Below are 1,128,611 nucleotides of genomic sequence, written 5' to 3'. Positions count from 1 at the left end.
TCCTCGCTGTGTAGAATGCATGTAGTCAAAGGGACATACATGGTATTCTACCACAGTGGCTTGAATAAGACAGTTTAGATACACATCACTGGGAAATCAGGAGAACAGGGCAAGGGGAACCAGAAGACCTCTTGAATACACTCTTTCACCAATCTCTTTGAAAAATATTTTGACTTTTGGAGGAGTAGGTTCTTATGATAAATTAGTTGGTTTAAAGCTCTAAGTATTAAGCTCAACTGAGACTGTCTTAAACATATATTCTGTATAAGGTATCAACCTATGAATCATGGAGGATATAAAAAGAAATAAGACAGTGGGTTAAGGCATAGCTGTAAAAGTGTAATGAACCCATTCAGGTAGAAAATAATAAATAATAATAAATAATAAAAAGTGTTAGTAGTAGTACAATATGACAGGGATCTAAATGGTAGGTGGAATGGTTGAGATGGACACAACTTTAAGTAATGAAACACAGAGTAAGGAAGTCATCCAAAAATTTTCTGATTGTGTCTTGAAGAAAGGATCACACTAGCATCCTCATATCTCTAACAGTTGCTAATCCCCCTTTCAGAAAAAAAGGAAAAGAGGACAGCGTATTGCTTTGTTTTCTTTATGTTACTTTTTACAGTTGCCCCTTTCGTGGTTGGTGAAATGCGTTTTTCGTTTCTATAAAGCTTCCTTCAAAAATAAATTTGTTTAAGTAGGAAGATGTTTGTGAAATAAAAAACACATTATAACAGAAGTAGGAGAGATTTTAAAGGGATATGGGAAACGTCACGAAGGTGGTAAGAGAAAAAGAGTGATGGCTGGAAACCAGCTATTGGAATCCCCAGGAAGAACTGAACATGATGATACTAATGACTGCTGTATTTATGGAACAGCCACTATATTCCACGCACATCTCTGGCCCTTCATATGCCTTGTCTCTAAACACTGAAAAATGAGGAGCTCAGGGAAGATTACATGGAAAAGAGAAAAATGAGGATGGCAACAGGGAAGAATGCTTGCATTGGGCTTTGTAGTTTGGGCTAGGGTGAGAATATGGTGGAAATGAATTGGAATATGACTCATTATTTGTTTGATAGTTGATAGCAACATATTGATCACTTGCTACCTATACTTGCTGTTGGGGATGACACTGCAAAAGACAGACATGGTTCTAATTGTCATGGTTGTGATACAGGTTGTGAAGGAAGTAACAGGTGCAGAGGGACAAGGGGTAGCAAGAGAAAAGCCGAGACTTGGAGGATGAGAAGACCTTTGACTGGAAAGAAGAGAGTGGCCAAGGACCAGGGGTGGGAAAGATCTTGGAATGTGTGAGGATCTGAAAGGAGACAGGTGTACCTGAGCGTAGGGGCAAGGTTGATAGGGACCAGGTGAGTAGACCCTTAGAACCATAAGTGCAATGGAAAAATAAAGAAGTCTCAAGCAGGAGTGTGACAATCTGATTTACGATTCCAGTCTATTGACAGAGATACGTAACAATTACATAGTATGCTCTAAACGTTAATTCCACGTAAAGTACACCTGATACCCGTGAAGTGCTATCATGTTGTTTCCCAGCAGTAATGCTACAAGAGAAGGGTCACTTCTGTGTTTTATTAATAGTGGTAATAGCTGCAAGCTCCTGGCCCAGCTAGATTTCTGTATCACCTCAAATTGAACTCTTCTCAAAATAGATTATACTCGAGGCTTTTGGGGTGAGCAGTTGCAAATTTAGTTGAGCACTGCTGCTCTATTTTTATCCTTAGGTCAAATCTTTCTTTCTCATAAATAAACTTCATACCCAGAGAGAACATCAACCACTCTGTATTTCAGGTGAGTGGCTTTGCCGATAAACACATGCCATTAATTGTGGGGTTATTTACAAAAGTCCCTGAATGGACAGGGGCTCTGTTAAAATGAGGCCTGAAGGACTATTTTAAGTTGGGGTATTTGTTATTTTTTATATTGAGACCTTAGTCCATTCATGCTTTCATTGAGCAAGTTGCCAAAGGCTCGCTAGCATGGTGGTCCCTGTTCTAGTGGATGGATTCAGAAATTGCCTCTCTAAAATGAGCTCACTGTAAATAGTGTAAACCAGGAAAGCAGCCACATGGTTTCCCAAGAGCAAAAACATTCTGAATTGTTTTTAGGAGAGTTGACTTAAAAAAAAAATCTCTGAACAAAAGTAATGTTTGGTGCCAGTTGGGTTTGCATAACTGCCCAAGAGCCACAGCCCCCAAATCCACTGCCCATTATTCCTTGTGGTGGTTGGGAAGAGGGTGACTATGGTAAAGTCCAGATGATTCCTCTGGTTTGTACTTCTCTCACTTCAACTGTCTCTCACTCTGTCTTTGCTGAGTCAGGGCCGGGCTGCCTTGTGGGTGGGAAGTGGTAAAGGCAAGGGGAACTCTCTCATGGCTTTGAGCAAAAGGACTGTATGGGACAGTGAGGGACCAGGTTTAGATGTTTGAGTTTGTAAGCTGGGGTAAATAGAGCACTGCTGGAGGCCCAACCGAGAGTGGCAGGAGTCTCTGTTTGGGCTGCATTTCTAGGAAGCACATGTCCCTGACCCCTCTTGGCAGGGATGTTCAGTTTGGGCTGGAATGCAAAAATGGAAATGATGCCCTGCCCTCTGAAGTTTTGCACTCTGGCTATTGGGAGCAGGCAAGACTCCAGTACTTGTGTGACACTGGGCGCTGTGCCCTCTAATTCCTTCAGGTGGCTGCTTCCCCGCCTTTAGGGAGTTCCTCCCACAAAGTCTCAAGTGCTATTCAGTGTTCAATTGAGTGCTTGAGTGCTGGAGACCCTCTGCAGTATTCTGGGAAGGGAAAAGCGCCAGCATTTCAGGCTGGAGACAAGAGTACAGGCCCATCAGGCCACAGTTAAATGCTGGAGATTTGTCGGGGCACCTGGGTATTGCAGTAGGTTCAGCGTCTGATTCTTGACTTCAGCTCAGGTCATGATCTCAGGGTTGTGAGGTCGAGTCCTGAGTTGGGGTTCTGCACTGAATGGGGGGTCTGCTTATGATTCTCTCTCCTCTCTCTCTGCCCTTTCCCTGGTTGCACTCTCTCAATAAATTAAAAAAAAAAATTTTTTTTAAAGCTGAAGATTTGCAGTTGCATGGTGTTGGGCAACATAAACTCTAAATTTTTTCATCTTATGTAAAACAGTGATAATAATACTTACTTCTCAGACTTGGTGTAAAAATTATGGCAGGAAATCTCACTGAATTATAATTTGGTAAAAATTTTCCCTTATTTTTATCTCCATTTCCCACCAAGGAGGACATACTCTTTTAAAGTATTTTCTTGGCTTTGAGTCTTTTTGCAAAGTAGGGGTGGGAAGTCGAAGCAATCTGAAATGAATGGATTTCCTGTCTTTTGTGAAACAGAAATCCACTGAAGAGGTAAAAAGAAATAGGCTTTAGAGTGCTGAGAGAGAGAGAGAGAGAGAGAGAGAGAGTGGCTTTTCCTTGGATTCAGAATTGGAGAGAAGTCTGTGGATCTGAGCATGTGGTTACACTCCAAGGTGTGCTATGTGATCCTTTTGGGGAGGTGGGACCTAGGCCCTGGGGGTCCTGTCCAGAGCCTGGAAACAGGAGATTAGCAAACCTCAAGGGACCTACACACACACATGCACAGCAAAGACATGCATGCCAATGAAACTTCTCACATCATTTTTTCATTTACTAGATTCTAGTATGACCCTGGGTGAGGGGATGTTGGGAACTTCAGGAAAGTTTGAATGAAAACATCATGTGAGCCATGTAAGCTGGATGTGCACATTAGAAAGGAAACTTATTTTAGGGAAATAAAGTTTTATTTCTTGTGCAGTGAGAAATATACCAGCTACCTTTGGAAAATGCTTAGCACCATGCTTGCTACACGCCAGGTGTTCAATAAATATTAGTTGAGTAAAATCAAGCTAAGAAGAAAGAAAAAGATATGGGAAGAGTAGCCTGAGAGGAAGGAAACAGTGGGTTTTATGAAACCCTGGGATAAAGACACTTGCAAAACGGAGGAAGTGGTCAGCGACATCAAATGCCAGAGAGAAGTTAGACGGGAATTTGAAAGCATCCACTGAATTTTGCAATAAGGTGGTCATCTCTGACCTTCCTGGAAGCAGATTCAATGAAGTGGACTGAAAAACAGCCAAATCGCACTGGGGTGAGGAGAGAATGGGAGAGCATAATGGAGGCAGTGAGTAGCGACTACTCTTTGAAAAAACAAGAAATAAGATAAATAGACAATAAGGCAGGCTGGGGTTAGGATGGAGGGACAATTTGATTCTATTTAGGATGGGAAAGAACTTTAATAGGCTGTTGAAAAGATTTGATAATCTTGGAAAGGCACTAATGGGTAAAGCAGTTGAGTTGCAAACAAATCTGAAATCGAAAGCAATTGATAGACTCAGCTGTAATAGATTTGCCTTCAAATTAAGGAATAATAAAATTACCTCTTTGGGTAAGTGTTAGTATAGGACACATTATGTACATCCCGCTTTGCGAAATGGTAGCCTGAAGGCTGGATACAAACCACAGATTGCTTTGTTGTGCCCATGTGACACTTAAAAAAATGAGTTAGATGCCAAATGTGAACATCAACAAATTTCACATAAAAATCCAGCTTTTTGACTTCTCTTAAAATGTTAAGAGTTTTTTCATTAGTCCCTGTAAGCTATTGTTTCTGTCAACAATAGGTGGAAGCCTATTTGGCTGTCCTCGGGGCAATGGTTCTCTAGAACAGGGGTTGGCAAATATTTTCCATAAAAGGCTTTGCCATACAATCTCTGATTACTCATTTCTGCCATGGGAGTGCAAAAGGAACATGGGCACTACATAAACGAAAGACCTGTGCTTTGTTCCACTAAACTTTATTGTGGACACTGAAATTTCAATTTCATTTAATTTTCATGCATCAAGAAATACTGTTCTTTGGGTTTTTTTTCCTAACCACTAAAAATTGTAACTGTTCTCAGTTTTTTGGCCAGGTAGAAACAGGTGGCTGACTGGATTTGGCCCTTATACCATGATTCCTAACTGCTGCTTTGACTCACCACCCATCCTTTTGTTCTTTCCACTCTAGGTGGAGGACAAGTTCCATTTTTTATTGTGCATTTGTTTTTCTCCAACTTGCCCTATCATATTAATTTACTTTGCTTGTCTTTAGGCATTTGCCTTTGACCCCCATGTAGGGTGACCAGATGCCTTGGATTGAAAGACTGTCAAGCGGATCCCTGGGTGGCTCAGCGGTTTGGCACCTGCCTTCGGCCCGGGGCATGATCCTGGGATCCTGGAGCCCAGGAATTGAGTCCCGCATCAGGCTTCCTGCGTGGAGCCTGCTTCTCCTCTGTCTGTGTCTCTGGCTTTCTCTCTATCTGTGTCTCTTGGAATAGATAAATAAAAAAAAATCTAAAAAAAAAAAAAAAAAAAAACTGTCAATACTAAAACCAGGAAAGTCTTGGGCAAACCATGAGAACCTGGTTTACATTATTTTACATTTCTATTAGTACTTTGCCTCTGAAAAGGCATTGCGTTTTAAAATAACTCATTTAACAATCTTCAGTAATCTTTCATCTTTTTCCTTCCGTAGGGCTTTGTTTGCCATCTTGGTAGTAACTTCGACCAGACCAGTGTTGTACTTTAATCTCCTTATCTCCTCCACCTCCGAAGTAGCAGATCTTGTCTCATTCAGTATACTCAGAGCACTTTGGGTAGTGCCTCACATGGGTTTGGTGATCATCAAGTGAGAGATGAGTGACTGATGAACCTTATTCTCTCTTTACCCTCTGAGACAGTTAATGTCATTATAGGTGAAAAACTGGGCTGAGATGAAAATCTAATGGTAACCTAGAGGCCCACATCTTACTCATGACTTCTGGCTTCCCAAAAGGAGAATTGAGTTTCTTCTCTGGGTTGGTGATGTCTACTCTGGGCCATGAAAACACCCCAGCCAGAAACCTGAAGTATTTTTGTCCTGTTCCCCCACTTTGCTGAAATTTAATTGCCCACTTGGTCAAAGGACCAAAAACTTTTTGCTTTCCTTTACCTTTGAGACAAAATAAATTCAAGGGACACTTAGCAGTGAGCTGGGCACCATAGCTCTTTTATGTGATTTTAAATTAAATAGGTTCTTTTATATATCTTCCCTCCCTGACTACGGGCGAGACATTTTGTCCTTCAGGGATTTTCTCTGAATAATCTCTAAAGTGAAAACTCTGGGTCGGATTTTATGATTCTTAACTCTCAAGTACAATCTCCAGCTTAGATTGGCCTGTTTGAGAATATTGACTCATCCACTTATTAGCAATGAGAACTTGCAAGTCACTTAACTTCACCAAACCTCACTTTCCTACCTGTAAAATGGGCCTAATAAAGCACCTACCTCAAGGGATCATTATGAGAATTCTATTAGATAATCGAGATAAAGCTGGCATGAAGATTAGCAATGTTCATTGCAAATACACACACATGCAAAAACAATTCAAACTGTCTCACATGGGTTTGGTGATCATCGAGTGAGAGATGAGTGACATAAGTCAGACTATTTAATCGACCCTTGTTTTGTTGATCTTCTTTGAAGCTATCAGAATGTAGAGATTATCACAAAGACTCAGTAAACTATGAGGGACCTTTGCAGTGCTTTTGGATGCTGGGGTCCCCCCTCCCCCTTAGGGGGCAGTACCCCAATATCCTTCTAAGATACCACCTTCGTTTATCACTCTCTGAGTTCATGCAATTTGAGTGATATGGATCCACTCCAGCTGTATGGGAATGCTACTCAGATCTGACCAGTTTTGATTTGTTTCTTTCCTGGGCACAGTGAGTGGTTCTGAATGGCATGTGACCTAATCAGGAACAATGTGACACAGTGAGACTGGCTGGAACATTCAGAAAGGAGATTCTCTTTCTCACTAGACTTGAACCCAGAAGGATGTAAAGCTGGACCAGGATATTCTTTCTTCCTGGAGGAAAGACCACTCCAGATATGGTATACTATAGTGGATACAGAGAGACGTACAGAGAAACGACCTGGGTCCTCTGTCCAAGCCAAGCATGTTAGGTAGACATTACTACTAACTTTTAAGTAACATGAGCCAACATATGTCTTTACTTCAGCTAGTTTGGGCTTGAATTTGATACATAATTGAAAGAGTTCTGTCTCACGGAGGAGCTAGTGATTTTGTCCTTCTCCAGCTTAAGGGATATGAATCAATCCAAGACTCAGAAAATGATTTTCACGACACAGCCCCTTTGCACCTCCTCATCATTAACTGCTTCATCTCAAAGCTCCTGCTTCAATTTCTTTTTGCCACATTACCACCTCCATTAGTTCATCTCCTCTGTGTCTTGCCTGGTCACAATCATACCCTCCTACTAGCTCCCTCTCAGTGCCTGGCTCCCTCATCTATGCCTACTGGTCTTTGACTGACTCAAACCTGGCGACCCACACCCTTGAAGTGCCGCAGTGAACAAATATGTAACCACTACTAATATCTAGCAACTGGTCCCATCGTATTCCTTCTGAGATTTCTCAGTTATAGGGATAACCTTGAGTGTCCAGATCCTGCATGAGGCTGGCGAGAGACCTACTTCATTTCTTTTTTTACAAAACCCACAGACCAGCTCATTCAGCTGAATTAGATGAGAGTAGCCCCAGAGGCATCCACTGTGAAGCTTGCGGATTCCTCACTTGTAGAGGCTGGAGAAGAAGGGGAGGCAAAGGAGAGCCAGAGTGTGGTGTGATCATAGTATAATTTTCCTCCCTCTGGGAGCAGTTCAAGCATATTCTACCAATGTCAGGGAACCAATGACTCATCAAATAGTCGAGTGTTGGTTTTGGAAAAGGGAGAGGAAGTCACTGCTTTGGAGCTCAGTGATGGATTTGCACTAAGGTGAGATCTCATCGCACCAGTGGGACTGAAATATTGGCAGTAATCCCTTGCTCTTTTCTGAGCCCGGGAGAGGTGCCATGTCCCCCAGATCCAGGAGCAGGGTGACGTACTTGCAGTCAGAAAATATTGAACATAAGCTTTCCAAAGGTAACACCTCCCGTGCCTCCAAGGACCGAGTTGCTGTCTGCGAAGTGAAGCTCTGATTCCCATAAGACAAGAAAAGGACCAGCCTTGCCTTCTGTCCTGCCACACTAGCAGAGGTGAAAGTGGGGAGAACATCTGTCACTTGGTTAATCTGGGCAAATGCGAGCTACAGATGAAAAGCAGCTGTAACAGAGAATCTTGCTAGACATTTCTATGGTTGGCCCATTTCTCTACTCCATTTGCTGAGTTTGGGAAGTGAGAAAGCACAATTATTGATTTGGAAACATGAGCGAGGGACATAAACCCAAGAAAGGGAAAAACAACAATGGATGGGGGCTATTCAGCAAACCCCACAGTTCCGTATGTGACACTTGCTTCAGAGGAACTCATGCTACTTGCATGTTACAGGTCACACGTGTAGTTGATGTAACTGATGTGTTGAAGTGGAGATAACTCATGGGGCAGGGGTGAGTCACCTTCTATGACTCCCCCCCCCCTTTTTTAATGGTCTTGACCAAAGACCATCACTTCCCGACCTTCTACATTCTTCAGAAAGTCTATACCTCTCCTGTTCAGTCTTTTCTTTTTTGAAATGATGAGGTGTGTGTAGATGCTTGTGTATGTTTGGTGGTGGGGATGGGGGTTAGGAGTGAAGTCTCATGGTCACAGGGCCTGTTCCATCTCTTCCTAGTAAGTCCTGGGAGAAGTAGGGAAAGGGAGGGAGACAAGAGTCTGGCCCCAGCTGTTGGCAGGCAGTGGCGGCCACTCCCTTTAGAATGTGGCTTACAAGTGGTAATTGGATCCTCCGCTTTTGGCCTTCATTGCAACTCTGGGATTCTGGGAAAAGGGCTACTCAGTAGCCTGTAACACCTACGTGTAAAAAGAGAGCTTCAGTGGCAGTCCTCAGACTTGTTCTTCTCCCCTTCCTACTCTCTTGAGCACCTGCTATTGTCTCACATCGATAAAGCAAAATTCTAACCTTATTTTCTGCTTTTCTTTTTTTTTTTAACATTTTATTTATTTATTCATGAGAGACAGAGAGGCAGAGACACAGGCAGAGGGAGAAGTAGGCTCCCTGCGGGGAGCCCGATGTGGGACTCGATCCGGGGACCCCAAGATCATGCCCTGAGCCCAAGGCAGCGCTAAATCACTGCACCACCCGGGCTGCCCTATTTTCTGCTTTTCCAGGCCAATGTCTGAGCAATGTGGTGATGTGGGGGGGAAGCCCCATGACAGGGACATAGTGGAGGCACAACATTCATGATCAATCCTCATATGGGCCCTCCATCTGGCCCATCAGCTCTCTTAACGTCTTTCTACAAAGACCGCCATCACTCCATCCCAATATTTGACCATGTTTCATGCCCCTTTGCTCTGAGCTTTTGATTTCTTCTCTTACTTTCAGTGGCAGTTGAAACCATCAGACTGGAATTTCTTTAAACTCAGACTAGCAAATGTGAGCCCAATAGCAGAGCCCATCTTTACTTCCAGTTACATTATTGGGGTGCCCTCCTCCTGGTCAACCCCCCCCTTGTGCTTTAGGTTCTGCATTCCTCTGTCTTCACAGAGACCTTACATTATTAATGATCCCCTGCAATGGGATCTTTTCATAAGTAGTTAAACATGCTTAACTCTCTTCAACCTGCAAAACAAATAAAATTAAATTAAAATTCCTTTTATATTATACATGTCTTCTCTTACAGCTTCTTCTTACTATTTTTCTTCCAATAGTCTAATCCTTTCCAATTTTCAGAGCCAAACTTCTCAGAAAAAAATCTGTCTATACTTGGGGCCTCCATTTCCTCTGTACCCTGTACCTGGCTTCTGTTCTCTCATTCCTCTGTCATAGGTCACTAAATCCACTAATAATCTTCATGCTACTTAATCCAGTGGCCACGTTTTAATTCAGTTTCTTGATCTCTCAGCAGTATTTCATACTACGGCCTGTCTCCTTCACTATCACTGCAAAGTGCCACACTTTCTTGGACTGCTTCCTCCAGCCTTTGGATGAGTCTTCTTTCTCTTTGCAGCATGTTGCTTTTTTTTTTTTTTTTAAGATTTTTATTTATTTGTTGGAGGGGAGAGAAAATGGGCTGGGGTAGGGGAGGGGCAGAGGGAGAGGGAAAAGCAGATCAGACTCCTCACTGAGCAGGGAGCCTTATGTGAGGCTCAATCCCAGGACCCTGGGATCATGACCTATGCTGAAGGCAAAGGCTTAACCAACTGCCATCCAGGGGCCCCTATATCCACATTTCTATTCAGTATCACTACCTGCATGTTTCAAGGCCACCTTAGACTAATGATAACCAAGACAATGTACAAACTTTCTCTAAATTGACTTTTTTATAGTGTTTGCTATTTCAAAGAATAGCAGAATTGTGAGTCCATTTTGCCATTATCTTTGATTGGCGCCACCATCACTAGAACTATCAATTTTACCCCCCCTTTCTTTTCCCTTCTGGCATTTTGTCTGCCTTCATCCTATGCTTGTTTAACCCTGGCTGCTTCCCAGGGACACAGTGAAACTTCCTATTTGGTCTCCCTGCATGTGTTGTGATCCTTTCCTAACCCACAATTCGTGCAACACAGGAGCCATCTTTCCAAATGCAAATCTAATTATGGGTACCAATCTTCTTCCTCTTCTCTGTGTCAACTATCTACTTAAAAGTCTTTGATATTTCATTGCTCCTTGCCAAGAAACCAAGATCCTTTATATGACCCAACAGAGACTTTTTTTTATACTGGTCTCTACCACCTTCTCCAGCTTCATCACCCACCATTTCCTTCCTCATTTTGTGTGTTTCTGTCACACAAGCCCTTCTTGTGTTTCTTGATTAGACTGGGTTCCACCTGGACACAGGTCTTTTGCACATGCTATTCCCCATTCCTGGAATAAATTTCCTTTCCTCTTCTGCCTAGTTCAGTTGCATTCACTCTTAAGCTCACAAGATAAACCTTATGTCCTCAAGCGTTTCATGACCTCACAATATAGATCAGATTCTTTTCTTTTGTGGTAATATAGTATCACAGCATTCATCTTTGCTTGGGATGGCGCATTCATTTGAATTTCATACCTGTCTGTCTGATTAGATCATAATGGAGAGTAGTGATTTGCTTAGCATTGTATCCACAGTATCCAGCACACTATCTCATACTTGTTAAGCACACAACAAATATTTGTAGAATGAGTGAATCAAAAGTCCTGTTAGGCCCCATTGTCTTCATTGTGAGGCCTACAGAACAAGTGATAGAGTTGTGTGATAACATGGGTGTATCTGGCTCTAGAACCCAAGAAATACCTGGTATATATTAGCTTGTGCAGTTACTATAGGCACTTATTCACAGTGCCCTGTGTGTGTCCATATGTTTATTGTTGCTATTGTTTTAAAATAGGGAACTGGAATACCAAATAACTTTTTAAAGGCTCGGGGATCCCTGGGTGGCACAGCGGTTTGGCACCTGCCTTTGGCCCAGGGCGCGATTCTGGAGACCCCGGATCGAATCCCACATCGGGCTCTCGGTGCATGGAGCCTGCTTCTCCCTCTGCCTATGTCTCTGCCTCTCTCTCTCTCTCTGTGACTATCATAAATAAATAAAAATTTAAAAAAATAAAAAAAAAACTTTTTAAAGGCTCAATCATCTCAATTATCCCATGAGCTGTCATTAGGAGAAAAATCTAGATGATGTAGAACTTTTTGGTAAACGGGAACCGTGAAATTTTGCCATAGCTTAAGGTAGCTTAGATGTAGGTTGACCATAGGTCCTGATTTGCTCTTGTTGTCTGGGTGTAATTATTAATAGTGTAATTGTTCATTATGCCCTCTTTAACTCTGAAAAGTATTCCACATTGAACCACATATGATTTAGGCTGTTTTATGCTGTTTATAGGCAAGGCTTTAGGGCCAATATAGAGTTTTAGAGTTAGGAGCCTTAGATATTAGTTCTAGCTCTGCCTTTAGATTTGATGGTGGCAAGTTGCCTTAGTATATTTGAAAGACTAGGTTCTTATTAGCCTGTGTTTGATGATATTTGTGGGATCTTCAAGCTAAATTATTAAAGGTAGGTTGGGTTTTCAACATTGGTAGAAGGGTCCACTAAGCTTAAAGGACATATGAGCAAGGCCATAGAGACATCAAACATGCATACATAATTTAGGATCACAGGGAATTTGGTAGAAGAGGGCAAAAATAGATTGGAGAATATAAACTAAACCATATGTTTTTACAGTCTAATTAGGAGGGAATATTTAATGAATGAAATAAAATGGTTGAAACACACACTTTAGATAATTCTGTAGGACAGGCATGGATCTGAGACATGTAAGAATAGTACATGAGAAACTTGCTAGAAACAGATACAGTAAACTGTGATGGAGGACCAAAGTTGGTCATTAACAGGAGTAAAGAAAAGGAACTTGGGAAGCAGAACCACCATGAGGTAGAAATGAATGTTTGATAACTGGGGAATGATTGGAATGGGGAATGATTGATTCAGCAAATATTTTTAATATCTATTTTGTGCCAGATATTATGTGGAGTCTTGTGGTACAAAGACAAAAAAACCCCTTGATTACTGATTTCAAGGAAATATGTAAATTAACAATTGTTAGGAATACAACATAAATATTGGAATGGGCCAATGTTCAAAGAGCAGTTAAATCATAAAGGAGAAACTTTAAAGTCTTCCTGGGTGAATGAGAATAAGCATCATAGAGGAGGTATTTGACCTGAGACTGAAACAATGAGCACAGGAGGTGGTTGGGCTGAAAGCAGATCAATGTCAAGGCTTCTGTCTTAATCATCTTTGACTCCTAGAACCCATCTGGTGTCTAGAAAATGCTGGAACCTAGCAGGAGGTGACTACAAAGGGAGGTAGAAGGTGATGAAGCAATGAAGGAGAGGAAGGAAATGGTGACAATTCAGAGGTTGGACTTAAAGATTGCTTTGGTATCTTCCACATCCTGAATGATGCTGTGCTAGCTCGAAAGAGCTGGATCTGCCTTTGAAGTTAGCTAGCCTGCAATTAGGGGAGCTTAGCCATCAGGGGACTCTGACTCAATAAGCAGAATTGCAAATTTCTATTCTAATTACATTCAGAAACTTTAAAAGATTTGATTATATTTTGGTCTAAGGGACAGGCCACAGATTTAAAGGAATCAGAAGTCTTGATATTTTCTGGAATCTTTCTGCTCATCTTTAATTGAAAGGATATTTACTTTTAAACTCAGTTTTCAGGTCAATCCAATTATGCTTCTCCGTAGCACATGCTCTCATTTCACCTTGGCAGATTGGTTTCATTAGAAATAATCCATGGTGGGGGTAATGTTAACATAATATTGCTTCTAAACTAGGCACAGTTTGATGAAAGATTTGGATGTACTTGGTGGGTTGCCGTTCCAATTTCAGACGTTTTGCTGGCATTCCCTGAAAGTCTGCCAAAAGCAGGGGATGACAGCTAAATGGGCTTTTCATACTCTGAGTGTGGCAGTGGAGGTTTAGCCTTGTGACTCTCTCTAAAAGCCTTGGGGAACTGATGATCAAGAGGCCCCAAACTCCTCTGAGAAATGTTATTTCAAATGAGTACTTGCCAATTCCAAATTCACCATTTAAAATTTGAAGATGAATTAGGTCATCTCTCACATTTATACATTGTTTAATCCAATTTGCAATGTAATGTCACATGCATTATCCCATTTGATCTTCATAGTAACGCTGGGTTTTAGTCAAGAATGGCCTTGCTTTTTCCATTTTATGGGTTTTACAGATGAGGACTAGGTTTAAAGGGAGTAACTTGTTTGTTCATATTTGCACAGATAATTAAATGTTTATGAGGTCTGGGAATCAACTTGGTCTACTCATTCCCAGTCTAGTGCTTATTATACTTAACCATGAGGATTTACCTGGTAAAACTTTAAAATACACTTATTGAACAAATGACAATTCAGTCTTTGCAGTAGATAATGTCGATATGACAGATTTAGGCAGGCAGGCATAATAAGGATAGAAACGGCATGAAAGATAATCATTTCATTCTTCAAAGTTTGAACTTTGGTGTATCTTCCTGTCAACACAATGGTGGCCTTACCGGTCCAAATGTGCATCACCTTATCATACATATACCAAGAGCCTCCTCCCAAGACAGAGAGGGCACTATGAAGAATAAGAAGTGACCGTGAGGGAAATCTTTTATGGATACAAGTTTCATTTAACAAAGATGATATGCCTTACCATCTTAATGGTATAGATGAAATGCTTTCTTTAATTTTTTTGATATTCAAATTAATTGCATCTTGATAAATGGGGAATGATTGGAGTGGGGAATGGTTTATTCAGCAAATATTTTTAATATCTATTTTGTGCCAGATATTATGTGGGGTCTTATCTAAAGTTGCTTTAGCAGAATAGCATTGCTGGTTTAGATTCCTGTACCTTCCACAGTGATTTTTTAAGAGAGAACAATTTGACTCCCCCACCCATTGTTATCTGCTGCTAAAGAATTTATAATTGTTGTAGTTCTTTGGTTTATTCCCATGGGAAGACGTTATTTTCACAGTACTCATAATAGCTGTTGGATTAGGAAGCACTTCAACATTGGCAAAAATCAGGGCTCTTCCTATGAACAGTAGACCTTGGCTTTGAACCTAAATGTTAAGTCCAGGGTCCATCTTTCTTCACTGTGAGCCCGCTCTTGAAGGCTTTGGTGGACTTAGGTCAACATCATTGTAATCTATCAAAGAGGGTTTAACGTTGAACATTGGAATGGAAGTTGATGAAGCCTCCATCACTTATGTATCTGAAAGTTCCTTAACCTTTGTCAAAGAGTATCAGGAGGGGAAGGGTTTTGGTAAATACCCCCAAATGATTCCATTTAATAATGTCTACTCACCTTATCTTTACACATCTTAGAGACGCATTTTAAATTATTCTTCCAGGAATCAAGGAGTCAAGAAGATATGTCCTCAAATCTTTTACATAGCAAAAACTAAGAACAGATTAATGATTGCCCGCCAAGGCAGCTTGATATAACAGTGTCCCAGACTATTGAAAAAGTTGAAGGCCTTAGTGCAACACAAATATTTGAGTAAACCTCTATTTGGGAAAAGACATTTGTCATGACATTTAAATATGAATTGATCTAAAGAAGAAATCTAAACAATTAGACAAGAATAATGAGTTTATGAACTTCTGATTTATAAATACCTATTCAAGCTACATTTCACTCTATTGTCAGAGAAAAGAACAGAATGAATTGTCCTATGTCAGAATGCCTTAAAAGGAGAAAAATGGACAAAAATGAGGTGACAGGAAAGGCAATGGAACTCTGAGTCCAAGAAAGATACCAGGCTTTATCCGTGGCTGATGTGAAAATGTTGGAGCCAACGGACTAGAGAAAGAAGTGTCATAAAGTTACAGATTATTGGGACAGCTGCAGTGGAGTTGATTGAGTAGCCAATGGCAGAGGGGTTCAAGTCCATTGGCTCTGGTGCCATCTATGATGACAGTAGTCTATGACAGTGACATCAGTGGTAGTGGTGATGGTGTTCTGATCACTTTGTCTCATTTTATTTTCTTTGGAACATCATTTTCCAGCTTTCCTGTCAATTCTGTGAGCTACCAATTTTCTTCCAGTATATTACTATTTTTGCTTAAGTTATTCAGTGTTACCTTCTGTCATTTATAAACAAGAACACTGACCAGTGCAGATGTTGGTACCAGGAGTATATGCAGGTATATCTCAGGAAAGCATGAGAGATATGGGGCAATCTGAATCATTCAGAATTAAGAGCAGTGGAAGTTCAGTTCGAATTCAGGGATGATAATCTAGAAGCTCAAGCACACAGTTGGGAATCTGCTAATTAAATTACCATCCCTGGTAATCTGGAATGAAATGTAACATTAAAGGCAGGAATTTTGGTAGACTGAGTAGTTTAATGCCCTAGAATGGAATAAAGACCCACAGGAATTTGAGAACCATTAGTAGGGGTGTGTATTATTTGGGATCTCAGCAGGAAAGAGATGGTACACTCAAGTGGCATTTTTGAGGAGAGTTTAACAGAGGGCTTATTTACAATATTGTGGGCAGGGCTAAGAAAAATCAACAAGTGTTTTAGGGATTTGAACTACAAGATCCTTACTGCCCCCTATGCCTGAAAGAGCAAGGTGCAATTACTAGAACCTAGAGAAAACTATAGTTGCAGCTGTACCTGTAAGGTTTTTCAATAGAACTATGGACTTTGGTAGAAGAATTCAGCAGCACTAGCATGGCTTGGCAGTTTGGAGGTCAGGAAATAAACTGGCCTCTATCTTCATCTGATTTTCCCCCTCATGCATTCCATAGACCAGACCCAACCTGAAACAGTAAAGTTAAGGTCACCTGGTTGATCCAGTATATGATCACTTTTCTGGGGAAAAGAGCAAGGATGGGAAAAAAAATGAAGTGTTGATCAGGATGAGCAAATGGGGACTAAACATCACAGGGCAACTAATTCTAATGACACTAGATAGCTTTGAAGAGATTGACCAATTCCAATTCCTATATTCTTGGCTCAAGAAAAAAGCCTGAAAAAAAAGTATTTTCTATGACTATGAATAAATAATATCTTATCTTTTGGAGGGTTAAGACTGAGATGATCAAACATTTCATTCCATGGTTTGACAAATTACAATCAATTCAATTCAAAGTTTCATTGAACTTCTCCTAAAACTGGGACAATGAAATAGGGGTCTAGATTAGTATGGAAATATGTGGGAGAATTTGGTATGATTGAAGTGAGTCTCATGTTCATTTGAAATAGCACCTCCCTTTTCAAGCTTGCTGGAAGGTTTTGTGACTAACTCCTTAATTCTTCCAAGGGAAAGCCAATTCTCCCTTTGCGCACTCTCCACTAACCTCATTGACTTTCTGCCTGTAAAGTTTATTCCTAGAACACCTTGGATAGAAAAGTAAACTTAAAAAATTAAATCTGAGAGGAGAAATCTTTTACTGCAGAAGTATTACAAGAATTTACTAATTTATGTAGACAAAAATCTAAGATATATGTGTAGGAATGTATTCTGAGGGTGTTGGATTAAAGACAGAAGAAGTTCACTTTATTTCAGGCTGAATTTATTGATATTGGTCTATTTTCTGGTTATTGTAGGCTCATTGTACAAAACTGAATATCTGGCAGTGGTTCTAATTATTCACTTTGTTGACTGAAATTGGGGTCTACATGAAAAAGATGTCAATTTCATTGTAGAGATGGAATTCAAAGACTGTCAGAGATAGGAAGGTTGAAATGGATTAACTAAATAACCCACCCACTCATTGCTTACCCATGGTCTTCCAAAAGGCCCGCATTGTAGCTTGACTCTTTGGTTTGTCTACTCAGCTTCCTTCCTCAACTTTTCCATAGGTGTTGACCTAAGGGCTCTCCTAAATAAAGATCCTGAAAACTAAATGCTGTCTCAGACCCTACTTCCCATAGAACCCAATCGGTAGCACTAGTGATAGCCTCATCTCAGCTATAAAATGAGAAATGTAACATGAAACCATATTTCTTTCCTGCGTGTGTGTGTGTATGTGTGTGTGTGTTTTCGTTTTTCTGCTCTCTCACTCTAGCCCATCTTTATATGTATGAACATGTCATGTATTGTCGGGGGCTGGTTTTAAGTTTAGTCAAAATGGCAGACTATCAGGAAGGAGAATGGGCATCATGCTCAAATCCTGAACCTGGAGCTGATGACAGTGGTAGATGAGACCACATTTTGCCTCCCATTAGGAGGTAGTGAGAGTTTGGTTATCTTTTAGTTGCCATTGTGTTAGAAGCAATATTTTTGGAAATGTTGAGAAGGGCAGAAGGATCTGGAAAGATGTTAGGCAAAGCAGAGAACTGTGATGAACATTAGTCATTTGGGCTGCCTGGAATCTACGAATGTCATTCGTATTTTAGGGAAAGTCCTGAGACAGGTGGAGGGATTCTCTCTACAGAACTAAAATGGGTGGACCATCCTCTCCTTAGCTTTGTCACCTAGTAGTTGGGCAGTGACCTGTGACCCATGTGTAGCCAACGAGATTCTCTAGCACCAAACTTTAAATGTTGAGGGAACAATGCAAATAGCATAATCAGTAAAAATAGTTTCTGCAGACTGTGGCATACTCTCAAGTCCAGTGTCATTATGGCAAGGATTTGGTGGCTAAGGAACATTCTACCTAGAAGGGTGGCATTCTAGGTAGACTTTCTCTAGGCAGGACCTTGGCTACGTTTCCTTTGGTTCCCAGTTGTCTCATTTTCTGGTCAGTTCTGTAAGATATTCAATGCCTGTGCAGTCAATTCCCTTTCTTCTTGAGTTAGGCGGACTCTGTTTCTGTAATTTGCATTCCAAGCTCTAAGTAGTCATAGAAATACCCCAGGACACTCATGAGCGCTAGGAGTACAGATATCTATTGGGGTGAAGTAGTTGAGGCACTTGAACTTCAAGGCAGAGCAGTGCAAGGTAGCTGGAGATAGAGGGGAATGAGGACTCCTGCAGTACGGGGACCCTCCTATGAAAACACTCCCTGTTCTTTGACCTAGGAAGCCTGGGGCTCTGCAGTGAACGAAAAGACTCAGTGATAGGCCAGCAAATATAAGTCACAGGGGCCTACTCTTCTGTGGCCCTGACTCTATTCCTTGTAGTCTTTATTCTCTGTTTTCCATATTTATTTACATTTCATGTTGGCAGGAGTACATCTCGGATACGCCCGCTCCCTAAAAATGAACAAAACTTGATTTCATTTACAATGATTACCAGTGAATTGAGGAGCCATTATATTATAGACTAGAACTGGTCACTAAGTGAGGTGCCCGGGGACATCTTTCCAGCTCTGTCACAGCTATAAAACTTGCAGACACAAAGAAATGTGTTGGATCCTCCGATCAGGAACTTGAGAGCCATGGACTTTCTCCTCATCAGAGCAATCCCCTAATTCATTCACTTAGCTGCATTCTCAAATTCATAAGTCGGATTTATGAAAACCATAGCAATGGCAAGAAAAGAGGTTGCTTGGCAAACTCCAGCAGGCTGCCAAGGCAACCACAAACTGTTACACATTTCTTCTGAACTCTGATGACATCCTCACTGCAACGGGTAAGTGATACATCTCCTTTTGTATAAATGGCAGATGATGTTAGAGAGTGGCGGTATTTGGAGGTGGGACCTTTGAGAGGTAACTGAATCATAAGGGTGAAGCCCTCATGGATTAGATTAGTGCCCTCTTAAAAAGAGGCATGAGAGAGCTCTCTCTCTTTCTCTCTCTCTTTCTCTCTCCACCATATGAGACACAGCCAGGGGACGGCCATCTGTAAATCAAGGAAGGGCCCTCACCAGGAGTCAAACTAGCCAACACCTCCATCTTGGACTTTCTAATCTCTAGAACTCTGAGAAAGAAATAATTTTTGATGAAACTACCCTGTCTATGCTATTCTGCTATAGCAGCCTGAGTAGACTAAGCCTGAGATAGCTTCTGACTAAAAAGGCTGCTGCTCTTGCTAAGGTGGGAAGCCATTCATTAAAGGAATGAGGTTCTAGTAATGGTTTGGCTCTTGTATACAACTCAGCTACCCGGGACTGAGGAAGCATGCAGTCTTAGGAGAGTTATAGACAGAACGGGCATCATTTGACTTGTCACAATTCCCTGAGCCCCTGCTATATGCCAGCTACCGTGCTCGGTGCGCCACATACATTTTCTCATTTCATTCTCTCAGCCATGCTCTGTTGTAGGGTTAACTGTGCTCATTTTCCAGATGAGCCTCAGAGAAGATAAAGTCACTGGTCAATCGAAGTCTCTTTTTCTGTGTGACAGGGTAAGTCAGAACCCGGTGTCGTCTGATTCTGAAGCTCAGGCTGTTTTTACTAGAGATGGAGCAAAATATCCATGAAACGTCTGCCCACAAGATAGGGGTGTTTGTCTGCTCAGAACTCATCCCTGCCCTTTTGAGGTTAACAACAACCAGCATTTTTTTTTTTTTTTTACCACATGTCCCTGGGTACCACTCTCAGATTCAGAACCCCAGGCTGCCCTGAAATTTGATCCTACCCAGTGTGGGATCTTTCATATTCTTCTGTTCTTTGGCCTCACGGTTTACATAAAGCACAACATCAATCCAGTTTACCCTGGATTGAGTTCTAAAAGAAAGCACATTACTTTACATGCATGGGGAAAGAAAGGAAGATAAGGGAGTTAGGTTTGAAACAAACTTTGCTTGTGAGAGTGCTTTGTTTTGTCACAAGGGCCTTTGTCACGTGTACTTTAAAAGAACCCAAGCAACCAAACCACTGAGATGAAGAGTGGTTATAAAGACATACGGTTTGAATCACCCCTGTTCCATAGAGTCACAGAAATAAGAGCTGAAAATGACCTGCTTGGCCATCTTGCCCTTCCGGAGCCAGTACACGGTGGCTCCCTGTAGATGAGGCTGCCTTAGTTCCATGGGGTTAGATGAGCCAAGTGTTGGGGGACTCCTCATTTCCCTCCTCCATGAGTCGGCCACCGAACAGTTCTTACTGCTTGGAAACTTTCCCAACCCCAAGCCAAAGTTTTCCTTTGCTCCATTGCATTTAATTATCCCTCCTTTATGCTGCTGGGCCTCTGACTCATTCTTTTGTCTCTAGCAGTTTCCACTCTTCCCAAAGGCCCCTAGTTTTGGGGACTGTCCCCAGTGCCCTGGCTGTTTTGAATGTTCATCAGTGCTTCACCTTCTCCAAGCTAGGGAACCTCCAGAATGAAGCCCTGAGACTGGCACACAAGAAGGCTTGGGAAGCAGTGGTGAGCCTGAGTTTTCCCCAGGTCTTTTCTTCATAACTAGTATTTCTTAAAACTTGTTATTAATATATCCTAAATGACAGAGGGGAGTGAACACATATCTCAGAAGGACCTACAGGTAGTCTGGGTTCCTTGACTTCATCTATTTTGTCTTAAATATTTTATTTATTTATTTGAGAGAGAGCACAAGTGAGGGGAAGAGCAGAGGGAAAGGGAGAAGCAGGCTCCCGTTTGAGCAGGGAGTCTGATGCGGGGCTCAATCCCAGGACCCAGAGATCATGACCTGAGCCAAAGGCAGATGCTTCACTGGTTGAGCCACATGGGTGCCCTTTAAATGTTTGTATCTTGAATGTACTGTGTTTATTTTAGTGAGAAAATATTTTAAACATTAACCAATTAAAATACCCAGCCGTACACTATCCCCCAACCTGCAACCCCAGCCATGCAAAATCCTCAAGTAAAATTGTCATTGTAGGAATGTGCTTTATGCTAAGTCTGTGACCTCAAAAAATCTTAAACATTATAAGAACGTAAATTCCAGTGTGAGAGCATGACTCTAAGAAGTACAAAGTGCTGTCAAAGTCAAGTGAGGAGGAAGGATCTGGAATAAAGGAAGGGATGAGAGAACGTTTAACTGATAGGAAACGATCATGGTCTGTTTTCAGGTAGAGTTTGCATCCTGAACCTGTGAGAGTCAGGACAGTTATTTACCATTTATGACGTTCAGCTCATGCATTGGGAAAAATGAGGATCACAGGCTTCTTTGTGAGATTTTAAAGAGAGAGTAGTTGCAAAAACACTTAGCACAGGTTTGGCATCATTGGCAGTAGAGAAATGATACTGGCTTTTTATTTGGGGGATGGCCCTGGAGGAGAGAGAGATAAAGAGAAAAAAGCTTTTCAAGTTTCTTTCTGGGTCATTTATCTTCCTAGTGGTGTGCTCTCCAGCCCCACTCATTTGCTGGAACAGAAAATTTTCAACTCAAAGACTTGGCCCCCACGTGGTCTTGGTCTTGGGAAAATCAGGCCGTATTTTAAGGGTCCTTCCCTTACTATTGAAAAGAACTTGGAATGAGTGTTGCTGCCATTGTTGTGCTGAGGGGCGGGCCATGGGATGTACCCACTCTCTGAGGTTCAATTCTCCTCTCCACTCTCCGCCTTCTGCTTGGGCCTTGGCCTTTCTTTCCTGAGCGCAGGCCCCTTACTTTGCTGAGAGTCCTCTGTCAGCACCACCATCTATCCAGCTGGGACTGGCATCTGCATAAGTCTCATTAACTCCTTCTCACCAAGAGATGATCTACTGCGTAGTGTTTCTGCCTCTGTTTTGTTTTATCAGCCTGTTATCTGTCTCCCTTTCATATGTTGGTAGGCCCTGACATCTGCGTGCCTCACTTACCGCTTCTCACAAATGGGGGAGCCAAGGTGATAGGTCTTTGTTCTTTGCATATTTTTAAAAAATCAGTTCAGTATCTGTATCTGATCCCCTTCTGATTTTGATGATACTCCTCATAAGTTGAAGTGGGAAGCAGGACCTCCCCTTCTGCTAAGGACCTGAGAGGCCAGATGTTTTCCCATCGTCAGCCCTGGCAGATAATATATGGGCACCTGCCTACACTTGGTTGAACTGATGCTTCTGTGTGGGTCTCTGAATTTGGAGCCAGTGATTCAGAGTAGCAGGGAACAGGTGAGAATTTATTACAGAAGCAGAAGTGGTGGCCCTCATTGTGTGTGGACATCCGAGATGGCACCCAATCCAGGCTACTTCTATGGCAGAAACGTGGTTCGGAGTTTAGACACTTACCCTCTCTTTGCTATTCCTGCCCATTTTTTGAGCTTGTTTCTTGGGGTGTCCCATTAATTTTCTCAATTAATTCATGCCCTTCCATAAATCCTTTTATGCTTTAAGTAACCAGGGACCATTTCGGTCCTTTGCATCCAAGAACCCTGACCCAACAAAATCTTTTAATCCAGGCTGGCCAACCACAGTCATAATGCTGCCATCTGCTGGACCAGTTGTTTCCCTTTTGTACCTCAGGAGAGACCATGTCTTTTAGGAAGCAGAAACTGTACTCTTCGTGGGGTGAGCACTGTGATGTGTCCCCCAGTCCTCCATCAATGGAGGACTTCTTTCCCCAGATGCTGGGAATGCTGTTGGTAGATGACCTTCAGCTGTCAGCCCCCGTAGTGACTGCCTCATCAGTAGAGAGCCACCTTGCCAAGTCCACATCCTGGGATGGTTCCCATGCGAGAACTGATGGATGTGGCCATCTCAACCCTGCTGAGGACAAATCAGAAGGGCCATTCTAACTCCAGGGCTCCCTGTGAGGTTTGCTGAGGCTGTCACTGGCTGTGCATTGCAGCTCAACCCCTCTACTCTATCCAACCCTGCTTCTTCCAACCTTCTCCCTTTATCAGGTGTTAATCTTTATAAACTCCTTAAAAAGCCTCTTACATGCAGATCCCATCCCAGAGTCTGCTTCCTGGGAAACACTGTCTTTCAATAATTGAAGAACTGGGATAGGTTAGAGTAAGTCAAGAATATATTTGCTGAAAAATGGAGTGATTCCTTTTATAAACAGAGAGGCTCCCCTTCTCTTCCTTAAGATGGATCGCCACTTCTGTTCTGGATCCCATCTCTTCTCACCAACTCTTGCTTCTCTGTAGACCTCACTTTACTCTCTTCCTCAAATCTCTTACATATCCGCAATCCTTAAATATGGGAGTACCTCAGGGTTTCATCCCTGGACATCTTTTCTAGATGGTATCAACCACCAGCGTGAGTTGTCAGCTTCAAAGTCAATTGACAAGTCTGTTTTTTATGTCCCCAACATCTACAACGGTGCTTGGCACTTATTAGTCACTCAATAAATACTCCTATTATTGACTGCAAGTTCATATCCTTTACATTTCTCTTTTGGGGAAAAGAAAGCTAACCTAGTAGCAGCATGGAAAAATTTTGAAGAAAAGAAGGTTTATGTTAAGCTTCCGAGGTGACCTGGGTTTTCTTTGCTTTTTTATTTTTTTTAAGACTTAATTTAATTTTTTTTTTTTTTTTTTTTTTTTACTTATTTGAGAGAGAGAGAGAGAATCTGTAAGCAGAGGGAGAGGCAGAAGGGAAAGGAGAGGAAGAGAGAAAGAACCTCAAGCAAACTCTATACTGAGCACAGAGCCCAACGCAGGGCTAGATCTCACAATCCTGAGATCATGACCTGAAACCAAGAAGAGTTGGCCGCTTAACCAACTGAGCCACCTAAGCACCTTTTCTTTTTTTTTTTTTCTTTCTTGGTATAGTCTCACATTTCTTTTCTTTGAGCCTTTCTTTGGTCATCTTATCACCCTCTAACTTTTATTGTTTATTCACATTACAGTGCTCATAATCAGTGTGACTAAAGTGCTATTCTCAAAGGGAAAATACTGTTTTAGCAGATACCAGTAATAGAAATTAGAAAGGTACTGGATAATAATCATAGTTATCCTTAAGTTAATTGTGCTTATTTTGTTTGGTTTTGCAAAGGAGAATGACCTCCACTCTCTCATTTGATGTCTACAATGCTATGAGGTCATTCTTACGCTTTCCATTTCATAGTTGATGAAATTGACACTCAGAGAACAAAACTTTTCTAACCCAAATTACACAACCAGCAAATGGAGGATCAGGAATCAAATTCTTGTGTTTCATTCCAAATTGCATGCTCTATTTTTTATATTATGTCATTGAAGCAAAAACCTAGAATTGCAGGCACATTTGGGGTGCCAGGTAGGGGAAGACTGGTCAGGTTCTAGCATATTCCATGGCTCAGTAAAATCTGTCTTGTTTACCAAATCTGAAACCTAGTTCCTTTATGTGATGCCTCGTGGAAGACTAAGGCTTCTCAGCCCTACTATCTAGCTGTATACAGGCTTTTCTGAAAAAAAAAAAAAAAAAAAAAATCCTGGATGAAATAGAAGTCTACCTTCATGTGGAGGATACACCCAGTTCATAGGATTTAGGGACATTTGTCATGGACATCAAAGTATTAATTAAGGTAGAAAAAACAAAACTAAATAATAGAGCGTAGGTGTGTCATCTGTACTGATACAAATTTGACAATTTTACTCAACTTCCATGGGAGCAAAAGCACGATAATGAAGCTATTTCTTTAAAATTGGAGGAGAGAAGAGTATGTCCTTCTTGGGAGAAGAACCAGGTTGCACCCTGATGGTGATCTGGCCCCAGGCTCAAAACGATTTATGTCTCCCCAGGGCCTGGTCTTACCCACAGAGCTCTTGGTTCCAGAATACCAGCTGTGACTATGCTATACTTTTCATTTGGAAACAAATCTTCCTTTCCAGTTTTCCAAGCCTTTCTGTCTAACCATGTTCTTGGCAAACTATTTGATCGCAGCTCAGAGATTTTAACCTGCCTGAAAAATACTGTGGATGGATTTTCCAGGAATGCTAACCTAGACTTGAAAACAATGTTTGATCTTAAGTAATAGTTTCTTTTTTCTCTTTACTCACTGTCATGCACAAAATATACCTCAATAGGCTGCTGACTCTGTGTGTGCGTGTGTGTGTGTGTGTGTATGTGTTTGGGCCCTGGAAAAGCAATTTCAACTTACTGATGAAGGAGAGAAGTGCCTGAAAGGATTTGCCCTGGTCTGATTGTTCACATATGGGATAGGCAAATTCATTATTGATAATGTGGAAGAGTTGGCAAAAGATGAGGCGAGAAAATGTCAGTATAGGCTCCTTGTGAGGAGGTCTAGGTACTACTTCTTAAACATCCGTACCCCCTGCTCTCTGTTACTCATCTGAAAGTCACCCTTACCCAGATTTTTAACCATTTCAGTGGAGATTTCTATTACTCTTTCCACTTCCTTACTGTTTAAAAAAATTTATTTGACAGAGAGAGAGAGAGAGAGAATGCCTGCATGTGCGCAGGCCAATGAGAACTGCAGGGGGAGGGCAGAGGTAGAGCGGGTCTTAAGCAGACTCCTCACGGAGCACGGAGCCTAGCGGGGCTCAATCTCACCACCCTGAGATCATGACCTGAGCCAAAACCAAGAGTCGGACTCTTAACTGACTGCACCACCCAGACACCCCCTACTTTTTTATAGCCAATTCTTCTTGAGTGCTCATCACCTGTTAGGCATTGTGTTAAGTGATTTAGGGAGGTCACTGCCAAAGCCGTACAACCCCAGGAGATGGGTATTCATTGTCATCTCTACCTACAAATGATGATGTGAAGTATGCGTGGGTTAAAAAACGTGTCCAACATCCCAGAACTAGAAAGAAGCAAAGGCTGTATTTAAACCCAGGAGTGTCTGACTCCAGAGACTCCATTCATCTCATTAAACCAAACTGTCTCCACCTAGAAGCTGCCGAAGGTGCTTGCATGCCGAGAAGTTGCCAAACCGTCTCCAGGTTCCAGCCTCCCCGGCGTGGCCTCCAAGCCTTCTGGGAGAGCTTGGTAGGTGTCTGTGTGCTTTTCAGACCAAACGTGGGGTGAAACTTAGTAACCTGGGAAGCCAAAGAGAAGATGAGTTTAACAAACACAGACTTTCCCTCCCACAGAACGGTGTTGCTGGCCGAGGGCTGTGATGTTTATTAGCAGTGGAGACAAGGACCTGCCCTGCTGAGGAGTTTTATGACATACCAAGAACTCTGTCTGTGGCCTTTCCTACTTCTGAGAAAAACAAATGCCAGGAAACAGGATTTGAGTGAGTAAAATATAAAATTGGTGTAGAGCACATCCCGGCTGGTGTAATGCCCTCTGAGGATATCAGCCCTAAGAAAAACCATCACAATCTTTATGGTTCAGGTTTTGGTTCTTTTTCACTTCCTTCTTCAGTTCTGGTTTTGTTTCTTCATTGCTTCCCCTGCGCGGGACACGTCCTTTAAGATGCTTTAGAGAGACACCTGGGTGGCTCAGCTGTTAGGGCATCTGCCTTCGGCCCAGGGCATGATCCTGGGATCCCGGGATCGAGTCCCACATCGGGCTCCCTGCATGGGGCCTGCTTCTTTCTCTGCCTGTGTCTCTGCCTCTGTGTGTGTGTGTGTGTGTGTGTGTGTGTGTGTGTGTGTCTCTCATGGATAAATGAATAAAATCTTAAAAAAAAAAGATGCTTTAGAAAATGCCAGATTCTCTAACATTATGGGGGGAATTACAACTTTGATGTTTTTAAAAGATAAGGCCCATATAGATGGTATGTATTGGGGGGACGGGGGGGTTGCTTTTTAGGATGTTTTCAGTTGCACACAGCAGGAAAAGAAACCCAAGTTGTTGTCATCATAAAGAAAATGTATTAATTTAAGTGACTGTAAAGTTCAGTGTTAGTGTGGACTTCAGGCTGGGTTTGATCCAGTGGCTCAATGATGGAACCAAGGCATTAGTTTCTTTTTATTGTTCTGCTTTGCCTTCCAAGGGCTTAACATCATTATAAAGTTGTCTTATGGTTTAAACTGGTTGCTGGCAGCAATGCAAGCCAAATGTCTTCTTGTTTACATCTGGGAAAGAAAGAGGGAATCTCCTCTCCACTATCTACCCGAAGTCCTTTGCTTAACTATGATTAAGTTACACATGAGTACATCCACAAACCAGCCATGGTTGCCACGTGAACTGGAAGAGGTTGGCTCCACCAGCTCCAGGAATGAGTCCAGACTGACTTAAGTAGTGAATATAATCTCATCTCCCTTCCTGTGGCAATTGGTTCAGAACTGGATGTGTAGCTGGTGCCTAAACCATGTGGGAAATGGTATTCTTTGGCAATAGTGAGTGTTTCTTAGTAAATGGGGGCAAGTCCAATGGATGCTAAGCATGCAGCTCCACTGTCTACTTTAGGAGGCAGGAGCAAAATATAGTCAACCAGTCAGCACTATTTAATTTTTTGGTCATTGACAGAAATTCTTACATATAAGAAAATTGGTTACACTATTTTAAACAACCTTAATCCTATTTGCATGCTGATTCTGCCTCTACTTAACTAAATAGATTATAAATTCTTAGTTCACCGTCCATGCAGAATTGAGGCAGATAATATAAGCTAATAGAGTCACTATTTTTGGCCAAAAAAGGGTTCAGGAACAGCTCTAGCTTTGGAGTTGTCTTGTTTTTCCTTAAAATTTTTCTCATTAAACTTCTCTATAAAATTATATGTACACATAAAACGACAAGAAAATGTTCACACCACATTCACTGCATTCATAAATGCAAAATTACATAAAGCAAATGTTAAACTTTTATCCGAGAGATAATTAATATTAACACTTTAATATGTGAGGACAGCTTACAGTGGTTGAGCATCTGCCTTCGGATCAGGGTGTGATCTTGGGGTCCTGGGATCGAGTCCTGCATCAGGCTTCCTAGAGGGAGCCTGCTTCTCCCTCTGCCTATGTCTCTGCCTCTCTCTGTGTGTGTCTCTCATGAATAAATAAAATCTTTAAAAAATCTTTAATATGCATTTTCCATGTTTGTTTCCCACAAAGAGCATAGACACATGTATAGACTTGTTTTGGCTGTGTTTTTTAATAAAAAATGAAATTATATCATGCATATTACAAATATCTTTTCTCACTAAACAATACATAACTGATATATTTCCATATCAATAGCTGTAGATATAACTTATTTTTTCAGTAGATTCATATTTGGAATATGTACTACAAAATTTATCCAACTATTATGTTATGCTGTTCTATTATTCATGGACATTCAAGTTATTTGCATTTATTTGCTACAGGAAGCAATGTGATTTCACTTCTTTTAACTCAGAGTGTAAATTATATTTCAATAAAGCTGTTATAAAGTTTATGTGTGTGTGTGTTTTCTTTTTTTTTTTTTTTTTTTTTTTTTTTTAATTTTTATTTATTTATGATAGTCACAGAGAGAGAAAGAGAGAGAGGCAGAGACATAGGCAGAGGGAGAAGCAGGCTCCATGCACCGGGAGCCTGATGTGGGATTCGATCCCGGGTCTCCAGGATCGCGCCCTGGGCCAAAGGCAGGCGCCAAACCGCTGCGCCACCCAGGGATCCCTGTGTGTGTGTTTTCTATCAATGAATCTATCCTCAGAGCTTGATCCTGTGCTTGACCCATGGTATCAATTAAATAAATGTTTGTTCACTTAATTTCCCTTTGTAACATGGATTTAAAACATTAAGCAAAGCAAAGTGGGTGGCTCATAAGAAGCACAGTTCAAGGCATTTATATATCTTCAGATTCTTTTATATTAAAGATTTAATTTATTTATTTGAGAGAGAAAGAGAAAGAAAGAACAGGGGGAACTGGAGGGGCAGAGGGACAAGCCTCCTTACTGAGCATGGAGCCCAATGCAGGGCTTGATTCCAGGACCCTGGTATCATGACCTGAGCTGAAGGCAGATGTTTGACCAACTGAACCACCCAGGCACCTCACACATCTTCAAATTCTTTTTTTTTTTTTTAAGATTTTATTTATTTATGAGACACACACACACACACACACACACACACACACACACAGAGGGTGGAGGGTAGAGACACAGGCAGAGGGAGAAGCAGGCTCCATGCAGGGAGCCGGACATGGGACTCGATCCCAGGTCTCCAGGATCAGGCCCTGGGCTGAAGGTGGCGCTAAACTGCTGAGCCACCCGGGCTGCCCACATCTTCAAATTCTTAACACCACTTTTATCAGTCAAGTTTTGGCAGGAAACAGATTTAAACAAAGTAATTGAGGTGTTAAATGAATGGACTAATTATGAGGGTAAGGGTTGGGAAACCAGTTTCAGAAGAGTGAGGTAGCCCAGAGCTAGCAGGAACTCTTACCTGACCTCTGAGCCTGAAGGTGAAGGAGTGGGAGCCAATACTGGAATCCGGAGAAGGGGCTACACCTGGAAGAGAAGGCTGACTGAACAGTGAAGTGGCTTCAGCAGAGGAATCTGGCCCCTACCTACCCATGGCCTGCTGGGAAAGAGTTCTAGGGGGATAACTATCCCAACCTCGTTCTTTGTCCTTTCATCCTCTGCTGCTGCTTCCCATTGGCCCATACTAACTGGAGAGAAAGGACACTCAAAGATGCTGTTGACAAAGTCAGCCTTTCCGGCCCCTGAGCAAGATTTGATGCAACAGTATAGAGCATAAAGCATGTAGTACCATATGGTGTACCTCTTAGAGTTCAGGAGTTGAGTGAAAAATGTAAATGTTACTTTCAGGTATAATTTTATACACACAGGACTAGAGTAATTTGCAATGCTGTTTTCCAGCAAAGACACCACTTCTTTTTTTAACTCTTTATTTTTACCATCAACATTTGCAATAAGAACAAATAAAAAAATTACAAACTCATCGGTATGGAGTCATATCTCTGCTTCACAGTGACTTGCAAAGGGAGGATTGGTAGATCTGCTTCTGAAATTCCTTTCTCATGAGCATCATTATACCCAGATGGACTAGAAAACAAGTTATCCCAGAAAAGAACTCCATCCTAGCTTGGTGGGACTGATGATGAGTGACATTGTATGATTCGATTATTATCTCAGCAAGCACACTCTGTGACAGAATTTGTACCAGATTCCAGGAAGAATACGAAGAGGAATTAGACACAGTCCTCAAGGAGCTCATTATCTCCTGGAAGAGAGAGGCAGGTAAGTAGATGTTTGCAGAGTACCGCGTAAATTGAGTGCTGGAGCCATGAATGGTCAGTAGAGTATAAGGATTATGTGCTTGTGTTTGAAATATGGTCCATCACCTACCATGTCTGTGACCTTTAGCAAGTCACTTTACATCATATGTATAAGAATAAAAACTGTGGCAGATTACAGTTTCTCAAAACGGCACAACAATAATTCCCATCCTACATGCAACATGACCTTGCTATCTTAGCCCTCCAACAAAGGGTAGAATTAAGTTTTCTTCCCTTTGAATCTGAGGGTGTTTGGGGACTGCTTTGACCAACAGAATAAGGTAGGAGTAACACTGCCAGTTCTGACCCACATTCATCTGGTCTGGCAAATTTTATGTCTAGCGTTTTGGAACACGGTGTGATTGCAGTCAATGACGAACACGGAGTTCATGTTAACCACCTGGCTAACCTCAGTAGAGTCCAAATCTATAAAACACTAAGGTTGGATAAGGTTGATAATAGAATGCAAAAATATAGGCGTGTAAGACAGAAGGAGTTAGGGGTTTGATGGTTAGAGATAGTTGCTCTGCCACAACACCTCCCAGAGCAGCAAACAAAGGTGCTACCTTCTAAATACTTAGTGGAAAATGCAAAGTAAGTCTACATTATGTTCAGACTTTAAGATAGATGTGCAATAAAGGTGGTTGCAATTTTCAATGGATTTGTTGTTCCTATTGCTAATTGACATTCTCACTATTTGTTACTTTGGAAAACTCAATCTCCCTGGGCTTTAGTTTTGTACCGATAAAATTGGAATAATGTTAGAAGCTATCTCACAGGTTGATTGTGAAAATTAATGAAACATTGTATGTTGTGGCTTAGCAGAATGCTTACCTGACAGAAATCAGTCAACACAGCTTTGCCAATTGCTATAGACTGAATATTTGTGTCTCCTCAATATTCAAATGTTGAAACCTAATCCCCAGTGTATTCGTAGTGGGGCCTTTGGGAGGTGATTAAGTTATGAGGATGGAGCTCTTATGAATGGGATTAATATCCTTATAAAAGAGACCACAGAGAGCTTCCTAGGTCCTTCTACCCTGTGAGGACACAGTAAGAGGGATATCTATGAACTGGGAAGCAGTTTCCCACCAGATCCTGAATATGCCAGGGCCCTGATGTTGGACTTCCCAGATTCCAGAATTGTTGTTTATAAGCCACTGAGTCCATGATATTTTGTTATGACAGCATGAATGGATTCAGGTACCAATTGAGGGTGTTAATATAATTACTGTTGATAGACATTAAATTAGTTGTCCAGGGGAGGTCAGGCTAATTTTGTAAACTTCCAGTTTAAAGGATTTCAGCATCAAAATATTCATTCAAGATAGTTCCCACTTATTTTTGGGACTATGGCACTCCCACCTCTTTAATGCAGGAGGTTTTAGTTACCTCCGAGATGTGAGTTAGGAAAAAATTGGCTCCTAAAGGATATTTTTATCTTTGCCTACTCAGAGGTCTGCCAATGACTGAGTTGAGTCCTAGAGAGGTGATTCATTCTGGAATTCTTTAGAAGGTCAGTTCAGCTACCCCAACCACTTAAATAATCTAGGATAATTTACCTAAATTCTGAACTTCAGTTTACTTATTTGTAGAATGAGGGTATAATAGGTTTAGGAAGGTTACACAAGACTACCTATGCAAAGCACCTAGTATACTGCCTGCCAGAAGGTGGTCCAAGCATATTAGTTTCTGTTCTCCTTGTTCTCATTCCCAACACTGTGAGTATTCACTGTAAACAGCTCACAACTGCCTGCCCTCTTCCCAGGCAAGGAAAGCCCCCCAGACCAGAAGGGTACATTCCACTGGAGCCAATGACTGAAGGATATAAGAGTACAAAAGGTTGACCTTAGCCTAAATGTGGGATTACTCTGAGATGCAATTTATGTTCCAGGGGACCACCATGGTTAAGCCAAGACTAGACCTTATCTCAATATTCTTTCTTCTTTCCTTGCTTCCTTCCTTTCCTTGCTTTCCGTGATTCCTTATAAATCACATTTATTGGCCACCCCAATTCCTGCTTCTAGAGATCCAAACCTTAGATACTTAATGAAGGGCCCAAGATAAAATAATTATCTTTAAAATCTTTTGACAGCAATTCCTGCAGAAACTACCTAAATGTCTTTTTCTATCTTGAGTCAACTCAGAATTCCTCCATTCTGCTATGGCCCCAGGGAACTTGCTTGATTACCAGGGACCTTTCACCTAAAGGAAGTCGGTTTAAAGGACTGACCTCTGCAGGTTTGACACCTCTGTGACCCTCTGTGAATGCCATTTTACTTCTACCCTCCTATAGTTTGTCAGGAAACTGGAGGTTATCTGGAACCCAGGAAGAATGTGTAAGATTTCGCGATGTGGATGAGCCTGTTTTTGAAATTGGTAGGCTTCTAGAAGCAAGTATTTTCAGACTAAACTCGCTGTTACATTTGCATAGATTTTCCTTTCTTTTTTTCTTTGGTTTCTCATAAAGTAACTTCTTGAGTCTGGTAACTTGAAGAGGAATGAAGAATTTTGTGAGAAAACATTGGATTTAAAAACCGTTCCATGTGGTACAAAATATGTCTTAGACATTCAGTAGGAAAAAGTGTGGACTTAATCATAATAGTATGATTTGGAAAGTTTCTATCAAGAGAAAACTGGGGATCCTGAGGCATAACCTTAAATGTTGATGTGCAAAGATTGTTCTTACAAGGGAACTTCAGAGGAGAGAATAGGTTGACTAAAAGAGGGTTGATGGTGGTGGGGAAATGGCATAGGATGGAGGGGTATAGAAAAAGGCTGAAGTAATCACTATGGACATTTAATAAGGAATTAGCTATTGATGGGTACAAATGTTATCAATAATCAGGCAACATCTAGTACAGCTCTGGTGGTAGGAATTTAGTAGAGCCAAATTCATTCATTCCATCATGTATGTGTTCAATACAATTAAGTGCCTTCTATGTACTGGGTACACAAAGACCAATAAGACTTCTCCATAGTTTCTGCACTCAAAAGCTAGCTATAAGAACTGAGCCTAGCTTATTCCACTTACCATAAAGTCCTCAATGTTCATCCATGTTATTGCATATGGCAGGACATCCTTCTTTTTTATGGCTGAATAACTGCCCCCTCCATTTTCTTTATCCATTCATCCATCAATGGATTTAGCTTCTTTCAAATTACATGAGGTATCTAAAAATAGTCAAACTCATAGAAGCACAAAGAAGAATGGTGGTTGCCAGGGGTTGGAGGCAGAGGAAATGGAGAGTTTTTGTTCAATGAACAAAAGTTTCAGTAATGCAAGATGAACAAGTTCTAGAGATCTGCTGTACATCGTTGTGCTTATGGATAACAATACTGTACTATACACTTAAAGATTTAAGAGGGTAGATCTCATATTTTGTGTTCTTACCACAATTTTCTTAAAAAAAAAAAAAAAGAATGAAGCCCAGGAGCATCTTGATTTTGAATTTAACAGGAAAGAGAAATGAAAATTTGAGGGAATAAGGATTTTAAGGTTCTAGAGAGAGGCCAGGTCGGGAGACCAGGGAAGCCACAAAAACGGTTAAAATATGGGAAAAGAGGAAGATGCAAGTGCCTATTGTCACACTGAGCACATAGCAGAAAGAGCTGTCAAGATGGGACAGTAGGGACAGAGAGGGCAATTTCACAGTTTGCGATCCTTAAAATGGATAATTAAAGTTTAGGAAGCCCCTCCTTTTGGGCATATATATTTTCTCCAGTCTTTTCTTTTTCTATCTCATACATCCAAAATTCTGTATGAGTTCACCAATTTTTCTCCCTCCCCTGCCCAGTGAGAGATTGTTTTATCCTGGTCAATCTGATTCTTTTTTAAAGGCATACTTATGAAAATAAGAAGAGACAGAGACAGGATGGGAGGAGTGGAAGGAAATGGAAAACAGAAATTCTTTGGGTTCTCCTTTATGTGGAGAATTTGAAGGATACGACAGGCAGAGAGTGAAACTCAAAAGCAAATTATCAGGGAAACTAGGCCAACCTGCATATTAAAGAGCTAAGAGAGACATGGGAAGGAGAAAAAAAATCTGGCAAAATGGCAGAAAGAGGGAGAGAGAAAGAGGGAGGGAGAGTCCCCCTTTTGCAATAGTTATAGGATGGAGAATAAAAAAGGGGAAACGTGACTTAAAAAAAATTTTGCCTTGCATTGTTGACTAAATTTTCTGTAAGAGATGGATTCACTGAATTATATTAGCAATAGTTTTCATAACCGAACTGTTGCTTTGATTACTGAATTTAGTTGAGACTGGATCATATTGAGATTTATTCAAAATGCAGAAAATCTATCATTGAATATAACTTCAAATCGACCCAGTGGGGATCAAATATTAATTATAATCATCTCCCAATTTGCATGTGCAAACTAGCAGTAACTTCTATTAATGGATTTGCCCATGTCACAATATTAGTAAGTGATAGACTCAAGGATTAAACTCAGATTTGTTGGATCCGTAGGCTCTGAGTTTTCCACCATTTAAAAATGGAATGACTCAAAAAGAGAATTTATTTCAAGGAATAATAGCCTTGTATATGTGTGACTACAATGGAGTAGCACGTAGTCACCAAAATTAGAAGAAATGGACAAATGTCAAGCCTGCAGATGTGTAGATGGTGATATTTTGGCAGATAGTGGGGCAACAAAGAAATCATAAGTCAGATTTACAGAGCATTTATTCAAATCTCATCTCACTATCACCACATACTCAATAAATATTTATCCCTTAATGAAAATGAGTTAAAATCCTGGGGTCGATAGATACCCACGAGGAAGAGAATGGTTCATGAAGATGGCATAGGCTTACCAATGAGGGGATTGTTAAGCAGTGGTAGGGCAGTAGCAGAATGATCTTCCCCTCTATGAAATAAATGGGGTAGAAGATAGGTCAAAGAGAGAAGCCATATATATATGTTTTTTTTTTTTTGACAGTACACATCTTGAGATAATTTCTCTGAATCATCCCTTTTTTAAAAAGATTTTATTTATTTATTAATGAGAGAGAGAGAGAGAGAGAGAGAGAGGAAGAGACATAGGCAGAGGGAGAAGCAGGCTCCCTCAGGGAGCCTGATGTGGGGCTCAATCCCAGGACCCCAGGATCACAACCTGAGCCAAAGACAGATGTTCAACCACTGAGCCACCCAGTTGCCCCTTCTCTGAATCTTCCAAACTTTCTGTAATGATGTTATATTCTTTTTTGACTTTTATTTTTTTATTTTTATTTCTTTAGAGAGAGAGACAGAGACAGAGAGAGTTTTAAGCAGGCTCCATGCTCAGTGGTGCAGCCCAACACCAGGCTTGAGTTCACAACCCTGAGGTCATGACCTGAGCCACTTAATGGATTGAGACATCCAGGTGCATGTATTTTTTGACTTTTAAAAACTATCTTTAAGATGAAAGCTATCACATGAGTTCCAGAAGCCAAGTCTTAATTCTGTTATTTCTTAAGTGTGTGACCTTTGACAAGTTACCTAACTATTGGCAGTTTGGGTTTCTTGATCTATAAAATAAAACTTATAATAGTACATCCTATTAAGATCAGTATGTGGTATTTATTATCTCATTTACATAAACTATGTGTATAAGACTTTGTAAATGTAAACTAAAAAACATTCTACAAATGCTAGTTTTACTAATAATGAGAGAACTTTTGTGTTCATATAATATTGTAAATAGTTTTCCTATTTCATAATTCTCGCACTTAGTCTGTCTAATGCACAAAATTCTACCAAACTGATGTATCATAAGTAATTTAGGTTGTGAAATTCAGTGATGACTTAGGGCACCAAGGAAGTGTTGCCATCAGGTATGAACATAGTTCTCTCTGACCTCAAAACTATGCCATTAATACAATATTGCCTAAAAAGGGAAATGACTGTGCTGTAGTTACCCAAAAGCTCTATCTCTGAAGCATAAGGAACACAAAGGAGGAAAGGTAACTCTGCAAGGATAGAGCATAAATCTAAAACTGCCAATGTCCTCAGCTAGGAAAGAAAGAAAGTGTTTGTGTGTGTTGGGTGTGAGAAAGGATAAAAAGTATAAAAATAAGTTTTGCCTGGCCCAGCTGACCGAGGGACAAGGGACAAAGAGCAGACCTCATTTTGGAATCAAGGCTTCAGTACATTTGCAGCTCAAGGTTGAGCGAGCCACCCCTTAGACAAATAAGGGGATGCTGGCTTATTCACACCAGGGCTGCTGGAGAGAGCCATGCGCTCACCTGGGTTGTACGGTCGGTGATGTGGAACACCTTTGAAATAACATTTGTTCCCTTTCAACTGTTATATACTGTTATTCTTAGGAGTTGGTTTTTTTTTTTTCCTCCCAAAATGCCACAGCCTTGAGTCTTACTCCTCAATCATAAAGACTAACTTGGAAGTGGAATAACACAGATTGCTATTACAGATTCAATATGAAGCAATTGTAAAAAAAAAAAAAAAAAAAAAAAAAAAACTTCAGCTCTTTGAGGAAACTGATCTTCGAACTTGGTCTGTTCTCCAAAAAGAAAGAAAAACGTCATTTCCTCGGGAAAGTTGGATTTATTTTCCTTCTCCAGATTGTGTGTAGAAGCTGTGAGCCAACCTTTCACTCACCAAACACCCAATGTTACTGGAGTGGGATGCCCAGAGCTGCAGTAGCGGGAATGTGTTAGCTTGCTCTCTTTCTTCCTTACCATCCTCCAACATGTCCCCAGCTCCACACTCTTGCCTACTGGGCCAGCCTGTATGGAGGCCGAGGTCCAGCCATCTTGGTCACTTCCATGGGACAGTGGTTCAAGCGATCAGCAACATTGATTTAGTTAGTGCCCATTGAATGCAGAGTGCTCTGTTGGGCTTACCATGGCATGCGGGAGTAAACCAAAGAAGATCCTTAAGGTGTACTAAGGATAGAAAAATAAATAAAATACCAACCCTGTTCTTTTTTTTTTTTTTAACCATCCCTGATCTTAGGGAGCATACAGTCTGTTCAGGAGATTATGTAGCCGAATGCCTACACAGAGACCAGGCAGGTAAGGTCAGTGAGGGAAGAAAGTCATGTGGGGACTCTGGGATTTTGGAGAACAATTCCTCTATGTAAAGGGGCAATCACAGCTCAACCCCAGAAAATTATTGCTATTCAGAAGGTTGGAACAGTGTGGTCTGCTGTTTTAAGAAATACTAAAAATCCAATTTCTACAAAAAATTATGGAAAATCTCCAGATTTTTAATGTTGTCAACTAATCTAAAGTGTTATTTTAAAGTATTGTTTGGGTAAAAATAAAAAATATATATGGGTTGGATACAGTGTGTAGGAGATCATTTTGTGACTGCCAACGGGAGACAGATAAGAAGGATAGTGATTCTTTGCTATCCTGCCTACTGCTGTCTTGCAGTGTTTTTTTTTTTTAAGATTTTATTTATTTATTTATTTATTTATTTATTTATTTATTTATTTATTTTTTATTTTTTATTTATTTATTTATGAAAGACACACAGAGAAAGAGAGAGGCAGAGAGACACAGGCAGAGGGAGAAGCGGGCTCCCTGCCTGGAGTGGGACTTGATCCTGGGACTCAGGGATCACGCCCTGGGCTGAAGGTGGGCACTAAACTGCTGAGCCACCCAGGGATCCCATTTGCAGTGTTTTTGTTTTTGTTTTTGTTTTTCCATCTTGCAGTGTTTTCAATAAACTTTTATCTCTTAAAAAAAAGAAGAAGAAGAAGAAGAAGAAGAAGAAGAAGAAGAAGAAGAAGAAGAAGAAGAAGAAGAAGAAGGTGATCCTATACCAGTTTGATGGCGTTAGGATAGGGAAGTTTCAGATGCTATGCGAGCAGAGGCAGGCACTAATCCTGATACAGGAAGTCAAGACAGGCCTTCCAGAGGAGATGGCGTGAGTGTGAACTGTGTCTGCAGAGTCCTGGCTGGTTAGAAGGAAGTGTAGTGGGTTGAGTTCTTGGCTAAGGAGACTGCACGTCCAAAGGCAGGGACATGCACAAGGCGGGATCTGCTTAGGCATCTGGATGTGAGTTCCAGGAAACGAAGGCTGCATACAAGTTAGGGAGTTCTGACGAATGAAGCTTGAGAACTAAGCTGGTGCCAGATCACAAAGGGCTTTGAACATCCTGCTAAGGATTTTGCACTTTATTCCGCAGAGTTAGGGTTTTTTGAGCAAGTTTAAGCAGAGGATTAGCATAATCAGATTTGTGGTTTAGAAAGACTATGCTGATGGAAAAAAGGCAAAAGTGGGTAAGTTCCGTGTTTCTTCAGAGGCTCTTTCAGTGATTTGAGTGAGACATAATGAATCATACCAGTGAAAACAAAATATAGAAGAGAGACTCAAATGATATTTTAGCAGGTAGCCTCAGTGGGGCTTGAGGAGAAAGGAAACGAGAGTGAGGAGATCCCAAAGAATCTTGGGTTTGTCTTGGGGGACTGAACTGATGGTGCTGAAAGAAGGGAGGAGGTACAAAAGAGGTAGATTTATGTTTGAAGCTCAGGGGTTCAGTTTCAGACAGGCTGAGTTTTGAGGTGGACAGGCAGAGATTCGCAACGGCAGGGTGTTCTGGAGGACCTGGCTGGAGGAGTGAGCTCCAGGTGGGAGGTATAGATTTTGATTAATCCAGGCAGTGGAGGGAGGACGTGAGATCACTCAGAGTACTTGGTGAACGCAGAAGCTGGGGATGGTAGGTCAAAGTGGAGGCAGGTAAAAGAAGTAGCCATCGAAGTAGTGGGGAGACCTGGAGAGGAGCTCTGCTAACCCACCACAGAGAGACGTAAGGAGGAAGCTCCACGTGGAGCCAAATGCTGTTGAAAGGCTAACATGTGGAGGATGATAAATATTTGTCTATTGGATTTAGCCTCAGGATGGTCATAGTTGATCTTGGCCCTGGCAACTTTGGGGATGGTGGGGGAAGAAGCTGGCTGAACATTGAGGAAAGTGAATGGAGGTGAGGAAGTGGAACAGGGCGTCCTGAATGCCCTTTAAAAGGTAGTTTGGCAATAAATTGGATGAGAGATAAAGGCTGATAATGGAAGGACTGACTATGCGTGGTAAAGGGAGGGATGTTTAAATTTGGAAGAGGCTTAGAAATGCTGATGTGCTGGTGTGCTGACAAAATGCTAATTGGGATGAGGGGGCTCAACTACTGAAAAGAGGAGGAAGACTGACACAGTGAGTGGCACAAGACAGGTGACCCCGTGGCCCTGGAACTTGTTTTATCCACTGTCTCTTGTCCTTCTGTGTTCCTACACACCCCTACCCCGGGCCTTGGTCATCTTGTTTTGTGCTTTTCTTTCAGCTCCTGCTTCTTGCCCACTTTGTTCTTTTTCTTTTTTTTTTTTTTTTAAGATTTTATTTATTTTATTCATGAGAGACACACACACACAGAGACAGAGAGAGGCAGAGACACAGGCAGAGGGAGAAGCAGGCTCCATGCAGGGAGCCCGACGTGGTACTCGATCCCAGGTTTCCAGGATCACACCCTGGGTCAAAGGCAGTGCTAAACTGCTGAGCCACCCCGGCTGCTCCCCACTTTGTTCTTATGACATATTTGCTAGCATCTTTAGACAACTTCTCTGGTTGTGGGGAATCTAGGAGTGGCTTCTCAAGGACCAGGGGCGGCCAGACACCACTCTTACATTTCCATACACAGGGCTGCTACTTAGGAAATATGAACAAATAGAATCTATACAAAGTTGATTTTGGGGGTACCCAGGGGGTGCTCCGTCAGCTAAATGTCCGACTCTTGATTTCGGCTCAGGTCATGGGCTCAGGGTGGTGGATCAAGCCCCCTGTCAGGCTCTGTGCTGGGGATGAGCCTGCCTAAGACTCTTTTTCTCTTTCCCGCTGCCCCTCCCCCACTCACACTCTCTCTCTTAAAAAAAAAGTTGATTTTCTTTTCCTTTAACATAAGAATACTAATAAATAGGCCACAGGGATGAAAAATACAGCAGAGGGAATATAGTCAACAATATTGTAATAATGTACAATGACTGATGGCTATTACACTTAGTGTGGTGAGTGCTGTGTAATGCATGGAATTGTTGAATCACTATATTGTACACCTGAAACTAATGTAACATTGTATGTCAACTATATTTCAATAAAAATTAAAAAAAAATACTAAGAATTTTCTATTTTTCCCAGAAGTAAAAAGTCAATACATGCAGTGGGTGGTCTGGTCTTAGGCCACTGATAACCTGGCAAGGGTAGAGGTAAATGTGTGCCTTGGCTACTATTATCATTTTAATTAAATTGAAAATTGAAGAGTAAATTTTGTGTCCCACTTTCTAAGTGATCAGTGTTCTCTAAAGGAAGAAGAAAGCAGAGAAGCTCATGATTTGGTCAGGTATTGAGAACTAAATCAACAATATCCATCATGACTTTTTATAGCTGGTGTTCACATAGCTCAGAAACTCTTTTTAGGTTGACTTTATGCTAAAAATGTCAAGTGCTGCAAATGCCAAAACCCCTGTCATTTTCCACCCCCAACATCTACCTCCAGCCTAACTCAGGCTGGATACTGAAATCTTAATGAAACTTATCAAAGTGTGGCCCCGAAAGCCCAGGCAAAATGAAGAAGGCATCCATGCCAAGAAGTAGTATTGTAGCCTAATTGGGTGGAGGAATGTATCCATGCAAGGGCCAGAGTAAGAAGGACATCCCAAGGTGGAGTGACCTATGGGGACTCAGGGTGAGAGTGGCACCCACTTGGATGAGGGCAGCCTAGTGTGGGAAGTCAGAATCCAAATGGGATGAGGAGAATGTCTGCATGGGAGTATATCCTGGTAGGGAATGTCAATGCCTCAGTGGATAGGAGGTCCTCTATCTGAGGGAGGGGTTGCTGAGAAGATGGAAGATTTATGATGTAAAATGGGGTTAATTATGTCAATAAATATACTAAAGATAATGGGAGCAACACTTCTCTCTATCAGAAAAAGGAGTTACAAATATGGAAAGGAATAATACCCAAATTAACTTGATGGTGTCGAACTGGACTTGGAAGTAAAATTGTGAACTCATGGTATTCAATATATAGGTATATAGAAATACAATGGTTGTATGTGTGTTTATATGTGTGTGTGTGTCCCTTCCCCATTTCTGTTCACTGAGAGGTCCTGGGAATAGGGACATCCCTATAGCAGGATGCATACCTAGCACTCATATCTTGGCTTCTAAATTTTGTTCTCCACTAAAAAGAAGCAGGGCTCTGCAGAGGAATGGCTGATTCGAAGTCTGGGGCCGGGAAAATGCAACATGAGCCTAGAACATCTTCTGTAAGAAAGCAAGGGAATGGTGAAACAGGGATGGAGACTCATGAAAGAAAGGAACAGCCAGTCTGAAGTGCTTCCTGCCAGGAACACTGGGATGGTACTAATGAGTGGTAAGGTATATATTTGCCTAAATAGGTGGTGATGGATAAATTCAAGTAAAATAAGAAACTAGATTATATATATATGAATAAATTGAATGTATGCTGAGGGATGGGACATTTACATACTTTTTAAACCACTTTCCCCCAAAACATTTATTAGTTTCAAAGTAAAAGAATTACTTAACAACAGGAAAGCCTGAGGACACCATTCCAAATAAGGGATAAAGAGAACCTCCTCTCTAGGAGGACAAACAGAAATCATGTGCCCCTTGATTACCTGCAATGAAAAAATCTCATCACATCTGTGATATCTCTGCTTAAGGTGGGTAACCTGTAATTATGAGGATTCAATATTAGACCCAAATTGAGGGGTAGGTATTGTACAAAGTAACTTGCCTATAATCTTCAAAAGAAACAAGTTCATGAAAGCCAAGAAAAAAAGCAGAGAAGTTGAGGCCCAGGAAAAAGCAGAGAAATTTAAAATTGAAGGAATCTCAAGAGACTCAATCACTAATGCAATAAGTAATTTTTTCCAATAGAGACAATCTTATTGGAGCAGTTGGTAAAGGTTAAGAGAGGCCAGAAGAGTAGATGGTAGGACGGTATCAGTGTTAACTCTTGATTTTGATGGTTGCACTGTGGTCATGTAGATGTTCTTATTTGTAGGAAATGCATCCTTGGGATATTGGAGCATCATACTTGCAACTGAATCTTGAATGGATCATTAAAAAAGTCCTTAGTACTGTATTTGCCATTTTTCTGTAAGTTTATGATTATTTCAAAATGAAAACTTAGATATACATACGTATCATATATATGTGCATGTGTGTGTATATATACATATATATGACTTTTAATTTTTTAGAGCAGTTTTAAGTTCACAGTAAAATTGAGGAGAAGGTACAGAGATATATCCCTTACACCCGCTGCCCCACATACGCACAATGTCCCCTAATATACTCCCTACCAGAGCATTACGTTTGATAGAGCAGATGAACGTGGTACCATACGTTCCCTAGGTTTGGACAAATGTGTAATGATATATATCTGCCATTATGGTGTCATGCAGAGTACTTTTGCTGCCCTAAAAATCCTCTGTGTTCTGGGATGTTCATCTCTCTTCTCACTCCAACCTCTGGCAACACTAATTTGTGTTACTGTCTCCTTAGTTTTGTCTTTTCCAGAATGTCATATAGTTGGAATCATACAGTATTTAGCCTTTTCAAATTGGATTCCCTCACTTAGTATTATGCATTTAAGTTTCCTTCATGTCTTTTCATGGCATGATAGCCCATTTCTTTTTCTTTTCTTTTCTTTTTTTTTTTTCTTTTTAAGATTTTAGTTATTTATGTTAGGAAGAGAGCATAGGTGGAGGCGAGGGACAGAGGGAGAGGGAGGATCTCAAGCAGACTACCCACTGAGCTGTCGCAGGGCTCCATCTCATGACTCTGAGATCATGACCTGAGTCGAAATCAAGGATTGGAAGCTTAACTGACCAAGCCACCCAGTTGCCCCTGTCAAATAATAGTGCTGAATAATAGTCCCTTGTTTGGATATATCACATCCATTCACTTTATTCTTTCACAAACTGAAGGACATTTTGGTTGCTTCCGAGTTTTGGCAATTACGAATATAACTGTCATAAACATCCATGTGCAGGGGTTTTTGTGTGTGTATCAGTTAGAGATTATAGATCAAGTCCATTTAAATCCAATCACTGGATTAGGAGGCATGAGAACCCTAGCCTTTTTCTTAGATTCATTGTACTCAATAGACTTCTAGGCCGGGCTACTAACATAATGTGGGTTTACTTTAGGACATAATATGCTCATTTTTTTTTTTCAGATAAGGAAACTAAATCCCAAATGGCTTTAAATAATGTGTTTTCCAGGCTTCCGGCCCCTCTGACACCTAAACCCAGGATCCTTTCTGCACGTCAGATTCATCTCTTTCCCTTTCTGCATCTATAATGCTAATGGTCCAAGTAAAAGCTCTTAAAGCCAACTTTTTCCATGTCTTCTCTTCATATTTTTTTTTTCTCAGCTAGATTTTTCCCTGTCAGTAGCTTACTGGATTTGGCAGCTCCCCTGGGGATACTTGTTTGAGTTTGGAGGTGTGGATGATGGCGACACCAGGGTGTGGTTGGATTAACTCTTTGAATGTACTGCCCAGGCTTATTTCAGGTCAGTTTCAGAGACTCTTTGGATAACACAGCAGTATTTGGCCTCGGGTTCTTCCAAACAAAGACAGGAAATGGCACAAACTTCAAAGTTAGCTCTTGCATGGTGCCAGTGCCACGAGTACTGATCATTTATTTGAGCTTCAATGGTTGTAAATTAATCTCAAATATACATGGAGGCCAAAACTAGTTGGAGATGTGGGAACAGACTGCTTTTACCCTTGCTTCCTGAAAATTTAGAACATTTTCCGTTCTCAGTGTTTAGAAGCTCAGGGTCAATTTGAAGGTTATAGTTATTTTCAAACCTTTAAACAGACCTAAGCTTATTCTTGGGTCTTTTCCTAGCTCAAGGTAATGTTATTTTGTTTATGTCCCATATATTTTATCATTATTTCTTTTTTATTCATTTTCCATTCTATAATCTTTTTTAGAAGCAACTTTATTAAAGTGTGATTTACATAAATAAATGCACCTTTAAAGATACAGTCTGATGAGATTTTACAAATGTAAACACCCATATAAACATCACTCCAGTTAAGATACGGATATTTTCACTAGCGCAGAAAGTTCCCTCTCATCCTTTTGTAGTCATTTTCACTCAGTATAGGGGTACTCACTGATAAGATTTCTATCACCATTACTTTTGCCCGTTCTTGAAGTTCATATAAATAGAGTCACACAGTATGTCCTCTTAGGTCTTGCTTTCTTTGCTTAGCATAATTTTTTGGAGATTCATCCATGTTTTGCATCTATCAATTCATTATTACTCTTTTCTATTGTTAATATAACATTTAATTGTAAATTTTTTTTAAGATTTATTTGTTTATTTTAGAAACAGAGTGTGCACAAGAGAGAGAAAGAGAAGGCAAGTGAGTAAGGGGTGGGGGGGGCAGAAATAGAAGGAGAGGTAGAGAGTTTCAAGTAGACTCCCCATGAGCATGGAACCCCGTGCAGAGCTGGATCTCAGGACCCTGAGGTCATGATGTGAGCCAAAATCAAGAGTCAGATGCCCAGCTGACTGAGCCACCCCGGGACTCCACATTTAATTTTAAGTTTATGTAATTTGTTCTTCAAAATTTTTATTTTGAAATAATCCAAACTTACAGAAAAGTGGCAATAAGATCACAAAGAATTCCTATATATCCTATTAACATGAAGGAAATACATGTGTTTCTACTAACCCATCTATGCACTTACATCTAATATTAATTTTTGTATCTATCTATCTGAATATGCCTAATACAGGAAGATAAATGGATCCTAATATAAAAACACACATCAGAACAAACATGAGGTCACACTGCTGTCTCTGATGCCAACCCAGCGGCATTTGAACAGTGAGAAACCTGGTCCTCATCACTTACAAACTTCTCACTAAATTATTCATTCCTAGCATGCATGTAAACCATTTTGGAATAATTATCCATATTCCCGTGAAAAACAAATTCTTCAACCAGAGTACAATGTTTGCATGCAGTTTTTGTCTTTAATCTTAGAGCATATAGTCAAAACACTTTTTTTTTTACACTTTTTTTTTTTTTTAAACAGATGTGTCATCTCAGCCCAAAACACTTTTTTACATTTCTTCCCCTTCTACTCCAGTTGGGTGATGTCCTTTATTTGTCAGTTAGACTTACTTGTTGCACTTTGCATTTCCTCTTGGTTTCTCTTCACTATCCTACTTGAGTATTTATATCTTGCATATGGTAAAATTCACTCTTCCTAAGATAGTTTTGTGAGTTTCTAAAAACACATAAAATCATGTATCTACTACTAAACTCATGCAGAACAGTTCCATTATTTCTTAGTAGTTTCCCATTGAATAAATAGTTCATTTTTTTTAGCGGCATGTATAAAGCTTCTATGGACATGTGTGTGCAGGTTTTCATGTGAACGTGTTTTCACATCTCTGGGATAAATGAGCAGGAGTGCAATTACTAGGTTGTGTGATTGTTACATGTTTAATATTTAAGACAAAGTTTCAAATGATTTTCCAGATTGTCCCATTTTATACTTCCACCCAGCAATGTCTGAGTGATCCAGTTTCTCCACATCTCCAGTATTTGGTGTTGTCGCTACTTTTTATGAGTCATTCTGAAAGGAGTATAGCAATATCTCACTGTGGTTTTTAATTTACATTTCTCTTATAGCTAATGTTGAACTTCTGCTTCTTTTCCAATTGTTTGGTATGCTCTGTTTGGGAAAATCTTTTCATGTCTTTTCATGTCTTTTGTCTAATTTCTAATTGAATTGCTTGTTTTTTAATGTTGAGTTTTTAGTGTTTCTTTATATATCCTAGATAATACTTCTTGATCAGATATGTGGTTTGCTAATATTTTATCTGACACTATAGTTTGTCTTTTCATGCTCTTGTCAGTATCTTTTGCACAGCAAATGTTTTTAATTTGGAAAAAATCCAGTTTATCAGTTTTTCCTTTTATGGGTCATGCTTTTAGCGTCAAGTCCAGCTTTTGATATTAGAGATTTTCTCATATGGATTTCTAAAAGTTTCATAGTTTTACATTTACATCTAAGGTTGTGATCCATTTTGTGTTATTTTTTTTAAGGTGTGAGGTTTAGGCCAAGATTTACCTTTTTGTCTGTTAATGTTCACTTGGCCCAGCATGACTGTTAAAAAGGCTATCTTTCCTCCATTGAATTGCTTTTGCACTTCTGTAAGAAATTAGTTCTATATACCTACTCCTCTGCTGGTATCACACAGTCTTGATTATTGGAGCTAGATAGTAAATAATATTCTTGGTTTTCAAAATTGTTTCAGCTATTCTATTTCCTTTGCCTTCCTATATAACTTTTTTAGTAATCCTGCTTATGTCTACAAAAAAAATCTTGCTCAGATTTTGATAGGAATTACATTAATACTTTACATCAATTTGGTGATAATTGACATCTGTACTACATTGAATCTATCAATTCATGAACATGATATGTTTCTCCATTTTATTTCATGGTTTTCAGGATACAGATCCAGTCATGTTTTGTTGGATTCACACCAAGCTTTAGTTTATTTAAACAGTTTATATCTAGCTATTTTATATTCTGGGCCTGATAGTTCCGTGCTCCAAAGTCTTAGGGGATCTAACTTATTTGTTGTTGCTGGTAGCTTTCAATCATGGTGGCTTATCTTCTGTTTTTGGTGACCTTTGATTATCATCTCATATATAAGCCCCTTTGAATTTGTGGGAATTAAGGATGCTACCCTCCAGAGATGATTTATATTTGCTTCTGCTTGACTGTAAAAGTTGGTTCCCACTTAGGATCTTCCATGATCATTGGTAAGTGTAAAGCCAATGGCTTATCTTCATCCTTGGAACCCTCCATCTTTCCAAAGCTAGTTTTCAGATTTACATTGAAAATATATCCTTAAGGCAACCTTAGGTTTTGTCTTTACTTACTTTATCCTCAACTAGTTTGAAGCTGTTCTACATTTCTCTTTTATTATTCTTTAAAAGCAATCTTGGAAATTTCCTTTTTTTCATTCATTTTGAAAGCATATTTTTATGCAGAATTGATTGTTCTTTAAAAAAAATATGTTTTAAATACTAGAAATTCATGCCTTTCCTTTTAAATTTCTAAATTAGCTTTCCCTTCCCCTAAGCTTGGCTAATTCTAATGGATTCAACACAGTTATTTGCTGCCTTCTTTGCATATATATTCTATGACATTACTTACCTCTTTAAAATGCTAGAAGCTATTTATCTTTTATCTTTTTTACTAAAAGTAGATATGTAGTGGCTCTTTTTTTTGTACCTTTACACTCCAGTACAGTGTCTTGCCCCTAATAAATGTTAGTTGAATTTTTTTCTACCTCCCATATTTTCCATTAAAGTAGCTGGAGATTTGAAAATGTTTGTTTAATGAAGAGTTTGTTAAAGTTAGAGAAAAACGGGGAGTTGAATTTTCTTCTTTGGAAACATTCCAAATATGACTGTGGAAAGATTTCTGAGTGCTATGAAGAATGGAGGTAAGGGTTAGGAAGTTTACTTGCTGATTTTCTTTGAAAAACCATAAATAGCTAAATAAATTGGGACATAAAAGAACTTTTCATTATCAAATTGATTTATGCCCTGAAGTATATCACTTGAAATTGTACAAAGTATATGTAACTATAATGCTCCCTGGTGGCCATTTTCTGCCAGAGCAAAGAAAAGAATTGTAGTGTTCAACAAATAGATGTATTGGATATTCTGAAATGTAAAGACTATAATATTTTCTTTTATGTTTCAAATTTTTATTTAAGTTCCAGTTAGTTAACAGATAGATAATATTTTTAAGTCAATACTGTCTATGCAGAAATCTAAAAAAAGTTAAGAAATGATAACTATCCCTTTTTAAAATCAATTTTACATACTAAACCCTATCTTTCCCTATCAACATATGGACATTTGCTCTTTGACAGTCAGCAAGTTGAATTATTTATGACCTCTGCTTCTAAAAAGATCAGAATATTGTGAGGATATAAGCATATAAATAAAAACTATTACGGAGATAAATTCAATAATATGGGTTTGCACAAAATCCAAATAGGGGAAAGGGATTAGAGTGAGGACGGTCTAAGGAGGAAATTGATCTATGATTTATTCTTTGAAGGGTAGGTATGCCTGTAATAAATAGAGCAGTAGGAGAAGGGCATGGTACAAAAATTTGGAGAGACAAAAAAATACCACCTTCTCAGGCACTTTCTGGTAGTGGCTGGCACATGGGCCATGTGTGGGGCTCTGGCAGAAAATAGTGGAAGGAGATGAGGACAGGAGTCAAATAATGCAAAAATGTGTATCATATGAAGGAATTTGGGGTTATATCTTAGAAATGGAAGATCACTGATAGATTTTAATCAGGACAGTGATTAGATTTTGGTTTTAATGAAAGATCTCTGGTACTAGTGTGGAGGAAGGACTGGAGGGGCATTAGTAGTACAAATCTGTTGTAATACTCCGGTACGGAAGTTATAAGGTGCAGTTTCCAGAATGTTGCAGTAATGATTGAAGACAGAAGAAAAAGTCCAGAGAGATTTTGTTATACACTTGGACAGACTTGGTGACCAAATGAATATAAGAGATGGAAAGAATGGTGAAAGATGTTACCCATCTGCATGGATAAAATACAATTAACCCAGAAAAAAATATAAAGAGAGAAGTAGACTGGGGCAGAGATCAATGATAATAGAGACAGTGAATTTATTTGGGAGTAGGTTCAGTATGAAACATCTACAACACATGTTGAGTGAGTTTTTACTAGGTATTTGGAAATACCAGTCTGGACCTCAGGAGAGAGAGGTCTTGAGTGGTGTTACATGTGAGTGAATGAATCCCCCTTTGAGTGTGGTTGATTTAGTGATCACATCTAATGAATGGAAAAGAATGCAATTGATAGTTTGTGTCTTCAGAGACTTTTATAAAAGATACTGTGTATTCCTTTTTTTAAAAAAAATAATTTATTTATTCATGAGAGACACAGAGAGAGAGAGAGAGGCAGAGACACAGGCAGAGGGAGAAGCAGGCTCCATGCAGGGAGCCCGATGTGGGACCCGATCCTGGGTCTCCAGGATCACGCCCTGGGCCAAAGGCAGGTGCCAAACTGCTGAGCCACGCAGGGATCCCCTGATACTGTGGATTCCTGCTTGCTTTCTTCCTTGGATCACTTACTCTGGGAGAAGCCAGTTGCCATGTTATGAGGACACTCACCTCTAAAGAAATTCACATGGTAAAAGAAGTAAATTCTCTGGCCATCAGATACCAAGGAACTGAGGCCTTCTGTCAATAACCACAGTGAGATTGGAAGAGGATCTTTCAGTCCCAATCAAACCTTCAGATGGCTGCAGCCCTGTCCAAAATCTGGACTGCAGACTTATGAAATACCCTGACAGTAAGCTGCTTCTGAATCTCTGATCCACAGAAACTCTGCAATAGTAAAAATATGCATGATTTTTAAGTCACTAGATTTGGGTATAATTTGTTATGCCTCATTAGATTGACTAACACATAAGGCCACATGCAGGTACAAGCAGGACAGTATCCCTGGCTGGGTAGCTGCATCTCTGCTACAACTCTATTATTATAAAAGAGGAGAAGATTTCAATAGATAGCAAGTTGAATTGTCTTCTCCACTCTATGGTAATTCATTTGGATTTTATTTGAAATATAATGGACAGAGGAGTGGACTATTCACATGCTTTGTTATGAAAACAACAAAGCAGGGTTAGAGAAGAAATGAGAAGATGAATCAGAAACCTTTTGAAGTAGTTCAGGCAAGAGTTACTTCTGCTATGAACCGGGGTGGAAGCGATGGAAAAACAGGTGACAACTCAAATTGTATTTCAGAAGTAGTAATGATGAGAGGACTAAGGAAAGGATTAAAGTTTTTCCATCATTCTCAAAGTGTCCAGGCAAAGAGAAGAGGCCAAAGTATGAACCCAAACAAGACGAAGACCTTCTGAAGCCAGTGTATGAAATGACTGGAGAAGACACTGAGCCAGAATAACTCTCAAATATACCTATGGACCTTTGATCTGGTTCATGAGTGTGCATGTTGAGTGTGTTTAAGATGGCCCAGTGCAGAAGATATAATGTAGATTTTCATCCCCAGAACTATCTATCTGGAACCTAGGTGAATATGAAAGCTGCTATATTTTGATCATAGTTCCAACATTACATGTATTATCGCATATAATTCTCATAACAAACCTGTGAGAGGAGTCTCATTTTGCAGAACAATAAACTGAGGCTCATAGAGAATAAGAGACTTGACCAAGCTTATAAATCTTGTCTGCCAGAGTAGGATTTGAACACAGGAATGTCTGACACCAAAGTCTTCACTCTTAACCACTAAGTCCACTTCCCACCTCTGTTCAGAACCCAGACCTCTCTTTTTTATTTATGATAGTCACAGAGAGAGAGAGAGAGAGAGAGAGAGAGAGAGAGGCAGAGACATAGGCAGAGGGAGAAGCAGGCTCCATGCACCGGGAACTCGATGTGGGATTCGATCCCGGGTCTCCAGGATGGCGCCCTGGGCCAAAGCCAGGCGCCAAACCGCTGCGCCACCCAGGGATCCCCTCTCTGACATTTCCAACCTGACTAGCTTGGGAACTTCCAGAGACAGCCCCCTTGGATATTATATTCATAGTCTCAAGATGGTTGTTGACAATGACAATGGAAAACCTATCTCAAGCAAGATCATGGACAAGTATTGATTCAAGGAAATCAGACCCAGGTAGAAAGAATATCGAGGATTTTCAAATGGTATCAGTAGCTAACTGACTGAATGTGAGGATATACAAACATTTATTTCAGAGGATTCTCAAAATGCTTGAGGGAAGAACCTGATGTGTGTGTGTGTGTGTGTATGTGTGTGAAAGATTCTGCAGATGTAGTTCAAGGTCAAGAACAGAAACTTTGATTATGGACGTAAAGGTCACTTCATTTTTATCTGCAGACAAGAAGGATCCGGTGACTTTGAGTTACAGCCGTGCTTGATTCAGAGAGTAATTTGTGGAAAACTGATAAGCCATCGATTTGAATAAACCTGAGTAGACTTGAATATAGAAGCTTAGAGTTAGAAGGACTCTTGGAGGTCATATACTTCAGCCCTCTGGCTTAAATATGAACACTTGTCTTGGTAGGAAAGGCAATCATTTCCCTTATATCGACCTCAGAATGATAAAAAAATATATATATATTCCATGTTTTCTTAAAAATGTAGCCTTCTTACAGAATGAAAATATTTTATGAACATTTCTCACAAATATCTCTGACATTAACTGGAATTCGGGATTAAAAACCAGGTTACAGACCATGGCCTAATATTTTGGGAGCATAATAACAATGATAACAATGTATCATAACTACTATCATAACATAATTTCCTAATTTGATTATGAATTAATCATAATACTATTTTCCATATCTTCTGAATTTGAAACATCACCAAATTCTGTTGCTTTATAATAGTAACGAGGATAATAGTAATTGTAATTGTCACTATAAAGCAACAAAATTAGGCAATCTTTCAAATTCAAAATGCCTTATGAAAAGAATGGTATTTGATATTTGTGCATACAACTATCTCATTCCCTGATGAGGGAGATGTGATGATCTGCATTTTGTGTATGAGAATACAGAGGCCCAAAGAGTTTAAGGGACTTGTTCAAATTTAACATAGGTAATAAATGGAGGAGCTAGGACCTGAATGTATGGCCTATTAAGCTTATCTCTAACATTCATTCACCTCCATCGAGTACTACTTCAGTCCATTTTCTTGGGAAATCAGGGGTTTCCCATATGTAGTTCATGGATTGCCTTGAACTTGGTCGACCACCACCCCCCTCCCCGATGCAATAGATGGTGCCTTATTGAATCCAGTCTTAGTTCTGTCCACATGTCCTGCAGTAGGACCATAGCCCACCACCCCATGTCCACTTCCTTCTTCTTATTTCCCCCTCCTCAACTTCTCCAGTGTGGGAAATTTTAGGCAATGAGAGAAGTTCAACAAATTCTTACTGCTCTATCTATCCATTTGCCTTAATCAGTGCTTTACTTTCTCTGCCTTGCCTTCTGTTAATAGGGATAAAATATCTACATACATATCTAAGGCAGTTCTTCTGCTTGTGTCTTAGATGTCATAGCTCTAGTAATTCTCTTCCCTCCAACCTCTGATTCAGGCCATTTTGTCCCCTCGTTTTCTAGTTCTTTCCCATCAGCACACAAAATTTCCCTAATGCCTTCCATATTAAAACCAAACCGAACCAAAACAACCTTTTTACCCAATGTTGTTTTTTTTACTTCATTTTATTGCAAGTTCCCTGAAATGTTACCTGCAATCACTACCCCTGATTTATCTCCACACTTTCTCTATTGAACCCAATCCATTCAGGCAATCAGTCCATCACACCCATGAAACAGCTCTTGTCAATATTTCCATGACTACAGTGACTCACATCTCAGTTTGTACAGATAGTCCTTGCCTCTGCCTGTTCTCTAGGAATAATTTTTCAGTCTCAAAATATCTTGATTTAGATGATAAATCGTATGTTCACCTTATTTGTGACCTCCACATTGATAAATCCAGCTAAACACGGCACTTCTCAGTGCTCATTATACTTAAACTTAGAGCATATCATACATCTTATCATCTTATCACATCCTTCTTCCTTCACTGCTTTCCAGGATCTCACATGGTTCTTTTCTTGTCTTTCTAGTAGCTTCTTCTTGCTGTTCTTAACTGATTCCTCCTCCTCTCCCCAGCTAGTGAGAATTGCAGTGCCCTAGTGATCTATCCTTTGAACTCTCTTCTTCTCCACTTATCTATATGTATACTCTTGTTAACCTCATCTGATCTCTTGGCTTTAAACACAATTTATGTACTAACTATACCTATATTTCAATCTTTACCCTAAAAATTTCCCTTGAGCTTCAGACTCATAAATCTACCTATCTATTTAACTGATAGCATCCCAATCATAGCACTTCCAGAAGTGAACTTTTGACATACTCCTACACAAAAAATTGCTCTTACCCCAATCTTCCCCATCATAAGTACCAACTACAGTTTGCAGGAAGAGAACACCTTGATCTAATCTTGAGCCTCATTTTCTTCCATGTCTCACATCCAATATGTCATCAGATCCTGTTCTAACAGCAAACCCTATACTTCTCCCATCCTCCATACTTCTGCATGAAACTCTTACCCAGATTACTACAGTACCCTCATAATAGGCCTTTGCTTCCGTAGGTTATTCTCTCAACAGAACAGTCAGAACAATCCTTTCCAAAAATAAGTCATATCGTATGTCACTCTTCTGTTCAAAATTCTTTATAACCCAGTCAGTTATAAAGCCCATATTCCATGCAATGTACCTGCTATTCTCTTCCTCCTTCACCCCTCTGATGTTACTGCCTCCTTTACTCCTCATTCCCACTCTGCCCCGGGAAGAAGGGCAACCTTATGTTCTCTCCTGCCTCAGGGACTTCACACTGCTGTTTCCCCTGTTTGGATTCCCTTCACGCAGTTATGCCTGTGAATGTCTCCTTTGCCTCCTCAGTGAAGCTTTTCCTTACCACCCTTTTTCCGATGACAATTCCTTTCCTTCCTGTATGAATTTCCCAGGGCTACTGTACCAAAATAGCACAAGCTGTGTGGCTTAAAACAATAGAAATGTATTCTTTCATAGTTATGGAGGTGAGGTATCTGAAATGAGGTTGTCACGAGGGCCTTGCTCCCTCAGAGACTCTGAGTGGAATCCTTTCCTGCCTCTTCCCAGCTCTGGTGGTGGTAGGCAATCCTAAGTATTCCTTGGCTTACTGAGGCATTGCTCTAGTATTGCCTCTGTTATCACTGAAAGGTTTTCACAGTGTGTCTCTGTCTTCCCATGGCATTTTCTCTCCTTATAAGGACACGTGTCATATTGGATTGGGGCCCACCCTAATGACCTCATTTTAACTTGCTTACATTTGTGATGACCCTATCTCCAAATAAGATCATATTCACCGGTACCAGGATCTCAGGATATGTTTATGAGGGACACAATTCATCCTCTAACACTTCCTCAGCAGAATATTTCTTACCTGATCCCCCTTTGAAATTTTCTGCACATCACCTCCCTTACAAGACATTTTATTTTATAGATTATATTACTGACTGTAAATATAAGCTCCACAGTGACCAGGATTTTTGGCTGTCTCGTATCTTGCTGTTACCCTGATGTTTAGAACAGAGACAGGAACATAGTACACATACAACAAATGGTACCAATGCTATTGACTAAATGTTGATGTTGCTTCTTTTTGCAGTGATTCTTTCAAATTCTTGAAATTTAGGGGGAATGGAGGAGGCAGTTGCTTGTGCAGACTGAGAGAGGATAAAAATATCTTCCTTTGCAGGGGTTGATGAACTATTACCTTTGGGCCAAATGTTGTCTTCTGCCTGCTTTTGTAAATAAAATTATATTGTGATACAGATATGCTTATTTGTTTATATGTTGTCTAAGGCTGCTTTTGTGCTACACCGCAGAGTTGAGTAATTGCAATGGAGAGACTGAATTACCCACAAAACCTAAAATATTTACTGTTTCATCCTTTATAGAAAAAGTAAGTGTTCCAACCTCTGTTCTTCCACTGTTTCTGCAGGTTTAACTGTGGGGATTGTTGATCATTAAAAAAGAGTCAGCTTTAAGATTAATAAACATCTCTCAAGTGAAAATAAAGTGAATTGGAAGATGATTTTCCGCAGCTCAGTTAATTTAGACCACTGGGTGTCTCCCTTCCCTAAACTTTACAAGAAAATGTTGAACCAGACATCAGCCAACTGGGACTGTGACATACCAGACAAATATTGACAGTTGCTAAGGCAACTGGGATAAAGTATTGGCCAAAGGATAATATAGGCGCCAATTGTGCGTGCCATGTTTCTCACATAGGGGAGAGACAGAGAGAAAATGAATGAAAAATATATTTCAAGATCCCTCTTTGACTGGGGCTTAAGAACAACTCACAGCTGATGTTTATCTTAACTCCTTTTTTCAGTTTTTCTGGAAATTAACACTTTGGGGACTTGGGGGGGGTACTTAAGTCAGCTAGCATATGTCACAAGGGGGAAATCTGTTTGGGTATCACTTCCCTTTTCCAGTTATCCCTGGAATTTACTGTTCTACATTGTGTTCTCATGGCCAACTGTAAGGCCACATGTATTTTTTGGCTTGCTTGCTCTTTTCACAGAAGTGGATTCTGCAACACCTACTTTTGGAGATTTCTTATTAGTTGACATTGAAATAATTAGCCTGCCTTTTTCTTTGCCTCCTGTACCATGGTCTGAGAAGTTTGAAACCTGTGGTTTAATTTGAGCTTTTGTCATTGATTAAACTTAAGCATTTGTCATTATGCTAGTGCAAGGCTTCCTAACAGTGGTATTATTGACATTTTTGAATGGATAACTCCTTGTTGTTTGGGCTGCCTTGTGCATTGCAGGGTGCTGAGAAGCATTCTTGGCCTCTATCCACTAAATGCCAGTAGCAGCCCCCCAGTTATTAGAATCAAAAATGTCTTCAGATATTACCAAACATCCCCTGGGGAGCAAAATTATACTCAATTGAAAATGTTGTGCTAGTCAATGCTTAACCATATATTTTTTTCAGATTATTCTTAAAGCATCCTCGGGTAGAGCTGGAGTTTTAAAACAATAATGGGAGAAATTTTGGAGATTCTAGATTGTTCAAATTTCAAAAGACTTCAGTTTTTTACAGTTTGGAAATTCAGAAATTAAAACATTGATGATAAGTCCAGAGAGAGAACTAAACAGGAACTGCTTTCATTCAGTGAGAAACAAGATCTCCTATAGGAAATTTTGAGGTCTCTTTCTGTATGGAATATTTAGAAGTAGTGCTATTGGGATCTTTGGTTCAGTGAGAAGTCATTCAGGATGGTCTCTGAATATATGCCCCTGTTTTGCTTTCCCCAAAGCCTTTCAAATGACTGAGTTTGGCTGGCTGACTTTGGAGCAGCTGGGACTGATAATGACATGGCATCTAGGAAACTTGTACATCTGATATTTGTCTTCTGGAAAACCATCTGCCTGTCCACAGCCCCTGTGAATTGCCCAGGCTTTGAGTCCCTCCTTGACGGCTGAGTAATCCCATTTCCCCACTGGACAGGAGGGGCTGGCTGAGGTCATTATGACGATTCATTAGCAGCATGTTGGGCTGTAACTCTCAAAGGAGCTTGAAATATTGATTTTATGCATGTCATGCTAAAGATTGAGCAGTTGTAATCCTACTTTGTATATTACTTTTTGCAGATTTAAAACAAGATGGCTTTGCCACCAATGTAGCTGACATGCTCTAATTAATCTTTGTGGAAAGAGTTTGACATGTTTAAATGAGCTCATCCAAAGAGCATCAGTTATCCTTCTCTGATATTGAGGATAAATTGGAATGAAGCATGATTTGGGAAGAATAGAAATCTCACCCTTATTTCTTTATTTTTCTTGGCTAGATCTGTCATCTGCAAAATGGGTTATGATTTATAGTCTATAAGAGTAGTATTGTATAACATATTTTGCTGTGCTTTGCAATACAGAGAAATAGGCATACTCCCAGTATATGATCATGGGGTGACATCCATTTAATGAAGATTGTCTTCTCCAAGTTCTCTAATGGATACTGTTTAAGAGCTTTCTAGAAGAGGCCATAAGCCACAAAACCAGCAGGATTCTTTACTATTCTTTTGGAAAAGTTAGGCAATTAAAAGCTTACATCATTTGTGGGAAACATGACTGATGGTTCAAATGAACTTATTATAAGTTATTTCTTTTGAGCTTACAGTTTGCATATTTTTCTCTAAAATGCTAGCATCGTTGACTAAAATGTGAGAGCACTAGAACTCTAAGGGATCTTTTTTTTTTTTTTAAATTTTATTTTATTTTTTATTTATTTATGATAGTCACACAGAGAGAGAGAGAGAGAGAGAGTCAGAGACACAGGCAGAGGGAGAAGCAGGCTCCATGCACCGGGAGCCCGACGTGGGATTCGATCCCGGGTCTCCAGGATCGCGCCCTGGGCCAAAGGCAGGCGCTAAACCGCTGCGCCACCCAGGGATCCCAACTCTAAGGGATCTTAACAAGTAAAATGGGCAGAAAAATCAGTACCTCAGTGAGTAGTTATGAGAATTGAATGAGATAATGTGTGTAAGAATAATTTGGAATGAAAACCAATCTAATTAAAGTTGGAACTATCTCATTAGGATGGAGGAGCATATATCAGACCTAAGAATCCAAGGCTCCTCCTTCAATAATTCCAGGGTCAGGGCAGCCCTGGTGGCTCAGCAGGTTAGTGCCGCCTTCAGCCCAGGGCTTGATCCTGGAGACCCGGGATTGAGTCCCTGCATGGAGCCTGCTTCTGCCTCTGCCTGTGTCTCTGCCCCGCCCCCCACCATGTCTCTCATGCATAAATAAATAAAATCTTAAAAAAAAAATAATTCCACGGTCATTGTTTCCACAAAGGGTGAGGTCAAAGTCATGCTGAGAGGAAATATATCAGTTTTCATGTATCACAATAGATAGGTTTTTTTTTTTTTTTTTTCCTTTTTGGTTTGGGCTTGTTTTATTTTTGAAGAAAAACCAATCCTTGTCCTGAGATACTCTCCCTTCTTAGGTCAACTCCTGAGGATTTCAGCTGAATCTCTTGAGGACAAAAGGTGAAACTCAGAACATTCATTTTTTGCCTCATTCACATGACTCTGATCCAGCTCTACCCTCATAAGTCAAACAAGTTGAATTGAGTAGAACTTCCATTAGCCTCAGGCTAATTCCTCAGGCACTTGAGTTTGTAAAAGTTAAGTAGCCCTAAAGGGACTTTATTAGGGAGAGGTGGAGTTATCTGAGAGAGTATATTGAGCTTTGGAGTAGAGTGCTTGAGAGAATGTTATGTGAAAAAGTAAGGAATATTAAGGAAATAAAAAGAATTCATTTGGAGCACACTTTCAAAGATTTCCTTTGCTAGTGAGGCACAAAGGAATGCTGAAGTTGGAAAAAGCTAACCTCTCCTTTATTACCCCATACTTTTCTTTAAAGATCAACTCTACCTATTCCATTATACGTTTCCATCATAGCCTAGTAAATATTTGGTATAAGGAAGAAAGGTAAGGTGGATTTCAGAGAAGAGAAGTTATTAGTTTCCCAGCCATCTTTGTGGACACTTGTGGTAATATAATTGGAAGAGCACATTTCCCCTATTTTATCCCTCACCCTACTATAGATTACCAAATGAAGCTGCTGAAAGTATTGGCATGATGGCAGCAGGTCCGAGGCCCAGAGTCTGGTAATAACAGCAGGAAAGTTCCTTCCAGTCTGGAGAGAAAACTGAATTCTTTGAGTACCCTACATGGGTTAGCAATGAGTATCTTCTGCAATAGAAGAATACTCTGCTGTATTTGAGTTTCATATGTGCTCAGTAAATGCTAGGTTAATTAATTTTCATATAACGATATACCATGTCTTCATGGAATTAAGTTTGGATTCCAAACATCAAAATCATAGGGCATTTTGCATACCACCTTCATGAGAATAACCTTACCTACACTGATTGCTTAGTAAATATTGTCTTGTTAAATTGAATCAAGATAGAGAGGTATTATTTGTGATACATCATCTTCTTACCACCATAAAGAATATTTGTAACAAGAGTTACACTCTAAAACATTTTATATGATCTTCTCCAAAGCATAGAAACATACCCAAAACCAGGGTAATTGTCTTGTCTGCTAGTGGTCATTGATTCTTTTAGCTAAATGACTCACATTGCTAGGCCATTTTTGCATATGGCCAAAAATTTTAAAGCTGAGTTATAATATTTCCTTCTCTGTTTGCAGCACAGTTAAGGTACTTAAACTTTATAGGGAAAATGTCTACAAGATGACAAACATTGACTTTTCCTTCTTATTGCTCCATTAATCATCCAGAGGATTGGGACTAGAATGCCAAATGGGCTTTTTCAAATATCAAGCATCTGGATGATAAAAAATTTGAATTTATATTCAAATGTCTTGGAGTTGTATAGACAGTTAATGACCCCTAATAATAGCTTCCTCCAAATGGGAATTTAGAATTTACATATTACTTTTACACACATTTTCCAATATGGCCTTAATCCTGATAAAAATTGGGTATCTGGTGGCAAAGAAGGACCTTTCATAAACAATGGTGTTAGATTTTTTTGTTATTCAGGGAAAGACAAAGGGAATCAACAATATCACTTAAAACTGTGCTGGTTTTAAGTCTAACAGTTTAAGTAAACTATCCAATTCCTATGCCTTGCCTTGATGGACAGGTTCAGGGATAGCAGGCCAATGTTGCTGGCTATGCTCAAAGAGATGGAAAGGACAAATTTAAGGAGACCATGATTAGAGGACATACATTAGAAATTGGGCCATGTTAAGGCTAGGGACGTGAATCAACAGGAATAGTGAAAATAAGGCATATAACTAAAAGGAGGGTTGTTGCAAACCAGGAAGGGGAGCATGGGGCAGTAGGTGTGGGTAGATGTGAATCTTGGACAGATTCCTGAGATCATCACTAATGGAACTTTCCAGAATTTTAGCATCAATTTTACAAAGGTAAACTTTTTATTTAAGAGGTCAGTGAATTGTAGTCATAAAGCTCTAGTTCTATCTTTTTGCTTATCTATTTGCGCATCAATTAATACCTTTTTCCAGTCACCTAATCTCTCTGTCCAATGATCCTTCCATCCTCTCATCAATTTGTTCTTTTATTTTTTATCCAACATTTATTGAATACCCATCTTGTATAGAATTATGCTTGATATTTCATAGAGGAGTGAAAAGAGTTAAACATAGCCCATAAGGTGCTATCTATGACCCATAATAATGGCTATGATAATTTCAGATTGAGCATGAGGCTGTGCAATGGACTATTATGGATGGGTAAAAGCTTTTTCTTAGTTGTGCTTATGTAGAGATTTATCCTGTGTTTGCTTTCTACCTCTTAAATTTAGGAATGATCCCCAAACATGGTTTCCTAAACTTAATAAAGCAATTTGATGTTTTTTTTTTAAAGATTTTATTTATTTACTTATTCATGAGAGACACAGAGAGAAAGAGAGAGGCAGAGACACAGGCAGAGGGAGAAGCAGGCTCCATGCAGGGAGCCCGATGTGGGACTCCATCTCCAGGATCACTCCCTGGATGCCCCCAGTTTGATGGTTTAGCCTAAAAAGAGGTCATCAGTGGGCACACACAGCAAACGTTACAACTCACTGTCATCCCAGTGGGCCAATGGACTAGGGAGTGCTTGCATTTTCCAAAAATCTTTTGAAGAAAACAAGAAACTGGTTAGTTGGAGAGAGAGAGAAGAGAACACAAACACAATAGCTTGGAAACAAAGCTGCATCCTTTTACCATTTGTCTAGGTGGTTCCTCAGAAGTTGTGATGTATCAATTCTCCCTTAACACCAAATCGTGTAACCACCAAGGGAATCTGCAGTAGCAAATAACACCTAAGTTGGCTTTTTATTCTATAAAAGTCACAAATCATGAGTAGTTTAAAATTTGACCAAGTGCCTATAATAACTCTATATTACCAGTAAAAGCACATTTGCCTTTGGGTTTACGGCCCATGTACAACATGCTACATACACCTTGCTAGCCAGGGTGGGATAAAGGCTTATAGCAAAAATCAGGGATCTTGGCTGTTACTGCATATTTCAGGGTGAGACTGCAGAGTTCAGGGAACACTCAAGTCAAATAATATTTGACCCTTCATCAGAATACAATTAAATATCTTCCCTGGACATTTTCAGTTATTCACTCATTGAAGAAGAGAAAGGCATAAAACCACAAGAGTAGTGGAAAAATCAGTGAAAATAATGGTGTGCAGCTTGTGAAATTTGAGGGCCTTGTAAATCCACAGTTAACTTATATAGGATTGAAGAAATGTATAAATCAATACAAAGTCTTGAGAGAAAAAGATGCCCACTAAAAGGCAAGGCTTTTAGAAAATAGTACTTGTACTATTGTTCTAAGTTCGAGAAATCTGTATTGCATTAAACCTCCCGGTGTGTTATGAAGTTCAGCTCTTTTGTTAAAGAATCTGTCTGTGAAAAAAAAAAAAAAAAAAAAAGAATCTGTCTGTGTCCAACATTGTCAGAATTATCTGTGATGACCAATCTAATATGACAAGAGGTTTTTGGTGACACTTCAGATGATCCCAAGCTTCAGTTAAATAAAAGCATTAACTAATTAATGCATTTTTTCTTGGATATATAGTATAGGTTGTTTTAAAAATGTCACTAAAGGCCTACCGAATGGACGAATTGCTTTTAATATATAGAATGAGATTTAACTAGTGAGTAACTTGGGTTACAAACAAATTGTTTGAATGAAATGATCCATTTCTTTTGTTTTGTTTTTGTTTTTAAAGATATTTATTTATTTATCCATGAGAGGCACAGAGAGAGGCAGAGGGAGAAGCCGGCTCCACGCAGGTAGCCTGATGTGGGACTCGATCCCAGGACCCCAGGATCATGACCTGAGCCAAAGGTAGACACTCAACCACTGAGCTACTCAGGCATCCCTGAAATGATTCATTTCAAAAGATGATCTAATTCAATGATTCTGTCTACAAAGCTTTGTATTTATAGATGCACCTTGATCCTTTATTTGAGCAGCCTGACAAAGCAAGTGGTCCTGTAAAAAAAACCAAATCAAATTCATTGATTGGTTGGTATGTTTTTTTTTAACAGCTATTTATGAAATAAAAGGTTTTTTTTTTAAAAAAATGAAGTATAATTAATATGCAATGTTATATTAGCTTCAGATGTACACGTATTGATTCAACAGTTCTTACATTACTCAGTGCTCATCATAAGTATAGTCACCATACAACATTATTACAATATTATTGACTGTATTCCCTATGTTGTACTTTACATCTCCATGACATTTATTTTATTACTGGTAGTTTGTACTTCTTACTCCCTTTTATTTATTTCATCCATCCTCCCACCCACCTTCCCTCTGGCAACCATGAGTTTGTTCTCTGTATTTAACAGAGAGAACAGTTTATTTGCCCTATTTTTCAGATTTCACATATAAGTGAAATCATATGGTATCTGTCTCTCTCTGTCTGACTTATTTCATTTAGCATAATCTCCCCTAGGCCCATCCATGTTGTTGCAAGTGGCAAGATCTCATTATCCTTTATGGCTGAGTAATACTCCGTTGTATATATACTTATCACATCTTCTTTATCCATTCATCTGTCAGTGGGCACTTGGGTTGCATCTGTATCTTGGCTATCATAAATAATGCTGCAATAAACATAGGACTGCATATATCTTTTTGGATTAGTATTTTTGTTTTCTTTGGGTAAATAACCAGTAGTAGAATTACTAGATTATTTGGTAATTCTATTTTTTAATTTTTTTGAGGAACCTCTGTGCTGTTTTCCACAATGGTTGCATCAGTGTGCGTCACGAACAGTGCCCAAGGTTTCCTTTTTCTCTACTACCTGGACAATACTTGTTATCTCTTGTCTTTTTGATTCTAGTCATTCAAACACATGCAAAGTAATATCTCACTTTGGTTTTGATTTGCTTTTCTCTTATGACTAGTGATGTTGAGAATCTTTTCATGTATCTTTTGGGCATCTTTGTCTTTTTTAGAAAAAAATGTTATTCGGGTTTTCTATTCATTTTTTTAAATTGGATAATTTGTGGTTTTTTTTGGTGTTGAGCTGTATAATTCTTTATATGTTTTGGATATTAACCTTTTATCAAATATATCATTTGTAAATATCTTTTCTCATTCAGTAGATTGCCTTTTCATTTTGTCTATGGTTTCCTTCACTGTGCAGAAGCTTTTCATTTTGGTGGCGTCTCGGTAGTTCATTTTTGCTTTTGTTTCCTTTGCCTGAGGAGACATATCTAGAAAAGTGTTGCTAAGGCTAATATCAAAGAGATTACTATTTCTGTTTTCTTCTAGGAGTTTTGGGTCTCCCAATTACATCTTTAAATCATCTTAAATTTATTTTTGTGTATAGTATAAGAAAGTGGTCCAGTTTTGTTCTTTTGCATGTAGTTTCCCGGTTTTTCTAACACCATTTATTAAAAAGATTGTCTTTTCCCTATTGTATATTCTTGTCTTCTCTGTTGTACATTAATTATCCTTGTAAGTGTTGCTTTGTTTCTGGGCTTTCTATTCTGTTCCATTGATCTATGTGTCTATTTTTGTGCTAGTACCGTATTGCTTTGATTATACATATCTTTGGAGTATATCTTAAAATCTGGGATTGTGATGCCTCCTGTTTTGTTCTTCTTGCTCAAGATTACTTGGGCTATAAGGTTGGTAGGGTGTAGTTTTAATAGCTGGTTCTTTGTTGGCTTTTTCATATCTCTACCACTTTGAGGGATATTGTATACATACAGTTTTAATTAATATTTGCATTGCTTATTCCATTATCACAGTGCCTAGAGAGACCAGAATAAATCTGAAGGCTATCGTGGTTATTTTCTAATCCAGAAACCTAAAGTGCTTTTACTGCAATGAGTTCAGCCTTCAGAATGCTCATGATAATAAAAGAGAAAAGAAAGAGAAAGGGCATTTCAAGCTTTGGGGGTAAGTCATGCTGCAGGCAGTCTGGCCTCCACAGTCAGGTGCCTCTGGGTTTGAGTCCTTACCTGTCTCATCTATAAAATAGGAAAATAGTACTAATCTTGTAACATTGTTACAAAGAAATATTAGGTTGTAAAGATGAAATTTATAAGTGCACGGCACGTAGTAGGTACTCTATAAGTCAATATGGACGGGACCACAGAAGCTGGTGAATTCAATATCCTTGTTTTATGGGCACAGAAGTCCACAAGCTATTCAAGTAGAACATGGTTTTTTCCAAGTTCGGTGTTTCCCAATATGTTCTGCTACTATGTTTTTGTCTCAGCTGAAGAGGCATGTTGTAAGGGAGGATTGAAAAGAAATTGGGAAAAACTTAGTGGATACCATTTTGTGATGGGCCTTGAATGATAGATAAGATTTCAAAAGATGAAGCTAATGGAAGGAGGACTTCTGGACTCCTGGACTTTCATTCCAGGTAGATGATATATAGCAACAAGAAGAGTCTGGACACAATAAAAGTTGAGCCCTTCTGCCAAAGGGGAAAAAGGTCAGATGATCCCTCTGAACAAGCCCCTGGACCTAGGCTTGGAGGATAGACATTTCTCTTAATGAATGAAGGCTTAGAGGGAAACCCTATCTGAAACCCTATCTCTCTGTGTCTGAAATCTTCCAAGTATGTGCTTAGGCACAAGAGACTCTCTTTTCCCATGGTTGCTGCAGAGGGACCTCTGTAAGTAGCTGATGTTCAGATGAGAAACTGGCTTCTAAATAGGCTTCAGATGAGGAACTGGTTTACATAAGAACAGGGGTCTGAACTGCTTTACACTCAGTTTTGGGATATTACTTTTTCTGGATCCTTTCTGGAATTTAGGGGGCCCCCAATATGGGATTGAGCTCTATGGAGCCCACTGTCATGAAAATAGTCAAAATGGCAAGCAGAAGAGGGAAGGCTAGAAAGACTTGATAATTTAATATAAAAAACTGAGGTCTGAGGAAAAACTAACACAATCCCCCAGACTATAAGCTTCCTGAGGACAAATATGTATTTGCCTTGTTTTCTGCTTTATTCCCAGTTCCAAAACATTACCTGGAATGTTATAGATAATCAATCCATATTTGTTGAATTGGTTAATAACTTAATTTATTGACTAATAAAATAAGAAACTCTTGCCTTCATCTCAGTGGTTGGTGAAAAGTTCAGGACCACATTCATGACAGTTCTTGATCTCAAAATTGTTACCCAAATTCAATGTGTTTTTTTCGTTTTTTGTTTTTTGTTTTTGTTTTTTGTTTTTTTTTTGGCAAAGACTGCATATGCTACCCCATGCCTCCTGTCAGGGAAGTTCCTTAGGTGGTGACCAGTATCCAAAGCACAAATTCTCAGAGCTTAGTAATAGGTCTTCATCCATTTGACCCTTTTGAACATGTTCTACCTACTTCCTCAACTGGACTATACGTAACCCTCAGAATGTAGACAATAACACAGAGGGATTAAATGTATAAATTCTGGATTCTGAATATGGGGGTTCAGATCTAGGCTTTTCCACATAACATATTGATGATCCTATGTAATATATTTATCTCCCCAAAGCTTTGTTTTCTTCAGCTGTGATTTTGAGATATAACAATACCCAACTCTTGGGATTCTTAAAGGACTAAAGTAAGTGTGGTAATCTATGTAAAGCACTTTGCATATTGCCTGGTACTTAATAATCTTGTAAATATTATTTCTCTTTTTCCTTTACTTTGTCTCTCTTAAAAAATCTTCTTTTTAAATTATATATAGTAAAATCAACATTTAAAATATTTATGAAAGTAAGATAAATCTTACAATTGATGATATGTCTTAGGTGAATTGACATAATTTTATGTCTTTTTGATACATAAATTAATAGTATATCTTACAATTGGTGGCTTCTAAAATGAGATAAAATTTGAAATTATTGTAACTGCTATTTTGACTATGTGAAGTATGCAAGGAGATATGAAACTTCAGTGTAGACGTTGTGCATCATTCTGGAGCATCAATTTTACTTGAAGATATATGGATATATTAAAGAGAAGTCAAGATTTACCTGAATTTTTAATTGAAAAATGTGGCATGCCACAGAAACTTTGGCCTGAAATGCTGGATTTCTGCTATAGGTGTTCATTATGCTTAGCTGCTTAGCGTAATGTGATGGAAAAATGTGAGAAGCACAGTGAGAAGCAGTGGTAAGAAAATCAGCCAAGGTCTCTGCCCTCATGGATCTTAGGGTCTAGTGGAGGAGGGACTTGAAAACTAATAACAGAGGGGGGGTATTTTAGCTGCTGTGTTAGTAAAATTATTACAAGCAGCAGTTGAGCACAAGAGAGGGCGTGGTCAGTTCTGTTGGTGGAAAAAGGGTGCCAGTCAAGAAGCCTTCTCAGAGAAGGTAAACTTAAAGTAGATTCTTGAACAAGGATATGGAATTTGGGCACATGAGAGGGCCCATCCAACAGGATCCTTGTAGTCTTTGTCCTTTCTTCTGGGAGCTGAGATGCTCTGCAAAGTATCAGGGAAATTTTTCACTGTTGAAATTTAGAAATTTTTAGAGGAACTAGAACTTGCATTTACTGGCATCTCCTCTGCCATGGTCCTCCAAGGATCTTGTGGGTGGCCTTGCTTCAGCAAGACAAATCTGGGTTCGTTTGGAGCATAGTGACCCTTACTTAACCCACACAAAGAGCTCTGTAACCTCTTCCAGACTTCTGAACCTCTGCTACAAGCAAACCTGCTTCTCAGATTTTGCTCATAAAATATAAGTCCAAGCAACATCCTCTTCTTGGATTATAAAACATTTGTTTCCAGGCTTTTTCCAGTAGAACCAGTGGTCAGTTCATTCTGTGAAATGCTGCATTTGAATGGAACTGTATATTCTTTTGTAAAGCTCCCTGGGCTGAAATTCAGACCTTAATTTTCTTGTCCTAATGAGAGACACACATCCTTTAGGAAGAATGGTACAACATTGACATCCTTACCCTTTGCACCTCCTGATTATCCCCCAGAACAGCTGGCTTAATGTAACAGTAATTCGCAGTCCTCAGCTGGATGGCTGCAGAGAATTCGTCATTATTCAGAGTTCAGCAAGTGCCAGTAGTGTTATTGAAGTGGTAATTGAATTTGGTGAACCCTCTGTGGTCCAGACAGCATAGCACTGCCGGCAAGAACCATGCAGTGTGGTTAAGATGAACACATTTCCAACAATAATGAATCTTCAAACTAAGCTCGATAGCACACAGCCAAAAGGACATACTGTTTTGATAATTTGATTTATGATATTGAGCATTTTGGATTGAAACCCATGCAGAAGCATGACAATGTGTACCTACAGGAAGATCCTGGAAGAAAAATCCAGTACAGCTTAGAAATCTCTGTCGAAAGTTCTATTGATAATCTCATCAAGCACAGATATGTATGTGACAAATTATTTCCTTGTGTCAAGATGTCCTTACCACATTCTTGAACTGAATCCTTGTGTGGTGGAAGAAAAATTCCCAAATAATTTTCAATGAAGTGTGCCTTATCGCTAAGCAGCAATTAAGTGCTTTCAAAATTTCACATTCACAGAATGATCCCAACAATCTCACTACTTTGCAATGCTGTTTCTAAAAGAGAACATTTATAGTTTGGGAAAATAGCACAAAAATGAAAACTGTTGGAATTGTTTTGGTTGCTGAAAATATACTTGGCCTCATGGCTGTGGCGCTGAAGAAAGGAAAGAGCTTTGGCTCTGAGCTCAGGCAGATCCTGAGTTTGAACCCCAGCTCCTTCATTTACTGTGTCCTTAATAGGCAATTAGCTTCCTTTATAGTCTGCATCTTTCCCTATAAAAATGAGGTCAGTAATGTCTACTTCTGAACATGACAAAGAATAAGGGGCAGAGCTTGGCTGTACTGGATACTTATTGTTAAAATAGCTGTCATTTGCTGGCCTACTATGTGTCTGGCACAGTCAAGTGCTTATGAACACATATTCTCTTACAACAAGGTGGGGTTGATACTTGGGGTGACCAATTTGGCCCAGTTTGCCTGGGACTGTCTGATCTTACAACTAAAAGTCCTGAGTCCCAGAAATTCTCTGTCTGGGACAAATGAGGATGGTTGGTCACTCTATTAATATTATGGCCTCCTGCTACAGGTGTGGAAACTGAGGCTCAGAGAGTATGTACAAATTGCTCAATATCCCACCGCTGGGAAAGAGTAGGCCTGGTATTCAGACCCAAGCTTGAATAACCTCAAACCTGCACTCTTTCTGCAGCCCTCAACCCTGCTCAGTAAATGTTGCTCTCTTTGCCATTTCCTAGAACATTCTGGATTTAACAGATATTTATAGATCAGATTGCATTTTTTTCAAAAGTCTTCAGTTATCTTTAATAAGTCTTTAGGACTGCATGCATGTGCGTGTTTGTGTGGGTCTGAGAGTAGGGGATTGCTCTCCAAGTGGCAGTGATAATGAAAATGATAGTTTAAAATCCCAATATTTATTTCAAAGACTGTTCTATCTGTTGTCCATTCATTCATTTTGTCCATTCATTCATTTATTCATCCACTCATTCAACAGGTATATAGTGAAGTCTTACTGTGTGCCAGATACTGGGGCAGATACAAAGAAGACTAAGATGCAGGCCTCCAGATGCTCAATGTAATGGAACTTAAGGGATGGGTTGTAAAATGCTATGACACTATGAGGCAAGCCCTCCATCATTCCCATCTCCCCTCACACACTCAAGCCATGCAGATCATCTCTAATGAAGCTCCAAGTTCATTCCTGACACTAGGTTTTTTTTTTTTTTTTTTTTTTTGCATTAGCTGTTAACTTCTGCTCAGAAGATTCTTTCTCCTAATCTTGGTCATTCAGATCTAGGATGAAATGTGATTTCTTCAGAAAAAGCTTCATAGACCACTTCCAGCTAAATTGACCATAAAGAAATTCTCTATTAGCTCGTCCTGTTTTGATGACCTTCGTTGGGTTTATTTATCACTATTTGATATTCATCTTCGTTGATCGTTTGCTTGCTTTTTGCCTGCTCTTGCCAACAGAGAGAGTGTAAATTCCAGGAAGGAGAGGTAACTTATTTTATTGTTTGTTTTATTAATGGCTGTTTTCCCAGAACTTAAAACAATGCTAGGCACCCAGAATTAGTCAGTAAGTGATTTTTGAATGAACAAAATGAATGAATTAGCAAGTGTTTTGGATGCTGGAAGTGGTAGTCAACTCAACATGAATGCAGAGGTATGAGGGGAACTTTGCTTGAAGGGATATCTGAATTTACCCTAATTCTTTTATCCTCCCGCTTTTAAAGGTAGTATGTTCTTATGTTCTCAGTTAAAAAAAGGAAAAATGTAAAGAAATCACAAACAAAAAAGGCCCATCATAGCATAACACTGTAATACTTTATTGTATATTGTCTCCTGGCTCTCTTTACATTTGTGTTCACAAATACTTTTGAACAAAAACAAATCACTTTTTTCACAGTTCTATACTTTTTGTAAGAGGTAAGTATTTTCTTACATTATCATTTTATAGATAGCTTTATTATTCATCAGAATGATGAAGTATTGGGATTTATCTAGTCAAGTATATCATTGACCTTTGGAGTTGCCTTTTTGCCATTGTGGACAATATTGGACTCAACAGCCTTGCAGATAGGTTATTTTTGCATGGATTCACCTGATAGTTTAAAATAGAAACAAAAGGACTTTGGTTTGACTTCTAGATTTACCCATTTCTTTTAAGCATTTGTTTGAAATTTTTTAAGTTTCCTCATCTGTAAAATGGGGAGGAGTGCTTACATCACAGGGCAATTGGGCAAATTAAATTTTGTTAATGAAGGTAATGTGATCAGCACAAAGTGTGCAATAAATATTAGCTATCCTTGATAATTTCCTTTGATTAAACTCTAGAAATCAAATGGGCTTTCCTATTTATCTTAAGGGACAAATAGAAACTTGCTAAATGTATGGATCAGGTAGGAGACGTGAAGTCGAGAATAAGATTTATTTTTTTTATAAATTATGGAAGAACTATAGACCCACTTCATCAGCCAGAAACTTTAACATAAAGGTTATATTAACTTTGACCCTCACACTGTCCAGATAGCAGCCCTGTTCACAGCCCTGTTCATATTGCCCCTGTAAATATGCTCTTCTGGACACATGGTAAGAGTAGGTTGGTCAAGATAACGCTGGTGGTTTAAGCTGGATAATTGGGAGGATGGAGAGCACTTTGACTAGAGAATGAAGCTAGAGAGGTAAATTTTGCCTGGCCCAAGTTCAGTTTTTAATACATAGATGTGTCTAGCAGATTGTCCAGAAAAACATATCAGGGCTAGAGATGTTGGCTTCAGTAAACTATCTGATAGTGGAAACTATCTGAGACCTTGGCAATAGAGATCATCTAAATCAAAAAGAATTGCCTTTTAAACCATTTGTTTAAAAATTTTGAAGTTTCCTCCTCTGTGAAATGGAAAGGAGTGCTTACTTCATAGGACAATTGGACAAATTTTGTTTCCCTTCTGATAAGAAATTGGAAGCTCCTCCAAAAATATCTGCTTTGTTTTCAATAGATGCTGTCACTTGGTGTCTGATTTAATTTGTAAATTTGAATTTTATTTATATTTTCTTTTTTATGTGAAAGTATGATTAACATAAAGCATTATATTAGTTTCAGGGGTACAGTGAGACCGTTTTCTATACATTACTCAGTGCTCATCATGAGAAGTGTACTCTTACTCCCTTCTCTCTATTTCACCTACTCCCTACTCACCTCCCTGCTGAAAACCACCAGTTTGCTCTCTGTATTTAAGAGTCTGGTTTCTTTTGTTTGTCTCTTTTTTTGTTTGTTTTGTTTCTTAAATTACACATATGAGTGAAACCATAAGGCATTTGTCTTTCTCTCTCTGACTTATTCCACTTAGCATTATACCCTCTAGATCCATCCATTATTCATATTTTCAACAAGCAACTCATAAGCACATAAGTAATAGCAGAGTCACACATTGATAAAATCATGTTTATTTAGTGATGTCTGACAAATAGAGAAAGTAAAAAGAATATTTAAAAAATGTATAACTTATATATAAATACTTTAAAAGAGAAAAGCTGAACACATGTGGTGACATTAAAAGAATGTATACATTTAAGTTTGCAGCCTTATAGCCTGACACATTAGATACACATATGAATACACATGTATCTTGTTCATGAGTTTGCATAATTAGGGCCCAAGGATAAGTTTTGGGCATGTCTACAATAATTCTGAACTCCCATAAAATTTGTGGTATTTTACCACCACAGTCATGTTGATTTTGTTCTTATTTTCCAAATCTAAGACCAGCACATTTGAAAGTAATCAAAGGTTGTAATCAGGTGCTTTGAGCCCCAGTTTACTCATCAGAAAGATGAAGAAAATCTCTGCTGATGTGTTCTGCTTCTTCTGAATGAAAAAGCATAAGCCCCAACAGCCTCCAGCATATAGAAATGTATGAGGGCTGACAGGCCTGGTCCTCTCTGTATTAGGGGGAGTTTTCTGTTTAGCTTCTTTCTTTGGAAAGGAGTCAACTTGTCTGCAATGGAGCAAGTTTATCACACCAGTCCACTTAGCTAACAAACATTCCATTCCTGTAGATACAGTCTGTTTCCTAGTGTGCAATGAAACAGAAGACTAATAGTCTCTGGATTTCAAACTGAAGAGCTACACATTTCCTCAGATCTTGAACCTGGAAGTTCAGAGTTGAGCCACTCAAAAAGAGAGTTCAACAGAGATCCCTTAAATCAAACTTCACTGTATGGCAAAATATTCTCATGACATGTTCAGTATGATATTGAATTTCACTGTGACATTCATGACAGTGACATTTTCTTGATATTGCACTAGTGTATAACAAAATAAGATGAGTGTAATGTGATAGAATACACAGTAAAACATGTATCTGATTTCTTAAATTTATACAAATTTTCATTTGTAGTCAATACCACAGAAAAGTAAGTCATCCCTAAGTACTATCCTGAGCTTACCTTGATTTCAAGTTTACAGTTAATCATATCTTTCATTTAAAAAAAAAAAGACAGATATAACTGACCTTAAATGACCACAGAAAATACATAGGACTCAGGGGTAAAATAATAATTCTTCTTAATTTTCTTATATTCATTTGATGGTGGGTAGCTATAGTTTGCCTCCATGGGTATGCTTCTCAAGGAATACATGTTACATTTCCCCTCTGCTGGTGTTTGGCTTTAACTCTTGGAGGAAGGCCTCACGGTTATGAGGACAGTTGCTGTGACAGGTGCAGGTCCCAATGACCATCACTGGTTTCTTGATGATCTGACCTGGGGAACACTGGAACTCCACCTGGATGGTTTTGGTGTTGTGGGGAGTGCAGCATCGGCCATCACTACAGACCCCACAGAACCTGGGCTTATAAGTGTGCAGGCTAGTGCAGTTCTTGAACTGCAGGTGGATGGCTTTGAGTGACTTTGTGGTACGAAGACACTTTTTTCCTTTCTGAGAAAGAAGAAAAGGAGAGATCATGGAATGGCTACCACTCCTCCAAGGGTAATTATATTTATATAATATAAATATTATTTATATTATATAAATATAATATATATATTTATATATATATAAAGCTATATTTTTCAAGGCACTGGGACAGGTTTTGGTGTTGTTTTAGCCAATGTATCCTTAGGCATTATAAAGAGAAAGGGAATATACCTGGCAGCATTGCATACCTACTAATGCTTCACATACTTTTCAGACATTAATTCACTTAACATTCTTAGCAATATTTGCTCCTACAAGGATCGATTATTTATGTAAGGAACAACTGTGCAAGTTTCACAGATTAGTAAATGGGAGTCTCAAAGGCCCAAAGTCACCAGAAACACCTAATTATTGAATGTCTGACACAAGCTCATGCCTTCTATTATACCATAACCTCGGGAATGAAAGTGGGATTTAAGATTATTTTCCAATGAATGCATATAAGTAGAGAATTTATTCAATATGCCATTAGTAATAGTTGATGAGGGACCCTCATATTGATAATTCAGCACAGCATTGACTCTGTTTATTTCCCACTTAGATTTCTTTACCCACAGGGATCCCTGGGTGGCTCAGCGGTTTGGGGCCTGCCTTCAGCCAGGGGCGTGATCCTGGAGTCTCAGGATTGAGTCCTGCATCGGACTTCCTGCGTGGAGCCTGCTTCTCCCTCTGCCTGTGTCTCTGCCTCTCCCTCTCTCTCTCTGTGTGTCTCTCATGAATAAATAAATACAATCTTTAAAAAATTAATTAATTAAAAACAAGATTTCTTGACCCACTAATTTGCCATAAGTCTCCTGCTTTTCACTTTCCTAGGCACAGCCCACAGCTGTGGAGTCATGAGCCTTGGGATTCTCTTAAATCAGTGGCTCTCAAACTTTACTATACATCAGAATCCTCTAGAAGGTTTGCTAAAACACAGATTGTTGGGCCTTACACTCAGAGTTTCTGATTCAGTAGGCCTGATTTGGGCCCCAATAATGTGCATTTCTAACAAGTTCTTAGATGACAATGCTGGTTTGGGGAGCCACACTTTGAGAAGCACTGGCTGACATTTAAGCAACTCTTCATGTTAGGAAGCTATGATTATTATGCTAGTATCTCCCTAGATGCCAAATAAATTTTGGAATCTTTATGAAATGTATGTAAGTAACAAATATAATATCTCCCCTTATAAAACTGGGTGCAAGTTACACAAAAGAATGTAAGAATTTTGTCAAAAGAAACAATAGAAAAAGCAAAATTTTAGAGGCATGGCATGAAAAAGCCTTATTTAATAAAGAAGTAAATGTGTTCTTAACAATATTAAGGGCCTCTTGTTTCTTCCTTTTTCATATTTAATGTGTAACCTATATTCTTGCCAATGTCCACAAAAAGGCACAAGGTCAGCAACATCTGCATGTGAGTGTGTGTGTGTGTGTGTATGAGAGAGAGAGAGAGAGAGAGAGAGAGAGAGAGAGAAAGAGAGACTAAGGGAAGTAGAGAGATGGGAACAGAGATATCTAGAGAGAGAAGGAGAGAGAGGGAGAGAGAGAGAGAGAGGCAGAGAGGTGGCTTTGTGGGTGAACCTACATAACTGTACTACATGTATGATATAATTCCCCTAAGAGTGGGGAGGTGCACCTTCTAGCACATAATTTTAGGGATAAGATGTTTCTATGTATTCTTTCAAAATTGGTGGAAGAAACATAATTAGGATGGATCCCCAAAAGTCATATAGCTATATAGCCATACAACTAATATGATTGCTGGAGACGTATTTTAGCAATAAATAGAAACGCTGCCTAATGTTAATAGAGTAATCTCTGCCCAGCCACTTTGTAAATTCATTCTGTTTAATCCTCATGACAACTTTGAGGTAGGTACTGTCAATAGCCTCATTATATGGGAGAAGAAATTGAGGCTTAGAGGCTAAGAAAAGTCATCCAGATCCCACAGCTCGTTCATGTGTAAGCCAGGATTTAGGTTGTCGGGCTCTATCTAGAGTCACACCCTTAAGCATTAGGTGATATTGCCTCAGTGTAGAGATATGTATATTTTTCATCATTAGACACTATTTTGGCCTTGGGTTTGTACAAATTTCCATATAATGGTTCAATTTGGTTGGGTATTGCATTTATCTGATCTAGGGCTCCAGTAACAAGGCCTCTGATGTCATCAGGAACCAATCAGAGCTTCTGATCCGCATGCCTTATAGTCAGTGTTAACACACTGAGTTGATACACTTCCAGCAAAAAGGGAAAGAAATGTGCTATTTTATTTGGCACATATCGACTTATGCTGGCAAATGTACTATTCCCACTAGACTTTTTAAAATACTGAAAATAATTCCCAGACATCCATTCATTTATTTATCAACAATTGTTTATCAAGCACACAATATGGACCAGGTAGGATGTTGGGCACTGAGGGTTGAGCGAGCAAGCCTAAGGGTGAAAAAAAAAAAAATGGGGTCAGAAATGAACTCTCTGAAATCAACTCTGCTTGGTAACTGAGCAGCCAGTTTTTTTCCAGGAATGGAATGGGATTTGCCAGACCATCTCGACTAGGGACACTATTAGAGTTGCTGGCTCCTCCCTCTACCTGTGGACCTGCCGTGAGTTGCTTGGGATAATTCAAAACATGAAAGAGAAAAAAAGAAGGTGAGTCCACTCACTGCAGGAACTTGTCTGCCTTTTCTCTGGGATTCACTCCCAGCTAGAGCTGATGTCTGAGTCAACTAGTGTCACCGTGTCACAATGACTTTCCAGAGCCCAGACGTCCATGAGGCAAAGCTACCTCCTCAAGGATGGGAGGCTGTCTCTAGGCTCCTACCTTATCTGCTGGTTGCTGGTGTTCTTGTTCACAGGGCCGCACCATGCAGAGCCGAGTCTGCTTCACCATTTCACACTGTGGATTTCTGTTGGTGACCCGGGTGGAAAAACCCATGCCACAGCTCTTGGAACATGCGCTCCACTCTGTGGTCTGTTCGATGCAGTTGATGCCGGAGTCAGAGACTGCAACTCCTAGCGTGGCTTCTGTCCTGTAGGCTATGGGGCAGACAAACAAAAGCAGCCACGTTGCATAAAACACGAGGACTGCCAAATGATCCTTTCAACCATCATTGGAAAGAGGGCCTCATTCAATTCTGTACCCACTAAACTCAGGTGCTCCTGCGGCGCCTGGGTTGCTCAGTGGTTGAGTGTCTGCCTTTGACTCAGGACGTGATCCCAGGGTCCTGGGATAGAGTCCTGCCTCAGGCTCCCTGCAGGAAGCCTGCTTCTCCCTCTACCTGTGTCTCTGCCTCTCTCTGTGTGTCTCTCATGAATAAATGAATAAAATCTTTAAAAATAAAAAATAAACAAACTCTGGTGCTCTCAGGGGCCAGAACTGGACCTCGGTATTTATAAACTCTAAAGAGGTGGCACAATGCTGGCACACTGTAGGCCTTCCATAAATTCTTTGTGGAATGGCTGTCCACCTTGTCCTGAAGAAGCTTGGGAGACCCTATCTTTAAGAAGTCCAGCAGTTTGAAGAACGTAGAACAGTATAATAGCATCAACAACCATTCCATAAGCTATAAAACGTGATTTTATACAGAGAAAGGATCATGATGAAATTTTAGTTGGATGAGCAATTAGAACCTACGGACTCAAAAGAGTGAGGAAGGCAATACTTTGCTCAAGGGAGGTGAAACTGGTTGTTTGGATTATTGGGATATAGACACTTGGACTTTGATTACACAAAGTTCTGTCTCAATGTTTAATATGTATGGCTTGGGGCACTTCTGTTCTACATGGCAGTTTTCCTATCTGTAAGGCATAGCTGATAATTTCTGACCTCAGGAAAGCTGTAAAGCTCTGCTTACTGCCAGCATAAATAATCTGGCTGGTTCATGGCTTCTAAAATATTCTCTACTGGCTCTTGAATTTTTTTTTTCAAAAAGCTATTTCCTTTATAAGATAAAACAAAAAGGAAAGCAAAACAAAGATCCTTGGCCCTTTCTACAGCATCAATCGGGAAGGTGGCATTTCTCTGTGACACCTGTAGCATTCTCTAGGGAGGCTGATCTTGAAAGCACATGGGCAATACACAGAATCTGGAAAAGAATGATTTCTTTTTACTTTTACCTCTGTGACGTTAATAAGGGTCAGGTGGGATGGACTAAAATATAAACAGTAGTCCTGCAATAGGACTAAGTCAGTTCCCTTGCTCAAAAGAACCACTGAATGCAGCAGGTTCTCTTTAGGAGAAACTGTGCATACTTCAATAACTTGGCTAGGATTCACACATGTGATGCGTTTGATCTCAGTGGGCAATCTGGAATCCACAACTGAATGGCCAGGAACGGAGGCCAGTTTCTCATCGCAAATCCGACACAGCACACATGCCTTGTGCCTGCATTTAACCTGTGCAGTGATCACTTTCAGGTATCCTGAGTCTCTTACCTGGAAGGGCAAGGCCTCCCAACTCTCCCTTCTCATTTGAGTCACAGATCCACTTTTCGCAGCACTCCCCGGGCACTTCAACTTTTCTTGGAGCTGGGCAATCAGGCTGGGGCAGGAGCAGGTCCTCTCCACAGCGAGGCACACAGCCAATCTGCCCATCTCTGCAGGCGCACTGGTATTTGCAGCTTGGCTGGAAGGTCTCCCCGCTTTGGTAAATGACCCCATCAAACACACAGTTGTCTCCTTCTACCGCTAGAGCATTGGGGAAGCAAGGCAGAGAGGGAAGGGGCAGAGAGCAAAATCAGGGATGGAGTGTGGTGGAGAAGCTACGCAAGCTACATGCAAACCCCAGATCCTCCTTTTTCCCGTTGAAGTGATCTGTTTCTTCTCTATCTCTGGCAGAGAGCGGTCCTCACGGAGGCCTCTGAGAGCAAGAAGAAAGCGTGAAGGCCATCTGCTCCTGCCACTTATTTTACAGATGAGGAGGAGGTGCATGACCAAGAAGTGACACTCCCCAGGTGCCACAGCTGTTGTTCCCAATGATAAAGTCATTTTTCTAGAACCTCTTTCGATCCTCCTACTCCAGCAGCTTAGAATTAAAAAGAAAAAAGTGCACTGCATATTCACCAAGTAGGTCAAATCTGGAAGGGGTGCTTGGCATTCCAGCACAACAATCACCACTAACTTAGAGAAGACAGGGGCGGCCTCCAACTAACGGGGCATCACGTGGAAACATGATCTCCATCCATTACCTTTCACCAGCCTGAATGGGCTGGTTTCCTGCATTTTCTTTTATTCACAGCCCAGACTGGGGTTACACAGTCGTCCCAGGAGAGCAGGGTTGCTTTAGCTCAAATAGGACCATGACAGGTGTGCAAACAAACCTGCTGGGCGGCAGGTGGGGGAACTGTGAGCTTGGGAGTAAGCCCAAGGTTCCATCGCCCCCGCGAGCATCCCCTTGGAAATGTCCAAAGGAAATGATTTCACTGGCCCTAAAGTCGGCTCTGCTCCCCAGCTATCCGGACTCCACTCTCAGGAGGCGAGGGATGAAGGCGTCTCACCTTTGCCGGCCGCTTTCCTCTCCGGGCTCCCAAAGCCACGAGCGCCCCTCACCTCCACCCGCCCAGACCTTGCCCGCGCACAGCACCACCTGCGGCACCCTCGCCGCTGTTACCATTTGCACCTCGCCCTCTGGGAAGGGGGAAGGAGAGGGGCCGAGGGGCAGGCGGCGCGGGGGCCGGGGTTACCCATGCAGATGCCGCCTCCCGCGCTGGGGTCCGCTCTGCGGTCGCAGAAGAGGCCGCGGCTCTCCTCGCAGGGCTGCAGCGGGGAGCAGCTCTCGCCGCGCTGGCGGGCGCACACCAGGCAGCAGGAGCAGTCGTCCAGCACGGCTCGCACCCCGGGGGCGCAGGCCGGCGGCGTCGGGGCGCACCGGGCCGGACACTGGGTGGGACAGCGCTGGGCGGCGGCGACCTGGCGCGGGCGGGACAGGAAGGGGGAAGCTCTCAGCGGCGACCGTGGGAGGCGCGATCGCGCGCTGCCCCGCAGGGCCGAGCCGCTCACCTGTCCCAGGACCTGGAGCAGCAGGAAGGCCAGGCCAAAGCACCGCCTGGGCACCCCGCGCACGCTCTGCATGGTCAGGCTTTGCCCTCGCGCTTGCAGCGAACAAGCCCCCTGCAGGTCGGGCGCGCGCCTCTGGTCCCCGGCGGCCCCCGCGGAGCTCTTATAGCGCGCTCGCCGGACGCGCTCCAGCCGGTTGGCTGCGGGGCAGGCGGGGGCGGGGGGCGCGCTGGGTGGGGAATGGAACGAACCCCGGGGTTGCCATGGCAATTGGCCGTGGGTGCCGCTCTCCTTAGGGCGCGGCCCGGGGCCTGCGTGCGCCTGTGTGTGGCGACTGGCTCTTCCCGGAGCGCCGGGAGGGGCAGGGTGGAGTCGCGCGGCGGGGACCCAGGGGCGCCCGAGCGCGTGGGAAGGAAACGCCCGTTTGCTCCTGGAAGCCGCTTCGCCTTCCCCCGGGACCGGACCCCGGGGCGCCCCACCCGCTGCGCGCGGGGCTGCGGGCGCGGGGCTGTCCTCGGGGGGCGCCTGCAGGTTGGGGCCATCTGCGGGGGCCTGGCGAGAGGCCCGGGGGCTTAGTCAGAAGGGAAGCACGTGCAAGTTTGTCACCGTTTAGGGCACTCTTTGGATGTGTGTGTGTGTGTGGGGGGGGGCTAGGGGGGAGGGGAGCAGAGAGAAGAAGGAACGTGGAGGGGAAAAGCAAGAAAAGAGCAGGCAAAAGCAAAAAGCAAAGCGTCCCAGCGCCACGATGGGGGATGCCGTTGGCCAAATGGCAACGTTGCTTTGATTCTAATCACTCCAACTCCCTACTGGTTCTTAAAACAAACAAACTAAACAAAAACCGAAGCGATTCCTTGGGCTTGGAAGAAATAAAGTGAAAACATTATACAATGAAAATGTAAGAGCCTGAGTTAAATATGAGCTTTCTTCCTGATAGAAAAAAAAAAAAAGTCTTGAAACACCTGTTGTACCATGTCTAACGTCACGCAGCACATGTCAGAATCCAAGAGCCTCTGAGAGTTGGTGAGGCAGGTTCAGCTCAGCCACTGTCCAAAGGTCAGTGAGTTAGGTAAGAAGCGGGGAGGTATTTGCTTTCCTTGGCTGACCCCTTCCAGCAAATCTCTCTCTCAGGTGGCATCCGTGTTTTAAAAATTGCAGTGAAGCGCTTGTCATCTCTCATGAGAATGAGAGCAGTTTTGCTGCTCCAAAGGTGATATTGCTTGAGGGATTAAAAGAAAATTTCTCCCCTACTTCAACTTTGCTGCTGCCTCTGGGGTAACTAGGCCCAGCTCCTCCGAGGATAGCCACGTTGGAAAGACACTTTATAAGAAAAATTATACAGTCTTGTGATGTAACGCTAGACTTGAAAAAGAAACAAATTCTCTCTACATCATCCGTCTCTGACACGAAGGAAAGCAAAGACAGCTTGCGTAAGGGGCCAGGCCTGCCCTTGCAATGCCTGTTCCCCATGGTGAAGTCATCCCCAGCCCCTTCAGGAGAGTTCTCTGAGCAACTTGAGAGTGCTATTAGGTAGTTCCAAGCCTGCAATCATTCTGCTTCCTTTGAGGTAAACCAGACTCAGCAGGACTCCAAGCTTGACAAGAAATTGAACAGTTAATCTGTGCCATGCGTAGGACACTCACGTATCCTTCAAGTTGACAAGCTCCATGGATCATCTGGCCTAGTGCATCTGGCCCACTCAGGTGCACATCAGAATCAACCAAGGTGTATTTTTTTTTTTAAGTGCAGATTCTTAGACTCACTCTTGACCTACTGAGTTGGATTCTCTGGTGAGGGCTCTTGGTAGACAGCTTTTCACTGTATTTTGGAAAGGGAGCTGACTTTGGGAAACCTATAGATATGGAACAACTAGAAGCATAGCTAATGGGGAAGCAAGAATATTGGCCGGGTTTTCAAAGTATGGATAGCCAGAATAAGGAGAAATCGGCAGCATTGAGGCTCAGCTGACTCTTCTTGGAAAGGGGGAAGATGAGAGGAAAAATGTGAATTCAAGATAAGGATGAAAATGTCAGGAAGTCACGGCTAATGTGAGCCTCTTGGTTGCAACCCATAGAAACCAAACTGGAACTAGCTTCAGCAAGACGACTTCCGGAGGGAAGCTGCGGTATTTCACATATAACTGCTGGGAAAGGTGCTACTAGGCCTCAGAGGCCACTAGGATCAGGGCCTTGGAGCTATCAAGACTCCATCTCTCCATCTGTTCTCACTGCTCTTCTGGGTGTCAGCTTTACTCTGTCCCACCACAGACCAGCTTCTCCATATAAGGGAAGTATCAACCTAAAAGTCTCCCTAGCCTCTTACATTGCAACCTTATCACTGCAGAAGGAATGTCCCTCTCTCTTGGCTCAGTTTGGAAAGTTCCAGGAGAGGAGTTGGATGAGCTCACCCTGGGTTAATTGAAGGAGACAAGAAAGATGAGGAATGGGGATTAGCTAACACCACACAGTTGGAATGGGGTGAAGAATAGTTCCCTAGGAAAGAAGGGATTATTCTTTGAGAAGAAAACAAGCATGACAGGCAAAACAGTACATATCCACTCTACCATCTGCTATAAATGCTCCTGGATAAGGAGCTCCATACTAAAACAATTGGAAATTGAAAATGAATTCATCTGATAAGTATCAGGTCATGCTTTGCTGCCTCCAGGACATCTGTCAAGTCCTCCATGCTGGGATAGATTTTGTCCTCTCTGTTGGCCTGGCACCTGTGCTTTTCGTTCCATCTCTGAACTCATTGAGTAACAGTGACGTTACTGTTTCTGTGCTTGTCTCCATCTCTTACCCAGGAGCCCTTGAGAACAGGGGGTACTTCATAGTTTCCATAACACTCCCAGGAATGGGCAAGCAGCCAGTTGTTCTTGGACCTTTTGAGATCCTGCCAACCCTGCTTTAAGCTTTGTCCCTTGTTACTGCTATGCTAAGTTTAGGTAAGAAAGAACTGGGGGTGTTATTCCTTAGCAACTATCTGCCATCATTACTGCTTCTGACATACACTTTCTCTCAGTTTTTCTTGGCACTATGAGTCTAAAGGATGGCATACAGGCTGGTGACTTCCTCCTGTCTGAAATAAATCCTGTGTCAATGGACATCTCTTAGGAAGTCAGGGGACATTATTACCTTATAAGCACTTCATGGGTTGCTCGTCTTGGCTACCAACCAAGAGGGCAGCTCCACTTGGTTATGAGGGGCAAGTATATTGGTGGATTCACTTCTCCATTCCATTCCATTCCATTCCATTCCATTCCATTCCATTCCATTCCATTCCATTCCATTTCTCTCCTCCTTTTCCTTCACCCCAGACATGACACTGGAGACTCCTTGTTCCTTCTCTATTTCAGATAGGCTGTTAATTGATTTTTACATTTGCGTTTTCAAGATTTTGTTTATTTTGAGGGAGCGAGAGAGTGAGAAAGAGCAGAAAGAGTGCAGTGGGAGAGAGGGAAGCTCAAGGAGTCTCCATGCTGAGTGTGGAGCCCCATGTCAGGCTCGATCTCCCAACCCTGAGATCATAACCTGAGTCAAAATCAAGAGTTGGACACTTAACCAACTGAGTCACCCAGGTGCCCCAATTTATATTCTTATTACTTGTCAGTACTCCTACCCAGAATACATATAGAGAACTCCTTACAACTTTATGAAGGTAAAATTTTATATAAGTTTCCACGTTGGGATGCCTGGGTGGCTCAGCGGTTGAACATCTGCCTTTGGCTCAGGGTGTGATCCTGGAGTCCTGGGATCAAGTCCCGCATCGGGCTCCCTGCATGGGGCCTGCTTCTCCCTCTGCCTGTGTCTCTGCCTCTTTCTCTCTGTGTCTTTCATGAATAAATAAATAATCTTTGAAAAACAAAGTTTCCATTGTTGTTTTATTTTTTTTAGTTTAAAAAAAGATTTTAAAAATATATTGGCACTAGTTTCTGTAGCAAGCGAGAGAAATATAAAGCACAGAACCCCATATTAAAAATGAAACAAAGAAAAGGCAGTGACCATGATGCTATCACCTCCAGGACAACTGTCTCCCTCTTCTCTCCTCAGTGATCACATTCTCCATAAACCCGTAGACACTGATTGTATCTTCATTCAGTCATTATTTAGCGAAGCCACACGTACTCTGGGAATGTGCCCCATATATCAACCTCACAGCTCTTGAATGATTTAGTTTCTTTTTTTCTGAATTTTCTTCATAGGTCCCTTTCCTGGGGCCCCAGGGACTTGGTGGAACACAAGATAATTCCCATTATATGTTAGGCTGGCCAGCTTTACAAGGTGTAGGCTTCTATGGTTAATTTTCATTACATCCTCTTGTTTCTCTGACAGATCTCTCGAGTTCTTGTTTTCCTGGAAATGATGAGGGACAGAGAAAAAGCAGTGACAGGAAATGAAATATTAAATATATAATGTTTGGGGTTATCCTCTTTGGAAACATCTTCCTATTGCCCACATTTAAAAAATTTATTTTGTAGTGCATTTCTTACACAAAAGAAAAATCCAGAAGATTAAGTAAAAAAGAAATTCAAGCTAGAAATTGGCTAGAAATGTGAAAAGTTAATTTCTTCCACTACTAAATGACCTCCTAATAGGAAAATGGGCTCTTTGAAGCTGAAATTTTTTAAAAAGTGTTTGAGCCAGGGGGCACCTGGGTGGTCCAGTCAGTTAGGCATCCAACTCTTAGTGTCAGCTCGGGTCTTGATCTCAGGGTTGTCAGTTCAAGGCCTGCGTTGGGCTCCATGCTGGATGTGGAGCCTACTTAAAAAAATAAAATAAAAAAGGTTTTGAACTGGAATGGAGTTTGTCAAGTTTATGTACATGTCACACTCCCAGCCTCCAGGCACCAACATTACCCCACCTGCACTAAGGAAAGTGGCTATGAGCAAGTCTTTCTATGTGATTTCTTTATGGCTTATAACCGCCAGGTAAAGTATAACCAGTTCTGCGCCATGAACCAGAATCCTCTAGAGCAGAAATTTGTGTCAGAGACAAAGGCACATGCCTGTGGACTGGACATAAGGTTGGCCAATAACCTCTCAGGAGTGCTCCACATTGGATGACAATGGACTCAACTCATAAATGCTGGTGGCCAAGTGAGCACAGAGAAGGGAAATAATATCACTTAAATATAGGCAAAGTCCTGAATAACTTTAAATGATTGTTCCTGGAGAAAGAAAATATTCTTTTTTTGGGCAAGTCCCTATTCCCAAATGATATCTCAGAGCCCAAAAAAGCTTGTACAGCCTCTCCTACCCAATTTATGAATTCTCAGAAAAAAATAAGGTAGACTTTTAGGAGATGTGGGGCCACAGAACTGTGTTATGCTTGACAATGTGAATGTTCATATGTCTAATTCATTAAGTGATAATAATTTATACTTCATGGCATGAATAAAAAATGAATAAGATGTTTTATGTTTTCAAGGATTTTATAACCTAGGAGGAAAATGAAGTAAAAAAAATAAAAACTGTCACCTAAGGCAGAATGTGATCATTTCTGTCCATGAATATAGGCAAAGTAACATGGGAGCATAAAGGGAAATGAATTTAATTGCTGTGAGAACATGGAGTAATGGAGGTTGGGGAACGAGTGTTGGGAAAACTAATCATTCCATGTTCATTGTTTGTCTTTTCGCTAAGCCACATTGCCCTGAAGACTAACATTGAGTTGGATAGTGCATGGGTGGGAATTTGAAAGCTGGAAGTGTGGTGAGTTGAACAGAGAGACCATGGAAGAAAAGTACAAGAAAAATTCAGAACTTGTTCAGGAAATGAAGAGTGGATTAATTTATCTGGAACAGAGCAAGGTAATGGGAAATAAGGTTGGAAAAGTAGACCACAGCCACCAACCCTTGGAAGAATATAAATGCCAAGCCGTAGAGTTTAGGGTTGTTCTTTTTTTTTTTTTTTTTTTTTTTTTTTAAGTCTATCTATCTATCTTCTATCTATTAGCAAGGAGCTGCATAATCAGGGCCTATTTGGAATGTTTTCTTCAAAAATTTATGCTTAATTACAGAAGTAGGTGACTGGGCATAAGTAATGCAGTTATAGTGTTTTTGCAACAGTGCAGGGAGAGATAACGAGGATTGGAACTAGCAGACTGGCCCTGGGCATGGAAAGGCAAGGTTGGAGATAAAAGATGATTTGCTTTCCATGAAGCTCTGGGTGAGTGTGGATGGCTGGGGTAGTGATTATATAAGTATGATTCCAGGTTTGACCCTAGATGACTAAGTAGCTGAGATAGCATTTTGGTGGAAGCCAAATAGCTTCTGTAATAAAATATCTCTCCATCTGACTACCAGGGCTCGAATTCTTAGATCTTAGATGATTTACCGGGCTAGTCTGTGCCTCAGTTTCTTTTTCTGTTTGTAAGATAGAAATGATAATAATTATTTTTTCTTCCTAGGATTGTTGATAGTATAAGTAAGGTGAGAGATAGAAAGCCCTGCAGCCCTTCTCAATGGGGTTCTGTGAAAGAATTAAGCTCTAATACCATGAGGCTTCCCTTTCAATGAATTAACTTCTTTCCTGCATGTTGAATAGTGTTAGCAGGTAACACACACTATGGGGAACCACACAGGGCATCTTAGAAAGATATTATGCCTGGGTTAGGTGATCTTGAGGATAATTCAAGGAACTCGAGTTTTGTTCTGGACTGGCTGCTGATGGGAAGTAGAAGCAAGTTCATGATTGGTCGTCTTAATAATCTTTATTGCAAAGGCAGGATGAACAAAGCACTGATAGAATTATTTTGGAGGAAGAAATGACAGTGGCTCAGGTTAGCTGGGTCAGGGGAAGCTTGGCCATTTTTGGAGTCTCATAGTGTCTTTAATTTCTGTCACATATGATATAGAGTGGTCTTCTCTTTTAAAAAAATATTTTATTTATTTATTCATGAGAGACACAGAAAGAGACAGAGAGAGAGAGAGGCAGAGACACAGGAGGGAGAAGCAGGCTCCATGCAGGGAGCCCGACGTGGGACTCAATCTGGGATTCCAGGATCACGTCCTGAGCCAAAGTCAGACGCTTAAACGCTGAGTGACCCAGGCATCCCTAGAGTGGTTTTTTCATGGAAAGTCCTCATCAAATGTTCATAATTCACAGCAGAGGAAACTCACAACCTAGTTGGTAGCAATAGTTATAAATAGTCCGGGCTTCTCTCCCTCTCTCTCTGTCTCTCTCTCTCTTTCTTACTGCTTCTTGTGAATAGCTTTGACTTTTCTCTGAGATGAGTAGAAGTAGAATTATCAAAGCAAAGGTTTGTATAATTTATGGTTTTGGATACAAATTTCCAATTCACTTTCTAGAAGTGTTATCAGTGTACTCTTCTGCTAGCAGTATATGATAGTGGGAAAGATGTTGGACAGTTTCCAGAAAGCCAATCCCTTGAGTGGTTGGGGTAATTTGTTAGAATGACCCAAACCTTTGGGGCATCTGGATGGCTCAGTCGGTTAAGTGTCTGACTCTTAATTCTGGCTCAGGAAATGATCTCAGGGTTGTGAGATCAAGCTTCCTGATGGGCTCTCTGATCAGAATGGAATCTGCTTAAGGTTCTCTTTCCCTCTGCCTCTGCCTCTCCCTGCTGGTTGTGTGCACTCTCTTTTTCTCTCTCTCTCAAAATAAATAAATAAATAAATAAACAAATAAATAAATAAATAAATAAATAAAATCTTAAAAAAAATTTACCCACATTTAGTGCTTTTAGTGGTTCTTCCTATCTGGTTCTCTTTCATTAGGTTTTACTGCTGAATTTGCTGGTCGCATAAGAAGGAGTCATTCCTTCCCACTATTCTTCCCTTCTTCCTTCTGTTGAAGGACTCTGCTTTTTCCTGTTGATTGAAATCAATAATACCAGTCAACACTGGGAACCACTTTTTTCTTGTTACCTAATCCTGGCCATTTTGCTGTCCTTATGTCCCTAGTCAGGAATTGCTATAGCTCATTCCTTCAAGTCATGTTTCCTTCAGGTTAAATGGACAACAAGATGTCACTAATCAAAATTCTCTTTTCCATTGTCTTTCTGGACTTTCCAGTGTCATGCTAAACACTGCTAGTCTTCTTTCAGAAGAATCTCCTCTTGCTGGTGCTAGCTTATGTGTGCTAGGTCACTTGTAAATCAACTAGAACAATGGCTCTCAAGTATTTCTCACCATGACACTCAATAAGAAATATTGAAAATTTATATCATCATGAATAAAAATGTATAAATGCATGTTCACATATATACATACCAGTTTATATAAATCATTTCATACCCGTAGCTGTAATTAGAACAAAAATATCACAAAACAAATATGTCTTTACTACATGGCCCATGTTTGAATATTTGTTATTCTAGTCTCTTCTATTTAAAGAAAAAGCATGTTATGATAGTCTAAATTCATATTTTAACTTCTTAATGATAGAAGAGTGTCTCCTTGGTTAGAGAAGGTGAAGAGTAACATAATAAATCTGTTCCTGGGACGCCTGGGTGGCTCAGCAGTTGAGCGTCTGCCTTCAGCTCAGGGTGTGATCCCAGAGTTCCAGAATCAAGTCCCACATCAGGCTCCCTGAATGGAGCCTGCTTCTCCCTCTGCCTATGTCTCTGCCTCGCTCTCTGTGTTTCTCATGAATAAATAAATAATATCTTAAAAAAATAAATCTGTTCCTGCATTTCTATTTTCTCCATCTTAGAATTTCTTCCTTTTTCTTGGACCAAGAAATTTCAGTTTGATTGATACAGCTCAGCCTTGATTCCAGTATTCATTACTCATCCCCAGCTACCTAAGCTAGAATATGGAATTCAGAATCTCTGGTAAATTCAATCATAACTGTAAATTCAGTGTGCTCTAGAATGATGCTTCCTTCCTCCTTTATTGGATATTATCAGCATCCATTTTCATGAATACAATCCCATATTTTGCCCAAAGCTTGGAGATTATTTTATTCTTTTTTGGCACTTAAATGTTTTAACTTTAATTTAGTATATGTAGCATTATTAAATTACAAATGTGTGTATATATATATATATATCAGATGATAGTCAAAACTTTAATTCTCTGTATCAAGGGGCAGTTTACTTCAGTGATAATATTTAAAATATATGACTATGACATAAAATAATGGATTCATTCTCAAATGGAAGGGAAATGCCATTTTAAATGCTATTCCACATTATTACTCCAGTAGACAATGACAAGTGTAATTATCAAGAGATTGTGTTTACCTTGAAAATTTCCATCTTGCATGCCACCAGAAGAAGAGTTAAATGTATACTAGTCTTCTTCCTACCCATTGCAAGAATATCCTGAGAAGAACGCTTACAGATTTTTTTTCAATGTCGTGATTTTAACTACTGTAAACCATAGCATGCTTTGTTTGAAATTGGTCACCCATTTGGCAAGTATTTTATTAACTGCAAATCTATACCTCCTTCTGGATTCTGAGGAGTGGGAAGTTAGGGCCAAAGGAGAACTGGACCACGTTGGCAAGGTTAGAGTTTCAGGGAAAGAGGAGGCCTACCTTTAAGGAAGAGAGAAAACATCTTTATTAGACAAGGAAGGAGGAGTTCCTTCAGTTGTTAAGCTATTCTTAGAGGGAGCTGTAGCCTCTAAGCTCACAGGTCTTCCCATTTCAATTCCACTTATCAGCATCCAGCATTTTCCTTATCTTTAGGATACTGCCAAGGCTTTGACATTGACTCCATTGACATTTCTCCACTGTGAAAAAATTGGGTTTGTCTTTGTTTATTTCAGTCTTGCAACTAAAAGAGAAGATATTCTTTTAGCTTTGACTATAGGTTGCCCCTTCATCCTCTGCTCTCCTGTCAGTACCACACAAAATGGGAATTTTTTCCTAAACTGGATAGCAAGTTCAGTATTAGAATAGCTAAATACCAATTGTCCATATACTATGAATAATTTTCTAGCCTGTCCTGTACCTTTAAATTTAAATTTCATGATTTTTGATGTACAGAGTTTTATAAATTTAAGTCAACAAATTCATAGATATTCCCTTTGTGATTCATTCAAGTAGTTATTATTTTTTTTAATTTCCATCTTTCAACTGAAAATCTTACGGTTTTTTAAAGTTAATTTTTATGAAAATTTTGCTTAGTCTAAAAATGTTGGTCAGTACCATATAATTGTAAAGAACAGTAGTCTTCCGCCCTATCCATATATTAATATTCATTCTTAATAGTCAAACATTCAAAAATCTCTTGGCTGTATTTATCTTTAATATTTGTCAGATTTTATAACATGTGTCTTCCCATATTATACCTCCATATTAGCTTATACTACTTTTTTTTTTTTTTTTGCTTTTTCAAATTTTCATATTACCCACTAACTTTCTTCTTCTTTTTTGCTTTCTTTTTTGGAAGATGAGGATTTAGCTTTCTTACATCACAACCACATCATATTCTGATTTTTCCTTCTTCCCCTTAGATTCACTCTTTCTTCATTTTTCCAGTTGTCAAAATTTCTTTAATAATTTTTTTAAAAACCTGCTGTTTTAAAAAATATTTTTTATTTTTTAAAAAAAATACTGTTTACTTTATCTGACTATTGTAATGAGTCACAGATGACAATGTACTATAGTTATGTTTCCTAGTTGTACTAAGACCTCCTTATATTTGGGAACTCCTTTCACTACATTGCTGTGCTGAATCTTCCATTTTTTCAATCCCAGGTATCGCCTTACACTTTATATAATAACTTATATTTAGGTATAGTTGTATAAAATGTTAAGCAGTGGAATGAAATGATCTACAAATACAGTAATCCCTTTGTCTGTAGGAGATATGTTTCCAGACCCCCAGTGGATTCCTGAAACTGCTAACAGTTCTGAACCCTATATATACTGTGTTTTTCCTATACATACACACCTATGATGAAATTTAGCCTATAAATTAGGCATAGTAATAGATTAACAACAACTAATAATAGAATAGAACAATTGTAACAATATGCTATAAAAAAAAGTTATGTTGGGATTCCTGGGTGGCTCAGCAGTTGGGCATCAGCGTTTGGCTCAGGGTATGATCCTGGGGTCTGAGATGGAGTTGTGCATCAGGCTCCTTGTGGGGAGCCTGCTTCTCACTCTGCCTGTGTCTCTGCCTCTCTCTGTGTGTCTCTCATAAATAAAAAAATAAATATATATTTTAAAGTTATGTAAATGTGGTTTATCTCTCACTCTCAAAATATGTTACTGTACTGCACTCACCCTTCTTATGATGATGATATGGGCTGATAAAAATGCCTGTGTAATGAGATGAAGTGAGATGAATGATGTAAGCATTGTGACATAGAATTAGGCTACAATTGACTTTCTGATCCTACATCAGAAGGAGAGTCATCTGCTTCATGGCACTTGACCATGGGTATCCTAAGCCATGGAAAGTGAAACTGCAGATAAGCAGGAGACACAATTGTTATCCAACTCAAGAGTTGACTGAGTGAAATAATAGGGCATGTGGGGAAACGAGTTAGAAGACCATCCCAAGTTGTCCAGCTAAGAGATGATGGATAGCTTGGACCAGAGTCTGGCAGAGTAGATGGGAAGAAGAGAAAACATTTCAAACAATTACAAAGTAAATGCTTTGGATTTATGATTTTTAACAGAAGTGACAGAAACCAACCAAAACTAGAAGAATAAGCCTAATTATAAGATTATGCAGATGCCTCCAAGGAACTGGAGTATACAGCTGAGACTTAGAAAGTGCCTGGAACCAAGACATGGAAAGTCTTAGGAAATTCATGTAGTAACTTGTTTTTATCTCTCATTTCTGTTTCTAAATTTTTACTGCCTTCTCTATCTACGCACACTGGCTTAATCTACTCCATGTATATAGGGTAGAAGATGGCCATAGCACATCGCCCACATTTCTACACCTCCTCTATTCAAAAGAAAGCATGTAGAACTATATTTTTAATTTTTTAGTTTCAATTTTAATTCTTCAAAAGTGTGAACCAGGCTGTCCACTTTGAATCTTTTTAAGTGGATTCAGGGAGAAGTTTTATGATAAAAAATAAAAATCTGAGCACTCAACATATTGAAATGGGGTTAAAGTTAGGGTTAAAAATCTAATGATTTTTGGAGTGTCTGAGTGACTCAGTCAGTTGAGCCTCTGACTCTTGGTTTTTACTTGGGTCGTGATCTCAAGGTTGTGGAGTTGGGTCCCTTTCATTGGGCTCCATGCTCAGTATAGAGTCTGTTTGAGATTCTCTCCCTTTCCCTCTCCCTCTCTCTCTGCCCCTCTCTCCCATGTGCTCTACCTCTCTCTCTCTCTCTCTCTCTTTACAATAAGTAAATAAATAAAATTGTTACAAAAAATCTAATGATTTTTATTTTCTCATAAAGAGATGGATGTGGTAATTGTTGGGAGTAAGGAAGGTGGTAGGGTCAAAGATTTGGGAAGACTAGTTAAGGTTTGAAATTACAATTGCAGAAAGAGAGAGATTGAATAGAGAGACGTAGTATGACCCTAGGTAGCATTGAGAGCCCAGTTGGGATGAACAAACTTCAATTTATGGTGGCACTAATCTGCAAATTAACAGAGGCACAAGGAGTTTAGGTATTAGATAATGACAGTGATGGGCCATGCACATTAAGGATAAGGAGATATGTGAAGAGAGAAGACTTATGGGTAGAGATAAAATAGGAAGAACAGCATGTACAAGGGCCCTGAGTCAGGAGAGATTTGGTGGGTTTGAGGCACCATGAGAAATCTAGATTGGACACATCTTTTGAAGGCTGGAGTCACAAGTTGATTTTCGTTTTCATCACTCAAATGACTGACTTCAGTGACCAATCCAGTATCTATTTGTAGTAGGTGCTCAATAAATATTTCTTGAATGAAGCTAGTCTTATCTTTATCCAGCAATTTTCCTTCAAACTTTCTGTCCTCTAGATGGCACCCTTCCATAATTTACAGAAGTAATTCAGGCTTTCATCTATTTTTATATTGGAAAAATTACTTAAATATTTTGGGTCTCAATTTCCTCATCTGTAAAATATAGAATAATAATAACTCCCACTTTATAGGTAGTTGTGAAGTTTTGTTGGAGTAAAACACGTAAAGTACTTACCTTTTGATTTGATAGACAATACTCATTACCTAATGTAGTTATTAATTTTTTTATTAATAATCTAGCCTGTGAGATTATTTGTGTTCATGTCATTGTCTTTGTTTAAAAATCTTTCCATTTTTACTGGACATTTTTGTATGTTGAAGGACACTGAACACCCTTTCCCATCTTAACTGTATCCTGAGTTTTCCTTTGAGATACTAGTCCCTCCAAATTCTGAGTCCAAGTGTTGGTTTTGCTTGTTTGTTTTTGTTTTTGAGCCCACATATTTTGAGTGAGATGCCTACTCCTGGTTAGAGGGTAGCAGCCCTGGAGGCTTAATGTCAATACCTGTATTCTGTATTTCATTCCCCTGATCATAGGGAACCTGGGAGTCTAACCAGATCCAATAAAATGTGTAATAATTTGGGACTTTTGTCTATCCTTTGTGGAAACTTCGAGAAGAGAGCATCACTTGTCCCCACAATAAAAAAAGATGAGGTCACGAGGTCTGTATTTATGCTACTAGAAGTATGGCTGAGAGCGTCCTCAAGGAGAGCCTGAGGGTCAAGCAAAGAACAGAACAGAGATAAGGTTAAGAGTGAAGTTCTAGATGATATTTTTTTTTGAGCCCCTGGATTCAATCCTGCCTGAAACTAGTTGTATTTCTTATCTTTTGCAATATGTGAGCTAATGCATTTAGTTTATTGTTTAAACTAGTTTAAGTTGTGATCTTGTTACTTGCAACATATACATAATTTTTATTGAAAATGCAATCTGCCCACTTTCTATCAAATATATACTGACAGAAATAGAATATTCTTCTAATAATCTTTATCTAAAAATTCCTTTAGTATAATAATCAATGGATGTTATGTCATTAAATAGCCCATATCTTAATTTTTTTCCAGTATAAATCAAACTCTAAGACAATATGGTCTTTCAAAAATTAGTGATTCTTTTAATAATTATGCTGTGGTTCTCAGGGCCTATCGCTGAGTAAAGATATTCCTACACACAGATTAGTTTTTATTTTATGGCTTATTTCACCTTTTAGTGTAAAACAAGAACATTACTGAAATTTTTTATTGTCCACTTATTATAAAGCTGAGTTCAATTTTTTGCTACTTAAATCCATTATTTAATTTCTACATTTCCATTATATCCAAATTTTGAGAGACCATGGTTTTTATTACTCACAGAGGGAACATTTGAAGAGGAAGGAATTTTGGAATCAGACCGAACTGGGTTCCAATCTCAGCTCTGCTACTTGCTAGCTCAGTGAGCTTGGACTAGTTATTTAACTCTGAGCCTCAACTGTTTGTTTGGATTTCAAATTGAGAGTGATAACAGAAACTTTCAGAGAGAAAGATGTACTGAGTAATACTGAGATAGCACATGTAAAACTCCTAATGTACATTACAATACCTAAAGGCTCATAACAAGTATTATTTCTCTTTTCCTAATTAGTGCATTTAGCTTTGTCTCCCAAAATTTTAGTGAGATGTCATGCCAAGCAGATACATTGTTCTATGACTTAAAAGCATTAAATGTTTTTTCTTTATTTACCAGTTTCTAAGTGCTCAGTGAGGAAACTAATATGTATTTAGATTAGATCTTGTTGATTGCTAATTTGATGTCAGGTTTATAAATTACTTGAAGTAGTGTATCTATGGATGATGATAGGAATACCCATATTTCTTTGCACAGTATACATTGAGAATTATGGGAAGCTTAGAAAGCCATTAAATCCCTCTCTTATCATAATGTCCATACATCAGTTTTTGTGTGTATTGTCTCAGTTCCACTGGAGAATTTTGGCTTCATGTTTTTTCATTTATTTTTCAACTTTATATTATTTTGTGCTGCTAGCTGTGTAGCTCATAATAAGGAAATTGGAAAAATATGTGTGCAATCATGCTACAAACTATGACCCATCCATTTAATATGAACTGGGAGAGAAGTAGCTCCCCCTTTGTTTTATTTGTATTATTGAAACATTCTCAACATTTGGATTTCAAGTCCAAAGGAAGAGTTTTGTTCTTCATAGTGTTTTTTTGTATAAATGTCCTGAATGGTGTTCATGTGAAATAAATTTTGTTTTCCCCCTGGACCTCAGTACTAACTCTGACAATCAGAAATCATTTTAAAATCTCCCAATTACATACCCTGCCCAATGGCCTAATGGCCATGACCTTTTCATGCCAATTGGATCCTTCCTCACTTCCCAGCTGGAGACTGAGCTGGAGTAGCTAAGGAACCTTCTTAAACAGAGGGATAAACATATCCAAGTTTAAATTTGTCTGAATACTAGTATAATTACACGAATGACTTAGCTATCCTTTTTTATTGTTCAAGTTGAATTCAGGAGGGAGAAATAAGCTCCTGAAAGTTAATGAAGACAGAAGTCAGAGAACAAGAAAGTATTGCCAGAGATGTCTCTTTATATGCAATGATACTTAAAATTTATGATCAAGATGCAAGATGGTATGATGGTTAGAAGCAAGGGCTCTGGTGCTGCTGGGTGTGAACTCAAATCTGTGACTTACTAAGAGCGCAATGTTGGGAAGGGAGCCTGCCTGTGTGCTTCTATGAAATAGAGGTAAAAAACCAGACCTCCCTCATGGATTCTCGGGAGAAGAGGTAAATTAAATAAATATCCTAGAACAGTACCTGGCATATTGTAAATACTCAAAAAAAATGTTACTTTTGGTTATTATTCTGTTTCTGGATATTTAATTTAACAATACAGAAATTTCATATAAATAAGTAAATACTGACTAAATAAAAATAAACGTAATTTTAGGATTCCAGTTCAATCATGTGGACATCAGTGAGAGCATATTTTATATTAATTTACATTAATTGCAATGATGACCATTGACTCTTAGGTAAATTTTACAGAAATCTTCAGAAATTTCTTCATATGCACAAAAAGAGCACTTTACAAATAGACCCTAAAGTAAAGGAAAAAACGGGATGAAAGCATTCTGACTTCCAAGCAGTGTTTCTGTTATTCTTCTGGAAAAGGAATCCTTATTCTTTTTTTGACCTATTCCAGTTCTCTCCTTACCTCCTTTTTAACCAAAATTATTGAAAAAATCCTTTCTACTTGAGGTTGCAATTTATTACCTGCAGTTTTCTCCTGGCCCCAACTAACCTCACTTTGCTGTTCCTCTGCAGCTGTCTTTTCAAAAACCATTGGAAAACCTGGAACTTCTAAAACTCAACAATCCTTTTCAGTCTTTATTGATGGATGCTTCAAAGCATCAGACCATGTTTGCTTTTCTTTCCTTCTTGAAACTCTTCTTTTCCCTTAGCTTTTTAATACCTATTTCCCTCCTCCATCTCTGTGCCCTTCTTAATCTTCTCAGATACCTATTTTTGCAGCAACTTTGTCAATTATTATATTCCTCAGGATCTGCATCACAGACATCTCACTGTTAGACTCTCCTTGGTTGATTTGATCCAAGCCAATTGATTCCTGGTGCCATCCAAATTGTCCCAATTTATATTTCTCAATTTCTGTTTCATTTGTTTATATTTCTGTCTCTTAGATACTGTGGTGCCCCATAAATATCTCAAGGTCATTGTGACCTCAACTAAAACTAAGTGTTTTTTTCTTCCCAGTCCAAAGTTGCTTCTACATTAATCCTTATTTGGTTGAATGATTCTACTACCAACATACTCATCTAAGTTAGAAACCTTGAAAGCACAATAGATTGTTCCCTTCACATTTTCCAATATTTCCCATTGGTTCCCAAGGCAAATTGAATTTACCTTAGAAATCACTTGACCTATCCTTTTCTTTATATCTACAGTCTTACTACTTATAGTTCTCCTCGTCTTATGCTTACATTATTACAATGCCTACACTGAAGGGCAAGCAAGGAAAGGCCATAAAGTTAACTGAAGAACATTGAATTCTCAGAGAAAAAGAAAACTAGATAAGTAGAAACTTTAGTGTAAAGTGAGGAAAAAGTGAGGTTAGTTGGCACTTGATTGAGAAATTTTGCAATAAGATGAAATCTTGAGTTGCTACCACTGAAATGTGTTCTTCCAAAGGTCAGATAATACTTTAGGGGTGATAGAGGTGTTTGAAGACTACGAAAGGATTGTCTACCCTGACGATTAGTCATGCCAGTCAGTTTAATTAATTTTAAGTGTTTGTCTGTTGTGTAATAAAAATTTGACAAGCACAGATACAGAGCTAAACCTTTCACCTCACCCTCAAATTATCCTTCTTTCCTTCTTTCTGTTTTCCCTCTCTTGGTAGGTGATACCCATAGATGGGCATTTTCCCACTCTAGAAATTTCAAGCATTTCCCTGCTCCCTCAGCCCAGAATACTCACCTTGATTCCCTACTTCCCACATCTTAGTTCAAAGCTCACCATTCATTTTCTTGAAAGGTGTAGTTAATACTGAATCTTTAGTACTCTACTGGATTATTTTGAAATAAATATTTGTTGATTCGCATTTCAAAATCCTAGACATTGTCATCTATGATGTGGACTATCCCAATAATCTAACTTGACTTTCTAACATTTTTTTCCCCCAGTTTAACTTATCTTCCATGTTGCTAGCACAGTTATCTGCCTAAAAACTGAAGTCAAATGAGTCCTTTCTTCTTCTGGCTTTCAATGGCCTCAAGCACAAGCTAAATGCTTTCTACTTGCCAGCTGAGACTTTTTACCAGTTGACTCCATTTTCCCCCCTATAGTCACATTCCTACCACTTCCCTTCCTGTATCCTATGCTCCTGTTACTTTTTGTGGTTCTTCAAATTAAGCTAAGCCTCCCTCCTTGTGTTTTCGCACATGTTGTTACTTTTGCAAAAAACTCATCTCCCTCTGTGAACACACAGCATATTTCTTTTCTGCTCACAGATCACCCAGGCAGGTAGCCTTTCCTCCACCATCCTCACCACCTTCACAACTCTCCATTATATCTTTTGGTATTTTTAACAGCTGTTTCTTATCTATTTACCCCAGACTTGGTAAGCACCTAGAAGGCATGGATTTTGATTTAGATGCCTCAGAATTCTCAGAGCTTCTCAGAGTTAGCAGTCTCTCATGTTTTGTCATCCTCTCTAATTTTTCCACTCGTTTTCTCTCCTTTCCCTATAATCCCTTTCACTATTTTTTATATCCCTATATGACTGAAACCATATAATGATTGTCCTTCTCTGATTGACTTACTTCACTCAGCATAATACACTCCAGTTTCATCCATGTCGAAGCAAATGGTAGGTATTCGTGGAAGGGGAGGCGGGCAGGGGAATGGGGTGACTGGGTGACAGGCACTGAGGGGGGCACCTGACAGGATGAGCACTGGGTGTTATAGGGTATGTTGGCAAATCAAACTCCAATAAAAAGTATATATATATATATATATATATATATATATATATATATACTTTTCTCAGAGCTTCTTATGCAGTAAAGATTTTTTAAATGAATAATCAAATTCTAGGATGACATTCTATTTTTAGTTATGTACATATTTTACATAGTTATGTACATCATGTGCATGAACATTTTCAACTCTTGTCATAATCTGTGATCAGAGATATTTTTATGTATGTTCTACAGAAAAAATAGAGAATCATTGTAATCATACAAGATTCCAATTGAAGTATTCAGCGGTCTTGTTAGTTAGACACTTCAGGCTCTTGAAAGAAAGGGAAAGAGGGAGGGAGATAAAGAAAGAAAGAAAGAAAGAAAGAAAGAAAGAAAGAAAGAAAGAAGAAAGAAAGAAAGAGAAAGGAATGAAGGAAGGGAGGAGGAGAAGAAAGGAAGAAAAGAAAGAGAGAGAGGGAAAGAAAGAGAGAAAGTTGATTAACTACAAATGCTAGAAAAATGATAGACTAGCATGGGCCTAAATGTGACTTGTCCTCAGTAAATGAGACCTTTTATCATGAAATTTCTGAGTTTTATCTCCCTGACAGTCATTTTGCAGTGACCCACTTTTTTTTTTTTTTTTTTTAGTGACCCACTTTTTCATCCATATCTTCAACTTCCTCCAACCAATCAGCATGATTAATTCATTACTAAGAACACGTCTTGGGTTTCCACTCTATTTTTTTTACTCTACTGTTTCCTTTGTCAGAATGCCTTTAACACTTTATTCCTTCTCTCCTCTCAAGATCCTACCTAGTACTCAAGAGATTTCAAGATGTCACTTTCCTCCAGGAAGATTTTTCTGATTCTTAGGCTGAATGAAAACTTTTTCAATACTTTGTACCCTTTTAATGGCACTTACCACAACCTGCTCTATACTATGATTATTTGTGTACTTGGTTCATTTTACCTATTAGAGTTTAAGCTTCTTAAAGTCAAGAAAATTCTCTTATATTTATCCTTCACTCAAGCAATGTTTGGTACAGTTTTGGCATTCAGTTAGTATTTGCAGTATAAAATTGAAATGAGTTATGGGCCTGAATTTTGCCATTGATAAGTTTCTTGGGGCCTGAACTATCCAGTACATACATGTGTATGTCTTAATCTCTGCTGAATTGTATGGAATGTCCCTGTCTATTTATTTCCACTACTAGAAGTCTCTATTTTCAGGGCCATTCACAACCAATTGTTATAACAACAATAAGAATAACCATAGAGATCTTTAAAGTAGTCATCTCTAGACTTCTTTTTTTTTTAAGATTTTATTTATTTATTCATGAGAGACACACAGAGAGAGAGAGGCAGAGACAGAGGTAGAGAGAGAATCAGGCTCCATGCAGGGAGTCTGATGTGGGACTCAATCCCGGGACCATATGACCACACCTTGAGCCGAAGGCAAATGCTCAACCGCTGAGCCACCCAGGTGTCCCCATCTCTAGACTTCTTACCCCCCAAAAAGCAACATGTTAAGGAGGGAATAAGATGTATTGTCAGGAGCACAGGCTTTGGATCTAGAATGATTTAGATCTGAATCCTGGCTCTTCCACTTATAAGTAGTGTGACCTGAGTAAGCTTATTAACCCATCTATCCCCCCCCCCCCACTTTGAGTATCTATAAAACAAGTATTGTAATAGTACTTAACTCATGGTTTGTGTGAGAATGGAATAAGTTAATATTGTAAAGTGCTTAGAAAAGTATTTGGCACGTGATAAGTGCTCATTTGCTTTTAGTTTTTACTGTATTATTACTATTATGTGCACTTAGTGTATATGCCTGCCACTCCCTTGAAAGCATGAGCTTATAAATGTTTGATACTGTGTTTTCTTGGTCTTTGTATTTTACGTGACTGGTATAGTACCTCATACAGAGTTAACACTGAAGAAGAAGAAGAACCTGGAAGAAAATTCCTCCTTGCTCTAGAGGTGAACCTGAACTTGCTTGCTCCCTGTTGTGGATATTCAAAGAACTTCCTTTTTCTGCTCTCAGCAACCTCATATTTAACCCTGCTGGTTTTCATTTATTTTATAATTCAATCATAATGAATTTTAAAATCCATTCTAACTTCTAAAGATCTCTAGAGATTTGCTTCATCAGTCTGACATCACGTTCATTTACATTTCTTATTTTTTCATTTCCTTGTATGAGGTCTAAGAATTGTTCCAATAAAACACTTTTAAGATTGTATTACATATACTGTGTGCTATTTATTCCTGGCTACATGTTCAAATTAACAAGCACGAAATTGCTAATGCTCTGATCAACTATAACAAACTGTAATGCTATATCTGTCATAATTGAAAAAAAAACTGGAACTGGACTATTCTTTTGTAATCATCTAAGCTAATAGTTTACGTGGAAAATATTTATATAAAAAGCATAGCCAATTGAAGTTCAAGGAGTTGTTAGAGGCCATGCAGCTTGGTCACTCTCCCAAGAGGGTAAGTTCCTCAGTAGCCCTCATGATAAATAATTGTCCTTTGCCTAGATTGTTCCAGGAGGAGAGATCACATTGATTCTAAAGTCATCTTTTTCCCTTGGTGGGTAATTTTAATTTGTGGGAAATTATTTCTTCTGTTGAATAAAACCCATTGCTCTTAAAAACCACATAGGTTAAAATAGATCATCATCTTTCTTGATGGCCTTCAAATATTTGGAAACAGGTACTTTATTTCCCTGATATGTTAAAAATTAACAGATTGTACTGATGGAACTCAAGAATTTTTATGCCTAAAAATATGATAAAAATATATGGTATAAAATATGATTTAATCTTATTACTTTACAGATGAATACATTAAAAAGAAGAGAGATTGAGTACTAACATGCTCACATCACACATTTGTTCATTCAATCATTGCATACTTAGCCACCAGCTTCATAAATTCATAATTTTGTAATTTAAAAATAATACACAATTTTATAATTTAGTACAACACAAAATTTTACAATTTATTATAACAAATAAATTATGTAAATTATGAAGAAACTTATGTTTATTATATAAATAACACTGAAGATCTTGGTGAGTTACAGCCAATCCATTCTTCCTCCTCTTTCCCCAGAAGCTCTGACTAATCCATATTTGTTATTAACTTTCAAACATATTGTATGGTTACTGCTCTAGCAGAGAAACAGAACCACTATGAGTGATGTGGAATATGGGATTTATGACAGGGATTCTCTTTTACATGGTTTGTAGGTGCTATGGAAGAGGTGGAAGCCTATTGCCTCTGCATCTGGGCCTGAAGCCATTGTTGGTTCGTAGAACTGGCAGTGAAGATCACAAACCAGATGTGAAGTGGGGTGAAATGAGAACAAACAAGAATGTACATCCATCCCTCACTGCCTCTGAGATGATTATAAAGTACTTAGTTTAGTGAGAGGCATACAGTAAGTGCTCAATAAATCATTGTAAATATTTATCACTGTTATTGCCCCTAAAACCTCTTGCTGTTTCTACTTGATGTGTCTCACCATTAAACTGTGTACTCCTTGAAGATAGGATCTGTGCCTGATTCAATCCTATATCCTTAGAAACTTAGCTAGTAAAGTTGTCAAATTTGGAGGGGAAATAGGTAGAAATGAACATGAGACCTTGGAGTAACATTTTCTAAGCATGTCACAAAGAAAGGTTTGATGACAGATTTAATCTTATAAAATTAAGAAAAATTGTCTATTTAAAAATCTCAGCGAACTAAAGAGGAAAATAATTGTAATGATATTTGCAAACTGTATGACTGTCCATAGTCTTAGTGTGCAAGAGACTCCAATACATAAGTATAAAAAATACAAACAAATCAATAGAAGAATGGGAAAGAGCATGAACAGACATTTCTTTTTTAAAAACATTTTAAAGATTTATTTATTTTAGTGAGAGAGAGAGAGCATATGTCAATGAGAGTAGAGTGGAGGGGCAGAAGGAGGGGGAGAGAGACTATCTCAGACAGATTTCCTGCTGAGCGGGGAGCCCACCGTTGGGCTCCATCCCAGGACCCTGAGATCATGACTTGAGCTGAAATCAAGAATCAGCCACTTAACTGACTGAGCACCCAGGCACCCCCATGAAGAGACATTTCAACACAAATGCATTCTCTTACAGTTCTAGAGGTCAGGAGTTCAAAATGGGTCTTATGGGGTTAAAATCAAGGTGTCAGCTGAGGTGCTTGGTTTTAAGGGCTCTAAAGGAGAATCCTTGTCTGGTCCAGCCTTCAGAGGCTGCCAGCATTTCTTGGCTTATGGCCACATCGCTCCAATTTCTGCTTCTGTGGTCATGTTACCTCTTACCAACTTTGATCTTCCTGCTTTCTTTTTTTGGGACCATTGTGGTTACACTGGGCTATTGGATAATCCAAAATAATCTCCCCATGTTAACTTAAAAATATCTTCAAAGTCCCTTTTGTCATGTATATAAAGTAATATATTTGTAAGATTCTGGGAAGTATGATATAAACACTTTTGGGGACCCATTACTGAACCTACCAGAGTAGCTTAAAATTCACTGATTATTATCTAAATCTGTCATACTCCTTCTGCTCTTTATACGCAGAGCAATAGGAAAAGCATACTGGATAGCAACTAGCTATGTCAGTTTTCCTGGCATTTGAGTGGTCTGGGCATGGCCACACGACTAACTTTTTCTATTTATTTTTTAAAACTTAAACACAACTGAGTCTTTCAAGACATTTGTTCTGAACCTAAACATAATTTTTTGATCAAATAAATTAAGTAACCATAAATACTGATTTGTTTTTGTTTCCTCATCCTTCGTTCCTCGGCTTTATGGTATGTTGAATATTATTTTATACACAAAACCATTTTATTTGGTGTTAAATTGATGACTGAAGCAGGGAATACACCTCATCAAGGAGTAATGATACTTTCTAGCACCACATGGGGGAAATCACTACTCTCCCACCTTTCCACTTGGGACCTTTCTTATAATTATCATGCAACATATGACTAGATTAATTCTTTTCTTGGCTTTCACTACCTAAAATATTGTGATGCCATCCAGACCCACTGACCCCTGATACATCATTCAAAACAGCCATGAAGTCTGTAAAAGGAAATTATAGCAATTCTTACATTAAACTTAATTGCATATTTATTTGTCCAGCATTAGCAGGAGACCAAGTTTTCTGAGGGCATTGATTAATGCTTTATCCAGCACATAACACAATGACTGGCATGTAGTAATTACCAAAATAAATTTGTTAAATATGCAAATGAATGAAAGAATGAATGACTTCATTTTACAGCAGCCTGTCTATTGAGTGGTCCCTGACTCGGATTAGGATGATAAGGATGTAATTTTAGTGCCTTCACCTTAAGCAGGAAGGAGAATACTTTAGAAAAAAATGCTCATTTTTCTTGGATGTTTGAATATATATCTGACTGCCATTGGCAGTGGAAGAACAGACCTCAGGGGTCCAGGAAAGCATTTTTTAGACATTTTCCAGAAATATTCAGAAATTGCAATTCCCGAGGAGAAAGGTTGACCTCAAGAGCAGGTGCTGAGGCTGCCTATCGGGTAATCAACTACCACGCTGCATCAAGCATTTTCTTGCTTTAGGCATCACCTTGAGGTGGCTCAAGAGCAAAACTGTGAAAAGGAATTGAATGTTCTTAGAGATGGTTTAGATTTTGAGAAGAGGTTCCTTAAGCTTAGAATCTTAGAATTCTAAGGATTCCTAAGATTTTTAGGAATTCTAAGATTTCTTGAGAAGGTTGCATATTGAAGGAAGAAAACAAGATATCAATGGGAGAGAAAGAGGCAGATGAGATGGATCCTTAATCTTACAGTGCAAAGTCTCATTTTATGTGTAGAAACAAACATAGAAAATTATGCATAGAAGGCTAGAGCTGGCTGGAAACTTTGGGAAGAGTTGATTCTGAGTTCTTCATTCTACAAATCAGGGGCCCATGGCCAGGGTGTTTAAGCAAATTGTCCAGAGTGACAAAGGGAATCAGCAGCAGAGCCAGGATTGTAAAGTGGGGCGCCCAGTTTCTAACCCCTCTTTCCACTCTCTTAGCTGGCTGCCCAACTCCGGTGCGGAAGGAGAAACCACTCCTGGGGTTATTTGGAAGAGCATCTGTCATCTGGCTGCCACACTCATGGAAGAGCCAGACCGCTTGATGGTGGAAAAAGAGGATGGAAATGCAAATGGCAAGGATGGAACTGCAGATTTTATATGGAAAACATGAACCAACTATGGTTTGAAATATTAAAAATAGGTTAAATTCAGCTTAAAATCTATTGAACACCAACTTCAGGGCTATAAACACAATGTCTGGAAAAATTTATTCAGCTATCTTTCTTTTTGCTGTATTAGGCAAATTAATAGGACTGTGCCCCTCCTCTAGGAATTTGTTTAAAGGTTGAAAACATTAAACTTAATAAAGAAAAGGGAATGAAACATAGAACAAAGATTATGCCTATCATCTCTTAGCCTTGCCCTCTGTGATGTAGAACCAAAATCCCTGGGCTGGAAATGCAAGAACCGAATCCTAATCCTGTTTAAGCTATGACTTCATTCAATTCTTCAACAATACTCTGGGGTTCAGTTTATTTACCTGTAAAAATGAGGAGATTAAATTAGATGCAGGATCTCTAACAGTCTGTCATATTTAACATTCTAAGACTTAACTTTTTCTTTTAATAAGCTCACATGTTAATTTATTAACTACTCGCTATGCATCAGGTACTGTGCATGATGTTGTGTATACAATGATGAACAAGACAAATATGATCCCTGACCTCATGGAACTTAGAGAGACAAAAAGTAAACAGGAAACACTAGCAGATAACTTATTACATTTTATCCATAATAAGTAGATAACATAACTAGTAATAGGAACTAAGCTGGGTTAGAGAGTAGAGTAAATGTCAAGAGAAGAAGGCCTCCTTTGGGTCTCCTCCATGGAAGACCTCAAGCCCCAAGACAAACATTTAAATAGACATACGGACAATGTGCCTAGCAGAGAAGGAAGTGCATGCAAAGGCACTGAGGTCAGAAAGAGTTTCCTATCATCCCAGACTTGACAGAAGGTGGCAGTGACTGGGAGATAGTGATCAAAAGAAAGGAGGCATAAAATGAGGACAAAGCAGGTCTTGCAAAATATGGCAGATCATGGGAGGCAGTTTGGATTTTGTCCCATGGGCAATGGGAAGCCATAGGAAACTTTAAAGGAGATGAATGTCATGGTTTTATTCAAGTATTAAAAAGATGACCTTCAATTCTGTGTAGAGAGAATGTAGTGAGGCCAAGGTGCAGACAGGAGACCGGGTAATGGTAGTTGCAGAAATTTAGTTAAGCTAGGTGGTGGCTTGTATGACAGTTATACAGTGGAAATGAAAAGGAGTGAGTAGACTTAAGTTAAATTTTAGAGCTTGTGTTGACAGGACTTATTAACATATGGTAGGTGTGGGGAAGAGAGAAGCCAAGGTTAGAGATGATTTGAGTAAGTAGATGGTGGAGCCATATATTGGGGAAAGTTGGAGGAAGAAGAGGAATCAAGTGGGAACAGAAATCAGTGATTCAGTTTGGTCTTGTCGACTTTGAGATTCTCTTTAGACATGTGCAGGGACATACTAAGTAGATAATTGGTTAGAGGAGTCTGAAGATCAAAGGAATGGTCTTGGCAGACGAGGTATACCTTTTTGGGATTACTGGAATATAGGTTATAGCTAAGATTCTGAGGATACTCAGAGAGGGTGAAAATAGGGAAGACGACCCAGGAATTGTGGCTTAAGTGGAATTGTCAGCTACAAAGGCTGAGAAGGGATGACCAGTGGGGTAGTTGGGCTAAAAGTCACATAAGCAAGAAGAGAATGTTTCTTTTTTTTTTAAATAGGAGAAAAACACCAAAGTTTTATTACATGTGCACAAAATCCCAGTGATGAAATTGAGACCAAAAGAATGACCAAGAAAGGCAGCTTTTGTACATTTTAGACAAAGAAGTATAAATCTTTGATAGTTTATGAGACAATTACATTCTCAATCTTTAGAAGCTAAAATTAGTAAGGAATTCTAAAGATGATTTGGTCTGGGGTCATAAATTAATAGAAGTAACAAAATTTATTTATGCAGAATTCTTGAACCTGAATTCTTTGACATTGTCTCTCTACTTCCTGGTGTGTAAGGTGGTACTTTTCATATAGGAGATTCACTTCCTTCTTTTTGGAGACAAAGGAAGTTCATAGTATTCTTCTTGCAGTGGACATTTCTTAAGTAACTTTAATTCAAAATAATCAATACGCCACTGCGAAAAACTTTGTGGTGGACTGCCCAAAACCACTAGAGTTTCCTCCTCTAAAACTTCCCTGAAATACTCACATTTCGAAAGCTGTGGTGGTAGCTGGTCTCATAGAACCAGTTCTTAGTCCTGACAATGGGTCAGTTTGGTTAAACTTAGTTCAGGACATAGTGATGCAGGTGTGTTCTCAAAGTTAGGTCTTAGATTCAAGTAGTCATGTATTAAATTACAGGTATTTCTTGTAGAGATAAATGAAAAATAATGGTTAACAAGTGTAAAAAATTATAAACCAGTTTCTCAGTTCTGGGTGTAGCCAATTGACAAGATTTCTGATGTCAGGGTCCAAGCATCTTTAGACAGAGTGAAGGCAGGCAGTGGCAATTGGAGAGGTTTTCCTGGTTTGCAACTGGTATATCTCTGGTGACCTTTTTTTTTCTTTAAGTCTCAGTGAAAGGACGTGTTAGTTGAAAGACTCATCACACACAGTGTGGTTTCAATGATTTAAGCATACAGCTATTTTCATATGTAAGAAGAGAATGTTTCAAGGAGGGAGTGGTCAGCTGTGTTGAAAACCACTGAAAAATTAAATAAAATGTAGACTGAAAAGTACCGTTAGATTTGAAAACATAGAGATAATTGGTGACCTTTATAAGGGAAGATTTTTTTATAGTGGCAGGATGAAAACTACATTAGAATGATATGAAAAATAATTGAGAGATGAACAGTAGAAGAATGTGTAGAAAAAAAATTTTTTTGCTGTGAAGGTTTACTGTGAAGATCAACAGAGGAATAATATAGTAGCTAGAAAGACATGAAGAGTCAAGAGAAGATAAAATTTTTTAAGAATGTAAGACACTAGAGCGTAAAAAATAGTTGTCACTAGTCTGCTAAGTAGTGAGAGAAATAATGTTTAGACCAGGGATTGGCAAACTATAGCCTGTGGGCCAAATTTGTCTTGTTGCCTACTTTTGTAGACTATGGATGGCCCATGAGCAAGGAATAGTTTTTATATTTGTAAATAGTTTTTAAAACACTTAAAAAAGGAAAGATATTTATTTAGTGATGTGTGGGAATTATACAAAAATCAGATTTTAGTGTTCATCAATAAAATTTTATTAGAATGTGGCTATGCCAATTTATGTATTGTCTCTAGCTACTTTTATACTATGATGGCTGAGTTTGGATGTCATGACAGAGACTGTATGGTCAGCAGAGCTTAAAGTATTTACTCTCTGGGCCTTCAGAGAAAAAGTTTATTGACCTCTGGTGTGGAGGGAAAAAAAATTATTTGGTGGAATTAATTTGAGAAAGGAATGAGTCTGAGTCCCAGAGAGTGAGGGGCTGGCCTCTCATAGGGTCAGGGATATTTAATCAGTAGAGCTGGAAGAAAGATTTTTTTTTTTTTTTTTTAGGTTTTACTTATTTATACATGAGAGACACACACACACAGAGAGAAGCAGGCCCCATGCAGGGAGCCTGATGTGGGACTCAATCCCGGGACCCCAGGATCACAACCTGGGCCGAAGGCAGATGCTCAACCGCTGAGCCACCTAGGGATCCCCCTGGGAGAAAGATGCTAAGCATGAGTACAGATGCACAAAGTATCTTGAGTGGTGACTGTGGGACAATACCATTCTTCATTATGCCTCTTTTCTCAATGACTTACATAATATAGGCGTAGAGTCACCCTAGAAGTCTGACCTAAGCCTTCTTTGTCTCAAGAAAGAAATGTCAAAATGAAACGAAGATCAAGGTATAAAATTCACGACTTTCAAGTTTCAAAAGCAAAGTATAATGAAATATCTTAAACTTGAAACAATTCTCTGAGCTGAAGAGGGAAGGAAAGACCCTGAGGGAAAACCAATTAGTTTGATGCTAATGGTTCTCTGAGGGGCTGTGCCCTTTCTCTTCTCCTAGGATCAGTCATAAAGAGAGGGTAGACAAACCTCCCAAGCAAATTGGGGCAAATTCAAATAAATGGGACAAGGCTTTGATCTCCTTTGTAGCTTGGGAACCACATGATTAGGAAACAGTAGAGGAGGTGGTTGCATGGGGGCCAGAGCAGAGACGTGAGTCAGTGGCAGTCCTGTTGTAGTTACAGAGAATTGTGGTAGACAATCCAGCCATGCCATGGGGCCACTGCAGTCAAGACAGCAGTGGTGGATGGAAGCATGGAATTGGATGGAAGCACAGAAGTGAGTGGAAGAAGAGGATAAGAGACAGAGACCACATAAATGACAGAAATGAGGACAACGAAAGTCTAAGGAAAACCTGAGATCAAACGTGGTTTTGTTAACCTCAGTGGAAGTCAGCAAAGATATCTAAGGACCAAGAATATGTCTTACTCTGGATGTGAAGTAACTTTGAAGACTCCTTGACTGTTGGAAACTACCACAAATGGGGCAGGTGTTGAACCATACATTGACCGACTTTACTTTGAATTAACTGAGAGAACCCTTGAGTGACTGAATTTCCCTTGAAATTTCAAAATCCAATTTCTGCTCTAGGTGCCATAGGAGTTTTGGACAGAAACTAGGAAAAACACTTACATTTTTTGCATACTTGAGTTTTGTGGTTTGAAAATTTAAAAATCTTAACAGGAATTGAAAGAGAGAGGAGAGAGTTTGAAGTTGTTCATTATGCCCTCTGGAAGGAGAAAAATGTTTTTACCACATAAGTAATTTCTTCTTGATATACTAAGTTTACTTCTTTAATCATAATTGTCATGTAGAACAGCTTATTATGTGTGGAACATGATATAAAACACTTTATGTGCATATTTTGTTCAATTCCTACAGTAGTCTATGAACCTCATATGAACCTCATAATTCCTTATACTATAAGGAATTATGATCATTTTATTAATGAAAAAACAAAGATCCAGAATATGTTAAATATTTTGCCAAATGTATTTGAAAGCAGAATCCACTTAATCCCAAAGCTGTTCTTTCTCATCTCTCTTTCTAGCTTGCATTTCTCTGAATCAATAGCTATTAATAATGGCTTCCACTTGGTAAAATTGATTTTTTAAAAACATTCTATTTATTTATTCATGAGAGACACACAGAGAGAGGCAGAGACACAGGCAGAGGGAGAAGCAGGCTCCCTGCGGTGAGGCTGATGCAGGACTCGATTCCAGAACCCTAGGATCACGCCCGGAGCCAAAGGCAGACGCTCAGCCACTGAGTCACCCAGTTGCCCCTGTAAAACTGATTTTTGATGAGTTTTGAACTAACTGCTTTTAAATACTTAATTTCCCTTAGTCCTTGCAAAAAGTCCATGCCATATTATTAGTCTGATTCTCACAGATGAGCAAACTGAGGCTCAGGGATGTCAAGTAATTTATTCCAAATCACCCTACTAGTAAACACCAGAGCCAAGATTTAAATGTTTGTCTCAGAAGCCCATGTTCTTAATACTATTCCCCTCTGCCACTCAGACACCTGAGAGTCAATTGTACTTGGGAACCTTTTTTAACAAAAAGCAAGAGTGATAACAAATCATATTCCTTTTTTTTTTTTTTTTTTACAAATCATATTCTATTTGTGTTTATTTGTGTTAACTTAAAAGACATATACTGGCATCCACAAAAAATTCATGTCCCCTTTCTTGGGCACTTAACTAGGCTCCTTTAGAGCTGTCCAGGCCATGTATAATATGAGTGGAAACAGTATGTATCATTTCCAGGGTTGACCCATTAAATTTCCTGTGCCATCCACCAGGATCTGTCCCCTTGATCTGGCTGGGTGCAAATGTGGAGTAGACCCTAGGGATTACTAGAGCCACAAGATGGAGGCATTTAGGGTCCCCGAATAACAGCTTGGAACAGAATCATCACCAGAGAACTGATACTTCCTCAGGACCGTTATCTGGCGGCGGATGCAGAAGTGAGGAATGGCTTTTATTGGCCTAGTTATTATTTGCTACAGTGTCTTAGCTTATTCTAAAAAATACAAATGGAAAAGGACATCTCAGGCAAAACAAAACCAGCAGGAAGTAAGGGAGCTATGCTAAAATCAGACAAAAAGCATTATGTGAGATTATAGTAGGCACACAGCAGCTATCTCAGAGACAGCATTCTGGTCCTAATGCTGTTTGCATGAGAACAAGCCCAGAACAACACTGAGAGTAGGCAGGTCAATTAAGAAGCTAAAGTAGCAACTCAGGAAGCAAGCAGTTATGGCATGACCTAGAATTGTAGGAGAGGGGTGAGTGGATTTAAGCTATTTTAAGATTGTAAAATCAGTAGGACCTGTAGTTGATTGTATGTGGACTGAGAAAGGGGGAGCCTTCAGGGATAACACCCATGTTTCTGGCTGGACAATGGTGGTGCCATTCACAGACTCATGTAACAGAGGAGAAAGGACACCTTAGGGAGGTGGAGTTGATGGGGTGATGGTGGGACATTTAGTATGCATAGGCAAGGAATCTAGGCATGGGAAGGTTTAGTATCTTTTCTGGAATCACAGAAGCCATTTTTCTGCCTTCCAAAGCCAAGTTCTTTTCACTAAGACAGGTTGGAAGAAAATTCAGAGCTTCCAATTTCTGGTACCTTTTTCTTTGCTCTGTTCAACACCCCTTTCTTATAAAAGTGAGTTACCTTTAACAGGTGTGGCCACCGGAGTGCTTAGGAGAGTTATGTGTAAAGATGACATTTCCATGGCCAGGAGAAATTCTCATGAGGATTCCTATTGAATGAAATATGATTCCTTTCTATAGGGTTATATTTCTGATCCACAATACCGCTGTGTGTCAAAATTAGCTTCCCCTCCCTCTTGCCTCCTTCTTGGTATCTTTAATGCCTAATTTATTTCAGCTCAACACCCAGTATCTGTACCAATCTGAGTGATTCATGAAGCTTAAAGCATAGCTGTATTCAAAGGTGTCCTGGGTGACCTGCATTTCATGGGCTGCTGCATCAGGGCTGAGCATGGTTCCCTGGGTTTCTGTGATGCTCTCATCTGCCAGAGACTGATTGGAATGTGCAGTCGCTCACGGTGGAAGGGGAAACATGTTTCTCATTCAACAAGAATGTGGTCCCATCTACAGAGTTTACAGCACGGTTACATTTGAAGTTCAGCCCTAGAACTCTGTGGCAGTAAAAATGGTCGTGATTTATAGAAAAATGTCACTCGGCTGTCTCCTCTATAAAAACCTTTTACAACTCTCATTGAATATAAATCAGAATGTATGCAGCCAACAAAATGATGGTTTTGGCATAACATTTTCAAGACAAAAAGAAATGGACTAGAATTGTCTTGGCTTTTTACTGAAGACAGATATTACAGGAATTTATTACTGGTCCAAAATCAATATTCTTGTTTTTAAAAATAGGTATGAGTAAATTTATGTCTTGGTGAAATTCCAGATTAATTAAAGCTGTCATTACAGACTTTACCCACATATACTGAGGATGCCATGCTTTTGTAGTTTGAAATTTAGCTGAAAGTGTTTTTCTTTTAGTTTTTGTCTTGCTAAACCATGTTGTTAGATACATAACTCAAACTTAAGGTGTATTTCATTCTAATGGGGAGAAAAGAGTTGGCCTCCAAAGGATTGATTTGCTAAATTCGTTTTGGAGATACATAAGAAGCCTCACAGTATATTCTTCTCCAAGTCTCAAAAAGATGTCAAAAATGAATGATCAAAACATAAGATCTGTGTTTGAAACAGCATTCCCCATTTCCTCGTGTACTTTTGCATCATAAGGCACTCAAAGGAGAGATCAGAATAAAGAATTGAGGGATGGAGGGAGCCCATGGTTCTGTGAGAATCTGGAATGAACAACCAATATTGTGGCAGGAGAGAAGCAGAACATAAAAGATCTTCATGTGGCTGCTTTGGGGGTGTAGAAAGAATGTTGAGTATGCATGTGGAAGAATGATACTATAAAAGATTATCAGGAGATTTTGAGAGAGCAAGTCAGGCAAATGGCAGAAAGATTTGGCTTCTTTTTCTGGTGACCATCCCTCCCCTACTCACCCCAATACCCACCTTGGCCAGACCTCGCGTGATATTTTGTTTTGTGATTGCTACCTACTTGGGTAGGGAAATCAATGAAAAGGGTCAATAAAATATATTATTTTAGGAACTATCGAAGGACTCAGAATAGCTCATTCACAACAAAGAAAGCCCTCAGAGAACATAGTACCTGTTGTGTGGAAGAGGAAATCCACCTGTTGTGTGAAGTCTCAGTGGTCTGATGTAATATCAATAGGAAGATCTTACATCCTTTCACTCCATGAAATGTTTGTTGAGTGTTATGTGATGGGTGGAGATTTAGGGACAGGATTCCAGTGCAGTGAGATATAGTTTAAAATAAAGAATACCATTCTTCCTCTTCCTTAATCAACATTATTTATTCTAAATAGTATTCTTAAGAGTCATTTGATATATGGTTCCACTGTTCTTTTCATTTGTCTCTGTTCTCTCTGTGTCTTTCTTAATATGGACATATAATCTCTATGGTGGTGATAAGGACCAGAGACAATTCTATATTTTGCTTTCTAAATTTAATAATAAATCAATAGCTTCCTACAAGTATGTGTTATGAGCTTTTCAGTGATGGCCTGAGCTGATTTAAAAATCTGTGAGTTTCCTACCCTGGGGTCTTCTAAGCAGAATCTAGATGATTATTTGGAAGAGGTAATGTAGAAGTTATTCTAAAATTTATGACAGAGAGGTGGAGTTTGTTTTGAGATGGCATAAAAAGAAGCATAGTGTTGTGGAAAGAGGCCTAGTGACTCAGAGGTCTGGTATTAATGTTTACAAAGAGATTTAATATTAAGGCAGTATTAGAAGCAAACTCCAAGAAGCTCATATTTCTCTCTTCTCCAACTGTTTAGTTCAGGTTTCAACATTTTTGGATAATAGTGTTTTCTATTTTTTTCCTAGTTATTTTCTTAACAGTACTATGACTTTTTCTTCCTAATATTCCTCTGATAAGGAGAAATTTTTATCATCTAGAAAATTCAGTTACTTTACTAGACTAAGAATCTCTAAGGAAGAGACAAAGTTCCTAGATGCTAGGTTTTTATTCTCTGTCTTTTCTTTAAGTGAACGATCATGGTAAATAAGAGGACAAAATTGAGCATAGAATTTGCAATATATTGTACTAATAAGACAAAATCTTTGTAAAAAAAGTAAAATTTTTCCTGAGTTGCACTTGAGCCCTGCGACCCCCATGACATGTTTGCAGCCATTAGTATCAAAGTAATATTATATAAAATTTGCAAAATTCTCCTAACTGCATGCTCATTGACTCTTCTATGTTACCCTAGGATTATGACAAGTTATGACATAGGTCCTAGTACCTGTAATATTAACAAATGGGACATATTATCCATTGAGTCATGTCAAACTTTTCAAATGGGTAGAAAAACGTATGTAAAGAAATTGTTAAAAAAAAATCAGTTTGAGTAATAAGACAATGGCAGCCTCAGTATGATTAGAGTTTGATACAATGTCCTGAAAGGCTAAAGGACCCATTTGCAGAAGAGAGCTGTAAGAGTGATGTTGAATTTTATTCTCAGTTAAGAACACTTCGGGGTGGGGGATGGGGCACCTGGATGGCTTAGTGGTTGAGTGTCTGCCTTGGGGCTCCCGTCATGATCCTAGGGTCCTGGGATGGAGTCTGGCATCTGGTTCTCTGCAAGGAGCCTGCTTCTTCCTCTGTCTAGGTCTCTGCCTCTCTCTGTCTCTCATGAATAAATACATAAAATCTTAGAAAAAAAAAAAGAGAGAACACCTCTGGGGCATAAGTTCCCCTTCTGTGCATTACACTTTTCTGAGCAACATTGGCAAATGGAATGTACCCAGAAGTGGTTCCTGATATGTATAACAAATCATCTGCATATGATTAAAAGAATTGAGTACATTTAGTATGATTTAAATAGTGACATGCGAGTTGCTGTCAAATAATTAAGGATAGATGGAAGAAGAACACCTATGCCTGTAATAATCTAGGGCCAGAAGTATAATTTAGGCTCAATATAAGGACATGCTTTCTAATGGTTTATATTATCCAAAAATAGAAAGGATTTTTCTTTTGAAATGTCCTTATCATTGGATGTGTTCACGAAGATGAATAACAACCTCACTGAGGCTATTGGAGAAAGGATTCTTGCAATAATTGGAAGTTTCTGTTTCCTTCAAATATATTATTGTTGTTATAATTAGGGTCCTCTAAGCTTGGTGTCCAGAATACAGTGTGTAGAAGCCTATAGGAGAAGAAATACCATGCAGTAGTCAGTATACTGCCAGACATTCTAGAGGAAGGAGTGACTAGGATGGCCTTTTGCAAAGGGGAGATAGCTTATGCCATTGACATTTGACTGAACTTCAAATTTCCTAGACCATCGATCCTCAGCTTTTTATCTAAGGTGATTCTCTTAATTTCCTTATGGTTATTTCTTTTTTTTTTCATATGGTTATTTCTGAGTAAAAGTATATAGGAGAACAATGGAGACACCAACAGAAATAGCAAGTGTCTGGGAAAGGAATTTTGCTGCCATTTTCCAATCACACCCATGTGTCAGGGCTATTGAAAAGGCATGATGTCAGTAACTTTCTAGACATTTCCTCTACAAACATAACTGGTGGGCTGAAGGAACTGATATCAAGACAATAGGATCTAGCTGGTCAGGTATAATTCAGATGTGTGATTTCCTTGACATTTATATAAACTAACTCATTCCCTCTTCCACGTCATGGGATGCACAATGACTTCTTACAGTCACATGGACATCTCTCCTTCTAATCTCCTGTGCTTTCTGAACCCTATGTCTTACTCTTTTCTCATCACCCTGTTCTGACGCAGGTATGGAAATGCATCCCTTTTTGCTTTTCAGATACTTCTTATATAATGTTGTGAGTGGAGTAGATTTTACTGGCAGTTTGGCAAGATAAAAGATGCTTTTGTAGTGACACGTTGCAAATAACTTGAACACTGAATTTAGGTAATCCCTTGTTATGAAAAATCTTCTGAACAATTTGCCATTGGAGATTTCTCATAGACAGCATTTATTTATTAGGCAATAGACCACGCAGCATCATCCAGCTCCCCTATCTCTTTTGTTCTCCTTCCATTTTCATTATTTATTCCAACTCAGATTCCTGTTTTCCTCTCAAACAGAGAGCAGTTAAGCTTATTTTCACTCAAATCATCATGTTCTCATCGTCCCCTGCTTATGTGACTAGTCATTATAACTTTCTGAGAAAGAAAACTCTTCCTTCGAGAGAATTCAAGGTGTCAGTTGTTAAAATATTTTTTTCTACCGATTTCGCCTTTTGGTTTTCTGAATGGAGACCTCTGGTTGCTGTATCCTTGAACCTAGACTATTGATCATTGAAGGTAGAGAGTTAGGTGGAAGGATGTAAGAGATGAAGTAAAAAAGCTGATGTTTTGAATACCTGCTTTGCCACTTAATAGTTACATGACCTTGGAGAGTTGACACAGCCTCTCTGAGCCCCCTTTGTCCTCATAAAATGCAGATGACTTATACCTTAGAGAATAATTATGAGAATTATTTGAGCATGTGTAGACAAATCATCCAATTAAGTACTTAGCATATGCTCACCTCTAGATAAATGTTTATTTTTATCATCTCAGAATCCATTCCTTTCTTTCCAGCTTTTTCTCAATATCTTAGAACGATGTCCTGATCTATAGCTTGGAATATTGGGAAATATTTGTACTATTGAACAAGCAGACACAAATGAAAAAAATAAGTGTGGTTTATAGACAATTTCTAGCCTTTCTTTGTATATTTTCAAACCAAATTCCTACATTATTATACATCCAAACAATGAAGTTGAGAAATTAGATTCTAACAAAGCTGAAAGGAAAATAACTGTTGACAGACAATTTACTTGGGAGCTTGGAATTCCAAGCTTTTCCTGGAAGCTTTTAAATGTTGAGATTGTGTGGAAATATTCCATACGTTGTTATTAATATGTTTCTCTCATCTGTGGCAGCTGATGCAATTACAGGGGGGAAGGGGGAGGGCAGAGCATTGCTCAGAGAATAATGTCAAGCAGGGTGAAAGGTTGGAGTCTAAGCTGGACACAGGTTTGGCGTTAGGCAGCTCTTTGGAAAGTCTAATGACAATCTGATAATGGAAAAACAGTGCTGTTTACAGCAAAATCTAAAAAATTATGTCCATCTCCCCTTGGGCAATTTTTATCTTTAACAGATCTTTTCCGCCTCCTATTTGTAGAGTGGCTGGACACAACATCAGATCAATTTGGATTTTCACACAAATAAAATGTACTAACTTAATGGGATGTGAAAGAGCCAACTTCAAAGTAAATCTCTGTTGAAAGGCACTTGAATTATATTTGAAATGGAAGTGAAACAAAGTTGAATTTTATGGTATTGGCTTACAGGCCCTCTCTTACACCATTTATAGATTGACCCAGATAAGATAGAAACCAGAATCAATCAATCCCACCATATACATTTCAACAGTTTGATAACATAGATTGATTCCATTTATATATATGTGTTTTCTTTTTTCTCTCATTTTTGTTTTTTTCAATAATAATGTTTTTCCTCGAAATATTAATGTGAGTCAACCTTTAATATATAACCAGGAGTTTAAAATAGATTGTGTTGGAATAGATACAATATAAAATTTCCTAATCATTACTATCCTGTTTCATTTAATTTGTAGTGTTCTTTGCAGTTTCCATCATCTGTCTTCCAAAATCTCATTTGCCTCAATTGTTGATCCAGTATTGATCAGATTTTATCCCTAAACTACGTTAAAGATACTATAACTCAGGAAGAAGAAGAGATTTATCTAATCCATGTATCTAAAAGCAACATAGCTGCTTCCTTGTGGATCTAATTTCCTGCCAAAACTGGTTTTGGTGGTAGTAATTAAATGCATATGATTTTGGTACTAGAATGTAGATTTTAATCTTTAGTGAGCTATATTCTCTCACCTAGACCCCAAGCCTCACTGTAACTTTCATGGTGCTGTCAGAGGTGGTAGTAATGGGCACCCTTTCCAGTTCCTCCTTACAAACTCCCCTACACACCCCACCACTCCCTGGGGCCATTCGTGTTTTCACGTTGACTGTTAGTGATAAAATCATCTTATTTAGACCAGATTTTTCAAGGGATCTTATTTATGAAGAGTACATTGTGCTTTCTCCACACTAGTGGAGACTTGCAGAAAACTAATGCTTACAGGACTCCAATTCTTATGACTATACAATATCACCAAGAAAGGAGTATTATAGAAGAGGACACACTATCAGGGACTATCATGCTTGTTTCGTTTTTAATTAAGTAGCTGGATTCTTCTCTCTTCTTTCCTTCATCCTCATGGGGATATGGGCAGGAGAGGCCTAGTATAACTTTTGAAGGAGATTTTGGAGGTTAGGGGGAGAATTTCTCTGTCACCAAAGATAGCTACCCTGGAACTGTGTTTAATGGCAGCAGCTATGCGAAACCCTTAGCACTCGGCTCTCAAAGAGGTGTTGTATTTTGGGGAGATTTTGAATATGTAAAAGTTGCAAATTATTTAAGGTATGAATTGTCTTTTGCTATATAACAAATACTTTTAAAGGAAGTAATTTTGACATGATGAGTATGTTTTGCTGGTTCATAGAAGCACAAAATAAAATCGGAGAAGGAAGCCAAGAATGCTACTTGATATCTGCTTTCTGGGCCCCCAAAATATAGAGTTCCTAGCAGAGCACATAGCACATCTAAAGAGAGATAGATGTCTTCTCAAAACAGAATCTTGGACCTAATGTGTGCTGCCTGTCTCTCTTTGGATAGAACACTGATTCCCAAATATCAGTGAAGTTGGGTTGTACACATAGCAATACCTCAAAAAGTTTCTAGCTAAGGATTTTATGAAGATGACATAAGTATTTGTTGAAAATGCCTGACCTAACACCTGAAAAAGACAGCAGTAAACTGTTTACACTGTCTATGTAAGAAACGATAAAGGACACCTACTGAGTAATAAATTCCAGTCACACATTCCAGTCACACTGAAAATAAATTCCAGTCACACATTCCTCTTCACTTAGAAGCTAAGGCACACAGGGACAAGTAGGTGACCACCTCCCAAGATAGCCAGTTCCATTGATATCTAGTTTTGAAGTTTATAAACCTCCCAAAGGAATGTTTTCCGTTCTGGTCTGTATTCTTTGACTTTCATGTCCTGAGGCTTTTCCAGTAGCTCCCACACCACTGAACTGGAAAGAGCTCTACGAAGATGAACAGTGTAGCTTCACTCAGCAGCTTCTCAAGCAGCATCTCTGTTAGTTTGTGGTCTTCAAGCACGTAACACACATATCATGGAGCCATGTCATCTCTGAGCTTGAAGGGACACTCAAGAGATCTGTAGTCCGGAAAGGCTCACTGAGTCATAAATACCCTCGGTACTATCTGTGACTCTTCATAGTATCTCATCCTATCAGAAGAGTGTGCAGGTAGAGGAACCCAGATGTATCCTGTGATTGCAAATTTCATGTTACCTGCTCCAGTTATTAAGGGTTTTTTTTTTTTTTTTGTCTTTATCATTTTGAGCAGTATTTCATCTCTCTGCAAACTCCTTTCTGGAGTCCCAGTTAAACCACAGTGGATTAAAATCAGCTGTAAAAACAGCATTTGTAGCTATCTGCACACCAAACTGGGGGTACTTGGCACAGAACATTTGCTCCCAAACTCCATGCTTTTAACTTACCTGTCTATTCTTTTGGTTCTCTCCTTAACTAAACTTGAAAACACTGAGAGGCCTCCAGGGTAGAATATGAAGCCCTAAACAATTAACAGATGCTGAGGGTTATAGGAACACTGAGAATTACTGTAATTGGTGTTTGGGGAGTCATAGGCAGGGCTTGGAGCCCAGAGACAGATAATTCCGATTTCCCACCTCTCTTTGATGTCCTTGTTGACAGATGATGTGAAACTAGCTCCCCTGAGCCCAGTTTGCCTGAATTTACTGGATTTGCAGGTGTTTGGCTTCATCCCATCAATGGAAAATGATACAAATTGTCTCTCAAGGCTTACTCAGTACAGAAGGATCTCATGTATCATAGAAAACCAGAATATTAGAGTGAGAAGTGACTAAAAATCTAGGCTTCCCTTTGATTTTACCTATTTTTTTTTATTAAAACCCTTTTTTCTTTCTTCTAGAGCACAAGTATAAAACATCAGGTTAATCCTATTTCCTAGTAATTAATGCTATCATTAGAGACAATGCCCTCTTCTTATTTAATCTCTTTTCAGTATTTTCTCCTTTATCACCCATCTCCTTCCATTCTCCTCTTGCTGGCATGGGCACCACTCTGATGTCCTTCAAGATGTATAGTTCTCTGGAAAATTACTGTTATTATTTTGTATATAGAAGTGTTTTGAATTTGCATGGATACAAAGCAATTTATACCTTATGATTCTTAGCTTTTCTTCCCATCAACACTTGTTTCGTATGTTTGTATTTACTATTGCTTCTGATAGCTGCTTAGCAAAGCACTGAACATACCACTTCCTACTTATCTGTCCATCCATAGATGCATACCTAGGTTGTTACCAATCCCCCACTTCTGCACATGGTTCTGAGATGACAATTCTTAGATAAGCCTGTATATGGATCTGTGGACAATTCTCGCTGGGATATATATAAAAGAGAAGCTTACTAGGATTTATTAATATTTCATTTCATTAAGTACTTCAAATTGCTCTCCAGATGACTGCATTAGCTTACAATTCCGCCTGCAGGTGTGTTTCAAATGCAGGTGTGTTTCAAAAGGTAATGTGTTTCATTACCTTCATTTTGTGTAGGTCTCAGCCTATCTATAGGGATGCCATGAACTAGGAATGCCTGATGGGGAGTGCACCCACCCCAGCCTTCACTGTTGGTGGCAAGCCCTATGGACATTTCCCTAACAGAACCAATGTTGTGGCTGGACTTGCTTTTGTGGTGCTTATTATGATTGCAAAATTTACCTCAGCAACACACCCAAGGTCACACAGCCAGGTCACAGAGGGAGAGAGAGAGCATGCACAGACCTGGGACTCCACCTTTATTGAGATTGAGGGTAGGGTTCCTAGGATTTCACAAGACCACTCTTTGCTGGTGAATTTAAAACAAAAAGCAAGAATTAAAACATGAGAAGGGAAACAAGGTCAACCAAGTGGCCAGTTATCTTAGTCACCCAGGGCTTTCTAACACAGGAACTTAATGGGTGGAGGGACCTGGCTCTCTATCCAGATGTGTTCATTCGAGATGGATATCTTTGAAATGGATGCTTCAGCTTTTTTTAAAATAAATTTTTTTTATTGGTGTTCAATTTGCCAACATATAGAATAACACCCAGTGCTCATCCCATCAAGTGCCCCCCTCAAGGCCTCTCACCCAGTCACCCCCACCTCCTGCCCACCTCCCTTTCTACCACCCCTAGTTCGTTTCTCAGAGTTAGGAGTCTCTCATGTTCTGTCTCCCTTTCTGATATTTCCCACTCATTTTTCTCCTTTCCCCTTTATTCCCTTTCACTATTTTTTATATTCCCCAAATGAATGAGACCATATAATGTTTGTCCTTCTCCGATTGACTTATTTCACCCAGCATAATACCCTTGAGTTCCATCCACGTCGAAGCAAATGGTGGGTATTTGTCGTTTCTAATGGCTGAGGAATATTCCATTGTATACATAGACCACAGCTTCTTTATCCATTCATCTTTCGATGAACACCGAGGCTCCTTCCACAGTTTGGCTATTGTGGACACTGCTGCTAGAAATATCGGGGTGCAGGTGTCCCGGCGTTTCACGGGGATGCTTCAGCTTAATGTCAGGTACTTCTATCACATTCAAAGAAGCTAATTGTCAGGCACTTACACTACAACTTTTCCTAATTTTTGCCAAATTAGTGGGTATAAAATAGTCTAATGTTAGAGTTGCACCTCTCTAATTTCAAGTATCTCATCTTATAGTTGTTAGCTTTTTGGGACTCACTATGAATTGCCTGTTGATAAATTTTGCTCATTTTTCAACTCAGCTCACTGTTTTTTAACATATATTTGTAAGAATTCTTTTAGCATTATAGATATTAACCTACGTTAGTTTTTTACATTGTAGGTGTTTAACCCAAGTAGGCTGCATGAACATGATAAATCACTTTACCGTATTACATAGATGTTTTAGGACTCATTATTATGTTTTATTGATTAATTTACTTGTTCTTATGTACTAGACCCAAACTATTTCTAAGGCTTTATATAAAACTTCATGTATAACCAGATGAACTTCTCTTTCCTTTTCATTTTAAAACTGACAACTAGTTCCATATTTTAATCTAAGTTTTGGAATGAGTTTGAATGGAATTTTTATTGGAACAGCATTAGATTTATAAAATAATTTGGGAAAAAGTAACGTGTTTATGATGCTAATCAGTCTCATTCATGAACATGGTATATTACTATCTTTTGTAAATTTTCTTTTACATATTTTAATGGGGTTTAAAATGTTCCTCCAAGAAATCTTGATGAACATCTATAGAGTTGTTGAGGGGATTTGTTGCTAGCTATAGAGTATTTAAATTTCTGTTACATATATATATATATACCTATAGCCAGCTAGACTCAGTTTAGATGATCCGAATCTGATCTAGGTGTTGACCATATCACCTTGGCCACATCAATGATGTAGATCTTCTTCACAGCCTATTTGATCTGATGGTTATTGGCCTGGATATCCACAATGAACACAAGTGTGTTGTCTTCTATTTTCTTCATGGCTGACTTGGTAGTCAGGGGGAACTTGATGATGGCATAGTGATCAAGCTTGTTTCTCTTGGGGGTGCTCTTTCAAGAATATTTGGGCTGCCTTCAGAGATGCAGGGTTTTGGGTCCTCGGAATGTAGGTGACCTGCAGATCTCCTTTTTTTGTGGGACAATGCACACCTTTCAGCACAGCTTTCTTAGCTTTCAAAGCCTTTGCTTTGACTTCGGTTTTGGGAGGGCCAGGGGCTTCCTTCTTCACATTTGGCCCCATCTTCGTGAAAAGACTTTATTAAATTTTTTAATTGGTTATTGGTAACCAAGTAGACATACCATAGTAGACATGAGGTAACTGGTAAAGGAAACTTGATTCTTTTGGTATTAAATTTATTGATTTCTTTGGATACAATTGATATTTAAATACTAAATCCTTAAGCTTTAATTCAATTTATTCCCTTCTTCCTTAGGTTTTTAATAAAGCTTAAAATTTTTCTATAAAAACTGTGAACATTTTGTCCAATTAGTGCCTGGACAATGTACAAATTTCTTTATTTGCTCATAAATCTCACATTGATTTTTATAATATTTTCTTATCAATATTTTTGTCATAGAGGAATACTATTGATTTCATAAATTGGACCTCAAATCCAGCAACCATGCTCATCTCTAATTTTTCCAATATATGTTCTGTGGATTTTTTTTCAGGTTTTCTATGTGCATCTGCAATAACGGCAGATTAATTTCATTCTTTTATATCGTTACTCCTTTTTTTTTCCTTTTTTAGTTGTACTAGAATACTCCTCAGCTCAAAACTCCATGGTGGCTGTCCATCTTACTCAGATCAAAGCCAACCTCCTTGCAATGCTCTGAGGTCTTGCAGTGGTTGTCTTACACCTCTGACTCAGGCAGCTGCTGTACATATGGGTCCCTTTGCATCAGGCACACTGAGCGCCTCACTGGTTCTGAAACTTTCTAGGAGCAGTCTTCCTCCCAGTCTTTTCAGGATCAATTGTATTTACATAAACTGAGAGTGGGAGCTTCCTTAAATTTTACAGCTGAGGCACCTCATTTACTTTACTTTAGTCCAAGCTCCACTTTTCACTTAATCTGTGTTTGCCAGCAAAGCTCTTATCCCAAATATCTGCATGACTTACTCCCTCACATTTTTCAAGTCTTTGCATAGATAGTGTCTATTTAAAATGGATGCCTGGGGATCCCTGGGTGGTGCAGCGGTTTGGCGCCTGCCTTTGGCCCAGGGCGCGATCCTGGAGACCCGGGATCGAATCCCACGTCGGGCTCCCGGTGCATGGAGCCTGCTTCTCCCTCTGCCTGTGTCTCTGCCTCTCTCTCTCTCTCTCTCTGTGTGACTACCATAAATAAATAAAAATTTAAAAAAAAATAAAATAAAATGGATGCCTGCAAGCACTTTCTATCCTTCTTTCTTGCTTTATTGTTCTCTATAGCTTTTATAACTACTTAACACACTCCGTGATATGTATTGATTTATTATTTTTTTACTTCTCTCTCTCCCCACTAGAATGAAATGCCTATTAAGGGCAGACATTTTTGTCTCTTTTGCTTACTAGAATATCCTCATGTAACTGTGTCTGGCATATAGAAGGAGTCCTATAACCATTTGTTGGTAAGTAAAGAAATGAATGAGTAAATTAAATTATTGATGTTTTCATCTTGTTCTAGATGGAAAAATAATTAACCTAATATTTGTTCAATAAGAGGAGGTTCACAGTAGGTTTTTGACAATTAGCCTTCTTCAAATTAAACAAGTAGATCTGATGTATCCAATATCATTTCTTAAGGTAAATAATAGAAAATAAATTCAGTTTAAAAAACTCTATAGCATACAGAAAAGGATATTAATATTTAAGTAAAAAAATTAAAATATTAGAATGAAATGCAAGAGGTAACAACAGTGGCTATCTCTGGATAATGGCATTATCATCTTTGTCATATCTATAATTTTTCTGTATTAAAAATAATGTTACTCAAATAAAAAGAAAATGTCAGAAAATAACCTCATTGCTAAGCAATTAAACTATTCACAAATTTCCAAGGACATTATTCCATTTCATTTTATTTATTTCCATTAACAATCCTTTATTGAGCAAAACATTGTGCCAGGTGCTGGGAAAGATACAAAGATGAATAAAACACAAGCCATGTCCTTAAAAGAGTTTATAATCCAATGTGCACCAATAACACAAGGGAGCAAAGTGCTGAGTGTGCACCAGTTATGGAACTCCCAACCCTCTGGGTTCCAAATTGGAATGCTGGCATTATATTTGAGCCTTTGCAATTTCCATCCCAGGACTATGCTTGACGTTATTCTTCCCTGGACCAAATCAGAACTACTGTCTAGGAAGACTTAAGAAAAACCTCAAACACCAGAGGAGGCATGGAAAATTTTTTGGAAATGAGAGAAAGAAAAGAGAATAAGGTGGGTTGGTGAGAAGGTGATCTGACCAGATGAACTGATTGATGGTGGAGGATGGCGGCAGAGGAGAGCATGAGTCAGTGATGTTTCCCATACACTGCTAAGAGCATTCTGTCCACAGAGAAGACAGTGAAGATGAAGATAAGGTAGGAAGGGTGGGAAAACTTTTAGGACTGGGCAAATTCAGCAACCTTAAACCACAAAAATCTTTGAAACTCCGCATTAGAGGAGATCATAAAAGGTCATTTGGGGGCGCCTGAGTGGCTCAGTTGGTTAAGCATCTGCCTTTGGATCAGGTCATGATCTCAGAGTCCTGGGATTGAGCCCTGCCTCTGGCTCCCTGCTCAGTGGGGAGCCTTCTTCTCCCTCTCTTTCTGCTTGCCTCCCCTCATGCTCTCTCTCTCTCAAATAAATAAATAAAGTCTTAATTTAAAAAAAAACTCGACATTTTGTCATTTTCTTGCCTGCAGGCACAACCACAAACTGTCTTCAAGATGGGAATAATCACAACTGAACTTATAGAATGTCCACTATATGGTAGGCATGGATCTAGGCATTTTAACATATTTGAACATGTTTTTTTTTTTTTATCACAACAACCCTTTGAAATAGGTGCAGTTATTATCTCTATCTTAGGAGAAAGGAGAGTGAGATGTCAAGAAACTAAGCAACTGGCTGAATGTCACAAGCTAGTAAGGAGGAGAGATAAGATCGATCCCAAACAATCTGTCTTGTGAGTCCACATTTTTAAACTACTATGCTCTCCTGCCTCTCTTTAAGATGTCCAATTTATTTAACCTTATCAAAGAAAGACAAATTATTTTGCCTGGGTCAAATCCCTTTTTTTCTCCATTGATATATCATGCTTGAAGATTGTTATAAAATCAGCCATCAGCAATTATTATTGCTTTAACTTGGAAGTTTAATTGTGGGTAACAAAAGAGTATAAATGCCAGGTTGACAAGGGATGGACCATGGTCAAATGTTTGTCATTAACTTGGCCTCATAGCCACCTCCTTGTAAGATCTCTGCATCACAGAAGAAAAGGTAGGAACTTCATTTCCTGAATTCTCTTCCTCAACTGGTTCCTGAATCATTTTCCAATGAAAGGCATTCATTTGAGATTTGGAAATAGGAAGAGAAATAGAAGATATTATTTTCATCAGGAGGAAGCAGCCAGATGCATAGTAGACATGAGGTTCACAGTGATCCAATATAATCATCTTGTCATCAAGTGGCTGGGCAGTCTCCTCAAGGAATAGGGCCATATTAGGGATATACTTTTGGGCTCTGTTGTTAAATCAGAGGCATTGATAAGGGTGGCCCATGATTAATTAGTCTTCATCTCTGCTGCTGTAGCCACTCTGTTCACGGAACCATCATGCCAATTCAAAAGTCTGATGGCAAACACTGCCTAATGCCACTTGGCTTGCCCAATTTTTTCTGCTTGTTTATTCAATGCCTTTTCAATTATGAATGCTTTCTGGAAGTTATTAACATGTGATAAGAACATGTTTCAAATAAAATACATTCACTCCCACATATACATCTTCACCCTCTACTCCAAAAATTTTGTCCTTAAGTCTTTTTTTAAGTATTTGTCTACAACCTTCTAACTCCTGGCTTTCATACTCCTGACCAACTTGCCAGACTCATCTGCCACTGATATCTATTCCATATATATTAGTTTAGGCCACTTATCTTTCTATTATAAGTGGATAAGCCAGTTGTTCTGTTTAAGATTCTTCCCAGCTGAAAGATTTTTCCTCTCTACTGTTTTTCAAGATCATTTTTCTGAGTGTGGCTATAATGCAGTTATCATTTAATTTCGGCTTGTACCCATATGCTGAACTATTCATAAACTAAATTCAGGCTGTTCCTTCCTGCTTCAGATGGTTTTGTAGATGCCCTCCGCCATATGTTCATTAGTGTGAGCTGATGGAGGGGCATTCAGCCAGCATGATGATGTGGGGGTCTGCTGTGCTTGATCATATAGCTTACTTGTACTGTCTGGTCTTTACTAGTGTTTAATCCTGAATGTATCTACCATTTTTATCTTAGCATGAATTGCTGCTGGGACTATTTGATTCTATGACTTGATGGTTCTAATATAACTCAGCTCTTGATGGGAAATTCTGGTGTGGCTTTTGGTGTCTCACGGCCAAGTATTCCCTCTCTACCAGGGCCCACTAACTCCCTTGGAGCTGTCTTTAAAAGGCAAATAACTCTCCCTGGCCTATGTTTTGGCCTTGCTGTTGAACCTCAGGACCCTGCCTTGTAGTATGCCCAATGGTCCTTGCCAGAAACTCCATGCTACATCTTCCACTTCAGACACCCCCAATAGTACAGGGTCTGCTAGAATGTATAACCCAAGTGGTAGGGCTATTGTACCACAGTCTGGACCTGCTACATAGTTCTTTCACATTCACTTAAAGCTGGTTCTTTTTCATGTCAACCAATGTGTAAATGAAAGAATTATTTGGGGACCCCAGAGAGGTTCCTTCCTTGTTTTGGGAGATGCATTTATAACAATTAGTCTTTTACTTCATAGAAGATGTCCTGGTAAAGCTCTGACCACTTGTGTCCTTATTGGCAGTTGGGTGGTAAGGGATTCAGTTCTCAAATCCAATTCTCAATTCACTCTGACTATTAACTCTGATAGTTCTGATCCTTCGGGAAGTGGACACAGATAAAATTGGCAGTGCAAATTCCCTGTAAGAATGTCTAAAAGATAAAGGGGGAAGAAACAATATTAGGTAGGGGAAGCCTTCAGTCCATGATTCAAATCTGACATCTGTGAAATAAGAGGGGATAGAAGCAGGATTGAGTAGGGAGAGCTTCAGAAAAAGCAAAAGGAAACCTGGAAGCAAACATTTCCTAGTAAAGCTATCTCATGTTGAGGAGAAATAGATCCTAGTAGCTTTTTAATGGTCCATCGTAAGATGAGGACTATACAGGAATCCCAAGTCTTACCTTGAAAGCTAAGATAGATCCAAAAAGGCTCTGAAGTTGAAGCCTATCATCCAACTGCCCTCCTTGCAGCTGAATGGTAAGTTTGTTTCTTGAAGAGAGATCTCAGTGGCATAACGGTCAATAAGAATGTAAGGATCTAGCACAAACATACAGGGTCTGGCCTTGCATAGAAGCAAGGACAGCTTGTCTATAGTAACACAAAGGAAGGCAGTGTTAAAGGTGTAGATGCCAATGGATATATAGTCACGGTAGTGAGATTTGGTATACATTCTCTTCAATTTTCTTAGCAAATCAGAAAGCAAAGTTATCTCTTCAATATTCTTACTGAAAAATAAAATGCAGTTATCTGCTAAGCATGAGGATGGGAAAAGAAACATTAGAGGTTTGAGAAAAGAGAAAGTAGGTGTGGTACCAAATGGAGAAGGATATTCCAAAGAAAGGAATCAGTATATGTGCATGGATTGTTTGAGTAAGTGGCTTTATATGGTTTTGCTATGACTGGAAGAAGTTAGGATGAAGCTGGAAAGCTAGGTTGAGATCAGGTTATGAGTGTCTTTGAATGATGTGTTCATGATTTAGATTTTTTTATATTTGTGAAAAACTATTCATAGTTTTAACTAGGGAAACTTAATTAGAATAACATTTACACTGGAAAAATAAGTTTTTTTGGCAGCACAGAGATTATACAACAGAGAGAAGTAGAGGTTTCCCTCACTATGTGAATGCTCGCTGTCCAAATCTTCCCTTAACTTCTTATAAAATATCTACCCAAAACTTACTACTTTAGTTGAAATCCGTGCTAATGAGACTACATACATGTGCTAGCAAAAATCCTTTTGGTTGGAATCTGCACTGGAGGATTCATATAATACTGTTCCCATATTTTCACTGTTCTATTGGGATGGTAACTTATGCTCCTGTTTTTAAACCATTTTTGTCTATCTATTATTATTAAGTAAAAGTATTTTTAAAGAAAATTAGAAAAATAAATCTAAAGAAAAGAATTGTCTAGAAAAGGTCATATACTTAAAAGAAATGCTAGAGATGATGAAGCATATTGAGCAAAGTGAATGCATTAAATATATTACGCTTGTCCATGTGCATATATGTATCTTTGTGCACATGATAAGAAAATAAATATTGTGAAAGTACTGTTGATGCTGGAGAGCTTCACTGTGTTACTTGAATCCAGCATAATATTTTTTAATAACTAGAGAAATGTCTTATGTAATGGACTGAGAGCCCCACTCAGCATGAGATGCCCTTTAGCACCATGTTGAAATAGCAAAAGGCTCTAGACATCCCTAAAAATCTGAAAAAGGCAGTGGAGAAAGGAAGTGATTAGGTGGGGGAGCTGAGTTGCAAAACAAGTCAGAAATAGTTTGAGAAATCTGAGAAACTGTAAGATTTTATAATTTGAGGATCATTGGCAGACCCACCCCTAATACTTACAGAGCCTGCGGTAGAGTAAAAAGGAGGGTCGAGCCCACAGCCAAACCAAACTTCCCTCTGACCAATTCCAACCCATACTGTGAGGGGTCTTGCACACGTGAATGTGGATGCTCCAGCCCATACTTCAAAGCTCCATCCACTGGCTCTCTCCCAACCCTTGGCTTAACAAAGAGCCATGCCATGACTACCCCTCGTGTGTCATCCAACTTTTGCAGGCCCTGGAAGTGGGCTTGTATCCATTTGGGCAGGGAATTCCTGAGTCTTTCCCTAATTTTGGTCTAAAAGAGGGACAGAGACACTGGGTGATCACATTCTTTTGATTTCTAGGACTACTTGCTCTGTGGGGAGGGGTCTGCAGGAGGAGGGCCAGAGCTAAGCACAGGGTAGGTTTGCTGGGACTTAAGGGCAATACTGATTATGGTCAAAGCAGTTTCTACTAATAGTGAGGATGAATCAATCTTTCTCAGTGAAATAGAGGGAACCATTGATCAAAAAGAAGAGCCATGAATGGCAATGACAAATCTTTTTAAAAAAATGTAGATAATGCATAAATATAATCACATATGATATGATATAATGTAACATAATACAACATTATACAGCATATAATAAGAAAAGTAGTGGTGTCAAAGGAATAGTTTTTTATTCTCCTTGAATTAAATTGAAATGAAATGAACAACCACAAAAATTGTACAAACAAAAAATATCTTCAACCAAATTAGGTAATAAAATATTCTCATGAATTTGAAAATATAAGTGAGTGGGGCCAAATTATCAAAATCAAAAACACCCTCTATGATAAAAAAAAAACAAACAAAGCAAAACCAAACAAAAAATAGGGCATAATACAAAACAAGACAAAAAACCCCGAGAAAATATTTAAAGACCTTGACCTGGAGCACCGAGAAATCACTAACAAGTAAGTACTAATTTCCAAAGGCAAAGTCTTCTTGGAACCTCAGTGCCCCTATTAGAAAAGATGGAGGAGGACACACAGGTCCTAATTCATGAGTGAGATCACATAATGTTGGGCAGTCTGGACCTTATGAAGTCCTGAAATGAATCTTAACCTCTTCCAGGGCTAAGACTTGCATTGAGGCGAAACCCAAATTAAGCAGGAGAGAGTGACTAGGGGTACCATTCCTTGGAGTGATCCCCCAGATACCTGGTGGCAGTTTGATTATAATGGGCCACTCCAGTAACAGAAGAGGCAGGTCTTTATTCTTACTGAAAAAGTCATTTACTCAAAAAGTCACTTACTCTGAATTTGGGTTTATCTTTTCTGCATGAAGTGCTTCTGTCAACACTCCTCCAGTGCCTTACAGATACCCTATCCGCTGTCATAGTATTCTACATACCCTCTTCCCTGTCACTGCTGTCAGTCAGGATCCTCAAGTTTCTCTCTCAGGCTTTCTCATTTCTGCTGGTACACAGTAGCCAAGTTCTATAGGTCTTTTAGTGAATAATCTCTTCCCTCCCTTATCAGGACAGCACTACATCCGGCTATGCAATGCTGATGCTTGAACTTGGTTATTAGTCTAGTGGCCAGTGGTAGAGGTAGAAGTAGATGTTGGAAGGTATGTGCATTAGCTGAGGTCTGTGTACATCCTGCCAGCAGGAAGGTCATAGTTGGGTAGGGGGATCTGGGTGCTATCTTCTAGCGAGAGGAAATAGGCCACTTATGCAGCACAGAGGGCTCCAGGGCATGTAGAGATTCAATATTTACAGTTGCATCTACCCTGTGACCCTATCCTAACCTAAGCATTTGGGCTTTGCTCTTTCGATGTGGCCTCTGACTTTGGTTAGGAGCTTGTTGAGGCTTTCCGGCTTTTTTTTTTTTTTTTTTTTAAGTTTTCCTCCTATTAAATGCTGTTAAAGAGGCCTTCTGATTTCATACCATGCTTTAAGTCATCAATTGGCTGACCCGAGACTATGATACAGTTTTCTCTTCAAACAATGGTGTCCAGAGTACAAAACCATCAGAATATCAAAGTGAATAGTTTCTGCCATTGATGGAAGCACCAAATATGTTATAATTCAAGAGATTATAAAGGTATTTTTTTAAGAATCCCACAGGTCACCTTTTGTAGGTTGCAAGAGTACCAATTCATTATTCTGAAACCTGGCAAGTAAAGGAAAAGAATAACATATAAGTTTTTCCACAATGATATAACAAGAAAATTGCAATATGAAATATAAGAGATAGTTAAAAGATAGGTATGGTATAATGCCTTCTGCATAATATTCAAAGGAATCTTGTATATTATTTATAGATACAAACATATGTGACAGAGTTTTAAAAACATACAAAGTGATAAACCACATTTCAGGATAGTAATTACCTCAGGGAAAAAGGAGAGAATGAGATCGGGGAGTTTTATACAGAAAACTTTATAGTATCTATAATGTCCTTCTTTGAAAACAATTAGAAAAAAATATCTGAAGCGAATATTGCAAAATGTACATATTGAACAGACTTGAGAGACAGTTGGTACCATCAAGCTTTTCTTGATTATTCTCTCATTATAGTTTTTTTTTTTTTTTTTTTTTTTTTATGATAGTGAGAGAGAGAGAGGCAGAGACACAGGCAGAGGGAGAAGCAGGCTCCATGCACCGGGAGCCCGACGTGGGATTTGATCCCGGGTCTCCAGGATCGCGCCCTGGGCCAAAGGCAGGTGCTAAACCGCTGCGCCACCCAGGGATCCCCTCTCTCATTATAATTATGCTTGAGGTTTTTCATTATTTTTAAGATAAATAAAAAAATAAATAACAGCCTTTATGATTTCTGTGTCTAGAGAGCCTGAATGATGGTGGCATCATTCAATGTAATACAGACAAGATGAACAACTGGTTTCTTAGCAAGATAAGGGATTAAACTTTGGCTATATTAGGTTAAAGAAACCTAACATGTATTTCCATCTTATACAAAACAAACTATCTTCATGTCCTCCTTTTCTTTTCGCTTTATTTTTAAATGAACTTTCTAGACTGGTTAGGCATGTCTTGAAGATGAATGGCCTCGACTGAGTATGTCTAGATTTTGTAAGAATGTAATGTAAAGTTTTCCATGTTTTCTGAAGACTTGATGGAGAAACATGGATAAAATAGAAGACCAGTTAGATGTGCTCAAGGTTTTACATAGAATTAGTTATGGTTTGGCCCCAAATGGATTAGTATTGAACAATAAAGATGTCTCTAATACTTAAAAGGTATTTTGTTGGAGTGGTTATAGACAATAAGAACAAGTAATGAGCTTATCTTCACAGAAAATAATAGACTAGAATTTATTTAGCATTATGAGGGCTAGGCTGTCTCAGAAACACTTTGCTTGCATTATTGCCTTTTACTAATTATGACAGCCCTTTCAAATAAGTATTGTTACCATGCTAATTTCATAACTAAGGGAAATCCAACTCAGACGGCTTAAGTAGCTTGCCAGGGTCATTCAGTAGCTTGCATACCTACTTACTAACTTACCTGAAACTTCCCAGGAGCCGTGGAAAAAGGCAATGTCACACGATGGTTCTGAGCATGGGGTGTGGGAGTCAGGCCAGATCTGAGTTTGAGTCTGAGATTGTTGGCTACTAACCCTGTGGTTTTGGGCAGGTACTTAATCTCTCTGATTCTCAATTTGCTCACTAAAACTGCAAAAATAACAAGCGGTTGATTTCACAGGGCGTTTGTGAAGAGAAATGAGATGATGCATGGAAAGCCCTTCTTACGTGTACAGGACCTTGTATCGTTGAATGTTAGCTAGGAGATGCTTTAGGATAATACAAAGGAATGGCCAATATAAATGATAAGCTATTGGGAAGATGTTTTTGCCTGGTACTCTTGGCATTAAATTGTCTCATTGGCTCCTATGTATAGACTGGCTCTGGGTTGAACCACACTATGGATCCATGTGCATCATTTTAGAAAGAGCACTTCTCCACAATGGTGACAAAGCAGAGGAATGAATTATTGGACTTACTTCTCTTGTTCAGAGTCCAGGAGGCTAGAATCCAAGTTCATTTCTACTTCAAGATGAGAAACAGTAACCCTGATGATGGGTGAGGTTATCACATATTTTTAAATTTTGAACAAGCAATTAACTCACAGTGGATGTCCTGTCAGTGCTGAGCAGGACATGGGGCAGCTTCTAATGATAACACAGTGATAAATGTTTCTCTTAGTCAGCTTGCCAAGCTCACTTAAACCCAATAGGAACTGTTAGCAAGGTGCCAAGGGGACCGGCTCAAAGCTTTTAAAGGTCTTTAAATATAACTTTTCTAATTATAAATGTAAAATACTGTTTGTTGTGGAAAATTGGAAAATAGAGGTTTTCTATGTGTATTATAAAAGGAAGGGCATTTTCTAGTAATAGACAGTCCTAGTTACAACCATGTCCTCTTCTACATTTTCTTTGAAATATGCAGTTTCATGAAAAAATAGGGATGATTTTGAAAGACAATTTCACAGATATTTTTCATGGCTGCTGTGTATTTTAGCCCTTCTGTTAAAAAGACTTCTTTCTTCATTATGCTATGAAATTTAAGTCAACATGACACCATTTTTTTTTCCTTAGAAAAGCAGACTCACCTCCTCCGATGCAGCAATTGGCTAATTTAAACCTCAAAGAAAGGGCCTATGGTGGTCACCCTTCATCCGGGATTTCATTACAGGAGGTGGTATTTCATACCCTAATCAAAACATATGAGCTGAACTGAGTGCCACCCTCCTCTCCATCCTCCCCAAACAGTGTGATTCCTTAGAGGAATGATTGCTTTGCTCTGTCTGTCCTTAGCTTCTTGCATCCAGATAGGAATTCTCCAAGTGTAGACATCAGGATAGTACAAGTATTTATTTTTGATAAGGCTCAAGGGATTTTCTCAAAAGTATATTAAAAACATATTTTTCAATAATTCTTTTGTAGTTGCTCAGAAAAATTTTGGAAAGCTAGAAATTATAGTCTTTATTTTTCAGATGAAAGGCTTATTTTCTTATTAAGTAACTGGCTCTTTGCCTCTTCTTCAGGCCATGACCTCACTTTCTGAACAACTAATAGAGGCATTCTGAGTCACCTATTGGGTGCTATGGGAGAACAAGATGGGTTCAGACTTGGTGATGCCTATAGCGCATGTTGGAATAAATCCAGGAATGTGTATTTTACTGTCTCGCAAGAAAACAAAAACAACCCCCCCCCCAAAAAAAAAAACAAAAAAAGTGAAGCAAATAAGTCAATGTATAATTACACAGGAAAATGTCAAACTTATCTTGGAGATTTTGGGGAAACAGAAAAAAAAATTTACTTAATTTAAAAAACTACCGTGTATTTTAGAGGCTCTTTAAAAGCCTGTTGTACCTGGAAATAATTACTCTCCAGTGGCAAGTGTGATTCGTAGCCACGTTAGGTCTAAAAGGAAGGTGATAGTGATTGGGGAGTTTAGCTGCCAGGAAGGCTGTTCCATAAACTTCCAAAGTCTGAGTCTCAGACTGCTTCTAGAAGAGTCTCTAACCCATGACTATCAAGGGATGAGGATGAAGGTGTGGGTGCTATTTCCCATGGGGTCTTGTTTTGTTTTTTAAACCACATGTGGGGATGCCTGGGTGGCTCAGTTGTTGAGCATCTGCCTTAGGCTCAGGGTGTGATCCCAGGGACCTGGGATGCAGTCCCGCTTTGGTCTCCCCAGAGGGAGCCTGCTTCTCCCTCTGCCTATGTCTCTGCCTCTCTGTGTGTCTCTCATGAATAAATAAATAAAATCTTTAAAAAAATAAACCATATGTGATCCCAGATCAGAATCTCTGGATATGTGGACATGGAGTGAATTGTAGGTAATATTGGGGAAAAATGCAGCTAGACTTCCATGAATTAACTGACTAGCTGTATCTGATTAAACCTCTTGCTGAAAACAACTGAAATAGCTGAAACAAGGCAAAGAACTTAAGCACCAAAACATTTGAAGATATCTGAGAGCTATCAAGACAGCAGGACTTGTGCACCCAAGATCCAAGAAAAGAAGAGAGGGCTGAAAGCACATTGGCATCACTTTTCTTTCAAGGCATTTGCAAATTTGAAAGCAGCAGAGAAGTTGAGGAGGTAGGCAGAGATTTTGACTAAACTAGAGCTCGAAGGACCATAATAGAAATGTAGAGCCCCCTATGCCCCAGGTGTGAGAGTGAACTGGAGACTCAGCAGTCCCCAGAAGACAGAAATCCAGATTGAAATGTGTTCAGTCTCAAAATGCAAACAAAACAAAACAAGATAAAACACAGCTTTCCCCTCTCTTCATCGTATGTCTTATCAGTATTGGGAAGGAAGTGACCTCTCTCTTAACCAAGGTCAACCCCTCCATCTGTGTCCATCAATTACTATCACTCTTTTTCCTGCACCAATAGGCTCACCATATCGCTTTTTTGTCAACCAGTATTTTTTGTCCCGTTGGCACTCACCATGCTATGAGTTGTTTCTTGTGATTGGACTTCACCAAAATGCTTCTTTGAGTAGAATGGAGCAGCCCTTCAGTTGGACACAGGAACTTTCTCTGGGCTTCCGTTTTTCTTCCCCAGATGATTTTCTTAAACATATTTCAGGAACAATAGAATATTTTTATGTTAATTAAGCACTTTACTTTCTTGTCATGAATCTTGCCCTTTCCTGGCTATTTACCATAGTGCTAGCCATGTTACACAGCAGACCCTTCAGGGTAAGCCCATGAGACACATGGGAGAGGGGAACCAAATACACATTGTGGCTGAATGTCAGGTGACCCAGAGTTAAAATGAGTATTTGGCCAAAACTGAAGCTGAAGACTAATGTCACCTCATGGAATGCATTTCCAGGGCACAAGAATAAGTATTAAATTTTCCAACTTTTAACTTGATCATTAAAAATGCTGGTAGTCAAATTTTTAAAGTATGATACTGTTGCACAAGACAATAATTTCTTAGGCGTCACAAGTGAGGTCAATACGCTCAACCTTTGCTGTGCTAAATAGATTCTCACCTTCAATTTAGGTCGGGAGAGGGTGAGGCTATTTTCTGTTGCGCTTCGGTGTTTTAAGTGCTGTGATGCGAAATGACCCCTGAGTCACTGAGCTTTCCTCTTGTACAGAATTGCAACATGCAGAACACATAAGAGGATTATTTTTCATTCAATTTTGAAAGTCTACCTATATTTGAAAGTGAATATTTAGATGTTAATTAATATTTAACTTGGTGACTCATAACTAATATTGCTCATATGCTACAAGCATATAGACATATTAAGTATTTTACATTATATTATAAACCTATATGGTTATATATTTTCTTTTGTTAGCTGTGCACAATCTCCATTTCCTGCTCTCATAGGGAATAGAAAATTGTAGCAGTCATCACTTGACGGATTCATATTATGCCGGTACTGTTCTCTGAGTCAGGACACTCTCCAATCCCTCTTAACCCTTCACTAACCTGTTCACATTGATTTCTTAGTTTAAACATTATATGCCTGGGAGAAATTTAGACAACCCTCTGTATCAACTTCCTAGGGATGCTACAACTAATTACCACAAATGTGGTGCCTTAAAACAATAAAAATCTGTTTTCTCACACCTGGAGGCTAGAAATTTGCTGTTAAGGTGTTGGAAGGGCTATAGTCCTTGCAAAGGCTTCTAGAAGAGAATGTCTCCTTGGTTTTTCCAGCCTCTGGGAGCTCCTGGCATTTCTTGGCTTGTGACAGTGCAACTTCAATTTCTGCCTACAGACCTTCATGTTACTCTCTTTCCCTATCTCTGTGTCATCTCCCTGTTTCTTCTCTTTAAGGACACTAGTCATTGGAATTAAAGCCCACTCTAAATCCAGGATGATGATGATCTCATTTAGCAATCCTTAATTTAGTTATATTTGCAAATACCCTATTTCCAAATGCCATATTCACAGGTACTGGGAGTTAGGACTTGGATACATGTTTTGAAGGAGACACAACTCAACCCAGTGTTCCATGTCTAGAGTAAGTGCACTCCGGTATTTCACCCATAAACACCGTGCTTAGCTCCAGAAGAACAATTTTTAGAACATATTTTAATTGCTTTTGAATTTTCTCTAGATCACTGAAGGCAGGATTTGGGTCTTAATATTCCTCAATACCTAGTGTGGTGTTTAGCATAAAGTAAAAGATCAATAACTATCATGCAATCAATACATAGAAACATTAAGAAGACCCATTTCAGGCCAACATAAGGATTTAGGGAAGAGGGCGACCCAGTGGCTCAGCGGTTTAGTGCCACCTTCAGCCCAGGGTGTGATCCTGGAGAACTGGGATCGAGTCCCACGCAGGGCTCCCTGCATAGAGCCTGCTTCTCCCTCTGCCTGTGTCTCTGCCTCTCTCTTTCTCTCTGTGTCTCTCATGAATAAAATAAAATATTTTTAAAAAAAGGATTTAGGGAAGACATTTGTGTTATTTTAAAGCAAGTTACAGTTTGAGCTGGTTACTTTAGGAACCAAGGAAACAGAGCTAATCAAAGTGAGAAAACTGTTCCTTTGCATGCAAAAAACACTCTATAATACAATTTTACTATGCAAGTATAATGTCCCACATCAAACTAGTCTGAGTCGGAAGAAACTAGAGAGTGAGTTACTTTCCATAATAAGGTAAGACAAAATTGAGTGTTTTTAGATATCAGCCCTGCACATTGTAGGTTGGAAGAGAGAGAAGGGGAGAGAGAGAGAGACTGACAGAGTGGGTGAGAGAGGTCATAGTGGTAGATCAGAGACTAAGGAGAAGAATGGCCAGTGACAAACTGAATCTGTGTGTTGAAATGACCAATTGTCTTCATAACTGTACTATCTAATAATTGCTCTCCTTCTGTGACCTACTCATTTGCAGTAACAAGTTTCCTAAATGGCTTGTAGTAGTTGGTACTCTAAGAAATGAAATATGGGCATGGCCATCAGCACATGGGGCACAATATGCAACAAGTGGACAGCTGCTTCCGGAAGTAAGATAAAAGAACCCAGATGGCACATTCAATATAAGCCGGGATCCAGAATCAGAAGGTCTAGGAGACCACTGGACCCACAAATCATCCTTTGGAATATGGGAGGAAAACTAAAATTTTCAAGTATATAAGATGGGGGCCTTGAGGCATTTTGCTTTTGCCTTAATGAAAATTGATATCTGGAAAGTTTTATATTAGCAACTTTGAGACACTTGAATTGCATAAGTAAGAGCTTTTTAACAGCCTGAAATATCTTTAGATGAAAAGGCATTGAGTGTTTTGGCACCAGAGGTATGTAAACATGATCTAAAAGACTGCTTGGCAGGGACATAGGGTAGGGGATTCATGCTTTTGATTTTTGATATCTACCACCCATAATGCTCTATGGAGCATCATGATTTTAAGATTTTAAGATTCTAAGGCTCACTGTGATCAATGTAACTTTCTTTTCAAATAGAATTTTTTTAATACAGGTTAACTCTGTGCATAGGTAATTTGTAGTGAGTAGCTTCAAAAAATTTGGAAGTTCTGTCCTTCCATCTATTTAAATGAAATACAAGTTTCTGTCTCCTCTGGCCCAAGGTTGTGTTCTGTTCATGGTGTGTTCATTCTTACTGCATTTCTTGTTTGTCCTCTGGAATCTACAGTGAGATGGGATGCACATGCATGGATCAAATTTTTAAAGTTTGATATTATTGGAAGTCTGCATGCATGAAAGTCTGGGTAGTTTTTCCTCCCCACCCCAGCTACCATTCTCCATAAGCTTGTTATAAAAGAAATTCACAGTGTTCTACAAATGCTGGCTGGCATTCAACACAGATTCGAAATAAAGCTCCAGATGGAGACACCTACATGAATCTACAAGAACGACTAAGGAAAACAAGTAAATGTCACCACCACCTTCTATGTTAAAACCAGAGTGGAAGATGTAAACATGGCAATGAAAGTTGCATCTTCCCATATTGATATTCTCTGCTCACCAGAGCTGCTTTGATTATTGCTGAAAGTTTACATTATAGAGATTTATCAAAGATTCTTAGCATTATAAGTAATATGGACAATTTCTCTTCAGATTTGGGCTCTGTTATTTGTTTTTATTTGGAATTAAATAAAATTGGATGTTCCTTATTACACTCTGATATTGGCTGACTAACTACCTAAAGCACATGTCATCTCTGAGAGGGCAGGACATTGGTCACTGCTGTATTCTTGTGCCCAGAAAAAATCAGAAACATAGTAAGAATTTAGAAAATACTTGTAGAATTGATAAATGGAGCTTATATTCCAAAAATAAGGACACCGATTATAAAAAAAGGAACTAATTGAAAACTGATTAATCACACTAAGAGAGAAACACAAAGAGAAAAGTGAGAGTGTATGGAAAGTGCCAGAGGAGTGGCCCTTGTAGGAGACCTGAACCATGTGCAAAAAAGCAGAGAAAGAACATCATAGGCAGAGGACAAGCTCTGGAAGTCCAGAGGAAAGAAAAGACTTTATATGTTCTAGGAATTCAAGAGAGGTGGTGTGGTTGGAGCAGAAGGAATGAGAGGAAAAATCAGGTAAGTTTAAAAGAGTAGGCAGGAGTCAGATGGTTTGTGGTTCTACACAAATTCACAGTGTTCTACAAATGCTGGCTGGCCTACCAGCTGGCTGGCTGGTGCAGTAGGATATCACTGAAGAAAACCCAGGGTGTGCCATGATCTGATTTAGGTTTTAAAATGTTTATTCTGGTTGGTGTATGAAGAAAACATTAGATGTGGTTGGGGGTATTGGGAGGTCAGATGAGGGATGATTGGGGGGGGGCTTTGCAGTGCACTTTGGAGGGAAAATGAAACCATATTTTTAGTATTGGAATCAGCTTGAACAAGTAGTGGTGCCTTCTTTAAATAATATGTCTATATGAAGATGTGGGAAATTAAGAGCTTTGCTAGAACTACCTATTAGGTTAAGGGCATCGCTGAATATATGAACTGGAGCTCAGTAGGGTATTATGGGTTGGAGGTACAATTTGGGAACCACCAGCATCTGGATGGTATTTTAAACCAAGTACTAGATGAGATAACTGGACGATAAACATACATAGGGAAGAAAAGATAAGCTAGGGATAACTCCCAAGTCACTCTCTTTAGGAGCCCATCCCAAGAGCAGTCCCAGACATACCACACAGAGAGGTAAATCAATTAGGATCTAGTCAGGTGTTATCTGAACGGGGAAAATGTAATATAAGTAATTACTATCTAGTTGAGGTGGTCAACTACTAAAGGAATAAATGGGATTTGAAGAGGCCAAGCATCCCCTCTAGGACAAGAGAAGGAATTTAGGACTAGGAGAGAGTCCCTTCCCCCAATGCTGAGATTTGAACTTCTTAGAAGAGGTTGTGACTAGCTAGAAACAGGCAGCTTGCAAGTAGCAAAAAGGTAAGAGAGTATGGTTGAGGAGGGAGCTGGAGCTGCCCAGATAAGGGCCTGGTGGGGAGCACGTGGCCTGAGAGCTACAACAGAAGCTGCCTACTGCAGTTACCCAAATGGTTGCCAGGGAGCAAAGCATGATCTGAGGGTGCATCTGGAGTTTGTCCACAAGGACCACCTGGGTCCTATCCTGCATGATAATAATGGAAGATCACAACCCTGAAGAGAAATGTCTTCCTGCCTCTATCACCAAGGGATATTAGTGTCACCCCAGAGCCTTCTGTGAAAAGCCTGATGTCTCACCAGCTGGCAATGAAGAATTGTTTGCAACGTCCAGTTGAAGTATCCCCAGAAAGGGCAGAGAATGGTAGATTTGGAGCTGAGAGACAACACATTTAGCACCGGCATCAGAAGCCACATGTAGACGCTCCAAGAGATAACCCCAGATGAACCTTCAGCCGAACCCCCAGCTGACAGACAGCATGAGCCACCAGCCACGTAAACGATCCATCATGTTGACTCACTCCACTTTAGCGTTCAGATGATGATAACCCCAGCAGACATCTGAGTGCTTCTGCCTAAGAGACTGAGCTAGAACCATCTAGCTAAGTCCAGCCAACCCAGAACCATGAGAGACAATAAGTTGTTAGTCAGTAAGTCTTGGAGTAGTTTGCAATACAGAAATAGATAACTGGAACTGAAGGAGGCGCTAACTGTTGAGAAGTTTGCTGAAAGACCATTTGGCATGTAGACTGACCGGAAATGTCCATTCAATTTCACAACATAACATAAAGAAGTGGAGAAACAGAAGTAGGCAGGTAGTGAAAGAACGGAGTGGGGGTGGAGGTGAGGGTGGAGAACTACACTGTTGGGAGAGAAAAATGTATACTTTCTTTTCTATGTCATCACCTTTTTTTATTTTTATTTTTATTTTTTTTGTTCTCACCCTTCTGACATTTCCGGATGAAGGTGACCCATCTTTCCCCATCTGACATTTCCAGGAGACTCATCCCTAACATAGGTCTCCAGACTCTTCTTCTCAACCCACACTCACGTGAGGCAACCCTTCATCTCCCATGGTTTGAAATAGCAACAATATGCTTATAACCTCAAAATCCAAGCTGGCAGTATCAGCTTTTTCCTGGGTTTTGGACACACATATCCACTCCCCATTTCACATTTATTTGCTTCTCCCCAAATTGTTTATGTCCAAAATTGAAGTCATGAACTTCCCTCACCAACTTCTTGCTCTACTTGCCCTATCCAGTGAGTGCTCCATTGTGTACTCATTTATCCAAGTTAGAGTCCTGGAGGTGACCATGGACACATATGTCTCTTTATCTTTCACAGGCAATTCTAAGTCCAGATTTATTCTACCTTTTAGCATCTCCTGAATCTTCCTTCTTTTTTCCACTTATGCTATCATTACCTTTATCTGAAATACTTTTGTATCTTGTTTGTCCTTCCTCACTAAGCTCCCAAATGGTCTTTTCATAGCCTCTATTACCTCACTTGTAACCAGTCTGCACACAGCTTGCCAGTGTCGTCTTAAGGAATTGCAAACACAAATTTGTTGTACCTCTGTTAAAAGCCCTGAAGTGACTTTCCATTTCTCCCTTGGTCAATATTAATGGTTCTGATATGTTCTGATATGGCCTGCAAGATTTTCCCTGTATACTCTCCTCAGCCTCATGATTTCTCAGTTCCTTATGCCCCTGATTTATCTTTATATATTAGTATTCTTTCAGCAATTTCAGCTTTTTCTTGCTTGAGACACCCTTGTAGATCAGACCAGTCACCTAACCCAGACTAGGTTAGGCACATTTATTCCTCTATAGAATGAACTATTCTTCTACATTTATGAACTCACAGCAATTTCAATGAATTATATTATCACTTGCCTTCTCTGTTCCACTGAAAACTTTATTAGGACTGGGAACATGTCTCTATTAGCCCATACTGTATCTCCAGCGCTTAGTCTAGTACCTAGCACTGAATATGGAATTCAAGATTAATGGCTGAATTTTTCAATAAAAAGGACCTAAATTATGAGAATTTAACTTTGATCATCAAGTGGCTATTTCAGGCTGTGCCTATTGAAATGAAAATTCCATTTATCTCCTAAATGGGTTAGGATGAGTTCTATTTACACCAAGTATTAGGAGAGCTTGAAAATATTCTCTTTGGTAAAAAAAAGAATACAAATAAGAATGTGAAGCTTCTTCCCCTTTGGCCTCACTAAAACAATATTATGCTCTTATTAAATGTAGAAAGAACAAGGGAAATAGAAAGATTATCATTAGGTAAAAGTGACAGCTAATTTTTTTGCAGATAAGAACCCTTGATAAATCCTAAAATTAATGGGCAAAAGTACATGATTAAAGTGATATATGTATGAAAAGAAGCTATACATTATATGTTATTAGAAAGATGCAAATTAGGACAACAATGAGATATTTCTATATATATCATATATATATTCAAATGCTGCAAATCTGGAACACTGACAACAACAAATGCTGGTGAGGATGTGGAACAACAGGAATTCTCATTCATTGCTGGGTAGGAACACAAAATGATATACTTTGGAAGACAGTCTGGCAGCTTCTTACAAAACTAAACATACTTACTATATGATCCAGCAATCTCCTTTCCTAGTATTTACCCAAAGGACTTGAAAACTTGTGTCCAAGTGAAAACCTGGATGTGAATGTTCATAGAAACTTGATTCATGATTTCCAAAATTTGGAAACAACCAAAATGTCCTTCAGTAAGTGAATGGCCTAACTTGGCACATCCAGAAAATGGAATATCATTAGTGCTAAGAAGAAATGAACTATCAAGCCCCGAAACAATATGGAAGAAGATTCAATGCATATTTGTAAGTGAAGGAAGCCAATCTGCAAAAGCTACATATGGTATGATTCCAACCATATGCATCTTGGAAAAGGCAAACCTGTGGAGACAATAAAGAGAACAGTGTTTGTCAGGGGCTGGTTTGCAGAAGGATGAATAGATGAGACAGTGAATTTTTAAGAAAGTGAAAATAGTCTGTATAATACTATAATGATAGAGATATGTCATTATATTTTTGTCCAAACCCATAGAATGTACATCATCAGGAATGAACCCTACTGAAGTTTAATGTATAGAGTTTGTGTAATTAGTACATGTCAATGTAAGTTCATTGATTGCAACAAATATGGCTCTGCGTCATTCAGGTGGAGGATAGTGACAATGGAGGAGGTCATGCATGTGTGGGAGCTGGAGGATATGGGAAATCTTTACCTTCTCCTCAATTTTGCTGTGACCCTAAAACCGCACTAAACACATAAAGTTTTGTTTTGTTTTAAAGAAAAGGATATTGGCATTATTGCAAAGTCTTTCTTCATAATCTACTTATAAATTACAATGGAGGAAATAGTAATTTTATAGTGAAGAACTCCAACAGACACACGTTACCCAGTGATCAAAGTGTATGTTACCGTAATCAGACATAACAACATAGTTCATATCTGCTCTCATGCACTGAGACAGGCCCAGCATTGCTTCTGTGCTATGCTTGCTTGCCCAATTTCTCATGTCTAACATGAAGAAGTAGACAACCCAAACTGAAGGGTATTCCCCAAAGTAATTGACTGGTATTCTTTGAAAATGTCAAGGTAGTTGGGGTGCCTGGGTGGCTTAGCTGGTTAAGCATCTGCCTTCAGCTTATGAGATTGAGCCCCACATGCAGGCTCCCTGCTCAGCAGGGCATCTGCTTCTCCCTCTCCCTTTGCCTCCTCTCCCCTGCTCATACCCTCTCTCTCTCTCTCAATTAAATAAATAAAATCTTAAAACAAAAAAGAAAGAAAATGACAAGGTATTGAAAGAAAAGACTCACGAACTGTCACTGATTGGAGGAGATCTCTGTGGAGGCATGACAACAAAATTAAATGTAGGATCCGAAACTGGATCTTCCTGGAGAAAAAGGACACAGGGGGAAACCAGGGAAATTTGAATGAAGTCTGTAGGTTAGTTAGGAGTATTGTGTCAATGTTAATTTCTTGGTTTCGATAATTGTGCTATTATTATGTAAGATGTTAACATTAGGGGAAGTTTGGTGAACAGTATATGGGAACTTGATTTACCATTCTTTGCAACTATTCTGTAAATCTAAAATTATTTCAAAATAAAAAGTTAACAAAAATACATGCTTAATCTTTTTAATTGGACTGATAGCAAGATCTTTTTGCTTGACATCTTCAAATACCTTTAATCTCTTTCAGATCTCTATGTTCAAAACTTTTCCCTTTCCTAGTTAAGATTTTCAACTTAGATACTCATTTTCCTTTTCTAACTTCCCACTATGCTCCTTCCTGCCCTGATGATCAACTATTCATTTTTCAATTGTCCTTTAATTTATACTCTACAGGAAGGCCCTCCTGATTTATATATAACCAATTTCCTGCTACAGGGAGATACAAAGCCTTCACGTTACGCTCACTCATAGTACACTCAAGTGCCTAGGGGTGAAGTCACCAAAGCCTTAGATGGTTATTTACCCTTGCATGAGAGGTTTTTAGAAATAATAGTGTCAAATTTGTAATGTCAAAATTTTAATCCCAAAACCCAAACAAGCCCAGGCTGGTATCCTGACCTTTTATATGGCAGCTTTCCCCAAGGAATGCAAAGCATTTTACGGATTGAATTGTGGTCATTATGCCTGGCACATTGGGCAAGTTCTGTGAGGCTTATTTTTAAGAAGGGATAAAATACTGAGCTCAGAACTTGGGTGCTTCATCCAACACTTACAACAAACTGGCAGCAGGAGAGGCGGTGGAGTCTGCCTTCTGACCTTCATTTTCCTGCCTTCCTTTAGAGTTCCAATCACTCTTCCTTTCTTGAGATTTCTTATCTGCAGGTTGATAGACCAGAGGCTAATGATTCTGAGAAGTCAGCAGAGAGGTCGTTGCCCCATGGAGTCTCCCACTGCTGTTGCATGAGAGGTGGAGGTAGGTTATGGCTTTGTTGGTCACTAGTATCTCTACTCAGAAAGTAGGCTTTCAATTCATGTTTGCAAGCGGTTTGTTCTTGTTCTCAAGGAGACAGGCTGTTTTTCTTTTCTCTTCTTTGGTGAAGTGCACTATATTATAGGCACTACTTCAAAGGGAATACTTGGATCAGGCTATGCTGAAAAATCCCTAGTAACCTGCCATAAATTTAAAACTTTTCAGTACAGTCAATATTTTTCAAATGCTAAAGATAGGAAATGTGGCAATTTAAAAAAATTCAGCAAATGTATTCCCCAAGGAGAACTCTTGCCCTCTTCCCACTCCTGGCGGCTGGCTTATTCTAAAGGAATCTTTCTTATCTTAAAAATGTTGACCATATGAGTAAGCCAATAGGAGCTAGCTCCCAGATTGGAGCTATGGATATCTAGAGTGGGAACCCTGGGATTCACATCCCCATAGATGTGTCTTTGTTCATTTCATATCAGTTGGGTATGAAACTGATGACTTCTAATTTTCAAATAGAGGGTTAATATTTCTCTCCACTAGAGCATACTGTATAGGAATAAAGAAAATCTAACAGATGGTCATTGCAGATATGTAATTTCTTAAATCCAGACCAACTGGACTAGCATTGACTAAAAATCACCCAGCAATCTTGTTAAAAACAGACTCTTTAATCCAAATATCTGATATCCCAATTCAATGATTCAGATGCATAGCCAGGCTAGGAAATCACTACTTTGAAGGAAAGGAAAACTGGATCATACTGGCAGTTTATAAGTTGGGGAAATAATTTTTTTTTTTTTTTTTATCCTTTCAGCTCTCCATTCACCTATCTGCTTACTCAACATACATGTATTAAATCTCTAAAAATGCCTGCTATGTGGTAGGAATGGAACCGTGTGCTAAGTGCTTAATTACAGTAAAGGAGCATCCAATCAGGGGGGAAGATGTACAAGGAAATAGGCGTGTGTGTAGTCTATTAAATGTAATGCTGGGGTTGTACACATGGCGAATTGGAACCAATAAAAACATCACTGACTCCAGCCTGGAGGAGTTGGAGAAAATTTTGTAGAGGAAGTAAACTCTGACCCAGGTATCCTTTAGAGGATAGCTGGTTAAAGAAAAATTGGTGAAGAGAGATGATATAATAAGAAAGTGCATGTTAAGACACAAGAAGTGAAAAGAACATGTTGTAGAGGAGATTTCAGTAGTTTAGTACAGCAAGAGTATAAGAAGGCCGTGGGGAAATTGGTGAAAGGTGAGATAGGAAAGTTATAAACAGGCCATGAAATAAAGATATAAAGATCTATAATAAAGATCACATGTCCTTATGTACCTGGGACAGTCCTCATTCATACCTCTCACCCCAGATTAATTTTAATGGCTCTCTTTCACTTTTAAAAGAAGATACATTTTATGGTTGGATGATAAATTGTGTGGTTGGCCCACTTACAGACATTTTTAAGGAGTTTGGCTTTTTGGTCAGAGGAAGACATATTATATTTGAAGGGTTTCCAGGAGAGGGTATTGATCTGATTTCTGGTTTGATAATTTCACCTGGCTGCAGCACAGAGAATAGATTGTGGCAGGATGGGATTGGAGTTAGGAATATTGTTTGGTGAGCAATTGTAGGAATCCTGGCAAGAGATGATAGTGAGTTGAATAAGATGGTGGTGGTGGGTGTGAGTAGAAAGGAATGGATTCCTCTAATACTAAGAGGACTTGCCACATAAAATAGGATCATGGGTAGTTACTTAGTTTTTTCTCCTTCATCTGAATAAGGAGTTGTAACAATTCTTCTTGAGATTCTCCTAAGACAAAATAGAGCAAATTGTTGAGAGTACTCAGCACGCATCCTATAAGACCCTCAAAAATTGCTTTCCTCTTTTTTGGCAACCAAGGCCCTCGTCTCCATAGCACACTTCCCAGGTCCATCTCTATTCTTCCAAATTAGAGGCATTAATTCTACTCTCAATTTCCTGGTGTCCCTACCCCTACCTTTCATTCCCTTACTGCCCAGATACCAGGTGAATGTCTCCAAAAATAGCCTAATTTTGTTGGAAGATGTGCTTAAGATTTATCCATTAAAACAACAATGCTAATAACAAAAATTCCATCAGGCTTTAATCCAAAAATGTATATCTTGAGGGCTTCACATGTAAGCAGTGTGACCTATGGATACGGTAGCTACGTACCCAGGATTTTCTAGAACAGTTCAATCATCTGTCCTGGTGTTTTGGGTTTAGAAAATAAGGTGTCTTTGAAGAAAGATGACCATTTTTTTTGAATCAGCTTCACTCTCCACTATAGAACACTTTTTCCTTTTCTTTCTCTCATTTTCTCCTTACCTTCCTTTCTTTCTTGTCTATGTCTTTCCCTTTTCCTCACGTTCCCCCTCCTCTGCCATATATATGTTTACTTCTAATGATATCACTGGGGACCTTGACCTCTGTAGTTTATAATCCAGTCTCTCTCCATCAAGGTAGAACCTTTGTCCAAATCAGTTGCTTTCCCAAAATATGGCATACTTTCCTCCTTGTCACTGTTTATGAGATTATCCATCAAAACTTTGTGTCTGAGTTGACTCTACTGAACTGAATTTCCATCTTCTCCAAGAAGTACTTTCATTTTCTATTGCATTCTGGAGTTGATGTCTTCCTTTTCCATCTCTTCCTAATTCCTTTAGCACCAATGATCTGAATCTGCAATCTTATCGAACTTTTTATGTGTGCATGTCTGATCTTACCAACTAGGTTGACAGCTCTTGGTCAGGAGATTTTTGTTTTACATACTCTAATGTTACCCACCAAACTGGCATGAACTTTACACACAATAAGTTAACAGATTTTTAGCTATATATGAAATATGGAGAAAAACTCCTTATGATCTCTTTTCTTGAAACTAGGCTTTTCTTTTCACTTGGCTTCCAGACACCATGAGTGTTCTTGTCTCTAAGTAGCAACTTGTCATCTTGTCATCAGAATTCCTGGTTTGCTTTCACATAGAAAAAGGTTAGGCTTTCACATAGAAAATGGGGATATGAGGGATTCCTGCGTAGTTCAGTTGGTTAAGTGGCCTTCTCTTGATTTTGGCTCAGGTCATGATCTTAGGGTCATGAGATCGAGCCCTGTGTTGGGCTCTCTGCTCAGTGGGGAGTCTGCTTGGGATTCTCTCTCTCCCCCTCTTCCTCTGTTCCCCACCCCACTCATGTGTGTGCACATGTGTGCTGTCTTTCTATCAAATAAATAAATGAATCTTAAAAAGAAAATGGGGATATGAAATGTCTATTTTGCCTGTCTTTTGAATTGTCATAAAGTTAAATGAAACAATATCAGTTGTTAGGTCAATATAAGGTCAGTTAACATATTGTTTTAAATAATTGACCTTATCATAGACAAGATCCAACTTGATACCTTTCTTGTTTTCTATCAATACTGAGTCACCACTCTTCTGAGCAGTTGGTGTCTGTCCTTAAACTTAGGGGTAAACTGTACTCCTTGTTCATCTCTAAGAGAAAGTCCAAGATGAAAAAATCATAGAACTCATTCTAGTACCCTACAATTCTGGATATTTGATTTTTCCTATTTTGTAGAAATAGTTAAGCAGCATATGGTCAATGGTGGAACACTCTACGAAGTAGTCACCTTTTTAGATTAGTCCTGATACATGTTGCTTTTCTTAATGGAACTTAAGGAAGCTAACCAAGTGGAGAGAAGCCTTCTTCTTCAGCCTTATCTAAGATAGTTAATATTTGAACACATTAACCTTCTCCCTCTATAAATAATTCTTTAGGTGAAGGAGCATATTTGTACAATTTCATCCTTCATTCCTTCACCCTCTCATTCATTCCACAAATATTTATTGTTTGTACACTATGTGGCAGGTACTATTCATGGCTTTGGAGATACAACAGTAAACAAACAAAAATTATCTTTGCACTTTAGATGCTTATATTTTAAAAGGGAGAGACAGACAAAAAGAGTAAATAAATAGGATACATACAATCATTGTAACAGCTATGAAGGAAGTTAATAGGGTGCTTTGAGAGAGAATAGTAAGGTGTAGAGGTAGGATGAACAGCAAAGGTCCCTCGAGCGTATCACAGGGAGCAATTTGCAAGGAACCATCAGAAGAGTCTTCTAGGCAGAGGGAACAGCTAATGAAAAGGCCCCAACGTGTGAAAGAGCTTGATACAAGTTTAAGATACAGAAAGGAGCATGATATATAGCTAAGTAGGAACAGGAAAGAAGAGAGTGGCTTAGAGTAAAGTTGGAGAAGCAGGTGGTCAAAGCCAGGAATGAGAATAGAAATGAATAGTCAGATGATTTGGAAACTGAATAAGAGAAGTGAAGTCTCCTTTCAAGAGAAAATAGACATAATCAATTACTGTTGGTGTCTTTAAGCAACCATGTCCTTTTCAACTATGTCCTTTTCAAGCCTTGTGACTTTGGCTTGTCTTATCTGAGCAGTGGTATATGAGCTGTCTTCTCCATTGATTTTCCTCAGGAAAAACTCCTGTTTGGTAGGCTATGGGAAGATACTTTCCATATGCAAATTAATTAATTATTCAATAAAAGGGCCTAATTTAGCATAGACCAACATGTTAAATATTATCCATTCTCTCATGGGCTTTTTTAAGAAATCAAAGTTTCCCTTTGGTTATAAACTCGTGGATTTGAAAGCAAATTTAATCCGGAAGCTCCTGATTCATTTACATTTAGCTCATTACCATGTCATTCTTTTAGAGTGGTTTGAAGTTTAAGAAACCTCTTGAGACTTCTTTGTCTTAAAAAAACAACTATTTAACTTTTAAAAACCCTTTTATTTCTTCTTCTTCTTAAGAACAAGAGATAATGATTTTATAAACACAAATAAATGGAAAAGCCCAATGGCAGAGCTCAGTTGGCAATGTAAAAAGTGATGATGCCTGTGTCAGTGTTAAATTAAGCAAATGGAGTCACACACCCAGCATAAAATGAGAACATTAGACTTCAGTAAAATGTGCATTGCTATCTTTTATGTAGAGTAGAAGCTGTAGCATATTATTGGGACCCGAGAGTTTACTCTGCCTGTTTCCTCACTTCACCTCAATTCAGCAAGTTATTCAATTTCAGAGATTCCAGAAATACCAGACCTTTAAAAAAAAAAATCAAACCACAAACAGACAGTGTTTGAAGAGACTTTATAAAAGGTCATTTTATGTGTTAAGGCATTTTTGGTTGCAAGTGACAGATAATCTACTCAGAGTGGGCTTAGACAAAAGAAATTAATTGGTTTATGTGACTGAAAAAAATCAGAGCTAAAAGGGGTTTCAGGCATGAGAGAATTTAGAAACTCAATGTCATAAGAACACTCTGTCTTCTACCTCTAAGCTTTTGGCTTCCCTTCTTGGCTACATGTGATAGTAGGACAGCTCTAAATAACTCCAGGCCATGTGCTCCCAGGTGCCATTGAAGTCCAATGGGGATTAAAGAGATGTACATATGCCCTTCTCTTGGTAATTATTTCAAAGCTCCTCATATCTCTGATTGGGTTAGGAGTTCATGTTTGTGCTTGAAGAGTATGATTTTTTGACTGGCCTGGTTACAGATATGTGCTACCCATGCAACTAGGGATTTGATTAAATTTTGCTTGAATCACAGTAATAGAGATGGGAAAGTGATACTCCAGAGGAAAATTGGGGATTAAAATAAACAATCCAAAAAACAAACAAAGCCAAACAAAAATGTCTACTATATAACCTACTGCACCCATTCATCTGTTGTTTGACTCCTTTGAGCTGGGAAAGTGAAATAGCAGGCTGGACTGAAGCCCTTGCTTTGTCATAAATTACCCAGGTCATGTGGCCAAATCGCTTCACTTCTCTGCCCCTCGGTATCCTTGTTTCTAAAAGGAGAGGACTGAACACAATGCTCTCTCTGACTTTTCTTCCAACTCTGAAATGGTAATGATCCCAGGCTTGCCAAATAAGAATGGGAAGATTCTCCTGGCCTAAGATTTCATGGAAAAGAAAACGGAAGCAGGCCCAGGTGCAGGGCAGAAAAGGGAGCCAGCAGACCCTGGGCCATAGAGTGAAGGAAGCAAAGAAAATGCTCAGGGGAGTGAGGTCAACTCCAGGACAGGACACCTCTCTGCAAGCTGAGGAGCACCCTCCAGTCTGTGCTGAGTACTCGGAGTGAGTGCACTGGAGCAGTGGTGATAGTTGCCATAGAGAGGGATAAATAGACCATTGTTTAGTGCAATAACTTGATTTCTGCCAGAAAGTTTCACACTCAAAATAAATATTATATATGGCTCCCATCAGAAGTACCTAATCTAGAAAGCAAAAAAAATGTATATTTCCCAAGGTGTTTTAATAAGGTGCTTTAATTCTAGTTGTCTATAATCTCACATCTAAAACTTGTGAAGTCATATGTGTTCCTCACTTAATCTTTTTTTTTTTTTTTTTTGCGGGGGTGGGGGTTAAGAAGCAAACTAAGAACATGTACCATTTATATATTACCATAGGTGGAGTACAGCACAGTAAACTATAATGATCTATATCAATATTTCTACAGTAAAATATATGAATGTTCATACTGAGAGATAAATCAAGACTAAAATTAGTCTCCTATTAGTTCAGGTCAGATTTTTAAAAACAAAACAAAACAAACTTAGTTTCCAGAGCTTTTTTGGAGTTTAAAGTTGTGGATAAAGTAGTATGGACCTTTAGGTAGGTACCAGAGCTGATTGAGATCATTCTGGATAAGACAAAGGAAAGATAGGAAAGTCAATGAATAAACTGAATTGTTTTTCTTAAAGTCAAAGGACATAGAATTTACTTCCTGTTTTTTTTTTTTTTCCTCTGACCTAGTCTCTAGTAGGTGTTTGGTAATTATTTATGACACCTAGTCTCTAGTAGATGTTCAGTAATTATTTATGACATAAACTTTCTACTCCGTTTTGGCTAGTTGATTGTTCTCAAGAGGCCAAGAAATTCATATCTTCACTGCCTATCATTGCTCTAACCTCTCTACTGATGGCCAACATCAAGTTCATGCTTCTACAGCATTTGATGGGTTGGTTGCTCTTCCTAGGTGTCTCTTTCACTGGCTTGTGTCAAGCCATGTTGTAAATCCAAATCTCTGGATGGTCCTTGGTTTCTCTTTTGGGCTATTTTTCCTCATCCTACCTTTATGTACCAGTGTTCCTCTTCCCTTTTCCCTCTGCACATTTATCAATGGTGAGCTAAAACACATCACCTAGGAGGCATCACCTACCATTTGCATGCTCACATCTCCAAAGCTGTACCTCTCTGTACCTTATATCGGTCTTCTCAGATCAGGACTTGTAGCTAACAAGGCATTTCCAAATTCAATTGTGCTGAAGAGTTTCAAATAGAGTTTATTACTTCTCCTTTCCTAGACCCCACACCCATAAATTAATACTTTAGTGAAAAGTACCACCCCTTATCCAGGTGCTTGAGACAGAATCCAGAGGGTTAGCAAGTTCTATCAATTATATCTAGTTTATATCTTCCCTAAGAATTTTTTTTCTCTATCATTTACTCTGACACTATCTTACTCTAAACTTCATCATCTCTTGCCTGGGTTATTCAATGGCCTCCTAATTCAATTCCCTGTTTTCAGTTACCACTTCCTCCAATCCACTTATTCTATCAGTAGTAGAGAGATCTTTCTCAAGCAAAAAAATCTAATCAAGTTATGACACTGCATCAAACTTGTGGATTTCCTCACCCTCAAGATCAAGTCCAGACTTCTTTACACAGAAATGACCTAACTTCTAATTTCTAGACTCACTTTTGGCTCCCACACTATGCCCCAATTGCAGGAACTATTTGTAGCTCAAGCTATTTTGCCTTTTGCTCCTTGCATGTGATATCCTTACTTTCTAAAACTGCTCATCCCCTCAATGCCTAATTAACTTACATTTCTAATTCAGACTCAGATTAGACACCTGCTTCTTCAGGAAGTTGCTCCAATCATGCCCACCTGGGATTAGTGTCCTCTCTACACACCTATAGCACTCTGCTTATATTATATATTATAATATGCTTTCTGATGTCTATTTTCTTTCATAAGATTGTTAACAGAGGCCAAGAAATTCATATATTCACTGCCTAAAAAAATGCCTGACCCATAATATCTCTCAATAGACTTTTGATGAATGGAGGAGTGAATGAATACACACATATACACACTCACATATTAAGGCTCCTATAAAGCCTTTAATAGGGGTAGTTTCTGTTTTGTTTTATTTATTTATTTATTTATTTATTTATTTACTTATTTATTTATTTATTTATTTATTTATTTATTTATTTACTTATTTATTTATTTATTTATTTATTTATTTATTTATTTATTTATTTATTTATGTTTAGGAAATGCTTTTTAAATTTTTGCATGATTCAAACAACTGGCATATCATTCAGGATAAGCGAGGTCCTTCTGCAGTAACAATCTTTAATCTCAGCAGTCACATGGCCTCAACTCATCACTTGGGCCCCAAGCAGGGCAAACCCATCCCATCATACACTCAGAATCATAGAATTTCTGGAATATCTGAGCACTGGCAGAATTTTAAATATGAAAACTCTGTTTTTCCTCATTCAGAACATCACATTTATGAGTAAAAGCATACAGTTTACATCAAGTTGATTTTTAAAAAGCAACTTCTAGATCACTAGGAATTTGTTTCATTCATCTTCTCCTTCTACATCAGCACCCGAAGTTCGTTCGCCCTTCTTTCCTTCCTTCCTTCCTTCCTTCCTTCCTTCCTTCCTTCCTTCCTTCCTTCCTTCCTTCCTTCCTCCCTTCCTTCCTTCCTTCCTCCCTCCTTCCTTCCTCTCCCTACTTCTCTTCCCCTGACCACCATCTCTCCATGTCTAGATTACAGCACTGGCCTGCAGGATATCTCATTCTCCTCCTTTGATCTGTCCTTACACACTGCAGCTAGATTAATCCTACTAAAACATTCTTTTGTGTTTCTTCAGAGCTTACAGAATAAAATATTAAACCTATAGCTTATCACCCAAGTACTGTTATAATTTGCTCCTGACCTCCACTGTGACCTCATTTCCTCATTATCTTTTTGCAAAAGCCTTTGGCTTATGCAAAGGGGCTCTCCTTCTCTCCTTGAGCCTTCTCTTTCTTGTCTGCACTGGTTTAATAATGACAGTCCTTATCTCCTAGGGTTGTCAGGAAGATGGAGTGAAACAATATGAGAAAGGCTTTGAGCACACTGCCCTGACGTACTGTCGGCTCATGATATTGTGGCACCTGGTTAAAAATATGTATTATACCTAACACTCTCATTAGCAATCTCTCATTAAGTATCAGTACCTACATAGTATGCCCGTGCCATCCTTCATTCTTTAGGAATCTCTGAGAATAAAGAATATTCTAACAAACACACAAAGACTAGTCATTCTTATTGAAAAACTAGATAGTTATAATTCAGTTTTTTGTAATAAATAATCCTGGTTTGTATGATCCAGGTGATGGCATGCACTAATATAGTCCTTACTCTTGCTGAGTTTCACTGCAACTTCCAACAAGCTAAACAACCAAAGGTGTTTTATTTTGAAGACGGAAGAATTTGCTTTTTGTAGTGGGTGTGTTATAACTCTGCTATGCTTTGTAGTAGTAAAGGTGGTCAAAAGATATTACATCAGCTACTAATGCACTTACTGAACACTGTAATGATACACCTGTGGGTCCCTTAAAAATATACCCTTATTTTAATTGCCTGAAAGAGGGCTATTACAGATGATGCTGTACTGAAGCAAGAGCACTAGACTAGGAGTCTGAAAATCTGTCTTCTGAGATCTATTAAGAACTAATGGTGTGATCCATTAATACCAGTTGATTTCTCAGTAGACTGTGAATGTTCTGCTTCCTCAGAACATTGTTGTAAATAACAAATTACATTTGTCAAAGTGTTTTGTTCAAATTGATAGTTTGACTTCTGCATGCAATTTACATATAAAAAACATAATGTAATTTGCAAACATGTAATAAAGACTTTCATTATATGTGTAGTATTTGCTAAAACATTCTTTAAGACCAAACTGGGTTCCTTTCTAGGAAGGTGACTATTATACACATTCAGAGTCAGCTACAAGGACTAAAAACATTTTTTGCTATTTTTCTATTAATTTTGGTGCTGGTATTCTTGAAGAGAAGAAAGACATAGAGAAGAAAGAGGTTTTATATAAAAAGGGAAATTTGAGAAACAGAACTTTGGTGAATGAAAACAAAAATTCATTTTTCTCCTTAACATTGAAAACAGGGTTATTTTTTTTCTTTTCAAATTTTTATTTAAATTCTAGTTAGTTAACATACAATACACTATTGGTTTCAGGAGAATTCAGTGATTCATCACTTACATATAACACCCAGTGCTCATCATAAGCGCCCTCCTTAATATCCGTAACCCATTTAGCCCATCCCCTACCCACTTCCCTCCATCAACCCTTAGTTTGTTCTCTTTCTCTCTTTTTTAAAGATTTGTTTGTTTCAGAGAGATAGTGCACGTGAGAGGGAGAGGCAGAAGGAGAGAGAATCTTAAACAGACTCCCCAATAAGCATGGAGCCTGACATGGGGCTCAATCTCACAACCCTGATATCATGACCTGAGGCAAAACAAAGAGTCAGACACAACCAACTGTGCCATTCCATTAAGAGTGTCTCATGGTTTGTTTCTCTCCCGCATCCCCATATGTTCATCTGATAATAGCTTTGTTAGGAAAAACACAGATTTATTTGGGTTACTGTCTGTATTACTAGAAGAAATCTGCTCTATTACTCTTTGGAGGAACAAACATCACTGGTTAGCGCCTGGCTACTTTAGTCAAAATAACAGTGACAAAACCAACAGCAGTAGTAGTTTCTGCTTCAAATTCTACTGCTCAGTAAAATCAGAGCATTGCTCATCTTCCACACAAAACTGACCCAGAAATTAAGAGACTGGCCCTAAATCTCACAACTGAGCCAAAATATGAAACAAGTTCTACCTGGCTCCAAGCTCTGTTTCTTTCATGGCACCACCTCCCAAGCTGGTTGTGAGAATAACAGTGACTTCAATCAAGAAGGCAAAGACAACATTAGAAAGTGTACTACAAGATGCAGCATTTAAAAAAAAATTTGATTATTGCATGAAACACATGATGGCCTTAAGTGTGTGCTGTTCCTTACCATTCAATTATCAGCAAGGTTTTATTTTAAGTGAAGGCTGGAAAAGTGATGTCCTTCAGTAGAAGACATGGCCAAATTTTGCAAACAGAGCCCAGTGAGTATGTTCCAAAATGATATTTTGATTAACAGTGAAAGATATTGCAAGGTGTTGAAAAGATGACCTTTCATTGTAATATAGTGAGGAGCTCAAGAACATGAAAGACATTCATGTTTTTAATCCCTTCCTGCTGTGGAAACAGGCATTCTGATTACAATTATTGCTATTTTTGCTTTTAATGATTAAGTTTTGGCTAATGCCTTAAAAGAGGCTATAGCTCTCAGCTCTTACTTAGACCAACACGCTACATATGGCCGTAAACTTTGGGTTTTCACATTACTCTGAGGACTGGGACTTGAGAGTACACCCATATTAAAATGGAAAAACTTTCTGAAGTCCCCCCACCCTTAAGCAGCTGCCGCTGAAGTCTCTAAAAATGTACTCTGACTGCCCTCTCCTGGTTGGATGGAAGAACAACTAAAAGAAAAGTGAACATCGGTTTTAGCACTGCATGCTCTATGACTAATCTGAATTTAATAGAAATGGAAATTGCCAAGTGATCCAAAGTGAAAAACAATGGGACAGAAAGAGAATTCTCACTTGTGACTCTGCAGTCCAAATATAAACCCAGACTAAAGAAATTCCATTAAAAAAGCATCCCAATGTTGGAAGGAAGTCTTGCTTTAGAGTAGGTAGATAGTAGTAGATTAGTAGGGTTGCCCCACACCTACCTGCTATGTGACCAGAATTTATCTGGGTTCTGGATAGGTCTGTCTCAGACCACATAAACCATAAGGTAGGAGTCAATGAAGCCTGGGCACAGCAACGTTAAATTTGCTTTCATTCATGGATACATTTACTGCCTGGTACCATTTGTAGTACCCCACTGGCAGATACAAAGGCTGATAGCAGGTTGATGCACAAAATCAGAGGTAGCTGGCAATCCATGGAAAAGATTTCATTGTAAAATACTCCAGTATTTTTTCAGTGTTTGTTGACCAAATTCATGGTTATGATAAAATCTAAAAGTGTGTTTCTCCTTGAACTTGGTTCAGAATTGTAATCTTTAAAAAGGTTTTGAATACCAGAACTTACTGGGCTCTTGGAACATATTGTTTAGGGTTGAAATGTGGCTCTACTCCTAGTTGTATGACCTTACACAAGTCCTCAAATTTTGGTGTCCTGAGATCCTGTATGTAGAAAATGGTGGTCATTAGAGGGTCTTGATTATTGGGGAGATTAAATGTGAAACATCTAATACTAGCACATAATAAATATTCAATAAATGTTCATTGCTAGCATTACTCTACATTACTAAGAAGGTCAGTGATGTTTTCCTTTAAAAGACAGAACTGTGGGTAGGCAAGACATTTAAAGAGCTTGGCTTATCAAAAGAAATAAGGATGATGGAGCCATGATGCAATAGAATCCAGAAGGCAATACTTAACCACCAAAATCCTGGGGGTTGCAAATTTTGGGAGATGTCATCACAGAGCCTTGACCCACTGGAATTTGTGCAGGTGGTTACTAGAACATGGCTTCTGTAGGGGCAGAAACAGATGGGCAACCAATGAGAGTACTGCTTATTATAGTCAAAAGAAGGAAAGGATGGATGAGCATAGAACTGTCAGCAGTTCACTTTTTCTCGCTCAGTTCACAAGCTGAACCTGTTTTCAAACCTGGAATGTATTGACTGAAGAGGCGGCTACTTCCCACAAGGAAGGACCTCACAACATCAGGGCAGATGTATACTGTTGATCCTTCTCCAAGTGATTAATATTGAGTAAAGTGGAATGACAAGATATTTTGAGGGACTTTGGACACAAGGACTGAGTTTCCATGGATGTTTGGAGATTCATCATATGATTATCATAACTATTCGAGCAGGGACATATGGGGACAATAAATTTGTGGCTAAAATCCATCTTACAAAGAACTTACTATGTATGTGTGAGCCAACTGGTGATGATCCCCCCAGTTCCCAAAGCATAACTGTATTAACCATACTTGGCAATTAGAATAAACCTCATATTGGAACCCTGGTCAATAGATTAAGAGCTATACTAGAAGGGGAGGCCAAGAGGAAGCTTCTGAAATTGCACAGTCCTCAGCCAATATCCTAAATTAAATATATATATATATATAATATATATATATAATATATATATTATATATATATTACACTCTAGGGGAAGGGAGATGACAGAGATCAGTGCCATCATTAGGCTCTTAAGGAAGCAGGGGAGAGGGTCTCTAACATATCTCTATTTAATTAAAATTTCACCTCTTCAGAAATCAGAAACATTTTTAAGGATGACAGTAGAGTATCACAAGCTCAACCAAGTAGCAGTCCTGATTGTAGCTGCTATGCCAAACAAGGTGTCAGGAGTTTGTTCCATCTTTTTTATTCTTATTCTTTTTTTAAAAAGATTCATTTATTTCAGAGACAGAAAGAGAGAGCATGAGCAAGAGAGGCAAAGAGAGGGAGAAAGAATCTCAAGCGGACTGTGTTGAGCATGGAGTCTGATGCAGGTCTCATCTCAGGACCCCAAGATGATGACATGAGCCAAAACCAAGAGTCAGACCCACCACCCGGGCACCCCAGGAGTTTGTTCCATCTTAATAAAAAAAAAAACGGGATCAGAAACAGTTGACTTTCACGTGGATCAGATAGTAATACACATGATAGATGTGTCCTAGAATTAGGATAACTCTTCTACTATGGGTCATGATACAGTCTGAAGAGATCTGGACAATCTGAACATAACCACAGCACATGATACTGATCCAAGACATTAATGACACAGGATGAGTACACGAGCTCACTAAAGACCTTGGTAAGATCTGCATTACAGATATCATAAGAAAAACCCTGCAAAGATTCAGGAAACTGTCTTTTCTTCTAAAACTTGTAGGCATGTAGTTGTCAGCAGCATGTTGGGGCATCCCCTCTAAAGAAGCCAAAATCCTGCATCTTGCTTTCTTATTCACAAAGATGGAAGTACCATGGTTTGTAGGTTTCTCTGGGTTTTCTGAAGGTGATACATTCCATGTGTGGGAATATTGTTTTGGCCCATATTCTGGTTGACATAAAAAGGAAACTTCTTTGAGTGAGGCCCACAGTAGGAAAGAGCTCTGCAGCAGACCCAAGTTCTGGGCCAGCACCCAGTTTCAGTCATCTCGGACTGCCATAACTAAACATAGACCAGGTGGCTTAAATAACAGAAATTTAGTTTTTTATGGTTCTGGTGAGGACTCCCTGGGTTGTAGAAAGCCCACCTTCTTGCTATGTCTTCAGAGTGGAGAGGGAGGAGAATCTCCTCAATGCCCCCTTTGGGTGGCAAAAATCTGCTTCTAGATTCATTCTGTATATTTCATATAAATGGAGTCATACAATATATGACCATTTGTGTCTGTCTTCTTTCACTTAGCATAATGTTTTCTAGATTCATCCACATTTAGCATGTATCAGTACTTCATTCCTTTTTATGGCTTATTAATATTCCATTATGTGGATAGGCTACATTTGTTTATCCATTCATCCATTGATGGTCATTCAGGTTGTTTCCACCTTTTCACTACAGTGAGTAGTGCTACGATGGCCATTCATGTACAGTATTTGTTTGAGTTTGTTTTCAGCTCTTTTGGGTATATAGCTAGAGCGGAATTTCTTGCTAGGTCATGTGATAATTCTATGTATATCTGCTAAAATATTTTGAGAAACTGCTGAAGTGTCTTCCACGGTGATTGTACCATTTTACATTCTTCTTCTTTTTTTTTTTTTTAAATATTTATTTATTTATTTTAGAGAGAGAGAAGGAGACAGAGAGTGTGTGTGAGCCGGGAAGGGGCAGAAAAAGGAGGAGAGAAGCAGACTCTCTGCTGAGCATGAAGCCCAATGTTGGACTTGATCCCAGGACCCCGAGATCACAATCCAAGCTGAAACCAAGAGTCAGATGCTCACCTGACTAAGCCACACAGATACTCCCCCACGTCATTTTACATTCTTATCAGCAATGTATGGCGATTCCAATTTAGTTATTTTTCTTTTAAAATATATTCCAGTCACCATGGGGGGTGTGAAGTGAGATCTCATTGTGGTTTTGATTTGCATTCCCTGGTGGCTAATGATATTTAGCATCTTTTCATGTGCCTGTTGGCTGCATATCTTTTTAAAGAGAAATGTCCATTCGAGTCCTTTGCCCATTTTTAAATTGGGTTATCTTTTTGTTGTTGAGTTATAGCAGTTATTTATATATTCTAGATACTAGACCCTTATCAATTATACGATTTGCAATTTCTTCCTTTTTAGTAAGTTGTCTTTTCACTTTCTGGATAGTGTCTTTTGGTGTGTAAGAATTTTGAATTTTGATGTTAAACTTCTCTTTTGTTGCTGTGCTTTTGGTGTATATCTGCAAAGCCATTGTTGGAATTTAAGGTCATGGGGATTTATCCCTATGTTTTCTTGGGTTTCATCTTATGCACATTTCGTGGAAGAAAAAGTGTCTTGAGGTGAGAAAGTTTACAAACTCACGCACAATAACATTATGGAATGATTGGTCCATAGGCATGGAATCTCAGCTAACATAGCATCTAACCAGGGAGATAGTTCTATGATTGTGGTCATTGATCATATCCTCCAATGTACCATAGAAGCAAGCAGCTGGCCAGAAATGGCCTGTTGAAAGCACAGTTGAAGAACCAGCATAGAGCCAATACTCTGTAAGCATGGGGAGTCATCTTCCTAAATGCCAGGTATGTATCGAATCTGAAACTTTTATAGGGCACTGTGTCCTCAAAAGAACTCATGGCGCTGAGGGAAAAGGAGGTGGAAATAGGAGTAGTTCCATTTATTATAACTCCCCATCACTCACTGTGGGTTTGATATAGCCTGTCTTTGCAACTTTGGGTTCTGTATGGTTACTGTTTTGGATCCTCAAGGAAAGTTCATTCTTACCAGGGAATAGAGCAAAGGTCTCATTGAACTACAAGCTGTGGCTTCTGTTGAAGCATTTTGGATTTTGGAAATCAGCAGGCACAAAGGATTCACCATTTGGCAGGGGTAGCTGATTCTGGTCAGGAAGTAGGGCTGTTATTATACCATGAAGACAGAGAGGAATGTGTATGGAACTCAGATAATACACTTGGGTACCTTTTTGGCATTTCCTTGCCCAGCTGTGATTGTGAATGGACAAGGGCAGTGACTCCTACCTACAAAAGGTATTACTGCCAAGAATTTATACCCCTCAGGAATGAGGGCTTGGGTCACAACACCAAATCAATGACCAAGACCTGGAAAGTTGGTGGTAGCTGCAACTAGTGGTGACCCCAAGACTAACTGCAGTGATGGAGCTAGTGGTTTGCCTCACTAACTTTCTTTTTTAATTTTTTTTTAATTTTTATTTATTTATGATAGGCACACAGTGAGAGAGAGAGAGGCAGAGACACAGGCAGAGGGAGAAGCAGGCTCCATGCACCAGGAGCCCGATGTGGGACTCGATCCCGGGTCTCCAGGATCGCGCCCTGGGCCAAGGGCAGGCGCTAAACCGCTGCGCTACCCAGGGATCCCTAACTTCCTTTTTTAAATTCTTCCCTTAGGTCAAGAGGCCCACTGGAGCCTTGGAGAAGTGGCTTCCAGGACAAATAATGGAGAAGTGGATTTATCTGGCACAAAGGGAAGAAAGTGGCAGTCACCAGTGTGCCATTCAGATCTCCAACAGGTTATCACCCAAAGGGATGGCAGTTATTGAACAGCCTCCAGTTGCAGGTGCCTCCGGATCTTCCTTCAGCTTTTAAGTCAAGAAGCTGAGATCATATTCTTTCTGGGCAATCCAAGGCCAATGACTGAGCACAGTGTTGGTATAGGGTTCATCCTTCTAAGCTAGTATGGGACTCCTCTATGGGCAATCTTGATGCAGGAGCTCCCTGATAAGTTGGTTGAAACTTTCTCATAACTAGAACACAGTCTGAAACTCTTCCTATCTTTGTCTTTCTTCTCTTTATCATAGGCATTACCTCCAATTATTTGTATTTTTAACTCCTTCTTGGGTTTTTCTTCCCAAAGGACCTATTGTCACAGGCTTGTAAATACGATCACCATTGAAGATGAGTATATAGGCTTAAATAAAGCAACTCACTTCAAGTCATACAGCTCTTAATGGACCGTTTTTTCCTACTTACATGTTTATTTAGTTTCATGCCAAATAATATCCATGAAATCATGCCTTTGATGTGCAATTTATACTTTTCTAATGAACACTGAAAGTATAATTATTAAAAAAACTATCTGAGGCAATCCTTACTTATCTCACACTGGGAAAGAACATAATATCATATGCATTTCTGGAGAATAAATTTGTTCCATAAAAATTTATCTAACCAAGAGTTAATTTTTGAGATATAGGGAACTTTCTACTCAAAAGAAATATAGTAGTAGCTATCATCTCACCAGGAAACCGAAGCAAAAGTATGATAAAAGACAATGTCTATGGCTGTCAGACTCTATATGAGACAACTTCCCCTATCATTTTATTCAATACTTCTATCAAACCAGTAGAAGACAAAAATCCAGGCAGGTGACCTCCATATCAATGATCCATTCATTCCTGTAGCCTCTCAAATGAGTATATGTGCCTTAAGAAATATTCAGAGTAATTCATTACACAGCATGATACAAGAACATATTTTAACTATATTTTATGATAAAAAATTAAAATGCTTTACTAACAGTTAAAATAGGTTGACACAGGTTCATATATTTCATATACATAAATAAGGTAGGCATGTTCAGAAATTAATACGACTGTTACATTCTTTAAAAGTAACAAATCTTTAGTTAACCACTGTTAAACATTTTATATACTTGTGTATACAAATAAATGAGTTTATTCACATTCCAAAAATTTTCCACACCAAAGTTCTAGTGTATTCAGTAAGATGGCATATTTATTAGTCAATAACATGCACAATTTCATGAAAAGGCAATGTGGCCCAGTATACTGATGCATCAGAACTTCATTGCTTTGGCTAAACTGTACATTGACTCAGGACATCAGGCATATTTAGAATGATACATGAAACTGCAGATAGGGAATTCAATAATATCCTCCATTCTAGAATATCTCTTATGCATATCCAAGGATAAACTTTAGAGTTGACAGACATAAAAAATCAAAATGCCACATGATATATACAGATACACCTACCTCGTTAGGTTGAGAACAGTGACGTTCATAACTTATAGCAAAAATCACTAGTCAGAGCCCTACACTCCCATCATAATTATTAAAAAATGACAGCTTTTGACCATTAGTTCTTAGTTCTGATAATGCTTTGAGGACTAAGTCAGTTGAGTCTATAGTGATATCTTTTGTCATGAAAAAAAATATAGAATAAAGATCTGATGAGTTTACACAGGATGCCTAATTTTTATCTGCATAGCTCCTCTGCTATAGAAGACTGATTACATAACATTTTTACAGTACACATATATTTAATTACTAGAGAACTTGTAAGGTAGAATTCACTCTAAATACATCCAGAATTAGATGAAAAATACCTAGCCGTTTTATACCAGAAATTTTCAAGTATTAACAAGATCAATTTTTATATAGTATATCAATTAGAACACAAAAGTAGGTATTGCTGTAACATTCATCCATCTGCTAACTCAACATGTAGTTACTGGGTACATGTTATTTGCTATGCTCTTTTCTAGCCACTGAACATGGAGCTGTAAACAAAGTAGATGATTCCTCTCTATAAGCCTTACATCCTAGTGGAGAAGAGGACAAATGCAATAAGTAAATAAAATATATGTTGTTCAAGCTATATTTAAAATATATATCCTAAGTGCCTAGGAGAAATGCAGGAAAGGAGAAGAAGGCAGGCTGTTGTGAGATTGAAGGTGACAACTGGGCAAAGTTCCAAAGAGGGTGAGGGAGCAAGCCATGCAAGTACTTGAAGGGAGAATGGTCCTGAGAGAGCAACTAGTATTGACCTACTGCCCAGGGCACAGCTTAGGACTCTCTCTACAAAGATAAACTTTGAAAGCATTAAAAAAAATCCATATATGTCCTAAAGATGATCATCTCCCCTTAAACTCTGGACCCCTACCACATGAATATGTTATATTATCACCTGAGACGCTGGCTCACTTAATAGCAAACTTGAAGCATAATGTTAAAGATAGAACCTTCGTGATGATGACTTAGAATTCCAGATTCTGGCACAGGCAGAGGTGGAAATTCAGAGTTTATATATAAAGATCGAATGGTGTATCTCAGACTAGAGAACCCTTCTGATGTCAGTTCCGGAGCTGACTGGGAAGCCAGGCTAATTCAGGAAAGTGCTGATATAAGGCAGTGCAGGAGACTGAAGGGCCTGCACTCCAGGCCAGAATTACTGGACAAGAGAAATAGGCAGTCAAGCTCTTCGGGGGCCTCTGTGGACCAAAGTTGCTGGATTTTCCCCTATAATGCAGGTCTGGCCTGAAATCTTACAGCCAAACTCATGAGTCCTTGGCTAGGACAAAAAAGTTCTAAAAGATGGTATCTACCACAAACAAATTATATTAAAAATTCTGCTAAAAACTTCTTTAAGGAGGAAAAGGGTTCTCATTTCCATATAAATGAAATATGTAAAATCTTGAAGAACTGAGGAATGCAAAACCATTAAGCACCTGGACTTTAGAGCCAGACTTCTGGGGGTTTCAAGTCTATTGCTAGGCACATGACCCTGCATGTCACTTATGGTCTGTGTTTTAGTTCCTTCATCTTTTTTCAAAAATTTAAATAGGCTGCATGCTCAGCATGGAGCCCACAACAGGGCTCCAACCCATGACCCTGAGATCAAGAGCAGACCTGAGACCTTGAGTCGGATGGTTAACCAACTGAGCACCCAGGTGCCCTGAGTTTCCTCATCTTTAAGAGGAGATACTGTCTACCCCTCAGAGTTGTCATGATGAGGATTAAATGAGCTAATATTTGAAAAGATGCTGAGACCCTGCCTGGCATATATTAAGCAATATAAAATGCTTTTCAATAAAACAGAGTAGAATTTAAACTTCCTTTAAAATATTACTTCCAAAGACTTACCTCTTTGACCTTCATCAAAGAAAAAAGGCTCACTGACATTTCCTGAGAGACTTTTACATAGAAATGTTTAAAGCCGAACTTTTATATATTGTGGGTCTAGAAATTCCAAATCTGTCAAGTTTATATCAAACCTTTCACTGAATTTCAAAGTGAATTGTATAAAAAATAGATGACCAAAAAAAGATTATCAAATGAATACTTTATTAGAGTCATAACACTTATAAAATAAATTTCTTTTCATCATGGAGTTACCAGATTTTAAAACCAACACTCTCATTTCTACAGCATATATAAAGAAATTCTCAAATGCCATAATTTTTGTTCAAGTGCTTTGTCACTCAATTCACAAACCCAGAACACGATTAATCTACAAATATAAGTATTCACAGTCAGATGAGTTTTAGGCTTGGTTCTTAATGATCTAGAAGCAATCCATTTACAAAAGTGCCACTAAAGCCATTTCATGAAATCATTTAATTTAATGCCACCAAGCATGGACCTGTTATACTTTGGAAACAAAAATAAAATCTCACAACTAAATCTAGCAGACTAACTTTGAATGATTCCAACTCGAATAGACTATATATCCTTATGGCACATTTATGACTTTGTAATATACAATTCATAATACAGGTTTAAGTGTGTGGTATGAAGCTAGAAAAACCAAGGAAGTCAGATATTATAGAAAAGATAGGACATGAGTATAAAATCGTAGACTGATTTTTTCTTGCCACATATTGAAACACAGTTTATATCACAAAGCAAACTCTAATAAAATTCTTCCTTCTAGGGGATTATTACATAAGTAGCATCTGATCACTGAGCATTGATCATGTTACTCATTCAGGATTGTTCTGCGTTCCATGAAATCTAATAGCACAACTTATACATGGCACTCTTATGGGACGATTCAGCCAAAAAAGCAAAGGGCTGAAGGTTTTGACTGGTCAAAGCCCTCTTTTCCCAGAGGAAGCTCTTCTGGGGTAGGAGAGAAGTATCTTGCTTTGGACAGTGTGGTGGGAGCTGGGACCTAACTCTTACTTGGTCTCCCATTCAAGCCATTTTTGGCACCTTTCCACAACCAGGGTCTCTAACAGATGCATTAAAATATTTTCCGTGCAATTCAGCCAGGGACAAGTTCTTATAATGGCTGTTGTTTTAAAACTGATTTTATACCAATGTAAAACAGCACAGATGTTGGGACCATTATCAAAACACGTAAAAAGCTACAGCTTTAAGTTTTATTTAATACTATATCCAAATTTAACTCAGGAAGTAATGTTAAATAATTAGAAGTTACAGGTTAACTCTTCTATTTGGTAAAGCCTCACATATCCACACATAATTATTCATATGTTCATGCACAGGACAAACAGCTGTATTCTGAAGCATAAATAAATCCAAAGTAAGACTAAGTAGCTAGATACCAGTTCCAGTAGTGGTGAATGGTTTCTCAGGGAATCTCATTTTAAGGATGCCAGATGAGAGGTTTGCTTAGTTGTTAAGAGACCCTTAGTTTGATTAAGCAACTAGGATTTACTTCATAAATTACATTTCCTGTACCCAAGACTCTGCTTGAATTCGTCTGAAAAACTATCCACCACTTTAAGGGTAAGTACTTGACCATTAACACAAAGGCAATGTGATTATTGCATAATGAGGCTAAATATTATGTTTTATACCTTTCAGGATCAGTTCAATAAAATACATAACATATAACTAAGGTTTTATACCAGAAGTTGGCAAACTATAATCTACAGCCCACAGGCCAAATCCAGCCTGCTTCCTGTCTTTGTGAATAAAGTTTTATTGGGACACAGGCACATTCATTTGTGTATGGCCTATGACTGCTTTCACAAAATAACAGCAGATTTGAATTGTTGCAACAGAGACTGTATGGCCCACAAAGCCTAAAATATTTACCAACTGGACCTTTATAGAAAAAGGGTGCCAATCTCTGTCTTATATTAAAAGACAGAGTGCAGTGGGAAGGCTATTTAAAACGTGGTTTCTTTCTTTGTTTTTTAAGGAAATTTTAGTTACCTATTAAAATTAAGGTTTAGGTGACTCTAAACAAAAGAAATACCCCTTTTTTATGAGAAATATCTGTATATTTTATGGATATAAAGAAAATCTTCTTTAAAAAAGAGACAAATGTAAAATTAAAGGCCATTTCTCTGTTTAACATCATAATACAATTAAAATACCATCCATGAAATGAACCAAAACTTGTACTTTGATTCTCTCTGTATACTAAACAAATTACTTTTGGAATGTTGTTCTATCTGGACAAAATGGCATCTATTTGATCAGACACATAAAGTAGACAAATGAAACTAACACAGGCCGTTAGTTTCTAAGGAGTGTTACGGTCGCCATCTTCGTAAAGCCAGACCCAAACTGCAACCATAACAAGCTGTTGTCACAAAGGCAAAAATCTAAGAAAAAAGGAACAAAAGCTCACATCAGATATATACCACCAACTTTAAGAAAACACTCATCCTAAGGAACAACTATCTGAATACCTATCAACCTACCTAAAGGTACTTCATCATTTATGAAAATGGTTTATATTCATCTTTTTTGATGATTTGTACTACTGTTTTACCCCCTTGCATCATTAACCCTTCTTTTAAACATTCTGGCCTCTAATAATTTTCTCATTTGTGGATAGCCTTAGATTGAACACTTGTTCACATGCTGGACTCACTTATTAAATATTTATGAAACCCCCAACACAATATTCAAAAATTCATTATGAGGTGTCTATTCATACAGTGATTTCATAGCCAAGAAAAGTGCAACTATCAGAACTTGAGGATGTATCAAATCCTTCCTGGGACAATGGGAAGCAACTTCAGAAGAAAACCTGCAGAAATGAATCAACAGATTGGCATGGGAGATAGTCCTGAAATCTGCACTCAACCCTGAATTTCTGTCCTTACTTTTTGACAAAGATTTCTTAAGCATCGACTGTGTGTACATCAGGACAAGGGTTCTTGTCCACAATAGGAGGGGTCAGAGCAGGACTTAGCTCCTCAGGTTTGTCTACAGAAAAATAGCTAGTATATATATAATGCTAATGGCTATTATTAGAGAAAATGATTGCTGCCCCTAGAGTTTCTAGGAGACCCGGGGAGGGGGCTGTGCTGGTACCCTGGACTCATCGACACTCACTGTGGCTGCTACGTTTATGTTATACTGGTTATCGCTCAAGAGCGGCTGCACCACCATGGTCGTATTGCAATGAAGATCATGCAGGGATGTGGCTGCTGCTTCCAGTAGAAAGGCTCCAAAGTAGAATACAAACACTGTAAAATGGTACACAAAATCCTGAAAGAGGAGGGGGAAAAAGACACCTACAATTAAAAGTATACTTTTTTTTTTTCTGTTCCTTATTTCAGCTCATGAGGTTTAAATTCAGGAAGGTTAGAACTTTTAATCAAACAATCTTTAACCATATTTACCATTTATTCTGGCTCCTGAGCCATGTCAAGCTATTCGAATCCAAATGAAAACCAACCAACGATCTGCTATAGTCGGCTGCTTGGCAAAACTGACATACTGAATTTTATAGTAAAATATATAATTTTACAACCTTGTTATAGTTATTTGATAATAATTATAGTATTACAGTATATCATATAGCTATACGATAATATACATACACACATTTTATAATTAGGCCTTTTATTTCTGAGCAATTTTATTTTCATCCATAGACTATCACCCCATACACTGAAAAATGCAGGAGACCTATGACATCATAGAATTCAGTAACATATCTCCTGATATTCCAGAAACACAAATTATATATCATATACTTTGACAAAATGTATAGGAACTCTCAAAAGTCAATTGTCATAAGGTGATTTCATATGTTGCTGGCATTGTGAGGCATAACTCTACTGGATTTCACATTGTCTTACATGAACAGATGTCTATCAACAAGTCGCTGTGTGTATATTTGTCAACAGCTGCCAGATACCCGGTACATTACATCCATTATCATTTATCCTTACAACCACCATTTATTATTCCTATTTTACAAACAAGTGACTTCTTTCTTTCTTTATTCTTTCTCTCTCTCTTTCTTTTCTTTCTTTCTTTCTTTTCTTTCTTTCTTTCTTTTTCTTTCTTTCTTTCTTTCTTTCTTTATTCATTCATTCATTCATTCATTCATTCATTAAATGACTGTTTTAAAGCTATATAAACATAACCTTTTGAAAGAACTCAAACCCACATAGGGCTGATTCCAAAGTCCGCTTTCTTTCCTCTATCAAACTGTTTGTTATTGATACGGCAACATTACAGAGAAAGAACAGCACGCTGCTTTTGTAAAGGCCCGTTCAGCAAAACTGTCCATAGGAATTATTCTTACTCTGCCTAGAATAGTAAGGAAAAGTTAACTCACCAGGAGTGGGAATTCCAAAGGTAAATACTAAAAATACGTTGTACTTAACATTTCTAACTTATAAAAGCTGACTCACCAATATGAATCAAAAGATTTAAGAACAATGTCACGCACTGATCACGTGTCTAATCTATAGCAGAAATGCTTAAACACGTGTAGCTATGCAACAAACGTTAATTGATGAAGGTCAAAGTCCAAATGTTATGACTTTTAGGAATTACAAGTAACACACCTGGATCTCAATTAGTAATAAAGATTGAAAGAAAAATATATTTAAGATCATTAGACTGAGGTGGACTCTCGAAAGTGGCTCACGTTACCTTAGAAAGGGCAGGAAAAGTCTGATGACATGGCCTGCAACTCTTGGTATAATGAGGTCCTCACCTTCTTCACCAGCCTTGGCTCATGCCACCTTCCCATCCCTCTGAGCATCAGCCACTTCAACCTTATTTTGGTGCCAGGAAATACTCTATACCTCAAGGCTGATGTTCCTTATACGCAGTATGGTGTGGCTGGAAAGACTCTTCCCACAACCAATTATCACTTGCCCCTCCCCCCACCCACCACCAACTTTCTATTCCTGCTAATTTTGACTTCTTCCTCCTTTTCAGTAGTATTGGAACTGATCCATGGTGAAGGCTTCCCTATCCAATCCTTTTCCTTCATCTTTTATGGGTGTTGTCATCCAATAAACTTCTTATATTCCTAACTCTGTTTGACTTGGGCCATGCTACCCATCTGTCCATATTATCCTAGGGCCACATGTATCCTAAAGTGTTGGTGTAAAAGAATTGAATTCATGGCAATACTGGTGAGAGAAAATCATTATGCAGGCTCCTGGACTTCTAGAGTCAGGCAGGCAACCTGAAGTGGAAACTTACAGGTCTTTGTAAAACAGCTCCTGGGCCTTGTAGCATCCGTAATTATGTACTGCACACATTCCCCTTTAAGAAAGAACCTGGCATTCAGCTGTGAGGAGTCTACTTAGCTGATGACTTTGGCTTCAGTGGGTTGGGGATCTACTGCTATGTTTGAACCAAGGCAACATTCCTCCTGGCAGTCTCCAGCTACTAATGGTACAGTGGGGATACTGGTGCCTGGCCACTTTTAGCTACTATAAGACTCTTAAGGCAAAGACTGTGCTCTTGAGCTTATCGTTAATTTGGCCAAGACTGTCAATCTGCATCCCACACTAAGACTTTTCTGTTTTACCCTATTTCCTTCCCTATTTCTTTTACGGGTATTATCTCTTCTCTTCTCCCTCAAAAAAAAATCTCTTGCACTTTTTTATTTTCTTTTCTTTTTTAGAGAGAAAGAGCATGAGCAGGGGGGAGGGGCAGAGGGAAAGGGAGAGAATCTTAAGCACACTCTAAGTTTAGCATGAAGCCCGACTTAGGGCTCGATCTCATGACCCTGAGATCCTGACCTGAGTTGAAATCAAGAGTCAGATGCTTAACTGTCTGAGCTACCCAGGCATCTGAAAACCTCTTGAACTTTTAAATTCATCTTACAGTCTGTTTCCCAGTGGACCTGAGATGACAAATATGCTCTTCTAGTACCCTGAACACTCCCTGCTTGACCATTAACATCATTTTGATTAATGCATCAATTGTGTAATTATTTTTTTTAAGATTTTATGTATTTATTTGAAAGAGAGAGAGAAGATGAGTGGAGAGGGAGGGCAGAGGGAAATGGAGAGGGAGAAGCAGACTCTTGCGGAGCAGGGAGCCTGACATGGAGCTCCATCCCAAGATCATGACCTGAGCTGAAGGCAGACACTTAACCGGCTGAGCCACCCAGGCGCCTCTGTGTCATTATTTCTTTACTGACACTGTCTACTACAACAAACTCTTTGAGAGCCACTACAAGCCTGTCTTGTTTACTACTGTATTTCTAGGGCCTACTATAGCACCAGGTATGTATTAGGTGCTCAGTCCAGATTTCCCACCACCAGAAAGCCACACCCATGTTTATATTTGGCCATCCTGGACATTTTATTCCAATGTCTGCTACATGGGGAATGTGTGTGAGAAGGGCTTCCACAAATTTTTGCTCATCATTTTGGACAGCACAGGTTGTTCATCCAAAACCAGTGGTTCTCAAAGGTAAGCATGCCTCAGAATCATCTGAAAAGCTTGTTACAACACAGACTACCTGTGTCCCACCTTCTGAGTCTCTAACTCAGTGTGTCTGAGTGGGACCTGAAAATCTGCATGTGTAACAAGCTGCCAGGTGATGTGGCTGCCGCAGGTCAGGGACCCCCCTTTGTGAACCACCTGTCCTAAGTCCTTGGCACTTCCCCATCAGCAGATGGCCCCATCCCCTTTCTGAGTCTCATTTGTATACCCTTGCTCTTCTGCCAAACTTCCTAATATTCACACAGCCCAGTGCTCCCCTCTCTTGTCTTCACTTTTTGCTCTGGTAAACAATCTTAAGCATAGCTCGATTTTTTTTTCAGCAACAAATGACTATCCCCCATATTCATATCTTAAGCCCATGTTTTACTCTTCAGGTCAGATTTTCACTAACTAGTTTTAAAATAAAAGCTATGCTGTAAATAGGGGGATCCTGGTTTCCCCGATGGCAGCATGAAAAAGGGACAATGGCCACACCAAGTTTTAGCTTTCTCAACAATGAGAACAATAATAGGAATTGTCATAAAGATCAAATAAGTAAATGAATGTCAGGACAGAAAACATAGCTCGGGACATTCACAGTATTAAGTGAAGTCCGAATAGGCAAATGTATGCCACTTACTTTGGGGGAAGAAAGTGAAGTATGTTTAATTGTACAGGATTTTTTTTTGTAGCTCTCATTTTTCTAAAATATATCTTTCCTTCACATCCCACCTCTCCAAAAATGGAAAATAACTATGGTATCTCTTACTTAAAGTTAGGCAAAATGGTATTTCCTCTCTACAAAAAAAACAACAAAAACAAAAAACCAAAAAAACCACCTCAAAATCAAAACCTGCTTCTTTCCTGAAATTAGAATAGGGCAAGTTTTTAATATTTCAGATATGTTATTATATATATTACATATTATATTTTTAATTCTTCACTTACACCAAAGCTAGAAAGCCTTGGGGAAAAAAAACTGAAGACATTTACCACTACAAATGCTAATTCAACCCCATAATCAACAAAAGCTCGAAGCTATGAATATTTTAGTTAATATCTCACAACAAATACTTTTAGAAATAAATTCTTTTTTTTAAAGATCTTATTTATTTATTTGACAGAGAGAGCATGCATGAGCATGGGGAAGGGCGAAGGGAGAGGGAGAAGCAGGTTCCCTGCTAAGCAAAGAGCCCAATGCAGGGCTCGATCCCAGGGTCCTGGGATCATGACCTGAGCTGAAGGCAAGATGCTCAACAGACTGAGCCACCTAGGCACCCCAGAAAATAAATGCATTCTTTCTTCCTTTATGCAATGCATACAGGTAACATTAAACTGTTATCACAAGGGGAAACAATTATTTTTTGAGTGGTTAATGTCTAACAATTCCAGAATGCAGCAATTAAAAATGGTCACCATCTGTGGTCAATTCCACAATATGCATGGCTAAAAAATTTTCCTCACTGAGAGTACCCAAGATATATTTCAAAATCTACCAAAAGCAACTAAGTGATCAGAAATGACCAATCATGTGGAAAAAATCTCAGAAGGGGAGAAAGAAAGGAGCCCTTTCAAATATGGCAAGTGTTTAAGTCAACTCCATGAGAGCATAAGTTGGCCCTCTGAAAATGTGCCCCCCAAAGGAGAAAAAATGAGTGGGAAATATCAGAAAGGGAGACAGAACATGAAAGACTCCTAACTCTGGGAAACAAACTAGGGGTGGTGGAAGGGGAGGTGGGCGGGAGGTGGGGGTGACTGGGTGATGGGCACTGAGGTGGGCACTTGACGGGATGAGCACTGGGTGTTATTCTATATGTTGAACACCAATAAAAAATACATTTATTAAAATAAATAAATAAAATGAAAGTGTGCCCCCCATGACAAGGCTATGCAGGGAACACCACTCACTTGCTGTGTGCTGTGTTGCTACCACCGCTTTCTCCCTCAGTAACAGTGGACTATCCCAGCTAAAGAACCACAGGATAAACTCTGCTGGTGACCTCTGCAACAGACAGGTAGGTCTTTCCAATTCTGGTTGCCCCTTTCATAAAGTGGTTTAATTAAAAAAAAAAGCACACTCTTATATTTTATTGTCGGAACACCAAGTATAACATTACACATGGAAGAGGGAGACCACATATTTAGGAAACCTAATAAACTTATGAGGATATTAATGATGTACTCAATATCAAAAATTAGACTCAATATAAACAAAAGGAAGAAAGATGGTATGAACATATGTCTAATAAAACCAGGAGGGATGTTGGAAAAATATTTAAACATTGGTATAGTATGTGCATCAACCATTAGAAGGAATGCTGGGCAGTGCAAGGGCCCCAGAGACTTAGTACTTTGCCAGGTACTAACCCTTTAGTTGCTAGGCTACTAAGAAGTCCAGGGAAGTCCCAGAGGAAGACCAAGGGTGGCAGGGAGCATAGCACTTGGGAAGAGGTAGTAGGTTAGGGCAATGACTATGTATTAACCAGAACTAAAGGCTATACTGGTACATGCTGGGCAAATACCATCTTTGAACTTAATATTTACAGAGCTTGGTGATGCTTACCAACAACATTAGGTATTGATTGATTCATTCATATATGATTATGGGAAAGCCAAGCACTTAGAAAGAGGAGATTAAGCAATCCATCTGTAACTTAAATAGAGATTTCTGATCTTCCTCACTTGACTAATTACTAGAAACATTTTCTCATCATTTATGAGAAAGCAAGGCAAAAATGTGGGAACACACTGCATCAGGAACCTAAGAAACAGAACTTCCTCTGTGTGTGTGTGTGTGTGTGTGTGTGTGTATGGAAATAATTTTTTGCCTTAAGTTTTTATTTAAATTCCAGTTAGTTAACATACAGTGTAATATTAGTTTTAGGTGTACAATTTAGTGACTCAACAGAATGACTTTCAACATTTCAAACTGCAAGCCTTGGTATACTTACAGAATTATGATGATTATTGACCATCTACTATAATCAGATACACAGCTGATAAGTACTTTAGAATACATTAATTCCATTATTCCTTAACAGCATTTAATGAGGCAGGAACTATAATTACCATTTTACAGAGGAAAAAATCGGAAGTCATAGAGGTTCAATACTTTGGCCAAGGCTACACAGTTATTAAGCAAACCAGACCTAACTTCAAAGCCTGTGCAAGATGATAGCCCTTACACCATACTTCCTCCTTTACACTAACCATCTGCCCCTAGGCTGGTTTAATGGGCAGCCACATCTACTCGACTGCACTGCTGATAACATTCGGGATGATGGTTCTCTTTACACTCTGTAACTAAGAACAGTTTTTAATAAGCCTAACATCCATCCTAAAGCTGGTGAATATAATGTTACCATACCTGAAAATAACTAAATAAGCCTGACGAAAGGCCTGATCTAAGTTTCTAACCACCAAACTGACTGAAACCTAGGTGAGGTGCTTCATGAATTTCATTAAAGCTTTGTCTACCACAGATTGGAATTTCAGCTCCACTGGCCATTTTGAAATAGTCTCAGAGATTGAATAAGCATAAGCATGAAAGAGGCCCCCTATATGATATGGGAAAAGGGAAGTAAGATGACCCAATTTAATGGTGTCATAATTTTTAAAATTATGTTGATTATAAATTTACTTTTTAAAATTACCAATTCTTATTGATTTAGGACAGGAATTAAAAATAAACTATCCCCTTTTCTAAGTATTTAGAGAGTAGAATATATAGCTGCTTGTTTTCTGAAAAGAATGTATGTATTTAATATCTAAAGCAGAAATCAATGGAAAATTTCAAGATACCTGTCCCAGCATCCATCTCCCAAAGGCACCTCTTCAATGGTTCAATAACTGTAATGCAATTCATTTGTTGCATGAAATTAAAGAGTCTTTGAGTAAAGGTCATCTAACTCATCAAGGAGTAACAGAAAAATGGCTCGGCTCTATTGACAGCAATTACATAAACTGGGATCCTGCTGTCCAGCAAGCAGCTGCACGGCAGCACAGCGGACCGGCAGTCAGACCTTTTCTCTCTCACTGGAGGCAACAGATAGAACAGGGGATCAGGCATTTCAGGACAGAGGAAGATATTTATACGTTTCTTGCATTTTCCTGAAATAGACTTAAAAATCCCTTACCAGGAAGTTCCAGTTGGCATCAATCTGAGTCACCATGCCAGAGAGGAACACGCCCAGGAAAAGGAGGGAAAAGATGAAAGCTGTCACGGACACGAACATGACCCATCCTTGTAGCAGAGGTAGAGGAACGTTGGAGGAGGCGACCAAAATCCAGACGAGTCCCCCAAACAGCTGAGGGAAGGAAGAAAGATGTCACATGTGTGGGCAGTAACTGAACATGCTCGCACCCCTGGTTTCTCCCCAGACCCCTGCACATGTCCCGGCCACCCCATTCACTTTCCTCTCTCCTGATGTAGGCCACCGGCTTCCCTCAGGGGCAAGACCAGTGCTTTCTCTCTCGGGTGACCCAGTCCACACTTGTCTCTGCACCTGCTTTTGTGTTGGACTCATCCTCAGCCCATGAACAGACACAGAATTCTTTCATTACCTAAAAATAGTTTCCTCTGACCCCTGTTGCCTAACAATTTCCTTTTCAGTCAATCATTTATACAAATTCAGCTTTGCTTGGTCCCTGCCTCCTACCTTGAGCTCTGACTCAAACCACTGGCTTCTGCTCTCACCATGTCTCAGAGAGTTTATCAGCAAAGATCAGTCATAACTTTCTAACTTGTCACTTCTAATGGCCATGTGCCCGTCCTTATCACGGCCTATTTGTACATGTGGGATTATTACCTCTCTGTAGAATAACAGCCGCAGCTGCTGTACATGGTAGTAAACAAAACCTACCTGATTTATTGATACTCTTCTATGTGCTGAGCATGGGAATAGGTACTTTGAATATTCACAGATCTAATACCCAGTAAACACCTACTGCCTGTCAGGCACTGTTCCAGGTCCTGGGAATAAGGTGGTAAACAAGCTATACTTGGTCCCTGCCACCAGAGAATTCAGTCACTTATAGGAAAGAGACATTTTTTTAAGTTTTATTTTTTAAAAAGATTTATTTATTTATTTATTTATTTATTTATTTATTTATTTACCACTTATTTGGAGAGAGTAAGTCGGGGGCAGGGGCAGGGGCAGAGGGAGACAGAGAAACTCAAGCAGGCTCCGTACCAAGTGCGGAGCCCAGGGCGGTGCTCCATCTCAGGACCCTGGGATGATGACCTGAGCCGAAATCAGATGCTCAACCAACTGAGCCACCCAGGTGCCCCAGGAAATGGACAATTAAGCAAGTGAGTAAAATGCTGCTTCACACATGTCACCATTGGGGAGATTCTGGGCACCGCAGGCTCACAGATTGAGGGCTCTAAAATCCAGAGCTGAAAGCTCGGGAAACACTCCTTGGAGGCAGCCACCCAAGGGACAAAGCTGGAGAGTATAGCAGCCCAAGGAGAAGGTAGTTCCGGGGGCAGGAGGGGAGCCCTGAGGTGATCTTGTAGAGCTGAGGGCAGAGTTCAGCACAGCGGGAGCAGGAGCGGCAGGTGCCATGCGGGGGATGCCGGAGGTGAGAGCTGGATGCTGAGCTCAAGGGTCCTGCAGATCCACCCACGGAGGCGAACTTCTCCCAAGGCCGGTGGGAGGCCACAGGACCCCTGAGCAGGAATTGGCGTGATTCAATTCATATTCGGAAGCTTCTCTCTGGCTGCAGGGCCACAGGGCTAGAGAAGAGAGGATGTGGGCCTGAGGGACCATGGAGGAGACTGCGACAGCCACAGGGCACAGCCCAGATTCAGGCAGGCAGCACAGAGGGGAATGAGCAGATTAGACAGAAATGAGAGGTGGACGTGGTGGCAGGAGGTGACTGATCAGATCAGCAAAAGAACAGATAAGGAAGAAACCCAGGTTCCTGGCTCAGGCAACTAGGAGTGAGGGAGAGATCACAGGAGGAGAAATGATTACGGGGTAGAGATGGTCAGTTTTATGAACCTATCCACAGCAGCCTCCTCTAAGGTACCACTAAAGTGATACAGGCTACACATCCTTTGCATGGCATCCCAGGTCCCTTATGCTCTAACCTGTCTTTTGCCACTAAGCCTCCCACATTTTACATTCAAGAAAAAAAAATCCATAGTCCAAAGACAAAACGCTTTCACATCTGAGAGGCCTGACATATGCTGGCCCAGAATGTCATTCCTTCCCCATGTGTATTTGAGAAACTGCTGTTCATAGCTCATCTTGAAGAGTACATCACCCCAAAAGTCTTTCCTGAGTTCCACTCCATGCTTAGGTACCTCCTTATCTCCTGGGCAAGCTCCCTATATGGATATTTTACACTAATGAGAAATACTGTAACTGGATGTCCTGGCTTCCCGTCCAACTGCACTATGAGACCTTCTTGGCAGCCAGCTGCCTGACAGGCCTCTGCATGCCAAGCCATTTGTCCATCGACATAATGATCCCTTCCTATCAGTCAGGCACTACCCTAGATTGGTGATCCAAAAGCCTAGGCAAGTGGAAATCAATCCCCCTTCCCAATCACACGCAGACACACACACACACACACACACACACACACACACACACAGAGGTCATATCATAGAAACATATCCATCTGGCATGCGGGAGGCCCTCTAATATTTGTTTAGTAAATAAACTCCAAGTTTCCAAGAACAGCTGGAACTCTACATATTAAAAACCAATAATTATGTGTGTCTTGCCTCTTAAGTACCTAGATAATATCCAAACTGCAAATTGCACAAATCACTAAAAGTTAAAGTTGCAAGTTTTAATTCAAGTTTCTAAACAAGGGCCCAGTCATACAATTCATTGCCATTTTGAAAAACATTTTCAAAAGCATAATAAATTATCACTTGAGTATGATAACGATAGCACCAATCTAATAAATTTATAATTGTGGTTGCTGAGGTCCTAATTTCAAATAAAAAAAATTAACAACACAGAAAGTTTTGTGAAATAAGTCTAAGTCATGGAATATTAATGCACACTTAAAAATTTAACCAGAACCTTATTGTAGCTATGAAGGAAATAATGTTCCCGGTAAAAAGATGCTCTACTCTTTCATACTATTTACTAAATATTTGAAGGTGATAAGATCTTCAAATCTTTCCTTTCTTTCTCACCATTATCTTCCTGGTAACCTTTTCTTACTCACCCACTACAAATAATTTATACTAACTACTCCAAAGGCTATTTAAGAAATATATGCTGCTATTAAATATCTATTAATTAAAGAGCCACCTATTGAGAATTGAGGTGCAAGTACACAGGGTAATAGAGATCAACAGGCCATGTTTATTAGGGGCAAGCTGACTGAGATAGAAAAGCATAATTATATGATATAAGGATTATGATAAATTGACCCTCTGAAGAAGAGTTATATGATCCCCTCGAATTAAGGAGAACATTTAATAAGCCCCGACTGGACCTCAAACTGGTTGGCCTCAAATCTATTGCCAGGCACTGTAGAAGAATACTCAAGAGAAAAAAAGAAAAAAAAAAAAAAGGCGAGGTTCTGTCTCCAGGAGCTCTAGATTAGGGAGAAATAGACACCATCAAATCTGATTCAGGAGCAGATTGTGGTGAGTGCTATAAAAAGAGCTCCACACAGTGTGCTCCAAGAGGCTGGGAGTGGAGAGAAGAAATATAATGGGAGGCATCGAGAGAGGGAGGCGAGGGAGGCGAGGGAGGGGAGGGAGGTGAGGGAGGCAGGGGAGGCAGGTTTTCAAGCAGGCTTTCAAGGCAGACCAGGGCTCTGACAGCAGATGCTGATGTGAAACAGTATAAATGAACCATTCTTGTCATACTCAAAATTACAGCCCTTCCAACACCTCAAAACCTTGGAAAGGAAACAAAATGCTTATATGAAAAGAACAGATTCCCTTCCTCATCTGTGGTGTGTGTGTGTTGCGTGGGAAGGGGGCAGGCAGGGGAGGAAGGCGTAGGAGTGCCCCACCCCACCCCAATCCCTGGCTCCCTGAGTCTGTGAAATCCAGACCGGAGTCCAGCTCAGCAGGGCAGCTTTGGTAGATACAGGAGGGTCAGAGAACAGAAGCAAGGCCCGCCTTCCTCACTGCAAGACTGTCACCTTGGTGTACAGGCCACTGGGGCTTTGACACAGTTCTTTCTTCCTTGCTTCTGGATTTGCCTTGGCCAAAGCCTACCTTTTCTCCCTGAGCTTCCCAACCTGGCTCCAACTTTAGAAACTGATCTTTTGGTTAAGTGTCTACCTTCGGCATCAGTCATGATCTCAGGGTCCTGGGATTGAGCAGGAGCTGGAGGTGGACTCCCTGCTCAGTGGGGAGCCTGCTTCTCCCTCTCCCTCCACCCCTCCCCCGCTTATGCTCTCACTCACTCTGTCAAACAAGTAAATTAAAAAAAAAAACTGATCTTTTAATAACACTTCATTAAGTTCTCCTTAACGGTCATATATTTATTTCATCTAATTCTTGGCATTACTAAGCTGAGGGCATTTACCAGCCATACTTAATTATTAGCATCCCAGTTTAGCGCAGGTGACTCTGGAGGGAGCCTTGTTTTTGGGTGAAAAGCGGAGCATAAACATGGTTAAAATCTGAGAGAGAACAGTTGATAAAGTATCGTAGCAACTGCACAGTACACACACTGTGAAAGAGAGTGGAATGCCATGTCTGCCCACGTTTTCTCCTCTTGGCTCTGACTCCACATTCTGACCTCTTGTCTATCACTGCCTTCCATCACCCTCTAGTGTCCTAAAAGGCCCAATAATTACATATAAAACTCCCCAATGTATCACATTTTGACATTTCTTTCAGGAACTGGTAAGTTGGGGCTTAGGACTCCAAGCCTCAAGCTCTAACAAAAAGATGACCAGACTTCCAGGTATGGTGCAAAGGCAAACACTCCCTAGGCATAGGTATCAGCCTTCCGTGGTGACTCAGTTCCCCCTTAGCCTCTGAGCTCAGATTCAGGTGATGTACCTGAGAGACACCGCGAGCGCTCAACTATGTGCCGAGCTGCAGTTATTTAATTGCTACCCATTCCTAAAACCACACATCTCCTCTGTGGCTTACCATATGTTTATCGCTTTCATTTGGCTTCTGCGGCCCACAAGGGTGTGACTTGATTGAAGCCTTCCCATAAGAAAGCCGTGGAAGTTTTCATCTACATGTCACACTGCACCGAACCTTCCAAGTTGGACTTGAAATGTGTTTTCACTAGAAACCGTGGACTGGTGAGAACCCGTAACCCCGGGGGAAAACATGGTATTGAGCCAGAAGCAACTCTTGTGATGCTAGCTGCGTGGACGACTGATTTCTCAACTTGTCTCCTATTTGGATGGTCTTATGTCTCTAAAGGATTCGTTTTGCAAATACCCCTTTTTTTTTCTTTCCAAAAGTCACTTATTTCCTACTTGCAGGCTTTGAAATATGCCCTCCAACATCTTTTTTTTTTTTTTTTAAAGAAGATTTTATTTATTTATTTGAGACAGAAAGAGAGACAGAGAAAATGAGTAAGGGGAAGGCAGAGGGAGTAGCAGACTCCCTGCAGAGCAGGGAGTCCAATGTTGCCCTCCAACATCTTAGCTATCAACTTTCAAAACAATCTGACACCTTCATCTTAGTATAGTCTTATTAATGCACTAAGTAAACAGTCCAATTCCTACTCTGACCTATTTTTCAGTCAAAGTTTGGAATGAGAAGGGGCAAAGGTAAGTGAATCTGAAGATATGAGGGACTGGTTAGACAATCCCTAAGGAGAAATATTTCATTATTTAGAACTTCCTGTATATAACATATAACCCGTTCTTTCACATTTTCCTGCTATTTATAGATTGAGCACTTCCTCACTGTAACAGTGAGAAAATGAACCAACCAATAAGCCTAGAGGGAAAAAAAAATGTCTCTTAATCTGGTTTATAGAGTTAGTTCGAGTAGGAGGTTAAAGCTGATGAGGATAATAGAAATATTAGCTAGCACTTATCTAATGCTTATGCTCCAAGAACTGCTCTATGGATTTCATTTTACCAATTTAATCCACACAAACACTGAGAGCTAATTACTATTATTACTCCCATTTGAAAGATAAGTTGAAATACACAGCCATTAATAACTTGCCCTAAGTTATAGTCAATAAATGTTAGCCTATGCTCTTGATATTACGCTGTCGTGCCTCCCTCAAAAGTTAATGTTCAGTCTGGAGCAGGGTATCTATCCTTTTGCTGTGGACTGGCTTGGTGGAGGTCGGAGACTGATTTCCTGAAATCATATCTCTTGTGAGGACACAACTTTCATTGGAACCACAGAGCAGTTGGTGCCCCTCCAAAAGTTCAGAATACCTCATCTTCTTGGTGACCTCTCCTATTTTAATAAATGCTGGTTTATGGGGCACCCGTAAATGAAACAACAGGGCTGAAGAATTTTTAATGTGTTTAGACTACCATCTAATGAATAGACTACCTATAACCAGCTCTTTATACACAACCTGTATTCCAAAATTTTGGTTTTAACTGGGAACATACTATGGTCAAGATACAACTGATCCATGTGCTTGTAAGGCAGCCCATAAATGTGTGGATTCATTCACCCTCCTACTGTAGTCAAGTGGTAACAGTATCGAGAACACTGCTGTCACTTCTCCAAGCTCACCTTCCTCCCAACACTGTTACTTTTCCAGCTGCCCAATCCTGGCACTCTAGCCTCTTGCTCCTTGTCCCCTGCACACGAGTCCATCACACTGGTCCATGCTCTGCCTAGCATGATGCCACCAAAATTTTCTCTGGATAACTTAAACTCTGGCAGCATATCTTCCAGAAAGACTTCCCTGGATGGATGCCATCCCTTGGTGCTTCCATGGTTACTGATGTCTGTATCTTTTGTAGCACTTACAACTATTGGTTGGAAGTTATAGATTCATATGGCTGGTTTCCCCACTGGATTGCAAGTTCAGAGTTAGCAGCATTGCCTTAAACATCTCTGCATGCTCAGAACCCAAGACAATGCTTTCTACAAAAGATGTTCAAGTGCCTTCTCCTTGAAATGAACGAAAACCAACCAGGGTGTGTAAAGAATGACTCTAAAAGAAAATGCTCCAAAAGTACAGCTGAAGATGCTCAGAACACACTGCTGTCTGGGGCCTAGCTCATCCCCTAGTACATGGTGGGTGTTCAAAAATAGGCATGAAGACTAGTGAAGCAGGAACATGTACTTCTCAATTTTTAAGTTATTATTGGCAGCACCCACCACCTACTACAAGATCTCAGGAGGCAGGGATGGAAAGCTCTGAGGAAGTTGGCAGCTTTTGCCAGTCTAGCTCATGACACCCCATTTTCAATCTTCTTCGGGCCCCAGATTTGTTCAATTCATGGATTCTACTGCAACTGCTGCTGGAACTTTTGACTAGGGCAGTGTTTATCTTGTGCCTTACCCGACCCCCTCCTGCTTCCTCCATCAATCCCCATCTGTCCTCTCACTATGCGGACTTCCATCCAAACTGGTCCTGGTCCTGGACTAGCCCTGATGCAGTTCTGAATTAGAGGTACAAGCTGATTAGGTGTTTTTTGTTTGTTTTAAAACAGAGAAAGGAAAACCAGACAAGTGAGAAGCAATGAGAAATAACAGATATAGAACAGGCCTCTGTACAAAACATACTAATGCAAAAGAAGTTTCGCTTTTTAGATTTACATTTGAAAGTTCAAAAAATATGTCTGAGGATGCTATAAAGAATTTGGTACTACAGTTTTTTTTTTCCCCCTCTCCATCCAAACTTCCATCCCGGTTTCTTAAATAGCCGATGCTAACCCCAAAATGGGAAGCACATCTTATATGGGGGAGAAATATGTTCTGACCCCTTTTTTATTCTTACTTGTAATTGCCCTTGATTTTTTAAAAAATTCTCTTTTCATGTTTGTGGGTAACTAGTTATCATCTAACTAGTGCAGATGATGCAGGTCCATGCCTGGACATCAGCAGGAACCCTACAAATCATTGCCTCTTTTCTTCCTTTTTACCTCCCTCCTTCTGGAAGCTATTACACAAAAGTTAAGAATATCATATATGGTGACTGGAAAAGGATGTGATCCCTTGTCATACAAAAGAGGACATAGGAAATTCAGATCAGACTGCAGATTCCTGGAAAGGAATCATGATATTTTAAAAGTTGTTCAGGAATCTACTCCCAAACTACCCTTCTCCACTCCAATTTCTCCAGAATGTTTTCATTCTTGGTACAGTTTGTCCTGCAGATCCAATCTACTCCCAAACTTCCCTTCTCCACTCTAGTTTCTCTAGAATATTTTCACTCAAGGTACAGTTTGTCCTGCAGATCCAAGAGCATCTGTTAGGCATCACACGTGCAGGATACTGTGCACACCAGTCTGGTTCCTGTCCTTTGTTGTTACAAAGTCTTTCCTATTCAGACACATCAATGCAAATATGCCATGGTCAGGACTCCTACTACCAACCAGAACATTTCTATGTGGTTCTGCAAAACAAATCTTCTCTCCTTGAGATTTTCCTTTAGAGCTCAAGGTCAAACTTTCCAGGAACCTGATTTAAAGTTTTCCATACTGCCATTCTTCACGTTTCATACAGGGCTGCCAGTCAGGGCAAACGACTGCTGAAAATAATCCTGCATAGAGGCATCAGTTTATCTTCTCTTATGAAGCTTTAAGGACTCTTTACACATGGCTGGAGGTTTTTAACCCAGAGGTAAAGGGAAAATCTTAGTTATAGAATAAAACCCCTTTTCAAGAGGTCAAACACATCCATGAAGAGCCCCTCTTCACCACTGCAAACACACAATGTCGGTGTGCAACTCAAATCTATATTCTGGGCAAGAAAAGGAGACTCTATACATCTGACCATTTATACATTCATCTAATGTCAAATCTTTGGGTTGAAAATAACCTGAGATCCCTTCCGTAGATTGCTCTACAGGACTGCACATGCCTGTTCCAGAACCCCTCCCTCCCCAACATCCTCTCATTAACATTTGTTTTTCTGGCATAATTCCTCTGAGTTACACCTTAGAGTTAAGTTTGGTCTAGTATCATTTCAGGACATGCCAAACTCTACATACCTGGTTGACCTTCTAAACGTCAGGCCTGACTCTCTTCTTCTCTACTTCTTTCATTTATCAAGTTGTTATTATCCCCCACTCAAACCCCTGAAACAAGCCCGTTAGCTTATCTCTCTGCCTTCAATCTGTTTTATAACCAAACCCCACGACCCAAAGATTTCTGAAACACAAGTATGATCACGTTTGCCCCTGTCATTCAGCAGCAACCCATCCTGTGCCTTGACCTACCATTTTCAGCACATCACAACTCAAGCCCTGCCACCTGCTCTTTCTCCTTCTTCTGTCCACTTCCCACAGGTCATGTAAAAAATCAAAACAAACTAACAATTGCTAGAACCTTCATTTCATGGTCCTTCTCTTCTTTAGGGTTTACACATGCCCTTGTTTCTACCTAGAATTTTCTTCCCCACTTTTTCTGTCTATTGAATGCCTACTCATCATTTCAGACTAAGCTCAAATGTCACCATTCCATTCAAGCTGTCTGTCCTGGACTCCTCAGTGGCCAGACATGCTCTATCCTGTTTTGCTTTCTTCTTTTTCCTTAAGATTTTATTTATTCATTTGACAGAGAGAGAATGAGTGAGCATGAGCAGGGGGAGGGGTAGAGGGACAAGCAGACTCTCTGCTGAGCAGGGAGCCCAAAGCAGGGCTCAATTCCAGGACCCTGAGATCATGACCTGAGCCAAAGTCAGATGCTTAACTGAATGAGGCACCGAGGTGTCCCTCTACCTTGTTTTTAAATAGTACTTTTCATGAACCTATTTTATCAATTCAAACACAGCACTGTAATTCTTTCTTGACTTTTATACTTCACAATATAGGAATTTCTTTTAAGGGTAGGGGCTATGTTAATCATTCTACTTCCAGGATATAAAATAAGGCCTGACGCATAGCAGATTCTTAATTATTTGTTGAATAAATGAAAATTATTGGGACATCTGCAACACTTAGGTTGAAGCATATGAATAAAAGTACTATAATATCTTTCATAAAGAAAAACACTAATGAATGCCTTGGGGAACATGGACAGTTTATTGAAACCGTGGAACACACTGAATTCAAATATATTGCCTTTTATTCTTTTATTTGTTTAATACTGTTACACCTGATCTTTCTTGTGCATTATACAGGATAAGCTGAGGACAGGGACCCGAAATATCTTATTCAGCCCAATAGTACAGATGCTCTGATGTCATTTTCTTATGAACAGACCCATATGGAAAACACTTTATATACTTGCATCTTTCTTCTTGAATGGTAGTTATTTAAGATGCATACCTTCTCAACTAGGTTATACGTTCTTTCAGGTGAGGAAGGGTCTAAACATCTTTTTTTCCTGGAAGAGTGCCTTGCACACAATAGATAATCAATAAATGCCTGACAAATGACTTAGAAAACATGAATTTAGGAAACCCTGAGAGAATTTGAAAATGTGACTTCGAAGGTGATGTTTTCTCTCCTAAACTACAAGGCTTTGCATTGCAAACATAACAGTATTTAACACTTCAGGCAAGCATAGCTTGGTGCAAAAAACAGAGGGGCTAACAACCTACCTATCTACGAGTGGAACAAACCTATCTCAAGAAGCCATACCATGCATGTGTGGTTGCAATATTCTCCATCTATGGAGCCAGTGCTATAAATTGCCTTACCTGGTGCTGTTAAGGAGGCACTATTTGCATCTTTCGAATTACCTCTCACCAAATGGCTTATACTTGAGAGATTATATATGGGTATAATAAGGGGAACTGAGGTTGAATTCTTTATGTAAAATTTATCTTGAAGTAGAGTTGACATATAACGTTGTATTAGTTTCAAGTGTAAGGCATAGTGACTCGACAATTCTATATATTACTCAGTGCTCACCACAGTAAGTATAGCACCCTCCGGATAACAAATTTTCTTTCTTTTAAAAAGAGATTTTATTTATTTATTCATGAGAGACACACAGAGAGTGGCGGAGACATAGGCAGAGGGAGAAGCAGGCTCCCTGCAAGGAGAGCATGATGCGGGACTCGATCCCAGAACTCTGGGATCACAACCTGAACAGGAGGCAGATGCTCAACCACTGAGCCACCCAGGCATCCCGAGACTGAATTTTCTGAGCAAGTTTCTGGTTAGTCTGAGAAGCGAACTCCAGGATCATGGCTTCATTAGCTTAGTCAACTATGGATAGCCCAGTCCATCTTGCCAGATGCTGTTTTCACATGGCAAGTCTTAGATGGCAACAAGACATAAAAAGAGAAATCACCAAGACAAACGGATTTGAAGAGAATGTCAAAATTGAAAAAGAGTAGGGGGATATCCACAAACACTGGAAAAAGCTAAAATAATTGGGCCCCCAGAAAGGAGATTACCTAGAGTTTAGAACTGCTCCTGCCAAACCATCACATTTAACCCACAGGCTGAGGAATTTGTAAAGAGGAGCCATGGGAGATGGAACATGTTAAAGGAACCAGAAAGCTGGAGGGAAATTTAAAAAGCTGGGACCAAAGATACATCCAATGTGTTTACGTAGCTCATATGGGTGTATTAGATAGAGAGGTACCAAGGCAGCCTTGATCTCTGCTCTCTTATGGCGTATAATCCAGTATCTCTAAGCTGTATGGGAGGGTAAGAACCAAGCATGAGCTTATAGTTCAGCTCCAATGAGGTCTGTTGTTTCTCTGAGGTCACCAGCTTCATTGGATGATTTTGGTTCTTTTATTTTTGAAGGGGTGGGCTGAGGAGAAACAAGGATGATAGCCAAGTAAAAGAGGTAAGGGAGGCCTAGATTTTAAGTTATTACATATGTTTGGCATAAAAAAAATGAAGAGTAAACCAACATGGCTTTTGGAAGTGGTGCTATTCTATGTAGGTAAGGGTCTGAGACATGTTTCTGGAGTGAGAAGCCCTATGACATGAAGAAATAAGAGGAAAGGCTGGATAATTCTGTGAGCCTGGGTCCCTACTAGAATAGGGAAGGGGGAAAGCTCTCACACAGGGAGAAAATTCATATTTGCGTGAGGGCTGTCTTGTCCACAGAGCCCTGATAAAGGCCGCTCTTGGTGCTTCCCAGCCATGACTGTACACTAGAAGCTCTAGGGAGCTTTTAGAAGAAACTGGCTGACTCTGGGCACCCCCCTCCCCCAGGAGATTCTGATTTAATTAGTCTGGGCCAGTCACCGTATTTTTAAAAGCTGCCCAAGTAATTAAGTACAGCAGAGTTGAGAACTAACTCCTGGGCCAGATAAAGAGATATGGGGGCAGGGGAGAGGAAACAGAGTAGAATGAAGCACTCCCACTTTCTCCCTCAGAATTAGGCAGCGTTTCCAAAAGTGTGACAAGACCACGGATGGTCCCTGAGACAGTATTTGATTTGACGGCACACGGATGAGCCTTCTTCGTATATACGTGTCACAGACACACACGTGTACCCTTACATCTCTTTACATATACACATACATATAAGTAAATATATAAATAGGTAGTTGAGTAAACATTAGAAAAATATACCCAGTATATCAAATTTGAGGATTCACGGTATTATTGCTTAGAATGAGGCTTGAAGTGGGTACTAAAGTTTAGAAGTGAATTGAAGTGAACATTCTGTAAATTCTAGTACAGGTGGAATGTGGATTTGGCAAAAACTTGTAGAAGAGGTATGCAAACAAGCCGAGTTAGAGGAACATGGAACTAAAGCAGCCCAGAACTTATACAAGCTTCCTCCCCAGATCCTACTGTTCTGGGCGCATCTCCCCCACGCACAACAGCGCCCGGGCCCAGTGCCATCCTCTCCCTACTCTTCTCACATGGATGCCTGTACCTCATCCCAAGCGTTCAGATGCTTCTGAACTGGGCTCAGACTCAAAGCAGCCTCTTCCAGCCTCGCCGTCACGATCCGATTACTGATGTCGTAGCCTGTAACTCACTTGTCTCCTTTTTCAGATTCAAATCTGAGCTAAACTTAACCTAGCACGCCTTAGCCACCTTAGCATAATAGGGCAAGAAAACCAATGCTCGCAAGGCGTTCCAGCCCCACGAGCACAAAAGTGAAACTGAAGCTACCAAATCCAGGTTATGCAAACTCAAAGGAGCAGGTTAGGGAAGAGAGACGGAAACTCCACACGGGACCAAACAACATCAGCCTGCAGGAAGGGCAGGCACTTGCTATCGTTGCACTCTGGATCCGCCGTTCTCAGGGCCTGACGCAACCTTGGGTTGCCCAATTTATGTTTGCACATTTCCCCTGGTCCAAAAACTCCCAAGTCTATAAAATTGCCTTTAGAGAGTTTAAATCTCTGGCCCGATAAGGTTGCAGGCTAGGCCAGGTAACCTCACCGTCACCTGGGCCCAACGAAGTGTGCTGAGAAGGCGTGGGGCTGCCCAGGTCCACTAGGGAGCCAGAAGGTGCAAAGGCAGGCGGCGAGGAACTGGACAACCACGTTTCTACCTTTCCTCCACCACCGTCACGCCCACTTGATTAGAACCTGCCAAGGGCACGGTTCAGACTTGACCTTTTTCCCTGCTCTGCCTCCTAAACGCTGCTCCCCTCTCCAACTCAAAGGGCACTAATAATGGCAAAGGAGGAGGGGGGGTTGGCCTAGGTCTTAAGCCCGCCTCCCCTTCCTGTTACCTGCCCCCCCCCCCCCCCCCCCGTCTTTTCTCGGCGAGGCGAGGCGGCCTCCAGGTCGCTCGGTCACCGGCGGCTGCACCTCCGCACCACCCAGCAAGATGGCAGGTTAGCAACAGGCGAGGCCGAGGGCGCCTGCTCCAGCTCTAGCCAAGCCGCCGGGGGCTCCGGCCGTGCCCCGAGCCCAACACCCTCCCCTCCCCGAAGTGCCGATCCGGGGCCCCGCCGGGCCGCCCGATCGCTCCCGGGGGGCGGTCCCCGTGGCCAGCGGGGGCGCAGGTGCCCGCGTAACAGGTGCCAGGCCGTGGGCCCGGGCGGGGGCTCGCGGAGGGCGGGACCCCGGGGCGGCGCAGGTGCGGGCCACGTGGGAGCGAAGGGAGCGGGGGCGGGGGGCGGGGGCAGGGATGCGGCGGGCGCGCCGGTCACCGGGCCGCCCCACTTACAATCTCCAGGCAGACGAAGGCCCCCGAGTAGGTCCGCAGGATGTCCGGGCCGGCGGGCAGGGTGATGCGGGGCGCCGGGAAGGACACGGCGGGGTTCGGGGGCGGCGGGACTGGCGCTCCGCCGGCCGACATGCTGCCGCTGCCGCTCTGCGTCTCCGCCGCCGCCGCCCTCCCTCCGCCCGCCGCCGCCGCCGGGTTCCCGCCGCCGCCGGGTTCCCGCCGCCGCCGCCGCTCGGGTCCGCGGGGTCCGGGCGCGCCGCGGGGAGGGGGCGTGGCCGCGCGGGGCCCCGCCCCGCCCCGCCCCGTCACGTGGGCCCAGGTGCGCGAGCCGCGGCCGCCGGGTCCGGGCGCAGGTGCGGCGGCCTCCTGGCGCGGTCTCCCCCGCGGCGCCGCGCTCGCCTGGTCTCTCCGCCCCCTGGTCTTCGTTTCAACCTGGTCTCTCCCCGCTGCCCTCCCCCCGCCCCGGGCCTCGCAACTTCCCTTCCCCACTTTCCTCGATTTAGCTGCAAGACGGGTCTTGAAGTCGTGACTCAGAAGGTAAAATCAAGGTCACCAGCCACACCTAAAAAGTGGAGTGGATCTGCCCTAAATGGGACTCTAGTGGGATTTTTTTATCTTTCTTTTTTTTTTAATTTACTGTTTATTGGTGTTCAATTTGCCAACATGCAGAATAACACCCAGGGCTCATCCCGTCAGGTGCCCCCCTCAGTGCCCACCACCCAGTCACCCGCACCCCCACCCTCCTCCCCTTCCACCACCCCTTGTTCGTTTCCCAGAGTTAGGAGTCTTTATGTTCTGCCTCCCTTTCTGATATTTCCCACTCATTTTTTCTCCTTTCCCCTTTATTCCCTGTCACTATTTTTTATATTCCCCAAATGAATGAGACCATATAATGTCTGTCCTTCTCCGATTGACTTACTTCACTCAGCATGATACCCTCCAGGAGAGTCAGCTGGCTCAGCTCCAACATCCATTGGTGGTGGAGGCGAGGGGGATGCTGGACAGCTAACTGGCTTCTTTGGGTGCCGGTGGTGTGCTCATCTGTGAAATGGGGGCAAGGGTCTTTACCTCTTGTGATTGCCCAGATTACATGAACATGAAAAGAGCTTAGCTCATGGTAAGCGCCCTTCAATAGGCGCTGATAGGATGACTGCTATTTTTTTTAGATTTTTTACACATGCACCTATCATGCTCTTGTGTACACATGTTGCATAGGCTGTATTTTCCGCATAAAACTTTAATTATTGATTTTACCTGTCTGAAACTTATGAATTGTCTCTTAGACACTTAAATGGATTTTCTTTTTTAAGGATGCTATGTATACTTTAGATTCCCTGCCCCAATTTATCCCCATTTTATCTTTGATTTTAAGGTCAACATTTTGTAAGTGAGATAAAGGATAGGAGAGTTAAACTTCTCAAAGATTAGCTGAATATAAACAAAAGTACACACACCAGCATACACAGGCAGAACAGGTTGGAAAAAAATATTACGTGACATCATCAGGCATCCTCCAAATACTGGTCTTGTCTATCAGTAGCCTTTAAAGAACTCTGTATAGCTCTATGCATTGGTCAGCAGATTTTAGCCGTTCTACCTCTTCATTATTTTAATAAGTGAAACTCATAGGTGTGGTGGCAAGAATAGGGCAAACCCCACAAAACAGGGTGTGGGTGAAACCTTTTGTATATTCCTATTAGTCATCACTTTCTGATATTCAATGTGTGCTAGTTATTTCATAGGAAATTTAAAGTTTTCTGCACTAATTTGTTTCTCTTTTTTTATTTTAAAGATTTTATTTATTTATTCATGAGAGACACAGAGGAGAGAGCCAGGCTCTCCGCAGAGAGTCCAATGTGAGACTCCGTCCCAGGACCCCACGATGACACCTTGAGCTCAAGACAGACTGAGCCACCCAGGTGCCCCTGCACTGATTTGTTTCATCGGTGAACTGTCTCTGTGTTCAGACTCTGACAAGTAGAGAATAATCTTCATGTGTATTGTATTGTCTTGTATTATATTGCATTATCTGGCTGACATTTCTCCTTAAGTACTTGACTTTCAAAGGGAAGACCTCTTCAAAGAATTTCATCATGGAGATGCTCAATAGCTATAATGGGGCCCCCAAATTTTAGTGAATAAACTTAAATCACTTTAGAGTTTCCCAAAATGTGAATGACTCAGAAAACCTCAACTGCATTTGTTTAAAAAATTTCTACCAAGGGGGAAAACTTTGTGTCCCTTCCAGAACCTTCCTTGCTATATACTATGTATCCCTGACTATCCCAGCTTTCCCTCTTCTACCTGCTGCCACAATGACTGGTGGAATGAAAAGAATTGCCTCTTTTCTTATTGTAACATATTATTTGCTTGAAAATGAATGCCTTCCTAGAATGGCTTTCCCTTCTCATGATCATTACCCAAACCTGTTTTCTCTTGATCATACCAGTTCCCTTTTAATGAAAGCAACACCTCTGGACTCCAAGGAAGGAAAGACTCATCCCCCCCCCGCCGCCTCACCCCACCACTGTGTCCTTTCCTTTACACAATTGACTACGAACTCTTCACAGTTTCACTTTTCTGCTTTTTCCCCATTCTGCTTCTGTTACTGACTTCCAGCATGACTTTTACCTTGTTCATAGACTTCCTGTGGACACTCTTTTTTTGGAATGCCATTATTCACATTCATGATACTTTCAACAATCTTGCCTCACTATCACCTGCTACCTTCAATGAGGTCAATTCACATCTTGACCCACCTTACTGGAATTTCATTATGGCCATTCCTGTGAATGCTAACATTCTCTCTGATGGCTATTTCCTATTCATCAAACTCTCCTTCATTCTCATTCCATTGGCCTCCAGCCTTTCACTCTCTCTTTATTCTCTCATTGGCCCCATGTGGCTTCCCTGTCCATTCTGTGCTCATGGGAAAGAATTTTAGAGATGCTTATATTAGTCCAAGATATTGCCTCCCATCTTGTACTTTAAATTTATCCACACTGACCTCATATTCTGCAGCTTGGGTTCAACCTACCATCTCTATCTGTTTTCTCTGATTCTACTGTCACAGTGCTTACAGTTGCTGAAAGAGGGTCATAACGAAGATTTTGTTTCCATTACTGTTTCATGATATCTAACGTTGGCTTGTCCTTAAGGATTCCTGAGGTTGTCACTTTCTGTCACCACCCTTCGCAACTACTTGTCTTGCTTATTATCCCAAAACTTCTTTCCCTTTCCCTGTCTTTAAGCCTGGCATAGTAGACAATATATTCAATGAATAAAAGCAAATCTAAACCATTCCAATCATACCTGCTTTCGCTTACTCTACAAGGAGTTTTAGGACATCTAACCAGTAATGCTTGTTTCATTGAAAACAGGGCTGTCAGTCCAGTTATCCAAGACAAACATCTGGGTGTTTCCTCTGGTAGCTCCTCTCATGTCACATATTTAATCATTTATAAGGTTTAGCAATTCAAGCACCTTATTCTCTCGGATGTCTCACCTCTCTCCATCCCCACTGTTCTTCTGTCTCAGGATATTATCCCCTGTCACAACGAATACTCTGTCTTGTTCCTTCCTTTGTGTTCTCTACATCGCCGTCAGAATGATTTCTAACCACAAAATTGATTGCAGTCACGCCTCTGCTTAAAACTCCTCTAGGATTCCCTATTGTTTTCAGGATCAATTACAAACAAACACCCTAGAATGCATTCAGGGTATTTGTGGGATATAGCTTCTCGTGAGCTCTTTGACCCCCACCTGTTCTACTAATCCCTCTGCAGTTCCAATAATTCTCCTGTTTCCAGACCTTTACACATTCTCCTACCCCTAATGGAACATCTTTTCTTCTCGCCACTCCTGTACCCCATATCTATTTTGTGGATAATTCCTTTGAGTCATAAGAGCAATTCTTTATGGCAGCATATCTCTGACTGTTGAAGATTATATAGAGCCCCTGCCAACCCACTGTGTTTCCACAACCTGTGTGAAGAACATTTAGAGAACAGAACACTTACTTCCCTAAATTAAAATTGTATTTTCACTTGTCTCGTATCCTTAGGTAGTGTTGTGTAATGGGATATTAAGTTGAAAAGATCAGTGGAGGCACAAAGAGATGTTAAATACCAGATGCCAGTGTGAACTGTAAATCATACCACCAGAAGTTTTAAAGTAAGTTGATTAAGAACCCATTGGATAATTTATGAAACCCTCACATTTATCAAGAATATGGAAAGCTCAGGGATAAGAATTTGGAAGGAGAGTGATTTCAGGGAGACCTGTGCTAGGAATCACACTTCACTGTGCCCCTTCATCCCTTGGCCCACATTGCAGAAAGTAGCTGAGATTTGTTCACATTCCATAGTAGGACTCACATAATATTAGCTGACCAAATGAACTCTGCGTCTAAATTTCTCTACCTTATCACTATTACTCACCTCCTTTCTTCCTGTCCTTACCCCACCCCCGCCGCCATATCCAAAGTGAAGGCCCATCCCAGCTTCTTATTATTTCTCCTTTGTATTTCCTTTAGGAAATTCATTCATTATTTTTTCCTTCTCTCTCTCTTCTATTCCAATATTCACTTTACACTCAACCCTTTCCCCTCTGTGAACACATACAAATTTCTCTTATCATCAAAAACAGCAACATGTGACTTCTGCCCAAAATAGAAAACTAGATTTATCTTCCCAGTTGAAACAAATTCCAGACAAAACACGTGAAACACTGGTTTTTAGACATTGCACATCAGACAACGCAAGGTAATAATCCATTAGGAATAAGGGGAAAAAACTATTATTTTCTCACCTTGGAGTTTCTAGAGTGAGGAAGGAGAACCCTGGTGGAGGCCAGGGGTTGAGATGGTGAAGCTGGATTTGAGGGGATCAGAGGAGTTAGAGCTCACAGACTACTAGAGAGGAAAGAGCTTCATGCAGAGAAAGCTTGAGAGGTCAGCAAAGGTCCCCCTTAATCTTCAGATGAGTGCTAATCAGCACATGAAGATAAGTAACTTGTCTGAGGCCAAGGAAAAAACATTCCAAAGGAGCAGAGGAACAATCCCAGGAGTTCATATGTGGCCAGGAACAGTTTTTGTCTCCACTACCTAAAACGAAATTTTTTCTAATTAATAGAGCACTAGATAGAGTACTCAGAAAAGTATTGTCTCAGAATTGAGACATAGTCAGCCTTAGATGAAAGGCTGCTCTGGTCCTGTCTTACAAAGCTTTCTGAAAAGCCCCAAAATGCTCAAACTGTTTCTAGATAATGCAATTGAATCACTGAATAATCCTTAATAATATTAAGGAATACAAAAATGTCTATCACCCAAGAAGAAAAGATCCACCATGTCTGGCATCCAATTAAAAACTATCCAGCATGCAAAGAAGCAGAACATATGAAACATAATGAAAATAATATCAACCACCATAAACAAATCCAGAAATAGTACAGGTGATTGACTATATTAGTAGAAAGGACATTAAGACAGTTAATATAAATATATGCCACATGTTCAAAACATAAAGATTGAACACATCATGTAGAAACAAATATAAAATATATAAGAAGGACACAAATTTAATGTCTGAAATGAAATATGCTCTGTAGAGGATTTTTTTTTCTCTGTAGAGGACTAATAGCAGATTAGATACTGCAGAAGAAAAGATTACTTAACTTGAAGACATAGAAATAGAAACAGGGACTTAAATGAAACACAGAATGGAAAAGACTGGAAAAAAAAAAGGAAGTATAGTGATCAGTGGGAAAACCTCAAGTGTTTTAATATATTTGTAATTAGGATCTCAAAAGGAGAAAAGAGAAAAATTCTGAAGACACAATGGGTGACAGATTTCCAAATTTTACCAAATTATATCCACAGATCTAATAAGTTCAATGAACTCCAGGAATTAGATACATGAAGAAATCTGTACCAAACCGCATCATAGTGAAATTTCTTAAAAGCAATGACAGAAAGAAAAATCTTCAAAGCAACCACCAAAAAAGATACATTACATATAGAGATACAAAGATAAGAGTGGCAACAGACTTGTTGGAAACAATGCAAATAAGAAAAGAGTAAATAAAACATGTTTAAGTCACTAAAAGAGAAAAAAACCCACTTCCAACCTAAAGTTCTGTATACAGTAAAAATTCCTTTCAAAAATGAAGGTAAAATACACACTTTAAAATTTTTAATTTGTTTTCCAAGACTTTATTGTTTTAGAGCAGTTTTTGGTTTCCAACAAAATTGAGAGAGGTACAAAAATTTCCTGTGTACCTTCTGTTTCTATGCATGCATAGCCTCCCTCATCTTCAACAGCAGTCACTAGGATGGGACATTTCTATACCAAGAGTGAACCTACATTGGCGTATCATTGTCACTTCAAGTCCACGCCTTACATTATGGTTTCATTCCTGTTTTCCCTCTGGCTCACCAGAGGCAGACCCTGAGAAATGGATTCCTGTCCAAATGATTCAGTAAAGAAGTACTCTTATGAGAGACTGGAAAAGGAGTAGAGCAGGACAGGGAAGGAAAGGAAGCCAGGCAAGGGTGTGATCTCAGGGATAAGTCAGCCTGATCCTGCGGAACAACTGGAATGTAAGTTACATCTCAGTGTTGCATAATTTAAGGTGAGGCTTCCGTACTTCTTTACCTGAATGTCAAGGCTAAGGACAGAAGAGAATAGAGCACTTAAACTTCAAACTCTTCCAGCAATCTGCACATGCAGGTAGTACACCTCCAGTAGCTCATGGTTGTCTTCCAAAATGGGCCGCAGGGGCTGATGCTTGAACCCACACCAAAGTGGGGAGAATGACACACAGAAATGATATAAAGGGGATTAAGGGGACCTGGAAGAGCACAGACATCATCTGCTTCACTTCCTAATCTAGATCTCTAATTCTGAGTTCCCTCTTGAACTCCAAACCTCAACTTTCAATTGCCTGTTGCAAAGCACCTGTAAGTTTAAGTTCAGAATGTCCTACAAGTTTATCTTTCTCTATAAAACATCACCTTTCCCCATGATTTCTTCCTTCTGCTCTTGGTATTACCATTTTCCCAATTATCTATGCTTTATTTTCACTTTTTAAAAACTTTTATTTTATAATGCTTCCCATATCAGCTAGCTTCCAAGTCTTTGGAATCCTACCTCTCTGATAGCTAATAATCTGTCTAATAATAATAATAATAATAATAATATCTCATTTTTACTACTTAGAACAGTGCCCTATTACCTCTCCTTTGAATTATACCAATAGTTTCTAATATCTGAGTTTTTTGGCCTATTCTTTCTACTCTATGTTAAATTTTAAATAATTCTGTCAGTTTGACTTTTTCATAATGCAGCCTAGACATGTCATTTTCCTCCCTAATAGCTTTTTACCCCTCCCTAATAGCTCTTAATGGCTGCCCATTACATTCTAAATAAATGGAGAACTGTTCATAATTCTATGCATTTTGACCTCTGTGGCCTTGTTCATCCCTCCAGTTGTACAGACTTTATTGAATATTCCCTTTTCCAGTTTTGAATATCAAAATATTTTTTAAAAGATTTTATTTATTTATTCATGATAGACATAGAGAGAGAGAGAGAGGTAGAGACACAGGCAGAGGGAGACACAGGCTCCATGCGGGGACCCTGACGTGGGACTCGATCCCCGGACTCCAGGATCAGCCCTGGGCCAAAGGCAGGCGCCAAACCACTGAGCCACCCAGGGATCCCTGAATATTAAAATCTGTTCTATGCTTCAAGATCCTGCCTGAAAGCCACCTCTTTCACAATGCCTTCAGTTCTTCTCCCTTTGACTTTTCTATCTTTCCAACAGTTTTCATGTTCTGTCTTACATAATGGTCATTCATTAGTTCATAGGTGTATATGTATATACATGTATGTGTATATGTGTATATATATGTGTGTGTGTGTCTGTGCACACACATATTAATTCATTACAAACATATCTTTTCTATTGAGGATCATGTTTGTTATTTTCCTTTGTACATCTTATTATCTCTTACCCTCTCCATCGTTTAGGCACAGTACTTTGCAGATACTCACTTTTTTCATTCAGCAAATTGAATTCATAGCAAATTGTCTACCATGTGACAAACCTGTGCTAGGCACCAGAAAATCAGTGATTCATAAAACAGACAAAGTACAAGTCTTCAAACTTATAGTTCAGTGGGAGAAGCAGACATCACTGAAATATGTATTCATTTTAAATCATAAGGTTAATAGGGCAATAATGTTTCTTCAGGGTTCTAAGTTGCAAGCAACAGAAACTGATCCTGGTTACTTTAAACAGAAACATAATTTACTGAAAATATGTGTGTTAATTTGTAGATTTGGCAGGAAGTTTGGGAAACCAAACTGAGAAAGTAAATAAGAATGAGGATGGATACACAGCCAGGTCACACCCAAAAGTAAGTGACAGAACTGGTCAAGCGATGACACTGCCAACTCCACCAATCACCAGGATCCACGACTTGTACTCCTTACATTGACAGAACTGGACCAAGGATTCTAACATTGATATAAATGCTGTTGATATATCTTTGAGCTCTCAAAACTGGATGTCAGTACAGCCATTGTCACCATAATGGGAATAAATCCTTTTCTTTCCATGCTTCTTTGAATCACCAGCTCCTCATCTGACCTTGGAAGCAGGTGCATCTAATTTGCTAAACCTAGCCCATGCATCTGCATTCTAACTAAACAGAAAGCTGTGAACAAATACCTACTTTTAGCCACCCACAATGGGAGATGGGCTCTATCCTTCACTATAATTCATACTAGATAAGGAATTGGTCCATCGGCAGCACAGCCAAAAAGACTTTGACAGATGTTTTCTTTATATATGGAGTGTATGCAAATGAATAACAGGGTCTTCAATGAATATGGAAAGTTGGGGAAATTTTTGAAGAATACATAACTTAAGCAGAGACCCAAAGGATGAATAAAATCTAGCCTGATTGAAGGCAGGAAGAGGAAGGAGGTGTCATGAACAAAGGGGAGAACATATGTGAAGATTTGTCTGTAAGAAGGAGCTTGGTGTTAAGAACTGAGTGAAATCCATTTACTTTGAAATGAAACCAGGGAGTTGGGTGAAGTTTTGGTTCTCTAGGGCCTTCTAGGTCATGCTTAAGACTATGAAATTTATCCTAAGAAACCTATAAAAACAGTGCAAGGTTAGAGGGGAGTAAACTTTTAAAGTACAAGCTTTAAAGATATAACTTGGGCTCTAGGTAAAAAAAATTAATTTGCACTCAAAATGTTGAAACCATCCAACAGTGAATGGGAAAGCAGTGTGGTAAAGGGGTAATGTTAGAAACTTTGGAGTAAACAGACTTGCTTATCTTGAACAAATTACTTAAACCCCCTGAGACTCATTCCTCACTTCCCAAAATGGATTTATTTTCCTTTATTTATCTACCTTCAGGTTACTGTGAAGTGAAATTAAATAGAAGCTGTAATTTTTATTGTAAAATGCTCTCAAATATAAAATATGTAATAAGTATTTAGTGAGTGCTCACTTATTCTGCTAAGCATGGAAGAAGGTGTACAAGTTTATGAAACCTATGGGAAAATACTCTAGTTTCACACTTCACAGATTGTCTTTTATTCTCATGGGTTCCTGGCATCTATATTTTAAACTACACATCTATAGGGAGGAGGTATTATTCTGTATATTAACGCCTATATGGAGAGTCTTTGTTGTAGTACCTAACACATAGTAAGCACCTCATGAATGCTTAACATTATTAATTATAATGCACAAATAATCAAATTATTCCTGAAATATATATAATTTTGGTTCTTCATTTTAGTAATTTTTAAAAAGTTTTTTGAAGATTTATTTATTTATTCATCAGAGACATAGAAGACGGAGAGAGGCAGAGACATAGGCAGAGGGAGAAGCAGACTCCTCACAGGAAGCCCGATGCGGAACTCGATTCTGGATCCCAGGATCATGACCTGAGCCGAAGGCAGGTGCCCAACCAGGAGTCCCTATTTTGGTAATTTTTAAAATTTGTCCAATACGTAATGACTTTATAACCCATAAAATAGAGAAATGGGTTGATGCTTGCAAAGGCAAGAGAGAGCAGGTTTACCATTACTTTTACAGAAAAAAAACACATTTCATCTGGCCAATTTTACACTGAGCTCCTCATCACACCAGAAAAGAGAAAGAAATCTTTCCCCAGGGCATTTGTACTATTAATGTTCTTCAAATCTTGACATAGTCAGATCTGACCTTACTAGAAGATTATCCAAGGACAGATATAGCATACTAAACTAATTTTCCTCTAATTATCTCACATATGAAGGCATAGCCTTTCAAAAAATCATACCAGAAATCAGTAGCATGTGATTTTTGAGGAGACAGACAAATGCCCACAAAATTATGTTTTTTGAAGTGAGGAAAATAATTTACAGAAAAGTTAGGTAAAATGACAAATACTTGGCATTAGTTATACTACCTATTATGATGTACCTATGGCAGACATCATTAATGAATCATATTCTTCAGAGCAGTTGGCACTTTGGTGAAAAAAAGAAATCTTTTTTCCTTGTTCTAGGTGTTCATAATTGTTCTTTTTGTAGGAGGATGAGATATTCTTGAAGACTGGGTGTAGACAGCAGAAGAACTTCCTGATTTAATAAAAAAAAAAAGTCCTTGAACTTTCCATCTGATAGAGACTAATTAATCTGTTCATGAACTCCTCTATCATATTACCTGAATCTCTTGGAGGATCCAGACAATATATCAATAGGAAATAAAGAAAAATATGTCCAAGACTGATACCGTACAGACTGGTCGCTAAGGAATTGGAGCTAGTCTTATGCAAATTCTGTGGTAGTTGGCGATGGCCCCCAGTTCTTTAGGAATAGCAATCTCAGTCAAATGCAAGGCCTGGGCTCCTATCCCTGATGAAGGATTGCTGTTTCCCCAACCATAAACCCTGATGTTGCAACTCCTAGTTTGGTATATCTTATAATTGACACTATATGCCTGGATCCCAGTGCCTGGGATAGAGACTGTTTCCCACTACCTATGAATACTAATTGGCAGGATGGTTAGAATTAAGTTTCTGCCACATTACAGCACAGAATCACACCAGGAAAGAAGCCACTGCTTCTTTAATCATGTAGCCTTGAACTTCACAGCTCAAAGTCTAGGGTTGTCTAGTCTTACGTCTGGCCCGGCTATAATGAATGAGCGATGGCAAACCTACATATCTGCTGCTAATTCTATCTCTACTTGTTTTTCCCAGTAAATGCCATTCTAGCCGACCTGTAAGTGGGTATGCATGTGTGTGTGTGTCGGGGGGGGGGGTGAGTGTATGTGTGTGTGACTGTGTGTGTATGTGAACATTTTCTCTAGTATTAAGGAATGTTAATGATACCTCCATATAACTTGTCTTAATCTGGCTTCTTTTCTTTTTAATGTGAGGTCAGACATTGAAAAACTTTGAACAGAGGGAGAAGAAATCATTTCAGAAAAATAGGGTTTTGTTTGAAGCAATGTAGAGTAAATGTGGAAATCAGCGTCCCTGCCTTTAAATGTTCTTCCCTATTTATGCCTAGGATCCACCTTATAAAACCTGCTAATCAACTTGGCTCAATAATTCTTCTGTGGTTTCACCACGTAACCAATTCTTTAGACTGCACTTTTGTTTGATTTTCCAAGTTCTCATCTCAACAGCTCCTGACCAGAACCTCAGTTTCCTTCTGCCTACATTCCCCAGAGTAATGACCTATTTAGGTCACATCTGTGTGGTTTCTGCTACAGACTCACCTGCTACCATTTTCCTCTGCTCCGTCCAGCAGCCAGAGCTCAAATGCTGTGCTCCAAATGTAGGATCTAGGCAGCATAGCTCAGTTCTCATCATAACCTCTAACCAGGGATGTGCCAGTAAAGGTTTAACAACCACTGAGGGTAGAGGGAAACTGATTTGCAGCACATGGTGATTTCCTTGGTGCAAATATTTCCACAGTGATCAATTTCAAGCTGCCATCGTGAAGTCACTGGAAGTGGAGTCATGAAGAGGTATGCAGCAGTATACATGTACCACTATATAGATATGATAGATGTAGACAACCCCAAGAGCATAGATAATAAGAAGTTAGTAAAATAAGTCAGAATTGCTGAGTATCTGTTACCTTTATTTCTAGTATAATTTATCTACTTACAAGTTTTTATCATTAAAATTTTAATGATAGCTGGTTTTTTTTTTTAGATTTTATTTATTTATTCATAAGAGACACAGAAAGAGCAGACACACAGGCAGAGGGAGAAGCAGGCTCCTCACAGGGAGCCCAATGCGGGATTCGACCCCCAAACCAGGATCACGCCCTGAGCCAAAGGCAGACGCTCAAACGCTGAGCCACGCAGACGCCCCTGATCGCCGTGTTTTATAAACAGCCAGCAGGTTTCTAAAAACTTTGACAGCTCTCACAGCTAGTACAGACTAACCTCAGCACTCCAGGGCCTCCAGCATATCACTACTCCATTCCACCGTTTTTCAGGAATGAGGAAAGAGCAATGAATGGTTCAGGTGCAGAATATGCCCAGAAAATCAATCTTGGATTTTCCCCCAGATTGGAATTTTCTTAAAGATGTATCTGATAACACCACCCACACTCCAAAGCCCACCCTCTCACTATCATACCCTCATAGGAATCACAGACAGGTCACATTTTTGCAGCCCTGCATCGAAACCCCCAATTCTGCTCTCGTCTTCTTGCTATGTTGCTCCCTGTCCATTGAGCTACCAATGGTGGTGAGACTGAATTAGGGTGTAAAAGCATGATTTATACATCCTAAATCCCACTAAAGACTGGAACTATACAGACTTCTTTTGTATTTTGATTCTATGAATGGATTTTATTACTGTATCCTGAATGAAACTTGTCATAATTTACATTTTTCAACAAGTTTATATTAAGATATATTTTCTCCAAATCCATATTAAAATATATGTAGATGGTTCTCCTAAGACTTTCTTTTATTTCCAACTGGACATCGCCTTAAGAAATCAGGGTGTATTATTACATTAAAAGAGCCTAGAATGGCTAGAATGCTTACTTTAGACCAAGTAAACACATTTATTTACTTTCCTTGTGTAAACCTTCCCTGCAGCCTTTATATATATATATCGCCTTGAGCTGTCTTTAGGGTTTTCCAAACTAGTTTACAGTGAGTATAATCATTAGGAAGCAGACTTCTTTTTAATTAAACATATTTCATTACAATAATTAGTCTGCTGTGTACTCATTAAATAGAATTATCTATCATTTTCTTCTAAACATTGAATTTGTTTCACAGGCTTATACTGTCTCACCATCCTCCCACGCTGAGTATTTATTAACTTTCTCTTTTCAAATGCATCCTCATATGAACATTAATGAGCTCAGTCTTTTCTTTCTTTCTTTCTTCTCTCTTTTTTTTTTCCTTTTGGAATCACCAATATTATCCAAAAATGCAGTTTTATCCATTCCTTTTTGTTTGTAGGGCGATTTAGCTCTAGGATTTTATAGAAACTGGTTTTTCGATTGTTGTTGCTAATTTATATAGTTGAGAATATATATTTATGTATGTATATTTTTAATTATACACAGGTGGCATTTTGTTATCCATTAGCAAAAACAGTTGAAAAATCAATTTCTTTTTTTTATTTATTTTATTTTTTATTTATTTTTTATTTATTTTTATATTTTTATTTTATTTATTTTATTTTATTTTATTTATTTTATTTTTTTTTTAGAAAAATCAATTTCTATAAAATCCTAAAAGCTAAATTCTTTATATAAGGTGACTATCTATATCTAATCAGTTACATAGTTTATATGATAGCTACTTACAAAGCATGCTATATATGTCACATAGTATATATATTCTATATCAATATAGTAGATACGCATGTTATATATCTACATATACTGTAATAGCAATTATATAATACCTGCCTATGTATTGTTATGGTAGTTGAACCAGATATTAAATTAAAAAATTAGTATGAGTTCAAATCCCACAGTACTCCTCAGGTATATAACTTTGGGCAAATAATTTTTCTTCTTTGTGCCACAGGTTTTTTTCTCCCCCTGTAAAATAGAAATAATAATAGCACCTCCCTCCTAAAGTCAGAATGAGTGTGAGTTAGTGTTTAATCAGGGAGTAGAAACCTTGTGAGTGCATGGAATGCAGAATGCACTGTAGGAGTTCTAACTTACACAACAGTGGGAGGAATTTAGAGAAAGAAAGGTCTGAAAAGATCCAGGGTGAGGAGGGGAGTGAAGTTGTCAACCATCAGCCCTGGCATGGGTAAATGAGTAGGAGTTTCTAGAAGCTACATATATCCAGCTGCTATAGAAGTTCCAGCTTAGTTAAAAATCGTTCATAAATAAATAAAAAAAAAATCGTTCAGTACAAAATCCCACATTGTGCAGTAAATGTGTCAAGTCTTAGAGCGGCACCTACACGTAACATACATTCATAAAGTGATCAATCTTTCATGTTGCTGTCATTTTGCTATTTTCATTGTTTTGGCAATTTTGCCAGATGGAAGCTTGGGCTGAGAGGGTCATGGGATTTGATGACCAGTTGTAAGAGACAGGAGATGTACCATGGGATCGAACCAGAAAAAGAGTTTCTTTACTGGAACAAAAGACAACCTTGCCTTGCAGGTACAAAAGGGAGCTCTCTGGGGGAAGTAAACAGTTTCTCCCAGCCAGAGGCTGAGCCCCGCAAGGCAGGCCAGCAAGTGGTGTGATAACAGTGGACTTTTGTGGGGTGCGGTACCTTTGGTCCTGTTGTAGTGATGGTGGTTGTAATGATTGCTAGATACTTGAGCATCAGCTTGTGCCTTTTAATCTTTTCGATGCAGACAGAAGGATCTGCAAACACTCTGTGAAAAGGTTATATACAGCATTGTTTTAGATACATCATTCTAGGTGTGATCCTGGGCAGTTGTGGAAGAGAGCTGACCTGGCAATCTGCTTTCAGATTCCAGCTATGCACTTTACTGTCCATGTCCTTGTAGGACCACTTGGCATCTATTTTCCCTTTTCACACTAACACAGCCTAATTTTGTTTTGAGGGAACTGTTTTCTCCTACTGATACCAAAGCTCATTTTTTCCCTCTCCTTCCAGTAACTTTGTGAGATAGTGATGGATTGTCCCTTATTTGTTTATATCTCACTGAATACAGTATGCCTGATGTAAGTGGGACAGGATTTTTACAACAAGAGATTTATTCTTTCAGGTCCCATTTATCTTTCTCGGAGAATGACGTCTCATCCCGATTGTCCTTGTCAATGACAGTAGCCCAGCATTTTTGTCATTGTTATTCTAAAATATCTCTCGTCTTCTCTTCTCTGGGCTAGTGTAACCTGATTTTCTTTTTGATGAGTATTTGTTTGATTGCAGGTTTCCGAATGTGTGTTCATTTCCCCTTTACGCTGTACATTTTAAAATGCCATCTGTAGACACGTCAAACTTCCAAACTTATCAGACTTCGTATTCTGTATCATATCCCTCTTTCTCTTGGACAGAAGCCTATAGTTCTCTTTAAAGCAGGGATCACACACTGGCGTGTCATGAGCCATAACTGGCCCATTGACATGTTTGTCATGAAATATCTAAACTTTAAAAAGTAAATCCTCAATGTTTAAAAATTGTGAGATTTTATTTGCAAGTTCAGATTCAGCTCCTCCTTTAAAAAAAAAAAAAACTCTCACGGGTCTGAAACATGGAGCCCATTTCATGCATGTGAGGAATGGGCTGGACATAGGTAATGCCTGCTTCCTGTAGTATGGCCATGGGCTCTTCTCTCAGCATAGGCTCACCCCATCTTATTGTGGATATTTCTCTAAAGAAAGCAATATAACTTCATGGTTTGGAGCACATGCTCTCAGTCAGATGGCTCAGCTGCAAAGCCCAGCTCTACCACCTTCCTAACTGTGCATTCTTGGTAAATTCCTTTACCTTCATGTGCCTCAGTGTTCTGTCCATTATAGGATTAAGAATACCTATCTCATAGGGCTATTTTGAAGATTAAGTGCGTTTATGAACAAAAAGTGTTCAGACTGATGCCTGTGCGTAATACACACTCAATAAACATTGGGTGTTGTTATTTACTGCCTGGACCTTGTAGACAGTTGAACTTGCAAACCCAGCTCTCATTTCTAGATTTGACTACTGAGGCACCCCTGCAGCTAGACTTTTTTAAGAGAATGGTCTACCTACATTGTTTTTATATTACCACTCCCAACCCCCCCACCCTTTTTTTTAGCAACACACAACATAATTTGTCTTCTACTTCCCCTCTCCTAATTCAAATTGGAATTGTTCAAGTAAAGGTCACTAATGTCCTCCTAGGTGTGAAATATAATGCTAACTTTTTAATATTTTAATATAATAGCTTTATTAAGATATAATTCTTAATTATACACTCATTTCACCTATTTGAAGTATACAATGCAATTTTTTTTAGTATATTCAAAGAATTATCCAACTATGACTTCAATGACTTTTAGATCATTTTCATCACTTCAAAAAGAAATTCTGTACTAGTTAGCGATCATTCCTTATTTTCCCTCAGGTTGGCCTGCCCAGCCCTAGACAACCACTTGTCTTGATAGATTGACCTCTCCTGGATATGTCATATAAATGGAATCATACAATATGGTCTTTGTGATTATCTTCATTTATTTAGCATAATATTTTCAAGGTTCAATCTTGTGGTGGCTGATATTGCGTCAGTACTTTGTTTATATGACTGAATACTATTCCATTGAATGGTTATACCATATTTTTGTTTATCTGTTCTTCAGTTGACAGACATTGGTAATCCAATACATAGTAAGTTCATTTTTTGTTCTTCTTCTTCTTAAAATTGTATTCAAGCTAAAATACTAAAAGCAAAACAAGCACACATACTGTAGTACTGGGTCTTGGATTTGACAGATCCGGATTTAAATAAAAGTTTTGCCAACTGCTGGCTGAATAACATCAAACTAGCAATATAATCTGGGTTTCAGTTGGAGAGATTAAAATAGGAAATATAAAAAGGTGAAAATAATGGTAGGGTTATTGTACGGACTTTAAAAATTAGGCAGTGTCCAGCATATGATGCAAATTTTCAACAAATGACATTGTGTTCTTAATACTAAATATAATGGGCTTCTCATACTTAAACTCAGATTTAGAAATTAAGGTAAATACTTATACTGTTTCCAACAAAAATGTATATTTCTTGAGAGTAGTATATCCAGTAAATATGAGCCTCAAAACAGAAATTCCAGAATGGAGCTTCTACTTATTATAAAGTTATTTAAGAAATAATATGCCATTGCAATTAGACTCCTTAGCTAAAAGTAAACTTTCTAGGCTCTTACTATTCAAAGTGAGGTCAGAGACTCAGCAGCAGTAGTAGCACCTAGGAACTTATCCAAGTTTTATTTTATTTTAAGTTTTATTTATTTATTTATTTGAGAAAGAGAGGGAGGGAGGGAGAGAGAGAGAGAGAGAAAGAGAGGCAGAGAGAGAAGCAGACTCCCCACTGAGCAGGGAGTCTGATGTGCTAACACAGACATTGCGTTACTTTCTTTTTATTAACTAGCAAAATGATACTTTTACTTAGAGAAAAGAGGTTAATCTTGGCAAATAGAGAAGACTTCGAAAAAATTGGTGAAAATCAGAGCTTTATTTACTGTGGCTAAAGCTGTATAACCTCAGTTTCAAAGTCATGGTTCCTTGGTTGGGAAATTGGAGTGGCTCAATGCAGATTCCAGAAGGAAAGATGGGTTTGCACAGTGTGCATGGTTGTTCTTTCTCCCTCCCTCTCTCTCTTTCTCTCTCTCTCTATCTTCATTTGGAACATAGGCAAGAGATTCTGTTCTCTGCAGTAATTGCTTTAGAGCCTAAGGCATGAGATTTGATCATTCATATCCTATCTTGAATCAGGAAACACATTATTATTAGTTAAAAAGTTATTCATACTTAAAAGAAATAGCAAGCCAGCACAATGCCCCTCAGTTTTGGCCACTGCATACTGAATTTTATGAGTTGGGTAACTGCCACTAAAAAGACTCTCCCTTTATAAAAATCATTCAAACCTTGTTTCTATGTAGCGAAGTCTCTTTCTTAAATCTTATGATCTCTAGCATGAATGGTACTAGGTGAGGGATATCCTAAATAGATCATCCCCTCAGGTTTTTAGGGTTTTTTAAAAAATATATGATCCCTGCCCCCACCTTCTCTACAATCTTTAGTCACGTTCCTACCTGAGGATAAAAGGCAGCCTAAATGGTTATTCAGAAATCTCAGAGCCTCAAATTTACTCATAAGCCTAATTAAAAAAAAAAGATCTATTTATATATTTATTTTAGAGGGTGTGCATATGAACAGGGGTGGGGCAGAGGGGGAGAGAGAGAATCTCAAGCAGACTGCCTGCTGAGCATGGAGCCCCACAAGGGGTTCGATCTCATGACCCTGAGCTCATGACCTGAGCTGAAATCAAGAATTGGATGCCCAACTGAGCCACCCAGGCCCCTCATAAGCCTGATTTTACTGTCTGCATTCAGTTTCTAAGAAATAGCTGCATCTTCTTGGCTCCTAAGTCTTTAATAGGAATAGAAAGCATTAGTATCTCATCACAAACCTCTCTATGGAAAAAAAGGCAATATTTTTAAATGGTCAGTAGTAGGAGGTGGAGGAAAAAGAGCAGTTGTTTTTTGTTTGCTTGTTTTTTTAAAGATTTTATGTATTTATTCATGAGAGACACAGAGAGAGACAAGATATAGGCAGAGGGAGAAGCAGGCTCCATGCAGAGAGCCTGATGTGGGACTCGATCCCAGGACCCCAGGATTACCCCCCAAGCCAAAAGCAGACGCTCAACCTCTGAGCCACCCAGGCATCCCAAAAGAGCAGTTTTTAAAGATCTCTCTAGACAAAAGGTATTATCCAAAGGGTTGTCAGGCCCTGGACCAGAGATGCTATGGGGGCTCAAAAACTGGATCCTGCCTGGGCAGTGCTGGGAGATAGGAGTTGTAGGGGACAGAGTGGAGCTGACACTGGAGCGTGAGTGGCTCAGAGCTGGACATAAACCAAAGAGGAAATAGGCATCCTCACATCAGCAATAAAGAATTAGGAGGCTATATACACCCAAGGGGAAAGTAACTTGAAGACTCCAAAGTCTGAATGGGTAGGTCATTACAAACTGAGAATGCCACAGAGAGGAAAAGACAGGGAACCAGAAACTCGGGAAGCTGTGTGGAGCACTGGCGCCAGTAACAAAAGACCTTAATAAAAAGACCCAAGTCCTGTTTGTGGTGTAGTTGGAAAGACATGAGCCAAAAGAATCTGGCCTCAGATCCCTCCCTGACCACACCCTGTGACCCTGAACTTCTAGTCTAGTGCCCCAGCGCCTGGCACAGAAAAGGGAGAAATGAATCACCATGAAACCCAGTTTCTCAAGTGCAGAATAGGGATTTTACCTGCCTCATAGAGTTGCTATTAGGGGAAAAAAAAAAAAAAAAAAAAGAACGTAGTAAAGGTATCAGGAAATACCTAACATGCCTTCAACAGGTGTTCTGTAAATACTAGTTCCTTTTCCTTCTTTTCAATTATGATCATCCATATTTACTTTCAGTTGGGGCAGGGACAAGGAGTGAGATAACAAGTAAAGGTCAGTGGTTCATGTAGCTTGAAACAGAAGTGAGAAGCAGGAGAGAAAGCCTCCCACTGACACAGGGTTGGGAACTTGCCAGGGGGATGTGGTATATTTAAATTGTTGGTGCCTTTTAGAAGCAGCTTCCAGCTGCAAATTCCTGTTAGGACAGAATTGCGGGATGTTTTCTATTTTGAATTAAGATAACTTAATGCCTTAAAATAGCCTGGTTAATTTCTGTGAGTGATTTCTTGACTTTATTTCTACTGTCAAGAAGCTTCTCTTGGGAGGACATTGCAGCCCGGTGGGAAGTATGTATCCACGATCAGTGGCATGTAAGGAGAGCGAGAAGGATCATCTTGAAGCTGTGTTTGCAAAGTGAGCAAAATGTTTTTCCTTCCATGATGTGTTATTCGAAGTGGGTTGTTAGGTGTGTGGGGGGAGGGGTAGGGGATGTCTTGATGAAGATAACTTTTCCACTACAAAAAAAATTATCTAAAACTAAATTCTGATGATATCATTCCCTTGGTTATAACCCTCATCAATCCCACAACCTTTCCTCCCCACAACAGTACCCCAAGGACAAAATCCAGGCTCCTCAGTATGACAGACAAACCTTCATGATCTATCCTTAGCCTTCTGTGTGGTCTCACTGGTCACTTCTCCACCCCTCCACAATAGCCTGAAGCCAAACTGAACTATATAAGATTTCAATAATGTCCTTCATTCTCTCTGAATCTTTGTAAATGGTATCTACTCTACCTGCAATCTTTTTCTCCTTCTACCCTGATTATCTTCAAACTCCTACTTCTGCTTTCCATCCTGGTTTAGAAATCACTTCTTCCGGGAAGTCTCCCTGAGTCTCCTGAGCCTGAGAGGTTCCCAATATCTTTCCCTCTTTCGTGCTCCTCTGGTACCTACTGCTTCTTTCTATTGCAGCAAAAATCACTGTATAGTATTATCTACATACTCATCTTTGTCCCCCGCAAAACTGTGGATGGTTAAGGGAGAAGACCTGTCCAGTCAATCCTGTATCCTGAACACCTGAAAGGTAATAAAATATTCAATAAATATTTGTTAAATAAATGAGACAATGAACTGAAGGTGTCTTATCTATATTTCTAGAACTGATATGAGTACCTGGTGCATAGCAGGATGCAATAAAGTTATGAGGAATGAAAAGATGAAGGAATGAATCAATGCATTGCATCATTGTGAAAGCAATGTGAATAAACTATGCAGTTATTATTTGGATCTCAGGATAAGCCTTTGTATTAGTCTCTGTACAAGTTTTGCCCTAGCTCCCAAATGAGCTCTGCTACCTCATGCTCAGCTTCCGGGCTTATACTCAAGCAGAGTTATGGTGTATGTCATGTGTTGGAGCTATCACCTTCTGCCTTGGTCTTTGTTTCCAGATACACTCTGACTTCCTGCTATGGCTGATGTTCAGCATTGAACACCAATGGTCACACTGAAGGTTCTGACATTAGATAATCGCTTCCTCTTTCATAGGCTGTTGCTGCAAAGACTTCCCTAAATGCCGAGTGATCCCATGCCACTATATAGTATGGGAAAGCAAAACCTCAATACATTTGGATATGAAGAATGGATTGAGACTGAGAACCACCAATACTCTGAAATCCTGGTCTTCTTTATAGGAACCTAAGTCCTTGGCCACTGAACTTCAACCATAATGGATTTGAGTTTGCCATAATCCCTTGAGCTTTGTTTTGAACTGTTGACAATCTTTGTGGTCATTGTTTTTCCCTAGACTCTATTATGTATTGGCTCAGTTTTAAGTTATCTCTTAATTTTATTCCTTTATGTATGTTATAGCCCATGATTTGGAAAATAGAATTTATTGCTGTTGACTCTATTCCCCCCAAAACCATGTTATCATTTGTTGACATCATAGTAAAATTTCAGCATGAGTTTTGAGGGAATAATAATCCTAGGAGAGCTGAATCTTGAAACACTGTGTTATAAAGTGATTGCTCACCTTCACAGGCTCGTCTTTTACCACTACCCCACATTACTTTCATTTCATGTGTTAAAAGTATCTAGTAAGACAGTCTTTAAGGTCTTTCATTATACCATTTTCATGCCCCTGGGGTTTCATGCTATCTTACTATCCGACTTAGCACTACCCTTCCCTATTCTTCATTTGGCTGATTTGGTTTAGGATGTTATGTTTTCCCAAATCTCCTTGGTAAGCACCCAAGACTGAATATTCATCTGTCCTATAGTAACAATCTATTAACTGCTTTTTTGGTAATTAATTAGCTTGCAACCTCTGGATAGTAGGCTGAATAATGGTCCCCAATGGCATGGTTCTAATGCTTAGAACCTGTAAACAATACCTTACATGGCAAAAGAGGTTGTGTAGATATTATTAAGTATCTTGAGGTGGGTTATCCAGGTGAGTCTTATCCCAAGCACCCTTATAAGAGAGAAGGAGAAGATTTGACAAACAAATGAAGAGGGCACATGACAACTGAAGCAAGATATTGTTTCATGGGCTTTGACGATGGAAGAAGAGTTCCATGAGCTAAGGAATCTAAGGACTGAATTTGCTGAAGCTGGGAAAGACAAGGAAATAGATTCCTCCCAGAGTCTCCAGAGGGAGCTCAATCCTGTCTGTACTTTGGTTTTGCCCATGAAACTGGTTTTGGGCTTCTAATTTCCAGAATAGTAAGAGAATAAAGGTATTTATTGTTTTAATCCACCAAATTTGTGGCAATTTGTTACAGTAGCCTGAGGGAAGCTAATATCCCTCCAAATTACTTCTGACCCATTCATCTGGTTTCTATGAGAAGAGATTTCTCTTGCCCCACTTTTACTCCTTTGAGTTTGGTTCATGGTTAGAGGCTATTTTCTGCCCTAACATTCTTTTCTTTCTCCTTAGCACATTGTTTGTGTGGGGACAGGGCCTACATTTGTCTTGTTAATCTTGGCATCCTTAACCTTTTGTCTTGAGAGTTTTGCACTTGATTATATAAAATTACTGTTTACCTTAAAAAAAAATATCCCCCCTCCCCCCAGTTATTTCACCAGCACAAAGGGGTTTATTCAGGAATAACAGAGAATTGCAGCAAGCAAATTATGGGGGAAAAAAAAAACATAGGCAAGTCCACAGAACAAAGGAGAAGAATGCAGAATGTTCTTTTAGAACATAGAGGAAAGGGGTTTGGGAAGACTGTTAAAAACAAAATGACCTGTTGGAGTAAACTTGGAACTTGAAATATAGTAGCTTTTCATTGGCTGAGTTGTGAGCATTTCTTATAGGCTGGGCTGTTGCCAGGGGAGAAGAAAAGCCTTTCTTCCTCCTGCTCAGAGTAGTAAAGTAGTATCCATGTGCTGGGTCCCTCTTTTCCTGTTGAGTGTTGACAAGGAGTGATAGGATGTGACAGCTTCCCCTGCCAGCCTCCCAACTTCATTCTAAAGATTCTCTTTTATTTATTTTTATATTACCCAGATTAGACCATTTGCAATTTCATACGATTCAACTCAATAGGTTCTCAATAAGGTATGTGGAATACACACATCTAAGGAGAAGGGCATTTTAAATTGTCAGGGGCTAGTCCTGAACACAATCCCCATGTCTTACAGTTTCCTAATCAGAGGAGCTGGGAAGATCACATGAGTGAGGAAGTCCTGCTGCTGGAAGCTTCTTTTCTTGTAAATCCTGCCCAAAAATACAATAGCTGCACTCAATGACTGAATGTTAGCAAACCCAAGGCTCTAAGACAAAGAAGAAGATTCTGGATCTCATCATATGAAGTCTTTTGCGGTAATTAGTTCCTTAATCCTGGCAACAGGATTTTATTCTCAGGAAATTGAGATACAGACAGCTTAAGTAGCTTGCCCAGGGTTGTGTTTCTTGCTAGTGGCAGTACCAGGATTCAAATTCAGAGTGACTCCAAGCCCCACCCTCCTTCATTGCCTTTGGAAAGTACCACTCCTGGTAGGGCATTAGCACCACAAGTAGCCTATAAGAAATTTGTGTGTCTGCCTGTACTGATGGGGCAGGTGTCGCTGGGACATGGCCTGCTAGGGAGGGACTCTTGAAAGTGTACCCAGGCACCATGAGCCCCACTATCCGTGAAAAGGAAACAGTTCTGCTGATAACTCTTCCTCCTTCAAAGTAAATCATGTTTTCTGTAGCGTGAGAGCTAATATTTTTGCCGGAAAACTGAAATTTGACGAGACCTGTAAGTTTAAGCAGTTCCGAAAGGTCATGGGAAACAGGAGCAAAGAGAATAGATCTGTTCGAAAGTAAAATAATTGTATACAAAGCTTCCTTAGAGTATCACTGTATTATTAATATAAAACTAACAAATTTATGCTATTATTGTATTATCATTAAGGCATGCTTTTTTTTGAGGATACTTTCCTTGATAGGCTTATTTTCCCCTGAAGTTTATTAAGTTATAATTGACAAAATTGTATATATTTAAAGTGCACAACATGAATATATATATAATATGTGTGTATATAATATATATACATAATATATATGACCACAAGCAGTTAATTAACACATCCATCGCTCACATCATTACCTGTGTGTGTGTGTGTGTGCGTGTGTTAAGAATACTTAAGATCTACTCTTTTAGAAAATGTCAACTGTACAGTGCAGTATTATTTACTATAGCTATCATGCTCTGCATTTGATCCCCAAAACAGATTCATTTTATAACTGGAAGTTCATACCCTTTGACTGACATCCCTCCATTTCCTCCACCCTCCCAGTGCCTGGCAACCACTATTCCACCCTCTGTTTCCATGTTTTTCACTTTTTAGATTCTGCAAGTGGATGATACCACACAGTATTTGTCTATCTCTGCCTGACTTATCACAGATGAGTTTTTATATTTTCTATATAGCAGACAATTTCCTCAGATCTATCATTTTGCAAACTCAAACCAGGTTTAGCGAAAGTAACTCAAAGTGGGTTTTCAAAAATATTGATGGTAGATTCATCACTTCCTTACTTGCAGCTTGAATGCACTCATTGAGAACTTAGGGGTTTTTTTTCTGATAGAGGCTGTTGATGTAGCCTCCTGAGATCACAAGCATGATGCTGGTACATTTCTTATTGTAAACATATAAAGATATAAATGTCCAAGTTATCTTATTCTGTGTATTTAGTTGAGCTTCTAAACATCAAGAGGCCACATTTACATAGCAAATGAAAGATATCGAAGGTAAGGAAAATCTACTGTATCTTGTCTCACACAGGGTGCTTTACCACAGAGTAATGTCCTTTTTATTATTGAGGGAAGCACTAGTTTTGAGACTGGCATTGCAATGCCTATTTGCAATTTCCTTCCTTATCACTTCAGAAACGAGACAAATAGTGAGGGGTACTCAGGACCCATATTTGCTATAAGCCTGACACTCTACAAGTTAAATGAAATTTTGATTCAGTTTTTGTCAAATGCAGTATTTGTTGAAAGCCAGCTATTCCTAAGATGCATTGATAGTCACTGCAAATAACTAAAGCTGTTGATTGATGCCTTGTTATTCAACCTCTTTTTCTGGAGTGTATCAACAGTAGAAAGGACCAATTGAGAACATTTATACCTGGAGGTTGGGATTGTGAGTGGAGTTTGGTAAGAGATGTACTTCAAATGAGTGAATTTGGGGAATGCTTATTGTGCTATTCTGTGCCTTTCTCTCCACACAAGCCTCAAATAATTCAATCAGTGGGCTTTTAATATGTATTCATAGAGCTCCTGTCATGAACTGGGCACAGTGTTGAATATAGGAGATTCGCTGCAGAGCAATAGAATATCCATCCTTGCTTCAAAGAGTGTTCATTCTAGCGGGATGACAACAAAATGAAGTCAGCAGAGGGGCACCTACAATGCAGCAGAGCCTCAGGCAACTCAGTTTCCAGCCCTGGTTATTTTTATTTGCTCTTCCTGATTCTGCATCCCTTTGTCTCCACCCCACTCTGGGCCAAAGAGGAAAGTCTGTAAGTAAGTAGTGCTCAAGGGACACCCTTTCTCTCTGGCTTCACGTTGTACATGGGGAGCAACAGTAAGAGACTGAAGAAGTGAACACGGTGAGGTCTGGATATTTATCCCCAGCATCTTCCCTGATCTCTCCTCTTGCGCCTTTATTTTTTTTTTTAAAGATTTTATTTATTTATTTATGATAGTCACAGAGAGAGAGAGAGGCAGAGACACAGGCAGAGGGAGAAGCAGGCTCCGTGCACCGGGAGCCCGATGTGGGATTCGATTCCGGGTCTCCAGGATCGCGCCCTGGGCCAAAGGCAGGCGCCAAACCGCTGCGCCACCCAGGGATCCCTTTCTTGCCCCTTTAGACCTTAGTGTTTGGCCTGCAGCTACGAGACCAGATACTGCAGTATCTTTGTGGATTTTTTTCACCCTACCTACAACTTATAAATGGTCACTTTATTTATTGGTCCTTAAATTTCTCCCTGGAGGTGATGTATGCTATTTGTATGCATCAGACATCTAACTGGACAGTCTCTAAATTACCACGTGAAGTGGAGTCTTCTGTTGACCTACATGATACACTTTTGTGTGACTAAGTCTCTGAAATGTGGAGGTTAATTAGCAGTACAGCTATGCTTAATATAGCAGCCACTAACACAGCTGAAGCAGTGTATGAAGGTCTTAAACACCATTCAAATCTACAGGATTGGAGGAAACCATCCCAAGTGGTACGGCTCTCTCTAAAATAAAAGAGTAAGTTTGGGAAGGGAATGAAGTGTGTAAAGAGGCTGCATCCTTGAAGGACAGTTGGGCAACTGGCAACCGGAGATGCCCATCATCAATAGCCTTTGAAGAGGTAAGAGGTGGGGCACAACTAGGCACCAGACATTTAGGAGATGTTTCTTCTCTTGATCCTTCCTGGGGGCAGGGTTCTGCTAGATACCCTGAGGGGCTCTGGCCTGACCTTCTTCCTCATATAAAGAGATAAATATCTGGGAAGCATTTTCATCTTATCTTTCTATCATTTTCCTCCAGTGGAAAGTTGAAGCTTATTAGAATATAAGGCAGAGTCAAACAGAGAAGTTGCATTTTTGCCAGATATTTAGATCTAGTCACTTTGGTCCACGTGGATATTTACATAAATCCACTAACTCTTAAAGTAAAACCATCCAACTTTGAATTACTTAGGCACAAGTTATTATTTATTTTTTGTTTCATCCTCAACATATAGCTCAGACCCTAACAAAGAGGAAAGATTCAAAAGCATTTATTTAATGAACAAGAAATTAATGACCAAAAGAAAAGTAAAAAGTAAATGAGAGTAGCTTTTCTTCATATCACTGCACACTTTTATTTTATTTTTATTTTATTTATTTTATTTTTTTAAATTTATTTATGATAGTCACAGAGAGGGGGGGGGGGCAGAGGGAGAAGCAGGCTCCATGCACCAGGAGCCCGACGTGGGATTCGATCCCGGGTCTCCAGGATCATGCCCTGGGCCAAAGGCAGGCGCTAAACCACTGCGCCACCCAGGGATCTCCTATTTTATTTATTTTTAAAAGACTTTTAAAATTCGAGAGAGAGAGACAGAGAGAGAGAGAACTCGCCAAGCAGGAGCCAGACCAGAGGCTTGAGTCCAGGATCACAACCTGAGCAGAAGGCAGATGCTTAACCAGCTGAGCCACCCAGGTGTCCCCACACTTCTTTTTTTAAGTAAATCTACAAGAATTAATCCGGGTAAATGAATATCATCCCTTAATGTAATCACCTTAGAGTAGGGGTGAGCAGTACGCAGACATTTCGACAATATTACTGTCATTCATAGACTCTTTCAGAATCAGCCATGCATTCTTTCAGACAGTGGCAAATCTCAATCCTTTGGGAAAGGTTTAATTTTTTGAAACTGCTAAAAGTTATACAAACACAACTTTTGCATGTATATATATTACATATTGTATGTATGCACAAATATACACACATAGAGTTTTTAAAAGGCATGATTGCAAAGTAATTAGATAGTTTTCTTTTTTCTTTTCTCTAATGACATTCAAATGTGCTTGGACATAATTAGATTTCAATGTATAACAATTCCATAACTATTCTGAGCAATGCCAGGCTGAAAAAGTGAGCATATAGTTTATAAAAGTGATGAATTTGAAGGGAGCAACCTTTTGAATGTTTAGTTATTGGTCTGTTTCTTGAATAAATGGTACCTTATGGTGCCTGATACTCAGTAGATACTCAATACAAATTAGTTGTATGAAATGAAATTATCATTTCCTTATAATTACATTTTAGCCCTTCCTTCCTTCCTTCCCTCCTTTCTCTTACTCTGGGTCTCTTCCACAATTCATGGCACACTCTCAGTATTGATCTATTAAAGATCTTATTTTAAAAAAATATTATTTTAACATTTTCCCATTATTTCTGATCCTCACTCCTATCTCCCACCCTTAACTGGTCTTCATATGTTTTTGGATTTACATGTGTCAATAATAATGTATAGTGTTGTTTTGTGAGATAGATTTTTTCCTATTTTTCACTCAATATTATGTTTTTAATATATTTTAATGTTGATGAATCTGCCTCTAGCACATCGCTTTTTCCTTGCATGGTATACCCTTGTGTCTGGTAATGGAGACCTGGAGACTCTAATTGCATTCATTTCCGTGCTACAGTTGAAATCCTTGGCCTATTCCCTTATGGAACTGTGGGTGACTTTTTTAAGATTATTTATTTATTTATTTATTCATGAGAGACATACAGAGAGAGGCAGAAAGACATAAGCAGAGGGAGAAGCAGGCTTCCCAGAGGGAACCTGATGTGGAACTTGATCCCAGGACCCGGGATCACAACCTGAGCCAAAGGCAGACCCGCAACCACTGAGCCACCCAGGTGCCCGGTGGGTGACTTTTGTCTCTGGGGCGTGTACCGGCAAATGACATTGCAAATTTAGTTTCATTATGGTGTCAAATGTCTCTTCAAAAAACCTACATTAGAATGTACCCTATCAAATAGTATGTAAGAGTCCCTGTTTCTTTTCCCCTGGTCTATAGTGTCTGAGTATTTTCCAACTTTCTCATTTTCACCAACCTGGTGAAAGGTTCCTATTATTATTTTAAGTTACATTACTCACACTACCAGAGCAGCTCTTCATATGCTTGTGGTCCACTTGGAAATGCCCCTCTGAATATTGCCTAATGCTTTTTTTTTTTTTTTTTTTTTTGTCTTTTTTTATCTGACTTGGTTCTGTGCCTATTGACTTGTCGATTTGCTGGAGTTTCTTATACAATCTAATTTTTGTTCCTAATAATCTGGATCTATATTTATTCTTTTCTAAGTGATTCATATCCTGTGACCTCTTGTCATTTTCTAGACTATTTAGCTTATTTGAGATAAATAGTGCTAATTAACAATACATTGGAAGAATTGTAATGAATCAAGGCCAAATACTCATGCTTCTTAATATTTGTTCCCAATAAGGCTATTCTGTGGGGGAACTTCTGCCAGTGGCACAAATGTCTGTCTCATCTGGCTCTCACTGACTTCTGTTTTCTGATTAAAGATCTCACTGAAGCTAACCACCGTGGGACTGGCTAGGAGGTAAATCCTTCAGTCGTAAAGATTAAGGTTAAAACACTAAATAAACCATAACATCTAAAGCAAATAATAACAGTGTTCTTTCATTTTAGATTATTCTGTCTGTTGACATGCATTTTTTTCTTAGCACGGTATATTAAGAATGGCATTTTTTTTTTTTCAAAATAAGATTACATCAGAGGAGACTGGTAATACAAGAAGAAATTTCTTCCAAAAGTACTTTGTCCTTATCTACTGGATAGACTGAGAATTAAAGATTAATCTGATTGTAGCAATACACTTATCATCTTTAGACAAGTAATTATGAGAATACTTCAAAAAGTAAGCACCAGTATGGCAGTAATTCCTTACAATTGCTTTTTGTGTTTTTTAAACAACCAACACACTGTTCTAAATTCAGTAACCTTTGCCTGCATATAAAAATGCTTGTGAAGAACTGACGTAACAACTTAGTTAACATAGAACTTATATGGACCCAGTGGTGTGTTTCTTAGGCTAAGATTCTAGTCCCTTATCATCTGGCTTTTAATTCAGCATCTGAGTTTTATCTTTTTTTTTTTTTTTTTTTGAGTTTTATCTTTCACAACATTCTCACACATTCCAGGTTGCACTGGACACCTCACAATTCCCTGAACTCTCACTTTTATGCTCTTGTTCCTCTTCTGGAGTTCCTACTCCCTTCTGCTGAAATCTTCCCCTTCCTTAAGGGCTTAAAGAAAGGCCACACCTCCATTATGTCCTCACACATCTATCACTAGATGTGAGTTCTCTTTCCTGTTAAACACCATGGCATTTAAAATATGCCTCTCTGGGCGCTTCAGTGGCTCTGTGGTCCAACTCTTGATTTGGGCTCAGGTCATGATCTCAGGGTGGTGAGATCAAGCCCCACATAGGTAAGACTCAATGCTGGGCATAGAATCTGCTTAAGATTCTCTCTCTGCTCTCCCTCTGCCTCTGTCCACACCACTCCACCCCCACTCATGTGCACATGCTCTCTCTCTCTCTTTCTCTTTCTCCTTAAAAATAAATAAATAAATAAATCTTAAAAAAAATAAATTATGTCTTCCATAGGGCACTTTTAAAATGATCTATTTCCTGGAATTCTCCATACTGGGATATTGCATTTGTTCATAGACTAGAGTGTAAACTTCGAGGGCACAGCTTAGGTCTTATGAATGTCTATCCCCAACGATGCCTGGCATGGTGCTTTTCAAAAAACAAGTGTGCAAGTAATAATTACTGAATATTAAATGAATTTCCAGGAGATCAATGAACGGTTAAAAATATTACACAGAAGATGAGGAAGAAATTGTCTCATGTTTGCAATGGGCCAAGAATGCGTGATAGTAACATCACTGAAGCCTGAAAAAACTGAGACAAGCTTTCTTAATTCACAGGCCTGTTTCACTATTTGGAAGGCTGTTGTTCTTGACCATTGACTCAACCACTTTAATCTTCATTTCCTCATTTGTGTAATGGTGATAATAATATCACCCACCAAAACAGTTTCATTTAGGATTAAATAGGATAATTTATATGAGAGAGTTTTGCTGAATGTCCATATACTCATTATCTCTTGGCTAGAGTAAGTTTATTTTTGTTAGGATCTTCATGTGGGTATAGACTATATTTAAAATGATGTTGGTGGTAGGTGGCATTTTGCCTGCCTAAATGATAGTCAATGATGAGAAATTTGTAGCAAAAATATTAGAAGGTAAAATGAAAACTTGGTCAATGTAACTGGAGAAATTTTTTGTTAAAACAGAATGTACCCAGGTTGATGAATAAAATTAAGAGATTCTTCTTATATCAGAGCCATTTCTTTGCACATTACTATTCAATTAAGCAACATTTTTTTGATCCAAGAGTTCCTCAGATGAAATTAATAACCAAGTAGACTTTTCAGATTTGGTTGGAATTCTAAGCTTTGCAATTAGGTAAAAAAAACTTTCTAATTTCATCTCAATTTTCTAAGCCATGCTCTTTCACAATTTTATCATAAATTAAATATAAGCTTGAATAAACATGAGGTGTAGTGTCAAAAGCAAATTAATTCTATTGGGTGTCAGTGCTCAGATCAGTGAGCACGTTCCCAGATTCATTTCCCAGTTGTCTGCTAAATGTGTAAGGGGAGGAAGGAGGAAAGAGAAAGGCAAGATTTCACCTTCAACTTGCAGTTTTAGCACAGGAGCATGGAAGAGCGGGATACATGTTTGAGATCCAGAGCCAGACAAATGACCTCAAATCTTGCCTTGCTTAGTCATTCACTGCATGTGACTCTCGGGATTTCAGATGGTGTCTTCATTTACAACATCGGAGAGACGTTAGCTACATTATGAATCTGTCATCGAAGTAGCCTGGGATTTATGTCAAGTATTCACCAACTACTCACACACAAAATCATCTTAATAATTAAGGTGTTGAGCTCAGAAATGCACCAAAGTACATCCATGATACTCTGAGCTTGAGGGGAAAGATGCATCTTTGCATGGCCAGTGCTAAGCACAAGGCCTGTACATAGTGGCTGAGTGTTAAATGTAATCAGATGGAAAGAAGGACTTCAACTTCATTCTGTGGATACACAGTAAATATCCTGCCATCTTTCATGTTCTGTATGTATAGACATATCTTGTCAATTCTTATCTGGGATGCAGTGGCATTTGACAGGAACCCAAGATCCAGGAATCCTCTAACAGCTGGCTAACACCTCCATTGATTGAAGAATACATTCTACCAAAGGGATATTCTAGGAAAAATCATTCTGTTTATTTTTTAAAGACTTTCCACCAAATCCCAATGGAGTCTTCTTATCGTATAATGCCGTGAGAAAGCCTTATACCATGGGCTATAGTCAGCTGGACAGCTGGTCTTCTTGGCCTCATTTCTCTAGGTCTACACCCTAATCTCAACTTTCCATCTTAATGCTATGATAGTGAATAAAATAGATCCCAAAGAAAAGAAAGCAGACCAATTATTTATTTATACTTCTTATACTAATAATTTGGTAAAATGTCCTGAGTTGTCCTTGGACTTGATATGTTCAAAGCAATAAATCTCTTGTGGGGTTAACATGTAAAGATGAGCTCTGAACACCAATCACTACTTTCTCACAATTTCTACCATGAATTAAATCTGCACCAGCCCCACTGCATTTTTCCTTTTCCAATTGAATATATACAGGTCTTTAGTTGCAACTTGGCCCTTGATAATTTCATCATCTTGAAGCAGCTATTATCCTCGAGAATTAATTTGTTTATATGGGACTGGAGTTATCCACTTCAAGGTTGTTTAAGGGAGAAAATGGAAGATTATAGGAGAAATTTCTGGAAATGGGCTGGTTCTCCAGAAGTATTAATTATCTATTAAAGCCTTTTTCATATTCATTTGCTTTTCCTATTCACTATTCACCTTGACTTTAAGAAAAATTTGATATAAATAAAAGGCAGGGATTAATAGGGAAAATAAGAAAACTAAAATATCAAAAGATAATATGCCAACTGGATATCTATCCCAACAAACAGTCATTGCCACGTCTGTCTAGTCATTCACCTCTCCTCCTTCTGGAAATTGTTTCTCTGCACTCACTCCCTCCTTCTGGGAATGGTGTTTCTCCTATTGGAGGCATCTATTTTGAATGGAAACTGTCACTTGTTGTAAATCCCAGCAACACTTAATGATCTGAGGTGAGTAAATAAATCCAGAGTAACATCCCTCACTGCCTGACCTTAGCTGATTGGTCTGAAAATGAACCCTTCACTCACACTGAACAAAGTACACATCTTTTCCTTAGCTTTTTAATTTGAAAGAGAGAGAGAGAGAGACAGCAGAAACCAGTCATTTCCTGGTGATGACTCTGGAAGACTGAGATGGAGCTGCTGCCAGATTCTCTGTTTCCTGCTGGTGGGAAAACCTTTCCTAAGAAAATGAAGCCAACATGTGGATTCAAGACATGTAGTACATTCTGGAGACATTGGAGTTTCTATTCCCAGTTGGTCTCTGAGCCATATTTGCTCTTTTTGTGGTTATAAGTCTTCCAATAAGTTTCCATTTTTTTGGCTCAACTAGTTTTTTGTTGGCTTGCTGTCACTTTGAACTGGAAATAAACCTGACTTAGGAAATTCTTTTAAAAAATCAAGACCCCAAAAACTCTCACTCCAAGGACAACAGGAGGTTCTAGGATCTTCCCAGGTAGGAGCACTTGGACCTGGAGCTGACTGAGGAGTGGATGTTGCCCTTGCCTGGCTCTAAGCAGAACTAAGCAATTAGGGATTCCAGACAGGGGCAAAGGAAAAGATGGGTACTAAGAGTCCCTCTCCATTAATCTTCTAACCTTTATGAGCTCAGTCACAGGGTAAACAACAAAAATAATAAACATGTAATCAAAGGGGGTTAAAAGCCAGAGTCGGTGACTGGTCTTAATCAAATGGAGCAAACAGGCTAGAGGATAGATAAGAGAAGAGTCCATCTAGTCTACAGATACTTATTTAGGTACTGATACAAAGAGGCCAGTACTTCAGTTAAAGGGTGACTATGACTACACTTGCAGAAGGAAACCCATTGTTAAATGAGTGGTATAGGCATCTCATCTAAGACAATAATTTTATTCTGAACGCTAGTTCCAACATCAAAACAATAATTTTAATAGGAGACTATTCAAGTGATAGTGTTTTAATTCTTCATTTGTATTGTCTCTTCGTCCCATGTAGATAGTTTTTCCCGGTTTATGAGCGAGGTACCCAAGTTAAAAAAAAAAATCCTAGTGGAGTATATCTCCACTTTTACAATATTAGGCTTATAAAAATTCAAATTTACAAGACCATTATTTGTCTACACTGAAAGATTCTTTATTCCCTAAAAAAACTTATCACAGCATTTCTTTAATCTAAATAAAACCTGTTTCCAATATGAATTATTTTGTATGTAACATATTAAGATACATCTCTTACATGAAGAAAAACAAACCTATAAGCACAAATAAATTGTCCAATGTATTTAAATTTGTAAGGTTTTAGTCTGCTGTTGATGATATGTATGAGTTCAGAGGTTGGACATAAACACGTCTCATTCTAGATAAGTCATATTTACTTCGCTATTTTAACAGTTCTCAGATGTTCTCTATACTTTGATTCATTCATGGTATAATTAAGAAGAAGAAGTTGTAGGGTCTTTAGAACTCAACATCCAAAGTCGTAAATTCACTAATACCATGGCAAGGACAATTGAATGGAGGATAATAACCATCATCTCTTAGATGAGTAGTCTTTTAGAACAGAAAGCACTTTCCCATTTATGATCTTATATGAGCCTTATTGTAGTCCTTTGAAGCAGGTATTATAGCCTTTTTAAGGATGATAAAACTGAGACTGGAACATTAAATGACTTGTCTAAAATTATACATGAGGGTAGTACATGGGAGAGCCAGGATTCATATTCATTTCTTGGGCCTGTTTTGCTTTCCAGTACAATACAGCTGCTTCACAGCAAAATACCTTATCTGTCCTTGAATAAGCTGTCTGAGATAGCTTACAAATGACAGTAACAACTTCCTCTTAAGGCAGTTTCCTGTTTTCCAAGCATGATTCTGCATAAGTGGCCCTGGACTGAACTTCTTGATAGTTGTTCAGAAATCAAAGCATGAAATGTATTCAAGCAGCTTCTCAATTACTTAGCTCCAAAACTTTCCTTGGATATGATCCTGCTGTCAGATAACTGATAGATATGCCCCAATTTCTATCTGGTAAATTAACTACTGCTATTTGTCTCTGTTAAACAGATTTAGCAAAATATGTTTATTCTACAACCAACTAAAATGAATACTAAAGTGGAGTAAAACTTCAGTTGTTAATTTTGCATGAATAAGTTGGAGAATAATTTTTAAAAATTGAATTTATAAATATTTGAATTTTATTGCATTTTAGAGGCTTTATTACATTTTTAGAGGTTTATATATTCACCATGAACATTTATTTTTGTGAGTCTGAGAAATATATAGTCCTTATTTATATGGCAATGTGTTTACTTTATTGAACAAATCCCAGGCTAAATACTCATTAGAGCCTAGGGATAATAACATAGGATAATGATTTTGCTCTGTTTTAATTGATGGATAGATTTGTAAAAAGACAAAATATTATAACCATGTTAGAAATAAAACACCTTTTGGGATTAATCAAAACTATTAGGGAAAGTTGGAATGTGCTTATAATTTCAGGCAAGTGAAAAATTGGGAAAGAGGAAAACAGTAATTAGGTAGGTTGTTTAATAAATAATTAGAAAAAAAATTAACCTTCTCTAGTCAACTAATTCCACCATGTCACTTATCTTCCTCAAATGGGAAGTTTTAATTATGTATTTAAACACTGTTTGTATCAAGGAATAAATATTATAAGGCTTAACACTTTCTCATTATGGTTTTGTATACACATTTACAAGTTAAAAAATAAATGGAAGCACTTAGTAACTTCACAATAGAGAATTTTGAGGGGACAGGGCATTAAGTAGCCATTATTCGGCTTTGAATTCTATGATAACTCTATCATATTAATGTTGGTGACCTTCAGAGAGCCCCTTAGTGGATATGGTCAGTCTTCAGCTAATTTGAATCTGTGAAAAGATAAAAGTTTGTCTGAAGAATCCTATTGTTTCCATAGTTGCTTCCATCTTAAAAGCATTATCTGGTAAGGTTATCTGCTGAGCCCCTTTTCTTCAAAGATGTATGCTAAAGACATTGGATTTATTACTTCATTTAAATGTGTTATTTACAGCACAAATCTTACGGCAAGGATTTCATGCTTGGAAATCCTCTTGAAATAACTGCTTGTTTTGCCTAATTTACAGTGTTGCAATATGCAGTCAGTTTTTCAAATAAATGCCACATTAACAAGATAATTATTTACATATGGACTTCATCTTGAAGTAGGAATATCCAAGCCTTCCATATACTGTAGCAGACACTCTGACCACGTCGCATTATTAAGTCAATAAAACATTATACCTCTGCATGCTTGTAGTATAGGTATTTCTAAAGATTTCTTCCCAGACAGTTGGCCCCTATTCAGGGCCTTAGGGAGAATGCTCTCAAGGGAAGCTGACCAGTTTTTGGCACTTCATCTTGTCTTGGAGTGAGATTTTTGTGGGTTGGATTCCAAATGTTATTGAAGTTGCCTAGCTACCACATCTCAATAGAAGGAGAAACTGAGAATTTTGACAGTGATGACCATGTAGCCAATCTTTTCTTGGGTGGTAGGGACTATTCCATTTGCACCTACCATATCTTCTCTGATGAGACTGAAATTGGGCAAATGCTAGAATGAGTAATCCTTCATTGCTTCTGATTCACCTCTAGTTGCAGTAGTTTCAGGCCCTTGTGAACTAGGAGAGAATTTAGAAGTCAGTGAGCAGATTTTGCAGAGCCTTCATTGTATGCCAAGATATGAGAGAGGGGTGCATAGGGCCCGATCTGAGAGAGTTGTGATGGTGAGGGAAACTTCTCTGAGGAGGAGATCATTAATCTGGAACAGCAGGAGTGTGTTGGCACAGAAAAAGCAAGAGCCCTGTAGGCAGAAGCAACTGCCTGTGTGGTGACTCAAGAAGAGCATCGTGTGTTCAAGGGTCTCAGGAAAGCGTATGATGGCAGAAAAGAAGACAGTCATGAAGAGAAGCAAGAAGTCAGTCTGGGCCAATTCTTGCAAGATCTTAGAAGAATTATGAAGAATTTTAGATTTTTTTCCTAAACACAATAGGGAATCATTACTGGGCCTTCACAGAAGAGCTTTATGAGTCACAATTACGGTTTTAAAGAGATCCTACTGGCTACCACAAGAATAATGGGTCCATGGAGCCATGAGTGAGACACTATTAGATGCAGAAGACCAGTTAAGAAGCTATTATATTTTTATTCTATTATTCCAGACACAAGATAGTGGAGATATGTACTAAGGTAATGCCACCAGAGATGGAAGGGAAGAGAGGGATCCAGGGGGCATTTTAGAGAGACAACTGGTAGGACTAGATGGTTGGTTTGGAAGTGAGAAAGGGAAGGTAGGGATGGAGGACAAAGACACATTCTCATGAATGTCAGTGAGAAACAAAGAAAGAGCAGGGATTTTTCTTTGGGAAGGTAGAGCTCTAGATGCTTGTGAGCAGTGAACATCCTGAGTGGTCTCTGGTTTTCATTGGCTCTCCTCAACTCATGACTTGGAAGTCTATTGGCTCAACTGGATCTCCAATGCAGCTGTATTTATGTTCATCACTGTGGCTATTTCTATTTCCAGTTAACTTATGGATATAATAATAGGATTTAGGGCTAAAAGAAACCTTTTCCCTTTTTTCTTCCTCCATAATTTTTCCTTCCAGTTTCTCTTTTGGGGCCATCTAGAAAGGCAATGACATAGAAAGCAGAAGTTTGTGTGAGTGAGCGTGTAGATTGCTGCTGGTGTTTTGGGAAGTTTTAGTTTATGGTGATTCTACCAATGATTTCTAAAATCACCTTAAACCCACTGCTCCCAAGACTTAAATGAGAAAATCCATGATGTTTCAGTATAGTATCTCTGCAGGGAGATTTTTAATAAGTATAATTTGTGCTAATGGAAAATGCATGATCTCTCATTACTGATTGTGGGAAGGTAATATTTGCTATATTGCCTGGACAAGTGGAAGAGTCCTAACCAGTAATGGCAGGGACAGAAAATAGGAAGAAGCACTCATCCCCCCCCCAACACACACACTCATTACTCTCAGAATAGTTTTTGTTAAGTCTATTCAAAATTCCTACCTGAGTTTTAGAATCCACATGATTATAATAGATGAATTCCAGCTAAGAAATGTAGAAAGAATGGTAAAATTAGAGAAATCACAATTATAAAACTCCTAATCAAGCAGAAGAAGGGCCTTGAGGGCTCATGTTTATGAATTGCCCCAGTTCCTGAGAGCCTGCAGGGTCTCAGGGACAGTAATGATGTGAGCAATCAAGCGGAGCAATGTGTTTTCTACCTGTGGGGCCACACAGGTACTTTACACAGCCAGAAAGTTTAAATTTCAATTTTCTCAACAGTAATATGGTGCCGTGAATCATATCTGTTTCTCACTTAGAATGAAATGATATAAGACATAAAGTGAAAAAAAAAAAGACATAAAGTGTTGAACCTTCATTAACAAAAAGTCTCTAAGTACCTACTCTTTAACAGACATTATTTAGAGATTTTTTTAAAAATTAAAAAAAAAATCTATTTATTCATGATAGTCACAGAGAGAGAGAGAGAGAGAGGGAGAGAGGCAGAGACACAGGCAGAGGGAGAAGCAGGCTCCATGCACCGGGAGCCCGATGTGGGATTCGATCCCGGGTCTCCAGGATCGTGCCCTGGGCCAAAGGCAGGCGCCAAACCACTGCGCCACCCAGGGATCCCTATTTAGAGATTTTTTTAAAGACTTTATTTATTCATGAAAGATATATAGAGAGAGCCAGAGACACAGGCAGAGGGAGAAGCAGACTCCTCACAGGGAGCCTGATGTGGGACTCGATCCCAAGACCAGGATCACATCCTGGGCTGAAGGCAGATGCTCAACCACTGAGACACCCAGGTGTCCCAACAGGCACTATTTTAACACACTGTTTGTTATAGACATTGCTATAGGTGCCAAAAATATAAAATGGGCAAGACACCACAGACTCCAACTTCATAAAACTGACATGTTTTGTGGTGGGAAGACACCAAAATGTAGAACTGCCTCTATGTAGAGGCAGATAAGCAAAAGATTACAAGTCATAATAAGTACTGGGAGAAAAGTAACTATTCCATTTTGGTAGTCAAGGAAGGCATCTCTGAGGAGGTGACATTTAAACAATGCAAAAAGAGGGGGAAGGAATGTTGGTGGGAGAGGGAATATTTGTGTAAAAACTCTAAAAAGCTTTGTCTTCTTTGTGGAATCTGCTGTAGATTGAGTATTTGTACCGCACCCCCCCCCCATTCATTTGCTAAAATCTAACCCACAATGTGATGGTATTAGGAGCATGGCAGGATACAAAATCAATGCCCAGAAGTCAGTGGCATTTCTATATACTAACAATGAGACTGAAGAAAGAGAAATTAAGGAGTCAATCCCATTTACAATTGCACCCAAAAGCATAAGATACCTAGGAATAAACCTAACCAAAGAGGCAAAGGATCTATACCCTAAAAACTACAGAACACTTCTGAAAGAAATTGAGGAAGACACAAAGAGATGGAAAAATATTCCATGCTCATGGATTGGCAGAATTAATATTGTGAAAATGTCAATGTTACCCAGGGCAATATACACGTTTAATGCAATCCCTATCAAAATACCATGGACTTTCTTCAGAGAGTTAGAACAAATTATTTTAAGATTTGTGTGGAATCAGAAAAGACCCCGAATAGCCAGGGGAATTTTAAAAAAGAAAACCATAGCTGGGGGCATCACAATGCCAGATTTCAGGTTGTACTACAAAGCTGTGGTCATCAAGACAGTGTGGTACTGGCACAAAAACAGACACATAGATCAATGGAACAGAATAGAGAATCCAGAAGTGGACCCTGAACTTTATGGTCAACTAATATTCGATAAAGGAGGAAAGACTATCCACTGGAAGAAAGACAGTCTCTTCAATAAAGGTGCTGGGAAAATTGGACATCCACATGCAGAAGAATGAAACTAGACCACTCTCTTGCACCATACACAAAGATAAACTCAAAATGGATGAAAGATCTAAATGTGAGACAAGATTCCATCAAAATCCTAGAGGAGAACACAGGCAACATCCTTTTTGAACTCAGCCACAGTAACTTCTTGCAAGATACATCCATGAAGGCAAGAGAAACAAAAGCAAAAATGAACTACTGGGACTTCATCAAGATAAGAAGCTTTTGCACAGCAAAGGATACAGTCAACAAAACTAAAAGACAACCTACAGAATGGGAGAAGATATTTGCAAATGACATATCAGATAAAGGGCTAGTTTCCAAGATTTTTAAAGAACTTATTAAACTCAACAGCAAAGAAACAAACAATCCAAACATGAAATGGGCAAAAGACATGAACAGAAATCTCACAGAGGAAGACATAGACATGGCCAACATGCACATGAGAAAATGCTCTGCATCACTTGCCATCAGGGAAATGCAAATCAAAACCACAATGAGATCCCACCTCACACCTCACACCAGTGAGAATGGGGAAAATTAACAAGGCAGGAAACCACAAATGTTGGAGAGGATGAGGAGAAAAGGGAACCCTCTTGCCCTGTTGGTGGGAATGTGAACTGGTGCAGCCACTCTGGAAAACTGTGTGGAGGTTCCTCAAAGAGTTAAAAATAGATCTGCCCTACGACCCAGCAATTGCACTGTTGGGGATTTACCCCAAAGATACAGATGCAGTGAAACGCCGGGACACCTGCACCCCGATGTTTCTAGCAGCAATGTCCACAATAGCCAAACTATGGAAGGAGCCTCGGTGTCCATCAAAAGATGAATGGATAAAGGAGCTGTGGTCTATGTATACAATGGAATATTCCTCAGCCATTAGAAACGACAAATACCCACCATTTGCTTCAACGTGGATGGAACTGGAGGGTATTATGCTGAGTGAAATAAGTCAATCAGAGAAGGACAAACATTATATGTTCTCATTCATTTGGGGAATATAAATAATAGTGAAAGGGAATATAAGGGAAGGAAAAAGAAATGGGTAGGAAATATCAGAAAGGGAGACAGAACATGAAGACTCCTAACTCTGGGAAACGAACTGGGGTGGTGGAAGGGGAGGAGGGCGGGGGGTAGGGGTGAATGGGTAACGAGCAGTGAGGGGGGCACTTGACGGGATGAGCACTGGGTGTTATTCTGTATGTTGGCAAATTGAACACCAATAAAAAATAAATTTATTATTAAAAAAAAAGAAAAAAAAGGAAATGGGGTCTTTGGGATGTGAAGAGGTATATGAGGATGGAACCCTAATGAATAAGATAGTGCCTTTATAGGAAAGACATTTGACTCTTTGAATCAGGAAGTGCACCCTAACCAGACACAAAATCTGCTGATGCCTTCATCTTGGATTTCCCAGCCTCCAGAACTATGAGAAATAAATTTCTGTTGTTTATATGCTACCCAGCTCATGGTGTTTTTGTTATAGCAGCATGAATGGACTAAGACAACCCATGGAGATAAAGTGGCAGGAAATAAGCCTGAAGTCAGAGCCAGAGCCTGATCATTGCAGGTATTACAGGTAGAGTTGAAAATTGGGATTTTTTTCTAAGACCAACAGGAAACCAGTGCAGAGCTTTGAAACAGGTAAGTTAAGTGATGTGGTGTATATTTTTTTTGATATTTATTTATTTTTTTATTTGAGAGAGAGAGAGAAAGCAAGAGAGCAGTGGGGAAGAGCAGAGGCAGAGAGAGAGAGAGAGAGAGAGAGAGAGAGAATCTTAAAGCACACTTCCCACTGAACGAGGAGCCCAACATTGGCCTTGACTTCATGGCCCCGAGATCATGACCTGAACCAAAATCAAGAGTTAGATGCTTAGCCAACTGAGCCACCCAGGCACCCCTCCTATGTATGGTTTAAGCATGCTTTTAATGCTCTATGGATTTAGGGCAGGTAAAAGAAGAGAGTACACAATCAGGAGGCTGTTGCACTGATCCATGAAGAAGCAATGGTGGCCTGGTCAAAGGGGGCAGAAATGGATAAGGAAAGAAGGACAGGGATTCCGGATATGCTTGTGATGGAATAAAGAAGATGATGGCAATTAGTGCAAGGAAATGAAGAAGAGAAAGTGGAGATTGGAATTAGGACCTGGGCTTCTGGCTAATTCACTGTGTAGGGTGTCCATGCCATTTTTAGGGGTGAGGAGAGGACAGGAGGAGGGAGGAAATGACCAGATCAATCAGCAGTCCTTGCTAACTCATGCTAAATTTGAGACATCTATGAGAAATCCAACTATACTTTCTCCCACCATGTTAACAAATGTCATTTATTATTATTAATAACCTTAATATCGCTAGTGAATGAAGCTGTTGCTTGGAGTGCATCCTTAGCAATTCTTCGTTGAGAACCTAAAATAATCACAAGTGATTATTCAAAGATTTGGGGATTCTATTTTGGCAAAATGTAATGTTATCACGATTAAATTCAGTGTACTAATTTGTTAACTTTTGAAAACTCTGCTAAAAAAAAAAATACAAATAGAAAAAAATACGAACATAAAATCCTGAGTGGCCAAACGGAAATGGAGACCTCACTTCATTCAGTCAATAAAATCAGTCAATAAAATTGTATGATTTGGAAAGCCAAATGATAACTTGCCAATTTTTATCCTAGTTACATGAAAAGACCATATACCATCTTGGATTGAGTTAATGTGTTTGTTTTATACTACAAATTAACAGCAACATTCATGAAAAAGCAAATGGTATAATACCTTTCCCTCAAATCTTGAAACATTAAATCTAAATCACTGTAAAAAGAGATGTTCATTCACACTGTCACTTAAAAAATATGGATACAAGGCCCCAGAGTGAGACAATTAGAAGTTACGGTTCCCTCAACAATTATAAATTGCTTGTGTTCAGCTGGCATTTCTTGTGTAACTGAGAACCATATGATTTGAAGGCTTGTATCTCTGTATCATTTGAAAAGTATAAGGCATTGAATTTTCTTACTTTTTCAAATAAAGAAATTTTTTTTAAAAAGCCCTAAAACATAGTTTATTCTGTTATGTTGTCAAATAATCAAACACTTCTTTTCTGAACAATAGTTAGTTCATATACTATTCCTAGCAGAGCAGTAGGCACCCTTGAGAAAACCCAGTGAATACTATTTAAATTAAACCAACTTGAATCGGGTCATGTATGAGAGGGTGACCACCTGTCCTAGCTTGCTCAGGACTGAGGGGGTTTTCAGCATTGGGATTTCAATTTTAAAATTAGGGCTTTCTTGGGTAAACCTGGATGAGTTATTTACACTTTAATGTGTCTTGTGTTGGAGAATGGGAAGTGTTAATTTTACATATGTGTATTTTTAAAATTTGTGAGACCCCCAAATATCACGAAAAATTGAATCTGTTGATTTTGAGATTAAAAAAATAGATCTGCAGAAATATATAATAGATTTCATTTGTCCTTTATAAGGTATGTTTCAAGCTGGGACTGGATCTTACCCTCCTTTCTATGCTTGGCATCTCAAAAATGCACACCATAGGCACTTTATATGTGTTGAATTAACAGGATATTGAATTGTCAAGAAAATTAAAAGGAAGAGTGGTACCACAATGTTGGTGCTTCCTTCCTTTCCCCCAGGCCTTTAACTCTCAGATTTCCCTGAAAATGGAAAATTACTACAATCTATGCTTTATAGAATTTTTCTGGGGGAGAAGAGAGTGTGAGAGACTTTTAATTCCAAGACAGAAAAAAATTTTATGAACAAGATTTCAGCTTGGTAATAAAAGTATTTTCTTTCTTTTTAAGATTTTATTTATTTATTTTTTTAGAGAATAGGAGGAGGGCAGAGGCAGAAGTAGAGAGAGAATCTCAAGCAGACTGCGCTGGGCACAGCCGGATGTGGGGCTCAATCTCACAACCCTGAGATCAGGAAGCTAAGATAAAATCAAGAGGTGGACACTCAACCAACTGAGCTGCCCAGGCAGCCCAGTATTTTCTTCATCAGAACTATAATTTGGGGCAGCCCGGGTGGCTCAGAGATTTAGCGCTGCTTTTAGCACAGGGCCTGATCCTGGAAACCTGGGATCGAGTCCCACGTTGGGCTCCCTGCATGGATCCTGCTTCTCACTCTCTCTCTCTCATGAATAAACAAATAAAATCTTTAAAAAAAAAGAGAGAGAGAACTACAGTTTGACTCTTTGAATCAGGAAGTGCACCCTCACCAGACACAGGTGAGGTGCTGCTGCAAAAAAGCCAAATTTTAAACCCAACCTTTTCCCTTTTTTTGCTCTTTAATAACATAGCTGTTCTTTAGTGTATTTTTCATTGTTTAACTGAGACATTCGATTTGTAGTTTTTCAAGAAACTAAAATTAAAGAAAGCATTCTTTTTCTGTTCTTTTTATTTAATTTTTAAAAAATACATAAAACTAATCAAACCAGTTAGTCTACATTCTTGGTGAAGCATTACCTGTTTCTTAATACAAGGAAGTAAAAATACATAAAATATATATAAAGGAGTATTGGATCAAGGCCATGTACCTTACTGCTTATGTTGTCACTTGAGACCGAAGATCAGAAACTCAGTCTTTGTCGTTTCTAATGGCTGAGTAATATTCCATTGTATACATAAACCACATCTTCTTTATCCAAATACCCACCATTTGCTTCAACGTGGATGGAACTGGAGGATATTATGCTGAGTGAAGTAAGTCAATCAGAGAAAGGACAAACAGTTTATGTTCTCATTCATTTGGGGAATATAAATAATAGTGAAAGGGAATATAAGGGAAGGGAGAAGAAATGTGTGGGAGATATCAGAAAGGGAGACAGAACATAAAGACTTCTAACTCTGGGAAACGAACTAGAGGTGGTGGAAAGGGAGGAGGGCGGGGGTTGGGGGTGAATGGGTGACGGGCACTGAGGTGGGCACTTGATGGGATGAGCACTGGGTGTTATTCTGTATGTTGGTAAATTGAACACCAATAAAAAATAAATTTATTAAAAAAAAAACTCATTCATCCTGCATATTCTTTGCCAGCCATTTGATTGATTCAATGGAGATGCTAAGTGCATCTACAAACACAGCTAAAGTTTTAGTGTATATGGGAAAAGGAGCAATGCAGAAACATTAGTGGGTTTCCCTTCATGGCATTTACAAATGGGAATAGATTAAAGCGATTGCACAAGAGAGGTAGGTGTAGATGCCGAGAGAATAGGCAGGGTGGGCAGTGCCAGTGAAAGGGGAGACTTCCAGCCCTGCTTGGACTTGTCTCAAGAACAGTGGAATGACAAGACTCATTATATCAAGTATACCCTAATTTCTACAAGTGGAACAAGTTTCATAATGGCAGATATTCTCAGATTATTGAGAATACTCGTATCAATATTAGGCATTCATTTTAAAGCAAAAATATACTTGATAGTAGTTTCTGTGACTGCCTGCCAATATACATGTAAATACACATTTTTTTGTGCCTTTTATTTAAGAACTGCATTTAAAGAGATGTCTGACTTAGGTATTTGTATTTAGGGATAATAGTTTAATTCCTAGACTGCTCCTGTTGCAATTTGGAATAAGTCTGGAGAGATTTCGATGTCTTATGTCTACCCATAAGCTATTAGATTTAGCCAGTTCTGAAAAGAATAAAAGAAAATGTATTATATTCCTCTTGCCTCTGTGATAAATTCAGTGGCATGGAATAAACTTAAATATGCCATCTGACAGTTCTGAAAGCCAGAATTAGTGAAAAAATTTGTGCATGAAATTTGTAAATACATGCTCTAAGAAGGTTTTTCCACAATAGCCCCAAACTAAAAACACCCAAAATATTTATCAGTAGGTGAGTGTCTGCCTTCTGGGTATCTCCAACTGAATGGCAGTGGCCTCGAATTCAACATTTTCCTGCTGGAAATAATTAACTATCCACTTCCCTAACTCTTTACGCATTTTTAGGGCACACACTTGCTCATCACTTAACCAGGAACTGAAGGGTTCTCCTTGTTTTCCCCTCATCCACTGTGCATCTTATAGGTGCTAATTTCTGACCAAATGTAGCTCTTGTGTCTGCCTCTTGCTTTTTCTCCCATCATCACACAGAGCCACTGTCGGGTCTCCTAGCTCAAGTCTGACCAATGTCAGTAACCTACTGCCTTATTTTACTGCTTCCACCTCAACTTTTACAGTTATTGTGTTTGGGCCAGAGGCCAGTGTGCCCTTATCAAGTGCAACTTGGCTTCCAAAGAGGACATAGAGCAGTAAAACGGTGTGGGAGCTAGAGTCGGCCACTTACTCTGTGTGACCTGGGATCAGCTATTCACTTCGACTTCCTCATCTACACAGTGAGGAAATAATAATGCTTCCCATCAAAGCGCAGTGAGGAGCCTTACATGAAAGGATCAATAAAAAATGTTCTACATGGTTCCTGGCTCATTTGAAGAGATCAATAAATTAAATGTTTTCACCTCTTATTCATAAACTTAGCTTGATTCTGTGGACAATCACGAATAGTTGAAATCTCAGGATGACTTACTGCAATTTCCTGTTTTCTGTTTATTTCTATCCACTCTATACAATACAAAAAGCAAAGTTGAAGTTAAAAAGAATCAGAAAAGTTAAAGTTAAATCAGAATCAGAAAAAAAAAAAGCATCAGTGATCAATGGAATGTACTGCAGTGTATATACTCCAGAACCACACCCAATTAAACTATTCTTTATGCAACGGGTGGCATAAATTAATTTCTAATTTAGTGGTCTGTATCGATGTGTATTTCACAAGTTCTGGCCAGGACTTTTTCCTTCTTTTTTCCTTTCTTTCTTCCTTCCTTCCCTCCCCTTTTTTTTTCTGGGGTCATATAAGAAGCTTATCAGACAATAGAAGGTGACATTGTTTTCCATTTAGTTTATACTATATAAGCTATTTCTTTCTCTGTAAAATAGGGGAAAAACTGTAATTATCTAGTACTGCAATTATGAGAATCAAATGATTTAATTCATGTAAAGCATATAGTTCCTGGCCCATAGTAAGGACTCAATAAATGTTTATATATATTATTTATTGCTGCTGCTATTATTATTATTATTACATCCTCAACTCATTCAAACTCAATGGTAATCTAGAGATAGCATCAAAATGGACACATGCACACACATTTAGATAGCAATATCTGCATATGTGCATACATAAAACGTATTAAGGATTTTAATTTTCTTTGATGCAGATTTGATTTCCTTTGCAGAAGGAATTTCTCATATTTTCTTTTTTTAAAAGATTTTGTTTATTCATGAGAGACAGAGAGAGAGAGGCAGAGACATAGACAGAGGGAGAAACAGGCTCCCCACAAGGAGTCTGATGCGGGACTCAATCCCAGGACCCCAGGAGCACGACCTGAACCAAAGGCAGATGCTTAACCACTAAACCACCCTCATGTTTTCAATAGATGATTGAAATGACTTCTGTGCCGCTTCACCTGTTCTATTTGCTTCATTTAACTAATCAATAAATATTGAATTAAATATTCTGTGTCAGACACTTTTGTGTGGTACTGGGCAGCAAATGGTGAACGGTATTAATATATCCCTGCTCTTGTAGGGTCTGGATTCTAAGCGTGAATATAAATATTAAACAAGAGATTACAAGTTCGATTAATGTTATATTGGGGGAAATAAATGGTACCGTGGGAAGGTGCAGCTGTCATCTGTTGATTTATTAGTTTCCAGGGCAATGCATAAACTGAGTTATTTAATTCATTTTGATAATAGTTTCTCAGACTCTATCTCCTAAACAAGGAGTCTTTTGCACTTCTTACCTGCGTTATTTTAAAAACAAAACCTTTCAGCACTGCACTTACCCTGGTAATCAGGCATTTAAAAGCCTAAAATAAAAGAACAAAGCTTTTGAACCAAGTTACTCACACAATCAGAATGTACAAAGTAAATGAAAGGAATTCGAGCACAAATTTCTTGCCCTAAATAATACTCTGGAGAGATCAGTGCTTATAATGAATGAATAAATGAATTCAATAAGAAGAATAGAAGTTTAATTATGAGTGTACAATCCTGAAATACATTCTTTAATTTTAGATTTGCCATATATTGACTTTATAATCTTTGGCAAGTGTTTTATCTCATTTACTAAGATTTTGATCTTTCCAAATAGAAAATAATTAGAAGTAAAATTGTGTAGTACCTTAAAGTTTACAAACTACATCAACTATTTTGAATAAAATTAGGTAATAAGTATGAGAAATAAAATTATAGAATCTTATAAATTTCAGTTTTACTTGACATGTAAAATAGCTATGGTGCCAAATATTGCAGAAATAAACAATCTTTAGATATCATAACGTATATTATATTCTTCAAAGGAACTGTAATCCTCTTTAGAGACTGTCTTGTTGATCCATTTAACTTAAAGACAATGAATAAATGCCTTTGCAAGAAATAGAAGTGATTTTTTATGAAGTGATTTTATTTAAAGTTAACTGAATAACCAATGAAAGATTTTTTCCTAATACATTTATGTATATGTGTACGCATATGTTCATCTATATAGCCAAACAGCCAGCTATGTATTTTGAATTTATGCAGAATTGGCAGTCATTCTTTCAAAAGCCCTTTTTGAGCATCTGCTGTATACAGTGCTAGGCTAGGTGTAGATGAGAGGCAAAGATTAATAAGATTGGTCTCTGGCCTTACGTGGTTTATAATTATCTAAAGATCATTCTCTAAGTATCATAAATTATGTTAGTCATTTGTTTGCTCAAAGGCACAAAATTTTCATGGCGGAATGCATGTAATTCATGTAATTTCATGTAATTTAGACTTCTAGGGAATAGTGGGAGCCAAATATTTCTTCAAATAATTTTAAATTTTTACATTGCAACTGTTTTATAGTTGAAATTTCAGAATTTTAATTTTAGTACTTCTACCAGTCTAATATTTCTCTATCAAATCTTTGTCTTGATTTCTTTCTGAATCTCATTCACTTTACTATATGCTCAAGTAGATAACTACAACTATCTATCTACAGCTATCTATTATTAAATCATAAACTACCACCTCTTCCCTTCCTTATAATATATGCTTTATACCTTATATTACATGTATATGCACACACGGTACCCACACACACAGGGTGCACACACACATATTTCTACATCAAATATGGAGGCTGCCTCTATACACAGGGCACAGTGAGATGCACAAACCTGATTGTGAGCAAACAAGTGAGCAAGAGAGAAGGAGAGACAAAAAGAGAGAAAATTACTGAAAACCTAAAATAGCTGGCAAATAGCACAACTTATAAGGCCAATGAACTTGACTACAGGGTGGCTTTAAGCTTTCAATCATTAACTCCAGTTTACATATTTCCTCTTCCCTAGAAAATAAGAACACAAAAGTATACTGACCAACCAGTGAGATTGTAAAGTCATTAAACCAATAATAGAAAAGGCTAACTGGTAAGTCAACATGAAGAAGGCTGATGATGATGAGGATGATGATGATGATGATGATGATAATGATATCCAGACACAAAAATTCTGAAAGCATAGACATCTGGATTAAGGAAAAGCTTCAAATACTTTGGAAGTCCTCAAGGCATATTTTGTAATACAACACCATAATTTATACTCATAATAATCACTTCAACTATCAAAAATGTTTTACATTTCATATGGTCTTTTGAAGAAGAAATGCAGTTTTAATAATTCAGTATATAAAGTTGCTCTCCAAAATAGTTAACATTGTTTAAGAGTTTGATCATTGCATAGGGAAAGTTTCATCAATCTAGACAATCTACATCAATCTACTTCTGTGAAATATTTTTTTCCCTAATACTTGTGTAAATAAGATACTCACTTTTCCTGGGTGCTAATCCTATGCATTTCTTTCTGGATCTTGGTAATGAGATTTCTTTAAACAAATGCAGTGTTCTGAGCATCAATAAACAGAAAGATTTGCCTCTGCTCTGCAAAGGGGAATCACTTTAAGTCTGCCATACTTTATCAATGGCAAAGTCCTTAGAAGTTTTTATCATATATCTTATATTTTGAAAGTTACTCCACAGTCAAGAATATGAGCAGATCATATGAGCTTCCATTTGTGGTGTTCAATTCCCTTTACTCGAGGCTTTTTTGTTAATGTATCCAATTTCTCTGAATGACTATAACATTTCTTGGATAGTGATACCACCAGTCCTTCTGGAAACCTGAAATGTAGAAGCACAGGACTTTTTACATCTTTTTGAAAAAAACATTATCTAATGTCTGGTTTTGGTTATTTTAATCCTTTATACAGCCAAGTTTGATTATAGTTTGGTTTTCAATCCAGACTTGGTGGCTCATTGCTTACGGGTTTTTTTTTTTTTTTCAGTCTTTTTTTTTCCTTTCTTCTACTTAATTTTTGCTCCCTGGTCATTTGCATCTATTCCTCCTTCTTCTCTTAACCCCAGTTTTCCTCCCACACTAAGGGCAAATGGTGGTGTGATGTCCTTCAAAGACTGAGGTGTAAATTTGCATAAATGAGTCATACAGGAATGCAGAAAATATAGATTTTATACTTTCCACCAAGGAAAGGATTGGTAATATTTTTTTCTTCATGTGCCAATTGAGTGATTATTTTTTAAGCTATTCCCATTCTTCCCTAGGGCAGATAGCTTCCTTTATGCAAGAAGGAAAGATTTCTGTGATAGCCCTTGTTTCCATAAATTTTATTGTTTGTAATCCCAGAGAAGAAGACACATAATCTCTTCCATCATCCATATATTAAACATTAAAAAAAGGGATTGGCCTTGTGCTGGAGTCACATGCCTATATCTGAACCAATCACAGTAGTTGGAGAAAGAAGTTGATCTGATTGGCCAATCTAGTGTTTGTCCCCACCCACGGCGAGGGAAAGAGGTTGATTGATGTTTGCAAGCCTGATTGCAGCTATGTGGAAGCGTTGAGCAAATTACTGATGTCTAATATTCTAGGGCACTATTTTAGTATAGACCTGGCTTTGTTTGTAATATTAAACTAACAAATTCTACATTTAACAGTGCTATCTTGTCATATGGCCATTGTTTAGACCTGCAACTTTGTAGTAAATGTCTTTCTTTTCTAAATGGAACATGGTAAATTGTCACCTTGAATGCGGATTGACTTTTTTAAAAAAATGGAAGCCTGTTGATAGTGCCTAACAATGACAAGTAACAACACATAAACAAGGAACATGAACATCAAGATCACACAGGAGCAGAACCATGTTAACAGTAGTGAAATCTATTTTAAATCCATTAGAAAAGCTTCAGTAGGTACCAGTAATGAGTTTTAAAGCACCTGGGTCAGAAACACCAAACAAGCTGCTAGTTCGCCACACAGGATTCATTAATCATTTATGCTGCCTGCAAAACTGGTCTGTTGAAATGGACCATGCATGTAGTGGTGATGCTGATCCATGAAATTTTTAGATATGAAGACTGCACAGATGTTAACTACCAAGAACAGCTTCAATAGGAAACTGATGATTTTGATATTACAAGGAAGACAAGATTAGGAATAATGACTTCTAGAATATTCTGGATGGACACATATTTCTCCATTTAAGATTCCAAGCAAAATAGTCAGATACTCAGCATAGAACTTTACTGGAAGTTCTCTTTTCTGCCCTTTAACTCTGATTTGCTAGTTTTACTGTTGTAGTTCCTCGCTTGGCAAATTACAATTGCCCATCCCTCTGGCCACTGAATTCCTGCAGAGACTAGGTACCTGTGCTATGTCTGCGTGCCTCAGCTATTAGCTGTTGATCTGTGCACTTACAAAAAGTCAGATGCGTAATGTGTTTGTTCCCAAACCTGCTTTTGCCACTTAATTTATTACTATAATAAAGTAATTAAATATTAATAAACTGAGGTAATATTCATAGCAAAGGAGAGTTGTTGATGTGAAAATTAGGTTAAATCCATTGTAAATTCTTGGCTAATACAATTTTTAAAAAATGCTTTATAATTAAGTGTGCGCACAGATTTCCAAGTGGTTGTGCTGGCCATCTTGTTTTCCACTCAGTCTTATTTTCCTCCTTTTTTCACCTTTGATATCTTCTGATGTGCCCCTCAAATTCACTCATTTCTTTTTCTTATCTTCTTTGGTTCTTTGGGAAGCTGACCCATATGGATTTATTTGTCAGTGGGGTCCCTCAATCTCTGATTTCTGCTTGTTTTGGCAGTGAGAATCACTGAGTATTTTTTGCCCCAGTTCCTTCCTAGTGGGATCACATTAGGTTGGCTACACTCCTGGATTGAAATTCTCATCTTCTGACAGGTCACTTTCTCTCTCTCTGGCTCCTGGTAACTACTCCTCTTTTCCTTTTAGACCTACAGGAAGGAACTATCATCAGATTTTACCAACTTCACTGTACTACATTATCCCTGGTGTCTCCTCATACTTTGCTCACATTTTTATTTATAGTCTTTTTTTTAGAACTCACTTTGACTTACCCATTTTGAATGTATGTGCTGTTTCCTGCTAGCATTCTGGCTGACATGCCGGAGGAGTGAAGAGTATGGCTACTGACTTGCACAGTCCTGAATATAAATCTTAACTCTCTTCCTATAGTAAGTGGAGAATGCAGAGCATCGATGGTTCCTTTTCAAACCACACATTTTTCTTCATAAAAATGGATATAATAATAAAAACTACTCCACAGATGCACAATCTCCTTCTACTGCCATAGCGAGAATCCATTATTTATAACTTTTTTGTTTAACTCGGTTCTGATGCATACTAAATGCTTATTAGGTTTTGATACATGAATAAATTATTTTATGAATGAAAGACAATATTTTCTCATACAGACTCCCTTCTTGGTAAATTTGGCAGTTATTAATCATATAATTCCTTTAGAGTCTTTAGGAAGAATATTCTTTGGGTGAGAACCCATCTGAAGAACTTTCACTAATGTCTCATTCTTTTGGTTTAGCACATAATCTAAAATAAATCCTGCAAAAGTGAAATGAGCTACAGTAAAAGGACACAAAATGAGTCATGAAGGTAGGCACTATTTTGGCCTTAGAGCCATGTGGGCTAGGCTTTTTAAATGTCTGACTTCCTAATCAAATAGACTTTCTATAAAGTGACACATTTGCTAATTATCCCAATATGCTCTGTGCCAACATACTAACAATTTGCTATGTAGCATTTATATAACCTTATATAGCCCTTACTGTGCACCAGGCTTAGTCAGATTACTTTATGTATATAAACTTATGCCCTCCCCATACAATTATCCTTTTATTGTCCCCATTTTACAGAAAAGGAAATTAAAGCACACAGCAGTTAAGTAACTCACTTAATGCCCATGGCCAATATTGATGAAATCAGAGCCTGTACACTTAACCACTAGCTTGCAGTCACCTATAGCAGAGAAAAGGCTGTGTGTTTACTACAACATTTCGTCTTTCAGATCACACAGAAGGGCTGCATTTCCTAGATTGTCCTGCAACTAGATGTGGTCAAATGGCTGAGTTCTGACCAGAGGAATGTAGGTAACAATGAAGTAACCCCCCCCCCCCTTCCAGACTTGGCCTCTGGAATCACCCTAAGAGTCCTCTAGCTCTTCTCTTCTCTAGCTTGGGAAGGCAGGGGCTCCACAGGGGATCACAATGAGATAGAAAAGGGCAGCCCAACCTGTTTTCAACTATGACATGAATAAGAAGTAAATTTTGATTGTGTTAAACTATTATGATTTAAGGGTACATTATTCAGACATAGCTTAGGGACTAACAAAGAAATTGGTATTTTCAATCAGACTGTTTTAAAGTAAAACAATAATATATGGCATTGACCTCGTTATGCATCAGTAAGGTCAATATGAGAGATGGGGATGTATAAGAAACTATCCATTTTATACTGTGGAAGAGCAGCTGGAAAAACTGTTGCCTTTAGTAACTTGGGAGGCAGAGTAAATATCTTTAACTTGTACTTTCAGAAGAAGTGAATGAATACATAAGAGAACTAGTGTCTACTGGCTATTACTTGCCTTGGTGAGGTTGTTACAAAAAAAAAAAAAAAATCAGAAAATAACCAGCCTGCATGTAAGTAGAATTAGAATAGATTCCGAAATAGATTCCGGAAATTGGGGTCTTGCAATGTTAGAAGATGCCAAATAATTACAGATGAGATTTTAGAAGGCACTCAAGAAAAGAATCAGGCCTCAAAGATTATAAAACCCCAGAGGAAGGCATGGTCTCTAATACCTACATCAGATTGTGTCCAAGCAGAATAAGGACCAAGATTCTCTTCCCTGCAGAGAGACCCAGCGGTGCTAGAGAACAATGGTCAAATACAGTCCCCCAGGAGTGGCATGAGAGTGACGGGTCAGCAGAACCAAAGAACACACATGCGTTTATTCTGCAGCCTGAACAACTTTAAGTTCTCAAACTGGCTGATGGCCTGTTATATTGCCAGGTATAATGTATCGATTTAACAACAATATCTCACTTTAATCATCAAAAAAAAAGCCCTTTACACCTCAAAAATGCCAACTTGATAAAAAAAATAACACAATAAGATCACCATGGACATTACAGTAATTCTAAATATCTCATGGCAATTGCTTTTTAAAAAACTATAATTGCTATTTCCTCATTTGGGAAATTTTTAGTGATCGTCAAAACACTTAGGGAAACTGAAATTTCAGTGAATACAAAAGTGACACTGGAACAATAGGATTGATTTCGGACTGGCAGTTATATCTCCATGGGCTTACCCAAGTTTGGTTTCTTTGCAAGGGAGTAAGCTCAGCCTTGCCTACTGGATTAAGGTATGCAGAGCAGTGTGCTGGAGATGGGGAGGTGCAGAGCAAGGGAGAAACAGGAGGTATATTTCTTTACTACCAGTTTTACTTAAAAGACTGGTAGATACATTATTTCACCTTAAGATCAACACAACACATTGTAGATTAGATTGTAACATTTAGAAGAATTTTGAGATAAGATATAGAACTACAAATAAATTTATTTTTGCATCATTGACAAGCTTCACTTCCCTGGGCTGAATCACTTGGCAAGGACGACTTTGTGCATCTGAGTTAGCTGAGAAGCTGGGAGGTGAGAGGGAACAGAAGGAAAGAAGGGATGTAGGAGGCATCTTGTGATTTAACAAAATGGGTATTGGTTCTTCTTGATATTTATATCCCCAATCCCAGTGGTCTTAGGCCACTGGAAAGAAGAACAAAATTCAGTCCTAGAATTTCTAAGGAGTGAACGTACTAAGTAATTATGATGTATAATGTCTCCTGGCCAAATGAAGGTGGAATAAGAGCATGCCTTTGCTCTTTATCTCTTTTCATTTGTTTCCCTTTCTCTCACTAAGCCCTTAGTTTGATGCAAATTAGCATAATTCAAAATGCTGTTAGTCCAAACAGAGGTGTATTTATTTATAGGTAGATAAACGGGTGGATGTATGGATAGATAGATGGAAAGAAAAAGAGAGACACAGAGAAAGAGATTTTATGAGTTAATGAAATCATTACTCCTCTGCACCTGTCCCCATCTCACCCATTCCCCTGCCACAGTGGTGACACAAGACCAAGCCTGAGCCTCTTGGGGACAACAGCAGATCATGGTGTCACAGACAGCAGGGCACATCATATTTTTTTCTGGAGTTGGTAAAGTGGAAAAATGGGGATCTGGGCTTACAGGCGATCGTCTTCCCTATCATGAGATGAGTCTGTAGAAAGGAGTCCAATGAAGAGAACCCAGGGAAGACCGAATCTTTTCAGAACCCAGATCTAGATGAGCCACAGTCCAGCTGCCCTGTGTTTACTACTTTCTTTCCCTGCTTCACTTAGTCTGAGTTGAGTTTCTGTTTCTTCCCATTAAAAGATTCTGGGCTGAAGTAGCACAAATGGGGATCTACAAGAAATGGTGGTGCAAAGGGAATAGGAAGATGGAATTCTAAATTAACAGTTACTTTTCCAAATCACCATTTTCTTGATTGAGCTGATTGTGATTGAAAGTAAAATCTTGAGTCACATACTGGGTCTTGAGATTTTATTAGGGTTCAAATAGATTTTTAAAAAATTAAACTTACTGTTAATTTTTTTGAAGAACATAAATATAATTATATATGTTATAATTTATTTAATTATATATTTAGTTATAATTATACTTTACATATAATTAATAGTGATATTAATGGCTATAATGGTTGTATAATTAATGGTTATAATGGTTATATAATTAATGGTTATAATGATATAATTAATGATTGCTATATAATATTCATAATTTGTTATATTGTTATTTTATATGTTATAATATATGTGCATATACATATATATCTCCACTTTATAAGCATGATGATTGTAATGTCAAAGAATTTCAGAATCTTGTGGAAACATTAAAAAATAGTTCTGAAGGATTTGAGTTGCAGGAGAGGCCTAATAGACCTGAGATGCCAGGATATGCCAAAGAGTGGACAGCACTCTTGGATTATGTCTGGCCCCTTTGGTTTTAGCAATTTAGAAAGTTCCTAAAGTTAGGAGTCATATCTTTGACCTCTTTGTATCTGCCAAAACCAGCTCTGCAGACCTACTGGCTCCTTCTTCACCTATGAATAAATCTGTATATATTTTGAAAAAAAGGCACTACAACCAACTGTACTGTTTTAGAGAATTTCTCCCGGCCACAGCTCCTATTTTTCATTAAAATTCCTGTTCAATTCTGGGTTCCTGACCTATTGCCTTACATCTGGTTTCTGCCAATCTGCCTGCCTCTTGACTCTGATGCTAATTAGAACTGCCCGTTCATATTAATCCTGGCTGTCCACTGTTTGTTGCCTTTCTAATTTTGAAACTCTTCCAACTTCTTCATCTCATCCTTGTTTTCAAAATCTATCATAAGCCATCATCAGACTCCGCTTGCTGAAGATGAGTTTGGAATCCACTCTCTATGCTGGATATCTTTGTTTGACCTTCAGTTCCATCTCTGTCTGGCTCTACCATGCTCAAAGCCTGAGGAGGCTGAATTTTACAGCTTACAACAACTGGATCCTCTACCCTCTGGCTTCCAGTTGGAATTGGCCAATGAGAAGCACTTGTAGGAGAACAGAGAGCAGGGAGACGTGAGTCGCTAATGATTTCCTGGCTCCCCTGTGGTCGGTCTCAGTAGCCACAGGTCCTATCAGGTAGCTCTTACCTGTGGCTCTCTCTAGATCTGGTAACCTGTCCCTCAAATTGGCCCTACAGGCCTTGCAGTTGTTGTCTTACATGTGTCATGACCCTTTGATGGTTTCCCTTAATTCTACTTAGACCTTTGTATAAGACTTCCCTTTCGACTCTTCTCAATTACCTCATTTGTGTGTGCTCTTTCCTGTAAGGACCTTGATTAAAGCACCTCTAGTTCCTAGATTGCTGCTCTGAATGTACTAGGACCAGGGGGCACCAGAACTTCAAATTCTATTCCTGGATATATCACTTATAAGGTAGTTACTGAACAAGCATGCACTGGTTACTTCTTATATTCTGGGCACTTTGCCTTGCCTTTAATCCCTCTTCCCAACAGAAAGCCATGACAGCAATGTGTAGAGCTGTGCCTCCAGAACAGAGGGAGAACTCCTGAGGGCCTTTAGGAAGCTAAGATTGCGAGTCCTATTTCACTGGATGAATGAGAGGTTGCTACACAGATAATGGGGAGCAATACATGAAGGCAAAATACACCAGAGAGATGAACCTGTTGTGGAAACTTCTAGTACATGTCTAGATTTGGAGGTATGGGGATGCCTGGGTGGCTCAGTGGTTGAGTATCTGCCTTTGGCTCAGGACCCTGGGATCAAGTTCTGCATTGGGTTTCCCCCAGGGAGTCTGCTTCTCCCTCTGCCTATGTCTTGCCTATGTCTCTCTGTGTGTCTTTCATGAATAAATAATTAAAATCTTAAAAAAATATATTTGGAGGTATGCGCCTGGAAACGGGTTGCAAAAGGAGGGGCTTAAAAAGGTGGGAAGAAGTCATATTACAAAGAATGCATATTCATTCATCTATTATCTAAGTTTGATAATACATTATATTATGAATTTGTGCTCCTATTTTGTAGGAATATAAAAGTAGGAGATAGGGGGCACCTGGGTAGCTCAGTCGGTTAAGCTTCTGCCTTTGGCTCAGGTCATGATCCCAGGGTCCTGGGATTGAGCCCTGCATCTGGCTCCCTGCTCAGTGGAGAGCTTGCTTCTTCCTCTCCCTCTTTCCCTCTCCGTCCCCCCCCCCCCCAGTTTGTGTGGGCTCTCTCTCTCTCTCTCCCTCTAATAAATAAATAAAACCTTTTTAAAAATCATTAAAAAAGAGTAGGAGATAGGATTGGAACAAAACTTAAGTGACTGTTTACCTGCAAAAGTTAAAAAGTTGTTGCCATCATAGAATACGTGATATTTCATTTTTAAAATTAAATAAACACAACATCTCCTATTACATACTTCACAATAATAAGAGAGGAAAATAGTCATTTGAAAGTTCTGAAGAGTTGTTTGTCCAGTCTAGAACACTGTCTCTACGGCAGAGGGACCTGAATGCTTTCAGAACCCCAGAGGACTTAACAGCCTCACCACTTGGAACCCATAGGCCATGCTTCCCTCCAGAGTGACTGGTGATGTCCTATAGGAGGATCCTGTAGTCTCCATCTTCCTGTCACACTGCATCCCTGGATCATATCACTTCAGCCCAGGGGACCCCAATTATGTAGTTTTTCCTTCTGTTGGTCAGAGCAATTGCTGCTCAAGTTTCTTTTCAGAAACTTGACCTCAAGTGCTTTAAACCAGACCCTGGTAGAACTCTCTCTCCATTAGAATCTCTTCCTTTATGTGAGGTGGTATTTTCCCTTGCCTTCTGAGGGATAGAAAAAAAGAATTGTCTTCAGAAATCTTGAAATATCTATTTATTACTTTTGAGGAATGGATGAAATGTTCCTAAGTTTACAACCTATTACATGACTGGTGAAGGTGCTGTGAAACAGTCATGTTTTTGCGCAGTTTTCCCTCTTTTCCATGCATCCATCTATATGTGCATTGTACGCACAGATAACAAGCTCAGGTAAGTGGGTTGTGAGCAGTCTCAATAAAGCATAAGTAGCAAGACAGAAACTGGACCTTCCAAATATGCCCATTATCCTATGGTGAGACAGAAAGTGCTGTAGTTAATAATGCAAACACTGACTGCATTGAAATCCCATCAGAGTGAACTGAGGAATGTTACTTAATCTTTGTGCCCCAATTTACTCATAGGCAAAACAGAGATAATAATAGCATGTACCACATAGAGTGGATTTGTGGATTGAATCAAAATCACATGTCAAATGCTTAGTGTAACACTCAAGTTAAATCAGTTATTATTTTGATTGACTATGTCCAAAACCTCTCTTGATCTTGTTGCTTCAACTCCCCTTTATAGGCAAACTTCCTAAAAATGGTATGACTTCCCTTTTCTATTAAATCCAGTGGTTTTAAATTAAAATATGCCTCTCACATGGCACTTTAAAAAATGACCTATTTCCTAAAATTCTTTATACTGGTATGTTTTCTATATATGCCATCTCTACCTTCTTGCAGCCCATGTCCCCATCAACCCCACTGTACTTTGTCTTTTGCCTCCATCATACTATTGAGATTTTTGCTAAGTTCCTTAATGACTTCATGTTGACAAATTCATTATTGTTGGGTGCCAATGGAAGAAACCATATTAAAAATCATATTAGGAGTAAAGGTATTTACCCCAAAGATACAAATGTGATGATCCTAAGAGGCACATGAATCCCAATATTTATAGCAGCAATTTCCACAATAGCCAAACTATGGAAGGAGCCCAGATATCCACTGACAGATAAATGGATAAAGAAGATGTGGTATGTATATACAATGGAATATTACTCAGCCATACATTGACATGGATGGATCTGGAGGGTATTATGCTGGGCAAAATAAGTCCATCAGAAAAAGATAATTATCATATGATTTCACTCATATGTAGAATATAAGAAACAGCCAAGGATCATAGGGGAGGAGAGGGAAAATGGAATGGAAAGAAATTAGAGAAGGAGACAAACCATGAGAGACTCTTAACTATAGGAAACAAACTGAGAGTTGCTGGAGGGGAGGTGGGGGAGATAGGGTAAATGGGTGAGGAGGGCATTAAGGAGGGCACAAGATGGAATGAGCACTGGGTGTTACATGCAACTGATGAATTATTGAACTCTACATCTGAAACTAATAATGTACTATGTGTTGGCTAATTGAATTTAAACTAAAAAATAAAAGAATAAAGGAAATAAGGACCTATAATCCCAATATCTGTGTGATAACTATACTTCAGCAAAGGGTGAGGATATTTTCCAACAACCATGGCCAGGAATTCCTAGGAAATAATGGGCCATAGGGGTTATGTTAAATGCAAGGATGTTTCAGAAACCCAAGCATAGCAAATTATTTAGGAGTATTTGTAGACAATTTAACAGCAAATATTTCTAGTATAAGGAATTTGCATACTAGGACCCAAATATCATATAATTTTTGTCCATATGGATCTGAGGGCTTGTTTGTGGTGATCAGAGGAATACATTCCTTACTATGTATAATTTCACTCTATAAATATTATCTTGATAATTCATAGTTATATGAATCAGTGAAGCCAGAACATTAGTGTACATCAAACTATTAAATTTTTGAAAATGTAGGAATGAAGGAAACTTGTAACACAACATTTTGAAAGAGAAGCAGTAGTATCATGTTCCATCCCATTCACAATAAGGGAGTATTTGAAAAAAGAAGAGCTTAGCTATTTTTTTCCTTTGCACTTCCAAAGGTGGAAATATAAACATATATATTTTCCTCCTTCCTTGTTCTTTTTATAAAATCTCTCTATGCATAGGTGTTTAGTGTTAGGAAACCCAGATGAAATATTTTCAAGCTTCTTTAACAACTGTGCTTTTTGATGCTTTATTTTAGTGTCTCAATATGTATTTTTGGATATATCAACTTATCTCCTTTTTCTCAGATGTAGAGACCAAAACTGGAAATAGCTTCTTGTGTTTGTTCATTTTATTCTTTAAGTCCTAAGGCCCTTTAGGACAAAGATAATATCCCTATTCTGTGGAAGACAGAATTATGGTGCTTGTAAGTGCCCATATGGAAATCCTCATCCATCCTAGACATTGTATCCCTAAAGGGTACCAAGGTTGGCAAGTTCAAAGATAAAATCATACAAAACAGGAGATTGGGGGGAAATGTTTTTAAACATAAACATTGGGCAGCCCGGGTGGCTCAGCGGTTTAGCGCCGCCTTCAGCCCAGGGCATGATTCTGGAAACCCAGAATTGAGTCCCACGTCGGGCTCCCTGCATGGAGCCTGCTTCTCCCTCTGCCTATCTCTCTGCCTCTCTCTCTCTGTGTCTCTCATGAATGAATAAATTAAAAAAATCTTAAAAAAAAAAAAAACATAAACATTGCCAGAAAGCATCCACTCATAAAACATGTATGTTTCTCCTGGTAGCCTTCTCCAGAATCACCTTCTCCAAGTTGATTTAGGAAATATCCATGTGAAATTGTGATCTGCTATGGGAAGAGTCTCCTATAATTCTATGTTATGTTGACTATACTTAGTAAAAATATTTATGTAGACTTTATTGGATTTAAGTTAAATGTGTTTGCAATTACTTCTCTTCTTACCCTATTTTCTCAAGACTTAGAAAATGTTCCTGTGCCTGCCTGGGCTTTTCATACATCAGTACTCTTCCCTGGGGCTTATATTTTATTATATAAGCAAGAGTTGATTTTACACAGTCCTCAAGTTCTCATCTTCATTCCTTCTCCCAGAGGCCCACCAACCAAGTTTACACAAAGAGTAAGTTAACTATTGATAAATTAGTCTGCTTAAGGGTTTTAAAGTGAAAAATGCAATATGCCGAAGGGTTATATTGCTTTAAAATTGTATGGACACACATTAATCTCCATTATTTCCCAAATGCAGAGGCCAACATGGTGATTGATCGGGGGTTGCTATAGTCACATTTTAATAAATGGTAAAGTTTCTAACTCACTGCGCCTTCCTTCCTCCTATCTGTTCTTATTTTATTATGAAAATAACGGTCTATGGCAAATCTGGGTTTCACTGAATGTCAGGTGTAGGTCACCAGGAAAAAATAAGTCAATTGCCAGGTGTCAATGCTCATTTATGCACAACCACGAAGATACATTCTATCTTTGTGAGGAAATGGTGTGGGTGAGTATACACACTGATATAAGAACTTTTTGTTCACATCAAAATGAGTCAATGTGTAAATGTATTCATAGATATGTCTATGTTGCTCTTTGAGAAAGGGTAATGAAATACTGTTACAAAAAAAAATTTCCTCATCCAGCTTATCTTAATATATCTTTGAAGAGGTGTTATGTTGAAGAGGAAGCACATATAAAAATAGAAAGATTTATATATTCCATCCCTAATAATGGAATAAATCTTGGGCCTCAGTGTGGTAGGCTTGATATTCAATGAAACTGATGAGAGTTCTCCCCATGAGTCTAGAAACCTTATTTGTCTTCTTTTCCATTGTATCTCCAGCCCTTATCATGGTGCCACTTAACACATATTCAATGCATAGTCAATATTCCACAAATATATTTGATGAATTAATGAACTCTCCTATCCACCCAAGCCATTGCACATCATATAGGCTTTATGAATATGGACTCTGATTTTGACTTCATTCTCCCACTGGCACTGGACACCTGCCCTGAACTCTCTCAATGAGACCTTACCAAACCATCTACCTTTTAATAGCCTCTTCTCTGGGGGTTAAACCCTGCCCACCATGTAACTTCCTAATAAGTAGATTTTTTTTTTATGATTGAGATGCCCCAAGTGACTTTGAATACCATTTATATTCTACATCTGTGACTCTCATGCCTCACCAACAAAATTTGAATTCGTTGGGTGTGGGACAGATCACCTAGGTTTAGAGAAACTTATAAAACTAGATATCTATCCTAATAGTAAGTGCCATAGCGAGGACAGTTGTCCCTGCCCCAATTCATACTTTCATTAAGAGCCTACTCCAGCTTATCTCTGGGCCAGAACTCCCCAAGTTATAAATAGCAAAGAGCAGAACAAGGGCAATGGGTGGAAACTAGAAGGAAGCATGTTTTAGTTCACTATCAGGAAGATTTCTCTAACAGGGCTAGGAAATTACCAAAAACATTCATATATGGATTGCAAGACTACCTGTTGGGAGTGCAGTGAAAGAAATTCCTATATTCATAAAAAGATTCATGTATACAATATCTGTGACAAGTGGTTCCTTTCCTTTCACCTTCATTTTTCTTTTTCCCCCTCAAATTTTACCAGCTAGATTATAAAGGTCTTACAACCTCAACATGGTGCAAGTTGATGATTTCATTTTTAAGTTTAAAAAAATAGTTACTATTTATGTGATAAATATGAGTTCAGATGAACTGCATCTTAGAAAAAGTAGGAATGGTTTTAGAATCAATCAAAAGTAGAAATGGTTTTAGAATCAGTCTCAATGCTAATTCTAACCAGGAGCGCAACTTTTGGCAGATATATTCACTGCCCAAAAGATGAAAATTTTATCTAGGAATGAGGATAAGAAAAGTGACCTGTTTGTGTATACACTCACAGAGACACCTATACAGCATATTCATATATACATACATATAGTGTATATGCTGTTTACATATAGTTTCTCACTAAAGTGATTCTTTGTATATAAAATGTATATAGATACCCTCCAACTTCAGGAAGTTCGCATTTCAGTGCTTTGCTTTTACGAAGACCTGTATTGGTACCTGCTTTCAGTAACTGAAAGACATCCGAAGAGAATTTCCACTTTTATGGGAAAAAAGCTGAAAAGTGAACACAGTGTTGGTTTGGCAGCTGCCGTGATAGAGGCAGCTACGCTCCAAACAGTGACAGTCACCCAGCCAACCTCCTTCCCCGGGACCTACACTCAGCATCCCAGCATCAACTACCAGAGCTCTGACCTGTCTGTGAGCACCTGTGTTTTACTTTGATTTATTTTGTGCATCGTTATCAAGATGTGTCCTAAGGTATTAGAAAAGCCTAAGTGAGGCGCTTTAGGGGAGGGGGGAGGGAAGAGGTTGGGAACACTCAGAAATATTACATATAAGTTAATAGCAATTGTTTCTTCAATTCCCACCATTTCAGTTTACAAAAGGTTCACAGGAAAGCTCTACTTTCGTGTAGTAGGGTGAAACCTGTATCTTAAAATCGGACTTGTTTCTTTTCAACATGTAGTTGGTAGTAATGGTTAAGTTTTATTGCACTCATATAAGGTGTCTGGCTGGTACCCTGTTTCTTACCTCATTGCACATTACCTCTTTAATTGTCACAGTACTCTGTGAGGAGGAACTATACCGATTAAGAAAACAAGGTTTAAAGCTTAGAAATTTTCCCCTAATAGGGCTAATAGGTGGCACAGTTGGCATTGGAATTTATGACATCATGCGCTGGATCTAGATTTTTTTTTACTTTTAAAGTGATACACTTAAAGATTTAGAGTACTACATGGAATCCCGTCGTGATTTTCTTATTAAAGAGAAACCTACAGATGTTCAGCTTTAATCTATTAATGATGCACTGGGTGCTGCTATTTAATATTAATCTTTCCTCTTCAATAAATATCTTATTGTCTCAAATTATGCAATCCAGAAAAGTGAAAATTAGTTGGTTAATAACAAATCAGCCCATATATGGTTAACATAGATCTAAGCAGAACAATATATATGTGTATATATATCTATATCTATATCTATATCTATATCTATATCTATATCTATATCTATATATATATTTTAGTGCCAGCAGTTTTTAAGGGTAACTTGTCCAAAATATAATCAATGTCTATTATATTTGTCTCAACATTGGATATACACCTTTCCACAGTGTTTGGAAAATAACTCTGGACATAAGATATTTCTTCTTACCTAGTTGCTGTGGAATGTGTTGCTTTGAAAAGACAGTACTATGAGGTTGTAAATGTATTTTTTTTAATTTTCTTCTCTTGGAACTTTTATGTAGTCCTTGTGATATACACAGATGTATCCCTGAAAAGTTGAGTATGAACTTAACGCTTTGAGAATAAAATTGATTTTAAATGCTTATTATTTAAGGGAATTCTCATTAATTTTATGGGGCAAATAAATTATTTCATTTTTATTTTGAGCAAATCTTGATTTTCATATATCTGATCTGCTTTCCCTTTATCGGAGCTATCTACAGAACTATAGTGAGGCTCTACTAAGTCACCTCCCCAACACTAATGCCATATATGGACAATTTATGAATTAAAAAATAAACTGGTGAACACCAAATTTGTAAGGTAAGTTTCTGAATCCCCGGCATCTCTGTTTCTTTACTCTAATGTTTAGCTTTGGAAACTAATCAAGAGAGATTAGTTGAGTTCCTGCTATGAGAGAATCATGGATGAGCTGCCATTTAAAATGAACAGAAAACAGGCTGGAAAGAACACTGGCTGGAGTCCTGCTTTTCTCCCAAATGAGTCGACTTTGATAAATTACTTAGCTTCCTCAGGCCTAGTATTCTCATTAGGAAAATGGCAGTAAAAATGTCTTCCCTTTCTACAGCACAGTTTATCAGGATCAAATGAGACATAATGTGTGAGGGTGTTTATTTTGTAAAGCACAAAGAACTTGACAAAATTTAAGTAAGTTTTATATTAAATCTAATTAAGTGCGTGATGCCTTAGACACTCTGTCATCTCTTGGAAGCATTGGCAGCGAAGATGAGTCATTGAAAAAAATGTTTTAATAAAATGAGGATAATAATAATAGTACTTAGAGTACACACAATAAATATGAATACTTTGGCCACCTAGGATAGATCAGAATATGGATCCCACTGCCACTTGCCTCTAAGCAATGCTTGCTGTGTATTCCCTCTGCTTTCCTCTTATCTCTTTCTTTTCCTCCAGCCATTCCTCAGTTCTTGTTTGTCATGCCCTTGACTGGCTGGCATTCCATTCAAGATTATTGGCTTTGATATAGTGTCTTGCTTTGTAGTTTTTATTAAACTGCCTTGCCTTCAAAATATCATATGCCACATTTTCAAAAGCCTAAATACGTAGTTTATTAACCTGATGAATGGCAAACATTGAACAAATTCCTGTAATTGAGCTGAATTGATTGAAGTGTAAATGGAAGACCTTGACTTTGATGTCAGTGTATCCTAATGACCTTCTTCATGGATAGAACCTTCAGAACTTTTCCCCAGAGGTGAGAAATGAGAAGTTCACCTTTTTTGGCTAGCAGACTGTTTTGTGTGACTTAAAACTTGGTCTAAAAATTGACTAGTTGCCAATATTTTTAAATGAATATATATCATAAAGTTCCGTCTGACTATCTTGAAATATCAGAACATATGGTGATATTGCATCCTCCATAGCAAGCATGGTGGTGACAGAGGCAGGGGAGCAGCGGAGCTGGTTTCTTTAGAAGAATAAACTATGTTCAGTACTAGGATCCCCACCCATTTCACTTGATTTATTTATGTCATTTTGTATGGCCCCTATAGGACCTGAGTTTGTGACTCTCGATAAACCGACAGAAATAACCTAATTAAATCTTATCTCATAACCAGTTAGTCATGGGTGAAATCATGGACAGATGGTTTAAGGTGAACATATGTTGTTGATCTGTTTCTCTTATTTCATTAACCATTTTGCCAGCATTTTAAACAGTCTAATCATATGTCACAAACTATAACTGGAGAAACAGTTTATAAGGGGGAAAATCTAGAGTTTTGTTGAGCTATATTATTTTCAAATTTGAAAGGAAAGCTGCTTTGAGTTTTGATTGGCAGTTCAAAGTAGAGTTTTTCCAGCTCAATAAATGTGAGTCCTAGGCATGTTCCAAACTCCCCACCTGCCACATTCCTATGATTTCAGAATACTGCGAAGGGCATCTCTGGCGAGGTTTTTACAGCATTTAGTTATGGAAAGTAAAAGGTCTCTCATGAAATGTCACCATAAGTGATATATTAGAGGCAAAGAAGAGAAGACTTATCAACTTAACATTGGTAGCACCTGAGGCTTCTAGAGTTTTCTGAAGGCTTCACAAACTTCTTCCTTCATTTCCATGCCTAAGGGGAGAAAAGGTGATATGGCTATATATAAGATAAGGAAAAATGTAGTCATATTAGTAGCAAGGGGCAATTTAATAGGAGGATTATATTTTTGGAAAAAATCCTCTCTCTCTCTCTCTCTCTTCAGTGTCTGAAGTTCACCTTTCCTCAAATCAAAATTACAACTTGGAGCTCAGGAATTAAGCTGTGGTCCTATAGAAAGAGACCAAGGTAACTACTTGGTAGACCTCAGTGAAGGCTGTCAATCAGAAACATGGAAATTCTCTGTGTGATTCTATACAGTCCGGAACAGCTCACAGGCTAAAAGGTTCTCATATAGAGAAGTTTGGGATTGAAGTATTTTTATGTCTGGGCAAACAAGAGGCCCTTTTGAGTTGGCTATAGAAATGGTAACTGAATAGTCAAAGAATAGAGGATCTTGGCTTCAAAGATGTTAGATAACATCTCTACGTTCCTAACAGAAGGCCTTCCCATATGTCTGGCTTGAACAAGGGCAAGTTAGCCTAATCTTCACCAACCAACTGTCCAATTATCCACTGGGCTAACTAGACAGTGGTTTAGGGGTCTAGGGAGAGGCAGCAGAGCAAATACCAAGAGAACATTTCATTTGACACATAGACAACCACATTCCACACAATTAGTAATTCAAACTCTCTCTCAGGATCCATGTAACTTGGTGAGCTATTGGCTCAACAATATGCCATGTATGAAAATGTTCAAAATGAAAATGTTCAAAGAAGACCATGGCAATGGGGATTCCAAACCTCAGTTTAGCATTTTCTACTTGTCTTGAATCAGAATGAATTTGGTGTAATTAGAAAGAAAAAGATGTATAAAAATAACTGCAATGGTAGACACAGAGAAATAACAAATGGGTGGCAGGAGCAGAGTTACTTTTTCTTCTTGACAAACTCACAGACAAAGTACATGGTAAGATGGCACTCCGTGTCATTCCATCTACCTGAGCTCAGCATTTCCACACAGTCCTCATGACCATAGGGATCACTGGGCTCTCCCTCCTTCCAGTTGCTGTAGTTCTGCAGTGGAGTGTTGTCCGTGAACACATACTGTCCCTCCTTCTCCAGGTCATTCACTCCAATGAACACCCGGAAGAAGCCACTCTTAGCGACATAGTCAGCGATGAGTGTGTTGGCAGCTTCATCCTTTGGCATGGCCAGCATCCCACCCCGGATCCGGCAGTGTGTTAGGGACTCCCTGTAGTTCTTCTCTTCTTGCACGATGTAGTAGAATTTCTCCTCAGTTTCCCTAATCCCTGCTATGACTTTGCAGAGAGGAAAAGAGCATGATTATGCATCACAGAAGGAGAAATGGCAAGTATGTAATACTGCTGGACTTAAATTCATTTATTTGTTGTTCAACAAGCAAGTCCCTATTATGAGGTAGGCACTGGTTAAATTTTTTTTAAATCATCTTTGTAGTTATCAAATGGAGAACAAAGTCCTGCCAATTGTCCTCCCTCCTTAACTCCCCACACAGCTATGAAGAAGAGACTATTTTGACAAAGGCTTGTTATATGAATTGCCATTCACCTCCTCTCAGACTATTTTCCTATCCTATTTATGCTTTGCCACACATAGAGTTCCAAGAGCATGCCTTTCTCTATCCCACTTCTAGGACTTTCATGCCTGGAAAGTCCACTCATTGCTTTACCTGGAAAACTCTTACTTGCCATTTAGATCCCCGTGGAAGAATTTTCTCCTATAAGAACTTTTCCAGTATCTCTGGATAGGCATGGGGCTCTTGAGCACTCTCCTCCATGTTTCCATAGCTCCTTCCTCTTCCCCTTTTGTATCACTCAACACATTCTGATCTGTTTGTCTGCATGCTTCATGTACTAAACTACAAACGTCTTGAGGACAATAACCATGTCTTACCACTCAGAACCTACAAGAGTGCATGAGCAGGTAAAAGCTTATTGAATGGATATAGGAATAATACAGAAGATTGTGCACTTTTCCTGGGCTATGAACACGTACATGAACACGTGAGTGTCCCTGCTCACTCCAGGTACACGAAGTACTGAGCTACTGCATAAGCTTCAGGACAGAATTGGGGACTCAGAATCATCCTGAGCTCATAATATATTAAATGCATTTTTAGGCTTTGGGGGCATCTACATGTATTTCTTTGGGTCTGTAAATTAAAATTTACCAAGAAATCTATTATCACGCCAATAAATGCTGAAAATTATTGTTCTACGTTGAACGCCTAATATCTGTTTTTTTTTCTTTCATTAGAATCCAAGTCATGTCAGAGACACCATCTCAGTATTATAAGCAGAGTTAAAATTAAGAATATTCTGAAATGAAGATGAACACAAGATGGCATATGTGTGTTTCTAATAGTGTACAAAAAACATAGCTGGATTATAATAAATAAAAGTAAAACAAAATTAAACCAATTTCAACTGTAACTATAATAGATTCCCATTCACACTGTCTCAGAAGAGAACATGTAAGTCCACTTAAAGGGCTGAATTCACTGCTAATTACAATGGGGAAATGGCTGATGTGGGAAGTTGCACAATTCAGGAAAAACACATAATATTCTGTTGATTTGTACTGAGGGTAGAGGAATCAGTGAAACCTGTATTTGAATCCCTGATACTCTGTTAATTGACTCTGTATCTACGGGCAAGGTTAATTTCTGTAAGCCTCAGGGTAATCGTAATACCTACACCCTAAGTATTATTTCAAGTACTCAAGAAAATAGCTATTGTTTTTACTTCTCTTTTCTGAGATGCTGGCTCTGACTTTTCCTGGCCCTTTTGATTCTTAAGACATGACTTGCCAAACTTTGCCCTTTTCTCCATTCACCTCTCTCCAGAAAGTATCTTTTTCTATCCATAGGTAATGCAATATATGTGAATATACGTAGATAGTGGTCTCAGAGTGTCCTGGAGTCTGAGAGGATAATTAGCATTTTAAGAGACCTATAAAGTGGTGACATTATCTCAGTAGGCCTTTTCCTGACCCAAGGTATTTCCCACTAGGAATACTGGATTTGTAATGTTGAAAGAGATTAAATCAGTAGATAGCACAAAGCAAAGAGGATATACTCACCATTCTTGACAAACTTCATAGATGTCTTGAGGCGAGCAACACTAATATCCAGTTGTCCAACTACTTTCCGATACCTTCCACAATCACAGACAGTACCTTTTAAATGACAAAAACTATGAATTCATGTGAAAGCACATAGAGACCAGTTGGAAAGAGCAATTGCTCTCTTCTCCATCTTTACTATCTTTTCCTAGTCTGGCTTTATCTTTCTGTGCATGGCTATACTTTTAATCTTTTATTTAAAACAAGGCTTCTACTTTACACTGTCTTCAGGAATTTACAAAATATCTTTTTGAGTATTTTAAATGAGTCGAAACATAATTCTAAGCCAGATTTTTAAAGAGAAGAGTAAATATGGCAAACCCCTGCACACATACTGTGGACCGTTTGGCATTTTTGTTGAACACAAAATGTGCCTGTCCAACCTCAAAATAAAATCTTTACAGCTTTCTTAAATTTCTAGTCAATATTCTCTTCTGTTAACTGCATTGCCCACTGGCTCACACAACTCTCCCAAGACAGGAGAAAACTTTCATGATGAAACCAAATGATAATTCTAATTATCCATTTCAAGTACAGCTTGAATGATCCTTGAATGTTTCAAGGACTGTTTAATTCTTGTGAATAGATTCAACTTATAATTTCAAGAACCAGTTGTCCCATTTGTGGATTAACTCTGATTTTAATTTCTGCCATTCATTCCCTCCTTGCTCATTTACTTTTTCAACTACCTGCTGATACTGTGACAGAGAAAAAAGTGTAAGGAAAATGATATGAAATTCAAATGATTCCCTTTTTCTATTTAATGACTGCCTCATGTAATCAGTTCCTTTTGCTTTCTTCTTTGGCAGTTGAAAAGCAGAAAGAATTTTATTAGCCAAAGGGGGGAAAAATCTGTGGCTTTATTTATCCACATTCACAGTTAAATATAAGGAATTTAAAACAGGTCTTAGAATTAGTCTTCACTACACTTCTGTGACCTCCCCCAGAGCAATCTGCTTTCTTTCCCTGCAAATATCACTGGAAATAAAACTCTTTTACAACTTATGGAGACTCTCCCTGACCATTGAAGGGATGTTGTGTATCCATGGGGTCTTTCTGGATCAGGCCAGTTTGCTGTGGGCAAACTGCTGGCCCCTGTTTGGTTGAGATGCTGGTGGAATGTAAGGCACGCCGGTGCAGTCCTACTTACTGCTAAGGCCATGGTGGATTTTCCTAGGGCTCTAGGACAATGAGGGCTACTTCCTAACGTGCTGGGTTTGTTTCCTCCCACTAAGCATGACTAGGATGGAATGTGCCATCATTCCCTTCCCCAGGGCTTGGAAAGTCACCAGCAGATAGAGAGGAAAGTTTCCTTCTTTCCTTTCTCCTAGCCCAAGTAAAATAAGGTTAAACACAGAGAGGACAATTGTTTTTTCATAAAAATACATTATATTTAAAGATGAATACATTTAGAGGTACCTGGGGATTCAGTCAGTTAAGCGTGTGCCCTTGAGTTCAGGTCATGATCTTGGAGTCCTGGGATCGAGCCCCACGTCATGCTCCCTGCTCAATGTGGAGTCTGCTTCTCCTTCTCCCTCTGTTCCCCGCCCCCCACTCATGCTTGCTCTCTCTCTCTCTCTCTCAAATAAATAAATAGGTAAAATCTTTAAAAAATGAATACATTTGGGATAATGCTAAAATTTAAGAGAAAAATGATCATGTTGTACCTGCTTTGCCTTTTCCTCCTGGTATTCCAGGCAAACCTTTTTCCCCTTTGTCTCCTGAATAAAAAGAAAAGCCAGGATATGAACAATGAACTAAAATGGTGAATCATTTCTGGCAGAAAATATCTTATATACCTAAAAACACGGGAAACAGTTTTTAAATTTCATTTGCCATATCTCCAACTAATATCCCTTGGTTTTATATACATAATTTGATTTTGAGTTAATTGCTCAAGTACAAAACTAATCAAACAAGTCATAATTTATTTAGATTGAATGCAGAATTCTGATGGGATGGCAAAGAAAGATTGAAATTTGTGTTACCTGCCCTACTAACATAGCCTTCTGAGAAAGGCTAATACAATTCTCCGCATGTTTTTAACTTCAAAAGTGCCATTGTTTTGTGTATCTGAATCACTTAGTGAGCACATTGCAGTGTCTATGTATTTATTATGTCTCCAAGTCCTTCCATATGGCTTTGTCCTTGGATTTTCAAAGATATGTTGTGCTTTTTCAATTTAATTCAAATATTTACTATTTATTACTTACCCTATGCAAGACAAAAAGCTTGGTACTTTGACAGGATATAAAGAGAGACAAGATTAAACTTCTGACTTGAAGGATTTTACACTTTTTGAAAAGATGTGATATATGCAAATATCTGTAATATAAAGTTGTGTCAAATATATTATACTGAAATATCAACCTTGATAATTTTCCCTTCTACTCTTTGTATGTGGCCATTTTCTTATTCAGTCAGAGGTATCCACAAAATACTTCTCAGAGAATCAGGATTATTAAAGCAGAGAGAAAAAAAATGTTGATTTTTTTCGGCTTCAAAATAAGCCCTTGAAGCCTACATCAGACACAATAATTGAAAGCAAAAGCTTTTGATTTCCAAGAGGAAATGTTTGGCTGAAGTTCTTGAGAATCAAAAGAGAAGATCCTGATGGAAATAAAATAGAGTTTATGCTTCAATGGTGAACTGGAAAAAGAAAAAGAAAGAATTTGAGAGGAATGAATATAGGATGAAGGTCATCCATGCTAAAAGAGTAGAGGGGCTTACTTTCATGGAAGTTTATTTTTTTTTTTTTATTTTTAAAAATTTTTTTTATTTATTTATGATAGTCACACAGAGAGAGAGAGAGGCAGAGGGAGAAGCAGGCTCCATGCACCGGGAGCCTGACGTGGGATTCGATCCTGGTCTCCAGGATCGAGCCCTGGGCCAAAGGCAGGCGCTAAACCGCTGCGCCACCCAGGGATCCCATCATGGAAGTTTAGTGAGGCCAGGGAATTAGTTATATTCCCCGAGGGAGCAATGTGAGGGGAAATGGAATCAGAATTAAGGTTCCGCCTAACCTCATCCTTTACCAGCAAAAGGGAAAAAATGAGAGCCACTCTAAAACCCATAAGGTGGCCCACATTGCCTGCTCATTATCTATTCTTTTCATCACTGTCTGCTGACTACTTTTCACTAAGAGTCCTGTATGTCTTAACTGTTGATCTTCCAGGAAAGCCTGCATGCCAGGGCTCTAAGAATTTGCTGAGCCTTTCCAAATTGACCCCCGTGAACACTTCTCTTTATAGTGATGGTGGATATTCATGAGCTCCCCGAACAGAAGGAGGGGTCCTTGAAATCCAGAACACAATTAAATATGTAGGATGAAGCCCCAGAACTTGCACTTGGGTGAAATAAAACAACAGTGAAATCTATGAAAATGGAATGTGGTAAATTCTGTAAAAGAGGTGTTGAACAGAGATAATATACTCTGGGAGGGAGGTAGATGACATAGTACTTCTACTGGGAGGATGAAGAAAGGCTTTCCAGGGAAGATAGCTCTGGAGCTTAGTTATGAAAAAGAGAATGAAAGATGAAGTTATGAAAGATGAAGATGGGAGCAAGGTAGGGGACAATACACAACAGAGGTATAGTTGGAAAAAAGCATGGAAATATGCCACACACCCAGATGAAGATTGCTCTGCTCGTACCTAAGTTGTGTCCTGCAAATTCCTCAATTTCTCTTATATGTAAATTGTAAAAGATAAAAATAGATTCTGAGAATATATTAATGGAAGAAAGAGAACTTACATTTGCTAAGTATTGTTCCAGATACTTTATATAGATATTATCATGTTATTTATAGATACCATCAAATTAAATCCTATGAGTTAAGTAATATTATCTTTATTCTACAATGAAAAGAATGGAAGATCATAGAGACAACATAACTTGTTCAAGGACATCTAAGCAATTCAGTGGCTGTGCTGTTATTGAAACCCAACCATTTCTGGCTCCCCAGTTCATGGTGCCTCCCAAATGAGTGAACCAATGATTTAATGAAATAAAGTATTGAAAAAATATTATCAGTAATTGAAAGGAATGCCAAGTCCTTGTCACCACCAGAAACAATATGGACTTAAAAGATCATATGAATATAGTTTAATATTTTATCTTTTGAAAATAGTGTGTTTTCTTTAAATGTGGATCCCTTTCAATTCAGTGTGGGCTGAAAGTTTATTCTAGTCCTGCTATGATCCTAGTTCTGGGCTAAACCCAATGGTGGATATCAAAGAAGGCTAACATGTAGTATTTGTTTTATAAAAATAATGGGGGTTTTAAGGAAAACAAAGCATACATCAGAGACCACAGAAATGGGACACTGTTACTATTACCTACCCACAGAGTGAAATAAAGGAAGTGCCTCCCAGATATTTGGCAAAAATGGCATGGATCAGAGTAGAGAAGATGTTCACTGAAGCAAGAGCCTTCAGCTGGATCTTCCTAGCTTGCTATTTTTTTATTTTATTTTATTTTATTTTATTTTATTTTATTTTATTTTATTTTATTTTATTTTATATTTTTACATTTGTTTTTATTTAAGTTCTATTTATCAACATATAGTTTAACACCCAGTACTCAGCTGGATCTTAAGAGTGCAGAAAACAGATTTTTAAATTGATAGATGGCTTTCTTGTCTGACAAGATGTAAGGACTGTGACTACTTTCCAGTATTTTCACATGAATTTCTTTCCTTTTTTAACAGATGGGAAAGCCAAAGCAGTATGGTAGAGTGAACAACCATGGCAGTCCAAAAAAACCAACGCTTGAATTCTGGCTCTGCCGCTTACTAGATAAGCATGAACCGGTTACATAATTTTTTAAGCCTCTATTTCTTTATTTCTTTAAGTGGAAATAATGATGCAAGAAGCAGTAGATTATGAAGGGAGATAAATTAGATAATGTCATCTTATCCTGGAATTAACTCTGTGCTTAAGTCATAGAGAATGGTCAACCAATGTTAGCTTCTGCCAGTACTTAGCCAGAAAGCATGCCACATCCTTAGCTGGTTCATGGAGGATGTGAGTTTATAGTGCCTATTCCCAAAAATGAATTCTGGCTTAAAGCCATACACAAAACTTACTTTGGCCCATGACCAGGAACGTGTCAGTAATAACTGTCTTAAGGCTGAAGAATTAGAGGTTGTATTTAAACAAACAAACCATAGCACTTTTACTGTAAAAGGATTATTGACCTTAAGTAAAAACATTTATTTTGCTATGAGATTGAATTTGCCTATATTAAATCATTCTCTCTTATTCCTAAAATGAAATATTGACATCCAGAAAGCTACCTTGTCCATGCGAGTGACAACATTAAGGTCAGCCCAGAAAGTTGAGATTAATCTGAGTCAGTGAAAAATTTAGAAGGGCCCACTGATGAAACGAGGACAATAAATTTCAAAGTACAGATTAAAAATGAAATTAATCCAGGTGAGCCAGAACACTAACCCTCCATTTTTTTGAAATTCCAGGACATGCTCATAAATTTTGATGGCATATCTCTGGAGGAGAAAGAAATCTCAGTGAATGGTGGAAACTGATGTTAAGGGACAGTAGTACTTATAGAAATAAAGAGTAGAAATAGGCTACATCATAGGAAATGATATATTTTATCATTTACTTTTTCATTCTTAATGCAGTAAATTAGAAAGTTTCCACTGTATAATAGGCATTATGATAAAATGATGAAAAAGTATGGTCCCCATGCAGAGCTTATATTTATTTAACTAAAAGTCCCAATACAGCCTTCACTCATTTGTTCCTCCAGACGTTCACAAGTCTGTAGGGGAAAAAAGACAAGCTAATAAGCCATGACAATGTGTAAAATGATAGAAGTGTACAAATATGGAATTGGCTTGAAGAACATAAGGTTAGTTAACTCTATCATTTCCAGACGTTACTTCTTCAATATTTGTGGAAGTTCATCCATTATGAGGCTCAGAAAATCATACTGAACTCTACTCTTCCTATCTCTGTCATGCACCACCCTCCCCAAAACACCTTGTCTTATTCTATGAAAGGTTTAAGACTTGACTCAAGTTCATGAACAACAACTCTCTGAGTTAGTCTCTGTATTTGACACATCTAAATCTAGGCAAATGCACCAGCTAGAACAACTCATTGAAAAACAAACTTCTTAAATTCTGGACATGTTCATGAGAATGACTCCTCTTTCCGCTCCACTCCTACTCATCTCCAGGGCAGTACTTGGGATCTCAACCACACGGAACATTGAGACATTTCAGAAATCTTGAAGTCCAAGATCCCATTTTCTGGCTATATCTTTCCATCTCTTAGCCAGTAGTTAAATGAAGCTGATACAGCTAAGAGCAGCTCCATGATGCATTTTATCTGAAAATTATACAATCTGTGGAGCCCTCTTTAAGAAAAATAATACACAATTACAAATGGAAAAGTGGTATAAAAATGAATACCTATAAGAAAAGAAATAAAAACAAATCACTAAATTTTAAAAGTAGACACCACATTGAAGATTCACTAATAATCATAACATTTTAATTAATAAAGTTGCGAATCTATAGTTCTTTTTTTCACACCTGTAGGCTGCATATGTTTGGCTGCATTCATGAATATGCAACTGACCTACTACTACTTATTGATAAGTGCATCATTTCCCATTGCAAAATAGCATCAACTTTGCAAAAACCAAACTTAGGAGTCTTCCTGCATGTTCCATTCACTTTCATTGGTGTATTTATCTGCCTCTGCATAAATTAACACTATTTTGTAGCTTTAAAAAAATGTTTAAATTCAGCCTTCCAGTTTTGTTTTTCTTTTTTTAAGGTTTTCTTTGGCTGTTTTTGGTTCCTTTCATTTCCATATACATTTTGAATTGGCTTATTAAATTCTGAGAGAGCTACTTCTGGGATGTTTATTGAGATAGCATTGATCTATGCATAAATTTGAGGGTCATCTTATTCACATTGATCATCTTAACTATATTGAGTCTTCCAATCTATGAATGTAGTTTTACTTCCAATTTCTTAAACAGTCTTTAATTTTTCTCATTATCACAATGTCCTGTTTGTTGTAGAAGTCTTAGACACCTTTGTAATTTTATTCCTAGATATTTAATAATTTTGTTGCTGTAATAAGTGGCATATTTTTCATTTCATGTTTCTAATTATTGATTTCTGATCATATAGAAAGAAAATTGAGTTTTGTATGGCTAAACTGCAAAAACTCAGTACAAATAGTTAATCTGTAGATTCATTTGTATTTTTTTAAAAATAAATTTATTTTTTATTGGTGTTCAATTTGCCAACATACAGAATAACACCCAGTGCTCATCCCGTCAAGTATCCCCCTCAGTGCCCGTTACCCATTCACCCCCACCCTCCGCCCTCCTCCCCTTCCACCACCCCAGTTCGTTTCCCAGAGTTAGGAGTCTTCATGTTCTGTCTCCCTTTCTGATATTTCCTACCCATTTCTTCTCCCTTCCCTTCTATTCCTTTTCACTATTATTTATATTCCCCAAATGAATGAGACCATATAATGTTTTTCCTTCTCCGATTGACTCATTTCACTCAGCATAATACCCTCCAGTTCCATCCACGTTGAAGCAAATGGTGGGTATTTGTCATTTCTAATGGCTGAGGAATATTCCATTGTATACATAGACCACAGCTTCTTTATCCATTCATCTTTCGATGGACACCGAGGCTCCTTCCACAGTTTGGCTATTGTGGACATTGCTGCTAGAAACATCGGGGTGCAGGTGTCCTGCCGTTTCATTGCATCTGTATCTTTGGGGTAAATCCCCAACAGTGCAATTGCTGGGTCGTAGGGCAGGTCTATTTTTAACTCTTTGAGGAACTTCCACACAGTTTTCCAGAGTGGCTGCACCAGTTCACATTCCCACCAACAGTGTAAGAGGGTTCCCTTTTCTCCGCATCCTCTCCAACATTTGTGGTTTCCTGCCTTGTTAATTTTCCCCATTCTCACTGGTGTGAGGTGGTATCTCATTGTGGTTTTGATTTGTATTTCCCTGATGGCAAGTGATGCAGAGCATTTTCTCATGTGCGTGTTGGCCATGTCTATGTCTTCCTCTGTGAGATTTCTCTCCATGTCTTTTGCCCATTTCATGATTGGATTGTTTGTTTCTTTGGTGTTGAGTTTAAGAAGTTCTTTATAGATCTTGGAAACTAGCCCTTTATCTGATACATCATTTGCAAATATCTTCTCCCATTCTGTAGGTTGTCTTTGAGTTTTGTTGACTGTATCCTTTGCTGTGCAAAAGCTTCTTATCTTGATGAAGTCCCAATAGTTCATTTTTGCTTTTGTTTCTTTTGCCTTCGTGGATGTATCTTGCAAGAAGTTACTGTGGCCGAGTTCAAAAAGGGTGTTGCCTGTGTTCTTCTCTAGGATTTTGATGGAATCTTGTCTCACATTTAGATCTTTCATCCATTTTGAGTTTATCTTTGTGTATGGTGCAAGAGAGTGGTCTAGTTTCATTCTTCTGCATGTGGATGTCCAATTTTCCCAGCACCATTTATTGAAGAGACTGTCTTTCTTCCAGTGGATAGTCTTTCCTCCTTTATCGAATATTAGTTGACCATAAAGTTGAGGGTCCACTTCTGGATTCTCTATTCTGTTCCATTGATCTATGTGTCTGTTTTTGTGCCAGTACCACACTGTCTTGATGACCACAGCTTTGTAGTACAACCTGAAATCTGGCATTGTGATGCCCCCAGCTATAGTTTTCTTTTTTAAAATTCCCCTGGCTATTCGGGGTCTTTTCTGATTCCACACAAATCTTAAAATAATTTGTTCTAGCTCTCTGAAGAAAGTCCATGGTATTTTGATAGGGATTGCATTAAACGTGTAAATTGCCCTGGGTAACATTGATTGCTTGTATTTTTTGGATATGCAATCACATCATCTGCAAATAATGACACTTTCATTTCTTTGTTTCCAATTATTGTGATTCTTATCTCTTGTTCTCACCATTTTTCTCTAGCTAGGACCTCTGCTATGATGTTGCTTAGAACTGGGGATGAGGGCTGTGGCTCATCTCGTTTCCAATCTCAGGAGAGAAGTGTTCAAGATTCCCTTATTGAGTATGATTTTTAATAGGTTTCTCTTCCTGGTGTTGATATTACCTTTCAAATTAAATGTTACCCTCTAATTCAAATATATTTTGAAACACGGATGGGCGTATGTTTAATAAATATTTTTCAGAATTTCTGGAGTTCTAAATGAAAAAGTTTATTTTTGAAGTGAAAAAGAGTGACATTTTCCTGGGCCACTCTCTTTTGGTAGGCCTTGAATGCCAGTTCAGTTTGAGCAACTTTGTGCATGAGCTTCTCAATCTTCTAGTGCTGCCTTGCTTATGAATTGGTGAATGATTTGAAAGGAAAAATAGTACAGAATGCACAGCCACCTTAGTGTGTTTCTCTTCTCCTCCAGATTAGGCCCCTAAAGTCCTATTCAGTTTGGTAGCTCTCCCACACATTCAAATTTATATTTGTTTTTTTGTTTTGTTTGTTTTGACTCAGGTAGTCATTCTTAACAGATGGATTAATGCAAGTGAATTTCTCATAGCTTATAGCAGAAATCTGAATTTTGTTTTATTATTAATAGTAAAATTAAGAAATTTCTTTACCTTTGCCACTTATGATTGATGATTTATGTAAATTAAAAATATTGTCAAATTTGAGGATACCTCTCTAAAATCCTTTTCATATATGAGCTGTTGGGTTTGAAAACATTTTCCAAAGCCCAGCCCTGGCCCTGTACATTTCAAACGTTGTTTCTTTCCACAACTCACACATTCCTTGTTCTAGATGTGCCAAGACACATTCATATGATGATCCAATCTCTACTCCTGCACTTTTTCACCATGACTTGGGAGAGATCTGCACTGTAAGTGGTAGGAATATTCTTGGAAGCTATTCCTAGATTGAAAATATTAGCTATAACTGTATGTGGAAATAACTGCAGACTATGTAAGCATATCCCATAAAGTCTAAACTATATGTTTCTCTCACTCAAACTCTTCTTGGTGAGCTCCCAAAATACTTGTGTCCACTCCCTTGATCAGCTGATACAAAGAAAAATGTAATGGAGGGAAGCTGAAGCAGGATACAGTGATGCATTCTCAATGAGGATCACCTGCTAAATGATCAGTTCTAGAGGGGTGAAAAATCTTACTATGTTTTTACATAAAGCAAAAATATACACACAATACATAACAGATACATAGTCCAAGGGCAGTATTAAAATTTCATTTGGGAGGGCAATTAGAAAAAAATGTCTAACAAACTGGTTGGTTTGGGGGGCAATATGTCTAAAAAGGCTGGTTAAGCAAAAAAACAAAAAACAAAAAAAAGGCTGGTTAAGTAGGAAATAGTTGTGCTTTTTTAAATGTTAAGAGACATTCTTTTAACCAGCTGAGGATAAAATGCCTTACTTTACAAACTTTACCAAGATATATGGCCATGTGCACCCATTGATAAGACTCTTCTCAGGGACTTAGGAAGGAATCTAAAAAGTGTGGGGGCTCTGAACCAAAGTTTCATTAGTTTAATGGTAAAACCACCCAAAATACATACTACAGAAAGAATCATAATCGATGAGGAGTCCTTCTAGCTTGTTCCAGCTATGAGAATTTCAATCACAGGTGAACATACACAATAAGCCACTGAATCAAAAATAAGCGTAGCGATTTCTTTTCAGTGGCACTACACTCTGTCCCTGCTCTCAAATGCAGGCTGAAGGAAAATTCTCAAAGGAATGAGTTGGAAAAGGACAGGGAGAGAGGAGGTACCAAGCTATAGGACAAGAGGAGTGGGGCCACAGTCTCAGCTTCCAATACATTTATCAGCCTGCCCAAGAACATACCGCAGGTGCCTAAGAGGTACATGATTGGTTATGCAGCTGCTCAGGCACATATGGAAGGAAGGCTGCCGGATATGCATCAAAGCTGCAGAATTCTGTTACCTGTGGCATTGAGTTTCCCCAGATCTGTACCTTTGCACAAGTATCTCTTGCCTCCCACCTCAAATGCCTTTCCCTGTATTTCCATAAACATGTCACTGTTTTTCAAGACCTAGGTCAAGTCTTTATATCAATCTGGCCTTAGTCTCCCACATGGTTCCTATAGTAGTCATTTAGTTATTTAGTATTATAATTCTTTCTGAGAAAGTCCTATGTCCTATTCCCTAAATAGTCTATGAGCTCTTTACAATAAAATTGTTAATCTCATTCGCCTTTGTATCTTCAAACCAAGTAGAACAATCTCAGTATGAACTGCTGGCCAGCAGAAGCTATTGGAACCTGCTATCATTCAATGAGAAGACAATACGGAGGAGTGCTTAGATAATAAAGAGGAGGCCACCCCTGTATTATAATAGGAAAGTAGTAATTTTGTGCAGGATTGGGACAAGACGAAAGGGTATGAATATATACACTTAAAGTTTCTAATCTGTTAATAAATCCCAGATGCAGAATCATTATTATTTCACTCAGTTTAAGGAAAAAAAATATACTGGGGGACCTAAGTGGCTCAGTCAGTTGGGTGTCTAGCTCTTGCTTTCAGCTCAGGTCATAGTCTCAGGGTCATGAGATCCAGCCCCACATTGATCTCTGCACTCAGCAGGAAGTCTTCTTGAAATTCTCTCTCTCCCTCTCTCTCTGTCCCCTCTTCCTCCTCTCTCTCTCTCTCAGATAAATAAGTAAAATCTGAATGAAAGAAAGAAAGAAGAAAAGAAAGAAAGGAGAAAGAAAGAAAATTCTTCTGCTGTGTGCTGCCTTGAGTCTTACGAATAATTGCTTTCTACTACTGAACATGCTTTATGGTCACGATACCCATTTTAATTGTATCAAGTATTATAATCAGCAGATTCTAGGAGATACTTCAATACAGAAACTACCAGAACTTTATGTTTGATTCTGTCTCTGAATTTCAGTTTAACCTTGCTCAAGGCCTTTATTTATTTTTTTAGACACATTGTTTATGTATGAAAGGCACAGCTAAGATATGAAGAAAAACTCATGTTTTAAAACAAAGAAAAGAGATCATTTTCATGATACAGAGTCCTTCAGAATATATCAAGGGTGTGATTGATTTGCTTCAAACTGCCACTGGAGGAAAGGAAAATATAGCTTACCCTTATTGCCAATGGGCCCAGTCTTGCCAATGTTGCCCTGGTCTCCTGCATCACCCAGCTCCCCCTTAATTCCTGAAAAGCAAAGCATGTCATCTTTATATGCTAAGGTCTTATACTCCTTTTGAAGATGTGGCTAACACATGATATGCACTTGAAGGAAATACCAAAAGTGCACTCTTCTATCTGTGGTATGCGACACATATCCTGTGCTTTTTTTATCTACCTTAATAGCATTATAGTGTTTGTATTAAAACTAAATGTGGTTAAGTATGAAAATCCTGGACCCAATAATATTAAAATGCTTACCAACACAATACTTCTAAAAGGTCTATAGTAGAGGATGTTTAATCTAAAGGTCAAATAAAGGGCTGAGCGGAAGAATTCTTATATTTCATTCTAATTCTATTCCTCTGCAGCCCCTTTTTGGCTTCACTTTGAAAGCCTATTGATTCCCTATTTTAAGATTTGACTATCTTAGGGCAGCCCGGGTGGCTCAGCGGTTTAGCGCTGCCTTGGGCCCAGGGCGCCATCCTGGAGACCCAGGATCGAGTCCCACATCAGGCTCCCTGCATGGAGCCTGCTTCTCCCTCTGCCGGTGTCTCTGCCTCTCCCTCTCTCTCTCACTGTCTCTCATGAATAAATAAAATATTAAAAAAATTAAAAAAAATAGAACCTCTGATCTTTAAAAAAAAAATATTTGACTATCTTAGCCATTTTTTAGAACAGGAAGAAATGTATAATCATAAAATCTAGTGATCAAAGGGACATCAGTGATTGTCCCACCAATTTTTCCTATATATATATATAGGAAATATAAATATAATATAAATATATAAATATATATTTATATATAAATATATTATATTTATATATAATAAAATATATTATATTATAAATATGATATATTTATATTATATAAATATATAAACATAAATATATATAGTTATCAATTTTGTTTCTTTCTATGATGACTTAAAAAATACCTAACAGCTATTAAACTGTATCTGTGATAATTTTGCAACTATTTGTATATAATTATAAAATATTGTACATATTTATAGAATAAGAAGAGTTTAAATCAGTATTTCTCAATTTGAGATCTCAAAGGCCTGAGTTCTTTTTTTTTCTCTTTAACTTTCTGAAGATTTTTGAAATCAGTGGTCTATGACCACTGCCTTGTAGCAGTTGGCAGGAAATATGTCCGATGCTTGGAAGACACACACTTACACATCACGTCTAAAGCTATATTTTGGTGAGATTGCTCTTGCTTTGTGAGTAAAAACACTCCTTAATAGCCTTTGTGTCATTCTCATTTTCTTTGCTCTGCTCTTCCCATACCCCACCATTTGCTGACAGCTCTTGAAAATAGGTGAGTCAATGGATCAGACAACTCTTTCTGAAGTTCCTTATCTTCCTCCTTAGGCTCTAGGCCATCCAAAAAGAGTTGCTTAGCAGTGGCTTCTGAGAAGAGACATAGCTATCAACCCAGCTATATTTCTAAAACTCAGGGTTTCTTAGATGTTTCTGGAGACTGCTATTCCCTAGAGCTCCTGGAGTGTCCACTCCTGTCCACCCCAAGAAGGCAGCTTGAGAAATGCATTGAGTCCTATTGACAGTGTCATAAGAGCTCCCTGGCGGTGAGTAAATTCTCATCCGAAATACATTTCATTTTTCTTCGGAGCAGAGAGTGTTACAAAAGCTGCCAATTTCCAGGGCAACACCAGTAGAGAGAGAAAGCAATTCTAATATTAGAATGTCAAATTCATGTCATTGCACTTACCTTTTGGCCCCATGCGTCCCACTTTTCCATGTTTCCCCTCCTCTCCTGGATCTCCTTTTTCACCATCATCTCCTTTTGAAATGGAAAATGAATGAGTAGAGCAGCTCAAATAATAACATAGCACATCCTTTCCAGGTTATGGTGGTGAAGATGGTTGGAATCCATTCCTCAGCTCAGTGCTTGCCTTATAACTCTGATGTGACTATGTGTATTGGCCCACATGGACTGGACACTCAGGGGAAGGGAGGACACTTCTGGTATCTTTTGTCTTTTATTTTTTCCACATTGTTGGGGGAGGTCATTAGGGGATGTGATCACCCACTGGCCTATACCTAGAATTGACCTGGGAAGTCAATCAAAAGCTTCTCCTCTTCCTCTGTCTTGAAATGTATGAGCCACCCACTGTTCCCACAGTGGGAGCCATTTCAAGGAGGCAGCCTTGAGAGAGTGAGTTGTTGAGACCATCTGGCTGGTATATGTGACTCAACCCTGATAAGGCTTCTGTATAAACGTTTGAGACTGGCAGACGTGTGGAGACCTTTTCGTACCACCACTGAAGATAAGCCTCATATGTAACTTCCCTTGCTTATTAACACAACCACCTACCAATCCGGATTGATCTGCTTTGTTTCTTGGTTCTCCCTTGCTCTTGGTGTATGTTGAGGGAGGGCGTCAGAGAACAGTTTCAAATTTTCTGCAAGAAATTCTCATTTTTGCAAACCTACTAATTTTATGCTCAAAGAAATATCTTTAGTGGTGATTTCCTGAGAACTTTGTTTGGTTTGACAAATCTTTTTTTTTTTTAATTGAAATGTAGTTGACAATATTACATTAGTTTCAGGTGTACAACATACTGATCTGACAAGTCTATAGATTTTGCTATGCTCTCCACAAGTGTAACTGCCATCTGTCCTCATGCAATGTTATTATAATACCATTGACTATATTCCCTATGCTGTGCCTTTCATCTCTGTGATTTATTCATTTCATAACTAGAAGCTTGTACTTCCTACTCCCCTTCACCCATTTTGTTCATCTTCCCACCTCCTTCCCCTCTGACAACCACCAGCTAGTTCTCTGTGTTTATGGGTCTGTTTCTGCTCTTTGTTTATTTGTTCACTTACTTTGTTTTTTAGATTCTACACATAAGTAAAATCATATGGTATATGTCTTTGTCTGACTGACCTATTTTACTTAACATAATACACTCTCGGGGATCCCTGGGTGGCTCAGCGGTTTGGCACCTGCCTTTGGCCCAAGGCGTGATCCTGGAGTCCCGGGATCGAGTCCCATGTTGGGCTCCCAGCATGGACCCTGCATCTCCCTCCTCCTGTGTCTCTCTCTTTCTCTCTCTGTCTATCATAAATAAATAAATAAATAAATCTTAAAAAAAAAAAAGACTCTTACGGAGTCTTTTAAAAAAAAAAACCATAATACACTCTAGGTCCATCCATGTTGTTGCAAATGGTGAGATCTCATTCTTTTTATGGCTAAATAATATTGCATTATGTGTATACATATACATACACATATACATTATATGTGTGTATATGTATACACATATATGTATATAAATATGTGCATGTATACATATTGCACATATTTATATGTGTGAAAAATCCTTATTTTTGCTGGAGAATTTGGCCAGTTCTGGAAACATGTACATGTACAAACATGCATGCTGATGTGTGATATATACATATACTACATATATTTATATATAATTATCTAAATATACAAAAATTATAAAAATATATAAATTATAATTTATATCTGTAAATTATTACTCTGTGACTGCATGCTTGAGAGCCTCAAAATTATAGGCATAGACCAGGAAGCTAAGAATAGAAGACAGCTAGGAATGGGGATGCACAGCGGTTCTGTGTGAGCAGCACCTACCTTAGTCACAGATGGGTCTAGCTTTAGTACCTTGCCCAGTCAAGGACTGAATGAGTGCTTTAATGAAAAGTGTCTGGGGAGCACTTGGGGGCCACAGTCAATTAAGCCTCTGACTCTTGATTTTGGCTCAGGTCATGACCTGAATTGTGAGATCAAGTCCCACTTTGGGCTCCGTGCTCAGTGGGGAGTCTGTTGGAGATTCTCCCTCTGCCCCTCCTCCTGCCCATGCTCTCTCTCTAAAATAAATAAATCTAAAAAAAAAAAAAATAGATATGTCCTGGACAGTAAATCAAAAGCCCTGGATTTTCACATCATGTTAGTCACTGATGAGTTGAGCAGACCTTCAAAATCAGTAATAGAGCTTATTGGCTTTGTAGTAAAACAGATCTGGCCCTTCTCAGCTTGACCACTCATTATCTGGAGAAATTTGGTTATGTGATATCCCTTTCTGAGTCTAATTTCCCCCTCCTGCAAATTGAACTAATAACATCTACCAAATGAGGATCCTTGTAAGAAGTTTAATAAGATAAAATGCATAAGAGACATGGAACATAATCCATGCAACAGTAGCTATTGTTATGTTTTACTTCATATTTGAGTTCCTTATCCTCAATATGAACTTCATACCTGCACTCCCTATGTCTCTCAGTTGTTTTTTGACCAAGAAGGTAAGTAGGTGAATATGCTTTGAAAATAAAGAGCACCATACACACAATATTATGACCTGCATTATCACCACACCAATCTCAAGATAGGAAGGAGTCCTGTCCAGGCCTAGCAAAAAAGAAGTAGAAAGAAGTAAATAAAAGACTTCTAATGACAAAAGTGAAGCTTCTTGGATTAGACAGTTTGGGAGGGAGAAAGTTGAGATGTTACTTATTTATCCAGAAAAAGCATGATCAACCTCTCTTTTTCTCACAGAAGAATATTAATATATTAAGTGAAAGCATAAGTCAAGTATGGAATAGTTGGATTTCCAGGTCATGAGATTGGTTAAACATTAAAACACTTCACACGTGAAGCTCTAAAATCTCCTTTCAGGGAAGGCTTTCAAAAAAGAACACACAGATGATTTGTGTGATCAGAACAGAGAGGTGAAGTGGATGAACTAAGCGGCATTTCTTTAGATAAACTTAATAGCAAATGTTTATTGAGTAATTATAATGTATGCCAACACTGTTAATCATCATACCAATTCTAGGAGGTGGAAACTATTATGGTGCCATTTTATGAATGGAAAAACAGATTCAAAGAGGTTAATAATTTCTTGCACTTTGTCATAGAGCTTGTAGGTGGTGCAACGAAATGTGTGTCTCTGTGCCTGGAGATCCCTACCAATAAACAACTGTCCCTTCCAATTTAGGATACTGTGACCCTTAGCAGATTTGGGAGTTTAGATAATTTGACATTGTGCCAAATTTTTTGAGGATAGAAAAGGGAGATGCAGAAAGAATGACTGCTTTTATTCGTTTTTAAAAATGGAAAACAGTGGGGAAGAAAAAAAATAGCCTAGTATCTCAATGACTTAATTTACAGGGAATGTATCCTTGAGGTAATTCAGTATCACTGAGACTTGGCTTTGCCACTCACCATCTGAGGGAGCTTGGGAAGTCCTTGACCTTTTCTAAGCCTTGATTCATTCACTCATTTGTAGAATGGACAAAATACAAGTTTCTTGAGAGAGTTTTAGGAAAGATAAAATTGCAGAAGTATTTTCCTGTAGGAAGCCCCCTCCAACACTTTCAGGCTGGGCTAAATTCTCCCTTTAATTACCTTCATGGTTGAAAATAATGAACTTTGTACTGAGTGAGCCTATTTTTCTGTGCTGTGATCCTTATAGTCATCTGGACCTGTGGGATGGCTGGGGTCATGGTTGATTTATTCTAGCATCCCCATCATTTGACACAGTGTTTGACTCTTGGTGCTTAATGAATATAGTTGAACTGGATATATTTTGTTAGTCATAAAACATTTTACAAGTGTAATGGTAGTGTTTGCTGAATACTATGGGTCAAAGGGGTTCCTAGTCCTTGATACACATCCTATCACTTGATCTCTATAACAACCTTTGAGATGGATACTATTTTAAGCTCCATTTTTCAGATGAGGAAATGGGTCAAGAAAGGTTAATAACTTCCCAGGGCCACATAGCTTGCAAATGATAAAGCCAGGATTCAAACCAGGGCATCTGCCTTCAAAGCCCATGTTCTAATCAAGCTGAATGATTGGGGACAAATTCTTGTTAACATTTCTGGGGTTGGAATTGTTCTTCTGTGCAATGGGACCAAAGACTGCAAGTCCTGTTCACCAAAAGGCAAGATCAAACGCAGGCATGTATGTGAAGCACTTTGTGAATCATGAAACCACACAAATGTGAACTATTGGTGCTATTACTATTCTTCTTCCCTTCCCCATTCCTATGAGCTTTCCCTTTGATTTTCAAGTAAATATCTAACTGAAGGCAGCCAAACGAGTGACTTAGTCATCTACTGCTCCCTGGTGGCTCCTGATGGAGACCTGGGAGGGTGAAAATAGGATTATTATTCTTCTGACCTGTGTGCCTGTATTCCAGCCTGGTGGCGAGCAGGCTGCTGGCAGAGATGAAGTAAACAACTTGTGCCCTTGCCTTCAGCTTGTATCCTGAGTTCATTTGATCTTTGGGACTTGCTTTAATGAGAACAGAAGAGAGGTATAAAAGCAAGCTTTGGAAAGGATCCCCCACATGGCTCACAGTTGTCTGCTTTCATCCTCTTGGCAATATTTCATTGGATTAGTAGTGCAATTTAGACTTTCTTTTTTCTTTTAAAAATAGCTACTTACATTTTAAAATTAAATGAAAAGCTATCAATTGAAATGAACCAATTTCAATTTTACAAAAATGATTTGTTTTGGCCCCCCTAGGCCACCAGCTTGCTGTGATAATCTCTCCAGCAGAATTCCAGCAGAGCACACAGTTGACCAATTTTTCTTAGGTAAAGTTTTTTTCCCCAACAAGCAAAAAAGTCTTTTAAAATTAAATTCTAGTTTGAAATGAAATAGCTGAACTTAGGTCAGTACCCCCTGCTCAAAGGAAGCAATTATTAAAAATTAGTGAATTGGTTTTGAAAAGGCTAAAGAAAATTCACTAGAAGCTGTACTTTTCCCACAGCCAAAATAATCTTATGGGCTAGAGGAAAGTTGTTGGCAATCCTTCTCCTGATCAGCCTTAGAATTGAGTAGAATAGATGGTATGGTGTGCTTTATTAATTGAGCCAGGACTTTTCTCTAGAATATATCCTACCCATCTCTACCTACACCTTTTTGCTGATTGCATTCTCATTCATGGAAAGCTCTGTGGTCATATCAATTATTCCCTGGACCTCTCATATGCACCAGGTGTATCAGTATGGTCATACAATGGACTATCTCCCAGTACTTTGATGTCCTCGATCACAACCTTACCCTTTCACTGAAATATTCAGCCATTCTTGGGACCTACTATGTTTGCTTTTTCCCCGTTCACTTAGTTCATCAGTCTCTCTGTGCCTTTACTTATCTCCCCATGTGTCCTGAATTCTTTCAACTCACTCATTCCTACATCACTCTCCCTAAGGCAAAAGGAGTGCCTTTCTTCGGTGAAGAGGGCTCTGGAGCAAGTTATCATTTTTCTGACGCTCAGTTTCATCCATTAAATGGAGAAAGCAATCATTACTTCATAGGATTGTTGTGTCCCTAACGGGGACAATGCATGAGAAGTGTTTAGCCCAGTGCCTGGTGCTTGGTAAAATCATCTGTTCTTCTTTTAATAAGTCAGAAGGTAGGTATAAGAATGATTATCATCCTCATCACCAGAAATGACATCTCTTTTAAATCTTCCTTGAGGTATCTTGAGGTATTCACCACCTCAATCCTTATTTTTAATCATCACTTACTTTTTTACTTGATTATGTATACTAAGTAAATTTTCACATAAAGATAAATAAATATAAATATATACCCGTTACTGAGATTTAACAATTAACATATTGCCATTGCTCCATCTATGTATTTTTATTGATTTTTTTTTAAAAAGTAAATTTCAGACATGACATATCTTCCTTAAATACTTCAGCAAATCTCTAAAAGATAAGAACATTCTCCTATGTCAATCTTAAGTTTTAATTGGCTACAGGGATTTACTAAAGTCATCTTTATGGAGTTCTGTGACCTTGTTTATCTTGGATCCATACTACTGTGCTGTATATAAACTAATAAAAAAGATAGAGGAGCAGACATTCAGAGGAGTAAACCTAGGTTTGGTGAAAACAAATCATGACAAAAATTCCATTTTTCTTCTGAAAGGACTACTAATAAATTGAGAAACGACCATGACCAGAGTGGCTGGAAGAAGGCACATTTCCACTGGTTATTCACAGAAGACTACAGTTCCTGTGAAGCTGGAATGATGTTTTGGTGAAATCTGTGGGCTTCGCTCTTACAGATCCTGAATTCAATTTCTAATTATATGCCTGTCCAGCTTTGTGAACTTAGGTATGGTATTTAACCTTTCAAAGTTTCTGTTTTATCTGTAAATAGAAATAAATAGAGTGCCTACCTGTTTAGTCTCCCAAACTGAGGGCTGTTTGCTTACTCTGAGACACATGGTACTTTGATTCATTTTGATAGCTTTATAATGGAAATTGCTGGTAGAGGAAGAAATCAATAAAAAGATTTCTTATTTCCTTTTTTCCCTGTCAAATATATTGCAGATAATGTGTAGTATTACCTGTACTGCTCCTGCCCATTCCCTGAAGGTGGGTTTTTTCAGCTCTCCAAAGGTCTTATACTCTAGAACTGGTGCCAAGCACTTGGTTAACAGGAGCCAACAGGAGAAGGTGACCTGTAATTTAAAACCAAGCATCTGCAAGCATGGCTCACTGACCCTCAAAGATAGCAGTGGTCATAAACTGTGGAGAGATTACAGACCCATGGTGACATTTCATCGCAGTTCTCTTTCCTCATTTGAGACACTGAGGGGTTTTTCTTCATATTTCTTTTAATGAAATCATAAAAATGAGCAAGCGTGATTTCTAAAAGAAAAATGGTTTGTAGACATTACTTTGTATCCTCATTACCATGAGGCAACTTATCTGAGACCTGACCTTGGCCAACCTGGCTTAAGAGCAACAACAAAATAATAATAATAATAATAATAATAATAATAATAATAATAAACACTATACTCCATGAATAGAAAAAGGTCTTTCCATGACAGTAAGACAGACATCCTCTAAGAGATTTTCCAAGGCGTTTCCCAAACATTACCTTACTCAGTTATGATGAATGTGCTTGGAATAAGACCATCCTTGTAAAACAATTAATACCTTTCCTAATACATTCAAAACATTTGCAAACTATTTATTTTAGTTCTACAGCAGGAATATGGTTACAAAAGAACTAAGTTCATGTTAGTCTGTAGGAAACTGCTGCCTCTAAGGAGAAAAGCTGTCCAAGGGAGAAAGGAGCTCTTAACAAAAATGCAATTTGCCAAGGGTTTCAGCCTCAGAACCACAAGTCTTTGGAAACGTGGTCCTATGAGCAGAACAGGAATTTTGTAGTCTGTTATGGGCTGGATTGTTTCCTCACCCCCAAAATTCATATGTTGAAGCCCTAATCCTGGTACTTCAGAATGTAACTGTATTTAGACATAAGGCCTTCAAAGAGGCGATTAAGTTAAATTCTGGCTGTTTGAACAGTCCTAATCCAATCTGACTGGTGTCCTTATGAGAGAAGGAAATTTGGACACACAAAAGGATACAAAGGATGAATGCACTTACCCCTGAAAAGGCCATGTGAGGACACAGTGAAAAGGCAGCCATGTGCTAGCCAAGGAGAGAGGTCTTAGCTAACAGAGACCAAATCTGTCGACTCCTTGACCTTGCTTGGACTTCCCAGCCTCAGAACTGCAAGACAATGACTTCCTGTTGTTTAAACCACCCACTTTGTGGGGTTTTTTTTTATTATGGCAGCCCTAGCAAACTAATTAATAGTCAGAGACCTGGGCTCAAATCTCTACTTAACAGCTCTTTAATATTATAGTAAATAAGTCCTCTCTCTGCTTCAGTTTCCTAAACCAGAAAATTGAGATAGTTACACTTTTCTTATGCAGTTGCTTAAAGATTAAATAACATTATAGATGACAGAGCTAACAGGATCCCTGTGCATCGCATGTGCCCTTATCGATCCGCTAACTATCTCATGTGTCATGGGAATCTACTGCTTTCACCTTCCTGGTACCCTCAATCTGTGCTTCCAATAACGACCCCACTCATTTCCAAAGGAAATCATATTCATTTATTCTTCGTCCATGTGGTTTGAACCTAACCCACAGTGATTGGTACAGCAGTGGGCATGTGCCATAGTAAGAGGCAATGAGTCTCAATTTGGAGATAAGCCTCCTCAATAACGCAAGCAGTTACAACTTGCAAAAATGGAGACTTGTTCTTGGGGTTGCAGTGAAGACAGACTATTATTGAAATGTCTGAATCTATTTTACTGCCATGAAGGGAGAACCTTCTTTATTTTTATTTTTTATTTATTTTTTTTTATTGGTGTTCAATTTACTAACATACAGAATAACACCCAGTGCCCGTCACCCATTCACTCCCACCCCCCGCCCTCCTCCCCTTCTACCACCCCTAGTTCGTTTCCCAGAGTTAGCAGTCTTTACGGAGAACCTTCTTTAAAATGAAGTCATTATTGAGGAATATGGTATGAAGGCTGAGTCCTGAGCACATTGTTCCAGACAGGATGTAGCACAGCTTGAGTCCTGCCCTGTGACGTGACACTATAGATTCCCCTTCTTGCCTCTGTTTGTTGGTCTAACTAACCAGTTTAAGCTTGGTTTGTATTTGGTTTCTTTCACTTGCAAACACAAGTTTCCTTACTAATAATAGAACTACTAGACACAGATCAGGAAAATGAGAGCCTTCCTCTGAGGAGATGAAAACCTTAGGTGAAGATGGGCAGGTAAATATGTGATTGTTGTGATAAATGCTGGAAGAGCAGCTGTTACGGGAGCATAAGGAGGAAACACCTGTCTCTACCTGCTTACACCTGAAACTTCCATATTCTTTCTCCGGAAAATGTAAATGGGATCCCTTGCCCTGGACTCCATCAAAATAAATTTGTATTTAAAGTGAAAACTAAAATACAAATTTGTCCTTATATATGAGGCAGGCTCATACTAAAACATTCTTATCAATAAAAGTTTGTGTGGATTTTTATCTTCCATTCAAACCATGCTCACATGTGTTTGGCTCACATGTCACCTCCTCTCCCCAGGAGTCTGCTCAGTGCAGACTTTCCTGCTGCCATCTCCCTCTTAACCATCAGGATTAATTTTTTAAGTTACCCTGAAGGGAACACCCCCCATACATCACAGCATCCACCACACTGTGTCAGATGATGGGACAGGTCAGGGAAGATACACTATTTCCTTTGTGTCCCTGGTTCTTGGCACAGAGGCTCAGATGCAACAAGTGCTTTCTCAATGAAGGTTTTCAAAAGAAAAGGAATAATCTTAAAGTGAAGATTGGTAAATGTGAGCTTAGTGACAATACAGTCACATAAGTTGGTAATTGATTGAAATGTCATTCTCACAAATGGCTGATTAATGAATGGACTTGAGTTGGCCAGTGGAGAAGTCTGTGTGATGGCTTGTGATCTAGGAGGGCAGCCAGACTGGCTCTACTGTTCCTTCTGCCGCATATTTTTGCTTCCTCCTCTTATTTGCTGGTGTCTCCCAATATCACTGCCATGCTCTAATCTCCCAGGCTAAGTACTCAAATTGGTTTTGGCTATTCATCCTTCCTAACTTCCACCTTGATTCTTACTTTTTCTCCTTTCTTTTCCCTCTTATTCTATCTCTCTCTGTCCTCATACTCCAGCCCTTAGTCTTTGCAGGTGGCCCCTACATGGTCTTCATGGTGTTTTATTCACTAGTGACTCCAAGTACCTAGAATAGTGTCTGTTCAATGAACAACTGTTGAAATACTGATTTCCTTATATCTGAGCTTCACTTTTTCAAATCATCTTGCAGACTGATCTTTATAAAAATCACATTTTCATTACAAAACTGCCCTATTCAAAACATTTCAGCAGTTCCTCTGTATTTCTAGGCCACATCCAATCGAGTTAGTCTAGCATTTGGACTTTCACAGACTGGGCATCAGTAGAACTTTCTAGCATTATTTTCTGACATTGACTTTCATAATCTTCTATTCCTGTTCAACTTGTTTATTCATTTTTCATTAAAATGTCTTTCAATTCATGCCTCCATTGAAAGGCTTTTCTCTCTGTTTGAAGCTCATCTCTTTGGAGGAAAAAAAGCAGAAGTTATAAAAGAAAAGAAAGATATCTTTGACCATATAAGAAATTAAAAGTTTCTATATGATAAAAGGAGTCACATCAATATATAGAGTTTGTAAACAAATATATGACAGACAAGGAAAAAATCAAACACTAAGACATCAAAAATGATTAATATTCTTAACATGCAAAAAGCTTTTGTAAAAAGACAATAAGTGAAATAAAAAGGTGATCTAAAAATATAAATAATAAATAATAGATGAACAATGCCCATACTCACTACTCATCAGAAAAATAGTATATATGGAAATGTCTATATCATATTTTGCCATCAGACTTAGTAACAATTTAAAAAGACTACAGCATTCAAAGATGCCATAGATGCAGAAAGTACTCACTCATTGCTTCTGGCAACATGAATTGCTACAGTGTTTCTGGAAGCTAGTCTGTCAATAAGGATTAAAATAAAGAATCCACATCTTCCATTTTACCTTAGGGAATCTATTTCATGGGAATAACTTTAAGAACTAACATATAGGGACACCTGGGTGGCTCAGTGGTTGAGCGTCTGCCTTCAGTTCAGGGTGTGATCCTGGAATCTCAGGATCAAGTCTCACATCGGGCTCCCTGCGGGGAGCCTGCTTCTTCCTCTGTGTATGTCTCTGCCTCTCTCTCTGTGTCTCTCATGAATAAATAAATAAAATCTTTAAAAAAAAGGACTAACAGATATATGTGTGTGCATATTTATATATATGAGAATGTTTGTAGTAGCAAAAACAAAAACCACAATCTGAAAGTGTATCATCATGAAACTGATGAAAAATAATGTGTTTAGAAAGACCTCTGAAGAAGACGTGATCTCCATGTCATTTTATATAAAGAAAGTCTCTTGGAGAGTCATATGCATATGATACTATTTAGAAGAAAGAATAAACAGAAAAATATAGAGCAATGTGTTAATACCAAGCTATTAATGATGGTTACATGGGATAAGTGGGTGTGGAAAGGGAAGAGTCTCAGTAAAATGTGAGATCATTAGCATTTTCTTTACACATCTTTATTCAGCACATATTTTCACATGCTATATTTTTTAATTAGTTTTTTATTTAAATTAAATTTATTTAACAAATATTGTATTGTTAGTCAGGGGTAGAATTTAGTGATTCATCACTTGCATGTAACACCCAGTGCTCATTCCATCTCATGCCCTCCTTAATGCCCATCACCCAGAAACTCATTCCATTCCCTGCCTCCTCCCCTCCAGCAACCCTCAGTTTGTTTCCTAGAGTTTGACATCTCTTATGGTTTGCCTCCCTTTCTGTTTGCATTTTATTTTCTTTTTCCTTCCCTTCCCCTATGTTCATCTGTTTTGTTTCTTAAATTCCACATGAGTGAAATCATATGGTATTTTTCTTTCTCTGACTTATTTTGCTTAGTGTAGTACATATGCTATATGTTTAAACAATCATGAAATACTCTTACAATTTGAAAAATATATCATAAATAATGTAAAGAAACTGTGGAGCTTCTCTCCCTTTGTAAATTTTACCAATTAGCCTTGTCTCAAATTCTAAATTCTCTGAATTTATTGATAGAATTATTTCCTTGGTAATTCACCATCTGGTTCCTTGTTACTACTCTCTAATTGCTGCCTTGGAGTATTATTTTAAAATGCACTGTTATTTAACTTTTTGTATTAATGTCAACTACTTAATTATAGTGTAAGTTTCTTGTTTTGAGGGCAAATATTTTACACTTTGTTCTCAAGAGCTACTCAAAACTTCACAATTTGCTCACTCACTCATTCATTCCTTGAACAAATATTTATTGAGTCTCTACTAGCTACAAAGTCCTCTGTTCAGTCCTGGGCATACAGCACTGTCTCAGACCAGACATGATCTAAACCTAAAAGTTTGGTAGGAAGGAGACACCAAACAAGGTCTTATAAATGTTATGAGCATTATGAATAGGAAATTGTCATGTGTGTGGTTGGCATCTAATAAGGTGGGATTTTTGAAAAGATCAATGCTCTTTTTCCTTCTCCCTGGTGAGGAGATTTGGCTTTTATTCATCTATACTGCTCTTTCCTCAAATGACAAGATAATGTACCAAATAAGGAAATAGAATAGAAAATTTTTTCCTCTCTAAATATGCTAAACAAGGCAAGGAAATACAATAGGTAAAGACATCTATTGTGATTAATTTATCTAATAATAATATCAATGATACTAATAAAACAACTATGTTTAGTGGGTGCTTCCTATGATCCAGTCCAGGTTGTTGATGTGTATGACCATGACGTCAACCAATCCCTTTATTGTGCTCCATCAATTTCAGAGATCCATAAACTTTACTCCCCTTGCAGCTACTTTTTGAATAACCTAGCAAAGAAAAGTGGATTTCAAGGATCCTGCAGTGTTTCCTACTTGAATTACAAAGACCTCCTCTTTGCAGGTTTATTTGGTTTAAGAATTACTACATGGAACCTGTAAGTCTTTTGTTGTCATTCCATGTCTGAGCAACAGGGAGGAAAAAAAAAAACTAACATTGTACTTAATGAAAAATACAATATTAAGATTTGTTGGGCAGGTTTTCTTCCTCCTGCACATATCACTCATTATTAAAATGCATTCACAGCCAAGTCAGTAGTAACAAATGCAAAGAGGAACTCCATCCATCTAGGAAGAAGTGGCGTGCTTCTGCAATATAATGCAATTGTTAAGAGCAGAAGATCTGGGATCTGAGGGCTTAGTTCAAGTCCAAGCTCCATTGAGACCTCACTGGCAACCCCCTTAAATTCCATAAGTCGAAGTCCCCTATTAGTACATCAGAGTAGTGAAATATCTCCCTTACAGTGTTGTTGAGAGAAGTAAATGTGATAATGCATATGAAACGTCAAATGGTGCCTGGAATGCCGTGAGCGCTTGTGAAATTTGTGTTATAACAATTATCATCCAACAGCCACCCAGAATTTCTAGGCACTAGAAATTAGAGGGATAAAGAAGAGGCCAAGGGCAGACAATACCCCTTTTAGCACATACCATGGCTGTGCAGATTTGCAACTCCCTGGCCAATGTGTATTTTTGCTTCCAGAGATTTGTGCCTCTGGCATTAAAACGTTTACAACACTCTGTAGATGTAACACACAATATTCTGTCTAAAATTCCTTTCAGTACAAAGTGGGGCAGAAACTAATGTAAAGAAAACGAATAGCATTATAAGTAATAACTATGATTATATTCCAACATCCCAATCCATGGACATCCCACCTATCTGTGAGAATAGCAGAGTCGTCCCTGATGAGTCCACTAAATGAGACAAGTTATAAAAACCATGAGTCAAGACAAATAGTGTTATTTGTTTTTGTAGAGAAGAAATGCCTAAAAAATATTTACGGTATCTATTTTCAACTGCCTGCTGGACTTTTCCATCTGGATGTCCAGAGGCGGTTCAAACTGTTCAGAACTCATTGTAATCTGCCAATTTTACTTCTGAAATCTTTCTCTAATCCCACCCCTTTCTCCCTACCCCAACAACACTAATTCATCTCCTGTTTTTAGTTCATGATCCACCAGGAGCTTCTCACATCCTTTCAGTCCTCTAGCCTATCTTCAACTCAGCCAAGAGATTTGTCTACTTGAAAAAAAGTCTAAGTTGCTTCATTCTCCTACTCAGACTTCCATTGGCTCTTCTGGTTTATAATTTGGCTAGTCAGACCTGATACAATCTTACAACCTCTACAGGATGCTTATGAAAACTGAAAAAAAGAAAAAAAGAAGAAAGAAAATCCACAGTATAAGGAATATTAGATTAACAAAGTGTAATGAGTTTCCATTTACAATGAAGCCATTGGCTAGAATAGGGAAAACATTCTATGCTCTATGTTCTTAAAAAATTGATTCTATTTACCTAAAAGGAGGCAGAATAACACTCAGTTTTTCCTCCACCGGACACCCGTGTTTCAACAGTAGGTCTCTATGATTAGAAAGTGATGTCAATCATTTTGTTGCATTAGTGATGCATTTTGACATGGCACAGTACTGTGCCCTAACCTCCCACACCCGCATGTATTTCTAATTCCAAAAAGTAAGATAGGAAGGAATGCAGGAAAACAGGCAGTAAAATAATAGATTTGGGGGAGACTCAGTTCTCAATGGGAAAGCCTTGTAGGCAGGTGCAGGAATACCTTGGCATCAGTGAATGCTGAGCATTTTAATTTTGCATACTCTCATCTGTGCAGAGTTAAAATGTTAGAGCATCAGGAAGAGAGAGCAGGAGAGAGTTCCACATTAGCATGGTTGGGTCATCTTAGAATAATACTACCATTGCATTGCCTCCCATCAGGGTCCTCTAAGTTAGGAAAGAAGGCCATATCCCTTGCTTTTGTATGCTCCATATGAGCATTATTTCAGTGTATTTGGTTTGTGTCTATGGGCCACTAGTGACGTTGCCGCAGGATCACTGGTGGCATGGTCTAGCTTTGCTCTTCAAGTGCTAGGATAAATCCATTCTAGATACTTTCCTTTGTAATATATCCAAGTCCCTCCATCTCTTTGGGGACTTTGACTTTGGTCTGCAGCATATTGTCACACTTGTATCACTCCATCTCCCAAGTTCCTGTTGGACTAAGGGGCTATTTGGTCACTCAGCATGTAGTATGAAGCGGGTGGGGGGGCGGGGGGTCCAAAATTCTCTTCTAGATTTTTGTTTATCTCAAGCAAGGTAGAACACCAACATTTAAACTATTTTTGACTGCACTCAATACTATAATGTCTCGCATATACACTCATCCCTGGCTGATGTCAAATAAATGACCCTCAGAAGGGTTACAGGCAAGAGTAGTGTGCTTTAGTTCCTTTACTTTATTATTTATTTACTTATTTATCTCCCTTTTTAAAATGGGAATAATGATTCCTATAGTATGTCAAAGGAGCTAAAGAAAAATAACTGAGGGATCCCTGGGTGGCGCAGCGGTTTGGCGCCTGCCTTTGGCCCAGGGCGCGATCCTGGAGACCCAGGATCGAATCCCACGTCGGGCTCCCGGTGCATGGAGCCTGCTTCTCCCTCTGCCTGTGTCTCTGCCTCTCTCTCTCTCTCTGTGACTGTCATAAATAAATAAATAAAAATATTAAAAAAATAAAAATAAATAAAAAAATTAAAAAAAAGAAAAATAACTGATAAACCCTTTGTAAATTCTAAAGACTCCTATAATTTAACAGATACAAGTATTGTCAAGTGGCCACAAGAGACCTGAAATGATGGTCTAGAATTTTTAAATCAAGAACAATCACAATAAATAATTTGAAAACAATTAAATTATTCAGATACTACTTCAATTGAGTCTCTGAGTGTCAGTTTTTTACTATGCATATTTATAATTACAATTTATAAAAGATCAGAGAATGCTCTAGAATATAATTTAAAGAATTTTGTAAAAAAAAAGAATTTTGTAAAATTATAGAATATTGCAGATCAAATATGTGGTAAAAAAACCAGACAGACTGGTTATGGATTGCAATATTCAGAAAAGATGAAAAAGGCCAAATAACACCATTTCTAACAGAAGTAGAATTTCATGAATAAAAAACATGAGACTTAAATGGTGTCTGGCCTACACATATGATCGATGACCCAAGGCCAACAAAACTGCCTTTCCGGGGCACAGGAAAATATTCCTTACAGGAAGAAAAAAAGACCAAAAAGCAGAGAAAACATTCTTTCTCTTGAGCTTTGCTAATCCATGGTTTTTGAATACTTAAAGGGTCCTTGGCAATATGTCAAGGACAATACCAAGTGCTTTGTATGGTTTAACTCATTTCTTCTCACCATGGCCCTATGAAGTAGTCACACCTATCCCATCTTTTCTTACTGAAAAGAAAACTAAAGTTCGGTTTTGTGGGTTTTAACTCATTTAACTCATACCCCATTACATCCCTGGGGTTATTTATACTGTTATTATTCCTATTTAATTGATACAGAACATCAGGCTCAGTTGGAGAACAAGGGAAAGAAGGCAACAGGAGGGAAGAGAAAGAGGAGGCTCAGGTTTGTGAACTACTGATAAAAGTTGACTTCACAGTGGGATCACAATAGGCAGGAAATTGCATCAAAGAGCAGAAGGTGGTGGGTATATCCCTGATGGATTTCTACTTGAGGAGCCAACTTTACAGTCTGTGAGCATTTCATTATGCATGTGGGAAAAGAGGGAGCTTATAGTAACGGAAAATGGAAGCTGGGGATCCCTGGGTGGCTCAGAGGTTTAGCACCTGCCTTCGGCCCAGGGCATGTCCTGGAGTCCCGGGATCGAGTCCCATGTCGGGCTCCCTGCATGGAGTCTGCTTCTTCCATCTGCCTGTTTCTCTGCCTCTCTCTCTGTGTCTCTCATGAATAAATAAAATATTAAAAAAAAAAATGGAAGCTAATGGGAAAAATGAGGAGACCTAAGTCATATGCTACACATGTTTAATTTTCAAATTAAGCATTATCTCCATTTAAAAAATGAAGACACTAAGGCTTAAGGTCGCATGAACAGGTAAGTGGCAGAGCTCAAATTCAAAGTCCATGATCTTTGCCAGCATGCAAGTACTTACTACTATGGCCCTAGTGGTGACTGATGGATAGGCAAGTTATTGTGCAAGGGAATTGAGTAAAGGAGTGGCTTGGGTAAAGAATACATCCTTATTAAAATGAAACAAGCTAATATTTTTTATCATTATCATTCAGTACCCCCTGACTCATCTTTGCTCACACTTTGATTGACTGGAGTTTTACTCTTCCCTTTCTGGTCTAACCTTGAGATGCTTTCTTGGCATCTACCCAAAGGAAAAAGGAAAAGAAAAATGGTCCAGAGCACCCTGGTCAAGCCACTTAAATTTTTGGTCTGTCTTTATGCATAAAATACATATTAAAACTCTCAATGAAAGAAGGTAGTGAATTAATACAGTTAATATAAAGGTCTTGGGAAAATACCTACTTGCTTAACCTCTCTGATAAAGCTGCCAGAAAGAAATTAGCAACTTAATTTATATCAAGGTGACCGAGCTAAAACAATTCTGTACCATGTTTATACATTGACCTCACAGAACTCCTTTTCTAATGTTAATTTATAAAATTAAATGAAGAATAATTTCATGCTTAATGAGAATGATAAAACATGAGGATGATGATTTAAATGGCAGAATGGAACAATGACTGGCCTGGCGATTGGAATCTGAGTTCCAGTTCTAGCCCTGCCACCAGTTAATCACTGTGTGACCTAAACGAGTTATTTTACCTCTCTGGGCTTCAGCTTTAACAAATGTAAAAACATCTAGTATTAAACCAAATTATCTCTGATAGTTACATTATGGGTAGTAAGACTTACAATTTGGCTGTGAAAATGATCCAGACATTCCCTGGCATATCTGGCCATCTGTTTGGGAAAGTCAGGAGAAGGCTTGTTTGCACTGGAGGCTGAGAAGTTACCTGGAAATAACTCAAGTTGTGCCAGTTGCTAGGATCCAGAGACTGACGGGGTATCAGATAGGGCCCTACCATGCAAATGACATTTGAGCTAAAATGTAAATGAGGAGAAGGAATGATCCTTGGGGAGATCTGTCCTGGGGTAAGTTTGAGCCAGACAGAAGAAACATCAAGGACAAAGATATTGGGCTAACAATGAGAGACAAAGCAAGAATGCCTGAATCAGACTACAAGTGGAAAAGCAGTTTGATGTAGGAGAAGTAGAGAGAAGCCAGATGGATTACAAAAAAGCTTTTAGGCCACACACACAAAAGTCATTGGGGGGAAATAGCTCCTAAATAAAGAAGCTAATGGAATCCAACATAAGCAATAAGGCAAAATATCTTTAATTTCCAAACAAACTAATGAAGTAATGGAGTTGATTATCAAAAAGGAGGGATATCATTACTTTCAGCATATTTTAATATCCAGTACAATGTTGAGCTGTAAGGTTGCATGAACATTATGTTCTTAGGCATCGTTGCATCCATTTCTTATCACAAAGGGGTCAGTAGACTATATTTTCAAACTTGATTCTGATAGAAACCAGCAGATGTCATGGAATGGTACTGGACCCGGAGCCAGGAGGCCAGGGCTAAAGTTAAAATTGTGTATCTGTTCTTTAAGTATGTGAGAGACCTTGACAGTTCTACTTGGCCTCGTTGAGATTGTTTCCTTATCTTTTAAGTTTAAAGTAATTGCTGTCACATAGGGCAATTGCGAAAATTAAACAAGATAATCTACTTGAAAATACTTTCGAAATTATGAACCATCACTCAAATATTTCTTATTATTTCTACATTTCTTTTGAACATTTCTTGTTAAAATTTCTTGCCACTGCTGTTTTCAAGTAAAACCACTAGAGGTCAGAATTTTACACGAATTGTTTAATAAAGAAACCAGGAAGGTGGGAAAGACATTTTCTACTAAACAGCATAAAATAATAAATTTAGGCATAGAAAGGAAAATAAAGATGGCTTTCAACAGAGAAGTTTTGATAATTGGAACATTACTTAACCCCAACATTGTTACTCAACAGACTTAGATAAACAAGGAGAAGAAGGGAAAATAAATAGAATTTAATTATCTATTTATGATGTCTACACTGCTTAAAGTATACATTTATTAGCTTATATTATTCTTAAAACAGTTCTCTAATGAAGCACTTTGCAAATAAAGGAACTAAACACAAATATATCTTATAGCATACTGGAGATCAAACAGATTGAATTCAATGTCTTTCTTCCCACCAATTTATGCTTGGGAAATAATGCAGTAAAAAATGGTGAGTCGATATTGGACAATATATTATATGACAGGTTAGCATTACTTGTTTTCCTCTTGCAACTCTAAATAGTTTATTTAGTTCCCAGCCTTCCAAATGCATTTAAAGAAAACGCCTTTTATTGTTTCTCAGAGTATCTAGAAGTTTCTGAGCACAGTACTGGTAACTATAGTATTGACGTGATTTGCTGTAGAGAAAAATGATAGACCAGCTTGCTTGTAGGAAAAATATATTGAACAGAAGCAATAATTCAGTCCTTTAAAATGTTTCCTTCGCCAACAAGCTTGTTTTTCTTTATTGTTAGTATTTGGTTTTTGCAGAAATAAATATGCAAATCTGCCTTGTTCAGAGGTAGGGAGGAGCTATTATGTTCAGGAATGAAATAGGGTAGACGGCTGTTTGTGTCTTGAGAGATGACAAAAACTAACTCTTTTTTTTCATTTGTAGGCACAGCATCTAGCATGGTGCAGTGCAGAGGGTGGCAGAGAGGCGGTGATGGAGATACACATGTTGCTCCATGCACATGAATATAGGCAATTTGCAAAGAAAAAACTGAGTCAACCGAGCCCTGAGTCCAACAGCTTGCAATCTAATATCCAGCTTGAAATGTAAACATGTTCTAGGATAAGTGCTTTAATTTGAAACCTTTAGCACCTAAGATGAGGCCTGAGATGTAGAAGGTATTCCATACATTACATTCCAGAATTGTAGAGTGTCTTTAATAAGGAGGGAACTTAGGAATGCCTGGGTGGCTCAGTGGTTGAGCATTGGCCTTTGGCTCGCACTCTGTGCCACCAAACCTGTGTCCAGTGCCCCTGTTTGGAATTGTGCAATGGCAACTCTACCATCATATGACCGAATGGCGGAAGTTGCTTAAAGTAGCATCTTTCAAATACTTGGTGGCTTTACAGATATGCATGGCCTTGATAACTCAGGCAGTTTCGTGGGTGTTCTTGAACCTGAAGATTTGAATTCCTTGATCTGCATGTGTTTGTTGGGCCGAGCAAGTAGGGAAGCATTTTTCAAAATGACCTTGGCCACATACAGGCACAGAATAAAACCCATTTTTAATGGTTTTCCTAGCTGGTTCTCCTCATGTCTGATCTGTCTCAGTTAACAAAGGATCAACGCAGCGGGCATTCAGGTTTTAACTGCCTTTTTCTGTGCACAAGTTCCCACTCTCAATTGAGTGTTTCCTTCTTTGAGCTAACTATGTATCTGTCCACAGAGGACCTACAACATCCTCCCTGATTTCAGTAAAATGGAGACAGTAGACTGATCTAAAGCCAGATACCAAGAATTTAGACTGGTTAATGGGAAAGGATCCAGTAGGGCAGAGACAAGGAGAAGTGGTAGCTAGGAATGACTGGGTGGCTCAGCAGTTGAGCGCCTGCCTTCGGCTCAGGGCATAATCCTGCATGGAGCCTGCTTCTCCCTCTGCCTGTGTCTCTGCCTCTCTTTGTGTGTCTCTTATGAATAAATAAATAACATCGTAAAAAAAATAAGAAGGGAACTTAGAATTCATTTTGATGCAAAGCCCTCAGGCTCTGGGGGAAGAAAAAATCATGCTAGGTCCTAGTTAGGAACGTAGTTCTGGAACCCCAGGGTTCTAGAGAACACAGGCTCAGGAAGAGTGAAGGATTTACATTGTTTGAAATCTTAGCAAGGTTTCTAGTGGGAAGGGGAACATTTTACATCAAGAAATTGGGACGCCTGGGTACCTCAGTGATTGAGTGTCTGCCTTTGGCTCAGGGCGTGATCCCAGTCCCAGGATCGAGTCCCACATTGGGCTCCCTGCGAGAAGCCTGCCCCTCTCCCTCTACCTGTGTCTCTGCCTCTCTCTCTCTCTCTCTGTGTCTCTCATGAATAAATAAATAAAATCTCAAAGAAAAAAAAAAAAGAAATGGGAATAGGAAGACCGTGACGAACAGGCTGCTAGTATCTAATAAAAATTAATTGCCCACTCTTCCCTCCTAAGTTTTTCTATTTATTGCTTATGGCACTAATATATGTTATTTAATGCATCTCTTATGCCTAAAATAATGCTTGGCACTTAATAGGTACTCGATATATTTTGGCCAAATTGGAATAAATAGAATTGTGGTACTGGAATGCATGATAATTTGGATGTTACTTTGACAAACTCTGTGCATTCTTCTAGCTTGAAAGCTGTAGTTCTCGGCAAGGAAAATTGTTTAACAGTATTATTTCCAAATGGACTCTCTCATTTGCAGGGACAAGGAAAACTTTAATTTTCAGCATTTTCCATGATACCCCAGGAATAACACAAAGTTATCTGTACATTATTGGAAAGTCCAATAATAGTTTTAAGTAAATACTTTTATTTCTAATCAAAACTTTCTTTTCTGAACATTTGCCCTTGCATTATTCATTTATTCACCCAAGAAATTATTTGGAAGCCCCAAGGTCTCATTGTTCCTCCCTGCATTTATTTTATGGTATCAAAGGTTAAAGCTTGGATTGCAATCTTAGGAGGAAATTAATTCACTGATTAAGAAAAATGCACTTTAAGCAATACACATTTAAATAACTGACAAGCATAAGACGATGTATTTCTGCTTTTTCTGAAAGACCCTTTTTTTCTACTTAAAATTTTAAGCAGCTGCAATTCTTCCACCCTATAGCCTGGAGAAACATAACATGAATTACTAATGCGGAAGCACCAATTTGCACTGCAGTGACCACTTTTAGAACAAAAGGGTCAGAACTGAAACCAGGAAAACAGCAGCATTTTTTATCAACCAGTTGCTTGAAGCACATTTAGACCTTGGCTCTACTTGAAAAAATTCTGCAATACTCTATCATCCTTCAGCTGAAGGCACTTGGGCCCAAAGACTCAACTTTCAATAAATAACTGTTCATTTATACACTACCTGCAACCTTGACAAAATTTCTCTTTTTCATGGGAAGCCCACTAATTTATGAAATATATGAGAGATTTAATTTTCTTGTTACTGAGCTTTTGCCTGGCAACTTTACCAAAATCAGTGTTGAGAAAAGCATTGGAATAAAATCAGCCCAAGAACAGAGATGGTCTTAAGGAAAGTATTCCTGAAAGGCTAAAGTCTCAGCTTATGTTTCCCTGGGACAGCAGGGAGAAGAGAATTTTCCCCTGCTCTGGGTGAGTTCTACACCCTCCCAGCATTCTCCTACCTAATAACATCAAGGAAGGTTTTTAAATAGATAACAGGCCATTGATTTTCCAAAATAGAAGGAAAGGACGCTAGGGAGAAAAGAACGTCATCGAGAGTTACAATAGGGTTGAAGGAGGAGAGAAGAGAGTTCACTTATCATTTATGAACATTTTGTTTCTTTCCTCACCTTTGGGTCCTGGTGCAATTGTGTGTGTGGCACAGACTTCAGTGGTAGGACGACTATCCATATCCAGACCTAGACTCTGAATTTGCAAAAGAAAGAGCACCAGAAGGATGAACTGGTTTCTTCGAAGTAGGGCTCCAAAGCCACTCATTGCTATGGTTCTTCAAAGGAGGATTGCCCAGGAGTACCAAATAAGTAGCTTTATTTTAAATAAAACTTCTGCTTCAAAGAAAAAAAGTAAAGTATCTGGAGCACACATTCCAAAAAGGGCTACATAGACAAGTAGGAAGCATATCCTAGGTTGTTTATTTTCTCAGTATTCCAAATGGACCATACATTGTCCAGACTGTTTATTTTCAAGTGACAACAGTTTACTGGAAATTATCGCTGAACTAAACACTCGAGAAGAAACAACCCAGAGAATGGAGAGGATAGAGATGATTTCTGCTCAGTACATGAGCTGACAATTTAATATCCCATATTGCATTTGTATGTTGAGTTCCAGAAAGATTGAGCCAGAGATTGCTTGAATTACCTGCATATTATAGATACACCATGCAGGGCTTTGAGCTCTTCATAAGGAAATTTCATTACCTGTTTGTGGCAGCTGAATGCTAGTGCTCCCATTGCTCTTCATGACCTTATTTCCTTCTCTTGTTACAAAGAATTGTCTTGGGATTAAATCCCAAAGGAAAGAACACCAGTTTTTCTGCAAAGCAATTGGCAATAGGTATCAAGAATATTAAAAAATGTCTATAGCCTTTGGTCTAGTGATTGCTTTTCTAGTACACTATTTTAAGAAAATATCTTGAAATGTGGACAAAGTTTTATTTAAGAAAATATGGTAAAAAGAGGAAGGGACATCAATCACCTAACAATGCATTGGGATTGGCAAATCATAGTAAATACAAACATATGAGAGAGTATGACATGACCATTTTATTAAAATGATGTTTGTAGCAAGTTTTTGATAAAATGGGGGGAAGAAGCTTATGTTTTTATGTTTCTTAAAAAGCAGGATAGATATAGATAATAGAGATGCAGATATAGACATATATACAGGAATAGAAATAGAGATCATTCTTCCTTTCTCTATCTTCTATCTATCATCTGTCATCTCTCTTTCTTCATCCATCCATCCATCCATCCATCCATCCATCCATCCATCCACCTATCTATTCCATCAACCCATGACCTGTATGAATAGCCTAGGTTTAGTAGGATATTAAAAAACTAGAACTAGAATCACATATAATAAAAGATGCCTTACCTTCTCTACTCTTGAGAGGCATGTTAACTAAGAGTTAGGCTAGAAGGGGTTTTAGATCTACTTTCCTTGAAATTGGAAAAGAAGGACCTTATATATCCTCATAAGGGCTAATGAAGAATTATTTCTAAGAGATGTCATTATAAGTAATCATCAATCTAAGAAATACAGGTGTATTAGTTTCCTAGGGCTGCTGTAACAAAGTGCCAAAAACTGAATGGCTTAAATAACAAAAATTTATTGTCTCATAGTTCTGGAGGCTGGAAAAAGTGTTGGCAAAACTATGCTTGTTTTGAAGACACCAGGAAAGGATCTATTCCAGGCCCCTATCCTACCAATTTCTGGTATTTGTTTGGCTTGTGACAGCACAGTTCCAGTCTTCATGTGACATTCTCCCTGTGTGCATCTGTGTGTGTCTCTCTGTGTTAAATATTTCCCTTTTTATAAGCATACCATTCATAATGGATTAGCGCCCCTCCCCCTCAGTGATCTCATTTTAACTTGATTATCTCTTAACAATCTATCTCTAACTACAGTTAAATTATGAGGTACTGAGAGTTAGGATTTCAACATATGAATTTTCTTTTGTCTGAGAGGACACAATTCAACCCATAACAGGCTATTAGTATAATGTAACTGGATATTTTTATTAGCAATACAGAGAGAGGGAGGAAAAAGAACTGTCATTAATTGAATAGTCATTATGTGTAAAATAGGGTTGATCTTTTAAGTGCATCTTGTTTAAGCCTTAAAATAACCTGGTGGAATGGATAGTAACTCCCCCATTTTGCAGACAAAGTACTTGAGGCTCAGAAAAATTTAGCAAATTGTTTGAGATCATTGTGAAGGTTAAATTTATGTGTCAATTTGACCAGATTAGGAGGTACCCAAATATTTGCCAAAACATTATTTGTGGGCATGTTTATGAGAGTGTTTCCAGACAAGATTAGCATTTGAATCTGAAGACTGTGTAAAGCAGATTTTGCTCCTCAATTTAGGTTGGCCTCATCCAAATCATTGAGAGTCTTACTATAACAAAAAGGTAGAAGAAGGAAGAATTTCCTCTCTGCCTCATTGGTGGAGCTGAGATTTTGGCTTTCTCCTGAACGTAGACTGGGGAGCTTACAGCATCATTTCCCTGGTTCTTGGGCTTTTGGACCTGGACCGAACTTAGCACCATTATTTTCCTGATTCTCAGGCCTTGAGGCTTGGACCAAAATTATGCCACCAGTTTTTCTGGGCCTCCAGCTTGCAGATGGCAGATTATGGGATTTCTCAGCCTCCATAATCATGTGAGTCAATTTCTTCTAACAGATCATTCTCTCTTTTGATATAGATATATGTATATATTGATATATGCAGATATAGATATTGATATAAATATTTCTTGATGGTTCTATTTCCCTGGAGAATCCTGATTAAAAGTCACCAATTGAAAAAGGAACAAAAAATTCAAATATAAATTATTTCCCAAAATTCCTGCTTTAAAATGCTATTTACCTTCCATAAAGGTGGATAGGCTCAAGGTTTGAAGATGCATTAATTTTCACACATTCTTAAAACATCAAAATGATTGCATATGCCATATCAACAGTGATAGGAAAATAGTGGGAATCCATAGAATGGTGTGAGAAACTCAAATTCCATATCTATCATAACCAGATAAATGATATAGAGCAAATCACTCAACTTCAAATGCCATAAGGCATATAAAGTGAGTTTAGACCTGATATTTAATGTACTTTCTGAATTCTAAGATTCTTTGAAGTTCTAGATGTTCTTTAAGTTGTTTAGATTAACCTAATTTATTTTGTTTCTTTCATTTCTTTGTCAAGAGTTCCCTGACACATAGTGAAATACATTCATTACATTTATATGTAGAAATCCTTGGTTACAGTTTGAAGCAAATAATAGTCCTTAGTATTTTTCCTTGGGGTATCCTATGCCTATTATTTCTAACTCTCTCTCTCTCTCTCTCTCTCTTTCCCTCTCCCTCCCCCTCTCTCTCCTTTTTTTTTTTTTTTTTCCAGTTCAACAAAGCATAGAGACTTCCAGGGAAGACAGCAGAGTAGGAGGACCTTAAGCTCACTTGTCCAAAGATACACCTAGAAAACACCAACATCAGTGAAAATAACCCAGAAAATGACCCAAAGACTAGCAGAACAGACTCTTTCCAGCTAAATGTAAATATAGAACTTAAAGTAATAATCATAAGATACTCAGTGGACTTGAGGAAAATATGGAGGACTTCAGTGAGACCCTTAACAAACAGAAAAGGTGAAGAACCAATCAGAAGTGAAGAACACAATAACTAAAATTAAAAATACACTAGATGGAATAAATAGCAGACTAGAGGAAGCCAAAGAACAGATAAGCAACCTGGAGGACAGAGTAATGGAAAGCAATCAAGCAAAACAAGAGAGAGTAAAAATAATAATAATAAATGAAAATAGACTTAGGGAATTCAACAATACCATGAATTATAATAACATTCACACTATAGGGATCCCAGAAGAAGAGAGAGAAGACGGCAAAGAAAATTTATTTGAAAAAATAATAGCTGAAAACTTCCTGAATCTGAGGAAGGAAATAGAAACCCAGATCCAAGAGGCACAGAGAGCCTCCAACAAAATCACCCCAAGGAGACACACAATAATTAAAAATGGCAAAAAGTAGTGATAAAGAGAATTTTAAAAGTCAAAAGAGAAAAGAAAATTACATACAAGGGATACACTAGAAGGATATCAGCTGATTTTTCAGCAGAAATTTCACAGGCCGGAAGAGAGCAGCATGATATATTCAAAGTACTGCAAGAAAAAAAGCCTGCTACCAAGAATACTCTACTCAGTAAGGCTATCATTCAGAATAGAGTGATAAAGAGTTTCAAAGATAAATAAAAGTTAAAGGAATTCATGACCACTAAACCAGCCCCATGAGGAATGTTAAAGGGAAAGAGTGGAAAAGAGTGGAAAAGACCATACGCAAGAGTAAGGAAAGTAGTAAACACAAAAGCAGTACAATTAAGTGTATCTATAAAAATCAGACAAAGGATTCACAAAATAAAAGGATGTAAAGTAAGACACCATATACCTAAAATGTGGGGGCTGGAAGAGGGGTAAAGAAAGGGTTTAAATTTAAGCCATCAGGGTACCTGGGTGGCTCTGTGATTGAGCATCTGCTTTTGGGTCAGGGAGTGGTTCAGGGATCATGTCCCACATCAAGCTCCCTGTGAGGAGCCTTCTTCTCCCTCTGCCTAGTCTCTGCCTCTCTCTCTCTCTCTCTGTCTCTCTCTCTCTCTGTGTCTCTCATGAATAAATAAATAAAAATCTTTAAAAAAAATAAGTAAATAAACTTAAGCCACCATCAACAATGGTATATATAAACAACAATATGTATATATATCATATATATAATGGTGTATCTATATATATATATATATATATCAACAATATATGCTACTATCTATAAGATATTGTATGCAAATCTAATGGTAAACACAAATCAAAACCCATAATACATATGCTAAAAAAAATAAAGAAAAAGGAATCTAAGTATATCACTAAAGAAAACCAGCAAACCATGAGAGAAAGAAACAGAGAACTACAAGAACAATCATAAAACAAGTAACGAAATGGCAATAAGTACCTATCTATCAATAATTACTTTGAATGTAAATGGACTAAATCAAAAGACAGGATGATAACATGGATCAAAGAAATAAGCTTTATCTACATGCTGTCTGCAAGAGACATACACATACAGATTGAAAGTGAAGGGATGGAAAAGCATTTATCATACAAATGGAAGTGAAAAGAAGGCTGAGGTAGCAATACCTTTATCAGACAAAATAGACCTTAAAACGGAGACTGTAACAAGAGACAAGGACATTACATAATCATAAAGGGAACAATGCAACAAGAAGATACAACAATTGTAAATATTTGCACATCCAACACAGGAGAACCCAAAGAAATAAAGCAGCTAATAACAGTCATAAAGGAAGTAACTGATAGTAATGCAATAACAGTAGAACATTGTAACACTCCATTTACATCAATGTATAGATCATCCAAACAGAAAATTAACAAGAAATAATGGCTTTGAATAACATATTGGACCAGATAGATCTAAAAGATATATTCAGAATATTCCATCCTAAAATAACAGAGTACATATTTCTTTCAAGTGCACATAGAACATTCTCCAGAATAGATCACATATTAGGCCACAAAACAAGTTTCAACAAGAAACATACCAGGCATCTTTTCCAACCACAATGGTATGAAACTAGTAATAGCCACACAAAAAAATCTGGAAAGAATGGAAATACATGGAGGTTAAATAGCATGCTCATAACCAACAGATGGGTCAACCAAGAAATGAGAGAGATCATCCAAAAATATACAGAAACTAATGAAAAGAAAAACACAATGGTCCAAAATCTGTGGGGTGCAGCAAAAGCTGTTCCAAGAGAGAAGTTTATAACAATACAGACCTACCTCCAGAAGCAATAAAAATCTCAAATAAACAAATTAACCTTTCACTTAAAGGAGCTAGAAAAAGAAGAACAGTAAGAAAGGAAATAATAAGGATTAGAGAAGAAATAAATGACCTAGAAACTTGAAAACTAAAACCTAAAAAAAAACAACAAAGAACAGATCAATGAAACCAAGAGTTGGTACTTTGAAAAGATCAACAAATTGATAAATCTTCAACTAGAGTCATCAAAAAAAGAGAGGAAAATCAGAAATGAAAGAGGAGATCTAACAACTAACACCACAATTTATAATACAAGTTATAAGAGAGTACTATGAAAAAATTATATGTTGACAGACTGGACTAGAAGAAATGGATAATTCTTGGAAACATATAACCTCCCAAAACTGAATCAGAAAGAAATAGAAAATTTGAAGAGACTACCAGCAGTGCAATTGAACCAGTACTCAAAAAACTCCCACCAAAGTCCCGAACTATATGACGTCATAGGTGTAGTCTGTTAAATAATTAAAGAATTAATATCGCTTCTTCTCAAACTATTGCAGAAAATTGAAGAGGAAAGAAAACTTCCAAACTCATTCTATGATGCCAGCATTACCCTGATACCAAAACCAGATAAAGATACTACAAAAAAAGAGAACTACAAGCCAATATCTATGAGGAACATGGATGCAAAAATCCTCCACAAAATAGTAGCAAACCAAATCCAACAATGCATTAAAAAAAAATCATTCACTATGATCAGGTGGGATTTATTTCTGGGATGCAAAGGTGGTTCAATGTTTGCAAATCAATCAATGTGATACATTACATCAACAAGAGAAAGGATGAAAACCATATGATTATTTCAATAGATGCAAAGAAAACATTTGACAAATTATAACATCTATTCATGATTAAAAGCCCTCAAGTTGAAAAGATATATTTCAACATAGTAAAAGTCATATATGAAAAACCCACAGATAGCATATTCAATGGTGAAAAACAGAGAGCTTTCCCTCTAAGATCAGGAACAAAGATGTCCACTCTCACAAATTTCATTTAACATGATACTGGAAGTTCTAGCCACAGCAATCAGGCAACAAAAAGAAATAAAAGGCATCCAAATTAATAAGAAAAAAGTAAAACTTTCACTATTTGAAGATGACATGATATTATATGTTAAAAACCCTAAAGAGTCCACCAAAAACTACTGGAAATGATAAATGACTTCAGTAAAGTTACAGGATACAAAGTCAATATACAGAAATTTATTTTCTTTCTACGCACTAATAATGAAGCAGTAGAAACACAAATTAAGAAAATAATCCCATTTACAACTGCACCGAAAATGATCAAATAGGAATAGACTTAACCAAGGTAGTAAAATACCTGTGCTCTGAAAACTATAAAACACTGATGAAAGAAATTGAAGACGACACAAATGGAAATATTTTCCATGCTTATGGATTGGAAAAACAAATATTGTTTAAATTTCCATACTACCCAAAGCAATCTACAGATTTAATGCAGTCCCTATCAAAATACAAACATTTGCAACAACATGGATCGATCTAGAAGATATAACGCTACTTGAAAATAAGTCAGAGAAAGACAAATACATTATAATTTCACTCATATGTGTAATTTAAGAAATAAATAAGCAAATGGGAAAAAAAGAGAGGCAAAACAAGAAACAGACTCTTAACCATAGATGACAAACTGAGAAGAAAAGGGGGGATGGATTAAATAGGTGATGGCAATTGAAGAGTGCACTTGCTGTGATGAGCACCAGGTGATGTACGGAAGTGTTGAACTTGTACACTAAAACTAATCTTGCATTGAATGTTAGCTAACTGGAATTTAAATAAAAACTTTTAAAAATGCATATAAATATCTTTCTGTATAAATGAATAGACTATTATACCAGAATTTAAATTACTGCAGATTATTCATCACATATTTTGTATGTAAAATACTACTTATTCTATTGTTGGAAATTTAACATTTCTAATATTATTAATACAAATAGCACTGTAAGGAACATCTTTAAAGATTTTATTTATTATTTTAGAGAGAAAGAGTGTGAATGTGTGAGTGGGAGGAAAAGGGACAAAGGGAGAGGAAATTTCAAGCAGACTCTTGAGATTAAGTGAGGTTCAATCTCAGGACCCTGAGATAATGACCTGAGGTGAAATCAAGAGAGATGCTTAACCAACTGATCCACCCAGGCACCCCATAGAGTGCAATCTATGTACCTATTCCTTCTGAACATTAAAGAAGACAAATGTATATAGCTTGGTAACTCACTGAATGTTGAGAGCAACATATAAGGATAAATTTTTTAAAAATGGGCAGCCTGGGTGGCTCAGTGGTTTAGCGCCGCCTTCAGCCCAGGGCCTGATCCTGGAGACTTGGGATCGAGTCCCACATCAGGCTCCCTGCATAGAGCCTACTTCTCCCACTGCCTGTGTCTCTGCCTCTCTCTCTCTCCCCCTGTGTCTTTCATGAATGAATAAATAAATAAAAATCTTTAAAAAAAAATAAAAATAATAACAATAAAAATAAAATAAAAAATAACTCCTATATTGTAGTCATATTCTGTTCTTTCTCTGGAAACTGGACTCCATGGTTGATTTCTTTCTTATCTAATTTAGAAATTATAGTTCCCTTTTTTCCTGACTGGTAAATATGGGGAGCTTATAACTAGGTGGAAATTCAAAGAAGAATGCTTCCATAAATCAGAGAGGACTGCTCTACTTTTAGCTAAGATTTACTAAGAAATGTGATCTTAAAAATCTCTTTTCAGCTATAATCTGGGTGACTGGAAAAACACTATTGCCACTAAGAAATCTTGGTTAAGAAAAGAACTAGTTTTGAGAAGACAATAATGAAGCTGGGTGAGTTTAAGGGTCAGGAAAATAACAGGATGGAGATAATAGGCAGGCAGTTTGGAATGCAGGTCTTGATGCTAAGAGAAAATCTAGAATTTGAGATTTCAGCTTTAGAGTCACAAGGTATGGAGATTATAGATGAAAGTAGAATGTTGAGTAAAAAAGTTCAAGAGTATAAATGTCAGAGTCTATATTCAGGGGCCAGAAAGAGAAGAAAAAGCTAACAAATAAATCAGAGAGGGAGCAAAATGTCATGGAAGCCTAAGGACAAGAAAGGTAAACATACAATTAATCACAATTAATGCATGGAAGGGTAAGATGAAGGTTGACAACAAGCCATGGGATTTAGGAGTCAATAATACATCAATAGAACCTTATAAATTAAATAGATCAGTCAGTGGAGAGATGTCATAAAGTTGAAAGGAAAGGAGTGACAGTCCCACGACCATTGGGAAAAGTCATCACAATAAAAACAATAATAGTAACAACACTTACTTTTATTGACTCAAGTTTCTCTTACTCTCTGCACCTATGAACGTAGTATTTTCTTCTCAAGGATTCTAAACGGTCTTTAAACAAGAGTGCAGTTAAAACTGAATGGCATGGCATGTGAGGCAATGGTAGACTAAGTTTCCAAAACTTGTTGATAGAAGAAATGAAAATAATGTAAAGAAAGTATAAACCAAACCCTATCTGTGAATCATTGAAGGGTGGTGTATGTGCATGAAAATCATGAGCCTGATGCCATTACTTAAGAACTGCGTACAGGTTCCCTGATAACTCAATACATATGGGGTGGAATAAATAAATACATATGGGGTCAGTTTTAAAATAGGACACATGATTGGATAAATGCAAGAAAGGGCTCAAATTATGGTAAGTGTATTCTTAATGTGTGGTAATACCTAACACCCTGAAAGATTTCTACTGAGACTTAAAACCATCCACTCTCAGTTATTTAGAAAATGAAGTCTTTGAGAACTACAAGTAACACTGCTTTTTCCTTTAATCCATGTTTTGGAAATAGACAATAAGCCAATCATGTTTTCAGCAAAATTGGAAGAAGTTAATGGTAATTCTAACAAGACAGAAATCAGTGACTGGCTTATGAAACTGTCTCTGTAATTCCACATTTTCCTGAATAAACGTTTTTGTCTTCCATTTCCCCGGACATTGAAATTTCAGGCTTGGTTTTGTGCTTGTCTAAATATGACATGCCACTAAAGTGAATAATATGTGATATTCCCCCCTGTTATTATTTTATCCATTTTTCACGGGCTGAATGGTGGGCCCTTAAAAGATATGTCCACATCCTGATCCCCAGAGCCAGTAAATGTGATCTTCTTTGGCAAAAGGGTCTTTTGCAGATATAAATAAGCTGAGGATCTCGAGATGAAATAATCTTGGATTATCTGGGTGACAGGAACAAGTATCCTTAGGAGACACCCAAAGGAGAGACACAGGGACAAAAGGAGAAGGCTCTGTGAAAGCAGAGGTAAAGTTACACAGCCGCAAGCTAAAGAACACCTGGGCCTGCCAGAAACTAGAAGGGACAAGGAAGGGTCCTCTTCTAGAGTCTTCAAAAGGAACTCGGCTCTCCTGCCACCTCAATTTCATACTTCTGGCCTTCAGAACTGTGTTAATAAATTTTTCTTGTTTTAAGCCACCACATTGTGGTAATTTGTTATAGCAACCCTGCAGAAAATTAATGCACCATTCTTGTGATATTCATCCACAGTTACTGAAAGGAATGACACATGAAAACATTTACTCAATGCCCGACAGAGACTGAGCAACATCTGCTCTTGTGCATTTTAATTATCATGCATCCAGCTTATATGATATCTGGAGGGAGATAAAATACAGGATATGAAACGAGCACATCCTAAGGCAGAAGTGATTTACTAGTTAAAATAGGATAGCAACAAAATGACAACCTTCTCTCCTGAAGGAATTTCCTGACAAATTGATAAACCTCAGCTTTGGACTTGGTTTTGTATTTGTCCATTCACATAACTATCATATTGGATTAAAGTTCTCTCTTGTGAGTCAATTTAATTGAATGCAGTTTGTAAAAAATGGGAATTAGTAGAACAGCTTTTAAAATGACATATGGTTAGAAAGCAACATGCTAACAAACACACTTATAAAACTGTTTTATTATTGTTTGCTTTTTAAATTTCATATTTATAAAAACATATTTTTAAAAAATGATTTCACAAGCTTCTGAGATTAAATAGAAGCTTCCTGCTATTCCTGCCCCATTCTTGGTTCTTATTTCTAGAAAGAAATTATTTTAATAATTTTAGTGTTTCTTCTTTTATCTCTTCCATATTTTAAAATAAATTTATGCTAATGTTCTTGATTTTCATTTGGTTTTATTTGGATACTCGTTGTCTTCTTAATATGGAAGATGGAGGTTTCTTCTCTTTCATTCTTAGCCCTATGTCCCCCTTGACACACATTTCCTTTCTTTCTCTTTATAATTTAATAATATTATCACTTACTACAATATTCAATGTTTATATCATAATGACTCTGTAACAATTATTCATAGCTGAATCATGTGGTGCATTATGATTACACTTTGTTCCTTGTACTAATTTTGTTTTTACAAGATTTAATAATTGGGTTGTTTTCTTTTGCATAGCTTTCTATGTACCAATCTCATAATAACCACTAATTCTTTGAGATTTGTCAGTTCAGTAGAAAATATAAAATTATTAGTCTTATTGCTTTTCTGAGAAATATGCAATTAGTCTTCATTGCTTTTCTGAGAAATATGTCTTCTAGAACCCTCATACTTCTTGCTCCATCTGGATTGGATATTCTTTAGGCTTCTAGTAGAGCTATTCATTTGGTATGTGTCTTTCATCATTTTCTAGAAAGCTATGTTATAACTCCTTTTCCTGTATCCACATATTTTTTTTTCTTGGTTTCATTGGTTTTTTCCTTGGTTTTCAATTCTCATTTTATTATAGCATGTTTTATATTTATTATAGCATGTTTTCTAGTAATTTCCTGTAGAGCATGGAGCTGTAGATATGTTTCTGAGATATTGCACATCTGAAAATATAATAATTCTACCTCCAAATTATGTAATATTTTGGCTGGGTATAGAATCCCGGGGTGAAAGTAGTTTTCAATCTGAGGTATAAAAATATTGTTCTATTTTCTTCTAGCTTCTTGTGGTGTTAAGTTTGATGTCATTCAAATTCTCTATACTTTGTACAGAATACTTCTTCCCTCCCTCTGAAAACTTCTAGAAGCATTTCTTTATATGCTATGCTTTGAAATTTTGGTAATATGTCCTTAATACTGGCCTTTTTGCATTCACTGCACTGGGTTATCTGTAGTCACTTTTCTGTTACTTCTTCTGTCATCGTAGATTATGATTATTATTTATTCCATTACTGCTATTTTGGTGACATTCTGTAGGGATCAGGACATAAACACATGGATTAAATCTGCTAAATAGACTCAGATATTTCAATTACCTTATAATACAGTTTCAAGCAACTCCTATGGGTGAGGTTCAACAAAGGTAGTTTCTCCCCTAAAAATCAGTCTTGGAGAGGGAGTTAGTTTGACCATGTGAAGAGACCAGAGAGTGCTTTTCCATATAACATGTATGAAATTAGACTTTCTTTTTTTTTTTTAATAGCCATTTCGGGATTCTGAAAATTGACCAAAGAGACCAATTTAGAAGTATTTATTCTTGGAAAGATGCCATAGCTTTGTATATAATGAAAGTATGAGGCTTTCATGCATGGAGCCAACTCCATCCTTTCCCCACCTCTGCTGGTGAGAAGAGCAGTATTATTAGCACAAGGATGGCCAAAAAAATCCAGCAACTTTGCTACCAGACAGATGCAATACAAAATGGAGAGTGAAAACACAGTTACATATTAATGTAAGCAACTAGTGAGTACAGAAATAAATCCTAACATCGATAGCCACTTGAAGGTAGACAAAAGTACCAAGGCAATTCAGTGAAGGAAATGATAGTTAACAAACAGTGCCACATAGAACACTGGATAGCCACATGAAAAGAAATGAACTTAGAACCATACCTCACAAAGCGAGCAAAAATTAACTCAAAAGAGATCAAAGACAAATATGAGATTAATGTAGATACTTTTAAAAAGTATTTGCATATAAGTACTATATATACATATAAGCAAGTGTATATATATACACATTATACTATGTTTACACTTATATATACTTGTATTAACATAAGCAATTAAACATAAGTATAAAACTTCTAGAAGAAAACATAAGATAAGATCTTTGTGACCTTGGGTTAGGCAAAAATTTCTTAGATATTGCACCAAAGCCACAGTTCATGAAAAAATTTGATAAACCATACTAATTCAAAATTTAAACATTTGTGCTTCAAACACACACACATTCAGACACATGCATATGCACACACATCTTTAAGAGAAAAACCAGACAAGTCACAGACTGGAAGAAAATATTTGCAATTCATATATCTAATAAAGGACTTGTATCCAACTCAATAAAAGAATACCAATCACTGAATAAAAAACATGAGCTAAATACTTGAACAGACATATCTACAAAGAAGACAAATAGCTAATATAGGTATGAAAAATGCCCTACTTCATTATTTATTAAATCACAATGAGATACCACTATACGCAGACAAGACTAGCCATAATAATAAAAAATGTGACAGGAGTAAGTGTTGGCTGGGATGTGACAAAGTGGAATTCTGATATATTGTTGGTAGGGATGTAAAATGGTAGAGTCACTTTGGAAAACAGTTTGGCAGTTTCTTAAAAAGTTAAATGTAAACTAATATATACCCAGCAATTTAACTCTTAGATATATACCTAAGAGAAATTAAAACATGTTTCACATAAACATTTGTACATGAATGTTCACAATATTATTCATCATAGTGAAAAATTGAAAACAGTACAAATGTCCATCCAGCAGTGAATTTATTTTTTCTATCAAGTAATATATCCATACAATGGAATACTATTCAAGGTAAAGGAACAAACTACTGATAGATGTAGCAACATGGATGATGCCTCCTCTTCAAATTGTGCTAAATAAAGGAAATAAGAAACAATGAAAAAGCAAGATTTTTAAAAAAGAAAGAAGATTTTAAAAAGATTTTCTTTTGAAAAAGAAAGCAAGATTTTTAAAAAAGATTTCTTTATTTGAGAGAGAGAGAGAGTACAGGATGGAGGTGCACAGGGAGAGGGAGAGAGACTCTCAACCAAACTCCCCACTGAGCTCAGACTCCACATTGAGCTTGGAGCCTGACATAGGGCTCAATCTCACCTGAGACCCTGAGATTGTGACTTGAACCAAAATCAAGAGTTGGACATTTAATCAACTGCACCATCCAAGCGCCCTTTAGAAAACAAGATTTTAAAGATAGGAAATGGGTGAGTGAGTGCTTAGAATTGGGAGTGGAAACAGGGATTGATTGCATGTTGGAACTTCTGCAAGTGATAGCTACATTGTAAAACTGAATTACAGGGATAGTTGCACAACTATATAAATACACTGAAGAATCCAACTCTTTACTTACAACTGGTTAATTGTATGGTATATAATTTATACCTCCATAAAACTGTGAAAAAATAACATTAAAATTGCATTCAAAACTCTTGGAATGTTTTAATTCTCAAGAAGTGTTTATAAGCCTGGAAATCATGAATGAGACAAACGTAATTTTGCTCTACTTTGGAAAGCAGCCCTTATAGATTCAGTAAGTCATCAATCTTAAGATCATTTCCAGTTCAGTGTGTATTGGTTTAGCACACCTAAAGAGTGTCTTTATGTGATACATCTTCTCAGTTGAAGCACCAATAGAAAATTACCAGAGAAAAAATATTACTATAGAAACGCAGCTAAATTATTTTATTTAAATACCTCTAAGTATAAAATTCATTACAAAATTACATTAAAGAGAATAGGTATCCCCAATCTTTTTCATTTACTAAGGGATCAATATCTTCTTCTGGCCCTAATGGAGCAAGGGACAAATTCTTGATTTTCATTATTTTTGTTCTATGATTGATTATATATAGTAATCTCTTGAATAACGTTGGATGAGTGAATAATTATACAGGCACATAATGATGAGAGCTTGAATTTGAATCATAGAAATATGAGATGAAGATGCATTAATTCACCTGCTCATTCAACAACTATATATTACTTATCAGATATTGAGGTACAATATTTGGAGTTACAATAGTCCGCAAGACACAGTCCCTTCTTTAAGGAATTTATAATAGTCTTGTTGACAAAACAGAGAAGTTTAAAGTAGTTGCCATTATACTTTTTTTTCCCATGTGGATAAATACCAAGTATCCAGTTGTTGTGGAGGCCTAGAAGAGAGAGGCCTAGCCTAATCTTGGTGGATCAGGAAAGGGTTCCTTTACCAGATGTTTCCTAAGCAAGGTTTTGGAAAACCTATCAGAATTAGCCAAATAAACTTGAAAAGGAATAAAGGGAAGATATTCCGCATAAATAGACTAGCATACACTAATCTATGAGAAGTGAAAGCAGTTCACCGAGACTAGAGTTTGGAACTTGTAGGGTAGATGAAGCTCGAGCTAATGTTAAAAACTAGATCCCACAGGGCATTATAGGTGCTGCTCAAGAGTTTGAAAAATAAGGGATCCCTGGGTGGCACAGCGGTTTGGCGCCTGCCTTTGGCCCAGGGCGCGATCCTGGAGACCCGGGATCGAGTCCTACCTCAGGTTCCCGGTGCATGGAGCCTGCTTCTCCCTCTGCCTGTGTCTCTGCCTCTCTCTCTCTCTCTGTGACTATCATAAATAAATAAATAAATAAATAAATAAATAAAGTTTGAAAAATATCCTAAGGGCAGTGAGAACACATGAAGGATTTTAAGAAAGGAGATGTCACTATTAGAACTGATAATCAGAATATGAGAGATGTGTCAGAGATAAAATGTCATCAGCCTTGTGTAATAGAAGCCCAGCAATAGTAACTTACTGGCTTAGTTAAATAGGACATGTTTGTTTTGTTTTGTTTTGTTTTGTTTCCACATATTAAGGAATCTGAAGGTAGAGAATCTAACAGAGTATTACCATGCTATCACCAGGGACCATGACTTCCACTTCCTGCCTTCCCCATATTTTATGTGTGGTTTTTCTCCTCATAGTCACAAAAGAGCTGCTACAGTTCACACATTTCACTACCAGGCAGGATGAAGAGAATGGTTGTAGACAAAGTGTGAGGACAACAAAACTGCTGACTTAGTCACCTTTTTAAAGAATCTTCCTGGAAAATTTCTGGAGTAAAATCAACTTACATCTCTTTGGGCAGGATTAGGTCCTATGGTTAGCAGCAAAGGAAGGTAAGAGATCAAATATTTCAGTTAGGTAAACCAGGGCTTTGGAAGTAAGAATGGATCTTAAGTAGGTAACCAATAGTGCCTGACTCTCTGACGGCCCTGAATGTTAGCAGTGGCAATGGAAATACAGAGAAGCAAATGGATTTTTAAAACAAAGTGGAGGGAGCAAGACTCGTTGATTGTTTAGAAATGGTAGGGAGAAAAAAAAAATGGTAGGGAGGAGTGAGACGGGAGTCTGGGAGATTCCCAGGTTCCTAATTTGAACTGTTGGATGTGGTGCCATTTACTGGTACAAGGAATGCAAATTTGAGAGAAAATATGCTGATTAGGTTTTGAATACGTGGTTCAACATCCTTCTGTAATATTCAAGAGGATGCATCCGATGGCCCAAAAGATATCTCAGCCAGGGGTACAGTTTAGAAAGTCATCCCCATATAGATTGTAATTAAAGCCATAGGAGTAGACAAGATCTTGAGAGAATAAAAAGCGAGAAGAAAACACACTTATGGTATTTTCAAGGAAGTATCAATAGAGTTTGGTAAGTTGTCAAAACTATGAAGAAAGTTCACGTTTTATAACTGGGAGATGCTTGGATGCTTTTGGCAGCACAAAAAAGGAAATTATTCTTTACGGCATTTTTTTTTCCTTTTTGACAAGGCATTTTTATTATTTGCAGTCAGCTCAAATACATTATCTCTTTTGAATTGCTTTATGCTCTCTAGGACAAATAGATGATTAAATTGAATACGTTTAATGGAAACTATGTTAAACAGTAGTCATGACTTGACATTTAAGAGGCCTGAGCCCAGCTTTCAATTCTATCACAGATTTGCCTCTGGGAAGATTATTTATTTGTTCTACATCTTACTTCTCTATTTTGCAAATGTGGAGACCTGCATCCCTGCTCTGCTTGTGCAGATGGGTCAAATAAAGGTTATGGTACCTGAGCTCTAGGAGATAGGAACCGAACAGATATAGACTGAGGAACAAAGGACAACTTTGCCTGTCTCCTCCTGTAAACAGAGGTCAGGGATGAATATTCTTCAGAGTAATCGCTACCGTGCACTCTTGCCCTACCCCTTGCTTCTGAAAAGCCTGGAGCAGCAGGGTTTCCACACAGACAGAGAGTATGTGGTTGACCTCCTGTATCTGTTTGACACTCTACACAGAGGAATTAAGAGAGACTATCAGGCATTTGTTGAACTGAAGAATTGCAGAATATAATCCATTCCTGGGAAAATATTTCCTGCATCATGGATATAAATATTTATTTCAGCTGTGCCGGGAAACATGTAATAAATGACATGCTCTGTTTTTTTTTTTTTAAACAGTCTGTTTATGTTTTAGAGACTTTGCATCACAAATCTTGGTCATTTATATCATATATAATTCTCAAAAACATATTTTCATGAAATATTTTTGAGAAGATCTAAACTTAATAATTAAGCAAATATCCTTCATTTCTTAGATTCTCATAAATTAATGTCTATCTGATAATATGCATAGATCCTGAAGCCTTTTACTCACATAATTAACAGGTACAAACTTCCATTTATAAAATAAATAAGTCATAGGTTGAAAAGTATAGCATAGGGAATATAGTGAGTAATATTATAATAATGATGTGTGCTGGAAAATGATAAGTACACTTATTGTAGTGATAATTGTACAATGCATGGAACTGTTAAATCACTGTGTTGTACACCTAAAACTAATATGACATTGTATATCAACTGTATTTCAATTAAAAATAATAAGCAAAGTAAAACAAAATAAAATCTGTTAGAAAAAAATCGGGATCACTAATGATAGCTGTAGTAGCCTCAAAAATTAAATGAGACAATGCCTCGGACAATGGAAGGAGCTGTCATTTTTATCATAAAACACCTACCTAGTAAACAAGACTTGTAAGTAGCCCTCAGAGTTATGCCTAGGTGGTGATAACATGATCTTGGTGAGCAATCAATATTTGCACAGACTCAGCATTGTTACCATTCTGCATGACTTGGCTAACATCTGACCTGCTATTAAAAAAAAAAAAAATACATGTGTTTTGCAAGCTCTAGCGAAAATGATGGATGTTGGTGGATCCATATTGAATAAAATGTTTTGCAGTCACCAAGCCATGTGACTATGTAGGAATGAGAAACTCCAATAATCCTGTAGATGAGAATCATTATGGCGATTTTGCCATCCTGATGGGCTTTCTATCAGTTCTTCAGGGGCTGACCAAGTTACCTCAGAAAAGGTCATATTTTGCTAAGGGCTGAGTACCTCAGTTATCTCTTTTGGTGCTATACAATATTAAAAATATATAATAAATAAAACAGTTATCCCATTGTACATGAGAGAAAACTGAGATGGTGTTTGAGCTACTGGCTTAATATCACACAGCAATTAAGGTGCAGAGATGGGATTCAACCCTATACTGTACTTAGGCTGAGCCTGAGTGTCTTTACTTTTACACAGTGTACCCAACTGCTTCAACATGTTAAGCAATATGTATGTTGTGCATTTGGGAAATTGACAACTTAAATAATGCACTCTCTGCCCCACGTGAGGGTAGTGTCTCTGCCTCTGTTAACATGAGACGCATTTTTAAATTTTTTTCCCATGCTAAGATAAGTGTCACAATCTTTCATCTATTGTACATTCATATATTGATAGGAACATTCAGCGAACATTTATTTGGCTCCATCTGTGTGCCAGGCACTCTTGTTTGCAATGCACGTCCAGACTTCCTGAGTAAAGTGTTTTTGTTGCTGTTTGAAAACACTGGTAACATTTTCTTTAGAGACATGACCTTCATCTTCCTCATAAAAACCTGATTTTATAAATGTAATAACTCAGGCTCGAGAAGGGCAAGAGACTTGCCTTCAACCAGATGGCTAGGAAATAGTAGGCACTTGAGCCCAGATGTATGGGCTCATGATTTGCTATGTTGTGCTTTTCTCACTGCAGCACTCAAAAGGAAAAAAGTTGCAGTCATCCAACTTCTACCTACAACAGTTACCTGGGAAGAGCCAAGAATGGGCACTTTACTTGTAACTTATGCTTTTATTGATACACTAATTCCCATAATCGGTTAATTTTTTAAATTTCATTTTATTAGAGACTCTTAATATCCATAGGTAAATGCAAGTATGTTTTGAATTTTAGAGCTCTTACACCTCCAAGCTGGAAATGAGCTTCAGTCAATAGAGATGAAAGACATGTGTTTCCCTTAAATGCTTAGGTCAGGAGAAAGAGGATGGAAGTAAAGGTTTATATATTTTTAAAAAGCACCTTGTTTTCTCTTTTGCTCTATTTTATCCTTAGCCTAAGTATTTATTGATAGTTTAGTCTTTCTTGTTGGTGAGGAAGCTTTTCAGAATTTTTTAGATGTATGAAAAATTAATTGGCTAAACTGAATGTGAAGCATTGTGGGAGTGGCACATCACAGTAACCTGACCAACACAGGCAGAGAAAACATGACTTTGGCCTTGTTGCTTCCATTCTATAAACAAGTCCATAAACCCAGGACAGAACCACTGCAATGTGCTCTTTAGTGGCAGAGAATTCCTTTGCATTAGTCACTGTTCCAACTGATGGTGGACTGATTTCTTGGCCTTTTTATCTCCCAAAATGTGTGTATATATATATATTTTTTTTTCACATGGGTCTTAGAATAATGCAGTCATTTATTTAATTCTGTATTGTCTTAAAAGGTAGTAGCTTTAATAAATTAAAATAAAATTTCGTTTAAAAATGTTATTTATTTATTCATGAGAGACCCACAGAGAGAGGCAAAGACACAGGCAGAGGGAGAAGCAGGCTCCAGGCAGGGAGCCTGATGTGGGACTCGATCCCGGGACCACGGGACCACGCCCTGGGCCAAAGGCAGATGCTCAACCACTAAGCCACCCAGATGTCCCTAAAGTAAAATAAATTACCAAGCCAAACATGATGAAAATTTGTTCCTAAAAAAAACATATCCACTCAGATATTTAATCAGACTATAAATGTGTATATACTGTTTCTTGCAGACTCTAGCTAATAATTTATACAACTTTTTGGATAGAAAATTTCTTTACTGATCAACTTAGGAAAAATTGTGTCACTTTAAGACTGCCATACGATGACTTCCAGTGGTAACTGTGAGTTTATAACTAAAATTTTAAAGGGAAAGTGAACTTTCTTATTTATTTTTTTCCTTGACATCCGGGAATATATTAAAAGGAAACTCCGCTATTCTCTGGTTACTCTGGAAATTGTTAGAAATTACCAATGACAAGTGCTTTACATCAAATGTTTACTTTTAGAAATCTCATCAAAAATAACATAGCTAAGACTTATGGAGTGCTAGGGGAATATCCTATTTTGCAAAGTCTGTACATATATGATCTAGATTCTCACAAAAAGCCAAGTCATCAACTTCAGCCTTAAAAGCCTACCAAAAGCTGGTTCAACCATACCAATAGTACAATCCCTGGAAAATGGATGAGATCTAATTATCAGAAAATTGAACTCTCAGATCTTTGATGGAGATAGCCAGGAGTGCTAGAAGTTATAGCATGGCTCTCTTCCAGATTCAATCAGTGCTGAGATGACTTTATGTTCCTTCTTCAGAGCCAATTATACAGCTTCTGCAATTGATGTTAAAAGAAGATTCCTTTGATTCACCAGGAATTTATGAGTACCTACTCTGCCACCTAGTCAGTGGAGATAATACAATGAATAAGATTTAGTCTTTGAACTTAAAGATCCCCTTTTGTTAAAAACCAATTTCATTTAAAAAAAAAAGCCCAAACTTCAAAAATATTATTATGCTATTCTTGTGCCTTGGTAAATAAGTATGTTAAAAAATGCTTTCTCTCTTTGATAATTGAGCCTTGAGGATTGGGGGCTGTCATGTGGAATGATGGTCCTCACTTATAGTAGATGAATATTTTGTATGTAGATAACATTAGATTTGTTCAAACTCTAGAATTTACCTCAAAAATAATCTTTTTCTAACACCAATGAGATAAACTTTTTGCCTGACATTTCTTTCTTTTTTTTTTTAATAAAAGAAGGCAATTCAAACTTCCCATGTATTTGTATCATTGCTGAGAGCCGTGCTTTTTATTAATTGCTTTTTTACTGTAATTGGCATGATACCCTTGACATTGGACACTCAAAGCCATTTTTAGTATATTTTATTTTTTTAAAAGATTTTGTTTATTTATTCATGAGAGACAGAGGGAGAGAGAGAGAGGCAGAGACACAGGCAGAGGGAGAGGCAGGCTCCACGCAGGCAGCCAGATGCGGGACTCGATTCTGGGACCCTGGGATCACGCCCTGAGCTGAAGGCAGACGCTCAACCGCTGAGCTACCCAGGCGTACCAAAGCCATTTGGTTTATCCTATTAGTTTTTAGTTTTACTTTATGTTAGGCAATCATATTCCTATAGAAAAAATGTAGAAAACTGGAGAGCTTTAGGGGCACCAGGGTGGATCAGTAGTTGAGAATCTGCCTTTGGCTCAGGTTATGATCCCGGGGTCCTGGGATTGAGTCCTGCATCAGGCTCCCCACAAGGAGCCTGCTTCTCCTTCTGCCTATGTTTCTGCCTCTCTCTCTCCGTGACTCTCATGAATAAATAAATAAAATCTTTTTAAACAACCCAACAACCTGGAGATCTTTAATACAAAAATGAATACAAACCATCAGCCCCTGGAATTTATGCTTAATAGAGTTCACATGTGCTTTTTTTCCCCACATTTCTCAGAGAGGAAATTCTTCAGCATTCCAACTAAGGGGGAAGGTGTTGGAAAACCTGCATCTATTGATACATATAGATTAGTTCTATAAGAAGACAAACATGGATAGGTTTTTGTCTTTTTTCAGAAAGTAAAAGTCCACATCGCATTGTCTTCTTTAGTTTCTCCACCTTTCTACTTCCTGATCCCTGTAACTCAGTTGAAACTACCTTCCTGGTGCACCAAATGCAAAAAAGACTTCCCTAACTTGATCTAGATGGCTAATGGCTGGATTTGACACAGCGTATGTTGTAACATCTATTGGTTACTGAGTACACACAGAGGCTTGAGATGGCTGGCCATGGCCACGCTTTTGGCTTGGAGTTGCGCCCTGAACTTCCACAGTTGAAATGAGTCCATGATTTTCTGGCTGCCTGATCCATTACCCATGTGACAAGAGAGCCAAAGTGGTAAACCATTTTCACCAAGGCTCAGATGTACCCAAAATGTTTACCTTGTACACTGATCCATAGACTCTTTTATTTTAAGGTAGTTGCTATTTTGTGAAAATGCTGTACTATCTCTTTTGAGATGGTACCCATTAACATCTGTTGTTTTTTGGAATAACATATATGCCAAAAAAAATACATTTTTGAATAAAGTCCAAAGTAGGAGTGCTTGATTACTTAGGAGAGTTAAATCATCATGTAGGGGTTTCCCAAAGGAATACTGTTGCCAACATCTTGTCACATTCTTAGCTGAGTTCTTGATGTACAAATTCATGACAGTTACTTCATACTAAAAGCTAAAAGTTAAGTAGAAAATTCTATGGTTCCATGTGTTTTGGGGCCACTGACTAGCACACGAGGCCATAGGAAGATAGTGTATGGCTCAGGATCAGGCTGAAATGAAGAGAAACTTGATTCCTAAATAGGCGAAAACATGCCATTTTTTATTTGTGTAATTGTAAGCAAGTAAGCAAAGCAGACATCATATAAAATCATGAAAGACTAGGATAAAAATTACAACTATTTGAAAATCAAGTCTTTCTTTTTTCATATTTGGAAGAAGTCTGACATCTTCACCTTCAATTTAGAGAAGGGATGTGTAGGGCGAATTGTTTGAACTTTCTATTGTCTCTTTAAAAGGTGCCACTAAGAGGATGGGGTATCCATTATAAAGTATGAGCAAAGCAACTGCTAAAATAAGATGCAGCCAATATTTATCTGGATGATAAATTCATGTCAGGAATTCCAATTTACTGTACATCTATGGACTTATGATACCCACCATTAATCATACTTTTACTGAGAGGGCCCATTATCATCTGTACAGAGTCACCAATGAAAAGGATAAAATAAAAAGAGGTTGCTAGGATGAAGGTTGCAGATTCTAAACAGAGATGAGTGACACATGTTGGGTAGGATAAATCTACAAATAGCCTGGGGCCAGACATCAGACATTATTTGAAATGACAAACTTCACATTAAGTAAAAGAGAAAAAAAAGTTTATAGATGGAGACAGACGGTGGTGCTAAAAGTTATACAACTGCATGATTCATTTCCAGAAGAAATCAATGTTGAGGTGACTTTTTTCCTCCTTCAGAACCAATAATGAGTCTCCTATAATTAGGTAAACTTTCTCTGTCCTATCAAAACAAACTGTTAAGCCACAGTGAGGCCACTGACACATCTACCCCTCAACCAAAGCTATAGTATTTTAATCTAAGTACAATGCAAAGATGCATGAGTCAACCTACCGTAAATTTTCAGCAAATAGTATGTGTCATTGGAAATAACTTCTGCTTTTCCGAAGACCGTAGATTTATTCTGTAGGAGTTTTAGAAACAAGCAACAATAATTTTAGCTAAAGCAATTCCCTGCGTTCACTAAACCATAACTGTCTGAAACTAGTTATTTCTAGAATTACACAGAACCAAAATAGCAAACATGTAAACAGAGAGCTATGGGTTAGAATTCATCAAATGAGGGGAAGAAAAAGTTTTGAATTTTAAGGTATAAAATATCACATCTGTGAACTATTTATAGATGCCCAATTTTAATGCACAATTCGAGCACTAATTAAAAACATTCTCCATAAATAGAAAAACCAATTTGCCGTGTGTGCGCAGAGCGAATAATACAATCAACTTTCCCTAGCTATCAGTTTTCTTTTCATACAGTCGGTCAAAAAGTAATTGACCTTTGGACTTCTCATTAAAACTCAGCAATTGAGGCTGGAAAAATGAAGCTGGGTCTATTCATGCCATCAAATAGGGTTATAGCATATCTAATCCTGTCGTTTCCAGCTTTCTCTATTGTCAACACAAGTTGCTGGGCCGCAGTCTGAACCAACTAAGGGAAAAAACAGAATTGAGCCAATTGGCTATGCCACATTTATCCATCCACACCTATAGAGTCTTGGTTTGCCATGAAGCTAATAGAAAAAAATGGGAGACAAACAAGTAACAATTGAACCAGCCTGGACACTGGAATGGAGAGATGGACTCTTCATTGTATTAACCTTATGTCTTTAGCTTGTATTGATGCCTAAGGTAAATTCCAGAAGGAGAAATTCTCTTATCTCATGAAAGTTCTGGGAAACACTTGTATCATAGAGAACTTGGGGCAAACTGGCGGTGGGGGGAGTGGTGGATGATACATTTTCCTGGGAAAGGATAAAATTATGGAAATTAATATACAAATCTATGGGGGCCTGAAATTGGAGCTGGAAAGAACCAGAGATAGTGTCATTAAATCCCTTTATGTTGCAGATGATTAAAATGATAATACCCAGAGATATAGAGCAACTAGCCCCAAGTCATACTTTGCCTTAAAGACATGTATTTGGGTCTCAACTCCCAGCTGTGGTTTCTTTCAGTCACAGCATGGCTTTACTATTCTTTCATGGATTTTCATTTTGTTTTAAACATAAAAAGAATTGAAAAGAGGAACTAAAATTCTCATTAAGGACATCTTGTAAAGCCACACTTATGTGCTTGGGTCTTCCTGGCAAGAGTTAGCCCTGCTATGGCCTTTGCGTATGATTGTGATCATTTTCAAGTACATTGTATCCCCTGACCCCCTTTTTAAATCCCAAGCTCTTGTGATGGTTTTTGTATATTTCTTTAGAATGTATCTTCAGGTTTTTTTCAAGTAAAATATGAATCTTTACATTCAACATGAAACTTGTGTTTTAATTAAGGAGATCATATAAATTATCTTCCAAATCACACATTTGTGGGAGTGGATGGGGTGCTATTCATTATTACTAAAGGATAAGGGTGCAAACTTGAATTATTCTTGGCAAACTAGGATATGTGATCTCCCTAACATTAGTGATTCCAACATCCATAATACTAAAAAGCTCCTTGTACATTCAGACATTTGTCTCTGTCTATTTGTAGGTATTTGATGGTTTGCTTTGTTTTTATTTTGAAAGGCAGCATTATGTAGTGGAAAGATGAAAAGAAATAGATAAATATCTGGTGGTCCAAGCCTTAGTGCTAACTGTGAAACTTTCAGCAAATCATTGTTCTCTCTTGGATTCAGTATTTGCCCCAATTAAAAGACATGGACGGACTAAGTCATCATTAACTTCTCTTCTAGCCCTAAGGTCTGGGATTTATTTGCCCTCCAAATTTCCAATTAATATATGTGTATTTTTATGTATGTGCCTACACATACATGTATACATATACACATATCCATATGCATGTATAAAAAATAGAGGTCAGTTATTAAAAAGATATAAAGTTTCAATAAATATTAAATAAGAAAATAACCAGACTTTGAGTCTGGAGTATACTGTTGGTAATATTATCTTTGAAAAGAAAGCAAAATTGTTTATCTATATTGAAAGTCACACCTAGAGACATAATGTTATAGCAACTTGGTAGTTCAGTGACAGACAGGAAATGTTTTTTCATGTGTGTTTTTGGCAAAACTCTACAGCTTGGGATACTGGTGGTTTTTTTGTTATACAAAGTCTTTCATGTGGCAAAGTCACATTAGACGCTGTCTGGTTGCTCTTGGTTACAAAGGCTTTTCCTATTTGACTCACCTTCAATTTTTAGGCAAATTCTCTGGCTTCCTGCTATTGTTTCTGGGTGTCTGCAAGTCCTGGCTATCTTTTATGTGTCTACTGAAAGGAAAGACTAAGTAGGTGATAAAAGAGCTTTACATGGCCCATGTAACTTTAGAGGTGTGAATTATTAAAAACATAAAAGTGGTTGGATAAGAAACAGAATCTATAATAAATTCTAGATTCTTATCTAGTTTAATAAATCCCCCCTTTTAAAATATAAGCGATAAGCCTTATCTGCTTTCTGCATATGTCACAGGTACAATCTAGGGCAGTATTTTGTCTTTCTATAATGCTTGTCTGAAGTCTAACATTTCAAAACTTCCTCAAGTAATCTTGCTGAGTCAGGAAGACAAGTACAAACATGGGTGGTTTCCCCCTTTTGCTATGACTCTGTCTCTGTCTCTGTCTCTGTCTCTGTCTCTCTCTCTCTTTTTTTTTTTTTTTGAAAAATTTTATCTTTTTTTAAAGTAATCTCTATACTCAACAAGGGGCTTGAACTTAAAGCCCCGAGATAAAGGAGTTGCATGTTCTACCGACTGAGCCAGCCAGGTACCCCTGCTATGATTCTGTTATAAAAATGCAAGATTGGTTCTTCATTCAGTTACTCCAATACATTCCTTCTCAAACTGCAGCACAAGAAATAGCTTTTTAAAAAAGAACTTATCAAGCTAAACAATGTGCTAAGCATTTTATACCAATAATCTCAACCAATTCTCAATAAGATCCATTGCACAAATGAAACAAATAAGGCTCAGAAAGGTTAATTAACCAAGTTTGTAAAACTAGTAAGTGGTAAAGCCAGGATTCAAACCCACGCATATCTGAAATCCAAAACCTGTGTCCTTAGCCACTATACTATGTTATCTAAAGATACACTGTGGGGTAACAACTCTGTTTGTTACATTCAAACAAAGTTGTACATTTTAAAAACTCCTAATGGTACATCCATTTAGTATATTTGGTCCTCAAGATGTTCTGTGACGGCAGCAAAATGGGTGTATGCTAGGTTCATTTCATGGATGAAGAATCAGTGTCTGGAGAGGATGATCCAGTGTCCCAAAGCTAGCAATCCATAGTGCCAGTAAGACTGTACCTGTGTCTTTTAGCAGCTGCCCTAGTGCAAAAATCTATAAAACCAGAGCTATTTCCTTAAAAAACTCAAAAAAAGGTAAATAAAACCTTAAACAAAAATTTGAAAGCATAATTAATCAATCTTAAATAAGGAACAATTGCCATATTAACCACAAATTTTGGAGATACCATTTTTTTCTTTTTAAAAAAATGTTTTAATTCAAATTCAATTAATTAACATATAGTGTATTATTAGTTTCAGAGGTAGAGGTCAGTGGTTCATCTTATGTAACACCCAGTGCTCATCACATCACATGCCCTCCTGAATGTCCATTACTCAGTTACCCCATCTCTTGATCCCCCTCCCCTCCAGCGACCTTCAGTTGTTTCCTACGATTAAGAGTCTTCATGGTTTGTCTCCCTCTCTGATTGTACCTTGTTTATTTTTTCCTTTCCTCCCCTATGATCCCCTGTTTGGTTTCTTAAATTCCACATATGAGTGAGATCATGTGTTAATTGTCTTTCTCTGACTATTTCAAGTAGTATAATACCCTCTAGTTCCATCCATGTTATTGCAAATGGTAATATTTCATTTTTTGGCGGCTGAGTAATATTCCGTTGTATATATATATATATATACCACATCTTCTTTTTCCATTCGTCTGTTAATGGACATCTAGATTCTTTCCAAAGTTTGGCTATTATGCACATTACTGCTATAAACATTGGGGTGCAGGTGCCCTTTGGGATCACTACATTTGTATCTTTGGGGTAAATCCTTAGTAGTGAATTCCTGGGTCACACTGTTTACAAATCCTTCTTTCCCCTCTCTTGCCTGGTTTACACCCCAGCCAATGTCTGGCCAGTCTGAATTTGTGACAACCCCAGTAATGGTGGTTAATATAACCCAAATCTCTACAACTCCGTGTCTTATCACGTACTAGCTTATATTGCCTAGTATGAGTTTCATGCTCAATCTTAGTGGTAAGTACAGAAACCAGGTTTTAACAGTTCTTTCCATCAACTGAGTGATCACTAAAAGTTTGTTGACTAAAAGAAGGCATTTTTTGCTAAGACATGTAATAATAATATTTATTAATTCCTTAATCATTAATATATGCCAGGAGCTTTGTAGGTACTTTAGACGTATTATAATATTTAATCCTAATAGCTATTTTATTTTACTCAATCTCCCAGATGTGAAAAATGAAGTACAAAGGATTCAAGTAGTTTTCCAGTAAGAGGCATAGTAAGAGGCAAGATGAGAATTTGAACCTAGTTAGTGCAGTTTAGAAGAATTAAGATTTCTAACTCATTGGCACTTACCAATTCTGTTAGGGAGTATTCTTTTAGTCTCTGATTCATTTTATAAAAATACCAGAAATTCATTCCAATAGTGTTTTGCTACCGAATTGATGTACTGGATGAAAAGCCATTAAAAAAAAAAAAAAAAAAAAGACCTTCAAGTTTTTCTACCAGAATTAAATGGTATTCAATCATTTGGAGATCAGACCAGGAAAAAATAAATGCTGCTTGAACAGATTCTCTGCTGAGTATCTGATAAGAGCCAGCATCAAGCAGTAGATAACAACAGGGGCCTTGGAGCAAGCAAAGCTAGGATAGGGAGACAGCCCCACCCCTGTTTCCGGCCACGATCGCCACAAGCAGACCCTTAGACAAGGATCCGTGTGCCTCTTTGGCATTGTGCCAAACTAAATGTGAAGTTTCACTCCAGTTATGTCTGGGCACACAAACCATAATTTCCTATGTTTGGGACTCATTCTAGGTTACCGATTCTTCATTTGTCCCTGTTCTTTTATCCTGGGGGACTGTCCTTGTTAGTGGATGTCACAGTCTCATTTGTCTTGTGGCTTCCAGGTTTGAATTTGTTCAATAGGGAAGTAGCCCTGGTTGGAGATGACAAGGTAGGGCGAAAGAGAAGTGAGGTCTCCGCTCCACACTCTCCCTATGGGCCAGAGTTCCACAGCGGCCATGTCCTCTATCAATGACCACAGCAGCTGTTGAATGACCCTCTTGTGTATAGTGCAAACTCTCACTGTTGCGGAACCCCAATAATCCAGTTTCTCTTCCATGTCCTACACTCCCTTTGATAGCTCTTGATGCCTCACCATCTCATTCTGATTCCTTGAACTCTGCCCATGCCTCTTTGTTAATGGTCCTTCTATCAAATTTTCTTTGCTCAAAGCCTTTCTTTGAGTCTACATCTTCCTGCTAAGGACCTGATTAATATATCCCACATCTGAGAGGCTATTCTCATTGTGGATTTCATCATAGAGGAGAGCCACCACATGTCTGTTTTTCTACATGTTTCCCTTAGATCTCTCTCTTTCCCTGTGTGCCCCTGGTCCAGAAGGATTTCCCCCTTCCCTTTGTGATAGATGCATCTCCTACATCACATCTTGAATTTCACTTTTCATGTTTTGGAATAAAGCATAATTTTCAACTTGCCACCTTGAATCTTCTTCAGAAGCAGCTGTTACAAGTCAAAAACTACAGGGTGAGAGAAATGCACTGACTCTGGGAGCACAAGTGGGATTGGATTTTGGGGCACAAGAGATCCAAGCAGACAGAAGAACTTGTTCCCGAATAAAACAAAGAAGGCCTTCGTGCATTGAAAAGGAGGTTCTACATGGCTGCAACAAAGGCTTAAGTGAGAGTATGAGAGATGAAGCTGTCAAGGTGAATAGGGGCAAATGAATTGTGCTAGACATGCCACACAGTGTGACCTCTGAACCTTTAGGTGTTATGCAGTAACACTATTAGTAAGATGGATACTATTACATATATTCAATCATGCATATTGTAATTTTGTATATAATACTAATTAGGTAGTCATGCAAAATTGCAAAGAACTCACAGAAAACTGATGTGGCCAGAGGTCACTGGGGCATGAAGGAACTTTGGAGGGGCTGGTGAGACAGCAGAACCAAAACCAAGGCAGAGTCTGATAAGTTTGGGAAACTGGTTCTACAATCTGGAGGTGTTTAGTAAGTTGTGTGGATAGGTTAGCTCAAGAATAAAATACTATGGTAGATCTAAAGATCCACAAGGATTGATCATAAGATTCACATATGGATGAGCGTGAGGGCGTTGCATCACTGTTTAGACTCCAACATCCATTGATTCAAATACAGTCCTAAAATAAGCTTAAATAACAGCTTATACAGAAAAAGGGAGAGTGAATGTACAATAAACTCCTATGGTAGTTTTTTCAGTGGTTTATTTAGATAAAACAATACTAACATCAATTTTCCCCAGCCCGAGGGATATGAAAGTTTGAGAGAATGCTGATTCCTATTATGTCATGCCCTTTTTCTAAAATGAAAATTTCTGGGGATCCCTGGGTGGCTCAGCGGTTTGGCGCCTGCCTTTGGCCCAGGGCATGATCCTGGGGACCCGGGATCAAGTCTCACATCAGGCTCCCGGCATAGAGCCTGCTTCTCTCTCTGCCTGTGTCTCTGCCTCTCTCTCTCTCTCTCTCTCTCTGTGTCTTTCATGAATAAATAAAAAAAAAATTAAAATTTCTTAAATCCCCTATTTAAATCTGATGCCCCATCCTTTGACTTTAACCAGAGCATAGTTTTTGATATCCTAAAAGAGAAGGTGATAGAGTAAGGAAAGCTAATATTTTATCATGTCTGTGAATTTACTATGTATGTAATCCTATTGCATTCTCTTAGCAACCTCAGGGGAGTCAAATAATACTCAAGGTTATCAAGCTAGAAATGGCAAAACTATGATGTGAGCCCAGGTATGTTTCATATCAAAGCCCAAGTTTATTTTATCATACCATGTTGATTTTCTATGCTTTCTCTTCAGCAGCAGAAAAGAATGAGAATAAATTTCCTTGCTTTATCTCTAAAGTCTAAGGATGTGTGAGGAAGACCCTAGAAAAGAGAAGAAGAATGTAGGTGAATGCATTGGAGGAACAGACGTAAGTATGATTTCAGATTTTGGAAGCCCAGCCATTATCCATAAGGAGATTATTCACCACCAACACTAAAAAATTCATTAACAATGAAGAAATTAGCTTAAGTAACACTATAAAATGTTAGGTACAGAAGTAAGGAATATTTTTTCTGATATTTATGCATTCACACATTTATTAAACAACTAGTTATTAAGTGCTTCATCTGTGTCAGGCACTGTTGTGGATTCTGCCAAAAGTGTGAGAATAAGTTATACATGGTCCCCGCCCTCAGACAACAAAGTAAGAGAAGTAGATAATGGACAGGATAATATTTCACCAAAAATATTTCAGACTTTGCTTCTCAATGTGTATAAAAGTTGTATGAATCCTTATCTGGCCTGGGATGGTTATTCTTAAAATCACTGATAATAGAAATCACCTCTGTGTTGGGTGATCTGAATTTTTTGCCCCTTCAGACAGAGCTACTCTTCACCTTTGTCAAGTCTCCTCTTTGCCTTGTGAAATTGACCAGTATGGATCTCATTGAAGAGCATATGTTTTGGCTTCCTCTTGGCTAAACCAATGGGAAGCCACAGCAGCATTGCAGGTGAAGCCTTGACCTTCAATGCAAAGTATTGTTCTTTTCAAGGTGAATGTATCTACATGACTCCTTTTAAGATCCAATATCAGCTTCCTGCTCTCTCTATGATGTCTTAGGAGTGGTAACAACTCAGCCATTATTTTCTAGCTCCAGGTTATTGCACATTTCCATGGGTTTCCCCTATATCCACCTGCATCTTTGTAAGTAGTCCCTTTGTAAATGACTCATCCTTAAATTTTCCTAATTTGATGTGTCTTCCGTTTCCCTGTTGAGACCCTAAAATAACACCTTTGCTGTCTCTGAAGTTTCTATTCTTCATTTACTTATTCTGCTAATGTTGATTGACACCCACCCTCAATCAGGTGTAGGGGAGGACACAAAGATAGAGAACAATAATGCCTGCCTAAAATAAGCATTCTCACATACTCTTAGTAGGAACTTAATTAAAATATCTGTCAAAATTTTAAATGTACTTACCCGTTGCCCCAGAAATACCAAGCAAAAAATTTAGTGGATTCATTACAGCATTATTTGTAATAACAAGATACAGAAAACACTGGCTACATATATTATGGTACATTCCAAACAGTGGAATGATATGCACATGTTAAAAAGAATGTAATATATCTGAATGTGTTAATATTGAAAAATCTCCAAGATATATTAAGTGAAAAAAATCAAAGTACTTGAGAGTATGTTATATACTATTTGTGAAAAACAAACAAAATCCATAGGAGCAGATCTACACATAAAATTTGTTTTGGTTTTGGTTTTTGGTTGGGTTTTGTAGTGGGATGGTTTTCTTTTCTTTTCTTTTCTTTTCTTTTCTTTTCTTTTTTTTGGACATATAGAATAAGAAATTTTGAAAGAGATACTTTTGGGACGCAATGCTAGGAAGGGGAAATTGCTAGTTCACATTCTTTTAGCTTTAACTATCTGTTTCATCTTTTAAAAACCATGTGCTTGAATTAATCTTATTAAACAACATAAAAACAGGAATAGAAATGAAATCTTAACCCCCTATTTTGTTTAGCTTCCAAAATAGTAGTAATTCAGAGGAAATAAAGTAAGTCCCTAAAACAAATTTACAAGAAACAGCATCAGGACATTAAATAATATGACTTGTAAAACCTAAAATGGGAGCATATTACTTCACTTATTTCTCATGAAAATCTATTGAAACTGACTTCAAAGGCTGAACCACATATCCTTGACAGCCACTAGGGGCCTGTTAACATAACCTCTGCTTGTTTTCTCTCTTATTATTTTTGCAATACACTTATAACTGGAAGTCCCCAAACCTTGTAATTGTCAGCTAACTTTTGGAAAATGTGAATGGTTGACCAAGAATTTAAAGGGAAGGCCCCTCCTACCTCCTCTGAACTTTGTGGTGGTCTTCGGGTGCAAAATGACCTAACTCGAGCAATCCTCAAAGATGAGCCAAAGAAGAAAATAATTGTCTTTTCAGGAAAAGTTTCTTTGTGGACAGCAAAGGTCTCTGAGAAGGAATCTGTATAATACTATCTCTTTTTCCCAGAATTTATTGGTATCCATCCAAGATTTTTCACTAAAAATTAACATCCTCTTATACTCAGATAGGTTTGATATCTGAGCTCAGCTGGCCCAGCCTATTTTTGCACAAAGTATATTAATATTCTTTCTATGCCTTAGACAGTCTTATCAATCCAGCACAATTTCTTTTCTTCCTGTGTCTACTTTTCACAAATAATCACAACCAACCATAGATAGCGGATATTCCTAAAAGTACACAAAATAATAGCTAATGCACATACAAAGCTATTTTGAGCTCAAAATTGCCTTCAAGAAGAATTCAGATTCTAAGCATTGTAATTTCTGATAGAAACTTCCATGCATGCAAGCATATTGTGTTAATTATTTTCTATTCTGTTTGTTTATTGATGCAGCATCTATTGCTATTGTTACTCATGTGTGCTGTCAAGAGGCTCAATATGGAAGGCGGAAGAATGTCTTCTAGATGATCGTGCCCAATGGATGGGGCATGGTATGCTACTAGTATTACCTCTGTTAACTCAGAATACTAGTCTGCTCTTTTTGAGTAATGTGATTAGTTCTCACTTACTGAGCTTCAGCCAGGTACTGGCCTAAATACTTTACATATATTTTTGCATTTAAACTTCACGGCAACCTTTGAAATAAAGATGTCGATTCAATTTTACAGATGAGAAATGGAGGTTCAAGAATATTCTCTGGAATCACACAGCTCGTGAGAGTTGTGACTCAAGTGTTTATGTATTTTCTTCTAAACCCTAAGAGTGAGACTAACATCACAGGGCTTCAAATGCCCAAAGTAGCCATTTTGTTTTATCTCCTAAGAAAAGGAATTACCAAAAAACCCCAATAACTTCCCTGTAGCAAAAATAAAATAGTAGTTCAAAGCCCAATGTAAAAAAAAAACCAAAGTCAGAAATAATATTTTCCCCTCTCACTTTGCTGCCCCCATCAGCAGCTTGAAAAGACCTTTCCCGTGGGTTTTCCTGGAAATATTTATACTCTCCAACTCTACTTAGAAGGGCTTTTATTCTACAATATTTGGGCAATATAACTATAAGGTAAAATAGATGACAAAATTCAAGGAACTGAACTTTATAAAAAGTCTCTTTCTGAATTGTTTTTAAAATACAGACAATGGGGCAGCCCGGGTGGCTCAGCGGTTTAACACCACCTTTGCTGGGGGTGTGATCCTGGAGACCCAGGACCGAGTCCCATATCGGGCTCCCTGCATGGGGTCTGCTTCTCCCTCTGCCTGTGTCTCTGCCCCTCTCTCTCTTTCTCTCTCTCTCTCTCTCTTTCTCTCTCTCTCTCATGAATAAATGAAATCTTGAAAAAAAATACAGAAAATGACTGAGTTTGCTTATGGGAGAACAAGATTTTTCTCATCTGGAGAAATTATTCTCAGTCCTTTTCCTATAAAGGAAAGGGCAACAATTCAAATAATTAAATAATTCCTGAGGCTGAGTACAAAACCATAACCAGGAGAAATGCAGAGAGGCTTTTACAAACATCTGAATTAAACCAATGATCACATTTATTGCACAGTGTTCTGCCTTCCTTTCAGTGACATGCCTGTCCCCTCAGCATATGGTATGGACCAGTCACCATATCCCTTGGAGCTCAGAGTCACTAAGAAAATGAACACTCCATCATGTCCATCAAAATCATAGAACACCAACACTAAAAGAGGCTACAGAAGTCTTGATTTTGGCTTTTTCAAATCTCCTTGCCCTGGCAACTCATCCCTCACCTTGTATTTTATAGATGAAGAAGGGTGATGTGACTGTTGTCTTGCCAATAAATGGTGATATTAGGACTCTAAATCAGGTTTCTGAATCCCCACTCCTTTGTTCATATCACGACATCAGAGGACTTCACTTTGCATCCTGGCTAACTTCTTAAAAGTGGGTGTTCAAATTCTCTAGGCCTCATGTTTCCCCATCTGTAAAATAGAAAGAATACTGGTACTTGCCTCATAGGTTTATTGTGAGGCTTATAGGAAAAGATGCCTGAGAACGGCTTAACAGAATGCTTGATACGTGGTGTCAATTTAACATCAATTATTATTATCATTTTTAATGCAATGCTTTATAAGTCAAGGTCTTATTCTCCAAGATGTGATGTATATGGACTTTAAAAATTGCATTTACTCTTTATAAATGCTCAATTTTTATTGCAAGTGAATTAAGGTCAAGTGTAACATAATAGAAATCTATATATAATTATTCCTCTTCTTTACCCTTCTTATGAATTAATATGCTACATGATCAGAAGAAAGAGTTCCAGATAACCAGAGAAGTATTTGCAGTAGTTCACAGCGGGAGTAGAAAAGCTCTCTGGAAAATGGTCTAGCCCATCCCCCAATTTACCATCTGTTTCGATTGTGGACCTCATGTCAATCGTCAGCATCTCTATTTGCTCATTTATTTATTTACATCAGAAATATGGTGATCTTCTTTGACTCCTACTTTCTCTCTCTTTTCCCAACACTTCTGGCTAATCAGTGGCTTAGTCTGTAAGTTTTATCACTGTACTCTGCATCTAATCTATCTCTTATCTCCATCCCACCAGTGACATGTTAACACCCATCACCTGTCATTTTAATTATACAAGAATCTCCGTAGCTCTCCCTGCCCACTCCCTCCCTCCCATTTTCCACACTACCACTGGAGGAATTTTTCTAAGACAAAAAATAAGATAGTGTTACTAGCTGTTAAGAATCACTCAGGGGCCCCAACTGTCCGCAGAATAATGTCTATGCTGCTTGGCAAGATAGTCAAGAAAAAAGCCTTCAGCCTCAACTCCCACCAATCCCTACCCCCGGTTGTATGTCCTGGACATACTGAGATACTTGCAGTTTCCCAAACATGCCAAATGTCCAGCCTTTATTCTCTCTAACTAAAGAGCTCTTCTCATGGTAATATCTTAATGCTCGACTACTATTTGTCCTCACAATTCAGCTCAGGTTCTGTCTCTTTGAGGACAGCCTTCTCTAATAGGATCCTGTCCTCACTTGCCTTGTCTCCTAGTCTTGAATTTTACACACCTTTATTATCATACTGTAAGGGAAATTTTTACTTGTCTCTTTCCTCCATTGGAACTTTCTTGGCTAGAGGGTTGAAGTTTTCTCCTTATTGGAACCCTCATGTCTATCCAGATACAGGGCAAAGAGTAGGTACTTGGCAGATTTACTTTAATGGATAAGAACCTTCCTCACTTGTGACTGATAATCATTTGTTGCCACATGATACTTCATTTGGTCAACAATTTTCTGAGATGGAACTTTGAAGGAAGCTCATGTGTCCTCGGTTGTGGAGTGGGTTCTCACAACCGTAAAACAGGGTGTGCACAACCACAACTCTAGAGTCCTTTAATCTGGCCTGGCACCACCCTACATCTTTCTTTCCAAAGAATATGTTGGACCTTTAGATATGGTTTCTATGTAAGATGATTAGAGCCCAACATGATGTGACGCTCTCTCAACTTCCATTCCCCCATCCCAGAGTCATCAGTGGAATTTTGAAATCTTCATGTAAAATATAGGATGAATAATTATAAATACTTTTCCACATAACAACTCAGAATTGTAGGTGAGGGGTAGGGTAGTAATTGTCTATAATATGAAATATGGCTAGTTCCACAGGCAAGCATTCACATGTTCACAGCTTTTTAGAAATTTATTGGTGGATAGGACCACATTTTCTCAAAATCTTCAAAATAACAATATAATAATAAGTAACGTTTATGTGCCCAGCATTATTCTAAGTTCATTACATGTATTGAATCCTTTAATCCTCCTGGTGACATCAGTGAAGTGACTATCCTTATTACCTCTATCTTAGTGATGGGAATTGAGGGACAAAGGTGATAAGTTATCTGTTTATGTTCATATGATTAGTCAGAGTAGAACCAAGATTCAAACTCCAGAGCAAACAGCTGCAAGGTTGTGACACTCTTTCATATTTTGAACTGTATTTTCTTTTTTAGAAATGTTTAAGTTGCCTATAAATATTAAATTTTTAGTGATACATTAAAAATTAGAAACTGCCTATGCTTTAAAAATACATTTTATTGCAGTAAAAGCATTATGTCCAATAAATACATAGCTGATATTCTTAAAAGTCTTGTTCTACAATTAAAATATTTCCATAGTATCCAACCATGTGTCTTCAAGCCCTTTTGCATGGTCATATTCATTGTCTGCTCTGGGAACAAGGAGGTAGATATGTGGCTCCAAGCCACCAATCATCTGGTGGAGAGACTAAAGAAGGTGAAAAAGGATATATTCCTACTCTATCCCTATTTCTGCAAACTACTCATATAGAGAAGAAGAAAATTTAAAATTCCTTCAGACAAAGTAATGGTAGGCTTCCTCTAGAAACTCTGTTGCTGGCTATGAATCTGTATAGGTTTGTATAGAGCTGAAGGGCTCATAAAGATTTTCCATTTATCATCAAAGATGTAGAAAATGCTTAACTAGAGGAATGGGAACAAAATTAGCCTCAAATTCACTCTTTATCTTTGGCTTCAATTCACTTAAGTAGAACTATTTGTTTTCTTCAACCAGATTAAAAGTTCCTCGAATAAGGAAACTGTTCTTCTATTTATTTTCTCTTGCCTTCAGAACATGGTACAATGTAAAGCACATGGATTGTACTTAGTGAATGGGATTCAGATGAGACAGACATCTCCTTTCTACATCCAAAATTTTTCTGTCTGAAAGAGTTGTAGAGAAGATGGTTTCTAAATGCTCCTTTACAAGTAAGTATTTTGTTTTTTTATGTTATCATAGAGTCATTATTGCCATTATATCTTTGGAACCTACTCTTTATTATCCTAATACCATAATACTCATTCCCTGGAAGACAAAGAAATAGTGAATGGTGATCAGACTCTGAGGCTAAAGACTCAATTATGCAGATTGCTGGTGGCCTCCCAAATGATCTTTCTGGCTTCAGTTTTGGCTTTTTAAATCCAATACCCATATGGAAGTCAGAGTGGTTTTCATAAAACAGAAATATGATTGTTTTAGTCTTGTGCTTAATCCCACAAAGTACCATTGTATCAAGTCTAAAGACTTAATGAGGATTACAAAGGCCCTTAGGAGCTTTGTGCTCTGAGATGCTATACTGTACTCCTGCCTCCCTTGACTACCTCCAGAGGAATTAGGTCGTCTGTTACATGGTACTGCAACATCCTGTACATCAGTTGTGAGAGGTCTTACACATTGACTATTGCTTGCTGCTGTAACAGTCATCCCGCAAGTTAGACTACAGGCTTCATGAGGGCAGGAACTATATTTGCCTTTGCTTATCTTCTAATTATTTTCACCTTAGATGGTTCACATTTAGCAGATGCTCAAAAAGTAATTGTTGAATGAATAAATGAATGAATGAATGAAAAAATACCATACTATCATTAACTAGCCAGTATGATTTTTATTCCTACCAGCAGGAGAAAATGTTTATCTACCCGGGATGACACAACCACATATGAGTTAACTTTTAAAATAGCTTTTACTTTTTCAAAAGGGAGATTAAGAAGCATTCTTATTTTAAAATAGAGATAATAACTCCTTAAGTTTCTGTGTCATATACCTGACATTTTACTTTTTTCCTAAAGTCTGTCCTTTATACTACTGTGCAATTTCAATATGATATATGATAACATATTAAACCTTTCCTTAGCCAGGTATCCAGCAATTATTCATTTAATATGCCAGACATTCTCTTAGATGTCAAAGAAACCAAGATGTAGAAGATAAGACTTCTTTTTTCTAGGAATTTGTACTAAATAAAGGAGACAGGCAGATAAACACAATAATACATCTACTAAATACTGAGTACACACTTTGTGTGGTGGGTATATGCTTTTCTCACTTAACACTTACATGGACCTTCCAAGGTAAATTAAGAAAATCAAAGGGCAACTGGTCAAAGGCCACTCCACTAAGAACTGAGTTAGGATTTAAAACTAGGACTGTCCAATTTCAGAGCTCACCATATCACATTATGATACAAAATTTTAAGTACTCTAAATCCAGACCTAAACACAGGAGGCAAGATAGGAGATAGGAATTTTCCCACAGGCAGAGAAGGGAAGGTCTGTGTGCATTGTGCACTCATATATACAAATTGGGGCTTTAGAAGAAAAGATATTTCAGCTATGGAGAGAAGTTAAATTCACAAAAAAAAAAAAAAAAAAAAAAAAAAAATTGGTTAAGTTCCCAGAGGAATGCCAGAGCCTCATAAGGTAAGTTAAAAGTAATTAGCTGTTACTGGTGAACTGGCTACATACAAGAGAGTGGCAAGAAATGGAATGATTGTCTCTCTGATAAAAAAAAAAAAAAAAAAAAAAAAAAAAAATTTGTACTTTGCCTTACTGGCAATGGTATTTTAAGTAGGAAAATGATGGCTGGATTTGAATTTGTATAAAAGATCATTAGCTATTTACAAAGGATTATTTGGAAGACAAAGACTGGAAGCAGAGACTGGTCCAGACAACAGCAAATAAGGATTTGAACTAGGGAAGTATTGTTGGAGCTGGAGAAGGGGTCACTAATAAGAAGAATGTTTAAACGAAAGAATCAATATGGGTGTCTGGGTGGCTCAGTTGGTTAAACATCTGCCTTTGTTCCAGGTCATGATCCCTGGGTTCTTGGATGGAGCCCCTTTGGGTTCCCTGCTCAGCAGGGAACCTGCTTCTCCCTCTCCCTCTGTTGTCCTCCCCTCATGCTTGCTCTCTTTTTCCCTCAAGTAAATAAATAAAATCTTTAAAAAAAGAAAGAAATCAATAGAATTTATGAATTGAAATTGAATGTGGGCATGAGTATTTGATCAGTCCAAAATTATAGTTTGGCAATCTGTTGAATTCGGCCCTCTAGCACATGCTGTCTTGAGTAGCTACTGAAAAAAACAATAACTAATTTTCCTAGGCACTTAGTAAGTGCCAGATATAATTTTCAGCAATCACAATAAACTCACATGCTAGGTATTATCATTATTCCTATTCTGTAGCTGTGGAAGTGAGGCACAGAAAAGATGACTTCAGAAGGACATAGAACAATGGTAATGAAGACTGTGAGGCTCTGCCCAGGTTCCCTTTAGGACCAGGGCATATTCCCCTAATGGCAGGCAGTGCAGCTGCCTGAAAGCTCTCAGCTCTCAGTTCCTTTAGGAGAGCCACATTGCCCAAAGTCATAAAGCCCCTTCCAGGGGGGCAGCCTACAACCGATGATTGACAAATACAGGATTACAAAGGCAGACTCTCTTCTTCCCAGCTTCAGATAACTCTGAAAGCTTGTTCCAGCTTTAGATCCCCATGTGATTACCTCTGATAAGAGAATGCACACAGCTCGACTTCTCTTTTTGCCCAATCTCGCTTCCTGCCCACGCTGTTGGTCTCAAGAGCAATCCTTAATAAACACCCTACAAACTAATCATTTCAGAATCTGCTCTCTGAGGACTCCCTTCTGAACAGCCACCAAGTGGCAGAGCTAGCATTTGAACTCCGATAGATGGCTTATAATAGCCATGGTTTCAAACACTTTTCTATATAGCTTCGTGAAATCAGAGACCCTAGGGGCAATACTGAGTACTGCAAAAAATGATTCATAAATGGACACATTTGACTTTTTTTGTATTATTTCATGTTACAGAACAGTCATTCAATAAACATTTACTTGAAATGAAAAGAAGAGAATTGAGAAGAGGTTGAACCAGGCATTGTCAAATCAAATAAGGAGAACATCTAAAGAAGGAACTAGTCAAACGCATCAAATACTGAGGAAAGATTAAAGGGGATAAGGGTTAAAAATTCTCCAGTGGCTTTGGCAATGGAAGTTTGAGCAACCTGACTTCTGTTGGCGTAATGCAGGTGTCCGCACATTGCTGCACTGCAGAGAGAATGGAGAGGAAATGTAAAGATGATTGATTGTAAACAATGCTATCAAGGAGCACAGCTTTCAAGGGAGCCAGGGTAGAGTCTTGATGTTTTCTAACATTGCCCATCTGTCAAGGTTGAGTAGGGTCCACTTCTACTGCATACACACAGGAAATCCAGAGTAATAACGTTTGCAATAAATCTTGAGCAAACATCCAAGACTCTGGGAACACCCATTCACATCACATCTCCTTTCTCAAGAACTGGAGGTTCCCAAAAGTGAATTCTCAAATCCCACACTGTGATGTGGTCAAGCCGCGTGCTTAGTCACTTCATACCCGGTGTCCACACTGTCGATTTTTTGGAAGCCAGAGTTTTCCTTAACGTCTTGCCCTGCCATTACACAATGAAGAGCGCCAGGAGCTGTTTCAGGTAAGAAGTTCCTGACCTACGGCCACAGGGGTGGGTGGCCCCGGGGGAATTAACCACAGAGAGTGTTTCCCACGAACCCACAGAGCACAGAATCCATGTTTGAAATGCCTGTGTTGCTCTGTGCTTGTTTCTTCTCAGCAGAGTGCAGTACCAAGCATTATGTAATAGAGGCAACAGCAGCTAAACTTTAAAAAATAATCTCTGTGGTAAATTTGAAAGTGAAATGTTGAAGACTGGAACATTTCAGATTTTCCACTCAGTGGATTGAATTGCCAGATACTTCAGTATCACTTTCTCTCCATTTAGCTTTGGAAAGCAGAGATCAAATGCATGACCTTGCAGTCAATTTCCACATTCTGGAAGGAATGGACTCCATGTAGGCTTGAGCTGGAGACCAAGCTGTGAAAAATAGCACTATGCAGATGCAATAATGTGTTATTGCAATTGTATAAACATCTTCTAGAAAATGGGATCTTTTTGTTAGTTAGGATAATCCATGTAAATTCCCAATTCACTGTAACCAGGCTGAGAGATTACATGTCAGTGGTTTAAAAAAAGAGTAGTGCGATAACTGTTAATTCATAAGTTATAAATCCTCCTTTGGACTCCCTTTTGAACTATTGTAGCAGGGAAGTTCATATTACTCTCTTTCAGGAAACTGGATGGTCTGTTCGAGCCTCCGTGTTTCTGGAAAAAGTGAACAAATGTAATCCAGGCTTTAATATGACACCTTCTCCTCAGTGTCATGCAAGAAGGGTTGAGGCCTCATGCCATCTAGAACATTCAGTGAAGGACCTTCTGTCCACTATTCCTAAGGCAGGTGGCCACACATCACCACAGACATGTATGTGTGCACATACGTATATTTGTGCGTCTGTACATATGTATGTACATGTTGGGGGGCGGGGTTCTACCCTGAGGACTGGGCCTTGACCCTCAGTGTCCAGCATCTCAAGATGCTCCATGCAGTCATTCCCATTTGAGGTCACACACATAATCTAGGCCCTACGAGGAGTCCCACTATAAGAAAACTAGTAAAATATAATCTGTCCCAATCTCTGGGGAAGCTCTAAAAATAATAAAAATATTTTTCCTAGTTCATTTTACTTTCAACTTTCCCAATCTTTGAAACTTTCCTTTATAAAGATCACACCAAACACTCCCCAAAAATACCCTAGGAATGGGTGAGAGATAACTTCTGGGTACCCATCAACTTTGTCTTTTGTCAATAGCTAATATGGCCAACCTTTCCCAAGCAGAGGCATGGAAACACGAAGTTTAAAACACTTTCTTGGAATGGAGTGCTGAAAAATGGTGAGTATGAAGCAAATTTGGTATCTACGCTGTATTGTAGAGGCGCCTGGGTGTCTTAGTGGGTTAAGCATCTGCCTTCAGCTCAGGTCATGATCCTGGGGAATTGAACCCCACATCTGGCTCCCTGCTCAGCAGGGAGTCTGCTTCTCCCTCTCTTCCCTGTTCATGCTCTCTGTTGCTATCTCTGTCTCTGTCAAATAAATAAATAAAATCTTTTAAAAAATAAAATAAACTGTACTGTATCCTCTCCACCCCCCAGCCCTTATCATATCGGTATGTGAACATGTTTCTGACAGATGAGGCGTCCAGCGGAAGAGGCATCCATGTGAGGTTTTGACCTGCAGTGCCTCGCTCTGGACAAAAGCAGCTGGCTGGAAGGCAGGACTGTCACACAGTCTTCTGAAACAAAAGCAGCGACAAAATCCTGCTTCTGCCTATTCAAAAGCTATTCTTCTGATTTCAAATGATGGTACATAATTACACCTTTCCCCAAATGTATTGACATCAAATACGTTGACTGAAAGATAAATACGGAATGGGCTGTGGCTTTTGCTGTAAGACATAGTAATTGAGGTATAAATTCTAACAGAAACATCATTGTTCTGTTTCACTAAATGTTATCCACTCTTTCAACATAACAAAAATTTAAAACCAGAATGTTTTCCAATTTTCATAGAAAGCACAAAGGGAGAACCAAGCTGAATAATTAATATGTTTAGGAACTGGAGGTTAATGGGGCATCTGGGTGGCTCAGTCAGTTAATCTTCTGACTCTTGACTTTAGCTCAGGTCATGATCTCAGGGTCATGAGATGGAGCCCCACGATGGGCTCAAGCTAAGCCAGCACCAGCATCGAGTCTTCTTGTCCCTCTCTCCCCCTCGACCCCTCCCCTCTTGCTCAGCACGCTCATTCCTGCCCATGCATGCTTTCTCTCTCTCTTTCTAAAATATATGTAAAAAGAAAATCTTTTTTAAAAGAGGAACCTGGAGGGACACCTGGGTGGCTCAGTGGTTGAGCGTCTGCCTTCAGCTCAGGGTGTGGTCCCGGGTTCCTGGGATCAAGCCCCGCATCAGGCTTCCTGCAAGGAGCCTGCTTATCCCTCTGCCTGTGTCTCTGCCTCTCTCTGTGTGTCTCTCATGAATAAAGAAATAAAAATTTTAAAAAATTAAATTAAAAAAGGAAACTGGAAGTTTAAAATGAGTCTTTGGAACTTTTATAATCTCATTTTTAGTTCTGTTCATTAAATTCAATTGTATCATTTGTCTTTCTATAACTTGCCCTCTATTTTTGTTGGGTTTTCCCTCTATTGACAAAGTACTCTCCTTCAGGCTCTGAGCTTCTCTTTAAAGTTTCCCTTGAAAAATACCTTCTTCAAAATATATGGTCAGGAATATCAGCCATGTATTCATTCTACAAATTGGATACATACATGAAACATGTAGACATATGTTATCCTAGCATTCTTAGAATTTATATTAGGGGGAAAATGGATGGAAGATAGGCGATCATTAATAAACATAATAAATACATAAATTATATGGTATATTGCATGATGACAAGTGCCACAGAAAAAATACAGCAGGGTCAGCAATACTGGGAAACTGCGAGTGGGAGGGCAGATTCTGGTTCAGGGTAGGCTTTGAGATGGTGCTATTTAGGCAAAGAATTGAAGCAGGTGCAAGTACAACCAGTTGATTGTTTGGAAAAGAGCATGAATTACTGCAGCTGTCTCCTGCAGAGCAAGTGGCCAGTGCAAAGGTCCTTAGGCAGGAGATGCCTGTTGACAAGGAGGAAGATGTAGGCATTTAGAGTGAGTGAAGAAGACTAATAAGGGCTGGTGTCAGAGAGATAGAGTGGGGGTAAGGAAGGCCTTCTAGGCATTTTCAGGATTTTGGCATTCATTTGGAGTCAGTTGTAAGCCCCTGAAGGGTATCTAACAGAAGAATGTCATGACTTTTTTTTTTTTTTCTTCATTTTAAGAGGATTACTCTGCTGCTGCATTGAGAGAAGTCTGGGGAAACAGATACAGTTGTGGGGGACTAGTCGGGAGGCTACTGCACTGATCCAGGCAAGGAACTTTCTAGATCTATTCTGAAGAAAGGGCCAACAGGATTTCCAGAGAGGTTGAATGTGGGTATGAAAAACTGGCTGGCTTTCCCCAGTGACTTTATGCTCCACGAATGATGAACACTTCCTTTATATCTTCTCCACTTTGAGCAGTTCCTTCTGCTTTAGTATTGCAATCATTTTTATGTAATGCTAACACTCCACCAATATTTTTGTATCTTTGCTGTTTCATCCATCACAGACTTAGCAGGAAAAAAAAAGGTTTAAGGAACACAACTGTTTGACAATGGGAGCAGCAGGCCTCTCTAAGATGGGATGTCCATAGTCTCTCATTACTCTCCTTTAAAACAAAAATGGGCAGTGTTAAACTCTCACAGAACAAATAAAACCCATATGTGTTTCACAATTTACGTAGTTGATTTAATTTGCTTCCAACAATTCCATCAGGTGGTGCCTGGTGGCTCAGTCAGTTAAACATCAGACTCTTCATTTCCGCTCATGTCATGAATTAAGTGTCCTGGGATGGAGTCCTGTGTTGTGCTCCCACTCCACAGGGAGTCTGTTTGTCACCCCCTTCCCTTACCCCTCCCCCTGCTCGCACACACACACACTCTCTCTAAAATAAATAAACAAATCTTAAAAAATAAAATTCCAGGGACAGCTGGGTGGCTCAGCGGTTTAGCATCTGCCTTTGGAGCAGGGCGTGATCCCGGGGTCCTGGGATTGAGTCCTGCATCAAGGCTTCCTGGGAGGAGCCTGCTTTTCCCTCCATCTATGTCTCTGCCTCTATCTCTCTGTGTCTCTCATGAATAAATAAATAAAATTTTAAATAAAATAAAATAAAATTCCATCAGACTTCTGATAGTTACAGCTTTTATTTTTCCTCCAAAACATCAAGACCTTATATTTGGATGTTGCCAGGAGAGAGATGAGAAATCTTGGCATCTGAACAAGATGACTGTCAGGGGGAGGAACACCAACCATGAAATGGTCTTGCCAAGTTCTGTGCCAGAGCCAGCTTTATGGATAATGATGACATTACCTACCAAGTGTATAGTTTGCTTCTCAGTTGACTGAGCTGTTTTACACACATTAACCTATGTAATCCTCAAAACAAACCTGGGAGTTATGTGTTGTTGGCTGCATTATACAGAGGAGCATATTGTCTCAAGGAGGTGAATTGATTTTGCCAGGTCACATCACCAAGAAATGACTGAGCCAGGCTCAAAGCTGGGTTCCGAATTTAATTCTCATCACATTTCTACTATGGGGCCTCGGCTTGTTCCTCCTTGTTACACTTGCTGGCTCTTGTGAAGAGAAGTTGGATCATAAATGAACATTGTTCTATTTCACAGTCTTGCTGAGGATTGGTCTTTCCAGGATCAAAAGGTGGTGGTGTTCAATAAGCTTCTAGGCTCCCCAAGGCCTTGACCTGAGATGTGGACTCAGGATGAAACACTACTTATTCCATCCCCCTCCAGAGGAAAGCCTTCGGCCTCCACCAACTCCAGTGGGAATAATTCCTGCCAGCTCCTATGCTTCGATTGTAGAAGACATTCATTCCCTGCCCCTAAACTGTGTGAGAGTCCCTGTCTTAGATATAATTGCTGCTGTAGTTCTTCCACGGGGAGTAAAGATCTATGATGAATGAGAGGACCTGTTTATGAAGTCTGCAGTGCCACAAAGCCCTTTAAGAAATGTTAAATCCTGTTAGTATAAATCTAGAAATAATTTGATACATGTCTCCATTACAGGCTAGAAGAATAAAAAGTCACCATCTGCCTTTCCACAAAATAATATTAATGGGGCTAATACCACAGACTTAAATTGAGGCAGCTTCTAAAATTAGGGAAATAGAAGGCACAAAACTCACTCCATCAGAAGTTTATTGATTTTTCAATTAACATTGAAGCTCTGCTCCCAAAAATTTTGCTTACTGGCTCAGATATGAAGCGTGCCTGTGGATAATAATTGACATGAATTGCTCTATTCCATACATCATCCTCAATGTCAAAATGACTGATAATGAGCAAGTCCTAGTTGTTTAAACACTCTTCAACTAAAGTAGCATCATTAGAAAAGATAAAGATTGCACAGCATGAAATTCATGTGCATTTTTAATGATTCTAGCTTAAAACAAGCTGTGAGAAATCTATTTCTAGGTGAATTTAATTTAAACATAATAAAGAGGATTATTTACTTAAGAAGAACTAAGCACTTTTTAAAAAATGAAATTTAATTGAGTGTGATTTTAGAAACTGGCTCAAGATTGCCAAGCTCTTAGTCCTCTGACATTTTAGGATGTTTATAATGAAAAAGTGAAAAGAAAACTCACTGTTGTGCTGATATTGGTGCCCACTGGTAAGCATAGAAATTATTTGCTAACTTAACTCCTTTTTGTATTTCCATTACTAAATACACATCTTCAAGGTACTACGTTCATCCATTAAGAATACTATTAAGAAGAAATGCCATTGAGCTTGACTCAATCACCACCTCAGGATTCAACACCTAGTATTTAAGCACCTTTTACTGCCTATCTCTGTGCATCTCTTAGGAAACAGAGTTACAGAACAAACCTGGAACCCCTCTCTCTAGTTTTTGGAAAAGTTAAACACTTCCAAAATACTTATTTGGATAGTGAATATTTTATTGATACATTCCAAGCACCTGAGACATTACCTGGTAAACAGTAGGACTCTCAATAAATATTTATTGAAGGTTGGTGAAATGAGCAGATGTTTTATTTTTCTCACCAACATTTCAACCATTTCACCTAATGTGAATGCTTAGCCAATGCTCAGCAATGAGCTTGGTTCCTAGGAAAAGTAGACTGAGGCAGAAGAACCAGAGACCCAGTTCACCTCCTTAAATAGCTGGTGACCTGACAGGGCGGGATGAAAAGAGATGAAAAGAAACCCAGGCTATGAGTAAGCACTGTGTGGTCACAGAAGAGAAAGCTCCTGCCTTCCTGGGGAGCCCAGACAGGATCTCTGAGAGGATAGGATGCTTGATCAGGATCTCCTGAGGGATGTACTGATGAATGAAACCTCAAGAACCAATGATGAATCTGTTTACCTTTTTCTTCAAAAGTCAATCCTCATCATTCTCTAAGAAGCCAGATGCCCTCATACTGAAATTTCAACAGGACTGTTTCACTTGATTCATTGTTTATTGGGACAGGCCTTCAAATAAGTGAGGCATATTAATTGCCCAGCACTGTCTGTGCTCCATGTTGGACGTCTGTCCATGTAGAAGATGGCACAACCCCTGCCCTAGAGGATTCCCACTCTGGTGTGTCATCAGAGCACTGAACGCAGGCAGGCCCCTTCACCTGGGCTGGGGGTTGGGAAGGCCTCCCCTCCCACAGGAAAGCTGTGGAAGCTGAGATCTGATAAGCAGAACTGAGACAAACAGGGAAAATGGGAGGGGTCCTAGGGAGGGAAGGACATTCCAGGAAGAGGGAAGGGCATGCGTGAAACACCCACTCCCATAGGATCCAAAGACCAATTTCTTGGGAGCCTTTAAAATGAATGGCTTCAAGAACAAGTGGAAAACAGGTTTTCCTGTCACTCCTCCTCCACTCCACCTTCTCTCCAGCCCCTTCCACGGAGCCTGCACTGACAGGCAGCAGGGAACACGGGCTTTCAGTTTTCCCGTATTCTCCTCCCACTGACCCTGAAGCTGCAAGCCACAGGTTTCTTGGAACTGCAAATATTGTTTGAACTCCAGCTAAAACTGGAGATGTGTTTTGAGTCACATTATGCAAGCGTATTTATACCATCTGTTTATGACACTTACAGGTGGACACTATGATTCATTACACATACAGCTCACTAAAGATAGAAGCTTGGAAAATCCTGGGCTCTGGCGAGTTGCTGGGTATGGGCCAGTGTGCAGAGGGAGAGAAGGTAGTAGGAATCTTTTCTTAGAGTTTTAGGGCTTTTCACATAAATTCCGTACCTTGGTGAAAATGGTTTGGAGAGCATTTAGTAAAATGAATGTGGTAAATAAAGGATGGAGAAAGAAAGTGACAAGATACATACTACCATGACCGATTATGGACGACTTCCCTTCACTGTGGGGTGTGTGCATGTGTGTACACGTGTGCACATGTGTTAAGGAATCAGAAAATATTTGCTAACTATGGAGTCAGAAAGAAGTCATCTCTGTGTCAGAATTTGAAGGATTCAGTTCCAAGACAAACCCTTCTTTCTCCTAAGTAATGCTCCTGTATGATTTGGACTTCACAGTTTGCATTCCTTATCTTCATATACAGATAATTCCTTAAATGTGTGTTTTGGTTATTTTTTTTAATCTTTTAGGACCCTTTGGTGACAATATACATGGACCTAACTTCAAGGAACAGGATTTACCCACCCTTTTGTTTTCAGAAACTATTCCCCTACCCATAACCTACACATGTTGCCACCACAAGCTAAGGCTGATATCACTCCATTCACTATGTTTTAGTCAAATGTGCAAACTTTTAACAGCACCGTAAATAACAATAGCTTTTAAAGTGACTCCGATAAGCAAGGATCTCAAAGTCAAGCTGTCTGATAGGGACCCTTCCCCCTGGGGTAGTAGAAATATCCAAAAGAGTCAAGGAAGAAAGAGCTCACCTCTGTATTCAATTAGTTGAGAAACCATCAAAGTAAATAAGGCAATACCTTTAAGAACACAGAAAAACAGAGGCAGTGAAGTAGAACAGATTAAAAGAAAAAGGAGAAGTCTGTTTTAGCTATCAAGTGACCCCACGGGTGAAGTATAATTTCTTCTTCAGGACAATTTTAGTAAAGGTCTCCTAGCAAGATGGCTCAGTGGAAACGATTCCTTTTCATGTCTGTAGGGAACCGATGAAGTTTGCAGGAAACACAGGCAGTGTAATTTCAAACCAAGTGCAGTAGGTCAGCTAGAGAGAGCAACTTTAGAAATCTTTTGTCCCCTCCTGGAATACTAATGGCTTTGAAAAGTCCCAATGGTCGTGAGGAAAGCCATTTGCATCTTAGGAATAAGACAGTGAGTAGAAAAAGCTCATTAGCTCTGCACAAGTCAAGATGGCTTTTACGGAATCCTCAGCCTTCTTAAACTGACAGCTGATAATGCTCATCTCCCAAAATTATTTTTGGCTGTAAAATGTTCAACAACTATTTATTGAGTCCTGCTATGTGTCAGGATTTGTGTCAGGCTGAAGAAATACCCAGATACATGAGGTCTCTGACTTTAAGAGTGAGTGTGAGAAAAATGTCATTAGATACTTAAGTAGTTATTAATATAAAATCATAGAAATATGGATATAGTGCTGTAAGATCCCTAAGTGGATGACTCTATCTGGAAGAATCAATATATAAGACATCAATTTCCAGAACGTAAATCTCAGTAAGAGGTTCAGTGAATACACTCTAGGTGCTCTGTTAATCATGGCACATGTACCTGTGAAAGACATGACTAATCTGTCATTGCATTCATTCCCACAGAGCTGAGTTTGAGCCTCAGAATCCTTCTTAACACAATTGATCACCATCAATAACCAAGAGCCAGTATGGAAACTGAATGCTAATCTGGCTCCCTACAAAGTTCAGGAATTGTTATTAGATAATGTTAAGAACAATTTCCCATCTACATTGCCCAGTGTCAAAGGGTATTTAAAGAGTGCAGGAAAAGGAATCAGATGATTCAAATTCTAGCTAGCTTTGAGATTGTGACTAAACCTTTTCTCTGCCAGCTTCTTTCCTTACCAGAAATGGGAAAATATTACCTCCTTGAGAAGAGTCTGGAAGTGTTAGATATAGAAGCATTAAATATGTGGGAACTTTGGAAACTCAAGTGCTGAACCAACACAAAGCGTGGGTGATTATGACAATGTTTATTATATTCTTGGTATTATGGTTTCAAATAATCTTTCCATTCCATATGCTGGGAATTCTCTCTTGCATATCCCCGAGCCCCATCTTGCAAAATCCAGGATAAATACGTTCAAGTGAAAATCAAAGTCATCCTTAAAAGGGAAAAGAAGTTTAAAAATGTGAAAGAAGGAAGAGATGGAAAGTTCCAGTGTAGTAGTATAGTCATTAGGAGCAAGGCCTCAGGGGCCAGATTATGTGGGTTTAAATTTTCCATCTGTAACTAGCTGTGTGACCTTGAGCAAATTACTTAATCTCTCTGGCCTCAGTTTCCTTGTCTGTAAAATTAGGTTAATAACAGAATCTGTTTCACAATAGTGTTGTGAAATTTCCCCTAACTCCCACCAGACCCCAGATTTGTTCAGCTCAGGATGAACATCCTAAAATGCTGAACCCAAGAACAATCTGTGTTTCTTACCTAGGAAGTTTCCCAACTATGGGAAACTCCCTCCCTTCCCCCCTCCCTCTATCCTTCCAAAGATATTCTTTGAGGGTTCATTATATATTAGATATTATGCTAGAAATCTCAAAACTTTGTGTCATGGTAGATCCCTCAGAAAATCTATGTAGCTTTGATATTGCCTATAAATCCGGTGAGTATTTAGAAGGCAGCTTAAATTGTCCTGTGAAAGAGATAAAATCGGTTCATTGCAATAGAGTATTAAAGGTTGGTTTCCTAAATTCTAGGATCTCTAAAATATGATCTCCAAACTTGTTTAAAGAATAGTCACCTTTATCAAAAAAATTTTTGAGGGCTAATTTCCAATATAGGTGAATATTAGTTTATAAATTACATAGAAGAACTACTGTAGCAATAAATAGTATATTATTTATTGAAAGGCACTAACAGTGGAACATTTAAACAAATGAAATAGAATGAATAGGTGCTCAAGTATTTCTTCTTATATTTTCATGGATTGCCCTGTGCAGACCCCTGTGGCTCTCATAACTCATGTAGAGGACATCTTCTGTGGGATTTACGTAGGTTTAAAAAAAAAAAATGAAAACCCTGTAGAAGAAAAATATATAACTATAAATGGAAGAGAAATAAGTTATTTGAAGAAAGCCAGCATCCTGTGACATAATTGGCAATTCTTATTCTCTATCAAGCCAAAGAGGACTTCACTGGAAGTAAAAACCTTCAGTAAGAATTCTTCAAAAGAATGCAACACATTTTCTTGAGAGGCATTGCCTTTTAATTAAGAGCTGCTAAATGAACTTAGCAGTAGGATGTCATGGTTAAACTCAAAGTCTCTGGGGCCACCTTTTCCTAGATTCAGATTCTGACTCCACCACTCCCTAGGACTGTGACCTTGGGCATGTCTCTTAGGCTTTTTCTGCACCTTAGTTTTTTCATTTGTAAAGGGTAGAATGATAGTCTGCCTTTATCACAACTGATGTGAGGATTAGGTAACTCCTGGGCACATACTATGTGTCCTAGGACTCGTCATTAACTTTAATAAAGACAACATTAAAAGCTAAGCTTTCTTAGCTTCATTTTTGAGTAAGTTGTTAACTGCATTACAACCATCAGAAGCCTAAGTAGTCTTCTTGGAGTGAGTTTAATCTTTAATCCGCAGATTAGCAGATCAAAGGTGGTTTACCCAGCTTTCCTAGAGAAATAAAGGAGGAAAGAAAAACTGAACCCCTGTTTGTACTGTGCCCCGTGAATTTGTCACTGCTGTAGGATTTATTCTAACTTCCCACAGAATCCTCCCCGTAAGGGGAGGGATTTGTGCAGGGGGATCTAAGCCGTGGTCCTGTCCTTCCTCACTCAACTGTCTGTATCTATAGGGTTTTATCAAAAGACTCTCAAAGGCTAATTTTATGGGTAAATGTTGGCAAGAGCCTGAAGCAGGGTATGAAGGGCAATGCTTCCCTAAGGGAGGAAACTGGAACAGTGTATATGTTTGTGTTCAAGAATTCTAAGTTGGTACTCATTTTTAATTAGATTTGCTCTTTTTATTCTTGCTTAGTTAGAATTCTGGAAGGAAGGAAGGAAGGAAGGAAGGAAGGAAGGAAGGAAGGAAGGAGGGAGGGAGGGAGGGAGGGAGGGAGGGAGGGAGGGAGGGAGGGAGGGAGGGAGGAAGGAAGGAAGGAGGGAAGGAAGAGGGAGAAATTGTTACTAAGTACCTGCTAAATGCCAGGTACTGTGCTAGATAATATATACACATTTACTTAATCAATATAACAATTTGACAGCGATGGGTATCATCATCCCTATTTTGCACATGAGGAAACTGAAACTCTAAAGATTTAAGTAACTTTCTCAAGTTTACAAAGGTTGCAGGCATAGCCAGGATTCATTATCTAATGTGACAGAATGTAGGTCATCACACACACCTGGCTCACTGCCTTCTAAAAGACACTCACCAGGGTCCTGAGCGGTTCTAGGAGGTCAGGTTCCTAGAGTGATCATCACACTGACTATTCTCTAGAAGTATCTCCCTGAATAAATGCAAACCTTTGAGCAATTATGGACCCTAAATGTAAGCACAAACTGAATCCTAATGCCAAACAACAACAACAACAACAGCAACAACAGCACCACCACCAAAAAACAATTTTTGGTAATGATTTTATTAAGTTAATCCTTCCCTAGCGCTATAGTATTACACTTAATAAATTTATTACTCATTTTCATGGGAATCATGATTGAAAAATATTACTCCAAAATATGGGAACTAAGAATGTAAGGAGGGGCATGGTATTCTGGGACTTTCCAGCCTTCACTGTTGTCTGAGTTCCCAGATTATTTTTTGTTATCCTCTTCTACTCACTTGCAATTAATTGGACTCATACATTATAAAATGTGTTCCCAGAGAGTCCCCAGTTTGAAAAAAACATTGTATTCCACAACTCACTTCAAATTCTGTTGTTTGAGTCCTGAACTTCATTTTTTCATAGGATTCATGTTATAGATTTAGTGACCAAAAATTCGTTGGTCTATAACATAGCTGAAATTTACCAACACCATGCTGGTAAAATGTAAATAATAGATTTGAATAAGAAATATTTATTTTTTAATAATTACTGAAATTATAATAAATGTAATAATTATAATATTGTACAATAAAAATCTCATAAAAATCTATCAAGGTATCATATCCCACTTTTATAAATGTGAAAATCGTCCTGAGCCAGATTAAGTAATTCACCTGAAGACACATATTAGTAAATCATTGGAATTTGAACTCAGATCTGATATATATTTGACATTCTGGTTACTCAGCTTCTCTGAAGTTTGATTTAATAAAATACTGGCATCAAAGAATATTCAATTTCATTTCTAGTTCTATTACTAACATGCTTTGGACAAGTCCTTTGACTTCCCTAGACTTAATTATTTCATTAAGAAGTTGAGCAGTTTGGACAATTGGTCTTTAAATTACAGGCCAACTAAGCCCTCTGGTGATAAATTTCTCATCACCTTTACCAGCAACCCTATACCATTATTCCATGGCTACAGTTTTTAGAAAGTTTCTTTTTCCTAGTCAATCATAATATGTCTCTCAAAAATTTCTAAACATTTTTCTCCTAGAATCCTGCAGAATAAATCTACATGCTCTTCCCCATCCATTCATCCAATCAGTAAGTATGTAAATATAGTACTAGTGTTGGGGAATCCAAAGAGCTAACATCAAATAGATGGAAATGAAATGAGACAATTAGAATTAAATATTTATTTATTTAATAGAGTTACATTTAGAGAAATCCTCTGTCTGGGATATATTAGTTATGATCTGTTAGGCTATCCTGAAGTAGAAATAAAGTCTGACATCTCAGTGGTTTAATACAAAGAAAGTTTCTTTTTCACCCAAGTAAAGTCTAATGTGAAGGGAGGGATATTTCTACTGCAACTCTCCTTTCAACTGCATAGACAGGAATAGATGGAGAATGAAAAATCATGCAAATTGTTTTATGGCTAGGGTTGTAAATCATTTGTATCACCTCTGCCCACATTTCCCTGTCTAGAACTCAGTCACATTGTCCTACAGATATACAATGCTGACTGGGAAAGGTGTTCTTCCAGTATCTCCAGAAATCAAATTGTTTGGTGAACAAATTGCATTATGTTTCCTATAGGAACTCAGGCAATTTACATTTGTAGACTTGCAAACCAATTAAGATTTGAAAAATGGGTAGTTTTATAGGTGATTCATAGAATGGAGGTGCTTTGGACAGAAAGAAATTGCTGTGCAAAGATCCAGACAGAGCCAAAGATCCAGAAGAAGAATGCCATGTCCAGAAAGAACATTACATAAATGTTTAATGAGTCCATACCAGGTATCAGTCCCTTTGCTAGGTGCTGTAATTATTTTGGTAATGTTCTTTAAAGCGGATGCCTTAGTGAAAGTGCCCCCCAAAACAGCTCCTGAACCTAATTTTTGAGTGAAAATAGTACATTTAAAAAGTGATCTCAAAAGTCATAAGTGAGAGGGGAAAGTGACATAGAAAAAGAAGATAAGCCAAGCCAGTTTGCATTGTCTAGCTGGCCCTGATAGAGGCAACTATTGCTTGAGACTGAGAGTCGTTACTGACAGCTTATGAAATGTGTCTTATAACTGCTCTAAGAGGATTTGAAGTGGCGCACGAGAGATACCCAACACCAACCATTTCCAGTGCTATTCACTTCTTACACCTGTGCCTTCCAATAGTCAATCCGCCACAAAGTCCCCTTTAAAGTGGTAGCCAGTGATTAAAAGTGGATTAGTGGAATCAGCTCAGTCCCTGCTGCTATAACTCGACCTGAAGCACATGATTGTAATTCATTCTCTTACTCCTACACTATCTGTTATGGACTGAATGTTTGGGTCCCCCCCCCCAAATTCATACATTGAAGCCTTAAGCCCAATATTATATGGTATTTGGAGATAGGGCCTTTAGAAAGCAATTAAGGGAAAGGCCAGGTGAACACACTAAGAAGGATGTTATCTACAAGCCAGGAAGAGAGCTCTCACAAGGGGCCAAATGGGCGAACACCTTAATCCTGGACTTCCACTTTCCCGAACTATGAGAAATAAATTTCTGTTATTTAAGTCGCATTGTCTATGGTATTTTGTTATGGCAGCCTGAGAAGAGACTAATACACTATTTATTTGGTATTTTTATCATCTTTAGCCAGCACTATGGGTGGTCTAGTAATATTTCCTGGCGATCTAGGCTGCTTACCTAGTGAGATTGCCTACACCTTCTATCCTGCAGGCTTTGGATGAATGCCCTTCTAAAGTCATTCCTGTTATGCTTGCCCAGTTGCCACTTTCAGTGGGTGGAGAACAAGCAAGACATTTCCAAGTGAATTGGCTATACTGCAACTTACAGCAGCAACCCTAGCTCCTCATAGCCATCATTATCAATTCCTCACACTAGTACTGTAGTCATTCCTTGCTTGCTAGTCTACTAATATGAAAAATCCAAAATGACTAAGTGGTTGTTCTAGCTCCAAATAGAATGGAACCCTTCTTTTAGAGGTAAACTCTTTAGGAAAATAGCGCTTCAGGTCCATCAGAGCTTAAGCACAAATTTTACAGATTGGTCACAGAGAATGATGATAAGAGTGCTTAATTTGCTGTAAACCCCTTGGTTCCTGGATCCATATATTCTTCTTACTGGGGACCTAGCATTATCTTTTGACCATTGACTCAGTACATTTACAATTCTAAGGTCAATATTATTGAGCTAGCACATTACTTGAGATTTTAATAGGCCTTCCTACTATTCTATTAGGTCAGACTGAGTATATAATAAGTAGATCTCATGGTTCTGATGATATTTCAGGCATTCTATAAACCTCCAAATTGTGGTGCTGCTTGTAGCACAGAAGGCACAAAAGGCAACCCACGTGCTTCCATATAATAATTCCAGCAAGGAAAAATTATCAAGAGGTTTGATGCAGTCGACAAACCACCAAGCTACTGACTAGCTTCACTGAGCAAAAGTACCATTACAAGAGCTCAGTATTAGTCTCTAATGCTTACAGATTGTGAATTTAGCCACAGAAATACTTAGGTCAGCCTTGGGGAGAGACATCTCATGTTACTGTGTCTGTGCATATAGACTGTATCTGTCATCACAGCCACTTAATTCATAAGCCCATTGTGCCAATGCCAAGCAAAAAGTGGAGCTGGCTATTATCCTCTCCAATTATCATTGAGTGTCTCCTTTTTGATTCATGCTATCCTCATGATTTGTGATTACTACTGGAGGTCTATCCATATGAATCCTATGCATACCCCTTTTTTGCCCTTCTGTTTGTCTTAATCATTCTATGTTTATGACCAATAGGCAAATTATTTTCTAATAGCTATGAATTAATCCATATGCATACCTCAGGCCATTTCCCCATCCATACAAAGTGAACAAACTCTGACCTTTCGTAGGATTTTCCCCACCAATCTCACTTATTATTATTATCCATGACTGGGTCTTTGGTGTGGCAGCAGTCCCTTTAAACTATTGTCCATATAATGTACCAACATCAAAATATTCACTAATGTGGCAGCATTCTAAATCTTTGTGGAGTTCATTTCTTATCCTGTGATTCTGGCTCACATGTGTCCTACGGGAGTAGTTATATTTTTGGCAACTTCATGATCTCGAGGTCCATCTACACAAAGTTATCCAATGTGGTATGATACGAAGAAGAATCTTTATGATTTAGAGAGCTCTATGCCAATCAAATGCTTAAGCTACCATATAATCCAATGTTCCTCCTACCCATACTTCATCACAATCTACTATATGTGATAGTCTTAATCATGATGCTACTGCATGTCAAAGATTATCACCACCCACTTTCCTTAAGTAATCAGAGTTTTACTCCTTTCTGATCTAGGAGTAATCCAACTTCAAAGTCTCAACACAGGGATTTGTTTTACATGAACATTCTTAGTAACTATGGTCTTTCATATTTTTTTGAAAATAAAGACTCAGCTGAAGACTTACACAAAGATAATCTATTTGAGACTAAAAAATGAAAAGAGAGAAAAATAAATAAATATTGTTACATTGGCCATTGGCACAGGTGACACATGCTAAACCTTCATAACCTACAGAAGAAAGAGATTTATAAAATAACTCTCTGAACTTTTGGTCTAGGTTCTTCTCCCCGTACATCAAGGTGATTTAATGTGTATGAATATCCCATACTTTGGGTCTGCCTGTCCCTGATAGTGGGAGATCCCCTTGTTTTGATGACAGATATGTCCCAGGGAAGGAAAAATTATGTGACTTGAGTACAAGGTGAGGCATTTTCCAAATGCATCTGAGTGAGGCTAGTCAAGTTCTATATAAAACTGGTCATGGTAACATGACTGTGACTGAAATAAGAGGTGAGCATTGAGAAGTTTGACATAGCTCACAAGAAGTGTCTGATGCAGTATAAAGTGAAAAGGATTGAGAAAAATTAGGCTTGACACTTAGAGATCTGATCTCAAGGATATTTCTATGAGATGAAAATTATTTCACATTTCACCCTTTGGCAGATATCATTGAAGGATTTTGAGCATGGAAATAATACACTGATATCTGCATGTTTAAACAAGTGTGTGGGCAGTTGTGAACAGTGCTGGAACTAGAGGTATAAAGACCAACAAATAAGTCTTTTCAACAAAGAGGTGATATATGATCATACTCAAAATCTAGCAGAATATAGATGAAATACCAGCTTGAAAGCTATTTTGAGAGAAGAATTAGTGGGATGAGTCTGGGTTGACCAAGAAGAGTATAGGAGAAAGGAATCTAGGATTACTCTGAAGTGAGTTGAGTGACTTAATGGTGTCATACACAAGTTAGAAACATAAACTAGGAAAAAGGCTGGTGTGGATGAAATTGAAAATAGAGCTCCCTTTGGGTGTGTAGAGTTTGAAGAATGGGGTGGAAATTTGGATGGATATATTCAAAAGAAAATTGAGAATAAGAGTACGGAATTTAAGAGAGAGACTTGGGCTGCAGTGAAATTAATAGCATACAGGTGGAATGCTGAGGAAGCTAAAAATAACAGCCTCAGAAAGATTACTACTCATCACAGGGTTCCCTCAAGGGTCGTCCTCGGCAGCTGTGAGATAAAAGGGAAAAAACTGAACTTGAAACAAGCAACAAGTACATGACACTAGAAAAGGTAATTTAGGATTCTTGAGATCATAGTTGTTGGTTGTCCTCCCTTGAACCTATAGTTGGAGTTGCTAGAATCAATGGTAGGCATCATGGCTGAACAAGTACCTCATTTGGAGGCAATTCTTTTCGTAGAGGTCAGAACACTTCTCCCCACTTAGATTTCCTATAAATAACAGCAGCTAACCACTTTCTAAAAACTGAAGTGTAGTTGACCATAATGTTACATTAGTTTCAGGTAAACAACATAAGGATTCTACACGTCTATAGGTTTTGCCATGCTTACCACAAGGGTAGTTACCATCTGGCACCAGACAACACAACTATGATATCATTGACCGTATTCCCTATGCTGTACCTTTTATCCTCATGAGAATATATGTAATACTATTTTGAGTCTAGAGCTCCCCCCAAATCATGCTGCTTACTGTGGATGGGTTATACTTAGGTTAAATATGTCTTGATTTGCCCGGTAAAATTCCTAATGTACCAATCTTAGTGGTACATTATTAGTTATTTTTAGCTATTAGTTATTATTAACATGCACAATTCAACTCTCAGAAGAGAGAGTTATTTATTTATTTATTTTTAATTTAATTTTATTTTTAATATTTATTTATTATTAGTTATTTAATATTTAGTTATTTATTATTTATTTATTATTAATAGTTATTTATTTATTTATTTTAATTTAATTTAATTTTTAATATTTATTTATTTTTTAATTTATCCACATGATAAATTAAAGGATTCTCCTAGTTGTTAAGTGATGAAATATTGATCTCCCCAAGAAGGCTAACCAGCTCAGCATAGTTGAGAACCTCTAGCAAGTTTCCTCTGGCCTCATCCATTTGCTTCAGTGTGCTAGGTGAATATTACAATTTTCCATGTGTGCTAAGATGTGGAAAAGTTAGAGAATCTGGGCAACTTATCTCAACTTTAAAGATAAGGATATAGGGTAAGTGGCACAACTATGATCAAACAAGAAGAGAGAAGGTACGATTGCCAGATCTCTCTAAATTATATGCACTGCTTCCTAAGCATCCTCTATAAAAAGAATATCTAACTAATTCAGCCTATGTTCAGTGATGCCAATCATTCATTCTATTTACAGTATAATCAGTTTGTGATGACAACATCAGAAATTCACCTTTTAAAAATCTATCAAAAATTGTTTTTGGAAACAATTTTGCCATTTGGGGCCCAAGGAAACATTTCAGAAGAGCCTTAAAACCAGTGAACTAGAACCTGTTACAAAGTCTAATTTATTCCGTACACCATTTCCGTTTATGTGGTTCCTGACTTTGAATCTTCAAGCAATATTGAAATACAGTTTTCTTGTCAAGCACAATGTTAAAGTCATCTGACTTGGGAGATTTACAAAAAAAAGATGAAAAATATAATTTGATAAAGACTTAGACTTCTCTCTGTTGTAATTGGTCACACAAAGAGTTTTTCCTAAATATTTACTATATATTTCAGTTACTGAAACCTGCTATGATATTCAGCCAGAGGCTTTCTCTTTGCAAAGTGCAAATTCAATTGGAACTATGACAACAGAGAGAATTAAATAAGTATGATTATGTAAAGAACTTTTCTACCCTAACCCTTGGCCAAGGTCACTCAGTTACTAAGTGGCAGATCAGGGAATCAAAGCCAGGTTCAGGTGATTTCAAAAGCCCAGGGTTTTGAAATGATGTTCATAGCTGTCTTCAAAGACTTGTACCACTCACCTTTATGACACTTAATTCTCTTTGTATTTCTTTTGGTTAGTGAAAACAGGTACATACTAATGTAGGTCTTTCGTAAAAGCAAAGGGGTGTAACTTAAACTTTCGAAAAGCAATCTGTAATCTGTCTAAGATACACTTCAAATAAATGGAATGAATGGCTGGAACTTGATTGAGCCTGGGTCTCTTTCACTATCCACCTTACTCTAGTGTAAAGGTGTTGATTTAGGTCCCATGTCAATTACTTCTGCCCAGGCAACTTCGGGCAAGTCAACTAACTTCTCTAATGCTCAGTTGTCTTTTTTTTTTTTTTTTTTTTTCCAGATATCTTTCCTTAAAATAGGGGCAATGGCATCCAGTTTCCTCCCAAGGCTTTGCAAAAGATAATAAGATTTAAAAGCAAAAGATATAATGATTGTGAGGACTCTGGGTACCAGATTTTTATTTTCTTATTCCTGAAGTCAGCCATTTGATAGTCAAGTCCGTAGGGGTTGATTGTCTAACAAAATGGAAAGAGCATAGTCACTGGGGAGCCTCAGATCTAGGTCCAAACTCTTGTTTTTGCCTTCTCAATTTCACAACCTAACCCAAGACCCTTCTTTTCCAAGGCTTGGTTTCCTCACCTGCAAAATCGGCACACACAAGAAGTGTTGCTCCAGGATCTGTCCCTGATTTACTTTTAAAAAAAAAAAAAAAAATTGAAATGACTCTACACAGGTTTTAATTACACTCAGGATATTGATTTAAAGAGACATTTTGTATATACTCAGCAAAGGCATATTTGCTTTCTTGAGTGTGACTAAGTTTCATTTTCTAACTGCAAGTTCCATCGTTACATTACAGACAGCCATTGCAAGTTGAATTCAAAAAGAAATAATTTATATCCTTCTCTGTTAAAAACAAAACACAACAAAACCTCTCCTGAAATCCAAGCAGATGATAGAAAGACTCGAGAGAGCAAAGAAGAGATCTGTGTGAAAATGAAACCAGTGTCTATCAGTAAAAGTATGGGGAGAAATCCAGAGGTTCTGATTGCTGGGTGAAGGGCAGGCTGCTGGTTTTGTTTCCTTGCACAAAGTGGTACACTTGGCCACCTAGGGAGGCGGGAGGGCTTCCACAAGCCGGCAAGCCACAGGAATGATTCAGGTGCTGTGAGAGATCACAGTGTAACTTGCTGATGTGAATTAGCTTCTTCCCCAGGCCCCATTAAGAGGGCCACCCACAACCAAGGCCAAATCCAAGCATTAAAATATCTATTTGTTTTTATAGGTTTCATATCAGTTGATTCTCGAACATTCCTTCCTGAAAATTCTGTAAATACAGCAGCAGCCAGGATTCAGACCTTGCGATCACTCTCCCAAACTACTTTTGAGGGGGACCTGTCCTATCCCACCCATGAGACCTCCTGCTGAGACTCTGACAAAAACCAGATTGCTTCACACATCAGCAGCCCAGAGTTATTTTGGGTCTGCCACTTACCAGCAATGTGGCCTTATGTGGGTCACTTAACCTTTCTGGGCTTCTGTTTCCTTATCTATAAATCTATGAGGCTGGGCTGAATATTGAATATCTCCCAGACCCCTCCTGTCTCAGTGTTCTCTGATACAATATATGAACTGATAACAAGGATTCCCAAACTAAAACAAATTCAATGCTGCATCCAATTTGGAATGCACTGACGTGATGTTACTAGATTTAGCCTATCTGTGGAGAGGGGGAAAAAAAAAACAGAGTTTACTGGCAGCCTGGGTGAGTCAAAAGGCCAAGCTATTTTTGGTAAAGACCACTAAACTGGTTCGGGCATTTATATGCATTTTCTCAGCAAAAAGACACAAGCATCCTGCTCAAATTCCAGGGAAAGACCTACCTACACTTTGGTGCAATTCAGTAGTAAAATAAATGTACTTAGCTGAATAAGGACAACACACACTGACTGCTTTAGGCGTCTTGGTCTGCTAGTTGGTAAGGTCATCAAGTGAACTAGTCATATGGTAGGATGTATAGCTTCAGTAGGGAATAAAGAAGCATTTTTGGATTCTTTTTTTTTTTCCCTTTTGTCCACATTGAGTAGAATTAATAAGCTGTTGCCTTGTGGAGACTCCTGTGGCTAGTGTTTAGGAGATATAATGACCATTGTTAATTGAGTTTGTAAGGCAACTTTGCAAATTGATGTCAGATGAGTGGTCTTTCTAGTGCATGCTGATAATTATAATAAATAACAGTGCTTCCCATTCAACCCCCACACTGCTGTCATATTAAAACCACTGAAATTTGAGGGAGTTCAGTTCTGCTAAGGAGAGGTAACTCTAAAGTAATGTACAACATGATGACAGCAGTTAGCACTACATATGGCATACTTGGAAGTTGCTAAGAGAATCAATCCTGCAAGTTCTCATCTAAAGGAAAAAGAAAAAACTATTATTCTCGTGTCTATATAAGCTAATGGATGATAACTAGACTACTTGTGGTCATCTTTTTACAATGTATATATGTGAAGTCATCATGCTGTACATCTTAAACATAAGGTGCTGTATGTCGACTATATCTCAATAAAACCGAAAAAGAAAATTACAAGGAAAAGATTTTTTAATTAATTGTTTTTTGTTTGTTTGTTTGTTTTTTGGGTTTGTTTGTTTTTGAAGAGAGAGAGAGAGCTAACTCTGATAGATAGTATGTTAATGAGGCAGCAAAAAGTGACACTTCAAAGCAGGAACTTTGAAACCTAAAGTACTAAGACACAAGTCCCAGGTCTGCCTGCTTTATTAGTTCTGCTATCTTGGGCAAGTGCAGCCCGTGGGAGACTTAGTTTCCCCGTCTGTAAAATGTTGATAATGATCTTACCTAACGTGAATAGAAAAATACACGTGAAGGATTTAGCATAAAGGCTAACACATACTAAGCACTAAGTTAAATTTAAATAAATACTAGTATTATTAATCTGTTGCTAAAGTAAACTTGCAGTTATACTTTGTATAATTGTACATTTTGTATCTTTTATGTTAGGTCACTTCCAAAGCATGGAAACTCACATATTCTTATCCTTTCTCTATTTTGCCATTTAGGGTCCATTTTTGCCACTTAGCATTCATTTTGTTTCTTTATAGTAAAGAGTTCATCAGATTTACCCTCAACCCCACTATATATGAACCTCTGAAGATATAGGGGCTGGGCCAAGCCATCTTCCAAACAGAAGGGTACTGAGAAATGGAGGCAACATTGAGAAAGCAAGTGGAAGCAACATAAAAAGAGAAGCCAGGCTATTATGGCATCATTTTTACTATAGAATCATGTTATAGTATCCTTTAGGCTCTTGATCCAGCCTAAAGCTTTACTCTTCAAATGTTCAATTATTTATTTGAATGATGCAGCTTGAGACAGATCTTATGCCATTTGCAAAAGAACAACTCCTATTAGACACTGGTTAAAAATGCAGTTCCTTTGACTTAATGAATCATTCTTTAGTAGTGGAGCTGAGGAATTCACAATCTTTAACCAGAACCGAAGAGCTTCTCCTGCAAAACCACTGTTAGGGACTGAATTGTGCTCTATACCACCCCCTAACCTCCAAACCCAGGACTTACATTGAAGTCCTAACATTCTGTACCTCAGAATAGAACTGTATTTGTAGATAAGGGTCTTGAAAGAAATTACCAGGGTAAAATTAGTCATTAGGGTTGGCCCTAATCCAATGTGACCGGTGTTTTTACAAAAAGAGAAGATTAGGACACAGACACACGTGGAAGGAAAACCATACGACGGCATAGCAGAAGGTGGCCATCTATAATCCATAGAAGAAATCAGCCCTAACAATATCTTCACCTGGAACTAAAGAAAATAAACTTTTATTTTTTTAAGCCACCATGTCTGTGGCCTTTGTTCAATGTCAGCCATAGGAAATCAACTCTGGGAAACATCAGTTCTAGGATTCCTCATCCTATGCTAAGATCTGTTTTTGCAAACTTCCAGGCCAGCAATCCTGCAGCCTTTGCTTGAATCTCCTTGCAAAGAGAAGCCATAAAATTCCATCATGGCCCAGTTCAAATTGGAACAGCTCTTCCTGGGTAAAAAGCTTCTTTCCTTTACACTGAAATTTATGCTATCATAATTAAGGTTCATAATAATAACACTGAGAACTCTAAGAATCTAAAGTGGTTTCAGAACAGCCAAAGAAAACATTTTACTCACTAAAGTTCTCATATTATACTCTTTACGGTATAATATTTGATGTGAATATTCTAGACTTTAATTTAGGACATTTGACAAATATTATTGGGTTATAAGTAGCACCTTCAATTCACTGATCATTCTGGATAAAAAGTAATTTATCATAATTTCTAAAACAGAATGAGATTAAAATATTATGTGTGAAGTTCTCCTCCCCTAGGGATTTTGAACTTCTGAAGTGCAATCTGCAAATGATGATAAAATCTCAATAGGTTTAGCTTCACAGTCCCTCTTGAGGTCAGATCTTTTCATTTGAGAAGAAACACTCCTTGCATACAAATTTCTATCTCCACATCACATGCTGACTATTCCCATAAACTTATAGGCAACACTCCTGTTAGGAAGTAATATTTCTACTGTTTTATGTAAAACAGTTCTAGTGACTTTCTTACTGAAATAATGATTATTTTGGACAAGTACTGTCCCGTGGAGTTGTAGAAACTGATTACCTACATAATCGACTCCCAAAGCCTTTCCATTTTAGAGGCTATTTTTCATTTTAAAGCAGACACTGACAGGCTAAAATTTAATAAAGGTCCTTTAACTTCAGCTGACTCCATTAAAACTCATATTAAAAGTGATAACAAAATCACAACAACAATAGTGACTAACATTTATTGACTGCTTACTGTGGTTCCGGTAGAGGGCTTCAAACGTATTGTCTCATTTAATATAATTATCCATTGATAAAGGCTGTATTCACTATATGCATTTTATAGAAGAAACTCAGAGAAGTTTAATAACTGAAAATCGTGCATTTCAGTAAGTAGCAGAACCAAGTCTCTTTCTTTTGTGGCGGGAGGGCTGAGAGGGGCAGAGGGAGCAAAGGGTGGGTGAAAGAGAGAGAATCTTAGTATATATGCTGCTGAAGCGAGCACAAAGAGAGAGAATCTTAAGCGGGTTCCATGCCCAGTATGGAGCCTAACTCAGGGTTCCATCTCACAACCCTGAGATCATGACCTGAGCCAAAATCGAGAGTTGGATGCTTAACTGACTAACTGACCCAGGTGCCCCCCAAGTTTCTTTCTTTTTAATTTTTGTGTTTGAGTATAGATGACACACAATGTTATATTAGTTTCAGGTCTAGGGATCAATTTCCTTTTATTGAATGCTGTGCCCACCACAAATGTAGCTATCATCTGTCACTACACAATGCTATTATCATATTATTGACTATATGTCCTTTGCTATGCTTTTATTTCCATGACTTATTTATTCCAGGATTGGAAGCCTGTATCTCTCACTCTCTTTCACCCATTTTGCCCAACTCTCTGTCCCCTTTCCCTCTGCCAACAGTCTGCAGACCCAAGTTTCCTACCAAGTTTGATTTGGCTTTGAAATCCTGCTCTCAATTGCTGCATTTGTTCCATAAAGAGAAAACATAGTCTGAGGGAAGAAAAAAAAATCCTCTAGGCAACATCTGTAAAACATCTGTAAAACAGGGATGTTAACACCTGCCTCTTGAGATTATTGTAAAGATTAAATAGAAAGGTAATTTATCTTAGTATCTGGCCATAGTTCTCGGCAGACATTTCTTAAGTGCTTTGTAAATGTCAGTTTCCTCTCTTTCAGCAATTTTTGCCATGTTATCTCCAGGACGCTAAACTGGGTCACACCAGAAAACCTATAACAAGTAGAAGGCACAGTTGCTCTTGCCTTCCTGTTTTTCGCATCCAAATGTAAATTCGAATTACTGTGATATGAGAAGATACGAAATAGTCTCTTTTAGTGAATACTTAGAGTGGGCATTTTGTAGCCAGACTCCACTGGATTTGCATTATCTCCACCATTTCTATCCACCACTTGTGAGTTCTTGGGCCAGTTACTTTCTCCTTCAAGGTCTTTATAGAATGAAGATCTATTTTGTGCGGTTGACATGGGGATTTTAATAGCTATTTCTTGTTGGTGTTAATTTGTACCAAAGGAAGGTTGTGAGAAATTTGATTATTGTATCTCATTCAAACCTCACAATGGCTTGAAGAAATGTGTACTAGTTTACCATTCTCAAGTTGAGGGAACCGAACACAGTAAAGTAAATATTTGACAAATGTCACATGGCTGTTAAATGGTGCACCTGGGATACCATTCCAGGCAGTATGGCTGCACCATCTAGTTTCTTCACACACTACACAACACTGACTTACAGATTATAGATGATGTATGTGAGATTCCAGAAATATTTAAATGCAAAAAAGGAATATTTATTATATTGTCAATGTATAAAAATAAAAATACACTAATTAAAAAGTTTTTCCTTGGGCTGAAAAGAGAGAATAAAAAGTTGTCCAATTTGTGAGGTTGATAAAGCTTTAAGTACACTAAACAACGTTATGCTCTGTTTTTTATTCTGTAAAAGTATATGAAATTGATTCCCAAGTATATGAAATTGATGACATTTCCAAACTCTTTAGATTATTGCTTCTTCATGTCATTTCAAAAGCTGACTTCCAACTTGATGACTTTTCCCATTAGCCCTGAGCCACTCAGCTTGCTTTTTCTAACAAAGGTCCACAGATAAATCATGTGTGGCTGACATGATTTCCTTGAAGTTCCTAGTGGTCTAATCTGCCTTGATGTGGTTCCTTTCATGGTTTCATATGGCACTTGTGGTACATGAGTGGGCATAAGGCCAGCAGGGTCATATTACATCCATTTGTTTTCTCTTCAAAATGAAGATTGTGTTTAAATGAAAAATTGTGTTCTGGGCACAAATTATTTCCCTTTGAAGCTCTATCTCTTAGCACAACATTTAAAGGTTTTGTGGAGAGAAATAAGTTGTGTTTTTACATATTTGTCAGTTTTAATTTTACCCTTCAATTTACAGTGAAGAAGGAGAAATTCAGACCATCCTCCTTTCTTCAATATTAAGGCAGGACTGATTTAGTGAGGCTTGTAGTTTTTATATTGAAACTCTAAGACATTTTAAAAAAGAAACTGAAGACAACACAAATAAATCGAAAGCTCTTCCATGTTCATAGATTAGAAGAATTAATATTATTAAAATGCCCATGCTATATATATAGATTCAATGCAATCCTTATTAAAAGTCCAATGGCATTTCACAGAAATAGAACACACAGTCCTAAAATTCGTATGGAACTACAAAACACCTCAAATAGCTAAAACAATCTTAAAAAGAACAAAGCTGGAGATTTCACAATCCCTGTTTCCAAATTATATTACAAAGCTGTAGTAAATAAAACAGTATCATATTGACATAAAAGTAAATACACAGATCAATGGAATATAATAAAGAGCCCAGAAATAAATCTAAACATATATGGTCAACTAATTTATAACAAAGGAGCCAAGAATATGCAATAGGAAAGGACAGTCTCAATAAATGATATTGGGGTAATTAGACACTTTTTTCATGCAAAAGGATGAAACTGGACCTCTATCTTATAGCACACACAAAAATTAACTCAAAATGGCTTAAGTACTTGAATGTAAAAACAGAAACCATAAAACTCCTACAACAAAATACAAATGGCAAGCTTCTTGCCATAGGTCTTGGTGATGATTTTTTGAATCTCACGCCAAAAGCAAAAGCAACAAAAGCTAAAATAAACAAGTAGGAGTACATCAAACTAAGAAGCTTCTGCACAGCAAAGAAAACAATCAGCAAGATGAAAAGGCAATTTACTGAATGGGTAAAGTATTTGCAAATCAAGTATCTGATAAGGAGCAACTTATCCAAAATACATAAAAAAACTCATACAGCTCAATAGCAAAAAACAAACAAACAAACAAACAAACAAAAACAAAACTAATTTTAAAATGATCATAACTGAATAGAAATTTTTCTACTAGGTACATGAAAAGATGCTCTACATCTTTAATTATCAAGGAAATGCAAATCAAAACCCTAATGAGGTGTCTCTCACACCTGTGAGATGGCTATTCGAATGATGATTGTCAAGAAGACTACAAATAACAGTATTAGTGAAAATGTGGAGGGAAAGATGCACTGTTGGTTGTGTACAAATTGGTGTAGCCACTATGGAAAACAATATGGAGGTTCCTCAAAAGAATACAAAATAGAACTCTGTATGATTCAGTAATTACATTTCTGGATATTTATCTGAGGGAAACCAAAATTCTAATTCAAAAAGGTATGTGCATCCCCATGTTCATTGAATAGCCAAGATATGGAAACAGCCTAAGTGTCCATCAGTGGATGAGTGAATAAAGAAATTGTGGGATGTGTATTTGTGTGTGCATGTGTATGAGTATTATTCATCCATAAAAAAGAATGCCAACTGAGGGCATTATGCTAAGTGAAATAAGTCAGAAAGAGAAAGACAAATACTATATGACCTCTGTTATATGTGATCTTATATTAAAAAAAAACAAAAAACAATTTCATGGATATGATGAACAGGTCAGTGCTTGCCAGAGACAAAGGGTAGGGGTTGGAGAAAATGAGTGAAGTGTTTTGGGTTTATTTTAGTTATAATAAACTGATTCTAAAAAATATTATTCAAGAAAATATTGGCATATTGGCATATGGGCATATTGAAACATGGGCATTTGTTGAAGCTCCATCTCTGGCCAGCAAAATTAAAGCATTAGTCTCAGGAACTAGCGTTGATGAGATCTCTGTACTTTCTCAAGCTCAGAACTGGGAAATTAAATGAAGGGCTGGAAATACAGTCTGACACAGTTTGTTTCTCCTTGATACTTTGCAGTCTTCCTTTTACTATATAACAAGAACCATGCCATATATTCTATTTTCCTTTTTCCCTTGACTTCCAAGAAATTCAGAAGTACAGTTGTGGCTCAACTTCAGGATTTTGCATTAAGCTCACATCTTCTACTGTCAACTTTGAACCTTCCCTCTAGCCGTTTATCCTTATCCTTATTACTTGACTTTTCCTATATAATGTTCTGTTTATAGTTTTCATTTTTTTCTTATTTCCAGGCATCATGATGTGTATTGTTTTAGATTTTGCAAATTATTTTGACCTACATAATCACACACTCTGGATATTTATCTGGAGGAAACTAAAATACTAATTCAAAAAGGTGTGTGCATCCCCATGTTCATTGAATAGCCAAGATATGGAAACAATCGAAGTGTTCATCGGTGGATGAGTGGTGCCTGTCCTCCCACTTATATTGCAGATTCAGGGGAGTTCAGTGAAATTCCCAGCATCCTACATTTATTGAGTTGTAGAGTTGGATCCAAACCCTGTCTATTAAAAAAATGTACATCTTCTAAGTTTTTAAAAATTTTTGTTGAACTATAACTTTAATAAACCTTCCAGTTAGAGTTTGGGGTCATAAGCAACCTAGCATGTCTACATCTGTCTTTATTTTGCCCTTCACAGGGGCACCTGGGTGGCTCAGTGGTTGAGCATCTGCCTTTGGCATAGGTCATGATCCCAGCTTTCTGAGATCGAGTCCCACATCAGGCTCCTTGTCCTGCATCAGGGAGCCTGCTTCCCCCTCTGCCTATGTCTCTATCCTCTCTCTATGTCTCTTATGAATAAATAAATAAAATCTTTTTAAAAATGTTAGTTTGCCATTCACATGAATGATAGTTGGTGGGACATAAAATCCAAGGCTCATAATCTTTTCTCAATTTTGAAGATGTTGCTTACGTGGTTTCTTTCTTTTTTTTTTTTTTTAAGATTTTATTTATTTATTTATGAGAGACAGAGAGAGGCAGAGACACAGGCAGAGGGAGAAGCAGGCTCCATGCAGGGAGCCCGACGTGGGACTCGATCCTGGGACTCCAGGATCTGCCCTGGGCCAAAAGACAGGAGCTTAACTGCCAAGCCACCCAGGTATCCCAACTTAATATGGTTTCTTGAGCCAGTTTTTAAAATGAATCTCTTACAATAGCCAAACTGTGGAAGGAGCCTCGGTGTCCATCAAAAGATGAATGGATAAAGAAGATGTGGTTTATGTATACAATGGAATATTACTCAGCCATTAGAAATGACAAATACCCACCATTTGCTTCAAAGTGGATGGAACTGGAGGGTATTATGCTGAGTGAAGTAAGTCAATCGGAGAAGGACAAACAGTGTATGTTCTCATTCATTTGGGGAATATAAATAATAGTGAAAGAGAATATAGGGGAAGGTAGAAGAAATGTGTGGGAAATATCAGAAAGGGAGACAGAACATAAAGACTCCTAACTCTAGGAAACGAACTGGGGGTGGTGGGAGGGGAGGAGGGCGGGGGGTGGGGGTGAGTGGGTGACGGGCACTGAGGGGGACACTTGACCGGATGAGCATTGGGTGTTATTCTGTATGTTGGTAAATTGAACACAAATAAAAATTACTTTATTAAAAATAAAATAAATAAAATAAAATAAAATAAAATAAAATAAAATAAAATAAAATAAAATAAAATGAATCTCTTACCAATCTTTCTTGTTCCTTTGTAAGTTATCTGTTTTTCTCTCTGGAAGTTTTTTTAGAATTTCTCCTTATTCATGGAGTTCTAAAGTTCCACTTTGAATATGTTGATGTATGGGTCTTTTCTCTCACTCTCCAGGAACAGTTCCATAGGCAGCCCTATTTCTTTCAGAGACAGGATGAGGTACCCTCCCCCGCTTCCCCTATGTATTTTCTATTTTTAAATTAAAGTGAAATTTACATAAAAGTCACCACCTCCCAATCTACAATTCAGTGTTGTTTAGTGTATTCACTGTATCGTGCATCCACACCGTCTAGCTAGTTCCACACATTTTATCACTGCCAAAGAAAACCCAATACTGATTAAGCAGTCAGCCTCTATTCTTGAGTTTTATGTACATGTTTCTCTAATGAAGTAATATACTTATGAGACTTAAAAGGAAAAGAAATACCTACTAGGATTGTGATCATCTGTGACAGCCATATTTTGAAAGGATCAATAACCAAATGGTATCTTTAAACAGGATACCAATTTGTGAGAGGAGGGCATAACAGTACTTAAAAGTATCTCCATTCAGGATGCTGTAACAAAAATACTGTAAACTGAATGGCTTATAAACAACAAACGCTTATTTTGTATAGTTCTGGAGCTGAGGAAGTCCAAGATGATGGCACTGGCAGAGGCAGTGTCAGGTGGGGACCCACTTCCTCATAGATGGCATCTTTGCACTATGTCTTTACATGGTGGAAGGAGCTAAAGAGCTTTCTCGGTTCTCTTTATTTAAGATCACTAATCCTCATAAAAGGTTCTGCCCCCTTGGCCTAACTATTCCCAAAGGTACAACCTATTAATATTATCATCTTGGGAGTATGATTTCAACATATGAATTGAGAGCAGACATAAGCATTCAATTCAACATTCTTCAAAACCATCACTTAAATGAAAAGACAAGCATGAAAGAAAATGTTGATAATACTTATAACTGACAAAGGATTGGCATCTAGAATATATAAAGAACACTTCCACCTCAATTGTAAGTTGCAAATCCCATTTTTTTTTTAAATAAGGAAAAGATTTGGTCAGATACATCATTAAAAAAGATATCTGAATGGTGACCAGGTGTATGAAAAGAGGCTCAACATCATTAGTCATCAGATAAATGCAAATAAAACCCCTACTTAAGGGATCCCTGGTGGCGCAGCGGTTTAGCACCTGCCTTTGGCCCAGGGCGCGATCCTTGAGACCCGGGATCGAATCCCACGTCAGGCTCCCGGTGCATGGAGCCTGCTTCTCCCTCTGCCTCTCTCTCTCTCTCTCTCTCTCTCTCTCTCTGTGACTATCATAAATAAATAAAAAAATTAAAAAAAAAACCTACTTAAGTGAGATGTCCCTACTAACCATTAGAATAGCTAAAATTAAAAAAAAAATACTGATGATACCAAGTGGTGGCAAGAAATTGAAGCAACAGGAACTCTACACATTTTTGGTGAAAATGTAAAACCATACAGCTGCTTTGAAAGAGTCTAGCCATGTCTTATAAAGTTAAATATATATTTATATGGCCCAGCAATTGCATTTCTAGGTATTTACCTAAGAGAGATGAAAACATATGACCATGCAATGACTTTTATATAAATTTTCACAGCAGAATTTTTTATAATAGTAAAAAAACTAAAAATAATTCATGTCTCATAGCTAGTGAGAAGATAAATATTGTGATATATACATACTATGGCATACTCTGCAGGAATAAACAAGAGCAAGCTACTGATACATATACAAAATAACAAAGATGAATCTCAAAACAATTATGCTGAATGAAAGAAGTCAGACATGAGATACCACATTACACCAGTCAGAATGGCTAATATTAACAAGCCATCAAATGGTAGATGTTAGCAAGGATGCAAAGAAAGGAGAACCCTCTTACACTCTTAGTAGGAATGCAAGCTGGTGCAGCCACTCTGGAAAACAGTAGCGACATTCCTTAAAAAGTTGAAAATAGAAAATAGAGTTATCCTATGACCCAGCAATTTGCAGTACTGGGTTTTTACCCCAAAGATACAAATGTAGTGATCCAAATGTGCACCTGCATCCCAATGTTTATAGCAGCAATGTCCACGATAACCAATCTATTGAAAGAGCACATATGTCTATTGACATATGAATGAATAAAAAAGTGGTTATATCTATCTATATATATAGATACCTATATCTATATATATACACAATGGAATACTACTCAGCCAACAAAAAAATGAAATCTTGCCACTTGCAATGATATGGATGGAACTAGATGACATTATGCTACGTGAAGTAAGTCAATCAGAGAAAGACAGTTACCATATGATTTCACTCATATGTGGAATTTAAGAAATAAACAGGACCATAGCAGAAGAGGCCAAAAAATAAAAAATAAAACAAGATGAAATCAGAGAAGAAGACATAAGAGACTCTTAATCCTAGAAAATAAACTAAAGGTTGCTGGAGAAAGAGGGATAGGGTAACTGGGTGATGGACATTAAGGGGGGCACATGATGTCATGAACCCTGGGTACTATATAAGACTAGCGAGTCCTGACCTCTACCTCTGAAACCAATAATACGTAATATGTTAATTAATTGAATAAATAAAATAAGATTTACATTTTTTAAAAAAGAAAGAAAGAAGCCAGACATGAAAGAGTATCTACTTTGTAATTTCTTATATTGAAGCAAAACTGATCCTTCCTGATGGAAAACAGATAAATGGTTGCCTGAGGCCAGGGTAGAGATTGACTGAGATGAGGCACAATGAAACCTTCTTGGGAGACGTATTTGTCCTATATCTTGACTTTGATGAGATTACATACATGGAGATATTTATCAAAACTCACTCAACTGTCCACTAAAATGTGTGCATCCTGTTGTGTGTAAATTATACCTCCATAGAGCCAACTCAAATAAAAACAACAGCCTGGGAACAAATAAAAATGCAAATGGTTATCTTGGAAGAGATAGAAGGTTTTAGGAAAAAAATTGCTTTGCTAGAGTAACGTGTTTTATAAGTATTCAACTGGTTCTGTGGCTCCTCGGATGTTAAATAAGAATAAGAACTGTGTTGGGAGAATTCAAGTAAAATGTCCTGAAAACTGGAAATTTGTGAGTTTGCTATTTGAGAACTTTTCAAATTTTCTGAGTTGATAAAATGCAGAAGTCCTCTAACATTTGAAAAGTTTTGACATCATATTGACTTAGTATAATTACTCTTAGTACAACTTCCTTTGATAAAATTGATGTTTTGTGACTTCCCTTGAAATATCTGAATTCTGAAGCCAGAAATTAAAATTACATTAAAATATGCACTAGAATGGGAAAAGTAATGGACCATGTTCCATCCTTGGCACTATACTATCTAGATATATGAACTTGAAATGAGTGGTCTTCATGCAATCCCTTCTCTAATTTATAAAATCAAAGTATGTATTAAATTTCTAGATTCCTCCAGTTCTTAAATCCCTCTATTAATTGCCCTAACAAGAGACGGACATTTTATGTTTGGCCCTAGAAGGATTTGTGGAACCATAAGAGGGCATTTACACAATTTCTTACATAATTTTCTGTAAGTGCTCAGTATACTAAAATACAGGATTTTGACAACAGAAGGTAATCGATGAAAGATTGATTCTCTTACAATGAGAGGAATTCCAATTTTTTTTAACGAGGCCCAGTTATTAGCTATGTTATTTGTATTAGAAGTCCAATGTCTGACAAGGACAGAAGGCCATGGAAGCTTGCGCAGCTCAAGATTACAATAACAAATTCAGGGTTTACAGAACTAAACACTCTTTTCTCTTTCTTCTGTTCTCAACACTGGCTCATTATCTCCTGGTCACTCATCTCAACCTGGGGATTGGAATGTCTCCTTTTCTCTCTCCTTGGCATTCAGTTTATCCTCCCATTTAATGCTGAAGTACCTTCTCATTCTCTTAGGAAATTGCCTCCATTTTCCATAGTTAGAGGAAATGAATGTTTAATAGTTGGGGAAAAAAGGTCCAAGTACTGGGAAATCGAGGAAACTTTACCAGTTACCAGCTGTGTCTGTGCCCAAAGGACAATCTGTCACCCTGTTGGCTTCCCTCAGATGCCTGAAAGAATGCATTTGACTTGCTTCAGATCACTATCTTCATTATACTCATTAGAGTGCATAGTGTCTCACAGTAATGGAATGAATACAAACAAACAGACAACACAATGAGTCACACAGCTTTTATTTGAAGTAGAAAAACTTGCTTGGGCAAAATAATTCCTGAGATGACACAGCAGAATTTACAAATTGGGAGAATCTAGAAACACTATACATACTTTTTGCACCTTGCTACAAGACCAAAGCAGTCATGCTGAAAAATGAAAAAAAAAAAAAAAAATGAAAGAAAGGTCATTTGATTAGAAATGTTTTTCTGATTATACTCTGATTCCATTTTAATATGTAAAATCTATTTTGATGTAGTGTTAGGATGTTAATAAAATGTAAATTGCTTTTATCCTGACCTTCTGTTTTATTGTTTCTCCTCAGCTTTTATTACAGAATTGTTATTGCTATGGAAATGTTAACTTCCTGTTTGTATTTCTGGAACCCTGAAGGGCATGGAAGTTGGCCAGTTTAGGCTTTATTAGGTAGCTACTGAGAGAAAAATGTCTGCAGCATTTTTGTTTTGTTTTGCTGCAGTTCACTAGATGAAAATCAGTCCATTAAAAGAAAACTCTGTGGTCAATGCACAGAAATGTCTCCCTTTTCTCCCAGTAATAAACTATAAAACTTCAGCTCATTTAGGTTAATTCTGAAGATCTGCAATTGCTGCATCTAAACAAATATGGACTTGAATCTAACCATTCTCAAATTGTACGTGTCTCTCTGGAATAACAGAAAACAGCAGTAGGTAAGATTGGATGACTTTTCCAGATGTATTTGATCATGGCTGCCTCCCATTGGAGGAAGATTACAGTGAAGAGTTGAATCCTTGGCTTTCGCGCTCGTAAACTTAATTCTGTGAGTTTACCTAAATTTTAGTTCAGATACTACCTTATAAACAGGAATGTCGCTTTACTAATTACTAAGAGAGATACTGAGAACAATAAGAATGAACAACTAGCCCTCTATTCAGAGTCTTTCCTGGGAACAAGGCAATACAAAACAGAATTAGTGATAGAAAGCGGTTTGATGAAACAGCAGTAAAGGGAACTGAATGTCCTTGAAGGAATTCTCATTTTAATTAAAGGAAGATACACCTCTCTCTAGTGATCGGAACATAGTATGCTGGTCTACTCTTTTGGATGATTACAGGATAATCATTAGAAGAAATTTGTACTTTCTTTTTTCTCCCTCTGTAAGTGCTTGCATTTGCCCTAACAAACTTCCCCCTTTATGTCACTAAATAGGCCATCTTATGTATATTGCAGGAACAAAATAGTCTTTGCTCCATGGTTCTTTAATTTTAATGAAGACAGACATTTAAATGTGGTACATAACATTTTATGTGGTTAAAAAACAATACTGAGAATAAAATTAAAGAAGGAAAAGAAGACAGCGAGCAATGAAGGACTACTATTTTAAGTAGGATGGTTTAGAAAGTTCTCTCTAAAAACGTGACATTGAAGCAAAGGATTGATTTCAGTGAAGGGTAGACCATATGTGTATCTGGGACAAGAGGGCTCCAGGCAGAGTAATTTATTGTGCAAAGGCCCCCAGAGTGGGACAGTATTGTGTGGGTTCAAGGAACCGGAAGGAAGTCAGTACATCTGGACAAGACAGAACTCAGGTGGGGGTGGTTTAGGATGAGATGTGGATGAGGCAAGGTCATGATATAGAGTTTGGAGTCTGTTAGGAGTTAAATAGGAAACACTTGGAAGATTTGGAAGAGAGATATGACATAACTTGATTCATGCTTTAAAGGATCTCTGACCACTGCATGAAAAATAAACTAAAAGAATATAGTAGGTGACTTTCTCAGATGGCATCCAATGATTCTTGCCTCCTTCTTGCTCTTGTATAAGCCCCTCCCCTTGAGTGTGAGCAGGATTTTTTAGTGTGAGCAGGATCTTTGACTTGTATTAGCCAATAGAATATGGTAAATATGGCGGGAAATTGCTTCTAGATTATGTATTAGATTATATAAAATTGTAACTTCCAGCTGGCTAGCAGACTCTCTATTACCTTCTTGACTTACACACTGTGATGAAGCAAGAAACCATGTTGGAGAAGTCCATGTGGCAAAGGAGGGTGGATGAGTGTGGCCTCTGGCTAGCAACAACCAAGGACTGAGACCCGCAGTCCAACAGCTCATAAGGAAATAAAACTTGCCTATAATCATGTGACCTATTCCTAGTCCTATCTTCAGATGAGACCTTTGCCCTGGATCACACCTTGACTATAGCTTTATTGGTTTCCCTGAAGCAGAGGACCCAGATAAACTGTGCCCAGACGCCTGATCCACAGAAACTATTAGATAACAAATTTAGGTGGGTTCAAGCCAGGAATACTGTGCTGATTTCTTATCCATCAACAGATAACTAATACAGGAGATAAAGATAGAAGCTGGGAGAACAGTTAGGTGAGAGGCATCAGTGACCTGGAGTAGGGCTACCACAGTGGCTATGCTGGGAAGGAGAAAACAAGGCAGAAGGCAAAAAGCAAAAACTTTTGTTCAGAAGGCAAAACTATGAGTTTTGTGATATTTCAAATGTGAACTATCAGAGAAAAAGAGGAGTCAAGGTCAATGCCAAGCTTTTTAGCCAGATCAATTCAAGTTACTGTTTACCACCTAAGGAAAACTAGAAGGAAAGTTTTTTTGTTTTTTTTTTTTTTTGTTTTGTTTTTTAAGTTTGTCTTCTATTTGACCTTTTTTTGGAAGGTGAAGAGGCAGATGTTGAAAATAAAAGTTTTAGCTTAGATGTGCCAAGTTTAGGATGTCTCTTAGACACTTCTGAGTAGATGTTAAGTTCTAGAGTCAAGGGGAAGGCCCAGCTTAGGTATGTAAATTTGGAAGTCATGCAACTCATCCTCACATTACCCTTGGGAAGACAGTAAAGAAACCAAGCCCTAGAGAGGAAAGAAGAAAGTAGAGCATGAAAATAGTTCTTTATTTAATTCCTTGAGGGTCAAGAATTGAGTAAAACTGGGAGAAGTTACAGAGAAGCCTCAGATTCCATTATTGAGAGTCTCTGGTTTCTATTAGTTTGTAGGTGAGCTGGGGAAGAAATGAAGATAAACAGATAAATGAATGGCAAAGTAAAAAATTTGATTACAAGCCCAACATAATTTTTTCTACTCAAGAAAATATGGTCACCAAGTGATAAATAAAAAGTTTCAAACCACCAATCAGGTGCCACTTTGTGAGAGACACATAAATGGTATTAACAAATGCAAGTGGTTTCTGAGTTACTATGGGTCAACTTGCAATCTTTCAACCTTCCTGTGGTGCAAAAATGATATGCATTCAGTAGAAACCATACTTTAAATTCTGAAACGGAATCTTTTCCTGGGCTACCAATATGGTGTATGAGCCTCGTTCGTGATGCTGGGCAGCAACAGTGGAGTGCAGCTCTCAAGTCAGCCACTTGATCATGAGGGTAAGCAACTCATATACGGACGACCTATCTGCACCCATACAACCATTCGGCCTTTTCACTTTCAGTGTAGTATTTAATAAATTATATGAGACATTCAACATTTTATTATAAAAATAGGCTTCCTGCTAGATGATTTTGCTCAACTGTAGGATAATTTAAGTATTATGAGCATGCGTAAGGTTGGCAAGCCTAAGCTATGAAGTTCCGTAAGTTAGGTATATTAAATGCATGTTCAAGGGGTGCCTGGCTGGCTGAGTCAGTAGAACATGAGACTCTTGTTCTCAGGGCCATAAGTTCAAATCCCACATTGGGTGTCGAGCTTACTTAAAACAAAACAAAACAAAACAAAACAAAAACATTTTCAACTTAAGGATATTTTCAACTTACTATGGGGATATTTTACTCACTTATGGGGACATAACCCCATCATAGGTCAAGGAAGATTCATACATTTAATTGACTAGTTCTTGAGTTAATAAGAGGATGAGCAGTGAGTGGGGGTGGGAGGCAGTAAAGTAGGAATTCATTCTAATGTAACAGAGGCTGTTTTCAGGTAGCAGTGTAAGGCGGAAGTATCTGAGAGCTCTTGATGCGATCCCTTCTGGGAGTTTTTATCGTAACATGTGGGTGACACTCTAACATTACTGAGTAAGGCACGGAGAGCTTCCCTGGGGAGTGTTACATTTCTCTGGTAGAAGTCACTAGGAGATAAGAGGGAAGACGCATACATTTGAAATAATTTCAGGACAATTATGGAATGTGTTCTCTGTTTTGTGAAGCAATATACACGATTATTAGCATATTATCAAAGCGTTTACAGTTTCTATGTCATTTTAAAGGAATGTTACAGGGTCCTTTCAATCACTCAGAGCATTACAATGTTTTTGTTTACTTTCACGTGTATTCCTGAGGCACCTCATAATCATCTTCAGTAATATCTAGTGGGCATATATTAGTTCATTTAATTCTTATAATAACTCCACTAAGCAAGATCTATTTTTTAATAGATGAAATTGAGGTACAAAGAGTTAAGTAAACTGGAATCAAACAGTTAGTAAGTTCTACTACTGCAATGTTTAACCCAGGAGATCTCACTCCATTGCTCTCACTACATTATTTTAATAGACTGAATATTTGTGTCTTCCCCACCCCCAAATTCTTATGTTGAAGCCTTAACCCCAAATGTCATAGTGTTAGGAGATAAAGCCTTTGAGAGGTAATTGGGCTTGTCATGAAGTCATGAAGATGGACCTTCTATGATGAGATTAATGCCCTTATAAGAAGAGGAAGAGACCCCAGAGCTTATTCTTTCTGCCATGAGAGCCACAGGAAGAAAGTGACCAGCTGTAATCCAGGAAGGGAGCCCTCACCAGAATTCAAACTTGATGGCACCATTTTAGATTTCCAGTGTCCAGAACTGTGTGAAATAAATTCCGGTTGTTTAAGCCTCCCAGTCTATGGTATTTTGTTAAGGCAGCCTAAGTAGACTAAAATAATTATATTCTACTACTTCTGAAGTTCAGCTGGGCAGTCTTGTGAGATTAAGCTCTATTAAAAATTACTGTGTCCACATCACCAGATTCCAATACTTTTTTATATACAGGGAAGACCAAATTAAAAATACTACTTAGAATACCCTTAAAAGAGAAAAACCATACCATAGAACATTGTACAATTGAGGACTTCGGTTTGGTGATAGGTAAAGAAACTGATATTGACAGTCATTATCTACCTAGGCTGCATTTTCTTAATACTGTTTGGAGCTCTCTATTGTGTTATTCAAGTTCCTATCAGGAAATTAGTCTAATTGAGGAAGGTTTAGTACGGCATTATTTACTCTAATGTTCAGCACCCCGAGATTTTTACCACTAAACTCCTAGACCCCCTAAAATGAGGAGATGGCAAGATTAGTGGAACTCAGAAGAAGAGAGTCATACCTTCAGACAAGCTATGACCTTCAGTAGAGAAATCCAGCCATCCAGAGGGGGATCTGTAAAGAGGGGTGCATTCTCTGCAGATCAGCATCCCTAGGATTGGGGTGGAGTTTGAGGATGAGAGATGGAAAGATAGTAGGCACATCTTTTTTTTTCCCCTTTAGAGTACCTATCTGTGGCCCTACCAAGATTAAAATGTGTGTCCTGGTCTACAGAATAAAGGGGCCACACTCAACCTATCACTTATACAACTTCCCCTTCCAAGTGAAGGCTCAACATGTCTAAAGTTGACCTTAGATCAAGGTTATTTCTAATGGCAGTGGAAATAGGAAGAGCAGTAGGCAGAGACAGTGGTAACCTGGCTTGATATTTGGTCACTACAAAGTCAGGCTCCATGCAAATGTTAAAGAAGTAGTAAGGACTATAAAGAAAAGGGGCACTGGGTCCAATGATTCCAGTGTAGGTCATACTTGTGACAAATATTATCTTTTTGATCATTGATCAAATTGCTTAATCTCTTTGAGCTTCAATTTCTTTATGTATAAAATTAGCATAATTATAGTCCTTACTTATAAAATTATTGGGAGAATGAAAAAAAATCTATGTGAAAGAACATTATAATATGCTGAGAGCCATAGTGATTTCTGATAAGCTCTGAGAGACATAAGATCAAAAGCACTTAGTTATACCTGTTTTAGAGGGAAAAAAGAAAAGGCACAAACATACATTGATAGTCCACTATGCCTCAGACATTATTCAATGCTTAATCTTTGAACACCAGCTATAAAATTGATGTTAATATTACTATTTAAAAATTTTTTTTTAATTAAAAAAAAATTTTTTTTAATTAAAAAAAAACAAAAAATATTACTATTTTATAGGTAAGAAAACTGAGGCTCAGAGACAGCAAATAATTCATGCTAGATCCATTTTTATAAGCATCAAGGCCAGAATTCATACTGAAGCAATGTGAATTTCAATCAAATGTATTGTGTTTGTTTTTTTCCCTCCATATCATTAACCCTACCTAAAGCTACACCAGAATATAGAAAACTTGTATACCTTGTTTCAGAGTTCACCTGGGCGTGAAGAAGCTGATCAACATCAGCCTCTCCTTCTCTATTAGGTGCCAAGAAGAAACCCTAGAAGTCCCAGTGCTAGGTACCAGTGGGGGCTGTGGCATCTCTGCCTGGCCCAAGTTTCTCACTGCTGGACTCAAAACGATAGGGTGTTCTGCTTTGAGTTTCAAAGTCCAATACCACCAACACTCCTTCTTATGTGAGAGCAGGCAACAGTACAGCAAGGATCTCTGCCTTACTGTCTCAATGCAAGGAAGCTCCACACCACAGAGCTTAGGCCCCCTGCCAGGAGTCCATTAGGATGATCACCAGACTTCACCAAATGCCATTTGTTTCCAGAAAGGGAGTAAATAGCCCTTTGATTTGTTGCTTCTCAACTTCTTCAGAAAACTATCCTAAGACTCTAGCAATGGAGAGTCTAGCATACCCAGAGTGGAGGGATGGTAGATCAGGATGGCAAACATTTGGTTTTATTTTCATCTGGTGGGGTAGCAGGGACTAAGGCAGAATGTGAATTTATGGATGAACTAGGCAGGAGTTCTCTAAAGGAGGGCCATCTTGCTAAGTGCAGTAGTGGCATGTTGGGTCAGGGAACTCAGAGCAGAAGCATCAATAATGATGCCATGGCTAGGCAGGATGGCACCTTTAGTCATGCCCAGAACCAATACTGACCAGGTTACTTCCATTGTACACATCAGATCTTAGTCAGGGATGACTATTATTTGCTCCAATGTCTTTGTATGAAGAGTTTTGGCTAGCCCAATTTCGTGACTTTTCCTCTCCCACAGGGATGTGAAGTTTTCTGATTGCTTTCCTCAGTTTTAGAATGGTAGCAGGGTCAGTGCAACTGAGAAGTTCATGGATCTTCTGTCCTTCCCATGGAATTCACTGTGTATGGCATCTAGAATGCAATCAGTAAACTTCTGTTAAATGAGTAAACTAATCACACCCTATGGTTTCACCTCTCATCCAAACTGACAGGTTACTATGTGTTAAGTGCTTTACATTCAGTTCCAGACCAGTTTATGTGGTAGATATAAATAGCCCCCAAACATATCAGTGGTTTAAAACAAAAAAGGTTTATTTCAGATGAGCTGGGGGTGGGGGGGCTCAGCACCATACCACCCTCTCTTTTGGACCCTGGTCAGTGGAGAGACTACCATCTGGAATACTGATGTTACTGAAACAAGCAGTGAAATGGTAAATATAACAATAGCTCTTTAAAAGCTTCCTCCCAGAATCAACATGTGTTCATATTTCATTGGCCGGAGTCAGTCATTTCACTCCAAAAGGGGTGAGGAATTTTAAACCTACCAAAAGGAGAAGAGAATGACAATATTTTGAATGTCTCTATGATCCTTATCCACGTGTTTGTTCATTTAAGCTTTATTCAGCTAGTCTGTAGACGCTATCATTGGTCCCACTTTAGGTATCCCACCAAGGATCTTGAGGCTTAGTGTTATTAATTGAGTTGATCAAGGGAATCAGACAATGAAGCCTGAACTTAGCTTGAGTCACTTCACCAGTCTGTTGAATGTTGCTGAGTCTGGAAAATTCTGTAAGGGGAGATACAATGAAGTCACAAGGGTGTCTAGGACAAGATTCTGTGCTTGAAATCATTATGCAAACCTCATAGACCTAAGCCCATGCAGGCAGTGCTTCTGCTCTTCAATTTATCCTTTCTCTTTACTGGAAGAACTTGCTATTCCTTGAGCAGGGTGATAGCTCCTTATATAAGGCATCATACATCTGTCATCATTCCATCCATAGCCAATTTTAAAAGCTAACCAACAGGGATGCCTGTGTGGCTCAGCGGTTGGGCCTTTGCCTTTGGCTTAGGGCGTGGTCCTAGAGTCCTGGGATCGGGTCCCTCATCGGGCTCCCTGCGTGGAGCCTGCTTCTCCCTCTGCCTGTGTCTCTGCCTCTCTCTGTGTCTCTCATGAATAAGTAAATAAAATCTTTAAAAAATAAATAAATAAAAATAAAAGCTAACCAACAAAGGTAAATTTCCTTTTTTGCAGATGGTAGGTAATACTCATGGAGATTATTATGAAATTCATATTCATAACAAAACTATTCTTTACATAACAAATTTTAGTAGTTCAGACATCAGAAGATTGCAAATTCAGTCTGTGGCTCACATTTTTCTTTCCACGTAGACAGGGAAAAATATTTTCCAAATGCTGAGATTAGGATGTAGACTTAGCTTGTTGGGGACAAAGCATTACTTGGCTAATGACCTGCAGACTATTTCTGTGGAGTAAAATGAGCTTGCTAAAAATAAATTGTTGGTCTAAAATACCTTCACAAAACTTGGATGTGATCAGAAGATGCTATCGATTGACTATTATTTAGATAATTTACTGGAGTGGGCCAAATAGCCACAGGAACACTTTCCCCAACTTATATAAATAAAGGAATTTATCATAAGGACCTGGGTGGTTCAAAAAATCAAAACAAAAGCAAACTACCAAACCTCTGGAAGGAATGGAAATCGCACAGCTCTGGGGATCAGGTGAACCACCATCAGAATTCATCAGCTTCACACATCTTTCTTCTGGGGGTTGGTCTCTGCATTGCCCATTCTAATTCCCAGGGTCCTGGAAAAAGTTTCTGAAAGGCATAGCATGGATTATATGCTTCCTGTTAATAGTATCTGGCAGATGTTAGCAGCTCAACAAATTGTTGTTGAATCAGTGAAAAAATGAATGACCAAGCTCTCTGGGCCTGCAGGAAATAACACCATCCTTAATTATCCATGCCAGTAATTTCTGGCTGTCATTTTATGGTACCTTAGGATTTTACTCATGCCATTAAAACAGACTCTGGCATTCTCAATGCTAATATAATTACTTAATTAAAATATGGGCCCAACATTGATAACACCTTAGACCTAAAACAAAATCTCACTTTGAATCTCAGTTTTTATGTTCTGTTAAAAAAAAACACTTTTATTTATAATCATTCATATTTTCATTTTTTAGATCAGACATACTATTTAACTTTCAGTCTGAGCCTCTAAGCAGCCTGAAATAATATCAATTTGACATTGTTTGAACAAATACTTTATGCCAGTCTATCAGCAAATACTTAATCAGTTTTCATCGTATATGTAATACATAATTTAAACTCAAAATTACAGCCAATATCATTATTATACTCATTGTAAGATGAGTAAACTAAGGCATAGAGTGACTACTTGATTTGATGCAAGTCATACAGCAGAGCAGAGATTTGAATCCAGGGAATTGGTCTCTTAGCCATGTCCTATGCCAATTCCCAGGACTGCCATCGTGGTTGGGTGTCATAGAAATCAGATGCAAGAGCTGGCTATGTAAGCTTCATCTTTCTTTCTATTTCTTCCCAATTTTTTTTTTTCATTTCTTTTCCTTTCGTTTTTGGAGGGTAAATTTATGATCTGAACGCACTAATGGTTTGAAACAGACCTTTACATCTGAATGACTCAAAGAAGTGTTTCTAGAGATATTCTCCAGGCCCAACAGAAGAGATTCTGATTCAGTGTGCTGGGGCAAGTAGACACCTGTGTGTAAGGTAAAAGTTCCCTGTGTAACTCTACATGGACTCCTGAGGCTGAACCACTGCATAAGGGTTTTCAGATGCCGAAGGAAGTGCAGAGATTGCATCTTACCTTCAAGGACTTGGAGGAAACTGGGAAATCCAAGTGATGTCAGAAAACTGATCCACCAAAAGCATACCACAACTCCACAAAGATTGTGAATTCGGCCTAGGTGCGAAGAAAAGTTTACAGCAGAAATGCAGTACCTGACTTGATATATAACAAACACTAAGAAATTAGAAACATTTATAGATGAGTCAACTAACTGCCTGTGGTCCTGTGTGGCCCCTTTCCCTGTGCTGGGGCATGCCTTTGCATTTGTGAGAGGCTAGAGTGGAATGAAGCAAAAGAATAGAACTCCAGACGAGAAAAACACTGAAAATATATTGTGGTTACAGTTAACTAGCTTCAATCACTTAAAAATGGAGCAATCTCTTACAAGAAAGAGCAATGGGAAATAACCCCATACCTTTTATTCATTTCTAATGCTTTCCAGTCTCCAGGCAAGCTCTGTTCTGCAAAAGGGCTTAACGAACTTAAAAAGAAATGCAAGAAGTCATTTCAAAGGATCAGTGTGCTGCGACGTGCTCATACTAATTTGGAAGTCTCTCTGTATTTCGTCATATGAATTATTTAAAATAATTCACACTTCTTTAACATAATGACTCATGTCTTCTTCCGGTCTCTACATAGTATCCTTGTTGTCATCGTTACTATAGTCCAAAGACAACTTTTTGACTTTCTGCTTTGTTTGTATTTGTGAGAAAGGCAAAGTTTTTAAAACACATTAATGTCTGCTTGTTTAGATAGTCGATTTTTTTAAATGAACTAAGTTTGTGCCCTCTTTTTCCTTGTTGTGAGTTTCCATGGGTAATCAACAGACACTAAGTACTTTATTAGGTTAGTACTGAATTTTTTTCCACAGCCCTGGGGCCATCTTACAGTCTGTTTTTTTCATTAGGACTTCACACATGGTGTTTTCAGTAAACTTTTATTTCCTAGGACCTGGTCTTTTTCCATTTAACTCTGGTTTTTCCCTGATTTGCTTTTAGATTATGTAACTGTTGCCAAATTAGACATGGTTTTATAAAACCACCACTACCTCTCTTGCTGTCGAATTAATATTTTAGTTTATCCACCCAGAAGAAATATCAACAGTCACCCATTTAAGTGACAAAATTAAAAATTTGTCATCTAGCCACAGACTGGAAAGAATAACTGATTCTACTCCTCACTTGCCTGACCTCATCTTGATTTTCCATTCCCATGACAATGATCCCACAATCAACAAATATTAATTGAATGCCTACAGTTCAAGAAGCAAAGGACTGTGCGAGGGCCTGAGCGTGAGATCCATTAACTACTCTCCATTCCTTCTTTTCCTGTTTTGAAGATGGTGTGAGAGGCTGGCCCAATACCATTGATCACTTCCCCACTTCATGCATGCACCTCCTCCCAGCAGACAGAATCTGGCATCCAATATGGACACTACAAATGCCAGGTACACACTTCCCAGCTTCCCTTACATTTGGAGCATGACCCTGTGGCCTACCATGGCCACTGGAACCTAAAAGGAACTCTACTGAGACTGGGGTGAGAAACTGGGCAAGAAGAACACAGTTCTTCTCTTTAATAAAAAGGATTTAGAGTACAGTTGTCCCTCTCAGCCTTTTTTATACAGTTGTTCCAAATAATTTGCCAAGTTATTTGGCAGCTACCTTGCAATCATGAGGGCGGAAAAGCTTTGGAACAAAAACCAACATTCTGAGGAAGACAGAGTGGAAGTTAGGAGAGCTTGAGTCTTCAATGGCATTTTGAGCCATTGAATGAAACCTGGAATTTCCCTGCCCCTGTATTTTATAAATGTGGAATAATGATTGCACTTCTTATCAAATTCATCTTTAAGTGGGCAGTCTCTTTTGCAACTGAAGGCTAATATATAAGGTAATTAGCCAGCCAATATACTTCCTTAATTATTATTCTTTCTTCAAAAAGCTGAGATATTAATGCCCTCCAAAACTTCCCTCAATAGCATCTTTTGACAACCCCCCGACCAACACTCTCGCTCTCATCCTCTGTCAGGTAGAACAAAGGAACCTTTATTTTCAATTCCCATGTTACCCTGGCATACAGCCACTTATTTTCCTACAAACAACTTAGGTTCCCAAAGCTCCCTCTCATCTAATAGCTCTCAAATCCAATGCAACAGTGTAATTGGTGTGACCACCTGCCCATGGGTTGGTGGCAGACAAGTTAAGTATCTTTACCAAGAGGGGGACTTTGTTCACACCTGAAAATGCAATGATAGTAGTTTAAAGTTCAGAAACAGAGGAAAGTCTATGCTGCATTATACTGAAGTCATCAATATACCAGTCTCCTCCTCAAGCTCATAAACATCTAAAATGAACAGATTGTACCTTTTCCCTTTCTTTCATTTCAATTCCTCCAGTGCCCTGCAGAGAGGTTAGCAGACTAGCATAGTAGCTCCTCAATAACTGTTTGTGAAAATGGGCTGATAATTACAGAATTTAAATGTTAAAGCTCAATAACACTTTAGAGACCCTCTAATGTAAACTCTTACAAGTAAAAATTCTGAAGAGTTTACATAAATTCTCGGATACACAAAGTAGTAGGAGCAAAGCTAGAACTACCACCTAGGCTTACTCTTAATCCAGTGCACTTTCTTTCTACCAAGGGATGAATACATTTGTAATCTAGGTGAACAGAAAGGATAACCTGCAAATTTATAACTACCAGTGCACGCAGCTACAATAAGTGGCATCCATTGTTGCAAGAGGGGAGAGAATATTTTGGCCTGGAATGGTCAAGATTTGCTATGATCTATGTCAGGTAGTACAATAGTCTGGATTCTTGACTTTATTGCCTTCACTCTTCTGACATCAGCTTGGAGAGAGCCTCTCTGACTTCTCAATCTAAACTTGGAAAGCACCCCATTTTTTCTCTCTAAGCGCCTTCAACATTTTCACTTCTCTTGACTTCCCACTTCACATTGCACATTTATCTATGCCTTTGCTTGTTTGTTTGTTTCATTTGCATCTCCTCCAGGAGAGTAAGGGCCATGTCTACTTTATTCCCCAGTCTATATCCAGCACCTCACACAGCTACGGATACATAATAAACATTCAATATCTAATCGGTCATGAATTTATTCAACAGCATTCCAGGAGATGGGAGTACAAAGATGAAAAAGGCAGACAAAAGTTTCCACCCTCTCACAGATTATATTCTACTGGAGGAAGACAGAAAATAAGCAGTATAACATAAGCACAATACTGTACATTTAAGGAATTTCAGATGCCACCAATGTGAAGATGCACAGTTAGTTTTATGTCTAAAGAAAGAAAAGGATATCACAAACTTTGCTCTTGATGTGTCGATGCATACTAACTTCAGAGATCTAAAAATATGAATGAAGGACAGCCTTAGAAATGATAGAATATAATATATTGTATGTTAGATGATGAGAAGGGTTGCAGCAAAAAATAAAGGCATGCGGGATGTGTCAAGAGAGTGCCTCAAAGTGATGCATGAATTAGGTTGGAATTAGATATGCAAGGACAGTGGGAGATAGGGGAACAGGTAGTCATAAAGAATTGATGCATTAATTAAGAATCAACCTTGTATTTACATGGTAGGTAGTGATTTGTTGTGTGGGCTTGAGCAAGTTTTTGAGTCCTGGTTTCCTAATTTGGAAAATAGGTTTTATAAAATGTGATATTTGAGATAGTGTGTGTAAAAGAACTTGAACTCCATAAATACTAACAGATGATAGTTTTTAATACTTTTGTCAGTAACTCCTGAACTGAATTTCAGTTGATTTCCTCTCTCTTTATTGTTTGTTTGTTTGTTTTAACTCTTGGACCCTTGCTTTGACTTGCAGTGCTGGACTTTCCTTCCTCAATTAACACTTTGTCTTTACATCTTCTGTTTCAACTTGTCCCTTATCTGTCTTCTCTACTAGATTATAAATTCCTTGAACATGTGAACCCTGACTTGTTCGTACCTGTGGTATCTAGAATATAGTGCTTGGCTCCTAGAAGGTTCTTATAGTATTTCTTGACTGAATGTAAAAACAAATGTGTTGGGTAATGGGCCTTCCCACTCCCCAAAGAGCAAAGGGAAAGTTTTCGATAAAGCCCTGGTGATGAATGCAGTGGGTATCCATCCATCACTCAACAAAACAACTTTTGAGTGCTAACTAGCAATAGTTTCAAAGGAGAATGCTACTCCTTGGACTACATGGGAATATCCCATAGAATATATAGGTCAGTACTCATCTAGGGCTTTCCCCATCACACCGGTTAATCTCTTCCAAAGGCAGTTACTCCTTTCAGTTTGATTTGGATGAGCCATTCCAATAGTTCCTTCCCATGGTAACCTGTTAACTTTATAAGGTTCTAAAGAGATTACAAATGTTTCTCAACATTTTTGTATGGGTGCCAGAATTGATATCCACCACTGCTCTGTGGGAGGCTTGCCTTCTAGGTGATGCAAAACATCAGGGGGATGATTGGTTTCCCTATGTCATTTAGACAAGTATGACCTGGATAGCATGAGCTGAGCTGTAGGCCCATAAGCCGGCATGCCAACCCGCAAGTGTACTTCTTTGAAAATGATTGTTTTTTTCACTTCTTAAGAACTGAGTAGGGCATTAGAAAATGTTTAAAACCAAAATCCCCATTGAAATTTTGAGGTCTTTAAGCAAAAATAACCTTCTTCTGGCTTTGCAGGTCAAGAAACCATTAGAAAGAAATCATCTCAGCCGCCTGGATGGATGGTCTCGAGTCCAGCCACCCAGGCGCCAAAGCCAACACCACTTTGACGCAGATGGGGATTTAGCCAGAAAAGGTAGAGTTCCAGTGTCAGACTCTCTGCTTCTCCAGCCTGGGAGTGAAGGGAGTGGAAGATGGGAGGAGAGGAATGTGGGCCAAAGAATCAACAAAGTGCAACATGTCTCATGGTCAAGTTAGCAGGCAGAATCCTAAATGATATTAACCAGTTTTTGCACCATGCAGAGAGCCAGCCCCTGCATCAGATGAGCCAGTTGTAGTCTTCCATTTTGGCATCTGCCCACAGGCCTCAAAAAATAGGAAAAAGAGAATTCCAATAACATTTGAAAATCACCTTTAGTCTACAAAAGCTTACTGTAAAATGATGGAATTGAGTTAAACAAAGAAACATCTAGCAAAAGAATGTAACGTAGGGGTGCTTGGGTGGCTCAGCCAGTTAAGCATCCTGCCTTAAGTTCAGGTCATGGTCTCAGGGTCCTGGGATGAAGCCCCGCATCAGGCTCCCTATTCAGTAGGGAGTCTGCTTTCTCCCTCTCCCTCTGCCCACTGCTCCCCACCTTGTTTGTGCTCTCTCTCAAATAAATAAATAAAATCTTTTTTAAAAAAAGAACATAAAGACAAAAAAAAGAATGTAACGTACGTAAATATCAAATTATTATGTTGTATACTCGAAACAAATACAGTATTGTATGTCAATTATTCTTCAATAAAAAAGTAATAAAAATATGATGGAGTATGACAGTTCTGAAATAATCTAGAGTTCAAACTCTTTTTAAACAAGATTTTTATTTATTTATTGGAGAGAAAAAAAAGCGTGAGTGAGAGAGCACAAGCAGGAGATGGAGCAGAGGGAGAGGGAGAAGCAGGCTCCCCACTGAGGAGGGAGCCCAACCTGACCTGGGGGTCCAATGCCAGGATCTTGAGATTATGACTTGAATAGAAGGCAGCCGCTTAACCAAATGAGCCACCCAGGCACCCCTACAGTTCAAGCTCTTTTTTTTTTTTTTAATTTTTATGTATTTATGATAGTCACACAGAGAGAGAGAGAGAGAGAGGCAGAGACACAGGCAGAGGGAGAAGCAGGCTCCATGCACTGGGAGCCTGATGTGGGATTCGATCCCGGGTCTCCAGGATCACGCCCTGGGCCAAAGGCAGGCGCCAAACCGCTGCGCCACCCAGGGATCCCCAGTTCAAGCTCTTGATTTAAATTTTAGCCCATTTCTTGCTAACTGTGCCACCTTGGACTGGTCACGGGGGTCTCAGTGCTACTTTCCTTATCATAGAAATACCAATCATATTTTAACCAATCTACTTGTCAGTTATTGAGAAGATTAAATGATCTGCTGACATTTTGTTGGCTTAAAAACACTGTACACACGTTGGATGTGGTCTTATGCCTTAAGTGATAAAATGATAGGGTATATTGAAAGGTACTGTGACAATATAGATACACTTTATGACTAAGAACATCATTTCTATTTAAACTTTCAACACAGTTTGAAACAAAAACAGACTGTTTTGAAACGAGCAACTTTGCAGAGTGGTCCATGCTTGGTCCACATCATCCTGGCACCTTTCTCCTGATCTTTATCTGAGCATGAACAGGACAATCTCTTGATTTGCTTTATTTGCAATGTGTGTGGCTTGGCTAGGCAGATACGAGGCATATAATGGCTCCCTTATATAATGCATTGTCTTGCTTTAAGTACTAAATGAAATAAAGCATGTAAAGTTCTTTGAAAAGAATAAAGTGCTTTACAAATGGTGTCTTCAGTGGTATCTCATAAATCTGAACCTCTACTTCTCATATAGCAAGAGTAGTACCTGGTGATTCAAAAGCATCCACATTTTTCCCTCAGCACCAATGACTAGGTCCTCTCCCATCTGTGCTTGCTCGCCTTCCCTCTGCTGGGACCACACACCCCGCAGCACTGGTTCATCCACCACCACTACAAGGTCTTCAATAGCCTTGGGTTTCTTGCCTGGAATCTACTTCCTTCCCATATCTGTCTCTCAAAGGCCTGCTAATCTTTCAAAGGCCCTCTCTTTCAGGAAGCCTTTCCAGACACCCCCCTATGCACACTCAATCCCATTTCAAATGCACACCCCCTAAATGCCTAAATAATTCACATCATGTTTTTATCACTATGGCTTCTGACCTCCTGCACCACTTCCTTCCTATAACTTTTAAAAATGCACAGACCAACCTCTGATTGAGAGACCAAGTAATAAACTCCCAGAAGACAAGGAAGACACGTGGACATCTGCCCATGGTCGGTTTCCACAGTGCTTGGTACTGGGTTGAACACACTGTAGGCACTATTGGACACATGTTCCAGCTGATTCTACCTCCATGGTTGCCACAAGATTTTCTATTTTGAATATCTATAGTTTTAAACAGGTAGCATGAATAGTCTTTGAAATTATAGTCTCTCCATTCAATGTCCTTCACAGCCATGATACCCAGCCTAAGTACAACCATTCTAAAGCAACCCATCAATGAATTTGTGTAGAGCTTACTGCTTGCCAGGCATTGTTCTAAGTGCCTTGTGTATCTTTGCCCATTTAATATTCAGAACAATTCTAAGAAGTAAATAATATTATTAGCTTCCCATCATACAGATAGAGAAACCGAGATACAGAGAAATGAAAGCACATAGTGCAAGGCAGCAAGTTTTCAAATATAAGCGGTCCAGCTTCAGGGTCAGGGCGACCACTTGGGCTATATTGCTTTTCATCTAAAAGGTCCCCAAATGACTTGACTACTAACCTGCCAGATCTTCGTCCTATGATATCTGAACCTTATCTTACATGTTTTTCTTTAAGGTAACCAAAACCCCCTCTTCCACACTTCTCACTGTCCCTGCCCCTTGGGACTTCTGCTTTCGTGTTCCTTTCTTCTCCCCTACATCTAACAACCATGAAAGGAACAGCAGAGTTTCCTTCAAATGTAAACTGTGGTAAGTACCAGGTTGTTGGGAAACCAAGAGGCTACTGAATCAGTCACTGTTTGCTGCTCCCTCTAACAAATATCTCTTTGAGATTCTAGGATGACTCAACCACACATCCCACACCTGCCAAGCAGGATCAGCTGCCCTGAGATCCGAGCCATTCTGAGTGTACACAATTTGAAAGGTCGAGCCCATTTAGAGTCTAGGTCAGTTAAATGATCCACTCGGGAGAAGAAAACAACCCTCATTTATTTAACGTTGAAAATTCAGGCTAGGTATCTTACACAAGAACCCAGGAAATATAAATATTGAAATATGACAAATGATAATATGACTATATTATGATTAACCAAGGTACAAACATTTCTGTAAAACCAAACAGAAAGGAGTTTCATCATATTCCAAATCAATCTCCCTCCTGGAGTCAGAGGCCAGGAAGCTTTTACAATTCAGTGCAAAATTTATGTGAGCCTATGTACACTTTTTTGGCTGGAAGTCCTGAAAACAGCTTTCATGAATTTGAAAGCCCCAGCCCTGAGGCTTGTTCTTGGCGAGACAGCATCCCTGCTGCCCCCTGACCGGAGCTGAAGCCACAAGTCATCATTTCTATGTTTGGCCCTTGGTCCCACTGTGCAAAGTCGTCCCAGTTGGACTGGTTTTGAAGTGCAAGGGTGCCTTTGCCTCTACTGGAACTCCTTCCAGCAGAAGCAATATGCCCCTTGAGAGAAGAAATCCTAGCACAGATAATGATGTCCTTCCTACTGGGACCCAGAAGGTGACCTTAACTGTCCACGGGCTCCACTGTTCCCACCTTCCTAATTCTCACTGACTGCCCTGTGGCGCCTACGGAAATAGGAGCCTTCAAAGGCCATTTCATGTTCCTGAGGACGAATGGTTGTGACAGGATTTGGGCTGGTTCTCATTCACAAATTGTTTATATTCCTCTAGAGCCAAATTCTATCCTTTCTCTCCTGTATTCTGAGCTACTCCCTGCACACAGACTCTCCCCTCTGTCCACTCCCTTGCTGTGGGTTCTTGTTATGATGTCTGTAATTTATTTTACAATATATCAGCCCAGTATGATGTCATATACACATTAGTCAGGTGAATCTACTCTCTACAAGTAAACAGTTGACTTAACCAGGATTCCCACTTTCCAGGAGATAAATTAGCATTTCATGAGAAGGCCCGCATTCCAGGGAATCATCCCTACCCATCTCCTGGCGCCACCAGACTCTATTACTTAACTTGATGGTGGTATAATGGGCTCTTATTTGGTGAAATTATGAATATTCAAGGTACTGGGTTGCTAAAGCATGCATTCCTTGTGGGAGGAACATATTCTACAAGTGGGCAAAATTTGTTATGGGGTGTAAAGTGAAAAAAGTCGGAGATACTGCAAGGGTTTTATGTTTCTCAAAAGCACAATCCTACTTGAAAAAAATCATATGCTTCAGTATCTAATTTCTCCCTTTAAATTAAATTATTCTCCTTTGAGGGGCAACAATGAAAAGATAAGTGAGGTAATGCTGGGCTAAAGTATTTTAATACCCTCTATATCCTTGTAGGAATACAGAATATAGCAGTTTTTTGCACTTTCTTTTTAGAGTTGGTGAGTATGATGATAGCTATGGGCTTGTCCATATATGGCCTGTCTTGTGTTGAGATCTTTTCCTTCTATACCTAATTTGTTGAGAGTTTTTTATCATGAAAAGATGCTGAATGTTGTCAAATGCTTTGTCTGCATCTATTGAATAATCAAATGGTTTTTATTCTCCTCTCTGTTAATGTGGTCTTTGATTTGCCTAAGTTGAGACATTCTGGCTTGCCAGGGATAAATCCTACTTGATCAGCCGTAGGATCCTTTTAATATGCTATTGAATTCAGTTTCCTAATATTTTGTTGAGGATTTTTGCATCAATTTTTATTAGAGATATTGGCCTTTACTTTTCTTGTAGCTCCTTCTTTGGCTTTGGTATCAGGATAATGCTGGCCTCATATCGCGAGTTTTGAAGTGTTCCTTCCTCTTCAACTTTATTGTAAGACTTTAAGAAGGATTGGTATTAATTCTTCTTTTAACACTTGGTGTAATTCACCTGTGAAGCCATCTGGTCCTGGGCTTACGTATTGGGAGATTTTTTTATTACTGATTTGATCTCCTTATTAGCAATTAATCAATCTGTTGAGACTTTTCATTTCTTCTAGGTTGTCCAGTTTGTTGGTATGTAGACTCTGATGATTCTTTATATTCCTTTGGTACCAGCTGTCATACTCAATGGTTCGACTTTTCTTTAGGATCAGGACCAAGACAAGACAAAGTCTCCCTACTTCTATTAGACACAGTACTGGAAGTTCTGTTTTTTTAATAATAAATTTATTTTTATTGGTGTTCAATTTGCCAACATACAGAATAACACCCAGTGCTCATCCCACCAAGTGCCCCCCTCAGTGCCCGTCACCCACTCACCCCCACCCTCCTCCCCTTCCACCACCCCAGTATGGAAGTTCTAGCTACAACAATTAAGAAAAAGAAAACAGTTGGGTCTAAATTGGAAAGGAAGAAATAAAATGATCTCTGTTTACAGACGATATGATTGTATATACAGAAAACCTTAAAGAGTTCACTAAAAATCTGTTAGAACCAACAAACTTGCTAAAGTTGCAAGGTACAAAATAAACATACAAAAATCAATTGTATTTCTATCACCAACAATGAACTATCTGTAAGTGAAATTTTGAAAGCAACCTCCTTTTCCATTAGCATCCAAAACAATAAAATATTTAGGAATAAAATATTTTTGGGATCTGTGCCCTAGGTTTGATCCCTGAACTGTGCTGTATTCTTGTGGCTGCATCCTCTCACTGAATATTGTCACAATTGCTTCAGGTCAACCTGTAACACAAATTGTGTATAGAAGACCACAAATTTGAGACTTTATCAAAGTATAAATTCATAGTGTGTGGCCACTGGGGGTCTTCTTGCTAATAAGTATCATACATATAGCAGATTTTGATTAAGAAGAGAAGCTAAACCTCATCTACTTTTAACTGTTGGCTGTTACCAACATATACTAAATACCTAATTATTTTGCAGAACAGAATTTACTTCTAGCTTTAGAAAATCCTCAAATTTATTATAAGCCCCAGAGTTAGTAGTTATGGCTCTGGAATGAGACTCTCTGGGCCCAAATCCATTCATTAGCTGTTGATCTTGTGTAAGTTACTTAACTTTTCAGAGCTTCAGTCCTCTTTTTAGTAAAATGGGAAGAATAGTTTCTATATCATGGAAGTTAATAAATATGATAAAGAAATTGTAGAAATTGTTAGAAATTGTAGGTATTCAAAAATGTCATTATTATGATGATTAATCATTTATATTACCATTACTTTGAGGAACAATTAAACCTCAAGTATCTAGAAAAATATGTAGAAACAAACAAAAAAAAAGTAAAAGTTTATGTACTCTTTGCATAAATGCTTTTTTTTTTTTTTGCATATTTACTTATTTTGCCATTTAGCTCTCTTGTATCCTTCTGATAGGTTAGTCACCTACTCCAAAACTAGGATCCAAAAAAAGATTCTTTATTAGTAGTATTGGAAATTTATATAGCACTTTAGGACTAATGAGCTCTTTTACATACATCATCTGATCCTCCTGATATCCTTAGGAAGTATGTACAGCTTTATCAGGTAACTGGAATATTAACTTTACAGACAATAAAATCAAAGACTCAAAGAAATCCAAAGACACTTGGATACAAATGATGGACTCTGTTATGGTCTGTTGAGATTCCTTTTTCCCCAGCTTCCTCACTCAGAAATATGAGGAATTTGGCACAACCTTCGACAGACATTTCAAAGAAGAAATTGTGATGTGTGCTCCATGTACAGAAAGGCTTGACATATGTTTTCCTTTGCTCAAGTGGGCAGGGTATACCATTTCATGTAATTGAGCTCTTTTATTAAAAGCCTTTATCAAAGAATGTACATCTTAGGGCGTAAGGGTTTGATGATGATTATGCTGGTGACAACTACCCTCCTACTTTCTGTGGTCTTCCTATCTCTGTTCTAGCTGCATTACCCACCAAAACATGATCCTTTTGCATGTAAGTCAAATCACTTTACTCACATCTTAAGATAGGCCAGTGGCTTCCCTGCCTTTCAACTAAAGTGCTCAATCTTTATTCTAATCCTCTTGTCACTATATGGTTTGGCCCTGCCTACCTCTCTGGCCACAAATAGTTCAAATCTCTCATTCCCTTAGCTCTAGCCAACCGACACCTCTCATTTGGGGTAGCCCACTTATTCTTGGCTTTATCTGGAAGACCTTGACCCCACCTCCTAGAATAGGACTCATCATTCTACTGTCTGATCAGAAGTTGCTTTTTCAGAGTTCTTCCCTAAGAAGCTCAGCTGAAGTATCCCCTTCTTAACTACACACCATTATATTATTATGGACTTCAACTCTCTTACCACTCTCTGCAATTGGCTTATCCACCTTCTGAAGAGTTTATTTCTAGGTTTACTTCATTACTCTCTTGCTCTAACCTGACTGGAAGCTTCAAATGTGTGGGAACTATTTCTGCCTATATCAGGGGCACAATGGCTGGCAGCTACTAGGTACTAAGTAAATATTTGTTGAATAAATGATTGATGTTACTTTATTTGTACTGAAACAGACTTTCCTGGTTTTGTTAATGGTGTCCCTTCTGCTGAATGTTAAATAACTGTATTTCCCTCTTTAGCTTATCTTCACTTATCTTCACCTGAGGAGGGTCCTTTGGGCTGTCTTTTATTTTTTTAATTTTTTTAAAGATTTTTATTTTATTTATTCATAAGAGAGACAGACAGACAGACAGACAGAGAGACACAGGCAGAGGGAGAAGCAGGCTCCATGCAGGGAGCCTGACATGGGACTCGATTCCAGGTCTCCAGGATCAGGCCCTGGGCTGGAGGAAGCGCTAAACTGCTGAGCCACCCGGGCTGCCCTGGGCTGTCTTTTATCGGCAAACTCCTGTTTCAGGAAGCAATTCTCTCTTGTGGGCTAATTTCTCTGAAGACCATCTCATCAAAAGCTTTGTTTCTAAAGGTTTGTTTTAGTTAAAAGAGGGGAGTTTCCCAGTTAGAAGTACCAACTTGACATCAAGAGAATAGTTGTAAGGGTTCTTATTTATCATATTTGTATGAGCCAGGTACAGACAAATTACAGGAGGTTTGGGGAAGGGGAAAATCTTCTCATCAACACTAGAGGTGACCAAATTTCCTGAAGGATTTTTGAAGAACTCTGAGTGTATATGCAGTATTCTCTAACACTTCTCGGATGTAAACATTTAAGTGTTCAGAAACCTCCAGGTGAGTAGTGATTTGGGAAGTGCATCCTTGTTTAATTAAGGAACCAATTTCTCAGGAATGAGTAGGCACTATATGGATATCTGAGTTTCAGAAAACCTTCGTTGAAGTGACTAGAGCAATTGGCGGACAAAGTCAAAATGCTTATAAGCAGGGGACTATGTCCCCTCCTCAGGCTGCTAAGAAGAACAGATAGTCTGTTATGGTCTGTCGAGATTTTTGTGCCTTTTCCCCAACTTCCCCACCCAGAGGTATCAGGAATTTGTCACCAACTTTGACACAAATTTCAAAAAGGAAACTGTGGTGTGTGTTGTATGTGTAGAAAGTCTTGCCATACAGATTTCTTCTACTGAAAGCCTTTATCAGAGAATGCACAAAATTTCCTCCCAGCCAGTAGCCTCCTAACCTCAGTCAGAGAAACCAGAATCCATAAGTGGGTGATGCATTCTAGAAAGTGATGTAGGCATAAATCAGAACTGCCAGAACCATAGAGGCTAATCTTCATTAGATGGAAGAGAGGGGAAGAAAGTTCAGAAGAGGAAGAAAAAGGAAATTTGAGGGAGAAAAAAGACTGACTTTACAGTTCTGTATCTATAGCATGTATTGAGCACTAATGTGGCAAAAGCTGATCTTCCCTGGAAACTTAAGCATGAGATTATGAGTCCAGAAAGAGGAGGGTACAACTATGCTGCTAAGGGAAAAAGGGGAATCCTCATACGGTGCTGGTGGGAATGCAAGCTGGTGCAGCCCCTCTGGAAAACCGTGTGGACTTTCCTCAAAAAATTAAAAATAGAGCTACCCTACAACCCAGCAACTGCACTACTGGGTATTTACCCCAAAGATACAAATGGTCCCAAGGTGGTCCCAAGGAGCCCCTGCATCCCACTGTTCATAGCAGCAATGTCCACAATAGCCAGACTATGGAAAGAGCCCAGATGTCCATTGACAGGTGAGTGGATGGATAAAGAAGAATATTATATATATAATAAAATATTACTCAACTATCAAAAACAAAGAAATCTTGTTATTTGCAATGACATGGATGGAACTAGAGGGTATTATGCTAAATGAAATAAATTAGAGAAAGACAAGTAGTATATGACCTCACTCATGTGGAATTTAAGAAAAAAAAACGGAGGGTCATAGGAGAAGAAAGGAAAAAATAAACAAGGTGGAATCAGAGAGGGAGACAAACCATAAGAGACTCTTAATCACAGGAAAACAAACTTGACGGTCATTGGAGGGGAGTGGGTGAAGGGATTGGGTACCTGGGTGATGGGCATGAAGGAGGGCCCGTGATGCAATGAGCCCTGGGTATTATATACGACTGATAAATCACTGACCTCTACCTCTGAAATCAATAATACATTATATGTTAATTAATTGAATTTAAATTTTTAAAAAAGAACTATGCCGCTAAGGATTGAATTTCATCCCCCTCCCCCTGGCTCCCTGACATAATTCATAGGTTGAAACCCTAACCATCAATGTGCCTGAATTTGGAGAAAGGGCTTTTCTAGCAGTTAATTAAGAATAAGTGAGGTTATGAAGGTACAGCCCTAGTCCAATACGATGGGTGGCCTTTTAAGAAGAGGAAGACAGGTATTTCTCTCCCAACTGGCAAAGAAGAGGTGATACGAGAGTACACAGCGAATGGTGACCACACACAGGCTAGGAAGCGAGGACTCACCAGAAGCTGGCACCCTGATCTTGGACTTTCAGCCTCCAGAAAAGAAAATAAATGTCTATCGTTCAAGCCACCCAGTCTATGGTGTTCCGATAAAGCTGCAGGAGCGGACCAAGACATATTTCTACCCTCCACTTGATGCACTGATAGGGGTTGCTGAACACTGGATTGTAAATGAGGCAGCTCTTCTTATAGATCGCATTTCAAAAGACTAGGCTTCCCACTAAAATGTGCAGGGCTCCTTCCAGTGCCATGGACGGGGGTTATGGGGAATAACATGAGAGATGGTTTTACTGATTCCTCACCTACTGCAATGGTATGATTAATATTAAGAATAATAACATATTTGGTAGTGGTAATTGTTAATATAACAATTTAGCAGCTCCTCTCAAAAGCAGTTTTTGTAAAGGGGTGGGGAGTTCTTAAGTGACATGGAGATTTGCCCTCCATTCTCTATGTGTCCATACTATCTGAATTTTACCATATGCAAGGATTTAAAGAGTCGAAACCTAGTTAAATGCATATAAATACTTTTACACTTGCGCTGTGATTTTTAGTTTCAGGGGGCTTTTCCTTGCATGTCTGTGTTTGGACCTGGAACCCCAGGAAGCTGGCAGGGTAAAGTTCAAAGAATTCCACCTGAGGGCAACTAGAGTCACTTTCATGCTTAAAACCCTCCAGTGCTTCCTAAAGTCCTTTGGAAAAAGATAGAATCGATGGCATTTTGCAGCCTGACCTCTGTCCACACCCCTCTCCAGCCTCTTCCAGTCTGTGCAGTGCCTTGCTCTCCATGCACCAGCCATCCTCAGCCACGTCAGGTTCTTTCCAATCACACCAGCTTCCTCCCTGTCCTCCCTGCTCACATGTTCTCCCTCCAACACTACTTTCTCACCACTAGTTAATACTCCTTTTACTGTCTAACATCGTAGGGTCAGATGCTCCTACCTTAACATTTCTTTCCAGGCAGCTCACCGTCCTATTTATATTGATGTATTTGTGTGATTGCTGGATTACCAGCTTTCCATGAAACAGTTATTAGGGATCCCTAGGTGGCTCAGAGGTTTGGCACCTGCCTTCAGTCCAGAGCATGATCCTGGAGACCTGGGATCGAGTCCCACGTCAGGTTCCCTGCATGGAGCCTGCTTCTCCCTCTGCCTGTGTCTCTGTGCCTCTCTCTGTGTGTCTCTCATGAATAAATAAATAAAATCTTTAAAAATAAAAAGAAAGAAACAGTTATAATGGAATGAGTGACAATGCTGGTGTCGCACCACCACTGAGTGGGGGATAAGTAGTGCCTATTGATATCTGGTCTGATACTTGCAAGAAATCCTTAAGTCACTGATGACTTAATCAGAAAGTGCTTCAGCTTTCATTATTGTCGTAAAGCAGGTACACATCTACCTCTGCATTGTCTGTAACACCTTAAGAGTCAGATAGCTTTTGTCTAAAATCATCGATATTAGAATCATGTTCATTAGAGAAGAAATTGGCAAACATTAATAAAAGAAAATCAATAGCATAGTATGCCTCCTCCGTCTGTTCTTTCTCCTATGAAACCAGAAAAGCCTTCATTTTAGCAACGAAATAACAAGGAGTATGTTTTTGTTCTTCAAGTTAACAATCTTTCATTTACATAATCTCAGAACTAGTATTTCCAATTTTCAGGCGAGGGGACTTAGGTGCAAGATGATCTAGATACTTGATCAGTCACTTCAGAGCCCCTGGCATGCCCTGTCTCCCAAATGACCTAAATCAATTCCTGTTCTGAGTTTCAGGCATTTCCATTACGATGATGATTAAAGTGGCCTTCTCTCTCAGGTGCTCTGCTACTGTGCTAAAGAGATGAAGTGCAGGGATCCCTGGGTGGCGCAGCGGTTTGGCGCCTGCCTTTGGCCCAGGGCGCGATCCTGGAGACCCGGGATCGAATCCCACGTCAGGCTCCTGGTGCATGGAGCCTGCTTCTTCCTCTGCCTATGTCTCTGCCTCTCTCTTTCTCTCTCTCTCTGTGTGACTATCATAAATAAATAAAAATTAAAAAAAAAAAAAGAGATGAAGTGCTTTCCTCATGGGAGCTCCCACTATTCGTGCAGTTTCTCTAAGCCTTAGGAGTGGCAGGAATGGAGGCAGGGATGATCAGAAATACAGGCAGTGAAAATGTGTTCAACATGGGGCCGAAGTTGAAAGGGTTCAGGCAAGAGAAGATGAGAGCTATCTGATGAGGTGATGCCTAGAAAGTCAGCATCACACATATCTGGTGACCAGGAACAGAAGGTTAAATTTATGGGGCAGCCCATTTAATGTCACCAGTGGTCTCTGCCAATGAGGGATCTGTCACAGGAAGATGAATGTGGTCTGCTAACTTGGTGTCAAACAGCCCCCTTTGGGTTCGGTCCCAAATCCCTGGGTCCATTCCAATGCCAGCTTCAGAGGAACTCTGCCTACAGAGAGTGCTGGGCCTGCTGCCCATAGTGGAGGGGGGGGGGAGCACATGAAAGGACCCAGGGGCATCAGCCAGATTGCCTCAGGAATATAACAAATGAAACGACCAATAACTCATAGTGTCTGTTTCCTGTCAGTCAGTGATTTAAAAATGACCCATAGCCAGGCCCTGAAACACATAGTCAATACACAGTCGATTTTGTAATTCTAGATAAATGGTGCCCCGGCTTTTCTCAAGATTACAGGTAATTACACACACCTCCTTAAGCACACAACCAACCACCACTAACCACTGTTGCTATTATCTGTAGTAGCTCCCAACAGTTCCAGGGAGCCGGACACTAAGCTAAAAGCTTCAAGGAATACCACAGGAAGATATAGGATTTCTGCCCTTGGGAGTTTCTAATCTCAGCTCACCTTGTGCTCATATAAATGTCCCTCTGAGAACCTCAGATAAGAATAACATAGTAGCTAGCAGGTAATGAGCGCTTTCTATGTGCTAGACACCATTTTGAGGGCCCTACATGTTTTATCCAATTTAATCCTCATTAATAACCTTTATGAATCCACTGAGGTCAGCGTGACTTTTATCCTCATTAATACAGGTAAAGAAACAACACAGAAAGGCAAACAGGTCGGGGAAAATTTACCTGAGGTCACCGAGCTGGGATGTAGTAGACCTGGGGTTCAAAGCTAGGTGTCTGGCTCCAAGGACCAGCATCTTAGGCATCTCTAGAACAATCATAGACACAATTTAGTAAATATTTCCTATACGCCAGACATTTTGCTAAGTGATCTTACGTGTACTCCTCTATGTAATGCTCACCACTAGTGATTAGCTTTATTTATGGAATATTTTTAAAATGCTCTCATTTGTTCCCTCTCAAATTTCCATAATATCAGTATTCTTTTTTCACTTACAGATGAATGAACTGAGGCTTAGGGAGATATGAAACTTCCCCAGGGTGAACACTGTGGGACTTACTGCTTGTTTTCTCCAAGGCTTTGGCTCCTGCATGTTGGCATTAGATTACATTTCAAGAAAAATGCCTTCAAATAATATCCTAGACCAACAACACCCTGATTAAAAAAAAAAAAAAAAAAAACAACCCACAATAATATTGTCACTTATCTAGTGCCTTACTTCTAACATCTGAATTTACTTGAGTCCGGCAGTAAGTCTATGTTAGTAGCTCAGGCTGTAGATGTTAAAACTGAGGTTTGAAAGTTGAGGGGCAGGTCTGGAGTCGTACAACTTTGGCCTCACTCACTGGTCTTCATTCATTCATTCATTCATTCATTCATTCATTCATAGTTCGCTGTTAGCTCCAGCCTGGGAGGAGGCAAAACTGCAGGAGGCCCTCTGTGGGAGCACCTGGGTGGCTCAGCCATTGAGCGGCTGCCTTTGGCTCAGGTCATGATCCTAGGGTTCTGGGATCGAATCCCATGGCAGGCTCCCCGCATGGGACCTGCTTCTCCCTCTGCCTGTATCTCTGTCTCTCTCTCTCTCTCTCTCTCTGTGTCTCTCATGAATAAATAAATAAAATCTTGAAAAAAAAGGGAACCCTTCTATCTTCGTAATTCACAGAAGAGCGGACATTCTTATCCTCTAAATACATTCTACTCTGTGGACCCAGGTTGAACTGGTTAGAAGCATGTTCATTTGAAGGGGCAGATGGTAGGGCCTGGGCGGCTCAGTCAGTTGAGCCTCCGCCTTGAGCTCAAGTCATGATCCCGGGGTCCTAGGATCAAGCCCTCATATAGGGCTCCCTGGTCAGCAGGAAGTCTGCTTCTCCCTCTCCCTCTGCCCCTCCTTTCCCTCTCTCTCTCTCTCTCTCTCTCTGTCTCCCTCAAATAAAAAAAATAAAATAAAATCTTGAAGGAAAAAAAAAAGAAGAAGAAGAAGAAGAGGAAGGGGCAGATGGCCTGATCCCTGTGAGCAATACCTGCCTCCAGGGGGGCCCTCTTCTGGATTATCACCTTCCATACCTTCCATCCTTAAACTCTGATGAAGAGTAGAACTTGCCCTTTTGGAGAGGCCTGTAAGTGAGCCCTTGGCCCCGACGGGGAAGCCGGCTCCGCAGTGATGTGTTGGGCCTCGGGTGGAAACCCGGGAGAACTCGCGGGTGAAGTTTCGGACCTCTCAGGACCGGGCACCAAGGGTTCCAGGAGTCACCGGGCCTCCCTTCCAGAGGAGGAGCTTGCAGGAGCGGGTGAGGAGGACGAGACCTCTTCATGCAAGCCCCAGACCTAGGTCGACAGCTTGGAAGGGCCGTAGGTAGGGCCGTAGGTAGGGCCCCAGGGGCCCGGGACCCCTTTGCTGATGGGGGTGTTGATGGGGAAAACCCAGGCCCGGAGAGCCCGCAGCCCGCAAGCTGTCCCTGCCCTGCCCTGCCCTGCCCTGGGCCGCAAGCTGCTGCACGGCTCATTCTCCGGCTCTGACGGCCCCGGACAACGAGAAGCGAATGCGGAGGGGGGGGACCCCGGCTCTCGGACCCGACGGGAGGGAGGGGAGCCCCTGCTGCGCGACCTCGGGGCCCCGGGCTTCGGGAGGGCTCCCAACAGCTCTGCGACAGCGCGGGGTCGACCCGGGGGGGCGCACAGAGGACCCCCCGGGGATCCCCGCCCTCCCCCCCCCCCCCCGGTCCTGGCCGCAGCGGCCCCGCAGCCCCGCGGCGCGCGCCCGGCCCTCCCAGCGCCGCCAGGAGCCGCCCGCGGGCGGGACGCGGCCCGGAAACCTCAGCGCGGCGCGGAGACAGCGGCCTCCTTGTTGCGCGGCCCCGCGGCCCCGGCCCCCGCCCCCGCCCCCGCCCCGGCCCCGCCCCCGCCCCCCGCGGAGCCGCCCGGCCCCGCCCCGCGCCCAGCCCCCACCCGCGCCGGCCCCGAAAGCGTTAACCCCGCGCCTCTGCGCCCCGCCCGAGTTCCTAAAAAAGAAAGGTGCAAAGTTTGGTGCAGATAGAGGATGAGCGATCAAAGCCCCGCCGGTACTTCCTGCCGCCCGGACGCTGTATATAAGGTGATGAGCGCGCGGGCTGCGGAGACGCCCCGGAGCGCTCGCCCCGCCGCCGCCGCCGCCGCCGCCCCGCGCCCCGCGCCCCGCGCCCCACGCCGTGCCCCGCGGCCGCGATGAAGCCGCTGCTGTGCTGCGCGCTCCTGGTAAGTCCCCGCCCGCCGCCTCCCGGCCTCCGCCGCCCGGACCCGCTCCCCGGAGCGCGCGGGGCGCGGCGCGGCGCGGGCAGGATGCAACCGGGGCCCCCTCGCGGGGCTCCTCGCGCGCCTCTCGGGGGGCCCTTTGCCCGGGGGACCTCTGCTGGGCTGTGCAATCCGGGAGGAGCTCCGGTGCAATATGATATGCATCCACGTTCCTTACTTACTCTCTTCTTTGCAGATGATCCGCCGCCCTCAAGGAGTTTTTGCTCAGTTAGTTGCATATTCTTACTAGTACTACCACTGCGAGGATTAATTTATCGTTTTAAATATGTAGGTAGATAAAGGGGTCGCGTAGAAGCAGATGCCAGGCCTTTGAACACTATGACAGCTAGGATAAAGTTTGGATAGAGTGAACATGGTGTGATGCACCCTTAGGCTCATCACCCGCCCCCCACAACCCCACTTAAGCGAACGTTAGGGGAAATTTTGCATAACTGGCACCAGAGAAAAAGATCATGCACACAAATGCCTGCCTACACATGCATATATAGATTTCATGGCTGTGCAATTTAACATTCTAATACAATTTTATTATTGAAATGGTTTATTCCAGTTCTCAACTTCGATATAATGTGGAAGACACTGGTGGGCTGATGCCGATTATGTTCCAAAATAGATTTAAATAATTGAAGTTCAGCACTAAATAGGGCTACAAGATGTTTTTAAAGTGCTGTTTGGAAAGAAAGAGAGGAGTCTTTGTGACTTAGCTTACTTTTTTTTTTTTTTTTTTTTTGAATTTAGAGTTTTGGCCAATCAAGCTAATAAGATTTGTTTGTAGATTATTCTATATGTCACTAGAGTGTTGAATACAGTAAGATGTGAATGAGACATTCACAAGAGGATAGGAAAACCCATATTTAAGCCACATATGTGTTTTGAACATGTTGGAGTAAATGCTTGAGTTTCAACATCCAGCCCACAAATAGTGAGTAGTAGGCAAGGAAGTCTTCCAATTAGTTCCCAGGATACACAAGCATAAATAAGGAAATAAATAGCAAAGTCACTAAAGAAAATGTAGGTTAGACAGGAGTGCACAAATGAGAATCTTAGCTACCGCTAAGATCTTACGTATGTAAGATATAATATATAAAATAACTCCACCAGTACAGATACTAAGTAGAACTTTTTAAAAAGTAAACCTTTATTAAAGCATAACATACACAGAGAATTGCACAACTCATAAGTGCCTAATAAAGTTTCTCAAAGTGATCGTTTATGAGCTAGCACCCAGATCAAGAAATACAACATTACCAGCACCCCAGAAGCAACCTGGGCTTTATCTGGGTCACTACTATGTCTGTAACCGGAGTAATCAATATTCTGACTTCTAACATCATAGATAAGCTTTCTTTGTATTTGGACTTTACATAATGGCTTCGTCACTTTTCTGTGTCTGGCTACTTTCACTTATGTTCCATTTATGCGATCATTTTTTGCCATTGGTTGTACAATAGTTCATTCATTTTCATTGTATGGTATTCCATTGTATGGATGTACCACAATTAACGTAACCATTCTAGTGTTTTGCTAGTTTACATAACTCTGCTGTTAATATGGGGACATTAGTCTTCCTTGTCCTTTGTATTGTCAGATTTAATTAATAATAAACGTATGACCAAGGACTTCTAAATCTCAGAATTTCCCTTAAATAATGTATGTACCTAATCATAAGTTCCTAAGGAAGAAATGAACGTTGTGATATGTAGTCTATCTAGGGAGATAGATACGTACGTAGATAAAACTAATTGTGGATGATACAACATTATCAAAGGAGAAAACTTTCTATGTGCTTTGAACCTAGTGAATTCTTTCAATGAAGAAGACTTTCCCTTTCTGCAGTTTCTGAGATTGACTTTATTTGATAAATGATTGGAGACGGACACTGTACTTACAAGGAGTCCAGATGCCCTTTCATAAGCACCTTGGTGCAACTGTAAGAAGTAGAAGCATTAGAGGAATTTGTCCTTTGAGGCAGGCAGGCCCAGAGACTAGGGACAGAGTGGAAAACAGGATGGACACCATGCCTACTTCCATGAGCCTCACAGTCAAATGGAGGAGGTAGACATTGGAATATCAACTTTCTGTCTAATGAGAATAACAAAAGGGCAAGAGCTGGGTGTCCTGGGTGTATAAAAGATTCGCCCTCCAGGTCCTTATAAAGGCAGCTGCAGTGCAGTTGGGCCAAAATTCAAGTCCAGCAGTACCATCTACGTGACAAGTGACCATGGGCAAGTTACATCTTTCTTGTGTTTTTGCTTTCTGTAAAATAGACAGAATGTTATGCACACATGCAAGATAACTACATAAATCTCCTGCTGCCTATTACCAGTAGCTTCTAGAAGTCTGCTCACAGATCACTGTAGGTAAATCTAGACCCAAGTGAATTTTGTAAATGAAAAGCTGATGATGCTCAGAGGAGGGAGGGGAGAGGAGGACTTGAAGGAGGACTAGAATGTTTCTATTGTTGCAGATAAAATCCAGGTGTCCTGAACCTAAGAAGTGGGAGAAAGTAAAATCATGTGGCAAAGTAGAATTCTAGATTGTTTCTAAGAGATCAGAGGATATGCCCTTAGGCAAGCAGTGCAGGGGCATGGCCACCAAGACTCCTGCCACAGTCACAGTCACGGGGCTCTCCGGAATGCTCACTAATGTGTCAAGCAGAGGCCATTCCATTCATGGGTGCTCAGGTACTCTGGGAGCATCCTGGCCTAGGCCTAGATTTTAACTGGTAAGTGAAACTTCCCACTGTGTAGTGCCCTGAACCATCCAATGGCCTTCTCAGAGTTAAGCTCCCAATTCATGTCAGGGTGATAAGACTTGGGGTGGAGCGTGGGGCTGAAGGGGTTGTGAGGAGGTAGATGATGTTTTTCTCAGGACAATTGCCTGATCTGTCCATCCATCAGAATAATGCCTTTCCTGGTTTGTTTTGTTGTTTATTTTGGTTTCCTTCCCCCTCATCCAATGATTGAGAGTATTTGTCTCCTTTTTATTTATTGGCTTCTTTACTTATTTTAAGAGAAAAATCACTCTGAAGGTTGTAGGAGAATCTGATGTATCTTCAGTCCCAAACAGTCCTGATCCCTGCCCCTAGCACCCATCAGCACAGTCTCCCAATTTCTTTTTTTAAAATTTTTTTTAAATTAATTAATTTATTTATGATAGTCACACAGAGAGAGAGAGAGAGAGAGGCAGACACACAGGCAGAGGGAGAAGCAGGCTCCATGCACCGGGAGCCCGATGTGGGATTCGATCCTGGGTCTCCAGGATTGCGCCCTGGGCCAAAGGCAGGCGCCAAACCGCTGCACCACCCAGGGATCCCCCAGTCTCCCAATTTCAATCTGATCTTTAATTTTATTTCTTAGTCTTAAACCACAGTTGTCAAATTCCATTGACTGGGGAAGAAAGCATTCTGTGCCAGATTTTTTTTTTTAAGATTTTATTTATTTATTCATGAGAGACAGAGAGAGAGAGAGGCAGAGACACAGGCAGAAGGAGAAGCAAGCTCCCTGCAGGGAGCTGGATGCGAGACTCTATCCCAGGACCCTGGGATCACCTGAACCAAAGGTAGATGCTCAACCACTGAGCCAGGTGTCCCTCTGTGCCAGATGTTTTATCCACTTGGTTCTAGAAGGAGAGCTATGGCAGTGTCTATCAAAGGGGCACTAAACACACACTCAACTAGTCTAGCTCTCCTATCCACTAACCTGCCTGCTGGGTTTTGCCCTGAGCAACCCTCAGTCCCCCTGCCTGCATGTTCCCTATTCTGAAAGTTTTTTTCTGAAAAGTATTATTTCCTTCAGCATCTCATTAACCACTAGCATTTTTTAAAGCCCGAGTCTCTCCTTTGTAGTCAAAAAGAGGGAACTGGGAAATAGATTGCAGAGAAAGAGTAATTTTATAAAAATTTATGTTTGCATTATTCAAAGCCTTGACTAATGAGGCCTGGCTGCCCCTTATGTTGCTACCATGGAGCAAAAATGCCAAAATTATCAGTATATCTGTACGTTTTGCCCTGTAGGGCAGTAATTCTCAATCATATCACTTTTTTCATGCATGTTGAAAATAAATCCTTTGTAACAACTCTCTTGCTCTCCTGAAACAAAATTTAGAGTGCATATATTTTACCTACATACATAATTTTTAAAGTCAATATACTAGCATAACTATACTATAAAGGAGAAATAAAAAGAAAGTAGCTAATAATAAAATAAGCTTCACTGTAAGACATCATGAGGCAGTGACATGTTAGCGTCTTTATGTGAAATTTCCATGAACAGACCACTAGGAACAAAGGCCAGAACCCATGTGATGTGCTGGGTTTCAGAACCATGATCAGTGTTGGCTTCCGTGCTGTGCTTTTCTGAAATGGCAAGCAAATCTTGCTAAAGTTCTCCTTACTGCCAGAGATTGATTGATTGATTGATTGATTGATTGATTGATTGATTTTGCCAGAGATTTAACATTCTAATGTTGGCTTTCATAATATTAAGTATGACACCCTATCCACCTGACCAATATTTTAGGCCAGGTGCCAATATTTGTACATTTCTACTGTGAAGGTTCGTATCAATATCTTCATGAAGACCCATTCTTAAGTGAGCAACAGAGATGAACTAGATTCATATAGTGACTCGTGGAGGTCCTACCTAAGCTCAGCTGAACCCACTTTCTCATTACCCATTTGGTTGGTTTGGGCATCAGGTATTCATTTTTGGTTTGATCAAGTTTACATGTTTGTAAAACATGCCAATGGAGAAGTCAAATAGACATTTGGATTCAAGGTTTCAGAGTATAGGAGAAGCCCGGGCTGAAGATAAAAATCTGGTCATCATTATACAGTAGGTTTTTAAAGCAGTAAGGAAAGGTGATTGCACATGGTGAGAGAGGAGAGAGAGAAGCAGCCCCAGAGCACATTTGCGATACTGATAGTCCGGTAAACAAAATGCAAATATGAGCAGTAATAGCAGCCATGTTTAGAAAAGAAAACAAAAATCAAAATAAAACTGAGCAACCCATAATAGCAGGAACTAGTGAATCGGAAATCCTAGCAACATCTGTAAACTATCTGTGCAAGAAGAAAGACTGAGGTATGGCCAACTTGAAATAGATACAAGGACAGTATTTTTATGTGACATGTAATTAGTTTTTGGAACTCACTACCACAGAATATTTTGGGGTGACTAGCATAGAAAGTCTAAAAAAAGAATTCTTTTAGACAGTTGTAAGGGATAAGAATAGTATTACAACACATTAGGTACGAAGCTCTGTGGTCCCCACTCCGTCTCACATTTACCTGGCCTCTCTAAATTAACGCCCCAAAGGCCAGAACAGCATGCAGACACACCAAAATGGTTTCTCCCAACTAAAGGTGGCATAACTTTCCAGGTATGGCCTGGCCTGGGCACGTTGTTTTCACCCCAATTTCTGAGAAACACCTATATCAGCCTGGCCATAATGGGTAGGCGATGCAGGAGGAAATGAAATGTCCTTCCTAAAGCCCTTCTAAAAAAAAAAAGAAAGTAATGTGCTCCTAATGGTCTTGATTTATTACTTTCTTATTTTGATTTCTTAAAAATTTGCCTCTCTAAAATGATGTTTTAATACTGTGAAGATGTGAGGCATCGTCTATAAAAATAAAAAGAAGAGCCTTAGGATTTTACTTCAATTTTGTCCATATCTTGGAAGCATTTTCCATCAGGACTTCTTAAATAATCAACTATAAAATAGGAAAATGGGAGTCAAGATGGATTTAGATTTAAAACAAGACCGTAATTCATCTAAACTTTCTGGCTGCCTTGGTAAATTCAATTTTCTCCCCTGGTCTTTGATTCAAAAAACCTCAATTTCCTTCCCATGTAATGGTACTTTCTTGTTCAAAAAGTGATTTCTTTTATTCTTAGAAAATACGGTTATCAGGAAGCTATTCTTTAAAAAGTTCCTCCCACCATCAATTTGCAATAACACCACCACCAAAAAAAAAAAGAAACGAAGTAACTTAGGAATTCAACTGGACATAGTGACAGTAAGATCACTCCAGTGGCAGGAAGCCAAGTTCTGTCTTAGTCTGCAGTCCGGCTAGTGATGCCAGCAATGTGAGATTTTAACTTTACCATCTCTAAAAACTGTTGGATCATTATACTGTACACCTCAAATGAATATAACACTGGATATTAATTATACTAGAATTAAAAACCATAATCATAGAAATAAATAAATAATAGGGGTATTGGATCAGGTGATATGCAGGAGGTCTGCCTTAGTTTTAAGCTTTTGTCATTAAAATAACAAATTGAAGATACACTAATACACCGAACATGCAAAAACCAAAAGGACTTATTTATGAAAAAAATAATCGTAAAGGAATGTTTTTTAAAAAAATCTATTTTGTTGGGGCGCCTGGTGGTTCAGTGGTTGAGTGTCCACCTTTGGCTCAGGTCATGATCCCTGAGTCCCAGGATCCAGTTCCACATCAGGCTCCCTGTGGGGAGCCGGCTTCTCCCACTGCCTATGTCTCTTCTCCCACTGCCTATGTCTCTCATGAATAAATAAATAAAATCGTAAAAAAAAAAAATCTATTTTGTTGCAGTTGCCATTTTCTTCTGCCCAACTGGCTTCTCATATAAGAAATTCTGTTTAAGTCAGTGAGATCCCAGAGGAAGCAGCTTTTGAAATGTTACCTCCTTTTAAGTAGTGAGACTTATTTGTTTTAAGATCACAGATTATTCTTTTAAACCATAAAACATTTTCTCATTTGGAAACAAGTCTTTCTTGTCGTTAGCTAGTATGCAGAGAAGTCGTTAATGTGGGTATTTTTCATATTCCATTTAGCCAGAAGCCAGATCCAAGACATTCCCTCAGGACTTACTAAAGAGGTATAATTTTGGTTGCTAGCAATCTCCTTAGACTCATTGCAGAATTTTCTTTGCATTTGTCTTCACAAGGAAGTACTTGACAACTACACATGGCTCTTTAGAATAAATGTCAAACCTTTGGGCAGAGTAGGCATGGTAATAGGTTAAATATTTCCCTTGAGGACTACATCAGGCTGATAGACATAAATCTCTGCTCCCATACATTGTTTTCTTTTTTTTTTTTAAGATTTTATTTTTAAGTAATCTCTACACCCAACATGGGGCTCGAACCCACAACCCTGAGATCAAGAGTCACAGGCTCTATGGACCGAGCCATTCAGGTGACCCCAGTCCCTTCTTTTATTATTGAGTAAAAAGAAGAGAAAATCAACTGGATTGTGCTAAAATAAAGATCCTCGAGAAAGTATGACTGATGTTTTTTGATCAAGGATGTAGTTGTTAGGGCTGCTTGTAAATAGTTCTCAGTCCTCCCTTCTCGAAGCATAAGACTGTGCTTTCCAGTCTTCTGGTGAGGGTGGAGGGTGAGGAGAGGATGCAAACAGTGCCAGCCACCGACTTGAGCGTTAAAATGATATGTCACTCCACGAAAGAATACTTAAGTGAGGACCTATGACCCCCTCCTCCAACTTTTTTTTTCTTTCCCTCCTCCACAGTGAACCAGCCATATTCTAGATATTGGTGGCTTTATCATCTTAGATCCTGGACAAAGGACAATGCTAATAGGTTTCAGTGGATGCACTAGGAATATAGCATGAGTGAGAAATAAACCTTTGTTATATTTAAGCCACTGAAATTTTGAAGTTGTTTCTTAGCACAGCATAAAACCCAGCCTGTCCTGATGGACACAGTAGCCAGACCCCAAGTATATCAGCTCATTGAGCGGCAGGAACTTCAAGGAGCATTTAAAATCACAAATGTTTAAACCTGTGATTTTATAGGGTTTTTTTTAAAAGATTTTATTCATTTATTCATGAGAGACACAGAGAGAGAGAGAGAGAGAGGAAGAGACCGAGGCAGAGGGAGAAGCAGGCTCCCTGTGGGGAGCCCGAAGTGGAACTCCATCTCAGAATCCCAGGATCTTGCCCTGAGCCAAAGGCAGATGCTCAACCACTAAACCACCCACCCAGGTGCCCCTAAACCTATTATTTTAGATTATCAGTTGAAACTCCTTCTGTATCAAAGATATTGTTAGGGGTGTTCATGAGAAGGACTTCTTCTTTCTTCTAATGCTAAAAATTCAAAATTTAGGGAACTAAAATTATGTAAAAGCTTAGCTGGGCTGCAAATGGAAGGGTCAACAGATACCTAACAGTAGACTTTAAATCAGACACCCTATTATGTGAGAGTAAGAAAACAAGGATCAGTCTTTTCTCTTCATTGCTTCCAACTGACCCTTCTTTCATACAGGTTCACTGCCATCTTTCATCAGGATGACCCATTGAAGCTGAGCGGAGGAAGGAAATCCTAAAATAGAAAGACACTAATGATACTTAGAATATGTTTTGTAAATGAAAGTCACACACAGGATTTCACTTAATTTGCATAGAAAGGCTCTGATGTGGAGATTAGTATCTATTTCATAGACATAGAAACTGAGGTCCAGAGAAGTGAAGTAATTTTTTCTTAGGTAACCTAGCTGAGTTTGTTTGTCCTATAAGAACTTACATCTAGTAGCTCGAGTCCAGTGGGACACAAAATATCTATAAGTTAGAGCCAAGCTTCTGTGGGTGCCTTCACACCCAGTGATCTCTTCTCTGCTGAGGTTAAAAGAACCCCAGCTGAGGCCCCTGAGTGTCAAATATTTGAGACAACCGATTCCAATGTATTTTCCATCTTTTTTCCTCTTTTTTTTTTCTTTTAAAATTAAATGCCTTGGCCTCCTTACTAGACATGAGTTAAAAGCCCAGATGCCTTAGGAAACACAGCATGAGGCAAACTCACATTTTAGTACTTTACTAGAAACTACAATCCTAGGGAATGAGGAGCGAGTGAAAGAAGAGTAAGGTGGAAAAGGAAGGAGAGCACTTCAAGAGGGCACATTACCAAGAAGCTACTGCTTAGTATAAAGTACCTCTCAGGTGCTGAGGTGGCTCAGTCAGTTAAGTGCCTGCCTCTGGTTCAGGTCATGATCCCAGAGTCCTGGGATCGAGTCCTGTATCAAGCTTCCTGCTCCCTGTGCTTGTGTGTGAGCTCTCTTTCTCTCTCTGTGGCAAGTAAATAAAAAATTAAAGTACGTCTCAGTTTCATAGCACCATTGTCCAGAGAAGTTGTGGAAACTATTGTATTTTAGGACAAGAGAGGGAGAAGAATTTATTCAGCAGGATAGATGGCTGGCTGGATAGAAAGACAGACAAGATGGATACATAGATAAGATGCATAGGTACAAGGTAGATCTTATTGAACTTTATGTTGTGTTGTAGTTGATTACTTCTGTGCCTCTCTCCTTTGTAAGACTGCAAGTTCCCAGAGGCAAGAGCCATTTGTTAAAGGGCTTAGATTTAAACAGGATTGGATTGAATCCCAGCTCACGTGTGTACTGGCCCTGTGACCTTTGACACATCACTAAAGTTCTGTGAGAGGCTATTTCTTTGTCCATAAAATAGGGATCATCATATCTCCTCAGAGATTGGCGAAGGGGATGGATGTTAATAGCATGTGAAGAAAAGGCTTAGTATAGAGCCTGCTATATCATAATATAATGCACTAAGCTAATATTATTCCTGTATCACCTGGGGCTCCTAGAATTTCACGTGTTGGAGGCACACAGTAAATCCCTCCATGTTTAACTCATACCCTATTTTGTTCCATTTCTATTTGTAGTTTCTGTTCCATTTTATAATCACTACAGCTTCTCGAGCCTAACTTTTTCTCACCAACTGCCCTTAACTATATGCTGATTGGACCTCAATCCAGATCATTAATAACCAGAAGAGATTAATAAAATGTGAGTAATGTATTATCTTCAAAGAAAAGCACTATAGAAATAAAAAGGAATTTTAAAAATTGGTGTTCAAAATGATCAACATACTAAAATGTGTTGCCAGTTGTCAGCCCCAAATGCCAAGGACAGCAGGTGAAATACTCTTAAGTAATGCTTATTAAGTGGACCTGAATGGACATAATTATAGAGAAAATTGCAACCAGCTCTGCGGTTGAGTTGAACTTTTCAGAATTAATATTCAATCTCAAATCTGGTGATTAACAGAAGCCAAACATGTGAGATTTCTACATACCTTTCTGGGAAAGTCTTAAGTTTACCTGTATTGCTAGTTCTTTTGCTTCAGATTTTTTCTTTTCACTTGTGAATCTATCAAACTCAGCTGTCTGTAAAACTCCTCCAAAGTGCCAGAAGCATCACAAGCAAATCTGTCCTGGTAATTCTGGTTGATTCCAAACATAAACAATTTACTGCTAATTAACTTAAAAGGTTTCAAACAGCTAAAGGAAACTTCTGAAGGGAACAAAAAATTGCTTTGAAAGTTGAAGTTTACCTGAGACAGTTCTTCAGCCCCAAAGGAAGCAAAAGAGTGTAGAATCTGGCTCAGCGATTCATCTAACAAATCCTAATTCTTCGTGTTTCCTTTCCCGTTTGCCTAGTATTAGCTGTTGGCAGCAAATCAGTTCTGTATAGATGAACAGATTTAATTCATTTGCTCTTACTTCTTACTTAGAGACATAATCCTCAGCCAAACAACTGGCTATTGTGAAAATTATTAAGCAGTGGGAGACCCTTAGGTGGGGAACTGGCAGCAGCAGATAAATCTCTCAAATGAACTACCCGCTTTTTTTCTACATTCGCATTTAAAATGGAAGCTAAATGCAAATAGACAGTACCTGCAAAATGCCATGGGAGATGAAAGGTACTTTAAAAAAATGTTTCCTAGAGGCACATTGTGTTATCAGTATCATTTTACAGATGAGAAAATTGCAGATTTTTTGCTTGTTCTTGCAAATTTACATGTTGGGTATTTGTGTGCACACATCATCACCAGTAATCCTAATTACACACAGTAAGCATTCAATGTGCCTATTGAACTGAATAAAATTAAATGAGATATATTGAATACTTGATATATGTGTAAGATACCATGGTTAAGCATATAAGGAGTATGGAAACAAATTCTTTTCTATCTGGTCCCCCTAAGCAAATCCATGAAATTGCCTTGAAAATATTTGAAATAGACCAAGAAAATGATACCAGTTGGGAAGATACTGAAACTAATTTTTTAAAAAATCACTTTTTCTAGAGATAATTAAGAATAGGGTAGATAGTCAACTTCCGACACATCATAGGTGTGTTAACTTCCTACTGCACAGGAAATTTCAAAATGTCTTCTGAAACGTCTGGTTCAAAATATCTCCCATTTCCCACCTTCTGTATAATTAGTATATGTAATAATGCCTCCTACTTGTCTGGGAGCTTATTCTTTACCAAGTTTATTTGTGTACCTTCTTTTATTCATTTGAAATACAACAGTTGTACAGGGATAGTTAAAATAAGGTTTATTCTCATTTTAGAGGTGAGATAGTGGCTCAAGGTTTCTAAACCTGGTGGTCACACTGAGTTGGAAGCTTGGTATTCATAGTCTAAATGTAAGTTCCCAGCTAAAAGTGCTCTTCTTGGGCAGCCCGGGTGGCTCAGTGGTTTAGCGCCGCCTTCAGCCTGGGGTGTGATCCTGGAGAGGGGGATCGAGTCCCATGTTGGGCTCCCTGCATGGAGCCTGCTTCTCCTTCTGCCTGTGGCTCTGCCTCTCTCTGTCTCTCATGAATAAATAAATAAAATCCTTAAAAATAAAAGTGCTCTTCTTAATTAACATTGATCTAATGGCCAAGATACATACTTTTTAGAATTTGTTAAGTTATCCATTTAGCATTCTTTTCAAAACACTGTGAAATTCCTTTTTTACCTTCTCTTTTTTCATCCCATCTTGCATATAAATTCCAGGGTTAACTTTTTGTCCTTTTATGCTTATATGCAATATCCGTAGGCCATCTGACCTTTCTGCTCATAGAGCCATTTATGTGCTCTTAACCCTGAAACCTGTGTCTTTAGCTGCCTTTGTCTCCTAAATTCCCAATACATATATCCAGTTATCTAGTAGATATCACTTTGAGTCTCATAGATGGAAAATGTCCCAAGGTATATTCATTTTCTTTCTCCATAACTGTCTTCTTCTCCTGGCATCAGTAATTAATGACAATACTACATACCTAATAGTTCAAATTCATGGGTATGTTCTTCAATCGCTTTTTCTAGGGCATCTTCTCCATGCAATCAGTCAACATATCATATCTATTCCTTCTCCTCCCTTATCAGTGCCTAACTTCAGTCCCTTATAATTTCTGACCTGTTTCTCTGCTGAGTCTTTTCTTGATCCTCTTTCTCCTCTCTTCTGCTTCCAATTGATTTGCAGTGATTTATGAGTATTTTATATCAGGCTGGGCTTTTAGATGAATGTTCCTATGAAACAGGAACATTAACTTATTCAACTCCATCATTTAGAGGTATTTCTACAGCATAGTAATTGTTTCAGGAAGGGTTTGTTGATTGAATAAATGAATTATTTAAGCAATGGAGGAAAAAGAGAATGGGCTACTACACTGTAAAACTATAGAAAATCAAATACACTAAACTTCATAGGAAAATAGTTTAAAAAAAATAAGCTTTATAGTTTATACTGCAAGAGATCTATAGGAAATTCACCATGATATGTGTCCTGAATGTCTCCCTTCTTGGCTAAAATGAACTGTAAAACGGCATGGTTTCTAAACTGACCAGAACTTTAGCTAACTCTGGATAGTCCTCAAATAGTTCTCTGTGGCAAAGATCATGACGAGAGATCACAAAAGGAACTCCCAAACCAAGTAGTTATTTCAGGCTGTGCGTGGGCTCCTTTTAATGAATTTTCCATAAACAGAAACCCACTGGGTCACTCATGGTTCTGTATACCAGAGAGCAAGCCCAGTAGTATGGAATTTGCTGCATTGCATAATGTAAAAATAAACTTGTTAGAGAAAGTGTATTCTTCACTTGGCCTTTAGGATGAAACATAGACCAGTAGAGTGTTCTAGTCAAATCACCATCTGAGAAATTTCTATCTCGGTGGCTTGGACCAGTAAGTGCTAGTCTCAGTACAAAGAAGAGTCAATGTCAGTTCATCTGGACTTCAGGAAGGCTTTGGTTGATCTTCCATGATCTCCTAACTCTGTGCTCTTGGGTCTAAATGAAAAATAAGCAAATCAGGTCTTACTTTTAAACTATGCATGAAGGCTATAGTATAAGTGAGAGCATCTGGTAAATGTTAAAGGATTTGACCAAAAAACAGTATTATATGGCACATGCTCTGGGTTTGAATTCTGCTTCCACTAATAATGACTGTGACCTAGGACAGTTAGTTACTCATTCGAAGACTCATTTTTGTAGCTGGTAGAACAACAACAACAACAATAATAATATCCTAATGTAGGTACAAATCAAAATATTATAAAGGTTATTTTTAATTCTACTGCCTATCACAGAGTAGAGATTTGATGCATGTATGTTAGAATGGGATAGGCAAAATAGAATTCCATCTTCATATTGTCCATTTTTTGTTACCTGCAAATATCATTACCATACCACTCTACTTCCTAAATATTAAGAATTCTAATTAGAAATTTTGATTGGGACTAAGAGTTGGATGATTAACAAGAAAATCAATTAAAACATTAATACTAAAAAGTATACACATATACTATAAACTAAAACATTTAAATAAACATTCATTCACCTGTAATTTGAGATTTGGCCAAGGCTTTTCCTGGAATCTGGGTTTGCTAACTGAAGTCCTATGCTATCTTTCTTTAAAAAAAAAAAAAAAACCTGTTTTATAATATATATGGCCCATGCATTTCAATTTTGGCCCTTAAAGACCTTTATGAAACAAACTGAGTATTCTAGACGTTTACCCCATTTTGTTTTTACAGTTGTCTCAGCTACTCCAAATTCTTTTGTTTTTTTAAAGATTTTATTTATTTATTCATGAGAGACACACAGAGAGAGGCAGAGACATAGGCAGAGGGAGAGGGAGAAGCAGGCTTCATGCAGGGAGCCTGATGTGGGACTGGATCTGGGATACCAGGAACACGCCCTGAGCTAAAGGCAGGCGCTAAACCGCTGAGCCACCTAGGTGTCCCAGCTACTCCAGATTCTATAATAGATTGTTTTTGCTTCTTTGTGGCTCATCTTTATCAAGTCATTCCCAAAGCATTTTTCCTAGAAAAGTAATTTTTTTCACACCCCTGTTGATTGATTTGCATAATATTTGACTGAATTACCTAAGGATAGTTACAACCATAGCATGTACAGATACAGAGATAAAACTAGCATAACAGATTCAGCAACAAACATGCAACTGGCTTTTGTGAAGTACCAACATCATGGTAAGAGCAGATGAAAGATGGCATGTCAGAAGACAAGGGATGGCTGAAAAGTCAGGGTACTGGGGCATCAGTTGTTGGTTCTACAAAAAGGAGTAGTAGACATGGGTGAATGTGAAAAATGGAGATTGGAAAAGGGGGTTCTGAGATCCAAAGTTGTTTCACAAATAAAACAGTGGAGCAAGAAATAGGGAGTTAAAGCAAGAGATTTGTTTCCAAGGCCATTAGCTAATTAAATGCTGTCAAACCACGGAATATTATGATGGTAGCTTGAAAGGACTTTAAAGAACAAACAATTCAACCCACTCACCACCACCCTTACTAACATTTGATAGATGAGAAAAGATGGTTGGGCTGACATAGAACATTCTTTAACCTCTGTCCACCATGAAAAATGGAAGGGCAAGGAGAAGAACTAAGCTATTAGACATGGCACTTTAAGTGACCTTTCAAGGAAAGAGGCACCAGGGCTTCAGGAAAACTAGATGGAAGCACTAAATTGGAGGAGTCCCAGATTCCCTCAAGCAAAAGTGGTCTACCCCAAAGGGTGTATGCATAAGAAATGGGAGGAGGAAGAAAGAAAAAATAAAGAGAAAAAGGAGATGGAGCCAATGTTAAGATGATGTGTCCTTCTATGGCATCTTTTTCATTGCTTTTCCAGGAAATGCTGAAGAAAGTAAGGGACAGGACTGACATGAAGAGCTCCATTGATCTTGCCCATCCTCTGTCCAGTAACTGGTTCCAGAAATTCTGTGCGGGAATTAGGGCTAACCAGAGATTAAGACCTCACCGTCCAGTTTTGGCCACACAGTTCTGTCTTTTTACCATAGTGGAAAATTTTCAAATAAAACACAGAGGCCCAACAGAAGTTGCTAAAAACAAGTTATTTTGCAGTTCCTCAAGGCCTTCTGATTTGCAAAAATATATATGATAATCCCAATGCGGTGGCCTTGGAGAAATTACCTTCACTAGTATAATTGCCCTCTAATCCTTAAATCAACCTTATTTATTTATGTCTCTGTGGATTCCTTTCACCTCAACTTCCCTGTATTTTGAAGAAATGGCAACTAATTTCTTATGCATGGTTCCTGGAAACCAACAGTGTCATGTCCAGTTGCCTAGAAAAATATAAATTGCATCAGCTTTCTTGGTCAGATCTTCAATTTATGTGGCTCCTTCTAGTGAGAAACACAAGCACTGGGGGTGTGGGTTCCCATCCCATCCTATCATTTCTTGATAAGGGAGAAAAGAGTCAGCTGATGAGTAAATGGGCACAACTAAGCCATGTTGAAATGAGAAAGGGGGATTGATGGGGAATCAGGCTGGAGAAAGTCTTAGGAATTCTAGTTCTACCAAGATGGGGCTCACTCAGTTGTAGCACACAAGACAAAGGTGTTCCTTTGCACCTCAGAGACAAAGCTCTTAAAAGTGACATAACCTGTAAAAACAGTCTTTCAGAAAATCAAAGGTGAACAGTGAGAGAAAAAAAGCATTTCTCTTTGCTTCCATGTGTCTGCAAGTTGCACTGGGAAAACTTCATTCCCTAATATTGAAGATTTTAGGAATATTTAAGCCAAATTCACACAAGGGGCCTTGAAAGAGGTAGCATCATCTACTCAAATGACCAAGTAGCTACAAGGCTTTTCCATCTTGCTCTGTTTCCCTCAAAACATATAATTATTTATTTCTTCACTTCTTTGCGGTCTTTCCCCTCACTAGACTGTGAACTCCTTGAAGGCAACAGCCATCTTGCCTTTTGTGCACCACTCTATGCTAAGTTCATTCTACAATGCCTGGTACACAGTGGATGCTCACCAGATGCGTGTTGAATGAATAAATAGATTCCATATTTCTGAAAGCTTCAGAGCAAGCCAGAGTTTCCACCCACTATTGGTCCATTTCTTCTTTCTCCTCATGTTGATGAGCTTTGTCTGAGCCAATAGAAAGTCCCTGGGGAAATTCAAGGACTTTTTTCCCTAGAAACCCTCAGGTCATGAAAGTGTCTTGAGAAGGCCCCCAGAGCAGCCCTGATTTTGCATTGTATTCCACTTTTTGTTAGGTAGGAGTCCTTTATCTCACAAGACTCTGAAGATTGTTCATGGCCCAGTGTGAGATATTTTGGGTTTTTTTTTTCTTTTGGCTTATCAGCTCATATTAGGTCTAGTCAGCTTTGATGCTTGTCATGTTCCAGTAAGAAGTGAATGTGTTGTTAATTAGATGAAAATGCCCAAATGCTTATGAAAAGGGCCATTCTTTACCTTTGTCACTCCAAATTCATAAGGGAGTGTTGTTTCCATAGCTGGGCATGCTTTTCCCAGGTCAAGGGGCTCCTGTGAAATTTCCTGGGTTCTATAAAGAAGAAAAGTTTGGAAAAAATTACTGTGTTTGGTCTGCCACTTCCCCAAAGCCTGAAAATAGTCTATGTTGATCCCCGTACCATAAACAAACAATAAAAACCAAATGAACCACCCCCTACACACAAACAACACTGTGTCTTCTGAGAGTGTGCTTTCGGTAATTAGTGTGAAGAACTACTTCCATGTTCCCTTGAAGATCTAGAATATGAGATAGAGCACCCAGGTGGAGCTGCCCTCCCAAGCAGCACCCTCACCCATGAGATTTTCTCACCTGCTGTCTTGGACCTATTCCTGATTTTATGTATAGAAACTTTTGAAACCCTGCCTGTTCCCTGAGGTTTTTCCCAACCAACGTGAAAAGAGGTGGTCATTTAATTTTCTTGTCACCATTTACCTGCAAGAGTCAAGATAGGGCCGTAGGATGTTCTGGAGAAAATATCAGTCTTAAAAGTCTAGGAATCTTTCCATGAACTTCAGGCTCCATGAGGACAGGGGTTATGTCTCATCTGTTAGCATATTCCTGGTGCATTCTTGATAGGTGTTCAGTGCCTGGCTGGTGCATGATTGAATGAATGGATGGATGGTCTGGACGACTGTTGATGTAATCATGCAGTCTTCACACATCACCAGCTCTTTATTTTACTATACATCAAGTCTTAGAATGGGAAAACTGAAAGAGAGATACGTAGTCCTAAATATAGCTACAGTGATCCCCCCCATTTAAATGTTAGTCTCTCCACCTCCCCCTCCATACTTCCAATCTCTTTGACTTGCTGATTTTTTTTTTTTTTGTACACTTACCTTCTAACATGTAATTTATCTGTAATTATTCTCTTACCCACTACTCCACTGGACTGTACACTTTGCCAGAGCAGGGAGGGTTTCTTGACTGTTTTACTCAACAGCTGCATTCTAATTGTTCAGCACAGAGCTTGGCACATATTAAGGGCTCAGTAGCTATTTGTGAAGTGAATAAATGAAAGAATAGTTATTGAGTATGGACTCCAAGCACTGGAGTCACTGCAGGAGTTTTTTTTAATCTCTAATCCCAGCTCCACACCCGCGGAATCAGAATGGGTAGGGTTGTGAATCCCAGGAGTCCGCATTTTTATCGGGGAGTCTAGGAGATTTCTGGTATAGCTATTCTGAGGCCTATTAATTCATCCAACTCATTCATCTAGACATCCTGAAACCCAGGGAGATTAAACATCCTATTATCTATGAGCCTGGGTTTACTTAAATCAATGTGTGCTGCCACCCCCATCTTGGTCTTTGAAATTAAGCTACGAGAGGCAAAAATGACGGCTTCTGAACTCACTTTCTGTGGTGCAGCCCTGTAGGCAGGAGGGTAGTCAGGGACTTTCTGAGTCTAATGATGCTTTTGCACAGAAGAGCCACCCTATCTAACAATGCTAACATGCCATTGTTTCCCTCTCTCCTAGTTCCTGGACATCTCCATTAAATGGACCACCCAGGAAACCTTTCCTCCAAAGTACCTTCATTATGACCCAGAAACCTCTCGCCAGCTGATGTGTGACAAGTGTCCTCCTGGCACTTCTCTGAAACAGCACTGCACAGCAAGGCGGAAGACTGTGTGTGTCCCTTGTCCCAACCACTACTACACGGACCTGTGGCACACCAGTGACGAGTGTCTATACTGCAGGCCGGTGTGCAAGGAACTCCAATATGTCAAGCAGGAGTGCAACCGGACCCACAACCGTGTGTGCGAGTGTGAGGAAGGGCGCTACCTGGAGCTTGAGTTCTGCCTGAAGCACAGGAGCTGTCCCCCTGGCTTTGGAGTGCTCCACGCTGGTACGCATCGGCTTTCAGCATGCGACAAAATTAATGAGATCATACAAAGTCAGGTAGTACTGAAAGTTTAAGGGAACACTTTGCGTCCTGGAGATATTATAGGATAGCAAATTGCAAAGGTAATAGAACCTGCTAGGTACGTCCTGTGTGTCTGGCTGGCTGCCAAAGGACCATTCCTCAGAGGAATACTTTGCCACTACTGGGCAATTTAGTGACAGATCTCAAATGCAGCAAATGGGTCTCTAATGAGATGCGTGATGGAGTGCTCCTTTTTAAAGGGATATGCTCTGAGTCGCACTGTTCATAGTTGATACATACCTCTGTGTTTCCCTTCAGCATGGACAGCTTCAAACTACAGTGCTTTTTGACAAACATCAGAAATTATAATTGATACCAAGAGAGTAATTAGGCTGATATTAATGAGGCTCTGGAGTGCTAACAATAAGCAGTTATAATTAATTATGTAAAAAATGAGAATGGTTCGGGGAAATGCATTTCATTATTAAAAATGAAGTTAGTTCTTCCCTTGGCATGGGAGTCGAGTGTCTATGAGGATAAAGACCAGCAGTATCTCTAAAATGAGCTTATTCTTTATCATAGACAAAACAGATTGTCAAGCCAAGAGTAAGTACTTGTCTACAAACAAAAGTACTTTCTCTTTTTGCATTTTGAACAGCACAGGTTAGGGCCAGTGTGCATTGAATCTTATAAAGCTGCAACCCACATTCTTTCCTACCACATTCATGAAGCTTCAATGCAGTCTATATCCTCTCGTGACTTGGGAAAATTAAGAATATTCACTTCCTCTCCTTTCCTTTTTTCTCCCACTTTTCTGGAGGAAGTAGTAATCAGTATAGATTCTGATTACTCAGTATGAAACAGTGTATCTCACCCCCAGTGCTACTGACATTTGGGGCTGAATAATTCTTTTTATGCGCAGCTGTCCTGTGCATTGTAGAATGTTTAGCAGCATCCCTGGTCTCTAGCCACTAGATGCCAATAGTATTCCTTCCCTAGTTGTGATGACCAAAAATATCTCCAGACATTGCCAGTTGCCCCCTGGATGCCAAAATCACCCTGGTTCAGATCTACTGGTTTAGAGGATGCTAATTATTTGTAATTATTTTAACTTTCAGAAGTGGTGTTCTACCACTTCTACATAGCCTAAATTATTCAATGACAAATACTTTAGGTATAAAGGCATACAAAGGAAACATTCAAAAGTTGAAATCTATTTCATTGCCTGAATTGTGAATCGTATAAAAATAATTACAGGAGGTGCAAATTGCATGAGTGTCCCTTAAAATGTCTCCATCATGAGTATGAAGAAATTGGTGAGACTTCCTAGCTTTTATTGCATGATGCTTTGGGATTCAAAAGCTAAACCAAATTGTAGGGGGTAAAACTCACCCAACAAAACCAAATCCATTTAATTCAATTCAGTTAAGTTGTATATGCAGAAAAATTAATTAAGCAGGGGCTCTATAGCTTGGAAACTAGAAAAATTTGGAAAATAATGGAAATGGCATTTTCTCACATCAGCATGAAAATTTGTTTGTGGAATGAAGCAAGCAGGCAGCCAGAAGACAGACAAAAAGACACATTTTATTTGTGGCACCACAGTGGGGCTTATTTACCTCTCCCTCCCTAAAAACCCACAGAGCAGTTCCTCATGGAAAATAAGAGGTTTCCAGTCCAAAGAGAAGGAGGACTATGTAGTGTTATTCCAAAAAGTATTAACCATTCCTTGCCGCTGTTGTTTTGAAGTCAGATTATCCCTTTTCCATGTTTTACCTATGCCATTCTGTGTGTGCGTCCTGTAATTCTTCTGTCCTTTCTTACGGCTGGCATTATGACATCCTCAATTGGAAAGCAGACCTCCCCTCCCCATTATGGTGTCTCACATTTTGCCTGTCAGATTATACCTTTTACCTTTATTTCCACTGACATTAATAAGGCAAAATCATTTACTTAGATGGATAAACCTTTTTTTTTTTTACAGAAAGTTCTAACAATGATAAAAGAGGGAAGTCCTCTTCAGAAAGGTCATTATATAAAGCCTCCCAAATATTTTAAGAAACTTTTCCTTCCATTTTTCTTGGATTCTGCTAAAGAACTTTACAAATTACATTACCTGAAAGAATGTCTTATATCTTTGACATTGTCATTGGGATGTGTGGCAAGACCCAAACTATGGGTCTGAAGAATGATAAGATTCTTGAAGAATGATATCTAAAGAATGATACGATTCTTCTGAAGAATGATAAAATTCTTCTGAAAAATGATAAGATTCTTCTTTACGCAATTGGCTTTCCAGAACACGTGGCAGTTGGCCGAGGGAGACTTAGATCCAGATGGCCAAGTCCACTTATTCCCAATATGTTAGCAATGAAATAATACTATGGAGGCCTTGCCAAATACCTCTGCTTATGATATTGTAGGAACTGGTGTGAAGTTGGATCCCACTTAAGGTGAGAGGTATAGTAAGAAAGTATTAAACAACAACAAAACTTAGACCTCTGTGGAAGGTTTTCCCTAATACAATGTCACTGCAATGCTGGAAACGGCACATGAAAATTTCAGGCCCGTGGTTTGCCCCTTCCTCTTTTTTTTTTTTTTTTTCCTGCCAGCCCTTTGTCATTTTTACTGGTCAACGCATCATCAATTCCTTTAGAAGAAGTAGGAGCTGAAACTAGAACCAAATCGTTTTGCTCTTTCTTTCCTTCTTTCTTACCTCTGGTTTTGATACAATGAGGTGGGAGGTTTGAATTTTTAATAAATGAAGTTTATTAACTTGCTGTTCCTTTCATTTGTCCCTTTTGTATTTGTTATCTCGCCTGAACCAGAATTGGCCTGGAAAAAGTACATTTGAATATTGAAGTCTGAATCTGTTCAACTAGCTTACACTAGATGGAGGTATTTTCATATGCAAATACCCTGTAATGTATAATCTAGCCACGCATAATAAAGTCAAGGGTTTGAAGGTATTTATCTTTAGTTGTTGACTGGTTCAAGTTTTTCTAACTAGCGAGTTCTCCAAACTTATCATGTATCTTTCCACCATGAAATAAAATGCCCTTGCAATCACCCTTCCCTGAAATTTTACTGATGGTGCTCTTTTAAAACTCAATAGTTTAAGCAAACGGTATATCATTTCCCATTTACTGTGTAGCTTAACTGCAGGCTTACGCTTTTAAGTCAGTGATCAACTTTATTGCCACCTTCAAAAGTTTATTATAATGTTGTAAATTTTTACTTCTCAAGGTTAGCATACTTATGAGTTGCTTCAAAATTAGGATTCAGGAAAGACAGAACTTCAGGAGGCACTGACTGGAATTTAACAACCTAGCATTCAGTGGGTACTAATTTCAAAGAATGATATTACAGCAGATATACACAGCAGTTATCTTCATGATTTTCCAGAAAGAAATGTGAGAAGAATATGGTTGGCAGCAAGGCCTCATGGATGCTTCAGCACAGGCAGGACAAATGAACACCCTTACTCTTTCCTTCCCTCTCATTTCGTGTTTTGTAGGTCACAGCAAAATATATTTGTGTTTGTATTTCAGGGAAGGGAGACCACCTAAGGGGTTACTAACTAAAGGTTTTGTTCTCTAATGAGGTGAAAAATGCCTAAAGTTTTGTGCAACATAATAGTAGAAGTAAAAACCAAGTTAGAAGTCTTTCCAAAATGTCTTAAGAGGATGTCTGCTGTGCAAGTGTTTGTGAAGAAGGTGCTAAATTGCTTGGTATTTTCTGTAGGAACCCCAGAGCGAAATACAGTTTGCAAAAGATGCCCAGATGGGTTCTTCTCGAATGAGACGTCATCTAAAGCACCCTGTAGAAAACACACAAACTGCAGTGCATTTGGTCTCCTTCTAACACAGAAAGGAAATGCAACTCATGACAATGTATGCTCTGGAAACAGTGAATCGACTCAAAAATGTGGAATAGGTAATTATATTTCTACCTCTTCTTAAATAATTATACCTTCTTAAATTTCTACCTTCTACTACCTCTGAATTAAATACAAGACCCTCTGGCTACCTTCTTAGCAAAACTCATGTTTTTTCATTCTTGAACATTAACAGGCTAAGACTGTTCTGTACATTGCTGCTAATGCCACAAGTCAAAATCTCTCCAGAGGTCTTACCTTGTCATGATCATGCTCCCAAACTTGACTTTGTCCCTTTCACACTTGACTCAAATCTTACCCATGGGGAATAGGGTGATGCAAAGATTATATCTAAAGTCAAATTAGCAGTCAACATTTTAGAGGTTTTTTTTTAATAAATTATGCATTTTTAATCAGTTTTAAGAATAAAAACCGGCAACTAAGAAGCACCATGACATAGACTGGTAACAAATCAGAAAATGCAAATCTGGCTTGTTACCTATGGTATTACTACCTCTATGGCACTGAAGTGATCAGTTCCTCTGGTTGTCCTAAACTCTATTCAGGAAGGGTCACTGCTCCAAGCTCATTATGTGAATGTATCCCGTGTTGGTGTCATTCCTACAACTTGACTAATCTCAGACATTCTATCAAGGATGCATCACACTGAAGATGACCTGCCTTTTATCATTTAACCAGCTTGACCACCCTCCCCAAGGCATTTTTTTGTATGACACAGAAGAATATGAAACATAGGACTGTGAGCTGAGATATTTAAGATTCAAACCCAGTTCCAACATTTTTTCACCATGTCATCAGAATCTTAGACCAGCCATTTAGCCTTTCTGCTTTCCTATTCAAACAATGGAATGAGGGAAGGAGTGATAAGAGGAGGGACTTTGACCTTTATCATTCTCTTTATTTAATTCATTTTAAATTTTATTTTTATCATTGATTGAGCACTTACTGTGTGCCAGGTACTTTTGCTATATGAGATTTAATCTTTACAAAAACACTGTGAAGTTTGCTTAAGAATCAGAGAAGATTCATCAGGTCTGATGAATCCGCAGACAAACTCTTAACCTCTGGGATAAAGAGATTCTACCCAGACACTCAGGCCATTGTATCTCTTTTTCTAAGTGGCATATTTTTTGTGTTTATTTTCCCACTTAATGTATGTTTTTACATCTATATCTATTACTATATCTATATATTACTATATATATATACTATATCTATATCTATTACTCTATCTATTACTATTACTATATATTATCTATATCTATCCTTGTTCTTAAAGGTAAACTAAGTGTTTATGTGTGTGCAGAAAATGGTATACTACTCTAGATTACTTTTCACACTCCTCTAAAGACAGTAATTATATTTGTTTTGACACAGATCTTGACGTAACTTGTGGATGCTAGCTAACCCTCTAACAGGATATTTAATATTTACATGAAAATAGGTTAATGCGTACTTCAAGTCATAGAATTTTTGCTGCAATTAATTTACAGCAATATTTTCATTAGACATTTGTTAAAATCTCCCCCCACCCAAATGCCCTAAAAGGACATTAGAAAGGACATAAACCCAGTTGAGTTGACAACCTGCCACTAAGACCCAGCCAACAGAGGGTTGATTTTATTCGAACTTCACATTTTTAACACGTTAGATTTTGAAAAACCCTATTGTGATGGCTTATTTATGTCTTGCCCACTGGACTTCCAAGAATCCAGTTGCTAAGTAAATCTTGGTTTTCCTACCTTTAGATGTCACCTTGTGTGAGGAGGCATTCTTCAGGTTTGCTGTTCCTACAAAGTTCACTCCTAATTGGCTCAGCGTCCTGGTAGACAATTTGCCTGGCACCAGAGTAAATGCAGAGAGTGTAGAGAGGATAAAACGGCGACACAGCTCACAAGAACAGACTTTCCAGCTACTGAAGTTATGGAAACATCAAAACAAAGATCAAGATATAGTCAAGAAGATCTTCCAAGGTATGGTAACCTGAAATAAACAAATCAAACAGAAATCAAAGATACCCATTTATCATTAAGAAGACTAGGTACCTGTTTAGTTGTGTGGATGATGTTTCCCTTTGGGAATTATTATTGGACTAAAATATTTTCACCAAATGATTGTGTAGAAGCTATCCCTAGAGCGGTCATCCACGGTTGTAGTGTCACCTCCTCCATACCCCCAAATGCTTTTTAAAGTATATTGAACACTCTAAACCAAGAGATGGTCCATTTCACATACAGGACCTCAGGAATTCCACCTCTAGATCCCTTAGCAGTTTTATTAGCATTCCCTCTGGCCTACCTGGATGTTCTTTACACACTTTGGATCTTATCTTGCATTTCCACCAAGAAGCTATGTTGTATTTATTTGTATTCATTTGGTAGTTCTCTCCAGAGAGCCTCCAAGTGTCTTACAGATGTCCTCTCATTAATCCTCACAACATAGCCTATTTTAAAATTACCATTTTAATAGCATATGTTGTGAGGATTAATGAGATGAGGTCCGTAAAGTGTTTGAGCTTCTTAGAGAAAAAGGTTAGTTAAAACCAAGTATGCTCATGTTATAGGGTTTTATAAAGAATCTCCTTTAGAAACAATGTGTGTGTGTATGCACGTGTGTGTGTATGTGTGTGTGTGTGTGTGTGTGTGTGTGTGTGTGTGTTATGATGGGAAAGAATCCAAAGGGGAAAAGGAAGTTTCATGCAGTGTGGACTGTAAGCTTTAGAATATACAGTGAAAAGAATCTGGACTTCAGTTAGCATTGGAGCACCTGCCAGAAAGAAGGAGGAAGGTTTTCATAGTGCAGACAGTGTCAGTGAGAAACCCATCTGCAATTTACCTGCAGGTAGATGACTGAGGAGTTTTATACTTCCCCAAAAGCCTCAAGCATCTGAAACTGAGGCCTGTTATTTTAGGAGACTAAGATCTTTGACAGCTGAATGCTTTCACTTGTGCAGAGTAAAGTTTTCTTCTGTTTTGGCAAACAAAATGTATTCTTTGAAAGTATAATTAGCCCTGAAGCAAGTAAAAAAGGGGGCGGGGGATGTGGGGTGGGATAGAGAATCAGAGACTGTTAGAATTTTAAGGGGCCAAATTCTCTATTTTAAAAATGAGGACATTTCAACCCAAAAAGATGAACTGACTTGCCTTAGGGCTCACAGACAGTAAATGACTCATGTCATTAATGGAAATGTTAGATACTCTCCCTTACGTTTATGTAGCAGCTCATTACTGAAATACACTCTAGGCCATATAGATCCTACCATTCTTTGCCCTCATTTTATTGGGTTTTTCAGATCTCCTCCTCCGTAGTTATTATCCTCTTGTGCTATAAATTATCTTGGTTTTAACTAGCCCTTTTCTCTTCAAATGGGGTATATACCAGATATCCACTAGTTCAAGTTTATATTAAAAAAAGGCTAACTCGAATACTTTATTTCTATTTTTCTGAAATGTTATGGTTTTAATTTTCCCAATTTTTCTTAGAAAACTGAGTGATGTGTCTATAGTTTTCTATTGTTCATTTCCAAAATTAGGGCTTTTTACAAAGCTTTATTGGATGCCTAGAATACATAAAGCATATTACCCTTTATCACAAAATAATATTCAGCTCAGTTCTCACAAATAACTAGCATCACTTAGGCCTCCCTTCCCTCTCAAAAAAAAAAAAAAAGGAAAGAGGTTATCCTTAAAATAAATTTACGAAATTCTAGGAGAACCTCCTTCAGCCTCATGATAGTTTTGTGCTGGTGGCTTTAGAATATACGTTATGTGAACATCTCTTTGGGCTTTTGCTTTATGCAGATATTGACCTGTGTGAGAACAGCGTACAGCGGCACATTGGATACACAAACCTTACCTTCGAGCAGCTCCGCAGCTTGATGGAAAGCTTACCGGGGAAGAAAGTCACCACAGAAGACATTGAGAAGACGATGAAGACATGCAAATCAAGTGAGCAGATTCTGAAGCTGCTCAGCCTGTGGAGAATAAAAAATGGTGACCAAGACACCTTGAAGGGCTTAATGCATGCTCTGAAGCACTTGAAGCCATACCACTTCCCCAAAACTGTCACTCAGAGCCTGAAGAAGACCATCAGGTTCCTTCACAGCTTCACCATGTACAGATTATATCAGAAGCTATTTTTAGAAATGATAGGGAACCAGGTCCAATCAGTAAAAATAAGCTGCTTATAACTGGAAATGGTCACTGGGCTATGTCCTCATAATAGACCAGATCCAATGAATGAGTAAACTATTTCTCAGGCACTTGTTGGGGGCGGGGGGTACAGTGATTTCTTTCTCATCGCCAAGGACTAGATCTGGCCACAGGGCACAAAAGGAAACAATGGTGTGGAGAAAGAACTAACATCTCCCCAAAAAAGTTTATCCAACTGATAGATCTGGTCCAATATCTACTGACTATATTTTCTCTTATTACTGCTCGCAGTAATTCAACTGGAAATAAGAAACTAGATTCCATTGTGCCTTACTAAATATGGGAATGTCTAACTTAAATAGCTTTGAGATTTCAGCTGTGCTAGAGGCTTTTATTAGAAAGCCCTATTTTTTTTCTGTAAAGTTACTAATATATCTGTAACACTATTACAGTATTTCTATTTATATTCATTCAGATATAAGGTTTGTACATATTATCATCCTAAAGGGAAATTGTATAAGACAATTTTAGAAAGAAAAATATATGTTCTGTTTATTATTATGACAAATGAGAGATAAAATATATTTTTTAATGGAAAGTTTATAGCATCTCTTAATAGGTACGGCCATCCTTCCTGTGTGGAGTGTTTTTGTAATATACTTTTACCTGTATAAGCTGTAATATCATTTTATAGAAAATGCATTATATAGTCAATTGTTTAATGTTGGAAAGTGTATGAAGTATAAATTATCTGAATTTTAGATGCTCTGAGAAATTGAATGTACTTTATTTAAAAGATTTTATGTTTTTACTATCTAAACATCATTAAAGTTTTCAAATTATTTTTCATTGCTTTTCCTCTTGCTTTTATTTGAATGGGACACTAATGGGTCTGAGCTGTCACAATTTTCCTTGTTCTTTTATCATCAGGACCACCTGAAAATTGTTAAAAATGCAGATTCCTGGACCTATTTATTGAGAAGCTGGGGAAGAGGACAGAAACTTGTATTTTCAATAAGTTCCAAAGAAACTTACCACATTGAAATTAGAGAATTTCTGAAGTCAAGAGTAGCATATAGGTGGTGCAAACCACTTACAACTGCCATGGCTAGCACTGAGACACCAAACTAGGTTTTCTTTTTTTTTTTTTTTTCAAACTAGGTTTTCTTAATCACAAGTAAGGGAAACTGGTACTACTTAGTTTAACAGAATAATTGGAAGGGTGGGATATTGGGTTGAATGATGGTGCTCTCCAAAAATATCTTCACATCATAACCTCCAGAGCCTTTGTTACTTTATTTAGAAAAAGGGTCTGGGGATTCCCGGGTGGCTCAGCAGTTTAGCACCGGCCTTCAGCCCAGGGCATGATCCTGGAGTCCTGGAATCGAGGCCCATGTTGGGCTCCCTGCATGGAGCCTGCTTCTCCCTCTGCCTCTCTCTATATATCTCTCATGAATAAATAAATCAAATTTTAAAAAGAAAAAAAAAAAGGTCTTTATAAGATGTAATTAAGGATCTTGAGATGAGGAAATCATCCTGTAGGCCCAAAATCAAACTCCTGGGATAGAGACTCTGGTTGTCCTAGAATGGGACTGGTGTAAAGAAATGGCCAGTGCAGGTCTGTCTTTTTCAGCTCCCGAAAAGGGGATGTCACTGTGAGCATGGTTGATTCCATCTCATCATTTTGTGGGTTACAAACGTCAAAACCATGACTTACAGTATAATGTTGTTGCTGATCAGCCCTACCTTTGTAAAATCACATCAGTTATGACCACTTTGACAGAAGGGCAGATCCAGGTAAACACCAGAGAAACGCATAAATCTGGGGAAATAAAAAGCAGAAATGAAGTCAAGAGGCTCAAACTCAGAGAATCAGAATCCCAACATCACTTGAAGTGAAAACAATTGTAGGAATTAAGTGTTGACGGTATAAGCAGCTGAACAAGAGTTAACAAGAAGCCTGTGTTTCTCCTTCAGAAGCTCTAGTGCTTCCATCAGAGTTCCTATTAACAGAAAATAAAATGACCTACTCACACCGGGTAGGCTTGAGAAACATTTGAAAGTTAATGGCATCAAGTATAAATCACTGAAATGCCAATTTCTTTGGCTTTCCTGGTTGTTGCTTTGGGTTCACTCTACCTCAACCTTCTCCTCCAAGGGAAATATGGCAGGTGACTTCACATCCATTTCTCTTTTTCTAAAACTTAATTTTAAAACAACATCAGATTTATAGAATCACTGAAAAGACAGTGTATAGTATCCCTAGTGAGCTATTTTGTAAAGTATGACTCAATTTCAGTCTTTCTGATGTTTTCTCATGAATGGACTGATGTTAGGGATCTGGAGAATATCATGTGGGTAATGGCCCTTCTCATATATCATATCATATCAGGGGCCAGTGATATCAGCAAGACTAATTACTGTTGATATTAACCTTTGTAACTGAATTATTTTTTAATTTAAATTCAATTAGCCAACATATAGTACGTCATTAGTTTCAGATGTAGAGTTCAGTAATTCATCTGTTGCTTGTAACACCCAAAGCTCATCATATCACGTGCCCTTCTTAATTCCCATCACCCAGTTACCCCATCCCCTCATCCACCTTCCCTCCAGCAACCCTGTTTGTTTTCTAGAGTCAAGAGTCTTTCATCGTTTGTCTCCCTCTCTTATTTCCTCCCATTCAGTTTTTCCTCCCTTCCCCTATTATCCTCTGCTCTATTTCTTATATTCCTTATACGAGTGAAAGCATATAATTGTCTTTCTCTGATTGACTTATTTTGCTCAGCGTTATTACTCCCCAGTTCCATCCATGTTGATGTAAATGGTAAGATTTCATCCTCTTTGATGGCTGAATAATATTCCATGATGTACATATATATCTTCTTTATCCATTCATCTGTTGATGGACATCTGGTTTCTTTCCAAAATTTGGCTATTGTGGACATTGCTGCTATAAACATTAGAGTGCAGGTGCCCCTTCATATCACTACATTTGTATCTTTGTGGTAAATACCTACTAGTGCAATTGCTGGGTTATAGGGTAGGTCTATTTTTAACTTCTTGAGGAAACTCCACTCTGTTTTCCAGAGTGGATGCACCAGCTTGCATTCCCACCGACAGTGTAAGAGGGTTCCACTTTCTCCACATCCTCACCAACATTTGTTTTCTGACTTATTAATTTTAGCCATTCTCACTGGTGTAAAGTGTTATCTCATAGTAGTTTTGATTTGTATTTCCCTGATGACAAGTGATGTTGAGCATTTTTCATGTTTCTGTTGACCATTTTCATGTTTTCCTTAGAGAAATGTGCGTTCATGTCTTCTGCCTATTTCTTGAGTGGATTATTTATTTTCTGGGTGTTAGGTTTGATAAGTACTTTATAGATCTTAGATACTAGCCCTTTAGCTGAGTTAATTTCTATATAAGATGTGAGATATGTATTGAAGCCCCCCCCATCTGCCACCTTCTTAACATATGATCCTCCTTCTGTTCCAACATGATTTATTGAAAAGACTAGCATTTTTCCACTTAAATGCCTTTGAATCTGTGTTAAAAATCAGATGATTATATTGTGTGAGTCACTTCCAGATTCTCTATTCTATTCCATTTATTTGTAAATCTATCCTTTCACCTAATATACTGTCTTAATTACTTGTACTTTATAGTAAAGCTGAAAATTATTTCTGATGATTACTCTATTACATGGGAGTATACTAGCTTTCCTTGCCTTTTTCTATGTCTTATCATTTTTTTGTTAAAAGTCAAATATGTTGTGTAGATCAGTAGAAACTGGGGAAAATAGTTTATATACCTGGATATGGGCATGCTTTTCCTTCTGCTAGAATTATAAAGGAAGGTTTTGCATTAATCCAGTTAGTAATTCACTTATCTTGTCAATTTCTTTTCTTCTTCTTTTCCTTTCTTTTTGCAATGGTTATACTCAGTACATCAGGGGTTTCAAATTCCTATAGATAGCTTGTTTCTAGGGTGGTGGATGTGTATCAGAGCAATGCCTGTTTGGGTTTTAGATCTTCCCCATGAGCTGTTCCTCAAAAGCTTCTATCTGCATATTCTTGTTCCTTTCCCATTCCTTTCCCAGTAGCATCTTGCTGTTACTGTCATTTGAAGTCTGCCAGTTGTGCGTTCAGCACTTAATCCTGACCTTGTCCCAAGACTAGACTTTTTCTCACCTTCTGTTCCTTTTCTTCAGTTGTAATGAGTGTTCACCAATGTTCTAGAACTAGTGGGTTTTCCCTTTCCCCTGCTATATTAATATTTTTATTCTTATGGGTAAGGGGTCTTACCCATCTCCCTACAGGGCTACTGCCCCTCCCTCCAAGATCCTGTGGTTCTTCCCTACCTATTCTGTGAATACTCAATGGGATTCATGGAGAAAGAGCCTGCAAAAGTGTTGGAGGAAGTCATCAAGTGGACCTGCTCTGGTTGACCTGTTAATTGGACAAAGGCAATCAGAGGCTCCTCACTTAATCCCTGTCCTTGAAATGTAAATTCTTCCCACCATTCCCACAGTGGAGGCCATTTCTAGGATGTGGCCCCAAGAGAGCAATGTGTCAATGGGACTATAGGGACTGAATACATAACAGAACCCCAGTCAGGTCTCCTAAACTTTAAGAATCTGATGCGCAGGTGTAGAGATCTACTCATCTTGTAGCTGCCCAAGACTAGCCTTGTATATAATTCCCTTGCTTATTAAGCCTGCTACCTACCACCTAGAGTGGTCTTTCTTTAGTCTTTCCTTGCCCTCTGTATATGGGGACCAATTTCAGATTTCACCTGAGAAGCTGCCAAGGTTGCAAAGCAACAAAAAGTGTGCCGACTCCTCCAGTTTCTGCAGCACCCAGTTCTACACTATTCCACCAGCCCACACATAGCCTTCATCAACTTTTCAGCTATCCTAGTGAGCTCTTCTTATTTGTGTCCCATTGCATCTGCTCCAAGTAAGCACATATTCATATGTCCTCTCTCCCTGGAATCACTTTCTCTTTTCAGATTTTGGGCCAGTTATTTGTTCTGTGACCTCAGGGGTCTAATGAGTGCTTGTTTGTTTGCTTTAAATTAAGACTATTTTTTAAGAGAAGTTTTAAGTTCACAGAAGAATTAAAAGGAAGGTACAGAGATTTCTCACATACTTCCTGCCCTTGCACATGCATAGCCTCCTTTACTCTCAACATCATTTACCACAGCAGTGCATTTGTTATAACTGATGAACCTACCTGGACACATCATTATCACTCAAAGTCCACAGTTTACATTAGGGTTCACTCTTGGTGTTGTATGTCCAATCGATTTTTTTAAGTCACAAAGTTGAATTTAGTTTGGTTATTTGTAAGATTGAGAACATCACCAATTCCAGCTCTCTGCATTCTTCGCAGGAAGAAGTTAGAACCTGGTCAATTCTGCTGTTTAAAAACTTGATGTGAAAGATCAGATGGGAGTTCAAACTATCCTCATTTAATCCAGATCAACTGTGTCCTCTTGTTGATCCAGAACCTTACACAGTTGTAAAGTATTTTTGATGGGTTGGTATTATGGACTAAAGAATACAGACCAAGAAATGGTTTTGAAATCCTGATTCTAGACCAGTCATGTAAAATATTCCAGTCATGTAAAATAATCATGGTTTTCTATTCTATTTTGTTAAGCCTCTTATTCAATAGACCATCTTTAGTATTTTATTCATATACTGAAAATCTAATTTGTTAATCCACTGAAAATAATATTTTTGTGTGCCAAATTGTAGTACTCAGTACAGTGCACTTTATACCAGTTCTAAGCAAGAGATATAGTGGCAAACTATCATTACTCCCAGGAGCATAGTCTTGGGTTGTTCTAATTTACTATTTGTGAAACTATCTCTGTCAAGTACAGTGGTGTTTATGCTCAGTGCTCAGGTGCAGAAATAGGTGTGAGGGAAAGGAAGAGCCCTAGAACAGAGAACTCTATGCATTTTGCCAATGCAGAGACCAATAGCCCTAGGAGTAGCTCCTTTTCAAATGTTTAGCATCGTTGGAGATGTTTCCTAAACAGATGTCCAAACTCAATCTGAGAGATAAACTTTTACTATTCTCTTCTCTTGATCAAAGTTCAAAACAGCAGCTGCTATCAGTTCAATAAATATAATTATGATTGTTGATATTGAATACAACCATATGCTCTAATTCTTTGACTTTCTTGCTGTTATTTTCCAAATTTATCTCTCCTCAAATCTAGGAAACTATAAAACAGGGATTTAACAGTGATATTAAGCAGCAGCAATGATCTCTGCCACTGAGTTTAAATACATCTGTCCTGAAGATGGCTAGAATCGAGTTGGAGAGACAGGATCTATATATGAGAGAGTAATTGCTAATACCAGACAGGATATACTTAGTACCAATTGAATTGCATAAACATGGCACATTCATCAAATGTCATCTCTGAAGCCCAGGGCAGACCAAGAAGCAATAACTTCAACTTAGTCCTGTAGGCACATCTAGGCATAGAGAATGAGGTGGGATGTAGACATAAGGAATTGTATTAGAAAAGCCATACAGGCTAAAATGTACATAACATGTTGAGGAAACATTGTCTAGACTCATGTAGTTTACCTAAAAATTCAAAGTGTACTATAAAATAAGCTCAAATTAGTTTATTGGTAGCATCCAGTGGGCTGTAAAATTAACTGCTCATCTACACAGAACTCTTCAGTTTAGTCTGGTAACACCTCCTTTCTTTAGGGAACTGCTGTCTCCCATCCCACCCCCAATTCAACCACATAGTTCCAATGGAGCCTGACAATAACTGCCTCTCTTTCTGTACCCCCAACTCTTCCTATTGCTACCCCCAAGGTATTCAGTAAGAGACCTTCCTTATGATGTGTGCATTTGGAATTACTTAAAGAAAATTTTTTTCTGTCCAATGGAAATCTATAGAAGTGTGAGGCTAAAGTTGCCAGAGGCCACAAAGAATGGGAGCTATCAGAGAGAACAAGGAAGAGAGACAAGCAAGGAATCCTGATGATGTTCAAGTCCCTGGTTCTAGCCACATATTTTCTTCCTACTATTTAGTTTTGTGAATCATTGGCTTTCCCTTTTCCCCGAAGCTAGTTTCTGTAATTCATAAACAGGAGCCCTGACTAATATATAGAGTAAGTAAGAGGTCTTTGAATGTCAGACAAAGGTGTGTGGATTAGAGGAGCTGTGATGCTTGCCAGGTTCCATCTGAGAACACTTAATTAGATAATATTCACCTATAAACACAATAGGAACCATTAAAGTTTTAAGAAAGATTTTGATGTTTGCAAAAGTAGAATTTTAAGAAGATTATTCTGACGGGAGTGAATAAAATGGATTGGAGCGGGAATAGGTTAGAGATTATTAAACCAGGTGAGTTTGACTATTAGAATAGTTCAGCCATGAGGTAAGTAGGCAACCCAGACTGCAGGTGGGAGCCCAGAGTGGAAAGGAAAGATCACAGTAAAAACCATTAATCTTTCCAGGAGAGTCATCAGAGGAAGAGCACCATCACTGGGCATTTGGTTATGACTAATGGATTGAGATTCTGTCCTTTTCCAAATATTTAATACAAAATAAGTCTCCCATTTCCTTGGGTTTTCTTGAGTCTTTTCCCAGGGAAATCCACCTCATCTTTTGAGACACAAAAGCTTAAGTCATATTTCCACAAAAATCCTTCTAACTAAAACAAAGACATCTTCCAAATTGACATTTCAATAGCAATTTTGGTTTTTCATGACTCACTGACTTCAGACAAGAGGAGGTAAACAGGACAGATCATGCATAAAACCTGTGTCGTTCTCATGCAATCATAGGTTTCTGAAAGACATGAGGTCATCTGTTCATCTCTCCTGCCTTGGTCCAGCCATTCCTAAACCATCCTGGAGAGTGATAACCTTGTATTTAAGCATTTTTAAAGCATCTTATTGCTACAGTGATTCCCTTAACACACATACACACACGTACATACACACACAAGCACATCACACATGTGCACAGATATGAACACACAGCATACATGTATGTGCACACATGCATGCATACACATGAACACAGCACACACAGACACCAGAACCCAATTTCTGCACTTAATAGCTCTCACTCTGACATCGAGATTGGGCAAAATGGTTTGTTTAATGGAAACTTTTACTTTCTTGGAATTTTAGAGCAGGTGGCCTTTAATTCAACCTACTGTTTACCAAACTTAACCTAATCATGAGGATCACTTGGGATGTTTATTCAAAATGTACATTCTCTAGCATCCTCCCAGAATGATTCTGAGTCATGGGTCAGGACTCGGGTGCCAGAATTCTTATTGGGCAATTTTGGAAAACATTATATCTAATCCTTAAGAATCCAAATGAGGCTGCAAGAAATTAAGTTGCACAGCTTCTATCAGAACTCGGAGTTTCTCAGTCCTATCAAGACTCTTGTTTTACTTTATGCTTTTCCTAACAAAGATGGGGAACCACCAGCTTTCTCTCTGGAGTGTGTTTAATCCCATCATGTATGTGCCTATCCTTGCATTTAGCACCTGACAATTTAACTGTCTCCCTTGATGCTGATATTATGGTAATGATATCAACAGCAATAATAATAATAATCACTATAACTTATTAAATGCTTTTCTGTTAGATATGGGTCCATTTAGGTTGTTAGAAAACAATGTTTTATAAAGGCAAAAGCTAGGAAGTGACTGATTCATCTGATTTGCCATTGTTTCTACATTGACCTTGGTACTCACAGTAAATGTCATTTATTGAGAACTTGTGAGGAACAAAGTCCCACCCTTAAGACTATTACAGACATCATCTCATTATATCCCAGTAACCCAGTTATCAAATCACCATCATCATTTTACTAGAAGCCAACAGCCTTCAGCTGACTTCCCCTAACATCCACCATTCTTTCATTTGGGATTTATATTATTATATTGTGCTTGGACTGGGTATATTTGCCTGATCTAGTCCCAGCTATCTCAAGTCTTATACATCCTTCCAATGACCAACCCCAATTGCACCTTTAGATTTAAGCTTGAGGTATCGAACATCACTCCTGAGATAGAGAGCAAGAGTCAAGAAGAAGAAGAAGAAGAAAAAAAAAAAACCCCACAATTTGAAAAACAGAAATCCACTAGCCAGGAATCCAAGAGTAATGGTTTTGCATGGAAAACTCCATCTGTTTTTTGTGGGATCTGGATCAGATTTTTCCCTCCAGCCACGAGAATATGCCACTCAAAAGGATCTGCCTTGGATGGTGACAAGATGTACTCTGCCATTAAGCACTCGTGGCAAGGAAAGCATCCAGGATTTGCTTACTAAGAGAGGATGGCAAAAGAAGTAAGCTTTGCTAAAGCCTCCAGAATAAATTTTTGTTTAAACCCAACCATGGAGTTAAGACTGGGTATAAAAAAGACTTAAAGCCAACAGACTGGCACTTGGGTGTAGCTGGCACTATATCTTTCCTTAATTATTTGAAAATATGCTGTTGACTAAGCCACATTTAAAGAATAGGGAATATCATAATGAAGTTTCTAGAAAAAATAAAATGGGGTCCGGGAATAAAAGAAAAATAAGAGCAGATTCTACCTAGAAATAAGTAGCTGTCTTTCTCAGAAGTGGGTCCATGTGAGTTAATAAACCTTCAGTAAAAGAAAAAAGGGATTAGGAGACACGCCTAATTTTAAATCCTGTCTCTTCTCCTAAATGGTGTGATTGGTTTGGGGCTCAGCCTTCCTGTCTGCACCATTGATAGAATAAAACCTCAGAAGCTTATCTGGTCATTCCACATAAGTTTCTATCACAGTACTTGGCATAATAAACAACTGTTTTTAAAAACTTATTCCTTCATAAGACATAAATTCACACGAGGGATGACACCCAACCATTTTGTGTGATCGTTTGAGGGAAATGATAAATGGGCGTTCCTCCAGGAAACTATGCTGGTCATTTGGTTCAGAGCCGTAACCACTTCACCACAAAATGGAAGAGAGGGCAAGTCAGGAGGAGGCAGTTGAGGGGACAAGAAGGCATTTACAGGCCTGGGTTTTATTCTGGGCCCCAGACATGCTGGGCCTCCCTAGGCAAGTCAGTGAATACCACTATGGTATTCCAATGGGAATGGTGCTGTTCAGAGTATACAGAGTATAGACACAGTGCACCTGCAGCAAGATGGGTTTTGACAAATGTGGCACCAAGCTATTGCAGAAATCATAGAGAGAGTAGATGCAGGCATTGTAGGGATGTTTTCCCTTCACATGCACAGCAGACATTGTGAATTTTTCAATTAAAGTAAGACCCTCTTTAAGATGAAACTCTCTAACAGCCACTGACATTTGAGAGGTTGAGTCAGCATATCCCCCCAAAGTCAGATAGTTCACTGAATGTTCAGTGAAGCCACATCAATCACTTTGACTTCCTTTTGATGAACTGTATAAAAGAAAATCTCGCTCAGAAGGAACCATTCCAATTGGAAATAATCTTAAAGGACAGCTGAAAGTAACATTCACGGAATACCTGTCGTGCCAATATCTTACCTTTTTATGTTCATTCTCTTAACAGCTTTACAAATTAGGCCTTAATACTCCCATTTTAAAGATAAAGGGCTATGGCCCAAAGACAATAAGTTAGATGCCCACCATTTCATTGCAAGTGAATAACAGAAACTCCATTTTGTCTTTTAGAATCCGATATTTCATTCTATCACACTGGCTCAAAGACATTAGGGAAGTCAGAATGGTCAATTAAGAAGCAAGGTGTGAGTATTTTAATGTTGTATTTAATGTCCTCAGCATTTTCTTTTGGCCTTGGTGTTGAGGAGAAATTAGTTTCACACAATTATTGAGTTTTGCCCACAGACATTTATGCCATGCAGTATCCACCTATTCTGTTTCCACCCCAAGTAGGTGAACAGAAATTCAATTCTGACAGTAACAAGCCAGAGGTAGCACAGACCTCATAGGTTAAGTCTTCCACAAGACTGCCTCCATTTCAGAAGTTAGCCACCAGACAGCCACAAGCCTCAGGGTTCTTCAGGCCATGAAAACTTCTGACAGACTAGATACAAAAAAAGGGGGGTTCCATGCCCCCAGATTCAATGATTTGCTGGAATGACTCTCAGAACTCAGGAAACACTATACTTATGATTATACTTTTTATAAAGGATACTCCTAGGGCTAAGATCTGGAAGGGTCCCAGATATGGAGCTTCTGTGCTCTCTCCCTGGAGAATCAGATGTGCATCACCCTCCCAGCACAGCAATAATGTGTTTACAAACCAGAAAGCTCCACTGTCTGGAGTTTTTATTGGGGTTTCATTACATGAGCATGATTGATTGAACTCAATTTCCAGCCCTTCTCCATGCCACAGGTGTAGATTGCTCAAAGTCCCAACTCTCTAAAAATTATCTAGGGGCCTACCTTGAGCCATTTCATTAGCATAAAAACAGTATTATTTATTACTTGGGATAGTCCAAGGATTAGAGTATCCCTTCCACGAACAAAGGCCAATCAAATTCTTTATTATATGCCATTGTTCTATCCCATCCCACTTAGACCAAATTTGTTCTGTTTTCTAGCACCTTCAATTCTGTCAGGGGCACTACCAACCACCCTTTAAGTCTGCCACAGCTGAGAATTTGGAGCTGTCTTTGACTGTCTTTCCTTTGCTCTTCTCAAGTAGCGTGATTTCCCTTGGGTTGATTTTCTTCTCCAGGTTTCCTGGATTCATCCTCTCCTCAAGTTCTCCTACCATTGTTACCACAGCCATTCAGAATTCAAACCCTCAGGTTGTTGTGGAGCTTCTTAACTGATCTGTCTATCCCACATTCATTTACTTTAATACTTCTTGCACACAACTATCAGATCAATCTTCCTTAAACATCCAAGTAATTAGAGGTGATTTGTTCCTTTAAGCATCTTGAATGAGGATGTTTTCTCTGTGCTCTAAGGTCCCCTGTGACATTATGCTTCCTTGCCTTTTGCTCAAAGCAGAGATCAGAAAAACCATCACTGTGCCAAATAGTCTTGAGGAAAAGTACACAAGTAACTGGAATGAGCACTGATTCTAGAGTCCAAAAGGTTTGGGTTTGAATCATGATGCAACTGTAGGCTACAGATGCCTACCATTGTAGATGCACTGTATAGGGCAGAGATGTAAGGTGTGGCAGTATATAGATACTTAAATACAGAAAATCAAATCTGCAGTTAAATGGGTATTTTTCACACTCACCACACATTTCTCTAAACTCTTCCTTTTTAAGACACTATGCTAATTTCTTATTGATGCTGAAACAAATTACCATGAACAGGGGTTTAAACAATATGAATTCATTTTCTTATAGTATTGGAGGTCAGAAGTCCAGAATGAGTTTCATTAGACTAAACTCAAGATGTTGTCAAGGCTGTGTTCATCCTGGATGCTCTGGGGTAGCATCTGTTTCCTTATCTTTTCCAGTTCAAGGCCACCTGTACTCCTTAAGTCTGTTCTCCATCTTCAAAGCCCTCTAAATCAGGCCAAGTCCTTCTCATGTTACCACCTCTCTGGTTCTCCTTCCTCTGCCTATTTTTTCCACAGTTAAGGACCCATGTGAGTACATGGGGTCCACCTGAACAATCCAAACTAACTCCCCATTTTAACATCAGCTAATTAACAACCTTAATGTATCCACACCCCTACTTCCCTTTTGTCATATAAGGTAACATATTCAGAAGTCCCTGAGATTAGGAAACAGACATCTTTGGCAAGGGGAGGGCATTATTCTGTCTCATACTAAATTCAGGTGAAGTATTACCTAGGAAGCTTATCCTAATGACTCTCATTTGTTTTGCTCTCTTTCCTATAGTTCAGTAGTTTTCAATTTTGTCACCTGTGACACTTTAAAAAATATTGATGTCTTGGTTCCATTCTTGAGACTGGTGGGGGGTTAAATTGGTCCATGGTGTGACCTGAGCAAAGGACATTTTTGCAAAGCTCTCCCACTGACTCTAAAGTGCACCCAAGGTTGAGAACCACTGCTCCAGTAAATGTCTGTGTTTTCATCTTATCTCTCAATGTAGAGAGGAGGTATATCACATGATAATTAAAAGGAAGACTGCAGAATGCCTATATTCATACCTCTTGGCTCCACTTCTAACTAGTGGTCAAAACTTGAGCTATTTAAGCAATCCCTTGGTGCCTCTGATTCTTCATTTGTAAACTGGGAGGAATAAAAAGGCCTCCTAGCTTTGCTGACAAGGTTGAATGACATAATGTATATAAAAGGGTTTAGTGAGGCACATGCCTTATCTTTGAAACTCATCTAGAAGCTCTGACTGGACATAACCAACCGCTCTTTCTGTGGTTCTCAAAAAATACTTGTTATTTGATGGACAGAAAACAAGCAAGTGTGGCCAAACCACATGATTGCAGCTCTTTGAGCCATAAATCTTATTTTAGTTTATTTTTAGAATCATTTTGTCATATCTTCATTCTCCAAATATCTTCAACCAGTGTAGGCTGAATTCACGTTAGAATCTTTCTGGAAGCTTTTTAAAAGCTTCAGCCTCAGGGTCCAGCTCCCCCCCTCCTCCCTGAGATATTAACTGACACCCAGACATCAGTATCTTTTAGTCCTTCAGGTAATTATAATACAGAGCAAGGGATTAGAATCTCAGACCTGGACTAGATCTCTACAACTGTTGCACTCTGAGTACATGTAACAAAAGTAATGACTTATGCCTGGGAATGCCATGGTGGGTCTACTGACTGGGAAAGAGTGTAGTAAAAAGGAAGTAGGAAACAGAAGGGATTTAAAAAGTTGTAGTGTAGTAGGAAGGGAGGGAGGGAAGAAGGGAGGGAGAGGGGGAGAGGGGGAGAGAGAGAGAGAGAGAGAAAGCAGACACAGAGAAAGTAAGGAAAGAAAGATGGTCAAGTATACCTAAAATTTATCTCTGGATGACGTGTTAGTATTCATGCTATGTATTAACTATGCTCTTCTACCCCAACTGGGCCTTATGGAGAGATTGGTATCCACAGAAAGAGTTTCATTAGAGTGGAGACTCTATGTCCTTCCAACAGTGTGTACTCATATTTCAACAAACCCAAATTCAACAGCTGCACAGATTTGTTCTGTGGCCACTGAGGTAGGTAGTACTAGAAGTTGTGTAAAAAAAGACTAAGCTGAAAGTTTGGGGCTATTCCTTAATAGCCCCTGGGTAGTACACAGGTCACTATGGGGACCGCAAGGAACGTGAGTCAGAGGAGAAAATTACTCAAGCAAGTTGCCCAATCTCCTAACATCCGGTGGTGGAGAAAGTCTCTAAGTAACCTCAAGGTGACTCCCAGGCAGGTGGCCAGAGCACAAAGAAATTTCCTATCTGCTGTAAAAGGATCTATAGCAAAAATTACGTCACAACTCGAATTTACATATCTACTTATAACGTAGAAAATTCTTCCCCACTTATGATCTTATCTGATTTTTTTTTCCAGTGGGGAAAAAAAAACACCTTTGTAAGATACATGGGTTAAATATTATCGCCATACTGGAGATGATAACTTAAGTCTTAGGCAGTGAGTGACTGATAGAGATAATCCTATCTCCTTTATGGATGCACTTTTCCTTAAGAAAATAATAATTAATCATGGCATAAATGATTACAGATATACTGTAAGTATTTAAAAACCATTTGTCAAGGTGCTGAAAATCAGGACCAGTAGGGTACAGTGAGGCTCCATCTAAGAAGGAAAATGAGCCTGGGGAGGTGTTTTGATATGGAATAACAGCAATTTCCACTGGGAAATGGAAATTTAAAATCAACAGTATATTTCCCTGCAAAAAAAGATTATACATAACATATAACTACATATATATTTCTGCAGTGAACATGAAATTTCATTTACCAAATGTTATCATGTTAAAAGTCAGACATTTTGTTAATACTAGTTACTGATTATTAAATATCTGAATAGCAGAATAAGACAAGGTTCTTGACATGCATTAACAATCGAGTCCTAACAACTGCCCAACAATATAGGTCATTATTACAAGATTATTCTCCATTCATGTTCAAGGAGACTGAGGCCCACCCAGCCAAGGCCCCACAGCTCGCGGATGGCAGAGCCATGATTCAGACCCAGGTCGCTCTGACTCCCAGCTCATGCTTTTTCCACTGCTCTATGCCATCTCTTCTAAGCCCATAATTAAGCAAAATAATATACTCTTCACAAATGAAAAGATCTCATGCACGAAAGTGACGAGACAACTTTTGGTTGATGGGCTTCCAAATATGCAGTGGATCCTTTTTCTGGAAACCGCATTTGGCATAAGGGGGCCTAAAGTCCAGACAGTTTTCATGACGTAACTCAAGGTCTCCGTGAATGTTAGCCTTGAGTCTGAAATAGCTCTGAGCCCTCCCATCCTGGCATCTTCCCTGCAACGCCCCCTAGTACCCCCAGCCGAGCTCAGACTGCCCACAGGATTTGCAGGTGGGTGAGTTGACAATGCTGGTGGGGTTTGAAACAAGGTACATCATGATCCCCTTCTTCATCCCAGTAACTATTTCCAATGCTCTCACTCTCCCTTGGAGCTTATTCTCGGCTCTGTAGGACTTCATGTTTGTTTGTTTTGCCTTCAGGTTTAAAAAGGAGTCTTAGCAGCAGTTCAAGACCTTTATAAAATTAATCTGTCATTACTTAGAGCCATCCAGAGGGCTGCTGAAAAGGAATGACACTCTGCGAGGTGGTACCTGAGACCAGATTTTGAGTGTGATCTGGTTTTGCATAAAACTCATTTTCATGGTGTTTCTCTCATATCCAATCCCACTTGTCTTAATCAAAGAGCATCTTCCCTCAAGTCCTAAAGTCAGCCAAGAGTACACCCCATGGTTCTTATCATACCCAACAGCCTTACCTGTGAGGCCCAGTGATCCTGCAGCTCTGGTTGCTCAGCAGGTCACTGCCTCCCTCAGTCTTCCTTGGTCCCATGCCTTGTCTTCCTTGAGACCCTTTCCTACCAGGGCTTAGTTTCTGTCAAAATGGAAGCAATAAAAAGGAGTGAATAGGGACACTGGAATTCCAGACCAAAGAACCCACTCTGAGTTTACTTCCTGCTTCCCTCAATCAGCTGATGTGGGTGACCAGGGACTAGTCACTTACCTGTTGGAGACTCCTTTTCTCACATATAAAGCAGAGATCACAGTAGTATGTCCTACTTATCTCACAGACCTATAGGAAGGATCAGAAGAGACAGCAGACAAAAAACAATTCAGTAAAATGTGAGGTAAGCATTAGTTCCTTCACTGCTGCTCCTGTGACTGGAGACTGCCTCCTGGAGCTGCCCTTGACACTGGGGAGGCAAAACTGGAAGTGAATTATCATATGTTGCCATGTGATGGGATAAGGTGTAGAGTGTCAAGGGGGCCTGGAGGAGGGATCCTGGGTGATGTCTGGGATAGGGGACACAGCCAGATTCCAGGAAGAATTCACAGAGGAAGTCAGATTTGAGCCAGGCCATGATGGCTGAATGGGCGTTCTCTGAGAAAACAAAGAAACAAAGAGCGTCTCAGGACAAAAGACCAGCACATATAAAGAACTGCTTATGGTAACATAAATTTCCGTCACCTTAGTCCCAGGAAGGTCACAATGGCTTTAAGCAGAAAGTGGAATAATAAGAAGCATGTTTAAGAAAGATTATTTTAGAGGCAGTGGGGCAAGGAAAAGAAGAGAAAAGTTAGTTTTTGTTGCTACTATTATTATTATAAGAGATAATCTCTCCTGTGGGCCTGAATAGAGATTAAGTATGATTTAAGAGTTCAATTGTCCTCTGCATGAAAGAAACATTGTGAACCCTGGGGCAAGACTGGGAGGGGCAAAGAGGCATTGGCCTTCCTTTCAAGGTCAGGTGACATGCCAGAGTAGGATAAAGACTCTCTTTCTAGAGAGTGGAGATTCCTACTGTCAGTAACCTCAAAAAAGAGTTGATGCTGGAAAAAGAAATGGAGCCCAGGATGACAAAATTCATCTCTGAGCCTGGACTCCATGAAGTCTAGATAAGTTCAAAGACAAAGATAGTCCTGGAGATGCCACGAGACCCCTGAGAGGGACCCCAGGAGAACGCACTTGGGTCTATCATGCCTGAGTGTCTCCACATCAAACAGCAGTGTATTTCCCCCTGATTTAATCCCCATCTCTTATCCCAGAGCCATCAGCCATGACATGAAAACTTGTTAACTAACTAGTCTCAGCTGTATCCAAAGAAAAATGAAGCTCATCCAGACCGGGACCATGGATGATAGTGAAAAGCAGTGAGGATAATGGTCAATGTTTATCAAGCCAAGAATGAAGAGTTAGGAGCTTAGGTGGATTACCTTATTATCTCAACAATCCTGAGATTACAGAACTGCAGTTAACTTCATTTTACAGTTAAGAAATCTAAGGTTTAGTGTGGTTAGAGAATGTGCGCAAATCACACAGCTTATATGCAACATTCTGTCTCCAAAGCTAATTCCGCTGCTACCCTGGACTATCTCCAAACTTTGGTCCAAGTGAGCAATGGCTGTACCCATGCATGGAGTGGAAACAACGGAGACTGGTAGTGTCGTGAGGAGCAATCTGAGATGGAGCAACTGTGGTGGGTCCATGGCCAAAAGATGCAAGTGCAGGTAACAACGCACATTAATACTGGGACAGTAGGAGATGTGGCCTAAGGCTGCTCTGAGAGCCAAAAGAAAGGTCAGGAAACATCGAAATGAAGACTAAGCCCCTGTTCACACTGATAAGCAGCACCAAGCGGCCAGACTTAGCCTATCCAATGCGGCCATCTTGATGCTTACCAGTTGATGAGGCCTGAGGGACTTCCAATTTATCATTATATGGCCACGAGTATTGTTTTCACAGAGGAAAAGAAGAGGAAAATATCAAGAACTTATTAAGTGGCCCATAATCAAATTTCAAACTTGAAAATTCCTGAGAAAAAAACTATTCTACGTGGACCTAAACAAATTACACGCTGATAGCATGCTGTTTGTAGAGCCCTCTGACTTAATCTGCTGTTCTATTATCAACTCCACTGTTACTAATGGATTTTCTTTGGAACTCAATTCTAGCAGAGCAAGGAAGAAACTGGCAGCAGCACAAGAAGCTGCTTTAAAGGCAAATAACATCAATATCTACCCCTGGGGCCTCAAAGACATGTGGTTACCTTCAAAACTAGTCCCAAGGGAGCTCTCTGGAGTCTTATCCTCTCCAGATAAGGCTTCTTCACTTCCATAATCTCAATAGAACATTCTACAGTTCACAGATGACCTTACCACTATAACTCTTCCAAATAATGTAGGCGCATCTCAAGTTCCTTACCCCTCAAAAGGTAGAAATCTAAATCAGCAGCAGCACGACAGCATCTGGAAGGTTGTTAGAAATGCAAAATCTCAGGCCCCACCAAAGACATAATAAATCAGAATTCTCATTGAACAAGATCCCCAGGTGATTTGCGTGCATGTTACATGAAGAAGCATAGTGGAAGATTGCCTGAGATCTCTGAGTATCAGGCACCACATAGGATATAATATCTGTATTACAACATTGACTTGAGTATGGGTTTGTATGGCTCAAATAATTAGTGAATCCATTAACTATGGACATCTCAACATGTGTCCCTTGCTCTTGCTTTGCTAAGCACTAGAGGTGATAGCAAAAAAAAAAAAAGAAAAACAAAAAATAGCCAAGATATGATCCCTATTGACAGCAAGCTTACAATTCTGTTGGAGAAAGAAAATATACATACGTTCAGAATTACCTTTCAGAAAGGAAAAACGACCCTGTCACTGCTCAGCATAAAATAACCAGGATTCACCAATGTCAACAGGATTAAGTCTATACTGCAGCAGAGCATCAGAGGCCTTTCAAGAGCCTGGAGCAAACCTTTCTCCCAGACCTCATCCATGGCCACTGCCTTTCCTCTGGTGCTTTGCCTCAGCCACACTGACCCTGAAGATCCTAGAATATGCAGACCTTGCTCCCATCCCCATGCTTTGCCCTTGCCGAAAGACGCCACCCCTTTCTGCCCTTCCCCCTTCTTATGATCACTCCATAGAATTCTATAGACTTATCCCTTCTGTGATAAGCATTCCTTTGGCTTCAAATTTTAAGGAATTTTCTTTCTTGCATATTCCCATTGCAAGTTCTGTTTTTGACTGTCTTGTAGGTATAAGGTCTAGTTGAAAGAAATAAAAATGGTCTATGAAACAGCTATAAATCAGTGACGCAATCCATCAAATCACTGTCTCCACCTCAAGCACACCTAAGAGCCCATTCCCAGGATCAAAGTGCCCTAATTCTTCTCCCTCAGACTTCCCTGCAGATCATCTCACCTACTGGCTAAGCCCTGTGGGAACTAGAGGATCTCAGTCCTAGGCCTGGGATATCCTTCCACACCTCTTTCATTTGGGAGACTCCTGCTCATCCTTTATTTATTTTTTTAAGATTTTACTTATTTATTTGAGAGAGAGAGAGAGTGAGCGAGAGCACAAGAGCTGCGTGAGGGGTATAGGGAGAAGCAGACTGCCTGCTGAGCGGCGAGCCCAATACCAGGCTTGATCCTGGAACCCTGGGATCCTGACCTGACCAAAGGCAAATGCTTAACTGAGCCACCCAGGCACCCCTGCTCATCCTTTATATCTTGTCTCAAATGCAACATTACTTAGAAAGCTTCTCCACTTCCCAGAAGTATGTTGGTCCTTCTCATCTGTGATCCAACAACACTTTGTATTTGTCTCTATCTAAAAACTGATCTGGTTGATTGTGTATCTTTGCTTGCCTGTCTCTTCCACCTGACGCAGTGTTTCTAGGACAGAGACTTATCTTCTATGGCATGAGTAGGACTGCTTGTGTATTCTCAGTGTTCTGCAAATGTCTGGCACAAAATAGACCAGTGCTTCCTAACACTGCTAATTAATCATCAGAATCAACCACATGTCACTTAAAAATTCACATGCCTGCGCTTCATCCCAAAAGATCCTGCTTCTATAAGTTTAGGATAGGGTTCAGGCATCTTTATTTTTCAAATGCTCCCCTGATAATTCTGACCTGCAACCAAGATTTAGAAATACTGCAGGAGGCCCTTATCAAAGTCTGTTAGTGATGGAATTATCCATCCTCTACCCCTGGGTATGCTCACTACTTTTCTAGATAAACCTGAGGTACCTTGATTGGATTGCCTTGGTCCTTTCTGGCTACATATACACCTTATACCTATCCACATCCTGATATCACTGCACTGATAGTAAGTAGTATATGTATGTAAGGGCTCAGTTGTTGTGTGTGGCCATCTCTATGTGTAATAGGAGGCAAAGAAGAATAGGATGAGTATGTAATTACAGGAGAATAATGGCAGAGATCTTGCAGGTACACCTTGTCTCCTCTGTCCAATGTTCCCAAGATATCATGTCCCTACCTCTACAACACCATCCCTTAACTTTCCTGGTATGGGCATATCTGTGCTTAAACTAGACTGCCCCTGCCAGACTCCCTGCAGCTCTTCTCTTTGGCGCTGTAATCTCAACTCCTATCTCAGTGCCTGCCACATAATAAGTGCTCAATAAAGGTTTGATGACTCCCTGACTCTACACAGACCAAATAACTGAATGAATAAATGAGTGAAAAAGAGGATTTGGATAGATAGATGGAAAAGAACAGGAGTGGGGATTCAGAATCAAGGCGTTCATGGGTCTAGAGAAGAGAATGAGATTGGTATGTGATTAAGACAACAAGGTAAGAGTTTTTGAATATAGCTCCTCTTCTTTGGAGAAAGAAGCCTTTGTGGTTCCTTCCTTGGGATTCTAACAATGGACTGCTGTACTGTGCAGGAGGGAGCTGTTCTGGAGTCAGGTAGAGTTATTCCTAAGTCTGCCATAGAATTTCTATGTTGCTATCAATAAAGGAAAGAAGGAAAATGAAAGGGAATATTTACTTGGCATCTATTTTCTGCCTGACGCTTTGCATATGCTGTCTCCCTGGGCAGCAGTGACAGCTTCTTGTGCTATTACTGCCCTCTTTCTGCTGATGGAAATTAAAGTAAAAGAGTTTAAATGACTCTGACAACTTGTTCTTTTCCCTGCGTACTTTACTGCTTCCATTCACCTAAGCTATCTGGGCCTCTGCTTCTGTGACCTGAAAATGAATGGATTGTGTTAGATTATATCTTAGGTCTTTTTAGTTCTAAAATCAATGGGTTTACCTTTGCTGTGGGGTTTCTCAACCTTGAGGCAACTTTCTTTGAAGCCTGTCTATTTCTTAGTACCATACTAGGCGTCATTCAATAATTGCTTACTAAATGCAAGAATTGAGTTTAATCACCTGGGCAGCTCTGGGAGATAGACAGTATAACATTTTGCTCTAGCTGAGAAACGTTTGCTCACCGTCCCTGAACAAACCTTGCATATTCTTATTTTTTCACTTTTGCCCGTAATTTGCTCTCCACTTATCAAAATTCTACTCTGTCTTAAAAGTCTAACTTGATTTACCTCTTCCACGAAGGCCTCCCTGGTTGCCAATGAAACCAGCTAACATGGAAGGAAGGATGGGGTTATTGCAGTTGATTTACCAACAAAGTCAGTCACATCTCAAGCTTGGGCTGCTCCATAATTAGGGAATGGGTGATGGGAGGCAAACTCAGAGTCCAATATGTTTCCTCAAGGGGATTTAAAGAAAGAATAGTCCAGGGGTGCCTCAGTGGCTCAGTTGGTTAGACATCTGCCTTTGGCTCAGGATCATGATCCCATGACCCATGGTCCTGGGATCAAGCCCCAGGTTGGGCTCCTGGCTTAGCCTGCTTCTCCTTCTCCCCCTTCTCCTCACTGTTTGTGCTCTCTCTCTTTCAAATGAACAAAATCTTTAATATATATAAAAGAACAGTCCTAAATTGCTCTTCCCTAGATTCTCTGGGCTTTAAAGGACCCCCATTATCACCTTAGAAATAAAATGACTATATCTAGTTTAAAAACTTCTATTACTTCTAGCTTTTACAATTCTTTACAAACTGTTCACAACCTCTGCCATCATATACCATTAAATCTGCATACACCCAGCTCCCTCACATGGAAGATGTCTCTCTGCCTGGGGTAGTGGTGGAAAATCACTGAAGAGGACTGACTTTATGCATTACATCTCTGCCTGTGGACATCCTCAAGAGGTCAGGTCACTATCCATGCAAGCAGAATCACCTGCTTTATGGAAATATTTCTTCTTTTTAATATAGCTTTGTTCATTCTTAGTAAAACAAGATGTAATTAGCATTTCTTAGCCACAACCAACAAAACTGAAATGCTTACTCTCAAGTATACACACATACTATGATCTCCGACATCCAACACAGATGACTAAAGAATATGTTAAATATTCTGGCTCACTGTGCTATATGAATCATAGTGAGCTTTAAAAATCAGACAACAGTTTTTGTCCTTTGTAGGTTATCACTTAACATTTGCTCACTTTTGTATCCCTGATATATGGCACAGTGACAAAATGAGGCATTCAGTAAATATTTGTTGACTAAAACCAACAATCAATGGATTCATCTCTACTTCTTTTATTTTTCTCTTTTCTAATATGACAGAAAATGTGTCATCAATATAATAAACACATTAATTTCACACTGGAAAATCTGAGTCACATAATGGAAGAAACCTGTGTCCCTAGGGCTTTGCTAATGTTTCTGCAGTTATACTTGCAATTCATCTGTTTTTACACTCCCCTCTCCTCTACTGAACATGTGTTTTTTAAGGGAGGTGACTGTCTTACTCATCTCTGTATCATCAACATTTATTACAGTCCCCAGCTCATAATAAGTTTAGTAGTTGTTTATTAAATGAGTGAGCAAATATATTTCTAAAATGATTGCTGTGCCTACATTGACTTCCTGGCCCCTCCTAGTCCCTATCCTAGTTTTTTTTTAGAATTCTCAGCTACTTCTCTGTTGTATTTAGACAAGCAGCTTGCGGGAAAATTAGAAGTAAATCCCTTTTACAAAAAGTAGAAACTCTTGATAGGAATAATTTTTAAATGTTTTTTAAATCACAAAATTGTAATGCTTGAAGGAACATCACAAATCTTTCAAACATGAATAATATATTGAAAAACCTATCTAGCAATAAGGTGAAATTGGTATATCTTATGATATATTATAAATGAATACTTAGAAAAAGACACATGAACAATCAATACACAGGAGAAATTAAAATGCAAGGGATAAGCACATAGAAAATCTTTCATATAGATATTAGTAGGGAGTTTGGGAGGTTATAAGAATTCTCATGCTCTGCTCATAGGAATACAGACTGGTGTTGCCACTCAGAAGAGCCAACTGGCATTACTGGCTTTATATGCATATAACCTAAAATCCCCCCACACCTCCTCATGGCTGACAGCCTCTCCATGGCGTCCTGCCCACTGCTCCCTTGAGTGTATTCAATAAACTTCTATTTCCCTGGTTCTGCCCTACGTGAATTCTTTCACCACCCATGCCACAGCTTCTACCCAATAGTCACCCCACATCTGGGGGCTTTCATCCAATTGAGAGACACCCCATTTATAAAGGCACTACAGAAAACTGTAGGATTCTTCCGAGAGACAAACAGATTTGACCAAATGAGAAGGCATACCATGATCTTGGATGGAAAGAACTGATGTCAATTCCTTCTAAATCACTCTATAAGTGTAGTGTCATTTTACTAAATACACCAACAGGTTTATTTGGGAAACAAAGAGCAAATTCCAAAGCCAATACAAAAGAATAAATAAGAATATCCAGAGCAATTCTAAAAAAGAAGAATATTGAGAAGGGACAACCTTTAGTAGATGTTAAAATATCGTATAAAGCAAAATAATCTGCAAGATATATGATGGATAGATGAAGAGACAGACCCAATAAATAGAAAATAACTCAAAAAATGGCCTCAGATGTACACCGGGATTAAGCATATCATAAAGGTGGCATTTCAAATCAATGAGGAATAGAAGGATTATTCAGTAAATGGTACAAAATAACTAGATGGCCACTGAAAGAAAAGTCTAGTGAGATCAATAATTTAAAAATGAACCTATAAAAGTTCCAGAAAACACTGTAGTGATTTTTGATATACAATCTCTAAGTGGAAGAGGTCTTTCTAAACATGATATAAAAACCAGAAGTAATAAAACCAAAAAAAAAGTGAAAAATTGACAATAAAAAATCTGGACATAGCAAAACCTACAGTAACCAAAGTCAGAAATTGTCAACAGCAAAACAAGAAAAATATTTGCATTTTATATCTTAGGAAAAAAAGAGCCAATTTCCCTAATACTTAAAAAAAACCTCCCATAAACATTAAGACCAACAATCCAATAGAAAAATTAAAGGAGTATTTAGAGAAAAATAATAGCCCTTAAACATACGTAATTATGTTCAAACTTTTTAGAAGATAAATGCAAATACAAATTATGGTGAGATACCATTCCCACCCATTATATTAGGAAATACTTTAAAAATGTGTTAGGTACCCAGGTACCCTGGGTAGCTCAGTGGTTGAGTGTCTGCCTTTGGCTCAAGTCATGATCTCGGGGTCCTGGGATCGAGTTCCGCAGGGAGCCTGCTTCTCCCTCTGCCTATGTCTCTGTGCCCCCCCATGTGTGTCTCTCATGAATAAATAAATAAAATCTTTAAAAATTTTTTAATAAAAATATACAAAAATTTGTTAATACATGGGTTGTCAAGAATGTAGGGAAACAGCCACTCTCCTACACTGCTGGTAAGAATGTAAATTAGTAGCACCTCTAGGGAGGACAATTCATCAGTAGCTATCAAAATTACAATTGCAAATATTTTTGACACAGAAATACCACATCTACATATTTCTTCTACAAATATACTTGCATAAGTATATTCACTGCTGCCCTATTTGTAAGACCAAAGATTGCAAACTATTGTTTCCAATCCTCCACTGAAAATATTTTCTCTTCCTTTATTGCCTTGGGCACAGTAACAATGCTGAGTTTTAAGTCAGTCTCTGAATTCTTGGGAGCCCTGTAGATCTGTTTATTTCCTATCAGTTCTATTAATTTTTCTTCAGGTTGTCACCACTCCTCATGTGCCTGTTGTTTGTTTGGTTGGTTTTGGTGGCTGGAACTTTCTATTTGTAAAATTATTTCTAAAAATAATGTGAAGCCAATTGTGGTTACATTTCACAGTGAAGATGTACCTTTGCTTCCACCAAGAGCTATTAGCAATCTTGAATCATCTCAATCCAATTTCTGGAATTATGAGGTCATGATCAGATCCTGTAAGGGCTTGCCCCTTGGGACTGGAATTCATTCATTCTTTGTGTTTACCCCTTTGGAGTCCCAGCCCAAAGTTGAAGGGTCACCTTGGAGTGCCCTTAACATTTTTGTCCCATGAAGTTGTTCACAAAGTCCTCAGCATTCTCACTCAGGTCTAAAGCACCCTCAGGGGCTGGCCTCACAGTCCTGGGTTTCCATTCCCCTCAGCTCCTAACCAAGTAACCAAGTAATTCCTTCTTTCTGTTTAACTCTCTAATACCTTCAGGTAGATAATATCTAGGGAAGAGATATCAGGTAGATATATAGATATAGATGATATAGATATAGATATATAGATAAAAAATATATATATATTTTTTGAGCTAAATTATCTCTTTATTAGGAAAGCACCAACACCACATTCTTGGAAATTACTGGAATTTTATTTGCCTCAGGCTTATGACTTGCAACCAAAGACATTGTGCAAAGAAAGCAAAGATTAAGTACACTTTAGGGAGAAGGAGACGATACACATTGGTAACATAGGAGATCAGGTTGACAAAAGAAGCCATCCAATACACTATATAGATTGCAATATTCAATAGCGTTTTCAACAAAACTTTTTTTTGTTTAAATCAAGAGCAAAAAAAATTAAACAATGTTTACAGTAGACATAAATCTTATACAGTTCAAAAAGCATTTTTTTCAGATCATAGAGCATAAAATGGAAAAATGTCTAGGCAGGTGAAGTCTAACTACTGTACATTTATCACCTATTAAAGTTGCTTATATGTAACACAGTGTAAAAAAAAAATACCGAACAAATTAAAACCTTGAAAATTGCCTGATGAAAAATAAAATAACCAGTGGCTTTTAATGGCTTCTCCTGGTTATCAGTGCTACAAAAAGACAAAAAAATCTTCTCATCTGAACAGGTGGTAAAACCAGGCACAGTCAAACCGTTACCAAATAGACCCACCCATAGAAATATACTATCCACCCACATATTTTCCGTCAAAAGCTTTGTCTGTTTTTAATCTTTGAATCTTTGAGGCCCATTTGGTCACAGTATGTTACTAATATTTGTGTGTGTGTCTGTGTGTGTTGTGTGTTTTTATACCATGATATCATATGTATATGATATATATATATATATATGTGTATATATATATATACATATATATATATTTTAACATTTAGCTAGCTTTTCTGGTTATCCTTGTGGGACACTTCCATATTATCTTGCATGATGACCAGGAACAAAATTCCCAAAACCCCAACATGTTCATCAATCAATAAATTATGGTACATTCATACAACAGAATAAATTATTATGCATTTATGATTGAATAACAAAAATGTTAAATAAATGATGGCATATTTATATAATAGAATGCTATTCAGCTACAGAGAGGCTATTATTTAGGTGCTGATATAGACCAATCTCCAAAATACATTGTTTGGGTGAAAAAGCAAGCTACCTAACAATGTACATTCATTTAGTGTAGTATCATTTTTTAAAAGATTTTATTTATTTATTCATGAGAGACAGAGAGAGAGAGAGAGAGAGAGGCAGAGACATAGGTAGAGGGAGAAGAAGCAGGCCCCATACAGGGAGCCCAACACGGGACTCCATCCCGGGAATCCGGGATCACGCCCTGAGCCAAAGGCAGATGCTCAACTGCCGAGCCACCCAGGCATCTCAGTGTAGTATCATTTATATGCTATCATTTAGACAAAAAAAATTTCTAGAAGGATTAAAATAATTTAATACTTGGATTGTTTGGATCTTAGAAAAGTATATAGCCAAGGCATGGGAGTGAGAAGAAAATTCTTCAGTTTTTATCATTTTTTTACATTGATTTTTGAAACCAGTAATATATTATCTGTTCGATATAAAAGCAGATAAAATAAATATTAGATGATAAAAAATGGGTAAAGCTATGTCCATGAACCTGTTTGTTGCTGCAGTGTTTATAAGAGCAAAAAATTAAAAGCGACCCAAATGTTCAACTATAGGTTCAATATAGTTGACCTAAATGTTCAATTATAACAGTGTCACTCATGGGATATTCTGTGATGATATGAAAAATAAATGTGGACATTATACAGAAACATGGATACACTACTTTTCTATTGGTGTGTAATAACAAACTTAGCAGCACAAAACATCATTTGTTCTCTCATAGTTGTGTAGCTCAGAAGTCTCATGTGGTGAAGCTGGGTTCTCCACTCAAGGATTCACAAGGCTGAAATCAAATGGTCAGGTGACCTGAGTTCTTTTCTTAGAATTCTGCCTCCCTCAATGGAAAATGCATATTATTAAAGAAAGAAAATAGCAGTGACTCTTAAACACATGCAAAGATATTCAGTCTTACAAGCAAGAGAAATTACACTGAAGTACCCTTTTCACTTGTCAGAGAGAAAAAGTTTTAAAAATTTGGTAACACACTGGATTGGCAAAGGTATATCGACAGATGCTTTCCTACATCATTCTAACTTGTATTAAAATGCTGCATACAACTGCTGGGGATTTACCCCAAAGATACAGATGCAGTGAAACGCCGGGACACCTGCACCCCGATGTTTCTAGCAGCAATGTCCACAATAGCCAAACTGTGGAAGGAGCCTCGGTGTCCAACGAAAGATGAATGGATAAAGAAGCTGTGGTCTATGTATACAATGGAATATTCCTCAGCCATTAGAAACGACAAATACCCACCATTTGCTTCAACGTGGATGGAACTGGAGGGTATTATGCCGAGTGAAATAAGTCAATCAGAGAAGGACAAACATTATATGGTCTCATTCATTTGGGGAATATAAATAATAGTGAAAAGGAATAAAGGGGAAAGGAGAAAAAATGAGTGGGAAATATCAGAGAGGGAGGCAGAACATGAGAGACTCCTAACTCTGGGAAACGAACAAGGGGTGGTGGAAAGGGAGGTGGGCGGGGAGTAGGGGTGACTGGGTAATGGGCACTGAGGGGGGCACTTGATGGGATGAGCACTGGGAGTTATGCTATATGTTGGAAAATTGAACTCCAATAATAAAAAAATAAAATAAAATAAAATGCTGCATACAGCAATATACATAAACTATGATAACAACCAGGTAAAGTAGGGCGTGTGTGTGTGTGTGTGTGTGTGTGTGTGAAAGAGAATGAAAGAGAGGACACAAAAATGTTAATAGTCACATAAAAGAATTTGGATGCCTTAATTTTTCATTAATTTTGAGATTTCTAAGTACAGTTACTATTTTCTTCTATCATTAAAATTATATTTACAGGGGGATCCCTGTGTGGCTCAGTGGTTCAGTGCCTGCCTATGGCTCAGGGCGTGATCTTGGAGTCCCAGGATCAAGTCCCACGTCGGGCTCCCTGCATGGGGCCTGCTTCTCTCTCTGCCTGTGTTTCTGCCTCTCTCTATATGTCTATCATGAATGAATAAATAAATAAAATCTTTTAAAAAATTATATTTACAGAGGAAGAACAGTAACTTTTTCCGTCTCTTTCTGTTTACCGCTGCACACACAAAAAAAGAGTGGATTTATTGCAGTGCTCCATATCATTATTATTTGTTGGTATTGCTGAGATTAGGACACAGGTCCCCAATCCCAGGTCCTTTATATGCCATGCTGTCCAGGGTCTTGCTGGAAAACTCCAGGTGTATGAAAGTATGACAATTATGGAATACCTGTTGACTACTGTGTGCTCACTACTTGCTAGGTACATTTATGTATAGTTAACCCTCACAACAATCCTATATGAAATATTTTATTTCATAGTCTCACTGGTTTTTTAATCCTAGCTCTGATCCAGAAAAACTGCAGGATTTGGCAAGGATTCCACTCCTCCTCACTCAGTTTCCTCTTTTGTAAGGTGGAATTAAGAGTCCTAAGAGTTGTGCATAATGAGTCAGATACCTGTGATACCCTGCCTATATCCTCCAGCACTTAATCACATCCATGCCTGCTTAGTCAACTTCCAACTAACAGCACCATTGACTCATTGCCTGAGGTCTTCCTCCAACCAGGAAACCCTTTCTATTTCTTTATGGGAAAGTCTGGAAGTTCTGGAGGAATTAATGCCTCCTACTTACCTCCAAAAGTCCTTAATCAATGAATAACTGGGGAGTACATGGATAGTCACTGAGTTATCCCAACCCCTGGGCTTGTTCTATTCAATTTCCCATTTCCCCAACAGTATTAAGTTCCAATCATGCTCAGAGTAATTCCCTTGACAATATGCTCTTTCTTCTTTTTGCAGTAAGAACATTTAACATGAGATCTACCCTTTTAACAAGTTTTTGAGGGTACAGTATATTATCAATAGACAGTTAACAATAGACATGATGTTGTACAGTAGATCTCTAGAAATTATTCATCATGCATAATGGAAACCTTATATCCATTGAACAACTCCCCATTTCCCCCCTCCCTAAGCCCTTAGCAATCATTCTACTCTCTGCCTCCTTGGACTTGGCTATTTTAAATATCTCATATAAGTAGAATTATAAAGTATTTGTCCTTCTAGGACAGGCTCATGTCACCTAGCATAAAATTCTCTAAGTCAAACTGTATTGTTCCATAGTGCAAGATTTTCTTCTTTTTTAAGGTTGAATAATATTCCATTGTACATATACTACATATTCTTTATCCATTCATCTGTCAATGGACATTTGGGTTGTTTTCACATCTTGACTATTGTGACCAGTGCTGCAGAGAACATGACTTTAATCAAGGTGTTGGTTAGGGCTGTAGTCTCATCTGAAGACTTGACTAGGAAAGGATCCACTTCCATACTCACAGGCTTGTTGGAAAAATTCAGTTTTTCAGCAGTTATTGTACTGAGGGCCTGTTTCCAGCTGGCTATTGGCTAGAATTTCTTACTTCCTTGCCACATGCACCTTCCTAATATGACAGTATGCAAATTGAGAAGGCAATAGAGACTCTGCTAGCAAAATAGAAGTCATAATTTTATGTAACCCAATTACAGAAGTGACATCCCATCATCTTTCCTTATTCTAATGTTTAGAAGTAAATCAAAGGGTGAGCCCACATTGGATGGGAAGGGATCAAATGAGGGTGTGACTACCACGAGTCAGGGACCATTGGAAGACATACTGCAATATACCTGTCACACTAGTCAATTTCAGATCATTCTGATAGGAAAGAAAGAGCCTAGCTCTTTCAGAAAACATTTATTTTTGATTTCTTTGAGGTACTCTTGGAATCATCTCATGAAATTAGCTTTTACTTAAGCAAATATATTCTAAGAACATAAGAGGCTCTAAAACTTTATGAGTAACAAGAAGAAGACAAGAAGGAAATCGAAGTTATTCATGACTAGTTGAACAGCAGAAAACTGGGAGAGTATATTCAATATTGGTGGACCAATCTAGATAATGGACATTGACAAACTTAAATCAACATATATGCATTGAACATACTCTTTTGTATATAGTAAGGACTTAATAATTATTTGGAAAGAAATCAAATAGAATTAGATTTAAATGTATAGATTCCAATTATCTTGCTAATATTATTCATGCTTTAACTTTTGCCGAGAGCCATTCTGCTTCTGCTTACAAATGTGATGAAGAACTTGTTCCTTAAAGTAGAAATAAAATTGACTATAAAAATCAGAGTCCATGCTATTATTACTCACTCTTGACAGAGCTGTGCTTATAAAGTACAAAGGGCTTCCTTCTCTCTAATCTGAGGGGATGTTCCAGTCCACCAAATGAAAAATAAAGCTACCTTCAACAGCAGCCAAGGAGTTAAGAAGCTGGGTATGAAATTGTGTCTCCCTCATTACCTGCAATGCATGGCTGAGGTCATTCGAAGTAATGCTTGGAAATCCTCTACTAAAACAATCACAAGGTGGGTTGGGAGTTTATGCCTTTTGACCAGGTCCATAACCCACATCTGCCACAGAGAATTTTAATTGATATTATTCTAGAGGAAAGTTCCTATGCTAGTACTAAACCAGAAAAAAAAAAAAAAAGCAATTCAACACTGCATTATTCATCAGCATAAGTGAAAATAGAATGGATTTAGAGTAGAAAACTACTTTTCAGCAAGGAGAGGGCTTCTGGTGAAACCAGACTATCACCACGAGGTTGGGGCCCAATATCACAAAAATATATGTGACAAATGAATAAAAAGTTATTTCTAAATCACCTTTTCCATAGTACAAATAAGGTAACTGTTTTTAATTTGTACTGTCTATGATTCTAAAGCATTGCTTTTATTTTTCTAAGAATAATTATCAAGCCATACACACACATTCACAGAAATCTTACTGAAAATTTTAATTAGTTCCCTTATACATTCTCTTATACATTAAATGTCTTTGTGATCTGCTTTCTACTTTGTCTTTATGTTTTTATTATGTCTTTCCAGGCAAAGTGGAGAACTGTAATTGACCTTGAGTTAATAATGTAATTATTCAGATATGTAGGATTTTTTTTCTTGTTAGAATTTATCAGAGAAGTTACTTTTGCCAATTAAGATAAGAAGGCATTTACATTTTCAAGAGTGTAAGAGAAACAGCAAGGGCTATTTGACATTTACTGAGCATCTATTACGTGACAACTATTTTTTAATGCACATACTTTAATTGATTGATCAGTCCTACAAATAAGTTCTGTTATCCCAATATGATAAATGAGAAAACAGAAACTGAAAAATCATGGAAGGGAAGAAAACTAAAATCTGTTAAGCAAGTGGATACTAACATGAGGTGCACTTTGTATTTACATATTCATTTACATTTTATGTATGCATCCTCATCTTACAGTTTAAGTTGTTACATAATTTACACAATATCATACACTTAGTAAGCAGTTAGGTTGAACTAGAATGTGAGTGGATCTGATTCATTGTATTTTTTCCTATTATATCAAAATACTTCAGCATAAAATTCTTTAAATGTAGCTGCTAGCAGAGGCACTGAAGAATTTACATGGCTTCCTCTCAGCCCATGAGGGAAAGTTTGCTATTTATAAAACTGTTGTATTCCCCAGCAGGGAAAGGCATCTGGGATCATTTCCAGAATTAAATTCACTCATAATTAAATAAATAAAATTAATAAGAGTAAATATTAGAGACATCTTTCTTGGCTTAATTGTATGTTCCAGTATAGGTCACCAAATCTACTCTATTATAATTTCTTTTCCTTCTTTTCCTTCCTACTGAAACTGTTGAACATTTACTGCATCGTTATAATGTGTTTTTTAACTCATCATCTCCTATTCTAGATTAGGAGTTCCTTGGGGACAGATACCTTGATACATCCTAGGCATCTAATACCTGGCACTTAGCAGATGCTCAGTAAAAATCAAAGAAATGAATGACTGAATAAAAAATAAATTTATTAATAAACATGAAACAATAGGGTACCAAGCCAAACATTTTAGCTCTAGTCAACTTTGGAATAGTCTAAAATATGGCACTCACACTAAAAGGGATGCAATGCTTCCAGGCTACCTTGAGTTATAGATTTAGTTTGTCAAATACTTGTCATTTATTTATTAGCATGTGACCTTAAAATAACAGTATGTCTAACTTTCGGTTTCTCGTGTGTAGATGGAGATAATACAAGTACCCACCTCAGAGAATTATTGTAGAAATTATGAGATGATGAACCAAATGCAGTGAGCATGGCTCCCAACACATTATTATTTTAATAATAGAATGAGAGTAAGAAGTGCCTTTTTTTTGGTTGTCTGATTTATAAGTCCTTATGAATTAAAACCAAGAGAAAAGAGAAATCCCCTTTATCCTTCTAAAAAACATTGAGCAGTTCGGTTGCAAGGACAGGAATATCTGTGGTTTGGCCCAAATTTAGATCTTGTGCCCATCCAGGCAATGATATTGAGTTCTTTGGTTGTTGACCTGGGTATTGGGGCCTCCTCAGGGGTCTGGGATGGTGAGGACATGGAAAAGGGAGTGCTGTGCTACCTAAACCACATGAACTGAGTGAGAGAGGAGGCAATCACTAAAGGAAAATCAGAGCAGAAACACCTGCTTTGATCCCCATAGGGCTAAACTAAACAGGGATAATCAATGTAGGATGACTTTACTACCCAAGAGAAATGAAAGCATTTTCAAATACCAGCTTGCTCCTACTGAAAGGCATAACTCCCCAAATTCAAGCTAATCACTTAGCGCTATGGGAAATATGCAAATAAAAGGACTGAATTCTGTAAATAAAAGGTTCAATTTTCCTCTGCGTGTCTGTCTTTGCATATATATATGACGAGGATATATATATTATAATATAATATTATATATATCAAGGTTATATATAACAACCACATGAATTCCCTTGTCGCAGGAAAGAATAAGCTACAGTAACAAAATTCAGACATAAATTGCCAATACTTCCTAATGTAGTTTTGTTTCAGAAGGTTTTTCAAAAGTAAAAGTCTTATTGATGCCAAGCTCCAAATAGTACTTAAATCAGGTCATTTTGTCCTAGAGTCATTTACGCATGGGTGATGGTGATAGTGGTGGTGGTGGGATGTGTGTGTGTGTGTGTGTGTGTGTGTGTGTGTGTGTTCAGTGTACCCATATATGTGTTTTCCCCCACATTTCTTCTCACAAGAAATTTCTCCTCTCCATGGTTATCTACCACTCAAGCCATCAAACATGGAGGAGAGAGAAATACTTAGACAATGTAACCTTCTTTCTTGAATAGAACAGCAAATATACAAGCAGTTTTTTTAATATGTTCACATGAAAAGAAAAAAAAGAAAATGCACAAGATAATTATGGAGGTCACTGAAAGTTTCTTTTCTCTTTTTGTTTTTAAATGAAATGTACAGTCTTCAAATTAAAAGAAAATTCTGGGAAAACATTGGGACGACCATTTAAAAAGTATGAAATATGAAAATTTCAAGTAATAAATAATGAACACAAATAAATGGCCTGCCAGTTTGTCAACCTCTAAGCCAAGCATTATATTCCAGGATTTGAAGTGAGTAAGGAAACCATAGAAACTGATACTGAGCCACACATACAAAGAAATCTCACTTAATTCTATTGTGTTCTTAAAACATGGATATTTGCATGGGTAGTGCATCAGATAACTACACTGAAACATCACTTTTATTTAATACCACTGATTCTGGAGAAGTACATCACAAGAAATGAAAACCTGGAACCACTTAGAGATGTTCCCAGTTCTGGGTTGGGCCTGTTTTCCCTGGAGGTTCTACAAGCCTACAGCCAATATTACTTCCAAGATGTAGCAAATAAAACAATGGTATTGCTAAATGAAAATATCAGTGGATATTGTAGGCCACCTTTGGAAAAGCATCTTATGGAAACATACCTCAATCATTTAACTTGACAGGCCAACTCTATTATTAAAAGTATGTCTGTCTTCCTTCCTAGTTTCAAAAGAGACTACTATCACCATGTGCTTACTATAATAGAAAGGCTCTTATCATTTTATTACAAGTGGCCTTCTTCCTTAAAATCCAATCTTATTCCTTTCTTAAAGTCTCAATATAATATAATGCAATAAAAATATAGTCTATTACGTATAATATATATTAATACAATGTAATATGTTTATAATACATTATTTGGATTATACTTACTATTGTTTATTTATTTACATATATTTATACTTTATAATACTATATTTATAATGAAATATGTAATGTAATATAACAATGTAATCTATAATTATTACCTAATATATGGTTATATTAAAATATGTAATACATAATATATCATTATATACATATATATATATATGCTTAATTATGCCATTATAGGATAGAATGGCAATAGGGTTGAAAAAGAGTTCCCACTGAGATTTAATTTAGGGTCATGGATTAGACATTGCAGTTTTCATAACTCCCCCCTCACCAGTATGTCAGTTATAAAATCTATTCCTTGTAAATCTACCTCAATTAGCATCTTCTCTGAAGACACTTCCATGCCCATACTCTTGACTACCAGAAAGATAGAGCTATTTTTCAAAATGCCACCAGTATTTTGTGCAATGAGGTTAACTGCCAGTGAATGTATTATGAGATAATCGCGGTCTCGTGCCTGCCTCTAGTACAAACTCCTATGGTTACTGTGCTGTACTTGTTTGTTTAATGCCAGTCTATACAGTGGGACTCTGACTTACCTGGGCGAAAAGCCACGTTATACTTGTTTTTTGTTTGTTTGTTTGTTTTTTAAAGATTCATTCATTCATGAGAGACAGAGAGAGAAGCAGGCTCCCCACAGGAGCTGGATATGGGACTAGATCCCAGAACTCCAGGATCAGGCCCTGAACTGAAGGAAGATGCCCAACCACGGCGTCCCTTGGCCACCCAGGCGTCCCTATACTTGTTTTTGAATCCAGTGGCAGATACTGCCTGAACTGGGCTGCCTTTACCAAGCCAGCGCACTTATCTCTCAGCTGCTAGGAGTCTTGGCTACTGGTGGCCCATAGCAATCTTTCTCCAGAGAATTCTTTTCGGACTAGGAGCCCAAAAATGCCCATGAGGAGAGCCCTCATCAAATGACTGGATGATTAAAGGGTACACAGGCCCAACCTTTCAATTCAAGGTGGGACCAGTCTGTGGGGTACTTCATGCCCTGCAACTCCCCTGGAGATCAGCTAAGGTTAGACTCAGCTGTATCCACATCTCTGCTTAGCTTCTTATCCTGCCCAGATCTGTTTCCTTCATTTCCTTACAGGCTTCTCCTGGAAACACTCCATCAGCTGTGGAGTGGGAATCTGACCTGAGACACCTCTAAGTGCACTGATTTCTGTGACAAGTGGTCTCTTTCTCCTATTAAAACTCCGAGATCCATAAGAACAGAAAAGATGACTTATTCATCATTTCATATCCAGTACCTAATTCAGTGCCTGACTAAACATTCAAAAAAAAGTTTGTAAATTTGAATTAATATGTGAGTATATTTACCTCATTCTTTATTCTCTTCTTGGACTGAATAGATAAATCCTAGGAAAAGCAAGATCTGGGTTTAAGGATTATCATTGCCATTACCATTTAATACCAACCATTCTCTAAGACCAAATATGAATTGTCAGGAGAAATAGTAAGCTCTGAAGTAAGGGGGGCGGTGGTAAAGACACTACTCCCCACAATTCTATCCTACCGTAATGCACATAACAAAAGAGTGGTACCTCATCAATTGAATAGATTCATTAACAGTTGCTAATGGCCATATATCAAACCGAATTTTCTTTTGTTCTCCTTTTCAGCTTCCCTGAGACTATTTTCCATTCCTCACTTTCATCTTACTCCCATATTAAATCAGCATTAGGTTGGTAAATATCAAGCCGACTCTAGGAAATAAACATTTTCTCAGTTATGTTTTCTTGGCTGCAACACAGTATATCATCAGAGATTAAAACAAATATGGGGCTCTGGTCTCTACTGTATCCCTTGGAAATGATCCTATTTCTCCTCACTATGGAAGACTGATTAGACTCCATGAAATGAATTAACAAGGTTATCCAGAGGACAAGAACTCCCACATTAATCAAAAGCATGTACCTATATCTAAATTAATCTGAAATCACAAATTTCTCTATCAGTGTTTCTGCTTGGGCCTATGTCTTACTAATAAAGTAGCAGGATTTCTGTGGGCAGAAAATTGAACGATACTCTCAATGTTCTAATTATAATTCCTGTTACTAATGGATCACCTCAAAGTTTGGCCAAGAAAGCATAAAAATAATTGGCTCTTCACAAATACATTTTGTTTTGGGGTAGACATGGCTTTCAGATGAGAAAAGGCTCATTAGGTTTCTATTACTCAACTTATTTCAAATAGACAGGATCTGATTCTTAACACAAAGACAAAAATTTACTCAAATACTATCTCTAAGCGGATTCACAGTTTGGAAACACTGGTATTTGGTCAGCTCTTCTGGAAACCTCCACCCATCTACTGTATTACAGTAGATTGCGATTACAGAGTATGAACAAAACAAATGAGATGAGGGGGTGCAGGGGAGGCTTGGGAGGGGCCTAGGAATTCTAAAGGAAACTGGCCTTTAATATTGAATCAGCTGCCATTTCACCCAAGCGTGAGGCTGGATATGTTATGTTATCTCATCTATTCTTTACTATAACCGTGACAAGGCTGGATTTTTATCTTAATTTTACAAGTGATAAAAGTTGGCTTTATAGATACCAGATAGCTTTTAAAAGTCACATGGCTACTAAGTTGCACAGCTGGAATTCAAACCAGGGACTATCTGTTCCAAAGTCCATCATCTTTTAACTTCATCACTCTTTATCAGGTTAGCTAGTATTCACTAAGGGTTTATTTTTCACTGAGCTCTTAAATATCGGCATCTCTGTGACTCAGGTGGGGGGGGGGAAACACTTTTGTGGACACTCTTTATGACACCAGCACTGACAATCCTATCACCCTTTTGATATATTATTTACTAGCTAACAACTAATACATGATTTGTTCTAAGAAGCAATTCTATACCCAAAGAGTGAGTGCAGTCTTCCTTAAAGTTATCAAAATGAGTTAGTAAAATGTAGTGGATGCTTTGAGGACATGCTAAAACTTTGGAATATGTCAGTAAATGAAGACAAATGAAGGCAAAGCGGGTAACCTCGATCTTGTGGACAAATGCCCACACCAGACACAAACATGTTCATGACTCCATGGCTACCAAAGCCCTGGGGAAGTTCATAAATGATGCCTGGTCTTCTGAGTCAGAAAGAGAGTCTGAGTTCCACTCTAGAAAAAGGTGGGAGAGAATACTAGGCTGCGATCCTCTGTTCTCCTGTGAAGTGGTATACGAAGTATCTGCTACGAGTGAAGGTTGTGAGACAAAGTTGGGGAAACAGCAAGTGGTAGAGGTGAAATGCGTTTAGATTCTCCGTCTTGTGGAATGGGGTAAAGAACTGACAGGGGACAAGGTGACAAGGATGCAAGCTCCCTGAGGTCAAAGAATTTTTCTTCCTTGTATCTCTTTGGTGTTTGTACAGAGAAGGTGTCAATAAATATTTGTGGAAAGACCAACCTTGGAACAAACTCTTGAATTGGCTTTATAAATGGCAGTATCCATGATATCATTTTGGAAATAAATGAAATTCTATTAACAGTATTTCAGTGAAACTGGCAACATCTCATGCCATATCATCTCTCTCTCAAATGTTCCTCTTAATGTCAACTTCATGCAATTGAAGTCTGGACAAAATGAGTATCAAGGGTGAAGTAGAGGTGTAAAGATTAGCCTGATGATGACCTGTGTAAGATAGTTACAGATTACCTTCCCAGGCTTTGCCTCGGTGATGGTGAAGGGGTTTGTGAGTGCTGGGAAATGATTGTATGTAGATAAGTCCAATGTCCTTTGGGAACATAGCTAGCCGCCCTGCAGGTGCTGGCCTGATTCTTACTTTCCTTCTTCAAGGGCCAGAGATTCTTAGATGCTGCATCTGAACCATTCCCTTTCCCCTTGTTCCAGAGCTTCTTGGTGCTTTCTCTATGTTTTCTCTTTTTCTTTGAGGAGTTTCTAGCAAGGCTCCAGTGGGTTGCCCCATCCTTCCTCCAGCAGCTGCCCCTCAGTTTTAGGGAACTGTTTTGCTAGAGATTCTTAACTTCTGTAGGAAGCTACAATACTCATCTGGCCTAGAGATGTTGCACTGTAATAATTTTAGGGCTTGAGATCTACCGTTTCCTTAGCCCCACATCTCATCCCTACATCTCCACTCCCTTAAGGCACCCATTCCTGCATGGTTAGCTCCTACTTCTACCAGTGAAAGTAGGAAGAAGGGGAATCAGCAATGTGGTGTATTAGTCAAGTTTAAGCTTTCAAATTATATTTGCAAACCTGACAAAGCACTTCATAATCTTCATATAAAAGCCTAGCTTAAAACAAAGGGCTTATTCAATCTGTATAAAATATATAAATGAGTAAATTATTGCTAATGGCATGACTTTCTGTACTCCTCTTCAAAGCTGAACTAGAAAATTATTTTCATTTTGAACAATAAATTCCTTTTTTGCAATATCCAGGATACTTCACTAATCCATTTCAGGTTTTCTGTATAACACAGATCTGTGTACATTTGTAAATAAAAGATTTAGCTGCAAGAGAAATGAAGAGGAAAGCTAGGCCTGCATTTCAGAGTAACATGGAAAAACCATTAAACCAGAATTCATTTTAAACAAGTTTCTGCTAGATGGTATGGGTTGAGTGTGATTACTAGTTCTAGAAACCCATTGTGAAACAAAAGTTAAACATTGCCCTGGAAAATTGATACAAGTGAGTTGAATTTATTTATCTACTGAACAACAATAAATAGAGCTTAATTTTGGCAAGAAGAGTAGGATATCTGGGAAAGGATGTTATCCCAAGGATGTAGGCTAGAACAAGTTATGTTAAGGAAAGTAAAAAGCATAGAGATGGAATTTTACACAATTATTCAGAGTGTGGTAGATTTATATTACGTCAATTTGGCTCAACTGGAACTGAATGTCAAAAATTCCCTTGCCTATATAGCTCCAGGTTAGCATGAAGTATCAGCCACACTCTTTTTGCATGCAGAAGGTGAGGGCAGGCAATGAGGCTCCTGGTAGTTTATATACATAGTTGCTTGTTGCTGGCTTCTCACCTTGGGGTAGCATCCCCTCCACCATTTCCTGTATGTACCTCCTGCCAAATCCTTATTTGGCTTCTCTGGCTCCTGCGCTAGGTGTAGATTTAGTTCCATGATGAAAGTCACTGGCTTCCCCTGTAGGATACCCCCAACACAGGTGGCAGGTGTAAAGGCAGGGAGAGATTGTCATGGTTTTAAAAGCCTGTCCTTATTGGGCTCTGGTCAGCATTGCAGGTTTCTGTTTGTGCATGTTTCCCCTCACATCCAACCTTTTTCTCAACTGCCTGCCCTGTGGATGTCTGCCTCCGCCACCAGATCCAGAAGGAAACCATAATAGTTTAACCACGTCCCACAACTGTGTAAGGCCAAGACATTATTATAGATCCCTTATTTAGATATTAATGTGTATTTCAGAGATTTTGTGTTTCTCTGGTCACACTCTGACTAAAACATGGGGAGACATTATTAGAGTGAAGAAAAATTGGGTAGATAATTGGATAAATCATCTGTAATTTTTCAGAAGAAAGGCAGTGACTTTGATTAAGCTATTGTCGTAAAGTTCCCCACAATGCTCAACAAAGGTAAATCAATGCTATTTAATAAGGCCTTCAGTATCTTCATATAACTTTATCCATGTTACTAAAGTTGTTAGTCACACACTTTTAAATCATACACAATAGTTTAGATTTATGTATATTTATGGCTAACGTTTCAAATATATTCAGTGTTTGACATTACCTAGGTGATACCGCCGTTCTTACTAGCTGATGTTCAGTATTTAAGATTTTGCTTTGTCTACCATTTTTGGTGAGAATTTTTATCTGTAACCTGACTTTTCTGTCAAAAGAATTCTGAGAGGTCAGAAAAGAGTAAGGACAAACATTGCTGAAGCCCATGCTGTCACATTTGCACCTTATAATTTCAAAAATTCACAAAACCTTTATTGTTAGTTTCTTATTCCTATTTTTAAGTTGGGGACTGAGAATCAGAGAATAAAGTGTTCTGTTCAATATCTCACACCTAACAAAAAACTATTTTTCTTTAAAAGTGAGCGAAACCATAATCATACCAGTGAAAAAACTGCAATAACCTTTAGAACCAGAAAATGTTGAGGTACTATGCACTCAGAAAACTAAGAAGATAAGAAGCAACCAGAACCATATAACAAGGATTCAGTGTCTGAACAGCTGGGCACAGCAACAAAAAACAGTGATAAAAATTTTCATCTCTTGATAATAAAGGCTTTGCGGGTAGTAAACTATTTACAGTATATTTAATCCATCGGAAAGCTGTTACATTTTTAATATGCAAAAATGAATAAAATGGGAAAAAAAATGCCCAAGCAAGAATCACACACTAGACCACAAAACTTCCAAGTATCATCTAATGACTAGGGAGGAAGTATGTATTCTAATGAAAAAAATCCCCAACGTATAATACCTAAAATTTTCATTTCAGCAATTGTCCCTTCAATATTGAGACCCTTTGTCTATTCCAAAGGGGTAATAACAGAATTCTATCTGAAATCCCCTCAAGTTCCCAGTTCTCATGGTCACTTCCTTCTCAAATTTCTTTGTTACTAATCTATGGCATATCGTTACAATCTCAGTGAAAGTTTGAACACAAGGAGCCATTTCCCAATGGTTGTAAAAATAAATGGAACATGAAGGGAAGTTACCCTTTATACTGTTGTAGAGTCACAGAATTTTAGTGGCATTTAATAATGATTTCCAGTCTTTTACAAATGAGTTAACTGAAAATCAGAGAAGCGAAGTTTTACTAATTAAATTCAAAACCGAGGGTTCACCAAAAAAAAAAAAAGGCGAGTTCAGGTTTATGGGCGTATTACATTACACAATTCTGGGAGTAAGTTTTTAAAAAAATAAAATAAAATCACAAATACAAAATCATATACAGGACTTTGGGTGTGGCTCACAAAAGTGTGGGTTTAACATTCTAAAATCCAACTTGAAAAGGGAAAAGCCAACTAAGTATTGAAAAACACAATCTTTGGAAATGCAGGGAAGCAGAGGGGCATCAGCAACAACTAGAACCAGAGACATGAACTTCATTGGATTGTTTCTGTCTCTGTTTGTCTCTGCAGGTTGGCTTTATTCCCTCTCTTTGTAAACCAGCATTCTTCAGAGCAGGAAATACGGCTGCTCATAGTTCTTAAGTTATATATCATAGAGTTTTAACCCCTGAGATGCTGAGATGCTCTCTGGGCCAAACCAAATCTAGGGAAGGACCTTAATTGATCTAGTTGGGTCCAAGTTAACTGCTGCCAGTGGCACTGAGTCATAAAAGCATGGGGACAGCCAGTAGCATACTGTCAGCATAGAAAAGGATCTGTGCCAAGAAGAATCTGGAAAGACAAAACAACCCTCCACAAATCATTTGCTCAATGCCAAACAGCTAATACGTGGTGTATTCATAATCATCAACTACGGGGCTCATTTCCAGCATAATGTTTTTCTCTAAATGTTACAGCAGATACTAAAGAAATTAATTTTCCTGGCTCAGAATTTTTGTTTTCTTGGCATAGAAAATTGTCAGAATAAAACAAAAACAAGACCCAACACAAAAAAATTTTTGTTTTTCCATTCAATTTTGAGTTCTCTTGAATGACTATTATACACAACAGTTCTCATTAGAGATTTATAAAGAAAATAGGACATCTGGGTTAAGTATGTATTATTTATTAACTCATACTAGAAATTTCCTTTTTTACTGCTATTCTGATGTAATTTGTTTACTTAACTCTTTATCATATAATGTGCATGAAAAAGTGCTAATTGGTTGTGCCCTGTGATAAATGAAAGATTATTATACAGTGCTTTGATTTGTAAATAGCATAATTACAAGCTTATTAAAGCCAGTTTTTTTTTTTAGAACAAATAGCATGTCGCTAAACATTTCAGACCAAAAAGTTCCTGCATAAGGAAGTGACTATTGATTTATATTTCCTAGTTAAGTAATTCTCCATCGATTTATATTTCTTTGCCCTAAACAAAGTGCTTCAATCATTAGAAGAATTTAAAAAGGGGGAATTAAAAATGGAAAATTTTGACAAAATATATTATAATAGAAAGAGAAAGCCCCTGGCCTTTCCTTTTCTTTCTTTAATGCAGCTTTAGCAGCATCTTTTTATTTTAATTTTTAGATTCATAAATTCCCATTCTTCTTGATTAGGTCAGAGAATTTCTCCCAACTTGGATTTATGACATATGTTGAAGGCAATCCTGGAAACAATTTATAATAATGTCTAAACTATGCTACTTTGCTTGAGATAAGAAAGACAGGGTTTGAAAATAAAGTAATGGATTTCAGTGTTCAGCTCTCTCTACCAGTGAGACTTTCTCTGGGCTAGGCTCAGCTTAGCAGCCCAGTGGGAGATAGGCTATGTCTGTTGCACTGTGTGCTACTAGGCAAGAGCACAAAAGCCTCAATTCAGAAGCTGGAGAAAAGAGCAGGAAACTAAAACCAAGGGTAGCAGATGCCACACTAAACTGAAGGCATATGAATTATCTTCTAGATGAGTAAGAGAACAACATCTGTTCTTGCTCATAAATCAAATCCTGCCCAGCAGGCTCGGGGCATGGGGTTCCTTACACTGAAGCACAGGACAGGACACATGAGGAGAATGGATGACAGTGTGATTCCTCACACTGACGTGCAGTAGAGCAACATTAAACAGGGTGTCCAGGAAACATCGGGAGTGGCCCACAGAACTGTGAGCCCTTCAGAAACCAGAACTGAGCTCATACTACCTGGTAAACTCTACTGGCACAAAATAGAGGGCCAATTTAAAGCAAAGCCACAAATGTGTGTAAGTCTGCTGGACTTTTTAAAACGCAGTTATAGCCACTGATCAAAGGACAGGTTTAACATATAAACAACTTGGAGAAGACTCCTGATCACATTTGAACATTTTACATTCCACCTACCTACTTGATAGCATTACCTTCAGGATGTCCTCTATTAATGAAAAGCCTTTGTCCCCTCTCACACTCAGAAGAATATACTATTTGTCATTTATGTATGTTGTATCTTTTTTCTTTTCTTTTTTTTAAAGATTTTATTTATTTATTCATGAGAGACAGAGAGAGAGACAGAGACACAGGCAGAGGGAGTTCTTCTCTGGGCTCCCAAAAGAAGCCCAACGCAGGACTCGATCCCGGGACTCCAGAATCACACCCTGAACCGAAGGCAGACACTTAACCACTGGGCCACCCAGGTGTCCCTTATCTTTTTTTATTGAATTGCTCCATTTTCTTTTCTGATATCATAGTACATGATCATGATTTAGAATATGTCAAGGGTGCTTTGCATGATAGAATGTCTCCCTTTTCCCCTCCAACTTGGCTTTCCACTTATCTCAGCCTTAACCTGTGCCCAGGGAGAATCACCTCCACCAACTGTGTCACATGAGCTCCCTTGCCCTCTGCCTTCTAATTGGGTTTGACCCATAAGAAATATAGACATGAGATCAAATACTAGAAGAGAAAGGTGGGGATATTTTATCCTTACTCTCTTCCAACTAGACGTTGTTAAGAAGGGATTGTGTTCCCCTTGAGTGAGTGTCTCAGACGGACCCTGTCAGGTGGTTACAGCTCTCTCTAGATTCCAGAGGTAGTCTCTTTGACTGTGTTTGTGTTGGCCTGATGGTGGGAGAAGCTTCCTGTCACTGCTAGTCTTAGAGGGCTTTGTCATCCTTTTTTGAATCCCTTAACCCTGCCACACCTTGATACAAGTCTCTTTATTGCATTTTCTTAAATTATTCTTTTAAGTACAACATCTCCTTTTCTTCTAGAACTCTGATTAATAAAGTTAGTAAAGAAATATCATTTACTACAACATCAAATCTGAAGAAACACTAATCTCATAAGCAAAGTCAATGCAAAGGGGAAGGGAAAGGAAGGGAAGGGAAGGGAAGGGAAGGGAAGGGAAGGGAAGGGAAGGGAAGGGAAGGGAAGGGAAGGGAAACCCACAGACAAGGGGAATATTTCCAGAAAGCAGTATGGTGTAGTGGAGCAGTACCCGGCCTTTAATACCACGGTTCAAAATCCGGTTCTCCCTCTCGCTAGATCCATGAACTTGAACAAATCTTATAGTTTCTCAAAACCTGTTTCTTTCCTAATAAGATGAGACTAATAATAGCAGCTCTCTCATAAAACTGTTGCAAAGAATCAGTGAGATAATTTGTTTTAAACTCATAGCATGCCATTGGCATTAAAACTGATAGCCTAGCAGCTATGATAATAGCAATGGTTTTAAAATGATGTTTCTAGGGATGAAACCTTAACTGAGAGGTATAATCTAAACTCTTTAAAGATGATTCTTAGTGACCTATGCTAAGGAAATTCTACAGTGCTACTTGGTTTACAAACTGCCGTGGCATTATTGTCACCAAAGAATAATAAGCAATATTCTGGATTATTAGTTTATCAGTTAATCTCTAATAATTTAAGGTTCCCAGCCTGGAAATAGCCCCTTCCTTCATGCTCAAAAGATACAGCACAGAGGCGAAGATGATAGAGATGGTGGTAAGGATGATGGCAACTCTTACTGAGATTAATTACTGAGATTCACTCTTACTGAGAGTAGCTATATGATAGTACTCACTATTCTAAGCATTTGACACATATTAAGTCTTTCAATTCTCATAACAGTCGGATAGTGTATGTCCTTATCTTCTCATTTTACAAATAGAGCAGTTGAGGAAAAGATTAAATAACCTGTCCACGGTCATACCTAGTAAGTGGCAGAAGGGATATTCAAACCCAGGGGCCTAGGCTCCAATCCCCATGTGTTAAAGCGCCCAGCAATCCTGCCTCACCCTGCAATTTCTACCCCCATTTTTGATGCCATGGATATCTGGGTTCCATCTTTATGAATACAAACATTTAATTTAGAATTATAACACCACTGACAAATTTTTGTCAAGCAAGCGCTTTACAGAGCAAATATCATTAGGCCAGTTTAATTTATTATTGAATTTTCTATTCAGCACAGTGAAAACATTTTTATGTTTACTTTATTGAAATTATATTCATCAGGATCGTTTTTCTGTAAACTGTACACTGAACATCTGATTTATTGGTCAGTCATTTTGTCCATATAAAATGTGACTGATTATAGCTTCTACCCATAGTACTTTTCTTTTATGGTTATTATAATAGAGCTTCAACAGATCCACATTTAATTTACATGAATTCAATCAGCTTGGCCAAAGTTTAAAATAAATCTAAGAGTTTCAGTGTTTTCCCAAATCCACCCCCAAGGGATTCTCAAACATTAAAAGGTTTCATACATGGTGAGGACAGAATTGAGTAGTGATTCCTCCAAAAAGAAATTAAGGAATTAACTTGGGGTGGGAGGAGGCGGGTGTTGATGAGAAACAGCTTATTAACATAATCTCAAAATATCTCCCTACAAATTACAATTTACAAAAGCTATAATTTGCTATACAGTGGAGGAACAAAACAGCGCTTTAACTGACAGATGGAAATGAGCATCATGAATACATGACAGGCGTGATGTGCCTACAGGTGTGATAGCCTAAGAAGGACACAGCATTGCTTAATCTAGCAATCCCGCCAAAAAATATGTAACCAGAATTACATCATGGGGAAACATAGGTAAACCACCTTCTAAGACAGTCTGTAGGGGCGCCTGGGTGGCTCAGTCCATTAAGCATCTGCCTTTGACTCAGGTCATGATCCCAGGGTCCTGGATCGAGCCCCAAGTTGGGTTCCCTGCTCAGGGGGGAGCCTGCTTCTTCCTCTCCCTCTGCCCCTCCCCCTACTCATACTCTCATTCTGTCTAATAAATAAATAAAATCTTAAAATAAAAAGACAGTCTGTCAAACCACTGGCCTATAATCTTTAAAATTATCAAGGTCAGGAAAGATAATAAAAGCCAAGGAACTACTCCATATTAAATAAGAATGATAACTAAGTACATGATCATAGACTAGATTCTAGAGAAAAACCTCTGTGAATGATGTAATTGGGATAATTGAAAAAACTGGAAGTGGACTATTATATAAATAAGTGTAGCCATGTTAAATTTCCTGAATTTGATAACTAGACTGTGGTTATAGAAGAAAATATTCTTGTTCTTGAGAAATACACCCTGACATAATTAAGTGACAGAGTCCCGATGTATTCAATCTACTCTCAAACAGGTCTGCCAAAAGCTGAGTGTGTACGTGTGCATGTGCACGCAGGCACACACACAGTGAGAGAATAGAAAGCAAATGTAGCAAAACAGTCAAAATGAGTGAATCTATAGAAAGGGCATACAAGTATTCTTCATAATTTCATGCAACTTCTCTTTAAATTGGAAATTATTCCAAAATATAGCTTTATTTATTTATTTATTTAGATTTATTTATTTATGAGGGACACAGAGAGAAAGAGAGAGAGAGGCAGAGACACAGGCAGAGGGAGAAGCAGGCTCCATGCAGGGAGCCCGATGTAGGGCTCGATCCCAGGTCTCCAGGATCACGCCCTGGGCTGAAGGCGGCGCTAAACTGCTGAGCCACCTGGGCTGCCCAAAATATAGCTTTTTAAAAAGTAACTACTGGGCACCTGGGTGGCTCATTCTGTTAAGCACCTGCCTCCCACTCAGATCATGATCCTGGGTGGGAGGGTCCCAGGATCCAGTCCTGTCTCCAGCTCTCTGCTCAGTGGGGAGCCTGCTTCACCCTCTGTCCCTTCCCCTGCTTGTGCTCTCTGTCTGTCTCAAATAAATAAATAAAATCTATAAAAAGTAATAATAGTTACTTTAAGCCCTTAGAGGAACACTGACCCAAACTAGAAGGACTGTTAAAGTTGAATATAGAGCATAAGGATAAATGCTAGAGCTGGCAATTTGTAATTTTCACAAAATTTTGGAAGTGCTGCAAAATTCCTGTTGATTATCGTCCACCCATGGAATTGCATACTGTATATATTATCCCGTTATACATACATATTACTGGACAGGGCTATTTACCAAAAATGTTTGTATTCTATGGGCAATGCAGAGATTTTTCCAAGATCATTTTTTATTATACAGGACTTTTAACTTATTTGAGAACTTAAAAATCAGTTTGTAAAAAATGTTACTTCAATGCATTTCTAGAAAGTTTACTTTTTCTAGATCAATTTCTGCAGCTCTAAATTTTAAAGGATGCGGTTTATATGTGCATTCAGGGATTCATGTTGATTTTTATTTCTGATCAGTGTGCTGGATATTCTCCTTTTCCTCTCCCTATCTGTACTTCACCCTTTGCCGCCCTACTCTGAATCTAGGGGACTGCATGCAGAGCATTCATGCTCTCTAGTTTCCAGTTGGATGTGAACATGGAGAGATGTCAGCAAAAGATCAGAGGGTGAGAGCCAAGTGACAATGGGTGTGTATCCCCAGGCCTTCCCCTGATCTGGCTGATTAACGCTTCATTCCCTTCCTCCAGAGGCCACAGTTCCCGTTGGCCAGGTTTTGTTCCAGTTTTTAGTAACAGTTCTGTCAAATACTGGCTCTCTAAACCATTACCAAAATTATCTATTGATAAAGCAAAGTTGAGTGTTTTGCTTATCACAGGAAGACAGATCAGCACCTTGCCAGTCTTAGCAGGCACTTGCAGGAAGAAGAGCAAAGTCAGGATGTATATACAGTTTTGAAGGTCTGGTTTTTAAGGTGGATTTTTCAATGTGTGCAGTTGGTTAGGACTGGTCAAAGCTCATGATATAATAGTTTAGGACTGGTGCATAGAATACAGCAAGAGAGGGTTTCCAGGTGAGTTAAAGAATAAACAATTGCTTGAAAAGCTTGGTTAGGCTGTTATCCTGGGTAGGGATATTTACACAAATGAGAACATGTTAAGCAGTATAGTATTGAGATGAATGGACTTTCAGAAAGTTCCTAAAACAAGCAATAAAGTTATTTGAAACTTCATCTTCCTGGGCATGAGTTGCTTGAAAGAGCAAAGTCATGTCAATGAAGACTGAATGCCCCATGGGTATAGGTAGGTTTCTGTTCTCAGCTCCCTATCCTTTCAGGACTAGGGATGGCAATGGATCCCCACTGTGAGTAGCTTGCAGCGTTCTTCATCACCCTGTGGTTGGTTTTCCTTTCCTGCCTACACCCTCATCAATAATCTATTAAACTTTATTCAATTACTCCATTTGAATGTGCCATCTGTTTCCTATTGGGACCCTAAGTGATAAAGATAATTATGAGTTAGCTAAACATTTATGCATTTGTATATATTACTAACTCAGCAACTCACACAGAATTGCTCCATTGCCCAGTACTAATCAAGGGTGTTGTTAGTCCAAATCAGTATCATTGTGTATGGTTTGTTCAATGGAGGTGCAGTAAATGTAAACTGCAGAGTAAAAGACCCTGCTTTGTGCCTGCATCATTTGAGCCTACCTGCAGAAGTGGTCTCATTGACCTTTTGCACTCAGACTAACAGAGGACAAAAGATACTTAAACCATTCCTGCCAAATACTGGGAATTTAGGACCTCTAGGTCCTAACCCTGGCCTTCTACTCTGGTTTTTAAAACTGTACTTTTTTCTGTTTCTTTCTGGGTCTCCATCTCCATCATGATAATCTACACGCTGACTCAAAACTGCTTTATTCTTGGCAGTGCAAGGTGCCAGGAACTGGAAGCTTGACCATAGTCCCAAGTGCAATGGGGGTTACCGGCTGACTGCCTTGCTTGTTGCTGCTGACCTCTAAAAATTCTAGCATCAGTCTGTGAATTCCTCTGTTTTCTAGACACCTCCTGTATGGGAAGGGTGTGTGTCTGTTTTAAACCCCCAATGGCACTGCCTACCTATACTACCTGCCCTACTGTTATACCCTTTGGTATGATATCTGTCCCCTAAGTATCTAATAAAGAAAATGGAAAAAAAAAAGGTCATATGCCAAGTCCTCCCATAATACACTCAACAAAAACTTGAAAGAAACTAAATCTTTAAAAGAAACAAAGCAAAGAATATAAATGCATGTCTAAACACATTTCCTGAATATATGGAAACTCTTTGGTCTTTCTCTTTCCTAGGAAGATCACCGTCATCTTTAATATACACACCTTGCAAATGTCTGCAAGTGCTGCACTGAATTATTTAGTATGATTTAGCATGGCTGTTTGTTCTGTGTTAGACCTGTTTGGAATGAAATGAAAGAAAGGACATAAGACAGACACAGAGGAGCACAATTATAGGCAAATCACACTAGGTTTCATTCATCATTCTTTGCTTTCATGCCAGGAACTATTTCAGCTTAGTTATAATATGGACATTATATTTATTTCAAGGAGATACAAAAACTCATATAATACATATCTCAATACTTACAGAAATAAAAGTGAACTCTACACAAAAGCCTGTGTCACATGCAATTGCATTGACACTTTAAAAAAAGATGGATTGTGGTTTCCTAAAGGACATGGTATGAATATCCAATGTATAAGTAGGAAATATGAACCCTCCCTTTGGATTGCATATTGGGCTCTACTCTGAGACAGCCAAGAAACCATAAACCAGGAGTCATTTCAGGAACTTCGTGGGTCTCTCATGTAATGCATTACAAGGGTACAGCCTTCCTGCTGAGAATATGTTTAATTTGTATTGTATAAATTACACACCGTACAATCTAATACAGTGATTAAAAGCTTTGACTTTCAAGTTAAATAAACCTGAGTTTGAATGCCAGCTCCTATTCTCACTAGCTCTGAGAGCTTCTGCAAATTAATTTATTTCATTAAACCTTGGTCATTTCAACTGAAAATGGGGATAATGTTAGCACCCACTCATAAGGTAATTATAAGAATTAAATGAAATAATGCATGAAAAATACAAAGCATGGTGTCACGCACATAGTAAGTACTTGGCAATACTGTGTCATTCAAGTTGCTGTTTTAATATAGAACTTGTACTGGGGTATGGCTGGTTTTCACTTTAATTGTACTATCTCCATTTGGGTGAAAACCAATAAATAACACTTTGCTAACTTCTTTCCTGCACCACATCAGTTGATAACATCCAACGGCCCACTAGGGATTTTTCATATGGAAGTTATACCTGCACATCAAAGTTGCAATTTCTGAGGTCAAACTTATCATCTTCCACCTAAAAAGAGTCCCTCTAATTAACCACTGTTGTTAAACTGGAAAAATCCCTTTGTTCTTGAAGGTAGTTAGAGGTATAAATTTGATTTGATTCAATTAAAGGCTAAGAAAGTTAGAAAACAGAACCATGTACATACATAGATAACATGTTTATCACCATTAGCCATCATAGTTATATCAGGATATAATCCCTAAAATGGGAAGAAAAAAAAATAGGTCAATCTAATTTGGAAAAAAAAATTGATCAATATTTAAATTTAAAGCCTTTAGTAAATTTTTTCCAAGTCTCAGAGGTATAAAGACAACTAAAATTCTTTATTTCTATAGCACCTTACAGTTTACCAAGATTTTTCACATATATTAATTCTTCAAGTAGGGCTATTATTCTTGTTTTACATATGATAAGACAGAGTCAGTACTTTAGATTGGACTATGAGGAAAGCATAATGCCACTGATGAGGTGACATGAGCAAAGATCCAAGTGAAGTGAGAGACCACCCACGCAGCTCTATATAAGAAGAGCACTCTAAGGAGAAAAGGCCCTGAGATAGAAGCAGGCTTGGTGTGGTAAGGAAATAGCAAGATTGGCCATGGGGCTGAAGCAGAGGTAGCCAGGAGCCCTGCAATGTAGGGCCTTGTAGGCAGTGGGAAAAGCCTTGGTATCTTTACAGTGAATATCACCAAACAGTTTTCTGCTTCTAGGTGGAATTTCTGAGGCTTGATTTTGAGCCTTCTAACTCAAAATCTCAGATGGTGACCCAAAGAATGGGTTTTCTAGGTAAGCAGATAAGGCCCTGGATCACAGCTCTAAGTATTACCACAAAACTCCACCATTTTATGTCCTCAACCACACCAGCATCCAGTATATCTAGATTATCTCTGGTTCCAATTCTTCTATGAAACCAGCTTCCATGCTCAGGAATTTATCTTTTCTCTCCTTTTGCTCAAAACTGCTCAGGAGAATACAAGGACCAAGGGAATGATCACAGAAGAGATGATTCTTCTTGTGCTTTCTGCTTCAGCCACTTGTCAAAATTTAATTTTAATCAAAACTCTGTCAACCTTTCTAGATATGACATGAGACAAGTTATTTTAACTTCTTTGTTTTGTTTTCCTCTCTTTGCAAAATAGAGATTCCAATTCTACTGATGTTTTCAAAAGCTGCTTTATCCCAGAAAAATGAGGTAATAAATGTATAGCTGTTTTGGTCTCTTTTCCAGGAGGATGATATGTCAGCAAGTATTCATTAAGCAATTGTATGTTCCCAGCCTGTGCAAGGCTCCATGGAGCATAAAAAGAAGTAAAATGCCTGAGCCCTGACTACAGAAAACTCAAAATTCTCTTCAGGAAAAGAGTAAGTCTCCATAACCAATGACTAGAGCCTAAAGGTCTTAAAATTAAGAGAGGGATTTTTACAGGTCTCTTTAGGCTCTACTCCTTAATGGGGCCATTGGAATCAGTTGACATCTGATGGGGCTTCAGGTTTCTCTGAATTAATAAGAAGCTGTGGTCCTCATTTCTCCCTCCAAGGTATACAAATTCTTTCTTTAAAAAAAAAATCATATTGGGCCTTACAAACAGAAAAAGGATGTCAAGATCATTTAGTCTTTTCAGAGAGATCAGGAACATAACATGTTATATTCAATTCAACAAGGCAGACCAAGTGGCTGTTTTCTGATGATTTCTGAGAAGCCCCCCATAACTACCCCCACCCTTAACCTTTCCCACTGGCCCAACCCAAAGTAACTGTAATTTCCACTTTTTGAGTCACTTCTTTAGAATCAATATATTCTGTGTATTGAAAGTCCCTGTTAGAATGCAAGCAAGTTACCAAGAAGTAGCCCATTAAGTGATTAGTATGAATTAATATATCATTTTCATACCAAGGAGAAAGTCCTTAGGAGACTACAAATATGAAAGGTTTTGGAACAAGAAGTAGTGTTTGAGAAAATGGGAACAAAGATACGCAGGACCAGAGACTCTGAGACTTTCATGGACCAAGATATAAACATCTATCTACTGTGCATAGTGCACAGAGGAGAGAAGGTACATGAAGGGAAGATAAGAGCACTTGATTTTGCTCTTAGAGTACTCAACTCAGGCAACTCCACAATGTAGTGTCGGTTGCTCTGGTGTTCTAGTATGAGACTAGACAACAGAAGTGACCTTGGAGATACCCTGCTTCAATTCCTCCTCTTCGAGGGTAAAGAAAACACTGTCTGGGACATTTGAGTTACTCAATGACACTCAGCAAGTAAGTGACGGAATAACAATTGGAAATCTAGACTTCCGACTCCCCACCTGTTTTGCTAAGAAAAAAAAAATCGGTGGCTCTCAAGATTAGGATCTTTGGTTAGGGTTTTTCCAGATCCTATTTCCAAGGCGTACAGTCTCTGAATTAAAGGTTCTTTTATTTTGGTTATTCTGAATGTTTATTCAAGAAAAAGCTATTAGACAGGGCTCAAACTGGGATTAGCATGCAAAGAAACTTAAATCCTTGGTAGAGTATATCTTGAAATTCAGAAGTAGAAAAGTTCTCCTGGATCAGAGGTTGGTGCAATATGCAGACACATTTCCTCTTTTCTTCCCACACTCTCATCTTAAAAATAATACCAGACAGTACTAGACATCAAAGACAGCCAGCTGAGACAGGAGGAAGTGACTGTTCAAACAGGGAGGGATTCAGAAAGGTAAGTCCCTAACAAATAAGCCCGGGTGATAAATGACATAAAGCCATCACCCAATTTATCAATGTCTTCAAAAACATACATATCTAGCCCACAAACATCATGAAATGTTTTCCTGATAATGTTGGTGATTGATTCAGTTTTGTACACAAACAGTGCTTGATAAAAATACCTAAAAAGTAAAACATGTCCTATTTTTTTTAGCTTAAGACACCATGGTACAATGAAAAGAAAATAATGTTTGAATTGCATGCTTTTTATTCCCGGTTCCAGGATAAAAGAAAGAGTATCAAAAAGAGAAGTGTGAAAGGGGAAAATAGGAATTGTATTTGTTTTGCGTATCTATCCAGTATCATAGAGTACCTTGGTTAAGGTTATTGTTAAGGAGCTAAGAAGACCTGGACTCAATACAGATCTAGTCTTTATTGACTATATGACCATGAGCAAGCTATTGACCTTACTTCTCCTGAAATAGTAATAATAAAAGCCAACTTAAAGAGTTGTCATGACCATTGAAATTGAAAAAAAAAATCACATATTGGAGCGCCTGGATGGTTCGGTTAAGTATCTGCCTTTGGCTCAGGTCATGATCTCAGGGTCCTGGGAGCAAGTCCCACATCAGGCTCTCTGTTCATTGGAGAGTCTGCTTTTTCCTCTCCCTCTCCCTCTGTGCTCTTCCTGCCCCCTCAAATAAATAAATAAAATCTTTTAAAAAAATTACATGTAAAGCACCTAGCATAATGCCTAGCATAAAGTAAGTACTTGACAAAAATATATTCCCTTTCCTTCAGGTGTCCTCATAAGAAAAACAATTAACTACACAAAGTAATTTAAGAAGTATTTGTTCATATATCCTAGCCCTCTAAATATCTTGTCAATCATTTACAATTTCGGTTATTTACACTTTAAAGATTTCTTGGTCCTTGAAAATACCACAGAGAAGAACAACACTTGGGATTTTAAGATAAAAAATTGGAAGGCATTAAATTTAAGAGTGAGGAAAGTGATGAGATAAAAATGTTGAATTCCTGAGTAGGAACAGGGGTTATAAGCAAAGTCAAAGATAAACAACAGACCAGAAGAAAATATTTGCAATGCAAAAGTTAATAGTCTTATTTTTATTAAGAGTTCTTACTAATTAAGAATACAAATGTCAGTGGAAAAATAGACAAAATTTTTGGATAGACAACTTACAACCCTACAAATTGTCACTAGTTGGGGATCCCTGGATGGCTCAGCGGTTTGGCACCTGCCTTTGGCCCAGGACCTGATCCTGGAGTCCCAGGATCGAGTCCTGCATCGGGCTCCTGGCATGGAGCCTGCTTCTCCCTCTGTCTGTGTCTCTGCCTCTCTCTCTCTCTCTCTCTGTCTATCATGAATAAATAAATTTTAAAAATCTTTAAAAAAATTGTCACTAGTCTATTAATAAGGAAAGAAATACAAAATAAAACATAGAGATATTATTTTGCTTATCAGATTAGCAAAATTAAATAGATCAATAATATCCAAATAAGGAGACTTAAAAGCTAAGGAGAAGGTAATGTTTTTTGGAGGAAAATGTGGTACTACCTATAAGACATTTAGATGTTTATACTCTTTGACCTAGCAATACAACTAGAGAAAGCATTTTGGACATCACCAGTGATAAGTGTACAAGGGTATTTGCTGCACTATTACTTGAAATATCCAAATCATTGGAAACAAATATCAGTATCTAGGATGTTTTCAGCTGCAAGTAACAGTAAAAATCTCAAAGCAGCTAAAAAATAAGAAAGTTTTATTATCTCATGTGCTAAAAGATGTGAAAGAACATCTTGAGAGTTGGTTAATTTATTGGCTCAGGGATATCATGAAGAACAATGGTTACTACCACCTTTTTCCTCTGTTTACCATAAAAACTTTGTTCTCGCAATAACAGCACTTGCCAATATATGGCACCACCAACCCCTGCTTTATACCAACACTGAACAAAAGATGAACAGCCATCTTTTTGTAACCTATGGAAACGTCTTTCCAGGAAACTTTATGTTTGGACATCCGCTTATTTCTCTTTGGCCAGAATCATATCATATACCCATTGCTAAGCAAATACCTCACTAGCAAAAAGAATGGGTTTCCCTTACTTGGTTTAAGAAAGAACATGGCTTCCTAGCACTAAGTGGGTCACCAAAACTACATCTGGGACCTACTTTAAAGGGACAGGACAAAGAATGACAGGAAAAATTCTATACTTTGATTGAAAAACTGGATATACAGTTAGTTACCTCCACTGAGTAAGATTAAAAGGTCAATGAATCAGAACATGAAAGGTTATGTTGTGATAACAAATAGGCCCTGAATTTCAAAAGCTTAAGGCAATAACCATATAGTTTCCTTTCATTCAAGTCATAGTCTTGTTCAAGTCACCTGGATCTTGGCTTGGCTGCTCACCTTTCTTTCAGTAACAGAGGGAAATAGATTTCTTCTAATTTGTGGTTCTACTTAATCTCAAATACATCACCTCTAAAGTTATTGCAGAAGTTAAGGAGAGTATGATGACTGCACAGGGATTTCATAGCTAGCCTTGGGAGTGGGTCACATTATTTCAAAACACTAACATCCCATTGGCCAGAACACATAGTCCTTCCCCTAATGGCAAGAGAGGCTGGGAAAGGTAGGTTGTATGCTCAGAAAAGAAAAACAAAATCCCAGTTTGGTTATATATAGCTTTGTCTCTGTCAGAGGGGATTTTTTAAAATGATTTTTCACCACTCTGGAAAACATTATAGAGGTTCTTCAAAAAACAAAAGTAGAACTATCCTACAATTCAGTAATCACATTACTGGGTATTTACCCAAAAAAATACAAAAACATTAATTCAAAGGGATATATGAATTCTAGTGTTTATTGCAGCATTATTTAGAAGAGCCAAACTACGGAAGCAGCTCAACTGTCTACTGATAGATGAATGGATAAAGAAGATGTAGTATAAAGAAGATGTGCAGTGTGTGTGTGTGTGTGTGTGTGTGTGTGTGATATGGAATACTTCTTAGCCAATAACAATGAAATCTTTCCAGTTGCAAAACATGGATGGAACTGGAGAGTACAATGCTAAGTGAAATAAGTCTGAAAAAGACAAATTCCATATAATCTCAGTCATGCAGAATTTAAGAAACAAAACAAATGAGCAAAGGAAATAAAAAGAGACAAACCATGAAACAGACTCTTAACTATAAAGAACAAACTGATGGTTACCAGAGGGGAAGTTGGTGAGAAGATGGGTGAAATAGGTGATGGGAAGTAAGGAGTACACTCATCATGATGAAAAAAAATAGTTAGGATGGTAAATTTTATATGTAAATTTACCATAATAAAAATAAAATCTCACCCCCCAATTTTTCCTCTCTACTTTATACATTTGTCCTATTTTTTTATTTTTTGGAAGTAACTGTTATTACTTTGAAAATTAAAACAGTTATATACACAAAGGTAAGGAGTCCCTGGTCATGCCTGATAAGTAATTTTACCTAGTTCTGAAAATATTTAATTCCATTTTCCCTATATGAAAATCCTCTTTCTTTTTTTTCTCCATCATGAGACCCCTGATAGAGAAGAAAATTACAGTGGAGAATTGTAGGTTATGGATTTACCATATAGGATGCGAAAAGGTCAAGGATTCCAAATCTGGGAGGTAAAGGAAGTCAGGACATTATGGACAACGTTTGAGAAATATACAGGGACATATGGAAACTGGCCTTACCACTTTTCTTTTTCTTTCTTTCTTTCTTTCTTTCTTTCTTTCTTTCTTTCTTTCTTTCTTTCTTCTTTCTTTCTTTCTTTCTTTCTTCTTTCTTTTTTTCTTCTCTTTTTTCGGCTGTTTGTATTTTTGTTTACTTCAGTTTTATAAAAAAAAGATTTTTATTTATTAATTCATAAGAGACACAGAGAGAGGCAGAGACAGAGGGAGAAGCAGGCTCCCCAAGGGGAGCCTGATGCAGGACCTGATCCCAGGACCCCAGGATCACGACCTGAGCCAAAGGCAGACAATCACTGAGCCACCCAGGTGCCCCTGTTTACTTAACTTTTTTATTTTATTTCTTATTGTGGCAAAATACAGGTAACATAAAATTTACTGGTGTAACCATTTTTAAGTGTGCAATTCAGGAGCATTAAGAATATTTAGAGGGGTGTCTGGGTGGCTCAGTTGCTTGACTGTCCTACTTCAGATTTTGGTTCAGATCTTCATCTCAGGGTCATGAGTTCAGGCCCCACCTTGGGCTTCACACTGGGTGTGGAGCCCACTTAAAAACAAAATAAAAAAGAATATTTGCAATGTTGTGTAGCCATTATCAATACTCGGTTACAGATTTTTTCATCACCCTACCTAGAAACCCCATATTCATGAAGCAATCATTCCCCATTTCCCTCTTCCCTCAGCCTTACATGACTACTAATCTGTTTTCTGTCTCTACAGATTTTGCCTTTTCTGGATATTTCATATAAATGCAATCACACAATATGTGGCCTTTTGTGTCTGGCTTCTTAGATGATTTAGCATGAGTCAGCTATGTGATCATCTGCTAGTTTATCTGAAAGCAGTCTTATTCAGAAAAGGGACTTATTTCAGTCTGTGGCCTTTCAAAACCATTTATTTTTCTCTACACAAAGAAGTCACTGAGTAGTTGGAAGAGGTAAACATGTAAATAGGAAAATATAATAACATATGGTAAATGCAATGATAGATATTGTTTGGGAGGAATGCAATTATCCCAAACTGAGCAGCCTCAAAGGCATTTCATAAAGGTGATACCAGATTTTTGTATGAATGGATTAAGAAATGTTAATAAAGCAAAGTGGTCTTAGGGAAAAGAAAGGATACATATGTGTGTGTGTGTGTGTGTGTGTGTGTGTGTGTGTGTGTGTGTGTGTTGAAAAAGACACCTTGAAATGCTTTAAGCAAATTGACAGCTCAACAGTCTGCTAACTGAATTGTAACTTGGAGACAAGGTCATGGAACATGCGGGGTTAAAAATAAGGATGATGACACTGAAGTAATTCACTATAGCAAACCTCCATGTCATTGCCACGATTGCTGGGGCTAGTCTTTCCCTCAAATCAGATCTCATCTCTCTCAAAGTCTTCCATCTTCTTATTAATTCACACCTTTTAATACTTGAGGATTCGTTGGCTCATAATCTTCTTTATTCACATTTTCTTTCTAGCTGCCACAAGCTGATATTATCTCCTTTGAGGCAGAGTCACATAGGAGACATTGCATCGAATCACAATGGAGTGTCACTATTTCTTATAAGCAATGTAAAATCAAGCACGTTGGAAAGATGGTGAGGTAGAAATCTTTCCTTTTAATGAAACAAACAAATAAATAATGTTATAAGTCTTAGTCTAGGTGAGGATGAGGATTAGTAACAAAACTAAGCAAGTATGACCAATGCTTGCTTTAGGACTTACATGGCTTGTTGCCTGTGCAATGCAACCTTTTCCTTTGTTAACTTCAATCTGCCTATACTTCCTTCATTTCCTATAGTTTTGCTTGTTCTGTCCATCAGGCCTTTCCCCATCCTCAAGCCAAAGCATGCAAACATAAGCCCAGGTGGCTCTGCCACCAAGATCCTAGAATTCTTCAGGAACTAAAGGATGGCCTTTTTCCGGGCACCTTTGGGATGATTCAGCCTCATTATAGTTGCTTTTAGTATTCAAGCTTTGGGAAGGGCAAGATCAGCAGGCTGATTTGGGATTATATGTAATCTCTCTTGACTACTCATATCCTAATCTATCCAAGCCTACAGAGACCATGTAAGGTTATAGTCAATGCTAGAGAAATGGTCCCACTAGAGCATCAACTTTCCACCCCTCTGTACCAATACCACCAACTTTTCCAAAAATTTAAAATCACCTCCATCTCAAACTCCCTCCATGACCTTATCCCCAAATCAATAATTTCTTTGTTCTTTAGTCTAATTTATATCTACTGGTTAAAAAATAAATAAAAAGGAAAAAGCATTGCTATATGTACAACTTACATTGGGGTTATTTTGCCGTTGCACACATGATGATCCTGAAAGATCTATCTTTTTAAAAGAATTAACAATCATCCCCAGCACATGGTACCCAACTTCTTTTAAGTTGACTTTTAAGGTAAAGGAAACAAAGAAAATAAGACCTAGTCTTTCTTCTGAGGAACAAAGAAAGGCAGAAGAGCCATATTTTTGGAGAAGTAGAAAAACATTCAGGAAGGAATGTAGAATCTTACCACAAATAATAGATTCAGGTAGTTCAAGGATAATATTTTCTTTTAAAAATATTCATTATACTTGCCTGGAGAACCAAAAAACATTGTTTTTTGGCCAAACAAATCAAAGAAGAATGTTGAATTTCATGCAACCCATTTCCCTATGTGCATAATACTAGATAACCAAAATAAACATTAAAAAATACTCATCATGTTTTAGGCACCCAGAGAAGGTAAAGGGTAAGGAACTCTGCTCCTTCCTACAGCTGAAAGGGGGAAAATATGTTTTAAAAAAAAGACAATTGGATTTGTATTATTATTATTATTATTATTATTATTATTAGGGGCTGGAAGGAAGAGGTTTTGGACAAGCGGTATCCACATTACTTACAATTCTCACAAACAGAAGGTATCATATGTTGGGTACTATGGCAGGTAAGAGAATAGGCTTCAGAGTTAGGCACACCAGGCTCGAATCTAGAACCTCCTATTCATTTTTTCATTTGACTTCAGACAGGTTTCTTAATCTTTCTAAACTTTATTTTCCTATTTATAAAGTGGAGATAATACTTTGTAGAAGGAATTTTTTTGTTGCCTTTATTGTTGTATTCAGTTACCATTGTGGTAACAACTGGTACCTAATACTGTTTTTGAGAGAATTCAATGAGATAATATACACATATATGCCTTGTACATAGAAGGTCAATAAATGTTATGATTATAATATGTTTTGGTGCCATATCAGGTTGAACATCTAAACAAATCCAAGCCAATATCGCCTTTCTTAAGTTACTTTTCTTAGCCATTAACAGAAAGATTGGCTTCTTATTTTCCTTTGTTCCTTCACTACTATCAGTACTATGGCTTTCCAACACTTTGCAATAAAAGATGGACTAATCTAGTATCAAGATATCAGAAATGGCTTTGGCCTCCATTCTCCAAACATCCTCCTGACAACTCCTCTAAAACACAGAGGAACAAAGAATGGAGGACAGAAAACAGAGCAGCTATGGACAAAATTCATGAAAACAAAAACAAAAACATGGTTTGCTCGATATAAGAAAGAATTTTCTAACAACCAGAGCTGCCAAAATATGAAATGGACATCCAAAACTTGATAGAATGTTAGGGTTTCAGGGGACTTCAGAGGTTATTTCTTCAGTTGTCCTCTCTGTTTGAATTATTTCTTTACCAGTTTACTACTCCCATTCTTAGGGAGTAAATACATCCAATTTTGAGAATACTTTCCAGGGGTCAGCAAAGGTTTTATCAGTAAAGGAGCAGACACTAAATACTTTTGGCTTTCTGGGCCATATACAGTCTCCATTGCTACTGCTGCTGTTGCTTCCCCAATAGCCCTTTGAAATATAAATGCTATTCTTCACTCATAATCTGTTATGAATTGAATGTTTGTGTTCCCCCCCAAATTTATATGTTGAAACCTTAACCTCCAATGTAATAGTATTTGCAGAGGCGGTGTGAGGGTGGAGCCCTAATGAATGGCATTAGTGCCCTTACAAGAGAAGGTATGAAAAAGTTTGCTTCTTTCCTCTCCTTGAGTCACGTGAGGAGATGAGGATAGATGGCCATCTATAAACCAGAAAGCAAGTCCTTACCAGACAACAGGTCAGTCAGCACCCTCATCTTGGACTTTCCAGTCTCCAGAACTGTGACAAATAAAGATTTATGGTTTAAGACATCCCATCTGTGGTATTCTGCTATCCTGCCCAAACTGACTAAAATGCAGTCCATACAAAAACAAGCCATGAAAACAGTATGGAGATGCCTGGGTGGCTCAGCAGTTAAGCACCTGCCTTCGGCCCAGGGCATGATCCTGAAGTCCCGGGATCGAGTCCCACATTGGGCTCCCTGTGTGGAGCCTGCTTCTCCCTCTGCCTGTGTCTCTGCCTCTCTCTCTCTCTCTGTGTCTCTCATGAATAAATAAATAACAACTTAAAAATATATATATATATATAATACATTCACTAATACTCTAAAAAAAAAGAAAACTGTATATAGAGGTTCCTCAAAAAATTATAAGTGGAACTACCATACGATCCAGCAATTCTACCTCTGAGAATATATTCAAAGGATATATAAACTCTAATTCAAAAGATATCTGCACTCACGTTCATGGCAGCATTGTTTATAATAGCCAAGACATGGAAACAACTTAAGTTTCTATTGATGAATAAATGGACAAAGAAGTTGATATATATATACATTAAATATTATATACATAATGGAATATTATTCACCCATAAAAAACAAGGACATTCTACCATTTGCAACAATATAGATAAAGTTTGAAGGCATTGTGCTTAGTGAAGTAAGTCAGGCAGAGGAAGGCCAATAACTGTATGTCTCACTTACTTGTGGAATCTAAACACACACACACACACCAAACTCCTAGAAAAAGAGATCAGGTTTGTGATTACCAGAAGCAGAGGATATGGACAGGGGGATTGAAGGAAGGTGGTCAAGAGGTATAAACTTCCAGTTATAAGTCAGTGCTAGGAATGTAATGTACAACATGATGATTTTAGTTAGTGCTGTTGCATGATATCTAGGATAAATTGTAAGGAAAGTAAATCTGAGAGTTCTCATCACAAGGAGAATTTCTTTTCTTTTCTTTTTATTGTCTCTATATGAGATGATGGATGTTAACTAAACGTACTGTGGTCATCATTTCACAATATTATAAATCAAACCATCATGTTATACGCTATAAACTTACACAGGAGGTATGTCAATTATTTCTCAATAAAACTAGACAAAAAACAAAAACAGGCCATGGGCAAAATCCTACTTGCCATTGTTTGCCAGCTCCTGTTCTAAAATGTGATGATTATTTTCAGTATTAAGCCAAAATCTACCCCCTCGATGGTTCCATCCATTAGTCTTAGTTCAGTATAAATAAATATAAGAGTCTATCCTTAAACTTCTACTTAGCTGCTTCTATTAACTCTTTGGGACATGTACTATGATTATCCCACTTTACAGACAAGGAAGTGGAGACTTATAAGTTGCTCTAAGTTACACAGCTTATTACAGGGGGGGATCCAGGATACAAAACCTAGAGCTTTAAGAAACTTTTTCCACGCTGAGGTCCTACCTCAGGGAAACACAAAGACATCAGAATCCTCTCTTGGCAGTTTTTGAAATAGTTGTCAAAACTCACAAAATATTCTCTTTCATGGTAAATATTGTCTGATTCCTACTGCTTAATAATATGGTTTTAACACTGTGGTGTTCATTTTCCTTTAAGTAAGGTCTTTTTCAAGTTTTCTCCCCACTTAATAACTTCAGCCAACACCAATCTTTTCCCTTCTTACTTATCAATATAACTTTGCTCCAAACCTAGTATGTGGAATATGGATTTATAAATATAGACATTTGGGTACAGGATTTAATAATCATTCAACTCTCTCTGCCTTTTTCTTTTTCTTTTTTTTTTTTAATGTAGGCTCTACACTAGGTATGGAGCCCAATGTGGGACTTGAACTCATGAGTGTGAGATTGAGATCTGAGCTGAGATGAAGAGTCAGACACTTAACCAACTGAGCTACCCAGGCATCCCATCTGCCTGTCTTTTTCATGTGTGAGGCACACACATTCAAAATTTTATTTTGTTCTGTCTTAATTTTCATGAATTCTGCCTCTGTAAGTTTTCTCTACTCCAAATTCATGTAAAATTTTTTAGATGCTCAACGGAAAAAGCAAAATCATCCTTTAATTACCAAAGATTACTCAAAATTGGATAAAAGATCCTCAAATCACAACCATTTTCAGACAGAAAATAACTGAAGAAAGCCGTACTCAAACATGGCTGGTAGCCTCTGAGACGGCCTTCACTTTGTCTATGTAACACCCTCCCTGACTATGGGCTGGACCGAATGACTGCTTCTAATAACTAGAACACAGCACAAGTGATGGATGTCACTTCCAAGACTGGTTATACAAAGACTGACTTTCATCCTGCAAGATCTCTGTTTCTCTCTCTCTCCCCGCCCTCCTTCCCTCTCTGAGTCCTCTATTACTGTCTTACATGCTTGCCCTGATGGAGCCAGCTGCCATGATGTGAACTTCCCTGTGGAGAGGCCCATGTGGCAAGTAACTGAGGTGAACCTCTAGCTAAAACTAGCAAGCAACTGGGGCCTCAGTCTAACAGACTAGAGGGAACTGAATCTGGCGAATAGCAAGTGAGTGAGCTTGGAAATGGATCCTTCCTTAATCAGGTGTTCACATGACGACAGCCCCTAATACTTTGATTATAGACCACAAGAAACTGAGCTCAAGTCTAAGGTGTGTCTTGATTTCTGATTCCCAGAAACTATAAATTAATAAATGATTACTAGTAAGCTGCTATATTTCAGAGCCATATGCTAGACTGCAATAGGTAATATAATAAGTATTTGGTCTTACCAAAAGTAATGAGACTGCTTAGTGGGTAAGGGGTTTCCTTTTGGGATGATGAAAATGTTCTGGAACTAGATGGTGGTAATGGGGACAATTGTGAATGTACTAAATGCCACTGAATTGTAAACTTCAAAGTGGCTGATTTCGTGTTCTGTGAATTTTACCTCAATATTTTTTGAAAAAGGAAACAGCACAAGACAAAGAAACTAGGAGAAAAATGGGAAGATAAGAGGAAAAAGAAAAGTTTATATAAGGACACCCACAAGAAAAATAATGCATCACAAAGAATGAAAACTATGATCAAAATTTGGCACCAAGTTACTCAAGGTAATGAATCTGTGGGGACAAATGTAGAGACCCTGGGGCTCAGGTGAGGGCAAGAAGCTGAAATTTACAAAGCAGCAGCAAATGATAAAAAGGCTTTTACTATGAAAGAAGGAAATAGAATGAGGGGTATAAAGGTGCTGTTCTCTTAATAAATAATTCTAGAATGATTTATCCCATTAAATGACATAAATGTATAATTTATTTCAAAAGTAAACTTCCAACAGCCAGAAAGGAAAGTGGTAAAAAGAGTTTAATTTTAAGACTCAAGCAAACTTTTTGTGTAGCTAAGTGTAGAATTAAAGGTAGCTACATTTGAACTTAGTTTTTTTCTCATGTACTAAAAGCCTTCAAAGTACACTCTGCAATCCGGAATCCAATTAACAAACAACCTAGAACTTCTCATACATAACGAGGTAAGATACTGCACATACTGCGGGCAGGGACAATTGTTTAAATTATCCTGCAATTAGAAAAATATTTCTTCCTCATGTTATGTATCTAGACTGCACTGTCTCTGAGACTTAGTGCTTGTTTTTGGGGAAATGTATATGCACCCTGTACTCAGGGTATCCAAACCAGCCCCACTCCTGCCCTTCCTCACGCTGCTTTTCTAGCTTGGTGATTCTTAATGCTGTGTTGGAGAATCAGGGTAAAATCAGGGTCCCACAATCAGAATTTCTGATTTGGCTGGGCTGGAATATGACCCAGGCATGGGATAGAAATAGACTATTGTTTCTAAACACAACAGAGAAATAGAACAAATCTGTGTTCTAGGTTGGAAGATACTAGAATTTGGGAAATACAGGTCTGACAATGACCCTGATCCAATAATACATCCTGGAAATACATCCTGGAAACGTGGATGGGGTTGATGGAAAGCACTAGGACCAAAATCAACGTCTGTGATGAAAAGGGGATGTGGGATAATGCAATCTCACACTACAGGTTGGATGAGAGGGGCATGGAGCTGAGAACAGGCCAACAAGACCAGGCAGTTTGGTGTGTCCAAGTAGGGACTTTCCAATGAAAGAGATCATTTATGCTGCTTTTTCCTTGGAGTGTCTACACTCAATGTGAACAGAAATTTTTTGTTCATAACAAGTCCTACTTTTGCCTCCATCCCGTAAGAGTTCTTTGTGACTAATTCAGAAAGTGATCATCTCACGTTTAGAGACAAACCACTGGTAAAGATGGTGTCGTGTGCCCCCAAAATTCATGTTAAAGTTCTAACATGTCGTTTCTCAGAATGTAACCTGATTTGGAGATAGGCTCTTTATGGAGTCAATCAAGTAAAAATGAGGTCCTATTAGGGTAGGCTGTCCCATATGACTGTTGGCCTTATTATAAGGGGAAATTTAGAGACAGAGATAAGCAGATGGAAGACAAAGATAATGAGACAAAGAACAGGGCCAGGTACCAGCCATGCAGAGAAGCTCAGAACAGATCTCTCCCTCACAGCCCTCAAAGAGAGTCAACCCTGTCATTTCCCTGATTTTGAACCTCTATCTCCCAGAATTGTGGAAAACAAAACAAAACATAGTTTTGTTGTTTAAGTTGTAGTACTTTGTTACGTCAGAGCTAGAAAACGAATACAGAGGTACTGGCCTTTCCTTTAGAGTGTCAGGGTTTTTATTCAGAACAATCCCTGTTTCTTTGAGAAGGGCAGGAAATACCAGATTACCCATAGAATGAGCCAAATGATTATTCCAATGTAATTTTAAAAAGTCACATTCCCCCCCAAAAGAGTTCAATTTTTAACATCAAAATGTGTCCTTATGGTATAAATGGGAAATATATATTTGGCCTTTGTCTCTAAAACCTTTGGAATTTCCTGAGTGATACAAGTACCTTTTGATATTCACCATGAGCATCTTTCAACCATACCCGAGTTTATGTTGAGGACTCGTAGAATAGGGGCTGCTTTCAAAAAGAACAAGGCATCACTAGAGGGTTGGAAATTTCAGCCCCACTACCTGACCTCCATGGAGACAAGAGGGGCTGGAGATTGAGTTCAATCACCAGTGGCCAATCACTTAATCAATCATGCCTGCGTGAAGAAACCTCCATAAAAACTCCTAAACAACGAGATTCAGAGAGCATCCAGGTCGGCGAATATGTGAAGGTGCTGGGAGGGTGGCAAGCCCGAGAAAGGCATGGTAGATGTATGCCCCCTCCCCCATACCTTGCCCTGTGCAACTCTTCCCTTTGGCTCTTCCTAACCTGTACCCTTTACAATGAACCCATAATAGTACGTAAAGGGCCTTCCTGAATTCTGCAGGGTATCCTAGGGAATTAACAAACCTTAAGAGGAAGTTGCTGGAACTCATGAATTTGTAGCAAGTCAGACAGAAATGGGTAACCTGCTATCTGTTATCTGCAACTGAGTCTGAAGTGGGAGCAGTCTTTGGGACTGAGCCCTTAGACCTGCAGAGTCTGATGTTAACTCCAGGTAATTACTTTCAGGAACAAATGGAATTGTCAGAAACCTAGCTGATGTTTGGAGAACTGGAAAACTGTAGAGTCACAAGCATCTATATCCTGCAAGGCAAGTAAGATTATGGCCATATTGCTACTCATTCATTCACTTACTTATTAAGGGAAACCTACCACATCAGAGCCTCTTGTCGCTGCCCCTATAACTCAATGGGATGGCAAGGAGGAGACAATGGGCTTCTCAGGAATCACAGCCACTGATTCCTGAAGAGTCACCCAGGAGCTCAGGCTCCATCTTCAGCTTCCAGTTTTCTATAAAGCCTCCTTCGAGCCAGCTCTCCTTAGCAGCCTCTGCCTGGGCGGCAGCTAAGCACAGACAGGAAGAGTGGGAGAGCGTGGGTGAGGTCAGGAAGGAAACCAACCTGGCTTTGGCCCCCACCAGCTCTTCCTTTCTTCTCCCTCCTACTCTGGGGCTTCAAGGCCTTTTTTCTCACTTTGGACAAGAAATAAAGGTAGCATGAAGTGCAAATTACTGGTTGGCAGCCACTGCAGTTTTTGTCACCGACAATTCTCACTCCTGAGCCACTTAGATTTCCCCTGGGCCAAGTCAATTTCCTCCCTCCTCTTGGGTTTGCTTATCCTACACGAGAGCACCACCCCCAATCCACACACAACCCCAGACACACGAACTGCCTTGCCTGCTTCTCACTCTTCTGTCCTTTGACCTGCTGGAGTGGTACATTTGTGAGTTGCTTTGCTAATTTTCCTCCAACTGTCGCCTGTGGTTGGCATAGGTGGAGAACCATACCAACTGGGCTGAGTTGGGGCAGATGTGGATTCAAACTCCCCTATGTTCATTAGCTGTGTGTCTTCTATAAGTTACTTAAAGCCTCTGAACTGGTTTCCCTTCTTTTTTTTTTTTATTTTTTATTTTTTATGGTTCCCCTTCTGTAAAATGCAGATTTTAAGCCAAAGAGCTAATAGGTAGGCAGGTTTAATTGCATTGTCAGCTAGGTTGGAGACAGTCACTTAATATCATTGCAGAAAACCATCAAGGTCATATAACTTTTGGAGAATCTAAGAGAACCTGAGAACCTGAACTACACTAAAAATGCAATTGACTATTTTTATCTTCACAATAAGTTAATATATTATGGTTTAGAAACTTAATTAATTCTGAATGTACAGGCAAGAAGGAATACTTTTGAATTCCATATTCAGACCCTGCTCATGCCCAGGGTTGGGATGGTTATGCCAGAGCACAGTGGCTACAAGCCCAGACGTCTGCAAAGAGATTTTCCTTTGTTCCTCCTTAGGAAGCTTCATTCGTAAACTTTAATGTGCAAAGTATCTTATAGGTTTATATGCCAAAAATCAAGTACTAGTACTCTGTGAGTTATAAAAGGAATTTTTGGAGTAATACTAACTATCCTGAATTTACCTTATACAATGATTTAGAATTCCATTTTTAGTAAATGTTTATCCTATTATTTTAACATAGCACAGGCAGCTGAAAAATTAATATTCTAGTTTTTCAGTATTTCATGTTTTTTAAATATCCATGGTAATATATTCTTATAATGTGTAAAAACACTATAAAAGAAAAGATAAGCAAATCTGCGGGCTGCCACCACTCTCAATAATCCCCCTCTCACCCACCACACATGCTCACACATTCGCACACAGCTTGGTATGCAACCTTTCAAATCATTCTCTCTAACAAATTTATTGCATGTATACACATTTATAGGACTTACGTTGTTATTGTTTTTAACAAAATATAATTATAGTATATACATCACTGGACAATGTGGACTTTTTACACTTAACTTGTATAGATTAAAAATGCCCAGTACTAGTAGATATAGATCTAACTTGATCTATTTTCTAGTTTTTATGCATATATTCACATACATTGAATATTTTGTACACAGAAGTTCATGTCAAATATTGTGAGAAACTTTTTGTTATGTCTTTTTCTCTTTTATTTTTTATTTCTCCACACCTTCCTTCTTCTTTCCTATTTTCATATCCAATCTACTAATCATGAGTTTAAAGATTTTGCCCTGGTTTTGAGTTTCTAACAATGTCCTATTTACATTCTTTGTTCACAATTCTGAACTATATTTTCATTTCAGTTTGAGGCCTATATATTCTTTGTATTCTCTAGATTTTAAAATGTTGTCTACATTTATGTTACAAATACATTTTGCGAATCTATGATCTGTCATCCATTGGCTTTGGTATCTTCTGCTATATATATATCTGCTATATATATATGTCTGTTTTTTATACCTTTTGGATTTCTTTTTTCCCTTTTTTATTTTTTATTTTTGAGAGAGAGAGAGAGAATGAACCCATGAATGGGCAGGGGGAGGAGACACAGAGGGGGAGAGAGAGAGAATCTTAAACTGGGTAACTGGGTATGGACTCTGACCCGGGGCTTGATCTCATGACCCTGAGATCATGAACAACCTGAACCAAAATTGAAAGTCGGATGTTTAACTAACTTAATCACCCCCAGAATGTGGGCCCCCCTACTTTCTGGATTTCTTGTCTTGGTTTAAAAGTTCTCTCTCATCCATTGGTAGTAAGCGTAACCTCCTCTATTTTCTTCAGATTCTTATTTATACCTTAAAAAAAATTTTATATTGAAGCCTTTAATCCAGAAGTTTATTTTCATACATGGTACAAGATGGGGCTCCTATTTCATTTTCTTCCAGATGAACTAAAATGTCAGCTGTGTTTAAATAAACTATCTTTTTCCCTAATGAAATAAAGTATCAAGTTTATTATAGATTCAAAATTCATAAATATTAGAGCTTATTTTTTTTTAATTTTCTATTTTGTTCCAATGATCTACTTATCCATTTAAATGCCAGAGTTCTTTTTTTTTTAATAAATTTTTATTTATTTATGATAGTCACACACACACAGAGAGAGAGAGAGAGGCAGAGACACAGGCAGAGGGAGAAGCAGGTTCCATGCACCAGGAGCCCGACGTGGGATTCGATCCCGGGTCTCTAGGATCGCACCCTGGGCCAAAGGCAGGCGTCAAACCGCTGCGCCACCCAGGGATCCCTGAATGCCAGAGTTCTATAGCACCCAATGTCTGGCAAGGCAATATCCTTATCATGATATTTCTTTTTACACTTTTTTTTTGGCTATTTTTGTTATTTTGTCTTTCATAAGAACATCTCTTATGAAATTCCCAAAAATTCTTCTTATAATTATAATTGGAACTGAAATTTTTATTTATTAAAGTTCTCATGTAAAAATATGGCATGTCTTTCTAATTACATGAATATCCTTTTATGCCTTTCAATAAAACTTAATATTTTTCTATAAGTTTACTATTAAATTTTCCCATTTAATTCTGATGCTTTTCTTCTTGAACTCATTCTTAAGTACATCATCATTTTTGCCACCATTATGAATGAAATATTTTCTTACTTTCTTTTTTTAATAATAAATTTATTTTTATTGGTGTTCAATTTGCCAACATACAGAATAACACCCAGTGCTCATCCCGTCAAGTGCCCCCCTCAGTTCCCATCACCCATTCACCCCCACCCCCACCCTCCTCCCCTTCCACCACCCCTAGTTCTTTTCCCAGAGTTAGGAGTCTTCATTTGGGGAATATTTTCTTACTTTCATTTCTGGTTACCATTATTCTAGAGGAAATCCATTGCTTTTTATGTCTTTATCTTATATTAACATATAATATATATCTTTCTTATATAAATGACTTTCTTTGACCTAACTTTTCTATTAATTCTTATTAATATTCAATAAATAATGTACATGTTGATTTTTCTTTACACAGTTTTTCACCAGTAGAAAGCAATAGTTTTATAACTTCCTTTCCGAAATTCTTGCTTTTGTTTTAGTTGAGATGGTTTTCATATTTGACCATTTAGGATACTTATAATTATTTGGGATGCTGAGAGTAAAAAATTATTTCATATTCGCTATTCTTACCATTTGTCATTATCTGGGTTTTAAAAATGAATATTAAAAATCTCACAGTGCCTGGGTGGCTCAGTCAGTTAAGCATCTGACTCTTGGTTTCAGCTCAGGTCATGATCTCATGGGTCACGGGATCAAGCCCCACATTGGGCTCTGTGCTCAGCGAGGAGTCTGCTTGAGGATTCTCTCCCTCTGCCCCTACCCCTGCTCTCTCTCTTTCTAAAAAAAAATAAATATTAACAATCTCCAACAATTAAAGATGAATAAAGACTGAATGTCTACTTTGCCATATGCATACCAGACTGTACGTGAAAATGAAAATAATTATATAATCATTTATTAGCAGTTAGGAACCAAAATAGTCACACATTTTGAATTTCTAAAATCAGTGAAGCCTAGTATCTCTTCAACTTGTAAGAATTCCAAAGAATACTTTGCTTGGAAACTTTACCCCTTCACAAACAAAACAAATATTCTGATGGTAGGATCTACTAATTTTCTAGTCAGATTAAGCAGAAAACAGAGGTTCAGATGGCATTGTAGCTGTAGAGGGCTGCTCTGACCGGAGTAGGTGAAGAACTAAGGCTCCAGCCAACAGCTATGTGAATGAACCATTTGAAACTGGATCCTCTAGCCTGGATCAAGCCTTTAGATGACTGGCTCCTGCCAATATCCTTACATCATGAGAGACCCTAAGGCTTAAAAGGGTTTCTCCAAAATTCCTGATCCACATAAATGATGAGATAATGTTTATTGCTTTAGGCCACCAAGATTTGGGTTAATCTTTTAATGCAGCTGAAGATCATTAACACAATATATATAATATACTTTTTAATTTTAATTTATTTTTTAATATACTTTTTAAATATTTTCCATCTTACTCTATGTTAATTAATTTTAATTTGACATTTTCTTTTTCTATTTGTAGCTTGTTTGCAAGTAGAACTGCTTATTAATTCAGGACCTGTACTATACTTTTCCAATGTACTAATGGTTCACTTCTCCTTCCTGGCAATTACAACCAAGCCCATTATTTCTCTATTAATATTAATTTTAGCTCCAAAAACCCTTACCAAGTGATCTATTCCTCAACTATTTCCCTTCATCTCCCATGCACCTCTTAGGATGAGTCTTCAGATTCCCCATTCTTCCTGATTCAGTGTCAACCCTGCCACCCCTCAAGCACTTCATTCTCATCTCTGTTAGGACTTATTTGTTGTGGTCTACTCTCCATAATTTTCCTCCTATGGAATATAATCAGATGATGCATGCTTTAAGTCCTTTGGTATCTACAATATTTTTATTTCATTATGCTACTATAATGGCATCATGGCTGCTTTTAGGATCCATGGTTGCACTTCCTTCTAAATAGTCTGTAGATGTCACTGTATAGTGAGCAACTCCTCATTCTGCAGATTAGAATTCCAATGCCAACCTGAATTTTTAAATTAACCTTCAAAATAACTTGTTCTTCCTACCTGGAAGCCTCTACATTTTTTTCCCCTTTATCCTTAAACTTAAAGAATTTCATTAGGACCCACTCCAATGTACCTCACTGTCACAGGTCTTCCTTCAGTTTAGAAAATTTTTCTTCTTTTGTTTAATTATTACCTTTCTTCCAAATCTTCTTGTTTTTCCTTTCGAAACTAATACTACTTGCATGTCAAGTCTCCTGCAACTATAATTCTCACCTCTCCCTCGATGTTAATCTCTTTTCAGTTTGACTTAGATAGTCTCTTAAGGTTTCCTCCACTTATCTTCCAAGCCTCTAATTTGAATCTCAGTAAGGACTATTTTTTCCTTCAATTTATCTGCTTGTATTTTACTTAAAAATTAGTGCGACTTATCCCCAAGTCATTTATGTACTGTAATGAAATGAATCTCCTTTATCTGCTCCTGTTTCATTCAAGTTGCTGTTCACATCTTCCACCAGCTCTTGTAGGGGAAGGGGCTGCTTCTCCTGTTATGCTTGTTCTTCTCTCTCTAGGCATTGGGAATGTTCCAGTGTATAGCTCTTTGTCTGCTTATTTGGGGCCAGCTGTTCCCCTAAGTAGCATGGTGGCTTCTGCTCCCCTGAGACTATATATGGATATAGCCAGCAGATTTTCTGACTCTTGTCTGATCACCTGAGGAACACTGTCTGCTCCTTGGCCTCTTCAAGCTTTCTAGTCTCAAAGGTGGAGTAGGCTCAACTCATTTGCTCAGTTTTTCTCAGATGGTCACAAATGACAGACCAACACTGCCCCTTCCCAGGACCTGGGCCTGGTTCAAATATTCACCCTAGTGCTCATCTGTCCCGGCTCTCATGACAGCCAATGCATGGCAAGCCCTGCAGAATCTCATTCTCATTCTTCAGGGTCTGGCTCCCTTCTAGCCTCACCAGCCATTTGGCTCATGAGGATGAAGAATTGAAGTTGAATTTGAGAATTCAGCAGGATGTTTTAGCCATGATGTTTTCAGAGTTCCTTCCTGTCTTTAGAACTTATTCCTTAACTAAGATGTGATGCTAATCTAACACATGGTGTTAGACAACATCCCAACCCCCAAGTATCTATTTACAGCCTCTTTTTTGCATACAAGCAGAGCACTTTTAAATGTTGTCTATAATTAGGATATTTCTGATATAAGCCATATTGCAAGGACAGATGATAGCTGTTGCTGATGTATGGGAAGATCAATAAAAAACATTTCACTTTTTCTGGCCTCAGTTTTGAATCAAATGCAAAGTAAAACAAAAGAGTAAGACAGATGGAGATACCAGTAGGACCTTAATTACTGATTTAAGAACATAGCTTAAGCATTTTGGTAGCCAGCTTCTAAAAAGACACCCCCACACACACCTCTCTAAACCTCTGCCTGGTATGAACATCCCTGTATTGCCATCCCTCACCTATTAAATCTTGGCTGGCCCTGTAACTCAATCGTAATCAATAGACTATAATAGAAGTGATGCTATGACACTTTCAGGACTAGGTCAGAAGAAGCCTCCAGCTTCCACTTGGGTCACCTGGAATGCTAATTCTGGGAAAAACCCAGCCACAACATAAGAAGTACAACCATAACATGAGGAAGCCCACACTAACCATATAGAGTGTCCATAAGAGAGATAGATATGCCCAGCTAGCCCTAATTGTTTCAGTCAGCTTTGCCAGGCAAAGAAATGTCAGTGAAAACCTTGGACATCCTAACCCTGGTATATGTGGTATGGAAGAACAAAACAAAACAAAACAAAACAAAAAACAGAAAAACTAGAAAACAAAAAACAAAAAACCCAACCCAGCTGATGGCTAGAATCAAGGCCCAAGATGTATGGCTCCAGTCATACCAGCTGAGCCAGATCTAGCTATTTGAGCCAACCTAACTGAAGGCTCTAGTCATTGCAGGGCAGATACAAGTCATCCTGGCTGTATCCTGCCCAAATTTCTGGCCCACAAAATTATGATCTTAAAAAAAAAAAAGATTATTGTGTTATACTACTAAGTTTTAGGATAGTTGGCCATATAGCACTAGATAACTGGGAAAGGTGTGTAGTAACAATGGGCATCCTGCTACCCTGTCACAGACAACACCAGATAATCACAGCCTCTCCAAGCAGGGGTACCTCAATATAATGAAGGGTACAGAGGAGCAGACTAGAACACATTTTTTTCTGAAGACAGACTTCCTTCCATGACAATGAGGAAGAAAGGGGCTGAGATACTCCCACCCTGTTCCCACTCTCAAACTCACCAGTTGGATAAGTCACTCCACTTCTGGGGGGGGAGGAAAAGGAAATGAGGGAGACTAAGATACCAGGAATTTTTAGCAAAATACTCTTCTTGTGGAAAGGAATGGGTAGAGAAGAAATATTCCCCCATCAAGGGTCCCTGATAACCACAAAGGAAAAGGAGTCTGCCCCAAAAGAGGTACCCAGCAAATGTGAGGAGGAGTGGTGGTTCTGAGTAATACTGTACGTGCCACACGCCCCATACTTAGATACATGCACTTCAAGAGAAAGAGCTCATTGTAAGTTGAAAAAGCCGCCTGCAGATTTTGGTAATTGTACTAGTTTGCTAAAGCTGCCATAACACAATACCACAGACTGGATGTGGCAAACAGCAGAAATCTAAACAACAGAAACTTTTTTAAGATTTTTATTTATTTATTCATGAGATACACAGAGAGAGAGGCAGAGACATAGACGGAGGGAGAAGCAGGCTCCTCTAGGGGAGTCCAATGTGGGACTCGATCCCAGAACCCTGGGATCATGCCCCAAGCCAAGCAGACGCTCAACCGCTAAGCCACCCAGGCATCCCACAACAGAAATCTAAACAACAGAAATTTATTTTCTCAGAGTCCCGGAATGTGGAAGTGTAAGGACAAAGAATCGTCAGGTTTGGTTTCTGGAGTCTTCTCTATTTGGCTTGCAAATGGCTGCATTTTCACCAGGTCCTTACAGTGCCTTTTTTTGTGGGCAAGGAAGTCTCTTTGCATGCCCTAATCTCTTTTTCTTACAGGGACAGCAGGAGGTTAGGTTAGGGCCCACCCTAGTTGCCTCATTTAATTTAGTTCCCTCTGTAAAGACCCTATCTCCAAACATGGATCAAAAGATGCACTTACTTCACCATCAGAATCTCGTTTATCCATTTTGGATCAAATCTCCAAATTGAGATTGAGCAAAGTGATTGCTTTCATGCCTTGTTCTCAAGTCTTGCTTTCATTATGACACCTGATAGCAAAGAAGTAGGGGTAGGTGGGTAGATGATTCGGAGTCTCCATTTACTTCTAAACCCCAAAGGCTGTTGTTGACTGAACAGACAATGTGAAATGCCAAATTGTGTTTCATTTATGCGCCCAGCTCAGGGGTTAATTCAGCTGTATTGTCACTTGGTGAGGTATAGATGCAAGGATTTATTTCCCAACCCCACTGCCCTCAGCACCTCCCTTCAATGTGGGGGCTCCTTGGTGTCATGAACCTCTAGCGAGATGCCCCTCAGCTAACCTGGCCCCATTCCTTGTCTACTCCTTCCTGCTTTGACAAGTTTTAATCTGGGGAGAAGAGCTCTTTCTCTTTCCAACTTCTTCTCTCTCCTCTTCTTGTCCCACTCATTTTCCTCTGTCATTTTTTTTCCACATTAAACCTTTCTGGCTCATTAAACCCAAAGTTAGAATCATTAGCAACAGAAAAATCTGGGCCCCTTTTTTTCCTTGAAGGCAAGAAGAGCTTCAAGTTTAAATTTTCTCTGAAATAAATAAATAAATAAATAAATAAATTTTCTCTGAAATCCTTCTAATGCATCAAAAGAGGAAAAAAATAAAATAATAAGGGATCCCTGGGTGGCGCAGCGGTTTGGCGCCTGCCTTTGGCCCGGGGCGCGATCCTGGAGACCTGGGATCGAATCCCACGTCAGGCTCCCTGCATGGAGCCTGCTTCTCCCTCTGCCTGTGTCTCTGCCTCTCTGTCTCCCTCTGTGTGACTATCATGAATAAATAAATAAAATCTTTAAAAAAAAAAAATAAAATAAAATAAAATAAAAAATAAAATAATAAAATAAAATAAAATAAAATAATAAAATAAAATAAAATAAAATAAAATAAAATAAAATAAAATAAAATAAAATAAAAAGCAGAAGTCACGTTTCCATATTGAAATAGTCTAACATTCAGGTGCAGACACACAGTTGAACATGCAGAGCATGTACCCTACATGGCTACCAGTGATTTCTCAAACATGGGCAGAATTTATTACTTTATATGCAGCTATAACTGTCATATTTCATACTTGTTGGGGTCAGATGACAGGAATGAACCCTTTTGGAGCAGTTACGCACATCAAAGTGGGTGGAACTGGTAAGATGAGCTGGCCCTTTGGCCTGACAGTAAGCAAGTCATCTGAGCTCAGTAAATTCAGTGGGGAGCTTATTCCGGAGGGAGGACTTAGTGGGTGGCCCACAACAGGATTACAGATGCTGCAAAGGGAGAAGGACCCTATTTCCAGAAGTTAGAAGGCACGTACAGGATGCGATCAGTTGGGTTGTAGAGAAGCTAGGTTTATTCACTACATAGAACTAAAGTGAACTGGCTGGTAAATAAACTATTGGTGAAATGGTCAGGATGGACAGTGAGATGCCACTGAGCTGAGTTGGTAGACACATGGCTGATTTCCCTTGAGCTGCATGGCTACCACACGCTGGAGCAAGATTAACCCATTCATTTCCATGTCTTTTTGTTTGTTTCTGTTTCTGTTTATATCCCCACCCCCAGCCTCCTGACAATTCATATTAGTTTGAATCCCAATCTTTAAGGTGATGGTATTAAGAGGTAGAGACTTGGGGAGGTGATTAGGTCGTGAGAGTGCTCATGCTATTTCTATTCTAGCAGCTTGAACTAAGGCAAACATTGGTGGCAAGAGCCAGGCACTGCTATGACAAACACCCAAAAAGTAGAAGCAGCTTTGGAAGTGGGTAATGAAGAGAGGCTAGGAGAGTTTTGAGATTGCTGTGCATGGCCTATGAAGGGAGAGTTTGGTGAGCATCCAGAAAGAAAAGAGCAGAGAGGAGGCCTCATTCTTCTTAGAGAATCCTTAAAGAATCCAGAACAGGATGTTAGCAGACATGTGGGAAATGGTAAGGGGTGTTCTGACAAGGTCTTGGAAGGAAACAAGGAACATGTTAGTGGAAACTGGAGGAAAGGTGATCCTCGTGATAAAGCAGCAACCCCCCCACCAACTAGACTAATATTTGTGCCCTAGTGTTTCCAGGAAGGCAGAAATTCCACAATGAAAGCAGGTGAACAGGGAAATTGGGTATTTGGCTGAGGATATAAGCAAAGTGTTAAAGGAGTGGCCTGGTTCCTCTTGTCGGCTTTCAGTGAAATGGGAGGAGACGTGATGGAAAGATGGTATTGTTAAACAGAAGGGAAGTGAAACTTGAAGGTATGGAATATTCTCAGCCTGTCCACGCTATAAAGAATGAGAAGTCCTGTTTGAGAGAGTACTTTCAGGGTGTAGCCAAACGACCATCTGATAAGGAGATTAGTCAGCCTTCTAAACGGAAGCCAAGAGCTAAGGTTCAAGACAAAGAAAGAATGAGCCCCCTTCTCCTTGAGAGTTCTGATGAGCTCTGATGATCCAGAGCTCATCAGAACAACTTCAAGGGACGGGCCACCTGTGCCTGCACTACCTTTGTGCGCCTTGCCTTGTGTAGGTGTCCCCTCACATCTCAGGCTGTGCTTCCCTCACTCTAGTGCCAGGCTCCGGGGCCACCCAGACACAGGTGTGGCTCCCGTTGCTCCAGTGAGGCAGGGGTCATGGCGACCACCCCTCCGGAGGACAGAGGCTGCAGACTTTGGCATCCCACACTCTGTCTGTGGGTGTGCATGGTGTAGGAACCTGGGGACATGGCTATCTCTTCCTAGATTTGGAAGGAAGGGGTTACTCAGAGCTACCAGCATGTCACCCAGGAAGAAAACATCCCCTAGACCCCAAAATAGTAGAGCCAGCTGGGGGATCCACAGCACAGGATAAACAACCTGTGAGAGATATGGATGGTCTGTCTGAGCAAAACCATGGGGATAAGGGCCTCCCAAAGCTGCTTGGCCTAGAGGGCAGAGCATTGAGCCAAAGATTATTCTTGAACTTTAAGATTTACTAGTAATCTGTCTCTTGTTTCTTCTGTTCTATTTCTACCTCTTGGAATGGGAATGTGTGCCCTGTGTCTGTCCTACCACTGTATTTTGGAAGCACATAACTTGATTTCACAGCCTCACAGCTGGAGAGAAATTTGAATCAGGATGAATCATACCTGGAGTCTCACCCATTTCTGATTTAGATGAGACTTAGATGAAACTTTAAACCTTAGACTTTAGAGTTGATGCTGGAAGGTGAGTTGGAAGCTATTGAATGTATTTTGCATGTGACAAGAATATGAACTTGGTGGGGCTGCGGGCAGAATTCAAGGGACTAGATATTTATGCCTCGCCCCCAACATTCATATATTGAAATCCTAATCCCTAAGGCATTAGGAGGTGGGGCCTATGGAAGGTTAGAGGGTCTTGAGGGTGGAGTCCTTATAAAGGAGATCCCTCACTCTTTCTGCCATGTGAAGTTACCATGGAAAGGAGGCTGTCCAGGCAGGAGGCTCCCACCAGACACCAAACCTATCAGTGCCTTGATTGTGCACCTTCCCACTTCCAGAATCGTGAGAAATACATTCTGCTGTTTATAAGCCACTCTGTCTATAGTCTTTCTGTTATAAAGACCATAAAAAACTGACTACCAGAATTTTCAAGATTTTTAAAAATACATTTTTTAGAGAGCAGTTTCACATTAAAAATTGAGCAAGAAAGTACAGAGTTCCTATTTACACACTCCCAATAGTTCGTATTGTTTATGTCTTTTTTTCTCTTACTATTTAAAAAAATAATGTGATGCCTTCTAAAAATGATCATTTGAATAATTGGTAGTCATTCTGGGCTGGGATTCTAGAAGGAAAAAATGATGATATTGGAGAAAGATGGGACAAGGTAGTATTTGGTCTCAACTTTGGCCTCACGTTGGAGTGTCCCAACACTGATACCGAAGTCCCAACATCAGAGATTAATTGATCTGGAATGCAGAATTTAAAAGTATCCAAATGATTCTAAGTATGTCAAGATTTAACATCAAGGAGATAGAGCTATGATCAACTAAACTGGGAAAGATTAGACATAGTTAAAGATGCTTCTTTCATCCAGTCTGGAGTTTTTCTCAGCCTCTCAATGAGGTTAATGTGTGCAAAAGTAGGTGAGGTACAAGCCAGTCCCTACTCCTGGGACTGTGGTCATCAGATCACATCATTCTTGCTGCCCTGGACTCAGTGACAGTCTGCTAAATGTAAATCATTCTTTCAGCTCAGACAAACAGCTGGTCCACTTTTACTTTCAATCCTCAAAGCTAATTTCTTCAAATAGAGTTTTGATTTTCCATTTCATTCTGAAAACTTTCTACTGAATGAAGGGATGGCTTAGGTTTTAACAATTCTCTTTGGAGCCTAGCAATTGTGAATAAACTATTTATTGCCTGACTATCTCTCACTGACATCTGCCTCCTATAGTTTTCCATTTATAAATGGAGGCAGCAGTTAAAGAAAATGGAAAGAGGAGAGTTCAGATGCCCTCTACATCTCCATTTGTGTCTAAAATCCCCTGGATTTCTAAAGCCTTTTATGAATAATCCCCAGAGGCTCCATTTAAAATGGACTCTTATTTTATTGTTCTGAGAATTTTTATATCTAACCCCCCGCCCCCTGCCTTTTTCAAATCCAGATCGACCTGGTTTGGCTATGCCCATTAGTTGTTGGCAGCAAAGAAGTCACTGATTGGAACCCCAACATTTTTTAGTTTCTCTAAAATTGGGGTATGAGAGACTATTGGGATGTAAGTGGTAAAATTATGACTAAGTGGGTTGCGGGTAGGACTTTCTTCTTGCTTCTTTGTTAGCAATAATAGTTCAACTCTCCATAGAAGAGTTAGCCAGCAAAAGCATGTGAGATGATGTTGGGGTCCGGTCTACTCATTTTGCAGTGGAAATGCATTGCATACCCGGATATGTGCAAGTAGAAATTCAGATATGCTGTTTCTAATATGTCAGAAGGACCAGGTGCTGTGGAAAGAAGGACAAGATCAAAGGTGCCAAGTGCCTTTGGCAGCAGCTGTCTTCATGACCCTACCATTGTCTTCAAGGACGCAGGGCACAGAGCCACCTCTGCCTCTTTTGCAGGTACCCATCCCCCCCCCACCACCACCACCCCCATCCAGATCACTGCATACAAGCCCGGCCCCGGCCTTAACTCAAAACTCCAATATCTTCCTGGTCTTCAAAAGCTAACCCTATCTGTCCCTGGACCTTTTCAACTCCCAATACCAGCCTCTCCTTTTTTTGATGAGTCTCTGTATCCCTAATAAAAGAATAGAAGATGGGGAAGGAGGAGTTAAATGCTTATGGAGGCCTGGAAAATTCTATTTCATGTTGAGGCCAAAGCTGCAAAAGAAGTTCCAAGGCAAGAGGTCCACCCTTGTTAGAATAGGAAAGTCTGTCTGCATATTTGGGATAGGGAAGGATGAACGGTGCCTCTCATTCACTTAAGGAGAACAAATAATATATCATTTTATCTTGCCTCAAAACTAACATTAACCTTTACCCCAGGCCACCAGTCTCTCTTGCCCAATTCAATCTAACCAGCCCATCTAGAAGCAGTTCCCTTTTGCACTCTTAAAGCCCTTCTATTTTGGATTATCTAAGTAATTAATTTCACATTATCGAGTCACATGTATGTGTCTCATTTTCCTTGTTGGAAATGTAAGGCCCAAGTGCCAAGAGCAGAGTGCTTGCTCCAGTCTGCCCTGTGTTTACAAGGTGATTACAGCGACCATATCTCCTTATACCAGGCATCATGAAAGAAGGACCAGGCCTTTATGCCACTTCTGGAGCTAGTTGTAATTCTCTGGAATTATTATATCACCCAAAGGTAGGAAATATCTTCTATTTGCATCTCACCTATTCCTCCCTCCTGCAAAAACAATGCGACAGAATTTCTCTTTGCTCTGATGAACAAGAATTTGGATCTAGATTTAATCTAATTTGAGAAAAAAATGGACATTTCTCATACCCAAATGTTACAATGAACCCATATCTATAAAAAAACACATAGAAGTACACACACTTCCTTATAACTTATCAGATGAGTGGGGCAAGTAGCACAGGCTTTAGATGACCTGAGAATATTACATGTTGAAGCTTGTCTGTAAATTTGCTAAACCAAACTGTCTCTCTTTAGACAAGAATCCTCTCCTTGTTAGGATTCCATAAATAGCACATCTTCCTCTCTATTTTTCTACCTCATCTATGAATAGACTCAAATTTTGTGTGTGCTGTGGAGTGGAAGATTATGAAACTTCCTGTCTTTCTTCAAATATTGTATTGTGGGTAAACTTATGGTTTCAGCTGAGGCTTGTTCAATAAAGTTCTATCCCAATCACTGCTATAAGATTTGGGGCTTCTGTTATTCCCTGAAAGCTTCTATTACAATACAGCAACGGCTACAATGATGAAGCTGTTGCAAAAAGACCATTTTCAGGCTAGCATCTGCATCACAAAGCCAATTCTAAAGGAAAATTCACGCAGCATAACCAAGATCCAACTCATATCTTCAATTACTCCCCAACCACCTACTTCAGTGTTCTGCAAAAAATAACATGGAATTGCTTCATTTTTACTAAATTTGGTATTGAGATGTAACTACTGCACCTGTAACCAATCAGATATTTTAAAGTTAGGGCAGCAGACAAGTCGTAATGTACAGAGGTGAAACTATTTCTATAAATGAAATAATTTGCTCTTGAGCACATTCCACTTTACTGTACGCATGCACAGTCCATATCACTGCACCTATACCTACATCGCCTTCAGCAAATTCAGTGCTGTCATGTGATTTATCTGTCAATGTAGAAAAGTTATAATGCTTTAAATCTGTTCATAGGGCAGTTCTTCATACCCTCCCCTTGACTGAGTGGAGCAGGAAGGGATAGAAAAGACAATTTAGATAAGCATCTTCAAAAATGCTAATATTGATGGATGCTTTCTTTGGATTTCATGTAGACTGATCCCTTTCCCCACTAGAGGAGACTCCCAACCTGGCTGCCCACCCTACTGCTACTGCTACTGGTCCCCTCAGTCCCCAAGCTCTGTTTTTGGTGACACTTTATGGTCAACCTAGTTAGCAATTTTGAGCTCCCTCATCTGGAATTCTTCTATGGCAACGAGTAGGCTATGGGAAAGGAGGGCAATCTGTGCTGTGCCCTGCCCGGAGACATCCTACCACTGCGTCACTCCCCTGCTACTGCACGGCCCGTCATAGCAGACTTAGCCAAGAGGGCTGAAGCCTGGTAGACTCCAGCAGAGAAAGGATGGACCCTCAAAACCCCTTCTTGGAGAGACCTGTCAAAGAACTGCTGCAAGCTTGCAACACCTGGGTGGCTCAGTCAGTTGAGTGGCTGACTCTTGACTTCAGCTCAGGTCATGATCTCAGGATCATGAGATTGAGGCCCATGTAGGACTCTGCATCAGGCATAGAACCTGCTTAAGATTCTCTCCCTCTGCTCTTCCCCTCACCCCCCAACCCCTGGCTCAATCTCTCAAAAAAAAAAAAAAAAAAAAAAAAAAAAAGGAAAGAAATGGAAATGCTACAAATTTTTTTTAATCTTAACTGGGGTGGGGCAGAAAAATAAAAAGAAAAAAAAAGAAATCTTTTTTTGTCCCTTCATGCTAGTCTAATGTCACATTAGGAGTAATATCCTTTTGGTCTTATCTACTTAAGGTCTGGCATTTTTGTTCTTGACAGTGTGTGTTTGCCAAAGCAATGATTACCTCTGGGGAAAGGGCTAATAGGTAAGATGAGGACAGGGTGAGCAGGTCATCCAGGAAAGGCATATGAATATTTTCCACTGAAACCTCAGATACCAGCAGCCTCCGGGTTAACATTCATCGATTCTTTTCTTGTGTTGATTTTATTTTCATACTATAATATTTTGAAGTTTACAATAACCTATGGGAGATAGTGGGCTCTGTAGAAAAAGCAGAGCTTAGGAGACAGGCAGACCAGGTTGTCTTTAACTAGCTGAGTAATATAAGCGATTGGGTCTTTCTCACAGATGGTTTGTGAAGTTATCTTAAGCACTGAGCATGTAGAAAATTAACTGTTTTTTTTTTTTGTATTTTAAGCGTTCATTTAAAATATTAAATTAGTTGATAATATTACTATTCAATTCAACTGGCCATTCTAAAACTTCTGCTCTAAACTGTCAGTTCTAATATATAGGTTGATTAAGCTCTAAATTGTCATCGATCAGGTATTGGCAAAGATGCAGAGAAATTGTCAGTCTCATACATAGCTCATTGAAAGGCAGTTTGCCAGAAGGAAATAAAATCCTTTTATTATGTGCACTTTAACCTAACAAATATGCTTCTAAAAATTTATCCGAGGAAAATAACTGTATAAGTCTGCAAAAATGTAGGTGTAAATACTTTTATCATAGAACTTATACAACTAACTATTAGGACAAATAGGGAATTAGTTAAATAATTATATATTCACCCAGCATGTATGTATAGAAGAATGGTGTAGTTCTATTTATTGACTTGAAAAAAATCACCACCACACAGTGTCTGTCTGTACATGCATACATAAAAACACACACTACAGGGGCACCTGGGTGGCTCAGTGGGTTAAGCGGGTACCTTCAGGTCATGATCCTGGCATCCTGGGACAGAGCCCCGCTTCAGGCTTCCTGCTCAGCAGGGAATCTACTTCCCCTTCTCCCTCTGCTCCTCTCCGCAGCTCATGCTCTCTCTCTCTCTCTCTCTCTCTCTCTCTCAAATAAATAAATAAATAAAATCTTTTTTAAAAATCATACACTACATACATGTGCACATGCATGTACACAAACATATACCACATACATTCTACATCAGTATTTAAATAAATATGGAAACATCTGGAAGACTATATACTATCATCAATGGTAAACATAAGGTATCGCTATGGATGACTCAAAAATATTTTTCTCTATCATTGAACTTTTCGTAGTAAATATGTATCTTGTCTTGAATTTCCAAAAAATAGGGATTCATGTGCAAATACTTTATTGAAGAAGAGCTGTCAAGAAAGAACTTGGAAGGAAATGAGATCATTCTTTCTCAGAAAGAACTTAGAAGGAAAAAGGAAGCAGAATAGCAAAGAGGAAGAAACTGAGCCAGAATGTCAAGCTTCAGCCTCATCCCATGGGAAGTTTTGGAGCAACACAGAGTAAGCCCTACCTCCACATCAGGAAGCCAGCTCTTTGTATGGACAGAGTCAGCCCTTGGTGATCAACTACTCCCAGGAGTGTGCATAAGTAACCTCCTGAGCAAAGGGGTTCCCTTGGGCTTAGGGCACTTCATTGGAGAGGGGAGCAGTTTTGTCAAGAGAAACCAACATTCATGGCAGCTGTGGGGAAAATGTACCAGACTGAAAAGGAGATCTGTGTAGGACACCCAGGCTTCTGCAGTCTCTACTTTGCACTGTTTAAAATTCTTGCATTAAATTCACTACATCCAGGGGAACCTGGGTGGCTCTGTGGTTGAGTGTCTGTCTGCCTTTGGCTCAGATCATGATCCTGAGATCCTGAGATTGAGTCCTACATCGGGCTCCCTCCAGGGAGCCTGCTTCTCCCTCTGCCTATGTCTCTGCATCTCTCTCTGTGTCACTCATGAATAAATAAAATATATTTTTTAAAGATTTATTTATTTATTCATGAGAGACAGAGAGAGAGAGAGAGAGAGGCAGAGACATAGGCAGAGAGAGAAGCAGGCTCCATGCAGGGAGCCCAATGCAGAAATCGATCCCAGATCCTGGGATCACGACCTGGGCTGAAGACAGATGCCCAACTGCTGAGTCAACCAGGCGTCCCAAAAAAAGTCTTTAAAAAAAATTTACTACATCCAGACACAGGTTCTTTAGAATTCTTTTTTGGTCTTAAGAACACATGAGTGGGAATTACATCCCTCCATACCCCCTAAAATTGATTCTAAGACCATAGCTGAGACTCATCATCTCTCTCATCCATCATCCTTATTAGATCCTCCTCTTCCTCTGACAGTAACTTACTTCTGGTGGTATAGATGTCTTGCCTAGTGGTCTGACCTATTCCCAAGGAGCCTGATCTCATGGCTAGCAAAGTTGTTTCCCTTTCTCACAAACTATCATGAGAGTACTCGATGCCCAGTGGGTCATCTGGCTGACAAACATACTCCCTCCTTTTCCTCACTATGTAGCAGCATCCCTACTTCCCCCAAACAATCAGGGTCAGTTGCCTGGCCTTTACAGTGACTACCTGTTTTGCCTACTAGCCTGCTGGCATAAAAATCCTAAGTGACCAATAGCAGCCATAGTTTTAAGTTTAGTGGGACTCTGGTGCCCCTGGGGAAAGTGTGAGACCTACAGAGCCTAAAGTTGCTAGGAGAGAAGCAGACTGTTCTAGTGGGACATCGAGAATGACAGTGAATGAAATCATTCCTCCCTCTACCACATACTTCGGCTCCCTGCTTACTACTTATCAAAATCTTTTAATATCCATTATTTTAAGGTACATACAGAAAAATGGTATTATCTCCAAGCTGGCATCTCTGCCACTGCTTCAAGCGACACCTACTTTTACCCACACCTACTTTCCCATACAGTTGGTCCCTTAGTCTGAGGCAGTATCAGTCATTGCTCAGAAGCATCCCAGGGTGTTGGGGTGGGGATAACCATCAGAGCAGAGCTTGAGCCATTAGCACCTAGCACTCCCAGCAGCTGGAAGATAGGTACAATGGCCCAGTAAAATAGATCTGAGCAAGAAACCAAGAAGTATATGACTTCTATAATTAGAAAAATAGCAAAAAAGCTTAAAAAATATTTTATATTCAGCTACATTTTTAGAATGCTGTACATCTAAAATGCTTTAAAGTGTAAAGGTGTTTATTGTCCTCATTTATTAATTCATTTATTTATATCATCATGGACTTACAGATATTTTATACTTTGGGTGATAATTCAAATAAATTATCTCTTTTTCTCAAATTGTTCTACCTTTGGCCACCAGGAGCTTTTCAGTTGGTTCCTGTGCTTCTTTGGAATACCACCATACATGTGGGTGCTTACTTCAGTTTTTTTCAGTGAGCATATGTATTTTTATTGAGATATGATTCATATAACAAACAAAATTTACCATTTTGAAGTGTACACTTGTGTAGTTTTTAGTATATTCACTCTATTGTGCAACTATCATTTCTAATTCCAAAACATTCCATTACCTCCAAAATAAATTCTATAACTATTGACAAGCCAATATTCTCCCTTCCCCCAGGTCCCGGCAACCAGTAATCTATGGATTTGCCAATTCTGGCCATTTTATATAAATGGAAGCAAACACAAAGTGGCCTTTTGTATCTAACTTCCTTTACTTAGCATTATGTTTTCCAGGTTCACCCATAGTGCACCATGTATCAGGACTTCATTCCTTTTTATGGCTCAGTAATATTCTATTGTATGATGTATCATATTTTGTTTACCCACTCAGCCTCCAGTGGACATTTATGTTATCTCTACTTTTGAGCTAATATGAAAAACACTGCTATGAACATTTTTGTGCAGGTTTTTGTTTGTGCATTTCTTTTCAACTCTCTTGGGTGTATACCTAGGAGAGGAACTTCTTGGCCACCTAGTATTTCTATGTTTAATTTTTGAGGAACTAGAATATAAATTTAAGTCCATGAAACATCATTATTCAGCACTATTTTCTCACTGTCATGTATCATTTATAACTTTCTTGCCAAAGAGAATTTGAGATGGTTCAGATTAGAAATGTAAAATACACATCTTTAAATGTTTATTTATTTGAGAGACACAGAGAGATAGCACGAAATAGCAGAAGTAGGGAAGAGAGGGAGAAGAAACAGGCTCCACACTGAGCAGGGAGCCTGACATGGGGCCTGATCCCAAGACTCTAGGATCATGACCTGAGCCAAAGGTAGACACTTAACCAACTGAGCCACCCAGATGCCTCTCAATATTATAGTCATTTTAAAAATTATTGTAGTAAAAAAATCACGAGATATGTAATATATGCATAAGTCTTTCTTACTCTTTTGGGGCTATGGGTCCTTTTGAGACTCAAATGGAAGCCATGGAGCTAGCTTAAGGGAATCTGATATTCAAGATTGGGAGGCCCTTATATCTTGAACATGGGATAAGATGGATTCAGTAAATGAGTATTACATTTGATTTGGAAGTTTCCAGGAGCTAGAGAGCTCCTCCCACAATAGAAAGGAGATCCTACCTAGTGTCCCTAGCTCCTTGTTTCACAGCTGTCACCCAACTATAACTTTACCCTACAATTTAGCAGAGCAGAAAGCAGAAATACAACTGCATAATTTAAAACTGATCTTAGGAAATCTCTACTCTTAAAAGTTCATGGGCACAAACCAGTCTCAGAGACCTAAGATTAACTGGCCCAGTTCCCTGCCTGGAGTCTGCCTGCCTCCATGCTGCAAAGATTAGCTTACTCACACCATCTGGAATGTTCCCTGCCACATCCCAGTTTAGAGTCTATGTGGACCTGCTCACCAGTCCCAGAGAGGAGGAGGTTCTTCCTTTCCATGGTACCTAACCTAAATTATTTCCTATTACTGAATTGACCTCTTCTCAGAACTGACAATTCTTTCAGGGTATATTCTGGCACAATGATCCAGACAAGACAATCTCAACTGTCAACAATTTCTTTTCCCATCAGACTTACTTAGTTTTAAATTCCATTGCATTGAAACACTGACATCCAGTCATTTGTTGACCCTGGTTGGCACCAGTCAATAAAAGCCACTTATGCACATCAATGTCCAATTCTACATTCAGTGACGTCATGTTGTTTAGTTTTAAATGGACCATTGCAGGGATCCCTGGATGGCGCAGCGGTTTGGCGCCTGCCTTTGGCCCAGGGCGCGATCCTGGAGACCAGGGATCGAATCCCACGTCGGGCTCCCGGTGCATGGAGCCTGCTTCTCCCTCTGCCTGTGTCTCTGCCTCTCTCTCTCTCTGTGACTATCACAAATAAATAAATAAATACCTTAAAAAAAAATAAATAAAAATAAAAATAAATGGACCATTGCAGAAGTAGTTACACCATGGGAATTGGCAAACATTACACATCAGGGCTTTTTCCCCCCAAAGAGCCAACTGTTAAATCCTTACCAGCATACCACGACTGACACCCTAATCCTACACACCAAATCTTACCCAGTTATTCCTTTTACGCAATGCTCCATCTAGCACCGTGCCTAAATATTTCACAAACACATACTTCAGGACTGTCTCCATTTCACAGATAAGAAAAGAGATTTAGAAACACTAAGCGTCCAAAGTTACACAGCTAGTAAGTAGCATATGTGAAACTCAAACTTAGGTCTTTTTGAGCTCCAAATCTACATATATGTGTGCATGATTTATACAGTAATGTTCTTAAAACCACTCACTAGTATGGTATGAAAAACATTACATATATCTATATAAACTTGTGCATTTGCGTCCTATACCTAGGCTGAAACACAACAAAAAAAATAAGTTAGAAAAGAATATTTCTTTGATGGTAGTTGCTAGAACAAGGCAGCTCTACTGATCTTGCAAATTAATTTGGGAAAAATTTTTTATCGTAAATCCCTTTTTGCATGCTATCCCTCATCACCTGAGGGATTTAAAGACTAATCTGAAATTATCTCATTTCATATGAATTTCTTCTTATTCCCTCCTCCTCGATTTATAGCTCCCCTTTATACCACTGTTTTAGGCTCTTTTATTCAAGGATCATTTTCAGTGTTGATTTGTGTCTTTTTCACTATACTGTGAGCACCCAGGTGATACTCATCCTGTTCCCTTTCAGTTCCTAGAACAGCACTGTGCATAGTCACGTCTCAATAGATAGTTGCTGAAATGAAATGAATTCATCTCAAAATGACCCCAAAGAGCTGATATTTGTTTTCATTTGTTTTATGACCATCCCTTTCACCTTGTCACAATGACAACCTATTGCTTCCATATTCAATACTCACCTTTTTTTCTAAAGTCATAACACCCTGTAAGTTTTAGCATCAAATCACATATAGGGCAGAAATGCTATTCAAGACACTGGGCACTCTGTCTACTTGCTATAACATGTAGCACAACCCAAGAGTTTCTGTCTAGTATTACTTTACTATTTCCCTGAAGAGAGTTACACAGTTTATACTTCCTCTAAACAATTGCACAGAAGTGTCCCACACTCAGGAGAATTTGTATTATGGAAATATTTTATCTCCTCTGTCTAAAATTATATATTGCTAACATGTGAGTCTATAAATCATAGAAGGTCAGAAAGAAGCATTATTAATATATGTTTTAGTATATTCTAAGTCTTAGCAGTTGAGTCAAAGAAACTGTATTTGCCAATAACCTTAGCCATCAATGTTCTTGTCTCTAAAGATCCCTGAAGCATCAATCATTATATTCCACCACTGGACCTTCTTACCTCCAAATATATTGTGTGTTGCCATATTTTGTTTTCAGGCCCCCTAGGATTGGAGGGTATAAGGTTCTCTACAAAAGTACTCAGTATATCATTAATCTGAATGTCTTGATACTTGTCATAAGGAACAAAATTGTTTTCTTTTCAATTTCAGCCGGTTAATCTTACCTAGAAGCCTTTGTACCAACCTACATCATTTTTCTCCCATCTCAACCTTCAAAGGGACTTCTGTTGTTGTTAGACTTTTATACTTTGTAGCCCTTACTCATAAATCATCTACTTAGGCCCATAATCATTTAATTTTCCTCTTCAGTTAACTCTCTCTAGGTAGTATAAATCAGATTATTACATTATGTATTTGTATAATTTTCCCAAAGCAAGTCAAAGAATTTCTTACAAACATGATCCCATGAACCATTCTCACAGCTCTAGATAGAAGATGTGAGGGAAAATAGATATGTTTAGTTATGGAGTAAAGTGAGCCATGGAACATTTCAATGACGCTAAATAGTATCCTATATAAACCAAACTGGCTAAATCTTAGAATATCAGGCTACTACACATGTTTCTATGGACAAGAGCATATGCATTCTGTTACTCTTGAGAATACGGTTTCCTGCGTGATTTCATAGAGCAGCACAAAAACACCATTTGCTCTGGTTCCTTTAGAAATAACTTGCTACAAGCCTCCAGCAAGTGGTTCCATGATGTATATTTGTTGGGATTGATCCCGGCCATTCTGGCCTCTTGACTGCCATCCTGGTTCTAGTTCAGGCTGAACAATGCTACACATCTTGAGATACGCAATAGAGAGAAATGGTTAAGAGCATTGGCTTTGCTCTTGGATATGAAACTCGGTTCCACTACTTGAACACATTCCTTCAAGCTCTTATCTTGCTGTTTCCTCATCGGCAAAAGGAAGGTTAGTGATGGTCCTCATAGGATTTCTGTGAAGGTGGAATGATAGAACACATGTCAAACCCCTGGCACTGTGTCTAGCCCAGTACCTGTTAAGGAACGTTGGCTATAATTACGATGATGATTATTTTTCTTATCACCAGCACTGCCCTAGCAAAACTGCTAATCTGCCAACAGTTACTGCATTGGGCAAATCCTACTTGTGTCCTGGAGAAGTATATGTAACCAGTTTTGTGCATTTTCTTCTCCCTTCCCTTCTCCCTATCCACAACTCACTTCTTTCCTTAATTTAACTCCAGAGAAAAAGACTTTAGCATCCAGATTTCCTCACCTCTAATCCAATACCCTAATTCTCCAGAATAAGGCCTAGGCATCTAACAGAGTAATCCAGGGATTTAAAAAAGAAAGAATCCTTTTTGAGAAGCAAAACATGGATTTGGATGAAATCTGGCTATCATAGCCTATGAACGTCCCTCAGGGCTGCTTTAAAAGAAACTACTTTTTGCCCTGCAGTACACAGACACCTGGGATTCTTTCAGCAAATTAGCAACGATGACTTTCTATTTTCTATCTCCTTGCCCTCACTAAAATCTGCTACTTGTCCTTGGAGGCCATTGACAAGACATGAGAAACACCTTATGGTCCAGACCATCTCATTTCCAAGTGCTTATTTCATGTAGTCCTGTACTTTTTGTGAACTAGATGGAACCACACAAAGCTTACAGATTTGCATTTCTAATTGAGTTACTCAAAATAAATTCACCATTATAACCTGATGTAAGGTATGAATTTATCATTCAAAGAGAAAAAACTAAAACAAACCAGCAAACAAAGACTTATAGTTTAACTGTAAGTGGGTTAGCAGCTCAACCAGGGCAACTGAGACAGTTAGGAGACCGAAGGACCCAAGGAGAGAAAAAGCTGATTTTTTTCCTCTGCTCCCTTTCCTGCTTCTGTTCTCACTAGGACCTGTACCTCTGTATAGCCTTAATGTATATCCTCATTGTAAGGGACAGGAAGTTAGTGATTGCTCTGGAGTCTTCCAGCACATTAGATTACACCTTATCTCAGGAATGGATGGGCAAAGCCAGCATGTCATATTCCAGGACACTGGTGCTCACTAGATGTCAACGTCAAGACCTCCTGGCTCCAGGGAATGAATGACTTATGACAGACACCTGGACCCTGTACCTGTTCAGAACAGTTCCTAGAAGCCTAAGAGGACATATGCACCAGACCACAATCATCAATAAAAATCCCAAAGTTGAGACTCATGCCCCTTGCCTTTCTGAGTCTCTGAGACCCTCCATCTGTATCTGCTCTCTCTCTCTCTCTCTCTCTGTACCTTCAGTAAACTCTGCTCTCACTTCCTGTTGGCTTGCATTCGATTTCCAACCTGCGTGAAGCCAAGGACCTTCTTGACTGGTCCTGCAGGACCGCCCCCCCTGGGTCCTTGGATGTGCCCTGACTGCACCACAGTGATGGTGATAAAAAATAATGATAATGATAACAATATTCCTTAGCAAGTATCATGAGAGACATAGTGCAGGATGCTCCACATGCATTTTCTTATTTCATCCCTGTCTGAAATGCTCCTGCAGGCATAATTCAGAAAACAATGTTACTCAGTCTCCATTGAGTGGCATTCAGGCACCTTTCAGAGGTTATTAATCCCTGTCCAGAGATTGTCTTCACTCTCAGAGGCCAAAGTTAGCTTGTCAAATTAAAAGGGGCAGGAGAATCAAAGATTCATTGTCTAGTTTCCCGTATATTTAAGCAAATAGAAGATCAAAACTTCCTTTAATGACTCAGGTTTTAACTCCAAAATCCAACATGGGAAAAAAAACAACTGGATTCTATTATGTCTTCTAGCTCAGTCTTCACTAAAATTCCAATTGGCTACAGTCTAAATGTGGGTTTCCTCATCCTGTTTCTAGTTAAACATCTATGCAATATAAAGATGGAAATGTCTGGATATTGAGTCAGGGGCTGATTTAAAAGTAAAAAGCCATGAGAGGAATGGCCATTTATTGGATAAAAGGTTGAACTATAACAGGGTTCACAACAGGGACAATATTGCTCCCCCGGGGAGCATCTGACAATGTCTGCAGGCATTTTTGGTTGTTAGAACTCAGAGCAGGGGGGACTGCTGGCATCTAGTGGGTACAGAACAGTGATGCAACTAAATATGCTCAATATAGAATGCATAGAACAGTCTCAAAAAATTCTCCAATCTAGATTGTCAATCCTAGCCTAGAAAAATGTAAAGTTCCTTCCCACAAGTATATTCCAATTCTCTAAAACTCCTCCAAAGAGACAGTTATACACCTCTCCTCCATTGTAACCAACTCTGCACTTTCACTCTTTTTCAGGCAAGGATTACTATGGATCAAATGAAAAATGGGCAGGAGGTGGGGAGGAGTGGTGAGAATCAGTCTTTCTTTCTGGGTGGATGTGAAGTGTCCAACGGGGAAAGTCAAAGGTTGGAATTAAGTAGATCTTGAAGAGATAGGGAGAGAATACAGGACTGGCCCTAGAGAACACGGTGAACTTTGTGTCCCTATCCCCTCCATCTGACCCCAGTTCCTTTTATCTGGCTGCTTTCTCTTCCTGGCATGTCACTCTCAGTTTTTGCTGTAGGGTGTTCCCCTTGCAGAAGCTACTAAATACCGATCTCCTCAATGCTCTTTTAATCAAAGAAACCAATCTTCTATTGGATAATACTTGTCCAGAATGTGTCCCATATGAAAGGAGGACAAAAATCAAGATGGGGCAGGTTTTTATCCAAACCTAAGCTAAATGTTTACATGCACTATCACAATAGAAGCAAGACAGGTACCCTCAGCCTTGATCTATGGTGAAGTGCCTGACATGCCATACAACTAAGTAACTGACCTAAGATCATATGGTTAACCAGTGGTAAAGGTGAATTCAGATCTTTCTGTTCCTAAAGCCATGCCTGCCCTTTTCACTTTAACACATAGCTTCTCAGGTCACATTTTGCCTTCTCTCTATGAACTGGTTGGTGCATGCATCTAGAAATCTCTGAAGGGCTCATCATATGGTAGTAATTATAAACATACAACCATTTTGGCTTGACACATCTTCCAGTGGGTAGGTTCATCAATGCCCATTAATCGGGTCAAGTAGGCATGACATTCAACCACCTATACCTAGGTATCATAGGTGTATCATATGTAGATATGTAGTATCTAAAGTATCATACCTAGAAGGACTTTGAATAATTCAAGCATACAAGTCTTCCTAAGACCAACTGCTCTATATGTTGGCAAATTGAACTCCAATTAATAAATAAAAAAATAAAATTTAAATTAAAAAAGACCAACTGCCAATCAATACCATTTATGATTGTAATCGTAAGCTAAAGCCTGACCTGCTTTAATATATCCAGCTCATAAATGGGACATCAGTTCCATACTGATCTTGTTTGACTCTGAATCAAGTCACTCTTCTCTCCTTGAACTTCATAAATGCAATGAATTGTATATCTATAAGCTGTTTCCTTAGAAGGCATGAAGGAGAAAGTAGCTTTCTGTGCTCAAAAGGTAATACCTAGAAGGCACAAGGGCCTCTAAAAAGCTCTATCTTTATCCCATAGGTTCTTAATTCATTAGTGGGTTTCAAGAGGCCCATGTTTATACAATTTCATACAAGTACGCATTTTTTCTTCATAGATTTGATGAAAGCTTTCTTCAAATCCTCGAAGATAACCACGGTACCTAAATTTAGAAACCATACTCTCTCCTATCCTATAGAGCTTGTCCTATAATTTCTGCTCTTATTCTATTGTCCTGAATCACAGTATAAGGATTTCACTCCTCACTACTAGCCTCAGGTACTGGGTACATGAGGACAGGAAGCATCCTTGGATTTAGACTCTCTATCACTACATGCCCAAAAGTTCTGGGGATCCCACGGTCTATCAAAAAGCCATCTCTGAGTGCAGGAAGAGAATTGGCCTATTAATAATTGATGTTTTAAGTTGAAAGTGGTAGAGTAAATGTGACTTCCTTCAACTTGTTTCTGGAATCTCTGTGGGAATTCAGAAAATTCAAAACTTCCTGTGTACAGTAGCAATCATGCCTTTGGCAGTTCTTCTTCCACAAAATAGTCACTTTTCTATGCTTAAAATATTAAGTATCTTAAAATGGAAAGAAACCTTAAATATCTTACCTCCTAATCAGATCAGAAATTTGATCAATCTTTCAATCTCTCTTGCTGACAGGGTTATCCCACCTACATCTGGAACCTCTCAATATAAGGTCTTGACTTGGCTTTTAAGGCAGCCTATTCCATTATTATTTTTTAATAAAATAATTTTTTATTGGTGTTCAATTTACCAACATACAGAATAACACCCAGTGCTCATCCCGTCAAGTTTCCCCCTCAGTGCCCATCACCCACTCTCCCCCACCCCCCGCCCTCCTCCCCTTCCACCACCCCTAGTTCATTTCCCAGAGTTAGGAGTCTTTATGTTCTGTCTCCCTTTCTGATATTTCCCACACATTTCTTCTCCCTTCCCTATATTCCCTTTCACTATTATTTATATTCCCCAAATGAATGAGAACATACACTGTCCTTCTCCGATTGACTTACTTCACTCAGCCTATTCCATTATTTTAAAGAGAGTCCAAAGTATGCAGATCTTCATTCTGTTGAGTTACAATCTGAACCCACATAATATTTATTCAGTGTCATTTATTTAAAAATATTTCTTGAGTAGCTACTTTATGGCAGGTACTATGCTAGGCCAGGGAGGTAATAATGCAATTGTGGCAGACACTATTTCTAATCTACTAGAGATTAACATCTAGCTAAGGACTGTGAGCCAGAGGGATACCCTCCCCCACAGGACAGTCTCAACATCTGAGATGGATGATCAGGATCCCTCCAATTGTGTCTCTTTTCTAGGTGCTATATTTTCATTTCAAGTGTTTTACAGACTACTTCATTATCCCAGTCAGCTTCTTTCCACATTTCTCAGTGGTCATCTGAATAATCTGTCACCTAGAATAAAATGCAATACTCAAGCCTGGTGAGTCTAAGACAATAGATTGATTTATTGGACAGAGCCTAGATTATGTATTTCATAAAACTTCCCCCAGATGATACTGATGCTCTAATTAATTTATGTTGGGTAAAGAGAACAGTGGAACCCATGAAGAATGCCAAGGTGACTCTCCAAAGACTCAGCCAGCCAAAGCAGAGTCCATTATTCTCACCCACCAGTACTGCTATTCTTGAATGACAGCAATGAGCCTCCACCACTGGAGTCATGTCACCACTTCTGAGCTAAGCATCCCCGCTAGGTGTAGCACCCATGTCAGCTCCAGAATCTAAATCCAATCATACCCTCTGCCCAGCGCTTCTTTCTTCACTCCCTCCAGATACAGATACCTAAAGCACTCCCCCAGTAAAAGTCCTCAACAAAAAAATTTCCATCTGTTTCCTGGGGGAATCTGGCCTAAGACAGAAATCCCTAGCGTGCAGGATTATATTAGTCCAATTCAATCAAGTTCTAGAGTTGAAATGGCTCTTCCAAGTTGTGACTTGGCATGGCAAGTGGACCAGATCTGTATTGCCTACATTGCCTAACTGGTGCCTGGGTGTGAATGTGCCTTTAGGCATGGCATCTCTCTTCAGCTGTTCACAAGTCCCAACAGATGAAAGGATTGAGTATCTAAGCCCTATGGGTGGTGGCCCACAACATCCATTACACTCCCTGAGTGACAACATAGAGCAGTTCCATCTACCTGTACTACATAAATAAAACTCGTGTGTGTGTGTGTGTGTGTGTGTGTTTAACCCTGAGATCTCATTGCTGATTTGTTATTGGCAGCACACTTAGACACTACACTGCTTAATAAACCTACTTCATAACATTGCTAGAAGAATATATGAAAATAAATGTAAATCACCTTATATGAGAGGGGCCTTATCCAGCTCTTTCAGTGTTTGCACTTCTCAGTTCCCTGCATGATGACAAGAGTTTCAAGAACTGACTCTATTTAGTGTTACCTCCCCATTCCTTTACAGTTCTCAAAGTGTGTTCCCTAGACCAGCATCATCAGCATTATCTGAGAACTTACTAGAAATGTAAATTCTGAGGCCCATCCTGGACCAATTAAATTAGAAGCTCTGTTCTCCCTCTGCCTATGTCTCTGTCTCTCTTTCTCTCTCTCTCTCTCTCTGTATCTCTCATGAATAAATAAACAAGATATTAAAAAAAAAGAAAGAAAGAAACTCTGGGCACAGAGTCCAGAAATCTGTGCGTTGACAACTTGTCTAAGTGATTCACATTAATGTTAAACTTGACAAGCACTGCTCTAACTCATTTTCTTAGTTTCCGAGATTACATTCCTGCCATCCAGGACAAAGCCATGAGGTCATGGAGTGTCCTTCTTGCATCTAGTCTCTTGTACTACTTTTTATATTCCTCCATTTTTATATATACTCCATGATCCATAGAAAAGTGTCTTTTAAAAAAAAAAGTGTCTTTTTTTTTTTTCATAGACTATGCCCTCCTCCAGGGTAGGTATTAGCTATGTTATTTTTGCATAACCATTGCTTTGTATGGTTCTTTAAAAAATAATAATAAAAAGGGCTTTATTAACAAAAACCATTAACAAAAAGAAAAAGTCAGTTTCCAGGATGAGAGGTGATATTGGCGAATGATACATCTAATAAAGGGTTAGTGTCAAAAAAACATTTTTAAAAAAATTATATAACCCCAACAGCAAAAAAAAAAAAGCAAATTATGTGATTTATAAATGGACAGAGGACCTAAATAGACATTTTTCTTTCTTTCTTTCTTTCTTTCTTTCTTTCTTTCTTTCTTTCTTTCTTCTTTCTTTTTTTGTTTTTGTATATTTGCTTTGTTTGGTTCTTACACATAATGAATATTCAAGAAATTCATTCCATTAATAAATATGTGGCACATACTATTAGCCATGGATTTTTCTAGGTATATCAGAAAATTCATATTTATCTATTTATTTATTTTTAAAGATTTTATTTATTTATTCATGAGAGACACACAGAGAGAGGCAGAGACACAGGCAGAGGGATAAGCAAGCTCCCCACAGGAAGTCTGACATGGGACTCGGTCCCAAGAACCTTAGATCACGCTTTGAGCCAAAGGCAGACGTTCAACCACTGAACCACCCTCAAAAAACTCATATTTGACAAGAAAAGACAAATAACCTAAAAAAATGATGCAATAAACTGATGCAGATGCTATAGCAAAATATCATTAGTAATGATATTCTTTGTGTCTGGCACTCCCCTCAGTGGTTTGTATGTGTTAATTCACTTAGTCCTCACAGCAATCCCATAAAGTATGATTCTAGGAAAAGAATACAATGCATCCTAAGGAAAAATTATTCCTTTGTTTAGCTATAATTTTTAATGAGGCCTTTGGTTATGTAATGCAAGACCACAGGCCAATCTGGGGTAAAGAGGACAAAACAAAGGTAGCAAAAGTGAAAGATGATGTAAAAGGTTGTGTTCTTTGGAGGTTGATGTTTTGATAACCAATTTTGTTGTCTCCTGTGCATGAGTTGGGGGGGACAGAATACATAGATATATGGTAAATGTCTTAAAAATCAATAAAATCTTAGCCCAAAGACTAATTCTCTAAGGGTGATGTTTTAGACACTGGGAACAGGGATGGAGATATTGGGGTAAGGGGTAAGGGATCTTCAAATCACCTCTTCAAATCAGAGTGCCTAAGACAATCAGCCTGCTTTACCTTTAAGGTGGTCTTCCTGTCATTTTCCAAAACTATGGAAAACATTTCCTTCATGTGGCACTTCAAGCAGAAAATTAAGTTTGTCTTAAAATCTGAAATAGTTGTTGGAAAGTCATATTTTAATACTATTAATACATGGAATATTTCTTAGATTCCCTATCCTGAACTTATTTCTCAACAGATTCATGACTGGTGTTTGAATTATTCACCTCTATTTACACTGAGCAATTAATTCTCCCCAGTGTGATCTGACCATCTCTGAAAGGCTATATTATCAAGCAAGAAAAAAAATCCATAATATTGGGCAGCTAAAATGATTTTGTAATTAGCATGACATGGTTTTCTATAATGTCACATTAACTCTGAGCATGAAAAAAGACTGAATAATCGAGCTTGATATGTTAAGTAGACCCGTTTCCAGCACATGTGAAGGAAACCATGCATTATCCACCATGTTGCATATATCACAATGCCTACTGTCATCAGAAATACAAGGCTAGGAATCTTTGAATAATAGGAATCCTAGGAAATCACTAGTGTGGTAGATTGTAGCGATGTAGCGATGGCCCCAGTTCTTCACTTCTCCCTCTATCTACATGTAATTAGTAGTTCTACCCTTAAAGGAAGTAGAATACATTTCCTTCCCTCTGACTTAAGGTTTCGTCTCCGTGGGTTGCTTTGGTCAACATAACAAAGCAGTGGTGATAGTCACATCAGGCTTAGACTAGGCAATAAGAGGCCTTGTTTGGTTGTGCTTGCTTTCTTGACCTCTGCTGTCTCCATGAGAAAAGCATGCTCCACCTGCAGGTCCCAGGAGGAAGATGAAAGACTTGTGGATGAGAGCCACAGCAGGCAGCCATGCTAACCAGGCTCCTTCTAGGTGAGGCAAATCTATCCCCTCTGCAGGCGCAGTGTGAGAAATAAATGTTTATTGTTGAAAGCCAGGGACAGTTTGTGTTATTATGCAGCAATACTGTGGCCATGGTTGACTAATACCAGGGGGCATCTGTTTTTTGTTTCAAGATGACTTCAAATGCAAACTTGAAAGTCAGCAAATAATGATAACTGAGTTTCACCTTGAACTGAACCAAAAATTGGATAACCAGAAACAAGGAAACCAGAAACAAAGACTAAGAAAAATACAGGGCTCCTTGAATTGGCTTTCATTTCAAAGATGATAACAGAGAAGAATCCAGTTCTCTCAGTGAAACTCAGGGACTACTGCTTGACACTTTTAATTAAAAAGACATTAAAAAATTAACACAGAACTCTTCCCACTTTGCTCCAGGGCAGCTCATGAAAGATTGCCTCTTCGCTATCAGAATGCATAATATCTATGTCCAGGCCCATCTGCTTCCCCTTCTACAGGAAAGATTGTGAATGTCAGTGCCTCCAGTGAGAAACTGTCCTGTCGAGGCTTAATTTCCTCAGCACTGATAACATAAAAGCAATCTGGCAGCATAAATTAGTGGATGATTCCAAAGCACACATTTTTGATCTTCTGCCATAAGCCTGACAGAAATCATAACAGTCAAACTATTTTTCACTACCAAGAACAGAAAGACCTATTTGAAAAAGCGCACTCCTGTTTTATCTTCTAAAAAAAAACACCTGTGAGATGCTGGGGGGTGGGGGTGGGGGCGTAACTTCTAGGACGGTGCTTCTAAAACACTAATCTCCATACAAATCACAGCCAGAGCATGTTTAGAGTAGATTCTGATGCAGTAGGGAGTGGAGGGAGTTCCAAGATGCTGAATTCTAAAAAGCTCCTGTAGGCGGCTAATGCTGCTGGTCCAGATACCTCAAAGGGATCGTTCTTCATCCATGAGCAATCTCTGTGAGATGAGGTTACCCTGAACTTCAGGACTGCCTTTCAGTACTAGGAAAGAGTATGTTGTAGTGGAAGGAATGAAGCTTAGGGTCAATTTAGTGGGTTAAGTAGCAAGATTTAAAGCTTGCCTATCTACTCAACCTGCCACATATTCTTAGGTGCTCTGCTACATGTCACTCAGATAAAATGGAAATAACCATTTCTTTGCAGATAAAATGGAAATAACCATCACACGAAAGGAGTTAATCTGGAGAAAATCTTGCTATGTGGTCATCGGTCAATAACGTGAGCTCCCATCTTTTAATACAGTAACATCTCAACCATAATCTCACTTTCCTAATTAACTGTTGTATGTTTGGAGGGGAGCTGATGCATGTTCTGCCTCCTATCTGTTTCTTTATTTGGACTGGGACAAAATGCTTCAATCATAAGGAGACATTGGAAACAAGACGTTCTGAGATGTTGAGATGGTTAAATGCTATTCATCTGATAAAACTTCATTAAAGGCACACTGTCCGCTGAAACTGATGGGTGCTTTAAAGTACACAAAGACAAGATTTCACACCCTAAAGGAAGCTAAATTTTAGAAAAGATCAGATTGCATTTTGTTTGGATGGTGTTATCTTTTTCTTGAATCTATTTAAGACTTCCCTGTATTCTGGGACTGAATATATTTCATTAGTATTGGCCTTGTGCTATTAAGAGGTATTGGGTTTTATAGAATTAAAAAACATTTTTTTTCCTAGAAAGGGATTTTAGAAGCTGTCTTAACCAGTTAGTTGGTTATAAACAAACAGTTAAGTAGTCTTCATGCCTAACAAATTAGATTCTTCTATAGTTAAACAGTCCTAAATGTAAGTCACTGGTAAAATGTCTTCTGAAGTGATTAGGATAAATAAAGGTAAGTGGTATCAATGAATAGCTCTTAGTGTATATTTTTCAATGGGAGGAAATCGTTGAAATGATGGATTCTTGGAAATAACTTCTTAGTTGCTGATTAATCATGTACTACCACTAAACCTCATAACATTCATCTATAAAATGAAAATTAAGAGTATCTACTTTATATGATTTAGGAGGAACATAATAATTGTTCAATAAATAATGACAGTTACTTATTATTCCTTGATCACTTTTTTTGTACACTTTTCATATGATACCAGGTTTCTCAAGTCAATACAAGCTAGAAAAGTTGTTTCAAAGGCTTTTAGCTTGTAATTTCCCATGTAAAACACAAAGGGAATGTGGAACTCACTTTACATGGAAGTTTTTATTAAATTCAATCATTACTCTTTAGCTTTTCAGTACACTTTCTTTGTGGACACCTACTTACTTCCTTACAGAGCTCTTATACAAAGCATCTTATAGTCTTCTCCCCTGGAACTGGAAAGCCCCCACTTACATTCTGTCCACATGCCTAACCATGTACAGTCACCTGTGCCAGCAGCTGCTAGAGCTGGTGATAAGCCCAACAGGGCCCTTAACTAATAACAAAGCCTGAAGCTATGGAAAATCACATATTTGGAAAGCTTCTCAGGAAATGAATTGCAGAGATGTGAAACTGAGACCAGGGGTGGGATTTTTTTCCAACTCTGAATGCCAACCCTAGGCTTCTCTAAGTTGGCAGAGTTTGTAATTCAATTGTAAACACTCCTATTATATATCTACGGAATTGTAACTGGATTACACAAAAGGATAGCCACCCCATGTACCACTTTACAATATTAGAAGAAGGTCAAAGAGAATGTGGGAATTTGAGAATTTTTATGTTTTTGCAAGAGTTGTTTTCCTTAATGGACATGCTTGAGATTCCTAGTGTAATCATTTGCCTCCATTTATTAAACACCTACTGTAGTCTAGATACATAATAACATTATGAAGTATGTACAGTTTTATCATGCCAATTTACAGATGAGAAAACTACAATTCAGAAGGGTTACGTATAATTTTGCCCAGGTCAGAAAACTGTGAACTGGTAGAGCTGAGATTTATACAGTCTCTGCAACCTCGGGATCAGTACTGGCTCCAGCATATAAAATTGTTTTTATAAAACCACACCAATATATTAAGAAAGTGTCCCCTTTTCATTTGGAAAATCAACTTTAATATTGATGAAATAGGAAAATCAAATAAATGATAACCTCTAGACCACCTCTAATTGCCATTAAAGTTTCTCCCTCCAAATCTTTTATGAAAGTAGCACAAGAAACATTTGGCTGATTGGAGTTTCCCATGTCATTCATAAACCCCTATCTAATCTGTAGGGAAAATAGTGACTTAATGAGTAGTCAAATATCAAGAGAGTTGAGGTCAAGGAAGAGGGTTAAAGAGCAGAGATCTTGGGGAAGCCTCAGAAGACAGTGGGTCATTGGGAAATGGAAGGCTCTATCTAGCAGGTCTATATAGCCATGGAAGAAATTTCTATGTGAGGAAGAATTTATTTTACTTGCAACAAATTTTTTTTTTAAAAAACAGCTCCCTTAAAGAGATCTGCTTTGCTGAGAAAATATTTCCTTAAAATTTCTTCAGGGCAGGTTTAGGAAGGGAATGTGCAGGGGTGGTAGCCAAAGGAAGGAAAGATAAGGAGGAAGAATGTGGTAGACTAGAGGAAAAGGATGAATCTGAGGGGAGCTTAAAGAAAAAAAATGTCAGTTGGGGAGTATGCAGGATAAAATGCAGTGTGCTTCCTGAGGCGACCACTGCTCATGATCTCTAGGATTTTCAGTAGAGGCTGCCAAAAGTATTGAAACTGATAAAGAGGTGGGTTCCTTGTCATGATTGATGGCACTGGATGAGAGAACATCTGACTTTGGGTTACATCCAGAATATGTTAGCTAATCTCCAACATCACAAGAGAAAAGGACTCATGCTATACTCGGGTGTGGGGAGAATTAGATCTTTTGATTCCTCTGAAATTGACAACATTTAAACCTGTCATGCCTCATGCCTTATACTGTGTTGGTAAGATAGCTCTGTCCTCATCCTATAGCCCCTGTTAGATGACAAAATAAATATGCCAAGGCAAGATTTACTTGAGAAGCATCTTTGTACATCCTGTGATGTCCAGTAGATATAATACTTGATACATTTTTACATTAATGAATAATTTAATAAATTAATGTTCCAATATATTTGGAATCCACATTAAGTTTATACCTATATGTCCTTGGGCAATTTATGTACCCTCTTTGAGTCTTCATTTCTCTAAGTGTGGAATTAAGATAATACCCACTTCATAGACCCATTGTAAAGATTTAAAGGAATACTCTTTGCTTGTAGGTATGTATATACAAAATGCACGTAAAACATTTGGCACAGTACCTGGAATGTGGAAAGTGCACAAATCGTAGGTATCAGCTGCTGTGTTTATATTATAAATATTTTTGAGATTTTGTTTTTGTTTTTTTACTTTTTTGAGATCTTGACTTAGATCTGAAGTACAATTCCATATATTGGAAATCAAGAGTTCTCATTATATTTCTGCCAGACCCCAAAGTTGATGTTCTCTTTTCTCTGTCTACCTCCTCATTCCTGTACCCAAATTTGATACCACTTAGAATTAAAATAAGTGTAAATTGGGTCCCTTCATAACTTCTCTAACAGGGGATCCCTGGGTGGCTCAGAGGTTTAGCACCTGCCTTTGGCCCAGGGCGTGATCCTGTAGTCCTGGGATCGGGTCCCACGTCGGGCTCCCTGCATGGAGCCTGCTGCTCCCTCTCCCTGTGTCTCTGCCTCTGTGTGTGTTTGTGTGTGTGTGTGTGTGTGTGTGTGAGTCTCATGAATAAATAAATAAAATCTTTAAAAAAAATAACTTCTCTAACAATTTTTCCCATCTCCACACACACATATACCAGTACTTACACATTTTTGAAAAATTCAATATTTGAGACCATATAGCATTCCTACCATCACACTAACCCCATCCCCTCTCTTCCTTTTCCCATTTTCCTCCACCTTGGAAAGTGACAGGAAAATCTGTTCTTTTAAGCAGTACACTGCTAGAAAGCCCACTAGGTCTAACCTTTCATTCTAAGTGCTTTTCATAACAAATATAGTTGTTTTTCCCAATGGAATTCTGATGAAACATTCTGATATGTTATCACTAACGTAATAAGGAACTCCCTGATGGTGAGTTTCACTAAGCCTATAATAAGTTTACCAGGGCAGCTACTGAGTCTTTTCCTTCTTTAGGGTTCTTCACAAGTAGATATAGATTAATGTGCTTGTGCAGAAGAGAGTCTATTTTTCAGCTTGTCTCATAATATAAGAGCTTGCATTTATAATAGGTGCTTTCATAAATGATCTCAGATAGAAGGAGCAAGACTCACCAAAGCTCAGAAAGCTTTAGATACCTAATTAGCAGCAGAGGAAAGACCAGAAATTGGATCTACAGACCCCTAGTTCCATGTTCTACCCACTACATACTACATTATACCCAATGCCCTAGCACAACTAAATAAACTTCTGTAGACCTCTGATTAGAGACCAGGAAGTGCCCTCCTTCCTGATCAAGGCTGACCTCAAAGTTCTAACTCATTTATTTCTATTTTAGTTCTTTAAAAAAAAAAAAAAGACATGCTTTTCTTTTAAAATGATGCAGTGTTTGGAAACACCCCCAAGAAAGTTCTTTCCTTTTTTCAAAAATAAATCTCAAGGTCTGGTTTTGTTTGTTTGTTTGCTTGTTTTTGGTGAGGTTGCTCTTCAAAAGGACCTGGTGCACTTGGGTTGTGCAGCCATCTGCCACTACATGCTCAAGTATTGTGGTTAAAAAACTCTGGCCACCCTGCCTTTGATATAGAAGAACCACATGGGGTTGAGTCATATGCTGTGGAGAGAACACAGCTAATTATGGGATGTGCTGGGCCCAGAGAATATGTTAACTGCTACATAATTACACCTGCAATCCAAGGGGACAGAGTCATGGAAATCCAGTTAATATAAAGAAGTCAACATAAAAATACTCAATTCTAAGCCACAAACTACTGAAATATAGTTCCATTCTTGAACTTCTATTCACATGAACTTCCAAACTTAAGATCTGGTTTGTCATCAGGGATGTCCATGATCCTACAGCATTTTTGCAATTAAATAAAACATTGCTTTAACAATTCTGGGTTGTGATGGTTTGAATGAAGATGAAAGTTCTGGAGACACAAGACCTTGATTCTAGCTTCAGCTCTCCAACTAAAAAGGCAAGAGACCTTGTGCAAGTCACTTAATTTGGGGAGGGGGGGAGGTTGTGGGGAGAGTGTTTGAAAGACTGTTTGAAGTATCCCCTCATGACATATAGAAATAGTCCATTTCGAAGGATTTATTGAGCATCAAATTTATGTCAGGTAACTGTTTAGAATTCAAAGATGAATAAAACATAGTCTAATAGCTAGTTTCACAAGGTTATTACACTTTCTCTGAATGTTCTATAATTTAGAAAGCTCAGGACAGTAATAGAAAGTTTATCCTTTGGGCATTTTCTTTATTTTTTTGACAAAATTTCAACACAAATTCTGATCAAGGAAAGTAACTTCTCGCGCTTAATGGATTAAGAAGTTGAATGGTGGAAAAACAAATAAAACTTTCACTGGCAATATTTCATGGCCACATTCAATGATGCCTAGACTGTACTCTACAAATTTCTCTCTATAGGACATAAGTGTACAGGCTGAAACCAGAGAATAAATCAGAGGAACCTAAAAGAACCCTAGCACAATAGTGTATTTCTGTGCCTTTGTGTGTACATGTAACTATGTAGCCCTGTCTCTCAGGGGTAGTATGGTGTGACACAGTGGTGGTTCTTAACCTGGGATCTGAATTATAATCATCAATGGAGCCTAGGTCATATCATAAAGTTTTCATTCAGTAGATCTGCACTTTACTCATTCTGATACTTTGGCACCCCTACCAAGTTTACAAAAGAAATATGGGAAGGTTGTGGCCTTGAATTTTTAAAAAACTCTCTGGTTTGTATTTATTAATTTCCATATGGAAATTGTTTTGTAGGATATTAGGAGACTCCATAGTTGGTATCAGAGTTTGAATCCCTACTATGTTGATTAATTGACTGAAGGACTTTGGCAAATAACCTAACCTCTCTAAAATTCCATTTTGTTTATCTGTAAAATGGGGATAATATCCAGCCCAGTTCTGAGGATTAACTGACACAATTTATATACCTAGTTCTATTAGAGGCACTTAGTAAACTTCAAGGAATTATGATAAAGGTAATACTGCTGAAATGAATCTACAGACAGGGTTGTAATGGAAGAAAACATGATTTCTGAGGCACCATCGACTCTCAGTACTCTATAATAATGAAAAAAGGTTATTGTAGAAAGTAACATCATTAACAAATAATTTAAAAATCTCATTTTCCAAAATTAAAATCTTTATTGTTTTTCATTATAAAACACATATGTTCACTATAAAATGTTTAAATGATATAAATATGTATAAGGTAGAATTATAATTTTATCCTTCTCAACTCCAAAACTCAATGATTATTTTTTATATGTTGTTAGGTATGTCGGTGTGTGTTTAACAAATTATTTTAAACAAAAATGGATCATGTTATATACGCTGTTCTACAGATTGATACAGCTCTGTTGAATAATATATCCTAAGCCTTTTATGCCGTTACATTTTACAAACAACCTTTCATTGTTTTAACATGATGCATAATATGCTATATGGATATACAAGAAATATTTACCAACCTGCTTGAACATTTAGATTGCCTGCAATTGTTTTTTTTTTAAGATTTTATTTATCTATTTGAAACTAAGAAGGAGGTGGAGAACATGAGTGGTGGGGAGGGGTAGAGTGAGAGGGAGAAGCAGATTTCCTGCTGAGCAAGGGGCCCTACATGGGGCTTGACCCCATGACCCTGAGATCATGACCCAAACTGAAGGCAGACACTTAACCAACTGAGCCACCCAGGCACCCCTTGCCTGCAATTTGTAAATCACAAATGCTATAATAAGCAAAGACTGTACTTTGAAGAATGGTATCTATTTTCTTCATTCTTCTAAAAATAGATTAAAGCATTGTTGGAAGGAAAGAAAAAGTGAAAACTTTATTAATTTATCTACTCATTTGGTGTGTATAATGTTAACATATTTGTGAGATTTTTTGGTTAAATTTTACTGGTAACTTTCCAGAATGAGGCTTAACTGGATTGGACAGCACTCTTGGAAGACATGTTTGTATAGCCTTAGATAAAAGCTACAGAATCCAATAAAACTGGCCTTCACTGAAAATGAGATGAATCTAATCTAATGAATCTAGTCCTTGGCTTCCAGAATTATTCTCATACTTCGACATCTTGCAGATATCCTATTGTGAACCACCTCTAGAGCCAGACAGCACAGCTTCTCAAATGATATGCCAAGAACTTAACCAGGCAGACATCCCAGGATCTTAGTTCCATTTCATAGATAAAATGAGTCGGGGTTTGGACTTAACATTCATTAAGAAAAGGAAGAGAAATATTTTTCTTCGGTGTTGACTTTGGGACTGTGTTGAGCAACTCAAACATTTTAGAGGTACCAGTTCTTGATAACATTCTGGCAGATATACCGTGTGAGTAGACACCCTGGCTTGGAAAGATTATTCTCTTTTCTCTAGGGAGCCTACATACACTATATAGTTTCAATCAAAACTCCATTGAGATTCTTCAAGTGGACATTTACTAAGCTGCTCCTAAAGTTAACCAAAAGAGTACCTAAGAACAGTCATGAGATTTTGAAACAAAAACAAAACAATGGATCAAATCAAAATATAAAGTTATAGTTATTAAAACACTGTGGTGACAGTGTCAGGAATAGACAAATAAATTGGAACAGAATATAAAAGTCTGGAAATGAACATCTATAAGAATTTATTATGTGATAAAAATGACACTTCAATTTGGTGGTAAAATTATGTGCTACTTAAAATGTAGTTGGAAAAATTAGATTCTATTTGGAGAAAAATCAGCTAAATATTTCTTATATATACAACAGAATGACTGAAATGCTTAAAATAAATCTTTGAAAAGTATCAGAAGGAAACATACTAATAAGATAATAAATTGTAACTTGAATCATGAACATATAGCACTAGAAAAAAACATAGGATGTGTATATATACATAATTATATATATTTCCTATATATACCTATGAAAGTCTTTCTAAGCAACACACAAAACTCAGAGGACATAAACTCAAATATTGGTAGACTTACCTAAATCTTTCAGCTTAGATACTTTGAAAAACATCATGAAGATCTTTAGAAAACAAGGAAGAGTAGGAGAAAATATTTTCAAAAAATCAATACTCATAATATTAAAAGCTCTTACAAAGCTCTAAGAGTAATGTAACAAGACCACTAGGGAAATGTAGAAAACATTTGAACAGATAGTTCAAAAAAAGAAGGAAGGCAAGTCACCAATAAAGATTAAAAGACATTTAATCTGTGGTAATTGAGGAAACAATTTTTTTTAGATTTATTTTTTTATTTTTTATTTTATTATTATTTTTATTTATTTATTCATGAGAGACAGAGAGAGAGAGAGAGGCAGAGACACAGGCAGAGGGAGAAGCAGGCTCCATGCAGGGAGCCCGACATGGGACTCCATCCCAGGTCTCCAGGATTCTGCCCTGGGCCAAAGGCGGCGCTAAACCACTCAGCCACTGGGGCTACCCTAGATTTATTTTTTTAGAAAGAGAGAACACAAGCAGGAGGGGCAGAGAGGGATGGGGAGAGAATCTCAAGCAAACTCCATACTGAGCGAAAGAGCCCAAAATGGGGCTTTATCTCATGGCCCTGACATCATGACCTGCACTGAAACCAAGAGTTGGGCACTTAACCAACTGCACCACTCAGGTGCCCCTAAACATAACTAAAACCATACCAAGATGCCGTTTTTCACCAATCAGATTTACAAAAATTAAAAAGATGATGTTTGGTATTGGCAAAAGTGCAAGGGCAAGAAATGGATACTTTCATGTTCCCTATGTAGGAGGACAACAGCCTTTTTGGGGTATAATTTTGTAATTTTCACCAAATTAAAATGCATTTATACTTTTTCAGTTTCTCTCCTACAGGATTACTTAATGATGCTTAGATATTTATGCAAGGGTGTTACTGTAGCATTATTTTCATAGTTAACTATGTAGCATATACCAACTCCATAAAAACATAAAATGATTGACAGGATGTTTGGAAGGCTCATGAGGGAGAAACCTGGCTTGTTTACTCTCTACAGCTTAGTTCACTAAAAAGTCTGGAGGAGATGCAACATGAAAAGGAATGATATTTTTTCAGATAATCCCTCCTTTTCAGGAATGACCTGAACCCTATGTACAAAACATTCAGTCAGGCTTCAGTTTCATACCTCAATTTGTGTTTTTTTCCAGTCCAAAGTCAAGAAAAATTAAACGAATAAGAAGTTCTGTGTCAGTGCCTTCTAGTACTGATGTCAGAAGTCAAATGTACTCTGACATCTTCATCTGAAAACAATCTTTCATGGCAGTATACAAAGCCACATATTTTCTCAAGTTAGGAATAAAACTGTCATCAAGGAAACATTGTTCTTTTGGCCATGGTCTTATATCCTCACCAAAAGATGACTAGAATATTCTTTTCCCTGCTGTTCATTAAAGGTTCATGTAGTTCCAACTTCTACAGTCATGTTTATCTACCTAATTATATAGTGCAACCTGTGTTTGGAAGGCTAGTTCTGTTTTATTACAGTTTTCCACAGACAAAACAAAAATACTCGTTTAAACTTATCTATTGAACACAAAAATCACTACTGCTTTCCTATTCAACTGATACTAGTGTTGGATTTGAACATTAAACTGATGATGGTAGTGTCTGTCTGGCTGAGCAGAGATATTAGGTCCAGAGAACAACACCACATCGTCTCTTCAAAAAAGTAGGATATGACACTGCTTCTTGGATCACTGGGAAGAAACCATTCCAGTTGTTCTAAACCCATATTTGCTCCTGTTACTGATAAACCTCTCCCCTAAAACCAGGAGACCACGACTTCCCAGGATGGTACATGCTTTCCTTTCTAATGATTAGCACTCCCACAGCCTGATCTGGATCTCTAGCATGGTATGCTCTTAGAGTTACTTGCAAAGGGAGACTCCACTATGAAATATTGGATATTCAGGAAAATGATGGTTAAGGCTTAGCCCGTAGAGTTGGACTACTGAAGGAAATCTCAGCTCTGTCCTTTAACTTGTGTATCTTTGAGCATATTACTGAACTCCTTCAGCATCAATTTCCTTATCTGTAAAATGGGAATAATAAAAGTACTTGCAGGATTGCCAAGATCAGGGCAGCCTGGGTGGCTCAGCGGTTTAGTGCTGCCTTCAGCCTGGGGTGTGATCCTGGGGACCTGGGATCGAGTCCCACGTTGGGCTCCTTGCTTGGAGCCTGCTTCTCCCTCTGCCTGTGTCTCTGCCTCTCTCTCTCTCTGTGTCTCTCATGAATAGATAAATAAAATCTTAAAAAACAAAAAGGATTGCCCAGATCATTAAATAGACTAGTATGATGACCAGCATATAAAAAGTGCAAATAAATAAATAAATAAATAAATAAATAAATAAATAAATAAAAAGTTAGCTGTCATTGCTAGCATTCTCATTATCTACTTGCACACCCCCTGCTTTGGTCAGACTCACTCAGCAAAACAGGTCACACCAATTCCCATGAAGCCAAAGCACTGCTTGCAGGTTTCCCAGGCTGAGAGCAAGCACATCACATTGGAGACAACTCCACCAACAAGAAGGTGAGCAGGAGAAATTCCACCCTGAGTCCCAACCATGCCTGCCCCTCCTTCTATTTCACTTTCTTAGGATCTAGATAAAAAGAAAATAAGTGCCGTGACTCCATGGCACTGTGTGTATACCTTCCTTCTAAAACCAGGCCCTCCGTAGACCTAATTGCACACACATGTCCTTTGCTAGATTGTGAATTAGAAGGAGGAGGAATCAGGTCTCCTTTCTCTTTGTATTTCTTTTGGTGATTTGCCTTGTACTGTGTCTAGAGAAGAAAGGAAGGGAGAGAGGACAGGAAGGAGGGAGATTTGTAAGCAAGACAACTGGACCAGCCTAAGGTAAAAGGGGATTTGCCTTATTTCCCAATCCCTTCATTCCCAACTGTGAAAGATGTTCTTCCTCTTGGTTCATCTATGCCTTACGGCATGCCTTAGCTTGTCTCCACCATGCTTTGGATTCCTTCCCCCATCTCTCTATCAGAACTCTCTCTCTCTTTCTCTCTCTTATTCTCTCTCTCTCTCTCTCTCTGCCAAGTAGCAATCAAGTGTGAATGCATTAGTACTCTAAAACAAAGTACTAATAAATCAATGTAACAGAAACCCAAAATCCTTAACCCACCAAAAGCTCTTCTCTACAAAGAATCTAATATGGGCCATTATCATGAGGCAATATCAAGTCCTGTACCAGGTGAGTGAGAGAGAGATCCCTATGTGATTTTCCTTTCTCCTTACTTTCCTCTAACGGCTTCTTGAAGTGGCTCTGAGAAATGTCCCTGTAGGATCTGAGTAAGTCTGGCCACCCGTTGCTGCTATACTAATTCCATCTTCTCTGGTTTTTCCAGAGCCAGCCTTGAAAGAATCAAAGTTTGTATAGAAAGTATTGTGAGAAAAGCCACTGCACTGTTTGCAGAACTCTATCAGAGAAACTGGAGAGAGCTGAAGGGCTATCTACTTGCTCCTTGGGGCCAGCAGCAGCATTGTTCTGAATACAATCAAGTATTTGATTTCTTCGCATGACCACATCCAACCCCTACAGACAGCCAAGGAGTAAATATGACCAAAGGCTGGTACTTTCCCTCAGTTGAAACCTCCAGCTAAATGAATCACAGTATTTCTATGAGAAAGTGAGGGGAAAATCCACCAATCACTTGTCAAAAAACTTTAAAATAGAACTAAGGAAGTAGCTAGGGGAATAAAAAGAAAGCCTAGCAAATCATTGCTTTTCAAATGGCACCCTCTCAATGCTTCAAATCGCCTTGAGTTCCTTGGATTGGAGCATGTATTTCTCTGCACTGATGGACTCTGTTCAACTAGAGTGTAAACTGCCTGAGGCATGGTAGTCACAGTGGATTTGGTGAGCCAGAGTGCCTGGGTTTGAGTACAGTGTCTGCCACTTATACCTTAACAAATTTAGACTAGTTTTTCCATTTCTGTGGGCTTCATTTTCATTTTTGTAAAATGAGGACATTACTATCTACCTCAAAAAGTTATTGCTGGTACTGCCTCTATTAAAACCACTATGCCCACATGCAGGCATAATCACTAATGATCAATAATTATCAGTTCTTATTGCTGATGATTGCTCTCCTCCAAATACTGAGCCCAATGCACTGAAAATTCTCTGGTTAGACTCGATTCAGTAAATAAATCCCCAGTGTTACCCCGTGGAATTGCTACTTTGGTGAATAAATTAAATAGTTCAGAACAACTGCATCATCATCTTTTCTCATTTCTGCTTACCTTATCAAACAATTATTTCCCTTATTTATTTAGTGGTGGTATATGAAATTTTGCAGCAGCTCTATAGGTATAAAGGGAACTTATATGTATCAAGGGAATTATTTCTTTATTCAACAAACAATTTTGAAACAGTCTTCTAGACAATGTGAAAACACTAAGAAAATGACACAAAGATAAAAATGCCTAAATCATTATAACTGGCAATAGCAGCTTAGATCTGTTATCCACCTTGTAATAAGCTCTTTACATATATTAGCTCATTTTACCTGACAAAAATTGGCAGGGTGATGGTTATGTCCATTTTAGAGAGAAGAAAACTTAAGATTCAAACAGACTCAATAACCTTGCTTAACATTTTACAGCTAGAATTTTCCAGGGCTAAAACCTTCTTTGTTGCTTCCAAAGCCTGTTCATTTTCTACTCTCTCACTATCCCTCTTTTAACATCTCACTAGAATGTCAGGCAGAATGAAATAAGCACTCTGTTGGAGGCATGAGTAAATTCCTGTGGAACTCTGGGAATAAGAACAATGAACTTGGATGATGGAGGATGAGGACACTTAAAAGGAACCATATAAGGTAAGTGGGATAACAGAAGAGAAAGGCGAAGAAGGGGCTCCAAGAAGTGAAAACTATCAGCAAAGCTCAGCGGTATCCATTTGTTAGGGGTGGGGGTGGGTGGAAGTAGCCTACGTATCAGGATATAGAAAATTAGCTGCAAGATGGGGTGGATTACACATAGATGAGAATAGAATTTCCAGAGTGTTGGAAAAGATGGTTTTTTAAAGTCCAGACAATCTTTCTGCATATTCACATACCTTGTTGTACAGCTGAAGGAAAGATAAACTTGAGCCCTACCTTAAGTTTGGAGACGCATTACAATTTCTGTTTGAGCAAGTCTGACTTAATGATGTTTGTAGATTATTCGCGCAGACCCACACCCAGATACACCTACACACACAATGAGCAGCTGATGCCTAAAATAATCCTACCTTGATCACGCGTTCTCTCTATTCATTTTCTGCCATAAGGCAAGATATACAGATTATTCTCAGTTCCACAAATAATCAATAAGCAAATATGTATGATGAAGTCAATCTGTTGCAAGACCTAAAAGAGAGAGAGTGCTTGTTTTAAAAGTGGCTCAAAAGCAGGTGTTTTAAGAGGAATACAGGGTTTGGAGACTGACAAGCCTGGGCATCCATATACAGATTGGGCAGGGGAAATTTGGAGAACTGTGAACCTTTAAGATGGCCTATTTCCCCCAACTTTCTAGACAAAAGGTTTAGGGAGACCTAGACCTGCACTAGAACCCACCATCCCTTTGGCCCTGGATTCTCCTACTACTTCATCATTTAGTTGTTCTGAAAGCAGTGGCTGCTTCCTCTAGAATACATCCCATTTGCCTCTACAGGGAAGGCTTTTTTTGGCTACAGTGAAAGGAAAGTGGGAAGATAAAACAAACTTTAATTCATCTGTTCTTACTCATAGGGCTTCCCATCAAGGATGGGTTTTATCCTTATTTAGAATCAATACTAAGTAAAGAAAGTATAAATATACCAATTGAAAAACTCTTTCTGTGGATGCCTTAGCAGCCACAGTTAAATTGCCTGAGGTTTCGAGACACCATGCATTTTCCCTAGCCCTTATTCTGTAACCATCGAGTGTTAAACTCAATCATTTCCTGGGATCCCTGATGTAACAGCATCTAGATCTGTTCATAGGGCTTTAAAAAAATTTTTTTTAAATAGCTCTGGGACAGAGTTAGATAAATCCCTAATAAACAAATGGAGTTTTAAATTGTTGAATATTTTTCCCCAAGAGATAAGAGCAACTATATTTTAGTTGAGTGTTACCATGCCTGACAAAAGAGGATCTGGGTGAAAGTGAGGAATTCCCCCTGGGCATTTCCCACTGATTAGCCCTGTGTCAAGGGAATCAAACCTCAGGGTGATCCTAGGGTCTCTGTACGCCATCACAGGAAGCAGCATAGACTGAGTCAGATGACCTTAATACATCCCCTACTGCCCCTCATACTAACCAGGACTATAATCCAAGGGAAAGTCAAACTCCAAAGAATGTTTAGATTCTTCAACTGTAAACTAGGAGACTTGAATACATGTGTCCTCTTTAGGACCTTTCTAGGACTAATCTGCTTCATTTCCTTTGGTTGCCCTAGGCAAACACAAAAAAAAACCCCACAAGGTAAGGGCTCAGAGCTGAGTACTTTGAGAAAATAAAAGGAAAGATGCTTGTTGGGAATGCATCTAAAGGATTTATGGCTGGATCTGTTCCCTGGTTAAGGAAATCTGAAATCCTGAAATCTCTAGGTCACTGAATCTCAAGTAGACCCACTTTGTTGAGGACAATAGGGGTGGATTTATTTTCATAGAAGGTGAAAGCAAAATAGCCCTGAGTGATGAGCCTAGGATTTGGGCTACTCTCTGCTGAATTTTCCACTACATTATGCTACCTAGATTTTCTCCACCAGACCTAAAAGAAAGGAGAACGTGAAATGATAGATGATTTGGAAAATGTTAAATAAACCATTGTTTCCAGCCTTTCTAAAGACTAGTTCCAGAAGATACTGTATATAAAAATTTTTCAAGGTGCAAAACGTGGGCTACCAGAAAATTTACCTTTTCTCTTGGAGCTTCCAAATTAGCAAAAACTAATTACCAAATTAGTAGGATCTTAGGAAGATCCTACTGTAGAGAAACCTATACATATTTTCTTTAACTAGCATTTCCTAACTTATTTGGTCACTAAAGACACACTTTACACAAACAACCAATTATCACTGTATCTGATTTGTAAATATATAGAAATGATCAATTACATAGATGTAAGGAAAGATCATTTTACCCACACTACCAAGTGACCATCTCTCTCCGCTTATATGTGTCCACTTGCACTCCTATTACTAATTACTTAATTCAGCATAGGCTTGGTTTTTAGTACAGTCTTTGACAGCCTGATCTGTTGTTTCTTCATTCCAGCTTCTGAATCCACACAATTACCTGGCTTAATACTTGCAGGTCTAGGATACTCAAATACTTGTGATGATTCTGTAACTAATCTCTACAAAATTTTTTAGCTATTTTAGTCATTCAAATGTGAATTTCCAAGTTGATCACATATACATGGCACAATTGACTTCTACAGCTCATTGGTTTTGTGGGATGCTATCCAATGATGCACACCCAAAACCTTCATGTGTCAGTGAGAAGTGTGTAGCAAATCTAATCTTTGCTTAAAATATAAACTCAGAGTGAAAAGAAACCACAAGAATCCTCCCTCAAAGCCAATACACACAAATCAGGGTAACCAGTTAAAGGCTCATGGTCATCTGTCCAGTGATCTATCTTTCCCTTTGGGAGTTGGTTAAGTTCCAGATAAGTCCTGGTGGGAAGGATAGATGGCAAGGAGGAATGAGTCCAGACCAGAGTGACCAGAGGGGCCATGTGGCCTGGAGTGGCTCCAGGCAGTCCCGCCCAGCTCCAGCTGGAATCCCAGATGATAAGGTCACAGCCAGTAACAAGTAGCCAATACAAATGGGCACAGATAGCCAGACTTAGCCATATGCACATGTTGATCAGCATGAACAAAAACTAATTATTTAGGATGAAGTATGTTGAGGTGAGGACAAATGTATATGTGGGCAAACTCTCAGTCTTGTGCACAGTTTTAAGAATGTAAAATGGTGCAGCCACTATGGAAAACAGTATGGTGGTTCCTCAAAAAATTAAAAATAAAGCTACTACATACTACACCCATATCACTTCTGGGTATTTATCCCAAAGACCTGAAATCAGGATCTCAAAGAGACATTAGCACAACTGTGTTCACTAAAGCATTCTTCGCAAAAACCAAGATGGGGAAACAACCTGAATGTCCCTTGACAGATGAATGGATAAGGAAAATGTGGTATTTACACACAATAGAGTATCATTCATCTTTTTTTTTTTTTAGGATTTTATATTTTATTTATTTATTCATGAGAGACACATACAGAGAGAGGCGGACACATAGGCAGAGGGAGAAGCAGGCTCTATGCAGGGAGCCTGATGTGGGACTTGATCCCAGGACTCCAGGATCACGCCTTGAGCCGAAGGCAGATGCTTGACCACTGGGCCACTCAGACATCCCTCATTCATCTTTTATTTTTTTTTTCCTCATTCATCTTTTAAAAATGAAATTCTGCTGTGTGTTACAACAGGGATGGACCTTGAAGACCTTATGCTAAGTGAAATAAGCTAGTTGCAGAAAGAAATACTGAACAATTTCATTGATGTGAAATAATAAAACAGTCCAATTCATAGAATCAATGTATAGGCTAGTGGTTACTAAGGGCTGGAGTGAGAACAGAAATGGGGAATCACTCATCAGAGGGCATCAAGTTTTAGTTAAGCAAAACAAGTTCTAGATACATGCAGTGTAACATTGCACTACAGTCAATAATCATATGCTCTATACTTAAAATTTTGTTAGGAGGGCAGATATCATGTGGAGTGTTCTCACCATGATAAAGCTAAAAGAAAATAAAAGGTGAATGAGAGGTACTTGGGATGTTGTAGGCACTCAACACATCACATTATTATTCTTATAGTCAATGGGCTCTGCTAAGAGGGTTTAGCTTAGTGAATAAGGAAGGGTTAGACCAGAATTAAACATACTGTGTTCATCCTCCTGATCCCTCAGTTTTTATCATCTGTATGATTAAAATTAAATAGAATGATACAGGACATATAGCACAGAGGCAGGTCCTAGCATATAGTAAGTATATTTGAAGCATTTTTAAAAAATAGGACGGTGTAAAGACTTTACCCTTTTCTCATTATCTGGAAGTTGACAACCTTCAGATACTTTGACACATCTCTCTTGACCTACTCCACTTTTCTTTTCTTTCTTTTTTTTCCCAACTCCACTTTTCCCTTTTCCTTCCTGCCTTGTCTTCCTTCCTATTCCTCTGTCCTACTTCTTCTCTCTGGCTCTCATATACCAGGTCTTTCCAATGCCTACTCCCCGTGTGTGTGTGTGGGTGTGTGTGTGTGTGTGTGTGTGTGTGTTGTATGAGAGAGAGAGAGGATGTTCCTGCTGGAGAAGGGAATGGGTAGGTTCTCCTCCTAGATATTGCTGGTTAGAAGTGAGCCGTGGAATGAAGGAAGGTGACAGACTCTGGTGACAGTAGCTGCCACGCATTTCAGGACCTGAGAAGCAATGGAGTAAAGATCATTATTTTTTATCTACCATGGAAATGCCATAATCTAGCCCTACCTCCTGCCTCAGGAGAGGACTCAGCTCTTGGCTCAACTATCTTTGATTGTGAGGAAAGCACACATCAACCCATAATACCTAGGTATCCATCAGGCCTAGACAAACTGGCTTCTTTTTTGTAACCAGAAATTATTGACAACAAATATCTCCCAGAAATCAAATGTCAGTCAGCTATTAACTTGAAGAAAAAAAAAAGCATATACAGTTCCTTAGTTTTTAAATTTTTAAAAATATTTTATTTAAATTCAATTTGCCAACATACAGTATAACACCCAATGCTCATCCCATCAAGTGCCCCCCTTAGTGCCCCTCACCAGTCACCCCTTTCCCCACCCACCTCCCCTTCTGCAACCCTTTGTTTGTTTCTCAGAGTTAGGAGTTTCTCATGATTTGTCTTCCTCTCTAATTTTTCCCCACTCAGTTTTCCTCCTTTACCTTATAGTCTCTTTCACTATTTCTTATATTCCATATATGAGTGAAACCATATGATCATTGTCTTTCTCTGATTGACTTATTTCACTCAGCATAATACCCTCCAAAAATATGAAACGCTTCACGAATTTGTGTGTCATCTTTGTGCAGGGGCCATGCTAATCTTCTCTGTATTGTTCCAATTTTAGTATATGTGCTGCCCAAGTGAGCACTAGAAGTTTTTAATAGCTCCATAATGATATATATACAAGCAAACATCTCTCTGGTTAGACATTAGCAATTTTAAATAATCTTTTTAAATTAAATATAAAATATATGAAGAATAATATACAAATTACAAGTATAATTATAAGTATTTCACAAAGGGACACACCTGTAGAACCATCACCCTGACCAAGAAACAGAACATTTGAAACAGCCCAGAGCACCCCATCACCCCCCCCTTTCAGTCACCACCCCTGCAGAAGGTCATACTTTGCAAACTTAAAACAACATAATTTGTTTTTTAACTTTATTTAAATGAAGTAAATCGATCCCTAGTCTCTAGTATCTGTCTTCTTCTGTTCAACATATGGTTGAACGGTTTATCCATGCTATTGGGTGTGGTAACAGTCCATCACATTTTCATTGATATTGACAGACCTTACCAGTAGACTTCAATTAGCTTTCTCTCTCAAATCTAGCACACTTCTGAGTGCTTACCAGCAGGAGCTATGTATGGATTAGAGGCAAGACCAACAATTTTTTTAACTTATAAACAGCTTTATTTGTCCTTTCTCATACAGGCTTCCAATTGGCAATGGCTTGACACCAGCCATAAAAATGGGCTTTCAAATTATATATTTCTTGCCTCAGTTTACCAGGCTCTTTTCCACTGGTCATCTTCAATCTCTTGTGATCACCTCCCCTACTTCACTCACTCTTCCCAAAGGTGTGAATATCAGAGAGTCTGCAATGTAATATCTTTCTTCCCTACTTATATGGAAAAATAACTACATGGGCAGAGGATATTGGCTAATTTTCAATTGCTGTCTAGCTGGGTCTTCACATTCAAGCTTCACAATTTTATTTGAAGTGCTACAGTAGGGCAGCTCGGGTGGCTCAGCGGGTTAGTGCTGCCTTCTGCCCCGGTTGTGATCCTGGAGACCTGGGATTGAGTCCCATGTCAGGCTCCCTGCATGGAGCCTGCTTTTCCCTCTGTCTGTGTCTCTGCCTCTGTGTGTGTGTGTCTCTTGCTCTCTCTGTGTCTCTCATGAATGAATAAATAAATAAAATCTTTAAAAAAAATGAAGTGCTACAGCATCCACACAATTATATATAAGAAAAAAAATTCATTCCCACACATACAAAAAATTATTTAGGGTTGATCTGAGCCAACACTTTTTTCTCCTACTACAGTGGGTAGAGATAAATGAAATTCTACTATAATGAACTAAAATGAGGGTAAATATTACATCAAAATAAGTGGATGCTGAGACACCATGTATGTGGTTAACTCAGGGATGGAAAAAGCCCTGGAGTATGGAAGACAGACGGACATGCTAAAAATGGAAGAAAGGAAGCATACCAAGAAATACGGTTGCTCCACAATGTCATTCCTGCCCATCCCAAAGGGGCATAAATAGAAATATTCTGGAATTTAGCACCACTGATATTTAAGCCCAATTTCCAGCAAGGTCAAGGCTAATAGCGAATTATTTGTTTTACTAACTTAGGTTGCAGTGCCTTGGGCGGATCCCACCTTCTTCTATATCTCACTCAGCGCCAAGAATACTGTTAGCCATCAACAAAACCATAATAGACTGAGAGTCTTCTCCAAAGGCCAATGAAAACATGCACACTGAGCTAACAGAGACATTTACAGGCAGAGGATTCCAGCTTCCTTTCTGAAAATGCCACCAAGGCAGTCTAGCTAATTAGGTCTTAGTAAGTGACACCAACTCACCAGAATGGCCCACCTGCCTGTAGCTTTGTGTGTGTGCCCCAAGCTTGTTTTCTATTTGTTTGGTTTTTGTTTTTGTTCTTCTGGCTATAAATAAAAAGGGCTATTTCTAATATTTTAAAGGCTCTCTCTGAGATCTGGCCTGTAAATTCACAGTAATTTCAGGAAAATGGGAATGCAATACTTAAGCTCGGCAAAGAATAAATTTATTAATTCTGGGCTATTCATTCCTCTCCCACTTCTGTTATCTTCCCTGAGGAGAAACAGAGAAAAATGATTATGTCCAAGGCCACCCTGAAATTCAGTGACAATTCCAGGAATGAAACTCAGATGTTTCTTGCAACGTTGTCTCTGATCCAGCCTGGGAGTAGGCATAATTTTCCTAGTATTTCCCAAAGAAATGTCCTTGTGAAGGTCTAGTTCAACCTTTGTTTGTGTTTCTGAAAATAATGTAAATTGATGGAGATAGGGATTATGGACATGAGATACTAGAGTAACACAGACTCAAAGACTAGCAGATCTTTCTATGAATAAGAATGGTGTTGACTTCAACCGAGGTGCTTTAAACTAAGGAAGACCACATGTGCTGAATATTAATCCCTGGAAAATTCAGTGAGTATTAATGCAGCTTCTATTATTACAAGTACTCGGAACATAGATGTATCTGTGTCCCTCATATTTTCTTCCACCAAAATACTAGTAGAAAATGATATCACTGCAAATCAAGGCCTTTATCTATTCCCCCAAAATAAATTAATAAACACACATATATATATACATATATTCCAGGTAAAGCATACTAGAGAATTGTCATGCACTACAATAGAGCAGAGGGAATGGGCCATAGAGGCAGATACACCTAAATGCCAATCCCAGTTTCATTTGTTATTAGCTCTTCAGTGTCCTAGACGATTCTCAGCTTAATTTCCTCATCTGTAGACCTGGGACTCATATAGTTATTCAGAGCTCTTTCAATTCCAAAAATCAAAAACTTAACCCATGCTTTCTTAAGCAAATAAATAAATAAATAAATAAATAAATAAATAAATACAAGTAAAAATTAAATAAATGTATTGACTTTGTAATTGAAAAACCTAAGATCCTTTAGCTTCTGACACACTTGGATTCAGATGTTCCATACTGTCAGGAAGTAATCTTTCCCATACGCCTTCTTTCTTCTGAAATGGCCTAATTTTCAAGTATGCTTTCCCATCATAATGGCCCTTAGAACTCAAGATAATATTATCATAGCCCAAGGCCAAGGCAATGAAGACTTCTCAGGTACGGAACCTCATTTACTCTGGTCAGTTACAGATCCACAGTGTAGGTATCACTGGCAGAAATCCCCAGATATATTAGAGTGCTATTACATGGGTCAAGGTAACTGGCTTCTGGAGAGGCCAAAACAACATCACCTACAATGCATCTCAGAGTTGTAAAAACAAGCAAACAAAGAAAACTTATCCCAGTGCCTCTAATTTCCATTAAGATAATAGTATGTTAATTTTTATGAGTGGGCAAATCTTTGACATGCAGGAAATATTGGCCAGTATAGATTCCACCTAGAACACACAATACAGTTAGTAGTGGCATCTCCATGATCTACAGAATATTCTGCCAAAATGAGGTAAAGCTATAAGGTAAGATTTTCCCTGAACTGAAAGAGACAGAGGATTTAGCTTAAGCAGGGAAGAATGGAGATGTCATTTAAGGGAAGTAATGAAACAAGTTAATGACTATATATTTTCATATAAGAATGAGTATTGTGGGTAAGATGCACATTCAAAGCAATAGAAAATGGCATATCGTGAAGTAGATTTGTAAATATTAGTAGGAAGAATCTGTATACTTCCAGCAAAAATAACATCTAAGGAATTAAGTCTTTAAAATGTCATTAGCAAGGAAAGTTTTTTTAAAGTACTCATTCAATGTACTTTTTGACAAGACACTCCTTAAGCTGGTCTGCTTTCAATGAGGTGGCCTGTGTATAAACATAAATCTGAAAAACTAAGTTCAGACCTCTTCATTAGAAGACACAATTAGCTCACTCCAGTAAAGATTAAGATTTATTGGTTTATGCATGTTAATAAAGCCTGGCTGCAACGAGAACAAAAAGTAGTTTAGAATGAGAAAATTGCATTAATATACATGATGTGGGTTCTAACTGGGGCCAAAATGAAAACTATTTCCTGGATTTCAGATAGAGGTCTGTCCAACAACAACCTTATTTTGAGCATTTTGAAGGTAGACTTCAAATAATAATGAAAAGCAAGACAGACACGTTTAACCAAGTATGAAAAGAGGTTTTTATTTAAAAAAAAATACATTGGGAGTGCCAACCATAAGTAATTTTTGCAAGCAATACTAAGCCAGACTACCATCCTTCCGGTAATGCACCTACATCAGGCACCAAGAATATTTATTTCTGGCTATGATGAATTCAGATGAGTTATTCCATTCTCCAAAAGATGTCTACAGAAGGCTCTCCTGGCTGCCAAAAGCAGTATTCTCTCAAAATAGAAATCCCTCCTCAGTTCGACTTAGCAAGTCTGTTATGATAATCTCAGGGAATTTACCAGTCTGGGGAGATTTATTTCATGGAACTGAAGTGTTTCCAAGGTTTGAAGATACTCATTCCATATTTCGGGAAATGAGCATGTGATATATTTTGCATGTTGTCTTAATAAAAGAAGCATTTCTCTTCCTACAGCGTGCCGTGAGCTGGTGATTAAAAGCTGTTGCGTGTTCACAATCAAGAAGTAAAAACAGCATTAAAATAAGTGAACATAATAAATTAAAATCTTGAGAAAATGAGGGCATTTTAAGGCCATGACAGCAAAACATTAGGTTCCAAAACAAAAACTTTAATGACTTATCCAATTCTTCTTCATTAGTATAAAGTTGTTTCTCTCTCTCTCTTTTTTTTTTTAAGATTTTATTTATTTATTCATGATAGACACACAGAGAGAAAGAGAGGCAGAGACACAAGCAGGCTCCATGCAGGGAGCCTGATGAGGGACTCGATCCCAGGTCTCCAGGATCATGCCCTAGGCCAAAGGCAGGTGCTAAACCACTGAGCCACCCAGGGATCCCCTTATAAAGTTGTTATAATGTCTGAAGAAAGTCTGCACCAACTATCCATTGAATGGTATGATGGCCACCAACCATCTCTACTGCTTTGGATCCTGGACCTTTGTGTTTGTGGTCTAAAGGACCCTTCCTCAACTCCCCAAAATAGAGTTAATGAGGTGAGTAAACAGACTGAGAATTTTGATTACAGTAAGAGAGTGCACAGCTGTCTGGATGTCTGATTAGCTGTAGAAGATCAAATGGGCCTTGTGGTAAGGCTCATAGGAGAGACACAGAGCCTCATCTTCAGAAGATGGGTAAGGCTTCTGTGAATAGGGAAAATGTAAGCCATGGCTGAAGGAGGAGAAAGCTCTCCAGGTAAATAAGGCCCTGATGGGGGGACCGGTATGTGCAATGACTAGCAGACCGTGAGAGCATGGCTCTTTAGGAAATTGGTAAGTGTTCAATAGAGTAAAAGAACAGTGTATACTGGGGGAAGTGGGAATAAGAGAGGAGGTTAGAAACGTAGGGCAGAAACAAGATCATGCAGGCACCTGGGTGGCTCAGTGGTTGAGCATCTGCCTTTGCCTTAGGGCATGATCCTAGAGTCCTGGGATTGAGTCCAACATCGGGCTCCCTGCAGCAACCCTGCTTCTCCCTCTGCCTATGTCTCTGCCTTTCTCTCTGTGTCTCTCATGAATAAATAAATAAAATCTTTAAATAAAAAAAGAAACAAGACCTTGCAAAATCTTGTAGGCCATGACTAGGATCTGTATTTTATTCTGATTTATTCTATAAATCATCAGAAAATCCTACCATCTCAACATATAAAGCATATCTAGAATCAGACCACATTTAAAAAAATATCTTCATCCCCATCAGGTCCAAGCCACCAACAACTCCTGCCTATCACAGTAGTCTCCTAACTGACCTTCCTACTTTGTTTTGCTCTCTTTAGGCTCTCCTCCAGATTCTCTTGCACCATGATCCTGCTCTCCAGAGCACATATCATCTGACCTATTATATGCTGAGTTAGGTGTTCCTTGTCTATCTTCACCACTGGAAGGGCAGGAATAAATTGGTTTTATTCACTGCTATAATACTGGCTTTCAGAAGAGTGCCTAGTACGAAGTACATGCTCAATTAAGTTTTGATCATGGAGGACTGGCTTGTGCTTCCTATATTCAAAACTCCTTCAGTGGCTTACAATTTCACTTTGATGAAAAGTTCAATAAAATCTTAAAAAAAAAAAAAAAAAAAGAAGGAAGGGGCCTGGGTGGCTCAGTCAATTAAGCATCTGATGACTTTGGCTCAGGTCATGATCTCAGGGTCTTGGGATCAAGCCCCACATTGGGCTCCATGCTCAGCAGGCAGTCTACTTGTACCTCTGCCCCTTCCCCCTCACTCCTATTCTCCCTCTCTCAAATAAATAAATAAAATCCTTAAAAAAGAAAAGAAGAGAAAAGTTATACTCCTTACTATGGCTCCCAGAGCCCTAACAGGATCCGGTCTTCCAGCTTCCTGTCTACTTTCATCTCCTACCACGTCCCCACTTGCTCCCTTTGCTAGAGACAGACTGGCCTTTCCATTCCTGGTCATGGCAAGCCTGCTTTACCCACAGGGCTTTGCATTTGCTATTCTCCCTGCCTCAAACATTTTTCCTTCACACAGCTATATAATTTGATCCTACACTTCCTTCAAAAATGTTGAAATGTCCAGGCCTGCCCAGAGAGGGCTTTTCTCTACCATTCTCATACAACAGTAGCCTCTTCCTGACACCTTGGGCACTCTCTTCTCTCTTACCTGGCTTTATTTTTTTTTCATAGTAATGGAAAAGTACCATTTATCATAATTCATATTTCTGTGTGTTACCTGTCCAATCCTATAAGATTAATTCTATGAAAGCAGTAGATTTATCTGGGTCAGGATCATTCCTTGGCCCTTAGAACTATGCCTAATTCATGTTAAGTACCTGCATTAGTGAGGAGCTAACTGGGCATCAGAAACTATGCCAGTTTGATGAAAGGGAATTTAACATTAAGAAGTAACTACTACTAGAAAGTTAACTCGGTACCTGAAACGATACAAAGAAAATTCTCAAGTAACAACTGCAGTGAGCAACCTCTCAGGCTGAGGGAGCAAAGGAGACACTAGAATTAATAAATCCTGGAGACCTAGAGAGGGTCCTTGCAGAGTTGAAATTCTGGGCTCTGTGGAGGGAGATCTCCATGGCTGGTATCTCTGAGCTTTGAGAAGCAATATGGTGATGTTGCAGGATTCATCAGCCTTTAGTGCCCACAGCTCTTAGTCACACCATTTCGAAGAAAGAGGAAGTAGACCAGATGAACAGTGGTGGGCAGCAAAACAAAGTTTATTGAGTGATAGCATAAAACTCCTGGAGAAGAGGTGCACCCGAGAGCGTTGCCCTTGGAATTTCTAAGCTTACGGGGTTTTATGAGCAGAAATATCTTAAGCAATCAGGATGTGCTGAGTCATTCCAATCAGGGCTTTGGTCACATATCTGTCAACCTATTAGGTTAATGTCTACATGCTGATGGTCTTTTTTGCTGACATTTGAGGGCTCATGTCTTAACTGCCCCTTGCCTGTAATAGTGATAAATGCTCTGTGATTGTCTTATTTTAGGTCATTTTGCAGAAGTCATTTCTGCAAAGGCTACAAAATGGAATGCTAGTGTGGTCCTATCTAAGCTGCAGAACAGGATGTCAGTTGCATTTTATCTTAGCTGTCCTGACTCCAAATTGTCTTGTTGCAGACCCAGGCCCTGTCTGCCTAAATGTCCAACCAACTCCTAATAGTGGGCTTGGCACCCAGATCATCAAAAAGAGACTATGACAGGATGGGGCTGGCACAATGGTAAGTGGGATGAAATGGGCTTTACTCACACTGGAAGAACTAACTGCACATTGGATCCAGTGCTTACTATGGGAAAAAACAACTGCTAGGGGATGAAGTATTACTTGGGTGATATGCTGGGAACAGAAAGCTTAAAGGTTGTTGGTCAACAGGAAGCTGGGAGGAAGAATATCCCTTCTCTTCAAGCCTGGTGGTCTCCCACTGTAGGCCCCTATTGGTAGAACCCAACATGAAGCCAGCCTGACATGGAGCCACATGAGGCCTGCATAGCCCCAGCCAATACCACAAAGCTGAGTGTAAAGGGTCAGTGTGGAGCTGAGAAACAATAACTTATTGGAATAGTACTCAATAAATTTCTGCTGAAAGAAGTTATAAATATTTGAATTTCTTAAAAAATCATTTAAATTGCTTAAAAAATGAAACATACTTCTGAATACAATAAATAACAATAAAAAGTTATCCAAAAAACACAGAAGCAATTGAGGCTTATCAAGAGGCTAGGGTCAAGTAAAATAGTCAATTCCTATCAAAGTTAATAATATTCTGTTTCCTGGAAGCTGAAGCAAAAATGGAAATATGCCATGCATTAAATTTAACTCTAATAGTGGAGAGTAGCAGAGAGGTCTAGAGATAAAGTTAATTTTTCTTTTTTTTCCTGAGCAGAGGTTTAATGCTTTCAAGCATGTGTATTTGTCTAAAACTCCACAGTTCAGAACCAGGAAATATGAAATAAAAAGATTTAATCTTACTTAACTTTTATCTCACAGAAGTATGTGTATGTATATATATGACCAGCTGTTGGCCTCATCTATAAAAGAACATCAACACATAAACTAGCAAATATCTCATTTTAAGAACTAGATATCCTCAGGAGCCATTAGAATGAATTAGGAGCAAAATGCATGCCTGAATAAGAGAATAGATCCATTTGTGGATCCACAGTGACTGAATCCCTACAAAAGACATAATAAATTGACTTGTTGCCTGAGGGCACTTAAAATTGAATGTGTACCAAATACAGTGATTTTTGTTTTGTTTTGTTTTGCAGAATTTTATGCTGAGTTTTTCCTTATGGAAGTCAGATGCTAATGGACTCACACTGCTTCTTAAATTCACTCTTAGAGAATACAAAAAGGTTATCAGCATAAAGAAGGAAACTGCATTTCTCTTTGTTGCATCAGGAGAAGGCAAAGTCAATTCATTTCATACTTGCGCTATGTTGATAAAGTTTAAAAAATAAGTGCTGAACTTAGTCCTGTTTGACATCACTTAAGACCATATTGCATTTCATCTATCTCTGCCTATTCTAATTTTGGCAAATATGTTAAATGAAAGAGGCAGTAATAATTGAGGTGACTGTCTGGAATGCATGAGTTGGTCCATAGACAACTGCTGTCCATAGAATGAGAGGTGGATGATGGAGCAGCGGTGAAGTTTATACATGATCTTGAGATGTTCTTAAACCTGAGGCATATCAGTACAAGCCCATTAAAAGCAATGGTTTTATTTTCAATTTCAAAAACATAGATTATAAAGACAATCTCAAGAAAATAAGCCAAGCCAGATTCAAAGAAAATATTTGCATAGGATATATCTGATACAGGACTGTTATCCAAAATATACATAGAAGTCTTAAAAACCAATAATAAGAAAACAAAGACTGATTAAGAAATGGCCAACTCTGGAAAATAGTATGGAGGTTCCTCAAAAAATTAAAAATAGAATTACCCTATGACTCAGCAATTGCACTACTAGGTATTTATCCAAAGGATGCAAACATAGTGATTTGAAAGGACACATGCACCCCAATGTTTATAGCAGCAATGTCCACAATAGTCAAACTATGGAAAGAATGCAGATGTCCATCAACAGATGAATGGATAAAGAAGATGTGGTATATATACTCAATGGAATATTACTCAGCCATCAAAGAGTAAATTCTTGCCATTTGCAATGACATGGATGGAACTAGAGGATATTATGCTAAGTGAAATAACTCAGAAAAAGACAAATACCACATGATTTAACTCATATGTGGAATTTAAGAAACAAGACAGATGAACATAAGGGAAGGAAAAATAAAATAAGATAAAAACAGAGAGGGAGGCAAACCATAAGAGATGCTTAACTCTAGAAAACAAATTAAGGGTTGCTTGATGGGGTACTTGAGTGATGGGCATTAAGGAGGGCACTTGATGTCATGAGCACTGGGTGTTATATGCAACTGATGAATCACTATATTATACTTCTGAAATTAATAATATAGTATACATTAATTAAATTGAATTTAAACTTAAAAAGAAATTTTTAAGAGGCCAAAGATACAAGCAGACACCTAACCAAAGAAGATGACAAATAGGTACATGAAAAGATGTTCCACATTATATATCATCAGAGAAAAGTAAGGTAAAACTATGATGAGATACCACTATATCCCTATTAGAATGGCCAAATTCCAAAACTGACAACACTAAATGGTGATGGGACAGAGGAGCAACAGGAACTCTTATTCATTGCTGGCAGGAGTGGAAAATGGTACAATCACCCTAGGGGATGCTTTGGCAACGTCTTACAACTTCTTAAACATCCTCACACACCTGGGTGGCTCAGTTGAGCATCTGACTCTTGATTTCAGCTGGTCATGATCATAATCTCCTGGGATTGAGCCCAGGGTTAACCTCTCCACCCAGTGGGGAGTTTGCTTGTCTCCCTCTCCCTCTGCTTGCTGTGTTTCTTTCTCTCTCAAATAAATAAATCTTAAAAAAAAAAAGAAAGAAAGAAACAAAAAACATCCTCTTACCATCTGACCTAATAATCATGCTTCTTGGTATTTACCCAAATGAATCAAAAACTTATGTCCACACAAACCTACACATTGATAATTACAGTAGTTTTATTCATAATTGCTGAAATTTGGTAAACTTTGAACACAAACAAGATTTCCTTCAATAGGAGATAAACTGTGGTATATCCAAGACAGTGGAATATGATTCACTGCTAAAATGAAATGAGTGATAAAGCCAAGCAAAGAAATTGAGGAAACTGAACTGCCTAAAACTAAGTGAAGGAAGATTATAACAAATATAACACTCTGGATGTTGATAACGGGAGGAGATACGGCAACTCTGTACTTTCTGCTCAATTTTGCTGTGAACTTAAAATCACTCAAAAATAAAGCTTATTAATTTAAAAAAAGCATAAGGTGATTGTGTTACATTGAAACTAATATTTTACCCTAGATTGCTTTTGTCCTTTCTTATTTAAGGGAAAAAAGGAATGGCTCTATGTTTATATTCTTTGCCTTTAGAATGTCTATCTTATAACTCTTACTCTATTTTCTATCATTTCCCTCATGTTCTGTCTCCTACCACTTCTGCTAATAGCATATGTTAAGTAAGGAAAAAGGAGGTAGCAATCAAAAGTTTTATTTGAAATGTGACAGAGATTATTTAAATTGGTACCTGGAGACTGACTAGTTAGAACTCTTCAAGAGATTCTGATCATGTCAGCCTTGCTAATCTCTCTTCTCATTACAAATCAATTCAAAATTCCATTAATCCTTTGGCCTGAGTATGATGAGAGCTTTCCAGAAGTCTCTGTCAGAAACACTTCCTACTTCATGGCACTTCTGGCTCACCATTCAGTCTGCTTTTCCTCAGATGGTCTGATCACAAGGCACAATAGGACAGACGGTAAGTGGGTCAGAGAGATTCTATCACAAACAGGACTATATTGTTAATGGTAAGAACAGCTACCTACTAGGAATCACCAAGCACGTATCAGACACCATCTAGGTGTTCAAATGCAAGTATTGTGTCCTTTAGAGTGAAGGAAACCAAGGCTCAGAGAGGGAAGGTACATAACTCACAAAAGGCCACAAGGCTGGACTGATTTCTGGATGCCCTGTTTTCAAGTGTCAGAAACAGGACTCCAATTAATTTAGGCAAAAAATGATAAAGTATGACTTTACAAATTCCAAATAAGTTTAAACAAGCAGACTGAATGAGGGTCACAGATATAGCAGGGCCTTAGGAATGTTTAGAACCAGCACCTTGAAGTTTGCAGTCTTTTTTGGTATCTCTTCTTCTTGGCCTTCTCCACACATACCTTTGATTCCCTCTCATGGCTGACAAGTTTTCTCCCTTTGGCAGGAAACTGTGCTACCAACAGCTCCAAAGAGTTATATCTTAAAATATCTGGCCCTGCAGTGATACTAACTTTCTTTGCACTTATCAATTCAAAAACTCCTGGCAAAAAATATTGTTTATCCTGCCTCCCCTACTGGGCTAATGAACTCTCTCCATTCCTGAAGACACCATATGGATGATGAGAAATGGGAGCAGAATTGGGAGGAAAATCCAGGAATTAGAGAAGACCCTCAAAAGACAAACTCAGTGATGTTTACTACACACAAACACACACACACAAACCATGATATAGGGCCTGCAAGTATTATTCTCACCATGTAGATGAGGAAAATAAAAGCTAAGTGATGAGAATAAATTAAAATTTAACTGTCTCACCCAACATAACCCAATAAATAAGTTGATGGAACTGTACTCAGGCCTCTCTATATTCACTGTGTTTTCATCTATATCTGCTTCCAAACCTATGAAGAAAAACTAGCTTGGAGAAAGCTGTTGCTAAAAGGGTCCTACACAGCATCTCACAAGACTAGCTAATGCCGGTAAAACTTGAAGTCCACAGATTGGATGAAAGCCCAATTTAACTGGCATTTATCTTCTTAAGAAAATTAGAGATACAACAAATTAATAAAGAAAAATAGCAATGATATTGATTGATTATTACCTTCATGCAATAAAATTTGCTTCTTTATTACAGCAAATACAACTCTGAAAAGTAAGTAAAATTATCACCATTTTTTATAAAGGAAATTGAGACTAAGAGGGGTGGAGATTTTACCTAACACCGCGGTTGATATTCAAACCTATATCCAATGAGCTTCAAAGTTTTGTGCTTTCCAAACATCTACTTCCAAAGAGAAGAAGGTAAAACAGGATGTATAAAGGTTTTCCCAAGTAAAAATGATATAAAGTACAGTAGCACCTATATTTGTTATGATCTCAACTAGATGAGTGATCCCTAGAGGCAAAGAGTGCAATGGTCACCCATGGTCTCAGCAGAGCTGAGAATTTTGGCAACTGAGAGTGAGGTCTTTAATCCTATATGGAGACTCTAAATCTAAACTAACACCAGAGATAGTTTAAAAAGACAGGGTCCTCCACCTGAAGAGCTTATATTGTCATTAGGATAATAGACCATAATTTTATATAAAACAGATAAACAGGTAACTTATGTTATTAATATTCACTATGAAGAAGTTAAAATAAGAAAGTGACAGTGAGTGAATGTGGATGCTTGGGCTACTTAGTGTTATCAGAGAAGATCTCTCTTAGGAGGAGATGTGTGTATTTAGTCCTGAATTATAAGACAAAGGCAACTGTGAAGAAATCTGGGTGGAGTTGGAGGTTAGGCATGGGAAAAAGACATGGGGAAGATCGTTCCAAAGAAAAAGAAAATCAAGTACAAAGATCCTGGGAAGGAAACAAGCTTAACTTGCTCACAGGGGAGAAAGAAAAAAAAAAAAAGGAGAGTTGAGCAAGATCTGGATCCCCTAGGGCTTGACAGGAGCTTAACATATGCTAAAGCCAGGAGCTTGACATTTTTAATGGGAAGTCATTAGATAGTTTTAACAGAGAAGTGACTTAATCTGCCTTGTTTTTTAGAATGATGACTCTGAAGAAGGATCTGTGTGAGAGAAGGGCACATCACTGTGTGAAAGCAGGAGTTCATTGAGGCTGGAGGTCATTGTATAGCAGAAATGATGGAGGCTTGAGCTCAAGTTTTAGCAGTAAGATTTGTGAGTAGTAGCTAGATTCAGGATACATTCTGGAGAAAAAACCTGCAAGGCTGTGTCCAGAGTGCAAAGAAAATAAAGTAATAAAAATCCCCCAATCCTAGAATTTTGACTTGTTGAATTTTTTAGGCTAAGAAAGAAGTAGGGTCAATGAGGTGAAAGTTTGAATGAGATCAGAGAATGTTTGTAGTGGGAATACTACAGGAAGTAAAGTAAAAATGTAGGAGGTGAGCAGAAGATGGTCAGAGGAGGGGAGGTTTGGAATTGAAAATCTGGGAAGTGATGATTACCATCAGTGATGACAAGATGGCTGAACTGGAATGGGAAACAAGACAACTGGAGCTAAAGAGGTCAAGGATCTGGGAGACCAGGGTGTAGGATGAACCATCCACATCCTGGCTTCTGTACTTATTGGCTGGTAACCTTGGGCAGGCTACTTCACACATTCATATGCCTCTGTTTCTTAATTAAAAAAAAAAAAAGAGGGCAAGAGTATACACTATTTCACAGAGCTGTTGTGAAATCTAAGTTCACATATATAAAGTACTTTCTATAGTACCTAGCATATAGTAAGCATCTGGTAGGTATTAGCAGTAAGTACTATCTGCATTTGTATTACATATTTATTGCTTTATTTTTCAAAGGTGGTGAAGGTTCTGAAGATAGAATATTAAATATTTACTGCATGGTAGGCACTGTTCTAAACACTTCTTTAGAAACAAACAAACAAAAAAATCATTTAATTTTCACAATGCCCTTACAAGGGAAGTACTATTTTTACACACATTTCATAGTGTAAGAGACAAAGAACAAGTAAGCTAGGCTTCGAATCAAGCCAATCTGATTTCAGATTCTCTGCCCTTCACCACCATTCTATGTGGTGATTTACAGAGGCATAGATGAGGCCAGGAAGTGAGGACACAATCTGGTGATGGATGTGACAGCCACAAGGCAGGGTCATGGGTAATGAAGTCAATGACATGCATTCAAAGAATCTGGGGTTTTGAAAGAGGAAAGAGGAGAGACAGGCTAGAAGTGACAGCGGGGAACAAGGCTTACAAGACACAGAAGCATTTCAAGCATTTCCGACCAAAAGTACATCATGAAAAAACAACTTCAAATTTGGGCAACCAGTGGGCTTGGCAGTTCCTTAGGGTTCTGTCCTTGTCATTGTATTTTTATCCCAGGGAGAGGAAGTTCTTGTGAAGTCCTTGTCCTCTATGTCAGCCTCGTTAAGAATCATACTCAGTTTAGAAGTAAGGTTATCTTAACCTGGTAAGACGATACTGAAGTAAATTTTATTTGGGGGGGTGGATGGGCAGAGGGAGTAGGATTAGTTCTCAGACCAATACCCATGTGTAAGTAGTTTTTTAAAAATAGAGGAAAACTCAAATTTAGAAACTCTTATGCTTTGTGAGATACTTCAAAAAATGTAACTAGATGCACATTTTCAAATTCAATTTTCCATGACAAGCCGTAAATCACTAAATTGAAAACTTTTCAAAATCAGTCAGTATAGATAAGGGATGAGCAAAGAACCGCCTATGGGCCAAATCTAGTCCACCATCTGTGTTTGTATGGCTTGAGGGCTAAGAACACCTATTACATGTTTAAATGGTAGGAAAAAAAAATCAAAAGACAATATTTAGTGATATTCAAAAATTATATAAAACTCAAATTCTAAATGGAATAATTAAAATCTCATTACACTTCATCATTAATGAAGTATAATAAATATTTGCAAAATATTTTGATGATGGGGACATCAAACCCAATTAAATGAAATTTATCCCCTCCAAAAGAATTACATTCTTATTCCATTACAAAAAAAAAAAGTACTCATGGATCATTATATTTTTAATTTCATCATCAAAATATAGTGGAAATTTGGTTTCCCTCATGTTACATTAGCACCTACATAATATTCTGTTTTGTCTCTTAGCCTAAAAAGTTTATAAGTTTTGTTATAGAAAATCTTTGCCGGCAGCCTCGGTGGCGCAGCAGTTAGCGCTGCCTTCAGCTCGGGGTGTGATCCTGGAGACCCGGGATCGAGTTCCTTGTCGGGCTCCCTGTATGGAGCCTGCTTCTCTCTCTGCCTGTGTCTCGGCCTCTCTTTCGCTCTCTCTGAATGAATGAATAAATAAATAAATAAATAAATAAATAAATAAATAAATAAATATCTTTTAAGAAAAAGAAAAACTTTGCTGACTTTTGATAATACATAAGGGATAGACAAAGTTTAAATTACTATAGGTATCATAACATAAATATTATAATGTGATATGTGGACATCTGTCTGTAAATGTAGCCATTTGATTACATATCCCTTTGGCCAGAAGACATTTATTGAACCAGAAACTATCTTGGTTGCTGAGGATATAAATTTAAAATATATGATCTTTGTTCTCAAGAAAGTCATAGTCTTATTATTTTATTGTTGTGGTAATTCTGGTAAAATTTAAGAAGAACAGAGGATTTCTATAAATATCTCTTTCAAATGAATATGCCCTCCTCTCTCTCCCACTCAATTTCCAGCTTTTATTGGTTATTGAATTTTATATTTCTATGTAACTGTTAAGTGATTCACTGTTTTTCAATTTAGGATGGAAAATGGGAGTTAACAAATGTGACCCCTCTCCTATACCTGTAACTCCACTGGAATGTCTTGTGATCTCTCCCTCCTGTGCTTAACCCCTCTTAATGTCATTTAATTTGTTGGGGTCCTAGCATACCACTTGAATAAAGTCATCCAAGGTATGTGTCTCTGCCAAGTGGAACTAAGCATTGTTTATTATTGTTGCAACTGCATTGCTCACACACAGAATCAAGACCCAAAGCCATTTCCATATTTTTCAGTAGCTAACTCTTACCCTTTTCTTTCTAAATTGCCTCTGACATCAATAGCCCTACAGGATTTCAATGTGGGTTTAAGGAACTGAGCAACCAATGAATATGGGGCATTCTTGTAGCATGCAATCACAACTTGTGCTTGGCTTTCATAACAAAATCTTGTCCAAAACCATCTCAAAGAAGCCAAAACCAATCCAAAACCACTTCCTAGGTCCACATTGCATAACAAGTGGATATGTTCTTTCCCACCACATGATGAAGGGCACTAGGTAGCTAGATGCCTAATCATGTGAATGGTGAAAGTATTTGTCTATTAGGTTTAGGCTACAAAAATTGTAAGATTTCTGGTTCCATGCTGCTTATTAAACACTTTTCTATTCACATCCATTTGCTATTCCTTCTATGACTCCTGAGAAGAGTTTATTGCTCTCTCTCTTCCCTCACATCCTAACAAAACTCTGTGGGACTGGGAGAATGGGGAGTTTAAGGCTTTCACTTAATACTCATTGATCAAGAAACAGAGGAAAAAGAGAGTGAATATTTAAGAGCTGCACTGATAGAAACAAAGGAACCAGGGACATGGAGCTTTTTAACATCAAAATATTTTCCTCATTTCCCAAGTATCTGGCTTCCCTAATCTCTATCAATAAATACTGTTGAGCTCATGTGTCTGAGAAATAGCAAGGATTTGGGAATGCTTACTTGGTTCAATAATCACATCTCTCCCAAACATCTTCTGTGGTAGCAGTAGAGATTCTCTGAATTCTAAGTCCATGGGAAAGTAACCTCCATTCTTCTCCTTTTAGATTACAAATACACAGAACAGGGAGGTCTCCATGCTGACACCAGTGCACTTAGCATAGAGGGGGAGGGTTTGGCCAATGTGGGAATGGCAAAGGATAAAAGAATGAATTAAAAGCTAAGGAGGACAGAAATCAAGAGCTTTTTTAAAATCAAGAGCTTTTTTAAAAGTGTGCAGGGAAGGCAGGATCACATGTAAACACAAGGACCAGTGGTCCAAAGCACGCAAAGTGATAAGTAGGTCCATCACCTTTTCCACCCTACCATCCAAGCAAAAGAACGACATTTCTTCAATTGATTTGTTATGGTCTCTAAACACACCAGCATTATCAAAAATTTTAAGGGTATAAAAAAGAGATATGTATTTTAACTTCATGAAACCACTCTGATGCCATTTTGGTAAGAAAGTAATTTTTGAGGTTGGGTTAAGCCTCATCTACACCAACTACCATCAAATCAAGAGTCTTAAAACAACTCTACTTTGTGCATCCCACATCTCTGAGAAGACACCATCAAGCCCTAGCCTTCATCAAAATCCTAAAAAAATCTTTATCTCCCCCAAACAATGGCATAAGAAATCATCAAAGTTGCAATTTCTATTTCCTACATATCTCTCAAATCTGCCCTTCCTTTGTATCTGCACTGCTACTACTTCAACATAGTTCACCTTATTTCTCATCTGGATTTCTGCTATAAACTAGGATCCTATTCGCTGACTCTCCTCAGAGACCTTTCTAATTTGCAGATCTGATCTTGTCACCTAGCATAATTTGCCTGTGGGTCTCCCACAGCCTTTAGGATAAAGTTTACTCTCATCTCCATCTTTACAGTATACTTGCTTAGTGACCTTTACAGAACAGTGACATGTTCTGCCATCGTGACATTTTCTCCAAAGTTTTATGCTGTCTCATGCCTTTATATCTTTGTTGTAATGGTGGATACTCTTTCCTATATGTCTCATGAAACTGTGTCCTCCATAAGCATAGGGACCATGTATTCTTCATTATTACAGCCATGACATTTGACATAGTGTCTGGCACATGGTAGAATGAGACAAAAGACTGGTAACTTTTAAATCAAGTTGACAATTCCAAAAGGAAGGAGTGTTTGCTGGCTTAGTGCAGATATCACACCAATGAGGGTATAGTTATCTGACAGTCATAAGAAAATATAAGAGTCTTGAAAATTTGGGTCAAGGGGAGTAGGACAGAGTGATTGATAAGCACCAGAGGGGGAAAAAAAGTACTTAAAAACAAACTGTCTACTGCATAATTTTGCAGAGAGCTGGCCCTGATGTGCGGGGTGGTTCAAAAGGAAATTACTGCCCGACATAGGCGTAAAGAATACCAATTATTTTCCTCTTAAGTAGGGCCAGACCAACTCAACAGAAAACCAGAGAGGATGGGCACAGCATTCCTGGAAGTAGTTGATGACTCTGATGCCATCAGCTGGGTTGCCCAAGGAGACATGATCCAGGAGCCACCCAGCTGATGGCTGGTATACCACAGATGAGCATGCTTCTTGGAAAAGACCTGTGGCAATTAGGAATTCAAGCTTAGCCCCAACTTTTCAGATGAAGCCTTCTAATTTTCCTTTTCCCTCCCCTCAGCTTCTTCCAGGAAACCTGCTCTGTCCTCTGCTGCGGTTGGGAAAGATCAAATATGCTTTTTACCGAAAGGCAGGGCTTTCCTCTCCTCCCTGCTCCTTCATGCGAACCCACATGCTCACACAGGGACACTTCTGGGGATCTGGCATGAAGCCACCCCCACTTTGTGCCTATGATCCTTTATGTAGAACGAGAGGACACAAGGTCAAGGTGGAAGGCCAGATCTGCTAGTCTAAGACAATTAACGGTGATAGACTAATGTGATCATGAAAGACAGTTTGAATAGAATTTTTTCTGAGATACATTTTGACCCCAGACAGTTTTTGGATACTTCTGTTCCATGCCTTCATAATTTCACTCATGCTAACTAATTTTAACCAAAACTGCTATCAGGAGAACTAGGTAAAATAAGGAAAAATTTTTTTTAAAAAAAGCATGGCCTATCTACAAATTAAAATACAATTTGGCTGGTATAATAGGAGAAAGAAATTTGACACTGTCTTGATACCAAATCTTTTAGTTCCATATTCCAATAAAATTTCCAAACTTGCCCAGGCATTCTCCACCTACTACCCATGGACACAGAGAATACCTTCTAGCAGGTTTCTTCTATATATCTGCTTCCTCCATTCTGTGCAATACTGATAACTCTCTCACCATAGAATCATTCCCCTTCCACTTCTGTCCCTCTTGTCACCGGAGCTTCTGGAAGACAGGAATTTATACCAGGTACTCAACGGATCACCATTAGGTCACTCTTTCCTTCTAAACACCCCTTCCTGTGTGTCACTGCGGGACTGTAAGCTCATCATGGGCAGGGATCATGGCTATTTCAGTGCATAGAAGTCAATGAATGTGTAAGTACGAGTTGCTTGTCTAATTCGGCCAAAACAGTGATCGGTCACAAGCTGCCATGTGCAAAGTTTGCATGCAAAAACACTGTTGCTCTTTACTGAAACCTTCATTTTTCCCCATTAAGTTAAATACTGCAGATGGAAGGACTGAACTGTCTCTTGGTATCAGCCCATGAGAGGGATATGAAGGTGCAGGTGTTACTAGCACTTAACAGGATTTTGAACTTGAAGCATCATGTGGTGGTGATGATGGTTTAGGTTATTTCTCATTCAAAAGACTCATATAGGAAAGACTCTGTGGAAAAATATCCACAGAGTTTAATCAGTGACCCCTATGAGGCTAGAAAAGCTGGGTAGTCCTGGTAGTGGAGGAACCATGAGGTCACAACAGAACAGTCATGAAGGGAAAAGTGCTGTATTTTATAAATCACAGGGTTCTTGACCCAAGGAACAACTCAGTTTCTTTGACAATCCCACAGTATTTTTAGTCATTGAGCTGGTTAGTTCCTTGTCTGAATAATATTCCTCTTTTGTTTACTCTACTCTTGATTCTTCCTTCCTTCCTTTCTTCCTGCCGTGAAATGGTATGTTTACTGTGTATTGCTAAATCACTACTATATTTATTTGTGCTTTTATTGCCAAGACACTCATAACCCTTTTTTTTTTTTGGCCCAATCTGAAAGGACAAACCATAATTTAAAAAGAAGGAAAGAAATGAAGGAAAGAAAGAAAGAAAAAAAGAAAGAAAAGAAAAGAAAAGGAAAGAAAAAAGAAAGAAAGAAAGAAAGAAAGAAAGAAAGAAAGAAAGAAAGAAAGAAAAAGAGAGAAAAAAAGAAAGAAAGGTGAAAAGAGAAGAGAAAAAAAGAAAAGCAAAGAAGAAAAGAAAAGAAAAAAGAAATCTGGCTTTTACATTAACAGAAATGTTTTATTTTCTACCTCATTCTGAGCACTTTTATGGTATCTGTATCACTAAGCATTTAACACATATCTGTTTACACTCACTTCATTGATAGCTAGATACTTGTTATTATCCTCAGTTGTATGTATGGAGAAATAAGCATTGAAAAACTTTCCCAACATTATCTTCTAATATATGTAAAGACAGAATTTGAACCCAAGTTAATAGGACTCCAAACTTTAACTTGTACTGTTAATCTTCTATGACTTTGAAGTGTGTCTTCATTACATGTAGCTCCCTCTAATTCAGACAATGTTCATCAGTTTCAAAAACATCCCTTGCCTAAGAGAACTGGGTATCATGCAAGACCACAGAAATCATAGATTTCCCCATCCTACTGATGATATAATGAAAACCTAAAGAATTTAAATGACTCCCATAAGATGTCAAAGCTACTTCACGCCATCTCTTATCAAAATTAGATTTTCCTATCTTCCTGTTGGGTCTCTTATTCCTGTTACAACACTAATTTCTTGTGCCCTTTATATCTTTACCATGATTCTTCTGAAGAGCAGTATTTCTTTTTCCTCACTTAAGAAGCTTTGTTTTTGGCAAAGGAGAATGAAACATCTCAGAGGGTTCTGTTCAAATATATCATTTGAAGCTATTATGCACAGACTAGATACATTAAACCTTTTGGATGCTTAAGACATCTTGGTTATGAAAGATGATTATGTAAATGAAGATGTTAATTCACACTTTCTCACTTTATAAATTACCCATAGGAATTCACTTGGCCAGTGGATGAGACTAAACACAAGTCAGGCCAATGCTAGGCCAACTTCAAATTAGGCATATTTGTTTTGGATGACTTCCTATGTCCCTTCTACCTTCCCTCAGACCTCCTAGCATTCATCTTCTGCCCTCCTTATCTGTCACCCACTCTTTGGCTGCCCAAGCACATCCTGTGCCAACTTCTTTCTTTTTCACCTCCATTACCCTCTTTCTTCCTTTCTCCAACAGCTCTCCTTCCCTAAGCTGGATGATTTCCCTCAAGGTTTTGAGGAACTCTATTCTTTGTTCCTATGCTTTCTCTTGCCCTTTTTTCTACATTCTGAGAGCACTTGTGACCTTCCAATTCCTCCTTCAACCCACTCCCTGCAGAAGAATTCCACCAGAATGGGGCATTTGCTGTAGTCCTGGGACCTTTCACATGATTTCTTTTCCATGATGACTATCTGATCAACACTAAGCTGTCTGAATACCATTCCTTTATGTCCTGCTCTTTCAAGCGGCTAATGAAATTAACTACTAATGTTATTATTATTAGTTAATAATAACACTAATAATTTATTAATAGCAATGCTCTTATTAACAGTTATTATTTTCATTAAATAAATGTTGGTTAAATAAAATCAGTATCTCTGCCAATGTGTCAACTTCCTTTTATGTTACCTCACATAGTAAGCAATTCAAAAGCATAGGTAAGAAGCAGAAGACCTTCTAGGAGTTAACTACATTTAAAGACTGGTAGCAATACTGATATCTTTTTTTTTTAACTTCTTTTTTATTTATTTTTAAAATTTTTATTTTAAGTAGGCCTCACACTTAATGTGGCTCTTGAACTCACAACCCTGAGATTAAGAGCTGCTTGCTCTTCTGACTAAGCTAGCCAGGTGCCCCCTTTTTTTTTTTAACGATTTTCTTTTATTTTTCAGTAAGCTCTATACCCAATGGGGGGGCTTAAACTCACAACCCCAGGATCAGAAGTTGCATCCTCTACCCACTGAACATGACATGCACTCCTATACTTTCTCTAATCACATTATAAAGACAAATCACTGCCAGCATCCTTTAACTCTAAAGTTAAGATTATTCATCCAAGTCTTGTTAATTTCCATTTCATTCCTCATTGTGTCTATTACATTTATTCCCAAATAGATGGTTTATAATTTCCAGAAACAGTAGTAAAAGCTTTATTTTTCCTTTCCTTTACAGGGTTTGGTTTTTTTAATGAAAAAGTAATGTAAGCTTTATCTGATAATCAACTCCAAAAATCCAGAGGGATAGAAGGAAACCATTAACAATTTCATTCTACCTCATTTCTACTCAACTCTCAAGTACCAATGTTAAGAGTTTGGTATGAATCCTTCAGTCCCTTTCTCTATGATTTGAAAAATTATATTCAAAATAAATACATATGTTCACACAAAGATATAAACACATATAAATAAAATGTTTTATTTATGTTCCAAATATGGGATCATCTTATGCATATGGATTCTTTGTTTGCTTTTATTCTTTTTTTTTTAAGATTTTATTTATTTATTCAGGAGATATACGAGAGAGAGGAAGCAACATAGGCAGAGGAAGAAGCAGGCTCCCTGCAGGGAGCCCGATGTGGGACTTGATCCCAGGACCCTGGACCATGCCCTGAGCCTAAGGCTGATGCTCAACCGCTGAGCCACCCAAGTGCCTCGCTTGCTTTTATTCTTAATAATATATCATGGACATCCCTTTGATCTTTATATTATGGAGTACTATAATTTAGTCAACTTTCTCCCATTGATAAGATACACAGGCTGTTTCTAGTTATATTGCCACTACAAATAATAATGCAAGAAATATCACTGACTATAGTTTTGCATTTACCAGCTATTTTTATCTGTAGGATATATTTCCCAAAATGGGATTGCCTGGGTCAAAGAATATGTACGTTATTTTTCTGGAAAAGATTGGTTAGAGCAATTCACACTTCCATGAACAATGTCTAAGAGTGTCTGTTCCTTAGCAGATTTATAATGTGATAAAGTTTTTTTGATAAAAATATGTGAGTTACAAACAAACAACTAGTCTATGTGGGCTTGTCTAAAATAGCAAGACATGTGGTGCCTGGGTGGCTCAGTCGGTTAAGCGTCTGACTTCAGCTCAGGTCATGATCTTGGGGTCCTAGGATCAAGCCCCAATTCAGGCTCCCTACTCAGTGGGGAGTCTGCTTGTCCTTTTTGCTCTGTCCCTCTCCACCCCAACTCATGCTCTCTCTCTCTCCCAAATAAATAAATTAAATTAAAAACAAAATAAAATAGAAGACTTCTAAAATGAGGGGTCTAAGGCAGAAGGAAAAGAGCCATCTTTCAAGATATATCCTAACATTTTATAGAGGTTAAAGCTTATTTAAAAATAATAACAGGAGCACCTGGCTGGCTCAGTTGGTAGAACATGCACCTCTTGATCTCAGGGTCCTGAGTTCAAGCTTCACATTGGGTGTGGAGCCTACTTAAAAAAAAAAAAAATAGCACCAACAATCCTTTTTGGAGTGTGAAGGTAGAGGTGGCCACTTTAGAAAGCAAGAATGTAGTTTTCAGGAAGAAGTGGAAAGAGGCAGGATGGTGTTGTCGCCAGGAAAGCCTCAAGCAAATTGCTCTGATTTGATGTATATAGATGAATAATTTGGCCAGTTCCTCATTTTTCCCATTCACTGCCAAGCTGTGCAGCCAATTATTCCCTGAAGTGGGTCAGAGTAGACATAGGAAACAGTAGAGTGAGTGTGTGTCTAATGGCAGTGTCATTTCCATTGGTAGCTAACAGTAGCCAACAGTGATTGAGGGTTTACAACAAACCAGGTGCTCTTCTAAGTGCTAAATTCAATTCCTTTGATATCACTACCCACTGTATCACAAACACAAACTTCTTAGCATGTCCAGTCCATCCAAACGACATAAATGCCTCAATTGTATGGACTGTTGGAAATCATGCTTAAGCCTGGCCCATACTGCCTGCATCCTGACTTCCTGGCCCTATTCTCTTTTCAATCCCCTGCAATCCTCTGTCTCCTGCCCACATCGCTCCACAGAAACTGCTAAGGTAAAAATCACTGGGTGCCTTCCATGTGGCCAAATTCAGCAAGCATCATTTTCTGTTTTCTCCTTTTTGACATGTGATTTTTGTATGCCTTTGTGAACACAATTCTCATCTCTTGCCATGCATGATAACCCTCTTTCCTGGTTTCCTCCTCATATCATTGTCTTAGCCCAATCTCAGTCATGGACTTCTTTTTCTCCATCATTCCCCTCAAAGATTCTAAACTTGCATCTTTTCCCCTTCCCTGGAAAATCCTACCCCCATATCCATGGAATCAGATAAAATTTATTTGCTGCTGATACATGAAGCTAAATCCCCTCACTTCTGAGAACCATATCCTTATATTCAACTACCTAACAAGGGCAACAGATACACTTATCCATGATTAAAATAAAACTCACCTTTTTTTCTTTAAACAAGCCCGTTCTTCCTCCATATTCTCTGCATATCATAACTATCCAGCTAATACTCACTTTAAAATTTAGGGATGTCATCCTAACATCTCATTCTCTCTCAGCCCCCTAAGAACGGTAGCAGGCATTTACTGAATTTTGATGTGGGGCCATGTTCCTTTGATCCATTTCATTGAATAGTGCCCCACAAAATAGCTAGTATAATCCCAACTCCACAGATTATAGAACTTAATATCAGAGATATTACACAACTTGACGAACATCTTAAGGATAGTGGAAGGCAGTGATGGGATTTAAATTAAAAGATGTGAAAAGGTTCAACTACATTAAGTGACTTCTCACCCAAGTTCCAGTCCTGATTATAATTATAAAGCTGTGATGGTTAATTGTATATACCAGCTTGACTGGGGCATGGGGTACCCAGATATTTGGTTAAACATTCTAGATATGTCAGTGGGAGTGTGTCTGGATGAGATTAACATTTGAATAAGTAGACTGAATAGAGCAGATTGTTCTCCCCAATGTATTGGTGTACCTCCAATCTATTAGAGATCTGAATAGAACAAAAGGTAGGGTAAGGGTAAATATGCTCTCTCTGACTGTTTTCAAACTAGGACATGGGTCTTTTGCATGCAAATTGGAATTTACACAATGAGTTCTCCTGGATTTCAGGCCTCCAGACCCAGACTGGAATAATACCACCAGCTCTCCTAGGTCTCCAGCTTTTACATATTAGACCATGGCACTTCTCACCCTCCATAATTATGTGGGCCAATTCCTTATATTAAATAGGATAATATATACCCATATGCCACAGGTTCTGCTTCTCTGGAGAGCTCCTACTAATACTACAGCCAACTTAGAGAGAATTACTATATTTGAAGCACTGGATACTAAGAACTTTTCAGAAATTATCTCATTTAATCCATATAACAACCTTTTGAGGTAGGTACTATTATCCCATTTTACCAATAAAGAAACCAAGATTCAGAGGATTTCAAAAACTTATTCTGTATGAATGGCCCAACTAGTATGCTGCAAAAAAGTACTGTCAGGATACCAGGACTCAAAAACCAAATACTTAGCTTCTATGTTTTTATTCTCCATCACTACTACTCCCCTCCTCCAGATCTTCTTTATTTCACCTTAAGCTGTACATCTCCTCCCTTTCTATTCCCTTGAACCCCCTACATTCCATACATAGCTGTATTATTAGCACATATGACATTATTTCCCTATTGTTACTTGTCAGGGGCTTTGTAAAGGTAGATAGTTCATCTTATTCATCTCTATCTCCATGTGAACATCAATACATTTTAGATAAATGGACAGACAGTTGCATATCCTTCCTCATCACCAGGATAGCTTATTCATGAACAAATCTCTAAGGTTTCATCCCAGTCACCCATGGTCAGAGAGATGGATCAATGAAAAATGAAAAAGCAAATCAATAGAGTGAAATCATCACAGGCAGCTCAGTAATTCTATCATTTCTCATCTGACTCCCTCTACAAGTTCTCAGATAGTAACTTCACAATTAACACAAAAAGGTAGTCAAATGGAACATAAGTTTGTGTTGATTTTGAACACAATAAGGAACTGCAACTGATTATGGACAGGGAAAGGATCTATTTCTTTATCCTATAATCACACCCAAACCCACATCTTAGCATTAAGTCTAAAAGAACTATTCCCTGTCATTAGGACTTGAACCATGAGGTCATATAGTGTGTATACACAGGATAGTGTTATGTGGTTTTATAAGCGATTTTTTTTCCACAGCTTTTTAAAGATGTCAACTTCCTATGAATTAACATGATTGTGGGAACTTAAAGAAGTTTTCAGGTTTCAGAAGGAAATGGTCAATGTCCACCCAAACACCCAAATGTGTAACCACAAAAATTGATTCCTTTGAAAAGGACATTTTTTCCTCTTCCCACAGACATGTCAGCTGAGCAACTCTGCACATGGTGAGTCTAGAGAACCAGTGGAAAAAGGAAACAAATCATGGGCTTCTTCCCAACATGCCAGGAAAGAGAGTGGCAAAACTTTCAGAACATTAGACTTTGGTAAGACAATGGCCTATTTATAAATCTCAATTCATTCTTGAAGAATCACTAGGTTCTATGCCTCTTGATATTGATGAAGGCTAGTTGGAAGGAAGGCAGGCAGGGACAAACCCCACTCCCCCTCCTTAAGAGGAAACTCACCCTTAAAGGATTTACAGGGACCCCTCCACCCTTTTCCCACATAAAGGTAGATGACAAAAACCTGAAGGTATGACAGGTGCATGGAGGGTTAACCAGATTAAAACAGCCCTCCAACAAGCCCATAAAACCCCCTAGACTTAGACACTTGGGTGGCAACCCTCTTGGATCCCCTCCCTTTTTGGGAGCTTAGTACCATCTACTCAATAAACTTTGCTTTGCTGCCCACCACTCTGTGTGGTCTATCTCTTCATTCTTCGAAGTGACGTGACCAAGAACTACGGAACTTAAAGGAGAAGAAATCCTGCCACAATATCCCAAACGTTGCTGGTTTCTAAAGATGGCCATTCAAAAAAGATACATTTAGTCATTATTCACTTTGCATGAAAATTTTTTTTTTGGTCTATCCCAAATAAAGATGGAATGCCTTATCCATGAACAAATCACTAAAGTTTTATTCCAGGCCAATCTTTTTCTCTTTCAATGAAAAAAATCAATGGAGAATCTGACTTGATCTGAACTCAATTCAACTATTCTTTCTTAAAATAGATGAGACATTCATTAAAAAAAAATAGATGAGACAGTTTATCCTTTATGATCTACAACTAAAATGAAAACTTTTACTTATAATCTATCTTGTACCAAGCTGCTAAAAACATTTCAGATAGTATCTACCTCACTAAACCAGATGAATAAAAAAGGCAAAAGTGATAGGCTAGGGAGTGGATTGGCTTCACACCCATTACTCTGGCAGAGGCCAACCCAGGAAGACTTCAGAATGGCAGGGTTGCAGGTGGAGTTCAGTTTATACCTAAGAAGTCAAAGTACTGGTGTGCTATGTAACCAGGTATAAACAGTTATTAAATGTGTTCTTTGTTTTAGAGGTTTCCTATATATTTTAAACATATAGAGAAAGAGAGTTAAAAAGAAGACCACAGGGGGTGCCTGGGTGGCTCAGTTGTTTAAGTGTCTGCCTTCAGCTCAGGTTAAGATCCAAGGGCCCTGGGATCCTGCAGCATCTGGCTCCCAGCTCAGCCTGAGTCTGCTCCTCCCTCTCCCTCCACCCCTCAGCCATCTGCTCCTGCATGCATGTGTGTGCTCTCTCTCTTTCTCTCTCTCAAATAAAGTCTTTTAAAAAAAGAAAAGAAGACCACAGGCCCAAGTGGAGTCAATTGCCCCCACAAAAACAAACCGAGACTTAATTGCAGTTTCAATCTCTTCAACAGTGGGATATAAAAGCAATCAGTCTGAAATTTTTCAAGACCAATAAAGTGATCTGTCACTGGGGCCCTCTCCATCCAGATCCCGGCAAAGGAAGATGAGGTAATCTGCATAATAAGATCTGCTCTTCCCCTTCAAGGAAAGTGACCTTACCTGAACAATCTTTTCATTTGCTAATAACTTGTTGCCCCACTATCCTACAAAAACTCCTCAGAGCTTCCCTCTACTTGCTATATGGGATGCCACCTGATTTATGAACTGCTTAGTAAAGCCAATTAGATCTTCAAATTTACTCAGTTAAATTTTCTTAACAATAGGGCACCTGGGTGGCTCAGTGGTTGAGCATCTGCCTTTGGTTCAGGTTGTGATCCTGGGGACCTGGGATGGAGTCCAGCATTGGTTCCCCACAGGGAGCCTGCTTCTCCTTCTGCCTGTGTCTCTGCCTCTCCCTCTGTGTCTCTCATGAATAAATAAATAAAATCTTAAAAGAAAAAGAATTTAATATATATACTTATATATATTTTAAACTATATATATATAAACTATGTATATTTAACTATATATATAAACATAATATTACATATTCCAATATGTAAAATCTAGTGGATAATCTTAAGCAGAAACACAAGTGTAAAATATACAACTTCAAGATTTTTTTTCACCTAGTCTCTGGCCTCAACTTTATGATCCAGTATGAACCAGAGGATTTTTCTTCTCTGACTGTCTCTTTTCTCCAATAATGGTGACTATCCTTCTACTGCCCCTTTTCTTAAGGTTGTCTTTCAATATTCTGTCCTCAACACTGTGCTCTTCCATTCTAATGTTTTGCTTTTCTGAACTGCCTCTACCACAACATAGCAAATGGCATGCATCAAAAAACAAATATAAAGTGGTCACTTCTGTGCATAAAACTAATGGGCTCCTGATCACCTACAAAATAAAATCATACACAGAGGATAATTTGCATTCCTAAAATGAAAAAGAAAAAAGATCCTTAAAATCAAAGATCAAATTATTCATCGCAAGCAGTTAGAGGTGCAAACTAAAGGTTAAACAAGAAAAAAAGGAAAAAAAAGGAAATAAAAATTAATGGGAATGAAAATATACAGTCAAGACAATAAACAAGCCAAAGTTTAGCTCTTGAAAAGACTAAAATGATAAACCTCTAGTGAAACTAATCAAGGAAAAAAGAGAAAGAAAACGCACAAATAACTACTCACAGAGATGAAAGGGGACAATCACTACCCATTCAGACATTCAAAATATAATGAGAACATTATAGGGTTGCCAGAAAAATATAGGATGTGGTTAAACCTAATATTTCAGATAAGCAACAGATAATTTTTTAGTATAAGTATGTTCCAAATATTGTTTATCTGAAATAGATCAGAATCATTTTATATCTTTAAAGAAATTGAAACTATAATGAAAAATCTTTCCATATTAACTCAGAAAGGCTCCAGATCTAGTTGGAATCATTGAGAATTACATCAAACATTTAAGCAAGAAATTACACCGATCTCACATAAAAACCTAACAAAGAACAGAAAGGCAAGCAAGCACTTCCCAATTCATTTTATGCAACCAGCATAAACTTGATAACAAACCAGAGAGCACATTACAGTAAAAACAAATAAATCTGGTCATTTTACTTATTAAAGTAGCACAAAGGATTTATGAACCATAATGATTATATTACACAACAAAGTTGGGTTTATTCTAGGAATGGAAGGTTAGTTTAACATTTTGAAAATCAGACAGTGTTACTCATTAATAGAAAAAATTATGTGATTTTATCATATGTAGAAAAAAAAGCATGTGGTAAGATTCTGATTTGCACAAGGAAGTTTTGCTTATACCTGATACAGACAACAGTATGACTAGTTGGTTTCTAGTATGCATAAAGTGATCAGAAGTATATGCAATAAATTAGCAATTTCAGACTTGTTCCAGGAAAAAATAATTTCAAGCAAATAAAAAATGCTAAATTGGAAATAGTTTCACTGTGATGTGTATAAATTCTCTGGGGAGTTATGCTTACATTCCTGGAATCCTAAGAATATGATAAGACAGAAATGTTTTGGTTCAGAACACATGAGGCAAAGGTCTCTAAAAAGGTGACACTATGTCTGCTCTGCAATTAGCAGGGTAGTTACAAACCTCTGCCCCATGTCAATGACATTATGAAAAAAAAAAAAAGCCCCATGCAAATCAAGTGAATAGTAAATTGGGTGGAACATTCCAGACTTTAGCTGGCTCTACCTAGCGGTAATGGGGGAGACGTCTGGAAGAAATGTTGAGGAATTCACAAATGTAAGATCATAGAGGTTTAGTGCTGGGTTATAAATAAGCACAGTATACAGGTCTGCCTTAATCTATGAGCACAAATAAACTAAATATTCTAACATCCATGTTGTCATGGCTGTTATTCTTTGTGGCCTTTCTCGCATGGGAGGAAATCCTAGAACTGAGAGAAAGCTCGTTCCCCAGACTTGGGTTTCTGGAAAAGAAGGCAGCCTTTTGGCTTAATTGCTCTTGCTGGACCTTGAGCCCACTGAGGGGGGGTAGAGAAATAAATAGAAACTTAACATATATCTTTATGTATAAAGAAAGGGGTTCTTCGACATTATTAATATCACATTGTATATTCCACTTTATATTTAGGTTTTTGTTGTTGTTCAATTTTTAGAGTATGGGGATACTTTCCCTTGAGGCCAGTGTCTCTCTCTATTATGGTTTTCCTGAATCCTGCACTTGAATGAAAGCAAGTTCAACATTAAAAACAATGTTAAAAGGTTAAATACCTGGACACAAAGGCTGAAATGAATTGAAAACTTCTAAGGAACATTAAGTAGAGTTGAATAAGATAAAGTTGAAAACTATTGGGTGGGGCGTGGCACCCTTACATGCCAGAGTTTAAACTTTAAACTCTCTTATTAAACAACAGTCCTGGTTCAAAAGCTTCACTGGTCCCACTTTTCCTCTTCCAATGCTTTCTAACTTCTGTTAATCACAACCCAGAAATTACACAAGGTGACTGAGGGTTTCAGTAGTGGTTGGGGTAGGTAGGTAGGGGACGTGTAAGTTAATGAAAAGACTGCTGAAATAATATTTCTGAGTGTCATTCCTACTCCAGCCAGAACAGTGAGATAGATTATCTATCTATCTATCTATCTATCTATCTATCTATCTATCTATCTATCTATCTATCATCTATCTATCTAAGTTTTAACATACTAGTGTGCATAGCATGTTTTATTGAACAAAAAGTAATTCACTTACTTGGTTTGAAACCATTAACTGTTCGATGGTACTCTGTTGCATGTTAGGAACAGGGAGAGAGATGCACAGATACCATTTAGTAAACTATTGTAGTGGTAGAAAGGTGCAAGATTAGTAGCTAGATCGCAGATGGAGTGACTGAACCTCCTAGATGCTCACCAATCCTGTTCCCTCTTCCTTGTCATATAGGAAGACTCTCTTACCCAGCCTTTTTTGGTGTTAGCTTGGTCCTGGATGGCTGGACGTGGCCAACTGGCTGCAGATGGAAGTGATATGTGGTATTTCCAGGCCTATTCATAAACATCTTGCCTAATCTTCAGCATTCTCTCATATCCTATATCTCCATCTGTTAGGTGGATGGTAACCAGAGCAACTCTGAATCTGGTAGAGATAGCAATCAGGGAGCAACCTGGTAGATGCTCAAGATGGTGGTTCCTGGAGTCTCCGCTACCAAGGGTTACCATCAATCAGCAACTTCCATACCTGACTTTGTGCTAGAAGCCACAAATGTTAATTGGACTAAGCCACTGAGATTTCAGAGTTTCTATCTTACTATAACAAAGCCCAGTGTGACCTATAAATATAGTGAAAGACTAGCCTGTTCAGCCTAGCATATTTGGCATCCAAAGAATCACTTTTAACATTTTGATGGGGCGCCAGGGTGGCTAGATCAGTTAAGTGCTCGATTCTTGATTTCAGCTGAGGTCATAACATCAGGGTCATGAGATCAAGTCCCACATGGGACTACTCACTGGGTGTGGAGCCTGCTTAAAATTCTCTTTCCCTCTGCCTCTCACCATGCCCCCCACTTAGCTTGTGCTCTCTCTAAAAATTATTTGAAAAAAAAAATGAAACAAATTTGAAAAAAACATTTTGAGTAATATTTATCACATGAAATGAAGCAAAGTCAGAAAATAGAAGCAGAATGAATTATTTTTTTAATTCTTTATTTTATAAAACTTTCTATATGTCTTAAGGGTGTTTTTTTTTTTTTAAGATTTCTTTATTTATGAGAGAGAGAGAGAAAGAAAGCGCATAAGCAGGAGAGGCAGAGGGAGAGGGAGAGAGGATCTCAGGCAGACTCCAGGCTGAGCTTGGAGCCTGACACAGGGCTCAATCTCAGGACCCCGAGATGACAACCTGAGCTGAAACCAAGAGTCAGCTGCTTAACTGACTGCGCCATTCACATGCCCCTTAAGTTTTTTAACACAAAATAAAATAAATAGGACAACACAATGGAAAAAGATAATAGATTATTTGATTGCATTGCTGTATTTTTTAGAGGGGAAAATTCATACTTATATATTGATCTATTGTAGTATGACAATAAAATTATAGTTTCTGTCATTTTAATCTTGTTCTACAAACTTGTCAATGATTTTGTCAAAATTCTTTTCTTTACATCTTTATGTTCAGTAGACAATATAATTCTTTTTGGGTCAAGAATGCCTTTTAAATTAATTGTAATGTCATAAAGTTTCCTTTGTTACAGGATTTCTTTTCCTTCAGTGTCCCCAGGGTTCTTGGTCATGCTGCTTGGAAGGATGAACATGTAGACCCGATGAAGACAGGTGGACAGCAAAGAAAAGTTTATGGAGCAATAGTAAAGTTTACAGGGTGATAGTACAAAGGTCTCAAAGAGGGAAGGGACCTGAGAAGGTTGCCGATTTGGTGTTCAGATCTAGGGGGTTTTATGGGCTTGTTAGCAGGCAGTTTTAATCTGATTAACCCTCCATGCTCCTAGTACCCAATCAAGTTTTTATCATCTACTTATCATATGGAGGAAGAGGGTGGAGGGCTTCTTTCAGGGTGGTGTAAAATCCTTTTAAGGATGATTTTGTCTCAGGGCTGGGCAGTGCGGGGCTTGTCCCTGTCTGCCTTTCTTCCATCTATCTTTCATTACTTTCACATGAAAGAACAGATATACAAATAGCTAAGAAGACTCTTAAACATAAGCATAAGCCTGTCAAAGTTCCACAAAAGTCTCGTTTCATAATAAATTCCAGAAACTGCATACTGTCCATGTCTTTTTTTATCAGTTCTAGTTCCTTCCACATGTTTTCATGATCAGAAAAGTTCCACAGAGCACTTACACCAGAAATTCATCTTAAATTTCTATTATCTTGAGTAAAAAATGAAGTTTTTCTTCTGATTTAGGACTCATACAGAGATCGTGATGAAAATGATCAGGATATTCAAACAATGCCTTGTTATTTCTCCAGCAACATTAAGACCACTATCTTATGTTATTTCTCCAGATATTTTTCTTCTAACTTGATTCCTTAATCTATGTAAATGTTCAATACACTTTATGTATTTAATAGCCTTTCCCTCCATTTTTTGTGCACCATTTTTCAAGGAACAAGTTTGAAGGTTGCTGTTTTCACTATACCATTAAACTGATTCCAGCTGTTGCAACTATATTTAGGTCTTTACCACACCAGAAAGAAAATGCAATTCAGAAAAGAAAAATCACATACAGATATCTTTATTTCCGATGTACTGTTCAAAAGTGACAATATATAGTACCACAGGAGTTGGAAATATAAACTACGGCAAAGGCAAGCTTGAAAGATTCTGAACAATTACAAATTCTCTCTTGAAATGAACTTACTAGCCAAATCCATGTGTATTGGAGGCCAACAGCATAGCAGGACTTCTGTGAATTCATTACCATGTAAAATGTTTACTTAAGAGATGAATTAAATGTGCTAATTTAAAAAAGGAGATTTTATTTATTCATGAGAGACACACAGAGAGAGGCAGAGACACAGGCAGAGGGAGAAGCAGGCTCCCTGTGGGGAGCCCAATGCAGGACTCCATCCCAGGACCCTGGGATCACACCCTGAGCCAAAGGCAGATGCTCAACCACTGAGCCACCCAAGTGTCCCTAAATGTGCCAATTTAAAGCATATATATATATATATATATATATATATATATATATATATATATTATTGAAACTCAACTGCCATCGTAGGAAATATTTAGAAATTAGACCAGAAAAATATTTTTCCCCCACTGGAAGTGCTTAAGAATTGCTGGACATGGTGATAATTTAAAAGCAGACCAATTGTTCATCAGTTTCATTATGTTTTTAAATTTTCTACAGGAAATGTACCTCCTGATTGTCTGTATCCCAGGTGGATTGAATATCCAACCCCTGCTCAAATACAGATGGATGATCACATAACTATCCACTTACTAGAATAGAAAATAGGCAAACCCTCAACAGACCTAGAACAAGCAATACAATCAGGAAGCTGCAAATGCCTCTCTTGATGCCTTTAAGGTTAAGTTAAAGTTTTTCATCATGATGATGTGGATAGAGTTTTATCACTCTGTATTCCAGGATCTCCTTAAAAAGTTGAGTCAGTAACAGTAGTCCTAGTTTCAGTAGTTTCTGGGAGAAAAGAGACATTTGCAGAAATTCCTAACCCATATAGTCCATTTCTATGGGATTCGAGTCTTCTCCCTAACAATGAAATGTGGCCTTTTCTTAAACAGAGCCCTGTTCCCACACATTTCTGGTGAGACACACTCAAAAAACCAAACCAAACATAAACAGATAAAATGTGCCTTTTGCTCAGACACAGAAACCACATTGTGGGTGGAGAAATAGGAATGTCCTCTTAATGTCATATAACCCCTGCACCTGTCCCAAAGTCAGCATACCTTCTGCAAAAAAGGCAAGGCAACCACTTAGCTCATGGGAAAGAAGAGTGGCCAAACCCAGCTGAGTTGCAGTGGCAGAAATTCAGGAAAACATAATGAAGCGCATGTTGGAATGTCAGTGATATATGCAATGTCTTCCTTCTAGCTGGAGAAAAATCCTTATTTTTCCTATAAAGAATTCCTTTGGAAATATCTCTATGGAAGAAACAAAAGTCCTAAGATTTCTAACTTCACTTCTGAGTTTCTTCTGTTTTTTCCCCTACCCTGTCTAGCCACCCAGAGCTCAGTTAATCCTCCTGAAAATAAAATACTTTTGCCGTTGTTTCCAGCCTTATTCTCTTGGCCATTATGTTTTCATGCCAGCTCCTCAACCATGATTATATTGATCCGTGTATCAGTGAAACAAAGCTCAGAATAAGCCCGAGACCTTGGGATGTTCACCTCATAGCTCATTTTGACAGATTTATTTAAGGAGGGGTTTTTGTTGTTGCTGTTGCTGGGTTTATTGCTTTTTTTTGCTTTGTTTTGTTATTTTACTGTTTTTTTTTCCTTTTCCAATTAAAAATATCTCCAGGTTCAAGGCCAAATTCATATACTTATGTAGTGGATTCCTTGGGATTAGTCTCCATAGGAGCTACCTCTCCTGCCAAGCCACAGAGTGCATCAGACCCTCCCCTCTGTGAAAAGGACAAATTCCTGGGGTTCTGAAACTTTGCTTAATGCCAAAGTGCAGTGTGCTGTGACTGCCATCTGCTGGCGGGGAGTTGACATTACAACATGGACCACTGTGCACTCCGAGGCAAAATAATCAGGGACACTTGTCCAAAAAACAAACTTTTCTCTGAAGGAATGAAAAACTAGTTTCTTCATAAACCTGTCCAGCTTCAACACCAAAAAATAAATAAATCTTTACACTGTAAAAGCTGAAGAACAGAAGAAAATTCATTTATGGCAGATTCCCAAGAGCTAAATCCAGTGAGGAAATGGGGTTCTCTGCTACTAACCTCTTCATCTTGGTAGCATCCATTATGGTAACCTGGAGGGCAAACCTCATCGACTCTGGCAGTGAGGTCCTCCCTTTTGAAGCCTGTTATGGGCTAACAGGAAACCAGTAACAGGGCAAGGATCTTCCTTAAGATGCTGGCAATTTCTATAACCTCGTTCCCCTTAAAAGATCTTGTTTCCTAGAACCCAAATGACTGAAACATAAACACTGACATTTGGGAGAGGGAGAGAAAAAATTTTTTTTCTCATTATAAAAGTCATTCTCCAATGTTTAAGAATAAGAATCACGCTTCAGAAATGTTTACACAAGCGCACCCTTGAAATCAGAGGCAGCCACTTTTGCTCAGTCCTGACTCTTTTTTTCCATCCCTCAGGATTTGTGAAAGTGCACAATTCATGGCAATGAAAGACAGATTCCTATTGCTGACTTCAGTGGGCGTTGCCCCTTATTTCCATGTCAAAGAATGGGAACTTGTACAATTGTGAATAGGCAACCACAGGGAAGAATTTCCCAGAGAGAACACCCCTGATGGTGGAATAAAACTTAACTTCTTGAAAGGACCTTATTCTTCACAGAAACAACACATCCATCACTGAAGGCACTGTCTCCTATTCATCAGCATATATTTCTTCAGTAAAGGCCATGGGAACTAAAACACACTTTAAATTTTATAAAACTAGGATTAGGTAATTAATGGCGTATTTTATTTTTATTTTTATTTTTATTTTTATTTTTATTTTTAATAGCGTATTTTATACTTACATAAATACAATTTATCCCATCCTCAGCCTTCCCCATCTTAGAAAAATGCCAAACATTGGCTTAGCAGCTTGACCCTCAAATGATGAGAGCCATCTTTGCAAGCTCTGTGCCTTTGCTCACCACATCTGATCCATCTCCAGGTCTCAGCAGCCCTATCTCGAAACCCAAGTCTGTCTACATTTCTCCATATCCAAAAGTCTCCAGCTTAGTCCAGCCTGCTACACCAGCCACACAATAACTGGATCCTATTAACACTCTTCACTTCTCAGCAGTGGGGCTAGAATGATCTTCTAAAATCTAAATGCTCAGGGCTGACCCAGGAATAAAACCCACACTGCACACCATGGTTTAAAAGCCCTTCCATGGCTTTGTTTCTATCTTAAAAAAAAAAAAAATTATTGAAATTCAATTGATTCACATATAATGTATTATTGGTTTCAGAGGTAGAAGTCAGTGATTCATCAGTGCTCAATATATCACCTGCCCTCCTTAATGTCCATCACCCAGTGACCCCATGCCCCAACCCCTGTCCCCTCCAGCAACCCTGTTTGTTTCCTAGAGTTCAGTGTCTCTTATGGTTTGCCTCCCTCTCTGATTTTGTCTTGTTTCTATCTATTCTTTATTCTCTTTGCCTCGCTCACTATACTCTAACCATTTCGGCTTTCCTTTTATTCTTTGAACTTTCCATGCTTGCTCCCACTTAGGAGTTTGGGTTTGCTTTTTCTTCTGCAAAGTGCCAGATTTCCACATGATCGACTCCTTCTTTTCATTCCGGTCTCCCATTTCAGTACCCTTCCCTGACCCTCCCCTTGAAATCACACCCTCCCCTTGTTTTATCTGCTTCCTATCACTTATCATTACAAACAATGATCTTGTTCTTTTTTTTTTCCTTTGAAAAATGTATTACTTTGATTCTGTTATAAGAAGGTAAATCCAGGGACCTTGCTATCTTGTTTGACATCGTATCCCCAGCACCTAGATCAGACCTGGCATATATGTTAAATACTTAATAAATGAATGAATGAATGTGTGGTCCATACCATGCATCTCATTACACTTGCTTATAACAGAGTTTTCTCTTATAAGGAAGAATAACTGGCTAATGTTAAAACTGATACTAAGTCCTAAAATAGGTTCTGATATGTGTTTAGAGATGGTGCTGAGCTCTGCATGAGGAAGGAGGGTACTGGGAAACCAGAAATAATGTTCTCATTCTTTGCTGCCTCCAAGCTTTTAGTCCTATCCTCCTGACTGTATCCCCAATCAGAAGAAACATAAAAGCCTTGACCTGGACTAGACACCCCCTTCCTAAAAGGCAACTTAGTAAATACAGATTATTATTCTGGTTCTCCCATTAAACAGCCCCCCAAATGGCTTAAGAAAAATCCTTCCAATCACATTTATTATTTCTCTGACAAGAATTCTGCTAAATTCTATTTTCTCTATGTAATTATCTTCCCTGAGCTGTTTTAGCAACCTGTATTAGTCACAGTTAGATCAGAGAAGTGCAGCCACTAGGAGATTTATATAATAAGGGATTTATTATAGGGATTTGATCTTAGATGATTGTGGGTTAAAGCATTTACTGAGCTATGACTTTTCGGCAAGGGAAGGCAGGTGGTCTGGCATCTGGGATGGGAGGGAGATATGAAGCGGGGGAAGAAAGCTCAAAAGAAACCCTGTAGGAATGTGCTGGAACCAAGGGAGATGGACAAGAATCTGTATCAAGACCCGTGTCAGGCTCTGTGTGGCATGGAGTCTGCTTGGGACTCTCTCTCCCTTTGCCCCTCTGCCCTATTTCTCTCTCTCTCTTTTTCCTCTCTCTCAAATAAATAAATAAATCTTTAAAAAAAAAAAAGACAGAAAGAAAGAAGTCTTTTATGACTCACCTCAGCCTGGAGCTACTCACAGAAGGGAATGGGGGAATGGCAGGAATGCTAGTTCCAGATTAGCTAAATTGACACAATTTAAGTCTACCACATACCTTTTATGACTTGGTACCCCAGGAAAATTTTTGGCTGGCATATTTATGTCTCCAGCTATTGGTTAAAAATAAGTTTTGTGGTGTTAGGATATCAAGGAGAGACACAAGAGAATATTAGTACTAGAATGAGTTGAGAGTCATCTAACAGATCCTCCCATTTTAAAAATGCATAACATGAAAGATCCAGGAAGGTATAGAAACTCGCCCAGTCTCATAACTGCCCTGGGGCTGTGCAAGCAAGTGGTTTGCCTGTCTGCTAATCCATTATATGTGAACTGAGAAAGGTATATGAAGCAGAGTGGAAATTCAGATAACTTATCCTTGTCTTATTCCATTACTACCTTGACTCTTGTCTTCTACTCATGATCTTTGCTTTACCTCCATACTTAGACATGTGTCAGTGTGCTGACTTGAAAAATCAAAGATTACTTCTTTCCCATATTATATGTCCATTGCAAGTTGCCAAGAGGTTGCTCTTCCTAGCATTCAGAGTTCCTAGCTGATACAGCGGGCCCTATTGACCATTGTCAGATGCTGTGCCAGCAGAGAAAGAGCTCTGCAGTGTTTTGCTTCAGCAATTAAAGGTCTGACCCAAAGAGGCATGCATAGCTTCTTCTCATAATTCATTGGCCAAAATGGTCACATGGCCCCATCTAACCATGACAGGGCTTGAAAGTACCACTTAACTAGAAGAGGGTAAACTAAAAATACTTGGGGAAGCCCTAATGACTACACATAGAATTTCTATTTTATTTCAGACAGCAATATCTTTCTTATATTTGAAAAACCACAACTTTGAGAAAGTTCCTTAATTATTCCCTGTGGAAAATTTTGGCAGCAAGTTACAGCATATAAACATTGTGTGAAAGGATTTCAGGATCAGATAAGCATGTAGCATGTTCAATAAAACCTTTGGATGCAAGTAAATTTCAATCTAGGAGGGTTTCTAGTAGGAAACTCCCATAGTATTCTAGAAAGCATCCTCACACGGAGTCTTACGTATTCACCCTCTCCTTTCCAACAGACATGAAAGTGATGACAACCCAGAATAAAAGACCCATCGAAAAGTTCTACAAAGAACTAGACCTATAGTTTTGAATAATATGCCTCCATGATAATGTGTCTTCATTTGCAAAAACTGGATTTGACAATTTCATTTAATCTAGGCTTAAGATTCTAATTATTAGTCCTAGAGCATGAATGCTCATGGAAATAATAACAATCTAAATCTGCACTAACCAGTAGCCAATAGCCACAAGCATAACTCTATGTTTAAACTTAAATAAACTAAAATTAAATTAAATTAAAAATTCAGTTCCTCAGTTATACTAGCCACATTTCGAGTGCTCAGTAAGCATGCTCAGTAAGCACTAAATAATACTTAGTGGCTATTGTATTGAAACAGCACAGATATCGAATAGTCTCATCATTGCAGAAAGTGGTTTCTGAAATAGTTGAATGTTCCCCATTTCCTAAAGCCATACTTTCAGAAGAGTAAGCTGACTTCCAAGATCTTAAAGAACTAAATAGAAGAAAGTCCTGGTTGGAATGCCCTAACAGTCTATCTCCAGGATTGGAACACAAATAGCTGGTTTTGCTTAGATTTCTCTCATTGGTTTGATATGCCTTGTACCTCAGTTGCAGAAGGTACCTACAGCAATACAAAAAAGGTTCAAATTCAAGACTATCCAAGCTAGAAAAGGAAAGCAAGATATCAGATATCTTATCGACTTGTCTCATTTCTACTATTTCTGTACTTCATAGCTTCAGGATAAAACTTAGCTTAACAAATAAATTGGTATAAGATTTGCCTTTTTTTTTCTTTGTAAATATTATAGAAAGTCTAGGTCAAGAGTCATAAGCAATACATAATAATTTATTTTAGTTATCTGTTAACTCACTCAAATACCCCCTTCTACACCACTCAATAAAAATAATGAGGCGGACCAGCTTGGGTTGTGAGGACCAAGAGTTGATGATAAAGAAGCACCCATTGTGCTCTTCCTCACATGTGATATTCATATAAACTGTGCATTGTTCCTCAAAACTGAGGTGAAGTGAGCAAAGGATGACCATGGCCCCTAAAAACATGACTTGGCAACTAATCAGGCTTCAGGTCCTGTTGCTTTGTTTTGGAAATATACAAATATTGTCAGATAAACAAGATGCATTTGCTGCACCCCCAACTCCTAACTGTTGAATCTCTCTATGACATTCTTAGCTTCTGTTTAATTAGGCTCCTCTTCTCCATTTATGCAAAGGCTGTTACATAGCAAAGGAAAGCCTATTTTTCAGTGCCTCATCTAAGTTTGCCATGATCCAGTAACAGGACTGAAGATCTAATTATAAATGGCTTAAGTGCCCTATCTGATTTGAACAGACAGAGTAAAAGCACCAGTAAAAATTAAAACATTTCTCAGGTTGAGTTTTATTGAACCATGATGTATTTTAGGCCAAGATATATTCATTCTCTGCAACCCACATATATTCAACAAGACTTCACCTTTTTTCGCAATCTGAAGAAAAAAAAGAGAATTTTAATTTAGAAATTGACATATGCTTTGCCTTTTTGTAGCTCAATTCCTCAAATTATAATGACAAGATATATGGTTGGACTTAGTGATAACCAAATCACTGTCACATGAAATACCACCCCTAACCCCATATGCATGCACAATCGGAACTTCTCCTCTGAGAAAGAGGTCATCATGGTAGAGGCTTTGTGTTGTTTGCTGTTGTGGTGGTTGTTTTTAATGCCATGGATTTGAAACCTGGAAACCAAGGTTTAAGTTCCAACTCTGTCATTAACAAGTTGTGTGCCCTTAGCTACTAAGTATCTTGGCCTCACTGAATCTCAATTTCATCAGCCATAAAAATGGAGGTTGTCTTGAGCAGTATGATACTTGGACTTTTGAAAATTGCTTTGCAACTGTAAATGCTAGTTATGATGTGCCTTAAAATCAAGTCACCAGGAGATGCAAAGCAACTATCTTACCAAGTGTGCAACTGTGCAACTAATATCCTAAGATTTCACTGTTTCTCACATTAGCCTGCTCTCATTCATCCATTCACTTATCCACAAATATTTACTGAATGCCTACTATGCCTAGATGCATCTCTAGGGGCTGGGAATGCAGCAGATGAAGTCCCTCTTTTCCTGAAACCCATATTCTAGGTTAGGAGACAGACAATAGCCAGATCAATAAATATATGCTCTAATCCCAGGAAATAGTCAGTGCAATGAGGACAAATAAAGTAGCATAGGGGGTGTGGTGGTCAGATTTCTCCGACAAGGCAATGTTATGCAGAGAATTGAATGAAGTGAGAGAATGAGCCTTGTGCAGTGGGAATGTCTCAGAAACAATGTTCCTGGCAGAGAAAACATAAGTATACACTGAGAGAGGAGCATAATTGGAATCTTAGAGGAACATCAAGGAACTGGGTACACCTGAAACCTAACAGGAGCATGGTAGGAGATGGAATCTAGAACATTTACTACTTGCAAGCCATAGTGAGAAGTGTGAATTTTATTCGGTTAAGGTGAGAGATCCAAAGAGCACAGGTGCTGAGAGAATAGAAGTTTTGATGACCATGGGGAAGAGAGATGGAAGGAATTCTAAGATGGGGCAGAGTGGGAGAAGGTAAACCCTGACACGGGGTCACAATGGGCAGTCCTGAACCACCAGAGCCCTGTGAGTTTAGAAAGTGCCAGGGGTGGGTGCAGACAAAGGCACCCATTCCCAAGACTAGCCAATGCATTCAGGGGGCAGTGGGATCAGTATGGAGAACCGGCACAACTTTTTCAGAACAGCATTTGACATTCATATTTTAAATGACACTTACAATATGTTCAGATGCTGATGTGAACACAGGACACCTGGATGGCTCAGGGGTTGAGTGTCTGCCTTTGGCTCAGGATGTGATCCCGAGGTCCGAGGATTGAGTCCCACATCAGGCTCCTTGCAGGGAGCCTGCTTCTCTTTCTGCCTATGTCTCTGCTTCTCTCATGAATAAATAAGTAAAATCTTAAAAAAATAAAAGATGCTGATGTGAATGTAGAAGAGGCCACAAAAACTCAGAGTAAGAGAATAAAAAAAGACATTGTATGTCCTCCAAACGGTATAATAAAATATTTTTAAATGAGGTTGTCTTTTTTTTTTTTTTTTGAGGTTGTCTTTTTATTATTGCTGTATCCCCAATTCCTCTAGAACATTGCCACCTACATATCAGGCACTCAAAGGTTTGCTGTGTGAATGAATGAGATAAGGAAAAAAGGAAGGGAAGAAGAAAGGAAGAGATGGGGATACTGGTTTCCTAGGACTGCAACAAATTACCACAAACTTGGTGGCTTAAAATAACAGAAACTTATTCTTTGTTCATTCTGGAGGCCAGAATCAAGGGGTTAACAGGGTCAGTTTCCTCTGGAGGCTCTGGGGGAGAATCCATGCCTTTCTCCTATTTTTCTGGTGGCTTTTGGCAACACTTCATGTTCCGTGGCTTCTGCCTTTGTTACTTCATACTCTGCTCCTGTCTTCAAATGGAAGACATACTTTGCTCTGTGTCTCTGTGTTTTCCCTTCTCTTAAGAACACCTATCATTGGATTTAGGACTCATCCTAAATCTAGTGTGATCTCATCACAAGATTCTTAGATTAATTACAACTGCAAAGATTTTTTTTTTTTAAGTTCTGCTAGTTTACAACAGGAGGTGTGGGCAGACTTCGTTCAGATTCTCTTAACACTATGGTCCAAGTCAGAATCCAAGTCAGAACCCAAGTCAGTCCGAAGCTTCAATAATGCAACATGGCCAACACTTGATAGTGCACTGGGCCTGCCAAGCCTCTTAAGATACTCTTTTTTTTTTTTTTTTTTAAGATTTGTATTTATTTATTCATGAGAGACACAGAGAGAGAGAGAGGCAGAGACACAGGCAGGGGGAGAAGCAGGCTCCATGCAGGGAGCCCGACGCAAGACTCGATCCCCAGACCCCAGGATCACGCCCTGAGTCAAGGGCAGACACTCAACCACTGAGCCACCCAGGCATCCCACTCTTTCTTTTTTTAAAGATGTTTTTTGGTCAGGATGAGGGAGGCACCTAGGTGGCTCAGTTGGTTAAGTGTCCAATTCTTGGTTTTGACTCAGGTCATGATCTAATCCATTGTGAGACTGAGCCCCACCTTTATCTCTGTGCTCAGCATGGAGTCTGCTTCAGATTCTCTCTCCCTCTCCCTCTGTCCCTCCCCACACTCATTCGGGTGCCCCCCCTCTCTAAAATCAAATAAATAAATAAAATCTTTTAAAAATTTTTAAGAGAGTGCATGCATACATGTGAGAAGGCAAGAGCACACAGAGGGAGAGGGAAATAATCTTAAACAGACTTCGTGCACTGAATGAGTAGCCAGAGGTAGGCTCAATTTCCCAACTGGGGGATTGTGACCTGAGCCAAAAATCAGGAATTGGATGCTTAACCAATCGAGCCACCTAGGCACTTAAGATACTTTTTCAAATGACTTCATTTCACAGATTCCAGGTATATATGGAGCGGGGAACAGTTTAACCCACTACAGATGATGCATTTTTTTTAATATGATGAAAACTTCTCATAGGTCAGATCTGGTATCAGGAGTAGCACCAAGTCTATTCCTATATTTTACTTTCACTGACATATAGCATGAAAAGTTCATTCTATGCAGCTGAGTTTTAAAGGGAAGAATAGTATGTTCTAAAACATTTTAGTATTCTTGATGAAGAATGCTCCAAAAATAGCTAACTAGACTCAGGAAGTCCAGTTCCTTTTCCTTTCTTTTTTTTTTTTTTTTAAAGAAATTGAAGATACTAGTTGCTATGCTGACTTTGAAGCATTCTGCCTTTCTGTGATGATTTGTTGATGATGATGAGAATGATTATATTCTTATTTTTACATAAAATTACCTTCTATTAGCAACAGATGCATGGAACAAGTTTGTGCAGTATAAATGTTTAACAGTTAATAAACATCAACTATCACAGGTATGTATTTACACTCTAAAACAAGATACATAACAGTCCAGCGACTACTAGACAGACAACATTCATCAATACAACTCTCAAATTGGTAAATGCAATCCATAAGAAAATGCAATATCATGCATTCATGCATTAGATGATCTCTTTCTACAACTTTCGGACACTCTTTGTATGAATACATATTGTTACATAAAAATGAAAACCACATGTGTCTATACATGTGTGTGTATATATATATATATAATATATATATATATCAGTATTTCCTTTCTGACCTATTTATAATGAGTGTTATAAAGAAAAATATGGCTAATCTCTAAAGTAATAGCATGCTTTAAAACAGGTTGAAAAGTGCCAATTTGGGGAAATCCCAAATGGAGCTGCCATTAGAACAACCATTAAGAATGTGAATCAATGGACATGAAATCCCCAAAATTAGCCTAAGGGCACCAGAAAAGTCTGAAAGTTCCACAGAGCTGTGTATTCTTCTTAGCCCACGGTGTAACCAAAAAGATGAGTCTTTCAAATTCTTCCACTATTTCCCAACATAAAACCTTCCTCTCTGGCGAAGCAGGTATACAATACGCTCATTCTTAAAGTGCTATATTGCTCCCACCCAAACACAAACCAAAATGTACTTTCTTTCTTTATATTGCATTCTTACTCATGTTTCATTTCTGTTTCCAATGTAAAGGATTTCTGGAGCACCCAAGTCCCAGAAGGACTACTATAGGTGTCACACTCAGTGTTACCCAAAGGGCAACTTTTCTATATTGTTGCTTATATTGTTTAGGTTTCCATTTGTATTGCCTTAATTCAAGTGTAAGCTCCTCATATGTGTAAACCAAGTCCTTTCGCTTTATAGACATACCAATGAATAGTTTTTTATACACAGTACTAACTGAAATTACATATGAAATTAATTAAAAAATAATATACTAGTTACTCTTTATTGAGATATTTGGAAATAATTAATAGTGCAGGAGTGAGGTGAAAAAATTAATGAAACTTCCCAAGGACGTTATCTATGAACAGGGAGAAATTTATGCACCATGAAGCTTACTTATATCCATTACTCACCAATGTCTTTCAATAATAAGCAAGTCTCTTCCAAGAAGAGCTTGTGGTTCTGCTCCTATGTGTGTGTGTAAACTCACAGGATACCAGCCTATGGATTTTACACAATTGAAAATAATGCTACCATTAAGTTTCCATATCAGATAAATTAAAACAATTTTATTTCCAACTTCAACTACTGTTCATCAACCAAGCAGATGTTAGGAATTTAAACTGAGAAGAGCCTGCATTACAAAGTCATATTCCTCCCTAAGGCATTATATTATTTTTCCATCTCATCTCAGAAAAAAGTCCTTTCTTTGTTCCTATAAGGAGCCACATCCTAAACCAGAATATGGCAAGTTTGTAGCATCATTTTTACTGCCCTCACATTCTAGAACCTTGGTCATCATCAGTAAATGATCATACTACTCTCTCTTAGTAAATGTGGGCTTTGTCTCAGAATCTGTCATTGCCAATCAAACAGATTGGTCATACAAGATCCATCCTCATTTCAATTCCTAAGCCTAAACTCCTCTCAACCTGTGTATTGGCCCTTCCAGTTTTTCATTCAACAAATCATGACCATTTGGCCATAGTTATGTGGTGTTTTGCCTCAATTCCTTTGCTCAAAGTCTACCTTGATTATGCTGCTGGTTTTCCATCTCAAGACCTAAAGGAAAATATAACCCTTTCTGATGGTCATCTTTCGTTTGGTATTTCAGAAGCAATATAGTGCAAATCTGCAGGACTTTCCCTCCCTCCTTCCCAAGGATGTAATGTGCCACAGTCCTATACCAAAAGAGGGCCATTGGTGAAAGGAGATTTAAAAAAAAAGGGGTGGGGGATGACAAACCAAATGCCATTAGAAGGCTCTAAAAGTTACTTTTATCCAAAACACTTTCAATTTTAGCACATTTTTCACATTTAATAGTGCTTATCCTCTGTTTACAGAGAGAAGGAATCACCCTGACAGGTGGATCTGTTCTTCCTCTTTGTTTTTTTTTTTGGGGGGTGGGCGCTGTGGGGGGTGATGAGGGGGCGGGAAGCCAGAGGGAGAGAGAAAATCTTAATCAAGTTCCACATCCAACTTGGAGCCTGATGTGGGGCTTGATCTCACAACCCTTAGTTTATGACTTGAGCCAAAATCAAGAGTCAAACACTTAACCAACGAGTCACTTAGGCACCTTTTGATGGAACATCCAGCTAACTCTCCAACTTCAAGATTTAATAATTTGTTCACATGCATATGATCTTTCTTCTCTGAATCTAATATAATGAAACAAATGATTCCTCCTTTAAGTCCCCCCCAAAAAGCAGTGACAAATAAAAGTATTATATTAAAGAGGAGAGCTCTTAAGAAAGTTGCTAATTACTTGACGGGATGAGCACTGGGTGTTATTCTGTATGTTGACAAATTGAACACCAATAAAAAATAAATTAAAAATTTTAAAAAGTTGCTAATTAAGAGGCCGAACAACCAAAGATATTAACACACAATTCACAAAAGAAAAAATGTCCAATAAAATATAATATTTTCAACCCAAGAAATGCAAATATAAACCATCATTAATTTTCTTTGTTTTGCCTATGACTTTACCAATGTTGAAAAATACTGACAGGTGCTGGTGCACAAAAGTGGCGATATGCCACTAATGTACTGCTGATGCTGGAAGTCTCTTTGGTACATACTTCCTGAAGAGCAATTTGGCAATAGGTGCTGCATTCCTCTGAGTGCAATCTGGAGAAGAGAAGCCACCTGTACTGAGGCTTACTTACACCATGCCTAGGATCCTGCGGGAATATAGATCAGAAAGGCTCTTTACAGGAAACCAGAAGTACAGGACCGTAAAAGAGTCACCACTGATATCCCAGTTCCCTGCAACACAGAAATAAGTAGTTCTCAGGAAGATAACCTGGAGACCGACAACTTCTCTTAGAATTTCCGAAAGTCAGGCAAAACTCCCCTACTGGTTTAGAGAATGGCTTCTCCTTCCTTCCTGTGTGAATGCCTCTCATTGGTAGATTCTAGACAAAACTATAAGCCCAGAGAACCTGAGAAATACACTTTCTGGGCTTCAAGCCCCTATGTTACATGGTTGAACTTAAAAGGTAGCATCATATTTTAGACGTTTCTATCATTGACTCAGTGATTCCTCCTCTAGGAATTTAAAATGAATTAATCAACCTGACTACATGATGCATATGCAAATCCATTTATCATGGCATTATTTGTAACAGAGAAATAATGGTAACTATCTAAATATCCATCAAGAGAGGATTGTTAAATCAATGATAGTACATCCATGCAACAGAATCCCCATGTGGGAGACATTACTAAAGGTCAAAAATTTCTGCTTCTCCTTATCCTCTCAAGGTACACAGACTAGGACTATGTCTTAGTCGTCCTGAAATCAGGTGGTATCACATGACTAGTTCTGGTCAGATCAAGAATAAATTGTTTTATTTTACTTCTAGACTAAAGCCATAAAAAGCACTCTCTTCCCTGGCTGTAGTGACTCAGAGGTCCCAAAAGGAGATGAGAGCCACAATATGGAAAAGACATGGATTGCTGAGTCATTGCTTTGGGGGCACTGGACCCTCAGTCAATGTAAGCAAGAAGTAATCCCTGTGTCCTTAAACCACTGAGTTGAAGGGGTTAATCTGTTATTGTAGAATAACCTTGCCTGTCCTGACTAATATAATTTATTATTCACAAAAAGATCAATCTTTCTGTTCATCAAAATAGGAAAATGGAGACAACATATCGTTTTGAGTATATTGCTTTATAAATGTCAAGCTTTCAATAAATATCTTGACTGGAGGAATGAACAGATAAAAGCAGGTTGCAAATAGTATCTATGGTATTATTCCATTTACCTAAAATTGTATGATTGTACATATGGTACATATACAAAACGTGTAGTGAAAGATGCCTGTAAAGATTCTCACAGGAGTGTTAACTGTGGTTATTTAGAACTATGGGATTTCTGACAACTTTTGCTTTATTCTGTACATTCTTCTATATATTGCTTGATTTTCATAAAATGTCCATGTATGATCTCAATAAGTTAGATAATATCTGTATATTAATATTAATGCTAAGAACATAGTAAGCACTAGCTATAAATATTATCATCATTACTAACAAACGGAAATTATTTTAAATATAGGTTTCTAAAAATTTTGATAAACTGAAGCTTTATTATATATTCATTGAATTATTATTTTTTTTAAAATTTCATTTATTTATTCATGAGAGACACAGATAGAGAGAGAAGTAGAGACACAGGCAGAGGGAGAAGCAGGCTCCATGCAGGGTGCCTGATATGGGACTCGATCCCAGGTCTCCAGGACCACAACCTGGGCCGAAGGTGGTGCTAAACCGTGGAGCCACCCAGGCTGCCCTCTTTGAATTATTAAAATACAGACTTCGATGGCATATCCAGGCATCCTACAGACTCTGCCCTTACCAGCAGCATGACCTTAGCGAATTTACCTCTTGAAGATTACTGCTATTCAGACAGGCTCTGGACTCAATACCTGGGTTTGAATTAACATTTCTCTCTTTAGCACTAGTATGATTTCAAATAAATGACTTAAATGTAGGGGGCCTTAGATCCATCATCTGTAAAAATGGAGCTCTATTATCTCCTTCCTAGGGAGGACTAAATGAGCTATTTTTGTCATGGGATACAATAGTACAGAAGTAGAGAAGTTTAACTCTGGAGCCAGAATGTCAGTGCTCTAATGGCAGCTCAGTCCCTGGCTGGCTGTGCTACTCTTGGCCATTCTCTTCATCTCTCTATACCTTAATTTCCTTATTTGGAAAATGGGAGTGAATAATAGTATCTATTTAGAATGTTCTTTTGAAGACTGAATGAGTTAATGCTCATTGAGTTCTTAAACCAACGCCTGACACATTTAAGCGCTTATAAGTAAAAATAAGTAAATACTATATGTGATGTGCTTGAAAAAGTGCCCAGCACATAGTAAGCACTCTATAAATTTCAGGTGTGCATTAACTCAGCCAGATACATAGTGAGTACACTACAGAAAGTACATGCTTCTGTTAAGATAAACTAAAATGTTACAGAGGACATCCTTATTCTCTGAGAATGTTATATAGAAAGTGGATACTGCAGACAAATCTTTCCATTCTCTAGAATGTTCCAGGATACCACTTTACAAAGGGCACCCAAGGTGTCTATACTGGGGTTAGATCTGTTCCTCTTAAGCCATTCTTACATTCTGAAGTGAAAACGTCATAATAGGTATATGTGGGCTTAAAGAGAAGTTATCCTCAAATCACAGTAATTGTTTTTAAATTGAGATCACAGACCCTCCAGGGCTCCTCAAGGTAGCTCAGGAACATTTGAGACATTGGAGGGGGGGCTGCTGAGTGGGAAGGGCTTCAAGTCAAATCCCTCTTATACCACAGCAGCTATGCTTATGTCTGTTTTGCACATTGATAGTCCACAGATCATAATAGTTCAGCGTGATTTGCTGAAAACCTAATATAATAGTATTACTAATTTCAAAAGTAAATTAGGGTGTTTTTTTCTCAGCTAATCTGTTATAAAGGAACCAAAAATATATCAGTCATATATCTTAGGGGAGTGCCCAGGTCCTATTCCCTAGGTCTATATTCCCTAATCCTCCAGGTCACAGGAAAAAAAGGCCTTTTACTATCCCTTTCTCCACCACCCCTCCCACCAAGATCCAAGAACAGATTATCCTAATGATATCTCCTACAGAGACATCTGCCTTTCAAAATTCTGGGCAATGTTGAAACTACATGGAATCACCAAGGAGAGAGATGGAGGCTTTATGTCTTGAAGATTGTTAAGCAAAGCTCCCAGGCTCCGGTGCTGGACTTAAAAAAATAATGATGGTAGATGCCATTCTCAAACTACAGTCCCTCTGAGGCAATCCGGTCTTCGTCAGGGGCTGGCAATGTGGTTGCTTATCAGGACTTGGCATTGAGCACATGGCCTCAGAATCCTCAGCAAAGATGCTTCATGATTGAGGTGGAAAAAATGAAGTGAAGTGGGTAAAACCATCCCCCCTGATGGATCCGGGCACTGTGATGGAATCATGGTAGGGACCCAAGGTAGCAGTAAGCACTGTGGAAGGATGACTGGGGTCATATTAGCCCCAGAATCTTATCAAATACAAGAGAGCCAGAGAAGGCAGGAGAAAGGGTGGATTTCTATCAATATTGGCAAGAAGAGCCTAGGAGACAGATTTGATTTGGTTTAAACAAATATGTAAATATGACATTATCTGTATCCCAAGCATCATGTAATTAAGAGTGTTGTTTTCATAAGACTGGAAAACTGGTTTTAATGCTTAAAAAAAAAAGTTAGAAAAACACTATTGTTGGGCCTTACCACTCCTTCTGACCACACTACATTTTACCTACTTCAAGGAAGGATTCCACTGAAAGAAATCTTAGTTCTTATGGGTTCATACCCCCAGGCAACATATACATGACTTTGCTAAAGTCTAACAGCAGATACCACAATGCACATGACAAGCCTCTATGATAAAAGAGAGAGAGGAAACCCAGGACAATGGAAAGATCAGAGTAGCAGTATCCACATGGATACTGAATATCATGCCATAAAGATAGCTGAGTTCTAGTAAACTGAAGAATACCTTTTTTCTATCTTTCATCTTACTCCCATTAAGCTTGCCTTGGACCCTCAGTCTTTTCAAAATGGTGAAAATACATTGGAGCACAGCTAGAAAATACGGCAAACCTTAGATTTTTACCCTCTGATTATTTCCACCCCGGAGAAGAACTACCATGAAAGTACTGCTTCTAGTGGCTAAAATTGAGGCCCTGTAGGAATTCAAATAGTCTAAGGAAAATAAACAGCTGATGGCACAAGTCTGGAGATTAAACTCTCATTATCACTTTTGTCTGAGAGTTCAGAAAGAAATGTGGAACAAAGTCACTGAAGCAGAGCCAGAAGCCACTCTCATTTTGGTACAAGCAACTCCTGCTGCCTTTTTTTTTCTTCTTTTTTTTTCTGTGCAATTTATCATGAAAGCATGGCTTCTATTCCAGGGCACAGGGGAAGGCAGAAGTCAATTTTATCCAAATCTTTTGAAAAGAGTATAATGGGTGACTATGGGAGTTAAAACAAAAGGAAAAAAAATCACATCTTACACCAGGAAAAATAATATTCAATAATATAAAGGAGATAACTACTACTATTTATGGTCTAGAATTAATGAGGACTCAGGGCAACCAGAAAGGCTTTCTTTTTAGAAAGCTAAATGGTATAGTAAGTGACTCTGAATGACAAAACCAAGATGGGTATCCTTTCTCTTGAACGCTGAGCACTAGGACAGGTGGTCTTCTTTGATTTCTTCTTTGTTTTGAATGACTTATCTACACCTATGATCTAGCCCCCTGTGTAATGGAGTAGAAGGTTGGAAGTCAGAAGATGGATTATTTGGGAGAAAAAAATGTCAGATTAGATACTCATCTCATACATACATCAAAATGAAATCAAAGTGGAATTAAAGAGTGAAAGGTAAAAAATAAGTAAGACCCAGAGAAAATAGATTATGTAGGGAATATTGGCAGAGGAAGAGTTTATAAGCATAAAAGCAGAAAGCACAAAGAAACATTTTAATAGAATTTGTCACATAAAAGTCTATAAACATTGTAAAAAAATCATGGATAACCAACAGGAAATATTTGCAATGTTTAAGATAGACAAAAGATTAGTATTTATGATACATAATTAGTTCCTATATCTCCACAAGAGTTCCTCTAGTGAAAAAATAGAGGACTTAAAGAGTCAACTCTGAGAAATACAAATGATCAATAAATATATCAACAAGACTTCCACTGCATATATACCTCAAAAAGTATTGAAATAATAACTACTATTCTCACCAGGTGGCAAAGTTGGGTTTTTTTAATGACAAACTCTGTGCTGATGAAGATTTTGAAAAACAGGTAGTGAAAATAAAATGGTGAGGAAGGTTAACTTGAAGAATTTATAGTCTAACAGAAGACGAGTTAAGAGACTGGGGGAAAATGGGTCCCACCGGGTCATGGAAAGACCAAAGAAGAAGCTTTCTGTCTTTGTACCTCCAGCATCATGACCACTCTTCTTATTAAGGACAGAGTTCTGGGTTCTCGATGTAAACTTTTCCTTCATCACAAGTGTGGTATTGCTGCCCAGGGCCAGATCATGTAGTGGTGTTTGGACCTCACACATGCCCCATCCTATGGGAAGTATATAATGAGAGCCAGCCTGCAGGCACATCATCTAAAATGTCTACTGAAGGGTAGCAGAATAGGTCACCCCAAAACATGCCACTTTGGCATATTGATTATTTTGAATTAAAGGCACTTAAAAAAACAGCTGATGCAATAAGGACAGACACTGGCCCTCTTTTGTCCCCTTGAAAGCAGGAGATAACTCTCTCATGTGAAAGGTGCCCTCCCTGTAACAGGAGAAGGGAAGATATTCTTATTACCAAAGACAGAGAATTCGAGGACCAAGGAATCTGTACAAACTAACCGTGTTAAACTGACTCTTATCTTTCTAGTTACTTCTTCACTATTTACTATGGTTGTCCCTTGAACAACATGGGTTTTAACTGCACGAATCCACTTCCATGAAGGTGTTTTATACTATGGCACTATAAATGTATTTTCTCTTCCTTATGATTGACTTATGATTGCCTAATGATTTTCTTTTCTCTAGCTTACTTTATTGTAAGGATACAGTATATACCAAATATACAAAATATGTTAACTTTTTTTTTTAATCAGTAAGGCTTCTCATCAACTGTAGGCTATTAGTATTTAAGTTTTCAGGGGCATCAAAACTTATACATGCCCTACACTGTGCAAGAGTCAACTGCATGCCTAACCCAAACCTCTTTGTTTTGTCAATTCTTCACACATTTATCATCTAAAAGGTATAAAAGCTTTCTACCTTGGTCATTTATTTGGGTCTTCATCTTTTTCAAGGCCCTCATTTACACATAAAAATTTTAATAAAATTTATGTGCTTTTCTCCTGTTAATCTGTCTTTGCCAGTTTAATTTTCAGATCCAGCTAGAGACCCTAAGAAACTTGAGGAAAACGTTGTCTTCCTCTCGCCTACTGTAACATAACACAGTATCTGGGGCCATTGAGCTTGGTATGACCAGCTATGAAGGTCTACACCAATGTCTATTGAAGGTCTTCATTTTTGTTAAGCTAGTAAGTCCATTTGCAGAAATCTAACCTAATGATACAGAGATGCAAACAAAAACATCTGCCCCAGGGTTCTTAATGGAGGTACTTTTTATTATTGAGAAAGCCTGGGACAGTCTCAATGTTCTCTACCTGAGGAATAGTCAATTATGAAAAACTCAAGTGATGAAACATTAAATAATTTAAAATAATGTTTTTTTTAAATAATGTTTTAAAAGAATATTTAATGACATGTGAAAGAACTCAAGATCCTGTAAGTGAAAAAAGTTGAAACAATAACGTTTCTACAGTGTGATTCAAATTTTTAAAAAAGGACCAGAAGACAATAAAATATTAACATGGGTTATCTCTGGTACAAGAGATTTATATTGCTTTGCTTAATTATAAAATTACAAGTAAAAAAAAAATTGTGGGCACCTGAGTGGCTCAGTTGGTTAACCATCCAACTCAGGTCCTGATCTCAGAGTTATGAGATTGAGCCCTATGTCAGACTCCAGACTCAGCACAGAGTCTGCTTAAGATCCTCTCTCCTGGTGACAAAACATGAGAGACACCTAACTCTGGGAAATAAACAAGGGGTAGTGGAAGGGGAACTGGGCGGGGAGTTGGGGTGACTGGGTGATGGGCACTGAGGGGGGCACTTGGTGGGATGAGCACTGGGTGTTATGCTAGATGTTGGCAAATTGAACTCCAATAAAAAAAATTTCAAAAAAAAAAGATCCTCTCTCCTTCTCCCTCTGCCTCTCCCTCCCAGTGTGCTCTCTTTCTCTCAAATAAATAAATAAATACATGTTTAAAAAAAAAAATATATATATATATATCTGCCTTTTCCTTGCTCCCTCACTCTCTCTTTCAAAAAAAAAATTTTTTAACTATTAAAGTAGGATGTGATAGTTAAAAGTAAAACAACCTAGAAGCATATAAAGCAAAAAGGAAAGTCCCCTGACATATTTCACTTTCATCACAGACTAAGTCAACCCAAGAATGTGTTGATATGTGCCCTTTCAGAAGCTTTCCTAGCCAAATTCATATTCACTACGTTTCAGGAAAACGGAGTCATGTTAGAGTCACACTCTGAACATATTTAGTTCTATAACTTGCTTTTTTATCACTCAAAAATATATCACAGATATCATCTATGAATGTGCATATAGATATGCTTGGTTATTTTTTAACAGCAAGCTCAATTTCTTAGTTTCACTTTTTTGATTTTTTTTTAAATTTCAGCCTTTCCTTAATGTTTGATAATTCCACAAGGAGCATACATTGTTTTTAGGGTCAGAAAAAAATTATAAACATTTTTTCAAGACAGGAGTCTACTGCATTGCAAAGAGAGAGAGAGTGACTCCCGGCAAACATTCTCTCACTATGTAAAGAGGAGAAGCATCCCTTCACTAAGCCATGGAACAGATGTCGACTGAGGACCTGCTGTGTGTCAGGCACCTCGGTGGACACTGAGGAGACAGGGTCTGATCTCACTCAGTGCCTGACTCAGAGTCAGCTGACACAAATAACAAAACTGCACTGTGCCACCACAGCTGGAGTGGAGCAGGGAGTTCCCCACGCCCAGCGAGGAGGTTAAAGGCAGGAGCAGGGAGGGGACTTTGGAGCTCTCTGCAGTTCAATGATTTTCTGTTAATGCCTACTAGGAATGAGATCAATCTTTTTCTCTGCTTCCAGACTCTAGTAATTTAGCTTGGTTTAGCCATCAGTGTGTAATCTCTAAATTAAGAATAATAATGGGTAGGGATTAAGGGAGAATCTGGATGCGATGCCCAGCAAGAGAGGGACACATGGTATATCCAATAAATGACCCCACCCAGAGTTTCTTCCATTCTCTGCACCACACTCCATCAGAAAAGTCAAGCAGCTTTATGTGGAGCTGAGTGATCCCTCTGCCCATTGCTGAAGTGCCATGTTTAGAGGCTCCGAGGCTGAATCAAGGTTCAGTGTGACTACAGTCTACCACAGGCATAGGAGAAGGGAGCAGAGTTATTTGCCCTCCCTACACTTGGATATTTTCAGAAGTGTGAGCTTATTTTAAAATTTCACCCAATGCAAAAAGAAGTAGCAAAAACAGTCCTATTACTATAAAGTGATTTTTTTTTAAAGATTTTATTTATTTATTCATGAGAAACACAGAGAGAAAGGCAGAGACACAGGCAGAGGGAGAAGCAGGCTCCCCACTGGCTCCCTCAATGTGGGACTCAATCTCAGGACCCCAGGATCATGATCTGAGCCAAAGGCAGATGCTCAACCACTGAGCCACCTAGGCGTCCCTACAAAATGGTTTTAAAATATAGTAACAGGAAGTAAGATTGCCTGCAATTCTGGCTTATGGACAACACCTCTCTCACTATATTACATGTCTCCCAAATCCACACCTGGTTATGAAAAAAGAGGAGGGCAAAAGAAAATACTGAGTTAAGAGATGAGCCTTGAGGGGACTAGAGAACCTGACCTCAGCATGGCTTTGAGTCAAACCTGCTTGTCCTAGACATTGGACTTGGTGAAGAAAACCCTGACTTAGGGTGAGTATGATAAACGCTCTATGTCATTTGTGTAGAGTGATTAGTGTGTGTGTATTCATTTTTATACATCATAAACATTTACCAAGCATCTGTTATGTACTGAGCTAAATGTAACGAGAGGCCCAAAGACAGCAGATCTAGACTTTGCTTTCATAGGATGGTTGCAAGGTTCTTTCCCTAGTTCTCATTGACAAAGCAAAACAATTGAAATACTCAACTACTGCTAACATTGTTAAAGTATGTGACCTCACATATGATCAAGGAAGGAAGCTAGTTCTCCCACTGAAAATGAGAGTCTGTTACTGGCTTGCAAAACAATGTGAAACGAACTCTACAAAGCAGTTTTTTTGTTTTTTTGTTTTTTTTTAAAGAATGTAGAGAAGTAATGGCCACTTAGCAAGTCTAGAGATATTACTATTGTGTGTGCAGATGTGTGTGCCAAAGTCAGGGTCAACTGAATCACTTTGTAACTAGATTTCTGATCTACTCAATCAAGAATGGTCTTGCTTACGTATCATAGTATCAGTGGAGTTTAGTTTACCCAGGATTGGTTGTTCCTATATTAACCATCACCCATCCGAAGTTCTTAAATCTTTATATTAGTGGTTCTGAAACCACAAATTTAGAAAAATATCTCCTACTTAATGAAGCCTTCATCGATGTTTGCTCCAACTGAAGTAGTCTTGAGCTGCTCTGAGTTCCCATGATCTTTTATCTATATATGTCTTAGCTTACACCACCCTATAGCTTGCACACAAATGAAGTGTGTGCATGTGTTGAAGTTCTACAAGAGCATAGATCCTATGAAAGCAAAGTCTAGATCTGCTGTCTTTGGGCCTCTCGTTACATTTAGCTCAGTACATAACAGATGCTTGGTAAATGTTTATGATGTATAAAAATGAATACACACACACTAATCACTCTACACAAATGACATAGAGCGTTTGTCATACTCACCCTAAGTCAGGGTTTTCTTCACCAAGTCCAATGTCTAGGACAAGCAGCTAAGGTAGATGCATGAATAAAGCAGGTGTGAGGTGCACCATTTGATGAACTGGTAAAGGCATACTTTATCTAGAGGACAGCTGCTACTCAGCTCCATGTTCTTGCTCTGCAGAAAATTGTATACTGATTGGCCAGAACTTCCCATTTTTTTAGAGGCTAAAAATCTTGATCTATGTGAAAGCGTTTGGTTTGAAAGTATTATCAACTAATAAATTTCTAAATACAGAGCAGGATAAATAGAAGCTGTCTTTGGGCCAGATGCAGACCATAGGCCATCCATCAGCTTGCATCTTCTGTTAGGTATACGAATCATCATGTCCTTTACTCACAGAATTTCCTTCTTTAATTTCTCCCTGCCAGGGATGAGTGGTAATACCCTTCAGCCTGGAAACCTCTATCCTCATCCTCACTGCTTCTGTCCTCTTCTCTCACTGAAGGATTGTCCCTAAGACAGGGTTTGTTGTTATTTGCCTAAAACTTTTCCTGTTTTTCTTGACTATAATTAGGATAAACACAATTTCCAATCCCAAACCTGTGCCTGCTATTCTTAACTTTCTAATACCTATCTTGTATTTTTGCCAAGTGGAGGCTACCTTTTCTCTTTGCAGTACAAGCCACTGCAAGCCTTTTTATCTAATTTGCTTTGAAATACATTGATCTCAACTAAGCTAAGTTTCTTTCACTCCACCTCAACTCAAGTATCCTTCCTTTGTGTCAATCAATCCCCTTCCATATTTTAACTTAGGGTATTTCTCTTTGGCTACTTCTCTTTGGCTACTTTCCCATTGGGAATAGGTTTTAGGTTTCATATTTTTCCACAGAACTATGCCCTTGACTATATACCCACTAACCCAGAAGCCCACTGGTTCCTTCTTGGTGGCCTTGCTCATCCATTGTGGGATCTTAAATGAGTAGCCACCCTAACTTATACAAGGTATCATTCAATATACTAAAACCCTGATCACCATTTTGTCAACGTGTTACGACTCTTAGGACTCAGAGATGGTGTTAATCTACCTTATTCTTAAGATTCTTAAGATTAAGATTATTAATATTTTTAATATTCTTATTCTAGTCCCCTTTGTGAACACAGTAGAGGAGTGGCAATTGATTTTGATTCCATAGTTTTAGCAAGAAAGAAGAGCTTCTGGGCCAAGTGTAATACACACATACTTCTACAGAATAAAAGTCCTCTGCATATCTCATCCAGTTCATCTTTTCAGAGTTTTTTTCCTGTTCCAGAGCCAAATAACCCAAACTATTTGCCATATTTCAAATAGAAATACAGACGTTCACATTCACATTTCTGCTACTCAGCTAAAAAAGCTTTTCACACTAAAAACCTTTAACTAGTTCCTGTCCTAGTATGAATGGGCTTACAGGTCTAATGTAAAAATAAAATTTTTCCTAATCTGTAAAAGGTGGATCACAAAGCATTTACATGATTGGGCTTGAAAATGAGGAGTATGCTATATTAGTTTTTAAAAACGGAAAGATATTAACACATTTTAAAGCATGCAATAATCAAAATACTGTTAATCAAAATAATAACTAATCATAATAATACTAATCAGAATACTACTAATAATAATACTACTAATAAAATAATAATCAAATAATCAAAAGTAGCCTACAGAAAACACAAATAATCCAGAATAATCTTCTGAGGACACCTAGAGGACTAGCAAGATGAACTAAAATATTCATTCCATGATTAGTCTAGACTCAGTTAAACAATACTCTTCACAAATTTCATCAGAAGGAAACAAATAATTCCAAAGTAAAATTCAAAGCACTGGTGGGGGGGATCCCTGGGTGGCGCAGCGGTTTGGCGCCTGCCTTTGGCCCAGGGCGCGATCCTGGAGACCCGGGATCGAATCCCACATCGGGCTCTCGGTGCATGGAGCCTGCTTCTCCCTCTGCCTGTGTCTCTGCCTCTCTCTCTCTCTCTCTGTGTGACTATCATAAATAAATAAAAATTAAAAAAAATAAAAATAAAAAAAAAATAAACAAAGCACTGGTGGGGAGTGAAAAGATGGGTGTGGGGGGTAAAAATTAACCAGGGAGAGAATATAGACTTCACAACTCTGGGGGACCTGGTGACCTTCTGAAAATGATCTGTCAATATTAGAGCTTCAACTGAAGCCTGCATTTAGTTAACAAAATTGTGAGTAAATTTAAAATCAAATGTCTATTCAGTGACTGGCTTAAGTCTTTTTTTAAGAGCTCCCATGATTCCTTAAAAAGGAAAATGAACTTCACATCTTACTACCCTCATCTTTGAAGTCTTCAGGAGTCTCAAAATTTTAAGCCACTTTACTTGCCCAATTTCATTCTCAGTCATATAGTCTGAACTAAGGTGAAAAATTATGATTGTTTATAATGGCTTAAATCTAGTTTAGTGGTTCAGAGAATCCCCTCTCTGGAGCAGCAAGATATTTTACCTGAGAATTCGTCTAGGCCTAAATGAAAATTTTGTCTTATCTCATGATCAAGAGTGGCAACTCCATTACTATAGGCACCATAGACATGATCTCAAGTCCTGGCCACCAGGATTGCTTTTGCTTGGAACTTTTCCACCATTCCATCTACTCTTTACTAAGAGAAGGTGATTAAGTTTTAAAATAACAAACACCTTCCTTATATGAAAATGAACCACAATATTCAAACCTCAAAGCTATGTTTATTTTGAAGCAATGTGAAGGTGCTTCTTATTTAAGATTGACTCTCTTCCCAAAATCATGTTAGTTCTAGCTTTAAGTTTATAGACTTTGTGTTTGGTATTCAAGGTTAACTCCCTAGTTGATTAGATGTAAGCCAATATTAACAGGAGCAACTGCCACAGTGAAAATAAGATGCTACACAATGTTTGGTCTTAAAAGTCAAGAACCTATGAGTTAACTAGATGATCTAATCTAGCTTCAAATTAACCACATTAAAATAAATTAAATGCTCTTTCCTCTTCATGTTGCAAAACATAAAAATGTCATACTCTGTAATTTGAGAATGACTGTTCTCATTGGATTCAGGAGATGGTGTGGTATCTTTAATTCTTTTATCAATATTATCCCAGACCAACAGATGGAAGATCAAGTAATTACAGAGAAATGAGCATGTGCTGTACTTATCATGCTTCCCTCCCCCCCCCCCCCCACCCTCCCGCTGAAATTTGCTTACTGAAAGCTGTTTTGCTAAACTCACCAGTCAGGGGTGTTTACAGCCAAGAAATGACAAAGAAAAAATTAAAGAGCTTGGGGAAATCCATGATATATTGTAGAGGCAGGGACAGAGGACAAACTCACCTCTCTTTTTTTTGGTATATTCCTCTGTTGCAAGATTTTTATTCTAACAGACAGATATCCAATAATCCTTGATTTTTTTTCCTATATGGGGAAATTGTGACCTAGATTTTGTCAAGACAGTAAATCAGTCGGCAAGTATTTATTGAGTACCTATTACACACTGAACCCATTGCTGGGCTCTGTAGACACACTGGTGACACCTCACAATGCAGCCCCATCTACTAAGGAAGCCAGAAAACTAGTGGAGAAGACAAATACTAAGGAAATTATTTCATTTAGTAAATTGAAAAAGTTGAATTTTTGATCGTAGCTCTAGGGATCAAGACAAGTTACACGCACTTTGAGTCCCAGCAAAAAATGGAGGTACATTTATACAGGTAAATGGGAGGCTTTAATAAAGGCACTATTTATAAAGGTGTGAGCAAGATTCAGTCTCCTAAAAGGAAGTGTATAGTACTCCAGGGTAGGAACAAGGAATAGTAGAGTCCTCCGGGGTAACAACAAGGAACCCTAGCAATGGTCTAGCAATGGCAGGGGGCTCCCTGCTATTACCCGCAGGTCCTTCTCCTTGTCCCCCAACCCCAACCCCACATATATACTTAAAGGGGTAGAGCCATGCTCTGGGGCCTAGAAGAACTGCATGGAGAGGTCGGCCTGAAAGGAACCATTGTCCCAACACAGGAATGGATTCAACCTTCAGCAACCCAGTAGCAAGAGTTGGGAAATAAATGCCCCAGCCTCACTCTCCTCTATCCTGGCTCCCATTTGTGAATACAGGTCTGAGATGAGGTATAACATTGTAAGGAGGCCATCACAATGCTCCTTTCACCCTAAATCTGGCCCAGGGTAAAGCTAATTAAAGCCACAGGGCAAGAGAGCTTATTGATATGGGTATGCTGGCGATAGAGCAAGGCTGGGAGGATGCAGAGCAAATTAACAGAACATGTAGAATAGCTAACATACCTGATTAATTTTTTTAAATCAAACTATAACTGCTCAAAGTTTCCATCAACCTGGTTGGAAAGAAATTCAATTTCAGTAAATGTTGGGTCCCTTTTAACTCCTCTCTGGGATTATAGTAGTATAATAGATTATACTAATGTAGTAGTTTATGTTTTTATGATCTAATCTAACTAGATTAGATCATCTAGTTAACTCATAGGTTCTTGACTTTTAAGACCAAAAGTTGTGTAGCATCTCATTTTCACTGTGGCAGTTGCTCACATTATAGCAGAAATAATGTGAGGAGGTCCAGGGACTACCTATATTATTATTTTCTTGATATGTCTTTTAAGTAAACTTATTTAGAATATAAAAAATTAATGGCCAAAAAACTACAGTTTTAACATGGAAATTATGTATTTTTCCTATATGCATTAAATAATAAGTAAATGCCTGCCTACAATCCTCCTATATTGTTACCACTGTTCAAGCATTTTTTTTGGCTTATTGACTATTGCATTTTATCTGCCTTGGACTCAGGAATGCACCTCCTAGGAGTTGTCCCCTCAGACTCTGATTCTATACCTACCCCAAATCCACTGGGATACAGTAGAACCTTGACCATGTCTTTAGTCTCAGAGGTCACTCTACCTCTGCCCATCCAAGCCCTGGCCTCCTCCTCCCTCTCCATGAGGAGCCCAAAGGTAATCCTTGGGAACAGACTCAAACCTTAAAAGCTCCTAATTCTTCTAGAAATAGTATCGGCTTCTCTGTCATCTATTAGGAGAGGAGAAAGGGAGTCACTAACAACACCTACATATAGTATGTGGCCTTCTTAATCATTCATTCTGTCACTAAGTAATAATAGCTGTTATAAGGAGACAAATAGTGGTTAAAAAATTGTTGGGGTGGGGAGAGAGAGTATGATCTGTATAAACTATGAGAGAATTGGCTGTAGGCAGCCTTGAGAAAGGTATGCAGAAGTCAGAGTGCCTGAGCTTGGCAGGCATCCTTGCTAATTTTGTAGGAGATCTTCCAAGTTCTTTTGGTACCTGCCTTTTCAGCTCTGCTAATGATGATAAACTGTTGCCTCCAGGTCCACAGCCAACATTTTTGCACTGCATATGTGTTTATCACTATCACTTTCAAACAACAGATAGTAATTAGGAAATATGAGTGTGGGATAGTATAAAAACTCACAGGTGTTGTTTTGATCCTAAGTGACATTGACATCCAATTGACTAGGCTTCTGGGGACAGATCTCCTAAGAAATATGTATCAAAGCTATTGATGTTTTTTTAAAAAATGAGGAAAATAATTGTCACTTGAGCAATGTACTATGATGGCCCATGTTTAGTGTCCCAAAGTAGGGAGAAATTTGAATCAGAGAAGGGACCACATGACAGGGTTGCAATCATCACATACTGCTATTGCCAAGGAAGTGGCAATAGCCACTTTTTTGTAGATTTGTAGAGGCACCAGGCACAAAATTCCCCAACCTCTTTCTCCTTTCATAGACTCACTTCCTCCTTCTTGTCTCCCATTGACTGAAGCCAATGAGAAGCCACCAGAAATGTAGTTCCCACAGATCAGCCTTCCAGGGTGCAGAGCAGAGAAGAACAAGATCAAGTGATGGGCAGATGGGAGATTATTTTAGTTATTTTTATTACCTCCTCTGTTCAGGCTCTGAAGATCCACTTAGCTCAACTGAACCTGAGTGAGATCAGAAAGAAGTATGGCTGAGAGATAGTAAAAAATGGTCACTACCACTGGGCAAAGTATGGAAAAGTGATGTTTTTTCAGTAATTTTCAAGGTAACATACTGACATGGCTCTAAGACTATGATATAAAATGTGATAGGAAAAATGTAAAACTGGCCATAAGATGCATATAAAAATATTAAAGCCACCTTTTATTATGGTTTAATTCCCTTAGGCACCACTGATGTAGGTATTAGATATTGAGTTAGTAGAGAATATTTCATAATAGGATGGCAAAGCAGTATTTCTAGAAAATTATCCCTCCATAATCCTCTCATTAGAGTATGTAGGACACAGTGATGCACCATCCAGATTCCTCATCAAATTGAAAGTCTTAGCCCGCTCACCCCATCCTAGTTGCTGGGAATGCTGTTAACAAACAGTTCCCAAGTGTCAGTACTGTCTTAGCTTCCCCAAGGCCACGTGCATCTTCTCAGTCACAGAACAGCTCACATCCCATGATTGATTAACACAGGCTTATAAAGGACCAACCCTCTGTCCTCATCTAGGGTCAGTTCCGAAGGATCATGCCTTTTTAGGACTCCTTCTAGGGATGGCTACAGCTTCCACTGACACTGTATCTCAGACTTCTCCATCTTGCTGCTTACCTCTCTTCCCTTCCACAGGTTGATCCCAAGAATACTTTCTAATAAAAGCCCCAAAATTCTGGTCTCCATTTCAGAGTCCACTTTCCTGGGACCCAACCTGTGTCACAGAGAACCCTTAAAAAACAAAACAAAACAAAACAAAATGAAACAACACTTGTATTTCTCTTTATTGTAAAACAATTAAATGAAGAAATTATTTTCCTGCTAATATTTCATTAAACTTTCTGCACATTAGCTTCCTTTTCCAAGTTTCTAGTTTTGCTCTTGAAATGTACTTGAGAAAATTAATAGACCTGGATATTTCCAAATAAAACCCAAGGCACACTAAGTTTTCTACCAGAAAATCAGAGTGAGAGCAAAAAGAACCAGGGCCAAGCTAGAAAGGAATGAGGACTTAAGAAAAATAGGTAGAAGAGCTACACATATAATAAAAATTTGTTTTTAACTTTAGGGGGAAAAGGAGGAGAGATGAAGGAGAGGGTAATAAACTCACGGATTTATACACTCAGTGGAAAACACACATAAAATGGCAAGTGGATGTCTGGTCTCATGGACTTCCTACACTAGAAATCCACTACTCTTAGGAATCAGAATACTTTTCCTCTGTGGCAGCACCACAGGAGAACACCAGATTTGTCATGGGTGCAAGTTCCCTCCACACTGTCTGAGCTCTACCCTCAGGGGATGTCAAAGCCAGAGTAGCCGAGAGCCCTCTTCGGTGATTGATAGGAAAGGTCAATCCTGCAAAATGATAATGAAATCATATCTTATTCTGTGATAATAGAATAATAATAGCTAACTTTTAAGGCACCTTGCTAAATGCTTAGAAAATACCTCATTTAGGGGGAAAAAAGGAGATGCTGATAACTATAAATCATGTATTGAGTTTTCACTATTATTAAATGATTATGGGTATCCAAAAAAAGGGAAGAAATCAAAGAGGAGCGAGATATAGGGGTTTCTGCAACATGTTAAGTTGGCTCGGCTGAACATTTCCCAAAATTCCCTTTCCTGTATGATTCAGGCTAGGTCAGACAACCAAGGAGGTCCTTATGAGAGATTTGGAGGGCAGTCCTTTCATAGCTCAGATACACTTTTGCTGGTCATCTTGTTAGCCTGAGCCAGTAGCTGAGCTTTCAATGACTCAATCTTTCCATGAATCCAACTTTTTTGTTTTCACCTTACAGACATGGGATGGATCCTCCCACATGAATTTGGTTCAGACACTGTGGCTACACATGCAGCAGGATAGAAGGAAGCGGTCTATTACTCACATAATGAGGTTTTCTGGGGGGAGCAAGGCAGGCTGTCAAGCATCTTGGAAAATGGCTTTGGAAGGCAGGGAAAGAGATTCACTGGGGGTTTTATGGTGGTCAGAGGATGGGGCTGGGGTGATAGCATACCTGCATGTGTTGGGGCTTATGCAGTTTGAACTTCCCACATTACTCAAGGCAGGGGTGTTTAGTCTTTCTTACCAGCCTGCTAGGTATGGGACGGAAGAAGTGGCAGTGGTAAAGCTCAAAAGCTATGAGCAGGCAAATGACAAAAAATGGGATAAAAGAACAAAAGGAGTCAGTCTCTTTAATAGAAGCTTCTTGGATTCCTGGACCACATGTGTGTGTTTTAGCCTATGACTGAGGGCCTAGGCTTTTGTAGAGCACTCATACCACGAAGATCAGAGGCAATAAGAAGGTATACAGGTTTCAGCATATCCTTATGGGCTCCACCTCATGCTTGTTCTTAGTCTCCCCCACTTTACATCTATCTTCCTTTCAAAATTGCCTGAACTATGTGGACTTTTAGCTCTAGCAGTAAGTACAAAGATAACAGCCTTAGAGAGAATACTTAACCAGCTCCCATCATTGCATATGGCCAAATCCATGAAACAAATACATGTGTGTATGTCTGTGTATGTGTACACATTAGTGATTCTGCTTCTCTGATTGAACTGTGACTGATACAGGAACCCAAATCCTAATTGTTTGGGTTTTGGGAACATGGTTCAAGAAAGGTTTGGCATCTCTGACCACATAATAATCTCATTCGATATATTTAATGGCTCTCATTGGGCTCCCAATTAAGTACACAGGTGTTTAAAGCCCCTACTATAGCCAAACTGGAATGCTGGCAGCTCTCTGATCAGACAGGCATATTTACATACACAAAATGCGGTGATGTGGGAAGAAGGCCATGCTCAACTACCACTAGCTAAGAGGCCCTAGCCAATCATCCCTCTTAGCCATGATTAGCTTATTTGTATGGTGGCATGTGTGTTCTCTTTGGATAATCCTCCACTTTATCAGCCTCATTTTGAAAAGCATGTCTTCATGTGTGTAACTGGTGAGGGTTTTTTTTTTTTTTTTCAAAGAAAGACTAAACATATTGAGACTGCCTTAATTATTATTTTTGTTAGAAATCAATTCTCAAGACCCCTCACAGAGTCTAACAATGTCAGTCATGATATCTACATATGGATTTCCTCCCTTTCATTTTTCTCTCACTTCCCTTAATATATTAAATGCCACAGCAATTTCCTACAATGCCCAGTTTGTGTCAAGTGAAGATTTTTCATACTTGTAGACAGGACTTAAAAATGCCAGCATTTAAAAGCTTAAGTTCTTATCAAGGCAAATGATTATAGTCATTTGTGTAATTCTTGTTGACAGTTTTCTTTAACTTTGGTCTCCATGTCATAAAAATTAATGTCTATAATTTGCTTTATGTTCCCACAGAGAGGGACAGCAAAAGAAAGAGGGAAAATACCTGCTCTGTTAGAGAGTGTGGCCAGAATTGATCATGTCAGTGAACATTCAGAATAAAATTAATGCTGCTAAGAGGGAAAGAAAAGGATGGAATAAAAAAAGCATTAAACAAATATACCAGGGGAGAAATATAAACTCTACAGAAGACAGGCCTGCTAATAAAAAGATAGAGTACTAAATTATTATGACTCTAAACTTAGCTGAATGATTGTAGTCATTTTTCAATTCCTGTTTACCAAGTCAAATTAGAAAAATAAACTTGCACAATAAGAATAATGGAGACACTGGAGAATAAGTACTGGCAAAATGCATGAGGGGAGTATTTAGAGTAACTGTGCACATAAACATTTGGTCTGGATGATATGCATTCTAGCATAATAAGAAAATTAGCAAACCTCTATTGAATTGCTTCTACTTGTCTTTAAACAAAGCACTCAAGACACACCATAAGATTAGGGGAAAACAGATGTGATATCATTCCACAGAGCAGGTAAAATGGCTGAGCCAGCTATTGTAATTCAGAAACTCTACTCTAGCAATATAATGAACAAATATAATAAAATGAAAAATCTTTAAACAGTTAGAACACAATGGGACCATAAGCAAAAGATAAGATAAGCTTAGAAAGAAAATATCATGTTAGACTGAAGTCATAGATTTTTGCCAACAAATTAGAAAATCAATGACCAAAGGAAATGAAGTAGATGTTTCATAATTGGCCTTTGGTGAAGCTTGTGACAAAATCTCATAAAATTCTATTTGTTAAATTGGTTTGAATTGGCTTAGAGATGAATATAGTCATCTAGACTGAAAATTGGTTGCTTCGTTGAAGGAATATGCCTAGAAGGCTCTGACAAGGATGAGTATTTATATTTTTCAATGCTCGTAGATTTTCCTTCATCCTTTCAAGGCCTTGATGAAAATGAGGGTAAAGTTACACATTCAGGCACTACCCATATGCAGACATTAACTTTTATATTTTTAGCTAGCTAAATGGTAGTGTATCCATTTGAAGAACACAGATGTAGAAAGGAAATGAAGGAATGGAATAAGATGAAATACTTCTGATAAAGGCATAAAGTACAAAATGCTGGCTGTTTCTGATCATGTCTATGTAAACAAACAGAGGCAGGTGGGGTTGTTTTGTTTTTGTTTTGTTTTTGCTTTACTTTGGTTATCATCTCCACACAATCTGGATTAAAAATAGTTGGAGTATAACTAAGAACTTAACCCTTGGATGATCCCCTTTCTTGATCCTTGAATGATCCTTGAACCTTGGATCTCTCCAGCTACTCTTCTATCTATCCCCCACACCCACTCTTTTCCACCCCAAAATCCTTCTTGTCAATGGAAAAAGAGCTGTCAGGAAGCTTCTCAGAGACATACTTTGTGTGACAACTAATGTAAGAGCCCTGCACACACAAGCCAGGTAACAAATAGAGCCTAGAACTTGCTGATTTTCTCTCACCTGACAGGTGGGAACCAGTAAGGGACAAATTTTATGTGGCAGTATCTCAGGATGTGATTGGGGCCTTTTAGTCACTGAGACAAAACTAATGAACAAATAGTAGGATTTTGTAAGATGCCTAAAAACTAGGTCACCTAATCTGATACAGAAGGTAGGAAAAACCATGGAAATGGATAAGCAAAGTAGCAGAGAGGAAGACTTGAACTGGATGTTAAAGGACAAGTAATCAATCATCTGGGATTTAGGAAAGAAAAGCAGGGGAAAGAATGTTCCAGGCAGAGAGAACCTTACATGAAAAGATACAGAAGCAGGTGCACACTGAAATTTAGGTAATTTGTTGTTAGAATGACTCTACACCCTGCCACCATGCCACCACCACTTAAAACTTTTAGTAAATGCTCTATTGTGCATAGGATAGTGGGGTGCATAGAGGATCCCTATTTTGGCCTATAAGACCTATACAATCTGGCCCATATCTAACTCTGCTGCTTTATCTTGCATCCTGTTGGGAGACAATTCTCCATGGGTCACTTGCGTTTCTCCACTTCTTGCAAGAAGTATTAACTGCCCTTTTTTTCCTTTTTTCCTATCTTTCCTTTCCTTTTTTTCTATCTTTTCAAATTAGATTGTATAGGGAACTTCCCTGGAACTTAGAGATAGTGTCTCCCTCTGGAGCAGAAGGTGATTTGCTTATTGTCCAGCATAATAAAGACAATATCTCCTACAGACAGGCCTCAAACAGGCCTACTTTCCATTTTAAAAGCTCAGATTTCTCAAAGATAACACAAGTTCACTGCGTGTTTACCTCCACCTTGATCTCTTCACATTGTCTATGTCAGGCTTATGGTGGTGGCGACAGCAGTGGTGGAGGATGGATGGTAGAGGTGGATGATGCAAATGTGAAGCTCTTGCTACTCGCTGTGTCCTGAGTAATGGAGTCTTTTGTCTCTGATCCCAGAGTCTTGTGTCTTCTGTCAACATCCATAAAATGGTGACACACTAATTTGTTTGTGTACATGTGGAATAAAATCCGAACCCATCACAGCTCTTGAACACTCTTACTTTCTGAACTCTAACATTATTATATATTAGAAAAATGCAAGTTAAGATCACAGAGAGCTATTACTACCTACATTTCAGAATGGTGAAAAAAAATACTAAATACTGGCAAGAATGACAAGAAACTAGATCACTCATACTTTGTTGATGGGGACATAGAATCATACAGCTACTCCAGTATGGCAGTTTCTTAAAAAACTAAATGTGAGATTACAATACATTTCAGCAATTGCAGTCTTGGGCATTTATCTCAGAGATATGAAAACTATGTTCACACAAATACCAGTACATAAATGTTTATTCTAATTTTATTCATGATAGATAAAAGCTGGAAATAGGCTGCTCATATTCAATAGGTGAATGGTTCAACAAACCCACATTCATACCATAGAATACCACTTGATAATAAAAGGGAACCAACTATTTATATAACTTTTTTTTAAAGAGAGAGAGAGAGTAAGAGAGCATGAGCAGGGTGAGTTGACATAGAGGAAGAGGGAGAGAGAGAGAACCTAAGCAGGTTCTACACTCAGTGTGCAGCCCATTGGAGGGCTCCATCTCATGACTCCAAGATCATGACCCAAGCCAAAATCAAGAGCTGGATGTTTAACTGACTAAGCCAATCAGATGCCCCAGAAGAAACAAACTGTTGATACATACAACAATTTGGAGAATTGGGGAAAAAATTAGGAGTGAAAAAAAGGCAATCCAAAAAGGATTACACATTGTATAATTCCATTTATATAACATTTTGAAATAGTGAAATTTTAAAGATAGAGAACAGATTAATGGTTTCCAGAAATTAGAGATAAAGGAAGAAGCAGGGAGAAAGGTGGATGCTACTACAAAGTGGTGGCATCAGGGATCTTTATAATGATGACATTGTTCAGTATCTTGACTGCTGTAGTACATACATAAACCTATACATGCAATAAAATTCTATAGAATTAAATATACACACACACATTCGCACACAAATGAAGACAGGTAAAACTGGGGAACTATGAATAAGGTCAGTGGATTGTATTAATGTCAATATCTAGTCTTAATACTGTGCTATAGTTTTGTATAATGTCATCATTGGGGGGAACTGAGGAAAGAGTCCACAGGCTCTCTCTGTGTTACTATTTTTTAAATTATTTATTCATGAGAGACACAGACTGAGAGAGAGAGAGAGAGAGAGAGAGGCAGAGACATCGAGAGAGGCAGAGACACAGGCAGAGGGAGAAGCAGGCTCCATGCAGGGAGCCTGATGTGGGACTTGATCCCAGGACTCTAGGACCATGCCCTGGGCCGAAGGCAGGCACTAAACCACCGAGCCATCCAGGGATTCCCAGTCCGTATTATTTTTTATAACTGATATAAATCTAAAATTCTATCAAAATAAAAATTTCTGCAACATGTCAAGGATACTTTTTTTGGATAAGAAAGGAAATCTATCAAAGGATATTTAAAAGCAAAAAGAGAAAAAGGATGAATCATTTCCTGTTTACACCGCATCAAAACCAACCAGTTTAATTCACTGTTACAACATTACATAATTCCACATTTATTTCTGTGTATTTTGATGGATTCCTCTTGCCTTATTATACTATAAGCTTGTTATGGCAGGACCATGTCTGGTCTGCTCATTATTTTAGCCCGAGGGCCTGACAGTTATTAGGTCATCAAATATTATTCAATAAATTAATGAAGGAAATTTTAAGAAGTAATGCTAATGAATCAGATGAAGCAGAATTTCACAATTGGGAATATAATATTTTAAGTACTGATAATGTCAAAGAAAGTGCCAGGACAACAGTGATCCAAGTGCACCCAAGTGTCTTATTGACTAGGGTTCACATCTGCTTCTGCTACTTCTCTGATGGGTAACAAGGCAAGTGATATGGTTCTCTAAGTCTTGACTTCTTCATCTCTGAGGCATCCCTATTAATGGCATCTATCCTACTGGGTTGTTATGAGAACTGAAATTATATAGGTAAAGCACAGTACTTGGAACACAGATGTTCAATAAATGCTGCTTCTTCTACTAAAATTATTAATTCCACTTTTAAAACTCATGTTACAAAACCAGTGGGTCCAGTTGAAGAAGGAAGACACAGGTCAGAAGGTTTCAGACTGAAAGAGATTTTTTTTTTTTCCTAACAAGTGTTTCTATAGTGAAAATGTTCTATAAGTATATTATTCTAATGGGAGATAAAAACAACAAACCAGTTAAATAAAAGCATTAAAAAATTCATATTTACCAAGATATTCCATATTCTGGGCCATAATATATTCTAAAATATTTTTTTTTAAATAGAGACCATTTAAAGTCCGTTCTCATCCCACAATGTAATTAAATGAGAAGTCAATAACAGAAAAATAGCTAGAAAATCCCTAAAATATTTGGAGATTATAAAACATACTTCCAAATAACATGGATCAAAGAAAAAGGTATAAGACAAATGAAAAAATATTTTGAACTAAATGAAAATGAAAATATAACATAACCATAAACTGTGGGATTCTGAAAAAACACTGCCTAGAAGGAAATTTATAGCATTGAATGCATATATTAAAATTGAAGAATGGTAAAAAATTAATAACCTAACTTTCTACCTTAGGAAACCAGAGAAAGAAGAATTTAAGTCCAAAGCAAGCAGAAGAGAAGATACAATAAAAAGCATGAATCAATAAAATTGAAAAAAATAGAGAAAATCAATAAACTAAAAGCTGGTTTTTGAAAAGATCAATAAAATTGATAAGCTTCTAGCAAGGTTAACCAGGAAAAAATAGGAAAGACGCAAATTTATCAACATCAGAAATAAGAAAAGGGTCACCACTACTGGTACTGGGGATATTAAAAGAATAATAAAAGAATATTATGATCAATTTTATATCCATTAATATGAATACTTAGGTGAAATGAACCAATTGCTTGAAAGACATGAAATACTAAAACTGACAAAGGAGAAATAGATAATTTGAACAGGCCTATATTGCTAAATAAAAATTTTGTAAAAATAGAAACCATTGAATCCTGATAATTTTGACGGTGAATTCTATAAAAAATTTAATGAATATAATGACATAAGTTCTCTACAATCTCTTTCAGAAAATAAAAGTAGATGGAACACTTTCCAATTTATTCTGAGATTAGTCTAACATCAAAACAGATAAAGACATTGCAAAAAGAAAAACCATTATTTCTCATGAAATATAGATATAAAATCCTTCACAAAATATTAGCAAGTATATATATTGATGCTGTATAAAAATAATTACACCACGAACAAATGTGATTTAATCCAAATATGCAAGGCTGGTTCAATATTTAAAAATCAACATAACCTGTATAACAGGCAAAAGTAAAAAATAATATGACCATATCAGTATATTTAGACACAGAATTTGATAAAGTCTGATACTCATTCACGATTAAAACTCTCAGCAAATAGGAATAGAGAAGAACTTTCCCATCTTAATGAAGAAAATGTACCCAAAAATCTATAGGTAATGTAGGAGCCAATGGCAGGCCACTCCAAGATGGGCCATTTTGGCATGAAGGCTACTTTGAATTAAAGAGCTATCAAAATCCAGCAGACTCAAGAAAAGTTCTTTATTTCCCCCTATACTGCCTTAAAAGAATTTATGTAGAGGACCTATTCTAGGAAGAGTGCTATCACTATAGAGAACTACATTATGATATGAACTAGGGATGGTAGATAGGAAGGAACCTAGCAAGGCCTGTTTGATCAGTCTTCTCTTTGCCCCATTTTTTTCTGAATGGCCCAGCAAATATTGTTTACCTAACATTTACTCTTCATCATTCTTTTTAAGGATTGCATTCCTTACCTTGAAGGTCCTAGACCCCTAACCTTTTCTCCTTAGTTCAGAATGACAGATATATCTCATGTTGCTTGACCGTCTTTGGAATGTCCATGCTTGTGTGGGTTCCCATATGTGCACTATCAAATTTTATTTTCTCCTGTTCATCTGTCTCATTAATTTGATTCTTAGTCTGGCTAGATATGAAGGGAATAGGTAATTCTTGCTCCTTGCCAATATTATCATACTCAATGGTGGTAGACTGAACTCTTTCCCTCTAGAAAGGGGTAGAAGGTAATGATAGCCTCTCTTTACCAATCTTATTCAACTTCACCTTGGAAGTCCTAGCTAGTACAATAAGACAAGAAAAGGAGACAAATAGTAGATTAGAAATAGGTTTGAAAGGAATAAATAAAACTCTTATTATCAAGTGACATGATTTCCTGTGTAGAAAATGCCAAAGTATTGGGCACCTGGGTGGCTCAGTGGCTGAGCATCTGCCTATGGCTCAGGTCATGATCCCTGGGTCCTGGGATGGAGTCCCACATCAGGCTCCCCAAAGGGAGCCTGCTTCTCCCCCTGCCTATGTCTCTGCCTCTCTCTCTCTCTCTCTCTCTCTCTCTCTCTCTCTCCCATGAATAAATAAATAAAATCTTAAAAGAAAAGAAAAGAAAAGAAAATCCCAAAGTATCAGTAAAAGACTTGTGGAACTAGTAAGCAAGTTTGGCAAGGTCATGGGATACAAGGTAAATATATATGTCAATTGCTTTCCTATGTATCATAGTGAGCAACTGGAATTTGAATTTTAAAAAACAATACCATTTATAATAGCATAAAAAATGAACTAAATTTAGATATAAATTTAATACAACAGGCACAGGGTCTCTATGAAAATTATAAAATTCTTATGAAACAAATCAAAGGAAGATCTTGGATAATGGAGACAAAATTCAGGTTCAGGGATTAGAAAACTCAGTATTATTAAGATGGCAATACTTCACAAATTGATATGTAGATTTGATATAATTCCAGTCAAAATCCCAGCAAGTTTTTTGTACACATTAACAATCTGATTCTAAAGTTTATATGGGGGCAGCCCAGGTGGCTCAGCGGTTTAGCGCTGACTTCAGCCCAGGGCCTGATCCTGGAGACCTGGGATCGAGCCCCACGTCAGGCTCCCTGCATGGAGCCTGCTTCTCCCTCTGCCTGTGTTTCTGCCTCTCTCTCTCTCTCTCTCATTCTCTCTCTCTCTCTCTCTGTCTCTCATGAATAAATAAATATTTAAAAAATAAATAAAATAAATATTTAAAATAAAAAATAAATATTTAAAAAATAAATATTAAAAAAAATTAAGTTTATACGGAAATGCAAAAGACCTAAAATAGCAAACACAATACTGAAAAATAACAAAGTCAAAGGACTCACACTACTGATTTCAAATAAACCTACAGATATCAAAACAATTGTGATATTTAGTAAAGAACAGATTCATAGATCAATGGAATAAAATAGCTCAGAAGTAGATTCACACAAATATAGTGAACTGATCTTTGAGAAAGAAGCAAAGCCAATGTAATGGAGAAAAGGTGATCTTTTTAAAAAGGGTGCTACAACAATGAGATGTCTTTATGCACAAAATAAATAAATACATAAATAAATAAACAAACAAATGAATGAACCTCTATACCCGTACAGTTTTCACAATAACTCAAAATGGATTGTAGACTTAAATATAAAACTACAAAACTAGAAAAGAGCAAAGCAGAAAATCTATGTGAACTGGTTTGGTGGTAAGTTTTTAGTTATAGCACTAAAAGTATGATCCATGAAAGAAAATATTGGTAAGTTGGACGTTATTGAAATAAAAAGCTTCTGCTCTGTGTAAGACATTTTTAAGAGGCTGAAAATCAAGTTAAATATTGAGAGAAAATATTTGGAAAACACATATCTGATAAAGGACTTGTATCCAAAACATACAAAGAATTCTTAAAATTCATCAAGGAGAAAACAAACCCAACATTAAAAAAAGATCTGAATAGGGGAGCCTGGGTGGCTCAATTGATTAAGCATCTGCCTTTAGCTCAGGTCATGATCCCAGGGTCCTGGAATGGAGCCCGTTGTTGGGGCAGGCTCCCTGCTCAGTGGGGAGTCTGCTTCTTTATCTTCCTCTGCCCCTTGCCCCACTCATGTTCTCTAAAATAAATAAATAAAATCTTTAAAAAATAAGATCTGAATAGCAACTTCATCAAAAAAGATAATCAGAAAATACATAAACACATGTAAAGATTCTCTGGGCACATGGGTGATTCAGTTGGTAAAACATCTGACTCTTGATTTCCACTCAAGTCATGATCTCAGGGACTTTAGATTGAGCCAGGCTTGGGGCTCCATGCTCAGAGTGGAGTCTTCTTGTTCCTCTCCCTGGCCCTCCCTCTGCTCATGTGCTCTCCCTCTCTCTACCACTCTAAAAAAAAAAAAAAAAAAAAAAAGTCTTTAAGAAAAGATTCTCAGCATTGTTTGTCATTGCAAATTGCAAATTAAAACACCATAATTTTACAGTGGAAAATCCTAGCAAATACTATCTTGGCCAAGTGAGCCAGGTCAATATTAACAAGAATGTCACTGATTGTATGTACTCTTACCTGATTCTAGTTATTAGCAAAACATCAGCCAAATCCCAAATAAAGTATATACCAGTAGTCCTCAAAACTATTAAGGTCATCAAAAACAAGGAAAGTCTGAGAAACTGTCACAGACAAGAAGAAGCTAAGGAGACACGACAACTGAATGTTGAAACTTTGATGGAATCTGGGGACAAAAAAAAAGGAACATTAGGTTAAAACTAAAAAAAAAATGCATAAGGTATGGACTTTAGTTAGTAATAATGTCTCAATATCATTAATTGAAATGTACCATATTAATGTTTAATGTTAATAGCAATGGAAATTTGGTGATTTGGTACATGGGAGTTCTCTGTACCATCTTTGCAATTTTCCTGTAAATCTACAATTATTCTAAGAACAATTTTACTATCATTTTTAAAGCTTTGTTTAATGGGAATGGAGTTTCACTTTTGCAAAATGAAAAATTTCTGGAGTTACATTGTGCAACAATGTGAATATACGAAACACTAATGAACTTTACACTTAAGAATGTTTAGGATGGGGGCACCTGGGTGGCTCAGTCAGTTAAGCATCTGTCTTCAGCTCAAGTCATGATCCCAGGATCATGGGATCCAGTCTGGTGTAGGGCTCCTGGCTGTTCAATGGAGAGTCTGCTTCTCCCTCTCCCTCTGCCCTCTTCCCTTTGTGCTTGCACGTGCACTTGCTCTCTTTCTCTCTCTCTCGAATAAATAAATAAATAAAATCTTTAAACAAATTCTTAAATTTGTTAGGATGGTTAATTTTTTAAAAGACTTTATTTATTTATTCATGAGAGATAGAGAGAGAGAGAGAGAGAGAGGCAGAAAGAGAAGCAGGCTCCATGCAGGGAGCCCGATGTGGGCCTTGATCCCAGGACCCCAGGATCACACCCTGGGCCTAAGGCAGGTGCTAAACTGCTGAGCCACCCAGGAATCCCCAGGATGGTTAATTTTATATTATGCATTTTTCACTATAATTAAATTTTTTTAATTCCTTTATTTTTATTTTTATTATTTTTAAAGATTGTATTTATTTATTCATGAGAGACACAGGCAGAGGGAGAAGCAGGCTCCATGCAGGGAGCCTGACGTGGGACTCGATCCTGGTCTCCAGGATCACGCCCTGGGCCAAAGGCGGCGCTAAACCACTGAGCCACCTGGGCTGCCCTTAAAAATTTCTTAAAGTCTCATTTTCACTTTTAGCCTCACGGCCAGGAGTTTCTCATTCTCTTCAATTGCTTTTAACAATACATATTAATTCTTACAAAATTACAATTATTAGTGTAGGTTCTAGCATCAATACAATGTTTAGCATATCTAAGCTATGCTAAGCATTTCACAAAAATCCTTCAAGTGTATCTTTATAGCAACTCCATCAGGTGGGTATTACTATGCCTCTCATGTCACGGGTGGTAAATATGAAGCTCAGAGGATTTAAGCAAATTGCCGCGATCTCATCGCTAGTAAGGAGTTCTAATTTCCAGAACTGTTGGACTACAAAAATCCACACTCACACCTACTTTGCTATATTTGCAGATTTCACTTATACAGTTCACAAACTCCAAGTACTAAAACAAACAAAAAAGCACAAGAGTAAACAAATGAATAAATGCCGAGGCAGCAGAGCAGCCAGCCAATTAAGTGGCTTTGAAATCCTTATGCATTTCCCACAACAGCTTTTTACCATTTTATAGATTGTGAGTCACTAACTATGATCGTAATAATACTAATACTGGGTCCTATTGCTTCCTTATATTCAATTAATCTCACGAAAACTGGGAGGGAAAAAAATGCTATAACCTAGAGACTGGAGACATCCTAAAGGTAGTACTTTTACACAAATGCTATATTTTTAGGAAAACCTGGCCACAAAAGGTCCATCCTAAATGTCTTTTCTCTTGAGGGGACAAAGAGTCTTAGGACAAAGAAGGGATGTAGTACCCTGAAGAAACAGGTTATTCCTTCATTTTGCTTAAAAACCAATCTGCATTTACCTGTCTTGTTTAACTAAGAAGCTCCTGTGCACTTGTCAAGCAGGGGCTGTCACTGATGGAAAAGCAATCTCACACTGAGATTTGTAAAATCTCACGTTGCTCTTCTGGCATTTTTAAAAAGGCAGAAAGCTCACAGAAGGCAAAACTGGATACTTCCTTGCAGGTTAAAGTTGGAAACCTTTGAGGAAAATATTTCAAGCTCTGGTTGATGTAAAAATCAGCACCAGAGCTTACTTTCAATATGGAAAATCATAAATCGCTGGAATAAAATCCCTGTTTTGGATGAGGGAGATCATGTGAGAGGAATGTGGAAAACACATAAATAATTTTGAGTAGAAAAGTGAACACATTTTCTAACCTCAAAAGTCTACAGAGTCTTAACCCAGAGTCCAAACTCTATGACTTCCTGCCCCCCTTTCATTAATTGTATTTTCACAGACTCACATGAAAGGAAGGCATAACCTCTATTATCAGGGTTCATATTTCAATACAGATTTATTAGCTCTACCCTATTGATCATGTTAGCTGAGGTTTCTCTAGCCTTGCTGGTGTTTTGTTCTCTGATTTTCCCAGGATTGAAATGAAGTATGTTAAAACTCTTCTCATTAGAGTATCTCCAGTAGTTTCTGCTTTTTGAAAATTGTTACGAGTTATTGGAGGCAGAAATAATAGTAATAATGATTTTTCCATCTTCTTGTGATTTTCAACCTTTAGTGTTACAAAATATCTTCGTTCACCTCTTTTAGTATTGGGGGGGCTGATTCTATTTTGACTATGTTAAGACCTTTGCTTTGCTTTTCATCGCAATTGCCTATTCTTTTATTTTTAACCTCCAAAATCATTCAATTTTAAGCACAGCCCTTTTAAACAGCGGTAAGCAAGAATTTGCTTTCATGGACAATCCAAAAATCATTTTTTCCCTTTGTAATAAGTGAAAGAAGCCTGTTATGTTTGTTGATACGATCTGTGTGTCTGGTCCCTGTTCCATCATATTGTTTTATGATATTTTTTGTTGAACGCAGAAAGTTGTTCACTATGTGATCTTTTCTCTTGCCCCCTCCCCCTTTTTAAGATGTATACTAAAGTACTGGATAGTAAAATGATATAATGTCTGAGATTTTCTTTAAAATGCTTCAACCATAAAAAGTGTTGGCAGCAAGAGATAAGTAAGTACAGATACCACCGACAGATATTGAAGCTGGATATTGTGGATCGTTGTAGTTTCTTTTATGTGTCATCAGAAATTTTTGTTTTCAAACATGGTTTGCTTTTTAAACAGTTGTAAAAAAATAATTTCATCTTTTTCATGTTCTACAAAGTTTGCATGTTTTTTATTTACTTTTATAATAAGCCAAGTTCTATCTTCATGAACATAGACCTGAAATAATGAAAACTTAAGAGCTTCATAAAAAGAAGAGTTAGTCTCTAAATCAAATAAAGACCTTCTCTATTGCCTCAAGCGCTGCAATAAATTATACATACTGTAAATGAGCACAGCTTCTTTTAAAGTTACAAGAAACAATTTTGTCTTTGTGAGAATTTTATAACTACATCCAATAGCCTATAAAAAGCCTCTCTTGATGCGGTTCCCATGGTGACAGGACATAATATATGTGTCCATTAAATTTGGAAATGTAATGAAGTGTAATAAAAATCTACTTCAGAAAAATACACTTCTCAGCATATTTTTATTAATTAAAATATTGCATTGAGCATTTTTCATGTCTGCATGCCTGACAGCAAATAAAAGCTTTGCCACATATTAACTGTGACTCTTGAGTTTCATCCAATATTAATTGGTACAAAATAGGAAAGGCATTTTTGCAGAGAAAATATTTTGACTGGTGGCCCAGAGTGATTAATGGGTAAACAGTTATGCTTCTTGAACTGTGCATATACCATTTCATATGCCACGAGCAATACAGATTCTGACATTTGTGTCCACAGAGGCAGTAACAGACTAGAAACCAAGTATCGTTAATCCTTGAGGAAGAAGAGAAGTTCTAAGTCCCTACCAGAGCCTTGCTGAGAATATGTGACCATTTTACTTGTGGGGGAGGCAGAGTATCATAAAAAAAGTTTAAGAAAAACCTGCATGAGTTCAACTGACAACAACAAAGCAAAGACCACAACAAAGATCATCCCACTAGGCAACTAGAGACACAGAAGTTGAAAAAAAAAAAAAAAAAGTTGGGGGAGGAAGGGGGAACCAAAGAGTAATGAGCAAATCGCTCTCATATTCAACTTTGAACAGTTAGAATTTTAAGCAGAATAAGAGGAAAGGAAAGAGTCTTATTCCCAGGATGATTGCTCAGTCATCTTCAAATAAGGAGCAGAAAATTCTCAACTACTTCCCATTTGATATCCTCTGTGTATGTCCTCCCAAATTAACAATACCTGAATGACTCTGACACACTTGAAAGCACCTGGAAAACATAACTGGTGAAAGCGTACATAGCTTCTGCTCAAGAAGAGCATGAATATTGCCTCTCTGTGATATTAATCTGAGAGGCATTTGCCTTTTGAGTTCTTCTGTCATATTGTAATGTAATACCTACAAGAATCTTCACTGGCCTGGTTGCTGTTCCATGAAGAACCCAATTGATCAAATCACACTGAGCAAGTAACCAACTAAAGAACTAATGTAAGTGGGACTTACTATGTCATAAACTGTCTCCCCAAAACATTTTTTAAAAACACTCTTATAGGATTCCCATTATGTAACCCACACCTCAAGACCCTAGATAAATTTTCTGGAATTTATGGAAAACACCTGAAAATATCACTGCTCCCACATACATAGCACCATTACTCAAAAATGAGAGGAAACACGTGGACACAATATCTATACCAGTATAGATATTCTATTCTATTACCAGTGCTATCACTGAGAGCAGAGTATCAGTAGTATATTAGGTGGTACAGATTTGCCTAGCTGTTGCAGTGAAAAGGCAATCCATAAATGTTTGGAAGTTCCCCAAGCAAATTTCTTTTCTTACAGGTTCAGAAATTTTTGGAAGTTGGAAACTCCGGGAGTTGCACATATATCAAGGCAAAATGGATAGCAAAAGAAGTGAAGAAACCAAAAACCTTCCAAATCTGGAGGCTCCTGAGGCAATGGAGCATAGCCAATTCCCAACAGCTACTCCTTACTTAATGAGGCACCCTCCTTTCACTAACCATGTGGAGGGATTCTCGACCAAAATACATCACAGTACTCTCTGAGAATTAGAACTCTGGTCAGGCTTCCCTGGTTTCCAACACATACACTCCAGCTCCCGTCTTCTCCAGAGTTTGTCTGAAGCATTCCCCTAGCCCCTGGTGCTTCATTCCACATTGAAGCACTCGTCAGATTATCTTTAATGGTCTCCTTCTCTGTGCCTGCCCACTCATCCAACTGTGAGCCCCTTGATAGTGGGAAGTGAATTTTTTTTCATCATTCTACACTTGAATACTGAACATATAAATGTTGCTGTACATAGATGGAAAAAGTCTTGATGATTAATTTATAAAATATTGCTTACATATGTATACGGATTCCATAACATTCATAATGGTGCGCTCCCTCCTTTGTACCTCAAGATCACATTGTCTGGAGAGTAGATACATGAAGATGCTTACATTGTTCTCTGTACTGGCTTGACTACTGAAAATATTACTAAACTGTCAAATCTGAATATGGAAAAAGAGAAAATACGTATACCGAGTCGCTACTCCTGCCTATTTGTGCCCATTTATTTATTAATTCTTTCACAGTATATTTTTTTGAGCACCTATAAAGTGTTAGGCTTGTCCTAGGCATTGTACAAGGAGCATTGAATAAATAGAAATTTCTTTACATACATAGAGTTTATCTTCTACTTTGTTTGGGGAAAAAGAATAAAATAGTAAAATAGAGATACCAAGCAAACTTAGGTTGTGATAAGCACTTACAGAAACAAACCAGAAGATGTAACAGTGTGGCTGGAAGGAGGGAGGGGCAATTCTCACAGATGGATATATAGAAAAGGCCTCTTTGAGGTTATTACTTTGACCAGGATAACTGCAGAAGCCCGAGGGAAGGAAGTGGGGTAAACTATGATGTCAGAGAGTGCCCCTTGGCTGGGGCAAGATTATGGAAGGTCTTAAAAAATGCTACAAGGAATTCAGATTTTATTGCAGTGCCCAAAGAAGCCATTAGAATGTTATAAGTAGGGAGGAGACAGGATTTTTCTTTAGGAAAGACCACTATGGTTTTTGGGTAGAAATGGAATGTGCTCTGCCAAGAGGTGAAGCAGAGGACCCCTTAGGAAAATTGGGCTGCATTTACTCTACTTCACCCTAATGATTCCCAAACATGGAAAATTTTGCTTCCCAAGGGATATCTGGCAATATCTGGAAATGTTCTTGTTTGTAACAACTAGGAAAGAGGGGTGCTAGTGGGCAGAAGTCCTGGATGCTGCTAAACCAATGAACAAGACAGCCCTGCTCAACAGACAACTACCCATCCAAAGGTGCCAAAGTTGAGAAACCCTGATTAACTCTATACAGATCTGCTCTTTGACGCCTGGATTGCATGACAGAAGTAACAGGAAAAACAAGTTATATAAATTACAAAGCATGTATGTTCATGGAAGCACAGAAGCAAACTATGGGGTTAAAAAAAAAAGAGAGCCAATAAGAAGAAACTGTAAAGCTAGATTTAGAGTCACCGCAAACATAGAATCATCCAGTAGTCCCCTTTGTACCAAAAACAACGATGCTTTGCTCTTGAGACCAACTGACTTAACCTTAGTTTCTTATTACATCATCAACATGGTGACCTTCATAGATAGAGAATACACATAGTTTTTTCTTTTTTGAGTTTCCTTTAAACTAAATAGCATTCCATTTAGACTATATTAACACTTAGAAATTCTTGATGAATGGCATTTCTTGTCCTTGGATGTGTCTTCCTTTCAATAGGTTCATAATTTGCCTTCAAAATTTAAGCATTTTATTAGTAATTGGGATTAAAATTATTCTTTACAACAATACCTGGACCTTCTCCGTTCATATGTCTAAAAACAGAGACAGATTCCACAACAGACAGTACTGTCACATACTGTTTTTTTTTTGTTTTTGTTTTTTTTTCCATGAAGAGACTGATGCAACAGGATTCTCCCAACAAATTATTATGCTGAGTCTCAGAGAAGGTTTCACACTCAAAGAGAGCCCCTGGGATGCTGTTATTACTCTTTGAAGGACACTTGACTTTCACCGAGCATCTGCCTTGTTTAACGTACCTCCACTAAATGTGAGCACCTGTACTGAATATGTTAACCAAGGAAAACAGCTAGCAAGAAACCATTCTGAAAGCCCCAGGACTTTGCCAGTAGGTTACAATACAATTTAGATCCCCCCCCCCAAAAAAAAATCCTTAAAAATAGGCTTCAGAGGTTTCCTTTAAAGTCTAGATTTTCTGAATGGCCACAATGAGTGAAAATCAACAAAAAATAATGGAAAAACAACGATTACATACTTACATACAAGCATGAACATTAGACCTACTAGAATAAACAGATTCTAACATGAGGCAGACAAAGATATTTAACAATGAAATACAAGTTAATACCAGTGAGGGTGGCAGGATGGGTACTCTCATGCACTACTGGGAAGCAGGGTTTATAAATTATTACAAACAATATTTGCATATTATTCTTCTTATTAAAATATTTGTATATTATTATTTGTATAATCTGATTTTGTAGAATCATCTCCAAACAACTTTTTGAACAGTTTATGTTTTATAATCTGATGTAACTTCCTTTCTATCCTAAGTGAGTGATCAGAGAAGAACACAAAGATTTATGAATGAGGGTACTTCCTGCAGAATTACTAATAGTTGTGTGAAATGGTAACTACAGCAGCCAGGAATTTGTCTAATTAACAGTTATAGTTAACCTAAAATATGAAATATTAATAAGTCATTAAAAATCAAGTTTTCAGGAAAACATTGAAGATATTAATGTATCCCTAGAATTTAAAATACTGCCTGGTACATGATAGTAAACCTCCTAAATATTTGTCAAATGAAAGAATGTGTCATTAAATAGAAGAGCACACAAAATCGTTTTTTTAATATAATCCACATTCTCTTATAAGCATAATTTAGATAGATAGATAGACCTGTACTGATGCATAGAAAAAGATCTGAAATACTCAGAATTGTTTAAAATGGTTTGGGGTTATGGGTTTATACATCATTGTTATTTTCTTTATTTCTTCCTTTATTTAAAAAATCTTCTAAAATAAATATTCACCAATTCTATAATCAGAGTGATCTTTTTGAGTGTGCATTAGAAATATAAATCACCATTCCTTTTTGTGGTGTTTCTTACTGGCCTTGACTCCATCTCTCTATTGAATCTCTTGAGTATTTATGGGATCAATTAATTGAGTTTAAAAAATATTTGCTGATGCTCTGTTAGGGGTCTTCCATGATCTGGGGAGATGTGAATAAATAGTACAATTCCTACTCTTAAAAATATTATGGTAAATATAAAGTTGTATTACTTATTTTTTTTTTAAGATTTTATTTATTTATTCATGAGAGACACAGAGAGAGAGAGGCAGAGACACAGGCAGAGGGAGAAGCAGGCTCCATGCAGGGAGCCCAATGTAGGACTCAATCCTGGAACTCAGGATCATGCCTTGAGCTGAAGGCAGATGCTCAACCACTGAGCCACCCAGGCATCCCTCCTTATGTTTTTAATAGAAAGATAATACAGTTAGGATAAAACTACAGAAAACCTCCTAATGGAAGTAAGTGGGCACAGGCTATCATGGGAGCAAAGAGGAAGAGTGTCTTCACCAACATGGAAGAGACCAGAAGGAGGAGGTAAAGCCATAAGAAAAAAGCAACGAGTATACAGTTGTAGAAGCCATGGAAAGATGAGCATAGAAGGCGACCAGTTGGCGTGCTGCCAAGGAACCAAATAAGACAACACCTGAGATGTGAAGTGAACAGATAGCATGGGTAGCTTTGCTTTTTGGTGTGTATTCTAGTCACATTTTTATTTCTACCCAAGGAGACATGATAAATGACATGTCTACTGCCTTCTCCAGCCTTCAGGCCTATTTGCCACCCCCTCCACCTGACTGTCAGTAAACACCCCCTCTTCTTGGTTATAGCTCCACAACCCTGATCATTCCATTCTCCACATCCCCAAATCTTCCACCTTACTTTCTTGCCCAAGAAACACATTCCCTAATGTTTAGGACATTATAAGACAAAAAAAAGCATCTTAGGACAGGGAATTCGTGACTGAAGCTGCAGAGAAGGTCAGTTCAAACAATGAAGTAACTGGTAAGATGGTAACTTTCAAACAAGACCCCTCTAGCCCTTCTCTGCTTGTTGCCACATCAGGCACAAAAGATGGATTACCTTAATACAGGCCCTTTGCATTAATAAATACCAGGTCCAATGGGAAGAGCCCCTGCTAGGGGTATCCCAGTAAGGTTCACAGCAACATGCACTTCACTCAACAGCCACACAATTACAACAGTTACTAATATGAGACTATGTGACCAATAGAGCTTAATGCATTTTGTGGCAAAATGTATATATAAGCAACTAATGTGGGAATTTTTTTTAATTTCCTTTTTTAAGCACAGAGTTCAGAATTAATTCAAAACATAAGGCAGCCTAACCAACGTGTGGACCACAGAATGTTGGTTTCATGGGATAGCTGTTATAAAAAGCAAGGATCCTAACTAAAAATCTGGGAAACACTGGATAAGACAAGTTTTTTTTATCACTGTCTTTAACAAGTCAAGGTGAATTGAATTTCTCCTAGAAGATGATAAGATATGTAACATTTCCCAAGTTTATGTGACCACAGAATCTCTTTGTACAGATTATTTTGCAGACCTAGGGTTTTCTTAGGGAGCATACTTTAAAATTTAATCATAGTACCAAATCATATTTTAAAATTATAGAATCAGGTTAGATCTCTAATCTCAGTGAGGAGTGATTCTAGAACAGCTGTTCTCAATTGTGTCTGCACGTTAAATCACCTGAAAGGGGAGTCTGGGTGGCTCAGTTGGTTAAGTGTCTGCCTTTGGCTCAGGTTGTGATTCCCCAGGGTCCTGGGACAGAGCATGTGTAGGGCTCTTGGATGCTCTGTGGGGAGCCTGCTTCTCCCTCTCCCTCTGCCCCTCCACATTGTTCACTGGTGCTCTGTCAAATAAATAAAAATATTTTAAAAAATAAAATAAAATCGCCTGAGAAACTTTAAAAATTCCTAATGCCCAATTCTTATTCCAAATCATTCAAATCAGAATCCTCAGAGGTAGGACCAAAATATCAGGATTCAGTAAAACTCTGAGGGCAGCCAAGTTGAGAGCCACCACTATCGAGTCTCCTACCAATGCCGGATGCTCTTCTTCAGCATCCTTGATATCTTGGTGTGCTAGCTCTCCAATATGGGGAACCCCTGTGGCTGCATGAAAGAGTGAAACATCCCTCTGCTATATCAAACACAAGATGAAACCCACTGTGTCTAAGATAACATTTATCTCAGTAATATCTTATATTGCTGAAACTGTAGGGCACATGCTACATTCCTATCTTCCATCAATAAATGAATGGCCCATATTTTTTCTCCTTAGTAGTTTGAACATAGTGTTCCACATAAAATTCCCACAAAGGGAAAAACAGGCCTCAAATTTATTAATAAAGTTCTAACAGCAAATATTGAAAAGCTGATATCCAGACAGAGAGTACAGAATATTAACTGTGACATGTAATATTTAAGGGCAGAAATTTTTTATTAATATTTATATACCTAATATGTACAATCGAGAAATCTAAATAGCAGAGATGCTTTTTGCATTATGCAGACAAAGGCCCAGTGAATCTCTCCAGCCTCCAGGGCACAGAGTTAGACTGTCTTGGAGGTAGGAGCTAACACAGGCCTCCTTGCCAAACTTGTCCTTGGTAGGAACCTTAATTAATTTTATTTATAGTTCTACCAAGTACAGCTCTGCTTCTTGGTGAATTACTCAGAACGCCTGTTTAGTTTTAAGACGCTGCTTTCAGTTGAATAGTTAAAATAAAAATATGTGACCTCCAGGGACTCCAGCCCCACAAACAACCATTCAAAACTTAAAACCTAAAATCATATGCCTTTGAGAGAACTGAGCAAAAACCATTTTCATAAATGACACCCTAAAAAAGCACTGTCCCCGATTTGGGATGAATGGTTATGTGGTAGGTCAATTCTGTTAAAATATGTAATATTTTATTCCCTTCCTTCTCATGGATTTCATGCAAAATTTGCATCAAAGAAAGCAAAATACATAGTGCTTTATCCTTAAAACTGAAAAGGTTTATGACAAGGTAGTTGTATTATTTATTTGAATAATAAAATAAAGCCCAATATCAACCTGACTTGCTAAAACCAGCTATCTGATCTTGGAGTCACTAATCTTTATTTCCTTCATAATCTAATTTCCTTTATTATTTGCATTGCTAATGACTGTTTTGATTAAAGAATTAGGGATAGAAATGATAATGCTGTATAATTAAGTATGCAGATTTGGAGCTTTTTGCTTTTAAATGCCGTGTATTGGAAGAGCCAGATCTTAGTAGTAGATAATTTGTGAAATTATATATTGCATTAGTAACGTGCTGGCATAGTTAAGGAGCTAAAAATTTCAGGATTATCCCATCTCCAGTAGCTGGTGGTCCATAAATATACCAAATGAATCTAAGTAGGCTTTTAGAAAATCCAATTTATTGAATTAAGTATGAGTTTTAATAGCCCAATAAAACATAACTCAAAGATAAATATTGAAAATTACATTGCCCAATTTCAACACAGCAACTCATTGAATTTTATCTCCTTACAAAAAAAAAACAAATATTATAATTATTTTTCATGACAAATTTGTATCTAATTTAAATGATACTCCTTTGTGAACCTGAGAGTTTCTGTAATAATGGGGTAAAGTTATCTGCTTTTTTCAACACAGCTTATTAGGTGTTTTAAAGAATGCATGAATGAATGAATTAATTAATTAATTAATTTGAGAGAGAGGGAGTGTGTGAGTGAGTGTGTGTGTGTGTGTGTGACAGAAAGAGAGAGAGAGAGATTGAGCACACACCCAAGAGCAGTGTTAGGGGCAGGGAGAGAGACAAGCAGACTCCATGCTGAGGGCTCCATATCATGACCCTGAGATCAAGACCTGAGCCAAAATCAAGAGTCAGCTGCTTAATCAACAGAGCCACCCAGGAGCCCCTGCTTATTAGGTGTTTTAAAACTGAAATATTAAGAAGGCCTCAGGGAGTATGTAGCACTTATGCTAAAGAAGAGGAAACTGGGAAAGCAGCTGAGAGGATGCAGGAATTGGCATGTATTTCATGTTGTGGTTGGGCCACTGTCACATAGAAGAGGGACTGGACTTTCTCTGAAGCATCTGAGACTAGAGAACAAATAGAGATAGGCTGTAAAACAACATAAGGAAATATTTTCAGGCAGTCAAAATTATTTCAAGAATGGAAAATTCCCCAAAGGAAGTGATTCTTTAATTAATAAAAGCAATTGAGTCCAGGGTTGAAGGACACAGGCAGAAAGATTGAAGAAGAGGTCGGGCATCAGAATCAGGAGTCAACTGGATTACTTTCAAAGTTTGGTTTTATCCTGAGGTCCTAGAAGTTTCTGAGATTAATTAAAGTTCATTGGGGAATATTAAAAATCAAGGAATTTAAATGAATCACTTGAAAGAGCAGAAATCAAAATCTATTGAAAATGACTTTTAAACCAAGGTGCAACATGGAGAGACACACACATTTTTGTAATTAAATAATTCTCTATTAAAAATCTGTACAAGTGGATGCCTGGGTGGCTCAGTGGTTGAGCAACTGCTTTTAGCTCAGGGCATGATCCAGGGGTCCTGGGATTGAGTTCTGCATTGGGCTCCCTGCGGGGAGCTTGCTTCTCTCTCTGTGTCTCTCATTAATAAATAAGTAAAATATTAAAAAATAAAATTATAAAAAAATCTGTACAAGCATTGTCATCTTTTTCTATATAAAGTCACTTTTTGGGGAAAATCTGTACAAGAATGGTCTTTCTTGATATGTCAAACTAAAAATTATCAACTATTAGATACTTGCATGCTTATAATTGCTATCCTAGATTTATAATGATTTTTTCTTTTTCTTGATTATATTAATATTTAGTTTTCTTTAAAAGGGCATGTTTAATTGAGAAATAGGAAGTTTCAGTAAGGTATTAGAAGTATGTTTGACTATATGTAGATATTCACAGAAAAAAGTTAAAAACTGAGACACTTAGATAATTCTTTGTCAAAGCCTCCCTTTCACCTTGCCTGGATACTACGTAAGAAAAAAAAAGAAGAAGAAGAACTTAAATTATGATTATCTAAATTTGTCCTTTAATTTCTCAGTGCAGAAACAGCATATATATTCCATCATCTGAAAGCTCACATAAATTGATAAAATAAGCATCCTGGATATATTTTGCCAAAAGTAAGAGGGCTCTATCTTAGTGTCTTTCACAATTATGTACTAAGGGGTATTTTAAATTTTATAGTATTTTAGTTTAAAATCAAATAATTGTTAATAATTATTTAGGGTTATAATTGCAACAGTTACACTAACTATGGGGGTGAAAAGTAGCAAGATTTAATTCTGGTTAAATTAAGCATTGTACCAAGCTATATCCTTGTAGTCAAAATTAAGGCAATAACCACACACGTTACAAATTTAAAAGAAGAAAAATATTATTTATTCTGCTGCTCCCTGCTAATATCATGCAAGACAACTTATGAAAAAAACCCATAATACTTGCTGTGTATCTACCACCTAAGTACTCTATTTTAAAATCACAGCTGTCTTCATTTAAATGCTGTGACATATAGTTGGAGATATCATAGAAGGCCTTACAATGGGATTCGGGCACAATACTCTCAAGATTATTTGAAACTTCAGGAAATTAGTGTATTGGATAACTCAGGTTTCAAATAAAATTTCTAGTTTTTACCAGCCTTCCTCAGTGTGCAATTCAATTTGTTGTTTTAGGAGACTGCAAATTTTGGGGTCAGGCCAAGTAAACTAGTGTGCCATTAAGAAAAATATGATTCTCTTCCCATAAGGATAGCACCATATACACAGGTGAGCAAACAGCTAAAAGCAGCTATCCTTGGAAGAAAAGGGTAGTGACACCAATTACTTCTGCAAGCACTTGCTTCCTTCTCTGAGTTCCCATCCTATCGTATCCTATCGTATCCTATCCTATTCTATCCTATCCTATCCTATCCTCCTACTCAGAGCCAACTGATCCCCTCCCACAGACTAGGCTCTATTCTCCAGGCCCTATGATCAATTTGATCCTCCATCAGATGCATTTCAAGGGTCCCATTTCAGGACTCAGTAACACACTTTGGGTCAGCTTAACTCTGGCCTGACTTTGGTTCTTTGCTGAGTTCTGACTCAGACCCCCATCTTTCAGTTCTGTCCTGATCAGTGATTCCTGCTTCGTTCTTCTGCACCTGATCATCTGCTTCAAAACCTGGAAGGTCTGGAAGCCAGTCTTTCTGAGGCTGGGATCCAATACTGTCCTTGTACTTAAGAGAGAGGCTCCCACATATTTAAAGAGTAATACAGACATGCACAGGTACACGCACACATGTGCTAACACATAAAATTCTTTTGTTTTATTTTGTTTTGTTTTGTTTTTTGGTATATTTCCCCATCCCACCAAATCAAATACTCTGAATCTCATTGGTGCCATAAAACGTTCCATTTATGGGACTTGGCATATATGGTCCCTCTCAGAATCACTGCAACATCTTTGCTTCAGGTAGAAGAGGTACAGTGTGAAATAGGCATGTAGTCACCACTCACTTTCAGAAGTGTGGTTTACTCTGCATTCCCTTATCGGCCTTTCCCAGTATGGGACACTAGTGGATACTCCTAGTTGGAGTATACATAGCTCTCTTTTCAAGCCTCTGCTTTATTAAATGTATTTAGGATGAAGCCATATACTAAAAGGCAAAATGGATCTGGGACCTAGACCAGTAGTTACCATTCCCATTGAGAAGAGTCCAGAAACACACTTGTGACACTGGTATATATTTGGGAGAAATGTTATTCTGCATGCACTACCATATGGTTGGGCCATACTGATTTATTTTGTAACAGAGCAGGAAAACTGCTCAGAGTTGCTCTGTTGATGTACAAAGTATACCACCTGCTTTGCTGCTCTCTGTTAAATATCTAAGAACTTTTGAAAAAAAATTGGAGCTAGCTTGAACCAACTCATTTTAAAATAGGTCATTTTAAGAAAAGCAGGGAAGCAGGGTGACTGGGTGGCTCAGTGGTTGAGTGTCTGCCTTTGGCTCAGGTCATGATCCCAGGGTCCTGAGATCGAGTATCCCATTGGACACCCCGTGGGGATCATGCTTCTCCCTCTGCCTATGGCTCTGCCTCTCTCTGTCTCCCATGAATAAATACATAAATAAAATCTTTAAAAAGAAAAGAAAAGAAAAGAAAAGCGTGGGAGTATTGTGCCCTCTCAAGGGCTGAAAGCAACACATGTGGGGAATTTTTATACCAAGTTGATAACATAACTGAACCCCTTGAAGAGACCAATTGAGAACTTAACTTTTCTGTCAACTCCCGCCTAGAAGATTTATCTCATCTCATGGATTAATCACAAGCTCCAGAATCACTACCTAACTGCCTCCCCTGTAACTCTGCATGGACATTGACCAAGCATCTCACAATGGACATGTCCAAAATGGAGATGATGCTCCCCCTTCCTCAATCTGTTGGTCCTAAAACCTTTCCTTTCTCACTAAATAACACCTCCATTCTTCCAGGTATGCTGGTACAAATCTTGATTTCTTTCTTTCACATTCAGTTTATTAGCAGAGCCTCTCAACTCTTCCTTTTAAATATCCAGAGTGTGATCCCTACTCACCATCTCTACCATGACAACACTGCCCCAGGCAGCATCATGTCTTACCTGGACTAAAACAGCCTCCTACCTATGGCTTTCCTGCTTGTACTTTTGCTCCTACATGTATCCTACAGAGAATAGGCAGAAGAAGCTTTTAAAATGGTAGGTTGGGTCATGCTATTCCCCTGCTTAAACCTTTGCAATGGTTTCTCAATCCATAATAGCATAAAATCTAAACTCCCCACCAAGGCTTATATGAGGCTAGCTGGTCCTTCCTCTGCCCCTCACTTACTTCTTCCTGCTGACACCTCCTATCACTCTCCACTTACCCATTCTTTTCCAGCCATGAAGGCATCCATGCTGCTACACCCTTAAACACACTGCTATTTCCAGGACTTTACCATGAGTGCCTCGAACAATTTCCCCTGACATCTGCAAGTCTTATGCCATCACTTACTTCCTGTAGGTCTCAGCTGAGTCTAAGCTTAAGGAAACCTTTTCTATATAAAAGCATGTCACACCCATACCACTCCTTATTGCTTTATCCTGCTTTATTTTTCCCAATAGCATGTAATTTATTTATTTATTGCCTGTCCTCTCTCAGAGGATGTAAATGCCTTGAGGGTAGGGACTCAGTATTCTCAGCATCAAACGGTGCCTGATACAGAGCAGACACCATGTATTTGTTGGTTGAATAAATGAATGAATAATGTACTCTTTTGTTCCTAGTCTCCCTTGTAATGGAAGTCTGCATGTTTGTACATCCTTGTGCATCATCTGGAACACATCAGACCTTGATCCAGGCATTCACAATGTCCCAAGGATGGGAAATCTGGAGTTAATCATCCTTTGCAAATTGGCACTGCCCTATGGGCATTTTATCATCCTTACCCCAAAACTGTTGGAAAATCCAGATTGAGTGATGACAATGTTCTCCTAAGGAGCCATTTGCTGTTCATAAAACTCTAAAAAATAGCATCTATGGAACAAAGAGGCTGATGCAATGTTAGAGATACATTATCCTGAACAGCTTAAGATGGCTTCCAGGAATAGGATGTACCACGTAATGGCATAATCACCTAACCATTTCTCATTAAAAGGAGCTTGAGAGAGCATGGGCGCCACACATTCATTTCTAAAGCTCTTTCGTGAAGTTGTTCTTATAGACTCACTGTGGATGTGAAGGAGAAATACAAGATTCTAAATGAGAATTTCTAATAACCTAGAAAATCCTTAAAATATCTCATCCCTTCTTAATGAGGAATTAGAAAAGAAGGGAGTGGAAAACAGAGGGAAGAGATTACTGCAGAGAACACAGCAAGTAAATTTTAGACAAATCTTACTCTTTCAAAATGAATGGACTAAATGATTAGAGCAAATATCCTATTTTTTTTGCGCATTATCTACATAAAGTGCTTGGCTCAGAGAAGGCACTGGGTATTTAGTAGTTATTATTTTATTCTCTGTGACATTGGTTAAGATCACAGACATGGATGTCAGATCCGCAAGCATTAATTCTTAGCTATTCTATTATTCTTAGCTATTTACTCCCTGTGGAATTGGACCAGCTACTTAGTACCTTAGAACTTCCATTCTCTTATCTCGAAAGTAGAAATAATAACACCCTTCATAATGCAAGGACTAAATAAAATATGCAAATAAGGGAATGCATATAGTGCAGCATCTAACTTATAAGTAACAATGACATTTTTAATATGAACAATAGATAAAATAGCAGGCATTGCACGAAGATATCAAGAAGAATGAGGAGTACCTAAAGGATGTTGTGGTTACTCTTCCATTCTTTCAAGTCTCTACTCAACTTCCCCCTGCAGGGGATTTGAAGAGCTGCTAACAAAAGAAAAGGCTTAGACTCCTATTTCTCATAAAGTATGGAGGGGGAATCATTTCCCTCTATTTGCCAACTGATTTCCCACCTGACTTCACACTAACTTAACATCCCTCCCAGGGTTTGGGAAAGCCACTCTTTGCCTAGGAAGCTCAATCTCTTAGAAGTAAGGTGGTGGATACATCCTTTCTCACGACTCTAATCCTGCCAGTTCCTCCCTTGCCCTAGATTGGCTCTATTCATTACACTGTAATCCAAGTATCCTTGACTGCTTCTCCCCTGTACCTTGTACTCTGTTATAGATGACTCCTCACTCCTCTCTGAAGGAAGAGGCTGGGCTTTCACCTGCTGATCCTTCTATTTGTTTTCACCCAAATGAACTCAGACTTGGCCATCAAGATCCAGCCTGTGCATCACATCCCTGTGAAAGGCCTGCTGTCCTCTCAAGTAGAGATGATTTCTGACTCCTTTACCTCATCTGTGTACCTTTATACCTTCTAGAACCTGCACTGCCACTGCTGGTTCATCTGCAGGACAGGTTAGCATCAGACAGATCTGATTTCTACTTCCAGCTCCCCCTTTACTATGTGACCTTAAGGATGCTGTTTAATGTTCTTGAGCCTCAGTACCCTTATCTGTAAAATGAATATGATAGTATATGAGAGGATTATTATAAGAATGCAGTGAGATCATGGAAACAAATATTCACTCAGTGCTATCACATAACAAGTATTTTATGGGCAAAGTGTCTGGCACATAGAACTCAGTAAGTCACCAAAAAAATATTTATAAGGCATTTATTATGTGTCGGGCATATTGGGAGCTTATAGTTCAATGGAGGATGTAAGACCCAGTTTCAACATTTAAGAAGCTCCAAGACTATTATTGGAGTGGGTTAGGGAGTGTTGGCTGGAGGAGTAGGAGGAGAGAGCAGGCATGACATGGACTGGATAGACAAGAAAAGCTGTAATCATGCCACAGTGTGGTAGGTGCTCTAATGAGGTGGGATTACAAGTGACTAGACCCACTCAAGTCTTGGAGGGGCAGAAAGGCTTCCCAGATGTTTTGGGATTCAAGCTGAGATATGAAGGGTGAATAGTAATTAGCCACACAATAGTGGTAAAGGAGATACGGTTTGGTGGTGAGTTGGTACTAGGGGAGGCAGGGCATGAAGGATATTTCTTGGCAAGAAACATACAGAAATCTAGACACAAAAGAGAGCATACTGAATTCAGAGAATCAAAGGCATTTTATTATGGCTCGAGACAATGAAGATAACCAATAGTTGAATAAATTAATTACCTAAGTAATTGGTTAACTGGACTCTCCACCCTTCCTACCCTCACTAAGCTCTTATAGCACTTTTCTGATATATGCCACATACATAGGGACGTGTTCACATCCAGTAGAAAGCAATGGCTTAAGAGCTGGGGCTCTGGATTCAGACTGTGTACGCTCAAATCTTGGCTCTGCTACTCACTGGCTGTGTGACTTCAATTACTTACCTCTGGCTTCCTCTTTCATAAAACTGAGATAAAAATAGTCCCTTTGTGGTTACATAGATTTAGTTATTAGCATGGCAGCTGACACAGAGTAATCATCCAATAGATGTTATTATCATGACAAGTGCTCCACCATAATTGTCCCTGTGTGTACTTCCTGTCTTCTCACTCAGATGCTTCTTGGGTCAAGGAAATAGTCTTAAACATCTTCTCTTCCCTGATAGGACAGAGTGGTACTGGTTTAAAATGCTCAATAAATGTGTGCTGACAGAGCTATATTAGTTCAGGCAGCATTGAAGAATGCTTAAGATTGTGGATTCCAGAGCCACATGTGCCTAGGCTCAAATTTATGGCTCTTCCATTTACTGACTTTTTGATCTTGGGCAAGTTACTTAATCTCTCATTGTCTTGGTTTTCCCATCTGTAAAGTGGGAATAATCACAATAATGGCCTCACTGGTTAGTTATGAGCATTTAATGGATTAAGCCCTTAGACCAGGGCTGGTATTTAACTAAGAGACGATATAGGTCGTATTATGCTCTGTGTATTTGTAGCATCAGAATGGGAAATTGGAACCGAGGTGGCAATGTAAGATGCCTAAATATGCAGCTAACCTAAAGATACAATGGCAATTAGAGATGTATAAATTCTATGTATTTGTGTAAAATCACCTGCCCATATGCACAAGTATTCACAACCTCATTATATTAAAAATAACAGTGTCTAATGTAATAGGTCATACATAGATTTCTCTCTGCTTCATACCTGATTTTATCCTATTAATCTTGAGTTGTAGAATCTTGGCTTTAGTACAACCCAAATAAGACACTGGAGGGCTTCCCAGAAATAAGAAACCAAACAACAAGAGACCACATCTTAATATCCTGATACCAACAAATACCAAAAATTACAGCTTTAAAAAGTTATATATTAATGATTGATCCAATCCTTAAGAGACTCAGTGCAATTCGCGCCATCAAAGTCAGTTCTAAAGCTGGATCAAATCCACTTACCCATCCCTGATTTAGAGCTTATGGATTTTATTCTTCTAAGGATCTGTAATCCAAATATCTCATTTAGGGCTCACAAGGGAAAATGCAATAAAGTGTACAGAATGCTAGGAATTCAAATGGGGAAATTCCTAGCTCCTTAATTAAAGTTGCCAGGATAATGCTTTCTGCATGAATCAGATTCATAAAAGTATAATAACAACCATAGATTTATAGCTGGACAACAGATATATGTCATGCTCTGAGTTACAGCTGAGAACAGAGTTTGTTAAAGCTGAATTATGGCAAATGCCTTCAACTGAAAAAATGTATGCATAAAATATTAGCCATGATACACACTTAGAATACTCTGCAGTATAATAAAGACAGTTACTTTTAAAGGTTATAAATTAAGAATGCTTCCTTTCGAATGAATTACAATTATCACTTTCTTTTTAAAAGTAGTTGAGCATGTATCTTGTGTCTAATTCCTATTTAAAGGATATATTCTTAACCTTAACATTTGCCTATGTAACTTTCTCTTAGGTTCCCGGATTGTAAGGACACAGCTACTATAAAAATGAGAAAGAAAAACATCTCAGGCATCACAATTGGTAATTATTGTGCTTGCTACCAAGCTGCTTCTACATGTTCTTTGATTCAGTGAGCAGGTTTACAAATGTTCAGAGCACTCCTTCCCCACCCATCTTATTATTTTAAGAAAATCCAGGTAGGAATTGTCTAGACAGTAAATATTCACTGGACAACCACCATGAAAATATATTTCTTCTTCCAAGCCAGGAAATGAGAAGAGAAAAAATTTTTAAACATTTGAAGGTACATTTTCATTAAGAAACCTGGGGATTTGAGCTCATAACTCACCTCTTCAGGAAAGGAAATTTGTTGGATGGATTAAGTGACATCTCCTTCCCTGTCAGGTCTGCAAGGGGACTCTCTCACTTAGCCACTAGATGATGGAGTGAGTTCTGGTACCTCCAGTTGTCAGATTTGCAGTAATATTTAGCCTTTGCAAATTACCTTACCAACTCCCAAGATCATCAGTCTGTAGTTTTCTTTCCCCCTTGAAACTCAACTTTAGTTCCTATGGGTCTACTGACTTGAGTTATTGTTGAGTTTATCCAAAACTCATCAGCTTTTGCTTCATCAGTTCTTGGCCAGGGCATGATTCACTGCTGTAAGCATCTTTTTTAAAAGAGAGGATATATGAGGATATATGTGTGTATATATGTATGTGCGTGTATATATATGCTATATATGTGTGTATATATACATACATACACATATACATATATACCCACACATATATAATACTATTAAAAGGATATTTTCTAGTTAATTAGGTCTTAAAACCATATCAACCATATCTCGCTTTAAAAATTGCTATTCTTAAAAAAATTGCTATTCTTGAAGATATTCAAGATTCCATTATGTAAGTTTGTTCAGCAGCTCAGAAAAAAAAAAGTTAGGGAATACAAATAAATCTTTGATCACCACTTTTTCTTTCCCTGTGTTATTTTTTTTTTTTTACTTTTTTCCACATTTGTGGAAAATTTTGAAATTATAGAAAAGATAAAGAAAATCGTATTTTAAAATTTCGTAATTTCAATACGCTGAGATAATTACCATTAATATCTTGATACTTCTTTCTAGAACTTTTCCTATGTGCCTTCTAACAGCATTAGGATAATAACATGTATAGGTAACTTTACATACTGCTTTCAAAATGTAACATTATGTCTGAGAATTTTTCTATCTCCATATTCTTTGAAAACTTAATTTTGTAATGGTTGTATAATACACTGTAATGTGGATATGCCTTAATGAACTGAACCATTTCCATCAAGTTTGACATTGAGGATGTATTTAAATTTTCATACTTATATCCTTACTCTCATCTGTAATTAATTCCTTGTTTCTATAAGTGCAAATGTTAAGATAATTTAGAAGGCTACTTGGGACACACTGTCTGCTAGACTATAATCCTTAATTTTACTAATATTGGCTTATTTTATCCTTAAAACAGGGAGGCACTATTGCTATCCTTACTATACAGATGAGAAAGTTAAGGCAGCAAGATTCAGTTATCTCCCAAAGCCACATCACAGAGGAACTGAGCTTTGAATGCAGGTAAATGTTCCCAAACACTGTTCCCTGATGCCTTTTGGGACAAGCTGCAAGACTATTGATGAATATTGTCAATTTTTATAGAGATGCTATAATCCACAGCCATCTGTCAGAGTACACATCTCACTTTACATCACCTTAAATCCACCAACACAAAATATCATTGTTTCCAGTATCTATCTCAAGATTTTAGATTTTAAATTTGCATTTATTCAACTCTTTTTTTTTTCTGACTTACATATGTATTTTTGTTCTTTGATAAAATAATACTTTGAACATAATTGGAGCTCAAGCATATTTGTTGATTAATTGATAGATTGAGAAAAAAAGATAATCAGTCCAAGTTGTTATCAATAAGTACTGACTTGGACTACTTGAATACATGCTAGCAGTCCTGAAAGAACAGTGCGGCCATCTGAGCTAGTATAGTTAGGGCAAATACCTGTTAGTATCTACAAAAAGACTTAGGGCATCCATGTGTCCACTCAGGGAGTCCCTCTTTTAACTTGGGCACAAACTGATAGATGACCTTTTGAAAAGCTTACCACTCTTGAAAGGTCAGATAGAAAGCATTTGGAATACAATAAAAAAATGCTATCTAGTCCTGAGCTAAATGAAACAGAAATGTTAGAGTAGATCTGAGAGGGGAGAAAACTTGCAAAGGCTGGACCCTGAGCAGAACCCCACACTGTCACATCTGTCTTACATAATTGCACTGACTTGGTTGAGCACATCTTTCTGAGCAATAGTGAACTCACTCTTTCAGATGAAACCTAATTCAGGAAAAGTAGAAATATTTGCAAATAGTAAAATTTTTAGGTGCCTTTTAAGATTTTATTTATTGGGGGTGGGGGGGGGGCAAAGGGAGAGAATCCCAAACAGATTCCTTGCTGAGCATGGAGCCAATACAAGCTTCAATCTCAGGACCCTGAGATCTTGAGCCAAAACCAACAGTCAGATGCTTAATTGACTAGGCACCCAGGCACCCCTAATTTTAATTTTTAAGCAGGAAATGTAATGTCTATAACTAAACCTAATCATTTTCTTTTTATTTCACTTTCCTGAAAGTGGTTCATTTGGTTTCATTTTATGTCAAAAATGTAGAAACTACATAACTGGGCTGATTGTATGCTGTGCTTCTAAACACCCTTGGAGTTTGAATCAGATATACTGATGCACATGTAAGTCACTTAATTTTGAAATGTGCTTTATCTAGTTTTTTTTTTTTAATAAATTGTTCTTTAAAATGAGGACTTATTTTTTTGTTGCAGAGGCTATTAATAGTAGCTTCTTAAATACAGAACTATTTCTTTTTTAAAAGATTTTATTTATTTATTCACGAGACACACACACACAGGGGGGGGTGGCGCAGAGACACAGGCAGAGGGAGAAGCAGGCTCCATGCAGGGAGCCCAATGTGGGACTCGATCCCGGGACTCCAGGATCACGCCCTGGGCTGAAGGCAGGTGCTAAACTGCTGAGCCACCCAGGGATCCCTTACAGAACTATTTCTCATGCTTCTGGAAACCTAGGCTTACTTCCAGACACCTTTTGAAGGCAAATATAGCAGCAGTTCAAATACTATACTATGTATTGTTTTTCAGTTGTTAAGAAAAATGTAATTAAAAAAAAAGAAAAGAAAAATGTAATTATAAATTGAATACAAAATTTTAAGACAGGAGCACCTGGATGGCTCAGTCGGTTAAGTGTCTGCCCTCGGCTCAGGTCCTGGGTCCTGGGATCGAGCCCCATCAGGATCCCTGCTCAGTGGGGAGTCTGCTTCTCCCTCTCCTTCTACCCTCCCACCCCCCAACTCATGGGTGCTCTTTCTCTCAAATAAATAAAATCTTAAATTAAATAAAAATTAAGATATAAACACATCCATTTTCTTCCACTGGGTGCCAAAAGCACAATGCATAAGGCATACAAAATTTTAAAAACCCACCCACACACAAAATGCAACAACATGTATTGACTCTAAAAAAAGAAAATTGCAAAACAGGAATTAATAAATGCTACTGTTATACCTACAGAATGTAGCATTTTGTTAAGTATCCAATGACAATTAAATCTTAAGACAGTTATACCTAAGTTGAAATGTAGCACTTCCCTTATTCATATATATTTGATATGATTTGGGCCTCTCAAAACTAGAGCACATTAGATCTACAAAGATCTTAAGTTGGTCCTGAGTTTGAAGAGCTACTTTTGTCTGATCAAGCTGTTTTCAAGCACTCCTTTATTAAGTTTTCCTTTCTCCATTAAGTAACATATATAAGATATCAAAGGTATATTTAAGACATCAACAGGTATTACAACATTTTTACATCTGTCTACGGCCTCTGTAATAAAGGTCAGATGCTTCAGGCATTTGCTTCTGCTGATCATATTATTTGGGATACGTACAGTATGGTTTCCTTTATTTCAGTCATTGTTTAGTCTTCATTGAATATATAGTTTCCACCTGCTTTTTACTCAGACTCTGTAGCAAACTATTCACTGTTCCTCCCAACCGGGCACCCAGTTTGCGGTACTTTGTTTAAAAACAGCTCTAGTAAACTATACATTGTCTCTAGGCTGAAATCCCAAATTCTGGCAAGAAGAAAACTGATCCATCTTGGGCCAGTTGCCCTTCTCTGCTCTAATCAACCCTGGGCATGGGGGCAGGTCTGTAACTTCTGTAGACTGAGTATACATAAGTGACAAAGGGGAGGGGTCTTAGCCTGCATCCCTAGATTATAGAGCAAGAGTGAAGAATTAAGTGCCAATGCTTAATGTGGGAAGTGCAAAGCCAGCGCAGTAAGATTGAAGAAAAGGTAGGACAGGATACATCCCAGTTTGCTTTAATCTCCGTTTGTATGCATTGTCCTGGTGGGTTGTGAAAGAGGGATTAGCAATGCAGAAGTGGAGAAGGAGGGCCTTGTGATTCCCCCACGGAAAAAGGCTGAGTGATACTCTCAACTCCACAAATGAAGCACCATCTTTTTCTTCAAGGAAGAGTATGTGGCGCCAAGTGACCAAAAGATTCTCAAAAACAGAAATCAGGGTCGCAGAGTTGTAGTGTTGTTTTTGTTCTTGTCTTTATTTTGCCTTAAGAATCTCCATGGAGTATCAGGTTTGGAAGCCACCTAGTTTCAGGTTTACTAACAGATGAAGGTTTTTTATAGTTAGCTTTGCATTTTAAAATACATTACAAAAAAATAACTGAAACACCAAGCGTGCAAAATATCGTTTTAAAATAAATTTATTGAAAAAAATTGAATGAATTAAAGATTCAATAAATAACAGTACAGAGAGCATTGCAGCAAAAATTGTGGGGGTGGTTCACAAAAGAAGCTCATTCATAAATCTGGTGTTTAATTCCTTGTGCAACATTCAAGATGTTGAAGTTCAGCCTGACCTTGAACAACTTAGAAGATCAGTTTCTTCTGCTCCTCCTTTCCCTATGCCTCAGCCAGGTCTTTCTTCTTCCTCTGCTTTTTGTGTTTTGTTTTGTTTCACTTTTTCCCATTAGTCTTGATTCTATCTTGCGAAGTCGTAGAGAATTTTTCTCTTGTTTTTTCTTCATGGATGTCCTTTGCATACTTGAAATCAGTAATCAAAACCTTTTGATCGTCTTTTACTCAAGGCTAACCATTTCTATGGTCCTTTCTCACTGAGCATCTTTATATTCTTTTGCCTGTCATTCTATGAACAAAGAGAGACAATGCCCACATCTCGAGTATGCATTTTTCATGTGATTGTTCCAGGAGAATAATAAGGTTCAACAATTCTATGTGGCTCAAAGTTTTGAAATTCTTACATAAAAATCTTCTCATTTGATCCCCTCTGTAACTTCACAAGGTGGACAGGTAATACTGGCCCCACTTATCAGATTAGAAAACTAAGGGACATAAGTATCAAGTGATTTCTTTTAATCAGAAGACAAATAATAAAACTTCTGAGTATAAAAATGGAGTCTCCATACACTAGTATTTTGTTGTTTTCTGCTAAATCTGATATTTATAGTTTTTGGTATCATGAAATTCACAGCACAATATGTAAGATAAGACAGATGGAAACACTGGAAATGAACAGGAAGGAAATAATAAAGCAAAAAATTTTAAAAAAAGGATAAAAACCTGGGATGTGGAGTGGGGCAGATGAGTAAACCAGAGGGAAATAATGGGTATAAAAGAGGTATAAGATTAATTATATTTGAGTATTTTAGAGTGGACTGTCTTCATATTGGCTCCTTATTTATTTATAAATAAGAGTTTAGTTATTTACTTACTGGGAAAAAGAGCTGAGAGAAGGGCAGAGGAAGAGGGAGAGAATCTCAAGCAAACTTCATGTTAAGCATGGAGCCCAACATGGGCTGATCCTGAGATTAGGATCTGAACTGGAATCGAGAGTCAGATGCTTGGCCGACTGAGCCACCCATGAGCCCCTTCATACTGGCTCTTGAACTTGAACTTCCTGAAATCAGATCCTGCTGCTTTACTGGTGCTAGAGAAGCTCCCCAGAAAATAAAATGAAATAAATATATTCTCTATAAGGAAGTAAGGAAATCTGAAGACCAGCCCCAGGCTTGACTTGCTACGAGGAATTACATTAGTATATAGTTGTACTCACAACTAAGATTTATTGCAGTGAAAAGGATATAAAGCAAAATCAACAAAGGTAAAGGAGCGTAGCACAAAATCCAAAGGAAACCAAATGCAAGCTTCCAAGGGGCCTATCCTGCTGCTGTCATGCAGGACACACTTAATTCCTTAAACAATGGGTTGTTGCAGCATATTTGAAATACTGTCTCCTTCAGAAGCTCACTGGTGGCTATGACCTAAGTTTTTTTTATTGGGAACTGGGCATATAAACACCCACTCCTGTCACATACCAATACTCAAGAATCCTAGAAGGATAGCAAGTATTCAGCATGGATATTGCTTGTACAAACAGTTGTAGGCACAGTGAGCCACTCTTATCATTGAGGGGCCATTTCAGATCAGTGTAAGGAACTCTTCATCATTTAAGTGCCTGAATGCCAGCTAAGGACAATGCTGCAAGCAAGACTTCCTAAGGGTAGCGGTCTCAGGTCTACATGTTAACATTCCTGCACACACAGTAAATGTTCCTGCACACACAGTAAATACTCTGTCAATCTTTACTACAATCCCAGGTTGATTAGGCTCTATTACAGAATTTCTTTCTTCCTCTTGGAAAAAGGGAGCCCAGTCTGTTCCAGTAAATAAATACCAGGCATCAGAAATATATTGGGATAGCAGAAGACAAAGATTAAGGCCAAATAGCTAATGACTAAATCCATCTGATGGATATATAAATCTCTACTCTCATTGATGATCCACAAAGAACATTATTTCTCAGTCCCATTTGAGAGTTAGTACTGGCAACTGAGCTATTTCTGCCCCTTAAATCCAATCTAAACTTTTCCTTCTTATTGAACTAGGTTTTTCTATTTGGCCTAAGAAAACCTTTTATTCACTGTGGAAGCACAGTTGGTGCCAACCTTACAGATCATGGGCATCCATGATCATGTCCGCCCTGAGGTTTATCAGAAAGAAGTGACCATGGGGTCCTTAGATCACCACAGCAGGCTTTAAGCTTTGACATATACAAATTTTTTTTAGGATTTTATTTATTTATGAGAGAGAGAGAGAACGAGAGAGAGAGTGAGAGAGAGAGAGAGAGGCAGAAACACAGGCAGAGGGAGAAGCAGGCTCCATGCAGGGAGCCTGATGCGGGACTCGATCCTGGGACTGCAGGATCACACCCTGGGCTGAAGGCAGGCACTAAACCACTGAGCCACCCAGAGATCCCTATACATACAAAATTAATTGATTCAGATTACTTGAGGAAAGCATGTTAGGACATCTAGTTTCCTTCAGAGAAAATTGAGTCACCAGTTAGCTGTGTCTCCTTGGGCAATTAAGCCTCTATACCTCAGTTTTCTTATCTGTAAAATAGGCCTGCAAAGTCCCTTCTAATTCAAATAACCTCTAATGCCATGGATCACCCAACACCATCATGCACAACACCCTTGGCATCATTAAAAAGTTACAATGCTCTTGACTCAAATGCCTTTTATCTAACTCAAATTTAGGGGTAGGATGACAGAAGCCCAGGAGCTGGGTAGATAGGGAGTGACATTAAAAGAAAAAGTGAGAGGGATTAAAAGAGCATCTAAATAAAAAAGTGGTCTTCCAAATACTCTTCCTACTCAGACACTTTTATTTGGATCATCTAGAACTATTTCTCTGTGCACCAGCTGAACTTCCCCCCTCCTTGGTTTTTAATAATAAACCAGCACATTAATTTTTTAAAACAGGAAATGATAGGGCAAAGACTCCATAAACAGCTGAAATGTTAATCACACAAAGGCTCCCAAAGCAATTTCATTCTGGACTCTTCATGGTTATGCATTACAATAGGAATTTTCATCAGAACACTAGCCCTAGGATGGCCTGCTAGGCAAATGACACCTACCACAGCCTGAATTCCTGGGCCAGCTCTTGAGGGGGCACCCAGGGCAGAACATTCCAAAAAAGGCATATGCACAGATGGTGGTGCCAGTTGGGGTGAGGCAACAGAGGGGGTACTTAATCCATGTTGAGGGTACTAGGTACTCTGCATATATTATTTCAATTGATTTCAACAACTGACTCCTCACAAGGGAATAAGATTATCATGCTCACTTCATAGATGATGAAAAATGAGGTTCGGAGAAGGCTGGTAACTTTTCCAAAGTCACACAGTCACATAGTGCATTAATATTCCATTGACATGTCTTTGCTGCATAAAAAAATCACCAGAATCTTGGCAGCTTCAAACAACACAATTGCATTATCTCATAGTTCTCATGGGTCAGAAGTCCAGGTATCAGGTTAGCTGGGTCTCCTTCTCAGATTTTTCTAAGCTGAAATCAAGGTGTGGGCCAGGGCCGTGATTCTTACCTGAGGCTTGCAGCACTCATCCAAGCTTACTGGTTATTGGTGGAATCCATGTCAGGCAGTAGAGGTCACATATTCCCTTACCCATATGACTCCAGTAGGCAGTTTACAACTTGGCATTTGCTCCTAGGCCAGTCAGGCTCTCCACCATGCTCCCCAAGATAATCTCTCATTTGGTTCACTCAAAGTCAACTGGTTAGTAACCTAACCACAGGAATATTATCCAATCATAATCACAGGCTCCACCCATACTCAGGTAGCAGAGATCGTACAGGGTGTGGGACACTAATGGTCACCTTAGAACTCGACCTGCTATGCAAAGCCAGTAAATGGAAGAACTTAGTAAGGCATGACTTCAGGTCCCTTTACTTCCGAAGCCATGTGTGGCCCGCATACCTGAGCAGTGTGGGTTGAAGCAGGAGCCTAGACAGACGTTCCCAATGGTGGCTACTAGCTTGGAGAATTAGGAAAGACAGGTAAAGCCCCAGTTGGCCTGAGTTACTCCAAGTTATTTCCAAAGCCATGTGCGGCCCACACACCTGAGCAATGTGGGTTGAAGCAGGAGCCTAGACAGATATTCCCAATGGTGGCTACTAGTTTGGAAAATTAGGAAAGACAGGTAAAGCCCCAGTGGGCCTGCATTACTCAGAGGGAAGGGTGATGGCAAGATCTAGTGCCTAAGTTTCCTAAGTATCATCTCTGAATGAGATCATTCTGAGATTCCTCAAAAACAAACATTCCCTATAGTAAAGGCCTGAGACCATGGGGAGGCATCTGACTGCCCTACATCCATGGCTACATTTCCTTATAGATTGGATCCTCCCAAGGCTCTCTTCCTTCAGCTTATTCTTTTTGCCACATTTACAGAATGTCTGCTAAAAGCCAAGAAATGAGAGTCACTGAGGATACACAGATGAAAAGACAAGGCCCTCCCCCAAGATTTTTAGATCTTAAGTTGTGGGAAACAGATGAAAGCGAATAGATATAAAATAAATGTATTCAGGAATACACACACACACACACACACATACACACACACACACACACATACAGATTATAAGTCAGAGAGGAAGGAGCTCTATCTCCCTGGGAAGGTTCCAGAGAGTTTGATCTGATTCTAAAGAGGAAGAGGTTGTTGAGTGGATTAGATGAGAAGTGTTGGGGGAAGGGGGGTTGGATGGGGAGATCATTAGCTGAAGAGGAAACATCTTCCTTAAAACCCTTCAGTGGCTCCCCATTGACTCTTAAGATAAAATCCAGGGCCTGAATATCACTTTGAAAATCCTATATGATAAAGCTTCTTCTTATCTTCTAGACAATGCCCTCTCCCCCTTAATATCTGTGGTCTGGATTCTTCACTGGTTTTCACATGTGTGGTTTCCTCTCCTAGAACATTCCTTACCAGTGTACTGTTACCACATTTAATTCCCCAACCTGTCTGTACACACACACACACACACACACACACACACACACATACTTCTCCTGTCTAATTACTATCTATTCTTCAGTTCTTGGATTAGATATCACTTCCTCTAGAAAGCCTTCCTCACTGTCAAAGCTCTGATTTAAAATGCTTACTGTAGGTGCTTCTATACATTGTATGTATTACCAGCATAGCATTTATCACTGTGTCCTGTACCTCTCCTTGAGGCTACTAGAAGATAAAATACAACTGACTTAAGGGACCAGGCTTACCTTTTCACTCTTCCATCTCCACAGATTACTGGTTACTTAGTAGGTGACCAAAAACTATTTGTTGGATAAATAGATAAAAGGCACAGAGGCACAGAAGAAAATTAAAGGCATCATAGACTAAATGGAAATGAAATTACTCAAATCTTCCACAGCCTAGTGCCTGCACTGGGTTACCTGACATAGACAATTTATATATCTAAATTATATCTACAATATAGGTGTGTGTATATATACATATATATGATGCATATATGATAGCCCTCAAATGAAGATTAAAGAAAAGAGAGATAGTTCTTAAAAAAATGTTTAGAATTCTGATTTTCTGTTCAAAACATAGTCAAGAAATGAGAACTGCTTTTCATAGTTGGCCATTCCTAGAATGTTGCTTTGCTGTGATAACAAATGATCCCCAAAATTGCAGTGGCTTAAAACAAAGGTTTATTTCCTGCTTACAATGTATGATCATTTAACTATTCCAAATATCAGGCACTCCAGCCTTGGGCTGAGAGAACATCTTCTATCTCTGATATATCTATGGCCATAGTACCAGAGAGAAGAGACACAATGAATCTAAAATGTTCATCTTAGAAGTGACATATGTGACTTCCATCTGTATTCCATTAAATAAAGCATGTTCACGTGGCCACTCTTGACATTGACAGGGTTGAGACACATATACCTCACACAAGAAGGGGTTCCTCAAGGAGAGAAAGTGAAATATTTGACAAACAATAATATAATCCTTCACACCAGGGATCAGCAGGCTGCAACCCTCTTTTCTGACATTTGGAGTTTGCCTTTTTATTTGTTGGCCATTAAACTTTACAATACTGCCCTGCCGTTGGAGTAAACAAAACAAGCTAAGGTTCTAAAGAGAAAGAACCAGAATGCCCAAGTGGGGATAGTCCCTACAGTTCACATAGTCACAGCACTATATTTTATGAATGTGAAGACTGACTCAGAGAAGCTGCTGTCTTCTCCAAGGCAACCTTGCATCATGTGAGAGCTATGACCAAGTCCCAAACCACTGGTCTCAAAACTTAGGCTCCTTCTTCTGTGGCCTACATAACATAACCCAACTTAATCTCTACGAACCAGACCCTTTGCCTTGCACACCACAGATATAGTTCCCGCCCTTGAACCTGATTTATGGTCTTGCAGTGAGAATCCTCCAGGGCAATGAGCTTCAATGGGGCTTTTCTCAAACCAGCCCTCCTCACTTCGTTGAGAGAGGCTGTAATTATGCTCAGTTCTTTGCCTGCTTCATAGCTTGGTACTGACATAGTGAGAACATCTACAATAAAAACATCTATGGGGCTTTGTTTCCTTTTGTATAAATTCATTGTCTGGAATCTGGCAGCCCCATATCTTAGTGATTTATCAGAATTAGTCCATTTAGGAAAGAGTGCCTTGTTCAACTAAAACCTCTTCTCTTTATTTTATTCAAATCCTGGTATTGTCAGGTGGCTTCAACAAGCTCTCATATCTATTTTAAAGTGAAAAAACAAAACAATTCTTCTCCTAAAGCCTCTTTATTCTAATCTTTTTCATGCTTCTTGATTGTATAATGAACACCGTTTCTTCATCATCATTTTATTCCACATTGACATACCATGTAACTTGACTGCATAATCCAAACGCTACCTTCACTTATGAATGGGTCGAATCTTAGAAAGGGTAGCAAATGTAATGAAACAAAGAGCCATTTTTAAAGAATAAAGTGTGGTTTATTTAGACTTTTGTCCTTAGTTTTTAACATAAGCTTTTCAATATATCATGAATTTTATGTCCTTCAAATTGTCTATGTAAAACAAGGAACAAACACTCCAATGTTCTCAAATCCTTACGAAAAAAAGGTATGTGCATACTAATGCACAATATTAGCATTTTGTCCATTCTCTGACTTTTGAGTCCATTATTTTACTATCCCTTGTTTTCTATTTTTGATACATTTATGGCTGCACTTTTTTTCTTCTAATGTATTCATGATATTGATGTGCAAGGCTTAGTGCTAAGAAATGAGCAAACAGTAAATATGTGGAGGAGTCTGAGGATACAGAGATTGAGTGATTCTGAGAAATAAATGTTCAGTGCCTGCAGAGAGGTTAAAGAATGTTTTTTGACAATTTCAGGATTTGGAGTCTAAAAAGTTGCTTTGGGGTCCCCCACCCCTAAATTGGATTTCGACACCCTCTTCTCATTTGCTAGTTCTGGCAAAGGATACCTAGAAGTAGTTTATGTGGCTTACCTTTGAACAGCTCCTAGGAATTTGAGAAGTGAATTCACCTTCTAATGATTTGTTGTTCTGCAATTTATATCCACACATACACATATATAACACAGGTATAGTATTTCCCTGAGGGTTCTCCAACATAAATAAACTAAATGATGTCATGTCAGACAAGAGAAATTCTTCAGAGAAAGCCAACTTGGCATACAGAATCCAGCTATTGGGAGCACGTCTGAATAGGCAGAGTGTGTGCGGAAAAGCTGCTCCCTACAATGCCAGCCTGTGGAAAAGCTGAAAAGTTTGGTTATTTGGTTAAAATAGGACTATTTTCAGAAGACATCATCAATGACTGGACAGATGACTGGATTAGGATGAAGCAGCCATCATTATGCCCTGGAAGTCTAAGAACTTAACTTGCTCCATGACTTCATTTCCACGGCTCAGTTTGGTGTGCTTCATATTTGGCCACAGTAACTACACCATGACCCTTTCTCTCTTTGCCTAAAAAGACCAGGCATGATATAAAATATATTGATAAACACCAATACAATTCTAAACTATAGTATCTTTTACATATAATTATTCTCCTGTGTATAAAGATAGCACATGTTCCCTGTAGAAATGCTGGTAAATAAGTATAAAGAAGAAAAATTGCATGAAATGCTACTGCTCAGTCATAAAACTTCTAAAATATTTTATATATTTCCTTCTAGCATTTTTTCCTAGGGTGACCCATCTGTATCTCCCTATCTACATACCCACATCACATACAGAACACCCCCATCCCATCCAACACACACACACACACACACACACACACACACAGGGAGGAAGGCATCCTCTATCATTACTAGAAAACTACTTAACCTTTTCACTTCTTAGTTTTTCTCGCTCTAAAATGTGGATAAAAAATAATGCTTCACACAACTAGTATAATGACAAAATAAGTGAGTTAGTATATGTAAATGGTTAAAACATTTTTTGGCCATAATGGATGCTCAATAAATGTTGGCTACTATTATTTTACTGTATATAGAATAAGTATATCTTACTGCTTCCTTTTTTTAACTTAATAAAATACAAACTGTCTCCCCACCTTCACTGCTATAACCCTAGTCTAAGCTAGCATTATCCCTCTCCTAGATTACTGCAATGATTGTTTACTTGATGTCCCTAGTAGGACCTAGTAGGACCTACAGTCTAGTCTCCATATAGTAGATTACATCATTTGTTACAAATATAAATCAGACCATATTGCTCTCTTGCTTAAAACCTTCCAATGATTTCTAGTTACACACAGTACAAAATATAAATTTCTTACTATATTTATCATTAAGGGATTGGATTCTAAGTCATGTCACAGAATCCTGGTTCACATAGCCCAGCCAAACAGGAACTGGAGGCAGGTATTCTAGAATAAGAGTAATAGCCACATGGCCCCCTCAAGTTCCCAGGCACCTTTTTACCTTTTTTTTTTTTTTTTTTGCTTTTTATTATTATTATTATTATTTTGCTTTTTACCAGGCACCTTTTATGCTCCAAAATTGTTAGCCCAAAGCTCTTAGGCTCATGGTTGCAAGGCATTGCTCCATTTCTAGGATGTTGTCTGTGTTCCAAGGAGAAAGGAGTAAAAGGGCAAAAGTCAAAGTCCTCCTTCCACACACTGATTTCACTAGACACCTTTATTGCCATAGATGTGCCAAAAACAAACAAACAAACAAACAAACCCTAATCCCTACTTCAGGAGCAAGATACATCAGGATAACCAGTATATTAATTATATACATTGATGCACAACACTAAACTGGTTGTCTCTGTGGGAAAGAAGAAAGATGGGATTCTAAGGTAAGCAACCAGCAGTATCGCCAGCTGCTGGCCTGCAACATCCTTCCTCATGCCCACCCTCCCTAACTCTCTCCTTGATACCACACCCAGCCACACCTGCATTAGTCATTAGTATGCACCAAATACCTGCTTGCCTCAAGATAGGCCATTAGCTCTGCTTTCTCTTCTGCCTAGAAAGTTCTGCCCAGTGGTTGGGGTGTGACTGGCTCCTTCTCTTCATCAGGTCTTAGTGGAAACGAAACCCCTTCAGGGAGTCTTACTTGATTGCCTGAGCAAAGTCACCCCTCATCTGCCCCCACCACCCAATTTGCTTCATAGCTCTTATCACTAGTTGAAATTACTCTGTTTATTGATTTATTTCTTTATTGTCTGTCTCCTTGACCAGCATTACAAAGTAAGAGAGCTGAGCCTTCACTCTTGACTATATCCCCTGTGGTCAGATCAGATCCTGGAACATAGGAAGTATTAGATTTAGTGAACAAATGTTGAATGCACTACAGTACTTTCTATTTTCATTAAATGCTCTCAAGATCATTTAATAGCTATAAAATATTCCAATGAATGTAACACTATTAACTACTTCCTATGGTTTGCTTCTAGAGTAAACTGAATGCTGGTCCCCCAAATATCCACATCATAATCCCTTGAACTGGAGAATGCTACCCGATACGGTGAAAGCAACTTTGCAAACATGAGTAAGCTAAGGATCTTAATTTTAAGAGATTGAGTTTAGAAAACAAGGATATTACCTTGGATTATCTTCATGGACCTGATATAATCACCACCGTCCTCATAAAAGAGATGCAGGAGGAGTCAAAGTTGGAAAAGAAGGCAACATGATGACAGAATCAGAAATTGAAATGACAAGCTTTGAACATGGAGAGAGGGGCCACAAGCCAAGGAATATGGGGGCCAAGAGAGCTGAAAAAGACAAGGAGACAGATGCCCTCAGACATCCCACAGGGAATCAGTCCTCAGTGTAAAAGCTGCTTGTAGGCAACTAACTTGGGTGATGGAAACCTGAGTAAGGCAGAAGGGGCCACAGTGACCCCCATCACCTTGCTGAATGCAAGCAGGCCCATAGGCTGCCTTAGCATATCCATAAGCCCTAGTTGACCAATGGGTTACTTACACCTGGTACACAAGTACCAAAAAAGTACAATTCCGTATGTTCCTATACTTCCTCACCTTCCCCCTTTAACTATAATCAACCCCCCACCCCACCACCACCCAAAGCCTTGCACAGAGAGTCTCTCCTTTGCTTTCCTACCCACTGCTCCCTTGCAATGTATTCAATAAACTTCTATCTCCTTTGTTCTCCCTTGGGTAAATTCTTTCACCACCTGTGCTGCTGGCCTCCATCCAACTGGGTCATCTTATACACACCTTGACTTTAGCCCAGCAAAAGTGATTGCAGACTTCTGACTTCCAGAACTTTAAGAGTGGCCATGTTTTTAAAGTCATTGAATCTCGGGGGATCCCTGGGTGGCTCAGTGGTTTAGCACTGCCTTTGGCCCAGGGTGGGCCCAGGGCATGATCCTGGAGTCCCAGGATAAAGTCCCACATCAGGCTCCCTGCATGGAGCCTGCTTCTCCCTCTGCTTGTGTCTCTGCCTCTCTCTCTTTCTCTGTGTCTCTCATGAATAAATAAATAAATCTTTAAAAAATTAAAGTAATTAAATCTCAAGCAATTTGTTATAGTAGCAATGAGAAACAAACACAGATATTTGCTTTCTTCCCCCCCTAAGTATTTATTACTGTCATGATGTTGTAAAGAACTTCATTTAGATAGGAGTCCAAGATGGTGGAGGACTAGAAGACCTTAGTTTCATCTGGTCCCAGGAATTCAGCTGGAGAGCTATTAAATCATTCGGAACACCTGCAAACTGGAGATCTAAAAACAGAATAGCTAAAACTATACAAATAGAAAAGTGACTACTTTCTGCAAAGTAAGAGATGTGGAGAAGTGAATCCCAGATGATATATGGGAAGATAAACCATGGGAGAGCAGGGTGGGAGCCTCTATAAGTCTCCATAAACTGGCTACTGGAAAGTGCAGCGGTGTACAAAATCAGAATTTTTAGAAATCTGCTCTGGTGAGGGACATCCCTGTCTGAAAGGTGCTTAGGCAGCAAAGTGGGGGGTGGAATCCCAGGTGGGACAGCATGGTCTCAGGATCCTTGGCGCCACAGGAAGACCAGTGGTGTCTGAATGCAGCAGAGTTCCCAGGCATTGGAGTGGGGAAGCCAGCTGCCATTAGTGAGCCCAGAAGTGGGCTTTCAGCTCAGGGTTGCTATAAACTGTGAACCATGGCATAGTTAGTGACCATGTTCTGAGCAAGGACCAGCAAGCGGAAGAACCAGCAAGACCCCTCTTCCTCCCTGGGGAGGAGCAGTGCAGGAGTAAGCCACAGCAGTCTGCAGGGTTTAGAGACTCAAAACATGGTCACATGCCTAAGATAAAAACACTCAGTCATAGGCTGGGTGAGCATTGAGTGTGGACAGAGACCAGGGAGACAGAAGTGATGGACCACTTTTCCCTGAGGGAGCACTGAGGAGTGGGACCCCAAGCTTTCAGCTCTGGGACTGGAGATTGGGAGGATGCCATTTTCACTCTCATCCTCTAAAGCAGCAGGAAAAGGCTTCAAAAACAAAAGCCACATGGAGCAATCCAGAGCAGATTACTTAGCCTTGCCACCTGGCAAGGGCAGTGTAATCCCACCTGGGGCAAAGACACCTAAGAATCAATGCAATAGGCCCCTCCCTCAGAAGATTAGCAAGAACATTCAGCCACCATCAAGTTTACTGATCACTGAGACCTGCAAAGCTCCAGCGCTGGGGGAATATAATATATAGAATTCATGTTTTTCTTTTTTTCCCCCATGATTCTTTAGTTTTTCAATTAAAATTTTTTTATCTCTTTCCTTTTTCAACCATTTCTAATTTTATCAACTCTTTTTTACAAACTTATTCTAATTTTCACTTTTATAGTTACATTCTGTTCTTTCATTGCATTTAATTACATATATATATTTATATATATATATATATATTTTTTTTTTTTTTTTTATAATTTTGGGATGTAGTTTCTTCTAACAGACCTAAATACACCCAGGATCTAGTGAATGGCTATGTTCTCTTTACTTGTCTGATCATGTTTGCTTTCTTCTTCTTCCTTTTCCTCTTTTGTTTTCTCCTGTTTTGTTAAAGTCTTCTTTAATTTTCATCTTACAATCACTTTCTATCCTTTCAATGTATTTAATTTTATTTTTATATATACATGTTTTTCTTTCTTTACAATTTTGGGATGTAGTTTCTTCTAATAAACTGACAAAAATACACTCAGGATATAGTGTATTGCTCTGTTCTGTTCACTTATCTAATTATATTCTTTTTTTCCCCTAATTTTTGTTTTCTGGTTTCAGGTGTCTTCTGATTTGTTTAGCATATATTTCTCTGGGGTCCTTGTTGCCTTTTTAGTATTTTGTTCTCTCATTCATCTATTCTTCTATGAATAGAATGATAAGATGGAAAAATTTGCCTCAAAAAAGAGAACAAGAGGCAGTACTGACTACCAGGGACCTAATCAGTATGGACATACGATGTTGGAACTAGAGTTCAGAATAATGATCATAAAGATACTAGATGGGCTTGATAAAATGTATAGAAGACACTAAAGAATCTCTTTCTGGAGAAATAAAAAAGGCTATTAGTGAGATATAATAAAAAATGGAGCCTCTAATTGCTAGCATAAATGAGGCAAAAAGAAGAATTAGTGATATAGAAGACCAAATGATGGAGAATAAAGAATCTGAGAAAAAGAGAGATAACTACTGGATCATGAGGGGAGAATTTAAGAGATAAGTGATACCATAAAGCAAAACAATATTAGAATAATTGGGATCCCAGAAGAAGAAGAAAGAAAGAGAGAAAGGGGCAGAAGGTATATTGAAGCAAATAATAGTGGAGAATTTCTCTAATCTGGGGAAAGAAACAAGCATCCAAATCCAGGAGGCACAGAGAACCTCCCTTAAAATCATGGTCATGATCCGAGGGTCCTGGGATTGAGTCCTGCATTTGGCTCCCTTCTCAGTGGGGAGTCTGCTTCTCTCTCTCCCTCTGCTGCCACTCCCCCTACTTGTGCTCTCTCTCGCTTTCTCTCTCTCTATCAAATAAAATCTTAAAAAAAAAAAAAATAGGAGAGATAAAAAGCTTCCAGAACAAACAGAAACTAAGAACTTGTGATGACCACACCAGCCCTACAAGAAATTTTAAAAGGGGCCCTTGAAGCAAAGAGCCCAAAAGTAACATAGATCAGAAAGGAACAGAGACAATATACAGAAACAGTAACTCTACAGGTAATACAATGGCACTGAATTCATATCTGTCAATAGTTACTCTAAATATAAATGGGCTAAATGCCCCAATCAAAAGACACAGATATCACTGGATAAAAAAACAAGACCCATTAATATGCTGTCTGCAAGAGACACAGACACCTCCAGATTGAAAGTAAGGGGACAGAAAACCATTTATCATGTTAATGGACATCAAAAGAAATCTGAGGTGGCAATTCTTATATCAGACAAATTAGATTTGAAACCAAAGACTATAATAAAGATGAGGAAGGACATTATTTCATAATTAAAGGGTCTATCCAACAAGAAAATCTGATCATTGTAAATATTTATGCCCCTAACATGGGAACAGCCAATTATATAAGCCAATTAATAATAAAATTAAAGAAACACATCGATGGTAATACAATAATAGTAGGGGATTTTAATACCCACTCACTGCAATGGACAGATTATCTAAGCAGAAGATCAACAAGGAAACAAGATCTTTGAATGACATACTGGACCAGATGGACTTCACAGATATATTCAGAACACTCCAGCCTAAAGGAACAGAATACACATTGTTCTCAAGTGCACATGGAGCATTCTCAAGAATATATCATATATTGGGTCATAAATCAGAGCTCAACCAGTACCACAAGACTGTGTTCATTTCTTGCATATTTTCAAGCCACAATACTTTAAACTGGAACTTGATCACAAGGAGAAATTCAGAAAGGCTAAAGAGCATCCTACTAAAGAATGAAAGGGTCAAACTGGAAATTAAAGATAAATTTTTTAAAATCCATGGCAAAAACAAATGAAGATGAAAACACAACTTGCTCAAGACCTTTGGGATGCAGCAAAGGCAGTCCTAAGAGGGAAGTATTTAGCAATACAAGTCTTTCTCAAGAAACAAGAAAGGTCTCAAATATACAACCTGACCTAATACATAAAGGAGCTAAAGAAAGAACAGCAAAAAAAGCCTAAGCCCAGCAGGAGAAGAGAAATAATAAAGATTAGAGCAGAAATCAATGAAACAGAAACCAAAAGAACTAGTAGAGCAGATCAATGAAACTAAGAGCTGGTTCTTGGGAAGAATTAATAAGATTGATAAACCATGCTAGACTTATCAAAAAGAAAAGAGAAAAGATCCAAATAAAATCATGAATGAAAAAGGAGAGATCACAACCAACATCAAAGAAATACAAACAATTATAAGACCATATCATGAGCAACTATATACCAACAAATTAGGCAATCTGGAAGAAATGGATGCATTTGTAGAGACATATAAACTACCAAAACTGAAACAGGAAGAAATAGAAAACCTGAGCAGAACCATAACCTGCAAGAAAATTGAAGCAGTAATTGAAAATCTCCCAACAAACAAGAGCCCAGGGCAAGATGGCTTCCCAAGGGAATTCTACCAAATATTTAAAGAAGAATTAATACCTATTCTTCTGAAACTGTTTCAAAAAATAGAAATGAAAGGAAAACTTGCAAACTCTTTCTATGAGGCCAGCATTACCTTGACCCCCAAACCAGACAAAGACCCCACCAAAAAGGAGAATTACAGACCAATATCCCTGATGAATATGTATGCAAAAATTCTCACCAAGATACTAGCCAATAGGATCCAACAAGTACGTTAAAAGGATTACTCACCCCAACCAAGTGGGATTTATTCCTGGGCTTCAAGGGTGGTTCAACATCTGCAAATCAGTCAATGCAATACACTACATTAATAAAAGAAATGACAAGAACCAAATGATCCTCTCAATAGATGCAGAAAAAAGCATTTGACAAAGTAAAGCATCCTTTCTTGATTAAAACTCTCTACAGGGATAAGAGGAACATGCCTTAATATCGTAAAAGCCATATATGAGAAAAGCCCACAGTGAATATCATTCTCAATGGGGAAAAACTGAGAGCTTTTCCCTTAAAGTTAGGAACACGGCAGGGATCTCCACTCTTACCACTGCTGTTTGACATAGTACTAGAAGTCCTTGCCTCAGCAATCAGACAACGAAAAGAAATAAAAGACATCCAAATCAGCAAAGAAATCAAATTCTCACTCTTGCAGATAACATGAGTCTATATGGAAAATCCAAAAGACTCACCCCAAAATTGTTGGAAATCATACAGGAATTCAGCCAAGTGGCAGGATATTCAGTCAATGCACAGAAATCAGTTGCATATCTATACACTAACAATGAAACTGAAGAAAGAGAAATTAAGGAATCAGTCTCATTTATAATTGCACCCAGAACCATAAGATACCTAGAAATAAACCTAACCAAAGAGGCAAAATGAAAGAAATTGAGGAAAACACAAAAAAATGGAAAAACACTCCATGCTCATGGATTAGAAGAACAAATAGTGTTAAAATGTCTATGCTACCAAGAGTAATCTATACATTTAATGCAATCCTTATCAAAATACTATCAAGTCATTTCACAGAGTTGGAACAGATAATCCTAAAATTTGCGTGGAGCCAGAAAAGACCTTGAATAGCCAAAGGAATGTTGAAAAGAAAACCAAAACTGGTAGCATCACAATTCTGGATTTCAAGCTCTATTACAAAGCTGTCATCACCAAAACAGTATGGTACTGGCATAAAAACAGATACATAGATCAATGGAACAGAATAGAGAACCCAGAAATGGACCTTCAACTTCATCGTCAACTAATCTTCAACAAAACAGGAAAGACTATTCACTGGAAAAAAAGAGTCTCTTCAATAAATGGTATTGGGAAAATTGGACAGCCACATGCAGAAGAATGAAACTGGACCATTTCCTCACACTATACACAAATATAAACTCAAAATGGATGAAAGACCTAAATGTAATACAGGAATCCATCAAAATCCTAGAGGCGGGCACAGGCATTATCAATCTTTGTGGCTTCAACCATAGCAACTTCTACTAGACACATCTCAAAAGGCAGGGGAAACAAAGACAAAAATAAATTATTGGGCCTTCGTCAAGATAAAAAGCTTTTGCACAGCAAAGGAAACAGCTGACAAATCAAAAGACAATCAACAGAATGGGAGAAGATATTTGCAAATGACATATCAGATAAAGGGTTAGTATCTAAAATCTATAAAGAATTATCAAACTCAATACCTAAAGAACAAATAATCCAGTCAAGAAAAGGGCAGAAGACATGAACAGACATTTTTCCAAAGAAGATATACAAATGGCCAACAGACACATGAGAAAATGCTCCACATCTCTCAGCATCAGGGAAATACAAATCAAAACCACAATGTGATACCACCTCACACCAGTCAGAATGGCTAAAATGAGCAAATCAGGAAATGACAGATGTTGGTGAGGATGGGAGCCCTCTTATGCTGTTGGTGGGAATGCAAGGTGGTATAGCCACTCTGCAAAACAGTATGGAAGTTCCTAAAAAGTCGAAGAGAGAGTAATCCTGTGACCCAGCAATAGTACTACTGGGTATTTACCCTAAAGATACAAATGTGGCAATCTGAAGGGGCACTTGCATCCAATGTTTATAGCAGCAATGTGCACAATAGCCAAACTATGGAGACCCCAGATGTCCTTCAACAGACGAATGGATAAAGAAGGTGTGAGATTATTTATATATATATATATATATATATATATATATATATATATATATATATATATGCCGCCACACAATAGAATACTACTCAGCTACCAAAACAATGAAATCTTGCCATTTGCAACAATGTGGATGGAATTAGAGGATATTATGCTAAGTGAAATAACTCAATCAGAGAAAAACAATTATTGTATGATCTCACTCATCTGTGCAATGTAAGAAACAAAACAGAGGAATCATAGGGGAAGAGAGGAAAAAATAAAACAAGATTAAATCAGAGAGGGAGACAAACCATATGAGACTCTTAATCCTAGGAAACAAACTGAGAGATGCTGGAAGGGAGGAGGGTGGGAGAGCATAGTAATTGGGTGATGGGCATTAAGGAGGACATGTGATATGATGAATACTCGGGATTATATAAGACTGATGAATCACTGACCTCTACTTCTGAAACCAATATATTATTTGCTAATTAACTGAATTTATATTTTAAAAGACTAACATAAAAAAATAGAATAATTGTTGTAAGTTTACAATTGTGTTTTAACTGCTGTTAAGATACAAGTAACGGTTGTAAAGTTCATAGAATAAATCCAATCAATTAAAAAAAAAAGAACTTCATTTTACATATATTTTTGTCTGCCTTTTCAATGATTTCATTAGAAGAGTTTCCTAGAGGCAAAATTCCATTAAGTTGCACCGCCATACAATTGCCCAGGCTGTGGCTGGCTAAATGCCTGAGTAACCTGGCTGTTTAGAAGTCTGCTATTTTTGAACTATAGCCACAGGACCTACAAAGAATTAACTCACTTTGTGGAACAATCACACAAACACAAAGAGATTGCTTTCCAGGGGAAACAAGGCACATAAAAAATAAGCGAAAACAAGGGTACTTTTTTCCTATTTTAACTTCTTATCATTAACATTATAACACAGAAGTGGGGAGCAGGAATGAGTTAAAACCTAAGACCAGAAAAAGCTCAAGTTCTGCTCCAAAGACCTACACACCTTTGATACCTGCCAGATGGGCTTTTGAAGTGTAAAATAGGATCAGTTCCCTAAGGGAAGGCTGACACACAGGTCCTGACCTGTGAATTAATCAGAGAAGGCTCTGGATGTGAACAGACAATGTGGGATAGGGTGCGGTCAGTGTGTAGGCTGCCTCACCAGGGTGGTATTCATGACAAAAGAGAGAAATCATTTACCTGAGGGCCAAGTGACAAGTGTGTGGTCCCTCGGGGCAGAGCATGTCAATGACCCTCCTTCAGCACAGACGAGGAGCCTGTTGCAAATAATTCAGTATGGGAACTCGTGAATGATTAACTTTTGTGTTCTCCAAAATTTCCCTGCATTCTACCCCAGACCTTGATTCAGTTTTTGTACACCAGCAGCATTATCATTGCACAGGAGTTTGTTAAAAATGCAGCTCTCTAGCAGCATCTAGATCTTTTGGAATTAGTAACTGCATCTTAACAGTTTTGCCATGTGACTCTTAGGCACATCAAGGTTTGTTTTGTTTTGTTTTAATTTTAATCATGTATTTTATTTAACCCAAATTATCCAGAATATCATTTCAACATGTAATCAATATACAGATTATTAATAAGGTCTTTTTTCAAAAAAAGATTTATTTATTTACTTATTTATTCATGAGAGACGCACAGAGAGAGGCAGAGACATAGGCAGAGGGAGAAGCAGGCTCCCTGCAGGGAGCCGGATGCTAGACTCAATCCTGGGACTCCAGGAGCATCACCTGAGCCAAGGCAGATGCTCAACTGCTGAGCCACCCAGGTGTCCCCTATTAAGGTCTCTTACATTCATTTTCTCATAGGTCATTTAAATCTAGTGTGTATTTGCAGCATATTTCAATTTGGACTACCCATAGTCATTCATTCATTCATTAATTCATTCATTCATTCATTTATAATTCAATTTGCCAACATATAGTATAACACCTCTGAGTGAAATGAGTCAATTGGAGAAAGACAATTATCATATGGTTTCACTCATATGTGGAATATTAAGAAATAATGAAAAGGACCATAAGGGAAGGGAGAAACTGAGTGGGGGAAAAATTAGAGAGGAAGACAAACCATGAAAGATTCTTAACTCTGGGAAACAAAAAAAAGGGTTGCAGAAGGGAAGGTTGGTGGGGAGATGGGGAGTAACTGGGTGGCATTAAGGAGGGCACATCATGAGATGAGGCACATTATGGTTTGAAATCATCAGGCCTAGGGCAGCCAGGGTGGCTCAGCGGTTTAGTGCCGCCTTCAGCCCAGGGTGTGATCCTGGAGATAGGGGATTGAGTCCCATGTCGGGCTCCCTGCATGGAGCCTGCTTCTCCCTCTGCCTGTGTTTCTGCCCACCTCCCTCTCTCTCATAAATAAATAAAATCTTAAAAAAAAATCATCAGCTCTAAAGCAGAGTCTTTGTTGGCTCCACTCAGTGACGCACCTCTAGGAGTGCCACAAACACTGCCTGGCATTACTTGGAGGGGCTCAGTAATATTTGCTTTATCAATAATTAAATAAGTGAATGCACCAAGCCTTACACGCTGAAGATGAATTTGAAAAGATAAGGTACTTGTGTATTATATTGTGTTTACACACACACACTAACACGCATGTGCACACATATTAAAGTCAAAGAATATTTTTTGAACCCAGACTCCAGGTGCAGGAGCACAACCTAAAGAAGTAGCTGCAAGATGAATTTTCTTTCTGGCTGTTGTGAAAGCTGAAATCCAGGAAAAAGGTTATGATAAGAGGGCTGGAATGAGCCCCAGGGGAGTTATTCTCACAACTGACAAGAGGACATAGGTCTAAGGTTCATCCCTGTCAAAAAGTCGTGCCCTCTCCTTGGGCACAAATGGATCAAGACTCAGAAGAAGGAAATGACAGCCAGGATCTTGAACCAGAAGGGATCTATGGAGGCTGGCTCTAAACATGGATACTAGAGACTGCAGACATTCCTTCTCTGTCCTTGGCATAAATGCAACATTGTTGACTTCTAAGAATCATTCATATCAGAGACTGGTCATATCACCACCACCCAGATGACTGGAAAATTTTGGGCATCACATGAGCCTCCCAGATTGTTGAGTGATCCTAGCAAGACACCTCTGTGATGAATGAGATTTAATTTTCTTTCAGCCTTGTGATACAAAGACCGAGTCAGACTTCATTTCACTTAGAGAAAAAAAAGAAGCATGAAAGTTCCCTTGTTTATCATTTCTTTTTAATTTTTTATTTTGAAAATTTTAAATGGAGACATAAGACAAAAGGAAAAATAATGATCCTTTATTACTTATCACCTAGCTTCAAGAAATATCAATTTACTGCTAAACGTGTTTCATATGTACCTCCCACTTTGCATTCTGGTTATTTTTATCTAATTTTTATTAACAGCTTTACTGAGGTATAATATTCATAGAATTCACCCATTATAAAATTACAAGTCAATAATTTTTAGTGAAAGTATACAGATGGGCAAATATCACCACAATCCAGTTTTGCAACATTTTCATCACCCTAATGCCCCCCAGACTCCCTCCTCCCCACAAACTTCCATGAGTTTTTATCGTTAATTCCCAGAGCTACCTCAGCAACCGCTCAGTCTCTACAGATTGTCTCTTCTGGATACTTCATACATATACAGAGAATTACATGATATGTAACCTTTTATTTCTGGATTCCTTCAGTTCCTGCCTTCCTTCTTGAGGCTCCTCTATGTTGTAGCATATATAAGCAGTTTCACTCATTACTGGAGAGTATTCCAATGTATGATGATATCACATTTTGTTTATGCATTTACATGTTGATGGACATTTGGATCTAGTCTGAGGTTTTTGTGTTATAGTAAGACTATGAATGATCATTTAGAAGTTTTGTATATTGTATTTTCATTTTTCTTGGGTGGATATGTAAGTGTGGAATTGTGAAGTCATATAGTAGCTTTCTAAGAACCTGAGAACCTGTCATCCAATGTGGTCGCACCATTTTACCTCCCATCAGCAATGCGTGAAAGCTTCAGTTTCTTTACATCCTCTCCAACACTAACTTTTTTCTCTTTTTTATTAGAGCCATTCCAGTGCCTTGGAAGTGGTATCTCATTGTGCTTTTAATTTTCCAATCTCTAATGTCTAATGATGTTGAGCATCTTTTCATATAACTTGTCCTTCACATATCTTCTTTAGTGAAAAGTCTATTCAAATAGTGCACCCATGCATTAATTGGGTTGTCTGTCTTATTATATTCTGGGCATAAGACCTTTATGAAATATATGATTCGCAAAATTTTTCTCAACCCAGTGTGTGGTTTGTCCTCCCATTTGATTAATGATGTTTTTTGAACCCTGTGACCATGGATGGTGACGGTATCTGCTCATTCAGTGTGCAGGGGCTTCACTCACCAATATTAGTTCATTTGGCTACCACATATGACTGGGAAGCTGATTTCAATGGACACTTCTCAATCATTACAAAGCACCAAGATCTGCAACTGGAGAAACCAACTCTGGCCCAGCTTCTGGCTAACAGGGTGGCTCAGGAAATAGGCAGCATAAGTGCAGCAAAATCCCTCAGGATTTTGATAACAATTAAGAATTAACATCTTCCAAATCATGAACATGGAATGTTTCTCCATTCATTTAGGTCTTTTCTAATTTTTGTCACTAATGTTTTATAATTTTCAGTGTACACATCTTACTCCTTTTGTTAAATTTATTTCTAAGTATTTTACTCTTCCTCATGCTATTGTGAATGGAATTGTTTGCTAAATCTCATTTTCAGATTGCTCATTGCCAGTATATAAAATTACAATTGATTTTTATAAATCGATCTTATATCCTGTGACCTTTTTTAAAAAAGATTTTATGTATTTATTCATGAGAGACACACACACAGAGAGAGAGAGAGAGAGAGAGAGAGAGAGAGGCAGAGACACACAGGCAGAGGAGAAGCAGGCTCCATGCAGGAAGCCTGATGTAGGACTCGATCCCAGGACTCCAGGATTACGCCCTGGACTGAAGGCAGGCGCCAAACCGTTGAGCCACCCAGGGATCCCCTATATCCTGTGACCTTGATGAACTCACTCCCAGTAGTTTCTTTCTGGAGGTTTCCATAGGACTTTATACATACAAATGTGACATTTTTTGCATCCTGTGTTTACGCAATAAAATTCAAAGCAAATTGATTTTAAACTAAACAAATTATAATGAACTCAAAATTATTCCAGTTATATTATGTAGTTGCATATGCCTAAAGAGCAAAGTGAGAGAGGTGTCAGTGGGCCACACTGGGAATCATAGGTCATCTGCAGCCTCCCTTACCTCTTCTACAGTCTTATGAGACGGTCTTTCATTTGGGAGTTTTGTCAAAATGTGCCTATTATCTATAGGATTGTGTCAGAGGGGAAAAATCATTGATAACTGCTGACTTTGGAAGACTGCTTGGCCTGAAACACATCCTTAAGGAAGATTCTAGGGAGTCAGATGTGGTCCTCAAGAGCAGGAGCAGCATGGGAAAAAACCAACCAGAAGGTAATGTATTTTGATGTGCCCATGTGAAAAGTACAAAAATGTAAGAGGCATCTTCCCTACCTCACAGAGGATATACATAAAATTGGCAAAATTGGCCTTTTTAGTCCTGTTCAAAAGTACACAATTCAAAGAACTGGATGAAGTTATGGAAAAAAAGAGGTGTGGCAATAATTTATTGCCATAAAAGTCACAAAATCCTATCATAATATAATCAAATCCCAATATATCATTGAGTTAATGTGTGTAAAGCACTTGACTCAGAGTTTGGTTAATAGTAAATGTTCAATAGATGGAAGTTGTTTATATTATTACTATTAATTTTGCAACTAAGATGAGAGGCATTCTGTGACTTTATAACCAGTATTTGTATGGCTAAGAGCAGTTCCCTGATCAATTTGATGGTCATTTCAAAGACAATTATCATGAGACTCTGGAAGTAGAAAAGGCAGTTCAAGATAGAGGTGGGCTTCAGAGGATAAGGTTAAGAAAGATGAAAAACACCAAAACCTTATACTAACCACACATGGCAATCAAAACTACCACTGCTTATCCCATGTCCACTGCAGCATTATTCACAACAGCCAAGATGGGAAAACAACTAAGTGTCCATCATATATAGAGAGATATGTATGTGTGTGTATATATATATATATATTATATATAAATGTACTATTTATATATAATGGAATTATTATTCAGCCACAGAACGAAGGAAATCCTGACATTTGTGAGAATAGTTATGGACTTTGAGGGCATTATGCTAAGTTAAATAAGTCAGAGAAAGACAAATACTGAGTGATATCACTTATATATGGAATCCAGAAAAGTTAAACTCCTAGAAACAGATAGTAGAGTGGTAGTTACCAGGGACTGGGAGATAGGGGGAAATTGAGGAGATGTTGGTCAAAGGGTACACACTTCCTGTTATAGAAAAATCAGTTCTGGGTATCTAATGCATAGCATGGTGACTATAGTTAATTATGCTCTATTATATTCATGACAGTTATTAAGAGAGCAGATCTTAAATGTTCTTACTGCACATAAAAAAAGGTAATTCTGCAAGCTAACACCATGGTAGCAATAATTTTGCAATTTATAAGTGTATCAAATCAACACATTGTACATCAAATTTATACAATGTTACACATCAATTATAGCGCAATAAATCTGGAAGAAAGACTTCAGAGTGCTTATGGAGAGACTAGTGAATGAATGCGTGCATCTGTATATGTGAGTGTTTCTATTCAGAAAATCTATTTCAAGCTTATCCATAATTATATTTAATTGCATCTTTAATTTCTAAATTGCCAGATTAAGACACAAGCTCCCTTCTCATTGATACTGCAATTGCCTGACAAAGAGGAGGTTGTATGGCCAGCGACTGTAGTCAGAAGGGGCAGTTTCAGAACAGAGTCCTCTCCTCCTTTCCTCTCCCTTTTATTCCCTCTCTTGCATCTTCTCTATACTCCAACTCTAGCTAAGCACACAGTCATCTGACCCTGGAGGTTACAGCATCACTGATTAGGGAAGAGAAGGGTTTTTGGCTAGGTCTAGTTCATTTGGTGACAACATATAATCCCAAAATCAAGTTCAACATGGTTGGAAGGTTTTCAGACCCTAAAAGCACGGGGATCCACATCCAGAGACACCACCTCTGTCTTGCTCAGCTCTTGTGCTCCAAGTAACTGAATGAAAGCCCAAGCCTGCCTGACAGGATGGCCCAGAGCAGGGACCCCCAGGAGTGGCCTGAATACAGTAAGGCAGCAAGAATGTTCAGGTGGCCAGTCCCCCCCAGACCCCTCAGGAGAAACAGGCATTGTCCAGGCTTCCTGGCAACAAGGCAGTCTCTGCCCATCTCAGGCTCTCTGCTCCTAAGCAGACAGACAATCCTACAGCCAGCAGAGAGAAAAGCCCAGGTTGCCGAAAGAAACAGGGAGCCAGTTCATTGATTTCATATGTGATACGTGGCACAGAGTGGCTGCAGCCTCGGGAAACATGGCACTGAACGGAATGAACATTCTAGACTCAACTTTGCCATGTGGCAAGTGAAGCCATTTCACTTCCTTCTCTGTTTCTGCTTCTGTGTATTGGAAACAATAATTCTTACCTGCAAGGTTGCATCAAGGATAAAAAAGGAGCATGCTCTAGAATGCTCTCTGTGAGGTCCAAAGCGCCAAACAAATAGGAACCAAAAAATGACAAGCTGCCTCCATGGTGTGATGTCTAAACTTGGCTCAGATACTAATATTTAAGTGGCTAGAAGCAGGGCCAGTTTTCTTACATTCTTCTAACAAAGGTAATTTTAATTATAAGATTATACGTAGTATTTTAATTAAATTCTATGATGTTATTTTCATTTGATTGAAATGTGTATGGTCATAAACTTTTCTTTTTTTCTTTTTTGTCCCTGAATGGGTCCCTGTACAAAACAACATTGTTTATCATGGCTCTAATTGGTTCCCTTGGTTCAGCCTGACAGTCTCTCAGATTCATCCTTCATGCCACTGCCAGCCTGCTATGGCTCAAAGACAAATCTGAGGTTGACTCCTCTTTTTCCCTAAAGACCCATATCCAATCAGTCAAGTCTTATGGATTCTGCTTCCTTAATATCTCTCAAATCCATCCATTTCTCTCCATGCCACCTGACATGCCTCCATTTTAAGTCACTATCATTTCTCATTGGAAACTAATGAAATAGCAGCCCACACTCCTAGGGGCCACTCGTGTTGCTCTTTTATCTCGATTCCTTTTTCCATACTGCCACCAGAATGAGCTTCCTGAAGTGCAAATTTCCTCATGAAACTGCTGACTGGAACCTCTGGATGTCAGCATCATCAGGATGAAACCCCCAGCTGCTGGACCACGTGTTCTGCTCTTTCAGGTCCAGTCTTTAGGTTCAAGCTTGCATTCAGCTCCTCTGTCTGACCTTGCACCATTCCCCTTGCACCTTCCACTCTAGCCCTTCCTAACTATGTAAGGCCCCCCCAGGAACATTCTCACCCCGAGGACACTTTCTCTACCAGCTCCAATACTCACTGTCTTCACATGCCTTATTTCTTCCCTCATCATCATCATTACCTCCTTTGGGAATCCTTCTCCAGACTGGGCCACATGCTCTTGCTCTGCATCTTCACACCATTTACCACTTTCTTATACTTTTACTTATCTATTTGCTACTAAGTCATCAATGAGACTATCAACTCCCTGGGAGCATGAATGGATCCTTGTTCCTGGTATATCCCAATAGTGGATGCTGAATTCTCCTACAGATTTCTTCCCACTTCTTAGCTCCTGTGGATACTGATAACCGATGACTCAAAGCCATGTTCTTTCCTGGGCATTGCCCCAGGCTGCAAAAAACTGCCTTCCCTACAGTTACAGACCCTCTTAAGGACACTGGGCCATCAGTGACCAAATGACATTGGCATTCAAATGTCAATGGACTCCTTTCCTCTTTGGGACAACTCTATAAGGTCAGCTCCGGCACTCCCAGTAAGATTGGGCATGGCCTTAGCTGTAATCACATGGAGCACCTGCTTCTCTCCCTGCCTTGTCCTGCTATCCTCACTTTTGCTCAGGTCTATATCCCCAAATATTCTCCAGGAAACCATCTGTACACAACTCACAATTTTCGTTCTATTCCCAGGGAATCCAGTTAAAAACAGTCCTTATACCCAATATAATATCTGGCCCAAAATGTAGTTGACATACGAACTAATGAATGGATAAATACCTTTTTATTTAAAAAGAATTTTAAAGATTTTTATTTATTTATTCATTAGAGACACAGAAAGAAAGAAAGGCAGAAACACAGGCAGAAGAAGCAGGTTCCATGCAGGGAGCCTGATGTGGGACTCGATCCAGGCATTCCAGGATCACTACCTGAGCTGAAGACAGATGCTCAACCACTGAACCACTCAGGTGCCCCGATAAATACCTTTTTAAAGCCAAATCTTAGAGAAGAAAATTTGTATCATTTATGTTTACATTTCTAGTGCCCAGTACAGGGCCTGACTACTTAATTGCTTGAATGGTCCTTCAGAAGTTCTCTCTTATGACCAAGGGAGCAGTCTTCTGGAGGCATATGGCTCCTTTCTTTATCCATCAGGTCCAAAGTGATACAAGCTTAAAGCATCAAAGGAATGTAGCATTACATTGCTCTTCATAATAATGAAATCCATTGGCTTCAAAGGAAGAAATAGTTATATGGCAAATTACAAAGCAGTTAGAAAACACTGTTTTTCATTAGGATTTAGAGGGACTGTGTTTTCCTCAAGAATTAAAACAACTTTAGGGTGGGCTGTGTGGTGTTCTAAGAGATCTAAAAGGGCTTTTTAGAAAGAAGTATATTTAGGAGAATCCCCTAATAGACCTCCCTTGGAGGGTATATTACCAAACTGAATGATGCTGTGAGACTTGAAGCACCAAGACCCCCCGCCCCCCCCCCCCCGAATCACTCTGCAGCTCTTTGGGTTATCACTGATGGTCCAAATAAAAACTTCAGGATTCTACCCTGAAAACTCAATGACTTGGTCTTGGAGAAATGTCCTAATGAGGGAAATCATAATGGATCCTGAAGTAAGGGTTAAAGTTTCAATGGGGAAATCCAGAAGATAAGACTCTCTAGGATTGAGAAGCAAAACCAGGGATAAAAGTCAGAATAGAAACTGTGGATGTATTTAAAAAAGACCCATCTAGGAAAGAGTTGACTTCTTAGTTAATACACACATGGGGGGTGCCTGGGTAGCTCAGCTGGTTAATCTCTGCCTTTGGCTCAGGTCATGATCCCAGGAGTTTCAATCCCTGCGATCCCCATGATCATCCTCAGGCTCCCTACTCAATGGGGAGTCTGTTTCTCTCTCTCCCTCTGTCCCTCCCACCACCCCTCCCCCAGCTCGTGCTCACGTGCACATTTTCTCTCTCAAATAAATAAAATCTTTAAAACACACACACACATTTGGATCCTGGAGAAGTCACAATTAGTACTTGACTTTCTTTTTCTTTTTAAAGAGACTTTTTTAAAGAGCAGTTTTAGGTTCACTGCAAATTTGAGCAGAGGGTACAGAGAATCCCTATATACTTCTGGTCCCCACATATGCACAGCTTCCCCGTTATTAACATCTGCCACCATAGTGTACGTTTGTTATGATTGATGAACCTACTTTGACACACAGTACTATCACCCAAAGTCCATAGTTTACATTAGGGTTCATTTTTTATGTTGTATACTCTATGGATTTGAAGAAATGTATAACATTTATCTACCACACAGAGTAGTTTCTATATCCTAAAAACTTCAGTGGGTCAATGCCCTTTTAAAATTACCCAGTGCTTCAGTAAAGAAAGTTACATATACATAACACATGTATGCACACATCTGGATACTCTGAAGCAGTGATTCTGGAGAGGCTGTGGGTTGAGAGATGGAGCAGCTGCCTATGGACTTCATGTGCTAAGATGCAACGTAATGAGGATGGGCTCATCACCAAGTAAGAAGTGTCAGGGAAGAGTCCCAGTGGTAAGAAACAGCTATCAAATGGATAATTCGAGACAGTTTCATGAGAAACCTGTGCTTGCCCACAACGAAACCAAGAGATCAAATTTCTTGGGTTACATTATCTCTCCCTCAGAAAGATTCACATTGTATATCAGCATTATCAAAGGCTTCAGAAAGTTCCATTAGTAAAGAAAACTACCTAACTTCTTTGAAGACCAAATTCTCCAAAACCTATCTATTAGTATCTGCTAAACCATGGCACCCTGTATGAGGACTGCTACACAGCCAGTTGATGGATTTTATTTTTAACAATAAGCAAAAAGGACATTCTTGGAGACTTAGGTTATCAGGACACATAAGAATGACTGGAGGTGTTAGCCCAGCTAAGACTAGGCTACGGTTTCCATCCCAGGCTTACCAGGTATAGAATGAGGGCTGTGGTTAAGGGAGGGAACAAGAAGAGTCAGGGGCGTGATCACTGAGGATGAACTGACCAGACCTGTTTACTCATTCCATGAGAATGGGGAAGCAGAAAGAAGGAGGACTCATGTAATCACAAAACGTTGACACAGGAAATGACCTTTAAGGTCATCTACTTAGGTTTTCACACTTGTATTCAGCCTTGGAACCTCCGAACATCCAAGTTTCAAGGAGAAACCGCAAGTGCAGAACAGAAGAAAGTAGAGGCTAAAGGTGTGTTTTATCAAATGGCGGAGGAAAGAAGAGTGTGGGGGAGGAATTCTCATGCTTCTTGTTGTGAAGTTTTGGCTGGGGATTTTTAGAACATTCTAGATCTGAGAAAAGTGCATCAAGATACAGACCTCATAATTCAAGCATCATTTTCTCCCACTCTCAAAATACTTCATGATAATAGATTTTAGAGGTAGGAATATTTCACATAAATAATTTTAGAGGCCTTGATTTATGACAAGATCTACACTTAGATGGTTAAAATCTATACCCTGGAGTTGACTGAGACCAGTTCCAAGCTGTATTACACTCTTCCATGTTAACATCCAACAAATTGCTTAACTTCTCTGTACACTTCAGTTTTTCCATCTATAAAATTGGAATAATAATGTCCATTTCCCAGGAATACTGTGAAGGTGCAATGGGCTTTTCCATCAAAAATGCTTAGCATAGGGCATCTCGGGTGGCTTAGTGTTTTAGCAGCCCAGGGCCTGATCCTGGAGACCCGGGGGTCGAGTCCCATGTCGGGCTCCCTGCAGGGAGCCTGCTTCTCTCTCTGCTGCTCTCTCTCTCTCTCTCACTCTCTCTCTCATTAATAGATAAAATAAAATAAAATAAATGCTTAGCATAATACCTGACACAAAGCAAACAAATTTAGCTCGTTACTTAATTAACACTAGCTTATTATTTGAGGTAGTTGTGGCACACCAAGTACTGTGCACAGTACCAGAGATGGAAAGAAACAAGATACTTTTAAAGTCTTCAAATACTGTGTTCATTTATTCGATACTTTTTTTCTAAGAATTTTACTTCTGTTATTTCTTGCAGGGATTTAAAGTATGATCACAAATTCTTAGAGAGTCCCTTCAAAAAACAGCCTGATTCTCCTCCCCTTGAGTGAAGTCTAGACCAAGTGGTTTACTTTCAACAAGTAGAATAGGCAGGAGTGATGATCTGTGATTTCCAAGACCAGGACACAAGAGGCATGTGGCCTCTGCTGGCTTTCTTGGATCACTCTTTCTGGAGAAGCCAGCTGTCCTTTTGTGAGGAAAAATTCAGCAGTCTTATGAAGATATCCATGTTCCAAGACACTGAGGTCTCCTGCCTTTGGCCAGCACTAACTTGCCAGTTGTGTGAGGGAACCATCATGGAAGCAAGTCCTCCACTCCCTCAAGTCATACCTTTGGATGATGGCAGCTCTGGCCAACATCGATTTTATTTATTTAGTCATGAGAAACAGAGAGGAGAGAGAGACAGAGACACAGGCAGAGGGAGAAGCAGGCTCCATGCAGGGAGCCCGACGCAGGACTCGATCCCGGGTCTCCAGGATCAAGCCCTGGGCTGAAGGCAGCACTAAACCGCTGAGCCACCCGGGTTGCCCTCTGGCCAACATCTTGATGGCAACCTCATGAGACACAGAGTTGGAAACACCCAGATTAAGCTCCTCTCAGATTCCCTGAACCCAGAAATTCTGTGAGATGATAAACTATGTTAAGCCACTAAATTTGGGGGGTTAATTTGTTAGATAGATAACTGATCCTCAAAAACTCCGAGACAGATAAATTGTTACCCATTTTATAGAAGAGAAAATCAAGGGCAGAGAGGTTAATTTGTTTCCATTCACCCAGCTGATATGTGGTGAGAGGCAGATTTCAAACCCAGATCTATAGTTTCCAGGGTCCAGGGTATTCCTGCTCCATCAGTATGCTTCCAAAGGCAAAATCAACAATACATACAGCAGATGGAAGGCAGCACCATAAGGCACCTGAGCCTCGGGGAGTCTTTGTGGCTGGGTTTGTTCTCTTCCTGAGATCAGCCCAGGGAACAACAAAGAAGGACAACACATGCATATGCACATCAACCTGAGTCCATACAACCCAAGAAGGGTTCTATGGGGAAAGCAGAGATCACTTTAACAAACATACACTGCATCACCTAAGACACCTAACAGATATTACACCATTAGCATTTAAAACCATGGGGTGAAAATTGGCTGATAATATCCCTTGCTCTCATATGATCTACATTTGCAGCTTTTAGGATGCCTGAACAAAATTAGACCTCACAGAAATAACTTTTAAATGCCAAATTTTTCTCTAACAGTTACCACAGGCTGGAAAAAGCAAGTAGAAGGCAAATCTGGGGCTGCACCATGCAGATGCTTGCCTAATCTTACAAGGCACATCTTGGGTGTGCTACATTCCTTCTTTCCCAGGTGCAATCTAAATCATCTCCTATGTCCCATTTTTCTTTAACTTCTTTGAGTTTGGCAGACATTAGGATTGAGCCCTAGATCATGCCTTCGGGTTTATGAGGACAGTAATCTGTCATCAGCACCTGCAGTGCCTTTTATCGGGCTCTGGCTGCACAAATTCCCCTGACTCTTACTTTCTGACAACTGATGGACTTTTCTCATCTCTAACCACGAAGACTCAACTCCATTCTTTTCTTTTGCGACAACACAATATGCTATTTTTTTCTGCCCCTGGGAAAATGAAGCATAGAGCTTGCTTGCTAAAAAGAAAAGGCTGCAGAAGGCTTGTTGTATTACTTGCCACCCTTCAAGGAGAGAGGCAAGGGGAATAGAGGTGGGGGTGCTTCTTTGGGCCCATACCTGATATCAATGTATCCAGCTCCATGTTTTGATTTTGGTCTGCTGCTCTCCAAAACTTCTTAAAGCAGAAACACAATATGTGCAAAATCAGAAAGGCGACATAGTACAGTAGTGAGGCACATGGCCTCCAGGGCCAGAATGTGCATTTTTAAAATACTTAGAAGAATTTCTGGCAAATTGTAACCACTCCACATTTGATTCATATAGGTAGGTTACATCTATTGAACAAACTCCCATTTCTTTAGAGACCTACCTCTACTCTCAGATAGTTTTATTTTCCTCATTCAATCCTCAAAAAACAAAAACAAAAACCATCCCACCATATTAAGGTATTAGAATCCAAAAGAAAATGTTTTGAACAGTCTCTCCATCTCCCACATTCAGGACTAGGAATGTATTTTAAAGGCAAAATGTTCTGAATATACAGACATATGCATGAAGTCTTTCCTTGTAGTCTTTCCTTTGTGTTCTGTAAGTTTGAGGTGCTAGGGGTTACTTAACAGGACTGTATACACACAATAACATGTCCTATATTTGGAAAAAAATATTTAGATTCAATTAATAAACATATACTATTGGTTTCAGAGGTAGAGTTCAGTGATTCATCAGTCTTATATAATACCCAGTGCTCATCACATCACATGTCCTCCTTAATTCCCACCACTCAGTTACCCAACCCACCCCCCTTCCCTCCAGAGATCCTCAGTTTGTTTCCTAGGATTAAGAGTCTGTTATGGGGGCAGCCCTGGTGGCCCAGCGGTTTAGCGCTGCCTTCGGCCCAGGGCGTGATCCTGGAGACCCAGGATCGAGTCCCATGTTGGGCTCTCTGCATGGAGCCTGCTTCTCCCCCTGCGTGTGTCTTTTTTTTTTTAATTTTTTAAAATTTTTATTTATTTATGATAGTCAGAGAGAGAGAGAGAGGGAGGCAGAGACATAGGCAGAGGGAGAAGCAGGCTCCATGCACCGGGAGCCTGACATGGGATTTGATCCCGGGTCTCCAGGATCAGCGCCCTGGGCCAAAGGCAGGCGCCAAATCACTGCGCCACCCAGGGATCCCCCTGCCTGCGTCTCTGCCTCTCTCTCTGTCTCTCATGAATAAATAAATAAAAATCTTAAAAAAAAAAAGTTATGGTTTATCTCCCTCTCAGATTTTGTCTTGTTTTATTTTTTCCTGTTTTCCCCTATGATCCTGTTTTGTTTCTTAAATTCCACGAGTAAAATGATATAATTGTCTTTCTGTGATTGACTTACTTCACTTAGCATAATACCCTCTAGTTCCATCCATGTCATTGCAAATGGCAAAGTTTCACTGTTTTTGTTGGCTGAGTAATATTCCATTGTGTATATAGACATCTTCTCTATTCATTCATCTGTTGATGGACACTGGGCTCTTTCCATAGTTTGCTATTGTGGACATTGCTGCTTTAAACTTTGGGGTTCAGGTGCCCCTTTGAATCACTATATTTGTATCCTTTGGACAAATACCCAGTAGTGCAATTGCTGGGTTGGAGGGTAGCTTTATTTTCAACTTTTTGAGGAAACTCCATACTGTTTTCTTTTCTTTTTAATTTTATAGTTTTACTTGAGAATCTAACCCTTGGTGGTGACTCCCTTTGTTAAATTTAGTTGTGCATTAGATGCGACTTCACTAGTAAACTAACTTCCTATGTCCCTGCCTGAAATGCTATAACAAACTGTAGCATGTTTTCTTTCTTAGCTCTGCATATACAGCCAGGGGCAGGTTACAGGGTCATTTTTTTCCAGAACTGGTTGAAGACAGAAGTATGGAGTCAGCAATAGTCTTTGGTAATAATCATTTCTACAAATGCTTTGAAACTGTAGAGAGCACCTGGGCTACAGTTTTTGGAAAGATTTATTTATTTTAGAAGTGGGGAAGTAGAGAGGGAGAGAAAATCCCAAGCAGACTCCTTGCCAAGCATGGAACCTAACCCTATGACCCTGAGAACATGACCTGAGCCAAAATCAAGAACCCAAAGCTTAACTGACTGAGCCATCCAGGTGCCCCAGACCTTGGCTACCTCTTTTCATTGATTCTACCCAGTGTAGCTCATGCTGTAGTCTCAGGAACCAGTTCTGATGACTCCTCCCATCTTTCTCACACCCACAGAAAATGAAAATTCAGTGATGACTTTGAGTATAAGAACAGTGCTGGGCAGCCTGGGTAGCTCAGTGGTTTAGTGCCACCTTCGGCCCAGGGCATGATCCTGGAGACCCAGAATCGAGTCCCACATCGGGCTCCCTGCGTGGAGCCTGCTTCTCCCTCTGCTTGTGTCTCTGCCTGTCTGTTTCTCATGAATAAACAAATAAAATCTTTGGAAAAAAAATAGAACAGTGCTTTGTCAAGTCCACTGATCCATGAGGCAAATAGGACCTGGATTCCTTAGAATTATATTCTTATCAGGTAAGTGATTAGTTAAACCCACTCTACTGCTAACACTTGCCTTCTTATGAGTAATTCCTCTCCCACCACTTATTCCAATAACCTTACATACTCAGAAACACATACACAGAGACAGGTAGGGATTGGGTCCTACCTCTTGCTCCTTCTTAACAACAATGGCCAAATGTACCTTTTTGCAAAGTCTAACTTCTGTTTTCTACAATGGTGGTTCTCAAACTCTAGCATGAATTAAAATCACCTGGAGAACTTGTTACACCACAGACTGCTGGGTCTTACCCTCTTGTTTCTGATTCAGTAGGTCTGGGTTGACGCCCATGAATTTAAAATTTTTACCAGCTCCCAGGTGATGCTCAAATGACCTTATCTGGAAATTTCAAGTTAAGGTGAAGTAATACTGAGTTAGAGTGGGCCTTGAATCTAATGACTGCTGTCCTGATAAGGAAGACAGATGTAAAAATCAGAGACATACTCATGAAGAATAAGACCATGTGATGATGAAGGCAAAGATTAGAGTGATGTAGCAACACACCAAGGAACCCTGAAGATTGCCACAACCACTATAAACCAAGAAGAAGAGAGGATTCTTGTGTAGAGATGTCAGAGGAAGTATGGCTTTGCCAATAGTTTGATTTCAGACATCTAGCCTCCAGGATATAAAAGGATAAATTTCTGTTGTTTTAAGCCACCCAGCTGGTGGCACTTTGTTATGGCAACCATAGGAGACTAATAATACATAGCCATGGTGGGAGTTGAATAATTAACCCAATTTTTCATCCTTCCGCACACATTCTTGCCATGGCTTCTCCATGGGGATAGTATATTTCCCCATGGCTTGACTATTAGATTGGCCATGTGACTTCCACTGATAAATGACAAAGGGTAAGAAGTGAACACATCCCAGCTCAGAGCCAGGCTTTAAAAGTCTTGTGTGCTGGGCACCTGGGTGGCTCATTGGGTTAAGCAGCTGATTCTTTTTTTTTTTTTTTTTTAAGATTTTATTTATTTATTCATGACAGACACACAGAGAGAGGCAGAGACATAGGCAAAGGGAGAAGCAAGCAGGTAGAAGCCTGATGTGGGACTCCATCCCAAGGACCCTGGAACACGACCTGAACCAAAGGCAGATGCTCAACCACTGAGTGACCCAGGTGCTCTGCAGCTCATTCTTGATTTTTGGCTCAGGTCATGATCTCAGGGCATTGAGATCAAGCCCTGTATTGGGCTCCCCATTCAGCGGGGAGTCTGCTTGAGATTCTCTCTTTCTCTGCCCCTCCCAAGCAAGCGCTGTCTCTCTAAAATAAATCTTAAAAAAAAAAAAAAAAAAGGCTTGCATGCTTCCTTTTGCCCACTTATTCTTTTGCCATTACTATGAGAATGGCTGTCCCTTGAGTAGCCACTGCCCCTGACCCTAAGGTAGAGCTACCCCAACCTATCCATGAACCTGAAGCAAGGATAGCTGCCCCAGCCTTTTCCACTTAAAGCCACCAAGTCTAAAGCAATAGAAACCTTCTCATTCCACTCCCCATCACTTCCCTAAAAAAAACAAACAAAAAAAAAACAAAAAAAAAAAACAAAAAAAACAAAACAAAAAAAATGCCTTGGCCCAGACCTGGATTCTAGACATTGTCCTGCCATGGTGTTACCTGGGCATGATTTTCTCTGCCCTAATTGTGAAATGAGAAGGCTCAGATTCCCTTGTCTCTAAGTTGCTTTTGAATTGATTCCAGGTGTAGAAATATCTACTTCTGCTGGTATGGAACACTAAAACAAAAACAAAATATTAACTTGAAGTGTCATTGGGCAGAATGTAGATCTAATCATGACTGGGTAGTTTATTTACGTACTCCTTCAATTAGTCATCATTTATAGACACATTATGTATATATTATGTAGTTATTACAAGGCAAAGAAATAGTACTAGTGGCCTAAACATCGAAGGCAAGCAAAACCAGTCTACCCCTGTCCTCATGGAGCCAGTGGAATCATTCACATTACTTAAGTGAAACCCAGGTCTGAATCCTCCAGCAGGGTAGCAGAGGGAGTGGAGAGGAAGCCCACATTCAGGGGGTAAGTTGCAAGGCCATGACAAGACTCAGTAACAGAGGGGAATGCCAAATATCTCTTCTCACCCAGGCATTTTGGTCTCTAACCCTTTAGTAAGATTGCTCAATGGAAGCTTCAGATTAAAATCTCTTGAAGTACTTGAAAAACTTGAAAAAATAAAATTCTAGGGGTGGGAGTCCTCCTACCTCCAGAAATTGATTTACTTTGTTGGCATTAAAATCATTATTTTTTAACTGACCCCATCCACAAAAAAATAGGTCCAGAATTGCTGTTTGTTGTATACAGGATGTATCCCGTTAGTTTCTATTGCTGCATCACACACTAAACAAATTAACAAATAGAAAAGAATCAAATTTAGTAGCTTAAAACAATACTGATTTACTAGCTTATAGTTGTGTAGCTCAGAGGGCTCACTTGTATTCTCTGTTCAGGTTTTCAAAGACCTCAATCAGGTGTCAGGTGGGCTGAATGCTTATCTGAAGTCTCTGGGGAAGAATCCATTTCCAGCCTCATTCAAGTTGTTAGTAGAATCCTGTCCCTTATAGCTATAGGACTGAGGCCCCCTTCCGCTTGCTGGCTGTCTGCCAGGGGCCACCTGTATCCCTACTTACATGCCTGTCTCTTCAAAGAAGTAACATATGTGTTGAGTCCTCTTCATGCCTGGACTCTCTGAGTTCTCCTTCTGCTCTCCCCTTTGGCTACCAGTAGTAGAAAATTCTTTCTTGACAGATTATATTAGGTCCACCTGGATAGTCTTCCATTTTTATGGTCAGCTGTGCCTTTTAACATAATTCAATCACAGGAGGAATGACTCATTTGTAATGAGTTTAGGGGTCCTAGGTTCAGGGGATTCTAGTATAGAATCTTGAGGGTCATTTCTAGAAGTTCAGCCTACCATATATTACCTTGGTAATATATTACTATTGTTCGAATGAACGACAGTAGATCAACTGTTGCTTTACTGTAGCAAGGAGAAGGCATAGATGATCAAAGAGTGGCTGGTAAATAGGTCATTTCATCTTCACTGCACATGAGAATCACCTGTGGGTTTTTAAAACTTAAGTGTCCCTATTCAAATGCTCAGAAATCCAGATTCTGTGAGATTAATGCGAGGCTTAAGATTGTGTGTTTGTAAAAGGCTGTGCACAGACAAGCTTGGGAGCCATTGATGCTGCCTGTCCCATGGCTTTCTTCTACAAACGTTCTAAGGAAAGACTTAATGAGAGGGGAGAGAAAGCACTTGGATTTCAGTTCCTTCCACATTTTGAAATGCTTGGTTACAAATTAGGTTGGAAAATTATTTTACCCGTGGCAAATACCCATTGTGTCTCACTGAACAGGTCTCTGGCTACCGTACCAAGGATGGAAGCCTTGGGTTTGATTTGCACACAGCTCTATGGACACAGTTAAAGTATCACCAATGGCATTTAAGAGTGACATACAAGTATTTTTAAAATAGACAGCCATATTACTCAATAGTAGGACAAGGCACACATTCTTAGTGACCAGAAAAACAGGTGTGCAGGTACACAGAAAATTAAAAAAAAAAAAAAAAACACCAAGACAAAGGAAATCTAAAGAGTCATCTTTATGGGAAGAATCAAATATTTGTGCTTTCTTAGAATTATTTTCCAGAGTAGTTTTTAGAAATTATATATATAATTATAATATATAATTATATATATATGATGCCACTTCCACTCCCCCTATGCAAGGGGGTAAAAGAGCCGGGCGCTGAGTGGAAGTGGCATCATTCGAATTTCCAAGCTCCTCAAGGCCTTTAAAAAACTTACTATAGTCCCAAGTCATTATTTTCCCAAAACCATTCACTTACCGCTACCAGTCATAACTGCATCTGCGTTTCCACATGCAAGAAAACAAAAGGTTTGGGAACTTCATTTTTATCAGTATTTGCCAGCTCTGGAACTCTATTGCCCTCCACGTGATTCTTTCTCCTGTCTGCTTACAGCACCAACACCGGGGGTGAGGACACAGGGTCAGAAGTGGAAAGAACGCTAATTCTTGGGTGCTGTGGTTAACTGTCGGGCCCCATCACAGACCGCCAATGGGCTTCCAGGCCAAAGAAGCTGAAAGTCTCCCAGCTGGGAAGCAAGGCAGCCTAACGTCCTCTACCATCCTCAGGTGGGGATCCTGGTTCCTGGATTTGAGGAATCCTAAAGCCTTGAGGAGGACGCCTGTTTGGAGTTTTTAAGCCCCCCCCCACCCCCCCGACCCGTGTTAAATTTATCTCCACCTCTAGCACCTGGAGGCTCGGACAAAGCTCTACCACCTGGCGGGACCCTCCAGAACCCCGCGGAGCCCGGGGCGCACAGCAACAACTTTCAGCCGTACCCCGTGCAGCGGGCTCTGCTCTCCTCGCTAACCCGTGGAACAAGCCCACGAGATCCCAGCACAGACCTCGCCGCCTCCATCCCTCCGCACGACCCCCGCCAGGTGCTCACCCGCTTCCAAATGTCAGCGGAGAACTCAATCTCGGGTCTCTAGTCAGCGCCGAACGAAGCCCAGCGCAGGGCATCTTGGGAAATGTAGTCCCTTCCTCGTCTGGGGAGGGGGGGAGGTCGCTGGTTCTGCCCACGGGACAACTCCGGGAAGGGTCGTCCCGCCTGGGCCGCCTGCAGCGGGGGCTGCGGCCCGAGAGTGCGGACGGGGCCGTTCCCTGCCGAGGATCCGGGGCGGCCCCCCGGGTTAGAGGCACGTGGTGGAACTACATTTCCCAGGCCGCCCTGCGCGAAGCCGGAGCCGGCAGCCTCGCTCTGCGTGACCGCGGCAGGTTGGTCCTAGAGCAGATGAGCGCAGAATATTTAGGCGAAAGCGCGAGGAGGGGGGAGCGCGGGGCAGGAGGAGTATCTCGGCCGAGAAAATTATGCATGCGTTAGGGAAGCTCTGAGAGAATGGCTGTGGAAGGTAAGGGACGCTTGGGCATTTTAAGCTCCCTCTCCCAACCCGCGCACCCCAATACACACGTCCCTGATGAATCTTGGGGAGCGTGGGGAGGAGAGAGGAGAGGGGGTGGTGGCGAGCGGGCCCTTTCCTCCTACACCTCTTGGCACTCACCTGAGCCACGGAAGGCCAGTAGGCGCTTCCTTCAGTTGCTTTGGAAAGACACGTAGGTGCGCAGGACTCTGGGGTTGGAGGCGGAGAGTACCCCCAAGGCGGCACGGTGCGCTGGGAGCGGGCGGGGAGCCGGGGAGACCGGCAGGAGGTCGAAGCCCCGAGCCTCCCCTGTCGCCGCCCCTCGCACCGCGGTCGGCGGGGTGGCCTCCGGACGGGGGATTCTGGTTTTGCACCCCCGACACGTGGGAGGGGACCCCGGCCAGGTGCGTCATCGGGAAGCACGGTCCTCGACCGGGGCCAGGGCCCCCATCCTGCACACCCCGGGCAGCGGCGGCAGCGGATGTACTCAGGGGCGTTGGAGGTGTTCCCACACCTGCCTCTGTTAATACGACCATCCCGAGGTTAGCAAACTTTGCAGAAAAGAAATGGAAATCAGCCAGGAATAAAAAAAACAAACAAACAAACAAAAAAAAACAACCAGCCTCTTCCGTTTGGGTGAATCCTTTTCTCTGAAGACCACCTTCCTCTCTTTCCTAGTTTAATTTTGGCCTTTGGCTTTGCGGTTTTGGCTCTACAATAACTGTCTCCTTCGAATCTCCCGGTTGAAAGCAGGGGCAGGAGGTTGGTGAGGGATCCCCAGTTTTCATTTTAGATTCTCTTCCCTTGGGACACAGACTTTTTTTTTTTTTTTTTTTGTGGAGGGCAGTTCATGGGGAAGAATATGTGGACCAGATGTGTTTGCGATGTCACATTAGAGGTCAAATTGTGCCTGAATGATAAAATAATTGTGTGACTGAAGGAGAGCCTACAGTTACCCGCAGAGTTAGGTCTCCTGAGTGTGGCTCAGGTAAGGGGCACTGGGATAGGAAGGAGAGGGCATGCCGACCAGCTGCATCTGGCTCCTTGCCAAGGGGAAATGAGCCTGTTCCTTGTAGTCTAGAGGGAATCACAGGGCTTGCTTCCGTCTTCCTCCCTGCCCAAGAAGAGAGCAATCGAACTACCCTTACTCCTGCTCTCATTATAATTACTTAACCACCTGAAGTAGCAACAACCTAGTTCTTCTGCTCAGTACCTTACCTCAAAAAACTATAGTCGTTGGACTGAGGTTCTGAGCTTATTTATATTTATTATATTCACATCTGTGGTTTCTATATTACATATCCTAACATACATGGCTCTGAAAAAAAAAATAGCCAAAGAGGTTTGTAAGTTTTCTCAACAGTGCAAATGTACTAATAAGGTGAGAATCTGGCTTTCTGCATTGTTACAGTTGATGGTAAGTGAAATTAGACTTCAGATGAGTGAGAAAAGATAAAAAAGCTAAAGCTCATCTTGAGCTTTGGGCCAAGGTTAGGTTGACCTGCTGACACCCCTTCTGCCTCACCCTTCACGTGACCTTGACTATCCTCTTTTCACTTTTTTGTGTTCCCAAGTGAGGGACACTCCCACTGGTTGCCAGCCCTCCGTGCATTTGAAAACAATTTCCTGTTCAGTGTAAGAAGTATAAAATTAGTCATATTTCTTGTCTGATGGGTTATTATACCAGCAACGGCAGACCTTGCAAAAACAAGAGCTTCAAAATGAAGTACACATGGACTGCAGAGGCTTATTTTATTTTCTAGAGATTTATTGGTTCAAGTGCTTGTCTTGTAGGCAGGAGATCCTGAGTTTGAATCACAATGAGGTCTCAACTTGAGGAATAAAGCAAGTCCTTTATACTTTGACTGCAAAGAGGATTCCTAGTTCTGTTTTTGCAAAGACAGTTTGCTCAGCTTAGACTGGGCCCTTCTTGGCTACTCCCACCTGATCTTTCAAACAGCTCAGGAAAAACTTCACCACTTCTGGGAACCTGTCTCAACCCTCTTACCCTCTGCCTTCCCAGCTTTCTGCCCTAGTCTGTGGGCGGTGCCTTCTGCACTATGCTTCCCTAGTACGTGTGCTTACACCTATTTTAACATTTCCATACTTAATTTCTCGATAGACTGACTATAAGACTGTAACCCTTTCAAGGCTGGGATCTTGTATGCTTTGCTGTCCCAGCCAATATTGCAGTACCTGACCCATAGTAGGTAGATACTCAGTGAATGATTATGGAATGTATGGGAAATAAATTCATGACCACTTTTGTAACTGACTCCATAAGTGTGCGTAGGGCTTTCTTAGGAGCCTAAATGCAACAAGACTTCTGAGAGATTTGAAGGTAGGGGAGATTTTTTTTTTTTTAAGACTTTATTTATTCATTCATGACAGACACAGAGGCAGAGACACAGGGAGAAGCAGGCTCCCTGCCGCGAGCCTGATGCAGGGCTCCATCCCAGAACCTGGGATCACTACCTGAGCCAAAGGCAGACCCTCAATCACTGAGCCAACCAGGCACCCTGAAGATAGGGGAGAGTTTTAAAGGGAGCGCCCCTCTTTAGTCTTTTGTCCTGATACTTGAAGAGTCCTTTAGAAAAGTGGTTCTTATTGGAGGGTAACAGTCCTAGTGCATTACTGGGATATATTGGGGCTACTATTGGTATTTTTTGTCCATGGGTCCCTCAGCTGTGTGTCCCTCAGCGCATGGCCATCCCATACAAAGTTCACAACCCAAAACCAAGTAACAGCTTGTGTCCCTAAGTTCATTGAGAAACACTGATTCAGAGAAGGAATTTTTGCCGGAGGACCTGGATAGGAAATAGGTACTTAACATCTGAACTTTAGTTTCTGTATCTGGGAAAAAGTCACACTACTGTTTACTTCCCAGGAGAGTTGGGACGATTTAATAAAGGAGAGAGCTTACGGGAGGGTGCTTAGAACATAGTTCCTCAGTAAATGTTTTTGTGTTCCCATCCTTCTTAAAAAAAAAAAACAAAAAACAAAAAACAAAAAAACCTTTTTGGCATGTTTCATATCTTGCATTTTCACTTACTCATACAAGCCTAATTAGTAGCAAATTAGAAGGTTTTTTTTTTTTATCATGTGTAACCTGTTTAAGCTTGACCTTGTGTTAAGTGTATAGTGTTAAAAGTATTAAAGGTGTTAAGAACAAATTGGGAGGGAGCTCTTTCATTTTGCTGAACCTGTAGCCTTGAGTTTAAAATGACAAAGAGGTGCCCTTTGTTTTTGGCTACCATGGGTTCTGTTTTCTTTGAATTTAATTACAGTATCTTGTTTCTATTCCTTAGCCTGGTGGAGACCCATGCCTCGTGTTTATGGTCAGCTGGGCAGCTTAGAGTTGTGCTTTCCAGCCATAGAGCACATGGTCTGCATTCAGGTTGGGATTATGTTTACATCCATTGTCTTTCTTCAAAAAAAAAATAATAGTATTTTAGAAAGTTACCCCGAATAGCTGGAAAAATTAGGGCCACCAGAGAGGAGGTAGCATGCAGAAACCACAAAGTAATCCATTCCCCATGGATGGACTGTGTAGATGATTGTGTCCATGAGGTGATGTTTAACAGACATGGATTGCATTATTATACAGGGAAAGGAAAAAAGTAGAGTCCTCAGGGACAGTGTTGTATTCACCTTTGTATTCCAAGATTGGTGGTTGGCACTTAAAGGACTGGGACAGTTTCACTGTTACAGTTTCACTGTCACTGAAACTGTAACAGTTTCACAAACGGGGTAAAAATGCCCCGAAACAAGAGAACAGTATTCCTACTCCTTATTCCCATTTTCTTTCCTCCTTGCTTTAACCTCAGTGCTACATAAAGAAAGTGGAGAGGATAAACTTCACGTGTAGTGTTTCTATTTCAGATCTAATGGACTAGTCTCTCTTATGTGGCAGAAAAATGATTTCCAATATTCAGCACTACCCCTCCCCAAAGAATTCAAATGGAAGGTGGTATGCTCTAAATGACATCTGCGTTAAGGAATCTGAGTTTTCCGTCCTAAACGAAGAAATTGACTCTCAAATGGCCTCCAAGTCATTCAACACTCAGGTTTTATGGTTTTCCTCCTATAAAAGAGCAAAAAAACTGCCCATCAGGAAGATATTGTAAGGATACATAATAGCAGCTGGGGGAAAGGGCAAATGAGCTAGTCAAACATGTATAGCAGAAGCAGTCATAAATGAAGGCTCTCTATTCCACTTGAATTCAGAACTGAATCACAGGGACTCATGGAAGACTAAAGTGCCCTCTTTATAACAAGACTCCATGGGTTTTGGGTTTTGGTTTTGGTTTTGAGTTGGATGATAAAGCAGACTCGCTAATACTGCATCCAAGCAGAGAACATACCCCTCCTAGGAGTGCCTCCCCCTGTATCAGCCTGGGGAGCCATGGAGTATAGGTTCCTGCAGCAGCAAGTGGGACTCAAGGGGAGGATAGAGGCCCAAGCCACGTGTCCTTTGTTCCCTTTTATAGACTTGCATCTTAGTAGTTATTTCCTCTTTTGGAAAGAACCCAGGAGAGAGTAAAGAGAGACTGGAAGTGTCCTCATGGATTTCCCCTTATATGAGCCAGAAGGAAGGAGGGAGATAGCTCCTGGTGCTCACCCACCGACATGTTTCTAACTGCATTTCCTTCTTGAGACCCTCCTTTGTAATCCCGTCTTCTACTTGGTGCTGCTGTGTGTGGGTAGGCACTGTGTCTTAGGCCATGCCCATGGTAGACCCTTCATGAAGCTTGTTGAATGAATGACAGGAGGACAATTAACAGGTAGATTATGGATGCTTCTGATTCCCACCTGTGTTCACATACAGAGTAGGAGCCGTAGAAGCAATGGAAGTTTAGACCGGTTTCCCTAACCATTTCTAATCTGCATCATGATGTTGTTATTCAACTAACTCCTGCCTGATTCTCTTCCACTTATCACCAAGGGGTCTTTTTTTTTTTTTTTAACCTAAATTTAATTTTTTTCTCTAGCGCATAAGATCTAACTTTCCTGTACCAGCAGCTTCTATGAATCCCTTTAAGATCTGAGTGTGGTGAATAGAAGCCCATCATCAAAAATTCCTGTCCAGTGGAAGAAGCAGGTTCATACCCTGCCTCCATGCTTGCTGGGACAGTGGTTCCTGCCACTTCTTGAGGACCTTTCAACCAGTTCAGACACGGCTTCAGTTTAATCCTACTCTTAAAAAAAAAAAAAAAAATTATTTATTCATGAGAGAGATAGAGAGAGGCAGAGGGAAGAGAAACAGGCTCCTCGCAGGGGATCACACCCTGAGCTGAAGGCAGACTCTCATCCGCTGAGCCCCCCAGGCATCTCTCAATTTAATCCTACTCTTGCATTGCCTGGCCCAGCCCTTTCTTTCTTAGTGTAGTCTTAAGCCAGAAGAAACCAGGGCAGGTGCTCATTAGGGGAGATTGCATAGAACTTTGCTGCCGTAACTGTGTTCTGCTCTGCTGAGTCACAGTGGATGCTGTGGTGACCTGCTACAGGAGGGGTATCCCGGGATCTGAAGCTGGTGCTTGAACTCCAGGAGTGTCATATGTTGTGCATTTAATTAGGAGATGGGTAGGGAATTGAAAACTCTTTTCACCGACATTCATAAAGGTTTTGCATCTTCTGTTCATAGCCAAAAGAACACAGCCGGTGTGCCAGGGAAGTCTCCTAGATTTGGGGAGGGGAGGAGTCTAATAAAGAAGGGAGCTTAGCCCATTCTGTATCTCCTCATCATTACTTTGCTGAAGAACACCAAGATGCAGATAGGTGGAATGATCTAAGTGCTAAGTACAAGCAGCAAAACGTAGGAGGTATGAGAACAAATGGAGCATTTAGTTCTGAGCTGGATGGGATAGCCTAACCAAGGGGGTAGTGTTCAAGTGAGTTTTGGACCAGGATATTGATGGGGGCGGGGGGAGGGATGGGAGAAAGAGCATAAAACAGTGGTGTCGGTAGAGTATTTCTACCAAATGGATTTCCCCCCCCTCCCCCCCAAAGTCCTGGTGTTGTGGTTGTTCAGCCCTTTTAGGGCAGGAAAGTGAATGAGAATGCTACTAAGCCATGTCTGGTACAGTCCTCTTCCTGTGGGCTCTATTATCTGCTTGGCCAAACCTCCAGCACTCCCCACAGTCCAGTTGGATCTTGCATATGGTCCTTTTGAAACCACAGGAGCAAGCAAGGAAAGCTGCTCTCTTGTAAATCAAGCTGATTTCTCCCCAATTTTCTGAAGTGGAATGTAGCAGCGCTACCAGCTCTGAGCTGGCTCATGAGAGCAAACTTGGCTATATTTAGTCTGGTTTTTCTAAAGTGTGGGTGCAAGAAGCTGCTTGCACAGCTTGCCTCCCCGAGTGAAGAGCACAAAGGGGTGGCAGCTGTTGGGTGACAGGGGCGGCCACCTCACCAACTTCAGACTTTTTCCAAGGGCACTGAGGTTGGGAGGAGCCAGCTGCCAAATTCAGTTCTTTGCTCCTCAGCTGCCCTTGGTGCTGTGTTTGGTGCTACTCTTTAGGAAATCGCAAGGCTTCAGTGATTTGACATTTGCTTATAGATGATCCTAGAGTATGAAGCCTCGGCTATAGCTAATCTGGAGAGCGGGGACCGGAATGAGGTCAGTCCTGCTTGTGTCTCACCGTGGGGGCTCTAGCTGTATTTAAATGTATGAGCTCTGCAGCTAGACTGGGTGTGAACCCCAGCTCTGCCGAGGACCTGCTATGTGGGCCTGGGTAATTCACTGAATAGCTCTGAGACTTCTTTACTAATTTAGCAAATGAGAATATTAATAGGAATGACCTCATAGGCATATTGAGAGCATTAGATTAGTATCAGTAAAGTTCTTTAAGACCCATTCTGGTAGTTGCTCAATAAATACTCAGTAAATGTTAGACAACGTGATGGCAATGATGTCTCCTTCCTGCCGCACTTAAGAAAGCATCTAAGCTATTTTTATGGCTTTGTGATACACTGGTATAATAGGTACTCAGGGAAGGAATCTAGGTTCTCAGCATTGGCATAAGACCAACCAAATGTACTTGATAAAATGAGGCATCTTCACTTTTAATGTATTAGTTGAATATCTGATTCCCTATCATAATTAGGCAACAGAGGGATGTAAAAGCTATAACAAGACTATATTCACTAAAGGGTCATCACTTATATGATTCCCCCCCACCCCAAAACCTACTTGCCACTTAACACCTGCTGTTTTGTTGGTGTAGCTCTCTAATGGTCTCAGGATCCTCCAGCCATACAATATGTAAATTGATTGCAAAGCAAAATTTCAGATCTTGTGAAAGAAGAAAAATGTCAAGCACTCTGAAATTGACATTGGGTCACAGCTGTATGATTCCATTAGTTTTCCAGAGCAGATATGCCTGAGTTACACCAGATGCATTACAGAAGACCATAATCAACCTAATGGTGACTTGATAGGCACCAAAGAAGAATATTAGGATCATTTAAGGATCAAGAAGTCTTTGGCAAAAATTGATGCCCTAATATATGTATTTTTTTTAGGGAGGGGAAGGTCTATATAAATAGGCCATAAAGAGTCAAAGGTGAAATGAAAAATGTTTTGTCCTGCTTATATAAATCTTTTAGAAGGTACACAACAAAAAATTGGATTCTTTTTGTCTAATAATTAACACATTTACAATCATAATCTAAATTTGCTTAAATTTCTCCGTATCTCCTGAGATGAAATATCTAAACTATTCATGATTTTGAAACTTGAGTCCCTATTTCAAATATTCTTTGTTCTATATTAGCAGGTTAAGAAATTTAAAATGAGTTATATAAGTATCACTTACATACCATAAAATGCACCTTTTGTAGTTCTTTAAGTTTTGACAAATATAATGTATTCAGTCTTATAACTACTACAATCAAATTTAATTCCTACACCCCAAAATGTTTCCTTGTGCCTCTTTGTGGTTACCCTTCACCCACAGCTCCTGACAAATACTGCTGAGTCTTGCCTTTTCAGAATGGCATGTAAGTGATATACTATGTTGTCTTCTAGAATGGCTTCTTTCATTTATCTTAATGCACTTGAGCTTCACCCATGTTATTGTATGTATCCACTCAGTCCTTTTGTTACTGAGTACTGATTCCCTGAATGGACATACCACAGTCTATCTATTCACCAAATGAGGTACAATTGGGTTGTTTCCAGTTTTTGGTAAATGTGAATAACTACTATAAATAGTTTTTGTGTGAACATAAGTTTCTCTTGTATAAATAGGTAGGCATGAGGTTTTTGAGTCCTGTAGTAGATGTGTGTTAACTTTATAAGGAACTGCCAAACATTTTTAGAGTTACTGTGCCTCACGTGTGATACTGTGCCAGATTTTCCTCAGTTTGGATTTTCTCTGCATTGACAAATCATTGGTATTGACAATCTTACAGAAATAAGGGGATTACATTACAGGGTAGAGTTTAGGCAGATGGGATTAGGAGGAGTAGATTTTCAGAGGTGGGCTCTTTGTGCTACATTAGACAAGAGTGTAGCATGGCCATGGCAACTATACACCCTTGATTTAGATGTTAGTCCAGCTCTCAAACATGGATCTAGCCTAGAAATGCCACTGTTTTTGCATCCAAAAGAAAGCTGTTAAATTCTTGTGTTACTTACTCTAAAAGGCCCTTTTATCAAGCTCTAGATACTGAATCATTGTTGTCACATAAGGAAAGAAGCCCCAAATGAGGAAAGGCTTACCTGGGAGAATGATAGGCAAGAGCAGGAGGACAGGAAAGGGAAGACCATGTTTGAATCCACAGAAGAGTTGCTTACCATGAGTGGGGAACAAACTTACTTGTCCCTGAAGGGAGTGGGCCTTATTTGCCAAGGGGAGTCATGAGTTCCGTTTTTGTGAAGCCTAAGAAAAGCTTAGTTGACTGTATCTAGTGTGATTTAAATTTTGAGGATGGCAGGGACCAGGGGCTTGTTTTGCACCTGTGTGCCATTCTGATCTAGAGTCGAGTCTTTCATCAGCTGTTCCTTTATATAGTGGGAGCAGTGCTTGTTTCACTTGCAAAGACCACTTTTTACCTGGCCTCAAACTTGATATAAGACCTGATGGCAGAATTGTTTCCAAGCACAAACAGTCTTAGAGGTATAATTTGGATAGTAATAAACTAGGATTTCCAGGATTTTTCCACTGGTCCATGTAACTGTGACATAGACCACTTGAATCTGGGATTGCTACAAAAATCCTGAATGCCTGTGCATTACATGGAGGTGAAAATGTTATTAACCAGACTTCAGTAGATGTACCTTGCCCTTGATTTTTGTCTTGGGTTTGCAATTGCCACCTTGGTGACCAGTGATTTACAGGTGTAGGAGAGAGCAACCAGTCACCAAGCAGTGGAGGTGGAGCATCCCATCTCTCAACCTTGGTTGAGTCAGTAGATGTGTGTCAGGGCCTTGTGATGTCCGAGCTCTTGCTTTCTTTTTTCTATTTTCTGATAAAACTTATCTTTTTTTTATGTTGGGGGTCCTTAATAAATACTTCTGTGTGGATAAACTGGGATTGACAGTTTGTATTGCAGTCATTGAGGAAGTTTGTGTGGGTATAGCATTTCTGTAGCTTAGAATTAAAATATTTTTCATTTTATATTCACAAATATTAAGTACTTCTTAATAGTTGAGTTTAATAGTCCTAATATGGCTGGGTACGCTGGGGAAAAGAGGTATGTTGGATCCTGACCTCTTTTTAGGTCTTTTCTTAATGATGAAATTCTCTCCTGGGACACTTAATAACACCCACATTCCTAATTCCCTACCTTGGATGTGTTGTTGTTGTTGTTGTTTTGGTAAATCAGAAGTGGGGCCTGGGTCCTGAGTCATTCTTACTAAATACGTTTGAGAGACCCTGATATAGGGGCAGGGTTCTTGCTCCTCTTAGGATATTAGATTGTTAACCCCTTTACCACTGTATATACAATTTGTGTACGGACATTACAGGCATTTTTCGCTGGGAAAAAGACTGGGGCTTTCATTCTGTTTTCACAGAGGTGAGGGATGAGTAATATGAGCCCTATGAGAACATGCATTTGACTTTTTCTTGTACAACTTCAGTGCCTACAGCTGTGTCTGACACGTTGCAGGCATACAATTATTGAGGAAACAAGATAACTAATGTTTTGTGTCTACTCTGAGCCAGGTTCCTGGTGTCCATTCTAAACCTTAGTTTTCAAAATGCAGTGGGTTGGGTGGTTTTCCCATCTGGTAATTGAGGGAATTTAGGTCCAGAGAAAATAGGCTATTTCCCTCAGGCCACACAGCTAACTTGTGATGGAACCAGGCTTCGTTGCCAAACGTGCCATATTCCGGAGTCCTTTCTTGCTGTACTGTGTCGCTTTCTGGTTTTGTTCTAGTTCAGTTGTTTGGTTCTAGTTTACTAGCTCTGTCAGGGAAATGTTAGTAATTTAAGAAAAACAACATTATAGTAAAACAAATCATTGCTTATTTGGGCTCTGAAGTAGGAAAAACTCAGGTATTTGAATTGAATCAGTAATGTGTTTATCTGATACAGCTCTGTACAGTTTTACTACTTTCCTTGTAAGGAGCCCCAGGTCTTCAGGTTTTTGTTTGTTTTCCCATGCTGCCTTCCAGGTTCACAATTAGTGTAAATTTCTACTTGATTTGGACAGGAAGGATTCACTGTGCACTCGTGATAGGCTCAGCACTCTGAATGGTGCAGGGCAATATAAAAGAATCTAAGGCTGTAAACCTTCCCATCGTGAGACTTACAATCATGTCAGAGATTCAAGATCTGTATTGCGAACGTATCCCAGTAGAAAAGGTGCAGGCATGGACAGGGCATGTGGGTAGGGCAGGCTGTGTGTGGGGGCTGTACTCTTAATCAGGGAAGCTACCACACCCGCAGCAATGGCCCACCCACTTTCCTGGGCTCCCCAGGAGAAGTCAGCATAGTTTTAAAGAAAAGCGTGAATGAACTGCTACAGAAAGCTTGGTCATAACCTGGAGAAATTGTAAACACAAGCTGAAGTAATAAGAGAAAAGGAAAAGATGTGAGAAATCTTTCATAGGGGGAGAGGATGGTAAGATTTGGGATTGCTTCCTTATAGGGTGTGGCAGACATAATTGCTCCCGACTCTCCACTGCCAAAAAAATAAAGTCCAAACTCCTTCCAGAGTCCTTCCCAGGCTATGGCCTTCCTGCTCCAGAATGATTTCCCTCCCTCTTCGTTTAGGATCTGCCCTGATAGTCTGTGGAGCCCAGAGATCAGCTGTCTGCTGGCTCTCTGTGTACCTTGGGATCTCACTCCCCACAGCATTGCTTAGGCTCTTCTCCCCCCTCCAGTGCCTGTCTCCCACGGGTTCATTTGGTGTCCTTCTCCCATTCTTCTGTGCACATGTCTACAGCAAGAGGATAGGTGGGTGTGAGATGGAGATCTTCCCATATGAGAACTGTGTGTCTACCAGGCAATTACAGTGCTGAAGGGGTAGGATGAGGAAGCTGAGGGAGATGGGAAGAAGCAACAAGTGGTAGCAGGAAACATGTCAGGATGGAGTGTGCTGGCGTCACTGATGGTCAACACCTGCCAGCGAGGTGTGCGCTGGGAAGTGTCCACGGGGTTTGGCAAGTAGTAAAATATATTCTAATGAAATGGGGAAGCAAATACATATTATAATTTAAGGTTTAAGTGGGTGATGAGGACACCACTCTTGATGCAAAAGTATTGAAGAATGAGGGAGAAGTAGTTATAGCAAGAGAGTGATTGAAATTAAAGGAGCTTTAAACATGGTGAGAAGACCTAAGGAGAGAGGTGGAGGCCCTTACCTAGCTGGGAAGCAAGTTCAAAAGAAGCTTTTCTCTTTTTCTTTCTTTTTTTTTTTTTTAAGCTAGAAATATTTGAGTTTGTAGATGATGTGTGTGAAATGACCAGTGGGGAGAGAGTTTGAAGATACAAAGAAGGGAATATTGGTAGAGCAAGGACCATCAAGAGTTTAGATGGATTACCTCTTGGAGAAATTTTTTTTTTTTTCTGGAAGGGGTGGATGGTGCCTGGTGCAAATGAGTGTCATAACTAAAATACTAAAGTACTAAACTATCAAGATACACTAATACCTATACTATGTGATAGGCATGGTCTTAACTGTTTCTCCTATAATAAGTCATTCACTTTCACATCAGTCCTATATGGTAAGTAGTAGTATCATCTCTGTTTGTAAATAATGAAAGGGGCACAGAGAGGTTAAGTAACTTGCCCGTAGTCACTCAGCTGGAAAGTGGTAGAGCCGGAATTTGTTAAAAACAGAAGATGTCTGTCCATTTTCCTAGTTAAGAAACGTTCAGGAATACTGCATTAAGATACTACCATCCTTTGAATCCTCTTTAAAAATGAGGCTACTGAAGGATGACCTTTAAGAACATACAGGTCATTGCTGTTTTTCTTGTGAATTAGTTTATTTTGTAATAACTCCAGATATGTATGGAATAGGACTTTGAACTCACAAATGTTGGAGGAAGGTATCATTTTCAGTAGTCCTTTTCCAGAGAGGTTAGTCCTTGGTGAGTGCTTGCCTGTGGAACCAGGTGTTGGGTGCACAGTCCAGCCAGTAGGTGCCCCAAGGGCACTCTGATCCTACAACTTGGGTTTGGGCTTTCAGGTAAACAGTAAGGTTAATGTCCCAAAGGAAAAGTTTTCACTTTTGGGTACAGAGAGTAAACTTAGCCAGTATCACAATTTGCCAAGAAAAGAACATGCTCCCTATTTCCTCCTGTATCTTGCTCCTTTCCTGCTTTTAAAACGTGAAGATTTAGGTTTCCAGGCTAGGCTGCTAATGCCGTTGTCCCGGATTCTTATGGTAATGGAGAGTGATTTTTTCTTTTTTTTTTTTTTTTTCTGGCTGATTCTTGGACTGTTGCTTGCTAAGTGCCTCTGTACACCCCCATGAAATTCCTGCCTCCCTTTGACCTGCTTTGCCTGGCCAGAGTTTCTTAATTGAAACTCAATAGCTGGTAGCTTTTGGCACCCGCGTGTTTGCTAGGGCTCACCCCAAGGCCATCATCAGTGAAATCATACCGCCTTGGCTTTACACAGCACTCTGTGCTTTCCAAAGTACAGTTTCTCATCTGAACCACAGATGATCCATTGGCAGCTGGGACAGATGCTCTTGTTCCCATTTCATAAATAAGGATGTGAAAGTTCCCTCACCCAAGGTCACATAACATATTGGTGGCAAAGCTTAGATTTAGAACTTGGTGTCTTGAGTCTTTTTATGGCTTCTATTACTGCTGCCATGATTGAAGGGATGGCACAATGCCTACTGTGAAGGGGTTTGCAAGTGGGATGTTCTACAAGGGATCAAGAATTTTTCTGAAATTATAGATGACAGCAGTCAGAGTGGGGTCCTCTAGTTCTCTAGAGGCACCCAATCCTTAGGTCAAGTAGTGAGAAGTTCCTTTTTTTTTCCCCCTCTCCCATTATTTTGTTGATTTGCCATAACTATCTTCTAAATAGCTATATTAAAGTAATATTTAAACATATTTTTTTCTGAATATGAAAATCCTTCATAGTCCCCATAGACAAAAGAAGGAACAAACTAGGGATAACAGTAACTAGCATTTATTTAGGCACTCAATGATTCTAGCAGCCAGGGTTGCTCTTCAACCGATAGACCCTGGTACAGCTATATTGGTTTTTGATAGCCAATGACTTCTGAATATTTTACCTGTTCCCAATCCCATGAGATGGTTCTTAATATTCTCTCCATTTCCTACATGAAAAAATTGAGGCCCAGAGAGCTTAAATAATTTCCTCAGGGTCACCAGCTGGTAAATGATAAAGCATTCAAACCCAAGTTCAGTTGACTTCAGTGCCCTTCTGTTGCCGCTGCTAAAAGCTTTATATTAAAAAAAAAAAAAAAAAAAAAAAAACTTATAGACCACCCCAGGGGAAAGTTCATATTTCCTTCTGGGCTTTGTATTAGGTATATTAGGTAACTCATTATAGCTGGTATAACTTGTCCTTCCAGCAAATCTCAATAGGTGTTTAGTTGATAAAATATTAATGTGTTTGTGTTTTTTGGTCATTGTGTAAATATAATGAACAATCTCATTCTCTGTAGATACAGCATTTAATAAGGCCCATGATGGGAGGTCTTGTGAGAGCAACAAAAAACTGAGTTTCAGAAGGGTGTCCTCTCATTCAGTCCATTCTGTCCCTGTGACTCGATGGTCATTTTCAAGGTCAGAGCCATAGAAAATGCCTATTTTTTGTAAGGTGTGTCTGTTTTGAATAGAATGAGAGGTCTGTACAAGATGAGGACAGGATCCAAGTTAGTTGTAGAACTCCTACCTGTCACACATTTATGTTCCTCTCCACTATTACAGATTGGTTATTCACACAAACTACTTTTGATTATTGCCATGACCTTCTATTCTGATTTTTTCAGTTTATTCTGACTAGGTTTTCTACACCTTTTTTTTTTTTTTTTTTTTTTGATTTTTTTAAGTTTCATTTTGGCTTCCTGGTCTATCTAGTCATCCTGTACTGTGTCCTTGATCTTTTTCCTGTTAGTATGTGGAGTCTTTTTTTTTTTTTTTTTTTAAGATTTTATTTATTCATGAGATACAGAGAGGCAGAGAGACAGGCAGAGGGAGAAGCAAGCTCCATGCAGGGAGCCTGACGTGGGACTCGATCCTAGGTCCCCAGGATCAGGCCTTGGGTTGAAGGCGGCGCTAAACCGCTGAGCCACCAGGGCTGCCTAGTATGTGGAGTATTCAGCCACTTTTATTAGTATTTAAAAAATTTTAAGTCAACATTCAGAAACACTGCAGTTCTTCTTTTCAACCAATATGTATCTTTGACCTCTTACTGGTTATTATATATATATATATATCTCCCCAGTAATACTTTATATATATATATCCCCAGTAATAAATATATATATTTTTTATTGGAGTTCAATTTACCAACATATAGCATCACACCCAGCGCTCATCCCACCAAGTGCCCCCCTCAGTGCCTGTCACCCAGTCACCCCAACCCCCTGCCCACCTCCCTTTCCACTACCCCTTGTTAGTTTCCCAGAGTTAGGTGTCTCTCATGTCTTGACACCCTCCCTGATATTTTCACTCCTTTTCTCTCCTTTCCCCTCCATTCCGTTTCACTATTTTTTATATTCTCCAAATGAATGAGACCATATAAAGTTTCTCCTCCTTTGATTGACTTATTTCACTCACTATAATACCCTCCACCTCCGTCCACGTTGAAGCAAGTGGTGGGTATTTGTCGTTTCTAATGGCTGAGGAATATTCCATTGTATACATAGACCACATTTTCTTTATTCATCTTTCGATGGACACCGAGGCTCCTTCCACAGTTTGGCTATTGTGGACATTGCTGCTAGAAACATCGGGGTGCAGGTGCTCTGGCGTTTCACTGCATGGGCCTCTTACTGTTAATATTTTAAAATTAGGGTTTCATTTTTCAGATGACCAAACACAAATATTTTATATATGAACATAGGCAGACAAATATCCTTTATTATTTAGTAAATGTTTGCTGTATACCATGGATTGTTACTTATTCTGTGTAATATCTGCTACACAGTTATTCCCATTTTGCAGGTGAGGAAATAGGCTGTGGGTAAGTCACTTTCCTGAGGCTACTTAGTAAAAAAAAAATAAAAAATAGAGCCTGTGTATGTATGTACGTATGGTTGAATTATCATAATAGTGGCTAAATTTATTGAGTTTATACTATATGCCAGGGAATATGACAAGTACTTTATAAACTTAAAATTTAGATTTTATTATGTGAACATAATTTACAAATCGTTCTTTAAAAATTGCTTTATAATATTGTTATTACTGTTGGCTTAGTGTTTTATAAACTTACCACTAATTAGAACCAGAAGTTCCTCTCTTAAATCTCCTTCCAGTACATTCATGTGCTAGGTAATCTGTCAATTTCCATTCACTGAAGAAATCCCTGCCCTGCCCCCCTAAAATCTGACTTGTTTCAAATAGGTCTCTAGACATGATTCAGCACTGTTTGGACTGCCTTTCACCTCAGTCCTTCAGATGCCTTTTTTGATGTCTGTGTTAAGTTCCCACTTTTAGGACCCTAGGTCTTTGTCCTACCTTGTTCTCACCTGGGTTTTGATGGAACACATTCTCCAGTTACTTCCTGAGGAAAAGGTACATAGGAAGCATGCTTTTGAGAATTTGCATATCTGAAAACATTTTATCCTTGTACTTAATAACCCAATTTTTAAAAATTTAAACTATTTTCCCCTTATAATTTTGAGGTTTCTAGTATCTCCTGGTTTCCAGTCTTTATTGTGAGAAATCTGAAGCCATTCTGATTCTTGATCATTTGCATGAAATATACATTTTTCTTGAACTTGTTTAATCTTTGTCCCTAACGTTGAGAAATTTCATGGGACTCTGCCTGGTGTGAGCCTATTGTCATCTGTTGTGTATTTAGTGTTCTTTCAAAGTGGAAACTCATGTCATTCATTTCAGGGAATTTCTTTTTTTTTGGGGGGGGGGGGCAGGATTTCATTTGAATTATTTCCTTTTATCCAGTTCTGTTCTTTATTTCTCTATCTGCTATCTTTAAGATGTTAAGATGCTAAAGTTACTGGACTAGTTTTCAGTTTGTTTCCTATTTCTCATCGGTTCTTTTTTGTTTGTACTTTTCAATTTTTATCTCTCAAGCATCGTTTTTAATTTTTTCTTGAAATTTTTATGGCCTTCTAATCTTTGTGGATGTAATATCTTTCCATACTTCATTGAGGATATTAATGCTAACATTTTGTTCATACTCTGCTTTTCATGTTTCTTCCACGTTGCTTCCTCTCCCCACCCCCACAATTCATTCTGGTCTCTGTTCTTGTTAGATATGCAAGTGTTTGTAGATATTCGGCTCTCTGCTCTTGAGTGACCTACTTAGTTTTTTTTTTTTTTTTTTTTTTTTTTTTTTTTTTTTTAAAGTTCTCAACAGATGGAACCTGTCAACTATGGTCTTCATTATAAGATGTATTGGCTGGAGTTTTAGGACCAAGGAGGGGATTATCTTATATCAGAATGTATGTCTTTTTTTTTTTTTTTTAATTGGACTGGTTAATCACTCAGAAGACCCAGTATTCAAATTCCAAAATCTGATTCTAGAATCTATGCCCTTATTTACTTATTTTCTTAATTTTCAAATAAGGTTCAATGTCTGCGTATAGTTCATTGTATTATTTCTAAGAAAACATCTAAATGTAGATTTTTACAAGCATTATGATTTTTTTGTTTAAAGTTTTTGAGAGAGAATGTGTACAAGTGGAGGTGGGTAGGTGGGCAGAGAGTCAGGGAGAAGCAGACTCCCCACTAAGCAGGGAGCTCGATGTGGGGCTCCCTCCCAGGACCCTGACATCATGGCCTGAGCCTGAGCCAAAGGCAGGCACTTAACCAACTGAGCCACCCAGGTGCCCCTAGGCATTATCATTTCTGAAGATGATTTAACCAGAAACTTCCATTCACTACAAAAAACATGGTGCATGGTATGTGCTCAGAAATTTTTTGTGAAGTGAATTGATATTTTACTCAGTGCATGAGGCCTTCAGAACAACATGTAATAGGATGTAGAAAAACCCAAGTTCCCTAACTCCCATCCTGGTGTATGGTGTATGTGCATACACTCAAATGTGACAAAGGTGCTCATGCAAACCCAGATAGATTCAATCTCAAGAGAGATGTCCTGCTCATGGGACATCTTGGGATAAGAGTGTTTCTTTATATTTGGGATCATGAGTTAATTTTGAGGTGGCATCAGCCATGCGTTAGCCTGAAAGAGGCAAGAGAAAGGGCTGACTGGGCTCTTAGTAACTTGGCATTATACCTGTAAATACCTGTGCATTCAGGTTACAACATCTCGGATCTTGGACAGCTTCTAGAGAGTTTCCCATCTGCTTTCTGCTTACTGGGTCTTTTTGAACTTAAAATGGAGAGCTATACCTAAGGGCTACCCACAGCTGCCTCTTTCCATCCTGACTAGCTTTTTCTTCTCTCTCCTTTTGTGTCTATGCACTGGTTCCTTATCATTGGAGGGAGAATGGGGTTGGGGCTTGATAATGTTGAGCCAGTGCCAGTCTTTTTAGAAGAGTCAGCTGTCAAATCAAAAGGACATGGCTACCTATCCTCTCATTTTGACCTCTGGGCTTGCATTCTCAGGGAGGGCAGTAGAGTCCAGAACCCATCAAAGAAGGTGAGTGAGACCATAGCACTAAGAATTTTCTCCCAATGAGAATGTGAGGCAACCTGTTTAAAGATGTGTCCAGAAAAAAACTTGAACTTATGATACTCAGTTGGCCGACCATGTTGGGTTTGTCAGGAGATAAGGAGGAAAAAAAAAAGGAGCTGTACTAGAAAATCAGATAATGGTGAAGAGGATATGGTATCTGGAAATACTTAAGGAAAAATCATTTCCCAGGCATGAAGAGAAAAAATAATTTCTGGAGTTATAAAGCTATATCAACTATTTAGACCTGAAAGTATAGTTTGTTGTAAACCTAAAGGTTTAAATTTTTACATAATTTAATATATTCTGTTAATGTCCTAGAGCAAGATACTATTAGAAATTCAAGCATTTAAAAAAAAATGCAACATAGCAACATTTCTCTACCTTTTAAATTAACCTTTTAAAATAACTGTGATTACATGCTTGTTATATATTCTCTGGAAAGTAAATAGGAAAAAAATGATCCATAGACCCACCCTCAAAAGATAAGGTATTGCTAGTATTTGGCATACTTTTTCTAGCGTTCTTCTCTTTGTATGGTTTTTAGTTTTGCGTAGCAGTCGTAAGGTATTTTGCTTGCCTTTTAGTAGGATTTTTTTGGTCTTCAATTGGAGCTGACTGTGGTTCTGTTCTGATAATGCATGTATGGGATTTATTCTTTTCTTGTCAGGCTGAATAAGCAGTTCTTCAGTTTTTGGCTTGAATAAATTCTGTGCTTTTAACATAAAACATTGTTCAGATTAGAAGTGAATAATCCTTAGAGCAAAGAAGTATGATGTATGTTTTACAACCACTTAAAAAATGTCAAATCTAAAAAAAATCAAAAGCACAAAAATGGCTTGTGGGAAATATGTATCACAAAGATAAGACTAAGACTCCTGAGGGACAGACTGTCCTAGGACCACGGAGTGTGTCATCATAGATGTCTAGTAATATTTTTTAAGTATACAATACTTACATGCAACACCATGGTCTCAAAGAAATCTTTATCTAGAGGCATAGAAGAGAGGAACATCATGTCATAGAGGTGCCACTGAAATCAGAGATAGGAATTCTGGTCCTGCTTGCACTGCTAACTAGTTGCTGCCTCAGAGGGACCTGCCCTCAGTATTATCACCAATAAAATGAGGCTGTTGAGCTATATAATTTTAATGAGTTTCTATCCTCCTCTGACATTCAGTGACTCAATGAATTTATGATTCTGGGACCAAGCACGGAGAACATAAAGATTAAAAAAAACAAAACAAAAAAAAAAAAACCTAGCAGCTACCTTGACTCCTTTCCCTCCTCCCTCACATCCAGTCAATTACTAGGTTTGACCCATTTTACTCTCTAAGTCAGGGGGTGGCAAATAACCACCTGTTTTCTTAAAGTTTTAGTGGAACACAGTTATGATCATCAGTTGATGTATTATTTATTGCTGCTTTTGTACTATAGTGGCAGAATGGGGTAGTTGCCACTGTGTGGTTCACAAAGCTTTTGAAATATTTACTACCTGGCCTTTTGTGGAAAATGTCCATCAACTCCTGATCGAAATCATTGGCAAACCTCTCATCCTAACGGCCTTTGCCCTAATTCTCACCTGCTGAATCCAAGAGCCTCTAAAATGAGTTTTTCTGACTCCAGTTTTGAGCCTCCCTAAGGTACTGTGCATGGCAACAGTATATTTAAAAAAAAAAAAAAGAAACCTTAACACCAACTTGCTTTTAAAACCTTACATGGGCAAGCTGCTAACTCAGGATAAAATTCAAATTCTTTATCTAACACAGGATGTTAAGAAGTCATAGGACCTTACTGACATCTGAAGGCCTTTTTGGTCACAAGAGGCAAGGTGTGGTTTAACATGATGATACACACTGTAGGAATTGGAAAACCCAACTAGCCTTAAGTAGAAGAGTCTGTGTGTTCCCTCACCTCCTTGAGAGCCTCGCTCTACGTCTGGCCTCGGGAAAAGTTTAATCCAGATTTCTAGTTATTTCACCTGGACTGCATTTCCTTTTGTTGATTCCTCATGTGTGTGTCCCTCTTCACCTAGAAGCTTTACTCTTGAGAAGTCAGGACTGCTATGGCAGTTCTGTCTGATCCTTCTGTGCACACATCTGGCAGGGACAGAAAACAAGTCCCTTCCCAGTAATTCCCACACCAGCACAGAAGTCTCTCTGATTGGACGGCATAGGTCATGCGGTCAGGGGTATGGCATGTGCTGATTGGCTTAGCACCAGTTCACATATTTAAACCCTGGAGTTGGGTAAGATCCCACCTGAACCATAAAAACTGGAGAGGGGGTGGTGTTATTCCCAAGCAAACATTGCTCTATGGTGGAAACAGGGTGAATGGAAGTGGATTGGAACAGAATAACCAAGATTCACCTGAGCACACCATGAGCAGGATTGCATAGGTGGTCAGAAGCAGTAGCAGTTGCTGTGCCTGGGGAGGCCAGCAATCAGTATTCCAAGGTTTGGGGATTGTGGTTGTCTCACTCAGTGGTCCTTAATTCTGGCCAGTTGTTAAAAGTGCCTGATGCCTGGGCTCCATGAGGACGCATTAATTTGGGTTCTCTACCGGCTGGCTGGGTATGAGTAACTTGACAAGTTCTTTGAGTTATTCTAATGTGCAAACTGAACTATTGACTGGGTTAAGGTCTAGATTCATTTACTGATTTTGTGGAATGGGAACAATCCTATTTACCCAGCAGGATTGTTGTATATTGATGCGTATAAGGAATGGCCTACTTACGTGCTCAAATAAATGGTAGTTTCTTATCTGTGGTTCTTACCTTTACAGGGATACTGTATTGGATCCCTAAGACACAAAATATCACAGAGGAGAGGGGAGTGACCCCTCCCCTCCCTCCCTCTCTCTCTCTCTCTCTCTCTCCCTCCTCCCTCCCTCCCTCTCTCCCCCCTCCCTCCCTCCCTCCCTCCCTCTGCCCTCCTCTCTCTGTTTTTGTTTGGGGGTTTTTTTTGTGTGTGTGTTTTTTTTTGTGTGTGTGTGTGTGTATACACATCCTTTCTATCTCCTTTTTATAAGGATACCAGTCCTATTGGAGTAGGGTCCACTTTTATGGCCTCTTTAATCTTAATTACCTCAAGTGTCAGGTCTCCAAATATAGTCACATAGGGGTTAACACTTCATATGAGTTTGGAGCTGGGAGTGAGGGGACATAATTCAGTTATAAAAGATATGTATCCTTTGATTCTCTGACAGCTAGGCTTCCCATACCTAGAAAAATGCAGACACACATGTACATCCAACTTTGCATGTGTTGATAGGACTTCAAAGATCGCAGGTAAACAGGAACACTGAAGCAGCCTCACAGAGGAAAACACCTACCAGAGAGAAGGATGTGTATAAAAGAAGGTATGTCATTCTTTAGTCCGGTCATTTAACAATTACTTAGTGCTACGTGTGTGTCAGGCACCGTGCTAGGGTTACAACAATGATTGACCAGGCAAGACCCCTTCTCTTACCACTTAAAACTTTTGGACACTGACCATAAACACATACACCATCCAATATCAGTACCAAGTGCTATGTAGAGAATCAAAACAATGATGAGATGGTGTTTGCCTGGGAGGCTACTTAGATTATGTGGTTAGGAATGTCTTCACGGAGATGATTAAGTGGAGACTTGCGCAACAAGGAGTTAGCCATGCACATGGGAGTAGAGGGCTTCTGGCTGATGAAATGCCTGTTATTCTCTGGCTTATTTTAGTATCTGCTGGCAGAACCACCTCCTCTCTCAGCAGCTGCTCCCCTGATTCGGTTCCGCCTGCAGAGCAAGAATTTGGGATCTGCTCTGAAATAGGCATAGCTACGCTTTTGGAGGTCGCTTCCTATCTCTGAAATGTTTAGGTCATCTATTTGAAGGGATAAGACCTATCAACTCCAACATCTGTTGCTCTGAATTCTCATTGACATTATCAGGGTTCAGTCCTATTGTGACTTAGCATGAAATAGAGTAACTAACCATTGTAAGGAGGGGCAGTCAGCACTAGTGATGTGGTAAGAGATAAACAATAATTGTATTGTAGTACATGTTTCTATAATAGTATGCTGTGGCTCTGAAGGATCTAGAGGGATCCCAAATGACATCTGGATGGAATGGAGAAGACTTCTAGAAGCTGTGTCCTAAAGGCCCCCCTTGGCCTTAGGATAAAGAGCAAAATAGTATCGTGAATTGTAGGCCCCTGTGGGTCTAGTACCTGCTACCTTCTCCAGTTCTCTCTATCTGCCAAGAAAACCAGACTTGGTTTCTTACTTTAGGTTGGAATCAGTTCTGCTCTGTGTCTGTTTCTGGGATCCAGGTTGAAGGGGCAATAGCTCCTTGGGCATGCTGTTTTTCTGGTTATCACAAGTCCATAAGAGGCCAAAACAAACTTTGTAAGCATTTTTTTCCTTAAGATTTGAGAGAGCACGTGTGTGTGTGTGTGTGTGTGTGTGTGTGTATGGTGGAGAGAGAGGGTCTTAAACAGACTCTGCTCAGAACAGAGCCTGACTCAGGGCTTGATCTCATGACCCTGAGATCAGGACCTGTGCTGAAACCAAGAGATACTTGACCAGTTGTGCCACCCAGCACCCCTGTAACCGTGTTTAACTCCACTGCTCACATCTTGTCCACTTCTAGCCATTGGCTAAGTTAACCACATGGCCAAGACCAAAGTCATTATATACACTCCGCTCTAAAGGAAGGGGAGTGAATACTTATCAAACAGAAAGTTGATCTACCCTGGCATGTAATGTGCTTAAAATGGTGCCCATATAGATCTGCCTAAAGTGTAAACAGTAATGTATTTTTATTAACCTTACTTTGGGGAAGGGACTAGTTTATTAAATAAGTGGAAAAACAGAGTTGGAGGAAGATTATTCTGCAGGGCAAGACTTGAGCATGTTAATAATAGCCTTATGGGAGGAGTGAATGGGGTGAAGATTGAAGATAGGGCAGAGGTTGAAGATTCAGCTGAGATTTGAAAACATGAGGAGTGATGCCGTCTTCCTCATGGCTTTTGTTAGCAGCAGCCAAGGAGACAAATGGTTAGATTCGTAGACTTTCTCTGATCTGAGTTCTGTGTACTTGATTTTTTCCCCCTTCTCTTTAATCTTAAAGGAGAGTTTTAGATTGTAACAGTTGGTGTTTACAATGTTTTAATTTCTATCATATTGAGAACTGACTAGAAGCATCTTTAGAAATAATTTACACCACCATAAAATGAACTGCTAATCTTTCAGAGTGTATTCTTTAGAATTTGTTTGTGTATACCAGCCAAGAAGATCTAGACCAATGAGGAACCTGGTAAAATATTTTACAAGCATCATCTGATTTGCAAAGCTAAGTAGGAATATAAATCCTTTCTCAAATACAGTCATGCTTTCTGCCATTTACTTGTGTTGTTGTTTCTTTAGCTGTCTCTTAGGGGAGTGTTTATATGTGTGATTAAAATGTCCCCAGGATGCACGCCCACCCACCAGTGTCCAACTGCAGCGCTCATGAGTGGGAACATAAGGGCTAGTGGGATATGTTGGCTTGTACCAGCAGTCATCACTTAGCCCCATTATAGGCCCAATATTTAAAAGGATGCAGGTAATGAAGTTGGTAATTAACAACCACATGATTTATTGGATGCCTAATTTTCCAGTAGTGACTTGAAGTGCCCATGTACTGCCCTGTATAGTGCAGATAAATGCTTTGGGAGTTAGGACTAAGTAATACTAGCTATGTGTTGGAATGGGGAGAAGGTTTTAATGAGAACTGCATCTTAAAGGATGCTCACATTTCAACAGATGAGTATTGTCACATGTTTATTCATCCTTATTGAAATACAACATTGGCTGTTTCCCTCTGCTCAAAGCATTGCTTCACTTTCTAGTTGTTTGGTGAAAAATCTCAGACTTCTGATCCTAATACCAAAAACCCATACACTCATAATCTGCTCCCTGATTATCTTCTTGTCTCATCTCCATAATTTCTTTTCAAATGACTTAATCTTCTTTGTAAATGTGCCAAGCTTCCCTAATCTGTATTTTCTTTGAAATTGGTCTGTCGGCTTGAACACCCTCCTTGATCTATAGATGCAAACCTGGCCTTTTCTTCAAAATTTATCTGAAATACCAACTTCTATGGAATCTTGCTTATTTTTTTTTCTTGGAAGTAATCCTTTTCTCAGTTTTTGAAATCTCTCATTACTTTCTTTGCAGTTCCTAATCCTAATCTCACTTGCTCTCATGCCATTTACGAGTAACTGTTGGCCTGCTTATTTTTGGTCATTAGCATAGAAGTACTCAAACCTCTAGCTTTTAAAGACAAGTAAACTTTTAAAAAATGTGGACACTTACAGTTTATATAACTTTTGCTAGTGTTAAAACTCAATGTGCACAGAAACACACCACCTTTTATCTAATTTCATAAAAGATAAGCATTTAACACCAAAAAAATGCAGGGAAGACAATATTGAAGGACAGGGCTTTACACTGCAAACTTTGGCCAGTGGGAAACTCCTGAGGCTATCTGGATTGTTGTTGTTTCATTTTCCATTTCAGTGAGGACCAATAACATGTTCATCCTCTATCTGTCTTCTCTGGGTAGACATTTGGAAGCCACGTTGTAAACTCTGAGCTTTGCCACAGCTGATTTCCCATTCCCAATTTATCTGTATCTCCCTCCAAAATAATCTTGGGTCTCTAAAATCTTATAACAAAAATAACACTAATCTGTGACACTGAAGCAACCAATTTGGGTAATAAAGATCTGACTGTTGTCTAAAATAAACAAGTCACTTTTATATACACTTCAGGTCTACTTTTATAAAAATTAGAGCAATAGGTTGAAAGTGCTGTTCATTCTAAGAGAAAAAAATTTATAAAACCCCTAATATGGCATTATCTTTTTTCTTATCCTTGAAATATACATATGGCTATTTAAATGACTAAAAACAATTTGAAAGTATAGAAGAGTCTAATTATTTTCATCAATCTAATTTTTTTAAGTAACATTTACAGAACAGAACAAATTTAACACTGGGAAGAAAGATATTGATCTTTTAAATTGAACTACCCAGTAGAACTTTGTGACGGAAATGTTCAGTAATCTGCACTGTCCGATATGGTGGTCACAGCTCCACGTGGCTCTTGAGCAAGTGAAATGTGACTGGCATACCTGAAGAACTAAATAAAAAATTCTACATAAATGTAATTAAAATAGCCACGTGATACTAGTGGGCTCCCTTTTTGGACAGTGTGACTTCAAAGATTGACTAAGGAATATTGAGCCACGATTTGTGATGCCAACTTGGATGGCATTTTATCAGTTTTCTTAGTAAACTTGAGAAATTTCAAAGGAGCATTTTTATTAATCTTTAGCAAGATAAACACACATATTAATGACTATTGATCTTTGACCTACTTTTCTTCCTCAGGTCACAAGTTTGAAAGATGTGGATTCTCCATATATTAAGATCTGTTCATTAACTCTGTTATGGTTCTCCTTTTAGCTACTATGATCTTTGACTTAAGTGTATCTGTGTATACACATAAAAACATATATATTTATGAAGATTAAGTGAAACAGTAATGGGGCTGGTTAAACTTGAGCATTCCTGCAAATCACTCTGAATAGAAAGTGTGAGAAAACAAGCTTTCCTGTCCTCTCACTCCAGCCCCTCGGGGAAGGGGGAGTACTCCAATTCATCAAGTCAAACTGGAACCTGTTAAGTCTTCTGCATGTGTCTGTGATTTGATACATATTTTTCCCTGAAATACTTTTTCTTTAGTTGCCAGGATTACTTTTTCAAGAGAATTTTTAAAGACTTTAGAGAAGAAAGAGAAGCTTATCTGACCTTTTGTCCTCCTACACTGACATGACCAGTCACCTTTTTTCTCCCCCCGCCCCCCCCCTTAGTGGAGCTATTGCATGCGTATACATGCAGATGTGTATACAAAGGGTAGTTGCTTCTGATGAAATCAAGATCCATTAAGATATTAACAAGAGCAAAGGAACTAATTAAAGCAGTAGTTATCATTTGTTGAGCATGTACTCCATGCACCAGGCATTGAGCACTTTCCTTATTTTTTAAAAAAGAGTTTGACAGCATAAGCAAGGGGGAGCAGCAGGGAGAGGGAGAAGCAGGCTCCCTGCAAGGCAGGGAGCCGAATGCTGAGCTTGATCCCAGGGCCCTGGGATCATGACCTGAGCCGGAAGGCAGACACTTAACCAACTGAGCCATCCAGGTGCCCCACATTGAGTACTTTAAATACATTTCACTTAATTATTCTAAAACATAAAGAAATTAGGATTATTCCAATTTTCTCAGTGAGATAAACTTAACCTAAAGATAAACCTAATTTGTCCAAGGTCACACAGCTAGAGAGTGGTAGAGCCAGATTCATTCAACTCCAAAGCTAAGGTTTTACCAACTAAGCAATAGTTGGTAAAAAGATGTAGAGGTGGTTAAGAGTAGCTTATTCCCGAGTATCATGGTATGGTGAGAACAATGTTGTATGCATTATAAGAGTCCTTGTTTTCATTCCTCTTTTTTTCCATTTTCATGGTGTCCTTAACCAAGTTGATTAGCACTCCCCCGCCCCCCCATCCCTTCCCCCATCTCCCACTCTTAAGGGTCAGGCTCTGGCTCCTGAGCATCCCAGGCTAGGGCCTGGGAGGGGAAACACAGGAGAGGGCTCTGCCTGTGCATACTGACCCCACAGTTGTCTTTGGGTCTGGGAGTGCCTGCCAAGGATGGTGGTACCAAGCCTGGGTGGTACCTTCCACATGGCAGGCCAGTGGGCCCAGAGTGTATAGCACATAGGGAGATGATAAATACTGCTGCCAGGCCAGGCACGAGACTCTAGGCCCACCCATATAGGATGAAGAAGGCAGATGTGTGAAGACACCTGGCCTCCCAGATGGGAATGGAGGCAACTTCAATTTTGACAATTTAGCTTTCACCAGCCCCTGGAGCCATCCCCACAGCCCTGGCTGGGAGAGGGGGCTGGCTAGGCCCTGGCAAGCTGGGGAGCAGCTACATACAGCACATTTCACACACTTGCCTGGGCCTATGGGATTGTGGATGGGGGTAGGTACCTGCACATGTTCATACTACATGGAAGCTTAGAGGTTATGACGGCCCCCACAGCATACGTTCCACATGTTAAGGCATCATACATGGTTAGACAGTTACTGACCGACAGCGATGGATGTACTGACCAGAGACCGGTGAAAGCATCCCATACCTTAGTGATATGGGATGAAAAGTCCTCCATATATGTTCTCTGTACTATCCCTACCTCCTCCTCTCCTGAAATACCAGATTGTAATATGTCAAAACTTCCTAAACGATTAGTCACTTTTTTCCATTACTATTATTTGACAGGGAATGCTATAAGCTCACCAGTAGAAAGTGTGTTAGAAGCTGCAGGTATTGGCTTTTATCTTTATTCATAACCTCATTCCTCAATTCTCTCACCAAGGTGGTTTGTATATTTGAAAGGCTATTCTTTGCTTTCTGATCCCCGCCCCCTTCCATTTCACTTCAGTTTGCCTTTTTATTCAGGATTGTCGCTTTTAAAGTTTATACTATGTTTTTCCTGTAAAGTTACATTACTATCATTTTGTTGACTTCACGGTTGTTAAAAATGTTAATGCCAAATATTCCTCCATTGTGATGGAGGATGGCAGTAAGATAAAAATAGAGATTGATGCTCATTGAACACTTGGTTGATGTCAGGTATTGTATAGGTTATTTCAACTTGTCAGCATATAGCAAGAAAGTAGAACTTGAACTTAATGGGTAGTTGTGTTGGGTGGGAGAGAGGGATATGAATGAAAACAGGACCCCTGGGTGGCGCAGCGGTTTGGCGCCTGCCTTTGGCCCAGGGCGCGATCCTGGAGACCCGGGATCGAATCCCACGTCGGGCTTCCGGTGCATGGAGCCTCCTTCTCCCTCTGCCTGTGTCTCTGCCTCTCTCTCTCTCACTGTATGCCTATCATAAATAAATAAAATTTAAAAAAAAATTCCTTTGTCCATCTAAAAGCATATCTAATGTTGGTATTCTGTTACATTCTTAAGATACATGCTTGCTATTGTATATTAAATAATAAGTGTCGAGTTTTGAGTTTCGATTCTTGTGTTATGTAACCAAAACAAGATACAGAACATTTCCACTTATCAGAAAATTCCTTCTACTTTTTGCAATGAAATCTTTCTTTTGGCTGTTGAACTCATCCATTGAGTTTTTCATTTTGGTTATTACATTTTTTAGTTCTAACATTACCATTTGCTGGTTCTTTATGTCTTCTATTTCTTTGCAACTTTTCTTGGTTGAAGCTTTCTATTTTCTCATGTGACAGGTATAATGGCTCATTGAAGATTTTTATCATGGCTGCTTTCAGATCTTTGTCATATCTGATATTTCTGTCCTCTTGGTGTTAGCATCTGCTGATTGTCTTCCTGGTTCTTGGTTATGAGTGTTTTTTTTTTTTCCCCCCCAATCAAAATTTGGACATTCTCATTGTATGAGACTCAATCATATTTAAACTATCTGTTTTAGCTGGCTTTAAAACCACTTTAGGGCAGCCCGGGTGGCTTAGCGGTTTAGCGCTGTCCTTCGGTCCAGGGCGTGATCCTGGAGACCTGGGATCCCGTCCCACGTTGGGCTCCCTGCATGGAGCCTGCTCCTCCCTCTGCCTGCCTCTCTCCCTCTCTCTCTCTCTCTCTCTCTCTCTCTCTCTCATGAATAAATAAATAAAATCTTAAAAAAAAAATGTTACTGGGAGTTGGGGCCTCCTTAATATCACTGGGTAGTGTTGAAAAGTCCTCTTTCCACCAGGCTTCCTCTGACACCATTTCAGAAAGGAGGGGCTGCCTCATTGCATGGTGGAGGTGGAAGTCCAGCCTTCTCACAGCGGCTTGACTGATCTTTCAGGGATGAGGAGGTGGCCTTGATAATCGTTGACAGATATGAAACTCTGGGCCCCCTATGTGGCTTTCTATGATCCACTCTCTTGGAGGTTTTGGAATACCTTAGTATGGCTCAGTGAGGGTAGAAGTCTAAATTCTCACCGAACCTTTGTTGGTATGGATGGTTGGGTTACATTTTTTTTCTGTAATGTTTGAGTAGAGCAGTTATTGTTAAGTTTGTCTTTCAAGGCTGTACCTGATGTGGTCTTCTGGCTAAAGAAAGCAAGCTTTTGTCGTGTGTGTGTGTGTGTGTGTGCATGTGCATGCACTTGTGTCCTTTGGGGTTTCTAGGTTATAGACTTCTTCAGTTCCAAGTCTGGAATGTAAATGAAAACAAAACCCAAGGAACAAACTATCATGTCTTTCCTTGAGTTTTCAGGATCCTCAATGCCTGCCTTCTCCCTGCCTTTCAAAGCTGTCTTAAGTTTGTGTTCTGTAACATCCAGAATTTTTATTTTTCCTTAGTGGGACAAATTGAGAGAATTATGTCTATTTTGTCTTTTAGAAATCTCTAAGAGGCACTACTTTATTTAAAAGAATAAAGGCCTGGGCAGCCCAGGTGGCTCAGCGGTTTAACGCTGCCTTCAGCCCAGGGCATGATCCTGGAGACCCAGGGTCGAGTCCCACGTCAGGCTTCCTGCATGGAGCTTGCTTTGCTCTCTGCCTGTGTCTCTGCCTCTCTTTCTCTGTGTGTCTCATGAATAAATAAATAAAATCTTAAAAAAAGAATAAAAGCCTAAGGAAACATCAGAGTAGATTACATACAATAAAGAAAAATATTTTCATGAAACTTGGTTCACGTATTTACATAGATGTGTTTGGTTATGGGTTCACAGTATAAAATCTGTTTCTTACAGTCTCATAGTTAAAAATGTTTGAGTCACCAGTGTAGACAACCTGTTTCTCTGATAACTGAATCCTCTGTCTAAAGCTTCATAGAACCTCTCACTGTATCTGTGGTTGTATTCTCCTCTTGAAAGAGAGGAGTTAAAGTTTGTGCCTTAGAGCTTGTCCAATGCCTTTTCGCATTCTCATGATGACCTATGTTAAGCATTAATTTCTACTGTATTTAGATTGTCTAGTCCATGTATCATGAGTACAAAGGGTGAACGTGGTTATCACCCTTCAAAGTAGTCTTTGGGGAGTGAGATTCCTTATAGCAAACTCTTTTACAAAGGTGAAATCATCTCCAGATAAATGAGCCAGGGTAAGGGTGCTTGATGGGGCTCAGAGGAGGCAATGTCCTGATACATCTGTTTGTGGTCTGAATATCTGGCTGGGATAGATGGTCATCCAGTCCCAGCTTCAGTGGCCACACAGTAGCTACCAAAGCTCCCACTGGGAAGATTTCTGAGGACAATAAGAGTATTTGGCAGGTTCATCCCTTCATGTCTCATGGTATCTGCTCCCCTTTCTTCTCATCAGTAGAGTGCCTGTCTCTCCAGCCCCCTCTTAGTAACAGGTGAGGAGCTGTATATTAGTGGTCAGTTATAGACTTGTTTGAGAATGGACATGTCCTCTTTTAATGCCTCTAATTTGTATTTTACCCCATTCTCTGATAGGAAAGGACTCCAACCTGTATTTAGAAGTATTAAGCTTCAGTATTATATAATTTTACACACACACACACACACACACACACACACACACACACACATCTACATGAAATCACATTTAGCTGACAAAGTAGACGTCTGGAAGTCATATTCAGTCTCCTAGCCTGACCCAGTGATAAAATCAAATATAATTGAGTTTATTTAAATTGCTTGGGAGTAGGGGAGTATAGATAAGTAGAAGGTGAGTCCCTCGAAGACTCCTACATTTTTCCTGTTTGTTATGGTGGGGGGCAGGGTGGGGGTCTAGAGTTCTCAGATCCTAGAGTCTTCCAGGACATGGATATACTCTACCCTAGAACGGGTCTCAGCAAACTTTTTTTGTAAAGAATCAGCTGGTAAGTATTTAGTTTTTGCAGTTTACAGTATATCACAACTGCTCACTTCTCCCATTGTAGCAAAATTGTGGCTGTAGAAAACCTGTATGTAATCATGGCTGTGCTCCAGTAAGACTGATGAACATTGATACGTGGATTTCATATAATTTTCATAGATCACAAAATATCCTCTTTAGTTTTTTCCCTTCCAACCATTTAAAAATATAAAACTATTTATGCCATACATAAACGGACAATGGGCTGGATTTGTCCCATGAGCCATAGTTGGCTGACCCTGCCTTAGTAGAGGTCTGCTAGACAGGCTTCTTTGCCCAAAGAAATGTTGTGCCCTGCCCATTAGCTTAATCCAAGCTTGTGTTTCTGAGACCTATGTTTCTGGTACACTTGATATATTTTCATGTTAAAAAATTTGTGATAAGGCACCCATGGACACATTCTTATTTGTTCATGCATAAGTTTTTATGCATGATCTAGGCACTTTTCTGGGCACCAGAATCTTCTCCATGAGTAAGAGTTTTGCCATCCGGTCTTTACCATATCATCTAGGTTGATTCTATCTATGATAACTTTTCTCTTGGTAACATGTATTTGTAACATACAGCTTTCTTGCTAGGGCATTACTATACTTATTCAGCTTTCCAAGTCATAATGAGAATGATAAAACCCAGAGCAGAATATTTTGCTAGGATTTTGGTTTTCTTTTTTATCCTTAAGGAAGAGCTAAGTAATTATATATTGCTAAAGTGGAATCGTGTCAGTTTAGAATGGTTCGTCTTAAGTCACAGAAGACCTGACTCAACAGCATCATAAGTAAAGGATTACTTTTCTCATGTAGCATCAAGTCCAGAGGTAGGTAGATAAGAATCCAGTTTGAGTAGCTCAGTGATGATAGAGCCAATGTGACTATTAGCCTCTTGGCTTTCATGTTTATAGCCTTATGTTCTATAGCAGCTCTGGATATCACCACTGTATTCAAGGCAGCAAAGTGGTGAAAAGGGTAATATCAAAATCCATTCTCTTGGGGGCATCTGGGTGGCTCAGTTGGTTAAGCATCTGCCTTCAGCTTAGGTTGATCTAAGGGTCCTGAGATCGAGCCCCACATCAGGTTCCTTGCTCAGAGGGGAGTCTGCTTCTTCTTGTCCTTTCTCCCTCCCCCAACTTGTGTTCTCTCCCTCTCTTTCTCTGTTCCTCTCTCTCTCAAAAAAAAAAAAAAATTCTACTCTTTTCCAACAGTTATGGAACTGCATCTTTACATATCAACCTTCTGCGTAGGTCCCATTGGCAGGAATATGTTCACAGCCAGATGTAGCTGCAAGGGAGGCTGGGAAATTGAATGACTTTGTGGGCATATTGTAGGAAGTGGCAAGGAGGAAAACCTTGGGAAGGGTCTGTTAAAGAGAAAGGTCTCTTGTGATGCCCAGATTACTTCTAGAGGGTAATGCTCTGCTGAATTTAACTTTAGAGTATGATAAGATACTTCCATTAATTAGATGATTAGAGAATATCTGCTATGTATATTGTATAAGACAGATGAAATAAGGATTGTGTTTTCCAGGAGCCTTAGCTAGAAGCAAGATCTATACATAAAATTATAAACAATCGATCTCCATTTCAATAGATAATGAGATTGAAGTACATTCTAAGGTCATGTATTTAGCGGCATTTATTGGGTGCCAGATATGTACAGCTGTTTAGTTTCTATAGGCACACAGATGAGTAAGATGGTTTTTGCAGAAGGCAGTAAAGTAAATCCATTTCAGAACAACTCTGGTTCTGTGACTTAAAACATATTTTTGAATTCTACAATTAGCAAGTTTTATTTGCTTTTCTGAAAAGTAAAGGCTGTAAGTTCTCTTAAGGGAATGGCAGTGAGTAGGATTGAATTGGTATCTTTCCACCATATTTCTGCTTATTCTATAAACAATGATTGAGCACTTAGAGTAGTGTAGTCACTTGGCTAGGCACTCGGTTTGTAAAGCTTTAATGAGAAGTCCCTTGCTTCAAGGGATTCCCAGTCACAGACTAGGCAGACATGTTAATTTTTGCAGTGCATGGTGTATACAGACATTGGGTGGGTGGAAGAAGAGATGAAGGGGAGAGGGAGAGAGAGAAGATAAATAGGAAAAAAAAGAAAAAAAGGTGAATTGTCCACATTGCATAGAGAGAATCTGACAGGTGCAAAATCAGTTAATGCTTCACGATGGAAAGAATAGGTGATTTCATATTTCCTGAAGGGTCATCCATGAAAATAAGGAAAGAGTATATTATGTAAAAAGATCAATTCTGTCAAATTAGAGAAGCACAAAAAACCTCTCAGCTGTAAGCAGTTTCTGTGTGATAGTAGAAACTCTTGGTGCAGGATATGGAGCAACCTAGTAGACCTCAGGTGTGTTTGCAAAGCATCTCTGTTGACAGCAAAGCCCCCAAATAAAGGAGCTTTCAGCCTGAATGAGGCTCAGTCTCTTGTTTCATTGCAGGGAGAGTGTGGTGTGGGTGAGGATTAGAAGAGCTAGAAGCTGGATGACTTCTTGGCAAGTGGGATGCACTTGTTCTTGCAAATGGAATGCACTGCCAGCTTATCCCTTGGTTCTCATCTTGAGACAAAATGCCTGGCACTTCCTCATAGTCTATTACTGTGAGCTCAGTCACATGGGAATGGGATCTCTCCAAGGTCAGGTCCAGGAGGATCCAGGCTCACTTCCAGCAATGAAGCACCTCTTCTGCCAGTCACACTGGGGCCCCTTTTTTGGAAAATATGCCCTTTCCAGGAAAATGCTAAAGTAATATGATATGATTGAGCTCTTCATATTTTTTTACGAAAACATGTTCTAGTTGAAAAATCAGTGAGCTTATTGGGGAAAAAACTCAAAACTTTTGAATAGAATGTCCTTGGAACTTCTCTTTCCACCTATGGAGGTGGTACAGGGAACGAAATGAGAGGGAGTGGGTTGTTTTTGTTTTTGAATTTTGTTTATTATAGGTTACACAGAACATAAAACTTATCATTTTAACATTCTTGAAGCATATGATTTAGTAGCATTAGGTATATTCACATTATTGTACAACTATTGCCACCACCCATCTCCAGGACTTTTTCACCCCAAACAGAAACTGTACTAAGCAGTAACTCCCCAGCCCCTGGTAGCCAGTGTTGTACACAGTTGGTCTCTGTGAATTTGACTACTCTAAGTACCTTGTAAAAGTGGAATCATGCAATATTTGTCCTCTTGTGACCAGCTTATTTCACTTAGCATAATGTCTCCAAGGTTCATCCCTGTTATAGCCTCTATCAGAATTTCATTTCTTCTTAGGACTGAATGTTCTGTTTTATGTACCACATTTCATTTATCCATTCATCAGTGGACATTGGGGTTGTTTCCACCTGCTACCTATTGTGAATAATGATTCTGTGAACATGGATGTACAAATACCTGTTCAAGTCCCTACTTTCAATTCTTTGGTTGAGTCTCTCAGTCAGATGGTAATTCTATGTTTAATTGTTTTTAAGAAATCACCATACAGTGCGACAGCAGCTGTGCCATTTTACATTCCCAGTAGCAGAGCACAAGGGAATGGGTTCATACATGTGAAAAAGAGATGGTAGCTTTGCTCTGGCATCTCGGAACAATCTGAAAGCTTCTGCATTTGCAGTCAAAAAAAAAAAAAAAGTCCCTATTAACTTTTTAAAAGGAATTTTATGAAATCTATTTTGGTTTTTAATTCTTGATTTTTTTTTTTTTGAAGACTTAGTATTAGCAATTCTAACATGAAAATGATTAAGGAAGTCCTTGAAGGAAAGACCACACACCCACAGCTTGCAGGGCCCATTCAGTAACTAGAAATCAAGAAAGCACAGTGGGGTCAGGAAGACCAGGGATGCACGAAGAGGGTCTCCTAGCTGACCTGTGCGCTGCTGAGCCCATTAAATTGAGTAAATAACTTGAGTGAAAACAAGAAAGGGCAGCAATGAGGACAGAAAAGAGAACTCAAACAGGGCACCTTTTACATGATGAACAAAGAAATGGAGGTCACAGCTTGTAAAGAGGCCATTGGAATGTTGCTTGATTTGTAAATATTAGGGACATGAAATTTCAGGGAAAACAAAGCAAAGCCTGTCAGAAACGGTTTTAAATAAATAAACCCAAGCACGAAAACCTAAATCAACTACTGGGTTTGCAGGCGAGGAGGGAACAGCTATGGAGGATTAAAATATTTGTGTGAGGAAGATGGCTACGTGTGTAGAAAGTCAAAAACATTGTACTCTGCCTTATGTTATAGTTACCTTACATTTTAAACACTAGATATTTACTAGCAGAGAGAAGTTTCCCTTTGATTTAAGGCATGGTTGTATAAAGAGAAGAGATAGCTGGTTCACTCAGCAGCTGAACAAATGTTTCTTAAATGCCTATTGACCTTCCAGGTTCTAGACTGGAGAGTAGGGGTCATGGAGGTGACCAAACAGTGGGGCCTGCCTTGAGGGACTTGTAGTTGTGGAAGGAGAGGTGTACAGATCAATGAGCTAGACCACCTCAGTACAACGAGGGAGATGAAGCACCAGGGTACTATGTGCATGGAAAAAGCATAGCCAAATGGTTCTGGCTCTGGTATCCAGAAACTCCTGGGGGGGTTGGGGGGGGGGGGTTGTGTGGACCTATCCTTCCAAAGCAGCAAGTAAGACTGGGGTGGTGTAGAACCTCTTTCTAGGAGGAGGGACCAGCATGAGCAAAGGTGAAGGAAGTGTGAGCGTCTGATTTGGTGGGGAAGGAGAACAGAAGGTACTGGCAGCTACCAGCAAATCAGTGGCATTCGTAGGCTGTGAATTGCAAGGCAAGAAGCAGCCAGGGATCATACTGAAGAAAAAGATCAAAGCTATACATTGATCTTCTAATGTCCAAATCTATCCCATGTTAATTTTTCATCTCCCTTCACAAACAGACCGTTTTTTTAAATCATGATTTTTAACATATTGAATATTCATTGCAAATAGGCCATTCTTTGGAGATGGAGAAGCTGATTTGTATTAACAGTAATTAACCTCCTGCTCTTACAGATTTGGCTACTAAATTCTTTCTCCCACTTTGTGAATTGGGCATTGTGATTGGTTCTCCAGCATCTATTCTTCCCCCGCCTTCTCGAATAACAGCAATATGGTTTGAGGAATTGACTTTAGTGAAGGGTCGCAGGGTCTAAGGGTAACCCTATCTCCACTGCCAGCATTTTAGTTTATTAATGAGTGTGTGATTCACTTTGGACTGATGAGGAAAAAATAAAAGCTTGGAGGAGGATTAGGGGAAAGAGAACAATATTGCTAGATGAGAACCAAAAGCTTGTAACTGTAGGTGCCACGAGAGGACCCAGGCTGAGGACATAGGTGATGTTCTGAATAGCAGAATGGAGAGCTGAAGAAAAAATAAAATCGGAATCCTCATTGACCCTGTTGAGCTGGCAAATCCACAAACTCTGAACTTTTATTGTTACTGGACTTCTTGTTCTGAAAGCTAATAATTTTCCTTACTATTTAATCTAGTTTGGTTTTGCTCATCTGAAACAGTCATCTGCATCCTACATGATTGATTTTTTTTTTTTGACCTTCAGTAGACACTTGCATCACTTCTAGTGACTGTACACCTTGAGTCTCCTCTCCTTTATCTGTGAAGTGAATGTAATTCAGTCTCACCAAGTTTTTATGAAGATCATTTGAAATCCAGAACAAAGCCTAAGGAAGGACATATGATCTAATACATGCTGAATGTCTACTGTGCACCATGAAATAGGCTGGTTCTTGGCTCTAGGAAGCTTAGAGCTAGAAGAGAAATTCACAGATAATTTTCATATTAAAGGATATAAATAAGGCCACATGCCCAGCTTTGTATAATTTTTTTTCCAGCTTTGTATAATTAAAGATTATTCAGTATCTGAATACTTATGGTTTCAGGCACCATGATCTAACATGGTGGGGGCATGGGGATGAGGAAGGGGATTAAGGGAAGGCATATCTGAAGGAGTGTTCTTTAAGCCAAAACCTGACAAAGGAGTAGGAGTTAGGTGAGGAATGGGGAGAACATTTTAGGCAAAGAAACATGACATACAAAATCCAGAAAGTGTGAAAGAACTCAATGCGTTCAAGTAGTAGGAAGTGTGAAGAGGAAGTGTGTGGTCAGAGTGAATGAGGGATAACGTGGGTGATGAAATTGGATAGGTAGAAAGGGGACAGATAATGCAGGGCCTTGTTGGCCATGCTAAAGCTTTTTGAACGATGTAAGTATAAAATGAAGCCATTAGAAAGTTCTAAGCTGAAGCATCTCACGATCTGACCTGTACTTTTTTTTTCTTTTTTTTTTTTTTTTTAATGGAGTTTGGGAGCTACAGCAAGGAAGAGCAGTTGGGCCAGTCAGCAGTACGGATGAGAGACGTGGGTGGCTCAGACCAGGGTGATGGCAGTGCAGATGGAGCCATGAGGATGGATTGGAGCAGCACTGTGGGTGTAGAGCTTGCTGGACCTGGCGATAGATGGAAGGGACGTAGTGAATCGTGGGGAGAGCCTTGCCAAGGATGACTCTTCAGTGCCTGTGTTACTGGAGAGGACTGGAAAAGGCATTTTTGGTTTTTGAACCAAAGAAAACCAAGAATTGGTTTTGAACACGTTAAATTTGATGTATCGGCGATACACTGGAATTGGGATATTGAGTTCCAGGTTCCGCCTACGTCTGAAGCTCCTAACGGGTCTATCTGGGCTGCAGTTAAAATTTGGATGTCACCGACAGATTGATTGTTGGAGTGTGGGAGTGGATGGTTCCTGTTAAGGAGAGCATGGCGAGCAGGGAGGCAACCCCTGCCTCACTTCTGGGAAGCCTGCCCTCGTCTCTCAGGTGTCACAGACTCTCTCAGAAGCCAGGTAGGAGGAGGTAATCCTGACCTGAATGGGGGTGATGAGTTGAGGGAAGAATTATAGACCTGCAGCAGTTGGCTAAAAGGGAAGAATGCCGAGAAAGGGGGGATAGTGAAGATATTGAGTAAAAGGTTATCAGTGAAGTAGAGACCCAAGTGGGGTGGGAGGAGGGAAGGTTCTGGCCTTGAGTCCTCTGAGGCTAAAGGGAAGGGGGTAATGAGTTTAATCTTGAAGGGGTGAGGTCCCAGGGAGGTGAAATAATTTACTACCAGAAACTTCAACACACAAACACACATATGTTGTATGTGCATGAAGATACACACCCAGTCTACACACCCCTGGTGGTTCATGGACGTCATCTAAGGGGAAATATATGGGTCCCATAACATTCACTGCTATTTTGTTGATAATACTGGGTACATTGGAGGGGCTCAGTAAGTATTTGTTGAATGAATAAATATGTTCAGAAATGGGCTGTAGATTTTATTTGGGGAGGTATCCATGTCTGAGAATGTGGAGAAGTAAGACAGGAAAAGTCGGAAGCCACTAGGCTAGACTCCCAGGAGCCCTCCACTTGGGTCTTTCCTTCTCTTTAATGTAACAATAATAATAATGGTTTCAAAATCACTTGTTCTTTTGTCTTTTATCGGCCTCTTCTATTGGACCATGAGATCTTTGAAGGGAACATCTGTCATACATAAAAACATGTTTATAGGATCTAACCCAGGGACGGCACATAGTAAGTGCTCAGCAAATAGTTGTACAGTGAATGCAAGAGGGTGCACTTGAGCAAATGCTTGAAGCGATTCAAAGGGGGAGGGAAGGAGTGCTCTTCCAGATGGAGGCAGAGACAAGAAGCTAAGCTGCAGGGGTTGAACTAGTTGTGCTTGTGTGGGAGGCTGTAACAAAGTTGCCTGATTTGGTATTCTCATCTGTCCTGTGGGAATTAGTAACTTGTTCAAGGTCAAACAACTTGGAAATGATGGTATCTGGGTTTGTACTTGAGTTGTTCTGACTTGAGAGCTCAGGGTTCCCTCCATGCCATGTTCCCTGCTCCCCAGATTAGTTCCCATGTTATTCCACCACTTCTAAATTTGCTGCTGCCTTGTTTCTTCCCACGTAGGCCGGATGAACTACTCCGTCATGGACACCTTCTTTGTGGGACTTGTATGGAGTTGAATTTTTTTCCTCTCTCCTAGCTCTCCACTGTGGCTTGAATCCGCGGGGTATTGATCACTCTGCCCGGGCTGAAGGCATTAAACTGCAAATTGAAGGGGAAGGTGTTGAATCTCAGTCCATTAAAAACAAAAATTTTCAGAAGGTGCTTGACCAAAAAGGAACCCCCAAGCGATTGCCAACAGAAGCTGAGACGGCTAAGGTAGGTAATGATCCACTAAATTAGGGAGATTCCAAAGGTGAAGTTTTGATATTTTATGGTCCAGCCACAGAGAACTGATGGCACTTTTTCACTACTCACTGTTGTATCTTCAGTTAAATGAACACTGCTGCTTGGTTCCAAGCAATAACAAACGATGTTGACTGCATCTGCTTTGGAGTGAAACTCAAACACGTTTGGGGGCCATGTCATGTCATGTCATGAGGCTGAGCGTGGTATAGAATGGCCTATCAAGAAGGATGCGTTGGACTCAAAGGTGAAAGATTTGTTTGCCAAGCTCAGATTTATCATTTTATGATATGAGGCATGTCATGTGTCTATCCAGGCCTCACATTCCTCTTCTGTAGAGATCATAAAAATTACCTCCACCAATGAGGTGAACAGATAAAATAATACCATTCATTGGCAGGATTTTGTAAAAAGGGCCAGTGCCATGTGTATGAAGGACTTTTGCTGACAAGCACACTTAATTAATGATGTTTTATTAAATATATGCATGTATTCCAGGTATGGTTTCAAAGACTCTCAATGTATTGGCCTGTTGTGTCCCTGTAACAATTCTGTGAGGTAGACGACATAAACAGGACTCTAATTAATGAAAGATCTAACCATTTTTTTTTTGTTTTAAGATACTTAGTTCTTTTAAGTCTTAGTTGTAGGCATATAACACTCCAGTAAGAAGGGACTGGGTGGGGGAGATGATTCTTTAGCAAGGACAACCTGTTCTAGAGTTTTCCACAATGGAACTGGCAATAGATGGATTTTTATCTGAAATCAGTGAAGATGCTCATGTTTGGGGCACAGTTGAAGACGTTCATATTAGCTGGCCCCTTGGAAATTGAAGGAACTTGTCTTTATATGGTATTTGGTTTCTCCCTTGTGCATTCTCTGCAAAGGATTTTCCTTTCAAATGTCTGTAGGAGTGAATCTGTGTGTGCCTTGGAAAGCAAGGATTACGATCGCCCAAGAAAAGCTTGAAGTAGACAGGTGACTTTGTTGTCCTACAATAACCAACTCCCTCCCTGCTCCAAATGTCTTCCAAAATCAAATATGATTTTTTTTTACCCACAATTTTGAATAATTACCATTGTTGCTTCCCTTCTTTAGTGTGGATAATTAAAACTAGTGACATGAAGTACATGCTTGTGTATGTTATAAAGCATGAGAAATGAGTTGCAAGGATATTGCAGATATTTTGCACTAAGCATTTTAGTGGAGAGAAATTGCATCTCATAGGTAATCAGTTGATGGTTGAAGTTTGGTTTGTGAGCAGAGTTGGAAATAAAGTGAGCCCTGCTATATCCTGTTATATTTAAACCTCCTCAATCTCTGATGCTACACAGGCATCTTGAAAGACAAGGGGGAATAAAAGTATTAAGGATCTTTAGGAAGATAAATACCTTGACTAGGATCTTGTCAAAAGGATGCTTAACATATTAAAAGTTAAAGAAAAACTATTACTTGTCTGATTTTAATTCAACGTTAAACATTTCCAGATTATCTCTTATTTGAAAACACATCGGTAATATAAAGTTTTATTTAAATCTGACATGATGTGATAACTTGTGAATTATTTGGAATATGTGCTACTGTTTTAATTCCTGAATCTCACGTTGGTAGCAATTGCCTTCTCCTCTAGATCACTTTGTTTGCTTTGCTAAAGACGTACTTCATTGAGAATGTAGTAGTCCATAATGGGCCTTCAGGAGTAGACTGGACCACATATTAGAGATCAGATTCATTTGAATTATCCAGCTTATCTACAGTGAAAAGGGGTTAAGGAGATTGAGTGTTTTCATATTGAAATCATATTTAGGAATGAATGACCAGAGGCTTTAGTAAAGCTTGGAAAAAGTTTTTATTTTTTTCATGGAGGACCCGATGACAGCGGTGGTTGCTGCAGGGGGTGGGGGTAGGGGACGGAATTAAAAATAAGTGTGATTGCTGCAGACCTGCAGTGTTACCTGCACTGAACCTTCTGTGCCACAATGTGAACTTGTTTGGGGTCATGTACAAACACATTTCAATGTTTCTGTTGCCTTGAGAGGGTTATTGGATTTGTGGGTTTTCTTTCTTTCTTGGACAAATAATTGAATCTCAGGTAATTTGACCTACTCTAAACTTAAACAAAACCCTCAAAAACCTCTGGCTAGAAATGTGTGCATTTAAAGCTACTTAGTTGTATAAATTGGTACACTTTTTCTGGAGGACAGTATGATAGTAGTTATTGAAATTTTAAATATGTGTGATTTTTTTTTCCCAAGAATTCCCCTCTCTAGGAACTTGTCTAAAGAAATAATCATCCAGATATGTAAAAATGACTGGAGGATGGTGGTCACTCTGGCATGGTTTATAGTATGAAAATGTTGGGAAGAGCCCAAATGTCCACTCCTGGGTTGCTGGCTAGAGGAACTATGTCTGTCCATGCAATGAAATAGAATCCTCCCTTTATAAGGTAAAAGAGACCTATCTATGTATTTATCTTAGTCTGTTCAAGTTCTTACAACAAAAAGGCTAGGTGGCTTATAAACAGTAGAATTTTTTTTTTATTTTTTGAAAGATTTTGCTTTATTTATTTGAGAGAGAGTGCATGTGTAAACAGGGGGAGCAGTTAGAGGAAGAGGAAGAAGCAGGCTCCCCACTGAGCATGGAGCCCATGGGATGTGGGGCTTGATTCAAGGACCCTGGGATCATGACCTGAGCCAAAGGCAGACACTTAACTGACTGAGCCACTCAGGCACCCCTAAACTATAGAGATTTATTTCTCACAGTTCTGGAGTCTGGGAAGTTCAAGATCAAAGTGCTACCAGATTCAGTATCTGATGAGGGACTGTCTCCCTTTCTTAAATGGCCATCATGTCGCTGTGTTACATGGTGTAAAGGGACAAGGGTGCTCTCTAGAGTCTCCTTTAGAGCACTGATTCCATTCATGAGGGCTCCAGCCTCATGACCTATGAAAGGCTCCACCTCTATCACATTAGAGGTCAACTAGCAGAACAGACATTCAATATCTAGCAGTATTTTAGTGGGAACATTAGTGTGATGATATTTTAAAGCGAGAGAGGGGAGAAGGGCACAGTGTATATAGCATGTTCTCATTTATGTAAAAAGGTCTTTTTTTGTATAGAAGTATCACTGAGTCTGGAAAAGTTAATCCACAATTTGAACAGTGTTTCAAATCTGGAGTTGAGATTATGGGGAAAATGTTCACTTTTGTTTTGAGGTTTTTGGTTGTCTGTCTTTTTGTTTGTTTTTACGTGTATTGACTTCAAATCCTTTTTCAGATTGCCCTATTAACTTGAGTAGCTCAACTGTGACTTTTGCTGTTTGAGTCGATATTGGGCCTTAAAAGGTGCTGTATTTCCTCCCAGGGCTTCCCATTGTTGCTAGTAAGTTATTCACCAAGGGAGTGCGTTTTCTTGGAGACTTTTTGCCTTCATGTGCCTTCAGTTGTGGAGACCATTTTGTGAGGTGCTTTTGTGTTTGCCTCTTTTTGAACTTTCTGGAATGTAACAGCTCTGACCAAGAGTTATGTTACAGTTCCATTTGACTTTCCCTTTGCTACTGATTATGCAAATCAAGGCTCTCCCACAGCATCCCATATGCACTTTCCTGTTTGCAGGCTTCACACAGGGCACCTGGTTCTGGTTCCCCATCCCCATCCTGACTGTGGCCTTGCCACTTTGAGTCCAGCCATGTTGAGTTTTGAACATCACCTGTTCCCGATCCCCAGCAGGCATAGTGACTGCTGTGGTTTTCTGACATCTGTGATTTCAAGTTTGACTTTATATCAACTTAAAAATGTACTTTCTAGTACCTTTAAGTTTCTAGAGCCTGAGGAAGGGGAGATTATAGCATGAACTTTCAATACACCATCTTGACTCTGAAATTTGTATTGCTTTCATAATCTAAAAATATATATATCTTTCTCTCTCTCTAATCTCCATTCTTGGAAAAATTCTTTTTTTCTTTTTCTTCCCTTAGAATGTAATTTTAGAGCCTTTGGCTCTAATCCTCAAAAGACTAGAACTCTACTTCCAGAAAGAGGTGGTCTGTGCCCGGAGATTCCCATAGCTCTTACAGACCAAAGAGAAACCAGTGGAGAACCAATAGCACTTTTAATTAAGCCTTATTACTGGGCAGCATCGAGTCTAGTTGGAAAAAAAAATGGACCCAACTGAAATGTGGATCTGCCAAAGATATTTACCAATGTAAATTCTAAATGCTTCTGAACACTTGGGACTCAGGAGAGAGTACACATGCATACCAGAGCTATAGTTATAACTTTAAGATAAAAAACAAAATTCAGAAAACCAAAAAATACCCCAAACCTATGTTAACTATTAACTTAGTTTTACAGTTGGATACAGGACAAGAGATAAGTATGGCATTTTCATCTTCTAGGGAAGTCAGAAATTATAAAGGTACATGGCTGCTTTTGTCTGCTTCCGCATAGAGGGGTATGTACAATTGTGACAAAGGAGAGCCATGGTGGTCCTTTTAACACAGAGAGGGTATGGCCTCTTTCCCATTGATTTATTTTTATTCTTTTTACCATTGTAGTCATGGAGGCCCAAGACCAACTCCTAGTCCTACAGACCAGGTGTAGTTCCACAGAGCACCTTCCAAGGAAATAGTCCTATGAGAGACTGAGGTCCTTCCTGGACAGGCCCACACCCAAGGTTTATTAACCAATTTTCACAAGAAGTAGGGACAGGGCATCCAGGGGAGTAGGCACCAGCGGAACAGAACCGAACCAGTGTCATGAAGTGCAGGTAAAACTCAAATATGCAGCAGTAAGAATGGAAGCAATGAAGTCAAAGAACTTCGAGCCAAGGTTTGGCAGCAGACATCCTCAGGGGTGCTCAGCAGCAGTTTCCTTGGAGTCAAGATTCATGTTTTGGAAACAGATTAAAATAGTAGGTTAGAGCCAAGTTTATGGAATGTGAATACTACGATGAGGAGCATGGATTTATTTTCTACCTGTACTGTCCAATATGGTAGCCACTGGGCATATGTAGTTATTTAAATTTATGGCAATTGAATATAGTAGATTTACTTCCTTGGTCCTACCAGTCAGATTTCAAGTGGTCAGTTGCCACATGTGTCCAGGGGCTACTATTCTGAATAGCACAGACTTAGAACATCCTAGAAAATTCTGTCAGACATCACGGCTCTGACCTACAGAAAGCTACCAAAGTTCTCTGGGTTATAGGAGTAAGACGAAAAAGTAGTACTAACATCCTCTCTATTGTCCTTGGGCCTTGGAGGACATGTGCATCAGTCATAAGAAATGTTGAAATAGGAGTCTGTTTTGAAAATGGTGTTCCCAAATGCTCCAATGATTAAGGTTTCTGTTTCCATGGGAACTTTGGCTGTGGAATGAATCCGCCTATCAGCAGTCAGTATCCTGGCCCTTCCGCACTGGAATTCTGGGATGTATCCTCACCAATAGCTTAAACACAACATTGGGAAATGAGAAACTTCTGCCTTCTAGACTTGATTTTTCTGGGTGCTCACGAGGAAACTCCCATTCTGTGCTCTTAATACTATAAAATAAGGATTTCCTATAGTAAGTCCTTAGGATGATGATGATGGATGTATTTTTTTGTCAACAATAGTAGTTCACTAGAGCCTCTAAGGTTGTGAGTCACAGTGATAATCAGTAGTCTTGGTGGCTTTTTGAGTGTTCCTTGTATATGCATGACTGCCTAGTATTGTGTGTATGAGTGTGTCTGTGTCTGTGTTTGAGAGGCCGAGTGTGTGTGTGTGTGTGTGTGTGTGTGTGTGTGTGTGTGTAGAGAGCACGTGCAGGGGAAGGGGCAGAGAGAATCTAAGCAGGCTCCACTCTCGATGTGGGGCCCCATCTCACGACCCTGAGGTCATGGCCTGAGCTGCAGTCAAGAGTCAGACACTTAAATGAGCCACCCAGGGCCCCTGTATTTTTTTTTTTTTAATAAAATGTATATCCTCATTTTGTAGCTAAGAAAACAGTATTCAAATGACTTGCCAAAACTTAGTTTCTGGCTAACTACTAAAGGAAGTCAGCATTCAAATATAAGTCAAATGACTCTAAACCCAGGGTTTTTCATTCCCTTGATGTTAAATGTACAAATGACCTATTTATTTGAAAAGAAAATGTAATCTGTTCTATTGAGAATCTGGCCAAGTAGGCAGTAGAAGAGGTTAAAAAACAGTACATGTCATCTATATTCCTCAGAGAGAAACACCGAAAATCTTGATCTCTGTTTTATATAAGGGAGAAGCAATGCCAGCATCTAAAACAGTGAATAATTGCCTACATTTGGCTTTGGGATGCATTATGTGAATCTTTGGCAGCAGGATAGCCTTTTCTCATTAGGCTAATATTAGATTTAGTTTGTATTTCTTTGGCACAGAGTTAAAGGAACTGGCCTGAAACTTGGTGCCAGAGGCAGGAGGAGGAGAAAGCCTGGTGCTTTGGATAAGCCACAGGCGGATAAATGAGAGTTGACTGGAGGCGGCTTGTGGACATTTGTAACTACTAGCAGGAAGCATTCATCTGGGATTAAAACAGAAAACTAAAAGAATTTTGACTTGGGTTAAAAGGTGAAGGGTGGATTGGTACTTAACCTTGATCAAATTACACGGCTCAGCTGCCTCTGAGAAGGTCTGTGGCAATTTGGGGATAGAATGATCTAATTCTTGGCTCTCTGTATCTCTTGGCTTGGGGAGCAAGCGTATCTCCAAAAGAAGCTGCCAATCCAATATAATGTCACCAATGATATGAAGGGGCATAACACATGGGAAACATAATGAGCACACACTTTAAGAATTGTCAGAAGGGTCAGAACAAGAGAGACAAGCCAGAATGACTTCATGCTGTGTGAGTTCCAGGGCTCCAGTACAGACTGGGCACTTGGAAAGATCTCAGGAAAAGCTATAGCAAACCCATATTTGAAGAGGTAAGCATTTATTACTGAAGTGTTGAGCTCTGAAAAAATGTAATAATTAGGATGTATGTGAGCCATAGATTCATGGTATGATCAACAAGGAACGAACGTTAGGGAACATCTGACCACCTAATTTATAGGTAAGGGAACTGAGACTCTGGGCTTCTCAAAGATTTTGAGACCAAACAGTGGCCCAGTCTAGCCTGAAACATGGTTCTAATCCATGGCCAGTGCTTTCTACTCTATTCTGACAAATTTATATGAAAAAAGTTCTTGGAACCATTTGGTTAATGCTACTTTTCTGGTATATGAAGACCATTGTGGTGTGTCAGTGGTGTGTACCATTTGAAGCTGCAGAATGAAAGGTGATGTTTAGGGGAGATGGAACCCCTAACAGCAGATGGATCAGAACCCAGTTAGTTCCACTGACCGTTTTGACACAGCAAAAAGGGCATTTGAGTTCTAGGGAGGGCTTGTCTGGTAGCCACTCTGCCCAGATGCTTTTCCTTTCTGAAGATCAGTATCTAACCATGGAAGCAGTTAGTCCATAACAGTCAGAATTAAGATATTTCAGAATTCTGTGCATCTGCATTAAAAAAAGGTACATCTCATACCTGAGAAAGAGACAAACATAGGTGGGACTCATGACAGCAGTGAGCCTATTCTGTAGTTGTGATGAAGATGACTAGTCTTTGATGAGTGAGATTGGAAAAGCCTAGAAGTATCTAAGAGCCTTGGTCAACCTAGCTGAGTAAAGAACTCAAGAAGCAGGCAAAGCAGAGCCACACATTCAAGTATAAGAGAAAGATGAATGTCAGAGGGAGGTAGAAGAAAGCAGAGTTTGGCCTTTGCCTACACCCATAGCTAGAGGGCTGATGCCGGTTCCTAGGGAGGGGCATTATAGATCAACAAATACACATCTTCTCTGAGCACATACAGTTTTACTCTCTATAAACATATACATGCTAAAATAGCTTCTTTACAAAATACATGTTTAGGAGGATTTTCAAGTAAATCTCTGCTTTCCTTGGTAAACTACACTGTAGTTGCTATTGAACTATAAACACTTGAACTCAGGTGACCATTTAGAACTGGTGTTTGCAATCTTTATAATAAAAAGCCAGATAGTAAATGGCTCTGCATGGGGGCACAGGAGGGGGTGTTGCTGTCTCCATGTGACTTTGAGGAAGTGGATGCATTTCACTGAGATAAGTGGTGGACCTGTGGCTTGTATGCATGTCTGCATGTCCTCACTGTGCCACATCACCTTGCCTGTGCCTCAGCCGATGGGAGGCACTAGACACCTCAGCTTCTGATGGTGCACACCCAATATTATAGAGAACTGTGGGGAGAGAAGTGGGAGGTAGAAGGGGTACTTCAAATCATTTTAAACACTTTCTCTGTAAACCTGCAAATGAGCACAACTTATGTACAGTTTGGATATAAGTTGGTAAAAGTTTATAGTGGGAAAGGGAAAAAATAATTGTAATAAGTAATAAATCACTTAAAATTGCCCTATTATACATTTAGAAAGATTTTGTAATAATTGGAAAAAGGGAATTCCACTGTGTAAAAGAAACAAAATGCAAATGACAGACACTTCTGTTTTAGAGAGATGGATATTCATCAGCCTATCATGTTCATTTATTTGCCCCAACTACCTCTTCTGAAATCCATTCATGTTGCTTCTCCACCTCACTTCACCATCTTTTCTCCCATGGACCACAACATAGCCTCTTAATGGGCTTCCACTTCCCTCTTGTTCTCCTGTGATCCTTCTCCACACAGCAATATTGAATCAGAGAAAGCCATTCACCTGCTAGGCATCCTTAATAGTTTTCCATAGCATTTAATGCATCTAGATTTGTACTTTATCATGATTGATAATACCGTAAGACATTGGGTTGTGCTTGCCTTCTCAACTTCACTACATAGCAGGCTCCCTTCTGGTTGTCTGAGCTCCAGACATACTTGTCTTTGTTTCTTGAATATACCAAGGTCCTTTGTCTGGAGAGCATTGGTATTCCCTATCCCTTCTGTTTTCTCCCTTGATCATTGGTTGGCTGATTCCTTGTCATTTAGGCCCTAGCTCAAATGTGCCTCTCTAGAGAAGACCAACCACCCTAGCTGAATTAGTCCCTGGGGACATTCTGACCTCACGGTTTGTCCTTCATAGAACTTCTTCCCTTCTGAAATCCTCCTGTTTATCTTCTGTGTCTCCAATAAAATTGAAACTCCTTTAAAGCCATGATCTTGTCTGTCTGGTTTGCTGCTGTAACATGATTACCTGCTATAGTGTCCAGCACATAATAAAGAATACATTTTTGATGAATGAATCAATTGATGCGAGACAGAAGTCTCTTGCCTCTAGTCTCTCTTTTGCCTTGTGGTTGTTTAATTATCTTTAGCCTCTCTACAAATGAGCAGAAGGATAAATCTTGCTGCTTCCTATAATGGTGGACCATGTCAGGGGAATACTTTTCTGAACACTGAGTGCAAGTGAGCTATCCTACATAAGGTGAGCAAGGAATACTTCCATAGCCAATATGCTATCATTCATCCTCACAAAGTCTAGATTGTCCCTAAGCCAGGGAAAATAGCTGTCTTGCAGTCTATGGCAAGCATTCCAAACTTAAACGCTCTGCTACCTCTGTGCTGGGACCTAGTGATCTCTCTTGCCCTCCTGGGTTGGCCAAGATTTCAGATGGCAAGTTTCCTTCACCTCCACCTGTAGCTCTCTGCAGGGTCCTCCTCATAAGCATCGTTTGAATCCCCTAACCTATTCTTTTGAAGTCAGACTTGAAGGAAATAGAAAGCAGCAGCTTCTCCTTAAATAGTTATGAATTTCTGATTAAAACTGAAGATCACACCACCGGGTACCAATCAACACCTAAAACATTATTTCCAATTTTTTATGAATTAGAAATAGCTTTCAAGTGTTGCTTTCACAGGTAACCTTAATACACAGCATCGTAGTTGGCTTAGGTTGCTGTAGCAAAATACTATAGGCTGGGTAGTGTAAACAATAAACTTGACCTCTCACAGTTCTGGAGGCAGACAAGTCCCAAAGTCAGAGTGCCAGCTAATTGATTCCTGGTAAGTGCCTTTTACCTGGCTTGCAGATGGGCAACCTTCTGGCTGTGGCCTCACATGGTGCGGAGTGAGCTCTTTCTTCCTCTTTGTAAAAGGACATTAATCGAATGGAGCCCCGCCCTCATCTTCTCTAAAAGTATCTCCCAAAGGCCCCCATTACCAAATGCCAGCACATTGGAGGTTAGGGCTTCAAGATATGAATTTGGGAGGATGCACAAACATTTGGTCCCTATCCTATCAAACGTGCATTTTGGCCCGAAGCCGAATAGCTCAGTGTTAAATCATTATTTGGCTGAAGCTCAGTATCACCATCATAGAATGAATGCCTCACATACAAGAATAAACCTGAAATCTTAATAAGCATGTCTATTTATTACAACTTAATTAAAATTATCCCAAGCAGATTTTGTTTAAAATTGGCATTGTAGTTCAGTGGTAATAATTTCTCTGAGCTGTCAGCTCTTGTGGTTTTTACATTGCACATCTATGATACTGAAAATGTGCTCTCTTTCTGCTAAGGTCAGTAATGGAGCAACCTACATTTTTATCCAGCTCTGTCATTACAGTGTCGTGCTAATGGTGCTATTTCCCTCTCAGGTCATTAAGTTTTCTCCTCCTCCAACAATAACTACTATACTAAAGACTTCTACTCTTGGGCTTGCCATCTTGGTTGAAAGTCATGAGGTAACTTCATTGAAACAATCCCATAAAGTAAAGCTTTTCGTTTTTTAGTACTTGAAAAAGATGCTTTTAAAAAATTCTCAAAGTGAAGCTTAATTTTGTTCTTATCCCTTGTGGTTTTCTTCTTTAAAGCAATGTTTTCACAATATTCATTGTAAAACAGGATTCTCAGCTCAGCAGCCAGAATGGTCTTGTTAATGTGCGAGTCAGATCCTGTTATTCGTCTAATGGTTCCTTGTTTTTCTCAAAAGCCAACGTCCTTTAGATGTCCTACCAGGCCCTCCCTGTGTGATCTGTCCCCTGCCAAGTCACTCATGTCATCTGCTACTATACTCTCTTCCTTGTTTAGACTGCTCCTAGATTAAACCAGGCATCTTCCCACTGCAGAGCCTTATATTGGTTGTTCCTTCTACCTGCAGTTCCTTTTCCTCAGGAAGCATAGGCCATGCATCTTCGTCTCTTTTAAATCTTGGCTGCTTAACCTTCTCATTGGGGTTTGCATGGGTTATTCTATTTAAATAATGACCTCTTTCCCAATACCCCTGATCCCCTCCCCAGCTCCAGTATACTCACAACTTGCTAAAACAGTATATCACTTCTTTATTTTTTTTTAATTTTTATTTATTTATGATAGTCACAGAGAGAGAGAGAGAGAGAGGCAGAGACACAGGCAGAGGGAGAAGCAGGCTCCATGCACCGGGAGCCCGACATGGGACTCGATCCCGGGTCTCCAGGATTGCGCCCTGGGCCAAAGGCAGGCGCCAAACCGCTGCACCACCCAGGGATCCCTATATCACTTCTTTATTATGTGAATTATTATCATACATCATCTATCAGAGTGTAAAGTCTGTGAGGGCAGAGACCTGTTTTGCTTAGTAATATATACCAGGCATGGTTATGATACATAGGGATCTGTCCTAGAGGTATAGCTATTTTTTGTTGTTGACATGAATTTTTGTAATCTGTATACATTTATCACTTGGCTGATAAACTTTTAATTGTGTGAAGCAAACCAGAAGAATCTTACTCTGTTACATGTCTCATTCTACTGGAAAGGGAATTTTCATACAGCAACAGTAAACCTGAAGAACACCCCTATTTGTGTTGCTGATGATGCTATGGTAATCAGATATGTAAATAACTTGTATGATCAAATGATCATTAATTGCACACAAGCTTGGGGCTGCCAGAAACACAGTTGAAATGGCATTTGGCTACTTGGCCTGCCAAAAACCAAGGTCGAAACCATAGCTAATAGCAGATTTTTGGCCAAATGCCACAACCAAAGTTGGACTCTGGCAGCATCTTGTTCTTAATTACGCAGTTTAGCTCCTAATTGTTCACATGTCTACCTTACACTGTAATCTATTTTGGGGGAGGGGGTCAGAATCTGACAGCATTTTCTCATACTGTAGTAATAGGGTTAAGCCCTAAAAATTATATTATTAACACTATAAATATAGGATTGACTCTCTAAAAGCCTGGATAATAGTAACCACTTGGAGGTGGCCAGAACAGACCAGAACTAAAACAGAAGAGAGGAAGACATCAAAACTTGGATTTGTTATAATGCAGGATATATAACTTCACTGTTTTATCTTCAAATTACATAGTAAAACTCACAGGCTCTGGGACCTAGGTCTGATCCCTGCCCTGCTACTTAATAGCTGTACCACCTGGGGCTAACTTCTTGACCTCTTTCTGGCTTCGGTGTCTTCATCTGTGCAGTAGGGATAATCCTCATATTTACCTCACTATGTGGTGGTTAGAATCACTGCAGTTTATATATACAGTGCTTAAAACAGCTCCTGGCATATTGTAAGCATGATGTAAGTTTGCTACTATTGTTATTCTTAATACCATTATCCTCAATCCTCAAAATATTTTGGCCAGATGGATTAGAGAATATACTTTTTTCTTTCTTCTGTCTTTCTTTTTTTTCTTTTTTTTAAGCAGTCGGTTTCAGATTGGGTGCCTACAGCCATATTGGGTTTATCAGCAAGTTTTGTTTGCCCACACAGACTTAAAGTTCAATGATTCAACAGTGGAAAAACCCAGAAATTCTTTATTTAAAAGCTCCAGATTTCCCATTTCTCAAACTTAAAAAACCTGGAAATGATAAGCCTAAATTTATACCAGCTGCAGCTGTCAGCAGTTGCCCCCTTTAGATTTGGTTCTGTCCATGCCTGGCCCTCTTTACTCCTTCTGTTTCTAGCTAGGCTTCTATAGTCCGTCTAGTTTGTGACCCTTGGGAAACGGGATCCTGACATAGTATAAAATGTAGACTTAACCTTTTCTCACTCTGTGAGAGTGGCTTCTATATCCTTAAAAATGTTCATGTCATTCTATATTTAAAGTATCTATTAGACCCCTTTTCTGGTGATACTATATTGAGCAAGACAGAAGTGGAAACTGGATCTGAAACATGTACTGTGATGCAAATTCTAATATATATTTGGAAGGAAACCAACGGAGGTCTGAGAAACTGTTAAAAATGTTAAAAATACATCCATGCCAAAAGAAGCAAGAATACTTCTTGGGAGCAAGAACACTTCATGGAACTAGGTCAGCTTGTGCATAGACCCTCAAGTACAGAAGACTGCTTAGAAAAGACCAGTGTGGCAGGTTTACAAATGGCTCAAGAGGATACTGGAGGAGAGATTGTGTGGTTTTATCTGAATTTTATACTTAGTGCGATGGAAATCATTGAAGGGTTTTAGGTAGGCGAGGGACTTGGAAAGAAAAGACTGTAGCTGCTCTACAGAGTTGTTGAGAAGCAAATAAGAGTAGAAATGGGGACATTGGGAAGGGGATATTGGAGTTTATGGTGTTGAGAGACAGTGCTGTGTTGTTCCAGAGTAGAGTAAATAGAAATGGAGAGAGGTGGGCAAATTTAAGTTCATTTTGAAGGTAGAATTGGTAAGACATGATTAGGTATAATCCATGAGGCAAAGGGAGGAATCAAGGATGACTCCTATGTTTCTGGTTGGAGCAGCTAACTAGACATTGGCATTATTTAGTAAGATAGGAAAATTGGCAAGGGAGGGTGTTAAAAGGGAAAGCTCTGGGGGGAATCAGAAGTTTCATTTTGACCGTGTTGATTTTAAAATTTCTGAGATATCCAAGAGAACGTATCGAGTAGGTTATTAAACTTGTGAATCTAGGTTTACAAGGGAAGAAGTCTTAGCTATAGACTGAAGGCCATATCTGTCACTGTGTATATTTAAGAGTACGTGCCCGCGCGTAGGAACCAAGGAGTCTTCCATTGATCCTTATCTCTAGGATGCGTAATCCCTTTGGTTTCTCCTGCTTTCTTGCTGCTTCTTTGATTCTTCTTATCCTTAACCTGCATCATTGGACTTTGAGCCTAAGAGTTAGACTGTTTAGTTTAGAGGGTATTCGTAATAGCATGAAAGCACTTGGGGAGAAGTAACGAATCCTGTCTTTTTCTGTCTGGCCTAATTTTGACTTCTTTCACCTGCAGCCATACTTACCTAGCGAAGAGACTAGTGCATATCATCAGCATTCAGAAAAAGGTTGTTGGGGATAAGCAGCTGATACAGTTTTTAGGCTTTAAGGCTTAGTAGCCTTGTATAGGAATGTGAGGGTGTATCTGCTTCTGCTTTCACCAGTGCTGTCATGGGAGATGACACCTGTGTTCATCAGTATCTGCTTCTCTCATGTGCTCATGGACCTCTGCACTTCCCAGTCTCTTAAACTGACTAGTTCTAGACATTGGCCTCTGGAGAGAAAGAAGTATCTACTAACATCAGCTAAACCCTGGAGCAAACTTCCTGTTTCTTTTTGGAAATAACGGTGTCTACATGTTCAGACTGCAGAACACAAAGTCATCCCATGGAGGACAGCTACCTAGGAGCTGACTTGTAGCTGACTTTTTGTAGAAGCAAGAAATAAACTTGTGTCCCGAGGTTTCGAGAGATGTTTGTTACTGCAGCCTAAGTCTAGCCTAACCAGATCAATCCAGGTGACATCCGGAGACAGTGCAGTGATGCTTGCTCAAAGCATAAGCTACTCACAGGGAGGCATCTGGCTAAACTTCAGGGCAGATATAACCCCCAGCAAAGATGAGTGTGCTTAACAATTACTTAGAACTCAGTATGGATCGTAACTTTCTTTTTAACAGATGGAGACTCTGCTCTTTTTACTCTCAACTACTGAACTGAAATTAAATCCCTATATGAAGATTTTAAAGCTCTTCTCCTGGGTCCCGGTGATAATTACCAGTGTTGAGACCTCCTTGGGCCTGTGTATCCCTACTGCCTCATTTTGTGTTTGTGTGTAATTGATAGCAATTAGCCACCATGTCCTTCTCATTTTGATGCTGTGATTTCCTTTCATATGGTTCTTTCTTCTGGCATGTGCTATCAAGTGCTCAGCACTTACAACTGGTCTAAATTGTTAAAAGTTCGAGGTGAATGTTTTTTTTTTTTTTCCCCCTTTGTCATGGGGATGGTGGTGGTGGTTAATCTGCTTAAGTAATTACTTTTTGGAAAAGGTGACCTATTTTGCCCTCCTGAATGCAAATCTGCTTTGCATCTCTCACTGTTTACACAGTGACTTTCCGAGACACAAGTGCTTCTCCTTGAATGACCCCTTTCTCTCTTGGGCTTCCATGGCTAATATTTATTGGCAACATCTGGGGTTTAGTGCAGTGAAGTTATTTACAGCAGTGCTTATTAGTGCACTTCTGTGAGTCCTGGGAGTTTCTCGCCAGCCCCGCCATTTTGTTGAGGATGGCCCCCCGTGGAGCCCCAAGATTAGCAGCTATTTTTCAGGAAGCAGCAGGCTTGTGTGCCTTGAGGAAAACTCAGAGGATATAGGGGAAAGGAATGGTTACAAATAGAATGGACATTAGGAATCTTGTAATCCTGCTCTCTCACTTTACTGATGAGAAACTTGATGGGCAAAGAAGTGAAATGACTTGCAGACAACTGCAAGAAATAAGTTAGAGACCCAAGTAGGTCTCAAATTTTTTATTCTCATCATGACTTTTCCTTCTTGGGACTTTATTCAATATTTATCCAGGATGTTTGCAAAGAAGAAGCTTTTCTTAGATCATAGATCATTGCTTCATCATAGACCATCACTGAGAAACTCAGGTTGTGTTTGGGTCCCCCCAGCATCCTGACATTTTAAGAATTTCTCCCCCTTTCTCCTAGAGATATTCTCCTTAGAGCCATCACCCAGAGTAGGCAGTTGCCTTGAGCTTTATGCTCTGGAGATGGATGGTGAGCACTACTGCTGAGAGTGGAATGGGAAGGATATGGCTTCTTTTTTCTTTAATAATTGTATTTGCTATAATATCTATTCCCTAGTTACCTTTTGACTTGGGGACCATGAGAACTAGATTCTGAGCTTCCAGGTTTCCATATCTAAATATTAGAAGAATTTTCCAAAGAGTAACTTCGTGCTTTATTATATCTGAAAGCTTATATTCTTCACTGCAGAGGTACTTCCAGTGCTAAATGCTATAGTGCCATGACAGTCCACACAGGCCGAAGTGGGCTAGAAATATTTTTGGAAGCCATTTCTGTAGTGAGATGGTTAATAACAACATGGAAGTAAATTAACTGTACAGTACTTTATAGACTATATAAATACATCATGCTAAACCCAAACAGAATTTGATTCTACTTAAACTTCTCCATAGCTGGATCCCCAAAATGTATGTGGATGCCTCAACACTACCCAATATGAAGAAGGTTTGACAGAGAGTGTAGAAGGAGACAGTTTTTATCTTAAGTAACTGTGGATGAGATACCTTTTCTTAGCAAATCTCACAGTTTTTAACAAAATCTATGATTATGTGATTCAGTCAGTAAGGCCCTTTCTTGGCTCTGAGAAAATGAGTCTGGAAACTTCCTATTATATTTGCCCCTATTTAGCCTCAAATGTATATGATGATCCCTAAAAAGCATTAGCTTTCTGAATGCTAGCTACTTTAACTCTATGATGTGGTACTTTGTGAGCTTTTATTTTTAAATTTGTGTTTTAAAGTAAAAATGTATGTTGAATAGAGAGCAATTTCTTTCAATTTAAAATTGAATTTTAAAAAACCCCAGATTTATCTTATAGAAAAGGGCATAGCTTTGTGTAATCATTAAGTATGATACACTAAGCTTGCTATGTGCATTACTTCTATGCAAAGAAGTTTGAAGGAGAGAATGTTTTTATTCATTTTTATTTATTTTTATTTTTATTTTTGGAGAGAATGTTTTTAATTACAGTGAACACTTATGTGGCAGTTGTCACGTGTCAGGTGCTGCTCCAAGTGCATTTCATGTGTCACCATTTATACTTCTCGCAGAGTGGATAAACCAAAAGCCCTCCCATTACAAATCTTTTTTTTTTTTAATTTTTTAATTTATTTATGATAGGCACACAGTGAGAGAGAGGCAGAGACACAGGCAGAGGGAGAAGCAGGCTCCATGCACCGGGAGCCCGACGTGGGACTCGATCCCGGGTCTCCAGGATCGTGCCCTGGGCCAAAGGCAGGCGCTAAACCGCTGCGCCACCCAGGGATCCCCCCATTACAAATCTTAAGAAATATAACAGAAATCTTAATAAATGCAGGCAGAACTTGTAAGGCAGTAAAGGAAGCCTTGCTGGAAACAAGGGGACTGAAAACCAGGAGAAGACTATGAGAGGGCACTCTGATACCTTTGTAGACAGTTGACATTTGAGTTTTAATATTCATGTGGGGTTAGAAGTGAGAGAGTTGGAATGGCCACCCCTGCATAAAATAAGAACTCTCAAAGGGGGGGGGAGTATTGGGAATGAGTGGTCTAAAGAGTCTTTCATTAATACAAGAAAGCAAAAGGAAAATTTTATCTGTCTTAACTTGAGTTCTAGGTAAGGGGATAAAAGGTCTTCCTGGAAAAACTTGACTTCATGTACCTGATGTCCTGTGAGTTTAGGATTTATAGTTCCCATGTTCCATGAGCTAATGGCTGAGAAATTAATTCCCAAATTAGTTTTTGTGCTGGTAATAGCCCTGGGACAAGTCCCAGAACAAAAATCTACTCTGAAGGGAGTCTTTTTGAGATATTAGGAAATCAATAAATAGCTCTCCTTTCTTTTCCTCCTAAATTGGGACCCTACTAAATTATTGAGTCAGGCAGCTTAGTCAGAAATTCACCTCTATTCCTGATGAATCTGATTGGACAAGGTGCTGTATGAGCTTGCACATGCTTTACCCTCTAACCTGATCAGCATCTTTATTGAGCTCAACTTCAGTTACAGGTCACCCACATGGGCTAGGCCATTTATATCAATCCCCCAAAGATTGTGTATGGCCCAGAGTTATCTGTGTCACTGTATAATGGTAGAAGGAACAATTCACTGGTAAGAAAAGAACAGTTCTAAAGTTTCACACATTTGATGAAATAGCCTCAAAATGTATGTAAAAATTCCATGTGAAATTGACAAATTTACAATCATAGGAGAAAGCTTAAACTTCCATTTCTTAGTAATTGATATCCTAAGCTAGACCAGTGTTAGAAAGGACATAGAAGATATAAACAACACAACAATCTTAATCTAGTAGACAAAGTTAGAATCTTGTACCAATAATTAAAAACAGGTTCTACTGATACATACAAGCCAGTAAGCTACACATGGCAAATTAAAAATTCATGTGCTATAACCTAAAGATTGCATCTTACATCCTTGCATAGGGAAGGTCTTGGACATTCAAAAGAAGACATTTACAGAAATGTTAAAGGATTTTTTATAATACACAAATAAGAATGTAAATATCCATGAGAAGATAACCAGGTAAGTTAATTGTGTTGTGTTTCTACAAGGAATACTAAACATTTAAGATGATTAGATTTGAATTACCTGACTTAAAATGGGGAAGTCTCATAAAGGTGAGTGACAACCAAATTGTAGAATAATCTGACATAGTGAGATTTTTGTAAAGTTTGAAAATGTAAAAAAAACAAAACAAAAAACAAAAACTGAGTGTATATATAAATACTACACTATATAAATAGAACATGCTAAATTTTATAAACAATATTAGGATATTTTTTCCTGTTTCTTTTTTTATTAAGTTTCTATTTAAATTCTAGTGAGTTAACGTAATCCAATATTAGTTTCAGGTGTACAATATAGTGATTTAACACTTCCCAACAGTTAGGATGTTAGGACATTTTTAGAGATAGGGTAAACTCGAAGGGAGCAAAAGTGATGGAGAATTGGTTTTACTACAATGCTTTGAACTGTTTGAAATTTTTTTTTTCTAAGAGCTCTGGAGTACAATTAGACGTAATTTCAAGATTTTACGTATCTAAGTGAAACCGCAGACACACAAATGTACAAATTAGCTACGTGAAAAAGTATACCACTGGGACTCAGATTATGTGTCGAGATGTTCTTTAGTTTTGATCATGTGTCCTCAGACTGTGGAGCCCTTTCCTAACTGCTGTGCATGTTCTCCTGCATAAAGATGAACTTTGGATACTATCATTCTCCATGAAAGCTGTTCTGATCTATCCTAACCCCAGTCAATATTAACCTTTCTAAGTGTTCCCTCAGCATTTTGCTCTTCCTCTATTATGTCCCTTATGTCGTAGTTAACATGGTTGCATGTGTGCTTCTGTCACTAGACTGTGAGTTTCTTGAGGACAAATTTTGTATCTTTATCATCCCTTACTATTAGCATCTTTATACTTACTAGATTCTGAAAATAACCTTAACCAGTTTTATTGACATTTTCAATTCAAAGATTCATGTAATCCAAAAATTTGTCTTTGGTGACAGACAGAAAGACTCACACATACATGTCACTCATCAGTTGGCAAAGGTAGATAGATCATTGGGATGCCCAAATACTGTGACACATGGATGGCCTTTTTTTAGGGAGTCTTAGTCATTTCTGCCACATGAGTCCTGAAGAATGTCCTATAATATCTGAAACTCCTTTGCCCTCATCATGACCTTACTAACAATTCTAGAAGACCATGCTTGGGGGCATGGGAGTGACATTTTTGGCTATAGAATGTAAAGAGATGAATGTTGGATCTTTGAGGATATTTTTTTTAAATACTCTAATTTAAATTTTTAATTTTTCCTTATAAGGTGATTGGTTGGTAGATTTTGCCTTGCTCTCCATTTTAAAGAAGAGAATACAGATGAGCACAACAGCAAGGACTCCAAATCTAAATTTTATACCTTTTGCTCAGTGCTCTGTCCATAATTATTTTACCCTGATATTATTCCCCATTTTCAGGGTGTGATTTCTTCCTTTTCTTTTTTTCTAAGCCACTGTAGTAGAAATAACTAATAACTAGGGCACTCACTGAAAATCATCAAATACCAGGGATTGGTAATTGTGCCCAAAAGTCATTTTAAAATCCCTTTACTATGTAGTGAGCTGATACAGTGCTCAAAGATCCAGTCATACCTATTACCTAATTTCATGTTGCAGTGAGAAAGCATCTTCACTGGTTGCAGTTAGGTTACTTACAGTATAACGAACATTTTCTTATGGTTTGTTTCTGTTCAGGAAAAGTAATGATAAACACATGGCAGAGCCAGGAGCTGGTCTGCACTTCATTGGCACTCTGATATTTAGTGGAAATGGGGAGATGTATAATGTGCTGATCTACAGAGTAGAAGAGCCCTCTTATTTAAACTTTATGGTATTAATATTTTTGAATATTGATTTGGTTGTCAACATGGGCTGTAGAATTCATTCAGCTGTTTAATTCATTTAACAAAAGGTTTTATAATCTAGTATCTCTGTGATCACGTAGAGAAGACAGGTTTGTATGTATATCAATAATACAAAGTGATGCATTAGAAGAAATCTGGTTGGCTTTATTGTGGGTGAGCGAATGAAGAGGTGGAGAACTGTTTTGGAGAAAGAAATTTAGTATATTCCTTCTGGCACCCTCTCAAACTGTGAAACTTGGGTAAGAATATCTTAGTTGTTAGTGATTTAAACAAAACAAAGAATGGAAACCAAGTGTAAAGATAAACAACATCAGGAACATAATTTTTCATTACGTACCCAGAGAAAGTTGTAATGGAAACTAATTCATAATTATTTGATTTGTGGAGCCACTTTGTGTTGCTTGTTTTGCTTTCTTCTCACATTTGCTGTGTTAACAAACAACAGATGAATGTTAGCTCTTTTGTAGTTGAATTAACTGATTATTTTTCTCCCAAATTCCTGATTGGTCATCTTAAGGTATGCACCCCTCTCCTGTACATGTACAGACATGGAAAAATATTGTGTGTTACAGTTCTCTAGAGCAACAGAGCCAAAAGGAAAGATAGAGATCTATGTGTCTGTGTCCTGGCAGTGTGTCAAGACACTAACTAGTTAAGGAAGTAGCTCATGTGATTGTAGAGTCTGGCAAGTTTGAAATCCACAGGGCAGGGGGCAGGTTGGAAACTCAGAGTTTCTATGTTGCAGTTTTACAATTCCTTCTTTGAGAAGTCTCAATCTTTCCTCCTAGGGCCTTTAACTGATTGGATAAGGCTCACCCACACTATGGGGGGGTTTTATTTATTTATTTTTAAGATTATTTATTCATTCATTCACTCATTCATTCAGTCATGAGAGACAGAGAGAGAGGCAGAGACATAGGCAGAGGGAGAAGCAGGCCTCCTACAAGAATCCGGATGCGGGACTGGATCCCGGATCCTGGATCCTGGGATCACGCCCTGAGCCAAAGGCAGACACTGAATTCCTGAGCCACCCAGGTGTCCTTGTGGAGGTGTTTTATTAGGGTTCTCCAAAGAAACAGAACCATAAGGTGTAGGGTGTGTGTGTATGTATGTATGTGTGATTTATTATTATTAAGGAACGGGCTAATAAGATTATAAAGTCTCAAGATACCTATAGTCATCAATGCACTGGAGACCAAAGGGAACTGATGGTATGGTTCCAGTCCAAAAGCCAGTAAGCTCAGCACCCAAGAAGATCCACTATTTTACTTTGAGTCCAAAGGCAGGAAAAAAATAAAACAAAAAACTGATGTCTCAGCTCAAAGCAGTCAAGTGGAAAAAATTCCCTCTTGCTCATGAGGAGGTCTGCTTTTTTGTTCTATCCAGGTCTTCAACTGATTGCCCATGTTAGGACAGTCTGCTTTACTCAGTCTGAATTCAAATATTATTCTCATAAAACAAACAAAACCCTCATGGAAACACCTAGAATGGTAATTGACCTGATATCTGGGTACCCATGGCTTAGTCAAATTGACATATAAAATTAACCATCATAGAGGATAATCTACTTAATGTCAACTAGGTTTTTGTTGGCGGGGAGGTAGTTAGAATTTATTTGGGAGAAAGAGTGCACACAAACAGGGGAGAAGGGCAGAGGGAGAAGCAGACTCCTTGATGAGCAGGGAGGCTGAAGCAGGACTTGATCTAGGAACCCCTGACATCATGACCTAAGCTGAAGGCAGATGCTTAACTGACTAAGCCACCCAGGCACCCCTGACTGAATGTTTAAAAAAAAAAAAAAAAAAAAAATGCTGTGGGATGCCTGGGTGGCTCAGTGGTTGAGCATCCGCCTTTGACTCAGGTCATGATCCCAGGGTCCTGGGATCGAATCCCACATTGGGCTTCCTGCAGGAAGCCTGCTTCTCCCTCTGCCTATGTCTCTGCCCCCCCCCCCCCGTGTGTCTTTCATGAATAAATAAATAAAAAAAAATGCTGTTATAGGAGCATATAGACTATTATTTGACCAAACCATTGGGCACTGAAGCCTAGTCAACATGTAAACTAATCACTGCATAAGGTATATTTTTAATTTTTTTTTCATTATAAAAGTACTGTAACCACATTGTAAATTATTAGGAAGCTAGGAAGGAGAAAAAGTAATAAATCCATTACACCACCAAAACTTGTTTTATTTTCATCATCTTTTTAATAAAAGGGTGTATTTTAAAGTATCTTTAAAATACTTGCAGTAATGTTTTAGATGTTTGAAAGGTTTTATCTCTTGCATTTGTTTCAGTGATCAGAGCAAAAACGCTAGAATGGGAGCTGGAGCTCAGGATGCGCATCCCATCTCTGTTACTCACTAATTTCATCAGCTGGGAAAGAAATCTAATCCTCCTAAGCCTTGGTTTCCATATCTGTTTATTAACAGTTTGCACTTGGAAATCTCTAATGACCTATTCAGCTTGAATATTTTATTAATCCAGGATTTCTTAAAACGGTGTATATGCTCCGCTTTATTACTGTATGTTGGAGGGTTGGAGGTAGTACACAGATGAACAGTGCTTACTAATCAGTGTTTTATTATGTATTTGAACAAAAACTAAGCACACAAAATCATGGCTTCCTCATTGTTGCTTAGGGCAGGGTGGAAATTAAACGAGGAATCGTTTTAAGGAAAAATATTAAGAAAAAACATATTTTAGACTCATATGGACAAACATTAGAAATGAATGAAGTCTATGTTCTATTGATCTGTGAACCTAACTTGCACTTGAGGTGTTTTCATGCTGCTTTCCAAGAGATCCCTGAAGACCACGGTTCTTTTAGCAGAAAGCAGTGTAGAGAGTTGTTTGCTTAATATTTTACTCAACCTGAATTGAATACAACCATGTGCCAAGTTCTGGCCAGGTGCAGGGATCCTTGGGCAAATGGAATGTGGCTGGCTTTGGTCCTTAATACCTTACAGTCTCCTGGGGCATCAGGAGTGTCGATGATTAGTTATAACCCAGTATCATATCTGCAGTAATAGAAGTATGTACTACTGATCCATTTTGGGGTAACAGAGGAAGGACACTATGCCTTGTGGATATCAGGTAGAGCCTCAGTGTGGTCGTTATTGACATAGCTGATGAATTGGGGATGGGTACTCTAGGTACAAAGAATAGGATATCCAGAGGCTTTCAGGAGACCCTTTGGTATTTTCAGATACATATTTTTATATAGGAAGTGCCCATAGAAGATGTTGTTTTCAGACAGTCTTCCTAGTTCTAGGTGGCAAGCCTGAACTAATCTTTTAATATTCATGGATTAGATTCTGGAAGATATGCTGTCTTTTGCCTACCTGTTACCTGACTTGGGGCTTCTATTTCTCTACTCCTGGGCTAAGTCTCAAGCAAATGTCTGCATATCCTATAAACATGCTTTCTCAACATGGTTTCTGTCATTTAAAAAGAAAAAAACGCAAGAGAAGAAAAATGATACTTAGTGATCTTGGATTGAGGTAAAACTTTGTATCCCCGATGAAATGCCAGAGTTTGGTTTTGTGTTTGCTGGGAGCCTACTGTAAAGCAAACCGATGTGGCCTTCTGTTCTGTCCCAGGTGCCAAGAGCTTGCTGGGCTGGGTTCCCACTGAGTCTGTGTAATGCATTCCTTCTGTCCCACCCCATATTGCAGATCTGCCGAGGCTGACATCATCACCTTGGATAATAAAGCCATCCCCAAATGTGTTACAAGTCGCACTGCCTAAAGGAGGCATGAAGGTGGGGGATGCAGAGGGGCTTGCCAATTAGCTCAATATTATAATTTCATTTGCCTTCTTTAGGAAAAAAAAAAAAGTCCTCTGTAGAGATAAGAGTGATTACACATTTAAATTAGAAGTATTTTACAGGGCTAATTTATTGCTCCATTGCTGTCTGCCCTGCAAGCAGATCTGTTCATCTGTTCTCTTGGCAGCCTGCCGGGTTGAAGTTTGCTTTCTCTCCCAGTGGGCCTCATCTGGACACCTTGGGAGCTGATGGGAATTGTATGGACAAAATGGGTGTGTGCTGCTGGGGAGAACTGTTTGATGCAGTGTTATTCAGGTTGAGAGCAGAAGAGTTCAGGGCTCTAATTTCCCTACCAGGGCTGGGATTTATAGGAACTTTGTCTCATTCTACCCCCTTGCTTTGATATGATAGCTAAATGCTGCTGGTTACTGGTAGAGCCCCACCTTAAACATCATTTGGTCCAGTTTTCCCTGACCACCCATAGCATGGGTGAGTCCCCTAATTACGTTCTATGACAACACCCTGTGCTTCTTCCTCAATGCACTTGATAGCAGCTCCTTTGCTGTCCCTTCACTGCACTGCAAGCAGGGATGATGGCATTTCTCAAGATCGTGCTTTGTGCCAGGCTCCTTTCTCAACATTTCTCGTGTCTAACAGTGTCGGTTGAGGTCTAGTCCCAGAGCTGCGCTGCTCATACAAACTCTGGGCGGTGGGGGGTGGTGTGAATGAAGGCAGTACTTGGGCTGGGTTTGGTGGCAGGATAATAAAGTGCCATGGCTTTCAAGTTAGAAATGATCTTAGCTGGGTCTCTTATGAGCTGTGTAACTGGGGGAACTTAACTTCACATATAACCACAGATTGACCCTGACTGTAGCGGGCACTTAACACGTTAACTCTATTTTGTCAATTCTAAGCTACAGATTTTGTAAACCTTTCAACATTATTGAAATTAAGAGGCCTCTTACAATTGCTTGCATATCCTGGTTTAATTGGCAGTGTGTTTTCTTTTTCAGGGATACATAAATGTAATGATGCATCTTAGGGGGAATCAGGATTTATAAAGTATGGTAGCTCGCTCTCTTCTATGAGGAACACAGTGGCACATTCCTCTGCTTCAGTGTATAATACCTGTGTAGCATTTAAAATTGGCTGGGCTGCTTATTTTTTTGATATGTATGCTTATATATGTATGCACCTGTGCACATTACACAAATGTGTGTGTGTGTATATATGCAGTTGGGGGCCTCATTCCAGGTCTAGTGCTTTTTCTGCCTGAGGCCTGGGCATCTGCATTCCAGCAGTTGCCCTTGGGGTTCTGTCACAGGTATCATGAAACAAGTCGAGAACCAGTGCCTTCACTTATCTGCTGCTGACTTGATTCTACTTCTGCCTTTTTCTATTGGCTTTCTTCCTCTCTTTATATATGGAATCATCTAGCACAACACCTTGCACAAAGCATGTTCTCAATATATCTAACTTCTCATCCTTTCTCCTTCATATTTTCAAAATCGGTGAGTGAATAGGAGATATAGGGGATGGAGTTGGCAGGATGTGTGGAGGAAGCAGGGGAGTAGAGGGAGAGAGCTACTGACTGGCCTCTCTCCATGTTGTTAGCAGGAAATAAAGATTGGAGATGGGGAGAAAGCCAGACACCTTGCTTGTGTACTTCTGGGCTGTCTCCATATCATGCTATTCCTGTTTCCTTTGTATATTATAGTGTACATCATGTACTTTAGTTTCCATTTGGTTTTTCATGGCCTGTGGTCTGGGGTGAAATCCCTAGAGCAACTCTCTACCCTTTTGGGCTGACTTACCATCCTGACCAACCTAAATAACATGTACCTAAGAAACCAGGCTATAGGAAGGCCTTGTGATTTGCCCATTATTGCTAGTCTTGTGAGTTACCTAGAAAACCCTGAACACAGATATTTCTTGTGTGCTCTCCCCTACTTCCAAGCTACTTCTTCTTTTGGCTTTAAATTGCATCCTTAGACACCGAGGCTCCTTCCACAGTTTGGCTATCGTGGCCATTGCTGCTATAAACATCGGGGTGCAGGTGTCCCGGCGTTTCATTGCATTTGTATCTTTGGGATAAATCCCCAACAGGAGCCTCAGTGTCCAACGAAAGATGAATGGATAAAGAAGATGTGGTCTATGTATACAATGGAATATTCCTCAGCCATTAGAAACCAGTAAATACCCACCATTTACTTCGACGTGGATGGAACTGGAGGGTATTATGCTGAGTGAAGTAAGTCAGTCGGAGAAGGACAAACATTATATGTTCTCATTCATTTGGGGAATATAAATCATAGTGAAAGGGAATATAAGGGAAGGGAGAAGAAATGTGTGGGAAATATCAGAAAGGGAGACAGAACGTAAAGACTGCTAACTCTGGGAAACGAACTAGGGGTGGTAGAAGGGGAGGAGGGCAGGGGGTGGGAGTGAATGGGTGACGGGCACTGGGGGTTATTCTGTATGTTAGTAAATTGAACACCAATAAAAAATAAATAAAAAGACTAAAATAATAAAAAATAAATAAATGTTCTAGAGAAATAAAAAATAATAATAATAAAAAATAAATTGCGGGATCCCTGGGTGGTGCAGCGGTTTGGCGCCTGCCTTTGGCCCAGGGCGCGATCCTGGAGACGCGGGATCGAATCCCACGTCGGGCTCCCGGTGCATGGAGCCTGCTTCTCCCTCTGCCTGTGTCTCTGCCTCTCTCTCTCTCTCTCTCTCTCTCTCTCTCTCTCTCTGTGACTATCATAAATAAATAAAATCTTTAAAAAAAAAAAATAAATTGCATCCTTAGACCTTCCAGTAGGAAGATTTTCATGGAACACTGTGCCACTTAACCAAGGGCTCTAAGAGAGGAATGGATTCCTCTTGGTCTATATGCTCCTCTTAGATCCTTCCCCACCCTTAGAACTAATCTGTTTCTGGTCAAAAATACCTGTAAACCTTGTATAGCTAGTAACTTCCACATAAAGTATTGTAGAATAATTAAAGAGTGGAGTATAACCTACTTTTGTGACCCTATATGTCTAGCACATAAGTAGTAACTAAATGTGATTATGCAAGTGGGAAAAGGTGGGAATGAGCATTACCATCTGAGAAGAAACTGGTGGATCAGCTTAGATCATGGATAGTTTCAGTCTTGGGGAGATAGGAAATGTAGGTTGGGGACAAATGGTTAAAGATCTATGACACCAGACCCAAGAGCTTAGGTTATTCTGTACATGGTGGGGGTGGGGGGGCAATTTTCGGCAAAGGAGACTAATGGAGTAAAAATATGTTGGTAAAATTCATTTGGCTCAAATGGTTTGCAATTGGGAGACGTTGGAGGTGAAGGTGGAACATGAAGATTAAGACTATTCCAGAACTTCCTGAGTGACAAAGATTTTGAATGTTATCAGAAGGGAGGGAATGGAAGCAAAGACTCCAAAACTATGTTATGAAGGAAGAATCTGTGTTGTTGAAGGATGTGGGGTCAGGATCCCTGAGGTTTCCAGTGCACACTGAAATAGGGTGTGGGAAAGGAGGGCTAGCTAGAGGAAAAGAAAAAGGTGATTATTTTGTCTGATTTTATTATGGTTTGAAAGAAAAAGGTGATTATTTGGTTTGATTTCATTAGGGTTTGAAATGAAATGAAGGGAGCTCTTCTAAAGGGAGGTGTCCAGCTGACAAAGACAGACCTGTCTTTGATGGAGATAAGAGATTTGAAAGTTGTATGCCTAGAGGTGCAGTTGGCATCATGAGTGTGGAAAAATGATCTGAGGATTATAAATGCACAGACTCTGGTAAGGCCCAAAGTGAAGACAGGCCAAGCAGGAAATCTGCAGGGCCCTAGGCATGGAATAATCTATTCCAGGGTCTCTGTCTTCTCAGCAATTTTGTGTGTGTGTGTGCGCTGGTGGGAGGCGGGGGTGGGGGGGGGGTGCTAGGACTACCGAATAGCCCTTTTTGTCTTCATTCTTACTGTTTAATTCTTTTTTCCCCTCTCACCCTCTCTCATGGATCTACCTTAAAAAAAAAAAAAAAAAAAGAATTTCTTATATTTTATTTTTTCCAGCTTTAATGATATATAACAAAGGCTAGATAACATACCCATTACCTCAGTTATCTCTTTGTGTGTTTGGTGAGTACGTCTAAGAACTGTTTTCTTAGCAACTTTCAAGTATGGGATACAGTATTTTTCCCCAACTTTGAGATGTAATTGATATATGTCATTGTAGAAGTTTAAGGTGTACAATGTGTTGATTGGATATTGCAAATTGATCACCACCTTAGGGTTAACTAATGCTCCCATCATGTCACATAATTACCATTTCTTTTTTGTGGTGACAACATTTAAGATCTACTCTGTTGGCAATTTTCAAGTATATAATACAGTATTCGTTCACTGTGATCACCATGCTATGCATTAGATTCCCAGAAATTATAGTCACTGTGCTTTCCATTATATTGCCTTCCCTTTTCTCTCTTCTTTTTGTCCCTCCCTCTTTCCTTCACTTTCATTTTTTTCTGTCTTTGGTTCCCATTTCCCTAACCTAGTGCAAAGATGCCTGAGTATTTATTTAGGTAGGCTAGAGACAATATTGGATGCAAGAGGCTACAAACAGAAAGGAAAATGTAGACAACCTTGGGAAGTTTATGGTTTTGTTTTACATATTCCTCACAAGACTACTACTTTGTCCCTCAAGGGCATATTATTCCTCATTATAGAAATAAAAGGCATTTTGTTACATGGTATTTACAGATAGCCTGATATTGCCTGAGTGTGTATAGACTCAGAAATTAACTTTCACTTGGATCTAGTTATAAACAATCTCATATAAGTAATTGTCATAAAATTATTTTTTTTCTTTTTTTCCTGTACTCTGGCTTCCTAATTCTGGGAATTCTTGCATTACTATATAGTGGCGTTGGAAGTTGAAATCTGAATGATACCACCTCCTGAAAATATGCATAGTATTGTATTCCCATAGAAATCAGACTTTAGGGACGTCTGGGTGGCTCAGCAGTTGAGCATCTGTCTTTGGCTCACGTCGTGATCCCAGGGTTCTGGGATCAAGTCCCACATTGGCCTCCCTGTGAGGAGCCTGCTTCTTCCTCTTCCTGTGTCTCTGCCTCTCTCTCGGTCTCTCATGAATAAATAAATAAAATCTTTTAAAAAAAATCAGATTTTAAAAGATGTATCAAAGATCGTGCTCCTTCATTGGCACAGTATCTTAAGTACTAATTTATATTCATAGCAAATATCTCAGGGATATTTTAATTTATATCTAAATTTTTATACACAGCAATCTTAATTTTATATGTAGATGTTTTACATCTAAATAATTTATATCTAAATCATAAAGTGACTTGATTTTATTATTTTTAAAAATTTATTATTTTTCTAAGATTTTATTTATTTGACAGATACGGAGCACAAGCCAGGGGGAGGGAGAAGCAGGCTCCCCCCTGAGCAAGGAGCTTGATGTGAGACTCAATCCCAGAACCTGGGGATCATGACCTGAGACGAAGGCAGATGCTTAACTGAGCCACCCAGGTGCCCCAAAAGTGACTTGATTTTAAAAACAAATGCTGTTTGGAAAACAAATGCTTTCCCCCACTGAAAATGAGATCATCTACTTGTAGTTACCCATCTCAGAGAATAGCTTTTTTATATCACTCCGTTATCTTGCTGTTGCCTCAATGTCCCAAGCACATTCTCCATGTGGCCATGGTAGCCCACTTCTCACTAGCTTAATAGTTCTTTCATCTTTGCATGGAGTAAAATGGACTGCCCTCTTCAAAGACCTATATACACCCTCTAGCATTGCCTGCTCACCTTGACTTTCTTTGGTTTATCACCAGTAAGATATTTGGCACACTTATCTTTAAGAATCAAAATGCTGAGGGGTGCCTGGCTGGCTCAGTTGGTAGAGCATATAACTTTTGATATCGGGGTTGTAAGTTCAAGCCCCATGTTAGGCAGGAAGCTTACTTAAAAAACAGATTAAGAATCAAAATACTTAAAACCATGATATAACATTTATCTAGTAGATTAGTTAGTATATTTGTGTACTTTATGTTTGACAGTTTTCAGTTACTGAAGTATGTATGTGTGTACTTAGTCATGAGTAAATTATAAAGCAACATAAAAATATTTGATAGAGGGATTTGTCTATAAGGAATTTACAATCTTTTGCATGGTGAGTCAGAGCTTAAAATAACAATCTATTACCCCCAGACAAAATCCTACCCTCTCCACCTGCCTATTTTATAAATAAAGTTTTATTGGAATGTAGCTACAAACATTTGTTTACACATTACCTAGGATTACTTTCAAACTATAATGGCAGATTTGAGTGGCCCACAAAGTCTAAAATATTTATTATCGGGTCCTTTAGAGATTAAGTTCTCTTGACTCCAAGCTTAAAAGCACTAAAGTATGTCAACTGATGCCCAGAGATTTGGCCCAAGGTCTCATGGACAGACATTTTCAAATTCATATAAAACATTGTATACCTACTTGGAAGAGGGCAAGCCAGAAAGACACAGACTGAAACCTCTACTCTTGGCTGATTGTATGATTTTGAACAGGGACATAAACCCAGAGTCCTAGTTTCCTTATCAGAAAAGTGGACATAAGAGGTGCCTGGGTAGCTTAGTCAGTTAAGCATTGGACTCTTGATTTTTGCCTCCAGTCATGATCTCAGGATCTTGGGATCCAGCCCCTTGCGTCAGGCTCCACTGAGTGTGGCGCCTGCTTAAGATTTTCTCTCCCTCTCCTCTGTCCTACTCCCAACCCCCTCTAACATGTATACTCTCTTTCTCTCTTAAAAAAAAAATTTAAAAAGTGGGCTTAATGTAGCTATCTACTTCCCTAGGTCATAAGAATGTAATGAAATAACACATATATACTACCTAATATGGATATGTGATAGTTTCTCTGGCTAAGACTTGCCCTCCTGACTTCAAGCTTATAGGATTCTGCTACCTGACAGTTAAGAGGACTCTCTTGCTCTCTAATTTCAACTTAGGAGAAAGATTTCTGATTGGCCCACTCCAGTCATGCCCACCTCTAGGTCAATCACTGTGTTACCAGGATCCTATGACCTGAAGATGCATTTCTCATTAGAAAGGGATGCAACATAAAACTAACATGTTAACTACTTGCCTTTACCTGTGTTTACCTCCTTATTTGACTTTACCCAACCTTTGCATGTATTCCAGCTTGAGATAATCTTTTAAGGACGAAGGCCTAGAGTTCACATGTGTATTTATTATGTGGCTAATTGCAATGGTGCAGGCTTGAAGATTCTTTACTGCAGCATCAGGAGTAGCAACCACAGCAGTTTATGAAGCTCCTAGGACATACCCAGGGTTATGCACAATTCCCTACCTGCTGGCAATATCAAATTTCTCTTCCACTAAGAAAGCATATGGTGGTGCAAGTGAGCCTGATGACATTACAGATGACCTTGGATCTGCTGGGAGGGTGGGAAACAATCATAAAGCACTAGCCAGATCGAGCACTGCATTATGCTTTAAAAATTACTGATGACACACCTCATCACTGATCACAATGCACCGGGGACCTGTGTCATGCTAGTTGAGAACCACTACCCTGGAAGAATTTGGAGTTACCTGAAGGTGATGGCTTGTAAAGTGAGGCATGATACACTTGAGAAGAGGTAGATTGAGAGCCTAAAAAATAGAGATGGCATCTGGAATAGTTGAGAGTGTAAAACATCCTACAGATAAAGGGTCTTTGCATTTATGGACCTGTGTTATAGGTCTCTGGTTATAACGCCTTCCACTAGCTTAAGCAAAAAAAGAATTTATTGTAACAATGAAATATATATTCTAGTCTTCAGTCATCTAAAATAATGTCTGACAGAGTGCCTGGGTGGCTCAGTCATTTAAGCATCCAGCTCTTGATTTTGGCTCAGGTCATGATCTCAGAATTGTGAGATTGAGCCCTGTATGGGGCTCTGCTCAATGGAGAGTCTGCCTGAGATTCTCTCTCCCTCTGACCCTCCCCCGACTCGTGCATTCTCTGTCTCTAAAATAAAATCGTAAAATGATGTCTGACATATAGTTGGTGCACAGTAAATATTTGAATGAATGAGTGATCTCAACCAGGAAGTCATTCTAATGAACTCAGTGTTCAGTCTCCAGGTCTTCTTTCTGTCTCTCAATGCATAACACCCGATTCTCCTCTCCCTTGCAGCTCGTGTCTACTTCCCAGTCCATGTGGCAGCACATGGCCACACAGCTCCTGGGTGGATGCTTCAGCCATGTGATAAAGCTGACTTGATTCCCTTATTCCCAACTCTTTATTCTGGTAGCTAGGAATCTGATTAGCCCAATGTCAGTTAGCAGGTCCCCTTAGTAAATCACCGTGACATAAACATGATGGCCAGTAGCATCATCGCCAGAATCCTGCGGTTCTGGTTTGGGCAATATAGAAAACACTGTAAGACACAAGTTCATGATAGACTGGTAACAGTCCCAGGGGTATCTACTGTGTACCCCATTAAATAGATCAGTTAAAAAGTGTGAAAGCCAACTTTCCATGCAGCTCACAGCAGAACAGTATTTGCTAAGGATTGGTTGGTGATTGAAGCTGGAGTCAGAATAATTCAGTCTCCTAGTCTTGGATAGAATGTCAACCCTGTTCTTTTTTTTTTTTTTCTTCTTTGAAGATTGATCCATTTATTAGTATGTGTGCAAGCAGGGAGGAGGCAGAGGGAGAGAAAGAATCTGAAGCAGACTCCCTGCTGAGCACAGAGCCTGACCTGGCACTCTATCCTAGGACTCTGAGATCATGACCTGAACTGAAATCAAGAGTCAGATGCCCAACCCACTGAGCCACTCAGGCACCCCAACCCTACTTTTCTTCTGTGGTTATTATCTCTTAGGTTCCATGCCAGCCAAGAGAGCACAGAATTGTCTTTTGAGAAAGTGTCAATTTGAGGCATCCTCATTTTCATGATAGCAGCTAGTTGGTGTTGAATAATAATGCAATTCTATTCCTGGACTTCGTGATTCCATCTCTGAGCAAATGCAAAGCAGATCTTGGCAGGTATATCTATATATGATCAGGAATGCCAAGGCACCTCTCGCTGCTAACGTAATGCAGCAGACGTGAGTGACATTTTTAGGTTGTTTGTACTGAGTATAATAATGTTTTAATGTGGAATGTATCCTGCACTACTCTTGGGAAACAGCTTGGTTTGGTAGAAAGGGTCAAATAGGTTTATATCCCCTTTAGGCCACTTGCTACCTCAGAATTAGCAGGCAAGTTCTTTAACCTTTCTGAGTTTTAGTTTTGTTATTTGCAAAATGGAGATGCTGACATTTCAAGAGAAAGAAATAGACACCTTAACTTATACCATGCGCAAAAAATAAATTCCAGATTTATTCCAGGTTAAAGAGTTAATATGATAAAAGAAAGCTTTCCAAGTTTCAGAGGGTGATATAGGACAAAGGCTTAAGCAACACAAGCCTATTGCTAAATACAAAGTCACTGTGAACACAGTTAAACACAGCATGGGAAGAGAATTGCGATGTATGTATATTGCAGATGTTGAATTAATATCAGTACATGTTCAGTAAAACAAATATCCTCAACAAATCAGTAAAACAAGCTATTGAATAAACAGGCAATTTGGAGAAGAAATTTTTAAATGACCATAAACTTAAAGACTCAATTCATAAATGAAAAAAAAAATCATTTTTTTAAATGAGATTCCTTTGCATAGGATTAGCACAATGAAAACGTATTAAACTGTCTGGTACTGGCAAGTAATGTGAAACAATGAGCACTTTCATACACTGTTAGTGGAAATATTCTTAGCAAAGCTTCTAAGTTATTTTGGCATCGATTATGAGATAGGAAATGTCTATACCCTATGACCCAGCAATTACACTTCCAGGAATCTATCAAGAATTCTTACATTGTGCACAATAATGAATATACAAGGATTCTTATTTCAAAAAGCTTTATTATAGGGAAAAATTTAGAAACAATTTTAATAGTTAAATTATGGCATATCAGAAGAATTGTAAACAAATGAATGTCTATCAATAAGGGGGTTGCGAAATCAATCTTGGTATATCCATTCTGTGAAATATTATACAGAGGTCTGAAAGAATGAGGTAGATCCACAAATAGTATGAAAGTAGCTCTCTGAGACCTATTGGTAAATGAAGAAAGCTGAATCACGGAATGATACAGTACAATCCAATTTATATGAACAGTACTTATGTATGTAAGAATATGGAAAAGAGACACAAAGGGTCACACCCAATTTGACACCAGTGACCTTGGAAGAATGTTTAAATGTATGGAAGAAAGGATAATAGTAACAGTTTGTTATTATATTGTTTAACTATTTTAAGAGAATCTCCTATTGTTTCTTCTGAAATCTAAAGTAACAAAGTATATTTTCAATGGTGATAATGTAAAGGTAAAGCAATAAATGAAAAATATTTAAGACAATGCTTGATTATATAATAGGTTCTTGGTAAATATTAGTTTTTTTTTCTTAAGCTAGAAAGAATAGGAATTGTATGAATTAAGAAATATTAGTGCCCACTCTGTGTCCTGGGGAGGACATATCTGTGAGGACATTCCAATGTACCTGTGAAGATAAGATCGATTCATAGATACATCGAATGCAATTTGGACTGATCTCTCCACTCCAGTAATCTTTACACCGAGACTCTGGACCATTTACTAGAACCCGAATATCCTTTTCCTGTTGTCGTATCAGCACTCAGTGTAGAGTATATTTTTTATATCCAACTCACTTTTGTTACAGTGTTCTTAAGCCTTACTCAGAGGATTTTGGTACAATCAATCCCCTCTGTCTACCTACTCCCTTTTATGAGTTGGCTCTTGTCTTTTGTCTCCCAGGTTTTGTTGTACATGTACCTTTTGTTTCAAGCTGCCTTGACTTTTTTTTTTTAAGAAGACAAGCATGCAATAAATATGTATTACCTCTGTGTTACCACAAGCTTCCACTAGCACCACTGCATCCCTTGTTACAACTAAGTTCTTAATTTTGAGGTAGCTAGCTTTTTTTTTTTTTTTTTTAAGTTTAGTGTGGGGCTTGAACTGATGACTCTGAGATCGAGGCCTAAGCTGAAATCAAGAGTCAGACCCTCAACCGACTGAGCTACCCAGGTGCCTCTAGTTAGCTGTATTTCTGATCACTTATCATTCCTCCCCTTCCAAAGCAGCACAAATTCATCCTTTCATGCATCATCTTCCTTTCTGCATATCCATCTACTATAGCATGTCTTACATACCTGGCTCTTCATGGCTAGATTTGAGAGTTCCAAAGGGATCGATCAAAGATCATGTGTCTTCCTTCATGGGCTAGACACTATACGGCTCCAGGACTATAAGAGAAAAGGTTGAGTAGAGCATAGCCTGAACATGCACATGTTGAAGATGTACCATGGTACAGTAGTACTTAGAAGGAACATGGAACTGAAAATAATGCTAGTGGGCTTGTGCCAGGGGACTGAAGGTGAGTGGGTATGAAGAGTACAATAACAGCCTTGCTATCATATGACAGAATGTGTAGCAGACTATATCAGAAGCCCAGAGTGAAATAAATGGAATGCTGAGACAGATGATGCTAGAGAGAAGACCGCAACCAGACTGTAAGTTCTACCTTGGAATTTGCCTGGGAAAGTGGTGGCACAGAATCAGATACCTGCTGTTCTCCTTCCTAATTCTAGCCTAATTGCCTTCCATCTGTCCTGAGTGGAACAGTTATGGGTTAGGCAGGAGCACCTGGTGATTTGCTGGAATCTGGAACCAAGAAGGCCATGTTGGGAGCCAACTCAAGCCTGAGGTGCAATGGTGGGGAGCCTTCTGGGAATATCAGGACACCTTGCCTCCTGGAGAGCTGATCTTGAGAGTGCTGTGTAGCCTCTGGGATTAAGGGCAATGCCATCCCTGAAAGTGGGTCCTAGAGAGAAGCCCTGATCCCCTCCAAAGAGCCATGAGGAAGAATAAAAATACACAGGTTGAATATTTCCTTTCATGTGAGCAGGAGAATGCCAGCTTTTACAGCCAAGGGATCCAAGGAGGAAATTTGATAATTTGTTATGGTATATTAGTCCTAGTAGGCTCAGTTTAATCTGTGGAAACAAAAACCCCCTAAACTTCTGTGACAAAAATATACTAAACTTTTTTTTTTTTTTTTGGTCATATTACATGTCAGTAGTCCATGATCTGAGGTCTCTGCCATCAGGGACCTGGGCTGGTTGAAGCTCCACCATCTAGAAAGTCAATGGTCACCATGGCAGGAAGGAGGAAGGATGAGTGATTGCATACTGATCTTTAAATGTTTTTACCCGTAAGGATGCATATCACTTTTTCTCATATTCATTGGATGGAACAAGTGACATGGGTACACATACTAACTTTGGGAGCTAAGGGCAGGGACTCATTTCGATGCCAGAGATAGAGGGAATCGTATATTGATGAACAATAGAAATGCCCACTGCATTTGGGAATGACAGCTACCAACCTGGCTGCTGCTAGTCTTTGGGCCTATTGTGCCTCCTGCCTCTTTCTAGATTACTGCTTAAAGGGTCTCCACAGTTGGACCTGAATCTCAGGAGTGAATGGAGTTATGTAGGGGCCCAGAAGCCAGAGAGAGGAAAGATATGCAGAATACCCAAAATAGGTAGCAACTCCTGCAGGGATTGGCACACTATAGCTATGGACCAAACCTGGCCCAACTGTTTTTGTATGGTCTGCAAGCTAAGAATAATCTTACAATTTTAAGTGGCTGGGAAAAAACTGAAAGAACAATAACACCTATCAAATGTTTTATAGTATGTAATGTTTCTTCGAACTCTGCGTTTATCAGCTTACTGAATCTTTCTCCAATCCTGTAAAAGAGGTATTAGTAGTCATTTTGGAGAGGAAGTAACTGAAGTTTCTAGATAGGTTAAGTAGGTAGGTAGAGCTGATGAGTCATCCAGCTGTATTCAGATCCAGATGGTTTTATCCCAGAGCCTTTGATGCTCTTAATCTGCTTTCCTAAATGAAAAGTTCTTTAACACTGTGAGTGCAATATTTAAGGAAAAAAAGAAAGATAAAGGTGTAATACATTCTGGTGAGTTCCCAGGAGAGGTGATGATCTGATCACTCTATTTCAGAGAAGCAAAAAAAAAAAAAAAAAAAAAAAAAGCTCCATAGGAGAATGGGGATGTGTTTCTTTTCTTTTCTTTTTTTTTAAATTTTTTTTATTTATTTATGATAGTCACACACACACAGAGAGAGAGAGAGGCAGAGAGAGACACAGGCAGAGGGAGAAGCAGGCTCCATGCACCGGGAGCCCTATGTGGGATTCAATCCCGGGTCTCCAGGATCGCGCCCTGGGCCAAAGGCAGGTGCCAAACCGCTGCGCCACCCAGGGATCCCCTGGGGCTGTGTTTCTACCATGATGGTGGGGAGGCCTAACTTTGAACCCCAATTAGGCAAAACTAAGCACCTCATCCAAAAAGTCCCATTCTTCTTATAGGCAGATCTTTTACTTGTATTACAAAAATTATATTCAACTATTGCCATGATATTTTGCATTTAAACAATGAAGAATCTTGTGGAAATTGATTCTTGTTATGTACGTACCTACATAATATCCTCAGTTTTGCCTACTGGCCCATAAAGTCTGAAACACTTATTACCTAACTCCATACACAGATTGTTCACCCCTGCTTTCCTTGAAAGCAGGAGACCACCAGTAATATTAATTAAAAGAATCCTATAAACACTGAGGAGTTTCAGTAACAACATAAAAAGCTTTTGTGTAGAGGCACCTGGGTGGCTCAGTCAGTTATGCATCTGCCTTTGGCTCAGGTCATGATCTCAGGGTCCTGGGATTGAACCATGTGTCAGGCTCCCTGCTTAGCGGGGAGCCTGCTTCTCCCTCTGCCTCTGCTCTTGCTCTCTCTTGCTATCTCTCTCTCTCTCTCTCAAATATTTTTTAAAACTTTTGTGTAAATAAATGGTTTTTCCCTTTTTTTTATGGAATTTTCAAACATACGTGAAAGAGTTAAGAGTGGTGGAATCAATTCCCAAGTGCCCAACACTCAGTTTCAAAAAATGCCTAGCTTCACATATTGCCCCAACTGTTCCCAGATATTGGGGTATTGTAAACAAAGACATCCTGAATTTTCACTGGAAAATATTCCAGTATGTATCTATAAGAGATGAGGGCTTCTGGTTTTTGTGGGTTTTTTTGTGTTTGTTTTTAATGCATGGCCACAATACCATTGTATTACCTAACCAAATTAATAATACCTTAAAGTAACTATGTTCATGTTCAGCTTTTCCTGAATTGTCTCTAGAAAAGCAGAACTTAGAACTTAATGGGGCACAAGTAAGGGAAGCAGTGAGTAGTAACTTAGGCAGAGAAAAACAACAAAAAAAAAAGGAAGGGGCGGACAATAGGGAACAGTGGAAGATACAAAGAATAAAATGAAGTATATCTGTTGCTTATTATGAACGTAACAAATTCCCTTCTTTTCTATAGATTCAGTTAAAATCCAGAAATGTGAAGCACTTTTAAACCAAAGAGATGAAAGATGGTGTAAAATACAGGAATATGCAAAGAGATACTAAGAAAAATAGGTTATAATTTTGATATCAAGCTTACACATGTGTAAGGTTAAAAGCACTGAACAAGAAGAATAAGGACATTAATTAGAATAGGCACAGTATAAAAGAAGATGCATTAGTCATAAGCATAAATGTACAAGTGAGACTAAAATATAAAGCAAAATATATTAAAATGCAGAGGGAATTTGATATTAGTAAAATTTTCAGAATGTGACCTTGCTGTGTATCTTTCAGGATAACCCAGATCCAGACAAACTAAGTGTTATAATAAATAAAATTGAATATATTTAACTTGGGATTCTTTGAAGGGGAAAGGTATGTATATTTTTGTATGCCTGTGGAATACTTCCAAGAATCGATTATGTTCTTAGCCTCAGATTTTCATAGGCCATGTTTTCTAATAATCTAATAAAATTTTTTTAAAGATCAATATTACTGTGATGGCCAAAAAAGTTTGTGTTATTAGAGTTCTTAATTATCTTTGGATCAAAAAAGTTTACAATTCAAATTTTGATTTCTATCTAAAAGGCAATTACAAGGAGAAAATCTTATACCAAAATCCATGGGGGACATAACCCAAAGCTAAAATCAGGAAATTATATGGTCTTAAACATCAATATTTGAAAAGTAAAGGGACTTAAAATGTATCTCAAGAATTTAAAAAAAGAACAAACTCTAAAACATAGAAAAAGAGAGGTATTAAAGATGGAAATTGTTGAAGTAGAGAATGTTGAAAAGTTAGGTAAGTAATAATCTGGGTCTTTGAAATGACTAATGAAATTGATAACCTTTGTTGTAGTTGAGAATAAGGGAGGTGGCAAAAAATGTACATAATTAAAAACAGATCAAAAAATAAAAACAAAGATAAAACCAGAGGGAACAATTCAAAGACTTCCAAAGGAATACAACAATCCATGAGGAGAAATTTGAAAGGACACACATTCGAAGTCATCTCTGCTGCTGGCCAGGATTAGAAGCCCTACCAAGCCTCTGTCCTGGACCAAACACCAAAAGCAACCACCTGTGGCCTCTGCAAAGTAAACAGAACAGACTCGATTTGGAGGGAAGGCAGAAGAATTGTATAGCTCCTGGTTTTTCCGTCTTTCACCGCCGGCTGGAACCTGAGGGTAGCCTTATCAGGGAACTGTGCAGCGGGTGTCCATGGCCACAAGTTAAGAGACTTCCATTTCTAGCCAGAAGACAAGGAAAAGGGGGTGCCTTGCAAGCTAAAAAGTATGGGAGGAATCTTTTTTTTTTTTTCCCTCTCATCCCAAGGGTAGCCTCACTGTAGCACCTTGTGGGCCACAGTAGAGGTGCAGAGATCTAAAACCTTGAGAGAAAATTATCTCTGGCCAGAAGAATTAAAAAAAAAAAAAAAAAAAAAGGACTGTGGTTCAAACTGTGATGGGGGAAGCTAACCCCCATTAATTTTTCTCTTCTCTCTGACCACTTTGCCTAAGAGCAGCCCCATTTATGCATAAGTGTGGACAGTGGGGTGTCAGAAACTCAGCCTCACCTTTCTCTCTAGAGGAAAGGGAAGACAAGCTCCTGTCATGGTTGGTAGGCCTATGCATCGGTCAAATTTATAGATTTGAATGCCAGAAAGAATGAATTTTACTGGGTATAAATTCAAAAGTAAATTTAAACCTGAAAAATTGTGTGTTTGTTCACCAGAGGAGGTTTGCATGAATTATTGTAGAAGATATTAGAAACATGACTAAAGATCTACCATTTAAAAGTCACAAGAACCAAATCATTATGCAACCATGTTCTCTATCAGAAATCATTTGATCTTCATATGACTGCACCATTCCTGACTATAAAGGAAGACAGCATAATGTTAATAGCAAAACATGATTTAAAAAAGGTAAAAACAAAACCTACAGAACCACTGTTATATGATTATATCACATAATTAAGCATTGAATCAATAATGTATTATGATTAGGCTTTTTTCAGGAATAGAGAGCTATCCAAGGTAAGGATACATATCTGTGTAATTCATTACAATAACAAAGAAAAAATAATGTATTAAAAGGCAGTTTCTAAACTTCATCAGGTATTTCTAATTAAATCCAAGATTAAGTGGGAATAGGTGGGAACTTAATCTAATAAAGGTTGTTTACCAAAAAAACGTAGAGTGGCTAATAGCTTAAATGGCAAAACACTCGAATAATTTCAGTTAAAATCAGGAACTAGACAAGGATGGCTACCGTCACCATTATTATTCAGTATCATTTTGGGGACTCTAATACACTAAGGAAAGAAAATGTAAAAATTGGCATGAAGAGAACAAGGAATACAATTATATCTTCTTTGCTTATAAAATAGTATGCCTAGAAAATTTAATATGCAGGCTGGTAGAGTACTAAAATTAAAGACTTGGGCCATGGTAAATGTGTAAAAATCAATACCTTTCTTCTTTTAGCAAAAATGATCTGGAAATGGAAATAGGAAAATATTGCATGCACAGTTGGTGTCTGCAGTTTGCCTGTATGCTGTGGGCAACTACTGTGGGATACTAAGCCTGGGAGAAATATGAACAGGTTTGCATTTTGAAAAGAAAGCTTCAGCTCTGAAGAGACTAGTTTGAAGCAGGGAGACCAATTATGAGATTCCTGCAGTGATCCAGGCAGAGATGACGTGGCCTCAAGCAGTGACAATGGCAGGAAGAGAGAAGAGCAGAGGAAGGACCTGAGCTATCAAGTAGAGAGAATAAAGATTTCCAATCAGCTAAGAAGGAAGAGTTACAGATGAATCCCTAGCTTCTGGCTGGGAGCCTGGGGGAAGGGATGGGTACTGTTCAATGAGTAGGAATGCAGGAAGATGAGCAGGTTCCATGTGTTGGGGGTAGGGGAACATGTTCAGTTGGGGCATGTCATGTCTCTGGGATATAGAAGATTTCAGCAGGCAGGTGATTTTATGTTTGGAGCTGAGAATGAAAGAGGCATTTGAGGAAGACACTGGGTATCAACAGCAGGTTGGTCTGATATGCTTGGTGTGATTATTGGACCAATGTTTCCATAGGAAACTGATTCTCAAACGTGTGGCATACAGAATGTTTTCCTTTCAGCCTTATACATTGGTATACCTCTCCATTTCTCCACACCTTGGAAAGCTGCTCAGTATGGACTGCGTCAAGCCTTTCTTGCTCTCTGGCTTCTGATTGCCTTTGGTCTTGACTGAATGTTTGAGCCCCTGCCAAGCTGTCTTCTGAGTGGTAGCAGTTCTGTAGCCTTCTGGCCACTGCTCCGTTACCTTGTTCCTTTCAGCCTAGAAGTATTAACAAACAGCTCTCTGCTCGTCGTCTTCTACTTTACTTTAACCCTGCCTGAACCTTTAAAAAAAAGTCCCTTCATTAAATTCCTCCTTCATTATATTCCATCACCCATTTGATGGACTTTTTGTTTTTTCCTCACCACCCCTGGCCAGTGAATTGGCCCCATCAAACTCACCTGGGGTGCCTGTTAAAAATAAGGATCTCTGGACTCCATCACAAAGCAGAATTTCTAGGAGTGAAACCAAAGACTGCAATTTATCAAGCATCTCAAGTGATTCTGATCTGTAGCTAGACGGGAACCTTCCCTGGTCGTCTTGGCAACCCTTCCAAGACAGCGTAACATCATGAGCCAGATGGTCAAGGTTAAAGAATTCGGTCCGGTTCTGTCATTGCCTTTGGATGACCTTGGGAAAACTTTTCATATTCCCAAGCTTTGGATTCCACAAATGTAAAAGGAGTTCATAGTTCCAACCTTATCTTATTGTTCAGAGGCTTAAATGAGATAATCCCTGTAAAACAGCAGGTTGCTAACCAGCTTCCAGTGTTAACCATCAATACTATCCATTCAATCTTCACATTCACATGCTCCTATTTTTGCCAGTTTGGGGGCAAAGAAGACTTGGTGTCCGGGTTCAGTCTTGTGAATGACACAGAAATAAAATAATAAATGCCATTAGATGCTTCAACATTCATAAACTTCTAATTTAGGATCTTTCACTGACCTCGACAAAGCTGTGGCCCAGAGCAGATACTTGTCTACTCTGTCCTCCTCCTGTGGGGTAGGATTATATTTATGAATGTGATTCCATAGAGATGTTATGTAATGAACAGTTTGGGGCATATAGAAGGAGTTAGGAGGAGCAGGGCAGGTTTCAGAGACATTTGTGCAATGTCACAGACATGTCAAGCTGTCCATCCATTGGACAAGGAAGCAGGGCAAGTGCTCCAGGCACTAACGTGGAGTCCATAGAATGTGTGAAAGTGTGGGATCACTGGCAGAGGCACAGTTGGGTATGGCAGGAACACAATGTTAAAAGCAGCTGATGAACTCCGCAGCCATTATTTCATTCAATAGTATTTATTGAACTTCTGCTCTGGGCCAAGCCCTGCTGTGAGTGTTGGAGGCACACATGAGTGCAAAATAGTCATGGACCTGATGGAGCTTATAGTCTAGGAAGAATTTTAATTGATGAACAAACAAGTAGATATATAATGTGAAGTGATGACAGCTGTCACAGAAAAGTAGTATTAAAAGAGTAAAGAGAAAAGGATATGTGGAGTGGGGTGAATGAATAGGGGGTGGGAGGAAAGTAATATAGGATGACCAGGGAAGGTCTTTGAGAAGATAAGCTTCCTGAATAAGCTAACTTGAAGAGGATGCAGTACTGAAGCCAGTGGGTATCAGGAAAGCATTTGACATAGGGAACACAATACAAAGACACTGAGACAGAATGTGCTTGATGTGCTGGAGAAACATCAAGGAGCCTGGGTGGGTTGGGTAGGCAGAAAATGAGAAAGGTGATAAGAAACAAGATCAGAGAACCTGGTGGGGGTTGTAGCTCATGAGAAGGCTGGTTGGGGATTGTGAGCAATTTTGCTTTTTATTTTGAGTGAGGTAGTAAAGCATCATTGGGTTTTGATAGCATCTGACTTATTTACAAAGGATAACACTGGCTTCTGTGTGGAGTGAGGGTGGAGTGTAGGGGAGTAAGAGGGAAGCAGGGATGCCACTTAAGAAGCTGTTGTAAATAATCCAGGGGAGAGTGTGCTGAGTCAGCATGGGAGCAGTGGCAACAGTGACAAATGGCCAGATATGTGATGTATTTGAAGATACAGCCAGCATGTTTCAGTGATGGATGGCATGTGGGTGTAGGCATGAGAGAGGGAGCAGTTACCAGTGACTCAAGGTTTTTGACGTAAGCAGTTGCAGGGTGACACTGGCTAGGAACTGTGAGAACAGAAATCAGGAAATCTTTTCTAGACACTTTTAATTGGAGATGTTGAACAGGCAGTTTAGGTAGATGAGTCTGAAGTTTAGGAGAGAAGTCCAGGCTGTGGGTGGGATTTGGGGAAGCATTAGTGTATAGTGGTATTTATGTCTTGAGGTTGGGTAAATTCCCTTGGGAAGAGAGAGGACACTGAGAAGAGATACCAGGACTGAATGCTGGGGTGCCTAATATTTAGATGTTGGGGAAACTAGAAGGGATTGGGGAGTCCAAGAAGTAGCAACCTGTGAAGCTGGAAGGGAGGTGAGTTCTGTCCTGGGTACTAAAATAAGAGATTGTTTCCAAAAAGAAGGGGGGGGGGGGAGAAAGGGAGGGGGGAAGCAGATGATCCTGATCTGCGTCATGACTGAGAATTGGCCATCGCATTTGGCAATGTAGACTCAGTCATTAGTGACTCTGAAGAGCTGTCTCAGTGGCATGCTGGGGCAAAAAGCCCAGGATGTATGGGTTCAGGAGAGAATGGTCCCAGAAGATTTGGACAACGAGAGCAAGAACAGCACTTGTTAGGCTTTTTACCCTGAAAGAGTTAAAAAGAAATGGAGGTGGAGTTGGAAGGGGCACAGAGATAGGACAGCTGGATGGTAGGATGGTGGGGAAGCTTGGGGAACTCTGTTCTGCTGGCCTCTTTTTTTCTCAGAAATAAGAATTAGTTTCTCTACAATGAGGACAGATATTGTATGTTGGAGGGAGGGGGAAAGCATTTGGATTAGGGATGGTTGTGAATTATTCTGTAGCCTTATTCAGCTGGGGCACGTGCAGGTATTAAGTAGACAGAGTTGGATTTATCTAAGAGTGGAGTTTGGCGAGACACGTATATCAGCCAAATGAAAGAAGGGCAAAATATGCCATGTAAGAAGTTTAATTTTCTAAGCCCTGGGAGTCCTCTACAATTACATACATGTCTACGAGGATAAGTCTGAAAGCAATGAAAAGGGGGAGAACCTGCATTAGTTATAACAGATGATGAGAGTTGATTCTTAATTGATTCCATTTCAGCCACCCTGACATCAGTGCTTACTTTCAGTTTGATGTTCTGTTACCATTCTGGTGATAGGTCCACACTGGAATCTTTTCATCCACGGGCAAATTATACCTCCCATTTGCACAGGAGATTGAGGGAGCATCACCTTTGCCCTCTTCTTTCCCACCCTAATCTTCAGTAAGCCATGCACTGAATCAGCAGTCTTTAAAAGGTTTGTGGCTCCCAGAGCTAACTTTAAAACTTCTGTACATCAAAGTGCACACATGTTGTGCCACCCTTTTGGCTCAACTGGGCCAACTACTTTCAGGTACAAAATATATTTTATGAGTTAGATACATATCTAAAAGTACATTTTGTAAAGCCAGATAAAATTGCATTTTCAGCTAGGGAAATATCAAATATCGGAATGACCTCCAAGGACCAAAACAGCCAGGAACATTGTGTATTTTATTAAGTAGAGAGATCTAAACAAAATCCATCCTGTGGGTATGTATAAAACGTATTTACACCAGAATAATCTTAGGATGGCCTCCTCATGGCTACTTGCCTATGCCCTCAGGAGCAGTATGATATCTTGATTTTGCTCAATTCATGTAAATAAAAAAACCTTTAATACATGTTTATTCTATTAAGCTGTACCAGTTTTGTTTGGTATCTGATACATTTGTTTTTAAATGGAGTAACTCGAGAGCCCTGCTGAAAAGGCTTACAGTTAAACTAGATATTAAATTCTGTAATCTGGAATTGTCACCAATAGAGTAAAAGTTCACAGCAACCTTGTAAAAAAAAAAAAAAAGTGTCACTTGAAATGATTGTTTCTCTTTGATGGAAACTTCAATAAAGCTCATGTTTGCTAAGGGAAGATGATTATTTACCAGTCTTGGTGCATGGGCATTCATATGTAGTTTGATTTGGTACAGTACAGGAGTTTTTAAGTTATTGTGAACCTGGCACTGATATGCTCACATTTCCTCCAAAAAACTGCAAAGTAAAACACAAAACAGACACCTGGGTGGCTCAGCGGTTGAGTGTCTGCCTTTGGCTCGGGTGTGATCCTGGAATCTGGGTGGAGTATGGCATCCGGTTCCCTGCAGGGAGTCTGCTTCTTCCTCTGCCTGTGTCTCTGCCCCCCTCTCTGTGTGTCTCTCATGAGTAAGTAAATCTTTAAAATAAGACAACAAAACAACCCCCCCCCCCCCCCCGTGTCCACCAAGCCATTAGGAGTGGTTTCTAAAACATGAACTTGAAATTGTTGAGTGAGGTGCTTGGGTTCTCTCTAGAGCTTCCCATCTAGCTCTTCCCATTTGCACGTGTGCACACATGCTTGCTCACACTCGCTGACATGTTTGCATGTGTGCTCTGTCCCTCAGACAATCCTTGTTCACTAAGCAGCCTCCAAAGTATTGGATTCTGTAAATATGCCAGAGTTGTGGGAAGACACAATTCTCTCTCCTGAGAGCTCACAACTGGGGGGAATACTGGGTGGTATGTTTATTACCATATAGTTAGCTAACCAGTACTTCTTGGGACAGGGCTTTTTCTATGGACAAATAAATGTGTGTCATAAGTCACTTTAAGATTCCCTGTTGAGGGGATCCCTGGGTGGCTCAGCGGTTTCGTGTCTGCCTTTGGCCCAGGGCGCGATCCTGGAGTCCCGGGATCGAGTCCTGAGTCAGGCTCCTGGCATGGAGCCTGTTTCTCCCTCTGCCTGTGTCTCTGCCTCTCTCTCTCTCTCTCTCTCTCTCTCTCTCATAAATAAATAAAAATAAATCTTTAAAAAAAAAAAAAATTCCCTGTTGAGTAATCCAGAGCGCATTTGAAAAGTAGGCAAAATACTCCACTTCTCCCTCCCCTTCCAGCCACCCTACACACGATGGAGGGGGGAAAGCTGCTCTTGTGCATTTGTTCTATAGCTTCTGATTCTGGCTGAAGGCCAACAAAGTGAGGTAGTCACAAGGATATGACAGTTAATTACCTGGGAAGGAAGAAGCCTAATAAATTCATGGCCTTATCACTTAGCATTGTTATTACCATTAAGGAAAATAAGGACCTGGATGGAGATCATCAGGAGACCCCAAACAGTCATCTTGGATGAAGCTCAAATGTGTGTATTAAGCATAGAAAAAGCTGAAGGTCACGCATCAGTCACTTCAGCTATACGTGTGCATATCTCGTGGCATAACACTATCAGCAATAACATTGTCAAATATGCAGGCGGCTGGAGGATAAATATGGAAGTAGTGTGAAAGGTAAAAGCGAGAACGAAAGAATAAATGACAGGGAACACTTATCTCTCAATAAGAGAAATGATTTCAAATATGCCCTCCTTCCGGCCAGCTCTGACAGGTCTCTAATACAAAATCCTTCGCATAACGCAGCCTGCATCCGAGAGTTACAGACCCTGTGCTCAGCCACCTCTGCTCAGCAGAGGGATGAAGGAGATAGACATGGCAGCCGGTGGTAAAGGAGCTTAGCTCAAAGGGAGGATCAAGGGAAATGTGACAGTGAGTGCTGGGCAGAGATAACAGCTGCATGATGGATGTTTAGAAATGTGTGAAAAATTGGACAATGCAATAAATAAAATGGAGAGGGGGAAGACACGACCATTTTTAGATCGGCATGCACAATGATGCTAGTTGAGACTAAACAGAAAGAATCGAGCCTTCTTAACTTGGACTAGAAGAACATGAAGGAAGAGAAATTTATATATATGCATTTAATATACGTTTTAATCATATACACGGAGGCCAGCAAACCTTTAGAGGCTGAACAAATACAGATTGACGAGACTGATGGTGAATCTGTGCTACATAATAGGTTTACCCTTGTCCTAATTATTTTTTATGGATCACTACTCAGAATGGATATAAAAAAGAATGGCTTTAACCTTTCTCTCAGGCTGATTGGAGTTTTACTATCTTTTTTGCTCTTCTTTCTAAATCAATGAAAAAAAAGTTTGTCTAAGAAACAATAAATTGAGCCACTCTGACCTTTTGATATTTGGATAAAGCAAAAATGTAAGTGATTGTCTTTAGACATCTTACTGATGAGTCTTCCAGAAGAGAAGTATAAGCCACCTGGTTTTCTGATTACGTTTCCTCAGAGTCTGGTTCTTTATCTCTTCACATTTTACCATTGGGAGGCCCGTATCTTCACAACTAGGTTACATGTTTTCAGAAACAGTTAATTCATGTAAGTTCCCTGGATTAAATGTCAGCATATAGATTCCAGTGAGCATTTGTATTTTAAAATGGTCTTTTTTTTATTTCCTCTATCCTCATCCTCCTAGTGTAGAGGAAAATCCGTTTGCATTGTGTTAGGGTGCCTTTTCTTTCCCTGGAATAATGGCCATGTTTTGAAGTACCTCACACCCATGCAGATCTCTGACCATGCCTGCCAGTTCAGATATTTCAGATGTAAAAATGCTCAGGTAGGCTTCCAAATGATTTAAATTGACTTTTCTGAAAAGTTAGGATTTTGAAGATGGAAAGATTTTTATATATAGTTTTTCTTCTTTGCTAAAAGCTGGTATGATGTTTCAGCATATGGTTGTCCTATGAGGTAATTAAATCATTAGATTCTAGCAATCTACTTATTTTAGAGAATAAACCAAGCAAATTATACTATGAATACTCACTACCCCTCCTTCCTCAACTCCCCTCTCAGCTCTGTAATGCCTTCCCTAGAGTAATGCCTAGTGTGGGACCACAAAAAGCTTTTCATATTGCTGACAATTACCTGAAATTATCAGTAATCATACAAGAGGCAATTATAACTCATAGAAGCACCAACATAATTATTACATCTTTTCACTGCTCTAAACTTAAATGTACTCTGATAGCTTGAGCACAAATGATGTTGCTGTGGCTTTATTAGTCAAATTATATAGAATTCACAGACTACATGTTAAGTCACTTTAGTCGTGACCTGTGAAAGCAAGTCCTAACTTTAAAAGTGTACAGCTTTGGACAATCTGTGGACCTCTTTCTCCTTTTCATATTTACAACATGTTCATTAAGGCCATACCTTCATACTGACCATCAGATCATCTTTAGGCTGAATCATATTATTTGGAATGCATACCCAAGTTGCATCAGCATCCCTCAACCCAGATAAAAATCACCAAACACTATAGGTCACTTGAAAGCAAAAGTACAGCCACTGTTGTACCTTTTCAGGGGGGGAGCCTGCGTCTCCCTCTCCCTCTGCTCCACCTGCTTGTGTGCTTCTCTCTCTCTCTCTCTCTCTCAAGTAAATCTTTAAAAAAGTATTAACCCTATAGCTAACAGGATTACATTTTTATGGAAAGGAACTTCTCTTGGTTTATCTCCCCCTCCCCCTTATCCTTTTCTCATTCCTGTACTAGTACAGGCCCTCAGTCTTATAAAGGAACCCATTGCATAAAGTTTGGTGGAGTCAGCTGTCCCACTTGTAGTGATGGGCATTGATTTAGGCGTGGCCATTCTCATCTCTTTGGCCACAGTGATTGATTCAGAGACAGATATGCCCAAACTAGGTCATTAGAAATTCATATAGGACACTTTTTTTTTGCCCAAGCTAATGAGAGACAGCAGTCTGTTTCCTTCAGGTTGGTAAGCTGGTAGAGCATGAGTCTGGTGCTCCTGCTGACCATCTACTTCGCGTGTTGGAAAGAAACAGAACCTGAATGGCACTAAGGCCCCAGATTCAATCATGAGTGAAGATATCCTTTCCCAGTTTGTGTGTGTGTGTGTGTGTGTGTGTGTGTGTGTGTGTGAGCGAGAGAGAGAGAGAGAGAGAGAATCACCCGCCCCAGCCCATTCTGCAGGCAGCTGGGCAGACATAGCTAATTTAAAGTTGATTGAGTTGCAACCAAAATTATTCTTACAAACTCATGCATTTAAAAAGTAAGGCATAACCAAGACTTGCTGGTTAATTTTAGAATAGTCTACCAATCTTGAGGCCATACTGCCTTTGGAAACCATCTAATGTTTGTGTGACTGATTCTGATGTTTTATATGACATGCCCCATCCTTGTGATGGGCAGGCACCAGCAGATACCATGATTACTTGTGGTTTTAGTAATCCATGTTGTGTAAGCACCTGGATGATGTATCATCTGGAATTCCTATGAGTTGCCCTTATGGGTATGATATACCTCCCTTTTATCTGTTTTAAATTCTCAACCACTTACCGTGTACTAAGAACTATTATTAGACATGAGCATTATAACCTTTATATCCCTGGAGGGGATGGTACTATTACTATTCCCATTTTACAAATGAGGAAATTAAGGTGTAGAGCAGTTAGGGAATGCAACAGTGCTAAAACTGTGATTGACCTTTGAGCCTGACTCCAGAGCACTATTCACCTGACATGGTTTTGGTTTATGCTTATTTGAACTCATTTTAGACAATCTTGCCCTTTTCTTCTTAGCTCCTTTGTTCCCCTGGGTGACTATGTCTAGCACCACCTTTGAGCTTGAAACTATTCAGAAATTAAAATGGTTTCTCCTCCACTGATTATTTGTGGAAGAGGTATTCTTCATATAAGGAAAATAAGATCAGCCTAAAAAGAAGGTTCTAGATTTTCATGGAAGTTCCTGGAATATACAACTTGTTAGAAATTTAGCCTCTGCACAATCATGTTAAAACATCAATAGCTTGTCTGAAACAAAAATGACAACAATAGCAAAGAGCTACAGATTAGATATAAGGAAAAAGACAACAGGATATAATTGGAACGAGAACATTTATCGTTCAACAAAGGAGAAATGGACACTTTTGAGCTCTTGTAGAAATTAAGCTGCCCTTCTGTACCAAGGATAGCCTTCAATATACCCAGAACTCCTAGGGTTCCCTGCACTAAGCAGCTATGTGTGTCTAATATGAGCAGTATGATGTAAAAAATGTAAAACCTTTGCCCACAATTTATACAAAATTGAGATGTCATTGCAACAGCCAAAATGACCATAAATGAAATGACTCAGAAGCAGTTGTAAAGTGATATTTAAGGCAGTACGTATTAGGTTATCAACTCTAAGGAATACCTATGAGATAGAGACAAGAAATGCTAAGTATGTGATAGAGATAAGAAAGGTTAGAGAAGTCAATGGCAAAATATACATACAGTAGAATGTCATTCAGTCTTAACGAAGGAAATCCTGCTGTATGAAATGACATGGATGAACCTGGAGGGCATCATGCTAAGTGGAATAAGCCAGTCACAGAAGGACAAAGATCACATGATCTTACATATGGAATCCTAAAAAAAAAAAAAAAAAAAACCAACACAAAAAAAGTCACACTCATGGGTAACAATGGAGTGGTTTTCATAACCTACAAATGCCATATTTAATTATCTTAGCTAAATTGGTATTTCATGTGCAGAGAGCACAATGACTTGCAGAGGGTCTATCTATAACCTGCACACTTTGTGAGCCACTTTAAATACATAATAGACAAGAGAGAATGTATACATCTTCCACTTGGCCTTCCTCATCCTGTCACTGTGAAGAGAGATGGAATGTCTGGCTCATAGATGGTGCTCAATAAATATCTGCTATGAACAAATGTCAGTGAGGAAACTACTGACTCAGGGGACTCCCTTCTGCCTTCTCCAGACCCTGCTGTAAAGTTGGTCTGAAAACAGGCATAATATCTTTCTCTACGGGTGCTCCAAGGATGAACTGGAGAATGCATAAGGAAGCACTTTGTAAACGGCACTCTACACTTGTTCGTAATTCCTATTTTGGTCTCATGGTTCATTTTATGGTATTCTATGGTCAAAAATTAGGGTCATGCAAGTGTAAAAATAGCTTTAAATGCTAGGTGACCAGAGAAGCTTGCTGGCCTCACAATACGCATATCAGAAAGGCTACAAACCTGAAGTTTACCAACACGTGCCTTTAGCTGGTCTGCCCAATGCTTTAAGTCTTACTAAATTAGTTACTAGCATTTAATAACAGCAAACTACACTTAAAATATGGATTTTAAGAAGTTCTTGGAAAATTGGATTTTCTGGAAACTTTGGGCCTGAATTCCCACATAGAAGTAGTAAGGGGGAATGGGGCAGTGGGGACTCTATAGGAGAAGCATTCCTTTTTGGTCAGCTCTGATCCCCAGTATTGCCCATTTTCCCTGTAAAACTGAAGGTAATTATTTGCTGCTGTTAAGAGCTTCCCCCCTCCTTTTGACCTTCTCTATTGATTTTCATTACCTGCTAGCCCCTTAGGTGGTCAGGTTTGTGACCTTTGTCAAGAGGCTCTGACACCCCCTACATATGATACTCCCATCTTCTCCCTGCCCCCTACGCCTGAATTATTTGCCCTAGAGGCATCTTCTTTTCTCTCTGCAGCAACCAAATCCTATCCTCCTTATAGTTGACTCTGCTGGTTTGACCTGGTCTTTATTCTACCACCTGTACAGGAATATGTATATAGCGTAGGTTGCTGTGTGTGTGTGTGTAGGGGGCAGTGTTCAGGGATGAATCCTCTGTCCCCATAGCCTTTCCTGCATCCCCTGACTTTTAATATTTCTTAATAGATCTATTCAAATTCATTTTCCTTTAAGATTTTCAACTCTGTTCATATTGAGTTATTTATATATTTTATTTGTTAAAATACTTAAATTTACCTCTCCTTGGACTAACTGCATTTGGGATTGGCAGATCTTTAAGTTTTTATGCGCTTTGGTTTTGCAAGAGAAAAATCAAATGACTAGTACATGTCTGGAATACATGAATAATATAGTATTTATTATGCCAAGACAATTAACTAAGCTGTAGAGAAATAAAACTGGTCCCTGCTTTCAGGGTGTTCAGTCTAATGAAGGTGATACACATATACAACATAAGTACAAGAAAGTGATACAAGTGCTCAGTAATATTAAAAATAAGTGACCTTTGTATAGCTTCCACTAGTGCACAAAATGTCTTTCACATGTGTTGATAGAGGCAAAAGCTTTTCAGAGAAAATAATTAGAACTGACTGGAAGGCTTGGGAGAAACTTCATGGAGATGATATTTGAACTTGTCTTGGTAGGTAGGATAGTCTATAGTCCCACAATAGAGATGAGGTTGGAGGGGTGCATTCAAGCCAAGAGAATGACATAAACGATATTAACAAGGCACAAAAGAGTAAGGTATGTTTGGTTATGATTAGTAGATCAGTATAGATGGATCTTAGAAATCAGGGAACTGTCCTAGGTGATTTTATTACCAAAATATCTAGGACTGGATCATAAGGAATCGTGAATGCCATGCTAAGGATTTAAGCACTGAAATGAAAAACAGTGTTTCTGGTGACATTCTGGTAATCTTATTTTCTTTTGTTGTAGGCTCATAAAAATATAGTTTGAGTATCTGATATGACCCTCTTTCAATGCAAGCTCATGTGTATTTGAATTCTCTGGAATTCATTCAACTGTAGGTGGTAGAAGAGTAGCAAACTATTTTATGCAATCAGTCAGATAATGGGGTAAATATTTATTGTTTCATAACACTAGAAAGGTCAGTCAGTCATAGATAAAGCATGGTAGATTCAGGGCTCACACAGTGTCATGAATCTCATCTTTTAGGTGTGTTGCGTCTGTCTTTGCTTTACTGTCCGGCGAGATATCTGCATGTAGCAGACTCCAGCTTCAAGTCCAGTAGACAAATGTGTCTTTATTGGAAGTTCTTGCCAGAGTCTTCAGAATTAAGGAGTCACTTTGATTGTATTCATTTGCCCAACGGAGATATGGTCTGAGAGCATTAAAGAAGTGGCTCTAAGGAAAGTATAGATCCTATTTCCAAATGAAAGGGAATGGATCAGAGTTGGAAGACAGAAAGTGTCCACTACTATGCTGTGTTCTTCTCAGGTCCAACTACTGATTTACTCATTTACTAATTCATTTATTAGGATTAGAGGCTCATAGTTCATTGATAGAAAAGGCAAGTTTGATTTGTCTTAATAGAAGTAGCAACAAGTGCTTGTAGAAGGCCAATGCTTTATTCAGTGCAGCTGTGGATGTGTCTCTGGTATGTGCTTTTACAAAATAAATGGATGCTTTTTAAAGTCCTCACAATGGGAAATGATTTAACTACAACAAATTGTGTCTGTTTAATTTTCTACTAACTGACCTACACGACATTGTAGGGCCAAATGCAAACCTTCATTCTGTTGATTTTGTGTTGCATTGTGTTGAGAGATATTTTAAATTGTCTTTTTTTTTTTTTCCTTAAGAGTTTGCTATAGAAGGTTGAATGAATGTAGGGCTTTAAGGAAGAAAGTGTCTTTTCAACCGGAACTATAGAGTTGCTAGGGCCCTGCCATGATAATTGACACAGCAGAGGTTCAGCAAACATTGCTCTGAGGTTTGCATTATCAAATCTACCCAGATTTTCCAATCCACAAAACGTCTATTCAAGCACTTTTTTTAAGCATCAAGGGATTTCTAAATTTGTCAATTGACCTGCTAGACATTGCATATTATGGTACCTAAAATAACAACATAAACTGGTTAAAAAAAAAAAAAAAAAGGTAGAATTGTGAAATGGTTTTCTCTTTTATATGAACATTTCAATTTCAATTGCTGTCAGTTCCTCCAAATAGGAATCGATCTTTTTCCCCCTCTTCCTATTCCCGTCATTTTGAGTGCTTCCCAGGGAAGTAACCAAATTAAATTAATCTCTGCAGCTTTGAGTTTTTGTATTTATTTATTTATTCTTTTCTAATTTGGTTGAATATATTGCCCTAAGACGTCTCTTTTTGTTAACAGTTCAATTTCCTCCTACCATTCTAGATGAGTTGTCAATGATAAGCAAAGTAATATTTGAATTCTGGTAGGTTCTTTGTGAAGAGTAATATACCAGACTGTCACAGTCAGTTTATTCTTTAAATGACGGAGGTATTGTTAATACCTTTTAACTTGAATTTCCTGAGCAACTTCAAGCTTTAATAGTTTTAAAATCAGTAGAAAAGTAACCACATTCATACTTTCTTTGCTTGGAGGAAATGTATTCCATCTACTGAATATGTGAGTTACTAGCATTTTTAACTATTAACCAAAGTTCTTAATAGAGGAACCCTGAAAATTTGTTAAATGAATAAGTAGTGCTTTTGGGAGGGGGCTTGGCTGGAGAGGGTTTAGGGATTTAGTACCTACTAGAGCTAGGTTGTGATAGCTAAACTTGACCAGTAGGTGCCTTCTCCAACATATGAGGTCCCCTGTCCACTGACTATGGCCAGACAAAATGTACACTGCAGAATGGGGAGGAAGGGGTACTTTCATTTCATTTATCATATGAAATGATTCTTCCTGGAATTGCCAAACCTGTTATATAAATGAAATTATGACTCTCTTTCATAGGCAATAATAGAATATTATAAGTGAAATTTCCATAAATATATGTAGTTTCCTTGCTTAAAAAGAAAATGATTGTGGTACTAAACTCCATGAATGATCTCCTTGTTTTAGTGTGAACTGCCTCAGAATCACATGACATTCTTGTCAGCAGAGGTTCTTGGGTCCCACCCTAAGCCTCAGGTAGAATTTTTTTGATGGGAAGAGTGGCGATTAAAAAGCTTCCCAGAGGATTCCTCTATAACATAAAAAATTAGCACCACTGGTTATAAAAGACTGTAAAGTACTAAGAGAGTGGCTTGGCCACTAAAATGAGGACAGTGGGAAAAAGAATCATATGTATTTATATGTGTGTGTCACTACATCACCTTGCGTGGTAACTCTGACCCTCCGTATTACCAGCTTTAAATATCAGTATTTAATTGTATCACATTACTACTTATGATGTTACACTTTAGGGTACTATAGAGATTATTATACAGATGTCACCTTTCTAACAAGGTTTATAACCTAAGAGAGACAGTAGTCACTATTGAATGCTTAGGACACATATTAAGGGCAGAAATTTTAAAAATATATTTAACTTACATATAAATGAAAGCTGTTCATGTTATATTTTAATTAAATAAACTAAATATAATCTGGACTTCATGCTATAAAAGGTATCAGAAGGGGTGGGTGTATAATGTTCAATTTTAAGTTTGGGGGAAGCTGTGTCTGGGACTGTCACCAAATCATGCACTAGTACATTTCAGAAATGAAGCCTTTAAAAAGAAAACCTACAAATATGTTCATTCCTGCCCTCAGAGTCAAAGCCAGTTTCATGAAGACACAGTAAAATTTCTGTTCTTTGGGGAAGAGATTTCTGAAGCTCTTATGCTCTTTTGGTGCATTTTGGGTGCCAGCCACTCAGCCCCACTCTCAACCCTTGCTCAACCACACTTGGTCTAGCCTGTGGGTTTAATCATGATAGACAAGTGGGATTTTGGCTGTCAGTCATTGCTTGGGGGTTAAATATTATTAAACTTGGATGGTTGGCCAAATCCATTCACATGAGAACTTTTTAAAAGTTTGAATATAATTATTTGGCACTTAGGAGATACAAACACACACAGATGAACATTTCATTGGACTTATGATCTTTTTGCATCTTCATCGAAGATCAATTTGGAATCACCCAAGAAAGTAATGCTTTCCTTCTATCAGAAAAAATTGAACCTTAAGGGAAGAAGGCTAATATTCTTGGTATATTTTTTATCATCCACTTGCCTCCCAAGTGGCAACTCACTGTCAATATTTAGACCAGAGTGTTATTAAGAATATGAAATGTTATTACAGAGCAGATTTCATAAGAAATTTGATCCATCACTTCAGTATGATACCAGACTTTCAATCATGTTGTAACATTAAAGTTCCATTTTTAATGTTGCCTGGCCCTGGACTTATGTTCAAAGTTGAATAAAATGAGTTTGGAGAAAATGCGTTCATCCTTTTCATTCATACCTCCGCCTCTGTCATGCTCTGACTACCTTTTTGACTGCTCACAGGAATTTGGTTTAAAGTAAGACAGTACATATTGATTGGGTGCTTGCTATATGCCCAGAACTGCCTCATATTTAACAATAATGAAAATAACTCCCTACCCAAAATATGAAAAACAAGTACAAGTAACTGGTGATTGTACCAGTGATGTTGAGGTAAGAATATAAGGTCACTTGGAGATAGGAGTCTTTATCTTACTAGACATGCAGTCATAGATAAGTTGAAATGTTATTAACAAGTTAAAGTTTATTATTCTGAAAATGGTAACTAGATGAGGGGAGGAGAAAACCTTGAGAAGCAGCTTTAGTCTTTGATTCATTAATTCTTGAAGAAAATTATATTGTCTGGGAGTTGTTCAACTAAGCAGGCTTCATCTTCCTTTTCAGAGAAAATAAGATCTGGCCTTAGAGAATACATCTCATAAATTGGAAGTTTGAGTTGTTTTCCACTTCTTTTGGGGTCTAGTTCTATATTCCATGCAATAGCTAATATGTAATTGACTCTTACTATTGGTATAGAGTTCAGAATTCAAATCCCAATTAGCTCTGAGTCTTGAGCAAATCACCAACCCTCCCAAGCCTGTTTTTCCATTTATAAAATAGGAATAATAGGGAGTAAATGAGATGATGATTGCACCATGCTTGGCATCAGACTTGATACATAATAGCCCTTAATATGTGTTTTGTGGTAGATGTTCTGTGTTTTACGTACCTTCAAGGAGTTTTACAATCTAGTAGTTAAGAGGGAACATATATTCATGCAGTTATAATTTAATACAAGGTAGAGTTCAACATTAAGTGCTCAAAGCCATAGGAAAATTAGTAAGTTTCATTAATAATCAAGATACTGAAAAATTAAAGATAACAAACCAAGTCATTGATTAGGAGGTAGATAAAATCGGGTGTAGATAAAGAAGGAGTTCAGAAAATCTCTAGGCAAGACGGTGTCACCTTCAGAGCTGGAGCTTGGTTTTCCTTGGGTTGATGCCTCCTCTGATCTGTCTTGCTGCTTTATAGGGACCAGTGTTCTGGTCTGCAGTGTTCTCTACCTAAACTGTAGGGGTGACCATGGGTATGGTCTGTGAGTTCTGTTAGTGACTGGAACAGTAAGCAAGAGAGCTAACATTGACGGAAAGGTTCTTTTTAGGGATAACAATGAGATTAAGGTATTAATTGATGGTAGGATGGAAAAAGAACTGAAGAATACTCAAATCCTATTTGAAGGCCCAGGAGATATTCCAGTGACTGCAACATGGGAGGCAAATTATGCATCATTTTGGGCTCTGACTTCACCTTAAATCTTAATGTAGACAGCTCTATTAACTGAGTGAGTTCACAAAGAACATTCTGGTTTTTTAAAAGCTGGTGGACATATTAGGATCTGGCTGTTACAGAAAGCCCAGTCAAACAGTAGCTCAAATATAGGGTTGAATTTCTCACATGAAACAAAGTCTGGAGTATGCAATGCAAGACTGGCTTTTCAGATATACAATATCGTCAATGTCACAGGCTTATTCTCTTCTCCCTTGTTTTCTTCTCATAAGATTTTTCCATTTTCATAGTTCTCATATTTGCCAAGAAGGAAGGGGATTAAGACCCAAGGCCACATGTGAGTGCCAAGAGAGTCTTCTCCCTTTAAAAATCGTTTTTCCTGGAGGCCAACCTAACCACTTACATTCTCTCTCAAACAAGAACTCAGTCCCATGGCTAGCTAGCTGCAAAGGATCCTGGGAAGTGTAGTTTACACATTGCTGCCCTGAAAAAATTGGAGTTGTGTTCATAAGAAAGGAGAGAATGAATATGGCAGAAGCCAGTAGCACCAGTTACCAAGGTCAGTTAATTCTGAAAAACTTAAGAATGTGAAGTGGGTTCTGAGACTTGCTCAGCCCCTGTCAATGCTCACCAAAACCTAAACTAAGATTTTTTTGCAATGCCACCCTATTCTAATAGTGCCAGGTAGGGTAGCAGTTGGAAGCAGAAATAGAAAGAGGAAGTTCATGTGTATCATCTTTGTTTTCTCTTCCTAGTGTAACAAATTACCACAATTTCAGTACCTTATAACAATAGTAACTTCTCACATTTCTGGAGGCCAGAAGTCTGAAATCTTAAAGGAACTACATTCCCCCCAGAAGGCTCTAATTTCTGGCACCTCTAAGTCCTTGAATTGTGACCATATCTGTCTCTGTTGTATCCTCATGTTGCCTCCTGTGAATCCATGTCTTCTCTTCTATCTCAAATCTTCCTGCACTTTTCTCCTCTAGGGGAACTTGCCATTGGATATTAGGGCACCTGGATAATCAGGATGGTCTCATCATCTCAAGAACCTTAACTTAATTCTATCTGCAAAGATCCTTTTTCCAAGTAAGGTCCCATTCACAGGTTCCAGGAATTAGGACATGGGAGACACTGTTCAACCCATTAAACCCTCTGCTAACCACTGAGTTGTCCCAGGTCAGCCTGAACCTTTTAGGAATAGCAACTCAAAGAGTCATCCACCACATGGTGTCACCAGCTGTGTATATATGTGGAGAGGATCATTAACAGCCAGGTCATCTTCCACTTATGGAAGGGTTATCTTGAGCACTTAGATGGAAATGGCACTAAATATGTATTCAGTAAAGAGAATCAATCCATTATTACTGTGTTACTTTTATCTGGGCTTCGCTATAATGCCTAGTCTAGGAGCAGCAGATCATAGGAGTATGTGGTTTTGCTCTGGGTTTAAAGAGCTTGGTACAGAACTGTGTTGTAGATACTGACCTTTCCTTCCCACTCAACTATAACCTCAGGATATAGTTGAAGGCACAGCAAATATGAATTGCAAAATATGCCAACGGGAAGGATGGGGAATCATACCTGATTTAAATGGTAGCCAAAGATGGAAGTAAACCCAGGAAACCATGGGACATGGGTTATTTCTAGGGCATAGTTAATATAAGAAACTGTTTTTTGAGGTCGTAGGCTTTGAGGCACCGCAAAAGACAGTTAAATAGGAGGTTGGCTATGCCTTCCACCCAGTATGGCTAACTTACAAAATTTGTGTTCCTGCTCCTCTCAGACTCCACAGAATCACCTCAGGCAACCATTTTAAGGTAAGATTAATTTTTCTTTTAGTTCTGCTTTAGGTGTTTATTTTAATTGGATTTTATAGGGTACAGAAAGAGGTGGTAGTTATATATCGACAGGAGAGAATGAGGGAAGATGTGGTTGGTGGTGATTCCCTTCCTACCGCCAGGTGGCGCTTGGTTTCTGAATGTTTAGCCTCACAACATTGTCTTTTTCCTCAATTTTCTTAGAAATGATGTGAGGCAACATCATTTTGAAACAAATAAGTGGGCAGTGGGCAGCCTGGGTGGCTCACTGGTTTAGCGTCGCCTTCAGCCCAGGGCGTGATCCTGGAGACTCGGGATCAAGTCCCACATCACACTCCCAGCAGGGAGCCTGCTTCTCCCTCTACCTGTGTGTGTCTCTGTCTCTCTCTGTGTCTCTCATGAATAAATCAAATCTTAAAAAAAAAAAAAAAAAAAGTGACTCTACATGGATCCTTTTTACCTTGAGGATAAATTTCAGCCTTATTTGAAGGTCTCTATAGGGTCATAAGGAGGGCTTGCCGGGATGAGCCTTCAAAATGCTTTTGGCTAGAGGGAAGGGGGCTTTGAGCCCTTACACTCTTCATAAACATTTGTTAAATGAATAGATGACTAATACCTTTCCATGAAAAAGCCTCCCCCATTTAAGGCCCAGTCCCAGCCATAGAAATAATCACTTAAGTTTCTTAATTTCCTTTCATAAACACTACTGGTAAGAGAACTTATTTTCTAGTATTAAACCAAACCACAGTGCATGATACATTTCCTTTGACTTGCAAGAAATCCCCACAGACAGCATTAATGGATTTATTTTAAATTGTTGTTTGTAAAATGAAAGCAAACTCCAAATAATTATATAAAATTGTTTTTTAATGTTTGCATAATTTTTTCATCATTAAAAGCCACTGAGCTCTTTAATATTGAGGCAGAACCATCCATTGAACATAAAAAATTGTTACCTTGATGCTTTTAATATCTCTGCCTCACACACACACATACACACAGGCATTCTGTGCTTTGCATAGTTATTTATAGTGCTTGTCACATTAGTGGTTTATTCTGACAAATGTATTGTTTTGGTGTGAACTTCACTAGAAGGGGGAGTGGGGGTGGGATGGGAGTCCTTTATCCTGAAATGTCTTGGAAACCAAGCCTTTGTACTTGGCTGGCCTTAGAGAATTGGACAGAGGTGCTACTCTCACTTTATCATTTGAGAGACCCTTAAGTGATGCTATTCTTAGCACTACCCCTGTTTTCAAAATCGTTCTTTGTATAGACCATAACTCAATGCTGAAAAAGCCTACAAAATCTACTTATTAGGATCAAGGTGTGGTTTTTAAAAAATCTGCCTCCAAATTGCAGAGGTAGTCAGGAATTGAACAGATGTCTGTTTTGAATTTAATTTTACATACACTTTTACTCACTGAAAACCATAATGAAAATTAACCCTTAGAAGTATTCCAGATGTGAATATACTGGAGACCGTATTTTAACCTGCACTGACTTTTACACAGATATCAGAGAGTAACTTTTCCTGTCATTTGTTTAACACCTAGCCTAACGTTGTAAGGCATGCTGCTAAATGGTTGTAAATTATTATCATTTTTGTCTCTATGCATTAGAACAATTTTATCACATCATGCAAAATTAAACTACTAATGCTAAATATGTATTTGTCTTTCATAAACCATGATTTCAAATTTTGCATTTATCAAAACAGCATGACTGGTCTTTTGAGTTGACTGACTTTTAAATAAGAGTTGTTACACATTGGAATTTCTGTGCTGAAGCTAATAGAGTATCACTTTTGTCTGTTGTAAGACTCCTTGAAAGATATATTTTTAAATAGCTTCCTAATCAAACTAACAAAACAAAGTATGGTCTTGCTCCTCGAAGTGTGGTCTCTACACCAAAAGCTTGGAGGTTTGTTAGGAATGCATGAGCTTAGATCCCACCCCAGGCCTGCTGCGTCAGAATTTTCATTTTAATGAGACCCCCAGGTGATTCATATGCATGTTAGAGAGCACTACACTGGGCAAAACAGCAGACGTGTCAGCTAAGAAACTCATAGTTTGCGGGAGTAACACATTATCAGCCATGAATACTTTTTGTAAAGGTGCTTTCCAAATGTCGCTCAGAGAGCCAGTGTCCAAGCTGGATAGAATCCCAAGCCACATCCACGAAATGATGCTTTAATAGGTCTCATGGGAACAAGAAATCTATATATATATATTTTAGAAATCTTCCCAGCCAATTGTGATAAACGGCTAGTTTTGTAGAAAGCAAGGCATTGGAGAACAGACTTTAAAACTGAATTTTTAAAATTTGGATGAATAGGGAAGGTGCACATCAAGAAAGAGGTCATACTACATTGGCTCTAAAGTGCCAAATCCGAATCAGTCAGGGGCCCTTTGAGAAGGACGAGAAGATGGAAAGGACAAAAAGTGGCTAGAGAGGCATTCCATCCTTCCCATGCCTGTTGGTGTCTGTTTTATACAGACCACCATGCTAGACAGTGATAGACAATGAGGTTAAGTAATTAGACACTCTCTCTGCCCTCTAGCACTCTCTAAGAGAGTACGGGTGACACGAATATCAATAATTTGAATCCAAGTGAGAATAAATATGAAAACAAGGTGAAATAATTGCCTTCTCACCATAGAGGAAGAAACGATTGGTTTTAGCTAAAAAAAATCAGGAATGGCTTTTTGCAGGGAGACTTCTAGGCATTTTCTGATCACATGTGAGAAAGATTGATGTGGAAGGAAAAGCTGGAGGAAGGGGTTCAAGGACAGAGCAAAACTCTGTCATCAAAGGTCTCCTGGGGTCCAGATCAGCAACTACTCTGAGGTGGGTGCAGAGGAGGAGGCATATGGTGAGAGACACCATAAAAGGGTACTTGGTTGCACTAGCATCAGGACCATGAAACCATATTAAGGACAGTTTTCTCTGGATGCTGGCTACAACCTTGTTGAGTCCTTTAAAGAGACTGAGGTTGAGGAGTTCAGGATCCTTCCCTTTCCCCCCGCCCCCTCCCCTGCTCATTACCCAAGGGAATAAATGCTTGAACTTCTTGGCCTTTAACTGAGTCGTCTTGGAGTCTGTGGTCAAGATTCATAAATTATTTGTGTTTTTATCCACACTGATCTTTTGGCAGCTTTCAACGTTCATCACTTTTTCTCTAGCACTGGCCAACTATGTCCTTCTTGAGCATGTGCAACTCCTATGCAACAGTATTTTAAGTATTTAGGCTTCCAGAGAATCTTCATATACTGTTGTGTCAGTGAAGCTTTAAATCCACCATCTAAGGTGGGTTGGAGAGAGATTATTGCCATCTAACTTTGGTTTGGGGAAGTTAAGTGACTTTGCTGGCATGTGGCTGATAAATCTTGGTGTTGGGAATAGAGTGTCCATTCCATATTTCCACACTTTCCCTTATTCCCTATCATAAATCACTGTGGTAATCACTGGTTCTAGTTAATCATATTTGCTCCTCCTCTCCTGGGTGTGTGGAAGAGTGAACGTTGCAGTTTCTACTCCTATATTGGGCATGTAGTATAGGCAGGAAATAAACTTTGACTGTTGAGTTACTGAGACTTGGGAGTTATCTAGCATAACCTAGTCTATCCTAGATGGATACAGCTCCCATATCAAACCACGTATGTAAGCCAGCATGTATCCATGGAAGAGTGAGGACATGGTGAACTTAGCAAGGTGATAAAGCATATACCTAAAACCCTTCACAATACAACCATATACTCTCAGAAGATGTTGTGTCTACCTCTCTCCAGTTGTATTAATCATTTCTACTACATATCTCATAGCTCTTGTGCCCGGTCTACACTTGTTGAATAAACATATACTTTAAAGTAAACTCAGTGGATATGTCCTTTCTATCAAGACATGCCTTAGCAATATCGTTTCTCTTCTCATATTTTCCATGTTACATACCATAAGCCATGTGAATTCTAGTTGCCAACACCAACCTTTACCCAGGAATTTAGCGTGGGTAGGATATCTGTATTACCACTAAACTGCTCACCATGTAGGTTTTAGAAGAAAGGGATGAAGTAATAGTATTAGAAATTCAGAGCAGGAATTCCTCAGCTTGATTTGGTGGTATGCCTGAAGTGATCCAGGTACCTCTAGGAGTGTTGTGAGGTGACAAATGTTATAACATCCTGATCTAGCAGATCTTAAATAGATCAGTATGTTATTTTTATGTTTCATTGAAAACACTTCTTCATCTTTTATGTACCATACTAATGAGCCTGTATTCAGAGGAACAGCATAGAGCTGTGTAAACGGCTCCTTAGACTTTTCTGGGCCTGGTAGTCATTGAAACATTCAAGGGATCACAAAAAACCTTTCATTAAAATGGAAAAGTACCTCTGTCACACCTGGAATCTGAAGTGGGTTGGGCCTGAGAACTGTGATCACTGTGCTGTACACTCTATGGTAGCACACTCCTCACCTTATTTCAGTCCATTATTTGCTTCCAGTTTTCCTGTTTAATTAGTCCTATGTTGCTTCAGTCTTCCTGACTTTTTTTCATTTCCTTCATACTCTCCATCTGTTTCTGTCTCTGAAAATTTCATTTTGGTCTTTAAGTTTAATTGATGTGTCCTCTAACATTTCATAGTTCATTAACATTTCTTATCAGATTTCTTATATTCGGTTTAACCATTTTGACATATCTAAAAAGTTTTAAACCTTTGATTCAGCCCTCAGAAAGCCATCTATTTTTTGTGTAAATATTCCCAAATGCTTATGATTCATATTTGTTCAATTAAGGCCAAAGTAGATACCCTGTATGATATCTACCCTTGATGTTACAGATTTTTTTTAAGATTTTATTTATTCACCCCGCCCGGGCTGCAGGCGGCACCAAACCACTGCGCACCAGGGCTTCCCCTGTATTTCAAAACTTAATAGTAATTGCTAACATTTAATGAGCCCCTAAATGCGCTGGGTACTTTCCTTAAATGTTTTTTGTATTATCTCATGAAATTCTTACTAAAACCCTAAGAGGTAAAAACAATTGTTATCCCCATGTTACAGAAAAGGAAAGTATCAACAACTATGGAGTTAAACCAGGCAGCTGGATCCCAGTCCCGTTCTTAGCCATTGTAGAGAGATAAAGAAATCAGATAAATAACTGGTCAGAAATACGTGTAAGTCTTTGAAGATTATCTTCCTATCAATGTCAAAATTCTTGGACCAGTTTTCAGCTGGTCATTATGCACATATTAGCCAGCTGAAGTGATCATTTAAAAATTACACCTGGGATCCCTGGGTGGCGCAGCAGTTTAGTGCCTGCCTTTGGCCCAGGGCGCGATCCTGGAGACCCGGGATGGAATCCCACGTCGGGCTCCCAGTGCATGGAGCCTGCTTCTCCCTCTGCCTGTGTCTCTGCCTCTCTCTCTCTCTCTCACTGTGAGTATCATAAATAAATAAAAATTAAAAAAAAATAAAAAATAAAAAAATAAAAATAAAAATTACACCCCACTGAATTTGAAAGAAAAGTATTTCACAGAGTCTACATATTTGGAACTATTTTTTAGACTGAGAGGGAAAATAAATGTCATGATGTTACACCTCCCCAAAGCTTTAGAATTTGGGGTTCTGAGACTCACATGCTGTGGCTTGGTTGGTGCCCAAGAGCCAACTGGTCCTGTATCCACAGGGGCACATACATTCCGTGACAGTCTGGTGACCACCGTTGACACATTTGGTTCTCTTCCCATCTGATGCACTATTGCCTGAGCTCATCCTATGTTCTTTATCTTCTAGTGACAAGAATGATGACAACTAACATTTACTTTAAACTTTGTGTTAGGTACTTGTGCTATTTGCTTTCTGGGCATTTTATCATAGGATTCTTACAACAACTCAGCAAGAGCCATTCTGTAATGCCCCCAACCCATAGTTAGGGAAGCTGAGCCTAGGGAAATTTACGTAACTTGCTTATAATGACACAGATGGGTGAGCGCAGAACTGGGTAATCCCTGTTCTCACCATATGTAATTTAAGGTGTATGGCAGTTGTTCACCAGAATTTTATTACACCATACTTTGTATAATATGTGCTAAGTACTCAGAGGAAGGAAAAAGTCTTTGCCCTGACAAACTTATAGTCAGACATGCAGACAAATAATTGAGAAAAAGAGATGAATGGTGTTAGAGAGGCACAATAGAAAGACCAACCAGGGATCCCTGGGTGGCTCAGCGGTTTAGTGCCTGCCTTTGGCCCAGGGCATGATCCTGGAGACCGGGGATCGAGTCCCACATCGGGCTCCCTGCATGGAGCCTGCTTCTCCCTCTGCCTGTGTCTCTGCCTCTCTCTCTCTCATGAATAAATAAATAAAATCTTAAAAAAAAAAAAACAACCAATTCCTTTGGAGAAACTGGGAACAGAGTCAATATATTTTATAATTGAACAGGAATTTGACCAGGATAATAAGAGAAAGGCATTCAAGACCAAGGAAGCTTCCTATGTAGAAGCCTCCTGTCCTTCACTGATTCATTCCACAAATATCTTTGAGTATATAACTTCAATACAGATACGAGGAACTGCCCTCCTGGACTTTATACTTCAAACATGTAATAGCCTTGAATGGAATTCATGAAAGTACATAGTACATTTAGCACATGGCTGCATCCAGGGTTTACAGATGGAAAGCGTGGGAAGCTATTGTATTTCCTATAGGTGCTGTAACAAATTACCAAAAAATTGTAATCTTACAGTCCTGGGAATCACAAGTCCAAAATAAGTCATATGGGCTAAAATTAAGGTTTTTGCCGGGACTGTGTTCCTCCTGTAGGCTCTAGGGAGGAATCCATTTCTTGGTCTTTTCAGCTTCCAGAGGAGATCTGTATACCTTGATTCATGGCCCCTTCCACCATCATCAGAGGATAACATCTTCAAATCTTTCCTACTCTGATGCTCCTGCCTTCCTAAAAGGACCCTGTGATTACATTAGACCCACTTGGATAATCCAGGATAATCTTCCCTTAATCACAGAGTGCTTGCAAAGTCCCTTTTACTATGGAAGGTAATATTTTCACAGGTTTCAAGGATTAGGACATGGATACCTTTGAGGGCCTATGATTTTGCTATAGAGGCAGATGGTGAAGAGCTTCATTTAACATACTAGGACCTGGGCTTTGTTTCATAGGAGCTGCAAGAGGATAGGGAAAAATATTTAGAGGCTTTTGCTGGTGAGAGCTGATGAGGGTCTGAAGCAAAGCAGTATCATTGGGAGAGGAAAAAAGTAATCAATTTGAGAGAAATGTAGTATGTAAGGCACTTGGCAGTTAACTGGATGTGTGGATGAAGGAAAGGGAGAATTCAAAGATGACCCAGAGGTTCTTACTTGGTCAGCTGGTTAGCAAATGTTCTTAATTTTCTGCTTAAAATGGTATTTTCTAAACAGCTCAGAGTCAGCATAAATATTCAGGGCAGTACAACATTAGCTGCATTTGACTTCTAACAAATCACCGGCATTAGGCTTCTACCTGAGGTTATTCAGATCTTCTGTTTTCATATTTTTATATCCTATTTTTCCCTATTTCCTTGATTTTACTAGGCTATTCTTTAATATGGTATACTCCTATCTTTATTAGATTGCATTTTAGTGTAGTATCTTAAACTGGCCTACGATTGGAGCTTTTAAAGGTATGTTAAGGCTTGACACACACATCTCTGTTTCTTCTATCTCTTGACATGTTTAAGAAAATAACTTAATCTAACAGTCCCACTTCTTGAGTATTTATCCAAAGGAAATAAAATGATTGTTTCAATGAGACCTCTGCACTCCCATGTGCATTGCAGCATTATTCACAGTAGCAAAGATAGGGAAATAAGTGTCTGTTGAAAGATGTGAGTGGATACAGAAAATGTGTTCCATATGTGTGCATGTGAATTTGACTCCAAAATTCCATGCCTAGGTATATCCAAGAGAAATGAAAATCTATAGCCACACAAACACTTATACATGAATATTCATAATAATTTTATCCATAATACTCCCGAAGTATAAACAATTCAAACATCCAGCAAAGGAATGGGTCAACAAATTGTAGTGTACTTCTATAATGGAATTTTCTGTCGCATTAAAATAAAACAGATAACTTATATACCCAGCAAGATTGAATCTTACAGACATTGTTAAGTAAAAGAAGTTATACCAAAAAAGCATATATAAAGTATGGTTCCATTCAGATGAAGTACAAAAACAGGCAAAACCAGTCTTTGGTGATAGGAAATAAATAGAAGTTGCTAAAGGGGTGGGGATTGATTGGAAGAGAACATGAAAGGATGTTAGGATGGAATGTTCTGGATTTGATGAGGGAGGGTCTTGGTTACATCGATGAACACTTGTCAAAACTCTTCAAATTGTATTCTTAAGGTGTATATATATACACCTTATAGTTTTATATATATAAAACTTTAAGAAATAAAATACTGTACTTAGATATCAGGCACGCAATGATGAGCAAAATAAATGAGGTCCCTACCTTCATGGATTTTGCAGTCGAATGAGTGAGAAAGATGTTAAAGAAGAAACTACTTGTGGGGTAGGCCTTACAATATAGTGGTATGGGAGCATAAAGCAAGGGAAGACACTCAGGAAAGGTTAGTGTCCCAAGGGAAATGACCTCTAAGCAGACTTTTAAAAGGATAAGGAAGAATGACTTGGGTGAAGCTGAAGAGGTAAAGTTGAGGAATTTCCTAAATTGTAAAGTGAAAGTTTCCCAAGGGACTGGAGCATGGAGAAGGATCAGGGGAGTGGCAGAAAAGGACTGGAGAGGCGGCCAGGAGCCAGACAATGAAAAGTCTTGTAGATTATATTAAGGGCTTTGATATTTACCCTGGGGTAATAAGAAGGTGGTGTTTGGTGTTACTTGGCAGAATGACATTATTGGTGTCGCAGACCCTGCCAGGTTTTTCACTGTATTCATTTTCCCTTTCTTTAATATTAACAATTTTAGCTGGGCATTGCTGGCCAAAATAAAAGCTTTGTTTTCTTGCCTAACTTGCAGCTCTCGGTGGTCATGTGGCTAAGTTCTAGCCAAGGGGATGCAAATGGAAGCATTCTTTGAAAGTTCTGGGAGCCTTCTCTAGGAGAGAGCTAGAATATGCCCTCCTTCATTTCCTGTCCCTTCCTGCTTCCAGAAACTTGGCTGTAGCCTTCCTAGGGTTAGATCCTGAGACTTCACATAGAAGAGCTTATGTATCACTCCTCAGTTTCAAACCTCTAGACTTTTGAAGATGGGGGAGGGAAGACAGAAGAGAAAGTATCTTTTGGAATTTTGCTACTGTGAGGTAAACCTAGTCCTAACTAACACCAGTTTGACACTTTTAAAAGATCATTCTGCCTTCATTGTGATTCCTAAACACAAAGTTTCATGTTCCTGTGATATTTTGCTTTCTCTTTTGTTTCCTTGTCCCTTAGAGATGAAGATGATGAAGCAATCCTTCCTTGACATAAATGACATTTGATAGGTTTTGCTTTCAATTTCTTAATTTTTTCAAGTGGTTGGTTTAAGGTATAGAAAAATGATAGACAGGATACACAATTATAAACTAAATTGCCAAGAACATGGGAACTGAATCTCAATAAATAGGTTCCCCCACTCCAGTTTGTATTGAGCAAAGTTGATTAGCATCTTAAATAGGGATGTTACATGACTCTCATATCTAAATAGTTGTAAAATGTTAACATATGATAATAATTTGCTACATCAACAGTATCAGACCCCTTATTTAAAAAATACCCAGCTCATAATGACTCACTGCATTTTACTCAATAAAGACTTTGTCTGCAAGAAGGAAACGTAGGGACTGTACATTGGTAGTATGCAAAGAAACCATCACTCCTCTGGCTTAATCTGAGTTCTCTAGGATGCTTCTGGAGAACAGAGCCATTTTTTCCCCTCCCATCCACCATCCCAGTGTCCCACCAGGACCTCAGTCTCCTAATTACCCAGCAATCTGCATAGTCATTTTGAACAATTAAATCACATTACTTTCAGTGCATCAAACAAAAGGCAAAGCTAACATAAAAACATAAAACAAAAGCCATTACAACTGTACTTAGACTATCCTTAGAACAGAAGGATATCATGGAGCTAAAAATGTTTTAAATTAGTTTTTAATGTGAAAATTAAAGGCATTATAAATCCATCACGTGAACAGGATTGTAATTTCCAGTCAATATAGAGAAAAAAAAAACATCCTGATAGGAAGGGTTTTAAAGCACCGGAACAGATTACTGAAGGAGATTTGTCAAGGTGGTTTCTCTAGAGATCTTTAAGGGGGAAGAAACTCATCTGTCTTAGTTGGTTTAGAGGAAACTTGCTAGCAGGCGAGAAGCTAAAATTTGCTGGCATTTGAAGGGCTCTTATATGAGAGTATTTTAAAAATTCTATGCAGAGGGAACATCTTCATGACCTTGGGGTGGGCAAAGACTTCAGAAACAAGTCACAAAAAGCACTAACCACAAGAAAAAACGATAAACTGGATGTCATTAAAATTAAGAACTCCTGAGCATCAAAGATACAGTAAAATGAAAAGGTAAGCAGCGGATTAGGTGAACATATTTGCAATACATAGTTCCAGCCAAGGGCTTGTATCCAGAGTTTATAAAGAAGTGCTATAAGGTAGTGAGAAAAGAGGCAAAGACCCCAATTACAGATGGTCAAAAGATTTAAGCAGGCATTTCGCCGCAGAAAGGGATATAGAAATGGCAATAAACACATGAAACAGTTCAGCATCACTGCTAATCTAAGAAATGCAAATTAAAAACAAAATGAGATACCATGGCATCCTTACCAGAGTGTTTGCCAGTTGAAACTGCCAAGGCCAGGATTTGGCCAGGTTGTTGAGCAACTGGAAGGCTCACACATTTGTCACTAAGGTATAAATTGATACCATCTTTTCAGAAAACTATTAAACCGTTTGTTTTTATGTTTTTGGTAAAGTTAAACAAATACCCTGTGATTCTACAGATCCAGTTCTAGGTATTTTTTTTTTTTTTTTTAGGTATTTTCTCAAGAAAAATGAAAGTGTGTCCAAACAAAGACTTGTACAAAAACGGCATAGCAGTTTTACTCAGAATAGCTATGAACTTTAAGTGCCCATCAATAGAAGAAAGTAGGGGAAATAGTAAGACCAAAGTTAGTATAGTCTCTACATGGTACTAAAGAGTGAACTATGGATACATGTAGCAGTAAAGAAAAATCCTAGCACTGAGCACAAGAAGCCAGGCACAAAAGGATGCAGATAGGGTCATCTCATTCATGTGCAATTTAAGAGAAGGCAAAATTAAGAGATGGAGGGAGGCACCCGAACAGTAGCTACCTTGTGGCTACTGGTTGGGACAAAGGAATTGTGTGGCAGATAGGCAAGGAATGGGAGTGGAAACCTTCTGTAGTAATGGAAATTTCCAGGGTCTTGACCTAGATTGTGATTGCATGGTATATACATATGTGAAAAAAAAAAAAAGTCATTGCATTGTACACTTAAGACACTAGTTTACTGTTTATGTACTTCAATAAAAAAGTAAAAATAGTAATAAAATAGATTCTCTGTTGTGGTTCTGTCTGAATCCCTTTGGAGTGTTGTCCAGTATTTCCATTGGATGTATTATGTAAAGCACCTGTCTTCAATCACTTTAGTCCATATACACTGTCATTTTTTAAAAAAGTAATTGTGGGGGGCACCTGGGTGCCACAGTCAGTGTCTGGCTCTCAGTTTTGGCTCAGGTCCTGAGATCAAGTCCTGCATTGTGCACAGTGTTAAAGTCTACTTGGATTCTCTCTCTCTCTCTCTCTCTCTCTCTCTCTCTGCCCCTCACCACCCCACACTTGCACACTCTTGTGTGCACACACCCTCTCTCTGTCTCTCAATAAATCTTTAAAAAAGTAATCGAAGAAAAAAGTAATTGTGGAATGAAGGATTCGAGCATGTACACAATCCATGTGTTGTCAAGGCTGTATTTCTTTCTGGAAACTCTAGGAAATAATCTGTTTCCTAGTCTTTTCTAGCTTTCAGAAGTCACCGGCATTCCTTGGCTGACACCCCTTCCTCCCTTTTCAAAGCCAACAGCAGGAGTTGAATCCTCATGTCACATCTCCCTGACTTCCTCTCCTGCCACCCTCTTCCACTTTTAAGATGATAATTTAGGATAATTTCTTTATCTCAGAGTCCTTAACCTTAAGCCAGCAAAGTTCCTATTGGTATGTAAAGTAACATAATCATTGGTTCCAGGGTTTAAAAGTGGACATCCTTGTGGGTCATCATTCCGCCTACCACAACTACCTTCACTAAATTATCAATTTCCCTTTTGTGTCATCTGCTTCCTGCCAGGACACCAGCTGACAAAGCATTGTTTAATCCTATTAGATAGAGACTCTGTGATGTAGATATTGTTTCCACAGATGAGAAAATTAAAGATGGAAAGTAGCTAGCTGTGTTCATATTTACCATACCAGTATTAGGTAATTTTAAAGATACTAATGAGTTTTAAAAATCAGAAAATCCAAAGTTATTTATGCCTGCTAGCTCAAGGCATCCAGTGAGGCAACTTAGTTTTTTCTTCCTCCTTTCTCCATCCCCAATCCCACCTCTGCCATTTGCAGAAGAAAAGTGTGTTTAATAAGTTATTGCAGCTTTGGTGTGAATTGGTTTAATGTGTTAGCTCTCAACAGAATTGATGTCAAAGAGGAGATCCCCAGGGCAACGAGGTATTTGCAAACCAAGCCATCTGGTCTGTTTCCTTAATGTTAGTAGGTATCTTGGGCCCAGGGGTCTTTTAGTAGGGAGCTACTCCATCTTCTTACTGCTGATCCTATGTGCTAGGTTAACCAATGTAATATAGGAATCATGCTGGTGAAAGAGCACATAGCAAAGGAACAGTACAAGTGAACAGCCACAGCTGGGGTCTACAGATCATGATGGTACATTTGTAAACAAACCAAGAGCAGATTCCAAGCAGGGAGGCCAAGGCCACCAAAAACATTATTGAGTAGATCCATTAGCATGAAATTCCTGCAGGACTAGGGGGCATTGGCTGGAATATTTGCTCTCCATTGTCCCAATACCCAGAGTAAATATTCTATAGATCTTCCTTAAATGAAAGACTCTAAGAGAAGAGAAAGAAGTGATGCTTCAGGGTTTGTGACCACTCTTTCAAAGACAAAGCCTGTTTTTCTCTGATCATCTTTTCCCCTCTGAGAGTAGAACACTTAAAGGTCAACAAGTATATTGACAGCCAGAGGGAAGCAAGGCTCCTCAGGAGATATAGCTGTTGATTTTGCCAGGGAATTTTAACTAATGTGTTATGCTGTGTTGTAAGGGTACAGTGATATTTGAACCATAAAGCTATATGAATAATACATATTAATTTACTGGTAATAGAATATCTGAGATCAATTAGGAAGGACACTTGGCCAACACATTTAAACCCATTCTTTGGATATCCACATGACCACTTCGTCCACGTGACTTACTTCACTGGGGTCTCTGTTCATGTGTTCCCTTCTCAGATACGGTTCTTTCAACCCTACTCCCACCTTATCCTACTCACTTTTTCCTCCTGGCACTCATCATAGTATGACATCATATGATAACTTTTTATTGTCTGTTTATCCCCACCAGAATGAACTTCCATGCAGATAGACTATCTGTTTAGTTTCCTTTTCCAGTGCTGAAACAATACTTGATACAGAGTTGGTGTTCAGTGAATATTTGCCAAATGCATGAATCTAATTTGACTCTATCTGGTGACATTCCCCTGGCCCATCTCTCTGAGCATGTTTTCTCACTTATGAAATGGGAGGTAAAAATTACAATATAGAATTATTTTTTAAAAAATATGTGAGAGATCTTGGCACAGCATCTGGCCCTTAGAAGGTCCTCAAAAATGTGAGCTGCTTAAATGTCCATTTTTAATTGTGTATGTTCTTCAGGGGTATAAGTGATTTTTGTTATATAGAGATATTAAGAAACTTGTTCATATTAATGGTCTAGATATGAGCTGTAGTCATCAAATTTTATCATTGAGACAGAAAATCAAAGTTGGCCACTGACCATTAAATAAAACAGCATAATGAAATTCACTAGATGGCAATCTTTGTCTGGTATGACAAGAGTTGAGTGATTGACAGAAGTTCTTATTTGTTAAAGCAAATTGTAAATGACCACATTAGATGACACAAGCAGAGCAGTGAATGTAGAAAGTGATTTAAGATTAAGACTAGTTCTTATAATGTCAGTCTTTTTCAATCTACAAATCTAAGTGGTATGTTTCTCCATAAAAAGTACAAGTTAATGCAAAATAGTGTCTCCTTAAAATGTCAAGTGCAGTGAATTACTAAGATGTGGCTGATGGTTTGTGTTTTAACCTCAAACACTCCCAGTTATTGTCTTGATTGTTACAAATAGCAGGTATGCTTTCTGACATGATTATTACTTTATTAAATAATTTTGTTTAATGACCTTATACCTCTTCCATGTCTCTGTAATAATTTATTCATGAGACTCATCATATTCTGCATAAAACTAGCATGATTATATTTGCACCTGAAATTTTTTTAGATTGAGATGGATGGCAAAGATCAGATACTTTAAAAAATACTTTACTGCCCTCTAATAGCCAATTTTATTGAATGTGAAATGTATTTACTTTTTCTTCATTGTGGCTTTCTTGGGAATAATATTCAAAAAGCCAATGAAAACCCTGTGTACCGCAGAGCAGGCTTTCAGGTGGGTGCTCCTTATACCCCTTCCAAAAGAGGTTTGTTGTTTTGTTTTTTGTTTTTTGTTTTAGCAAAAGTATCAGAATGTCTTTATTATATGGTGATCTCTGGATGTCCTTAGTTATTGATCCTTGGACAGCTTTAAAGCAAGTAATAAAACATACCTGTTTTACCTTTCATTTGGTAACCATTCAGTAAAAGTTGGAGCTACAGTGTTACAAAGTGGGATGAGCTGTGGCAAGTTAAAATGATCTTTGCTTCAAAAAGTCTCCATTAGTCTAGAAAGAAGACTGAAACAGTGCTTGTTTTTGGATGGTGGGTATCCTCTTGTATCAAGGGCCTGACTTGCTGCATTAAATGTTCATTTCGTGTCTTTGAAGCTGTGGGATCCTGTACCTATTGAATTAAGATATTGTACTCATGACCAATTGTAGGGAATACAAATAATGGTCATTTAACAAATTTCATTGGACATCCTTTGAGAAGCAAGACTGCCTCGACCCCCTGCTTTTTCAGTAATTAGCTATGTGATCTTGCCTCTTTTGTAAAATGGATATAATAACTGTAATCTACCTCATGGGGTTGTTGGGGGAATTAAATGAGTTAATATATGTAAGGCTTTTGGAACGTTGCCTGGTTCCAAGTAAGCACATCTATTGCCTTTCAAGGCACACTGCAGATCCTGTGTTCTGTTTGGAGCCTTCTTGTGTCTCTTCTCTTTCTGGCTGCCTATGTGACTTAATGTCTGAGCCATATATTTTGGAGCTTTGTTATATTTATTTATTTTTAAAGATTTTATTTATTCATGAGAGACACAGAGGGAGGGGGGCAGAGGAAGAAGCAGGCTCCCCATGGGGAACCTGATGTGGGACTCGATTCCAGGACCCCAGGATCACACCCTGAGCCGAAGACAGACTGATCCACCTAGGTGTCCCTGGAGGTTTGTTATATTTAATGTAACCCTTTCTTGACCTTTATTTTTCTCCCATTTGTCAATCTTGCTCACACATTTATAAGATTATTAAAGGCAGGGATAATAATCAAACATATCTAAATCCCTCCTATGGCCCTTAGCCAGCTTTCTGCTTTGGCTTCAGATCTTTGTTGTTTTTTGTTTGTTTGTTTGTTTGTTTTAAAAAAAAAAAAAAAACTAAACTAAATAACCCTTCTGTGCAAAGTCTTTTGGGGTCTTATTTTTCCCATCCCTAGGGAGAATTAGTGAAGCTTGGTTTGGTGTATTTATTTATTTATTTATTTAAGCATTTCTTTATCTGCTAAAACCTATTTCTTTCTTTTTCTCCTTTCCTTCCAGCCAAGCCAGCCTAGCCAGCCTAGCCAGCCATTCAACACTCATATTTTTAACCTTTTGCCATGAGCCAAAAACAGTGCTAGGTGTTAAGTATACAAATGGCCAACCTAAAGATAGCCCATGTTTTCATGAAGCTTATAGTGTATTGTAAACAAATAGTTGAATACTTAATTACAAATTATTTTAAAGGCCAGAAAAACTAGAGAAACATAATGTTATGAACGAATAACAATAGGGACCTACTTTAAATTGTGTTGGTGAGGCTGCTCTGAGGAAGTGATGTTTAAACTGAGATGAAAGTTGAGAAGAAACTATTGCTAAGATTAATGGAGAGAGGGCAGCCCCGGTGGCTCAGCACCGCCTTCAGCCCAGGGCCTGATCCTGGAGACTCAGGATTGAGTCTCATATCAGGCTCTCTGCATGGAGCCTGCTTCTCCCTCTGCCTGTTTCTGCCATTCTGTGTGTGTGTGTGTGTGTGTGTGTGTCTCATGAATAAATAAAATCTTAAAAAAAAAAGATTAATGGAGAGAAAGGTGAGAAAAGTCATGACAGAGGGAACTGTATGTAGGGAGACAAAGACGCCTCCCTGGAACCGAAGAGAGCCAGTGTCACTGAAGCTCTGTGCCTGGAGGCAAGCCCCAAGGCTGACACCTCAGTAGCAGATGGTGGCAATCCCACCTGGGGGTATAGATCTGGCATGTCATGGAAGTCAAGGGAGGGCTAAAGGGTTACGCTTTCTGATTTCCATTAAAAAATTTTTTCTGATTGCTACTGTGGAATATTGCTTTGGAGGGGGTTCATGGCAATGTGAGGGGACCTAGAGGCTACTGTAAAAGTCCCTATCTCTGTTACCATGTTTAATACCATAGGATTATTTTAAAGATTGCTTTACTTGATTATTCATGTTTGCATCACTGGGTAACGTACTGCCGTGACATACAGTAAGATATGTCAGAAAGCATTGTGAGGGGAATGAAGGCCTGACCTAAAGGCCTTTGGTAGCGCAGGCCAGGAAGATTTTTTCTCTTGTTTGATTGTCTTCAAAAGGCTCACAATACTTTGGTAATCCACCACTGCTTCCTACTTAGAACACATGAGTACATGCTGCCTAACTCCACAGATACCAGTAAGCAAGTATAGCATCCCCTCCTACTGAAGTGCACCTGGGAGAGAAAGTCACTTGCTTCTCCTTGCCAGAAAATTGGAATTATTCGTGTTCTTTAAGGACCTTCCCTGTTAAATAGGACTCTGGTCCTATTGGGTTTATACTTCTCTCACCCTCTCTCATTTATACTATTTCAGAATGTAATTTGTAGAACTTCAGAATGAGAGGTGCTGTGATAGTGTTGGAATGAAACAGTGAACACAAGTGACAAAAATACCTGCCCTTACAGCACTCTATTTTCTAAGAGCAACTGTATAAGAAGATGATGAGTATTCAGACGGGGTGAGAGTATTAAGGGAAGAAATCCTTTGGTTGGGGTCAGAGTCACAGAAGGCATCATTGAGAAGGCACCGTTTGAGCAAATAAATACATGAAGAGTGAGTAGAAGAGCATTCTAGATGAGGAGAGAAATTAGTGCAAAGGCCCTGTGATATAGTGTTCCTGGCAAGTCAGAAGAAGGGCAGGGAAAGGAGTTAGCTAAGGTCATTGGTAGATGTGATGCAGTGGAGAGACAGGTGGGAAAAGGCCTGTGGTCCACCAGAAGGACTTGGATTTACTTGGAGGGAAACAGAGAGCCAGGGCACAGAATCGACTCAAGGAATTACAAGTGTATTGACTGTTAACTGCTCATTAAGTGACAGAGAGAAAACAATCTACCACATCCATTTGTCTCAAAATTGGTGTCCCAGGTGTAGCATAGGAATTTGCTGACACTGGTCTTGAGTAACTATGACATATTGTCATTGCGCGGGTAGCTTGATATCAAATAATGGAGTGTCAGCTCTTCTGTAATGAGGTCCTGGAGCTCCTACTCCCTGTTAGAGAGAGGCAGGCAGGATCCTGAGGAGCAGGTCTATGCAGCAGAGACCCATGATGACAGGAAGCACCGCAGGCAGCTGGCCATTAGGAAGAGACTCTCACATAACTGAAGTGTGGAGAGGCAGCCAGGGTGGTGGTTCACAGCTGGGATCCTTGGGCCAGGCTGCCCGGCTTTGGAATCCAATTCTGCCCCTTGCAAGCTTTGTGATACTAGGTAAGTTAACTTCTTTGTGACTCGGTTGCCACAACCATGAAATGGCAATAATTATGGAACCTCTTAGAGTTACCATGAGGACTAGTTACTACATGTAAGGTGCATTGTTGATGTTTTAAATAAAATCCACAGGGGGCACCTGGGTGGCTCAGTGGTTGAGCATCTGCCTTTGGCTCAGAGCATGATCCCCGGGTTCTGCCCAGGGATCGAGGTCCGCATCGGGCTTCCTGTGGGGAGACTGCTTCTCCCCCTCCCTATGCCTCTGCCTCTCTCTTTGTGTCTCTCATGAATAAATAAATAAAATCTTTAAAAAAAATAAATAAATAAAATCCGCACATCCTCCTGCCCTCTTGGGGCAATGTGGGGGTGAGCTCAAGGAAATGAGACTGCTCTCTGCAAAGCCTTGTTGCCTCTTCCCTGGCTTCTTGTGTGTTCCTCTCTGTCTCTGCAGGTTGATAGCTCTGCAGTTAAGCCTGATTGTTCAGGGCTGTCTTCCAGTCCTGATTGAAAGTGGAACAGCAGGTTTCCTTTAAGGCGAACACCCTGTTAGAAGAAAATATGTCGGCCAAGTCATCATGCTAATTATCTGGGGCTCAAAGGAATTAATTTTCTGGTAGTTGTTGAGCTTGCTGCCTTTATAAAAAAATAATTTATTAAAATAATGTGATATAAGAGGATTTATATGTAAGTAATTGGATAGTGCCTAGAATAAGAATGAAGGCATATTGAGAACTAGAGGTACAGGGTCAGTGGGCAATATTATTGAATATATATATTAATTCTTCATAGGTTCTTAGGTTTTTGAGGGATTGGTACTATGTGATGGATTCCACGCTGATGAGAGTGGCTCTTCTTTACTCTAGAATCAAATAATTATTGAGAGAGATGTGATCAAGTACTGAGTATTCCAGGTACTTTTTAAAAACTATCTCCATCACCCCTCATTTGGTGAGATAAACAGTATCATCTCTAACTAACAATTGGAGGAAACAAAGCTAAGTGACTCATAGCTACAAATGGCAGAGCCACTTTTCAGAACTTTGTTTCCCAAGACCCCATTCTTTCTTCTGTCCTCTCCTTCCTTGGCAGGTCACTATGGGCATTGAGAGCAAAGGGCTTGATCTCTTCTATCCTAGTAGGTAACATTAATGTTTCCCATAAGAATGTTGGATCCTACAGCCACTACTGTAGAATTGGCCTGGGAATAAGTCCCTGGGTGTATCCTATTATCAATGTTCATTGGAACTTAAAGACTTTAAACTGATACTCAAACCAAAGGATCATCTTAGGCATTCCTATGAAGGTCTTAGCCATTCATGTAAAGGTGAAAGATGAGAAAAATGACAAAGACACTAGCTCAGAATAGAAAAGTGGAAAAAGTAAATAATTTGAGTTAAACATCTCTGGGTTATGTTACTACAAAGGATCTTTTATCAGCTACTGATTTTGCATGGCTGTGTCTCAGAGGACGAGTAGGTCCTATTGAGGATTTGAGGATTTTGAAGGATTGCTATTTGAGGATTGTGAAGCAGCCATCATGAATTGGGCATCAGACAAACTACAGAATCGGGATGTGCTCTGCCCTGCGCTCATCCAGGTCAGGGGAAAGGTGTGCTGAAGTGTATAGGTACAGAAAGTAATGGGAACCAGGTGATAACAGGTTCTCTAGGTGGCTTGCATTTGTATTAGTGCCAGCAGTTGGGAAGAAGCTTGGGACATTGCTCAGAGCTGGCAGAGAGCCACTTGAGCTAGAGGAACAAATGCCATTTCTGAGCACTAAGGTTTCCTGGCAGCAACCTTTGATATTTGATGCTGCCAGAGTGGGAATGAGGGCACAAAATAATTTTAGTATTTATTTTTAGTAATTTTAAGAACTTGCCTAGTATTGTCTTGTTCCTAGAGCCACCTGTTCAGATTTGTTGAATGGGGATAGAAGTAATGTCAAGGCTTTTTGGTTTCCTTCCCTATCACTTGGAAGCCTCTCCATGTGATTTCCATCCATTCCCTGTGTACTTGTGTGTTGGTAATATCAGCCATGTAGTGGGCTGAACTGTAGTCTAGAAGCTTTGGAATTGTTGGAGGGCCTGGCAGAATTAAAGGTGTCTCACCTTTCTGGGCTAGAGTCTACTTAGATTCTTTATCACCATAAAATGAAAATTTCAAGCACCAAGGGACAAGAAAACATCCAAAACATTCATTCTTTCTCTTTAATTCCCCGAAAAAATAGAGTACCCCACAAAACTCAGAAGTTACCCACACTGTTTCTGGACTCCGCATCAAAGTGAGAGTCTTACTTTATCTGCATGGTCCAGGGCATGAGAATGAGGTCAGTTCACCCAAGCTTTGGGGAGGATGGCAGAGGGCACACCTGCAACATGCAGCTTGGGACAGTGCCATTGCCAGTTGAGTGGTCATTCCAGTGTGGGGAGGTGTTCTTAGTCTGCTTTTCACTCTCCTCAGCTCAGGAAATGTGGACTGCTGATGACAAGTCAGTTTTCTTGATGATTTGGGAACAGTTGTAATGGTGACACAGACTTTGCCTACCATTTGCAATACCAAGTGGTGAATGTTTTATACCTGAATTATTTCCAGAGAGGGGAAGGATTTTTCACAGGAAGCTTTTAAATATTATACTGTCTCTGCCCACTTTGTTGCAGATTCAGTTAATCTTCTGGGAAGGAGCTGCAAGGAAAGGAAACTCCAAGCAGTGCCTTGCTGGAGAACATTGAGTAACTTGAGTAACTTGTTAATCCGTCAACCCCATCTACTTCTTATGAGAAGGGGAGAAAGGGGAAACCACATGGTGATGTTAGTGAACTTCAGAAATTGGGATTTTCCCAAAAGTCTTCTATAACCAGACTAACCTGTGTCTACCTCTTTTTGCTTTCCTGATATCCAGTTGGACAACTAGTAAGCCCGTTAACATTCATTAATTAATCCAACAAAAGTTAATTTAGTGCCCCTGAGAGGTAGTAGAACTTGGAGGTTAAGAATACAGAACAAAGCTAGACTGCCTGGGTCTCAGACCTGGCTCTGCAACTAGCTACTTACATGGTCTGGTCAATTAATCATTCTGTGCCTCAGTTTCCACATCTATAAGATGGAGGTGAAGTTAGCATCTGTATCATTGGGTTAATGGGAGGAGTAAATATATCAAAAGCACACTAAGAACAATGTTTGGCACTGTAATAAACACTACTCAGGAGTTTGTTGGATGATGGTGATGATGACGATGATGGTATTGTTGCTGTGAGGCTGAGAATAAAAACTTCTATTATCAAGTGCCAGTGATCATGGGTTGGGGTACAGCCAAGTCAGTCAACAGTTTCACAAATTGGTGCTGTGTTTGTATAGAAGCATGCCGTAGTGTAAGAGCATGGAGGAGACTTGGTATGAGGTAATGGAATGAATCCCAGAGGGTTTGATGTGCCAGCCACATCCTAGGCAATAAGCAGTAGTTACAAAGGGGGAGAGCAGTGCCTTCCAGTAGGAGAGCAACATGTGTGCAGATAAGATTGAGAACCCCAGCTAGATTGGTATGCTTAGTGAGCACCTAGGGTGCAGATATAGGAGGGGTAAGAGATTGAATTGGAGAGAGAAATAGCCAGATCACAAAGGGTTTCCTAGTTATTGGGTTTCATCTAGAAGGTCTGAAGCACAGGAATGACAAAGCCAACAAATTAAGGAGTTGAAAACAAGTAAAAACATCAGTAACTCTTAAAGCATTTTGAGCTGCTTCACTATAAAATCGGGGACTGAGGGACTGCTGGGTGTTCAGTACAGAATGAGTAGACTGAATGTTCTTTCTGGATTCTCTATCAATAAGGCAGGAAACAGATGGCATACTCATGTAGGAAAATAACATACGAAAATAAATGTAAAGGAAGAGGCTAGAGGTGTGGGTGGAGTTTAGGAAACCAACAGGGCCTAGTGCGGGGCAGCAATAGATGGGGGCCTGAGAGACATGAGGCAACAGTATGACAGAGCCTAGTTCAGAGCTGAAGCCCTGGATGAGGGGCTGCTGATAGAGGGCAGAGAGGAGGGAAGAGTCATTGCCAGGACTTCTGGAAGCAGATGGGGAGCAAGATACCATTTCCCACACACTCATCTCTTACTGGTACACCCTCATCACTCATCCCCACTAGAAGCAAATGAGTGATGTGTAGAGGTCAGGAAAATGGGAAATGACCAGCGCTCCTCTCAGGACAGACAATTTGAAAATATAGTAAGTCTCCCCCTACCCCTGTGAAAATCCACTGTAAGACAATAGCTGTGGATACATAAGATTGGAATTCATGAAATTTTTCAAACCACCTTCCTATTCTGAGTCAGAAAGTTATACAAGGCTTTAACTATAATCAGCTCCTTTCTTCTAGTAGAGCATCATAACGGGAAACCACAGAATAAGTACAATAATTTCACCTCTGCTCTATTTCTTGAAACTCATCTGTGTGACAGCTCTTGAGACTTATTATCAGTCCTTATAACAATCTGGAAGATACTTGGTATTATTCATACTTTACAGATAAGGAAATTGAGGCAGTGGTTTTCCAATGACACTATAGCCATAAGTAATTAATTTGGGATTCAAACTCAATTTGGTTTTTTCCGTTTATGCCCTACTGTCTTCAGGCAATAGGAGTCCTTTACGTAGGTCCAGCACCCTTCTTTGGGACTGGGTACCTGGGTCTCTGTTATCCTCACCACCAACAACAAAACAGAAGCAACAGATATAGAGACTCAGGGGCGAGGTTGATGAACACTAAACCTGAGCATCTTGAGGAAGAGTTATTTTTGTCTGTTTCAGTGTTGGTTTTATAACAAGATTTTTATGAGATTCCTTCTTGCAAATTCTTTCAGTAGTGACATATTGGTTATAATTTGATGCCATGAAGCATTTCAGTAGAATTACTGGTTTAGCCATGACTTTAATACTATTTTGATGCAACTAAAATTTGTGCAGCATAGTATAAGAATAAATTGCGTCATGTTCAGGACTGTCCTTCTGCTCTCATCCAAAATGGTGGTGGCTAAAAATCCTTACAACTGCAGACTAGGTAATTGAATAATTTGTATACCAAATTAAGGTCCAAATGATGCTTTTAATAGCATAATTACTCATAATATGGAAAAGGTCAGCATTCACTAGTAATTATCTATTCTCTATAATTTTTAAAACATGAAAAAAATGCTGTGGCCAGCACATCCAAAGGGGAAAAGGCACTGTAAAACATCCCTGGTATGAGAGAACCATGCTTTATTAAATTAGTAATTTCATTTGAGAGACACAATGTATAATTGATCAGCTAATTCGCCCAAAGCCTTTCATTTAAATACTGTATTTCAGATTCTTAAATGCACATTTTCAGAGTCTGGCATCATCGTGTGACATAGTTTCTTTAGCATCTTTCTTTTCCTGTTGTAGTGGTATGTAAAATAAATGCACATCTTAAAATCAATGGCACCTTAAATCCAATGAAATGGGGATTCAGACCTTTTTATTTTTATGTTTTCTCAATGAGATATCCCTGAAAGACCAAAGAACCTTTGGAAGGAGCTAATGCCAAAGACTAAATTCACATATTCTAATAGAGTCGTTTCTCTGATTTATATCTTGTGCCTTATCTGTGTGAGACATTGCGTTAGTACTTTATAGTAGTAATAATCACGATGATAAATAGTATCTTCTGCCTTTGGATGGTGCTTTATAGTTTTAAAGGGGCTGTTGTATGCATCATCTTCTTTATTCTCAGAGTTATCTTAGAAGATAGACATCATTTCTACTTTCAGGCTAAAGAATCAGCAACAAACCAAAGGTTGGGTGATTCCATTAAGATTATCTAGGTCGCTTTCGACAGAGCCAGAACATGGGTCTCTCTACTCCCAAGTTCATCCCTTAGAGCAGGGGCTTCTGAAGCAGATAGACCTATGTCTAGCTGTTGCCCTGTACTCCAACATGTTGATAACCTGTTTTTTTCCTTCTTATATTTCAACATCTAGGCAACCTTTTTTCTCGTCTTAACTTTTTAATTATATAAGCAACTCATAAATATAAACTCACTATTTAAAAAAAAATAAAATATGGAGTAAAAAGTGATATATCCCAAACCACAGTCCCTTTTCCTAGTATATACTGTATATCTGTAAATAGCTTTTTAGAATAATTGGAGTTATACTACATTTAGTGTTTTGTGATTTGCTTTTCTTACTTCTGGTATATCTTAGAGATTTATTCATTCAACAAATATTTACTGTTCTCTACACTAAGAAACCCTCATGTCAGTATACGTAGTTGTATCTCTTTCTTTGAGAAAAAATATCCCATTCTATTCCATTCTATGTACTCACCATAATTTCTGAAATCATTTCCTTGTCACCAGACAATTTGACTTGTTTCCAATGCAATTTCAGTGACAATGCTAGAATAAAAATATAAAAATCCTAACACAGGGATCCCTGGGTGGCTCAGCGGTTTAGCCCCTGCTTTTGTCCCAGGGCGTGATCCTGGAGTCCCTGGATCGAGTCCCACGTCGGGCTCCCTTCATGGAGCCTGCTTCTCCCTCTGCCTGTGTCTCTGCCTCTCTCTCTCTCTTTCTCTCTTTCTATGTCTCTCATGAATAAATAAAATCTTAAAAAAAAAATCCTAGCACATAGCAGTTTGTGAAGTGTGTACACTGTGGGCTAATTCTGTACATGGAGGGCTAAATGATGAGGATACTTAGATTTTAGTTGATTTTGCCTAACTGTCCACAAGGAAGCTGAAACAGTAATGTGTCAGAGTAAGCAAAGTCAGTCCCATGAACTTCTCTATTTTTTTTTTCATTTATAAAAGAGGAAATAGCAAACCTAATAGTGTTTTATTCCATAGGATTTCCAATAGGAGTTGGAGCAAAGTAATGATGGCCATCCTGCAGAATTTCACCCTCTTTCATGGATAAGACAAATCCATAAAAAAGTACACAACAAGACAGTACATTCCAAGACGATCTGGATGACACAGGCAGTTTTAAAGGTCAGAGGAAGACAAGAGGACTTCTGGCTACCATAGGGTAGAAGGACAGAAGAGTGAGTTGTGGCCTGCTTGCTGGGTGGGTAGAAATGCACCAGGCTGCAGCATTCTAGTTAAAAAGAATAGTGTGGACAGAGGCAGAGAGAGAGGAGAGGAGTGTTGGCCGGTGATTCATGACGTCCCCAGAATCCTATATGGCAGGATGGAGCCATACATAGCCTCTCACCAGATTGAAATTTCTGCATTGCATCTCATTGGTCATGCAGTAAGGTAGGCCACTTTGCTTTGTGTCCCCAGGTTGGCCATTGCATTTTGTACTCCACTGCTCTGCACAGTTACCAGAATCATACACCCATGAGTAGGCCATCAAAAGTCCTGCGTATTCCTCTGGTAGGGAATATTGTTCATAAAAATTCTAGTGATAGAGGTGGAACTGGAGAAGAAAATCTTGTTTATTGCCATTATGAAGCTACATTTTGGTTCAGCGTAGCTGAACTGCTCTGTGCCTAGCATTCTGCTAGGCACTTCTGAGGCAAGCAGAGAACAAAGAAGAATGAAGGGGATGAGAAGGTTATGAAGCTCTGAACCCATGAAACTAAAACTTTCCTGTTAGAGAATAATGTTTCATATTAACAAAGCCCTGTAAATACCTTACCTGATCTCTCTTTACAGTGGGTTATTTTCTGAAGGCATCTCTGAGCCAATGGAAATAATAACAGGATAGTTGAAAGAAGTATTAGCGTTTTTAAAAAAATATTTCATTTATTTATTTTTATTTTAGAAAGAGAGAGAACGTGAGTGGGAGGAGTGGCAGGGAGGGTGGAGAAATCTCAAGCAGATTCTGTGCAAAGCCCAACACAGGGCTCAGAGTCACTACCCTGAGATTATGACCTGAGGCCGAAACAAGAGTCAGATGCTCAACCAACTGAGCCACCCAGGCACCCCACATGTTGGCATTTTTAAAAGGGATGTTCCTGCCAGTAGAAGTGGTTTTTTTGTGAGTGTATGAGGACGGTTGGATTTAGAGGCAGTTGGCAAAAACCCATCTGTCCTTTTACTTTGTGTTACCACTTGGTGAGTCTGCCAAAGATCATGATGATGTATTTTTGGTCTGCTTGCTGAAGCTGTTTGCCCATCATCCACTACCATTCCATACTATGAGGAATTGGGGCTGGGTGTGCGTGTCTATACACTTCCTGTGCTAAGGCAAGCTGCTATATGTTGTTCACTGACTGCCACATTTGTACTATGGACATACTATACTGTAAGAGCTGTGGTTTACAGGGAATGGGATTACCAAAGTAGAAAGAGTTGGTGCCTTGTAGCAGAACTCAATCTCCCACTGAACCAGCATGGTGTCACCCTAGCCTCCATCCTTATATACTGATAGGACTTAGAAAGCCACAAGTCTTGTGATCTCCTCAAAGTCTTTTGGGGTTTTCAATTGGAAGAGGTATCTTGGTGATTTGAGTGTGTAGTCTAAATAGCAACACTGAGTCTTAAGTACGTTGACCCTGTCATTAATAGGTTGAATCCTGCCCTATAAATTATGGTCTGAGACAAAAATGCAGATTGTGTGGTTCTCAAACAGATCCTTACCAATTAGCATGTTTGGCCTATGCCAAACTGGTTAAGAGCTGCTTGAGCCCAAGGATGTCCTAGATACAGTGTCTAAGAAGCCTCTAAGGTAAGGAGTTGCAGCCTAGATGTCTTGACACTGTCTACACTGCAGCAAAGATCACAGCTATATGTTCTGCAGGGGAGTACACAGATGGTTCTGCCAGTTTTCTACCTGAACCTGGATCAGAGATCCTAACTTTAAAGTAGAGGTAGCACAGCTTTTGAAATATAAAGCAACAAAAACAGTAATGAAAATAGAAGTAAACCATCATGTAAAATTTTCCATGGAATAGACATTATTCCAAGCACTCTACATGAATTGTACCATGTAATACTTCAACGATTCTGTGTGACTTTACAGACAGGGAGCCAGAGACATACTAAGATCATATGCTCTGGGTTATACAGCTGTTGAGTGATGATTTGAGCCCAGGAAGTCTGACTTTAGGATCCCTAGGCTATAATTGTTAATAAGTGTTCAAAGGGCCCCAGGAGTAGCCATGTGGACAAAGAGGTATAGACAGGGAACAGAAGCATCTGATGACTGGGCCATTGTCTCTGAATAGATGACTTGAGAAAATGCAGTCCTGTCATTTCTGTTCACAGCAGCCTGGTGTCGTCTTTTGTGATTCCTACTAGGAATCATTGATTACCGAAAATGGTTTGTGAAGCAATCCAATTAAGTGAGCCAAGAATTACATGTCAAGTGTTACCATCTTTATTTGCTTATGTCAAGTGGAGTCAGAGCCCTTCTGTGATCAGCAAAGCAAGTGTAAAGTGGTTGATTAATTTCTTTTAAGTTTTGTCAAAATTTGTGGGCAGGGAATCTAATTTTCGGTTTAATTTTCCTTACTGACACACACATTCCATTCTTTTTTCTTTCTCCCTATTACTGCTAGCCAGAACACATCATTTGTAGTTTCACTTTACTTGAGTGTTGGGTTAATAATATTAATCTGGATCCTTCTCCCTTCTTATCTCTAAGTAATTTGTAAAGGATGACCAGTTACAGGCCTGCTTAAATGGATGTCAGCCATTTTGCGAAATATCTGGGAGAAAAAAGCAAAAGATTTTTTATTAAATTGTATTTTAAAATATTTATCCCTCTTACACTTTAAATGTGTGTGTGTGTTTATGTGTGACTAATATTTTTGTGTGACTTGCTCCATGCATATTATGGGCTGGAAATACAAGGGTGATAAAATCCACACAGCTTCAGTTTTGTCATATATAAAAAGGAAGACAATAGATTTATTTCATAGCTTTCTGATTAAATTACATGATATTTGTAATGTCTTATTCTAAGTACTCAACAAATGTTAGTTAAGACCACATGGCTTCGGGGATCCCTGGGTGTCTCAGCGGTTTAGCACCTGCCTTCAGCCCAGGGCATGATCCTAGAGTCCCGGGATCAAGTCCCACGTTGGGTTCCTTGCATGGAGCCTGCTTCTCCTTTTTCCTATGTCTCTCCCTTCTCTGTCTCTCTCTGTCTCTCATGAATAAATAAATAAAATCTTTGGGAAAAAAAAAAAGACCACATGGCTTCAAAGTTGTCTTGGCTTTTGATTCTGGGACCTGGGACAGCTGACTGTCTTGGTCCAAGACACCCCCTTGCTCTCCAAGCTCACACTTGTGTTGAGACTCCTCTATACTCTTTTCATGTTGCCAGTACCTGAACTGTGACTGTTTTCAACCCTATACTGAGATTTTGTCCATAGAAACACTGCACCAGGTCTTAACTCTGAGCTGTGCAATGGAGTATTTGCTGCTTTTTCATTCTTAGTGTTGAATTGTGATGTGAGATGGAGAACATCTTTAATTCCTCTTCCAACCTGCTTGTTTCCCTTTAGTTATCATTAGGTGATCAGTGAAACCTCTTTTGTAGAGTAGATCCATCCTAGAAGACTAGGAGTGTGCATGGGGTGACCAACTCATCATTCTGTATTTAACTTTGGAGATCTTGAGTTCCAGGAAATACCTCCTCCTCCCACCCCATCCAGGGGATTTTTTTTCCCTCCAGGACAGCCTCAGTTTTAAAACTGAAAACCCCAGCTCCCAGGAACCTTCTTGGTTCCAGGCAAACAAATTATTAATTACCTTAGGTGCGGAAGACCAAGGCAGTCAAGAATGCATACCTCACATCTTATTTGTATGTAATTATTTTGCCATAATAAAAAAATGGAAATTAATTATTCCCTTTGAAATACAACAACTGCCTTCAAAGTTCTTTCACAGAGATGAAGCTATTTAATACAAAGCTCTCCTAAGGGCAGCACCTGAGAGAGTCATGAAAGATCCAGATCTTATCCTCTACTTGGTATATATTTGAAGCCATGTATATTTCTTCCTTACTAGTTAAACAGATTCTGGAGATTCTGTAGGACTTTTCAGAATAACAAGACAATAAAAAAAAAGTCCCTTTTATTGATTTAAAGTAAGAATGCTAACTGGCAAGCAGGCAGATTCCTTAGGTCAACTGATCACCCTCTGTAAGCCCTTATAAAATAGCCTAGAAAATCAAATAACCGTAAGAAGGTTGCTTATTAATCATGGTACCAGAGCAAAGGAAGTTGAGTAATCATATTAGAAAGCCATCAGGTTTTGTGAGTTCCATTCCCCCCATCTGAAAGCATATGTCAATTCTCAACCCTGTCTATGAAGTATAATAATTACTTCCTAGGTCTCCTCCCCTCTAACCATCCCAAGATTCCACTTTAACTTGATTGAGGTAGATCTTAGACATGGCTCTATGGATCTTTAAAAAAAAAAAAAAAAAAAAAAAAACTCTTCAGGTTATCCTAATTTTCATCCAAGGTTGTAGCCAAGGAAGTAGGGAATCTTGTCCTTTGCCAATATGTGGGACCCTCTCAATAGTGGGTAGTATTAAAGACATGGAAAGTCATGGGATCCCTGGGTGGCGCAGCGGTTTGGCACCTGCCTTTGGCCCAGGGCGCGATCCTGGAGACCCGGGATCGAATCCCACATCGGGCTCCCGGTGCATGGAGCCTGCTTCTCCCTCTGCCTGTGTCTCTGCCTCTCTCTCTCTCTGTGACTATCATAAATAAATAAAAATTAAAAAAAAAAAAATAAAGACATGGAAAATCACATGTGTGGCCTCTACTTTACGTCCATCAAGATCAAGCCATTCTGTTAAGACAACACAGCAAATGGTAACATCCATGACTTTCTGCTTGTAATTTCCTGGGGGGAAACTCCATGTTATCTCAACAAAACTGGAGGGTGTTTCCAAACTATTTTTCATGGAGGGATAAATTTTTGAGTGTCCATTTAAAATTGATTAATATTAGCTCCAGTTTTAGATAATGCCATTTTCAAATCTTGCCTCCAGATCTTAGAAGGGCAGCCCACTGGGAGTCTTTTAAGAAACATGGTATTAGGTCTAAATAAAGAAGCCAAAGTAATACCAAATAGGATTGTACATGTGTATCCTTTACTGCACTTTCAAAAGACTTTGTTTCTTCTTACCTTTGGAAACTTTTGGGAGAAGCCTTTTATTCTTAGTCAGCATTCTCCTGGTTAGACTCTAAATTACTACCATTTCCCCAAATATAAATAGCCCTCTACTTAATCTGATTCTTTCCCTGGTTCTTACTATGGTCAGCCTCTAATACCCGTTTTTGGGAGCCAGTTCTTTTTCTTTGAAGTGTTCTCTGTAGTGGTTTTGATCCAACTTTCATGGGCAGGTGGCAATACAAAGTCTCTTTGTCCTTGCTATTTCTCATCTGCAGGTTTCTTAAAGTTAATGGTTCAGTCCTATTATACTGTTTTACAGTACAACCAGTGTAGGTTCAGCAAAGTTAACTCCATGACCTATCATAAATACAAAGCAAGTGCATTTCTTTGCAATGATTATTTGAAGCCACTTCTTCCAGCTTCGCTTTATTTCATTTATTTATTTATTTTTGCAAGGCCAGAGGGTGAAGGGCAGTATATATAATTGAAGGATCAGCTGAAATCCTAATCCTTTTAGCAATACTGTTGCTCTTTAGGGGCTCTCCTGTAAGCTGCCTCTGAAATATTTTCATTTTTTTTAGATGTGGAAACTCAGACATAGTCTCCTAGAGAGATTAAACGACCTCCCCAAGGACATTCATTGCTAGTCAGAGGTTGATCCAGTAATCTAATTAAGGCCTTATAATTCCAGCAGTGTTGCCAAAACCACACTTTTCCCTCCTCCTCCTGCCAAACCCAGTAATTGAGTATGATGACTTGCCTGGCCCCTTGCCCTGGAATCCCTCTGATGCCCACAGCTGAAGCCATCTGACCACATTTAAGGGTTCTACCCCAAGGGGAAAGGTATAGGATGATTAGTGATTGTTAATCAGAGGGAACTTGAGGACCCCTCTTCAGGAGTCAGGTCTTGTTACTGGGGTTTCTTTGGGTTTGGCCCTTGTGGCAGTGGCATGGGCCCATTTTGTAACCTCGTCCTGGTAATAAATAGGATGACTATTCTGTTCCTCTTGGTTGGATTCGCCTGTTTGTCCTTCAAGCCCTATAAGACTAGGCTGCTCTGTCTTGGGGCCTGGCCTACCATCCCATAGTCCATCATCTTTCTGTGAACCTTTGCCAGGAGGTGGGAGCCCTGCCTTCTTCTTCCCACTCACCACCTGCTCACCTTCCACACGACTCTGGCATTCAAATTTGCCATTCTCACTGTGACTCTTTGATAAATCCTTACCTTTATTTCACACCTCCTGGTCTGCGAAGGCTGCCTTCCTGAGCCAGTGTGTCTCACAGTATGCCCAGCATTTTGCTGCCCCTGCCTGCCTGGGCATCTCCCTATTACCTCCAGCTAGACCTGCCTTGATCTGGGAGTCTGTCTATGTCCAGGTTTCCAGTCTTATCCCACCACCTGTGAAGTTCCAGTCTCTTGGCCTGGAAAGGAGCCATACATTCCCTATACCAATTGAAGATTCTGTTTAGACTCAGCATTTTCCTCTACTTTTTCATTTATTTCTTGTAGGACTTAACCTTTTATTCTGGCCTCTGTGGGTAGCCAGAAATTGCCTATTGCATTTCCAAGTGACGTTAGACCTCTCTGCTTTTGATTTTGTAAATTGTCCTCATTTCTCATTTCCTTATTTTCAGCCATGGTGTCAGGTTTGGTTTCTTTTTGTTCTTTCTTATTTGATTTCATGGAGGGTTCTATTTGATTTATCTTTTCGCTGCATCAATCTAGCCAGCAGTTAGATGGATAGATGGACAGATGGGTGGATGGACAAACAAACATACCAACTTTCTGATCACTTTCTTTTTAATACCATATGGCTGCCACACTCAGCATCTGGTATATGTGAAACAGTGATATGTCTTTGCATTTTGTCACTGTCCTTCCACAGTCTCTTAAATGTGGTTAACATTCAACACATGCCTATTATTATTAATAAAGCAAAAACTATTGTCAAATTCAGGTTTGGTGTCAGAATGAAGGAGAGCCTTGTACAAGCTTACCAGAATAACCATATCCTTCACTTTGTGTAGGAAGAGAAGCAAGACAAGGCTATTAAAATCTCTGAAAATAAGAAATGTCTCTAAAGGAATCCCATTATCAGATGTGCACATAGTCCTGAATTGCAGTGTTTGAAAATATTAAAAATGAAAGAGACTTGAAATATAGCAGCCTTAGGAAGGGACAGGCATGTGGCTGGAGTAAAGTTGGGTTCGTTTAATCCCATACACCCAAAACTGACAGAATAAATGCAGATATTCCACAATTTTTAAAACCCTTATAGATGTTGAAGGTATTTCAGTTTCCACTATTGCAGATTCCATAGCTATGCACACCTGTTTATGTTCGCTTATACATATGGATATGTGTTTTTTCAGCATAGAGACCTTGAAGTGGAATTATACATTATAAACTTCTAGAAAAATTGCACTTGGAAATTAATTGCACTTGGAAAACACAAAACTAGTCTAAGGGCAAATTCCCACTAAATACTATCAATCTTCTCTATGCTTGTATATTTCTTGAGTGAAAACTCAATCATGGTTTTCCTTTGCGCATCTTTTTACTCATAAACACTGCAATAGTTGAAAATGGGGTGACTTTATATGTTTTAGGGTGGCAGATATCTCTATTAAGTAAAAACAAGTTGAAAAGCAATGCATATGGTACTGTCCCATTTGTAGGAATGCATGTGGCTCATGGAAAACCCTATATTCCTATTTTACATGTATACATGTGTAAAATACATTGAAAAGAAAATGTGCACAAAGTGTATGCTATACCTCAAAGTGATTATACTTTACCCCTGCTGAGAAGAATGAAATTGGGCAAAATAGTACAAAAAGACTGTATGTGGCTCTTTATTATACATCTCTATTGTTTAAATTGTTACAGTGAGAATGCATTCATGAATTACTGTATATAATTTTTAAAAATTGAAACATGCATAGTATAATATTTTCTGTCTCTGAGTATCTGAGCCTTTGTTAAGCGACTGCTAGAATAATAAATTATATAAAAGGAAACATTTATATAATCAACACCCACTATATGGCAGACCTTGTATTAAAGCTGTGAAGGATGGGAATGATAGATAGAACTGTCAGTACCCTTGAAATGTTCATGATTCTGTGTGGGAGCAGATATTTAGACAGATAATTAAGCCTCACTGGGAAAGGGACTCTCATTGGAGAATGTTGCCAAGAACTATGGGAATAAGGTAGGGAGAGATTGGGGAAATCCTCCAATGAGGTTTTATTTGACTAGGGTCTTGAAAGGTATACAGGAACTCTCCAGGGAAAGATGGTGAAAGTGACATCTAGCAAGATAAAATATTATGTGCCAGGGCAGAGAAGCATAAAAGGGACAAGTGTTTATATGGCTGGAGAAATAGTTCTGGGGAAATGATGAGTGACGAAGCTATGCTGGGTACCAATCATGTCAGGTTTGCCAGATGGGTGTGTAGAAATAGTTGTCTTTCACCTTTGCTTCACCAGCATCCTGCCTAACAGTTTGAGAGACTGCATGAGTATGTACATGCAGGTGTCCCTACTATGAATGGGAACACCACTGCATCCATGTTCATGGCATCATCATCCCTAGTCTCAGTTTTTCTTCCATCCTCCTATACAATTCTTTATCAATAGTGTTTCTCAGTTGGCTGGTTTCTTTTTTTCATCACATTAATATCCTCATGTGGCTCTGTCCTAAAACTGCCTGCTGTTGGCTCTACCTCCTCTCTGACTCCTTGTCACTTTCACTCCTGCAGGTAACAGGCTCAGGTACCATCGTGTAGGTGCCCAAATCACCCTCTGCATATTTCTGTCTTGGGTCTTTACCACAAACTGCTCTGACCTAATTATCTTTTCTCTCGGTTCTTCTCTTTTGAAACCCTTGGCCTCAGCCCTGATTTTTCATCTTTCTGTCCCCAGCAGATAGCACAGTGCCTGGCATATAGTAAGTGCCTAATATATGTTGAATAAATGAATCTTCACTCCATTTAACGGTGGGTTGTTGATGGTCAGTGTGTATTTTTATACCTGGCCCATAAAACAGTATGTTTTGAGTGCTTATTGGACAGTGTTAATTATGTGGTTACAGGATGATGTAAATCATAATTCATGGAAGAAAAAGAATAACGAAGATGGAGCATTTGGGAAGGACAATATCCTAGAATTCCGAGTAGTTTGGAAGCCATGATATTACTGGAAAATACATTTCTTTTGAAAAGTGGAAACCTTTCAATAAAATCAATGTTGTAAAACAATTTTTAATTTTCCTTTTCTCATGCTGAGGTTCATATATATTAATTTTAAAAAAACAAAACAAAAAAACCTCCAACTTAAAAAATACCTCCAACTTGTATGAGAGTTTTTTTTTTTTTTTAATTTTTACTTATTTATGATAGTCACAGAGAGAAAGAGAGAGAGAGAGGCAGAGACACAGGCAGAGGGAGAAGCAGGCTCCATGCACTAGGAGCCCGACGTGGGATTCGATTCCAGGTCTCCAGGATGGCGCCCTGGGCCAAAAACAGTCGCTAAACCGCTGCGCCACCCAGGGATCCCTGTATGAGAGTCTCTATTTTACAGACTAATCATATGAAATAAGCCTGCCCATCACATCTGAAAGAGCACTTGCCACAGTTCCTGTCTCCTTTGTCCTGGTCCTAAGCTCTCCTCACCCAGCTTTATTCATGACACTCACCACCATTGGTTGACTTACTCTGTGTCTGTCTCTTACGCTAGAACATAAGCCATGTGTAGGCGGGTGTCTTTTCATTCTTTCTCTCCAGTGCATCTCAAAGTGCCTTGAGTGTAGTGGATACTTGATAGAATATTTCACTTTTGGATGATTCTTCTAATTATTCTATAGAAAACGCTGTCTAACCATTTCATTTGCCTTCTGCCTGATATTAAAAATTCATCATCTTTAAGTTTTTTCTTTCAAATTTCTGGGAGTTAACAGGGGCCACTTATCCTGTAGGTTTAAAAACCTTTGCATGCACCTGACACAAAATAGTCATCCATAGTTATTAATAATTGTTTGCTTGTTTAAAGAGGCTCTTACATAATTTGAATTACAATATGCAGAGGCATTTCTCTGCTCTCAGTGTTGCCCTTCTGTCCAGTCCTTCATCATCTGAGTGTACAGTTGACTTGTTTAAGGTATAAAATAAAGAAAAATGTAGAAGTGCTACTGAATACGTTAACCATAAAAAATCAGACCACTTTGCAAATAGGAACTACAAAGCTAATGGGATAAATTATAAATTATTATTTGACACCTTTCCTGTGTAGCGGTTTTTTTTTAAATAGCAATATATTAATACTGTAAAAACTAGAGCCATGAACTGAATATACACACATACACACAGCTGGGGACTTAACTACTATTTGCTTTGAACAATGGGGCAAACAGAGCATGAAATTAAGTGTTGGGCACATTAAATCTATAGATTTTAAACTTTTTATATGGTCACTTTTCAATGAGTAATAGTAACTTGAAAACTAGTTTGACTGTAAAAAGAAATATGGAATAAAATACATTTGATGAGAAGAAATAATATGATTGAAAAGATAGCTGAGAGAGAGGCTGGAATCGCCCTGCCTGCCATATGAAGGATTTCTACTGCTTCATAATCAATAATCCCAAATGACTCTGAAGGGCTCCACTGATGTATAAAAGGTACAGAAAAATAATGTAATGGAGGAACAGAGAATCAGTGGAAAATTAGTTTGGAATCCTCTTCTGGGCTTTTCTTTAAAGGATCATAAAAATGTCCTGCACTCAATTCTCTCTGCTCTGTATATCAAATGTGTAACCCAGATATTTTTATTATTAAGGTAACGTGCTTTCAAATCAAAGAGGTCAAGAAATGCAGAAGATACCTTTGAACTTCCAGTCTCTTTTTGCACCTGCTGAGAATGCCAAATGGCTAAACATTCAGAATTAGGCCCCAGAATAGAAATGGGAAAATATTGTGCATGCAAAGGCAGAGAATGAAGGTTTTTTAATTTAAAAACCTGTGTAAATTCAAGGAAAAATGGAAATGGAATGAAAAATGAAAAGGCAAGCTTATTAAAAAGGAATAAACAGGAGATAGAAAAAATGAAAACCTGAAAGAGGATTTTCGATGATGATTTGTGGGGAAATGCAGCTTTAGTTCTGTAGGGAAACTGCATTTGTGCTGTATTGTTTAGTGTCATTATTCATTCCCACAGACTCTGGATGATGCTTGTTGAGCGGGAGAGTTTTTCTGGTTTTGGATTTGTTCAGCACTTCCAGAGGAAACCAGATTTCATTTCCACAAATAACATTCATGAGCTGGGGAGGCATTGCTCAGTGAGAATTCAAATTTCTGTTTATGGTCCCCACTGATCTTTCCTGGAGAAGGTCGGAAGCCACACAGACCCAAAAGACAAGACATATTGGAAGAAAGACTGAGCAAATGAAAATGCTTCTCTTGGCCAAGGTGTGTGTATATTGATTGGGAGCTGTGATTCATTTTCAACTGGCTATCTGTGGCCAGAGAGAATGTGGAGATTTTTTTCATGAATAATAAGTGCCAGCTTCATGCCTGGATCCTAGAAATGACCAGGATATGATGGCATGTTTCCTTTCATGCTGTTTTCTGGAAAAGATAAAATGGAAGCCATCAAATCTTTTGTATTTTTGCCATCCTATGGGTCTGGGTAAATTATGCCACTGGAAAATAACTAATGTGGTTTATTACGTACCTATCAATGAATATGGCTAAAAATATGTTTTAACCGATTTCCACCTGACCCACACTTCTTCAATAACAAGTGGTAGAGGAGGAGTGATGGGAGTAGCAACTGTAGTAGCAGCTGAAATAATAATAAAATAACAATAGGAGAGACTAGCATTTATTATCATTAGTGCCAGGGACTGATTGACATGTTTTATGTTTATTTTCTAATCAAATCATCATAGAAAACCTATGAAATATATTATCTCTCTTTCCTTTATGGTGAAGCAGAGACTTTGAAAAATCAAGTCACCTGCTTACAATTAAATGGCTAGTCAATAGAAAAACAAAGATGCAAACCTAGATCCCTGGAATTCCATTTTAGCAAAGTTAGGCTGAGTGCCTGTTCACAACATCATGCAGTCTCTCCTATTTAATCTTTGTCAGGCTTATGCTTGTGGGTCAAAGTATACAATGAAGGGGGAAGGCCTCTTCTGTGTTATCCAGTACTCCACACATATATAGTAGACATTGAGTTAATATCTAGTAAATATATTTGAATGAATGGGCAGGAAAGAATCCTCACTCCTCCAATTCAAATGCACAAGACTGGTCCTGGGCTTTTCAGGTTGCTTCATTGCCTCCAGTTGTCTTACCCCAAAGCCTTGCTCTACTGTCCAACTGAGATGGAAAACACACAAGGAGGATTTCTGGTTTCTGGTTGAGTATGAGAGAAGCTTGGAGTTGCCACTTCATCCTAACAAGTAAAAGATTCAGCAAACTGAAAAATTAGTAATTCTTCTTAAATTCAGAAGAGAAATGAGGTGTCAGAGAAAATTGCTGCCCCCAAATTGGAGAGACTAACAGGTGAATATAGAGAATCACAACTTACCAGAGCAGAAACCTCCATAGGATCAGGCCAGGATGGGAAAACATGAACTGTAACTGATGAATTGCTGGAGGCTCAGTGTGCATAACTCTGAAGAAGAAACTCCAGGGGGACCCAGTCATTGGGGATATTATACTTTTGTGAATTTTACCTTCTGGAGCTTTACTAGGTTCTCATAGTTTATACCAGAGATGAATTCCCTTGTACATCTGGCAGAGAGAAGGGGAAAGGATCCATTTTGAAATGCAAGAGAGTATTCTGTTTTTAATAAATTTTGCCCTCATGAAAAACTATTTAACCAGAGCCTAACTGACCTGGGAGAAGAAAAATATCCAACTCCAGCCCTTCTAGCTATCCTGTTCTACCTAAAGGAAGGGGGGAACCTGACAAGTTCAAAGTACAGAAGTATAGGCTTACTAAAACACTGAGGGAACTCTAGAAATCTTTCCCCATCACAACTTACCACCACATTACTAAAGATCTATTGATAGCATTTACTTTTGCTTGGTTCGTGATGTCTGCCTATTAAGAAAAAACTACAAGACCAACTAAAGATTGGAAAAGCATCAGAGGGATCCCTGGGTGGCGCAGCGGTTTGGCGCCTGCCTTTGGCCCAGGGCGTGATCCTGGAGACCCAGGATCGAATCCCACGTCGGGCTCCCGGTACATGGAGCCTGCTTCTCCCTCTGCCTGTGTCTCTGCCTCTCTCTCTCTCTCTCTCTATCATAAATAAATAAAAATTAAAAAAAAAAAAAAAAAGAAAAAGCATCAGAATCAGACTCAGAGCAGGAATGCTGGAATTACCAGAAATTTAAAACTTGATGTAATTGATAGGCTAAGAGCTTTAATGGACAGACAATATGCAATAACAGATGGACAATGTCGGTAGATAGATGAGAATTCTAAGAATTAAAAAGAAATGCTACAGATAAAAAAAAAAACATTCTAACAAAAATGAAGAATGCCTTTGATGAAACATATTAGACTAGACAGAGCTGAGGAAAAAATTATCTCCTTTTTTGAGGCTATCTCAGTAGAAATTTCCAAAAGTGAAAAACGGGGGGGAACCCCAGAAAATATCTAGGAACTATGGGACAACTACAAATTATGGAACATACGTGTAGTCCCAGAAGAGAAAGAAAAAAATAGGAAGAAACATCTGAAACAATGATGACTGAACTTTTCTCCAAATTAATGTCAGATACCAAACCACAGATCCAAGAAGCTAACAGAACACTAAGCAAGATAAATGTCAAAAACATATATACCTGCATAGATCATATTTAAACTACCGAAAATCAAAGATTTAAGAATCCTGAGAAAAGCCACAAGGAGAAAACACCTTACCTGTACAGGAATAAGTATAAGAATTACATTGACTTCTCAGAAACCATGCAAACAAGAAGAGAATGGAATGAAATATTTAAAACATTGGGGAGCGGGAATTATGAATCTAGAATTCTATAACCTACAGAATTATCCTTCAAAAATGAACGAGAAGTAAAGACGTTCTTAGACAAAAATTGAAGGGATTTGTTGCCAGTAGTCCTGTCTTGTAGGAAATGTTAAAAGAAGTTTCTTAGGGAGAAAAATGACATAGGTCAGAAACTCAGGTCTACACAAATAAAGGATAAATTTCAGAAAAAGAATAAGTGAAGATGAAAGAAAAACTTATTTTTCTCTTAATTGATCTAGCAAATATGTTCAAAATAGCTACCAGGTGTTCAATAATTATGCATATTCATGCATATGCTTATATGTAAGTGAAATGAATGACAATTATACAAAATAGAGGAGGGAGGAATTAAGATTTTTTTTTAAATTTTTTATTTATTTATGATAGTCACACAGAGAGAGAGGCAGAGACATAGGCAGAGGGAGAAGCAGGCTCCATGCACCGGGAGCCCGATGTGGGATTCGATCCCGGGTCTCCAGGATCGCGCCCTGGGCCAAAGGCAGGCGCTAAACTGCTGCACCACCCAGGGATCCCCAGGAATCAAGATTATTATGTTAGGATAAGGTACTTATATTCCCTTTGTGCCAGGATAATGTTATTTGAAAGTGGACTTGGATTAGTTAAAAATTTATATTGCAAACTCTAAAAGAACCAGTAAAAATATTTTTTTAAAGTATACCTGATCTGCTAATAAAAGTGAGAAAAGAAAATCATATAAAATGCTCAGTTAAAACTAAAAATGCTAGAAGAAATGGAAGACAAATAGGAACAAAGAACAAAGGCAACAAATAGAAAACAGTTACAAATATGGTATAAATCCAGCTATGTCAATAATCACTTTGGATGTCAGTGGTATAAATGCATCAGAGTGGATCAATAAACAAGACCCTATTATATGTTGTTTACAAGAAACCCATATTATATATAAAGACACGTAGATTAAAAGTAAATGAATAGAGAAAGATAAATCATGCTGACACTAATCAAAAGAAAGTAGGAGTAGCTATGTTAATTCCAGAGCAGTTTTGAAAGCAAACAGGGAAAAACGGGACATTATATAACAGAAAAGTGGTCAATTTTCCAAGAAGATGTAATAATTTATATGCATCTAACAACAGAGTATCAGAACATGTGAGGAAAAACTGATAACCACAAGGGGCAATGGATTAATCTACTATTAGAGTTGGAGACTTCAAACCTGTCTACAGAAATGGGCAGATCCAGCAGGCAGAAAATTAGTTAAAAATAGAGTTGAACTCAACAATGCCATCAATCAACTGGATATAATGAACATCTATAGATACTTCATTGAAAAACCCTCAAGCTCTCTTCTCAAGCTCATGTGGAACATTCACCAAGATAGACCATATTCCAGTCCATAATACACACCTTAAGAAAATTAGAAGAACAGAAACCATACAGTGCCTTCTCTTAGACCACCAGAGAATTAAATTAATGGAATTAAATTGAAATTTAATTAGAATTAATAACATCTGGAAAGTCACAAAATATTTGGACATTAAGGACACACTTCTAAAGAACACATGGGTCAAAGGAGAAATCTTAAATGAAAGTGAAATTAACAATTTATCAAAATTCATAGTATAAAATGAAAATAGTTCTTGGGGGAAAATGATGACATTGAATGTGCATATATTATAAAATAAGATCTAAAATCTGTCATCTAAACTACCACCTTAGGAAACTAGGAAAAGAAGAGCAAATTACACCCAAAGTAAGCAGAAGAAAAAAATAATAAAAATTAGACAGCAATCAATGAAATCGAAAATAGGAAGTCAGAGAAAATCATGGACACCAAACACTGGTTCATTTAAAAGATCAATGAAATCAATAAACCTCTAACCAGGCTAAGAAAGAAAGAAAGAAAGAAAGAAAGAAAGAAAGAAAGAGAGAGAGAGAGAGAGAGAGAGAGAGAGAGAGAAAGAAAGAAAGAAAGAAAGAAAGAAAGAAAGAAAGAAAAGACACAAGTTACCAATATTAGAAATGAAAGCAGAGACATGGCTACCAAACCCCTGAACATTAACAGGATAATAAAGGATTATTATAAATAACTCCATGCACATAAATTTGACAACCTAGATGAAATGGACTAAGTCCTTGAAAGACACAATCTACCAAAACTCAAAACTTATACAATAAGAAATAGGCAATCTGAGTAAGTTTATATCAACTTAAAAATTGAAAAATTTGTGACCTTCTGAAACAAACCAGCAGGCCCAGAGGGTTTCACTGTGAATTCTGTCAAACATTTAAGAAGGAAGTTATGCTAGTTCTCTAATCTCTTTCAGAGAATAAACACTGAGAGAATACTTCCAAACTCATTCTATGAGGCAAGCATTACCCTGATAATAAAACGCAGAGAGACATTACAAAGAAAAAAAACTGCTGACTGATCTCACTCACAAACATAGATGGAAAAAGCCTCAACAAAATATTAAATCCAACAATGTATAAAAGGAATTATGCACCATGACCAAATAGGATTTACCTCATGTATGCAAGGCTGGTTCAACATTTAAAAATTAATAACTGTAATCCACCTCACAGGCTAAAGAAAAAAAATCACATGATCATATCAATAGATGGAGAAAAAGCATTTGACAAAATCAACACCATTTATGATAAAAACCTCTCAATAAACTTTCAAAAGAGGGGAATTTCCTCAAGTTGATAATAGCAAAAAATCTAAATGTAATATACTCAATAGTGAGAAAGTCAAAGCTTTCGCAGTAAGATGAGGACTAAGACAAGGATGTCCTTCTCACTATTTTTCAACATCATATTGAAAGTCCTAGCTAAAGAAATAAGACAAAAAAATAAAAAATAAAAGGGATGTAGATTGGAAAGGAAGAAATACAACTCTCTTTATTTGCAAATACCATGATTGTGTGTGTAGAAAATAAAAATAATTGACCCCCCAAAATTTCTGGAACTAGTAAGGCATTAGAACTAGGTTGTAGAAGATAAGGTAAATACACAAAACCCAATCAATTTCCTTTATACCAACAAAAGTAAGTGGAGTTTGAAATTAAGAACATTATACCATTTATATTGGCGCCCCCAAAATGAAATACTTAGGTATAAATCTTTAAAAAAAAAAATATGCAAAGTCTATATGAGGAAAACTACAAAACTGATCAGTGAAATCAAAGACGACTAAAAAGGAGAGATAGTCCATATTTATGCATAGGAATACTCAATATTGTCAAGATGTTAGTTCTTTCCAACTTTGATGTATACATTCAACGTAATGCCAGTCAAAATCCCAGAGATGTAGAGGGGCAACAGACCCAGAATAGCCAACGCAATATTGAAGAACAGCAAAGGTGGTGAACAGACCCTACCCAAATCCAAGACTTACTATAAAGCTTCAGTAATGAAGGCAGAGTGGTATTATGAAAGAATAGACAAATAGGTCAATGAAATAGAATGGTGAGCCTAGAAGTAGAATTACAAAAATATAATTGATCATTTTTTTAAAGAATTTATTAATTTATTCATGAGAGATATAGAAAGACAGGCAGAGATCTAGGCAGAGGACCCCGGGATCATGACCTGAGCAGAAGTCAGATGCTCAACTGAGCCACCCAGGTGTCCCTAATTAACTGATCATTGATAAAGAGGTAGGGGCAATACAATGGAGAAAAGGTAGTCTATTCAAAAATGGTGCTGGAACAGCTGGGCATCCACATGCAAAACAAAACAAAAAGAACCTAGACTTCAGCTTTACATCTTTCACAAAAATTAACTCAAAATGGATCACAGGCTTAAATATAAAATTCAAAATCATAAAATTCCTGGAAGATAACAGGAGAAAAGCTAGATGGTCTTAGGTTTGCCCATGACTTTTTAGACAGGGCACACTAAAGGCATGATCCATGTAAGCAGTAATTGATAAGCTAGATTTCATTAAAATTAAATATTTCTGCTGTGTAATACACTGCCAGGATGAAAACAAGCCACCATCTGGGAAAAAATATTTGCAAAAGACGTATCTAATAAAGGACAGTTATTCAGAATATACAAAGAACTGTTAAAACTCAACAATAGGGATACAACCCAGTAAAAAAAAAAAAATGTAAACAGACACCTCAATAAAGAAGATATACAGATGGCAAATAAGCATATGAAAGGATGTTCCGCATTAGGCCACCAGAGAAATAAAAATTAAAACAAGTTACCACTATTTACCCATTAGAATAGCCAAAATTTTAAATCCCGATAATACTAAATGCTGATGAAAATGTGGAGCGACAGGAACCCTCATGGAAATGCAAAGTAGTGGTACAGCTACTGTGGAAGACAGTTGACTAGTTTATTACAAAACTAAAAATACTCTTACCTTGTAATCTAACAATTACCACTGTTATTTTCCCAAAAATGCTGAAAACATCTGTCCACACAGAAACCTTCATGTGGATGTTCCTAGCAGCTTTATTAATTATTGCCAAAACGTGTAAGCAACCAATATGTTCTTTAGAAAGTAAGTGGATTTTTAAAAACTGTGGTACCATGAAAACCCTACAAGAGAACGCAGATAGTAATTTCTCCACTGTCAACCTTAGCAGCATCTTCTAGATATGTCTCCTGAGGCAAGGGAAACAAAACTGAAAAGCTATTGGGACTATATCAAAATAAAAAGATTTTGCACAGCAAAATCTATCAACAAAAACAAAATGAAAAAAAAAAACCCTCCAGAAAATATCAGCAGAACAAAAATTCAATCTAGTGAATGGGAGAAGATATTTGCAAGTGATATATCCTATTAGGGGTTAATATCCAAAATATATAAAGAACTTTTACAACTCAACACACGCACACACATACACAAAAACAGTTAAAAAATGAGCAGAGGACTTGAATAGACATTTTTTTCAGTGATCTACAAATGGTCCACAGACACATGAAAAGATGCTCAGCATCACTCATCATCAGTAATGCAAATCAAAACCACAATGAGATACTACCTTATACCTGTCAGAATGACTAAAAAAAGAAATAACAAGTGTTGAGGAGGATATGGAGAAAAAGGAACTATCGTGCACCATTAAAGGGAATGTAAGTTGATACACCCACTGTGGAAAACCTCATGGAGGTTCCTCAAAACAATGCAAGTGGAAATACCATATCCCATAATTCTGCTATTGGACTTTCCAAAGAAAACTAAATGCTTATTGCAGCATTATTTATAATAGCCAAGGTAAGGAAGCAACCTAAGTGTTCAATAGGTAAATGGATAAGGAAAATACACATACACACAATGGAATATTATGCACAACATCTTATATAGGCTACATATATAAAAGACCACATACTGTGTAATTCTAACTGTATAGCATCCTGGAAAAGGCAAAATTATGCACACAGTAAAAATATCAATGGTTGTCAGGGATTAGGGAGGAAGGAAGGATGAATTGCCTGAACACAGAAGATTTTTACAGCAGTGAAATTACTCTTTATGATTCTATAATAGTGGATACCTGTCACATGCATTTGTCCAAATCATTAGAATGTGCAACACTAAGCGTGAACCCTAAACTATGAAGTCTGAGTAATAATGATACATCAATGTAGATTCTTCTAAATGAAGAAAATGTACCTCTCTGGTGGAGGATATTGATAATGAAAGAGACTGTGCATGTGTGAGGCAGAGAAGTATACATAAGAATTCTCTGTACTTCCCACTGAATGTTGCTGTGACTCTAGAATTGCACTAAAAACATTTTTAAAAAAGCTATGGAAAAACAGGTGAAAAATGATCGTGTCATCTTCTAGACTTTATATATTCTATCATCAAGAAATCAGTCCAGATGATGGAGATTTACTGTATTCACTTTATAGTTCATTCATTAAAGAGTAGTTACTTTTGTATCTAGGTGCTAGTTATAGGGAATATTGTAGTAAATAAGTAAATGTAAAACTATCAGATAAGGTGTCAAAAGCATCGTGGGGAACAGTTACCATCTTTTGCTCAAGAAAGACAGCCCTGAGGAAATGACATTTAAACCAAGATGTGAATGACAAGCCAAAGCTAGTAATGAGGAAATCTGAGAGAAAGGCTAGCTTTCATTCATTACCTGCCCTAAAATAGGCTAGGCTTCATGTGTTAGAGGAACAGACAAGAATGTCTTAGTCTTGGAACATTAAGACCAAGGCAAACAACAGTAGTAAATGCATGAAGAAAGGGCCTTACAGACTGGAGGGTGGAATTTGGATTTTATTTTAAGTGGAAGGAGAAGACAATAAAGGACGCAATGAGGCCTACATATTTAAAAAATTACTCTGGAACTATGGAATAGATTATAGGAGGCAAGTGTGGAAAATGGGGATTTGGATAGGAGATTATTGGGGCGGTCTAGGTGGGAAATGGTTGCCTTTTGAACTGGGTTGGAAGCGGTACAGGTGGAGATAAGCATTCAGGTCCTGAACACATTTTCCATGGGATTTTATGGATCTTGTGTATCTGTGTGCTAGGAAGGGGGCAAGGGAAAGCTAAGGAATGAAAGGGTTACTGACCTTTTGGTCAGTACCTACCAAAATATAGAAACACTTGTGGAAAAACAGAGTTGATGGAAATCACGCATTCTGTTTCGGGAACGTGTTATGTTTAAAAGTCCTATTTGACATCTGAGTGAGCTCTCAAGTAGGCAGCATGTATAATTGAGTCAAGTTACAGAGATACATTGAGGGAACAGTATAAACTTGAACATCATCACCTTATTGACAGTATTTAAAGCCAACAGGACTTGAAATTACCATGGGAGGGAATATCGACATTAGTAGGGGTACCAGGGCCAAACCACGAAACATATTATTTAGAGTTTGATCAAAGAGGGAGAACTGGCAATAAAGAGTGGCTCAGCGGTTTAGCGCTGCCTTCAGCCCAGGGTGTGATCCTGGAGACCCAGGATAGAATCCCACGTTGAACTCCCTACATGGAGCCTGCTTCTCCCTCTACCTATGTCTCTGCCTCTCTCTGTGTGTCTCTCATGAGTAAATAAATAAAATCTTGGAAAAAAACAAAACACTAGAGTGAATTATATGGAAGCCAGGAGAAGAAAGCACTTCAAGAACAAGCAGTGTTTCCTTTTGTCAGATGCCACTAAGAAGCCACATGAAAGGAGAGAGGTTATTGGAAGAAGTGATACCAGAAGTAGCAGCTGGCTGTGGCAAGAATATGTTTGGTGAAAGGTAGGGAGGAAAGCCCAACCAGAGTGACAGCACATGGTGCTGAAACAGATTACCTCAGATAATTCTTTCAAGATAGGTTTCTGTGAAGAGAACAGAGAAATGAGACAGTACCTGGTGGCAGAAATGGGGACCTGGAGATTAGGATTTTCAAAATAAATAGTGGCCCAAAACTAGAAACAATGTAAACATCTACTAATAGGGAATGAGAAAATAATAGCTTTTCAGTGGAATACAAGTATGTGTGTACATGTCCATGGACGTATGTTCTTTTGTATGGATAAGATATATCATGATAATTTTAAAGATGTGGAGACATACAAGATGACACACCCAACACAAGTATCTATTTCCTCATCCAACTGAACGTAATTTGAAAACAGTAAAGAGGGACGCCTGGGTGGCTCAGTGGTTGAGCGTCTGCCTTTGGCTCAGGGTGTGATCCCAGAGTTCCAGGATACAGCCTGCTTCTCCCTCTGCCTGTGTCTCTGCCTCTCTCTCTCTCATTTCTCATGATTAATAAATAAAATCTTTAAAAAGAGAAAATAGTAAAGAAATATAAGATGACAGTAACAATGGGAATGGAAGGGGAGACACCGGTAGGTTTGAAGGTAAAATCTCAGAGAGGCTTTAGACTTGGGGACAGGAGTGAGACACAGTATATAAGATGGGGAACAAGTAAAGAAATATCAAATAGTCTTTGCCTTGCCCTCTTCTACTGTAGGAACAAAGCCTAATGGCTAGATTATTATGCTGCTTCAGGCAAAGAAAAAAAAAGTCTGTTTCTTAAAAGTTTGTTTTTTTTAAATATCTAGATTGAGTTGGAACATATTAATGTATCAGCTCTCTGGAGTGATGTCATCTTCATTGTGGCATTTGGGGAGCATTCTGAGTAATTGGCCACTCAGGCAACAAGCCCATTGCAAACATACAGAAATCCAAGTCTGGTCTCCATTGCCTAATTGTTTTTAATAGACAGATCTATAAACCAGATATTTAACTTACAGAAAATCAAATATGCACATCGAGAACGTTTGAGAAATACCAACCCTCCCTTTAAAAACTTTAATTAGTATCCTCGAAGCAATTCAAAACAATATTGCATCTACGGAAAATAAAAATCCCCAGTGGCTTTGAAAAAAAAAACATCAGAGAATAAGACAGCCCTTGGAAATTAAAATGCAATTTTGAAATAAATTTTAAAATTTAGTAGATGATTTAGCAGATGAAATTGAGAAAAGTCTCTTACCATGTAGAAGAGGGGTTAGCAAAGTTTTTCTATATAAAACCAGATAGTAAATATTTTTAGTTTTGCAATCTGTTTGGTCTCAGTCACAATCCTTCACTCTGGCTTTGTAGCATAAAAGCAAATGGGCATGGCTGTGCTCCAGGAAAACTTTATGAACGCTGAAGTTTGAGTTGCACATGATTTTTACACATTATAAAATATTATTCTTTTGATCTTGTTAGCCATTTAAAAATATAAAAACCATTATTAGCTTACAGACCATATAGAAATATGCAATGGGCTGGGTTTGGTCCTTGGAGCCATGGTTTACTGACCTCTGATGTAGAAGAAAAGTATGGATGACCTGGGGGACAAGCAAACTACATTGTAGCATGAATTTATGCAATTGATGGAGTATAAGAAAAATTCTATTTGATTTTTGTCATGGGAAACGTCTTTGAGATTCTGAGCAGATGCAACATTAGACAGCTGAGAATGTGATACAAGAAAAATAAGGGAAATCAGAGCAATTGGTCCAGCATTGAACAGTATTTTTACATAGTTACAATAGAGTAAATGCTACGTATTTTTTTTTTTTTGTGAGAGGTGGGGGAAGCATGTGCATGAGTGGAGGGGGCAGGGGAGGGACAGATGGGAAGAAAGAGAGAAAGAGAACTTTAAGCAGGCTCCATGCCCAGCACGTAGTCAAATCACGTAGATCTCATGACCCTGAGATCATGACCTGAGCTAAAACTCAGAGTCGGACACTTAACCAACTGAGCCACCCAGGCACCCCAACTACTTATTGATTTTTTAACTTCAAATCAGTACAGATAATATCGATCTGTTGGAGATGTAGGATAGAAATATAAAATTGTCCTTGACAATATAAAATACTGCAAATGACAGAAGGTGGGATGTGAAAGGAGATAGACTATTACAAAAGAGAATAAGAACAAAGAGGATCCTTATTTGGAAAGTCATACAGATTTAAATATATTAAGCTTGGAAAAACCACCAGTTAAAAACTAATATTAATAATCCTAACAGCAAACCAGGGAAGGGAAGAGGAAGCTGGCATGTATGTGCTAATTCCTGATCATTCTCTTAAGGATATCCAGAGATAATTATCTAAGTCTAATCAATTAAGAGAAATCACTATGAGATTGCTCCCCCCACCCCGAGATTGTGACTAGGGTTGGAGAAGAGAGATATTTGAGTTTGATCATATATGTGTGCTATTCTGAGGAAATAATATCTTCCAGTGAGAACAAATGGGACAAGGGACTGGTGTTTTTCACTATAGACTCTTTTGTTTATTTTTTTAAACCATGTGCATGCTTTGATAGCAAAAAGAAGATTAAGGATGGACAGGATGATTATAAAAGCATAAAAATTACTTAAATTGTTAAGTAGTATGGAACTTTTTTGTTTTCAGGGGGCATGTGGCCATAAAGACATGTACAGGGACACAGATTCTAGGAAAATAGTTTATAAAAATGTAATTGCATTAATGAAATAAATCGTAGGTTAAGATTTTCTTTAATTATATAAAAGTCAGTATTTGAAAAGTAAACATAGGGGCACCTGGGTGGCTCAGTCCATTAGGCATCTGCCTTGGGCTCAGGTCACAATCTCAGGGTCCTGGGATGGAGCCCTGCATCAAGCTGCCCGCTCAACAGAGTCTCTTTCTCCCTCTTCTGTCCCTTTCCCCTGCTCGTGTACACTCTCAGGCACTTGCTCTCGCTCTCTCTCGCGCGCGCTCTCTCAAAAAAAAAATCTTAGAAAAATGAATAAGAAAAAATCTGCTTTTTCTGTTGTCTTCATCTCTTCTCTATTTTATCTTCCTTATTAAACATATGTAGCAAGATTTTCCAAGTTTTATCAATTGTGGATTGTTAGACTATTTTGCAAATTGACCAGTTTATCTGAACCAGAGTTTGGCCCTGTATTAGTTTGGGTTGCCATAGTAAGCTACCATAAATTGGGGGCCTTAACAGAAACTTATTTTCTCAGAGTTTTGGAGGCTGGAATCTTGAGAGTGCCCACATGGTCAAATCTGGTGAGCGCTCTCATCCTGGCTTACAGATAGCTGCCTTCTTGCTGTGTGCTCACATGATGGAGAGAGAAACAGACCCACTTTCCGACCTCATTTAATCTTAATTACTTTCATAAAGACCCTATCTCCAAATACAGTCACATTGGGGGTTAGGGCTTCAACATATATGTTTTAGGGGTTAGAAACTTTCAATACATAACAAGTTCCATTGAATTGTCATTTGGCTGAATCTAATATAGGGACAAATTGTTTTGCCACCAAGAAGTCATGGAAGTGGGAGAGTAGCTGTCCTTCATGTAGGCTTAACTTTTAAAATCCAAACACACTAAATTCTGGAATCTTGCACTAACTCCTTCCCTCACAGCACCCAGAGTTTTTAAGCTCTCCAGACCCCAGAGTCCCCACCCTGTCCTGCTAAATACAACTAGAATATTTTCTTAATGCCTTAGTTTTCTCTGCATGCCAATAGTCTGGTAGCCACAACTTCCCGGGATCCATCAGCCCTCTTTTTTCTGTAAAATCATCAGAGCAACTGCTCAGCCTTATGATCTTCATTTTATCTTTACAACAACTCTGTAAGGTAGAGAAGTTGTTCCTGCTCACATTTTGCTGGCGATGTAAATGAAAGACTGATTAATAAGTACTGCCTTACTATACAGAACTGAAAAATGTGCTGCCTCCCATAATGAAGAGAGTAGAAAGATCCCAGGTCTAAGGGACAGATGACAGGTGTTGATCCTAGCTCTACCCTGGGCATACCCAGGTTAGCACAAAGGCAGGATTGTTTTTCACAGATTTATCTCGATGGATTCAATTAAGGAAGCGAACCAGCACTAGGAACTTCAGTTAAGAGAGCTCATGTCTTTTTTTTTTCCCCTATGGCCATCAAGCCAGAGTGATATCATAAGCCTCATTTCTTCTTGCATGTTTATCAAGCTAGAGTGATGTCATGGCATAAGCATGGACATTGGAATTATTGCAGACCTGGACTGAATGCAGCTCTGAAATTCACTAGCAGAGTGACCTTGTATGAGTTACTTCAACTTTCTAAGCCTGTTCCTGTCAGCTGAAAGTAATAAGTACTTTCTAGGTTGTTGGGATGATTAAAGATGATTTATCTAAAGTGCTTAGAACAATTCTTCTTATATGCTTTGCTACAAAATTGAATCTAATGTTCTGTCTGGAATGGCATTAATAAGTTTTTCTGCCATGTTTCCAAATATGAAGTGGTCAGACTTGACCAGGCATGTTCTCATCATGATTTCAGAGGAGCAAGCAAAAGTACACAAGCCCAAAAGGCCTCTTGAGAACTCCTTTCAGACCTGGTTCATCATACCTTTGCCTTGTTCTTTTGGTCAAAGTAGGTCACACGGCTCCCCTTCCTTCTCCCTGCATCCCCTGGTGTCAAGATAGGGAGAAATAGATGCCACCTTGTGCCTGAGGGACCTCTAGCTGTATTCAGAGAATCATTTTGTACTTAGGACAAATTTTTTTTTTTATCAGTCCACCAAATTGTTATTCCCAAGGAATTGTCATAGAAATATGAAGTAAGGGGCACCTCAGTGGCTTAGTTAAGTATCTGCCTTCGGCTCACGTCATGATCCCAGGGTCATGGGATCGAGCCTCACAGGCTCCCTGCTCAGTGGGGAGTCTCTTTCTCCCTCTCCCTCTGCCCTTCCCCTCACTTATATGTGAGTTCATTCTCTCTGAAATAAATAAAATCTTAAAAAAAAAAAGAAAAATATGAAATGGTCATAACCATTTTCTGGTTCATACTTGTTTTCCTTTTTGCTTTAGCATGCTTTCATTCATCCAACATTCACCCAGGGGTTTGACCATAAGGTATATGCTCAGAGCATATGTGTGCCTTTGTACCTTGCGGCAGAGCAGCTCCCATAGGGTATGCTTAGTTGGGCAGATGAGGAATGGGTTTTTCTGCTGTACTAAGATGGAGCAGACACAAAGTATAGTGTGATCCTCTTCTTCCATATTTCTCTTGACAAACATAACAATGTGGGCTTAGAGGAAGAGCAGGCCTTGATAAACTGAGCCATTCAGGATGCCACAGACATCTTGTTTCCTGTTGACTGCCTCTGCGTGTCTGTTTACTCCCTCCTTGGGGTTTTAATGTTGGAAACTTTTATGCCCAGCAGCATGCGTTTGGAAGCCAGCAGATCTTCACCAGCATGACGTGCAGGCGTCTGCTTCACAGCTTGTAAATAGTAGTGTCTATGCATCTAGATGGTGCGCCTTTCTAAATCGTTCTGTCAGATGCCTGGGGAGTCCAGGCCATATCATTGGCATGGGATTGGGACCCTTTGTGCATGAATGTCCCTAGAGACAGGGAAGAGCTGATTCTGAGTCTCAGGGAAACCAGTGGCATGACCTATCATGGGAAAACACAAAGTGATATTTGTGTAGTTGCAGTAAAGTGGGTTTGAATAAAGGGACCATCCCTGTGACTCTCCTAATTTGGTATATTTATCTTTCCATGCTTCTTTTTTCCTATATTTTCTCATTTCTTATTCCTATGCTTGCCTTTTTTTTTTTTTTTTTTTTTTTTACTGGTGCCTTCTAATACTTCCCCTTGCCTTCAGCTGTCTCTGAGGTCACTAATCTTAACAGCTCCCAGTGCCTGCAACTCAACTCGAGTCAGCTGGACTCCATAGATCACCTGTGTCTGCTGTACTTCATTGATGCTTCCCTAGATCAGGCTTGGAAATCCAGCAGGAGAGCAGATCACTGACATTCAAGAGATAAGAAGATATACTTTCCTGAACACATAGTATGTGGCAGGCTCTCTTAAAGTGTTTTGGATAAGCCATTTTTAATCTCCACAAATGACAAGATAGGTTTTAGTGTATTGAGGGACATGTTTAGAAAGGTTCAGTGACCTGCCCAAGGTCACAGTGCTAGTGAATGCCAGAACTAGCTTTCGGCCTAGGTCTGCATGACTCCAAATGCCAAGCTTGTTTCATTACATCACTCTCTGTGTCAATCGGAAAAGAAAAATCGAGGATCAGAAATGTGAGCTGTCTTGCTAAGAATTATAGTGCTAGAATGTCTCTGCATATTTGGCTCAGTATAAGAGAAATCTAATTGGAGAAAAGGCTGTTGTAGTTCTAACCTGGGAATGTCAAGAGCACAGCTGGGACTTGAATCATCTTTCTGACACTCAAGGATATAGGAGCTGTGATATATGATGACGGACCAGACAGTTCTTCATTCGTTCAACAAATAATTATTGAGTGCCTGCTATGTGCCGAGTACTGTTCTAAAGTTTGGGATTTGGGATTCTTCACAAAATAAGAAAGATCTCTGCTTTTTGTGGAGATGGCAGGCCAGTGGGAAGAGACAGATGAGGATCATAATAGACAAAATGAGTGAACTGTGTAGTATGGTGGAGGATACTTGCTCTTGAGAACGAAACATTGAAGCGAGGTAATGAGTATCAGAAGTGCCAGAGAGAGGAGGGTTGCATTTTTAAATAAGGAGATCTGGGCAGGACTTAGGAGGTAGAACTTGAGCAATGGTTTGAAAGAAGTGAAGGGTCAGTGCCTGGGAGAGGAGCCTCCCTGGCAAGATATGAAGTGGGTATAGTTGGCATTCATGAGCAAAAGCAAGAAGACTGATGTAATAAGAGCAGTAAGTATTAGGGAAAGGTGGTGATGGTGGCCGTCAGAGATACTGGGTCACCAGATTGCTTGAGGCTTTGTAAGCCATTTCAAAGATTTAAAATAAGGGGGAAAAAAAACTAATACATCTGTTAGGTGCATTAGGTACCTAGATGAAGTGGACTAGGTGTGGCATGATAGTGTTTTTGATCAGGGTTATAGCAATGTTGGTGATGAAAAGAGATTGGAGTCTGGACATATTTAAAGGTAGACCCGTGGGGGCAGCCCTGGTGGCCCAGTGGTTTAGCGCTGCCTTCAGTCGAGGGTACGACCCTGGAGACTCGGGATCAAGTCCCACATTGGGCTCCCTGCATGGAGCCTGCTTCTCCCTCTGCCTGTGTCTCTGCCTCTCTCTCTCTCTCTCTCTCTGTGTGTGTATGACTATCATAAATAAATAAATAAATAAATAAATAAATAAATAAAATAAAAATTAAAAGAGAGAGAGGAATATATGTTGAATTTAGGATTTGGGGCTTCAGTAGCACAAAGTATGGAGTTTACCTTATTAGATGAAGTAAGAAAGGCAGTTTTGAGGGGAAGGACAGGTCAGTTTTGGACATGAATTGAAATGTGCATTGAATTTGAAATGTTTATTAGATCTGCAAATGGAACTGTGAAATCAGTTGTATGTGATTCTTTAGTTTGGGAAGAATGGGCTGGAGATATAATTTCTGATTTATCAACAAATACCATGGTTTAAAACAAAACTATGAGACCCAATGGAGAGCACCAGTACAATGTGTGAAATGGAAATCAGTGCATAGAGTGGTGAGATTTGTTTTGCATTGCTCCAAAGGGCAGGACTCAGAATCCATGAGAAAGAGGATAGAAATCTGACTTTGGTTTCAATACAAAAAACTATTTTAAGCCCTTAGAGCTTATTAGCAATGGAATAGCCCATTTCACAAGATTTTTTTTTTTTTTTTGAGATTTTATTTCTTTTTTGAGAGACAGAGTGAGCAAGCCAGGGGAAGAACAGAGGAGGAAGGAGAAGCAGACTCCCTGCTGAGCAGGGAGCCCCATGTGGGGCTCTATCCCAAGGCCCTGGGATCATGGCCTGAGCCAAAGGCAGACTCTTAACCAACTGGGCCACGCAGGTACCCCAATGGGATGCATTCTTTGATGCTACAAATTTTCAGGGAGAATCTTGAACCTAGATCATTGTTTTTCCAAATTTTGTACAGCTCTAAAGAAAAGTAATTATCTTCAATCACTATTGGTCTTTATCCAGGTAGCTTACACACAAACATACCTTGATATATTTATCGTAGTCCCAGCTTACTAACCACCATTTTAGATGTCTTAAAGTGGATTGGATTTTTACCTTGGGTTTAAACTTGAACCTACTGACTGTTTAGAGTCCTCTAGAGACTGGTTCTGAGCATTTAGGAATGAAAAAGGCCATCACTAAAATTCAGGATAAAATTAAGGAAAAAATTAGGTCAAGTTTTTTTTTTTTTTTAATTTCAATGATGTACTCTAATAATGTCTTAGAAGAGTGGTTATCAAACTTTTAATCCCAGGACCCTCTTAAAAACTTTTGAGTACCTGAAAAAGCTGATATTTACATGGATGGTACAAATATGGGAGAATACACTGGTTAATAAGGATTCCAGATGATGGGGCGCCTGGGTGGCTCAGTCAGTGTAGCATCTGCCTTTGGCTTAGGATCCCAGGGATGTGGAGTTGAATCCCACATCAGGCTCCCTGCTCCACGGGAAGTCTGCTTCTCCCTCTCCTTCTGCCCCTCCCTGCTGCTTGTGCTTCCTCACTCACTTGCTCTCAAATGAATAAAATCTTCAATTAAAAAAAAAAAAAAGGATTCCACATGATGTATTGAAACCTGCAAAATAAAGTTGAAGTTCTTAAAATTTTACTTTCAGGAAAAGAGAACCCCTACTTTGACACAAGTTCCTTTGAAGAAGACTCAAAATTATAGATTTCCTCTAAGTTCAGTGTAAGCCAATGAAATGACTTTGGAAAAAAAAAAAAAGAAAGAAGATAGGTAGATAGGTTTGGGTTTCAATAACATATTTCCTTTTGTAGTCAGTCCATTTAAGATCCTTCTTAAGGCAATACTAACAAGCTATCATGCCCCGTAGAGGAGAATGAAAATTTAAAGGTCTAAAAGAGATGTATGTGAAGAACAGTTGAAGAAACTCATAATGTCACACTGTTTATTTGGAAAAATTTGTAAAGTTGCTTCCCCATTACTGTTGCACTGCTTAGAAGAGATGAACACCGCAATGAGGACATATAGACTGACTGAGGTGATGTTAAAGCAATGGTCAATTAAAGACCAAAAAATGTGAAATATCACTACATATATTTATCTTTCATTTATCTGAGAAGAGATTTTGCTTTTATCTATAAACTTGCTAGCAGTGAGATATCTTCTCTTGGAGGGTATAAAGTTTAAGAAGCTTCCTTCATCTTAGTTTCGTTTAAACCCAAGAATGACCGAGTGGAGCTCAGAAGCTATCCTGGGAACAGAATAGAATAGGAGAGAGAATCATTAAAACTTTCTAACTACCTCCTTAACTCCTGAAAGAGTTAAGGCAGCAGAAGATGGCATTATTACTACTAGAAAATCAATGAATTCCAAGTCAAGGATTCTGTGAACTAGCCCATCCTTCCATTTTTTTTTGGAGGGGGGGGCGCAAATGAGCTTCAAAAGCTGTGCCTGGAGACATAAATACCTTGTTGTATATGTTTGTCCTTTTCTTCAATCTCTCTTCCCCATCTTGAGTAAGATTACACAGTGGTTAAACCAATGGAAAAGAAGACGGGATTCTAAATGGAGAACATTGCACGATAGTAAGGGAACTTGCAAACACCTGTTTATAATGAGAGGCTGCAAATGTGTTTACCACTTCCTGGTATTTGGGCACAAAGCTCAGTTTGACTTGCCAGTGGGTATAAATGATCTGTGAGTTCTCTACTTTTCCCCAGTTAGCCCACTGGGCCTCATGTAAGCTTACCTACTTGAGTTTATACAGCCAGTGGGAGTGTAAAATTGCAGTGTTCTCTTATAAATCAAAACCTAGTATATTAAAGAGATGTTATGTTGCAAAACAGGTAAGGGATAATCGAATGACAAGATAAAATTTAACTTGAAAAGCATTTTGTAACATGTTCTTTCAATATCAAATTTCCTTAAAGCATTTAATTATTTTATAACTTAGAAAAGCTTAAAGTTTACCTCCAAGAACTCAAAACTTAAGGGTTCTCTCCATGTAAATACAAATTAAAAATTACTGTAAAACAGGGCTGAAACTGTTGAATAACAGTAAGAAATCATGTGCCCAAAAAAAGTAATTTGCAAACAAACTTTCCCTCAGGGATGCATCTTCCACCCCAAGTGAGATCTCCTTGTAAAATAGACCCTAAAAGCTCCTGAAGTGCATTTTCAGCTTGTCTATAGAAAGGCCAGGACCAATTCAGAGAGGAAATGCCTGGGATTCTGTTTGGTGTCACAATGCATGGGGTTAAGATAACAAACTGCCTCTGGCTTCTTTCAGGGCAACAAAACAAACTCAAATTGTCTCCAGGGCTATAAATCCAGTGAATGGTATGGTAGACCTGAGCCAGGAGAAAGGGAACTGGGGCAAATGTTTTTTTAATGTTTGCCTTTGGGCAGGATGGGTTTTTTGTTTTTTGTTTTTTTGTTTTTTACTAGTTTACTATTTCTAATAAATATAAAATACTCTTTGTTTTTGTGAACTGTTTTGGTCTTGGCTCCCACTGGGAAACACAACATATCAGAATATTTTTGGCTAGAGTCACATACAAAGAGAGCTGTGAGTAGAGCAGAGGAAAGGTGGGTGGTTGAAATAACATTGTGGAGCTATTCAGTTTGACGATGCTGCACCTCCCGGTGGGACAACCATACATGAATTGACATGAGTTTAGCATATGCTCCTCGTTGTTCCAAATTGCACATGGAGGTTTAAACTCTTTAAAAGGATCAGGTTATGGCATTCATGCCCCAGATTTAGTTGCTGTTGGAGATAGGGCAATCATGATAGGACAAGTGGCTGAGGTTCACCTAGGTGCTACGCAAAGAGCAGCTCAAGCAGAAAAAATAAAGTCAGCTCTGAGAATCCATAAGCAGCAGCAGATTGGGGCAAGTGGAGTCATTATGCCTCTTAACAAGTTGATGTGTAGCAAACTAATAATTTCATAATAAAGCCAAGGCTAAGAATCAGCTAATAAATGGGGCCAGTACTTTTATCACTCTCTGATTAAGAAGAGACAAGCAGTGCTTAATGATAGGACTCTTCATCCCTCCCCCATTTTATTTATGCCAGTTTACATGGAGGCAGATCCCTGTAGTTTCCTGCAGTCTTAAAAATCTATGCCTAAGGCTTTGAATTAATTGCTGTCCAAGCAAGTGTTACCAAATTACTTCTTAGTAAGAGTATACTCTGAAGGAAAAACAAAGCACCTCCTTGAGTATTGGCCTCAGAACACCTGAATTTATGACAAAGGGAAAATCTGAGACAAAAGCAAACATGGTGGGCTGATAAGGCGCCTCCTGAGTCAACTTGGCAGGAATGGGTTAATCTCTACCTGAAGCTCTTTTGAGGGGCTTTGACTTGATGCTGAGAGCCCTCTGTTTTCTAGGAAGGGAGCAAGTTAAAGATGATCTTTCAGAAAGTTCAGTATATTAATATACAAGCAACTTCATTCGCCTGTCTTTCCTTTCCTAATTTACAGCCATCTATGACTGGTTTATAGGGGTTTTCAAAAGATGTGATTAGCTTTCCTTGCAGGAAACTTGTAAAGGGTTTCAGGGTAATGATGTGTCAGCTATGAACTCATTCAGCTAATCTGAAGAAAAGTTTTAAGAGCAGGAAGGAGGCAGATTCAGAGGTGCTGACTTGTGAAACACGACAGTGAGTGCATTTCTAGCTTAAAAGAGCCAAAATTCAAGTTCCTAATCATGTAAAGGAAAAGAGGTAACGATGAGCAGAAAGGGAAGAAACTGAACAACAAAACATTCACTTATTTGCGCCATCCACACCAGAGGTCCTCCTTGCTCATCCAAATTAGGAAAGTGTTTGATGCGGTTGCATACAGAGCTTGCAGGGAACATGGCTAGCAGCCCGTGACTCGGGGATGTGAGGTGGAAGGAAGAGGCTGACAATGTTTGACTAGGAGCCACGTGAGCACAATACAGTGGGTAGAGAGCAGTAAAGAGCTACCCTTGAAATTCACCACTGGGTTAATTTCATTAATACATTCACTTACTCCTTGTGGCTATGTAGCACCTATTAGAGACAAGGCATTCTGAGACCACAGTTACAACAGATCTGTCCTCAGCAGCATGTTAACTAAGTGTTCCAGTTATTACTGGTGTTGCAGAACAAATTATCCTGAACTTAGTGGTGAAAGACAGCAATCTGTGATGCTCATGGGTTACATGAGTCAGGAATTCACTTAGGGCACAGTAAGGATGGCTTGTCTCTGCATCGTGATGTCTGGGAGCCTCAGTTGGAAGACTCAAAGACTGGTGGCTGGAATCATCTGCAACTTGTCTACTCATTTGTTTGATGGTTGGTGGTGGCTGTCAGCTGAAACTTCAATTGGGGAATTGGCCAGAATTTCTACATTTGTCTCTTCATGTGATCTCAGATTTCTCACAGCATGTAGTTGGGTTCCAAAGCTGAGTGCCTAAGAAGATTAGCTAGGCAGAAGCTGTATCTTTGTGACCTTGCCTCAGAAGTCACATAGATATCATCAATTCCACTGTATTCCATTGGTCAGGACCATCACCAACCTTGCTGAAATTCAAGGAGAGGGAACATCAACCCCAAATATCAGTGTAGGAATGCCAATGAATGAATTTTCAAAGAATGAAAAGCAGCTCTATGTGTATGGATGTGTATATATGTACACGTATGTGTGTGTATATATATATATATATATATATACATGTATAAAATCATCTATCACAGAGTGAAAAAAATTCACAGCATAAAGTAAAAATATTGTGATGATTTTGTAAGCCATAGTCCAAAGAACCGTACAAATGGAAATATACTAACAAAGCAAAGAACCACCTGAGCACTATGTTTCACAAATGTAAATTGTGCATGTCATGTCTATTATTATTTTACCATCTCTCCTACTGTTCCCTTCATTTTTTTTAAATTGACCATTCTTACAAACAGAGGGTTGCGGAAGGGGAGGAGGATGGGGGGGTGAGGTGAGTGGATGACTAAGGAGAGCACTTGATGGGATGAGCACTGAGTGTTATACTATATGTTGGCAAGTTGAATTTAAATAAAATCTAATAAAAATAAATAAATTGATCGTTTTTGAACAAATTTGTTTTTAAAACGAACTAGATATTACTAAAAATTTTATTTTTTACCATAATTTATTTACTGTAAAACAAAATTAACCTTAAATATAACTAATATAAAATTGAACAGTTGTTAGGTTTGTTGCTTTCTGATGAAGATCGTAAGACTGAAGCAAGCCCTCATTGTCAAAATGTTAGCAGGTGTTTGAAAGATATTAAATCACAGTCATACAAAATTGGGGCTGTCTTCTTAACCTGAAAGACTGAAAGAGAAGTAAAAGCAAATGATCTCTAATAAGAAGGTCAGTGATATTTAAGGCCAGGTCTATGTGCCAGCCAACATCCTTTAAAGAATTTTTGATATTATAATCCTATTTTGTTGACAAACACTGACCTGGAGTGATAAAAAAAAAATTATAAATAAGCTTTCATCTTGCGTCAGCTAAGTTGCTGGGATCCATGAGGAAGACCAGCATCTGGCACAGAGCTGATGCATGTTAATTAATGAATGAATTTGTAACCTGCCATCTGTCAAAGGCTGGGTCCTCTGCACCTCTGTTTTGTTTCATAAACCTCTCCTGAAAGATCTAGTAAGCAATAAAAGGCCTTGATGAGTTGGCTTCTACATCAGGTTTAGCCACCCTGTTATCTGATTACCATTCTCCACGGGCTGATGGAATTGACTTTTTTGCTTCCCCTCTATGGCATAAATAATTCCTAGACTTTACAGGACCACTCCCAGGCCATCTTACACTCTTTAGTATGTAGGTATCTAAATCCAATAACATGCATTCCTAAAATAATTATTAGCACCTGTCAGGGCTGCTGTTGCACTAGACCCTAGAGGTCTCAGAGGAGGAGAAATGGACACTTTCTTACAGTACAGAGAATGGCCACTGGGGGGCAGCTATTTCACCCCTAAAATTTAATTAATTGCTTAGCAACAGCATGGTCTTGTTGTTGAAGTATTTGTCAGAAAACACTACTTCCTGGGGATTTTTTGCTGGTAGAGATGATAACTTGAGAAAAAGTATAATTTTTATGGTCTTTTCCACCTAGACCTTTTTTTTCTGGTTTTCAGGGGTATGGAGAAGGTCTGTAGAGGTTAGGAGAAAAACAGCCAGATCCTTATCTTCAAGGATTCCAGCTGGTAGCCTTGACCACACACACTAGGACTTCTAACAGTGGTACCTTTCTAGACATGGTGCTGGCATTCACAGACCTTTTCCTTCATTTATAGTCGGCTACGGTGAAGCTGTCAAAACCAGTGGCTCTGTGGACTCAGCAGGATGTCTGCAAGTGGTTGAAGAAACATTGTCCGAATCAGTATCAGATCTACAGTGAGTCATTCAAACAGCATGACATTACTGGTAAAGTATGCGGTATCCAAAATATTTTCTTCCCTCTTCCTCTCCCCATCACAGTGGCCTTTCCCATACCCTTAAAATGAAATGCCTCTCCTTGCTGAAATTTTCTGGCATGGGTTTACTTTAAAAGGGGAGGATGGATTGCAGATCCGTGCAAGCTATGCTGCTTAATAAGCATAAGCAGCTACAGAGAAGCATAGATTCTGATTGTCCAGGACAAGTATGTGGAAATCAGGGTAAGGGGTTGGGGAACTCTAGAGAAAATGAGTGTGTACCAATCCTAGAGGAAAAAAAGAAAAAGTCATTCAAATTAGCTGGGTTACAGGATCAGTATTAAATGTTCTAAGTAGGAAAGATTTCAAAATAGGAAAATTCTGAAATGAATATAATACTTACTGTCCCTGAGCTGAATATCTTCAAAACAAAAATGAAGATTCCATTTAGATCCAAAGGGCTTTGAATATTATATGTAGAGATCAAGAAGCCCTTAGAAACTATGGGCACCTGGTGGCTTAGTGGTTGAGCATCTGCCTTTGGCTCAGGCCATGATCCCAGGGTCCTGGGATCGAGTCCCACATCAGGCTCCGCACAGGAAGTCTGCTTCCTCCTCTGCTTATGTCTTTCCCTCACCTCTCTCTGTATTTCTCATGAGTGAATAAAATATTAAAAAAAAAAGAAAGAAAGAAAGAAAACAAACAATGACAGTATAATGAACTGCAGAAGCCCTTAGGATCATGTCTCTCCATTGAGAACAGAGCAGGCGAGCAGGAGCATTGGGGCCACCATGGAAGCCCATCCAAGTCAGGGACGTTTTCCCCAGACCTCACCTGTGCTCCTGCCCTGAGGGTCTGCATGGATATGGGTAGCATCCTCCCTCCACTTATGCAAGCACCATAATGAAAAATACGACTAAAGAACATGCTCTGTGCACCAAAACTGTGCTTTAGAGGGAAAACATACTGAGAAGTCCTGATTCTGGTCCAGATTTTTTTCTAAGAAAAAACTATTACTCTTAGTGGGCAAGTGACTTGCTCTTGAGTAGCCCAGCACTGTGGATGCCAAGCCTCTTTCCAAAATGGGTGGTTTTCATAGTGTGTTCCTTGGAGCCCCTAGGGTACGCTAAAGATTGCCAGAGAGACAGGGGATGCGCTTTGGGTTGAGATGGGTGTGTCAACTAAAGCAGCTCCCTTTATGCCTGTTTGACATATTTGAATTGTACCAAAAAAAAAAAAAAAAAAAACCTATGGAAAAAAAGGATTCTAATTCAAAAGAACAGTGAGCTAAGTTTATCGTAGATTCCCTGCTGACAAAATTGGTAGTGTTTTAATATGTAAGGAACACACTCAACTGTAGCTCAAGATGAGTTAACAAAGCATGAAATCCTCATAACTTAAGTCTTAAAATTGTCCTGAACACACTTTGCTTCCCCTACACCAACTAAAATAATGGCTTTTTAGATGAAATTCCTAAAATTGTGAAGGCAGTGTCAGAACTTAGTTTAGATTCCAAGTGTTTAATTTCTTTTCTTAGTCCCTCCCTAAAGAATATAAGAAAATCCCATACAGGGTGTGTTATTCCACCCCTAAAAGCAATCAATCAGTTAGTCACCATTTGGCTGATTATGGTCGCCTTCATCTGATAATGTGTACTTAATGTTTCTTAATGCCTGTGTGATAGAATAATGGCAAAAGCTTTTTTGTGATCTTATTTGAAAGTAGTGTTCTCTTTATTATGAACGGGAATTGTGAGATGCCCTTGAGGGAAGGGTAGGTATTTATCCTGGTTTGTAGAGGATGAGTATGACATTCCGTAGAAATAAAGGTCTTATGCTGCAGTGCTCGGAGTCCGTGGTACCACTTCCCAAGGCTTTCTGCTAAGTGATATGAAGAAAGAGGCTGTGGGCCTGAGATACATGTTTTGAACAGCCGTCATATTGCTTTTGATGGCCCATTTGGTCACCAAGTACCACCACAGATATAGGTACATCACAACCTTCTTGGAATCTTGGGCAAGCTGCTTCAGCTGAATAAGTTGCCCAATCTCACTACTCATCTCCAAAACAAAGATAATAATAGTACCTGTCCCCAAGAGTTGTTGTGAAGATTACAGTGAAATAATATTAAGTGACCCACTAATTTGACCATTTATTGACACCTTCTACATGCTAGCATTTTGCTATTATTCATGTCAAGACTCATCTGATGGTGTCTGAAAATACTATTCATTCTAAGAGGGCAGCCTGCTTTCAGGAAAGAAAAGAAAGCAGAATAGTATTGGGGGTTTAGGGAACAGAGAGGAGGATTTCACGTTAACATTTGACCTACATCTTTGTCATTCAGCTATCTGAGGCCTTGGAAAACCACTCTCTTCCCCCGTCCTCCGGCCCCTGCCTCTCCAAGGGTGAAGGTGAAATACCCAGGTGATCACAAGTGCCAACTGGCCAGAGAATAGAACTCCAGCCTGCAGTTACCAGCCGCAAGATGCTGGAAGCTGTGAGGGTCTCTGTACCCTTGGAGGCTAGGCTGTGAAAAACAGGGCAAAGAGGCTTGTGAAAAATTAAGATCTGTGGTGACAGAGCAAACTTCACCCACCCCTGGAAAACAGTGGAGGGCTGAGGGTGGTGACAAGGGCCAGGCTGAAGCCCAGAGCTGTAGCTTCATGGTGTGATTTTGTGAAGGTTGCTAGTACCCTTCAGCTTTCTTTATTTGCAGAAAGGAGATGGTACCTGCCTCCTAGTGTTGCTGTGAAAGTAGTTCATGGTCCTAGGAAGCATGAAGATCTCCTAAGTGCTATTCTGATCTCTAGGAAAACAAACAACACATATAAACAGTGTTGAATTCATCTATCTTTATTATCCTGAAAATTGGGAAATGAGCACCCAGGTAGAGTGGAGGAGTAGAGGTAGTCTGGGCTGGTAAATAGCCTGTGCTTATCTGCAAGGTTGCAAAAAAGATGTTGATGAGTCTCTTACTTTATGCTTAGATTCTCTTGAGTGTTGCTGTTCATTTATTTTTCTCAGAGCGTGAACCTCCAATATCGTGCTCATCAAGCAAGTGTGTTTGTTATACCAGTGTAACCTATAAACAATCCCTTAATTTAGAGGCAGATGGTACAGTGATGGCAAATAAAAAGAACATATATTAAACGGAAAGAGAGGGGAAAAGGGCTTTCACAGACCTGAGTTGTCCTCGCTTGTCCTCCACCCCCAACCTTTGACAAGTAATAGCTGTACCACATCACACAAGTTAGTTTTTCATTAGTGAAATGAGAATAATTATTTTAAAGGGTGGTGTTGGGAGAGTAAATGGAAGGATACACGTGAAGGGCCTAGCTTAATTCCTAATACATAGTAGAGATTTATCCATTTAGCGAGTATTTATGGAGCATCTACCCTGTACCGGGGGAATACAGCAATAAATAAGACGGTCAGCGATCTGTGCATGGAAAAAATGATGCTTCTGTGAAAAGCTATGCATCATCAATAGCACACCATTTGGGGCTATCTAATTCCACGGAACTGTTTTTACAACTCTGTGAGTTGTAGATAACTGATAGCAATACAAAATAATCCTTGTTGTAGGTGTGTAAATTCTGTCCCCCAGAGGTTCAATTGGCTTTTCTTGCCATTGTGGAAAGGGTGAATTTTGCCTGCCATTTATATATTCATTTTACTCTGCTCTATTGGCTGTTTCTTTTTTGGATTCTCCTTTGTAATGTCCTGGTTTTACTTCTTCTTGGTTTCTTCTTATAACGAGTTTAAAAAAAAAAAAAAAAACTTAAATGTATTCATTTTTCTATCTGATGAGTCCAGATTTTAACCTTTTTTTTTGAAAATTTTCCTGCTTTAACATCAGTGGCTTAATTTTTTTTTATGTTTTAGCCAGCAAATCCACTATATTAACCTTTTTTATGCCTCCTTTTGAAGGACATTAAATTCTACACAAACATTCCCATTTTCTCCAAAGTCAAAGAAAACTTAAGATATGTTTCAATATATGAACATTCAAAACCTTTTGCAAATTTCCTATTAGAATTTCTGAGACTTTCATTGTGTCCAGAAGGCACCTGCTATTTTGTGGCAGATGTGTTTAATCAGAAGAGAAGCTACTAGTGTTACCTCCCTGCAGAAGCTCTCTTAAAAGGCATAGGATGGTGAGAACACCTGAGAGGCATTAGGATAGATAGATTTAAATCATCAGATTAGGCTTGAAGGAAAGAAATTTGTCTATTTTCCTGTGCTTGCAAGATTCTCTCTCCAGCTTTCTGAGGCCGGCTTGGAATGTTGATGAGGAAGCTCTACTGGGGCCAGGTGTAAGCTTACAGGCAACTTTCAGATTCTCTTTTATGCACAGTTAAGAATATTTTCAGGTTTGAGGCGATTTCAGCCCCTGGCTGTGCCTTGTGTTGTTCCTATGGCTGCTATGCTAAAGTGAGTTTACCTCCTTCAGCATTGAGTTCTCCATCTGGAAAGGGTTCTTACCCCTGCCAACTTGAAAGACTTATTTTTATGGGTGAAGCACTCAGTGTTCCCCAGAATATAAAATATTTTTAAAAGCCATTTTGAACATGTAAAAAGGTTTCCATGTAGTCTTATTTGTGGCCCAGCAATGGGAATTCTTTAGATGTCCAGATGTCTGCAGGAATAAATACTTATCATATGAATATCCCCTGCAAATGGTCAGTATTGATTTGAAGTATTTCCCGGTGGACTCCTGCAAAATAAATGAGTGTTTCTGGTTCCTTTTGTGCTCCAACCACCCTCCGTACCTCATTCCCCTTTTTAAAATATTCTACTGAGATGTAGCACCCTGGGATTTGTCAGTTCTGCTTATGCTGTTGAATAAAGTGGAAACCTCTATCTTTATCGGACCTCTGGATTGTGGTTCTTTGTGTTTGCTAACAGTATTCCCTTCTGTGCTGCTTTCTCTGAGCTCTTCTACCTCTTTACCCTTCTGCTATTGTCTTCCTTGTCTATAATAAAGACATAATAAGTTAACATAAGTTACCCATAGAGACCAGTGGGGTGTGTGGTCAACAAGTATCAAAAGAAGTGGAATAGTTACTTTAGGTCATCTACTTGTGAGTATACTACTTATTAGAGTCCAGTGTAGCCAAGTAAAACTTGAGCATATGTAAGTACCGCAGCACTTCATCTCTACATTTTCTTTTCATTATTGGTTTCCTTCTGAATACCATGTTTTCCTTTTCTATGTCTTTGTGTTTTGTGTTTTGTTACATTTCTCTTTTGTATAAACTGCTCTACATTTTTTATTGAACCTCAAGCCATATGTATCTGCATAGTAAAGTTTCTGACATCATCAGGGCCTATTTCCCAGAAGTTAATTTTCCAATAACAGCATTTATTGTTTTTTAACACCTTTGAATAAAAAGCTTACTAATATCACCTTTACACTCCTCAACTTTCTTAAACCAGGGGTGCTCCATTCAATTGTCTTGATGACTCAGGATAATAGACTTCTAAATATCAGAAAGGGCTGTAGATGTCATCCTAGGTTTGATGAGGTCAATTAAAAAAAAAAACTGTTTTGAATGAAAAGTATAAATGGAGATCAGACTGTCAGCTTCATTTCTTTTTAGAGATTGTCATTTAGGTCTTCAGAAAAATTGTTACCCAGGGTAAGCCCTGTTGTAGGATTTTTCACATTAATAGGCGAAAAATTTAAGTATTAGAAAGTTTTGCTGTAGTTTAACTGAAACCCACCCACAGATCCTGTTTAGGTTCCCAACTGAGAGACCTTTGCCTCAAAAAGCCCTTGATGCTGCCCCTAGGGCAGATTGTTGCTGCCAGCTCCAATCCTTTCCTTCATCCCAGTGGACTGTTGTTGGGTTGCTGAATATGTGTAGCAACTAGATGTCTCATACATTGTTATTGGGTATAATGTGATGCCACCTGATTCAAAAACTGTAAAGTTTTTATGTGGTTAATCACACAATTATTAAATGATCCTGCAATTCTGCTCTGGGGTATTTACACAAGGGAATTGGAAACATATATTCATAAAAATTCCCGTCCACTAATATCCAAAGGAGTGTTACTCAGGCAAAAATTCTAAACAATCCTTAGGTCCCTCCAGAGTAGCATGGATAAACAAACTGTGCTATATTTCTACCAAAAGCACTATTCAACAATAAAAAGGAACCAACTACTGACACATGCAACAGGAAAGAATCTCAAGTTGTGCTGAGTGAAAAGTCAGAGTATATACAGTGTGATTCAGTCGTATGGAAATTCTTTTTTTTTAATTCAGTTAGCCAACATAAACTACATACTTCATTTCAGATGTAGTGTGCAATGATTTATCAGTTGCATATAACACTCTGTGCTCATCCCATCATGTGCTCTCCTTAATGCCTGTCACCCAATTACTCTATCCCCCCACTCGCCTCCCCTCCAGCAACCCTCAGTTTGTTTCCTGTAGTTAAGGTTCTCTCACGGTTTTTCTCCCTCTCTGATGACTTCCCATTCAGTTTCCCCTCCCTTCCCCTATGATCCTCTGTGCTGTTTCTTATATTCCACATAGAGTGATTGATAGTGATGGCAGTCAAATCAGTGGTTGCTTGAATTGAGATGTGGAGGGGAGATGGTAAAGAGGACCAAGGGAACTTTCTGTGGCAATGAAAATGGTTTATATCTTTGTCAGAAGTTATCTACTTGGCACCTCAAATGTGTGAAATGTGTTGTATGTAAATTATATCTCATAGTTGGTTTTTGGAGACTTGTGTGCTTTCCAAATTTTCTAAAATGGCAAAGTGTTTTTAAAAGGAAAAGATGAAAATGTCATCCTGTGTCTTTCCATACGGGCTGTGTAGGATCATTTGTATTCAGGATGATGGGGAGGGGCACCTAGGTGGCTCAGTCCATTAAGCATCCGATCCTGTTTTGGCTCAGGTCATGATCGCAGGGTTGTGAGATGGAGGCTGACGTTAGGCTCTGCACTCAGTGGGGGAGTCTGCTTGAGATTCGCCCTCTCCCCCTCCCCCAACCCTGTGTATGCATATTCATAATACGCTCTCAAATATATAAATCTTTAAAAAAAAGAAAAAAGATGAAGATAGGTAGAGTGGTTTTATATTCAACTCTATTATAAATCTAATGTATGCAATCTAATATAGCATAACAAATATATGTAACTAGAAGAAAATATATATGTTATATATAAAGAAATTGAGTTTGAAAATCCACTTTATGCATTTTTCACTCAAAGGATAACCTGAAGATAGCAGAACATTCTTGTAATGAAAGGTATGGTTTTACCAATTGGTGGAAGATGACAGCTGACAAAAAGAACAGCTTTCTTGTCTTACTGCGATTCTGCTTGTCTGAGCTACACTCATGCATCCAAGGCTTTTGGATTTCACAGATGAGTTAAATTTCAGAAGATATTTTTGCAATAGCATATAGTTGCCACCTTAGTATTTTACTCATTCATACTTTTAAATTAAAAATTACCCTCACCACATTTTATAAACCAAAGGAATCTTAACACACAAAATCTCATTTAAAAAATATGATAAATTTTACATTAAGAAAAATATTTCTCTCATTTTCATCACAGAACAGTGCCACTTTATAGGCTTGTGTAAGGAAACTACTGCTCTTAAGGGGACATTAATTGATATTCTAAATACAACATTGATTTAATATTACACTTGAAAAGATAAGGGAGTTTGTCACCAAATGAACTATTTGTTTCGTACATCAAAGAACTAGAATGATTTTTTTTTTAACCAATTGTGTAGACTTAAATAATCAAGAATACTCTTACAAGGGTGAGGATTTTTACTTGCTACCTGATTCAGTTTTTTCTTGGATGATCTACCCCTACTCTTCACTGCTTTTATAGATTCTGTAGTTTGGGAAATAAGACTTGAAAGGTTTGCCTACATATCACGGCCTGGGAATGCAGGGCTGGGGTCAGGAGCTAGCTTTCTGCACCCTTACCCAGCACTCCCCTTGCCTGCCAGATATCCTTCTCGTTCTCCCGGTCAGCACCTGTTAGCAGACCCAAACCAAAGGCTTCTGAGACCTTAGAAATGCCAGTGCCAGCCAGGTGTTCTTATCAAAGTTGTAACTAATGAGACAGTCCTGCTTTAGAAAACCCCCGAGATCTTTAATCATACCTGTTGTGTCTTGGAGGCTTTGTGTATGCATGAGGCTCATCTTGCAAGCTGTTACAGATAGGAGGAAGCGTGGCTCAGAGTGTGGTGGGTACGTCCAGGTAAGCACAGTTGCTGAGCACTTCACGTCAGCAAGACCTAGCACACAGGTTTGTTGGCAGGTGAGAGAAGTTAACATCTAGAAAATACTTAAAACAGTGTCTGACACATTGTAGGGGCTCAGTAACTGTTACTTCTCATTATCACATTACTATGGGAGAATAGGAGACCATTCTTAGGAAGAGTCCAGCAGGTTGCCTCACAGATAAAAGTGGAGCCAGACATGGACAAGGTATTCCCTTTTATTTTTTTAAAGCACACCACTCCACTTATTTTCCCACTCCAAATTCCAGAAGGCTTTATAGCCAGAAACTCAATCTCATTCTTTTTTTCAACCAGATCCAGTTTTTCCTCCTTTTTTCCCCTCCTAATTCCACCTAATTTCCTATGAGACTGTCACATGTAACCAAAAATCCAGCTTCTTTTGCTGCTCACTTTGAACACTGAATTTTTTGCTCTGTCAGAGAAACGAAGTTCATAAAACATGATCTTTTTGGATAAGTCCACTTTTTAGCCTCTGTGTCTATTTCATTCCTTTTTTATCGATGACTTTACCTCCATCTTGTTTTTTACTTTTTTTTTTTTTTAATGTAGTTTACTAAAGACAGATTGCAGAATTCGAGATCTTTTTCCCTTGGTTTTGCTCCCGATCCCTGTTTGAAAATGAACATACTGTGTACTCATCCTGTCAAGTCAAATTTCTTATCCTTCAGGGCTCCAGGGTGCTTGGACAGAACCTCTGTCATGACACTCAGTGGGGAGATTGGGAATCATGCCCTTTAGAGGCATTGTGCTCTGTGGAACAATGGCTCACTTCCTTCAGATGGCATCACTTATGGTGATGTGGTGCCATATTTGTTAATGGAAGAAATGGAAGTCCACACACATGGGATTGGTTATATTTAAGATTCTGTGGCACTGTCTTGATGAAATACAGTTGTCCTCAAGAGGTCTTGGCCAGGATCATTCTCGGCCATTGTGTTTGGACTCTCATCTTCCTCATTCAGAGTCTCATTAAATGTATTTTTCAATTTCCATCTTAACCTTGGGGTAATGTGACTGTTAAGTGTTTAATTGCTCTTGACACACTTCCTATCTCTGATAGTTGCAAAAGGTCAGAAAAAGCCTGGCCCGTGGAAACCCATGATAGAATCCCTTCCACTGATTATTCACTGTGTGTGGCCTTGGCAGAGTGTATTTCACCTCCCTGAGTCTCGGTTTCCCTTTCTCAAAAATAAAATGTATCTTACAAGGTTGCTACTAGTTATTATTATTGATCTGTGATTGTATGGACTCCATACATAGGTTTATAAGAAGCAAAGGGGAGTGTAGAAATCACTTTTCAAATGGGAAAGAATTATATAAATGCATGTGTGTATAGTTTTGTTTCATTGTTTAATATATGGTTGCAGAAAACTCATATTTTAAAAAAATATTTGAGTGTTTGCATGCTGAGCACTCCAGTAAGTACTGTGCATACATTATTTAATTTTATTGTCACAATAACCCTATATGATACTATTATTATTATTTCCAATTTACAAATGGGGAAAGTGATTCTTATAAAACAAAAGTCTCTTGTTTATGGCCTTGAAACCTAAAAATGGCAAAGTCAGGGTTTTAACCCAGGGCCATCTGAATCCAAAGCTCGCATCCTGACCTCTGTGCAATGAAAGATAGCATCTTTTAAGTACAAGTGAGTGATGAAAAAGAAAATGCGGGTAAGCACCAAAGGAGACTTGAGAAGGAACTCCTATATAGGAGTCTGATTGATTGGGAAGTCTTCTTGGAGGAGGCTGGATTTGTCCCATGTAGTAATTTAAAAGAGAAAGTCCTTGAAATACCAAGTTGTATTTATGTATTTTGTTTGATCCTAGAGAGCAAGAAAATGTAACAGCTTTTAATCCACAGACCTCACCACCCCCTATTGTATCAGACCCTGCCTCTTCTCACACTGGGGTTATGTGCCTGAGCCTGAAAGCATTTGGGTTTCTGAACCTGAAGAGTAGTAAGTGATGGAGGTGGAGATAGATCAGAGAGTAGACTGAGGGCTACATTAGAAGAGGCTCTGAGTGTCAGACTAAGGAAACTAAATTTTCCTCTTTTGGATGTCATTCACCACCTATCAGAGATAATAGCATCACCAATGATGAATGAACTGACAAGCTCAGAATACCTACTCTTGGAAAAAATGGAATGTGTGCATGAGAGAGATCAGCAATGTGTGAGTTGTTAGCCCAAGTGGATCCTGGGTCAGGATCTGTTGGATTATCACTTTTATGGATCTCTGGCTTTTCCATTTTCCCAGCCTCCAACGGTGGTTCCCACCCAGCTCCTTTTCCACAGAGCCCCATCCCTTTCCCCTTTCATTTCTGAGGAGGCACCAATGGTGATAAATCTTCTTAAATTCCTCCCTGCAGTATTACCTCTATTTTTACCCCCTTCTTATTGGTTTCTTTTATGTCTCTGAGGAAGAGATATTATCTCTCCCAAGGCCGATCTCCTAACCTTGCTCTTCTCTCTGCCTGTGTGACCCTCCCTCCTTCCACGCCAGAATTCTGTTCATCTCTCTTTTTCGTCTGAGTCTTCAGAGTTTCTGCTCCCACTTTTACATTCCAGTTTGAAGGCCTGCTCTCCCCAGTATGTCCCCTCCTTGCTACTCCTTCTGCACTCCCTGTGGTCTAGATTTTCTTAGTCTCTGCCCAAACAGTCTCCTATGACCCTACTTCATGGCTCTCTGGGAAAGCATCTTTCCTTTTGTCTCTTTAAATCAGACTTGACCAGATCTCTTAAAAAGACTAAATGCCTCCTGGATAAAATCCAGATTCTTAAGCTGAGCGTATGAGACTTTTCATAAACATTCCTCAGCTTGGTTTGCAGCCATTCCTTGTGTCCATCCTATCCCGAAACTGTAGCAGACCTCTCTCCTTCTTGCCCCCACTGTCTGCCTACTGAACTGTGAGTAATTCGTGAGGTCCACCTCCAATTATTTCTCTTCCCTACCCTCCCTGGGCCTTTCCAAGCAAACTTAATTTTTCCATCTGTATTTCCTTTACATTTTTTGCTGTGCATGTATAACCGCTATTGTTAGTATTTAGAACACTGATCACATTATATTAACATTATTTGGTTACATATTTATCTTCCTTCCACCAACCAGCCCAGAAACTCCTGTAGGGTAGAAATAGCATCTGGTTTATCTTACTATTTCTAGCTGTGCTAACCCAGTGCCTGGCGTAAAATAGGCATTTAATAAGTGTTGATTGGATTAAATTGAGTTTGTTCTTCCTTTGATAGGCTTAGTACTGAACTTAAAGCCCTTCTCCATTTCCGTTGATAAGAATACTTGATTAGTCTTTCAGTTTCCTGATTTGCCTCCTCTTCATGAAGCTCATCCTATACTTTTCTATCTGCAGCTTCTCATAATTATGTTCCATTGATGTTCAAGTCTGTCTTCCTGTCTCATTCTTGGAGGAGCCCCATTTGATTTTTTTTTTTTTTTAAGAACTCCTATGTTGGATCTGTACTAAGCCTCAAAATGCCATCTTTAAGTGCACTTGAATGACAGACTCTTGAAGTTTTGTAGGATCCAGAGTCCCATCTTCCCTTCAAGCAGGTCTTCCCACAGATGTTGTGGCAGGCTGTGTCTGGATTTCTGCTCAGTGCCAAGAGTGATTGTCACAGTGTTGTGGAAGCTTGCTGGGCCTGCTGAAATTCAAGAGACAAGTGTTATTTTGGAGGATGGGAAGAAGATCTTTTATCTGAAAAGCTTCTATTTGTGGCAGCAGGACAGGAACACAGAACCTGTCACACCATACATACATTTAGTGCTAATTTGCTAGTGTTTCAAAGTAACAAAGCATAATACAAATACAGCATTATTGTTTCAGACATCCATATTGTCTGGATTTGGGTACAACAGTGTTAGATTTTTTTTTTTCTCAGCTATTCATGGCAAATTAGCTAACCCCAAACTGCCTTAATGACATTGACACTCTCTCAGAGATTACAACTTACATGGGAGAAATGAAAACAGTGAGTGGTGACATATGGTTACATTGAGCCATATAAAATTGCCAATACTGACCAATTTTCACCAACAAAGTGGCAGTTTCATTAGGTTTAACCTAATAAGTGGAATAATGTATCTGGTTTATAAGGAAGTAGGTAGTAAGTAGAATGTTTTTGACCGTTTCCTAATGTGCCAGGCACAACAGTAAATAGTGTTTTTTTACATTAACTCATTTAATCCTCAAGAAAACTCCAAGATGCATTACCCTTTACTTCATATATGGGGAAGCTGAGACACAGAGGTTATGACTTCCTCAGGCTGACACAGCTAAAACTGTGCAGTGGATTCTTCTAGCCCAGAGTTGGCAACCTTTTTTTATAAAGGACCATATAGTGCCATTTGGCTTTGCAGGCCATGTGGTCTTTGTCTTAACTACTGGATTCCACCCGTGTATGTAAATGAATGAGGTGGCTGTGTTCCAATAAAACTTTATTTATAAAAACGGGCAGCAGGATAGATTTGACCCAGAGGCTATGGTTTGTAGATCCCATCCCAACTTCTTCCTCCCTATACCCAAATATATTTTCTCTTTTCTACTTAAAAATATATGGCAAATACATTTCTTTATTAGCTAAATGTAAAATATTTTCTTTGGCTGTTATTATCCAGATGTATGTACTTATGCTTTTCAGATGAAGTGTGTTTCTGGTTCCACATGCTTCTCTTTTTAACACCCACCCTCCCTTCCCTGGCTATGTCCCTCCTATACTCTTACTTGTGTGGTGGAATCACAGTTTTCTTTTTCTAGCATTTTTACCTCTGATATTGATCTTATCCCTGCACCTTTGCCCTGGTTATGGCCAGTAGCAGTAGTGAAACCAGCCCGGTAGGTAAATGAGCACTAGAAAAATAATACATCTCCAAATCCCTGTCACTGTCCTCTATAGATGCCACCCTTGGGGACAGTGTAATTTCTTTGAATGTTTTCTTTATGTCTGCTTCCCTCTTCCCCAAGGCTCCTCCAAAAGAGAAGCTTGCACAGCTTTTCTTAAATTCATTAAATTTTCAGTGTCTTTCCCCCGTGATTGGTACGCGGCAGGCAGCACAAGGCAAAGAGGACATTAGAATTCCTTCTGGGAAGAGAACATAGTGTGAGCAGTTTCGAAAGGTCGCATGTTGCCACAGTGTCCTCCTTTATAAATCTTTCAGAGGACGGTGAGTATATCTAGAGGGGAAAAGATGGGATTGCTGTAGTCATTCCAGAAGGATCTTAGCCTCACATCTGCCATTTGGCAGTACATTCACAGAGATGTTCAGCTGAGCACATAGAAAAAGGGGCACAAGATAGTTACCTCTGTTTTTGCAAAATATGCTCCCATGAAGTTCAAGTCAAAGACTAGCCTCTCTCCCAACAAATGTAGAAGGCTACAGGGCAAAGGATACAGCGATGACTGGGTACTGGCAAAAAGTACTGCTATAGAACGTAAACAGGGAGCCACTTTGTTTCTCTAAGCAATTTCCTGCATTCACGTTGTTAACTATTCTGCGGATATCCCTAGAATCTCAGGTTGTTTCACTTGTAAGAAGTTTTCCCAGTGACATTCATATCACACCTGAAATGTATAGAGTGATATTTCCAATACATTATCTTCAGAACCCTGTTGATCTAAGTGTGAGTCTCTCTTCAGATGAGGAACCTAAAGCTCAGGGAAGTGAAGAAAATTGACCCAGACGTCGTGGCCAGTAGATGGCAGTACTCAGCTCCTGACACCTCAGGCTGCATTTTTTGCTCCAGTCCAAGGCAAGTTTTGCCTTCTTTACTCCCATCATTTAGCCCTTTTTACGTGCTCGGTATGGTCATATTTCTCTGTTACAGAACGTGCTATGTTGTTCTATGCTATAGAACACGCCGACTGTGAAGGACGATTTTTGACACCAAGGAGAAGATTGTCTTAGGAGATTCAGAACTCCACACTGGTGTGTGTATATGCCAAGCATGGTTGTTCAAGATCGTTTAATAATGAAGCTGTTATTCACCAAGAGATATTGTTACCTTTAACTAGAAATAGAAGGGAAAGGAAAATTATACCAAAACCCATTTTTGAGATAATTAGCAAAATGTCAGGGACAGATGGACTAGAAACTATGGAAAAACATATGTTTTACTGATGTTTTCTCTTTGATCATATGTTGGATGCTATAATGGCAAAAGCCTGTTTCCTGGCTGGAAAACTCTCCTTTTTCATTTTTTTTTCTTTCTGCTTTTTATTTAAGAAACTGGCTGGCTGGCTTTTAGAAGTTTTTGTAGTCTGTATCCCTCCCTCTTTATCACCTCTGACTGCACACACTTGAGTTGGATTTTTCTTAGTACATTCAAAAAGACTAAGAAATACACTGAATCTGCAAACAGGACTACTCTACTTCCTTGAAGCAGCATCAATAGAAACAATTGTTGCAACCCCTGCTATGGTTAAAACCAGGTCACCAAGGTGTAATCAATAGTGTAGTACCTATCTTTGAAACTTCATAGTTTAAAAAAATAAGTGTGACAAATATACCCTCATTTATTTGCAACCCACTACCTTTCAATTCACAAAAATTGGACTAGTGCAGAGAAATGACATATGGCAGTCACTGGAGAAATGGGGATTAAGTTAATGGCAGGCAGGACAGAAGAAAGAACCAATTGGAAAGAAGGCCAGTGGTGTACTAGCCAAATAAACTTGGGCAGGTTGCACATATGAAATGGGGTGCAGATTTCTTATCTGCAAAATGGTGGAGTTTGAATAAAACACCTCTCAAGTATGTTTCAGCAGTAAGATTCTATTGGGCATCAAGCAGTTGACTGCTAAAGACATCTTTGTTAAAAACAGGTGACGATGCAAGATGGCACAGTGACTTGCCCAGATCACAGTGTATCTAATTTTGTCTCAGTGCCCTTTTACAGCTTATAGTATCTGAAAAAAAAATACCCTTTCTTTTTCCTTGCAAATATTCTGTAGTTTGGGCCTCGGGTTTTTTAGTACAATCTTCCTTTTTCATTCCAGTAATTTGTTTACTTACTGAATATTTATCATTATCTCGTTTGAAGTTTAATTATTTACGGATTAAATAATTTGTAATTTATTATAAATTGCTAATTTGCAGATCATTCATTACCTACTAATTGTTCAATTATCTTTATATTAGTGCTCGTTAATTTACTCACTAAACATTTGCTGAGCAATCACTAAGTGGCCAACACTACCGGAATGGGCACACAAAAAAAGGTTGAGAAGGAAGTTGGGCTCCTTCTTTCAAGAAGGAATTCACTATGTGTCCCTTCTGGATAACTGCATCTTCTTTAGTACAAGCAGATATATTCATCTCTTTTCTTTAAGCTAATTCTGCTTAGCTCCATATAAAAAAAAAAATCCAAAAAGAAAAAGGTGAAATTTAGAAACTTTTATTTGCTTTTTTCCCCCAAGATAGGTCAAATGAAAAAAACCTTTTAATAATCTGGGAACACTTTGAAAAATCAAAATGCATAAAGTTAATGGAATCATGAAAATCATATTTTTGTATTATCACAAATACTATACACATATTAGTCTTGTAATAATTATAGATGTTAAGTATTTGAGGGATGAAACAGAGGTGGACAGAGATACAGGGGCAGGAGACAAGCTTGAAAGAGTTAAGTGGGGTTTAAGGGTTATCCTGTGATATCTTGGTGCTTGTTATCACGGGTAGTACAGGTTGGGCTCATCATGCCCAAATGAATGAAAGTCTATACCACTAGATGGTTTGATTTTTTTTTTTTCCACACAGGACAATTCCTTCATTCTGGAATTTTTCGCAGCTGCAACATTCAGTTCAACAAGCTCAAAGTTATTTTAGATGAAATTTAGTCTTTGTTATTTGATTTTGCCCATGTTTAAAGATTTTCTTGATTTCAGCTGCCTCCTGAGAGTATGTTGGAGATGTACTAAGTAGAAATGTAGCATCATTGATTATCCTTTGCCGGAATTTGAGTAGTATGCCCTGGTGGCAGGGTGGGGGGGTGGAGGTGGTGGTTGGAGGGGAGTAAATGCCCCTTGTCCTCAATTCATTCCCTGTTCTGATTAACTTATTATGGTTAATAATAGTTAAATAGTTCATATAATCATGAAGCTCTTCCCACTTCATACAACATTTTCTGTCTTTCCGTATATCCAGCATTTCATGCCATCATCCTGTGACTTAGATGGACAGTATGTATTGCAAACTTCCTCCTTGATTCCACTTCAGTAGGAACTATTAAACTATTATTGGAACTGACTTGCCCTGATCTGACTTGCCTATTCTCCTTTTATAACATTGAGCATTGATGTCTATTCTTCATTGCACTGAGGGAAATGTCTCCAAAAACTTTAAAGTACGAGGGGTAAAGACATGCTAGATAAATGGGGATATTGAGACAGCTTTCATGGAAGATCTGTTCCCGTCATCCAAGGCCTCAGGCACGGTTGGTCAGGCTGAAGCCGGCTCCTCAGTTCTAGCACTACCTGGGCGGATCCAGACTTGTAAATTGACCCTTCTGCCTGTGGAATGTGCCCCGGAGGCTTGCTTATTTGACTTCTGTGGGCAGATTAGATAGCTCATTCTTAAAACATACTTGGAAAAGGAACCTGTTTACCCTGGAGGAGAATGGTTGCTAAAGACACTAGACTAGAATACCGCCTCATTCTTTCTCTTTCCAAACTTCAGTAGAGTCCACTCTGGGGTATGCTCATCTTGAACTTAAAGCAGAATCTTCAAGTGCTCACCCACCCGAATTTTTTTCCAATTAATTACAACCTCAGGTCAAGAAGTGTTTTATTTTCCCTTTGCATTATTCTTGGAACATAAAGCAACTAACTATTGGTAGCAGTCTACACACAAAAAAGTAACTCTTATACGAGTTTTCTTTTATCTTTTTTTTTTTTAATGGTTTTTCCTCAAGTTGATTGAAGATGAGTCCTGGCTAAAGACAGGACAAGCGTGGCGGTATGGTTAATTATATGTGTCTCATTTCATGTTACAGGAACCAGTTAAATAATATCTTGGATGGAGGGGGGAGAAAAAACCCATAGTAAAATAGTCTTTAACAGAAATATTTGTGAAGGATTTTTTTTCTTTCTTTATTTATTTTTTGTTCTAAAAAAATGCTTAGGCTTTTCTTCTGAAGGGCAAGAGCTGGCGATGTAAGTTTTCAGCTGAGTTTTTGCAGTTGTTGTGTGCTCCTCAAGGGGGAGCTTTCACACAAGCTAACTAGGATACTCACCTCTCAGGTTTGACTTGGACTTTCTTCCTTATCCATCCATTTAATCTGAATAGGATTCTCCCTTTGATACCCAAGTTTTGCTTTCTTAATTGACCTGAAGGGAGATGACAGCCTGTCAACTACAGTCTTTAAAATAATGATGTCAAGTTGTACTTGGATATGAATTAATCATTGTTAGGTGTCCTACCGTATGTAAGTGGAGTGCTCAGTCTAGTCAGTGTCCCCACTAGGGCATTTCGAAAGCAATGACAACTAGGTCTTAGATTGTACTTTTCATTAGAACGTTCTTTGTGGATAGGGTTATTCAAACCTACCATTTCATATTGCCACATAAGCAGTGCCAGTTTATCGATGACACAAAAGAGATTGCTCTCACCTCCTACTAGGCCTCAGGAGATACTATGCCACCCCACCTCCAAACCCTGTCCCTTCATCATAAATCTATTTTGGTGTAGGATGCATATTTACCCTCATTTTTAATGTCTGGATATAAGGACTGGTTAAGTCCTATTATAAGTCTTCTTTTGCAAAGGCCAGAGGAAAAATAACTGGGCTTCCTCTTGTAGTTGAAATGAAAGTTACAAAGAAGATTTTAGTTTTTCCCAACAAATGCTAAAACGTTATTTCCTATTGCCTTTTTTTTTTTTTTCCAAGAAAATCAGATATGGTAAATTGTCACTAAAATGTGGTTTTGGGCAGGTGATTATTCGTCCTAATTCAGCCTTCCCATCATCCTCAGAGGTAATTTCCCTGGAGGAAAAGGTAACACTTCTCTTTATAATTCTTGGAAAAATAATGTCCTTTCATGAGAAATACAATCTTTTAAAGGAAAATGATTCTTCTGTTTTAACTCTAAATACAGTGGGAGGATTTCTGTGAAATATAAATATTTGTAAACTCTTTATGTAAGCATGCTTTAACCAAACACCTGGTAAATCTTGCACAGGCTATTAATGACTTGCAAAACCTCCAAGTTGGGAAATACAGCTCTGCCATTATGATCAGTCATTTGGCAGATAGTCAAGCCTGACAACAATTGTTTGATACCTTTTACCCATAAAGACTCTGATTCACTGAAAACATTCAAGATTTCAGCACATTTCCCTCCCACCCTCTGACCCTCCACCAAATTGCTCAATTATCTCCCATAAAGAGTTCTATTATTCTTTCAAATTTGAAGTATAGGTTTCCCCCCGTTATCTGAAAGTAGAAAGTTCCAATGAAACCTTTCCTAAGCTGAAATGGTGCAAAGAGAAGACCAATACCATTAATTCATACAGAAAAATTTTTGAGCATTCCTTGACCCAAAAAAACACCTCTTTTAGGCTTTCTGATACCTTAGAATACCTCTTCCTAATGGATGCACAAAATAAATCAAGATAAAGCACAGACACAAATCCAGGCTCTGGTGGCTGAATGCTGAGTGTAGGTCTCAAGGAAGGAGTTTGAATGGGGAGGGGCACTGTCACTGCTTAGGGTGTGGCTGCCTCTATAATGGCTACTGCAAAACCAGCAGTGAACGCTATGTTCGCTTTTTGCCTTTTTTTTTTTTCCATAAAGCAAAAATCCTCTTCAGATTCCTTACAGTCAGGGAAACCAGGTACTAATGTAGGTCTTTCGTAAAAGTGAAGTGGGAACTTTGGAAAAGCGAGGGGAATACCTGTAATAGGAAATGGTTATAAGCATTGTTACAAAACAAGTATTTTGTTGCCGCTGCCTAGCAAGACCCTTTCAAAAGCTTTGATGTGTTCTTTACTTCCTATTTAACACCTACTATTTGCATGAAACTGGGCTATGGAATGTAGGGTGTTGAGATGGATGGAAGAAGAGTAGGATATAAGGTATCACCCACCCTTCAGGTATCTCAAAATACAGGTAGGGAGAAATGACTAGCATCTCAAAGCAATATACAATTAATTGTCAAGAAGATGGTGCAGAAAGTGAATTCTGCATGAATCCAGAAGTGACGCTATTGTGGAATAGAGTGATGAAGATTGATTATAGGGTTATCGAACTTAAGCCAGCCTGTTAAGAATATGTAGGATTAGGAGAGGCACAAAGAAGGCAAAGGGCATTCTGGAAGGAAGGGGAGTAAGAAGAAAAAAGACTAGATTGAATATGCCAAGTGTCAGGAAGAATGCACAGAACCGTATGATTAGAAACAATGTGTTTTTAGTGGAGAAATACCTTGAAATGAAAATCCTCATTGTGTTATCTATTGCTACTAAAGGTGCATAACAACACACATATATACTCTCCAAATGAGTGGCGTAAAACAATACATTAGCTCCCAAGTTTATGGCCTGGTGATCTGGGCTAGATTTGATGAGTGGTCCTTCTGCTTTTGGCTGGGCTCACTCACTTGTCTGTGAGCCAGCTGGCTATTCATTAGTGTAGGACAGACTTGACCAGGATGACAGGAACAACTGGGACCTCTGCCGCCATGTGTCTTGCCTGCCAACAGGCTGGCCCAGGCGTATCTTCTTCTCATAGCAATGGTGGAGGTTCCAAGAGGAGAGAATTCCAATCTTCTGCTTGTGTCACATATATTAACATTCCACTGACCAGAGCAAGTCACATGGCTCAGTCCATAGAGCCACTTCATCGTAGAGGGTCCTACATACACATAGTAAACTGTCCCAGTTATTTATTACTGCTTAATAAAATACTCCAAATATTAGTTGCTTAAAGCATTGGCCACATATAATACCTCCTAGAATCTGTGTGTCAGGAACTCAGGAAGGCTTGGCTGAGCTCTTTTCATCCTCATGACATTAGTGGTACTCAGCTGGTAGATGGACTGACATGGATGGTTCAAGACCACATCACTCATGTGTCTAATATCTTGGCTAGAATTTAAGGCTCAGCTGTACTGTCAAGAGTGCTGAACTCTGTTCCACTTGGTGAGTTCTTAGGGTAATCAAAATCCTTACATGACAGGGGCTTTTCCTAGACCAAGTCTCCCAAAGGAACAAGGCAGAAATAACATGACCTTTTCTGACTTAATCTTGGAATTTATGCAGTAAGCTTCCATTCTACTCTGTGGGTCAGAACAGACACAAGCCCTCCCCAATTTCCAGGAGATGGGACACAGACCCCCATCTCCTTATGGGAAACATAAAAGAATTTGCAGATATGTTTTGAAACCACATGTTCATTCTGCAAACAACAAATTATATGCATTTTTACCGTGTTGTGAATCATACTCCTAATAAGATCCATGTACCCAAAGATGTACCCTTATGATAGCAGGCTCAGGTGCCTGATCCAGGATCTTGTTATCTAAATCAGGTGCAGATGAAACTCCTGCCTTAAGTGCCATTCAGTGGGTATCGGTCCTTTTGATCTGAAAATAAGTGAACACAAGAAACTGGTTTTCTGCTTTCCAATGTAAAATGGTAGAACAGGAATGGTTAACCTCAATAAACACAAGTCCCTATCAGTTATGAGATATAGGCCTACCTATATTTCATACTATACTCTCAGTATACCATACTCTCAGTTTTGTGATCAGCGCCCATTATTGCTTCCTGAGAATGATTCTCCATATTTCTTGGCATCACCTTCCAGGTAAAGGTAGGTAAACATTTTCTGTAAAGGGCCAAATAGTTAATAATCTTCACATGCCATATGTAGTCTTTGTTTAATTGTATTTTTTTAAACAATCCTTTAAAAATGTACAAACATTTGGGGCACCTGGGTGACTCCGTTGGTTAAGCATCCAGCTCTTGATTTCGGGTCAGGTCATGATCCTCATGATCATGAAATGGAGCCCCATGTTGAGCTTCATGCTCAGTGGGGAGTCTGCCTGAGATTCTTTCTCTCCCTCTGCGTCTCCACCAACTCGTGTGTGTGTACACGCGCGCACTCTGTCCCTCTCTCTCAAATCTGAAAAAAAAAAAAAAAGTGAAATAATTCTTAGCTAACTGGAGACATAAAATCAGGCCGCCACCTACATTTGGCTTATAGGCCATAATTTGCCAACCTGTGCTGTATACTTGTGATCCTACCCTTGAGTCTTTTTTCCTTTCCCACAGAAAGGAAATAGCCTGTGTTTATATCTGGGTAATCATCTCAGTGTGTTTCCGGCTCATAGAATTCTGAGGAATGCAGGTCACTCTTTATCTGACTTTTTCTTGACCAGGTCCAAGCTGCAATATATTCTACCAATACAATTCTTTTAAAAGCTTTGTGGGTTTTCTAGAATCTTACTAGAATTCATTGTATCAGACCAAAGTCACATGCATAAAAGTCTTTGAAATAGGCCTTTTTCTATCCTGGGTCCTCTGAGACTATTGAGGGACAATGCCCTTAAGAGTTCTTTATCAAAGACAGGCTGTAATGCACACCCTTAGGAGCTTTCTGAAGCTTGAGTTTTTGTTGTTGTAACGGTTCTTTTGTTTCACTAAAATGATCTATGATACAGCACCTCGAATCTTTTGAGGTACTAAAAAGTGGTTTTATAGCCACACCCAGTGTTCATATTTACTCTGAGACCACATTTCCCCATGGCATTCTGGTGTTGGTCTTTGCTTCTATACCTTTCTTTACTTTCTTACTTTGGTAATGTTCTGCTAAATGGCACTGGGGCTGAGAAATAGTTTTATTTTTTAACTAAACAAGTCCAGACTCCTTTATATTTTCTCTAAATTCTGCTTGAAACAGCATATTTCCTTTTTTAGTTCATCTCCCTATTTTGGTAACTCCTGAAACACAGTTAAAAGAAACCAATTGAAACTTTGGATGTTCTGCTGGAAATTTCCTTAGCCAGCTTCTTCAATTCATCAGCGCAGTTTGTTTTTGAAAATACTGCAGGCAACAGTGTTTCTAAGGTTTCCCCTACTATACAAGGGCAGTTTCCTTTCCTCCACCTACCAACTGTATCCTCCTCACTTCCATCACTGAGAGCTTCCTTCGGGTCTATCTTTTGCCCACCACTTAGTCTCAAAGTCACAACCACTTGTTTACTTTGTTACCCTAGCACTTCACTTCTGATAACAGGTTCTTTTAGGATTATCTATTGCTATATAACAAAGTACCCCCACATTTTTTATGGACTTAAAAAGCCATTTTATTATATCAGAGATTTTGTTTAAGGAACTTGGGCAAGGCTCTGCTATGTGATTGTTCTACACCTTTTGATCTCAGTTGAGGTTGTTCACTGGTATTCATCTGGTAGATAGGGTGGTTCAGAAGGCACAAGGTGGCGTCACTTATGCATATGGCTCAGAAGATATGACTCAGCCTGAACCATTCACCTAAATGTGGCCTCTCTAACATGGCTATCTTAAGGTAGTTGTGACAGATAGCTTCCTCTGTAGAATAGCAAGCATCCCAGGTGCCAAGAAAACGATTAATGGCTTTTACTGGTCAGAAGAGATACATACCCATCCAGATCCAAGAGGAAGGGACATAGTTTAGTCCCTGCCTGTCAATGAGAGGAGAGTTAAAAAATTTAAGTCTATATTTTAGGGCTACCATAGGGACCATTATCACAGGTAATATTTTGTATGAGAAGTTTTTCTTTCTTTCTTTTTTTTTTTTTTTTTTTTTTTGAGAAGTTTTTCATATCGCTTGCAGAAAGGTTTGAACTTGAGCTTGGACTGTCTATATTCCTTTGTTCAATTAGACATAGCACAGCTCTCTCTCTTTCAACCTTCATTTCCCCAAATCTTGCTTTCTTATAGTTCCAGTTTTTTTTTGTTGTTGTTGTTGTTGTTGTTTTTTTTTGTTTGTTTTTTTGGGTTTTTTTTAGCACATGTCCCAATGTAAAAACACTTTGGAACATGTATGCTCAGAATGTGTTAATACCCTCACATATACACTCTATAAATAAGATTATGTTAATTATAAAATAGAAAATTAAAATGGACCAGGTAAAGTCAAATATAAACTATTTGTAAATATCTTGCTAATTATGATGACATATTATCATATTTCAAGGCAGAAAGATATACTTAAAACAACACTCACTGTTAACAATAATGAATATAAATACATATGTTTGAATTTGTCTATCTCAATAATTTGGAATTCAGGGGCCATTTTCTTGTCTGAATGGTATATTATTATGGCTTTTACCTCATAATGCAGCTAATTAAATGTTTTTCATTGGAGCAAAAAGTGCCAGTTTCACCATTTTATTAGTTTTCAAGAATCATGTTAACTTTTTTGTCTTATATCTTGTGTAAGGCAGTTTAGTTAAAATAGTTATAAGCTACAAGTTCATTTAACCAGATATATGTAAATATTACACATCCCACTATGCACTGATCAGGAACCAGTGAGTGGAAGCAGCACAGCTGCCATTCAAGCCTGTAGAATCTCACTTTGCTCTAGGGAATACTTTAGCTACAATATGACCTTCCAACTAACTTTTAATATGAAAAATAAGTTAACCATCAGTTTGTTCTCCATAGTTAAGAGTCTGTTGCTTGGTTTGCCCCTCTCTCTCTCTTTCTTCCCTCCTTTGCTCATTTGTTTCTTAAATTCCAAACGGATGGTGACCAGAGAGCAAGTGGGTGGGAGGATGGGGGGAATAAGTGATGGGGATTAAGGAGTGTGCTTGTGATGAGCACCAGGTGTTGTATGGAAGTGTTGATCACTATATTGTACACCTGAAACTAGTATTACACTGTATGTTAACTATACTGGAATTTAAATAAAAACTTTGGACAATTATTTAAAAATAAGTAAGAATAGGGCAGCCTGGGTGGCTCAGCGGTTTAGCACCACCTTCAGCCCAGGGCGTGATCCCTGAATGGAGCCTGCTTCTCCCTCTGCCTGTGTCTCTGCCTCTCTCTCTCTCTCCTCTCTGTGTATTCTCATGAATAAATAAATAAAATCTATAAATAAATAAAGAAGAATATGTCACCTGATGTTTTCTTACCACACCCTCAGAAGACATCTGATGTACCCCCTGGAGTGCAAGCATGCCATGATGAAAGCATCTGACAAGAGGACCTTTAATAAATACGTTGCACTAATTTTCGTCGTTTTTTTACATTGCACTAATTTTTAAGAATGTCTGACACAAAGTAGGCACTCAGTATTTGTTGAGTTTAGAATAATAGTGCTGTATCTGCAACAAAAAGGAAATTGCAAAAATCTCCATTGTTCTCGACAACTCACCTCCTCCATGAGCTAGTCAAAACATTGTGGAAGATGAGAACTTATTTTCCTATGAAATACATTCCCACTGGAGGCTGCTTTGAAAAATTAAGTTTCTATATCAGTGAAGATTAACAATTTTTCCTCCCCTTCACACCCTTCCTATTTGTAACTTCATCTTGATGTCTAGGGTTTTACATTTCCTAACAGCCTCATAAATCATTTAATTTCCTTCAACAATTAGCAGAGTTGAGTTAGTATTAATATCCTTTTCTTTACAGTAGAAGAAGTAAGGCATATTGGGTTGAAATTTCCTACTGAAGGCCTCACAGAGCATCAGTAACCATGCTGGGATTACATTTTTAAGTTTGTTACTCAGAATCTTTACCTGGGTTCCTTTGAGCCACTGTGGCCTTTTGATCTTTGCTTGAAATAAGAGAGTTCTTGATGATTAAATAAGTGGACTTTATTTTAGCCCAGCAAGTAATGGAACTTTCAAAACTAAAAGCCGTTAGCAAAGCACATTCAATATGAATGATGTTTTGTGGAATGGAGTTGCTGTAAGATATTAAGTTGGAAAAACCAAGATAGACTATTTTGGTGCTTTCATCATCCTTTTGAGGAAGGTGGAAGATGAAAATGTGTCTACCTCTGTCATGGACACTCCTGTAAACCTCACTCAGTTCATGACACGGAATGGCTCCATTATTCCAGTGGAATGTCGCCTTCTGCTCCTCCCAATTTTCTGACCACCACCATAGATTTATTCAATCTTGGTAGGTGGTAGAGCATAAAAGTAAAAGAGTTCTGCCACTCTCAGATTTCCATGCAAAGCAGAACTCTTCCCTCTGATGGTGATGTTGAGTAGTTGTCCAATAAGGGGACTGGGATCCTGGAGAATGTGGAACAACAGTGGTGCAGAGTTGAGAACAGATTCCCAGGAAGAACCACTGAATGTGGGGATGAGGGTCCAGGTAGGATGAAGAACATGACTTAGCATGTAGTGGCAAGAGTCCACAAACTGCTCTCTGGTGATGTGTAAGTTGGGAAGACAGATGGTGGGTGTGATCTTTGAAATTAACCAGTCTTTTGCAGCACAGGTGCAAGGGATTTGAGGATAGTGTCAAGGGAGTCTGGTATGTAGTTGAGTGTAGGACTGGAGTGACAGCGAATACACAAAGGAATTGATAGGTTTGGGGGAAAGGAAAGTATAAAGAACTTAAGTGTTCATAAAGTTGGAGGACAGGAATAGTTGGGGGAGGGAACAGCTCAGCAGAGAGGAGGTTGGTGATGAAGTTTAAACTTTAAGAGCTCAAATAATTCAGTGATGAGAAAGTATAAAGTGTGGCTATTGAAGTAAATAGTAGTTGAAATAGGGTAATACTTGGATAATTGATTGATTTGTGATGTGGAGAGGAGTGTTTGAAGTAAAAACTGAGTCTGGGATGCAGGTGCCATAGTCCTTTAGGAGACGTGGGTGAAGGAGAAGGCGGATGATAATGAGAGAGGTAAAGATGCAATTGGAGGAAGGTGCAAACATCAAAGGAGGAGGATCTCTTTTAAAAGGAGAGAGTAGTAATTTGGAAGCAGCAAGAGGAAGCTGTTGCCAGCAGTCACCTTGGACCTGCCCCATGGCTCCTCCAGTGACATTTGTCAGGGAGGCAAGGAGGACATTTCTAGTTGATTATTTTAAAAATAATAAAAATTGTAAAAAATAAAGTGGAGATTCTGACCCGTGTATTGTCCTTCCTAGTTTAATGAATGCAAAAATAGAAGATTGACCTCCCTCTTCTACCTTAACATTTTCCCTGCTGAGTTTATCACTTTGTGATTTATTTTAAGAATGCATAATGTTTATTTTAACCTAATTGTTGCATAAGAAATGCTGGAGCCAGGAATTTCAAGGAAAGCCTTGTGTATTTTTCCTCAGTAATTCTCTTTTTCTGGTCAGAGGGAAATACTTAATCTGGTTCAATCCAGTTTACGTAACTTAGTTAAACCAACATTCCCCAGCCTCCTGAAGCCTTGTATTTATCCAGGGAAATCTTTTTTTATGACTGACCATAGAGAGAAAACCAAAAAGAAATCAGCAAGATTTTCCTTATTATCTATGTGCCCAGATGATTTCCATTGATAATATTTATTAACAAGGGAGATTTTCTCCATCCAGACTTGCTTTATAATCTGGGAAAATGATAGGTAAAAAAGAACATAAGAAAAATCTGTGAAGAAAAAAAAGAAAGAAAAATCTCTGAAGTCATTAGTGGCAAGGACCAAAGGGCTTTCAAAGTTGTTTTCCAGATTTTCAAGTTCTAGAACAAAGTGGCTTAGCTTTGTAGTCTTCCTTCCTTCCTTTTTTGTTTTTCTTGTGTAACTTACACACTGTAAAGAATACAAATTGTAAACATACATCTCAATAACGTGTAAACTTCACTCAGCTTGTTGCTCTGGAATATTTCTGTCATTACTGTCCTCCCTTGTGCCTCTTCCCAGCCAACTGTCTTCAGAATGAACCACAATTCTGATTTACCACCATAGATTAGATTTCTTTTTTTTTTTTTTTTTAATTCTTTGTGTCTGGCTTTTTTCACTTAATATTTTCTCAACAAGATTTATCCATGTTGTCAAATATAGCTGTAGTGTGTGGTTTTTATTGATTAATAATATTTCATTGTGTGAATATTTTCTAATTTCTCTATTCCATTGCTAAAAGACATTGGATGACTTCCAATTTGGAACTATTTTGAATAAAGCTAATATGAACATTGTTGTACATGTTTTGGTGGAAAGGAATACTCATTTCCATACCCAGGAATGGACTTTCTACATCTTAGGTATGTTTAGCTTAATAGATACTATGAAAGTTTTAAGAGTAGCTATTCTGCTTTACACTTTGACTAGCAGTTCATTATAGTTCATATTGTCCACATCCTTGTCAACACTTGGTATTGTTAGTGCTTTTAATTTCAGCCATTCGAGGAGAGTTTAAAGAACAGTTCATTCTTGAACTAAAGGCTATTTTAAAGTACATAAAAGAAAACTTATATTCAAGCAGAGTACCATTAATCTTACAGAGCTTCTTAGAGTACCACAAGTAGAAAATAGTAAAGGATTTGTTGAGCTGATATTTCTGTAAGTGTAATACTCTGATCACTTTTCTCAGCCTCATTCAGCATACTTGATAAGTATATATACTCCTGGCCTCACCCCTGGTTCACTGAGTCAGAGTTCCTGTCCTAGAATTCTGCATGTATAGCAAGCCCCCCTCACTCTTACAGACATTAAGGTTTGTATATATACAATACTGCATAATAGTTAACTGACAGAAACCCTCAAATGGCAACTGAGAAATATTGAGTTAAATCTATGCTGTACTTCCAGACTAACAATTGAGGTTATCTAAAATCAGGACAGCCTCAGAAAATTTCAGCCACTCTTGGTATCAGATGCTCCAAGATACAGATAGTTGGAATTCCAGAAGAAAAAAAAAGAGAACGAAGCCAAGTTTTTTAATGTTTTTCAGGAGGCAGAGAATTGTCCAAAATTAGTTCAGGCACCAAACGACACATCCAAGCAAGTCCTAGAACACCAAGTAGGATAAATACCAAAAATCAACCAAACTAAAAACTAAGCACATCACTCCGAGACCTATCTATTGCTAAAGACCAAATGCAATATGTTGTCTGTATTCCAAAGGCATGGAAGTGTTTTTGTCATTGATCACCCCATGGCTTTTTGAATTCCAGTTCTAGGTTCTTCTGTTGTACATCTACCTCACGTGAACTTCCTCTCCCTCTGATTTATTTCTCATGGTGCATGTCACTGTATTCGTTCATAATAGGCCTTTGGATGCCAGTCTTTAAAGTTGACCCATTAAAGTCATTTTCTCCAAATATTCACAACTTATTTTTTAGAACCTATTTTTCTTTAGAAACTATTATTGTTTTTAATAATAGCATCTCTCACTAGGCCCTTCCTCAGGGTCAGGTACTAGCTATATGTGTATATCATCTCATTTTATCCTCATTCTCATGGCAACCTTATTAAAGAGATCCTATTTTTTAATACATGCAGAAATTGAGGATAAAGGAACTTAAAATATTGTTCAAATTCACCACGCAAATGAGTAAAACAGCTAGTATTGAAATCCGGGCAATTGAACTCCAAAACTGCTACTTTTTTCCCCCTCAATCTTTATTGAGGTATAATTGGCAAATGAAAACTGTATATATTTAAGGGTCTATAACTTTGTTTTGATAGATGTTTATGAGGGAAGAGAAACCCTTACTTTTAACCATTCTCTGACTGCATCTCAATTTTAAAGCACCACCACCAGAAAGATTGTATATTATGCGTAATATTTACAAAATTATAGCAGACTTTATTCCCCACTTCCACCAAGAATCATAGCCTAATTTGCTCAACAGATTAGGGAACATTTTATCTCTTTCCCTTTGTTTTTGTTAGCCCAGTTGCAACAGCGATCTGGTTGAAATGACCAAACTCTCTTGAATTCCAAGAGTTCCTTAAAGGAATTGGTGGGCTGGCATGAAGGTGTAGTGCACTATACACAGATGCTAGCCTGGGTGTCTGTGTGCAGAGCCATGGCACCTCAGGAAAGAAGCTCTGTAACCATCCTCAGTTCAGGGTGTGTGAGTGGACTCTCAATGCATATTCTGATAAACTTTAGAGATTGCTCACTGGCAAGTTCTTTGTAATGTCATTTTCCTACGTTTTCTGGTAGGTTTCTCCTTTGAACTGCTTCTAGCAACTAGTTAGCAGTGCCATAATTTTTTAAATAAAGACAATAAAATATCAACAAGATCGTGCCTTACAAAAGATTTGTCCCATCAGAGGTCATATGGTGAAGATTCTTAAAGTTTTGAGGTGATTCTGATCTGATTAGCTTGGTAAATCCCAGCATCTGCTTTATTACAGTTTTGCTTTATCAGCCAGAGCCCCTATCCCATATCTCCTCCCTCCCCAACACACTCAGAAGAATGTGTGTGACTAGCCTTTGCTCTTTGCTAGAAGAAAAATAGATTTCTAAGGGTTAAGGTACATTCCTTAGATGAAAGGTTAGGGTTTTACACACAACAATATCCTGTAGCCTTTGACCCCTCTGGCTTTTCTGGCTGTAAATTCCCTTATAAAATCCCAATCCCTGGACACTTTGTCAGCATGAATGTCACAGGACTGGCATCTCAAAGTTTCATCTCCTTGATGTTTCAGCATTACTTCTCCATTTGCCTCTTGTCTTCATCTTACATATTTCTCTCTGATATTTTGATCTGGGAGGACTTGCCTTTGATTAAGGACTCTGATTCCTAAATGTTCTGTTTTAGTTTCTCTACTTTATCAAAAGATTGGAGGCACCTTGGGGTGACCTGACATCTCTGGCATATTAAATCTGGGTGTCGAATGCATACACTTCCTTTGATAGATGACCTAATAAGCCTTTTCCCTCTCTAATTTCAGTGATTTTGTAATACTGAATTATTTCTTTTTGTGAGCAATTTTCTTCTCCAACTTTTTCCTGTGTTGCACAGGTTTTCATAATTACATGCAGAGAATTGTTTAGAATCTAATCTTGGAGACATGTGCCTTTTTTCTTATGGAAAGAGAAGGAAGTGGAGCTTCATAAATCAGAATATTGAACTTAAAATATAATTTATAAGGAACAAATAAAGGAAATGTAAATCATGCTCAAGAAAGGCTTACTTTCATCTTAAAAGTTGAAATGAAAAATCATGTGGATACGTTTGTAAGTGATGAAAAGACATTCCAAAAATAAAATCTCAAGGTTAAATGTAGAAGCACATTTAGTATATATTTGAGCAATCCTGATATCTTTAAAAGTTTTGTTTCTGTGTGTATGTGTGTGATCCTGACTTAGCTCATCTAAAAGATGAATTCTCATGGGTTCAGACTTCTATGTCTTAAAGAGTTTTTGATGTTTTTATATTTTATGTATTTATTAAAAGATATATTTATTTACTTTAGAGAGAGCATGAGTAAGAGGAGTAGAGGGAGAGAGAGAGTCTCAAGCAGACTCCACAGTGTGGAGCCCAAAATAGGGTTCTATCTCATGACCCTGAGATCATGACCTGAGCTGAAACCAAGAGTTGGATGCTTAACTGACTATATCACCCAGGTACCCCTGTTTTGGTATTTTAAATAAAGCCCAGAGATGTAATCAATCCAGAAAACATACAGGACCTTAGGCAAAAAGCAATCTGGAAGACTTGCTTCACTATCAAGATCTGGAAGAAATGTTAATAAATGCACATTTTCAAATGTGTCCAGATTCCACGGCACTCTGTGATTATGGGAGAACTCTTTGTTAGAATCAAGATACAAAAATGGTCCGGGTGGCTTGGATTATACAATCCAAACCAAGAGAAATTTGATGTTCCAGTACAGATTTAAGGTTTTAGACCTAACAATTCCGTAGTCATTTCTAAGGATGGTATCATCTAATTCTTCCGTTTAGGCTCATTTTGAAGCTATTCTTCACTGTAATAGTGAAGTTGTAACATTTGACATCTTTATGTAGAAGACTTAATTTAACCAATATAGTTTTCATTGACTTCAAGCTGTTGATATTATGACAGCAATACATTTATCAGTTATAAGGTGTTTTTTCAGTCTCACTTCTGTTTTTAGTGGCTGTTCAGTATTCATTGGAATCAGCCCTTCCTTTGACAGATGCTGTCTCCTGGCTTGTGAGGGTGTCCTCACAGCCACAACATGGTGGAGTGTGTGTTGATTTACAGATTTTTGTAGCTGAAGGCATGTATTCTGCTATGCTCCATTACTCTGCATATAAAGGAAAACAATTCGATTGTAAAAGCAAGCTTACTTCGATTGTTGAGTAGAAGTAGCTTTTGCAAGGGGCAAAGGACAATGCTGCATTTTCCCTGTGGCTTCATTGTTTGTGACTTTGACTTATTTGTATATGTAGGTGTCTCCTACTTTAAGGAAACCCATTTTACAAAACCCAGATTTACGCAATGAGGGATCAGTGAATCTTTCTTTGTTTTTGTTATCCTTTTACCACATTCACAGATTGTTATAAGAAATTTCCTCAAATTAATGTTCACTGTGATGTAGTGATTAAAAGTACAGAGTTTGAAAAAAAAATCTGGTGGTCCCAGAAGTGACTCAAGGCATTAGCTTTTCTAGCTGGAAGTCTTTGTCAGGATTCTTAATCTCTCTGGGCTTTAGTTTTCTCATCTGGAAAATGAGAGAATTGTGCCTGCCTGTGAAAATACAATGAGTTAATTCAGGCCCAGCACTTATCACAGTGGTTGAAATATAGCAAGCACTCAGTAAGGTGGATCATATGTAGGTTTTTGTGTATGTATGAAAATGTGTATGTGCATGCATATATACCTTTGTGTTTTATGATTTGCATAGTGCCCAAATACAGTGTGCACTATGATTAGTGTTCCTAGTGTTTTATGGAAAATGAGGCACACTTACAAAATCAATAGAGGGTATGCACACAGAATTTTTAGTAGCAGATTTTTCTTACTAATTATATATTGCAGAGGCCACTGTTAAAATTCATTTTCATTCCCTGCACACACACCTACTAACAATGGAGGTAGGTGACCTAGAAGCATGCTGGATGGTACAGTGAAGCCACCCGGGCTGTTTTAAAATCACCACAGGCAACACATAATGTTTATGTCAGAGAATCAATCAGGAATCCCTTTGCCCAGTGAAACCCTGTTAGAGTTTCAGTTTCCCAGAAGGCAAGCTCAGAGAAGATCTGCATGTTGGAAGTGTATTGGGTGGTATCCTAAAGTTTAAAACCAATGAAGGAAATGAAAGAAACATGGCTGGACAAGGGAGAAGTTGGGTTGTTATTCATTCATGATAAGACCATGGTCAACCACAGCCCTGGAGCTGGAATTGACCTTTGGGGTTGTCCCAAGCTGGGCCTGGGTTACTTTGGGGGCCTGGATCTTTATACCTTCTCTCTCCACCCCTGTCCACAAGGATCGGATGCAGGCTGCTCTCAGGAAGAGAAGTATGACCTTGGGCAGGGTGGTTCTTTTGCAGCCCAGGTTGAAAGAAGGGCCAACAGCTGAAAGAGGACACACCACGCAACACTCCCTTGCAGCAGCTGGGAAGTTCCTTAGTTTTTAAGGGAGATCTGAGTGGCACAGCACAAAGTCTATACCAGTCGGTAGAGCAACATTGATTTGACTTAAGTTATCTAGTTTCTAGTCTTCTCTAGTTAGTCTCCCTCAATTTTTTCCTTCTCTCCCATCCTTCCATCAACAATTTATTGATGGCTTACTATGCAAGAGGAACTCTAATGAGAGGCTAAAAAAATTTTTTTTAATTCCCCTCTTTTTTAAAAGCTCTGTTCATATGCATAGAAAGGCCAGGCTACGAACAGAGGACGAGTCATGGTCAGAAGACCATGGACAAGACCGGCTATAGATGCTGGAGTTTCCAGAGCAATGATTTCATCAGAGGCACGCGAAAGCCAAAGACTTCCAGGGAGCGTGTTTATAGACGCCTCGGCCTGTAGGTCCTTCCTTTCGAATGGACAGTGCTCCCATCCGGTCGGTCGGTCCGGTCGGTCACCTTAGCATATCTTCTCCAGCTCCCGTGAGCAGTGTGGTCATGCAATTCTACTTTGGGCCTAACGGGGGATGGATGGGACCGACCGTGCCACAGAAAGGGAGACAGCATCGAGTCCTTGAGCCTAAGGCATGTCTAAGACAGTGACTCTCTAAAGTACGTGGAGGGGATCCCTGGGTGGCGCAGCGGTCGGTTTGGCGCCTGCCTTTGGCCCGGGGCGCGATCCTGGAGACCCGGGATCAAATCCCACGTCGGGCTCCCTCCCTGTGCATGGAGCCTGCTTCTCCCTCTGCCTCTGCCTCTGCCTCTCTCTCTCTCTCTCTCTCTCTCTCTCTCTCTCTATGACTATCATAAATAAATAAAAATATTTAAAAAAATAAAAATAAAATAAAGTACATGGAGGCAGAAAAAAAAAAAAAAAAAAAAAAGGCCAGGCTACAGAATGGGAGAAGATGAGTTTTTGAATAGAAAAATAATAACTGAAAATTCTGTCTCTTGCTATCCATGTGATGATCGTAGTCATTGAAATTGTCGACCTCCATTTTCCTCCTTTTAAAAATGAGGGTAATAATAGAACTTGTCCAGATGGCTATTCCAAAAAAGAAATTGAAGAATAAGAAATTGTCCACTTATATCCAGACCATCATAATTGTCCCAATAAACTATTGATAATTATTTTATTATTGATAATGATGATGTCAAAGGTTTATGGAGCCATTTCCATACACCTCTTTTACTGTCGTCTGTTGGGTCAAACAGAAACTAACCTAGGAGAAAAGTTATTGAGTGACCCTTCACCCTTCACACGGTTAGTTCACCCAGGGTTCCTATGCATCAAGGACCTTACATTCCACATTGTGTTCTAGTGACTACACTTTGGTAGGCTCCTCAGAGTCACAAACAGCCCCTTCTCTTTCTTGAACCACACTCCTCCTGACATCTCATGCTCCCACATTTATTTCCCTGTCTTCAGCCACTCCTTATCAGTGTCCTTATTGGCTTATCTCACTGATTTACCCACTCAGTGCTAGTGTTCCTCAAAGGATCAGTCTGAAGGCTACCCCCTGTTCATGCTTCCTTTCTCTTTGTGGATTTCTATGTCAACTCTATAATAGCAACTCCAAGATAAACTCCAGACCTGACTTCTGTTTGGAGCTCCAGTGTGTATACCTACCAACTTTACATTTCTACTGAATATCTCATAGATAGTTCAAATGTATTGCATGTCCTAACCAGAGGTATTGATCTTTTCCCTTGAATTTGCTCACTCAGTACCCCCCATGTCAGCAACTGCACTTTCTTTTATTGCCCAAACCAGAAGTCATCCTTAACAATCCCTTCTTTCCTGCCTCGAATAATACCTAATCTACCACCAAATCCTTTTGATTCTACATGCAAAATGTACATCTTTCATCACTGTCTTTCTAATAGAAGCAACCACCATCTGTGGGTTCAACAGAAGCTCCAGTCTTCTGACCAGTTTCTGTACTTCCAGATGTCACTTAGATCGTCAACTGAGACTATTTTTATAGGCAGCCAGAGTTTTAAAATAAAAATTGTATCATGTCACTGCCCTGCTTGAAGCTCTATGCTGACTTCCTATTGCACTTGCAGTAAATAATGAGACCCTTGATTTGCCTCCAAGACCATGAATGATCTTTCTCTGGTCTGCCCCTCTGTCTTCATCTTGAGCTGATGGCCTCCACTCTTCCCACAAGCCCACCTTATTGGCCTTCTTGCCTTCTCTGAAAGTAATACTCTACACAGAATGTTGTATATTTTTTCCTTTGCCACAGAGCACTTTTGCTCTTCTACTCTTGTTGCTCTCATCCTTCATCTTAGCCTGAAGATTCTTTCACACTTGTTTTCCCCATTTCTCAGTCTCACCTGGGTTTCCACTGTTTCTCTCATGAAGAACATTTATTTGCCTGTCAATTTTTTTAATGTGTACTTCCCCACTAAACCATAGCTCTGTGAGCACAGCAACCATATCATCTGGATTCGTGGCTTATACCCAGCATGTAGCCTAATGGCTGACGTTAGAAGATCATTAATTGTTTATTAAATGAATGCTGAACTTTTGTAAATACAGGCAGCATGAATTTGAATCAGGTGTCTTGGTTCTAATTTTTGCTCTGCCAATTACTAGCTGTGTGTCTTTGAGTGACTCACTTCACTTTTCTGGGCCTGTTTTCTTTAAATGAGCTCTCCCTTTCTCACAAAAGAAATCCATTCATTCATTTAGCAATACTTTAATGAACATCACCAACTTCATAGAGCCCTGGATTTATTCAGTTAAATGAAAGCCACATTCTCTTCATTAAAGAGTCTAGGATTTAGAAGGGAAGACAGGCATGTGAACAAATTCATGATTATAATATAGTAAAGGCAATTATAGAAGACTGAGGCATGTCTTTATATAATCTGTATGTTTAATTTGAAAGAAATGTGTTGAGTCAGATACTGTGGTAGGCACTTCCAAATGTACTTTTAATTAATTTAACTTTTACATAGAAAACTCCAAGTGATTAGGATCATTATTCCCATTTTACATATGAGGAAACTGTGACTCAGTGGCATTAAGTGAGCAGTCCAAGTACATAGCACCCATGGTATGGAGGCACCAGGCTTCAAATCCAAGTGTTCTACTTACAAGTTCAGGTCTCTCCCCTCAGAAATCAACATGGTTAAAGTATGAGTTATTAATTACATGATCACTAGAAGAATGAACCAATAGTGAACCAAATATTTTATAACCAAATCTAAATCAGAAGGAAAAAAATCATATCAAAGAGTCTCACTTTTTCCTTCATCTTCCTGTTTCACCAATTTATTTACAGTCCATTTTATCATTTATGACTGTAAAGAGTTCATCATTGATTATAGTATGTCTTTGTGTCCACAGTGAACAAATTATTGTACTTACAATAATAATTTAAAACCTTTTGAGGTTGGAGAACCCTCATACATGGCCATTTGGTCCCAGAACACTGGCTCTAGCTTGCTTCTTGGAGAAAACCCAAGTTGACCTTGCTTTGCTTTCTTTCCAAAGAATTCTTGAAATGTGGGATCCCTGGGTGGCGCAGCGGTTTGGCGCCTGCCTTTGGCCCAGGGCGCGATCTTGGAGACCTGGGATCAAATCCCACATCGGGCTCCCGGTGCATGGAGCCTGCTTCTCCCTCTGCCTGTGTCTCTGCCTGCCTCTCTCTCTCTCTCTCTCTCTCTCTCTCTCTTTGACTATCATAAAATAAATAAAAATTAAAAAAAAATTCTTGAAATGTCTCATTGCAACTAGAGTTTTTTAGAAAAAAAATCAATTTGACATTACTTTAAATATCTAAGACACACTTCCTATAAAGTGAAATTGTAAGAAGAGAAATTGAGGGCAGCTAAGTGATTTGAGCCATGAAGCAAAGGTTGCAGTAACAGTGAATAAAGAGGTGTGCTACTTCAGTGTCGGTGTTTGTAATTAGCATGGAGGTTGCCGTACATTTCATCTGTGGGAACACAGGAGCCACACTGCTGATCATAGGCTCATCCGTGGCTAGTCCTCAGTCCTAGGACTGATCATTATCATCCATTGCTAACTTCTTCTGAAGGCACTGTGCTGTTCATGTATCATCTCATTTATTCTTTATAAATATTTCTGTGACAGAGATACTCTTATACTCACTGATAAGATGGAAAAATGAACACTTAAATCAGGTTAAATAGTTTGCTTAAGGTGGCATGTCACTTAAGTGACAGAGATGTGATTCACACCCAAACGTCTGATTCCATGGGTTATACCCATAATCATCATAAAGCCATTTGTCCATGCTGCCTGGGCCATCCAGTGCCCCTTCTTGTGCTGCTACTCTACAGGAGTGATCAAACTCATCACGGTGTCAGTCTTCTCCCTCATTCTGTTCTTCCCATCTTTCCTGCTCTAGCATTATAATCTCTGAGATGAACGAATAAGAGAAGAAAGCCGTTATCCATTTTGTCTCAAGTCCTACAACCATTAGCACCATCACCAGCCTGAACTATTTGATGGCTCTTGCAAGCCTGCAGATCTTTTTGCAAAGTCAAAGTATTGATGCTACAGACACGGCAAAGCCATTTAGTTCAAATGTATGTGACAATGCAACATGGGACTGTTATCCTTAGGGTCTGCCACGTTCTCTAACTTGGGTTTCCTTTGACACACTTTATTGTGACACTGTCCAAGTATTATTTCAGTAATTTATTAAGCCATTTCCTGGATATTGGCAATATATAAATGAAAAGATACACCTTTAAGAACCTTTAGGTAGAGAAATAGAGATCCTTACTGTAGCACTTACCACCTTGTATTTTACCTGCTCCAAAGGTAAGGTTGCAAAGGGAGTCAGGGGGCACTTGCTGAGAAAGACAGAGCCACGCCAGTCCTTGAAGCCCATCAGACAAGAAGGGAAGAAAGGCATTAGAAGGGGTAACATGTATGGAGACATGGAAAAATAAGACTGAGAATGTATTCATGTTGCTTTTCTTAATATTAACACAACTTTTAGTGATGTAACTTGTTGACATCAAATTTTGGACTTCAAGTTTGCTGAGCTTATCTTTACTCTTTACATGAAGATAATATTATGTTGACGTGTACCTAAATTGCCAAACAGTGTCAGTCAAAGCTTATGGTCTTGGTTCCCTCAGTCAACTTTTACTACTACATGAGGCCCCTTAAGTTAAATCTCATTTGAAGTGCTGTGGTTACAGGATTGAGACATTTCAAGATCAAACACGTGGAAATTTTTACTTGTGGAACTGGGTTGAAATCCCTGTTCTGCTGCTTGGGTGCTTTGGTGCTATCTCCATTTTCTCATCTTTAAAATGGAGTTAAGAATGCTTTCCAAGGTGCTTTGTGGATTAAATGGGACAATGAATGGAGGAAGGTCTAACACATAGTAGATGCTTTTCCCAAAAGTGAGTTTTGGATTGGTTTGTCTCCTCAACCACCTGAGTCCCATGAACCTTCAATGCTAAGGATTAGTCTGTCTCTTGGAGATTAGCATTTTGAGAATCTGTGGGAAGCAAACATCCAGATACATGGTCCTTAACCGGGGGGATTTTGCCCTCTAGCAGACATTTGGCAGAACTTTAGAGACATTTTTGATTGGCACAGCTGGGAGGGAGCTGGTGCTACCGGCATCTATCAAGTGGAAGCCAGAGACTCTGCAGAACATCCTACAATGCACAGAACACCCCCCCACCCCCCACAACAGAGAATTATCCAGCCTCACGTGTCAATAGTGCCAAAATAGACTAAGTTAAGGAGAAGAGTTCCATTCTACTTTCATGTCTTGTTGATGGCTTTTGAAATTTGCCATGTAGTAAGTAGAATTTCTTTTACCTTGTTACCACTCGTTCCCGATAAAAGATTCTTGCTCTCACCGTCAGGGTACCACCCACCACCCTTTCAGGTAACCCCATCAGTTTTGAAGTGAGCTATACCACTACCCATAGGCTCCTGGGTGGGCTTCTTACCTTTCTTTCTAAAAGTGGCAACATTATTTTCTATTTGCTTACTTTCTTGAGTACTTAATCAGGACAACATGAGAGAGAGGGTGTCATCATCCTCAGTTTACCAGTAAAGAAATTGAAGCCTAGAAAAGTGAAACATTGCGGAGAAAAATAACCAGGTAGCTAATAACTGGTTAATCCAGCCCTAACTTTCAAGATCTTATGGTCCTCATGGTCATTGCTACAGGTTCTTTCAATAATTGCTTTAAGGCTTTTTAATATTTGCTGATCTTACATCACAGGTAATTTTTCATCTCACCGAAGACAGGAGTAGTTTCCATGTCTTCTGTTGAATATATCTGGACCAGGGACGGTTCTCACTTGTTGATTTTTCTACTAAAAAAAATCCCCAATACTAATAAAGTTAAGCATTTAAACATTTAAAGAAGAACAAATTCCTAAGCATCAGAAAGAGTCAACATAGCTTAAAAACTTTTTTTAAACATTACTTTGGCTATGAGTCACTAGTTCAAATTAATTCACATGGAGAAGCTAGCATGCCCAGTGCTTGTTTTCAGCATATGAACACTGTACAGTTTTGGCTGTTATGGCCATGAGCAGAATATCAAGGGCTGGGAGGACACTTGTCAATAGATATCTCACATGCTTCTTGGCAACTAATTTCAAAAAAAGCGTAGTGCATGGTGGGTTGCTCACCTAGTGGCACTCAATTAACAGAGAATCCCAAAACAATGCATACAAATGCTAATAAATAAAAGCAAACATACCAAGAGGTTGGGTCTACCTATCAAAAACAGAAAAGACCTTGAAGGTTGTTTATGATATCATAAATCTTCAGCTCTATTCTCCGTTATGTCGGTACTAGATTTCTTTGCTTGAAAAATCTGCTCTGAGGTACAAGGGAAGTAATTACTGAGTCTTCCCAGGGACTAAAGCAGAATCCCAAAACAAAATGTTTTAGGGGTTTCTTAAATTAATTTTTGGAGGGGATTTGGTAACTTTATGTACTACCAACAACATAAAAGGATTTAACCTTTAATTTACTGTTTGGAAGATGTGTATTCCTTCTTGGAGGGCTAAAGAATAGTGCAAGGCTACATTTTCACTCTGTTTGAAAAGCACTATCATATCCTTTCTTTCTGAATTTATATTTCAGATGGGAAATAACATTATTCCAGTTTCTTCCTATTAACATCATAAGCACCTGAATGTATTGAACCAAAAAACTAGATTGTCAGTAGAGGGGTGGGGGGATGGGGTAACTAGGTGATGGGCATTCGGGAGGGCACGTGATGTAATGAACACTGGGTGTTACATTCAACTGAACTCTACCTCTGAAACTAATAATACATTACATGTTAATTAATTGAATTTAAATAAGATTAAATTAAAAAAAAAAAAAAGATTGTCTAAGACAGTCCTTTTAACCCAGACTGGTTAAAAACAACAGAACAAAACTACCAATGCATACAGTTCCCATCAGTATAGTAAATTACTTACAGCAACTACAGTGCAAATAAATGTCCATGAATCCTTCTCTTAGCCTTCAATTAATGGCTAATCATTCTTAATGTAACCAAGTGAGTGACCAGGCTTGGCAAGTGGGCTGTGCTCTCAGGTAGAAGTGAGAAGAAATTTATTGGTCTTGGAAGGTTTTGCACGCGTTCTTGCCAACAAATGAAGCAATAGGTTGGCTGACCTCAAAGTCCTTGTTAGCTCTGGTATTGGTTCACAGTCACTTTTAGGAAATCAAGCACTGGGATGGGGGTTACTTATGAAAATGGATTTTTAAGGCATATCCAAGTTAGAAAACACAGAGGGCCAGTTCATATTAGTCTTCAACTCCCCTTGGTCTCAGTTGGCTGTTAATTTAGAATAGGCTGTAGAGAATGGAATCACAAAACTTGGAGTCTGTTCCTAAAGCCTGATGAGACGCTGAAGGTGAGGTTCTGGAATCACTTTCCATTGCCTGTGGGAGGGATGTGGGAGGAGGTGGTTAAAAGTCAGATGTTGCAGGTGGAAACCTTTGAGCCAAATAGGACCCATATTCATGAATTGTTTGGCTCTCATAGTATGGAAAAAAACGGGCAAATTTTAAATTGGGAGGCTTCATAAACCTTCTAGATTTTCAGTTGTTCTTAACTTAAAAATAGTAGAAGTAGCAACACTCAGCCTATATCTAGCATAGCAAAAATGGAATTGCTTATTTTAGAAAGTTAAAGAACCAAACTGTCCAATCTACTGTGGTCCACCTACTCCCTGTTGTCCCTTAGAGTGGTTCTCTTCACACATTTGACAACATTTGTATTTTCGACCACTGGTCATAAATTTGGTAAGTAGTTTGTACCAGGTGCATCAAATAAAAATGTACAGTCAGATTTAAGGTGTGTACCAAATAATTTATAAGTAATAAAAATTAAAATACCAAAATTTGCCAATGATTAACTTTCTGAAAACCAATTATTATAAGATAGGTTACATATCATTCTTACCTATATCATAATGGGCTTTCTTGAAATGAGAATAAGAGGCACAGTACAGTGCCTCAACTAAGCATTATATATGAGCTTGGATCTGTAAGTCAAGATTTCCTGGGAATCTTGTGGTATAAATGCTATAATCAAGTGGTGTAAATGATCTCAGCTTGCTAACCAGCCCCACCCCGTATTGCCTTACATAAATGAGAAACCCAGGGGTATCTGACTTCATGCAGGGCTGTATTCAGGAAATCCCATATTGTTATCTTCTTTCTCACTCCCCTTTTTTTTTTAATCTCTCAGCTTTGCCCTTTCTGTTGGCTTAATTCTCTAGCAAATTCTCTCCATGTGTTGACAAAGATAGCGACTGACAGTAAGTCTAAGCTTGTATTGTCCCTTGAGACATGATCTAAGAAAGAAAGAACTTCTCTCTTATAAATCATGGCAATTCTAGTGCATTTTAGTAATTCCAACAAATTCTAGTGAACACACAGCATTCATTTAACATCTATATATATATTTAATATATTCATTTTAGAGTGAGAGAACATGTGTGCATGAGTGGGGAGGGAGGGGCAGAGGAAGAGAATCTTCAAGCAGACTCCCCACTGAGAGCAGAGCCCAATGAGGGACTTGATGCAAGACTCAATCTTATGACCCATGAGATCATGACTTGAGCCAAAACCAAGTGGGACACTTAACTGACTGAGCCACCAGGTGGGTAACCTATATGTATCTAGTGCCTACTTTGAGTTAGGCTTTAACTACATGCTTCAAAACATCCATGAAGCCCTGCTGTTGTGGATCTTACATTATGGGAAGAGGTAGAAAGGAATTTGAAAATGAAAAATAAATATAATAAGCAAGAACATTGTGGGACACCTGGGTGGCTCAGCAGTTGAGCATCTGGCCTTCGGCTCAGGGCATGATCCTGATTGAGGGATCTAGTCTCACATTGGGGACTCGATGAGGAGCCTATGAGGAGCCTGATTCTCCCTCTGCCTATGTCTGTCTGTCTCTCTCTCTCTCTGTCTCTCATGAGTAAATAAATAAAATCCTTTTTAAAAATAAGAATATTGCATAGTACTTTAGAAGTAAAATGTACCACAGGGAATTTTTTTTTAATTATTAAAAGGCCCACCAGATGAGGAGGACCAGGTCCCAAAAGTCAAGAGAGATTCTTTTATCAGAAATGGGCAGGGGGACGCCTGGGTGGCTCAACGGTTTGGTGCTTGCCTTTGGTCCAAGACATGATCCTGGAGTCCTGGGATCGAGTCCCACATGGGGCTCCCTGCGTGGAGCCTGCTTCTCCCTCTGCCTGTCTCTGCCTCTCTCTGTGTCTCTCATGAATAAATAAATGAAACTTTTTAAAAAAGAAATGGGCAGCGATATAATGTAGGCAAAAATGAGGTATTCGTCCTACAAATGAAAGTGTTTTTTGTACCATGCACATCATCCTTTGGTGTATCCTACGTGCTACTTTGGGGTAAACAAAAAGAGTAAGATGGGCCCATCTATAGGGTAGAACATCATGAAATGGCAGGATCCTACATGATGTGCTCCCTGCTTCATGTTTCACACGCAGCAATCTCAAGGTTCTTGGAGTTCCCTAAATGTACCTTTTGGTTCTCAGATCCCTGTCTCAGCCTATGCTGTTCCGTGCCTTGAATGCCTTCTCCCTCCTACTCACCATCTTGGCTTTTGTTGTTGTTGCTCAAGGACCCCAGCTAAAGTTAGGTACCCCTCCTGTGGGCTCTGAAAGAACCTGTGCTTGTCCCACTGGCAGGGAAATCATCTTATCTTTCTCTTCCTAGCTCCTAGTGGCATGATCTGTTCAGTTCATGGTGCAGACATAGATAATCTATTTAATGGCTGCTCTCAAAGACCATTCAGTCTCCTGGGATATACTACCGAGTGAAGACCAAAGAATGAAGGGCATCGCAGCTTGTGTATTATGAAGTTATGCCAGTGTTTGCACTGCTTGCCTTTAACTCATCCAAGATGATGACCCCTTTCTGCCCCTCAGCCTCTCTCCTGACCTTTGGTGCTCCCTGCTGAAGAATTGGCAGACATGGGTTTGGGGACACATAAAGTCTGCTTGAAAAATTTTGGGGTGGCAGTTTAACGCTTGGTTAAGAGCATGGTCTTTATGTATATTTGTATCCTAGATCTGTAGCTTAGCGGGTATATGACCTTCAGATGGGGATAGCTGCTCTTAATCAGGTATAGATAGTAGAAGTATCTTCGAGAAATTGTTGAAAGTAAGGTAATCTGTGTCAGACCCTACGGACAGTGTTTAACTCTGTGACTATTCAATAAATGTTTGATAACCATGATCATTGCTATGAGGAGGGGGAAGCATTCTCAGCCAGAGAACTATAGGAACCATATTGCATGATGTTAATGATTTCAGTTTGCAAAGGGCATGTGTTTTATGTTGATGGATCCTCAGTCTCCCTATGAAATAGTGTCATTTCATCCCCATTGCAAAGATGAGAAAGCTAAGACTGAAATATGCTTTCCTGGGCATTTATTGAAACCTTTTAGTTCCTGATCCTGTGCTTTTAGCCATTCCACCTCTCTCCTTATTTCTTTGTTCCAGATATTATGACTTTGGAATGATGAGGAGATGGAGATACAAGGGTTCAGGCTGTGGGACCTTGGCTGTGTGTCCAGCATTCATCACTCTGTAGCTTTTGAGCAACCAAGAGTGGGTAGAGCCAGGGACACCTACTTGGTGCATGGCACAGGCCTTTATCTGAGAGCAGGTTTGGCGCTAGCCTAGGGTACAAATGGCCCTTTCTTTGGGGGAACTGGAAATGACCTTTATTTCTAGCAGAAGAGAGGCCCTGTGGTTCCTCTTCGCTGGGAAGAGTAGAAGTCCCCAACCACTCAGAGTGGTACTGAGACTTCTCAACAGGGTAGGGCTTGGAGCCACATCCTTTGCACCACTGCCAGCTTACCCAGAAATTTCTACTTGTGCTTTATGGCATACAGTCACCATCTTAAAAAGCTGGGACAGGGCTTCTGTTACAATATTCTGAGCAGAAGGTAGGGAATACCTGAACTCAAGACCTAAGACCAGATTGGGCCTGAAGGTCAGAAACACTTGTCTAGACCTAAGTCTTCCTCCCCCAACCCCTGCTTTTCCTGCGTGGCTTTAGTCAGCTGCCCCTCTCAGCCTCACTTCTCTATGTAGAACACAACAAATCCTGTGCCATACTCTGAAATCCCAAAGATTCCTTCCAGCTTGAAGTAGACTGAATGGCAGCCATTTAGTGAAGGAACTGCTAAATGCTTATAAAGCAAAAGGTCTTCGAAGATGTGGTTTTCATCTGAAGAGGTTATCCAGGATTATTTTATTGGACCCTAAATCACATTACAAGCGTGCTTCCAAGAGAGGGGAGAGTGAGAGTACCCACACAGAAGAGAAGGTGATACCAGGATACACAGATTAGAGTGATGTGGCCTCCAGCAAGGCAATGCTAGCAGCCAGCAGAAGCTGCAAGCTGCAAGAATGGATTCTCTTCGGCAACTTCCAGGGCGAATATGGCCCTGATGACACTTTGATTTCAGGCTAGGGAAACTGATGTTGGACTTCTAGCTTCCAGAGGATGTGGAATACATTTCTGTTGTTTTAAATCCCCATGTTTACAGTTTGTTACAGCAGCTGTAGGAAATGAATACACTGTTCTCTGTGTCCATGACTCCTCATCCATTCTTCCTGCCCATCTGCCCATCAAGGCTTGCAATCTCACTTGGTGCCTGTTCAAAAGAAGAATGAGAGGGGCGCCTGGATGGCTCAGTCAGTTAAGCGTCTGCCTTTGGCTCAGGTCATGGTCCCGGGTTGTGGGATGGGTCCCAGTGGGGCTCCCTGCTTGGTGGGGAGTCTGCTTCTCCCTCCCCCTGCTCTTGTGGTCTCTTTTTTTCTTCCTTTTTCTCCCTCTCCCCCCTCTCCCTCTCAAATAAATGGATAAAATCTTAAAAAAAAAAAAAAAAAAAGAAAGAAAGAAAAAAAAGAAAGAAAAGGAGGAGACACTTGTCTTTCTTTAAGCCTGCCGGAAGGCAAAGTACTCATTTAGCGTCAAGTTCTCTATTCCTTTCAACTTGGCATCTGCGGTCACCACCAACACAATACAGCCTCCTCCCTCTGCTATTTTCAGTTTCTCCTTGTCCTGGGAGTCGGTTTCCAGCCAAGTCTCTTACATCAAGAAAGATAGTCATTTAATGACCTTGAGATCATCAGTCTGTGAGTAAAGAAGAGAACATTCATTTAGTAGCACTAAGTGTATTCACTCAATAAATATTTGAGCATTACATGCAATCGTAGGGAACAAGGGACAGTAGGGAGGCTGACAGGAAAGATACTGATTCTTACGGAGCTAGCACTGTGGTGGGCCACACTTGATAAAGCTTTTATGTCTACACTCAAGCTTAAATTACAGCACAGTACTAATTTTCCAGGCCCGTTAGCAGAGCATCAGATCCGTATTTCTCCTGGGTGAACTTTTCTCACTGAATATTCCCTGGCTTGAGCTTTCACCGAGGGTCCTAGGAAAGCGTTTTTAGCCCTGAGGACCATTGCTGGGGTTGAAGCAGTACAGGGCGTGGGTCATAATTGCTCCCTCATATTTCTCTAAATTCCACCAGGACCTGCCTACAGTCAGCTCAGAGCTTTGGGATTTGGGAAGAAGAATATTCAAACCTTCTTTTGTTTAATTCTGTTCTTTTCACTACTTCTCTATATCCCAAGTGACCTCAAGAGAAAAAAAATAGCACTCACACTACCATGATTTTCTGTGCCTCCAACTCGTCCTCATTTGACTCAACTTCCTGCACTGAAATGGAAGACCCAGCCCTTCATGGCTTTGCTTGAAAACCTGATCATCTCTGAGGTGTGCCTTCTTTTCACACCCCACTTCTAGGTATCACAATTTAGAACTCTCCTACTTCTTATGACTTTCCCCCCCTCCTTCCTCATCCAAGGAAGCAGCACCTCGTGTTTTGACTCCCGTGGCAGTGTACTAACTCTTCCCACTGCTCCTTACCACCCCCACTTCCACACCCCCAATCTGTTCTCCACATAGTGACCACAGGGATTCTTTTAATAGGTAAGATCACGTCCACATCATCATGGGAAGTTATTAAAACTTCCCATGTTCAGAATAATATCCAAAGTCCTCACCAGGGCCTAGGAGGTCCTGTGTGATCTGGCACTTGCCTTCTTTCAGACCTCCTTTCTTATTCTCTTGTCCACTCGACCCTCATGACACTAGCCTTCCTGCCATTCCTCTCATTGCTTTAACACTTCCAGATGTTCCAGTGTCACCTGTGGAGGGAAGCCTTGCCTCACTACCCAAACTACAAAGTGCCATCCTTCCGGTAGGAGTCCCCGTCTGCCCCTGTATCAGTTCATTTGAAAATTGCCCCTCGAACTAAATGGTAAGCTCCATGAAGACAGAAAATACTACTCCTATTTATAGCCTCAGGACCCAGAAAAGTGTCAGGCATACAGTGATGCTCAATAAATGCTTAACAAAAGAAGTAAAAGGTCGGCATATGATCAATGTGAATGAAGGACTTTAAGCTTCCGACTCCAAGAATCTATGGGTCTGTGAAGGCTGAGCAGCCTGGGTTAACTAAATTTATAACAAGTTTGGAGTATCAGGAACTTTAGTTAGTGCTCCTCTTTTGAGACTGAATTGATTTTTCTCTTCTTGATTCCTCTCTATGTGGAACAGCTGAATGCAGAGCGAGGTGCCCATGACCTTCTCAAGAGAAAAGGCAGGGAACGTAAAAACTATAGCAGCGTGCCTCTGTTCTCTCTCTGCAAGAGTGGGCTCCTTCTTCATCCACCTGGTTGCTGGACTTTTAAAAAAATCTTTGCTTTATCCTGTGGTCATGGTCTGACTACCTCTTACTTACTCCTCAAGTGTTAGGTTAAGTGTTCTTTACTCAGTGACAGTCTCCTGGTCCCCAGACAAGGTCAGGTCACGCAGTTCTGTGATCTCATATTTGCCTTTTCTTAATACTCATGCCTGCCAACAGTTATCATGAGCTGCCTGCCTTGCCATTCTGAAGGCACCAAGATTGACCCTGTCTGTCCTGTTCATCATTATATAGTCAAGGTGAATAAAATAATAACAGGGACACACAGTAGGTGCACAGTAAGTGTTTGCTGAATTAACAATTGGATTTTTATGCTAAGCAACAAAAAATGACAACATGAATTGCAAAAAAAAAAAAGTGATTGTTGATTGTTTATCGCTTCTCTGACACCAGCATCAAAAGCAGCACCACATTTATTTGGACACTGTTTTGTGGTCAGCAGTAGGTGATGGGACAGGGGACATTTGCTGCTTGAAATGCTCTAATTATTGGGCAGATTTTTCAGAACTAAGGACCTGAGTGGCTCTGTAGAAACCATCCAAGGAAGACAAATCAGATTTTGTTCATAACACTGTCAGTGTGCAGATCATGATCTTTTCTAGAAGTTGTTTTATCAGGAAGTTGTATACAATTTTCCCATAATCTCTCTTCTTATAGTCTGGGCCTTTTATTTTCCTCCCAAGGAAGCGAAAGCACAACTAAAGGTATAGTAGGAAGAATTAGGAAAGGCTCTCGTGTTTTGAATATTTTTCAACTTCCCAATTTTCCTTTCTCCAAAAATGGAAATAATATCTATTTTCTCAGAATTTACATAAAACAGTTTGAACAGCTGAGTATTCAGCATGTGAAATGTTGATAGGCACAATTGTTTACACCACATAGTCTAAAAAGCACAGATTTTTACAACTAATGGAATTTTGGAACTTGCATTTTCAGAGCTAATGTTATTAACCCACCCAAGTAGGGGATAACTTTCTGAAAGGGCTTATGGATCGACCCGGCAGGTGCATTACTGGAAAGACCAAGGCTAGAGATTCTCAGGGGGCCACCTGACAGAGAAGCTGAGCCATGCACACTGGAACAAAATTGTCATCTTGACTTACTAGCTTGTGCTCTAGAGACAGACCAGCCAGCTTACCATGACCAAGCTCCAGTGTATCTTACCAGTGCCTCAGCAGTGTGAGCACCCGAATGTCACAGCTTATGAAACCACAGCTCAATTAATGGGGAACAGAAAGGAGGATGGGTGATCTGTATTTTGGTATTGAGAGGGATTTAGAACATCTGAACTTCAGGGAGTCTTTTTATGCAGCATTGTAAGTTGAGAGCATGTATAAAGAGCTGGATATCTTATTTGGAAGCAGATTACCCACATAGAGGATACCCAATACCATGCTTCCTGAAATGAAACTTCAGGACCAAGGTCTGACAGTAAAGAGGGCATTTGAAGGCAGGGTTGTCCTGGAAGCCTCGGACTCAGGCTCACCACCCCTTGGTTCTCTACCTTTGAGTATGCCACTGCCCAGAAACTAGGAAAGGGAATCTAAAGCCATCGGTTCATTTCTTAAAAGTATGTTAAATTTCAATCAAAAGAACAGCTGCTGCTGTAACAGATGACCACAAACTTAGTGGCATAAAATTATACAGCTTAACTGTGTTATAGTTGTAGAGATCAGAAGTCTGAAATGATTCTTACAGAAAATCATGGTGTCGGTAGAGATGCTTCCTGATGGAAGAGTATGGTAGAGAATCCATGTCCTTGTCTTTTCCAGCTTCTCGAAGCCTGAATTCCTTGGCTTGTGGCCACCTCACTCTGACTTCTGCTTCCATTGTCACTTCTCTCTCTGTGGCTCTCTTGTCTTTTCCACTTATAAAAGCCTGTGTAATTAGATTAGACCCATCTGGATAACGCCAGATACTCTCTCATCTTAAGACCCTTAACATAATCAGACTTGTAAAGTCCCTTTTGTCATGTGAGGTAACAAATTCACAGGTCTCAGAGATGAGGATATATACATCTCTGGAGGGGAGGGCATCATTCTGTCTATCACAGGAGACAACCAGAACTACTTGGAGTCTGTTTATGTTCTTTCCTTTTGTTCTCATGGCCACCACAATCTGCCTTGTGTTGTCAAGCCTCAGCTATGGCCACCTAGGATTCCTTTCCCCTACCTCACCTTCCTCTTCCAGATGTAGCTTTTACTGAAGCTTTAGACCACCACAGCTCACTGCATTCACTTCCCTGCCAGGCACTGGTCCAAAGCCAAGTCCGTATTGGTGTTCTTATCAGTGCTGCCCATCCAATATTTCCCTCCCTGCATCACCTTCCTGACACATGATGGAAGTGCAGTTCATGTGTGAACACTGTGGTGGGAAAGTTCATGTGATTATTAGCTCTGGCTAATATCCCTTACATTAGCTCATGTAAATGACCTCTAGGCTGTGATGCCATGAGACCTTTTAACACCTCTTTTCTCTCTGGTACAATAAGCAGCAATGTTCAGGATGGATGGATTTGAATTTGATGTGTACACTAGGCAGGATATAAACCTTATTGTAACCACTGATATTTGGGGATCATTTGTTATTGTAACGTGTTACCTAACTTATCCCAACCGATACATTTAGCAAGGGTTAATGGGAGGTAAAAGGGAAAAGCAAACAGCACAGATCACTCCTACCTGATTCTTTCCCTTTGCCTGTCTCTATTCACAGGACCCAGACTTCCCTATTTTTCTGATGAAAATGTCCATTGACCCCATCTTCTGGCTGTTGGGTTTCTGTTCTGAGGAGGTAGAGAATTTATTTTCTGAAGTGTAGGTGATAATATACCCAAGGATATACCATTCATCACACATAGTTGACTCTACATCAGTTGAAATGAGAAAGATCTGCAAGTATGATGATGGGGTGCTGGGGAGAGAGAACAGGGTAATGCTACAGCATTTAACCACCATCATTCTTTTTATTTCTTGTGCTAAACTCTCACAATGGAAGTATGCTTCTTTCAGGGCAATCACAGAGTGGCAGAGAGTTGTGGAATTTGATGGAAACTACTGTAGGAAGGGAGTCATGCAGACTTCCTGGGGAAGAAGCCATGCCAGGCTGCCTGGGGCCCTGGGAGTGTCTGCACACTACAGGCACTCACTCCTGGAGGCTCCTTGTTTTGCGATCTTTAGATGCCCTCACCTTGCTCCCCTCACCCATGGCCACTGCTGTAGCCCTTGCCTGAGGCCAGAGGCTGAGATTAAGGTTTGGCTCCCACAGGCTAGAAATGAACTCTAGCCCAGCACTAGGGATGCAACAGGCAAATGCCTGCAGATTAAAACTGGAACTTCACATGCATGTTTCACAGAAACATTATTGCAACCCAAGTTAAACATTGATGGAGTTTCTCTATAACCACAGCTACAATATCCAGGTCATCCACTGGTCTGTCAGTGCATGAGTTCCTACAGGCCAGCCTCAGGACCCATCACTCACCAAAGCGTGTTGTTTCTATGGAAACCTGCAATCTGTGTCCAAAATACCCAGGTTAAAATTGTGCTATTTTATTTGACTCCGTGTGTTTTCAGCTGAGGATTGCCAAAATTAGATTAAAAAGTGAGGTTCTTCTCTAAATTTGTCCATTTTCTTTATCCATATTATCAATTTTTGTCAATAAGAATAATTGAGGACCCTCAATTCTAAAGCATCTGTTTAGAAGGAACCTTACCTTTAAGGAAAGATTAGCCAAAATGAGGATGGAAATCCTTTTTAGCCATTGTTCATTTGCTTTCTCTTTTATTTCTTGAAACCCCGCAGGGCGAGCCCTGCTGAGACTTACTGACAAAAAGCTTGAGCGGATGGGGATTGCCCAGGAGAACCTCCGGCAGCACATCTTACAACAGGTGCTCCAGCTGAAGGTGCGAGAAGAAGTCAGAAACCTACAGTTACTCACACAAGGTATCCTGCTGCTGCCTTGTGGGTGGATGGAAGGAGGGGAGGATGGGAAGAAAGAAACCTTTACCACCATGACAAAGGGGAGCCAGGGAGAAACTATTTTTGTGTTTTTGCAGAATTTCTTTTATTTTTTTTAAAGGCATATAGATTTAAAGCCCACTTCCCTCCTAAAACTTCTCTTTTTCATGGGTCACTGGGGGAAAGATACACATATAAGTAATGGATGAGCAAACGGAATTATCTGATGACCTAATTTCAAGAACATCACATAGCGTTATATAGGTTGTGCACTGCACAACCCTAGAGAACTTATTATATAGGATATGGATATGGATACAAACACACCCCTTCAATTTGTATAGTGCTGCCCAAGCTCTCTTAGTCAGGGGCCTCAGAATTTGCATGATTGCATAGTTCATAGGATCGTGATAAAAGTGGGATTTTTGTTGTGTTTCATTTTACTTTGCTTTTCATTGACTAATGGAAAAAATAAACCATTTTAAAGGTATGTGTCTGTATATATATACCTATGAACACATACTCTTCGGTGATTTTTGAGAATGCTCTTTAGCATCCTGAAAATAGAATCTTTTTTTATAAAAAATAGATTGTAAAGAATTTAAGCCTGGGATATTATGACCATATAATTCTTAACAAGAATCATTTATAAATTCGATATATTGGGAGCGCTTCAGGGACCTATAACAGGAAGTGACAGGAGAGAGCTAGAATTTGAAGAAAACTTTAAGTTGCACTATGTGTAACTCGTGTCTACATAAGATTGGTTGCTACCAACCTCCACTGGCTATAGTCCTTTATTTATTTTATTTTAATGTCCATTACACACCATTTTAAGTGAAAGGGTGCTTAAAATATGTGTTTTTGAGAGCCTGGGGTATTTTTCAATCTGTTGAATATTGTAACTGTGTGCATACTGATATTGGAGAAATCTGGGTCAGCCAAGTTTCATGTTGTTGCATTTAGATTATAACCCAGTAATAGACCATTTGCCTAGAGAAAGTGATGTACTGCCTAAAGATGACTGCTCTAGAAGGATGAATACAGACTTCGAGTGATATGAAAATAGTGTGTTTATTTGATATGCATTATTTGCATTTGTCTCCAGAGGCTTCCAGTGGTAAATTTATAGGTACAAATACACTGAGTGATTTAAATTTGAATCTGACATACTGATATACTAGTTAGTTTCTTTGAAGAAGTAAATAGAGATTCAAAGATTTATTATAAGAAAGTCCATCCTGGTGCTATTTATAAAACTGAAAAATTATGAACAACCTAGAGGTTCAGCAATATGGAAAGAAACAAATAATTCTGCTTTAACTCATAAGATACAATGTAACACAGTCATTAAAATTAAATCTTCAAGGAATATATGACAATGTGGGGAAAGTACTCAAGAAGTAATAGGAAGTGGGGGTGGAGGGGAAAAGACCATATTTACAGTATGAACCAGATTTCTTAAAAAGAACATATTTTTATATGTACACAGAAAAAGGAATGCCAATGAACGTGCCAATATTCGGATAATGATTCTCTCTAGGTGGCGGGATTGTGGGTGATTTTAATTATTTTCTTTATATTTTCCAAATTTTCTAGTTTAAATCTACATTATGTTTATAACCAGAAAGTATGTCACATTTTTAAAGCTTCGATCACATGCATCATTCTCTACCAGGTCTGGTTAGTGTCTTGAGGTTTCCTCTGCTCTTTTGTTTTCTTCTTCTGAGGTTATGGAGAAAATGAGACCTAAACTCATCTCATGTGCCTTAGACTCCTTTTTTTCCCCCATGCTGCTGTCAGCCTGCAGTGTGTTTGCTTTGCAAAATCATTTTCTACAGCTTTCATTGCCCTAGATGCATAATATATAAGATTTTTCCTGAGATAGTACTCAAGTCTATTAAGCTAAATATATGTTTGTGTTCTGGGAAGGTAATGCTAAGTTCAGCCTTTTCAATTCAGTTGTTGTCACTTCCTTTAGCTTTGAAGAGCTGTGCATTTTGCATTCTTTCATTCCATTCCCTTTAGAAGATATCACGTTCACTAGCTCTTGGATATTCTATCTGCGCTCATATTACCTTTTTTATTGCTTGTCCTTTACATGTTAATGTTCAAACTCATTTCATGCCAGGCCGACTTTAGAAAATCTATAGCCTTGTTGAAGCGATGGTTTCTTTTTTTAAAAAAGTGAAACAAAAAAAAATTGACAAGTTGTTTTTATGACTGATAATAGAAGTTCTAAAGGCAGCTGGGGTAGGCTTAAAATATTTTGGGTCTGGGTTTGCTATAATAAAAATTGGAATGTTATTCTACCCAAGTAATGGACTGGCATAACATATAGATCATAGGGAAATTCACCACGGGGGTGATACGTGATTTGGTATTGAATATTTGATTCCTCATCTCTGCAAATATTAATCAGTAGAAATAATATGCCGAATAAGTCCAAACTAAGATTTTAGAATGCTACTTAGCTTCTGGAAATCTCTGAACATGTTTCTAAAGGAAATAATAGCTAAGCCTACTTTTGTGACTTTTTGATGGCTGTTTTAAAACTGGTCTTAAGCTATTGATTCTGTACCAATCATTTTCACACAGTTGGCCAGGAACCCCATTACAGTAATTGGACTAAGATGGTCTCAAAAGGACTGGGGGAGCTCCTGTGGGTCATCTGAACACAGAGAATGTGAAGTTTCTACCCTGCTTTTTCTTACTCTCCTCCTTCTGGATGCTGACCCAGAGACAAAAACTATAAGGTATTTTAAAAGTGTACATGGTGGATTCATAGCAAGCATATCAGTTTATAGGCACTAACAATGAATCATGACAAAAAATTTATAAAACAGCTCATCATCTAAAGCCAGAACTGTCCTTCAGCTGAAATGCTGGCCTCTGATTTCCCTTCTTTTGTTCACAGTGGCCCTGTAACTATCTGATATTTGCAAGAAACATAACCCATGTCTGGTCCTGCTTTAAATGTTCCCTTGGAGACCACTGAGATGGTTTCTTCCTCCATACAGCCTTTTGGTCTTCTGTGTCCTATCCACGAAGTGGCCAGGATGTCAGTTTGGTGGTCTTGCTAGTTTGCTCATTTCTGCAGAAAACTCTCCCATGTTATGGCACCTCCAGTTATCTTGGGAAATGCAGTACAGAGCTGGAAACATCATTGTTCTCTCCTTGATTCATGAGAGACAGGAGAAAGGTTCCTTATGTAACACACAGTGGTGGTGCAAAATATCAAATTAATTCATAACCAAGCATTTGAGGGGGCATCCTTAGCTTTTTTAGTAATGGACAGTATTTGTAGGAAGAAAAAAACCCCAGGGATACTGAAAGCTGACTGTTTCTCAGATGGGTAATGAATTTTAAATTTTACTATACACAAATCACTGCACTAATTGTCACATCAACTCCTGATAGTTACCCTACCATGATCAATGGTGTGGTTAACCCCAACTTACATATGGGGAAACAGAAGATTAAGAATTTAAGTAATAGGGATACCTAGGTGGCCCAGTGGTTGAGGGTCTGGCTTGGGCTGAGGGTGTGATCCCAGGGTCCTGAGATGGAGTATCACATCAGCTCCCTACATGGAACCTGCTTCTCCCTCTGCCTATGTTTCTTGCCTCTCTGTGTGTCTCTCATGAATAAATAAATAAAACCGTAAAAAAAAAAAGTTTAATAGACCCGAAGTCAGACTGCTAATAAAGAGCATAGTGCAGGTCTGTCTGACTCAACAGCAAACTTTTATCCATTACATTTCACCACCTCTAATCTGTCAGATGGGATAATAATTCTATTTCATGGTGGTGCTGTGATGGTTAAATGAAATTTTATTTGTAAACTGTATAGCCTAGTTTATGGCATATTCTATGAAAATAGGTTGGCAGACTTTTTTTTTTTTTTGAAAGGGCCAAATGTATGTATTTTAGTCTTTATAAAGGCCATATAGTATCTGTGGCAATCTGTGGCAACTATCACATCATGTAAAAACAACCACAGATAATCTAAAATGAATTGAGCTATAGCAGTGTACCAATGAAACTTTATTCACAGACATAGCTGGTGGACTATAATTTGTGGACTTTTGTATTACAGGGGCAAAAATGTAAACGTTAAACATCATTATCAAGATTATTTTTTATTCTCAGTATCTTCCCTTTTGAAGTTGTAAATGTTTCCCTCATCTCAGGAACACTATATATATATATATCGCTCCTGCGTGTCCTTTTCAGTGTCTTCCTTGGCTACAAATACATGGATAGTGTAAAAATGTAATCACAACTATGAGGGTTGAGTTACTTTGGGCAGTAGACACTAGTATCCAAACTGGCAGATAAAGCAGATGAAGGCAGTAAATGCCACCATCTCCAAATGCCTTTTTAATTAGTGCCTACAAAGTGAAAAAAAGACCATGATTGTTTACCAGGGCCACTTATAGCTCATTAAACATTAGTGTTTCTTGAAGGACTTCTTCCACATTGTCCAAATATATGTGTCAAATTTTAGTTAAGAATTGCATGACCAGAGGACTTTCCTAGAGCTTCATCTTTTGAATTACACAAATTAGAAACACTACTTTCTAATCCAAGAAGACTTTTCAGAACCATGTGTACAGATTGGGTATTTTAGTCCAGTCACCCCCACAGTGATACTTCAGCAACTGAAGTAGGCCATCTGATCTGAAATAGGCCATCTGGTCCACCACATTGCTTAAAGAAGGAAGTCTTTGTAGAACATAGCAATAGACTCTTTGAGAAAATTTTTCCAGTTGCATTTTACAGTTTTGGGTTCCAAGACCCAAAGAGGATTAGATAATAGTTCGTGGTTACACAGCTGGTTAGTGGCATAACTGAAACTAGATCCCTATTCTCCTAATTCCCAAATTAGTGTTCTTTTTTTCTTATTGTTTGCAATGAAAGTTTAATTTCCATACAATAAAATTCACCATTTTTAGTGTACAGCTCTGTAACTTTTAACAAACACATATACTTGTGTAACTACCACCACAGTCAAACTATAAAATAAAAGTTCTGTAAATCCAGAAAATACTCTCCCTGGTGCCCCTTTGTTGTCAGCCTCTGGCAACTACTGCTGTGTTTTCTGTCCCTTTAGTTTGCCTTTTCTAGAATGTCATAAGTGGAATCTGACTTTTTTCACTTACTGTAATTCACTGGGACTTATCAGAGCTGTGGTGTATATCACCAGTTCATTCATTTTAATTAGTTCATTCATTTAATTTAATTAGTATTCCACTCCATGGATATCCCATAGTTGAATATATCACATTCTCCAGTTGAGGGATATCTGGGTTGTTTACAGTTTTGTAAATATTAATAAAACTACTACATGCATTCATGTGCTGGTTTTGTATGAACATGAATTTTCATTTCATTGGATAAGTATCTAAAAATTGCTGGGTTGTATCATAATTATATGATTATTTTCAGAAGAAACTGCTAGGCCAATATTCTTAAGATAATAAAAGAAGAAAAACAGTGTTAGAGACTGGTTTTCATATGTACAAAAATAGTTTAAGGGGTGTTTTAACCATCCCCTCCTTTATAGTGACTCTCAAATACATCTTAGACCTCAATGAAGCTTCAGATTTTTAATCTCCGTAAAGGTCATGAACTCTGAATATTCCACTGATATCTCAAATTTAAAATGTTCCAAATCAACTCCATTGTCTTTCTCACCATCTCCCCAGCCTACTCTTCCCCCTGTTTCTTCTCAAGGTTAATGCCATTACTCATTCCATCACCTAACATAGAAGGCTGAGTCACCTGACCTGTGATTACTCCTCCTCTCTCATCACCCATATGTAATCAGTGACCATATCTTCTGAATTTTGCTTGTAAAATGTGTTTCCAGCCTTTCCCTGCCTCATGACTCTGTTAGCCACTGTGTTAAACCATTCCTCTTAAGCTCCTTCCCAGGCCATAAGAATAACCTGCTAGTTATTTGATCTCTGGTCGCTGCCCTGTCCCATTCATTCCCCTTTAATTAACTTCCTACTTCTATTGCCAGACTTAATTTAAATATATTTCTGATGACATTATATCCTTCCTTAAAACACTTGATGGCTCCCAGCTGCCTACAGAATAAAATCCAAACTTTTTAGCGTTCCAGAGAAAGCCATTCTGGGCATTTCATAGATATATTAACTTTGAGCAAGTTACTTGTCAGAGATTAAGATTCTTCAGTTGTAAAAAAAGGGAATTAGACCTATTTCACAGAGTTGTTATGAATATGGTATAATAAAACTCATGAAAGGACCTAGTCTTGATGAGATATCGCCTCTTCTGAGAAGCCTTACCTCATCTCTCAGGCAGAACCAATCATTCTCTCTTCTTAATTATTAAGCACTTTGTTCATATTAATAATGTATTCATTACATACTATCTATTTAGTATCCATTTATTCTTCCATCCACTGAGCACCAGGTTCTATGGTATTAGGGATAGACAGAAACACCCAATCTAGCAATGAGGATAGAATGTGTATGCCCTTACAGATGTATAATAATGCCACAGAACTGGAACTTAGCCTCACCTGGAAATAGGTGGGATAAAGGAAGACTTGCTAAGAGTATAATATATGAACTAGATCTTGAAGGATATAAGTTTTCACAGATGGCCAAGGGCTGGCATGAGGCAGAAGGAAGAGCCTATACAAAGACATGGTAGCGAGAAGTCTGTCCGTCTCCCCTGTAGAACATAGACAACCTCATTGTCTTTTGATTTTCCTTTGTTCTCCTACCTCCTAGCATAGTACTTATCAGAGAGTGGATCTTCCACTTATTTTTTACTGATTTAAACTTAATTGTTCTCCTTTCCTTTTCTCTTCTTTACTATTCTCAATCTTCTCAAAACAGTAAATGTAATATCAATTTTTTATGGATTCATAATAAAAAATAAGAGTAGCTACAGAGCCACTTTGCATCACCCATGAGCAAAATTGCAGAAGACCTCTTTTATTTTGTTGTGATCTTTTTGTATTATTTTGACCATTACAGGTGATGGCAAGGCTCTTAAATATATACTCCTTTTACAAGGGCTCTTAAATATAGAAGCCACCCCTTCCTTAAGTTGTTTTTCCTAGTATTTTTCAGTTTTAAATGTTCTGAAGGATACTATCAAGCAACTATAAATTGAGCCTTTTCTCCTAAGGTCCAATAAATTTCCCAGTGGCTCATGGTAGATGAGAATGTTGGATCAGGAATCTTATAGGACTTTGTGGAGATAATTCTTCTATAATTGGGGTCTTTCATTACCACTTCCTCATCCAGTGTTACTTGATTTGGAGCTGCCAACCACATGTCACTTCTAAGTTGCCTCCAAAAAACATTTACTCAATCTGCTACCTTCTTGAGCTTTTCCCCAACAGGTTTCATAATCTCCATACCCTATTATACAAATGGTGCAGCCAGGAATAGTTCTAATTTTATCAAGCATTTGAGCCTTCAGAGAAATTCTCTTCAGTATAGTTTTATGTTTAAAGGCCTAAATATAGACTTCTCTGGGAGATTATTGAGCTCACACATCAGTATGTCAGTAGGGGTTAGCGTTGTGCTGCATACACCCTAGTTAGCACCCACTGCAATTTCATTTTCATTGTGGGAGTCCATTATGGCTGGGTCATTCAAGAAGATGTTTGAAGTGAGGCTTCAAATGGACCCTTCTTATCTGCTGCATTCTTCACAGTAGAAAATGCCCTGATGGTTCTCTAACCAGCATAAAGGAGAGGTATCCACACATTATATATTTTTTTAGTATGGACATGTTCTATCAGGAGTTATCCTTGTTCTGACTTCTGTACAACTCTCTTTTTAATGGCATTTTTCCATGCTGAGAAGCAACTGTTAGGGACACCAAATGTTTCGTGTCTGCCTCTGCAGAAATCACCAACCTCAGAATTCTTTACTGTTGACTTCTTTGCATTTAAATGTCCTCAGTGAAATTAAAAATATATTTGATGTCTTTTGTTTGGACAATTCAAGATGGCCATGAGATTGCATTCTTATTTCACCTTGTGGTTTGTGAATTTGAAGGACCCTGAGTGACTGATACTGTACTGACATATGTTTCCACAACTAACACTGTGTTCCTTTCTTTAGGATAAGGCTAGACCCTGCAATTTGGGTTCGAATCTTCTATGGGCTCATTAGAAAGGCAGTTGTAGGGCAGCCCCGATGGCGCAGCGGTTTAGCGCCACCTGCAGCCCAGGGCGTGATCCTGGAGACCCTGGATGAGTCCTACGTTGGGTTCTCTGCATGGTGCCTGCTTCTCCTTCTGCCTGTGTCTCTGCCTCTCTCTCTCTCTCTCTCTCTCTCTCTCTCTCTCTGAATAAATAAATAAAAATTAAAAAAAAAAAGAAAGGCAGTTGTAATAGGACAATGGCGTGTGGACTTGATGTGAGAGAATTGAAGCCATTTTCAGGGATGCACTGAGCTGCTTTGCCTTTTCTAGAAGAAACAGAGAAATATACCATCTGTATAGTTTAGAATATTGACCCCTAGTATTATTTATTACCTACTTTCTCTGTGGCCTTTTTCTTTGGGGCCACTAATTCTCAGTGCACGGAGTAAATCTTTACACAGGGTAGATATTCAAGATTCTCCTTGCATCCATGTTTCTACCTACCAATTCCAGAAGGCATTGCATACATAGTCTACACTGTGATTGCCCCAACCTTTTCCCCCAGCAATGAGTCAAAATGTTCTCTCCTTCTCTGAAATAACACCTTTGTTACTAGTATCCCTTTTTTTTTTTTAATTGCTTTACTTGGTAGCAATTACACAGCTGCTCATTCAATAATTCATCCCGAAAACATTTACTGAGATCCTATCACATACCCAGCACTTGATGCTGTGTGTTAGGGATACAGGGATGAATATAACAATCCTTGATGTGGAAGTCAAATGAAAGAGATATAACAGAAGTAAACATAGAATTCAAGGATCAAATAGGAATTGTATCTAAACCAGAAAGAATATGTCAGGAAAGTTTCCAAGAGGCAGTGACCTCTAAACTGAAGCCGATATTAAGTTAGGGTATGTTAATTTCTGATGTTGTCATCAAGCAAATATAAAATTGCCAAGATGATCGGAGCCTCAGAGAGATATACTATGCTATAAAACTCCTATTTACAAGAAAAAAAAAATCTATATTTACTAAGTGCCTGACCTTTACTGAGTGTTGGTGAAATTCAGTAAGCAAGAGAGACATGGTTCTCAGATACATAGATTTCACATTTCAAAGGCACTTCTAACAAATAATCTTTGTACCAGTGGTGAATGATCTGAAAGGTGGTGATAATTATGCTTCGGGCATGAGGAAGCAGAGGGACTTCCCTGACTGATCAGGAAAATCTCCCTCAGAAGATGTAGCAGAGGAGTGGAGCAGGTGGGGCTGAGGAAGAAAAATGTCCCAGGGATGCCTTGGTGGCTCAGTGGTTAAGCATCTGCCTTCGGTTTGGGTTGTAATCCCGGCTTGGGTTGTAATCTCGGGGTCCTAGAATCAAGTCCTGCATTGGGCTCCCCGTAGGGAGCCTGCTTCTCCCTCTGCCTATGTCTCTGCCTCTCTCTGTGTGTCTCTCATGAGTAAATAAATAAAATCTTTAAAAAAAAAAAAAAGAAAAGAAAAAAAAGAAAAAAGAAAAAAGAAAAGAAAATGTCTCAGTTGGAGGGAACTGCCTGTTCTGTGGCCAACATTGAGGGAGGAACTTGGTGCATCCCAGGAACATGTGGAAGGCCAGAAGGAAGGCTCATTTAGTTAGAAGGTGGGTGGGGGAGGGAGACAGTGGTGGGATGTGAGAGATGGGAAAGAATAAGGGAGGAGCCAGAGTGAAGTGAACACCCTCAGTGCTTGCTCTCCTAAGGAATTCAGAGATGGGGGGGGCGGGGGGAGGAATAAAGGGTTTGAACCAGAGACCACCCTGATGAGCTTTGTGTGACAAAAGGAGAGCAGCTGCACTGAAGAAGGACAAAACAGCAGGCAGGACTGCAGTTTGGAAGCTCTTGTATTAATCTGTGCAGAAGATGAGGATAGCCTGAAGGAGGCTGGTGGCCAGTGGGAGTAGAGAGAAGTCAACTCAAGAGACGAGGCAACCCATGGTGAAGAAGGGGATTGTAAAGGGTCATCTTTCATGTCTCTGCATCACATTCTCCTCCCCCAAATCCATGCTCTCTCTCTGCAGCAGAATTTTCTTTGTGCTTCTTCACAATTCTAGCTTCCTGGACCTGACCCCTGGACCTGTGGAATGAGGCTCTCCAGCCCAGGCATTGGTATTTTCTACGTGATGCTTAGGCAGATGAGAGCTTGACTGTCACTGCCCAACACTACAGATTCCACATGCACAGTGTACCAGGCACTCTGCCCCTTCACGGCGTAAGACTCTCTTGGGCTTCATGAGTTTGCCTGCCATAACCTGGTAAACTCAGATGAAAGCTTCAGCCCTTGAGATGAATGAGAATATCTTATATTAAAGCCCAAAATGGGGTGGAACCCATCCTATGCTCTCACCTAACCTTGCAGGTGTCCTCAAAGTCCATGAAAGTGGCCCAGCCCCCATAGTTCCCAGGAGACCACCACTGTAATTCCACTCCCGTTTCCCCAGGCAAAATGAAATAGGTTTCCTTGGGCAATCCCCCAGGGCAATAAAGAAGGTACTTCACATGGAGACTCCACTATTTCCTGTGCAGGGCAGGGGAAAGATAAAGCTATTGTGGTAGGACCTCCTCTAAAGATAGAAGGGCGAAGGAGAGAAAGAAAAGTGTTTCAACTCTACAAGAAGCAGTTTGGAGATTAATATTTGAAACCATTAAGGTTTTGTAAAGTTTGGCAGCTGTTTCAAAATCATTAATATCTAACATCAGCATTAGATACTGTCTTTATTTCCACACAAAGGCACAAGTTACTGAATCTTCAATTTATTATGAAAGGGAAGTCTGGAGCTAAGATTGATGGTGCACCTAATTTGCACATTTGGCATTTTGAATCCTATAATTAGCCCCCACAATAATTTTGCAAGATGGATTTCATGAGCCCCATTCTCTAGATAAAGAAACTTGGCCCAGAGAGCAGCAGTGCTCTTTCCACAGTTTAAAAGTGCAAATATTAGTCAGGGTTCCCCAGAGAAACAACCATTAGGGGATAGATACTTAATGTTTTAATTATAATATATATGCAGAGAGAGAAACTTATAAGGAATTGGCTCTCAAAATTATGGAGGCTGAGAAGTCCCAGGATCTATTGTCACTAAGCTGAAGACACAAAAGAACCAGTGGTGTTCTAGTTTGAAAACCAGAAGACCAAAAACCCAGGAAGAGGCAGTGTTTCAGTTCAAGTCCAAAGGCAGGGAAAAACCAATGCCCAAGCTCAAAACAGGCAAAAAGGATCCCCTGTAACTTGATGGGGATCAGATTTTTTTTTTTTCTTTTCAGACCTTCGACTGATTGTATGAGGCCCACCCACATCAGAGAGAGCAATCTGCTTTACTCCAGCTACCTATTCAAATGTTAATTTCATCCAAAAACACCATCATAAACATGCTCAAAATAATGTTTCACTGTGTGGATACCCCATAGCCTAGTCAAGTTGATACATAAAAGTAACCATCACAGTGGGCAAGATAACTAGTTGTCTCCAAAACCAATGCTCTTTGCTGGTGACCTACCTGCCTGCTGGTAAGTTTCCCTTCTCAAAGATACATTTTTTCTTTTATAAAATACTCTTGATGCCAGTGTATTTTTAAAAATTCAATTAGCCAACAGACAGTACATTATTAGTTTCAGATATAGAAGTCAGTTGTATATAACACCCAGTGCTCATTACATCACGTGTCCTCTTTAATGCCCAGCACCCAGTTACCACATCCCCTGACCCATCTCTCTCCATCAACCTTCAGTTTCTTTCCCATAGTTAAGAATCTCTCATGGTTTGTCTCCCTCTCTGATTTCTTCTCAATCTATTTTCCCTGCCTTCCCCTATGATCCTCTGTGCTGTTTTTTATATTCCTCATATGAGTGATACCATATGATAATTGTCATTTTCTGATTGACTATTTCACTTATCATTATACCCTCAAGTTCCATCCACATTGATATGAATAGTAAGACACCAATGTACTTTTAAAAAATTAGTGCTTGGGAACCCTGGGTGGCGCAGCGGTTTAGCGCCTCCCTTTGGCCCAGGGCACGATCCTGGAGACCCGGGATCAAATCCCACGTCGGGCTCCCGGTGCATGGAGCCTGCTTCTCCCTCTGCCTATGTCTCTGCCTCTCTCTCTCTCTCTGTGACTATCATAAATAAATAAAAAAATTTTTTAAAAAAATTAATGCTTGAGGGGGAAACTGGGTGGCTCAGTTGTTTAAAAGTCCAAATCTTAATTTTGGCTCAGGTCACAATCTCAGATCATTAGATCAATCTCTACATTGGGCTCTGAGCTGGGCATGGAGCCTGCTTAAGATTCTGTCTTCCTCTCCCTTTGCTCTTCCCGCACCTTGCTCACACGTGCTCTCTCTCTCTCTCAAAAAAAAAAAAAAAAAAATCTCGAGACTACTCATATAAAAAGATTTCTCTTTTTTTTTTTTAAGATTTTATTTATTCATGAGAGACACAGAGAGAGGCAGAGACATGGGCAGAGGGAGAAGCAGGCTCCACGCAGGGAGCCCGAGGAGGGACTCCAGGATCACACCTGGGCCAGAGGCAGATGCTCAACTGCTGAGCCACCGAGGCATCCCAAGATTTCTCTTAATATCTTCCTTATCACACATTGTTTTCACTCTCCATCCTCCATTTTCCATTATTTTGGGATGCTAGATTTGGTAGGTGGATGGTTTTGCTAAGCCCTTTTTGCCTACCCAAGATATTGGGATACTAAGAAACTCATTTCCCAACTGACATAATGAAGCAGAGATGCCAGCCTAGCGTTTCCTGATGCCCCCAAATACCCTGAGTAGTCTGAATCTTGTTGGATCAATGATGTGAAGTTTTGCTAGTTGCCATTTTTATTGATTTAATTGAAATTGATTCGACATAAATGAATGCACAGAAAATTATTAACAGTGACCTCAAAGGTTTCAAGTATCTGCTATGTAAGATGTGATGTGGCTTTTAGGTATACATCTGAAAGGCCACTTCCACAACACAGATGTTTAGCATCAAAAACTGTTAAATTCTAAACATTGATAAAGGTAGGATATGGTGATTCTGAAAATATATGAGAAGCATTTGAATATATGTTTTAGTTCATCCCATTTCTATCACATTGGTTGGTCAAGTTGGTTCATGTTTACTGTAAACTACATATATTTGGATATTTATCTTCCTAAGTATTTTTCTTTTGTCATTTGATGACACCATGGAAGGAAGAAGAGATGAAATAGTAACAACAAATTTTATTGACCTAGATTTGTTTTTTGTTTTTTTTAATCCTCTCCTGGGTCTTGAATGTTTGTTTTGTTACACAAAGGGTTTTACTATAATACTTTTGGTCTAGCAGGATTTGACATGTATTCAAGCATAAATAAGTGGTTTCTAATTTTCTTTCTGTTTCTAAAAGTTTAAACATGCATTATGTTCTGGGTTCTCCCTCTCTACTATCCTCTCTTTTCTCCCCAGTGTACTTCTCCACTACAGACTGCTCAGCCCGCAAAAGAACTATTAGAAATTTATTAATTAAGGACCAGTTTCTGCTTCTTTGTCAGGGATAATCATTTGTTTTAGAGCTGATTTTCTGCTTTAATTAAATGAAAATGTCACTCAGTCAAATGAATTCATTTATATTTATTTATCCAGTTCTCCAGGCTTGAATTTCTTAGTAGGGACTTGGGCTCATCACATTTGTTCACACAATGAACTGAAAAATGTCTCTTTCAGCAGTTTAAAAGACTCACAAATGTTTACTCCTCTGAGTAGAAGCACTATATAAGCAAAGCCACGATTAACAAATGTGTGAATGGTGGTTTGCTTGTGTAGATGTTATCTAGGTGCATGTGGGGGGACATATTTGAGGATATCTGTGCACACACATGCACCCGTATCAAAGGTTGTACTTGAACCATCTGTGTGTTTTTATTTGCCGTTTCAAAATACCAATTGGGGTTGTAAGGTTTGAATACCTAATCTTTCCCTTCATGTTTTTTAAAGGATCGTTGACTACAGTCTATGTATCTAACATTGTAATAGCATGTTAACATACATATTCACCCATTCAATGACTTTTGAGTACCTACCGTGTGTCAGGCTAGGTATTGGGACTCAGTGATTAACAATGTAATCCTTGAAAGTGACAAATGGGCTAGCTGCCAAAGTCTTTTTGGCATGAGCAAATTATGTTCCATTTCCAGAAGGTTGACACGCTGGTGCTAATAAGGCTGCCTACTCCACTTTTCCAGAACACATCCTGAAGGGTGTAAATGTTACCTTGAACTCTTTTCAGGAAAAAACAAGGGCGGTTAAAGCAGTTCTCTACCTAATTGACAGGGTAGAAATGGGCGCTGATGTCTACCTGGCATGAGGAAACTTTGGTTTAGACTTTCTGGTGATCACACAGACACAGGTATGAACTCCTTCATTACTCACCCTGGGGCAAAATCCCTGTGGGTACACAGAGCAGCTCTGAGGTATTGTGCTAAAAAAACAGTCCTGGCACCTGAGTGGCTCAGTCGGTTAAGTCTTTGACTCTTGATTTCATCTCAGGTCATGGTCTCAGGGTTGTGAGATCAAGCCCCACATGGGGCTCTGCACTTAGTGGGGAGATGCTTGAGGTTCTCTCTCTACCTCTGCTCCTCCCTCTACTCACATGTTCGTTTTCTCTCTCTCTCTCTCTCTCTCGTTAAATAAATCTTTTAAAAATGAAGTAAAATGAAAAAACTGGGTCCCTCATATACACATTGCTATTATCCCTCCTGTGATACAAGCAGGTTTTTAACTCCATCTGTGGTGGAGTTTGGTTGTCTGTTGGCTTAAATAATCTGGAGGCAAAACTGAGTTCAAAGGGCTTGAAAGCTGAGTTTCCAACAGCTTAAAGAGTTACTCCATTAAGTAGGCACAATTTTAATCTTTAAATAAGTCACCCTTGTGTTTTCTTCTCCACGTCATAATAAAAGCCAAAATTATGATGGCTCAGCAGTTTCTGCAGGGAGGAACAGTTGTATTGGGAGGCAGCTGGTCTCCTGGGTTAGCCCAGCACCAGGGTTAGGAACTGCCAGTACTTGACTTTCTTCATCCTTAAAATAGCTTCTGGTCACTTGTAAGTACGGTGACAGTAAAGATAATTGAAATAAATATTACTTAGACTCCAGGGAACCTATCCTATTCAAGCCCTGGGCTTAAAAAGGAAAGGTTGAAAAAGAATTGACTTCTTTGTCCCTTGAGAAGGGGATATTGAACATGTTGACTCTGGCCGAAACCACACTGCCCAAGTGCAGAGAAAAAGGTAATGGGTGTCTCCAGGGTAGGATGACGGCTCCTCCCAGGCCCTTTAAGGGCAGCTTATGGAGTATTTGCATACACATTTATTGAACATTTATTCTCTGCTAGCTATTGTACTAGACCCCAGACAGCCCCAGCCCTCAAGGGGCTTTTGGGCCAATGATTATTCCAAAAATTTAGACTTTGCCCACATCTTACCAGAATTGGTTCTGGGACCCAGGATACTTAGTCCCACATGAGGCCAGGGTGAACAAGAGCAGTGATCACTGTCACTTGTGTGCTGATTACATGTCAGCAATGCCCTAAACACTCTGTTTGCACTCTGATTTTATCCTTACAACACCCTGTGACATAGTAGCTGCTAATGTCCCTATTCGAATGAAAAAACTGATGCACAGAGAATTGAAGCGACTCTTGAACCAGGTCACCCAGTCTGAGAAGTGGTGAAGTGAGAATTTGAGTCCTGATTTTCTCCAAAGTACATGGTCCTAGACATCAGGTAGGTATGCTACTGTCACCCTGTGAATACATTTCATGAGGTTGAGGAGAGTTATCACCATTGTCTCATGTCAGGTAACTCTATAGGAGCTACATTGTACTGTCCCCTGCAGAATTGTTCAGTTAGCATATACTTTTCTAAAGTTCTACCCACAGGAAATGAAGTAGGGGTGTGTGTGTGTGTGTGTGTGTGTGTGTGTCCCCCACAAAATTGTGGTAAGGACAGGGAAGGAAAAATATGAGACTCAAGGAGAGGCCTTAAGTTAGACTGGGGGATAACTGACATTTAATGGTTACAAGAAGAAATGAGGGTTCACAGGTGAGAGCAGGGGAAGAGCAAGCAGGCAGTGGGAAAGTATGTGCTAAGCTCTGATGTACAGAAGAGTTTAGTATTATCTAAGAACTGAACAAATCCCTCAGGTGGGATCCCAGGGCTCCAAAGAGAGCCGTGTGGCCTGGAAATAGCAAGGGACAGATCCATAGGACCTCAAAGTCACATTAAGGGTTTGGAACTAGGGTCTCCAGAAGTGCAGTGAGATGCTATTAGCAGATTTTAAGCAGAGAAGCAATGAGATCGTATTTGTGTTTGAAAAGATCATGTTGGCAGCTACTTGGAAAATGGACTAGACAGGGCAGACATGGAACCAAGGAGGTTCAGAAATCCAGGTGAGAACAGGTGATGGTCAGAACTAAGGTGGTGGCCACTGAACCAAACAGGGACAGATCTGTCTGCCAGTAAGATCTGTAGGGTGTAATGATGGATTAGATGTGGCCAGGAGAGAACCAAAGTGAGTCAGGATTCCTGGTCTGAGCTGCTGCAGGGTGGGTGGAGCAGTCTGTGCTCAGGAGGGGCCTGGAAGGGGGAGCGTGAGGCAGAGGTTGGACAGGATTGATGAGGTCAGTTTGCAGCATGTTATGTTCACAGTCCTTTGAAACATTGAAGAAAGCAGTTAGATGTCTGGGGATGAAAGTCTAATAAGGAATCTGTACTGAACAGTAAATTGAGGAATTGTCCAAATACGTGTCAAAGATGCCATGGGGGTAATGCAGTTGCTTGGCCACTAAGCCTTCCTGACCTATATTCACAACAGGTCTTGTGTAATGTCAAATAAGAGAGCTATTCTGGTAAGTTCCCAGTGCCCTGTGTGTGCTTCCTTCACTAAACTGCCATCAGCTTTTGTATATATCCTGAGTGTCTTCTGATGGTTTCTGCAAATCAACATGAGAAAAGGCCTTGGGAGGGATGTGAAGCTGTCCCAAGGAGAGCCATCACAAAATGGTGTTGTGACATGCTACCATGCCCTGGCCTGGGCCCGGGTTCCTCATTCGCAGCATTACCTCTGCTGATGTCCAGGTGAACTCTGATAGAGCACCCCAAAGCATGGCCTTTGTAGTAGAAAATCTAAGTTGTTACCCCAGCTCTGTCTCTCACTATCTATTTAACTTCAGGCAAATGACATAATCCTTTTTGAAAGCAAGTTTTCTCCACTGTAAAATCAGAACAGAAATACCTAGCTCAGAGTTGCTATGTGGATTAAAAGAGATTTTTGTGAAGTGATTATTAGCACAGATCTGAATAAACGATAGATGGGAAGTGGATCAATATCTAAGAGGACATTCTTGCCGGAGATTAGCATAAGGCTGAAATAATGTATTTCATAAGACTATTCCAATAAGTCAAACACTGAATTTTTGTTAAAATTCTGCAATCATCTCAAGGCAGAGAAATGAGAGAGAGGGTGTTGTATAGGATATATAGCTTTATCACTTCCATTAAATTACTTTTGACAGAGGCCGGTTTGTCAACCAGAATCACAGTCACAAATGTGACTATCTAAAGACAGTTATTCAAATGTCTAAAGACAGTTATTCATTGTCTGTGAACAAGTCTAGAAGATGGTATAGAAGCTTCTATATATAGCTGTGTATTTGGGTCCTTTTGATGACTCCATTTGATCAAACTATGTAGCTTGTTGAAGAATCATCCCTAATATTGTGGATAGGTTCTCTGTGACTGCATAAAGAGGACATTGTCTAGGATGCCTGTGTTTTTGTGAGACTAGACGAATCCCTACTACCACTACCTACAAGTTACCATTGCTTCAATTATTGCTTCCTGTGTTTTAATATTCTACTGAGCAATAGTCACGGTCATTACCCAAATCAGCAACTGTATCTACTCAATATTTCCTATGTTTCTGGCATTACTAGGACTCAGAATGAAGAAGGCAAACTCTTCCTTGTTATTCCTTATATTCTTGACTCTGTGGCTAGAAAACAGTACCAGAGATTTATGATGTAATACTTTTTGGAATCATATATAATTAGGTGCTCTAGAAAAATGCCATCCAATAGAACGTTCTGAAATGGAAAAGGTCTAGATCTCCACTATTCAGTCCAATAGCCATCAGCCACATGTGGCTATTGAGTACTTGAAAGTGGGTAGTGTGACTTAGGAACTGGCTTTACAATTTAATTTTAATTGACTTAGATTGAAGTAGCCATTTGTGATGACTCCCAGCTAACATGTTGAGCGTCACAGCTTCAGCAATTCTAAGGAGAGATGGTTGTGGGCTCCACAAATTCAGGAAGGAAATAGGGCTTCAGACAGAGCTTAGAAGTAGGGAGGAATGTGAAAGACTCTCCATCTAGGCTAACAGTCTGAGCAAAGGCTGCGAGGAAGGGGAAAGCATGTGGTTTGTGAACATTACACAGGCAGGAGAACTGAAAGAAATTTGATGAGAAAGACTTGCTGAAAATGCCAGGAAAGATGTTTCTAGAATCTGGACCATTCCTCTATTTTGCAAGTTTTGAATGATTATTTTGCCCGTGCTAAGCCTCCCAATATTTGGAACGGGTTACATAGTGTTGATTTTGCTATACTTCTCAGAAATAAGTGATCTCCACAGAGTTATGCCATGTAGGATACAAGCTGGTCAGTGAAATTTTCCATACCTGTGAGATAGCAATCTAAAGATAGTTCAAGGAAGTATTGATGTAACCGAGGTTAAACTACAAGGGTTGAGTCTCCTAGGGACTAGCAAGAGCAGAAGCCAGAGGGGACAGAGAGCTGGAGGCACGGAAGAGGCGTCAGCTGACCAGACAACCCTGTGGAGAGGTGCAGTCTGTGCCCCCAGCCCCGGGTCGAGCAGGGAAGGAGGGAGAGAACAGTCAAACCTCCTGCCTTCCGCCTCCCACTGGTGCCTCTCACTAGTTAAACACAGCCAGAGACTAGGGGCCAGGGGATCGGAGATAATACAGTCCTCAGGGGTCAGCCTCCCATGGCACAGATGGATAGATGACAATGGATTGTGGGGAAAAAGCAAGTGGGGAAAGGGAGTGTGAATAAATAGCTCTCTCTCTCTCTTTTTTTATGTTGAAATAGTAGTGTCTTCGTTAGGGCTGCTAAAACAAAAACACCATAGACTGGGGGCATCTAAACAACAGAAATTTCTTATAGTTCTGGGTGCTGGGAAGTCTAAGATCAAAGTGCCAGCTGATTCAGCTTCTGGTGAGGACTCTCTTCTTGGTTTGTAGATGATTACTTCTTTGCTGTGTCCTCACATGGTAGACACAGAAAGAGAGAGAAGCAAGCTCTCTTGCATCTCATCAGGACTCTAAGCTCATTCCTGAGGGCTCCACCCTCATAACCTAATTACCTCCCAAAGGTTCCCTCCCCCTAACACCATCCCACTGGGGATTAGGGCTTCAGCATATGAATTTTGGGAAGACACAAACATTTAGTCAATAGCTGATAGTAAAATGGAAACCATATAAATATCTAATATGTTAAATTAAATTATGAAAAAATTGTACAATTGAAAGAAGTGTGCAACCTCGAAATTACATACGATGGCAAGAAAAAATCTTCACTAGATAATAAATGAAAAGAATATGAACAGAGCATATACTGGAAGATCCAAATGTTATTTGATTTATTTATTTGTATTTTAAGTAATCCAACATGGGACTCGAACTCACAACCCTGGGCTCAAAAGTCATGTTTTACCACCTGAGCCAGTCAGGCGCCCGCCCCACCCCCAAATGTTATTTTTAGATAGTGCCTCTGCAGTAAAATACAAGTGCATATTATTCACACTCATGGGGGAAAAGAAAGAAAACTGGAAAGAAATGCACCCACATTTTAACAGTGGTATCTGCGTGGTGGTGGTTTAAGGCTGTCATTTTTACTTCTCCTTTGCATCCTCCTGGGCTTTCCAGATTTTCTCAAGCAATGTGATTACTGTCTATTTCTGATCTAAAACAATGTTTCTGTTGTTCTTGATCTATCTGCAGGGTAGATCTGTGGGGCTGTACTCAGTAGAGAGAGGTATGTGACTAAGTTCCATTTCATCAGTCATTCAGTTAGCTTAAGCTTCATTGTGTACCCTTTTCTGCAGGAATTAAGTGTTCTTCTTCCAAAATATTCCAACGAGAAACCCTTAGGTCCTAGAGAGTGGCCTGATTTCCCATTGATCTTTTTATTCATTCATTTCCTCAATCACACATGGTTAGTTAAATCAGATCCCCATCAACCACCTTTCCTCATTACTATTATGTTCAGCTTTGTTAAATATGAATCTTTGGTGGCACTTCCATTATAAAATTGACAGTCGAGTAATGCTTTATTGACATCTTTAAGATTGAAGCATATTTCTTAGGAACCATGGTGACGGTGGCCATGCTTTTTTTTCGGAACCACCTAAGCATAGCCAGTTTTTTGTGCTCTTGTAATCTTCATCTTAAAAACAGCAATCCATCTGTTTCATTGTTTCATTCTTCCTGATATAGAAAAACATTTTCCTCCACTGTCTCACTGATCTACAATCATCCAACCTTGATGGACTCTTGTAAGCAGAATCGTCGCCAGTGATTTGATGACTTCTCATACTGGTTATCATTTCCGTAAATCCGTTCCCTCTCCGCGGCTTGCTTTTTAACCTCCAGCTGCTACCCAATTATTAGTTCTTGGATGGCTGCTTCCGTAGCATTATTCTAGCACTTGCTTGTAGCAGATATTAATAATAATAAGCAGTTAGTAAATGTGCACGGTATTAAATGCTTGTAAGGATTATTGTTGATAACCCTAATTGTAATCATAGTTTTTGCGTTGGCTAAATTGAGATTCTTGTGATTGCAAGGAACAGAAATCTAGAAGTGGCTTCAGCCAAATGATGGGGCTTGGTGGGGTATTCTTAATTCCCAGACAGAAGTCCTTGACGGGACTTTAGAGCAGAGGCAGCAGCACCTCAGAAAGAAGTAGAACTATGAAAGCCAGGAAGAATCTAGACAACAGACTGCTCTCTTTCTCCACTTCATTCTTTATAACACATTATCTCTGTGACTTAAGTGACAGAATGGTGGGCGATTTCTTACCCCTCTCGAGTTTGCGGACTATGGCTAGAGAGCTCATAATGCCCTCAAGTGCTCTCTCAATTTCTCATCTTTCTGCTCCCAGTTATTTTCTGCCCCTTCTCATCTCACGTCCATAATCCCCGGACAGGAACTCTGATTGGCCCAGCTTTGATGCGGTCAACAACAGCCAGCACCAGGGTGTGATGCTGCCCAGAGACAGCCCCTGTGGCCATGGTGAGGCAGTCACGCACCCTGAAGGGTATTGATCTCAGCAATTATGTACTTAACGCTTTCATTGTACTTAATGACATAGATCTAAATTTTCTGGATTAACATTTTGGCATTAATATTTAGAAGAAGCAGTGTATGGCTCCTATAGATGGGGCTGTGGAAAAAGGGAGTTTGCAAGACTTCTTTCCTACATAGCAAGAAAGAGCAGTTTTGTGTTTTCAACGTAAGGAATGGTTACAGAGTGATGTCAGGGAGATGATGGGATATGATCAAAGGAAGTGAAGTAAAGTATCAGAACTAGCAACAACACCAGGAAAGTAAAACTAGCCCACAGGAGGCAGGCAGGTTTGCCGTGTGAAGATGGCTGCTTCTTAAGAATCTACTATGCTGTGTCTAGACAGCAACCCACGCATATTTTATGAAGCTTGCATCCTGGAAAGAAAAAAATATCACTTTTAAGGCAACCAAAATACAATTAGCTGTTCCGTGTGCATCCTACTGCATTGGGTCCCCAAACTGAGACAGATAAGCATTAGTTCATCTGATAGACATTTGTAGAACACTCCACTAAGCCTCAGGCAAATCTTAGGCAGTATGGTTATCAAACAAACCTGTCAATGAGCGTTACTATTAGATAAACTTTGTGCTAGGCACTTGAGTATGCACTTCATGTTCTTGAACTCATTTAATTCTTACAACAAATACCATGAAGTAGGTTCTGTAATTGCCATTTTATGGAGGGGAAACTGATACTCAGAAAGACTAAAAGAATATGGTCAAGGTCACAATGTTAGGGTTTGGAGAGGCTGGAACTCAAGCCAGATCAGTCTGTGAGATCCTTGGTTTTATTTTTTCAGTGTTTGAGTTGGATTGTCATGGGTTATTCAGTCTATTCTGTTGATTATTTGAGGAATTGTGTAAGAAACACCCCTGCCCCATCCTGGATAGCTCCCAGGCTAGCACCATGATAAGACATAAATACTATGATTGAGACATCTAGACAGGAGACATCTGCCATTTCCTAGCTATGGAACCATGGGCAAGTTCTTTTTTATTCCGATCTTCACTGTCCTGCACCTGTAAAAATGAAGGGAGATAAAAAGACCTTCTTTGTGGGTGATATGTGGAGTACAAGAGTCGATTTGTGTAAAGGTCCTGGAGCAGTGACAGTAAGGGCTCCCACAATGGTAGCTCATATTACTATCCACAAAGTACTATGTACTGCAAGAATTGGTACCATCTATGGGAATCAGGCAGGACTCAGAGAGGAAACAGGCTTTGATGTATCAGATGTTGCCAGGTAGGGAGGCAAACGTTGGACATTTAAAGTGGAAGGATCTGTGAGTAAAGGCCTTTGTTTATCCATCTATTGAGCATCTATCTACATGTGCCAAGTACCCAGCTCAGTGTCAGTTTGGGATAGAGAGGCATGGCACTATGAAACTATATGGAATATTCTAGATCCTGACTTCAAAACAGAGATGAAAATGGAAAATGACCATAAGGAATCATCTGTGAGAACAATTATGGCCATGACAAGCCTAGGATTGTCTCAAGGAGATAATTTCTTCACCAAGCCCTTAAGAAATTCTTCATTCAAGTGAAGTGCTTCATTCATTTAGCACCCTGTAGCACACTGAGGGGTCTTCCTCTTCCCACCCCCTTGATTTTTTTACACCCACTTGTACCTGCACACTGTAGAATATATATAACTGTCCTTCATTTTCCAGGATGGCACTGTTGACTCTTCATATATCTCAGTGAAGGATTTTTTAGTTACATAGAACATTCCTTAACTGGAGATAGCATGAGAAGGGATAAAGAAACAGTGTTAAGGCATATTAAAAACTGGCTTTTTCCTGGTGGCAGTTTGTCATTTTTCAATTTGGCATCTTTCCCTTTTCTTTTTTTCTACCATGTAGATCTGTATGAGATTTGAATCAGAGGGGATTTTCTTGCGAGGTGCCTTTCTTCAAGCATGCAGATAAAATTGCCAGGTTTAATGGAAGTTTGTTTAGAGTCTTGCTCTATTTACAGTCAAAAGCATATCATTTCTGTTGCTGGCCTCAGTCCTAGACTCCCAGAAAATTCACAGTGCCTCTGGCCTGTGACATTCTGCATTTACTCCCTGGAGTGGCCCTGGTTTTGACTGGCCTGGGTGTTGAGGCTTCCTAGAAATGGAAGCAAGCTCTACCTGGGACTATCCTGGGTCCCCCCCGCCCAGGCCACCCTCACCTGACCATCCCATCCTGTCATTTCTGAAGCCCCTTGAGTCTGTTGTTGTGCTTGCCATGTGATTCATGGCATAGAGCAAAGGATCGAACCTTCTCAAGCTGTAAAGAGCTTCATTTATTAAAAAAAAAAAAAAATCAGCAAGCACATTTGGAATTCTTCCTGTGTGTGAAGCACTCTTCTCCCTTTGCAGGTGAGGAAACTGAGACACACCAAGGTTAAGAAAGTGTTCATACAGCCAATAACTGGCAAAGCCAAGAAACAGGCACAGCAGCAATCCCTCCTGTGCTGCTTCTCCAGGCTTACAGGCCATCTCGTCCAGCCTCTTTTTTGGTCAAATGAGTTATAACCTAAAAAGCTGCTAACACGCAGTGAGAGCAATTTATGAGCTAGCTCTCATTATTTGTGTGTTTAATAAAAGGTAAAAGCATTTCGAAAAGTAAATGCAAGTCTATACAGTTAGGCCAGGATTTCCCAAACTGTATTCCTAGAAAACTAGTGTTCAGAGAATGTAATAAGTTTTCTGTTTAAAAAAAGGGGGGAGGGGAGTATATTGATCAAAAAGGTTGGAGAAATGTTGGTTTAAAAGAAGTCTTTAATACTGCAATACTTCTCAGATCCTTTAATATACTAATGTTCATTATTTATTTTCAAAAGATGGCCGTGGCATACAGGATACACTGGACTTACTAGACCACCATGTAGGAAAAGGTTCTTGAAGCAGGCCCAAGACTCTTTTCGTAGAAGGTCCTCCTTGCAAGGCTGACTCTTGCTGGTGTTTGGAAATTTGGATTTCAGGAGGACTCCCAGCACTCCCTGATCAGAATGGCCCATGTGCCTAAACTGGCTGTACAAACAGTCATTTCTGCTGAACACCTGTTGTCCTTCTGGGAGTCTGGAGTTTGGGTACATGCTAGGCAGAGGATGCCCATGTGAAACAGCCTCCAATAAAAATCCTGGGCAGTGAGTCTCTAATGAGCTTCCCTGGTAGACAGCATTTCACACAATGCTGTCACAACTCATTGCTGGAGGAATTAAATGTATCCTGTGTGATTCTCCCGGGAGGGACTCTTGGAAGCCTGTGCCTGCTCTCCTCCAGACTTCGCTCTGTGCGTCTTTCTCTTTGCTGCTCTGGCTCTGCATCCTTTCGCTATAATAAATCCTAGCTGTGAGTACGAGTATTTGCTGAGTCCTGTGGGTTCTCCTAGCAAATCACCAACCCTGGGGATGTTCTTAGGGACCTCCTGTCACAACCAGAATATCCTCTTCCTCACAAGTGCTTTTTAACATCCCACGGCCACAGGGGTTCTAGAGCATACGGTGTGGGCAGTGATGAACTGTTTAGTCCCACGAGTCAGAGGCAGAGATTGTCCCACACCACCACTCTGGGATTCTTGGTGAAAAAATCTCAGGGTTCCTGAGGCCCACATGGAGGTCATTACCAAGTAACGATTTTCTTCCTGGCTAGAACACATGGATTAAATATATACTGACAGAGCAGAACTGACTGATACAATTTCATCATTCTTTTGGAACAATTGGGTGGGAAGGGTAAGGATGGAACCAATAGCCTCGAGATAGAGCCATCTGTTACATTCTTCCATTTTTAGACTTAGCTCTTTAGCCCAGGATAAAATTACTTGTATAAATTTATACAAAATTATATTAGCATTTATGTGAAAATGTATTAAATTCTATAAAATTACATATGTGTATAGGAGATTTTTTTTATATCTATACAACCCTACTAAAAGGACTTCATGGCTTTTTGAACCCCATGGATCATGACTTACCCTTAGTGAATATGATTTCCCTGAGTTCATTTTACAGAATAAACAGATGCACCACGGGTCTCCTGAGAGCAGGTAGGCTGCTATGGTGCATGAAAATCCAACTGGAGAGGGTGATTGGCCCCAGCGTGTGTTCCTCCAAGACCTTTCATGGTACTCCTCCTCCTCCGCATTCTTCATGGCTGACTTGCCCTCCTCTTATGCTTTTCACAGCTGCCAAAAGTTATATTTGCACATCCTCTACCATGGGTGGGGAACCACGCTTCCTGCAACCCAGTCTGCTCCAGTACACTTTCCTGTGTTGTATGTCTAGACCAGCCTGCCCTGTGTTTCCTTTGACCTTGTTCTGCCAACCCTTGTGGACCTGTTTCCAGAGATAATGGCCATTCTTACACCAGAGCCCTGCCAGGTATTACTTGGCTGGCTCTTTGCCAAGCCGATTAGCACACAGATCAGTCTCTAAGCACTTCATCCTCTGTCTCAATACCCCATGTTTGTGCTGCTTTATGTCATCATTTGTGGGTTTCTTCTGTCACCTTTGCTCTTTTCAACCTGTCTAAATCCTATCCCAGGTCCCACTGTTTTCCATGAAGCTGACCTTCTCCCTTGTACCTTCATGGACACCCCTGGACCTTGAATCTCCACCAATCTCTGTGTCTGTAGCACACACCTCAACACTTATTTTGCCTATACATCTAACATACAGTGATTGAGCTCCTCCTAAGGGACCACCCATTGGTCTAGAAAACAGGGGTATTTGAAACAGAACCCCCACCCCCCAAGGAACTCACAGTGTTGTTGGGCTGCCACATGGTGTGCCATACTGTTCTTTTTCATATGCTGATCCTGATTCTTCTCTGCATCTCAAAACTCTCTGGGAACAATGAATTCCTCTTGTGTTTTTTGCATTTCCAGAGTGACAAATGTTCATTTCTAAGTAGCAGGTAAGAACTCAGGAGAAGGGGGATCCCTGGGTGGCGCAGTGGTTTAGCGCCTGCCTTTGGCCCAGGGCGCGATCCTGGAGACCCGGGATCAAATCCCACGTCGGGCTCCCGGTGCATGGAGCCTGCTTCTCCCTCTGCCTGTGTCTCTGCCTCTCTCTCTCTGTGTGTGTGACTATCATAAGTAAATAAACATTTAAAAAAAAAAAAAAAAAAAGAACTCAGGAGGTCTGGCTTCTATTCACTGCTACAGCTTATGAGCCATATTAGCCTCTATTTCCCCATATTTTTTTTAGTTTTTAATCTTTATTTATTTGTGTTTTTAAGCAACAGAACCACCTGTCTTTAAACAAAATCTAATGAAAAATTCCAATATTAAAAATGATACTATTGCTAGTATTTATTAGTATAAACATTTATAAACCTATAATAAAATCAATTTAAACTTAAGCTTCTTAAAATTATAAGCATAAAAATGTTTAAAGTTGGTGACATATGACAGCTGCAATAATTTCAGCCTTGGTAGCCACGTTACTCCTAGGTTTTGGTTGTACAAAATTTGTTTTTAATTCAAATCACACAAATAAAAATAGTCATATCTGCTTCTTTATCATACCGGAAAGACTGACTTTAAGGTTCATAAGTGCCTAGCACTGGGCCAATGCCATACTAATTGCTTAAATGAATGGTAGCTATAATTCTTACTAGGGAAGCCTGTGACACAAGGTTTGTCATTTCCCTTTTCCCTAGAACTTTGGCCTCAGAGCAGCACCAGGAGACTTTTCCTGGTGAGCAAGATCCTACCATTGTACTGTCAACCTTCCTTCACTAGGTCCAACTTGAGCAGAATGGGTGGATTTAAAAGAGAAAGCATTTATGAGTCAGAAAGCCAACAATGCATGTAAAGACCTGCCGGACTTCCTCTGCGCAAGGATGTGGATTTCTGCATCCATTTTTGGCATGAAGTTTGCTGTGGCTAGCTTGCTTCACTTCCTGACATTCACTCAAGGCAAAATGGAGGCTGGAAAGAAAGAAAGAATTTCCATGAAATTCTTGAATGCTACATGCCAGGTGCCCCATATACATATCCTATCTTCACAGCATCTCTGCCAAGAAGCTTGAAGCAAGCTTATTTCCATTTTGCAGATTGGAAAACTGAGACTTAAAGAGCTTTAGTAACTTGAGAGAATTGTACAGCTAAACCAACATAGATCTGAAGCCTCTGCCCTTATTATCAAATGCCCTTCAGAAAATCAGATCTGTGAAATTCCTGGCCTCATCTGGCCTGATTCATCTGCACTTTCCGATCTACACAACCCACTCCAACTCTGCTCAATGGGTCTGTGGTGGAGAGGAGAACTTCGAAGCAAGTTGTTCGAACTCCATTGTTATAATCCCCCTCCCCAGGGCTGGGGTGGGGGGTGGGGCCAGGTTGAGGCAGGCAAGGTGCCTGGTGCCAAATGTAAAGAGGCACTCACTCCCAGGTTCACGTATGTTCAGACCCATGATGTTGCTCACCCTAATCCCAATCCTGCTCCTCCTGATGCTTGTCCTGGGATGTAGTCACTGGGATTTGGTGGAGGCAACTATACCAAGACTTCCATCACCAAGATAACCAAGACAAGCCTAAGACTGGATGGCAGATTGGCACTCCTACCCTTCAAAGATCCCACATTTCCACTTCCAGATAGCTCCTGCCCTAAAACTATTTTCCCACCTTCAAAAACTACCTTTCATGACCTCTTATTGCCTGACTTTCCCTCCAAGATTGTAAGATGCCACACAATCAGAATAAACTACAGAGAACCTCCACCACAGCCACGAAGTGGGTTTCAACCCCTATGTTAGTTCCAGTCTTTTGGAAGTGGCTGGAAAAGAAGGCCTGGGAGGCTAGGCCAGGGCTCATCAGAGAACATGGTGCTCAGTTTGCAAATTGGCCCTTCCACATGGTGGGAAGACAAAGGAAGATCAAAGAAAGAGGCAGTCCCATCCAGATTGATAGGTGGCAGTGTCAGTAAGCAGGAGAACTTAAACACAAGGCTTGTGTTGAGCACCTGCAAGGAGAGTGGATCTACCCACCCACCCACCAGATTCTTAAAGCTTATGTAAAGGCCCTAATGGGGTTCAGTCACATGTTCATCCAAATGGTCTCAACAGCACCTTAGTCTGTTAAGACTCAGTCCTTGGAATAGTTCCCACTGGAGATAGTGGGCAGAATATACATTCCAAGGACAGAGTGGGGCACTGGAGTTGGGGGGGGCAAGGCATTGAGCCTTTGATTTCCCAGGTCTGGTTTTCAGGACTCCATGACCTCTCCCAACAACAGGGCAACCCTTGAGCACAGAATATGGGTAGTTGTACTTGCTACTGTTGGAACCCAGGCCAACCATCCTCATCTTATAGAGGAAGAAACTGAGGCCATAGCAGGGGAAATGACTTCCCTGAGTTCAGTTAGCTATGCAGATCAGAGCCATAAACCCTATTTCTCCTACCCCCAATACATTTTTGAGACTGAGAGAAGTGGGGCCCACTGTATGCATCCTTCTCTTGGCTCCATCATTACTGTAGCTTAGCACCAACTCACAAAATGAGGCATGATTCATACTGTAGCTGTGCCCAGTTTTGCTCTCTCAAAATTTACCCCTGTAGTTGAGTACCAGTGATAAGGTTCTCAGACCACCTACATCAGAGTCATCTCAAGTATTGATTCAAAATGCAAAGTCTTGTGACATTACTTGGTTCTTTTGAGTCAGAAGGTGCTTTGATCATTAAGTGCTGTTGTTTTTTAAATCTATTTATTCATGAGAGACACAGAAAGAGGCAGAGACCTAGGCAGAGGGAGAAGTAGGCTCCCTGCAGGAAGACTCACATGGAACTCGATCCGGGATCCCAGGATCATGACCTGAGCCAAAGGCAGATGCTCAACCACTGAGCCCCCCAGGTGCCCCAGTCATTAAAGTTTAAGTACTAATGTAGAGTTTGTACTCTTTCTATTGGTGAGTTCTTATTTAGTTTCAGGGGCCCTCTTTGGTTTTCTTTCCTTTGGGGCATTAAGTCAGTACCTCTATCATCTTGTATTTTTAGTTCTCAAATTCAAGAAATGAAAGTCACTGTACTTTTCATCAAAGTGTGATTTGGCTAAGATAGAAACGGAGAAGGGAATTCTCAGAATAGGAGACATTGAATTTTCCCTTGTGGGTCATGATAATTATATAGAAAGATCCCTCACTTCCCCACTGGTGTGTTTTCAATAAAAATCTATTGTCAAAGATAGTAAAAAAAGCTCTTAAGATCTTCATTTTCAGGTGTAGGCAAAATATTTCCAAATGCGTGTCAGTACTTTCTTAGATCTTCTTTATAAGAATTTGGTTTATTGCTGGAAGGAAAGGGGACATGCTAGTGGGCCTGGGCGGTGTCTGCAAATGTGCGTGCCTGACACAGTTTTTCAGAAAATTTGAGTCTGTTGACAGCACTTAAAAGTCAGGAGTTTGTGGGAATGCCTGAGTGGCTCAGTCAGTTAAGCATCTGCCTCTGAATCAGGTCATGATCCTGGAATCGAGCCCCACATCAGGCTTCCTGCTCATCAGATAGTCTGCTTCTCCTCCTTCTTCTCCCTCTGCCCCTCCCCCACTTGTTTTCTCTCTCTCTCTCTCTCTCTCTCTCAAATTCTTTCTTAAAATATCAAAATATTAAACATTTTTAAATTTAAATTTCCATCTTTCAAATATTCCTACTATCTCATTGTGAGCTATAGTCCCACAATGCAACAACCTGGTATCTTGATAGCTACTGTCTGAAACAGACTATGCCACATTATAGATGGTCATAAATTCTTTAACACTCTTCCTATTGAGTTGTGTAGTCTGGGTATCCTCCCAGAATCCTCCCAGAATCCTCCCAGAATCCTTCCCTTGAATCTGGGAAGTCTTAGTGACTGCTTGAACCAGTAATACATGCAGAAGTAATCGTAAGTCAGGTTTTGGACCTAGGCTTTAAGAAACTGGCAACATTTACTTCCTGTTTCATTAGATACCAATCCAGGGAAATGAGCCATCATATATCAAGTGCAACTACCCAGAGACCATCATGCTGCCAAAAGCCCAAGTCACTTGAAGAAGCTCTAGAAGAAGAGACACCATATGAACAAAGACAGAAGGTCAAGGAGCATCAAAGTGCCAGACACATGATTAAGGGAACCACCTTGGAAAAAGATCCTCCATTTCCATGAGGGGACAGCACGTGGATAAGAGATGAATCACCCAGCTGAGCCCTTCATGAACTCCTGACCCATGAAAGCATATGCTAAATAAAGTAATTGCTTTAAGCCATAAATTTGGAGTCAGTAACTGAACAAGAGCTTGAGTTTTTAGTTTGCTCTATTCTGACCTCCATTCTTTCCCCTGGCTTCACTTAAATTATTTTACATCCTGGTTCCTGTATGAATCTGGATTTCTAATCTTGATTTAAACCGTGGTCTGGAGACCCTTCAGTTATGTGAACTTTTGAAAATTAAAATATTAAAGATATATATAGAAATATATGAAAAGTTATGTTTGGAAGGGAGGAGGGATACAGAGAAAAATGGAAATTTCTACTTGAAGGAGAAATTTACCTTCCATGGACCACCTTGCTTAAGATGAAAAGAGCACAAGATCAAGGTTTGGTCAGCTCTTCCTTTGTGTTGGCTTCTTTATCTTTACAAGCAAATCCCATTCATCTTTGACATTCGATGAGTCTATGAGTAAGATAGCTCCACTTTTCTATTATTTATTTTGAGTGTGTATTTGTATCTTGTAATATATTAGAAAGTATATTCATTCCATGGCATTCCAGCCTATGGGGCAAAAGAAATGTCTAGTTCTTTGTTGAAGACTCTGCCTTTCCCATCTTGTACCTCCAGCTCTCAGTAAATATTTGTTGAATAAATGAATGGACAAATGAATGTGTGTTAGTCACCAAGAATACAAAGACAAATGAGACACGGTCCTTGCCCTTGAGGAGCTCACAGTCTATCGAACACAAGCAGCAAATTAAAATACTGGTTATGCCTCCTGGGTAGCACATTCTTTTATTCAAAAACACCACTTTATCTGTGTCTAGCTGGCTAGGCTATTCGGCTATTCACATCATACCCAGATGAAACAATAAGCTACATGAAAAAAAATTTTTTTCTAACTTTGTATGGTGACAGATGGTAAGGAGACTTGTGGTAGGGCTCAGCTGGCGATGTATGCAAATATCAAATCCTTACTTTGCACACCTGAAGCTAAAGTGTTATATGTCAGTTATACCTCAATGAAAAGAAAAAAAAAAAAAAAACCACACACACACACACACACACATATAGTGGAAGAGCCCAGAATGAGACAGGGCTCCAAGCCACCTCCCCTGTAGAGACAACCTCCCCGTGCTGAGTTTGAGGAGGAAGGGAGCTCAGTCCCATCGGAGCTGCAGGAAGCAAGGCACAATCACTCAGAAGCACCCCCAGGGCCCATCAGGAAAGCAAGAACAGAATCACTGATGCATCATTCCATCAGGCTCTGTTTGCACAGACTGCAGAAATAGCAACGAGGCTGCTCCATCAACAGCACTCCTCAGAGTAGCTAGCACTGAAAGGTTCAGGGCAAACACCAAAGTTTTGTTTTCTTAAAGGAGATGGAGGAAGGCTTGGTTTTAATCAGCCTGCCCTGTATGGACTTTGAGGAATTACCTTTTTTCCTTTCCAAGTATGTTGGGCAGGTTGTCAACCTATCCATTTTCCCCTTTTCTTTCTAATTGAGGATTTTGTGAAGTCAGAGAGGAAGCAAAAACATTTGTTTAAAGATAAGTGGCTTCTTATTCTTTATTCTCCCAGTGAGATTGAGTATCAGTGTCAATATATTTATATGATCAACATTGCACAGAGTGTTGATTAAAATGCTTTTGGGGGCTCCTGGGTGGCTCAGTCAGTTAAGCATCCGGCTCTTGATTTCAGCTCAGGCCATGATCTCAAGGTTGTGAGATCAAGCCCCGAGATGGGCTCTGTGCTCAGAGTCTGCCTGAGATTCTCTCTCTCCCTCTGCCCCTCTGCCCGCTAGCATTCTCTCTCTCCTGTTCTAAGTAAATAAAATCATAAAAATAAAATGCTTTTGGGTTTTGAAGGATGTCTCATTGTTTATGTTAAATAGCATCCATGAGGATGTCAGGAAGTCGTCAGCGGATGACGCTGGGGCTGTCTCACCGATTTCCAAGCAGCAGACCCATATCCAAGCCCAGGGAAGCCAAACCCCACAGGTGGAAATGACTTTCTATTTGTAAAGTAGAACCCAGCAAAATACTTAACCAGTAGTTAATTTGCCATATTTGTTCAGGGGACTCTGGGCTTCTTCAAGTAGAAATCTTAGAAGGAAAGGTAAAAGCCAGAACCACAGAGACCAGATTTCCCTCCAATTTCTCACAGTTTTTCAAACTGTCAACATGTTTACATTCTAAGGAGAAAATATCTTTATCAAGGGTTATTTTCTTCTTTAAAAAGTAGCTTTTTCATCATTTCAACTTTGGAATTCAGAGTCGGTATAAATTCATTGTCTTGGGAATTAGGTAAAATCATCAAAACAAATCAAGGTATTATTAAAAAGTGCAGAAAGCTTCGACAGGAGGTGGTGATTAGCCCCCACGTGATGTGCTGCTGCCCGTCAGCTTCACCCGGTTCTTCCTGAAGAGATCCAATCTCAAAGGGAGAAGAACTTTGTATCTTCCTGAGAACCGATCTTGCTTGCTAATTTTTTACTTTATTCTTTGAAGTTCCATTCGCTTTCTCTGATCTCTAGGTCAGTGGTGCTTTGCTCTTAGCTGTTACAAGCGTTTCCTGTGTGATCCGCTACCCCCTGGTGGTTCCAGTACATTTAAATCTAGAATCTCATATCCCAAGATTCCTGTCTTTCAACAGGCAGTACGTTCTTAAGTGAGTCAAAGTTTTATTGCATAACCTGTAGGAGATGACTAGAAGGTGAAATAAGGTTAAAGAAAGAATGTCAAGACAGCATGCTTGGTCTCCCTGCCTCGAAGGGATTGAAAACACTGAGTACCTGGGGACCCAGGGCATGGAAGAGATGCTCACTGATGTGGAAAAGCCGAACTGGCAAGTGACATGGACTACTGGCCCAAAGCCAACAATTTCAAGGGACCTGCTTGGTTGCATAGTCTTGTCCCCTTAATCTGGTGAGCTGAGCATTTTAAATGAGGACTGCATGGATGAAATTCCTGGAGCATGAGGCCCATTCTTCCTCAATTCATGAAGGCTATTCTATGATCATAAAAATCACAGACCCAAAGGAATTTGAAAGATTACTTGTTCGTGCTCCCGACTTCAGGTAAAACCACACACAACCTGTCCACAAAGGAGCACAATTGGCCTGTTTTTAAGCACTTGGGAAAATGAAAGGAGCCAGCTTTCCTTAGTAACCTATCCTGATGCTGAATTACCTTCCCCAGAAGGAAAATCCTGGAATAGCTTTGGAGGCAGGCCTGGATTCAGATGTCTGTATTGTTGCTCTGTGGCTTCTGTGATTGTCAGCAGATTACTGATCTTGATAAATCTGATTTGTAACATGAACTAAAGAACAGTCTACTTACATCACAAGATGGTTTTTCAGAGTAAACAAATATGTGCAGTACCTACCACAGAGAATACAGGCTACCTTTCTGTTCCTCCTTCACCTAACTGGATACCCTCCTGTTGGGTTCCTAGCATCCTCTGGCTCAATGTGGAGACACAATGTCAAACATCTAATCATTCTCTAATGTAGTAGACAGCATAATGTAACTGGGAGATTTGGCACAAACTTTAAAGGGAAGCTGGCTGGCTACCTTCTGGATAGCAAGATAGAATGAGAAAGCCTTTAGTGTATTTGTTTTCTAGGACCACCATAATAAAGTACCACTGACTGGCTAGCTTAGAGCAATGGAAATGGGTCATCTCACAGTTCTGAAAGCTGGTAGTGTGAGATCAAGGTGTCAGCAGGGACATGTTCGATGGGAAGATCCTAGGGAAGGGTCTATCCCATTCCTCTCTCGAGCTTCTGGTAGTTTCTTATACGGCTACATAATTCCAGTCTTCATGCAGCATTCTCCTACATGTGTGTCTGTGCCCATAGTCCCCATGTTTATAAGGACACTAGTCATATTTGATTGGGGACCTCACTACTCCAGTTTGACCTCATCTCAACTAATTACATCTACAACACCAGATAAGATCGCATTCTGATTTACTGGGGGGTTAGAACTTCCCAGGTGAGTTACACAATTCACTTAACACACCAGGTTGTGAGATAGTCATTTCTAAAAATCTTTTGTCAGGCACACTTTGATATTATATTTGGTACTTAGGACCAAGTAGCTTTGCAGCCAGCCTCCCCAGTAGTGCAGGACAACCATTCTTTGGAAAGCCAACCCTTCATGTGTGAGGAGAGTAGGGAAACGCCCTAGTGGAGAACCCCAGAGTCACACGGGCAGATGGAGGAGAGAACACATGGACACAGAAGGGTGAGACAGCAATGGAGATTCTGGATGAGCCACATCAGGAATGTTACATGATAAAGAAAGGGCTTTAGAGGCAGGGGCTGTTCACTTTTCTCAGATCTCAGAGGTTTCTCTTCCACTAGCCAGGGTCATGCCCTCACCAGGGCTAGGAAGTTTCTGGCCTCACAACTCCAGCATAATGCAAAGGCCTTAACAGTCCAAGGAGAAAAATATTTTAAAAAGAGCTTGAGGCACCTGGGTGGCTCAGTCCATTGAGCATCTGACTCCTGGTTTCAGCTCAGGTCATGATCTCAGGGTCATGAGATCAAGCCCTGAGTCAGGCCCCACTCTCAGTGGAAAGTCTGCTTGAGGATTTCTTTCTCCTACCCCCCTGCCCCTCCCCCTACATGTGTGTGCACATGTGCTCACTCTCTCTCTCAAATCTTTAAAAAATATAAAAATAAATAATAAGAGCTCTAGCCTTGAAAATTGGCCTCTATGAAAAGGATAAAGGTAACAGATTCTCAACACCACATTTTTGGGAATTTGGAACTAGCTGAGAAAAGTTTAGAATAATTTTCACATATATGAAGAGTGATGATGAACAACATTTGTAATTTCAAAGCAAGGAGGAATCAAGAGGAGGCTTGAGTTATGGGAGATGTGATTCAGATCAGAGAACTTCCTGTTAGTAATCTGTTTAAAAAAGAAAGAAATTATGGTATTTTCCCTACATATCTTAGATATGAAGGCACTCATCTATGATAAGCATAGCCATCCCTGAATTTCAAAGAACCGGGCTTTATCTTCCCGTCATTTTTTCAGACACCAAAGAGATACTGTGTGTAACCTATCCAGGTGCAGTGCTGAGGTCTAGGGCCCTAGGAATGATGGACACAGGCCAGGTCGTCATAGAGCTCCTTGACTCATGCTTCATGCTCAATATCTAGTTATTGAATAAATATATAAATGGAGATGTATAAATAGATAAATTCTAATACAATGACATAGTACTATTAGCTGCCCCAGGACTGGAATTATATTTCTAACTATGGATAAAGTAATTAGTGCTTTGCTGAAGAGTTGGCTTTTGAACTTTTTTTTTTTTTTTTTTTTTTGGCTTTTGAACATCTTGAACGATGACTGTTTGCAAGGTGGGCATGAAGGGATGGGACACACAAGACACATGATGCTGGGCTATCCGGACACTGACTACAGTGTGATTGGAGTAGAGGTTATATAGTAGAGACAAGAGGACTAGTGATCAGAGAAGAGTCAGGTGGAGAATGAAGTATACAAACCCCAGTTTTTCAGAGTCTCTTCAGCTCCTAATGATTCTCATGCTATATTTGCTCTAAGTCAAGTCCGACCTTATTTAATACTTTCCTGGCCTGAAAACATGACAGTTCTTTTTGAGCTGCATCTATAAATTTGTAAAACAAAAGAGCCATGGCTGGTTCATATTCTAAAAATAGACATAAGTGAGGTGATTCTTCAGTTTGAAGATCTTTGACCTCAGCCTTGGAGTTTGTGAACATCCCTTCTCTTTCAGTAGTGACACGTTTCATGATCCTGATACAGAAAGCTGAACAGGCCTGGCATCAGCTTCTTTCCAGAGAGTAGTGGGGCTTCGTGTAGGAGGTACATGAGAAGAAAGCACAAGCGAGCTGGGATTCTCCATGAGGTTGGAGCCACAGAGCACAGGGAACTTGCCATTTAGCTCTTGCCAACTTCTTGGAGAAACATCTCTGTGCAGAGGGGGAGGGTTGGCTCTACAGAACTCAGAAGCTCAGGAAACAAGCTGCTGCAAAATGCTGCCTCTTGGACCTTCTGATCTCTTCCACCAAGAAAGGAGATGTGAGCAAGGGAAAAAGGGGGTGTGAGCTGAGGTGAATCAGCTTTGAGAGAAGCCCCCCTCACAGGACTATCTACTGAGTATTTTCTCCTCTTCAGGCGTCCTGCTAGTGCTGGAAGGCAAATACCATACATTCCTGACCAGCAGGCATCCCAGGTTTTCCTCTTGAGGCAGACATTTCCATTGCAGAACAGTTGAATAAGCAGTCCCCATAAAACATGAAATAAATAAAGAGGATAAGCAGAGGATGCTGTGACCCTAGAGGGACCCCTAACTCCCCCTAACGTGGCTGAGCCTTCCGAGCATGACGGCAAGAGTCAAGAAATGACTTGCTCAGTATGGCTGGAGTTTGCTCTTTGTGGCATGGTGGGGGCTGAGACTAAAGTGTAGTTAGAAGCGTATGGTGCTAAGGGACTGGAATGTCCCGTCTAAGCCCTCATAAGGCAGGGGACCCAGACTCATCTGACTATAAGCCAAGGTCCCCCACCTTCTGCACACACACGCACAAGCAATCATTCAAGGGCGCTTTCCTACCGTTGCGATGGTTATGTTGAGAAACCCAGAGAAGAGCACAATTGTAAAGAGTAATTAGTGTTGTGACTAAATAAATGAACACCACCTGTGCATCCTGTTTGGGGAAATGAGTCAAATTAGTGAAACAAGTTGCATAATCACAGCAAATGCCAATCTCAGCCATTGCAGCTCTGCTGGTCATTTCTAGTTCTAATGAGTGGCTTCGTGATCAGTGCTCATTCAGATGAACGAAGAGGAATTTTAGGTTTATGTTTTATTTTCAATCACATACGTAATATGTAATCATTGCCAGAAATGTTTTTAAATTTAGTTATGAAAAAAAAAAAGTTACTGTAAACCCACCGGGCAGAAATGACCATCAACATTTTGGTGCATATATTTTCAGACTCTTATAAACATGTCTATATTATTATATGTCTACTATATTATAACCAGAAAACTGATTATTTAGTTATTCTATTGTCGTAATCTGTATTGGATTTTTGTTGTTCCCCCCCACCCTTTTTTAAGTGGAGGCCAGTTTTGCTATATGACCTGAGTTTTTCTTTGGTTCATTTCTCCTTCCCCATCCCACTCCAGGAATTTGGAAGGTGTGGTACTTGTTTTAAGTTCCTCTGATAGCTCCTAATGAATTTTTAAATAATAGTGATGTTTAAAACCCATATTCTAAACCTGTTTCTCAAATTATTGTCAGGAATTAAGCAGTATATGTTGACACACCACTGTATACAAATGGAAGATGACCATAGACTCCTTCCTCCAGCTCCCCACAATACCCCTCCCACCCAGGTTTTGTTATTCTTTGAGGTTGTTATCCGCAGTCTATAGTTGCTAAATTGTTGATTCTCATGTAATTGGACCTCTTGTTTCAGGAATGACAGTATTTACATTCTCCATAGGAATGATGCTATCTAGTGATGGCAACATTGTGCAGTTTCCATGATGTTGGTTAATCTCAGCTACCATAGAGAATATCAGTGTTCTAGAACCCTTTCCCTGCAGAAAAAGCCTTCCGGTTGCTTTTACTTCATACTGACAGCAGCTTGGGCAGATAACAGAATGGGGGAATCATAGCCTAAGCATTCTCCCTGAAAACTACATAGACAAATTCCACTGACATCTTTTTCTTTTATATGGGATATGTTTCTTTTTCCTGGATTTGGGGAAGATTCTTTTTTTTTTTTTTTTTTTTTAAGACTTACTATCCAGCAGATCAAAATATTTTTCAGTTTTCACTAAGTCCACAGGAAAACCTTTTAAATTGGAGATATTTTTCTCATTTCAGAGCAATTTCCTTCACTATAGGAAGGACTTTTTTTGTTAAGAGAAGGACTACTGGGGAGGGGCAGAGGGAGAGAGAGAAGGAGAATCTTAAGCAGGCTTGCACACTTAGCGTAGAGCTCGACACTGGGACTTGATCTCATAACCCTGAGATCATGATCTGAGCCAAAATCAAGAGTTGGATGCTTAACTGACTGAGCCACCCAGGCGCCCCTCATTATACATTTTTGAGATTGGTTTTGTTGCATTGATTCTGACTGCTTCCTCCTTTACTCCCATTATGCATATGCCACAGATACTAATCATGATTCTAGTCTATTTCTCTTTCTTTATTCCACTTGGCTTTTTTTTCTCCCTCTGAACTCTGGGTGATTGTCTTAAGTTTGCACTCACCTTAATAGTTTCTAAACCAGATTGAGTTTCAGATCCTCTTCAGGGACTTTTTCTAAATATAGATTTCATGGCTTCACCTGAGACCCACTGACTCAAAATCTGCTGTATTTCACCCTAGGAATGTATTTTTTAAGTGTCCCCCCCCCCTCCCTTACTCATCTAGGTTTGAGAGCCACTGTCCTATTTCACTAATCTAATTCCATTTAGTTCAGGAGTGGGAATCACTGCTCTTTACTGTTTTTCATACAGTTTTAAATTCTGCAATGGAATTATTTGCTTGCTTGTATTCTTTTCATAAAATCCCTTTTTTATCTGTTTGTTGCCTCATTACCTCTCTTATAGCAACTTGGAGTGTTGAGTAATTACCTTGAGAATACAAAGTAGTTACTATTAAACTTTTGTCTTTGTCTTGTGGCAAATCTTTTCTAAAGGATGCTATTCTTTTCTCTTTTATGCATTATGTTTCATTCCTCGTGTTTATATTATGTTTGTGATTTGTGTTGTGGAACTTTTCTTTATTCCATGTTGGGCCAATTTGATAGCTCACTCTTCAAAGGTGTCATTGGTGTCTTCTCTGCATCCCCAGACACACTTCCCTTGAAGGCTGCATGATATGCCATTACATAATTCTTGTTATTCAGCAGCCTGAGGAGCATGGAGAGCAGCCAGCTTTATGAGGAGACCCGGTAATAGAATTTTACCTTACTCAGCATTTCCTACACATCTGGGAGCTCTTGCATCAAGACCCACCTCTTCATATCTTGGGTACACTTCACCCTGTCCATTATTCTGTGTACCTAGCATGACTGACTCTACGATTTCAGACTCAATGTCTAGCCATCTGAGTTGGATAGAACTTACATGAGTTGGGACAGTATCCTGTCTAGTTCCAGGATGTTTTTTCCTATTTTTTTTTTAGGAAGGTCCACATTGGTGACAAATGGATTAGGGAAAAAGCCCCACTTTCATTGGAATTGCAGGTAGAGCCATGGGCATTTCTTCCCCGTACTACATGTTCCATGTTATTCCTTATCAGTGAGTCCCTTTATCTCCTGTAGACCGCAGTTGACTTTAGATCTCAACCTTCCATAGGAAAAACCTCTCCCCTGGGTGTCAGAGTAAGTTCATAAAAAAAGGGCAAGTAATAGCCAAAAACTGAAAATAAGCTCAATATTTGTCTGTAGCTATGGTAAATAAATTGTGTAGTTGTACAATGAAATGCAAACTCTAATAGCCAGGTGTTATTTTGACATATAAACAAACATCAAAACCAAAGTTGAACCAAAGAGTCAAATGGAAGACAGCGAGAGAACTTGTATGTCTTCCCTCAGTTTGAGGCCATCTACACAGTATTAGATGCAGGTTTCTAGATGCTTCTAAAACGGCTTTGTTAGGTGACCTAGTTCAGACTAAGGGGAAGCTGTTCCTTGTTCTTACTTCTCTTTGCATTTTCTGAAAGGAGGAAGGGTGGAGAGCTTGCTTTCATGAGAGATTTTTCCCAGAAACCCAGAAAGAATGGCTAGAGTTATACACAGGGCATTATTACCAATAGCATAACAGGGTCATTTGCAAGTGCAAGCAGCACTGTGTGCATACATTTTCTTTGGAGGTAGGGTTAGCACCATGACACTTAGAGTGATGAGGACAGTGAGGCTTGGTGAACTGAAGTGACTTATCCCTCTGGCTGTTAAAGACAGAAGCTAAATTCAAACAGTCCAGAGTCCACTCTCTGTCCAGTACATCACAATGCCTGATGCTCCAAACCTAGTCAACTCAAGCTGAAAGATATGTCCAGTGATACAACAAATATTTATTAAGCACCTGTTATGTGCTGTGCCAGGTGCTGAAGACACAGCAATGAATAAGACATATCTTTTCACAGCTGTCATGACACTTAAAATATAGAACGGAACATGGACATTAAAGAGATAATTGCATGAAAAACCATCAAGTGACCGTTGGAAAGAAGTTACTGTATAATAGTACAAAAGAAGGAATCCAGACTGGTACCAAGGGAAGGATTTCTTAAGTGACCAATAATATAAGACCCAACTGATAAACAGCAAAGAACAACAATACAATAAAGTCAGAGCCAGGAGGAAGAGCCCAGAGCTGGGAAGAACTTGGCAAACTAAAGAAATCAGCATAAAGGCACAGTGAGGAAAATGGGTAGTGGCTGAAGATGGGGGGCAACACACGTTACAGAGCTGTGTAAGACATGATGACCAGAATTTGGGTGTTGCACTGAAGTTAGGGCAAGTTCTGCAGGGTTTAAAAAGTGGAGAGAGAACATGGTCATATCTGTTGTGTTATATACTAAAAAGAGGCTGAAGAGATCAAACCAGCTTATTCCTGAGCCCAAATATCTTTGGGAATGGTTAATAACCTGTTAGGCTATTATAGATTTGCTTATAAATATATGATATCTCAAGCACTTTTTAAATGGTTGAAAATACATCATTCTCAGTCTACATATTAAAAATTGAACATAGACCTGATAAACCTTAAAAGACATCCCTGACATTCATAGTTTTTCAAGTTGAAGATGTGTCTTCTGATTAGGAGAAGTAAGAATTTTGATGAAACCCCCAGATCTTGCCCCAGTCCACCCCTGCTGTTCAGTCTTGCCTGCCCTCCTGCCAGCAGAAAGTTGAGGCCATGAACTCCATGAACTGAAGACAGCTTAAACTCTTCAGTAGGCTAAGGAAATATACCACATAGCAAAATGGATGGGCCTTTATTCTAAATCAGCATTTTATTTTTATAGATTCCCATTCAATGACCATAAAGGGTCCATTCAGTAGATCTTTTTCAATATCAGAGAATTAATTTCAATATAACTTCATTTGATTGCCTGCCATCCTTTCCCCCCTCTCCCCACGTCCTCTGACATTTACCTATTGTTTCTTCAGATACTGGGAAATAACTAATTACTTTTCAGAATAATGTGGCCTACAGTGATGAATGGTCCAATTCACACCTGTTTATTGAATACCTATGGCATGAAGGTACTTCATCATATATTTTGAAAATGAGTGACAGAGATAAATGAGCCAGGTTTTCTGCCTTCAAGAGGCCTCCAGTTCCAGAGGAGATCAGAGGGTCACAATAGCTATGACCTAAGCACTACCAAGATAGCTAACAAACTCAGGGTTTGCAAAAGCAGCAGAGAAACAAGGAGGACTTTCAGTTACCTGAATCCCTGGCAGTTAAGGATTATTTTTAGGAGATTGTTTTAAATGTATATATTGAAAACCCATGCTTCTGAAAATTGATTAGGTCAGAATTCTGAACAGTCCATTCATGTATTCCCTCTGTAATTCCTTTCACTAAATCAATCTCTTTAAACAAATCTTCTCTAAATTAGCAGGGCATCTTTGGGGATCACTCATGTGCATGTTTGCAGGCCACCATGTGTTTACTCCCTAGAAAGGATCAAAATAGCTATTGTCTAGTTCTCATTTTTGATCTGCTTCACTGTAAATGCAATATGAAGCTGACAGTGTTAAGCTAGTTATACTTAAGAATTTATTTTTTACTGCTAAATGGAATCATGTAAAGTTCAACCCCTACCCCAGAAAATGCAGAAAATGGAACATTTAATTATAGTAACCATTTTTACATTAGATGAAGCATTTTGCTATCCTTGAGGACCTCCTTGCCATAAAGTATCTACTAGCCAGGGAAGTATGCACAGGTCCTTACAGAAATACATTGTGTTTGATACTCAGTATAAACCCACAGAAGCCATAAAGTAGCAGTTCTCTAGTGATGGGCTAGGGAGGGAGAGGTGATCTCCCTAAATATCAATTCTAGTGCAGATTTATGAACTTTTAAACTCATGAACATGCATTCCTAAATAAGCTGAAATGGTTCATTCTCCCTTTTTTTTGGTATCTCTTATCCTCCTGGAAATCTGAAGCAACATGAATCACACACTTGGCCATTAGGCCAGAAGAAGATTATAGCCTGGAGTATACTTTGGGTACTGAAATACATCGTCTTCCCCAAGCCGCCTTCAACCTGAGACCATGAGGTTTGAGCCTCTTTTAGGTGGTGACATTTTACTGCCTACCCCTCAGTTATGGTAATTTTATGCCAGTCCAGGCCCAAGGGTAATTACTCTCAAATTCTTTATGAGGAGACCTCATTTGTCATTTGCATATTAGATCCCCTGCGATGGATTGGCAGCATCAGAAAGTAAATCTATCCCCTAGCTGTAATTCATACACACACACACACACACACAATTTGACACAGTGGAGCAGGGTGCTGTTATTGAGAAATTGAAGCACCAGGTGTGATTAAGTAAGATCACACATTTCATTCTCTCTTTAATTTCACATCACTCTTCAGCAGCTGAATCCATGCACTTCCCCCATGGAGTCAGCCTGCACTGTGCATTGTTAGTATGCCCAGCAGAGCGGTGGCAAAATGTTTCCAAAGTAAGGCACCCTGCTGGGCTGCTGTGAGTCAAGTCTGTTTTTGCCTCCAAATTATTCAGTATTGCTAGATCTGGTTTATTAATCCATTAATCTCCCTAGAAGGTAGGACTTCTGGTACTTCTACATCATTGATGCTCAATTTCAACTAAAAGTAGTTTCAAAACATAGAGAAGAATAGAATCAAGGACAAGAAATGAGTAGAAGTCTTCAGAGCCTTTCCTCTTAGGTCCTTTCCCTCCTCAGCTCCCTCACATCTCTCCCCATCTGCCTCGGTTCTCTGCCTTTAGGATTGGGAATTGGAAGTGGCATGAATACATCACATTTGCAAGCATGTCCTGAGAAGATATATGTGTGAAATTCTTGATGCCATTAACAAATGAGATTGAGATAAGGGGGCATTTTGCAGATTAGGGTTCAATGTGTCTGACCCTACTATTTACCAGTTCAGGACTACCAGTAGTAAAACAGCATCCCTGAGCTGAGAAGCAAGAGTTGGTCACGTGGCACACCCAGCATGGCAATAAGCACCATCATAGGTGCAATCTCTAGAAAGAGGAATAGTTGTCTTTCGCAGCTGTGTACACTCTTCCTTTGTAATGAGAGGCCAAGCACTATGGGTCAACTGTGTAGCATGATGTAGGTTAATTCATTCCACAAACACAGGTGGAATGCCTGTTTACCAGGTGCTGTCCTAGGTAGCACAGAACAAACACCATCACTGCTCTATGAAAGTCTATCCACTCTTTCGTGATCTGACCTCTACTTCTCATTCTTAGACATTCACCACCAGTGGCTCTCTTAATGTCCTATCAGAATAACTTGCATTCCCATGAATACCATGCCCTTTCTTGCTTCTGTTGATTCTGGTCCACATGTTTGGGGATCCTGGACCACTGTCTGCCCCGTTACCTGCCGGATCCTCAGCCAGATGCCATGTCTCATTTTCTCCAGCTACTGCCCCTGGCCTCATTTGTCCTCTGAGATCACCACAGTGTGTTGTCTTGTCTTTCATTCCTACTTTAATTTTTTCAAGGATAGAGACTGTTTTATGGTTCACATCCTGCTTAAAACATAGTGGGAACTCAATAAATATTTGTTGCATTAATCATTGAATTCATTTATATCCTTGAAAAAGATCTGTATACACTCATTTGCTCTCCATGTAACTTTTGTAAGACCCACAAGATAGCTTTTAAATTGCAAGTGGAAAGATTGTGACATTTGCGATCTTGATCACCCTAATTGTAGCGAGAATTAACACCCCCACATACTTTCTTATGAAAATCACCTCCTCTCCCTGGTATACTTTTTAATAAGAATGGAACCCCTTGGCAAAATTAAATTGGAACTGTTAGAAGTATTAGGTGGTTTTTTGATGGAATCACTTCTGGAGAATTACCAAGTCTGTGCTTTCCTTACCAAGTACAAATTAAAATTTATTTTAAAAATAAAAAGGGATGCCTGGGTGGCTCAGCAGTTGGGCGGCTGCCTTCAGCTCAGGTCGTGATCCCAGAATCCAGATTGAATCCTGCATTGGGCTCCCTGCGAAGAGCCTGCTTCTCCCTCTGCCTATGTCTCTGCCTCTCTGTGTCTCTCATGAATAAATAAATAAATATTTTTTAAAAATAAGAAAAATAAAAATAAGAAAAAACAGGTTTACCTCTACCAAAAATAGACATGGCTGTAGTTGGAACGCAATGTGTTTGGATGATGAGATTAAGGGTCTATTTTCCTTTTTTCAAAATGTATAATATTTTATAATTTATTTTGGTAGAAATCTATCAAAAAGAAAAACAAGAATCTTCTTGAAAGAGGCTCATTATCTAGGAGTTTGATTTTACTTGTATGAGCTCAGGTGAATCGATTAAAGGTTTTCCCTGGCCAAACAAGTATTTTGCCAAGTGTAGTTGTGTTGAATAGAATCTTTTTTTAATCTCAGGCTTTTTATCAGCAAGATGTTTATTCATTAATTCAATAAATAAATAATAAGTATGTGTCAGGCACTCTAATACGCACTTTTCTCTCTTAACAATAGTGATGATTTGCAATATATACTTGCATCAAATTGTTACATTGCATACCTGAAGCATACAGTGTTTATGTTACCTACATCTCAATAAAGCAGATTACAAGCAACACTAGTACTTACATTCTGTTGGCAAAGGTTTAATCACCTAACCACATGAGCCTTGAGGGAAATTTGGAATTGTAGTCCAGTCTTCTATTCAGAGTAAAGGAAAGAATGGATTTTGCTTGGTAGGTGCGTTCTCTGCCATAGCAGATATTTTAAAATTGCCATTTGTAAGATGAAAAAAAATTAAGGCTCAAAGAGGTTGACGTGCTTAAAATCACTCAGTTAAACCTGAAAAATCGGAATTAGAAGTCATGTTCCTGAATGCTAGATGAGTATCTCTTCCATCACTTGTGTTGCTTAGAAATGAAATGATAGCTGAATACTGACTTTGTAGATGCATCACCTGTGGATTTCCTAGGCACTGCCTACAGCCCACATGAATGTGAATAGTCATAGCACAGCCCAGAATTTGACATTCTTGTCTTGCTTTATTTGATCCAGTCTAGACCAGAGAGGGGGTCCTCCTAGTGCTTGAAGAATGGCTAAATTCTACCTTGCAGACATTTTCATGTAAGCAGGGTGTTTGGCTTTCCAACAACTCCAAAACAAGTCTGGGAACAGTCTTAATAAAATCCATACCACACTGAAAGTTGAAGCACTGTTTACTGGCATGAATATAGCCCAGGTCTCTTCAGTTGCTCCCTATCCAATGGCTCATTTAAAGACTGTTTATATAGAGCTTATTATGTGGTAGGCACAGGGCTACAGAGAGGTGGTAGGCACAGGGCTACAGAGAGGATCAAGACAGACACAAGCTCAGTCATTATGGAGCTCATCATAGAGCTTAATGGCGGAAGGCCTCTTTCAGAGATGGCTTCTGGGAAAGCATTTCTGAGTAATATTTAAGCTGAGTCACAAGGGATGAGGAGTCAGTTATGTGAAGAACAGGTGAGAGGAGTCTTTCAGACAGAAAAAGCGCAGTATAAGCAGTGGTCTGAGCACCTGGGTGGCTCAATCAGTTGAGCAATGACTCTTGATTTCAGCTCAGGTCATGATTTCAAAGTCGTGAGATTGAGCCCTGTGTTGGGCTCTGCACTCATCCAGGAATCTGCTTGAGGATTTTTCTCTCTCCCTCCATCCCTCCCCCTGCCTGTGTGCACTCTCTATCTCTCAAATAAATAAATCTTTAAAAAAAAGAATGAAAGCAACAAGCCACCTCTTTCTCTTAGCTGAATGTTCTTTTTTTTTTTTAATTTTTTATTTATTTATGATAGTCACAGAGAGAGAGAGAGAGGCAGAGACACAGGCAGAGGGAGAAGCAGGCTCCATGCACCGGGAGCCCGATGTGGGATTCGATCCCAGGTCTCCAGGATCGCGCCCTGGGCCAAAGGCAGGCGCTAAACCGCTGCGCCACCCAGGGATCCCTTAGCTGAATGTTCTTAACCTAAGATTTCTGGATCCCTTTCTCCTCCAACAGAACCATGGAAAGATTTTAGTGGAGTATGAATGAATTTGGGTATATGTATAGATTATATTGTACAGAATATGTATTAAATATAAGATATACCTTTTTTAGTCAACTTTTTACTGAAATTCTAACATTTCTTTCTATGATGAATACAACAAAACCTCCGTACTCTTTTTTTTTTTTTTTTTAATTTATTTACTCATGAGAGACACATAGAGAGGCAGAGACACAGGCAGAGGGAGAAGCAGGCTCCATGTAGGGAGCCTGACATGGGACTCGATCCCAGGTCTCCAGGATCAGGCCCTAGGCTGAAGGTGCCGCTAAACCGTTGAACCACCCGGGCTGCCCAAAACCTCAGTACTCTTAGCAGTTTACGTGACGCTGTCACTAGAATCACAAGTAATTCTTAATCACATAAAACTTATTGAAGCATTCTTGAAATATCATTTGCACTCATCACTACTGTCAAATTACAAAAGTTATTATTTCTGCCAATAAATCTTATTCTTTAATGCATCAATAAAGAAACACATGTATTGTTCCACCCACAAATTTTTTAAACTATCTTAGGTGTTTTTCAATATAAGTTGTTTATTTTATAATCTTATATGTTCCCTTTTTTGCGTTTAAATAGCTTCTTGAGAAGGAATCCATAGGCTTCTCCAGACTGCCGAATAAACTTCAATTTATAACTCCTCGAAAAATTTCTCTGTGATTTTTAACTATCTTTCCCCCGGCCACAGCTTCCACCAAGAGCCACCAGGCTGACTTATGACTTAAAATTCTAATTTTAATGGATTTCTCTCTTTCTTAGTTTGGAACATGTTGAGAAGTCCATAGTACACAAAAAGAAAGAATCCCTTCCCTTAACCTTTTCTGTGTTTAAACTTTTGCCCTCCTTGTCACCGGATTTCTAGAATAGTGTGAGGATTATCTTGGCTTTCTCATGTCCCATTTGTTCCCTAGTTCTCTGTTTTCTGGCTTGCTCCCCAACTTCTTTTCACAAGGTGATCATTCTGGGATCCCTGGAGTCCTCTGGTGTTAAGTGAATACTTCTCAGTATTTCTTTTCCCCCACATTTGTAGAATTTTTCCACTGTTGGTCCCATTTTTCTTCAAGGGACTCTCTCTTCACCTTCAGAAAAATCACTCTTCCTTTCTTACCTACTTCAATATGTCTTTACAAGCTACTCTACTCTTCATTTCTCATAAAATTAAGTTCCAAGTATTCTCCTTGGGAAACCACATCTACCCCTCAGACATGAACTGAATCATTACACTGATTATTCTAATCTGAACTAGTTCTTCCAAACTTCCTTCCTCAATTCCCAGCTATCCAAGGGAAATTTTTCACTTCCATCATAGCCCAGAGGCACCACCAACATGGTACATTAAAGTTGAACTCACATATTGCCTCTACCACCCAGCACGCTCTTTTCTCCTGCATCCATGTTTTTATTATTGATCAGAGTCTTCTGATCAACCAAGGGAAAAATTTCAGGGCTGTCGTCAGTTCTTCCCTCTCCATCACTCCTACCTCTGCTTAACACTGGTCTACTCTACTGAAGAAGTGGGGTTGATCTAGCCCAAGAGTGATGTAGAGTACTGAGAGAAGTGGGCTTTCTAGGTATAAGTTTTGTGAGGATAAGATCAATTTGTAATCTCTTGGAAATTTCTTTGTAATTTTAACTGTTTTTCAATGGGCTACAACTTTTACCAGGGTCCTGATGACTGACCTATGACTTAAAATTCAAGTTTTAATGTTTTTTCTCTCAGGGTAGAACATGATGGGAAAACGGGCCACATTCTGCTACCTGGTGCCCCATAGAACTCCTTCCCTTGCTAACTAGGGGTTTTTAGCCTTTTCTTGATTAGAGCAAATTGAGGGAAGTATGTGGATCAGGAAAGTTCTTATTTGACAAATACTAGTATGAGCCAGCCCTCACTCTTTTTTTAAATTTTTTTTATTTATTCATTCATGAGAGACACAGAGAGAGAGAGAGGCAGAGACACAGGCAGAAGGAGAAGCAGGCTCCATGCAGGGAGCCCGATGTGGGACTCGATCCCAGGTCTCCAGGATCAGGCCCTGGGCTGAAGGTGGCGCTAAACCGCTGAGCCACCCGGGCTGCCCCCAGCCCTCACTCTTAAGGACTGATAGATATTTAGTCTTGATGGGTTCTTTAGATACCACTACCACCCCCCCACCCCTGTGCTAGAAATGACTCACTTGTGATTCCCTTGACAAGAGAAAATGTGTCCGTGTTCTTCCACAAGTTTATTTTTCTTCAATAGCATTTCAGCTTGAGTTGTGTTTTCACCTTTAAAGTGCCCTTTTGGAGAGGTCTTAGCTTCTCCACACCAGCTCTCTCCTGTGGGATGGCCCACATCTGGCCCATGGGAAATGCTTATGTAGTCCTTGCCCTGCCAAACAAGGGCAGACTGTCCCTAGCATGCAAATCTTTTGTTTGGTCTGCCACCAGAGCAGTTAGCAAGCCACAGGCTACAGGCTCTTCAGATGTTTCACTTTGTCCCCCAGAGACACACACCAAGTTCAGTGATCTTGAGGCCTCCTTGAGAGACTTGGGATCAGGAAGTAGCCCTTCCTCTCTCTCTCTCTCCCCTACCCCCAAGCAAATAGAGGCAGGTTAGGCTGTCATGGACTCATGCCAAGCTTTCTTAATAGAAAATCTCCTTCTAAAACTTTTCCATTAATGTGTGTGTGTGTGTGTGTGTGTGTGTGTGTGTGTGTGTGTGTGTGTGTATACTGTATAGGTCACTGAATTTTCACAAATGGAGCACACTCATGAAATAATACCCAGACTGAGAAATAGAACATGACTAGTATCCCAGAAGTCCTCCTTGCTGCTTCCTTCCAGTTGCTTCCCCTCAAAGGATGAACACTATTCTAAATCCTGATAGTAAAGAATAGCATCATCTGGTTTTGTTCATTGCATAAATAGAATCATCAATTATGTACTTTTTGTGTCTGACCTCTTTCATTCAACATCATACTTAAAATTTGTCCACATTGTTGTCTGCTCTTTTGGGCTGTTTATTCTCATTGCTCTAAATTGTTCAATATGTGAACATATCACAATTTATTTATATATTCTGCAGTTCACAGGCATTTGGGTAGTTTCCAGTTTGAGAGTGCTCTGTAAAAAGGGATGTTCTGAATATTATTTTGTTAAGGACTTTATTTATTCATGAGAGACACACACAGAGAGAGAGAGAGAATGAGAGAGAGGGAGGCGAGACACAGGCAGAGCGAGAAGCAGGCTCCATGCAGGGAACCTGACGTGGGACTTGATTCCGGGTCTCCAGGATCATGCCCTGGGCTGAAGGCAGCACTAAACTGCTGAGCCATCCAGGCTGCCCTATTCTTACTTATTTTTAAGTAACTGATCAAAGTTTTTATTTAAATTCCAGTATAGTTAACATACAGCCACCCAGGCTGCTTAATATTATTAAACGTGTCTTTGAGTGATAAAATTATTTCAGTCAGTGCATACGAGAAGTGGATTTGCTAAGTCATTGGGGAGGTATGATGTATTGGTTTGCTCAGGTTGCTATAACCAAGTACCACAAACGGGCTGGCATAACAACAGAAACATATTCTCACAGTTTGGGAAACTGGAAGTCTGAGATAAAGGTGTCAGTAAGGTTGAGCCTCTCTCCTTGGCTTATAGATGACCGACTTCTCCCTCTGTCTTCACATGGCCTTCTTTCTGTTTGTGTCCAACTTTCCTCTTATCAGGATACCAGTTATATTGGATTAGGGCTCAGCCATATGACTTCACTTTACCTTAGTTATCTCCTTAAAACCCTGTCTCCAAATATGGTCACACTGTAAAGTAATGAGGGTTTGAACTTCCAACATATGAATTTGGGGCTGGGTGGGGGTGGACATAACTCATCTGTACGTACATATTCAGCTTTGGTAGATTCCTCCAATGTCTCAAAGTGATTGTATCAATAAGCATTTCCTCCAGGAGTATATGAGAATTCTGGATGTTCCACATCATCACCAACACTTGATTTTTTTTTTTAAAGAAATCTTTAAACACAAGCTTCCAACCTTTACATGGTCTCTATCTGACTGAGAGATAAAGGTAATCGAACTGGTTTTCACACCTCTGTTGCAAACCTTGCACTGTATGTGCAAAGTGTGTGGCATGGAAAATTTTAGCCCAACATCATGTTAACTAATTATAGAGTTTTTGTTTACTTGTTTTTCACATCATTAGGCAGAAAAATAAGTTGATAATGCCAGTATCTTTATTACTATTCTTCTTATTTTGAAATTTGGCCCCTCCACACCTGTCCCAGTGTTTTGAGGGTAAATCATGCCAAAAAGAAGGTGGTACCAGAAATCTCTAACTAGTTAGACCTCTTCATTCTGGTGTTGGCCGTGAAGCTCTCAGGATGAGTCTTTCAATGGACAGTGCCCCCACCAGAAGTATCGATCAGTTTTGGCAGAGGTGGCTGCTCATGTGTGGTATGTAGCAGGTCTCCCTTACTCAGTTCCTCCTCCATACTGAGCTGTATATATCAAAGAATAATGTACCACATCTGAATCCTAGATAACTGATAAATTACTACCAGCAATAAAAATCTGTTCTTTATGGTTGCAAATTCTAAATATTTCTTGTCTCTCAGTTTGGTTCAGTTATCTTAAGAAAAGACAAGATTCCGTAGTAGTAATATGAGAATATTGTTATTTAATACCAAACTAAGGTAACTGAGTTTGCCTGTACTCATTCTGCATGTCATCTGGGAGTCGAGTCTGGGAAGAGCAAGAGTTTTGATGTTAGCCTGACCTTGGAACCACATTCTTGCTGGATGTGCCTCCTTAGGCATGTCATTTAATCTTTCTAACCCTCAACTTCCCCAATTACACACTTTAGATAAAATTATTTGATATGTTTAAAAAAAAAACATAGAGCATGTCCTACCTGGATATCTACTTTATAAAAGTTTCAATAGAAGCTATAGCAGGAGATGGTCATGTAAGGGAGGGCAGTAGCAGTTGTGGAAGAGAGGTATAGACATAGTTACATGGAGGAGAAAAGACTAATCCACATTAATGTTCAAGGACAATATGTCATTAAATGTAATAAAGGCCCTGAGGGCTTAGAGAACAGAGCAAAGGTGAGGGTGATGGGGTCACACAAATATTCATGAGCTCAGACTTGGTCTGAGCTTTAAGGAATGCTAAGAACTGAAAAAATTAAAAAAAAAAAAAAGGAATGCTAAGAACTGACTTATTTCACTTAGCATAATACTCTCTAGGTTTATCCATGTTGCAAATGGCAAAATTTCATTCTTTTTTATGGCTAAGTAATATTCCATTGTATATATACCACACCTTTACCCATTCATCTTTCAGTAGGCACTTAGGTAGCTTTCAAAATAAGGCTGCAAGAAACATAGAGGTGCATGTATTTTTTTGAATTCATGTTTTTGGTTTTTTTAGGGGGTAAATATCCAGCAGTGGAATCACTGGATTATAAATGATTTTACCTATATCTGGAAACTAAAAAACAAAAGAACATACAAAAACCAGAAACAGACTCATAAATACAGAAAACAAACTGGTGGTTGCCTGAGGAGAGAGTATGAAATAGATAAACAGGATTATGAGGTACAAACTTCCAGTTATAATATAAATAAATAATGGTGATGAAAAGCACAGGATAGGGAATATAGTCAGTTTAAAGAATGGTAAGGATTGGAGATATAGACTCCAATAGGAGTCTCAAGACTGTTATAAGAACTCTAAATGGTTATTAAAATAATCCAGAGAGACACCTGGCTGGCTTAGTCAGTAGAGCATGCAACTTTTGATCTCAAGGTTGTCAGTTTGAGCTCCACTTTGGGTGTACAGATTACTTAGAAAAAACAATCCAGATATGAGACGGTGAGTGTTTGTAAAGGAGTAGTGATTTTTTTTTTTAAAAGCAATGGTTGGGGGATCCCTGGGTGGTGCAGCGGTTTAGCGCCCGCCTTTGGCCCAGGGCGCGATCCTGGAGACCCGGGATCGAATCCCACGTCGGGCTCCCGGTGCATGGAGCCTGCTTCTCCCTCTGCCTATGTCTCTGCCTCTCTCTCTCTCTCTCTATGTGACTATCATAAATAAATAAAATTAAAAAAATATATATTAAAAAAAAAATAAAAAAATAAAAGCAATGGTTGGTTTTTTTTTAATTTTTATTTATTTATGATAGTCACACAGAAAGAGAGAGAGAGAGAGGCAGAGACATAGGCAGAGGGAGAAGCAGGCTCCATGCACCGGGAGCCCGACGTGGGATTCGATCCCGGGTCTCCAGGATCGCGCCCTGGGCCAAAGGCGGGCGCTAAACCGCTGCACCACCCAGGGATCCCAGGAGTAGTGATTTTAAGAATGAAGAAGAAATAGCATATTGCAAGCCCTTTCTAAAGCAAATTAGACTGAGGAGGCCACTTGATTTCAAGCCTGAATATAAGAAGCATCATAAGATGGTACTAAAGACAAAACACTGAAGAAGAGACAAATAATTAATTGCTTTTTGGACGTATTAAGTTTGAGGTAAGCGTAAGATATAAAAGCAAAAATGATTGACATGCTGTTGGGCATTTGATTGTAGATGTCAAAGGAAATTAGAGAAAAAGCTTTGTGATTAAAAACACAGGAGGGGCAGCCCGGGTGGCTCAGCGGTTTAATGCTGCCTTCAGCCCCAGGCATGATCCTGGAGACCCTGGGATCAAGTCCCACGTCAGGCTCCTTGCATGGAGCCTGCTTCTCCCTCTGCCTGTGTCTCTGCCTCTTTCTCTCTCCATGTCTCTCATGAATGAATAAAAAATAATATAATATAATATAATATAATATAATATAATATAATATAATATAATATAATAAAATAAAATAACACAGAGGAGTTTGTTTGAAATCAGATGAAAAGGTGGCTTTCCTAGGGACAGAGAGAAGAGCTAAGAAAAGCACAGTTCCACAGAGGAAGGGTCCTAGTCAAAGGCTGGAGGAGAAAGATTAGCCAACTAAGAAAACCAAAAGAGGAATGTCTTCTGGGGGAGTTGAGGCCGAGATGCCTCTATATCAATTCCAAGTACTCAGGAACCTCAGAGTTCATGTCTTATTTTCAGTCACCTAGACTTGCCTTATAAAATTTAGAACATTTGTTCTTCCCATCAAATCATGTCAATTAGGAGTGAATATTTCAGACTTAGGGAGAAAATGCAATAAATGAGGTCACAGGAGATGTTTCTGATGAAGATGTGTAAGCTAACCCTCTCTGCTTCATCCAATCCCCAGGTACCATATTCTTTGTGGAGGAATCATATTGTTCTTTGAAATTGCTTATTATATATCCTGTCTGCTATCCCAAATGGTCCCAATATAACATTCTTTCTCTAGAAAAAGAATGACTTCATTAATCTCCACATACTTCTTGATGAGCATTGGCACTTTCAGGTTGCCGATAGATCACCAGGTCTCAACATTTAATATGTTGGAGGAATGCCATAATCACCATCTCAGTCATTCTATATTTGGCCAAGTGGAGAAATATAAGTGAAGAAAACCCAGAATACCTCCCTCAATTTGTAAACTAGCAAATTACCAAGAGATTATCTAATTTTCCTCCCTGCTGTTCTCACACCTGCATGCCATCAGTGTTCAGAACTAATTAATATGTCAATATGGGGCCATAAAGTGGTTTATGTTCTATATGGGCTTTCTAATTTGGGTGTATGAATGTTTGTGATAGAAAGTGTCTCCCTTAAATTCCACAAAAGGCATGTGACAGGAAGGAATCTCTTAAATACTTCCATTAATGGTTTTGTACAATGGCTCTTAATAAAGGGAAAATTAAAATTGTGAGGTCTGTATCTTTAACAACGTCTTAGTTTGCCCACAAACATTCTATTGACCACTTTGTGACTATAACAGCAAAGGCATGAGGGTGAGTTAATATTCCAGGGACCACTGTAGACCACTTCCCACAATATCTAACACACACAGTAGGAAACAGACTATTTTAGGAAAGTAATCCTTACCCTCAGGAGTCAAAATTTTCAGCCCTATGATAGTGTTTTCAATAAATCAGTAAGATAGTCATATATTTTCTGTTTTTTTCTTGTGAAATACCTTTAATGTTATAAGAAGGCAATGGCATAGTAGAAGGAGCAAGAATTTTGAAGACTGAAAAGGTGAGTTTAAATCTGGTAGTAGGGCAGCCCGGGTGGCTCAGCGGTTTAGCACCGCCTTCAGCCCAGGGCATGATCCTGGAGACCCAGGATCGGGTCCCACGTCAGGCTCCCTGCATGGAGCCTGCTTCTCCCTCTGCCTCTCTCCGTGTGTGTGTGTCTCTCTCATGAATAAATAAATAAAATCTTTAAAAAATAATAAATAAATAAATAAATAAATAAATAAATAAATAAATCTGGTAGTAGATACCAAGTTATATATCAGATTCTTTGAGCAGTCTGCTAAATCTCTCTAAGCCTATTGCAACACGAAGCAAATTATTCCCACCTTATAGGACAGTATTAAAATTAAATGAGTTCAAAGTTAAATATTATTTGTCACATGATTGGACTCATAAAGTCCTTATCGATATCAGCATGCTTTACAGTCTTTCCGCTATGCAACAGGCACTATTTTAGAGACCAGATACAAATAAGATACAGACCCTTCCATCAACAAGTCTCTACCTGGTAGAGCCATTAGTCAGTGTTCAAATGTGGGAGGTAAAAAATACTCTGTTTTATGCAGTAAGTATTTAATGTAGGGAATTAGATACTTACAAAATCATTGGAAGGGCTGGGGGGTCCAGGTTCTCTGAGAATTCTAGAAATGACTCCCAGACAATACCCATCTGGCCTTGTGAGGTCAGTTACTCTGTGTGTCTCAATGAAGAAGATAGGAATTCAGGAGAGTACCAGGGAAATCATTGAAATTAAGAGCACAACGCCTTAGCTGTTATCCAGGGATAAGGGAGATCCATCATTGCAATGGATTCTGGGCCCTTGGAGTAATGGCTGTCCCTAAGAGATCTGCCACAGAAAAATGCAGTGTCTCCACCACTGGGGGTACCCAGCCTCCAACTTGCTTTCTCTATGAAAATCTCATAAAAGAGTAATTTGTCAAACTTACAATCTAGCTGCAAGGGAGTCTGGAAAATACAGTACTTTAGCTTCATAGCCTCTGCAGTACAATGAAGATGTTAGAAACAAAGTAGAGTAGATGTCGAATACCTCATTCCCACCACTGGAGAGATAAGCAGATAAACCAGTCATATTAGGACTGAGGCATAAGTGGAATTAAAGGAGACTCTATAAAGTAAGGAGGGTTTCTTTTGAAACTGGAGAGGCAGTTGCCAGGGAGAAAGGATAAAAAGAAACTAATGAGGTATATAGAGAGAAGACAAGATTTCTGAACAGAAGAAATAGCTTAGACAAAATGGTAGTGCTTCCTCCCATCCCTATTCCTGGAAGTGACAACAAACATCTGGAGTATGGAGATTCACTTTTCCTTAAGGAAGGCAGGAGAACCCTCAAAGATTTCTTTCCTTCAAAAATTATTCTTCTAGTACCTCCAGTGGTCCCTGCCACCAGAAAGTAAATTCTGTGAGTGCAGGAAATAAGTCTGTTTTGTTCCATGGATGCAGGGCTATACCGAGTGTCAGGAGCATAGAAGGAAGGGGCTTAGCAGGTAAGAGCAGAATTAGTTTCCTTAAGCATGAGCCAGACAATAAATATGGAAGTAATGTCATCAGAGACCCAAGAGCTAAATAAAGGTGATAAGGGACGTCTCTTTGGAATTTTTGAGAGGTAGTAGAATTCCAAGCAATGAGAACCCCATAAGTAAAGGCCCATATGTTTTGAGCATAAGACATATTCAAAGACTGTGGCTTAATCATGAATACAGTTTGGTCTTATAGACTTCGGGTTATATAGGGGAATAATTGCACTCAAGGCTAGAAAAATGATTTGGGAGTCGAAAAAGATCTTATCCTAGAATTCTGGTTTATTTTAGAAGTAATCCTTGAATTATACTGATAATTTCCAGAGACGTGACCATATTCAGAATACATTGTAGGCACATTTATGTAGCACCATGATAAGCAGTATGCCGAGGAATACAGGGAGAGGCTGAAAGGTGTTAGGCAGCCATCACAACCTGCCACGTGGGCTGTGGAAAGGTCTGAACTGAGTTGTGCTCAAGAGAGTAGAAAGAAAACTATTACAGAGCACCATATTCCTTTTTGGAATGAAATGCATTTTTTTTTTCAAATTCAAGCCTAAAAAGTAAGTGATCTAGGCTTTTCATTCAACATCTTTATTTTTATGAATTTTATTCACACAGATTTAGCCGGGGAAGTAACATGATGGCAGTGACACTGGTAGAAGGAGTAAGTACTGCCCATGTACCTCAGCACCACCCCTTAGTGGCTCCGCTGGATTCTACTACTTAATCATACTGGTCTTCATTTTCCTCCTCTATACAATGGAGGTAAAACAGGGCCTAATACCTAGGGACTTGTGGAAAATAAATAAGAATGTCCATGTGAAGCACTCAGCACAACTTGTATGTAAGTGCTCAGCAGGTGTGGTCATTGTTGCTGGCTTCATCATCATCATCATCATCATCACCACCACCACCAGCAGCAGCACCAGCACCACCATCCTCCATCATCACCAGGGGAATGATATAGGCAGTATAGAACAGGGGGAAGAGGAAGACTTTGGAGCCAAGCAAGCTTTATCAGTCAGATTCCTGGCAGGAAACAGATGAAACATTCAAGTGGGGTGATTTGGAAGCGAATTTAATAAAGAAATAATTGTATTTACAAAGTTTTGGGCAAGCTGTGAAAAAAAAGGTCAGCATCCTACTTCATCCTAGGTAGAAGGGGAAGGACACCAGTTATCAGCCTTAGACCTGAAGGGGCAAGAAGAGGGAATAGTTACAGGAGCATGAAAAGAGACAATCAGGTAGCAAGTGCCACTGGTAAGAACTATGGTATGACCTGCAGTGAGTGCTGCTGGGGAATCAATCCTCCCTCCCCTTAATCCTCTCCCAGAATCTCCCACTGGCAGGACCCAACCCAGCTGGAGGGCAGAGGACCCTGGGATGCAGTTACTACAGGTCAGTGTCTAGGAATACAGAGTATAGGGAGAGGCACAGAGCAAAACTAGAGGAATAAATAGGATATATCCAGCACACACATGCCCAGCTGTGAAGCCACTTTGCAACTTTAGGCAAGTTGCTTCATCTCTCTGAGCCTCAGGTTGCCTCTTGTAAAGCAAGGATAATTATAATAGTCATTATTAATAGTTACGCAGGTTCTCATAAGCATAAACTAAGATGATGCCTGGAAAATTCCTAGCAGAGCCCCTGGAACATAATAGACATCAATTAATGTTCTCCAGCCCCTCCCCCAGCCGATAACAGTACTCCCCACTTGTGGCTGTTTTATAGGACTTCATGAGTTCCTCAGGAGCAGCATTGCACATGGCATGGTCCATAGACCATGTGCTTTAGAGGCACCTGGGGTCCTTTTTAACAGGCAGGTTTGTGGCCCCTGCTTCAGACCATCTAAATCACAAGCAGAAGGGTGGGTATCCTCATTTCAGACAAGTTCCCCCAAGTGATTTTTATGCACAATAAAGTTTGAGAGCCATCATCCTAGACGTCCATATTTCTAATTGATGCCCACTTGGGTAAAGTGTAGGTGAGATTTATCTGTGCTTGGCAGCTATTAGGTACAGTTACAGCCCATCAGCTCTGTGAAGAGGGGCCATCAGACCAGGACACTAACGGTCTGTCTTGTGGTGTTAGGCTGTGCTGATTCTCCATTTTACTGGCTTTATTAATGCTTGAGGAACAATGTTCCCAAGCTTTTAATTAAAAATTCTCTAACATCCAAGGCCCTAATCATTTTCTAGGTTGGATATGGGCTTGGTGAGGGGTTGGATTCCCCCCACATACACACCCTTTCAGAGAAAATTTAATAAGCAAAGCAGAAGCTGTTAAAGGGAATAAAGCTTTTTGAAAGATTTGTAAATGATAATAGGTCAATTCCCAGTATAAACAGGAGGTGTCCAAAACTTAGAATAAGACCATAGGATCAAGGACCTTGCTTTAATCTAGCAAGAAAAGGCAGAGGAAAATTCATCAGCGGTGTGGGACAGAAATCAAGCTCATGATATGGGTTCTGATTTGTAAGGATTCAGATTGGCTGCGGTAAACAAACAGAGACTCAAAATAGCAGCAGCTTAGACAAAAGAGAATTTTATTTGCTTCTCATGTAAAATTGCAGAGGTAGACAGAGCAGGGCTGTGATGGTGGTTTTACTCCACAGGGTTCTCAAGGACTCAAGCTATTCTTCTAGCTTTGAGTCCTGCTTTCCCCAGGATGTGGCCCCTGCCCTCTTGTTCCACAATGGAACTCCAGTTGTTGTGTCCATGCTCCAACAGTGGGCCAGAAAGTATGGAGCAGCTCACTTATAAAGAAGGTTTAAAATTTGCCACACAGCACATCTGATTACATCACTTTGGCCAGAACTTGCTCCCATGGTCACACAGAACTGCCAGGGAGGCATGGAAATGGAATCGCAGCTAAATCTTCTATTGAGGGGATGGTACACTGGAGACGGCTAGGATTCGCTGCTATAGATAGGTTCTGCATCCTGAGAAATTTCAGATCTTTCCCCGATAGAATGGTTAATAGTCAAGTCCCAGTCAAGAACCCAGAAACCACACCATTTGTATTTAGAAGAGGGAACTTAACGAAGGGAATTGACAGCACAGATGTGAAAGTGAGACAATACAGAGATTAGCAGCCAGAGGAAGCATCTACCCTCCCTGGGGCACATCTACCTTCCCTGGGGTACAAAAGAGGAGTGAGAGCTTGCAAGTCAAGGTTGCCTGGCAGCACTTGGAACCCCAGTGACCTATCCTCGTGGGAGCTGGAGCCAGAAGATGCAGCCATGCCCAAGGTGCCACCAGAAGCAAGGTAAGAGAGGAAGAAATATGCTGGCCTTTCTCTTCTTCTGCCCCCTCAGCCTCCTTTTAGTGCCTCATTGGTTAAAACTGCCTGGTAAAGGGCATAGGAGCCTGGGGAATGTAGTTCCATGCAAACAGAGCAGGCCAAGAAGAGTAAAGCATGGATCTGAAATCCCAACGAGTAACTAGAGCAATAACCAAACCCAAGCTGTGGATCAGGACAAATGAATAATTGAGACCTTGCTGGATATTATTTCTGGATGAAGTTGAGAAATTTGCAAAGCAAAAGAAGGCCCTTCTACCCCTCTTTTGAGGTAGAAGCAGGGGCTCACACTGATCCTGTACATCCACATTCACAGCATTATTCACACTGGCAAAAAGTAGAAACAACCCAAACGTGTATCAATACATGATAGGCAGAATAGGATGTGTATGTGATAGGATATTGTTCAGCCATCAAAAGGTACGTGATTCTGACAAGTGCTAGAACATAGATGAACCTTGGAAACATTATGCCAATAGAAACAATCCAGACACAACAGAGCAAATATTATATGATTCCATTTATATGAGGTACTTAGAATAGGCAAATTCACGGAGCCAGAAAGTGGACTGGAGGTTACCTGCAGCTGGGGGTTTGGAGACAATAGAGGCAATTGTTGAGTGAGTGCAGATTCCTATTTGGGATGTTGAAAAAGTTCCAGAAATGGATAGTGGTGATGGTTGCACAATATTGTCAACATACTTAATAGCACTGAATTTTACGTTGAAAAATAATAGTTAAATTGTTTTTTAAAGCAAAACCATGTCACATCAAAGCATAAATAAAGAGGGTTCTTATGCCTCCCAAATATATTTACTGATTGTAGAACCCTTTGTGAAAAGGTGAATGTTGGCAGTAAAGCCATAGAAGCTGAATCTTGGACAGAAGTGTGGGATCAAAAGAGCATGAAGAATTTAAAAAACAAAAACAAAACCCTGTTTCTAGGATTCATTGTGAAATTTTAATTGCACTTGCTGGGGAGAGAAATATCACTGCCCCCTTTCCCAAACTGGACTTGATATGGTCAGGAAGCACAAGCATACGTCCAAATGAAAAGGCAAGGCAGTATCAGAGGTATACAGGTAGAATCGGATGTCACCTATATATAGAGAGATAGCATGCATCTGAAAAACTCAAAAATAGGTAACCTTACAAAGGAGTAGGAGAAGAGACAAGAACCCAGAAATCCTGCAAGGGATCCTTTGAAGAATGGAGATGCCTGGGGAAAGGTTCTCTTTCTGGGTCACCTGTTAACAAGGAATGGAAAGGGTCAGGCTATCCTCTGCTATGTCAAAAGCAGCCCAGAAATGTCACTGAGGACAAGCACTTAAAGATGGTTGGTGGTGCTTGTACCTGAGAAGGTCATTGGCTTCTTGATGAAGGCCATTTCTGTGAATGGAGGGGGGATCTGAACTGGGATGGGATGAGCAAAACAGTCTTTTCTGTATTTCTCTATTTGCTTGCTCAACAGAAGCAGTAAACAAACCCTATTCCCAGAACTGTGCTGACAACATTGATGATGGCGGCACACAAATTAGGAAGTAAACAAAAAGCTATGTTAATTTCAAGCTCCATTAGAAACACAGGCTGGAAAAAAATAAATAAATAACGTCTGCCAAATAGAAAAGGTCAAAATTGGAAAGGAAAGAAACTTTGATTTTGAGATCCTAAGAAGATACTACAAACACTGAAAACTATGGGAGGATTCTGTTTCCTCTTTCACTTTTGTTAATCATGCCATTTTTTAAAAGCTCTCTTGTTAACGTCTTCTCTGATCAAATATGTGAGGTGATGGAGTCTGAGCCGCATGTTCTTTCTCCTAGAAAAGGAAACCATGCAGTATTTGGAGTGTAGCCACAGGGTTCCATTCCAGAGCTGCCTGCTGTTTTGTCTCTTATAATTTTTTTAAGAACCTCCAATACTGTTTATGGCCTTAGCATAATGCAAGAGTACTCTTCTTCTGCAGACTCCAACAACGTAAGTTGTCTCTGATGTGAAATTGGCATAGCATAGTCTTGTCTAAGAGACCTCGGACCCTTAAATCCCTTTGTAAAATACATTGCATACCCCAAATCAAGTCTAGGAAATGCACACATGTCTTTCTCATAGTTACTTGTGTTGAAGGGATGGTACACAAATGAAAACAGATATCTCTCTTAAGTTCTTTTTTATGTCACGGCAGCGATCATTCTGGGTCTTTGATGATGGATGAGTCTTCATTTATAAATGTAAAGCCATATGTATTAACTTAGTTTCCTTCCAGGCATTTTGTATTAGTGAGCCTCACATATGGCTTTATAATGTTCCAATTCCAGATGCCTTGCTGTACTCTGATTCAATATATGCAAGAAGAAAATATATACAAGAATATCACTGTAACTTTTTGGCGAGGTGATCAGTCAGGAGTTCCATCCCACCTGAAGGCAAGGGATTGACCTTGCTGATTTCTCAGCCTTCTATCTCTAGATTTTATGATCCTATCACATCTTTTCCCAGAGGTACTAAATCTGAACAATCAATCACTAAATGCAATCAAATCCACCCTGTCTTCCCCTGAAACTAACTAGGTATTTTTCAACACATACACACATATAAACATATTACACATTTCGAGAACAACAGATTTCCCTTTTGAGAATGGAAATATAGTCATTGTTAAATCACATTACTGGACTGAACTCCAGGTATTGGTTACAGTAGAAAATACGAAATTGTAGGAGGCTCTTTTCTTAGAACCAGGACATGGATTATGGCCTGAATTTAATTAAGTGTTGCTCATGGCACCATGCAGGCTGGCACTTAATTATATTCAGTTTATCTTTTTTGTATACCATCTTTGACTATTCTCCAAATGTTTCATGTATGCTCATCTTGTTTTCTCCATCTCTGTTATAAACTCTTTGAGATCAGAGCTAATGTCACACAGTAGACAATAAATCTACCATAAATTAACAAGCAAAGGAATAGATGTGGCTACAGATTCAAGAAGCCACCATTTACATTTGAGATGTGAGCTAAGAAACTGAAGAACAGCGAACAAGTGAGGATGGTCCCCATTCTTCCCTGGAAGGCATCCAGATTTTCTTCCTCTGGCTTCCATGAACAATATACAGGTTTAATTTCTTTCCCTTTGATTCCTTACCCTTTTAATCTACCCCAGCAAAAATGCTCAACTCTGTTACTAGAAACTATTGTGAAGAGCTTTACAACATTCCAGCATCTGTGTATGTATATGCTTACTTTATTCTTGGCCCTAGCTTGAGCTCTTTCTCTCAATTTCCACTGTTATTTTAAGTGTGTTGTCTTTGCCTTATTTGTGACAGCTTTTTAAGATGCCTGTTTTAAATGAGATATTCCTAAAATACAGGTCAGGGACTCTCTACCTGTAGAAGTTGTGCCTAAGAAGAACATAAGGAACTAGTGGCAGTAGCTATGTGTAGGAAGCGTAGAAATGTGGAAGAGGACAGTGTTTACGTTTTATTCTGTAACCATCTGTATGGATCATTTTTGTCCACAAGCCTATGTTACTTTTATAACTTATAAACTGATTAGAAATAAAATACCTACATTCATCATGACATATGCTTTTCTAGCAGATCTTAAAAATGTCAATGAAATATTAATCCAGTTTATATGTTTGTTTTAAACAAATGAATAGTCTTATTGTTTTAAGATACAACATTTAATGAGTCCAGTATTCCAGCTTTGGAAGCATTTCTTGGGTGTCTGTAATTAAATGCTAGTCACTGATTCATGCTGGGGTCCATTTAGGGTGGACAATGGCTGAGCTGCTTTTAAGTCTGTAGCTTTTAGCTTTGAATGACATGCCCCCAATAAGCATTTTAATAATATAGAAGGTATTTCAGTGAGTGGGTCAAGAGTACCACTTGCATCGAAGCTTTTCATATTTTTATTTCATGCTTTTACTCTTGGCCTTGTTCACAGTTGTAACACATTTCACGTGGTACAGGTCCTCCATGATGATTGCAACTTGCTAATTATTCATATCTAGTGGTCCTACCACATTTCACTCTTTGCATTTCCAATTTTTTTCTTTCTCTTTAAGATTATGTCATTTTTGTCCTGGGGTTTTATTCCCATGCCAGTCTATTTGATCCTGCTTCTAATTTGTCTTTAGCATTTCTACTCAAGCTTGTCTATTTTGACTTTCTGCAGATGGTTCAGCCTTGGTTAGATATCTTTAAACCTTTTAACCTTTAAGTAAATAAATGCTTACAACTGTATAAAATTACTTGACTCCATATATGAAAGCTCAAAAATGCAATTTGGTTCTTACCGACATCTTTGTGTATTGCATTAAGTTTAAAATTGGTATGCTATGTTTAAGTCTGCACATTGTAGAAACTGTGTGTTTACTTCCCAGCAGAGTAGGTGTATCAATGCTCAAAAGCATATACAATTTTATGAACATGCACTCTCTAGATGTAATCTGCCGCATTTACACATTAATAAAAAACACGTAAAAGAGACTGGCTAAACAATCCCCTGTCCCCATGCTTTTCCAACTTTGATTACATCAGAATCACCTGAAGGGCTTGTGGAAACACTTTTGAGCCCCCTGATTCAGTCAGTCAGTGGTGGAGCCTATGAACTTTCTTTTCTAACAAGATCCCAGGTAAGTTTAATTGTGTTGATCCAGGGCCACATGTTGAGAACCATTGCTATCCCATTTCTCTTGGAGCACACAGAAACACTGCATTTCCCAGCTGCACTTGTAGTGAAGTTGGCGGGGGGGGGGGGACAAATTACTGTGTCCAAGCCAGAGGCATGCATATGCCACTTCCAAATCTAGCCACAAAACTCTTCCACTCTCTCTCTCCCCTTTACTAGGCAATGTGGAGGCTATGTATTAAAGATGGTGGCCTGCCAAAATAGAAGGAACCTGGATCTGTGAGTTTGTCCACAGAGGAAAACTGCCTTACATCTCAAAAAACTGTCCTGTGAAAGAGGAATACACCTTTGTTATAGGAAGTCGCTGAGGTTGGGGGCAATATTGCTTCACTTACCCTAATATACATAACTTTCATGTGATCACAAGATGAACCATGCCCAACTCTGAAGACAATTTTTTTTTAATTTATATATTTATTCATGAGAGGCACAGAGAGAGGCAGAGACACAGGCAAAGGGAGAAGCAGGCTCCATGCAGGGATCCCAATGCGGGACTCGATCCCGGGACTCCAGGATCACACCCTGGGCCAAAAGGAGGCGCTCAACCACTGAGCCACCCAGGCCTCCCTGAGGACACTTTTATTATGTAAATTTGAGTGGAGATTAATTATCTACCATATACTCTCCCAATCCAAAAATATATATATTTAAAATTTTTTATACGTACTTAGCCTAAGGCCACACACAAGTCAGTAGGCCACAAAGAGATTTTTGCCAATCCTTCAGAACATCTCCTAAATCTACCTTAGTACATTTTGGGTGAGCTTTCATCTGAAATTTTCTGCTTGCTGCTTCTGGAACCCCTATATGCTTGAATTCTCAAAATGGTTACATCCCCCAAATCCTTTGCTTCAAGTCGGATGAGACCAATGCACTTTCCCCCTCAAAGTCCATTATAGGACAGGTGTGCCTTACTCTGTCCTCTGTTCCTCTCCTACCTAGTTCTGCCAAGGAGATCATCCCAGAATTTCTAATTCTAACTTGATGAAGCAGATTTTCCCCTTAGGCATCCTCAGAGTGAGGTCAATAGGCCCCAGACGACCTACATCTTTCTTCACAGTCCTAAACCATGAGACCATCCAGAAAAATCCCTACTCCTTAATTCTGTTGCTAATACTGCTTTTGGTGAATATAACTCACCCCCTTTCCCTGGACCCTGCCTAGATGTGCATGTTGCTGTTCTAGCACCTCCCAGTCTTGCCTACTTCCCTCCTTGTGTTTCTGCTAATGGAACCCCATTCATCTGTCAGTTCTCCTGTGTAGACCTCCACCAACATTGCATTCCGTGACTAAAGTAGACTGTTGTGAAAATATTTTCTTTCTGTTATGCAGATGCTGTATCATCACCCTTATTAATATGTTTCCCACACACAGAATTGGACCAAAAACAATGATTTCTCCCAAATATGTCTTGTGATTTCTCCCAAATATGTCTTATGAAAACATGCACATCCCCTCAATCCTTTTCTTGTAAACTGCCCCACACTATATGACATGAAATCAAAGTCTCAAGATTACAGAAAAGATTCAATCTTAAAGCAGTATCCATTTTTCTGATTATAAGAAAGCACACATTTATTGAAGAGAATTTTGAACTAAAGAGAAATTAAGAGAAATACACAAAGAGGTACACAAAGAAAAATTCATCTTTGATACCAGCCTCTACCCAAAGGTAATCTCATATACATTTATGGAATTTATGTGTTTTTATTTATTGCCATGCCATTTATATATAAGTGACTGAATATTCAGTTGTATGTTTAGGCCATCATTTGTTCAAACAATCCATACAAATGTTGCTTTTGATTTTCTTATTATAAATAATAACAGAATGAACATCCCTGTACCTAAATTTTGTACCCATTCCTGGTAATATTTCTAAGGTAGATTCTTTGCGAGGTAATCCCTTGGTAGAAGTATATGAACAATTGAGGTAAATACCACAAGAAAGAGCTAAAATGGTTAAAAGTGATTATGCCTGGCAAGAAGTTTACAAGGATGAACAGAAAGGGACAGATTAATACTGTTTTCTATTATAAGTACTGTGTTTTACTTATTATTAAAAATAGACATATTATGAAAATTATTTTTTCCCAAGTAAAACACAACTATGCCCTCAAAAAAGAGTATGGCCACTTTAAAGAAGAGTTCATATGAACTAAAAAAAAAAAAAAAAAGGTCATATGATATGCCCATATGGAACAAGCTGCCCTTCTAAAAATGTATTAACAATTTACCCTCCCATAGAGAATGTGAAACAGTTCCTTTCCTGTAAAAGCCTCTACAAAATAGGTATTTCTTTTTCTTTTTAAATATTTTCTAATTGGGTTTAAAATGACATGCAATTTAAATTTGCATTTATTTTACTGATAAGGTTGAATTGCTTTCCTATCTGATTTACTGGCCATTTATATTCCTTCTTTCGGCTTTTAAATGAACATACCAAAGCTCATACATTCAATGTATGCTGTCCCGGAGAAATTAGTCACTTTAGAAGATGGTATCCTTGTAGCATGACACGACCATGGCTTCAACATTTGGATAAGTCTGTTTTTGAATGACCATCAAAGTCAGAGTGACAATCTTTTGGATATCCTTAGGATCAGTTACATCATCAGGTTAGGGACAAATGGTAGAGCAACTGCATGGTGATAATCTCAGTTTTCTTTGTGGTCCTAAACCACATAAAAACAAGTCTATGGAGCCATGGAAACGAGCAGAATAAATGCCTGGCTCTTGTAAAGCACCACAGTCATTTGGATATATCTGTTATGGAAGGCTTCTCACTACATCCACCTCATTTCTTAGTCTTCATATTAAATGTATTAATTAAAAGTTGTCCATTAATCTACATGTCAATGTGTCACGCAACCTTATACACATAGCTTATATATGCCAGACACTTAAAAATTGGATCAAGATTGTAGACTGTGCATATTTTTTATTAGAATGTCATTCATCCTAATAATTTTTGTCTGTTTTATTCACTGTTCTATTCCAGACAGCTAGGAGAGTTCCTAGCACACAGACCAGGTGGTCAACCAATATTTCTTTTTCTTTTCTTTTTCTTTTTTTTAAGATTTATTTATTTTAGAAAGAGAGAGCAGGAGGAGGGGGAGAGGGAGAGAGAGAATCTCAAGTGGACTCTGCTTAGCGTGGAGCCTAACATAGGGCTTGATCTCACAATCCTGAAATAATGACCTGAGCTGAAACCAAGAGTTGGACACCCAACCAACAACCACCCAGGTGCCCCCCAAACAGTGTATCTTGAGTAAATGAATATGTGATGAAAATATAAATGAATGAACAAACCAGCACTTAACAATTGGACACCAAGATCCAAACTTTGTTCACCTTATTTTGTAAGATAATATATGATGGCCAAATCTTTTGAATAATACTGGTGAGAAATATGATGAATGCTGAATGGTACTGAAGAAAACAAGCTTCAGATCTAACCTTGGCATTATCAGGGAGTAGCTGTTAAGTCACTCACTCCACCAGTGTGTCTTAAGTACTTACTATATGCCTTACACTATTTTTCTTCAGCTTTATCGAGGAATAACTGACAGGTATAACTGCATATATTTAAAGTGTGCCTGATGATTTGATACACATTGCCAAAATGAAGATAACTAGCATACCCATCATCTCACTAGGTAACTCTTTGGGGCTGGGGGAGAACTCTTAAGGTCTCTCAGCAAATTTCAAGTGCACAATACAGTCTTATTAACTATAATCACCGTACTGTACATTAGGTCCTCAGAAATTATTCATCTTATAATTGAAAGTTTGTACCCTTTGATCTACATCTTTCCATTTCCACACCCCTGGTCACTGGCATCTACTTCTATACTATTTATATGAGTTCAGCTTTTGTTTAGATTCCACATAAGTGATACCATGCAGTTTTTGTGTTTCTCTGGCTAGCTTATTTCACTTAGCACAATGCCTTACCGATCCATCCATGTTTTGCCATGTCACAAATAGCAAAATCTCCTTCTTTTTACAGATGAATAATATTCTACTGTGTGCAACCTTATACACTTAGCTTTATCCATTCATCCATCAGCAGACACTTGGTTGATGGGTGAATGGATCCATCTTTCCATATCTAGTGATTGTGAATAATGCTGGAGTGAGCACGGAGTGCAGGTATCTCTTTAAGATACTGATTTCATTTCCTTCAGATAATATTCCGAGGAGCAGGGCTGCTGGATAATATGGTAGTTCTCTTTTGGATTTTTTGAGGTACCACCATAGGTTTTCCTATAATTACTGTACCAAATAGATTCTTGCCAACAGTGCACTGGTGAGGTGGAGTATAGTATCTCTGGTTTCAAGAAGAGCACAGAGGCATAGTCTCCATGAAGCTCCATCAGTTTAGGTTAATTTTGGCAAAGACTAGGGGGCCTTCAGTGACCAAAGCTGCAGGAATCCTGGAGATGCCTGTGGTCACAGTGGCAGTTAGGGCTCTGGAAAGCCTCAGTGGCAGTGGTTGTTGGCATCTTCCCATTCTCCCTTTCCCTCAGGGGGATGTTCTAGCCATGGGAATTCCTCTTGGCACCAAGTGTGGCATGCTAACACTCAAGAGGGCAGCATAGCTGGGGTTCTGGGCTCAGGGACACATGGAGTGACCTTAATTCCTGGGTCCTGGAGGTGTGCTTGCTGCAGTGGGTGCTGCTGTCTGGACTATGGGCATGTGCCTATTCCTCCTGGAACCAATGTCTGAGTTTTAGGGCTCATGCAGTGACTTGGGCTCCAGGGGAGGTGGAGTAGTATGCAGCAGCAGCACAGGCCCAGAAATAACAGGGGGCTGCGGGGGCAGGGGCCATCCCCAGGATGGCAGTCCGAGTACATTAGGACTGGAAGGGCTTGTACATTAGTCCTCAGGGGACACGATACAGAGCAGCAGCAGCTCGGCTCCCGTGATCATGAGTGATATCTATGACTCAGGACCCAGAGAGCATTATACAGCAGTGGCCTGGCCTTGTGACTGAACAACAGAACCCTGAATCAGGACCCAGGCTGCAGGTTGCAGAGAGCAGCACCAGCTCAGGCCCAGTGATGGTGGATCAGTGCTCCGACCCTGGACCCAGGGAGTGGGGCTCAAAGCAACAGAAGCATAGCCAGGTGATGGCAGCTCAGAACCCCCACCAGAGGCTCGTGAGGAGGGGGAGCCATGGTGCAGCAACTGCTCTGGTCCCTATAAATGGCAGGTTTGACAGTGTCCTGGTCCTGAAGAGCAAGGCACAACGGCAATTCGGGCCCCTGAGTCAGGGCTCCCCTCAGTAACAGCTCCAGGCAGCTCCATCAGCTGGGTTCTCCTGTGCCTTGTGTGGTGCCATCCCCTCCCTACCCCAGGGACTCCCTTCTGATATGGAGCTCTTCAGGTACGGAGATGGGATGCTGCAGATTAAGCACCTCCCGCACTTTGCTCTGTCACCACCTTCAGTTGGTGAGCTCCACAGGATTTTTGGAGCTTCTTCATCATAGTCCGTGGCTTTCCCAGAGCAGTTTTCATCAGTTTGAAGTTGTTCATTTATTGTTTTTGTTGGGGAGATGCACACTGGGAGCCTCTTCATCCACCCTCTGGCTAATGTCAGCCTTGCTGTGCACTTGGCTGAATGCCAGAGAAGCCTGAGGAGGATGAGCTGCGGGCCCTGCCCCCAGGGAACTTCCCGTCTACTGAGAGACAGACAGTGATCAAATGTTCCTAGAACTGTAGGGAATAACAGACGCTGTTAAGTGCCTGGCATATAACAGGTTTGCCTGGCCTGAGAGCTCAGGGAAGCCTGCCTTCTCTGGCGAAGGGATATTTGAACTGGATGCTAAGGCAGAGGGAACATTTTGAACACAAGTTCAAAGACAAAAGCTAAGAACACTATGCATTGGAGAAATGGAAGAAAAATGATTATCGGGAAGCACAGAGAGAGGGTGGAGAGCATTGAGAGATGCAGCTGGAGAAAAGGACTTCACTGCTCTTTGCTGTGTGATGAAGGAAGACATACCCTGACCTTTTCCAGCAACAGGGGCTTAGTAGCACCTACCTGATAGGTCCACCGCAAGTATAAAGCCTATGGGTAGCTCTTGGCTCAATGTCTGGGCCATAGGAAATGCTCAGCTATGATCACTTGCTTTTCCTCTTTCTTCCCTTTTATTACCTGCATTTTGAGGTCATGAAGAGCAAGGATTTGGTCTTATATTTCAGTGGGTCCCCTTATTGCCCGTCCTGGCTGTGAACTGCTTGGTAAATGCTCAATACACCACAGCTGGGTTACCATTATTATTACTAAGCAGTCCTTTGCATGCTAGGATTTTACATATATTTTCCCACTCGGGTTTTTACTTAATAAAAATTACTTTGGATTTACAGTAATAAATTGAGTTTCTAGCTTCTGATACTTTCATATGTGGAATTAGGCATCTTTGTTATCCGCTGATATTTGGGGTTTGAGTAGTTTGGACATGGTTTTATTTTCCAATAAGTGGAGTATTGGTTATTTCAGAGCTTCAAAGCATCTCAAAGATTTAGGATGATGAAAAATATAATCTATATATATTGAATTGCAACATGTATTTGCATCATAGCATTTTCTGATAGCTATTAGAAAAGTGTATAAATACAGAGATTAAATGAATGCATAAAATAAAAATATCCTTTCACCAATAATTTGCTTCTCAAACAACAGAGCAATAATTTAGAGTGCTGGTCTTGTAATTCAGCTGATTAGAGGAATCTAATTCTCTTTTTATTTCATGTTATGTTGTATCTAATTGATGGAGACGTCTAAATGGATCAATATGCCAAAAATTGACCTGGACAAACTCCATTTCTTTTGTGTCTAGATGACTTGTATGCCCTGTTTTCCCAGTTTCCAATTGAAAAGAGAAAAAAAAAAGTATTTTCTTTTTTATAACTGTCAAAACTGCAAAGTAAAGCTGGTTCTTTCTCTCCCACATAAGCACATAATAAAGCTCCTGCCCTCCAAACGTTGCTGACAATTCTAGTGACAACACACAAGTAGATGAGCCTAAACAATTATAAAAACTACCTTGAATCAGAGGCATGCATCCAGACCCAACCTGTTGCTCAGAGAGCAGATGGGAGGAGAAGGTACAAAGTGTCACCTTTTGTCCCATGAGCCTACATGGGTCTTTTCTTTGTTCCCCCCAATTAGTGATGGAAGCTACAAGGCAATATTTACATTTTGCATATTACTGACAAGGGCTTATGTTATTATTGTCTTTTTCATCCTTCTGCCTTTATTAAGAAGATAAGTTCCCACCTATTGGTCCCTTGTACAAGTACAGTTTTGTGCACTGGCCTATTCATAAATTATTAATGTCATGGTGTAAAAAACCCTCCCGAAACAGGCCCTCCTGCCATGTAGCTACTGGTAATTTAAGCTGAGCATCAGGGTGCTTGAAGCACGCCCGGCTCTCCCAGTGAAGCAAGCCTCTGAAGCTCTCCTTCTGCCGGTGAAACAATTAATGTTATGTTCCGTTTGCCCACAATGGCACTCACAGAAGTGGGTCGTGTTTGTTAAGCTTGTGTCAGTCTGTTCAGCTTGCTCAGCTCAGGGGGGGAAGAGTCAAGATGTGTAGCCGGGCTCCAGAGGTTTGGGGTAGAAATGAAAAGATTTGCACTCATCGAACAAGAAAATGGCATTCCTGGCTGTCAGTCTGGAAGGAAGAGCTTTTCTCTCCAACATCATACAGCAGGCTCTGCTTGTGTCCCCAAATGTCAGCTCACGCCTCATTGCTGAGTGAGCATTTCCCCACCTAATCTGACAGGCAGATGTGTCTGACACAGAAGCGGGCTACCCTCCGATCGGGATGCTGTGATGCCCCAAATCTGGGCCCCATTCTGTTTAGCTGAGGAGGTTGTGCTGAATCTTACTTTGGTGTTGGGTTTACGATCAGTTTTCAGATGTGCCTTCAATGACAAAGAAATCAAGGGTGAGCGTGTTTGGAGAGAGCCAGCTTCTATCTGAAGACCTAGTGAAAGACCTGCCATCTCCCACCACCAGCCCTCACCTCTCCCTGCTACACCTCACATGTTGTGAGGACCTGAGTGTGCCAGTCTGAGTGGTTGTAGAAGGAGTTGGGATTCCTTGAAGAAATGGGCTCTGAGCCCTATAGGGAGGAACTATCATCAGATGGTACCTAGGATTTGACTGCATATTGGGGTATTTTGCATTTCACATCTTCAGCTGGCTTCTAGCAGCACACATCTGGCTCTGATTTTTTTCATCAAAGTGTTAAACAAAAAAAAAAAAAGGCAAACTGGCTGTGGTAATCCTAAAAAAGATATAATTTCCTAAGATAAATCTGCTGAAGAGAACATGTATTTCAAAACCCAAATGTAAATTGACTTACATGTTTTCTGTTTTCAGTTTTATGTATTGGCTTTTCATTCACAAATATTGATTACATGCCTAGAATGTGCTACTGCTAAAGGTGAGCAAAACAGACATTCTTCTGGTCTACAAGAAGCTCGCTGTCAGAGTTACGTTCCATCCAGTTATCATGAATCTCAGACTGGACTGTGTAGAAATCCATAGCCTTAACACTTCAAACCCACTGTTTTACCTTGTCTGAATACCTTATAGCTCTAAATTTCAGCATCTTGCATGTAAAACAAGGGGAGTGGGTCTGGGTAATCCTTAAGGTACCTAGAAAATGTTCAGCAGGCCTCTGCTGTTAGCACCTGTGTGTTCTTGAGATGCTGCTTCACATTTCTGAGTCATGAACCCTGCATAAGTAAAATACTGCCCAATTTGCAAGGGTTTACGTTTTTATGTTTCTTAATGGAATAAAGATTAAAGTCCAGCCTGGCTTAACAGTATTTCAGAACAGAAGTAGCTATTACTGTATTGTTGCAATTTTTTTGTGAATCTGTAAATACTGCTTTTGATCCAAGGATTCCAGAATGTGTTTTATTAGGTTTACCAAAATCCCCTGGTTCTGGCATGCCACAGTTTATGGTAGGCAATAGAATTGGGTTTCTAACGCATCACTCTGTAGCATTTTTTTTATAAGCCCACATGCAGGAGCATAGATGAAAAGAGACACATATATTCAGGTTTGCCTGGTAATTCAGGGGCATGCATAGGGTCTAGGGTCCATTGCTATGTACCTAAGGAGTTATCATCAGAGAGTCAGCTGCTGCATATTGACCTGCTCCACAGTGACAAATTCTTAAGTCACACTATTACAGTTTCAAGAAGCAAAACATATGTCAGTTTACATACATCTTTTATTTTCCTCCAGCTTTTTCCTTCCGTGTTAGAAAAGTGACATTTTTCTGGGAACTAAATGGAAATAGAGGATAATAAGGAAACTTCAGGAAGGTAGTGAATATTTTCTTTCAGAGCCAAGGACACGTGAAAATCAGGCCTCTGAAACATCAGCCAAACGCTGGAAACTCTTATGATTTGGTTTCATTAAAGATACCGAAGGATAATTAGACCATAGGGGGAATTCTGTTTTCCATTTCCCAGAGACTATGATTAGTAGGTGACTTTCCAGATCATTCTTTTTTCCACTTCCTGTTTTTTCCTCCTTTAAGAAAATTGTTTGCTAATGATCAGAATGAATAGAGTGGGAATACTCAAGCCCCCTGAGCTGGATGGCTGACCCAGGGTGTGCTACTGGTTTTTCATTTCAATCCAGGAGATAGGCTCTCCTGCAGGCCTGGACAGGGACTCTCTTTTCTCTTCATCTAGGCAGCCAAAATGATAGAACGTGGGGATCTTTTCTTTGCATTGTTAATCTTAAAAAAGAAAAAGAAAAAAAAAGATGGAGGAAAAAAGGAAATAAAAGATATATGCTTAGAGATAAAGTGAAGTTACTTTGTTAGTGTCCCTAACAAAAAGACTCAGTAAAACAGTGTCACAAATAGGGAAAGACTTTCAAGGTTTTCATTATACTAGGAACTGTACACAATTAAATTGAAATATAAATATAAGCCAGCATTTCAGTTAAGCTGCTTATTAAAATAATTAGGCCAGTGAAGCGAGGAGCATGTAAGCCAAGGAAATTGTGAGGTTTGGTTAAAATGCTCTCACTGCAGATATACACAGAGTTGAATGAAAAAGTTGTAAAGTCCTGGGTTTAATAAATAAGAACTGTCCTATATTAAAAGTCAAAAGACAACAAGAAAAGGACCAAATATATATATTCAGAGTAATAGAAATCCTGAGCTGGAAGGGATTTTTGTGAAACCATTTCTAAACTGGCGACCATCAAGTTCCCATTTAAAACTTATTTTTGCCTGTGAGTTTTACTTTTTGAAAGATTCCCTTTACAATTTGTGCCTATTAAGTGCCAATTAACTTGATTTCCCAGTAAGTAAAAACATGATCTTCCAATTAGAGTATGGATTAGCACGAAATAACTAGTGGTACCTCTTTCAGTTAATACAATTTAAGCAAAAACCAAATAAATGTGACATTTTGATTATCCTGTGTAATCTTATTATGGGTAAATGTGTGATTTCTGTGAGTCTTTTTCTGAAAAGCAAAAATAGGGCAAGAAGGCCCACTGCCACCTTTGAGGGCTACTGGTTGGAAGCCACTGTCTCTTCCAGCCCCTTTATTGCATAGTGGGTTTAATGGCTCAACCTCAGACTATACAGTTTTGTATAGGGTCAAGGCTAAAATACAGATCTTCCAATTTTTCATCTAGCCCTCCCTTTGCTAAACCACACCACCATTTTATAAACTTGTGAGGCTGAGGAGTTTTGAGTACTGTTAATTCCAATTTTAGAAGTGCAACTGCATTTGAAAGACCATAGAAATAGCACTGTGGTAACCCATTTTCTTCTTAGGGTTTCTCATTAGATTTTCTTAATATCAAGTTGGTCATTTTTTTAAAAAAATTTTTTGGTCTCATGTGCCATGCTGTTACATAAGGTTCATAATTTCTACTCAGCTGCTCCACTGTAAGAGTTTGCAAATCATTGGATCTTCCCTATTTGAGTCCTTTAGTACAAAAAGTGCCATCCTCAAGCCTTCCTATTTGATCATATAATCAAGTAAGATCTGGAAGAGCTCAGAAGACCCCTCTCTTAAATGAATAAGTGTGTTAAGATTGCTTCTTTCTGATTATAGCTACACTTGGAATCCAATTCTTTACTCTTTGTATCACAAAACAAGCTGGCCAGTAACTCACATGTTCTGTTGGGGACTGAATAAAGATTATGTGAAAATTATTTGTCATGCAAAAGTATGTTTAGAACTGTGCTCTTTTAGAACTTTAGGGAGAGTAGACATTGGAAAAGTCATAACACATTTTTTTTTTTAAATGCAGTGTGTCCAAGAATTAGAATTGGTGACAACAATTTAGGGAAGTGTCCACAGCCTCTGAGTCTGGTTAGTACTACTGTAGGCTAGGATGCTGTAATGAATGGCTGGTCCATAACACCTGATGATATCCTATTTTTAGACCACCAGGGCATGTGGTGAATGTGTGGGAGGCTGCCATTGCTTATTAAAGCCCTTTGGAAAATGTGAGCTTGATGAATGTCACATAGCCCCCTCCCCACCTCATATCAGTCAACTTACATTTGGAAAACAGAATGTTTAACTGCCTGCCATTTTGAGCTGCTGCCGCCAAGGCACCTCTATCCCAAGGCAGCTTCAGGGGGACAATTGTGAGATCTAGCGGGTGTCTCTCTCAACCTATCAATTCGGAAAAGAGGGAGTCAGATGTGATATATTAGATGGCCCTAAGATGGATCACTCTGAAAAATCTCATATTGGCAAGAGTAATTCAAGTTGCCAGGAATCCAGAGTTTGCCATGTGACATCCCCAGAAGTCTGATGAGGTTTGACTGGTTTACTCTGCTAAATGAAACTGCTGAGATGGCTGTCGCGAGGTGATTAATAAAGTACATAAATCTTAACTATGGGAAAAAAAGAAGATGAATCGATGCATGCATATATTGGAAATGTAATGAAGCCAAATTGAAGCTACCAGGATTTGCTAATATATTACAGAAAAACAATATCATGTTTAGTGTTTCTCACTGGTGTTCTTTGGCTGGTCTCCTTTTGAAAATGACCAGGGAGATGTGTTTGGTTTTGTTATTTTTTAACACAGGAAACCTAAAGTGGGAACAGAGCAGGAGAGTAATAATGACATAGTGAATATGTATGGCATTTAGCATTTGTCATTTATTCCCACCATGTTAATGGAGCAAAAAGAAAAAGAAAGAAAAAGATTGGTTCAGCTTCCCTCAAAGCTGCTATTGAATGCTGTTAGTAATCATATACAAAGTTTTGGTAGTTTTCAGAGTAATTAGAACCCCAGAGCAAATAAACACTGGATGAGTTCTCATCTTTGAAGTTCTTTATTTCTAACTAAATAGCTCTGTTCTGCTATAATTATATACTAGTTATTATAAAATTAAAAATAATTTTAAGTGAATGATTTTTTTAAGAAACATTTTTTCTTGCTAATTATTATGAACTAATTGTAGTTCATGATGGTCTACAAGAAATCTGAAATCACTGCCCTAGAGCCCCAGTCCTCAATGGTTATAAGTTGAATTCCAGAAGGAAAAACTAATGATGGGAAAGAAGGTCTAAGGCCATCAAAATATGAATTTTCATAACTTTGAAAAGATCTGACTTCCTGAAGGTCATTATGGACAACTGTGCAGGGATGGCCTAAAATATCTTTATTGTCACATCCACTTGGAATTTTATTCCAGCACTATTAGACAGACGCTAACTGTGATTTCTGGCATGTTATTTAATGCCTCTAATCCTTGACTTTTGCATTTGTAAATGGGGATAACATCTACCTTGCAGCCTTGTTTTCAGAATGCAATGCAATCTATAAAACTTTGAGCACAGAGGCTGGCATCATTGTTACTGTTGTTATCATTGCTTATCATCATTTCCATTGTTATTTTTGTGGTCAGAAAAATACTACTGCTCAGAAGCCAGAGCTTGGTCTTCAGGACAGTCAGTTCATGACATCCTGTGACAGTGTCATTTTCTTTTTTTCTCTTTTTTTTTTTTTTTAAGATTTTATTTATTTATTCATGAGAAACACAGAGAGGAGGGAGAGAGAGAGAGAGAGAGAGGCAGAGACACAGGCAGAGGGAGAAGCAGGCTCCATGCCGGGAGCCTGACATGGGACTCTATCCCAGGTCTCCAGTATCACGACCTGGGCTGAAGGTGGCGCTAAACCGCTGAGCCACCCGGGCTGCCCTGACTGTGTCATTTTCCATGGCAAGCTTAGGTCTACCAAGAACAAGGGATTGAAGTTCAACAATCCAGAAAAGCAGAAGTTTTCCATGTAATTTTCCTATCCTTGTGATCTAAGCCAGGATAAGCATGGGTTGAAAGTGTGACTGTATGGACTATTAGGGGCTTTCCCATGAACCAACAAGTCCTTAAAACTCCACCCTTTCTTAATTTCATGAAGGTCCACACTTTGCCAATATATCTCTAGGACAACAAGGAAAATAAAAGGTAAACAGCAGAAATAGTAAATCAGAACATTGAACAACAACAAGAAAAACCCCTACAGATGTGCCTCATATATGACCCCTTTACTCTAGTCCTCTTTTTCTTACTATTTATTACAAATTAATATCATGAGTTGTATGGTGAGTAAAAACTGGGCACCAGCTGATTCTCTCGGGAGGTGGAGATGATGAATATCAAAGTCAGGGTTTCCCTCTGACTCCCTGCATTATCCCAACTCATTTCATCAATAAACTATTTCTTTGTACTATCCTTAGCTCTTTTCTCTGGCTGCTCATTTTTTTTATTTTGTTGTTGGTTTAGAGAACGTTCTTCCTTCGTTTCTTGGTTCCAAATAGTGAGTTTGCTGATTGTTTCTTATATTCCAAGCACAAGGTGCTTCACATATGTTATCTTAATTAGTCTTTAAAACAATTCAGTATTAGGGCTAAGAAAAAAATGATAGGGTCATAGAGATAGTAAATGGTAGAGCAGTGATTTCAGTGAGTTATTTCAGGTGCATTAAACCAGGTGAACTTCCTGGCCATATTCAACATGGTGGGCACAGATTGGTGATTTTAGATGGAAATCCAACCAGAGAAACCAAATTTTGATTCTGAATGTAGATGCTCTGATGGATACTGAGACTGTGGATTTTTAATCTGACTTATCCAAACCTCTCTTACCATTCTCACTGGAATCTACCCAGATCTTCTAGTGCAGAGGTTGGTCAAGAGTCACAAATCCAGCTGATATCTAGGCTTTCTTCCTTCCTCCCTTGATCCATTCTCTTCCTAGTCACAGCCTCCTGGTCCCGCCACCCTGGATTCCTAGTTAAATGAAGCAGGAGAACTCTGCCAGCTTATGACACATCGCCTCAGGGGTAACAGAAGAAAATGTTCTCATCTCTGTAGAGTAAGGGAGTGGTAGTATTAGCCTTTATTACTTTTCTTAAAGATACTGGAAGGAAAAGGTTGGATGGATTTCAGAAGAGAGGAGGAAAAGAGATTGATGAGAAACAGGAAACCATGATCAGACATGAACAGGCCCCAACAAAGACAAGAAAATTGCTGTCCCTAACTACATCTTGGACAAAAGAGCCCAACACATCTTTCTAACATAGGCTTGCCCCCACCCACCAAACTCAAGCATCACTATTATATAAGCAGCCATTCTGTGTCTTTCTCCAAGTATCAAACAAGGGTTCTCATGGGGTCAGACTTTTACAACAGAAATTGCTAGCAATTATCATACACCCACCCTGTGCCAGGTACTGGACTAGGTCCCATTCACTTTCTTCAATAACTGTGAAACTGGTAAATTATTATTCCCAGCTTACAAGAAAGCCAAGGCTGAACAAATGTAAGCAAATTACTGCTGCCACACAATTCGGAAGGAACAGATCTGGTGTTGAAATGACGCCATGTTGTCTCCAAAGCCTGTGTCCATTTCCACTATGTCACATTTCCTATGGCAGGACAAGTTTTCAAATGTGCCATTCTAAATTAGTAGATCTTTTAGAGAGACAGAAGTAGAGAGGTGAAAAGGGTTTTAGAGAAGTTTGTTCATGCCACAGCAACCTGAGAAAATTAGCATTGGTTTCTTATTTTTAATGGTAGCATTCATAGTTCATTAAATACAATAAACCTTGAACAAACCTTCAAGCTGCCATTTGTTTTTTTATTTTATTTTATTTATTTATTCATGAGAGACAGAGGAGAGAGAGACAGAGAGAGAGAGGCAGAGACACAGGCAGAGGGAGAAGCAGGCTCCATGCAGGGAGCCTGATGTGGGACTAGATCCCAGGATCCCAGGATCATGCCCTGAGCTGAAGGCAGGCGCCAAACCGCTGAGCCACCCAGTCATCCCATCAAGCTGCTATTTGGATTGTTTGGCTTTTTCTGCTTACCTACTTTTTTTTAAGAAATTGCTGGGTTCTTCCAAAGTGTATGTGATGACTATTACATGGGGGCTATCAGATTTCGCATGGAAAGATTCAAGTCTCATGAATGCCCACTGTGCAATTTGGGCAAAATGGATTACAAACCACTCAGAATTGTGAGATGCCGTCCAAAAGTCTACCCATGCAACTAATAGTCCAGGCTCTTTCTTGTAACCACTTCTGAACAAACATGACTAAGAGCAGAGAAATCAGATAGGAAATCAGAAGGAACCTGCCTGAGTATAAGAGGATAAAGGCAGCACATAACCCAGACTTCTGAATCCACATAGAAATTAGAAGAATTAACTAGGTCATTTATCTGCCTGGGATCATGCAGTTTCAGCATCAGATGAATTTTTATCTACTACTTCTTCAAGAGTCACATTTTCTAGAGAGATGCCCATTTTCCAGTCAATCTTGATGTTTCTTTTTTGTCTAGATAGAAAGGGGAAGGCGAACTATTACACACTTCTTATTGATGGAGGTTGGAAGAAATACAGGTACATCAGGTAATCACAGTCATTCACATGTCAAAGTGTGCAGATTTTCCAACAGGATATGCAGATTCTTGTCCAACTCAGAGGGAAAATTTATAAAATTCTATCACTTGAAATTATGAGGTCATCCTAGCCAGTTCTGCCTCAAGCAAGGTACAAGCCCAAACTGCCAAAGACAGAGGGATTGGCTTATTGTTTCATCTACCTTTAAAAAGTGCAAGAAAGCTGGTGCTTTCTTCGTTTTATCATAAAGGGGGCAAAGAGTGACTATCAAGATTGCCTATAATGCATCTAAATGAATGTATTTGGAAAGGCTTAATTTAAAGAGCTTGGTAGCATAGCCCGGGTGGCTCGGCGGTTTAGCGCTGCCTTCAGCCCAGGGCCTGATCCTGGAGACCCTGGATCAAGTCCCATGTTGGGCTCCCTGCATGGAGCCTGCTTCTCCCTCTGCCTGTGTCCCTGCCTTTCTCTCTCTCTCTCTGTCTCTCATTAATAAATAAATTTTTAAAAATAAAGAGCTTGGTAGAAGATTTGGCAAACTTTTAAAGTCACCTTTAAAAAAAATAAAAAATAAAAAATAAAGTCACCTTTATTTTACCCATTTTATTGACATGAAAGCTATGACTCAGAGTAATCTTTGTTCTTTGAAAATGAGCTAATACACCTTCCAGAATGTGATACATAATACTTTAGGGTGCCACTAGGCATCTATAGATCAGACACCACTGGGTCTCCATGCTTAGAATTTGTGAATCAGAACATAACCACAATAGAAGTTTCTGAATGAAACTTCAAGATAATGAGAACAGAATCCTATTCTGCAATCTCAAGGCAACCCCTATTCCATATTCATAATCTATATTCATCTGCTCTATCCACATATTTGCTCTTTGGAGTCTGTTACTCCTGGTCCCCTTCATCTCTCGAAGTTCTAGCCATACTTACAAGACCCAATGGAAACCCTCTCTCTTTACAGAAGACTCATCACCATAGTAGGATGTACTTCCCTTCCCTAGGATTCATTGCTTGGTTTTTCTTACTCTTGTCTTTAGCTTTGTCTCACAAACTAGTTCAGGAATAGCCAGTGGGCTTTTCATCTCATTTTTGTGCCAATTCAGATATAGCTTAGATATAGCTGATTAGATGAAAATTGCAAGACTCTTTACCCAAGTCTGTGTGAAGGATGCTTTGGTGAATTAGCAGCATCTTTCTTAGGTATACAAGGGAGAAATAGAACATTTGGGCCTTGTAGCTTTGTATATTCCAAAACCAGCCCTTAAGTATCTAAGGAATAAGAATCTCTCACTCTGGCTTATATTCCTTGCATGCCAAGTGTGGTTCTGACCTCATGGTAGGGGTTTAAATGGTATTTGTTGATTGATGTCCCAAAAGGTGCCATCGACACAATAGGGACTAAGTTCTAAATGAGTCTGGAAAAGTAATATCTTGTTTTTACCAAGAGACAACACTTCTCCTAAAAATAAAGTGTCAGAGGAGTATTAAATATTTTTCTTCATGAGTCCTAGCCAAATGCAAAGTGAAACTCCACATGCAACCACATTTCAAACTAGATTTATTTGTAATAAGTCTAGGCTCATTGGAATTTTTGTTTGTATATTTAGTCCATGGTAGTAGTTGTCCAGCTCCTTCTACCTGATGTCTAATTTGAGTTTAAATGATATGCTTCAAGGGGAAAGAAAAAAATACAAAATGAATCTGACTGATGAAAAAATAAAATGAAACTGGCAGGGAACCACAGCTAATGAAAACAGCCTGCCTGATAAAAATAGTCATATTTGCTTTGAAAACCTGCACCTCTTCCTGATTTTCTAGGGGGAACAACCTGGGTGGTGTCTGCTGAAGCATCTGAATCCTGATCTCTGTCCAGTTTTAGCAAATCCCAGTAACATTTGAGGTTCATTCTCATTTCATAAGAGACAAAAACTCCCTCATAGTTACAATACTTAATGCTAGGGTTAATTGGAATTTCAACTTCAGCAATTTCTGTAAGCTCAGAGCAAAATGTATATTTGAAAAGCAAGAGAAACAAATTGCAGAAGACGGACAGGCTGGGTTTACATAGAAGTTTCACATTCTTTAGATCACAGGAGAAAGGGGCAGCTGCTGGAGCCCAGCTTTCAACCTGCTCAGCAGATAGCTGGCACCAGCCTTTCTGGGGAGATGAGAGGTGGGGAGAGCCTTTACCTGGCTTGGACCTCATGTCCTTAGAAAAATGGAAAGGATGGTGGACTTGGAATGAGAAGACCTGAATTAAAGTTTCCCCAGATGTTTGACCTTACACATGTGACATAGCCACTCCAAACCTTGATTTCCCCTCTGAAAAAAGGAAATGGTCATTTTTACTTACGCTATGAAGTCATGATGGCCGGAGAAGAAAATGGAAGCTAGAGGACTTGATAAACTATAACCACGACAAATTAAGCTATTACTGCCCAGTGTCACTCAACCCAAGTTGTTTAGCCCTTTCTCCAAATAACTAGCCTTCTGACAAAGATCATTAAAGTCTTTCGTCAGAGGTAGGGACCTCACTTCTCCCAAAAGCCCCTGAAGGATACACGTTCTGTATGAAACAGTGGCTTTCTATACATAGATGGTGGAACAGGAGATAGAATTTGCCATGACACCCTAGTGAGAATCATAGCCTTTAATGTAGAAAAATGGATCCTGAGCAAACTTTAGGGAGGATAGAGGACATGGGTTTAGAAATTGGGGACTGACTTCTAACTCTCTGGAATTCTACTTGGTAGGGAGTCTCCTGAGTCATACTGAGAGAGTCTATGACTGAGCACTCTACCAGCTTGTCTCAGGGCCTGATTCAGAACCCCTCCCCCATCCAAGATAGGTATCTAAGCTACTTCTAGATGTTTTGTATCATTTACAAAGATCATTGGTGGATAGATGGCATATTGTGTTTTTCTCTGGTCAAGAAATTGTTACTTTATGCCATATGTCAGCAATCTATTCCTAAAAATACCTAGTAGCTACCAGAAGACATACATTCATTTACCTAACATCACAGAAGGGTTCCTGTGCTAGGAATGGACAATAAAATGGTAAGCAAGATAGAAAGAGTCCCTGCCTCACAGCATTTTCATTCCTGGACCAACAGCCATGGCACATAGGAAAGCCTTTGAACAAGAGGAGCCTCCCATCTAGATATGTTCAATGCTACTTTTTAAAAGAGCACTGGATTCTGAGTCTTTCTGAACTGTCAGTTCTTTCTCCCTTACTAATTCACCATGTGACCTTTCATTGTCATCCTCTACTTACAAATCTGCGAAATTGGAGGCCAAAAATGAGTTCTCTTGGGACCCTTTCAGTTCTAGAATAAGATAATTGCTTGACCTTAGGAAAATCTGTGCTTTGGTTTCCATATTTATTAAAAAGAAATTATGATACTCTCCCTACTAACACTGCTAGCTATTTCTGAAACTGAATTCAGATAATATGTGAATGAGTTTTAACTGTATACATGTAAACATAAGGTGCTGTGAAGACTATTTTTAGGATGTGATCACTAACATAGGACAAAGGAGGGCAGCTTTATGATTTCTTCCTGGGGGCCCAGAGTGTACATTTCTGCCACTTAAAATAAAAGCATGGAGCTACCTGCTACTGTGCAGGTGACTGACATAGCCTGCAATTATTAGAAACTCTTCTTTCTGTCTAGAGGACCTACAGTGCTTGAGGCACAGTACACATATAGTAATACAATTGAGATCAGTCTCAGTTGCCTAATGAGGAAATAACCTCCTGCCACCATTTATGTGTGTTCCTTAGAAGCTTGGCTCAAACGGGTTTCTTCTCTTTTCTGAAGAATACTTGAATCTTTTCTTTCCCTTTTACTGCTGTTTGGAGCCTGCTCTTGGAAGCTGACCTACAACTTCTTTATTTTTCCTAAGCTTGATTGTCCAAAGGCATAGGCCTCCCCTGACCAGGTCATTAAGTCCCACCAGCAGCGTTCAGACCACCTTTGCCACAATTCTATTGAGGGCTGTAATACAAAATCACCCCAGAGGTATCAATGATGATAATTTTGTCCTTGATTCTATCTCAAACTTGAGTTTACCCTGCCCTTGTAGCATACAGTGGGCAATGCAGCCGATTGGAGATAAGCTGTACGTGCTCTGAGTGACCATGTTCCTCTCTGAGTTGCTTGGCTACAAGATGGCATGAGGGGAATGCTTTGCATTTGTTCTAACACCATAACAATCAGACTCAAGTGTATTTTGACTAAGAATGAAGACATCGTGCTATCATTTACACGGGGATTTGTTTTTGGAATTCCTTGTTCAGCTAAAGAAAATGTTATGACTATTGATTTTGTGGTTTATCTGGGCACCTGCAACAGAATAAAGTCTACAAGCATTTATTGTGCTTCCCTCATCACCGCCACAAAAATGGAAAAATGGCCCAGTCCCATGTGCGAGTGGGGAGAAAGTGCAAGGGTCAATTCTGAATCTGAGGGGTATCCTTTAAAAGGGAGGTATTTGCAGATGAGAAATTTGCCAAGGTAAGTCATGTATCCATGTGTTGGTATGTGTGTTGCTGTTTGAGCTCAAGTTGTCTTACCCAACTATCTCTTTGGTAAAGTGAATCCCACAGGGCCATGCATTACATCTCCCTTAGCTGTCCTAAAAAGAAACATAAATGTCTCAGACACACAGGGAACAGAATTGTGTTACACAGAAATCAGCAAAATGCATCAAATATGCATGTCTTGATTACAATGTTAAAACAGACTTTTTACATATTCCCTCTTATGTATATATAAAACACTGACAATGTACCCCACAATGTCAGAATGAGGCTATGGTAGGGGAATTAACTATTTCAGTTCTGTACCTAACAGCTATAGTCTTTGCTACAGTTCAAAGCATAATTCATATATGGCAATGGCTGATTAAAATCAAGTTTAAAAAGATAACAGTGTCTGATTTTTCTTTAAGGTTCTCCTAAGTCACTCTAACTCATGGAAATGTCTTCTGTCTTTAAATTATCTTCTTTTTCTAAGCTTACTGTTTTATGACCTTCAGTTGGAAATTATGTACAGCTTTAAAATATCTTGATTGAAAGATTAAATTTGCTTAAATGTCAAAAAAAATAATAAATGATACAGGAGTGTCTGAGTGGCTCAGTCAGTTGAGCATCTGCCTTTGGTTCAGCTCATGATCCCAGGGTCCTGGGATCGAGCCTTGCATCAGGCTCCCTGTTTAGCAGAGTCTGTTTCTCCCTCTCCCTTTGCCCCTCTGGCTGCTTGTGCACCACCCCCCTCAAGTAAATAAATAAAATCATTAAAAAAAATTTTTTAAGATACATTGTTTGCATCATTTCTCATGTAACCATTTCCAATTAATGTTAATCACAAACATTAATGAAAAGAGCATAGTGTATGATTATTGCATAATATTAAAATACACAAGGCACACCCAGTTTGATCTAGATTTCCTTCCAGTTAAAATCATGGGAAAGTGTTAGGATGTTTTTTCTTTTCATGTGTACTCAGTGGTAAAAGTCTATTAGTCTGATCAGTAGAAAGGCTTAAAAATAATAAGACTAACACCAGCTGATTGTAATTTATCTTTCAGAAAAACAGTTGTTATATTTTCCATTCCAAGGAGGGAAAAAATTGTCAGGAGTGAGCATTTCTGCTCATTTTGATCACTTGAAATTCATCTTCATTTTTGAATCAGAGGCTGAAAGAGCCCCAGACCCAGATGTGCAATTGATTTTTGTTCAATTTCAACTCTGGGGAAAATTACACAGAAGTGCGTAATGCCCAGATTATGTAAACACACCCATTTCGTTTTAATAACAAAACTAGAGACATCCACTGGGAGAGAATGCTAATACTTTATTCCTCTCTAAATTGTATTTTGGGGCAAACCTTGCACAAAGAAGGATTTAGGGCCTTTTATAACCTAGGGAATGATAACATCTTATGAGCCATTTTGCAAATACATATGGCTGCATGTAATGGAAACAATGCACCTTCACTTCTCTTCACTTTACACTGCCGTATTGGTCTCTTTGATCATGTATGAAGCCTTGAAATAGAAAACTTGCCTGGCTTGGTTTGCATTTGTGATCACTGACCTCTGAATTATAGTGATCCAAACTCTAACCCCTTCCCATATGGCTTGAGTGTGAGTTGCCTGAGAATGTTGCTTCCAACCTGGTTTTGAGCAGAAATCGTTATGTTCCACTAGCAAGGCAGCCCATGACCAGTAAATGGTCCAGTAACATGACCAGTGAAAATAGGCCCATGCGCCATCTTTTATGGCTTGTTCTCTAAGCTGCCCAGATGCCAGAATTCTCTTGGATCTGCTTTAGACATTTCAAGTTCAGCTAGGGAAAAAGCGACATGTAGAAAGGGAGAGAGAGCCTTTTCCTCAACCCTTTCCACAGTGATAAAGCAGAGAGATAAAATAAGATTAGCTTATCTATGGCACTCTTGGGTCATCCATTAGACTTGGCAACATGGCCTTCAATAACAGTTTAGGCTTAGCCTGCAGGGCTACATAGGCTCTTGCATAAACAGATATATATTTTTTATGAGATTCACTATATGAACTGACATTAGGAGATTTTATGGAGGGCTTAATTACTCTCAGAGGTTTAAAGAGTGTTAAATGGGAGATATTTGGTCAAAAGTAAAAATGACAATTAGAAATAAAAATGACTTGACACTAGGACCCAAACAAAGGTTTGCTTTGCAAGCATTTGTTTGTGTTATCACTGTTTATGTTTTCCCACAATCTGGACTCTTTCTGGAGTCAATAAATACCATGTTTGCTAACAGAATGAGTGCTAGCAATTAGCAGAGTTCTAAGCAATGCCGGGTAAATAGCTGCATTGTTTGCTATGAAAATTACCAGGGAAAGACTAACCAGGATTGTTTTTACCAGCTCCAGAAAGAATCCCTTAGAGCCCTCAGGAGAAAGGCAGCATAATTCAGGAAAGGGTACAGACTGTGGAATTAGATAGGCAAGAGTTTGAATCCCAATTCAGTAATTTAATAACCTCAAAATGTGATCTCGGGTACCTCATCCATAAAATGAGAGTAATAATAACTATCTCATGAAGTCATTCTAAGGATTAAATAAAGTGAGTATATGAACATAATATGCATAGTGGAAGGAAATCATTTTATTAGGTTCATCCCTTTTGTTAATTCCCTAAAGAATATGATCTGAGAGTTTATTTCTGCAAATTTGCAGGAGACATACAAATCAAATATATTACTTTTCCCCCTTTGTCCCGGGCTTTCGTCAACCTGTCAAAGCTACATAAGGAAATGATTGCATCGAAACCAAAGTGTGGTCTTCCATTTCTAGCAAGATGAATGACCTTATGTTTAGAGAAAACCCTCCCAGTTTGCACTTAAATACACTAGACATAGATAAATAGGTAGGTAGACAGATACAGAAATTGAAAGGAGAACAAAGTCAAGAAACAACCAAAAGCTCTACTTCACAGGGATAAGCAAGTCTTACAACTGGCATCTTGTAGTCTAGGTATTAGAGCTGTGACCAGTGTGGGAGAGAGATGGGCAGGAGTTAAAGAGGACCCTGATCAGGACAGGAGATTGAATCTTTACAAAAAGCCAGGATCCCATCCCAAAAGGTGGCATTCTTAGTAGGTGAATATGGCGGGGGGGAGGGAGCCCACACTACAGAAGAGTTGCTGTTCATGATTCCAAGTGATAGAGGGTACATATAGTCTGTAATTTTGAAGCTTGTAGAAGAAAAACTGCAAAAAAGAGAAAAAAAACTTCAAAAACCTCAATAAGTCAAGAAAGAAAAGTGGTAATAAAAGAAATATTGAAAAGTGAAACAGATACCCCAAAATAAAGTTGTAAAATGAATCCAGATTTTTCAGTAACCAAAATCAATGCAACTGTATCATCTTTCCATGTTAAAAGACAAATATTGTTGAACTAAATTAAAACACACACACACACACACAAAATCACACAAAATCCAGCTACATGTTGTTTATAAGAGGCACAGAATGGTTAAAAGTAAATATTAGAAAAAGGTATTCCAGGCAAACATTAACCTAAGCCTTCATTAATATAATAATACCAGACAAAAGTGGTATTAAAGGCAAAAAATAATGCTCCAGAAATAAAGAGGTGAATTTTCTTAACATTTCTCAGGAAATATTATGTTGAGTTTATATGTGATGAATAGTAGAGCTTCAAATTTTAAAAACAAATTAATAGAATTACAGTGAAAAATATACAATTCCATATCATAGTAGGAAATTTTTACTTAATGGTTTTCAGTAGAATATAGAAAACTAGAACAGCACAAAGAATAAGCTTGACCTCAAGCACATATGTAAAACACTGTTCCAATAGCTAAGGAGTAAAAATTCCTTTGAGGGATGGGATCCCTGGGTGGCGCAGCGGTTTGGCGCCTGCCTTTGGCCCAGGGCGTGATCCTGGAGACCCAGGATCGAATCCCACGTCGGGCTCCTGGTGCATGGAGCCTGCTTCTCCCTCTGCCTATGTCTCTGCCTCTCTCTCTGTGTGACTATCATAAATAAATAAAAATTAAAAAAAAAAAATTCCTTTGAGGGAGACACAGAAAATTTATAAAAATTTATCATGTTGTAAGGCATAAAGCATGTCTCACCAAATGGTAAAGAATCCATTTTATCATAAGAATATAAGCAAATCAGTTATAAAAAGATATATGGATACATAGAGAAATTTTTAAATCCACTTTTAAATAACCCATGGATCAAATAATAAATTATAACAAACTAGGGAAATGATAAATACTACTTAACAAAATATGTGAGATGAAGTTAAAATAGTAAACAGTACTTAAGGAGAAGTTTATAGTCTTAAATGCTTATATTAGAAAGAAAATAGAAAAAAAAATTAGCTAATTGTCAACTGAAAAATTTAGGAAAAGGGCAGAATAAACCCAAAGATAATGGAGAAAAAGTTAACAAAAACCAACGAAGTAGAACACAAAAATACAAGATCACCAACATCAAGTCCATTCTGTGAAAAGAATAATGAAATAATAAGATTAAGAAAATGAAATTGCACAAATAATATATAGGATGTAAAGGATCTTTACACATGCATATGAAATTAATTAGATAATAAGGCAAAATTATAAACTATGCAGATAAATTTGAAAATTCATGTACAATGGACATTCTAAGCATACATATTTATTATCAAAACTAATTTGAGAAAAAACCTGAATGATCCTTTAACCATGAAAGAAATGAAATTGGTACTTTTTTTTTTCTACTGGAAAACACTAAAGCAGAAGGTCTTGCATATGAGTTATGCCAAATATTCAATCCAAAATACATAAAGTCTTTTAGACAACAGAAAATGTGGGAATATTCCCAAACTTACTCTACAAGGCCAATATTAACCTTGGATCCAAAACTTGACACAGAGAATAAGAAAATAAAATTACACACCATTCAAATATCTAGAACATTAACAAGTAAAAAGAATATTAGCAAGCCAAATGAAGCGATGGATTTTAAAATGATATATCATAAATTTGGGTTTATTCCTGGAAGCAAGGTTGGTTCATTATTAGAAAATTATTTAACGTAATTCATCATATCAACTAATTAGAGGAGGAAGCTATATGTCATCTCAGCATACAGCCATTCAAATGATCATTCAATAAATTTGTCCATGATAAAAATTCTTAGCAAACTAGGAATAGAATGGCACTTTGTTAACCTGATAAAGGATACCCACAAAAAACTTATGGCAAACATAATATTTGATGGTGAAATTTTTTTAAAGCCCTTTTAAAATCAGGATCAAAATGATCACACATCACAGAATATGTATACAGTATCATTCCACTTATTTGAAGTTTATATAAAGTTCATAAGAAGGCAGATTTCAATATATCCCTTAATATATATATTATGTGTAAACTATAAAGAAAAATAAAATGATTAGCACAAAATTCAGAATCTTGATTGCATTGGAGGGGAGCAGGGTCAAAAGGATCCAGGAAGGGCTAATGTATAATTTTCCATATCTTGAGCAGGTAATAGATGCATTGTTGATTCCAACAATGAATCATGGCTTCCCAGACTAATAAGAGAGATGATAACCTCACTCCATTTGGCTTAAATTTAAAACACCTGTGACCTCCACGTCAGTTACCCAATAATTATATTCAACCTATGCGGTTACTCATTGGTCTGCTCATAGTATAAATATCTTATCTCTTCTTTATCCTTGTTTGTTTTCTGGGTTTGTTAATTTGGGGTTTTTTTTATTGGGTTCCCCCTCTCCCCATGTGTCCTTTCTCTCTGTAATCCAGAACTTACGTCACTGTTGTTGTCTTTTGGATTATAAGATCAAGTGTATGATCTAGAGAATGGCCAAGGATGTACACAGAAGATTGTTAGGAAAAACTATCTTATATCTGTGTCATTTATTTTCCTTTTAATAGCCGAGCTCCAAAAAGTAATAAAATTCAGCACACAGTGTGTTCTGTGACTCCTTAACCTCTCAGAAAAAAAAAAAAAAAAAAAAGACCAAATAAAAATGAGGAATGTTTCCACTCGGTGTGCTGTGTGTACAATGCAAAAATTGTAATCCAAATAAACATTTAGAAAAGAAAGATGAAAACTCAAACAAGACCATTTTACCCTCTGGGAATTCACTATCTAAAAATGACAAACATATAGAGTGAGATAGGAGAAAAGAAAGTGGGTGGTAATGATATTGCTGACACTAATGTCTATTCAGGAAATGGAAATATATAGAAAGAAAAGTCAGCTGGTTCTTGGGCATTGATCAAAGAAAAAAACATATAGAAAGAGAGGAAGGTCACTTTATTTTATAAAATTCTCCTTCTGACTGTAGGTGGTTACACAGCTGGTCTACCTCCGCTGGCCCCAGGGTTCTGGGGTATTTTGGCTAACGCTTTTGCAGTACCCATAAACTCAAAAGAGTTTAGTGCTAAAGGGGATATGACAGAGCAGTCGTTGTACAGAAAAAGAAAAAAAAACTCAAATACGTTTAAGAAGTGGAAAAGTCATAGGATTTTGTGAAGCAACCTGGTGATGTTACCAGAGTACTGGAGAATTATGGAGTACTTTCCCCTCCCCCACTATCACTAAAGGCAGTCACATTCCAAAAACTTCCTTTATTGTACCAGCCCCACTAAATATGTCCGCTGACTCCAGCTGACCCGTAGAATACCAGTTTGTGAGCTTTAACAACTCCCCACAGATGGGAGATACCTACAGTGGTAGTGATTTATCCAAAATTGCACAAAGAGAAGCAGATATGAATCTAGGATCCAGATCTGTTCAGCATGATGGACTCAGTCTGAAACCATGAAGGAGGAGGCATGTGCATGTGTTTTTATGCAAACAATTTTTGCTAGCTAGAATCAAACGTGAGGAGTATAGAAGTTTTGTAAACAGAGAAGTTTTATATTGGGGTCAATAAAAGAGACCAAAAACTTGATTGAATAAAACATCTTGCTTCCAGCTCATTGCATCCTTGTCCATATTGATCAGCTGTAATAGAGCATGACAGAAGTATTGATTGACTGAAGCAATTCTCAGGTATTTGGGACCTGAAAGCAACCATAGACTATCAGGAAGGCAGTGCTCTACAGAAGCCTACAATTAGGAGAATGAAGCGAAAAGAGGACTTGGGCATAAGGTGTTCTGTATTTCTATCAATCTAACAAAAGATACATTTGAAGCAGAATGTGCCTCATTTTCTTCACCTATGAGTTAACAGATAAGCATATGTTGGTTATTGTCTTATAAAGAGATGTTGATGAAATGCCTACTTAAAGTATTTTTGCTAATATTGATTTCTAAAACGCTGTCAAAAACAATGACAGCAGATTGGATACACACTTCTACATTTGTCGTCTACCAGGAAAAAAATGCAGAAAAATAACAGCAAAGAAAAATGTTAAGGACATAAATCTATCAAGACACGGAAAGCAGAAGGGAAGATGGCAGTACACACATTTTGGAAGCTGGAAAGCAGACGGGCGCATGGTAAATGCATTAGCAGGCCCAAGATTCTAATATCTGAGCTAAAATAAAGAAGATGACTGAAAAGTTTGAGAAACAGCCGGACCCCCAGACCTCCTCTCCCACTCCTTATATTCAATTCAGGAGACTGCCATGCTCCCAGCCTACCCAATGACTGAAGCTTTATTCCAGAGGAGGGTAAAATAGTTCCTGGAAATGGAGTTCACCAGGCACAGATGAGAGCAAGGCTCCAGAAAAGACTTCTCTGGGAAGATGAAATTGATAGAATACGTAGTATGGGGATATCTTAACAGGGTAGTTACATAGGTGGTGAAGATTTTAAGGCTAAGGGAGTCATAAGTGTCTAGAAAACCCAATAAATTAAGAAACAAGGTAATTTTATCACCCGGGAAAGAGTAGTCATGCAGGGGAGGAATTGTGATGGTAGTTTATTCTGGGTTCAGTTTGGGGGCAGCATTTAATTACTATAATAATGATTCTAGCTAGGGTCCTGGGATTGAGTCCCTCATCGTGCTCCCTGCAGGAAGCCTGCTTCTCCCTCTCCTATGTCTCTCTACCTCTCTTTATATATCTCTCATGAATAAATAAATAAAATCTTTAAAAGAAACAAATTCAATTTAGTTAACGTATACTGCATTATTAGTTTCAGAGGTAGAAAATAATGATTCATCAGTTGTATATAACACCCAGTGCTCATTACATCAAGTGACCTCCTTAATGCCCATCACTACCACCCCCGCCTCCCCTCCAGCGACCCCCTCAGTTTATTTCCTAGAGTTAAGTGTCTCTTATGGTTTGCCTCTCTGTGTTTTTATCTTATTTTATTTTTCCTTCTTTTCTCCTATGTTCATCTGTTTTGTTTCTTAAATTCCACATATGCATCAATCCTTTTTTTTTTAAGTAGACTCCACAACCAACGTGGTTCTTGAACTCACCACCCTGAGATCAAGAGTAACATGCTCTACTGACTCTACTTCTCTAGCCAGACATCCCTTAAAGTTGGACTTTTTTTTTTTTTTTGACAACTTTTTTTTAAGTAGCAATATAAGTATGTGATTTAGAGATAAAGGAAGTAAATACCAAAATAATCAGCTGTGGGAGTGGGGAGGGTAAGGAGCGCTATCAGAGGATGTTTTTTATGGCAAATCTTTTTTTTTTTTTTAGATTTTATTTTATTATTTATTCATGAGAAACACAGAGAGAGAGAGGCAGAGACACAGGCAGAGGGAGAAGCAGGCTCCATGCAGGGAGCCTGATGTGGGACTCCATCCCAGGTCTCCAGGATCATACCCTGGGCCGAAGGCAGGCACTAAACGCTGAGCCACCCGGGGATCCCTATGGCAAATCTTATAGAACAATTCAGTTCTTTAAAATTCAGCCTAGGTATCTTTGATTTAAAATCCATATATTATTTATTGATTTCAAACCAATTAATAAAAAAAAGTATGTGCTGAAAAGCCAACTTCATGTTTGTTCCAACAGCAAGAAGGGTGAAGAGGAACAGAAAATGATACTCTCTCCATCCTTGTGTCTTTTCCTAGCAAACCCACCCTGTCCACATGCTATTCAAGTTGATGGCCTGGTCTTGAGCAGATGAAATAATGTACCCCAGCTTAAGGATAATGGGAACCAGATGGCCTCAGCCTTCTCAAAACATCTCATTTGTAGCTGCTTTTATTTATCTTCCACTTTTAGTTGTCTTTCTTTAGAACATTTTTAGATTTTACAGATAGTAAGAATTATTTTCTGAGAATCATAACATCACTATACTTGAAACATTCTTTGGGGTGTATGGATTCTACTTACCTACCTACTTCCTTCAGAATAAATTGAGTATATGCCTTTTACTTAAGAAGGCTGATTGGGAAAGGGAATAGTCACTGCTCACTCACCTTAGTGTGTCTTACATTATATGTCTTACAGTCTTGGATGTGGAGCTTGTGGCTCTTAATCTTTTTTCAGTTATGAGGCCTTTCATCTAATTAAAGCTGTGGCTTCACTCTGTATACAGATTTTTGCATATACTTTCAGAGAATTACAGAGTCCCTGATGCCCATTCATGGATCACTTGAGTGTTCATGAACTTGTTAGGAGTCTGATCCATATCACTTGCTATACTAATAGATTCTGAATAAATGTTGAGTTAAATGAATGGATCCAAAGAGAGGGACTGTAGTTCCAGCTGACTTATTAGGTGAAAACAAGGACACACAATCAATGCACTGTTTTATTTTATGTCTTTGATTTTCCTCTCGGAATATGGAAAATTGGTTTTGAATCTCTTTCTCTATTTGCTGTTTGGATTCCGTCGGGCCTTATATCCTCCTCCATTTATCCTGAAGCAGCACAGAAAGAATGTTTTCCCTACTACCCAGACTCCTGAATTTCTAGCCTCAACTTGTAAAAAGTACTCTCAACAGTACATCTTGCTATTCTAAAATAAATAAATAAATAAATAAATAAATAAATAAATAAATAAATAAATAAATAAAGCTTCATTATGCCCAATTTGTTCCGCATATTCAAGGCTGCCATATGGCTTCAATGGATGTCTAGTGAAAATGTATTTAATATCTCATAAAACCTACATAAAGATGTCAAATGCCCGTAATTAAAGACGAATCCTCTTTGAGACATTGCTTTACCAATTAGCCACCTGGAGATGTCTGGCCAAGTCCTAATCAATTAGGCAGTTGTGGACATTTTGAAGATGTACAAGTCCTAAGGAGAGTCGAGAATACTTATTAGCAAGTTGAGTAGTGATGATAGTGCTGGGATAACCGGGCTCCGGATGTTCTCATTAGGAAAATGCCTCGTTGTGGTCCATTTCTACTCCCTTAGGTAATCCCCATTGGAAGGAACGGCAACATTACCTGAGCCCTGTCCTGCATAGGATAATAAAACTTTCCATGGCCCTGCGAAGAGCAATACAGTAGAGGGCATAGAAAGGTACTTGAGGAATTAACCTTATTCTGTTGGTGGTCCTTCCCATTCTCCAAAAGGTCTCAATATGAGTCCTCACCTTGCATCGCTGCCAGCTCCACAAGATTCCATCATCATTCCCTTCTCCATCAGTTAGTTCTCCAACCCGGTAAAAACAGCTGGGGGAATATAAATTTTAGTAAGCCTCAGAACTGCCCTGGGAAGACATATAAAACCAGGCAGAGAGATGTACGTGTCACAATCCCAATGATTCTGCTTGTCGCTCCAAGTACATTCAGTTCATTCCCTTCCCCTGGCCTCTGCCTTCACCTGTTTCACCCCTGCACGTATGGCCACAATCTTATTTCCATGCTAGTGGTTTCTAAGCAATCAGCAATGAGTACCCTGAAGACTTGGTGATGGGTCACCAAGGCTTGTAGAATGTTTTCTATAACAATAATCTTGTCTTCCCTTTTTGGCTACTCTAGTGCGTGATTACTGACGTTGTTAAATTGAAACATGATAAAACTTGTTAAGGTAGAAAATGTTATAAAGATGGCCAGAAATCCCAGATGTGAGCATATCCTTTAGTGGATCTCAAGAGGGACAAAAGGTGGAGGAGATGGTGTCAGTGCTGATATTACCAAGACCCCTCCAAGGGTGGTAAAGGTGCCAATAGAACAAAAGCCATGGGGGTGGTTACCTGGGAACCACTTGCCTTATGGATAGTGAGTTAACTAGGAGACTGTTGATTTTTGCAGGTGTTCTTAAGAAAAAGAGTAAGAAAGTTGGACTTAACCCTAAAATAAAACTGAAACTTATGTTAAGAAACAACAGAATGTAGCACTATTTCAATTGCAATGGAATCTGGCTTTAGCTTTCACAAAGTAAAGGAAGTCTCAAATTACATGATTAAAACCATCTTCTTGAGGCTTAGGAGAAGAGTGGTCGGTGCATTTCCATTTTATGCAAGCCTTTTAAGGAGTGTTTATGCGTTTACTGTCAGCGCCTTGACAGAGCACCATCTCCATCCCCACTGCCTCACAGGCTGGGCCAACTGCTCTCCACTTGCCAGCGCTGCCTCTGAGCAGGACCCATTACTCAGCAGCTCCTCCGCATTTACATTTACGTAGAAGATTCTTCTGCTGTATTTTCCCATGTGCTCTTCTGTATCTTTGCCAGGGTCTTTCTCCTGAAGTGCTCCAGCTCTGGGTTCAAACATAGAAGTCAACTTCCTTGAAGCTAGCAGCCATTTTTTTCTCCATCTTCTGGTGGCGTTTAGGGCAATACTACAAATAAAAAGCCCATAAACTTGTGGACTGACTCACTAATAGATTTTTTTTCTGAGGTGCACGTCTCCACACTTTGGAACAGAATCCTGTTACTTAACTTCACTTAAATGTGTGTCCAAAGAGTTTCATGTTTCCTCATAGCCAATACTTAAAACAATGCCAGAACATAAAAGCACCTAATATTCCTGTCCTGTTTTGTTCTACCCCCCACACTTGACAAAGTCTCATTTTCCATACCTTCAGCCATTGTTTTTATGTGTCCACAACATAAGAATTGAAATGAACATTTATTGAATACTTCCCGTTTGCAGGATTTTGTGTTTAACATCTTTTCAGCCTTTCTCCCCAACATCAGCTCTAGGAAGTTGGTACATTTTATAAACAGGGAAACTAAGACAATGCATTTTATCCAGACTGGCTTAAAATTACCTACAAAAATAAGTAGAGAGGGAGTAAAGAAATGAAACAAGAGTGGCAGACATTGGTGGTTATTGAAACCAAATGGTGATTGATTATAATGCAGTTTCAAAATACTATTCCTGCTACTTTTGTAAATGTTTGGAAATGCCCATAAAGGAAAAGTGTTAGAATTATAAAAATACAACTAATTAAATTTAAAACTTGGGAGAAATAGCATCGCTTCTTTATCTAACCTATGGTTAAGATTATTTGGGTACCTCTCCCTGTTATGGAAAATGCTCCTAATCGCTGAGCTCTCCACTAGAAGTCCACTGAAACCCTGGGTCGTTTGTTTCCAACCATTATTACCTACCCATTGCCTTAAATTGTTCAGATTTCCTTTAGCTTTCCTCCTGAGTATTGCATGGAAGCCTGAGTTGTATCCCAGGAAGACATAAGGGGATGTCATTTCAAATGCCATGAAATAATCTTTTTGCACTGTTCAGTTGTGATAATGTGTGCATTTCCCTGTAGCTTCTCTCCAGTGTAAACTGCTCTTTTTCCATGTTGTCTGCGCCGCCACCTCATTTTCTTGTTGTTAACTGAAGAATTGTTCATCTCTATTTAGACTTCAGATCTGCATCTGCTTTATGCTGTTCCATCTGTTCTGCATTGTAGTTTCTTTGTAATATATTAGGTGCTGGGTAACATTTAAAGAGACAGTCAAGTTAGGATGAGCCTTGAGCTTTCTTTCTATCTCTCTGTATCTCTCTATCTCTTCTATCTTAACAGAAATAGAAATGGTGTTTGTCACCAAGCAGAAATCACTTTACCTTTGAAAATTTGTAAAACTGCTATGTAAAACATTCTTTTTTCTCTCTCATTCTTTTAAGATTATTTTTCTCTTTACCTTCTTCCTTAGCACCACCCCAAACCCACTCTCAAAACTAAGTGACTTGGTGTCCCTGGGCAGATTGGAAGTCAAACACTTCCACACCAAAAGGACCCGTATATAATGGATTAGAAATTCAAGGATTCCCCATGTGTCTGCATGTCTCTGATGCTCGGGGTAAGGAGCTATTGATCAGAAAAGGGCAATATCCAATTTTTGGCTTCTGAGTCAGCATACTTGAATTGAATTGAATCCTCTGTAGAGCAGCAGGATGATGCCTACCTTGTAGTATTGTCATGAAGATCACCTTTAAATTAAAAAGTTTCCAGCATAGGACCTGTCACCTCTTGCGGAAACTTCAGAAATGGTCAGTAGCTATAATTACTATTAATTCTATAAGTCACTGACAGCATGGGAAAGTGCTAACTATGGACCATAATAGCTACAAAAAAAAAAAAAAAATCATGTGTTTTCTTGGTTGCCAAATTAAGTTGAAACCAATTTTCACATTAACAGCAGGCATTCACTAACTTAGAAAACACAGCTACCAACGAGGCTCCAAAAGAAGGTCTTTGAGGCTGATGCTCATTTAATGTGTCATATTCGCTTTGGGTGAAAACTTTTGCTGAAATGTGAGAGGATCGTTGGATTTATTTTTTCCTTTCTTGTCTACCCAACTGTCATTATGTGTATCCTCAGAGGTGGAAGTCTTCTGACCAGGGCTTGGTTAGGACAGGAGTTTCGTGCTTTGATTTTGTTTTGTGTTTGAGGTTTGTAATGAAGAATTCAGAAGGAGAATTGTTAGATGCTCTAGGGAAAGCACAGACGTCACCATGCTTCTGTTTTCTGAAAGTTGAAAATGACAAAGAACAGCAATGCTAATAAGTGGTACTGTGTCTAGTCGAGTTCAAAAAATATAATTCACTACTTCTGAGGAAATCGAAGCCTTTGATGAGAGTAGCTTTTTTGACAAATGAAAAAATTCTAAAACTAGCTGAAAAAAATTTTTGTACCATCTGTATTCATTCATTTATACTTTTAGCAAACATTCATTGAACATCATCTTTGGCCAGGTATATTGTTAGACACTGGGATGCTAAAATGAACAAAACTATTGTTAAAAGGAAAGGAGTGGCTCAATGACATGCTATAATTTTAGGAGAGTTTTGAAAAGGAGCTGATTGTAAATGTATGGACTGGGTTTAGATAAAGTCATAAGGATGGTGCTGGTACTCCAGGCATCATGACAGTGGCGAGCCGTTACCACACCTTGGCCTAAGTGGAAAAGAGGAAGGAGTAAGTACTGGGACCTGGAGGAGGCTGGTCACAGTCAGCCATAGATAGATGCATGGCCTTATGCAGCAAGCTATAGGCAATCCAAGATGGCTTGCCCAAGGAGGTAGCCAAAGAGGATAAACTCTACCATTAGGCCTCTCCTACTATCTGAAACTCCTGCCAGTGCTGCCTGTTGGCTGGTTCCCCACTGGTAACCAGAGAGAAAGGGAGCCCACTGGTGCAATTCACAGAGGTCAGCCTCCCCGGGCACAGAGCAGAGTGGAGAAGGATCTGGAAAGGGCAGAGGGAAAAATCAGCACAATATGACCTCCCTCAAGAGACTGCCGGTATAAGGTAGAAGACTGAGGCACAAGCAGATAATTTTAATACCCACAGTAATTAACATGGTACTGATATTTACAGAATAAGAAGAGAGGCTGGATGACAAAGCTAGCAGCTCTGCGGTACTAGGGAACATTTATTCTGGATCTCAAAAAATGAGTACAAGTTTGCTGGATGACAGAGGAAGAAGGAGGAATAGCACAAGGGGCAGAGGAAAAGGCAAGTATATAAATCACACAAATGGGCAAAGCCTGTTAGAAATCAAGCATGACTCTGGTGCAAGGTATATAGGACAAAGGGAAAGGACTTGGGATTCTGCAAGGCTTTGTTTGGACTGGAAGAGAATATTATCCAGAATCACTGCAACATGTCCAGCAAGCAAGTAAGATACTTCTGACCTGCAGGCTCTGAGAGAGGAGGTGTCTGTACATGCAGCACTTAGGATAGCATATGGCACATGTCCCATGCTCAATAGCTCTTTGGAAAATGGATGACAAAGTGAACCTAAGTCCCAAGACTGCATTTTAATTTATTAAAATTAAATTTGATATGGATTAGTTGTGAGTACTATTTTGATTCTTCTTTTTTGTTCTGGAAATAAGTAGATCTGCAGAACAGTGGTTTTGTGGAACAGGCATAGGATGAGGAGTCAGGACATCTATTCTTCACTAGAAATATCATTTAGCCTTCTCTGTCTCAGCAATCCTGTCTGTAAAGTGAAAATTGTGCTCACTCCCTCAGCTATCTCGTAAGATTATTGTGGAGATCAAATAGATCAAAGGTGCCTTGACAGGTATAAAGAACTTGACAGATAAGATGCAGTGATGCCTCCTCCTCCTGCATCAGTAGCTTCTGAGATGAGCCACATAAGTGAATTTTTCAAATAATGTAATGTTCCATTAACAAGGGTTCCTCATTCTCAGCACTATGTTCATTTGGAAGCAGAGTACTTCTCAGCAGCCGGAGTTGGGGGATGGAGTTCTACGCATTACAGGATATTTTGCAGCAGCCCTGGCTTCTTCTCATTGGCCATCAGCACCCACCCCTGCCCTCTACCCCTGCAGCTGGTTGTGACAACCAAAAATGTCTCCAGACTGCCAGATGTCCCCTAGAGGGCAAAATCGTTCCCTGGTTGAGAACCACTGCATTGAACATTCATTTTTCAACCTTAACCATTCTAGATGGAAATCTTTCTAAAATATGTTGGTCACATCCCTGCCCATTGAACATGGTCTCCTGAGTTGCTACATGAGAATACTGGCTGCAAGAATCAGAACATCTTCAAGGTGTCTTAGAATTATTTGCTCATATCCCTGGTCTGCTATATTTTTGTAGGCCTTGTGCCTGCATTTCATGCATTTTCTTTTCCCTCCCTCTCTTCCTGTGAGGCTGACAGCTGTCATTTTCCCGTAAGCTTCGAAGTGTACTAATTTGCTATTTCTAATCTGCTGAGGATTTAAAAAGCAGTTAGCTAGCTTTCCTAGAACGCATCTCAAATGAGAATCAACAGTCCCTGAGTTTGGGTGTTCAGGAGCCTGGCAGATGGACTTGGTCTGTGTGAGCTATGCAGTGGCCTTACTGTTCTCACTTCCTAGCTCCTCTGCTGCTAGAGACATCTGCCAAGTAAGTATGGTGTCATCTTGATTATTATAATGTGACTGTATGATGTTACAAACATCAGCTTTCCCATATCCTTGATTTAGGATGAAATAAGAGGGTGTGGATATCTGATAACAGTTCAAACAACCCTGCCAATTGCATACTAACACTACAGAGAACAATTAGTCTTTTACTTTTCCCACCACCTTCCTCACTCCTGCTTCTATCTCATAGAAATTATATGAGGGGCAGTGCATCATTTGTATTATCTGTGAGGCTGCACCGAGCACGGTAGAAAGTAAGCCAATAAGATAGCTTTGAGATCTTCAAATAAGTCTGATGTATTAGCACCTCGTCTAGTGGTGCCAGGCACGTAGTAGGCCTGTCTGTGGAAGAGAACCCCTGAGTAAACACAAGAATATAGCCTCACTTTTCAGGTGTCAGTGGGAAAAAACTCATGTGAGGTGTGGCAAGCCAAAGATAAGGATTTCAAAACTCCAGATGAGGAAAGTGGTTTGTAGTGAAAGCACGGGCTAATCTCTCATGTCACAGATAAAGAGAGAACTGTAATAGTCCCAGAGACAGGGAAATAAAATGACTGAACGTCAGCCGGTTTCCTGTTCCACTGCAGTTCTCTTGAAAGTTCGCTGATTGGGGATGGCCCCGTGGATTCCAGCTCGCAGGACACATCCGCCTCCCATTATTTCCTCCGTTGCAAATGCTGGTGTTTTTCACTGGGCAGGAGGAAAGGTTAAGATTCTCAGTGTCTGCCTGACACCGGTGGGTAGGATTCTCAGGTATCTCTAACAGCTCACTTGTTCACGTTGTTAGGCTATTTCTGTCTCCTGTAGCAAGGAATAATCCTTCACACCAGAATAAAGCAACCTGTAGGGGAACTTTTACCTGAATGGTGTGCAAGGTCAGAGAAAAGCATCCCATTTAAAAATGGCTCTGTACATAATAAGAAAGGGATCCGTGTCCAATAGGACTCTAAACATCGGCAGAGGAATTGACTTGCTGCATTTTCTCAAGGTCATGACTGGTCTTAACAGTCCCCATGGGTGACAAGTTTCCAGATGGTGATTCTGGACCAGCCAGACCCTTGAGAAAGGAAGCCAAGCCTAAGCAGTTTGCTCCGGGGAATATGAAACCTGAGATCATGCTGGTAGCAAGATCATCCTCAGAGCTTGTCCCAGAGTCCATGCTAACCCCAGAGTATGTCATCTCCTGAATATGCTGGGATGCTGTGACTTGCAGATTTTATCCAGTCACTTCAGTAAGGAGTTCCATTGAAGCCATCAAGACAATCTGACCTGGCCAAAGTCAGGAAAAGAGCCAGTTCTCAAAATATAAATTCTTAGAACATAGTAACCATCTATTTGTATTTTCCAAAAAGGCAACAGTAGTCAGAAAACATCTATGTGTCTTGGGCTCTGCAATCTCGACATTTCAGATAGGTCACTGGTTAATTGGGCTGGGTTAATGGTTCTTTTCATTATGGTGACTTTTGACCATCTTTCTGGCAGAAGGGGCCTGATTAAATCATGAGCTGCCGTGGACGAAAGATATTGCTTCTATGGCATTTAGCCTCCCCAGAGACTACAGAGCGGGAATTACATGGAGTCACTTTGGAACATGGTGGGAACTTAGCTTTGTTTTGTCTACATTCACAACAAAGAGCAGCAGTCAGTGGTTCTGAGTGCCTTTTCTAAGGAGATGATTACACAGAATCTGTGGCAGTTTCTTGAGGCCAGTGTGTCTACAGTGGGAGCAAACAGGGGAATGGGCTCAGGATTAGAAAACTATCAGGAAATGAGGGCTGAGGGGGGTTGCTTAGGCAAAGGTGGGACCTGTGCAGTTGATAAATGAAAAACTCTTGGTTGAATTCTTGCAATCTGCTCGAATCCAAAGTATCCTAAAAGAAAAACTCCTTGAGCAGTGAGTCTGTGACTCAAAAAAAATGCAGAGGCTTTAAAGAGAGCCAGAGATGTTAAAGAGGTCCTGCTGCCCATTTCATAATCATTTATTGAGTCCTTGCTAGGTGCTCACCATTTTCATATCTGTGATTTAAGAGAATTTTTACAAGCCTTTGAGATGTGAATTATTATCTTTATTTTGAAGATGGGAAAATGAGGGCTTCGTCCCCATTTGTCTTACACACCTTGGACTGAAATGACCTGTAGTAGCGCCTTATTTAGGAATGGTAGAACCAAAATTGGAAAAGTGATTTTCTGATTCTGTTTTGTCCATTTTCTACTAGATGAAGTTCTTCTTATCCTTCATAAGTTAAATTAGTTTTTGAGTTCTAGTCCAGGAAACCAAACACCAGGAATAATCCTGTTTCAATGAGGGGGTAAAAAACAAAAGTCTTCTCAGAGGAAATGTAAAAAGAAGTCAACACATAGTCCATTTGTTACTTGTAGACTAACCACATGTTTACACTGGTTATAAAGAATAAGTTCTGTATATAGTAAGTAAATACATGTGTAGGGGTGTGTGTGTGTGTGTGTGTGTGTGTGTAACCTATTTATTTATGTATTCTGTACCCACTACACACAGAAAAATTCTGAAAGAATAGACATTAAAATGTTAACAATAGCTATCTCCAGAAAATAGGGTTTAGGGTCTCTTCATCTTCTTTATTTATGTGTTTGTTGTTTGTTTATTCCTAATCTAAAATTTGTTTCCTATAACGGAAATGGAGCACAAAGTATATTTCTCAGAGACAAGAAATAAAGAAGCCACACACCTGGCTTGTTTTAGATTCAGATGTATTTGATTTTCCCTCCTGTAGTTTGTTCTTTCATCAATATTGGTTTCATTACAATGATGCAGCACGAGTGATCAATTTGAAGGTGATTCTTATTAAAGTTTGATCAGGTATCAAGATTACAAAAGCATCAACTCAATAAAACTGAAGCCCATTGTGATAATTAGGATTGAGAGAACATTTGGGGAAGTCACTATGGGGAAGGAATAGAAATACCTAATCTAGAAGACCCTCACTGAGAGGCATCATTCTCGGGAAGGGGATGAGCAAGGAGAAATTAACACCAGAATTGTCCGTCACAACCCCTGAAATCAGTCTGGGAGAGGAATAAAGGACAAATCTCAAAGAAGAGCCCTAGAAAGATAGAAAAACATAGGCCAAGGAGACTAAGTAAAAACAAGTCCTGAGCTGTGTGGTGGAAAGTTTGAGGAACAGCACCTACATGCACTGGGCACTGGCGTGTTTGAAAGCCTAGTCATGTGGTGTGATCATGTAGGAAGCAGAGGGATTCTCATGACTCATTTGTCATGGGAAGAAAGGGGCAGGCGAGTGGCACAGTAGGGGTGGAGGGGTGCAGGCGTGTGTAGGAGGAAGGAGCAAAGCCCCCAAGACAGAGCGAATGGAAACAATTTAGATATGTGTTATTAATTATTGTCTCCAAAGAGCTTGGTGTGGCAAGACAGATGATGACATAGGGGGTATTACTTAAATCCCTTCCAACATAGCTCACTGTCTCTTTCCATGTGGCATGAATCATAATCTCTGGAACTTTCTTGTTTCGAACAAGGAGGCTGCAACACTGATAAAGGCTATTGGGGAGATTGAGTGTTACATCACCTCCATTTTTGCAACTGTTCTTCACCTTCCTGTCAACCCAAGCCTGAAAAACCCCAGGGTGGAAGCATTTGCTGCAACCTAATACTTGATAAATAGGGTATTGACTTGAATGATTTTTCAAAACTTAGATTATATTCTAAAATGAGTGGTTTCTGGCCTCTATTCCCACCATCCTTCTCTACATCTTTTATCTTTTTCCCACAACAGATGTGGCCAATTTTCGCATAGATGGAATCTATTTTACTTGCAAGAGAGTATGGTTTAAGCTTTATTATTGTTATGGTGGTGGTTGTCATTGTCATTTCAACTTCACCTATTTCTAGAAAGTGAGACAATTTTCTTGGATACAATAGAACCTTTCAACAAGATTGAAATGTAAGAACTTTTTAATAGAAGGGATAGTTACAAACTGTAAGCCCAAGTGTCACATTTTCCATTCTGGGCATTTTCTTCTTGGTGCGTAGCAGGTACTTGATAAACCTTTTAATATTAAGAATAATGGGTTTTGATTTCACATAATACACCTCTCTGTTGCCTATTAGTGTCCTATCCATTGGTCACATTATCTTCCTTTTCTGGGGCCACCTGGTGTTGGTTGGGAGATAGGTTAGTTGATTAATTAATGTGTTAATTCAACTAACTGATCACATGCTAAACCACAGATTATGTGAGGCCTGGGGAATGCATCACTACCCTGCATACATCTCAGCAGCAGTAACATCATTAGGAACATAAACATCCCCAAATTCCTGCTGTCTACCAGCCATGGTTCCCAAGACAAGTTGGGGACCTACTGTTTGCAAGACAACTTGCTAAGCCATGAGATACAAAGACTCTATAGGATATCCTCATAAGTACAAGAAGAATGTAGAGTATTTTATTTTGGAATAAAAATACATAGTGCAGAACTTTATCATATTTTACTATAGATAATTTGCACTGAAATGGTACGAAATCTATCTTGTCATTCATATTTTGGCACTGAGAAAACCGAATTTTGTATCTCAAAACTTAGAAACATGATGTATTAGTCTAGGTTGTCCAGAGAAATTGAACCTATAGGAACAGAGAGAATGACAGGGGAGGGGGGGCTGATTTACTGTAAGAAATCAATTCACACAATGATGGAGGATGAGAAGTTGGCAGGCTAGAAGCCCAGGAGATCTGATAGCATAAGTTCTAATTTAAGTCAGGAGCCTGAAGCAGGAGAAGACTGATATCCCAACTCAAAGACAGGAAGAGAGAATCTTATCTATCCAGTCTTCTCTTCTACTGAGGTTTTCAATGGATTGGACGAGGCCCACCTACACTTAGGAGGGCAATCTCCTTTACTCACCCTACTGATTCAAATGTTCATCTCATCCAGGAACACCCTCACTGGCACAGCCAGAAATAATGTTGAACCAAACATCGAGCTGACTTGTGAAATTAACCATCATATGTGACTTACCTGCGATTACATTCCCATGAAGAGGGAGTCTAAAGCACACTGCCCTTCCACAAGGTTTCTCATTGAAACATCAGCCACTCCCAACTCTGCTTAGTTTTGGCACACATAAAAGATGGACTATGTTTGGATGTGCATTATCTAGGGTTGGCTCGCAAAGAATATCCCATCTCTCCGCATTGGCCAAAGGGCTCTCCCATTTCTCCGATGGGAGCTTCCTGCTCTCCCCCATCAGAGCTGCCCAAGAGGTGCCTGTGCTCGGCTCAGCTTCTCATTACGTGGAGCCCCTCTTCCTTTCTCTGTGCCATCACACTTTGCTTACCCCATGGCCATGTTCCATAGCAATTCCCACAGGACTGGGCCCACTGCAGGGATTAGCACAGCAGCTGGGTCCCACAGAGGACAAAGGATGGGACTTGCCTTATCTCTGAAGGCTTGGCACAGCCTCCAGCTCGTGTGGGGATGGGACAGCTTGGGCCTCCTGTGTGTTCCCAATGCCTGCCTGGTACAGTCACTGGCCTTTAATAGACAATCCATCAGGATTTGCTAGATGAAGGGAAGAGAGGGCAGGAAGGTGTAGGGAAGGAGAGATGTGGAAGAGGGAAACAGACAAAGAAAGGGGAGTAGAAAAAGTGAAGCGTAAGAGAAAGGAGAAGGAAGGAAAAAGAAATGAGAACAACCAGAGGGAAGAAAAGAGAAGCCCAAAAAGCAAGCAAGGCAGCAGAAAGGGTGCTGGGGCTGGGCAGGGTAGGTGCATGACCCTACCCCAGGTAGAGGAGCACCATCTGGACCCAAAAGGAGACGACTCTGAACAAGTCACCAGCCTTTGTGGACCGTGGAGGAAGGCTTTAACATGTGACAGGAGGGGATCAGGCCAGATTCCCCAGAGCCCCTCTCTACATGAGCACCCCTGCTGCCATGCTGGTCTTCCAAGGATTGACAGAAGCCACCTGGCAGCCAGCCCTCTGACCCAACCCCATTCTCCGTTCATCTTCCCCGTCTTTATTTCTTGCTAGGTGCAGAAGTGCCCTAAATGAACGACATAGGGAAGAAAGCACAACTACGGTTTCCATAGGAGCTAAATTGCAGCACACAGAGAGAATTTGAGGACAAATCTGACTTCCCGTAGCCTCTTCTTTAAATCCAAGATCCACGCAAATGCAAACCTCAGGTTCCGCCTTCTGCAGCACCCAGGCAGAGCCCGACTCAGAAGCTTCAGAAAGGAGAATGTAAAATGAAATATAGATATTTATAATTGAAGTATCTCTCCCCCTGGGTATCTGTCTCTCTCTCTCTTTTTTAAACGAAAATTCAGTCAACTGAATATTTAGCTCCCCAAGGAAGACTCAGCTGTCGATTACACTGTGCGTATGGGGAGACACTCTAACCGAAAATGACACCTGCTCATGGCTAATGATCACCTTGCACAGGATCAGTACAAGACAAGGTCTTTGAGGTCGGCCCCTTTTGAGCTTCGAATTAGATATTAGATACAGAATATAGCTAAAAGCATTTCGTATGAGCCTGCAAACCAAATGGGCGCCGGATCCAATTTTATACATGTACAGGTATATCAAATAAATTTAATTTCCCCATTGAAGATGCTTGCTTTTAATTCTGGGGCCAGCAGTGCAGAACAGTTTTGAAGATTAAATTTCCATTCCGCGAAAGAAGTAGTCGGGGATAGAACTTCTAAAGCAAGAGTAACCAAAAAGCAAAGATTTTCGGAGCTCACAGAGAAGGTGGGGGCGGAGGAAGATCTAGGGAGCACTAGACAGATGAGAAACCTTCAGGGGCGAGATTACCCCTGCCATCTTCTTTCAAATCAGATAATTACCTTATTTATAACCAAAGCAGGGATGACTTTGATAACGTGATTGCAGCATGGGGACCCTGCTGTTATCGGAGATACCTGGTGCTCCTCTGTGTTATATGTGACTGCCCAACATCCTTAAGGCATAATTTTAAGACCAAACCTAAAGGTTTTAAATAATAATCCTAAATCACTTCTTCCAGAAAGGGTTTCCTAGTTTCGGCCATCATCTGACCACTCCAGCTTGTGACTCACAGACTCAGACCAGGTGCTCATCTCCCTGACGGCAACTGGAATGTGACGTAGTGTTGCCTCAGGGTTAAGCCCTGCAACCTCAGGCAGTTTACTTAACCTCTGTGTATTAAGGTTTTATGCATTCTAAGTGGAAATAATAATAGCAGGAACAGGAGGATTGAGTGCAAAATATTTAAACCGGTACTTGGCACACACAATAAATGTCATAAGGTAAATATCACAGGGCTGTGGGGGACAGACCCTGTCTTTGACTCTAGAACTTAGCCCAGCTTAGCAGCAAAAAAACAGTTGATTGGCTGGCTTTCAATCTCAATGTTTCATCTGCCCAGCATTCCATACTTCAAGCCCTGTATGGGTTTTGAGGGGCACTCAGCAAACTGAGCAAGTTTACTCTATGCCCATGTATTGTGTGCCCACCGCATAACAAGTTCCAGGTCCTCGGTAGAAAATATTCTAGTTTATCCTATGTAACCCTCTTATGTTTTCTGATCTAAATATTAGGAAAGTGAGACACAGAGTTTAAATGGCAGATTTAAGGTGATAAGCAGGTGTTTAAAGAGACAGGATTTTAACAGGGCCTTCGAACTCCATGCTTTTCCCACTTTCATGTACCAGGGATTGGATGTCCAAATGGTGTGCCGGCACCCTGGCATGCTCTGCCTACTGACACAGACGGCTCTCCCATGTGATCGAGGTGATTCTGAGGCAGCCTAACTGCCTGTCCCTCCTGCCCCAGAGGCCAGACACTCCCCTTAAATTCAGACACGGGGGATTTGTTCAGCTTTTCCTGCAGCCTCCCATCAGGCCTCCCACCCCAAAACCTGGAGCATGGTATCGCCTGTTTGCTTAGAGGCTCCAGGTCACCCAGTTAGTGACAAGGCCAACAGCAAGCACTCTGGGCCTCGAACGCCTTCCACCCATGACTCCATCAGAAGTTTGTGGTGTGGTTGAAAAATAATCCTATTTAAAGTTTACGTGTCATCTGTGCTCACTCTCAGGAACCATCGCTGCTGCTACAAGCAGGAGCGAAGGGAGCCTGCTGGCATATAGACAGTACACAGAAATCCTAGAATTACTGCATGTCTTTTATTAATGAGAAGCTAGCTGCCGTTAGAATTACCTTTTTTGCTTTCTAAAATACAAAATCTTTTAGGAATTACTGTTGTATAGGATTTCTAAAGTGATTTATGAGAATTGAAAACTGCTGGTGAAGAAAAATATGTATGTGTGTATGGATATATATGTATATTCCTTTTTAATAAAGTGAAATAACTCAGTTCAAGTAGTATTTTGACAATAAGAGCAGTTCCATTCAACGGATGGTCCTTGAGCATGAACAGATTCTCATGAATAAAGAGGTGCTCATAGCTGTATTTATCTTACAATGGATTTGTTTTAGTGAGTTGAGTATTTTAAGGAGAAGCGTATGTTAAGGACTTAAAAGAATGTTTTAATAAAGATTTCTGGGGCCTTTTGTTAGTACTGATCATATTTTAATTGGCCTCCATTTGTTGCACTTATGTTTCAGAAGAAGGTGTATGTCTTCTGATGTTTAAAAAAAACAAAGTCACCTACTCATTAATCATTTTATCAGATAGTGGCCAAAACAGACAGTGAACTAAGACCAGGTTGGCCATTATACAGTCTTATTACCATCAGATCCTGCCTGTGCAATGGCAGACGTCAAAAATCAATCTGAGCAATCTAACAGATGCCTGGGTGGCTCTGTCGGTTAAGCTTCTGCCTGCGGCTCAGGTCATGATTTTGAGGTCCTGGGATCAAGCTCTGAGTTGGGTTCCCTGCTCAGCAAGGAGTCTGCTTCTCCCTCTCCTCTGCTCCTCTTCCCTCTTGGGCTCTCTCATGCTCTTTATCTTTCTCAAATAAATGAATAAAATATTTTTTTTTAAATCTATCTGAGCAATCTTAACATTCTTTTCAACACTACTCTTCATGCAACACCACTCCTATGTAACACCATACTTGAAGAGTTCCCAAAGCCTGAGACCAGGGCATTTGACTCCAGTTCCCCACCATTGTGAGTACATGTTATTCATTGCCTGGAGGCCTATCTAGTCCCTACTCCACCCTCATAAAGCATTGTTTACACACACACACACACACACAAAGACACCAACCCATTGCTGTTGGCCACCAATCTGAACCTGGGCTAACAATCTTTTTGTCTTTCCATAGTTGGAGCCAATGTTCATACAAGAGTCGCCAAGAGTAAGAATAGGATTCCATGTGGAATAATAAAAATTGAAATATTCACTGTGGAAATCACACCATGTGATCCATATATTATCAGCAGAAATGGAATAGTAGCTTTCAGAGTAGGAAAATAATTGACCATTTGGAGTCAGGCTCCAAATGTGTAGGGTAAGGAAAGCACAGTTCCTACTGTATATAAAGTTCATGTCTTCCGCTGCTGAAATGTCCTTACTCATCTATCTGCAGAGACATTATCCCAGTCTGCCACTTACCATCTCTTACCCTAACTTCTATAAAACTCTCAGCCAACAGTAAGCTTGTCAAGGGCAGGGACTGTGTCTGTTTCCTTATCATTCATTGTTATGAGTGCCTAGTACCATTTGGCATCATGAGTATGTGTGAATGATTTCATCCTCCCTAACTGAGCTCCCTGCCTCCTCTAATTATATCTTCCACCTTACAGCTATATGTAAATCTAGATACATAGATACTCTCCTGCCTAAAACCTTATCTTCTTTTCACCCACTGAGTGAAACCCAAATTGCTCTCCAGCTACATTGCTAACCAGCCAAGCATTGCACTTTATTATCTAGTAATACTAAACTTTGAAGTTCCCCACAAAAATCATATAGTTCATGGTGTTGTGTCTTTACTCCTAAGGTTCCCTCTGCCTGAAACTCTTTTCCCACCTAACTCTAGTTCACCCTTCAAAACTCATTTCTTTAGAAATGCTTCCCTTGGGGTACCTGGGGGGTTCAGTTGGTTGAGCATCCAGCTCTTGACCTTGACTCTGGTCATGATCTCAGGGTCATGAGATTGAGTCCCATGTAGGGCTCCCTGCTCAGTGAGGAGTCTGCTTCTCTTCTCTCCTTCCTCTTTCCCCCATTAGCAGGCTTATACTCTTTCCCTCTCTCTCTCTCTCTACCTCTTGCTATAAAATAAATAAATCTAGAAAGAAAAAAAGAGAAGAAAGAAAGAAAGAAAGAAAGAAAGAAAGAAAGAAAGAAAAAGAAAGAAAGAAAGAAGAAAGAAAGAAAGAAAGAAAGAAAGAAAGAAAGAAAGAAAGAAGAAGAAAGAAAGAAAGGAAAGAAAGAAGAAGAAAGAAAGAAAGAAAGAAAGAAAGAAAGAAAGAAAGAAAGAAAGAAAAAGAAAGAAAGAAAGAGAAAAGCTTTCCTGTATCCCAGAGTTAGGGTCAATGCCTCTCCTCTAAAATTTCATGTCACTCTGTTCATATTTTTATCATAACACTCACTTTATGATATTGGAATGATCTATTTTTATATTTCCTTAAATGATAGTGTTTTTGCTGCATGATACAGAAAATCCAACTCAGAATATATTGGTCCACTTAAATGAAGAGCTATGAGGCTTCAGGTATACTTTAATCCAGAGATTCATAGTCACTAGGCTTCATTTTTATGTATTTCTTTTGGCCCTGTCTTCCTAGATTTACCCTCAGATTATTCCCTCATGGTATCAAAGTGATTGCCAAGTTTTCTCAATGATATCCAAATGACAAGAAAGAATTTATCTTTCCCTCACTAGCCAATGAAAGCTCTAACTGATTAAGTCACTGAAAAGACTAGTGCCCTTCCCTAAACCAATCATGAGTACAAAAGAAATGAGAGTCTGCTCATTGGCCAAGACTCTGTGGCTGAAAGGTTCAGATCCTTGTAGGAAGGGGTAAGAAGTAAAGATACTTTGGAAGCCATCAACAATATTAAGTGTACTTTCCAATGAGACCAGGCTCCTGATGGTCTTGCATTCCCTGCCACAGTCGTCTTTGGGTTCCAAGTATGTAGCACAGAGCTTGCAACATGCAGAGCAGGTCATCAATTTATATTTGCTTACCTGGAGGAAATTGACCCTTCCTGGAACTGAAAAACACATCTGTATCCATGCCCACCTTTATCTATGCTTCTCACTTTAGCCCTGCAGATCCACCTCCATGCTGACTACTTCCTACAGCTACTTCTTACCTTTCCACTTTATGAAATCTGCTTAAAATGAGTCCCCACTTCCCTTATCCTGGGTTGTTCTTTCTCAATCAAATTCACCTTAACTGCACTCACCTCACCCCCACCCCAATTCCAAAAAGATCTTGTTTAGAGGTTCTCTAAAGTTTCCCTGCAATTTGAAGATTCTGTGATAAATGTACAAACATATCGCCCCAAATGATGGAAATATCAAAAAAAGAATGGTTTGTCAGCCAGTCTTTTTATTTATTTAATATTCCCTGAAGGTAGCTGCTATATGTCTTTTGATTGTTTCTTCAAAAGAAAGAGCATAACAGAGTACAAAGAGACTAGACTTTGCAAACAGGCCTGGGTCAAATGCTGGTACCATCACTTCTTAACTCTGTGAAATGTTGGGCAAGTGATTTAATCTTTCTGAGCTCAGCCCCCTCCTGTGTCAAATGGGGATAATAATACTCACCTCCCAGGATTATAATAAGGGTTAAATAAGATAAGCTATTTAATGTGGCTGGGACAGTACACGGTCAATTGATGTCACTTCCCTCCTCTCTCTGTGCCATCCAGAGTGCATTATTGGCACATCTAACTTGAGTTCCACAATTCTTTCCAATTTTCCTGTGATCCAGGCTGTTGAAGAAGCTCATTGTTACTGAAGGTTAGTCTGCCCTCCCAATGTCTAAGCATGGGAAATTGAGACTCGTTAGCAATCTTTGAGAACTTCTCCAGTTCTCTCCAAAGGCTGATATCTGCCTACTTTGGCATACCCTGGTTTTGTTTTCTGGGTGAAGCAGAAAATAGCTTGCCAGCTGTGGTCACTTTAAAGAAATAGATAGGATGGTGTGAGAGTCAGGACCACCTAAGAGTCTACAAAGCTTTAAGTGTCCTCAGGGTCCCTCCATCTCGAAGTTCTGGCTTCTACACATGCTGTCTCCCTGATATAAAACTCAGCATCATCTCCTAGTTCAAAAAATAAACTTTACTTAAAATTGTGGCAGAGAAGGGAAGTTCTTTATCAACCTCAAACAACATCAGATTTTATCATTAAAGATCCTGTTTCTAGAACCCCACATAGGGCTGTTACCTGGTTATTCCTTCAGCCCTTCTTACCTCCTCTGGATTCCTGTCTCAGTAATCTCTTCCCAGTGTTTGCTCTACTTTCCTTTTGGGAGCAAACAAAATCTCATTCAATGTAGTTTATCATCAGTTTTTGTGATTTTGACAACTAATCTCATACCCTGGGAGCTCATCAAAAAATTTTATTGAACAAAGATAGTTCCCTTCTTCAGAAGAATTCTAATGTCAGCTATTAGTAGTCATTATTAATAACATATTCATCTCATATATAAATGTGAATGGATTTTTTTCTGCAAAATGTACAGAAAGGGCTATCCCATGGAAAGGACTGCAAATGTTCTAAAATTCTAGTGACTACAAAACAGAAACTACTGGCTTTATTTGACACCTGAATAGGAAGAGGGCAGATATCTTAAGTGTTCCTTACCAGTGGACTTCCAAGAGGAAAACAGATTTGGCAGCCCTTAGACTAAGACATTTTTTAACATTTGTATTTCTTGGGGAAGCCAATGAAAAAAAATCATTACCCAAGTATACCATTTTCTCTCTCTTTGTACAGAATTCTTTCTTTTGGTAAATACAGTTGCCAAGGCTCAACTCTTTAAAGTTCTGCCCCCTTTCTATTTTCATGACAAGGACAACTAGAAACAAGGACTTCCAGTTATCTTTCAGGGACACGAGTCTTTACAGCCCCACACTATGGGCATGTGTGCAGATTACGAAGATAGAAAAACATGGCACTTATTTTTAATATTTTGCCATCTCTACATCCAGCATGGGGCTCAAATGCCCAAGAGTCACATGCTCCACCAACTGAGCCAGCCACACACTCCACCTGTCTTCAGGATTCTTAAGTAAAGTCATTTGCCTTTGTCCATCCTCAGTAGTTAAGAAATAGAACTACCCTACAAGCCAGCAATTGCACCACTAGGTATTTACCCAAAGGATACAAAAATACTGATTCAAAGGGACACATGCACCCCAATGTTTATAGCAGTATTATCTCCAATGGCCAAATTATGGAAACAGTGTAAATGTCCACAGATTGATGAATGGATAAAGAAGATGTGGTATATATATAATGAAATATTACTCAGCCATAAAAAAGGACAAAATCTTGTCATTTGCAATAACGTGTTAGAGCTAGAGAGTATTACACCAAGCAAAATAAGTCAGAGAAAGATATACCATATGGTTTCACTCATACGTGGAATTTAAGAAACAACAACCAAAAAAATGAGCATTGGGGAAAAAAGCAAAAGAGAGGCAAACCAAGAAACAGACTCTTAACTTTAGAGAACAAACTGATGGTTACAGAGGGAAGATGGGTGGGAGGATGGGTTAAATAGGTGGTAGGGATTAAGGCATGTGATGACCACTGGGGAGTTGTATGGAAATGTTGAATCACTATATTGTACATCTGAAACTAATATTGTAATGTATGCTAACTGGAATTTAAATAGAAACTAAATTTAAAAAAAGAATGTATGTCCATTTTGTCCATTATGGAAAGTCTAGAATATGCAGATGCACAAAAGAAGAAAATAATAGTTGAATCCCTTTCCAGAAGTATATAGAAATAACCACTGTTATTATTTCATTGCAGATGCTTTTGACTTTGCAGGTGTATATGTTCACTTGGGTATATAGTTTTTATAAAAATGAATCATAGTTTTTACATGAAGGTTTTCTTTTTAGACATCAGGTACACAGGGTTGACTTAACGGCACTACTTGGTTCATGGCATACAATTTTTTCAGGTCTTTCAAAGGACTCTTGTTGGGTTTACCTCTCCTTTCTTTTTCCAAATTTCATTTCCAATCCTACCCACCACCCACTTAAGCAAAAACTCCAGTGTGTTTGATATATTATTAATATATACTGTCATTTTGTATGAATGTTTATAATCCATTATGCAAATGATATTGTGTTATAGACCTTCCAGTTTCTTTTTTTCCATTCAATATTTGAAACCTCTCCGTGTTGCTTGCTATATGTATATCTAGTCTATTGTCCTATTATTGCTCCTTAGCATTTCCTCACATTTCACTTAGCTACAACCCTACATATGCTTGGGTTGCCTCATACAAAGACCTGGGAAGAATTTATCTACTCTGGACCAAGGGTGGAGATTCCTGGGTCATAAAGGTACCTTTGTGTCTAATTGCACCAGTTGGTGCCAGATTATTGCTCATAAGGGTGAACCAGTGTATATTCCCTCTGGAGTGGTTGTCATTATCTAGATTTCTAATTTTTGCCAATCTGATAGGTGTAAAGTGGTATCTGGCTGTTTTACCTTATGTTTTCTGATAACCAAGGAATTTGAGCATAGCCTTTCATACTTCTTAGGCAGTTAGATTTCCCCATTCCAAGATTAGACTTTTTAAAGCCTTGGATTATTTAGGATGGAAGTTTTCCTGCCTCTTGTTCTGCTTATTTGTCTGACTTTCTTGCAGATTTAAGATAATACGTACTTTGGGGCACCTGGGTGACTTAGTTAGTTAAGTATCTGATTCTTGATTTTGGTTCAGGTGATAATCTCAGGGTCATGAGATCAAGCCCTGCATGGAGTTTTGCACACAGTGGGGAGTATGCTTGAGATTCTCTCCTTTTCCCTCTGCCCTTCCCCCCACTCCAACACACTCGTGTGTACTCTCTCTCTAAAATAAATAAACAAATCTTTTTACAAAAAGATAATACTTTAAGGTTTTTGACATTGCTTGTGTTTTGACGATCTGTTATCTTTGTGTTAACTTTCTTTCTGTAGTGTTTTTTGCTGATCATAAATTCTTATTTTTTTTTTTTTTTTTGCCCATACAAGTTGATTTAAACATATTGTGCATATCTTTCAAATGTCATTATTTTGTGTTGGCAATGCTGGTTAAACCTGGTGTATTTGTTGTAGAGTTTCTTGTTACAGCTGGAATGATTATATAAATTGAAAGTATTTAAATTATTATTTTTGGAATACTTTTATTGATACCATCTCATTTGATCTTTCTAAAAACCCTGAAAACTAGGTGAAACAGGTATTATTCTCCCAATTTCATGAATGAGGAAACTGATTTGACTCATTGACATGTAGTTACCTGCCCAAGTTCATATAGCTAATTGGTGAGCAAGCCAAGATCAACAGTCAAACCTCTTGTCCCCTGTGCAGCTTATTAAGAGTTAGGATTGTTTCCAACAAAGCAGAATTATCTTAAACTTCTGCATGAAAGAGTCATTCACTGCCTGATGAGATAGTCACATCAAAACATGTTTTAATAAATCTGGATGACTTATCATTTTGGTCTGAGATATGAGCCAAATGGTCTTCTCAATAAAGGTAGAGGTGTCAGTGTGGGAAAGGGTCCTCATCTCTTTGAACACTGTTGTGGGAGAGAAGTTTCCTTGTTGAATCTTATTCTGAAGATGGTGACTGCAGATAAATAATGGTTTTCAAGGGAAACTGTCTTCCACACTTGCCCTCAACTCAGAGATGGAATGAATCATAGGACCAAGAAGAGCATAAACCTGGATATGCAGATGGGAAGCAGGAATAGTTTCCAATCACTGTCACATCAAAAAATATCATCCCAGAAAATGAGTATGTAGTTCATTTTGACCTCAGTGCAGACCATAAAAAGATTCAAGAGAAATGTTGGACTCTGGCCCCTAAAATCAATTCCTGGGGATGGAACTAATGAGATGGAGGTCAGGTGAATGTTGTAGGAGAAGGTGAAGCCCAGCTCTGGGCTCCTGCTGGTGAAGGAAAAGGTAATTGAATGATGGGGTGATGGAGGACTCATTCTTCAGTATGATCTTAATTACATTACAAAATGCTGTTCATCAGCATTTTGTGGACAAGGAGAGGAAAGCTCTGTTGGCTGCTGGTTGGTTAAGGCTTTTTAATCCTGGCATATCCTTCAGCACCACGGGCAACAACAGGCAAAACCCATGTTCTTTGACTGAGCATGTCTTCCTCATAAAAAGACTCCTTCTGTATAATCCAACTAAGCAAAGCTTATGGTTGGTGCTTTAAGAAGAATGAGTATTTCAGATATTTGCCAAAATGAGCTCCCAATGTTGTGATAGCAATAATAATTATAACTTCCAAATACTGACTGCTTACTGTGTGCCAAGCATTGTGTTGAATAAGCATCATTTTATTTACTCTGGAGAGAAAAGAAACTTGGGCATATGTACTATTATTATCCCCCTTTTGCAGATAAGGAAATTGAGACTTAGGGAGATGGAATGAGTAGCCCAAAGTAACAAAGCTAATAACTGGCAAAACTGTAATGCAAATCCAGAGCTGTCTGACTCTGAAGATGAGTTTCTGTGCTCTCAAAATTTGTATTCATGATCTATTTCTGCATAACAAATTGCCCCCCAAAATAACAACAAATGTTATTATTTCTTATAAGGGTTACAAATTTAAGAGAGGCTTGGTTGGATGTTTCTGGCTCAGAAATGCTCATGAAGTTGCAGTAAAGGTGTCAACCAACTCCTCACTATGTGAGTCTTTCTGGAGAGCTACCTGAGTTTCCTCCATAAAATAAAGATATCCTCAGGGTTTTTATGAGGATCAACTGAAACAACCTATGAAAAAGTGCTATGGAAGCTGAAATAGCAATAATATTATATGAATTTATCACCATCTTGCATAGAGCATTCAGGGAAGTGGAGATATCCCTGACTCCTGCAGAAGAATAACCAAGATCATGCCTGATTCACTCCATGCCCTAGGAAAAAAGCCCAGCACCTATGAAGGGGACATCTAATCCAGGACACTTTAGAGTGAAGAAGGCAAGGAAACCAAGCTTCTGCACATAGCCCCCATGAGACAGTTCATAGTCAGTGATCTGACTGAGCTTCCCTGCTTTCCCTTATAATGAAAAGAAGGGAGGGCAGGAGAGGTATTCTTACTTAGAGAGACCTGGTAGCTTCTAGAAAGTAGGCACCCAACCCCTTTTGCTTTCTGGTGCAAGATGTTGGGATTTAAACCAGGGTGGAAGTAACAAATGGCCTGGATAGAAAATGAAGCCAGAGCTTAGGCTGAGAGGAGACTGTGGTAAAAAGTCTATGGTGTAAGACAGACTCATTTGTGCCCATTTTTGTTATGAGGAAACTAATGCTCATTGAAGTTCTTTAATCTGCAGAATGACATATTTTGTGTGTAAAGCACATAGAAGACTGGCACACAGGAGGTATTCTAAATAGAAATTTAGGGGTAATTTTCATTATGACTGTCATCATTCTAATCTCACATGGCTGTTTTGAGGATCAAGATAACATATCCTATTGCTTATTAGATTATAAGCTCCATGATCTTGCTCCAGGGTATCTTGTATAGTTTGAGACTTTGTGTGTCTGTCTTATTACTGTATTCCCAGCATCTATAAATGGACCTAACACAAACCTGGTATATAGAGGCACTCTATGATTGATAGTTCTTAGCATTTTCATCATTACCTGTATCATCATCAATACCATCATTATCACCACCACCATCAGCACTCCCATCTCCAAGACATAAGATGATTCAATAATGTTCTTAGTCTGTGAACCTGAGACTTAATTCTTTTTTTGCTTCAGGTAGCCTTCGTTCACAGAGGAGTCTGTGTCTTCCATAGTAACAAAAAAGGTACTCTGCCATATTGGTATTATGTTATGTTTCAAGGCAAAACAAAACCAAAACCAAATCCCTAGGAAATTTTAATAAGCCCTGTCACCAGGTTCATCATAATATGTTGGAATTATATTCCCCTGGTATTGGATCCCATCTCTACTATTTACTATGTGGCCTTGGGTAAGTTACCAACCTTCTCTGGCCCTCCATGGTCTCATGTATAAAATGAAAACATAAAACCAACCAAATACCAATATGACTGTTGTAAGGAATAACAGATTCTCTTTGCCAGATTTCTTGCATGCACCCTTTCCATAGCAGGTAGATGCCCAATAAGTATTTATGGAATAAACATGTTGATTAAATAAATGCTGTAATTTTATCTCCAACTTCACTTCTCACTCTAAAACTTGGGTCTGCATGAAAGGAAGATGAGATCCTTTCAAAGTCTGGGGAATTCTGATGGAGTAGAATATACAGGTTCCAGGACTCATTGTAAGTTTGGGCAAGTCACAAGGTCTGATTCAGAGTCTCATGAGACTTACCCACAAAATAGGAGGAATTGATGGCTGCACAAAATGTGGATGTACTTAATTCCCCTGGCCTACACATTTAAAAATAGTTAAAATGGTAAGTTTTATGTTATGTATATTTTATAACAAAATGGAAAAAAAGAAAAGAGGAAAATCTTAGCTGGCTGGAATATTAGCTTTCTGAACTTGAGACAAATACTATTGGCTAGCAAAAATTATCTTTTACTATGTGCCAGGCACTGCCCACATGTCAAAAGCATGATCTTATGTAATGCTTTTAGTGGTCCTGTGAGTGAGGGAGAATTCTTACCCCCATTGTACAGATGGGAACATACAATCTCAAGCTAGTGTTTCTAGAGATGATATTTGAACCAATCACAAATGCAGTCAGCTCAGATCCTGGTCAAGAAGAACCTTAATAGAGAAGAAGTATCAAGCCCAGTCAGAGTTTGAGAAAGGCCTTGGCTACTTCTCTTCTTTGAAGCTCCAGTATATTGGAATAGAGGGAAAGAGGGAATGAGGAAAAGGAAGAATCAAGACAGAAGAAAAAAAATGAACACAGTTAACAATATTTTGCTCTTTTTAAAATATTGACATTTAATTGTTATTTTTGTGTGATTCTAATGATAATGAAAATATTTTATTGAGCAATGACATCAAAAGTCCAAATCAAGACCCCACAAATTTGGGAGGGCTGAGCAGTTTCCAGCCTCTGCCTCTTTCTTCCCATCCTCCAGTTCGTGTGGAGAGAGGCTCTGAGTGACACTGTGATGTAGCCTCGGGGGGCTCATCTTGGCATACCTGTGGATTATAGATGGGACTTTGAGGACTCCATAGCTGGAGAGGAACAGCAAGTCTAAGGCTCCCATCAAGTCATTAGTTTGACAAGATAGAGCTATCAGGACCACATTTCAGGAAAGGTTGTAAGGTGGCTGGCTCCCTCCTAGTCCCCTGTCATGGACTTGATGGAGTCTTAAAATAGCTGTAGCATTAAAATAATTAATTAATAAGTTTTAGTAGTCATAGTAATAATAATAATAACAATAATAACAGCAGCTAACACACAGAAGGCTTATGTCTGATGATAAGCATGTTATACATAGCCCACTCATTCCTCCCAACAATTCAGTCGGGTAGGTACAATCATTCATCATCATCTTCTTAAATATGAGGAAACCGCTGCATGTAGAAATTAAATAATTTGCCCAAGGTCACAAAGTTTTTAGACAAAATGGAATTACACAGTGGCTACCATTTATGGCATATTTACAGTGGAGTTGTATGGAATAATTCATGTGAACATTTAACCCAGAGCCTTACAGCCACCCCAGGAAGAAGGTCCTATGACTACTCTCCTTAATTTACCAACAGGAAAAGCATGGCTTATGGAAGGCAAGAAACTGGCTAAAAATACACAGCTCAAAAGTGGGGGCCTGTCTGATGCCAAAGCACAAATGTGATTTCTGTCCTCTGACTTTAGGAACTGACTAGTAACCAAGAAGGTAAATTTCCGACTGTTGTGATACCACTTGCCTGCTTTCTGTGCTATGAACCAGTGTTTTTTTGTTTTGATTTTTCATCCACGTGAAGCACAGGGGAGGGTTCCAATCTCAAAAAAAAAAAACATGTCTTCTCATCTTAAGCGTCATATTCGATCATGAAATAAACTGTTCTCTTCAGTCCCTCTATCAAATTCTTCTGGAAAATGGATATTGTTTGTGGTGTCTTTCATAGGCATGCGTTGTGATTGCTTTTCAATAATCTTTCCATATAGCAATGCAGAAGCACTCCAGGCAGCCCAGGAAGGGTTGTTCCCATAATTGTGCCAACAATAATCCACCATTTTATATTTATTTCATCAGTTTCCATAGTTCACAAGAACACCCATAATCTTAGATGCAGTAATCAACTGTTTCAAAATTGTCCCATCCTAAATTTAGGCCCTGAACTTGGTAATTTAGCTAGAGAGCTTCATTGTTGAGTGCCACTCTTTCACTGATGAAGGAAAGTGCTACTATTTGGGCTGTATTTAATTCATATTATTTCACAAGTTGAACTGGATACCACGGAGTTTAATAACGCAGGGTATAATTGCCTTAATGCCATGAAGGCGCAAGGCTGCCTGACTTCCCTAGTCTTTGCTAGGACTCTCTCACAAATGGGTTGCTGCTGCTCAATGGGGCTTTGCTGCTTCAATATTTTAATAAAACAAATATCGTTGTAATGTGGAATTTGTGGATGGATCAGCAGAGGCTATGAAATAGTCACTAAACAGCTTTTCATCACTGCTAATGCTCATTGGTTGAAGACTTGCTAAGTATAACCACTGTACCGTCAGCTTGTTCAATGACCACAGCAAGCCTACAAGGTAGATGCTATTACTGTCACATTTACAGAGGCTTGAAGGGATTCTTTAGAGTAGGTCACATAATCTGCACCCGGGGACAACATCCACTCCAGAGTCAGAGTATACGATTCTTGCTATATTGTCTTCCTAGCTGCTTTGTTATTTATGCAGACCCAAGGAGGGAATGAGAGTCCGAAGCAGAAAACTCAATGCATATGCCTTGGGAGGAATGGAGTCCCTTGTGAGTTGTGAATTCTGGGTGTTCATTCTCTAAGTGGGCTGTCTTGGCATTAACTGCCAATCAGGGTGTCCTTATTCCCCGTATCCCCTCCAATCTACTTTAAAAAAAAAAGATTTATTTATTTTAGAGTGTGTGTGTGTATGCAGAGGGGGAAGGACAAAGGGAGAGGGGAAGAGAGAGAGCATCTCAAACAGACTCCCTGCTGAGCAGGGGGCCCCACACAGTGCTCCATCCTATGACCCTGAGATCATGACCTGAGCCAAAATCAAGAGTCAGATGCTCCACCAACTGAGCTACTCAGGTGCCCTACCTCCAATCTACATTTATTTTATTTTATTTATTTATTCATGAGAGACACACACAGAGAGAGAGAGAGAGGCAGAGACACAGGCAGAGGGAGAAGCAGGCTCCATGCAAGGGAGCCCGATGTGGGACTCGATCCCGGGACTCCAGGATCAGGCCCCGGGCTGAAGGCAGGTGCCAAACCGCTGAGCCCCCCAGGGATCCCCTCCAATCTACATTTTAAATGTGACCCCAACATCCAAGAGCAGAATGAATTTTATCCTGAAAAATAAAGTGTCTTATGAAGTACCAGTTCCAACTGCATGGACCCCTTTCACATTCTAGTGAGACTCACATTTAATTGCCTGATGAAAGACCATTCTCCCTTTATCAAAATGTTTAAGCCCTGTGGATACCAGTACACATGTGAAAAATAGACTTATGGTAATCATGTTTATTTAAAATGATTATAATATGTATGGTTTTCTGCTCATAGACTGAGAGTGACAGCATGCTGACCCTAAAATATAAGGCTTATGCATTTGAGACAAGGGAGCCAATCTTAAGATAAATGATGGTACAAATGACAGCTTATTTGGATAATACCTTCTGATTACCAAGAACTGGGATGAAATTCTAAAATGTAAGCATATTTATCTAAATGTAACATAGAATTCATTGGCCAAACACTGAACTTCTTGACGATACTTCTGTAAGGAAAAGTGGATAAAAATCAATTCTGCTTCTAAAAGTACCTATAAATCAAGAAAAAAAATGGCTATATTTTCCAGAGAAGTATCTATTTATAATATCTCATTTTGCAGCAATAATTTTATTTTTACTTAATTGTCCCCCTAACCTCTAAAACTAAAAACAGCAATCATTATACACAATATATGTTATTTTGTTCATTGATTCCTCTGATGCATGTTTCTGTATCAGGCGTCATGCACTAGGGGTACAGTAGGCAAGCTGGATGCAGTGCCTGCCATCACAGGTGCATTCCACTGGGGAAGACAAATTATGAACACAAAACCAAATCAATATGTGTCATTTCGGATGATGATAAATATTGTGATGAACGTAAAGCAAGGTAGGGAGGCAACTTCTTTGGGGAGAGGGGTAGTCAGGGAAGGCCTCTTTTGGAGAGAACATGTCAGCAGAGACTAATGAATGAGAAAGAATGTTCCAACTCCTTTCATGTACAGACTTCTCACCAAAAACAATTGGAGAACCACCCAGTCCTACCTAAAGGAAAATAATTCTCTCCTGCCTTCTTCCCTGCCATTTTGTTTTTCCTAACTCTGTTTTCTTTGGAAAATATGCATTTGTCTAAGATGAAAAGATCTCAGATCATCTCTCCTTACATTATTCCCCAAAGTGAAGCCAGAGCATTTCACTTGTCCTACAGCTGAGCCAAATCTGAGTGGCCCTGCTGAGGGAACCAGTTCTAAGAACTAGCTTACAGCCTGCTTTTTTAATTTTTTTTTTTTTTTTATGATAGTCACAGAGAGAGAGAGAGAGGCGCAGAGATACAGGCAGAGGGAGAAGCAGGCTCCATGCACCAGGAGCCCGACGTGGGATTCGATCCCGAGTCTCCAGGATCGCTCCCTGGGCCAAAGGCAGGCGCCAAACCGCTGCGCCACCCAGGGATCCCCTACAGCCTGCTTTTTAAGGCCCATATGTGCTTGGGTCTACCTTGTTCTTTGGACCCTTCAGATACCTCTCTCCTCATGGGAAGCACCTTCACATTTAACCAGCCGACATTTTCCCCTGATCTACCTATTTTGCCAGGGCTGATAGTGACCTATGAGGCTTTCCCATTCACGAGGCTGAGAGTAAGGAGTCCACATGCCAGCATGGAAACAGTAGTTGTCCTGCTGTCCAGTACTTCACGACCCTTCTCTTTGCCTTAAGGAAAAAGAAGAGTAAGGGAAATGCCATTGGGTAGGATTCTCCTAAAAAGCAGCCTCTATCCCAGACATTTGATGCACCATACTTTATCTGATCTTTCCAACATACCTGGGAACTCAAGGGTCCCAGAGTGCTTAAACACTGTCTTCAAAGTCACCCAGTCGTAAGTGGGAGATCTGGGATTTGATCTCATTTCAGTTTCCAAAACTATCTCATGTTCTTTCTACTACATGGATCCAAAAAGCTGTCAATTTTCCTTGTCCCAGAGGGAGATGATGTATGGAACTCTCCCACTACTCGGCATATCCAAAACCTCTGCCTAATTCTCATAGTCACTGCCTGGCAAGTGTGATATCAAAGCTATAAATGAAGGTTTCAACCAAATAAGATTCTAGTTTCTAGAATACAATTTCCAATAAGAAGATATGTCAGGCAGTGAACCAACTACCTTAACAGTGGGTGCCAAAACCCTATGGGCGATTTATAGAGAAGTTGAAATAAGGAACAAAACAAATACATTTAGACTTTACTGAATTCCTCTCCGTTTGGGAGGAAGAAAAATATTATTCTCTGCAAATGGAAAAAAATAGATTCATTTCTCTCTGCTATTACATGGGTCCAGCTAAGCAATAATGCACGGCAAAGCCAAATGCTCTGATCGGTTTCTCTGAGCTGTTATTAAAGTTTGCAAAATATTGCTCAGATTCTTCCTGGCAGGGTTTCAATATTGTCTGTTTAAACTAGAATTGGGCTGGTACTCTTCATTTCTGTTAAGCTTGCCAGGACTGGTGATCCCACCACACAAATCTCCTGGTGCCATGGCCTTCATCCAGCATAGGCTGGCAACCCCCTCTGTTGCCTCTCTGATATGACTCAGTTTGAAATGACTGAATCAACTCTCTTCCTTCCCTTTTTCTTTGCCTCCCTTTTTTACCCCAAACATATGTGTACACGTGCATTTGCACATGCACCCCCACACACATACACATGCACACACACACTTTGGGCTTTCACGCTGGGGTTTGAAGGAGAATGGGGAACTGCAAAGAACAGTCTGACTTAGAAGGCATTTCTCCAATGAAGTTGGGGTTCTGAGCCCAGAAATCTAAAAGGGATATGAGATTCTTTTTTCCCTCTGTTATTAGACATAGATGACCATTGTGATTGTCACCCTCCTGCTCCTTGTATTCTCCTGCTCCATCCACCTCCTAAGCAACTTTTTAGGTTATGTCAAAGCAACCATTATAGAACACTTCTTCTCCAGACCACTAAACCTTCCCTTTTTTTTAAATCCCTTCCCCACATGGCAGATTCATATTTCTTCTCTCACAGACAGATTATATCCCAGGAGGAAGTGTGGTATTTCTGCACCCCAGAATTAGCAGAAGTTGAAGCATCTGATGCAATAAATATGATAATTGGGCTTCGGCTGCGAACTACAAATGGCAGTCACCACTGGTCATAACAAGGCAGCCATACATTCTCTTCTTCCAGGGAAGTCTTTCCATAGGGGAATCTGAGATGTGCAAATGTCTGTAATGAAGGGGAAAACCAGAGAGAGGAAATGGAAGCTCATTTTCTGAATGCTTTTATCCATCCTGATATGCTTAGTTGAGAGTCAGAGCTTGGCCCAAGTTAACTCATTAAGTTCCCAGAGTTTGTTGTGGATTTTTAGCCATTAGTCATCCTAGTCAACACCACATGAACAAAAGTAATGAAAATGGTACCTGGGGAAGTGGGAAGGGCAGGTCTGAAAGTCCAGTATGAAGTGAGAAAGGAGGAAGGTAATAGGCCAAATGTAAAAAGCAAAACAAACATTAGTTAATGACAAGGTGTGATGTGGACTTTGGGAAGAGAGAAAGAAGTCCGGGGGAAAAAAATCTGGACATTGTACAGGAGACACATTTTTCCTAAGTCTTATTTGATAGCCATGGGTCACTTTTCTTTTCCTTGTGGTTAAAACCTGTCCGTATACAGTTGGGGAATGGAGAGGATAAATTCATTTATAATCATAATAATTTGTACTAATAAAATGTTCTTCTTAGAGCTGCAGAAATGTTCAGACACATCCCTGTGAGTGAGAGATCAATTAAATATCAATATTGTTGTCTAATGAATGAGGAAAGCAAGTCTCAGCAAGGCAAATGACTGATCCAATGTCATACTTCCATGTTGTGTCATGCCCCAGGAGGAAAACACATGTCTTCTAATTCCTACTCCAGTGTCCTTCATTCCAAATGCTGCCAGTGGTTTCTGGAATGTTCCATTCATTCTCCCTCTCACTGTTCCTCAGTTTTTCCATACACACTCAAAGCTGCCACATTTTTCTAAGCAACTCTCATCAGCTTACATGTCAGCCCGTCTGGAAGCTCTTGATTCCCACAAGCTGACCTACTTCCTTCTTCCCACAGAACCTTGCTTCATCCTAAGATAGAACCCGGATATCACAGGATCCTGTTCTTTTTTTTTTTTTTTTTTTGCAAGACCCCTCCACACACATGAGGATGACTTTCTTGAGGGCAGAGACTGTGTATATATTTATCTTTGTATCCCCAGTACTTTACACAATGCTTAGCACTTAGTGGACTCTCCACAAATGTTTGCTGAATGGTTGATAGAGAGATGGACAGATGGATGGATAGAAGGTCTTTCAAGGTTGAAATTTAAATTTTTTATTTAAATTTAAATACATGAGAAGCTTGCTGTCAACAGAGGGCTTTCTTGACCTGCTGCTAAAGATAGAATCCTTCTGATGTTCTTGGTTTACATCTGCTACCATAATCACTTATCCATATTCTACCAGAATTACCATTGCTGAAATATCTATTTGATATCAATCTTCAATATGTCCCAAGGGAAAGAACTGTCCCAGGCACCAGTGTAGTAGGAATAGCCGTCTCCAGATAATCAGAATTTGAATCTTGATTCATCAAGTTATTGAGTATATGGATTTTTGCTAGTAAACTACTTCACCTCGTCATACCTCAGTTCCCTCTTGTGTTAAATGGGACAGTCACAGCCCTTCCCCCCTCAACCTGTACAAATGGTTTGTGAGGATTAAATGAGATAATAAATATAAAATGCTTAATATGCACCAGCACTTTGGACAGCGCCTGACATAGAGTACACACTCAGTATGTGCAAACTCTTCTATTTTCATGTTGCATGAATACGAATCCTGTGACCCAGAAAGTTGGCTAAGTCAAGTCTGTATCTGCAGATGCAGTTCCTAGAAAACCTGAAGGGGTGATTGAAGCTACTCTGGGGACTGAACCAGCTATAATTCATGGCATCCTTAGCCAACTTACTGCCCATCCCCAAGCCTCAGTCCCTTCATCTGACCTTGCAGAACTGGTTCGATGTTGTCATGAGCTCCAGACCAAGCTGCTCCCTGCCTTTACCTCATCCTGAGGTATGACATGAACTGTAAGCTCATTGAAGGCAGGGACTGTTTTAACCTCATCCTTACACATCCTGGCCCAACTTGCTCCTCTGGATTCCCTTCGTAAAGTTTTGCTGAGTTGAAATAAACTTGCCCAAATCGCTTAACATGCTTTTTTGGGGACTTAGTCAAACTCCTGAACACTAAGCTCCAGAAAGGTTCTGGCCCATTACCCCAATTCCCCTGCAAGCAGTTATTGAACTTAATGATCCTGCTGCCCCCAGCATGGCACCAAGCCCACTCCCTCCCAGATCACTCCCAGGTCCTCTCTGGGAGCCAGCAGCCTCCGAATGCCCTGGCAGCACAGCTTTCCCCACAGCATTTAGGAAGGGAGGCCAAGTTCTCTGTGAAGTTAATGAAATGACCTTCTTTTAGGTTCTGGGAAATCCAGCTCATGTTCATAGACAGAATGCTCCCTGGAGTTGTGAGCTCTTTAGTGTTTATGTCTGTGCCTGCCTATAGCACAGCACCCAGAACATGACAAACATTCAACATATGATGAATGCATGCGTGCATGCATGCATGAATGAATGCATGAGGCATATTTTTGATAGTATCAACCTGAAAATATTTACCTAATACAGGAAGAAGACCATCCAGAGGTGCTTTTACTGTTTTCTAATAAAAAATGTCTTCTCCCATGAGTGATTTTATGACCTCTATAAGCAAAGGGCGGGGGGGAGGGGGACAAAAAAATCTTTTGGTCATTTCAATATATACTCTCTCGAACCCTCTGCCCTTTCAAGAAGTCTCAGCTGAGAAATATCTGTAATAGGTGAGCAATGATAATGTCATTGCATAAAGATTGATGGAAACAGATATAAACCCAAAATGTTTTTAGTGCCAGAAATACTGTTTGCTCAACAATAAGTTACATCAAAGGACTTAAACATTTCCCACAGAGGTCAGCATTTCTGTAAGCGAGGCACTGAAATTCATACCTCTGCCAGACGTGCACCGTGTCTGGCATGAAACAGAAAAAGTCAAATCTGTTAACGTCAATTCCCAGAGGAGGCAATTTTGCCTTTTCTGATTATTGTTCAGGTGTGTCATTCTCCAAAGAGCCAGCCTCTGGAGGCTTGTTAGACCTGTAATAAAATTAAAAAGCTTTGTTTTAAAATGTATAAATCTTTCTTTTTTTAACTCATGGAACTAAAGAGGTAGCCTGCAGATGTCTGTCCTGTGTGAATCTTAGAGGCACTCCTGTTTCAGCAAGCATCGCTGTTCCCATAATTGGCCATGTCTTGAAGCAAACCACCTGGACTAAACTACATCCTTGGCTTTCTTAGTGATTTTCAGATATTGCCCTTTGTCATTATAGCACCTACTATCTGAGAATTGTGATTTTGGAGTCAAAAGTATTTGAGATTAGAAAGTATAATAATAAGAAAATTTTTAAGGGGAGTGCCTGGCTGGCTCAGTCAGAAAAGCATGCAACTCTTGATCTCTTGGTTGTGAGTTCAAGCCCCATGTTGAGGGTAGAGATTACTTTAAAATGAAGAGTAATTATTAGAGATTTTAATTAGAAAATATAATAATAGTAACATATGAGTGCTAGGTACTTTTTCTTCTCCTACTCTGTTGAGTCATTATAACCCATGATCTGTGTACATTATTATTTACATGGTATGGATGAGGGGAGTCATCCATCACCTATCAACTTCTGAAATACAAAATAATGTACTTAAGAAGTGTGTTTTTTATTGTCTCTACCGTCACCAGAATATGAGTTTTATGAATGAAAGAAATCTTCTTTTTTTCCTCTGTTGTTCATTGATGTATCCCAAGTTCAAGAACAGAGCCTAGCACATAGTGAGCCTTCTACCCATGTTTCACTGGAGGAAAAACTGAGGTCCAGAGCCATGTGGTGATTTACTGAAGATGGACATGGTGTGCACATTGGCAAGAAAAACCAGGCCTCCTTACTGCCTGCCCAATCCTTTGTCTAAATCCCAATTCAATCTTGCCACGCTTTTATTATGCTATAAAATGAATAACTGTTTATGAGTTCATTCCCAGGCACATTATTGCTTTTATATCACATCAAATAACTTGAGACAAGCAAAAGATATAGCCCTATCGATTTTTCTCAGAAACTCAACTTTTCCTTCCTCCTTGGAATCTGTCCTCAAGGCCCACTTTGAGGACAGGAACCAGTCGCTAATAGAAGACTGTCTCCAACGCCTCTGACCTCCATGTCAGGGCAGGGTTGCTGTAGGTTTGGCTTTAGGAATCTTGAATCAGTCATCTGAATTGAGGGTCCTTTAATTCTCCTATCTGCCAGATTCCCACAGAACCTTAGGACTGTCCTAAAGTTGGAATGCTGAGATGTTTTCAGCTCTTGGATACCTGAGCAAATTGATGTCTTCTAGGGAAAATCCAGATGCTGGAAGAAGTAACATGAGAGTGTCTCACCCCTACCTGAATCAGGCATGGAGTCCATGGACCTCATGTAGAGGTGGGAGTTCCTGGCTGGTGGCTGAAGAAAAAAGTGACAATTTTAGAAGTAAGGGTATATTAAAATAAAGAGACTTGTGTTTGGCTTTCTGAAAAGAGGAAAGGTTCCAGAACCTGAAAAGAGGATATATTCATTCAAGCATGAGTTGTTTTCTCAACACCAGCAATATACCATATATCCTAATCCTCATATTAATAGCTCCTCATTCTGTTAAAACTGGAATATGTCACTCTCGGTAGAAGATGTGTGTAGAGATATTTTCCTATTTCTGATGATGTGCCTAGACTACTCTGCTGTCATACCCATTCACAAGGCTGCTGGCCAGAAGGGAGGGACTTACCTGTACTTTTACCAAGTCAGGTGGCCCAGGTTTATTAAAACTGCGGCCTTTAACTAACTAGTACCATGCTTTATTCAGGGATGCACTGCAGTCTTCTACGGTAGTGATAATAATAAGTATGAGTCCTTATAATGTTCTGTACACTCTATAAATCACTTTCTGCAACATTTTTAAAGTTTAGATTATTATAAAATCACACTAAGTTAGTTATGGCAGGGATTCTTATTTCCATTTCATAAGTTAGAAATCTGAGTTAAGGTTAGTTAAACTAATGACATGCCCTGGGACACAGAACTGTTAAATGACAAAGCCCAAATCCAGGGTCCCCTAGTTTCTCAGTTCTTTCTATCAAGACATTCTGTCCACTGGCCATATAATATCTCTACCTGGGTTCCTGTAAGCTTCTCAAATATATGTGAAAACCACTCAATTCTTCCCCTTTTATTTATTTATTTATTTATTTATTTATTTATTTATTTTTATTTTTTCCACTTTTATTTATTTATGTTTTAGTTGAAGTTAAATTTGCCAACATATAGCATATCATCCAATGCTCATCCTGCCAAGTGCCCCCCCCCAGTGCCCGTCACCTAGTCACCCCATCCCCGCCCACCTCCCTTTCCATTAACCCTTGTTTGTTTTCCAGAGTTAGGAGTCTCTCATGTTCTATCATCCTCATTGATATTTTCACTCCTTTCTCCTTTATTCCCTTTCACTATTTTTTATATTCCCCAAATGAATGAGGCCATATAATGTTTGTCCTTCTCTGATTGACTTATTTCACTCAGCATAATACCCTCCAGTTCCATCCATGTCGAAGCAAATGGTGGGTATTTGTCGTTTCTAATGGCTGAGGAATATTCCATTGTATACATAGACCACAGCTTCTTTATCCATTCATCTTTTGATGGACACTGAGGCTCCTTCCACAGTTTGGCTATTGTGGACATTGCTGCTAGAAACATTGGGGTGCAGGTGTCCCAGCGTTTCACTGCATCTGTATCTTTGAGGTAAATCCCCAGCAGTGCAATTTCTGGGTTGTAGGGCAGATCTATTTTTAACTCTTTGAGGAACCTCCACACAGTTTTCCAGAGTGGCTGCACCAGTTCACATTCCCACCAACAGTGCAAGAGGGTTCCCTTTTCTCCTCATCCTCTCCAACATTTGTTGTTTCCTGTCTTGTTAATTCTCCCCATTCTCACTGGTGTGAGGTGGGATCTCATTGTGGTTTTGATTTGTATTTCCCTGATGGCCAGTGATGCGGAGCATTTTCTCATGTGCTTCTTGGCCATGTCTGTGTCTTCCTCTGTGAAATTTCTGTTCATGTCTTTTGCCCATTTCATGATTGGATGTTTGTCTCTTTGCTGTTGAGTTTAATAAGCTCTTTATAGATCTTGGACACTAGCCCTTTATCTGATAGGTCATTTGCGAGTATCTTCTCTCATTCTGTAGGTTGTCTTCTAGGTTTGTTGACTATTTCTTTGGCTATGCAGAAGCTTCTTATCTTGATGAAGTCCCAAAAGTTCATTTTTGCTTTTGTTTCCCTTGCCTTCATAGATGTGTCTTGCGAGAAGTTGCTTGACCAAGTTCAAAAAGGGTGTTGCTTGTATTCTCCTCTAGGATTTTGATGGATTCTTGTCTCACATTTAGATCTTTCATCCATTTTGAGTTTATCTTTGTGTACGGTGTAAGAGAATGGCCTAGTTTCATTCTTCTGCATGTGGCTGTCCAATGCTCCCAGCAACATTTATTGAAGAGACTGTCCTTTTTCCAGTAGATACTCTTTCCTGCTTTGTCGAATATTAGTTGCATAGAATTGAGGGGCCACTTCTGGATTCTCTATTCTGTTCCATTGATCTATGTGTCTGTTTTTGTGCCAGTACCACACTGTCTTGATGATCACAACTTTGTAGTACAATCTGAGATCCGGCATTGTGATGCCCCCAGCTCTGGTTTCTTTTTTAATATTCCCCTGGCTATTCGGGGTCTTTTCTGATTCCATACAAATCTTAAGATGATTTGTTCCAACTCTCTGAAGGAAGTCCGTGGTATTTTGATAGGGATTGCATTAAATGTGTAAATTGCCCTGGGTAGCATTGGCATTTTCACAATATTAATTCTGCCAATCCATGAGCATGGAATATTTTTCAGTACAATCCATGAGCATGGAATATTTTTCCATCTCTGTGTCTTCCTCAATTTCTTTCAGAAGTGTTCTATAGTTTTTAGGGTATAGATCCTTTACCTCTTTGGTTAGGTTTATTCCTAGGTATCTTATGCTTTTGGGTGTAATAGTAATTTACACCCTTAATTTCTCTTTCTTCAGTCTCATTGTTACTGTCAAGAAATGCCACTGACTTCTGGGCATTGATTTTATATCCTGCCACACTGCCAAATTGCTGTATGAGTTCTAGCAATCTTGGGGTGGAGTCTTTTGGGTTTTCTATGTACAGTGTCATGTCATCTGCAAAGAGGGAGAGTTTGACTTCTTCTTTGCCAATTTGAATGACTTTTATTTCTTTTTGTTGTCTGATTGCTGAGGCTAGGACTTCTAGTACTATGTTGAATAGCAGTGGTGAGAGTAGACATCCCTGTCATGTTCCTGATCTTAGGGAAAGGTTCCAATTCTTCCCCTTTCAAGAACACCCACTTCTCTTCCTCCTGAGTCTTTAACAACTGCACTTCCCCCAGTCACCTACTCTAGAAACCTTAGAGTACCCCTTTTCATATCCATCCTTTCTCCTAATCTCTTAAGAGTTAACCTAGGATTTTTATTTTAGGTGTGTTAATCAAAGTTCTCTCTTCCCTATTGAAACTGACCTTGCCTTGATTCAGGCCTTCATCATCTGTTGGTTGGCCTATGCTAATATTGAATAGTTTGATTCCTTCAACATTGAAACTCTGCTGTGTACCAGGCACCATACTTGGTGCTGGGAAAACTGTTCTGAGCAAACATGGACCTTGTTTACATGGTGTCCTGTTCTCTAGTAGTAATCAAATAATCACTCCAACGTATATAAAAGGGCAACTGTGACAATTGCTACAAAGGCAAATCCATGATCATCCTACTGGCAGTACCAGTACAAAATATTTCTAACCATAAATATAATCATGGCACACCCTATGGTTCCTGACTACCCATTGTCTACATGATAAAACCCAAACCCATTAGCCAGGTTTACATGTCTCTTCATGATCTGGCTCCGAACTTGAGATTAGGTTGCAAGCCACTGCACCCCATTTCTCCCTCCACCCCTCACTCAATTAACTCATCTTATGACTAAGCTATATCTGATATTTTTTCACATCTTGCCATTCTGGAAACAACTCTAATCCTTCATTCTTCCACATCATGGCTTAAGCAAAAATCTTTTCCAGAAATTCCATCCCTCCAGCTATACATAGAGAAATATTCTACTCATCCTTCCGACTCAGCTTAAATGCCCATTCTCACTCCCTTGATGTAATTAATTATTCCTTATGTTTCTAGAACATTTTCCACACCACTCAGATAGCACTTATCCCATTGGAATGTGGCTACTTTCTCTTTCTACTTCTCACCCTGTCAGATGGTGAACCACTTGTGGGCAGAGATTGTTTTAATTAATGTACGTTTGAATTTGTGTTTATGTGATTGCATGAACCAGACCATAAACACATAATAGGGAAGACAAAAATATTTTGTTCATTTGTTATCTCTCTTCAGTATGGGTCTGTAACTTCTCATGAGCACTCCTTTGTCTCTAATTTAGTTTTGAAAAGTTTTTTCTCCTATTTTTTACTACGTATATGCTTTTTTGTTTGTTTTTTGTTTTTAGAAATGATGTGCAAATAATTCCAGAGGGTTTTTTAATATAGATTTTATTCATTTAATTTGAAAGAAAGAGTGCATACACATGCAAGCAGAGGGAGGGGCACAGGGACAGGGAGAAAGAGAATCTCAAGCAGACTCCACACTAATCGTGGAGTCCATCTGTGAGGCCCCTGAGAGCACTATTCAAGCTGAAATCAAGAGTTAGCCACTCAACCAACGAAGCCACCCAAGTACTCCAATTCCAGGTTTTTACATCATCATATTCTACTGTTATCTCTTTTCTCAGCACAGTGAGTCTCCTACCTCTCCTGTTTTTTAAACCTCTGGCCCAAGGACAGCTTTTGCATTCAAAGGACAGGATTTGCATAATCATTGGTTAAATGATTACAAAGTAGCCATATCAAAATATTGAAAAAGTACTCTTTGGGAAGACTTTGATCTGTTTGTTTAATGGGGACAAATTATCAGGAATGGATGAAGTAACTATCAACTCTGTTTCCATTACCTTTCCAGCCTTAGCCAAGTCTAGATCTTGTCTCTCTGCACTTAAATCATGATTATTGCCAATTGGTTCCCAGGGCTTGCTAAAGGAAATTGAGAAATACATGAGAATAGTTGAGAATAGTTCTTTGAGAAACTGATTTTACAACGTGATAAGAATGGTAGAAGAAAAATGTAGTGATTAACTAAAAACAGATTGTTGGAAAGGAGCTAAGCTTTTATTTAAAATGTACACTATTTTTAAAGACCTAAAGATTTCCAGGATCTGGCAACTGAAATGAAACATTTCTTAAAGACTATAAAATTTCATATTCCACAACCTAACAGTCACAGAAACAAAGTCATAAAATATAGAATTATGGCCAGAGTATTTATGTAGATCAAAATAATGGATAGATATCTCTGTTAAATATAAAATTAAAAAATTAATAACCCAGCAGAATTGCTGTAGAGACCAAGATATGACTTACCATGCCATTCCTGAAGGATATGACAATGGAATGATGCATCAGCAAGTGCTCACTTGCACCAGTGTGCATGCCAAGAGACACTAATTCTCTCAGCAGCAAAACTCCCAGGTCAGCCCTTCCCTTCATGAGCAGCCTCAACCACTACCTTGAACACCAGGCAAGCATTATCATTTTCATTGGATGTCATAACTTTAAAAAGATAAGTAAAGACTTGAATGTTGGTAATAAGGATACTCTTCTGGTATACAGTGGAAACTCAGGCTAAATTCTGTTTCATGTATCCATCACTGTGTAGTAACAAACTGCATTCACAATGTAGTAGCTTAAGGTAACAACCATTTTATTATATCTCACGGTTCTCAGCATTGGGGATTGGCTCAGGGCTCAGCTGGGCAGCTCTTCAGCTTCACGTGGCATTGAATGTGGTTCCTATTTGGTACTCTGCTCATGGCAGGGCTGGTCCATGACAGCTTTACTTGCTTTTCCTGGTGCTTTGGCAGAGATGGCTGAACAACTTGGCTCAGCTGGGCCCTCCCCCTCTCCATAGATTCTCAAGGTTTCTCGACCTTGGACAAGAAGGCCCCAACTGCCAATTTTTCAAGGAAGTATAAATCTCCCAATTTTTACATGTGGACAATTAATTCGAATTTGGCCTCTGTACCACTAGTTTTTAGCCCCTAAAGTGGACAACAGGTGCTTTGATGACTTGGGAGATGAAAAGATGATGTTAGACTATAGCAGTGCTATTTACTATAGGTTGCAAAACCCTGGCAGGCTGTGGACTGTTTATTACTGATCCACAGTGGAATAAGTAAAAGACTTGAAAATAAGCATTTAGGCTTTCAGAGCAGTTTAATACCCAAGCCTGTAATGGGTGCACTTGTCTTGTTGGGCATGAGTCGGCTCTGGTGTTGCAGAACTTGGGCTGTGAGCCGTGTTTGGTGTGAGCCGTGTGCAAGGCATGAGCAGCAGTACCCCAGGGAACCACACGCTGGAATGGAGCCCAAGAGGTTGGCCCACAAATAATAAGTTGAGTTGGGATAAATCCGAAAGGACAGAAAGCTTTCCTAGGCATTAGGAATAGCATCCCCAAAAATCAGAGTCCAGAAAGCACCAAGGTCTTCAGGGGAGGGGTTATTTGGGAGGGATGTTGGAGAAGTTGGCATGGTTGAGTAGTGACTACAGAGAGCTTCCGGTGAGGAACAGAGGTGGCTTTGAATGAAACCAGGTGTCACTAACTTCCTAGAGTGCCCTTTCCTCTCAAAGTCCACCTGCTCCAAAACCAATCCATGAAGCAGCCAACACTTCATTATGTGAAATACAATAAACCGTTCTTTTTCTCATCATATAATTCCTTATACTATTAATTATCCTTCTATAAGTATATAGTGTCTCCTTCCTTATATTTTCAGGAACCAAAACTCCCTTACCCCAGCTCCAAATCTCCTTCAGAATCTAGCACAATCTGTTGCCTGTAGTGAATATTCATTTGGTATGTGCTGATGAATGAGATGGGTAGTTTTTCCAGGGAGACCAAGGTATAGGAGTGTTTTGAATAGATTAGCACAGAAGAATAAAGAGTTGGAAAGCAGATAAGAAACTTTTGCAGGTGCCTATGAGGAATGCTGAGGCCAGGAACAAGACGGGACAGACTTCTGTGGGGAGGTGGGTAGTGAAGGAATATTTTACATGCAGTGCACACAAAGCTGTAGCATTGGTGTCTTGAAGTCTCACACCACATTCATACAGGGCCGATACTTTATTGAGAAACATTTAGAATAAGCTCCAATACTTAAAAGTTTTCCAGATTATCAAGATTTACTTACTCTTTCAAGCACCTAAATATATTTTTTAAATCTCTCACTGTGTACACCAGTTTATCTATGTAGTTTGTTAGTTATCTGAAGAACTACATAGTAAATAATTTAGGCTTTGTGAGTCATATGATCTCAGTAGCAGCCACTCAACTCTTCCATTGTGATTGGAAAGCAGTCATAGACAATACATACATGAATAGGTGTGGCTGGGTTTCAATAAAACTTTATTTACGAAAACAGGTAGTGGGCTGGATTTGCCTTGTAGGTGCTTAGCTCCTATTCTAGATTACTAAAATTGCCAGAGCTTAACTTTTGAAATAGAGGAGTTTAGCTATAACTTGGTTTATAAAAAAAAATAACAAATAGAATTTTTCTTGTGAAGAAGAGTTATATTCTTCTAGCTTGATTTTTTTTATTCAGAATTGTTTAAATGCTTCAAATAAATTCTCCTTACGTTGAACAACTGCAGTAACAGCCAGACCCCCTTGTATAACCTCTCTTCTGAACAGTGGTCCTACACAGCCTCTGCCTCCACCTCCAGCCACTGCTCCACTGCGCTTTCCATTCCTCTCTGTTGTGTCCATTTGCCACAAGGCACTGTCTCATATGCCACTGATTTCATTAAGAAATGGGAGCTTTGCCATCAACCAGCAAGTCATGGGAAAGAATTACAATTTCATAAGTGCTCTAGCTTTAAAGCAAAGATAAACAACAGCCATTTGTATTGAATTCAACAAGTTTATGTTCTCTTCCCCTCTTGATTTCCAAAATAAATTAAACACCAAGCTTCTAACACTCATATCCATGGTAGATAGCATCCTGCATATACGCCTATTAAAACGTTTCCTGCTTCAGTGATATTTGGAGTTTCTCTGACACAAAGATCTGTCTCCTTAAGCCTCTTTAGCTGAACATTGCACTGCAAGATGAAATACTTGACAGCATAGCCTGCTTAGAGGTAGATGTCTCCACCAGGGGCACAGACGCTTACCATTAGCGCTCATGTGCTGCACAAGCCATAGCATCAACACATAGACTGTTATGTGTGGAAGCAGAAGATCTTGACATCCTGGCATAGAAAGGGAACAACAGTGTGAAATATACTTGGTTGCTGTCTACAGTGACATCGTGGTCAGCCAGACTTCTATCTCTATGTGGAGCCTTTCTGTCATAAGGACATGACTGGTTCCACTCTGTTTTCTTTTTTTTTTTTTTTTTTAAGATTTTATTTATTTATTCATGAGAGACAGAGAGAGAGAGGCAGAGACACAGGCAGAGGGAGAAGCAGGCTCCATGCAGGGAGCCCGATGCGGCAATAGATCTCGGGACTCCAGGGTCACACCCTGGGCCAAAGGCAGGTGCTTAACCACTGAGCCACCCAGGTGCCCCCCACTCCCTGTTTTCATCTGTCACCAAGGTAATCTATGTCTCCTGGGGATTCGATTCCATTCTGAATAATCTATGACTGATATGAATGCATCCCCTGAGATTCCAACTTATTTCCACGAGGATATTATTCCTTGAGGCCACCACCAAATATGTTAAAAAGCTGGGAGCATCGTAAGCATATTTGCATCTAATTCATAAAATCTACCCTCAAATTCCAACTAAGCTTTAAGATTCGGGGGGGGGGATGCGCAATGGGAGAGAGAAATTGAAAGATTGGAACTTTTCCACTCTTGAGTGTTCTCTTTCCTGAACCCACCGGAATTGGTCTAGACCAATTGGCTCTCATCATATAGTCAGATGAAAGCTAAGGAGTAAGACAGTAAGAGCCCTATAAGCCCTGTTTAGCTCCTAATAACTCCATTGTGCAGAATAATTATGCAAGGGCCTCAGGCCAAGGATCAGAAGGTCTAGGTTCACTTCTGTGTTCTACTCTTTGGATTTCTAGAACAGGTCTTGCTCAGAGCATCTGTGAAAATTAACAAGGTAATGAATTTCAGTTATCTATTGCAGTATAACAAACTGCTCTGTATTTTAGAGGCTCGAAACTCAATAGTCATCATTTGGCTATGATTTGGCAATTTGGGCAAGGCTCAGCAGGGACCTCCCATTTCCCCCACATGCTATCAGCTGAGACTGGAAGATCCACATCCAAGATGGTGCACTCAACTGGCTGGCAAGTGACTCCAATCAGTTTGGCTGGTTGTACAGTTGTTTCAGCTGAGAGCCTCAATTTTTCTCCTTGTGGGCCTCTCCATGTAGCTCGTTGACTTATATGTAGCATGGTGATAGGTCCTAAGGAGAGAAAAAAAAGCTTCCAGTCCTCCTAAAAGATTAGACCTAACTGGCTCAATACCATTTCTGTCATATACTATTGGACAAAGCAGTCACAGAGCTGGCCCAGATTCAAGGGAGTAGGAAAAAAGCCCCCACCTCTGGGTGGGAGATATAGATAGGAGCTGCAACAAAGAATTTGCAGACATACATCATTCACACAGAGTTTGGAAAAATACCTTGATTTCTCTGGAGATCATTCATGATTTTGTGTTTCTGAAATGTAAATTGTATCTAACAGGAATCAGATTTAAATCCAATATCTTATTTTTTGCAGAAAAAAATGAGGTCCGGCCTCCCTGCACCTTTGAGATTCACCACATTCTCCTTCTTTATTTAAAAGGGAAGGGATTTGAGATTTGTTGGGCATCTACTGGGTGCAAGACCCATAATATATGCTCTTTCATTTACCATGTTTCACTGCATCTGAAATGCACTTTTTTCATATTTTAACATTTCTGAATTGTACATTTTACAATCTAGGCAGTCTTATAATCATTATAGGTCAAGTGGCATCTTACATCCATGAATTTGGCTCTGATTGTTCGCATTTTCATCACTTCACTCAAGTTATATATACTGTTAGTACTTCACCTGTTGAGTTTAATTGCTATTTTAAAAAGTCTTTAGAAATATTACACTACAATTTGGCACTGAAGAGAAAATTTATCTTGTATGCCAAAAGTCACTGAAATAGGGTACCATTAGTGAGGCAAATGTTTGACATCAGAGAGATGGCCTCTATTTCATATACTTCTGCAAAGCAGCAATTGTGAGCTTTACACTACCACCTTAGAGTGGAGGGTATCACAAGTAGATGAAGGTGTGTTGTGTTTTATTACTGGAAGGCATGCAGAAGGATTGCCTTTGATACACAAAGCTTAAAACTGAAGGCAGAGAAATTGTCAGCTTCTTCAGAATAAATGAAAGAATTTCAAAGCAGCAAAAGGCTAATATTGTCCCTTGTCCTGGACTATCAGAAATCATTACATCATAATTTAATTAGCACAGTTTTTTTTTCCCTTTGTTCTTTCTTAGTAGTACATTAAAAATTGTATCTTGATGGGCAGCCCTGGTGGCTCAGCGGTTTAGTGCCACCTTCAGCCCAGGGCGGGATCCTGGAGACCCAGGATCGAGTCCCACGTCAGGCTCCCTGCATGAAGCCTGCTTCTCCCTCTCCCTGTGTCTCTGCCTCTCTCTCTCCCTCTGTCTCCCATGAATAAATAAATAAATAAATAAAAAATTGTATCTTGGGGAGTACCTGGCTGGCTCATCATAGAGCATGCGACTCTTGATCCTGGGGTCAGGAGTTTGAGCCCCACATTGAGTGTTGAGATTAATAAAAAAAATATAAATAAACTTTAAAAATAATTGCACCTTGGAGCACCTGGGTGGCTCACTTCATTGGGGGTCCAACTCTGGTTTGGCTCAGATCATGATCTCATGGGTTGTGAGATAGAGCCCCACATGGAGCTTTGCACTCAGAGGGGAGTCTGCTTGGGGATTCTCTCCCTCTGCTCCTCCCCTCACATATCTCTCTGTCTCTCTCTCTCTCTCTCTCTCTCTCTCTCTTAAATAAGTAAATAAATCTTTTTAAAAAGTTATCCTGAATTCAATGAAAAGTAGTAGTTCTCACAAAAATGTCTGCAGTTTCCTCCTTTTACAGGTGGGAAATGCATGAATTCCCTCCTCTTGCAGATGAAGCAGCTGTGACTTGGAGAGGTTCAGTAACATGATTGGTCTCAAAACTAGCAAGTGGAAGAAACTGTTATTTTTATTATCCTACACTGACTCCTTAAAATTGTTGGGCAAGGAGCACTGGGTGGCTCAGTGGGTTAAGTGTCTGCCTTCAGCTCAGGTCATGATCTTGGGTCCTGGGATTTCCCTCTGCCCCTTTTTGTATGCTCGCTCTCTCTCAAATAAATAAAATCTTTTTTAAAAATTGTTGGGTAACACAGGTTGGTGATTCTGAAAAGAGACACATGTTGTGCAGTGACAGCCATCCCACCTTCCGTCTCCAACAAATTTCAAAAATATGAATGAAATGCTGTTCGCAGTCTCCAAAAACCAAACTTGAACTCTCTAGAGAGAAGGCTTTCATAGGGCTGGGCCACTGCCCAGGATTCCATCGCACTCCTGTTGAGAAGGGTAACTAATAAAAATAGCTTGTTTGTACAGAGAAATTTTTTTAAGATTTGTTTATCTGAGAGAGAGAAAGGGAGAGTACGGAGAGGGAGGAGTAGACTCCCTGTTGAGCTGGGAGCCCTATGCAGGGCTTGATCCTAGGACCTTGAGATCATGATGTGAACTGAAGGCAGATGCTTAATCAATTGAGCCACCCAAGCACCCTGTACAGAGATTTTATGAGGGGCCAAAGAATGCTAAATAATGAGAGGAACTGCTCTAAAATGGGAGCAACTTAAAACAAGAACTATTTCCCAATGTTTGAAGACCAGAGTACGTTTCGGGAAGACCTGCCCAAACTCTAATGTTAAGGCAGTACATTAGCCATCCCTTGACCCCTTACTGAAGAGCGCTACAGTTTGGGCCAGTGGTCTCACTGACCCTCTCCCCCTCCCTCTGGGCCAACACCACCGTGAGGCTGCTGTGAGCAGCCATAAGGATCTGCCTCCCTTTTCTGCACTTCCACCAGAAAGAGGGGAGGTGGGAAGGCTATGCCTGTACCATAGTGACAGAGACCCTAGCCCTTCTACTACACGTCTTCATTGTTTACCATACATTTGCTCAGGTTCGAGACTATGCTGAATGCTCGGCACTGTACATAGATGCAAAAAATATAACCCTTATGAACATGAAGTTCCTCTAACTAGGAGGGGTGACGAGGCTTGGGCAGATTTTCCAAGCATATCTGCAAACAGCAATGAGCACCCCCCCTTTCTTTCTGCTCCCCTGGAATCTCGCCCTTCTATGGTAGCATACAGGACATTCTACAGTAGTGGTTTGTCTGTGGGCCTATATCCCCAGTGTTTCATAGAGTGCTAGGTACAGTGATCAAGAAATGATGTTATTTTCCCCTCTCGTCCATCCATTCATTCAATAAAATCATAAGGGGTTCAGAACAGGAGAGATAGGCTTTGTGAGAAATGTGAAGGCTTTGTAAAGTGGCCTGTGACCTGGCCTTGTAGGAAGGGGAGAATTTGAACAGGAGGATGAGGAAGGAAAGAGGGACCATATAAACAAAGGACAGGCAGCATGGAACAAATTCCATCAGTTCCTGTGTCTGGAATGCAGAGTGCAGAAAGCTGAAAGGATAGGCTGGACTGTGATCTACAGGGCCTAGAATATTAAGCCAAGTATTTTATTTTTTCAAATGGGATGCCATTAAATAGAATCTCCCTCCTGCCCCAGAGCATTCAGGAGGAAGCCTTGCTCTGGAGGAGAGCAGGGAATAAGAGTGTAGAGAGCTTCTCCTTAGAAAAGTGTGCCTAGCATTTGTCTTCTATGTTGCAAATGATGGAAAATGAATGCTGCATTATCGACAACAGACTCTAGGTCTTGTCAGTGATGCCACTGATCCCTCCTTAAAGAGGTGACAGGTGTATCATAACGGAGCCTGGCCCCAATCAGGGTGACCCAAACACTGTGTGCTTTAGTTTTCTGGGTTTCAAAGTGGAGCTGATACTCATATCTGTCTCAAAGCTGCTATAAGGCTTAAAGGAAATGAGGCACAGTGGGGAACAGTAGTGCTTGGCACATAAGAATGCCACAAATGTTACTATTATTATTCCATCTTTTCTGTGTACCTTGGTTTCCTCATCCAAATGGAGGTCATAATACCTGTCCCAGCCCATTTCTTCTAGTCCCTGACAAAATAAAATGCAATTAAATGTGTGAAGGCAATTTGGAAGTTAAGCGCTGTGGAGTGGCTGTACTGGCGAGGTGCTGGAAGGCTGGTAATTACCATATCCTTGGCTGAAAGGTAATCCCAAGAGCAGGGGCAGGAAGGCAGGGAGCTCGTGCATCTCCAGGCTACGGCTACAGGTGCGTAGTTGTGAATGGCTTCTCTAGATGCAGAATGCCAGAATAAAAGGCCTTAACATTTGACTGGTCTAAGATGACATAAAGATGGGAACAGGAAAATTTACTAAGCAAGAAATAAATAAGGTTTAAGCCCTGAAGCCTTGCAAGCAGTATAATTTCAAACATCATGGTCTTGGACATCTGGGCTCTATTACCTGAAATCCCATTAAACCTCCAGTTTCATAATTCTGTGTAGAACCTGGTAAATTGCAAGATCCTGTTGATGGCCACCAGCCAGTTCAAGCAATTAATCACGAGGGTCCCCGAGCAGGTTTGCAACTCATGCCAAGTGGATTCTTTAAGTGGAAACTGTGTACACAAAAGAAATAGCCCAATCCATGCAGTTTCATAGCAACGCGCTTTGTAGCTCTGCCAACACAGAGAAATTATCTGTTATCATTAAGACATCCAAGCCTCATAACTTTTTTCCTCAATGGAAATTAGTACTCACTAGCCCAGGGAAGATTCCCCCAACCTCGTTAGCTGTAATATAGGCTGTAACCTGCTGAGAGCTGACAAATCCAGTTTAGACAAAACCAAACCCTACTGTCTCCCCACCCTCAGCATTTTCTCATTTTGGGAACTCAATGTGAAGTGGGCTTTTTTTCTCTTTGAACTTTTCTAGACTATATGGACTGTTCACATCTGCTCCTGTGTTCCAGGCCAAAGGGCCAAAATCCACAATAAAGAAATAACCTTGGAGCCTATATTCCGAATCCTATGAGGCATACCCAAAGTGAAAGGCCTATAACAAAAGAACTCTTTCTTTTAAGACTGGTTGCTTGGTTTTTGCCAACTCAAAAGGATTTATGTAAACGAGATCATTCTCTGCACTTCAGAATGTTTATAAAGTCTTTCCTAATTACATCATTTTGTTTATAGAATGATTCTGAGAAAATGATGGAGAACAGAGGGGAAGCCTGGAGCCCTTGCTATAGAAAGCAGGAAGGGGAGATGAGGATCAGAATAATTTATACTATGGTTGAGGGGACCTGTGGTTTCACCTGGTTTTTTAGTTTTTTTCTTTCTGAAATTTTTACTAAATCTCTCTGTTTTCTCCTCTACAAAGCTGGTTTCCAATATGGTAGCTACAAGGCACATGTGACCACTTAAATTTAAATGAACTAAAATTAAATGAAATTTAAAATTAATGTCCTCCAGGCACTAGCCAAATGTCAGATTCTCAATAGCTACATGTGGCCAATGGCTACCATATTGGAGGAAGCCAGTATAGGACATCCCCATCATTGCAGAAAGTTCCACTGACTGGGCAGTGCTGCTCTAGATTAAGAACTCTATGGCTAGGGATCCCTGGGTGGCTCCGCGGTTTGGCGCCTGCCTTTGACCCAGGGCGCGATCCTGGAGACCCGGGATCGAATCCCACATCGGGCTCCCGGTGCATGGAGCCTGCTTCTCTCTCTGCCTGTGTCTCTGCCTCTCTCTCTCTCTGTGACTATCATAAGTAAATAAAAATTAAAAAAAAAAAAAAAGAACTCTATGGCTTTGCTACTCAAAATGTGGTCCACAGACCAGGAGCACCAGTATCACCTGAGAGCTTGTTAGACCTGCATGATCGGCCTTTTCACAAGATACCCAGGTGACTCATGGACATTAAAATTTGAGAAGTACTGTTGTAAAATACTCTTCCACTCTAAGATTCTGTATGGTGAAATTTATCATCGTTATCAGCATTATATCTTAATATTTATTTAGCTTGTATGGCGTTAATTCCAAAAGATACTTTTGTACTTTGAGACTTGGCATGCAAAAGGAGAAAGACTATACCTGTGTACTCCCTTTAAAAGCATGTTTTTCTCTTTCTCTTGGAAAAGCTGCAGGGCCTAGAGAATTTTTTTTGAATGTTTTTTTCTGAAGAAGTGAATCTTAGCATTTTTCCAATGAAGAAGCTATTGGAATAGTCAACAGAGAGACCTTTGAGATTAAAATAAGATTAAACAGGGATCGGGATCCCTGGGTGGCACAGCGGTTTGGCGCCTGCCTTTGGCCCAGGGCACGATCCTGGAGACCCGGGATCGAATCCCACGTCGGGCTCGCGGTGCATGGAGCCTGCTTCTCCCTCTGCCTGTGTCTCTGCCTCTCTCTCTCTATCTGTGTGTGACTATCGTAAATAAATTTAAAAAAAATTTAAAAATAAAATAAATTTAAAAAATAAAAAATAAAATAAGATTAAACAGAGAGGGAAATAGATTAATCAAAAAAAAAAAAAGGAAAAGTAACTTGACTTACTCAGGGGTGCCCTGCCCTGGGAGGGAATGAGGTGAGAAGCAGAAGCAATGGGAGAAATAAGGAAACAGTCCCTCAGGATATAATCTGCCAGCTGGTCCTGCCATCGTGGAAATGGAGTGGGAATTTCAATGGCAACTTGGATTGAACTTCAAGGCATGTTTTCATGATCTCACATGAGATTCATTGTTATTTGCACCAGTGGACAGAGTTTTCTTCTGGAAGGTTCTGTGGGCTTTTAGAGTAGCTATTGGAATTTAATGACTTGAAGTGCTTACCTCTGTCCAGTGCAAAGAATGGAATCACTGAGTTACCTCCTACTAATTGTCTGGACAAATGCATCCCTGCTGAGAGCATCTGGCCTGATGATACTTTCTCCCAAAAAGGCATCAAATCATTTGATGTGGTGCAAGATGGCAGCCACTGTTGTCAGCAGTTCTAGTTCAAAATGGCCATAAAGCTGGGTGAGGTTTTGCCATATTCTTCAGGACATCATGCCAGGACTGAAGTTATAGGTGTCCTGGATTATCACAGAGAATTAATGGAGTTCAGATGCTTATATGAAGCATTTATACTGAGATTTCTAAACCAGCTTTCATTAGAGAACAATACCATGGTCCCCAAACAAATTCTGCTCCTACTTTAAGTAGCTACTAACCTTACTTATGCAGCTTAGATATTACATTCTTTCAACAAACATTTTTGAGAGTACTTTTCATATTTTTTTTAAGATTTATTTATTTATTCATTCAGAGAGAGCGAGAGAGAGGCAGAGACACAGGCAGAGGGAGAAGCAGGCCCCATGCAGGAAGCCCGATGTGGGACTCGATCCCAGGTCTCCAGGATCACACCCCAGGCTACAGGCGGCACTAAATCGTTGCGCCACCGGGGCTGCCCTACCTTTGATATTCTAAGCATTCTTCTACACACTGCAGAAGGAGAAGAAGACATATTCTTTGCCTGGAAGAGCTTGGGGTTAGGAGCAGTAGTGCCTAAAGAGTGCTCCTCAGACTACCAACATTGGTGTCGCTGCAAGCTTGTTAGAAATGCACATTCACAGACACGCTCCAGACCTACTGAATCAGATTCTTTCCTTGTGGGGCTCAAAATCAATGCCTTACCAAGCTCTCCAGGGGATTTCAGGCAGAGTAAAGTGTGACAAGCATTAGTTTATAGACAGACACATCATCAGGTGATTCTAATACAGTATGATGAGTACAATGATACAGATATGAAACTCCACCAGCCCGGAAGCCCCCAAGGCAATGTTGGGCATTTTAGTAAGTACTCAATGGAATAAATGTTGCTTCTTGCTTGATTGATTGATGCATGAATCAACTTGTACAAACTAAACAATACTGGGAGGATGGAGCATGCCTAGTTTCCCGGACTTTCAGTGGGCTGGATGGCTTGCTCAGGCCTCACCGCTCTTGCCTTGTCCCATTCTAAAACCTGATGTTTGGATCACTGCACTGGATTATATCCAGAATTCTTGGTATTTTATTATGTGAACTGAACAAGACTGTAAACTAAATTTCCCCACAGTCTACATACTTTTCTCTGCCTGAAGGAGAAGTAACTAGTGGTTACGTACTAGGGAGAAGACAGAAGTGCTGCCATGGACTTGTGCCAAGCTGGCCTCACGACAATCACATAGAGGTTTGCAGACCTGCCCCTGGACATTCTAAACCAGTGGAAATGGGGAGTGGCTGGACAAAATTAAAATTTTAGAAGCTCTTTAAGATGAATCTGATGCAGTTAAGTTTGAGAACCTGTGGCCGAAATGCCAGAGTTCTTAAACCCTGGAATCCAGAGACTCAATTTAACCCACAGGAGCCAGAATGGACTTCTGTAAGGTTTTGAGTCTCATAATATAGACTAGCAGATTTACTTGTGGTAGAACAGTAAGTGAACAAACATAGTGTCTTTGCTTTTCTATGGCTGAGGAAGAGGAAAGGGATAGCTTGCAGAGAAAGTGTATTCTTTCTCTCACTGTGTGTGTGTGTCTGTGTGTGTGTGTGTTTGCGTGTGGTATTTCAGCTTCATCTCATGGACCCTCTAAAGCCCCAGAGAGAGGTGACAGTCCAAGCCAATGAGGACTGCAAAGCCAACTGCAGAAAGGCTCCTCTCCTAGTATCTGGAGCCAATCACATTCTAATTGAAACAATAAAACCAAGGACTGAGAAGGTGGGGGATGGGGGCCAAGGCTTTCCTACCCCATCTAGATATAAATGCTTGCCTGAAAATGTTCCCAAGGGTCCTTGGGACTGCACATTTCCTGCTTAGCACTTCCAGAATCAGCAGGTCCCTGACATGTCATAACCAGATCAAGGGTCATAGCCTGGCCTACATGCAGCCTGTGTTAGCACATTTAGCTCTCCAAGCCTAACTTCCTTCATCTGTGGAGTGAGGTCACTGTATCTATCTCCTCAAGTCGCTACACAGTGGACATGGGTTCTTTTTTTTTTTTTTTTTAATTTTAACATTGTTTTAATCAAGTAATGTAGCTGTTTGAAACAGGAAATTTTAAGACCATCAAATAGATCAAAGTGAAGGATTAATTTATTAGGATAGCCTCTATGGATAAAACTTCTAGTCCGTGGATTTGAATTCCATCGGAAGTTTGGCACCAGACTGAATACTAGTCTAAGCCAAAATTTTCTCTTTAGTGTTTAGAAGCCCCAAACAGGTTTTCCTTCAGATTAAAAGAAAAGAGTCCCAAAAACTAACAGAACCCCCATGCTAGTCATTTGGTAAATACTTGGTTAACAATCGTGCTTACTATTATGGTCATTGTTGTCTTCAGGCTCTGTGTTAGTATTCTCCAAAGAAGCAGAACCAATAAGAGATCTTGGTTCTTCAACTGGAGATATATCAATTCATCCATATCTACCCATCTCTCTAGTTATTGAGAGACAGACAAATCTATCTAAAGAGAGGGAGTGTATACAGGGGAGAGAGATATCATATGGATGGATGGATGGATGGATGGATGGATGGATAGATAGATGATAGATAGATAGATAGATAGATAGATAGATAGATAAAGGAATTGTTATAAGGAACTGGCTAACACAATTATGGAGGCTGAGAAGGCCCAAGATCTGCAGGCTGGACACCTAGGAAAGCTGATGGTGTGTTAGTCCAAGTCTGACTCCAACTCCAAATGCAGAAGAGCAGTGTCCCAACTCAAAGAAAGAATTTTTTTTTTTTTTTTTTTTTTTTTACTTATTAGTGATGAGTTTATTCTTTATTTTTCTTTGGCTATCCCTGGCTTAGACTCAAGTTGTAAGTATCTTGGGGCAGCCTAAAACCTGGAAGTGGGAACTAGGGCACGGATAAAGAGAGCTCTAGGAGAAGCCCTCTTGTTTTGTCTGTAAGGGGACAAAAAAGATTTCTTGATGCTTAGATGCTTAGACTTGACCTTTTTTTATTTAAAGGAGTTTTTTTTCTTTTTTCTTTTAATCCCAGTATAGTTTACAGTGTTCTATTAGTTTCGAGTACAATCTAGTGGTGATTCAGCAGTTCTGTGCATGACTCAGTGCTCATCATGATAAGTGCATTCTTAATCCCCTTCACCTATTTCACCCATCCCCCCCTATCCAGCCTACCTCCCCTCTGGTGACCTCCCCTCTGTTCTCTAGTTAAGAGTCTGCCTTCTGGATTTGTCCCTTTTTTTTTTTGTTCATTTGTTTTGTTTCTTAAATTCCACATATGAGTCAAATCACATGGTATTTGTCTTTCTCTAACTTATTCAGCATTATCCTCTTTAGATCTATCCACGTTGTTGCAAATGGCAAGATCTCATTCCTTTTCATGGCTGAGTCTTACTGGGCCTTTTGTTCTACTCGGGCCTTGAACTGATTGGATCCGGAGCACCCACCTTGGGAGGGCAATCTACTGTACTCAGTCTACTGATTCATATGTTAATCTCATCCAGAAACACCCTCACAGGACACACCCAGAATAATGTTTAACCAGACATCAGGGCATCCTGTAGCCCCGTGGGGTTGCCACCTACAGCATCACCATAGTTTACAGTTTCCGAGGGTTTATGAGAAGTCACAGGCTAGTTTGTATGCATCATCTGTTTTCTCACCAGTAACCCAAGTCCTCTGCCAGCCTAATACTCATTTTGCCCAAGATTCGGACCTCGATTTTCATGCAGTCAGGGAGTAGAGTTAATTTCTTAAATATACTCAGAGGGCAAACACCCGCGAAACTATCGGGAGGCAGGCAGTGGCAGAAATGAAGCCAGTGCAACAGACAAGGCATACAAGTTCTCCCACCAAGGAACTGGTGGCAGAGCTGAGCTTTATTACCACATAAATCCCCCTTTGTCCTTTTATCTCCTAACTTCTCCCCTACATGCTAATTAATTGAGCATACCTGTTTAAATCATCCAGTCTTGATTCTTATAATGGTATGCCTGCGAGAGTTCTAAAAGTTAGAAATGATTTAGTATTAGAGATTTTGATTACATTGAATATAAAATTAAATAAAATAAGCAAATGATGAATAGAAGAAAGAGTGAGGTTTGAACTTAGCCTTATATTCTGCACACACAGCAGTCAAACTTAAGTTGGTTTTTATCTTGGCCTATTTTGGGAGTGATATATTTGGCTCACAACCAGGAAGAGAAGATAAACAAGGACCTGTATCCTCTAAACCAACCTCAGCACTATTGACATTTTGGGCTGGATAATTCTTTGAGGGTGGGGGGATCTGTCCTAAGGCAATTCTAGGATGTTTATAGGGTCTCTGGCCTCTACCCACCAGATGCAATAGTTATCCCTCTACTTGTGATGACCAAAAGTGCCTCTTGACAGTTAAGATATCCCTTCGGGGGGCAGGAGGGATTGCTCCCAGTTGAGAACTACTGCTCTAAACATAGGAAAGATTTCAGACTGTTAAATAGGAATGCGCTAGCTTTCTCTAGGTCATACCTCTTACTTATGGCACTTTATGTATAGGATTTGTGTTTGATGAGCATTCTTTTACACAAATACAGCTACTTGCTTTCTTTCTTGCATTCCTGTTAGGAGTTAAGGAATTTGCTTTCCTAACACGTGTTTCTTATTGAGTCAGAAAATCACTGTGGTGAGAACAGCTCTGGGTTCTAGTCTCAGTCCTATGCCTTTTGGCATTATGACTGAGGAGTTCATGAACCTGGCCTCATTTTTTCCAGGGGCATTAAGATCTTCTCTTTTGGCCCTCAAAGATGGTGGTGAAGCTCCAATGAGTGACTGCCTGCAGAACTTTGGCTGGCTCATTGTAGCGGCTCAACAAATGTCAGTTCTGCTAATTATTGGCCATTATCCAAGGGTGACTGGGGATGTCCTATGGAATGTATCTCTCACACCTGACATAAATAGCCCCACATCAAAATGCAGTTCAGGTCCACTCCCAATACCCTCTAACTTGAATCACATAAAAGACACTTTCAGATAGAGGATATTTTATTTATTTGTTTACTATATGGTTCTTCTTTTGGAATGGAAGACACTAAACAACCTTTTTGTTTCTTTCCTTCAGCCTTGTGAGAAGTAAGGCTGCCTCTACAAGGTATCTTTTCTTCTTCCCAAAGAAACTAATCCCATCAGCCTCTTGTTGCTGGAGTAGGGAAAGGTGGAGCTGGATACACTCAGCCCCAGATCTGTTCTTAAATCCTCTGCCAAGCTGGCCATTGCCTCCCCGGCCCCTTCCTGCCTTTGAAGTGAAATCTCCTTATCATGGACTGGTCTGTCAATGTCTGCACTAATGTAGGGCAGAGTGAAAGCCATGGCGTGTTGACTATGGTCTTGGCAGGTGAGAAGAGTGTTATCCTTCTCCTGGAGGGTGCAAAGGCTTGACCTCTGGGCATGGTGTTTCTTTTTTCCTGGCCCCCAGCTGTGGCACTGGAACATTGCCCTATTTGTACTTTCAGTTCTCTAAGGAATTCTGGGAATGCATGGTAATAATAATAATAAATAGTAGCCATCACTCAGCAGGTATTTGCTATTTGCCAAACACCATGCAAAGTGTTTTTTCTATGAGCCCATTTTATCATTCCAGCAACCAAGTAAGGTAGGGATTATCATCACCATTTTAAAGATGAAGAAATTAAAACCCGGTCAAATTCATGTTTTCAACATCATACAGCTGGTAAGTGGTGAGTCTGGGATGTCAACCCAGATCTGCCTGATTCCAGAGCCCACGCCCTTAATCACTGAACTCAAATCCTTCTCCACTCATCCCAGGCTCTCGAGCCATTGGACTTAGGAGGTGATTAGTTCCCAGAATGCCTGAATAGTAATGTTGACCCATTAAGCAGAGATCAGAAAAAGAGCCCTTTACTTTATGTTAGCTGCAAATCCATTCATAGCCAGCACTGGCACGCACATTTATCTTTAGTCCTTAGATGGCAAGAGAGGAATTGGAGCAATCTCCCTTTCCATATGCAGCCCTGAGCTACAGGATTAAATCTCCTATAAAATTAAGCATTGAATTAAGCCGAAAAGAACAAAAAGAAAAAAAAATCTCTTCTTCTCCAACACCATTCCTTTCTTCATTAATTTCACTGTTCCTTAAGCACTTTCTGTACATCTAGCACTGCACTTTGAACTAGGAAGACACACACTCAAAAGACATGGCCTCAAAAAATTTAGGAGAGATGGATACATTAAAATAAAGTGTTCATGGTGGGTATGGTGGTCAAGATTTCAGATTCCGTGCTGGCTGCTAGGGGGATGTTGTCAGCTACATCTAGGGGAAAGAAGGCTTCGTAAAGAATGTGACACGTAAGGTGGTCTTGGAAAATGGAGGGGTATGTATTCACTAGCATTAGAGAGTGCGCAAAGAAGGCATCTTGGCAGGAGGAAAGGTTGAACAAAGTCTGTGAACAACTCAGTATATGTTAGGAGCTGAAAGGAATCTGAGATGGCCAAAGCCCAGGGGTTGGAACGCAAAAAGTGCACACATTTCTCCGTTTAACGAGCCAGAGCCATCAAAAGCAAACTGCCACTTTGTATTTTGACCTCAGGTAGCTTTTCTATGCCCGAAGACATGTTTCCAATTGCAGATAACAAAACTCCTGAGCGAAGGGAAAACAGCAGAGCCCATCACTATACATCTGGGATTGAAAGACAGTGGTCCAAGCCTTACCCTAGGCAGCACCTGGCACATACAACCTAAGCAGAGGCCTTTTGCTCCCACATAAAGCCCAATTCAACATAGTGACACGTTCAAATGAAAGGCAACTAACTATAAAAGATCAATGAATTCTTTACTGATTCCATGGAAAGATGGTCACAGGGGCATTATGCCATAGCACACTCTTCTCCTTGGCCAGCTCTTTTCCAAAGGCCTGACTCACACGGTAGCGGTCGCTCTGAGTCCCCTATGTCACTCTCTAAACCCCCACTTTGTCTCTTTGTGGCCTCTACTTCTCCACGTTATCAATTTCTTTAAGGAGTATCCCTCTGCTCTCCCTATCATCTCTGTCTCATATAAATGAATTAAGTCTTTAATTTTCTTCCGAGCCCAACAGGGCCCTTTATTGTGCCGAATGAGTTTACGGATAAACACAGAATCCTACTTAGGAGAGAAGAGAATGAGAAAGGCTCTGAGTATTTATACTTTACACATGTGTCCCTGTCACTTCTGCATGACTCTAGAATGGGACATACCTAAGTCTGAGCACAGATTTGATCCTCACAAGCTGTGTGACCTCAAGCTAGTATACTGCTGGGCCTTAATCTCCTTATCCATAAAATGGGGATATCCCTACCTCTCTGAAGAAATCTACAGGGGAACTACAGGTAAAGAGCTCTGAAATACAATGAGTTCAGCTTATGTTCTTGGTTATAAGGTTATTATAGCCTAAAACTAGACATGTCTGCTTTCCATTGGCTATTAGAGGTTCATGTGGAAAACATGGCTATTGGGAAAAACAGCAGCTGTGATAAGCCTAGTTATCAACTCCTGATTCAGCATCCAATCCAATCTATAGTAATTAATTAGAATTCACTATTATCATTACTCACTTTTAAATTTTATTTTTATGGCTATTTTTTTTAAGATTTTATTTATTTATTCATGAGAGACAGAGAGAGAGAGAGAGAGAGGCAGAGACACAGGCAGAGGGAGAAGCAGGCTCTACACAGGGACCCTGACGTGGGACTCAATCCCGGGTTTCCAGGATCACGCCCTGGGCCAAAGGTGGCACTAAACTGCTGAGCCACCGGACTGCCCTTTTATGGCTATTCTTAAAAATACTTTTCCAAGGTCACACATTTAATCAGAGCTGATTTTTTTATTAGTTTCAGAGGTAGAGTTTAGTGATTCATCAGTTGCTCATCACATCGAGTGCCCTCCTTAATGTCCATCACCCAATTACCCTACCCCCCCCACCTCCCCCCTGCAACCCTCCCCTCTAGTTTGTTTCCTAGAGTTAAGGGCCTCTTATCGTTTGCCTCCCTCTCTGTTTTCATCTTATTTTGTTTTTCCATCCCTTCCCCCATGTTCAACTGTTTTGTTTCTTAAATTCTGCATATGAGTGAAATCATATGATATTTGTCTTTCTCTGACTTATTTCACTTAACATAACACCCTCTATTTCCTTCCATATTGTTGCAAATGGCGAATTTCATTCTTTTCAATGGCTGAGTAATATTTCTGTGTGTGTGTGTGTGTGTGTGTGTGTGTGTGCGCGCGCGTGCGCATGCCACATCTTCTCTATCCATTCATCTGTCGATAGACATTTGGGCTCTTTCCATAGTTTGGCTATTGCAGACATTGCTGCTATAAATGGGGCCTATGTGCCCCTTTGAATCACTGTTTGTATCCTTTGGATAAATACCTAGTAGCGCAATTGCTGGGTCATAGGGTAGCTCTATTTTTTAGGAACCTCCATACTATTTTCCAGAGTGGATATACCAGTTTGAACTCCCCTTTCTCCACATCCTCACCAACATTTGTGGTTTCCTAAGTTGTTAATGTTAGCCTTTTGTGAGGTGGTATCTCATTGTGGTGATCTGTATTTCCCTGATGCCGAGTGATGTTGAGCATTTTTTTCATGTGTCTGTTGGCCATTTGTATGTCTTCTTTGGAGAAATGTCTGTTCATGTCTTCTGCCCATTTGTTGACTGGATTATTTGTTTTTTGGATGTTGAATTTGATAAGTTCTTTATGGTTTTGGATAGTAGCCCTTTATCTGATAAGACATTTGTAAATATCTTCTCCCATTCCATAGGTTGTCTTTAGTTTTGTGACTATTTCCTTTGCTGTGCAAAAGCTTTTTATCTTGATGAAGTCCCAATAGTTCATTTTTGCTTTTGTTTCCCTTGCCTTTGAAGATGTGTCTAGCAAGAAGTTGCTGCAGCCAAGGTCAAAGAGGTTGCTACCTGTGTTCTCCTCTACAATTTTGATGGATTCCTGTCTCACATTTAGGTCTTTCATACATTTTGAGCTTGTTCTTGTGTGTGGTGTAAGAAAATGGTCCAGTTTCATTCTTCTGAATGTCACTGTCCAATTTTTCCAACACCATTTGTTGAAGAGACTTTTTTCCATCGAATATTCTTTCCTACCTTGTCAAAGATTAATTGACTATAGAGTTGAGCTTCCATTTCTGGGTTCTCTATTCTAGGGCTGATTTTAGCAAAAATCCCAAAAGGATGCTATACTGTGTCTGGTTCCCAGAAATCCATGTGGTTTTTCTAGGCTGCACTCATCCATTGCAGGTTGACCTGGATAGATTTGTATTCATGTTGGTTTCTATTCGCCCCTTCAATATTACTGGAGTGTTATCTCTTAATGAAACTGCAAAGTAGTTATCTTTGAGGTAGTATTACTATTAGTATGGATGCTTTAGTTAGTGCTCATTAGTCAATCTGCATTCTTGTGAACCTGATTTTTGTTGTTTTGCAAAATATTTAAAGAAACAATAATAAAATCCTAGCATCTTCCTCATTTTACTTAGAGTTCTTTTCTATGCATATTGTAGTATACCATACCTTTAACACGTAGCTGCATAATCATCATAATTACTACTTTGATAGCCACATGAGCATCCATCTTGTTAATGCGCCGTCATTTATTTAACCTACACTTTGAACAATGGGAGACTTATTTTCCAATCTTCCCACTATTATAAATAACCTCTAGGTTATATATCTGTGTGTACAGTTTCTCTCATATTTTAGATTATTTCCTTAGGATACACTCCTTGAATGGGAACAATGAGTCAAAGAATGTGAATTTTTAATAGTTTTTAAATAAACTGACATTATTTTTCCACTTTACAATGCCATCAGCAATATATTAGTATCCTACTTTCATTACAACCATATCAGTAGTGTGTATTATTTTATATTTAGTACACTTATATAGTACCTTACTTTTGTTTTTACATTGTCAAAAATAGCAAGTTTTTTTTATTAATTTTTTTATTTATTTATGATAGTCACAGAGAGAGAGAGAGAGAGAGGCAGAGACACAGGAGGAGGGAGAAGCAGGCTCCATGCACCGGGAGCCCGACATGGGATTCGATCCTGGGTCTCCAGGATCGCGCCCTGGGCCAAAGGCAGGCGCTAAACCACTGCGCCACTCAGGGATCCCAAAAATAGCAAGTTTTAATCAAACATTTGCTTAATAAATTTTGCATTCTCTCATATTTTGAAAAGCCAGTTTTAAAACCTAGGTAGGATTTTTTTTTTCTTTTTAACATCAAGAACTCTTGGTATCTTTCTCTTTCATTGCCCAATAGTTTTGTGTATTAAATAAAGCTAATGTTGATATTTTTATAACAAAACATTCAGTGGCACTCCCATATTAACTAATAAATGAGGAACTATAGGGAGGACTCAGATAAAATGATAAGAAAAATATAAAATAAATAGTTACAAAACCCAGGAAGACATATCTATGCCAACATTCCCAAAGTCAAAAGCAAGGTTGCAATGCAGGTAGTTCAATCTCTGATCAGACTTTGATGACTTTCTCTGTCCTTGACCTCCTGCTCAGCCAGTCTCACTTTTCACCTAGCAAATTCAGGAGCTCCGGCCATACTGCTTTCAACATTTCCTTCTGCTTTTTATCCCAGGAAAGCTCTCTAATGAATAAAACCATCATTATCTCCACTCCCACCACCACCACCACCACCACCACACACACACACACACACACACACACACGCCTTCATACCACTCCCAATCTGATCTTGTTCCAGATCAGGTAAAGACATGAAATTCCACAATGTAGCAAATCACAGACCAGTGAGGGATGAATGCTAGTTCCAGAGGCCTGATTTTGCCTTGCCTTCCAGGCAACTTCACCAGTCCCTGAGATGGATGTCTTCCACGCTCTGCCAAATGGTGGCAGGACATTCCAAGAATACAAACCACCATAAATTTGTCCTGGAGTTGAGTAACTATTATCTCTGTTAGAGATTTCTCTTTGACCTAAGGATGTAGGATTTGTTTGAGTAGGATAATTGCTACATACCAGCATCTGGGAACATGAAGAAATGACTCACTGCATTTTTCCCTTTTCGTCTTACAGCCTCCACCGAGGGTTCTCCGTAAACGTGGTTAGCCTTCCAAGCTGCTGTCCTGCCAGCTGATATGAACGTGGCCTGTTCCTCACGGAGAGACTAACTCATGGCACTGCCTGAAGATATCCATGGAGCATTGACAGATTAACCAGATTAACTGACCCATTCAGTCAAGATTATGGGCTTTGGAGAAATCTTAGTTTGCTGTGGATTTTAAAATGAGGTGCATAATATACAGTGCCAACTGGTTCCAAGTGGTCATTGGCAGACCACTAGCTGGAAAATTGCTTCCAGTTTTCATCACTGTGCATAACTCAAGCTCCCTTCAGGGAGCTGTCTGTGCCCTTCACTAGAAGTCCTATTTTAGCATGGCAACTACTGGATTATTTTATTATGTGTGCAGATGGCATGATGTGTTAGAAAAAAAAATCACAGCAGTTCTGCAATCTCAGTGGAAGTGTTCACAATATTCTGCCCTGGTAGGAATGTAAACATGTCTTGATTACGTTAGTTATGGTGTCTTAAAGGTGTTCTGTCCAACTCTTAAGCACTTTACCTGAGAACACTACACCAAAACGAATCAGCACGTTCAGTACATGTGGGAAAAGCGAGTATTCTCTTTTTTTTTTCTTTTATAAATCTCGTCCTTGTTCTGGCTCAGACTGTCCAAGACAAACTCCACACCTAGCATATCCCCGGTCATTTGTGGTAGATTGGTGTAAACATGGCCACAATACTGTTAGACTTAACCTGTTGACACTTTACTCCACCAACTGGATTTCTTGCAGTGCCAGAGGGAAGTAGAAGGGGGCTGGTGGTTGAAGTATCTTAGCTCTTTGTTCCTAAGCTGGGAACCGAGGCACAACTTAGCACATCCACATACAGATGAACCCAGGAGGCTTCTATGTGGCCGGTGTACATGCTCTCTCCTTCTATAGAAGAGTGTTTTCAATGGAGAAAAGAGATGGCTTTTTAGTCAAAGACCATGGTGGATTGAGGGTAAGGAGAAAAGAATGCAGTTTTCCTGTATTGGTCTGGCTTTATGACTTTAGGAGACTTTCTAGGTCAAGTTTAAATCACAGCTCTCTGAAGATGGGAGACAACAGGTGTCCCCTTGCGTGCCTAAGGAAGGGGAAGGGCCCAATTCATACTAGGTTCCTACCTCCATAGAGAACCGACTAGTCCCTTTTAATCCTTTCTGGGATTCTCTCCACAATTAATTATTTTTTTTACTACATCTTACAACAAAGCACAGTCCTAGGAAACTGATCAACCCAGTTATTGCTTGTCTTTGGGCATTAGAGAGATGTCCATATTGACTGACCCTACATAATACTTTAGCTTTGTTTTCCCCCTTGAAAATATAAACTTGGCTGAATCAAAAATTCAGCAAATATATTCTGTGTACTCACAATCCCAATCTGGGACTGACAGGTACCAGAGACTTTCCTTTAAATATGCATAACAACCCTGGGGCCCTGCCAGTACAAGGAAATTTGGCATTTTAGGAGGGGGTCTCCATACAAGCACTCATGATCTGCTCTCCCTTGGCGGGGGGGGGGGGGGGGTGTCTCAGGAAATGCACAACACATTGGAAAATACCCCCACCTGAGATCAGGAAAGCTGACAGGGGAAGGGAAAGAGAACCGAATGTGATTCGGGTGAGTCACCTCATAGGATGACTCACCACAAACCTGTCAAGCTGTTATTGCCAGAGGAAGGGGCTTTGGAGAGGGAGCTCAGAAGAGTTTTCAGTCACCATCAAGATCTGGCCTTATGACAGGTCAGCACCAGGACCATCAGGCTCTCACAGACCCTAATTCTTTACAAATCCAGAATGAGGCGGCCAAACCCTGGCTGTCCATACCCCTGGAGATAACATTCCAAACACTACTGCCCACCCCCTGAGTTTCAATTCCAACAGCAGGGCTTCCTTCTTCTTTCATTCTTTCTTTTATTTAGCAAGGATTTGTGAAGCACCTACTACGTGCCAAGCATTGTGTTGGGGTAACAACAGAGTACGAGGCAGACTCCCCATGCCCTTCTGGAACAGTATCTCCTCCCCCTAGACACTGCCCCCATCTTGGCTTTTCCACAATGGAAACACAATTCAGACAGCTTTCCCCACTTCCAGAGTGACCTCACAAAATGCACAAGGCAGCAGGCTGTTCCCTTGCCTGTGGAAGTAGACAGTGGAGGAAGTGGTAGTAGGCAGCATGAGGCCACATATTTGCATCCTTGTATACATCAGACCTTTCCCAGGCCCAGACTTAGCTGGTTAGAGCTTCCTAAAGCAGCTTTCGGTTGCTTTCCTGGATGTTCACCTTGGTCATCTGTATTCCCATCCTTTACACAGGCACCAACATTGGTCATTATGCCAGATTTTCTGAAGCTGCAGTTCTCAGTATAGTCCAGGGGACCCAGAATAGGGCCTCCTGAATCCAGAAGAATGACTGTCAGGTGCTAAGATACTGTAGCTGGGAATTAATTGGTTTATTAATTCAGGGTCATTCTGAGACTGTGGCTAACAACCTTGGAAAACTGGATACGCTTTATGGCACAGTCAGTCATTAAATGATAGTGGTTCATCCTTTCTTTGGCCTTCGTAAAATATGTTCTGAACAATTAAATAAGTCGAGTTTCCTAGCCTCTTTTTTTTTTTTTTTTTTTTTTTTTTTAATGTAGCTACAAGTGTGCTGACAGATTATGAAAAGGTGACAGGTAAGGGTGGAGATGGGAAAAGGCAAAATTGAAGATGATGAAAGAACCCAGTTGAAGATGGCGTCTCTATAAATGCCTTAATTCCCAGAACACCACGTTATTTGCCTATGAGCTACGACTGTTTTCCAAACTGTGGACCTCATTATGAAATCACTTGGCGGGGGGGGGATAGTTTTGGAAACGTGGTGGCATAAAAAATCTGAGCATTCCCTTGCTAACCGGCAAAATGGAGACACGAGTTCCTTCGCAGCCTCCACAATTCTTCGTTCCATGTTCATCCACCATTTCCCGCCATTACTTCCTGCTGTGCTCTACCTTCTTCCTGAGATGTGTGTAGGAACTTTTTCCTCCCAGAAGTTCAGGAATGGCTGTGGGGAGTTTTGTTTCAGTAGGCAGCAGGAGAACCAGGAGGTAAAGGATAAATATTTTGATGTCTAAGGGCTATAAACTGTTGATGCTTAACTTTTCCTGTTACTTAAACCTCTGCTACACTTTTTATTGAAAGGCTGACACCCACACTTGTGTGGGGAAAGACACTCTTGGGAATGACGAGAAATGAATAATTATCAGACTCTCTGGGGTGCCAAGGGGATTAGCTTGTTCCAGCTTCCGAACCGAATTTAAAATGCAGAGCATCATCCGTGGTTCTGCTAGGGTGAAAAAGCGAATCACTTCAGTAGTTTAAGACATACCTAGGGGATAGAGATCCTATAAACTTTCTTATGGGTAATGGCGGCCCTTCAGCCCCCTGCTCAGGCTCCGTGAGCTGTGTAACTGCACATTTGACTTCTACCTCCAGAACGGGGGAAGCAACCCCGAGTCCTCTCCCAAGTCACTTCTCAGTTGCAGAGACAGATGTTAACGGTCCTCCGTTCTGAGGAGATTCTTCCATTTTTAACACTCATGGGGAGAAGGACTATCAACCGTACTCACAAATATAAAAGAAGGATAGAAACCTCTAATGGATTTACCCCAGTGTTACGTGCAAAGGCTTCCTTTGTCTGCGAATGCCACATGATTGATTTTGGATAGGAACAATAAAAGTCTCTGGGAAGAAAAGTTTTCACGACCCCCTTAGTACTTTAGCTTTACCTAAACCTCCTCTTCCCTGTGCCATTAGCTGCTCCATTCTTTGTGATGTTTTCCTCTACATTCTTTAGAGTAATTTTGTTACTTGACAACTAGACTTAAGATTGCCATAGACTCTTTTTAAAAATCTAATCTTTGAAAATGACATAAATTCTTTTATGCCTTAAAGGCTGTTTTTATTCACCTCTCCCACAACCCTTTCCACCCCACTCTTTTGCTTTTTTTTTTTTTTTAATCTCTTCTTTTAATACAATTCTTTGGGTAGATTTTGAGTATTCTATAAAGAACTCAAACAGAAAAACTTAACCGTCTCCTTTTTCCCCCAATACTGACTAATAATTCCTTCTTTTTTTTACCATTTTATTTTTATTTAATACATTGATTTGTCCTTTTGTGGTTTTCTTTTTTTTTAAATAATAAATTTATTTTTTATTGGTGTTCAATTTGCCATCATACAGAATAACACCCAGTGCTCATCCCGTCAAGTGCCCCCCTCAGTGTCTGTCACCCATTCACCCCTACCCCCCCCCTTCCACCACCCCTAGTTCATTCTTATGCTTGACGTTGGTGAGGGTTCGCTGCCCAAACAGCAGTGGGATGTGGATTCACATCTCTAGGGAGTGACTGGTCAAAGCTGCTAATCAAAACAGAACCCATGAGATTATGAGGGAGGACAGACCAGGAGATGCTTCTGCACAGGGCACAGCTGGGGACTCTACTTCAAAGACAAGGAGGTCCTGCTCCTTTGTTTCTTAAGATCTCACCTAATCCTGTAGCCAGAAAACTGCCTCATGAATTCTCCTTTATCAATATGCTTGATTCCTTGGCACCACTGCATAGTTTCCAGGTCAAACAGAACCACATTTCCATTATTTTGCTCTGGTGACTTACTCTTGTGGGGAGACAGGGACATTCTTTTGAAAGCTAATCACCTGTGGGCAGCTTGAGAAAAAGTTGGCCATGTGCACAGAGAGGTTCTTCCCCACCTTAATAAACAGAATAAAATAGATCCTTCCTTGGAGATTCTTATACGGGAAGGTGCTAGAGGGATGTATCACACTGGTTCTCTTCTGGCCATCATTTTGGCCCTGCAGGGAAAATTCTGGAAGTAGGGGGTGGGAGGAGTGCAGAGCATCATTCCTGAGATCTAGAAATTTAAAGATGAAATTCACCTATAGGATAAATGCAAAGGGGAAGTGGCAGTGAGAATGGGATCAGTTTTAGACCTTCTGCCCGACAGCACAAAGACTGACAAATGACTTCCACAGAACAGCAGAAAATGCGTGTTAAAGGCTTTGCAAGATTGGAGATTTATGCACCATGTAGGGCTATTTTACAATCTTGAAGAGCCCCAAGCATTCTTACTTCAGAGCCTCCCTTCTCCAATTACGTCAAGCACTAAAAGGAACCAACAACATACACCTAATAACATTTCAAAGTAACCCTATGACTTGCACTGAATTGCAGTTGACTGGTTGACATAATAAGTGTTGTAGATACAGTCTTTCTGATTATACATTATTCTTTTCATATTTTGGAGCCAATGGTTCAGGGGTTTCATTTCTTTAATGGCTTGTTTTGTTGCTGTTGTTGTTCCAAACCTCCAACATTTCCAGAAGCCTTAGAAAGGCTCTTAAACCCAGGCCTTTCTGCCTCAAGTGCAGAGTGATAGAAACAGCCCTACTGATATGAATGACACAGAGACTGTGACATTAATCCAGCTGGAGAGGCTAACACCCAAAACACTGAAGACACTGAAGCCTCTGCTGGTTGCTTTCTGCATTGCTTAAAACCTTTTAAATTTCAGTTGTTTGGATCAAAGGAAGTAAACGGGCTGCTCTCCACTTGGCTTTGCCCTGTTAGGGCACACACATAGCTATCAAATGTAAAATTCTAAACTGGGTTGATATGCAAGAGCTCACAGATCTGTTATGTGTGATTGTATTTAAATACCATTCTCTCCAAACATTTTCAAGAGCTTAACTCTGTAAAAAAAAAAAAAAAAAATCTAAAACAAGAGAGATTCTTATTAGGTCATTATTTGTCCTGCAGTGGGGGAACTGCTTTTGTGACATAACTTTGAAGAAATACTTGCTTGCCATTAAATGCGAATGTCTGGTGGTTGCTCTGTTCCACAAACTGATGGTGGGCTTCTCCCATCCGCAGAGGAAGTTGGCCTGCCCAGCCTCACCCCCATTCCACCCCCTCTCAAGATAGCGCAAGGACCATGAAGACACCTTTTGAAGCTCTGGATAGTCTCCCTATTCATGCATAATTTCAAGAATATGATTTGGGTTGAGCACTGCCATGGTCTTTGATTATGTGACCCCTAAATCAATTAGAATTTTATATATATATATATATATATATATATATATATATATATATATATCCAGTATTTTTTATTGACCACCATCAACTGCATTTAGTGCTTTGCATTGGGAGCTGCCTGCTTATTCTGTGGTAGCTTCAAACAGTCCCCATACCTATTTCCCATACAGGAGAAGGACTGAGAATGTTTTCCCACACATCAACTGCAGAAGTTTTGAAGCATGTGACCAGGTTCTTTTTCACATCAACAGGCCCCTGTTTGTAGGAGGTAAACCTAAAGAGAATTGGGTCAGATTGGAGGGGCTGGGGAGAGGCTGGGGGCCTCATACTGGTGTTTGAACACTGGAAACTGTCTTTTCCATTGTAATGCAACTCTCATCTCCAGTCACTAGAAAGAGAAGCATTAGCCTCTTCAGTGAGTGTTGGCCACCCTGGGGGTCGTTGGGGTTCCACTTGCTTAAACTCACACATAGACAATTTGAAGGTGCTCTGGGAGGTCTGAATGGCATGTCCACCATTATCTTTTCTCCACCAAAAGAAAAATGCTATCCCTTCAAGGCCATGTTTGAGGAGACCAAGGCTTGGCTAGTGAAGTTCACACTGCTGAGCTGAATAATGTTAGGCTCTTGACTTTGCACTGCAAAAGTTTCAGTCATGATTGGCACAGAAGCAGCTAGTCTGTTGAAAAGCCAAGCCAGCACAAATGTTTGAAACTAATTGCACTGAAACTCTTGTGCCATTAAGCCATACTACTGTAGCTCCAATTAATCCAACTATTTAATATCATTAGCCACTAAATTAAGTAGCTGCCCCCAAAACTTTAGAGAAGATCAATATTGTAACAAAATTACTTATTAGCAGTAAAAAGTACTTGAGAAAAGAAAATATTGATCTGTTGTGGCTTATGTAGTTGAGTTATTCTTAGGACTTTGTGGATCTGGCACTGCTCTGAGAAAGGGGAAGAAGAGGTTTTGAATTCAAGAATACTTGGATTCAACAGAAATTGCCGGTCTCTCTAGGCTTCTGCTCATCTGTCACCTTAGCAGGCAGGAATGTTTGCAGGCTAAATAAAAGGAGCTAAGGGGAGGTGTTCCATACCACTAATATATGTGCAATTATCACAGGGACCTGGGCTTTACTTGTGAGCCCTTTCTCTTTATGCTTTCTCCTTGTAGCTGGTACTACTGAGAGCCCATCCTGGGATTAGAAAAGAAAAGAAAGGGTGAAAAGAAAGTAACAATCAGCATTTTGCATATATACACACAAGCTTTATCTAATGTATGGGGACCAGTCTGCAGAGCCTATGGCTTAGGTGCCCATCTATCTCCACTTCTCTGCCTCCAAAAGGCTTAGAGTTGACCTAGCTGAGGGAGAGAGCCTCAGGTTTGGCTTAGTGCACTCAAAAATCGCCAATCTCTGAGTTGGAGAAGACCAGTGAAAGTGTGAAGTTGACAAATAGAGGGTCACAGGAAGCAGAGAGGCACATCGAACTTCATCGATGAGCTACTGTATTTTAGTATTTGTTCTAGGCAAGAAAGGAAGAAAAATCACACAATGTGAACTGAATGGAAGACCAGAGCTCTCAGTAGGGTATAAGAGGGGAAAATCTCATGAAAAAAATTGGTTCACGGTTTTACAAACACTAACAAACACGGCTATAAAAGCACGTTTCATAATACAAAAGCCTACATCGAGGGTAGAAATTTTTATAGCTTCCTTAAGTGAGTAGTTAAACCAGCAGTCTGAACTCTCTTAGTCCCCTAAGAGTGGTTAATTAAATAAGTATTTTCCTTATCCATTGCCCACATCTGTGGTTTTTTTTCTCTATGCACCCTAGAAAAACTCCCAGGACTAGACTTAGGAGGACTCAAGCAAGTTACATGGTAAAATCAGAGTGCCTTTTCTGTTGGATGTTCACTTTGGTTCCCTGGGTTCCCAGGGCATACAATGTTTAGAAACTTTTTTCTCTAAACATAAGAATTATTGTGCACCACAATCTTGAACCAACGATTTCCATATCTTAAGCAGCTCTCAACTTGGCAATTCCCTCTGGGTCTCCTTTATATTTTCTTATAATGTTTCTTTCTGTGTTGGGTTGTCGTCAAAAAAAGAGTTGGGGGGCATGATTCTTTTTAAATTGATAGAAATGAAACTGTACAGATTTTTGCCCCCTTGTATCTGTGAGCATGATCTCTATCGGGCTTGAAAATCTGCTTTATCATTTTGTATATCTGACTATTTTGTATTCAGCATTACTTGATTCCTTATGTGCATGGCAATGTATTAAAATGTGGGATTTCTATTACCGTGTAAAAGTGTTTTGATTCTGATTTTCAACATATATCCTTAGAAAAAAATCACATTAAACTTTTTATTTCTGTTTTCTTCAGCTCATCAGCTTTGCAGAAGGAAAAGAAAAGTTAACAGCATTTCACTTTCCCTGTGTTAGCTAATGATGCAATTCATGGTGGAAAATTGTCCTCAATTATGCTGTGTTTCCTGGAGAAATAATATATGTGAAATGAATTGGTGGCCTCCCTCCAGCTCCCAGCACACAGAACTCCCCCAGCAACGAATCCCACCAGCGTGATTGCTATTACCACTGAAGGCTTTAGTGGTGAGCACAGCCAGGCAAAAAGACACAATTCTTTTGGTCTCCAGATATGGTAACACCCTGGGAAGAGATGGGACAACAGACCTTGGTCCACCAATTTACTCTCACCCCAGAGAGTCTTGAGTGCTTATAATAGCATGATTGATGGCATTCCCAAGCGCCTCCAGTGCCATCTGTCTCAGGTAGTGACCAACTGTAAGCTATCAGTTACAGTATTTTATCGGTAGAGATACTGACCTTCAAATAACACCTGACCAAGAGATCTGGGGGCCGAAACTAATTGTTCTCCAAAACAGATGTGGCATAGCCAGTTCTTTATTTCAGCAAACATGTGGATATACTCCAGTCTCAACCACGTATTGAAGGGATGCCAAACATTTTTTCTCAAATAAAAAAAAATTTAACTAAATAATACAATGTACCAAATATAAACAACGGACCATTTTACCTGCTCCACCATTTCCACCCTTCCTTTACTCAAGGAAACATCCTAATGAGTACTAAGAGCCACTATGACTTTACTGAATATGATGAATTGCTTTGACTTGTACTATGGAAACACTTCTTTCCCAGAAAAGAAAAGGCACTTATAAATTGCATGAAAAAGAAAGGAAACTCTCACTGCCTTTTTTATTACAGGTTTACTGTGAATATAATTTGGGGGGGTTTCCTCCCGCTTCCCGAAAAGTTTTCCAAAAGCAAAACCTGCAATAATCTTTTAGGTAGGCTACTGACTCGGTGTGTAAACCTTCTACATCTGCCTTACGACTCTAAAAGCACAATTTTCTGCTGCTCCTAATTCACACAGAACATGGAAACCGGGCAACATTTCGCCATTTAACCTCTTGAGAGGATATAGAATGAAAGACCCCAAGCCCAGTGTCCTCTTGTGTTGACCTTTCTTGGATGATTTCCGACCATTCCTTCTCTTCTATTTGTCTTTCTTAACCACTGGCGTTCTTCTCTGCCTTACCTTCCTCCCTATCTTCTCTCTTTCTCTTTCCCTTCTTCCATCCCACCTCAATTCCTCTCCTCCAACTCACTTTACCCTTCTTTCTTTTTTCTCCCTGTAGGTAGGGCATTCATCTTCTTGGTATTTGCATTCCCATCTCTTGGTACATAATAGTTGCTCAACAAAGGTTAGGTCTCGGTAAATTAAACTTGGTGTCATGTCCTTCCCAGCTAATTTCCCTCCTTCCTACTGAGCTCATCAAGCTGTTCTAACACTCCACTAAGCAAGTTAACTTGGAGCAATAAGGACTAAAGCCAGGTGTCTTTTCTGACGTGGGTGAAAGTTTTAGGTAGCAGATCACCAAGGCAGCTTCCAGTATGCTCAACCCAGGCCGAGGCAGATGCCCCTTGATACCATTTTGCCAGTACAAAGGAAAGTTTTCTACCATCTTAGTGTTTGGGAACTCATACTTGCCTGGGCAGACATGGTGGCCATTTTTGGATCAGGTACAGTGATGTCATAAGAAGCTCAGTCGAGGGCACCAAAATTATTTATTGACCTAAGATTATTCAGATTATGAAATCACAAGAATTAGTAGCACTTTCCTCTTCACATGTATCTATTTTTATGGTATATAGGTGTACATACACTGAAAAATAGCTTTCCATAACCTTTCCTGATTTTGTACATATATTGAAAAATCAACTAAAAATAAGCGTGAAGAAAGGCAACCACATCTTTCTGTTCTTGTATGGCACTGGGGAGGTATAAGGTAGGAATGGATAATGAGAATTGCATACATTTGTTTCACAAAATGAACATGCCCCCATTCTCATGAGAAATGGAAAATTTGCTGGGGTCCTATTTTGCTCTTGCATCTCTGTCCTCTGGTAGTAGAATCTGAATATTATTAGCTGCCCCACCATTGCCCAGTTTATGCTGGGAATTCCAAGAGAGAAATAGGAATATATCTGAAAGCATTTCCAGGTTTTAGTTGGTCCTTCATGAAACTTCCAAAGTAGGATGTGTGGTTGTTGGTATGGGTATGTGTTACACAGAAAATCTTAAAAGTCCTCCTTCCCATCTATGCAGCCCTCATTATCCATCCAAAGGCAGCTGCTTACCTTCCTTACCCCAGATCTTCCTCCCTCTGCCATTCTCAACTCCCAACCAAAAATTCTCCCAGCCACCAGACATCTCTGGTTCTCACCTACTTCTACAACCTCTCGCATTCTATTTCCATAGTTCTCTTCTAAATCACAACCCTCTTCCATCTAATTTTCCCATTTTTGTCTCTCCAGCTCTGCTTTTCTCTACCTATTGCCCTGATTCCACCTCACAAAAGCTAGTAAGCATTGGATTTTTTTTTAATTTTTAATTTCTTTTTGTTTGCAAGCAAGGGAGAGAAAAAATGTGATAATACAATATGTTTTCTTTATAGTTCTCTTTATCAATTTTTTTAAAAAAGTCTTGCCCTGGAACTATAGATTTAATAAAAAAAAAAAAAACAAACAAAGAATAACAGAAGATTAATACAGTTACTATCGATGGCTCAAATTCTACCTCCAGAAAGTAAGTCTGATGGGTCTTGAAGTCTTTTTTGTTTATTCCTTTAACAAGTGTAGATGGATCTTGTGCTATTCATCCTGTGTGCCAGGAACAGTGCATGGCGCTGGACTAAATGTTAGTGACTCAGAGATAAATGATATTTTTTCCTGCCCTTAAAGATTGTACACCCTAAGAGAAATAAGGAGCTCAACATAATTCTTCTTAAAGAACCCTTATTAAAATGCAAAAATCTCTGGAAGGATATCCTAAATCCCACTCATTCTCACATCCTGGGGTTGGGGAGAGATAGAAAGCTCCACCATCAGGTAAGCTCTAAAAACATGATTTATGTACTTCACCCCACTCCTAGAGACATATGATATACATTAGCATATTAAAGGCTCTGAGAAGTCTTGCAGGAAATAACCATATACATTTATTCAGTGCAGTATTTTCCAAATTCATTCAAGCATCAACATTTTCCCTCAGAGAATACAACAACCCATAGAACAAGCCCTTTTGGAAATGCTGATCTGTGCCAATCATTGGCTTGACAGCAATATGTTATCAACCAGGTGAGTGCAAAGGCCCTCAGAAAATAAATGGTGCAAAAGATGGGGTCCCAAGAGAGTGATGGAGGGGCCAGAGAGTGGGCTAAAAATGGAGTTGCTAATGTATATTAATAAAAATAACTATATGGACGCCTGGATGGCTCAGGTTAATCATCTAAATCTTGATCTCAGCTCAAGTCTTGATCTCAGGGTCATGAGTTTAAGCCTCATGTTGGGCTCCACCCTGGATATGGAGTCTACTTGAAACAATAATACTAATAATTATAGAACAACACTGTGAGCTTATCATATCCTAGCCTTACATCATCCACAGATGGGAGAGGGGAAAACAGTAGTGTGATTTGGACCAAGGCTCACATGCCTCTGGCTTTTAATATTCTTTTTGGAAAAATAGGGATTTGGAATAGGTGGACCCCAACATCCTTTCTACACCACAACATTTTAAGCCCAACTATAATTTTACCATACTTTATCTCCAATTTTGTTTTTAAAGAGAAGTAAGCATACATTTAAAAATCTAGATGCTCCAGTCTGCTGTAGCTTTCTTTCCTTCTCAAGATTGAAAAAGACTTTGGGGGTGAGGGGGCACCTGGTTAGTTTAGTCAATGGAGCTTGTGACTCTTAATCTTGGGGTTGTGAGTTTGAGCCCCACGTTGGGTATAGGGATTACTTTAAAATTAAAAGAAAATTTGTTTTTTAAAAACAGACTTTTTTATTTTATATAGTTTTGTCTCACAAGCATTATGCAAGATTTTCAAAGGAAACGAGCTTGGAACACCATTTGAGCAACTGGGCAAGCGCGCAGGTCCATAAACGGCATCTCCAGCAGCACGAAAAAGTATTAATTTTAATTGGTTAAGAAAAAAAATCTTTAAAAATTATTCTTGGCCACAATGGAACTAGGGGGGGAAAAGTCATTCAGAGAATTTGAAAAAAAAGAACAAGTGGTATCAAATTTGACACCTTTGTTATTTATCCTTTCATGACGCCCTATTCAGAAATTAAATTAGGGGAGTTAGAGGCTGAATTCAGAACTCTATTTTAAAGATGGGTTCTGAACGACTGCCACTAACTCTCAGCAGAGATTCCTGAACATTTGTTTAGGGGAGCGTGTGTGTGTGTGGTGTGTGCACATGTGTGCGCATGCACACATACTTGCAGGCGTGTCCATGTAGTTAAGGATGGAGATAAGAAGAGAGAAGGAAGTGGGAAGGAGGAAGAGATTGGGAGAATTTCAAATGAAGGCCTGTTTCTACTTAGGTCTGATCGATTTCCTCTCTCATCCTGAACAAAATAGGTAAATTCCTGCTTTTATTTGTTCCTTTGTATTTGTCTCTATTCCATTCCAAAATCATTCGAATAATCTTTTAAGTTTTTAAATATATTTTATTCTGAAAACCAAAAACAGTTATAATGAGAATTGGTCCTGACCAAGTATCTGATAATTGTGTCTGAAATACAATTTAATTGACGATAAGCAAAACAATAGCTGTATTGACTGAGTGCTCACTAGAGGTCCGGCGTTCTATGTTTTACCTCATTTAATCCTTACTATATTCTGTTAGGTGTTACTATTCTTTTTTAATTTAACAGTGAAGAATTCAAGTTTAAAGGAATTAAATTCTTAGATTCGATCCTACAGCCAGCTTAGCTGTTTCTGACTGGGAAGCACAGAACCTCAACTGTTAGATATACTCACATTTATTGAGCACATACAATGCACAAGGCACTCTGCTTGACATTCCCTTGCACCAGTGGTCCTTAACCCCTCCAAATCACACGCGTTTTCAAAAAATCTACTGAGAGCTATGGATGCTCTTGTCGAAAAATGTACCCAACACACAAATCTTTCAGTAGGTTCAAAGACCTTGTGGACCACATCCCATTGTAAGAACTACCTTTACTTGGAGAATGCTGTTCAGAAAGGGAGACCTGTATGTAACCAAGCCTTAGATCCATAGCCCTCATTTTGCATTTTCAAGCTTCTCAGTGCTCCCAAGGGTGTCCAAAAGACCAGCTAATTCAGTTCTGGATGTATGTAGTAAAGGTACTGCTATTGCCCAGCCTCTGTCTCGATGTATGAAGTTGAAAGTAAAGTGAGTGTGTCTATTAACAAAAAATATTTTTCATTATTGCCCTTGGTTTAAAAAGGAAGCAGATAGACCCACTCTTTCAAATGCTGATTCCAACATCTGTCCTCCAAAATCAGTATTAATGTATTCTCTTCAAATTAGGACTTTTGATTTTCTGTGGATAACAAGAATATTAGCTATGCCTTTTTCGTGCGTGCTGTTTCTGTTAAAATTTTAAGCACCTTCTTTTCGCTCAATGTGTTGTTCAATTCAGCTGAGGTTGAGGGGGGAGGGGCAAGATGTCTATTAGTAGGAAACCAAGTACACATCCTGTGTCCTCATATGGTATCATTTCAAGCTTGTCAATTCTTTTTTTATGTTTATATGAATGCTTTTACTTATTCATAACCCATTTACTTCCACAAAGTAGTTGTATCAATTCACAAGAAAATATACCATAAAATAGAAAGCTATAAATAAGCTACAATCAAGATCAGAGAAATTGTAGAGCAATTAGAATATCAAGACAAGGATGTAGGTTGTAGTCTATATACTTTGGCCATCATTATTAAAGAGGAATCATAAATTTCATGTCAACCTTGGAGGCAATCAAAGAGATCTGTTGCAGGATTTACAACATCCATAAAAATAAACATGGATGTCTAGTGGAGAAGAATACAAAAGTTATATGAATTTTTAACATAAAACAGAAGAAATTGTACTCACTGCTTAGGGCTATGCCTCCAACCCCTGGGAGTATGAGTGCAGTCTTTTCTGATGATGAGGGTGAAAAAGTTGGAGAAGTACCACCTTGGGGGAAGTCAAATTTTCCTTCCCACATAAGTCTGAGAAAAATTTCTTAATGTATTTTTCTAGATTGGACCCTGAGTAAAGCAGTAGACAATGTCCCTATAGCATATGCGATAAAGATTTTCAAATAGTTGCTTCTTAGGATGTCTCTCAAAGGCAACAAAGGACACAGTAACTGTGTGAAACCTAGTGGAAAAAATTCTGTGGCCCAAGATATATGATTTCAGTTTATGAGCTCATCAAATGTTAAGACTACCTAAAGGCAGGCAGTCCAGGTGGCTAAGCAGTTTAGTGCCGCCTTCAGTCCAGGGCGTGATCCTGGAGACCTGGAATCGAGTCCCACCTCGGGCTCCCTGCATAGAGCCTGCTTCTCCCTCTGCCTATGTCCCTGCCTCTCTCAATCTCTGTGTCTCTCATGAATAAATAAATAAAATCTTTTTAAAAAATACCTAAAGGATTGAGAATAAGGAATAAGCTAGAGCCCCTAGCCACCAACCTCAGTCATAACAGCATCATGTTTGGAACACTTGTCATGTGGCAGGGAATTTAGTGAGCTGTTTTGTTTAATTTTGCAATAACTCCCCAAGGTAAGGGCATTGATCAAGACTCTTTCTGTTGCAAGAGATTAAATCCCAAATCAAACTACCTTAAGGAAAAAGAGAGAGAGAGAGAGATTTAGTAGAGGGTGTATCTAAAAGCCCCAGGCTAGATGGAGCTTGCGGGTCTCTTAGCATGCAGAGGTTCTGCTTTCTTGTCTGAGTGGGAAAAATGGCACCTCACAACATCAGGTTTACATGGAAAGAGACCCTCCCTTATGAAACATCCATGCCAGTCTAGAAAGTAGACTCTGATTAGCCATTATGTGCTCTCTTGCCCATCTCTTGGCTCAGTCAGTATATTCATGAGGATGTGGCCTTCTGATTGGCTGGCCCACGGGAGGGAAGGTGAGTTCCTGCATTGACCACACCACAAGAATCTCATGGAGTTAGAGGAGAAGGAGAATTGCCCAGAAGGAATGGATGCAGGGCAAAAAAAAATACCAGATGGACTCTGTAGTAGGTATTATTATCACACTTTACAGATGAGAAAATGAGGACCAAGAACATCAAGTGGCTGAGCCCAGATGAGATTGTAAATCTGCCTTCGATGTAATTGGTTGAGTTATGCTGTGGTAACCAGAAATAAAGCCCCAAATTTAACAGCTTAGTGCATCAAAACATTAGTTCTTACTCCCCTTACATGCCTGACTCAGACTGAAGTTTGCGGGAGGCTCTGATCCCCACAGTACTCAAGGACCCAGGCCAACCACGAAGGTTCTAACATCTGGAAGACCTGGATTCCAGGCCCATAAAGCAGAGGGAAACAGAAGCATGAAACACTCACAACCATTGCTCACTTGCCAGAACGAGTCACATGCTTCTGCCTAACAGCAAAATGGATAGGGAATGATGTGGGGGGATGGGAAGGCTGCTGGTATGTACGTGGGTATTTGTGAGTATTAAATATCGCTGCCATTTAGGTCTGTAGGACTCCAAACCTTTATCTCTCACCTGTCCTATCTCAGTCATATATTCCTTAAGTACCTCAGAAGCAAATGTGAGCAGTAAGAATTTGTGGGCAGGCTCTCCCCTGAGTAGCCATGAATGAGAAAGGGATGGATACACCAGACCCCCATGTGATCCTAGGAGAAAGGATTGAGAAGACAGCAGGCTTTTAAAGACTGCTCAGCCTCCTCTTGCCTTCCCCTCAAGAGTCAGAGATAAGGGGGCTGGCATGGCGATTGACCGCTCTGCCAGAGTGCTCAGAGCTAGTCCAGCCAAGAGAGAGCGTCCTTCAGGCTGCCAGGTACTGGGCTAAACCTCCAAAGCCATTGTGCTTTGAAGCTGCAATTGTGTTTCTGAATTTAGCTCTTTACATGATTTGAATTCTTGTCTCTAATGACAACAGCAGGCTGTGATGGGAGATGCAAAAATCCAAGAGCATCTGGATTAATCTGGAATAATCTAGATAAATCCTTGCTTTATTGGTACCCACTGTTTTGATCCTAAACCTCTGCCTAATCCCATATCTGCAAGAGCCAGACTGAACCATGAACACCCACTTTGCCTCTTCTGGCCTAAACCAGAATTTGACTGAAGAGGTGGGTGGTATTGGGCCTCTTTTACCTGGGCCCCACCTAGGAAGGACTTGGTCTTCAGAAGGTTCACGAGGAAACATGAGGCCAACAGGAAAGAGAAAAGGAAGCTTTCTAGAAGACAATGCTTAGAGGAAGCAATCCTTTTAACTTCTTTGTTCCTCCTACTGCAAACACTACCCCTAGTACCGTGGCCGCCACCTGAGAAGGCCCTGGAGACTTCAGTGTTGAGAGCCTCCTACTTTCACATATGGGATCTGGGATCTGTAGAGACTACTGACTCTCACCAATTATTCCAAACACTCCTATACGTTGCCCAGTGGTGAGGCTGGCTGGCATCGATGAAGTGTCAACAGAAGTGGTGACACTGCCTAAGCCCCTGGGGAAAAGCAAGGAACAGCCAGTGTCTTCTTCCATCCTTCTCCTCCCAGCATCGGAGGCCACTTTGGAGGCTACAGACACCAGATGGTGAGAGATGCCCTCACATTATCAGGCTTTACATGTACAAGAAATAAAACTTGATGGTGCAAGCTGAGATTTCAGGATTTGTCTGCTGTGGCAGTTAGCATTAATTATCCTAATTCAATATGACAAATGTGTAAAAAAAAAACCCTTAATGTTTAAAAAAATCATACAGTAAGCTCTTTCGGAAGATACTTTGTTCTTGAAAGTATCTTGAAAGAGCTAGTGTATAATTCTTAGCTGCCCCTCACTTTTTCAGGAGTCTTCTGGCACAGATTGCCAGCACTGTGGATGTGATCTTCAGTTTTCTTCCTTTCCTCCTCAATTGAACACAGCGTTGTTTGGCTTAAAATAAGCTTTCCCACTTCTGACGTTGATGATGTCAGTTCTGGTATTAACTGCATTAAACTTACAGTGCTTCCACATCTTAGCTCTAGTCTCAGAACACTTAGTGTTCCGTTTTCCACTTGTGCAAAATAATAAGATAAAAAATAAAAAATATTCATGGGATTTCCTGAACACATCTGCCATCCCAAGCTAAACTGCTGGTTAACAAAAAGGATGTCTTCTTGTCCCGTGTGATGACTTCATGTTTTCAGATTTATTTGAAAGTTTGAATTCAGCATGGGTCCAGGGCTTGAGGGGTTTGGAGAAAAGTGTCTGGCAGTGTGGTTAGAGCAGATGGGAGCCTGTAAACCTGTATGAGGATCTGCCACCTGGGCTTCGGTGCAGGCCTTCCCGCCTTGCCGTTCCCCACACCTCGCAGGCTCACGTACCACATCAGCACCTAACTCTTTTTCAACATTCAGTTTTTCCCTGCAATGTCACATATGTAGAGAAGTCTTTTTTCATCACCCGGGTAACCGCTCTCCCACACAAACAGCAACAAGAACAAAACAGTGGGATGCCTGCGTGGCTCAGTGGTTGAGTGTCTGCCTTTGGCTCAGGTCATGATCCTGGGGTCCTGGGATCGAGTCCCACATCAGGCTCCCCGCAGATAGCCTGCTCCTCCCTCTGCCTATGTCTCTGCCTCTCTCTCTCTGTGTCTCTCGTGAATAAATAAGTAAAATCTTTAAAAAAAAAAAGAAAAAAAAGAACAAAACAGCTACATAGGATTTTGGGGCGGACAATTGAACATTTGAATTTCACACCATTAAATACTGTTAGTATATATTGTTAATTTTTTTGAGACTTAATGGCATTGTGGTTATTCAGGTGAATATCCTATTCTTGGGAAGTATTTGCTGGATTATTTAGAGATAAAGTCTCATGATATCTGTAACTTACTTTAGAAGTTTCAACAAGAACAAAACACATAAACCAATGTAGAGACGTGCACATACCTAGAGGAGGGAGAGAAGGCAAATGTGGCAAAACAGTGTGGACTTAGGCAATGAAAAAAAAATGGGTCTTCATTGCATATTGTTATTTCAGCTTCTCCGTAGATCTGAAGTTGTTCAAAAGAAAAAACAGAGTCTCCACTCCTACTTTCTGTCCTTTGCCTTGGTATATTTTCTGCAGAGAACCTCCAATTCTCTGAAATCATGTGTTTATTTATTTCATTAATGATTAGATCTTTTTCTTCCACTGGAATGTAAGCCTCTGCGAGCAGATTTTTGTCAGTCTGAAAAACCAGTTTATCCCAAGTGCCTAGACCAAAGTAGCGCTCAATTAATAGTTGTTAAATGAGTGAATGAATGGCCCAACCAGATACCCTTGACCCATACCATAACTCGGCCTCCATAACATGGTTCAACTCAGGTAATTATGGCCCCATACCATAACTCCCTGATGAATCAAGGGAAAAATATCTTAAACACCTCCAGCTCCCCAACAACCCAAGGACCCCCAAACAACCCACCAGTCAGCAAACCTGACCTGAGTGTCCACACTCAGCCTTGTGGAGCTACAAAAGATTTCAGTCCCAGTGGGAACATGACACAGACCCACACACAACAAAGATGACCAAGAGGGTCCTTTTCACTTTATGAAGGAACTTTAGTATATTGCCACACTGAACCCTCAGGTAAATCTTATAAGACAGGGAAAATGATTAGCCTGCTGACAGAGGGTGATCGAAAGCACAGAAGGGCGTGCATGACTTGCCGAAGGTCCAACAGTTGGCAGAGCTAACTGAACCTGCTCCCCTGACTCAGAATAGTTAGCTCTTTTCACTATATATCAGACCATCTGAAAATACTGCAGTTACTAACAGGCAGCATTTCTACTTGCCAAATGAATTACATATTCATATATATATATATATATATATACACACACACACACACACACACACACACACACACACACATCAAAAGCACATCCCAAAATAGTTCATTATATAAAGGAAAACAGAGATTGCTTGTCTAAAAAGTAGCCCCTCCAAATGTACGATGACAACTGCTTATTTTGTCATTAAGCTGGAGGTTCTAGGGCCAGTGGGTCACTGGTTTTGAACTAAGCCTGGGTCCTTTAAGGCAAGTGCTTTAGTTCCTTAATCCACCAGCTTGCCCTTCTGCACTTCCACTGCCATAAAGACAGTTAACCCCTTACAACAGTGGCCTCAGAGCTCTAACATCACACCCTGACAACACCTAACACCTTGTAAGCTACACAGAGCCCTGTCTCAATCAATACTTGAATGGAAAGCAAAAAACTGAAAAGAAATTTCAAGCATTCCAAGGAATGGTGCTGCACTCTGAAGGTTGCCCTCTTACCCATGAGTCAATCTGTACCACTTGCTTGGTAGGGAAGGGGGGTGGTTAAAAGTATTGTTCTGTCTTATTCAAGGAAGAGAAAGCCTGACTCCTAGGAGCCAGCACTTATTAAAGATCCAGTAGTACCTTCTAGTTAGACTAGAATGCCTTTGATCATGGTTCAACTCAGGTAATTACATTCCCATCCAAATTTCCACTGGTCTCCAATTAGCTCAAACAGACTTGCAGAATTTGCTATAAAATAGTGTTAAGCTTAATCAATGCAGTGATCAAATATATATTTTATATTTTAGAAACCTATGGAGAAAATGGACTATAAAGTCTACATTTAAGACCTGTTTGGGTTTTTTTTTCTTTGTCTTTTTAAAGTAACCTTATTGAGATATAATTAATATACCATAATTCACCCATTTTAGGTCCACAATCCAATATTTTTAAATATATTCACCGGGCTGTTCAACTATCTACCACAATGTAATTATAGAACATGCTTTATCACCCAAGAAAGGAACTCTGTACTGGTTAGCAGTCACTCCTCATTCCCTCCAACCTTCTCCTTCCTCCAGGCCCTGGCAACCACTAATCTACTTTCTAACTCTATAGATTTGCCTATTCCGGACACTTCATATGTATGAAATTATACAATGTGTGATATTTGTAACTGGCTTCTTTCACTTAGCATAAGGCTTTAAAGGCTCATCCATATGGGTATGAGTACTTCATTCCTTTTTTTAAAATTCTCAACCACCAGTCCAGTGTATGGATATGCAGCATTGTGTCTAGCCGTTCACCAGTTGATAGACATTTGGGTTGTTTCTGCTTTTGACCAGTAAGAATAATGATGTGTGCTTTTGTTTCTCTTGAGTATACGCCAAAGAATGAAATAGTTGGTTTTTATGGTTACTGTATGTTCAACTTTTTCAGGATCTGCAACACTATTTTCCAAAGTGGCTGAAGCTTTTTACATTGCCATTCACAGGGTATAAGGGTTGCAGTCTCCCAGCATCGTCAGCAATACTTGCTACTGTGTGACTTTTTGATTATACCATCCTAGGCAGTATGAAGTGGTATCTTAGTGTGATTTTGATTTGCATTTTCTAATTGGTGCCTATTGGTTATCTGTATATCTTCTTTGAAGAAATGTCTGTTCATATCTTCTGACCACTTTTTAATTTTGGTTATTTGTCTTTTCATTGAGTTGTAAGAGTTTTTTATATATCTTGGATATAAGTCCCTTATCAGATATATGATTTGCAGATATTTTCTCTCATTCTGTCTGTTGCCTTTGCACTTTCTTGATGGTGTCAGGAGCTGCACAAAAGTTTTAAATTTTGGTGTAATCTATCTTTTTTTTTCTTTTGTTACTTGTCCTTTTGTTGTTCAGTAGGAAAACCTCACTTTTTTTCCTGTGTTTTCTCCTTTACTTTCAAATGACCACCATACTCACAACTCTTCTGACATCAGATGTGTGTGGGGTTTTTCCACACCAAACAATTCTCTGACACTAGCTGGATGTCCTACCATTCAACTCAATTCTGACACTATTTACTGGACATAGCATTAGATCCCATAAACTAAGGGCTCAGTCCCACAAGACTGTCCTCTCTTCAGATACCAATCACAAGTTCACATTGTTACTGACCGACCATAAATTGGAGATTCCCATGACGCCCTCGTGGGTTCCATTACTTTGCTAGAGATGCTTGCAGAACTCAGAGAAACATCTACTTGCATTTGCCAGTTTATTATAAAAGATTATAATAAATGGGGCACCTGAGTGGTTCAGTGGGTTAAGTGTCTGACTTTGGCTCAGGTCATGATCTTAGCATCCTGGAAATAAGCCCTGCATAGAGCTTCCCACTCAGCAGGGAATCTGCTTCTCCCTCTTCCTCTTCTCTTCCCTTGCTGTGCTCTCTCTGTCTGTTTCTCAAATAAGTAAATAGAAACTTAAAAAAAAAAAGATTTATGATATAAGATACAGGTCAATAACCAGATGAACAGGTACATAAAGTGAGGTCTGCAAGAACCCCACATGCAAGAGCTTCTGTCTGTGGAGCTGGGGTGCATCATGCTCCTGGTACATGGGTATGTCCACCAACCTGTGTGTCCACCAAACAACCTGGAAGCTTTCAAAACCCTATATGTGTAACTTCATTGTGTTGGCATGATTGATCATTAATTCAATTCCTAGCCCCCTCTCCTCTTCCTGGAAGATAGAGGATAGGGTTGAAAGTTCCAAGCTTCTAATCATGGTTTGCTTTCTCTAGTGACCAGCTCTGATTCAGGAGCCCACCAAGCATTGGCTCATTAGAACAAAAGATGCTTTTATCACCCAGAAGATTCCAAAGGATTTAAGAGCTGTGTGTGAGGAACCAGGGTCAACGACCAAACATTAGAGCCAGAGATGCTCCTAGTACTCTTATCACTTAGGAAATTACAAGAAGTTTTAGAAGTTCTGTGCCAGGAATAGGTGGCAGGGACCCATATAAATATTTTCTATTATTTCATAGCTGTCCTATCCAAGAAACTATTGCCTAAACTAAGGTCATGAAGATTTACTCCTATGTTATTTTTAAAGACTTTTGTAGTGTTAACACTTATATTTAGGTCTATGATCTGTTTTTAGTTCATCTTTGTGTATCATATGAGATAGGAGTCCAATGTCATTGTCTTGCATGTGGATATTTGGTTGTCTCAGAACCAGTTGCTGAGAAGATTACTTTCTCCCCCTGAATTGTCTGATATCCATGTTGAAATCAATTAACCAGAAATGTAAAGGTTGGGTTTATTTTTACATCAGTGCACCTTAAATAATCCCCTAAAAGTTCCAGTCAACTAAGTTGGTTTGTTTTATTGTTTGGGAAACATCTGATATGTTCCTAGAAAAGATAATTTGCAAAGTATATATTGACTCATAGCATATGATGTCTTAAAGATGACTTTAAGCCCCTTCCATGTTTTATAGGGCATATTAATTTTCAAATCCCAATATTAAACTACTATGTCTGTAGTAATTATCAGGATATTAAACTACTATGTCTGCGGTAATTATCAGGATAATAAGAGCCAGCATATGTTGGGCCTGGGACTATGCTGAACTCTTTGAGTATCTCTAGCATTTATTTAATCTTCCTAAGAAGATTACACGTTCAGGGCACACTTGTCTCCTCAGACAAGGAAATTGAGGCTTCAAGGGTTTTTGTGGGGTTTTTGCCTCACACAGCTAGGAAGTCGCTTCTGCATTTCCAAGTCTCACATGAGCGGACCACCCTCTGTATAATGGGTATAACTTGTAGGTATTGCCTAATGGCATAAATAAAAGTCTCAACATTACCCTCAGGGTCTGGGGCAAAGGCCTGAAGCAGCTAACTACAGCCTTGAAATGCCCATGAAAGTCCCATGTTTAATCGTTACAGTCATGCAAAATTTTCCATCTCCATGATATGTGTGATTTATTTAAACTATATAACGTATGCGTTTATTTACAATAAATCTGGCTCCTGAAGGTAATACCTAGAAGTAGGGAATTCCTGTATCAATGCCCCATCCTTTTTTCTCTTTTAATTACAATCAAAATGTTTCAGGAACTGTATCTATTCCCTCTTCTGAAACCCTCCAGAGCTATCCTTAGGTCTCCCTGAAAGAGCCCTTAGGGTCACAGGATTCTGCTGTGACTGATGGACTCCACATGCTCCTGAAGCATGGCTATAAAACAATTTCCTTTAAGCAAATCTTATTTTCATACTGACTTACATTATACCAGTGAAGATGTATTCCCACAGGAACAAAGAAATGTAGCCCCAACATGTAATTTTGAAACAATTGCATCTGCAGGAAAGCTTTTCAAAATCACAAATTTTTTAAAAGTGTATCATTTTTGAAAAATAATAATAAAGCCAAACTAAGTCACAAGGAGAATGGATGGTGTGCTAAAACTTAAAATACTGTGCCAACAGCTACATTTCCTTGTGGAGTAGCTTCCACAAAAGGAAATTTGTCTACTGTGTTCTCTGGTCTTTAATTAATCAGTTAGTAGTTTTAAAAGGTTAAAGACAAGTGTTAAAATGTTTAGCATTTTTGAGTGTATATATTAAGGGTGGTCTCTTAGGTAATCCATAGTTAGAGCCATTGATGTGTTTGCTTAATAGTCCATGCATTTTCTTTATAGTGAAAATGGGTTGATTCTGCAGATATATATATATATATCTGCATAATCCTAATTCTTTTTTCTGGGACTTAATTTCCACAACTGGTGTGCAGTTTTCTGATATACAAGAGGAAAGGAAAGACTTGCCAGTCAGCTGATCCTGAAATTTAATAATTTCTGAAGGTCTTTCCTAAACCTATTAATTAAGCTTGATAGGGCAACAAAAGGGATAACTTGTTGAAGCATGAATCTGCCCGGCTGGGATGTGTCTGGCAAGCTGGTGAAGCAAACAAGCCAGAAGTCTATTTGTAAGAGGACTGAAATGTATCGTAGGAGGAACACATCCTAAGAGAAAAGAGTCAGAGTGTAACAAGGAGAATCCAGTAAGAGAGTTTGGTCCCAGGGATAAATCAACAGCATTCGCAGATTGGAGAGCGGAAGAACTTTTAATAAAATGACTAGTAACAAAGGTGTCGTCAGGACTTAGGGAAACCAGCAAGACCTGGTGCAGTGTCTCAGGGCTCACAATACAGGGGAGCCTTTGTGGTCACTGGAATGTGGAAAGAAAGGACATGGGTGGGGGGAGGGGAAATGATGGGGGAATAAATACTCTCACATTCTCCTCTCACCCTCCATCTTCTCCCATTGGCCAAACCCAACAATACCAGAAGGCAAGGGAGCCCATTGTTGTTCCACTTAGATGTCAGTGCCCTCCAGCCAACGACCTCAGGATCATATCTGCAGTTGAAGAGTTGAGTTTAGTACTCATTAGAGTGGCCAAGAATGCACACCATAGAGGTCACTACTAAGACAGCGATGTTAGAGAGGACTTATTTCTAGGATTGGGACTGCTGGTAGGAAATTTGGGAAAAGGCTGAAGAAGGAAGAGGCTTTGCTGTGGGCTGGATGCTAAGTAAGGCAAAAGCAACTTATTTACCAATTACAGCTTTAGCCTCCCCCTTGTTGTTTCCTAATTCTAGATAAGATTTATTTGGATACCCAATCATAGAATTCTCGCCACTTCCTGACATCATCCCCCGCTCTTCTAACTAAAATCATGGGCATTTTTGTGACTTAAAGATATTCAGTTTTTGTCCATTTTCCTATGTGATTACTGGGTGGACTTGCTGTTTTGATGCGTCCTGGTCACAGAGTGGCCTTGTCTGATGTCGAGGTTCTTTGCTGGATTCCATGCTCAGGCTCTCCACATCCACCCAAGTGTGTACTCTCGGAGGCTGATTTGTGAGCAAGTAAAGCAGCCCCTATTCTCCAGGACCTCACCTGTTAACAATCAGCTTGACCGTGGGATTCTTTTGTTGAACATAACACTTGCATAGAACCTCAACATCAGTTAAGATCACTGAAGATGCAAGTTCTACGTCCATCATGATACTTGTCATCAGCCCACATCTCTGAGCCCAGCTCTCTAGGGAGAAAGGTAAAGAGGGATAGAACTTCTGAAAAGAAAAGCCAGGTACAAAGCACTAGAGCTTAAGACGTTTGCCTTGGACTGTCTTCTATCAGAACATGACACAAAGGGAAGAGAGTCTTTTCCCACACGGCTGCAGGTCACTGGGCACTGTGCAACCCGGCATTTAAAGAGTACAGGTACCTTTGTGAAGATGTCTCCCAGGGCATTAGGGAAAACTGCATATCAGCCCATGATTGGAAACAAGCTCAGTGAAGCAGAGGAGGCTCAGCAGGGATGGATGGTCCATGATAGCGGAAGGAATGCCCCCTGGGGACACCCAGATACAAACTGGGGGCTTTGCAGGAAGCCAAGGTCTTGAATTATGTAGGAGGGAAGAACCAGAGGAACTTGGGCTTACTATTATCATAACTTTGTTAGTAACCATGGGCTGTTGAGGCCTAGAGGAACCTAGTATACATATTTTTAAACACCAAGCAAACTAATTTTATATTCATTTAATTAAAATGGGCTTCTTCTTGAGTTTGGCAATGATGCACAATGCACTTTTAACAGCTTTGTGCATCATTCCCAACCTGTAAATGTGAATAATCATGCTTACTTATTTATAAAGTTCTTTGAGGTTTTTGGATGAAAGCCTCTTTTAAAGTACAAAGCATTAATTTTTTGTGACAGAGCACTATACAAGAAATGAACATGAAGCAATATAAAACATTTTTTTGTGTTCTTTCTTGCATTCAGTTTTTAGTTGCTTTCTTCACAGGGACACAAAAGCCAGTCTCCAACAGGAGATCTGGTGTTTGAGATAACAGAGCTAATAAAGTACTGTAAGTATAAAATCATGGGTAGACTTGAATTGGCTACTCCTTTTGAGAATGTGAGAAATAAATTGATAGACAAGGTATTTTGTACAAATGAACTCATTTCAGTTAAGTTGCACTGATCATCTTAAGAGTATGTAAATGGACATCTATTTATAGACTCGTTATATCCATTTTTGACCAGGACGAGCAAGTGAAGCGGTAGCAATAGTCAATCATTACAAGTAACTAGACCACAAGAGAAAAATGTGCCAGTTGCTAGGTGATGACTTTCAATCTATCATTTTAGGCAATAAATATAAGATGAAGTTATGAGGAGAGAAGCTATTCATAGCTAAAACTCTAGCTAAAATGGCTATTATTTATTGCACGGAACTGAAATTGGATGAAGTTGAGAAACCCAACGTACAAACCCAGAAGCCAAGATACTACACAAGCGGACATATTTCAAGGACAAATCCAAAGCTAAATAGAAAGCAAAAGCAAGGATTTAGGGGAGGGTAGACAGGATAAAAGGTTTAAAATAAAAATGGACTCAACTTTGTCACTTATTATCATGTTTCAAGCCATAAAAAAAATGGAGAAAACATTTTTCAGAACTTTCCCATCTCTGAAAAAGAAGAAAAGTCTTTCAGCCCCTATCAGTAACTTTGCAATTAGCAATAATGTATTTGGCACGATGGCATATGCAAATGCTACATGAGACCCTATGTTTGCCCTCTGAGAGCATAGACATTGGTTTGGAAATATGGGTAACACAAATGAAATGATCTGAGAATAACATGGGTGTTAAAACCATTTGACTAAAACCTATGCCTGGCAAAAAACAAGCACTCAATCAGAATAAATCACAATAAAGAATTGTGTGCTATCAGGGTACCTATTGCTGGCTCTCTAAGACAGAAACCTTACCTGTGTCAAACACAGCTGAGAATTACAAAGCATACCAAAAAGCCTCCCTCGTTACCCATTTACTTTAGCAAGCCCGATAATCTAGAACCGTGGTTCTCATATATTAGCGTGCATCAGAATTACCTGGAGAATTTGGTAAAACACAGATCACTGGGTCCTGCCCGCAGAGTTTCTGACCCAGTAGGTCTGAGCAGGATAATTTGCATTCATAGCATATTCCCTGGTCGATACCCATGTTTCTGATCTAGAGAGCACATTTTGAGAATTACTGGCCTAAAAGATTTTAAGTAAATTTAAAAGCATGAACGAGGATACTGATAACAGTTAGCATTTACTGTGTACCCACAATACCATCATGCTTCCGATCTTCCCGGGTGATAGATGATAGATAGATAGATGATAGATAGATAGATAGATAGATAGATAGATAGATAGATAGATGAGACAGAGACCAAGAGAAAGTCTCTAATTTTTAGGTACACAGAAACATAAAGAATAAGCATTATTATTTCTATTTTATAGCTAAAGAACTAGAAGTAGGCTCCAAGAATTTACAATTGCCCATAACACCGAGGAGGTATAATACAGGCTCGAGCCTCGGTTGTTGCTGCCATACCATCCTGCATCGCTCTGCAGACACCTGCTAACAGCAAAAAAGTACCAGCTTACAGTGTCGGAGGTGCTTGAAAATCAACCAAAACCAGATGGAAGCTCACAAAATGCACAGCAGCCTGGGGTCTTGAAGACAATACAGCTGCCCCTCTTTGGGCTGGAGACCTGGGGCCAGTGTCGAGCAGCACAGTTTTATTGCTTTGGGGGGTGACCCTTGACAGTGGTGCAGGTAGCTGGGCCTCCCTGACGGCTCTCACGGTGTTCCAGCCGAAGCAGACGTTGGCTGGTGCGACCCTCCGAATCCAGAGAAGGGACAAGACGACATGCTTCAAAATTACGTTTTCTCTTTGGAGGGTTCATATTTCCCCCATTGACCTTTACCCCAAATAATTGTAAGAGGAAGCTCAGGGGGTAAGAGCCATAGAAAGTGTCTCCTGACCTTAACAAACACCAAAGAAGAGGGGAGGGCTTCCTCCTCTCCCTCCTCCCTGCTCTCTCCTCTTTTGTGGAACCAGTATAGTCCTCAGTCACCCAAAGTTGGAAGTCATCTTTGATTTCTTTCTTTCCTGCCAATAAGAGCACATTCCCTTAACTATGCTAATCCCTTTATTAAGGTACCATTGGCAAACAATAAAGGTGCCTAATGTGTATACTTCGATAAACTTTTTTTAAAAGATTCTATTTATTCATGAGAGACACAGAGAGGCAGAGACACAGGCAGAGGGAGAAGCAGGCTCCATGCAGGGAGCCCGACTTGGGACTCGATCCCAGGACCCCGGGACCACGACCTGAGCTGAAGGCAGATGTTCAACCACTGAGCCAACCAGGTACCCCTACTTTGATAAATTTTAACACACACACAAATACGCATACACACATACACCCATGCACATATAACTCCATGAAACACACTAGATAGTGAAAATCACATAAACGTTTTAAGAGTTGCCTCAGGCTTGCCTGTCCTTCCTCTTCCAGGTGACCACTGTCTGATTCCTATCACTAAAGATTATTTTGCACTTATTAGAGTGACACTCACATTTTCCTGTGATTATTGCCATTTATGTTCCTTTGTGAAGCATTTGTTTAAATCTTTTGCTGACGTACTAATGTATTAAATGAATTAATAACAATAACCATGTATGTATGTATATATCCTGGATACAAGCTCTTGGCCAGATATATGATCTGCAAATATTTCCTCTCAGTCTGTGCCTCTCAGCAACTCTAGGGTCTTGGGAGACTGGCCTCCTTACTCCCATCTTTGTCTCTCAAGTCAAAAAAGACTACTGGAGTCCGCCTGAGTTCCCTTCCCTACTCCAAGGCCTGGAAGCTCTTTCTGAGCGCTAGGTTGGGGCAATCATAGAACTCAACCTCATTTGTTTCTCCACCTTTCTGAGAATACTACCCTTCGTTGTCTGATGCCAACTGTCTTGAAAAATTTGTTTCATATATCTGTCCATTTTTTTTTTCAGTTGTTTTAAGTAGGAAGACCAAACTAGTCCCTGTTATTCCATCTTGGCTGTAAGTACAAGTCCTTTATGCCCTATAATTTTATTCTAGTTCTCTCTTATCCTGTATTTTCTATTCCACTGCCCCCATTGTTACATTGTAAAAACAACAATGAAATAGCTTTCCTTTATGAAAACCTGCTGTGTGCCAGGGCCTGTATCACATACTTGATAAACATTACATCCAACAACCATGACTGCAAATTGGGCTTATTTTTTTATTTACAAAATATTTCAGACATTTAGAAAATTGGAAGTGATATGAATACTCTTAGCACCTAGAAGTGACAACACTAACCTTTCGTGGTATTTGCTTTAACAAAAGCAAATTTTCCTTTCTGACCTGTTCCTTGGACCCACTTCCAACCTTCTCTCCAAGTAGCCGCTGTTCTGGAGTTGGTATTCTTCATGTCCATGGATTTGTTCATCTAAGGTGGGCCTACTCTATCCATCCACTGATGAGGAATCCAAGGTCTGGAAAGATTAAGTGACAAGTGCAGGGTCATTCAGTGTATAACCAATACTGGAACTAATACTGGAGTTCAAGTCCCTCTGGCCCAAAGCCACATTCTTTACCACAGGCAAGCATTCATCTTCCCGAAGCCCCATTGAATCATAACCTCTCCCCATTTTGATTGCTATCCCTGAATTAAATAGAAGTTTCTCACCTTGACTTCCCCACTTCTAGAGATCAAAAACCATAGGGATCCATGGGTGGCTCAGCGGTTTATCACCTGCCTTTGGCCCAGAGCATGATGCTGGAGTCCCAGGATCAAGTCTCACATCAGGCTCCCCGCATGTAGCCTGCTTCTCCCTCTGCCTGTGTCTCTGCCTCTCTCTCTCTCTCTCTCTCATGAATAAATAAATAAAATATTTTTTAAAAAAACATGAAGATGGGGATCCCTGGGTGGCGCAGCGGTTTGGCGCCTGCCTTTGGCCCGGGGCGTGATCCTGGAGACCCGGGATCGAATCCCACGCCAGGCTCCCTGCATGGAGCCTGCTTCTCCCTCTACCTGTGTCTCTGCCTCTCTGTCTCTCTCTGTGTGACTATCATGAATAAATAAATAAAATCTTTAAAAAAAAAAAAAAAAACATGAAGATTCTTCACAGTTGATCTGACCAAAGACATTGATCCAGTCATTTACTCATATCCACTACCAATGACTACAAAGAACAGATGACCAGTGACTGTTGGCGTCTTTGCTCCTTCCCTTCATCTGGGTATTTTTTCATTAAGAACCATACAGCAAGGCATTTTTCATCTCTTCCCCCAGCATCTTGCTGTATTTCTTAGTATTTTGTATCCATGCCTTCCTTCTTGCCTGCTGTAACTTTATCTCCATATTACCATGAATGTACATAATAGGGGCCCAATAAATGCATATTAAATTGAATGATACACTCAAAATCTGGATATCCTGGGAAATATAGGAACTGATTAATATAGCAGTATTTGTTTTTAATTTACTCTCATCTTAAACAAAAACACTGAGTACAAGAGTTGTCTTATGCCAGGACATACACAGAACCCTTTCTAAACATCCAGCGTTTGGGCCCACCTGGAGCCTTGATAACCAGCATTTCTCCAGTAGACCTCTGAAACACAAAAGGAAATCTCAGCTCTGTCCTTCCACCCACAGAAAATGGCATGAACATCTTAAAGCAAGTTGGCTGAGAGACATTTGGCTCCAAGCAAGTGATAGTCGGACAAATTTTCACACCGATATAATGTGATGTTATCTTATACCACAGGTGTTATGCTCTTAGCTGGCCTGAGTGACTGCATGTTGTTAACATCGTTGCCACGGAAAGAGCCACTGAAACAAAAGGGGTTGCCATCAATGGGTCTTTTTATGGTTACTGAGCTGCGGAACAAAGCTGCTTGAGCTGGAATAAGGAATACAGTGGATTCCCCAGCTCACTCCATGCCAGTTTGCTCCTGTTGTATGGTTCCCTTGCCTTCAACTAAAACAGGATAGTGACTTTGAGATTATTCATTACATAAGACAGAAGATAAGACTAGTGTTAATGCTACGTATTGTGGAGAAAAAAAAACTATGCTTTTTGATACAAAAAGAATTTGGTACTGGAAAGAAATGTTGGACTTCTGTGCTTGTGACACATCATTTTACTCAGCTAGGTGGATTAACTAAAGCATGGGAAGGAAAAAAATACCTAAAACGAGAATAAAAATTCCAGATTGCTTCACCTTATTCAACTCTGTGTGCATGGGCACTGCTGATTCGGACATGTACCATGTCCTTTTAATTATTCACTCTCCTAGAAGCTGGCCAGACTAGAAATGTGCTAAGGTGTGTTGTGAAAAAGTAATGAACTCTCTGCCATAGGCACTCTCCCCATCCCGTGCTCAACTGGCTGGGGGTAGCAACTCAGGAACACCCTGGGGCCCTTGCCACAGGAGCAGCCCAGCTCCACTCTCCGGAAGCACATCCATGTTCAGTCTAGACTGGGGTGCATCAGGGACATCTTCCTGGTGCCATTGCAATTTAGATCAGTGAGCACTGGCTGAGGACTCCCACTGTGCCAGGACCTACCATGCTGGGTTCTACAATGAATACAACATGATGTCTGGTTTGGCAGCCTTCACAACTGAATAGAATCATAAAGAACTTTATGATAATCTTTTAGGAACTGTCATTGCATGTGGCCCACCCAAAAAGGAAACACATTGTTTCAGCCACCCGGTTCTGAAATGATGTATCTGGACTATGTGCTTTGACCATTAGATTATTATTTTAATTTAGAGTTGGGTCCGTTGTTTTCTTTCTTTTTTTTTTAAATTTCGTTGAGAGAGAAAGAGAGAGAGAGAGAGCAAGACCATGAACAGAGGGGAGGGTCACGGGGCGGAGAGGGAGAAGCAGACTCCCTGCTGAGCAGGATGCCCAGCGTGGGGCTGGATCCCAGGCCCCTGGGATTATGACCTGAGCCAAAGGCAGATGCTTAAACACCTGAGCCACCCAGGCGCCCCAAGATTGGTCCATTCTAACTTTGGCAAAATGCAATAGTGTTTTCTACCTTGGACTTGATAAAAACAATGAAAAGAATTAAATAGCTTGATTGAGCCCATACTTTAAAATAGATTAGATGTAGGGGGCACCTGAGTGGCTCAGTTGGTTAAGCATCTGACTCTTGGTTTCAGCACAGGTCAGGATCTCAGGGCCCTGAGGTCAAGCCCTGCATCAGGTTCCATGCTCAGCGGGGAGTCGGCTTCCCTCTTCTCACCCCCTCTGCCCCCTCCCTGCTCGTGCACACACAGTCTCTCTCTCTCTGTAAGAAATAAATCATAAAAAAATAGATTAGATGTAATGCACTAAATAGATACTAATAATTAAATATAGGCATGTTGATTGCATATGTATATACAGTATTAAAGTTTAATAACTAAGCCATAACTAACACACAGAGCTAACTAAAACTTAATTATAGTGTGAGCAGACTTGCTAACAGTGTCACCCAGTGGGATGTCACCATCATGGTGGTGACACTAGCTCTTCTCAGCTTATCTCCACATTCTAGGTCTGCTTCTCAGTCCTTTTGGTGACTGGAACTGGTCCCATGCTAGGCCATTTGCTTACTTTTTTATTCCAAGGCTGACATATTATTACACAGAATTATCATTCTCTTTTTCTGTCATTGCTCTCAAGGCGGGTTTTAAGTCAGTACTAGATATTTTGCCCCACGCTATTACTGTTCCTAATTTACTATTGCACATATGTGTACAGGGCTGGACCATAGGATGCTCACTAACCTCCGATGCCTACTCTGCACTACTGTCTGTTACAGCCACGGGGATTCCTTGCCGCGACAGAAATTTAGTGGTGTAAGGAATTCTCTAGAAGACCCTGGACCTCGAGAAGGGAAAGAACAGCTTCCAGGCTAAGTGCTTTCTGAAGAGTTTTCTGCACTGTGCAGGAGCTATTGATGCTCTTCTTTCTTCCTGGGGTTTCTGTGAGTAATCAATACATGCACATTTATGTGAGGCCTGCACTATGATTTCATGATGAACTGAGCACCATGGAAACACAGAGGAGAGAATGATTAATTCTGAAAGGACAGTGATGTTTGAGGGTAATGATTAGAAATTTTGGTCTGGCAGAGGACATATGAAAGGGCATTCCAAGCATATGGAATAGCAGGGACAAAGATATTAATTTATTGAAGTGAGTGGAATGCAGCAAATATCATTCTCAATGGGGAAGCACTGAGAGCCTTTCCCCTAAGATCAGGAACAAGACAGGGATGTCCACTCTCACCACTGCTGTTCAACATAGTACTGGAAGTCCTAGCCTCAGCAATCAGACAACAAAAAGACATTAAAGGCATTCAAATTGGCAAAGAAGAAGTCAAACTCTCCCTCTTCGCCGATGACATGATACTCTACATAGAAAACCCAAAAGTCTCCACCCCAAGATTGCTAGAACTCATACAGCAATTCGGTAGCGTGGCAGGATACAAAATCAATGCCCAGAAGTCAGTGGCATTTCTATACACTAACAATGAGACTGAAGAAAGAGAAATTAAGGAGTCAATCCCATTTACAATTGCACCCAAAAGCATAAGATACCTAGGAATAAACCTAACCAAAGATGTAAAGGATCTATACCCTCAAACTATAGAACACTTCTGAAAGAAATTGAGGAAGACACAAAGAGATGGAAAAATATTCCATGCTCATGGATTGGCAGAATTAATATTGTGAAAATGTCAATGTTACCCAGGGCAATATACACGTTTAATGCAATCCCTATCAAAATACCATGGACTTTCTTCAGAGAGTTAGAACAAATTATTTTAAGATTTGTGTGGAATCAGAAAAGACCCTGAATAGCCAGGGGAATTTTAAAAAAGAAAACCATATCTGGGGGCATCACAATGCCAGATTTCAGGTTGTACAACAAAGCTGTGGTCATCAAGACAGTGTGGTACTGGAACAAAAACAGACACATAGATCAGTGGAACAGAATAGAGAATCCAGAAGTGGACCCTGAACTTTATGGGCAACTAATATTAGATAAAGGAGGAAAGACTATCCATTGGAAGAAAGACAGTCTCTTCAATAAATGGTGCTGGGAAAATTGGACATCCACATGCAGAAGAATGAAACTAGACCACTCTCTTTCACCATACACAAAGATAAACTCAAAATGGATGAAAGATCTAAATGTGAGACAAGATTCCATCAAAATCCTAGAGAAGAACACAGGCAACACCCTTTTTGAACTCGGCCATAGTAACTTCTTGCAAGATACATCCACGAAGGCAAAAGAAACAAAAGCAAAAATGAACTATCGGGACTTCATCAAGATAAGAAGCTTTTGCACAGCAAAGGATACAGTCAACAAAACTCAAAGACAACCTACAGAATGGGAGAAGATATTTGCAAATGACATATCAGATAAAGGGCTAGTTTCCAAGATCTATAAAGAACTTATTAAACTCAACACCAAAGAAACAAACAATCCAATCATGAAATGGGCAAAAGACATGAACAGAAATCTCACAGAGGAAGATATAGACATGGCCAACATGCATATGAGAAAATGCTCTGCATCACTTGCCATCAGGGAAATACAAATCAAAACCACAATGAGATACCACCTCACACCAGTGAGAATGGGGAAAATTAACAAGGCAGGAAACAACAAATGTTGGAGAGGATGTGGAGAAAAGGGAACCCTCTTACACTGTTGGTGGGAATGTGAACTGGTGCAGCCACTCTGGAAAACTGTGTGGAGGTTCCTCAAACAGTTAAAAATATACCTGCCCTACGACCCAGCAATTGCACTGTTGGGGATTTTCCCCAAAGATACAAATGCAATGAAACGCCGGGACACCTGCACCCCGATGTTTATAGCAGCAATGGCCACGATAGCCAAACTGTGGAAGGAGCCTCGGTGTCCAACGAAAGATGAATGGATAAAGAAGATGTGGTTTATGTATACAATGGAATATTACTCAGCTATTAGAAATGACAAATACCCACCATTTGCTTCAACGTGGATGGAACTGGAGGGTATTATGCTGAGTGAAGTAAGTCAGTCGGAGAAGGACAAACATTATATGTTCTCATTCATTTGGGGAATATAAATAATAGTGAAAGGGAATATAAGGGAAGGGAGAAGAAATGTGTGGGAAATATCAGAAAGGGAGACAGAACGTAAAGACTCCTAACTCTGGGAAACGAACTAGGGGTGGTAGAAGGGGAGGAGGGCGGGGGGTGGGAGTGAATGGGTGACGGGCACTGGGGGTTATTCTGTATGTTAGTAAATTGAACACCAATAAAAAATAAAATAAAAAAAAATGAAGTGAGTGGAATGTATGAAGAATGTGCAGCCCAGTGTGATTGGAGTATAGAGGACTTGAGATGAGATGAGGCTGGAAAGGAAGCAGGATTTCAGAGGTCTTTGAATCCATGATAAAGATTTCGAGATTTGTCCTCAAAACAAAACAAAACCCTGTCCTTTGACTTTTGCTTGAGTAGGTTTGGACATAATATAATTTGCTTTTTCCAAAGTAAATTGACTGCAATGTAGTGGATAGACTGGGGAGGTGATGGACAGGGGCAGGCAGCCCAGGCCACTGTGTAATCCTTATGAGAAACAAGAAGGATCTCAAAGAAGAAGGTAGCAGAGAGAGTGAATTATTATTATATTATTACATCATTTCAGGTGTAGATCAAGAGCCTTAAGACAGGTGAGATGAGGGGATAAAGAAAAAGGAGTCGGGACACCTGGGTGGCTCAGTGGTTGAGTGTCTACCTTTGGCTCAGAGTGTGATCCCAGAGCCCGGAGATCAAGTCCAGCATCGGGCTCCCTGAGAGGAGCCTGCTTCTCTCTCTGCCTGTGTCTCTGCCTCTCTGTGTGTCTCTCATGAGTAAATAAATAAAATCTTAAAAAAATAAAAAAGAAAAAATTTTTAAAAAAGAAGAGAAAAGGACATCAAGGGTGAAGTTCAGGTTTCTGAATCAGATAACTGTGTAGGTTGTTGTATCATTAATTCGATTAAAAATATAGGGGTGGATACACTTTTGCTTTGGGTGGAGGTAGAGAAAGGGGAAAGGTAGAGATGCCACTCTTGCCTAGAATAATCCTTGGCTTATGGCTGGCCTTTGGCCATCACCCTTCTAAAGCAGTATTAAAGGGCAAGGTCATTTCTATGGCCAACATGGGGAATCAAGCATATTTCAGCCAAAGCAAGCAATACTACACCTGCACGAACCATTCTGGTAACAACCAACACCTTAGGACTGGACCTTTCAGATCTGAGCTACCTGAGTAGCTGGAGGGAGATACCGGCCCTAATTCTTCACTCATTTCTGTCCCCATACCCTTTGCCATGTATCTTTGCAGGGCCTCCTATGAAAGACAGAGTGTGCTTTCCTGTCTGGTGACTTTGAGTTTGATGAATGAGATATTAGGAGACATGATGCAAGCAGAGACCTGAAATGTGCTTGTGCAATGGGGCTTCCTTGCTATTTTGCACTTTACTTTTCAACATTCGGAATACCTTCCCCTGTGTAGATGTTTCTTCTTTACCCAGATTCTACAAGGAACATTCAAGAAACAGAGCCAATCCAGCAGCCACAGCTTGAAGCCAAAACACCTCAGCCCACATGAAGAAATAATCATGTTATGCTGCTGGGTCTGGGCGTGTTTTGTTACATGGTGAAAACTAACTGATACAGCCATTAGGGGAAATATATGATTATGGGCGGTGATGCTCTTAGCTCCCATACCAGCTCTTGAGGCAGCTGCGTTGAGAGTCTGACAAAGTCCCCAGCATGTCAGATGCTGGTCTGAATAGCAGCTGCAGTGGTGACAACTGAAGTTAGATCTAGTCACATTTATTTTGTGACCTTTCATGGATTTTCAATCACCGTTTAAAGAACATCCACTTCTGCTAATGAATGGCGCTGTGCTTGTATTTTACAGATCACTAGGAACAAAATTTTTGCTACCAGTAGTAGACTCTTCCAAACCTTACCTACTCCTGAATCAGTAAATTCTTCCTCATTTGAATCTCAGCTTCTTGCTCTATCCTAAGCCTTAAATTCTTTAATTTGGCAGGGGTGGGGGGTCGCCATTAGGGAGGTGGAGTGTGGGCTTGGTTAGTTTGTTTTCCAGAGATGTAGAATATCTGGTCAAATGCCATCTTTAAATTTTTTAAGAGAACTATTAAGTAAACTTTTGGCCTTTCTTTCTCTGGGTAAACAACCCAAACTCATTTAACCTTTCCTCAGAGGTTCAATTTTCTGATTATTTGACTGTTTCTTTGCTCTTTTCTGAACCTTTTCTACTTTGTTATATCTCTTCTAAGTTATAAAGAACAAAATTGGACATGGTCTTTACATCTGAACTGGTGCTTAGTATAATACCTTTACTCCTGGGTCTTTGATACAGTGCCAGGTCAGAAACATCAGAAATTTGCTTTCATTGCATTGCAATAGAGGGTCTATGCTCTCCTTGGATTTTCCAGCCACCCCTGGTGATCCCCAACTTGTACTTTTGGCAATGATTTTTGATACCTCAAAGTCTTAATCTGTATTTGGTCCTTGCCACAATCACTCCAGGTTGTTGATGATTGCTTTTTAAAAAAAATTTTTTTTGTTCCTTCTGCAGAGACTGGGGTCTATATAATTGAGATTTGGAATTTCCAAAGTTAAAGAAAGAGAGCCACATTAAATAATTAGAATGAACAGACACCATTCATATACTCCTAGTCAAAGACCGTATTATATTTAGGTAAGCACTAAGTATAAATAATTTACAAAGATACTTAAGAATAAATATGAAGTTAGGTATTAAGTAGAAATATTATATAAGATAGTTAGATACTACCATAACTTAATAGCCTGCCCAAAGGAAAACTGCAAACCCACATAGTTGGTCACTTTTGTAAAGGGAGCCCCTCAAAAAATGAGGTGAGGAAAATTAACAGCCACAATGTTATAATAGAGATGCCTGGGTGGCTCAGTGGTTGAGCGTCTGCCTTCGGCTCAGGGTGTGATCCCGGAGTCCAGGGATCAAGTCCCACATTGGGCTCCCTGCATGGAGCCTGCTTCTCTCTCTGCCTGTGTCTCTGCCTCTCTCTCTCTCTGTCTCATGGATAAATAAATAAAATCTTTTACAAAACCTCAATATTATAATAATTACAACTAACATTTATTGGTTACTAATTATGTTCCAGGCACTGTACTGTTTTCATATCTCAGGTTAGGTTCCCCACAAAAATACTCATAGACAAGGAATTAGTGAATGATTCATTCAGTTGTGTTTCTGAGCAAACCTGGACAAACCAGGAAGGGAGAGGAGAAAGCAGGACAGGGAAGAAAAAGGAGTCAAGGAAGTGTGCACTTTCAGGCAAAATCCCACTGTGGAGCAAAATCACTTGTAGTTGAGAATTACTGGTATAAAGTCATCAGGATGATGTGGTGTTGGTGGCAAAAAATGGACAATAGATCAGTAGTAAAGAAAAAATAATCCAGAAATACATACACATATGGCCAATTGATATTCAACAAAGGAGCAAGGTGATTCAGTTAGGAATGATAGTCTTCTCTTCCCCTCTGATCCTCTGTCTTGTTTCTTGAATTCCACAAATGAATGGAAAAATAAAACAAGATGAAATCAGAGAGGGAGACAAATCTTGGAGACTCATAACCACAGGAAACAGACTGAGAGTTGCTAGAAAGGAGGGAGGTGGAGGAGTGGGGTAACTGGGTGATGGGCATTAAGGAGGGCACGTGACGTAATGAGCACTGGGTGTTATATATGACTGATGAATCACCGACCTCTACCTCTGAAACCAATAATACATTATATATTAATTAATTGAATTTAAGTTAAAAATTTTTTAATAAAAAGAATGATAGTCTTCTTCACAAATGATGCTGAAACAATTGGCTGTCAATATGCAAAAAAAAAATAGATGAAAAAATAAGGAACCTCAGTACATACTTTACATTGTACCCAAAAATAACTAAAAATGATTGTGGGCTTAAATAAAAAACTGAAAACTATGATATTTCTGAAAGAAAACAGGAGAAAAATCTTTAGAACCATGGATTGGACAGAGCTTCTGTACATTTTATACATTTATAGACAAGCACCAAAAGCACAATCCATAGCAGAAAAAAATGTTATATTGTACTTCATTGAAATTAAGAACTTCTGCTCTTTGGAAGACTCTGCTAAAAGAAAGAAAACCAAGGCACAAACTGAAGAGAAAACATTTGTAAATCACATATCTGATAAAGGACTTGTACTCACAAGATATAAAGAACTCTCAGCATTCGGTTATAAGAGAACAAACAGGGGATCCCTGGGTGGCTCAGCAGTTTAGCGCCTGCCTTTGGCCCAGGGCGCGATCCTGGAGACCAGGGATCGAGTCCCACATCGGGCTCCCTGCATGGAGCCTGCTTCTCCCTCTGCCTGTGTCTCTGCCTCTCTCTCTCTGTCTCTCTCACGAATAAGTAAATAAAATCTTTAACAAAGAAAAGAAAGAAAAGAAAAGAAAAGAAAAAAGAAACAACTCAATAAAAATGGACAAAAGATTTGAAGATATATAGATGGCAGGTAGATGTTCAACATCCTTAGTCTTCAGGTACATGCAAATTAAAACCACAAGGAGCAATCACTTCATGCTTATTAGAATGGCTATAATAAAATGCATACAATCACAAGTGTTGGTGAGAATGTGGAGAAAGTGTAATTTTTGTGAATTACTGGTGGGAATATGAAATGGGACATCCACTTTGAAAACCATTTTGTGATTTCTTGAAAAATTAAACATGCATTTACCATGTTACCCAGCAATTCCACATTGGGACATCTAAGAAAGAAAGAGAGAGGAAAGGAGGGAGGAGAAGGAAGGAGGGAGAGAGGGAGGAAGGAAGGAAGGAAACATATGTCCACACACAAATTTGCACACAAATGTTTACAGCAGCATTATATTCATGATATCCAAAAAGTAGAAACCATCCAAATGTCCACCAACTGGTGACTAGGTAAATAAAATGTGTTATAGCCATATACTGGAACACTCTTCAGCACATAAAAGCAGCAAACTATGATACATGCTATAGCATGGATAAATTTCAAAAACATTGTTATGCTAATTGAAAGAAGCCATATGCAAATGGTCACATGATTCCATCTATATAAAATGTACAGAGAAGGCAAATCTGTAGAGAAAAAAAATCTGTTTGAGTCGACTCTGGCTGGGTGTAGGAGTAGGGATTAACCAGAAACAAGCATGAGAGATTTTTTGGCGGGAGGGGGATGATGTCAATATTCTAAAACTGGATTGTGGTAATGGTTGCATAACTAGATTTTCCAAAAATCATTGAATTGTACATTTAAAATTGGTACATTTTATAGTATGTAAATTATACATCAGTGAAGCTGTTTTATAAAAAGATCATATTGTATGCATAATTTTGCATTCCATTCTTTTCACTAAAAGCCATACCATAAATACTTGTTAATGTCATTACGGACAATTTGCAACATCTTTCTAATAGTTACTTACCATTTTAAATACATATGTCCAAAATTAATGTAATACTTTCCTTTTAGATTGTTTACAATTTTTAAAAATAATGTTTTGTTTATTTTCTTTGTGCATATTAACTGTATGACCTCAAATATGTTAGCCTCTCTCAGCTTTAATTTTCTGTTAGGAAAATGGGCATAATTAATACTATTCCTACTTCTTAGGTACAATATGGTCTTTCTAAGCATGGTATAAAACCAAGTGTGAAGCACTTAGCATGATAATGGCAAACACCAGGAGAAGTTAGCCATTATTACTGTCATCGGCAATTATTATAAACCTGAAATTGATGATTATTCTTCAGAATAGAATCATAGACATGAGATCTCAGGAATCATTTTTAAAAGTACTGTCCTTGCGGGCACCTGGGTGGCAGAGTCAGTTAAGCTTCCAACTCTTGATTTCTGCTCAGGTCATGATCTCAAGGTTGTGAGATCGAGCCCCACCTCAAGCTCCACATCTGGCTCCATGCTCAGCACAGAGTCTGCTCAAGACTCTCTCTCTCCCCCTCTCTCTGCCCTTTCCCTCTGCACCTTCCTCCTGTGTGTTGTTCTCTCTTTCTCTCTCTCAAATAAATAAATCTTAAAAAAATAAAATAAAATAAAAGCACTGCTCTCTAAATTAGAAGTAGGCAAAACACATTCTTGTCTCTGCCTCTTTTTTCTGGGATGCTGGAAACCGAAAATAGTTCCTCACATTCTTGCTCTGATGCTTCAGAGAGTTCCATGATTCTAAGCATCTTACTCTCTCCAACCCAAACCCATCAGTCCTGTGATTTCTCTCCCAGTGGAGATAAACCAGTGGCCTTGGATAAAAATATTGGACCAAACAACTTACTGTTGTTACAATAAGTTATAGTCTCCCTTGTAGGTAATACAGTTGCTTTTTCGTAAGGATCACTAGTGTCTCAATAGATACAGGGACTTGGAACATGGGGTCTTCATGATTCTCTCCTGATTAGGACAAAGTGTTGGTAATTGCATGTTCCAATCGCAGACCATTTTGCACGTGGTTATGCTGCCCAAATTCCATAGCTCAGTCTACAAAACTCTTCACCATTTACCCCTTGTTTACTTCTCCAGCTTTATCTCCTGCCACCACCTCCCTCCAACGTAATACTAAAATCAAACCACAGGCCCTGCCATTCCCCGAATGTGTTTTGTCTCCCACAAGGCTTTGTACTTGGTGTTTCCTTGCCCTGAACCCTGTCTGGCCATCCCTGCCCCCCTTCGTTTGACTGACTTCTACTTGTAATCCTGCCTCTGTCCTAAATAGTACATCTTCTTGGAAGTTCTTGTGTGCCCGAGTCTGGATGTGGTGCTCCACCTTTAAGCCCTGGCGGCACCCTGTCATTACCCTTACTGGGTTTAAATTGCCTGTTTATTTGCCTTCTTCTGATCACATCATGTGGCAGCCGTGGGGTTGCATCACTTTGATCTCTCTTCAAGAAAGAACTTGCCGTTGGACTGCAAGGAGTGCAGTTAGCTGACAGCCTCCAGCTGTTAATGCCTTCGAGATCCATCTCGACTTTCAAGGTGAGGCCATGGTATTTGGGGGGCAGCCCCAGCCAATGGCTGAGCATAAGGAGGGGCCGGGGCTAATGCAGGACTTCTAGTGGAAGATTCGGTGGGTTCCCTGCGACCTCATCAACTCGGCATTGTGATCAGAAGCTCTCTCTCCCTCAGCCTATGCTCAGAGACATCGACTGTATGAGACTCTCTGAACTTTCTTCACCCCATTCCCAAGGCAGAAAAAAACCTGAATTTGAGTCACGTCTTCTGTTCTCTTTTCTCATAATACAACAAGCAGATTTTCCATTGACCAGGGAGGATTTGCCTCAGAGTACTTGCTCCGTTTCCTTTCCTACTATGGTGTCATATCCGTGTTTGGGCATCAGGGGTCTCCTTACCCTTTCAGTTCCAGGGTGTTACTGTCCAATAGACCTCTTGTACTCCTAACTTTGTCAGTGCATCTGCTCTCTGGTTAACCCAATGAACCTAGACTAGAAGCTTTGCTTAAGCCATATTCTTAGGCAGTTGCATCTTCAGCTCAAGGAACAACACACAATAGGATCTCAATAAATAACTATGGATCAAATGAATGACTGTATGAATGCTCAAGATAGTGTTCAACACTAAGTATTGTCTTGATCCTGTACAACTCCTGACCACAGATACTGGTCAACATGCAAGATATTCTGTTTGGGGGCACCTGGGTGGCTCAGTCGGTTAAATGTTCAACTCTTGACTTCAGCTTAGGTCCCGATCTCAGGGTTGTGAGATGGAGCCCTACATTGGGCTCCATGATGGGTGTGGAGTCTGCTTAAGATTCTCTCTCTCCCTCTGCCCCAACTGCCCCCCACCCCGTGCTCTCTCTCTCTCTCTCAAAACAAAACAAGAATATTCTGATTTGAAGGCTCAGATTCATATATGAAATGCATTGCAGGAGTAATATAATTGTGCATTTTCAAGTGGGTATTTTCCAATGGTTGGATTTATGCCAAATATGTAATTTACCCTTTAGAATAATCCCATGGGCTAATGTAGCTGAGTATGAGTCATAATAGGTATTTGTACTTAAAATTACACAATAGCTATAAAATGGTTATTTACCATCAAAATAGCAAAATTTAAATATTACAGCATATGCCTGGAGATGTCATCTAAATGTTGTTTTACAGAATAAAATCCAAAGACATTGAAATCTTTCAAAACCCAGGCCTTACTCATTTGGTACTTGTCACACTACCAAGTGTGTAGCTGGCTAGCTCCCCTCTGTCAATTGTGAACTCCTTGAGGGCAAGCACACCATATACTTCTCTGCACTCAATCACTCCCACCCTAACCTCCCCCCACCCCAGTATCTACAAGGGCCTCTTGTCCTGAATAGCAATGGATTTCAAATACAAGCTCTATCACTTACTGATTGTGACCTTCAACTTCTAAAACTCATCCTTATGTCTCCCACCTTTACCTCTCTCGTAAGAATAGTAGTGAGATATGGAGACATTTCCTCTCTATTCTCTGTCTTTGCTCTCATCTGGGTTCCTCTTTCTCTTCCTACCTCCTCTTTCTTCCCCCTTCTGTTCCTTGCTCACCCCTTCCTCTTCTGTTTTTTTCCCCTCCCTTCCTCACTCGCTTCCTCCGTTCTTACCTTTCTTCCCTCTATCCTTCTCTCCTTTTGATCCCCAAGCATTTATTAAATGTCTACTGTGTCTCAGGTACTACCCTAGGTGCTTTAGAAGCAACAGTGAATAAAGCACAAGGCTTATGCCCTTCTGGACCCTCACAGCAAGGGTGGAGGTCATCAAAAATAATAACCCAGATAATGAATATGTGCAATAAAGTTAGAAGTGGTATAATGGACCAAAAAAAAATGCCTCTTTCCCAAAAGATATCCATGTAAATACCTGGAGTGTGTGAATGTGACCTTATTTGGAAAAAGGGGTATTTGCACATGTGGTTAAGTTAAGGATGTTGAGATAAAGAGACAACACTGGGTTATCAGGGTGAGCCCTAAATGGGGCCCTGCCAGCATTCTGATTTTGAATTTTTGGCCTCCATTATTGTGAGCAAACTCACTACTGTGGTTTTAAGCTGGTAAATTGGTCATAATTGTTACAGCAGCCACAGGAAACAAATGCAAGGGGATATATAAACAAGGTGCTCTAATCTAGACTGGAGAACCCAGAAAAAAATGTGTATAGATCTTGCCCTCATGTCTTCCTGCCTTCTGTTTTTCATACCACTTTAGAATACTGTCTCATTTTCTGGAATCTACGTTCTTTCCTTTCTATTTGGCACACACTCACCTTTCATTTGCCAAGAAAGTTGCAGGTTAATTCTAATAGGTTTGATTCTAATCCCCTTTGCTATAGATTCTCTGAGGTCTATACTCCGCATTCCTAGAAAATTACCACTGAACTCCTTCAGCCTAGGTATTTATAAAATGGGTAGAGGGAGGTTGCTATGGTATGGTGCAAAGGGTGCAGATATGCATCATGAGTTCTACATTTTAATTTAGCTTCTGATGCCAGTTGATTGTATGATGTATGGTGAGACACTGAGGTTTTTTAGGCTTCAGTGTCCCCATGTGTGAAATGAGGGCTCAGGGGTGTTTAAGCCTAAAGTTCTCTTCTGACTTTAAAAATAATCATTAATTCCATTGTCAAATCTTTTCACAGTTGTGAAAAAAATATGTAAATTTATTTAGGACTCTTATAAAACTAATTCTGCAAAGAAGTCTGCAAAGGGGCACCTGGGTGGCTCAGTCACTTAAGCATCTGACTCTTGATTTCGGCTCAGATCATGATCTCAGGGTCATGAGATTGAGACCCCTATTGGGCTCTGCAGCTGAATGTAGAGCCTGCTTAAGATTCTCTCTCTCCCTCTTCCTCTCTGCCCCTACACTGCCCTCCCACTTGTGCTTTTTCTCTAAAAAAAAAAAAAAAAAAAAAAAAAAGAAGAAGTCTGCAAAACACATTATCTAAAAGGAAGATGACTTGAACTCATAGGTACAGTGTGTCTGTTGGTTTCAGCTATACCAAATGATTTCCAATATCAGATGTACAGGTAATGACAGGTCTTGGCTGTCCCCTCAAAACACACAACTCAAAGTCAGCCTTAGGGAATTTACTGTTTTTTGTTCCCAATGTCATGAGTTTCCTAGTGTAGTATCTGTGGGTAAGCTAAAACAAGTGGTACGAGCTAAGTTATTCAACCAGAAGAGGTTCCCTATGACACTTCTTAAATGATATTGGCAATAAACAGGTCCTAGTCCATGCCTGCTATGGATTATTCATCATTCTAACAAATATCTGTGTCTGTGCTCTAGGCAGACCAAGTCTAAACATGCTTCTTCTTCCTTCACTCCTCTCTCTCTCTCTGCACCCCCACACAAGATATATGACACAGGATAATATTAGTCACATATATATCAATAGATATTCATCAAGCAGCTCACTTTTTTGCTTGACACTGCAGGGATCAGAAATGTAGAAGACAGGTATGGTTCTTGCCATCATAGAGCTTACTTGTGCAAAGGAAGCCAAGCATTGTTTTCTAAGGACCAATGCAGGAATACTTGAATTTATTGTAGAAGCAAAAAAACAAGAGACAAATACTCTGGTCTGTTACACTGGAATCTAGCTCATGGATCTAAGCTGTCCAATTTAGCACTGTGCTCCTAGTGCCTAGCCCAGTTTGCCCAATAAAGTAAGCACTCAATAGACATGAATTGAATGAATAAATGTATGGTCTGAAGTGGATAGGGATGGTCAGGGGAAGGTTCCAGAATAAAAGAGACTTGAGTTAGGGTTTGAAGCATTGAGAGGCATTAGATGATATAAGGCAGGGGTGCTTGGGTGGCTTGGTCAGTTAAGCGTCTGCCTTCAGCTCAAGTCATGATCCCAGGTGGGATCAAGCCCTGCATCGGGCTCCCTGCTCAAGGGGGAGTCTGTTTATCCCTCTCCCTCTGCCCCTCTCCCTGTTTGTGCATGTGTGTGCACACTCTCAAATAAATAAATAAATCTGTTTAAAAAAAATAAGATTGTATACCGCAAGAGTGCACATCTATCCCATCTAGAGGGATAGAAACAAAGTTGCAGAAGTAGACTCTTCATAGAGATAAAAGTAGCATTTGGATGCAGAATTAATGCAAGATGGGTTCTTCAAAGGTTAGTGTCATTTCAGTTCATGACTTCTACACTGTTGAAGAGTCAGAATCTAACATTCATTAATTTGGGCAGTGGAAACAGGAGGTTCAAGGACCTAGGAGAGATGCCTGGCCTCCTCCTGTGGCTAACTTGCAAAAACTGTCCTAATCAGGTGCCAAGGTTTTTATGTGTCTCTACAATCTCCAAATATATAGTGAAAATCTTTGGTTGGGTGACAAAAGTTGTGCGGATCTCTGCTGCTACCCCTAAGAAGGTCTTGTTTCATGGTACAATGAGCTGTGGCTGTCACCCTAGAACATATACCATTGAGAGCTGTCCTAGGGAGAGGCTTTATTCCAAAGTTTTCCAGCAACAGTTGTATGGGATGACCAGGCCCCTGTTCAGGACCATGACTCGTCTTAGCCCTCCTTCATTCTTCTCCTTGAATGTAATTTTCTAGATCTGAATGCCAAAATACGGTCTTTCTTCTTTGCTTACATCCTAATAATTTTCATGGAGTCAAGTGGAATCACAAAGATAAATTAAATATTATGATGCTCCATTTAAGATCCATATGGCTTCTGTTACTCACTGAATTAGAACTAAACGTTCTTACTCTTTATGCCAAAACTATCAGTGTTCTTTCCTACCTCATTTCTGTCCCCTTAACCTACATCTCAGCTTCTGTTGCTTGTATTTTTCCCTCATGGAAAGTTAAGCATCTGGCTGCCTATTGGAAGGCAGCTTGGTGTATTGGACATTGGTTCAAAACTGAAGACCTTGGTTTGAAACTTGGATTTACTGATGAGCTATCTGTCCGTCCCCTGCTTAGGCTTCATTTTCCACCCTGGTAATATAGAAATAATAACACCTACCCTGTCATCTTCACAGAGTTATGAAGAAGAATCTAATGAGATCATACACATGACAGCCTTTGCAAAATGTAAGACACATAAGATGTAGGGATGTTTTCATTTTTTGAGTCTTCTCTAAGCATATGGCAGTCTCAATTTACTATTTCTCTTCCATTGTACAAATAGCAACTGAAATCCCAAGACTTGCATAAAACCTGAGTCAGGAAAATATTGACAGTATCTCTTGAGTTTCACAATCTCTTAGAATTTCTATAACTTATCTTTTATGCTGGTCTCTAAATTTATTCTCGCTCCTGTGACCAGCACCCTGGAGAATTCAGTAAATGTCTGTTGAGTTAATGTATGAATAATTCAGTGTCTGTTAGAATAGTCTAGGCTATGCTGCAGTAACAGATAAACTCTGGAATCTCACTGAGTTAGCTCAACGAAACTCATGTAAAATCTGCTGCAGATCAGCGGGGCAAGACGAGACTTCCAATGACCCAGAGGTCCAGAGTTCTTCTATACTTGAATCAAGACATGGTTGCCAGGGTTTCCTGCAGGGAAAGAAGAGAGATTCAGAGCTTTTAACTGCCTTGTCCTAGAAGTGACACATGTCATTTCCACTCATAGCCTATTGGCCAGAACTAATCATACAGACCAATGCAACTGCAAAAGAAGCCACTGAATGTAGGGGGGCAAAGGCTGAGTCCTGCCTTCTCTGTGATACAGTGCCCTCCATCACCATGAGTCATTGCTACATGCCAGATCCTGTTCTCAGCACAGGGAAACAGCAACACATAAGAGGGAGAGAATCCCAGATTTTGTGGAGGGTGTGCCAAGGTGGGAGTATGGGAGTGTGAAAACACTTTGGCTGGGCTCTAGCTTTCCAGTACCATGTACTACCTCTTCTTCTTCCACTCCAGTAGTTTGTTCTTCTTCAGTTGTGGTGGTTTTGAGAGGGCCCAAGTTTTCAAAAGAACAGGACTGGGACCATTCTAATAAATCTGTGCTCCTCTCTGGGAAGTGGGCTTTAACTTCTCTTGGTTTAGCTCATGTCTGTTTGTCATGAGGTTCAGAAGCCTCTGTGGTTTCAGTTGGGAGGAGGAGAGAGGGAAGGAAGGCTGGGAGGCAGCGCCTTCCAGCTGGACTTGTTTGGATTGGCACAGTCTCTGTAAGCAGCCGTGACTCCAGAACTGCTGGAAAATGTGCTTATCACCCTAGGGGGTTGAGCAGGAAGGGGAAGGTCCCAGCTGATAGAGTTTGAATGAGAGCTAATGGAAAAGGGGCCTCAGCCTTTTGGTGGGATAAGCAGGAGGAAGACGTGGGGGTTCGGCTTCAGGGTATGAGCAAGCTGTGTTAGTGTCTACTCTACCCCAGCCAGGCTGAGTGGAAGCTATTGTTAGTTTCCATTGGATGAATGGGAGAAGCATGCTGTTAGGTCTCCTCTGCTGGCTTCTTGTGACAGTCCTTTCCTTCTATTACTGGAAATATATATATATATATATCCTGACACCAATCTCTGAGCAGACTTTACCAGGCATGGCTTGCTCCTCTAACACAGACTAGTGTTTTTTTATTCCCTTGTACTTGATGTTTACACTAGATACCATTAACATCCATTGCAAAACCTCCCTCTCCAATTTTCCTTATACCTCACGGATGAGAAAGTGAAGACTTCTTTCCCCAGTCTGTCCTTGTTGTTGAGTCTAGATGCATTTTAGGGTTCGCCAATGAGATGTACTCTCCTGAGATTGGTCAGTGGAAAGGAGGAGGACCATTCTTCTTCAGTGTTGGTGTTGGCTGATGCACATTCTCATCAAGTGGGAACGTTTGCAGTGACCAGGACAGCTGGTCTGGGAGCCAGATTTGACGCTGCGGAGCAGTGGTGATGGTGAGAGTGGTTTTCCTGCAGCTTCCTGAACTGGGGGTGGCAGCTGCAGGAGAAGCCTGGAAGCCTAGCAGTAGCCCCTGTTTTCAGTGCCTGTCATCCTTTCTCCAATTTTGTGAGCATTTATTTCCCTTTTTAAAATCCTATTCTGCTTCAATACCTAGAGTGGTTTCTATATTCTGCACTTATTTCCTAACCTATGCAGTGCTTTTATACGCTGTCTCACTTGGATGTCCACTAACTACAGGCTGCGCAGTCACTTGCTCACTCACAGGTGATCAGAATACATATGCCAAGACCCATGCTCTTATCACTACTCCATCCCATTTCCTTCCTTATTTTTTACATTCTAAATCAAGTTTCCCTCCATTCACTCTGTCCGATTCCTGTATCCCAAAGAGATAACCATCTCATACCTCTTCTTTTTGGCTCATTCTGTTTAATATTGATATTTGCCTTTCCCCTCTAATCTTATCTCCACAAGACAAGAAGAAAAAAGTTAGGCTTTATGGTCAAGAGAAATGCTTTCTATACTTTTGCAACTTTTACAACCATTGCTCGTGTGTATTCTTAATATTTGTTGGGCGGCACTGTGTTAAGCTATAGAGTGTAAGATCGCAGGAAAGAAGGGAAACCTTTATTCCTAAATTTAAGCTGATGCTTCTTGTCACACGCTTATAATTCAATAAGACTACAGAATAATTATAAGTACTCATGGGGGACGGGATGCACATTCTGGTGAAAGAAGAACCACCAGAAAAGTGAGGGAGGAAGAAGAGGCAGGAGGAAATGATATAAGGATTTACCCATACAACAAGCCATGGGTTTTTCTTTTTGTTGACCTTTGCAAAGATCACCCCTTTGCTTTATTCTTTTTTTTTTTTTTTTTTTTTTTTGAGGGAGAGAGAATCTCAAGGGCTTGATTGATTCCATGATCCTGAGATCCCGAGATCCTAAGTGGAAACCAAGAGTCAGACATTCAATTGACTGCACCACCCAGGCACCCCACCCTTTTGCTTTATTTTTCATGTCTCTAAAGTCTCCTGCCATTGTTCCACAGCAGACATCAAAGTGAACCCCATCCCCCCACAATTTACACACCTGCACCTAGGCTAGGGGAGCCAAATCCAGGAGCAAAGATGTCAGCTGTGCATACCACCAGCTTTCCTCAAAGGGAAACTTCGAAGTAATTTTCAAAGTTTAAAGGAAATTGCCAATCTGGAAGCTGCTGGAAAAATCCAACATTACACTTAATTCCTTCCCAGTCTAAGGGGAGACACTTAAAGGACAGAGAAGCTGTAGTTCACTGGATGGAATTCACCAGGGAAATCAGAACTCAGGAGTGAGCAATTGGCTTTACAACTGGAAAAGCCTCTCTAGGTGACAAAGTTAGGTCTTCTCCCTAAATTTCTCCCCCATGGTTTTCCCACCAGATCCGTTTGCAAGTGTTGGCACTGGCTCCAGCTTTTCAGTTCGTGATGACTTGTGTGAAGATCAACAGAGAAGCAAGCTTCAGAATGAGAGAACCAGGCAATTGAACAAAATGTGAGTGGGGAAGTGGAAGGAAAGGGAGGTAGAGGGTGTGGTATGGGAAGAGAAAGAGAAGGAAGAGTGAGGGTCCCAGGAAACACAGGGAGGAAGAAAGCAGACATTAAGAACATTTCTGCAATGGAAATATCCTGTCCAAGTCCCTTCAAGTCCTGACCTGATAAACGCTTACCCTATTTATTACTTAAATCGCTCTCATTTTGCACTGACCAACTGGCAAGTCCTTTAGAATTGTTTGTAATTTTTCCTGTGCCTACTTGGCTTCACAATTAGATGCCAGCTCCTCTAGTCTCTGTGTGGTCTCTGGACCAGCAACAGCCCCAAGGAGCTTGGCAGAAAGGTGGACTCTCAGGCCCCACTCTGGCCATGCTACATCAGAACCTGTATTTTAACAAGATTGCTGTATGATTCTTGGGTGCTTTAAAGATTGAGGTGGTGCCCCACAACTCCAGAAACGAATGAGGAAAAGAGTGACAGTGAATGTGTTTGTGATGAGGAGGCTGATATAAAGGAGTATGCACCTGCCATAGGCTCTACTCTTTGGGAGCCTAATGGAAGCCAGGCAGCAGAGAGGCTGGTAGTGAGCTATCACAAACTAGGGAAACCTGGTAAGACCCTAAGTGAGTGAGTCTGAAAGTCCAGTGCACATCAGAATCACGCGAAAGCTTGTTAAACATAGATTGCTAGTTCCTCCCTCCATCTTCCAGAACTTCTGATTTAATAGTTCTAGGGTGGACCTGAGAATCTAAATGTTTAGCCAGTTCCTAGGTGACGCTGATGGTGCTGATCCAAGGACAACACTTTGAGAACAACTGATCCAAGCCATAAAGATATTCAGATAAAAGAATCTCCCTTCTACAAATTATTCGGGATAATTATGGTCTCAAATCCCCTATTGAATTTGCCATTGGAGACCAGACCACTTTACAATGACTTCCAGAAAGAGGCCCTCGTGGGAAAGCCCTGATGCATTTCGACCAGCTGTGTTGGGTTGAGAGCTAATTAGGAGGGAAGCTAGCTAGAATGGTCCTGCTTTCCCAGCCGTGTTATCCAGCAAACCCAGAGACAGTAGGTTGGTAAAGAAAATTACACAGATGCGACCCGGAAGCTGTCATTTCACTGGGGAAGGTTTTGCCTTTTCATTACAAGAGAAAGCTAACATTTCCCATCTTTCCTTCTACCAAAAGTAGGCACGCATATAAAACCAAAGTCAATTTCTTACAATTTAGTAACCTCAGTACCAACCAATTATATTCTGGGACATGAGAAACAGCTGTTGTAACATTAGAGCTTGAACAGTTCCATCTCAGCTATTTAAAGGGATAAAAGAGCCAATATTTTCATTCCCTTGTGATATTATCAAGACATGATAAACAACCAAGACTATAGTATTAATTACATTAATTTGGAGAGGAGAGAGACCACTTTAATTGCTCCAAGCTGGAGAATAATTTTTTATGGGCAGACAATCATTCCATAAATTCACATTAGAAAGGGTACTTTGTCTTTTTCTATCAGCAGCAAAACTTCTGGAGGCAAATACCACCAACAACCCCCATGTAAGATGTATTTCAATAAGAAAAAAAATCTCACTGTTGCTATGTATTATTTATTGAACTCTGACATGTTGAGCTATCTGATAGAAACAAACATAGGGAAGGCATTTGCCTTGAAATAATTCATAATCTGAAACAGGAAGTAGGATTACCACAGCTAGATTTAAATACTTGCACAGGAGGGGTATAAAGTGTGCCACCTCCCTCTCAGGGCTGAGAAGACCAAACAAAGGATGGACGTCAAAATGCTATGTAAGCTGTAAGAACAGAAAAGGAAAGAAAAATGCCATTTATTGAGTGCCTTCTACATGGGGCACTGAGCCAGGTGCTTCACTTACATAATCATATTTTCACACTCATAAGAAATCTCAGAAAGAAAAATAAAAACATTAAAAAAGAGAGTATAATAAATAGGTAACAAAAACGCCAATTTTGTCAGGGTGAACATTATTCAGAAAAATTGTATGACTCAGGTTAATTGATGGGATGTGCACTAGAGGTATCCTCTCTCACCCGAAAACGTGCAATAAATATTTTGTTGATTAATAAGTGGTCACATTCTGAAATCACCCAAACATATGCTGTGGTTTTGGTAATGAAATATACCTAAGTAAATCTATCTGCTAAGGTTCCTTGGATTTAAAACCTACGTTTGGCTCCACTGGCTGCAGTGGAAGGGGAGAATTTAAGATGATTCCAGGAAGTGGCTCCTAAAAGCTGTTGAATGCAGCAGGCATTGCTGTGGCTTTGGACTAGCCATTTGTAATTTTCTGCCCAGGGGACTCTCTCCAGGTTTCTAGAAGTACTTGTTCTAGAAACTCTCTATAAACACTGCTAACAGTGTTGCACTTTGCCAGGACACCCCTATCCCCACCCCGCCCCCATGGTTGCTTCCAGAGTTACTATGGAGCAGCGGTGAGGATTAGGTCTTCCAGTCCTCTGAATACTCTGGAAACATATTTGAGGATAGGAACAATTCAACACCCATTAGTAGTGCTCACACTAAGGAAGAAGGGATTGGAAGAAATTGAAAGAGCATGCTAGGGTTGTGCATTCCTCAGTTGCTGGGATTGGGCACACAGCTGTGAATGGGAGCACTTACTAGAGTATGAGAAACTCTGAATATTGCAAAGTTCTGAACCATAGGGTTCCTTTTTATGTAGAAAGATTTTCATAACTTAAATGTCCAATAGGGGATTGCTTGAGCAAAATGTGGAGCAACTATATGAACACAAAAAATCATGCAGTAAAACTGTGTATATTAATATGAAATAATGTGTGAAAAATATTGTAGGAGAGGATTTCAGTTGCAAAGCAGTATTGCTCAATATTATCTCACTCATATTCCAAAATGCACAAATATGAGTGGAAAGATGTTCAATGATGGAATTGCAGGTCATTTGTACCAACTCTTTGCTTATCTAGCTCTTCTGAGTTTTCTTTTTTTTTTCTTCTGAGTTTTCTACAATAACATATAACTGGTAAAAATAAAGTTTTTTTCTGAGCCAATATTATTTTTCTTAGCATCAGGATAACAATAACATTTATCGTACTACTGTACATGGTGCTTTTTTCTTGTTAGGTCATTTTCTCCTCACAATGGCATTCTGAGGGCATTCTTTATGAAGAAGAGGTGTTCCTCAACAGAGCAAATAATCAACATTAATGATAGATCACATTTCTTTCTACCCTGCCTCAGTCATCTGGAAATTCAACTCTTCCTGACTTCCACCTACAGCCTCCATTTGGGAAACAGGCAATAAAATTAGGAAGATGACTTGCCGAGGAGGATGCTGGTATAGAAAGAGTGGTGACTCTAGGTATAGATACAACTATATGCTTATGCCTGGTGCAGAGCCCGAGTTATCTTAGCAAAACAGCTTTTTCTAAGTGAAGGCGAATGGAAGATTATACAGATAATACTAAAATTGCTTTCAAAGATATATCTTTATTTTAGTTTAAATATACAAATGGGATGGAATAGGGTATTCTCAAAAAGCTAGACACGCTGTAGCCTTGAAAAGCAACCAGGCCCTAAACTAATATATCTTACAGGAGACCTCAAGCGTGTCCATACCCAAATGACTCCCACCCCCCCCCCCAATCATTTATTCTCTTTTTAGGATGCCCATGGAGGTGATGGTATGACCCACATTTCTTTTGTGTTTGTTGTTTTGAAACCTTAGTTTTCGGGGTGCCTGGATGGCTCAGTCAGTTAAGTGTCTGCCTGTGGCTCAGATCATGATCCCAGGGTCCTGGGATGGAGCCCCATGTTGGGTTCCCTGCTCAGCAGGGCAATCTGCTTCTCCCTCTGCAGCTCCCCCTGCTTGTGCCCTCACTCACTCTCTCTCTCAAATAAATACGTAAAATCTTTTTTAAAAAAACCTTAGTTTTCATAAACACATAAATAACTGTAGAAGAAACTATCTGTGGCCTACCCATTATCCATTTTTCTTCCCTGCTAACACAATCCAAATCTTGTTTGGGTATTGAACAATAACATGCTAGGAAAATAGGCTCAGCTCTGATGAGCCTCTCTTGGCTCTTGGACTGAGTGTGATGGTTAAGTTTATGTCAGTTGGCTGGGCTGTGGGGTGCCCAGGTATTTGGCTAAACTGGGTGTGTCTGTGAGTGCGATTAACATTTGAATCACTTAGTAGAGCAGATTGGTCTTCCCAAGTGTAGGTGGACCTCGTCTAATCCATTGAAGGGCTGACTAGAACAAAGAGGCAGAGTAAAACCAAATTCTATGACTGTCTTCTTTTGCCTTTAGAATCAGGTTTGGACTGTGACTGGAACATACACCATTGGCTCTCCTGGGTCTCCAGCTTGCTGACTGCAGATTTGGGATTTGTCAGCCTCAATCATCATGTAAGACAATTCCTTATAATAAACATCTTTCTAAGTAAAAATATAAATATATATAAATATCTATATCTAGGTCTGTTTCTATATATATCTTCTCTTGGTTCTGTTTATCTGAAGAACCTGGATGAGTACAGTCAACCATAGCCATTGTATTCCCTTTTACTGGTGATTGGTGACCATGTAACCTGTTTCTGGTCGATGAAATATAAAGAAATGCTGGGGTGGCGGGGGTGGGGGGATGTTCTGGAACAATTGTCCTCTTTACTAAGAAAGAGAGCAGCACAGACGGAAGCTGCTGTGGTTCCCCTTGCTTCCTGCTTTTGTTTGGGGTTATGTGAAGACAAAATGCCTGGAGCTGGTGGAGACATATTATAGCATCGTTGCAGATATCACTGATGACATTAATAATGGCAAAATGATGGTGGGGGGCGGTGCCTGGCTGGCTCAGTCGGTAGAGGATGCAACTCTTGATCTCAGGGTCCTGAGTTTAAGCCCCTTGTTGGGTGTAGAGTTTACCTAAAAAATAAAAAAAAAAATCAGAAAAAAAAAATGCAAAGTGGGAAGCTGGAAAACCCCTGGATTCTTATCAGTCTTGCTGATTTGCTTCATCCACCAAATGCCAATCTTTAGACCACCTGTTAAGTGAGAAGCTAGTGATAAGACTTCCATGTAAGCCCCTTTGAGCTTGAGTGTGCTGTTCCTTGAATCAGAAACTAGCCAGAGAATGACAAAGTGTAATTCTCTACTACTATTGCATTTTGTTAATCTGTTCTTTAAAGTTGGCTCTTTATAAATCATTTCAGTTACAAAATTAGAAACATTAAAAAATGTATCCTTTACTGTTTTTAAGACACTGAAAGTAGTCTCTGCAGGGGGACAAGAAATATATAGAAATATAGATCCCTTCTACCTGTGAAGATGCGTTCATGTTGTGGGTGGCTAGACACACACCTGCAGTTGGAGGGGGGGCCCGGGGCGGGGGCTAGGAGAAGACTCCCCCTTTTCTGTTGACCATGGGGCTGTCAATGCTGCCAAATCACTCTCAGACTTCAGAGTTATCAGAGGAAAAATCATTTCAGCTTCTAGAGGGTAAAACTGGTTTTCCTCGGCAGTATAGTTTAATAGTAAATTTCATCTTTTCTTGTCCAAGAAGAGAAACCTTTATTTTGAAAGGTTTAAAGTAGAAAGCAATTTATTGATGATATTGGCCATGAGGCCAGAGGAGACACGCACGCACACACAGCCCTGAACCTTGGCAGCTTGCCTCCAAACCCAGCCACCTCAAGAGGCCTGGAGCAGGGCCAAGAAGATGACTGGGATGCAGAACGTGGTGGCCAGGAGGCGACTTCGTTACCATAGGCATACTCATTCTGGGACAGTTAATGACCTCTCCTTAGAGCCAAATAAATTGAACACTTGGGTGAAGGATTGAGTCTTAAAAATAAGCCCTAGCCAGTAGTAAACCTAGTGAGAATGAGGCAAATGGGCTTACAGAAATAGTGTAGTAATTCTAAACGTGTGCCGCCTTCTACTGATTCTAAGCAACACTGAAAAATGAGTGAAAATCAACTTACTATAAAGAAAATCCCTTTCTATTGGTGTGTATCATTTCAAAGTTGACTTATCAGGCTAATTAATTTTCATGTGCTATTTGTTCCCAATCCTTTAAACACTTTACTTAAAAATTGTCTTTTCTCAAGACGCCTGGCTGGCTTAGTCTGTGGAGCATGTGACTTACGATCTTGAGTTTGTAGGTTCAAGCCCCACGTTGGGTGTAGAAATTACCTAAAAATAAAAATCTTTCAAAGGAATTTTCTCTTCCTAAACCACCGTGAATTTGCATTACGTTAAATTAGGGATTCACTCCATTCATTCATTCAACATAAATTTAAGGAGTACTTAACGGTGTGTCAAGCACCATGCTAGGTATCTAGGAAACAGAGGTGAAAAATAGATCATCCTTGTCTTTAGGAGGTGAACAGCCTTCTGAGGCTTCTGGTGTGTAAATCAACAATTGAAATAAGATGGGAGCAGCATTACTACAGAATCTTGGCCAAGGAATGAATTGAGTAACTGAGCTTCCTGACAGAAACATCCCAATCATCATAATGTTAATGATCTGATTTAAGGCTATACTTCTGCACACGCACAAATGTCATGCACATATAATACATGTCATATTTTTATAGCTTTCTGGAAATTGACTTATGGCTTAGGCAGGAACAACAGAAGGCATTCACTTGGGGCTAACTTGCTTGCATTTTAAGAAAGACTCTCCCTGCGTTCTCAGGCATGTTACCCTGAGTGCCACCCTGAGAAAGGCCGATGTTGAAAACAAGCCTGGAAGGCTAAGAGACTCAGAGACCAACCCGAGTCCGTACTAGGAGGGAAGAATGCACCAGAAGCTGTCAGGATGTGACAAGAGGGCATTTATTTTAAGGGTGTGGGGAGAAAAATAAATTAGGCTACAACTGGATTCTTCAGTCAGGGGCAGGAGTTGAGAGGTGCACTGTTGCTTGTGTGAGGAATTTTTTTAAAGAACACCCAAGTGGAGAACAAGGAGATATAATTTTTCTTGACACGCCAGTGTACAATAAGAACATATATTTAGAAACATTCGCCTCCCTGCACCCTGAGCAGCTGTTCAGCTCCAGCAAATACTCCTCCTTCCAGGCTGGGAAGGGGAAGTGTGCTGCACGAAGTTTCTGGAGTTGCCAGAGAGCCGAGGCCATGGCTCTCTGGAGCTGCCCCCCGCCCCCCCCCCCCCCCCCCCCCCCCCCCCCCGGCCTCCTCCAGGCAGCAAGAGGTCAAACACAGCCTTGGGTTAATTGAGGAGCAAGGAAAGTTGCTCCAAAGGAAGGATCAACTGAAGAGCCCGGTTTAACTTTGGTAGAGAGAGCAAGTCCACTTCAGTTCAGCCAGTCACTCTTGGGTCAGGCTCTCAGATACCCCTGTGAGATTAACGTATACTCCTATCACTGTACTTTCTTAAAAGCCGGGATCAGGAAAGAGAATCTCTAAAAATCATCCCTCGTTGCTCCGTGAGACTGTAACCCAGTTGGCAAGGTTTTGGGCTGTTAGGGAAATGTTTTATATCCCTTGGTGGTAAGACTGTGGGAGTGGAAAACAGGATGTTATCCACTTCAGGTCAGGCCATCCTTATCCAAGGAGTGACATTGTGGACATCTGGTTTCCTAGGTTCATAGTCAACTTGTTGATGTTTTTATCCCCCCACCCCCCCAGAGCCTGGGGGATACAGGTGGCAGTGAGGAGGGTACAGTTGGCAATGAGGACTGGCCATGATGACTAGAGGCCTTATATAAATGCACTATCAGGGATAGGTATTCATTGGTTTATTCATTCCCTCTCTCCCTCCTTCATCCCTTGCAGTATAGCATACTGGTGTTGCTCAAAGCATGGTCCTGTACTGGCTGTTTCATCATCTCTTAAGAGCTTGGTAGAAACACAGATTCTTGGGTCACACCCTATACTACTGTGGTAGGCAATGTCTCGGATGAGGCAAAAGTGATGGGATGTCACTTCCTAGAGGAGGTTATAGAAGGACTTGGCTGCGGTCCTGGATACGCTCTCACTCCTTCACTTTGAGAGAAGCCAGCTGTCGTGTTGTGAACAACTTTTTGGGGAGGCCTATGTGGCAAGGAACTGATGTCTTAGGCCAACAGCCAGTGAAGACCTGAGGTCCACCAACAGCTCTGTGAGTGAGCATGGAATTGGATCTTCCTCAGTCAAGCCTTGAAACGACAGCAGCCTCTGACATCCTGACTGAAGCCTTGTGAAAGGATTCGAGCCAGAGAACTCAGCTAAGCTGTGCCTGGATTACTGATTCACAGAAACTAGGAGATAATAAACATTTGCGGTTTTAAGCCTCTATTTTGGGTTAATTCGTTATGCAGCAGTAGATACTAACACAACTATTGAATCAGAAACTCTGTAAGTGGGGCCTTGGAATGTGTATTTTGACATGTTCTTCACTTAATTTCCACGTCCAGTAGTTTGAGAAGCACTGCTGTGACTCAGGAGCAACGGCTTTGGTCCCAGCCTGGCTAGGTTCAAATCCTAGCTTGACTACTTCCAGTTCTAAGAGCTCGTGTGGGTTACGTAACCTCTCCATGCCTCCCATTTCTTCTTGCAAAATGTTGCTACCAATAGCACATATCTTTAGGTAATATAAAGAGGATTAGTTGAGTTAATATATTTAAAGCACTTAGCATATTGCCTGGCAACAGTGAGTACAATAACCTTAGTGAAGATTCATTCATTCAACAACCATGTAAAGGCGTCAAAATTCTAGATGCCATGTCTTATTTCAAAGGTAGTTAAGACATGGTCTGCTTCTCCTGCGACTATAGTCCTAGAAGGGAGAGAGGCATATAGAAGAATAAACACAATAATGGCTAAAAGATGCTGGGATTGACTGCTGGAACCCAGAAGATGACAGTTCTATCGTTGGTGAAGCCATTAAGGAGAGGCTTAATAAATGGGTTGGTTGGAGGGTTGGGAAAGAATTGAGGGTATGGGCTTCATTCTCCACAATGCCGCGCCTCAGTTTTTCTGAGTCTCCATAACTTCCTTTTTATATGGAAAACTGACAAAGCTGTCATCACAAACAGCTCCCTTTGACAGAAGCTGCTTGAATGCAGGACCCAGGTGTCTTATTCACAGAGGTCCAGCCACCTGGTTCGGTTTTCTGTCCTAGATCGGCAGCCTGGTTCATGTGGCCTTCAGATGTTGGCATCTGCCCTTTGTCTCTCAGAAGGCTTCTCTCCCTGCACTCCCTCCCTCCGTCCCCCCCCCCCCCCCAGTCCTTGCAAGTCCTTCATGTATCTGCTTAAACACCTCCTCGAGGAAGTTCTTCTGGTCACTCTATTTATTTATTTTTTTAAGATTTTATTTATTTATTTATTCATGAGAGACACACAGAGAGAGGCAGAGACATGGGCAGAGGGAGAAGCAGGCTCCCCATGGAGAGGGGGGGACTCAATCCCAGGACCCTGGGGTCACGACCTGAGCCAAAGGCAGATACTCAATTCAAGCCTCCTCTGATCACTGTTCAAATAACGCCTCCATTTCAGGGCACTTTTCATTTCCCAAGCAGCATGAGAATTTGGCCCTTGCTCAGTCTGTCTGGTTTCCTGCTCCCCATCTTCTCCCTGAGTAGACTTTACCCCGAGGGCTAACACATGGTCTGTTTTCCTCACCGGGTCATGCTGGTGCTCAGCGCCCTCCCTGGGACATAGTAGGCATTCAATAAATATTTATTGAGTGGATAAATGAATGAATGAACATGTCCTTTCCCAGCCACTGGAACACTTCAGCATGATTTGCTGAAATGTCAATCTTAATCATGAAGGACATTAATTCAAATTCTGAGAGACAAAACTGCTGAAAAAACAGAATGTGAAACCAAGTCACTTTTACTCTAAGGGGCTGCTAGGGAATTGGTAAGGGAGGGGGGAGAGGGGAAGGCCATTATCCTATTTAACATTTACTAAGTCCCTCCTCCTAGGTGCTGGGCACTGAATTAACTGTTTTATATGCATTCTTTCATATACATCTGAAGTAGTAATTATCATGGCGGGGGATGGGGTGGGGTGGAGGGTGGGGGGGTGGGCAGATGGGAAAATCGAGACTTTGAGCCCTTAATTAATTTGCCTAGAGTCATAGCCAGTCTGGTGTAGAACCGTGATTGAATCCAGGGGGTCAGACTCCAAAGCTCTTGTGCTCAACTCTTCTACTGTCCTGCGTCCAATGGAATGCAGCTCATTAAGTAAATATTCTGCACAAATAGAAGTCTATACAGTTCAGTGGCTCTAAGACTGACACTATAACACCAGAGCAGGAAGGGGAATATCAGGAAGGTTCTCAAGATCATAGCCAGGAGACAGTATCCATGAGCATGGGAACTGGGCTATGGCCAAGCGGTAGCTCATTCTCAGGGGCCCCTTCCCCCAGCCAGGGGTCCCCCATGTTGTTCGCAAGAAAGGGGGTCAGGACTACAGAGGAGTGTCCCACCACCTCCAATTGATGTAAGTGATCTCACCCTCAGAAACAGGTTTGGTGGTCTCTTCTTAGGTTCCAAGGGATTAGCATTCTCCTTGTCAAAGCAGCATGTAATTTATAGCAATTGGCAGTTCCTGTTGCAAGGAATTCCAAGATCAGACAAGCCAAGGGGGCTGACAGGTCAGATCTGAGCTTAGATGGAGAAGTGGTTGGGGGTGGGGTGGCGGCCAAGAAGTAATGGGGAGAGGAAGTTTTACAAAGCAGTGAGGCCCCTCTGCAATGTGCCTGGAGCAATCTTTGACTGGGGGTTCCCATTAGCGACAAGTCCCCACAGGCCTAAAAGAACAAGAAAGGAACCAGGCTTCTCTAGGCTTAAATGGGACTGCAGTCTGCATTTTCCCCACGTGATAAGGAGTTATTGGGCCAAGAGCTAGGGAAGGCTAACCCTGGCTTAGATCCCCAGTAGGGAAGAATAATTAGAGAAATCGTGAATTATGCTTCTGTGGGCAATTCCCTTCTCAAAGCTTACTTAAAGCCAGAATGTATATTTTTAGTCCGCTTTTGTGACATTTAAATATTCAGATTTTTCAGAGAGACAAAGCTTACACTGAAATTTACATATAAATATATAAAAATATATTTAAATACTAGTCTTCTTCATACCTTTTTCTTACAGTTCCTGAGCCATCTGCATCTCCATAATGTGATCAGTCTCTGGGAAATGAAAACTTCAAGAGTGTGAAGAGACAAAAGTTGAAGTAGAATTGCTGGGAGGTTGGTGGCTTAGGGTGGACCTGAAGTTATGTAGAGTTTATAGTTAGAGGAATGGTTTTGTTTGTTTAGACTGCGAGTTTTCAGGAGTCCCCAGTCGTGCAGGGTTTTGTAGACATATGTATGCATTTCTACTTATTTAGAAAGGTGACAGTCTTCTTGGAGACTTCCCCTTAAGACCTCAAGAATCCAGGGTTTATAGGTATAGAAGGAATTGGATCAGACAAGCTTGGAGTATCCAAGGCACTGTTCAGACCACTACCTCTATAGTTCATCTAATCACCGTGCTGGTACCAAGTTACCCCATATACTACACATGGATCACCAACTTTAAATGATTTTTGACAATCATGAAATGCGCTTCAATCCCTGAAATAGGACTGGACATGATTTAACCTTCCTGCAGTGAGCTGGCAGTTACCTTAAGATCCTACAGGGTCTTACACTTACCACTGTGAGCATCAGTAATTCTTGTTCCGTAGTAACCTAGAAGCACCAGATGATTAAAAAAAAAAAAAAAAAAAAAAAAAAATTCTGCTGACAGGTTGTACTTGATTCTACTGAGTATCAGAAGTTAAAAAAGAAAAAAAAAAAGAGTCAAGGGAGCATTGACAGACGATTACATAATAAAACGCATTACAGTCTAATGGGAAAAATTGGCTCGAATCGTGGGTGACTTCCTGATTTCATCACCTTCCATAGTTGACATTTCCATCTCTCATTTGCTCTCGGTTACTCATCTATAAACGGATCCCCACACGTTAATAGGAACCCACACAAATTTAGCCACTTCTTCCTCCAGTGAATTACACCATGGAGCCGGTTTTCTTGTGATCATTTCTGTCCATGTCTGCTTCTCCGCCTGGACTTTCAGGGTAGGGCAGGGGCTGTGTGGAACATGCATTGCTAAAGGGATCAAAGTCTTTGGAGAAAACAGAAGCTACCAAGACAAGCTGGCAGGGCCGAATGTCTGTGTCTTCCACCAGGGGTCAGTAAAACTTATTATAAGATTCCTAGGATCTTCCTAGGCATCCAAACTTCCCTAAGGGCAACATCTTGGTCTCTCATTGTCCCTCAGAAAACATTCACCAACAGGAGGGTGTCCTGTCACTGGGAATAGCAGTTCGCCCCCAGCTGTTAAACACATACAAAAGGCACAGCCAGATATAAATATATATGGCTTGGATTGTATCAAGCACTGCAGTTAACATCATAGAGAGAGACTATCAGTATATCAAGTACTGGAGTTAACATCATAAAGAGAATTCTCAATTTAAATGTGCTGTTTTGATAAATACTAAGGCAAGCTATCTTGCCTAATTAATGATCACAGGCTAATTAATTGTCCAGTGACTAGGGCTTACAAGCTTGACTCTGATTGTCATAGTTTCTGTATCGTGAAAACAGGACTTGAAGCTCTCCTTCCCTTCCTGGTTTGCTATCCTGGCTTTCCATAACAGCGGTTGTTTCTGTGAGGAATAAAGACTTTCAAAAATATGTACTGGATACTTCACCTTGACTCGCTGCTTCCACTTTTACCTTACTGTCAGCTAGAGGGAGCTGTGAAAAATGGAAATCACATCATATAATTTCCCTGCTAAAATCTTCTAAGGCCCACCCACCGCACAGAAAATAAAATCCCAGTACTCACCACCTGCAGGGCCGAGGCATGCTCAATTTCCTGCAACTTCTCTGATCTCGTCTCCTGACCCTTTCCCCTGCACTCGGCACACTCCAGAAACAGTAGCCTTTCTGCTGATGCTCTAACTCAGTGATTCTCAAAGTGTGGTCCCTGGATCTGCAGCATCAGCATCACCTGGGAAGCTGTTGGAAATGCAAATTCTTGGGTCACACCGCAGATCTACTGAATCAGAAACTCTAGGGGTGGGCCCCAGCCATCTGTGTTTTAACCAACCCATCTGGTGATTCTGATGACTGCTGAGGTTTGAAAACCACTTCTAATTTTTCAAACTCACTTCTGCCTCCAGACCTTTGTGCTATCCAGCCCCTTTACCTGGTGCACTCTTCCCAGGGATCATTCTTTGCCATTGAGACAGCAGCTGAAATGTTAGCTCCTCAGAGAGACTTTCCCTAGTACCTATTCGAAGGGAGCCTCCCTGCCTTTCCTCATCCCACTCTATGCCATAATCCTTTGATTAGAGCTATCTGAAATTGGGGTGCTTGGGTGGCTCAGTCAGTTCAGTGTCTGCCTTTGGCTCAGGTCATGATCTCAGGGTCCTGGGATTGAGTCCCACATTGGGCTCCCTGCTCAGTGAGGAGTCTGCTTCTTCCTCTCCCTCTACCCCACCCCCCTTTGTGCTCTTTCACTTGCATGTTCTCTCTCTCTCTCAAATAAATAATTCTTTAAAAAAGAACTATCTGAAATTTTCTTGCTTATTTATTTATTTGCTATTTTATTATCTCCCCCATTAGAATGAGAGCAGACACCTTATCTGCTTTTTATACCCTGGATCTCAAGTGTCTAGAAGCGTGCCTTACACATACAAAGTTCTTAATAAAAGTTTCTTAATGTCTATGAGATTTTTTGATCAGGCTGTTTTGTAGAAAGGAGATAAATTAAATTCTCTAAAGGAAGCTGCAGTGTTGTGGCAAAGCCCAGGGATGGAGTCAGAAGATGAAAGTCAAACTCTAAATTCCCCACTTGAGAATCAGCCGACCTTGGGTAAGTCATTTAACTAGATTAGGTGATTTTTGCCTCCTACTGGCATTTAGCAATGTCTAGAGATGTTTTTGGTGTCAACTCAAGATGCAGGTGGGAGTGGGGTGTGCTGCTGGCACCTAATGGGTAGAGGCCAGGGATGTGGCTAAACATCGTATAGTGCCCAGGCCAGCCCCCTGCAACACAGAATTATGCTGAGCACAATGTCAACCATGCCAAGGCCAGGGAAGATTGAACTACAACCTATGTAGCACCTCTTTCTTTCCTTCCTTCCTTTCTTTCTTCCTTCTTTCCTTCTTTTTTCTTTCTTTCTTCTTTCTTTCTTTCTTTTTTTCTTTCTTTCTTTCTTTCTTTCTTTCTTTCTTTCTTTCTTTCTTTCTTCTTTTTCTTTTTTTTTGGATCAAACCATTTTATTGTGGGGCTTCAGGGTAAAGGTGGAAGGGGACAAGGGCAGGAAGATCCGACGTCTTCGCCCCAGCCGGAACCTCACCAGTCCAGCATCACAGTCCCTGAAAGCTTTCTTTCTTTCTTTCTTTCTTTCTTTCTTTCTTTCTTTCTTTCTCTTTCTTTCTTTCTTTCTTTCTTAGAAAAATGATAGGAATTTATTAAGCAGAGATAGAGAAAGTTCTCAAAAGTGAGAGGGGTTCTGGCAGGATTGCCCACACCTTTCTCACTAGTAAAACAGAGATCATGTTCTCTTTCTAATCCATGGGGTGCTCATGATGCTCAAGGAAAATTCTTCTCACGGAAGTGTTTTACAAATGACAAGGAACTATAGACAAATACCCTCAGTGTCTGGCACTATTTTTATTTTTTTAAGATTTATTTATTTATTTATTTATTTATTTATTTATTTATTTATTTATTTATTTATGATAGACCTAGAGAGAGAGGCAGAGACACAGGAGGAGTGAGAAGCAGGCTCCATGCCAGGAGCCCGATGCGGGACTCGATCCCAGGACTCCAGAATCGTGCCCTGGGCCAAAGGCAGGTGGTAAACCACTGAGCCACCCAGGGATCCCCTGGCACTATTAATTATACAGAATAGATGCTCAAAAAATATTTGTTCAGTAAATGAATGAATGAATGAATGAATGAATTGCCAGGAGTCCCTTCCCAAGATTGAGCTTTTGTTTTCTCATTTGTGATGGAGGAAAAGGATAGTACCTGTGCTCAGGACCTTGTGAAGATTGCAGAGACAATATGTATTGTTCTACACAGGGCATCTTTGTTGCAGGTGGAAAGGTATCACTAAGTCCTATCCTGTGTTTTCTGGATGGAACTCTCAAAGTCTGGTCATCAGAAATAATAGGCTCCAGGTTTCTCCGAGTTACTGGCACCTCTTTCCTGGTTGAGCATCTCTCCACTCCTGCATGATGCCCCAAATCTTTTTGGCCTGCTTGTCTTTTCCCACCTTCTGCAACCAATCAGCATATACCCAGTAGAGTTTCCAGCCTTTTTAGGAGCCAAAAATACTTCCTGTCAGAGACCCCATCACACATCACTAAAACATGAAAATATGCTGACATCAAAAAAAAAATAAAGTGTATAACTTTATGAAGATTAGATTGCCTTACCAGTCAACCCAAAATTACATTTTAGATAATTTAAACATTTATGAATTTCAATATTTTAGTTTGTTTCCCCATTTTGGAGTCAATTATTTTCTCTGATAGCAAATATAATTCTAGGCCCCTGAAAAGCATTTGTGTCTTTGGTGCTTCATACGTTGAAAAGGTCTTTGCTTTTTGTTCATTGGTGGGTTTTCCTTCTTCTCTTTTTCTGTTTGCTTAACAATAGTCAATGACCATCCCAGAGTCTATAAAGCATTCGGAAACTGCTGTATGTTTGGTGGGTGATAGTTCATGCATTTAATCAGTCAACTTGCAAATGTGATCTCATGTACTTGTATCCATTTTTGCCCAAGAGTGTGATGACCAGATCTCACATTTGCTTTGTGGACTGTGGACTGCAATGGGTTTTCTCATACATTATCCATTTGTTCTCATTTGATTCTCACAGTGGTCCAGTGAGCTGAGCATGATATATATTACAGTTACTCCTGATTTTACCAAGGAGAATCCAAAGCTTAGGGAAGTGTAGGGACTCATTCAAGGTTATAGAGTAGGTGACAGAGCCAAGATGGGAATCCACATCTCCTGGAGTTTGTGTGTGCCATGTTGTTTTCAGGTCTTTAGTCAGCTGTGGGAAAGAATTATTCATGGAAAAGGAAATTATACAAGACATGAACATTGGGATAGCCTTAGGGGTGTGTGTGTGAGTGTGTGTGTGTGTGTGTGTGTTATAATAGAACTCTAGCTTTGAACATTCTCTATTTGCTTTACAGACAATGGGATCAAGTTAATTAGTTCAACAAGTACTTATTTAGTGATGGGCACTGCTGTGGGTGCTAGGATTATAGGAGATAACAAAAAGATCACATCTTTGCTTCATAGAGCTCATTTACAACAGATAAATGAAAAATTAACAACCAATCTGTAGTATGGTAGATGTTGATCACTGTTAAGGAAAAAAAAAAAAAAATAAAGCAGGGTAGAGGGTAGGAAAATGGGGGAGGGATTGCTGTTTTATTTAGGGAGGTCAAAGGTGGCCTCAACAGTAAAGCGAGTAAAGTGACATTTGAAAAGAGACTTAAAAGAAGTGAAGGAGTACATCATGTGGATACTGGGGTCATGCCAGCGGAGAGGAGGATGTGCAAAGGCCTTGAGGCAGCAACATGTTTGGTACATATGAGAAACAGCAAGGAAACCAACCTGGTTGGAGGAGAAAGAGTAGATTGGGATGGAGGGAGAATTATTGACAGGAAATGAGGTGAGAGGCATCATGGGGAGGAGATGGAAGACAGGGAAGATCCTGAAGGATCTTATAGGTCATTGTGAGGGCTTTAGCTCTTATTTTAAGAGAGACACAGAGGCCTTAAGGGCTTTGGCCAGAGGCACGACATCATCTGACATACAATGTTGGAGGATTTACGATGCACTGATTGGCCCTCTGTCAAGTTATCCCTGGTTTATAGTATTTCTATCTTGAACAAGGACTTAGTCCTGCCATGGTGCTTGGAGGAGGGATTTCTTTTCAAGCAGGCTCAAGTGTTGTGGTGAAGTTGAATTTTAGTAATTCATTCATCATTCAAATCAATGTTTGAGCTCCACTCGAGTGCCAGGAGCTCCCCTAGGCTTTGGGTGTTCAAGACACACAGGGCCCCTACTCTCAAGGAGCTTCTCTTACAGTGAAGAACTCCAGACAGTAAACAAGCAAACAAATAAAAGATTTCAGCTAATGAAAAGGGCTAGAAGAAAATAAAACAGACGGAGATGTAATGATGATGCTCTTATAGGAACTACTTTAGATTTCAGTTGGATTTTGAAATGTGGAACTTAGGCAAAAAATATTACACTTGTGAAACAATTTACAGTTTACAAATTCTAAGAGGCTGGCAAAAAAAAAAAAAAGTGTTAATTATTCTGACTTTTTAAATGAGAAGCTAAAGTTCAGTGAGATTAGGCCAACATGCCCAAGGCACTAGTAAATGGCAGATATGGGAACCTGAATCCAAGTGTTCTGTGATTTTCAGTACCAGCCCATTTCTCACAACGGGCACCACTCTGTAATCGACAGTAGGGCCGGGTAACCCTGGGACGTGGAACGAGGGAACGAGCAACGGTTAGGCAGGACAAGAAACATGTGCCAAGGCAGCAAGAGAATGCAAAAGAATAAGGATGGTAGCCAGCTCCCCCTAAGGTCACAGGGGACAACTGATAGGAAGGACCAAAATCCCCACGTGCCCAGCTTCTCATAGGACCCAGATCATCTGCATCCTGATCTCAAGAGAAAGATCCCTGCCTTGGATGGTGGCTCTCAGCAACCCCAGGCTGGGGAAGAGCCCAGGGTCACATGTGGTTTCAATCACCGCATTTATCTGCATCATTGTGATCATATTTGGAAGACGCCTGAAACCTCATTTCTGTCCCAGGCCTCTCCAGATTGTGCAGGGGGTCCAGATCAAATCTGGAAAAGCTACCTCATCTCTGGCAGCCCAGAAATAGGGAGAGGCTTCAGGAGTGTACAGTAACGTCCCACTCATGTCGCCCTCCGCTCCCCCTTTATTAAAACAAATCTGAAACAACAAATGTCTAAAACTTTCCACTGGATCATTTCACCCTGCCTTGTTATAACCATGCCCTCCGTCCACGCCCTGCTGGAGTTTTCTGCAGCCTGGGGGAAGTGGGGAAGTGTCTGTCCCCAGCTCTCCGTCACTCCCATAATAAACAATCACTAAACAGCTCGCTGCCCCAGGCAACTGTTTGTCCGGCTTGGCCAGACCCTGCGGACTTGAGCTAGGGAGGAGGGTGGGAGATGTTCTCTGTAAAGCAGGATTGGGGCTCTGAGGCCAGGGAGCTTGTTCAGGAGCTGGAGTATCTTTGTGGACCTGGAGGACCCCTTTAGAGAGAGGGCAGGTCTTTACCTGAGCTATCTGATGAAGTTCCCTGGAGGGTAGCTGGAGTTTGGGGCTGCCCTGTGGGAGGGCAGTCGCAGGAAGGACCAACCAACCATCTTGCACTAACTGGAAATAAGATCATTTCCTGCCTCAAGTTTGCCTTCTACAGCTGGGACAGTCTGGCAGTTCTACTAGGCATCCATTCCTAAGAGACCGCTCCTTGGAAACCAGCACCCCAGGGACGCCCGGCTGGCTCAGCGGTTGGGCGCTTGCCGTCGGCTCAGGGTGTGATCCCGGGATCCGGGATCCAGTTCCGCGTGGGGCTCCCTGCGAGGAGCCTGCTTCTCCCTCAGGCTGTGTCTCGCATGAATAAATAAATAAATCTAAGAAAAGTAAGGAAGGAAGAGAAGGAAGAGAAGGAAGGAAGGAAGGAAGGAAGGAAGGGAAGGAAGGAAAGGAAGGAAGGAAGGAAGAAAAGGGAGGAAAAGGAAGGAAGGAAGAAAAGGGAGGAGGAAAAGGAAGGAAGAAAAGGAAGGAAGGAGGAAAAGGAAGGAAGGAAGAAAAGGAAGGAGGAAAAGGAAGGAAGAGAAGGAAGAAAAGGAAGGAAGAGAAGGAAGGAAGGAAGAAAAGAAACCACCCCACCACTGCTAAAAGGGAAGAACACCACTTTAGGGACTGGGACCAGCTTAGATTAACCTGTTTCTCTCCAGTCATTAGAAAATCTCCCCCCTGAGCACTGGGTGTTATGCTATATGTTGGCAAATTGAACTCCAATAAAAAAAAATAAAAAAAAAAAAGAAAAGAGAATCTCCCCTCCTGCCCCCCCCCCCCCCAGGAGTGGCTGACTTCGGGAGCTTTCTGCACGACAGACGAAGGGGCTGCAGGGAGCCAGGAGAGGGTGTGCGCGTGGCGCGGGAGGATTCGATTCCAGGTCCTCTCCCGGCACAGAGACAGACCCGAGGGATCGCCACTCGATCGTAGTATTTCCTCTTTATCTGGGGATGGGGGGGGGGGCACTGGGGCGTGTCCTTGGGGGGAGGGCGGAGGAAAAAAAAGAAAAACAAGGCTGCGCTTTGCGGGGGGGAATACGGGACCTGTTTCAAGGCTCGGTGGGAAGCGAGAGCCCTGGTCCTGGGCGGGGGCGGCCGGCTCGGGGTGTGCGGTCCGTGGTCCGCGCCGCCCTCCCGGGGAGCCCGCGCACGGCGGCGGCCGCGGAGCCGGGGTTGCCCTGGGAGCCCTCGCCTCTGGCTCCCGGCGCGGCGGCAGGCGGCAGGCGGCAGGCGGCAGGCGGCCCGGGCCCGGGTCCGGGTCCCCGCCCGCCCCGGCTCCCCGCGCCCCGCGCCCCGCGCTCCGCCCGCCCGCGCCCCGCGCCCCCCGCGCCCCCGCGCCGGCGCCTGGGCCCGCGGCCGGGGGTTATGAATGGGCGCAGCGGAAGCACCGCCCCCCCCGGACGTGACGCTCAGCCAATGGCAGCGCGGGCTGCGTGGATGGATGAGGTCAGCGCTGTCGTGTCGGGAATGGAATGTGTAAGTGTAACATTCAGAACCGGGTAACACTCGGCGACCGAACGCGGCGGTCGGCGGCGATCGCGCGGGGGCCTGCGAAGCGCCGCTCGGGGCCGGCTCTGCCCGCGGGGAGGACGCGCCGCCG

The 1,128,611-nt window shown here is 39.3% G+C and overlaps 5 protein-coding genes, 9 long non-coding RNA genes and 1 other non-coding gene across 43 annotated transcripts; 8 read left to right on the top strand and 7 right to left on the bottom strand.

The window, feature by feature from the left end:
* Positions 1 to 71,130: 71,130 nt before the first annotated feature.
* CCN3 (cellular communication network factor 3) lies at positions 71,131 to 78,982 on the bottom strand. The gene is made up of 5 exons (XM_077847054.1): positions 78,665 to 78,982; positions 78,349 to 78,574; positions 77,102 to 77,353; positions 75,489 to 75,703; positions 71,131 to 72,638 (listed from the first exon to the last, which is right to left on the bottom strand). The coding sequence occupies exons 1-5, from the start codon at positions 78,734 to 78,736 to the stop codon at positions 72,342 to 72,344; spliced, it is 1,062 nt and encodes a 353-aa protein (XP_077703180.1). The 5' UTR covers positions 78,737 to 78,982; the 3' UTR covers positions 71,131 to 72,341.
* Positions 78,983 to 82,559: 3,577 nt separating this feature from the next.
* Positions 82,560 to 88,391, bottom strand: LOC144282860 (uncharacterized). Of its 2 annotated transcripts, none has more exons than XR_013351273.1 (3): positions 88,071 to 88,391; positions 86,353 to 86,491; positions 82,560 to 83,013 (listed from the first exon to the last, which is right to left on the bottom strand). It is a non-coding gene; the product is annotated as an uncharacterized LOC144282860 (long non-coding RNA). The 2 variants fall into 2 exon arrangements; XR_013351272.1 differs by lacking the exon at positions 88,071 to 88,391 and adding an exon at positions 86,894 to 87,108.
* Positions 88,392 to 123,168: 34,777 nt separating this feature from the next.
* MAL2 (mal, T cell differentiation protein 2) lies at positions 123,169 to 189,566 on the bottom strand. Of its 4 annotated transcripts, XM_077847050.1 has the most exons (5): positions 189,357 to 189,566; positions 175,344 to 175,514; positions 134,414 to 134,538; positions 126,530 to 126,853; positions 123,169 to 126,280 (listed from the first exon to the last, which is right to left on the bottom strand). In XM_077847050.1, exons 1-4 carry the CDS (start codon positions 189,486 to 189,488, stop codon positions 126,538 to 126,540), a joined length of 744 nt encoding a protein of 247 aa, XP_077703176.1. In that variant the 5' UTR covers positions 189,489 to 189,566; the 3' UTR covers positions 123,169 to 126,280; positions 126,530 to 126,537. The 4 variants fall into 4 exon arrangements, with proteins under 4 accessions (XP_077703176.1, XP_077703179.1, XP_077703178.1 ...); XM_077847053.1 differs by lacking the exon at positions 126,530 to 126,853 and having other exon boundaries at positions 189,357 to 189,564; XM_077847052.1 differs by lacking the exons at positions 123,169 to 126,280; positions 126,530 to 126,853 and adding an exon at positions 128,740 to 130,103 and having other exon boundaries at positions 189,357 to 189,564.
* On the top strand, positions 144,016 to 161,727 carry LOC144283227 (uncharacterized). Its single transcript, XR_013351661.1, has 2 exons — positions 144,016 to 144,343; positions 161,180 to 161,727. It is a non-coding gene; the product is annotated as an uncharacterized LOC144283227 (long non-coding RNA).
* On the top strand, positions 188,939 to 191,513 carry LOC144283228 (uncharacterized). 2 transcript variants are annotated; one of them, XR_013351663.1, is made up of 2 exons: positions 188,939 to 189,021; positions 191,149 to 191,513. It is a non-coding gene; the product is annotated as an uncharacterized LOC144283228 (long non-coding RNA). The 2 variants fall into 2 exon arrangements; XR_013351664.1 differs by lacking the exon at positions 188,939 to 189,021 and adding an exon at positions 189,696 to 189,893.
* A 16,830-nt stretch (positions 191,514 to 208,343) lies between these two features.
* Positions 208,344 to 213,362, top strand: LOC144282859 (uncharacterized). Of its 2 annotated transcripts, none has more exons than XR_013351270.1 (3): positions 208,344 to 209,403; positions 209,965 to 210,076; positions 212,635 to 213,362. It is a non-coding gene; the product is annotated as an uncharacterized LOC144282859 (long non-coding RNA). The 2 variants fall into 2 exon arrangements; XR_013351271.1 differs by lacking the exon at positions 212,635 to 213,362 and adding an exon at positions 210,538 to 211,720.
* A 31,192-nt stretch (positions 213,363 to 244,554) lies between these two features.
* Positions 244,555 to 264,354, top strand: LOC144283225 (uncharacterized). Its single transcript, XR_013351659.1, has 7 exons — positions 244,555 to 245,094; positions 250,962 to 251,122; positions 254,537 to 254,636; positions 256,545 to 256,627; positions 257,503 to 257,752; positions 258,676 to 258,892; positions 264,251 to 264,354. It is a non-coding gene; the product is annotated as an uncharacterized LOC144283225 (long non-coding RNA).
* Positions 254,929 to 296,196, bottom strand: COLEC10 (collectin subfamily member 10). 2 transcript variants are annotated; one of them, XM_077847049.1, is made up of 7 exons: positions 295,813 to 296,196; positions 273,459 to 273,530; positions 271,679 to 271,750; positions 261,210 to 261,263; positions 259,501 to 259,596; positions 257,379 to 257,699; positions 254,929 to 256,414 (listed from the first exon to the last, which is right to left on the bottom strand). In XM_077847049.1, exons 1-7 carry the CDS (start codon positions 295,958 to 295,960, stop codon positions 256,368 to 256,370), a joined length of 810 nt encoding a protein of 269 aa, XP_077703175.1. In that variant the 5' UTR covers positions 295,961 to 296,196; the 3' UTR covers positions 254,929 to 256,367. The 2 variants fall into 2 exon arrangements, with proteins under 2 accessions (XP_077703175.1, XP_077703174.1); XM_077847048.1 differs by having other exon boundaries at positions 254,929 to 257,699; positions 295,813 to 296,193.
* Positions 296,197 to 336,914: 40,718 nt separating this feature from the next.
* LOC144282858 (uncharacterized) lies at positions 336,915 to 339,508 on the top strand. Its single transcript, XR_013351269.1, has 3 exons — positions 336,915 to 337,071; positions 338,304 to 338,385; positions 338,682 to 339,508. It is a non-coding gene; the product is annotated as an uncharacterized LOC144282858 (long non-coding RNA).
* A 37,742-nt stretch (positions 339,509 to 377,250) lies between these two features.
* LOC144283221 (uncharacterized) lies at positions 377,251 to 688,025 on the bottom strand. 5 transcript variants are annotated; one of them, XR_013351657.1, is made up of 13 exons: positions 687,599 to 688,025; positions 444,114 to 444,182; positions 443,869 to 443,984; positions 429,713 to 429,788; positions 427,671 to 427,788; positions 425,558 to 425,730; positions 418,926 to 419,044; positions 417,989 to 418,079; positions 398,880 to 398,961; positions 381,065 to 381,160; positions 379,892 to 380,028; positions 378,730 to 378,971; positions 377,251 to 378,316 (listed from the first exon to the last, which is right to left on the bottom strand). It is a non-coding gene; the product is annotated as an uncharacterized LOC144283221 (long non-coding RNA). The 5 variants fall into 5 exon arrangements; XR_013351655.1 differs by lacking the exon at positions 418,926 to 419,044 and adding an exon at positions 667,517 to 667,593 and having other exon boundaries at positions 687,599 to 688,022; XR_013351658.1 differs by lacking the exon at positions 418,926 to 419,044 and having other exon boundaries at positions 379,887 to 380,028.
* Positions 401,268 to 428,815, top strand: TNFRSF11B (TNF receptor superfamily member 11b). Its single transcript, XM_077847039.1, has 5 exons — positions 401,268 to 401,385; positions 419,530 to 419,899; positions 423,662 to 423,853; positions 425,564 to 425,788; positions 427,616 to 428,815. Exons 1-5 carry the CDS (start codon positions 401,356 to 401,358, stop codon positions 428,002 to 428,004), a joined length of 1,206 nt encoding a protein of 401 aa, XP_077703165.1. The 5' UTR covers positions 401,268 to 401,355; the 3' UTR covers positions 428,005 to 428,815.
* LOC144283217 (uncharacterized) lies at positions 486,288 to 628,399 on the bottom strand. 9 transcript variants are annotated; one of them, XR_013351644.1, is made up of 8 exons: positions 628,225 to 628,399; positions 623,233 to 623,398; positions 611,492 to 611,605; positions 610,794 to 610,836; positions 594,890 to 594,989; positions 542,149 to 542,266; positions 489,514 to 489,564; positions 486,288 to 487,007 (listed from the first exon to the last, which is right to left on the bottom strand). It is a non-coding gene; the product is annotated as an uncharacterized LOC144283217 (long non-coding RNA). The 9 variants fall into 9 exon arrangements; XR_013351642.1 differs by lacking the exons at positions 486,288 to 487,007; positions 489,514 to 489,564 and adding an exon at positions 518,828 to 519,078; XR_013351645.1 differs by lacking the exons at positions 486,288 to 487,007; positions 489,514 to 489,564; positions 594,890 to 594,989 and adding an exon at positions 518,828 to 519,078.
* On the top strand, positions 541,608 to 557,868 carry LOC144283218 (uncharacterized). Its single transcript, XR_013351650.1, has 3 exons — positions 541,608 to 541,735; positions 554,651 to 554,751; positions 555,800 to 557,868. It is a non-coding gene; the product is annotated as an uncharacterized LOC144283218 (long non-coding RNA).
* On the bottom strand, positions 546,971 to 547,077 carry LOC144283867 (U6 spliceosomal RNA). The gene has a single exon (XR_013352374.1). It is a non-coding gene; the product is annotated as a U6 spliceosomal RNA (small nuclear RNA).
* Positions 687,902 to 1,066,075, top strand: SAMD12 (sterile alpha motif domain containing 12). 10 transcript variants are annotated; one of them, XR_013351652.1, is made up of 6 exons: positions 725,659 to 726,140; positions 727,334 to 727,512; positions 848,712 to 848,841; positions 899,756 to 899,896; positions 902,510 to 902,667; positions 1,057,641 to 1,066,075. XR_013351652.1 is itself a non-coding variant. In XM_077847046.1 (5 exons), the coding sequence occupies exons 1-5, from the start codon at positions 688,049 to 688,051 to the stop codon at positions 1,021,369 to 1,021,371; spliced, it is 552 nt and encodes a 183-aa protein (XP_077703172.1). In that variant the 5' UTR covers positions 687,902 to 688,048; the 3' UTR covers positions 1,021,372 to 1,021,441. The 10 variants fall into 10 exon arrangements, 7 of the variants coding, with proteins under 7 accessions (XP_077703172.1, XP_077703173.1, XP_077703168.1 ...); XR_013351653.1 differs by lacking the exon at positions 1,057,641 to 1,066,075 and adding an exon at positions 930,428 to 930,730; XR_013351651.1 differs by lacking the exon at positions 1,057,641 to 1,066,075 and adding an exon at positions 910,145 to 910,588.
* The last annotated feature ends 62,536 nt before the right edge of the window (positions 1,066,076 to 1,128,611 follow it).

This window comes from Canis aureus, chromosome 14 (assembly GCF_053574225.1).
Source record: "Canis aureus isolate CA01 chromosome 14, VMU_Caureus_v.1.0, whole genome shotgun sequence".
In the NCBI taxonomy this organism is placed as follows: domain Eukaryota; kingdom Metazoa; phylum Chordata; class Mammalia; order Carnivora; family Canidae; genus Canis; species Canis aureus.
This window is presented reverse-complemented; position numbering and strand designations above follow the sequence as displayed.

Bases quoted from the DNA above. Each gene is read 5' to 3' on its own strand.
- CCN3 (XM_077847054.1), bottom strand. From the start codon at position 78,736: ATGCAGAGCGTGCGCGGGGTGCCCAGGCGGTGCTTTGGCCTGGCCTTC. The intron at 78,575-78,664 runs GTGAGCGGCTCG...CGCCCGCGCCAG, and splicing joins TGCTCCAGGTCCTGGGACAG to GTCGCCGCCGCCCAGCGCTG. The intron at 72,639-75,488 runs GTAGGAGCCTAG...CTTCTTTCTCAG, and splicing joins ACCAGCAACCAGCAGATAAG to AAAGGAAAAAAGTGTCTTCG.
- MAL2 (XM_077847050.1), bottom strand. From the start codon at position 189,488: ATGTCGGCCGGCGGAGCGCCAGTCCCGCCGCCCCCGAACCCCGCCGTG. The intron at 175,515-189,356 runs GTAAGTGGGGCG...TCCTTCCCTCAG, and splicing joins CCTTCGTCTGCCTGGAGATT to CTGTTTGGGGGACTCGTCTG. The intron at 134,539-175,343 runs GTAAGGGATTTT...AATATGTTTAAG, and splicing joins ATGCCAACTGGAACTTCCTG to AAAATCATCTGGGGAAGAAA.
- COLEC10 (XM_077847048.1), bottom strand. From the start codon at position 295,960: ATGAGTGGCTTTGGAGCCCTACTTCGAAGAAACCAGTTCATCCTTCTG. The intron at 271,751-273,458 runs GTAAGTGCAATG...TTTGCTTTTCAG, and splicing joins GGGACGCATGGGGCCAAAAG to GAATTAAGGGGGAGCTGGGT. The intron at 261,264-271,678 runs GTAAGCTATATT...CTTTTTATTCAG, and splicing joins TGGGCCCATTGGCAATAAGG to GAGACAAAGGGGAAAAAGGT.
- TNFRSF11B (XM_077847039.1), top strand. From the start codon at position 401,356: ATGAAGCCGCTGCTGTGCTGCGCGCTCCTG. The intron at 419,900-423,661 runs GTACGCATCGGC...TATTTTCTGTAG, and splicing joins CTTTGGAGTGCTCCACGCTG to GAACCCCAGAGCGAAATACA. The intron at 423,854-425,563 runs GTAATTATATTT...TCCTACCTTTAG, and splicing joins GACTCAAAAATGTGGAATAG to ATGTCACCTTGTGTGAGGAG.
- SAMD12 (XM_077847040.1), top strand. From the start codon at position 726,035: ATGGTTCCTGTTAAGGAGAGCATGGCGAGCAGGGAGGCAACCCCTGCC. The intron at 727,513-848,711 runs GTAGGTAATGAT...CTTCATTTATAG, and splicing joins CAGAAGCTGAGACGGCTAAG to TCGGCTACGGTGAAGCTGTC. The intron at 899,897-1,021,282 runs GTATCCTGCTGC...ATTTACCAACAG, and splicing joins CCTACAGTTACTCACACAAG to GAAAAGCATGGCTTATGGAA.